Below are 990,289 nucleotides of genomic sequence, written 5' to 3' on the forward strand. Positions count from 1 at the left end.
CTGCTCCTCAATAAATATATATATTCATATATTTATATTTTTATACCTAAGACCACTAGCGTTCCGCGTTCTTGTTCTTTTTGCTTTGTTTGTTTTACATTATAAAAAAAGTTACGTTAATCTTAATATGCTTGTAGCAAACGTAATAATTGTTCAATAATTGATAGTGTGTATTCGTGTGTTCGTTAGTGTCGAATATTGGTTTGTATTTTTTTTTTTTTTTGGAAAGGGCAACTATACGGGAGAGGAATGGTGTGAAGGAGGCGACAAGGAAAGGTGTACAGTGGAAAAAATGTGTTTCTTGCAACTCTCACACACTCACACACACACATTCACACTGTCCACAACATTGTTTGGATAAAAAAGTGGCTTATCCATTGCAATCCGTTTGGTAGACTGCCTATACAACGATGAGCCCGCCGCTGCTGCTGCTGCTGCTGCTGCTGCAACTGATGCACTTCCTCGATTACCAGTTACCTGTCTGCGCCTGCCTGCCTAGTGCAGTGCTTTGAAGGCAAAACAATCCAAGATCGCAGCGCACACAGACAGTTGGCTCATCCAATGAATTCATATCTATATCTATAGCTCGGTCCGCTCGGTCTGCTGCCTTGCGCACGGGCAAAGGGCGTACGTTGGGTGTGAAAAGTAGGACAAAAGGGGACGAGGAGTGGATGGGGGAGGTGTATTGTATGTTTGCATTTAGAAATGGTAATTTTTTGGTTCTTTTGATGAGTTTTGTATGCTTTGTTTTGTTCCATTTGCAGGGCGCAATATTCTTTTGCCTCCTTTTTTTTTTTGTTTGTTTGTTTGTTTTCATTTAGCTAAGTATTTGCTTTTTAAATTGGCTTAAATTCAAAAAGACATTAAGTAAATAGTTAATTATTAATAATAACAAATTGGGCTTCTTTGTTTCTGTGTTTTTATGTATGTGTTTCGTGTGTTTTTTTGTTGTTACTGTTTGAAAACAAATCGTGTTGATGTTTGTTTCGTTTAGCTCATAGTTTAAACAATGAAGTTTAGTGTGTTGTTTTTATCTTAACATAGTTTTTTTTTGTTGTAATGTGTAAAATGTGTTTGTGTATGGGTGTGTTTGTTTTTTCTTTTCTCTCTTTCTCTCTCTCTCTCTCTCTTCTTCAATTTAGTATATCGAGTTGTATATATTGTTTAGCTTTGCACGTTAGCTGCAACATCGTTTTGTTTCCTTTGCTTTTTCTGCTTCTTCCGTGTGAATGTTTTCTTCTTTAATTTAACTTCATTTTCAACTCGTGTTTCATACTCCTTGTGACCATTTGCTTGTTTGGCTTGCTTCGTGAAATGTGCCATTTTGTGTTGTGATAAAGTTGTTGTTTCACTCACAATTTTCGATGAATTTTTAGCTTTACCCTTTGCTCTCTGTCTCTCACGCTAAACTCCTTTCCACCAACCGCAAATGGTAGGCTTATTTGGAAGCTGAATGGTAGCAGAGAGAACAAGTTCTGATTGTCCGAACAGAGCATATAACAAGCATAAAACTACGTGCATGGTCACAAACCCAAACTGCTTCACAACGCAGCTGAACGCTCAACAGCACCAACAGATAGCAGCAACAGCAGTTATCATTTTGGATAATTTGCTTCAAAAGCAGAAAAAGAAAACGGCAACACTGTTTGCGCACACTCAAAGTCAATCTATGGTTTAAAGTTGTCTTTGTTTTACCCCATCGCTGGTCGACAGGAAAGGGGGCAAAGGTGGGCTCGTTAATGTTGCTCCAAGTTTGTGCTTTCGTCTTGCAGTCTATTTTGGGGGCAACAAATGGTGCAGTTTGCTGCCTGTTGTAATTGACCACCGAACACCAAAAGCAACAGCAACCAGGAAAACAATTGATCAAGCAGTTTGTAACAGCCCCTAGTGAAATTATTGCTTAATCGTACGCTGATCAATGAGGAGCAACAGGTAAACACCAAAGATAAAAATGCCCTCCTATAGTAACGTTTCTCGATTGGTAAGGCATTTGAAATGTGTAAATTATTTTCTACGGTAATTTTTAAATCAAAACTTTCCTAGCAAGCCTATCATAACCAAATTTCTCTTAGAAAACAAGTTTATCTTCCAATGCTTAAAAATTATTACTTTTTTTTAAACAATTCACTTTTTTAGGTTCTTTAAAACCGCATCCCATTTTCAAAGTAAGATAAATTACGTAAAAGTGTCATACCGTACGTTTCCTTCGTCCTTTCCTTTTTTCTTCTCTCGTTTGCCTTGCATATCAGACTCCATTTTTCCTTGGCACAAACACGATTACCAGCACTACCGCCCTGTGTGACCGTTGGACCGGTCACCAAATGGCTAACGATGGTGAATAAGGATGAGAAGACTTCTGTTTGGTGTTGCTGCTGCTGTCCGCTCAACTGGCTGCACTGCGAAAAGGGATGTTTGCGGTTTTGTTTGTGCTGTTGGTTGATGTTGTTGCACGTTTTTGTTTGTGTTTTTTTCCCTCAATGTATTTTTTTTATCTGGCAAAATTCACGCACACAAGCCTACGGTGTTAATCAAACTCCAGTCCAAAGTACTAGCGATGGTGATCAAATATTGCTTAGTTTGTTTCAATGGTAGCCATTGGTGAATGCCGCTGGAATTAGTTGACCCTGGAACGGATCACGCATCAAGTATGTGTTAGTGAACGACATTGGGCTTACCATTTTAAACGGCTCAATTAGTTTAAATACAGAAATCGCGTTTGATCAAATGCTACCGAACTTACCGGGCTGTAATTTAGCGGGGCACGGCTGACGGCGATCGCTGGGAATCCGGATGGTTGAGGGCTGGTAGCTTGAACGTAACCGACGCTGTCCGCCGCGCTCGAGCTGTACATGTCGATCGTTGGTCCGGGCGAGTTGGCGTTCGGGAAGCCGGCTGCGGTCCGGGTGGTGGTGGTGTGTGGCGATGCTGGCGGGCCAAAACCTTGCGCGGCGGCTGCTGCAGCGGCCTGGTAGTTGTTCATTACTAGAAAATAACAAAAATTGGGAATGAAAATAAAAGCGTTAACAAGTGTTCTGATTGCAGGTTATTTTGTTTCAAAAGAATTTATAAAATTAAGCCCAGGAAGGCATCGTAGAAGTGATACACATTGTTTCAGACATTTAATTTATTTTTCTCTTCGGAATCAATTTACATCACATGCTTTGGTACTAAACTTTAAATTTACTTAATTTAAATACAATCTTTCGCTTTTGCCTTTGATAACGGCCCTAAGGCTCTTTTGGATATCGTTGCCGGCCGCACGGACAACTTCATTCGGCATTTTGGCGCGCATCTAAAACAAACCGTTGGTTTCAATTTTGTTGAATAAACAAAGTGTATCACTTCAAAGATGCCATCCTGTAAAATTTAATTCTTACTGGCAAAATATAGAAAGAATATTAAATTATGAATGATGATGAATGTTGTTATTTACAAATAAAAAACAAATAATTTTAACTTGGAAAACGGTAAGAGAGTAGAACGGAAAAACACAAGTTAATGTAATAGTTTCCGCTGATGTCTAATAAAAACTCATAAAACGGTTCAGAGTTAAATAGTTAAATAGGTCAATTGTAAGCAAGTAGATGCAGAAGGTTTTAAAACCCAATAATGATTCCCATAAACTCAAAAGAATAATATTGTAGAATCATATTTAATAATAAAATGGAAAAAAAGTAAGTATAAAAGTATGTTCCTGAATAAAAAAAAACATACAAATCTGATTCAAAATATAACTTTTAAATAAAAAAAAGAGGAAAAGCTACTACAAAACAACCGATACACAACAATTCAAAAGCTCTTCAATGGAGCAGAGAAACCTACCCGAAAGAGCCTGCGTCAGTAACGGTGTGTTGTTGTTTGGTGTCAATTGCCCATTGGTGATGTCAACTGTCGATGAGAAATGTGGCGAATGTGGCAAAAAGCAGACAGAGAGAAAGAGGGAGAGAGAGAGAGAGAAAACGGAAACAAACACGTTTTACATTAGTAACTAACACAGGTACAATTGATTTGCAATGGCGCAATGGTGGATCAAGGATCGAAATCAAAAAGCAAGTTGAAACACAATTGCTCCGAAGCTAAACAATGATATATTCAGAAAAACAAACGAGGCAAAACTTCTAAAAAAGAGTGTTTAGATGTGTGCTTGTGTGCAAGAGTGTGTAGAACTGAGTTAAATGATTGTAGTGAACAAGAGTGATACATAAATGAAGTAATTCTTCTTCCGTTTCTGCTTGAATTAAAGCTCGACACATTTTAAGTGCAACCGTAGTTTCCCAAACGTTTGAAAGGATGTGTAGCGTTACCTTGTAGTACTCGTTTTGCCTTCAACGTGCGCCCCGGAAAAGCAAATGCGTTTAACGTATATTCTTGTTTATTTGCTTGAAATACTTTTGCTTTTTGTTGTTGGTATATTAGCTTATATTTATAGTTGTTGCTTTCAAGATGAGATCAATTTTACTTATAATTTATTCCTCACAGATTCGGACAGTTCTTTAGATTAAATGGTTCAAACCGAGGAGCTAAACAAAGCTAACTAAGAACCTAATCAGATTATCGATCGATGAAGATATTAGAAGAGATAAAAAGAGGGAGAGAGAGACCTAGAGCAATAGACAAAGGGCAGTAAACTATAAAACAGAAAACCCAGCAAACAAAACAAGACTCTTTTCGAAGGTGTAATCTATCATAGCCTACGGTACATTGAACATTTTTATTGACGAGTCGTCGAGGTGGCCAACAAAACAGAACATGTATGTACAGTACAGTCTTGGCTTGGGCCAGCGCGTTCCAATCGTTCGTCTCGTTCCAGTTGTGTTGCACTTTAGGGCTCGGAGTTCCAACTTCCACCAAGTTAGGCTGACAGATTTAATGACATCCATTGCACAGTACCGGCACCAAGTTGTGTAATTATGATCATTTACTTCGCAAACAATTAGTTTCGTATATCCGCACACCGCGCCGAGCGCAATCGTTTTCCAATAGCAATCATTCCCCGGAATCCTGGGCGGGACTTGTTTGGAGTTGGGCATAGGTTACAGGGCCATAAAGAGAAAAACTTCCTTCTGTGCTACCGTCCTACGTATGGTATGTTTTCGTCTCGATTCTGCTTGGTGGAGACACACTCTCACACAGGGCAGGACATGGGACTTGGAGAAAAATAAGATCATTCCAGCGAGTGAGCAAGAGGAGTCGTTGTTTATGCTGTAAAAACATCGCACTCTCTGGAGGAGCGGGATAAATGAGGTGGTGAGTGGGACCGACCGTCATTGAACACGGTACGCGAGGGGTAGCAAAAAGTCATACTTTGGACATTGGCAAATAAAAACAGACTTCTGGCGCCGATAAACTTTTTACGCCACCCGGGGAGTCTTCGACATTCTTCTTTCGCACTCTCGCCCACGGTGTCTTTTCGATCTAACGAGTTTCCACTTGAACTTCTGCTTATGTGTGCGTGTGTGTGTGCGTGTTTGTTTGCATAGATGTATCCTCGATTTCTCGCAAGATACGTAACTTTGGTTTGGTAGTTATTTTCCTGCGAGGCAACAGGATCCAAAGCATAGTCGCACAATTGAAATGCCGCTCGTTCGGTACTATTTTGTCCCATTTGTTTGCTGTACGGGACGGGTACACCGACATTACGTACGGGGGATTGTTTTTTTCCCTCTCCGATCACGACGACCAAGCAGAATCCGAAGTGTTTGTTTTGCTAGTGACGGTTAGCCAGCCACCGAAAGTGCCCTGTAGCGGCTGCGAGCGCGACAAAGGGAAATTATTTTAATATACTTAATGCGTAATGCGTTTACTGCTCATTGGCTACGGCTAAGTTTTGGGTAAGCGTCGGACGGCATCGGTCGAGGGAAAATTAGTTCCAACGAATGATTTTTCCGGCAGCGTTGAGCATTTTTTTTCTTCACCCTCTTCCGGCACGAACAGCAGACCAGTGTCACAATGACGCTCGCGCGTATTTGTGTGCCATAAATTAGTAGTGAAAGTTTGAACATGGTGAATGCGGATTTTTCGAATCGAAAACAAATTGAAAGAAACATGGAATCGGAAGAAAGTTTTGCACAGACAGGCGAAGTCTAATTGCTCGAGTACGCTGGTGGCACTTTGTTTTTGCAACTGTTCTGCGTGCTTGTTGAATTTGTTGTTTATTTAAAAAAATAAGTAGATTACTGTCTTTGGCGTTCCGCTTTTTTTTGTCCTTCGATATTAAAGGAAACTTCGAAGGGCGCTACAGTTAAAAATTTATATTCCTGCCCTTTTTTCCAATCTCCAATCTCGTATTGCAAAAACGATGGGCAAACTATTCAGCAGTGAGGTGAAATAAACACCCAGCAAAATGGGGGACGGTCGTGTGGTTAAATTTTCACCATCCGTTACTCCAACGAGGTGTCAAAATGAGTTTCACTGCCGTGGTGTAAAACGGTGCCGCCGGTCACGAATAGTATTACTAGTCTGGGTGCGTTCGGTTTGGCACTTTCACTGACAGTTCGATTATAAAATTCCCAAAACTATACGGCTGGAAGCGTCGGGAGGGCCACCCATCCCTACATGACGCTGGAATTCAGGCATAAGCAGTCAGCCATAAAACAATTTTTTTTTTCAAGGTCTTTGTCGAAGCTGACGCCTATTAATAGTACCGAAGAAAAAACTGAGCAGGTTTCACCTGTCAGGAACTTTTGTGTATTATTTGTACTTAATTTTCTTTGTTGGCGTTGAAGGAAAATCGATTTTTGAGCCCCATTGAACACAACTGGAAGGATACGTCGATTTAGTTTAAATTACCTCTTTTTCTAGGGATTGATGCGCAACGGTTGCTTTCACTTTTCATTACAAACAAACTGTTACACGCTATTTATTAAATTACACTAGCTACTTTGCTGCACCATCGGCAGTGAGGGTTCATTAAGGAAGAAGGTGTATCATGTTTTGCTTACATACACGCCGAAAGTACACTTTTGGGGCGGAAATGTCAACATATGGAACACATTATTATCCTAAGTTAGTATAATCAACTAAATATACTCTTTTAATTTATGTAAGAGAAAACAGTTGTAATTATAAAAAAAACGTAACAAAACTCCCTAAGCTAATGGTGGCGTATATGTGCTTTTTTGATATAATACTGTCGGTATAGATATGGATTTTAGGAGGTTACAAAAAGAAAAACGGTATTATTACTGCTAATGGCAGCTAAATCCTCTAGAGAGACAAAACGCTTTCAGTAAGTAACAGAAATTTTGTTTTGGTTTTATTAGCTGTTTTGTTAAGTATCTACAGATGATAGGAAGAGAGTAACGAATTATTTCAGTTGGTAAAATAATTTTAGTAGCGCATTAAAGGAACTCATTTTTTGCTTTTATCGATGAAAATGAGTTACTTTTTCTTGCAGCTTGAGTTAAGCAAAACTTTAAACCAATTGTTTGTAATTAACTAGTGTTTGTACGGTATAACACATTTGCTTTTGTTTGGAAAACACATACTAAGGCTTCCTTTTCAAAGGTTGGGAAAACTTTCAATTTGGGTGTAGTTTAAGGTTTTAGATAGTGTGTAAATGTTTTTGTGTAGAACATTGATTGATCAGGAGCTTTAAAAGAAAAAAATAAACTGAATCACCACACGCTAATATTTTTGTTTTGTTTGTTTTTTTTTTTGTTAAGAAAACCAGTAAATAACAAACAACTATTCTAGGAGCTTTGCAGAGAAATAGTTTGTTCAACCGAATGAAATTGTCTACTAAAATGGGAGCTATTCTAGAGAAATAAGTATTAAAAGGTTTGATGCGTGGTGTTATTGGTTCTAAACCGCTGTTCAGTTATGACTCGTTGTGAAATGAATGTTTAAATATTTGAGCTAAGTTCATCTATAAAACACACTCTTGTAAACCACAGCTATAAAACACACCGTTTTATGAAGTAGAATGTATCATTTTTAAAATTGGTTACACGTTTGTAGATAAAGCAATAAATTAACTCGCAAGGAAGAAAATCCAAACACACACACACACGCACGCTCACACAAAAATTGAAAATGAAGGCGTGAAAAATGGTAAATCCAATCTTGTCTACTAATACTAAAATTTGTGATTTTTCAGTTGATATTCTATAAATGAAAATTTACGCTTAAACTCTCAAAAGACACACGCACATACTGCAAACACACGCAAACGCACACAAATGGTTTTGAGTAGAAGAATAGTACGCGCGACATGTTTGTATTACTGATGGTAATGGCAGGAAGATTAGATTGATCGCTCCTTTCTATACTAATATACAACACACCACCGTTTAAAGTGTTCGTTTCTGTTAAGATTATCATTTTTACTATAAACTATTACTATTCCCAACACACACACACACACGCACACGCTAGACGCAACGCTTCGCTATCCATAAATACTGAAGCGAGGAGTCGTGGGCTAGACAGAACTTTCTGTCACTGTTTCTATTTATCGCCTAACTATGTTTAGGAAAAAACTTTGAAAGAAAACCAAAGAAACAAATCCAGTCTGGTGAAGGCACTGAACACTTACACGGCTCTAACATTATTCTCCGATCGATGGCAACTAGCGTCCGATCGGCTAACGAACGATTTGCATATGCCCAATACGGTTGTGTATCGTCTTGTTTCCTTTCTCTCTGTTTTGTGTATGATTTTTTTAAAATTATTTTGTTTCTTAATTTTAAATGTGTATCATTTCTCTGCATTAATTCACTTTGTTGTTAATTCGCTGAATGTTTGTTTTGCTTATAAATTACCAGTTATTTTCTTTTTATGATTTTTTTCTCGCATTTCTCTTATGACAAAAATCATTGGACAAGCATTTTGTTTTTCGGCACAACAAAAATTGCACTACGTTTAAATGAAATCGAAAAAATCACATAGTTTTCCAAACGGAATGGAGAAGTTTCCAACAGATTGACAAGCGGAACGAAACAATATTCTGTTTTTTTCTTGTTGTTGTTTGCGCACTTCAACTCATAAATAAATAGCTACCGATGCAATGCTTTTAGCCATGACGAATGTTGCATGCCAATTGAAAGTGTGAGCTGTCACGGTTGTTTATACGCGTCGGTTATATTTGCTCCCTGTCTCCCGGCTCACTCATGCTTGTGTAGTTTTTCTTCCAAAATTTAGATTTTTTAAAGCATTTTTGGCAGCCGGACTCCGGAAGAGCGGCGAGATATTCGATACATTCGCTGGCCGTAGCGTCTAGTTGAGCTGTCATGTGTTGCCCTTTTTGTACGCCGGCTGGACGGTTGTTCAATGCAGTGAGTAAATTCATCTATTCCGACAGGTTCGGTAGTTCAACTGACAATGCACGCTTCGAGATGATGTTACGACCAAACCTAATGGTTTCTTTCTAGCGTTTACGCTTCCTTTAGTGGGCGGAAATGAACGTTATGAAATTCATAACAACAAGCGTTCCCCATCGTTTCCCGATCATTTTTTTCACCAAATAGACTCGAGTTGACGATTCTCAATGAAGTATACCCATAGCAGAAGTGAAACATAACAACGAAACTTAGAACGAAAAAGTGATTTGATGGCATGAATAACAGCGTGAACGTTTGAAAGTATAGTTTTTGCTTTGGGAAAATTAAAGCAAAAGTAACAAAGGCAACGATTGCAATGAAAATAAAGCCGATTTTTGTGCTGTGGCTGGAGGTAGTTGTAGCTGGGTTTGAGTTGGTGTTGAATCGTCTTAATAGCTTCTTTTTGTAAGTTTGTTTTAAACTGTAGGTATTGTGATAAATGTTGTAAAACTCACAATATTTTTGACAAACCCTGTTTTAAAATAAAAACTATTTGAAGTTAAATGTACGAATGTGTTTTGCAATTATTCTTTTATAATGCAATCATAACTAGGATGGAAAAAAAATCCTTATCATCCTCGTTAAAATATCGTTCGAAAACAGGCACACACTCACAGTCTCGCAAACTTTCGTGTTCATGGTGCTGTAATCGAAAGAAAATCTGCGTAATGTATTCATCAAAAATCTTATAAATCGTACAACTTTATTCATCAAGCTAGTTTTCACCGTGTATCGTTTACAACCCCACGCCCCACAGTGATCCGACTTGCGACGGGTGATTCGTGTGTATACTCGTCGACGAGTGCACACAATTTTGCTCATTATATTAATGATCTCCCGCTGTGCTTCGAGCCGTACATCGGTGCAAGTTGATTGGTAGGATAAGCGAGCAAGAAAACTAAACTTTTTCATCCCATTCCACACCTTCCATTCATTGCGATGGAGGCGCATGGTGTTTCACGTGGCGCGCACGTGATGGAGGCGCATGGTGGTGGTTCAGCAAGCGTAATGAAAGAGCGAGAAAAAAGCGAGCTAAAATAGGCTTCCCGCAACCCAACGCTACGGCTAGCGAAAGGCATAACAGCAGCACTAAGGTAATGTTTGCTGGCCGCGAATCGAGTAATCCGATTCCCGCACTCGCGTGCAGTTGGGATGTGGGAAAAGTTTTCCGCGGGCCACAAATATTGAACACAAAATGAGCAGCTCGCTCAAGAAGTTGTGTGTGTGTGTTGTGTAACGGGGAAATTTATCTCATAGATTTTCTGTACCTCGCAAACACACAAGTAAAAGGACTCCGGCTGCTGTTCAGTGCAGTGAGGGAAAAAAACTTCATCCAGGTGTTGGAATGCGCGGAGTCTCGCACGATCGGAAGATTTTAGATGAAGCATTAGGTGCCCCTCCCCGGCCTGCCCAACCAAAGTTCGTCGAAAGCCAAATGACGGATACCTGCCATTCTACTGGCAGCTTGTGGAATGTTTGAAAAAGCACAGCTACCGCTTGCTCATCTTCCACCCAAAAACCGGTGGCTCTTGACTAAAAGTGTTTCGGTACCAGACGTGGCATCAATATTTCATCGAAATTCAACGTAATTACGCAAGGCTGTGCCAGATACTGCCTTCGGTTCCTCGATTACAAATTTTGGGTAGGAACAGGAATGGCAAAAATGGGGAGAAAGAAACAAGGGGTGGGAAAAAGTTGAAAAACGATGAGAACCAAAACTGCTGCTGGTGGCATCATGCCGTCGAATCTTGTAACATTCGATATTTCATCCCTCAACGCTGCTAGAACCACGTGAATCCATCGTCTTCGTCGTCGATCGACGCTCCAGCCAGCACAGTTGGTAAGAGCATTGATAGAAAATAATACCACCAGCAAAGGAGACTTACATGATGCGCCAGTAAAGATGCTGCTGCTGCTCCTTCCCGTAAAAGTAAAAGGAACATTTTCTTCTTTCTATTCTGCCCAACACAGTACGAGCCGCAGCATCACGTCACACAACTTCATTGTCCAAAAAATGCAAATGCTGTATCGTATTCACATTATGTAAGCATCTTCGTGCGCTCGCATAAGAAGCGCCCGAGCAGCAGGGCGGGCTGATGTTATGTAATGAAGCGCACGCATCGCCACACGGCTGCCACACGAACGGTTGCGGTATTAGGTAACCGGTCACAAAACCATCCTGTCAGTTTCACTTTGTCGAAAAAAGGGCCGGGAAGCGCGAATAAAATTAACTGTCTTGCGAGATAAAATCGCAGCTGTCAATATTCCGGATGAAGCAGCAGTAAGTTGTGTAACAACGGTGCGTTGTTGTGATTAAACTTTCCTCTGCAAAAATGGCTGTACCAGTACAGAACGCATTCTTGGCCGAAGTAAAAAAAGGGTTTTAATATTTTATTCTCTCTTTTGCAACCCTTGATTCACGCAAACGAGTTTATCGTTTTACGAAGTTGGCAAATCAATTTAAATGTAAAAACAAACATATTCAACCTACGTTACCGACTTTGTTTTATTTATTGCTTCCTAGCTAGCCCACAGCGAAGGCATCATAATCGAAGGTACATCCCTTGTCATGTTAGATTGAACGTTAGTAGAGGGAGAAAAGAAGCAAAAATTTGAAGCAAAAGAGTCCCTACAATCATGACAAAAAATAAATAAAGTGTCAACAATAATCTTGGCCAACATAAATTTGGGTATGACAGTTTTTGGAGCTTTCGGCTCTGCTTTTGTTTTTATCTTCATTCCTCGGAGAAAAAAAACACACACAATCCCCTAAGCAAGCCACAGGGGACATCGTTGGGAGGCTGTTTTTGCCAATTGTACGTTCGGCTATTAGTGATGACATGGGGATATTTTGTTGAAGGGGTTTTTTTCTGTTCACTGGTAGCGTCTTACGGTTCTTATAACCCTTCTAGCGTGTTATGACAAACGTTTTTCATTCTTTTCCCATTTTTGGGGAAAAGTTGCGATAGCAAAAAAAAAAAACCCGAAAGAGATATTACTTTTGTATTAAATTTAGGTTTTAAATATGTCACATCGAGTGTTAGACTCTGAGGTATTGTCGGAAGCATGATATAGTGATTAAAATGGGGCTTTTGTTCATACGGGTTTCACTTCGCCGAACGATAAACCTCACCGAGTATGTGTAGGTGTCACCGTGAAGGGATGTCGCAAGGTTTTCCTTTACATTTCGAGCAAAGCAGAATAAAAAGGCTTTTTTGTTCTGTAATGGCTTATGTGACAAAGATTTTCTTATCCTTGCTCTACCCTGCCAAAATGATTGTTGGATGTTACAGTTCTAATTCTTTACGCCAGATGCTATTTGGGCTTTTTCGTATGTGTGTGTGTGTGTTTCTGTGCGCGTGAAAATGTGGGCACGTTTAACCGAGGCCAACCCTTAATGATCGAGGGTGATAAAGAGGTGGATAGTAATTAGGACGATTGAGGATGAATGTCAATGTTTGAACAAGGGTACGATGGTATCCACCACCAGCACCGGATTGCCCAACAACCAGCCAGCACTGGTATGGTCAGGTGTCAAAGCGAGCGGGAAAGTCAACGGTTGATGAAGGAAAATGGTGGCTTTTTCTTTCCTCCTTCCAATGCCCAACCACATCTACAAATGGCGAGAGGGCTCCATCGCTCTAATGACATTTTTGCGACACATGTCGTAATCAGTCGAAGGCGTTCCGAATAAGGGACGTTCCGTTCTGCGCTGTCGCACAGAGCTTGCTTGCGTTCAGTGGTGGTTTTTGAACGAGAACAGGCGCCAAAATTTGATTCATAACAGCGTTTAAAGAAGGTTACCATACACATACATCCACCGTACAGATGCCAAACGGCTGACACTTTCCGGAATGTCCGTCCGTCTTTTGCTGAGGACGTGGCGAGGAAATTACTCGCTTGCCTAACATGGTTTAGACAATATCCTTCCCGGGGTACCTCTTTTGCTACCGGTCGTACGGAGGTACGGTTTGATCACGCTGTCTGTGGCTCATCTTAAAGGGCCATTGAAGGACGAGACCCAACCGTGCATCGGGTGGAGTTTGAAAAGTTTAATTTAGTGCTAACATCTGGCTTACGATCGCTGTATAGACGACACTGTACGGTACGGTGGCTTGGGAATGTGAGAAGTCAACGGGCGATTTAATACAAAAAAGCACCAACCGAAATGATGGAACATCCATGAAAACTACTTTTTTAGATTAAAATGTTTACAACAAAAACGAAACTTTCAAACGTATATTTTTCATGCCACAGAATGGAAGAAACAAAAGCAAATTTAAAGGAAAATAATACATCTGCAATAAAGCTGCTTGTTTTGCACAATTGGATATTTGCTCACATTGTTTCTTTTTATGTGTGTGTGGGTGCATTTTTTTACTTATGGTAAAACGGTTGATGTTAAACATTGATAGTTGAATATTCATATCATAAACTTTGGCATTTTTGTGCGTGTTTTGCTGTTTTGCGTTTCGTTAGTTTTGTGTGTTTTATCTTATTCAATTATGTTGCGTATAATTTTTGTTGCATGTTGCAGCAGATAAGCATAAGTTTGCTTGTTACTAGATATCAGTTGCGTAAATTGTAAGCAGAAAATAAGGCCCAATCGACCCATTTTCTAAACAAGTTATAAAATTCGCCATAAAGTCGCTTCTTGCATTGTGATTGAGATTCATTTTGGCTTCTTCCTTTGATTCAAAATTTGATTTTCTTGTTTGTTATATTGGCTTGCAAGTTTGATCTTTTTATACCTTTAGACCACTAACAAAAACATTCTAAACATGCAAGACTAGAATCTTGCCTTCGTTGTTTGAATTTAAGAAAATTAATCACTGAAATCTCCCAAAATGTGTACTTTTCTCTTTCTCGTTTTGCTTGTACATTTTAATTCGTTTGGCTAGCTGTAACATCATTGCTTGTTTAATGACGAATGAGTTTTGTGTCGTTGTAAAGAAACATATTTTTCATTAAAAATGAAAATTTATCTACTTTACATAATTCTGCTGACCGAATCAAATGAAATACGCAACATTACATGCACCATCAAAATGTCGCGTATTGAAAACGGAGTTTCTCGGAAAACTGAATCATGTTAATTTTTGCTTTTGCCCAATTAGTCGCACGAATTGCACTTTGTGCTCGTGTTTGTGGTTGTACTGCCGCCCCCTGAACTGAGCACACTGTCTCACCTTCGTGCAAAACACGAAATCGACACGAAATAAATTAAATATTCATGCGCGCAAAGAGAGCATGATAACAGATGATGTTTTTTTTTCTTCTTCAAATTTCTCCTGCCACCATCCCATTTGCTGGGTGGTTTTCCCGCCATACCAACCCACTCGAATGGTGGATCAATTAATGGCACGGGTTTGTGCGAGGAAAAAAAAAAACAATCGGGTGGGAACAAAGCCGGCCCAGTGGCAGTAATGGGCTATGAAATGGTTAAGGTAAAATCGGTCCGATTCGGTGTAAAGGTTTAGAGGCAAGCAACCACCCCAGCAAACCCGTGCTCGGGCTATCATGCATTAATGATCAAGGGCTAACCACCAGCCTGCTTCCGATGGTGTGTTCAGCAGTGTCCAGTAGGAAGATGATGGCGTTTCTGTGTTTTGCGCTTGATTTCGCTAACCTTTCGCCGGGTTGATTGTTTCTTGTGCGGAATGCGGGTGGTGGGGAAAATTTATTTGCAAAACCAAAAACAAAACACAGCAGCAACAACATTTTCCTTTTGCTTTGCTCTTTGTGTTATAAAGTATTAGAAAAATTTACTCTCCACGTGATCTGAACCATTCGAACAACATCGATAGCAACTACGAATGGATGTGAAAGAATCCTTTCGACGCTGTTCGACACCGACGTGCTGATGTGTTTCTGTATGTGGTTTGAATTTATTAATGTATTCATCATTTTCATTTATTCACACCAACGGATTTGTAAAGAATGGTTTTTGTTGTTTCATTGGTATTTTGCTGGCTTGCTGTTGATTTATGTGAGTTTTTCCTACCTATTGGAACGATTTATGTTTTGTTACGTTTTTCGCTAGCCATTTTTTCTCATTTCTTAGGTAAAATATAAATTATAAATTGCTTTAAAATGATTCAATTTCTGAATCTGAAAAATTTCAATTTCGTATGGTGCAATCGAACGGTTTGTTTATGACTTTGAGTAGAATAAACATTTAATTTTCAATAAAGTTTCACAATAATTTTGCTCCAAAATGTAAATCATAGTCTCTTCATTTTCGAAACATCGGACGCCTATCATGTCGATGCTTTTGTATGGATAAATTATTCAAAATACATGATGAACAGTCATTAACGTAACCTTTTCTTTGTTTTTTATGTTTTGAATTGGTTTACTCAGCGCAACACACGGGAACGAGGTGAAAAACGACAACAATGTGACATACGGCGAAGCTTTTTTTCTTGTGTATGCGGCAGTGTTAGTGAGGTGGATGGGTGTTGGAATTGGAGTATCAAGGGAAGAATAGGAAATGCAATGATTTTGGTTTTTGTTCTAGACTTGGGCACGAATTTAAAAAGTTTTATCGAAAAAAAGCAGAAAATATGGAAATGTTGAAAGATTCTCCACCATCACCAGCAAATCTGCATTAAACAATCAGCAAAATATGTAGCTTGAATCAGCTCTGAAGCACTTATTCATTTGGCAAGTCTTTTGGTAGCATTTATTTTCACTTCCATGTTGCAAAGTGTTCTGACAGAATGCGCCATTTCACAGAAACTCACGTAACCCTGGCTTGTCCACCCCAGTTTGTCCTTTACATAATACCGTACACACACTCACACAAACGATTGTTCGCTTCGAATGGTGATTTATTTCGATCGGCATCATTTATTATTCATGCCGTAAATGTGTAGGATCATTCCCCAGACCACCGATTCGAATTCACTCATCACCAGTCTCCAGCTGAACCCGGTTCCGGGTCGGTTATCTGTCTCCGGTCACTTTCCCTCCTCCTTGCCCCTACCGCCAACCCAGTCAAAATTGCTCACCTGCAACCGCACCCTCCCACAACATGTCCGTTAGGCAAATTTTCACCTTCCGTTAGGCAACACACGTGTGATGACCGGTATTCATCACGATGTTAGAATTTGTAATGAAAATGTTAATTTACCCTCAAACCAAAAACATCATTTAAAATGCATTCGCACTTTGCGTTGCACACGGCCCGCCCCATCCACCCGTCGGATGGGTTTGGAAATTATCTTGCCACTTTACCGGTGTAACCAACTTGACCCATGGTTGCCATGGTGCGTTCGATCACGAATTAGGTGTGATAGTTGTGCCAGCGTGCCATTAAACGTGCATCGTTGCATCGTTGTGTGTGCGTGAGTAGCATGGGGTTGGAAAATAATAAGGATTGGGCGGAATTTAGCTAACCCAATTCGATTGAAGTAAAGTTAGCCAAAAAGAAGTTCAAGAAGTCGCCTTTTCCAGTGTTTTAACAATAATAAATTTCTCTCGAAGATTTCTGGCAACGACAAATTTCCACTTGATTAGAGGAAAGTAGTGCAAATCAAAATACAAACACTTCGCTCCAGCGTTCACTTCCACTCAAGCACACAAGCACACCGACACGAAATGGAAATGCAAATTGGAAATTGCCAGCAAACCGTAATGACTTAATTTGCGTTATCGATTTCGTGAGTGGATTAGCTCCGATTTTGCAAATGTTTGTGGACAATCGGTACGTGAGCAGTTCGGGTACGCAAATACCCATGTTTGCAAAGCACTGGCTACCAGTTGTTGCGCGAAGCTTTGCACAAAAACCATTCCGAAAGCGAGGCGCGATTGTGGTAAAATTTAATGTTGTTCCAAGAGTGCCATTTTTGATGTGCTTGGCATAATACTTTGGCCGTGTTTTCGGGTGCCATTTAGGGTGATGTACAACTGTATTTGTTTTATTGATTGGAAAATATTTGAAGCATGCTTCACTGTGGATGTGGCTTTTTTTTTATTCATAAAGGACGGCCAACTGTGGATGTGGCTTTTCTTTACTAAAGAGCGATGCAAAATATCGCTGAAATGCTTTTCGATTCATTGGAATTTTAGAACAATTCATAAAATGCCAAGAAAAGTATTTTACAATAATTAAAAACAAATCATATTTAAGGTTTAAAATTAATATTTATTCAAGTGACAGGTGTGTCTTAATGAAAGTTTGTTTTTCCAAGCATGTTAACATACATTTATGTTGTGTTTTTGTGACGTCATAGCTTTTAAACTTATGTTTTATTGTTTTGTGTACTTTTCATTGCAGAAAATTAAAAAAAGAATTGTGTATTTCCATTTCCATTTTTGGTAAGAAAAAAATTTACTATTAAAATAACTTTCGATGATTTGACGAGTTTTTTTTCTTTAGAAACAAAATTGTTCAAATTTTCGATTTGTTTGAAAAAAGACAATATTTTCGTGTCTGGTGCCACTATTCTCTTTTACAACGTCATCTCAACCCGCAGCTCCCCCGCGCTCAGGAGGATGATGTCGACGGACCCATACTTAGATAGTCACCCATGATGATACGGTTCTCGGGCATAACACCCATCACACCTGTTGCGTGCCCCACGGTGCAGTAGAAGTGACAGGTTTACGCATGAAAAATGGGATAGTGATGATGCACGAAGCGATAGCGAAAGGTACGTGAAACAGAAGAAAGAAAAGAACGTAGAGAAAAGAAAGGAAAGAAAGAAAGAGAAAGAGAAAAAGAAATTTCAGAAAAATAAGTCCAAAAGAAAAGTGAAAGGAAAACAACTTCGAACAAATAATGGAAAACAAACTAGAACACACACACACACTTGGCATATAAAACATAAATAATAGAAGCAGATTAGAAAAACATAAAAAAAAACTAAAAAACACACACTCACTACAAACGATAAAACACAAAAAAGAAACACAAAAAACGGGTTACACTAATCTGAAGAAAAAGTTCGATACACGCTTTTTATCTAACGCAAGGATAAAATCAAGATGAAAATAAGAATGCTAAACACCAGAACGGTAATGCCCATCTGCTTGTAAGCGGTATAACAACAGCACCACAATTAAAACGAAAACCTCGCACAAATCGGTTTTGATAGTACGGACAGGTCCGACAGCATAACTGTCTTGCGGGACAATAAAAGCCATTTTGGGTGAACGCACATTAACATATAAGATGGGACGTACCCTCACATAGCATATGCGCACCCATTGCTCTAGACTAACAGCCAAGAGCACTTCGTTCCGTATATTACAAGCAATTCTAGCGCTACAAACAACATCGTCCCGCCGTGCACAAGATAAAACGCTAGGGCAATAGATTTCGCGGTCAGGCTCGGTGGTGGAGTGTACTTTGGTGTACGTGGCTCATTCGACGCGAAAATTTTTGGCTAACCATTGTTGCGGGCATCGTGGGAACAAAGCATAGCGTCGTCGTTTGGTTGGGCGATGCATCGGAATGGCTTCATTCGGGGCGGTCCATTTTTCGGTTGCTCCAAACGGCTCGGAATGCTCGTTAGGAAAGGAAAGCGATGGTTGAGTATAAAGTACTCGATGGTTGGCTCGTAAAAGTGGCTTAGTTGTGAAGCAATGATGGGTGTGCATGGCGATAGTTTTCCACGGTGTATTATTGCTGTAGTGCATGTATTGTCTGTGTTTTTTTATTTATTTTGCAGATGAAGTTGAAAATGTGTCACTGCGGAGCGAAAGTTTACTGTCGTTTTGTTTTTAAAGGATTGCGTAGTTTTGTTAATTGGATCATTTTTCCCTACCATACATTGGGTCGGAATTGTTGCGGATAATAATATAAAAATGCTAAAATCAAGTGTGCATTTATAATAACAACAAATAGACGTGAAACATTGCATGTTTTAATAACCGGATAGTGTTTACAAAACCACGGTTTGACTAGAAATATTCACTCACCACCGGTTTTGCGAGCGCGGGACCGCTTAATTGCTCAATTAGCTTATCTGATTGAAATGAAAACTAACATCCCATTACCTCTGGGTTTAAGGGCGTACCCTTTGCGACGTGGTTCACAACAAAACGTTCGGTTTTGTTTATGGTTTTTTGCCTTTTAATTTTTCTAACCCAGAAGCTGGTTGCTCTAGCGATTTTCCACCGCCACCGTCCAGCCTGACCAGTACATGCTGGTCGCCTGCTGGGTGCATTTTAACAACGGTTATAAACGTCGAGCTAAACCGAGAACTATCTCACATGCACTCACATTGGTGTTGGTGCCAAGCAAGCACAACACTTTCCCTAAAAACCCACCCTTCCCCGTACCACCAACGACCGGTGACTGGCCGATGCCGTACGTAAAAGGTTCATAGTCCATTAAAAATACTTAACCTGAACAACCGGCTCCAAATCGTTTCGCTAACAATGCTCATAAAACTTCGCCTACCCACTTCGAGGGACGCTTGTGCTTAACGAATTGCTGCCGGAAGGTATCTTGGTATGCCGTGCCATAGCGAAACCGTGGCCGGAAAACTTCAACACACACACGCGCTCCAGTGGAAGCTCTGGTGCACACGGGTTGAGGTTCCGCTACGGCACGGTGGAAAACCATCAAACCGTTCCAAAACGGGGTGGGCGCAAGCAGCGTTAACTACCTCTAATTAAAATGCAAATCTACACCTTAAGCTAACGCCAGCAGGATGCAATTTTCCGAGGCATGAAGGCAGGATAAAGACGCTAGCCAAATGGGATCGACGGTCCAACGCCGTGGAGGTTATTGGTGGCTTGCTGTTTTTCCTATAAATCATATCATCACCGTTACACATTTGGTGCAGCGGGTATGTCACGCTGGTGAAAGTGTTAGCCTCCGAACTCAATTACCGCACGATAGCGGTGGTCGTCAATCTTTTCTCCAACCTTTCCCAAGTGCACGCGTGCCCAGCGGGAAGCAAACATTGGTGGAAACCGATGCTAACACCAGCGCTGGAAATACATTGATGGTGGTGTGGTAGGTCAACTGCTTTGCATAGGACTTTCTAACTCGGTGCAAGCTGAGAGCTGTGCGATAAGGGAAGCCTTTTTCATAGATTGGGAAATGATTTGAATCGCTTTAGAAAGGTGGTTTTTCGCTGTCCTGTGTTGTTTTGCACAGAGTAAATTCCTAAATACATGCGATTTATACAGATCCTGGATATCATGGATGAAGAAATCCTAGTTGATGTTGGGAATGTTTAAGGATCAGATCATTATTCTGAAACATCTCTTCAGTGAAATGCGAGGCAAGCAAAGATCAAGGACATACAGCAATCAAGGTGTTAGTCAAGTGTACTGAAACTGCAAAAGGTTTTAATGATTTGAGTTGAAAATGGACCCCTTTTCATACTAAGTGTCTTGCAGATGTGGAAACTGGCTTTTAGACCCATCGCCTGGAGTCGGAAAACTGTAGCCTTTAGTCTGAAGGTTCACTTCTTATGATTTTAAACAGTCGACTCAAAATAAGGATCTTGTTCAATAGTGTGATGTGATAGTGGCTTCGAAAACAATGACTGAGATATCTGTTGCCCCGCCGATTGAACTCAAAAATAGCTTACAATGAATTTTATATAAAATTGCTGTAATTACTTCTTCCTCGTGATGCAGCTCCAGACAAACAAACCTTTTCACAGCACCCGTTCCAAGCTGCCCGCCCTAACCATTCCCAACACAACTCAACACACTGTGATTAACCATGGCAGGTGATAATAATTGCGATTAGTGCTTGCGACGCTAGATAAACAAAAGTTACCTCCAACCCGCTGTAAGCAATCGGCGAGAGAAGCATTGCTCCCGTGTGAATGATTGACATGCAAAGGAACACGCAGCATTGTGTCGTTTCGGCTAGCCGAGAGACACAAGCGAAAGAGTTCCGAAGTGAGTTGACACTAGAATTAAGATGAACACTTCATCATCGCAACACCGCACGCCACGGTAACTTTCCCCGCTGGTGGCGACCGTGGTGCAATTCAATTTATTATCGGAACCAACACGGATTTCACCGTGCAGCAGGCCCGGCCCAGCATATCCTATGCCACCGTCAAGTTATTATATGTAAATTTATGGTGATAAACTTTACACACTCCTGGTCTGCTTGGTGCTCTCGCGTGGTGTGTGTGTGTAATGAGGGGTGATTTTGAGGGTGCGATGGTATGCGAAGCTAGGTTGGAGGAATTATTAGTTTTCCCAGCTTTCACCATTCCACAAACCGGTCTGTGGCGACATTTCGCTATCGTTTATCGTTCTGGCCGCTCCATAACCGCTCGTTCGTTCGGGGAAAGTAGTGTAGTTGATGTTTGCTTTATGATATAATATATGACATGCTCATTTACACCTTGCCACCGGGTAATTCGTTGGACGTGTTTCTAGAACGCCTTTCGAAAAGAAATTTCTTAATCCGTTTCATGGACCTCCCCACACAAAAAAAAAAAACGAAAGCTTTCTATCGCGAGGTCACACCTTTCTTGTGCCCTTATAGGTAGGCATAATTTGTCCCCACACACTACTCCATCACTCCATACGTCTACGGCATCGTGCCGCGTGAGCGCTTGCCCATATCGGATTTACCGAAAGTGTCATAGGAAAGCAAACACGGTTTGGCCGGGGCTTTTCACTGCACATTATAATCACTTTATGAATTATGTAAATATTTACATTACGCACCACACCCATACACCTACACACGTCGGACCATGTCCTGTGCGATAGATTTTGTGTGTGACGGCAGTGTTTATTTTGATCTTGGGGGTTAGAATCCTTTTTTTTGTCGTTATTCGTTCGCACCTCTTTTTCGAAATAAAGGGTGAGATATGGGACATAGCTTAATGCGAAATATACCTGTCAACGGGATAGCGTGTGTAGGGATTTTGATTCTTTTTTTTTTCGTACCAGAACGAGTGTTGAAAATTTAGACAATCATTTTGGGACACACGGGGGAAAAAAAGTATTATTATGTCATCGTGGAAATGATGAGGCATTTTGTTCCCGGTTACCATCCCTCATTAGCTATGTGCTACCGGGACGGTAAACCTTCTCATCAGGGGCAGTCCCAAAAATCCAAACTGTCATCGTAATGCGTTTGTTTAAGTGTGAAACAATCGCGTCACGCGATGGTGGTCAGTGGTGTTTTGTTTTCAAGATAGGAGAACGAATGAACGACGCATGGGAAAATAAAACACACTGCGTGTTTAAAAACCTGGTATCTTGGGTGAGTTCCGGCTTGATTCGGGAGGGTTCTTCTACAAATGAGCATTAGGGGTATGAAAAATTGCTCATGAAATAAACATTCCATCTACTTTTCAATCTCAATAACTGTTTTGCAAACTACCTCTAAGGTGTCTTGTTTCAAACTCATCAAAAACTTCAGTTTCTTTGCTATGGATTACAGAGTACATTGAGTGATATCTAAATTGTGCTAACTATGCTGTCTCAGCAAGATTTATAATACGTTTATGAAATCGTTTTCCAGTTAAAGCTACACTTTTACCACACATTATGCATGTAGCAACAAAGCAAGCTATGTTAAGTACTTTTTAAATGCGTATTTGTTTAAATGCTAGTTCAAAGAGAAGTCTAGATAGTGACACTAGTACTGAGTAATCTGTTTCTGTATCTGTCCCTATACCTGTCGTAACAACTGTGCTATAGAGAGTTTATTCAATACGATATACTTTCACTGATTGAGAATTGAAAACGGTATGTCTTAGAGTGGGTATACTTTTTTTTTATTGCTTGAAGTATCTTGTTTAGTTCTAGAAGAAGCGGATTCTGAACAGGGCTTTCAAAACTTTGTCTACTTTTGCTAAATGTTGGAGATACTTTTCTTTAAGCTTAATATAAATATTGGACAGGAATGCATTGTATTATTTAGAAAGCAGCATTAGCAGCCCTTTAAAGTGAGTTTTGTTAAATTTTGTTATCGTTGTTAACTAAATTCTGCATTTCTTTTTCAATATCCCAACAACAAGCTTATTGGAAATCGGTTTCCAAACAGCTTCATTTGCTAAAGAGCCTCAAAATGGACGCAATTGTATAAGATTCTCAACTATAATTTGGCCAACCAAGATTCCCCCCCCCCCCCCCCCCCCAAATTCAGCGATAACAATCGCAACAAAGCTGCTGATCGCAATAAAAACAACCACAGCAACGATCAAACGAGGCGACGTCACAGTAGAACGCATTGTTACTCCTGCCTGTGCCATTCGCCAACATTTCGCGTCATTTCTGTCCGGCGCGATTTTTACCCTCATCATGCTTAACCGAGGGCGTTAGTGCTTTATTAGTAGACTCTTTGTCGCACGGCTGCAAAGTACCGGTGGATGTGTCAGCTTCATCCACCTGCTCCACCGAAGAACCATCGGACGGAGTTACCGTAGCCGTGCTGGTAGTGTTAGAGGATGCGTTAGCAGACACGGCAGAGTGCAAGGGTGCGGTACGGGCAAGCGCCGTCGGTGGACGCGCCCTCGGCTGCATTCACAACTGCAGCGAATGGTGATGGGTGGCGGCAGCGGCGGCTGCTGCAGCTGCCGCGGCCGCCGCACCCGGATGGTGATGGTGCGAAAACAGGTGCCCCAAGTGTTCGAACGGATGGTGATGGTGGTGATGGTGGTGTAGCGGATGGCAGGAGGATACGGCCGCACCGGTACCGCCGGCAAGCAACGGATGATGAATGGTTGCGGCGGCGGCGGCCGCAGCAGCTGCAGCAGCCGCCGCCGCAGCCGTGGACGTGTTGCCCCCGGCGGCACCGCCGGAAGAGGACGAATGATGGGAGGGATTGTTGTGATGGTGGTGGTGCAGGTGATGGTGGTTGCCTGTTAAATGTGCGTGCAAACTCGCCAAGTTAAGGTTACCTGTTGGGTACGGTAGTCCAAAGCTCGGGTAGCCGGAAAAGCCACGACCGGCTGCGTACGCAGCGTATGCGGCAGCGGGGAAACCTGTGAAAATGTATGCGATTTTTTGGTGTTGTTGTTCCAATACGGGTCGTGGGGAAAGAAAGCGAGGAAGAGAAGGGAAAAAGAGAAAGAGAAAAAAAGAGAGAAGAATCAATTAGACGTCATTTAGTATGAGTTTCTTATGCACGCTTCATAGAGTATTAGCATTTCTTCCATGTAGAATTGTCAGTGTGAAGGATGGCTTTGTTTGGCTTGTATTGAGTTGAGATTACCGATGGAGATGGGCATCGGTGGAAGGATTCGTAAGATGGAAACATATCGCGAAAACGGGAAAACAATATTAGCAAAAATTGAGACGTCGAAAATACAACAAGCACAAACGATAACAGGCGAAATCAGCGCGCGAAACGAACGTTGTATGCATCAATTTTCTTCATGACTAAGAAAATTTACTTTGAGTCGTGGTGCAGAAGACAAATACATTTTCACAATATTAAGAAAAAGCTTCTTTATCGTTTGAAAAAACCTGATGGTTGTTAAGAGCATAATTTGTACGTTCTTCTGAACACATTCGAAATCCTCCTGCTCCTGTTTCGAAATCCTCCTGCTACCTGCTGCTGAACGGATGTGAATTTTAAAAACGTTTTTAAGAACTACTACTCAGTGACTTCTAATATAAAAACTACCAAAAATGTTATAAACCAAAAACTGTTGGGTTGGAATGAGAAATAGAATCTAGCAAATAGGTCCCCAGAAGTAGTTGACCATCGCTTTACTAGCTTTTTTAGCCTATTCCGATGTATTCTAAATGCAACTCGTTGCTAAAGTGTTTTAATTAGTAAACTATAAAATGATAAAATGATGGAAAGACATTTGGCTAAGTAGATGAATTATTGCATACTTTCACTAGACAATCGAACGTAACATAACTCGGCTCAGCTAGTGGCTGACGTTCACTCTTGGTTTACTAATGTTTTATTTACGTTTATAGCTACAGTTTTTGGGTCATAGGCTTTTTTTTTTGTTCACCCACTAACATTTTCCCAGTCTAATCAGATTGATGCATACTTACACGCTTGCCAGGGCATGATTTTATTCACATCGTTGGCAAGTTCGTTCGTTGATTTCATCCTGCAAAGTTTGCAAGTGGCACAGAGAAAGTTTAAAGCACGTACGTATATATTTGCAGTGGTGTTTGGTTGGGAGGACAAAATTCTAGTTTAGGATCATGGCCAAAAAGTAGACGCGTTTAGTTTAGTAAATGAAACAATTATGGCTAGGTAAACAAAATAAGTAACCTATAATGTTGTCAAAAAAGGTACAAAAACAGAATAGGAAAACAAGGAAGAAAATTATTAACGAACTAGCGAACATTTAGAACGAGCTACGTTTAATATGCGGGAATTGTGGAATTGTGTATTATTTGCAAGTTGTAATTTTCTGTCCTGTAGAAAGACGTTTTGTATGTTTATTGAAAAGAAACGAAAAGAAAAGGAATGAAACACAACCGGTGTGCAAGCTGATTGCGGTGGAAGGTACATATGAAAAGAACAGATTCGTTTTGCTGCACACTGTTGGGCAGTTAAACATTTCGATTGCATGCCTCCATATTGTATGTGTGTTTTTGATGAACGAAGTACTAGTTTTTAAATACATTGAAGGCAAATTGAACGTATGAAATTTAACCGTTTTGCAAAATGAGAAACAAAGATCCATCTAAAGCACATCGAGAATTTGGTTTGAAATTAAAAACAATACATCGACTCAATGAATTGTATAGCAACAATGCTTCTGCAAGGATTACTAATGTTTAGAATTTTTTTCTTCGATCGTCATTTGCATTGTAGAATAAAAAATGATGTTTTAAGTTTGAGGAATAATTAAGAAAAAAGGACATTGTTCTTTTCATGAGTAAAATTGAACACAGGACTACAGACAATACGGTGTAAAAAGTGTTGCCGTACAACACGTTGGCTGATGCAATGAAACTAAAATTTGTACAAATACATTGAAAAACAAAAACAGGTACTAGAAATACAATGGAAATGTTCGCTGTTATTTTGGTTTTGGTTCTTTTTTTTTTTTTGAAAAGTTTGATAGTAAGAAAAATTAAAACGTTTGCCATTGAATTGATCAACTAGTTTGTATTATTTTGTTGGGTAAAGTTTGCATACGAGCTTGCTGTTTGCAGAGAGACACAGAGTTTAGTGAACAATTTGCTAAGTTTTTGCTAAATATTATGTTTCCAATTGTGTCATTTTCTTCATCTCAATATGATCCATGCGAGTCATGGAATTTAAATGCATATTTTTAATAGTTTAATAGTTGCATAGAAAGGAAGAAAGAACTGTAGGAAGTAGTTTTGTCTTTGGTAGTTGCAGTAGTAGTAGTAGTAGTAGTAGTAATAAGAGAGAAATTTAAATTTTCTTACCATCAGGTAATGTCCCCAGCGACCACATAAAATCTAAAAATGCAGAAAACGAAACAAAAAAATGCTACGTTTAGACACGTTCTAGTGAAAAACGGGGCTGGGATTGCTGTTTGGTTACCAATGTTGAATTACGAGACATGAAAAGTGGGGAAAATAATTAGCGTCACAAGAATGTACGGAGCGTCCCGCGCAAAGCAAGAAAACAATCGCAACACATTGAACAGAAGAAGTTCCGTTGGGTGATCGTTTCGAGCCAGAAACTTTTTTACTACTTGGTCGGTTTTAAAATTTTCTTAAAAAATAGGAAATTCTTTTTCAGGAGTTGAAAGCTTCTGCTGGATGATCGATCAGATATTGGAGGTGGGGAAAACTGGCAACAAAACAACTGTTTTTTTTTTTTTTGTTTAAACAAAACTGTATAAAAATAGCAAAAGCGACACTACATCCAGTAATACGAAAACAATTGAACAACAAACGGAAAACACAAGGAAAACACTGCTTCTAGGAAACACTATGAAAACGAGCGGCTGGATCGATCAGAAACAATGGGATGAGCTTGCTGGATGGAAATAAACGGAAAAAAACGGTTGTAACACTAGTCAAAACGAACACAGCAACGACACTACGGCTTGATTTTGTTGTGTACAGTACACGAGAGTTGTACAGAGGGATACAAAAGAGAGAAAGAGAGAAGGTGAGTGCGAACGGGATCGTCGTCAAAGAACCATGGTGGATTTTTATCCTCCAAAGAGTCAAAATATACATTTTAAACGCCCTCAAAGCAGCACTTTGCACCCACATTTTGTCCGTTGAAGTCTGGGCCACGGGGGTTGGTTAACCAGCAATTAAAATGACGCTCGTTGTCGCTAGCACAACGGGCTACTCTATTGCACACAGAGATGTAACCACACACGCACACAAAAACACACACTCTGAAGTTATGGAATACGTATTATAAGTAAACACTATAAACTACTTATATCAAACAGTGTCAAAAATGATTCGCTATTAGCTACAAATTGGTTTTGATTTTTTATCTATTTTATCTAATGTTTTGCTTCCGTCGTCGTATTTGTTTTCTAACGTTTGCTGTACGCTATCTATAGTTTTGCGAAGACATACCCAACCCCCATCACTACGTTTCAAGAACACGCTAGGACTAATGTCAAACGGATATGTAGGAATCGTATCGTTAACAAATGTTTGGTCAAACGCTCACGCACTCTGCTTAACACACTATTGAGTTCTATTCTAAAATTGTTTCGATGGTTACCAAGAGCAAGAAAAAGCGTATTTGATAGATATTTGAAAACAAATCCTCTAATGCTATATATCACACCACATGTATCACTTGTTCTGAAATCGATAATAAGGAGCGGAGTTATCAATTTCACCGGAAATTGGGGTCGATTTTTTAAATCTGCGTAATATTTTGGTTTTCGCTTGCTTCGTTTGAGCCGTGGCTGCTAAGTGCTTGCTTGCTGGAGTGATTTCCGGAGTGACTTCCCGGAAGGATTCCTTAAACGGTAATGCTATTCGCTCACAGCTACCCCCTTGTTGCTCTGCAAAACAAAGTGAATTTTGATCTATAGTACGTCACTTACCTTGGGAGCTTCTGTTTTCACTTGTTTGCTCTCACCTTGGCACTCCATCCTCCATCCGAATGGATAGTTACGTTCCGGAAATCTTCTCCAAAACTGGGTGCAACCAAGCACTACGTTACCTCGTAAAAATTTAAACTTAAGTACTAGAGCTTGTAAAATAAGAAGTAGAGTATTGTTAGTTGGATGACAGTAGTGACACTACTAGGGTAATTACTAACAGAAACGCTTCTCTGCTCAAATGAAGGAATGTAGAAAAAAAAAACGGATTAACAATCTGCACGAACAACTGTGCACAAAAGGCGAACGCTAACGAGCGTACGGTAGTACACTCGAAGAGGAGATGGAGATTGAGAACAAACATGTAACAAACTGCAAACTATCACGCGCACACTCTCACTCAAACAAAACTCCTACTCACTAGTTGTCACTCGAGTTTAGCTAATAGTTAAGGAACTAAAATCGTTGCCATTGTTGGAGAGACGGTTTCTTCAACTTCATTACTAATATTATTGTCCTACTGTGGAAGATTCTTCTTCTTCTTTTTCTTATTGACTTAACAACCTTCTACAATATGTCAGCCATCAAGCAGTTGCTAACGCAGTTCTCACTACGGAGGATCGCTTCGAATGTCATTTGAATTCTGGTCCTGCCGTGTGAGACCGTGGAGTATCCTTACAGGGATTTTAAGGTTATGATTAATATCCATTTTCGCTGCGCTCAGACAATCTCTCTTCATCTCTCTTCGAAGTTTTTTTTCTGATTTTTCTTCACTTTACTGTTGTTTAAATGAGTTATTGCGATGATGTTTACAGCAGCCAAACATAAAATGTAGAACTAAGAATTAGTTTACTTAATTGTTTGAAATATCTAACTGATAGAAAAATACCTTTAGAATGATAAATAAAGCTTAACACATTTTGGGAGATTTCTTAGTAGGATTATTGTGCTTTTACACAAGTACACTGTACTTTTCGAAAGCTATTGGACATCGATGAAAGCGACTTTTAATACGTTGCTCGTTTACATTCACAATGCTGCTGAATCAAGCAATTGCTCGTTTCCTGAAGCTTAGATACTTTGCAGCAAATATTTTGTTTGATTATATGTGTTACAATTATATGAATATACGCACGTAATATGCCTGGTTTATGGATTATTGTTTCGTTGTTGCTCTTTGATTTTTCATGCTTTTTTAATACTGTTGTTTGATATTTTCTTTTGCTTTCCATTAATCTTATACCCTTTTGCCCTTTTTTAATCTTTGATAGATCGCTCGCTTTTCAGTGTACATTTGTGAAGTAAATTTATAAAACATCCACAATACTGGTTATTGAAGGCAAGGAAATAAAAGGATGACACTGACTTAGCGAACAAATAATTTGCTTCAACACTGTATGATTTATGTAGTTGGTTTTTGTGCCATTCATTTGCATCATTTGATCCTTATCGCTATTATGGATACCGTTCGATAATACTTGTGCAAGAGTGCATAAAATACTTAGTGGTTGTTTTGTTTCTTCTTTGTAATCCATATAACGACAGAGTGCGAGTTTCGTATGGAACCTTTTTTACAAACGGTAGTGGTTCTCATGGTGATTAATCAAGCGGGAAAGGAAAAATGTTTTATATCGGTCAAAAATATTCGACCCAAACGATTAGTTTGACAATTTTGTGTTAAGGTCGATACGTGTTAGTTATGGGGATTGGATGATTTTGGGTTGTTTAAAATTTTAATGTTGTCAAAAGACTCATTTTTCTTCTGGAAATGTTTTTGTATGCCTGTTCCATTCATCACATAGCGTCGAAGCCACGGCCACAGAAAACTTGCTCAACGAGACTTTTGATGAATATGCAAATTATGGAGTAAAAGGGCAATTATACTCATTTTTACTAATCCACGAATAAGATAAATTCCTTTCGAACAAATCTTTGCATAAGCAAAATAATTGTAAACATATGTAAAAAACAAATGTTACTCTGGCCACCTTTCAAATAATAAAAACACAACATATAATCAGATTATAACCTTTTTACGCGGCACCCTTCATACTATCAATTCGGCAGCAAAGCGGGAAAAGTGACCAGCAGTGGCTAGTTAAACTAGAAGAGGAAATGTTTCCACCGATGCCTTTTATCCGAAAGATTTAATGAATGTGGCTGATGAGACTGGTTTGCGTATTGGTTTTCGCCAAACACAGTGAAGAATCCTCCAGCTCGAAGGGGCTGGTGGGTAGTCTTTGGGTTTATTAAAAAACTTTTCCCAAACAGCGTACGAATCCAAATGGCTAGTGAAGATTCCACTGAAGAAATCATGGCCGAAGAGTACAAATGAAACGAAAAGAAACACTCCAAAAGAATGTTGAAGAAATCTCACGAGAGCGTAGCGTTGGAATGATGATGCCATTCATTCGATTCAGTTCCCATTTGGGATCTCGAGTTATTGCTGTTCGGGGAAGGTGTTAGATACCTAAAGTAAAGGTCATACACACCGTAGCAGTAGTGCTTTGCCTTTTAATCAGACGAACTGGTTGGCACAGTATGGGGGAAAAAAGGATGTTTATGATGATTTGATGAACCGAGTAGAAGTAGTGTAACTAGAATAATTTTCTTGAAGGAAAAAGTTCGCGCAATGCGTTAAACCGAATCAGGTCATCTGGCTGGTTGGTTGATAGGTTTTGTTGCAAAAAAATCTTCTCTAGTGCTACTACAAAAAAAAAAACTGGTTTAAGTATGTTAAGAGTCCTAGCTGATAAAAATCGCTCTTTTGTACTGTGGATACCTGCTGGATGCAGAATTCGTGGTCTGTTTCCTCTAATCTTCTCGCCGAATGCGAGGGCTACGGTTGGTAAAAAATATCTCTGCACCCTATAAAAGTGGCACGAGAGACTACTTAAGAACTGATTACTCAATACTCGCACACCGATCGCGACTAACTCGTCGGTTGGGGTGTTGAGCATACACTACACACTCTACTAGTGGTCTCGATTCGAAGGTCAGGTCACAGCATTTTGCATATATTGGTGGCGATGACGTTACCCTACAGTAACTGGAATGAATTGAAGTCTGTTGCACTTGCTCGCTACATAAGCTGTTCGAAAAATCTAACCATTGTCTACGGTTGGCAAGTCTTCGTTCGATTGAAAGCTCGTCACAAAAAGGGAAATCAATACGCTGAATCCGTTCTTCAATTTCAGCCTTCAACAAGCTGCCAGAACAAAGGGGCACCCATCAATTTACTGAGGCCGCTGCACCTGTATGATGGTGGTTGTTGGCTGTCAGAGACCGAGACTGGCAGCTGCCTGTAGCGGATACATGCTAGCCAAATCAAGACCCTGCGCCCCCAGCAAATCTCCGATCGGATAGGTTAGTGTGGCCGTGGCTCGAGGCTGATGATGATGATGGTGGTGGGCTGCATGATGGTGGTGATGGGCGGCAGCCGCAGCGGACGCTGCCGCCGCCACCGGATGGGCAGCGGCAGCGGCGGCCACGGCAGCCGGATGTGGCCGCAGTGCATTGGCGGCCGCCGCCGCATTTGCTGCCAGCAGCCGCTTGAGCGAATGTTCGTACGCCAGGGCGGCCGATTGCTGCGAGCTGTTGGCGTTGGCGGCGGCAGCAGCCGCTGCGTACTGTAGGAGCGAGGGAGTGGCGGCCGAAGCTGCGGCAGCGGCGGCGGACAGGGGCAAGATGTGGGTGGTTGTGGCGGCGGCAGCGGCAGCAGCTGCGGCGGCCGCAGCCGCCTGCTGGCTCGTGATTGTGGCGGGCAATGGGTAAGGGGCATAGCGCAACGTGGAGCCGACTGTCGAGCTTGTGGAGGGGCCAACCGACCCGAGCGAGCTGGAAGAGGGACCTGCACCGCTCAACACTACAAACTCACCGTATGTCCCACGCCCGGCGGTGCGCGTTTTGGCCAGATTCGCTGGAAGCATCACTTCTTTGGGCTGTGCTTTTTTACATTCGACCTGGTGTAAGGGAGAGAAAGAAGGATGATATTTTGTCCGTGATTGGTTAGTGTGCGTAGGGTGAAAAATGGGTTTTAATGCTTACCATTTTGTTATTGATTTCATGAAAGTGAATCTCGCAAACTTTGTCCACTACATCTTCACTCTGAAATGTCACAAATCCGAAGCCTGTGGAGGAGAATAGAAAGAACGCAAACAGGAAAGTGTTAACGGATGGTGTTAAACATATTTTTTATAAAAAAATGTATACATTTTTTATTACACTTAGTCGCTTATTTATAGAGTAATTATTACTTTTCATTCTTTTTTTCTATCCTCATGATAATTATAAAGCCTTTATTTATTGAAACTTTTATTCCATTCTCTTGGAAATTTGCTGCAAATGATATGAAAAGTAATGCTTTCAAGCATTTACTCCCCAATACAATGACTATTTTAATTTCCTTGTAAGCTCTTCAGTATGTCACTTAATCATCAATAAACAACTAACTTGTATATTCTTCGTTCTAACGCTTTCTCCCCTTATTATGCATTGTGCTGTTAAAATAAAAACAAGACAAAAGAAACCCACCGCATCCGGCCTAGAAGGGTGGGTGGCGAGAAACAATCCGATTATTATTTCACCGGAAACGAATCACGAAAAAAGCTTACTCTAATTAAACGTGTTTCGTGGGCCAGCCGTTCTCTGTTACTTTCCCTAGCCAGTGTTTCGCCCCGATTAGCATCGAGTGTGGTTTGTGGAAGCGCATAAATTAAGATAGCAAAGGAATGAAAAAGCCGCGCACTGCTGTGATTTTTCCGCACGATGGGAAAAGCATGCTCCTAGCCGCCACTGAAACAGAATTTTTCCACAGCGTAGAATAGAGAAAAAGAGGCAAGAGGGCTGGGAAATTATAATCAAGCGACAAGAAAACGGCAAGGAAGGGGGTGCCTTCCACTTCATGTCGATAAAATCCTGCCCCTTCCCGCTTCCCCTTTACTTAGATGGTGTGAGGGTGAAGGAGAGAGTGAAAGAAAACTCGAAATAATCAGAATCAGAAGGTGAAATGAAAAGTGGGAAAATTATGTCGCTTGTTTTATTTATGATTCCGTCGCCATCAGCGGGCCCCTTCGTTGCTGTATTATATGCAATCTTGTGCTTTGCTTTTTTCGTCGTGTTTCTCCGGGTGCTTGCTTGCTTCCGGCGTCCTTCCGTTGCCTTCCATTACCGGGGGTTTTCTTTTCAATGGGAAAAAGCTAGAAGTAAATAGTGTATATTTTTCTTTCCACATTTTATACCACAGCACTTGAATTGATTTGTTTCTCATTTGCCTAACTCTACGCGCCGGTAGGAATTGGTTCCGTTTTTTGCGTTTTTTTATTATTTTCGGGAACTCCTTCAATTTCCTCCTTGCCACAAAAACCCATCACTCATTGCGTCTCGTGCGCAACGAACATTCTTGGCTTCGTAAATTAAGCTCCGGTTCTGGAAGCTTTGGAAGCCACAAAAATCGAGAAACAGGTTTGGAAACGAAATAAAAGATTTTATCTTGTTCTTTTCACTGCGTAAATGTTTTGTTTGCAAATCGATACACATTTCGGGTGGGTTCGATGGTAATGATGATGCTTGACCGGAAGACGATCTTAGTGGTGTACTTGTGGTTTGAATAAAGGTGACCTTTTGTTTCGGGTGAAGCACGAACAAACGTTCGATTGATCTTGATTTTTGATCGAGGCGGGAAGTAATTTTTCTGAACAAAGTTTATCAATTAATCGACAAATCATGGTATTGTGCACGAAAAAATAATGTGTACAATGTATCTAAACAAAACAAATGAATAAATATTAGCTTTGCCATCAAATTTCTCCTACCTTTTCTTTTTAACTCTGCTTTGATGAACCTTTAAGGTCACACTGGCCATCAAATGGCTTACTAGACTTGACGATACTACGTACTTGGATAGTCAATCCTCCCTACGGGGGACGGTCCGGATGGGATTTGATTCCCGGTTCTGGCGTTTGAAAACTAACGCTGCTGCCCCTAACACCACCGGACCACCGGATTTATTCAAACTAATCGGGTTTCTCGTCTAATGTTAATGTTAATGTTGAGAGCTTGATTTTTTGATTGAGAAACAAAAATTATCACTTCATCCAAAGTTTGCAATATCACAGTAGAAGTTGGAGCTTACGAAAAGCTTTTGCGCGTGTGCTTTTTAATGTACGAATCCTTCAAAGAGAGGAAAAACAGTGAGTCAAATATGCTTCTACAATATGAGGGAACAACACAGAGGAAAAAATATGTTCAGTCGATGCAACATGAAAGAATAATCTCGAAAAGCTGTTCAGAGAAAGAAGACGAAAAAAACGCACAATCCTCACAGAAAAAGGAAAGGAAAAACAAATCAAGCACAACGGATAACAAAAAAAAAAAAAAGAGGAAACCCTTTTTCGAGTGCTGCTACTATCAAAGCACGGCGAAGTCACTGTTGTAGCTCTCTGTCGTGTAAAGAAAATTGCTTTTATCAACAATAAAAAGTATGTTTAGAGGATTCCTTTTTTTCGCCCGCGCTTTGCACCGCTTTTGCACCAACGAACACGATGCAAGAAGCGAAGGGTTTTGCGAACTGTCGTGTGCTTCAAGCCAGCCATTCCTCAGCTCCACCTTGCAAGCTTCGGCAAAAAGAAGGTAAGCACTGAGTTTTATCCTTACAGCTCGCGCTGATAGCAGCAGCAGCATCGGTAGAGCCAGTCGGAAAATGTAACAAGAAAACAGAAAGGACACCGATGGGCTTCCACGGGTAGCATTACGCAACTGGCTTTCATTTCGACGTGTGTGATGATTTTTTTCTGGCTTTTAAATTCACATTTCCACGGTGTGTCTCACGGTTCTTTTGCTTATTTGTTACTTATTCATGCGAACCATTTTCCCATCCACCTACTCACTCGTATGAATTCTGAGTGGGGGGAAAAAAACTCCCTCTGGCCTGGCTCCAATACACTCAAAACCGTATACTCGGGTGCGTCCGGCGTACGAGGTAAAATGGTTAGTTTTCTCTCTCCTAGACATGCAGACACACACTGGTTCGGTCCATTTTGGTCGCCATTTGCTAACGGTCCCGTTTTCCGAATGCAAACAATTTAAAAAGAATCATTCGCTTCGCTCCTTTTTGCTGCAGCGGCTTTAAACACACATACACACAAACACACACAAAAGCACAAAAACTCTCATTCACTTGCACTCGCAAAAATGCTTTCAATCGAATGAGAATATGAAGCGTAAGATGCAACGGGTTTTTGCAATAAAAAGGTACTAAAAGAAAAAAAAAAACGGAACGAAAAATAACATAACTACTTTTTAGACAATTGTCTAGCCGGGCACCGGGTGCCTTGCCTTCGTTGTACGTATGTGTATGTGTATTTTTTCATCCGTTCTTTTCTCATTCCACCGTTTTGAAAACGTGTTGAGAAAAATCATGAAAATCAACCGTGCAGAACAAAAGCATTTTGCATTTTTATGCACTTAGACAAACGGATCCTAACCGATGGGTTTCAAACGGGGCGAACTAAACCGGGCCAGCCGGGCAGCTCCTTCAAGGCTACTTATACGCGGGGACTGGGAAACAGTTTTCTTTATCTTACGGTGAAAGTGTTGCAAGTGTCATTAAATTTAGTGGTACGAGAATGCCAGTTTTATGTGCTGTTTGTCGAACGAGGATAAAAATTGCATTTCATCTATGCTTCAGTCGGGGGGAAGAAACTAGTATGTGGCATAGGATCTATGCATGAAGGCTATTGGAAAGGCATTTTTTGGAGAGCAAATTATGAAGGGATATTTATGCATTTAATTTTGATTTGACATACTTTAAAGCGAGCGCAAGCATGACGAAATACTGAAGTTTACTGATGAAAAGTTAACTTTGAGAAATATTCTCAAGTCTGGTGGAAAGTACGCGGCAAAGTTTGCGTAAGTAAAACCAATGCAGCGTTGGAGTCGTTCCGTTCGTTGGCGTCGTTTGCGTTTTGTTTAGTTCAAATTCTGTAGCGCCAAGTAATGTGTGTTTATCCAGTGAGCTCCTTCGTTAATTCAAATAATATTTAACTTTAGAGGTAAATCTCACATCAACCTTGATAACCAATGCATTATGTAAGGTGTTGATAGTGATAAACATATAAATTTAATAAAACAAGCAAATCATTGAAAGGAATGCGTGGAATTGTGCTTCTCATAAGAAAGTGTACATGAATTCTAGTAATGGAAAAAGATCAAAAATTGAGTCGAACGGTGGAATCTTTAATTGAAATATCGGAGACTAGACTGAATCTAGCGAAACTTTGCTAATTGGGTGTTAAGTAATGGTTGCAAACGTTTACCACAAGATATACAGAAAAACATTTAAGTTTAAGTTAGAAATTAAGTTAAAAAATTGTTAAGCTTCGACACTTCTTTGGAACAGAAGCTATATACAACCTATTGATAGAATTTATTTAGAAATCTTGGTAAACTGAATAGCAAGTTCTTTAGCACATTACATTTGCTAATAGATTCATCATTATTTATTTTTGTATTTATCCTGGTTAAGTTTGCTAGGTGTCGACACCTAAAGTTCATTTTCGCTGTGAAATAATAATAATGTTTAGTTGAATGTTGAACAAATCGATTACTGAAAACAGCAACACGCCTTCCAATGGAAAAGAATTTGATATGAAAATTAGAATAAAAATAAAGCTCAAATTAAATCAAATAATTTACGGATGTGCTTATTTATCGGTAGGTTTTGGTCATTACCCAAACATAATTGTCATTGTCCCTTCATCCGACTGTGTAAAATACTGATTCACTCGTTTATTGAAACCACTCTGCTGGATCTACCGCACAGCACCCACAGCAGCATGTCACCGAAATCATCGTCAATGTCATCGATAATCAATTTTTAAGTCACCTTTGAAAACGGATTCCAATCCACAAATAAAACCTGATGACAGTGATGACCGACAAAGTAAACGCAATAAGGTTGGGCGTTTGTTGTTTTTTTCTTTCCTACGTCCGCCAGATGGAAACAAATCAATGACAAGTGGAAACTGCTTACACCGAAAGTAAAGTGATACGAATAAAAAAAATTCCTTCACAGACCGTATACGCCACGCGACAAACCACTCATATAAGCAGCCATCTAGCTGTGGATTTGAAGAAGCAGTCCCATCTCAAACCCTCGGAAAAGGGAAAATATCATCTTTCAGCAGCGTGGTTCGTTCGCCGAAACGGTGGTACGGAAAAGCCACAAACAGTGTGCGCTGTTTGCGAAGAGCAGGAGCGAAGATAAAAAAAATAAATTGGATCATTAAAATTAAATGATGCTGAAATTTGCTATCGATTCCGGAGCTAGGTCCCACCGATGGAAGCGTTTGGCTGTCGAAGAAGATTTACTTCCTTGTGTGCTGAGTATGGAGTGGAAGGTAAGGGGGGAGGATTTGTTTTTTTTTCGCCCCTTTCGTTGCTGTTGCTCCATTTCAGCTTCCAAGTAATAATGATTGCTGGTTCGATTCGGCGAGGCGTTATGTTAAATGACGTAAAACGGTTTCACTTTGGCCAAGAGTTTATGTTTCGTATTTTAGATTTCCAGAGTTCCTTTTTTTTGTGCGAAATCGACTAAAATAGCTAGAAGTTAGCAATCTTGTTTATGTTTTTCATTTCTTTAATAGATCCGCAAGCAATTCGTACTGTATAATTTACCTTCAATACGATAATCGGCAATTGTGTCTTCGATTACAGCTGATCATGCAAATGGACTTTGGCTCTACTTTGTCAAGCCAAGTATCATTGTAATGATTTTATGTGCACCCGGCCCGGTGCAGAAGGTGAATCAAAACAATTTTATCGCTACCAGGATTAAAACTGTAAGCCATCCCCCGATCCTTTACATTCTACTCCTTCCATCCTTCGCTGTACGTATGTTTCATTTGCCGTGGATGAGCTTCAAGATGACTGTACACAGGGAGCTAGTGCTTCTGCTCATAGCGCTCGGAGCAATTTATATGGATGGACGGTGTAATAAATTTCTCCCAAGGCTCGCCGGTGCAGGGTTAGTCCAGCGCCAGGCAGTTTAACACCGCCCCTTTCTCCCACTCCAAGAGTTCCCCATCATCTAAAGGTTCCCTACGGTTCGATGGAGCAATTTTCGATTGATTGCTTTCGCTCAATTGTGCTCCGGGAAGGTTTTACGAATAGCCACCGCCCACAAACACACGCACCTCCCTGTCGGAGGGGATCCGTTTCGGATGATTACTGGAGTTGTTTGTTTTGTTCGGGCCCCGTGGGTTGTGGGAAAACTCGGCCAATCCTTTGAAAAGTCCGCTATCTATTGCACTGAACTTGAGCGATGAATGGAGGATGGCGGAGTTGAAAAGTTTTCGCCCCATTTCTTGCACTTGGCAGTGGGTTTTCTGCTTCTGCCATACCCCATTGTTCTCGGGCTATGATGAGTTCTACGTCTTGGGGGAGGGGGTTGGGGAGTTTCGAAAAACAAGAATTCCCATACAAAGAAGCATTAGCTAAAGTGAATTTGATGAAAAAAACATGCGGGCTTTTCTTCTCGCTCGTCCCAATCTGGCACATCTAGCACACACACACGATTGCGTGAATGAAGGACGCATCAGCTCCAACCAACGCTTCGCCAAACGCTTCGTAAAGGATTAAGTTTAAAGATACATCAAAACTTTTCGAATGGTTGAAACTTGATCCATCTACACAGTACAGGTCGAGTCGGGATAGATTTTTGAGCTACATACGCACACACACACACCCCACCCTAGTCCATACTGTTTCTGCTTTTGTACGCCATCAACGTTGGCCCAGTGGCCATTAAAAGGCGATGGATATCTCTCACCCATATTCAGCCAGCCAGCTGATGGGCACTCTGTAAAATTTCTCGATCCGTTCGTTCCACTCAGGCTCGCCTCAGCGCCGTGCACGTCCGAGTCGATTGGTTAAATTGTACAACTTTTGCCGAGCGCATTCCATCCGTATCAAGCTGCCGCCCCCAAATCCCCTACACCCAAAACGACCGTCGGCTCGGTTTGGTGGGGCTTTTGTCGAGCTTCAGTGTAGCGTGCTCAAAATTCATAATAACAAAAATAACTAACGCTATCTCTTCCGTAATGATGCGATGGATGATGCTCATTTAAAATCCGCACATCTCGTGAGGTTTTGGAATCTTGGGGCCCCCCTTCTTCCCTGAATCTGCGCATTGAAACGACGGAAGCAAGACCGAAATAAAATAAAAAAATCGCCCATGAAACAAATGCCAGCGTGCAAGAAAGCGAAACCCAGAGTGATGAGTTTCCCAAGCGATTGATGTGCATCAGTGTTTGGGCCGTAGGAAAGCGGTATGCTTCAATGGTAAACGGGACCGGGGTTTGGAAGTTTTGGATGACGGTGATGTATTATCATTCCCATGTTATCTTGTCTACATGCTTGCTGCACCGACCGGCTCTCTTTTTCCCCCTTTTTGGACGCGCATTTGAAGGCTGTAAATGTTTGGTTGTCTGGTGTTGTGTGCGGGTTTTTTTTCGCGTTTTATTCTCTCTTGCAGGGTAGCAGATTTTTTATTATTTTCATTTACGCGATGCGATGAAGATAAAAATTGCTCTTTTTTCTTGTTTCATTTGAGCTCGCAAGTAGGATCAAATAGGTTGACATTTGTCAAGTGCTGCATCGAAATCAAGGCTCACAATTGATCTAAATGGGTCAGATAATTTGTGAGTGTTTAAATCTTTGATTGAAAAACTTTGCTTTTGCATTTAGTGGAATGTCGCTTCATGAAAAGAAGTATAATGAAAAAAGTGATAAAAATTGCATTGAAAATCATCCACTTATCCACGTATCCAAAAAAGGTTATTGTTGCAAAGTCTTCTGGGAAAAGGCTATTCAGCAATGTACAAACATGCTAATTGATAAATTCTATAAACTTGTTGCATTGCATAAAACATTGGAGGCAAACGGACGCTTTAATAGCAAAAGTTGCATTAGTAAAATTATATTTACAATTGATTATGACGGTCCAGTGCCGTATTGTCATTAGTAAAATTTTATTTTTTGTAAAAATCCCAAAAATTGATCGTATGAAAAGCTTCTATTTGAAGGAAAAAGAAAAGCTTTTCTGTCATTTAAAAAAAACATCTAAGAGTTAAAACTTCAACCATATTATTTAAAACTTCGATTGCATTTAGCATTTAGATAATTACTTTGCAATAGGCAATCCCTTTTCCCTGTCGCTTAAAAACTTTTTTCATGTAAAAAGAAAGCAGCGTCCAACGTTGGAGCTCTATAATTTTTCTCTTTTTCTCTCTCTGGTTTTCCTACAAAACAGTCCCTCACACTTTGAATAGACTAAACGGTGCCAGGCGGCTGCCAAATGTACGACTCCCTCTGTTGGTGTAACAGATTTCGCTGTTGTTCTTAAAGATTATGTTAAAGTTTTCTTGTTTCTTACAGTGGAGTTTGTACCCAACCTCCCTCCCCCCTCCCCACTTGCCTCTCCCATTCTTTCCCCTCCCACACAAGCCAGTGACAGTGGCAGCAGCGCGAACGCGTAAGTGGTCGACAGCAGGATTCGGATGAAGTTGATGTGGTAAATATTTTAGCGCTGCAATTTTGGCAAAACAGCACTGTTGTGGACCGGGGACACTTTCGGCCGGGAGCAGGAAACAGCAAAGCGTGGGAAAAGATTTTACTTTTTCATCCTTCAAAAGGGAGAAAAAATACTACAAGCAAGTGTACAATTAAGATGCGCTGCAATTTTCTCGAAACGTTGGTTTTCCGCGGACGGTACGGAGTTCTCCTTTGCGGTGCGCGGTTATTTTTGGAGATTTATGCTGTTCCACGCTGCCACTGCCGACTGCTTTATACGTGTGGCAAAAAGGTAGTGTAGATGTAGTCATAATTTTTGCTTGCAACGTTTGGGATGTGCGAGGACAGACGCTTGGCCCATTCAGGCACGCTCTTCGAGTAGTAGTCGGGCATCCGTCAAATGACAGTTTGAGTCAAAGTTCACCAGCACACCAGCAGCCGGTGACGCTGGTACACGATCGCGCAGGGAGCACGAGCGCGTGCGGGCACCGGTGCGCTTGGTGAGCGAAAGCGGAATATGAAGAAATTTCCTGAGCCAGCTAAAAGACCAAACCAAGCGGGCGCGTCTAACATTCGGGTCCGGGGAAATATTTGTGCACCCGCTACCAGCATTTCATTCGGTGCTTGCAATGGCAGCAGACGGCGAGTGCTTTGCACAGCACAAACAAGTACCATTCATTTTGGCGAGCGTTAAGAGCACCTACGCCATGGAAGCGACGCGCGAGAAAGTTTGCTGTGCGCACACTTTTGAAAATCCAACGCTCGAGACGATTGGTGGGTGGGCCAAAAAAGAAAGATTGAAAAAAAAACGGATACTTTTCCGCCTGCGAAGCGAAGACACACTTTTGGGGTTGGTGACAGGAGGAGGTGTTGGGCGGGGGAAGTACCAGGAAAAGCTAACGAGAAGTAAGAGCATTAAAATGTCATTGCCGACATCTGTCGCGGTTCCTGGTTGTGCTTCTTGGAGCTTGGTACATGCCATTTTATAAGATCTGCTTTTTTCCCAGGGTAATAGTGCATTCCTAGCCCTTTGCCCGAGGTTGGAGTCTTAACCAGTAATGGTGATGGAGTTTGAGGTTGTGCTTTAAACGGCTCGTTAGTTTAGATGAATTGCCCGGGAAGCGCTGACCGACACTTTAGCAAAAGCCGTATCAATGGGGTGAGGATGTGCCAAATTAACAAATAGTGTTTTGTGATGTTTCGGGCACACCATAAATGGCTTAAAGTGATCCTAATACCATGTGTTGAAGATACAATACAATTTAGCCTTATTCGCATCGAAGAAAGTGACCCATCAAGCATAAACGCTCATCAAATATTTTTATTATATTGAATGAAAGAGACACAAAGAGTCTAGAGTTTAGCAAACAAAAATAAAATAGCACGTGCGCCTATTACCGAGCTTTTTATGCTGTACTTTCCAAGAATTACAGTTAAATGGCCGATGTGGACTCTGATAAAGGCTAAAAATAAATTCTTTTCAAGATAATTTTTTCCTCCATTGAACGAGAGCCATTTTGAAACAACGTAAGACGTTGAAGATAATATCCTCCCAGTTGGAATAAAATCCTCTTTTGTAATTCTCACAACAATACCACACATACCAGTACCCACGACAGCATTCAAAAGAAGTAACATTAAAACACCTTTCGAAAAGTTTGCAAAAATCGTAATTGCCATGCGTTTCTTTCTTATCAAAATTTCCGAAAAACTCTGTCAAATCTATCGGTTCTGAGCCAAAGCTCCTGGTACGGCATGTCACGTGTCCAAAACGGAGCGAAAGAGTTTGACAGTTTAAGTTCGTACTCAAATGGTTTGCTGAGTAATAGTAGTTCAACGAGGTTCCTCCCCTTCCCCTTTTCACGCTTCCCGTTTCACCCGGCACGAAAACCCGGCGAGCAGGAAGATAAGAAACACCTCGTGCTAGAATTACATCATGCTTGTATTCAGCTGTCGAATTCTTTTCCACCATCGATCACCAACTCTCGCCGCAAAAGGGGTGAATGGTGGTGAAGAAAAAAACGGATGGCCTGCTTCCCTCAAATCCAAATATCGTAGTCTCACAGCGCCACCATGTCATAGAGAGCGATAAGTTTCTGGGGTTTTTTTTTTTTTGGGAAAATATGTGGTTGCTCAGTAAACATCAATCAGCCAGCCAGTCAATCAAGCTGTCAATCAGTGTCCGTTGTGGCCTTTGCGGGATTCATTCGCGGCAGGGATTTTCGGGACATAAAATCTGTAAACATCGGGAGGGAGGCGATTGCATGGGAGTTGATTTTCCTGCCGGTAGTGTGTGCGGTAGGATTAAACTATGTGAATCTAACTTACGCTTTTATGTACTACAACAATTGTATCTCTGCGGGGCTTAAAACTGGTACGTAAACAATCAAACTGATTACTGACCGGGCGTCAGTAAGCTTCCTATCGGAAGTGTGCACTTAGCGATACGTTTACGCCAAGCGTGGTTATCATTTATAACCCGATTGATCCCGTTGTCTGCCATCAATCCTCTGTTGTCTTGTCACGATACAAAAAGCTTTTAAGAAGCGATATGCAACCGAAAATCGGTTCTTGCGGTGAGTGGGTAGATCACCAAACAACACCACCTTCCCGTTTGATGTCACCGTTCAAACGTTGACCGTGCGATTCACCACGCTCTGTCTTAACGGTGCAGAACATCGTCTCTAGTCGGCTGGGTAGCCGGTAAGATGTTCAATCCTTCACCCACCGGTGTCAATTTTGCATCTGTCAGCGGGCGAACAGTAAACTCATCTTGTCGCACACCAGCGTCTAAAATGAACACTTTCATCGATGATTTATCGTTCATCAGCGTGACGGGCACCACACACATTCCTTACGATGGGTGCGACACGGTGCGACAGCGCTGTTGACAGATCTGGCTTGAAGGATCGCGAGTACGATTTCGCTACGGCACGTCCATCCGTCGAACGTTTCACAATTGCATTCCGATGTACGGAACCGAAATGCATGCCAGTGCCGGCGAATGATGACGTGCGAGTCCGCAGGAATGTCTTCAAATGTCCACTGTACTACCTTTGCCCGAGGTGCACAGAAAACAACACACGGATTGGAAACAATCGTTGCTACCCCGGGCACCGTGATGAACTGATGAAGGACGCACGTACGTAAACGATTTCCTGACAGCATTACGGAGACGACGACTTACGAGACTTAGGCGTTGATGCTGCTAGCCGGTTGGTGGGTTCAAAACCAATCGAAGCTTCCAACTATCATCATCATCATCATCATCGTCAGCTTCTCCAGTAACGTGAGCGGACTGACTCATCCTCAACGTGACACCGAAAGGGCACAGGGTTTGGCACTTTGGCGAAACACACCACGTAGAAACAACATGATCCTCAAACTCTTCGCTGCTCTCGGCAACCCGGACATCGAAATAGGACTCGGTCAATCGTCACCAGAGACTTGCAGTTTCGAGAAATGCACACATCAGCACACAGGGCACGAAGACCAGCAACAGAACAGTACAGGACGAACCACTGTACCGGTACGAAGTGCACGGTTGACGGATTCGTATGGAATGCAAATCGAGCTTCGAATCCGTCCTCGGTTTACTGTTTCTCCCTTCTCATGGAAGGAAGTGGATCTTGCAAAGCGTTTTTTTTTACTTCCATCAGTATTACGATTACACACACTCACACGCTGCTACGCTGGCGTCAAAGTCAACGTGGACCTCACCGCTCAAAAATAACAACAACAGAAGAAGGCAAAAAAGCTCATCTTCTACGCGTGCCAACTTCAACTCCAACCTTCTACCGGCGAACGAATATTGATGTGTACATCAATCTTTTTCTCCGCGTTCGCGAAGCATCAAGAGGGCGCGACGCGAATCGAAGGCGATTGCAATTTAGCAAACATTTGCAAGCTTCGTCAGCTTTTGTGAAGCGCTAGGAAGGACACACACGCACACCCGCTCTCGAGTGCGAATCGGTATGTAGCTTATTGCAACTCTGCACACTTTTTAGGGTGGAACTGAATTTAAAATTCAATTCAACCAGCTTTTCGGGGTTGATAAATTGATTTCCCGAATATATTTCGCCGACGCCACAGCGCGACGCAGTATCTGTCCTGTGTGTCGGTGGCAGATGAGTGGCTGGGCGGGCCCGTTGGGTGTCAAGAAATTGAAAACAAAAACAAACACAAATGCTGCTGCGTACATTCGTCATTTCATCTGTCTCTGACAACGGACACAAAAGCGCGGGGCGGATTGTTTTTTATTTTTTGGGATACGAACGAAGTTGGAGAAACCGAAGCTAAGAGCTGTGCTCAATCGTCACACGGTCGCTTTCACTGCCAGGTTGACATATGGCTGTCAATTGCTTGTGAGGGTTGTGTTTTGGATTTTTTTTTTTTTTTTTTGGGAAGGAACGGCAAGCATTCGTTAATGGCCAAAAACAGGAAAATGGCTGGTAATGGCAGATTAATCGATGTTTTTGGTTCACAAGGAGAATTTATAAGCTTATAATAAACTGCTGAAAATACGAAGGCTAAGAATGTTTGAATTACTGGCCAGTTCACGAGTGTAAATTTTGCAATGACTCATCTTCTTTTTTTTAAATGTTTTTTCAAACTTTGTTTCGCCTCAACCTTGTGTTGCTTGTAACCACCATCCATGATGTTTATTGGCCCAGATAGAAGCAGATAAACAGGCAAACTGTTCATTAATTTTCCATCATCATATTTTTGGGTTCAAATGTAATTATAAAGGGATACCGATTTTTTCCCACGATAGACACTTCGATGGATTCGCAAAGAATTGATAATGGAGGCGCAAGTACTCTCAAAATGACTAGTGAAAAATATTTGCTGCTTTCCTTGAACGGTTTTTGCGCATTATCTATTTTGCAATGAAAATCGTACATAAGTTGGTTGTTGCCTACTTTTTAATACACTCATCGTATCTGATGAGTCATTTGGAGCATCAGAAGTAAACCTTTTTTTCCGTTATGTTTTTCCCTCTCGTAACGATAATCGTGCCGTTGAGAGTTTTCCTTTTTCCTGTTCCATCGTATCATTCTTCGGGTTGATTCAGTGCCGGAGTGACATCGTGATAGTGACGAGATGGGAACAAAAACAAAACAAGGAAGCACACATTCAAAACTGTAAAACAGAAAAGCGCTCTGTTCGTGCTCGTCATCTTTCCTTTTTGCATCCGCTAATGTTTCCCCGAGAAGACGATTTTCATTGGACTAATGGATTCACCAAACAAAAGAAGGCCGGGTGTGCGCATGTTTTCAGTATGGATATTACTGACAAACGCAACAGTGTGCATTCGCTAGCATGTAAGTGTTAAAAAGTATGTATAATACCTGTAGAAAAGAAAAATCCACCTTCTTCCATGGACTTGAAGAGCAGTTTGAAAAAACCTCGAACAAATGTCCTTTCACTCGGTTGTAAAACAGGATAGAGCGAATCATTCGCGACGAGATCGTCTTGGTGTGCAAAAAAAAAAATCACGTTGCTTACCCCTGCCAACCCGGTCGAATCCGGTTGAAGAAGGATGCCTAAACAATACATAAAAGTACGGAAAAAAACATTTCTTCCACCTCAATCGCTTCGTTGACGAGAAAGGAGGATGGAAGTCGTCACACAGGCCTACATAAACCAGTCTCAACAGTGCGTAAAGAATATGGTTAATTTTTCTAGCAACGCTTAGCACAGCTGCTTACGCCTCTGTTTGTCTAAGGACGCTCGTATATTTGTGTTGCGCGGCAACGGAATTAGATTCAGAAGGAAACAGTCGACGTAATTAGTGTGTGACGATGAGCGTAAGGTTTTGGTAAATCAGATCCACACCCAAAATGTTCAACAGCACCGACGGAGAATGGATATGTTTTATTTGCAAACATCTTTTTCAACTTTCGACTTCTGTTTGCCGAATGACACAAGTACAAGCCGAGCAAGATAATTCCCCGGTCCAAGCGTACAATTTTTTATCTGTCTTTATCTTATCAGCTTAGTTAGGTGAATGAGAGAGAGAGAGAGAGGAAAGTTCAGACAGTAGGGACTGCAAAACACAAACAGATCACGGGCCAAAAGAAGGTGTAAAGTCGAAAGACAAATCTCAAGTTTTGATCCTGCTGCGAAATGTACGTTTCCCTACCCATCGTTCGGCTAGAATTCTACCACATCACCTGCACAAAAGGGAGGGCCATTCTTCTTTTGGGGGATAAATGTTCTCACACGCTCCATTATCTAGGGGTCGACCGTGTACAGCACCAGGACGCATCTGTTTGCACAGTCACGTTGGTCACCGGTCGGTGTTGTACGGTGTGTCTCGTCAATCAAACTTTTCCTCCCATGCCACTTCGCTGGGTTAGTACAACCAGCAGCAGTTTTTCTTCTTGGAGAAATTAATTCTTAAGTGCCGTGGCGTTTCCTTCCCCCAACCCGCCAACTGTATTATTGCGCCCTTTTGTCCTCAGCGCTCAGCTAAGTGATGAAATCTTCTTACAAAAGCTGTTGTGTGCCAGTGCCATACAATGCATGTGTGAATTGTAAGGGGTAGAAAGCTGATTAGAATATGTCTTCATTTCGTTAATTAAGCTAGCAGCTTTCGTATCCTTTTTGTGTTAGCGAAAAAGGTAAATAACAACACCAAAGGAGTCGAGAAAGCACAGGGATGCTTCGTTACGATACTTTTCCCATTTCAATTGACGTTTAAGTGATGGTACTAGAGCTGAAAATTAGTTACCTTTTCGGGACTTACAGATCGAATTGCTTTGAAAACGGTACTTATAATGTTGTATCTTGCAGAGCTTTTAAGCTTTCTATCCGCGTATTGCTTCCAATTTCCAATACTCAATTTTCAGTAAATGTATTTTTATCTAGTATGGTCTCAAATTTAACGAATTTACCTTTTTATGTGTCATGAATTTTTCAATTATCTCAAGCTTACCTGAAATGATAGAAGATTGAATAAACAGGGTTAGTAATGGAAAAAAGTTTCGTTCCTTAAATCAATTGAAGTCTTTCGTACTCGATTTTATAGCAATGAGTATTGGTTCATGGACTTATTCAGGAAAAATAGAATAAATTTTTAATATCCCTAATATTTTGGTTGATTTTAACTGAGTTCCACACACCAAAATATGTTCAATAGTTTCCTTTGTCTCTCTTCAATCATATCTAATCCAGCGACCATGCTCAAAACCACAGGACGGAACAGAAGAATCTACGAGTTCTGCTACATTTTTCACAAATAACAATTTACTTTCGCGTACACATGAATCTTGTATTGGTTTGATGATCCACCAGCAACACGACAAAAACTTATACAAAGAAGTAAAGTAAAACAACAATCACAGTCATACATATCTCTCTTGTACGAGCGAGCAAGGTAAGAATGTTGGGAATTTTTCGTTTGATTCGTTTGAAAAAAAAAAAAGGAAAAACCGCTCAACTCAGCACAAAAACACCATCCGTGACACTGTGGGTGTACAGCAGAAGCGCTTGGCACAAAGGCATAAATTATTATGAAATTTAATCTTATAGAAATGTTTCTAAATAACATTAACGAGCACCAACGCAGCACCGGTACATCGGTTGTGAGCTGTTTGGGCAGCAAAACGTCACCAAAACGATGCGTCATCCACCGAGCAACCCGCGTAGAACTTTTGCGCCCGTAGGTTGGACCGGTACGGATTATTAATCCCGAACAACAATTCGTTCGCGCAGAGCAAAGTTTCGTTTTCGTCCCACGTCCAGTCTCTTCCCACTGACCAGCGTGTTGGATGGTGAGCTACGTGAGCAAAAATGGATAAACATTAATGCCATTCACTTTGGCCGAATGGATGTCCTACTCCCGTCGTGGTTTGCCGCTCGGAAAGCCACCGGGTGACGATCCGTTTTGCTACTTCTAGCGAGGGAGCGAAAAAAGGGCGAAACCTGGCAGAACGAAAAACCTGACCAGGTGACATGTAGGAAACATGCGGCAAACTTTTCCGCTACAGATACCGGCAGTTTACGGGGAAGCACCAAGTAGTAGAATTTTGGAAAATGGAACTGTTTTGCGGGCGTATGACACTGGAATATACATTGCCCAATTAGGATGAATTATGGGTTTGCCGGGTTTCGGAGTGGCCACCTTGAACACGCTTGGTGGTGCCCGGTCTAACGTCCAATACGAAGGAAAAAAGGTGCAAAAGTTTGGTTCTAAATAAAAGTTGCTACACAGTTGCTTTTCGGGAGATTATTTGTAGTTCAGTGTTTGTTACTGTACTGCCGAGTAAACTAGGGTCATAAAGTACCTCAGAAGGTGTTTCGCCTGAGAGGAATAATAAAATACATTGGTGCCATCATGATGTACAAGTTGGTTAAAGCTGATGCTGTATAAATTGATTCTCGCTGCTTGGTGACAGGATGGATTATGCATATTTCGCGTACAATCATGTTCAAAGGCATGCTTCTTGCGTTGCGAGCACTTTACTGCAAAAGCATATTATAATGTCAGGTTTATAAAACACTCGTCAAGCTGTTTTTCTTCGCTTTCCTCGCCTTTTTTCTCTCTTTCTCTCTGTATACAATGCTCGTACAATGCTTTTTTGGTCCATTTTTTGAAGGATTACACATCAGAAAAAAAAAACAACGAGACTACTAAATCGAGTGAAAAAAAAGAAGCAATCGCTATCCACACTTCCAAATGCTCTTGCTACACGCGTAATTTAAGCACAACAAAACGCCCGGCGCTTTTCACCGAAACCAAACTACTAACAGCCGGTCGGAAGTCATTGTCGGCGTTAGGACGGCAGGCTAGAGCGTTGGTTGGCATGCCGGAGGGGGAAAAAAAGAGGCCAAAACTTTGCGCGAAACAACCAACTGGAGGACCAGGCCGCACACCGGAAGCACGAACGTCGTACTACCAGCATAATAATCACGTTGACGACAAATGATTATCATTAGAGTGTGCATGGGCTCTGACTCTGCCAGTGGTCTGTGGCTCGTCCTTGCTTTTGCAGGCAGCATGCGGCAAGAATCCGTTTTGAAAATGGGCGCATTTAGCATTATTGTAAGGGATCGTTTGTGAATGTGTGTGTGTGTGTGTTCATTTCTTTTTCTTTTCTTCTGTTGCTTTTGTCGTTCTTACATCCGGTTGCTTTTACACAATCACACACACACACGTTTCAGCCATGCCGTTATCGTTCGACCCGGGGATAATGTTGGACCCCTTGATGTGTTGCAAGCACATGCGTTGTTCTGCTGAGTGCCAGTACACGTGTGTAGTGTGTACGACGGTCTAGTGTTTATCGGGACTCGGGACGTTGCCAGCAAAAGGGTGTTCCCGTGCTGCTGCTTAAGCGGTGATATAGGAGATGCATCTTGATGCCAGTGCAAACGATGTATCGCATAATCAGTCGCCTCAGCTCGCCTGAGGCTCAACAAAACGGCAATAATTTTAGCTGCAGTCTCCACTACTAACCCGTGCGATTTATCGCTTCACCCGTCGTAAGCCTCGACGACGTTGCCTGTTGGATACCCAGTTTTAAATGGGGTGATGTTAAAGGACGAGAAGGTTAAAAATTTGAATAATGCTTGACTCAGCGTAACTTGCATTTGCAAGAAAACGGGTGCATTTTTATGCTCCCGGTTTGCAGCGTTGGTTGCAAAAGGGTGAAATACAAATCTGAAAGGGTTGTTTTCTGGGCAACGGGAAGGAAAGAGTGTAAGCTTTCTGAGTTCACAACTCAAGCACTGTGTTTTGCAGTGGATGTGGGGAGCTTTGCACCCTGTTGGACAAAATATGCCCATAACAAGTAGTACGCTGCTTTTATGCTTGAGCGTTCGTCTGTTTGGCGGGTACATTTCACTAATGATGGCAAAAATGGTATGGCATATTCGATTGTAAAGAAGGGAAGTTGCGTTTGTGCTTTTAAAGGCTGGATGTGGAATAATCTCTTGCTAAACAGGAGTTAGGTAACACACGATTAAAAGCATTTAAATATTAGTTTAATTTGCTACTCTAAAAAATAAATGTCGAAGAACATTACAAATTAGAAATAATCTTAAATATTACGAGTGCTATTGATTTTTCTAAAGCCCGTTTTACTGAACGAACATTTTCGTCTACCAACAGTACGTGCATATTCAAATTTTTTCTACTGTATGCTTTATAAAAAAAAAAAATAAAAAAAAAATCGCATGTTTTATCGAAAAGGCACATCAAACCGTATTAACCATCCATCTATTAACCCATCGATCCATCTTTCGAGCAAGCCCCAGCCCGTCATATTTTATTTCATCATCATCAATTTGGCACCAGTTCGCTCAAAAACCCCCCCTCCCAAAAAAAGGAAAAACAAAATGGAAAATCTAGCAACATTAAACCAAAATCTTTGACGAACACGGAAAAAGACAAAAGGTCTCCTCCCGTTCCCCTCTTCCCATTATACCCCTGCCCAAAAACAGGTCAACAGCAAGAGACAGATGGTAACCCGGGAATACCGATGCCATGCAGTTTGTGTGAATTTGACTGTTCTGACAGAAGGCACAAAAACGCACGGTGCCAACACGTTGGACAGTTTTCCATAGCTACCACCATTCCGGACCACCCGGACTGGGTCGTACCGATTCACCGTACTTGACTTTAAAACACTCTCGAATTGCTTGTTGGCCCACCGGTTGGGTTCGGTTCGGTCTTCCATCTCTCCACCACAAAATCTGTCGAATAAGATAAATGTTTTCCAAAGTGCAAGCTCCAACACCCAATCGTTTGCCATCATATGCGAATCCTAGCCACACAGTTCATCCAGTGGTGAGGGCATTTTTCACCCGTGGGCTGAGTTGCTCGGTGCGAAAACAAAAACACAAGAACCCAACGCAAGAGAGTGGGAGAAAAAAATGGATCGTAGCACCCAAAGCTGCCATATGTTGTGCTACCGAGTTTTCATTCTTTTTATTTTTTTTGTTGGTGCTCTTGGTTTCTTCACCATCAATAACCGGTCCGAGGAGTTTCACTGGCTTGCGGAATAGCGGGGCGACGGTTTAGGAAAATTCGCCCCAAAAAGTCAGTCCCAACATTTTCCGATGCGAGGAAGAGGTTTGATTTGCCTCCCACCACACTGCAAACAGCGTGGAAGAAACGATAAGTCTGTACGCCCCATCTCACCAACTCACCAGAACATCTCAGCCAGACAGAACACATGCCGGATACAGATTGTGCCCGAATCTCTCACCCGCAGCCGAGGTGAGCCGTTTTTCCGGTTTCGTTCATAATGCAACGAGCGAGCGTTACGAGAGGCAACAGCATCTCTTTCCAATGCTTTGCCGAGCAAGGAAGTAGTGTGCGGCAGGAAATTCTTTCCTACAGGGCTCCACCAACGTTCATCCACTTGCTTGGGACACACAGAGCGGCATGACTTCAATCAATTTTGATTTGATTTTGAAAAATGATCCTCTCGGTTCGATGCCGCTGCTGCAACGTGGGTGAATGTGAAGCTAATGCTTTTTTGTTTGCAGTACGGTGTTCCTGGTGGATTTTTGGCCCATCTGCCAAGTGCTAACAAAAGTGTGCGTACTTCTTGAGAGCTGTAATCGGCCAGAACACATTGTAATGTTTGACCTTCGTGAGATGTTCTGAGTTTCGTATGGTTGCTCGATTCGCTGATATGAGTGGGTGTTTGATGGGCTGCGAATTAGCACGATTAAAATAGGAAAATTTAAAACTATTACCCACAAATTTGTGTTAGACTTGTTCATCAATACAATTATTAGAACATACAACACTATTTTATAGTTGATAACACGGCTGAAAAGTACAAGCAATTCATTTGTAAAAAAAATCATTCACTCACTTAAAATTGATATTACCTCGATCACTCTAGGTATCGCTGCAATCGAAACCCGATTTGACACTATCAGCGCCTGTGATCAGTCTGTCATTTAATTAAAATTTATTACATTCAACCAGCGCCAGCACAAAGCAGGACTGCCAGCAGTAATCACTTTAGTTTTCATAATCTCCAGCCGCATGCAATGAAACGCGAGTGCAAAATGCAGTCATTTATCATCCTAATGTCATCTACATTGAGTAGATCGCTCAATATCGGTCGCCGATAAATTGTAAACGGTTGCAATAAATGGTGACACCTACGTGAAAAAAAACCTCCCGTGAGCACACGGACTTGCTGCACGCAAGCGAAACTGATAAGCTGGTTGGTGCCCAATGTGTTTCCACCATCCGGAAGAAACGGCCGTAAGATGTCGGGCGGGCAATGTGGACGTTTGTACAACAATATATATAAAATGGATAATGTTCTGGTGAATTGAGCGAAGGAGGAGAAAATGAAGAAACAAAAATTCAAACCCACCATCCGTTCGTAATCCACTTGATGTGTGTGTGTGTGCGTGAGTGTGAAAAAAGGGGAAGTCTGTATGGGAGCCGGGAAACGGGAAAAGCCCCGGATGGCACGTCAGTAGCATTTCCATCTGGATGTGACATGTTTGATGATTAATTAAAATATGACACAAACTGCGTGACCTGTTCGGAGGCGCCGATCCACACGCCACATACCACAGCTTAATGGTTGGGTTGTGCTTCTTTTTCCACCCATATCCGCCCAACTAACCGGGACCAGAAATAAAATGTCGGTGAGAACAATAATTCTGTCATCTAAATTCTGTAACGAAACTGGCCCGTTTTTCTGGACACTGAAGAGAGAAGCGGGAGGAGTGAGAAGGTAAAGTATGGGTTTCCTGTGGGGTAGGGAGAAATAATGGTCCTCGGCCCGTCAATCCCGGGACTTTAACGGGGCGGGTGTACACCAGACTATCGCCGCAAACTAATGCTCGTCCGCGAGTGACCATTAAAAATGATTCATTTCTACTTCATCTTAACCGGATTGGTGCGGCGCAAAACGCAATTTCCTGCAGCAACGTCACGAAACATTGGTCTGGAACCGTCTTTAACTCGTTTTCATTTTGATAAAAGGTAAAATACAGAAGTTCTCAGATGATTTCTTCAAGGGAGATAAGAAATCCTGGCAATTTTCATATCCTCAGCGCCAGAGAAGTATATTAGATCATCGTAAAGGACAAAAACTGTACAACTATGAACGAATTTGGTATGATATCATTCTGCAATGAAAAGTTTCATGCAAGGAGATTGCATTACCGATCGATTATAGGATGAATCGTGTGTTGTTATATTGAACTTCCTTGAAGTGGATGTCATAATGACTAAATCAAACTTGTCAAAGTTAGGTGTTTCTATTCATTGTCCATTAAATTTCAAGTTTTCTTTGTATTCAAGACAAATCAAATAAGCATAAAGAACTTAATTTATACGTGTAACTCTTATAACATACACACATTTTCCCCCCAATAATTACTCTCCCAATTTGGCAGCAAGAAATTAGGCACCGACATAAAAGTATCCCACTGTGCGATTTATGACCGCGAAGAAAGCGTTATTCGTAATTCGTAATTCGTAATTCGTAATGGAAAAGCTTTCTGAACGGAGGGAGGAAAAAAAAAAAGATAAACGCAACAAAACACGCAAACAATAAATTTTCTAGCGATTTAAGCCCAACCACAAAACTGCTTCTACGCTGCGAAACGGGGACAGGTGTGGCCGTCGGGAAAGCGTCATCAATTTTCTCACCAAACTGCAATAAGAAAACATGGTGGCGACGCCCAAGAAAAGCGAGATTGGTTCACCTGTTCGTCCGACCGAGGCAAAACTAGCCAAATAACCAGCAAATCGTACCCATGCACGTTTAACTACGATACGGTGGCAGAATACAGGCCTTTCCACGTTTTTGGTGTTTGGAAATCGAATGTGCTTTCCCGCTTTTGTGCGACAACCAGCAACACAGGCACACACACACACGCGCGCAAACGGCCTTCGACCAGCACTGCTCAGCGGGAGGTGATGATATAAATTATCAACATATTAATAACATAAATAATGATAGGTAAAGGTAATTGAAATCAAGCTGTGATTATTTATTGACGACCACCAGCCGTTCTGGCATTGACTTATGGTTGGCTGTGCACGGGGGCAAAGCTCCCGGCCGGATTCTCGGATTCGGATGCGCGTAGTCGTCCAGGGCGGGAATGTGGTTTCGATTTCGCGAAAGGTAAATGACCACCATGGGGAAAATCTGTGCGAGGGGGAGACTTCGGAAAGGGTATAGAATTGTGTCCGTTTTGCTGATGATTAGAGGCAAGGTAAATTATTGGTTAAACGATGCCCCAACGTGCCGCCAACCGTGACGCAAGCTCAGCAGCTCGCCGGTAAGCGATTCAAGATTGTTCCTCCTGTCATCGGTACACGCTGATGCACGCGTTTTGGCGACATTTGCCACCCATTAGTTACGCATACCAACCGGTCGCGGAAAAGCGTACCCTCGCGACCCATTTGCATCAGACCGAGAGATCCTGTGGGCGAGCCGGTAAAGCAAGATGAAATATGGATGTTGTTCTAATTTCTGTTCCTACTGTTGGAGTTGGTATGCGTAACCAACCGAGAGGCTGCTTAGGAGAGAAGGCACGCCGCGTGTAATTACTTCGTACGATTGGTACGAATTTGTACCGTGGCAAAATGGGGGAGGAGGCAAAACACAAAATAGAAATGCTTTTCTTTTTTGGTGGTGCGTGGAGAAACAACCAACACCACTACCAGAGCAAACAAATTAAACCAACCGAATGCCGCCAACCATTCTCATCCGTCTTCTCACGAAACTGACGCTCGATTCACGATCGATGAGAAAATATTGAAACCGTTACTCATTTGGGTAGCTATTTGTTTGGATCTTTTGCCAGCGGTGTCCAATAAGAAATTCCAATTTCCAGCTCGTTCCAATCGTTCCCGGCGAGTGATTGCGTTGGGCGAACGGACTGTGAAGCGGATGGTACTAATAACTTGTTCCAACTGATTTATTTCGTAAATTATTTTCCCTTACATTGAATGTGCGCTCAGGAAAACACACACACAACAAGGACACAACAATGTTCGCTTTGTAGGAGTGGAAAAGCATTTAGTACGAATGTCGCACTACCGGAGCATTTCTCGTGGAGCTTAACGAGAGTTTTTTTCCTTTCCGTTTTTGTGGGTTAGCATGCCGCTTTGGTTTCGCATATTGACACACGAATGGCTTCAAATGAGACAACATATTTCGAATTCCGACGTGTGTTTCAATTACGAGAAGCAAATAATGCGAGACAGAGCACCGCAAAGCAAACCAAAACATTTGTAAGGCATTTGAATAATGAGGCCTGAGAGTAATTGTTATTTGAAGGATGGCGAGGGTTCATTTTCATAAATTCTTCTACTTCTGGAACACTACATCTGAGTTCTTTTGCAACTCGATTTTAATTTCTTATTTCGAAATTAATTTTTGACAACAAGAGTTGTGCTGAAATTACTTCAAAAACCTTAATTAATAGATCATCATTACTAGCATGATCTCACTTTGATGTTCTTCTAACGTTCCATATTCCTTCGTTACACAAAAGCCTCAAAGGGTACCGAGAAGCTCCAGCTTTAGCAGCAAATAATTTGCTCCCAGTTGCATCTTTAGCGAATGCCACAACAGAGATGCTATTGTCACAATTGCTGTGGGACCGGGTGGTTTAGGAAAGTTAAATTTGGTCTCGTGTTCCTTTTTTTTTCTTGCCACCATCAAGCGTCTTACAGCGTGTATGTGTGTAGGAAGTACACCAAGGACTTTTAATAACATTTGTGTTGGATGCTTTTTACTTTAAACCAGCTTAGAAGAACCGGCAGCAAATAGTTGTGGTGGTGATGGTTGAGATGATGGTAGAAACACGAGCTTAAAGCTGCTCCCGTTTTCCTCCCGGGCAATTGATACCGCAGCTTAACGCTGACAAGCTTCAAGCAGCAGCAGCAGCAGCAGAAGTACAGTTTTTGGATCGTCTTCCCATTGCGGTGCGGTAGAGTAAAAACCAACTCCTCACACGAGTAGTGTGTTTGTCATTGTCGTTCACTTTCGTTTCATTTGCAAAAGTTTGTGCCGGGCTGTATCGGGGAGGTAGTATTGTGGGTGAGCAAATTCTCTCATGTGTACAAGACAATTTTCTACACGTCGCACCGGGACCATAAACAAGACTGGAGGAGCTGGATGTATGCTCCAAAGCGCTTCTTTTCTGCAATGGTCCGATCGAAGATCGGTAGTTCAGACGCACACACAGACACACAAGCTGAACTTCCATAGCAAAAGTGTTGGATCCGTGTTTGGAGAAAATGGTAGACGATTCTTGAACGAAGCAGCAGCAAAAAGGCAAGTCCGTGCTTAGTGGTTAGAGGCACGTCCTAGCAGAAGGGAAGAAGCGCATACATACAACTAACAAACACAAACAGCAAGCTCACACACACACACATACGCACACAAAAGACAAGCAAATGTGCTTTTAAATGCTATCATCACACAACCCGGAATGCTCAAACACACACACGCGCTCAGGGACCGGAATATGAGAGCACAAAAAAGCACCACAAAGCCACAAGAATTCTAGCAATGTCGTACAGCTTTGCCAGTTTGAAAGGCAGCCGGTAGAACTAAAAAAGTTCACACAACAAGCTCCACCACCCAGACGCTACCAGTGTGTGTCCTCCCGGTGGGATTGCACATAAAAGGGAGGAACAATTTTTGGTCAGTTTTGCTAAAGGATATGGACGATTGTATCATCACCATCCGACCGCAGAGAACCGTTTAAGCTCTCATTAGCTTTGCTACGTTCTGCTTGTTCTGCGTTTGCTGTGGAATGAAGTAGAATCGCTTTGGCCGGATTTCTATCGAAACAGGAAGCTGGATCACTGGATTAAGATGAAACAGATTCCCTGGTTTGGTTTGGATCTATATGCAAACGGTACGCTAAGTTATATATTAAAGTTGTGTTTTGATTGCTTTACTTTGAATTAATTTTTCAATAAGCTTTACTATGGACAAGCGTCTCTGTACTAGAAGGCTTGCTACCTTTTACGCTACAAAACGTCAACAACGCACCAAACAAGCTTAACAATTCTTCACCGAAGAGTCCACAGAGCCCACAGGATGGAGTACAGTTTTGGGCCTCTCCTGGTAGCTTTATTACAATTCCGCAAAACCATCATCCACGGACAGGACATGCCGTACAACGTGTGGCATTCGAATTGGAATGTGTTTTTTTTTTCGATCTGGTCCGTTCCAGAATCGGACAACGAGGGTTTTTGAGTTTCGCTGATGAGAATGGCCCCTTCTTTTCCGTCCGGTTGTGGCGGTATGTGGCGTGAGGAATTCACAGGACGACAGGCACACCGCTTACGTTCATGTTATGAATTGTTGTTGGTGGTTAAAAAAAAAGCAAAAAAAAAGGCAGCCCAATACACGAAAAATGGTTAGTTCGTTTGGCGCCCAATCTTCAATCAACGTTCGACCATCGTTTTCGGGCACAACCAATATGTGGCTCCAAGGTTTTGTTTGACCCTCTGTTTATGACATCCTTTTGTGGATATTTTTTTTTTTGAAGACTTCTCCATTTCACCGCACACTATGTGCTGTCGGGCTGTGGCAGTTGCTGGTGTGCTGGAGGACGGAATTTACATTGTTTGGAATACATGTGACAGCAAGCATGAGGCCGTACCGTCACAACAGAGAAGCAGCCTGTATCATTTTTATGAAGTGTGTACACATTTGAAGCAATTAAAACAAGAGCATGTTTTTGTGGAGCGGTTTTTTCTCAGTGTTTTTGGTAAATTGTTGTTTTCGGTTGTTTGTGGTCCTTTGCGGAACGAGAAAAATTGCAAAAGACAACGCATACAGTTCGGTTAAATTCCAGTGTCGCTTGCATCAACCGTAATGTGTGAACTGTTAGCGTGTCCGGATGAAATAGTTGTCTAGTTAGATACGTATTCCACACATTTCAATGTGGTCTATACAGACCAAACAATAGGGGAAATGAAAGAATAATTCATCGTGTCCGTTTCAGGCCGGTTTCATGTTTGCACTTTAAATCCATCCCTTTCATATGTTGCTACAACCGAACTGGTCAACATCTGGTGGATTATATTGTCAAAGCTGAAATTATTAATTCAAACCGATAGTTCAGAGAAACCAATGCAGATCATAAATAAGCAAACATAAATATTAAAAAATCCATACTTCAAATGTCATTTTGTGACATCATCAGGTCACTTTTGATGGGCAAGCAGCATTAGAAAATCGTGCGCAATTTGCGTTTGGTTTGTAGCATCGCTTTTTAACTGGATGACATGACAGGTGACATGATTTATAATCATTCAAGCACAGATTATTCGATTCCTGACAGTGTGGCGCTTCAAAGTTGCAGTTAGGTTGCACAGCAAGGTAGAGAATGAATTGCTGGACGAAAAAACAGGGGACCAACAAATCAAGGCAAAATGAGCACCAGCAAACGGGAAAGTAGGATTAATTAAATTCAGGTGTAATTGTTACCGAAAAACATACTACCAAATGCAACTCTCTACTCAGATTACTCCTTCGCAGTAAGTAAGCAAGTAAGATGGGAGAAATAAATCAATAGAATTTTACGAACCTTGACTACACGGTACGGTAGACTCTTCCAACGGTTCAGTTCGCCAAACGGTAAGTAAAAACTTCCGTTTCGAGATCAACACACGGTGCTTCCAACCGGTTCCGCCCGTTCCTTCGCACCAAACGCACAACTAATACTAATGTCCCACCAGGCAGGAGACAAAGTATCCCATTTCTTTTCCAGATTACCCATAAATAATCCCGAAATGAAAAGAAACACTCTTCCCTCGTTCGACGCGCTACATTTCAGGCGCACCGTTTGTACGCGGGATCAGTCCAACCGTATCGAGATTCGGCTGTTCGCACAGACCGAGGACACACATACAGCTATAAGTACAAAAAAAGAAGAAGCTCATTTGTTTTTCCTCCTGTCAGCGGGCACGATTCACGCTTCTTCGCTAATGGCTCGGAGGGAAATCCGAAGACAATACGGCATCCATCCCTTTGCGTGCCAGGAAAGGTAACGATCCGGCTGTGCATGTGGTTACGTTACGTGTATGTAGGCGTGGAGGATGTGGAGGTGGTCCCTTTCCCCCTCCGGATGCGAGAGTTGCTGGCTTTAGCATTTTATTGCAGTAATTTTCCCGAAGCATTCCGCACCAGTTGTCCGTAACAGTTATTAGTGAAGCGAAGGACGAATTTAGTGCCGCGCGAATCGACAGGTTGAAAGCGTTGCCGGATAAGACAGGCAATCTTTATCGCTTGGAATGTACATACATTGTTTGTTGGGCGAAAGAGCAAGAAACAGCAAAACCGGTGGATGGAATCAGCCAGTGAAAATTGGTGCCAAACTTTTTCGCCAACACAAAAAGTTGCCTGTGGCACCTTTTGGTGAGTTTTTATTCAGTACGCCAAGCTACACGAATATATTGTGAAGCAAAGGGGAGATGATTTGTTTAAGAAATTGAGAAAAATGATTTATATTTTTGTATTCAATTCGCATTGTTATAAGTCGCATCTAGGTAAAGGATTTCCATCCAATTTCCACCTTCGGTATTAAAGCATTAGCCATTAAGGTTCAATTAAAAAGTTTTTCTTTGTTGATGTAAATTATGGCATTTTATATGATGATGTAGCCCATCAACGTTTGACATTTTTATGAAACATTTTAACGTTAATAACGTTTGATGATACCCTGAAAACAGTTGCGCAGCAACATCGAACGAGTATCAATTTGTAAAATGGACATAATTTTTACAAGAGCCTTTAACTTGACTATTTTACTATCTCGTTTCTTTTTTCTGATCAATTTTTCATTACTGAGAGTAACACAAAAGTATTTAAAATTTAATTCTTGGCTGAACGATAAGAAATGTCGCCACGCCGACCATCGAATTACTTCGGCTTACTACCATATTTCCATCAGCTTACTAAGACTGCGGCCGATACCACAAAGTTGAATGCTTGACTATTGCCTCATCACTACGAAGAGGACGGTCCGGATGGGAATTGAATCCCAGTCCTGTGGTTTGAAAACTGGCGTCGCTGTCTCCTACACCACATGGCCGCCCTGCTATTAGCTTATAAAATTAACTATTTAAGCTTCAAAATAAGGCTTTAAAACGTGCCCAAACAAAAATTTGGTTCCATGCGATTCCTATGTGTCTGGAAAGTTAAAAGCAAACATGTTGCTCGAAAGGATGATAACAGCGAAAACAAAACAAATCCAAAAAACCTTCATTCATCCTTCCCTCCAAAGAAAAAAAAAGAGGATCCACTTTCGATCACATCCCTTACTAGAGCCAGTGAGCGATGAAGGCAAAAACACAGTGACGTGACGGTGAAAAGTAAAGAATGTTGCACTTATTCACACTCGACTGAGTTCAAATAACTTGTAGTCAAAGGCAGACAAGCGAGAAAGAGAGGGAAAGAAAATAGTAGAAAACGGGCTGCAAATTTAGCTTCTTGTGGCGTTCCGAAATAGCTTCAACTTTTTTGGGAAGAAATAAAAAGAAAAAAAAACACACGCGTAAGAAAAGTGTTGGAATAGTTTCCCCCCCTTCCCTTCCCCCCCCTTTTGCAGACAAGCTTTACCAAACCTCACATAGGTCTCGCTTTCAAGGGAAAACTAACGAACCAGAATATTAAATGACAACTGTGTTCGGACCTTCAACAGGGGGTGACAGTGTGTCTCGTCTCGTCTCAATCTCATTACCAGTACGTTTGCACACTATTAGCCCCAAAAGACGGTAAATGGAATGTTGGAAGCAGTTTTTTTGCGCTTCTTCTGCGCTATGATCGGTACACCGAAACAAACTAAATTGAAATGGTACTTTTGCGTGAGGAAAAAAAAGGATCCTTTTCCCTCTTTTTACCCTTTTGAAAACGTTCCTTCAAGTGTAGCTTTCAGCATGAATCGCTTAAAGCAAGAGAGAGAGAGAGCTGGTGGTTTGCATTAAATCGTCCCCAATATGGGTAAACGAAACTGTGGAATGCGACGACCCGTTGGTTACATCTTGTAGCGATTCGTTTCAATTGTTGTGGATCCCTGCCGTTTTGCCGTTTGCAGTCTGCACCAGAGGGAGAGCGAGAGAGAGAGAAACGATAAACTCTTCCTTATCATGTAAAATGAGGTTTATTATTTACAATTAGTTTTAATTCCCTCCCTTCATACGCGCACACATTCACAGTCAACCTCACAGCAGCTGGTTGTGGTGGTTTGTTGGAATTGTTACGTACGCGGCGGCACCAGGACGGAAGCCGCGAAACATGACGCCCAGTAAATGTTGTAAAATTACCATCCCATCGCAAACTACTAACTTCGCCCGGCTGGCACGAGGACCCTCCGGCACTCAAATGGCATTGCAATTGGCTGAATGGGTCGGGATGGTAGCTAAACTGTGCCCGATCCAGCACTAACCGTTCGCTGCATTCTTCGTGCTTTATTGTCACCCACAGCTATCTTGCTAAACAGCTCTTCTTCCCTGGCGTGGCGTGGAAGCTTAAAGGAATTCCGGAATTGTTATGGAGAGTATCATCTTTTTTTTTCCTGCCCCATTGTACAGTTGTTTGCTGTTGCTGGATGTGGAAGAGTTTGTTGTGAGGTGTTGATGCGACAGGCCTGTCGTCTGCTGTCGTCTACTTTGCCAGTGGTTGAGGAGTAAGTTTTGCCAGCAGAAAAATGTAAAGGATTTTTCTTCCCTTTTTTTTTTGCTGCTGTTGCTGTAGTATTGCACCCTTACCAAAGCTCAGTTGCAGTTTTTTCTTCCACCTTTCCGACCACCACGAGCCGAATGGGCGAAGAAAAGTGGTTCGAGGTTTGTTGATGGTGATTACGCCAAGACCGCCAACGCCACGGTGTGTTTGTCTGGGTTTGCTTTTCAAGGCTACTCTGGCACAAAGTAACGCATAATGAGCCACGATAAGTGGCCTCCAAGATGTCCTGTGATTATGTGTATCTTTTTCCACTTTTCTCTCTCTATCGCTGTCTCGTTTCGTTTGGCGTTTTTGTTTTGCATCGTTGCAATCTCACACCGGCATGCATACCTTCGTTTTCCCAGGCAAACAGAACCATTTTATTACTCCGGCAATGGAGCGACAGTGAAAATCTTAGGCTCCCTTTTTTCGCCATTTCCTGCCATATCATTCGAGCCCGAGACAATCGTCACCAAAACACCAAAATTACCATTTATTTACTGGTGGGCAGTAATCCACCGGTAGTTACGCAGGAAGCGTTTGTGAGGTGCAAAATAGGACTGCACGAGGGACAGTCGAGTGATTCGTTTTCAAAAATTATCCCCAGCCGGCAGTTAGCGGCCAATTTAGATGCCGCTTAAACGAATGGTCATGAATTTTGAGATAAGCGAGCAGCGCTCTAAACGATTGTTAGAATAAATGAGAAAAGCAGACACGTATACGAAGCTCAAAAAATAATAATAAAAAAAATCGTTAAGAAATGTAAAACACTTTACAGAGCAGAACATTTACAGACGTACATGCACCGAGAGGACAACAGTTCATTGTGGGTGATTTCTTTTTAGTTGTAACTGCTGTTGCTTTACGCACCCGAAAGCTCGTTAAGGGAAGGGCACATTACAATTGCGAGATTATGCAAATATCTGGCGAAAGTAATCGAGTGATGCATTAATATTGACTGTACGTGGGGTAACCCCCGTTTGTTTTCCGAGGTGTTCGGTGTTTTAACTGTGAGTGAAATATGGTGTAGCAAATGCAGACTTCACTCAACAGCTGGATGAATGGATTTTGATTTTCTCCGGCAGATAAATTGGACAATGATAGTGAAAGTAAATGAATAATGATTTACTAAAAGAGATCCGAAGAACCAGGCAGAGAGAAAAGACAGGAAGTTAAATATGATAAGCCAGCGGTCGGTAAAGTCCGGCACGCGGATCGCATTTGGAAATGCGCGAGCAATCAATCAGGTCCTCGAAAAGATTTGCCTGATTTTGAAATATGGTAAGAAACTATTTGTTTACAAAACATTAAGCTTTTTTATGAATTTGCAATCTATTTTAATGAAAGGATGTACAAAAACTGAACCTCGTTAGGAAGATATTTGGCCACTCGAGAACCACTGGTTCTCGATCATTTAAAAAATGTGGAGCTTAGAGTCAAAAGTTTGCAGATCCCTGTGTTAAGCAATAATCATTATCAATAATGTCTGAGGATTACAGGAAAACGAATCGTTTCGTTTCCTCATTAAGACAAGCTACAGACAATTACAGCAAGCCAGTTCTAAAAAAGCGCTTAAATTCATTATTTTCCCAAAGGTGTGATCATGATCAAATAAATCTGATCATATCATAATCTCACTGACCCTCAATTGAATGATGTTGTTCCAAAGATGAAAAACTGTTGGTTGATTTAATCGTCCCAAATGTTAAAGATCAAATGTGCTCCTGAAAATGTACTGTTAAATAAATTCTACACAAAAATTACCGAGCAAAAAATGGCTCGCTTCCGCAAGCAGCTTAATCAGTAAATCACACGAATCAGATACCGTGCCGCTACATACATGCACGCACTATTCACCCAACCGACCAAAAGGAATATCGGTTTGTTTTGCTTCTGCTGGGCAGCCGACTGACAGACGCTGGTCTGGCACTGCATCAACATGAATAGCTGCATGTTTTTTTTTTTGTACCATTCAACCAATTAAGGTTCGATTCATGTGAAATTGTGAACCAACCCGTCTGTGCGTGCTGTGCGATTGTAGCACAAAATCAACCCATCCTTTTTTCAGACCACTTGTCGGAAACTGGGACGTGGATGATGATGATTGGGCGAATGGCGCATAATTTTCGGAAATTGATAAAATATAAATAATGTTCGATGTGCACTTTTCGAAGCATCGCTCGATCAGGGTTGGGATGGTGGTTGCTACCAATATTATCGCTCCATTCAATTCGAAGCACAGCACAGGAAGTGAGAGGTTTTTTTTTCTTCTCTCGCCCACCCCAAAAAAGGGTAAGTGAAAATAAATTGACAATAAGCATAAGATATAATGGAGGGCTGATGATTGGAGGCCATGCGAATGGCCGGTAGCAGCAGCGTTTTGATTTTCATGAAACGATTTTCTGGCGTGAAACATTGTGCGCGTTAGCCTGTACGCAACTGAATTTTGCTTCCATTTGTTACGTGGTGATTGAGGGAACTAGAGGGAACAAAATAGGGAACGGTCATAATCCAATCCGCGTAATCGAACATTCGGACAACAGGAAAACCGCACCGATGTTAGAAAATAGTTTCCGGAAATGACAACCGTACCAAGCGAACGAAAGCTGCTAATCATCATCAGCTCAGACCATTATGATAATTTACATCACATCATCCAATTACTTTGCGGATATCATTTGTGGAAGGATTGCCAATAACAAATCTGGTTCGCGCTAACGTGACTTTTGGTTAACATAAAATTAGTACGAATTGCCATACCGATCGGCTTTCATACAGCTGTTGAATCCGCATATTCATCGAAGTTTAATTCAAATACATGTAGATGGAAAGAGTGCCTGTTTTGAAAATTTGACGCAAGTTCCTAAGTCTGACACATTTTTCGGCCATACTGCAGCAAAATATGATTTCGTCGTGCTAAAATTATACTTAAGTACCATCACAAATTGATAGAAACATTTTCTAAAAATAACAAAATTCTGTTCACACTCTCTAACAAATTTATTGAACTTGTTATGCAAGGTTTAACTGAAGCTCGTTCGTCCTTATGCACAACCGGCCGTGCTGTTATTCGGCTTCCCAACTTTTCATCTGAATTTTCTCCACCCGAAAGTGATCTTGTTCATAAGGTTAACCTGTCACCCCACACACTCGTACAAAATCACACAAAATGCGGAGGAATCATCCATATATCCTATCTGTCAATTCGTGGGCACAATGCGCATCCATCCATCGATTGGATCCGTCCATCCTTCCATCAATCAATTTGTGTCTTCATCCGGTGCACACGTGCCAGCTTCGATGGGAATTTCGCTTTACTTTCCGGGAAGACTGCCGCCCTTTGACTCGTGCACCGTGGTTCGTTTTGTCTCTAGAACATTGATTGTCAAAACCAGTTGGATACCTTGACCAAACGTAATCCAGCAATAAGTAATGCAGCCGTTTCGTTCGCTTGGAGGTGTTTAATTTTGAACCGGCGCTTAAGTATAATGATTTTGGTTGTTGATCCGTTTTTCTTGCACGTCTTTAATCTTGCACGTCAAATGTCATCACAGGAAAACACAACGTTTTCTTCGGAGTGAAACTGATTCACGACAGATTACGCCCATCAACCGATTCAACGGCACGAGAAATGATTTTCAATCTCATTTCCATCAGATTTTTTTCCCCTGGGAAAGGGGAACGGAAAATTAATTGAACCATCAACGGGTCGAATGAGCACAATCGTACCAAAGCAAACGAACGAGCACAGCCCGCAAGCAGCATTGTTACACCTGAATGATGTCCGAATCGAAAACGCACAATTTCCCAAATTGTGTGTGTGTGCGCACACGTGTACGGGTGTGAAAAAGACGTTAACAGCAATAGATTGACAACCGTGTGGCAGGCTGGCAGGTTTTTTTTTGTGTTTGCTTCTGGGGACCGGCATATTGCTCGAAAGGAAACGAGTTGTTCGCCAAAAAAAAAAAAAAGAATAAAATCGAGCAGAGGAGAGATAAAGAAACAACAACTGCTCAAGGTGCTTTACCATTCCAATCGTTGGCTTGATTGAATCATCAACTGTCTTTGGTGGCGAGCGAGCACACGCGCACGGTACTGAGCACACAAAGACCAGGGACGCATCTTCAAAGTCTTGTCGCTGTACGGAGGGAGTTGCTTTCAGAGATGAGTGGCATTTTCATCACACCGCGCTTGCAGGGTGATGATACGAAAGAGAAGCACACAAAAAAAGCAGACAACCAAATATAACAGGAAAAGATAAAAATAAAGCTGCAGAGCAATCCATGTTCTGCATGACGCAAAGTGCTCTCTTCCAGCAAGTGCCTTTCGCCCTTGATAGACAACGATTGCGGTGAAGCATTTTCAGTAGAAAAGAAAAGGGAAACTTTCCTTTTTTGTGAAGGAATTGATTCGTATTCGTATTCGAACGTTTGTCTTCTTCTAACGTGTTATTTTGCTTAAAAATTTCTTTACCTCTAGGATAATTTTTAACCTCAGTTAAACTTCAAATTCTCAACTTAAAAGCAACGTGATTCAAACGAAACCATTCCAAGACTCGAAAGATGCCTCAATTACTTCCCGTAGGAGCGTATCTGCCATTTCGTGCAAGCAATATCCTCCATACAACATGCTCTGTGCCGGAGTTAAATTGATTTTTCCCTCCATCAAATGTATCCATTTCGTAGAAAATAATGAGAACAACTACAGCTACGTTCGGGAAAATGCATCCCGTCGCTTCTTAATCCATTTGCCAGGAATCTATCGCAAATGGTGTGGTCTTGGTGGTCTTTTCGTATAAAATTTCTCATTTTTTGTTTCGTTCAAACCTTGAAAAAAAAAGTAACATTTCAGTTAATCCACAAACGCCGGAATGGGGCGAATTTTTTTTTTTTTTACTTCGTACCGAGTTTGCTATCCATTTTTATCGCATTTTTACCGTCTACGTCTGGAAAGCGATAAAAGCATAATAATGCTTTCAAAATCCTTCGCGACGCAGTGGATGGATTTGTTCTTTTGCAATGAATTCTAGCTACCTTCTCGGAGAAAATGTCGCACAGGAAAAATCGAAAACTCCCTTTTTTTTTGTTGTTCTTGTCGGTCCCGACTAAACCCGACAACGGATCTTAACTAAGCACACTTTCGAGCGGGCAGGGTGTGCTGCACCGCACCGAATGCACCGAAAACATCGTCTCGTCTAGTGTTGCACCAAGGGCGAACGAAAGTGCAGGATAAAGTTATAATTGAAATCCAATCTCAAATGAGCCCAACCAAAAAGGATGGGGTAGATAGTAATGAGGTTGGTGCTCGAGGCTTGCGTTTTTCGCAAGGCAAAAGTTCAGCCTTTAGTGGGGAAAGGAGTATCACGAACAGTGGTACGGTTCAACCTTTTGTTCGGGAAAGTATAATTTGAGGTATGAAATCTAATGTGTGGGAACGAGGTAGGAGGGTAAAAAATTGGTCTAGCTGTGTGTGTGTGTGTGGTGAAGTGAGGAATTGGTTCGATTACTTAATCTAAGCCGCGTACCCCTCGATTGCAACTCCCAAGCACACACACACACACACACACACAAAGGTCAGCAGCCATCAGTAGAATTTCCCTCTGAGTTTTTGGCGCTGCAGTGTGAGCACTTTCCTCAATGAGAAGGAAAGGATTTCCTTCTTCTCCTGGAGGTTGGTGCATCGTTGCTTTGTTCGTGTATGTGGGGTTCGAGAAACGGGAGGGAAATAATTGAAAACTCGCAAAAGTTAATACCATTCGATGGCGCTTATTGGCTTGGGAGATTCCGTACCGGTTCGGTGACTACGGTGGCGTCTACACAACAATTGAAGTTGCCAAGACGGAAAAGCGAACGGTAAAATGTGTGATGAGAAATGTATGTAACGGGACGATAGCAAGCAAACTGGCTGTGGGAGAAAAGCTTGGAGAACAATATAATCTGTTCAGTTCAATAAATTGTAATTGAAAATAATATGTTTGATAGTGTGTTCGGTGCAGACGCGGATGAGTATTACGAAATGTCAATCGGAAGCCGTAGACTTTATCCATTTACTACTGCCGAAAAGCGAGACCACTCGAGGTAGAATACGAATTTTTTGAAGCATAGTTTTTTTTTGGAATTATTTGACAACTTCATAGAGAACCTAATAAAACTAACCTCAATGCATAAAAAATACTGCTTAAAAGTAACGTTTTCGATTATCACGCTCTAACAACAAGAGTGTGAAAAATCATTCAAACGACCAGCGACTCTTTCCGTGATGGTAAGATCCGTTCCAACGATTCTCCAATTGCATTCACCCAATCGCACTAGAGTGACAGTGTCTAATGACTGTCTTTTGCGAAAAAGTGATCCACTTCTGGGGTTGAACTGAACAAAAGTAAAACACCCCTCTCTACATACACAAACACTCTTCTCTTCGATCGTTTACGGATCCGTCAGAAATAGCAGGAACAGACAGCACGAAAAAAAGGGGAATTAAATAAATCCTCCTTTATCAGCAGTAATCCTGTCTCGTTCCGAGTTACAGTTTGTCACCACAAACCGTGTACGAGTGAGTGTCCGCGTGTGTCCTTGCCCGTGTGAGCACATCTTTACACGTTAGAACATCCTCCAGCCCTACATTGCAGCAGGAATGGCAGGAAAAATTGGTGAGCCACACCGAAGACGAAGCTTCCCTCACGTCCACCAGAGACAATAGTCAAACGGTTGTTAAACCGCCATTTTACTGCTGCTTTTCTGTGCCATCGCCGCAGCATGCGTCTCCCCCTGTCTTTCAATACCATTTGCCAGGGCTTCACTTCTGATCGATGGTGTTTAGCCACTTGGCAATGCTGCTGTACGGCTTGCCCGATTCTTCAGTCTCACTTTTAGTGCAATCGTGTCTTCGTGCTGGTGCCTCATTTCAGAACGAACGATGGCGGGGCGTAAGTAGTGTATAGCGCAGCGAACGATTTCCTTTTCATTGGTTCGCTAGTTGGTGGGCACATCTGGTTCGTTCCAAGAAGCGACACCTTCTCATTGTATTACATTTAGTGTCAAAAAACCATCGCCAAGAGCTTAGTGATTAGTTCTCGAGTCTGTCAGTCACATACGGTGTCAATAACAGGGTTTTGGGTAGCTAGTTTCGGTTGGTGACTTTCGGTAGTGTGATTATACGTTCTCGGTTTCCCGACAGCGACGTAAGAGGATACGATGCGGAGAGAAAATTCATTTGCTGATAGGTTTTATCAAGAAAATGGCTTCACATGGAGAATTTATTGTTTGAAGCTTGGTATTGATGGTGGTGCTTCAGTACTTTGCGAACTTTACTGGCAAATGCTGATTATTGGCTTCTAAAATGGCATCTACATTTTTCAAAACTATTTAACTATGAAAAGTTTTAATAAAATAAACTGCCTTTCACTAACTGCTACAGACGCTGAGAAGAGTATGATTGGAAATGCATCTGCAGATTGCTACCGAACAGCGGACGCTAGAGTTAGATGACTGAATGCGTGGATTTCTTTTCTCTGTGTGTTTTTGTGCAACTAGCTGTGCAGCTGTGGTGGATTCCATTTATGAAGGATAGAAAAGAAAATTCGTAATATTTTTAATGCATTTTTGCAATCAATGCAATAGCAATGCAATTCCAGTGATGGCTTTCACATGCCATTCCTCGTTGTTGGGAGACTGGTGGTGAGCAATGTATTGCCAATAATGATGTTACGCATGCGTGATGAAGTTACTGCATGTTTGTTGTAATATTTCAATATATTTAAAAAAAAAATTATCTGAACCCCAAGGTCTTCCATCGGATGAAACTGAGTTCAGATGAGAGCTTAAACTTGAACTTCAAAATTGATCGTCTTATTCTGTCGCATTATCGCAAAGGCATTGCAATGCTCTTAACCACACAGTGAAACGTGCACAGCTCTACAGCAGCGAAAAGCATTCGACATTCGTCCATCACTAATCGCTAACGGAGTACCATTTTCCATTTGTTCCATTTGTCGTATTGAAGCCCAATTTCGATCCGTCTACGGAAAGAAGCAGCCACACACAGCCATCCCACATTCCATCGTCCATGACGATTGACAGTTTGCTCTCCAAGTGTACGGTGACGATGGTGATGATGTTAATGCTGGCCTGCATATGCAAAGACGATGACGGCAAGTGGCGGCGGTGGCGGGACGATGATGATAGTTGTTATGACGGTAAACAGAGCTGTTCGATTGTCCGGTGGACAAATTTGCATCGTCACTGAATGGCACTCAGGGCTGGCTCAGACGAACGATGCACCCGATCCGCCTCTGGCGTGGCGTGACTTCGAAAGTGCAATGGGTAAACAGTCATCCGAACACAGTCTGCCTATCTTTTCCAACCTTCTTCTCGTTTTTCTGCTTTGCAGCTTAGCTGTCACAACTGGAGAAGCAACCGATTGTGATTTCGTCTGCTATCGATGAAGCTAAAACGGTGCGTTCCGGTGTATCGAATGCTACCAGCGCAGGGTAGGAGGACTCTGTGCAAAAGCTCGGGCGAAGGATTGGGTAGCTAGAAATGGTGGTGGCACTGTTGACATTTGTTTATGATGTGCTTGGATTTTATTGTTGTTTGTTTACGATTGGTTGAATTCGTGCTGATTTGTTTGCCGGTGCTTCAGTGCAGATCAAACTCAAACCGGTTGGCTGCAATATCTGCACTGTGCCAGTGCATTTCCCAACAAGCTGTTGGATCCGGGTTTTTCGCTGTTCGATTGGTTTTTGAAAGAATTTTCTAAAAACCAGGGGAAAGTTCTTCTTTTCCTCTTCATGAACATAACGGATGAAACGTTTAGTGTAAATAAAAACTAAAAGTACTTTAAAGAAGCACGAAAATTGCTTCAAATGATAGGAGTGGATTTTTTCAATATTTCTTATGTTGCACTAGAAATTGAGTTCAACAGGGTTCTGTTTAAACATGTTTTGAAATTTCACTATCACATGAATCAATTGTTATATAAGAAATTATTAAAAATGAAGATTAACTTACCTCTGTGCCGGTTGGTTTGTTTGTCAAACATAAGCATCGCATCTTCAATCTGCAAAAAATAACAAGATAATAACGAAGGTATTAAGATTGGTCACTCTGTTTGAAAATTTGTAAAGATTTCAAATTTGTTTATTTAAATATTTCTTCCTCAACCTGGAACATGAAAAATATATTTTTCTTCACATTTCTCAGCTTGTGGTCAGTTTAAATCGAGACAAAACCGATGAATGGTGGTGATTCAGGCATAAAATCAATATCTTTTGCTATGAAATTGTATGTATTCCGTTCGGTCAAATTTATCCGTTTCCTTACTTGCCACCAATCATGAGGATGCCCTCCTGACTTTCGTCTTTCTCGGGGGTTTCCTTAAGCTGAAACAAACACTTCTGCCTTTGCAGAACTTATGCTCCCTGGGCAGCATCAGGATGCCGAACGCTTCGGTTTGCTTCTTTCGATAAGTTGGTCAGCCGTAACATAAGGGTCGTCTACGTCTTGCCTTGGAACTCCCGCCTCGGACAAACAGTAAAAGTACCTGTTCCCGAAGAAAATTCAAAAGACACTCTACTATGTTGAAGAAGCTTTTGCCGAAGAGCAGAACGAAAGCACCCTTTCGCCCTCGAAACAACAGGGAGCATAGGAGTTTTTTTTTTGTAACAGTGTATGAGAGTGAGTCGGAAGGAGAACGGCTTACGCTCACCGAACCAGAAAGCCGATCGTTCAAAAGTTTGCTTTCTGCTCGTAAAGCATTTTCCTAAAGTGATTTCATAAATAATAAAAGTTTTCTAATTATGCGAAAAAGACGATCATCAAAAAACATCTTTAAACACATCGTGGGCCGAGCGTTGGTATGAATAGCAGGCAGCGCAAAAAACCCGGGTCCGGCTGGAGCTTTTGTGTCGATCGGCGTCTTTCTTTCTGGGTGGGCTGTGTGCTTCCAAGAAAACCGGGGCAAAAGGCTTCCTCCCCTTTGGTTCCGTTCCGTTGATGGGGTTCGATGGATGGCTGGGAACGGTTACGAATATTATCCTTTCCAGCGAGGTTTTTGCTTTTGACAGGCCACACCACTACTACCGCAACATTCAACGCAAGGTAAACTTTCGCCCTTGACGCGCTGCCTAACAACGATTGGCCAACGATGATGAGCCCGAAGTATCTTTTGCCACCACCGAAACAAATGCCCATCAACAATGCACACACATACACACACACGCACATATACCAAGAACATCCGGTTGTGGTTAAACGGAACAGGAAATCAGCCTGTCAGACCGTGCAAGAATCAGCAGTAGACTTTGTCGCGGGGTACGGAGATCCTTGGAACGGGAAAACCCTGGCCTGGGTTGGGCATAAGTTTTGTGAAAGAAAGCTTCCGCCACCACTACGATTGCTGCTTCATTTACTTAGGTGGCAGCTTTAGGAAAGTTGTAAAATAAAGGCACTAAAGCATTTTTGGAACGAGGATCGTAAGATGTCAAGTTTAGTGCTTTCGATTGCGTTGGTGTTTTGGTGCCGATACACAGTGTAAGCAATTTTGTTAGCAAATAGAGGCATGAAGGTAGGGGAGGAGGTAAAGAGAGGGTAGATACGGCGGAAAGGATTATCTTTTTACATTTAAAAGCCACTTCAATCAAGCCGTAAAGACTCATTTACAGCTAGGGCTAAAATTATTGTTGAAAGTGTTGAAAACTTGTGGCAGTTGGCACGTGTTGAGTGACAAAAGAAGGGTTTTTGTTGTTTGCCCATTCGTTTTAAAATTAATTCCGAACGCTCTATTAAAATAGTCTATCTTCTGTCAGTAGGTCACTCGAATGTTTTTTTTCTAAAGAAATAAAATCCGGGCAACTAAAGTCAGTTCTGGTTCTGGCAACTTCGCCACGAAAAACAGGCCTCAACTTGGGCAAAGGAAAGGACACTACCAAATAAACGCACGACGATCATAATCATCTCGCAAGGCACACACATTCCAACTCCTTTACGACGCTGACCGACATCATCCGCGTCGTCATCGTTCATTCGGTATTAAATTTCGGTTCCATGCCCTTAGAACCCATCGCCGATCACACAGTTTAGGCGTCAAAGCGGTCGGAAGATTTAAGCGAAATCATATCGGCCCCAGCGTTACAGCACGGAACGCGATATGGGCGCGTAAAATCATACCCAGATGATTCTGTTTAATTATCGTCATTTTGGTGCGCGAATGTGGGGAACAGCTGCGATTAAAGCTGCAAATGCTGAGGGTGTCCATGGTTCAGCTTAGGATCGAAGAAGAAGGATTTTTTCTTTATTGTTTTTGCTGCTAATGCGGCGATTAAAGCAACAGCATGTTGCGAATGCTATTTTGGGAAAAAATCAGATGAACAAAGGAAAATTAGAATCAAGCGAACCTTGACAGCGGCTGGAAAAGAATTATTGATTGATGGCGGAGCAAGCAGTTGACGCATAGTTGACCCAACCAACAATTAATTGAGAGTTGAAAAACCGATGTTTGGTAATTCAACACTAAGGAATGAAAATATATTTCCTTGAATCCTTATGAAAAGTGGTCGGAATCTGTCATTCATTTTCTTTCCTTCACAACCGGCATCTTATCAAATTTCTTAGCAAAATGATCAGATGTTGAATCCTAGCGTAAAAGAGAAGCTTGGATACGTTGAGAATTGGAACTTCTCAAGCGCAAAATAGTGCAAACAAAATGTTAAAACAAATCACCAAAGATTTTTACAATCTTAAAACAAAATGTTTCTTAAGCTTATTTTAACCCAGAATTCATGGAAATTATAACATGTTTGATGTTTTTAGAAAACTACAGTCAAGTTAATATGCATCAATCACTCATTACTCTGACAGAAAAAGTCATTCTTGATGCATTCTTGAACTGAGTCTCTTGTGTCCTCTGATTTGTTCTTCAAATTTTAACCTACCCTTTGCAAACCGTAGCGAAACGTACAAACTCAATAGTACAAAATCACGCAGGTCATTACATTGGTTGATTCGGAATTAAAAGGCAAGTAGAACCCATCTTACCACTGTACCACCCATCCATCCATACTTAACAAAATCTCTTGCCTACACCAAATGAACGAACGAGCAGCTCGTTATCCAGTCACTGCACACTTTCCGGCGGGTTTTTGGTTTTCACCCATCGTATCTGCCTTTCCCGCACACACATAAAGCGTGTAATGTTTTTTTTTGCTTCTTTTCTTTTACTCCAATAATATACTAATCACATGCAATGCTCCCTCACACACACACACACGTCGTACAATACATTGGCATCGTAGCGGAACGTTGCGTAAAATCGTTTCCCGAGGAAAAGGAAAATAAGAGGAGGAAAAAAAAGCGTAAGGCAATCCGGAAAATGGGTTAGGTTGCATGGGATACGGTGCAGTAACAAAAAAAAAAAAAGAAGCAAAACGATCCCCCCCCCATTTTGACCATTTGAATGCGAAGTTGGCTGCGTTTTTATCCTGCAGTACTTATCATTTTCCCCGGAAGTATGATCTTTGCTTCACCTCGTTCACCGGGATAGTATGAGTACTATCCTTTAGAGAAGGAAGGAAGGTTGATAGTATTCATTGCATTTCCCGCGACCCCCTCGGAACCGGGACCTGATACCCAGCATTCAAGCTGCGGCCTCCCTCCGCCCAAATGTACCTTTGCGCCCGTTAGTCCATCCGTGCAGGAGTGGGTGAAAATATGATACGAAAATGATGCTTGCTGCAGAAGTTGTGGCCTCCGGTGTTACAGAATGTAATACTCCCGCAAATGAGGGCACGACCAGCGTTTAAGGAAGCAATGGTAGGGTGGGCTGAAGTTCAGGATGCAGCGAAGGACCAACAAAAAAAAAAACTTTCCATCGGCATCCTCCTAACTGCCAGACAGTTAGTAGCGAAAATCTAGCGAGCCTGCCCATATCCCAGCACAAAGCTTGTGTGTCGCTCGTTCGCAAAGCTTCTGACGATATTTTAATCCATTTTACCATCGATTCTACCCGGTGGGAGCCCCTACCGTAGAGCTTTTTCCATTATTTTCCAAACCCCTTCCACCCCAAAACCCGCGAGGCAAATGTTCATTTCCCGGGACTCGCTTCTTCGGTTGGGTGCAGCAAATACTAAGGGCAGATGATAGCTTAGGATCATCGATTTACTGCCCTCGATACGGTGTGCTTGTGTGTGTGCTGTCTTTTCCGGATTGAAGTCACACGGTTCAAGGAGGCAGGAGGAGAGGGCGTGTGTGTGTGTGTTGCTTCCATTAAAATACCCCTAGAGGCATATTTATAAGCCGGTCCATAACACAGGAAAATACGATGCACGTTGCGCGTGTATGCAACGTGCATCCGGCATGCTATCGGTACCACGAACCTACAGCATGGGTGATAGAAAAAGCTTTACCGTCCTATGCGAACTTTAACCGAGTTGTCGATGTATGTGTGTGTGTGTGTTCGTTTTTTTTTCGCCCTTTTCCAGTAATAGTGTACCCTAACAACGATACAACCTCGCAGTTTGTCTTGTTACGGCGTTTTCTCATCGACAACAACAAAAAACCATCCTGCAAACGACCATCCAACCTGGAAAAGGATCGTTAAGGGTTTCGGGGTATCACTCCCGAGGGTGAACTTTACAACCCCGGAAGTGTGGGATGTGTGGTGGTGGTGGTGCAGATAGAAATTCACAAATTTTCCCATTCGATCATAATTTGCCGATAAGCGGAAAATTAACCCGCAACCCATACTTTGCCTTATCCATCCGGGTGCAAGCCGAAAGGTGCTGCACAGGCTTCAGTGCTTTGCAGCACCCGATACGGTTGGATTGGTAGCAGCTAGTTGGCAGCTAGTGCAAAATATAATTTGTTGAAACAGAGCCCTAGCAGGGACGAACGCGAAGGCTCACTAATGCCTGTCAGTGGTATAATCGGTACCGCGAGATGCTGCTAGCACACGTGGTTCGGACTTCATTAACCGGCCTGGTTGGTGCGCTGCGCTCAACGATTCGCTTGCTAGGATTGGCCGCCCAATCACGTACCCTGGGTACCTGATATTTTGCGATTCGAAAGGGTTACACGGCTTAATATTATAATCTTGGTCCCGGATGAGATTCCGCTGGGTTTTGGGTAGTTTTCTGTGACTGCCGGTAAAGCTAACAGGATGTGCAACAACGATGGATGGGCTTCCTGGGCTAGGACCTGGGACCGTTTTGCGACGCGGGCACAGATGAGCAATTTGAGAGTAGTTTTCACGCTCTCAAGCGTGATGATTTCGGTAGTTGAGGACGGAAAAATCGATGAATGGAGAGATGGTGGAGATTAAAATAATAATTGTAAAAGCGGTTTAGGTTTAAGTGTGGTAAGATCATTGGTAAAAGATAGTCGATCGAGGCGATTCGAACTCAGATGATAACTTTAAACAACAAAATTTATAAATACCAGATACGGCTTGTTTTTCTTCAATCGCCTTTAAACAGAATAATAATTAAATTAGCGTTTGATGGATGGCACATCTCTAATTGCATCCATTTTTTGGTCAGTGACATCTTCATTATGGCTGAACTTTAATTAATGACCTCCGCTGCCGATGTTTGTTTTGCTATTTTTCTTTAAATATAATTAATATTCCGCCCCGCTAGAAGAACCATTCCCACTAACAGTATCAGCCGAATAAGCAAAGGATTAGCAAAACGGGCAAAGCATTGAACCTAGCCAGCTCGAAGAGATATTGTTTCCATTCTCTGCTTTGACTGGATGGGTTAATCATTCACTAATCTTTATTCTTTCCCCGGCTTTCGGCTTTTGCCAATCGGTTTTGGAGCCGGTAGGAGTGCTGTGCTAGTTTCGTAATGAATGGGTTGTCGGTAATTCGAGCTCTTAATTACTGGAGGCAGAAAATTATCTTTCCCGGTGCACCTTTCATTGAAGCTTCGGTTCAATGTGGACGCGATGGTCGTGCCTTTTTCTATCGAGCAACGCGCACAAGAAAGCGTGAACGGTAATAATGCGAAGGAAAGGGATGAAGCATAAATCATCTAATTAACCATCCGTTGAAGACCCTGCTCGGTGTGGGAGTTTGCGAGCAGATAAGACGCAACTCTTTAAAAAATTTTCAATAAACAAGAACGCTTAAAGAATCAATTTTACCAGGGCTATTTATCACCGGACGGAAGCTGCTTTAAAATATATGCAGCAACAACCAACAGATTTTCATCATCCACAGCAATAGCGGCATAAAACATTGTTTAAGAAAAAGTTCGATGGCGGTTTGGTCAACCGATGGCATAGCGAAGCTGACGATAACAATCGGGATCGGATGCAACAAGTTTTCCAAGCAATAAATTTTGCCCACCACACCGTTTCCCATTGCAAAGCAAGAGATTTAGGTTTGTCGGCCGAAAACTATTGGCATTCTTTCGAGGTCAACCCAAAAAGCTACTCCTCCCCCCTCCCCTCTTGTTTCTGCTCCCCATAGCTCTCTCCTCGCTCATCGGCGATCATCAGCATATTCTGTTTCCCTTTTCGGGCTCATTTGGAATTCGAAAGTCATTAAACGGGAGAGGCCCTGTAATGAAAAATAAATTTCGCCTTCACGCCAGCCAAAACCGAGACACAACAGCGGTCGGGTTAGATTTATATCTTTACAGGCTGTGTATGTGTGTGTGTGTTGGCAGGCACCGGTTGCTCCTCGGCTGCCGGGTTTTGGGGCGGAATGGAGCGAGAAAACGCGTTCAGCGTAGGAAATCGGAGTGGAAAAGTCGAGCTTCGTTGGGAAATAAAATAAATGGTCGCCAAGAAGTCGCCATGACGAAAAAGGGGTAGGAAATCAGACAGGATTTTATTGGTATCGCTTATTAGAGGAACAATAAAACATGGTCTGTTTCGGGAGTTGAGCAGCGAAGCATGGAATGAAAAGGATGAATCATCTCGCTTGCTTGTAGATTGTTTTAAAGGTTTGATATGTTTTTGTTTTGTATATCTTCTTACATGAATCATTTAAAGGGCTATCTTAAGCAAATAAATTGGGGCGGCCCGGTGGTGTAGGCGACAGCGGCGCCGGTCTTCAAACGGCAGGACCGGGGTTCAAATCTCATCCGGGACCGTCTTCCCGTAGTGAGGTCTGACCAACCAACTACGTGGTATTATCGGCAGTCTAGAAAGCCATTTCAATGGCCTGCATGACCTTAGAGGTCGTTACGCCAAGAAGAAGAAGAAGAAGAAGCAAATAAATATAATCAAGAAAATAGGATAATACTTGTGAACGTCTGTCAGAGTGAAATCAGTCAAAACCGTTACAATGTCTGTTCCTTCAACTCTTAAAGATAACAGTGTCTTATCTATTTCCTTCACATGAAAACCTTTAAAATCATCAAATCATGACAAAACATGTTGTTGTGCAGCGTGGAATGCTTGCCTTGTTCCTTGGCTAGTTAAAATCCGTCATTAAATTTGATTCCATTTTAACGGGTACGAAACGTGTCGTGATTTGAAGCAAATAAACCAAACCTACTCGGTCGCTATTCTGGCTCGTTCTCACTCGCTTAGATTTTCCATCCTCAGCCCAATAAAGCGTCCCTTTTGGGCTAGTGGCGTTGCCGAAACGTACGTACTGTGCTGATACTTTCGCTGTTATTTTATTTCTCAGCGATTTGCCGTTTTACTCAAACCTAACGTCAACAAAACTGGAAAGACATGGAAATTTCGCAAAAGATTTCGATGCTGGCCGATTCGAGTCGAGGTTTGGTCTCCGCTTTTTTTTCCCCGGCCTTCTCTGTGTAAACAGTCAGCCAGCCCGCGCTGGCAGTAGTTGTTATGCGAATGCGAATCTGTTTTAATCAGCGGAATTTAAATAGTCAATTTAAACTTTCCCATTTTACTTTCCCGCTCCGCTCGTTGTGTACGGTGGTGTGCCGTTCGGACGACACTCCAGTTTGTATCGTTTTGTTTGCATCTGTTCTTTTCTTTGGTTTTTCTGTCTCGGCGTTTTGCTTTCTTGTTTTCCCGGTAAACAGCCCGTCTGTCGCGTGTATGTTAAATGTTCGTTCCTTTAATGATAAGCAATTTTTCGTGTGTACGTGTTTGTGTGCGGGGTTGTTGTTTTTTTCTCCAGCTCAATCGAAGCAGTAGCAGTACTTTTCTCATTTTGTAGAATCGAAAAACGATAAACTCGTGCAAGTAACAGAAGGCTAAGGAGGGGTTTGAGGGGTGTTTCAAAATGAAATGACACGAAAGGCACGATTGGCACAACCGAAAGGAAAACAAACTTTCGGTAGAATAGAAGCTCAAGGAAAGCTGGCAAATGGACGCAGCGAAGGTATGCAAAAGCTCCGGTAGAAATGGAAATTAAAAACTTGTACAATTTAGATGAGAAGTTGTTGTTTTATGGAAAACTGATTGTTAGCAGTGACACTCTCAAAGGACACTATTAGAGTGGGAGGTTTTTTGGTTTTGCTCAGGAGCGGCATTACTAGGAACACTAGAGACGATCTTGTTGCTGTTGTATGCTAAGGACGTTTCAATTTGAAAGTATTAAAGCGGTCAAGTAATGACGCAATTGTACTTTTTGTAGGATTCGTCACGTATTCTAGCAAAGCTCAAATGAAACGATAACATATTTCAGTACGATTAGAAAGTATTGTTTACATACCCGAGCTAGTGAGTTTATTTGATATTTCAAAACATTTAATAAGAGACGAAAAACAACGTCATTTTAAAAGCTCGTTTCTTCCCATTTTGTGAGCAACCATCAATTTCTTCCGTAAGACTTATACTTCCAAGAGAAATACTCTTGTTTCGAAGAAAACTACTTTCCCAACGCAACATCGGTCATCGCATCACTGTTGCCAATTAGGTAAGAATGAAACCTATCCATCCAACCATCCAATCGTCTCCATCAATGGCAGGTATATGGCCCGGGAAGTGGGAGATCTGTTTTCCCTCGGGCACGAGCACTTGAGTAGAAAAGTTTCAAGTTTTTGCTACTATCAGTGCCATTTGGTCACTCCGGTAGTAGCAAAAGTAGGACCAGAGAATAGCTTCAATATGCTTTATTGTCCGATGTTCTGCCTTTCTTTTTGAAGTTAACTTTTCCCACTGTTGCAACTGTTGTGTTTAGCTTCTTCCATTTCGCTTTTTGTGTACGATTGCGTACGATTGTTAAGCAGCCATTAATGTTGTTGTAGAAACTGGCACCTAGCTGGGGCTGTTTCGAATGTCTTTTGCAAGGTAGGTGTGCAGTGGAAGTAAATAATGGAACGGAGAAAAATGTTAACCTAACTATCTTATCGGTTGCATCTTTCTTTGAGTGGTTACTGCAGTGCTGTATTGCGTTGCACTGAACTTCGAAATTATTTCTATCGTTTCCTTACTTTGTGGAATTTTCTTCCCTTTGACGCTTTCAAATATAAAGGGAAAAACTTGGTAGAAGAAAAAAACTAAACCAATTAAAATCTTTATATAAAGTAGAAAATACAAAAAAAAATTGATTGCAACCTGTAAATTTGCTATTTCAAGATGAAAACCTAGAAAAGCTACAATTTAGCAAAGGTCCCTCAATGTGTGGTGCTTGATGTCACCGGCAAACGATCCAAGATACAACCGTAAAATATATCGATGTCATATTTTAAGGCTAGTAATTTATTTCATTTTTGTCATTTTCACACCTTTTTACGCGCTGGAGCCACTAAGAACCAGAAAGGTTGGAGAAATATGGCAACAGTTTAAGATAGATAAAACCACCAACCATCGCAACCATCCTTCCCGTGGTTGTCCACACTCTTATCTACCAGGGCATGACAGAAATAGGGGTTTCCAGTTTTTGCTGTACACCTTTTCCCGTACACCAACGAACTTGCTTGCTTCCCTGCAGATGACAGCGGTGAAATAAAAATGAAAAACAGAAGACATTCGTGAGGTGTAAAAGGCGCACGATAGAATGGTACGGGCTTTTCTTTGCTTTCATTTTTCCCGTATTGAGAATAATGGAGCCGCCCGGTTTTCCGCTAGCGCAATGTGAAGATGTTACGTTACTGCTCGTCGTTCTGGTGGACCGATCCGTTCGCATCGCTTCATCACGTTCAGTGGGAGTAAATAAATTTCGCGCCGAATTGCCTGTGCGAAAATGTTCCACTGCACATGGGAGGGTTGCGATGAATTAACGACACTTTTTTCGGCCCAAGCGCAGGCACTTTCAATGCTTGCTGCTTAAACGGAACTCAACTACTCTTTTTCCGACTCTGCTATCAAACCGGAGGTTTCAGTTTGCTCGCACTGGAACAATTCTTTAATGCATCACACCTTCGGAAAGAGTGTGGCAAAAGGGAAGCGGAGCAGGACGGGACCCCGGGACAAAGACAAAATTGTTCCGTTCGGTTGCCCGGTGACGACAGGCAAGTGTCTTACGCGGTGACAGACGTGAGTGAGTCGGCTTCAGTTTATTATGGAGCAAAATTTATAACGCTTCCAACGTGTGCAGCACCGCGAGCGTTCGGTGCTGGCAGGCTGGCACGTGAGAAATGGCGTTCAATTGTAGCAGCATTTCTTACCGAACCGCTTGCCTCGAAGGTAACAGCGCAGTAGAAGGTTTGAGAAATTTTTTGAAGTGAGTTGCTTCCAAGTATGTTCATTTTTCGTTTCATCCTCGCGTCTTTGCCTCACGAAAACCCCTGAATAACCCTTAAAGAAAGCATTTAAATCTTCGCCACTTGCCTTTTTTCTTTTTCTTCAGGTAATGTTGGGTTTGGAAAGATGCACGTAAGTGTGAATAAAACTCGCTTTCCCTCAAATTCCTGCCCGAAAACGCACCATAACTTAGCAAAGCGTTCGCCGCACCGAAAAAGGTTATCACAGGTGCAAATTTGGAGCAAATCATCCTTCGGGTGGGAAGAAAATGGTGCACAATGGTGCTCACGGGCCAGTTTTTTCCAAGTGGAAGAGAAAACGGTACGTCAAGCGCTAGGCATTCGCGCAAGAAAATGGCACCGAGGGGCACGATCTTAATTGTATGCAATTTTTCATCTTTCCGATAGTATTTGGTGAGCCACCATTGTTGGTAAGAGTGTGTAGGCCGGAGTGGATTTCCTGTTGGGCACAGGGCCAGGGAGTTTCAACGCGAGGCAAATCATTTTTTGGCAGTTAAGTTTCCACAGATCTTGTGGAGGAGGTTGGTGTCAAAGGCGAGAATTCGGGGGGGTTTACACTTTGCCCCACAACTGTGCTACCTCGTTTACTTTGAACGGTGCGGTGGATTCTGAAACGGGTAATTTTTCAAAAGGTGTGCTAAGGGCGTTTTTCTTTAGCCGTGCGATGCTGTTCGCAATGCGTGATGATAAAAGTTCCACAGCGTGAAATAAATTTATTTCGTTGGTGCGCCCGTGCTGAACTTCAAGCACTTCAATAAAGGTGTGACAGGTGTGTTTGTGTTGAAAGTGAGACGTTTGTGACGTGAGAGGTTGAGTGAAAATAATTTTAAGCACAAATTTTGTTAACATAATAATGTAAGAGGGGTACAGAAATTATGGAAAACAGTGCAGTTACAATACAAAAAGAGAGTTGCTTCTAAAATAAATCGATCCCATAAAAAAAATTTCAAAAACTACTTAACGCTTAAAAAATGATAGAAAAAGTTCGTGTAACACTGAAGAAAAATGATCACTAAATTTAACTGACGATGGGAGATGGGATGGGAAGATGGGAGGAACGTTGCAGTGTTCGTAAATCTCAATAAAAAAGAACTAATTTACTATTTATCCCTTCCATTTTCCTTCGAAAAAGAAAAATTAAATCTCACTGGACAGGACCTCCATTTTGTACGCTTTTGTCCAAATCTCCATTCCGGCTGCCATCCGAACAATACCAGTTCATTAGACAAGGCCATCGAAGTCAGCTGCAATCCGTCCAAGTGAAACGGTTTGGCTACAGCCAAGCTTAGCGCTCTGATGACAGTAGAAAACCGACGCAAGTCAACAGGCAACGGACAGCGAACGGATGGACGAATGAGCTTGCGGTTACTGCTGAAGGTTGTTGATAAATGGAAAATCTCTCCCTCCATCCGCTTTCCCTTTCGCAACCGGAAGGCCCAACACACACGTAGAAGCAAAAACTAACACTAAGCACTACTGCACGTGTGCAGTCAAAAGAAAAAGCTTAAATTGATTTCATTCCACTCACAAAAAAAAACCGCCAGACAAGGGAATTTCATGACATGAGCATTTCCTCATCCTTAAAATAAAGACCTCAAAAGCTTTCGAACCACCATACACACTCCAACATCATGTCAGTGTACCAGAAAAGGTGGACAGTACAAGACGAACAACTGCACATCACATAACTTTCGCTACCAAACTCAGGTATTAGTGCACGAGAACGTTGTGGTTTAGCTTCGTGCAAATGTAAATGCACATTCGAGATACTTTTAGACACAAACACACTCTCATGTCCTCACCGGGAAGATAAATGGGATTGGAATTTCACAGTACAAGTCGCACGAAGCCAGCAAGCCGAAACAGAAGCTTCATTCTCACATATCATGTGTGCGGCAGTGTTGCGTGACACAGTCATCTGCAGCTCGAGTCATCAGCAGCGACGGGGCGACGGAGAACGCGCGCGCGTGCCCGAACACGTCGTAATAAAATGAAACAAATTTGAATATTTAATTAAATCCCTTTCAGCCATTTGAAGCCGTACCAGCATTGGCGAATGCCAACGGGAGCAAACACTCCATCACTTCATGCCCGGTGACGGTTGCTGGGGGTTGACGGGCTTGATGACAGGTCCAAGTCAAAGTTATGGTTGCATTCCCATTTTCGTCCCCAACACGATCGATGGTTGTGTGCGTTAAAGGAGACAGATCGGGTCGGATCTGCCCGGCGGCTTTTTGCCGGTAAGGACCGACAGCAAAAAAACTAAAGCCTGAACCCCACTCATTTTCCTGGTGCTCCTGGAAACGGCCGGATTTTGTGGTTATTCAAACGAGCTTGCGGGCTTTGAAGGCTATCGAATAACCATCACTCTCTTTCGACTGTTCCGTTCGATGCAACTGGACAGCAGCAGCAGCAGCAGCAGCAGGTCTTTTTCGACACAGTCTCACCGATGACAGGCAATCAATCATTTTCAGTCTCCACGTTTGCAAAACAGCCAATCGCATACCGGAGGCGCGCAAGGAAAGTGCACGTACCGAAGGAGGTTCAGGTATCGGGCCGTTAAACCGTACCTAACCGGGTGCCCCGTTTGCAAACCAATCCATCCGATCCAGCATCTTGTGCCACCGCAAGGTTTGTGGCTCGAGCGACACAGGTGCGTAAGTGCAGTGATAAATGGGCTATGGGCTATGGTGGGTCGTACGAGAAGTCCAGGGAAAAGATGAGATGAAATGTGAAACCGCACTGAAACTAGTAACTACATTTTGATGTGGTTTCAATCAACCTCAACTGACCAAACGGTTGGGAGATTAGACGGAACCGGACCAGACCTTTCCATCGGTAAATCCTGTACACACACACACACAAACTGTAGGGTGTCATCCCCTTCGGGAAATAGGTTCATTTACCCTTTTAAGGTTTGCCAGCCGGGCACGGGGGTGGTTCGGAGCAATGAATTCAATTTCATTCCTCAAATGATCCATTAATAATTCCTTGGATTGCATAAGGTCATGCGAAATCAGCAAGATGTAAGGTAACGAGCAAAGTGTTGATTGAATCAAACCTTCATCTAAATTATGAACTCGTAAACAGCTACGCAGAAGATACGTGTTCAGAGCATTGCGTTTCTAGTAAACAGAGTACGCAAAAGTGAAATAATTTCCATTCCAAAACAGTTACAAGGAGTGTACGCACAAGAAAAGAAGTCAAAAATTGCTGTCACAAAAATCACAACAAATCAAACATAAAATCTCTTTGCGAAAAAAAAAACGAAACAATTCGCTGTACCAGACTGGTGCTTGTCATTCTGTATTAGATTGTTGAAACAGCGGAAGATAAAAAGTGACGACCAGACGTACATACAGAGACGTTAAGCTATAAAAATATCGTTAGGATATCCTTACGTTCACATTATTCCCTTTTTTGGCGCTACAACGGGCGCACACTGGAACCAAAAATTGAGAATGGAAAAACAATTTCCATCTCTTACCATGCACCCCACACACACGCACACGGAAAGAGGAAACATGAAACAACAAAAGTAACATTGGTTTGTTTGTAGGGAAGAAAGGAGGAAGAATGAAGAAAAACGCAAAATCGTTTTACGATCGTAGACGGCAAAAAAAAGCAGGCATTTGAAGTAACAATTGTGCCGTGCGCAATGAATTCCTGGCGACTGTGCTAGTCCATATCAATTGCGTTGGCTTCTCGGATAGAAATGTAAGGCGTTCGCTTTTTCTTCCTGATTGTACACGATTCAATTTCTAGGCAATGCTTTTTTGACGGAAAACCCTCGTGGTGACTTGAAGAGGAGAAATAAATTTTCAACCGAAACACATCCATCCGTTTCGCTGGAAGGAGTAGAACGATGGTGTGCGTGTGTGGTGCTTTTGGTTTGTCGTGTTTTATGTGGTGACAAGCGTTTGTTTGAAGGGCTAGAAGCATCTACAATAAATGAAATCGTTCACGTGCGTTCTACTTTCGCAGGGCTAACAATACCGTTCTGTTATGTTGTGTTTTGGATTTTCGATGTGATTTTCATTCCCATAATCGCTTGCCTGCCTGTTTGATGTTTTCTAGCGAGGTAAGAGGTTCGATAGGAAACATTCATTTCTGTACCAAACACACTTTGATGTATAATTGGATGTTTCAATCCATTAGAAAGACTTTAGCGTTTGGAGAAAGGAAAAAACCTTGAAAGAAAAGCGAAAAAAGGGCGAGACTGATGCCTCCATAGCTATATTCTTTGCAAGAAAATTCTCATCTTGCTTGTGAAGAACACTTACATCGTCAAATAACGTTAAAAAGGGTATTTTTGCAGTAGAAGAGCAAAACAAAATCTCACTAAACAAACACCTTTTTGACAATAAGTGATTTCTTGTCACCCTTACGCGCACAACGACTTACGATCAGACTTCTCATGCCATTCCCCAAACGGAAGGAGCAAGAGCGGAAGGATATTTCATCGATTTTTCCTGAGCAGCATTCGCCACGAACCAATCAAGAACCGATAAATTTGTGACCGGCAGCTTGAACACGAGATGTGTCACTGCTCGACAGAGGGCACAAAAACACACAGACACACACACATACAGAGCGCTTCCCCAATGTCTGTCAGACGTTTAGGTAGAGTCATCGTTCGGATAAGTTTTCGCTCTTTGGCTGACACGCAGCAAACCGCGATGAAGATACGCGCCAAGGCCCCAACATTGGTCATCCGTTTTGCTGGTTGGCCAGTCGTGAAGTGAAAGCCGTGCATGTGTGTGGGTGGGTGTACGCTTTTGGCACGTGGTGTCAACTCTATCATAGCCTGTGTTTCGTCCTTCCCGGTAAGAGCAGTGAAGGTGGCAGATAGGTGGAAACGAAGTTCGAGCTCCGGTGTCAAGTTTGGACGGGAACTGACAGGGACGGATACGATACGGTTGACCTGGCTGCCGAACCAAAAAACCGCCCGAAGCAAAACCGGTGAAACTTAGCCACCCCAGGCAGCGCTTTTCGGGCCGATCCGGTTACAGATCGGATTGCAAATCGGAAGAATTGCTGACGATGCCGAGAGTCAGCCGGCCGGCCTGGCAGAACAACGTCAAGGACGAGGTTATTCGAGAAATGAAGAAACGAACATGGGCAAGCAGCGCACAAACACACACACACACAAAAAAGACAATCGTTCTCTACCGTTTGACATCGGTCTTCCGAGCCCGGTTCTGATTATCGGATTGAAATAGGACCGAAAAATGCTACGGTGGCGTATGGTGGGTTTTGCCCGTCGGTGGAGGGGAGGTTGGGAAGCAAGCAAGCCAGCAAGCGGCCAAACAAATGACAGCGAACGGGAAATGGATTTTCCGGCAAACCCGTCAAGAGGATCCGGTTGTTTCGAGTGACAGTCGCTGTGTCGCGCTGTCTTTGTGTGTATGTGTTTACGTGTCAGTTCTGGGGGCTAGAAAATAGACTAATGTTGTTGTTTTTCTTCTTCTTTCTATTATGCTCGCCCGAGTCGCCTGCAAAAGGATGAGTAAAAGCAACCCCGTCAAGAAACTGTCAATGGTGTGACAGGGCAAGAAAAGCGTTTGTGTTGTTTAATCTTCCATCATAATGTTATTGTATCGGTGATTTGCTGCTTCGACTGCTGGTGTGTGCACGATTTAGTGATAATTTAAGAATTTAATGTTGAATTTAAGCTACCAATACCGCTGCATTGAAATGAACGCTCCAGGTTAACAATCCTTCAGTACATACCTGTAACAAAAAGAGAAAAGAAAACATTGTCAAGCCAACATTGTAACACAATCGCAGCAACGTTGTATAAATGTAGTCAATTTCGAAACGAATCCATGAAAATATTGATGCAAACGGGACAGAGAAATAGAAAAGCGCTGCAAGAAGAGTTAATGCCATGCAAAATCACCCATTATTATACAGCAAATGTCGTGAATCGTCCAACATCATCGAATAACAGCAAACGAAGAAAGCAAATGGGAAAGAATTTCACCTTTGGCAAGGGGTAATCATGCCCACCGAACGCAGAGCGATCGAACCGGATCGGAAACCCTAGCGGACTCCCCAATGGGAACATCCGAAACGAATCCTGATGAATATCCCGCCAGTCAAATCAACCCATCAGGGAGTCAATTACATTTTCTTCGAGTCGAACGTGCCGACGTACCCACGGTAGAGCGTACCCGTGGACACACAGTGCTGTGCTATCTGCTCGGAAAAGCAGTTGTGCAGTGTCGTGGCTTGTGTGTTTCTTGCTGCTACGATTACGCTTTGCTGTACAAACCAACCAATCGGTAGTGTCGGTTATTTGTGCGGGCACAATTTTTCGATCCCACTGGTTTTATTTTGCTTGATTCTTGTTCGTTTTGTTGCCCTGTTCTTTCTTGTTTGTGCTCAGCTTACACTACATGGCGCACGGTAGCGATGGGAGTTGTTGTGCGCCTCCGTTAGACTTGTGAGACTCGTAATAAAATTATCCTAATTCCATTTCCTGCCGCTTTCAAGCTCAAGCTAGCTTTACATACATCACCCACGGGTTAGAGGTGATGGTGCAACGAACACCAAACGCTCAAAATGTTGTACTTCCCTTTTCCCAGGTATTCGATGGGAAGTAACACTAACCAGAATCTGGGTGGTTTGGATAGCACAATTTACTAGCAAAACCTCCTTGCAAAACCTAGAACGGAGGGAGGGATAAGGGATATGGAAAGAATGAAGAGAGAAAAAAAATCCGAAACCATATCCATACTTGCTGAAATCAATCCTTGATGGAATCAATCCGGAGCACAAAAACGTGGTACGAAGCAACAAGATGTTTGCCTTTTTTGTTGTGCCTTGATTCGGCCCAGCCACAACAGTGTGAGTTTAAGTATAGAGAGCAGAGAAAAAATAGTTGAGTTCATTCACTTCAAGGCACGCCGTGTGTCACTTTAGCGAGCGTCAACATATTTTCCCATCCTTGGTTTGAAAACACGAGAATCGAGACATACAAGAAAGATATGTTGGTATCCACATAGCGATAGTAGATAGCGTACCGACAAGGAGGAGCGCTGCAAAGTCGCCAGTAATGACCAGAGTCAGCCAACGGTGATCGGTAATTTATTGGCTTGTTTACTTCACGTTAATCAAGTTGCTCTGGATAATCCGGAAGCTTGTGAGGGCGTGCGGTCGGATTGGGAGGCAAATTTGTTCCACTTCCAGTTTGAAGGGAACTTGATGCTCAGTCGATTTTTCTTGTGCAGTACAGAAAGAAATTGCTCAGAAATAGTGTCGAGTAAGTAGTGATAGGGCAATGTGGAATATGTAGGGCCTGCTGTCTATTTATGTCGACGGGACTGCAAGTTAGTAATTTTGGATAAATGTTCTGTTATTGTGTACATTTAAAACCGTTCGTTACGCGAGAAATCTCGATTTTTTATATTTTTTTCGAAGAAACGCTCACTAAATATAGAAAAAAAAAGAAAAAAATCCCTTAAAAATTGCTCCAAATTGATCAAAAACTGCTCTACGATATGTGATATTCCTCGGAACTTGTGAAATTAGATTCATTTGATGGACATCTTTATAGGACATAGACAAAACAATTGAGCTAATTAGTTTCAACGAATGACCTTGCAATATCACGAATAAAATAAAGAATTGAAAAACATTTAAGAACTTCAAATCCTATTTCGGTTTCATTAGAAGTCTGCTATGTGAAAACTGCCAGACTTTATGATAGTGCTTCTATCAACCAAAATCAATATTTTTTATTTTAAAAACATGAATTTGCAATATGAAAAATCAACATCATTAAAGTAATTGGTAAATATGTGACATCACTTTGGCCTCTGCTCAATGTTGCTTCACTTGATTTAACAACTACATTTCCTATTAGTTTTATCGTAACATTGGAAGCCTCTTGACACAAGAGTACATGACCAACCTTTAGCGATGCAGAAAAGGAGGGTGTGTGTGAGTGTGAAAGAAAGGCATACAAAATAAAAACAAAATGGATAAATAAATTCTGACCAATGAGACGGGGCCGATGTTTAAAAAAATAAAAATATCGAAATCACCCCGTAAAATGGCCCCTTTACACCGGTACAGGATACCGGTACGGTACTTGAGCTAACAAACGGTTAAGCGTTCCGGTCCGGAAGAGTGTTGCTCGTCGTACACAGAACACACAGCACCGGAAAGCGGTGGCCCTAACACTCCTCCCGAGGGACACACCGAAAAAAAAAACGCATCGAAGGGAAACATTAACGCGAATGAAAATCGCGTTCGCGTTCTAAAATTCATCGCTAAAAGTGCGCGGTCAGCGCACCGGTCATGCAGGTGTACCGAAACCGCCGAACACATGTGCCCCTTATCCCCCCACCCAAAGGTTGTCCAGTTGAGCGATGAAAAGCAAAAAAAAAGAGAATGTGTATATGTGTGTGTTCGTAAAACCGGAACACGGAGCGGCTAATATAATATGCAAATTATTATCATTACTGGGAATAAAAATTCATAATTTATTTATTCATTTCGATGGTTGCCGGCCATCGTCGGTGGAACATTTTACCGTTCTACCAGACCAGGTGCCCAGGTGGTGGTGTACTGCGTTAAGAGCAGGCAGTTGGAAAATATGCGTTCAAACACAGGGTTAAAAATTTGAAACAACGCTTGAATAACCAACCAACCAACGAACAGGCCTCTCTAGTGGCCTTATACTCGTACGGAAACAGAACCACCGATGTTCACACACACTCCTCCAGCGCCTGCAGTGGTCCGTATGTTTTCGGTAATGTGTATGAACTGAACATTTACAGCTGATGATGGTGACGGCGATGATGAGTATCATGTTGGGTACAAAAGAGGTAAGATAACTGGTGTATGCAGCGGATGCAGATGATGAACATCTGATGGTGGGCAAAGAAAGTCTCTCGGAAGAAGTTTTTTTTAAACAAACACTTGGTTTTGGTGATTGAATACACGCAAAACAATACTGCCAGAAGCGTCCACAAAAATTGATAATTAATTGCAGTATAATTGGAGAAGTTTCCCAAAAAATATCGTTTTTCAAAATTATAAACCACTTGATGTCCAAAATTTAAAATTACTTTCTATGTTCTGCTAAGTTTTATCAACTTTATTTAATTGCAAATAAACAAACGCAGTTCCGACGCTATCCGGAACCATTTTGAATATTACAATAAAGATTTTTTTGGTTGCGTTCAGCAATCGAACGTGTGTAGCAAACTTCCATGTGTCTTGTTGCATCAACACGGATTGCTTCACAAAAACAACCCCAATCCGACCCCAAACGGTTGTTTGTATTTCGCTTAAACGCTCCCGCACTCCGGATTGGTTTTACTATTTCTTCCAGCAAATGGCAATGTGAAGGAATTATGGAGCGAATATTATTCGTGCATAAACAAAACCGAACCACCAGTGCGGTAGTTCCCGGCAAAAAGGACACAAAAGCAAGATGGAACGCAATATAAAAGCTAAACACAGACAGTAAACGATGGTTACCACTGGATAGCGAACCATTCGAAAACGAGGGTTAGTTGTCACTGGATTCGAGTGCGAAAAGTGGCACGCCAGGTTCGCGTTGGCTAGTGCCGTTTTCTGCACCGGGTTTGACCGTTAAAACCCGCGCATCGCTAGAAAGATGGTGGGCAACGTTTTCTGTTGTTTTTCGCGTGCCATTTAGACACGCGTTGCACGCCCAGTCTCGGTCCTGGAAGCAAGCTATGAGCTAGCTTAGTTTGGCTTAGCGAGCTGACGATGAACTCCCCGGCAGTAGCTCACTTGGTACGTAAATCGCTACGCGATTGTGCAGACTGTACGGTCTGGGGAACTACCATCGCTATTCTATTGCAGTACGCGGTTTCACTATCGCCACAGACACACAAACACACACACACACACATACACACCATTTCTCTGAATGTTATTGTAAGGGAACGGCACACAACTGTTCGACGTTGTGGCAATCTACGTGAATCTTTTGCATTCGCCATAAATCTATGCAGATTTGAACAAAAGGTTATAAATATATTCGAAGTCGTTTGGTTTGGGTATTTTTTCCAAAGCACTGTCCCGTCGGTCTCTTATGGATTTCTCTCAACCAGTTCTGCTGCTGGCTGGTGGATTCAAAGCCACCGTAACCGAAGCTAAAGCACCTTAAAGCTAACTACCAGTTAAAGGAGTTGTTTACTAAAGTGATAGAGAAGTCTTAAACCACTAGAATGTTCATGTACATTTATATGATAGTAGAAGCTTACTTAAATGATTTAATTTTTGTGTTTGTGTTTTTTGAAATAATTAATAAAATAAAATAATTGAACTACACATCACTTATAATTAAATATTTTGTGTTGTTATTTTCAACGAAAAAAAAAAAGATAAAATAATCTATCAAAAAGCCAAAAATAATTTTAAAACAAAAGCATCAAACTATAGGAACACATAAACGCTGGGTCAGCATTTTCAATGAGCTTGTATTCATTTTCTCCAACAAGCTCTCAACTGCCGCTACCATAAAATGCAAGTCTGTCCTTGAATCGGATCCACCAAGCGCACGTGAGATTCGAAGACTTAATTAGAGACAATTGCCGTTCAATTTGTTGCCATTTGATATTTTATTTCTGTATGCATCAGCGTGCATTGCATCCAATCACCCGTCATTGCACAATAGCCTCATTCACAGCCATCGTTCGCCAACCTTCCTCGGAGGTTACCAAGCGACCAAACTGTGGTGTCGAATGCAATCGAAACGCGCATTCGTAACACATTCCTCCCCGTGCACGCTTGTGCCGTCGAACAGCATCACTCCGCCAATCGAGTGCTTAACCCTTTGTGACTGAGCCAAAAATAAGCCTCCTACCACCGGGTTGCATAAAATCTGATTTGCACATCGAAACAACCGGGCCCAGTTCCGGGATGTGCCACCGGCATCAACCAACACGTCATGCAGTGCGGTGGAAAAATAGAGCCAAGGAAAGAAAGTGGCGGAGAGGAATTTACCCTGGCAACTAGCAGCCGTCGGCCGGAAACGGGGTCCGCTATCCGTTTAGAAATCACGGCGATGGACAACATCATAATTGAAAATTGGTATTCTATTATTGACGATAATGGGTGCACCATGAGCATTTGGGTTCACTCCCTGCAAAACCACACAACAAAATGGAGGAAATGTGCCCTGTTGTGGCATTTGGTGTGGAACGGGGGATCATAGTGCGAGATCTCGATCAGCCACTGCTGCTCTGTCTCTGTGCTTGCGCTGCTGTTCGGGACGATGATACTGATAATTCGTAAAGCTGTATACAAATTCTACCCTCCCCTGCCGGTGCAATGCGCCCTACCACGAGCATGGTGTCTGATTATTGACTACGTTTGCCAATTTCAATATCCGGTAGATGAGAGAGAATGGTAAGGCTAGCAAATGATCCCCTGAATCGCCGTAAACATTCTGCACCCTTCTTTGCCATGATTTTCTCAATCACAAAAGCTCATTCATAAGCTCGAAATGGAAGAACTGTTAGGAACGGAAGGGCAAACAGTTTTGTGCGGGCAGCACGGCAACCTTTTGGAAAATTCGGCACACCAAAGTTCGGTGATCCGGTCCTTTCAATTTAAAATGCATGTAGGTTCGTGTGTTTATGTGATGCTCTGTGTGTGTGTGTTATCCACCTGGGACATATAATTTGCTTATTGGAAACCATTCACTGGCCAATAATTATTTCTGCCAATTTATCATCAGATTACACGGCGATTGTCTTGCAAGGGTCGAAGACCTACGGGCTCCCGTGTTCTGGGGAAAGGCAAAATATTAATTGACAGTTTGATGGGTTATTCAATTTATATAATGCTATTTGCTTGCCCCTGGTTCCATCTCATGTATTGGTCGAGTTGAGGGGAATCGTACACCAACTCTCATTTGCGGTTTGAGTATTTGTTTCGATTTGTGGATTCAAACCAATGCTACCAATGGTTTGGATAAGGAAATCAAGGAGAAAGAGAGTGGTTTCAAGACAATAATGAAAAAACCCAGCTGAAAAGATTATGAAATAAAAAAAATTCGAATATTAATGTTTAGTACGATGAACAATTAAGCTTGAAAAATTGCTAATGAAGTACAGCCGTAAAAATACATATAAAAAGTGTATGTTTTTGATGGAGGCGCATGGTGTTTTGTGAATAATGCATGATTTATTATGAATGGAGACGCATGGTTGTTTTTGAAAGAACTTGAGTAACCTGGCAACATGCTTAAGGATTTAAAATTGTGCTAATTTAGCAGTGAATAAATTTCACTATCCAAAAACTTATACAGTTTACCATTCGCTCAACATTATGTGAGGGAACGGTATTGCAAATCTGTAAGTCATTAACGAAACTCAACCGAAGGAAGAAACAGACTTAAACTCTGCATTGCTCTTTGCTATCCTTTGCGAAAACTCATCACTATAACCCACAAACATAAATGAGCTACAAACCATCAAGATCGTTTCCCTGTGCACACTCACCTAGCATCGGATAAACTATCACGATTGCATTTAAAGTGTTCCAATTTCACTGGCTTATACTGTTCCCTTTGGAAAACTGTTTAATGGACAAGAGAAAAAAAGTCTGTACCCTAGCCTTTCTCCCAAGACGATGATATCATGAAGCAAAGAAAGACTCAATCGAGCAGCGTTGGTGCCATGATGTATCTTGGATGGACGTGAACCCCTCCTACTGTTGTAGCTTCTCGTTGAACTGAGTGAACACGCTGAAATGGCGTCCATCCGACCATCAGGTGTACACACTGCTTCCCCGCCGTTTTGTTGCCAGTGTGTTGCAACATAAATAATGATAGAGAGAGAGGGAGAGAGAGAAGAAAATAAAAAAGATTTTCTCCTCCGTGGGTTGAGACGATTTCCGCTGTTTGCTTGATAGCAGTACACCGAACGGGACAAGGGAACTTGTCTCCGTGCGCTTGGCATTTCCAGCACTCGTCCCTTGTGAACGAGCTTACTTTCGATAGGTGATCTTTCTTCTCTTCTTTATCATGGTAGCACAGCAGGCGACGACGACGACGACGTGCCAGGCATGTCTAATTACAATCATAAAGCACCTGAGCTGTCAAATTAATTCACTGAATGAACACGTTCAGTTGCACACTGTGCGCTCGTTTTGCTTCCCATCATCATTAAAAAAGAGTGAGTGGCCCATCTGCTCGCACCGGAACCCGGTTCTGCCCGGTGGCCGGAAAATGCTGTCCCGACGAATGGGAAAAAAAACCCCAAAACTGGGTGTGAGGTAGCACCACCATTGGGTTGGAGGGCTATTTTGTCTTCTTTCTTTCGCAAGCACAACTTTTTCCCTCCCGTACCCGTACACAGTGGATTGCATTCCATTTCTTCGACCACCGCGAAGCAAGCGGGCGAGTGTAGTGGAACTTTTGCACCAAGTTCAGCTGTTGGGGCAAGAGCAATTTTTCAAATACTCTTTTTCCCGATGGAGACGCATGGTGGTTCGTGATGTGTTGTGTAGCTTTTTTAGCTACATTTCTTGCCTTCCACTTTGAAACGTCATTCGCAAAGTATCCGGGTGCTGACCGCGACCAAGCACAGCACATTCCCAGCTGTGGTTCACGTTAAAGTCGGATAGAACAAAACGGAATGCTTACGGCCGGAGAACCTTCCACCAGTCGGCTAGGCGACTAGAGACAGGCGTGTGAGTTTTTTTGTACTTTTAGACGTTTTTTTCTATTCGAATTCGTTTCAATTTAACTCTTCTCTGCATGGTTTTTGAATTCCGAGGAAAAACCACTCACACACACACATACAAATATAAAGCAAAAAAACAAAAAAAAAACTTTATTATACCCTTGCGGGCAATTTTGAGTGCTTTCGGGAGCTATCTTTGTACCCCCGACGTTTTTTCCCGTTCCTATCGATGTTTCTTCCCTTCATATACCTTCATTCTACACATAAAATGGTTTTGCGCGCGCCTGAGAAAATCGGTTATTTATCGAAAATTCAATCGACAACCGGTTGCAGCAGCCGCTTCCCTTGGTACACGGGGAGGGTTCCTCGAGCCACGAAGACCATCAACAGCGCCCCATTTATTTGCAACAGATGACTCTCCGAAGGCACCACACGCAGTGGCTATAACTTTGAAGATTTTGTACTGTGCTTTGTCTGTGTTTTGTTGTTGCTGGGCACTGGCTGGATAAAACGGCGGAGCGGAGCACCATAAGGATTTAAGACGATTTAATCCTTCCGCTCGCTGGAGTGATTGAGTTTGGAGCAACTGTTGCATGAAAAGTTTTTTTTATGTGCTTCCTGCGACTCGTAAAAAGCGATTTTATAGTCATAGCTCGAAGCTAGCGGCAGCTTGTACCGTTTCTGATCGCATTTAATGCGATCTTCTAGCATCCATTTAGTTGTGCGCTTTAATGAATCCACGAAACATGGATAACATTTTATTGCGTGTGGATGTTGCTGGGGTTGTGTATGTGAGCAGGTTTTCTAGCTCGTTTCACTCAGTCAGTCAGCCAATAAAATCAAAAAATGTAGCTAATAGTACTCTCAATTAGTAAAACTTCCAGCAAAGTGTGGTGCGGTTTTACCATTTCTTGGTTTTAAAAGAAACAAATCCATTTGCCAATTCTTGTACGCACACACACACACATATACACAAAGGATAATTCATCAATCGCAACATCACCACAAAACACGGACAAATGTGCACCTTTGAGTGATTGATATGCGCTCACATCTACATGCACTAAGAAGCAAGAAGTAAAACCACCACAGGAAAAAGAAAAGGAAACTATCCCACCAAAAAGGCACCGGGATTTATTCGGGTCCATTTCCTTTCGACCCAAATTGATTTCACACCGGTTGCCGTATCATATAAAAGCCCGATTATGTTCTCGACATTCCTTTGCTTTATCATTCCTGTTCGGCACACGCACACACACAAGAAAAAAAAAGGCGATTTTTGGGCTTCAACCAGAAGGGAAAATCTATTACCCACCCGTTATTTGATTTTCAAGCTACCTGAGCTGAACCGAAAAGCCCACCAGCCCCAGTTTCGGAGTGAAGCAAATAAACAAATTGGATATTGACGTGAGGTCAACTGAAATCGTGCGAGACTGAAACTACTTCAACCCCGAACACCCGAATGCTCGCGTATCGGTGACTTATGTTCGTTTTTACCCCGTGGTCCGTGTTCCGGTTGTTGCTGGGAAAGGGGTTCGGGTAAAGGTATCACAAAATGGTCGTCTTTCTTTCGTGCAACATTAAAATATATTCCAAAGCTGCCACCGTTAGCTTCCAGGTCGTTCGATTCGAGGTGAAGGAAAATGGTCAAGCGACGGCTAAATATTGGAAAACGGCGCTCGTGTTCTATTCGACGGGGGCATCATTTGTAATCGTAAACCTGCTTTTTTCCACCCCTTACCTACCTCCCTCTCACGCTGTTGTTTGGTTCACATTCTAATACACACACACACAAACCCACGGTGCCAATTGTGTGTAGGATCCGACTCGATGGATCCCTATCCCGTCTTACAGGTCAAAAGGATTGGCATTTCTAAATTGTGCGCCGCTTATCCATGATCCTCGTCTCCATTAGCAATCGGTCGGTCGGTCGGTCGGTCGGTCGGTATTGGTTGGCCGATACACAATAAAACGGCACAAGGGGTGGTGACCTTTCACACTTCCCGAAGGTGGACGGCTGCTCACAGGTTTGATTCGAAATTCGATTGACGAAGAGGATGGGTAAGCGGAAGACGCGTAAGTGCGTCGGGCTGGCTTGAGACGAAACCCTCATAAATCACATTTCTTTTACGACCTATTTAGATCGTTGTAAATGTAGCTCAGCTATCCGTTCCTTCTTCACCCGCTTACGTAAGAGTGTTGTGTAGCCTCTCCTCGTGTTTAGTTTACTCTTTCCGATAAGTAAATAAAGGCGAAACCACGGCCCACGTATGGGTGTAAAAGAGAGCAAATCGATACAGGGGAAAGCCATCCGCTTGGCATCGTCGTTCGGAATGCTTATTGACAGAATGGATTGCATTTTTCTACGAAGCTGATTTGCGTATCAGAATCATTAGACGGGTTTTATAATCTTGGGTCCGATTTCTTGCAGGACATTCCTAACGAACCCGATCCATCCGCAGCAGATGTGTTTGGTTAGGGGTGTTAAATCGAACGGTAAATATGGTACGTTTTCCTGTAAATGTGAAACTAATCGCTTCCTATAGGCATCCAATCCGTTCATAAAGAAATAAAAGTAAATATTTCAACAGTCACGACGCAAGGGTGTAGGGCTACACTCGATGCCTAATCATTCCCACTAGCAAATATGTAATCCGCTCTTCAAATCGGTCTAATTGTGTGCCACTAGAAACAAAGCACGGTGCTTTTTCTTCACATTCAAAACCTGCCACCCAAGAATGCTTGTTTCACAAGAGTTATTCATAACATAATTCAAGCGCAGAAAACGCGCATAGTCAACGCTTTGCCCTTACCGGTGCTGTCTGTTCTGAAGAGGCCGGCCGGTGGTCTTTATTTATGCTCGTATGATTTATCGCTGCAAAACTCGCAAGTGTTTTTCCGCGCTCGCGCTTTTATGAAGCATTTTGCCAGCGAGCATCATGCGCTGCATAAACTGAAGTGTCATTTTATGGGACCGATTGAGGTCATGATGATGGCGTACCATCGCTACCCGCTGACATTGCCCTATTGTCTGTAACAGCTAGAGCACCGAAACGCATATGCTTTTATTGACGTTGCATGTGGCTAATGGGTTGCAACGTTAAATCCGGGGGGGGGGGGGGGGGGGGGCCCAGGCAATCGGGTTGGGCCAGGCTGGTGCTTTGGGCGACACAAAATACGATCGTACGCTCGTATAATTTACATCGCTCATTATTATGGTGCTTCAGCTGTTAACAGTCTAAAATCAGCATCACCGCTAGTAGCGGAGTATTGTGCTGTGTGTTATGGCTTAAGTTGATGCACAAAGCTTACATGAAGAGCATTTATGACAGTGGAGAGAAGTAGTGGAATTTGAAAACAAAATCACATTTAATTTATAGTCCCTTTAGCTGAGCGTCAAACGCAAAAACCAAAACGTATTACAAATTGCTTTGAAAAAAGGGCGAAAAATGATTTCCGCGTACATCACCGTCTTGCAGAAACAATTCTCTGAGTAGCTAAATAAATAATATCTTTGTGACAGCTATTTAGGAACCCCCGAATTGGTGCTTCCATTGCTATCTTTACCACGTGCCAAGGCACACAATTCAACCAAAGTGGCTCTAATTTCGATGAAATAATTCTTGCCATTTCGCAACGGTTTCCGCTCAAGCTCAAGGTTTTCTGGACTACGGCAATTGTAGCAATAATAAAGCAATGGTTGGAACCTGTGCACATGGCTACAGTACTGCCGGCAAGTAATAGTTGCCTGCCTGCATGTACGGTGAAAAGATGAAATGTCAAGTCGTTTATCAAATTAAACCACTATGGCTGTGTGTGAGCGAGTATGAAGCGGAAAGACGAAAAAAAATGAGCGCATGAATGTGTACAACGGGAAGATGAAACCCTGCAACCTGGGTTACGATTTCACGCACGATACACTCACATTCTCGTCTTGCGAATCTGCGCTCTCGCAGACCCCGATAACTGTCCTGTACCATATCTCAGACGTACAATGAACCTTACCCTTGCCGCCCTGCTCTGGGCGGTGGTTTTATGCTACGTGGAAGATTTGTTCCATCCGCAGACTGCCGGAATCACAAAAACCTTTGTGAAAGATTGGCACAACACCACGTGTGGAACTGGCGATCCCGTCGACAACTCCGGCAAAACGGTAAAGCAATTCCCACCAGAGACCAGAGAGGACGAAATGGAATCGTACGTTTGCGCGCCATTTACTGCCACACGTCTCGCCAACCACACACAGCACAAAGGTAAGCTTAGTGGGCATGATTTGTGGAAGTGTGCGAATGCTCCGTTCCCGTTCTAGCTCGCTTCCATTCTCCATCACTCTCCAAAAAAAAAAAAAAAAAAGCAGAACCGTCGCGAAGTGTCGCGAAAGCTTCGGAGGTAGGCACAGCCATCCGATAATATGTCGTGCACCCGTGTACGGGATTCGTTCGTACCGTCTAGAGTAGAAGCTTGGTGCGAGGTTAGACTTCATTTTGATAAAGTATCTACAATAACTGGTTCCATAAACCCACGCCGTCGGTATTTCTCAGGCCGGCAGCGATAGTAACGTGCCACCGTACGTTGGTGAGCTAAGTGACTGGTCCAAAAACTAACTGACTGGTTGAGTGACTCGGCTGCGTACAAATGCTCCGGTTTGTCTTCAAAGGTCCTTCCCCACGGGAGGCTCCTAGACATTTCAGTCGAATTGTCCTCTTCACGCAAAATCTAGTCTTGCTGGCGTCATTTGGGGGGTTGCAAGGCGAACGAGAGCAAGCCGCACGCTGTAAGTGTCAAATTCCGAGCAAAATAACGTCCCCGGGCACGCGACTCTACTCCCACGATAGTGTGTGTGTGTGCTGCCGCTCTCCAGAAAATGGGTTGGATGAGAAATGAAATGAAAGGTAAAACCAAGGGACTTTCCCCAACCCACATACACGCACATACGATAACGCACTGACTTGATGGTACACAATGCCCTCACCACTGGAGTACCGAGTCCGCTCGGAAAGACGAGAGTAACGAGATTTCAAAACTATTGTCAGAGTGGGAGTGGGTTCTGGGTGTACAAAAGAAGAAGTGCCTCTGGAGAGGCCTCCGTTGACGCTATGAATGCTTAAACAAGCTGCTTCGGAAGAAAGGCTTGGCGTGTGTGTGTGATTCGTGAGCGTTCTACCAACCTTCTGACGGATGCAGCGTACAGGTGAAAGTTAATTTGTCGGTTACGTTCCCGGTGGCACCACACTACTGGGGGAATGCTGGTGTGGGCGGGTTCGTGAGTACAAAAACCTTTTTTGAAGGTTGACAATTGAGAGAAAGTCTGTCAATTGCAAAACAAGGCAGGTTGGAACATTCATGGCATGGGCTTGGCATTTTTCGGAAGGAAGCACCAAACACGGCAAAAGGTAGACAATGATGAACCCTTAAAGGGGTATTTAAATTAGGTTACTCCATTAAAACATGTAGCTCGTTACGGGTTTATGAATTAAAGAGATGTGCTTATTATTTCAGGCTGAAAACGCAGTAAGATGCAAAAACTAAATGAGAATTTAAGGAGTTTTAAAAGGTAATTCAGATTAATCCTTGTGTGAATTAAAATTTACGCGATAGCTTCATTATTTTTCAACATAAAGCTAGCAGCAGAATTAATAAAAACAAGTTAAATTTTTCTTAACTTGTAAACATCCAAACATATTGTCTCTTCTAGGAACAAGATAAAGCACTACAACACAAAAGCACATTATATTCCGTATGTGGTCTGCCTTGCCTTGATGTGTCTGTAAGCCTTGATTAGCCGCAAGACAACTCTGCTGCTAATAACAGTAAGACATGTTTGTTAGATAAAAATAAACAAGAATTAGACATTCATTAACTATAATGTTTATAGCATCTTGCCCCTCCGGTAAAGCTCAGTGCTGAAGAAAGATATTCATTGAAGAAGCTCATACCTTTCCACACAAATACTGCTCCGTTTCGTACGCTTTTCAGGGAAGAACAGATTATTTAAATTTTTATTTACACACTGTTTTGCACCTTCTCTTCACTACACCGGACCACCCTTCCGGAGGAACTGCCTCCATCATCCACCACAAAAGCGACAGTAAACATGGAAACAACATCAGAATCGCATGTGAAATTAACATATTTTATGTTTAATTTCGTTCGTCGGATTTGCCTCACGGGATGCTGCTACCGGACGGAAAGGGCACTCACTTAGTCGCATCACTTTTATGTACAAACTCTCCTGAACGCTTTCGAAGGCCCACGAGTAGCAGTAGCGCCGCACTTTTAATTACAACTTTTATTTTCTTCTCGCCATGTCTTCCTACCGATCGCCTCGCATGTTTCTTTTTTACTGTCAAACGAAGGTACAGCAAGATCTTGTGGAGGGGTTTTGGTCTCGTTGCACTGCTGTGCTGGCTGGTTTTGTCTGCTTAAATCGCGTAAAGCTCGTTATCTGCTATTAAAGACACGGAGGATAAACAAGGGGCACCGAATGGGAGATTGTATTTGTATTATGATGTCTCTTTGTTGACGGTCATTTGGTGCTTGTGCTGCTGTCTGGAGCTAATGCACACAAGACGAGAGTAGTTAAATAGCAATCGAAACTTTGTTTCCAAATGAAGTTTTCGTATGGTTTGGAAATGAAAAAGTAAACAGAAAGTAGGAAAAGGGTTTGAAATTGTTCAACGATCAAACAATCGTGTCATGAACAATATTTCTAGCTTTTGATTATGAAATAATAAATCAAATTATTTACCAAACTCATCAAAAAGATATTCAAAAGCAAAAATTCCTTAGCTCTGTACAGCTGAAACAAAAATGAGCACAAATGTATAGATTAATAAATTTACAAATACTAAGTTAACCGCAAAGCTGACCTCCTGAGAAATTGTAGTTAACTGTCCGACCCTAGTCAAGATTTTGACGGTTTTCTATCCATTGAAACGTCCCCGGGAGAACACTAACTTTACAACTGTCGACCATTTTCCACAAAGTCGTCAAGTAAGTGTCATCACACCGCTGCTAATTCCACCAGTACACTGACCTACCGGCAAGAGTAGCACCGACCCATCATCAATTAAACCGCATCGCATCAAGCGATGATAGCTCATCAAAATGGTGCAGAGTTACGACAGTTGTCTTGCCAAAACCCGAGGTTCGAGAGATGTTATGTCCTAGAGGAGAAGCTACAACCACTAAACCTTGGCACCAGATTCTGTACTCGTTCGTAACACCGGTACGATGAATATTAAAAATTCAAAAATGAGCTTTCTTGCAATTCTTGCCACCGTATTGTACCGCGAATATCCCGTCACACTGCACCACCTTCCTTCAACTGTTCGGGCCCTACCCCTTTTTTTGTAGCGCGCTCCGCGACGCGATTGAAGTCGACATTGTGTTGAAGCAGATTTATGGAAGCGCTCCAACCGCACCGGTCCCGTTTCTCGCAATGATGAAGTGCACGCCCGGGCAATCAGAAACAGAGCCCATAAAAAGCAAACACGAGCATTGGTGCAGCCAGAGACCAGCAGTAAGAGCTTTCGGACGGTGAAAGTGTTTCACTTTATAGTCAGCAATGCCGTGTGCGTGCGTACCACGCGGCGGTGCGTTGACTTCTGTTTTTGGGTGAAATGATTACTAACCATTAAAAGGCGAATGACTGCGAAGTGCTCTAGTTGGGGTAATTCTGCACTCGGGACGGGGGGGGGTGATGGTTAGTGATTGCAAAAACTTCTGCTTGCTCGCGGGGCCCAATCTTTGCCAGTGCAAAACGAGCATCGTGAAATGTCGAACGATCTTGTGCAGCACCAGCGTACCCAGGTGCGTTCGCGAAAGCAAAATGGGGCCACATTTCGTTCAGTCTTGCTGGTTCGACGCAACAACGTGTGGTGGCACCATTTCGGGTTGTTTCATATTCCCGTTTTTATGATAATTAAAATTAACCTTTTTTACGAGATGCCATTGCTGCGGCGAACGGTTTCGGGAAAGGTCTCTTAGGGGACCATCCCACTTGATTAACGGAAATGGTACACTTTATGCTACACACATACACATTTCAGCAGATGGCCGTCCGGCGAAAGGTATAATGAAATGTCCACTTGAAACAAAAAAAAAGGAAAACCACTTCTAAAGAACACACCGGGGCATGTTATCAATTATGCAGCAACACATATTGCTCGCACTTTAGAACTCACAAATCGTGGTCACCTTGTTTGTTGTTTTTTTGTTTTAGAGTGAGAGTTGTGGTAGTTATTATTCTTTTGCTGGTGGTCAGGAGGAAGCGGTGGCGAAGATAGAGGAGAAGGTGTAACAGGGTAGAGGACCTCGGAAAACATATGCACAGAATGTTTCCATCTTGTCAACGACATATGTGCATGACCGGAACAATCTGTCACTGGGGAAGAATGTTTCTAAATTGACTGCTTTACCGTGTACCGGAGAGATGCCTCGCTTGAGGCTGGTACTCTGGTAGACAACAACAACGAAAAAAGGTTTATGTATGTATGCATGTAAGCAGGTTCGCTTTGTGCACGGATTTTATCCCCCCCCCCCCCATGTTTTACAACATGGCAGTGAAATTAACCACATACTTAACGAAGCAAGACTCAAGAAACGGGGTTTTTTTTTGGTCACTCTTCAGCCCCGTATGGTCAACAGCAGCTACAATGTGCGTGGTTGGAAGCAGATAATCATGTCCGACGCCCGAGCACAACATTTTATCCTTACCCTGCAGTTTAACATCAACATCCATCGCCCTATTAATCGGTCCCCCCTCGTTTTTATCCCTTTAAATCCCTGCCACAATGACAAGGACACACTCCAGAGCCACACCGCTCAAGGCAGACGGCTAGGGTGACCGCAAAACACCGAGATTCTGCGCTTTCTTCTCCATCTTCGTCATCTCCTTCTTGGTGTTTGGTTTTGTTTAAAATATTAAGTCTTCCGCACCGGCCCGTCCCGCTTCGCTTCGTTCCGTCCTAAGTTCGCGGTACGCCGAGGGTATCGGGTGAGCCAATAATGGTGCGGATTGAAGAAAACAGCTTCATCAAAATTGCATACTTTCATTAACAATTTTTAATTACTTTTTCACAATATCGGGCGCTGTTGTAGCGCCGGTGCCCCCGCCTGCTCGCGTTTGGTGTGTCGCCGCGCGAACATCATTACTTGCTGTGCACGCCATCGTTTACACTCTGCTCATCGAAGGTTAAATGGTGCTGGGGATGTTTTGTGTGTGCTAACAAAACTTTAGCCACCATTTTTCATAGTGCAACTTTGCTCTGTATCAATCCAATCAATTGTTATTTTTGGATTGTGGAAAAGATGGCATCAAATAAAAAATAATAATTTTATCTAGATTTATTTAACACATTTTCTAACCTCTCACAAAGGTCGTGTTAATCTGCAAACATGTAATAAGGGATTTATAACACGACTCTCTCACACACTCTGCTCCACATCACCCTAGCGTAGCAGGAGCAAATCAAACACGAACGGAAAAGATGTCAACAAAAATTGAAAGTTGTACGTATCCCTGTCTCACCACGTACTCAGTAGCACTTTTAATTTCCGTGGCTTTCGTCCTTATTAAAATACACACACACGCACACACGCACACGCAACTCCCGTCACATAATGTCGCTCACCCTTTGCCATGTTACGTGGAGTGAAGCAAAAATCTTAACAAGTACGGTGTCATCGTTTCCGTTGCCGCAACCTTTTACACCGAAACATCCACCACATGCCGTGAGGCTTCCTTCATCCCAACGCTGCCCGTAACGAGCGAAGCCGCTCTCGTGCATGTTTCTGCGTATTTGGGTATGTAAACCGGTAACTCGGTAACTCGTATGGCATGATGCAGAAAACATCACCGTGTGCTCACATTTGCCGAACGTTGGAATTACGTCGGTCGGAAGAGTTTTGCGACCCGGGCAGGGCGGGCTTGCCGGAGGTGACAGGCGTAGTATAAGATGGGAATGGGATCGTTATGCGCCAGAGATTTGCTAATTTAATCATTCGTTATTTATGATCGTCTCATACATTTTGAACAACTTTTAATTTAATGATGTTAAGGTAGGATTTTTGAGTGTACTGCTCGGTACGGGGTCGGGGTGTTGGGCGAAACTTGAAAAAACTTCCGTTTTCCAGCCAACTCCACCCTTTATGTGATATGGGTGATACGTGTAAGTTTGCTTTGTGTATTTTTGGGTAAGGGAAAACACATTTCAAAAAATCCGTCTTACAGCAGCACCGGCCAAAGAGAAACACAAAGAAATATGATTTAGTAGGGAATAAGTTTAAGAGAGTAGATTCTTGTTGTGTGTATTCTACGCTGCACTAGGATAACAAGATTTTTGTTCTTTGAAACCACTCTACAGAATGATGTAGATTATACCCTTTGTAGATTTTATAATTGAAGGAATTCTACACTTTTACTGCGTCCAGATAATTTAAAAATACGATCAAACAAATCACATGCGATTGATTGCTTATTGAATATTTCTCAACTTATTTTACAACATCAATTGTGAGGTACCACAAGCAGTAAATTTTGCAATATTTTCCAAAATTATCAATTCTCTGCAGAGAAATGGACATTTTTAGAACCATGCTTAAAGCTAAGATTACGACTGCGACTTTGTAAGGTATGTTCGTATTGCCTGATGATTAAGGGGCTGAAAAAAGTATGAGTACATGGCTGGGCAAATATCTATCAGATTTTGGAACTTCTGCAGATGGTAAAGGCTACAGAGAAAAAGCCTGGATCTGGCTGTCATACCATTTTAAGCGGCCAGAACATTCAACAGAAACTGTGGCTCACCATCAGTGCAAAAGTATGTTTCGTCCCGTCTTTTGTTTCTGCAGAACTGGTGACCTGTGAGATTTATAGTTCACAGCGGCAGGACCTGGGTTCAAATCCTATCCGGACTGTCCCCTTTTAGCAAGGACTGACAACCCAACTACGATGGCTGGTGTGTCCTAGAAAGTCTTTAAGCCAAAACGAAGAGCTTCCCAATAGTTCCCACCTTCATTAAGAAGCACCACAAAGATAATGAAGTGTTGTCGGCATCTACTCAAGAAGAGCTGTAGAAAAAAAAGAGTACGTAGATTCTGTTGGATCCCTAGTATGCTTACTTTAACGTGCTTAAATGCCGTCCGATCGCAAATTTATGGACCAATTTAAAGAAGAGATAATATCCAGTTCATTTCTTGGCAAAAACCATCCATGATTTGAGAAAATCATGCAAAAACTCATAGCTGGAAAAAGTCTAGCAAATTTTGTTTTTAATGCCTGGTCCTAGCCTGGTAGTGTTGGCAACAATGCAGCCGGTTTTCACATTGCAGGACTGGATTTTAAATCCCAGTCGTACCGTGGCTCCATAATGAGGACTGATTTTCCATCTATGTGGTACTAAAAAATCTGGTTAGTCACTGGATGGCTGGCGTAACCTAGATGGTCTCCAAGCCAAGAAGAAGAAGTGCCCAGTCTTTGCTAACTGACTCTTGGTTACTTGGTTTGTACAGCTTTGTGAAACATAAATTTCTTTACTTCTCAACAGTCTCGTCATTTTGGAAGGAAAAAAAAATTCCACAAGAGAAACGAAAAGAGAAGCAAAACTGACAACCATAAAGCTGCCCGTGCCATTCTGCAGCATAACACTACAAAAAAACACCGCTTAATCGAAATAGTTTTAGACAAATACTCATCTCAAGTCAGATAAAGTGGTTAAAGAGACAAATGCTATATTATTATTTTATTGTATAATATTGTCGTATTCTAGAATGTTTTTGTTGGCAAAATCAACCATCAGCATCGAATCAATTCTTAAAATCATCTTTTTTCTAGATTTCTTCAAGAACACAAAGCAGGAACCGATGGTCGTAAAAGCTGTTATGATGAAGTCGCGCAATTTGCGTATGTGCAACGGAGGTTTCATCTGAAGATGGCAACAATAAGAAAATTTCGTCAAAGCACACATACACACGCACAATATCACATGAAATAACAGCGTAATGGATCCATATATGCAAAAATTCAATCACATTCACGCCGAACAAATAGCGCGCACTTGCCCGTTTGGGTTTCGGTTCCGTACGCTGCGCGAAAGCAACAGCATGCAATATAAATTTACTGCTCACCATCCGCCCTTCGCCCGCACCTTGCCACTATCGTCACACGAATTCAAATCACCGCCACCACAACAACAAGTACTGCTGCTTGGCCCAATTTTCCACCCCTCCCATGTTCCCGTTAGGGGAAATAAAGAAAAACCTATGCTAACCTAGGACAGCCAGCGGCAGAAGAATCCAATCTTCGTGGGTTGTATGTTTTCCCCCCTCTTTGTGCCCGCTTGTCCGATCAGGCCGCAATCGACGTTACTTCGCTAGGTGCGTTTGTACTACACCGAAATGAAGGGTATGGTTGAAGAAGCTCAACGTGGGCTATTTTCCATCTGTAATTGACTTTCCTTTCGTACGCCCGACCGTAGCTGGCGTGTGCCAGCCTGGAACGAAGATACACAAGTGTATGTGTCTGAGTGTTTTTCTTTTACTTCTTCTTCCAAACATTTCGAGCATGGTGGTAAGCTATCTAATACTTTTATCCCGAACGCCCTTCCATCTTGTTCCCTCTAGCCCGATTGACTTTTCTTCCCCACTGACCGAAGACAGCGAAGCGTACTCAATAAGCAAAGAAAACTACATAAGAATCTTGGCCCTCTCCGGTAAAAAAAGAAAAACAAATTTGGCTGGATGAATTTGTCGACGAGAAGGAAGTTCACCATCCTGCCCTCGTACCGGCACTTACATTCCTTCCTCTTTTCCCCACCCCTAAACAAAAAGGCCGGAATGAGGACAAGAATGCATGCAGTGAATCTGGGATAAAATCAATATTGCTCGCCGATGGTTGGGAAAATTTTGCTGTAATAACAATAGAACCCGTAATGCCAACAGAAATGGCCTGACTCGTGCGGATGACACAAAAACATATACACACACACACACATGAACGAGTGCGAGTATGAGCGTCTTTTGTGGCAGTTTCTATCGGAACTGATTCGCTACTAGTGCTGTCTGCACTAAAGTCAAAACTTCGGCCACAGATCCACACACAAACGTATGTTGCTTGCTTTTTTTTCGGATAACAATACGGCTTGGCAAAAGGCTTGGTGGCGGGTACAGCACGAAAGGACACACAATTTTATGTACACACCACGAGATGGCCAAGGTAAACGGACGCGCGACAGCATCCACAGAAAGTCGGTGGCATAAATGAATAAATTTCAATTGGATCGCTTCCACAAAGGGCTAACCTGCGCTACGTAATTTCGAACCTCAACTCAAACGAACTCTTACGATTCGGGGAGGGCTTTCAGCTGTTTTCAGTCAGCCCATCGATGCGCCGGTGTGCGCGTATTTGTTGCAATTGAATTAAATTTATTAAAATTTTATCCTATATTGTTGCTGCTTACGCTGGGGCTGATAGAGCATGCGAACGTATTAGCAGCGAAAAAATTGGTTTGGGATTTAGTTTTAGGCAAAATGCTGCAATTTCAGATAAGTGCTAGGACTAGTTGATATAAGTTGTTGAATACTTTAATTTAAGTTCTAAATTCTAGTCGTTTTTCCCTCTTTTTCAAGTGGAAAATCTAACAAAATTCTATCCGGTAGCTTTCGTTCTCAATATTGCAAATTTATATCACAAACACGCAAAACTCGGCCACCGTTAATCCTTTTGATGATACATCAAATAAAATGATGAGCCATTTTCTGCGTTGTTTTTTTTTACTAATATTTACAACAAAAAATCGCACGTTTGCTCCATTACGAGCGGCCAGGAAGCATTTCTTTTATACTTTCGAAACCGAAACATCTCTTTTGCGTTTTTCATTATGTATGTACATTTTTATCTGTACCGGGACAGAATTTCCCGCACGTGCACACACTCACACACACACACACACATAGTCGTGCCTCGCCCCCTTTGCTCACTATGTGAATATTCCTTTTTCGAGGCGGCTAGCAACAAATGTACAAAATGACACGTCAAAGCAGACGATAAGTGTGTGTGTGTGTGTGTGTGTGTGTGTGTGTGTGTGTGTGTGTGTGTGTGGGTGTGTGGGTATTTGTGGCTTTTCCACTAGCTGGTTTGAGATGAAGCCGTTTGCCACTTTTCCCGTTTTTTGCACGCTTCTCTCCCCTTGGCCTTCAAACACCGGGACGCGCATTTTGTGCCGCACACACAAACGCTGGCTGCCAACCGGAACTACGCTAAACGGAGCGCGAACACTCCAATTTTCCTTCCACGTCACATCCTACGCCCCCCCCCCCCCCCCCCCCCCCTTTTAACCATTTGATAACTGTACAAACCTAGGACCGCAATCATTTCATTTTCAAACAGAAATAAAAATACAAAAAAAACTATGTCTCTCTCTCTCTCTCTCTCTCTCTCTCTCTCTCTCTTTCTCCATCGTTTGGTTCATAACACTGGAGTATTCTGGGTCCTGCGAGTAGATGGAAACGAAAAAAAAAAAACTCATGGACACACTCACAACTCCCAAGGCTCCCCACCACCATTCATCCAAGCTGTCCATCAGTCTTCAGGCATCCTCGCGGGATCAGTATTGCTTTTTTTTGTAGATTCGCGTGGCCAGCCGGGTAGGGATTCGCGGATCGTCTGCTAACCGGAAACCGGAATGCGGAAAGCACAGATAAGTGGATGTTGTTATGCGCTCACGTCGCTTTTTACCTGGACACAGTATACCGGCGCACACAGCACAAACACCAGTACAGACGACATCCTCCCACAGGATGCGCTGAGCTCGCGAATTTTCAATGCCTCAAATAAGCCAAAAATGTTCCGTTTCGTGTAGTCCAGTCGAAATAAAACGATACCGAACACCGAAATGGGAACGCTCGTTAGCCTTCCTTCTAAACGAGTTTTACTCGTGTCCCCTCGGTGCGCGGGTTACAAACGTTCACATAATCTGTTTGATATGAATTCTAAAGCGAAGCGGATGATGTGGTAAGGTTGCTAATGCTAGAAAGTAGCTGAAATAGCGCATAATGAACGCGTTTTTTTTTTTTTTTTTTTTTTGGGAGAAGAAATTACTCTCGTAGCTTGCATCGTGGCGTTTCACATGGATGTGATTGTAGATGGGATTGGATAAAAGCATTTTGAAAGAATTTTTGCTCGAATTTCCTAAGTGTAGATGCTTTACGTCAGTACTAGAGTGAGCTGTATAATTTTAAATGAATAAGATGCATGCTCTCTTCCGGTCTGTCCATCAACCAGTCCAGTATCAAGAACTCTAAAGAATTTTTATGATTTACAATATTAAAGATAAAAAATTGATGATTTTTACTTTGCCATACCAAAATTGACATCCATTTTCACATTCATGCAGGCGTAATTCAGATTGGAGTTATGAATAATTATTACAAATTTACTATGTATTAACCTCAGCTTTAAGTACACAAAAAATCTAACCAACCTCTATTAAATGAAAAACCATACCGCTCAAAAGCTGAGGTTTTTAATCAAAATCCCGATTAGAATACAGCATATTTCCACAAAACTCAGGCCAAGCAGGAAGCCCCTTTAATGCTCATAGTCAAACCATGCTGTGCTTCTCAAAATGTTCCTGTGCAATGAAGTGCACCATCGGTTCTAAACCAACATGCATGAGCGCAAATGCTGCAAATGGATGCAATATCCCGCTAACCCACCATGCCCAACCTTCTCCTATATACCATTCATGCGAGGACGAAAAAAAAAAACACCACCCGACAAGAGAATGCACTCTAGCTGCCGCCTTTTGCGCGAAGAATGTGACAGCGTGTCGCACAAAATCGTTGCCACGAGAGCGGTGAAAAATGAAGAATTTCTCTATTAAGCGTGGACGAAGTTCGCGAAATTTACGTACCGCGCCGTAGCAGTGCTGCTAGTGGCAGGTCAATTCAATGAACCTGCTAGTTCGGTGCAGCTTCTACGCTTGCATTCCAGCAGCCTAACAATCGGCACACCACCGAGGAAGGGCGAGATGGTTAGTTAAACATTCGCCATATGTAGAAAAATGCACGCAACATACCCGAGGTACCCGATGGCTCGCGTCGTTGCCATCATGCCATCGTTCTCGGGCGTCCAATCCAAAATGATAATGTCCTCCGAAAGTGCGCAACATGCTGCATTGGATGCGGTAGCAAACGCAGCGAAAAGCTTAGCGAAATAACTGCCACAAACGCACCCGGCAAGCGTTTACAATAGAGCGATAAGGTAGCGTCCTGGTGAGTCCTGGTAGCGTCTGTGATTATAACGCGCAACTGGCACACACACACACACACACGAATGCACCACTACTACTACTATTGCTACTGTTCCACACCCGTAGTTGTTCCCTTTTTTGGGGTAAAAATTGAAATTTTCCTCACTGCACTGCTGAAACATATGTTTAATGTTATTTAAATATTTAATTGGCATGCATATGAACTGAGCAGTCACGCTCATCCTGGTGAACCTGGACCGTGTGCTGAGCTGGTATGAGTAGTTCGGGTTGCAACGGTTGCAAACCGTGCATCGTGCTGAAAAATGTTTCAACTACTTTCGCCAGCTCGAGCTATTTGGGCGGAGTGTATGGGAATTGTCTCCGTGCCGGTAGCATCGGAACGGTGAAGCGGAACGCATTAGAGCACGTGCAGCAAATTGCTGGGGCTGAAATGCAGCATGTGTTTTCGTTAGAGCAGCTTTTAGCAGCTCGTTCTGATCGACATTAAACTTCTACAATAGTAGATTTGCGATAAAATCTCGCACAAGAGAAACATTTATCAATCAACATTGGAATAATTCTATTTGTTGTAAAGCAAGAGGTAGTAAAAAGAGCTTCTCTATTTAGTGACCAATCATTACCACGCTCTTCAGCTTGGAATGTCCACACAAATCCACTCTCCACAAAACCGCAAGCTTTAATTACAGCCACCGTAGTTGAAGTTGATGAAGTTCAGCCCTGATTAAGATGCACCGATACCGCTTAACGTATCGTTTTGCGTCGTAAATGTGTCTTTCCCTCCCGGTCTGCTGGTGAGGTCAATAAATCAGTCGGATCAAATGAATCCCATGACCTGTTTGTGCCCTTCTACTCCTTTTAGTTCGAAACCCGTACCACGAACCATACCTTCCAATCATATCTTACCGAGCGGGAATCAAATGAACCATTCAGTGCTCGTGTGTAAATAAAACTGTCCCATCCCACAACCGCTCGAGACTGCGACGTCCAACGGAGTCGACCCAAAAACAAACTTCAGATATTGCTGTCTCCGAAGAGAGAGAGAGAGAGAGAGAGAGAGAGAGAGAGAGAGAACAAGAGGAGACAAGAGAAAGGCAAGAAATTTGTACCCGAAGTTGTGTACAATTATATCGATCCTTTTTCGAGGAGAACCCTGCCACTGGGACCCGGTTTCTCGGCGGCTCGTTTTGCATTAATCATTTCACGAAAATTTTCCACTAATTGCTCAATTAACTCTATTCATTTTCGATTCATTTCATCGAACAGGTCCGGTGGCAGGTGGAAAATTATTATCAATTCCCGGCTTTCTCTCGTTTTCCCGTATAGCAAGAGCAAAATGTATCCCAAGGGGGACCTGTTTGTACAGGCGCCGTGCCGTACAGTGGGTACACCAGTGTGACAATGGTGGAAAGTAAATAGGTAATGGAGCTATGTTGCGGACCGGGGGAGCATTAACACGCATAAATCTTACGGTGCGTGGTGGTAATACGATGAGCGTGGTTGAGATAAGGGATTGATTTAGCATTCACCATGCGCTGACGTATGGTAAGTGTCCAGTTGGAGGGTTTAAGTGTCAAAAAGTTCGTACATAATATCGCTAAGAAGTCCTTCTAAGGACAATTTGAGATGGCTTGAACTTACTGAAATTTCCATTTTCATAAGTCTCCGTTAATTTCTTACAATTATCACTCTTCAAACAAAATGTTGATGCGTTATCTTGGAATGCAAATTTCAGCCAACTTACCTGCAATGGCAAAAAAGAGAAAAAGATTTTTGTTAGGATCATCGTTTAGTAAATATATTCAAAAGCATGTACAGCAAATATTAATCAAATAAGACAGCCAAGAGGGAACGAATACGAGAAAAAATCCTGCCTGAAACTGAAAGTTATAACCAGTATTTGGTCTGTCATCTTGAAGCGTCAACCATGCCAAAAAACCAAGGCATGTATAAGTTTCCTCAACCCATCAACAGTTTAGCAAAAAAATAAAAGTATCCAATAAACAACGACGAGAACAGAGCAGAGAACAGTATGCCGAGCGCTGCATAAGCAGCGAATGGCAAAACGGAAGAATTCTGCAGCAGTAAATGATGCATGAAATTATATTCCAATTTGTCCATTAATGCACTATTTGACTTACGGGTAAAGTACAACAGGAAGCAAAATTATGCACGGCTTCCGAGCGTCAAAAGTTGCTACAGTTTAGCAACGAAATGCCCGAACAAAAAAAAAAAAAAGAAGCATCACAAAAAGAAAAGCTCCCACCCGTCTCCCCACGAGATGAAACTGGAAAATATCGAAACTCGGTTGGAAAACTTTCTTCTCCCACCACGCTCCATCGCACGCACTCCGGCAGACCCCTCAGGCAGAAACGAATAACATGTTCGTGGTGTTTTCCGGCTGGCTGGCAAAAAGCGAATCAGTCGACGACTGACTGACTGTGAACGTTGGCGTCAACTCGCGTGCCAACCGTACCAGCCAGCGCGCTCACAAATATATACATTTCAACTCACGTTTCACGCAGACATAAACTTTTGACGGATTTATACTTTTGCATCGCATCGTGGGCAATGCATCGTTTTTTCGCCATTTTGCAAGCGCACAACTACCCCCGCCATGCGCATATCACAGCAGCAGCAGCAGCAGCATTATCGGTAGAAGTAGAAGGTATTCAAAGTTGGGCCGACTTAAGACAACTTAAGAGCAGCAGAAACAGCAGGAGTGTGATGGAGAGGTTCAACATTTTCGAAGCAAAGTATCTGTGCTGGAAAATTTTGAGACATAAAGAAAAGCCTTGCTCGGTCGGGTGGGAGGAAAGAGGGCACAGGAAAGGAAGGGACAAAAAAAAAGGCACAGAAAAACTCTCCAAACTCACCGTTTGCCGTGCCGAGCCGGTCTAAGTAGATGGAGCTTGGGAAAACTATTTCAATTCCATCTTGACTTCAGAGAAAGTTTGTGACAGCGGAACAAAAAAAAAAGCCGGTGTTCGCATGTCGGGATGCTCTGGGTGAAGAGGTCCTTGGATGTTCCACTGGTTAAAGGTTGTATGTGAGTGAGCATTTGGGTGTGTATGTAGATCGGGAATAACATTCGGATCAAAGAAATCATCATTCAGCTTTTGGGAAAGCGTTGACAAGGTATGGAACAAAAAGAGAATGTGTTCCCTTAGTTTTGCCATTGTGTTTCTGCTTTTTTAAAGGTTTTTCAATTTTTCGCGCAAAATCGTAGATGCTATGGATCTTTCGTCATTCTTTGAAAATGTAAATATGTGTGTAAAATATTTATACCCTTAGAAATATTTAAATATTCCCAAGTAACCTGAGAGCTATTTTACTACAACACTTTTCTTTCTTTTCTCATGATTTTATATTCTTCTTTTTGGCTTAACGACCTTCTAAGATCACGCCAGCCATCGAATAGCTTACTAGACTTGCTGGTAACACGTTGTTAAATTGTCAGTCCTCGTTACGGGGAAACGGTCTCCAGATGGGATTTGAACCGCGGCTCTGTCGTGCGAAGACTTACCACCGGGCTGCTCTAGATTTGATATTAGTATAATCTAACTATATTTAATCTAAGTAGAATTTACCTCATTTCTTATGATCCTGATGGTGTCAGAAAAAAGCAGAGACAACATTTAAACTCTCTCCTGCATCATAACTTAACCATTTGCCGTTTTTTTCAATTCAAACCTTTACGGATGTGCCATTAGTACCTTTCACAAGTGTCAAAATTGAATCAGCATGTATTGAAGACAACTTGTGATAACGAGTCTAAAATTGAGTGTTACAAAAAGCATGTTTAACCTCTTGTCTAAACAACACGTTATTAGTAGAGTTCATCAGCATGGAGCATTCCTTTGTTCTTCTTCCGAACGCATCCTCTCGAAAAGCAATTGCTTGTGCATGTCAAAAAAAGGCTTTTTAAGTCACCCCTTGCAACCCTTTGTTACTTAGGCATATGTGGTTCACCGAAAATGCAAAACGTATTTCTGGCCCTGTAAATTGTGCTGCTCTATTTTCGAACTTAAGGTACATTTTTCCACGAAAAACCTACCGGCCAAGATTGCATGAAATGACACTCTACCAAACGCTATTAGTACCATACATGCTCCAATCTAGTGGATCGTCCACTCGCATGGGCTTGTCTTGTCCTGCTGTCTCGTATTTTACGATCGAAACCAGTTTAACAGGCGTACAGAAAAAGCCTGTCAAGCTGCTTTTGTGTATAGAGACAACGAGAGGGGTTTGCTCCACTGTCTGAAAAATATGGTTTTGCAGGAGCAAAAAAAAAAACATTGTATTGATCTACGCCGCATAAAACTGCCTGCACCGCCCCCTAGTCACATCACAGCTCGTTCCTCAGGGCACATTTAACGCAACCATTGGGCACTCGTTTACGAAACACACTATTGGTCCGGTTCGATTGTGCATATTTTAAGCATCTGTTGTGGCTATTATTACTTCAAAATGGCAAAGGATGGACCGATGCTGCTGCTGCTGCTGCTGCTTCAGGAATGGGGCTTTAGGTAATGTTGTTTCAAGTGGCTTGCTACCAGGGCTAGCACAGTAATAAGTTGATCCAAGAAATAGCACAAGATACGCACACGCTACTGTTACCGTACGTACCCGCCCTTAAAACTGTCACCAACGATTATGGAAAAGGGATTAGGGATAGCCTTCAATCGATAATTTCAATAAATATTTGCATTCCGTATGTGTTAGAAAGGTTGGTGCCCCGGGTGCTATTTTTCCAAGCGAGGGTAAAGCAGGCTGAGTGCTCGGAAGGGTACCGGGTAATATAATATGATGACTACACAACAATCTTTGTGACCATGCTAGGCAGAGAACCGATCAATGCACTAGGAAAAGTCGAACCGGACATGTCCAAGACAATAACAAGCTTCTATGCTCTAGTACGAAGGCAGTTTGTATCTGTATGCTAAGGGATTCGGTCTCGTTTCGATTTCTTCTCAACCCAACCCAACCATACCGTTTAGACACACGTTGGTATTTCCTTTGCCGGTGCACCGGCTACCCTCTATTACACCCCGGCAAGTCCGGGCTTGACGTCGTTCACCTGACGACATGTACAAACATTCTAACGACCAGTTAAACACAGAATTTTATACCGAGTGAGAGCAGAAAAGTGAAACGGGGACGGCGGTTCAGTTTATGCTAGTCCCCACCCGTAATCGTTTGTGACCGATCGTTCCTCGACCGGTGTCAACCGGTCCGTTTTCTTGAGCAAACGATGGACCTTCTCCTCCCTATAACCCCTTGAGCCGTGGTGCCTTTCTTCGCACCGAAGACTTTTGGAGCTTTCTTTGCTGCAGCGTACTTGCTAGCATTTTTTGCAGCAACCACCTTTTTGTTGTATTTTCAAAACGCAAAACCCAACGCGCTGACAGACTTCGCTGATGTCGCAGCATGACTCCCAGCCATGCTTCAAACGTTTTGTTTGCACAACGAAGACCAAAACCAAGACACACTGGAGCTATCTCGGCCATATCTCGGATCGGTGTGTTGACGGTTCCATCGGACCTGATGTGTGTGTGGGTGTGTGTGAGTGCGTACTTTGTACCAAGGATTTCTTATCCTTGTTCAAACAAACTAGCGACATAAAAATATGTATAATGAAAGGATCTGCACGATGGGGCCTGCCGGTGGAGCGCTGAATGGTGTTGAGCTACTCGAAAAAGGAGCTCCAAGCACCGATGGTGGTGAATCAGCTTGATTGGTGACACAAAAGCAAGAGATCCAAGCGATTCGATGACGTTCGAGGGCCAGAGAATCGGAAAAAGGGGGCCGCATAAGGACCCCAGAGAGGAAAAAAGGCTTTCTCCCATAAGCGCACTATTTCGCTACTTATTGCGGAACGCTTGAGTGAACGCCGGCCAGCGTCGGAACACACTCGCTTGCTGTTAATGATATTTGTTTAGGGTTCGTCCGAGTGCTCGGACCGAAGCGATCTTCGTCACTCTGCACACAGCACACCGAACTCCGGGCTCGGAAGCGGAAACCCAAGCATGGCCCCGTACAATGGGGAGAACCTTTTTATAACCTTCGAGAATGCTCAGCTGCGTTTCAACTTCCATGTATATAGAGCATCCCGAAAAGGTGTTGCGCCACAGCAAGTGAAAGTGGTTCAGATGCGCGTTAGCTTAGCCTTCTCCTTTTGGGCCAGACGAAACGTCTTACACCGGAACAGGCCATTAAAAAGATCTGCCAGTTTGCTGCTCGCCAAACACTCGACGGGTGAGCAAGTGGGGGGCTTTCGGGCTCTGGAGGGGGCTTTGGGCGACCGCAAGCGCAAATTGAAACCCTTTCCCAGGTCCAGGTTTCCTTTGGTTCGGTGCCAAACGCAAACGGAGCTGTGAATATTAATCTTTCGAGCAGGTTCACAGTTGACTGGGTTTTCGCAACTCACCGATGGGAGAGGGTGGCACGGAGTAAAAAGGGATCGCAAGATGACCTATGGACATGGGGTTTCCATATTTTAAGGTCTCTCATCCCCCCTCCAATACACCAAGGCACGTTAGAACTCGACCTCGAATCGAGTGTTTGGTTGAGCTTGTGCAGTGTGGCGAATGGATGGAAAATTTAAGTGGATTTTCTGCTGATGCTGAAGTGATAATTAATTTTAATAATTCATCTATCTTTGTCAGGCAGCATATTTTGTGTGTAGCAGGGCTCGTTGCAGCGCGTTAAATGATTTAAGATAAAAAAAATACCCCCGCTCAGCTCCTCACAAACGCACACACGCAGCTTGGATGATAAATCTGTATTCCATATTACCCGTATATCCCGAAAGAACCACCCTTCAGTGCTGCCACGGGTTCATTGTAACGGGCTTTCGTTTCCGGGCGTGCGTGCGTACCGGACCGGTGTGGCAAACTTGTGCTTTGATGAAGTGGAAACATTTGTGAAAGGTTGCTTGGCCGGGAACAATAACAATGCGTACAACAAACAGAGAGCGCCCGGAATGGTAACACATAAAAATCAATAATTTTGCTGATCCCAACCATAAATATAAATATTTGCCCCCACCGTGTACGGCCGGCGCCGGCTTTTTCGCATTAATAATATTTACGATTTTTCCGACGTTACACAATATGCCCTTCTCATCATCATCATCATCATCAACAGTATCTCCTTCCCCCAAATCACCATCTTCCTTTCATTTGTTTGGACGTTTGGAACTGTGGGAAACTGTGGAAGTTCTGCTTTTGTTAATATTAACGGACACCAATCGTTTCGTTGGCCAGCCCCATTTGTTCCGATTTGGTGCATTAGATAAGAAAAACTTAAGCGAAGATACGTGAGCGTTAGAAATCGATTTCTGTCACCCGATAATGAGCTATCGTCAATTTTGCATTCACTTGAAATTGGTTCTTTTCGTACAGTAGGTACCAGGCTTTCAATCCCTCAACAAGCACATTTGTTAAGGGAACAAATATTAAACTCCGCTTTTCAGAAAGGCCACATCTTGTTCGATCAGGCAAAAGCAAAGATTAATACCTACTTTACATCTGAGAAAGATTCCTTGGATAGGAAGGCCTCCTTGTGTGCTGTTTTCAAACAACCTTTTCCTCTGCTTACGGAGCACATTAGCCTTAAAAGAAAACTTTTACTCCTAAAGCAACCCTTTACGTCCCACGCTTGAGATCTATTACCCATGGGATAGGGGATTGGCCAGTGGGATAGGATAAAATATGCTGATCTATTTCTGTTATCATTGCCTGCGATTTGCAACCTTTTGCTTTATCTTCTTGTGAGTAAGCAAAAGAATCCTGATACGCCATGGTCAGCAGAAACAACTGTGGAGCGACATCGGTGCTGCCAAAAACTTCTTCGTTAAGTTAGGGTGGCATTCAATTTAATAAAGATGAATTCTACAAAGTGGGTGGCAAATATATTCCCTTTAACTATTAATTTTGAAAATATAATCGTTTTAGTTTAACTTTCTTATATGAAAAATTATTTTCTTTTAACAGCTTCTTAGGTCGGCGGCCATCGAATGGCTTACTAACCTGCCAATAACTCGTAGTTGCGTAGTAAAGGCTTCCTTCGGAAAAACGGTCCGGATAGGTTTTGAACCCCTAAATTCTATATCTTCCCATTTAAATTCACATAGGCTAATGAAATTTCAGTCATGTAAAATGAATTAAAATTCAAAAATGCAATTCTGCATCTTAAAGCCTCGAAAAATATGGTTTAGACCCAAAAACCACAAATCAAGCAGTAGAATAGCTTTTTAATTTTTAGTTTGCTTTAAAATTGAAACAACAGTTTCTCGCACGCTCTATTGCACACCTTTATATTCCATCTTATTACAGCAGACATCAATGTGCCGTTGCTTCCAGACACTGTAAAGTAATAAATATAGCAATTTCTGCTCCCTACAGCGCACTGATGACATAAATATGTTGCCGCTAACCACACACGTTTGCGGAACGGAAATTTATGTTTACATCGATCGGTTGTTTGAGTGAGAAGCGCCCATCCATGCAGCAGTTTCACGAGCTCATCGTGCCACCATCATACCTGCTGGTGAATGAGCATCCATTCGCAGACATTCCATGTCTAATGTCTGTCCCATTGGCGCCTTATTTTTCAACGACTCCTCTCGTTCTCTTTAAGTGTGAATTATCGAACTTGGAGCATCGAGCGGAGATGAACTTGAAATTATGACCCCATTCAAACTTGGTATGAGGGTTTAAGTTTAGTATATCCTTCTTTTTGGGCTTTAAAACTCACTCGAACTGTGGTTTGAAGCTAAGGATGGAGGTTTTATCTTGCTTAAGGAAATGCTTATAACATATTTTGTTTAAATTGAAAATAGAACTTACACTACCAATATTTTTCATCGAAAATAGAAACAAATCAGTCAAGTTTTGAAGAAAAAAAAAAAATTAGAAAGCTCTAGTAATCAAATTCGAACCTCACAAACCGTATTTCAGTGATCGAATACGATAAAGCACGTGCTACCAGGTGAAGGTGTTACGGCATTTATGATGAAAAAGGTTAAAAAACGACAAAAATACAGCTCAAAACTGTCAACCAGTCAACCTGAAAATCGTACATAACCAAGTTTACGATAATATGATTATTTATGAGTAATATCATTAGTCGCGCAAAGTGTTGATGGTGGTGCATTTAACGACCCAGTGAACAACCTCATCCGCTTACAGGAGGGAAAAGAAGCGAAACAATCAGAATCGTTGCCCAGCTTATGGTTGCAGTTTATGGCATTTAAAGAATGGTGGTGATAAAACAAAACCAAAAACAGTTAAACTTTTTAACGCTTCAGTTGCATTTGAAAGAGAGAAAAGGAGAGAAAATTTAAGATGTTAATATGATAATATTTTTAAAATTATGAAAAAAAACTTTCTATAGCAATACGACCTTTCTCGCAAAAGCTTTCTATAAGCTTTATTTCTTTCGAAAAACTATGCAAAACATCGCTGCGCTGGCTAAACATCGTTGCCAATCTGAAGTATCTTATTCAAACAAAGTCAACTGCTTGGGATATTAAGTGAAGCGTTTCATTAAAAATTGTCATTCCATCATTTCAGCTTCCAAGTTGACAGCAGCTACTTCACCAGTGTTTCAGGTCCAGCGCACTAATTAACTCGTTCCTCGAAATTGCCACACTTTTGTGCCACTTTCTATGCTGCAGCATGTCCAACAATCAATTGAGGAGAAGAACTAACCAACACGGGAAAGAAAAGTTGTTGCAACAGCAGTAAAAATGTTGTGTGGTTCAAATACCTCAACAGCAAAAATTGCTGAACCACAGCGGAACAGAAAACGAATAAATGAACTCCTTTAGCTAAGTGTGGCTCAATTAGCGCCTTTCATTACATATTTGGACGATCTGGATGGATGAGGTTATTATTTTTTTGTTGTTGCTTTTGAGCTTGTTAGCGGTGTAAAGGACATTTCTGGAAGGTAGAAACAACTGAAAAGTTCTCGTACGATTTGTGGCGTTCCGGGACTGATGGTCTGAGGAAAGTGGAAATGAAATTTAAATTCAACGTTTTCACTTTTATTGTGAGAAATATGCGCAAAGTATTTGCTAGCCAGGTTTGCTGCAGTGAAGACATATCTAGATGGGGCATGCTTTTCATTGGCCAATTAGCGTCATAGGAATTTGTTTTGAAAGCCGAAACGTTATTGATCATGTTTCGGGATGATTCATTGAAAACTTATTTAGAATGTTTATGAAATGATGTTTAAAATGTGAAGATTTACTTTGAAATAATAATAAAGAAACGCATAATTGCAAAACAAAGTATTCCTTTCAGTTTGTGGAACGATTTAAAATAAAGAAAAATAAAATCATACTTTCTCCGCAGCAAACCACAAAGAAAGTATGCTAAAGGAACGCACTGAAGCTCAACTACAGCGATATCAGCAAAGTGGAAAACAGATCGAAGAAACTTTCCTACATAAATAATCCTATTTATTATTATGCCACAGTGCAAACCAGGAGAAAGAGAGGAAATAAGACAAAACCCTCACCAGAATCGCCATTGTTTTTGGCAGGTTTGAATAGACAATCTAACGCACAATTTTGGCGAGGGTGAGCCAAAGAAGACACCCGCCCTGGATGTGTTTCAGATTCACTGGAGGCAAAAAAACCTCCCCCACTTCCGACAGATTGGTAAGGAAGGTTCGCCGGGAAGCATAACCGTTCGGCCAACCAAATCTGGACGAAGCGCAGATGCGAACGCGTCTACCTTCAACGCAGACATTTTTCATTTCGAGTGCTTTGCATAAGTTTTTGCTGCTGGCAGACCGATTGTTGTTCGAGCTGCTTGAGTTTGATGATGCACAGCATTCGTCTTAGTTTCGCCACGCAACTGTATTAGTGGGGTGGTGCCGGGAACTCCCTACGTTTGGGGCTTTCCCGCTGCTCTGTGGAATGTTTGACGAGCAAAACATGCTACCCTGGCCCCGGAGTTTGTGTCTTGGTTGAGTGTAAGGAGGACGGAGCTGAAAAATGCATGATGAATCGAATAATGGAGGAAGAAAGCGCACTCACACACGCTCACGCAAAAAAAAAGACGTTAATACTGATTTCGGAAGTATTTTGTCGTCTTTTTGCGAGCTGTTTCTAATCCGCTTAGCGGTACGGCTGGTTCGGTGCTGGTTACGGCTGGCTCAACTATTTTTGAACTGATCCCTTTATCGTGCCCGCCTTGGTAGTCTTAGGACGAACGTGAGCGCAGACATTTGAAGAAAGGCTCCCCGTGAAGCCAGGTTAGTGGGTAAAGGAAGGATCAGTTGATATCCGATTACAAAAGCAGGAACAATACTCCTGCTAACGTTAGCATACTCACAAGCATGAAAATTGTTTGACGTTTGAGCTCTTTGAATTGTCCTGATACAATTCATAGCACTTGTATCAATTATGAGAATAAAAACGGTTGTGTTTCTAGTTAAAACCAATACAAGAAAGGGTTTTTTAAAAAGCCTTTTAATTAAATGTCTATTTGATAACTATGCTAGCATCCTTTTTGTGATGGTTGTTTTCAGTTCATCCCTAAGTCTGCTTTCTGATGGAATAATTTTCTTTAGTAGCTTCTAGATTATGATTGCACTGAAAAGTACTAGAAACTGAAACGCCATATTTATTTCGCAATAATAAATGATAACGAGACATGAATAATGATTGATCCTTCAATTATCAAGAGTGTAAAATTCTGTTGTGACCTCACTTTAGCACACACAAAAAAAAAAATGCCTTGGAAAACAAGTTTCATCCAACATGAGTAAAAACCCTCATCCTCATCCATCTTGAAAGAAAATTGTTTAAATGACATTTGAAAAAAAAATGGCGACTTCTACGACACAAGTACCACACGAACGTGACATAGAACCGATCCGACGAAGCTTGTCGGCGGCATTTTGTCCCATCGCACCGCGGCAAAAAGCGATTATGCTCGTAATTGAAAATAACGATAAGCGATACCGGGACAAGGAAGCCAACAAAAAAAAAAAGCCAAACCTTAACATCTTAAGTCATTCCTCTCGAGTAATCAGTACGTAATTGATTTCGCACGATCTCATGTCGTTGTCTCTGCCCTGCCTTGTGCAGGCGCCAGGCGGAACACATCACACACGCATCACAAAACCGTGAAAATACCTCTACCGTGACACATTACTCACACAAACGCACACACACAAACAGGATACACGCGGACGTGGGCACGCGTAATCCTCCCAGCCGGCAACACGATAATATCCCTCGAGAGGATATCGCCACAAAGAAAGCGCGCGCGCGTTTCACCGATTTTCGATGGGAAACCCGTCGGTAATTTTTCCTTCTTAGACTTGCTTTACTTTTCCCCTGATGGCAGATCAACAAATTTCATTAGAGGTGGGTTTTGGCTCTCGTTTTGCTGATGGAGAAGCTCTACTTGAGACGGGGAAGCAAAAAAGAAAGTAAAATCATGTGCGATTAGAGAGCACTTTCAAGCGTGGCGAAGTGTGTAACAACACCAGTGTGTGTGTGTGTGTGTGTGTGTGTGTGTGTGTGTGTGTGTGTGTGTGTGTGTGTGTGTGTGTGTGTGTGTGTGTGTGTGTGTGTGTGTGTGTGTGTGAGTATACTTCTGTGCAGACCACATGCAGGACCAGGTAATAAACGTACACCGGGCCATGGTTGAGCTGACTGACGCAAGTGCAATTGAACGTATAATGAAACCTATTTTCCCCGAGCCTCTGGGTCTGCGGGCGTCCTGTTCCAAGTAGGAGGCGTGAAGTGATCCATCATTCCCGAAGTACCGTGTGTGCGTGGTGTGCTGCAAATTTGGTCCCAGAAATTCGTGACAAATTTCGCGCACATTATTAATGCATGACGGTACGGCTACTCGGTATTGCGAGTGGTGTCAGAATTCCTAGTAATAGATTTTTCATGCACGGAAGAATCAAGCTGTATGAACTAGGTTTGGCTGATTTTTAATTTTAAGAAACAAAAGTCGCGTATTCGTGATTCGTGATAAACAACGCAATAAAGGAACTGGTTTGCGAAATTTCACTCTCGCGTTAAAGCGCAACTGATTGCAGAACAGCCAGCCAAGAAGAAATGGTGATAAATCTCTGCAAAAAAAAACAACAAGTAGACCCTTCATGCGACAGAGAAAATACGGAACCACGGTTCACTGTATCGCCACAACCACGCTGAATGAAGATGGCAAGTCGGAGAAAAGAAACAGTTTTTCTTCCTCGTAACGAGCGAACGTGGCAGCGCGAAGAAAAGTGACAATTCAATTTGCATGCTAATGATGGTAATTTCCTACCAGCAACAATGTAAGTATGTGTTGTATTTCAGATCCATGCTTACCCGCCATAGTTTGGTGCTTTGGTTCCGATTGACCTTACACGTCCCGTTCCACGCTTCACTGGACGGAGCCGAAAGAATTCACACGACAAGCGAAAAAGGCAAAACCCTCGCCTTAAGTACATGTTTCACTTTCTTTCTTGTGTCGTGTGTCGTCGTCGACTGTGTGCCTGACACACAGCCACACACACACCATTCGAAACGTGCGTTGCCGGGTGCAATTCGGTAAGCAAATGCGCGGTATCTTTTGCGCGATTTATTTGCCATTCTGCTAAGGTTTTCGGAAGCTTTTTTGTGTACGGTTTAATGGAGATGTTCCATTTCCATCTTCGTGTTTGGGGTTTTTGGAGACGCATTTCCTCCAACGCGAATGTGCGCGTGCTGGAGGGACGCATACGACGGTCCGCTTCGGTGGAAATGCGCGCCTAATGCTTAACGACGAGTACGCGTGCACCAGCCGAAAATCGCAACCGACGATGATAGGAGCTGGGCGATGAAATTTGAGAATTGTGATTTCAATTTTCATGACAATGTTATGCAAATTTTATGCTGAAGCTCGTTCCTAAAGTATCGCCGAACCTGCAGGAAAGCAGGGAGTGGTCCACAGTGTCTGCAAAACCGTGTTCACGTACTTTGAAGGGAACTTTAAGGTTTTGAAGCATCCGCGCTACCTTGGACGAGTGATTGTGAGGTTGCTTTGGAAATGGTTGACGAATGCTGTGCCGTTTTGTATCGGCAAAGAAAAGGCAAACTGATTTGGAGGATGTTCGCCTTGGCCCTCCCGCAGCTGTCATATTAACAGCCGGATGCAGCACTTTAAGGCATTAGTGTCTTCACTGTCTGACAGTGAATGTGAAGAAGTGCGTTGATAGTCGTAAAGATGGTGAATTAAAATTTTGAAAAAGAAGAGCATCTTTCGCAAGAAGATTTGGCGCAATTTCTGATCGAAAAAAGAGAAATTCTGAAGCTCATTTCTTTCGCGAACAAGTTGAATTTAAACTCAAACAGAAACCGAAACCAAATGCTCACTCAATTCCATTTCCCGACGACATAAAATGTGACCCTCGACTGAGCATCCGAAGATAATAATCTCCGTCGATAATGCTGATGATGATGGTAATTTCAATGATCACGAAAACTATCGACACGACCCAACCATTCCGGTACGGTATCGTGATACATGCCCATTACGTACGAGAACAAATGGTTTTTGATGCTCCAGAAAAGGAAGCTTTCAAATCGATGCACTGGACGTTGGGTTGATCCTGCACACCATTGCCTTTGCTGCTGCTGAATCGGTTTGTTGTAGCTCTCTGTTGGTGAGGTTTGGTTCTGAGTGAAAAATGCCAATAAGACAACGACACACACTTGGCCGCTCCCGGTTCGTGAAACCAGGATTTGAAACCCCGAAGCAGCGAGCAAACAAATTGACATTCGATTGGAAAAAGCTGACCAAACACCACCAGAGCCAGATGCAGGGGAAAAAAAAAAGGAATAAATAAATTCGAAAGCCACTGCTGCTCCGACTGAATTGCTGGACCAACCCGAACGGGTACAAACGGCTGTAAAACAACACCACAAAGTACAGGACAAACAAGCGTCGGCCAAGAGTCAAACAGGGAAAGATAAAATTTTCATCCCTTTTTGATGGTTTTCTTCCTTTTTGGGCTGTACGTTCTATCTGCTTCAGTTGTACTGTTGTGCTGCACCAGTCAGCACCAGAAATGTAGCGGTGGAGCCCCCGTTCCGGTGGACGAGTTCTTTGCTTGGTTTTGCGGTTTCGCTTTGAACGGAGCGGGCTTTATTTATCGATAATAAAATAAACTTGCCCATAAACTTAAATGTTTAGCACTTTGTTTTGATCTCTCTCTCTCTCTGTCGTTATCTGTCCCTCTCACTGCATGTACTCACGCGACCAAGTGACCGCAGCATTCGGGATAAAAGGAATATTAAAGTGGGAAAGTGGACATCATCCCCTGACTTTGCGCCTCTGTGTGCAAGTGAAGTCTCTTGGAAGCAAACGGGCTTTGATGGGGCGATTTTTCAAGGCTAAATAATAATCGGACAGCAAAACAGCCACACTCAGGCACACTTGATAGATAGTCAAATGAGGATTGGTGGTGGAAAATGGGACATAAATGCTTACTTGGCATTCGTTTTGTATGAAGAAAACTTGACTAAGGAAGCTAAGTAAACATGAAAACATAAGAAAGTCTTAGTTTTTCCTTCCTTGGCATTCACTGATCTCAAAACTTTCACTTTTAAGGCACCCGTTTTACACCAGACAAAGGCAACGCTGCTCCAACCAAATGCACATTTACTGCCGGAAACTAGTAATATCACTACAAAAACCTACTTCCCGTATTCTTGCTAGTCTGACCCGCCGGATATGGTATTGGCATTCGTGGTCGCCGGAATATGAACCTCAAATAGTTCCGCTTTAAAATTTTATCGACCATTTATGTGCCACGAATCAATGGTGGTGAAACGGGTTGAAAGGCAAAAAAAAGGACAGCACGACTATGTTCCAAACTGAATAGAACAGATTCTTTCAGCTCGTTTCTATCCACTTTATATCAAATGATTTTCTTGTTATCTTTGTGTTTGTCAGTAATTTTGTTTAGCTGCAGAGTGTTGTGGCTGAGAGTTTTTCCCTCCGATTTGAGCATTTAAACAGGAATACGGGCCAGATTTTTGTCTTCAGTATAAGTTTCAGTGTCAGTTTCAATATTTTTTGGGAGCTTGTTTTTGGTATTGTGGGCGCTTTCTAAAGGCTTGATGCTATCATTTTCATAGCAGACAACAAAACCAGTCGATTGCTTAGAGTAGATTAAAGTATGTAATGGCAATGTGCTTCAATTATGAAAGTTTTTGATGATTTGAGGTATTTGCCTTCTAGTTTGTAGATGTTTAACTCATTCCAGGTGAATAAATGATGCTTTTAGAGATGTTATTTAGCACTAACATAGGTGAGATAGGCTCTTTTAAGATGTTAGACATATTTCTTTTCCTTCTCTAATTATTATTCCCCGCAATTCATTAAAAACCATCCTAAAAAGAGATCCTCCTTTATTTTCTCGCACTTTAAAGTTCTGTCGTCAGCACACAAAAACGAAGACTGGTTCCACCATTTTCTAATTACCCCTAATAGCCACTGGTTAAGAAAATGGTCGTTCGTGACACCTCACTGCCTTTTTCCTATTGACCACAGACAGGACAAAAGAAAGTCGTCTACTGTGGGCTGCGGAAAGTCTTTACAGGGTATGCCACCGTGCCGGCAAGAGAGACACCGACACACAGCAAAAAAGGTTCGCAAAGTAATGGGTGTCTTCTTTCGTGTTCCCAATGGATGGAGTTAAAGTCTTCCTTAGTTGCACATTCACGTTGCTCACACGCAGAACGTGTGTACTGATCATTGGGCACTGGAGTGCATCAGAAGTGTGACAGAGGAGCGTACGCCAGCGTTGGTTTCGGTGGACCTACTCGAGGACGTTCAACCGCAACAATGCTCGCTAAGTAGTAATACCAGCAGCTACTTCTCCATCGCTCTGTCTCGCTCTATTACGATCTTCAAAGAAAATGGGATGCTTCTGGAATGCAGTGAATGCGTGTGTAAGAGTGTGTGTTTTCGAAATTGCGCCCCGAATAAAGAGCACAGGCAGTGGTGTGTTCTCCAACCTACCAAAAACACTTGCTTCGTATTTCTGCTCTACTTTCGTTTAGCAGACTGCCTTACCTTTTCAGGGTTGAAGTAAAGTAACAAAACATTACCCCCTCAAACACATACACACACACACACACACACAATGTATCCAATATTCAGCAACTTCCATCTGCACGAACTAAAGGACATAATGAGAACTGCCTCGTTTAGTTGCTTTTTCTCGGTGAAAACCTCACACCATCCACATTCGGTGTGTGAGCAAAAAAAAAAAGACCAGAAAAAAGGGACGAGATTTGAGACCATTTAACGGGCAGTACACATAAAAATACAAACAACCCTGGGAAAGGTAGATGCCGTTACTTTAGGTTAAGTTTCTTTTTTTTTGCCTCAGTTTAACCCTAACCCGTTCCTGGGTTCCTGTAGCGAATGGTCCTACTTCGAAGGAGGTTGCTTCCGCTATTTTCATCTCATAATCGTAAAATCTTTTTCACTTTACCACTATGATCATTATTGGTAGCGGTGGTGCTGATGCTCCACACCGTGGCCAACTAAACATTCTCAGGGACAATGGCGCTTTGGTGCGATTGTAGCACTATTGCCTGTTTAGGTATGAAGTGTCCACAAGGGCTGTATCTTGCTTGCTACCTTTAGCATTTAGCATGAGAAGGTACGAAATTTGGAAACTGTCCAGCAATCCTACCGAGCTGTGGCTTGCGGGGATAGAATATCATAATTGCCAAGCAATCGTGACCGTTTCGTTCGCTGGTTAGGATGTCAAACAAGGGTAAGCTTAGTACGTAGGTAATGGGTTTTACGAGACGTAACCTTAAGACGGGGATGACAATGCTGGCAATGAGATCAGATTTTTGTCGAGAGTAAAAGCTGGATTTTGTACTTGATGGTATAAGCAAGCTGCTGCTACATATTGGTCCACGAGCATCGTGAAAAGTTGTGAAAGGGGAAAAGCTTTACTTACACGTAATTAGCAAATGGAGGAAAATTGTGCTACATACCTGGGGATTAAAAAGGAGAAGATAAAAAATAAATAATTATTAGTTCATCATATTTGGTCTAGATCTTTAAAATGTTTGGATAATACAATATGATTCCTTGTAATAATAAATTAAATAAAAATCTTTATCGGTAAACAGACAGCATTTTTAGACAGGATTTTATACATATTTTTTATGGCCTTGATTAATAATTTTCTGCTTTGTTAAGAATATGAAAATAAAATTATATTATAAGTAACGATTTGAAATGGTTTCTACTCCCCTACAACAGAAACAAAAATGTTTCCCTCTTTGGCCCCGTGGAACTATTTTTCTTCATCGATTTCTCTTTGCCCAGCGTGCCAATGCCCCAAAGAAAATGATAACTCCACTAAAAATGGGATAGCTATGTGAGCGAATACGAACACGTTTGAAAGCATCTGGGAGTCACACAGGCCCAAAAAAAAAAGAGCCAAAAAGGCTCGTCCCAAATCCCATCCCGAGGGTGCTTGCAACTATTTTCCCCGCAGTGGTCCGTGTGTGTGGGCGAGCGGAGAAGTGCAAGACACACGGGACATTGCGTGAAGGAAAGTTATGATATACGATTTTGTTTGCGATCTTTTCCCCGTTTTTACGTAACGTATAAATTTCTCGTCCGCCGTCTCGCACGCATCCCCACAGCCTAACACGCTCGTGCAAAGGCACGGGTACGGGGAGCGTCCTAGATTTTCTTTATTTTTACCAATCCACCCACCCGCCAGCGGTTCTGGCGGGAGTAGTCGAATGTGTGGCTTGTTTGTGATTTCTCAATGGTCCACTTTGGTGAGCGAGCTAAGAAATTCCGGATGAAGCGAGCAGTGTGGGTGGGAGAGAAAAGAACAGGGCAAAGAGAAGCGATATCGGTATAGTTTTCACAAGTTTTTGCCACCCCATACTTATCTTGCCCGAGCAAGTGATAGAGGAAACACAAAGGTGGAGGTTGGTCCTTTCGGCGCATCGCATTTCTGTTGATTCATTCCGGAAACTGTGGCTCGCTTTCGAACCCCTCCCTGGACCACCAAGCGAAAAGGAGAAAGCAAAGCAAAACAAGGCCCGCTACAGTGTGATATCTATGCCTGCCGGTAAATCGCGTAAGAATTGGAGACATACAGCCAGGCGAGGAATACACGTGTAACGGTGCGGTGAGTGGCAAATAGCACACAAAAAAAACATTTCCTGGAAGCTTTACACAGAAGAAGAGGAAAAACCTCAGGCCAACAATGTGTGTGAGTGTGAGAGAGTTTGGCGCCAGGTTGGCTCGAGGCACCAGCGGTTCAGGATACGTAAACCATTCTTCACTGTAGAAGATGACAAAAAAGTTGGCAAGAAAAAAAGAGGCCATTTTCATAAAAGAAGGTAAACTTTTTCTCAGGTGTGTCTGATGGCCACGACCGAGGTTGTTGCGACACGGTGCACGGGAGACATTCCGTGAACCTAGACGGTAAATAGTACCATACCGGGCTGAATTGCAAACGAACGGCAGGCTTTTGGAGCTTTGATGATGTAAGAGTCAAAGTATTAGCTTCAAGAAAAAGTGTTTTTCCCGCTAGCATTTGTTTTTCACTCAAACTCCTGGATCGGTAGTTTGGGTGCCAAAATTGTGTTCAAACATGACAACGAGTTTTTTCTACTTGAGCAGATTTTGACGTACGCAAATGTCTGGTTAGTTGCTTACGTGATTCGAATTAAAGCTTACGTTACTTATCTGACTATTTTTGTCGATTGATTCATTCCTTTAAGAATAAACATTTGGGACCAGGATTAATTGTAAGCAAGGAAGGCAAAGCGTGATGCTATTAAAATGTTTTCTGAAGAGTTCAAAGAAATTATCATCTATTAGTCCTTGGACATCTGTTACCAACCTCATTTCCAGACATACGACATTCTCTATTCACAGAGCTGGTTCTTTTCAAAAATACACCCCACACCGAAAAAAAAAAAACTACCAAGTGAGAAACGTGGCACCCCGGTGGCTTTCGTAAATCTCACTCCCAACAGGTCGTTCCAATCCCCACAATCATCTCGAGAAACCTTCGATTGGGCTGAATCTTCCGATAGCTTCAAAAATATAAATTTATTGTTTTATTGCTACATTAACGATGGACAGCGATCCTATTGCCGGGGGTGGATTCGATATAGATAAGTTTAGCTTTTGAAAGCCGAGCCCCATCCGGCCCATATCGCTAGGTCGATTGTGTTCATGTGGTTCGGGTGCTCAACAGATCTCGGCTTTAGGATACCCCGAAGATGCTACCGAACTGTGACACCGGGATTTAGGATATTCGTTTCAGCACCCAGAGAGTAACTTCCACACTGATGCATTTATGAGTTTTGCGATATGAGTAGATTATTGTATTTTTTTTCTTGCGCTCCGCCTTCATGCTTTTATGTTTTATGGTTGAACGGCCTTATCCAATCAGTAAATACTGCGGTGGGTAGGGTCTGTTCGTGCATTGTTCCTGTTTTATGTTTCGAAACCGGCAGTAGAATCTGGTTCTTTCTATTCAGCAAACGAACAAAAAATGGTCGGAAGTTGGTCGGAACGCATTGGTGAAAGCGTCTGGACAATATCCTTCGATGCCGGGCGGAAAGCAAAGAGGGAGAGAAAGAGGTTGTTTTAAGAAAGCCAGGTCGGTTAGTTATTATCGTAGGTCAAACCAAGCAAAACCAGGAAAAAGGGAGAACGGCAAACCACGCCACGAACCACGACCGGCCGTGAATCGTGAATGAGATATCAATAAATGAAATATCGAATGTTTATGATAAGACATTTATGGCTTTACATCGGTGGTTAGCGCAAGGCAAAGACGGGCTTTATGGGCTTTTGTTTCGATCACACGGAGCATCGCGAAGGTAAAGGTGAACAGGGCGCATGATATGATAAGCAAATGGATACTTAAACTTTCTATAAAAGCCCTACGTTCGATGATTGGCGTCATTGTTAAACAAAAAATTAAGGCTGTATGAGAGCCTTGAAGTGTGTATCGTAAAGAAATACCGCAGCTTTAAGGAAAATAAAATGATGCCTTCAAGAGCATTCAGCGATAAAAGCATAGGTTATCATAAAACTTGTTTTTAAAGAAGTATTTTAAAGAGATAATAACGAAACAAAGCAAATCGTAAAATTAGATGACTCGAAAACATCATCAAACCTCTCTTTCAGGGTCTCATATTCGTTAAAGGTTCAAAATACTGACATCAGTGTAACTTTTGGAGCTAAAACTAAAAATATATATCCGTTAATGCAATTTCAGGTCAAAGGTTGTTGTTTTTATGTCAAACCATGCCGAAGGTCATGATAAATAACCTGCGTATCTGGTTTATCGGGTCAGCTAGCCCTTTAACCGGATGGAACTCACAACACAACTAACTATATCAGAAGAATTCTACTTCAAACTCCACCAACTTCACTCAACCACTGATTCCATTCCACATAGCAACAAAACCCCAAAATATTGATGGATAAGGCTTTTTAGAAAATTGCCGAGTTGCTCACAATCCTCCAGAAGCAATCAAACAATCATGTACGCAAGAGAGAGATAAAAAAAAAACCAGGCCTAAAATCACTTCAACATTTTTACGACAAACGCAATCTCTCTTTCGGTCGATAATGTGGCTTGATTAATGTGTGGGTAAAAAATCCTTGAGTGGTGTTCCTGTTCCTCCACAAACGCAACGGAAGCGCCCCACCACAATCAAACAACAAATCAAGAAACAAACAAACGCACTCTCAAGTCGCCCTCCTTGGCAGCTTAACCTTCCAACGGCAGCAAAAGGAAGCAAACATACCAACTTACAGCCTTGCGGAAGCTTTCCCAAAGTAGTCAGCTACTACTTGATTAACGCAGGATTTTCCCTCGACAGCAATCAAACCCCATTCCACCGGCAGCTCGAGTGTCCGGTCACCGAAAGACTCCGATGGGGACATTCGCGTCGATTCTGGCGGCTTTCCGTCTCAATTCACCCGAGAACGTGTGCTTTCTGCTCCCCCATTTTCACCCCACGTCCCACGCCGATGGGGACAATCGATATTTTGTCGATCGGTAAAACGTGACGTATTTCCCACCGTTTGGCGCCCAGCCCAAAAAAAACCTGGGAGCCCGGAAAAAAAGCGTATAAAATCAGAAACAGAGCCACATTCTTCATGCCGGTCGTGCATTGAAATCTAGTTTTGGGGGTTTCTTTCCCACCCTGCCCGCAAACCGCAATCATTCTAGCCGTTTTACCTTTTTTCCCCCACCCTTGATTCTATTCCAGTTCCACTATTACAGCCTGAATTCCGGACCAACGGTTGTGCAAACGGTAGGTACCAATTGGGTTGGATGATAGAGACTAGGAAAAACAGAGACCGAGAGCGAGGAGGAAAAAAAGCAGCCAACACGTAAAAAATGGATAAACCAGGTAACCTGCCTGGTGTACGCTCAGGTTGACAAATGATTTACGATCCTCCGTGTATCGGTGGTACGAATGGCGTCTTGCTTCTTGGTTGTTTTTTTTTTGTAGAGATTCAGCGACGGATGGGTTCGGCATTCGCTTCTGCAATTCACGCACTAAAAAGGATTTTATCCACAGCAATCGGTTTTCCATCGGATGCCCGATGGACCGGGGATGGAAAAACAAGGAAATGGCATACAAACGCACCACCAGAGGCGTTGGGTCCCACGAGAGATCCGGTTGGTATTAGGGAAGGTGAGGGAAGATTTTTTGGCGTGTGCAATAAATAACCTCGGTGAGTCAATCGATTCGACCGAAGCGGAATTCAGAGGTTATCAACCAAAGCTTCCTCCCATACGTACGATATCTTTGCACTAGTCTCCATGACCCTCCAAGACCACGGCTGTCAGAATAAGTCATTTCCTAGTTGACGTCAGCCCAGGATAGTGTTTGCCCGTTGATTTCGTTTTTCCGAACGAATAAAATACAAACAACAACTGTTCTGGGAGTGAGGGAGCCTGAGACAAACAGTTCATAACCATAACGCCTTCGCTTAACTCTTCCCTGTGCGCTTGTGATCCGTAACGAAAGCTTCCGTTTAGCACAACAACAACGGGCTCGTAACTTTTAGCCAACGCCCTCTGTCAGCGGTTTTTGTGTCTAACCTCGGCCACCACTCGAGCAGGTCCTTCTAAATGCTTGGACAATGGATGCCGACTGCCGACTGCAGAAAGTGGACAAAATCAAAACGAAATCAGATAAATAGAGCGAGTTTATTACTTTATTTCGGTACCGGTAAACATGTCACGCCAGTAGACTCTGCTCGCCATCTGCAAGACTGCGACTTGCTAAAGCCAGCCAGTTGGCTCAAAATCCCCGAAAATACCGCTGATTTGTTTTCTTCAAGCAACACAAATACGAGTATTTTAATGATTAAATTCTCAGTGCATAAAATTGAACCAGCAAAATATGAAACTTCACAATAAAACATTCACTACGGTCCGTACGCAAAAAAAAAAGCAAACCATTCCATCCCATTGATATATTAATTTTAGGCCACTCGTTTCACTTTTTGGACCGTCCACCAGCAGGTATGCTACGTGCACGCGAAGGGTCAGCCACATTCAAAGACATTCGCGGAGACGATTTGTGCAAAGAAAGCGAATTTGCACAGCAAACAGCTTGATCCTTGCCTCGGGCACGGTAGAAACGAACCCAAGTGAAATGTTGGTAACATCCACCATAAACAACGGCTGATGAGAGGTGAAACGAAGCACCAGGGAACTGGGCTTAAATATTTACCCACCCAAAAACTCAAGGCGCTACAAACCGTGCACCCGCCGTGGACGCGTGCTTTCTTTGGAGAAAAATTAATTCATTCCTTTGGCAGGATGAAAGATCGCCCCAGCGGATGTGTTCGTTAGCGGCGGTGGTGTGGCATCTTCGCCCCACTCTCGGCCAGTAGTAAAATGGCATTACTTATGCGCTTTGGACCGTACGAATCAGAGCATAATCCAAAGCAGATTAAACCAGCGCATACAAAACAACGCATTTTTTTTCCCCCGGTGAGGCTGCAGAAAAGCTGGAACAACAATTGTGGGATTAAATTTGGAAAATGAGCTTTGGATGGATGGTGGGTGGGAGTGGTTGTGGGGTCACGATAAACAGCGCAGCATAAATTCCAACCATTCGACGAGGGTCCATCGCGAGATTAAACGTACCCATCCAGACGCGTCTTGAGTAAATAGACGGTTGGAAATTCGTACGCTGCTCTGTATGGATTTTGGCTGTACTGTGCGTAACAATCTTATACGTACTAAGCATGAACGGAAAATATAACAACAGGATTTCACAAAAGGGTCACTTAGCGATGAGATTGGGAAGTGTTTTCTGGCTCATTGGGAAAAATTGTTAAAATCCCTGCATAAAAATAGCTCAAGTTTAAGCTAAGAATGGACAGAAGCCGTTGTTTGGTGAACTCTTAACGTTAATTTTTCTCTAGCGTATACATTTTCTTGCCACACACTGTACAACTTTGGCTGTTATGCAGCCATCTATCACACCCACGAAAACATCTCCGTGCCAGTGTGGCGATAATATTTGACACTCACCCGGTGCATTCCGATGGTGCATTCGACGAACAGCTCCTCGAACACCATGTGAAGTCCGTTGCAAAGCAAGTGGTTTTTTGGAGAAAGTGAAATAAATTTAACCCCTGTTTCATTACACGAAACTTGAAGGAGATTGCTTGACTCGACTTGTGCTTCACACAAAAACCCGCGCCAAACATAAAGTGCATCGCTCACGAAAAAACCCCCCCCAACATCAGTAAAGATGATCTTCTGCTGCTAAGGTTCGTTGGACGGTTGGGAAGCTTGTTTTTTTGTTTTGCTACCGTTCGTCTTGCGTCGACCCATTTGGCTTTCAAAATAATCGCATAACTCTTCGCACAAAGTGCTTGCCGAGGAAGCTGCCACAGTGCCGTGAAACAACCACCCAAGATTTACCATCCTTCTTCCTCTTTCGGACTGTTTGCCGAGGCGCTCTGCAAGAAATGGAGGAATGCTGCTGTCTGCAAGGACGTCAACCAAAACCAACCAGCCTGCCTGCTCGCTCGCTGGATGTGAACGAACGGAGCATAGCATTTCCACCCTCCGCACGCCTAATACCCTTGACAAAGCCTTAGCACCCCGTAAGCGAAAGACCCATCTATCGAGAACGCGATAATACACCTTTCAGCATTCCACCCCGACGGCAGCAATAAAATATACATAAACTTTATCAATAAAACAAATTTTTGAAAAAATTTCGTTGTACCGAGCAGGTACGAAGCAGCAATACTTGAGTGTGTGTGTGTGTGTGTGCATGGTGTGCCCTTTCCCAAAGACCGAAAGAACTCGACAATTTAGTTAGAAAAGCGTAAAACACCGAAGCGACAGGAAGTTTAAGATTGTTGCTAGGGTGCATGACACGGAGCGAATGAAATGCTTCTTGCATATGTTCACACGTCTTCAGCTTCAGCGACGGTGAGTCACGGTGCCTGTTTACGGTTACCAGCAGCCGGAATAAGCCGTTGCCAACGCGTACAAGCGCGCGTTACGGTATTTGCCCACGTTTCTGCTGGTTTTCGCGTCTTCGGCTTTGTCGTATGGATATTTCAAATCGGTTTTCAACTATAAAACGGGTGCACTTGACCTCCTTCCAGCACAAATACACTTACAACGGAAGGAAAAGGACTGGAAGGTGGTGCGTGTGTGTGTGCAGTACAGGACAGGGGAAGACAGTTGTAAAACGCTCTTTTGCACTTCCTGTCACTTTTGTGTGCAGTTGTGCCGACCATGGAGACTGTGAAAGGTGTGCGCATTTCGGTTTGCGCTAACACACGTAACGAGCGTGCGAAAAACTTTTTGGCCTACTGCTGGGACATTTTTCCCGTTTCCTCTTTTTTTTTTGCACTGAGGGAGCTGTGTTTGCTCGGTATGATGTAACACGAGCTATATTTCCGATCGAAAAGACCACCCAAAAGACAAACGATTGTTGAAAGTTGGACGATTAAGGAGCACCTTTTTGTTCTCCTTTTCACCGTCACCAGTCTCGATGTGCTGCTCTACTGCACTCCCGGGTTACCATTTTCCGGGTGGCAATCAGTGATAAGTAAGTTTTTTTTATTTATTTGGTGCCGTGATGTGAAATAAAATAAAAAAGATATACTTGATTTGTAGAGAATGCAACAGCGATTTAGCACAGACATCGATGCATTTATAAGTGCATTTAAATAATATTTGAAAAAATGAACTGCTTTTGTAGTAGAACAGTTGAGGAATCTTAAAGTAGCTCAAGGGGTGGCTCGGAGCTGTAGGTGACAGCGGCGCCGGTCTTCAAACGGTGAGGACTTGACCATCCAACTACGTGGTATCGGCAAGTCTAGTAAGCCATTCGATGGCCGGCGTGACCAAATAAGGTTGTTAAGCCAAGAAGTAAAAGAAAGTAGCTCAAGAATATTGGCTAGCAAGCTCTGGAAGAACATCCAAAACGATTGATTTTGGAAATTTATATTTGGTAGTTTCTTGTTTTAATTTTATTTTGAAGTTTTGAGTGTCCTAATTGATCAAATATCGCACTAACATAATTTATGGAAGTCAATAAAGAAACAGCCTAAAGATCTGGATGAAATTAAAACAAACTAAAATATAATGAAAAGTTTCAAAAATATTCAACACTTCAGCACAACACTAGCTACTAACCCACATATCGAATCGCGAATCAATGATAATTTTGCCCTCCATCATGGTTGCAGCAACCTTACCTATTTGGGTCGCAATAAGAGAAAGCGTAATCTGCAGCTCAGCGGTTGAATTTTGGGTACAAATAGCCTCGCCTCGCCTTGCGGATCCGTGGAAAAACGGATAAATCAATCAATTTTTTACGACATTTCCAATCCGGACACGCAAACACAGGCAGGAAAGGACGACCAAACCTTTATCTATTTTGTGGTTCCTTCGGCGTGCCCGTGCGGGGGTGAAGTTTTGATAGTCTTGTTGAGAGAAGGGCGAATCTGGCGAGAAGAAAGGTTGGTTATGGCCACTAGTAACTTCAAGATTGTGTGTACATTTTTGTTTCATGACCGTGCATGCATCACACTCACACTCTTCCTGTTGCCTTTTTATTGAGGTTAAAAGAGCAAACTTCTTTCCTATTCCAGCTACCACCGTTCCGCTGCATCGAGCTTCCAGTTGTTGTTCCTAGGTTTTCTTGGAGCTTTAACAGGGAAACCTCTTCTGGCACGAAGTGACATTTGGGTAGCGTAGATAGCAGTGAAAGCAAATGCCATGACCGAAAAGTCAATATTCTTCGGAAATGCTAAGACGACTGGCGGGCGGGATGAAGAAAATGGTACAGAACGGACGTTGAGAAATCGTGCGGAAAGCTGATTCTTTTACTGCGCTGAAATAGTGGTGAGGCAAATGCACACAGCCACACATACACACACACACACACACTAGAGTGTGGTAAAAGGTACTGGCCCCAAAAAGTTCCCAACCACAGCAAGGAATCGTGGACGATAGCTCCGTTGTAAGACGATCGATCGGAAACGGCTAAATGAACGAACCGTGAGCACACAGACACCCAAGAGGGCCGAACGCAGAGCCTTGTGCAGAGCGAGCGAGTGAAAGGATATATTGATGTGCTGCAAATTTTATGACTTACAAATTGAGTTGTAACAGGGAAGAAATTGATATGCGAAGCAGGAAACGGTTTGTGTTTCTCCGGTCGGGGTCCGGATTGGGTTCGGTTGACTCGGTTTCAAAGGAATTAGTGTGTGTGAGTGAGAGAACCGAGACCTGGACGAATGTTTACCAGGCGATCCTTCATTCTGCCCCTTTTCCATTGCCTTATTTGTCGTCCAGATTTGCCTCGCACGCCCGATGCGCTGCCGTTGCCTTTGAAAACTTAACGGTCAAAGCGAAAGTCAATATCGTTCAACATTTCTCGCCAGCAAACGCTGGAGCGTGTAGCACGACGATCGACCATCGGGGCTTTGATGATGATGAGTTTTTTTTTTTTTATTCCTGTCAACCACCATAAGCTCCTTCTTGGCAAGCGTTCGAAAACAAGGAATAGGAAAAGCAGCATTTGAGTTTTCTTCTTAAAGGAACCGTTTCGGTGCGTCCTTATAGTTCAATTCGTTTCCTTTGGTCGGAAAGAAAAATGTCTCCTCGCGTTCGATGCGCTCGTCCATCGTAGCGCAACATGGACATCGAATGCAATCGAGGTTAATTTAAGTCATTTCATAGATCATAGACACGAGGCACGATCATGGAACGGTGGCAGAGGATGTTGGCTATGCAAGCGTATCGAATAAGCCATTCAAAGATTAAGAAGGACGACACGGGGAAGTTGTTTTTGGAGCATGGAAACCGGATTTTGCTAACAAATTGCTCCCTTTTGACCATGCTGGACACAAAAGAAGGGGGAGAGGAGGGGGACAGGAGAGGGGGGCTGACCACGGTGATGGTGTGGTTGGGCATCCTTATCATTGATGGGTCGCGATTGTAAAGGTCAGCAGCATAAATCACTAGTGATGAGCGGGATTTCCCGTCAAGTCCGTGACATTATTTAGGATGCCATTTTTAAAGCACCCATTAGTGTGGTTGGCGGAGCTTGGGTTTAGTTGATGGGATTGTGAAGGAAGTTGTCAGAGCATGTAAAGTATGACAAGATTTGGGAGGAGATTTTATGATGAAGATATCTCAATAAAATAATGCTATGCAGCATTTTAAAACGGTTCTCTTTAGGGCAAGTTGAAGCCAACATTTAACGCGTAAACTGAAAATAAAATATTGTGATTGAAGCCTTAGAAGTTTGGAGATCAATTCTGAGTATTCCAAGCTTCTGAAACAAATTGACTCTGAAATCTCAAAATTTAACAATATTCCTATGAATATGAATAACACAATGCTCTATCTGGAAGTCTTGTCAAGGTATCAGGACTTCTGAAAATTCTTCCCTTTATGAAGATTCCTCAGGTCAACAGAATTTCTCTAATGTAAGACTTGAATGTCACAATCAAGTCCACAGAACCACAATCAGGCATTTCTGCCAAGTTTTAACTGAATTTGTCACTCATATTAATGCTTCAAGCTGTCCCGATTATTCGTCAACCACATCACTAAATGCATGGAGTATATTCTAGACGACACACTGCCATCTATAATCAGCTTTTTCCAAAATCTTTTTCCGTGGTACATCCTGAAATACGCCACTACTTGCCTGCTCCGGACTATCTTTTCTCTCTCTCTCTCTCCCTCTATGTCTTTCTCGGTCTGCCATCCTTTTCTTAACCCTCAAATATTGTGAACCACGGTTGGTTCGTGTTCACGGCTTACGAGCAAAGCATCTTTTGAAATAAGAATGAGCTCTTAGCCTAAAGGTTTGATTATATTGTTTTTACGATATTTACTTTCCATCTAGCAGAGCCTCTCACTGTGTGTCCCAAGTGGACTTCACAGTCCGTCCAGGTCTGCCCACCAACCGTCACCACTTGAGGAGAAGTATTTTTGGGAGATTTTTTTTTGTGTGAGTGTTTTTCGTCTTCTTTTTCCCCATTACCCGGAAAAAAAAACTTCACCGCAGAGCACTGTCTTGGTGTGTGTGTGTGTGATGGTGCTCTACTTGGAAGGGATAAATCGAATGGATAAAGAATGAAGCAAACGGAACAAAAATCATCTCGTTATTTGCAGATAGCACGAAGACACGAGGCAGCACAGACGATATCTTCGGCGCTAGCACCGGTAAGCAGTTGGGGACGGGAAAGCACAAGAAAATATCACGTTTCTTCTGGCCCGCCACTTTTTGGGGGCCTTTTGTCGTTAGGTTTCCTTTGCTGCAGCAGCAGCAGCAGAGATGGTGGTGGTCAATCGTTTGCAAATGGAGAAAAAATCCCTCCAATGCAATCTACTTCCCTAGTAGGGCGACTTACTAGCCGGAAAGCCATTCCTGAAAGCAGTCCTAGCAGGCTCTCGTACCGAGAGGATAAACACAAACACACTCTCTTCTCCCCCAGGTCGGTCGGTTGGTTAGTTCGGTGAACATTTCCAAATGTTCGGTGCAGATAAACGTCATGAACTTGCTTGCTTGGTACGGCTGAAGATGGGAACGAAACACACAAGCACGAGAAGCGCCAAAAGAAATGGGTAAAAAATTCAGCCCTCCTCCGAGTCTTGCCTCGCGTAATGCAAAACCCTGGGATAAGACTAACGTTGTTTCTCACGAATTTGGTGAGAAAATGCGAGCAAGAGTGAAGGAAAGCAAATCTAGCCAGCAACACGGCAACAAAGTCCTGATATTCAAAGGCCAGCACAGAACAGCCTCAGGCAGGTTAGCCGGTTTTCGCACCCGACAAGTGCAACTTTGGAGGAAAACCATCCCGGTAGCATCGTTGCAGGGCATACAGACGAAATGCTTATTAAATTTATGCGAAAAACTCCCTCCCCTACCAACGTTAGCCCCACCGTACCCGGCCAACGACATCGTCCTTCACTGCCAATTGCCAATGGCCAGGACAAACAAGCTTCAAACGGTGTACCAAAAAATGCTCATAAAAAGTGAACCAAACGAAACGGAACCTGGAACTAAGCTAACACCAAAACGCCCCACTTTTCGCCCATCGGGTTCGGTACCGTGAGGATGATGGGTGTGGTTTCGAAGCGGATCCCTTCCAAGCTTTTCCGGATGCGCTGGACTGGTGCGGAATTATAATAATAAAAACCTTAAGAGCGTGATAATTACATCTTGGAGCGGTATAAAAACCTTTTCTTGAGAGCGAGTAAGAGAGCAGCAAGCAAAAAAAAAAAAATCATCACCGACTTAGACTTATCAGAGCCACTGCCAGCGGTCAGCTCGGATTTGTGCTTATGGCGCTGCCCTCCACCCAGCGAACGGGGCACAGGAAACGCATTTCAAGGATTTAAGCGATTAGTGGTACGGCTGGATGGTCCAGTTCTGGGTGTCTGTGAGTGGATTTTGCAAGATAACAAAGTCAGTCACATTTACTTTAACGCACAGCATTTATTGCACATTTTAAGGATGTTAAAGAAATGCTCGAACGAAATGGTCGCGTAATTACATGCGGTGCCTGAAGCGGGAGAATCGACGGTAACGAACTTTAATGCTTGAATTCTGTGCGTGTCCACCAGCGAGCAATGGGAACTGCCGAGTTCCCCTGTTTTGTATTACAAAGTCAAACGAGGTGAAAATCTTTTACGCAATCCTCCTACCCAAACTGGCTACACAGCGTGTTCTACTTTACGGTTCAATGCTTGACCGGCTTCTATCGAATTGGGTTCCCGGAGCTTCCGAGAAATCACATTTCCCTAATCCACTTATATGTGATGAGTAAGGGAAAATATTGCTCCAGAGCAATGCCTCTTACATCAATGGGAGCAAAGAATGAGTAAACGTACCGAACAAGTAAGTCATATTTGATCGTTCCACGCCACGTTCTAGCCTGCCGAATGCGGAGCTACTCGGTAAGCATACTGGTGAGTGGATCTGTGTAGGTTGTGTTTTATTCATATAACGAGCCTAGCCATCTGCAGCCAGCATCTCGTGTGCAGGCGAGCAGCGTCTTTCCATTTTGCCAAACCCCAGAACGAACCAAGCCAAGGAGCTAGCGTGTGGAGCATTCTTCAAAGCGGGAAGGATTTTACTTGTTTCGACTACCCAGTTGAAATCCGAATCATCGGGCAAGTTTCATAAAAAAAAACGCAGAGAGGCTTAAAGAACCGGGCGAACGAATGAATGTGACGTTGGAACGTTTTATTAGCGTCTTATCGTTTCCGCTGCTTCTACCGTTTGTTCCGTACCGACGATAGTACCGATTCAAATTCTGCTGAATGTGTTTTATGTTTCCGCCAGTAGTAGTACTTCACCGATTTTCATGTTTTCATATTTTTGTTTTGCTAATGTGTACCCGCATCGGTGTGTTCTGTGCCGGGGTCTAATACCGGCAGACTGGGCACCCGAGATCTCGCGTCCAACGCGAATGTGTTTACGCACGTTACGGTAAAGCTCTTGCGGGCGAAAGCCTTCGACGTCGCTGCAAGGGAAAACCCGACCCTCAAACACCAAAAGAGGGGAAAAGCTGCCCGAAAACGATGAGCAATAATATTGCACGCTTCGTAGGACGCCCCTGTGGACACCGCTGCCGGTAAACCCTACTTTCGGTCGAATATCTCGATATTGGCATGAAATTGATACTTTTTCGCCTTTCACCTTGAGGCCATTTTTTCCGCCACATTCCTTGGGATCGTTCGGAAGAGCGGATCCTGGAAATCCAAACACACCGTAGCACGCATTCCCGCATATCATCCACTCCAAGTTTGGGGGTGGGGGAGGGAAGGTAGTACGGTACACGCACGCCCCAAAGGCTCTCGCATAAGTGTTCCTACATTTCGTACGCACGTACGCAGGAACAAACACATGGTTATGTTGCGAGTGCCGTACGTTTTTTTTTTTGGCGAGTTTCGTACCCATTGCTATCGTCTGTCAGTGGCGCATCAAATTATAATATCTTTTAATACCACTTTGCTTATGACAATATTTTCTTTTCTCCCGAAACCCAACCGTCCCGTGACGCACACACACACGCACGCACAAATCATGGTCAGGGTATGGAGCATTGGACGGACTCGTGAGGGCAAAATGTTTCGTGCAATGGTTCCGTTTGTAGGCTCGCACATCGTGCTCTGTACAAGGGTAGAATTTGTTATCCTTGCGTGCGGTAGATGCTAAATGGTTTTCTTGTACACTTGGGCTTACTTCCTTTGTTGCTTCTTTTTCCCTACCATCTGTATCGAGAATTCAAGGCAAGTGGGGTGGAAGTTTCGTTTCGAAGTTTCGAAGACAGTTGGAGAAATGTAAACACTGCATGATTGGTGGCCATCGTAAGATCGTGTTTTGTAAAGCCACGCGAAGTACTGCGATGATTGTTGTCTTGCAACACAAAATGATGGATCCTGGTCATGGAATGACGAGTAGTGATGTCTTCAATGTCTGTTACTCAGTAAGTTAAGGATATTTAAAATAAGATGAAGATTTACCAATTTTGATAAGCAAAGACTTATTTTAAGCATTTTTGCTTTCTTTCCAGCCGCTGGAATTGCACGTAAAGTTTAAAAAAAAACTAACCAATTCATGAGAGATTTGTTTGAAACTAATTCTACCAAATTTTCCGGTAAACAATTGCTAATCTGAGAACAATTCTAACAATTCATTTATGGAGAAGAACCAATTTACGACATCTTCGAAGTCTCCTGATACTCTTATATGTAAACTTTTCCATGCTCGTAAAGGTCCACCTCAACACGAAGCACACTCACACGGAATAGAACGTCCTAGAATCAATGCTAAATCCTCCACCAAATCCAACACGTTGTTGGTACTATCGTGTAGCGTTTGAGCGGCGTCTCCCAATGCCTTGCAAACTGTTACCTCTCTGATTCGGTTATAGCACAAACGGTCCTCATTTAGCGTACCGTGCAAGATCTCCGTCAGAGAAACCACTAAATCCGAAGTCCCCGAAGGTTGACCATAAAAAGTACATAAAATGGGAAACGACATTGATCGTTGACCGATGGTCAGTTGGTCGATGGTGCTGCCGTGACGCACAAGTCCGTTTCGCATTTCTCTTCTGTTTGGATACGGCCAAACCGTAACGCCGTTCGTAAACGCACGCTTTACTTGATACGCTAACCTTTTTTGCTTGGTGTATTAAAGTAAAATGATTGAAATCAATAAAACACACCAAGCTAAACGCACCCGAGAATGAAAATTGAACGTGAAGGGGGAAAATTAACCGCAGCATAGGTGGTGCATTCGATTCGATTGGAAGCGATTGGATAACACCTTCACGAAGCGTCCAAAGATTTGGCGGTAAGAAGTAGAAAGACTAGTATCCGAATGTTTTGCTTTCCAAGAAAATGCCAACCCAGCTCAAATGGAACGGAAGAAAAGGTACAAAGAAAAAAATACAACCCCGACTGTGTTTCCTAACAATATAAAATCAGATTCCGTGTTTGCGTTTGCTTTTTCTTGCCCAATGAATCAGGCAATTGAAAGACACACAGTGAGTGTCCTGGTGTAAGGATTCCTTCTGTTGATTGCTTTTTTCCCATTCAGCCTCTTCAACCCTGGCTTTGCTTTGCTTTGATGCAATCTTTTTGCTAGCTGCTGCTGCTGCTGCTTGTACATGGGCAACAGCATTCTTCATCCTGCCAGTCGCCCGACTCGACATGTCGAACGTGGCCGGAAAGGACAAAAGTGCCATGTCCTCCAAGTTCTGCACACAATGGCTCACAGCATCGTGAACAAATTGGTTGGGCCACCGAGTGCGCTACCTCATCATGCTCGTTTCACAGATTGCGTCCAAGCTGTTGCGTTTCGGAAGAAGCACTGCGCGTACGTAGTATCCACTAAAAGCAGCATGTTGCAAACACGCTGGCCAAACGCTTCAAGGCACGCAAGGCACGAGTAGCAAATAAACTGTATCCATTCGTATCCCGAGATGGCAAGGGTGTGCTGCAAGACGTTCGGACGGTACACACATCAATGGGGCGATCGGGCCATCGCCGGCAACGATGGAACCACAACGGACACACCGGGAGACAGTAACGAGCAGCGCTGAAGACGCGGTTACTTCACCGTCAACGTGGACGACGGTCCACGTCATCATCATCATCTCATCGTTCGAGCGGCAGCGACAACCCCAAAGACGCCAAGGTCGTGAAATTACTTCAGCCAAAATTGAATTAACAAGACATGAAATGCGCAAACAAGAGCGTGCGCGGACTCGCCATCAAATCGACCGTAAAGCCAAGCACCCGGTGACGGTACGCCGCTGCAAGCTTTGCCCAAAACCCGCCACGTACTAAAACCCTAGCCAAACAGTGTGACAATGTGTGCAAGCAGGATGTGTCCGTGTGTCGATGCTGGAAAAGCGACGATAACAGGACAAGGTTTTGCGGTAACAAAAGCTCGCTTAAGACAACAGCCAACCACAGTCAACCGGGCGCTCACTTTTGCTTCCCCGTTTTGGCTGTCGATTTTCCGAGGTAACACGGTAAAGGAATGATAACACCTAATTTTCTGTAGCCAATTTTGCAGTGCATCGTCCGAGAGCTGTGGTCAAAACTCTCCGTGTCCTGGTGATACGGTCCCGTTTGAAGGGTCTTGGATGTAATTATATATCTTTACACCCGTATACAGTCACAGTGCTGGGATGGGTTTCATTACACGGACACGCTCTGTAGCCGGTGTCAGTTGTGCTGCTTGTGAGTTGTGCTTTAAAATCCCTACTTAGTGCACTTTTGATGACACTGTAACATTCAATTTCCCTGAAATCACCTTCTGCGGAGCTATACACCGGAGGGTACGTTTTCACTTGCTATGGCTTCGGTTGGCTGAGGAGCAAAAGTGACCGGTGTGCTTCACACCACACAAGCTGACACACGGGTTGCATTCGGACGTCACAATGGAGGACTTTTTATTGGAATAGTGTCCTCAAGGAAAGACATTCATTGCTCCTGAACTGCTGGTAAAATAAAATGGGGATCTCATTTTTCCAGACGTCCTCCCAAGTGGAGTGGACAAAGGCAGCGAAAAGCTTTGCGAATTTGATGTCTTAATACTGGCAGTTTAGATTCGTTAAAAATCCATCTTAAAAGTGACGTTTGTTAGATGAGCTTTTGAGATGTTATTCTGATGGAGGAATCCCAAGGAAAAGGTGGAGTCCGCACTGTGTGTTGCCAGGCTTATGAAGGTTTGTGCAGCATACACCTGGCGCTCTCAATTCTTGAATGCAATAAACATCCGCTCGTGTCATTTATCGTGCACGATAGAGTAAGTAAAATCGAATGACTTTTCTTAATTACTCCCATAAATGTCAACAGCTCCAGTCTGCAGACAATGATCCAAGTTCAATTCCCTGTTCGAATATACCGCACACAAAGCATTATATCGCATGGTAGCTGCTGCTTGGGGTTAAGCTTCGCATGATTCCCAACAATGCATTACGCTCGGGGTAATTATCAGCAAATAGTCAAAAGCGCTTAACGCAATCAAGATGCCATTTTGATTCACCTGGCCCGGGGACGGTACACCCTAACACAATGTTACCATTGGCAAAGCCAAGACAAAATGGAACGTCTGCGCTTCTCCTATCCGTCTGGGATAAATTTCTAAATAAATCGTTAAAACGTTTCCCTCCACTCGGACGGTCGTCACCGTGTGCTGGTAACGGATACTGACCACACGAAATCCATTTTAATCGGGTGAATCGCCAGTTTTTGGCTGCCGGCTTGAAGGTGGGTACTTCATTCGTACCTCCGAACAAACCGTTATCAACTGGACGGAGCTGGATTCAATGTTGAAGGTGACGACGATAAGCTCTGGCCGTTCGATGCTTTTGGTAGCATTGGAGCAAAACGTTCGGTTAGCCATTGCTACCTCATCGGAGCAGCTGGAAAGGTACACCAGACAGGGAACGTACGGGGATGAACAATTGCACAGCACAAACACACAAGCGAACAAATTGGACGAACGAGTGTAATTAGATGAAAACGATGCCAAAATTCATTCAACTACTCACCCCGGTACCACGAACAACAAGTGGACGTTAGAATTTCGATCAGTTCCCCGCTCCCTCTCACATTTCCGAGGGATGAGAGGAACACACCGCAGCACATCAAGACATGCCGAAACAAATCTGCTCCCAAAGCATTTGGATTTCGCTACGTGCCATAATAAAACCTGTATACATTGCATTAATGGTACACGGGGCGAAGTTGTTCTTGGTCTTCCATGGCTGGGCAGTGTATTCATCCACCCTGCGCACGTCGGTCACACCGACAGTTGAACGGTGTGTCGATTTGATGCCCGGAAAGGAAGCGAATACTCGGCACTGAGCTCATTCAAGCATTCCTAGCACAGGCTTCGGAATTCGGATGAGGAAAGCTACGAGGAGCAACGCGACACAGGTACAGGAAGCAAGAGGCAAGTTGGTGAGGAGGAGAGAAAAAAGTTGTTTAATTAATTCAGGCGTCCGAAAAGTTCATCCTCTTCAATTTCTTTTCAATGCGAAGGATTGTTTCGGCTGGGTGTACAGTAACCAAAACTGGTGGGGAGAGAAGGAGAAAAAAGACTACAAGAAACATCCCAAAAACTAGCAACCTGTTTCTTATGCCACCCCAGTAGAAAGGTGTTGGCCGGTAATGGGATTGCTGATGGGGTGATGAATATTTTCAAATTGCTCAATCTAATTGCGATGCCAAGGTGTCGGAAAGCAGGACAGACAAGTTTGGAATTGCAGATTGCAGCACTGGACATTGGAGCAGCCATTGGTTAGTGTTGCAAATTGAGTGAAATTGCACACGACAGACAGAAATATAATGCCATTAGATGGGTAAAGCGGTTTTTACTCGTTTTAACAGAGCTTAAAGATGTCGTGTGATCAAGAGAAACTTTTCCAGAGATTATTGCATAAATTTCAATTCATCAATATTCGATTCCTTAAGTATTTTACATCCAAAATCACATCTGACATGACACACGCTCTTTTAAAGCATCATTCGAACAAGATACCCCATGGTTGTATCAACATGGTCAGTTTTTTCGTTCCATTACGATTTCTCTGCTGCTGAAAGACGCTGCAAATTACATCTTCCACAGCACAGCACGCTTCCGGTATTGCCTTTTTGACGTTGCATCATTATCGTACATTCATGTATCAAACTACTCCTCTCTTCAAAACCCTTTTCCTCGCTTACCAATGTCCAGTGTAATGGCCGTAAGCAACGAATGCAACAAGACAACAAATCGGTTGTTCTCATGCGCATACGCACTCCAGTTTTCGTCTGCATCCGAGCGCATCCCACAACGGAATGAAGCAGTTTCCCATTGCCTGCATCACCAGCATCATCTGCTAAATCCGGAAGTACTTCCCAACTAGTGTGGGGACTTCCTTTCGGCTATGGCAATGGTGAATGGCATCTCGTACGGGATAATGATAATGACGAAACATATATCGTGCCCAGTCCCGGTCTGGTTCTGGCTTGGAAGTCCTCTTTTTTGGAGTTGGCTTATTGCATCTGACTGACTTAAGCTATACTTTCGATGTCATTTCGGGGAAGCCAAGCAGCATTCGCACCATCAGTGGTACAGTTGCAAGTTAGCACGATCGTTGCGGAAAGTCTTCATAAAATGTTAAGAGTAACGGGTTGTCTACACGCTCGAGCGTGGGTTTTTGTGGAATCGTCTTTGTATGGGATTAAATAACCAGATTCAGTTTGCAAACAGTATTGACAGAAATGGTGAAAAACAATACTTTGAGATGTAAAGTTTTCGAACATCACTTAGTTAAGCAGAAGCTAAATTGAGAAGCAACCAAATACAACATGCTTCCTTCGAAAGCACACATTGTTCAATTAGTGTATATGACTTCGAGTCAATTTAATTACGTACTATTTGGTAGTATTTACTAAAGCCATTTTCCATAGGAGTTTTTCTTACCTGTAATTAAAATAAATCGTAAAATATTTATTAGTACTTTGTTATTAAGGTGCTAGACTAAATTGAGTCTTTCGATGCAATTTAACCAAATCTATAACAATTTCAAACACCTTATGTTATTCCACTAGTTTCTAGTAGTATTTTCAATCAGTAGACAGCCCTTTATCTCATCCTGACTTGAACACAACCCAAATCCAATCCAAAAACTCTCCCAAATTCATCGAGTGCATCGAAATGCCGTGTTAAGACGCACCGACTAACATGGCTGTTCCCACACACGGTGTTACGAATGCATACACCGTATGCTCCTTTCAAGCTCGCCGCGCCTTTCAACACTCGTTGATTGAGAGCTCATATTCGCACGCAACATCGTAAGGCGTTCCGCGAAAACGTAATTATCTCTGCATAATGCAACCTAAATTAAGATCATCTTATAATCGTATAATTTTCTAATATGGGTTAATGGCGTAATTTGCACACGCGGTTTATACGTTCGCGCTCGCATTCGTTTCGCTGCTGTCGAGAACGTCCAAGGTGCCGACGGCAACGAGCTGTGGGGCGATTGGGAAGACGTTCTTCCACCCGTTGCGAATGGAGTGCCCGGCTTCACAAGTAGGGATGATGAACTACGATTTCGGTATCGGTTATCGATTGCAGTATGATTACCAGTAATTCAAACTCCATGTTTATCCGCGCAAATCTCACTCCACCGACTGAACGCGCTTGTGTCGGAATCACCGGCCGGTTAGGCTAGCTTTGCTAGGCATTGTCTTACAATTGAGTGGAATAATGGGCTGGGCGATGAATTAAAGGTTTGCTGTGTAGCATTCTGATTTGTATAGCTTAGTAGTGTTCATGGGAGAATACATATTGTGGAGCCGTTGTGCGTTTGAGTGGCAATTTAAATGTTTCGTATGGCAAACAACACAAAATCATCCTTTTTCGATTACTTAACAGTTAGGTGGGCCCCAAAATAATCCACAATCTAAAGAGAAAGGTAATGTCAATTATGCCGACAGTGAAATAATGCGTAAATTAAGGATAGTGTCGATACTTCCTATCGATAGCGTTTTTTTTCAAACGATCGCTGGCACATTGGTGAGGCTGGTGTCGGAAATTGTAATCTCAATATTAACGCAGTTTCCCAAGAGATACACGTTTAATTTCGATCCACTTCTTCGCTTGAGCTCCGAGCTTCTGTTTGGGGCAGTTCGGTTGAACTCACCAGACAACAGCCAACGAAGGAAAAAATACATTTCGAAGCTTCCAGCCATGTGCTGCATGTTCACAGACACAATTGCGATTGTTTCCGAAGGTTCAGCAGCACAACAAATAAAAAACCAACAGATTAATACTGCCTTTGCACACCGTTTATCGGGCGCTTGTCGCAAGTGAGTGCCATTAGTTGTGATAAGGGGCAGAGGATTCATTTTCACTCCCTCCAGGCTCAAATAATACCTGCAGAGAAGAGGCTCAACAGCAACGATAGTCAAACAATGCACAAAAAACGGGCACCACATTCAAACAGCAATATTTAAACAGATTCAAAGGTCACAGGAGAAAAGAGATGCAATTTACAGTCGACCGATCAACATATCCTCGAACGGGGAAGATCGTATTGCCCCTCAATCAAACTGAACCGCTACGGGCGGGAGATATTTTATTCGATGTTGATTGTTATTTCACCGAATGCTTCTTTTTTTGTGGCGGAAAGTTTTTTTTTGTGGGAACGCTCGACCTGTTTTTATTGCAACGTACGGAAAGGCTCGGGGTAGCTCTTGCATAAAAGTCAATTGAATCGAATTTCTCAATTTCCTCGCAAACGGTCACTTTCAGTGAATAGTAGAAACGAGATGAGTATCAGTGAAAGATAGCAGCGGTTGAAAAACATGCACACATGTGGATTTCTGGGGCGAAAAATTGTTCATTTTTAAATGTGGAGTGCTTTGGCCCTGGCTTTCCATGATCAGTTTCGTGCCACAAAAAAGCAGGCAATGTAAGAAAACTGAAAATTTAAATTGATTAACATAGAATTGTTCTACTATTGCCAGTATTTATTTAATTGATGAGTTCAAAAAGCTATCACCACTATCTGTTGCCCCTGTTTCCTTTCCCAGAAGCTTCAAAACATGCCAACAAACCGTATGATGTATTATCTCATTTACACCACAAAGCTTTTTGCTGCCGGACCAACCCGTGCAGTAATATTCCAATAATTGGAAAATAAAATCACACACCTCCAGGGCACAATTTCGGCACCAAAACAACTCCCTTAATGTGCACACGCCCAAATAATCCCGCTTGGCCGAAAGTGAGGCGAGTCCCTGACATCATTCACCGGCCATCAAATGGATCAAGGAATGTTCGCTTCCAACTGCCACCGGGCAACCATAAAATAGAGGACCGAAAAACCCCGGTTTCAGAAAATACCACAATCTAATGCTCTTTGATGGTTTAAGAGTTAAAACCTCCGGATCTCGGAGCCGGAAAGTTTTATCCACCCTGCACACAACCATTGGCAATCGGGGTAAAGGGGGACAACCGAACCGCATTCCAGTGTATACTTTCCGGAGTTCGTAGAAAAAAAAATAGAGGGAAGGATCGTTTTGGTGTGTAGTAAACAGGGCATCGAGGTTCGTGCTTCAGGTCCACCGGACGGGCAGTAGAGTAGTTGTAGAGAAATCAAATATTAAGCCACCAAAAATGGGACCAAACAGCAAAACTATGTACTTCGAGCGTCGTAAAGCTCGAACCTCCGCCTAACCCATCCCGATGGATCTCCACCAACTCTAATCCGAACCTGCCAAAAATGGAAGCCATGGCAAAATACTAGTTCACTCGCTGGGCGAACATAGCAGGGCAGGGCGGAAAGGTTTGGAAATTAAGAGACCAAAACATTCACCAACTTTTGAGTGACGGTCAAAAACTAAAAACCTAAAAATCCTCTTAGACCTCCACTAGTTGTCGGTTTGCTGTCCGTTTTCCCGTGCTGAACACTGACCATCCGGGGTGGGACTATTATGTCAGGATGAGCGCGATGGATGTGTGTGTGTGTGTGTGTTGGTTGTTGAACTCGTTGTAGAGAATATTGTGTCATTTTACACCTTTCGGTGCACGTCGTTCCGATTTTGATGGAGCTGTTCCCGGTCGGATATTGAAAGTGGGAATGATTTTATGGAGTTGTTTGAAAGGGATGAATTTTCTGCTCCATCATTATGAAACGATATACTTTTATTGTGAAGTAGGTAAATGGGACTATTGGGAATTGAATTGATCAGAACTCAATGGTCTGATTATAATTATACAATTCTATCTCATCGCCTCTTGAAAGAACTAAAATTATTCAGCAATATTACATGACTTCATCTGAACCATGAATTAGCGAAATGTGTTATTGCTATTTAAACTCTTTTCCTCACGGACTATACAATCCTAAGCTTAAATTAATTTTAAAACTAAAAACTATGGTAAACTGAAGAAGCCAAAGTTAAAACTGATCGGAGTGAAGAAAAGAGCAAAGAAATGGAGTAGAAAAACATGAAGAAATAAGAGAGGAAAAAAACTGGAGCGGAAAAATGCTAAAATCAAAATGGTCAGAAAAAGCATTGAAATGACGGAAACAAACTAGCAAAGGATTGTTTGAGCCAAATACTGGGCGGCGCACAGGAATCGTTAAAGGTGGACGAGGACAAAGGGATCGTGATGGGACATAGAAAGGAATAATAGAAAGAAGGGATTGCGCGTCAGAAAGAAGAAGAATCTAAGAATCAGTCCAGCGATAAATATGGCTTGAGCCACGGAACGTCTCGTTTCCAATGAGGGAAGCTCTAAAATATGACACTGAGTTGAGTAGAGTGGTAATTCAACGAGGGATTCTATATTTTATAATAACGAAATAGTTATGCATATTACCACACATCTCTTCCTTAATACCATTGTTTTAACTATGATATATTTTGAATATAGTATTTAAAACTATAATCCAGTAATTGAAAGTAATCCTTAAATCCGATCCATTCATTACCATGTGTGATAAGTCAAGTCTCTATTAAGTCATCATAAAAGTTAATACATAGCATGTATCAACGAATAAAAAATCCAACTTAATGTAGATGAGATTCCGTAACAAGCCAACCCATCCACCAGGCAGATAAAGCTGATAGCTCCTGCACCGATGGGTTTTTGGCGATAGAAAACAGTCTGCCGCAAAATTAGAACAAAAGAAAACATATTTTTCACACTGAAAAATTCATACCGAATATGAATATTCAACAATCGCACGAGTCGCTGACTTTTCAAGGGATTTCGGATCCTTACCCATCGCTCGTTATACAGTCGGGCAGTGGGTCGCTGTATTTTGTGTCCCTTTTTTTGTTGCAGTCGTTGTGTTGTGCTTCGTGTATGTTGCACAGCTCGCGTATGTAAATCCGCCTAACCAGGCAACCAACACTTCTCAACGCTTCGTTGAATTGCCAGTTTTTCTCACATTTTATGTCCATCTTTCCCCGCTTCTGACTTCACTCGGGTTGAATATGCTGATAGTAAAACAGAAATAATGGGTAAGGGCAAAACATGCGCGATCCCATTTGTGTGTGAAGCTTGTTTTTTTAGTGCTGAGTCTATCATCCACCATCCACCATTATCGCCATCTTCAATAGCCACGATATGCTCGACAACTACTTCTGTTTGTGTGAAGTGTGCGCTGAAAGCTCTCTCTCCGCCCAACAACAATTTGAAATTATGATATTCCACTCTTTATTCTCGGGTCTTGGCCACCTGGCTGACGATTTCAAAAATGCTGCACGAACGCAACACATGAATCAAAAAAAAAAAAAAAAAAAACCGGGGGTTAAACTAAAGCATCCAAGTGTCGTTGCAACAGGCGGCAATAAAAAATTACAAACGACCAAAGGAAGCCCATGATCCTCAGGACGAAGCCTCAGCAACACTAGAATGATGGTTCTAGAAATCTCTCGTGATGTTTCAGTCGATGCAAGTGATTTTGGTTTATGCTATTCCACTAGTGAAGCATTTGTATGGCAAGATTCACTGCTTCCCATCTTGCCTGGATGCGTTTTAGAACGGAAATATAGGAATTAAGAAATACATTTAAAAAATGCTGCTGAGTGGGTTGTCGTTCAGACATGCAGCCGAGCAGATTTATGTTACAAAATCAATTAAATGAATATACAAACTTTAGCTAAACAAAATAGTTAAAGAAGGGTCTGAAGAAAATATTGTATATACAAAGACCGAGTTTCATAGAAAAGAAAAACAGAAAAAATACCAAAAATGGATGTGGATCTTTGCATGTAATAAACAAACAAGAAGGAAAACTATGGAACTGACTGATTATATTTAAAACGTTCAGTAATTTCTTGATTTTCAGCTGAACGAATCGTTACAATTTAAATTTTCAAACTATTTTTTTTCGAAGTTATTCGCAGACAGAAATTTACAAATCCCTTTCCCAGTACAGAATGCAAGGATCAGACCTAATTACATGTAGTACCATTAAATCTTACGGTTCTGTTCAGTAAGAGTGGTAAAACACTCATGTTGCGTGACATTTTACCTAACAGCAGCAGTAATGGTTCCTTTGCTCGAACATCTAGGTGTGTATTGCACAGCGTGTGCAGACGAAGACATCCTAGACGTTTAGTTTTGCTCATATCTTCCCATGTCTCTAGTGGCAGCTAGACGACAACGACGACGAAGAGTGGTGTGTTTGGTTCATGCATAATATATGCGATTCGAAATCTTCCCCATCGGGAAAGTCTGGTGAGCATCCATGATACCGTCGGCCATGTATTGGGGGCATCATATACGTGGCGTGCTTCCGTGTGCTTCCACACGGAATCGCTTGTCAAACGGCGGGAGAACACTTCAGCCACTGTCAGAGCAACGAATGGCAATGGCGGTAATAGTGATGGGGACGATGATGACGGCGGGCATGATCATGACGATGATGATACCCTGCTATATTATTCAATCAATTTTGAGGTTATATCGTGGTCGTCGAATGCCGCTTGATATGATATAGATTGAAATTAAATTTAACTTTATGCATAATACCGATTTTGAGACGCTTTGTGGCGTAAGAATTTCCACCGTGCAGCAGCATGCCAAGCAGCGCGTGTGTTAATTTAGGGTAGTAGTAGGAGCGAGTAAAAAAGTAGCGAGAAAAAAGCAAGACCATGAATCAGTAGTCTTGCTACTTCTCCTTTAGTTTTTAAACTGTTTTAGTGCATCCTCAAACGTAGATTTGACGTCGTTGTTGTTTTTTAAAGATCATTTTATCATTCTTATTTCACTGTATCATTTCAAGTGTCATTTTTCGGTGGTTTGCAATCGTTTTTAAAGTTCATTTTTACGTTTCGTTTTTTTTTTTTTGCTTTAGAAATCTTTGCTTAATTTTCAATTTATCTTAAAAAATTTGATATTTTTTCATGTATTTTAATAATTTTTGAATATCAGTTCCGTTACAACTTTAAATGTTGCAGTTCAGGTCTCATTTCCATCAAGAAATATTTGAGATCCGTAAAGGAGGAAAAAAGCAACGCAAATCACAATATTCTTCCCCTTTTCAAACTAAAAATCAGCATTGTTTTCTCTCAGTTGGTTCCTCCTTCAAAAAAGCTCATGTCTCAAAGCACAGAACCATCTGTTAACATCCTACCTTACTCGAACGGCATCGCTCGACTAGAAAGGATGAGGAAATAAGCAAAATTTCCATTTAACCAAAACACCGACTGATTTTCCTATCTTCACCAAACCATCCGCACAACAATTGTTTGCTTTCGATTATATTTTCCGTTGTGCCAGTAAGCATCTAAGCAATACGCCCAATAAGAACCATGCTTACAGCTCCCCTTGCCTCGGTTGAATGCCGAGCTGTAGCCCGGCACCAGCTTCGCCTTTTTTTCTTCATCAACAATTGTGAATTTGCTTTCAATAAATTTGGTTCTGTGTATCGTTTGGAGCGGTGCTTGCTGGCTCGGAGAATCAGAAACATCGGCTCAATCGTCCGAAAAGACGAATTGGATAAAATCGATATCGGTTGTTCACGGCCTTTCGAACGGAAGATTAAGGGACGACAAGACGTGAGAAAAAAAAACAGAGGAAAAAGCGAGAATTCAACGAGGAATTCGATTTCCTTTAAGGGGCCGGGACCATTCGCCGGATGATGTGAAGCGAAGGAGGAATACGGCGAAAAAAAAAGTAAACGATGTTCCATAAGCACATGTACAAACGAACTCGCCCACACACACACACATACATCCGCAAGTTGCCAAAGACAACGAACACGAGATGTGTTCTTGATTGATATTTGCTTTTAATGAGTGCTTGATGACGACAGTTTTTCATCGTCCGGTAGATAGGGTGAGTTAAAGCATCGCATCATCCGTAGGCTTCGTGCACCAGTGATGAGTGAAGTCCTTCCGCCTAAGTGATGTGTTCCCTAGGGCGCTCGCCCCGGTAGTCGTCTTCCGCATCACTGTTTTCCCATTATTCTAGCCTTTTTCCTGGCGGTTCGGCTGCCTGTCCGAAATGGCGTTTACTCGCTTTTCTTACCGGCATCGTTCCCAGCCCCAATTCAAAATGGACGCTGAGAATGGGGTAAAAGAAAGCCCCCTCCGGAAGGGGAGGTGAGTAAAAGTAAGCAAAGACAACTTCAACAGCAAACGGATCTCCCTTTTTGATCGGGACCGATTTATCTGCGTTTCGCCCACGGGCATGTCGGTTGCTGCTGCTGCTGCTGCTGCTGCTAGTCCTACTGTGTGTCTCACTGGACAAAAGGGAAGGCACAGTAGGCACACAGAGCTACGACTCAATGCACACACTTATTCGATCAGTTGGTGCTCCGTGCCGACTGTGGAATCGTTTCCAGCAGATCCGCTTTTGCTCTCATTCCAGCAATCTGGCAACGATCGTCCATCGGCGAAACACATTAGTACGCAAAAGGTTCCAACTGGTGCCAGGGCTGCGCTGCGAAATAGGCTGAATTGCTTGGTCGCTGGTAATTAAGAAGATAAATATTGAAGCCCACAGCACGGAGAAGCAATTTCACTGCTGACGATTAATCATTTGCGCTGGTGTGTATGTGTGTGTGAATGTGGGAAGAGAGTAGGAGTAGCGTTTTCCGTGAAAAAGTGCACCATTGTTGATGAGGACGATTTCGGCAATCGAATCACTTTGAGTACGTTTTGTACGCCGGGATTGAGATTGTTCCTGGCTGGCGTGAGAACGAATATTCTTGTGAAAAACGAGCTGTCCAAGCTGGGATAGGAATGCTCGCAGCTAAAGATTGTACGTTTCTGGTACAGTAAAGCATGCCTTTACTCTTAGCTTTAGTACAGATCGACTGGACTATTATGTTTTCCCTACACAAGACGCTTTAAAATCACTTCCGCGTGGAAACGCAAACCCTCTATTTATGAACCAAATTACTGACACGCACTAAACTTTAACCAAAGGAGAGGAAAAGCCTTGGCTTGTCTTGACTGCTAGATGCACAGGAGCAGCAGTCAGTAAGTAAGCTATGGGAGGCAACTTTTCGGCAGAATGACTGGTGAAAAGTTGACAGGTTTTGCTGCCTTAGGTTTGGCAGTGATGCTATTTCCTTCCCTCCTCCCTACTTTTTCACCTGCTCCCTTGCCATGGCAGTGCTTGTTTCTCCCTTCCCAATATCCAGCAAGACCTCCAAGAAGGGGCCTAGCAGCATGAATACACACAAACACATTAGCCCTAGCAGCCCAGTCACCGTATTCAACCTGCCAAACGTGGTGCCAAACGGTAAGGAATGTGTCGGAAACTGGAATTTTTCCATTTTTCCTACCACTCCGCACCGCACCCTTCAGTTCCTTCCACGCATCACGCAAATTCAGTTCGCTTGAGCTGAAAACTGATTTCTCATTCTAATTTCCAATTTGACTCCCGCTTTCCCACCAGTCTTTTGTTCCCTGCCCGAAGGCTTTTTTTTATTCTTCTTGCTCATGTGCATTGCTACCTATCGAACACATACTGTGTGCCTGCCAGTTGATTTCGAAAGCCGAAGGCAAGAAAGTGACTGCTTTGGCGAACGGTTGACGTCAGCGACTGAACCAAGGGGCCGGGGTTTCCTTATCTTGGTGGAGCAAAAAGGTGCAGAAAGGGTAACGTGTCTAACTGCCAAGTTTCGAGGTTTCGAAAATAAAAACCCAAGCTAGGTAGGTAGGCACTTTGGCTGGGCCAGGGAGCATAACTAGGCTCAGCAGAATTTTGCAAACCTGGGAACCCTGAAACTGCGTTTTCTGCGAAGTCAGTAAAAATCATTTCCGTCGTTAGCTTGTGCGAGTTGTTGGATGTGTGTGAGTTTGTTTCTTCGTGAGGTTTGTTTGAAAGAAAAGGGTTTAAAACCTTTTTTAAACAATGGCTTGGTTCAATAAAGGAAGCGTAGACGTACGCTAATGATTTGTGTTACTTCAAGATTACTTTATGTTACCAAATTGCGTTTCGTTAGAGAAAGATGGGTTAATATTTTGTTTGCTACTCACGATAAAACTTTGTGAAAAAGTAGCTCCTTGAAGAATGGCAACTTACCTGAAAGAAGAAGAAACATTTGATTAGTAAGATACGATTTTGGGACGGAATTAATCATTTTCTGTTTTATTTTTTGTAATATTACATCACCAAACAACAAGATTTTTAACCACAAAAATAAGAACTTTGAAGTGTAAAAAAAAAATGTTTTAAGTGATCTCCATTATTAGTAATTTAACATTTAAGAGGTTCATTCTTATCCAACAAAATACGAGTAGAAAGAGAAACATGTACATTTCATCAACAAACAGCTATTAGATTAAATAATAGAAGTCTACAAAGAAACAAAAAAACACCACCACATCCGCTGGGAAAATCAAAACACCACACGCTAAGAAGGAGTACTCATCGTCGACATTCTATTTGCCCCAAAAAGTGCGTTACAGCATGCTTTTAACCTGTCACGATTATTAATATAATTATGTTTAATGCCTTTTCCCGCTTCTTTACAGCAGCGAAACGCTCAAACGCCCAAACTCGTGCAGCCTGGATTGTACCTGCTGTCATCGCAACTAAACAGCTCAAAACAAAGGTACTACACACCATAATGACTTTGTGCACTAATTTTTGGGGTTTTGGCACTCCCAACGGTGAGCGCGTGTACATTCACCATGGTACTGCAATAATCCAACATACAAAAAAAAAACCCCCTGCGAGGACGAAATCTTTTGCGCGCACCGCACGGTCATGGTGCGGAGAAAACAGCGTGTACAAACTAAATTTTAATTAGATTGTTGTGTCTCGCGCAGCTAGAGTGCATGGTAAAGGGATATGTAGTAAGGAAAAATAAGAGGAGACGGAGAGAGAGAGAGAAAGAGAGAGAGAGAGAGTGGCGTGCATTCCTATCGCCGCAGAAGAAAAGCCAAAGTTTTCGTAGAAAAACTCATGCCACTGTACGCTCATCGTGTTGCTCTTTGTTGCAACTGGAACGGCTCATATATGGTAAAAGTTGAGTCCTTTCTTGAGCGGGAACCAACAGCGTAACGACAGCGTAACCCGTATGAAAGAAAGTTCCACAGGTTAACGAACGTACGTAGCAAAGGTTGTTGTAAGATTTACACCCATTTGAACATCGTGAAGGCGGAACCAGTTTGCTCAAGTGGTTCTCATTCGTTGTCCCTGAGCGTGCGGGAAACGTTCGCTTGTCAAAACGAACACGAGTTGGTAGGACTCGGCAAAAAGCAAGAACGCAACACGACCCTGATGATAGCATCGGTAGCAAAAATGAATAAGAAAATAATAAAGGAAGGATCACTGGTCCAGGGAAGCAAATGGTAGCTAAATTTTAGAGAAACACCATCAAGCAGCCTTCTCAAAGCGATCCCAGGGTGCGAGAAGCGTGCGATAGTTTTGCGATTGTTAGTTTAGCTGTGAAAATACCACCTGCCAACGATGGCTGAGCTATTTTCGTACCCCGTTTTTCATTCCGATCTTATCCGTCCGTGCGGTGTAGAGGCAAGAGGTTGGAAAATTATCTTTATCCATCGACTATCACCATAACAATCATTTCCAGCTTCAAGATCTGCACCATCGTTACCGTGCTATTATCTCTACCGCTTCGCTCGTTGCCCACTGCGTATCCTCAGTGGGTGGGACACGTTGTGAGTTGATGGCCATCGTCTCGTAGAAAGATGACCCGTCAAGACCAGAGGTCACCGGAAGCGGATAATGCTTGCTACACCGGGCAGCATCCAGTATCTCTCAACCGCATCATCTCATTCATTCAGCAGTTCCCCTTCACAAATTCTTCCATTCTCCAACCATCAGCCATGCTCAAATCATCAAACTAACTGTACAGCCTCACATGCAGCATGCCATCATCTTCTTGCCGCTCACGTTTCACCCGTCGCACAAAACAAAAGGGGTAATTTAGAAACGGTTATGGTGGTTGTTGCCGGCTCATCCGAAAAACCCCATAACACACGCAAGGTAATTCAAGCTTGCTTTTGTGCAAAGCGTACGAAACTTTAGTCTCATTAAAGAAACTCGGCTTAGAATACGCACACATACGCACGAATAACTTCGCTCTCGCGATCGCGATGTTTATGTTTTCACGTGGTTGATTTCCCTCGGTTGATGGAGGCGCCTGGTGTCTTGAGATGGAGGCGCACGGTGTCTCTTGACGGTGGTGGTGGATGGTTGACGCAGTAAAATTACTGTTCGGTTAATTTGACGTTCGTTATTTTCGAGCACAACGCAGAGTTTTGGTAGAGCCACAATGGGGATGTTTACAATGCGACAACAGTGCTCAAATGTGTCGCTTAAGTAGTGCCGTCAGCACACTCACATGGAACAAGGTTTTGTAATTTAAGCTGTTTTAGTGCTTAACAAGCGGTAGTGAGCAGGTGATAAAATGAATCCTAATTTCTAAGGAGAACAACGCACGAAAACATGCATTATGCTGTAAAATAATAGCATCATGATAAAATAAAATATTACTGTATGTAAGGGAATCTTACATGAATAAGTTCCTGTTATAAATATGGTCTCTGACTTCATTATCATGACATTCTAAACAATATGAAGTTAATCAAAAAAAAAAAAACAAGTGAAAATTAAAGCATGTAAACACATGAACAATACTCTATAAAAGAAATTTATAAATTATTGTAAAGGTGTGGACGGTAGGTATCTTTCCTTCCGCTTCATGAATGGTTACAATTATCTGTCTGATTTTAAGAGGAACAGATTAATGAACAAGAAACAGATGTATCCCTGTTAATAACTGACATACGCCAGGTACAAGAGCAAGGAGCCAGCGGACAGCGAAAACTAACAAAACGTCCTCAAAATTATTGTACGACGCAATGCGTGCTAGCATCTTACACGGCAAAATAGAATTTGCGTCCTCCCCAGTCTTTACCATTCTCATTGTTTGTCGCTGTTGGCCTGGCGTAACAACAAGCAAGCAAATCAAGGCAGCAGCCCTTTCGCCCACGCTGGATCAGGTTTTAATTGATCGTTAAGCTTAATGGTCGATGATGCTCTCGTTTTTCGGGATTGATGATGATTTGGTTATTTGCGGAATGGCGCATCCTCGTGTCTTTGGAGGTGGGCAACGCGTGATGCCGTTGACGGAGGTTGTGTTTAGGTTTTCTAACGCACGTAGCAAAAGAAAGCTACCATTGCTGCGGTACCTGAGCAGCAAAACATTGTTCTTCCCTCGTACTACTTTGCTTTTGGCAGGTGGCAACCGTTTTTTCGGTTAGTGCCATTTATCGTAAGGCAGTTGTTGACTAGCAGTTACGTTTAATGATACTGTCCGGAACAACGGACCAACTAATGCGCCTCTTCTCTGAATTGTGAACCGAAAGTGCTGCTACAACACATCGTTGGGGTTGATGGTGAGTGAAGCTAGTGCTTAACAGATGCGATCTCCAACGAATGGTAGAATGGGCAAGAAAATGGCTCGTTAAAGGATGGAAGTGATAAGAATGGCTGCCAGCTAAATCATATTATACACAAGACGTTGTCGTTTGGATAACTAGAGCGTAGTGACGCTTTGTACCGGATCCAAAACTGAAACAAGATCATAAAACACCTGAACACACAGTTCCTCCACAACGCTTATCCCTTTTTTTGGGAGTGCAGAAAACCGTGTACCAACTTCAGCAGATAGTAGTAACTGTATTAAAATTAACAGTGTCAGGTACGGTTTTACTGGTTCTATAACTCTTTACAATAATAGCAGCTCATAATCGTGTTGCTTTTTTCCCATTGCTACACCGAGAGGCTACAAGTTGCCTGGAGCGGTTATGCTCAAGCACTTCTGCAACAAACTGGATGCTCCAGTGCTCGAGATTTAATTTAAAATACCCCTATAGATGAAGACAAACTGTGTCAGAGCCGATGACAGCACGTAGATGTACCCGCATCTAGCAGCCTTAACAATCTTCGTCATCAACCATTCCCAATTAACTCTACTGTAAAATGACACGTACACGTACACACTCATCCCAACCCGTGGAGCACGGCCTTCCCACCGAGGTACACTTTTTGCGGGCGTTACTGTCAGCTCACCTGTATAAGTGCATCACCAGCACATGTGGGTTGCAGTAGTATTGCCTTGCTTCCAGCAAAGCAACAACCCATCATGCTGATGATCGCCATCATAAGGGCGTGGAACAGGGAGGCGGACGAAAACATTCTCCATCATCAGTACCATAGACAGGCACAGGGAAGAAACAATATGCAGACTCTTCGTGTTATAACCCCACGGATCGGTAAGGACCAGGGTACGAATCAACTTGTACCGCTACGTGCCCGTTGTTTGCAAGGCCACAAAAGTACTCCTGGCGATGCACCCACACCGTATGTGTGCGTGTGTGTGTGCCTGCAGCATGGCGCAATGTCTCGTGAAGTTCCACACATCTCCCCGGGAAGTCCACACACATCCACTTCAAACAATCAACCTTTGAAAAAGAGGATTCGTGTAACAAGCTTAGCCTTTATCCCGTTCGTTGTTTGCTCCCTTTCACTCACTGGAGCCTTTTCAGTCTCTTTCTCTCTCTCTCTCTCACACTCACTCTCTCCCTCAATACCACTATTACCCCAAAGCCCTTTTCATCACACTTCCGGCACAGAGGCTATCAAAAAACGGCGAGCCAGTTTGTTTGAAAGCAACATCAGCAATCTTTATCCGCATTGAATGTACGTGGTACAGCCGTACTTTGGGGTGGAATGGCAAAAAAAAAACCACCATCAGTCGGGCAGGAAAAATTTCCTTCCAGAAAAGAGAATGAAAAGATATTCCCGCCCTAGTACTACTTCAATCAGAAGCGCAAAGCAGCTCAGCTGTAAAACCGACCAGCAGGCATGGGTTACATGTACTGTTACTCGGTGCTATTCAGATTCATATTTTTTTTTTAGGTTGATCTCTTACATCGCGTTGAAGTTAAGATGGGTGCCGAGGCATTTCCTACCTACCTTGCGCCGAAGACACTGATGAAGCAAGCGAGCTTCAAGACAGCTTAGGCAGACAGCCCTCACAGAGAAGGAAAGAGCTAAAGTGCGTGGTGTTTCTCTGCAACCGGAAATCTTTCGGAAAAGTGAACATAAAAGCGGACAGCAAAGCAAGGCATCCAATTTCAGCAATGGCCAATCGTGAACAGAAACAAAAAATCGCACACAGGATGCATTCAGATAATGCAGCAGCCGCAGCGTAGTAAAGAGATGTGAAGTAAATAGGAAAAAAAAAATGATACAGGGGTCCGACTGTTTGCACCATAGCCGTAGCGAACGTTACGAGACCTGGGAAAAGATTAAACAGGCAAGTGTATTGGGTGGAATGCAAATATACTGGCATCTTTGCTGAAATTGCTGACATCCTGACGGATGGATGGTTCGGTTGTGGATGTTTTTTTTTTTTTTATTCTTCGGACTACTCTGCTTTGCAACAGTATTATGGATTGAATGGCCTTTGTTTTGTGGGGAAGATATTGTTTCATACATGCGCTGTCATGTTTCTTATGAGATGTAGGCATTAACTTACACTTTGGAAATGGCAGACATGTTGATTGTACGATGCTTTTAAAAAATAGATATGAAGCAATAGCAAGAACATGAAAATGTAAAATCTTTAGTTTTTGAGGTTTCATAAAAAGTAAAAGAATGCCCAAATCATGCCTTTGAGAGGGATTTTTCTGTGAGGAATAAATCTTGGACACAATTTAAAGCCACCAACAATGTCATTCGACGCGTATTATTGATAGTTAACCTCGACAAAGCAAAGGATTCTATAAAACAGACTTTAAAACACACCTAAAGCTACTGAATGACAAAACTGAATGCTCCTGAAGGACTGCAAACTGACGCTAGGTAAAAGCGATCATATCGATGTTGCTGAACGCTTGCTCCCGTTATGCCCACTTCGCGAACATCCCACCTCCACTAAGCTAAAAGCTAGCCCTAGAACGACACCCAAAGCGCTCGAAGGTACATAATAGTACACTTGTAGTGAAGGTTTTTTTCAGATCACACATACCAAGCGACACAATCATTTTCGGAGACAGCGACCGCTACACGGGTCCTGGCTCGCGAAATAGATGCCCGTGAACGAGCGTCAAAATCAAATTGCTCTCGGCGTGCCCGGCTATATGGGACGGGATTCTTGGCACAATGTTTTCCCCTCCTACAAAAAGACGATCCCCCGGGTGGGAAGGTTACAGCACAGTTCCCTTCCCTTTCGCAAAATATCGTCCCACTTCAACCCACGGAGATGGCAGGTGTGGTGGTACCAGGTTTCGATGCAACGCTCGTAACGGTGCCCGCTACGTGCGCTAATGGTTATACATACTTTAAAAGCAATAATTATAATGATCATAAACATTAAAATGATTTAGTTTATTTATGTTCTATTATTATATTGTGCGGGAAAGTTTTTGGCACGGGCACTCACTTAGCGTCGTAACGGTAAACGACGGCTACGACGATGCAGAGAGAGAAAGAAATGATGACAGGGGTCGTCCCTCTGCTTCGAAGGGAGATAATACTTGTGCGCTGCGCTTTTGTGTGATATGGCGGCGTGTTGCTCTTTTCAGCACGCGAACAGAATAACGATGGCCTCATGATGGAGGTGTATGATGGGGTGCGATTTTCATGCACACTTCTATGCGAGTAAGTGCTACACGAGTGGTAACATCGTTGCTAGTGGCTCACCTCATCTCATCTTGGCGGGCCAAACCGGCCAAGGATGCGGTCAAAGCGAGACAAAATCTTGAGTGTTGCTAGTGGAAACTTGGGCCATTAATTTATGGGATGGGAAACTATCTATGCTATCTGGTGTGGATGAGGATGAGTCTTGAAAATGTGTGCGATGGTGGTTTACGTGTAAAGAAGCATTAAAATTTTGAAATTTGAAGCTTACCTTAAAGCGAGTAGAGTGAGAAAGATTGAAAGTTATAACGGAAAACTCTCTTTCTTCTTCTCTGTCAGTGTTTTTTTTTGCTACCAAATTCATTAAATAAACCCATAAACAAGTGCCAGATTACTATGCATCATACTGTCAACCTGTGCTCCACGGCAAATATTCATTCCACAAATGCTTTATGAATTTTAAAAAACATTCACCAGTGTCCATGTTCCACTTGGCTGCTGCATTCAATAGCTAACAAGGCACAAATGTACAAGCAGAAGCTCCAACGTTTTATTTCTATCTTCACTACCCTTTCCGGTCAGCATGCGGTGGTTGCCAGCCGGGGGTTTTTATTTTTTATTTTTTCCTAAAGACTGACCCAACAATTTCCATCCTTCCATTGGTGACCGACGAGTTTGAGCTTTTAATCTTATCTGGTTAACTGTCTACATTTTGCTGTTGCTCCGGTTTGCTGTTGCTCGCATCGTGCCCGTTGTTAGCATACTCAAACGGACGTAAGGACTCATGAGCTGTCCCTCTTAAGTGGTCAGCATTTATTCGTCCTCTTGCTTGTTAGATCGGTGCTTTTTTGTCTTGTGAACGACAGTTTCAATATTTCTATTGCACATTGTTGTATGGGTGGCTCCGGGTTGAGGGTTAGGTTAAGAGTTTAGCATTCGTTTTCTACCTTCATTGCTGTAAGGCTGCCATTGACGTCGATTGTTTTGTTCTTTGTTCGTAAGCTACAATGTTTTTTTCTCGGCCATCAAATTATAATCAATAAAAGACTGTATTTTTGCAAAAGTAATTTTTGCGTTCTCTTAAAGGAAATCAAATTTAAACCTTTTTAAATTAAAGTCTCATAATAATCAGTGATAAACTCTAAATTTCGTATAATTTGAACTGAAGTAGTACATTACGATTCTTCTCATAAAAAACATATCAGGATGATCACTTGTTTCAATACAACACTATGGAAAATGTACCGGATATACATACCCCCAGGCCTCTCCCCTCTCACCCTCTCTTCCGATTAAGTCGTCTTGCTCTTTCTATGAAATTTAATCTTGGCTGGGTGGTTGGAAATATCATCTCCAAACCATAAGTCGCAACGAATCAATTATCCTGCAGTTCAAATATTGATTTTTAATTCGAATCCTTACAGCTATTGGGAATATGGTGCGAGTTTTCACTCCGCCACAGCTTCCGTCTTACTGCCCGCACAGAAATGTCTACAGATTAGCAGAGGTTTCAATTGTTTAATGTAACTTTTTCCCCTGTACTGTCGGCACCGTATCGATACAAAAGAAGTGAACGAATGAAGCAAAAACCATCGCTTAAAACTCGACGACGAACGAAGGCGCGCAAACGCCAGAACCGTATCGTGCATTCGTGCTAGTAATCCTCGGTTCGCGGTAGTGCTCATCGGTTGCGGCATAACGCAACTGACAGGCAGAAACAGCAACAGCAGATGGACGGATGTTTCAATGACGGAAGTAAAACGTACCAAAAAAAAGAGCTAATACCATTTATCGGTTACACCCGGAAGCTACCCCAGTTACACATACACACACTCACACCGGGAAAGCATCGGTGGATGGATTCCACGGTTTTTGAGACGCTTATCAGATGGCTTCGATGTGCGAGAACCCCTGGAACATGTTTCTCCCCCCGCATCTCTCAAATTCCTCTCACTGGCAGGGAAAGGGGGGAAGTTAGAAGATCGGGTTTGGGGAACAAGCAGTGGAAAACCAATATTTGACCAGCTCGTGCAATTTGGTCGAAAATCCAAATGAAATAGTCGTCATGCATCCGCGATCGTACGCTTTTTTTTGTGGAAAAGCGCGCGCTTTGTGCCGCTTTGGGCGGGAAATGGGTTTTGCTTTTTTCCTTTTTAACACTTTTTTTTTCTTTTTTGCTCTTTTTTTTCCTTCCTGAGGAAAGTTTTGAGTTTTCTAAAGTGAAGGAAACTAGAAAACGATCGATCGGTGCAGTTCATGCGCAGGATAAATCCTTCGTTATTACTTTTCATTTGCTCACTTTACACACGCCACGCTGAAGCGGTTCAGACGTATGATTTGAGTGGTGCAATCGGTCGGGCGGTGGCGGTGCAATGCGAAACGAACCGAAAAACGGTGGTAATAAAAATTATACTCCAAGGCAAATTCAATCGGCAAACAATGTAAGCTTATCGCACGAGTTGCTTAAAAAACGTAAAATGGGATCAAAAAATCTATTTTTTATTGCTTGCAACGCGATTTTTTCAATGATTCTAGATACGAATAAAAAGTATGCAACGATTGCAGATGCATTTTGAATGACAATAGGTAAATAAAAGAGATGATAGCGACAAACTACATAACAAACAGAATCAAATCGTCTGAACTTCGCTGTTTTCACAGTGATTTTAAATACTTAGAAAGCTAATAATCGTTACGGCTTTCTCTTCTCCATTACAGCGCGCATTCAAAAAAATTTTTTTTAAACTGAACTGAATTATTTTATCGCATGTTTGCCTATTTTTATCAAAAGCAATAGGTATTTTGTGATGTATATTACTTGGAATAGGGCCACGAGAGCTGAGAAATTGTTGATTAATTTATCAAGTGTTAAAAACAGCTTCTTAACTGCTCTTCCAGTGGCCGCGCATTTAATCTCAAAAATCTACACATGAACAGCTCTCGAGCTCAAACGCCAGTATTTTATCAACAATGTTATCCATTGCTTCTCGTCGATTTTCTATATCTTTTCTCAAAAGCTCCAAACCTCTGTTTTGAGAAGATTACTACGGTTTTTTCGAGTCTAGTGTCCTTAAGCCTGTTGCATTATTTTCGATACTTATGCTATTACGCTACTTCAAATTGTATTCAACAACTAAATTTCAAAAGCAAAAAAAAGTTAGCATAGCGAACACCTCCGCAAGAAGGTTGAAATCACACAATAGATAATCAACGATCAAGAAAATAATTCCCGCCGGTCGTGATGGAAAAATTATGCCATAAAAATTGATTTCAAAACCTCACAACGTGCGCGTTATGAACAAAGCAAAACACCCCCCTAACCAACGAAAAAAAGAAAAAAAAACCGTGTGACACCATACCGTCGAACGAATGTATCAAGTAGCAATAAAACAGTGGTCGATGTGTGTTTCCTCGCTGCGTGATGTGGCCCTGTTGGCAATGGTGCAGTCCCCGAGTCGCTTTGCACACGCTACCAAAGCAACACGATGCGTGGTGGAATTGGTAGGAAACGGTGACTTGTTTTGTGTCCCTCGGAACTGCGAATGGTTTGAACTTTCTCCGACTCCCAATGCTCAATTCGAACGAGCCCCTCATCTTGGCAAGAGTGGGGGAGCCTCACAGGAAGAGCGACAACAAGAAGCCTTATAGAACACTACAGTGAGCAATGGAAATCATTGCAAATAGTTTCGAGCAAGTGGAACGCTAGGAAGGAGAAATGAAAACGATTCCTACAAAACTACCATCCAAGGATGGTGGATTAAGGGAAGGCAACATGTGTAGGAAGGGGTGCAAAAAGCACAATGCAGCCCCTGCGATATCCATGCTCATATCGGGAGCATGACGCAAATGTGCAATAATATATGCAAATAAAATGATTCAATAAAATAAAATAAGAAACTATACCTCCGTTCGACGTCCATTCGACAGCATTAGAGCGAGCAGTGGCGGGTGGCGTGTATGCAAACGAAGATGGTGTGTGTGTGTGCTGAAGGGTGCGGTGTACGGCTACGACTCACAGCACAGCCGTGTGTGAGTCTTCGGGCACGTGTGAGCGCACAGTGTGCCACACTCATGCATATGACTTTGCCTTTCCTCTGTCAAAACTTTACTCACTCCAAACCTACTCGCTGTACGTTTGTTGTTATGTTTTTGCAAGGAAGCATTGTCGTATGGTTCACATAACACTGTTCCCCCCTCTCATAACTCCCGACTTTTCAACGTCTCCATTGCCTTTAACTCCAAAAGGGGGAGAGAACACAGAAAACCGAATAGAATAAAGGATTCCACACGGGTTTTTTCAGCTCTTGGGTAAAGGGGTTGAGTGCAAAAGCAGCCAATACAAAAATAAAAGGGCCCGTACGTGAAGATTCAATCCACGCACTCACAAACACACACTTATGCACACACTATTCGGAGGATTGTAAGATTTGAGCAAATAGCAAAACTTGTTACACTTCCCAAGACTCGACGCTTGTAAGCAAAACCATCATCGAGCAATACGGGAGCTGCAAATGCGGATGTGGAAAACGCAAATCGTTGCAATTATTTCACACATTATCATACAACATTGCGAACGCGATGTGAGGTGGCCACTGGGGATCATAAAATAAGAAGCGCAAACCTCTTTCGCAATCGGTACGATGGGTAAGGAGTTGTAAGCATTGAAGCAAGTGCTCCCATTTTGTGGTATGTATCCAAGTGATTTGACACCAAGTAAGCCTGCACTACACTTGCACACAAACAAACGCACACCATAAATGGGAGTCTCGAGAGTAAAGACAGCACATATTATCCTTCTCGTCGGCAGTGTTGGATTTCGGAAGTCGGTTTGCGAGCGAAATTCATAGAGCGATCTGCATACATTAAGCGTCGTCAACAAGCGCACCAAAATGGAATAGTTGGGCCCCATACCGACCGACGATTTTACGACGATGTGAAACAACATAATGCTTATGTGCACGCTGTGCGGTGCGCATAGCAATCCAATAGCATAATGTTGTCATCGCTTCGTCTATGCTGTTTCGGGTTTTTTTATATTTTTTTTTTACTAGCTTTTTTTTTGGCCGTCTGCATCTGCATGTCTGACAGTTGTTGCTGGCGAGTTGGACCCGGGATGGATTAAATAGTAGATTGGAGCGTTGAGATTTGCTGTTGATGTACGATTTGCAACATTACATTTGCATGCTTATGATGTAAAAGTGATTTCTTGCTCGTCCTTTAACATTATTTAATGTGTGTACATAAAGGCAGAAGGCATTTCGTGTTACGTGGCAGTATGATTTAAATTCTGGAAGGTTATGCATTAGGAATACCTCTCATAAATGATGTTAGTTAGTGGGTCAAATCTTGCTCAACATTTGATAAAATAATCGTTCCTGTTTGATCGTATGCTGATGGAAAACAACTTGTGGTGCGCTGATTAATTTTAATAATATAAAATAATAATATTTCAATAATAGAGCACGAGAGAACATTTTTTGTTCGGTAAGGGTACAAACATTCGAATGGATATCATTAGGCATCTCCAATACTAGCCTAATAATAAGCCCTTTCAATAAGCTTAAAGTATAATCAAAATTAAGTTTAAATAAACGATGGTTTAGTAATTTTTTATATTTTTCTTCCTACGCTTTTCTTCCAACTGATAATGATTTTCTTCCTACGCAACGAGTAAAAACAACTTCGCTTTTTTCTTGACTTAACGGTCGCTCCGGCAGTCGAATGTCTAGTAAAACTTACTGAGTAGTTGGATATTTAAATCCTCAAAAAGGGGGAATGATCCCGATGGGATTTGAATCCCGGATCTGACGAGTAATGGCCTGCATTGCTGTCACTTGTACTTCCGGACTGCCCTTAACAATTAATGCAAAATTTGTGGTTCAATTTCAGTATGCTATTTTCCTGCTATTTCATGCTATTGTTGCTATTTTTCTATGCTATTTTCCTGCTATTTGTAATGCATTAGCATTACAAATTAACAATTGTAAGTTATACGGTTAGTCCAGTCTTCAATACTAAAATAAGTGTAGCAAAAATGATAAAAAGATTTTTTTAAAATTACTATGGCTCTAATGTAACGCTGTATTGCAGTGAAATCTATACCAAAACAATATTAAAAAATATAAAAAAAAAAAATCAGCATCACAGCCATACTTCAGCTCGTTCATCATTTCTTCCTTTACACTAATTGTCTTACAACACCATCAACACAGTCACGTTCTTAAGCTCCACCAAGCAAATTTCTTCCGCCGGGTTGAAAATCGTAACACCACAAACACGAACGCGAGGACATATTCAATCGAGCATAGCAGCGAGTTTAATTAATGAGCGTTTGCACTCTCTTCCCGCTCTCGTGGATTGCTTCGCTTCGAATAATTTAAACGCTAAAATACGCATGATTAAGCATTCGCAAGTAAAGCTGTAGTGATAGCGTTCAGGCTGTGATAATGTTGTTTTTTGAGCAAATAAAATCTCAAGCCCGTTTCACTGCACGTCGCGTTTTAAGCTCATTATGCACACCAGCAGCTTCTGTAAACTGATTTTATTGTGCTGTTTAGTAAATAGTGGGCTCTCAGCCTGACCCCCCCCCCCCCCCCCCCCCCCCCAGTAGGCTGGTTCAAGAAAGGGCCCGAAAGCGATCTTATACCACATGCAAACGCTTTTTCCGGGAAAGCAACCGTCGTGAAAGCAACGAGAATGGAACCTCATCCATTGAGCAGCCCCAGCCGAACGCGAGAGGGCACATGAATGCCTTTATCCCGACCCGATCTAATGGGAAACCGCAATAAATTCGCACGACAATTCCATTCCACCCCCCCGAAACCCCCGGGGAAACGGAGACGGTTGCCCGATTTTCTTTGCTAATGCGCCGCGTGTTTTCTCCGTCTCGCTAGTCGCATTATGGTTGTCCTACGCCGGCTGCTGATGATGATGACGGGCGATGATGGTAATGGTGATCGAGTGGATGCACCCGGGCGAGCGCAATTTCCAATCCCGTGTGCGAGTGAACTGAGCAGCTGCAAGATCCATTCTTCGGCACCAAGCGAAAAGCTATTGCGAGTTTGCTAGCAAAGCGTAAACCCACCACCTATTTGGAGCTAAATCTATCGAACACTTGAAGAACGGCACACTGAAATGCACACATGCACACACACACACCGCCACCCGGAATACGGTTGGAACGCACCAGATATTTGAAAGGATTTTACTTCACCACAAAAGGCGGTTCGCCAGGTTCGAAAGGACGGCACACTGGAAGAACCTCAGCTGGGGCACTTGCATCGAATCTGTTCCGAACATTGCCCATTTGTGTTGGTTTATGTGGCACCCCATCCCCCTCCCCGGTTGCATGCTGTTGCCCACCGAAGCATACACTGATGTTGGGGCGAGAGAAAATCGAGCATAAGGGTGACGCAACTTGGTGCGGAGTCACGGAAGGCAGGGCGATAAATAGAGTGTAAATTGAGAAAATCAATTGCACATGAATTTAATCCCGGGCAAACGAGCACGTTCGACGCGGTGCGCTCCGTTTCGGGGCAACCGGGGATAGTTTTTCGGTTTCGGATGAAGACGACGCCGCCTTTTCAATGCCAGACGATCCCGATCCGTTCTTAAACCTTGCGTGCGTTTTAAGCAAAGAACAGCGTGCAAAAGCACGCCACCAGAGGAAAATGTAGGGGTTATTGTGATGGGAAATTGTTGGAATTCGGGTGCGCACACACATTCTCTCTCCCTTGTTGGAAATGTGTCGCTACAACCACCGCAATCGGAACATGCTCCGATTTTCACAAGGTCCACATGTGTGTGTGTGTGTGTGTGATTTTTTTTTTGTTGGTACCTCTCCAATCTTCGTATTCTTCTACTTCATCAAATTCCTCACCATTATCAATGAAGCACTGATGATGATCCAGCTCTTCGGACTGTGGTGGGGTTCGGAGTGCAAAAACGTGCAACCAAAGGCAATCGGGCGTCCGTGCTCGAGGTACAGAACAAATAAACATGTGCAGACTGTGCAAACAACAGCCAGCATCAGGATCAATAGACGCTCCCGACAGCTCCCAGCTGCTGACTAACAAGTGTTCTGCTGCCAGCGAAGGAACGGTTGCCGCTTTTGTCTACGGGACAACCTGCTGTTTCCTTCGAACGCCGGGCTAAACAACGAAAACCCCGTCGCATCACAATCGACGACTAAAGAGTGTAGTATTTTTCGTTCGATTGCGCTTGACAACTGAGTGCGGGGTAGAGGGGAACCGTTGCAATACGAGGGCGCACCGGTAACGGATTCGTTCGGTCGGTTTAAGATGCCGTGTGCCGTGTTGGAGCTGGCATCAGCTGGCACAATGTGCGTGCGGCTGCATTCCTCAAATGCATGCGAAACGGATTTGTGCAATCGCGCGAACATTTGGTCGGGGAAGCGAAAGACATTGCATTGCTTAAGCTTCGAGAACGACGCTGATGGTGCTGCTCGCTTTTCGGGCAAAGAATCCAATCTAGAAAGGTGAAGTTTCATATTATGCTCGTAGTGAAGCGTTTGATACAGGAATATTGATTCAATTATGAGCTTCTTGCAATGCAGCTGCGTGCATGTTCTGCAGTGTTTTAGTCTAGCTAGCGTTGCTTTTATTCTTTTCAAATGGCATCTTTTGGGGGAAACCTTTGTTGTTTAAAAATCAAAGTCATAATAAAATATATTATTCAAAAGATTAACTCTCGTTTTACTCAACAAAATTTTATTCTAAACTTATCAAGATGATTTTTTTTTAAACTGAAGGTTCTTTGCCGTGAATTGTTTGCATTTACTTGTTCAAATTGTATATTTAATTAACTGCAAGTAATTTCAAAATTTATGTAATCAAATCACAAGTCTCGTTTAATATCTGTTCAATCGCAACTCCAAGTTTGATGTTATAAAACGAGCGCGATTGGCGTTAGGTGATGGGATCAGCGAAGACAAACATTCGGACAGTGTGCAAGGGAACTCAAAAGGAGACTCAGGAAAATGTTAAAAATATTAAACATTCCGTTTTAATAAAATCTCTTGTAAAAACGAACAGCATGAGGCGATAATTCGTCTTCTTCTTAGCTTCAGGAACTTCTAAGGTCAGGTCGGCCATCGAAATGGATGACTAGACTGCCGATACCACGTAGTTGGATAGTCAGTCCTCACTAAGGGGGGACGGTCCGGATGGGGTTTGAACCATTGATTCTGACGTGTGAATACTGGTGTCGCTTGCTCCTATTCCAACGGGCCATCCCCAAAGACAATAATTTTAAAAGCGAAAAAGTATCCGAAGAATTTCCAACTTTTTCAGTATTCTGTAAGAAATTCAAACATTTGCACATCAAATTGGAATGGTGTTGCTCTGGTCTCGATCCCTAGAACTCTGGTCTCTGGAACGCTCTCTGGTTATATTTATGTGAATATTCTGTAGTCTATCTATATGACCTGTATCCTGCCTAACAGACATTTGTAACGAAATCATTAGAACTTAGGGTTTTTTTACCACTACTGGGTTTGAAAGGTTGCTATTACATATAAATACAAATCAGAATTATTTGCCGTTTGAATGAATGTAACATTAGATTTTGCTGTTTATTTATTCAGCTTTTAGTAACATGAAGCCTTTGCTCTGATGTACAAATCATGATTTGTTCTCTAATTATGCCGAATACCATGTAGTTTCTTCTTACCGTATCATACCAGCAATGTGTTTAATTTAATTTCTAATTGAACCTGTCGCATGGTCCTGGTAGATAACACCAAACTGATTTGGGATTTCTGTTTTTTTGCAGTGCAATGTCATGTGTCCCTTAACCATTCTTTTATGCTTCTTCCACAAATAACAAAGCACAGACCCTCGCTCCCTTGCAGCAAAAACAAACTTTCTCTGAACTGATATGAATTTAATTTTAGTTTCCTTAAACGCTATTAGCTGTTTTCCACACTTTACCTTTCGCGAAAAGCCGCCATACCCGGGGGAAGCTTAGCGGTACAACATTCGAGTGGACTTTTGGCGGCTAGCGAAGGATACCTCCCTCCGTCCGGGCTGGAGTTAGGTCTTTGAGACCATGACTTTACGGGTTGTTTAATTTGTTTTTCTCTCTTTTTTCTCACCCACCCCGATTGTTGCCCTGTTGCACCAAGGTGCCAGTGTTCGACTTTGTGTTTGTGTTTTCATTTCCATCCCAAGCAACCGGTTTCATCCTACCCGGCACCACACACACACCTCGTAGACTCTCACGAAGCATAAAGTGTTGTCCTTTTAGTTTTCTCACCTGAAAGAGCTCACCGAGAGTGTGTGTTGGCAGGGAGCAAAAAAAAAAAAAAAAAAAAAAAGAAAACACGACACCATCGGTCGAAGGAAAAACCACCAGTCCGCTGCCAGTCTGGTCTCGGTAAGGTGTGAAGGTGGAAAAACTGCCTTCGGCGGGAAGGTGTGGTACAATGGGGGAAAGCAAGCCTTGCGCACGGTACGGTGGCTATTTGCCCGCGGTGTCACGTGTGCCGAGCGATCGAAATGACACGTAGACAGGAGCAGCAGCATGAATGGGGCGAAAGGTGAAAATGAAATAAAACCACACGGTCAATGCTGATCCCACAGTTAGGATGGGATCCAGCAACAGGACTAACTTTTCCGACTTTTCCCGAGGCATTGGCGCAGCGGGACGACATGGTCAACACATCTCCGCCGTGCTTTCCTTCCACTCGACGATACCCTCCGCAAGGGCGCGCAACGCGGAAGAGAAACTTAAAATGGCTTTAGGGAATTTGTTTGGACAATTGGATAAATGCTAACTTCACCAATCGGCCACCACAGATGCACCAGCAACATCCGGGATGAGCTTCAGGGGCGAAAGAATCGGCGAAGTGAGGGAAAAAAGAAATCCTCCAACCAACTTCCTAGCGGCTGGATTATGTCAACCAACTTGGATCCCTGTGCACCCGATAACTATCCGATGGCTTCAGGTGTAGAGTCGCTTGATGATGAAAATAATGATTACGATCTCGGGAGAACCGTCTTGTTCTAGGCGCAATTTTCTACGCCAGCAAGGCGACCAGTAACTTCCGCAAGGGAATGCAATTATCCTATCTAATGTTTCTATCCCAGCCGGAAGCAGTGAGCGTCCTCTTAGCGAAATTTTGTTTTAAAAATTGCAAAAGATAAAAAAAATAACAAAAAACACGATTGGCGATTTCTTGCGACGGCGATTTGCCAAAAGTTTAAAACCGCACTAAAGCTTAAGTGGAAAAGTTTTTCAGCACCGAAAAAGGATTTACTCCGACTGACAGTGGATGGTTTTTGGGTTGCGAAAAGCGACTTCTGAACGCCTGCCGGGGCAATTGCAAACTGCGACCAGTAATCCAGCGCAGAATAGCGTCCAACGCAAAGGGGCAATTTGCTAAGATCACGAACATCATAAGAAACACGCTTTGCTGCGTGGACCGAGGGAGCAAAAAACAAACGGAAAACCGCGGTACTTACCGGTCCAAACTGTTCGAAGTAGCTTTTAACGTCCTCCAGCGTGGTTGGCGCTGAGAGCCCGCCCACGAATATTTTCTTCGTTCTCGTCACCATCTGTGGAAGGTAAGGGAAAAACAGAAATATTAATTGAAATGGTACAGGAAAATCGATCGATCGATTTCGAGCTGCGATGAAGTGAAAGCGAACAAGCAAAAGAACGCGATAGAAGCGATGTGATACGATTGATGGTCACTAAATGATTGGGACGTTAAATGCAAACGCTTTGACGCTCATGCCACGTCGCCACATGAGTGTGGATAAAAATGGCTTGGCATATTCATCTCCAGCGAGCGCACCATCGACATCTGCTAAGGTTAGGCAACCACAGCGGCTGGCACCAAAGCGTAATTTATGGCTAACGGTTTGTCCCTCATTTTCAGCTTACAAAAAGAACGAAAACGGAACGGCTGGGATGATTATAAATTATCTACAATTGCACAATGCCCATAAAACCAGCGTCGGAGCATATAAATACAAAACATATTTTTATTGAACAATCGTGACAGCTCGATGGCGTTGGGCAGTATGGGACGGAAAGGATCGAATTCCTTAAGCGTGCCTATTGCGAATGGTGTGCAAAGCGGAAGAGCGTCCAAAGAAGCTGGCCCTGTCTTTCGCGACAAGCGATTGGATTTAAGCGAATCTGAAGCAATATGTCTCCGGCGCCTAAAGCGTATCCTTTCACCACCAAATCGAACGTGTCGGACGTAGTGGAGAGCGATACGAAACAGAAAACTCCTGGGTCGAAATCGAATCACACACACACACACACTCACATACTAAGGAGAAAGAAAAATGGGAATTCATCCAAAATGAATGCTTTCCGTTCAGGAAGCTCAAGCAGCAGCAGCACACAGACACACACACATGAGCCTTTTCTTTTGGGGCGCGAAATTTGATCCCGAGAGCCTGGAAACGGAAAGCATTTTCCCAACTTCAGTCTGTCGGTCGGAAATGGATTTGAGAGAAAAAAAAAGGCGTTTTATTTCACACTTGGTTCACGCGAGGACAAAACGGCGGCTGAAGAGGCTGACATGAGGAGTGAGAAATTGCTATAATGCAATATTGCTTTATTGAAGATAAAAGAGTTTAAAGATTAATTGAAACAGGAACTTAAAGATGAGGTGCATTGAATTTGATTGGAAAACTAAATTTTTACAGTTAATTGTGGACGTCAACTTTGAGAAAAGCAAGGAATATAGAAGATAAAAATAGATAAATATAGAAAAAAATATACGAATTACTATACAAATAAGCGGATTTCTCAAAATTAGCAACAAACATTCTATAATCTACGAAAGAGAGCTCTTAATTGATGCTTAATCGATGAACAAATTTCCCTCGTCAAGAAAGAGAATCAAACTGCAACTGATGAACGTACGACGTACGATACGTTTTTTCATGTATTATCCTCTGAACGCATTTAATGAACGCAATGGCAATCGTCGTTGATTGCCCTGAAGTGGATGTATTTGACACCTGCTAATCACAATGAACCTGCTGCGACAAACGATATTAGTAAATCAAGTTATAAGAGCAATTTTCAATCAGCCCGTTAAGGGACCGGACTACCAAAGGGCGAACAGTATTTAACGTAACCCTGGCTGGTAAATATTATCCTCCCATCTCCCCACACTCACCGCCACCGCCTTCACCACCCACCCACAACAGTCTGAATGAATACCCAACGGTGCAGCACCACCCCCGTGTGCACAAACACTCACGACACATTTCGTAGATGATAATTAAATTTGGTTCCTTGAGCTGATCATTTCCACCGTTTGCGTGGCACTGGGCAATGTAAGCAAATTGCTACCAACCGCTCCACTCCTGCCTCCCACTCGATTTCCCTTTTGGTAGCAGGTGAAAACGGAAAGTAGAATCAAATGGCCCAAGGGCCGTTACCGACCGCCCGAAATGGTAACGGGCGCAAATGGCAATTCTCGCGAGTTGGATCAATCGGAAAATTACTACCGGCTATCACCTTGACAATTATCGCTTCCCTGGTGTACGCGAATCGGTGGTAAACTGCCAGACCGGCTGGTCAGGCTGGTGGGCGTGTGCAAAGAAGTGCCGGCCACCCGTGCCAGCAAAGCCGGCAAAGAGCAAGAAATTCAATTCCATGTTTGATTAATTCATTACTTTATTATTGCATTATTTTATTAAACCGACATGTAATCAGCTGTCCGTGCGCTGTCTATCGCGTACGGTCAAATATCAGCCGAAAGTGGCATCGCCCATTTTGCCGTAGTTTGTGGCGGTCGGGGCAACGGGTTCACAGCGACGAAGGAAATTGACTCCAGGGAGGGCAAATTAGCGGAGCCTGATTGACAAAACGGACACCGCCCGTACGCTCAAGGATGCAAAGTGGGTATGCGTGATTACTGAATGAATTTTACATCAGCCCCGGGTCCCCCCGGCTCGGACGCTCGGGTGCATCGCGTGGCTCACGGTGCGCTTGCCCATGTCACATGGACAATCAATAACGGCTTCCTGGCTGGATGGGGAATGGGCACCAAACCGGGGAAAGGCAATTCGGTGAAATGATGAAGCGTGAAGGAATCGTTTCTTGGACGTTCATGGGGGAGTTGGAGAGTGCAATTTTAAGTTAAACTGCAATTGCACGAGGAAATAATCAAACCCACACTTGATGTAATCATGGAGCATGAATAAAAATTTATTTCAATTATCATCACGGCAACTCAAAGGTACATTGCCTGACATGGGCGAGGAATAAAGAGTGATGGAAGGATATTGGCTGAGTAGAAATGATTTTTTTCGAAAGGTTTTGTGTAATCTTGTCCATTTGTTGTAGTGTTTTCAACTGTTTGAAAGTTGACAGATACAGGGAGACCGTTTGTTAGTAATGATTTGCACATTCATTTCACCGGGTATAAGCATTAGGTAAAACAGTCAAAAGGATTAGATTTCCCTGCTACGGAAGGTAGTCCCTGAAACCACTCGTTGCGAGTTGTAGAGTCATATTTCAGTGGTGTTCTTAAATGTAGCAGATAAATTCCAATGTTTGAAACTTTGGACCGATTGGACCCCTTTTCCTCGGTGGGAACATGTTAGTCATCTTAGATGCGAGAATCGGTGGACTTTTCATAATGCACGTCGATGCATCCACCAACTCGAAGCACTTTTGGTTTTACTTTTAAGCTGAAATTCTTTCAGATTGAAAATATCTTCAAGATGACTTTGTCCTTCTAAAATCTGTGTTCGAGGAAGTGGTGGGACTTATTATCATCATGTGTAACTGTAAAACCTTTCAGGCTTAGAAAGAACCATGATTTTAAGAGTGAAAAGATTTATTAATATTGTAAACGGTTTTGATTGAACCAATGATCAAAAAAAAAAAAATAAAGTAGTTTCATTCAAATCAATCAATTCGAAAAGAAACTTTAGTTACAAAGTCTGTTTTTGAGTCATTTTCCGTTTATGTGAAATATTCAACACTCGAAGTAAGCTTCATTATTTTTCCATAATTTCATAAATAAACAACAAAAATATCAATGCAGCTGTTGGGGAAAGAAACAAGTGAAACTATATGCAGAAATTCTGTGATGAAAAGAAGATCACAATTTTAGTCCTTTTTTCACTAGTTTGGTGCAAAAGAGGCCGAGACGCGTCCCTCAGTTCTTTTTTCCCTTTCAAACGTGGTTTAAGAACGAAATCCTACTACAGTCATGAATTCGGTGTGTTCTACGCGTGTAAGCAAACGCTGTTTACAACAGTAACAGAAGGTTTAAACAAGCAAAACTGATTTTAATAACTTTTAATTTAATCAAACATTTTGTTTAGAGTGCAACAGACTGACGCCAATGTCCAGGTAAATCGATCTACCATTGAAAAGATTATCAGTACTGGCGAGAGTCATTCATTGTACTCTTCTTCAGCTCGTCGAAACTATCTTCGTTGCTTTAGACGATGTGTGTTCTGTAAGGTGAGCGTGCAAAGCTCGGCGAAGATTCAAAACCCCAACCGTTCCAGGCGGCGTACCAAACATATTTGCATACTGTAACGAAAGCAGGGTTGTAGACGCATTCCTTCGCCGTGACCGAAAACGTGCACTGAGTGTGTAATGATCTTGGGGGGATTGAAATTTGAAAAGCAAAGCTTAACAAACACACCCGAGAGAAAGTTTGGAAGCAAACAATCCAATCGCAACGAGTGCAGCAATGGAGCCCGTAATGGAGCACACAGACCATTCGCCAGAAACCCCGTCGCAAAAGGATTTAGGCGTAAGTGAAACCAAAACTTGACCTGTTCCAAATTGCACCATTGGTGTGTACCACCGCCTGCCGGCTTTACTTTACCGGTGGGCAGAATTTTTCTCTTTCTCTCCAAGGCGTTAAAGATCAAATTTTATTCCACCAACGGAGAAGGAGCCTCGAGGGCTTACCGGCAACCAAGTGGTGGCATCACCAAAAGTGTCGTAGACGGGAATGAATAAAAAGTAAAAGTACAAAGCACCAAACAGCAGCAGCAACCTGGAATTACGGGCGAGAGACGGCACATGGTGGAGAAAAAAGTGCACTACCAGAATGGCTAAAGCTCTAACCAAAACCCCACTTGAGTACACCATGTTGGGAAAAAAGGGTCTCTCGAGTTAAGGGCAGAAGGAAGCATCCAAGCGTAACTTTCATTTACATATGTATGGTGAAATAGTTATGTGCTGCCGTGTAGGCCGATGTTCGCTGATGCTGGCTGGCTGACTGGTTGTGTTTCAGACGTGTAGTGCATGCCAAATGTGCGGCCCCAAAATGCGGTGGTCGGTCTCACACGTCTCGGTGCGCCTGCGAGCTGTTTTCGGCTTCTAAGCAAATGTGCAACGAGACGAAGGTTCTCATTGCCACTTTTCAACATGCAAACGAAGTTCGCCGTACGCATTGACCAACGCTTCGTATCAACATCGTGCCACTAGGCGAAAGAGCTTTCAACACGCCACGTAAAGCTACGCTTCTAGTACAGCTTTGCGTGTCAAAGGTTGTGTTAAATAATTCTGATCTAAAATTTAATTCTCTTAAATTCAGCCCAAATCCACTTGAGGCAACAACACAACCAAAAAGCAAAATCGTTACTAAAGCTGTGCGCAAAAATTTATTTTATTCCCTCACTCGCGCTAACGATGGCTTCTTGGCTACGTCTAAAATTGGGTTAATTGAATCGAGGTGTCGATCATAAATAATGATATTAGAGCGTTTGCCTTTTTTGCTGCTTGCTCCCAGGTTTTCGCCTTTCCATCTTCACATTCTCGCCTCTCTACTTCGTCTACTCCCTATCGGAACGTTGCTCCTCGTTTAGAACAGTTAGCAAAAGAGAGAAAAAAAGCTTATAACACAAAAACCAATCGATACAACCACCCATCGGACGTTCCTGTCGTATGCATGAAAAAGGTGCAAAACGTGCCCCAACACTGTCTGGCTAGCATATTTTTCGGTACTTCCAAATGAACCGAACGGTGGATTTTCACACCATTCCATCCCCAAACGCAAGCGGCCAACACACAGTAAAAATGGGAAAACCCGATGGATTCGATATTTATAGTTATGTGATTTTTTATAAGGGTAAAATTGAAAAATAATAATTTAGAAAAATATCTTTATGAATACTTAATGGTGGCGGTGACTTGGTTTTCGTGAAAAAACGTCGGACGTCGAACCGGTACGTGACAAAAGGGATGAGCCCACCACACAATGATACCGCGCGCGCGGTACACCAAGCGAGTTTCACAGAAAGGGATGAAAAAGCACACCACCACCACCACCACCGCCCAATAGCAACTAGCATAAGGCGAATGCGAAATTAGACCGTATACAGACGGTGTAAGATGAAAAATCGAAGCGTGAAACGGTTCGGTGGTTTGAAGGATCATCCGGACGAGCTAAGGGGCGGATTTCACCCGAACACAGATGGTAGGGCCGAACACACTTTCTTTTCGTGCGGCTCAGAAAGATACCACCGCCCAAAAAAAAAAGAAGGGAAAATCCGACAAGCTTTAAGTAAAGCGTGTACTCACCCCCAAGTGGAAACAAAACAGCCGTTTCGAACGAACGAGAATGGTAGGAAAAACTCGCGCGCGCGAAAGGATTCTATGTTCGCTCGAAAGGCTTCACGCAAAGTGGTTGTGCCTCTCGGTGTACAAGGCTTTCCATTTCGCTTTTCAGAGTTTTCACGGTGGTTTTTTCAAGACGTTCGTTCGGTTCCTTCTGTTTGCGCGCTGTGTTTGAGATGCGGTACGAGGGAAATTCATTTTGTATTTATAATAATACCATGCTTAGGGATTTGGATGATGAAATAAAATGAAGACCAAGCGTCCTGTGTGTAAAAATGAAGCAGTCGATAGAACGAGACGAATAGAACTGACAGCCGGATTTAGGTACACTCGAGCACAAAATTACCAAAGAGACCCGAGAAAGAATCGGCTTTCCGCGTGTGCTTGAGCCGGAAGCTTCGGGCCAGCAGTCGTCGCTTTTACCGACTTTTATTTTTAGCCCTTGAAATTCGCTTGCGTTCGATAAGAAAGCGAGGCCAACGATCTCAACCATGGTTTTACTCTTTATCTTCCGCGTTGGAAATGGTTCCTTGCAACCAGCCAGAAGAAGAGGAGGAGAAAGAAGTTTCAATTGTGAAGATTTTCACTTTCACAACTCACAAGCTGACGCTGTTGGTGTGTGCCGGTACTAGTACAGACAAGCACTTGAAGTTCATTTCAACCCAAATGGACTGGAGAGCAGAACTATGTTTTCGGTGCAGGGAAGCGTATTTGTTTGAAGTGGTCAATGGACGATAGGTTTGTTGTTCGAAAAGAGGATTAACGATGTCTTGTTCATAAATCGAGACTTCGTTTCAGATGTCTAGCTGTTTGGTATCTTCTTATTTGGCTTGGTTTTATGTATGGGAAACAGATCTCAACTAATTGTACTTGAAAGGATGCGCCTGGTGGTTAGGCCATACGCATACAATGTTCTAGATCGACTTTAGATCGGATAAATTAAATACAATGAACTGTGTCGGATTATACTTTACATTAAAAGTAAGAAATAAATTTCAATCTTCACAAGCTTGATCGAATAAAAAAATTCTTTTTATCTATTTATTACGACACAAATTTCATGGAAATTTTGGAGCTTCTAAAAACATGTTTGAAGAAGCTTAACTTTTCATCTCATTTAACTCTACTTAAAAATATTGTCTGTAGAACAAAAATAAAGCTGTCCCTTATCCAGGCGGTTTTGCCTGCAAAACAATAAAAATACAATATTTCATTAACTTCTTTTGACAAATAAGCATTCGAAAGTTATCTCACACCTTAAACAAATAAAATGCAGCAATGATTACTTAAAAAATATAAATAAATTATATCCTCAAATATAACAGCTTTCTCCTAACGTGCCATTCAAACTATACTTCCTGCTTTCGATGCGATCGTGCGCAACATTTGCAACACGCTCAACAAGCGCTTCACAAACAAGCGACCGTCAACCCGCAGCTGCCTAGAATTGCATTTTTTATGCGTCATTATATTTCTCTGCCACGTTTGTGTGCGTGTGTTTGCACGAATTTGTGTGCTGGCTACCTCAATATGTAGCATACAACATCGTTCGCATAATTTGGTGCCGGTCAAATTGCTCGCCCACGCTTGGTATCAATTTTCCGCTTGTTAATTTGATGAAAACGATTGAGCTCAGTGGGAGGGGAAGGGGAGGGGGGGGGACTTTTTCCGTTGTTGCCACTACTTTTGCTTGCCGTTTTCCAACTTCTTCTTCTTCTTGGTTTGTGTTTTATGTACAATCTCCCCGCCAAAATTGGTTACCCCTTTTGCCGCAGTGCACTGCCCGCAACCATTGCTCAAAGCAATTCGACTTCAATTACACTCCATTTTCCCCGTGCGACCAGTGTGTGACAGCGTCGTAAAAATATTAATAAATAAAACATCCCGATTCGAATGGCTGGCTGGGAGCCGAGAATGGCTGTGGCAATAAGTTCCCGATGTGGTAAAGAGTTTCAATCACGGAACCCCAAAACCACTGTGCTCCTGTTGTGCCGCTGCCGACGTCCTGTCCTCTGTATCTGTGTGTGTGTGTGTGTGTCGGGGCATTAAATCGAGAGCCTCTTTTTTCTCACCCTCTCTTGATGAAGCGATCTGATTTTGCAGTAGCGAACCGCAGGCGTTTGCAGTGAAAAACGGAGTGGGCAAAGTAACGTGAGTGGGTTGGGGGCTCAATCGCCTCCCTTCGACAACATGCAACAAGAATATTTGGTTCATTTCCCACCCGGTGAACCCAGGGCTTCACGTTAAAAACGATATAAAAATCGAAAATTTCATCAATAAATTATCGCAAAATGAATGCGTAATGTGAGCTACTGGTAGGGCGATCGGTTCGTTATAGGTGCGTGTGTCTGTGTGTCTGTGTGTTTATGAGAGAATTTCCCTCTCGTTTTTCTTTTTTTAGTTCCCATTTATTTCGAACTCCCACGGGAGGCTAGGAAGGAAGTTCACTACAGTGACTACCGAACCAATCGCCACAAGGTACTGAGTCCTGTACACAATTCAGTCCAGTGGAAGTTCTGAAACTGATTGCTTACTGTCGCTTATGTGGCCATAACAGGCAGCTTCACAGTACTGCTACGTTCGGCCACGTTCTACGGTCAGTCCCGAAACGAGTTTTTGAAGTTTTCATCGAACAGTGCAAAATAAAATAAAAAATGGCACGAAAAAATCATCTACGATGCAACCGAAAATGGAAAACAAGCCACGACCCACACGAGTTGAAAGGGGAAATAAAATACGCACCAACACACGCCCTCCCACACAAGCACACGCACATTCATAAAATATTTAAATTAACATATTTTCCAATCATAACAAAATTGAAATTGTATGAAAATTCATACGGTGAATGCTAATAATAAATAACAAAATATCTCATTCCGCGTCGAACCGCGACACATTCCGGTCCGAGCGGCACACTAAAATGGCAGAGGCTGGCAGTGGTTGGCGTGGTACTAGTACTTTACGGTCAGCCTTTTTTTGGTTTGGGTTTGCAGGCGACAAACACGAAGCGAGTGTGTGCGTTCCTCGGTGAAACGAATGGGAACGCAATAAACGCAGCATCGCTCAATCACAACGCCACGCGTGCACACACGCACACACTTTCTTCACACGCGCCCGGAAAATGGACTCTACAGCACGTACATTTGGCAAACTAGGGCCGTTGCAGGGCTCGATTTGCTTCATAATAACATTCTCGCACGTGGTGTCGTACGCGCGGTTTTCTAGCTCCGTTTGCAGTGCGAACCCGCCATCATCGTGCATGTATGCATGATGATTTGCAATATAGGATTTTTATTACCCAAACGCTGGTCCATCCAAGGACCTCCAAGATTGCTCGGGTGCCATATTTTTGCTTAGTGCGTGCATCATCATCATTATTATCATGAACATCGGCACCAACGTTATCATTATCGTTACCATCATCATCATCATCATCATCATCGGTGCACTAACTTCGACGCCCGGCGTTGACTGCAAGATGAGTTGGAAATCTGAATTTAAATTTTCCCGCGAATTGTGACGCAAGAAAGGTGCATTTGAGCGATTGTACGTACGCGTCAAAGTGACCGCACCGGCGAATGGACGTTCGCGGTTACCAAAATAACGGCGGTGGCCGAAAATAAATTATGCACCAAGCTCCGGGTTAGGGTGGGTGTGTGTGTGTGTGGAAGTTTCAGCTTGCATTCTGCAATTGCACCGTGACAAATATGCAGCAGCTCTTTTCGTGCTGGACTGCAACCTCGGCTGCCTCACACGATGTGATCGAACGTAGTAAGCCGTGCACAGGCGCCTGTACATTGGCGAGGGCGTTGATGCATGCGTTTTGTGTTGCAACAAACGAGCCAAACACGGCTGCAGTTTGCATTCCCGTACGCGATCCGAACGGTGGGGAACCAGTTTTGGGGACGATGCAGATGATGCGTGAGTAAACGGATGTGTGCATGTGTGTGTGTGTGTGTGTGTGGATGCAGCCACCTGCACATACTTCAGTTAGTTCATATTTCCACTAATCCCGTCACATTGCGGCACTGAGTTTATGCCAGAAAAGTCAGACCACTGAACAGGAGAAGTTGAGAGGCAATAAAAAAAAAAAAAAGGTAAAATCAACTTTCAAATCGACACTGTCGAATGCATGTGAATCACCTTGGTTGAATCGTATGCGAAAAACGTGGCTGCGTTTTGTGCAACAAGAAACTTTCAGGTCGAAAATCAACCTATAGAGTTGACGCGATTCGAGCAGTAACTTGATTCACAGTAACGGAATCACAGACATGTACCGAAAGTGCAACGTGGCGATGATGAACCACTCCAATACACCGTCTGTCGATCATAACGGATTGAGGTAGAGGATTGTATCTAGTAGAGTAAAAATTTGTATGCAAGCGTACTAGGAATATCAGTTTTTATCAAATGTATCCCAACTTAACATTACCGCAGTGATAAACAACATGTTTAACATTATTATTAGAGAGAGATGGTCAAATTTAAAGTGAAGTACAATTTTTGATCGGTGGTCAGTGACAGTGATCGGGACTCAAAGAAGTGGCCTAACTTATGAGCTGGGCCCTGTTCTTTTATTTCAATTCGTCCGGTTATTGGCTACACAACATAACTCCGGGATATATCTTCTTTCCAGAGTGTAAGCTTACCGGAACTTCTTAATACGTAAATGGGCGTGTAGCTACATCGTTGGCCATCATTTAAAAAAAAATCACTTTAGCATTTTTTGATGCAGCGGCCGATTAACCTAAAGGCGGATGCGGTGGCCGCCAGGGTCCTCGATGACCAGGGATGCCTCGTCGACCAGGTTCGATGCCTTGTGATTAGAATCTCGGCATCATCTATCCCATATACAAAAAGGGAGATATGTTGGACTGCAACAACTACAAGGGTACTACGGTGTTGAATACCTCCTACAAAATATTCTCCTTAATCCTTCAGGATAAGCTTGTCCCATTCGTTGAACAGGTAGTTGGAAACTTTCAAAGAGGATTCCGAAATGAAAAATCTACTACTGACCAGATCTTCACCATGCGGCAAATCTTGGAAAAGATGACTGAACAGCAGTTGAACACGTACCAACACTTCATAGATTTCAATGCCGCATATGATAGCATATGCCAGGGTAAAACTCTGCGAGGACATGAGCTTTTTTGGAATCCCGGCCAAACTTATCAGGCTTGTTAGAATAACCATGACCAACGTCACATGCCAGGTGAAGGTGGATGGAAAATTCTTAGGGTCCTTTGCTACCACCAAAGGTCTGCGTCACGGAGATGGGCTCGCCTGTCTCCTATTCAACTTGGCGCTAGAGAGGGCCATCCGTGACTCGGAGGTGGAGACATCGGGAACCATCTTCTATAAGTCATCCCAGATCCTGGCATACCCTGATGGTATAGATATCATTGGTCTGCGACTCCTCGGAGACCTCGGAGACGGAGTTGCGCGCTAGGATGCTGGTCATTCTACAGCATGAGAAAATATCTCACCTCAAAAAACCTGTCGCGACGGTCGAAGCTGGGACTGTATCGTACCTTTATAGTCCCAATACTCACGTACGCCTCTGAGACATGAACCCAGTCCAAAACAGACGAAGCCCTCTTCGCCACGTTCGAGAGGAAGATGCTCAGAAGGATCGTTGGGTCCGTAAGTGTGGAAGGAAAATTGAGGAGCCGCTACAACGACGAGCTGTACGAACTGTGTGACGACCTCACCGTCGGGCAGCAAATCAGGCTCGCCAAGCTCCGATGGGCTGGTCATTTATACGCATGACTCCGGACGACCTAGCTTAGAAAGTTCTTTTAGACCGTCCAAACGGACAGAGGAGGCGTGGTAGGCCCAGATTGAGGTGGTAGGATGGCGTGGAATCATCATCATAGTTCTAAATATGAAATCAGACCAATATGTTTCATTAAATAAAATGCTGCTAAACTTACCCTTTAGTTTGAGAATATTTGCAACCTTCCATCGTTTTAAAATGACAAAAAACACAGTAATATTCGCTACCGTAAATTATTCATTTTTTTACAACACAAAAACCAACGCAACGCTGACACACTTTTTCAGTCTTTGTCGATTTGTTACTTGATTCAAGTTCCAAGTATCAAAGATATTGGTGATCTAGATTTATAAGTTAAATATTTGAGTCTTTAAAAATCGCTCGAAAAAGGATAAAAGTCAATTTGTGAGCACAAAAAATCGCTTTTTATGTTCCACTATTTGTCTAAATAACTATGTTAGTTATTTAATAAAATTCTTGTAAATAATGAAAATTTTAGAAAAAGTTTTTACACCTCAAACTGGTAAAATATAAGTGAATGAATTTCCTCAGTCAAGAAAGAAATGAAAGCTCTCATAAATGGTTTAATTAGTTTTCCTTCAAAAACGCACACCTTCCCTCTTACCCCCAAGCACCTGGAAAAAAAGGAGTTTAAGCTGCACACTAAAAATTTTCACTCCCCCCAAAACGGTTGGGGATTTCAACATCATCACACCCCCCGCCCCTGCGTACGCTGAACGAGAAATTAGGTTCAGCCGGTTTTAATATTCGCCATCGGTGAAGCGTGAAGAGGAAATTTTCACGGCTCGTGTCAAGTGTCGCGCCTGAGTTACATATTTAAATTTCAAATGAATCCACGGTGTCAAATAATTATGTGTCCTGCTTCGGGTTTTCTTTTCCGAACACCGGCCTGAAGCAGTCATCCAACGTGGAGGGTGGAACATTTGCTCGCTCAGGAATCCCGATTTCGCACCGAAGGATCTAACGCGTGCGGGAGGGTCGGCTAGATGACGTGCGTGAGAAGAATTTTCACACAATCCTAGGGTGCGTGGAGGCGTGTTTTCATTTCCTAGAAGCGTTACGGTGTCTTTTCTGGATGGGACCTGGCCGTGGTCACCGGGCCAGGGTGAACGTGCGGGAAGGTTTTACTGTTTCTCAATTTGACACACATCGATGGCAATGGCGATTGGCATGATTAAGGAGAAATCAGTTCATCATTAAGCAGAACTCTCCGAAAGCCGGGATTCACTGTGCGGTGCTGATGTGCGTGGCAGCGACAGGATGCCTACTGCCGGAGATGATGTGCTTATGCCCCGTTCATCAGCAACTTCCAAGACATCCGACATCTTAAGGCTTTCGTTCGCCAACCCCACCACCAACCTGTACACGGGGACGGTGCCAAACATAGTCATTATCTCCAAATACATCATCTTGATCTAGGCTGTGTTGGTGTGTGAATGTGATACACCGTGACGGCACGTCGTGTGCCAAGCGGCAATAGAACGTCATCGCCATATCATACGTGCAAAGGAAAGCTTTCCTTCCCGGAGCAGAAATAACAACACAAAAAACTTGCTTGAAGTCAGTCACGGACGGATGAAACCATGATTAGGCAGTTTGGTAGGATTCTTTCGGAATCTGTTCCAACTTTTGTTTTCTTCCAGCTTACAACGCATATGGGTGTGTGAGTTGTTTTTCCACTTATTTATACATCTTTGTGCACACCAGAAAAAAAAATCTGGATGCTCTTTTTGTGTTGTTTTTAGCTTAAGCTTCTTCTGTGTGTCTACGTTTCCTTTTTTCCCTTGTTTTCTTGCAGGATAGTTTACTTCAAAGAATGCTGCCGTACGGTGAACGATCTACGAAGTAAACTTCCGCTGGTTCAAGTTGACGTATGAGCCCTTCGCACAGCCAACACTAGCGAATGTGATTATATTTTTCTTCGCTTATTTTTGGCACCATATTTCAAGCACCAGCACCACAAATGGCCAACCAGCTCGTTGCCTGCCTTGTACGTTGAGGCCCGGCCACGGTTACTTCCGGCATCGTACTGCACCGGTACAGTCAAAGGGATCATGACGATGACGACGGTCGAGCAACGCGAAGGCGACGATACGTTGGTTACGTTCACCACTCAGCCGACTACGACTACTGCTCGACATTAAATTAATTTAGGCATCTCAAACGGCACGCCACACGAAGGAAGCATACTTCACTTGCACAACTCTTGTGCTCTCCTGCGCTGCTTTGCCTCTCCATTTTCGCCCTCCCTTTGCGGCTCCCACTTTAGTCAGCATATTTTAGAACAAGTCTTAGCACTTTTGTACCTAATACCACTTACCAGGCATTGGCTGGTTCGCGTTCTTAGACCGTGCGGCACTTGTAAGACCTTGTCGGACGCAAACGTTTCGCATGATGCGGGCGGAAGTTGGTAAACTGGTCTTGGCGCACTTTGCTCGAAAACGGCAACACACACACACCACAACTTACCGCCACAAAATTGGATCGCTGGATGGATGGATGGTGAACGGAAATTTCGCAAATGTGTTCATCATGATGAGTAATTTGAGCATAAATTCACTATTATTTATTTCTAATAAAAAAACAACGGACGAAGTCACTAGTTCCGTGCAGTATTGGGACTGCCAGCTAGCGTAACGAGTCCCGCTCCACCCGTCCGACAACCGACCGAGTACGACAAAGAAAGCGCTAAATTACCAGCACGTTTTACCCACGGGCAAGGTACGACACGCGTTTATATGATGCGTTAAGGAGAGTGGGGGCACTGGTTGGTGAGTGTGTTTGGTGCGTACAGCAATTCATTCTGATTTTCCACCACCAACCATCAACCTGCCACCTCCCCACCCGCTCAAAAGCAGGTTGTGCTCGCTTTCATATTTTCCGCCCGTGCGCTCTGGAAAACACAGCCAGGCAGGCTTTTGCATGGGCAAATAAAATTAAACATAAATTCTGTGCAAATATTAGCCAAGCATAATGTGTGTATATACACCACCACCTTGGCTGCTTTTTGCCGAATTGCCGTGCGTATTCGATGTACTGACGGTGTCTCGCGTGTTCATGAATAACGAACGCATGCCCAAAGAAGTAGGTGTGCTTCGGTGTCTTCAGTGGTGTAAAAAAAAGTTTGTCTTCGAGCGTGCTTTGAGGGGAGTGAGTATTTTATAATTTTGGAGGGTCAATCATTAGTCTGTTTGTGTCTGCGTTGCTTAAGGAGTGTTGACTAGAAAAAAAAGATTACGTTTTTATTTTTTTAAAGCTTTAAAATGGAAAGGAATTTTGTTGGAAAAAGATTTTGTTAATAGGCGCCTACGAGTTATGCAATTACTAGACATCTCGGAATAAATTTTAGTTAATCGATTTATGCCAAACATGCCTTCTTTCTTCAATCATTCAAACCATCTTTTCTTACCCACGCTTTTAAGGTACTTAATTACAGCTTGTTAATTATAATGAGCATTTGTTTTTTGTCCCGCTCGTTAAGACAAAGCATTCAACCGTTTGGCCTATCGCTAACGCTAACGCTTTTATGAGATAGTTTGTGGACCACTCATTTAGATCACGTTACACGTTAAGTTTAGCCAGCGGAACTTGCCGCCCCCCAGCGTCATCACTCCCGGTTCCCATTTCAACTATTTTCCTCCGGGTGGGACATTACGTGTGTGAAAGACCAGTTGACAGTTTAACAACGAAATGCTTTCTTCGTCTTCGTACCAGCCCCATAACCGTAAAACGGGGTACGTACGAGTCTTTATCGTGCCAACGGACCGTTCGTGTGTGTGTGTGTGTGTGTGTGTGTGTGTGTGTGTGTGTGTGTGTGTGTGTGTGTGTGTGTGTGTGTGTGTGTGTGTGTGTGTGTGTGTGTGTGTCGACGCCATAAGGGTACGGTCACCGGATACAGCTGGCATGGGATAGAAACGGAAATACCTTCTCCGCGGCCAGCTGGAAAGCTTCCCACACGACCCTTCACACAACCAGTCACACACACAGACCTAGTGCACTGATTAGCGTAGTCATTTTCCTGCTGCTTGAGGTATCTCACCCCCTTTACTGCTTCCCCCGCATCCTTCGGCTTTCACCATCCTCACTAGTACTAATTGTTTCTTCAACATTCTCTGGCAGCTTCCAGTAGCCTGTTCTGTTCCAATATCAGTGGTACAGCTAGGAAACGCTTCGTGTGGCATACGCGAACATACACCATACATTAAGATTAATTTTCTCAGCTTTCACTTCCGTCGTTGCGATACCCTGCACACACACACACACCCACGCAACGCCGTGTGGAGGAAGAGCCCGGTTCATTTTAATTTACTTTGAAAAACCCTCGCACCGCTCTCGCCTGCATTCTTGTCGTCCATTTCCTTATCCTTAGCCGAGGATAGCAGTATAAGCGGTGAAGAAAAATGTCTCATCCGACTTTGTCAACCTCCTTCCAGCATCCCAGTACAGGCAGCCACTTGCTAGTGCTGGCTGAAGTTGCTTCCCATCGGGCATCATTCCGTGCGAGCGAGAACACGGCGACAAACACCATCAAACGCACCGGCACTAGTGTACTTACTAGTGAACTAATTGAATTTTCCCAGAGCAAAAATCATATTTCATTGTTTATTGTCTCTCTTTCGTGTGCTTTGCATTATTTCGGAAGCTCCAAGAACTGGGCTGGCGTTTTCGTCACCATTTTCTTCGCCAGCCATTGTTGCTTTCGTATCGCTGGCGTGATACAACCACGGCACGTTGATGGTGCGTACGGGTTTTTGTGATCTTGATACTCTCTCACACACACACACACACACACACACACACACAAACAGTATATAGGCACGTGCTCGCAGTCGTCCTCTGTAGCGTCGTGTGGGTGTTTCTATTGTTATTTTGCATACAGCACACATAAAACAATGCAAACCACCTCCGTCAGACGATTCGTTCTTCCCTTCACTCCGTTCCAGTTCCTATGCTTTGTCGATTAAATCGTTGCTTTCTGCCCAACTTCTTCGCCCGGTATCCACCATCTCCATTACTCCTACCATGAGGAACCGAGAGTTAACTTGCCGGCTTACTGCCGTCACGGTTCAGGCAGTAAAGCACGCTGAAAGGAAAACTTGTCCCCACGCTTGACTGACACGGAAGGCGAAAGGGGGAAGATGGGGTGTAAGGGAGGAGGGGGGGGGGGGATGCGAGGGTGGTTTGTACCGTTAATTTCCTCCCCATCAAACGCACGACGAGAACCACCCGTGAGGAAGGATCTTGCGCACCGGCCTGACGGTAAGGGACGGAAGATGACTTTTGTTTTGCCGAAGAACAAAAGGCACATTGGAAGGTAATAATGGGCAGAACGATGGGTAGAATGTTTGACGAAAACTGGTCTGGGTGGTAGTGGCAGCATAGACCCATAATTTAGATTAAGAGCAAAAACCGGTGCGAGCGAGATCTCTTAATTTTATGACAAGGGAAACGGTTGTGATGTGATCATAAGAAAATGAAAACAGTACATTAGTTGGCAAACTGATGCTGAGCTGATGGGGTGAAATGAACAGTTTGGAAGGTGGGTTTCAAATAAGTCACAAATCACAAGAGTGGGATTGGAATAATCCACTCATTTTTTTTTTTTTTACTTAACTAATCTTTCGAAGCAAGTTTGACAATGTTTAAAGTGCTTCGCTAATAAAACCAGCATTGGAAAAAAAAAATCCTGTTTTACTCCCATTAGAAATCACTCAAAACCCTTTTTGCCAGAAGCTCAAACTCAATTCACGAGTCACGAGTCGGGTATACGGTGCAATGGAGGTGCCCTGACACGAGCACCGATAAGACAGACAAGATACTCCGGTGTGGCTTATCCCGGCTGCTGCTTGCTGTAATAAAATGAGATTTTATGGCACGCTCCGATTGCTCGATTGCGCTTTCAAAAGGATGCACCCCGTTACCGGCTGCTGCTGCTGCTGCTGCTGCTCAAACTAACCCTGAGACCCCGTAAAGGGTGCTCACCACCCCAGCAACAACTTTAACAAAGTCACCTTACGGTACGGTGTGTGTTTGTGGCGGACGGAAGAGAAACGAATATTTAAACACGGCCTGCCGAACGGTTCCAACCCACATGCTGTGCCATGGATGACCTTCGGGGATGGGGAAGGATTTCCGGCAAATGCCTTCACATCATTATGCCTTATCCTAGCACATCCTTTGGAAAAATGGTACGGAAGGCACACATACCCTTGCAAAGCCATGACGAGCCAGCCAGCCATCATTCTGGTGCGTTTTCTCATTATATTGTTTAAATTTTGATTTTAATATTGTTTGTAATTAGAAAATATAAAAAGCTTACGCAATGTTGGCAATAAAATCTTGCTTTAGCCTCAACATGAGGGGGGAGATGGTTGAAACGGAAGAAACAAACGCACATACACACAACGGTACACCGAAAAGGATCATTTTACACGTACTCAGAGCAATACCTCCGGCCAAAAAACGTCGGTTTTATGATGGTACGTAACTCCACATCCAAGGGACCTGTATCCTTTGGTGGGGTTTTGGTTGAAGCTACCTCTCGCTCTGTTTTATTTTTCCTTACGGGATGTTCGGTTCGGTTACCTTTGCAAAACGGTGCCACCAGAGGATGCTGTTGATCGAGCGGGCGAATACACTAATCTCACCCATGAAACCGATCGGGCGTCATTAAAATAAAGCTACTGGCGGTGCAGGGCGGATTTATTCGGGGCAAGAACACATCATTATGGTGTTTTTCACGAACTGTGTCGGCATCTACATGATTTCGTACGTTTGCTTAAACAAATAATGCTTCTTTTAATGTTAAGAATTTATTTTATATTGCGTTTGGGAATGGGAGGTTTGTTCTAATGCATCAGTAATTAAGCAGCGTGAATGCAGTAAAATTAAAGTCTAGCGGACCTGATGCGAGCTGAGGCGTGTAAATGTGAAAGATAGTTGCTTGAACAGGAAGATATCAATTATCTGAGCGAATACTCACGCAATCCATAACTTGGATCCTGTGATGATTTGGAACTTACCTGAAAGAAAGACAATGAGAAGCAAAGTAAATCATTAGCTATGAGTTTTGTGGATCTTCTGGATCGGTCTAACGCAATCGATTTGGAGGGCTTTAAGAGAGTAACTCTTCGAGAGAAGTCCTCTCATCAAATCGGTGACAGTGTTAGGAAGCTTTAGATAGAAGTTAGTGTAAGGACTAGAAGTTCCTATGTTCGTAACATGATTTTGGCATCTGTGTCAATCTACTGCAACTAGGTATAACCAATCCCTCATAAGTAAAGTAAAGTCATAAGTTAAGTAAGTCCTCAAAAGTAAAGTAAAAGTGATTGCCAAATATCTCTTGCCTCATCGTCCTGCTCAGCGCCCTCATCATAAACTACGGAGGATGGTTCCGTTATTCAATTAGAAGTCCATAAGGATTTTGCTTTAATTTATATAACAATCTCCACCAGGGACCGTTAGCAAGACGCATTCCTTTTTTTAAAAAACCGAACCAAAGGAAAAAAAGCACGACGCAAGCAAACGGGAGAAGGAAAAAAAGCGAAACCTCGCTGACGCTACAAAACCCAGAAGTCGTGGTGGACGATTTTTACTCGCTCACTACTCACCACTACTCTCGACTGCCTCCTTTGCCCGCTGCTTTTTAATAATCTTTTCCCCAGTTTGGCTGCAAATCGGTCATTCTTGGTGCGCGTTAAGGTACGCACGGTTGCAGTAGGAGAAAGTTTTGCAAGACCATCCATCCACCAGGGCGGTTGATGGCCCAAGCGGTCGGAAGAGTAGTGTCCTGCGCTACTGATCTTCAAAATATGATAACGACCCAATGTTGGCAAATCCCCTTTGGAACCTTTCGTGCGCCTGGTTTCCGCCAACGTTTGCTGGACACTATCTTCCACCCGTTGGCTTTTATGCCTTTCCGAGCAGGCTTTTCATATATTTTCTTTCTTTCCAACTTACCCGACGGACACTGAAGGAAAGTTAAGCATATTGTGTTTGTGTGTGTGCATGCATCTTTCGCATTCAAAGAGCTGGGCGTTTTTTTTTTGTCCTACCGCAAATTTTCTCATCATCACCATTAGCTTTTACGTCCCTCCTACTCGCACGAACTGTCCTGAGGTGGTTTTTTTGTGATGTGCTCTCAACATTCTTCTGCTGCTGTCCAGTAGCAGTGCCGTACTGTCCCGCTTGAGAAGTCTGCTTTTTTCCGTCCATCTTTCGCGGTTGGTGCACTTTTTTTTTTAGCAATGACTTGATAAATTAAAAGACATTGTATCAACCACCATCATCGCTCGGGCGGCAACGCGCGCATGCACACGCGTTTTTTTGTCATATTCTTCCAACGTCCAGCACCATTCACAATCGTCCATTACTTGTCCGGGTGCTAGCACCGGTAGGTTTGTCAAGCGACTTTAGAATTTTTTTCCGGTCCCCTGGCCGTCGCCTTGGGAGGCAAGTTTTTCTTTCTTTTGATTCTACTTCTGGGCTTGTTTTAGTGCCGTTCTTATCTTGCAGAATCCACAAGTGCCCAGTCTTGAGTTTCACTGGCTGTTTCCCCCCCATTTGAAGGATGGGACGAAGTTGCTTTATCAGTGGCTTTTATCTAGCAACAAGGTAACTCTTTCAGACAGATTTGTTCCAAGTGGTTGGTGAAAGATGTTTGCTACTGAAGGTTGCAGAATAATTCAAATACTTTCAGAAATTTCGGCAAAATATACCTTTAACATTAAGATAATGATAGCTTTCGAGGCTATGGAAACTAGGGAATAATACTCTTGCAGGACACCTAGCAGTATAAATCTAACAATTTTTATTTCATCCTCGTAGACACGCCCTCTCGAACTGAGCCTTTTATACAGCAAAACCACAAACTGCATGTTTGCACCTAGTCTGAGCAAACTCCGCCATTCCGGCACGATGCTCTCTCTCGCCAAGAAAAGCACAGCACGGTTGGAAAACCGACCGGCTGCCAAAATTATTTCCAAAACAATAAAGAAAACTCAGCCACACGGTACGGCGGCATAGGCTGTCCGTTAACTTTTGATTGCTGACTTTCGAGACTCGTTTTGTTTCCTTCATTCTTGGCAGCAAAAACTTTCCCTCCCGTACCATCCGCCTTGCAGTAGCGTCCAATGAGAAACAAGCGCACCGAACTGGATGCAAATGGAGCGTGTTCCGAATGGTGCATGAATATATTTTACACAGAACAAGATACAAGCAGCAAATAAAACGGTAAGTAGATGAAGGCACCTACTTACTGTGGTGCGTTAATCACGGAGTAAAACCTTCCCCGAAACAGTATGTTTACCTGGGTCTTTATTTTTCCTTCATTTCTATTATTCTGAAAAACCAACAACTTCTTAAGAAAGTATTAACCGCAAAACAAAACGAAACAAAAAAAATCCCAACACTAGTACGGTTCCGCTTGAGAACATTCAAAGCATACCAGCGAACCAAAGCGTTCTTCTCCAAAAAAAAGGACCGCTACATCACCACCACCGAAACCAGAGCCGCAATGTACCAAAAGTCGTCTCATTATGCAAATTTTTACGACCTTCGCCGGATGGTGAAAACCGACCTGCCTACAGTACCGCGCACTCTTGAGCGTCTCGGTATTGGTGGGGCAAATAAGTTTTATTGTGTGAGAGATATTTCGGGCCCGGGTCTTCTTCCGCTCGGTCGCGCTTAAACGGAGTTTTCCGGAATGAATTGCAAGAGGCTCTCAGGTGAAGAAATCTGAAATCGTCTCCGGATGTCGACGGTTAAAATTATGATTTCTGTAATGGGGTTCTCGGGTTGCAGAAGCTGTACGGCATTTGCCGTGCTTCTAGTAAAGGGTTTGTTACGGGTAAAAAGGTGATGAAACACAGTTCGGGAGCGTTATGGGTGCCGTGTGTAATGCTTAATGAATGAGGTCAAATTGATAGGTTTTTAAAGGTTTGTTTTTGTGTTATGTGTTCAACGATTCGTCATGTTATACAACAAAACTGCACGAATCAAGAAAACTATGTCTCTGTTTCTACTTTAAAGAAAATAGCTTCAGTAAATAAATTTCACATGCATCGTAGCCTTTAAATTGGTACTCTAGTGGAGCCCTTGAGGCAGCTACGGTTGACATCACTTAACGAAACAATCACCACGCTCGCTCCCCGTGTCTTGAAGAAAATCATTAATTTAGCGTCTTAATTTCAAAGCCGCTTCGCATGTAAACAAATACGCCTTTGCTCTATCCCAAAAATCGTTGCGTGACTAACGTGACTAACTTTATTATTCAACTTTTCGATGAATCCATCGTACTCGAACTACGAAAGGAGTTCAATTTTACAAGCGAATCATTCTCCCCAATTTCCAGAAACCAAGCTGCTGTCCAATTACTTTCCAGTCCTTCCACTCGATTACCCCGCGATCGATAAAGGACGTCCACTCCTTTGCAGCCCAAAGGACGCTAAGGCAGGCGGATGGAGTGGACCGCACCGATGCAGCCAAACCCCGTCACTGGCCCGTAACAGAACTTTACCAATACCACTGTGAGTGATTCTCAAAACGAAAACAATTTTCCCAACGGACTTGGTGGGGGGGGGGGGGGGGGTGAATCTTCACACTGGTGCTTCAACCCTGACAACGCCCAATTACGGACACGAATCGGTGAAGGACCAGCGGATTTGCAAAGGCTGGTCCCTTCGTTTCCCTGTGCTCCGGGCCACCCTGGATTTGAATATTGGTGTTCGGGTTCGGTGTGGTTGGTAAAGTGTCCCTCCCAGCGTACCTCTCACCACTCCGCACAAAACCACTATCACGCAGCACCAAACATCCGATCCGATCTGTACGATCTATCCATGCAAAAGAACCCGTTTGTCCTACGAATCCTTATCCTTTTGCTTTTGCTGCTAAACAGAGAGCAAGAGATAGGAGAGTTGAACACTTATTTGCAATAACTTCTACCTTTGGCAACATTGTTCCCATTCTTTGTAGTGGAGCTTTTTTTTCTCTCCCAACCACTCCATTTGAATGAAGCATTCAAATATGGTCATTCCACTAGTGAGAAGTCCTTCGTTTTCTTGCTGCCTTTCTTCACCTAAAAAAAGTGAAGAAGGATCACTGCCGCAGGTAGCCAATTTGGTTCGGTAAAATTGTTCGATTCCCATTCCCCTGTTTCGTCTTTGCACTGGGCACGAGCACAGTAGTGGACATACGTAAGGCTCGTTGCTTCTCCAAAAGTTCTGGCCCAAGAACACACTTCTGCACTCCTCTACAGCACAATTGGTTCACTTGGGTGAAGGTGAACTTATGCAGTGTGAAGCGTGGAAGGCGAAGGACACACATATCCCTCCCTTTCGAGCGAAAGAAACATTCTACTTCAAGAGCTGGCACGACGAAGTGTCACTGGTTGGGCGATTCAATATGCTTCTCGCTGCAAAACAATTCCCCGAGTCTCGATGGTTCGATATCTGGAGACCATCTGGAGACCATCGTGCCGGCAACTAGAACTAGTTGAAAAGTAAGAGGACTCCCAAGAGCTCCACACATACCAGCAGTACATGCAGACACTTCTCGTTCGTGAGGATCGCGTTATTGTGGGGGAAAAAAAAGCGAACGAAAAACCTTTGAAACAGAGCCAGCTTGTTTGTTCTAGCTAAGGTAAAGAACGCAAAAGAAAGTGCTATGACATAAAGCCCACGAGGATACAATTTCCTCCCACCGATAAAGAGGCCTTTTGTGTGGCTAACTTATCCACAAACCAACCCTCGAAAAAAACACGAAACTGTGCACGAATGGAATTGGACATGTTGCTAGAGGTATATCTACTTCCAAACCATCCAAATCACACGCCAACCAGCAACCTTTACGCTTGGTACTACCGAGTACCACGAACCGAGCGTTCCGGTGGTTACGAAAACAAGGTCAATCAATTTGTTTGCTTAAGTGCACTTCTATCGAGTTTATCATAAATTTTAGATCGATTGTTGTGAAGAGGCAACGGCTCGCTCGCTCGCTTGTGTTACATAATGGCGGGCCAGAGGGTTTCGTTGTCTTTCGCCAACGTCCGCGTTCGGTCCCGAGGAATTGCGCAACCGAAATCCGTCCTAAGCACAGGCGAAGTATTGTACTTTGTTGCTTGGCATTCGGTTTGGGTACAGTCCAAAGAAAAAAAATGGCTTGCAAGTAATGATGGTGGTCGAAAGTGACACAAGAAGAACCCTGCAAAATCCAACTGCCACCATCCATTTGCTGTACTTTGAACTATCCAGACCAGTCCGCTATTAGTTTGTTTTCTAGCTTGTTTTTTTTTCTGTTTGTCGGAAAGTAAGGTTCTTTTTCTTGTTTTCTTCACCACTTTCTACCATTTCCCCGGAACAAACCACACTCAGCTTTGCTTATCGAATCTAATCGGTACGAACGTGATGAGGCATAATCAGCCACTGTGTGGAACAGGGCAACACTCCAACATACAAAATCCAAAACCAAACACCGGCACAGCTACAATACCAAAAAAAAGAAATCCTCGAAAAATCTTCGGTTTGGTCCTGCCGGCAACGCAAATGTACGAAGGACGAGCCAAACATCACACACTGTAACAGCTGGGCCCGGTCTGCCGTTTTGGTCAGCAACAAACAAGCGAGTTGTTGAAATGTTGTGGTTTCGTTCGACAAGCACACACACACACACACACACACTCGAACACGGAATCGGAAACATACATGCAGGTGGATTTAGGATTAAAGGGGGTGGTTTGATTCTATGGGCGAGAGTGGAGCGGCCATCGTTGTTCGTGTGGCGTCATATGTAATGTGTTTTGCTGTTATTCTGAGTGTGTCTGTGCGTATAACGTTTTTTTTTTTGCAAACGGATATTAATGATGATAAAGGTGGTTTAGGATCGGATTCGGTTGAGCGATGCCACGTAACATGTATTTCAAGCGTGTACAACATGGACGACACCGAATCGGGTTAAATGAGGAACGATTTATTTTGCGAGAAAAGCAATGTTTTAGATTGTAAATAACAAATTGCTAGCAAACATGTGCTTAGAAAGCAAAACACTTGATTCCAGCAATGATACTCAAGTGAAATTTTTGCCAGACGACTTTTTTTATTTACAATTCTCATTCGTAACTCTCACAACTCTGAAGAGATGAATGTAGCCTCAGAGTTTCAAAAAAAGATTTTCAGAACGCTCGACAACCCATTTTCATCAATTATTTTTCGGAATGATTTCGAATTAAATGAATTCGACTAGTTTTTCTTGCTATTTTAGAATATCCCAACATCTCTCACCATTGCTTTCCAAGGAATAAATCCCAGTGCATGAACAATTACTGCTACCCCTAATAGAATCCTCAACAATGTCCCACAATTGGTTCGTTACATTGTAATTGGCGGACGAGCCGCATATAGTTTTCTGGACGATTAAAAATTTACTCAACCTCCATCAGAGCTTGCGAGCGTTCCGTAGCCCCCACAGTCACACCGTTTGTAGGTTTTCTGGGGGTGTTTGTGGTGGTGGTTTTATTGATTTCATGCCCGAAGGCACTTCATAAATTAGTCAAAGCAGAAGGCTCCCCCAGTTTTCTACGAATTGATTCATGTAATCCTTTGTCCGGTTCGAACAATACGCAAACCCATCCTTTTGCAGGAAAAGGATTCCCAGGTTCACTGGGCGAAGAGAGGAAGAAAGAGTTAAGGGGCATGCCATGGGAAACACATGGCATGGAACACACGCACACACATTCCATTTGCTTCTAAGCTTGTGAAAAGTTCTTTTCCAGTTTTGCTGCTAAAATACGATTCTTATGAATCGGTAGCATTAATGGATTTCAATGTGTGTTAGTGTGTGTTATTATAAGTTTCTGCTCTGTGTGTGTGTGCGCTCGTGTGGCTGTGCATGCATAAAAGAATTCAAATCGTTTTCCGGTTGGGGCTTCTCAACAAATGTTACTCCCCTTCGCTTCTGAAATAAAGGACATCCGAGCGCTTGGGACGGAAGTTGTTGGAGCTGGAAGGCCGGCAAAGCTCGATTGTGTCGCCAACGGCAATATTGATTCGGTTGGCTCGCAAACGATTTGATCTATTATGCAAAAGGTCGTCCTGCCCAGTCGTAACAGGCCTACCTGTCATACGCTCCTCCCCCGGCCGTTTCACTGCAACATTAAAGAAAGCAGGCCCGATTCCGGGGAGTTTGGTCGAAGGAAAAAGGTTGAACTAACAAGACAAACTGCCGTAGGTCATCACCTACACAATGGACTCCTATCAGCGCCCATTAGACGGGAGCAGAGTGAGAAGTTAACAGTGTGCGTTGTGTGAGAGTTGATTTTTTTCTTTCCATTTAACTCACCCACCCCCATTTTCCATCAAAAAATCGTCTCTAATTTGTGTTTATGAGTGCTATTTGGTAGGTTTCTGGTAGCTGTTTCCTTACAAAACTCAACACCCTAACCCAACTTTACTTCCCCCTTTTTTGGCGAATGAATTATTTCTCCAGTTGAGTATTGTGTTGCATAGAGGGAAGGTGCATATTATATTACATCAAATGGACCTACTGGTGGAAACTTTTTCGCCCAAAAACTCATCTTAGAAAACACACCGGACCACCAACATTCATCAAACTCACGTTGTGTCTTGCCTTGTGTTTTGGCGAGTTATAAAAATCATGAACAACATAAAGTGGAAACTTTTTTTTGGTGCCATTTTCGGCACATGCAGCTCACTGTCTGCGTATTGGATGTACGGGCCGATGTGTGTCGTTTTGTGAGGACACCGTGTGAACAAGCCCACACAAGGATGGTCGACAATACGTACGCCACCGCACCAGTGCCAGCAAATCGCTGCCAGGCCGCACCTTACGAGAACGCACATGCGCAAGCTGTGTGCCGGCATGTGGAGAATGTTTTCTTTTTCTTCCTTTTTTTCCAAGTCTTGCCTTTGCTTGGTTGGTCATTCGCAGTCGATCCGCCCTGCTTTCGGGGAGGTCCGTCACAGAACCCCCGGGGACGGGAAGGTTGCATTAATATTTGAAGTGACTTCCGTTCGGCACACGGACTGCTTGGGCATATGCATGGGAGAATCTGGACAACCTTTAAGACAACCTTTCCCCGTTGACGCGTGTGTGCAGTGTCGGGTGGTGGAAACTGCTAGCCGAACCAGATACGGTGTTGCGCTACTACAAGCAAGTAAGTTTCATTGGGGAAGGTTTCTTTCTGTGTGTTCTCTTTTCACTTAAAAAGGAAAAGTAAGGTAGAAAGGCACACGGAGCCTCCAAAAGTGGGCATCAGGGAGCCTCAAACATGTGCACATGTACACAGACACAAACAGTAGGCATGAATAATGCAGCACGTTGAAGCTGAACGGTGGAAACGGACCGATTTTGAGCTTTTCCGTTTTACCAGCGGAAAATTCATTTCCCTTTCCTGGGCGGTTCAGGGAGAAACGCATCCATGTGTGGAGAAAACGGAAGTAGATTTGTCGTGTGAAATTGAAATTATTTTTCCGTGTGCATTGAAGCGTTGTAAAACTAATAAGCTTTAGTGTGGAAAGTTAGATGCTTGCTAAAGAAGGATGCCTTATTTAATTATTTTAGTGTAATATTCTAGTTTTTAATTTTTGTACATTTAAAGGAAAGTTATAGAAGGTTGATACAAAATCAACTGAAAAATGTTCATGTACATTAAATTTTTCTTTTGTTTTAATTCTTAACTTGTCACATTGCGGTGCAGTGTGAACAATGTCAACAAATTTCTTACATCAGTGAAAGACATTGTGATCCCATGACATCTACCCTATTGAGACGAATGCAACCTTCTTTACCACACACAAACAAGCAAAAAGATCGCTTCCAAAGGGTCACACATAGGGTGCAAAACTTTACTGATATTACTACCCTGTTTTTCCGTTTTTTCCTCTAAAATCCTGTCATTTCATACCACGTCCCATCTAGTTCCTCTTTTAGAGAGATTTTTTTGCCCCCAATCCCTTCAGGCTCAGGGAACCTGAAAAACGGGATTGCAAACGTTGTTGGAGTATGTTCAGGATATTGCTTTGCAGCGTTCTGACCTATCACATCTACTACTGACACCATTCTTACATGCTAGGTGTGAAAAAGGTAAGACAGGGGAGCAAAAAAAAACGAACTCCTACCCGTACAGTGCCACCCCTTTTCAACCTGTAAATTGATGTATGTTTGAAAATGAAAATTGTACCCATTCTTTAACCTCCAGTTAGCCTTTCAAGATGAAAAATGTACTATCCTAAGAGGTTTGAGCAATCATCGCCATTATTGCACTGCAGTGTCGGTGCAGTCGAAAGTGGAAAAAGGGTAAAGTAGAACACTCGTGCTACTGTAGTATCAGAAAAGATTGCCTGGAAAGTATTAAGCGGGACTGAAGTCAGCCAGAGAGATTTTGTGTGAACTAAAAAGGTTTGTGCCGTAAACCTGACGTAAAGTTTATTGCGCAACTGTGCGAGTAAACATTTCCGAATTTCTTTTGTAAGAATAAATATCGATAAAAGATTATTAGATTTTTCAAAGAAAACTTCCCGATTTTTATTAGAAAATCTTTGTCTTTAATTTTCACAACACTGCTCTGACCAAAGACTGGACAACAATGTTGCTTTAAAGTCGTGTTTAATTAAGCGTTCAATAAGCTTAACTTTTTTCTTTCACAAGACGCATAATACACCGTCCTGCGGCACAATCACTACCACCACTGCCATGGTTGACTATCGACAGCACAAATCATAAAAATTCCAGGAAAAATAGCACACACACACACAATCACACCCCTGCCGTTACACTGCTGGCCGCAATGTTACACAGTCGAGGAGCTCAAGGGAAGCGAAACATTTGTAATATTTTATTTCCCTGAAACCTCTTCCGGTTTCTCAGGTGCGCCCTATTGTTCCAACTGGGCTGCTCCTGCTAAGTTTCCATTCCTTCGACAGTTGCTTTTCCGGCCAAAAAACCAGCACCGTTGACGTTCCGGTCTCATGCATTTTTCCTACATCGAGCGCAGAAAAACCATTTGTGTCACTTGTACCACCGTGCAAGCAAGCCGGAAAATGTGATCGTGACCTCTCGCTCGAGCTTCCGAGTGGTATGGAACGAGTAAGATAACGGCACTGGAATGTTGACTCCATTCGGTTCGCATGAAACTGAACGTAGCACGCGAAAGAGCCAAATGGGATAATGCTTTAAACGAAAGAGCGAGATTCGAGATTGAGCAATTCTTGGGACAGCGGCTGTTCAGGTGACGTGCCAATAGTGAAAGGGTTTTCAACGGCTTGCCTCCGTTTGCATGCACTTTATCGATGAGTTTCAGCATTTAAAGCATGCTGAAAAAGCAACTATAACCCAACCGGTGGTGATTGGTATGTGATAAGCACGACAGTATTGCTGTACTGGTGAATATTTTTTGTGCTGACTAGTTTCTGTCCGGCATGCACATTGGTAAGCTTTATTTCAAGATGGTGAGGTGTACCTGTGCAGCACAGTGAAAAATGCTGAGTGCTCGGTGATATTTACGATAGTTTGAGATTATACATTCTAGCGATTCGCTGTAACAGAAGATAAGCAATGCAAGCGGAGCAGTGCAGTGTCTGGTGAACGCTGCTTGTGTGTGTGTGTGTGTGTGTGCAGGATATGTGTGCCGGATGGACCAAACGTCGTCGTCAAACAGCGGAAGAAAGCTGTGCAGGTAAGGACAGCAGAAAGAGTGGCGACCGACAACAACAACGTGAAAAACTTCGCTTCCTGAATGACGGGAACGCAAGTCATGCAATTTCCAGGATTACAGTCCTCAGTCGGTTTGGTTTTGCTGGATGGAAGTCGATACGATGGCATTGCACCGACTGCATGGAGAACGGAAATCAAAAATGAATGTTACAAACTAAGGAAGCGGTACGTTTGTGTGGGATGATCGTACACGTGTGGCTTAACCTGGTGGAAAAGCCATTCTTAGAAAAAGGACTACATGACTGTGGTAGACATTGAAAGAGAAAATTATTATTTATTTTGCAATAATTTTGCTGCTCAGAAAATGTATTTCTGATGCTTCAAAAAATGTTTCGATTGATTTGAAAAATCAGCACTGCATTGTTTGACAGATGAAACTCGATATTAACATACCTAAAAATACAAATAAGGCTTTTGGCAAAGTAAATGGCTGATTGACCATAATCCATCAAATTTTATCTACCAAGCAGGTGTTTAATTTCCCATTAAGAACTACTTCTAGACTTCAAATAAGCTTTATTAGACCTTCCGATAGTAAAATCTCTCCACAAACAAATTTACGTCCGATATCAAACTCCTCTACATTATTTTTTAGTTTGAATAAGCCACACGTTTCTATCCAAAATTGTATCACATTTCAGACAACACTTTAAAAACGCATATGACCAGTCCCGAACTTGCTCGGTACGTGCGAGATTATGCATGCTGCCTGTCTGTAAAGTTTTTCCCCTAGGTTTCAAGCCACAGCGACACAGCCGTTTGCTTATTTCGCGATTGCTTTCTCCGAGTCAGCAAAGCCACGTCACACGAACGAACGTTCAAAATCAAAGATAATTCAATCAAAAAGTTATTATCATATTGACACGATGCTCTGAAGCAGTCACCTTCTCTGTATACGCGTGTGTGTGTGCGTGTTTGGTGTGATAAGACGAAGAAGACTGTGTAGCAACACCGAACAGCAGCATGATGGAGCCGTACAAAGAATGCAAAGAACATTTTTGCACCAGATAAAGCAAGCAAGACAAAATACATTCTTGTCGGGCAGAATTATCCGAAAGACAGAGTGCACAACTTCTTCCTTCACCGAGCTCCCAAACGTTCGTTCGGGTGTGGAAAAACGTCGAACGATAACAAGGCAGAAAGGCAGATCCGAATGGCATCCAAACTAGCCCAACTTTGACCCCGGGGAAAAAAAACACGACCAACACTCACTCATGCAGTTTGTCCCGACCAGGTTTTTTTTTCTCCTGCCCGGGAAATTCCTTGTCAATCCAATTGGAAAATACAGTCACGGGCTAGTCAAGATCCACGCGAACGCTGGCGGATAAGTGAGAATGAACGGCGCTAAAGCGAGATAAACCAAGCTACGGGGAGGAGGTTTGTTTGTATGGGTGGGGAAGGAAGAACGACCCGTTTCCCATACCGTGTGACAACAGCTAGCACTGTAGCCGTCAGTAGTGTGTGTGGGTGTGTGTGCGGTAGTGTTTCTGGTCCCGACCATCCTCGGATCTGAATTTATAAATTTGTTTTTCTTCATCAAAATCACGTATAAATCATTTCCCGCGCTCAATCTCTTGCAATGCACAAAACCGGGTGCGGGAAAAACACCCCTCTCAGCGATGATAAAAGGATTGCGACCATGCGATGATGATGACGCAGGGAATCTTTTCTGCACCATCGGTCGGTCCGAGACACTGGTTGGGGCCATGGCCAGAAAAAGGGAGATGTGCGAGATGGTGGAGCGCTTGAAGGATGCATTTCCGGCTACACACAACTGCTGGGAAAGATGGATGATTGTGGCAGTTTTTTTTTTTTTTTTTGTCGGATTTTGTTCACCTGTGTACGCTGGGTCCAGTGAAGGAAATGGCACGATAAGCTGGGAAATGTAAGATTGTGCAGCCAAATGCGAGAGTGCTTTTTGCGGAATGAATCAACGATATTATGATGGATTATGGTGGTTGGTATTTGTATTGTGATTTTGTAGAAAGCAGAAATGGCAGAGGAAAAGCGGTGCCGAGTTTTGTACGAAAAATATTCCTTAAATATGTTTAAAGTCATCATTAGCTACAGAATAACAAAAAAATCATTATTTTTTAATTGAACGCTCCAAGCAACGCTCCACGTACGGTGTGAGTGTAGAAAATATTACAATAAATGCTGTACAAATTGAAGCATTCCCTAAAAATCGATTATTTGCAGCTTCTCTGTGAACAAGCTATAGTTTAATCCTTGTGTAAGCGAGCTAGCTTTAATCCTTGTGTAGCTTTATTTTCAAAACTACACATCCCGTGAGCTATTTTTACAGCTTTTTAAGCAAAAGTTTCGTTAAATAGCCAGCCACAAATAACATTTATTCTCTATTTTTTCGTTTAAATTCAGCGCAAAACCAAGAAAGGGTAGCAATTTTAACGCGCCAAACACATGCGAACCCCGTCGTTCTTCGTGGGCTTGCCTGAGTGGTGCATATATGCGATGTAGTTTTCCACTTGAATTGTTTTATGCTGACTGATGCTTGCTATCTTTCCGTTACAATCGTGGCTTAGTTTGGCGATAAGCATCTTCGTGGTGTGGAGAAAGGTCACACAATGGGTGGGCAGCTATTTTAAGGCTTGAATGATTGTGCATTTGATGAAGGTGCGGTGAAATGGTCGGCAGTGTCGAAATGGAAAGGAAATGAAAATGAATGTAATTTAAATTGGGGATGTAGGCGTATGAAGGCATGGAAATTCTTTTCTATTTTGATCCGAACAAATAAAATGGCTTGCGGAAAATGGATGAAAAGAGGAGTTGTTTGCGTCATCAGCTTGAATTACTACAATATTCGTTTATAACAAACGAGTTCTTGTGATCAACTGAAAGGTAAATTTGTGAACAATTTTATGGATCATCATTAGGATAAAAGTTTCCTTGAGCTCGTAAGCTCCAATCGAATGCAAATGCACCACGCAGTATTACAATAAAAGCATTACACTTAACATTCAAGGAAACACGTTCAATGAATTAAGGTTTATATTTAGAACCTCGGCACAACCTCCCCTCAGGTGGCCAACGTGCATGACGTTTGAGCATTAAAAAGCCGATGAAAACATTGCAAATTCGAAACAGCGGCAAGGAAAAAGCTCAACCTTCTAGACTCCTGCAAACGTCCATCCTTCTTTCCCCACTACCCCCTTCATCGTCCTCTAAACCATCCATAAAAGCACCAATTCTACATGCATACTCGCAAAACAAAGTGATGCGTGAAAATGTGTGTCGGTTTTCGGTCCCTGTTTGGATGGATTTCCCCGTAACGCCGTACCGTAACGAGCAACCAGGCGTCTCCATTTGGAGGAACTAAATCAGAAACACACACACACACACTACCCACACACACTCGCACGCGGAGGACAATGGCAAGAAACCCTTTGCAGAGAGACCCGAGACCCCAAAAAGCAATCAAATATTGAAGACAATGCGGATCAAGCGGTGCAACGCCGGTGGTAGGTAAGGGTTGTGAGAAGTGAGTGCCTCCACGTACACACACAATGAAACACACAAACGGACTGCTAAAACGGATACGCCATGGGAAATGGATAAAAGGGATCGATATTTAATGACTGAATGGAACGGCCACGGCTCTTCCACGGTGAGTTGGGGGTGGCGTGGGGAGGGTGGAAAAATCAGAAACGCTCGAACCGTGGGCGTAAATGTAAAGAGCCGGCTTCTCGGGGGCATATGTCTTCGAACTGCCTGTGCGAAGCTTTTTGAGGTTGGTTCTAGCGCGTTGGCTTCGGCTCTGGTACACATGATGAACATGTGGATGGTGAAGTTTTCCCTCATTTTCTGAAATTGTGTGTGTGTGTGTGTCTTCTTTTCAATACCAGCACGTTCTGCCCATCTAGAATGTGTTTGCAGGCGGTGAGAATGAGCCACCCGTTGGGCAGTAATTCTTCGCTGAAGCATTCTTCATGACGCGCGTGCCTTACCACACATATACACACAGTGTGAAAAACCGGAATCCCCCTTCAGCGTGCACATTTCCATTTACGGAATTGATGCTTCACTTTGGATGGTTCGATTTCTGGTACGGATTGGATGCTTTTTTTTGCTTCCGTTTCTCACCCAAACCCGAAAGAAAACCTCCAATAATTTCATGGAAAAAAAAAGAAAAAATTGGGAAAATCCAACCAAACGCACGGGTGGTCCTGGCATCGCTGGTTGATGTTGGGACGATTCGATATTTTCGCGCTTCAGCTGTGACTGTGACTGATATCTTGCTTTGCGAGCAGGCACACAGAGGGTGACCATTAGTGGTGATTGCTGAAGGATTACCTTATACGCACAGAGTGTGAGGAAAGGGGTTTGAGAAATGGGCCTTGGAATTTCCGAACCGTTTCTGACCTGGTTTCGGTTGTGTGGGCCCGGTACGTATGAATGGACCTTTACTGATTTGATGAGAATTTAGGTTTTCAGTAGGAGAGTTTAAAGAGATGGTTCAAGCTTGCTTCAAGAATTTGCTTTAATATGGAATCTGGTGGGTTTTGAGCTCCTTTTCTGTCGTGTGAATACCAGTGCTGCTACAAGCTATGCCACAGAACTTCCTTTTTATCCACTAAAGTATTAAGAAATATCCTAGCAAACTAAAATTATAAAAAGACACAGCAATACGTGGTTAAATATAACATCCCAATGATTCATACACACTCTCGTACTAAAAACGACTATAAATTTCCATTTTGCAAGCGAAGTTGTAAAGTTCCCCATATTCTGTTCAACCACATTTGCAACAAGCATCATCCATCTACGCCCAAACGCACTACTTTCAAGCGTGACAGCTCGTAGAAGGTAGCGCTGTTCATCATCGGCGTCGTCATTATCAATAAGAGCACAGGCTGACAACGACGACAAAGATGTGCTTATATCGTTGATGCTAAGCACGAGAGAACGAACAGTTTTTGAGGCATCTTCCTTGAGCACTTCCATGGGATCGGCGGTGAAACGACGGAAAACTGTTCGCACATCAGTTCGTCTGGATAGAATATACAGATGAAAGGTTCTTCAAAAGAAAAAGGCAAAACATAAGTCTGTCAGCCGTCAGGCGATAGCATTTTCGGGGGGAAGGGGGCAACAGAATTCAAAATGGAGCTGTTTCCCCAGCAGAACGCAACGAAGCGGTGGCTCGAGTTAATGGATGTTTATTTTGATAATATTATTTCAATAAATAGTTTATTTGTTTAAAATTTACCATTCAAAAGGAAGCAGCAGCTGAAAGAAGCAAGCGAACGAATGCGTGGCAGGTTCGGATGCTACTCCTTAGCTAAGAGCACCCCATTTCAGCGTTTCACCATCCAGGCAGAACACATTTCAAAAGAATGCATGGCTCAGTGAGTGCAGAAAACTTCTCTTTTGGTAGTTTTATAGCCACTCGTTTGGGGTGGTCGCTGAGAAGGGTAGACGAGGACGGAGAAGGAGTGCGTGTGTGTGTGGCTGAATTCAGTTCCAGGATAATGCAAACAGAGGTTTATCTGTTAGTTCGTCTTGCGAACTTCTTCCCAAACGGTTAGAATACGCCCTACTAATGTGCAGCCAATGAATGTCTGCTGGGTGGATGGTTGGATGGATTGAAAGATAAGCAGCTTGTGTCAAGTGAAAATTTTAGCTTCCCTTTCTGAAGTGGAATCCTAGCGGGGAGCAATAATTCCTTCGATGACGGGTTTTACATGTTACAAGTATTAGTAGTTTTCATGCAGTTAATGGAACTCCTTTGTTTCAAAAGAAAATATATTCCAGCATATGAGAAATAAAAAATTATTGAAATTAAAAAAAATCTTTAATTAATATTTCTCCTTGATACTATTAAATTGACTTAAGAAAATCCTTAAAAGAGTCAGCAAAAATGAGTTTTTTCCGAAAGTTACTTCAAGCATGCTTTGCTTGCATGAAAAGCACGACCATTTCCCCAAGGAGCCCTACACCTAAGTCTCAATTTCAGAGCTCAATTAAATTTCTAATTAATAATAAACGATCCCTGCATGCATGCGTGCGTGTATACATGCACCACAAGCAGATCATTTTTGATGAAAATTTTCCATCCTAGAATATGTTTCAGCATACAGCCGAGCAAGAGGTAAGACATCAACACGCACACTTCAATACCTGGCACACATACAACCAAAACAAAACCGAAAAAGCTGCCATAATTTACGGAAAAGACTTCTCGTCGGGAAGGGAAAAAGCAGATTCAGTGTGTTGTTTAATTTCATTCTCATTTTGTTGGAGGTACTTGCGAAGAAAAGTGCGTTCATATACGCTATTAAAGGGCGCCATATTGTTGTGCTCGGGTAGCGAAGAAATTTCTGCATTTGATGCAAGAAAACAAAGCAAAACCGGCCCCAAATCAGCCCGATTTAGACCGTTTTCTCATATATTCAAGCGTAAGAATCATATAATTCTCCGTTCCACTTAAAATCGTTACGTTTTAAGCGGGCACCGAACGCATTTCCGTACCTTTCGACCGTACGCCACGCGCCTTAGAACCATCGTTTGGAAAGTTGGAAGATTTTCGAGGTTTCGTGGTTGCGTCGTTCGCTCGGCAAACGCTCACGGAAACGCGCAAAAACCTCACAACACAAGCTCTTCCCGTTTAGCAAACGGTTGGTTGAAAAATTACGTTAAATTCATTAAAAATATCCATGCAAAACGCAAAACCCGCGTGCCCGTGTTACAGGCGACTGAAACAGCAGCTGCGTCAGCACGCCCGCGAAGGGTGGTACGTTGCGTCACGGGAGCAAAATTTTCATTTTCCACGCTCTACCAGTTCCGTGAAACCGGTACACGTTTGTACAATTCCAGTCTTTCATCCCGTGCCCTTTTTGTCGGCCGGGTGCCGGGTGCCGCGAGATACGGGTTAGAAGTTTTTCTTCCATCGCACCATCTGTTTCCGGTCGGCGAGCACATTTTGAATCCTCAACTTTCACTTTCATCCCTGCGTTGCGCTGCGAACGCTTTAATAATTGTTTTGGCGAATTTCGCTTTGCGCGCGCGTAGCCGGTGAAATTCTTTAAATATTCCACCATCATCAGTCGCTTCCTTCAGAACTAATGTGCGAGCGCAAAAGCGGGTTTCGTGCTGTGTGCTACCGGGAAGTGTTGGTTAAAGTGTTGGGATGGAATTTCTAACGCAGCAAAAAGGGACGGGAATGGCCGACACGGAACACGGAACCTGACCATCATCGCGGGGACGCGGGTTTTGATTGCAATTCGCCCTCCTGGTGTGGCTTTTAAGCTGGCAATGCAGCGCAGCGTCCGTTAAGAGGAAAAGTGTTACGTTGCATCGAGTTTGCATCAGATTCGGGGTGATTGAAGAAACAGGCGGTGGAAGTAATTAACACATGTTAATTTCTATTTTAAACATCGTGTTACGCCGTTAAACAATTGAAAGTGAGTTGGATAGTCTGCAGCAAACTAGGCAAACTCGTGTAAGACATTGAAAAGAGCCTCAGCCAAACAAAAAAAAAAAATACTTAAAAAATTTAAATTAAGTTCAAAAATATTGAAGCAAGAATTTATGTTCTGACAAAAATGAAAATAAATAAAAAAACGAAAGACTTTCAAACAAAATACAAAAACGTACAGTATAATTTAAAAAACAGTGAAAAGTAAATTAAAGTCTTTGCAAACAATAAATTAAAAATGAGAAAAAACGAAGATCAGAACGGAATAAAACAAGGCTACACACAAGTGTGCCTCTTCAAGGACAAAGCCATTCGCTTTGAGCCAAAATGGCTCTTCGTGGTGGCTTCCGCCGGTTTCAGTGTTTGGTGTAAATTTGTGGCATTTTGTTTCCCAACCCGGTGTGTACACATACACGTGCATGTAGACAGTATTCCGCAAACCCATTATCATGCCGTCCTATCGCGAGCTCATCACCGCGGAGAAGGTTAGTGTCGTTATCCCGTGGTCGGCGCCGTTAGTGCCCAGGCACGATCCTTCTCGCCCAAGTGGTGCATCCTTCTGGTGTGCGGGCGTAAGGATAAGAGCACTTAAAACCGCATACGCCAATCCACCTCACCGTATGTGTGTGTGTGTGTGTGTGTGTGTGTGTGTGTGTGTGCAGCGATACACAAAGTGGGACACAAAGCATGCACGAGTGAGCGATAATGATGACGTGGTGTTTCGTGTTTCGTCTGGTTCGTGGCCATGCAAAAGCATGGCGGCCTTTTCACACAGGTGACACATGTTGTGCCGGAAAATACGATCTACATACACAGAGAGAGGATCGCTCTTGAGGCACGTTCCAATTCCGCTCGAGTGGGTACTGGGATACCGCACCATCATCAACCGTCGACGGCGTGCTTCATACGACGACGAGGCTTTCAGGTGTCCGGAAACCCAAGGGTGCTCCAGATGTCTTTGTTAGTGTGTGTGTGTGTATGGGCGCGCGCGATTGTCTTCGATTTTTTGCAACGCAAGTAATATCTGCATAAACGCTTTCTTTTTCGCACGGTGAAAAACAACACAACTTGAAATGGAAGTTGGATTTTCGGTTTCGAAAACTTTGCCAAATCGCGACAATTTCTCGTACAAGAGATTGATAACGAATGCTTTCGGGCGCGATGCGTTGCATGACGCACCAAAGCACCCTAAACTCCCACGCTTAAACACTCTCATACCAACCCACACAAAAGGCGGCCTTTACAGGAAAGCACGCAAAACCCGTAACTCAGCGGTCTAGGGCTCGTGGTCGCGGCTTATCTTCCTTGCGGCGTTCAAGAGACGCGTGTTGTTTCGCTCATATGACCCCAAAACATAACTTTGTACTCGTTCCCATGCAGGGAGTGTGAGATTTCCCCACCTTCCCAAAACCTTAAATCCTTGTGGTCATGTATGAATGTATCGACTTCCTGCTGCTGAAGATGCTGTGCCTGTCTAACTGGTGGTGTCTCGCCAGCTTGGTTTCTTGTGCGCATAATTTCGGTTCACCAAGCGTAACGTGCTGTTCGGCTTCCCATGCTTTGAAGAAAAACGATCCCGTAAACGAACCTCCTTAAACCAGCAAAACTACGCGCCGGAATCCTTCCGCGGAGTTACCCCACTAACCTTCGCTGAGGGTAAAGGTACCTGTTTACCCGCCGACTAGAAACAACACGTCGAAAGATGCCTTTCGCCGAAGGAAACGCTTAAATCGCTTTCCACAAAACTATGCCTATGCCAACCACACCGTGCTGCCGTATCGTATTTCAGCATCATTATCGCGTACCCCGACCAACCTCCGGCGAAACCCGGTCGGGGCTAACCGAAATGAGTGTCCCGAGTGGGCGACGCGCGCGCGCCAAAAAAGTGCTCCTAAATTACTCTCCAAATGGCAAACTAAACTACCTTTCGCTGTCTCCGGTGGGACGGGCTGCGCTAGGCGTTGCTCCCGTGGAAGGATGCGGGAAGTCGTAAAAAAGCCGCGTCCTGACAAATGCTTTCCTCGTTTGGCTCGCGGCAGTACCAAGCCGCGACGGTCTTGTGAAGATTGTATGGGACGTGGGAAAAGTAATATTTTTGGGGCGTACGAAAAAGCGATAGAGAGGGTTTGCGGTGTTACTTGATCCTGGTATTTGGAGGACGGATTTTCGGGTGTTTTTTTTTCATGTTTTGGAGGAAGTGTTTGAGTTAAGAGTATTGAAAGCAGGAACGGGTAGGAAACGAATTTTTATTCAAATTCTTATGGATTTTAAGAAATGATTACTTTTAGTGTAATTACTTTTGTCTTAAATAATTAAGACAATGATAGCAACGTTGGTTTGCCAGTCGTACCTGATGTTGAATCCCATCTTGATCGTTCTTTGTAATGTAACAATAATTTAGGTAAGTCTAAAATGGCAGGTACTGACCATCACAGGTACTAACATCTAAGCTACTAATCAAAAGCCTTTGGAGGATCGAATTCGATAGCACTTATGTATTTTAAAATCGCAGCGATCCATCGTTGATCATGATGAAATCTAGATTATTTAAGAAAATTTCGAGAACCAAACATTATCTACAGTTTTAAAGAGATTTAAGTAATAACCTTAATTAAAAAAGGTCATTAGTTGATAGCCTAATCGAAGACATCTGGTGTCTTAATTTCAAAATGCATTGCAAAAATTTGTCATTTTAGTGATGTCTTAACCTCCCTTTCGTTCTATGAAAGTATTGGCGTTTTAGGAAGAATCCTTTCGAGGCTTTGCAATAATCTCCCGCAAGCACATTATGGCCGTATCAAAAACATAATTTAATATGTTAATGCAAACCAGCTATATTGCGCCCATGCGGTATGTAACCGATCGTAGAACCTATCTTAAATCGCATCACTCCCCCCAAAAGTAATCCACAAGATATACGCACTCGACAACAACCTGCAATAATTTCACCAACCCTCTCACCACTGTTACAGTTCTCTTAATAAAGTCAAACATACATTTATCAAATGTAAATACTATCTGCTTTGGCACCTTCCCGGCTGCTGATGGTTGAGTATGGCGATATCTTAGCGATGCCTTACTATTACTACTTACTACCAACACCTTACACTTAGCCAAGCTAAGCGATACAACAATTGCTGCTCAAGAGTCACATCCGACCCAAAGCAGGGTGCAGCGAGAGAGAGAGAGAAAGAGAGAGAGAGAGAGAGAGAGAGTAAAGGGGACAGAGAATAATGTTTTCCTGCGACGCACAATTTATACGACGTCCTTTTTGGGGGGGAAACATTCCCACGGGCACGGCTCGCCACCTCGCCACGGCTTCACGGCCAGCCTGTGATCGACAGGTTCGAGGGTGGCTTGAGCTTATCTCTAAAGTGTCAATAGAATTAACGTCATAGCAAACGCGTGCTGTACAAACGCGCATGAATCTTTTGCGGGTGTGCGTGTGCCGTGTGTTGAACAGAGCCGACAGCACACAAACATCAATAACCTAGCCCGGGACCGGTGGCCGACGATAGTGTTGAATGTGGCGCGAAGAGGAACTTCCGCCGCACGTGTCATGTGAGCGCACCTGGCACGGGAAGCTTGGCACGTTAAATAAACGGGCAGGGAACCGGGGAAAATTTGATGGAAATGGGGTTTGTTGTGTGCGGCTTGGTACTGCAGTGAAGGCGATAAGCGCACTACCTAAAATGTGGCAGACCATGTACCAGGTAACAGTACAGTACAGGGCCCTTTTCGTTGAGGTATGATTTTGGGGAGCATTTTTAAAGATTTGATTTGCTGCTGTTGTTTGAAAAATAAGGCGGAAAGTCGCCATACTCAATTTTCAAAAATTAGCACATAATAATTTCCACCTATTTAAATTCAAAACAAACACACTCGTCCGTTAGTGTTTAATAGGTATCATTTGCAAATTCATCACCAGCACAAAACACAACGCGTAACAAGGATCGAGGTTGTCCCACTAGCCCAACACGGGAAACCAAACACCGACCCCGACAAAAACCGTACGTATTCGTTGTGCTAATGGAACGACCATTTCATAATTAGTATGGTGTTGGGCCACCCAATGTCCCAAGACATTGCGAAACAAGTCGGTGGCAAAATACCTGCAGTGGTTCAGCTGGGCGTGCGGACCCTCTTTCCCTTTATTACTGATCTGATTAGGGTACAATGCGACCGACAACCGTCTGGGACACTTCTTTGCCTCCTTTGCGCGGTGAAAGGAACCCGCCTGGGACACACTTAAGGGACCACTTACCTAGAAGAAATAGAGCAAAGAGAAAGAGAAGAAAAAAACGTACACTAATTAGTTAATAAAGTCTCGAAACGTACTACATGGTGGCGTGAAAAGCAAAGACACAAACGGGTCCGACGGTGGCATTGGTGACGGTTGTTGGTGTGCGCAACAGAGAGTTAAAGCTAATGATATTGGCCAGTTAGAAGTGCCGACTGACTTCAACTGATGTCAAGCAATCGGAGGGACAACATTTTGGGGTGAGTTGGTTTTCTAAATGCCATCCGAACACCTTTCTCCTCGCTAAAAGTGAGCTTCACGCAAGGACACTTCAGTACCGGCCGGGTGTTTGCCTGTTTACCGAGACCAACATTCTGTGGGAGGGCGAGAAAAACAATCTTTTCCTTTCCGGTTGACTGGTCTGGTGTGTGCTAAACTTTCTCGTAGTTGGGCGAAGCAATAAAATCTTTAAATTATAACCTCCACCGCCCCATGGACTGAATCGCCCTATTCGACACAAGAACATGAGGGGAGATCCTGAAAAAAAGGACGAGAAAAAAAAATAAACAAACCGGCAACGATGGCCACGAGTCGTTGGCTAGCAGAGCGCGGACACGTACCACGTACCGGGTAGCTAGACCCGCTTGCAAGATACGGTTTAATTTCTCAAGGTGGAGGGGTGGGCTGCTGGACCGAGCCGTGCGTCCAGAGCCAACCTGTTGCCAAGATTAAAATGGCAGCAACCAAGAACGACCAACGATCATTACCCTCGGCATAATGGGTGGTTGGGTGGCAAAAGTTGGAAAATAAGATGGCTAAGGTACGTCGACGAACGGCGACGATTTCATACCTACTACTACCGTTCCTGGTCTCTACCACCGGCAGTGCACGGAACAGGTCCTAAGAAGTCAAAGTCTAGTGGTTTGCTTTCAGCTTTTTGCGTGAAATATCTTTACACACGATTCCGCTCCGGGGCGCAACCAACGGACGGAAACAACAGTCTTCTTCCTCTTTTTTGTATGGGAGTGGGGTGCGCCCGTCTTTTTGTTGGTACTCTCTCCCATATAATTACTATTTTATAATCCCTGTTGTGACCGAACGATAAATGAAATAATCAAAACTGTCCAACCGTGCACGAGCTTGGGTTCGTGAGCTTCGTGCCCATTTTTTGGATGGCAATGAGAGTGAGCGAGGCACGTTCCTCACTCGTTATCGAGTTCAGCCAGACCAGGTGGGATGATGGGGTGGGTATAGTACACTCATTTGAACATCCGAATCCCTCCCTTACTGAAACACACACATACAACCAGCAGTTGAGAACCTTTCCGTATCGACTCGAAAGCCTCCATGGCAGTGGTGATCCAATCCGTTCATCCGTTTATTTACTTATAATCTAAAACTCAGCTACCCAATCGAGTTTCACCCAGCAGAGAGACGACATCCAATAGGACGCCACTGCAGCTGTGGCGTGCTTTATGCTGCTTGATTGCACGATGCAGGCACACACACGCAAGCTTGATTTGCTTTCAACAAAAGTGCAGCTTTTAGAGTTAGATTTTGGATCCGGTTGATGTTCAGCTGCTGCTGCTGCTGCTGTACACAAAATGCTCCCAGAATCAACTCGTTTGCTTCAGCCAGAATGGTCACTTGTGTGTGTCCAGCTGCAACCCATTGCTGTAGAAAGTACCAGCAGCCTAGCACATTCCGACGCATTGAATGCTGATTTTAATCGAGACTTAAGGTTTCCCGGTTTTCGGCAAGTCTTAAAACCTGTAGACATAGATTTCGGCAACAATAGTGCCTGTTTGCTAAACTTCAAACAAGAGGCACAAGCACAAGAATTCCTTTGGTTGTCTAATCTCACCCCGTCGTCGATGGGCTCAATCCGTTCGGAGCAGTTAAACCTGTTGGGCAGACTGAGCTGTGCTCAGCAAGCAGCCAAGCAGCCAAGCAAGCTACGTAAACACACCAAAGCATAGTTCTGCTTGAGAAGATTATTGTTCTGTTTAAAATTTTAAACATCACCCTTCGTCCTCGGACCGGTGCCCCCCCCCCCCCCCCCTTTGTCTGTCCACTCTGTCCACACAAAAAGCGTATTCAGTTTACGGGTGACTCATTTCGCAACCCCGGGCAGCGTACCCTAAAATGTCAAAGTATGGGGTAGAGAAATTTCACAACCAAATTTTACTTCACCGACCAAAATCCGGCCATTCAGGTTACCTTTAGCTTGGCTGGGTTGGGCTGGTTGGTTTGCAAAACTGCTGACGACGATACAGTGCAAAACTCACACACCTTAGTGCGCACGTTTTGCTACTCATCCCGCTTTTGGAAACTACTTCAACCCAACACTCGCACAGCGGAACCGGCAGTGGGGCATCAAGGTTCCCGGGGTTTATGGTGGCTCGGGAAACTACTGGAAAACCCTACTGCTTAACTCGCTCAACCGAGAAAAACCACAGCAACATGAGCACATACGGTAGCTTTTTCAAGCAAGCATGCCTACATACCGATGCATACACACTCACACACACACGCTGGTTCTCTGGTTTTGCCTTGCTGAAAAACGAGGAAAAACACTACTACCAGCTTCTACAAATCCACCTACAAAGAAAGTTTTTTTCGCAGAAAAAACACACACAAAAACCACCCTCCAAAACTAGAGGAATTTCGTTGCAGTTTATGTTGGTTGTGAAAAAGGGGTTTTTTCCGTGCTCAAACCATCTCAAGCACAGCCAGTTTGTTTGACAATAAATTTGACAAACCATCCGCTTTTTGTTTACTGGGACGCCCGGAGAGAGCAAGAAGGGTATGGTAATTTTACTGCACTACACTGTTGTGTGGAAGTTCCTATTAACACATACTAGCCGTGTAAGCCGTTGTCAGAATAGGGAAAATGTTAAGCCAGTGCAAAGGTGACTTTAATGGAAAAATTGTTGTTTTTTTTTTTTTGCTCGTGGACTTATAGCTCAGAAACGTAAATTTGGTGCATTCAGTACATGTTTGCCGCCGAAGCTTGTTCCTGGAGCACATGAGATTAAAAATTGCTGTTGCTCAATGTTAGTGTCAATAATAATTCGCTCTTTTGTACAATAGTTTAACCACATTTTCTTCACCTCCTACATCCAAAACGCAACCACCCCAATTTGTCATATGATTCCTAACCAACGCCATGTAATCTTTCCGCAATCCTGCACTGGATTAAATGATAAAACTTCTCGTAACATTCTGCATTAAAAAAACAACTTTCTTTGCTTCCTCGTATAAGTCTCAGTTTTCTTGGGCAAACTGCCTTCAAACACCCAAAACCCTGCGTACGCCTTGCGGGAAGTGAACAACTCTCTCGATAATCAGAATTTATCGCTTCACAAACTTTTGTCAAGCGGTACGACGAAACTGGTGGTACATAATTGATAAGCTCGTTCTAGATAATACCTGAAATTACGGACCGAGCCATAGGTTGGTGCGATCCAATGCCTTTACGCCGGTGGGAATTCTGACACACACACACAGCCAATACCACCGTTAAACCGTTCGATGGAGCGATATATGGAAATTGAAGCACATGTGACGCGTGCTACTTTAAAGAGCGAAAGGGTTTTTGGGTTGCTAAAGGATAGGGCTCTAAAACCCCGAAAAAGACCTTGAATCGTACGAAAGATGTAATCACACGGCAACAGTGTACGGTTCACCAGGCCTCAACAGCCAGCACCCACCGAAACCCTTTTTACCACAGAAACTACTTTCGGCTGTAATGCACACATGATGCTTGGACTGGAAAGAAGCGGCAAAAGCCTATACGCTGTAAAATAAAAAAGGATTGAAAAACTGTACAGAAACCAAAGCAAATCGAGCAGAACCGTTGGCACAAATAGTATTTCAAAAAAAGGAAACAAAAACCCACAACTCTTTCATCATGTCGTTTCACCCATAAACTTCTGCCCAGAGTTGAACCGTTTCCACAGCATCGAGTAGCGTGTAACAGATATGCTATCTTTGCCCTATTGCAACCACCGTCCCCGATTTAATGCGGATACCCCATCGCTGCTGTGCGCCTCATCGTTAGATAATCCGTTAGCTTTCACCTATCAGATGCATTCGGTTTTCAGGTTCATGGGAAAACCGTCCCGGTGATGGTTTTGGCAAAGCGAGAATGGTGGCTGGCGGTCGGTCGGGTCTTATCATATTTTATAATCCATCTAAGCGCATAAAACTCAACACATGGCCCCATGCATGCACACGTACTCAAAGAGCTGTGTTCTCGGTCGCATCGTCTTCACGTGTACTGAGCTGGAAAGAACCGAACCCGAAAGCCTGGAAGACGGCGCTACCAAAGCCGATGATGATGGGAGGAAGTCCTTTGCAACTCAGCATGAAGTGAAGCAGAAGCACCAGAAAGCATTTGGAGCTGATTGTCGCTTCAACATCCAGACTCAAACCCACATACACACACACATCTCGAAGATGCCCATCATTTACAACGGGATAAAGAAGGATAAGTCCTCTTAGCTAAATCCCTTCCTGCTGATCATGGCTGATAACTTTAATTCCTTATCAGTATCCTGGACCGATTCTCCCTTGGTGAACCAAACTACACTCGCCCGACATTAATACGTAGTCCGTGCGGGTTTTGGGATCAAGCTTAAAGATTGTGCAGCTATCGATCGATAAAACGAAGAATAAGAAGAAGCGGCAGAAGATGAAGGCTAAACCTTAATGCGAAGTCACGTGAGAAATTTCCCACATCAGCATAATCGCTTAAAACTCTCTTCTAACGTCGCCCTCTCCCAATCCCATCCTCAGCAGCAAAGCCATCCGCAGGTTCTATTTGCCAAAAACGGGGGGTTTTGTGCGGGAATGTATACACTCCATCAAGAATGCACGCTTGAACTGGATTCTAACCTCCCACGGAACGCACCTCCACCCAAAATGCCACAATTGATTAACATGATTTACGCCATCGTTCGATTACCCTCCAGGGGATCCCTTAGCCGGGACGGGAGATCCACACTCAAAACGCACCTGTCAACCGAAGTTAAGCTCGTCGAGGCCTCGATCGTCTGCGCTCCAAATCTTCCCAAGGAATCTCACTCGCCAGCATCAAAGAGCATCACGCCACTGCCCGTGCTGCAAATACTTCGAAGGTCAGGCAAGACATTGTCAGACGATGCCACCTTCCGCTCAAGCGGCTCACATTTCACGCACGGCCAAAATGGCAAACCAGGCAAGCGAGCACCGACAACCGATTCCGGCAGCGACAAATGATTATGTCAAGGCGCTTATTAATCCGGAATAAATTTTAATGCCCTTTTGCCGGTGTGCACGGTTCGGAATCGGCAACATTATCACAAAACGAACCAACTACGGTTAGGACGGTGGTGTGTAGGTGTGGTACATAATCATTACAAATGGCAGCTAGCTTTAAAGCGGATCATCGGCACGAGCCACACGCGGCACGGGGTAAAACCCTTTTTTGGCCAAACAGGTCGATGCGATAACGTCCGCCGGTACGCCGGGAGGCCATCCTTACGCATAAAAGACTTCCTTTTTTATTTTGGCAATCTTTCGCTCCTTGGGGTGTCACAAACGCGGAGGTGGTTGGAGTGAAAGCGTAAAGCGAGCCATTACCCAGCAGCCGAGTGTCAAGACCTGACACACTTCTTTGAAAACGGATTTTGTAGCGGTTTCGTCGGAAAATGGAAAATCCATAGACGACAGCTCAGTAACGGGGATGAAATGACAATCAGGTCAGGAGTATTAAGGTGTGATAGTGAACTTTACCTGGTATCGATTGCTTTTCTTAGAGATTTTCACATAAAAGAGATTGTTTTAGTAAATCTGTTAAATACTTTTCAATAAACAGGATAATTAAAGTAAATCTAAGTTACTTCTACGTATTTTTCGGTCATTTGCTGTATTTAATCCAAAATTATGCAAATATTTAAAGACATATTCCAAGAAAAAAAGCAAACCATAAGTCTTAAGCGCCCAGATTGCAAACCTACACCTGAAGATGTAATAAAACTGAAGAGCATCATAAATCAACTGCTTTTGTAACGTACAATTCTGGTAAACCATCTCCTACTCCTGTCTTTCCAACACGTAAGCATTCTTTTGCTTTTAAGGTATAATCTTTCTCCTCCCCAGAAGTAGCAACAAAAAAAAGGGCAGGTAAGCTTAAGGCTTGCATCCACTTCGATAGAACTGTAAAAGAAATACATCCCCCGTCCTAATGCCAGGGACGCGTTTCCACTTTGAAGATGCCTTTGATGCTGCGAAAGATGCCTAAAGGCTCTCGCCACACCGAACCAGTAACATCAATCGAAACACGTCCAACGAGATGGTCTGACGGTTATGGTGTGATCGGTAGCACGCTTCCAACGCCGCTCCCGGTCGCGTTCGAGGTTTTCGTCGTTCGTCTCCCCGTAAGCGAGGTACGATTCTTTTCAAAACGAGGTTCACTAGTACAGGCGTACCAATCAAAATCGCACACCGGAGAGTATTTCTAGCCGAATGTCACAACATTATTCAACCTTCATACCATCACCGCCTCCCCCATCGAAATACTTTCAACGTCGTCTAACAGCTCGAAATTCGAATTGACATCGTGATTTTCTGATTTTTAGGAACTGATTGTTGACTGATTTAAATGAGAGAGAAAAGCTTCCATCTTGCTGATGGAAGAAGCAGCCGAACGGGGAACCCACTGTAGCTTTAGTACTAAATCGGAAGTGAGGAACTGATTGCAATCGAGCCGAACTTTTGCCTCTACAATCCTTTCCAAAGCCCAATAATGATGAGAAGTCTGGTGTCAAAAGTGTCAGAAATATTCAAAAACTTTTCGCTACTGGGACCGATTACAAATGGAAAAGTTTCCGTTCGATTTTTCGATTGTTTCACGCTTCACAGATAATGTCCTTAAAATGAAGGTAGGCAAAACTTTAAAAGTTCTAACACGGGCGAACGCCGTGGCGAACCTTAACAAATATCGGATAAAATATAAGCAATTACTCAGCAAGAGCAGTGGCTCACTCAAGTGTTACATTTGATTAGTGTTTAAATCTGGCAGATGGGATTTTTTCGCTCTTTGTTCGCTCTTTTCCGGTGCAAATTTTATGCACCCGGCCAGTTCGTCAATCCATTCACTTGATTTGCGGTGGTTAAGCTTCAACAAGTTTTCTTTCGCCATTATTCATCTCGCTTCCTGCTTCAACGTTAGCTTCCGTAACGCTCGAACGTCAGCCTGTCCTGCCAGACGGGCAACGGCTAGAGTGCCAGAGTTCGAAGTGGCCATCAGCATCAAAATCTAGTGCCGGAGAAAAACTAGGGCCATACCCTTTCCTTCATCATAAAGCTACACGTTCATAAATCCATCCGACACACAACAGTCTGACGGTGGCCGGCTAAAGAAACCACAGCCTGGCATCCTGGGTTACGCCAGCGTGCCGCCGTGTCCAGGCAACAGCTAGCGCCCAGAAAACGGCGAGTGTTTTGCCATATACATTTTTTTTTTGTTTTGTTTGTTTCTGCCCCTATTTTGCAAGTCAGCTTTTCATCGTGGTTGCTTGCAGATCTCTCGCGAAGCTTCCGCCAAACGGTCGGTCGGTGTACGGCATGTACATATATATGAGTTTGGCCACTTTGTTTTTACAACCACTTGAAACCATATTTCACCTCTCAACGCGCCAACCGGGCAAAGTCTTTCGTCGATACTCGATGGTTGGCAAGGGCTGGCTGCTGAGCATGGTTTGGAGCAGGAACATATTTTTATCTCATCATAACCACGCGTTTTTTTTCCCAACAACGCGCCCACTAAGAGATCGGGAAAGTGTGCGCCAGTACGATACAAACCAAATGTGTGTATGTGTGTGCTTGTCTGTTCGCAAGTAAGTGTAGATGGTGGATGGTGCGGATGGTAAGAGATGAAGCTCAACATGAAAATCATAAACCGCTTCGAAACGATGCGCCCTCGTAGCCCGTGCTCTCCTTCAAAAGGATAGGTTCGAAGGAGATACTAAAGACAGAATGGATGGATGGATGGACGGATGGATGAACAAAACCCGAACCGGAGACCCAACCGGATGGATGGACGAACCAACGCGGTCCAGCACAAAAGTGAGTTCCCCTCCTTAGCAGTGGAGTGTTTCTAAATTTTGATAAACTCCCCGGGAACCCGGGAAACCGGAAATGAAGGGTGTGCCGACGGGTTGGCTGTATGGTCATCTGTCCGGAAAGATTGAAACGGAGCGAGTGAGAAATGGAGAGGAAAACCCGAGAAACGATAACAACACGTCCCACGTTTGCTTTTGGCTCTCGTCCCTTTTTGGTTCCTGGTCGCAAAAACCCCAGGTCCAATGAATGGAGCTTTGCAACAAACGAAATAAAAAAAAAAAAACAGGTCGCTTTAGTCCTGATGATGATGATGATGATGAACCGTATAGCCGAAAATTCTACTATATTGGATATCAAGTGCAACAAGAAACAACACTGGATGAGTATCTTTAGAAGGTGGATCCTCGGGGACGCCTCTACCGCTCTTTGCCGAGCCATCCCAACGCAAGAAAATAGTTGCAAGTGAGTGAGTTCTCGCCCCGTCGGCTCAATGATTGATAACGCTTCATATCTTACGGAAAACCGGATTTTTGTACCCTCACCATGTGTGTTGGTGCTTTTTTTTTCCTGCTCCTCCTTTTCGGTGGCTGTCGTTTTGACCTCCACTTCATACCGGGATCCGGTTCGGATAAAGATTTGCAGTCCCTTTTTTTTTGTCTGTCCCCGTTTGCCGTATTGCATCCAACAGAGACAGCCGTCCTGTTCCGTTCCCACCGTCCAGACAAACACGGGACGAGATTACGTTTGGCCTCTGCACGGGACGTCCTTTCATAAACTGTACCACAGCATCGCCGTCGTCGCCAGCATCGCCTTCCGAGAATGGTTCTTTAGTGTCCAATTTTGTTGGCCATCACCCTACCCGGTCGGCTTGCCTTTTTTTGTTGTTGTTTGCTAGTGTCTTCCCACTGAATAGGCTTATGCCGCTTGGCCTTCAGCTTCAGCAGTGGCTAAATCTATCCGGCCAGATTTAGTGAATGCATGTTGGCCGGATGGCCGATGGCCGAACGGTTCCCATTCAACCCTGAAGCTTACCACCGGCCCTTTTTTTTTTGCTGTTGTATTGTGGTGCCGGTCCGTGTCGTTAACCGAACAAGATGATGAGCTGAGTGAAAATGTAGCATCGTTTGGAATGTGTTACATGTTCGTTATCTTAAACGGTTCACTGGCACAAGGTGGCACAAGGTGGGGCTCCTGCAGCAGGGGTTTATCTCTTTTTCTCGCTCAACTTTTTCATCCCACAGGGGAAAAAAAGGGGACAACGGGACGGAATATTGTTTTGAAGGAGCACCACACCAACACAACCGAAACGAAATCAAACCACGTGAGCTTTAATGGAGCCGACACAAACACACGTGTTTGGGTGGCAATGATCTTTGAGCTCAAGGACACAGCCACAGCGACCGGTGTGAAAAATAATATTTGCGCTGGGAATGGTGAAACAACATTAATCGTCGACGTCAGTCACAGAAGCGTAGCACGGTCTGGGTCTTGGATCTTTTGGACTCGTCTAATTTACGTCACAAACCGTGCTCGACAGTAAAATGGGGAAAAGGGATTCTTGTTTATCCGTTCCGAGGTGCCTTAACCAAACTGAGCTGTCACCTTTTCTTTCTTGGAGGAATGATAACACCTTTCGGATGAGGTGTCATGTGGAGCAATGTTACTAAAAATAGAATTCGAACGATCCTGAGGATATTATCATCTTAAAGTAAAGTTAAAGTATTCTTTTTGAAGTTAAAATCATGTTACTTTAAATTCTAGAGCCATCGCAAACATTTTACAATCGTATTGTGTAAAGCAGTTCCAGAGCATTGTCGCTTTAAAGGTATCAATTCAATTTATTTTATACTTTTAAAAGCAAGTTGAACTTTAACATCATAAACTCAGCATACATTGTAGCAACCAATGTTCTCGCATCGCATATTAAATTCATCACTAGAGCACAAAGCACAGAGACTCTGGATGTGATGTTCCAGCGCTCGAGAACGCAAGTTGTTATTTCAAACAACACCAAAGTGTGAGAGTGTTACTATGATAAGCACCTCCGAGCGTGAGAATCAGTTATGATAGCATGCATATGTTGGCCAAATATTTTCACAGTACCCGGGATTCTCGTCCGCGTTAGAGCATAGAGCTTGAACTACAGCCAGCCAGCTTGGAACAAGGCGTTAAAAGCTGCCCATTGGGAGGACGCTTACTAGACTACCTACACGCGCAAGTATGTTCATGAAATCCTTGTTTTTATGTCCTCTTCCTCCCGTCGTTAAAAAGGGGTTCAACAAGAAACGCTCGCGCTCGGTACGATATCTTAAGCGTTATGGTGCGTTTAGCTGCGGTTAGTTAATTACTGTACCACACTTAACCCAAACCATACCCACACAGCCACGTATGATATTTTTGGTCGACAATCACCAAACACCACCTTCCAGCGGACGGCTTCCGGTAAAGCTTCCTTTCTCAGTCCTTGCGACTCATTCCGGTGCCTTCCGACTCCTTAAAAACTATTCTTAATCACAGTAAAACATTTCGTGTCGCTTCGGTTCACATGGGCTAGAATGGGGTCTCAACGCAAACAAAAAAAATCCTAAGAAACCATTAAGAAAAGAACACCATCATCCGGTACCTCGACCGGGTGTAATCAGCCGACCGAGCAAAGATTAAAGGCATGACTCATAAGCGTAAAACGATTCGTTACTTCGACGCGCCCGATGTGTGACAGTGGCCGTTTGGTGGGTGGGTTTTCAAATAACCAGGCAAGAAAAAAGGCAAACCCGAGAAACCCGGGGAAAATGAGGGAAAATGTATCCCAGGACCAAAACAACGGAACGTCTTATGGTCATCATCATCATCAGCGTTGCTGGCATTGGCGGCAGACCCCGGCAGAACGACCCAATGCCAAACACAATTGTCTAATGAGGACCGTTGGATCATTTATCACTCTTACACTTTTCCCATTCACACGCATTCACACGCATGTGTGTGTTGGGTTGGGTTGGTGGCTAAATTTATTTGCCACCAGCCTAAGCCAGCAGGATACCTCCATCAGATGGACGATGGTAACGGTGGCCGTCAGGCCGGTCTGTGTAGTGCCTGATGATGACGCATAGGGCGTTGTTTCCTTCTTTTATTTGTCGTTTCTTTTAGCTTCTTCTTCTTATTGCTGTTGTCCTGCATCACAAACACACAAACACACGTGCATATCACATCTTCGAATCCAAAAACCGCACCAGCACCAGTTAAATTAATCTTTTTTCTCCATATCCGTCCTGCAGCCCCTTGCTGTCACCTTATCAGGAAACCCCGCGTACATCATTTCCTTAACCACATCGGAAAGAAAAAGCGTGGTAAAGAAGCAGGAGCAACAAAAAAAACTAACTTACTTTTACCAAAGATTTCTTTCCGCCGAAGCGAAATCCGGTTTGATAGCTACGGATTGATAAAAGACAGCGAAAGGACGAGCACAACAATATTAATCACTTTTGCGCCGTGCCCTGCTCTGCCACCGATTCACCCTTGGGCACCCTGGACGACGAGCCCGGGACTGTGCGTCGTTTAGTAGGTGAGAATAAAAAATGGAATGCTATTAAGAATGTTTCAAAATCGAAAAAAAGCGAAGCACAACAGCACCGGAACGTCGGTGTCCTTCGAACAACAGTGACGAGGTGACCACGAAGGCGACCCACCTATCAGGGGATCGCTTCGATCGGGTAGCAGTCCGGTTCGGTTTTAAGAGAAGAAGTAAAACGAATGCGTCACCTTGAAGGACACTTTTCTTAGCAGTGCGCTGACAAAACCCTTTTCGGATCGAGCACCAGTAGGGGACGTGCTATTTAATCACCCCATCACAAAAGGGACACATTGGGAGCGATGGTTGGGTCATGGTTTTGTTTCCGTTTTTCTACCCAAAATCTGGCTCCTGTTTTATAATTATGATCATTAACCGTGCAGGAATGCAGAAAGAAATTGGAACCGAAAAAAAATCTCGCGCGTGGATGGTTGTGAACCGAGTCGAAGAGCCTTACAGTAGAAGGTATAAACCAATGCGTAGTGCGTGGAGTGTTTGCGGAACCCGTGCGAGCTAAGGTTTTGACGCGTTTTGAATCATTCGGATCGTCAGTTTCCGTGGCAGGTTGATTGATTGATACGCCCTCCAGTGTGATACCGCGTTTTGTGCGGGGGACCGTTTTTCGGAAACAGTTTTCGTGCCGACGTGTGGAAATATACAGTTGCCGTATATGATTTTTGGTAGTATTTACAGGGGTTTTGGGATGCATTCAGGTGGAAGAGATTTGCCAAGCAAAATAGCAAAAATTAGATTCAAACAGATGTCCGACAAACTATTTGTTTTGTGATTGTTTCAAGCTTCTTTGGTTACGTCTGCTAATGCCAACGATGCTCTTGAAGTGTAAGGCAAAGAACTTTTAAACAATATATCTTGGCTTCTTCACTTAACGAACTAATATGTCACACCGGCCATCGAATGACTTTCTAGACTTGCTTGACTATTGATTTGAACCCATGGCACCACTATGGGATATAAAATCCAGTTTTGCCTGCCAGATTGGTGCCATTTTCCTCTTTGATCTACCGGGCCGCACCATCGGTACAATTATGAGTATTTTTAGCTTTTGTTTAACAGTTGACGACTGCTCTACTTCTTGTTTGAGTAGATATTAGACCCCAAATTTTGTTATTCTCTTGTACTGGAATAAGCTTCTTTGCAATGCCCTTAGTTAGCACAAAATAGTGTAAAGCTGCAGGTGATAGATTCGTGACTTAAAGTGAATATCATTCCTTTTCATTTGAATGGTCAGTTCGCCTACGAACAATCTTGTAAAAAAAAAACAATAAATCTATAAAGCGCTTTATTGCAGAAATAATAAAGTTTTTTGTTAACCACTGATCTTCTAGTAAAAAATATTCTAACGAGACCATCAAACATCTGGATTCACTTATAGGAATTTTTAAACTGAAAAGACAGCATCACTTCATCGTAAAAACCCTGTAGAATAGCTCCATCTCGTACAGAGCAGGAACAATTTTAATGTTATTGAACAAGCGAACGAACGAATTGCCGAATCCACTACCCCGCGCAAACTATAATGGGTGTGGTACGGTGGTGATGTATCTCTTTTCCATTTGCTGAAGAATCGGAATTTTCCCAATAACGGACACCTATCGCTCTTGCCCTCGACAGCAAACCCGCCCCAAACGCTCCATACGCGTGATTTTGAAACGTTGCGATTGCACTCGCGTACGATGGCACAAGTGCGCGTACCAGATGGCGAAGTTTCTCGGTTCGCGCTTCGCCGTGCTCGCACCGCTGCCCGTAGGATAAGAGAATTTTATTCAAATTGGAAGATTAATTGAAAAGTAAATTTTCGCAGCTAATAAGCCGCTGTCGCGACGGCTGTCAACACTTGCGTGCCTGATGTGCCACGCCGTTTTCAGTCACTCTCGCTCTCTGTGTGCGTGTGTGCGTGAGTTATTGATTATTCGCAACGACGCTCAGAAAGATGACAAAACGAGCAGAGCAAAGTTTATAAATAGAGACCACACTTTCACCTGTCTCTTGGGCTGCGCTTGGAGTGCACGAAATGTAGTGGGTGGGTAAAATTTTCCTCGAAAAACAGAAGACAAAAAAAACAAAAGAAAGAATCAAACTCACCTTTCTAATGTGCCGAGGCTTGGTGTTCCATGAATTTATAAACAGTCATTTTATCATAATTGGTTTTTAAGTTTGTGCTAAAAGTTTAATTTATGGACCAGGCTTTAGCGACCTCCTGCCTAGCTGGCTCGGTGGATCCATTCTTTCTGGATGTTGTTTTTAAAATTAATTTGCTCCTAGACGAACACAGGGAACACGGTACACGTCTGAGGCCAAAGTCTTATTAAGAGACGGCTTCATTCCGCGAATGATGATGCCGTTGGTGATGGCATCAACGATCGGGCGTTGATGTTATGCAAAAGAAGTGGAAATCTAATTCCATTGCCCTGTGCCCAACTGTCTGCCTGGGTGATGAAATCAACCAGTCAACGGAAATTCGGAACGAACCTGTGTTTGGGGGGAAAGCTCATGGAACACAGGAGAAAAAACGAACGACGAAAGCCCGGCAAATTGAACGAATCAATCTTTCCACGCTGCAATCGTCATGGTGGCGTCAGGGCTGGACACTCGCAGCCCTTAGCATTTCGAATGCCTTATCATTTCGCCCGCATTCGCATCCGGGCCGCAAACAAAACACACATTCACAGAATTGTTCTCCACCGAGTCGATTTATCATTGATTATTATTCGAAACGATAATTTCCCATCCGTGGGTCGGCCGATATCCGAGGCCAGGATGGATGAGCAAAACAAAAACTGATACAACGTTCATTAGCTTCATGTTGTGCTTGTGGTATATCGGTATCGGTGTGTAAAAAGTCCTGTTTCACGCACAGGAAATTCATCTTTCCCTTGTGCGCCTTACCCAGCACACCCACACAGCGCAAAAGCACCACCATTTGGTTCTAAAAAAGACAATTAACGAGCCGTAATCACTAATGATTGGAAATGGGAAGGAAGAAAGTGTCTGCCAACGCGATATCAGCGCTCTAACCCTCACGCGTTCAGCCAAAACACGCCCGCAGAACCGTCTTGCCTACAGGGGGAAATCTAGCTCAACACAGCGTCCTTCACACAAATGGACGTCTTCATTAGGCGCGTTTTTATCGCTTTGCTGTACATTTCTAGGGATGTGCGATTGTTTCGTTCTTTTTTTTTTTTTGTTTCTCGTAGGAATGCCAGCACACCACTCGGTGACATGGTGACTCCATTTCGTGTGGCTTTCTGGTGAATGTGGCAAGCCGGCCAGCCACCGATGGCCACCAATGTTTGACCAGAATCCTGACATTTCGTTTTTTTTTTGCACGCCTGAGCTTCCAATCCCCGAGAATCCGTAGGCTCTCTCTCTCTCTCGCTGTGTGTGTGTGTGTGTGTGAAGCGATAAGGACTTGAAACGTCGAAACGCTGCTGACTGACACGGTGTTGTAGTGTGTCATTTCAAACCGAACCATCGTTCGCTTCGTTCGATGTCATGATGTCCGTTCGGGGATTCGTTCATCTTTTCCCGCCCGCTCGGTTCCATCAACATGGAAATGTTCTAAATCATGGAAAGTGGAGACCGGTCAGTACCCAACCATCCCGTGACAGTGCAGTGACGAAATTCTGGCGAACCGTTGATGGATTCGCCATCCCATCCACATGACAATTACCGATCTTCAAGTTACCGGACGCTCTCGCTAACGCCTCTCCGATGACAATGATGGTGGCAATGATGGACACAAATTGAGAGAAACATGTCGCGTGAAAATGAACGAAGCGATGCGCAAAAAAACACCCACACACACCCAGCCAAATCACATCGTTTTCTCTTTACGGAATGTGGTTTTCGATGGTGAAGCAGCGTGACAATCGGGGGTCGGAGATTCGTAAAACGGAATGATTGATTTTGTGTCTCAAACGGTACCAAGGCATATTAATGAAGCGTCTCACCGAGCTGATTTAAACAGCGTGGAATGCTTTAATGATGTGTTCAGCTTGTTTTGTTAACAACAATACTGAAACACATTCCATACCCTTATATACATACACGAGCATATACGTGCATGAAACAAATTACTCCAAACACTTCTCTGTCCGGCTCCAGCAGGTCCATCAATTATTTGCCCCAATTCCATCCACCGCCGAAAAGGTGTCCGTGTGTCTATTAGCTAATCAGAAAAATAAATACTGCCACCCACCCATCTCCCTCCCCCAACCCTCCTCCCTCCCTTCACGTGCCTGAGAAAGTGCCATAAAGCGTAAAAGAAACTACCGCCACCGTTGGTTCTCCAACTGTAGCGATGTGGAGCATGCCGCGCGACGACGACGGAAATGTATTTGCTCGGGCGAAAATGCGAAACAAAAGTGCGGTGGGCAGGTGCGCTGGGAGGGTAGGGTCAAAGCAGCAGGTGGCAAAAATTAACGACCAGGAAGGATGCAATTTTTCTCACTCGCTCACCGGACCTAAGTCGGGGTGTTCGCTTTTGCCGTGCTATATGAACGGTTTTACTTATTAATGAGCCTGGTGGTGTGGAGCAGTTGCTTAATGGAAGGCTTTGCCCGGTCGGTCGGTCGGGATTTTCGCAATATCGAGCCAGCCGAAAGATTCAGCACTTTTCCACTTGCCTGACGACTGGGTCCACCGGCAAATCCTTACACAATACGCAGCGATACACCGATTATTCTCTCGATCCATTTCCAGCAGGCAAGGGTTTTTGAAGGCAGCGGCAAACTGGCTGGGATGGGCTGTTTTTGCCGCTGAGTTTTTTTTTTTGCAAACAGGTGGATATCCTCTTACCCGTAGCTGATACCAGCGGCCGTAGTATCACGGCATTAGCAAGTAGAAATACTTTTTTGCCACTGATTTGGGTTGATTTTCCACTCCAGCTTCGGGAAAAAAGAAACCGAAACAACGACTGAAACAAAAAAAAAATCCATTCGATACCGTATTCGACCGTAAGCCGACACCCGGCACACTTTGGCTTCCCGGTTGGGGCCGATTATTCTTCTCGCTTCCTTTACTTTTTAATTAATAATAAACAATTACGGTTCAGCGGTAATTAATTTCAATATTTAAGACATTATCGTTCATCCTGCCCACGGTGGCAAGCCTACTCTGCCAGGTCCAGACCCTTTGGAGCTCATCCTTATCGACCTTGGTGGAGTCTGTTTTTTTTTTCGTTGTTGCTCAGCAGTAAGGCTCATGTTTCTTGGTGATTTTTTTTCTACTCCGAGTACCGAGTTCACCATCCGACGGTAATTCAGATGAAAATCGTCCATAATTTCCTGCCCAAGCTGGATGGCCCGTTTATCGCGCTAGGAGGCAAATAATCCGTGCCGGACGGTGGCGGTGGCGAAAGAATGAAAATACCAAGAACCTGGTTCCGTGGTTCCGGTTGCAATTTTTGTGGTAAATTATGCAGCAATGATTAATTATCTAAATCTTTCTCAGCTTTCGCCACGGGTTGCCGACAAAGGTGGGGCGGACCACTAGCTGCGTGAAGGTTATTTATTTGACGAGTAAACTGGGTATAAATATTTTATAAATGCTGTTTAGTGCTTGTTGAGCACTTTAATTTATATTCCTTTTTGAAAGTCTTGCGCTAAACTACTATCTTCGGTAAATTCACAGTCTATTTCTTCTGAGAAGCTTATCTGATTGTGCTATTATTACTCGCCCAATCGATGGATCCCTTTATCCCTTGGCAATTAAAACACAACTCCATTGTGCTGGGCTGCCATTCCACGCGATTGCGTCGGGATGTTGGCACGCTTTCGGTAAGCTTTCGTTTACCGACTTTATGTTAGCCTCAAAGCCACCACCCAGTAAAATACCTTTATCGTGGCCAGACACACGCACACAAAGTCACACACAGAAGAAGAGAGAAAAAAAACCAAAGCCACGTTTTACCTTCACCCAGGGTGGTAGTGTAAAAAATCATCAAGGTGTAATAAAAATGGAAAATAAACCTACACAACCGAGAACACGCGAGAGCAAGAGAGAATGAGAAAAACACCCACAGGGGGAAGAAAAAATAATAATATTATTGTACAATAATACTAACGACACAACCGCACAACAGCAAAGTGCATTATGATAATTAAAACACTCCGAATACCGTTCGGAAAGTCATAAAAATCCGGTACACCGAATTAAGTGTCCCTTTGGTGGCCGTGGTGGTCACGCAGGGACCCGAATGCACAAGCACGGAACAGCGGTGGCCGGATTTCACTCCCTCTTGCTCACGCGGTACGGCACGTGGTCTGAGCACCCACACACACCCGCAATATGATTGCTTCTCGAAATCAATTCGGACCATTTTTGGAGGCGGAAATATTTTCGTAAGTTGCCCAGTTCGTTTCTTCTTTCAATTTTTCCACTACCCGCGAGTGTCGGGCAGTCTTACTATTTACCCTCGAAATATAAAACGTAAACCTCCCGAATACCCGCGGACTTTATTTCTGCCACCACCGCACAGTCATCAGACGTCGCCGCGTTTTTCGATCCTTCAAAGATGGTCTGGTCGAGGCTCTCTTCCCAAAAAAATACAGGCGGATAGGCAATAAAAAATATTACAACCTTTCGCGTTGCTGCCACCCGTGCCTCGACCACGACACTTTACGCTTCCGCTGGACGGACGGGGGCAATAAGCTGGCCCCGGAAACCGGAAGTTCCTTCCCGGGCGGTTGAAGCAGGGTGTAAGCTCAAGGAAAAACCGCTAGAACGAAACGCCACCGGACCATTCGAAGCTCGCGGGCAGCTCGCGCCATTCGCTGTACAGAAGAATTGGTTTTTATTGCTTTCTTATGCATTGGGAATGCGTTCGGGGCGTGTTCGGTGGGCAGCCTCTGGGGTGAACGGTGGGACAACGGCGTATAAAATGTGAAATGTGAGTTCGAATGAGCCATTTTCAATGATGTTGTTCTGTGAGCGGTGCGTTAGGGTGGGGAAGGTATTAGCTGACCTCACCAGGAAGTCCGTCCACGTAATGGTGGTTTGTGGTGTGCTCCGGTGTACGAGTCTTTGGACTTAATTCCAATTTTATTATCATGACGATGTTAGATCATAGTGTATTGACGGTTTAGGTCCATATAAAACATAATCCGGTCAGTTTTGATTGACAGCATTTGGTCGTCCGATCAACGTGTTACCGCTGAAGCGAGCTATTAAATTACAAACTTATTAGTTAAAATATTTAAAATATTTTTAAATGCTTTTATGCTGATGTGAAATTGTTCTTCATAATACGTTTCCTTCAATACTTGAAAGAGCAAGCTTTCCTGAGTAGAAATACTTGGTTTAGAAGCAATCTTTCACCTTTTGGAGGTATTTCCATTCCACGTTGATTAATGGTTCCTTCACCCAAGCTGGTGTTGTTTTAATCAAGGGAAGAAATATAGGCAAATTGCTCCTCGGCAATTTCGTGAGGGGTATTGAATTTCTGTTTCCTTACAGTGACTTTTGTTGCTGAGGAGTGGGGTGCGCAAGCAACAAAAAAAAAAGCAACACATCCACAATTTAATTTCAAATCCACACCAAACCCGCACGCAGGCAAGTCAGTGGCGTTGGCGTGCGTGATTGTGCGGACGAGAAAACATTTACACCAAAGGTACATTCCCCGGTACGCCAGTACGGGCATGATCGTGTCCGTCGATAGCTTTTCCATGTTTTTTTCCCTTCTAACTCACACAAACACACACACCCTTCAACCATTGGCAACCGAGAGCCTCTGCCTGTACGGAGGCCCGCGTGCCGAGAGCTCGGAGCTCGAAGTGCCCGAAGTGAATCTATAAATATTTATGGTATGCTGGGATTTATTTCTTATTACTTTCGGACTTTTCCGACCACCGACCCTGCCCTGCACACGTCCTGGTGCGGTATTCCATCATGTGGTGTGTTTGTTGGGTGCAGCCTGATGTATTCTTCACTTGAAACCGCTCAAAAGAAGATACCCCAAAGGACAATTTTCTTCCCTTTCGTGCTATCGGCCGTGATGCCGTTGTCGACATCAGAGATGGGGGGGCTCAAGTACCGGTATTATGGCAAAAAGGTCGTTCCTCATGAAGTAAGTCTCACCGAATGACTGGGACCCTTCCACCCCGGCGATGGGTGGAAATGAAAACTGTGAACTTTCTGTTTTGTTCTACACAGTGACGCACGGCATCGATAAATAAAATCAATACACGCCGGTCACCAAACACAGCGAAAGCGAGAGGGACAGTGTGTGTGTGTTGTCATTGGGAAAAAGCGTTCGAAAATGTTTTTTTCCGCCGAAAATATTCGAATTTTCCTTCGTGTGGAACTGTGAGGGCACAAAATGGGTGGAAAAAAAAACAAAAATCTCATTTCTCGATCAGTACTTTCTTCCATCGATGACACGACACACCCAGGGATTGTGCGCTGTCCCGGTGGCACGGGAAAGCGAAATTGAACGATTGCCTCCTATCGGGCGCGTACGCGCGTTTCTCGCTCGCTTCGAGATGGTATCGTGAAGTGTTGGCGGAAGATTTAAAGGTGCCGCATTTTTTTACGTGCACAGAATTGTAATGTGGCCCAAGCAATTTCGTGCGAAGGGTACGCTGGGAACTGTGCTCAAGAACTGGACCGGTGAAATAAAATAAACACAGCGCACATATCCACACATCGATCTGGAGGATTCTCGCCGGGCGAATGACCCAGTGGATCTCTCCCGTGGTTTTGCTAGATTGGTCCGAAAGGGAGCAACGACAAAAAAACCACACAACTTCAAGGAAGCAGCGAAAGCCAATCAAAAAGCCCCCCAACGCCCCAGAACGAACGAAGCTCAATGATGATGATGAAGTCTTTGATGCGCTTCGACAACAGTTTCTTCGCTACGAAGAGAGAAAAAAAGCGAAAATTCGACAGTTTTCTTTAAAGAAGCAAGAACCATTGCAACACGATAAGAAAGAACGAATATGAAGCAGGACGATAAAGTGGAAAAAAACGCCAGAAAAGTGTCATCTCCTCCCCCAAAAATTCCAACACCCTGCGAAAAGAATAAATCCTCACTAAATTCTTCCTACCAAAACTTCCGAGGACGAAAGATGGACTGTTGTTTTATCCTCACGCCACATCCAGTTCCGGTGGCCGGGGGCAAAACCTCGCGCACAAGGCCATTCTGTTTCGTGTCACACTTTCGGGGCACTTTTCGCTTCTTTGAAGCGGTTCACAAAGCAATTTCCTTCGAAAATTACTTCATTATCACCCTCAGACCAACCACCCGCCCCTAAGGGCACGTGGTGTGGACTTACACCCGGGGAAGGCGGGTGCGAAAGTAAGCCCCCTTCGGCACCATTTCTCCTACTCAGTCAAAAAATGGCAGTTCCAGCCCTCTCGGGCATATTTTCCACCCCGAACGCAGCCCCAAACCCCGCGGTAGACACAAAAAAAAATGAAAAAAAAAAGGAAAAGCTACAATTTTCTTTGCCACGAAACGGGACAGAAAATAAAAAGAAACCCGCTCTCGGTCGCAAATTCTCTAACCTTTCTTGCCATCCCTTCGAGTGTTGTCCGCCTTCGCGATGCCAGTCCATCATAATTCGCGTGTCGTTCGAATTCGGTGGAAAATTGGCGTGCTTCGGGGAACGGTGTGGCCTGGGGTGGGAGGGAAAAGGAACGGCCGGCTGACGTACGATACAAGGCCGTCAACAGAGGATTTTTCACGCAAACGAACCCACCGAAAAAGAACCTTTAAGAATCGAAGGAAAGCGGAAAAGTACACACTCACGCGCCCGAAAAACAGAAAGAAGGCGCCTCACGTTGATGGAGTCGCTGAATATTCAGCCGGATGGGTGGCAGTTTATTGAACTTTTCCACGGGTACGGTTCGCTGACATTCGGGGGAGCTGTCTTGGGGTTTTTAAGGGTGAAAGCGGAGAGCAGGGAGGGGAGAGTGTTAAAAATGTTGTGCATAAACCAACACTGTCGACAATGAATGAAGTGATATTTCATGGGAAGTGTACATAAAACGAACCAGACGAGAACGAACGGTGCTAGAACACTGGCACCCACCATTTTCTGCGACTGATACCGAATGGCCAAACACGAAACACACAATTTTAATATCTTCCAACATATCTGTAAAGTTTAATAAACGCCCGCACCGAATAGAAATGGCTCCAACACGCAAATGTTAAAGTTAGGCTCGCGGCATTTGTTTCAGTGCGTGCAGGAAAAACAATTTTCATTTCCCGAAAAAATGACATCCTCCACAATAGATCACGCTAAAAAGTGATTGTTTGCTGTGAGTGATTGTTGGACGGTGCAAACTAGGCAGCAGGCGAATTTGCACACCATCATTGTTAGCAGCGAACGTTTAAGATTGCGGCCGGCTAATAGGGTGTTGTAAAGAGATGTTGAGCGTGTTATCTGACGAACGCTATCGCCCAAATTGTTGCTTGATTGTACAGTTTTTGCAGGTCTGATGGTTTTGTTTTTCCTCATCTAAAGCGAGGAAAAATTGATATAAATTTGTCAAATGAAATCTGTTCCTTAAGTCATTGATCTGTAGAAACTTCTATGAAAACAAGCTGAAGCCACAAGCTGATATAAGCTTTTCAGGATCTTTTCCTGCTTCTAAGTTCCTTTTTAGAATCCCTTCTCTCAATGCAATATCTAATACATTTAGATCTATAGGCTCCAAGATCCCTGTGTTCTAGACAACGCCAATCAAACACTTTAAATCAAATTCCCCGAGTTGGAGTCAAATGCTTTAAACTCGAAGCATATCTCCACAACCTGCATAAGCTGCACCGATAGTACTCCAGCCCAAGCCTCAATATATCCTTCGCAATCTTGCTCAAATACAAGCTGGAAAACAACAAGAAAAACCACCACCAAAGGTCAACTGCCTCGTAGGCACTTCAGAGCAACTCGTTCGCCATCCTTCACGCGCCGAAAGCCACCAAACCGCCACGATGATCAAACACGATAATGATAATGGGTCCGTACCTTAATGACCCACCGAAAAAGTTGGACACTCGACTTCAAAAGCAACTCATCTCTCATCTGCACTCCCGACGACGGGTGCAAAACAAATTCACAAATTCAACCAAAACAGCACAAGAGGAGCGAAAAACATAAACCTTCCCACCTCCAGTTCCCCGTTAGTCGTCCCAGAGTGGTGCGGGCGAGGGGGAGGTATAAATTTTCCCATCACAGGGGCTTCCTATCGGTCCCGGTGCAGTAATTGGATGCTGGGGAAAAATGTTTTCCACAAAACAAAAGTAATGAAAAACTGCGATTGTGCTGTAGCCAACATTTCGTGAGGGAAAACAGAGACAGCAACAAAAAGAAAAACACATGGAAATCACTGTACCATTGGGCACTGGGACTGTTTGTGCGTTTGTGGTTAGTCTCGGTGTGTGGCAGATGAGGTGTGGGAGAAAAAAAAAACATTCCTGCTTACGCCAAACTGCAGCTTGGCGACACGGGTAAGTCTGAGGGGTGTGGTTGAAACGGGTAGCCGTTGAGGATGAAAAAAAGGAAAACGGCACCCTCCGGTACGACACGAGACATGAGAATCAAACGGAAAAATTATTTCAATTCCAGCAAACCATGGCAAGTGGTGTGCGTTCCGTGCGCTCTACCAGTGCACAAGTAACGCGAACACCGACGCGCATACATCGGACGCTCGGGGTTGACTCGTCTCGTTACTCGCGTCTGAAAACCGAGGGGATGGCACCGAGACTTTTGGTAAAACGCAACTGCACTGCGATAACGCGTACAACTGTCGCCTCCGGGATCCGGAATGGTCTGGACGACCGTTCGTGTCTGGACGACCCTTCGGGCAGGGGCGAGCGAGCGACACGAGCGACACAACGAGACCCTTACGTTTGCCTGCATAAATGTATATGAAATTGCGAGCCGCATAACATCATTTAATTGGAAGCTCCCACGTCGTCGCCATCGTCGTTGTGCGGGATATGTCGCAGTTTGGTGGAGACATCTCCATAATTTGCAATTATTTACGAACGTTTCCCTCCCCTTTGGCGATGTGGCGCACTCACACACAGCAACATCTCCCGGTCCGATTTTAACGGTATGTACGTGTGTCCGTGTGTCCCAATACATGATTCTCTTCCGGTCTGAAGGATACAAGTCCTCACCAACACAGTGATCGCGTCCACCGCGCGCAAAGTGGTCGCACACTAATCGATTTGTCAGTGTCAATGGCCATGTCCTGCAAAGGCAGCGTCGTTTGGCAAGCGCGCATTGCTGGCTGGATCGCCCTGTCACCGAAAGGGATTCCGCTATACTTTATTAAACGCAACCGGAAGCTGACCAAACCCGGTAGACGTTCCGTAGGGGACTTGTACGGGGAGCGTTTTCTCGAAAGCGGAAATGCAAACAACCGGTGAAAACAAAAGGCTTCTCCCGCTCGCCAGGAATTTCCCCCCTGCATCGTCCGTCACCGGTATGGAAAAATCTCGTCTAGATGCAAAATCCACCTTTTAATATTCTTTTGAAATACGGGTAAAATGTGAACTGTGTTTTTGTTTTTCCTGTCTCTCATTCTCTCTCTCTCTCTCTGTCTCTACATCTCTGTATACTACTGGTTCTACTGCTCGACACCAACCAGACACAGGCGACTCCACACGCTCCCGTTTCCCCGGTAACCGCACACATAATTCGTGTCCACATTCTTTGTGGCTGTGGATTTGGATGTGGCAAACGACCGTTCACCGTCACCATCATCATCATCGTCATCAACAACATCAAGCTAAAGAGAGCTTATTTGCAAACCCGAATGCAAATGCACACGATGCGTGCAACGCGGTTTCCACGGGAAACTCTTTTGGTGTTGCAAAATGTGGTACCGATAGCCTCCCCAGCTAGCAGGGTTGTTGAGTCTTTGATATTCGACGATTGTGTGATCGTGCTCGTTAGCGTTAGTGTTCGAACGGTGTTCAAGGATTAGCGAAGGTTTTAACCCATCCACCTGGCATACGCCTGGTCAGCGTGACACTGATTGGTAATTGTGCTCCCCGGCCAGGCGACCGGTGCGAGAACAGTGTAAACCCCTTTTCGGGGGATGAGTTTTAATTTACAGCAGTTGAACGTGGAGGAAACACGTTCGCAAATTCCCACAAAAACCATCACAATGCTTTCCAGTGGTGAATGGAAGGGAAACTTAGCGGTTGAACTGGTTAATTCAACAGTGATGGATTTGGAAGGATTATCATCAAAATGTAACATGCACAAGTGTGTGATTTAAAGCGATCTGCATGCATGAAGAAAAGCAGGACAGGAACGAGGAAAAGAAATAAATGAAAGTGCAAGATGAGCAAACAAAAAGTTTTATTTACATTTGATTATTACGGTCCAGTGCCGTATTGTCAGCAAACAAAAATTGTTGATAAAATAAACGAAAATGATGTAATGTAATGATCAACTCACCATAACTTTGAACAAATTTCCCAAACTCGTTAAAATTAAACCATAAAATAGAATAACAATGCATGTTTTTATAATGAAAATTCAAGATAAAAGAGAAAAACATTGAATTTATAATAATAAAAACATGACTTTTAAGAGAATATCAGAAAGATGCTTCAAAACAGGATGTTTAAGAAGTAAGCGAATACTAATGAAAAGAAGAACTGCACAAGAATCTGAGAAAAAAGAACAAAAAAGGGAAATTAAGAATAAGTTCCTGAGTTACTTTTATGGGAAAGAAAGAGTAAAACATGAAAAAGAATTAAAAGAACGAATAAAAAACAGAAAAGCTCAGATTATTACCAAAAAAGGCAACATATAAGTGCAACACAAAGAATATTCAATGATAAAGGTGAACAATAAATGGAATTTATGTATTATTTTCCTTGCTTAAAATTATATTTTTTGTCATTGAATCCGAATATTGTGAATTAAAAAAGATGTTTCACACTTTATGAATCCTAACAGTAAACAATTTTAATTGAATAATCAATTTTTTCTATAATATTGCAGTTGCTTAACTCAAGCAACTAACAAAACATTTCTTTCACCTTAACTTAACGAAAGCATCGCAGTGAAACGAAAAACCTCCCACTTCAGTAACGATCTGGTGTGGGCGGGAAATCAATCGCCACCACTCGAGATGTGCCTCGTGAAGACTGAACCGGACACCCAGCTATCACACATCTTTCACTTTCATTCAACACTCATCCATCACTGAAGAGTCTCGCCCCAACTGAAGAAACGCGTCCGTTCTCGAAAAACCTACTCGCGCTTAGTCGCACTTGTGCTCTCTGCGCGCGTGTGTGTGTGTTAGGCGCACCCATTGAAACAAAGCTCTGATAGAGCCATCTCTCGAGCCAGAAGGGCTGGCTAAATCTTGCCGCTAGGATGTTCAATCCAAGCAGGACGAAACCAACAGCAAAGGAAGAAGGAATAAAAAAAAGCATCCCAGTACAGTACTCGTGTAACGGAGAACCGTTTTACCGACCCGGCGGACAGATCATTCACGGGGTGCACGCGTGTACAATCTATTCACCGTAAAAGAGCGGATGTGTGTGTGTGTTGGAGGGTGTCACGAGTGGTTGTATCGTGAACCGATCCATCCCGGGGAACCAACCATCCAACCTACACTTCACCAGCTTGGCTTTGGTTTGCAAGATGGATTACCAGTCATGTGAGAATGGCATTTTGAAAAGTGTACTTCAAACTCTCAACATCGTCGACCAGCGGCCCGTGTGCCGACGAAGCTTGCCATGGTAAAACGGAGGCAGCCGAGTGTACGACAACGCACAACCCGGAGCCTTTCACATATTGACTTTTACACGCGGTTTGTGTGAGTCCCGCGTACAGGCTGAGTTCCGCATACAAAAATGGAGCTTACGTTGCAGCTTTCTCTCTGTCCTTTACCGCACGCCCGCGTGTGCCGCGGCTGATGATGTAAGGCACCGTCTTAACAACAAGGATTACAAACAACCACCAGACCGATTACGGCGGGAAGAAGCTTGGCCCCGGGAACGAACAAAAAAAAACCCCGTAACGATCACCGTCAACCGCTCGACTTTAATGAAGAAATTTGGCCTTTTTCTTACGGCCTTTGCCGCTCGCTTCGCTGCGAAACAACTTTAATAAAAGGCACATTGTTGAGCCACGCCTTTTCGGGGTGAATTTAAGCGAAGCGAAAATCTTGGAGTGATTTTACTGCGATCTTTGTAGGGAGTCACAAGACGAGTGCGTTTTTATATTTGGAGAAAATAAATTAAACTCTTCAATCACATGAAACCACCAGGTTTGGCCTTTTTTTTTTGGTTGACGATTATTTTCGCACACGGAATGGATCCCATTTTGTTTATTTTCGTTACGGGCTGGAACATTCGGCTGTAACGGGTAAAAATAGAAACAGTTCAGCCTCCCGGGAAGCACGATATTGGCGCACGTGCTTGCTGATGATCGCTTATTTCCTGCGCTGTACGCACACAACGCACAGTTGATTCGTTTTTCCGCGTACCAGGCACCAGGCGCCGGTTGCTGCTGTTGATGATGAGCGTGAAACAAACAACTCATTTTAATATCAAACATAAGGGTTCTTTATTTTTGCTGTGTAGGCTGAAGAATTGTGCTGTGTACATTGTGGAAGCTCGCTACGTTCCTAATCAGAAGCAATCGAGTTTTTGGCGTATTTTTACTTCCCCTGCTTCTCAGCCTCCGTTTGGAGGTTGCTAAATCCGTACTGCTGTACATGTGATGCTAAAAAACGCTCGGACAGTTACCAGATTTTTTCCATTCAGCTTCCACATGATGCTAATCAATGCGTTTTACTGTCAGAAAAGCTAAGCTTTTTTATCTCCAAACACGGCAATTTTTTTAGCAAACAAAATAAAACCCCCAGCGTACAGGAAAATTCAATCCCACAACAAACCGTATTTCGGTATTGCAAAAAAAAAACAACCACTTACTTCCAAAAGCCGACCAAAAAACCCTCCACTCCAGATGCAAATCACTTACCCGACACACGGTTTGCAACGAACGAAAATCCATGCCGGACTAGTATCACCCAGTGCAAACAAACATTAAATTGCCAGGTACGGAAAATTTGTTTCAAAAAGCCTACATTTGGGCGTTTGGTGTCGTGGGATGCGCACTATTTGGTTCAAAAATTAAATTTCAAACCAGCAGCAAGCATTTCTTCTCAGCCATTTATTTGGCTTTTGGTTCGATTGTTGTTTTCCCTAACGTTTTCATCTCGCGCTTTAAAGGTGTATGTGTGAAAATGTCCTTGATTCTCTGTACTGTGTGCGCATTTGTCAGGTTCGTCGTTTCACGACAGAAAGCAAACAACGAACCTCAACCTCACAAAAATGCCACGTGGTTACTTTTTCGCTAGGTAGGGGAAAATCGAACCTCGTTTTGCTTCGAACCACTCGCACCTCGTTTCCTCTCACGGCCATCCTTTGCCATGCGTCTCTTAGATACTAACTCCCCGGCCAAGTCACGGTGTCTAATAATTTTCCGTTATCTGTCGGAACGATTTGCCAACACACGGTGTGTGTACGTGTAATCTATGCGCATTCGTGTGTGCGTTTTTTTTTTCGGTGGCTATGTGTCCTTCATTGAGTTTTCCCCCAAATTTAGTTGGAGGAAGGCTGCGAATAAAAAAAAAAGGATAGCGTAATGGATTCCTACTAGCGCTTGTAAGTTTCGACAGAAAATGGAACAAACAAAACAAAACAAAAAAACCGAATGTGGAAAAAACACCAGCTCAGAACGTGTGGCAATTGTTTGGCTTCATCCAAGAATTGCCAGAGCATTTCAGCACCCATTTCCACCCATGCATGTGTGTGTGTGTGTGTCTGTTTCGTATTTCTTTCCTTATCAGTATCCTCACCGAAGGCGAATAAGGAATGGGCGAACTGCGTAAAACTTTGGCGTCCCCACCGAAAACAGTCTTCCCGAATGCCACATTTGCTTCCGCTTTGAGGCCTATTTGCCCTCGTCTCTCGTGTGCCCTTAATGTGTGGTGGGAGGGGGGGGGGGGGGGTACCTCTGCTTAATGCTTGCCCCAGACACACCGGTATCCATCGATGTGTGCGTTAGTGCTCGTACCAAGCACTCGTTAAGCGTTTTCACAGGGATAAAGGTTTGTACTGCTTGCGTGCTCATACATACGCGAGTCGGCACAAGGGCGCACGTACGCAGGCTGCAACGGCGTCCACAACTTTCCACTTCCCCCCACCATCTTCCCTCTTTCCCTGCACCACTCTTCCTTCCTCGCATGGGGGAAAAATCTTTTTGCCAAATGGGAGCAACCCTAACCGATTCCTTAGGTTTGTTGCGTTCGTTCTGAATGCGTTCATCCGTTCCGCCGGTGCCGTTTTTGGTAACCTAGAGGAGAGCGAACAAAAAAAAATCGTGTTTCGTCGGTCCTTTGCACGTGGTTCCACTATTTCCAGACACGATGTTACCGCCAACACCACAACACTCTTCCTCGCTTACACTAATCCTTACTGTGGAAAGTCTCGTCGAGACGCAGGGACGCAGGCAGTAGCTTCAGACATACACCGACGAGTAGTTCTCACCGCGTGTACAAGAAAGTGCTTACACAACTCTCTGGTTTGGGGTTGGGTTAAGAGAAAAGTGACACACATACACACACATACGCACGCAAAGAAAAAGAAAAGCGAAAGGCAAAGCAAAAACCAACAGCATACAAATCGCTTACACAAAACAAAACTCATTCGCCAAGTTTTCTCCACCAAAGGGGGTGGACTGGTACGGAGTGAAAAGATGATACCATGGATGGCGGTGTGATGAAGGCACAATCCGGATATACTTACACATACACGTCCCGCACACACTTTTTGCCTCACTGCTCCTCCCCCTGCACAGTTACGCGCATAAATACATCTCTGCCAAAGTGTCTGGGTCGAGTTTTTCTTCCTCTTTTTGAGCAGCCAGGATGACTCTATAGCGTATGTGCGCTTATCTGTGTGTGTGTGTGCGCGCGTGGGTGTTGAGTTACGTATTCGCGGCAGGAAAAAACTGCTTTAAGTCAGCTAAAATGATTTTCACCCCAAGAACCGGTAAAGGCGACGTATAAACGCCATCTGGTGGTGGGGGTGCTGGGCTTGGTGAAAAGCGAAACTAAGAGCAACTGCGGTTTCCACAGTCGTCACCAATGAAGACGGCGAACCGTTTCGGGGGAAGGAACGAATTGTTGCAATAGAGAGCAAACCGTGAAGAAGCGTTTCTCATTCGATTGCCGAGCCACTTGAGCCGTAAAGCATGCCTCTTTAACCGAAAATCGCTTCCGTAAGCAGGCGGGCGGATTGTTTCCTTTTTTTTTTTTTGTCGGTTTTTGTTTTATTCACTCTCCAAAGGCCGAGGCATTCGGGCAGGGAAGCGGAAACTCGAAACAATAATTTAGCAAATGTAATTGCTTTCGCTATTTTTGCCTATACGCCAAGCGCGAAACGAATAACACCCGAAATAACTCATTTTTTGGGTGCACAGTTTCGTACAACGATTTGTGGTTCGGCGAACGGCGTTCGTATGGTCCGTCGTGGACTTAAAGCTGTGACTCGGTGGAAGGTCCGGTGGATTTGTTAGAAGGTTGCCAAAATTAAACCTCCAGGATGGGCCCCTAATCGTAAGCTTCAGGAGCTAAATATGCTCCTTGGCGCTCGATCCTGGACGAGTTGAAGCCTTCCATAAAGCAGCTTAAAGAATGGCACCCATTTCCATTCGCCGACTAAATGCGGCCTACACAAGCCTGAGGTTGATTTATTTGGAGCGCATGATTTATGTGAAAACTCAGATTGGTTTGGAGTTTTTTCTTGTTATTGTTGTGCTGATGGGTAGGTATTTCCTGAGCTGGAGGGCTACTGTTTGAACAATAAAACAGATGTTTTATTGTTGGAAATAGAATAACCAATACTTTTGCCACAATGTACAATTTATTTTTGGTACAAATACTTCTGCACTCTTGCTTTATTCGTAGTAAGTTTGCTATCAAAATAAAAGTAAAATGTTATGCTTATGTTGGGCCCAATTGAACATTCTTTTTCAACCCGAAACATCTGCAAAATCGAATCATTCCATATGGCAGTAAAAAAGAAAGAAAATAACATACTGCGCTGTCGGGCATTACTCACAACTCACTCACAAAGCTGACCTCAAGCACAAACTGTTGTACTTCATACTCGTGATCGGATTACATAAACAATCCGATACAGTGCGAATTTCGGTACACGGACCAGCTTCTTCGAGCCATCACGATGATGATTGGGTAAGTAAACCACAGCCAAATAACTTTGAGTCGGGATAAAGCCCTCGCAAGGATTTGCGAGTGGGCCATTTTATTTTGAACGTCTTCAAATGGATGATTCGTCGTATTTTTGTGCGGAGCGTGCAAAGCTTTTTAAAATCGATTATCTTCCTAGCGGATTTGTGTTGCTCCAAGAGAATTGCGAGTCGGTAATATTGATTTGATGTGTTGTCCTTCAAACAGAAGGCGAAGGCATTTAAAGCCTTTGAAAGTGAATAAATTTAAATACTTGCGTAGAATTCTTTGCAGTCTGACTGTCCAAAATAGCCCACGAATATGAAGCTTAATATTTTATACTTCAGTCACTCGATTATAATGTCTTATAAGCATTCCAAACGGCTTTTTCCCTAGCGTTCATTCCCTGCTACATTTAGTAATTAGTACAACTCAAAAGATTATTGAAAAAATCAGGTCAAACATTTAACACTCTAAATCTCTATCCCATCATGACAACCAATTGTGCTTCAATTAACGTTTCCGCCAGTATTGAAGATGAACTTCCTCGTCAGGATGAACTTGAAAACTCCTTCCACCGTATTGATTGACATTTTTCATGACACGCTTCCCTAGCCTCGTTTGCATAGCAATTTTACATTTCTATTTGCAAACCACGCAACCCTACTGTACAATCCCCGGCTCCAGTGCTCGTCGAAATGCAAAGTACCGTAATTCTAGCACTCGTTTCTCTCCGTTTCGACGAGGACATTAAAGACCCCGCTACTGGGCATCATCATAATCTATTCGCAGAGCCGTGCAAAATTCCGAAAACCCATGCTCCGGATCGTCTACATTGAAAAGCCCCGGCCGTTCGCAACTCAAAACGTACCTTGGCAATGTCTCGCTGGAAGCTTTACCCCCTTGGAGGGAAGCTGGCACAGGTAAGTTGTGCTAAACAGTTAATTACTTCCCTGCAGGGTCTCGTGCAAGATGTCCGTTGGACGGTGAAACCATCCCGATAGATCGGGATGAAATAAATCCACCCCACAAGCTCTGCGTGCTTCTGCAGCATCGATCGTGGCATCAGGCATTTGCGTCCGTATGTCCTCGTGTAAAACAATCGTTGGATGAAAGTTGGCAGGCAGGCAGATGGAAAGGCTAATGGAGGGGAAAGAAGCCGACCGAAAACCGCCTCTACTAGCTTCGCCGGTCGGTATCCTCTCGAGGGCACGGGAAATCTAAATTTCCCCTGACAGACAGGGTTTTGAATAAATAGAGAGATCCAAGTACCTTCACTGTTGCCATTTCTCGGGCAACGTTTGGCATGCACACACACAACACTACTCTGCAGAAACAAAAGACACATCCATACAGACGCAAACATGCACCAGAGCAACGTGCTGGTCGGTGGAAAATCGCTTTTCACGATGAACCGATGCCTCGAAGCGCAAAAGAAATCAAATGGAAACGCAAAAAAAAGGGGAATACTTCACGTGAAAATGTGTGCAAGGCCCGGGCTTTCCTCCTGATGCCGGGTGGTTCAGGTGAAAAATACACCATGCACTACACGTCCGCATGGGTGTAAGCACACGGCGGGCGGCCAGTCGGTACCTGGCCAACGCGAACCCTTCGCTGTAGCACCACAGACGATGGGATGGATATATCGATTCAAAGCTATCGGTGTGATGGAATGCTTCAGCACAGGGAGCAAGCACGAGCAGCTGGCAGGAGCAAATGGATGAAAAAAGTGCCTTCCAACTGCGCTGGAAGCGCACCAAAGGCCAAGGCAAACAAGGCCCGCTTTCAAATGACCGCCGCATCCGAGCTTCGTTCGTTCGGTACGAAGCGTCCGGACAGAACGTTGTCGCCGGTAGTGAAATGGTTTTAATCTAAACTATCAGCAAAACGCGAACACGAGCAGCCAGGTGCAGCTCTGCTTGCGGCCATTTTCCAACACCCCGGGAGCGGTGTCCCGAATGTTCCGAGCATCGCGCTGGTTCAACCGAGAAGGACCTTTGACGGTTCCTTCCTAGTCGGTTTTGCTGCTGTCCCGTGCTTTACACGCCGCTGGACCTTGTGAAGTGATGCGGCGTCTGTGTGTGCGCGTTTAGTGTGTGTTAGTGTGACGTTTAGCTGGTGTTCGAGATCCTGGATCGAACCGTTACGCTACGCACTAAACGAGACGAACGACAAGCGCCCATTAAACCGTAGTCCTTCGGGCAGGGATTCAGGCGAAACGTGGGTGTGTGTGTTCGGTGAGTTTGTGTGCGTTGTCACTGTGTGTGAAAGCAACTATCCACATAGTACAACCGGAACACGCTGCACGACGATTAGCGTGATAAGGCGCGAACAAATATTGCTTCAGCACCCGGGCCTGGAACGAGTTCACCCTGTTCACGTTTGGCGCCGGGGAAAAAACTGCTTGCACGATCGCTCAAACAAACAACGCACCGCAACCACTCGCTTGGATTGGACATCCCCCAGGGCAACCCGGGCGCTCGAAATAGATCGCGTCAAATGGTAAAGATATTACCTTTAAAGGTACCGCTTTCGCAGGCACGCCGGAGCTGGAGTTGGTTCGTTTCGTTTTTAATTAGCTCATCAAAACTGTGTCACCTCAGCAGAAGCTCAGGGAACGGGGCGGTACAAATGGTGTACCAAATAACATTCATTTAGTGTCTCCAAAGTGAACAGAAAAACGGGGAAAAAAAAACTGCGAGGAAAACCATCGACCGGAAGGTGTAGTAATGGTAGGCAGCGATGTTCGCAGTGCTTATCATTTGATTAGATTTCGAAACGCGAACGAACCACGCGTTTCCGTACATAATCATTAGCAGCAGCAGCAGCATAAGAAGGTCGACAAGCAGAGGAAAAGCTGAAGCTTTCGGTGGCTTCAAAGTGTGCGATTCGGTTTTGTGGCCGTTTGAATTATGCAGCGTAGGATGTTTTTACGGGGAATAGAAACAAAAAATTCCCATCTTTTTTTACCCCCCTTTTGTCCCCTTTTTCAATGAAATAAAAGCGGAAAACGAAAAAGTGAACGAACACGCAGGAATAAAGGTAAAATTATGGCTTAAAAATTAAGTCCATTCTGGGTTTGGGTTTTGTGCTGAAATGTCCACTTGGTCGTGGACGCGTCCCAGCAAAACCCCTTCAACATTGCCATACTCATTTACTTATACACTCACACACACACACACACACAAGGAAAAAGTCCAGTGTAAGATGGAAGTCTCCACAGGGAGCAGGAAGCGAGCAGGGAAATCAGCCTTGTGAAGGCTAAATTTTCCAAGAACCGGAGGTACGCTTTGAAATGGTTCGTTAGTGAGTTTTTCACCGTTTTTTTTTTCCTTTTCCCTTTCTTCGAGGCTTAAGAAACTCTTCCAATCCTTCATTCAAGTCTGAATGGGTGAGCAGCTGAGGAAGGGTTATGGCGAAGCCGTGCTGACCCTTTTCCGGGGCTGGGGCTTTCCATTTCGTTTACCGTCCCGTGTCGGTGGAAAACAAAAGCGCTGAGCAGCGCCGGGAAGGTAAATCGGACGGTGAGTAGAACTTTTCTTTCTAGTTTTCTTCTCAAGCGTTGCGCGGATTTTCTTCCACTTTTTCTTATCCCACAAACACGCGCACACACAGACAAAAGAAGAAGGTAAGACAGAATCGAGGAAGCCGTATTCTTCATTCAACAAATTTAAGAACATTCTCCAACGCGCTGTCCCTTGCATCGACGGGAGAGCGAGAAGAAGGGAATGGTTGAAGGCCACCCAACTACCCTTCCGTTCCGGGATGTTTTACAACTTTGCTGAATGTCTTTCGCACTCGACAGGATGACGGAAGGATATTCGTTTTCCACTTCATGGGCAATCCCCTTTAGCGTCGTGTCCAGCATCCCGCGATCCTCGTTGCTAGTCTACCAATTTTTTTACCTCAAAAGTTTCCTTCTGTTTTCTTCGTTTTGGTCGTCTCTTCCCTTTCGCTACCGGTGAGCAAGTTTTATTAGGAGTGAAAATTAAAATCGTTCTTTAATATAGTCCATGTAAAGTTGTTTGTGTGCCCGTTTGCTTTATGTGACGGCACACAGGTAGAGGGGTGGTGCTTTTTTCGGGTGTGTTCATTTTTTTATGAGGGAAATTAGACTGCCACGCGCTCGGTGAAGCACTGATGGTGCAGTGAAAGTAAAGTGCTCCCACGAGAGTGGACGAAGGCAAGAATAAAAAGGACACAATCCCAATGCCAAATGCTGCTGCGGAAAGGGGTGGTGGAAAGGCCGCTAGAAAGGACGGAACAGAACTGCCCCAAACCGGACAGACGATTGCTCGTCGGTCGTTGGTTTTAATTATCCTTCTCTGCCCAAGAGAGAGAGGCTTTTTTCATGGTAGAACGCAAACAATGTTGTTTGTTTGCTTGCTTTTTTGCTGCTGCTGTTGCTTGTTTTCCCTTGTCTTTTGTGTGTGAGTGTGGGCAAATCACGGAATTTTCACGTGCATTTTCCTTTTGGGAGAGGAGGATGGAGGATACGCAAAAGCACAAAATGAGCGAACTTTTGCCACTGTCGGACTTTGAGCCAAGTTCACGTGCTTTTTTTTTTTAAACCATTCACTTTCAAACGGTGTGGCCGCCTTTCTGCCTAATTTAGGAATTGGAGAGCTCTGCACCGCTTCTCACTTGCAAATCGTACAACTTTGACAGCGAAAATGCTAAACTTTTGCCCCGAATGGTGCTATTTTCTCGCGGTCGCGGTGGTTTTTTGCGAAAGTCCTTCGGCCCTCGCACAACGTGCGAGATACCATTGGCTGTTGGCTGTTGTATTCTGGGTTTTTTAGAATACGTTTGTGTGTGTGTGTGCTTTGTGAGCAAGCAAAAACCACAACAACGACGCTATTATGGTATGGCGATTTATCACTAACAAACAGATGCCAATTTGCCGTCTCATTTTGAGTTCATTAACGGCAAGAAATATGCGGTTAGGATTCTCGGTTCTAGAGTTGTGCAATTTTATTTGCAGGCGGTCAAATCACAAGCTCCTAATCATGATTGGCTTGTTAGAAAGTAAGAAGTTATTTTAATTTTAAGCAAACCTTTTTATTGCGAAACGCCACAGTAAAGGTGATTTTTTAGCCCATCCGATAGGGATTGTTTAGATAAATAATTTTTAAGCTCCATTTTCCATCACCTCAAGCAAACCTGTTTACCAACACATATTGCCTCACGAGCATCTAACATCCAGCGCAGCAAATCCGTCTAATAGAATATTCCAATTGAACCGAATCAGCATTCACTTTTTTGCCTAACGATTCGCTTCAAATTTAATTCAATTTCTTCGCTCCATCAAAATGCCAGATCATCGCCGTGCAATCCGGCAGCATCTCGTAACCCGAAATTGCGGATTAATTATTCACATGCCGTCGAAGAATGCCGTTTTTCCTTCCAATTTCCCACCTGACCCATATACTTGCTTGCCTTTTTTATTTTTTTAACTTTCTTTCCTCTCCAACCGAACGAGTAAGCTTTCAGACTCAATTTAATGCAACATCGCAAAATGGTCGGCATGCTCTCGGGTATCCCGTTTGCGCGTTCGTTCGATTGGGAGCGAACGAAAGTGTGAGTGTGCTGTGAGATATTGAATAAAACACAGATGAAGAAAAAAGGTCCCAAGCAAACGCTATCGATTGGACGCAAATGTTCTGCATGATGATGCTGATTCCACTTACATCCGAATGCATTTGGCTTGGCCGCTTGCTTGCTTGCTCAGTGTATCAACTGTCGCTAGACGACGACGACAACGACGACTAGGACGACGACAACCGATCGATGTTCGTGTCGATATTGAAAAAGTTTTTTCCCCCGTTGCCCATTTTGGAGACAGTTTACGAGTGGAACGAATCGGAACCGAGTACTAACGCCTAGAATGTTGCGGATTTGGGACTGTCTTAAACAGGGTAAAATTGTGTCTTGTTTGCTGCTGAATTAAAAAAAAAAACAGTTCTAAGGACATTCACTGCGGACAAAAATTCCTGCGCATCGAATTAGCGAGAGTTACTTTGAAAAATTGGTCAACAAAAGGTAATGAGCGTTACGCTTCCTGTACTTGCACTCTTAAAAGCCTCCATTGAGAAGAAGTTTAAATCATCAACCATGTTTTCTTTGCTGTTACACAAAAGTAACGAGTTTTCCTTCCTTGAATTTACCCCTGATAAAGAACTCAGACAAAAACTTCACCCCAAAAAAGGGGTTTCGATCGGAACACAAATCCAGTGAGATTAAAAATCCATTTCCTGTTTTGTGTTGTATCTCGTGCGTCCTTTTCCTTCCCGTTCCCATAAAAAAAGAATCAGTGTCCAGTCTCAAGGCAAAAAGTTTTATCTCCAGAGATTTTCCAATCGATGCAGCCTTTAAGGATTTACACAAGTCTCATCCTTTTTTCCAAATCCAAACTGAGAATAACGAATGCGATTCGCCAGCTTTTTAGTGTCTTTCAATTTTGGACTCTTTTTTTGTAGTCTGTTCCTTTCTGGTGTGTGTGTGCGTTTTTCTGCGAATTGTTTGAACTACACCGAAAGTGGATAAAATCACTTACCCAACATTTTTGCACACGCAAAACCGAACACTTTCGTGCAAATCGGAATGTTTGGAAGCGTTTGCCGAAAAAAGGGAGCTCACAATGTGTTTTTGGACAAACAATGTGAACCACGAACACGAAACCTTTATGGCCTTTCAATGCTCCCACGAACCAAGAGCAACGCCAAACGCAGCAGATTAGTTTTGGGGTTGAACGCACAGCATATTGGAAGATGAAACCACCAACAACCATCTTAGAAGCAATAGTGCTTCAACAACAACAACACTTACCAACCAACGAACGACCACCATTCAAGCCTGGACCAACTTTTGGTTGGTCACGTTGGTCTCCGTTGGTGAAACCGAACACCGGTTCGATTCCATTTGAGAAGGGGGCAAAAAAGGGTTGGACAAAAGTTGAGCGGAGCTATCTTTAACCAGGCAACCAGGGCGGAACTAGGACCGATGGAAGGAAAGTTCTTCTTGGAGCTTCTTTCGCAGAAACAAAACAAGAGCAGTTTGACTAAGGAGATGGTGGGAAAAATTGATATCACGCTCAGACGATCGAATCTCTCACTCGGTCGAGTAGTGTTGCCAACTTGAAGCCTTCGCCATTTTGTAGCTTGAACAGTCCCTCCTCAACAAACGGTTAAAGTTCGTGTTGTGATGTAACTTTGGAGCAGTTTTGCTTCATTTTGATTCTATGTTTCGCCAGTGCTGGTGCAAAACTGTCAGCAACGGATGCAAAGAATGGCGCCGTCTTGTTCGATTGAACCGATTGTGCAATGATTGATCATTAACTGACGGCAAAGCACCGGGAACCATTGCCATACAAACAGTGTATCAAGTTCCTGTAAGGTAAGTTCCGCTCCATACAGGTCCATACAGGTTGTTTTGATGTCATTTCCAAAGCTTCAAACTTGGAAAGGAACCAAAACGGGCGGAAAAGAACCATTTTTCTTGGTCCACGTGCGGAAGGACCGATCCATCGCCGTGGGACCCTTTTCCGAGACGGAATTCCTTCACGGTTTTGTTTAGCTGTGGCTGTGGCTGCGTTAAATGTGCTCTCATTTCTAGCCCCAAGGTGTCCAGCACGGCAGATACGCTGTGATGTGATGGTCAAACCGGTTTTGCATGTGTGCCGAGCAAGAAATTCCCATGTTTTCCACGAATCAAGTCTCCAAACGTAAGGGAACTGAGGTTTTTTTCCAACGTGTTTCAGTGTGTTATACGTAGAAAACACTTCAAACAAACAACACGCTAGAACGTTTGCTTCCAAAATCGACCCTTCCGGGTGAGGACAAAAAGGGTACGATGAAGCCGACGACCAAACAAGGGGGTTGAAAGGTCATTTCCGGATTGTTTGTATCGTGTGGGTGCTGCTTTCGGTTTACGTTTGCTGATTTTTTTTTATCGATTCTCGCTCGCTGTTTTGTTTGCCTTTGGTTGAGTTTCGGGCAGTTCAAGTCGGGGTTTTTTTTTGACCTGTTTTGTTTTCTCGGGTACATTCTACTTTGAAATATTGCAATGGGCGTACACATGGTTTGTTTTTCCTGGATTTTTGCCCTCCCCCTCTTCTAAAAGCGATATTAATCGGAGTCCATGATCGGATCGGGTGGCTGCAGCTAGAACACAGGCAAGGAAACCCAAAACCATCCCTCTTTCTCTCGCTGTGTTGTGCGAGACCGTAATTTATTCGTCGATTTTTGTTTTTCCTTTGCTACGGTGCGCTAAATTCCAGTCCAATACCCGGGGTCGGCAACCCGCAACGAACTCACGAGTTGTCCAGCGTGTAAAGTGAAGAAAAATCACTTTAGCCCAACACCGCACACCAAAAACAACACCAAAAAAAAAGTGGAAAAACTTTTCTATCCCAACTTTTCCATCAACCTGGACGCATTCGATGGATTCGATGGGCTTCGATGGTGTGTGTTTTTTTGCGCAGCTTCTCTGTCCAGTTCGGTGGCCTTGAAATCCACCACACTCGCACCAAATCGAGGGAAAATCAATCGACCCGTTCGATCCCGGTGGTACCCAGCTAGCGCATCGTTAAACATTTTAGGTCCCTTCTGGTCAAACGATGCGTCGTCCGATTGTGACGGTAAAGTTATGATCGCCCGTTTGACGTCGTCGCCAACCGCCGCATCGCAGGCAGTGGCTTTGATAGCATTTGTCCGAGATGGGGAGTGTTGGGATCGGAAAAGCGAGTAAAACTCATAATATTTCCTCCAATCTTTTTTTTTTTTTACAACTGACAGAAGTTCAGCCAAGTGCAAGTGCGTTTTCGCCGGTTTTCGTCTTTTGGCAGTGGTCGATAACTACCCGAAACTGTCCACCAAAGTCAACATGCAACAACACCAGGCCACAGAAAAAGGGAGGACAAATGAAAATATTTTTTTACGATCGTTTAGCTCATAAAGTTTGCTCTGATTTCGGTTTCGGTTGCCTAAATGAGTGTACCAAATGAAAGCAACTGCACGACAACTTACCAGACGAACCAAATTCACCCACTGGCACCAAAGGGAACACGAAACTAAACTTGATGGAAACCGTTGGAGCTGCCGGAACCAAATGTTACCTCGAACTTTAATGCAGCTGAGCTTCTTCGCCTTTCGTCTGTATTTGGGGTTGTACAGCCGAACAACACACATCACCGAAAAAAAACGAGTTTTTTTAAAACCTGCTACCCTTCACGCAGAGTGAAGGAGAGAGAGAGAGGCCCCAAAAAAAAAAACGCATTTACTCACAAACACAGCCAAGTGAGTGGCCCCTTAAAATGTGGGAAAAGAAATTTGTAAAATTCGAGAGTAAAGAACCCTCCAGCCTCAACCGCACGCCTTGGTTGCCTTTCCCGTTTTGCGACATTTGCTGACGCGAAAGATTTAGCGACAAGAAACCGTGGGCACGAGCAAAAACTCCTTCAGTATTGTTGCAGTTTTTTTTTTTGTTTTTTGTTCTCGATTTCTTCTGCTTTATTTGGGTTGATACCCGTCAGTGGGTTCTTCGCTGGTTCATCGAGCAGAGCACAACACCACTTCAACAGTCGCCGGGACCTGACGGTGTCCACAGTGCGAACTGCAACCCACCCACACACATACAATCTTGCATTTAGAGTGGCAAGAAGAGGAGAAAAAAAAAGGAAATTTTACAGCAATACAGCCGGTTTTGGAAGGAAACCCTTGAGGCAACATGCGGCAACAAGAGGGAAACGGAAATGTCACCGTCATTCCGGGGCGTTCGTTATTCTTCGCGTTCGTTACAGCTCTTGCCGGGTGCCTTACGGTACCCTGTCGTTATGAATCTCCTGCTGGGGAGCCACCGGGGATGGATGTGGGAAGCACGGCAAAGTATCTTCAAGGCTAAGGAGACCGACGAATATTTTCTGAAGCGACTTCTTCCTTTTTTCGCCCGGTTTGAGATATCCTTGTGGACCGTGTGTGTGTGTGTGTGTGTGTGTGTTACCCAGCTTTAAAAACATTGGGGTCCATTTTTTCGGGTTTCCGTTCTCGCTCAAGTTCGTCGCTTGAAAAATGTCGTGCACATTTCTCAACGAAAGGCCACCAAGGTGTGCATGACGTCTTGTGTCTGTGTGTATGTGTGTTGCAGGGGTAAAACAGTACGTGGGCTAACGTAACGAAGGTGCTTTTCGGTAGGGTCTTCGAAGACTTGAGATTGCTTTACGAGAACTGAAGGTGCATGTTTCGAGCAGAAAGGTGTGTGTGTTTTTTAAGAACACATATTCTACAGCATTTCGTAAATTTTTCAATATTTTTGGAAGGATTTAAAAAAAAAATTGTTTGAAAATTTCAGAGGAAAATTATTTTGTAGATCATTTTAATAAAAAGGTCGAACAATTATATGAATTAAAACCGGAATCACAGTCTCACAAATACACGTACATCAAGAGTTGTGAAGAAAAATACGAATCTGAAGATATATAAAACAAACAAAATACACACAAAAACCGTCACAACAGCGAAAATTTGACATTTCTGAGTAAAATAGAAGGTAGAAATAAAGGAGCAATTCACAAAACTTCGTGCATCTCGCCCGTTTTCACTTACAATGACTTTTTTCGTTAGGAAGTAGTTTACTGGCGCCGTTATTTCCTTAATTGTGGACGGGAAAATCTTGAGGCCGTTTGCGTCGTACCAGGGGTCGTTCCTCGAAAATTTTCCAAAAACCTGATCACCACACTCGCACTTGCCGCGTTCTGCCCGTCCTAGGGTAGAGTGCTGCTGGGGTTTTTTTTTTTTTTTTTTTGTCGGTTTTGTTTCCTCCGGATCACGCCTCAGCTGTGGACTGCTGAGTGTTGGGTTGTTCGCTTGTTGACACGGGTAAGCTGGCAGGCAGGTGGTAGCAGAAGGGATTGCGCTTGGTTCCCCTTTTTTTTCTTCTCTCCTCTATACACTGGCCTAACCCAACACTAGGTGCGAGTATGTGTGTGTGTGTGCGTGTGTGTGACGAGGACACAGCAACAAACACGAGTATTAGAATAGCTTGACGCGGATCGAATGGGTTGCCGGGGAGAGGGTTTAGCGCACACAATCACAACACCGAAAACTAAGTAACACCACTTCGCTTTCTATACTTCCGCCTTTTACAAATAGCGAAATGATATTTCGACTATTTACTTCCCTTGCTTTTTCTTTGCCAAAAGGAAGATTCCGGATATTATTATTTCTTCTTTCCCGAAAACTACGCGCGCGCGTTATTAACTTCACTTGGCGAAACAACACTCAAAACAACCGAAAACCGGCGGACGCGGAATTATACTGGTGGCACAGTGTAGAACTTTAAACAACTTTAAGCAGGGCGCACCGTTTCGTTTCGACGGGCCGTTGCCTTTGATTTTTTTTTACCTAGTGATTGGAGAGCAACGGCTGCACACGGTTGCTTTCGGTTTGCTTCGCTTCCTTAAGCCACGAAAACAAGATGTCAAACTCTACTTGAACTACTCTTTGAACTACTTTTTGCGGCTATTGCTTTAGCACACAATGTCACGGTGATTTACTACTAGAAAGGATAAATGTTAAAACATTATTAAAAATTTTGCAGACATAATATTCCGCTTGAATTGCTGTGGTTTTGATTAAAAAGTGTATACCTCGAGTAATTAAAAGAAAAATCTAATGTCGAGAAAACAGGTCTAACGCTTTTCTCGATAATCTGTGCTATTAATGGAGGCGCCTAGCCTTTTACAAAAGTTTTTTCACGATGCAAAATATTTTTAAATATTTTTTTATTACAACAGGCTCAAACTACATTCGTATGCTCTCGTCCATACGTATTTGCTTCGAAAATTTCTAAACTTTCGTTCACTTCAAATTGCGACGAACTTAATTCCGGCACAGCCCTACCGCACACGACTTTAATGTGTAACGGAGACTTCAATTCCTGGTCTGTCAAGAGCGCACCGACCACGCTGCTGCTGCTGCTGCTGCTGTGCGTATCAACTACAACCAAACACCGAAACTTCAAGATGCTTTCACGTTAAAGCCCTCTTTGCAGTAGGATTTTTGTTCGTTAGTCGCCCAAAAGGTTCGCTCGCGTGTTATGCGGCAGGAACGGAGGGAGCGTGATTTGGAGGAAAATTTCGTTCTAATATCGTTTTTTTTTGTGTTTTTCGTGAAACACGCGTGCACATACACAAACCAACAAGCACAACCACACACAGCACGCACAGCCCACTCACTAACGAACCGGATCGAAGGGAAAAATGGCAATCAGCGGTTAGCTCGCTGCTTCGTACAGTGTGCTCGTGGCAGGACAGTGCGTACACACAGCACAACACCTTGGATCCTTGGTCTGACTGGCTTTCAGTTCAGTTTCTTTTTTTCCTTTTCTCTTCCGGGGTGTGTTTGACGAACGTCCAATTTATTTCGTCAAAAAGAGAATATCGTTTCCGGGAATAAGCGAACGAAAATGATTGCTTCGTGAATGGTCCTTCCCGGTGGAGCTTTCCGTACAGTGGTGTGGGGAAAAGCTGATGATTTTCCTCCAAAATGTTCCTGCGTGATGGTCGTATGCACTTATGTTCTCATTTACACCAGGTGTATCAAGTAACACTTGCATGGACTTTGGTCACCCTTCTCGTAAATCAACCGAAGAAACATTGGAATTCTACCACACTTTACTTCGACCGAAAATGCACAAACAACGATCACACACTCGACACACGCTTGCCACAAACCACTTGCAATCACTGTGCCCTGTGGTTTTTGGGGGTGGGGGATGCTTTTTCCAGCACAATTTTTCTTCGCACCGGCAAAAAAAAACACTAATTTCCCCTGGTTTGCTCTACTTACTGCCTTCTAGTTCTGTGCGAACTATACACAACACACCTACAAAACTCACTCACATTCACCTACACCCGTACACAGCTACGTGCCGTGCCGTGCGTTTTCGTGTCACGACAAACCCGTTCGCGCGGTAGCAAACAAAAATCGGACGAAAATCCGTGACACGTACGCGTGGGGCGACGATTTTTTCTCCCAATTTTTCGCGTGCGTGCGTGCGTGTCGATTCCCTACACGTTTGTTGTTTTTTTTTCTCCTTCCTCCTTTTATCTCGACTTTCTCGTCACCGTGTGTCGCTTTGCTTCGGCAGCACCGTGTGTATGTATGTGGCAATAAAATCAACAAACAACGGGGGACGGTTAATCGACGTAAACTCGACTAGCGCTAAACAGCGAATGAGGAGGATACGATGAGTACTAACTGTTCCGGGCAGGGCCCACCACAATATAAGGGTAGCAACAAAGTGGGGTTAGCTACGAAAACTGTAGCGGCCCAACACGGCACGAGCCAGGACATATACCATACATACACAGACACACGCGCGGGAAACACACACAGCAGGATTTCGCTTTTCCCGTCCCGTCCACTATTCCCTATTACGGTTTCAACCGGGTGGGGGGTGAGGTTGCGGGGGGTCCTGAAGTGCTGTGGGGGAGAGTGAAGAAGAGGTAGGATTCGGGTTCGAGTTTTGCTTGTATCACCCCCCCCCAACCCGGATGTTCATGCACGAAACGCAATGGAAAGCCCGAACACGAACCCGATCCCGACCGGTGGGATTCCGACATTTTTCAACAAGCCCGAAGTCACGAGTTCTTCTTTTTTCTTTTGCTCCAAAACCGAACCGTACACGAAAACGAACGTCACACACAAACACACACACACACGAAGCGTCTCCACTTGAAGCGTTTTGCAAGGATTGGCGGGGACATGCTCGGCTCTTCGGAGAGCGAGAGAACGACCGAGCGAGCGAGTCCTGCTCGGTGGACCGAATGTGCCGAGTGTGCGGGTTTGTTTCGAAGTTCGAATCAAATTCACCATCGACCGTTGGTTTCGAAAACAGGTGGTGAGTTTATCCTTCATATGATGACTCTTTTTTTTCCTTTAAAGCCTTCGTCCGACAGTGCGAGTACAGCCCAAATTCACCACGGCTTTTATACGGCGCCGGCTGACGAAACGAGACGACCCGTTGTGTGTACCTTTGCAGCCTGTGTCGGCCGAAAAGGAAAACTCCAACCCATACGTTGGCCTCGGTGCTCGGTGTGTTCGAGAGACTGCGATAGCTCCGCACCGAACCTGGGCATGGGCATGGGCACTGGTAAAATCGCGTCAGATTTGTTACACTCTCGCACCGTGGGGGTTCTTGCCAGTAATGTTTGTTGCTTCTAATAGGCTGTTTTTGTGTGGTTAGTGAGAACGCATGGCCGAATAATAAAAAAGGAAAGAAAAAAACACGAAACGATAAACAGACAACCTTGTGAGTGAATTTAAAGGCATTCCAATCGAAGTGCATAAAAAGATTATTGGTTGAATCATTTGCTAGAAACTGCTCCCTGCTTCAAGTGACATGCTACAACTAGCAATCGTCTTTACTGCTGATTCAGACAGAATTCAAGTTAAATAAAGCATTTATAAACTAAACTAACAAGCACTAAAATTCACGTGATACTAGCATCCGATGACCGAGACTGCTAACAGCGATAAAAATTGTTTCCAAAAATATTTTGCCTCACACCAACATTGACCATTCCGGCGGTGGAATGCTTCACCAATACGGATGACGGAACGTACGCATGCAATGCACGCAATTTCCCCTGCGGGCGCACACTACGCACTTGACACGGGGAAAGCGCGGAAATTCGAGGAAAACGGCAAGCACGACGAGAACGACGCAGAGTTCAATCACGCACTGTTGAGCAAGTCTGCTGTGGAACGCAATACGAGTGTGTAGCAGTGATTCCCTTGCTTGGCATGCAATGAAAGCGGGTGGCGAGTGAGTGGAAATGCAAGAGAAATCAAACACGTGAAGGAAAACATATTTTTCGACGGCAAGAAAATATGTACCAACACATCCTCGTGCAATTATAAAGGAAGTAAATTATTCGAATTTTAAAACGAAATAATAAAGATAGAAAAGGAAACGTGATTTTGCTGCACAACTTCATGTATTAAATTTAGTATTCGAATGTCATTTTATCTACTGTTGCTAATTTGTCTTAAAAGAACCGAAAATTCCATCCAGTTCATACGATTGGTGACATGCAAAATACGTTCCTTCATCCGCGAGCTTGAGCCAAGGAGTGAAGTAGCAAAATTACACAAATTTCCTTTTGCTACAAACACATCCCTGTGTACGTACCACTCACACACACATACAGTAGTACGCACGCGTACAGTCAATGCCAACGGCACCCGCACACTACTAACGCCTCGGACGCACAAAAACCCGCACCTTTCCTTCCCCCAAAACGATTACAGGAGTGAACAGGACGACCCGACTATCGCCAACCGCCGTCGGCCGTCGGACGGCATCGACCGACGGCAACCTGACGAAACCGAACATCTCTCACTCTCGCACAGATGCCGCGTAGCTCGGCAAACGCGCACATCCGTTATCCTTATCGGTGCGAATGGCCACACTCTTCACGCAGTACCGACAAACGCCACTCTTAAGTAGCTTTTCCACGTGATTTCCTCGAGGCAGCCGAGAAAAAGCCGGCACGCGTAAGGCTCTTTCATTGGCGACCTTTGGATGAGTGCGAACGGCACAACCGATGGGCTTTTACCCGCTAGCACAGTCTGCTAGCTCGCACATCGCCACAAGAATTCAGGTTTAGGTGAGAAAAGTTCAGTCTCGAATGGAAAGCTGCTGGCTGCTGAGCTACGGAATTTGGCAAACACTCTCGCACGTGTGAGGCACACACAAACACACACTGGTACGCACTTTCGTCCCATACTTCCTTCCTTTTAAGCCCTGGAATCCAGGATTTTACCGAAAGGACTCGTATGGAGGGAGTATGTTACATGCTTCCGGTAGGTGTTTTTGTACCGTGTGCGTCTGGGGACGGCTCTGAGGCCGCACCGTGGAAAAACGGTCGGATGCACCCTGGATGGTAGAATGCAACACGGGAATGATGATGATGATGATGATGGTTGATGTTGGGTGTGTGTGTTCCTCTGCTGCTGGTAGGAAATTGCGTCGTATCGTGAACGCTTTTCAATGTCGCAGACCTGAGGATTGGTTACTGAAGTTGTTTTGTATGCATGCGTAGACAAATTTTTAAGGTTTTGCAATGTTTTGTATTGCAATGTTTGCAAAAAACCTGAGTTTTTCACTCAATCCTTAATAGTACTGAACCAATCTAATGGATAAACGATTAATAAGGTATCGATGTTGAGTTACAGACAGGAAAAATAATAAAAGCTTGGCCAAGTGCAAATAAAACATAAAATATACTTTAAAAACAATGCAAATATTTTGAATGAAAGAACTGAACTCAACAAAAGCGTTTGATAATACAAGGATGTTATCAACTCTAATATAGGTAAGAACAACGACATTTAAAGAGAAGTTTGAACTTTTTTGTTATTAAATATGACAGCTTAACGCCATATTGTCAACAATGTCTTTAAATACTTTAATTAAATTTAATTAAATAGAATTTAATTAAAAAACTAAACCCAATAATAAAGAGAGCCGCTGGGGGTGGGGGGTGGGGGAGTTAGCGGCCCGGTGGTATTGGTGACAGCGGCGCCGGTCTTCAAACGGCAGGACCGGGGTTCAAATCTCATCCGGACCGTCCCCCCGTAGTGAGGACTGACTATCCAACTACGTCGGCTGTTTAGTAAGCCATTCTATGGCCGGCGTGACCTTAGAAGGTCTTTACGCCAAGAAGAAGAATAAAGAGAAAAGAGACTCCAACTACTTTTGAAAACATTTTGAAAGACGATGTTTCCACTCCCAGCTTTATATTTAAAAAATGGCTAATAAACTAAAAATTCAATTAAAAATATAAATGAGCGACATACGTAATCGCTGGGATGATAATTCTATATCTTTTCTCACAGATGTGAATGCCATAGTTATGATATAGAGCCTTGTAACCTTCAAAAGGCATGTGCAAGACTTTGACAGTTTCTAGACGATTGGTCTCTGAGTTGCAGTTATTTGTGTTTAACATATTTCGATCAAAAGACTGATAAAAACGGATGTGAACCTTTTGAAGGGAAAAACACAGTGGAAACTAACTGATGATTTGAAAAATGCTATCGAAACTCCAAACCGCATTGTCTTGTGCGAAGGTTGGAGTTGGAGAGTTCGCCAGAGACGCCAAAAATTCGTGAAGGCTCCAGAGAGGCTGAATAAATACGATGTGCGAAGGGTCCGGTACAGCACAAATCAAACGCTTGGAGACAAGTCAGCATGAAAAGACAAGGAGGCCAGACATAGAGCTCCATAATACGATACATCGGATTTGTATATGGAACCTCGCCATGGACCCTATTTCTCTACCGTTGCATGAACACCCAGGATAAGGTGTCTTCCCACGATAAAGACGCCTAGTTTTTAACAGGACTCGACCTTCGGATAGTAGAACAACACCCAACAAAACCAACCAAGTTCCATCGGGATATGGTGTCCTTTTACAGCTTGGAGAAGGCAAAATCTTTCATACAAAAGGAAATGAGTTTTCATCTGTAAATTTGCTTCAAGTCCTGACCGTTTTATATGAATAAAAAGGCAGATGAGAGGCCAAAGATTAAACAACAAGCAAACTAACAAATACAGTGATAAAAATGATTCTTTTTGAGAAGTGATTTAATTTGTAAGGATGAAAGGATACATATTTTGTGAGAATATTTGAGAAAATCGAGAAAAAAATAAGCTTATTTTCAGTTCAATAAAATTTTCCTTATTCGGATAAAAAATATTGCTAGCTGAACGGCATCCTAAGGGTCCCTCTGGGCATCTAGTTGCTTTTCCGACCTTTTAAAAAAACATAATTGGATAGCCAATTCTCACTACGGAGGAACGGTTCAGTTGCGATTTGAAGCCCAGCCCAGCCGTTTGAAGGCTGACGTCACTGTCGCCTCTACAACTGGATCGCCACCAAACAAGAAAAATTACTTGTCTTCTTAATTGGACATCAAATAAAAAAGATTTAATTGTAAACATTATGCCTATCAAATAAAATAATTTAATCATTATTTTTAAAACTGCATCACACAATTCTGTTCCAACTAAATCTATTGGTTGAGCTGGTCTTTAAAGATCAATCGATGCAAATTACAATCTGTCATAATTGTCCATTTCCACAAAGCCAGTCTCCGGCGTCTATCGAACACAGAAAGGAGGTGTTATTTATGAGGTATGGTTATCACCTGAGCCTATTAATTTTATTCAGTAAATTGTTTATTGTTACCAATCGCTACAAATAATAATTACTCACTTTACAACCTTCGCGCATAATGCTGTCAACCGCCTATGCCACAATCGGTTATAACTGAATCGTTTTCATTGTTACACCATCTATTATACTTATAATCGAATCTATAGCAACCCATACCCATGTAAAGCGTTATATCCGCAAAAACAAAGCACAATATGGAGTATTGAATTTGAAAAAAAAAAACTTTTTAAAAACTGCTGTGTGTAAAATATTTTTATTTTATTCATCAGCCAGTCGCTTGCCAATGTGTGTCAGTAAAATGCAACGTGGCAAAACTGTTCGCTTGAAGTTATGGCGGGGGGGTGGGGAAGGCGACATAAATAATTGCCTCAATGTATCAAACCCACGCCCAGCTTTGGTGCTAGAAATGGCATGCACTAGCAAATACACATTCAGAAGACGCAAAGAAAAAAAAAACAACATAAAAAAACAAAAAATTTGTTGGTCACAACAATCACAAACTGTGAAAAGCGCAGCGTGTGATGCACGTTCTCGGGCCCTGTCTCTCTCTCTCTCTCTCCATCCTTCACTGCACTGAACTGTAACAACGGCGTAATGGATGCAAAAATGCTACCGTCAAAGTGCAGCTAAATTGACCACATCGTAGACAATAGGGTTTGCATTACAATCCCATTACAATTACATGTTTATGAAACGTTATTACAATTAAATTGTCCTGAATGAAACGATGTAAACCCCGTCGTCTCCACCCTTCTAACCTGCCGTAAATGGCCCCGCTGTAACTCGACGGACCATTCCATCATCTGCAACTGGCAAAAGGAAAAAGCCTGGGGTTCGAAAAGTCGCCACTGGCGACGTTCTTGCAGGGCATGGGCGACAAGTTCGTCCTTGTCGTGTGCATAAGCATGATACATGGACGCGATGTTTGACATCGTGCTAGGGCTCAAACACACACACACACACACCTTGAGGGAGAAGCTCCAAAAGGGTGTGTAACAATTGTGTATCTCCTGCTCTGCCAGTCACGTACCCGCTTCCTTGCATAAACCCACATTCGTAAATGATTGAGGTCCTTCTCGGGTGCGCACCATTATGACAGCTGGCGTGTGCGAGTGAGAAAGCAACTCACATGTCCTGCACGACAAGCAGCTCCAACGAAATGAATCGCATTTGCAAACACAGCCACATATCAGCCAGAGTTCCCCTTGCAGGATTCATTCGCATCCCGGGTGGCAGGAGCTCGCAAAAAGGGGAGATTTTGCATGCGTGTGCACCAGTGCACAATTTGTGCATTTTCCATGGCACACATAAAATGGACAAACATGACAATCGCAGCATGTTGTGCTGTTTCGCTCTAACTCGCCCCGGCTAGAATTGGCCGCACAAATGGTTTTGAAGTAACTCGACCGGTGCTTGCCGTGACCGTCGTTAGTGTCCTCACCATCATCCTACCGAAATGGTCAAACCACCCATGCGCCCATGCGTGCGTTAGCAGTGCCTTTTGCTTCGGGGAAGGTTGTTACAGTTTTCCTTCAAGCACGCTTATTCTACATCAAGTACCGACCGACTGCTGGAGATGTTTGTATGCAAAGCTTCGTGTGGCGTTTGCTAGGTCAACAGTTTCGAGCGTCCCCACTGATAACGCCAGGCAATGCAGCGAAAACGGAGCATCGGAAAAGTTGGGCGCGGGACGGGGTTGAGTAATTTTCTTCACCCCCAAAAGAACATCTCGAACAGCTGCTTTGGCTGGTGCAAGCAGTCAGAACGAGAAGCAAGCATTGTGTCAGTCGCGGATATTCTGTCCGAAATGTATCGAATTGATACGCCATAAATGTTACAGTGAGCTGCCAGCGTGACATTGCCGGAGGGTTTCAGCTGCCAACGAGCTGCAGAACAACTGAGTTTCGCCTGCCTGGACATGGGCTTGGATGGGAAGTGAGCAACGAAAACAGTAACACCAGCCACCCGTTGGGTAGCGTAGCCATTACGCCATTACACAGATCAACATTTAATTTAAATGTTGCACGTCATGTACCGTCTTTCGTTTTTGGGGTCAGTACATTGGTGTCCGCGAGGTCGCACGGTGTGCCGAGTGCTATAACTTTCAGACAACTGAGGGTCCTGTGGGAATAATGCCGTAGACACGGCGACATCACAATCCTACATAAGCTTTTCAGAACATTAAGAAGCATTGGAGAAAATTGCTGCACCGAACAAAGAACATATAAGGATTAAAAATGGATTCTTAAATACGATGAAGTAAGATAAGAGTGAAACAAAATTGAGCTTGAAAATCTCATCAACCTTCCACACGCAGGAGAAACATAAAAAAACTCCCAAAAATGCTCATCCAACTTCTCAGTGCTGGTAAACGCTGTGAAGCAATTTTGGAAAACCATTTACGAATGGCATTCAAATCGGAATCGGTTGGCAAAATTTCGTCCCATCCGGGATCCGGCTTTTGTTAGACAATTGTTCACCATCGGTTCTACGGAAAGCATGGGCGCGACCCGGCACAACGTCCACCGACGGCCGAGAGGGGTCACATGGTTAAGTGATTTACATTTGTCACTAGAAACGAAATGGCATGTAAGCGTGTGCGTGTGATTGCGTCCCCTTGCTGCCTCCACCTCATAAGAGGAATGTGTGTATGTGTGTATGTGTATTTTCGTGTCGGTGCTGGTACGTGCTCCAAAACTGGGGACACTTCACATGCTTCACACGGCTGGGTCTGGCTGGGCCCGCTTTTCGACGACTTGCCTCTTTAAGGCTCAGCACATTACGATTCGAGGCCACCGTTTTCAACTCCAAGCCACCCACTGCTAGGGAAGGTTGTGGTTAGAGGGCGAGGTGGGAAATCATCTGCTGCACAACAAACTACTCGTTTTCCATTCACACCCGTATTCCTTGAAATATGCCTCCGGTACGGCCTCTCCAGCTGAAAGGGTCACCCAGCAAAAAGGATAGCTAAGCTTGCCTGCCTAAGCCTCAGTCTTCAGTGTGTAAAGTTCGGCAGGCATGGCAGCCACGTCACGGTCACAAAACAACGACGCAGAGGGATACGGAGAAGGATGTCGGCAGCAATGGGCCCCGGGAGCAGATGAGATTTATTGATCTAATTGTACCGGCAAGGGTCTCCCGGAGTCAACCGTTCCGGAATACAAAATGCGAGACACAGTTGGACAGTTGGCGGAGACAGCTAGCTCACAACAATAGCAACAACTACTGCCACCCATATCACCCCGACTCCTCCAGACGACAATGGGAACATGTTAAGGTCAACTTTTCTGTAATTATTTTACCAAATCAAGCAGGCGGTACCCCCGTGCAGGACCATGAGAAAGACGCCGAGCACACAATCGGTATTGCGCCGGAGTTTGGTTGATCCTCGTCGTCGCAGCTAGTTGGTCGCTCTGGTTTGCTTGTGTAAAATAAATATTTAAACTGTACCACTGGGACACTGAGGCGCTCTTGGTTCGACCGGTGGACGATTGTTTTGGTGTGCAGCATGGATAGATAGATGTATGTATGGGAGAGTTTTAACAGGACAAACTCCACCCCGAGACTTTGGGCTTCGGGTGTGTTTAATTGATGTGAAATGGTGTCACAGCCGTTTGCAACGACTACACTTTCGGTTTGATCTGCCCGCCCCTAGACCTGGTACAGAGAGTGATGACTTAATAATTATATCTTGGCACCGTGGATACCATGTTGTTACCAATAAAGGTGGTTATTATTTAACAAAACTTGCTTCCGAGAAGTGGATAACCAGCTGTTTAGCGGTATCGCTCTCTAGCTATCACATTCAATGTAAAGAACAAATTTTAGAAAAAAGCAATATTTTACAGAACTGAAATCAATTCCAAAAATCGTGTCTGTCATCAGCAAGTTATAAAAAAAAATCGTTATTCAAGTTTCGAAAACATGAGGTATAAAATTTTGGCAATCTCAAAATGATGTCTCGCCACATCATTTGAGATTGCCAGAGACCAGGGACGCCTCGCGCGTCCCTGGTTTTAAGGGCTCAATTTTCAACGTATGGGTAGCGCCGACTCCGAACGTTTGTAGCTGTAGCAACGGATACCAAGATATTGACCACATTCTCTGGTCATGTGTGGAGTTCGATGCGGCTAGATCCGGACTCTTAGCAGCCTTTCGGGCATTAGGAAGATCCCCGGTGGAGCCGATGCGCGAAATCCTGGGATAGAAGGACCTCGAATATGTGCGGATTCTGTTTGACTTCGCTAAAATGATGGGAATCGTCCTTTGACCCATTTCCTCTCTCCCTTCCGCCGTTTATTTGTTTTTTTTGTTACACGTTCGCAACGGTGGCAACGACATGCGCCGGTCACTATTTCGGCCCCAGAATCAATAAAAGTTCTAGGAGATCTAAGGTCGTAGCTGGCTACCTTGTCGTTTACAGAAAGTCTGGGTTCGATTTTGCAGTAGCCTTACAAGGTTCAATAAACCAGCAACAACATCCAACACCGAGCTCACCCGGGATACGGTGCACTTTAATTGAGGCAGAAGGAAATGTCTACCCTCAAAATAGGATATACGTTTAATAAATTGTAAAGCTAGATATAAGAATAGATTTTAAGGAATACGGCCTGGCCGTCATAACTAAATAAGAAAAAAAAAGATGTCCTTTCGGAAACCGAACTTTCATTTCGACTTAAGTTCTGCTATGGTCAGAAACACCCTTTGAGTGAACTGTAACTTGAAGGACCAACTATATAACCACGAACTAGAAGAAGACTCAATTCTGCTATGTTAAAGTAAAGATGGCGGAAAACGATCTACTAGGTCATGCTGACCATCGAATGCCTTACTAGACTGATCGCTATCACGAAAGTACGATAGTAGTAGGTTTGGATTCCCATTTCGCTGTCCCCTTTCCTCTGGAACGTGCTACATTGAGCCCGAGCATAGATTAAGTCTAAATTAATCAGGTTTCTTGACATTCCGATCACACGAGGATCGAAGCGACTTTCTTGAAAGATATTGAAATAAGAGGATAAGTGTTGGAGATTGAGTGATCGGAAGCAATCGTATCTTGATCGTCTTTACATAATATCCAAGTTATGATACTACCAAAATCTGTTTAACTGTGTCTCTGGTGAATTTTTCATGTACTAATAGAGGCTCTGAGAGGCTTTCTAAAAACTTCATACGTCTCTAAACGCCTCTTTTCCAAAATAAAACTATTCTAGAGGTTCTGTTATTTGTTCGTTTCTGATGAACCCCATACTTCACATAAATAAGATTCTCTTGGTTGTACAAAATTGCGAAAAAACCTCTTTCAACCACGATACATGCAACGGTTAACAACAACCACCCTTCCATCTCACCCACCGCGACGTGCCATGATGAATTGATATAGTCTTCTAGTTCCGCTTGTTGAAAGCGGGTCAACAGCAGCAGCAGCAGCTGCTGCTGATGGCTGATAGCTGATGGAGATCATTATTGGAGGAGATTAATTAAAGGGCCAGTGTCACCGTGAAGAGGCTATGTTTGCGCTATGTCACTTCAACCCCCGTTTGAAAAACACAAAAAAAAAAACAGTAAGAAAAGTCCTCCACCAAATGACGGAACGACGAGTCGAAAACTAAACAAGCACGTCAGGTAACGTAACTCTAGCTGGCAGTGGAGCAGATTCACTCCGCTCACATCTAGCGTGAGGCGTGAAGTGGCCAACCCTGGCACCCTGTGCTGCTGTACCTTCCGATGGACAGCGTGTTCCGTGATCAAAATGATGATGATAGGGCGAGTGCTTTCGGAACAAACGTCACGCCCAGCCACCATCCGTTCCCAATTCGCAACACCCTCTCATCCTTCGAACGGTTGCACTAAATGATGATAATAACGATGATTTTCGGTGTGCCGAGCGTGTGACGCTTCCGTGATGGAAATCAACATTGAAGGTGCCTCCCGCACCCAACCCTTCCCAGCCCCAGCACTCAAGGGTTCCGTTTCCGCTCTTGACGTTTCGCGGAAATCGTGTAAGAAAGTTGCCCCAGCGCTTCTTCAGAGTATGTGAGCATGCTACCGATTCTGCTGTGTGTGTGTGTGTGTGTGTGTGTGTGTTTTTTTTTTTTTGTGTGCTCTCAATTCCTTTCCCATCTTTTCGAAAACCAAACCGATCCCGACGCTCGATAAATGAAACGGAAAAATGGCAGAGCAGTGAGAGTTTATAATAAATCACTTCAATTAATTGACAGCTCTCGTAGCAGCGACGTGAAGCTTTTGCCTTTGCGCGGTACACTGTGCACGCTGCTGTACTGGCATCACTGGCCCTCCCCAAAACATTGAACGCGCTGGATGGGATAGATGGGGAGCTGGGGAAGACTTTTTTACCATCCTTCTTGTCACTTCCAATCCTGTCTTCCGTTTATTACTGTGCCCACCAACCCGAGCCGAAGCGATGGAATGGTTTGGGGGCAAATTTCCACTGTGTGAGAATTTTTTTTTTTTTTGCTTGCCTTGTGCTGCTTTTGGTTCTTCACACACAGGACCATCACTGTCGTGTTCCAATGTTCTAGGTGCTTTAGTTTTTTTTTGCTTCTCTTTCTTGTTGCTGCTCCCTACAACCGAATGGTTGAAAATTGTTCACCAGAACCAGAAGCGCAGAAACCGGGAACTTGCTTCTGGGTGTGCAAAGTTGGGTCTTGTTTTCTTGTGCAATCATTTCCCACACTAAAAAGCGACATCTCAAGTTGTGCTTCGGTATGAGGAGATTTTGGAGGAATAGAATGGGGGTTTGGTAGGAAGGAAAGCTCCTCCCCTCCAAACCATACTCGGATGCAACACGGATGGTTAGCTGGACTTTGGTCTGCCAGCATCTAATTTTTTTTTTTTTTGCTGTGTGAGTTGTCGGAGGCTTTAAAGAATAAATTGCTATCTTCGTCGCCATCCTACCAACGGTGGCGCAAAGTGTGCTGCCTTTGCCGGTTGTTGTAGGACTTCTCCGATGTCGGAAGTTTTCGCACTTCCACTGTTCGCTCACAGATCAAATCATAGGTGACACTTCCGGACGTCGGACAGCGACGTTTCAAAAGTTGATCATCATCACCATCATCACCAGGAAACGGGTTCGAGACGGAGGAACTTGTGGACTTAGGTAACACTTTCAAGGCTTCCATCGCAAGGTAACAAATACAACGGCAAAAAAAGTACACTAAGAGTAGCATCGTGCCTCAAGAGCATATCTTTTCGAGTGCTTCGTCCCTTCCCAAAAGGCTTGTAAGCGAAAAAACGAATAGCAAAAAAAAACTGCATCACCAAGCACGTACACAAAGCCACGCATTGTCCGAAGCATTTGTACGGCCTTAGAACAAAAAAGCGGTCACACTTCCACACCCCACCCAACCTCCAAAAATCCAGTGGGGCGGGGTTCATTTCGAGCTTGACACTTGAGCATGTTCCTGGGCCGCTCTTGAGAATACGAAGCACACACACAAAGAAAGAAGGTATGAGTAGAAAGAACAGAGATGCAACCACTTCCGGAACTCAAACCCCACTGTCCCACGGGCTTCGTGGTACTGTTGTTGAAGAGCCTGCCCCAAGATCAACCCGCACCGAGTGCAATCCAAGGGGTGGAATATTTTATTACTTGCCATGCGACGTTTGGCGCACAGGTTTGGGTTCGATTTCGAATAATAGAAGCGTGATAAGATGGTGTGTGCCCACCTACCCGGTAAGCAATACAGCTACAGAGCACTTGAACCGTACAACGGCAGACCGCTTTGTCCCGGACTTCGGAGTGTGTTTACCTACCTGCAATGATGCAAATACGGAAAATAGAAAAGAAAAACGAAAATAAACAAATGGTAAATTAGTAATGATGTACAGTAGTTGATAGAGGCCGAAGGGTAGAAAAATTGCACATGCTGCCGGTGGTATAAATTATAATTGATAATTACAACCTATCATGATATTAGACGCGAGAGAGAGATGGAGAGAAGTTTTGCGGAACGATTTTATTTTTCCTTCTCGATTTTAGCATAATGCAGCAATTGCGTTGAATAAATTATGAGCTTAGGATTGATGTTGACCACTTTCATCCGATAAACGAGTTACATAAACACTTCTATAGTATTAGAGGATGGTGCAAATGATGGAAATGTGTTTTGCCAGTTTTCATTTTCACTCTTCGTTTGATGTCATCTGTTTGGTTGTGGGAAAAGGATTGGGAGGCGTTAATCCTCCAAATAGCATAATTACTTGCTTAAAGTTGATGAGGTAAGCTCTACAAACTCTTTATAATAACTTTAATGTTTTTTGTTTAAACAATTGTTTTCTTTTTGACAATACGGCATTGGACCGTCATAATCAACGGTAAATAGATAAATAAATTGTTTTCTTTTTTCCTTTTTTATGAAGAAAATACAAATAATATAAATACTTTGTGTGAATGTGAAATTTAACAAAACATTTCAATTACTTTTGAAACAAAAGTGCTTATTGCAGTGATTCCATAAAAGCACAAGAACTTTAAGTTGATTTTTTAATGTTAATCATTGTACCAAAAATATTTAAAAATTATCGCGATTATCTCTACGGCTGATCTATTCATAGTTCTACATTTATTCATAATTCATTTGTGTAGCAAATTTATAAGTTTTGTAATTTTACAATACGAAAGTGCATTGCGTCTGGTCAATGTTGACTTAAAACAAATTTCACAAGGCACTTCCTAGATATTGTTAAGTAAATTATTATGTTTGTTTTTATTAGCTTAGATAATTCTTCATTTAAAGTTCACATTGTGAACCACCAACATCTGTTGAGTTGAGTTGATGTTGAGTTAAAATAAATATTCTTTAAAAATATCTTTTAGTATTTAGTGTTATTAAAGTTTGATCCAGTTCATGCAATTTTTTTTTTGTTTTTTCAGTTTTTTACAAACACTTTAATCATGTATTTCTCTTTGGTTTTCAAATTGTTTGTCATTATTCCTTCCGGAGCTTCATTACTTTTTCATATTTTTTATAATTATTTTAAATATTCCTTTCATCCCCCACTTCAAGCCATCCCGTCAGGAGCACCATTTGCTTCACAATTTGTCCGAGCGTCAAATTTGCTACCCCTTCGTAGCTTCCCTTAGTGGAAGAAATCTTCAATTTAAAACGCATCAAAATGGCAATCGAACCGGAAAATGTCAATACCATCCCAGATCGTACGCGCACGGGCTGGCTCATATCCATTCGGTCATGCCAGAAAAGATGAAGCTGAACGCTGATGTTATCTAATGCTGTATCGCACCGCTAGCAGTGCACACGCTGTACCGGACAGATGAAAGACACCAAGGCTGGCAATATTAAATGCAATTTTCCATACGAAGAAGACGCGCGCCATCCACGAACTTAGTTTTCTTTTCGTGCATCCTCCAACAGGGGAAAAGAAAGGCTCTCTAAACGCTCAATAATCAATCCTCGGTAACCAGTCAACCATCAATTAATTCATGCTGACTTATGATCTCGTGTCAGTGCCACCACCGATCGGCACTAACGTCAGTTTTTATTAATATGCAGTAAACATGTCCGCATCCGCAAATACTTTCCCACTGTCAAATAAAGAAAAGTGGTGCGCAAAGCGAAGCAAAGCATCCGCCTTATCATGCAACCGAAAATGTCCAACCCATTTCGTTGTGTGGCCAATACACCGAGGCGAGCGGGGGCGAGAAAGAGCGCACAGTGCCACACGGACCGTTTCCTATCCGTCTTGGAGGAAAATGATACATGTATGGACACAAACACACACACACACACACACACACACACACACACACACACACACACACACACACACACACACACACACACACACACACACACACACACACACACACACACACACACACACACACACACACACACACACACACACACACACACACACACACACACACACACACACACACACACACACACACACACACACACACACACACACACACACACACACACACACACACACACACACACACACACACACACACACACACACACACACACACACACACACACACACACACACACACACACACACACACACACACACACACACACACACACACACACACACACACACACACACACACACACACACACACACACACACACACACACACACACACACACACACACACACACACACACACACACACACACACACACACACACACACACACACACACACACACACACATGCATACAAAAGAGAGAAAAAAAAGCAATACATAAACCAAATTTGAATTTTGATTTCTCCAACTTCCTCGCACGTTTCCGGGGTCGTTTTGTGCAAAACGTGCAGCGGAAGAATAATAACAGATTGGGAAAAGAAAAACTAAATAACTCAAAGTGGATGTGTATTTGATATTCTTATTATTATTCCTTTTCGAATGTTTCCAAGGAGGCGGGGGAGGAGCGAGCTTTAGCGTCGAGCACACACATATTCACCCATTTATGTTTGCACCGTCCGTGCATCCGTTGCATGCGAGCGTACGAATCCGTTTGGCTTCTTTCAGTTGACTGGGCGCCGAAAGGACGATGTGTAGCTAGGTTTTCCGTACTACCGTTCCACTCTCTTCGCAAAAATAATCCCTTCCCCACGAGCAGGACCACAGTGGAACGCTAATGTTGACGCACATCAACCGGTAACTCGCTGTCTCTCCCCATCAATCGGAAGGGTTTTCCAATTTTCCAATGTCACATTATGATGCTATACTTTGCTGTGTGAGTGTGAAGGAAGGTGGAGGGGTGGAGAGGAGATGGGATAAAAAAACGACTCCTGATGGAGAGAATCGGTGACTCGAATGGGAACATAGAAAAGGTTGGGTGAGCTGGAAAGTATTTCTGCTCGTGGGCGACGAAGACCCATTCACATATGGTTGAGCAAAATGTTCCACCGTGCGGTGTGCTGTACGACTTTTTTCCTAAAGCTTTGGCAAGTTCGTAGCCTAAAAACACCCATATATGTGTTTGTACACGAGTGTGCGTGTGTGTGCAAAAGTATGTTCGCAAGGCAGCATTGGGAGAGAAAAATGATATATTATTATTGTTGAACTATTTCCCCAAACGTTGGGATGCCGAAATTGGTGAATTACAGTGGGAAGTGCCTTTTTGTTCGTCTTCGTTTTGCGTTGCAAGATAAGTGGTGGCAGTACACGAGCATAGACAAAAATAAAAAAAAATAATCCCATAGAGGAAAATACTTTTTTCCCAGCCCTCAAAGCACAACGCGAAACAAAAAATCAAGTTCTTATTGACTTGCGAGTCTAGCACGGGTTACATGTTTGCTTGGCAAGACGCTAGATGCTGCTGCTGGATGTAGGCAGATGAGGCACTCCGGGTAAAGATTATAGAGCAAAACAACTCTTTTACTGGGCGTGTGGTTCCTTTTCATTGGGAGGTTTATCCAACAAGTATACAGCTAAACACGATCCATGCTGCTGCTGCTGCTGCTGCTGCTGCTGCTGCTGAGTGATGGTGTGCCTAGTTGTTGGGTCAAATGGGTGTCGAACGGATATGGACTCCCCGTCCCCCGTGGACTGGCTAGTGAGACACTCTATCGCCTGTTTTTCTCCCCAGCAGCCATGGGCACTGTCAAAAGTTTAGCATAATTTTGCCGTTTGTCATTATGTCAGCGCTGTCATTTGTCATTAGAGTAGCGATAGCGTGGCAAAGACGAGTAAACATCTTCATTCCCATCTGACCGTTATGCCTCGAATGGGAAAAGTATTACGTAGGCAAGATGGGAGAAAAAATACTTTACGCATGAATTGTGAAAATTTTAAGTATAAAATATTTATATCAAAATTATTTGACTGTCAAAATATTTGTCTTTTGGTCTCCTAGGTTAACTGTTTCGACATTTTGGACTGTATCTGTAGAAAAACGATGATCAGAGTTGTAAATCTTTTGCGTGTTGATACAGCTAAATAATATAATATTAGGTAATGGCGGGAAGAACACTGAGCATGCCGCTTATCGACAGGCTGACCTTTCATACAACTAGGTCCTTGCGATGATCAGTCTTTTTCTATGGGGAGCAACTATGAGTTCTCATTATAAATATGGCTCCTTCAAATATGACAGGAGTCCTTCCATACAACACCGTGATCAATTTTATTACAAGTTATATTGCTAGACCTTTCTACTAAGAGTAATCTAGGGTCGTGATTGCTTTTATCAAGCCCCTTTTAGTAGGTGCAAAACTTTCCAGGTTTCAGACTCTTTTTTTCCTTCGTTTGCTACGTTTTTCAGTTTACAATTTGTGACATTTTACAACCAAGCTAGATCGATTGTCAAATTTGATAGCTCAGTTTTCTATCAGTTGCGGAACATAAACAAAGTTCACCACCTAAGAGCTTCCCGAGGAATCTCGATGTTAGTTGATGTAGATAACTCCATCATTGGATCAGTACGTGTGGAAGGACAATGAAGGAGCCGTTACAACGCCGAGCTGTACGAACTGTATGACGACCTCACCGTCGGGCAGCGAATCAGGATCGCCAATCGATCCGATGGGCTGGCCATGTTATACGCATGGCACCGGACGACCCAGCTCAGAAAGTCCTTTTACGACAGAGAAGGCGATTGAGGTGGGAGGATGGTGTGGAATCATCCGCCTTCAAGGCCGGGATAACGGATTGGCGGACGACGGCCCGGAACCGCGAGCGGTTCCGGACTCTGACCGCAAAGCGGTTGTAGCGCCTAATAATTAAGGAAGATAAGATTAGCCGATGAAGCTTTAAAGATTGAAAGGTTGCTTAGTTCTTAAGGTCATTTCGAACTTTTAGTCAATAAATCACACTTTTAACCTTTTTTCAACGGTTCTATGAAGCTCATTCAACTTAGCAGTCGATAAGTCAATATAATTTGAACAACTAGGTCGCATAGAACTCAAGGTTCGTGGAACAAAGCGATGAGGTCGTTTGAACACAAACAAACACCCAGTATGATTAATTTTTTGGGTAAATAAATTAGAATTTCTAATGGAAGGAGTCTTCTGACAGGCGAGGCTTCTTGGACAGTGCAGTTTAATGAACGGTGAGGTGGTGAGGTGAGGTGAGAGGTCAACAATGAAGCTTCTGAACTAATGAAAATGTATTAAAAATCTTAAATTCTTTTTTTTAAATTTCATTTGAGTTCATGTGAAAGTATTTTTGACTTACAAAATTACTGTGAAAATTTCATTTCAAATTATGCTTTTTTTGCATGTTCTATTTTAACGGCTTATCGCCGTATTGTCAACGTAGCATGTGATGACTATGACTTTTTAATGAGTGTCAAAGGATTTTTTAAACAAATTACCGTACCAATGAAAATTTGAAATCGATTTCAAAAAGTAAAATAAGAGCAAAACGTTCTGGAAATAAATAAATGTAAAAACACAAAAACGCTTAATTGAATGAATAAAAATAAAAGTAAAACCAAAAAAAAAACAATTCCACACAAAGGCGTGCTCTACAACGCAGCAGAGATTGATAGATGTTTGGCAAACACAAAGGAAATGAAACTTTTGTCAGATATCATTTCTGTAGCGCTCGATCGCTTGTACCACGTCCCCACCACTTAACAACCCTCTCATCACACGTCCATTTGGCTCTATTCAATTACTTATCGGTGGAAGGCCTTTTTTTTGTTGTTTTGTTTACAAAGCTCCAGCTTTTCATGCGACCAGGCGGTAAGTGGACGCGCTATTTTTCCAAACTTTTCATCCGTAAACAATACTTCTTCCACCACAGTTTGTTGCCTTTTTGTTTTCCTTCCAAAAGAGGGACACTGACACGGGAGAAAAGTCCATCTTCATTATTATCTTGCCCGTGTGGTCCGTCCATCATCATCACCACCGGGATCGGGTTCGTTGCTGGCAACCGGTGCACAATGGCGATCGGCGGGTGCACAATTGAGTGCATTTCACGTTAAGGGTTGCAGCAGACCAGCAGCCAGTGACCCGTCTACCGGCTGGCACACTGCAGCACACGAATGTTGCAACGACTGGGGCAGGTGGGGGGACAAGAAAAAATAATCCCAAAACATTCCTACGCTGTCCAACCACGTGCCACATGCAGAACAGTGGACTTCAATGAGTACCGAAGGCACGAAGGCGAATCATGGTGAAGGCTGGTGGTGGCGGTGGTGAGTGCCGCAAGTGCGAGCGGTGAATCGAGCGAAAGTGGCACATTATCGGATCACTTGGCTCACTAGCTTTCTCGGTTTCCTTTCGAGCGCGCTTACCTTTTTTCGGTCCGATCCACGACGCCACGGTGATGGTCATCCTTCTGTTCGGTTGTTTCCTTTTTAATTTAATATTTTCTGCGGTTGAATGAACAAATTGTATTTGGAAGCGTTTACTTTTTTCTCTCTTTCTCTCTTTCTTCTCTTCCATTTTTATGTGTGTGTATATCACATCGCTTTTCATGTGAACCTTGTTTCATTCTCTTGTCATTTCTTGTCAGAGATGTTTTCCTTTCTTGTTGCAATGTTTCCTTTTGGTAAGAGCTTTTTTTGTTTCTTTTTTCGAGTTTTTTATACGTTTTTTTTCGATCCATTCGGGTTTTGGGGTTTTACAACGTGTGATATCTCGTCCTCGTCAGTGCCGGTGGCATGTTTTTCGTTTTCGTCGTCGAAAAAGTTCGTTACTGCTGTTTTCGCCCTTTTTTTAGTTTTGCAACATTTTTATCGTTTTCATGTATATTTATTCGTTTTTCTTGTACTTTTCCATTATAGTATTTTTCGCTCTCTCTTTCTCTGCCACTTCGTCCATTTCGTGTACAGCCCATCAAGTCCATTCGCTTGAAACATTGTCAGATATTACTGCTTTTTTGTGCATCCTTTCCCTCACTCTTTCTCTCTATCTCTCTCTCGCATCGCTCATCGCTTGGCTGCACCGGTGTCCGTGTGTCGCTTTAGGTGGAAAAGATTGATAGAAAAAAGCATCCCTCTTGCAACAACCCAAGTCAAACGTACATTATGCGAATGGCGCGGGCCAATGCAATAAAGGTAGCTGGAAGCAGAAAACCCCGGAAGCAAAATGGTTCGACGGTGATGAGCGGGCGACCGTTTCGACCGAAAACTTTTGAAGTTGATGACCAGTTGAAGAGTGGGGAGGCGTGGAAGACGGAGGGAAACGCCTCCTCGGGAAACCTCCCGTACAGCAGGGTGGCTGTTTTTCGCTGACATCTCAGTAAGGCAGTAAGTTTCCGGCGGCTGACAGTTTGCCCACAAGTCCTGCGATGCAGGCCGAAACTCGATCGTTTGGGTAGTCGTACACGTGAAGCCATTTTCTCATCATTTCATGCTGGTTAAGGATAGGAACAGAGGCGGAACCGGGTGGCTTGGTTAGGAAAAAGAAAGAAGTCATTGTGTTCTATGTTGCAGTCCTCACATTCCACAGCTTTCTGAGCACCGAGCCCGGTTAGTGTATCGTATTTTGCTTTATTTTTGTTTTTGAATGTTTCCACTGTCTTGCTGGTCCGTTGTTCTGGACTGTCGGCCTTCTATCACATTTCTGACCATACACTGAGTGTGTGTATTATGTTTTATTTTTCAATCACATTCTACCGTCCACTGAGCAATTGGCTCTGGAAGCGAACACAGCATGACGGACAAGAAAGCTTGTTATGGTGAGTATTGAAGTAATTTCGGTGATTGCCGTCCATCCCATAGAGGATTGTTAGTAAAGTGCATTGCCGTAGTCGAGAAGAAAAGGATTTCGATCGGCCCGTCACCCAACTAGCCGAACTTAAAATCGTTGACAGTTAGTAAAACTTTTACAAAACAACAAAACATCGAAAAGAAACCGTATCCTTGTACCTTTGCCACGATGCTGCTGCTGAGTCCGATCGCGTAAAAGTCACAAACTTCCTCACTTCCTTTGATCAAAAGATTCCTCGCTCCTGTGTGTACGCCTGTTTGTGTGTTTTTGGGAGGTTTGCATTGGAAGTGGGGCGCGAGCAAAATTTGCCGCCAACAAACTTTCCAGCACGGAAAGCCACACAGAGGAAAAACCTTCCTGCTATATTCCAATATCGCTGGAAAAAGTGCATCGTCGCCGTAATACGTGTGGCGCCCGAATGTGCCTTCCCATTTACCGAACCAAGACTGACGGTGGCTCGTTTCGCATGTGAATCAATTGATTCGAAAGCAAAATAAATTGTCACTCGATGCAATTTCCTGGTACGGTTCTAGGAAGATGATGGCGTGGAAATGGGGAGAAAATTGAAGTGATCGAATAGTGAGGCGAAAAGCAGCAAAAAGCTTACGTCCCGAAGTCGAATCGAGACTAGGAAATTCTTTCAGCACCTTTGGCGCCACCAGTAAGAAAAGATGGAAATGATAAGGATGCTTTTCCAAGGGTGGACCGAAAGACTTGAGCAAAAAAAGCAAAAAAAAAGGGAGAAATTCCACGAAATGAAAACTAGAACGAAGCACACATGCACATCCACGCGCGGTAATGCGGGTGCAACAATTGCATTTTTACAAAATATTTTCTCCCCCCTCCGTAACCTTTTATGTGTGTGTATGTTTTGCGAGCGCGTCTTGGAGAAAGAACCATGGCGCCCTTGCGTGGTAAAATAGTTGGTATGAATTCTTGAAATTTATCTTCCCCACACACATTCGCACACACGGACACACGCAATGGAGCATCAATAATAAGAATGAGTAAATGTTTCACACCCAGAGTGCCGGAAGGAAAGATTTCTAGTATGGTGAGCAAAAAAACAAGAACCCCATCACCACGCGACGAGTTACGACTTCAGCGCTGTAGTGCAGCTCGGGGAAGAAAATCTCTCACTTTGTGTCTCACTGCTGCCGCTGCTGCTGCAAGCATCTTTCGTGATTCTTAGATGATTGAGGTGGAACGCTAAGGTGAATAGTTTCTTCATCGTGTTGATGGTTGGCAAGATTGGCAGACAACGTCTTAAAATGTGGTTGGAAGCCCTTCCAACCAACAGTGAAATTGATAAGACTGTTGCACTATGAGTTTGACTGGAACAAATAGCGATATTTTTCCATGTCTTTGTCGTTGAATTGGCTTAGATTTTTTTTATAGTTATTATACAAAAGCATGCAAATGCATTGTTGGACAAAAGTCACAGTTTTTTTGTTTCCTTTTTGTAGTTTTATATTTAATAAAGAGACGGCATGAACGATTGCATATCTTATTTACTGCTAAGGAACTTCAATGCAATTTTTGTTGTAAATTCTTAACAATTATCTACCTCATTTGTTTGAAATTTTTGTTTTTGAATTATTAAAATTGTAGTCAAAAGGATCGTTTGATATAGCTTAGAGTGATTTGGTAGACAATTAAATCTGTGCTAAAAAGATTCCCTGCTGTTTTTATTGATTGTTTTTCGTGGCAACATATAAAAAATGGATTAAAAATCACATTAAAGCCTGAACTTTCTTATATTTCTTAAACTGAATACATTACAATAGCAGGAAAAGTCATATGATCACCATTTACAGAAAAATTCTGGCTTTTACTTAAATTATTGCGATTTGAATTTGAATGAGGTTAACATTACTTATGGAATGAAGTGAGTCTTTCTTTATCAAAAATTTATAAATCATGGTTTATTATGAATTATTAGCTTTTAACTGATCATCAGGCATCTAACATTGCTCAAAAATATTATAAAAGTTTAAAGAAAACCAACACTTTACTTTGATTTTACAACCTTGAGAACATGTTTGGCTTCCGTGGGTTGGCTTTACCAGTGTTTTTCAGACTTCCGTTGCAACATAAATTAATTAAAAAATGCTAGAAATGAAGCTTGTTTGTGAAGCATCATTTGTTAGGTATTTTCTGTTTTACATTTACAGCTTTACAAAAATTTGATCACAGTTGTAGCCTGTTTTGATAAAAATCAGCACGAATAATCATAAATTATTAAGCTAATTGATCGATATCCACCTGTCTTTTTGAAGCAAATACATAAATTTTGACTCGCAGTCCAAAAAATACGTTTACTTAAATTATTGCGATTTGAACTCCTTTGCTGACATGTGAAGACCGGCGCTGTTATCGCCTCGGCTACCAGACCACCTCAGACACAGTTCAACATATCTGATTAAACGTTCTCAACATGTTTATTGTTCATATCTCGTCGAGAGTTCAGTGACAAAAGTTTATTTTGTAATCTAACATGTTAACTATCAGGATTTTACTCTAACTAGTTAATCTTTCAGTAATGTTTTTCATAACTCATCTCTTCTTTTTTGCTGTAATGCACATTGCTTGCATTTTAGCGTATACAATCTCCTTTAATAAACGACAAATTGTATTTTAACTATTCAATAAAACAAATCTGGATCATTATGCGTTAAAATATTCGCTTTCATAACTCTCACAGTACTAGACACAAAATAGTTCTCATTTTACAAATTAACAGTAAAACTTTAAAAAATATATTCATAAGTAAACTATGACCAACGTCGCCCAACAGTGTAGCTTGGTTCTTCATCATCATTAGATTGAGCAAAACACCAATAAGCAGCTGGGCAGAGTGGCACACTGCTTTGTAACATGTTCCTCAAGGATTGAACGATGAACATAACCTCACCTGTGCGGTATGTGGTGTGTGTTCGGCGTGTCCAATGTACCACAAAGGCGTTACGTTTTCTACACCGGCGGCACTATACACACATATATACCCGCAGATCATTCGAGCAGTATTCGAGCAGAAACGAATAACGTACTCTCAGAGCCGCGATATTGAGTAAATATTTCAAATTTATTTACACACCTTCTTCGAACGAAACCTCCGTACCACGGCGGAACAGTTGCGGATTGAGGAAGGATGGAAACTATTCAGCTGCTACTAACCCCTTCTTGCCACTAAAAACGAAGGAACTGCAACTGTCGGTTGAATTGTCGGTTGCTGGAAAAATACGATCCACGCCAAAATCCCCGGAAGCGATACGAAGCTATTATGGTTACATTTTCACGTACATTTTCACTCGCTACCGTTCGATGGGGCGAAGAAAACGTGAGGAAAATGGGGAAACCCGTTAGAAAACTACTTGCAACCCGTAATATTGCGACGCTAGGTTGAAGTGTTGTTTGATTATCCTCGGCAAGCCTCGGTGAGTCACCTGAAGCACCTTTAGCTTTGGACGGAGCGAGTTTGCACTTTTGGAAACAAAGTTTTCCAGTTTATCTTATCACCGATCTTTTCCCCTTTTTGAGTGAAAGCTCCCATCCATCAAAGGGAATCAAATCGATGGCCCAAAGTAGATACGACACTCGGTTTAAGAGCATGTAATAACGAGGATTAAACTGGATAGGAAAATTTCATCGGCAACAAACGCATGCTAGAGGAACTGATTTTCCATCGTATCAAGCAAAGCAGTAACTAATAAGACGACATTTTTGTTGACTTAAGATGGGTGTAAGCTGACTCAACCTAATGTACGGACGTCAGTTAACAGTGTGACTAAAGAAACTGGGAGTGACAGTGGATAAGACGCACCGGTTCAGCTCGTTCTACCTGAATGGACAATTTTCACCATCACCTGCCCGCTGCGTTCACTTCCATCCCTTAATTCCCTACATAAAGCAAGCGCTTAGGTTTGTGAGAGAATGTTTGGGACATTAAAAATTTTCAATTAAATTAAATGATTCGTTTTATGGGCCCCAAGGTGCGTGCGGAACCGGTCATAAAACCGGAAGTTACCATCATCCCCCTACGTCCGTTCGTTCGGAAAAAAGGGGTTCGCAGTGTGTTTTTGTTTTCTCTTTTACGCACTCCCGCATCGGTGTGGCCAGTTAGTCTCAGTGGATAACAAAGCCAACCGCCCGGGAATCAGTAGCTCAGAAAAAATCTCCTTTTCTCTTCGACCCACTCCAGAACGCATTTGATTTCGCGTGTAAACTTGCTTTTTCATTGGACTTTTAAGTGTTCGTTTTAGAGTTAAACCATTGGGCGTGGGGTTTTCTTTTTCTCTCTCTCCCTCTGCTCGCTTCCGGCTCCCTTGCTTTCGAACTGCAAATTCCTTACGATGCGAATGGGTTGTATTCCGCGTTAGGGATCGTTTATATTTATAACTTGCACCGAAGGGATCGCGAGCGCACACACATTTCGAGTACACTTTCACTCGTAAATGATGCCCACGAGATGCTGAGTCGCGCGGCTTGGGGTTACTGTGAGGTGTGACACAAAAAAAAAAAAAAAACAATGCTTTTTCGCACTTTTCGAAGGGAATCCTTCCACTCCCCTTCCCTTAAAAAAACCAATGCAGCGATAAAATCTTTGTCCGTTAATTTTAAGAAAAGTAAAGCAAATGGGCAAATGAATGGAAAGATTTGGGTTGGAGAAAAACGACGACAATTTAATGATGGTTTAGTGAAAATTGGTCAGTAAGAAAGGGATTTTTTTGCTGAATAGTTAGATGAGGAACAAGCCAGAAAGAAGGCTGGAAATTCGAAAAGAAAAATTCATCCAAACCCGCATTCAGTGCACCCAGTGGGAGAATGAATAGGAAAGCGAAATTGTTCCGGTGTGACGAAAAAGCGTTCATTTTGCGTTGAAGAGAAAGTGTTTTGGTGGCGTTTTAACAGAACGATTCCGTTGGGTGATATTGATTGAAGCTGATTAGCGATCGCTTATAACTTTGCTTTTAAAAGTTTTTAAAAGAGTCATTAAAATTATTTCATAAGACACTTTTGCTTGTTGATGAGCAAACTTTACTAGTTGAATGAAGTGGAACTTTCTTTATCGAAAATTTATAAATTTATGCAATACAACGTAGGCTTTAGAAGTAGGGTAGAAGGCACCAAAAATAAATTGGTTGGTTGGTTTTTACCAGCGTTTTTACTCTTTATTTTCAACATAAAATAACAAGAATTGCTAGCAACCACAGCTTATTTTCAGCAAGCAAAGCATCATTTGCTTTGTATTTTATGTTGCTACATTTACAGCTTTAGAGAACCTTGATCAAAAATGTAGCCTGTTTTGATAAAAATCAGCCCAAAAAATCATAAATTATTAAGCTAATTGAGTCATATCCACCTGTCTTCCTGAATCGAATACATAAATTACGACTCACAGTCCACTGTTAAACGCACGTAAAGCTCCACCGTAAAAGCCGCTTGACAGTAACATGTCAGGGTAGTGTGAACTGCCCTTATGACAACGACACCTTTTACAACTCACCGCTTGATTCCCTTCCTGCGTCCCTTTACAATTTCACAAAGGCCAGAAATTATTCACTTCCTTACTCCCTCACTCACACCCAAAGCACGAACAAAAAATCGAATGGAAAGAAATCAAAAAGCATCGCCACGTATACACACACGAAATAAAAAATAACTCGCTAGCCATAAGAAACGGAATCTTCTCATGAAATAACAACAACAAAAATCTTCCCAAAAAACCAAAGCCAATGGAGGATTTGATCGGACGGAATAATAAAACAGCGCAACCGAAAAAAAACCCCCCAAAACGACAGGTAGGACAGTAGCGGCAAACGTGGACGTAAATATTTAAAAGACCGTGCTGAATAAAGTATGACGCTCGGCTTACAAGATTTTCAATTACAGCGAAACACTCTCTTGGTAATTGACGAAATTTAGGTGCAGATCTAGACGGGTGGCGCCAAACCAGCATTCCGATTTTCCGATTGCGCTGTCCTTTCTTTTTGTGGTGGTATGAGAGCCCCCCACATGGATGACATTCGCTCTTTCGCCGTTGGCTAGGGTTGCGTGTTAGTACTGTGTGCGGTTTTTTTTCTCTATATCTTTACATTTTCTCTTAAAAAAGATGCTTTCACAAAACAAAAACGAGAAAAACCAAAACAATTTCCATACCTTTCCAAAGCACAGGTTATTTGCGAATGAAATTTTCAATAGCCACCAAAGGTGGCTACTGTTTTTGTTCTTTATTTTGGGAAAGGATTTCTCACAAATGAATGAACATCGTACACCTTTAGCTCCCCTGCAAAGCTTCCCTGTGTCCGTTTTGGTGCAAAGAAAGAAAGGAGTACACACGGCAACATCGGGGAAGCAAGCCAAACCGATTAAAGTTTAAAATCTTGCAAGCCAAAATCGTTCGGGCCAGATAATTGGCGATTGCTTTTAAGCGTCCAGGACCGGGACAGGTCGTACACCGTAGGGGGATAGTAAGTGTGTTTGAGTGAGCAGTAAGCCCTGTCCCGATCGCAATTGAAATTTAACCGACTCTAAAGATAAAGGCGCCAAGGCAGTGCATAACAAATTTTGCGACTGTTTCCCGCGCAAATGTCTTATTATTTTTTTTACGGCTAAACCCGTTCCAATCCCAGCTCATACCCATTTACGTAAGTAACGAGTTGGTACGGTGTGGTGTTGGTATGTATGAAAAGGCCTGAAAAAAAGACTATTATTAAGCAATGAGTTTGTAGGTCATTAAATTTTCGCACAAACCTCGTCGTTAAAGGCCGCTACTTTTCTTAAGTGGTTAATTATTTGTGAAAGTTTACAGACATTTAAATCTCCTATGGAGCAAACTTTCATGAAACTACCTGAGCTTGATGCTAAAAGTTCGCCATTTTTTCTTCTTTTTCTACTACAAGAGAAGGAGAGACTGCTGCAGCAAGCAAGCAAAAAGCATACTTTTTCCCTAATTTAATCACAAAAACCCTCGCGTATCATAATGGCATTTTTAAGAACTGAAAACGATTCACGCGTCCTGCTCACGATCACGACCTCGTAACAAAGTCGACAAACAAGTGATTTTGCGACACTATCTTGCATAACTTTTACCCCATCTTTGTGTCTTCATGCACACACACACACACACACAAAGAACAACATACCGCAACCATGGCCCGGTTGTTCCGCGGTTGTTTCAAGTGCTCGTTATCACTCTCTCCACTAGCCAGTCGGGAGCTGATACTGGAGCACGTTGAAGCTTTTTTCGTTGGAGATGGAAAAGAAAAACTCGAACCTAGCCTTTCAAAACCAGAATCATGCACGTGGTAGAAGGGAGAAGAAGCGTCGATAGCGAGGGGGGGGGGTAAAGAGAGGGAAGGAGTACTCGGACACGGACATAGAACTTTACCGTCCACTCTGGTATCGCACAGACTAACAGACAGACCAAGATCCTTATCCTTCTTAGCGTGCTTTGCTGCAACTTATGAGACTGAACTGAACCACCCTTCTTTACCCTGGTGGTCCACCGCCCAGCGCATAAACGGGGGAAATTGGGCGACGGTGAAAGGCAAGCTTTGGTTTCACTCCCTTCCTCCAATGGACATCTTCCCGGAAGGACCTCTGCTCGCGCGTATTCGCTGCAATTTTCTGGGGCAGATTGCAATTCAAACTCTAATTTGGTCCTGGTTTGCATTTTATGCAAATTGTCCAATGAGATCTTTTTATCCGCATTCTTTTCTTTTTCGATATGTGACTGCATAGACAAACGTATGAGTACAGCGCTGTGTGTGTGTGTGGCTGCTTGCCTCAATGTCATCACCGTGGATGAAGATGAGGCAACACACAGTTGCATCAAAGTTTTTCGGGGTGCTGGGTTTAACGTTTCGAGTTCAAGTTTATGGAACTTTGGTAGTAGTACCGTTTCCGGTATGAACTCCATCTCCGACGGGAATTCGTTTCCCCGAATGCATTTCGGAAAGAAAACTGCTTAGTTTCGAAAATACCCACCCACAGACAGGGAAGAGCTAAAGCTTCTACATGATTGTACGAAGATATCATTTCGCTAGTTGCATTTGAGTGTTTTCTTTTTCTTCTCCCTTTTTGTGCCATCACGAGTTGATTCGTTGTAGCGCGGGAAAAGGTGAGTTAAGGAGAGAAAAAAAGTTTTCCACCACCAGCAACTTGTCTTGCTGCGTTTCCCGAAAATGCTTTTTCCAACAAATTCCCAAACTCATTGGCTGAAATGGGCACACACACACCAGACGTCGTAGGGAAACCGACGTCGACGACGATGACGATTCCACCACATCGTTTTGGAGGGTCTAAGTTGCATGGCTGTTGGCACATTGCAAAATGGGCGGCCATAAAAACCGAAACCATCTTAAAATCTACCACGAAATGTGGCATAATGCACCGCACGGAAGATGGGGAAATGGGAGAAGAAGATATTTTCATTGACGCGTGGCAATGTCATTTGAATTTCATAATGTCGCTTGACGCAAGATTAAACCACAGTGCACAAATAGTGAAATGAAAATAATATTTCAAGAAAAAACTCTCTGGAACCCAAACACAGCAACGCACAATAGCTCCATCCAAGGCCAAAAATGGCGACTACTAGGAGAAATTTGGATTGTTTTAAGATATGGTAGCGTTTGACAGTATTAAATCCAGTGTTGAATATCTTGAAAAGAATTATCTTGGATGTTAAACGTTAGAAAAAAAATTAAATACTGTTATCTGTTATCTTAACCTCAAAAATCCTACCATCTCGATATTCAAACCAATTTTCCCCATCCGCCAGGACCATCGCGACACCGGTGCATGGTGCATATTTATTTTAACCTCAGCAACTCACTCAGGAAAGTCGCCTACGTGGAAGCCTTCAAATTAGGTCGATTGTTTGGTGCCGACGGTTCCAACCGAAGACCCCCCAATCATCCCCACGAATCATCCAATCGCTCTTTAATTTATGATACGTGAAGATGCAATGAACCCGTACCATGAGTCAGAACCATGCCGAGACCAGCAGCCACAGTCCAAATGGCAGGACAATGCGGCATCCGATTGCTTGCGGGATGGAACCTGGCACGTTTATTTCAATTTTTAGTCGAATTGTATCATTTTCATCAAACCAATAGTTTATCTTGCATCGCAATACAGCCGCAGTACCGGTCGGGCGGATCGATCGTTCTTCCTCCGGTGCTGAATTATTGAATAAAATGTCGCTTCCTGTCAAATATTGAAACGTTTCTCACACGCTGGCAGTGCAATTTTCGCCCCTCACACGGTTTGTGCTGGTACCGATCCCACACATCAGTGTCATGTGTTTGTGTACTCTTGTGCTCTCTTTCGATCTCGATGTGTGGGTGTGTACGTGGATGAGTAGTGATAAATGAAAATGGTGGATAAGTGGTGGAAAAGCCTGCCGGCGTTATTCGCTGTAAAGCTCGGCTAATGCACATTGCTGCTGCTGCTGCTGCTGCTGACTCATCGCGTTCGCGTTTAGCGTTTTGTACGGTACCATTGCACCACCCATTTGCCCATTTTCCAAAAAACAGGGCGAATATTTGCCAGTCGCTTTTCCAATTTAGTACAATCACATCACCGTCACCTCCAGCTCGGAGTTCCGTTCCGTCGCGAGTGTGAGAGACAGAGAGCGAGATGTTTGGGGTCGAAACAGTGGGTTGACAACTGCTAGTTCTGCAGCAGTACCCACCACTTCCATGATCCGATTCGATCGATCTCCCCATCCTGGATAGGGGTACTGCGTGATGGAAGGACAGGCCACCCAGTCCAAATGGTGCACAGTTTAATTTAACGTTTATTATCTTTGTGCCAAAAATGATTCGATTGACACTCGCAACACTGGGCTGGCATCGAGAAACCGGGCAGGCACATTGAGGTGCTCCGAATCTGCTAGGGAAAAACCCAACCCGTAGCTAGGTTTTGGTGTCAGGTTTTTAGTGAGACGGCACACAAAGCTACACACACACGCTGGTACAATGCGGGCAACTCGGGACATATTGTCACCCTCACGATACTGCAACCGGGAAATGGAGGGAACAGAGTAGACGATCGCTTATTGTTTGGTGGTGTGATTGGAGCAAACCGAAAACGGCCACGTAAATCTACCAAATTCCTTACAAATACATACCCCGCGACGCGTTTCATCACTAAAGCGGCCACGCGCGGTTTCCGAACGACCGGCCGCCCGACTAGCGGACTGTGCCAAGGCGCACAATTCAATTTATTCATTAAACACTATGTGTCAATTTGCCCAGCCGAATGTGACGCTATTTTCGGAACCACTTCCTCTGTCCAATTCGCTAGCCGTCGCACGATCGATTGTGCCCATGTGAATTTCCTGCTGGCTTCTTTTTTTTTTGTCACTGTACCTCAATGTGTTCATCTCTATCCTAATAGAACCATCCCTACTTTGGATTGTGGGGAAAGGACACTGGAGCACAAGCATGTCGATTAATAGCCCATAGACTGGGGGATCATATTTTGATGCTGCTTTGGAGTGTACGGTTCGAGTGCATTCGGGTGCAGCGTTCGGACAATGCAGCTTCATCGGTGGTTGTGTATACATAGACGATGAGTATGTTTGTTTGGGTCAATGTTTGAGGAAACATATTTGAGCGTTTATCTCAATGGCGTTTGGTGTTTGATTGAGACGCTTTCGATTATTAGCAGGGGCTCAAATTATGCAGTGCAAATAAGAGAGCAAAAGGGAAACATAAAGAGATAGAGCATTTTTATTTGAAAATAACTCATTTTTGATGTTTAAGTACATTTAAAAAATGCTAGTAATTTTTTGACAGATGTACATGCATGTCATCAACGCGATGCATCTTGGTGACACTGGACTGCAAGGTACTCGATGATATTGGTCATTGAAGAGTCGTAGCGAAGCACCGCGTTGGTCGAGAATACGAAAACCAACTTCTGTAAACTTCAGTCAAATAAAGCCACACAAATTAATACAACAAAATCGACAACAGGATAAGGGACAACTTTTTCGAGGGATAAAAAATTGAAATGTTTAAAATTGATGGTACAAAACAAAGAAAAATTAAGTTTAAGTAAAACAAGGAGGCGAAGAAAGTAAGATAAAACAAAAAATAAGCTAAAAACACTAAGAAAAGTTCAAATTAAATCAGGACTTTCGGTGTAGACCTTCAAATCGATGCGATTTATACGGACATCAAGGCAGCTTTTGACAGTGTTCCGCAATCGTTACTGCTCGCCAAGCGTTCGTATCATGTGAAGATGAAGGACTCAACTTCTCGACGTATCAACGGGTCTTCAGGAGTGCCACGAGGGATAACCTTGGTCCGCTTTTCTTCGTGATATTCTTGAACGACGTCACACGTGTGCTTCCTCCTGACAGCCACCTGCTTTACGTGGATGACGCTAAATTGTACCTTCTGATACGCAACCAGGAAGATCAGCTGCATCTTCAGAATGCTCTCAGTGCGTTCCGGTCCTGGTGCTGTACGAATAGCTTGGAGATATGCGTCGATAAGTGCGTTGTGGTTACGTTTGCCAGAAAGCTTAATCCCATCTTGTCCGTAAAAGCTGCGCCAGAGATCTAGGAGTGCTCCTTCACGATAAGCTCTGAGCTTTCATGACCAGCTGGAGCACATCGTCGCTAAGGGCAATCAACTAGTTGGCACTCTGAAGAGGCTTGCACGCGATGTTACCGACCCGATTGCTGTTAAGATGCTGCAATGCTCCTTAGTTCGGTCTGTGGTGTGGTGGCCCATATCGACGCGCTCGTTGGCTCGCCTGGAATCCATCCAACGTAAATTTACACGGTTTGCGCTGGGTGGCTGAAGTGTCCAGGCGGAATTGCAATGCGCAGAGATGATTCGTCGCAGGTCTACTTGAAAATCGCATCAACTCGCCTGCGCTGCTCTTTTCAATCAACATTTACGCAACAACCCGGCTAGATCGCTCCGTGATGTAAAACGTGAAAAAATCGCTTCAAGGAGGCCACAAATTCAAGCAAATAAAATTACAAAAATAACAAACAGATAAAAAAAACCGAGCATGCCCGGGATAAGGCACCATCTTAATGGAAAATCCTTTTTTAAATTTGTCAAGAAACGTTACATTGGAATTTTTTTTTTTAAATAAATAAAAGGTTCAATAAATGGTTTAAAAACTCATATCTCCAGAGGGCGGTTGGTAACACAATTGATACCGTTCCATTCAAACAACACTGAAAGGATGCAATTGAAGCTGTAACGTTCCATAAAGGAACAGAGCCCAATAGCAAACGACAAAGTCATCCAAAAATCAGAAACCCGCAAGACATCATCAATATTTGTGGTTGTGCTAACACAATATCAAAAACAAAATAGAAACACACGCTCACACAATTAATCATACAAGAGAACAACGACGAGGGCAACCGATGAAAGCGCGTAACAAATATCTCAACCTCGCGACAACGATAGTGACAACATTGTTGTTTGGCTCAAAAAAAAGGGACTTATGATTGTTTTCATTTCGCAGCTACACAGCTTTACTTTTCCTATTGCTTATAGAGTGTGTGGTTGGCGAATGCTTCCCACAATGGCTGTTACTGTACAGCCAAACTGCCACCAAAATGGAGCGTTGCAAAGAATGCCACAACTATTCAAACGATTCCACAAACCGGTGAAATCGGACTGGTGATGAGTTTTCGAGTTTTGACGTTTCGGGAGTCGTTTGTTTTGTCCTTTTGCCGGTACAGTAAAGTAAAAATAATAACTGTACCTAGTGGTGTGCAGAGTGCAGCTACTGCTGACATTTTGCACACACACAAACACGAAAAAATGAAACACACAGCAAAAGCAAGACGGCACCACCGCCAAAAGATGGACTTTTGTGCAATGCAAAAGCGACCCTTATATGCTGTCAAAACAAACAGACTGTTTATTTTCCAACTGATAGATAGACACTTCATTTTCGAAATTTTTCGGCTACGCGCGCGCTCACCACGTGACACCATGTTCGGTGAATGTGCGCCTTATTCTGTCATTGCAGTGTGGAAGGTTTTTATACGAAAGTTTTCAATACAAAAACAAAAAACGGAAAGCATATTTCGTTTTCCATTTGTTTTCTATTGCTTTTTTTATCAAACTTTTTTTTAATGAACGTGAGTAAGGGTTTTTTTTTTGGATAAATTCCCTCTTTATATTTGCTACTGGACAATATTTTTCAGTTATTCGTTTTTTTTGTGTGAATACTCTACCAGAAACGTAAAAAAGGCACCATGCTTTCGGGCGTTCATGTGGCGATATCAATCGTGGTTGATGTGCTGATTTTCCATTTTACCTTTTTTCCTCCCCCATTTCCCCATCACAAAGCCCAATAGATTGCTGTTTTCGCTCTTCGCGCAATCGACTGTTTGTGTCGCGCGTTTGCCGAATGAATGTATCGGTTATGTTCTGATTGTTCTTTAGCTCCCTGGTACTGTTTTGTTGCTTACTGTTTTGCGTACGTTCCACAAACCTTGCTGCTAGGCCCTTTTAGGCAGGGTCGCATTTGCTGCCGGGTAGCGGGAACGTTCAACGGGGGTTGGGTTTATTATCGCAATCATATTTTTTCACTCCCGCGTTTCGCATCTTGCCGCCACTATCCCCAGGCTCATCCAGCCACCAAAAATGCCCTTGTGCCAACATTGTGCTTTGCCAATCGATCCCATTCGGTGGCGATGGGTTGGTTTGATGGTAGTACAATTTGGTTGTATTTTGTTAGCACTGTCAATAACTCAATGCCTAAGCAGTGCAGTGGTGGTAGGGCAGATAGAGAATTGCTATGGCCGTGGCAACAAAAAAAAAAAAAAAAAAAAAAAAAATTGAAACAGATTTCTGTTTATTGAAAGCGTGCTGATTCGCAAAGATATTGATTTTCTATTGCCATGTACTCTAAACACACGTGCACACGTCGGTGACTGATGTATGAACATGTTTTTGTTGTAGTTTTTTCTTCGCCCACACCATGTTTGTGTAAGGTGTGAATACGCAAACAAACCAATCGTATAGACAGGATGTTTTTCGTGTTCTTTTTTTGCAATTACTTACTGATACGGAGATTACACAGCCGTATTGTTCATTAACATTCCTACCTGGGACAGCATTTGTTCAGTGTTTGATAGTAAAATGAGAGAATAGTAGCATTTGAATAAATTCTAACTCGCATGTTCTGGAAGCTCTAAACAAAGAGCCAATCAATTGAAAAGTGATTAGAAAAATTATACCTTTTTTCTGTGGATGTATAGTTTTTAGGATTAAATTATTGTATTAATAAGACAAGCTGAGACTAACGATATTGATTTGAAAATCCTGTATCTTAGTGATTCACTCATCTTTACTATTTTTTTTATATTTTACACATTATTATACAATATTTTCGTTTTTTAAATGAATTTGTAGAAGCTTTAGCCAAGACAGTCTAGGTCTTTCAATAAAAGAAGATCGAAATCCGGGGTAAACGTTTTGTGCATAGTTAAAACCAAAATCAGGTATTCTTCTTCTTGGCTTAACGGCCTATAAGGTCACGCTAGCCATAAAAAATGGCTTATTAGTCTCTTCCCGATATCACGTAGTTGGATAGTCAGTCCTTACTACGGGGGGACGATCCGGATGGGATTTGATCCCCGGTCTAATGTCAAATCAGGTATAATCGCTTGTAATAATCCAACATCAATCGCAACAGAACCTAAAGAGACAAACCATGGCCTTATTACATCAGGACATTGAAGCTGCCATATTGTTCTTTGGGTTTCAGAACAGTTGCCTGCAGATTATCCAGAATAAAATGGTGATTGCCATACAAAATCAGCGTCCGAAGTCAGTGGAGGATCAACCTATCAGCGGAGTTGGCGGCTGCTCTGGGACTTCTCCGTCAGGGGAGCCTCAACACTTCAAAATCTGGCTCAAAACAGCTTGATCCTCTACTTCTCTACTGCTCTTGACGAAGCAAACAAAATAAGCTCAGCCTGATAATCCTTCTGTGGTGAACCTTCCACAGATTCAAGATACATCCTATTGACCTCAGCAGCGATCAAGCAAGTTAATAAACCATCTCTTCTTGTTGACTAAACGATCTTCTAATGTCACGCCGGCCATCGAAATGTCTTACTAGCCTTTCCGATACTACGTAGTTGGACAGTCAGTCCTTACTGCGAGAGGACGCTCCGACTGGGACTTGTATCCCGGTCCTGGCGTTTGATGACCGGCGCCGCAATCGCCTAAACCACCAGGCCGCCATCTTGAGAAGCCGAAGCTGATGGAAGAGGCACATTGCCTGGAATGCATGGATGACAGGGACCTGAACATGTCTTGCTGGTATGCCTGAGGTTTGCAGCCGCCCGTTACCACATGAACAACGAAGTCGGCAATGCAGTGACCGTGGAAAACGTCACTGCATTAATGTGTTCCAGCTGCAAGAATTCGCCAGAGCTCTTCGAGAGTCGAGAGGAGCGGAGTCAATATTGGGATCGGTCCAGCTGCTGAATCAGATGAAACCGTCCATACCTTACATTTCTGAAGTAATACTCTAGCTGATAACCTGGATATGTTTGGTGAAGGCTCATGGAGAGTTTAACCAGTAAAAACCTGGCAGTACCTAAGGGATGGTCTCCGCCTCAGGCCAAATTGGTCGCTGTTTTCAGATTTACACCATGATAAAATAAAAAAACCACCGGACCACCCCAATTTTCAATAAACTTATATTAGATTATATTCAATAATCAAGAGAGAATGTAAAGTTATGTCTCAAAGAGGGAGAGATCGATGGAAAAATGCAAATTTTACTATTAAAATAGCGACGATTTCTTGTCTACTAACTTATGACGAGTTTAGATGAAGAATTGTAGAAAAAAATGATGAGTTTCAATAATTTTAAATGTTTAAATTACATTTTCATCAAAAATATTTGTTAATTCAATATAATTTGTTATTCTCACAAAAAAAAAATGAAAACTGTATTTTTCTTTTCGTACTACCACTACAGCATAATGAAAACGTTACTACAATGTTTACTAAAAATGCTCATCCTCAAACGGTCAAGCACGATCACACACCTTGCCCTAGACAAGCCTGCCAATCATGTCCAACATTTTCAATCAATCGATTTGATTTGTTTGCTTAGGAAAAGCTTTTGCAAACGGATCCAGCACCGGCAAAGAAAGCTGAAGCGCTCGCCAGCTAAAACATTGTACAAGAAACGTTCTACTGATTCAAATTGGATGTGCTAGGTATTTTATCAAATTTGAAAATTTTATCCTCCATCCATCTCATCGCGTTGCGTTGTAAGTGCCATTGCATAACAGGCACCCACTTGCAATCGGAATCGATGGCCCCAATGTCAAATCGAGCTGCTTCAATCCGATACGAACGGTGCGAGAAGACGACACCATGGGCATACTGATGATGATGATGATGATCGGCGACCATTCCAGCAAACCCATTGTACTACTTTCGACCATTTTGCTGCAGCGTGCACAAAATCGCATTCGGAAGTCTACTGGGCAATCTTTCTCGGTCGACAATTTCGGCAGTCCTACGGGACAAACCTCACCGAAAAACCCCTCGAAACGTGTTGTGCCAGAGAGAAGGTCGCAGCCCGGTATTTGTGGTGCTGGAAGGTACACCTTTACAATGCATTTCGACACCGACCCATCGTACCCTTCGCACGGTAAGTGTAAAATCCTAGCATCGATAGTCAATGAATTGTAAATTTTCCAACAAACCAGCAGTGCTTCTTGTTTTCTCGGCACCGGGCACCTTTCTTTCGTTGCCGGGTTGCCGGGCGAACGAAATTGAAACTCGAGGATGAAAGAAAAAAAAAACAGTAAAGGACCGCGATCAGAGCACAAGAGTGGGTTTTGACAGGTTCACCGTGAGGCACACACGGATAAAATGGAAGGAACAGCTTGTAAGTGGTAATGCCGATGCAGTATTTTTGGGCTGGGCGAAAACGATTTGACATCGTACAAAATGCAGGTGACGGTAGTTTAACAGTGCATATTTCACTCAGTGCCTCTGATAGACAGGAACGGTGCAGCAGGAATTATTTATTTACGCAGAACATTTAGTCGAAAGTGGTGGCGAAATTTAGAAAACATTCGTAATACAGTTTGAAGAAATAAATAAGAAATAAGAGGGAAAGATTTTTGGAAGCATTTAAAGTGGTAAGACAATTTAAAAAATAGAGTTTTCAAAAATAACCTGTTGTAGGAAAGATTCTCTAATATTGTTTTTCAAATACATTTTGGCGTAATTTAAATGAAGTTCTTGTTGAATTAATGACGATATATTTTGTTCCCAAAATTAGACGTTTTCCTTAAAGCTATATTCGATTATAAAATTCTTTGTGATGCGAAAATCCCTCTTGATGTCCTATTGCACCACACAGCAACAATGATTTCTATTGCTTTTATGCCATATTACCAGGAGTCAGTATGGAACCACTGAACGAAAAAGACCTTTTGTACGATATTTCCACTCACTTTTACAAAACAAACGCATGCAGTAGCGTTCCTGTAGCAAAAGAGCATTTTATCAGAATTTTCACCAGTACGTTTATTGTGATCGGAATAGGTCGGTCTTGCTGTCCCGCAATCGTTTTGTTTTTACCAAACCTTCAAACGGACACGACCATGTTTCGCCTACATTTGGCATTCGTTCACACGATTCTAAGCTTTTGTGCGAACCAACACAGTCGTGAGAGTCAGTGTCGAGGGAATAGACAAAAAAAAGCATCCCCGCAGACCACCACCAGAGACTCCACGATGTTATTGGGAGGATAACGTTTTTCTGCTGAGAAGACTTGCCACTTCGATTCCAGCTTACAGCCTCGATTGTTTCTAGCGTCCTCAGTCGGTCATATGGTGCCTAGTGCCGCTTTTTTGCACTGCTTTTCCACTGCCCAGCATCCCACAACAACAGCACAGCATCGATTGAACATCGTGTTGTGTGCGGTTGCGAAAATTTATTCGACGATCCCAGACCAGCACCGTAATGGAGAAGCGAAAAACAGATGTAGTTATTATTGTTTACCGAAACCCGCTTGTTCATAAATCAATCACGGCAATCTTTTTGATATATTAACACCGGGAACCGTCGGTCGCGTACAATTGTGTGTGTGAGGGGGTGTTTCGTTCGGGCCAACCGCGACCGATAGTATCGTCACAGTCAACCACGAACTTCGATTGTCTGTGAGCTTATTGAGTGGATGGCAAATTGAATGGCATTTCACAGGAAGAGGTTGCTTTCAAACAATACGTTTGGCGGTTTTTTTTCAGGATCAAATAAGTGAAACTCTTGTACCAGTTACGAGTAATCAAAGCGAAACAAACATAACTCGTTTTCTTAGAAATAAAATGACCTATATTAACAGTCAACTGAAATAAATCAACAATAACACTTAACATAAACAATAATCCGTTGAAAAAAGCTTCAAACGATACGGCCTTTTAGGCATCAGAGAAAATTTGCTCATCTAATTTTCTTATTTGCTTAAGATGAGAAGTTGTTTATCTTCGCTTCCATTATGACTATTCCTTGATCACAAACCATGCCTTTCCACTTAAACCATTAACAAATCTAACCATTGCTTCCAGTTTCCAAATCATCCTACCCTCACCCTGACTGGAGACTTTAAGCCCTTACTTGAGACATACTGCGCCACCAATAATAGAGAATGCTCAGCAAACAAACAGAAGAATTCGCGGAAGAAAAAACAACAACCAGAAACGGAAATCTTCTCCAACTGCAAATGCTGCCACGGAGAGAAGAAAGGTTTCATTTCAATATGATTAATTGCATTTATATTACTATTTCTGTTTCGTCTACCAAGGCGGACGGTTCGATCAGGCCAGTCACGTTGCCGTTGCCAGTCAGCCAGCTAGCCAACCCATCAGCCAGCAGCAGCACTCGGGAGTTTTCTCATCGATGATATCGCTTTCTAGAGCAGCCGGTGGTGGATCTTTACTCGAGACGATAACCTCCCGCTGGAAGCGTATCTTGCTGCAAAAAGCAAAACACTAGAGCAAGGATTGGATGATTCGGGAAAGCAGTGCGGATGGGGGTGGGGGAAAACTTTTCCATTCCTTCAACGCCCACAGTGTATGGCCCGGCAGCAGCCGTGTGCACCAGGAACGGGAAATGGCCATGCAGTAAATGGCCACCAACTCAAGAAAATGGTTGGGAAAGTGTGTTGTCGTCCAGTCCAGTATGGCGCTTTCTCTCTCTGTCTCTCGCTCCTTCTCTAGCTAAGCGCTCCCTTTACGGCGCAGACCGGAATGAAACTAAAGGAAAACGACTCTTTTATGAACAACATTATTCAGATTATTGTTCGTAATGAGATTTTAATAAGTTATGCGATATCGTCCTCTGCAGCTCATAAAACCCGTCCCCCCTCCCACGTTTGGTTGCCCCGGTGGCCCAAGATCCCGAGCTTCCCGCTTGCTGCTTAGTGTAATTGAGCGCCTAGGTGACGTAAGTGGTGGTTGAAGGTCTTCTTCTTTCGGTATGACCCCCATTCCTTCTGCTTTTGTTCTGGAAAAGGATAAGGGTTTTTTTTTTTGCAAAAAGGAGGATGTGTACGCTATTGTGAGGCAATTGGTTTCCGTTCGATTACCGACGCACACGGAGAGAAAGCTCGGTTCTGCCTGGTGCTGGTGTTTTGTACGGAATGCTACTTAAGTGCCTGGTTGTTTATTTATTTGACAAATGAGCAACGGTAATTATCGTTTCGTGATACTGTGCTCCAGCACGGGCTCTTGCACTGTGTTGTAATGGGCGGGATTGTAAGTAAGTTGTCTGCAGTAAGGTTTATAAGCGTGAGAGAAAAAATAGAACGGTGTTTAAGCGTTAAGTTTTGAGGAGGGATAGTTTGCAACAGTGTTGCGATAAAGCGCCCTTGGAAAAGCGATCCAACTGGACGGGTCTAGACCAGGTAGTAAGGATGGTGATACGATACTGAAGAGCACGCTTTGTTAGGGATATTAACTAGGCTAATCCGTGCCATCAAATAAAGCAACCGTGAGTGCCTGAAGGGCTAACAGCAGCTAACATAAAAATATTGAAGAAAATCTTTCAATGTGCATTGACTCGTGGAAAAGTTGTTGGAAAAATGTTTCATAGCAATAACTTATTTCAACCGAGTATGCCCGCGGAACTACGTGGGGATGATGTACGGATAGGTGACCGCAAATTTGAAGTCGTCCAAAACTTCACATATCTTGGGACAAAAGTCAGCACCGAAAATATCATAGAGACGGAGTTGCGCGCTAGGATGCTGGCGGACAGCTGGTCTTTCTACTGTCTAAGGAAACATCTGACCTCAAAAAACCTATCGCGACGGTCGAAGCTGGGACTGTATCGTACCTTTATAGTCCCAGCACTAACATACGCCTCTGAGACATGGACCCAGTCCAAAACAGACGAAGCCCTCTTCGCCACGTTCGAGAGGAAGATGCTCAGAAGGATCGTTGGCCCCGTGTGTGTGGAAGGACAAAGGTGGAGCCGCTACAATGACGAGCTGTACGAACTGTATGACGACCTCACCGTCAGGCAGCAAATCAGGCTCGCCAAGCTCCGATGAGCTGGTCCTTTATACGGATGGAACCGGACGACCTAGCTTAGAAATTCCTTTTAGGCCGTCCAAACGGACAGAGGAGGCGTGGTAGGCCCAGATTGAGGTGGGAGGATGGCGTAGAATCATCCGCCATCAAGGCCGGGATAACGGATTGGCGTACGACGGCGCGGGATCGTGAAATACCTCGTGAATCTAGTTCATAAAAAGTATTTATTTGCGGAGTTGAAAATACGGTGCAAGCCGTCATTTTTAAATAAATAAATAAATTAAATTAAATAAATAACGAATTTGATTTTAATTTAGTTTAAATTTACTTTACAACTTTAAGAAGTGAAGTTTAAATTAGTTGTTTCTTAATCATAGCTAAAGAATGTTAAAATTTCTGACTTAATCTTGATGATGACTTAATTTTTCATGTTCATCCTTAAGTTAGGATACCATTTTCCATTTTATTTTCTTAAGCTTCATGTATTTTTAATATGATTGACCATGGCATAGTTATTCTTTGAGTATTTTTATTGTTGCTTATCATGCTTTTGATATAAAAGTTTTTTTTTCTTAGTTTGTATGAAATTTTCGTCAGTTAAATAAAATATTTTACCTCATTTTAAAATACTTCGAGTATGACTACTAAATAATCGAGTATGAATTTCAGATATCCCATTGAACCTAACTATTAAACGTTTTTCCAAAGATTAGAAAATAGCTTAGCACTGGAAAGTTTAAATATCCACACCGACAATGTAACATGCTTTAAAACTAGCATCCAATACGCAGAACTCCATTATTGCACTGTTCGTTGAACAAAAGTAACACCTTTTGCCAAATGGCCACAGTAAAATAGCTTTATTCAGGCTGCTTCACTAGCCTCTCGTACACAAAACATGACGCACTCATGTTGCACTGTGCAGCTCTGTCGGGCCCGTTCACAAACAAAAGGAAACCTGTACAAGCCTCACTAAGCCATCCCACTTCCCTTGACCCCGCCGTCCCACCACTAGACATCTCTTTTCCCAAAATGTTCCAGTGACATTACGAACGGAATACACACACACTCGCTCTCTCGTCTTGTGCTCGCACCCTCCGCACACTGGAGGAGGTTTTTGGTTTTGTCTTACAACCATGTTTTTAAGCTATCGGCCGTTTCCCTCTAAATCGTTCCACTCCCCCCACCGGGTGAGAGGTGGAAGCGAACCAGGGGAAGTATTTGAAGCCCCGGGAGCCTTTCCGCCGTGAAAAATTGGTAAAGTGACACGTTAAAATGCTGAATCGAACTGTTACTGGTCGTTTCGCACACTCCGTTTTCCATTGTTCCACCAACGTACCGCTGTTGTGCATGAAAGCTGGCAACATGGTTTTGCCCGTCGTTGCACACAGCCGCCCCCACAGCATTCCAATCCATTTTGCTCCCACCGTGCAGACCGTGCATCATTGCACCAAACGGGAAGGTGGTGCAGAGTTCTGTGCGGGAAAATTCCGGCAAACACGCTCACGCCAACATCAGCCAGCCAACTAATTCTACGGTTAGAGAATGTGTAGTGTGATCCGGTTTCCCGGAGATGGCCGTTGGATGGGTGTGCGGCGACACATAATTTGTCCAATAACAGACAGTTTGTACAAGTAACATGTTTAGTCTAGTGACATGATGGAATTAAAATTGATTCTCCAGCATACGGGAGAAGGCAGAACTGGGAAAGCATCCAGTTGCCCGGTATTGTGGTACATGAGAACGTGCTTTTCGGGCTTTTGGAACGGATACCACCACCACTGTCACCATCACCACCAGCACCGAAACCCACATCAATTGTTCAATAAAGAACTGTGAACAGCACCTGAAGAATACACATTCATGCTGTGGGAAATAAGTACGCAAAAGCTGCTTCTCTCTGGTAGCAGCAGTGTGTTATCTTTATTTAATCTGTAGACATCCGTATGCTGCACTCTCTCGGACATTGGTCAGTAATTTATGGTGTTAAGACAAAATACTATAAAAGAGACTGTTCAAAGCACGAAGAACGCAGCAACTACCAAACCTGATGGTGTGTTAAATTGAAAGCCCAAAATTAAATTCTCTGTCGTTCAAACGTAAAGCTGCTAATGGTTGTGGAACTGCATTCGTTTTCATCATCCGAGTACGATTCTTCACGCCTATGGAGCTTATAGAAGGCTCCAGGCTTGGAGGAAGAGGATATTAATTAATTCGAACAAATGGTTGTAGAACCTTCTTCTGAGCATGTTCCAGACAAGCAGCATCTTTTTATAGAGTTCTAGAAAAAAAAAAATTGACATGTGAAGAACAACACCCAGTGCAAAATGCTGTCTTCTACAGATGGAATTAGTTCCTTAAATAACACTTCATCGGAATTTTGTTGTAAATTGAAGTTGAGTTGATAATTTTCCTAGGCAAGAATTATTGGGATCGACCGTTTCGAATGTTTCAGCCTTTCGCTGCGTTAGTTTTAACCTTCAAAAAGTAGGTAATGGAGAATAAATTTTCAATATTGATTAGCAAGAAACTAGAAACTACTCGTGCTTCCAGCTATTGATTCCTAGACCCACACTCACAAACAGACGGAAATCGATGGTACCGAACGTTGTACACCTTTGGAAAATTAAAACCGACCTGTAAGTTAGCAAGCTACAGTCGTAAAGGGCCGTTTACATGTGCACCGTGTACCACTTGAACATCCGGGCGGCAAATCTACTTCAGCTGGAAAGCTTTCTTAGACATTCCAGGGCAATGACGCCAACCCACTCTTAACTAAACAATCGTGCAGATGCTGTGCGTCTGCTCGTGTGTTTCAATTGTGGCTACCTCGACTCGCAAACTGAGTCGAATGTTTACCAGCAACAAACACACTTCCCGTCCGAAATGTCGATGAACGCTGCCATCTCTCTAAGGCGCCCGGTGCCTAAAGTAGCATAATTTGGTCTCACTTCAGACCACCGGTGCTGCCCTGCCGCTTCAGGAGACCTCAGCCATTCAGTCATCTTCTGGTTCCGCCTAGGCAATAGTCCAACCGTTGGAACGTAAACTTCGAAGCCATTTCCCTGCCTCCCTGTGTACGAAGTGGGAGTGGGCTAGTTTTAGTAGCATTCCCTTATGCCTTCTGCCACCAGCACCCCGTAAACGCTGGATGATTATAGGTGTATTGTTAATAAATTATCATATTATTTATTTATAATACAGACCACCCATCCCCACCTTCCCGCACTACCAAACTACACGCCCGAGAAACGAAAACTAATAGCACTTTCATCATTGTCTTCTCGGGGTGAGCCTTGCGAACTACTGAACTGGTATAGTGCAAAGGATTCGGTGTGTTTGTGTGTGTTGCTTAGACATTCACCGGCATATTCGGTCGGTGGAGATGGATAGTGCCCTAGCCACATGAAAACCCTCGCCACATCCGGCTTCCCTCCGCCCTTCCGCCGATCCGTGTCATCTCACATGGCCAGCCAGAATCCGTTCCCGTGGTCGTTTTCTGTGAATCGTGGTAGCTCCCGGTGGTAGCGCGGCCGGATTTGCGCTTTCCCATACACACTGGGGAGTTTCCTGCCGTACTGTGTACTGCTGTGTCCATGTCTCACACCCATGCAAACATGGGAAGATTTTCCCCATCCCAGGGCTGGGGAGCACTACAACGCAAAAAGGGCCGAAAGGCCGAAGGCCCCCGTTCGAAGAAAAACCGTGCCTTCCTCCACAAACTTATACTGGTACGCGCACGAAAGAAAAGCGATCATCAGCATGCTTGCTAAAGGAAAATCCACTTGAGCGAATGGGAGAGAGAATGAGAGAGAGAGAGATTGAGAGACATAGCGGGAAAATGGGGCAAAGACTCACAAAACCAATAAGAGATATGATAAATGGAATTAGCATCCACAGCACAATCCGCAAACCTAGATGGAAGGTGGAAAGAACAATCCAGAAGATCGAGAAATGGGGTGGAAAAGAAGGGGATGAGGGGAAGGGTGGGAAGATGGGGGAAACAAAACATATTTGCATTAATATTTCAACGTGGCCCACTATTACTCATCTCCTTTCCAATACACGAGTAGGATGTTGGAGTTCGGTTGCCTTGGGACTCCAATGTCTGAGGGCGTTGTCGTTCGAAGTTGGTTTTGTAGGAAGATTTTTCTTCATGTTTTCAACAAATAAATATAGAATGTTAATTTTAGGTGTTTACCTATAAACATAAAAGTTGAGCCACGCTATTATGTCTCGAAACCCGTTATCGCATTTCGGCAAGATCCGCAGAATCCGTTTTTGAATCCTCCTTCACTTATTGAGCACCGCCAAACGTCTCGCATAGATCCACTCAATACTAACAAGCATCCTCTTACACCGATTGTGGACTGAGATCATCCACACTCGACGTAACACCAAGCACCAAACTCAAAATGGTGGAAAATTATTAATCAATTGATATTTCTTTTCCAAACCCCAACAAACAAATTCTATCCATTGTAGACCTTTTTCTTTTTATCAGAGAGACTTCTCTGATGGGCTAGGTTTTTCTCTTTTTTTTTTTTTTTGCTTTCCAGCGCTAACATGACAGTTCTGCATGGCCACCAATTTTCTCGACCTCAATATGTACGTGTTTGTTTTTTTTCCACCTTCTTTCGAATCCTTCGATCGGTTGTATGTTTTTTTCACCCCTATTCTTCACACAAGACAAGCTGGTCCAGTTTGAGAATAGGATCAGATGAAAGGACTCCAAAAAAAATACAGCAACCCACTCATGCACACACACATAAACTTAAGCTGTTTCGATGTCTGTTTTTGACAGGGAAGATGCTATCCCAAGCGCGTACGAACAAGCCAAGAACGGTTGCCATTCGGTTTGTGATGGGGGCAAAAATGGTTAATAAATTGTTACCAATAACCGTAACCAGGTCCGTGGGTTTTCCACCCGTCACCTCCCGGATAGCATCGTGCTGCGAAATCATCCACCGATACCCAACCGAAATCGGCGAACGGTGGGAAAGGGCATCATTCGCTTCTCCTAGCAACTTCGAACTCGAGAACTTTTGTGGAAAACAATTGTGGATTTGGTCGATGTTTCGGAATGATATATTATCCTTCGATCGCTTCTGGTTGTGTCGGTTTTGGCAGGAGGCAAACCCACTGGTAGGCTCTGCTGGATGATTTCCTCCAGTGGCGCATCATTGGTTGATGTTTGATTTCGTCGATGTCTTGTAGTTCTGTTGTCGATACGAATCCTTGTGCTAGCGGAAAAGCATAACGGATTCCAGGTGCTTGATCTTCCGAATGCCTGTATGATTCGGTTCCTAATATTCGTTTCTTCGCACTGTGCTACTGGGTGGGAAAAGTTGTCCCATTGTCAATGTTAACATTGGCATTCTTGGAGGCAGTTTTATTTCCTGTTTTTGGTTCACATGAACTTCAAGTGTCATTACGAATTTCAAGTGTTTATTGATAGCAAAGCGAACCAGAAGGACCATCATTGGATCGGCTTATTAGCCCTGTGAAGGCTATCTCCTACATCGGAGGATAGTGTGTCCTCATTTGTTGGGTAGAACCATCATCATTATGGCACTCATTTTCCTATTAAGGGTTTTGCTTGTTAGCGGTTAGCCTTACTCGAAGCTTGGTTATAATAGACAGTTGTCATTTGTGATGCACGATGAGTGATCGACGACCTGGTAGACGTTAATTAGAGAAGGTAAACTCCACGTCAAAGAAGGCCCATAAGCTCGCGGCTCTCCAGGACGATACAAATCTACTGTCCGCATATCGCGCTGATACAGGTTTTTTTTTTTTGCTTTCAAACAACCCTCGGTATGATAAACGATAAGAGGTAACAGTGACACAGAGACGAAAATAAGAAAAATTACTCCAACACCACTCGATGACTTTCATAATGCGAAAAGCGGTATCAGAAATGAAAATATCACCTCCCCGAAAGTGCCGGCAGTGTGCGTGTTGCGATAGATCTCTGACCATAAGGGGTCGGGAAAATATTTCCCACTCTCCTCTTACCATTCTCCTCCACATACTTATGCTTTACGCTCTAATCTAAGAGCCACGGGATAGGGAAAAAAGAAAGTAAAGTTAAAACATTAATTAATTTGTCAATCTTTATTACCGGTGTGCGCGCGGTAGTAATTAAAATTAATGACCAACTTCATGCTGGAAGTTGCACAATGGAGATAGTTTCTTTGTTTTTTTTTTATTCTATACTTTCTCCCGTGGCCTATATACTAGTGTGTGTGTGTGTGTGTGTATTGGTGCATTCTGTTTTGTATTTGATGGCTGAAGTCTTCTTCAGGTGTGGTGAATTGAGATGGATGGGTGACCGAAAGCGAAGCCAAAAAATATATATATGACAAGGATTTTCCTCGAGACGGTGAAGTCGACGAACAGCGACGAACTTTCGAGGATGGTTAAATTAAGGTTTCACAGCAAAGGGGAGCGTACGGTAGGAGATTTCGTTCGATACTGCGTGGCTATAATGATTCAATAATTACTAATGTAAGTCAGAAACTGATCGAAGCTAACTGATTAACCCTTTCACGACCAAGGTAAATATTTTTCCCACCTGTAAAAATCGTTACAGATCAATCAATTATTACTGTAACGAGCATTTTGAAACGAAACGTCAAAATTAAATGTATTTCAAAAGCGTCTAATGTATGTAAATGGCTAAAAGAAGAGACAGAGAGTTTTATATTACAGATGATAAAATTTCGCAGTGGCTTATGGCAGATAATATATAATAATAATCCGAATTCGGCATATGTTTTCTTTAATGGTCCATAGGAAAAAAATATTTCCCTTTAAAATTTAACAACAACCTGCAATACTTTTTTGGTGATATACTCTCATTTTATTCCCCGAACAGCATAAATTTTGTATCGCTTTGGCATTTTTAAAAATCTTGGATAGCTTATGGTCCTGGAAGGGTTAAGAAAGGATTTTTAGCATTTATCATATTAGAGTAGGCGTTATCCAACAGTGGCCCTTTTTGGTTGAGATGGTTATATAATCAATTTCGAGCGTTAGGAACGACTGTGCAACCACAAGGCATCAATAATTTTAGCAAGCCAATAGATGGCGGACGTGATCTAGCTTTGTAGGTCCTAAGCCAACAAGAATATGAACAAGAAAAGGATTACCAGAAGAAAGAAAACAATCATTCTCCAGTTACCGATTATTTTTAAAAAGTTGAATTCAGAGTCAGTTTCGTTTCAATAATTTCATAACTTTGATTTAAATAATGACATCGGACCCAAAATTGTATTCTAATACTAAAACAAAAATATCTAACTAGCATCGTGATCATGTACCGATCGATAATTTCTGCTACCAAGCATTCAAGCATCAGCTTGAACACAAATCGAAACTTCTCCATCACCCAAAGCTGGCAATGCACACAGTCTGCGTTTGCAAATTGCGTCTACTGCTAGCCTGCCGAGAAATATACCAATTATATTGCAATTCAATAACGTGCGCTAAATTAAGCAACGATTCCCCAATTGCTTGCCGTGGTTCCCCATCCCTCAATCCATACCAATGATACCGTTCCGAGCGTATTCGAGCATTCAAAACTTAATTTCACATGCATCCACCTTCACCAAATCCCCGAACACAAAAGGTGGAAAACGATAGTATACTCCATTTGCATCGATTGCTTCCCGTGTGCACCCATTGAAAATGGAAGAGATACTTCTTCATCTAAAGAAGTGAACCGTTTGCACACATACATAATCATTCACACACACACACACACTCCATGGTGAAATCGAAATCTTTGCTCATCTGTAGTAGAAGCGCTTCACAACACCGAGTGGCCCCGAGATACGGTTCGTCTGCGGGCAAAGGGAAACACATCACAACCGACCCGATGGTACCAGCATCGAAACGCAAATTCATTGAATTAGATAAATTTATTCATACTTGAAAACATTCGAAAAGAAAGCAAAAAAAAAAAGAAACCGCCCACCCACTGCTCTTACCCGTTCGAATCGGAAGGATAAAAACCTGGTGCCGATAAACCCCCGTTGCCACGCCATCGCGGCCCACCCTTTGATGGGGGTTGGTGTTACTGTTTGATCACGCCAAACGGAAAAGCGAAAAAGCGGAAAGGAATGTGTTTGAGGTCGCCGGGACGCGCCATGATAGCGGATCAAACGACCACCACCGACCGAATGGGGGTGGTGAGCGAAAGAAGATGCCACGCTCCCAAGGCAAGCCTTGCGGGTATGGTAACTTCCGACACGAGCAGCGGCATTCGGTTTTGAGCAATGATTTATGATGGCAGAGATCAGAAGTTCGGAAGAGTTCCTTCCCCATCGGTGGTCCTCTCGCCTCATCCCCACCGCAAGTCTTCGGAAGGGATTTCTCCGATCGATCAATACGGTCGGAATACTTTGTTCGGGTGAATAGGGTACCGCTCACAGCTCAGCGTCAACGGGTGTTGGCAAACTGTTCTAGGCTCAAGGTTTAACCCGCGTGTGAACTGTTTTGGGCGAAATTTAGGTATGCAGTTCGCGCTGAGAGCTTCTGGGAAATATTTCACAGGTGGGAAGATGAGGTTTACGAGAGCTAAAAGAGCGGATGTTTAAGGCGAACAATTTGCGTGACACACATACTGTCGGAAAGAAGGAAATGACAATTATATAAGGAAGCGTTCCTGTAACTCATCGTTCTAATGATTCGGAAAATTTTTTATGTTGTTCGTCATGAATTACTTGTGCTTCCTGTGCACATTTCAAACTGTTTCATAATTTACAAAAATCTTTTATTGATAAAGGTGTTATTATGTTCCAATTTTTACGACTCAATTTCTAAAGAAAGGAATTTCAAGGGGTCTATTTGTATCTACAAATTCAATCGTCGTGGTTATCGAGCAGGTGCGGGCAATTTTGTTCACTTAAAATTAGAGAAGAACATAAGCCTTGACTAGAGAAAACAATTTCAGTAAATCCTGATTTTCTATTCCTACAATGCTTCAATCTGGATCAAACAAAAATAAAACATTCTGGGCAAACAGTCAGACGAAAAGCTCAAGCTGGTTTCACATAGATTTATGAACCAAATTCCCAAACGACCTTTAAAATTATGCAACAAAACAATTGAAGTGCAAATTTTCCTTTCACACTCGCTTCTTACCACTCCGCCCCACGGGTTGTAACTGAATCAATTTGACCCACCAATTTTACCATCAAAATTCTTCACACCCGAGAGTGCACGAACCATTTTCTCTCATACCAAAATATGTCTTACAAGTTTTGCTTGACCACCTTCCCCTAAACAGGATGTACTACTACAATCCTCCAAGAAGCTCAGGTTCGTGTCACAGCTTAACGCCATAGCCCGAAGCAGTTTCCACGTTGTACAAGCAACGGTGCAAAGAAGACGAGTACGAAAGAAGAAAAACCCATCAAGAGCACCATTACCACACCAGTGTCCCGCCACCATCATCATCGTCATCGGAAAATGCGGGAGAAAAATTGTACAGAGATAACTACACTTTCAATACGCTTCACACAGGCTTCGTAGGTTGAAGGGCATCGTGTTTGGTCCCTGCACGATACAACACGAAACCATCCTCCCCCCCCCCCCCCCCCCCTCCCTCGAGGGTGCATCGACGGGGACGAAGGCTAGATTGTTGATGAGAAGTGATCGTGTCCTTGATGTGCCCCTTCGTCACCAAGGCTGACGTTGTGAACAAGTGCGAGTCGGTCTTGAGTTTTCGCGTGAGCAGATTTTTCCCTCCCGGGTTTGCTTGCCTTTTGCTGGCTGTGTGACATGCGGCGTGCATTTTGTTCTGTTGTTCCCCTTGGGGGAAGAGTGATCCAAAATTGATCCCCTTCTCACTGTGATGGAAAACATTGGAGCAGCGCAAGAAATCGGCCGTGGACGGGACACACTTTCAAAGGCCAGCCCTATGGAATGGTTTGCTTCGGCTGGTCAGTGAGGTTTCCCAGTACGGGGAAACACACAAAGATTGTTAAGCGGGAAAGTGATCTTAAAACCGAGTATGTAAAGTTGAAAGTCTTGTTCAAAGTTAACTTTTTTTTTGTTTGCTTCTCTTCTTTAACCTCTATTTTGGGCCCGTGTGATGGTGCTGTCACACTGGTTTGTTGCAAAAGTTTCTTCCCTTTCGCTTCACGGCAACTTTTTTGTATATGCCGGGGCAGATTTGCGTGTGTGTGTTTCTTTTTTTGCCTCTTCACTCACCCTAAGTTTGCAACAAATTTGTAACCTTCACTTGCTCTGCTTTTCAATTCTTATTCAATCCCGATGATGCAACCCAGATGCCCAGCTCGGCGGATGGCAAACGGGAACACTCTCGGGCGGTAAGAAAAGTTTAAGGTAAAATTGTAAAGCAAGCTAAACTCGCCATACTTTCTGACAGTGACGTCGAATGACCCCGCGGCAAAAGGGTAGCAGGCAAGCAGGCGAATTCGTACGAAACGACATGGTTGGGCCGAGTTTTGAATAAAACACGGGAAACAAATATGGGCGCAGAAGAAGGTTGATTGAGAGCAAATGTTCGACGTGCCAGTGTGTTCGAGTGACACTTTTTCGTCCTTTGGTGTTGCACAGGCTTACAGGCTTACATTTCTTAAGTACAACGCGTACAGGGACATTACTTCAATAAGCAAAAATAATTGTAAAATAGTTAGCAAACCGTGGGCTTCACAATCTTTAATGATGCCCTTCATATGTTGCAAGTTGACAATTACCTGGATTTTTTTATTAAATCTTTAATAAACATTAGGAAAACGCTTTCTCAAGCATGGTTCTACATGAAAAATGTTTTCTTACAAGTTTCCCAAACAGTTCATTTGAGGAAGAAAAGATAAAACCTCATTCCGTTTACTGATTTATGTGCCAAAGAAAGTGGCATAAAGTCTCCGTTGCGAATAACTTATTCTGCAACCTGGAAAACAATTTGTAAATCGAAATAAATAAGCTGGACTTTGCGAAAAAAAACAACATTGTTTTACTACTGCCTCTCTCTCTCTTTCTCTCTTTCCCTCTATTTACCACCGGCTAGAAATAAAACCGTACCCTTTATCCCACAGCTCCACTTACCTTTGGATGTGCCCTCCTTGGAAATGCTACTTTGGGATCGATCTGGAAAGAAAACCAGAAAAGAAGGAAAACCGAAATAGAACGATATTGGTATTCGTAACAATAGGAGTGAGAGATAACACATTAAACAATAGGAAAAGGAAACAAACACAAAACAAAAGCACAAGAAAGAAGAAAACAGCTCGATGGCCGCCGAACCGAGCACGACGATGGTTCGGCCCTCCATAAAGCATCGAATGGGAAGCGAAATCATTTAAATGAGCTGATTTTCATGCAAATGCACGAATATTCTTCGCTCGCCCGCCCCTTCCCGTACGGGCTACATGCTTCCCGACCGCTGTAAGGTGAGCCGAAAGTGTTCTGCTCCTTTGTAAAGGTGGCAAAAAGAATGAAACGGCCACACCACAAGAGTTAGCGAAAGAAAACCACTTCTCGTTCGCTATTCCGTGCGTGTGCATCTGATGGGAAAGTGATGAAATGAATAATATGTAAAAACGATAGTGATGAAAAAACCCCTTACGGAGTTCATTTTTTCTTTTTTTCTTCATTTGGTTTTTCGAGGTTTCGCCTAATGAAACGGTTCAGCCCGGTGCAGTGGTGAATGCTTTGGTTTTTGCAATATCTTTTATTCAGCATTTATGTGGGAAGCATATCAAATGAATATGTTAGCGTAGAGTTTGTACGGTCGAAGGAAATTCAGACGTTATTTAAATAGCTTTATATGAGGCACTTTTGCATTTGGCAAAACCCAGAATCAATGTTGCTTGAAACTGCTTTCGGAAATTGTTTTATCTAACAGGGGTAGCAGCTTTTGGGTAATATGAATTATGCAAATTCTCTTTCTTCGATTGCTTTTATTAATCAATCAACAGATTTTCCTTCGATGCTAATCCATATTAAAGTAGCACCAACACCTTCCACGAATGGGCATGCATTGTGACTTCTTTTATGGGACACCCTTTGCTCTTACGACGACTCAATCAACCCCCTGTGGGGAGGGGTTTGGTTTGAACTTTTCGAACGGTCAGAAAATAAAATATAGACGCTTCAACAGCACAAGCACAAAACGCACATTCGGAAGGTTCTTCAGGTGACTTTTTTTGCTGTACTTTTCAGCTGCTTCTCTACAATCTTCCCGATCTGCCCCCCAACTGAAAACTCACCTCACCTCACCAAAAATTTCGATCGGCTACAAACCCGAACACGGTACGGTCGTGGAGGTAAATCTTATAAATACTTCAAACAAAAAACCTCTCACTCACCACGGTCAGGTTCTGTTCGCTTCGTTTCGATTAAAAATGTATATATCCGGAGAGCCGGTAAACGATTTACATACAAAAAACACGATAAATTTACATATTCAAGGCCTACCGAACTGTGGCCGGAGGGGTGGAGGGGTGGGGGGGGGGGGGGGCAGATGGGTTTGCCGTCTTGCCGTACGTAAAGCAAACACACTACTATTTCAGTATCTGTTCGGAATATACCTTCGGATGCAAATTTTATCGAACCGACCACCGAAGCGGCAATCGAAGATATGCTGCCACGTGCGTTTGCTCTAGGCGTGTGTGTGAGTGTCTTTGGATGGTTTTCACCTTCAACCAAGAGAAGACATCCATCAATCGTTCGAAACATCATTCCCGGTTCGAGGCAGGTGATTGAAAGTACATAAAAAAAGCGATGCTCAAACCAATGTCAGGCAAATCGGCAGTAAACGGGAACTTAACAGTGGGATGGTTCGAGGGTTTGGAAAAGGACGATTTGTCTCAAGTGGAGATGTTTTATTGGAGTGTCACGCTTTCAAAGCGTATCAAGGCGAACATTTAATGTTGCAGTTCAACCATTGATTTTAAGGATGTTATCAGCCAATGCTGCAGGGGTATTGTAGGTATAGCCTGTACCAAGATCTTGGTAGAGGTCTCTTTTGTCGAAGATTTCTCTAAGATTATCAAACCTCTTTATAGAAAATATTTCGAACGATGTTACAATTTGTCTGCGATAGTCTTTGTCAACGATGGTCTCTTGATAGATGACTACGAGGTCTCTCCTTCTGATTAAGAGATCACTCAAAAATGTGATTTTTAGGAAGACCGGACTCGACTGCTGAGGATCCCAGAAAAATACAATTTAGGGCGTCCTTTCTGCTCCGACATTAAGCTTTTCTTTAATATCGTTTGAGGCTCAAGTTTTACGCCTTAAAACCCAAGTAGCTCATGGTTTAGGTCCTACAAGGGAACACCAAAAATTCTAAACACAAATGTGCCTTGAGACTATACTATTTAATTGTTCTTATGTTATTAAAAAAAGAACTTCAACAAATTCAATATTGTATAAATTTAAACACATTTGTGAAAACATATTTGCAGGAAACCCCTGCAATACATTCCTTGCTGACGTCATCTCACACACGGTCACCTTTGGCTGCACTTAACCATTCATACCCACCGGCACGGCACGTGTTACAAGAAGTCAGCATTTTTTGGCTATTTTGCAAATAATAAAACAACTATGTGTGCACACGGCTATACCCCGGGATGGGTACGGGTCCATTTCCGTGCTAGAAGTAGCCGTATCTTCTAAACCCTTCGTACGATCCCAGACCGGATCCAACCCAAGACACCCGGAGAGTGAAATTAAAATGAATAATAAAAAATATTGTCCTCCCAGGAGATGATTTAACAAGAATTATGTTTGCCCGAGGCCCGACCCAACCTCACACGGGTGTGACCATCAAAATGTGTCCGGCTCCAGCACGTCGGGCGCGGGTGGGGTTAGCATGCCAACAGGGATTCCCGGGGCATCGCGCGGATAAGCGAGACGGATGCACGAAATCGTAAGATAAACATGTGGGTGACATAACACGCTTCGCACCATTTACGAAACGTCCCGGTAACAGACGGGGGCAGTGTGGTCGGTGTAGTGGTAGCTACCAAACAAGCCAACCCAATCGGTGAGCGGTTCTTTATGATTGTCGGACTAAGCGGAGCCCACTTTACCATTCAACAACAACAGCAGCGCTTCAGTGAAAATAAAGCAACACAAACAAAAAAAAAAAAAACGAACCCAAAACAAAAGATGCTTGCATAGAGGCAAAACGCGTCTCTAAACTCCTGATACATAATCCGACCAGGACGGTCGAAATATAAAAGGACTTTGTCCGTTTTGTTCTCCGCTCTACACTACTTCCAGCTGGAGCGGAGTGAGGCAACACGAACGAAAAAAAGCACAGGAAGCATATTTATTTTCCATCAGCCTGTTGTTCTCGGGATTTAGCAGCTTTAGAGAACCGCGCACAGGGAGCAATGGCCGTCGGTAGCGTGGACACGTCAGGCACAAAAGTCTCAAGATTAGTGGAAGATGCCTAAAAGCACCCTGTCAACGACCAGACGAAGATGTCTTCGTGAATTTCTGCTGCAAAATGAAAAAAATCGCACGATAAAGAAAAAACTCCATTGATGGATAAAAGGCTGAGGAGCAATAAAACAAAATTCAGACCGGCATGCAGCTCCAGCTCACACACGCACGTGCTCTCTCATAAACTGTAAACTGGGCACCACAAATAAAGCAATCGTTAACGGTAGCATTGGGCCGTTACGCGATTCAAGCGCCTTCCTGTCCTTTCCTGAACAGTATCCACACCGCCCGTGGCACGCAAAAAGCAGTACGGTGGATTATATTATAGAAAGTCGACCCGAATGAAACGGCGGTGCGGAGTAGAATGGTCAAACAACTTCACGTTGCTGCTCCTAAACACCTTCATGATTCCTTCCCATACGTAACGGTCGTCCCTTTTTTCGAATGTGCTCTACATCACCATGTGTGGCTTGGCTGCTTGGTGACGGTGGAGATAATGTTTATGTTTCCCGCCAAATGCCGCTTTTCGCTCGCGACAGCCCCCCTCGATGGACACATAGACACACACACACATATAGACAGGCATACAGCATTCGCAGCATAATTTAAAGAAAATAAAATTTGATTGTTATTTCAGCGCTGCGATGCGGAAATGGGTTTATGGGCTGGAAGGATTCACCATTCACCGCTTATGGTGATTTGAGAGTGATTTGCAAGAGTGGTGGCAGCGTAGAGAGAGAAGGAGAGAAGGTGGGTAAGGGAGGGATATTGTGTAGGAAAAGTGAAAATGGAAAAAAACGGTTGATTTGAAGAAGAAGGGATGATGATTTGTTTGGTTCGTTTTCGTAGCTTTTGTTTCAAAATACTTTTTTCTGCACGCATGTTTTGCATGGTAAATATCATAAAATCAATTGTATGTCATTTGCGGAGTAATTAATTTACTTAAGAAGCACGAAGCCTTACCTTTTTGCCATCTAATTCATGGGTACCGTGTGCTAACACTTTGTCTACGCTGGCTGGATCGCCGAATGTGATGAAGCCGAAACCCCTGTAACGAGATTGAAATATACAACAATGTTAAGATTTTCAAGTATAAACAAAAGCCTTACTAGCTTAAAATTTCCAAGGAGGTGGAATCGATCTAGACCAACTTGAAAGCAATAGATCCCGCAACTGGGCTTTGTATTCATTTTAAAACTGAAAACAGCTGAATGGTTCTATGTCTTTGGTAATGTAATATATTTTCTTCAGAATATTGTTAAAACAGCAATTTCGTTAGTAAGTTGTTTAGTATTTCATTATATTTAAGACTATACCTTTTTTATACTACATTTCTTACGGCTTGAATCTAATTTATTTACAATTTTGTTTAAATTCTAAAATAGTTTTGTATTTAATCATTCTTTTTCACTTCGTCGTGCATCAAAGTTGCTTCATGGCGTTTCTGCTATGTAGTGTTATGATTGATTTTTGCAAGCTTTACTAAAGGTACAATGGACTATCAATTTCCTTTAAGAGAAAGTAAATGTAATTGTCTAGTTACGGAATGGAATCTGTAGCACACCTACCTTGGTCGCGAGTATAGAGGAGCCGAGGAATCAGCCAATCCCATCGCAGACGAGCTGAAAGAGAATGGTGTACTCGTTTCAAACCAGTTGCATGTTGGCAAATGTTAAGATTTTGTTGTTTTATTTATTTTTCATTTTGCAATAGATATTTTTATTTTTATTTTAAGAAGGAACTAATTAATAATTTAAACGATAGAAGAAAAGCACTCTAGTAACAAAACGGCAAGGTTGTCACTCATGAACAAAAAAGCAATAATAAAAGCGTAAAAGTAACATAAATTAATGTGAAATTATTCCTAACCAAGGAAAAAACAAGTTAAAAAATTAAGAAAACTAAATAATCATAAAAATAAAAGTAAAACATTTTCTGTATAAGAAAAAAAAACCATGAAGCAATCGCACGCTGAGCAGTAAAAAAGTGAATAAAGCAAATTAAAATTAAAATAGAAGGAGAAAAACAACCACAGCTCAGACAAAGAAATGTATAGCGTGTACGGGAAATGCGTTTCGGGTGTTTGGTGGTTGATATAAGGAATACAGCTATGATCTAGGCAACATAAAATATCTTAAATTATCGAAATAAATGAAGCAACCATCACGTCCGGTCGAGGAATGAGTTTCTCTCCAGACACTCACACCCCCGTTATTCACTCACACACACACACTTAGACAAATAGATACATCTCTCTTTCTCTCCTTCTCTTGCTCTGGTGCAGGAAAGCATTAAATCAATTTAAAGTATCATGGATTAGATTTAAACTCCTGACAATATATCACACCGCGCGCGATCCCATCTTCGCGACCACCCTTCCTCGGAACTCGCCCGCAATGTTAAGCCACCCCACACATCCCACCGCTTCCTTGGCCCCTTTCCCCTTTCAGCAAAGCAAAACCACGTTTCCTTATCTCGTCATCCTGACAAAGTAGAAGTGTACAAGGATTTTCGACCAATTCGTTGCAGGTTTTCGGGGCAGTCTGGTTTATTCGTTGTTTTTTTTTTTTGTGCTTCTTCTTCACGTTACCCTTCACGTTCGAAGGAATTCCCATTCTTTCCCATCAACCAAACCTGATCGTATCGTTTTCAAGTGTGTTTAAAAAAAAAAGACTCTTCCTTCGAAGATGAAAGCATATCGACGGTTTGTGGAATGGTAAGGAGCGTGAAAATCGCGCTGAAAAAGACGGCAACAAAAGCTTGCAAAAAGAAATGCTACAATGGAACAACAATAACGCGAAAATATGAAGCTTAAACCGATCCACAGACACACATCCACACGAGGACTCCACATCATCTTCACGAATCTCGCGAATGCTCGAATGAGTCGTAAGCGTAAATCATTGTTGTTACCGGCGCGATGGTTCTTTCCTTTTCCTAAACCTTGCGTGGAGCCGCTGATGATGGTTATCTTGCGAAGGGTGGAGAAGCAGAGCAGCGCAAGATGAAGGTGGGCAAAAAAATTGAAAATAAAGAACAATCTTACAGACCAACCGCATCCTCTTACCTACATACAACCTACAAGACAAGCCGAAGGCGATATAAACCTGCAAGCACAGATGGGAAGATAGGAAAGACCTTTCATGTAGCAGCAGCGATGGCTTGAGTGCCACCAAGAGGAAAGCAACAAAAAAAATGTATCCTTCCATTGACAAGCGGAAGACTATCCTCGGAAGATGGGAAGAGCCGACGTGGTACGTAAAAAAAAAAGGGATAAAAGTTGATGCAGCAGTAGCAACAACAACGAGTCGAGAAAAATCTCATCAATCATATGACGATAATGAATTTTTCTCTCAATTTTGGTGTAGTTTTTTTCTCTCCATTTTTCGGTGACGTCTCATTTCATTCCCGGACTGCTGCTGCTGCTGCTGCTGTGGTTGCATGCATGCGATGGAATGGGCTGAAATTGGGATCGTTTCCCCCCGTTTTGCGGTTGTTGTTATTTTCCCACAACAGAAAAGGCTAGCAAATTTTCAAAACAAACCAAAACGGCAGCAAGGGCAAGCAGCAAAAAAAAAAAAGGCATGGCCACGTATCACATGATGATGGGCACACTGTGAACGGGGAAAAACATAAGGAAAATTTGTTACTTTCCACTCTGTCATTGTGAGGGCGATCCGTAAGGCGATCTGTTTTGCAGCGTTAGCACACGAGCGAACGGGCAATGAAAAAGCCACCTGCCCGAAAAGAAAAACCGACCGACGGAAGACATCAGGGCGAAAAGGAACAACCATCATCCGCACATAGCGATTGCTTTGGCATTAGTGGTGGCGCGCTCAGCTTGCTCTAAACAGTTTTGCCAGGCGAAAAAAAAAAGCAAGACTTATGAAAACCATTTTAACTGTAGAATCGGGTGTTTTTTTCAAAATGGAAAACAGGACCACGGCACCATCCAAACACACACACAGCCATGAGCGTTTGAATCCTTTTTCACGTTCGATTCATTTTATGGCAGTTTTTATGCCACGGTACACCACAGCGTTCGGTTCGACCGATCGCAGCTGTACCAGCTGCTGCCGTGTTTAGTAATGAAAACCCATCAAACGTTATTTTCTCCGCATTTGTTCATATTCAGTCATTTGTGATTTTCTTCCTTCTGCTAGTTGATGGCGAAAAGCGAAAAACAAAATCTCGTAAACAATCGTTCGTTTAAGCGAACAGCTCTTTCCTTGCTATTGTCATCGATTTCAGCGTGTACGGCAAGGGAGGCTTCAAGTTAACGGACTGGCTTCAACGGCTTAAACCCTCTCGCTCTGTTGGGCAGCGGGATGGGGAGATGTTTTTCTTGTGGGTTGAAGAAAGACCAACCAACTGTTTTGTTTCTGTACATGACACAAGCATTTAAATAACGTTGAGGTATTTCTGTAAGCTTGCTTTATTACTCTAATGATAAGCCCTTAATTTTTTTATTCAATTTTCCACCAGATTTTAAAGTGTTCGACGGATGTTAAAATCCATATTCTAAGAATTGGCTTTAAACTATCTATCTATCTATTCGTCTACCTGTAATCTAAGGTATGGAACTAATTTCTCTAAGCCTGTTATTGTTGCACTCAGCTCTATACTAAAGGAAGGCATTACCGTGCTGATGCTCTTTGCTCTTACCAATTGGGACGCGTAACCTACGGGTGGAATTCTTTCGGAATTTTCATTGACTTTTGAGAATTGCAACTGCAAACGTGGAGAAGCTGTTAATTGCCTGCCGGTCCATCAAGCGGCAACCTGGTGAGTGGTCGGCCAATCGGTGCACGATCGTACATGGAACAAGGATAAGCATTGTGGAATATGGTTAGTGATTGGATACGGTTACGAATTCTGTGAAGCTTACTTACAGATTGTGACTACTATTTTCTTCTAACCGCTATTGTAAGTGCGGTATAAGTGCCTACAAACTATTATATTATACATTCCAATTTTCATACGAACATTGCTTAAAATTTCCCTCTTGCTTTCTTTGGTATTATGTCTTTCCGTTCGGCTATTCGATTGACTAAATCAGGCGTTTAAAAGTCGATGACAGAACTTTGTGAAACGGAAAGTCAAATATTTGCGTTAGACCACAAGTTTTCTGTCAGTCAAGTGCAACAGAAAGTAGAAAGTAGAAAGTAGTATGCATCCTTTAAAATCAGTTTTGAGTGTAAATCGATAGAAAAATTTAAACATTTTACTCGGATATGTCATTACAAGCATTTCGAAGACGTTTTAATCATTTCATTTGGTGGTTTGCATGACTCATTCTGGAGCAAGAACCACGAGAGCAAACCACGAAAAGGTATATTATTAAACCAAAATGATTCATTCGTTTCTGATTCTAGTCAAAATTAGCATTTAAGGATAGGTTTAATTCGAAAGAAATCATCTGTGAATGTAAGAACTGAGCACTTGCCTTCTGTTTGGTTAGAGTCTTTCCTTCGCAAAGATTCCCGGTTGGCTTTGACAATGAGGCCTTATATAAAAAATGTCATGTCTTAAAGTATCGAAGATCAACACATATTTTCCTTACGAATATATTTTAAATTAGTTTTTGATGGATAAAGAGATGACAATTATTTCAAAACAAAACACATTAGAAAACGAATTAAGACAGCGTTCGAAGCCTATCGAAAGCGAGACCCACACCCTGTAAGTCCACAAGAACAATAGAATCGAGATATACGCTTAAACGGATCTGTAATTTAAGCTTTTTTTAATTTATTACTCATTGCTGAGTCACTGGTACGGAATCGTGTAAGCATATGCGACTAAAATGCAAAGTAAAGTCTTCTTATGTCACTAGATTAGATTGTCGGAAGTCCTCAAAATGTTCAGGATTTTTAACAGATGACTTCCACCTGACTCATGAGTATCGAGCAAGGAGTCAGGATGAGTTGCTTTAAGCTGAATAGATAACAATTTAAATATAAAACTGCAAATCATCCCTAGCACTAACGTTAAGATTTAATTCTGAATATTTAAAAATTATTGTTTAAATTTAATGAAAGCAATCCAGTTATTGTTAACCGATTAGGAAATTTTCTGTGGAATTAGTTTTTTTTAAATTGTAATAAAATATTCCTTTCAAAGTCCGGCACCAAATTGGTCAGCAATAGTTTCTTCCACTCAGAATTTACGCTCCAATTATTTCATCCTGTGCCGCTAATTTTGCGTTCAAGTTGCAATACAACCCGCAAGGCTCGAGCATCACAGCTGATCGTTAATCAATGGATCGTACGCACCATTTTCTCACCCTAATTACACGTTGCTAACCTACCGCATCTTCTACAGCAGCCGACCAGCGTATTCTCGTTTTCATGTCCGCTACCCGAGTGCAGTCATTATGACTCATTGGAATATATTAAAACGACGAAAGCTGCTGCTGGTGCAACCGGGCCGTCTCCTCTATCCGACTCTTTGGGCGTGAAAGTGTGTTTACGCGGCACGTTTACGGGGCCGGGGCCAAAACCAATGAGCATCGTCATCATCATCCTATCGTTCTATTGCAGTTCCCTAATTATGGATCGATAATCATTCGCCAGATGGCGCTTGCTTGCAGTCGTACTTTCGGTACGCATCGACAAACACCTCGAGAGTGTGTTAACCGATTTCGCTTTACACCGAAACTGGTGTGATGTTCCAGTTTTGCGGTGTAGTATCACCAAAGCGCAATCGGGTGTCCCGGTTTAGAGATCATGTCTAGCGAGCGCTCACACTGTCGCTACCTTCACAAACGTCTGCCGTCCCGAACGAACGCACAAGGATCGGCAACCAGCCCGGGAATGAAGTTGGCTTGTAAAAGGGGTTCAATCAATGCTAATGTTGGGTTTCGAGTTTGCTCCTGTTTCAGCAATCTGGCGGACACGAGCCAAAAACCCCTCCACCCCTGGGTTGCTGGCTCAGCAAAACGCACATACGTACCGTTTCCCGTTTTACGCTCCGGCAAGTGCCGGCTGCCGATCCTATGCGCCATTCACCCGGGTTCGGTAACCACCAGACCTGAAGCTGCTTACTCGACTCGAAACTGCGGCTTCCTTTCCCTCACTCACACACACACACACAAACACCCAAGTTCGATCCAGTGGAAAAGCTTGAAAAGGTACTTAGGCGGTGATAAGAGGGTGGTGCTGGTGGTGGTGATGGTGACCGACGATGGGGATGCTTATCCTTCGCAAGCTGTCAGCCTGTTTAAATTAATTAATCGATATCACATTGAAAATCTGCTGCAGTCGACAGTTTTACAGCGGCCAGACTCGAGACGCACAAGACGTACACTACACTACACAGACACACGCTCGCACCAGCTGAGGGCAACGTGTCGGATGCCCTGTAGGGTCTCTTACATTCCAGCCCAATGTTCCACCCGTCCGACAACCACTTTCGGCTCACAACCTTCAACAGTTTCCCTGTAACCGATGCGCTTAGAAGGCTAATATTTGCCTCGGAAGGGACGCACTTCCCTGCCAGCTTTGGGAGGTGTAGGTTGGCAAGTGGTTATGGCGGGAAGGTATCGAAGGTTAAACCGGGCTGGGAAAGGGTTTTTTTACTCATTTTTTTCATCGTTCTTTCACGTTTACTGAACAGAACTCATTTGCTTAATCAGGACCGTACGTCAAAGTGGTACTCTTGAATGCTTATAGTCAAACAGTTTGAGCACATGACTTGAGCACCAATTTCAAAAAAGAACATCATCGTCAATATTATGCTTGAAACAGAGCATCATTCGATGCAGAATAAGGATTTTAATATATTTTTATTATTACTTTGAATTTCTTTAACTATTAGAACCAAGTATTTTCGCCAAGGTGCGAGGCGACAACGGCGCTAGTCGTCACACGAAAACACCGGGATACAAATCCCCTTCCGGACCGTCCTCTCGTAGTGAGGACTGACTATCCGACATTATTTTATGCTTTTTAAACTTTGTTTTTTTTTTTTGGATTTATTGCATTAATTTAAAATCCATTCGGTAAATTAAACAGATTTTAAACAAAAATATGGTTTCAGGTTTCGTTTTACACAGTTTTGAGACATTCCTCCTTATCATGGGAACTAGTACCAGCAGATGCATAAAGAAGCAATACATCACTAACGATAAATCAACAAAACTTTTCGCTTCTGCTGAAGACAACAACAATACCTCCCAAATTTTCAATATGAAAAACAAACATCGAATCTGTATTTCTTATTTTCTAAATAAATATCGACAAAAATTCTTCTTCGATAGCTTAGCTCACAAGAACTGCCGAAAGTCACCCGCTTTCCCTGCCATTGTTTTGAGTTTGTTAAAAAAATAATCTCCTTGTCATAATACTGCCCATGCAACTAGCCAAAAATCGTGAACACACGCTAAGAAATACAAACGTGTTTAGATTGATCACGCCGTCCGATAGCGGAGAGCACAACGTTCACAAAACGGACCCTATTCCCTCCAGCACTATGACTTACCAATATCATAAAACCCGGTTCGCTTATGTGGTTCGATGGCTCGATTTTGAAAACATTTCCATCATTGATTCAAATCTTCCCAATGCAAGATGAAGGGAGAAAAAAATACCCCCCACCACAAAACGCCAACATCGTCCCGACACTCGTAGGACTTAATCAAAATAAATGAGCAAAACATTAACTTTTATCTTCACGACAGCATTTGTCTTTGCCCGCTTTCCGTGCGACATTTCCATCGGTGTTTCGACGCACGAGCACGGGGCTGCGAATGCGATTTGCACCCGTGTTGGATGCATTGTGCTTTTCATCATCTTTTTGCCCAGTTCCCGGATTCGATTCGGGGTTCGCTTTTTTGTGTGTATGAGTGCGTTCCCTCCTATCAGCTACGCTTTGTATTCGCTTGCTAAAACTATCCCCAAAAATGCTTCCTCCATTTGTTCCATGAGTTTGAAGCGATTTTCTTCGGTCCTCCTAACGACAGCAACAGCGGCTAGGGTGGAGATAAAGTTTGAAAAATCTTTTCGACTCATTCATCCAGCTCTATTCCCTCTACTACCAATGTGCCTGTGCCTTCCTGATATCGTTTAGGCACTATCATTTCCCATTTCTAACCCACCAGGGAAGTGGAACGAAACAAAACAAACCTTTAAAAAAAAGATGCGAAAACTACTTCCGGTTCCGAATTGAACTGGCTGCTGCTTTCGCTCTGTCACTCTGTTAGTCTGATCAAGTTTTTTTTTTGTGCTACACTCTTCACCACAACTCTTGGCCGTATTTCTTGTACGTTTTTTTGTTGCGTTTGCATTGCCTCTTCCTAAACGGAGTTTTTCTACTTTGCGCACTATTCCCTGAGTAAGAACATGGGTAATTTTTCATACTACTTCGAGAAGACTTTTCGCCATTTCGGGAAATGCACATATACGCACCTAACCTCCTTGCCGGGACCGCGCCCTTACACACACAGATTCACCGTGAGATGATTGAGCAATGGGATGAAATTTGCACTCTCATCATATTCCCGCTGAGTGAAGATTTTCTTGACTTCCTCTGCGTTTTTTTTTTCTTTGAGAGGAAATGCTTTCCCTAACTGGAAAATGACTGCACAATCTTCTAGTCCTTGTTCAACGAACCTTGCACTGGCACTGCTTGGCTGTGCTTCGGTAAGAATGGCACAAAAATATGTTCTTCATCATATCACTTCTTTAATGCTTTTTATCAGTTGCCCGTTGCTAGCAGAAGATTTTGGGAGTTTTTCTGTGTGTGTGTGTGTGTCTGTGTGTGCCTAGCTCTGGAGTCTTTGTGATGAATGATGTGTCCCTTAGCAGGAAGCAAGCAAGAAGAGAAGTGTGCTAAAATTGACTAAGAAATGGCTAACGCAGTGGCGAAATAGTTTGATTTGATGTGCTGTTAAAGCAACGATCCTGACATTTATGAGCAAATAGGTGATGTTGATGTGCTTTTGGCATTTGAATGACTTGATATCTCTTACCATTTTGCTTGGTGAATTTTAGAAAAAATCAATTTAATTCCTTCTTTTTTGGTTTTTCGTATTTGTTTTCTCCTTTAAGCTATGTCATCCCCAAAACATACGTTAAAACAAAGAAAAATACTTTACATGTAAATCAAACTCACACAATCATCGTCCCGCACGCCTGGTCCATTCTAGCTTGCCATTGCCGCCAAAAGAAAATGAATCTTGCACGTGGTGCACATTAAAAAAGGTGAATGGGCGGTACCCCGGGATTGGAACGATAGAAATCATTCTAAAGCAGCTCGATCATAATGCGCTCAAAAACGACTGTGAGCTGGCACATTTAAATTTTATTGCATAAATTATTCAACCCACCGACCGGTGCTTTGGACTGTCTTAAAAAGGGGGAAAGCGAGAGAAACATACAGACTGAGAGTTTGGGAAAAATTCCCAGCCCCCTTCCTCGTACATTTCGTACGGTGATTTCGGTTCCGGCTTGTGAGGTGAGATTTTGTATTGATCGCGGAGCGAAGAAAGTTTACAATATTCATGGAGCGCTTGAGATGACTGTAACGGTGAAGGAAATTTAAGCGAAAAAATTCAATCGTTGCAACGGATATAACAAAACCAGCAGTTGTCTGGTGCATTGGTTTGCGCCTTTTTTGACTGCGATGCAAACAATGAATCACAAGAAATGCATGCCAAATGTATTCATAAGATGGCTGAGTGAAGCAGCAAGTTTAGTAGAAACAAATTGGGAAGAAAGGAGTTAAAAGGAAAATTTAATGAGACATTGAAAATGCCCAACATTTTTAGAAAATTAGAGTTTTTTTTTTACTATGAGTCTAAATACATTAAGCATCCTCTTCCTTCTTTTGTTTTTGCCAATAAAAGGGTCCTCCCATGTATCAATTTTGGCTGAATTACAATCATATTTAAAACAAAAAAGTCAAAGTCAATAGATCTAGCCATAATCGGAAAATTAAATAAACTTTAATTTAATAAAACAATATTAAAAAATATTTATAAAAATAAAAAACAGATAATTCCATTGAATTTCTACGCGAAAAGGCCCATCCAACCTATTTCTAACATTTCTTAAAATATTGCATTTGACCGGAGAAGTCTGGCGCTCATTTGGAGACAAAAAACATTAGATAGAAATAAAATTATTTCAGATTTTACTCGAAAATTTTAGGCATTTCAATTTTTTAAACAACCGTAAAACATTGTTGTATTAAATCATGCCCACACCTCCCTTTCACGAGCTAACATTCCCTACAGCTTCAACGAACAACTTAATTATATTAAAGGATTACCGATGTGAGCATGAATTTTGTTGGAAATAAGATTGCCCACCCATTTTTGACTGGAAAAGCTTGTCCTAGATGGAAAGCAAATCCCTTTTCCGTTTCCACGTTTAGCCATTTCAGCATGCAAAAGGAAATATAGTACCTTGGAAAGCAAAATTAAAAGAACAAGGAGAAAAGCCTTGAGAATTTATGGTTTGTAAGCAAGACTTTTGAAGAAAAATTTCTGGCTTGTGTAAAATGACGGAAAAGTGCGAAACTCAATGACAAATAAGATTTGTTGTTTAGTGTAAACGAGCAAACGAAGAAAAAATCATACTGTTGCTGAATTTATTGTGATCAAAAATCTTTGTTTTCCGTCCAGGAGATATCGTTTGATGCCGTTGACTCAAAAGAAATGAATTATTAGGTGCAAGTTGATGAATTTACGACACACGTATTAAAGGTGTCGCAATTCGGAACACAATAAAGACCGTTAAACAGTATTGCCCTGAACAAAGTTTCTGCTATTTTATGCGTGATTTAATGATCGATTAAGTTGTCCAGAGATTACTTCAAATTGCAAGAAAATTGAATTTGATTTGAATTTTTTAGCTTCATTTCCAACAAAGAACAAATGGACTCGTTCAAAACTGTGTGGAAGCGACTAAAGCTTCTAATACGAATTCAAAACAATTGCTGTGCATACTCCTTGGAAATTGAAGCTTATCCTCCAAATTAAAGTAATTCCTCAGAAAACGCTTATCAATCATAATGACAACGTGAACATCTGTCACAGTACAGTTTACAGTGCTTCGCTTCATCTGCTGCAAACCTCACTTGCTCTTTCTCTCTTTATATTTCTGTCTTAGTGGTCCAAAGATGCCATTTTCTTACCATAATCCGGCACAACCGATAAATGGAAATAAATCGTTTCGCCTCTTACGCTGGGAACATCAGCAACAACGCACTGCAATAGGTTTGAAATTCGTTTTGTCGCACCAAAAGCATCAACCGTCTTGTGTCGATGTTTCGTTCTCTTTGCTTCAGTGTTCTTTCGTACAGTAGTGAAGAACAAGTGAAACAAAGAAAAGCACCGAACGGCCAGTAAGCCTGCTCTAGTGGTCTTTTTTGTTTTCCTCCCCCTTTTTGGCACCCTCCTTGTGCAGCGTTCCAACAATGTCCAGCAGCACAGCCAGCCCAAACATCGAAACGGGGAAGCAAGTGTCGTTTCAGAACGAATAAAATATTTCCACACTTTATTAAAATGTCATCGGGAGAGATTATCTCCTCAATTTCCATCTTGGTTTTATCGTTTTGATGATTTGCTTCGACCCTCTTTAAATCCCTGCCTATATTCTGGGCAGGCCAGCCATCAACTTCGCCACGATTTCTTTTGCTAGATCCTCCCCGATATTGGGAACGAGCCGTCATTCGGTCGGTTTCACATCGTTTGCTGCGCCTGTCGTCTTGATCCTTACCTACACACACACACACACACCCATCTGCTGATGGGTATGAGTGTCTTCACGTTATCTTCATCCCTGGTGAAGCGATATCCGGCAGTCCAAAAGAAAAGGACATCTTTCATCACCGGGCACCCCCTCGTGTATTAAATGTCGCCCCGTTTGGATGATGGTGGGCATTTTGTGCCGATTGTACCAAGAGGTGGCACGATGATAAGAGAGCTGGAAGCTTGGAAAAATGGGTGGAAAATGTTTCTGAGACAATTTCTTCCCCCACGTTAATGGGGTTGAAAAAGTCCTGGTCCAGGCGGGGGCTGCTGGATGGATGATGATTTTTTAAATACTTCTGGGAGAAATTTGACACGTGTCCGGAATCGAGTGCGGTCGATTTTTGCTCTCGTCTTGTCTCGTTTTTCTGTGCTTTTTTTTTCTCTCTTGCTTTTCCAAAACAGAAACAAGCCAACTGTCAGCTACTGGAATAAAACTTTCATCACGAGCGCAGCAAAACCCCTTTTGTTTGGGTGGGAGTGTAACTGATCGCCGGTTTTTTTTTTCCTTTTTGTGCCGGGGGTGAATTGCATAATGAGGTTAACAGAATGGCAGAGACAAGATCAGGGATACGGGATAAATGGCTGTTGACATTTTGCTCGGACGCTCATTAGGGGTTGATGAAGACGTCGCGGGAGGTTGAACGTGGGCACCGATAGGAAACACCTTAATGATGGCCAGTGTTCTTCACTGGAAAGATGTCAGCTCAAACAATTCATTAAGCATTGATAAAAGTTGGCCAATTTAATCCGGTTCAAACTATATTTAAAAATAAACCGTAGTGGTTCACCTGGGGATAGCTCATTTCGATCTTTCACCTTCTCGAGAACCTTCAATTTTGTTACGTACTGTGTGCTTGTTTTGTCATAGAAAAAAAAATTAAAATAATCAAGTAAATAAGCCGCCAAAATTTTAAACAATTAAAATATCAATAGAAAATATGCTCATAATTTATTAATAAAAAATACACTCCCCCGGAACTGAAACTCATTTACAATTTTCCACTGCAAACGAAGTCATCTACAGCTTCCTATTGGCGCACTTTGCAAATGACACTTGTTCTTGAGCGTTGCGGCATTAAAAAAAGTGGACAATTTGGCTTCGTTTGGCCGCATGTTTTCACTCATTCTCTTAATGGGCTTTGTCTCCGCGCAAGGGTAACTTCAAACGCCCTGCCAACGTGCTACTTACACCCTTGTTGGGAAAGGCTCCGTTCGGTGGACCACCGTACACGTTAGCGTGTGGTGCTAACGTGTTGAGGTGTACGTGTCGCATCCCCAAAAGCATTTTCCGGTGTTGTCCTTTTTCACACAATTTCCCCAACAACCAAACGGACCCATAATGCTGGTGGAATATTTTAAGCCGTATGAGGGGGAGGATAGGGGAGGTTAAAACTGTGAAAGAAAAGGCCCAAAAAAAAAAATAGGTTTTTTGTTTTGTTTTTACAATTTTTTCCAAAAAAAGAGACATGGAGAGCGATGCAGGTTCACCGTGCAATTTTTATGGAAGAAAAACAGGGACCCGATCATCATCATGGTCACAAGTTGAACATTTATTCGTATGTGTCACAGTCACAGATTGTGTTTATGGCATTTAAAAATTCCGTTATTACCCTTTTTTTTTTGAAGGTAGAAAAGGAAAAAAAAAGCGCACGTTTGCTCATCGTCGCTGGTGTGTCTCTTTTTTGGTGTGCTTCCAGTTTTCGTATCTGCTTTTTTCTTTTCTGTTTTGGTTTTGTTTTTAACCAATCTGCTGTTTATGTTTTTTCTGGTTGCACCTTCTGCTTAAGTTTGCTTGTTTGGCATTTGTTTTTATCGCTCACCTTCGTAAAGAAGCTCCATTTCCACCGTTAACTGGCAGGAAGCTAGCCTATTTATGGTAACGGAAGCACTATCGAATGATGACATAAACTACGTCAGGGGTTTTTTTCTTCTTTTAACTCCACTCTCCACTCTTTACCATCGTAACGAATCCTTTTTAGCAATTTTATTCCACTGTGTTGAAGAAAAACAATTGAATATACATTACAAGATGCTGATTACCATTCATACATCAGCATTCGTTTATTGCATAAAGGCAAGGATTTGTTTATTGTTATCTGTGCTTTCATCACGGATTTCCCAACACCAAAGCAAGGCAAGGCTACAACCCGCCAACAAACACTCTCTCACTCTCCCTTCCACTGCCTCTGCCTCTGATCATCCTTTAACACTTGCGGCACGTGATGAAAAGTGCTGCCACCAACGTTCACTTTTTGCTGCCTGTGGCCGATACAAAAACTCAAGCCCAACCACTTGCCCTGCTCGTGGCGCACTCGTTAAAAGCAGCTCTTTGAAAATGCTCAACCCAATTCCAACCAAACGAATGTACGAGCAAGAGAAGAGCAAGAGGGGGATGCGTAAGTGAGAAAAGGAAAACAAAAAATAAACACAGGAAAAGTGAATCCTTGAGCTTGGAAAAATAGCAAATCGGTGGCTTGGTAAAACCGAAACGCACCAACACTCGCGCTCGGAAAAAAAAACAGCAGACGCAGCTCAGAAATAATAAATTTAAATAATTTTATCATTATCATGCGGGAGCTGTTATTGCTTTTTTATTAATCGTTAATTTATGGGCAGCTTTCGCTCATGTAAAATGGATCCAAAGGCTTGGATGCCCGCCGGTGGAACATTCGGCGAGCCGCGAGGAAAGAGAGAGATAGTGAGGAAGAGAGAAAAAACGAAAACAGAATACGAACGTAGGCAAATGAGGCACTGATGAGGAAGAACAGGGGCCTGCTGGTAAACCTGCTGGCGAACCTGCCGTGGGGGTTTCTTCGGGAAGCGTTTGTTTATGTTGCGCTTGAACGCCATCAGCAGCAGTTCGTGGACGCCTGGCCGCTCGATCGACTCGGCTTGCGGCCTGCTGAAGGGAGAGGCAACCATGAGCATGGCAATAATACGCACCCATAAAATGCACGGCCTCAAATCGAGCGGCGCTCTAAAGCAAACCTTCGAAGGAAAGCAACGGAACAAAAAACAAGACTCACCAAAAACGATTCGTATGCTGAAATGAATGATGTCCTGCTAGCGCAATGCACAAATACAGCGCAAAGTGCGTTCAGTATGTGTGTTTGTATGTTGCGTAACTGGGACCCCGAAGCAGTAATAGGCAAAACGGGCAAATTGTAATTTCCTTTTCAAAAGGAATAAAAAAAAATCCCCCACCTTAAAGAACAACCTCCCTCCCAAAAAGACGCACGGGTGCAAATGATGGGTTTTTCACACAAACGTTACAGCTCTTTTACATGAGTGTGCATATGCGTTTGGCTGTATTGCGCTGCTGCTGGTGAACGATTTTGTTGTTGTCGATGCGCAATTTTATTGTGCAGATTTGTTTGATTAATAATGGCCCATAAATGTAGGGGGGTGGGGGGAGTGCGCTGACTTCCATCGGCCCAGGGTTTTGGTTTTCGGAAGCTGGTGAGACAGTTTTAGACGTTGTATCAAAGCAATAAATTGAAAGAGGAAAAATATGCAGCGAATTTTTGTAGCTTGTGTTGAAAAATACAGATTTGTAACCGAGTAATTGTATTAAATTATTCGGAAAATGACACAAAATTTAATGATTCAACCATTTGAATCAGTAACGAAAAATAAAAAGAAAAAATATGACTAACTTAAACCCCGTTTTGAAAATTATTGTTTTTCATATATAAATAAAAAAAAATTAATGCATTAATAAAAGTATCACTTATCGGCCATTATTGAATCAATGCGATCTATTAAATTAATAAGCAGTTTTATAAACATCACGATCAAGCAAAAAGCTCAGATCTTAAAGCTGACTTAATCAACATTTTCATTTTGATGATTTTTTTATTTATTTCCAACATGAAGGCTCTTTGCCGTGTAGTCAACACCGCTTGAGTTAACCAAATAACAAATTTCACAAGGCGTTTTTGCACAATGATGACCTTTTTTTAACATTATCGTTACAATGACACAGCCAGAATCAAGTTCTTCATTTCTTATCGGATTCTGATACATGGTTGTCCTAGTTTGTTCAAGAATTTCAACTTAGTTCTTGATAAACAGCTAAATTGGTCGATTCTTTCGAAATATGGTAGAGTTATGGTGGTAGATGCGACAGCGGTGCCGGCCAAAACACGTCACGACTACAGCTCAAATCCCATTCGGACCGTTTCCGCGTAGTAAGGACTGACAATCTAGTACCACACCACAAGTCTAGTTCGCCGATTCGATGACCAACGACCAAGACCGACTTTCATAATGTTTATTTAATAAGTTCGTATTCTCTCCGGCAATGAAAATACAGACTCCTTGGCCAAACGAGGTGCCTCCGATGGCAGCATTTCTTGGGAGGTCGATTACCCCTCACGAGTTCTTCGCACCCCACAACAGCTGTGCATGGCCCGCTGGCAGAGCACGTGGACAAACTCGGGAGATTCCTACACTCCATCTCACCACAGATTTCCCTGCTGCCCTGGTTTCACGGGATCGCGATAGATCGTGCGTTTATTCGCATGACGTCGAGTCTTATGTCGAACCATTATGTGATGATTCCACATCTTTAACGTATAGGCAGCAACGACTCCGAAGGTTTGGAGCTGTAGCAACGGATACCAAGACATTTACTTCGTCCTCTGGTCATGTGTGGGGTTCGGTGCGACTAGACCCGAACTCTTAGCAGCCTTTCGGGCATCAGAAAGAACCCCGGCGGTGCCGATGCGCGATATCCTTGGACAGAAGGACTACGAATATGCACGGATTCTGTTTGATTTCGGCAAAGAAATCTTCCCTTTTCCCTTCCCGTAGATTTCGTTGACACGGTTTCGTTGACATGCACCGATCACTATTTCGGCCCCAGAATCGATAAAAATTGGTTGATGAGATCTAAAGTTATAACTTGCGACCTTGTTGTTCGCGGACTCCTCTCTGTCTGGGTTCGACTCTGCAGTAACCTTACAGGGTTATTGTGACGGTGGGCTCCTTGCATTTTGCAGGCGTCAGGGTCGCCTGCGAAAACATTAGATCACTGAACCAATTGAATAAGGTTTGGACGACGTGTAGTTGCGACTGGCGGCTTTACTGTTGACGGAATGCTTGAGTTAGACGCTACTGTAACTTCACAAAGTGGTAGTGGCTTTAGGACTCGTGCGTTCTGCCGATGGTGGGGTCGTCAACCACAATATCCAAATGATGACAACGATATGGAGTGGCGAACAAAGTATCCTCAACAAAGAGGGGTTTTCTTGAGACTCCAAAGAGTCGCTAACCCCTTAGCGGACATATCGAGGACAACAGAACAGAACCATACCTAGCAGTAACAACATCCACAACCGAGCCCACCCAGGATTAGCTGCACTTGAATTGAGGGAGAAGGAAATGTCTACCCTCAAAATAGGATATAAGTTTAATGAATTGTAAAGCTAGATAAAACATTAGATTTTAAGGAATACGGTCTGGCTGTCCTCATTAAATAAAATTAAAGAAAGTTCGTATTTTAAACCTATTTTAATTACACTGTATACGTAAAGGGGCGGTCTGATCTTATAAGCAACAGTGACGCCGGTCTTTAAACGGCTCGACTGGGGTTCAAATCCCATCAGGATTTTCTTTAAGAAGTGAGATTAGAGGTCGTTAAGCTAGGAAGAAGACAATTTAAAATCATAATAATTGATGAAAAATAGTATAATGATTACAATGCTTATTGTTATGAATTTTATAAAAGATCAAGCGAAAAAGGAAAAGCGAAACCCAACATATCGTTGGATTTGAAGGGTACACAAACAAAAACATCAGAGCTTCCAAAAGTATTAAAATAAAGAAGAGAAAAACAAAATAGAAAAAGGATTAGTGATTGAATATGAGAGTAAAATATGAAAAGACAAAATAGAAGAATTCATAGAAATCAATGAAATATACTTTCGCTAAACTCTTTCACTAAATGAAATAAAATTCGATAAAAAAGGAGGAAACTATTGCCAGTCACCATCGCAACTTGTACGGTGCAATAGTCAACCAAGTTATGTTAGGCTGATGAAAAACTAACACTGCACCCGGGCAACGACGATCCTATCAACGCCACCACGCTTCACACCCGTCAGCCAGCGTGCACTCTGCACTTCAATATTTTAGCCTTCCTATAAACTCGTTAAATTTTATCGCATCACCAACACTCAATTAATTCTGCTCAATTGGCTTACTAACTTTTCTCCTTCCCAGTGCGCCCGTCTTACGCGGCTTGGCAGTCTTCAGCTGGTAGTAGTATCGTCTTGTTGCTGTTTCGCCATCCTTTTGCCACCCACTGGACGTCCCTTTCGTCCGGTGGGCGATACATTTTGATTGTGTTTTGCGATGTGTCCTGATTGTGGTGCCTGCCTGGACTGGGCGCTTTCGGTGCGCGCTATTCGCGCGTTCACTTTTGACTTCCGTCCGTTCTTTAGCATTCCTTCAGCATGGTTTGTAAGGACGGTTTCTTTTTTTTTTTTGCTTGCCTTTTACTCCACAACGTTCGAGATGAATCGTTTCTGGTTGGTCAAATCGCATCCGTGCGGTGATTTCTTTGCCTTCACAGCACTATCAAACCGCCTTCACCGAAAGTGTGTAATGGGGTAAAGCAGCCGCTTGGTTTTCAATTTCCTGTGGCACACACCTTTTTTTTGTAAACTAACGTCCTGTCCGTTCGTTGTTTCGATGCGATAAAGCTTTTCACTCACTCACCACAGTCACATTGGGGAGTGTTGTCAATCGGTTGGGAAGACCCGACACTGGGACGTCTAGAGATAACGTCATTGTTTTTCGAACAAGACGCGTTAAAATGTTGACTGCTGTGTGGCAGGCGAAATAAGCGAGGTTATCAAGGAAACACATCCAAAATGATATGTTTTTTTTTTTTTTGCAGGATATGCACCTTAAATTTAATTGAAATATTTCCAAATATGTTCAGCTTCAATTCTATATTATATTTGTGATTATGTGAACAGGAAGTATTTCATTTTTCAACACTTTCTTTATAGCTTACTAATTTATTTTTTGTTTTAAAACTCCCAATCATCTACTTTCTATCAATTTGTCTTCATTCCCTTACCCGTCAGCGGTGTCCATTGGAACACCGGTAGCATTTAACAATGCAAGTTTTTGGCCTTCGTCGCAAAAAAAAAAAAAACAAAAACTAGCGTAAACTTATTGGCCAACTTCTGATTAAAGACTAACTATCGATAAATTGTTGGAAATTAAGTTGCCCAACTGCCCTTCGCGAATTCATATATCTCTCTCTCTATCTCGGTAGCAGCAGAATCCATTCCGGTGCCGCAACAGGAAGATGATATTGACCATCATGGTACATTCTTCTACTTCCGCCGTCTAACTATTGGAATTGAACCTGAACCTAGCGATAAGTAATGAACCAATTGAGATTGCCGTCCCGTTTTTTTTTTTTTTGCTCTGCTTTTCCCAGGCTAAAATCCCACAACGAGGCAATCCCCTACTCCATTCGCTCACCCGCAATTCCTTATTACTCCCGCCTGGGACCATAGCCGGAAATCATGATGGCCACCGGGGATATCGAAGTTGAGTGCATTCCGCGCGATACCGCCCTTTCAGTGGCTCCCTTTCACCCGCTGCTCGGACGCTAAAGTTCAATTCCCATTTCCGTTGCAGCCGGGTACGTGACAGTGTGAGAACGCTTAGGCGAGCTTCCCAGGAAGTCATACTGGTCGCTCGTCCAATCGCGCCTTCAAGCGATTGAATGCTTTAGCACTGCCCAGTGTCACATTAAAAAATGGAACCCGAAAAGATCGCTAAGTAGGAAATTGAACTATTTTGCAAGGTGGACGGATGGGGGGAAGGCATCACGGGAAGCAGGAGAATACTGTTCGCTTTGGCCTTGCGGTCAAACTGATAAGAAAAATTGCGCCCCGGTAAAGAGTTGAGAAAATTAAGAGTGATAAATTTCAAACTTCTCGTCTCAAATGCAACCTCCTTCGGAAAGGTTTATTACTATGTCTTTTCTCTCTCTCTCTCTCTCTCTCTCTCTCTCTCTCTCTCTCGTTTTCTCTCTGTTCAGTACTTCGCAGCACATTCTCCATCATAAGTGTGGTTCGCGTCTTAAGTTAGTTCTTTTCCTTGCATCAAGTTAGGGGCTTGTGACAAAAGAGTTCTCGTGATTTTGTGTGCCTCGCGTGCTCGTGCGCATCTTTCGGCATCCGAAACGCCTTTCGTAGCAGTAGTTCAATTTCACCATTTTCAAGTCGATAAATTAACTGCTGGCGAAGCACTGCTCCTTACAGAGTCCCCGGTTGGTGTAATCAAATTGTGCCTCTGGTTGAGAAAATCCCTCAAAAAGGGAAGGCCCATTTACAATAGATCATCATTATCGACAAGACAAATTGTTATTGTTTTTCGAAGCAGTTGCAAACGGTGTACCGTATTCAAACGTGAGAAACATTACTCCATTGCCTTTCAATAATGTGTTTTGTGTTTTTTTTTCTGTTATTTTTTCCAGTTTGTATGTGTGTGTGTTTGTTTAAAGCATACAGTTAAGAGAAAAATTTATGTACTGTGTATTTTTATTGTACCTTCGTGACCAGATACATTTTAATAAGAAGTCGTCTGTACGCAGATGCTTTTTTTTTGTAGGTGTTTTGGGAATAAAGAAAATTAAGTGACTGTCCACACCGTCACACTACAGTATAAACAAAATGAAAACTTATGATTTTTCTACAGGCGACTTGCAATTGTAAATGCTACACAATAGACTCACTTTTTAGTAGATTTGTGCTTTAACCGTTCCAGAAGACTTTTACACAGAACCACCACTCATGACGCCGGAAACGTTTCCTCAGAGTCGCATAAAACCACCAACACACATACGTACATGTCATAAAATATGAGCCCGGGTGATAGTGAACGGTTGCGAAAAACCGGATGAGAGCATCCGGCCATTTGTGGCGCTTGACCACCAGCTTCAGCCGCTCGGTAGTGTGAGAATTTGTCTACGTTTGTGTGTGTGTAAGCGAGCACGGTACCTTCCGTGCCGAATTTTTACTCACGAAACATAATTCACGCCAACTCGTGGGATAGCTACTAACCCATTAGCGCACCAAAAGGTATCGAGAAACAGTTAATTACTAGCCGAGATTTGCTCGAAACGCACTCCGGTAGCGCCCGGTAACTATCACGGAAGCTTGATTTGGCCCACCCATCCGGAGGGTGAAACGGAAAGCATCCGTGAAACCCATTAGCCACCCAAAAAAAAAAAAAACGAGACTTATAGACGAAAAGGTAAAGAAGGGAGGATAATGAAAGAAATTTCGCGGATGGACGGAAAAGCGTCACGGCGACAAGCATTGAAGGGAAGTGAGCGTGTCGGTGTGTGTGTGTGTGTGATTAGTTTGGGGGGAAAATTTATGACCATAGTGAAAGTTCTTTATTTTCTAATTATTTCACCTGCCGCAAGGAGAGGTGTATCCTTATGGAAAACCTATGGAAAACCAGGAGAGGTGTATCCTTATGGATGGAGGATCCAAAGTTTAAGGGTTGAAGGAAAAGCAAGATAAATTCCCTAAAACAATGAGCTTTCGTTTGCAAAGAATTGAATCCTTCTTGGATGGACAAAATGTTCAATAAATTTGCTCAAAACTAAATTAAAAAATTAAATTAACAAGCAGTTTCAAACACTAAGTCTTCACCTTACACAAAGCTTATGTGTTTAATTACTAAACTTACCTCGATCGTCTCGTGGTGGGATCTTTCATAACCATAACTTCTGTGATTTCTCCAAATTTGCTAAAGTAATCTCTCAAACTTTCTGTAAATGGAGGAAAAAACAAAACGAAAAACACGTTAGCAAAAGAATCCAATGACAGGTGCGCTGTAGAAAAGAAAAAATCTGTCAAATATATTTGTCCGTTACACAATAAAAGGATATTTATCTTTGCACCTTCGAGTCACTCCTCCTTTCCCAACCCTTAATAGCCCTAATAAACCACTTCGATTCTATCCGCTTTTCAACTGCCTTACCACGCACTGCTTGTGGCCTCCTTTGGGTTGGGTTTGTCACGTGTGAAACCACGCGTATCACATAATTCGCAAAAACGGACGCGAAGCGTATGCGCGTGCGGCGTATGGATTGAAATGTTCTCGTTAGCATAAATATTTTCTCACCATTCTTCCGCTTGGCTCAATTAAGGTGAGAGACGGGATGGGTAAAATGAAACACAGACGAAAAAACGAGAAACAAAACACAACACAACCCCATCACGAAACATAATATCGTCACGCCAAAATACAGGAGGGAACCTTCTTTTCTATCGTGGAAAAAAGCAAGATTAACAAAACGCAACGACGCATCATTCTTCACCGTGGCAGGAAAACTCAAGGAAAGGGGTGGGTGGACGCGGTGCAAAGATAAAACTTTTTTAATGGCCTGACATTTATGAATTCTAACACCTTCTTTCATAGGCACTCGAAAATATGTAGCGACCATAATCCATTTTCATTTCCCCACCCCGGCCACTCCCAGCCAATGTGACGGTCCGTGTGACAATGGTAATCTGCTGCTCAGGTTGTTGGGGTACAGTTCGTGCTCTTATTTATTTCGTTCGCGAATTGAACAGCGAAAAACAGGGAAAAACGTGACAAACGTGTAAGCGCCAATGTAACTGCCGAATGCAACCGGAAATGGGCAAATCGTGCGAATTTCTTGCCCAAAAACTTCCCGGGAAGGACAAAACCAGAAAAAAGAAAGCCCATTTTAACTACCTGCTGACCTCTGCACGGGCCTTCTTTTCGAGGAAGCGGCTACCAAAGCGGGGGTTTGTGGTGTGAAGGGGGATTGTTTTTGTTTCACGATTGGCCCTTATTTCATCCCTCGCAGCGGAGGCGGGTTGACTTATTGAGAGATATTAAGCAACCGTGATCCGTGGAAAGCGAATAATGGCACAAAGTCCAAACCCCCCCCCCCTCCCCACCCCCCATCCTTCTGCGAGGGCTCGTGATTCAAATTAGAAATAAATTTACTTAATTCATTTAAACTTTCCCAGATTAATCTTTTCGAAACATTTAACACTTACTTTTATAGGAATTAAATTACCACCTCGCCGATCCATGCTCTCTCCGAAAGGGCAAATGGTGTTTTTCGGTAAGAGCTCTGGACTCCAATTTCTTCACCAGCTTTAGCTTGTGTGGTATCTTCTGGCAGAGTATGTGTGTGTGTGTGTGTTTGTGGATAAGAAAGCAGCAGTAGATATGTGCGTATGCGGCCAAAAGGAGGTAATTGCGGTAAAGTTTGTGCTCAGTGCTGTGGTGCCTTCCGCTTCCTTTCGTTCGAAGCTCGATGAACGCTTGTTGGGTAAATGAAATTATTCTCCACTCGCAACGTGCATGCGGAGGATGTAAGACACATAGCCTAACTTGTAAGTACCCTTGCATCCAATTTACCTCAGCAAACCGCTCTCGCAATGTATTCGAAAAGCAACGAGTGCTCGGCGCACCGCCAGGACCAGGCCACGGTAAAAGGGGGTTATGGTAAAAGATATTAATTTGAATATTTTCCCAACTTCAAACGAAGGACAGGCCCACCGAGAACGTGTATACCCGTGAGGTAACGAGGTATTCCACCAAGGTTGTTGGAAGGGCCACGGGGGTAGGGCCTGGCGGGATCGAGACGGGAGTTTGCGTGCACTTAAGACACAAAAAGGGGTAAAACTTTACTACCTCTAGCTGGGTTCGTTTGTGGTGTTGCTAACACCATGAAACCCCGGAAAAGGAACTCTGGTCATTCGAACTCCCTCGCTCTCTTTCTCTCTCTCTCTCTCTCTCTCTCTCTCTCGTTCTCGTACTAAGCGAAAACCACCGACCGAACGGCTTGGTTGCCTCTGCACATGGGGAGGGCAGATTTATTAAAATTAGAATACTTTGCAAAAGTGCGTTTATTATGGGTGAAGAAAATTGCAACACATTGGGCTGGGCTAGGCCTAGGGGTGTGGCGAACCGTACGAGCCTGGGTGTTAAATTTAGCAATGAAGATTAGAACAACACAAAGCTTTCACACAAGTGACCACAGGCGTTTACTCTGAGGGAGGCTCGCTTTCGGGAAATTCTGAGGCAAGCAGACAAAGATGGCCAGCGACAATTAAAAAGCAGACTTCTCCAGTTTCAGAAGTAGCTGGGAGGCATCGTTCAGCGGATGAAGTGTATGGTCGAGGAGGATTTGTATTTCTTTGGGAAAAGGTACATGTACCAGAGAAGCATTTCGCATCGATTTACAAAGATGCGTGTCCAGTGTCATTTGCTGGGCCAGAAAGATGGTAATCTCTTTCAGAATAGTTCGAATAGTTTCGTGGCTTTGCTAAATAATTAGTTTTTAGCCGTAGCGATTTGGTTTAGAATTTTTTTTTTAAATAAGGAGCGCATTCATCTTCTATTTCTACAATACAAATTACATTAATAATATAAAAAAATCATTAGAAAAAATCAGAAATGAAACTTACAAAATGTGAAAAACAGAAAAATAAATGAATAGTTTCGAATCATTCAAAAACAGGATTAAAATGACAAAATATTAAAAGTATTTTAAGTAAAACACGCTAAGAAAAAGGATTATACTTTTAAAAATGGGTTCTTAACCTTGATTTATAACTATCTAACCTCTTTCTTTCATTGTGCGTGTTTGTGTATCTCTTTTTCTTTCATCTCTGTTATTTCTTTATTACCACAAATGACATCCTATCGTAGAATGCTCTTCTTTCCTGGTGCAAAGCGTATTTCTTGTAACGAGCCTATTCAAATGTCGATTAAAAGCGGACACCAAAGTTTCCAACGTGCTGGAAGCATTCATATGAGAAAAAAAAACACTATCAACAACACATATCTCTTGCATGTACGACAGTCTTTTAATCTACTTTCACACACTCTCAGCCCAGTTGGTTCCCAGGAAACTGGTATGTAAAATATTTTGCCTCGTTCACCCTTTTTTCCCATAGCCGTCGCAGCACGTGAATAGGTTAAAAGGCTGTGGTTCGAATGAGCATTAGATGTGTGCGTTGTCTGCGGTCTGAGCATTAGCTCGTTGTGGCCAAAGGAAAATCCCTTTGTAGTCGTGTAGGATGCCCGTCCTTAAAAGGCCCAATCTAGCTGGGTTGGTGCTTAACGCCAGCACCGTTAAGATGACCCGAAACTCCAAAAAATCCTAAACCCCAGAACGAAAAAAAAAAAAACACATGACACTCCTACAAAACTAACACCCACCGTACACACACACATTTAGATTTTCGAGTAGTCCAAAAAGGTTGTCGAGAAAATCGAGTCTTTTTTTTCTTAAACGAGCCTGGTTTTTATCAAATTCTTCTACTGGGGATCGGGTGAACATAGAAATTGTTTTAAAACCAAAACTAGGTACTTTCCCTGTGTTTCATTAAAGTTTTCCTATCTCAGGTTAGTGGCATGATGATCATCGACCTCCCCATCACCATCATCATCATCATTCGGCCAGATTGCTAATCCCAGAATTCTTTGTGGAATTCGTTAACGGTGCAGGAATCGGCAGGACGGGGTCAGCCAATTACCGAGGCAGAGTGGAGGGGCTGGATTGTACTGTGGCACTATGTAACGTATCATAAAACGGGCGTAAAGCGGCAAACAGAGCAAATACACACACACGAGCACAGAAAAAAAAGACCACCCACACACACAGACAAAACTATCAACGGAAAGCACCGAATGTAAAAAGGGCCAGCTAACAATAGGCCATTGTGTTTGCGGGGGAAGATGGCAATGAGTATACTTTCAGGCGCTGATATGCTGGGTTTTTGTTTGTGCGGTAATACTTTGTAGGTGGTATTAATCCTTTTGCTTTTGGGGGTGAGAATGGGTGGCTTTTCGCTTGGGTTTTTTTTTATTCTTCCTCCCCGGTTAACGAGTCGAGCTCTTTTGCTTGTTCCTCATTACACACCTCGACACAAAAGAACTCATTTTCTATTAGTGAAAATTCGTCCATTTGTTTCATGTGTGTGTGTGTGTTTTTGTTAAGCTCATCCGAACACAGATAAGGTCTCCAGCATGACTAGCTGACCTCGAACGAACCGATCACTAAATTAAGTTAAGGCACTCGTCGTTAACATTTTAAGTTCATCGTGCAGCTCGGCATGCTTGTGTGTAACTTATCTCGGAGGAAAGGTAGTCATTTTTAATAAGGATTTTCCCACACCATCATACGGAGCTCACAAATCTTTCGTCACAATTAGTCTATAGCTTTCCCCCATTTTGCTAATAGCATGCACCGATCACTTTGCATCTCATATCGTGAAAGAATGCTACACTCTTGTACCACTATATCAACAGACAATAAGGGCCGCCTGTGTGCGTGTGTATAAATGTATCTCCAGTGCCCCGTACATTGAGCTGATCGAGCTCATATTTCATACAAACCCCATTTTCATAGAATGGCTGTCCACTTGGCTCGGACAGGAAGTTAAACAGTGCCTAAACGACAGCCGACTGTATACAGAACCGAGAGCCGAACTGCCCGTAACAGCTGGTGTGCACTAAAACGAAAGAGTGTGTGTGTTCCGCTTGTCACCCGGATGCTCTTTGGCACGCATAAACGTGTAGCGTTTGGGTACAGCCCAATCGTTCCCTTTTGGATGTGGCATGCTGCCCACCAAACCAAGGAAAACGGCAAGCGAAAACGGTACCACACATTTAAGTGACAGATATGAAATAATATACTTGAGAAGTTTAGCATCATAATTGGACGTTATGAGATCCAAAAGTGGAGCTAGTTTACTTATGCTACGCGGCTACGAGAACCGACTACAAATAACAGGAAAATCAAGTACTCAAATGCTTTGGCTGTCTACCGAAATGAAGAGCACAGACCCAGATCAGGAAAGAAAGAATCTGAACTGTCCTTCAAGGTTCCTCCCAAGTGCCAGAAGTTTTAATAAGAGCAAACTTCCATGCACCGTACGTCCTTGTTTGACCAGCTGAAGTAAAACGGCGGTCAAAGGTTGAAGGCATATGTGTGACAGAAAGGAAGAATGGGTGATGAAGTCTCCCCAGTCCGCTTTCCATAGCATCAACAACAAAAACCAAAAAAAAAAAACGGTACCAGTTTGTCTCCCATTGTCTTCGGAGATAAATCACTCTCGGATTCTTATCGAGATGGGCCTCGTTAGGAATCGTTTCCATCTGTCCGTCCAGTAGCAGCAGCAGCAGCAGCAGTAGCAGCTGTGCTGTCGGTAGGAATTCTAACCACAGCTACAGACCGGACTGAGCGATGTATTTGTGATGGATGAGTTGGGGAGCGGGTTGGGGGAGGGTGGAATGTCCGGACGAAGAAGGAGGAGGAAATGGTATGAAGAATCTCTTCAACCAGTGAGATTACTTTTTCCGATCTACGTCAGCAGAAGTGGTCATTCGTCGCTCGGTAATCGTTGCGTATCCCATCGGTCTCCAGTGGCCACTGATAGCCCGGTTTTCTATTCCACTTTTCCTTATACCTTCTAACCCACCTCCCACCACACCAGTGTCAAATCCCAACCAGTAGTTCTTAAACAAAAGACATAAGTACTCTTCGGCGGACGTGTAAAAACCGGGGACCGAGCGCTTCAACTGGCTTTCCCGGGCCCGTTTGGTCCCTGTTTCCGTCTGTTTTCTCATAATTTCTATCACCCTATTTTCAGCTAGCAAAAGTACGTGCTGCTCTGCTAGGTTAAGGCGAGATGGGAGAGTGAGAGAGCGAACCTTAGAAGGAAATGGAGTTAGAAGGCGATCATTTTGTACGATTTTATTGTTATGCCTTTGATGATAAACGTCGTCATCATTGCCCGGGCCGAGCCGTCCAGTTTGGGTGTAAAAGTCATTCCGTGAGGAAAAATGGGAACAAGCAGCGGAAAAAAAACTGAAGCAAAAACATATTCAACTCCCTTCGTGTTGCGTTATTTCTACCCTGGACCCTCTTCAAAGTGAAAGTTTCCCAGGAGCATCCCCAAATCGTTCACTATCAGTTCACGTTCACACGTTCGACAGAGAGAGAGAGCGAGAGGGACAGAGAGAAAAACGATAGAACATCCATCGCAGGGGACCATTAGCTTGTCGTCCGGTATCATCCGATGTGGAGCATAGGCATGGTGCGCTGGAATGCTGGAATGGATGAAAGAGCAACCAATAACACATCCATTCACACAATAAAAGAAACAAAAAAATAAGGTGTTTGAATGCGTGCCTTCATCGTTTTGAATTGTCTGCTGCTGGTACCGGCTAGCTAAGCTGGGATGAGAAAGAAGAGAGATCCTTCTTGACGGTGGTGCGAATTGTGTTAAGGATAATGATGTTTTGTTTGAACTAGACGAGTGTTGCGGCCTATACGGCAAGTACTGCTGGTAGTCCACTTGCACCCTGCTGATGATGGAACGGTGACGGCGATTGCGGCTTAGGGGAAGCACTTCTTGGGAACACTTGGGATGAGGTAGAGTCATTTTCTGTACCAAACATTTCTCGGAAGTGTCCAGGCTTCGACTAAACTACTTACATCGAAGAAGTGGTTAGTAGAATGTGTAGCATAATTCTTGGCAAATGGTTAATCGGAAGTCATTGCGAGCCTACCTTTTAAAGCACAACTAGCTTCGCTTTAAAACAGAGAAGAAAAACTATTCCTCATTGAAGTCTCATTTCAATAGAATTCTTTACGCTACACAAAAACTGACTGTTGCCACTCTGCTTTATATTATGCACGCGTGTGAGTATGTATCTGTGCTTCTCATTCATCCAAGACACATCTTAACCGTTCGGGATTGTTAACTTTAACGATTCAAAGTATCCCAAAAGTAATGTACTGCTGATACGATTGCCATCATTACCTAAAATGTGCTCGCGTTTCGCACTACTGCTGCTCTGTCATATGGTTAAAAACGTTCCACTTGGAACATTCGGTCGACAGACACGCTCTAATCGTGCCAACCTTTCACATGTAAGATTAAATGCCCTGATGATGGTTTCGGTTTTCATCAGTACTGTTGGGGAAAGAGAAGACTGGTGTGTACCGATTGTGTGTGTGTGTGTCGGTGTGGTGAAATTGCTGAAGTAGGTGTAAATATCAATTGTACTACACTGCTTATCGTTAAGACCGTTGCCAATCTTTCTTGGTGGCGCAATGGTGGAGAATAATGAGATCAGGATGAGTGAAGGTAATTGAAGTTGATCGAAGCACTTCCATTCAAATCGTTTCAAACGAAGCTGCTGATTCATGAAATAAACGTGGTTGCGAGGTGGAAAGTAAGTGGGATAAGTTAAACAGGATACAAATGGTCATGACGCACGGTACATTGAAAAGATTTGAGAGCTTAGCATTTTATTGCGATGGGATGGTGTGAATGAAATCTATAAAAAGAAAGAAAATCTTGGTTTCTACCGGTATGAAAAGAGAGAACTTTGTTGCTGACATCAATTGGTGTGCTTTGTGAGGTTTGAAGAAAGCGTCTTTCAATATAGTTGTTACATTCTTCTATAAAATCTATACCCATTACAATTACATTTTTCTTTCATTCAGGTCCTTCTTCTAAAAAATCAACTATTTTAATGGTAGAAGGGGATACCATTATTATTACCTTTATCATATTACAATTGGTGCACTACAGAGATCTTCCTTACCGATCGAACGTTGCATTTTGCTTACTCCATCACTTTCTACCGGCGGAACCATCTCCGACTGCGTAAGTAAGCACAACAAAACGCTAATCACTCCCGGTTTTGATAGATTGTCAATATTGCAGTGCATAATTACCGTCACTATTTGCTGCCGGCCACATATAATTACGGCTCACGTTGTCTCCCATTAGCAGTCCGATTCCGACAGCTGCTGCATATAAACACATGCTACCATCGCACTACCAACAGCTTGTTCCAGACCCAGCATGAAGCCCAGCAGCACGCGGTCCTGCGTCGGGTCGGGGTGATATTGCAGCGCGCTTCCTGACACGGTACTCAGTGACGCAATGCGAGACACGAGAGAAGTTGGAAGCATTGCATGAATATATCATGCAACTAATACCGATTCCCATCGAATGGCGAGCCTGCTGTGAAACTGTGACATTGATAAGCGAAATCCTACCGTCCCGTGCAAATGCAGCCGAACCATCAGCCGAACGCAACTCATCATGCGGGAAGGAATAACCAAACGTAACAGTTTCATCGATCGATTTGAAACTCGCAAAACTACTGACTAATCAATAAGGGAAGCTCCTGCTGTGTCGTGGCAATGTGAGCCCGTGTTAACGTTCGCTCCGTTCGCTGGTGGCGCCTTGCTATGGCTATAGTTTATCGGTAAGCTATCCGCGCACGGTGCGTCGGACGGTCAAATGTAAATGTGGAAGAAAATGAGGCAATCATAGGCACCTTGAGGGAAAAAAGCATGCTAAGGGAAAGGGATGGAATGGTCAACAGTAACGACAATGAGATCGTGAATGGGTAAAGTGGTCTCAAATTGTTCGGAGAGCATTATGCTTATTAATGTGCTGCAATTAGTGAGAAAAAGTCATACCCACTGCTGATTGATTTATGGGCAATGATTGAGATTGTGCGATAAAGAAACGACTTCTTTTCGTACGTCGGCGTACACATTTGTGGTGAGATTTGTTCAACAGCTAATGTGTTGTGTTATTTTGTTTAATATAAAAGACCGTTGCTAGTAGAACTGCCGACTTTCCGCTCAATACGTCGATTATTTGACCGAAAATAGTGCTTTTGCTGTTACAAATCTTTACACAAAGTTGCAATAGCTTTCTCAGAAAATAAATGAAAACAAAATTAGTTCTCCACCATACCCGCTCGTTGTAACAATATAACTCATTTGAGCTGTCACAATTTCGCTATCGAAATCAATTAACTGACCCATCGCTAATTAGCTTCCTGACTCCTGCGGGAGCTCCGGACAAACCCATCACACACTACCACCCGACACCGTTGGGAAAACGACGGCATGCACGAGCTTCGCGACACTTCAGGATCTCCCCAAAGTGTCTGCCAGCCAGCTCGAATGTATCGAACCTAAGCTAAACCTGCACCAAGCAAAGCCATTTAAAATTTCAATTGGCACTCAATCGACGAACACACCGGACCCGATTTGGCTTGCTTCCAGAGGGAGAAAATCGATCCGTATGCAAGCTGCACCCGACCTGGGACGCACTGGGAAAGCGGAGATATCAGATGAGCAATGGAAGCACGATGAACTTGCAGGCGACGCGTAAACGCGACGGCATCATGACTTATGCATGTCACCCGATTCAGCACATTTCATGTGATTAATTAGGATGTGAGAAAATTAATTCCACTCTCGCATTGAATATGGGCCCTGCCACATCAACGCACCTCACACACACACACAAACACACGAGTCTTTTGACGGTGGACCCTTTTCGGTATCGTAGTTGAGCGTTTGAGGCCAAACATCCCAATGGTTTCAACGTAGCATCCCACGTTCTCTGGCCAAATGGCCACAAATGAGCTCACAAAGTGACAATTGATGTAGTTGTAGACTTGCTAATACACACCACCACCTTGGGTGGTTTTCTCTCCCTCTTTCCCATACACCAACCGCTTCCCCTTCTCTGCCATGCTTCATAATTTGGAGCTTTCTGCTCGCGGAACAGTAGAAAGCACCGTAAGCTCCGAAAGGATGCGTTTGAGCGGCGACAATCGACGGGCTAATGGCATTTTAGTTGCCATTCAAGTCTTCAACGTGTAGCAGCACTTAGCACAGATAATGATGTCCCCGAAGTAGAGCGGGTTCCCGCTAAACGAGAAGATCCTCAATGCAACCACCTGCCCGCACAATCCTTCTCACTCGTTTGGGGATGCATTTAAATGGAATTCGATTTTCGTCTGGAGTGCGGCTAAATGTAGTCACGATGTACATTTAATAATATTATACTTTTAGCAGCGAAAGAAAACCTGAACACAAGCGGGTGAGGGCCTATTTTTGCTGGCACAAGACGCACCCGGCCGAGGTTTCGGGATTTTCGAATCCCGAACCCAGAAACACCGAGGGTTGATACTCTGCCCTGTCAGCTATCGTTTCGTTGCTCAGTGCGCATTTGTTCACCATCATCCTTTCGGTTCCAAAAACTGTACAAAGTACAATTAATTACCATGGCCGGAAGACAGGAACAGCATTGTCGGCACTTTTCTTCCCACCCGATCGAGATGATGTTGTAGCTGCAGCGGAAATGCTGCACAAACGGCAACAACCAATCCGGGGCTTGCTCATACAAGCTTGCAAACATGGAATCTCAGATTGTCTCGATTTCAACAAACGAGAGCACTCACCCTCATTCGCTGGTTGCCTCGCTGAACGTCCAAAGTATTTAGAATTTAATATTTAGACGATAATAAATCTTGAGGTGAATCCTGCACAATCTTGCGAACTGAGGCAAGCCGACGAGTGTAAATTGCTCTCTGAAACCCATACCAAGTACTAGCTCGGGCACTAATTCTATCCAATGTCGACCCGTACGAAGCTGAAAGATGAAAAGGAAAAGGCAAGGGGCCTCACTCACACTGCCATCCGAGGGTGGGATGAGTCTGCCATCCTTGGGTGTACGGATGAGAACGTTGGGACGAATGGGCTGGATTGACCAGAAAATTGTGGAGTTGTTCAGAGTTGTGGTGAAAATTTATTCGTTTAACTACGCTCTGTGGTCAACTGTTACGGGTAACGACCCACAGCAGACAAAGGCAGGCAGGGAGGTTTCGTGTAGAAAATGCATTTAATGCAAAAATTAACAACGACAACAGGCATCACAAGCAGCGTTGAGATTTAAAGAGTCGGCGATTGAAATGCAAAACGGGGTCCCTCGGCAGAGTTTAGCTTTAAAATCATAAAGGCGATCTCGATGGTTAAATAATCGCACAAAGCTTTGAATCGTCAATATGAGACGAACTTTCCATCCGTCCCATGTTTGCTGGAAACAAATGAAACGTGCGTGTGGAAGAAGTAAGCCATGAAGGTGCTTCAAGACACTGCTCAAGGACTCATCTCTGGCGCTTAGCTCTTGGTAAGCCTTCTGCACGTTATCGTTGTGCCCTTCCCCGCACCCATTAGCCCCCATCACAGTTCGTGTCTATTTGTCTTCTTTTGAAACGAAATTATGTTTAACAAACAGCGCGCGTCTCCTTACTCCGCACAACAACTCTCGACAGAACTTTTGGCTGTTTTCTAATTTCGTTCTCCTTTCTGTTTGTTGTTTATAGTTTATCGCACATCGTCCAGACCGAACACAGCCAGGCTCGGCTGAGGTTTCTGCCGAAAAACGAAGGATCGGTGCTTGCACAAACGAAAAATGCAAACCGAAGCGATTCGTGGATTCAAGGATTCATAAGAGCTTGGAAAGCTCATTTCACTCGATTGCAATCACCAGCCCAACGAGCCCTACAAGCAAAGCAAAGAAAAAAGCGGACAAACCGTGAGTCATTTCAACGAGACACGGACACGGAAGTTATGTTTGGTTAGTGTTGTGGTTTTGTGATGCAGCAGTCTGGTCGGGGACGGTGTCCTACTTTCTTTGCCGATTTTGCAAATGCATTTCTCGCTTTTGATAAATGTATGGCATCCGCTGTATGATGATCCCTTGTGCTCTCTTTCCAACACTAACCCACACGCGGGACAAATCAACATCAACTTTTGACTTAATTTATTTTCCCAGAAACCAACGTCTTCGTGCATCATTTGAGGTGGTTAAAAATTCATCACTTGACATTTGTGATTTGCCTCCACCTCCAACTAACACTTTGTGTGTTCTGCGCTTTGCCCTCCCGGGGGAGGGGAAATGTTTCTTCGGGAAAAGTTTGTGAAACATTTGGCCTGCTGCATCAGCTTTCCCATCATGAAATGGTCCTTTCGAAGGGGGTTTTTGAAATTGTTTCCAGACGGAAGCTGCCACATTTCCGAAACAAGCTACCGGATGCACTGATGAGCACATTCACGCTGACATACAATGATCATTACTGAGTGCTCATATCACACTCCTACATGATTCGTACATGATTCAACACGATACAACTATGAAAACGAGACGGGTGTTGCATCACGTAAAAGCATCATAAAGCATAGGCACACACACACACACACAAAACACTTATTTGCAACCGGCAGCAGAAAAGTCAGAAATTGTTGTTAGATTCATTTGTCTGTCAAAAATAACACTTTTCTGTTTTCGGTGATATTTCTCCTCATGTTACATATTGGAAAGAGTTTTTTGTTCTATGCTTTTCCAGAAGCTCAATTTTAACACAACAACTGTGGTCACTGTGCTGTGAGTTGAGGTCAAAAACAAAAGCAACGAGTTTAGAAAGGTTAAATGCGTACAAAAGATTTACAAAATACCGAAAAATTTTACTAATATCAACAGATGGAGGCGCCCAGTACTTGATCAAAATGTAAAATAAGTTTCAATCGTATTTATCTCCTGGGACAAAACGAATATTTCTTTCAAAACACCTTAACAAAATTTGAAAAATTCCAAAGCAATTTAATAAACAATTGATGAAATAAAACATTAAACTACTAATCAAACATAATGATCCCTACAGATGGAGGCGCCCGGTACTTGATCTAAATATAAAATAATTTTCATAAGTATTTATCTTCACAGAGAAACAACGTTTTTTTTATAGTGCTAAATGATGATGAACTCAAAGATATAACTGCTAATTCGCAAACAGAATTTCTCATTTATGTTTACCAAGGTTTTGTTCTAATCCAACGCATAGTTCAATTTGTGTAACTAAATCGTAAGCAAAGACGAGAGGGTTTTCCCCATCAAAATCTGCATCCCATCTACCGACGAGAACTGACTGACGAACCGTGGTCCCGTAAGGTGTTCGGCAAAGTTAAGCAGCAACAGCCACTGCCGGGCACTTTTGCACCCAATTGTACTCATGTTTCTCAGGAGTTTGCCCGAAGGAAATTAAATGAATTCAATTACCACATTTACATTACGCCCCGTGCTGGTTATTGCCACATACTTTGTGGTGCGATGTGTGTCTGCGGGTCGAGGTCTTCCCCAAGCGAGCAAGAAGTATATTTTAAATGCAGCTGCATGAAACGTCATATGTTTTGCAATATATGTACGTGGCTGTGTGTGTGTGCACACAAAAGAGTTTCATTGCTCATTCGTGAAGCCCCACAAACTAACCATATTGCATACATACCGGTAGATGGGTTTACATACACGATCGATTTCTATATGATAGTGATACTAATTAGTTTTGCATTGTTTTCCATTCCCAAAGCAGTACGATAAAAAACTACAATACTTAAACAATTATTTGAATCTCTCACTGTTGGTTTCAAGAGTTTAAGTAAAATTTCATAGTTTACATCACATTTCTAGTTAAAAATGTAAACAAACATCCACACAACTCTATCCAAGAATTAATGGATTACGAATTATACAACATTTCAATTCACGGCGCAAGACAGCAACAACCTGTCACGACGTCACATTGCAGCTGAGCATTCACACGACCGAAATCCCATATCCTGCCGGAACTCCCGCTACGAATGACACTTTGATGTACGAAGCAAAGTAGTTGGGCCGTCTTCCATCGTTGTAGCGGCAGTGAAGCGGCTTTCTCGCCATTTGGAATCCATTCCGCGTGTTGTGATTATCGTTCAAGGTTTACCAATAGAGCTGAGCCTAGCTCCGCCAAAAGGGTCGATGTATAAATATCTGTCACTCCCGTTTTACTTCCCTTAGTGATAAATCTTTAACCCAGTCGGAACACTTGCACGCGTGGTCTGGAGAAGCACCATTTCCGGATGACGGTAAGGTTCACAAAGACCGCACCTAAGCTACATATCAACGGAATAATATCAGTTATTTTGTTGTCTGTAGCAGTGCGATTGAACGTTTGCTGTAATAAATTAACTACTGCCAAAGGTAAATGATAGTACTACATGAACTAAGCGAAAATAAACAAATGATTATATGAATTTTCAGTTATCCTAACAAAAAAAAAAATCCCAATTTTCCTATGCAACTTCCAGAGGACCCAAATTACGGAAAACTATCCAGCGCAGTCTGCACATGACTCCTGTCACCGGACGTAACGGTTTGTTACGCTAGCCAATAAACATGGCCACCGCAATGCTCATAGACTGCGACTAGCCAGCATCTTCTCATCTGCAAAAATGGGCAACGATCACGAGCAGAAGTCAAGTGATTAGATTTACCCCGGGCTGACCAAATCGTATGCAAACCGTGTTTTTGAGTCATTTCCCATGCAGTGGTTTGCACCGTATAAAGATATGCCAGCAGACACACAACCATACCCACCAATACTAACCGAAAGTTGACCGAACAACTGACGAAGAAATAAAATCATCATCAGGCGTATAAAATTAGACTAGACGCTCGGAAGCGCCCGTACACAAAACTTCTTCCAATAGCTGATTGTGTGTGATTGAGGATGTTTTATCCCTTCTAATGCAAGCACACGATGAATAAGGAAGGGAAGTAGGGTTAGTGTACTGGACGCACGAACATACCGGGGGGGAAATCATTTTGCGCATGAGGCCAGTGTTGTTTTGTGAGTTTGAAATCATACCATTTCGAACTTTGCCCCACATCACCACCATAATTGCCTTTGAAGAGTATGGCCGAAGAAAATGCACGGCCACCACCGTCTGCTGCTTTGTCTTGCCTTGGTTAAGACCTGCACAGCTCGTAGGACCAGCGGGTTGAACCGGTTGATTTGGGTAGAGATCAGCAGTATAATTTATGGCACCCCAAAAAACTTTCCATCCATAACGACCCGGTACCCGGGACCGGACTGGAGATTTCCTCTAGCTTGGTTGGGGAAACCAAGCAGTTCGACATGTAAATTTCCACAAACATTACCACCAACCCTCCGAAGGGGACTTTAAAATCAATTGGAAAAGTAGCCTTAATACTTCTTCTGCGTTGCCAGTGGAGCAGAAATTTTCTTCCAAGAAACTTGCTCCCAAGTCGTTGGGTTGTAGGACATTTCAAGTACCCTTTTGTATAATTTCTTGTATTACATGCTTTCGGCTTTACTGCAAAAGATCGTAATCATGTTCTTTTCGCCCAAGTAAGGAGCGCCATCATATTTCCTCACCAACTGAAATCGATGCCAGTGCATTCGCAAACATCAAAGCTCATGTTGGAAACAAACCAAGAGAAGAACAAAAAAAACGTCCCACTCTGCGCCGTTGTTGATGTGATGCGCTTGAGATAATTTGCTTCCTAAAACAGTCCTGCTGCTCAACGAGAAACTGATTGTCACTCGAGAAGAAACGATTTTACTACTCCACTCTCCACACACTACCCCAGGCAGCCGACGGTGAAGCGACATAAAACACACCAACTCGCCTTCCCATTTGCCGCAAACGAACGAATGGCGCTGAAATTCTGAGACAAAGTTCTCAGATTTGCATTCCCAGCGCTAAAGGAAACCCCGGCAACCCAGCAACAGAACAAGCCACACCACAACAATAAAACTATTTAAGAAGTAATAACACATAATGGGACTGGGAAATTAAATATGTTTCCATTTCCATTTTAATGGCACACATTGTGAGTTTCCAGCTCAACCAAGTTGGGCGAGAGAGTCTGGCAAAGGACTGGTAAAAGGTAAGGTTGGTGAGTGTGCGAAAGGATCGATGGAGCGACGCTATCAAGCACACAAACACACACACACACACTCGTCGCTGCCCAGCTATCCTTGCGGTCGGTTGATTCGTTTCGGTACAGATTAAACGTTAAGAGCTAGGATTCAATTTTAATTACATTTGGTCTCCCGTTGGTGACTCTCGGAAAACCGAGGATGTTGCCGACCGAAACTCTACCGCCACTGGCAAGTAGCTAACGAACCCGAAAGCAACTCGATCAAAAACCGTCCGGTTTAAGGTGCAGGCAGGCAGGCGTTGTGCTCCGTTTGATGGTTTTCGTCGCCCGTTTAGCTGCGCTGAGCTCTGGTTTGTATGTCCGCTCGCCGCCAAGAAACGGCACGAGCGAGAAAACTTCTTCAAGCTTACTTCCGGAAATTTAACCATGTCCACTCGGTTGACGTGACGAGATGTGGATTGCACAGGTGTAGAGGTGCAGCAGAATGCTAAGGCCAATCACACGCACTCACTGTCTGGATTTGGGTGCGGGAAAGTAAAGAGCCATTTTCTTCACTTTAATACAAAGCCCTTCATCACTCGGCTGCCCAACACCGGAGCTCGGAAACTGCACTTGCTGCTGCTGCTGCTGCTGCTGCTGCTGGACAGGATGTGTAATTACTGCAATCATCTTGGATCGGGCCATTATGCACCTTGGATGCGAAATCGTTAGAAATGAAATGGTCAATTATTTCACATCCGGGTTTCTGTTTCTGGTGCACCGATTTGTATTTGTATCAACATCAAAGAAAAATTCAAGTGGCAATATCTTGCGGTACAATGTTCCTGACACAAGCCTACCAAAGCGTGACAGAACGATCAATTCAAACCAATGATTAGCAGAATACGTTATTATTTTCATAGGGCACGGCTGTGCTGCATTTAGCAGGATTTGAATGAAATGCTTGCAAGAACTTTATTCATTTGAATCTAGTCTCAGGAAAATCCTTACTATCAAGAAGAAAATACGCTACGTTGTGTTATGGACGCTGATATAGTTAATTTCAAACTCAGATTCAAGATTTGTTTTTGTTATTTTCAGACATTCTTAGCGAAAACTTGTTCGCGTTGTTCTTCAATATTCAAAACAATGACTTCAATTTAATTCTAGTGGCGTTTCGATTTAAAAAGCGACGCTTTTGCTGGTCTTCACTCGGCAAAACTAAGGTTTTAATCCCATCCTAAGCGTGTATCCGTACTATTTTACTATATTGTATCAATAAGTCCTGTGAGACATTAACCAGACATTCGACAACAGTTAAAAAGGCCGAATCGAATCCTGAGAATCCATAACATTTCAAATCATATTAAAATTTCCACCCCATCTGTTCGCATTTGATCTAGTATCGGTGGTTAACTGCAGATCTTGGGATTCTTACACCACACGTGTTAAAAATCACCTGCAGTTGAACTTTTGAACCATTGTTCACCTGTCCATAAGCACCAGATCCATAAGCTTTGGATGCACATATTTACATTACGTCCTATAACAGCGCAGCCAGCCGGCCTTATTGCTATTACAACACATAATGAGTGCTGCTGCAAACGGTTTCGGTTGCTCATTAAAGCCATCCACAACACCGGGCGCGTCAATGTTGCAACTTGCCGTACGCCAGCGCACGCCAGGTGCGAACAACCCCGAAGGTACGCGGTAGAATGAAAAATGTGTAACGGCCCCAGTCATGCATTCCAGCTGCTCGGGCTTGCAGTGTTTGTTGTACGGTTGTCTTGCGGTACAGGACGGTCTACAGTCATCAGTCAACGTGGCACAACTTGCAGTGCAAGAATTCCCGTGTGCGTGTGTGCACATCCGCGGGATCCATTGTGCGTCTACGAGCGGGCGAAAGGAGACATACGTTATACGTGAGCAGGATTTTATTACTGCGGTGCAGCAGTAGCAACAGCAACAACAAACCGACGCACTGTATACTGCCGGCAATCGTTCTGATTTTAACCTTTCATCCATGCGTACCGGCCAACGGAAGCGTGTAAACCAGAAGAGTAGGTGGACGAGCCTGAAGCTTGGCTAGCAATCGCAAGCTAAGCCCACCCCGATCACACCCAACACTTAACCCACGGGCTCGGAAGTAGCTCGTACGCGGAGTGCTTTGTGGTTTCGCATATTCATAAGCGTTGCCGGATACGGCAACGGTAGCAAAGGGCAAGTCAAAAGCCAACGCTGCGAACCACACTGGTCAGGAAAAATGGGAACTCAACCCGTTGATGGTTGGTTGCACCTCAGCTGCTCAGCGTGCCTGACCAGGTCCCGGTGCTCGGGGGTTTCAGACAAATTCTACAACAACGCGATGTCACATCGTCGTTGGGTTGGAGGCGCTATAGGCGAACTGGCGAACCAAACCCGCACCCGCTGGGATTGACACTTGACTTGACACCCTTGATGTTGTTGGGCGAGCACGAACGATATTCTGGGGCAGTTTTGTGCTTGAACTGTACATGATGTTTACGATATTTTTGCACTTTACGTGCGGTAAATACGTGCAGGAGATTTGATTTTAATTAACAAGCCGTTCGTTACGGACGGGCTTTGAACGAAGGAGTGAAGCTGGTGAGAGCGAACCGATAAAACTTTGATTGATGTGTAGCGTGGTAATAAAGATCTTAGAAAATATATCCTAGTAGATCATGAGAATCAATTTTATTTCACTTCAAACTAATGATAGTATGTTGTTTTTCTTTACCAAATAGATTACTGAATGATGTAGGATGGATGCTGTATGATTGATTTATGGAGCAGTTTTACTCCAATCATCTGTTTGAGAGGCTCCAACTCAAAGCATTTGTTTTTGAGGAGCTAGCAAGTACGTTTGCAAAGTAAAACTCACATACCAGTAACTTCATTTCGCCTCACACTGGTCATGGTTCTTTTCCCTGACTTGACTGCCATATTGCTGGACCACTGCCAACGAAAGTGGATCTAATAAAGAGCAAATTGTTGCTCTTCGGCTACGAATACGCCTATGCAACACATCAACTACAAGGACCAAGCGGCAAAAAAGCGACGACGATTTTTCCCGACGTCTGCAGTTTTGTGCACAAATTGCGACACTGCGCCTGGGTAGCGTTTGGCGTGTCTTCCGCGCTTTTGTTCCCCGTAAAACAATTTGTTACCCGCAATAAAATAATTCACCGCGAATTGTCATTCCCGTCCGTCCCGTCGGAACTACGGTAGGATGGTGTATTTCGTACCGTCACAGGAGGCCCCTATTCGTAGACTGCGGCTAAATGGCTACTTTTCCTTTGAAGATCTCACCACGCGCAAAACCATCCAACCAACGGATCAGATGCCTCCAATCGCGTGATTCACGCATTGCGGCTTATCGCAACATTTTCGCTTGGAGTCGTTCCTTTAGTAGTAAAGTGAGGGATTAGTTTAGAACGCGATAGATAGGATGGCAAATCAAAGTACCGCCAGATGCGCCAGTAGCATGGCCCGCTAGCTGATGCTGACACGGGAAATAAGATAGAACCGTTAATTTGGAACAGTTTATTAACGATCGTAAAGGAAATTGGGCCAATGTTTTGGGTAATTTAAGAACACCCGATAGACGTGGGGCGTGACTGCAAATGTGATATTTATGTAAGGTGTCACCATTACTTGGGTCTGCGATTGGAAAGCAACAATCGCAAGCGATAAACGACAAATCAGCGTAAAGCTTTTGCTTGTGCGGGCGCACACATAAATTAAGCTGCGATTAAGTGGCGTTTTATTTTACGCAGCGTCAGTTGATGACTGAAATTGAAGATAATCGTTTTTCAAACAATGTTTTGATAAAGCATGTAATGGATGGTAAAAGCTATAAAAATTGCGCTTCGTAGAAAGACTTACTCAATCTCTTGTTAAGGTGCTCATATTTGGTTAGAGAAAATCAAGCATTCGTTTTAAACACATAAAACTGTTCCTTCATCATTTTAACTAGTTTTTTAATGTTAGGCTATGTTGTGTAGTTTAATTGATATTGTGAAAAAGTAAACAGCAGAAATTAAATGTTTAACAGCTTGAATTTAAGTTAAAAAATGTCATGTTTAATTTTTTATTATTTTACATGTATGACGGCTCTAAGTCGTACTGTAAATGTCATGTTAGACTGGTTTATCTTCTTTTTTTTTCAAACTTACTTGTTTTGTGGATTTTCTTTTATGACTGTGTTTTCATTTTCCTTTTTTACCACATTTGATACCAATTTTTGATTCAACATTGATTTTTGTTGTTGTTTTTGTTAACTTTTTAAATTCAAAAGTTTGGAATTTTGGAGTTTGGAGTTTGGAATAGTTTAATTGATATTGTGAAAATGTAAACAGCAGAAATAAAATGTTAAACAGCTTGAATTTTAGTAAAATAAATGTCATGTTTAATTTTTTTAATTTTACATTTATGACGGCTCTATGTCGTATTGTAAATGTCATGTTAAACTGGTTTATCTTTTATTTTTTTTCAAACTTACTTGTTTTGTGGATTTTCTTTTATGACTATGTTTTCATTTCCCTTTTTTACCACATTTGATACCAATTTTTGATTCAACATTGATTTGTGTTGTTGTTTTTGTTAACTTTTAAATTCAAAAGTTTGGAATTTTCAATACTCTCGTTATTCCTCAGCAACTGTGATCAATTTTTTGTTTCATTAATATATTCAGGGTTTAACATAGTTTTTTTATATTTTTACTACTTTTTTACTTTTCTTTAAACATGTAATGCAATCGAACTGAAAATTTTAACATTTTTAGCAACAAATTTTCAGCCTATGTTAGTTATTATAACTTTTAACAATTTTACATAAATATTAAAATATGAAGAGACGAATTGAAACGACTGAATAAAAAAGCTACATAAAATACATACGAAACATTTCAATTAAAGTACAAAAACTCCAACTGCTCACAATGCTAATCACTGTCGACCATTCCACATGGGAACCCTATCCAAAAGTAAACAACGCCAGTCATTCACTTGCGTCACTTTATCACTATACCGTATCGTTTATCTGTTAAGTAAAGCAAACAGCATCAGCAAATGCTGTCACCAAGAAAATATACTCCACACAAACACACACACGCACACTGACGCTCTAGTGAGAAAGCAAGCAATGGCTGTAAGATAGCTTTAGAAAGCTAAACCCACCAACCGCCTGTGAGCTGACAAACAAAAACCAACGAAAAACAGAATATTTCATTTAATGCGTTTTAGATGAGAATCTAGCACAACGCATTTTCAGCACATTTGCTGATGCTTTAGATCGTTTTAATATCTCTTTTTTTTCTTCCTAGGGTAGGATCGGTTCACGCTTCACACGAAGGCTACGACAGTCTTACTTTTCTCCTGTCTCTCTTTTCGGGCCATCGAATTGGTTCCACGACTTGTACTTGTACAGCTTTCGTCAGCCTGCTTGAACCACACCCTCGTTGCACGATGACGCTGGGAGTTTTACAATTGAACGAACCTAAGCACATTTCCTATCATCTTTCGCACGGCTCGGGCAAAAGCGCAAAGCAGGTGTTTTGTCTAGCGTTTTTTTTTTGGGAAAAACCAGCCGTCGAAAAATTATGATGAAATGCTTTCCAACTGGACCCTCCCAAACCCACCCTCCGCCCGCAATTTGATCCGCATTGCATCACACCAAGCAGGACAAGCGTGCCAGGAAGTGTCATGCGGTGGAGGCAGGAGGATTAAGTCTTTTCCCACCCGAACCACATCCATCCAGCAGCTTCCGATACGATGGTTGTGCGTTGTGCTAGTGCAGGAATATACAATCCAGCATATCTTCCTCTTCCCCCCTCCGACCACTGCCCTCCTCGCTCATCAACTCCACCTTCTGGGCGAGCTTCCGTAGCACCACAATTAAACACTCGCACACAATTCCTTCACTGCCTGGAAAGCAAAAATACGGAAAGTGTCAGCTTGCCGGAGGGCTCAACCTTTCTCAAAATATTGTACCTTCCGGGCAGGCTTCCTATCCTGCCCGTGTCGCTCCCTTTCATTTCTCGCCACTCGCTCCAGCAAGGGTCCGAGGGAGCAGCTTAAATCATGGGAAACCACCGAAGGATGAAGAATACACTTTCTATACACAACCGAAAAATGTGCTTTTGAGCAAATAAATATTTTCAATTAAAAGAGGATCAAACTCGGATGCAGGGCTTCCGCTGCCAACGCTGGCCCCCAAACTGGCTAAATACGCCCAGACTGTGGCAGAGAAAAACGGTGAATGAATCCATCGAAAGGTACTTGGACGGTTTTGGGGGACGGAAAGATATATTTGGGGATGAAATGAGGAATAGCGATCCGGGTGGTTGGAGTAGGAGGAAAATCTTTTTCGGATTTGTTTTGCAGCTCTGCTAACAAGGTTTTGCTTGGTTTCTTGTGCTCTGATGTTTAAATACTTTTTAATATATGGGAAAAGCATGAAATGAGAAAAGCATCGTTTACCGCTCACAACCATTGTTGTGGTCACAGAGGAAACAAATCGTTCTTTTTTAACTAAACTGGCAAATGAAGCACAAGCAAAGGGCACAATCATTTCCAAACAAATTATTCAAAAGTGTGAGGAGCATTGAATTTATAGAAAATTGGCCAAAGCACTACCATTTTCCATTCAAACAATAATACAGTTTTGAGCATAAATTTCATTCGCATTCGCAGTTGCAGAGAGAACAAAACCTCTATGGTTATTATCACCCCATATCTAGCAACAGTTCTTATACTTCAGTGCGTTTTTTTTACTCCACCCATCCCACCAACCCTGTGTACATAAAACACGAATTCTACACGACACTTGCAGGCAGCCACCTTTATTCTTCGAAAGCTTTTGTCGCCGCAATGAAGGATATCCTTTGCTGCTCGTCGTCATCGTCGTTCTGTGCCGCTTTTTCCTGCTTCATCGCTGAACGGTGGACTTTTTTTTCACTTCTTCACCCGGGATTACTACAACCAAACACACAAACGCACACGATTTCGTTTATGTGGTATGATTTATTGTAACATTTTTGTTCTATTTGTGCCGGGACTGTTTGTTATCCCTTGAGCCCCGATCCCGCTAGTCCCGGGATTCGCCGGGGTTGCAAAAGGAAGCAAATGTAACTGTAGCAAGAAAGAATTCTTTCCCAGCCCCAGGTTGGTGAGGTGAGCACGCGTTCTGCACGCGGTTTAAAAGATTTCGAGTGGTTTCAGGCAGCAACGAGAAGATATATATATACGTATGAGGAGAAGAAAAAACCAATTCACACACAAACACACCTCGGTCTTTCATGTGTGAAACGGTAGAAGCAAAAAAAAAGCAACCGGGAACCCTCACAACCCACAACGGTGAACGGATGGGTAGAAATCAACAAACAAAAAATTTCACACACACACACGCCCGCCCGGGTGCTAGTGTTTTAGTCGCTCGTTTCTGGTTTCGGAAGTAAAAGAACAACATAATCTATCTTTTTGCTGAAGATAAAAGCTTGTCCTTTTTCGCTGCGGTAGTAATAAAATTTACCGTTCATGTGGCTGTGTATGTTGGTTGCCTATTCCCGCGGTCAAACGGAAAACAGGGCTTTACCGTGGACCTCATCGGAACGAAACGTGGTTCACAAAACCCAAACTCGGTCGCGCACACTTATGAATGAATGACTGTAGATGAAGGGGGCGAAAAAAACCCTCGCAATAGGAATCGTGGCAAACAAACGGAATCAGAATCGGTAAACATTGAAATATAACCACCAGCTCGTTCTGAACTATCTGAACTTCGTAGCCACAAGCAGGAACAAAACCTCCACGGTGTTCTTTCCTTTTGTGGTGTGTTTTTTTGACTTCAACCCTCAACAAAACTCATCTTCTGGCCAACCGAAGGAATGCTTGGGCTGTATTATCCTGTCCGTTCCCGAACCGAATTCCTGTCGTGAGTGTGTGGATGGAGTGTTTTGTCTCTCTGGTGGATGATCATAACGATATTATTTTATGACTGTTCTGAAAATTAGGATCAAAGCGTAATGTTGCTTTTGAGGCATGTTTTAACACAGCTAAATGCATACTTCCTTTCCTTGTTTGAAGCTATGTTTTTTAAATGATCTGAATTTTATTTTGCAGGGAAAATTTAAGCTTACATACATTTTCTTTTAGCCTTAACGGCGGTTAAAGGAGTCCTGTCGGCCATCGAAAGGCTTACTAGAGAATGCTTATACAATGTAGTTAGATAGGATATCCTCACTACGAAGGAACGCTCCAGGTTGGCTTTGAGCCCCGGTCCTGTCGTGAGAAGGCCTGCATCGTTGTAGTCTCACCATCGGGCCGCCGCACGAACTTAAATTTTTTTGCTAATATTAAAATATTTCCGGAGATTTGAGAATCTGGTAATCATTGGGATAAGGTTAGAAAAGAGTTTAAAACATTTTTGAAACAGAGAAAATTATTTCCACGAAATCAAAATATTTGTTAAATTGTGATAACGTCTTTTTCTGAAAGGAAAAAAGCATTAGAAACTAAACGTCAAATATAAAACCCTGTATTATATTGATAAAAATGTCTCTTTCTTATCAACAATACTTATAAACACTATTTTATTTACGGAAATTATTGGTCAGACTTAGAAATAAACGTTTACCACCACATTGAACCATTATGCACTTCAAAACTGCACCAATTAATCAAGAAGGCTTCTGTTGAATTTTTGCCAGAAATTGCTAGCATCTTCTCTTCTCTTCACCCATTCGATCGTTAACCATATTTAAAAGATCCTCTTCAAGATACTTTCAACTCCAGCATCAGGGCTCCAAAAACAATTGAGCGCAATTAGGTAGAAACGCTAGTTTTTACTGCCAATCAATAAGAAATCAAATCAGCAATCTGCAGCCGAACAATAGAATATCAAATTCTGGCATATCCGGAGAACGCCACACCATAACGACGTACCAGAGCACCACCAATGCTCCAACCACTGTAGAAACCAACCGTGTCACATGTGAGCAGGGGATAAAAAGTTGCTCTCTCAGCTGTCATAGATTAGTCGTCATACCGGCCAGACCTAAGCATTTTGACGGCATCCGTTGCGCGCGCTCACAGTGCAAAAGCCATAGGCGAACGAAATGAAACGACCCTGAAGAAGGAAAAACTTACCATTACGACCGATCCAAAATCAAAAGTCCTGGCCACGTCGAGATAAATGCAGTTTCGGGTTCTAATTACTCTCCGAAGAGTCCGCTTCCTCTACATGGCCCGTACTATTGTTGCTCTGCCTCGCACAAAAAAAAACCTCTACCCTTCCCTGGAAAGGTCGGTGGAAGAAGGCAACTCCTTAAAATATAGCTGCAGCTTCTCCCTGCCAGGCTGGGGAAGTTTTGTCCGAACCGTTCGGTGGCAGTGGCCTTCCGAAAAACCGAGGATCAGCCACCCGTAACCACTTAATCCAATCCGTAATTTATTCCTGCCTCTCGATGCCTTAGCTTATAACTTCATGATCGTGCATTAGAATTTCGCATATTTGTCCGTAACCCCCGGCCTCCCCCGTCCCGCGCTTTTGGGTCTTGGGGTGCTTTTTCCTGCGTCACATCTGCACCCAGCACGTCGTCCTTTCCATTCGGTGCCATCTCGCATCGTGTTGCCATGCGAAGCGTCAGCGTGCTGTGCTTCTGCTGCTGCTGGTCAACTCTCGAGTGTGCGGTCCTGCTTACGCTCCAAAACTAACCAACCACTCATGTGACTCATTTGCATAATGTCGGTTTTATGAAGTGCCCGCTGCCCGACCTCTCGGGCTCCTCCAGTTGCAGAAAGCGTCCCTACCCTGCCGCCAAGCTCTGGTATCACTTTTACCGAGGGGATTTTCACGGACTATGCAAAAATCCTTCACGACGACGCTCTAGGCGTGTAAGAAGCGAGTGCGAGGCTCGATGAAGCTCGCACAGGACAACCGCACGGAACGATAAAAACCCCACGGATGGCAGTCAAGCATCCCGGAGTACAATCCACCCTGCCCACGGCGACCAACGAAGCGAGGTAGGCAGGCGTGCTCAGGTGCTAAGGTGCAGGCCCCTAAGGAAGGAAGGCCTGGTGACCTATGCTCGGTGCTTCGGGTGGGTTGAAAGGGTTTTTAGTTTTGCGGTAATCTCTGCTCTGACCTCGCTCGTTCTCACTTGCTGTGCATGTATGAGGTTGTGAAGAGGTTTCCCGTTCCCTTTTAAAAGGGAACCGTTAGACCGCACACACACACACACACACCCATCCTTCCCTATGAGGCGTCAGTTAAACCTCAAACCGACCGAAAACTACTTGCGAGCGTAATCTGTCCAAAGTGAAGAGACTGATACACACACACACATACTTGCTTATGAACCCTTCAGTTGAAACGGGACTGAAAACAAAACAAAAAACCAGGAACAAAACGAAAAATCATCCACGTGGGACAAAGTTTTGCAGCCACCCAGGTTTGGGCCAGGTTTCGGGTATTATGTTTGCCCGTTTGTTTACTTGTTTGTTTGAAAGTCACCACACGAGGTAACAACACTGCTTTTCGAGCGGCTACAATTTGCTCATTCCGATACGTACGGTTCCGCCACGGCAGTATGGAGAGTGCTTTTCTAACCACAAACATGTATCGATCGTTATGTTTTCTAGGTGTGCAATTAATTTTGACAGAGAAGGTATTATATCTTAATAATTAGTTCCACTAGGCATGGAACAAAAGTTGCTCCGTCGTTTTTTTTTACGACGAACGTAAACCGATGGAAACGCCATATTACTGACCGTGGGAAAATAAAGCTCCTGCTTCATGGATCATTTGTTATGGTTTATGTGTTGGCTGTGTTGAATTTGTGTCATTATTTACGTCTATTTATTTTCAAATTATTGTTCTAGTGTAAATATTCTAGAAAAAAAAAATACTTTCAACATATTTCGCATCGCTCGACTATTTCTCAAATTCCTTCCAGCAAAAGCATCCTTTAAACTCGTCTTATTTACTTGATGAATACTGATCTGCATAAATTAAGTATGCATTGACCAAAAGTCTTGCCTCGGGAAAACCTTCTCTCTGTTTTCCATTGTGTGTATGTGTGTGCTTGTATTAGTGAGATTGTGTTGAAAATCTAATTCTTCACACATTCACCTCAAAAGCCTCAAAGAATTACAATGATACCCTCCCCCCACGACCATTCCAGCCAGAGTGCGCTCCTTCACGATCGTTACCCGGACGCTGAGTTTATCCCAGGAACAATGCTGTCAATGGGTGAATCAACTGCTCCAACGAAGGTAATCAATGCCATTTTCGCAACGTACTCAACCGAAAACAACTCCCAATGCATAAAATGTACTCAATCATACCCACACTCCCGGCTGCACTTCAACCGAACCGAACCACAGAGTTCTACAGCAGGAAGTTTCGGGTTCTGGTTGGTATCAGTATCTTCCTAGTTTCTGGCTCCTTGTGGTGCTTGAATTGTAAGGGCAGGATAAAAAAGCAGGATACGATAGGAAGAATGAACTTTCCCACATTCGCGCTCTCTCTTTCTACCTCATAGCTGTGTGTGTTCTTATTCAAAGAATATCAAATGACACCAACAGTCAACTTTTGCTCGTTTCCATCCATCCATCCATCCATCCATCCATTTGGGTTGGCATTCGACCGAGAGAAGACCTGGGTGCAGAAGACATATCTTCTTCATAGATTGAGCTGTATCTTGACCAAATGTTGCAATTAATCATTTCCCGCCTCTGCACACACACACACTGCCAGCTCGCTGCGCAGAGTCCATCTCCACGAACGGGTGCTGTCTATCCAGTTCGGTGGTGGTTGTCCAGTATCGGTAGCAGGGACTTGCCCGAACTTTTGCCTTCTCGCTTCTCCCGTAGGTGCTGTAACAACGGATGTGTCAGTAACGGATGAGTTTTTTAAGGCACACAAGCGAACGGCCATATCTCACACTACGGCACTGTTGTGAGTGAGGCATTCTTGATCAAGTGTTGTACCAGGATACCGTACCGATTTCGGAGCGTACACATACACACACACACAAATGATTGCACACAATGTGTGCAATATGCACACCCTACAAAGACTCCCTGCTAAAAAGAGCTGAAAGAGTTGGTGTGAAAGTTGCTTCGCTTCTGCTTATCGCCCTGGCTAGCTTCTACGATGGTCAAGTTCCAGAAAGCGGCGGTGCATATGTAGCCTGCCATTCGCCTTCAAACCAAAGGACGGAGGAGGTTTTTCTGATGAAGAAAACTTACTTTACCCTTCAATAATTGAGCAACACTCATGTTGTTCTTTCGTTGATCTTTGGTCTTTTCCATACACCGGTCCCTTTCAAAGCTCCCGGGTCCCGGGACGAGAAGCGCCGACATTAAGACTGTTGGCAGCAGGTTTGTGCGCGCCATTGCTTCATCAGTAACAGTCCGCAACCTCTCTCTCTCTCACTCACTTCATTCCCGTTCTACTTCATTGCTTTGCTGACGAGCTTTCTCTCCCGTGTTCCTTACTGTGACCATGTGGATGACTAACTACCACGGTGTTGTTGACGTACTGGACGTACTTCACCAGTACTCTTCTTTCTTCTGAGTGAAACCTTATTGTGCCCAGTACTCTCCCCCCAAAAAAAAACCTCCTTCCCCGTGATCGGGTTGGTCAAAAGTTAAGGAATATCAATGGGAAATTCATTCTTTTCCGACCACCAGCGTGCAGGCTAGCGTAGTTTACAGGGTATGATTTACTTTGAGGGATGTATGGAAGAACAGCGGACACATGGGTGATTTTAAAGAAAATGGGAAAAGTTGTCCATTTCAAAACCCGCCGCTAAAGTTTCTGTTATGCACATACGAGTGCACAGTGAGGGTTAGGTTCTGTGTATGAGTGTGCATGGGAGGGTATTAAGGAAAATGTCATTAACTTATTGGTACATGAATTTCTCATTGCGCGGCGGGTAGCTTGCTAGCCCATCGGTCACTGGACAGAAGCGGGAAAATAAGGGATCAAAGATCAAATAAGACGTAAGAAGTGAAGGTTTACAGACTTCTTGTGTGTAAGCAATTATTCAAATGAAGAAGGTTTCAAAAAAAAGCTATTTTAATTTCAAATAAACCACAGCAAGTCAGTAAATCAAGACTAATATCTCTTGCTTTTTTACTTTTGTACGAAAATAAGTTAAGAAACTCTAGTAATTAATGAATACTTCAACTCAACTAACCAGCTTTTAATTGTTTGTACACTTTATTTGAAGTGTTTAGACCCGCCTATGAATTTAGAGAGAGTTTTCCGACACAGCTCAAGTATTTGCTACAAAATTTACATTCCCAGCTGCAGCGGCTTAAAGCTCTAATCTACCACAAATAGGGACAGAAGTAAAAATTTACTGTAATCCTATTTAAACGGCTGATCGAATCCGTGGATCGTGGAACCGCCACCACACACTCGCAAAACGGAAATTGTGTGCTTCCGATTGTCAAACTAAGTGAATGATGGACGAATCGTTTGCGTCTTTTTCGACGCATTTGCCTTATTTTCATTGCTTACATCATTCACGCCAGCCAGCCTTCTATTGCAATCATCATGCGCACGATGCGATTTCAATGACAAATATCGGCTCGTTTGGGCTCGTGTTTTTATTTTCGCATCTCTTGCACACGCGCTCCCACCCATTCAACGGGTGCTCGTTTAAACAACCCTATAAGCTACCAATGAAGTGAAGGTTTAAAAAATCGATAAAAATGGCTCAATGGAAAAGTGATAATCAACCAAACAAACAAACTCCAAATTGACGGGCGCGAGCGCTCTTTTTTTCCTTCTTCTTCTGCTGAAGAGTGTTCTGAAAAGGAATGCTGATTTTTTTATATTGTGGACAGCGATCAATAGAGGACGACACGAGGAAAAGGAGTGTGGTGGATCGATGGTAAGGGGTATAAAATAAACCATCAACATGACTGGTTTTTTTCTTCCACTCGTAAGCGGCGTGTGCGAATGATGTGCGGGCGTTATTTATTTATTTTTAACGCACCACTTTCACTACCGACTTTTGGTAACCGGAATGCTGAACGACCAAACCGAATCAATGGTGCCTGATTTTCGGAATCCGAATAGGTGCTTGCAGTGGCAAAGAATATTTTTCGGATGTCTTGCCGAAACACATATAATTTTTGAAAGCTTCTGCAGATTTTTAGGAGTATTTTGTTTGTTTTTTTGGACCTCTGAGTTGTTGAGGAGTTGCAAAAACCGAACGTCAAATCGGAAGGAAAGCGTCTTATGCCAGTTTTTAAATGCAATACTATTCTTACTGAAAAATTGAAAAAATACATGACGAGTCCAATCCAATCCGAGATCGATGCAAAAGCCTCACCCATGGCCTGGTTCTGTCGGACAAAAAAGGGTTTCCTACCAAAAGGGCCTCGATTTGACTACGGAAAGGCCTCGGGACCTCGGGTGTTTTGTACATTGCATCTACTATATATGTGTGTGAGTATGTTTTGAATGTGTATATTTAGTTGCAATTTCATTTCACCTTTCAACCATTCAACGGACAGACTGATGGCATCAAATAACCGTTGATGATCATGCTGATGTTGATAATGTTGCTTTCCGTTTGCTTCTGCTACTGTTTGTTGGTTTGCTGGGTAGCGTGGAATCGCTATCGCTCGCAACCATGAAACACCCGTGTGCAACCCGTATCGCAAACCAAATTGCATTGCATATCATGCCTATGCAGCACCACCATACCTTCGCCTCTATCAACCAACGGCCCCCGGGGGCGTTTCCATTTCGCTGCCGCCCCCCTCGGTACGGTGGAATCGGGTCGGGCCGTGAAAGCCTACATATACATATCTATTTCCCGCAGACCGAAAACCGAAAAGGAAAGCTCCCTGCAGGGTGCAGCGAATAATCGATAAACAACTGATAGTTAACAAGCGTACCGACCGGCACAACGGGAACAATGGCAACAACAAATGACCCCGCTGTGTCGGCATCGGGTCGATTGTGAAGCGTGGCAACGGGAGAAGGAGCCTTCGATCGGGTACCGGTGAGACGGAGTGAGAGATGAAGAAAATGCATTTTCCTCCCACCTTTCCGCGAGCTAACGATGGGAATGGGTTTTCCGGCCCAGGCCACCCAGCCCCGCCCCAGAGCACGGCAGGTTCGTCCTCCTGGTGGTGCGGACGAATTCGATTGCAGTTGAAGGTAAAAATATATCATTGCTTCGGTTCGAATTGTTTTGGCGGTGTAGGAGAAGAGGCGTGAGAGGGTTGCTTACGGGGAAAGGAAAGTGAAAAGCATGCGAAGCATGAGACCACCTCACCTCCCTACAGAGCTGAATCCAACGTAAAAAGATGGGGAAGGGGGACCAGGAAAAATTGGGGCACTGTGGCGCAAAGGGAAATAAATTAAAACGAAACTGCAACATTCGGTGCTGGACAGAGTTTGGGTGGCGAGGTGGAAAGATGAAAAAGAGGGTAAGGAGGCACACCCGCATACCCATACCTGCACCCCTAACCCACCAGTAGACACAAGCAACGACGGGACGGACAATCGATCGGGAAGAAAGAAACACTAAACTAACGATATGACTTAGAACACCGCACAATGGTTGCTAGTCATCGAAATGCAGCTTTAGCGTTCGAAGCGAACATTTTAGCATTTCGGGGAGTGGGGATAGGACTAATAGTAAGCGCAATCGCTAGCGCCACCGTTCCCTCACTCGCCCGATTACGATATTGTCCGAGGAATGGTATACAAAATTAAGCAACGAACGAACAAATTCGTCGACCGATATAGCCGTCTTTGAAACCAAGCGGCGGAGTGGTAGTAAAAATTGATCGAATTGAGAAAGCGCCAGTCTGTTCACTTCACCCGGTGATGCATTGCTAATGATCACCTTTCGGGGTGGGTAAAATGGGATGTAGAGGGCTTTATTCTCATAACTATGGACCTTTCTTTTTTTTTAATTTTGTATTGCTTTCTTTGGGGAAGGGTGAAGTTTGAAAAGGTAGAAGCAAGTTTTTTTTCTATTATTCAGAAGAGTCATCCCAGTGCTGCAACATTGTTGCAAATTGATTTCATTGCGTATGATGTATTGTTGTGAAAAATTCGGAGAAATTCGATTTTTCAATTATTAAACCAGTAACTAGCATTTGTAATGTTTTTGTGGATATTTTTAGCTTAAAAAAGACCTTAGAAAAAGATAATCTAGAATCCCGTTGGGTGCAGCTTTGCGGGGTAGTTATTCTTTCGCAATCTAAATTGCCTTAAACTCTAAATCTAAATCTAGATCTAAATTGCCTGGAGTTTAAGGCAATTCCTCTCTGTAGGCTTTACCCTTTGCTACTCCAGTAGAAATAAAATGTGACCTAAGACGAAATACTGTATTCGAACATACAGTCTGCTGTTGCATACGTTCATTCAAACAAATTAGTAGCCAAATTTTGATCAATCATTTGCCGTAAAATATGGACAGGGCTTGCGATAGCGGTTCGATCTATATTGCTGCGGGAACAAATCCGGAATACTAGGTTCGGCGAATCTTGAAAGTACTCGCGTTAGCGTTAGAAAACTATCCGCTCAGACAAATAGCCTTTTCCTCTGAGAAATCAGGGCAAGTTTCTAAGTTAACGTTAACATTTTGTATGTATCCGAATGGTAAGATATTCTTTGTTCTACGTATTGGTTCAAAATAGCGGACGTTTCGGTTCCCTAGCTGGTTTCGTGAGTGGTTTCATTTTATTACACACCAAATGCGAGCATCCTGCATATTATCTAAACGGTCAAGTTGTAATGCACTATCTGCGCCCTAATTTCCTGTAAGGACGATCGCGCATCTCGTACGTTAAGCGTGTTTAGCCTGAGCCTTACTTGTTTACATCCTTTTTTATTGCACTGTCGACAGTCCGAACGTACCTCGACTCGTGTATTTGCATAGGCTTGTGTTGGTACTTTTCTATTTCCCTTGAGACCTCTCTGTGCCCGTATGCCGAATTTGGTGATATTAAAGTCATGCTTTATGTGGATAATGTGAACGTTTCTATGTTTCAATTTACGTTTGTTGGCTTGTTCCCTCTTACATTTCCTTTTTTATATAAAATATGCATTCTCTTGTTTAGATATACTCTCTTCCATTCCCTTTTCCATATAATTATGTGGTTCACAATACAAGTTCACAATAAAAAATTATTTTTTATTGATTACAAATGGCACCACGCGGCCCCACATCCTATCTATGACGAAACTAGAAACGAAAATGAGGCACTGAGCTCTATGTTCCCTGTTCTTTTATACCTATCACGAGCTGAACGATCGCCAACCTGCAGAGGGGAGCTGGCTTCCGTTGAACTGTTGAAGGAGAATCGAACTCTCAGAAATGCATCTGTTTCCGTAGGGGAGAAGATTGTCCGTTGGTCGATGACGAGTACGAACGTTCTCCATCGGGCCTGGATTCTGATGAACGGATAATACTTGTTGAGACTTCCAACTTCCGTAGTAAAGAATTTGTTTCCGTTGATCGACGTGAACGAACGAATGAGAGTCAACGTTGACTATGCGTGTAACATAATTATATATTTCATGCTATCTTTAATCGCGTTCCCACCAATCTATATGAAACAAATCTATGTCAAGCCTTGGAAACCTCTGAGGAGAAAATATTGTCTTAGAAACCGGAAGAAACTTTTGTCCTAAAATAGGGAATTATGAAATAATGATGGTAGATCTTTGCTTTTTTAAGATAAAACAATTTTTTAAACAACATCGGAGATCCGTGCATCCACGAGATCCTGTTCTGTTCAATTTTCTCAAAACCGTAAGTTACAAAAAGTTATGAATTTAATTAGGAGAAATTGAACAGTAAGTGACGCCAAATCTTGGCTCCTTTTGATTGCTTTTGTGCTTCGAAGATAATTTGTTAATGTCTATCTCTTACACAACAGATTTTATTTCTCTACAACTTATCTTAAATCGTTTTACCCCCTGGTGGACCCGTAATTTCCTTTCCCCATGTCCAGATGAATCTAACTCCTCTACTGACTAGATTTTCATTTATCAAGGACCTTGGTGTGTGTGCCTTGACTTACCTGTAAACTTCAAACGACGTCTTTATTATTTTTTTCTTCTTATTATTCAGTCAGATATCCGCCACTTAGGCTTAACAAACTCACATATTAATGACGAATAGAGAGAAAGAACACAAAGGATTGCAGGGTGTTATTGATGAGTCGGTTACGGAAAGTGCATGTCGAGGTGTTAAAGTCGAATAGATCGGAAAAATTGTTAAAAGACTTCAACGCACGAAGAAACCGATCATCTTGGCCGTAGGTAGTGACGCGAGATGGAATGTGCAAAGGGGAATATTTATACACGTTCCCCTAGGTATTCGCCCTGTATTAAGAGTCCCGTCAATGCGTATTGCAGTCGACCAAAAATGCCCAATATTGAGTGCCATGCGCTTGTTTAATTGATCGTGTCTTCTGTTCTGCTGAAACATAGAGAATCAGTTCAATCTCTCACAAACGAGAGACCATTCATGATGAACAAAATAAAATATTTTAAGCAATACGGCCTGGCCGTCCTTCGTGAATAAAAAAAAATAATTTAAAAAAAATAAAATGTTTCTATTCTAGTACAGTTAGTCTAGTTCTAGTTAGTCTGGTAAAATAGCCAAGTATTTGCAAACCGAGCAGTGCTTAAAATAAAGCTAAGAGACAAAAGCTGAGTTATTTAATATTTTACAGGAAGAATATTCTGATCGATGGGAAGTTCACTCCAACTAAGCTCCATTGTTTCTTATCGGAAACGTTTATTTACACTATTAAGCATTGTAAATAGTTTAATAACATTTTTCATTGTCACCCCAGTGTACGAACTAGACAAAACTAAACCAAATTGCGCACAATTAAACCTATTAACTTTAGTGGAATATGAAAAAAAAAAATCATTTTTAATACCCTGTGCCAACCGATGCGGTGATCACCAATCAACCAACAATCAACCGATGACTTTTCTGTAACGCACACGCACACACACAAACACAAACACTATTCATAATTCAACGCAACGCATAATCACATTTTCCACGCGGAACTACCGTCGGTACAAAATTGATAAATAGTCATCGCCAATCGCCAAAGAAGATTTGTTTCCCTCCACTGCCCACCTCACCGGATTCAAGCCTTTTCTGCTTTCGGCTAAAATGGCATTAAAAGGCATTAAATACTCCTGCTTCAAACTGGCCTAGCCGGAAATCGGATCGATAGATACCGACTGACCGAGGTCAAAGGTCCAGACAGATCATTCAATGCCCCAAGGGGTATTTTACACTAAAAAATTCGAAAGCGGACAGCGAACTGAGGACCTTATTTTCGCTCGCTTTCTCTTTCTCTCTCTCTCTCTCTCTCTCTCTCTCTCTCCCTCTCTCTCTGGGGACATGATTTTTTTTTATTTCCGTTCAGCAGGATGGCACACAATCCTCCGGGCACACAAACACTCTGGCAATGCATTTTGCCGTCATCAATAATTTCAGCACATTCGATGCATCTGCAATAGGAACCAATGGCCCAGGGCTGGTGGTGCGGTAGGGGTGGATCTTTTTGACGGTCACCAGCTACCCAACGTGTGTATGTGTGTCTCGATGAGCAGCAGCTTTTCGCGTTCGTTATTTATTTCTCATTTCTCGCCGACCATATCAATTAGTTTAATTTAAAAATCCGTCCAATTTAATTAGCTCCGAATGGTTCATGATTTATGCATTATGATGGTTATTTTTAATCGTATTCGTTTTCCGTATTCACCCTTTTCTCTTTCGTTTATTTTTTTTAGTTTTTGAAACGAGACAGAGATAAAGACACATTGAGAAAAAAAAGAAGACGCATAATGCAGCCGAAACAGCTGCAGCTTCTGCCGGACGGTTTTGAAGCGGATCGTGTCATTTCGCACGTGTGCAGATGGTCTGTTTTTGTTTTCCACTGGCTTCACAGTCACAGTCGATCCACACGCTCCCGACTCCCAGTGTGGAGCTCGAATCTGTGCATTCGATTTTATGTTATGTCCGCAACTCCGTTGTCCGCCGACTGTATGTGTGTGCATATGTGGCGTGTGGCAGTGCGTTAAGGTGAATTTTATTGGAATGTCATTCGAGTGCCATGCTGCCGGTGTGCCATATCCAGACCCAAGAGTCCAGCAGCTCTGACACAACCTGGCAGGGTTCATTTTTCGCGTCGGACCAACGGACCAAAATCCTCCGTGCACGGCGCACAACTAGACAGTGGCCAGCACGACGAAACGATGCTCGATGGCGACAGGTTTTTTGTTCCTTAACCCTATAATAGACACCACCCACCACTAGCAGGCTAGCCGCCCTCCGATCCTCTGCATGCTGGGATTCAAATTCGAAAATCTGAAACAAAAACGAGTCCCACTTGGGATCGGTTTCCGCGCGCGCTCTGATCAACCCGAAGCGGACGCTCTCAAGACTCGTTTCGAGGGGTTATTTATGACCGCAAGGAAGCCGAATTTTCGGATAATTTTGCACCATTTTCCAGCTCACGAAGCCTAGCTGTCACGATACACCCAACCGGTGCGAGTTGAGTAAAGACAACCACAAAAGCAAAAAAAAAAAACGTTGGTGGACACAAACAGAAACAAAGCCAAACAAAAAAGGCAAGAACCGAAACGTAATAAAACACATCACACGAAATATTGCTCACTTGCACTTGGTGTCCATCGAGCATGGTGAACAGGAGCCTCCAAACCTCAAAAAGCAGATGGCAAAAATGGCTTTAGGACTGGAGAAAGGTGGGCAGTTAAAAAACGGCGCTGGCTGGATCGCGATGTCCCTCACATAGTGCACACGTGTGCACCGATCGCACCAGCGCCCTGCCGGGACGGCTTCGTGCCGTAGTTTTCCGTTACGGTCAAAAATCAACCCACGTTCTTCTGTTAAACCGGTCCCAAAAATGCAAAGCTGCATGTGTGGTGATGCAAGCAACAACAAAAAAAGTAAGCCCAACCAACCATACCAACAGCTGCTGTCCGGTGCATCGTGCACTGAACCGCACAGTGGCCGCCTTGTTTTGTCATCCGGGTGAGGGCGCCACTTTTCAATTAATCAATCTGACGGGGGTAGTTATTTTTAAGCGATTTTCAAGCTGCCCCAAAATCACTGACCTCCCAGCGAACGAGAATGGTCGCACCGTATGCAACTGATGCGAATGCGAATGTCGCATGACTGCAACCAGCGTTGAGCGTGGGTCGACGAAGAACCAAAAAAAAATCTCTACATCCAGAGCACCTGAAAAGAAGCTTAATGACTCTGGTGCTGCGTACGGCAATAGCACTGAGTCACCAGGATCGAAATTAAATTACTACCAAGTGAGTGTATGTCCCATAAATGTCATCTTCGCTTTAGCAAGCCTGCCTCGCCTTTCGCAACTGCTCGAGATGCCTGCAATTGCCTGTAAGAAATAAGTCTTCGTCTTTTTAATGCATGTACTGGTAATGTTTCCCCATCTTTCAAGGACCTAATGAACGAGGAAATACACATATCTATAACTACTTTATCCATTATGTATAGCTTCACTAACTTCGTACTGCTAATGGTGGTGCATAAACATTCGTCCAGCTTGGTTTGCGTCGGTGGTGAAATAAGTAATGTATCAAATCGCTCCCAGAAGAACCGGCGAACCAAAATCCGGCGCACCACAAAATTCCAAACGGTACCACCCTCTCACCTCACTCACCCGATCTGTGCGCGTGTTCGTTTGTGTGGTTATCAACTAATTTTCGTCGACTAACCAGGCCTGTTCGGTGTACCTTCTGCCATCCATTGCATCTTATCAAGCAGCAAGAAGAAACAGCTACCAGAAGGCAACTTCTACTGCTACCGGTGGGCCACCTCGTTACCCCGAGGCAAGTGACGCGAGCCTAATGGTTGGAAATAAAACCCCATAATCATGATCGTTATAACCAGGTATTTCTTTATTGCCCTTTCGACGCGCGTGAAGGTTTTATCCCGGTTCTAGCCTAGCGCTGGCTCGCTGGCTAGCTTGGATGGCTTGGTCGATATAAACGAACCGCTCGAATTCGATATCATGATAGGAAGCTTCTGCGTACTTCTACGCCATTCGGCAGACCTGACTGAAATCTCTTCACTGTGTCGCTTGTGTGCATGTGTTGGGCAAAGGGCTATAATACGACAACAACAAAAAATAGTCGACCACGAAAGTCATTCTGGTCCTGGTCCTTACAGTTAAACAGAGTGCTGCAGAAACCTCTATGTGTGTGTGTGTGTGCTTACTGGGATAAAATGGGCCGGAAATAAAACAGTGGTAATTAAAGTGTTTAGCTCGTTAAATGGATAAATGATAGCATTCGCGAGCATCGAATGGCATCCGCTCGTTGATAGTCTCGCTGAAGGTGGGCTTCCTTACAGATACACCATATTGTGCCTTGGTACTGCTGCTTCCACTGGACACCGAAGTCTAAAAACTCTGGAGAGTGGATAATTATCGCAATAAAATCTTCGATTTAGACACAGAGAACAGTGCAAAAGAGAAAGAGAGAGCGAGACTTTGAGCTAGAATATAGCAACAATTCTTCGTAAAAGTTTGAAACCTCTACCCATATTTAACCTCACAACTGGATTACCGGTTTGCAGCATCTTCGTTGATCCTCGCCAGCAAGATGAGATTGAAATTGAGATGGAAAATATACAAACAAACAAACCAAGCAAAACTCTATCTCTGCTTGCGGGATTACATCAGAGCAGAGTTGTCAAATTTTCGCCCCAATAAAGATGAGCCAACCGGTCGAGCCCGACCGTTCGAGCCCTTACTTCTTCTAGCTAATTTTTAATTAACTCTCCACCCTCCCACTGCTCCTGCTGCTTGTGGTGACGTCAGCAAAGCCGGCCGGATTTGAATTCCGAACGCTAATCCCTGCGTACTTGGCATCAACACCAGCCACAACGCTAATAGATTTGAAGTTTCCATTTTCGATTCTTGAGCTTCATCGCGATAGCGCGATTCACAAAACGAGTCGCAAACATGTAATGAATTTGATGATAATTGGCTGTTAAGGTGAAGGTGGAGCAAGAAAGAACGAACTGGGAACATATTATGCAACGAGTGAGCAAAATTTTAGAAAGCGTTAATCCTGCTAGACGATTTTGGGAAGCTTAAGCTCAGCACATTTCCAAGATAAGAGCGGTGGATGCTGCAGAAAAGAAAAAGGTCAGCGGTCAGCAACACAAAAGGACAAACAGCAGACACAAACAGAGGCAGTTGTTAAGTTTTTCATTAATTTGTTTCCATCATTAGACATCCAAGACAAGGAAAAAACGCTGGTAACAAAAGGAAATAGGACGTGCAATGGGACAGCAATCAGTACACAGGATTCCTAAACACCCCAAAAAAAATGTCGCCTCCCTTTGGAATTGGAACAGGGATTTGTTAAATCCACTCCCGGACACACGGGATTGTTGTCGAAGGCACCACAGCTTTATTCAAATCAGATTGTGCGCAAGAAAATTGAAACTTTTACGAACCAATAAGTTGTTCGTTGGTGTTTCACGTTTTATTTCACTTCTATTTTTGTTCATTTTCTTTCAAAGGAAACTCCCGCGTTAAGGATTTGTTTTTTGTCCCGGCCCAGGATCCTAACTCTCCAACGGTTGGGCCTATTGGAAAATTGTGCCTGTATTTGTTTGACGTGGACTTGTGGCTCACTGTATCGTAAAGTCCTAGCCAATTAAATGGCACAATCAACGACAAACAAGCTAGCAGTTTGTTAGGCGCGTTCCAGCACCTTCAATGTGGCCACATCAGCAAGCAGGAAGTAGCTTATCGGGTGGGTGCCTTCTTTTAGAAAGAAAAGTTTAGAATATTTAATTTCCACCTATTTCGCGCTGTGCTTAAGTGTGTCGAAGTGAAGTGCCAAATTTGCCATTCCCAGCGGCTTGGTGTCTCGCAAGGAAATTAGACCTACAAGTGATGCCTTCAACCTCACTCTTTTGACTCTTTGTCGCGCTCCCTATCTCTCTCCATTTTCCTTGGAGACTACCAAATCTGGCTCGGTCAACAGTGCTGTGTTTCTGTTGCTTCTTCTGCTAACTAAAACTTTTGAACTTACTCACAGCGACAGTGCCCGGGTGCGGGCGTGCGTCACTTTGCGTCACTAAACGCAATTCAATATGCAAATTTAACTGTCCGCTGTCGTTCGCGGGGGAATCACATCCACCCAATCCGCCGCCATTATCTCATTATGCGGTTTTCCTTACCGGCCAATTTTCAATTCACCAGTTCACCTCCCGATTTGTGTGATTAGGGGTGTGCGTTTGTGTCCCAAAGCGTGCGCTCGACAACCAAAACAACACGGATGAGATAGAAAGTTTTTCCGCACGCATACACACGCCGCTGGGGGGGTACCTTTCTAGGTCTCCTTTCCCACCGAAAACAACAAATGTCTAGCAGGGAGAGTTACTTCCAGTGATGGCAACGGAACTGGTACGCGAAACTGTCCTGCTGTTGTGTGACCATCAGTTGCTTACCGTTTGAAACTGGGGCAAGTAAATCGTATTTGATTAATGATCGTTCTACGAAGTGACAGTTGCTTGATGCGACAACCTTGGGGTGGGTTACTGTAAATGAAGTTTAAGAACTTCACTCCCCGCGTACAGATACACCAAAAAGAAAGACTAATGAAGAGATAGGAAACAAGCGTTCCAACACTACTACCACCATCATTGCTTGCAAACTTTGGCGTTCTTTGATATGAAACTTCAAGCGATAAATACACACGCACACGGAGCCTTCAAAAGATGGGGGAATATTTTGACGAATTTCTTAAGGGAACGGAAAAGTTTTACACGCCAACCTCTCCCGCCCGACTCGAGTGAACCATCTGGACGTACGTAATGGCAGCACTAGCAAATGACCACCATTAAATACGCATCCAGACTTATTTTTTCAAAACCATCCCTAATTGCCTTGCAGGTCTGAGGGAGATTTTTCTTTTGAAGGGTGCTTGTACCTTCACTCTAGGTTTGCTTCGTTCCCCAATTTCTTCTTCTTATCCTAACCATTAAACAACACAAATGTCATTTAGTCAACAACCGCTCCGAAAGCTGGCTCCAGCCATTTCCAATGTCAAAATAGCACACAGTAATCGTGTAATGTGCCCATCGCACGCAATCGTGTGCTTCGAATGTGTTTCTGATTTTGGGAGGTGCAGGTTTACAGCAGTAATGTTTGGAAGTTTAATTGGAAACCTCTATTTTACCTACTCTGAAGCAATACTGTTGAGACTGAAGCGTTGGTTAAATACTTAGAGTGAGATAGTACCTGTAACGAAAGAGAGAAAAATAATATTTCGTTAGAAATCTGTGCGAGATTATAACGAGCAATTTAATCATAAAATTTGTATATAAATTATGAGAGAACAAGAAGACGATTGTGATGAAAAGGAGTAGATTTTTTTTTGAATGATTCTTTACTACTCCAAAAAGATTTATCTATATTGCATCGGTCAAATTGTGTAAAATAAAATTGCAATCATTATTTAAAGCCTTTGTCTTGTTTTTATTCGCCTTTTTAAGAGCTTTTTGGAGTATATTTATCACAGAAAAATATCTGAAATACTTTCAATTGCAAATGCCAATCCATTCCAGACTAAAAATCTTGAAAGCTCCTTGATTCTTGTAAGTTCCTTCCATTAATTTCACCTGAAGTTTCACCGAGAAAATGTAACACATTACAATACACGAACAATTTCGTTTTGTACAGCTACTCTAGAAGGATTTTTTGTACCTAGACTCTTACAAATGGTCTAAATAATATAAAGGAAGCTTCATAATCAACCGACAAAAAAGTCACTCTTTATTCCTTAAAAGTTTATTGGGAAAACCAAGAGTGTATCAGAATGAAGCAGTATGAAAGAGACGAAACTAACTGGCATAATAACTTCATTTCAACAAACCGGGAGAAAAAAATCTTAAACAATAGTGTCTTTCATGAGTTTATAGCATTTTTGTTAGCAGGTGAATTGAAATTCATTAGACCATGCAAAAATTGTTCTCATGCTACTTTAAAATGCCTTTTCAACTATTGTACGTCAACCGTAGTCTTTGATTCAACTCTTACCCCTTCAATTTTCCTTTCTTTTCCTATAAAACATATAACATTATTCATACTACTCTCGCTACCAACAACTTTACTTCTAAACGAAGCAATAACTGTACTTTGACTTTCCAACAGCCCAACTATTCTATGTTTTAGGATAAGGTGCACACACATACGCACAAGCCAACCAACACCCACTATCCGCGAGATTGATTGATGTGTTCGGCTTGGTGGAAGTTTAACCGACCGTCGGCATTCCTTTGGCTGACTTGTGTTAACCTTTACCCCCTTTGCGTGGAACAAAATTTATGCACAAACGAAGACGACGACGACGATGACCGGGTGGCGGACATGATTTAATTGCGTTTGGCACCCACCATCCCTCAGCACCACCGATTGACCTTCCCCTCAACGCAACACGGCTAGTTTATGATGTCCAGTGTCGAGCAGCAACAACAACAACACAGAGCTCCATTTTCAGTTCACTTTTCCTTTACGAGAGAACGAAGGTTTATAAACCCAGTATCTTAGTCTCGGAGTACTGGGCGCCTCCATCGACCCTTTACCTTACACTGGGCGTCTCCATCCGATAGCCGCAAGGAATGTGGCTGTACCGATGCGCACGATAGCGAATGTCCATTCACACTCCAACGCACAACGCCCCTCTGGCATGGAGTGGAGTGGAGCGAAAATGATCGAAACCAGAAGGAAAAAAACAATACTACACCCCCAGGACGGGAGAAAAAGGTTGCACACTCGAAGGTGTGCGAGCCACCGCACACTGCATTTACTTCATTAAGGAAAAACGGTTGCGTGCATAAGAATCGTAGCTCGTGTATTTGCTCTTCCATTCTTGTAACGAAACATTCCGCACCTGCTCCCGTGCTTTGAGCGATGGCCACCTGAAAGGTACCTTCCGGTCAGTTCCCTTCTCAAGAAGGTGCACGCGGATGAGAGGGATGGGTGGGGAGGATTGGTAAGGAGGGATATTTTATTTTCCATTTCCTAACGTCCATTTTCCAATCCCCCTTTTTCTCCACTCTTTATCACCATGCGGGTGAGATGATGATGGAAAGCGAACGAACGAACGAACGGGAACCCATTATTCGCCGGGTGTACACCGTGGGCACCCTTTGGAAGCAATTGAATTTCCTGCTTCACTTCAATTACCACCTGTCCATCCGATTTTGCCTGGCTGTGCTGGTGTGATGTAACGATCGTCAGGCAGGTTTGTTACAAATAGCATGCAAAAACCTAGCAGAGAATAATTACTAAACAACTTAACGTTCTCAGAAGCTAGCGTACTTGCTAGCGGTGGTTCGTTTTTTTGTTTTTTTGTTTTGTTTCAAACGAAAACAACCGGTTATGAGGGTGAAGCATTCTTTTTAACATCATTATCATCATCGTCACCGCTACCAACACCATCTGGCAGTACAATTTTCGCGTAAATTTTCACTGGTAGATGAATTCAGGGAGACTTTCTGCTCGGTGAATATATCGTTTTCTAAGAGTAAGCTAACGACCCGCCACCAGCTGAATGGCGGGACATATATTAAAATGAATTTTTGGCACTGTATGAGTAGAAAGATGAGGAGTTGAAGTGCGAGCTCAGCTAAGGAGGGAAATTACGTCAAGGAAGCTGGAAATTTGTAGGCCAAGACCTATGAAGCTTGTAGTGCCATAGAAAAGGAATATGAGTGGATATTTGTTACAAGCTAGATATCGTCTTGGATGACTTGAAAGTCTCATATTATTGTTCAGCCATTATAATACGTAATAGAAAAGGCTGCGTTAGTAATTGGCAAACAGGTAAATAACGATTGTTGAGGTATTTATTAGTGAACAATTGCGTTTTGATAATATTACGTCGCAAAAGTGTAAAAGTAAAACAGTTTCGATTAATTATAAAACATTTCTGCTTAGTTAAAAATTATATCTACAAGAAATGTTCTTTCAAAAAGATAAGTATTTTGCAATTTTAAGTTTCATTTTGTTTTAAACAAATTACAATTAAAAGAGTTACAGTTTTTTTTATAGAAAACACAGTGGTAATATTAATAAATATGCTTGCACTGATTGTTTTTTTAAATTATATAGTTTACGTGTTACTCTCTACATTTTAATGTTGCACAACTGTTTGTAACACATTTCATATTTCTACAAAGCCTTGCCGCTTGGTTGATACCGCGTAGTTGGGTTGCCACTCCTCACTGCGAAGGGACGGTTCGGATGGAATTTGAACCACGGTTCTGTCATGTGAAGATCGGCGCTGCTGACACCATTACCACCAGGCAACGGTCAAGCCCTTTTTTTAACTGAATTTTCTTTAAAAAAATGTATTTTTAAATGACTTTTTGATCAACATGCTACGCTATACCTGAATTAAAACAAATTAATCTAACTACATACCAGCATACCCTAACGGCACCCATTGTAACACCTTTATTAAATGCAACAATCTAATTATCACCACTAAAACACAACAAAACACATCAAAGGACTGACAGCACCAACTACACCAATCCCATGCAATTCTTAACTAATTCTTCACACCATTAAACGATAGCATTTCATCCAGTAATGGAAAAAAACTAGAACAAAAACGCCACTCTACAACGACACGGCAAGTCACACACGCAAACACGGGCGCTTCAAAACATGCATGCAATTTGTAAAACTTTTGCAACAAATAAAACAACATGAGGATAACATTGAGTAGCAAAAAAACTACATACACACACATCAAAGATGAGTGATCGCGTGACACGGAGTACGGTACGGTGGGACAGAAAAGTAAGGGCCCAATTACGGTAGGAAATAATTTTCAATTAGCCCTCTGGGCTTGTGTGGCGTGTATGTGTGTGTGTGTGTGTGTGTGTGTCCTTTGCGTTGTGTGTATCTGGAAACAAGAAACGAATGACAATTTTCCAAACAACCTGTCTATAGCGATGAAGAAAAAAAAAAGGCAAGCCAACTGCATCACACTCATTTGTCGTCCATTCGTCGATGCTTATAAAGGCCGTTTATACGAACTGATATCAATCTGCACCGCACGTGGCGTGAGGGTTTGCCCGCGATGAGCGGAGGGAATCCATTAAATGGCATGCAGTTAATATATGCCTACCTTATCTCCTCGCAAACTAATGGGGTAAATATGCATATCAAAAACCCAAAAAGGGACACATAGATTCAGCCGGCAAAACAAAATGACACTCACCAACAGCAACAAACACCAGTTTTGCTTAAACGCTTGATGGATATCTTAATTTGAACGCATGTTTTTCGCTGATTAAAACGTATTGCGTGCTGTGGTACGGTTTGGAGCCGATTTCAAGCAGTGGCCAGCAGTGGTGTCGTGCAGCACGCTGCAATTAGAGCGATCGCTTTGCAAGGTGGTTTGGGTCAGCTCAAAATCCCAAGGCCCAGACGGTTTGAATACATCTGACAGTGGTTTTTTTTTGCGTTTAGTAAAAAATCTGAGTGTTGGTTGGTTGGAAACAGGAACACTTACGTTGAAACGTTTTACCTTTTTGGGGCACAAATTTTCAATAAAGTTTTCAATTTGTGACTTTTCCTATCAAACTATTAGATGTTGTTCGTAGTATTTTTGGGGCTAGAATTATACAATTTTATGATTCAAGCCAGACCTGCCAGAACCTATAACCACCTCAAAAGAAACCCCCCTAACCTGGGTGAGGCTTTCCTTACGACATCAACTTAAAACACAGGAGGGCAAGGTTTATTGCTATCTTAAGAAAACTGAATGGATACGATCACACTTTCACGTTCATATGAAAGCCTATCCTAGCTGTCGGTAGTAAAACTAATCGGAACGAAAATCTGACTCCAATTTCTACGGTAGCCCTTTGTCGAAAACACGTTAAGCTTTTGTGGGTTCGTAATGGGGTCATAAAAATCGGGTTTTTTTCCCTCGATTCCCGCGCCCCCAACCAATGGAATGGGTGTGGAAAATTAATTTTGATTTATTAACGACTCACTACTAGGGAAACTGTAGGGACTTTGAAGGGTGTCAAGCGAAAGCATCGAGACGGACGGATAATTTAGATCATTTCAAGGATGGATGGATTGCCCTTCAAGCAGCGCTGGCTGGATACGTCCAGGGGTAAGGTTTCTTTATTAAAATCGACAGTAATTGGCTTGCAGCACCTGGCCTGGTTCCTACACCTGAGAGCCAATTCGCCACGTTAATTTAGAGCCTTTTGTTTGTTTTTATGCGAGTGAAAAACCCAAACCCTACCTCACCTCTGCTGCAATGTGAGGATGTTTTAAAAATATAATTTCTCATAAAAACAAATCACACCGCGACTGGAGACGCTAATGATGATCAGTTTTCCATTTCTTGAACAAAAAAAAACACGTTTGTAAACACGGCACAACATGGACATTGACAGTAAAAATGTTTCTCAATATCATAAAGCAAACACCGATTCGTCGTTTGTCGTTTTGTTTCCCACGGCTATGCGGTACGGTGGCAGCCTCCGCCTGCCAACCAAGAGCTCCACTTGAGGCCGGATAACGAGCAGCTCAATTTCAAAGTGGAATTGAAATCGAAGTGATAAAAATTTTATACCGACACATAATGTTTATGATTGCCGCCGAAAGAGAGAGAGCAGCAGAAAGAGATGTTTTTGAACTCCTGTCTTCGTCCCTGTTGGCGAAAAGTTTCCTTCTTCGCACGAGCACAGAGCTTTACCCCTTTCTTAAGCACGTTTTCGTTCGTAGCGAGCGTGAAAATGACAGGCACAGAAAAAAAAAATGGTTGTCTTCTCTACAACAAAACACCCCGAAACACGGTAGAAGCGGAATTTATAAAACAAAACCACTTACATTCTAGCCGTTCCCACCTAAATGCATGCTGTATTCTAGCCAACGGAAGGTACGCTTTGCCAGAAAAAAGGACCCGTTCCACCGACCGATGTCATAAGCAAAGTATGTGTGGAACGTTAAGTGAAAATTGATTTTCTATTTTCACTTGTTTGCTATCGTCCGTTTTATTGCATCACTATAGTCGCAAGGGTACGTGTACCTGGGGAAAACCGTGTGGTACGATGTGTATGTGTGTGTGTCGAAAAGAAAAGAATATAAAAAAATCATTCACTTGAAAGTATGTGGCTGTGTGGCCCGCTTTCAAGTCTTACACTACTTCCTCAAATCGTGGACAAAAAGGCGGATTTTACGTGAAAGCAAGATAAACGCTTACGTGACTGACGGTACGACCTCATAACCGACCACTGTGTGTTTGTTGCTGGGCCACACTTTTCTATCGGGAGTAAAAGAAAAACCTTACCGGGTGGAGTTCTTTTGATCAGCCTTTTTTTTTTTTGTTTTTGGTGCTGAAGTATTTTCTTTAGACGCCCGGCGCCTTTAGTTTGTTTGCACACCGTAACTGAATTAAGCGTAAAATGTTCGATCGTAAATATTTCCTCCTTTCCACGTGTGTCAGAGAGTGAACGAAAGAGCCTTGTCAGGTGAATCGGATGCATAGAAAGCGAAGCTATTAACAAGAAGGGATATTTTCAAATTTTGGTAAACAACAAGCATTTTTCTAAGCACTTTAATTGTGCACCATGAAACATGAATATATTTTCAAACTAAGAGTTTGAAGCTTCTGTCAATTCAGCTGCAAAACAAGAAAACGTTTTGGATTCATTGTAAAAGAAATAGCCATTCGTTCACAAAATTGCTTGCAGTCCTGAAAACTATTTAAAAGGTATAATGATCTTGTTTATCTGATAGTTTGGCAGTGTTCCAAATTGTACTGAAAATTATAAGTATGCCAGTTCTAATTGCTAACTGTCTGAGCTCGCGGTTACTAGTATTCATTCCTATTCAAAGATTTTTATATCTCTGAAGCTTTTAGAACTACCGGAAAGCGTTTAAAAACTGAAACAATTTAATTGAAAGTTGAAAAACGGTAAAATTGTCTATGAACAAAGAGACAGGAAGCAAGAAAAGTGTAAAATGCCTCATGAAAAATATAAGATTGATATAAAAGTGTAAGAAAAATATAACAGACACAGTAAAATAAGATAAATTGTAAGCAATAAAAAATAAGAAAAAACTTATTTACAAAATGCAAGCTAAAGCATTAATGAAATACATTTAAAAAATGAAGAAAAAACTAAATTTAATGTGTTAGACAGTATGAGAACGTAAAACATTAACATTCTAATAGAATTCTCACTCATAACACTAACAAACGTCTGAAAAATGTGAGGACAAAATTTTATTTATTTACGATTAATTATGACGGTTCATGTGGCAATATTTTATTTTGAAATACTTTAATATTAATAAGTTATATCAACAAGAGCACAGACTGAACCGATAAAGGAGTCAACATACACTGCGGTCTTCATACCGAAGGACCTGGTTTCAAATAGCTTTCGGACCGTTCCCCCGTAGTAAGGGCTGACTCTCCAACTAACAACATTGTATCAACAATTCTAGTAATTCATTAGACGATGGCCCCATTAGATCGATGGAATGTTCAAAAAACGAAACATTTTGACATCGACGTGCTTGTTGATAAAGAACATAAAATAAAACTAAGCAGTCATATCAGCGTGCCCAACAAATCAGCTCACCATCTCCATCATTAGTTGACCTGGCATTGCTTTTCTTTTCTCTTGAGACAACATAACAATTTAACATCATCAAAACTGACCACAACAGTCGGCCGCAATCGTCATCCGTCCTGCATATTAAAGAACCACTCGGATATCCTTTACAAAACAATCTTTCCCATCAGATCTCTTTTTCTCATCTTTCGAATTCACTGTGCCAATTGGAGCTTAAATGATGGCGAAATCGGAAAGTCACCGGACCGGAAAGTGGCTCTTCAATTTCCCGCCAAAAATCAAACCCTACATTCATACATCCTGTTTTATCCTTTTTTTTGCATTGTTTGGCAATCACATAAACCGCAACCGAGGGGTGCCTTTAAAAATCGAACAAAATGATATGCACAATGCAGAAAAAACAATACATAACAACATCAACACAGGAAAGAAAAACCAACCCATCTAAACTCTTTGAACAGGATGCTGCGGATTGTGTTTGGTTTACTCATTGTTTTTTTTTTTTTTGTTTTGTTTTGTTTTATTCCCCCGGTATGTCTAGTACTGGTTTCATTTTTATTCTTTCTTCGGCACTTTGCAACTGTAAAATCTGGCTCACTCTTAAACCTCGAACGAACTTAAAATGCTGGGCTGTAACAGAGGACACGCCGGCAGCAGTGGGATCGATAGCACCAGCAGGGGTTTGGCAAAGCGTGCGGCAAATGCAAACAAAAACACAGTCGCAAACTTTTGATTGCGTGGATTTGAAAGTTTGATTGATCTTTCGCTTCCGATTAGGCAGTGGCCCGCACTAAGCGCCACCTTTTGAGCGTACTGGGTTTTTTTTCGTTTTTGGTTTTCTGTTGTTTTGGGCCAGCACTAGAAGCAAGTCGAGGTGATGAACATTTTCAGACCAAACCGGTAACGGAAGCGGAAATTGAACAGGAACTAATAGCGCAAACCGACAAGTAGGCATCAGCTTTGGGCCATTCGAAGTATCGAAGTTAAAGTACCCTTGCCCAACCGGGATACTGGCAGAACATCTTTCAGGTATCGATATTCCCGATTTGCTCGGCGTAATCCGTGTGACAGACAGGTTTGGCCCTGTGTGACATTTTGGGTATGATAATTTCACCATAATCCACCACATCCAAGCTTTACGACCACAGATCGCAGTGCAATTTAGCAAACAGCACAATTCTATAAAGTTTCTTGACAAGGGAAAACAAGGGGAGTTGAAGCTTATTTGTCAAAATAGTAGAGTTGGCTGACAATTTTCATTTATTTTATTTATTTGCTTATTTTAATGTAACGTCAGCTTTTCTTGAGCATGTTCCTTGCATCCTTTTTTGTTGGATGACATTTTTTCGGTGTTTTAATTTAAGGTTTGAACATAGGAAACTTTTTGTTCAAAATATGTATGCTTATGTATGTATTATTCAAATCTTGGCCTTGAATTGTAAGCCACATTCTCTTAAAATAACTAACTTTACTTAAACAATTTGTCTAGTGGAAAGAAAAATATGTATCAAATGAAAGCTATAACTTTTGACATATTTAACTCATTTGTTGTTAAGTTTTTTTCATTCTTAACACAAAAACTAAATTTAATCATACAGTTACCGAAAATAATCCACCAAAAATTCTAACGTTAGAACCAGCAGCGACACCTATTGGGAAATACAGGAAACCTCACTGGCATTGCTTCCAAAATTATCCGCTACGAGCGCTACATTCGCCAGGAATCAGACGATTAGCCAGGACAAGCTCCAATATTTGAAATTTCAATCGTACCGTTGCTCCTGTGATACGGAAATTTGTCAAATGTTGCGGTTTGAAGAATATTTTTCCGAAAGTATTATTAATAGTTCTATTAATAGTTCCTCTATTATTAATAGTGGAATCTAATACAGTATGATTTACGACTAATTGAACATGGAAGATGAAGGAATCTTGTTTGATACATACAAGTACACCGATCCACAAGACACTTCTCTTTAAAGTGTCTTCAATTTACAGTCAATAAACTTCTCGATATTCGGCAGACACTATGCACCACTACCGAGAGTATTGCGTTTAATAGTTTTTCACCCACCGTCTGTCTGTCTCTCTCTCTCTTTCTCTCTCTCTCTTTCTCTCTCTCTCTCTCTCTTTCACTATTTCCCACACCGAACCGCATTCTCCCAGACAACCCAAAGCCTGGGTGGATTCGCGGCTCTAATCTTATTTCCGTACCACTTGCCAGTACGGCGCTTGCAGTCAAGTGTCCACACACGCTTGTGTAGAAAATCGTTTCTTGTGCAGCTTCTTGTGATGGTGGGCTTCTCGGCTCATTACGACCTAACCGGTCGATGGTGCTGATGTTTTACCCAAACTCCCCACTTTGTTGGAGCGCCATTTTTACGGCTTAGGGTGTGGTGTAACGCGAGGGTAGCCGGCAGACAAATGTCGACAGTTCGAGAGTGCACGGGACAGGTGGTGTAATTCAAGCTGTCAAATTTATATCCAACGCCTACATTTCTCCCTAAAACTCCCAACAACGTTGCATGATGGTTAAAGGCGGCTACTGCTGGTTGGGCGTGAATACTCCGCACAACCCGACCCAACCATTCTCCGGTTTTATCGATGGCGTGTAATGGTTTAAAACTGGCGGTCTTATCGATACGGTATACGGTTCCGGTTGTGTGTCGTGAGCCGATGCATGTAGCTAGTAAATCACTAATTCAATTACAACCCACTTCATTTATATCGTTTCCAGCTAGTTTCGTCGATAATTTCAATTAATTTATAATTTTCATGAGCTTTGCCGGCGCTCAGGTGAGAGGTGACCGTGGTACAACAACCTGGCGTGATTTGCTTGGCGTGTCGCGTCCAAACCTTCCAAATGGCAGGTTCATTTGGTGCGATCGGGTCTCGTTGTTCGGGTGTCTGGTGTGGTTGGCTTGTCAGCAGAATGGTATTTATTGCCGCGTAGAAAATGTACAACGCTAGAGAACCACCAGTCCGAGAAAATGGGAATGCACATCATCTGCGCGCACCACAAAACATACGCACTATGGTCGCGGGGCGTGTTAAACGGTGCTCGGTTTTGCATTAATTGATGCAGTTGTACACTTTGATTCTAGTAGTAGCAAAAGCTCGTTTATTTTTTCTGAGCATTTTCTACCCACAGGGACTCACACGGCTCAGGAACTCGGGGGGGAATTGTGGTTATCATTTTCGGTTAGAATTGCATACATTTTTCAATCACCATCGTATCCGTTTAAAGTGTTGCATAAAACATCACAATTTAAAGCGGACTAGTTTAAAGGTAATCAATTGTGTTGCCACAAACATATGATAGCGTTCAATAGTAATTCTAGTCAGGGATGGCAGGCAAGCCACCGATCAATCAGTCTATCAATCAATCACTAGCACCGCAAACTGTTTTATTTGGGTGATAAATTAACTTCCATCTTTATCCTTGCCATTTAATAAATAATGATTTGCCTGATTGGAAAAGCCGATATGTTACTGTTTAAAAAGCTTCAGTGGTCATCAATTTAGTAATAATGTTTTCAAATTTTCGATGCTCTCCACTATTTCAAGGAAGCACTTTGTCTGCTTAATCAACCGACCATTTTACAGTAAATGCATCACAATAAAATCTCAACTGGTTGATTACGGGAAAAACACAACCTCATAACAAGCAACACATCATTCTAACACGTGCTTGAAGCCAAATTAATGTACATCAGACTCAACCGACCGTTCCAGCATTCGTCCAATGTTGCTGCTACTTTTGCGTGTGAATAATCTCCGATCGTGCCTGGTACATGGGCATAATTCAATAAACTGATTAAAGTATGGAAAATGCGACAAAAAAAATATAACACTAAACAGCAAACCCACTAATCGCTTTGACTCTTTTCAAGCGTAAAACCTCGGCACGCAAAACTTACACTAATTGATGCACTAGCCCTCTATCTGTCAGCCTGTCCCTCTAAAGTGAATAGGACGTGCTGCATGGTTGGATGTAGAATAAACAAAAAATACTAGACACGAAATTATCTGATTGTTGTGTGTATCTATCTGCGTGTGTGTGTACATGCTGTGTGCTTCATTGATAGTAGCGTAAGCTCCACCTCCACGATGCATGATTGTGTACGCTTAATTGACAAATTTATCGATGCTAATGCATTAATTCATCCATACCCTCATTTCCTACTCTTTCTCTCTCTCTCTCTCTCTCTCTCTCTCTCTCTCTCTCTCTCTATCTCTCTCTCCTTCTCTCTCTTCTCAACCGATTATAATTTTCCATACGATGATTTTGAAGTAAAATTCTCACCACGTCCGATTCAATGTGTGTTTGTTGGAATATGTCGGCGGAAAGTGCTACTTAGAGCACCGCGGGTCCTGTCCACGATGGGCAGGAAACGAACAGGAAATTATGGTAATGTAATTTTCAACATCGATGTCATTAACGACAACCAGCGGGGACGTGTGCCATCATGAGGAGTAGTAGACGGATCCTTCCGGCAAACATTCCATCGAAAACACCGTCCAGTTTAGCTATAGTTACCCGGCGTACGCAGTACACAGCCCGGTAAAGCTTTCCCAACCCAGACAGATGGCGGTGTTTCACTTCCAGGACCCCGTTGTCAAGTTCCGGGCGCGACGAACTGATAGTCACCTCATCATCTCATCAAACCCCGGACATCCCTTTTCCTTACGGACGGCGCCGTGTTTACAAGTCTCTTATCAATATTGACTCAACCCGCGTTTGCCTTGCCGCTAAGAACGTTAAATTGACTTGGCGCGAGACTTGACCCTCGGCGACACATGACCTACGGTCTTACCAAATTCGCGCAAGGGTAATATAGCAATAATAATAATAATAATTGGAATACCCGTAACACTAACCTAGGAAGCAGGTGCTGGAATTTGACCCCCAGAAAGTGGCAAGCTTTGTGGCAGGATATGAAGACAAGCATACGGTTTTGATGTGATGGCAACGGAAAGCGCTCCCTTGCACATACACACAATGCACGAACAACGCATTGGGTTTGGAGAAATGCAAATTAATATGCAAATTTCACTATCCCTGTGCGAGTTTGTTGGACAAAAGCTTGGCGGCTTAGGATGAAGTTTGTTGGAGCACGCTCTGGCGCGTTTATTTCCCCTGCCGAGCGAGAGCCTCGTCAGGGCAGCCTCTTGTACGTTTTGCTTCGAATGTAATAAAACTGATCTTAATAAACGCTGCCATTAACCCGCCAAGCCGTTTAGTGCGACCTTTCTGTTACGGTCTAAAAATACGACGATTGACATTTTTTTCCCCCATCCAACACGACTGCTAATGGCAATTGGTGAGGTTTGGAGCGTCGATGCACTTTCGCAACTCAACGCTGTTGAGTCTCACTGTCAGTCTTTCCAATTTTTGGAACCCACTTTGGTTGATGATAATACAGTACGAGTACTCTCTGGTGTGACGAGCTCTTTAGTCTCTGGTTGAAGCTTCCATCTCGGTGCTGGAGCAGTTCAAGACATGCTGTCCTGTTAGCACGAAAGACGACCGTACCAACGCAAGAGGTAACGTCGAACATTCCATCAGAATTTGTTCGATTGAATTATTGCCACCGGAAGTTTTGTGCACAAGCCAACGGGTGACACCAGGGCACCATTTGACAGGTTCGCCTTGTACTTTGTGTACGGACCTGCAATAGGAGGCGACTTTTGACTCCCCAAAGCCAATTCCGTCAGCCTCAGCAGCAGCAGCTTACTACCAAAGCCGAGTGCATCGTTGCACTTGCGAGAGGCATGTCTTACAAAGTGAAGAAACGAAATAATTTACTACCGTCAGGAGAAATGCTTCAGAAAACCTTCAACCCTCCCTCCGTTACCCATTAAAAAGGGGGCGGATGTGAAGCTAAACAACACGGTAGGGCATACGCCCGGGAGAGAATTGCTAATCGCTCGATCGTTTCCGATTGCGATGGCAAAACTGTATTGCCGTATTGCTTGATTTCCTCGCCCAGGCCCATTTCCTAGTTAATAGCAGCACCACCAGCGGCTACAGAATCCGGGAGGCGCCTCACTTTCCCAGAAACCCATTCGACTCAAAATGATTTATCGAATGTGCCAAACGGAACACGCCAGTCAATAGCCTGCCTATGCGCCATCCACCGTTCACCACTTCAGGATCCACTCGAGCTTTGGGACACGGTAAACAAATCAACTAGAATTTTGCATCCACCCTTGACGTCCTGCCTGCCTGCCTGGAAGCGTGCGATTCGATCAAATGGAATGGATGGATGCTTGAGTTTTGTCGAGCAGTTTTCCCTCCGCTTTCGGCCCTGAGTGCTGCGACATCGAATCGACAGGAAATTAAAGTTCGAAATTAAATTTTTGTCACCGATTTTACCGGTACTCCTGGCGGCAAACCTCACAAGCGGAAGAAGAGACTTTCTAGGCCTGTCGACGCATCCAAGCTGAGCTGTAGAGTGAAGCAAATTTTTGCTTTCAAAATCGGTTTGCAAATAGGTTTTGAAGGAAGGAATAAAATAATACTTATTGTGTCTTTATAGTTGGCTTTTAGTTTTTCTTTATGAATTCCTTAAACACGTTTTAAATTGAATACTGATGGACGTTTATGCGTTATCATCCATTGGTTGATCGATTTACTCGCATGCTTTCACTACAAACGATTAATTCGTGACGCTAATACTTTTCCTATTAAATACCTTTCTGTAATGTCTCGTTTTCTACAGAACTTCTGCTATCCTTTTCTACTGAAAATCGAAAAATCAAAATAGATTGACAGAAAAATCCCGTACATGCAAAAACGCTTTCCCCGAGGCTCAATACATTTGAATAGAGAAAACCAAAGCAAAAGCACATCAACAAATCCATCCTTTCGATCTCGTTTTTACACACATACACAGAACCCCATGAAGGTCCTATCTCAGGAATTCGAATGTGTAAGGCTCATTTGCGTTTCAATTAAAATTTTGTCGTTTTCAATTTACCCCAATCGCTCAGCCAACGGGTCCGGGGCAGGTTGTGCCGGTTTTCAATGTATCTTTCCTATAAATTGTCACACTACGTGCGCCGCTTCACGCGGCTGGCACGGCGAGGGAAATGCAGAAAATGGGCAGCAAAAATATGTTTTTCCTCATTCGTGTCAGGAAAGTGCCGAGCGGACATCTATTTCCTGAAGTAATAGCAATGACAAAACGAACCATGTACGGGCTTTCCGCTGGTGAGGAAAATCTTTTCCAAATAGATCGGATATCATTCCGCTAGTCGGCGAGATTGGTTGGTTAAGGAAAATTGGTTGCACGTAGGAGTAGCAGCCAACGACAATATCAGCAGTTTGACAGGAAATGTACATTTGACTTTTCATCTCCGTTTTCATTTAGCGCATCAAATTGACTGTGACGCGTGCCATAGTTTGAAGGTTCATTTTACTGATGGAAGGATTGTATTTTATATTGATGTTTACAAACAGTAACTACAGACATTTAAATATGATTTTACTCACGAATCTCAACTTAATCTTTTCTAAATGAGATAAAAATATGTCTTGAAGAAATAAATGTATATTGTTACGGTCCAAATGGAGTTGGTCGGTTTTTTACAGTTGTTTCGTTTTTATTTTAACTATTTTAGCAAAGAAATTCACGAAAAAGCTTAAAAATGGGTCCGAACTCGTCCACGGCGCTAGCTCGACTGACCCGGCTTCTTTCCCTCTCTTTCGTCTCTCTCTCTCTCTCTCTCTCTTTCGCTCCCAAACTATGCGCCTACCCAACTAACATATTCAGTCCGGGTGACATCTGTCATCCGAACATCCCCCCGACCGTAACCCAGTATACCCTTACTGGCGTTACTTTCTACTGTACTTCTAGTACAGCAAGATGATGTACTGCTCGCTTGAACCTTCCGTTCTGTGTACGCACCCATGCTTGACGTACCCGTCCGTCTCCTGCCTTTATAACCTGTTCAACAATTCCACGCACCCATTGTTTCCTACATTTTCCATCTACCACATAAACTAAGTCGCCTACTTCCAATGATCGACTATCCCAGAACCACTTTTTTCTTTGATTCAGTGTGGGCGCATACTCCTTTACCCATTTTTCCCACATCAAATCTGCAAGTTGCTGGGATCTCGCGTATGTATCGCGCATTGCTATTTTAGGGTTAGTAGGGGGACTAACTCGCTCATCTCTACCATACATTACGCGCAAAAAATTATTAGGTGTTAGTGTTTCTTCGTCACTACCGTGTTGTGACACCGTTACTAGTGGTCTGGAATTGATGATATCTTCTGCTTCAAGAATACTGGTGTGCAGAATCTCGTCCGTAAGACGCCGCCCATCGTCGACGGCCTTGAGAATGTCCTTCACTGATCGTACGAGACGTTCCCACACCCCTCCCATATGGGGTGCTGCAGGAGGATTAAACGTCCATTTGGTCCTCGCGCTCGTCATCTGATCCGCACAATCCTCGTCAATCGCGCTGGCTATCTGCTTGCTGGCACCTTGAAAATTGGTGCCATTATCCGACAGAAATTCCATTGGCCAGCCTCTACGACAGACGAAACGCCGAATCGCCATCATGCAGGACTGCGTAGTCAGCTCACTGGCCACTTCGAGATGAACTGCTCGCACTACCAGGCAGGTAAAAAGCACGACCCAGCGTTTCTCCACACGTCTTCCAACGGTCACGGTAAAGGGTCCAAGATAATCCACTCCAGTAAAACTGAAAGGTCTTAAAAAAGGAGTTAGACGTTGAACAGGTAAAGGCGCCATCCTAGGCACCATCGGTCGGTTCCGGTGCACCTTGCACCACACACAGGCTGACGACACTCTTCGAACTGTACTGTCCAGATGTATTATGTAGTACGTACGACGGAGCTCGTTCTTTACTGCATCGCGGTACCCGTGTCCGTTTCTCTCGTGGTAATGACGTACGATGGACTCAGTAATCGGATGCTTGTCTGGTAGGATTACTGGGAAACGTAGACTAAATGGAAGGAACTCGGCTCGTTCAGTTCGCCCTTCCATGCGGATAAGTCCGTCCTCATCTATTAATGGAGATAGCTTGTAGAGTGGACTACCTTTGTCGATAGTCATCCATTTACTTGTGGGGCGACCTATATTTTTAGTCAACACCTTTATCTCATCCAAAAAGCAATCACGCTGTGCCATCTTCAACAATAACTTCTCAGACTTTTCGTACTCGTGCTGTAGAAAAGGAGTCCATTTTGTATCCACTTTCGTCTTTAGGTGCAGTCGCCAATGATTCTCCTTTGCTCGCAGCGTTTCAAGAGGTTCTCCTTTCGCTTTTCTGCGACAGTTGGAGATAAATCGTAGTACGCATGCCAATGTTCGAACCAGTACTGTCCACTTGGATATTCGACTGGCATCTATAAGTGTTTCATGTACAACCACATCGTGTATCAGCAAATGTACTCGCATCTCCTCTGCGGTATTAAGCTCCGGTTTCTGTTGAGGTGGCCATTCGCTTTCCTTCTCTCTCATAAAAGAAGGTCCATAGATCCAAACACTTTCATTTATAGGGCTGCTTGACTTTCCCCATTTAGTGATCACGTCTGCTACGTTTTCACTCGAAGGCACCCAACGCCAGTCCTCTACGCTGCTATGGCTGAGAATCTCTCCCACTCTGAGTCCTACGAATTGTTTGTATCGTCGAACGTCGGATCTGATCCAGGACAGCACTACTTTGGAGTCTGTCCAGAAAAATTTACTCGTTATTACCAGATTATGGGACTCAACAATGGTTCTAGCCAGTCGTATTCCCAGTACTGCCGCCTGAAGCTCTAAACGCGGCACCGACATCGGTTTAAGTGGTGCAACTTTCGACCGACTCATCACCAACGAACAGCATATTTCGCCATGCACAATTGCTCTTAGGTAAGCCACACATCCAAAGGCTGTTTCGCTAGCATCTGTGAAGATATGAAGCTGGATGTCTGATACGTCTGTAGATCTTGAATCTCCGAAATAACATCGAGGTATCTGTAACGATTTTAGACTCATTAATAACTTCAACCACAACATCCACTTCCTATATGATTCGGCGTCTATGATTGTATCCCAATCACATCCCGATCGCCACAAATCTTGTATGAGCATTTTTCCTCGTATTGTTACTGGTGTAATGAAGCCCATAGGATCGAATTGAGCCATAACTACACTCAATACGACACGTTTTGAAGGATGGATGATTCCGGTGATGTATTTGCTCATTTGTGGCTCAGATGTGGTTTCAAAGCAGAAGACATCCTCTTCAGATCTCCAGCATATTCCCAGTACACGATCGATTGTTGATTCTTTATTATCCGTAAACCGGAGGGTCGACGTCGACTTCTGTTCTTTCATAGCTTCCAGGAATTTCACACTATTGGAAACCCAATTTCGTATGTGAAATCCTCCACGCGAGTGTACGTACCTGACATCTCTTGCCAAATCGATTGCTTCACCAACGCTGTTTGTACTGTCGTAATAATCATCGACGTAGTGATTCTCGATGATCGCTGACACTGCCTTGGGAAATTGTTCGGCGAACTCCCCTGCGTTCAAGTTCTTCACGTACTGTGCCGAGCATGGAGAGCAGGTAGCCCCAAAGGTGGCAACGTCCATGATGTACACGCGAGGTTCTCCGCTGAACTTTCTTCCGAACAAAAATCTCTGGGCATTTTTATCTTTCTCGCATATCCGCAGCTGATGAAACATCTCCTTGATGTCTCCTCCAAACGCTATAGGTTTCTCACGGAACTTACAGATGACCTTAGGTAGCGGAACCAACAGGTCCGGTCCTTTAAGCAGTTGAGAGTTTAAAGATACCCCGTCTACAGATGCTGCTGCATCCCACACAAGCCGTATCTTGTCTGGCTTCTTCGCATGCTGTACCACATTCAATGGTAAATACCACACTGGATCACTGGAACTCTCGGTTAGCTCCGCATCCCCTAGCTCATGAGCGTATTCTTTGTCCTGATACTCTTGTATCATCCGACATACCGCATTGTTCAGGTCTGGTTTCTTACCGAGCTTTCTTGACAACTGCATCATTCTTTTCTCCGCCATAGGGTAGCTATCGGGAAGTTTTCGAACATCGTCACGCCACAGCAAGCCAGTTTCGAAACGATTTCCTACTCGACATGTGGTTTTCTCAAGTATCTCTCTGGCTCGTTTTTCATCGTTTGCTATAGGCGGTTTATAGTTATCGCTTCGAAGCTCTTCCAGCTGGTACTGTTGTTTCATCATATCATGCAGCTGTCTGTTGTCCCAAGACTGGATTTGGTGTATATTTACGGGAACATTATACTTTTTACGATTTCCATCGATACCGTACACGGTCCATCCAAGCTTGGACCTTACAGCTATCGGTTCACCACGGTTGCCGATTCGAGTCTCTAAAGCTGCAAACAATTCTATGTTATCTAGTCCGATAATCATAGATGGCGCTTCGTTTGGTTGATCTACTATTGGAACGTCAGATAGATGTTTGTATCTCTTAATCACCTCAGCTACTGACATTTTCGGCTTTGGCAGCATAAGCTCAGATACTGTTCTAACGTTTAATAGATTCCACTTCTCTGACGAACCTTGGGCTGAAGCCTTCAACGAAAGCCTCATGGATTTATCTTCTTCGCGCCTGATGTTCTTCGTCCACGAAATAATCAGCGGCTCAGTTGGTCCAGTAACCTTCAACCTCTTAGAAATTTCGGCATCCAACAATGTTCCCGAAGAACCTTCGTCTATGAAAGCGATGACATCAACACTGTTTTGTTCGGCATACAAAGTGATCGGCATCGTTCGGTAAATGATAGTACCAGTGCCTTCTGTTTCTGAGTGGACCTGTAGACTCTCTTCTGCACAGTGGAGTAATGTATGATGTCTACCATAACACCCTTCTACCCGACATTTGTAAATAGTTTTACACTTACCGCGACAGAAACGGGTCAGACACAACTTACATAGTTTAAGCTTCTCCAGCGTTGCTAGACGATCGGTGAGAGTCATTGCTTTAAACTGTCCACATTCCTTGAAGGTATGACCCGGTGCGCTACATATCCAACAGGTCATTTTGGTCAAGCTGGCTCCTTTGTCCCGCAAGTCATGCATATGGTTACGAATTTGGGCTGCATTCGATTTCATCGGCTTCGGGCGTTGTCTTGGAGTATCCCATCTTCCTGGTTTTTGGTTGCTCACTGGTGTGTAATCAGCTACTTCAGAAACATCGTCCATTACGGTTTGAATATAGTTTCCAAACCTTGTCAGAATGCTGTCGGTCTTATCTCGTTTGAAGCGAACCCACTCAACCTGGAATCTCGGGGGAAGCTTTTCAACAAGCTCTTCTACTAGCAATGGATTGTTCAGGTGGTCTTTCATATCGCTAGCTACCAGGTGGTCACACATTTGCTTCACTCTAATACCGAAAGTGATGAAACTCTCCAATCGATTTTCTGTTGGTGACGGTGTTTCATGGATTTTCTGCAGTAAAGATTTCAATAACTTTCTTGGTCTTCCAAAAAGATTTTCCAGCTCTTTTATTACACTCGGTACTGAATCAGGGTAGATTAGCCTGCCTTTCACTGCCTCCAGTGCATCTCCTCCCAGACTGTCCATCAAACGCTTCATATTCTCAATATTGGAAAGCCCACAAGCCTCAGTTGTTGCTCTAAAGCTGCTTATGAACAATGGCCACATATCAGGTTCTCCGCAAAACTTCGGAAGAGTCATACAAATGGTGTTCCGAGTCGACATTTGTTCCTTTGTTATGCACTCTGAAGCCTGTTTTATCGCCTTTGGTTTTGCTTCCACTTCAGCGTTCAAAGATTCCACCAACTCCCGAAGTTCCTTTTGATGTTGCCTTTTCAACTCGATCAGCTCCTTCCGCAATGCCATTTCAGTAGCGTGTTTCGCTTTCTCATCTTCAATCAGTTGCTCGAAAACTGTCACATCTCGTTCGCTATTTCCGTTATCGAGGGATTCTAAAGAAACATTAGCTGCTGAAGAATCGGTCTCTTGCGCATCTGCTACTTCTGCAGCTGCAATTTGAGCATTCATTTTTTGCGCCTTCCCTGTTGATTTTCGTGTTTTCGGCATTGTTCAAACTCAACGATCAGTAAAGTATTTCTGGAAATTCACTACGCTTCGCAGTCTATGCACACAATCGTAACGTTTACCCGAATTTCGGCAGAGTTATCGAACACACACAATCACACAACAATACTTCGGCGTGTTGGCAAAACGCTACAAACTTTCAAGCTGCACAGCACACACCACCGTGGTTCCTGTTCCGACGCGACTCTTCCGAGAACAGCACGAACTCACACACGTACGCACAGTACTATCTTTGGCGTGTTAGTAAAAGCTATACACTTTCAAGTTGCACAGCAACGCGAAACCACGTGACCACCATGTACGATTCCTTTTCTAACGTTTCTCTTCCGAGGATCACACGAAATCACACACGGACACACTATACTTTTCGACGTGCTGGTAACAACGCTGTACACTCCTACGAGACGCACAACGTACACGACGACACTTTGTACAGTTCCCGCTCAAACGTGTCTTTTCCAAGGATCACACGATCTCACACACGGACACACTATACTTTTCGACGTGCTGGTAAAACACGTTGTACCCTACTACAAGACGCACAACGCACACGACGACACTTTGTACAGTTCCCGCTCAAACGTGTCTTTTCCAAGGATCACACGATCTCACACACGGACACACTATACTTTTCGACGTGCTGGTAAAACACGTTGTACCCTACTACAAGACGCACAACGCACACGACGACACTTTGTACAGTTCCCGCTCAAACGTGTCTTTTCCAAGGATCACACGATCTCACACACCGACACACTATACTTTTCGACGTGCTGGTAAAACACGTTGTACCCTACTACAAGACGCACAACGCACACGACCACTTTGTACAGTTCCCGCTCAAACGTGTCTTTTCCAAGGATCACACGATCTCACACACGGACACACTATACTTTTCGACGTGCTGGTAAAACACGTTGTACCCTACTACAAGACGCACAACGCACACGACCACTTTGTACAGTTCCCGCTCAAACGTGTCTTTTCCAAGGATCACACGATCTCACACACGGACGCACTATACTTATCGACGTGCTGGTAAAACACGTTGTGCGCTACTACAAGACGCACACGACGACACTTTGTACAGTTCCCGCTCAAACGTGTCTTTTCCAAGGATCACACGATCTCACACACGGACGCACTATACTTATCGACGTGCTGGTAAAACACGTTGTACCCTACTACCAGACGCACAACGCACACGACGACACTTTGTATAGTCTCTTGGTCCTATATTCTGAGTCCTTAGCGCATTAAAATTTGGCCATTTTTAAGAATTGTTACGGTCCAAATGGAGTTGGTCGGTTTTTTACAGTTGTTTCGTTTTTATTTTAACTATTTTAGCAAAGAAATTCACGAAAAAGCTTAAAAATGGGTCCGAACTCGTCCACGGCGCTAGCTCGACTGACCCGGCTTCTTTCCCTCTCTTTCGTCTCTCTCTCTCTCTCTCTCTCTCTTTCGCTCCCAAACTATGCGCCTACCCAACTAACATATTCAGTCCGGGTGACATCTGTCATCCGAACATATATATTTTGTTACATTGTAGGGGTGTATATAAAATAACACCCCTACAATGTAACAAATTAATGTTTCATCTATGCTCATCAACTAACCGTGACTAAAGCATCAATTACAAAACCACGAGTTAAACGAGTGCTGCAAGATTGCAAAACTAAAAAACGAAAACACTTATCACCACATTCTCATAATTAGGCACAACATGCGAGAAAATCGTATCGACCGGAAAGGGAAACAGGGCCTACCCTTTTGTCATCCAGCATGACCATCATGTGTGTGTGTGTGTATGTGTTTCTTTTTCCAAACCATATATCACACACACACACAACAGTTTCGTATATTGAAGAACGTACATTTACTCCACTCAATATTGGCGCAGGAACGAGACGAACGGTTCAATCGCTAAAAAACCCCGAATGCAGGTGACATTCGACGTTAATTAATTGCATACACTTCAACAATGGCAAGTTCCTTTGGTGACCCATCCTTCAGCCCGCGAATGTCGACAGACCGGAAAAAGCCATTCAATGCTTACGCAAAAGGCACTATCAACCCACTACCGGCCGTTCTTTCCTATCATCACGACACACGGGAAATGTTCACCGTACAGCGATAGTGGCTATTAGAGTTACGGGGTTACCCGGATTGGGTCACATATGCAAATGGCACCACGCAGCGCTGGTTCGAATGCAACATTATGTTCCCGCCTTTGCATGTTTGCACCATTTCTTCTGCTGTGGGGGTGCGTGAAAATGACCGATTGCGCTGAAAAATTCGGTCAGCACACGGACCGGGAGCAGGCGAGTGTGCAAGTAGCGGCACAATAATGATGATGGTAATTAATTTATTATTTTGCAACCACAATTGTAAATTAAGCGCTCAATGATGAGCCTGTGGTGATGCGTTTGGATGCTTCCGGGGAGGGCAAACAACAACAAAAAAAGAAACGAACACAAACGTGTACAAATTAGCATCGGTGTATTATTCTAAGAAGAAAGTGACCCTACGCTAAATGGCACCCTTGTGCGAAACAGTAGCTTACATATTCAATGGGTAAGTGTTGTTGATTTTTTTTAAAACGTGCAGGCAAGGTTTGTTGCACTTTACCTGCTAATGATTATGCAGAAAAGCAATGGAAAGCAAAACGGTAGGAGAGTGTTAAATATGCACCCGTAGGTGTCAATTAGTTGTTCATTCATCACAGCTAAGCGTTAGTTTTCTCGTCTTTTCTTTACAGTGGCAATGGATTCTGTTTTGTCTTTATCTTTCTTTTTCTTTTCAAAGAGTTTTTGATTTTTTGCATTTTGCTATGACTACAGAGTGAAAAAGTCCTTCGAGAAACACATCCTTTGAATATTTATACAGGTTTTATAATTTTTAATTGTATATTTTACTCATTTATAAATGAAATATTTTAAACGAATTGGTTTTCTTCTTAAAATGTGGAAATTGTTAACCCAAAGCAATGGCTTCATTTTGTTTCGATGATTTTTATAATGATGATAACATTTGTCTTATCTGTAAATTTCTTTTTATCCTGCGATGGATATTTTACTTCCATCTAAATTAATGTTTTAAAATAATGTTTTTGTCAACCGATACCTTTACAGGTCTTCCGAATAAATGCAATTGTTTATACGTTCAAATTCGTCCCAAGATACACAAAATAAATTACAAAATAAAATTTTAAAATCATCTATTCTATAAACTATTCTAATACAACACGGAAAGGCAAGAAAAGGCCTTTCAACGAGGCCTAAAAAATAAATGAATTTGCTACATGCATTTTGAAAATGTTGCCTAAATTTGCCTATGAAGATTACTGTTCATTTAAGAATATTTTTCTTCTTCTTCATTGACTCTACAACATTAGAATGTGTTTTTATAAGAATTTAAATAAATAACATACATTTTGTTTCGATGGCTCAGTACTTTCAGATCGCTCTTCCACTTATTGCCAGTTTGGGGTTTACCTTAAGACTAATTACATTTTTTATTCTACACCTATTCTGCACAATCTTACACTAAAACTAATATCTGTCCTAAACCTGACCTAAACTTACATATTTACAAAAATTACTTTAATCCTGCTAGCATACTCACAGGCGTACACACTTGTAATATTTTTTTATGTAAAAGAGTCTTTAAAATCCTTTCTAAAATAACAAGAAATGTCAAAAGATTTTTCAAGACTTAATTAAGTCCTATTCAGAGTCAAGCAATCGCCCTAGCCAAGTAAAATATTGCTACTTTTAAGGGGAATTTTGAGACATTAGAAAGGTATTGAAAGACAACCGTCATTTTTACATTATTTTCAACATATTTATCTTAAGATTCCTTAAGATCACTTAAGAACACTGGGAAATCATGCCATTGATCGACAAATCGAATGTGTGTTCATTACTTACACAAAAACGAAAATCATTCTCCCTTACAAACATGTCTTCAATTAACATGTTTCCATTAGTCACGCAAGCACCACTACCAGTGCCAGGATCAGCGAAGCAGACAAAAATCCACTCCTTTTTCTCTCTAACACCCATCTCTGCCAACATGACAGCGGCCCGCGGCCACAATGACTAAGCATCAACAGCAAACCGACACCGATGTCATACATACCCGGGGCTGAGACGTGTGTAAATCGGTGAACAGTTTGCGCACACAGTGTCCAAATTGTCACCCAACGACAACGGATCGCGAACAATGAACCAAAGTGATTGGAATCTAACCATTCCTGATTTTTTCTACCATCTCACACACGTCTTTATTGCTTCGACGCTTTTGCTACTCGACAGTGGCATCGGATCGGCAACGCGCGTCCCTTGCCGAGTGGCATCCTGCGGCAGAAACTAACAGCGGAACAAACGAGCAATAAAATAGACTGTCGGACAAAAAGGAGCACACACACGGCGGAGGAATCTGTATCATCATCGTCGTAATTCATTTCCATTATTTACTAGCAATCTTTTGCTATCGTGCTGTTCTTCTTTCTTAGCAGGACTATCAGATGTTGGCGTACGATTTGCATTTCCGTTGCTCCTTTTTTTTGCTTCTACAAGCAGCAATCGGCTAACAAACGGTTGCATTTGGTGCAGTAAGAGAAGCATAATTTACCTTCAATTGGGAACCATTTAGAAGTAAATTGTCACTTAGTATCATGCGAATAGAAAAGATAAGGAAGATTCTAGAGTGGTAAGAGGGATGAGCAAATGATTTTTGAAAAAGTTAAGCAGCAATGTTTTGCTCCACAGCGATTGTTTTACAGAATCAAGCATCAAATTACCGAGCACCTAATGTTAAAATTTCTTGTAAAATTAAAGACACATAAAATAGCATTCATTGCTCAACTATAAACACATTTCTACAGGGAATAACACACAAATTTGGAACATGCTCTTGTTCTTTGCTGAAAAAGCATCACCGATTGTGTGACGCGATAGATTTACGCTCATACATATTAAAGCAATGCTAAGCAGTCTGTCTTTGCACCGACGCCTGACCAACACCGGGTCCGTCAGATAAAAACACCCAAAATGCAAAACATGTAACTAGACAACCGGAAGCATCGGGACAGGAGTTTCAGTGTCTTCCGGGGGGAAAAAAAACTCCCGATACAGCAACACGGCTAGCTGACATTGGAAAGATACATCACAGGGCGAAAAAAGGGCTAGGACAAAACATTCGTGACAAAAAAAAGCCTTCATCTCCAGCTCCCTTTTTCTTCGGATGAGTTCAAAAGGGCGAACTAATCGATGGACATACGTATGTGTAGAGAACGAGCCAAAAAAAACCTCCCTGTGTTGTTTGCTTCATTTCACACAATCTCTACTTACACAAGGAACTGGTCAAAGGTGTTTTATTTTTCTTCTTACAGATTGGAAAATTTTGCAAACAAGCTTAGTCAGTTAAAGTTCGGCCGAGTAAATGATAAAGCTAGCTGTTTCCGTTTCCGCCTGCAATGTTCTTCAGTAAAAAAAAACAGCTGATTCGTGGAATTTAGCACTCGACAAGCTGATAGCTTGAAGATTTATTCATTTGCTGAAGCAGTAGTTCTGCCTATGCAAGCTGGGTAACTGATGTGAATGCATCGATGGTAACAAAAATTGTTTAAAGCATTTATTTTAGTTTTTATTCAATCAATTTATGGAATTGACAATCACTTGTACGCATATAGTTGATTTAAAATTATTTTTAAATAGAGAAATAGAAAAGAGCAGTGAATAAAACATTAAAAACTTTAAAAAATCAACCATTTAATTATTTTTAAATTATTGAAAAATAATCCTCAAAAAGCTGCACAAAAAACGCATTTTCTAAGTACTTTTTTATCAATCTCTTCAACCAAATTTTAAATAATTTTCAATTAATTGTTTCTGAACAAGAGATTAAAGCGCAAACAACACGCACATAAATACAAATCTGTTTGCTGTGCCCTCCCATGGTCAAAATTATTCCCAGCTACTAAGCCCTTGGCCATCTAAAGCCATCGTCGTCATCATCGTCGTCGTCGCCGTTCGCCGACCAACGATTCGAGTTAATTCAAACGTGAAACCGCAAACAAGATAATTATAGGTCATTTACCTGTTTCCTTGCCATCGCACAGCGTGAGGTTCTTGCCAACCACGGCCACATAACGTTCTAATAAGGACCTAGAGCCTGGCATAGACTTGACCGAATCGTGATCAAGACAGCTTGGTCACCAACAAACTTAGCCAGCGTTCAAGAGTAAGCAGCACAAGTCCTACCAAAAAAAAAAAAAGCGAGTGCTCCGGATGAGACGACACAACGACCCACCCGGATGTAGCCTATTCGTATCATGGTTGGTACCGTGTCACCATCCCCGGTATTTTTCATTTTTCAGGTTTATATGCACTTGGCTAGCTGCTACAGTCGGCGATGCTTAACAATGGGACAGGGCACACCGGGGGGAAAATGGCGAATGGGGAGCTGGCTGGCACACTGCTTATCGTAGCGTGAAATATTCAGTTTGCAATGTTGTTTACCGTAACATGGGGAAAAATATTTGTTTTCATTTTCTATCTTAACCCGCGACAAATGGCATAGAAAGCAGAAACTCCACAGCAAATCGAAACCAAGACCGTCCATACCTTCCATTTTGCATCCATGCGGTCTAGCGTCTAACCTAAACCCAAAATTCATCTGTTGCTGTGTGGAAGCTTAATCAGATCAGCTGACAGCATCACGCAATTTCAATTTTTGCTTCCAAGCAGTGTATGTTCCAGCAACAGCGTCGTTCGAATTCAATTTCTGCAACTGTCGGTTTGGTTCTCCTTATCTCACCCTTGTTTTCCCCACTTTTTCCTACAACCATCCGTACCATCTGTCAACGCCGAGTTTTCCACAAAAGCAAAAATAAAATCCTCGCGAAAGAAAACATGCCCGAGAAACATACCCTGATCTGATGGCACACAAGCATAATCGCGAAATATATATCACATTTTCACGCGCAATAAAACAAAATTTCTTTTCTTTATTGCACTCGCATACGGAAGCGGCAGACGCATCCCCGACGAGGAGACTCCACCGCCAGAGACAGAGTTTTGTGGTCTCTTAAACCAAATGGACTTGTGTTTAAGCAACAGCGCGGGAAGTAAAAAACATGGACAGCCGAAATCACCCGAGGAAAAAGATGATTTTTCACCCTACACCACAAGCAACCCGGAGCGAGCGTGTGTCAGCCAGCCAGCCAGCCACAACTGAATCCTTGTCCATTTACGAATCTGTCACTCGTCTGGCAGGAGACACACCCGTTATGACCCTGTTCCGAATGGAACGTCTTAAATCCAAATTGGACTTGGAAAACATACAGTCCACAGTCCTAACCATTACACCGCAGTTGTGTGTTCTCTTTCTCGCTTTCGGTCCCACCCACTTCCCGTTGAGGGTAAGAACTGTCACCAACTCTTGCAAGAAGACGACAGCAGCAGCTAGAGCCTGGTGTATCTGACGGTCGACGGTCACCCTAAGAAACCCCACCATGTCGGCCCGGAGGAAACGAACGGCAGCATGATGTTTATGATGCGATTTCACTTCAAGATTTCAACGAGATTGTGACACTTCAGAAGATAAGACCGTTGCCGAGACGACGTATGGGACCGATGATGACACTGTGTGGACCTTGATGTCCATGAGACTGTGGTTACACTCTGGTGCTAGACTGGACGGACATCACATGGAGCAGGAAATCCACAAAAAGCGAATCAAGGCAAGTTCATAGATGGAAATAATGAGACTGACTGCTCATAAAACTACAATCAGATAGAACTAGCCGTAAATGGTTCAACCAATCATACGAATGAGCTTTTGCATATACAATGGAATCGGATCGGTGGCGCTGGTGGTTGGTCTAGAGCGACCCAACACTCAATGGGTCGCTCAATTGAAAACGTTCGACAGTGATTTTAGGAAAACTGTATAAATGCACCCATTTTATTTCGCTCTCAAGTATCCATCTTTTGGTTCCTCGATACCATTCGTATCGATATTCTGCTCGTTTTGTCCATTCCACATGAAGAAAAAAAAAGAAGCAATTTTAATAACATCAGCATCAGCTTTCAACCCAGCCAAAAACAGGCAGGACACTCTATAAACGCTTCACCACCAAACGCAGCTGTCCTTTCCATTCCTTTTCTCTCCTTCTCTCCCTCTCAAACACCCACAAACTTCGTCCCTTCAAGTGACTTTAATTTAGTCCAATGGCTATCCACGCTTTCTACGACGGGTACGGTGAGTGAAAAACTTAAACGACTATACCTAACAGAAGAACACACCGAAGCGTACAGGTCATAGGAACAATCTTGCACCCTGTCTCCACCAGTTTAGTTCAGCAGGAAGCGCGAAGAAAACGAAGCAAAAGCATGAAGACAAAAATAAAAACCCTTGGCAAGAAAAGGAACCTGAACTTGCAGAAAACCAGAACTCCGACCCGGAATGGTTTGGTTTTGCTCATTTGCATAAATCATAAAAATAATAATATTTCATTTCATTGCCGCTGACACCTTGGTACTGTTTTGCGCTCTCTCTTTCTCTTGACTGTGTGGTGGTTTTATAAGTTTGAAAGCAGTTTTCTTTCACCACGCTTATTATGCTGGTTGCAGTTCAATAAAAAGAAAGTTTCAAAAAGCTCTGACCCTAGTTACAAATCTTGTGAATGCAAGAGGTGGATTCCTACATTGTGGTTACCTTTTTAACTTTCGAGAAGGAAAATGAAGAGAAAGTTCATGTAAAACGTTTAAAAATCAATAATCAAAATGAAATTGAGTAAAAGTCACCTTTTACGTTGATTTTACGAAGGTACCGTATTTCTTAGAAATCAAATACTAAAACAAAAGTGAAAAGGAAAATCACAAACTAAGCAACGATGCCTTTCCACCCAGCTACACTTCACCCAATCAAATGCGGACATTTAGTATCTGTCAGCACTTTCTTTGATCGATCCACACTAAAACGTCACCATCACGTCACCGAACGTGATTGAGTGAATTCATTTTACTATCAACTCAAGTGTCCACGGGTACGTAGGTATGCGAGTGTGTGTGTGTGTGTGTATTAGTGGTCCTGCTTAATCATTCTTTCGTGCTTTCATTCATACTTAGCTCGGCTGCATTAAGTGGCGCTACTCTTTGGTCTACTTTTTTCCCCTCGCTTTCGAAAGGACGGGACGTATTGTCATTCAAGGACACTTCCTCTGTCATTAATGCTTCCTGTAATTCATAAGGAGCGCTGTAGGATAGAAAGAATCTAACAAAGAAAAAAAAAACACAGAAATCCTTTGATAAATCCCTTTCAGCGGATGGGGTGTAAACGTAGTTATATTTTTCAACCATAAGCAAGCGAGAAGCGAGGGAAGTAAGTGATTGAGAAGTGACTCTTACTTCCTTGGTAATCAGGCTATTGGTTGAGATTGCTTCAAAAAGGAAGAAGCTTTCCATTCATCTGTCTACCGTCCATTCTCGCTCACCGAAAAGTGGAACATTAAAGGCAAGCACTAAGCTTGACAATTACTGCAAAAACATCGCTCTTTACACTTCATTTACTTTGTTGGTTCGATACAATCTGGTGTCGTTGTTTCGTTTTTGTTTTCTCCTTCATATTTTTTACAGGCTTCATGCACATGTACAACACATTTGCATGTGGGAAACAAACGAGTTTTTAAACGCATTTCCATGCAATGCAAATCTCTTTCTGCAAACGGTTTTTGCACCAACGCCAGTGCATTGGTGGTAAGTAGCAGAATAAACACGTGCTTTTTTGTTGCAATCCACTTAAATGGCTTGGTGAAGCGTACATCGATGAGGTGTGAGGGTACAAAAACGGTATCATACCAAGGCAGGCTTGATAAAAACTACAGCAAGGTGTAAGGTTGGTAAAAAAGTGCCCACTATCGTGTCGGACAAGTGTACAAGATTTGTGACCAGCGCACAGGCGCATCGCACACAGGCAAATGAGTGCTGTAGGCTTTAACTTCCGTGCACAAATAGCGTTTTACACTTATGCAAATGATCACTTTTAAAGAAATTTTCTTTTAAGCTCCATATGTTTGAGGTTATCATTTTTGTTATATATTTTAAGTAAATGCTTTGAAATTGGAATTCTTTTCTCTTTTTGCATCAAGAATTAATTAAACGTTTTGCAATTTTGTTTCAACAATAACGAACCTTTATTCTTCACCTTTCAAGACAATTAAATTTTTACTCAGTGATAGTTTCCCAAAAAATAACCTATAAGCCAATTGCTTGACCGTTCCTGCTACAAATGGATCAAAAATGTTCAAACCAAATTCATGCCGAAACCCGTATACCCGCAGAGGTTACAAAATCAATCAAAACGAGGCAGGAAAGGCTAATAAAACCATCAGCCTAAAGTAAACAAGCAACGCAAAAAAAGGAATTGATGGTCATGCCATTGAATTAATGAGTAGAATTTGCTGTGAATCGATGCAAATTTAAACAAAAAATATGAAAAAACTTATTTTACATCGTGAATGGTGGATTTTTCATTAAAATATTTTTTATAAAAATTTTCATTACCAAGAGTTTTCATTTTTTTTTTTTTGAAAAAGTCATGATTTATTGCTAAATTTTTTTCATAAAAATTTACTTTTATCTGTTCTAGTCGATATTGCGATAAAAAGGGAAAATGAGATGAAACATAACACTTTTCAACATGAAGAAAAATATAACGAAAATTATATTTTATGGTCAGCTGTGTTTTAAATATTTACTTTCGTTTTTATTGTCATTTGTATTCATACAACATATTTTTATGGCAATTTGCGTAAACATAGTTATCTCAAACGGAGGTGACAATACGGTATCGAACTGTTATAATTAGTTATATAAAAAAATGTTATAAATCGTAAATATAAAAAATATATTTTTTATGTTCATCGATTGTACTTCCACTGGTAATCTACCCAAAAAAATTAATGAAGCACCTATCATATACTCATTTCAACAGCCAGAAAACTTTCCCAGAAACACTCTTCACCGCTTCGTTCGATGTGTGAAAAATGGAGCACTTGCGTGATAAGCTTTCGCTCTTCAATATACTCCGGACATATTGAATTTGAATACGATCAATTTATATAAAAAGCCAAACATTCTCAATCATTATTACACCTCACCAACACTCCAACCGGCACGCGTACCAATACCGTCCAAAAGCAGGCCTATGTCCCTATGTCATCCACGTACTCACAGCAAACGATTTGAGTGCACTGTAAGTAAATTGTGCCTACAGTGAACTTCACTGTCCCCCGGTACGTGCACAAACGTATCATCGAAATAATTGGTACACGCAAACCATCAACACCATCGATTGGGACACTGGCAGAGGGGTTTTTTTTCGGTTGAAAAGTGCATTTTCAATGAGCAGTTTCAAATAGCAATTTTCATGAATGAACACCATTTAACACTTCACCGATGATAGGCCACACTGCGCCGTACCTGGCCAACCGGAATGCGTTTGCGTTTACCATCGATAATGGTCGAGAGACACGGAATGGGCTAGAGCTGGAGGGTAGGAAGAAAGAACTTATTTTAATCCCACAATACAGAGTGTTTTATACACGTAGTAACGTTACCTTTGCTGATTTCGCACCGCTGAATAGCGATGTGATTGGTAAGGATAATAATTATCTAAAAATAGATATCAAATATATCCAAAGAGTCATGCTTAATATCCACTGAGAACGCTAAAATAGGATTTTTATCAGTAAAATTCAATCACCTTATCCTAACTGTCATAATGGTAGTAATGTATCAAAACAAAAAATACTCAAAGAGGGAGAGAGAATAAAGTAAGTAAGAGACAGTAGAAGTAGCTCAACATAAACGGCTTTGTAGAAAAAAAAAGATTACATCGACGGTACCAGTTTAGAGAAAATCGTTTCCCAAACCCTCTAGGGATAAGCCCCATTCAAACTCCATGCGGTTTAAACTGGACCGTAATTTAATAGCCCAAAGTTGTGTACCGAATTTCACCGACTTTCTCGATTTAATTTTCAGCTCCACCCAACCCAGGCGGTAGCTTGTTAGCCACCGTACCGTCCACCGAAATCATCCACTCGATAGATGAAAAGCCTAGTGGTCTGGTGGCTCGGTCCGGCGTTATCTGATTGTCATTTATTTTAAACACAATCAATTGTTTTTTTCTCCCCTTTCTCTCTCTCTCTCTCTCTCACACACACACTCACACACACACACACACGCATGCTGTACTGGCTGACTTTTTACTAGCATTCGAGTGTACCAGAATCTGGGAGCAACCGATCGTATGAGAAATTCGATATGCTGACAGTGTCCAAAAACTTGCTCCACTCAAAGAGTGGACCCTGGAATTGATTGTTCGAAACAATCCATGGGATTTGTGTGGTGGTATAATGTAAACACAAGCACACTCACACACACACACGTGTTTTGTGCAGGGTTGGGCAGAAACTATTGACCGCTACGATAGAGAAACACTTTATCCGAAGCGTATAACACTACCGCAATACAATTCCCTTGGTTCACACCGCACATGTGCGAGCGTTTTGTGACGTTCCCCCTTTGCAGCAAGTAAACGCTTTTATGCTACATCAGAATTCCCATTATCATCGCTTAATTATGATGAATTATGATAGGCTATATCGGTTTTAAGCTGACAAGCCCCATCCGTCTGGTAGCCGATTCCGGTAATAGGACTCTACGGTCCCATATCCGGCAAATATTGGAAAATAGTCGATGGAAAGCTGCGCTCCATAGTGACGCTACCGGTAGGAAGTAATTTTACCCGCCTTTTGCCACCCCTATCCGCCCACCCAATCAAAAACTCCGGCCAAGGGAAAGCCAAGGTTTCCTTGATTGGATTTGCTTCGACAGAACGAACGAATTTTCCACCACCGAAACGGGCGTGTTACCTCCGCCAGGTGTGTATGGTGCTATCTTCTTTAGCTGATGCGAAATTTGTAGACAGTTTACACAGGCTTCTGAGTGAGCGAGAGATTTTTTTTTTCTCTTGTGCTTTTACTTCAAGCCTCCAAGCGATGGCAAGGAATCAAGGTGTGTTCATTGTGCCGGTCAAATGAGATTTTTACCTCGTCAACCGCATAATTAACCGGTATCACCATCATCATCATCACCATCGCTAACAGTGCAACCCAGTGCAACCGCCTCCCAGCCCAGCAGCCATGGATTGTATTGCATTACATTGCATTTGCGAATGGTGACGATATAATAATCCGCTCGCAAATCCACACAGAGAAGGCTGCGCCGTGCTGCGGTTGGAGTTGAGGTTTCCCCCCCCCCTCCCCCTTAACCGGAGGCACATTTGCACATAGCCAAATGCATTTGGCACAAAATGGTGGACTGGAGGAGGCAAAAAAATCGCACCACATCGTAAAAATGCACTTTTTCTCATGCTAATGATATGCAACTACTTTACCAGCGAGTGTGCAGAAAGAGGGTTTTTTTTGCCTGCTGGTGTGTTTATTTGTTATTGTACGATTATTTTACATCCTCCCTATCTTCACTCATTCAGGCTTTGTCGATCAGCAAGGCACTCGGCGAGACGCAGCATCGTTGTTGTGCTGCTATCATTTTCCCTTTCTTTTACATCATAATACCAGCTTCTCATGATCGCGATTTTGCTATGTATTATCCCTGTTTTGCAGTTGCAGCTTATGTTTTTCCCGCTTTTTTATTGTCTTGCTTCGATTGCTCGCCTTACACTAGAGCCTGCCTGAGTCGCTTGCATCATTTTTATTCCAGAATTTCGAAGCTCAGCTTTCCTCTTGTTTTTTTTTTGTCGTCCATTTTCTTAAGCACCTATCGCTAACGTTCATTCGCTGTAATCTTATTCCACGCGATAGCCAGGGTCTTCGCCAACAACCAGCGTCCATGCGCACGGCGCCAACCGACCACGAGCGCAAGGTTAGTGATATTAATTATTCCGACGACCGTGTCGGTGAATAAAATTTTCATTAAAATCTTATCGGAGTACTTTCGCAGGCAAGCTGCGTAGATTTTTGCAAGCGGTGGAGCAATCACAAAAAAGAACAAACACGCCAGCGTACGATACATTCAAAGCCACCGCTTGGTAGATTGCTATTTTCCCGTCTTTATTTTGTTATTCTTGGCGAGATTGTTTTCTCCTTGCGTTTTGGGATGATGGTTTTTGGGGTATGTTTGGGTTGTTTTTTTTTTTCCTTTCCTTCTACTTCAGGTTGTCCATTCAAACAACCTACTCACTACGGACGGTAGTTGAGTGGTAGTTTGGAAAAAAGAAAACTTGAAAAAATGTGTGCTGAAACTAAACATACTGCTGCTGGTAAGGGATAATATAGGTAATTACGGTACCAGGAATGTGCTCACAAGATTCTGACACAGATTTCCGAGGTGAATGTTGCGTTGCGAATGGAATTTCCACTAGTTTGGTTGCGGTTCAAACAGCTTTGGGGGTACGTAGTAGTGGTCCGACAGCAGACCGTCCTATCCTCCAAGTGTAACAGATTTTATGGAGTGTTTTACTACAATCGTTTATCGGAGAATGATGTGATAACAGGCAGATAATTCGTTCTTTTCGAACAATACTCGAGCATGATCTACGCTGGATGTGTTCTTACTTTGGTGGCAGACAAGTTGATAACGGACTTAAAGTATGTGTTTCGTATGCTCAGAATATCGTTACTATAGATAATGCAAAGGCTCAATAATACACTCAATTATACACCAGTTCAAATACTGCCTGAACTTGTAAGAATCCTTGTTCAAATTTTGTAAAATTATGTAATAATTGCAGTTTAAGTACCGAAGAAATTGTTGATACCACTTAGTTAGACAGTCCATCATCACTATCGGGGAACTTTTCGGATGGTATTTGAACTGCGGAACAGCAGTGTGAAGACCGTTCGGTTTTTAACTCAACATCTACATATATTTTGTACTTATATTGGTTAAGTCCGTCGAGACAACCGATCGGCTTTCAAACGTAAGACTTAGGTCTCTTCTTCCATAAGACGTAGGTTTCCATAAGACACAGGTTTATTTATATCCTCCAGAGATCTTGGTCTGCATTTCTGTTTGTTTGATTTGAATTCATTATCGATTTCAATTCATTATTTCAATTTGAAAATTGGTGCCGCTTCCGCCTCGTCATTCTCACAAACAGGTTAACTGTGTCTTTTATATGTCAGTCATTCAGGTTAAGTCTCTTACAAAGTCTCTCGGTCTCGCAAATTCAGCACCAGATATCCAAGCACATGCTCCCACAACAGCTCTAAACGACTCGTTATGTGTAGCACTAAAGCTTCCTTAAGCGCCTTTAATGCGCATCGCAGCTAATATATAACTCGCCGTAACATATCGCCTAAATCTTTACACTTTACCGTTTCCTAATTGAATGCCTAACAAATGAGGATCGTCTTCGTTTAAGAAGAATTACATGCAGAACCGGTAATTCTGTGCGGCTGTGTTTAAAATGGTCCGAGAAAAACTGCAAACACCCCACAGCGTGGGAGAGGCTCATACCGAGCCAAGGTAGCAGAAACCTTTCTACTGCTAGAAGAAGTGACATAAAAATAAATTAGAACCAACCCATTACACACTCAGCTCCGTCGAGTGGAAGCTCCGTCGGCGGTTCCGCAACTGGTAGCAAAGTGCCGCACCATTACTCTTCCGATCATAATATCGGCGGAGAGGGATATCGTTAAACTTTTTATCAAAATCATTAATCACAGCACACCGCCAACTGTACCGCCGTTTTCCTTCCCTTCTAGGCAACCAGAACGGAAGTCCCATCACAAGCAGGTGCAAGAAGCCAACTCAGCAGTTCGGTAAGCATGATTCCACTTCCATCCACAGTTTTGCACTGTATTAATCGTGCAGAGTGTGGCGGAGGAGTAGCAGAAGGCAGGAGGAACTGGGTGGATAGGCAGCTACCAAAACCCCGCGTCGACTTTATCTTATGGCCACCATCTTTATGGAGACGACAGGGTGCAAAGTGGTGGCATTGTAACTTGTTGTTACGCCGCTATGTGCGGTGTTACCCTTGAACCTTGCAGCGCAACCCGGTAATAGTCTACCGCTCTCTCTCTCTCTCTCTCTTGGCGCCCTGGGGGTACGGTGAGGGGTACGTGGAACGGGAAAATGTGGATCGGTGTTGAAAAACACAAGACAACATCGTTACGCGATGAGCAAAACCCTCCGGTGAGCACTAGAGAGAAACACTAATCACCTATTATCACTAATTGAGCGTCCTCTCGTGGACACTAATAAGGTGTGTTGGTTTTAGTGAGCACCGCAGAAAGGTGTAAGCCGGATGTATCGTTCCCAGGATCCAGTGAGTTCAATAATTGTTTCGTTTCTGCCAAGATAGCGAGAGCTGAAGCCGGTTGGAGTGATGCAACGTTAAAGGACATCGTATTGACACCTTCAGATGAAACGAAAGGTGAAGAGAAAATCCTTACAAATGGCATCGACACATACACATAACAACACGTCTCATGAAGTGGGATCATCAGCAGGGGTAGCTCGTTTGAAAGGATTCGTCTGAGATGTGAAGCTGGCGAACGAAATACTGCACAGTGGTAACAACTCTCAAGCAAGCTAAAGGGCGCGAGCGCACATTTACAACATAATCAAAGGAAACTTCTACATTAATAAGAGTTTTCAAACGACAAAAAAAAAGAATGAATCGCCTTGTTCGATCACATCCATGTTCAAGGTGGAAAGGTACACAACCTATCCAGGAGTTACCAGTAATATTAGTAGTAGCAGAACGATCCTTACTTTGTGTGTTGCTTCTCACTTACACCTAACGTCCAGGATTCCACCTCTGCGTTATTTCCACAAAAAGCTGGATTTTCCTGCCCAATTTCTCCGTCAACATTTCCCGAAGAATACCCAACTTTACACCAAAGCCAGCCACACATACACACAACGACACAAAAGCAAAAGAGGAGCTTGTTAACTTAGCCTTCCTTTGTATTATGTGCACATGAGAGATTTTTATTATTATTTCCGTTCTTTCCCTCGTTCCGAACTCCTTACATTGGTTACTCCTTCTCCGGTTCGCATTTGTTGTGAGCAGGGATTGTTAGGACCGACAGTCGAAGTGAAAACGCGCCAAAGGACACATCCAACCGAGAACTTTGAGCGCGAACCAGACAGGATGGATGGAAAACTGTTTCGATTTCGTACGGGACGAAATTCGAGAGTGTGTGTGCCCTGAGAAAGGGCATATCTTACGAGTGGATTGTGGCTTTGCAGCTGATATCTTCTCCATTCCACTCGGATGAACTTCGCCATCGTCGAACGAAAAAAAGCGGTTTTGGGCAACATTGGTTAGGGACTGGAGTTTTTCTTTCCATTTGTCTTGCAAATCGAACACTGGCTGACTGACTGGTTGGGCTTGTGCTGGTTGCATGAGACGACGAATGAATGTCTCGAAAATACGGTTGCACCCGGTAGCCGGAAAAGCAAACGAGATGCAGTCTAAGATGCCTTTTCGTCGAGTGTCGTCCCTCATCCAGGCTAACGTTTTCTTGATCTTGTGAAAAGGCGAGTTGCGCCTTCTAAATGGTTTGCAGCCGAGCAGTGGCTGCTATTACAATGAGGTAGAGATTTCTTCCATACTTCGCAGGGACTAGTAGCATTTATGAGGTATTCGCAAGACAGACGTAGGAGCAAAAAAACACACACCAGCAGTGATATGCTTTAGAAGCGTTTGAAGCGCACAGAAGAGACAAAAAAACACTATCACTATTCAAAGCAAAATGATGATCTCTATCGAGATAGAAGTAATCGGTTATTCGTTTGTTCGCGTTTACGAACAGCTCGTTTCGTTTTTTTCTACTTGCTGTAAGGAAAAATCATACCGTCCTGTGGCTCGGTGTGTGTGTTTTTTCTTTCGAACTTCTAAGGAAACGATTCAATTGCACTAAGGTGGTGCCAGAAAAGAAAGAACTTTACTTTGCATAAGATGCATCAAATAGAAGTAACTTAAAAGATACGTTCCAACCAGGTATAGTGTTTTATTTGCTTGAATACGAATAAATGATCTTTGGTTTTTTATCATTCATCTAACAAGTTTCTTCTTTTCTTGGTTATACTAAAGGACCTGTTATTCCTGGCTTTCCTTGACTTCGTTCTAACCGTTGCAGAATAGCCAGCGAGCAAACCAATCATTTTACATTCAATGCTAACCCATTCGTATAGGAGCGATCCGGTGGTGTATGCAACAGCGGCGCCGGTCTTCAAACGGCAGGACCGAGTTTCAAATCCCATCCGGAACCGTCTCCTCGTAGTGAAGCCAGAGGGAACTGACTATCAGCCAACTAAAAAGGTATTGGCAAGTCTGATAAGCCATTCGATGTTAACCCAGAAAAATACACCTATACGAATGGTATAATCGTGTACCGGAGGCATTCCAGTAAAGATTGATTGTAATAAATGGATATCATAAGTTTTTAAAGAGATTATTAAACACTCCAAAACTTAGTACTACCACAACGCTTTCTTCAACATACAATTGTTAAATAAAACCTTGAACAAAACCACGTTTCCATGTTTAATGAAGGAAGCGTTGCAGAAGAAGTGTAAAAATTTCCTGCCAGAATTTACGAGAAAGTTTATAGTTTAAATGAGGTTCAAACACCTTGCTAAAACACCAACTACACATCACAGAGCTTAGACAGAGCAAGATATTATAATTTAAAATTCAAAACCAATCCAAATCTAAACAGAGCAGCACATATAGAGGGAGCAGCCAAAACAAATACAAACGCCACAGTTCAGCAGTTTCGAATTGCTAAACAGTTAGGAAAATGCATGAAAACTTTCACCTAGCCAAGGTGAACTATATTGTCTACCTTAAATTATGAAGCTGCAAGCACACACTGCACCGCACCAAGCAGTTCCAGCAGCCGGAGCAGCATCAGCTTCAGCAGTAGAATGAACATCATTTATGGAGAGTAGTTAAGAGCGCACGGCCCTGCCGAAAGCAATTGGACAGCGGTAACGAACGGTAGATTCAGCCGCGTGACAAGTGCCCGAAAACCTGCAAACTTACCTACCTACCATCCCACCCCCTGGTCATCCGCTTTCCTCCCACCCGCTTCAAAACCCAGAAGAAGTGAAGTAGAAGGCACCATTTTCTATTCGACGCAAACTCAAGCACGACCGGTGGTAAATCTTTACCTTCGCCACACTGCAGCACAATTTACCCATGCACATGAAATTATGCTTTGCTGGCCCACTACATCCCTCCCCCCTCTCCCCCTCCTGCCACCCACGCCGGCTGCTGCCGCTAGCAATTGCAGTTGAGACGTTGTTTGGAAAATTAAATTCCTTACTCATTGTGTTGATGAGATTTATGGACCCTAACTAACGACCTTTTGCCGAACCAGCGCACGAAGGAAGCGCAGGATGTCTCGGCAAAACGATCGGTAGGATGCTTTTCCCAGTGTGTCGTTCGCTTAACGAACCTGGTGACAATTGGAGGGGGTAATGGGAGGGTCGTTCGGAGCAAGGGAAACATTTTCTAAAACTATTTTTATAAGCCGAAAAACGGATACTGGCGTTGGCGGGGTTGGTTCGCGGATGAAATCATTTGAAAGTAATATATGTTACCCCGAAACTATCCCCGCTGTTGGGGCCTGGAAATTTTACTGGAATGTTTGCATTACTGGGTAAAAAGTTGGGCAAAATGTGCATTGTGCACGCGTATCTTTCGGGTAGGCCTTAATTTATGGATTATGTGTGGGTATGGGAGGGGCAAAAGAAAACGCAGAGCTGAAAGTCACATTTTTGGGTGATTAAATTATAACCTCAGCGTAATCAGCGCACACGCTCAGCCACCACATTGTTAAGCTATCGGGGCTAAATTTGCTTAATTTTACGTTTGAAGAGGAATGATTTTGTTCGCGAATCCTCCCCAGCTAATAGAAATGCTTCAATCATTCAAGAATGGATACAGCGAGACAACGTGTAGCAGCATTATCTTTATCAGAAATTGTCTTGAAACGTGTCTCGAACAGAAGCTTTTGAATTAGCTCGAAAACGCTGGGGATGCTAATAATCACGAGCTTCACCATCTTCACACCTGCCAAGAAAGGAGAACGCGTTCTTAAGCACACCAGATAGGCACAGACGCAACCACACCGCATGCAATGCATCCATTTTGTTGCATTCGCTTCAATCAACACCGTACGCAATGTTCACTCAACACAATACTTCGCACCCACTATTGTCTCTAGAGGTGAGGTTTTTGCGTGATGATGACGATGATGATGAGAATACACTCTTTCGCCCATCAACCCGGAACTCCAAGGTGCCGTTTGCTCATTTTGACTTACGTAAACTAAACCTCAGCCCAAGAGCGTTTGTTTCTAAGCCGCACCAGAAAGCCTGCACTGCACACATCAGCAAACTCAAAGTGCATATTTATGTAAGAGCTCAAATCCTTTTTACTGATTGTTTACAAAGTTGGCTTCTTTTTCGAATTCTTCGCATGGCACGATCGTCCCGATTCCGCACCAAAACTGCAGGTGCCGTACAACCGTTTCAGAAAGCTATGAGACAAAATCAATGCGAGCCCGAAGAGTTTGTTAGCAAACGATAGCTCTTCATTTTCGATGACACTGCACCGAAGGTTCCGTTAGAATTCATGCCACACACATTTGCCAAAACTCGCCACAGCTGGAGGTCGATGAGCAGCCAGGGTTCGTACCACTAAACCACAAACCCGACATGCAATCAGACGTCTCCAGCTGCAGATAAAATCCAATTCCCATCCTGCCAACAGCCAACACCAGCAACACACCAGCACATTGCTGTTTGTAACATCAACACCACACTCGATTCGGTGCAATGTCAGCAGATCAAACCTCTGGCCACAAAAACCAACCAGTCAAACCAGTAAGCGGGAGTATCGAGAACTCTACCTACCGCGGGATGGAGTGAGGCCGGGAAGTTGGCATGTGATGGAGATGATACGCCTTATCAATCCGTTTGCGTTGGTACAAACAGCAGAAAGCTTTTATCAAGGCAGGAAAAGACGTCTTAGGTCTACGAAACTTTCTCATCTTTGTTCGCATTTTTCTTGTACTTCTTTTGCGGATGTAATGCGAAAAGCTTAGATGCTGGGTAAGGTCTACCGAACAAATTGCATCCGATTGCGGATAAACGATCTTCTTTCTTTGGTTAGCAAGAAAACGTTACATGATTATACGATTTGATCCCAGTCTAGGTAAATATAAAAAAACAAAGAGTTTTGAAAAGTACTTCTAATCTTGTAAAGTGGTCTCTAAGCTTCAGGCAATTTAATCATTTTGGAACTTCTCCTTAAACTGTTTTTATCTATAATTTAGCTTACAAAATGAAACTTCGTAGTCTTGCTTGCTTAATTTTATCACATTCCCTAACTCTAACCCCCTAATCCAATCCCACCCTCGTGTTAAATCACACTCATAATGACATCCAATTTACGGTCGCAAAAAACCGTGTCCCGCCCCGGACGAGTGTGTTTATAGCATCATAATCAATCACTTGCAGGAAATCAAGCTCGAAAAAGTCCTGCCCAGGCGTCTGGGTTCACCACAAGCGCAGTAAGCCACAACATCAGCCACCATCGACGGCCGACCGAGAGAAGTCCGAAGTCCAGTCGCCCAACCAGTCACTTGCAGTAGGAAACCGGGACCATCCCTAGCTTCCCGGAAGCAATCCAGCCACCGCACCAGCCAGCCTCGCAATTACAGGTAGAGAGGCACAAATTCCTGCACGGTTGAGCTGGAATGAAAATCTGTCGTGAAATTCAATTTAAGCTCTCGCTCCGCCACGAAGAACCTTTTCGTGCCAGGGGTGTAAGATACCGTGGAGCGAAATGGGAGAGCGGGCAGGAAAAATTGTAAAGTGAGGATGTAATTTTCGGTTCGGCCCCCGGCTGGCAGCCTTCGCTTTCCACGCTTTCCATTTCCTGTGCCGCTGGCAGCGAAAATGAAATCGAAAGCAATAGGAAGCTTTAAATTGGATTTCTGTTTCGTCGTCTCGGAGATGATTCGATTATGACAGATGAGATGAGGGCAGCGTACAGGGCAGGTGTCTGCGACACTGTCTGCTAGGAATGTTCGAGGCTCCATCCTTTTTTTTCCAGTGTGTGTGTGCTGGGTTATATGCCCTCCGGTAGAAAGTAGAAGGCAAGCCGGGAAAAATTCACACCTTTTTAAATCACATCTCGCAGCCGAACTGCTGTGGCTGATGAAAACTGTTGCGTGTAACGCTCGTATTCGCTCACCCTTGATGATGTTTCTAACGTTTTGTGGTTGATTTTTATCGCCGATCTGATTATGAAGTTGGAATTCGATTTTCAACTGTTTACTTCAAACCCGTACCCCGTTCTTGGCTAAGGAATAAAACATCCACAACCAATGGAAAGCTGTAATCCTACCGTGGCAGTACAAGTGGGAAAACAAATCACCAAACCAATTCCTAAATGATTTAAGGTTTCCAACAAAAAAAGAAGTAAAAGCTATTTCAATCGAGATGCTCCGTCATCCATCGCACCTTACAGCTATATTAGTGACTCAAATAATCTTCTCCCTCGTGGGTCACATTTTCCACCCCTAGTTTTCACCAGCAGCGTACAGATAGGAAACTCAAAGTTCCTCCGCCGGTTGGTACAAGTGGCTGTATTTCTCCCTACTACAGCTGCTATCTGATGCGATGGTTTTTGCTTCCCTAAGCCAAAGTCAAGTGCCTCAGACACATCACCATTCGAGGGCCATCTCTCGCATATTTCTACTCCTCGGATAACATTTCTCAAACACGCACCCTGCGTATGATTTATGTTCGATCTCTCACCAGCCCGGTACGTTGTTTGGTCGTGTATTTTCCGTTTGTCCTCGTGCATGGTCCTTCCCAGTTGGGAAGGGGGAGTACAAATACAAAAAAACCATCTCCAGTCAATAGATAGGTTGATTTCACACTGGCACGTCAGCAACGTTCGTCGTTCGTACCGGTGTTTTGAAGTGGATTTGATTCCCCCAGCAGAGCACAGTAGGTGGTGCCATGGGGTGCCAAACACGGAAATACTTCAGTGGCATTCTCGGAATGCTTACTGCAGCCTAATCGTTCATCCACCACTCCTACATGCACTCCTTCTCTCTCTCTCCCCGCACGCCAATCGAAACAATAGTCCTCAGTAACGTGCAGCAGTAAAAAAAGGGGCAAATCTGCCATGGGTTTGCATTTTACAACCACCCTCAAACCAATTGGGACACAGGTCGGTAAAGCAGGTGATGAAAAATAACAGTCCCACATCATGCGCATCATACTTGGGCACCCGTAAACCGCTAAGTGGTCGCTATTTTTCACAGTAAACACACACATTGCGGGGTTGAGGTTACAGAGTGTAATTTTTTTTTCTTTGTTTTGTTTTGTGTGCCCCGTATTTGTTCATCATACACTTCGTGTGTCAGACGATCAGGGTGACTAAATGTTGCTGAGCTGGCATAATGTTTGGTTTCGAGCGTTTCACTGTGAGGAGGACACCTTTTTTGAAGGTACAGTAATAAAAAGCTAATTTGTTTCTGTTTCTGTTCTGTTACCAGTTATGAAGCGATATAAGCTCCGACGGGATGCTGTCTGTGTACGTACCTGAAATTGAAAAAAAAATAGAAAAAAAGCTTCATTAACATTTAGTTCTTTGTATAAAAAACTAAAAATTTGATCATAAAACAGATAGTAGAAGAATAAATATATTTAATACTGCAACATAAAATGACAATAAACAATCAACTCACAATGTTGAATTCGCACATTTTCTTTGCAACAATTTTTAAAACACAATCTCGTTGAATACATATTAAATTGACCTCACGGACGGGAATAAAATCTTCTCATCCACTATTCACAGGCTTAGATGAAGCGTGATGAAGGTGCGAAACAAAACGAATGAATTGCAAATGCACAACGAATTTATTTGCGTGCATCTTCGCATTTCCTATCGCTCTATTCTGTTGTTCCGTGTTTTTTTTTCCTCCTTCTTTCAAATAATATTATTCGTTAGCCTTAGTACAGTCGGATAATGAATGCATGCAAAGCTGTGCGCGAGTTAAGACACAAAAAAAATAAATAAAACCCAGATAGAACCCACCATCCCGTACGAGAAATTCAGCACGAGTGAGACATAAAACAGATTCTAAATGAAAATGTTCCAACGATATTGCATTCGGGGTTAGAAAATGAATGCAAAAATGGGAACTAGCAGGAAAAAAGGGAAAAAGGACAGTCACGCACAAACACCACAAAAGCACCGTGCGCTCGAGGTTTTGGTGAGGCAAAAATTTTGACCACCAAAATGCTAAAGCAAACCGTGCAACTACCACCACAAAAAAGCACACATACCGAGCCACTTGCACACATACAAACGAGATTATTTTATGGTTCCCGGATTCGTAAAAATATGTTGTAAAAGTGAAAAGCATCAGGGTCAACCGTTTGTTTCAAAATGTTCAAAACGTTTTGTGATTGGGATTTTTTTTTTTTTGGTTCGTTTTTCATGCTTTTTGGAAGTTTTGTTTTTCAAGCTTCTTTTTCTGTCCAGTTTACAACCGAACGGGTATGTCCTGCCAGACTGTGTTTAGAACTCGCGACATTTAGAGTGGCGAATGTGAATAGGATTTGCCAGTCAAAAAATGTCCCCATCCTAGGTCGCCAGGAGCGGATGTGTATGCTGCAAAGGGTGGTTAGTTATCTGGCGATGATTTCGGTGTAGAGTTGATGCTTTTTTTGTGCTAGGATTACATGTTGTACGTTCGGTTTTTGTGTGAGAAATGGTGGTTCCTTTGTAATGAAATGATTTAGTAGATAATAGCTTTCCAAATGGTTTTGAATGCGTTTTTCTATTTTATAACTAACTCTCAGATATTTTGGATCATTCAATATGTTTTAATAAATTACAAAATGTTGCCAAAACAAATGTAAATATATTCTAAATTCTTGTACAAATAAAGGTCAATTTTGCATTGCTAAAACTATGTTGATAATGTATTAAAAACTAAAAAAAAAATCGCTTCAATATTTATGGAGTGTTATCAAAATAATGAAAACAAATGTAATCTAAGAAAGAACATCTTCTTTCTTTTTATTAACTTTTTTTAATCAATCTATTTTAATTTATTTAACAGAGTTTAAACGAAAATCTGTGTTTATTTAACTTTGGACACACAGAAATATTTGAGAAATCGTGATAAAATCGCGAAATAAACGCTCAAAAATTCGAGCAACCAATTAAACCATCATTAAACTCGGTAAAAAAAAGATAAAACATCCGAAAACTTTAGAAAAGCGAACGAAATTAAAAACAAAACTCGAGACTTCTATGAATAAACCAAAAAACTAATTTTAAAACTTAAACCAAAGCATACAGGAAAGCGTTCAACATAATTGGGATACACTGCAAAATCATAATTATTAAAAGTGTAAAAACAAAATAACAAAATATGTGCTAGAAATACAAATGATATAAAACTTTCAATCAGCAAATGAAACATGCCTTTTTTCTACTTTAAAATCACACTAAATCACTGGACCGAAAAAAATTTCCCGCAAAAGGGTGCAAATGAGCGCCCTAAGCTGTTTTTTATCATCTCCCATTTCTATTCGATAGCACTTTTTCCACCATTTTGCACACAATTTTCCGGCACAAAAAAAAATTTTGTTATCGCCTATACTCCACTCCCAACTCCGCTTTCCCGTCATGAAGCACCCTCTAACGAAAATACCCATCCATCTATCGGAAACCCCGTCTGGTCTCTGGCGGCGCTGCACACTGGCAATGCTCCCACCATTCAAACAATGGCACTGATGAACTCATGGCCAATTTAAAATTAGTCAATTTAATCGAATCACTCTGATTGTTTTTGCATAAAATTGCTGCTCCATCACGTTTCACCTGTCGGTACGGATAGGCGCCGGGAAAGTATCCGGTTTCCGGCATTCGATTCTACAGCATTTACATTTACAGGAAGCGAGATAAAAACGGAAACAATAGTCTCCGAGCGTTGGGCTGATACAGAACCTGCGCGAAACCTGATCACGGTGGTTCGGTTGATTGGTTCTCATCAACGAAGGGGCGATTATTGTAGGCACCCTTTTTTTTTTTTTTGGCAATGGTTGAAATATCACGAGACAATGCCACAAACCCCAAGAACAGCTACTACAATATCAATTTAAAACTTTTAAAACAAAGTAAAAGAATGCTCTTGGGACGCTACAGACAAGTAAAAAACGCGATAAATATGGAAAACTCTCCCTCGATGATTCCCGGTGGTTAAAGGATGAACAATTTCTATCCTTTAGCAACCACCCTTAGCGCATGATACTCCAGAATTCAATTAAAATTTTCTTCTTTAAAATATTCACAATTTAAGGAAAATGATAGCGAGCGAAAGTTTGCGGACAACCTGCAATCGAGAAGCAATAATGATTGGATTTGTCTTATCGTATGGAAATTCACACTCAGCAGCACAAACCGCACACACACACACACCGACGACGGGCCGATTGTGATTGTGCGACCTCTTGAAAGCAGTGCCAATATCCTGCTCGATTCACTTGCTCGCTCATCGCTTTGATTGTTGAAAAGTTCTCCAAACGGTTGTGGCTAATCGTGAACGATAAATTCAAAGAAAATGGAAAACATTTTTCCATCAGAGGCACTCGAGATGCGGTGAATCGCCTGTGCTGCAACACCGTAATGCTACCGGACCTTTTGATTGTCTCCCATTCATTGATTATTCATGGCGGAAATCGCATTCGTATTGCGGTGAAAAAAATAACAAAACCAACTCACACACATATATACACGCTCGGGAAGGCGTACCAAAATCAGAACGAGGACATTTGCAAATCGATTTTTCCGCGCTTGAAAAATGTGATGGGCAATCAGGTGACAAAATGAGGCATTGGAGGCAATTTTAAGCATCGCTTTCAAGCTATACTTTCGCAAAAGAAAGAAAGAAAACAGCCCGAAAGCTTCTACATCAGAAAAATGTTATATATCTTTTAAATATTTATATACATACCAGTATAGTAACACTTTATTCAAAACAAGCCCTTTCCAGACAACGCGCGCAGTTTAACGCAAAACAACAATCCAATCAATTTTGCCACTCAGTTAACCATTCCCGAAAGTGCATCAAACTGCAGTTGAAACACGTACGTGCGACCAAGCTGCCATCAGCGACCTGTTCGGTCATAACTCACCGAGATTAATAGCACCCTTACAGACGCTCCCTAAAGCCCACCGAACGCTCAACCGAGCCAGGTTAATGTTTGCCAATAAATCATCAACTTCATAAGCAAGTGAAGACGGATGAAGGACCTCAAATCGCTTCGCGAAATGTCAACGAGGTTTGCGAATCTTGTGACACTTTCTTCGCCAACTATGGCCACAACCTGTGTACCTTTGTGGGATGGGAAGCAGTTTCTGAGCGAAGCGCTAATTAAATTGTTCCATAAATCAAACATTTTCGCAAAACTCTGGCGCGATGGAGAGCTGGTGGATAAGGCGGAAACAAATAGTATGACGAATGGGAGTTTTGTCAACTGTGCTTTGATGGTCATGTAAAGCTGCTAGCAGTGCCGAAAAGCAACTTTTGGATGAGCAAATGAAGAAAGCCCTGCTGTGAAATTGTATAACTTACAGGGGTCTCAACATCAGCACACAATGTTCGAGGTAATTCTGGACTCTGTTGAAGATGAATTGGAAAGTTTTCGAGTAGAAACTGACATCTGTTACCTCGCAGAAACCTTCAATAATATCCGAACTTAACAATTTCTGTCTTGTACACGCCAGGACCGGAGTTCAAATCTCGGTTGAACGGTCTCGGGTGATTGGTTAATCTTCATTTTTCCCGGAGTCGGATTAATCCTACTGCGAGGCTTTACCCCGCAGTGATGCGGTTTTTACTCTGGAGTAGTCCAGGGTCAAATCCGGATCAATCCGAAGTCGTCTTCAATATTTATTGCGTATTCAACTCCAGCGTGCATTGCTAAAACTCCGATTTTTTTCCATTCCAAAATAAAACTGATGTCTGTAGTCTGATAATCCTGCAGTCAGTTTGCCGAATCTCAAGCTTGAAGTCAATTGAAAAACCTTTATTAACTAGCACTACTCCCAACATGTCTGCTAACACATCTTCTTCATGATTTATTTATCGATTTGTACTAAACACAACCGCCGTACCGAACTTCCTTTTCGCTATTGCCACACCGTCAATCGAAGTAAAATAGAACACACCACAACTGACCATAAAAATAGACACCAGTTAAGGCACTACGATGTCTCCTGATTCAATCGATTTCCCCTTTCCAGCCTCGGCAGGCAAACCTCCTTACCATTCCCAATTTGCTTAATACTGATTCTCGCTTCACGGCAATTGAATAAATGGTTTCCGCCACGGACCAGCCGACGACTACCATTGGCCGTTGTCATCGATCAGAATCGCAAACGGACGCACTGCCGTATTTTCTTGTAGGAAAAATGCAGCCAATTGTTTACAGGCAACGGCTTCGTTTTCGGCCGTAACATGTAAGCGTGCCGTACGCGTGCCACTCGAATGGCAAGTGTAAGAGAGCCTGCGACAGATTCCACAACAACAACGCCGTGTGTTGCGTCTCCACCGTGTAACCGGGAGACACTCAATCACTGTCAACGGGTAGCGAGTTTGGGTTTTGGGTCGTTTTATTTTTGCCCAAGAGCATCACGGTTAATGGGGTTTACCTTTTGTTGGTGATCGTGTCTTGCGTTGGTTGATTCGGTTAAGTTGATTCTATTTGTACGCATCCTTCGCACGACAAGCTAAATACTGCCAAGACGAATAACTGACAAAGTGGGCTTTTGCTTTGCCCATTCGCTCCTACTGCCGACCCGGAGCAGGAAGGAGACTTTTTCGTCTATAATTGCAAAAACTGCGCACTATGCTCGCCAAGAATGGTAGCTAAAATTACGATCACTAAACGATTTAAATGCGATGGCATGATAGACCCGGTCGACCTTTTTTCACAATCGTACAGGAAGCAAGAGTTTCTCTTCACCCTAATTGTGGTGTCTCTATCAAAACGCACACCGAAATCGCTCAGCATCCAATTAAACGGAAGATAAACACATGCCCGAAAGAAAAGCGTTGCGTTCCTCGGGAGGAAGGATTGTGCGTCAGGCGAAAACCTTTACACGCTCGACTGACGCCGGATGTCCTGCAATCGGGTTTAGGCTCTGATCCCAGAAATGGTCGTAAACGAAACGGAAATAATCTGCAGCATAGGCGCTGCAGGATAAACAGAACAAGCTATGGCTATTCCTAATCCACCAGCCCAGCCCTTTCGTACGCTGTGTACAGCCTTTGAGCTTTGAGGGGTGTGGGTCAAGACGGTAAAAGGGAAAGGTTTGTCCTTTTAGGGCTTAGTTTTTTTTTTTTGCAAAGTCAAATTTGTCTCTCTCAATCGTTCAATTATCCAAAGCACTCACTGCTTGAATTTTGATTCATTCAATCGGGAACGCAGCAAGTATAAAGAATTAACAATTGTACAAATGTTTCTAAAAATGTTAAATTTTCTTTTTTACCTTGCAAGCTTCAATTCGCACCAATTTTCATTCCAGTGCGATTGCACCAATTCACTGCTCACGAGTGAACTTTGCCGAAGGCGAAAAACTCACCGGAAAATTTGTGTTGCCCCCTCGACGTAAAACGACTCTCGATCTCGATTGAATTCTCTCCTGCTCTCGAACAGCATACCCAACCACTCATTAACAAGGTGAGAAATTGACATCGTTTTTCACACACCTTCACCGCCTTCGCACATCCGGTGAGTGCTGCAAATATTAGTAGTAGTTGTAGTAGTGGTACAAATGGTAGTTAGAAACTCTCTCGATACAAGCCTGGTTCCTTTTTTCACACAACCAAAACCAAAACTCTCGTTTCGCAGAACCGTCAGCATACATCGTCCTGTGCCGGCATGTTTCGGTCCGGTTGGTGTTTGTAAACATGTCTACCAAGATGTGCTACACTCCCCCTTCAGCCCAACAGTCAATCCCATGCGTCCATGCGTTGAGTGATCCGCAAGGATGCGTTCTTCCTTTCGCAATGAGTACCCGAGTGCGGGGTTTTCTGTTTCAAAACAAAACAGCACTCACGCACACATAGCCCGAGATTCATCCGCCCCGAACGGCACTCACTGCACTGCGGTGGATGGCGCAAAAGCAAACACTCGCTAAGTACTGAGTGGAACAGAGTAACAGAACTCTTCAGCAACTTTTTTTGTGGCGCACTCACTCACACAAAGTTGGTGTGATTGATCCTACGACACGCCATGCGAAAATTTGGTGGCGTGTTTCCTCGCCATTCCTGGAAAATTATGTAAACAGAGAGTAGTCAACCGTTTTTGGACAGGTGTTGTGTAGTCCAGGTGATTTGGAGAATGTTAAGGATTCTCTCCAAACACACATCACACCATGCTCATCCAAATAATCAAGAAGAGCTCGATTCTCTCTCACCTTGTTTATATTTCTTTAAATTTGACAGGAACTAAAGTTTCCTCGAATTTCTCTTTCTCTTTTGCTAAGCCTACAGTGAACTGTCCGAATGATGAACCTTCCGGCACAAATAGCTAAACTTTTTAACTCCCCATATTTAAAGAGTCCCGAAACAAACACCCAACCAAGTAAGGGCAGCCGAAAACAACGAAGTGACATTCGGTGTGAACTTCACGCACCTTCCCTTATTAAGCTCCCCCCATGTGTCTCACTCTCGCTCGCTTCCAAAGTTGTAAATAAAGCTAAAGTTTCTTTCCCCCAGACAAGGTGTTCTCAACAACACAAAACCATCCCAAAAGATGCCGTTACTGCTGTAGCCTTCCCTCCGCTGGACGCGAGTGTGGTAGAGTTTGTATTATAAACGAATTTAAAGCGATTAAGAGACACCAGCCAAAAGCTTCTCAGCTACCATCAGACTGGCGAAACTAACGGCTGCTGTTGCCCATTGTGTTGTGCTACATCCGCCACCCAACGGAAACCGGAAGCCAGTCATTGTTTAGTCAAGAAGCGGTTTGGCCACCGAACCAACCTCCGCCTAGCACCCATTTCCATATCAAGGAGCTCGCGAACCACCCAGCAGGTACGGTGTCGCGCGGCGAGTGTTTGGTGAATGTAAAACAAAAACCACCAACCAACCCTGGCAACAGCGTTTCGCTTACCCTGTACGAGGGCGGCTGAGGTCTGGCTGAGATTCGGGATTTTGCAGCTCAAGGATTCGCCGCACGCTTTCCCGCAGATGGAAGGAAGACGACACAAAGCTTGGGAACCAACGCGGGACTCGGGTAAAAGTTATACCACCAAGGGTATTTAGTTAAGCAAACCGCACCCCGGGAAAGCCCGTAAGTGATGGTGAAACGTGTAGCGTCGTAGTTTACGCCCGAAATTACCCGCTGACCACTCGCTCTCCTCGTGCCATCACGCCGGGTCATCGTTTCATCACTTGTTTCACGGTTTTCCCGTTCTGATGCTTTGGAGTGTTCCTTGGTTTTTTGGAGTATGCTTGTGGGATAAGAAATTTAGCATGTGCAGGGCGAGTTGTCTTGTATCGTGTATCTCGAAAAGTAGAATGAGCTAAAGAAAAATTACACCATCACTCAGTCCGGTTGGGCTTTCCAAGGAACTCATGAATCTCCTTCCATATAAAATAACATCTTCCAAAAATCCTGGAACATAATACATAAACAAAAAATTTATTTTACTAAATTTAATCAAAGTCACAGCAAATATAAAAAATTTGATTCAAATGCAAAACTTTTCCATAGTGTTTAAATAAACTGCAAAAACTCATGCTCTATCTCGTTGCATCTGAACTCAAATCAAATAGTTTCAAATCACCTCAAGCTTGCACCACTTTGCTTCACACTCACTAGCGTCTCCTATGACCTACCGAGGTAACCGCAATTAAATGGATAGCAATCATAGGAAAGAAAAGCAAACCATAATCTTTTCCGTTCTCATAACGTCTGGATGGATAACTCTCAGCTCAAGCTTATTGTTGTGGTTTTTGAGGTTGTACACAGAGCGTTTAATTAAACTTCAACGTTCATCTAAACGAAGCTTTTTTTCTATAGGAGGTTTTTTTATTTTCCAAAGCAAAAAAACGATTTTTCAATTCATTTTTGACCGCTTTCATTCAATCTTACATTAGATGCTTTGAATTATATTAAAATTTTGAAAATCAGATCACGTTCTTATACCTCCCAGATTCGTACACACAATCGATCTTCAGTGTGGTGATCAAGTGCTTCGAAAAAAGTACATCCTAATGCACCTTCAATTATCGTTACTTACAAATGAAAAACCCCTAGTCTTTATGTAAATGATGTGTCATGCAACAGCTAAACCAGTTTTCCTCACAGCAAAGGGACAAATCGATCGGGGCATCATCCCATGGCAAATGATATTTATAGTAACCGACTGCCGGCACTGTCTGCTTGTTGCTGTACGCTGCTACAAACAAATTTGTCGCTCACGGCATCATACATGCAGCAGGATACCAGGGGAAGGCGTTATCTTACACTGCAACCCATCCACACACTGAGACGCTTCTGGCTGAGGCCGGAAGTTATCAAGACATATTGAGCTGCGAGCAAAACGAAGCCCACGAAGAGCCACAGGAGAGGAAGAAGAATCGAGCAGGATCGGGAGCGAGGGCACAACTTTTGAATGTAAATTTCAAATTGGAAATCTAGCATATTATTTTGCCACCTTCCTTCCCGGCCGTCTTGACTCCTCTGGGGAATCTGGTGAAACAGGGCGCACTTCGGCGATGTGACAAAAAGGAAACAAGAAAACGTCTCGAGAGCATGAAAGCAAGGGTCCAACAACACGAGTCGATGTGGTGCAAAACGTCTCACCCTGCGCAAGATAGCCAGCCGGGTGGGTTACTTCTATTCAAATGTGGCATCGCCCGATCCCGATGCCATTCCCCGCTCGACGTCGACGGGCTGTTGTTCGCATATGTAAATTTAATCTCGGAACGAAGCCGGAAGCTGGCAGTGCTCAGCGTTGGAAGCGACCGGGAAAAAGGCAATATATGCCGGAGTCGAGTGTGAAGTCGAAAGCCCTCGTCATTCGTTCGTTCGTCGGGCAAACGGTGAAGAACAGAAATGAAAAACCATTCGTACACGGTACAGCACGGCGAAGAAAAGTGCCCTTCAGTACCTCCAGCGCATGGAAGCCAATCTAAAACACCTACCGAAGCTGATTCGCAAAACAAGGCTCTGGGTTGTTAAGGAGGCTTTTTCGCTTCAAGCGTTCGCACTGTCCTTTAGGGTATCATCTAGCAGATCCCTGCCAGGCGCGTGTTACGCGGTAAAAGTGCATACACAGAAGCGCGCGCTCGCCCGGCGAACGATGGGACGGTTTCCCGAGTGTCACAGCCTGAGTACGCACCACTCGACCAATCTCAAGCCGACCAGCAATAGCACGTTCTCGTGTCTCTCGTATCATAATACATTTCAATATTAGCAAAAATTAGCATATAAATTTCACCACATACTCTACCCATGGAAAGCACACACAGGCACGGACACACACACACACATGTACTTGTGAAGTATAGTCGAATGATAAGAAGGAGAAGTAAAACAGCCCACAACACATATCGCCGTAACGATAAGGGTAAGGGCGCAATTGTGGGTAATGCACATGAAAGCGTAAAGAACAAGGGTTTGTTTGCTCGAAAACGCGACATCGAAAACTGATGTTCGAATTTGAATGTTTTACAAAGCACAATAAAGTTTGATTTTCAATAATTTGCTTCGTCATAATTTTTATGCATCATTTGTTAATCCATTATAGATTTAATAATAATAATGGCGAACCGAGACATGCCTTGAGATTGTAAAGTTAAAGAAGAAGAAGCAGAAGAAGAAGATGAGGAAAAAAGAGTAAAAGAGGAATGAAAAGCAAAAAAACCTAATGCAAATAACAAGACATGAAAAAAGAGAGACACACATTAAATATATTTTTTGTTTGTCCTTACGAATGACATACGCAATTTGTGATTAAAGTGTACTATTGGACTCTAGGCTAACTTTTAAAGAACATCACGAATTAATTATTTCTAATGCGTGTCAGCTATTAATTTTCATTTCGCTTGAAGGTAAAGATTTCATGGACCCTCATAGCCTTAAATCTCTGTAATGTCCTATTGTTAGGCCAATTTTGGAATATTGACACGTGCCCTTTTTTACCTGCTGCCTTGGTCTCGTGGCAAAAGGCTACCCACATACAGTATTAGGAGTTTATAATTCGTACTGGAATCCCTTCAACCTAGGCGAATGACGGCACAGTGCGTTTTTTACATTTTGAAAACTTTTTACATTATTCAAAGTCTAAACTTCCATGCTCCTAGTAGAATTATTAAACCAAAACCATTACTTAGCTCCGTATTTGGATCGACCGAATCTGGTTCAAACGATCCTCTATCAAAAATTCATAATAACATCATACCTTACTCTATCTAACGCAGTCGATCACTATCATTAATGATCTTCAACTAATCTTGCGTAGCACCTATTGAGACAATTGCATCCTTCTTTTTCTCTCTTTCATTTATGGTTTTTATTGTACTCCGTAAAGGTATGTTTAAAATTGTTTTTTGTTTCGATTTTGTTCTTCTTGTCCAACACTTATTTTTTTCTTTTTGGCTTAACGACCTCTAAGGTCGTTTAGATCGGATTACTAGACTGCCCATACCACATTATTCGATAGTCAAATCCTCACTACGGAGGGACGGACGGAATCCCATCCGGACCGGATGAGATTTGAACTCCGGTCCTGCCGTATATGAACCGGAAAATAGAATAGTTTTGTAGGTCAAAATGGGCTAGATGACTCAATGTAATAATAAATAAAGAGATAACTAAGGAGCCGGGCCGGTGGAGTAGGCGACAGCGCGCGCCGGTCTTCAAACGGCAGGACCGGAGTTCAAATCCCATCCGAACCGTCCCTCTCGTAGTGAGGACTGACTAACCAACTACGTGGTATCGGCAGTCTCGAAAGTCATTTCGAGACACATAAAAACTTCTATTGAACAAAATGATGATGAGAATAAAACGTTGAATAGATATCATGTGTTTGTTCTATAATATTTTCAATCTATTCGTCTTTCAATGGACACCTGTGAATAGTTTGTTAAAGCATTAATTTCCATTCCAAATGAGATTTCATAAAACAAAATTAATCTCGACTTTTTTACGAATAACACTACACATCAATACATATTTATGTTCTCATTTCATTGTTTATCCACCTGTGTATCAGCAAATGCAAATCGTGGATATCACTAATCCCTATTGTATCACCCATGGATACACATTTGCCAAAACACACTACCGAGCGTTAAAATAACCATTTATGTTTACACTCTCGTTGTGTGTCCTCAACGGCCATTGCGTGGCTCGCGAATAGCTCTATGCGAAACATTCGATACTGTAACAATGCATTTTGCGCCCACCAAGCACAAATCATACCTGTACCCAGCTCATCAAACACTTTCCCTGGCGGAATTAATGATGCTTGTTTGATTCCTTTAAAGCTTCAGTGTACTACAATCCACTTCCCTTCAGGATAAACAGCAAAACAACAGGATAACAAAACACTCTCTCAACATCCAGAAAGGAACACTCTCAACATCTCGCACTATCTCTTCTCGATGGCATCTCATCACCAACCTGGCGCAGGCAGATGCATTCCAATACCGTCTGCCAACCTCGTACGGTTTATGAATGATGATTATTAAGTTAATCGATTGCTCAAACATGACTGAAATCGTTTACATCGCACAGATTAGCTCGGAACAAGCGCACCGTACGGTACAACGAAATCCGACTGCCCTCCCCGGAGGCTGGTCTTCCGTTTTGCTTGGGCCACATGCTTGGAATAACTAATTTCGATAATGTGCTGAGCAAATGTTAATTGATGCATGCTGCCAGCAAATGCGAGACGAGGACGGACAAGGGAAATTATTTCAAAACAAGCAGTTGTGTTTGCGTGCAAAATCAACCAACTTTGCGTGCATTTAAATCAGGAGCTTGGAAAATTAAGGCAATTATTTCTGGTAGAATAACTCAATCCGACTGTTTTTAATTCGACAAAAGCTCTTTGGAATTTTGTTTTCCGGTAAGAACTGACTGTCTATAGAAGTTAGAGATCGATTAGCAACTTATTCGTCACAAATAAGATCAACAACACACCAAACCCTTCCTTTACAGCCATCACCTGTTAAAATGGGGCGTCAGTAAAGCGCTTAGTGGGGCAAAATTTTAATTGAAAATATCAAAAGGCACCTAAAGACGATAAAAACCATAATTCAGTGGTCATTATGCTGCCGGGGCAGATGGAAGGTTCCGGCCGATGCTATCTAAAGCACCATCTCAACCGGGCCCTACAATCAGGTTTTGCTCACTTACGAGCACAAGGTGCCCATAAAAATTCTTAACACAAAGGTACAAAGGAAGTTCAGTACGGTAAGGTTATGTTTTTTTTTTCAGCTACTTTTTCTTTATATTTTACTCTTCTTGTTTACAAACACCTTCCCTTTGGTTCACCTTTATTCGGTAGCACAGATAAAGAAGGTTCATTTTCAGAAGGACCATAAAACATAATTTGCCATCTACGGGATGTAATGAGGGTGATGAGGAAAAAGCTTAAAATAAAAGTAAACGAAATAATCGTTATTCAAACAGATTTTTGTTTGGGTTGTGATCAACAACGAAGAGATAAATGAACAACAGCATTGTTGGAAGAATAAAAAAACATTGAAACAATCAAAGCGGAAGATTTAATAAAAAATTTCATTACAAATTTTCAGATTTGCTGAAAGTTTTATTGACTATGAAAGCTTCTTAGCAAGTATTAATTTTTAAAGCAACAAAAAATAGTAAAAATCTCTCCCTGTCCAATCGGGTCAACTTGCCTCAAAAGCCACCCCATTTATTAGTCCGTCCACACTACTGTAATTTTGTCACCTGTGGTTTCCCGACCTTTGCTGGTGCTGCTGGTTCCTTTCGAGATGCCGCGGTCGGTTGGAAAACTCGACACCATCCCCGGGACCAGACCGGATTAAGAACTCTATTATTTAGCACCTGAGCATCTCAATCCCTACCGTTGGCATGTGCACGTACAACGTCCAGGGTTTCGAGTTAAGGCACAGGCACTCCCCCTTCGGCCTCAAAGTGCAAACTCCGGCCAAAATCATCAAAAGCCCCCTTTTGCTGGAGAATGTGAGATGGGCAGTGAGGGCCGGGCTAAACTAGCACCTTCAAGCTGGCTGGCTGGTAATGGTTGCGGTATTTTGCTGCCAGATTTGGCTGCAAAGGTAACCCCAAGTAAGTGCACAACGGGAAAGTGGAGCGACAAAAAAAGAGAGAAATACGGAAAAAAAGAGAACAGAAACCTTCCCAACCACAGGCAACACGGGTGTGCAGCCCGGCAACACGAATTGCTTCAAAGTTCCATCACATTTTTAACCTTCATCTCTTTCTCGCTCTCTCTCTCTCTCTCTCTCTCTCTCTCTCTCTCTCTCTCTCTCTCTCTGGGGCAAGCAACCAGAAACCGAGGAACCTGGCGTCCGCATTAAAAGTAACCCTCAACTTCTGATTGATGTGGGAACGAAATTTATGATGACGATGCCGGGTTTGCTTGGATTTTCATAAATTTTCCACCGAAATTGCAATGAAATAAAATTACACCCCAGCGCTGGGTTGTCTTTCACCGTCGCCAGCCGGAACAGGTGGAACAGAAGCGGAAGCGTCCGGGCAATCAGGAGTGCATTTTGAAGTGCGATGGGTTTAAGCTCGTTTAGTATCTACCTTCGTCCCGGCGCACGACCACAGCAGCTGTGTGCATATCCGTGGTGTATGCAACACAAATTGCAACACCGTGTGAAACGGTCATATTGCAGTGCTTTGTGGGGTGGCCGTGGACCGGTGAAGGATAGCTTTTTAATGGTCCTAAGGAAAAATATTTGTCATCCATCTGTTCAGGGAAATGGTGGATTTCAGTGTGCAAATAGAGAGGTAGATAAATTGAAATGAAAGCAAAATTCAATTACACAATTGGAAGAATTTTTATAAAACTTTAAGTACTTAAATGTTTTTCTATTACTACTTTTCTACTTACTTCTTTTTATTAATATTCTCTTTTGCTTCTTTCTTCCTTTCAAGTTAATCTAATACGTAAAATAATCAACATCAACAAAATAAAACTCATCTCAACACGTTTGACTCCCTCTGCTCGGTATTACAAAGCGAACAGTGTAAGCAATGCGCTTAGCTCTTCCCATTCACAAACCACCAGGCGCCTCCATCACACGTCCGAACCCATCGACACAGCATCATCGTCAAGAGCGAGTGACGATGAACATAAACGGAGCGTTCGTACCTTTTCAGCTTCCACAGCCACAAGGCAAAGCCGTTTCCTGTCCCCAGCACACGAACATGAACATGAATGTCCAATCCTCTCGATCCTATCCGCACGCCATGCACGACGCTACCAAACTACCGTCCTACCCTCGCCGTTCATATTGTTGTTTGGGGATAGCTATTGAATTTTCCTTTCGAGGATGAGCTTTATAAATAGCGGCTCGTATCACTAGATTCTGGATGAGGTTGTGATTTTTCCTCCCATCCTTTTTTTTTTTTTAAAGCTTAAGATCACCGCTCGTACCGGCAATAGGCGATGGAGTCAATCGGGACCCCGGGACCGAAAGCGCATTAGGAAAACTCACGAGAACTTTCGAACGGGATGTGCTATTGCTGCTGCTGCTGCTGCTACTGCTTCTTCTTTGCTTTACTCAAAGAGCATCACGTACGACCACGCTGCCTCCAATACGACCGGATCGGTTCAAAGTGAATCACAGTGAATGAATGGTTAGCGCATGAGAAGGCTATCATCTCACACCCGCACACCCGAACGGTTGTTCGCTTCAGCTGCGCTGATGGTGATGATAGTGAATGTCCGTATCTATTTCAGCTACATCATGCTACCTTCTTGCAAGGCGCTGCTTAGGATGTGTTTCTTCCCTCCCGGTACGACCGATCGCCCCGATCTGATCGTCCGATTCGCTAAGCTTTTTTTTTTCTTGCGAACAAGCACATACGACGCTCCTCCATTTGGACTTGATGCTGGGATGCGATATGTAGGTGTAACAAGAAAAAATCAATCGATCTGGCAAATCATCTCACTATCAACGAAGAAAACTCTGCTGTAATCAGGACCGGTTACGTGGGATTCGTTATTAAACTCGACCCATCTGACACCGTTTCACCTACTTTGCCCCCATGCACACCGCGTGGTTCGCCGAACCGATCGTTTAGAGAGTTGTGCTGTTGTGTATCCAATCTACGCTCGATTAAAACGCTCCATACAACTTTCGTACCGCATGAACCTCACGGAAACCTTAGCAAAGGATGTCTAGTGTACCGGGTCAGCTGCATGAAATTTGCCGGTCGGTGAAAGATGATTGTTAATTTCTGCTTAATCGATTGATAAGCTATCCCACAACATAATCTAATGATAGAAATTACAACCAACAAATGATTCATTACGCTCCACAACGTTGTTGCATCAACGGCTTTGTCCGACCAAACAAATGAAGATTGAAAACGTAGTACATCTTCCAACGGAAAGATAATCTGCTTTGCAAGCAGCTCGCCGATTGCATCGTAATAGCTTTGTTATATGATTTTAAGTATGATCTAACATCATAAAATTTCAAAGCAGCTCCATTTGTACGTACCAGCTTCTACCATTTGCTGTTTTCGTACGGATGATATATTTTCTTCGAGATGCATTTTTACGACTTTTAAGCCACCCTTTGCCTTCGCTGCAATAAAAATGCAGTTTGAAGTGCTATCGTTGCTTCTTCTATGAAATTGAACATAGGAAATGCAATGACAAGAGTCAATCAAGCGAGAAATGTGTAACTATGACATGGACCGTTAGTTGCATAAAATTTCCGAGTTTTTTCATGTAAGCTTACGGGTAAGCATCCTATCCACTTAATACATGAGTTTAAGTAAATATACACACAATTTAATGGGCTAGAAAAAGTAATATACAGGAGAAAAAATGAATTAAACAACAAAAAAACAATAAAACTTTCAAATAAATAACTAACCCTAAAAATCTACTACATTTTTGTTATAAAATTTTAATTAACATGGGTAAAATATTATTGAATGCTTGCCAAGCGTATTTTGAAGATAATAAGTAGAGTATTTATAAGATATATTTATGACGATTTGAAATACAATGAGACGAAAGACTTCTAGAGTTTCGAAAACACAAACATTTATCTACGCTTTGAGCTTTCTTATTGTAATTTTGGCTAATTTTGTGACTGGTCTTAGGGAAGGCCCTTTCTAAATTGTTATATTTATCTTATCCTTTCCGTTTCCTATGTTGTTCCTATTCGTCTCCTAGGTTGGACTTCATGCAAAAATTGCCAACACTTCATAGAACTGGTTTAAAATTCTTCAAAAATTGTCCCGCTGTTTCCTAAACTAAACTGGTTTCCCAAGAGACCAGTTACACCAGAGAAATACAAAATGATTTTTGTACATCTTTGACAAAAAAAAATCAAGTTTTTTTGCGTAAAAGGTTTAAGATAAATTTGGAAAGCTTTCTTCCCATTTCCTACTTCTGAGCAAGCTAAATTGCAACAGATGGTTCTGAGGAGCGTACCGAACTAAGAGTAGAATTGATGCTGGACATTCAATAATGCTTCCAACTATTGAAATTTTTGCATCAAAAGCAAACTTTATGCTGACATTGCTTCAAACACGCAATCGGTTATTAGATCATATCAACTGGTGCGAGCGTTATATTAAAACAGCCACCAAGACTCCAAAATCACTCACATGCTGTTTGACACATTTACTTGCTACAATCGTTCTAACCTTTGACAGAGATCAATTTTCATCGGTCAACCTCCAACGAAAAAACATAAAACGTAACGTCTAATGCATAAAACTACTTTGACACATTTTACACGTCATTGTAATTTTGCAGATGCAACTTGTCCGAACCCAATTTTGCCCTTGCATTTATGTTTCCAATTCTGCAAAGGAGGTAACATGTTGCGAACAAGCAGTGCTAAAAACGTCATCGCCTGACACCGACCGAACGGAGAAGCCAACGCAAAAGTTGTTTTCATTTCCGAATGATATTCATACCATCGACAAGGAAAACAACTTTCCACTTTGTTTGTCCCACGAGCTGTAAACTTTTGTCTAGCTGTCTAGCGGGGAACAGGACTGCCAGTGCCGGTGGTGGTCGCACGTTCGTTCACGGTGGAAACTTTTTGGACCACTTCAAACCGCGACTACAAAGAGAATCAAATGAAGGGCACGGGGAAGAAAACAAAAGCCAAACAGCGCCCACAGAATAGAACAAATCGAAAAGCATATTCACCGCGCTTCTCTCGTTCTACCCACCGACTGCGATACAGCAAGCAACGACCAAAGCAGATGATAAACTGGGGAGGACCTCGCACGTCGAATCCGTCGTCGTAACATTTTTGGGCTTTGGCCCGCTGAGAGATGAAGAATAATCGTTACCGGTTGTTTTGTTGGAAACGGGCAAAAAAAACCCTCCTCCACGGATCCTTGGGATGCCCTGAACCACTTGAAGTTTTCGCTAAAACTTATCATGGAACCACGCAGAAGAAGCGGAAGAAGATGGCACACAATTTGTTACAAAAAAAAACGTGCGGAAAACTGGAACGAAGCTAAGCAATTTCTCTAGTGTCTCTCGTGTCTTGGGAGTCCGGTTTTTTTCGGTGAAGGTGAAATCGTGACAATCGACTCACTTTATGCTGCTAAATGCTGCGCACCCGTGAAGTGAGATTGTTTAGTACCGAGAGCACTACAGCCTTTACAAGGAAGTGCCGGGGAACGTACGAAACGATCAACTTTTGGCGTCATTTTTCCCACCGGAAGTAGGGTGTGCTTCTACGAATCGGAGGTTGTGAAAGTGAAAAGTTGCAAACACACACACACACACACGTCGGCGTGGAAAGAGGACACAAGAGTTGTAAGTGTGACTGCATCAGTGTGAACAGGTACCTGTCAGTACTTTGTGTATGCTCGTGGTGTGGAAATTGAAGTTTACAAGAAAACAATATTTAATCCATTGTCTTGTTCGTGTCGTTGGTTGAGAGTTTTTGTTGCACAACAATGTATGAATTACACGATTTCAAGCCTTTTACTTTAAAAATGATTTACGATCCTCATTTTTCAAACCCACCTTTATCAAATTACCCATCACAACTCCGATAGAAACACCAACCATCTTCGGATAAATTATTGTAACTGCCTGCAACTAATAGACCACAATTGGCAACAGCCTCGGTTTTTTTTCTCTCTCTCGCACAAGCAGCACTTCTTAAGCTTCGGCACTACAAATTTACTACCGAAGTCTATAAACTTGGCCAGCGTTCCCATTGGGATGCCGTGAAAACCAGATTACTGCAAATGAAACTCCGGACCTGTTGCTGGCACCGAACCTGGCATCGAGCCTACTGCACACTCGACGCAAACCCTACTCATGAGGCCGAGCAGCCACACCAGCTCTGGCCGGAACCGGGTTGGGGGTAGTAGTTTTTGGACCACAGTCAATAAATATAATTCTCACCAGTAAAGGATGGAAAAAGCAGAGTGCATAAAAAGCAGTCCATATAGTCTTACAGGCCTGCCCAAGTAAATGGTGCCGGAACGCCACGGTGCGACAATTTATGGTGATCGTTGCCATACTGCTCACCGGTTTCTGGTCGAACCTGGTTTTGTGTAAAATGAATGGATGGAAATATATCTGTTTTAACTAGCAGATGGGCATTCTGTTTCTGATGGCCATCCGTACCTTGCTTTGAAATAAGGCTGGATATAGTTAATGAGGAAGAGAAATCAATGGCTTTTAGGGTTTGTGATTTCATGCACAACTGCTCGCCTGAAAGGTGAACTATAACACTCTTTATTTTGCGCATATACTTGAGTCGCTTTGAGCTACTTATTCTCCTTCATATTTCCTTGAGAATCACAAACAAATTGCTGCTTCAAAAAAACACACCAGCACCAACTGGATACTTTTTTAACTACTTTTGAAGCGAAAAAAACAGGCACAACATACAAGACACGACAAATTTCAATGACAAACCTACCAACACTTCAAACTTCCAACCTCTAGCACCTAAGAAAGAAAACTTACCCATCAACAAACGTAAAGCTATCGTTCTTTACCGTTGCTCCGAAAATCACATTCACCAAGCCGTAGGACGAAACTGGTGAAATGTCTTCCCATTTTCCCATTTCGGTTGCCGGTACCTCCCCCACATCGAAGAATCATATAATTGAGTTCTAATTAAATTACTCCTGCATCTCCATTCGCTTCGAGCGGGGGACGCTGGACGCTTTTGCGGCAACAATCCGGCAAAACCTCACAACCACCTCCAACGCAGTGTAGTGTGGCGATCTGTCGCCCCAAGGAAAGCAACGCCACCAACCAATCTGTGCCATGGACAGGCACGGAGCGGGATGCAGCGTACAGGAGGAAAACTTTTTCGTTTTCATCATAATGGGCGCATATTTGAATTCTTTTGGAAGTGTATTTAAAAGTGCGCTGGGAAAAAAAAGTTCTACACCTCCACGGCGCCCGCCTTCTTCTCCTCGGCAGCTGTGAGCAGGATGCTCCCCCCCTCAAACAACACTTCGCCAAACAAAAGCAAAGGTATCTTTAATGGTGAAGCGATGCGAATCAAATCTTTAAAATCCATCGCCATTTTTTTCCCCCGTTTGAGCCGATTTAAGAATCTTCAACGAGGCAGTTGTCGATTGCTTCAGGCACAAGTCTCACAAGTGTGCGCTAAGCAGAGTGAAAATTCGTGGAATTCGAACAGGCTGGCAGCCTTCACGCACCCAATCCGATTTGCTAGTCTATTGATTGCTGATGGCTTTTACTTAGAGCATCATCCGAACAAAACCATCCATCGATCCACTTATGCGTCGCAAGCATCGGCCCACCTTCCAGCCTCCCATCAATATCGCGAGACATCGAGAGGCAACGGCACTGATTGATTTACGTTTCGTTTTGGGCTCGTCCATGCAAAAGCTTACCCATCTCGGTACGGTGGGACGCAGGAGGAATATTTTGTTTAACGCATTCGGGTGGAGGTTTTGAAGCCGGCTGACATCGATAACATCTTGAACGACTTTCATTTTTTGAGCAATTTTGTTTTTTGCTTCCCCGTTTCATTTCCCTTCAAACAACCACTTGTGACGAAATAATCTGTCAGTCAGCTTTCCTTCCTGACTTACAATTATGCCTCATCTTGTGCGCGGGACTCGTCGGTAGCGTGCTTCCACATTTTTGAAGATATTTATTTAAAGCGTTTTCATGCGATCTAACTAGCCTTTCGAGGAGATGGAAGCAAACAAAATGGAGAAAAATGCTGGTAACCTAAATTTTGAACTGTTTAGTTTACAGTTTTTTGGATGTTAATGGCATGTAGCAAAACGTTCGTTTGTTATCATGGTTCCAGAATTAATTTTTTTACTGTTAAAGAAAAGAACGCAGCTCCAACTTTCGGTCATCTGTACTATTTGACCTCCTAAGGTGAGGTTCATACCATTTTTCAAGATCGTTAACAGCTCGTTAGTTTTACTTTCGCTCTGCTTCTTCCACACGCTATTAGGCAACTGCTTCAAACTACGTTGCAGGACTAGGTTATCCTAAAATCGGACCTTTAAATCTGGCTCTTGGTTCTGTGACATTCAAATAACTTCAACCTTCTTGTTCCCTTCTCCCTTACCATCCTCCTTAACTTATCGACAGCGTGCTTCAACTTCCATTCCATCTTACGGCACGGTTTTGGAATTGAAAATTATGATTACGACCATCAGGATGAGGATGATGTTGATGTCCACCGTGTGTCCTGTTTTCTTCCCTCATCATCATCATCATGCAACGTGAAATGCGGTTCGCGCTTCGACCAATCTACGCACAGACAAAATGTCAGTTTGTCGTTGGCCATCATCCTTTCGTTGGGCTGCGCTCCAAGCTCCCCATTAACGTCCACTTGATCCGGGTGGTAAACTGGCCCAACGAATGGCCACACTCACTTTTCCCGTGCAGTCCGTCCCGGGTTGCACGGTGGAAATGAGATTACGATTACGGCGCGCGTTAGTGAAGTAATAAAATGCAGACAAAACGTGCCAGCGGGAAAGCAGTTTTTTCGGACTCGTCTCCTTTTTTTTTCTCTTCGCCCCTATTTTACTGCCGCTGGTGCTACTCGTCAGTCAGAAATGCGTACCTACGACCGTACTTGACGTTCGAAAGAGATAATGATGCAAGAAGGGACAAAAGCGACAGATTGTTTGCGGTGCCAAGCTGCTGATTATGTTTCCGTTGGAGAGAGAGAGAGAAAGTTTGTCTTTTACAAAATCTAAATACTTCAAAGACTTCAAAAGAAGCGTTGTAAGCACTTGTTTTATAATATCAAAATATAATTTTGAACCATTTCGTTGTAAACTGGATTCAAGTTTAAAGAAAATTGATAGAAATCATTGATTATAGCCTTAAAGAAATTATCGATTTTATAACATCTGCAAATTTTGGAAAACAATTCTTAAAGCTTGAACCTCTTTCCAGTAAAGTGTGCCAGGGAGGAAACAAATTTTGTAATTTCCTTTGATACCACCCTAAACTTTCTTCCACAAAAAATGTTTTTTTTTTGTGCGTACTCCCGCTAGTCAACAAACACCATTAAACCCGTTTCTTGTTAAGCCAACGGGCAACGGCAACCGAATCCCAACCGCCGTTTCTGTTTTCATCCGACCATCGTCACAAACAAGGCCGTCGGTTAGCGTCTTGCGGGCTGCCCTTTTTACCTATTATTTACCATTCAAAAGGTCTTTGCTCATTTACCCTGCCCTCGCCCAAAATGTGTCACAATCCACAATGGTTCTATGCGGAAAGACGAATCTGTCCTGCCATTGACAGCTTCACTCTCGCTCTCGCGCTCTCAACCTTTTCCACCATAATGATGATCATCTTTGCATTTCCCGATTCTCGGAAGGTAAATAAATAGAATAAAATCCACCATCCAGACACGGAAAACAGGGCACAACACGGAAAGGGCTTTAGAATGCTGTGCTTCCGTGCAAGTTAAATAAATACAAAAGAAAAGTCAAACCTCGCCAAACGAATCCATTCTCACTCGTCGCAAATGGTAAAGCACGGGATAAGAAGCAAGTACTATGCAGATATGGCCAAGTTCTCGCAAAAAAACTCATCTTGAGCTTTCACCTTTCGCCGGTAGAACGGGTAAAGAAAATTTTGCTTTCCCGATCTCGAAACCACCATGTCACCGTTCTTGCAAGTGACATTTTGTTTTTTGTTTTCCAAAACCGATTATTTGTACACGGGCAGGCAGAGAACAGAAAACTTGTCCCGATTGCACTGGGGTTTTGTTCCTGGTGTCTTGTCTGGGGCTACCAGCTGTCACTCTTGTATGTGTGTAAACATACTGCTGTGAAAATAAAAATGTTTGATAGCGGTTTCCCTACAATGGCTCAGCATAAAACGCATCTTTCTGTTGGGCTTTCCTTCAAACTATTTGTGGAATATTAAATAATTATATTTACAGTACAAACACACCCGTCACAGCTGTCACAGGGTTGCATCTGTCTCTGCGCCATGCCCTCCGTCTGGTTCTGATTTGTCATCCGTTTTTCCGGAAGCCATCAACCATCGGCTTCGAGAATTAGTCGCACCAGCACCAACAATTACGCTCCGGACACGCCAGCATCGCTCACTGGCGCTTCCTCATTACTTCTGCATCGAATAGTGTGACGCAGTCTACCTTTTTTTAGGCATTGCTTGTTTTCTTTTCTTTGCTACTTTTACATCTTGCTTCGGAGTTGAATGCGGTTTTGCAAAACGATTTCAAATTGGTTTCAAAGAGGCAGCAAAAGTACGGAAGAAAACATTTTTTTTCTCTTATTCCACAGATACTTTCGTGTGCTGTTTTGATTCATTGTGTATTTATTCTTTTCCCTTCCTTTTCGCAACGGTTACTCTCGAACTTCTTGATCGGAGACAAATTTCCATTAAATGTTAATCCAAAGATGCTGCAGCAGACTAACGGGGCTACTAAGTATTGGGCAGACGGGAAGAAAAAAAAAAAGAAATCCTACAAGAGGCGAAGAATTATTTGCTAAAAACGGTTCACTTGCTGTCCATTATCATGTTTTATTTTTCTTATCTCTTTTTCTTCTCTTCTTCAATGTTTCCCCCCCCCCACCCCCTCCCCCTCATCCGTCACGAAAAGCAACGAACACGAAAGCTGCAAACCGGTCGAAGTTCGACCGGCAGACAGTCAGTCAGAAAACACATGTCATCTTGCAAAACATAGACCAACCCTCCCTGGCCACAAATGCCATCATCCGTCGTCATGCAAGATGGTGTTGTTCGGTGTGGCTCGGGTTTACCAAACTTTTTACTTATAAATTCGGGTGAAATTTATCGGAAAACTTTCCACCCATAACATAAATCTGTCCCGCTCCGGTTCCGTGCGCTACACAAATCCTCACACTGTGCGAACGGCCTCGGAACTGCGCGTAGTATATGCACTTCAAATGCCACTAGAATCGGTACCGCGGCTGCAGGAAATCCGTCCGGCGTCGTTCCGAATCGGCAAAATGGTGCAATTATGCAAAACTAATCTCCTTTTTCGTTCGTCGTGTACAAATGTAGTAGAAAGTTTGATTTTTTTTCCCCTGTTTTCTCATACACACATCAGGAAGTTATTTTGTCGTGTGTTTGTCTATTTTTGGAGCTTAGAGATAAGAACCATCTTCCATTTCCAGGATGCATGCTTACAGTCGTTCTTGATCGTAACCACTGCTCTGCTATGAGTAATGTTATTTTGGAAAATGGAAATGCAAACTCAACAGTCTAGCCGACTGCTGCGGGGTTTGTACATTTTGTATGTACAAATAATCCATTCTTCTGCTGAACTGCAACCATTTCAGCATGAATCTTATGAACACGTTTCTCAACAGAACTATGAAGTTTATTAAGATACTTTAAAAGACCTTTTTCGGACCTTAAACAATCTTAGAATGGCGTCTTTATCCATCAGAATTTGTGTTCATTCGCTTCCGAATGACTCTACCATACTCTTTTGGAAGCGGATCCGGAAGGTAGGTGCAATACTTTAAGTTCGTCGGAGCCATCCGTAACCGTTTGGAGCTGTTTGGAGCCGTCCGGATCCATTGGAGCCGTCGGAGCTGTTGGAGCCGTCCGGAACGTTTTCATTTCATTGAATTTGATGATAGATCACCAACGTAGAATATAACACTGTATCATGGACGATTGGAAGCGCTGCAGAATTTCAATTCCTTTCAACCCCAACGATTCTGACGGTTTCGGAACTGCCGAATAGCGGCTCCAAACGGCTCCAAACGGCTCCAAACGATTCCAAACGGCTCAGAACAGCACCTATGGCTTCAACTTCGGATGCCAACTAGCTGCTCTGGGCGGCTTCAGATGGCTCCAACGAAAACCACGGTTTCAGAATCGTGGTTTTGATTTAGTCGGAATCGGAGTCGGAGTTACGAGGCTCGGAAGCGGTTCAGAGCCGTGGGTGCTGTTCCAAAAACGCATCACTATTCGAGATCTACACAGAGACTATACACTACATGTGAATTGGAATTAGTCGAAGGTTGTTGCTTTCTGTAGTTAACCACCAAGACAAAGGACCTTCTTTTCCAACTTTAATAAAATATTCTCATGATTTCTTCTTTTTTTGCAAGATTTTCACATTTATCTTCATAAAACATGTTGATACGAAAGCTAAGTAATGGCATAAAATCCTTTAAGCAATATTTTCCTCTATCATATGGATCGTTACTTTTCCCAGCTCGCTTTCTTCGCCTGCAGAAACCCTCCTTATTGATTGCAATTTATTTTCTTCTTTCAATCATCTGCACACCAAACAATCGCACACTGCCACCTGCACCCCCGTCCGGCTCGTCAGCACCCTCTCTCTTGGAGCGACTTAAGCTAAACAGCAATCACAGTTTGGACGCTTTTCAATCTAAAACCATTGCCAATATAACTTTTTCTGACAGCTTTTCCACGGTGCACCCGCCGACAGTTTCAACAAGAAAACAAACAAAAAACGCATCGACTGTTATGCATGTTTCACATATGTACCAAATCCCGTGCCGAGTCTTTCGCGTGAACTTTGAGGTGTGAGGTGGAGTGTGCTTCCCGGGAGAGATATTTCATTTCTCTTGCGCGCGCCTTTCTTATCCGCGTGCCAAAACCCTCGGTAAATGCAGAATGAAATGCACCACGGTGCAGAGATGCACACCCTCTAGAGCACGGGCGGTGCGCCTTACTGTGTTTGTACGGTTGTACCGCTGTCGAAAAGTTGGAATGAAGCTGTCTCTAGAAGGTCTTCGATGGTGGTGGATTTATTTTTCTTCAAGCACAGCAAAAACCAACTACAGCAAACCAAGTCAAGATACTTTCCTTTTGCCAATGCCACATTTTTCACGAAAATGTTGTTTTTCCTTCGCTGCGAAAAAATTATTCCACCACCGATAGACGCACGGAATGCATTACGAAATGTGTGGCGATATCGCTGCGATAGTTCGGTGCTGCAAAGTTTACGCTCTACGGTGGTCATTCGGGTGGAAGTTAGAGCAACAACAAAAACTACCCACCGGAGGGATGGCAAAGAAATGGCAAGCAAATACTACACCAGCAGACAGGCGAGCCAATTTTCCAATATCTTGGACAGCTTCAAACGCTCGCACATGCAGAACGAAGTACTTGCCGAAATTTGTATTTGAGATATTGTTAGGAAAAAAAACTAAATCGAAATATATCTTACTTCCCACAAATAAGACAAATTGAAGCAGTTCCTTAGAATGCTGAAAAAATAGGGCAGCTTTTGCCGTGTGCAAAGGTGGTCGAATCTCATGAATCAGTAAGAAATACGGAACCAGACTTCGATTCCGATGCGTTGCCTAGGAAGAAACGAACGCGACAGCTATGATGTATAATATTTCCAAGAACGCCATCCATGTGCATTGGCCAACAATCAACAACACTCGCGAAAACCACATGAAATGTCCGATTCGATTGGAATTATATCACCACCGCGAGTGGCTGCTCCGCACAACAGAAACGACACGGAGTTGTACCAAATTGCTTCCAACATTGCACATGAGCACCACTACCAACACACTTCGTTGTCTTCGAACGAAGTGTGATAAACGCATCTCAGGGATTTGCCACTTAATGCAGTTGCAGTTGGGGAATGTCGTATAGATTTTCCTTCAATATTTATTTTGCAAAAAAAAAGCAGGCGAATGAGAGGAGAACGCTTTTCTGTTTGCAGTGTAAAGTAAGGCTCCGATTTAGTAATGGTATTTACATTGAGTTTTCTTGTTAAACATAAAACCGTATAGTAAACGAGGTTGAAAAATTACTAGCAGTTACATCAGTCAGTCAACATGAACAACAAACATTCGACCATGAATTTTAATACTGAAACAAACTACGAGAGATTTTGCTGAGATATTTTGCTTTTTATCTTTCATTTCAGGGGGCAGGTCACGCAGACCATCAAATGTCTTACTGGACTTGCCCATAAAACGTAGTTGGTAGGTCAGTCACGACTACGGGGACACGATCCGGATGTGATCCGAACCCAGGTCCTATCGTGTCAAGAGCGGCAACTCTGCCGTCTATATACCGGAACACTCCCAAATTATTTATACAAATCTCTATTTTTTTTACCACAGTTTCATAGAAACAAAAGCAAGCGCTGAATGTGTCTAAATTTTAAAAGAATTGCACTCAACTGAATCCCTAATTATAACCCTAATAAATCAAATTAACCAATTTCGTTTCATTCATTTGTGTCTTTCAATAAAATGAATTCCTCCGTAAAAGCTAACAACAAAAGGAAGAAATAGCTCCATAACCTCCTAATTGAAAAACTCACCCAGCTTTTCACCGAAAGCCTCAAAATCTTATCGATACCTTTCTCAAGAAAATATACGTACTCCACATACACACAATCTCCATTTTCTTGAGCACAGGCTAGCGAAAAAGGGAGAACTCTCCAGGAGCCAAAAAAAAAAGCGGGAACTTATTTGCTACATCCCAAAATTTATGGCAGGTGCGAAAGAATGTTGGCGACATCCGGATCCGTCCCTCGTTGCGACCGGTTTCGAACGGTAGCCGGAGAAAAGTATTGAACGATAGCATCGAGCACACCCACAAAGTGTGTCCTCTCTTCTGAGGGATTCTCCCCAACTTCGGCGACTGCAACTATCATACCTACATGACACACACTAGCTGAAGATACATTCAAGAGCATCTTCGATACGATTGCTGTTGTTTTGAGTTTTCGCTGTTTGTTACGTTTTTATTCTCTAATGTAGAAAAAAAAAGCAGAATCACAATAAAAGTCAGAACACCCTTTGCAACCGTCGAATCTTCCCCAATATTGATTCTTCTAGCCGATTTTCGATAGGTCGGTGGGCTTCCAACGGTAATGGTAGCAAATATCCATAATATTCACATTCGCAAACCGAAGCATAGCGCTTGGCGGGACTCAAGCGTGAGACAAGTGTGATTTTTATTGAAGCCGTTTGGCAATATGACAGAATATGCTTATGTAAACGACTCGCACGCACACACATACAGCGTGGAGTGCGGTTTTTTCCGAAAGCATTTTAGGTTCGTCCAAAAGCTTTCAAATGAAAACTTTTTTAATACATCCATCCATTGTACGGACCCATAATCAAATCATGTGCAGCAAGGCGTAAGAGATAAGTTTTTTTCAATGTAGGGTAAAGGAACGCACTTCAAAAGCCGTACATGAATTTGACTTTTTCTTTGAGCAAAGCAAACTATTACCTCCAATTTGGTGCGCCGTCAAAGTGTGCAAACCGCCAGCTAGAGCAATATAGGCTTGGGGCAACCATCAATTCGTTGCTTTTTTACCCTTTGATATATAATCAAGACGTGATAGCTTCCGGTATACGTTTTATCACCTTTTTTTTGCTTGATCCAATCTCATATTTTATTGCGTTTCTTGTTGGGATAGTTTCCAACCGCAACCAAAACGATGCCACAAAACACAACATATGGGAAAACTTGGCTCCTTTAAGGATACAGCTCTAATATGTGTCCGTGTGTGTGCTGAAATGCGGATATTACCTTCTTATGGGCTTAGAACATGCAAAACTTTGAACTTACGTTTCAGATTTTTACACCACACCGATTTCCTGAAGCTCAATCCTTTTTATGGGATGTTTTTTTTTCGCACGGAAGTGATTTAAATTGTTATTCATTCTCTTACCTTCAACTTACAGATAAAGGAAAAGGTAGTGTGGCTCACGGCTGTCGTTGGTAGATGCTACCGTGGAATACAAATTGTCTCTGTAGTCTCGGTCTTACCTGAAACGGGAAATGTAAAAAACGAAAGCAATATAAGACACCTGTCACTAGAAAAATGACCATTACAACGGTAGTGATTAGTTTGCCTCAGTGCAGCAACGGTTTTGGGAAAAGATTCATTCGTTCGTTATCCGGATACCTGGGTGAAGGCTTCACCAGAGCAGTTCCCGTTTCCGAATAACAACAATTCAACCAAGGTAGCAGTAGTAGTATTAGTACCCTTTTTCACCACGATCGCCATTCTGACCCGGAACAGGACACGGAAGCTCGTTCGAAAAGACAAAACGATGGTGTCAACTGTTACGGTTGGTTGTGTCAGTTTCCGGCCAAATGCAAATGACAAGCGGCAATGTCAGATGGAAGGTTTTTACTGGCTGACCATGTGCTATTCCCAGGTTGCTGAACCATCATTTGGTCTCCTGCGTTGTAATGTATTAACACATCCGATACAGTGCGAGGAAATAATTTAGAATGAATTTCTAATTACAATCAAGGGTTATTTTCCTTTAGTTTTTGCGTAAAACAATTTCGTATTTGAATGTTTCAGTTACTTTGCACTTAAAACAACAAAACACTTTATTTATATTTAAAAAAAAACTTGGTACAAAAACATATCACTCTCGCCCCACTGTACAACTCCACCAAGTTAAATGAAACATCGCTCGAGGGCCAAATAAATTTGCCTTCCCAGCCACGGCGAAAAACAATTCGAAACGTTGTCCTTTTACCAAAGACTACCGATTTGACCAACTCAACAAAAGCAACCACACAACAGGAATCGACCAACATACCCAAATCAACCGTGCCCCGTCAGCCAGCTTTGCAAAATGAACCATGAAAACGACCAGCTACCAAAATCGTTCCTATAAGAACCGATAACATTCCCAGCTAGAAAAGAACCCCCGGGGGGGGGGGGGGGGGGGGGGGGGGGGGGGGGGAGGATATGTACGCGGTTTTAGGAGTAGTCCTCACAACACTTACCTTTACTGGAACGTCTTAGTGGGAGGAACAGAAAGAAGAGGGGAAACGTTTTCCCCAAAGTGGTAACTAGCTCTGACGGTGTCCACAGATATCCTTCGCATGGACAACTCGCAACATACGCTCGTTCTCTTCCGCAAGTACAGCAATGAAGAGTAATTGCTAGCCCCGGTATACTTTATAGCAGTTAATTTAAGCTTCAACTGACGGATATCCGTTTTTGGTTCGCTTGGAGAGGAGCACCGAAAAAAAACGACACAAAAAAAGGGTAAGGAAAACCCATCGTCCCCCGATTTAGACAAGCAGTCGGACAATCCACTGCCCTAAAAATTTGAAAATTGCGAATTAGTGACACACACGCGCTCGCTCGTTACTGTGGGAAAATAAGCAACCTGTGTGTGTGTGTGTGTGTGCTTAATGTGTATTGAATACGGGTTTTTTTATCGGCCCTTCTCCATCGTCAGCAACATCCATCGCTCATTTAGCTATGATTTTATAAAGCATTTTATTTTCTTTCCGGGTTCCTTCCGGGAGCGTTTGCTTCAACTACTTTATCATTTTGCTGTTGTTGTGTTACTATTTTGCTTTTTCCTCTTCCTCCTTCGGCCCTAAACTAAACATTTGCAAAGTCATTTTAGCGTCATTTTTTATCAACTAAACTTCATCCACGCTCGGTACTTGCGGCACGAATGGCGAGTAACCAGTCAGCGTCCTGTGTGTTTTTTTTCCACCCATTGCTTGGGCCTGACTGACGCCAAAAGCAAAACACAACAACAATGACAACCCGCTCTCACCCATTAGCCCGTGTCTCGTTCGTATGCTATCTCCTCCCCCCCCCCCTCCCCCACCACCACACAGCAGGATACAGGAAGCAGCGCTAATGATGACACGACGTTTATAAATTACCCAATTTATGATTTTTCCCATTCATTCATTTCTTCTTCTTTTTTTGTGTGTTATTCTTGCATCCATCTTGAGTTCCCGCTTGCCATTTGCGATGGTTGTAACTATACACTAGCGCGCACACACACACACACACTAACTACGGGAATTGGATGCGAAATAGAGTAAGTTTTTCTTCAGCCCGTTGTGCCGGTTGTGGTACGAAAGGTTTGTCATCATCGGCACCGAATGTCGCATCATCGGCCGCCGGAAATTGTCGTAAAGATGAAGTGAAAAGTTTTCTCCCTTTCCTTCCTTCTCCTTCTCACCCAACCCTCCTACCCACTCTCTCTCTCTCTCTCGCTCTCTTGACACCTCCCCCACACCCACAACGATTTCCCGCACAAGTAATTCGAATGCTGCCGTTTCGTTGCCTTTTTACTGGCAATGCAGTTTTTGCATGGTTGTGTTTTTCCTTCTTTTTTGTAACGTACTCTCCCCTTTCATTTTCTGTTTATGCTTTTGCTTGCTGTAGTCATCGGGTACCATTTCCACTGGTGGAAAAGAAGCAATGGAATCCGCGAAGACAATAGAGCGAAAGGTTTGTTTTTTTTTGTCCTTACTGCGTGCCTCCATCTTTACTCTCGCGCGTTTTCCTTTTGTAGCATAAGCTTTTTGTTTTGTCCGGGCACAAGCACACAAAACGGAACAACAATGGTACGGTGCACGGTACAAAAACGGAATCACAAATCCAATGGATCAGAACTCACCGGTGAACGACGACAATCCGGCGTGTGGCTTTCGATTGCGTTTTTTTTTTTTGCGCGTTCTTTGAATCAACCCACAACACAGCGGATGATGACGAAAAACCGCGGAAAAGCAGTGGATTTCCAGCCCCAGAGCCACCGAAAAGGAATGTCCACCCGGCCGGCCACCCACCCACCGCCCACCGCCGTGGAGTGTTTACGTGTGAACGTATGGTGCAGTCGCACGGGATTTTCGCCCACCATTGTTCGTTCCCATTCATTTTCCATCAGCAAAATTACAAGCTGAGGAAAAAGCTAACCGCCGCACTACCGGGCGACATTTTTGCGGTGGGTTGGGACAGTTTTTTTTTTACAATTTTTTCTCTCGCTATTTTTGTTTTGTCATCGGTACGATCTTTGCGGGTTGCATTTTCTTCGCGCGGTAGGGGCGATGCGATGCGGAGCGAATGTACAGCTTCGTCGGCTCACATACAAACGCACACATCAGCCGACCGAGTCAGCAGCTAGGCAGGATAACAATCGGATGTTTGCTGTGCTGTGAAAAGCCAATCCATGAGCTTTTTTGTTTTGTTTTGTTTGCCGGGCATGAAAAATAGCTTCATTGGCATTGTCATGTCTTACGGTATTTGCCAAAGGAAACTAGAATTCAAGCTGCTGCAGGAGGTCGGTTAAGGAGCCGAGAAAAAGCAGGATGATTTCCAAATTTATTATTTCCACACAAAATGATTGCAGCAAAGTTTTCAATACCATGAATAGGCGTTGTAAGCTGAAGAGACAAGAGCTCCTTGACAAAGGCATCGTCTTAAAATAAAAATATTTTTCCATTGGTGTGCTGATCGGAGAGTAGTTTGCTTGGGGAAAGACCCATTACTTCTGTTTGTTTCTTGTTTTATTGTTGTATTTCATAAAACACGGCAAACAAAACATAAATGATTTTATCAATTTTTGTTTGAATTTGTTACATTTTATAAGCTTTTTTTTATTCGTCTTTATGTTTTGTATAAAAATCGTTAACAACCATTATTCAAGAAAGCTTTTGTTAAATAAAACAACAGTTTCATACGTTCTATTCTGCTTTTAGCACCCATACACACACACAAAATCCAATGAAAATAGAGGAAAAAATCACTCCACTAAATGAGACTACGCGGTGACAAATACAACCGGAACTGATAAAAATGACAACAGACATACAGCCTGCTTACAAAACCCGGCAAGGACACCCTGTCTCCCGAAGTCCTCGTGAGCAGAAAGACGATTGAACGGGAATACCATTGCTTCTTCGCCCATCCTGTACCGTGTATCGGTGAGCTGGCGGGTTGGATAGCAACCATCGTGTGACACCAGCACCGTGGTGCTACCGATTGCAACTCGCTGAAAATGCTCCTGCACACATACACACATACACACAACACATTACATCATCAATCTTGGTTAGTTCTGGAGCGGTGAAGGTACAACTGTGGCCGCATGTCTCGTGATTCCAAGTCGAACAACCGAACCGACTAGTTCTGTGCCGTGCCGATGGGCTGACGATAGTGTCAACCGGTAACCGGTTCGGGGAGGGGAAAAAAAACGGACTAGATAAAAATATGCCATCACATGCCAGGGGTTGGCGATTGCTGTCATCCAAACCGTTCCGTTTACTCCACTTCTAATCGTAGCATAAACGGAACGGAACCACAAACGAAGAATCGTTCCATGGCAAGAACAAACCCGTGGTTGACGCGGTCTGATGAAAAATGGAGCAACGAAAAGTGTGGACATCAGCACGTCAGTAGCCCTGAGGGGACTGAGAACCACACAGCGACAGTAATTTGATTGGGTCCGGGCTGGATTAGCGTTCCGGAACCGGCTGGAACACTTCACTGATAACGGTTGCGTAATTGATTGTGACGTTAGTTTGGAGGAGTTCTCGACGACAGTGGAGTTAAGTTTGGTAACAAAAAAAAAATTGGTTTGGAGTTTACACACCAGAAATAAATTACGTTTTACAAGCGTTGATTTATGAAACTCACAAGTCCAACTATATTTATTACGTTAAATAATGACTAAAACAAAAGTTTAAAAAATTCGTCAACTACTACTACCACTTCTATCACCCAAATCAATTAAAACATTCGATATATTATTTCGTCTTAGCGAAGCTTGATGCCTATCCCCACGCAAGAACACCTCTTTTTACTTCCAGCTAATAGGAAGGAAGCGTACCGTCCAGTGGTTTTAAACTTTTAACCCCGGAAAAGACACAAACAAACACGGACGACGATCGGAAGGACCCTAGCCAAAACAAAAACTAAAAAAAAAAATGCCTCACACAACCAGTGTGACAAACAACAACTAAACCTTCAACAGCCAACCACTGTCACCAGCAGCAGCAGCAGCAGCAAAACCCCACGGCACGGAGTCAACTTTTGCAAAACTCATTTTTATTGCACACCATTGAAACCGCCATTTTTCGCGCGACGTCGGATGGAAAAATTTATTTAACTTTGTTTTCCCGACCCGATTTCATACCCTCCTGACGCGTGGGGCTTGCTTTGCAAGCTGGCCCTTGAACACCGCGCGTTGCGTTGTCCGTGCATAGTACACAACAACGAACAAACACACGCAACAACACAAAAAAACTATTTTTACTATGCTTTATGCTTGGATTAAGCGTTTTTTGTTTTGCTCCTGTTCCTTGGCTGTCCTACGGCTTTCACAAAACTCTGCACAAAACATGATCTCTGGCACTACGACTTATCCACTGTCGCGTCTTTGGCCCGGGCCAGCGGGCCAAAAACACCAACGCAAACACGGCGCAGTTGGTACTTTTTTAGCACATACTTTTGCACCCCCAAACCAGGAAGACTCTTGGAGCCTTAAGGCTCGCTGCAGAAAGAGTGTGTGTGTGTGTGTGTGTGTGTGTGTGTATGTGTGCTTGCAAGCATGCCACCTTTCTCTACCTTCACTACAACGCCGCATGAAGAATACTTTACGGTGAAATTGTCGGCACAGGAATCACGAACCAGGGGGAAGGATGACCGTTGGAGGTTAAAGGTTGGCAGAAGCAAGGCTAGAGTAGCTGGCGCAGGGAAATCATGACGACAAGTTGGTACTAGCCTCGAATCACAACACGAATCGAGGTGAGTGGACCCACCGGGATGACCGTAATTCCTTTGCTAACGACAAACTTTTCCAACCGATACTAGGAGCGCTACGCTTCGATGAAAATTTGCCAGTTGAAGGCTAGACCAGTTGTGTTTGTAGGGATGGTGCTTGTATGCGTCATTGTGTGGTTGCGTTTGGTAAACATGGTTTTGCCACTTTCACCTCTTTATGAGCATTGTTTACCTCAACGCAAATAGGATTTTTAGAACATGATTTTCACATGAATGAATCTTCAACGTGGATCTACACTAAAATTAAATCGTAAGTTACTTAAGATTTGTTGTGTGTACGATAGATTTCTAATTTAGTAGTTTTACGTTTATTTTAATGGTAATAAGGTTTTTAACAGAATAAAACCAATGCGAAAGGCATTTTTTATTCCAATGAAACAGTCTGGCCGTATTAGAAAGAGAAAAGCATCAGAATCCTAGAAAAAACTTTGAACCAAGACTCACTATCCAGCTACGAAACGAAGCCAAGTAAAGCAAGTAAAGGCCGGTAAATACCTCTCGCGGTTGTGTAGCCAAAGCGTAAGACATGCTTTTCGGTGTATTACTATTGTAAGGCTGATTAATCAGCATTTTCTTTTTAATTTAAATAAGATGTCGTATTCATCAGTTGCTGTATGATTATTTTTATGGTCAGATAAACAACTCTTTCTGACAAGAGAACTGTAACCAATCAAACTATATTAATTTACTTTTCATTTCATGTATTTCATATGTTTGCCCTTGGCTATACAAGAAAACAAATATCCAATCTTAAACAAATCTAAACCTAAACAGTACGCAGAATAAGTAGCAGCATTAGACAAACAAAAAGGAAAACAAAACATAAAATAAGGAAGTGAAGGAAAAATTAGGAAGTGTCTACAACCGAGAACGGAAAGAAGGCAGGTATATGTTGAAAACAAAGTGATGGGACGAGAAATTAAACATTTTGATGGCAATAAGGAGGGGTAAGACCAAGCAACCGGCATCTGTCCTCGTAACAGGGCAGAGCAGAGGATCGATCGCCAAGAATTTTGCTGGAGAACAAATCGATCAATGTGGATCAGATAACCGAGCCACACTCCAGCATCGATCTGACCAGTAAAAAGAACAAAGTCTTCAAACAACAAGCAACGGAGAAGTCACGGGCCACACGTTTAAATACACCAAGAGTCCTCTTCGATTTGCTGACTTTGGAGTCAACCTGGTGAGGGAAAGTGAGTCTCGTGTAGAGCAAGATGCCCAAGTCCTTAATGACCGAAACACGCTCAACCAGAACCAGGTCAAGGGAATAAGGATGAACAAAAGGGGTGCCGGGTTAACGTAATAACACTACATTTTGTCGGACAGAGGGAAAGACGGTTGTGTTTACACCAAGCACAAAAACGGTCAAGGATATATTGAAAAACAACACAGTCAGAAGGAGAGGATAAAGGATAGAAAATGTTTAAGTCGTCAACAAAACAGAGGAAATAATCGCGTGTAAGGACAGTACTGACATCAGCAATATACAAAACAAATAACAGTGGACTTAAGACACTTCCTTGAGGTACGCCTGCACCTGAGAAACGGGAGAAGAAACGGAACCTTTCAAGGCGACTCGATAACTACGATTACGCAGGAAATAACGGAGCCAAGCAAGTAAGGAGGTATGGATGCCAAGACAGGATAATTTGGAAATGAGGAGCCTTTATTATCCATTTGCAAACTTCAAACTTCGATCTCCACTGAAATCAAACTGCGAATATTCTGATACATGTTGATCTGAATCAACAAAATCCTGCCAACTGACAATGCTGCACAATGCGTACAGAAAATTCCAGAAATTTTTCTACAAAATCAAAAAGTAGAAGTAGAATCTTTAGAGGAATTTGGAACACATTTTTTAATCTAGAGACGAATTAAGCTCTCGTAAACTTTTTCTCAAATAAATCCAATACTTGATCCATTACTATAAACAGGAGTAGTTTATAGCATAAGTAAATTTACCATATCCATGAACCCCGACAGAAGCGGATTTTCTTGTAGGTGGCCGATTAGGCATAATAGCTTGGCGTATTGAGAGATGATTTCGACCTTAGACAATTTATTTTCCAGACAATTTTGATTGATGATTAAGACGTAGTCCTTTGCTTGGCTAGTGAGAAGTTTGAGAATTCATTTTACTTGAGGTCTCCAAAGGTTTTGATCTGATCTTGACTGACTGTAACATGATAAAAAATTCATGTTATACCAGAGCCTTTAGCATCCACCTTTATTTCATTTATTTAAAACGGGCTTTTTATACGGGCTTGAAATTTTAAAACTGCATTCGCCTCTTTAAACATTCACCAACTCTGAACGATAGTCATTAGAAAATTCACCAGTCTGAAAATCGAGCAAAGACTAAAAATCACTGGAAAAGCTTACGTCAAGCATCCACACCAAACGTGACTTAAACCCGAGCCAGAAACCCTCAAATCGTCGCTCATCGCTTAATATCTCCCTACCGTAAAAGCTTATCCCATGCCAGCCGACATTCCCACCGGGTGTGTGAGTGTGTGTGTGTTTATTGGTTGTCTCGCTGCTACTTAAGAAAATGCATTCCGACCGGATTTATAATCCGGTTGATCCGCAATAAATGATTTTCCCAGAAGAAAAGAACATACACACCAACATATACCACTGACTGGCGAGACGAATCGGTATTCGATTTTCGTCCATGTTATCTCATCGAAAAAAGTGCCTCCGGAGCACACTCACACACACACGCGCGACATAAGGTTCCAGTTATGGTCCCGACGCAAAAAGTTCTTCATTTCGGTTTCACACAAGAACCTTCATCTCAATAGAGCGTTTTGTTCATCGCGGTTCACTTCAGTATTAAAAGAAATTGCTTGGTGTGCACTTTATTGGCCGGCAGGTTTGCTTCCTCGCAGCACCTCTAAACAACTTCTACATCCCTCTCGCTTCAAGTGGGCCACTAAAATACGCACTTCAGCTTCATGTTCCGCCTGGGCTTTTTTTCTATTCTTTTTTGCCAGTCAATACCAATCACTTGCCACTAATCCCCTTTTAGGCCTGAGTGTAAGGGGGTCTGAGTGGGGGAAAACATTCTCGTTTTATGATTCCGTCAGGCATCTTACCGTACCAGCTGAGAATGAGCCTGTGAACAGGTGCTACTATGAAGGGGGAGAATATGCGTGTGTGTGTGTGTGGTTGACGGGCACTGCAAAGCAGAATTTATCAACCGACCACCATCTCACCACCATTCGAAGAGAGATGAACGGAAGCGAATTCTTTGCCTGATCCCAAGAATCCTCTTAACTGACGTGTAGAGCCAGTCCGCAACACGAACCGGCTGCTGACACAAAGAGGCCACCGTTACTAGACGGAGGACATCGAGGATACATGGAGGGTTGTTTTGCAATCCAGAAGAGTTAAGATAATGCTGTGTTATTGTTTTTTTTGTTTTGCACAGCTGTATTTGTGCATGCACAAAAACATATTCGAACAAATACTTTCTGCGATTACTGCGGTACGCACTGCTGTCCAAGGGAACGGAGGATCCCAGGCGAACCATTTACACAACGTTCGCTTCTGCTTAGGCATTATGGTTGTATTGGAACCACTCGTCATTTGAAGAGATATTTTCGCCCACTCCATGCTGATATTGAACGCTTCTGCACACAGGTTCAGGAAGAATATAATAAATGTAATAGAGAAAATATTAAAAATTTATTAGGAAAATTAAACAATTGAGTACATACTGGCTGAATTGCAGGGTTTACGATCTAAGTTTGGACTGTCTGCCCAGATTTTTTGACATGCCGCATTCGGTTTTTGACTGACTGTGTATATTTTTGAATGCAAGCATCGGATTTTAGATTGGGAGCATTGATTATCATCCGCCGAATTTATGACAACTAGTAAGGCCGCATGTTTATAACCCCCTATATGAAAGATTGTTTTGGACTGTACATTGTAGTTTATGTGCAAAAATATTTGTTTTTTCAGTTACCGGAAGCGTTATTTTTTGATAACTATAATTTAAACATTTAATGTTAATTTATGGAACATGTAATGGGTGTTTAATGTTCCGTGTGCTACGAAAATCGTGTGAATTAAAAGATTTCTTGAAATGTGCAGTAACTTGGAGTTAAACAATTCTCTAAGGGATTGATACTCGGATAAACATACGGCCTGGCAAGCTGCCGTAAATTTGGCGGATGAAAAACAATCCTCCCGATAAAAAAAAAAAAATGCTTGCATTCAAAAATGTACAAAGACTGCCAAAAGCCGAATGTGGTAAGTCAAAAAATGTGGGCAGCCAATCCAAACTAAGACGTTAAACCCTGTAAAGCTGGTATCCCAAAAGTTTAATAATATTAATAAGAATTCTTCTTGGCGTAAAGACCTTCTAAGGTCACGCCGGCCAAAGAATGGCTTACTAAACAGCCGACGTAGTTGGATAGTCAGTCCTCACTACGAGGGGACGGTCCGAATGGGTTTTGAAGCCTGGTCCTGCTGTTTGAAGACCGGCTCCATTGTAGCCTACATCATCGAGCCGCCCCAACCAAAATAAATAAGAACATTCTTTGCAAAAACTTCACAATTTCAAATTTGATTTAACCCACAGTTGAGTAAAAAAAGACAATACAACGTATGATAATACTTTCTTTTATTTTTTGATTAAAACTCCAATAATCGACAGCAATTCGACATCTTTCCAAAACATGTAAGTGTCTCAAAGGACAAGCAAAAACTCGTTTTTTTTATCTAAATCATACAAAAGCATTCAATCTACCAACGAGATCAAAGAGCTGTACACGTCACGTTCCTTTACTTCCATTCATTTTCGCTATCAATGTATGTTGTGAAAGCTGAAGTGTTGAAATGAGTGTACCAGTGACACACACTTTCACACCCTAATGTCCCTTCGGCTATCAAAACAGGTTCAAAGTGATAAGCAAACATCATACTTAAGCACTCATGAAAAAGACCAAAAAACCGCTCAGAATCCACACACAGTTTTAAATATCCTACCACAGACACACACACACACACACCCAGTGACCCAGTGAGGACAATTTTAACATCTCACCCTGGGGCGGCATCCGCGACTGAAAAGCCATGCGCTTGTGAATAAATGAAAATCTCACCCCTCACAGACACCGACACACTAACTGGGTCAGGCAGTACGTGTACGTTTAGCGAAGCAAAGGGTAGCAATCCTTAAAAATCCACCCACTCCGAACTGCTTTGTTCTGGGAACGATGATGCTGATATGATTTTGCTACGAAGAAAAAAATCCCCCGTCTCACTAACATTACACATAGCAAAAATCTCATCTCTCTTTTGTTTTCCAAAACTGGCTTAGAAGAGAATGGTCGTAAAAATGAATCCAATCATGAGACGCTTAACCACACAAACCAACCCTTACGCAAAAACAGTGGGAGTGTATTTAATGGAAACAAAAAGATGCTAAAATAAATGGCATTAACATGACCCACCGCAGAAGGTCAAACGTCGGCTAGGGATGAAGGAAATGAGGATTTGTGCAAGAGTCCATCATCGTCCTCATCATCAGGAACCGAGCGGACGTTGACTGTTCCACTGGAATCCGGCCGCACGAACGACACCAGGGCTGTGACCTTATTTTCCCACATCCGCACTCACACACTGTTAACCCGATTCGGGTTTAAAAATGAATATCCCGCTGGGCATCCGTCGTTGGGCATCCGTCACCAGTCATCTTGCGCCGGTTCCGGCACCAACCAATGCACTTCCCAATTCCGGTCCGGAGACGGCTGCCGGAATGCATGGTCGTTTTTGCCATTCATTCGCCATTCCAATAGGATCACGCGGAAGATCGCTCACTAAGTGAGCTTTTCATTTGCAGTACGATTTTAATTCCAGCCCGTTGTCTCGAACAGTGTGGCAGCTGAAAGAATTCAATGGCAGTTGGAAAGGACAGAAAAGAGAGGGAAAAAGCTCAAAACAAAACAACAACAAAAAAACTCTAAAGACCCTTTAAAAAGAACCCACTCTCACAGTGCAAACGGTGAAAACAACCGAGGATTAAACGATATGCTCAGCGATAGCGATACAGATATCCGAAAGGTGTCACACCGTAGTACAGTACGCCATCGTGTGTACGAAGCGGAAATGGCAGGCTCTATCTTAAACTAAACACAACAAAAAACGCACACAAACACATGCTTGCATTGAGCCGTACAGAAGGGTTTTCGAAACTGTGTTCGACTTCTCGGATGTGGACAACGATGATAAATTCCCAAAACGAGCAAACGAGACACTTTCATGAGCAGCACCATTGGCTTTCCGTCGTAGGCGTTCGGGTGAGAAGGTGTTTCGCTTTTCCGTCGGGATCGCACCGTGATGCTGCCTTCCGGATGAAACCACGCCACCTCCCGATGCACACGATGGACCAGGTCCCTAATGGTTAGGATAATGCAACACCGGGCCCCGCTCGGTCGGTAAACCGGGTGCGCTTTTCATTAAATAATCTCTTTATAAGTGCGATTGCTGATGCTGTGCTGTGTGTCCTATATGGGATGCAAGGATCCGTTAGTAGGTTTCCACGGCAGTTCTTTAGATAGTTAGGTTTGCTGGGTCGATGAAGTTGCGAATCGTGTGTGCAAGGAATAAAGATTGAATTCAATTGCAAGTTTAGATGATGCTTTGGCTTGGTTAAATTACGTTGATGATTACTTTAAATTACTTTAAAACATCAATAATCTTGCTAAGTTTCATATCGATATTTTTAAACGTCTTGTTTTCATTCAAAATTCATACAATTTTGCAAAATTTCCCCAAAAACTAAACTTGATTAAACGCATTAAACTCAAGGCACAACTTTCCTACCTACCCAACCAAGGAACATCCGAACCAGTCCCGAAACGGGGATTAGTGCACCTAGACAAAAGCACCCCCGGGAGGGGGATTTGTTATTTCTATTGATTTTCAAAAGTTTTACCCGATGTAAATTTATCGAACTACTCGTGTTCATGTTTCATTTACCCTGCGTAATACCACTCAAGCTGCACCGTACATAATTCCATCGAAATGTCTGTGAAAACGGAAGCGGACAACATTCTAAGGCACCGAACTCGAATCCGTAAAACCGATCCATTGCGAAGGGATAACTTTCCCGCTTCTGCTGCTGCTGGAATTCAACGCTGGAAGCTGGACGGGAACTCACCGTTGGGTTTGGTAGCTTTTGGTTTGGTTTTTTTAGACCGAACAAAATTACGATCAAACTTCCCAAAGGGGTTGGCGTCCAACGGTGAGTTTTAAATTTAGGGCAGTTTTAAACACACTTCACTCAGTGTAAGTACCGATTGTACTGGTTCATCCGAACGAGAGGTTCTTTTATCCATAACTCTAGGAAGGTAAAGCTGTGCTTTATAATTTGAATAAGGGATTAAGGTTGGCCTTTACTTTTAACTACAAAAGGAATCATTCTGATGCTAGATAGTTTCTTGAAATTTGAAGCAATTTATTTGTCCTTTCTTCTACGCAAAAAGATTCTGCAATATCAATGAATTCCATCGACTAAGATGCATTTATAACATTTAAAAGAGTTTTTAAAAAATCCGTACTCTAACTCTCTCTTTTCTTAAGCAAAACATGACACATCAGCATCCTCCTCAATTCATCGCTTAGCTCCCATCGGCATCGTCAAGTCCCATCCGGTGACAATCTATTTTCACACGAGCCATTTTATCATGTTTATGTGCCATAAAATTTAACAGCACTAACAACCACAAAGGAGCACCCCCAGGTTGCCAGGTGAGGGTTGCTCTTCAAAGCATGCCAAACGGGTCCTTTTAACGTCGAACGCTTTGTTGTTGTTTATTTGCCTTCGTTAGTGGCGCGCCTATCGCTGGCTGCTGCTCCTGCTTCTGTCACTTTTCGAGCATATTCGCCATCTTCCTGTTCTGTCTCCGTCGTATCCGTGAGCATGGGGAATAATCGCGAAGGTGTGTTTTCGTACTGAGGGAGTTTAAAAACATACACCTGGTCCTTCTTTTTTTCTAAAGCTTCCTCACCTTCACAAAAAATGAGTCTGTCTGAGATTGTGCCGAGCAGTAAGATCGCCAACGGACCGGTGAACTCGGACATCCGGGTTGGGCAATAAAAAGCTTTCAACCGTAATCATAATTCTTTCACCATTGACACACGGAATGGAAGGGAGGAAAATTGTGCTGCAGGTAGGTTGACCGTGGCACGAATTTATATTTATATTTGCGTATGTTTTGCGGGTTCGGTGTACGATCGCCGGTCGAGCCGGTGCGTTTTTTTGGGTGCAGAAATTATGGGGTCACGAAAACCAAACGTAGATATCTTGCAGCGTGGAACTATCTGTTTCTGAATGCAATCCGTACGCACTAAGGTGAGAATATTTATTGGGGCAATAGTTCTTGTGTTTGATGAAAATTTTAACTCTTTTCAGGGTTTGCTGCTGTACATGAAATGGATCAAATATGCTGTATAAAATGTGTAAACAAACTAGAGAGCAAATAATTCGGGAAAACAAAAATCTTAAACGAATAGATTCTAGCGATTGACGACAAGACTCCAAAATTTATATCAATCCTGTCGAACGATTTGTTTGGGAGATTTTTAGTCTTCTCCAACATCAATCGTTGATGCCTCAAGGGACGGTTCAATTGCCCGATTAACGCTCAATCGGTTTTTTTAGCATGCCGATAAAGAAAGAGTTCATCTGATTTCGAAAAACGCTTCGTGCCGTGTCGTTCTACTGAGCAATTCAATGCACCATTAGAGAAACTATTCGCTTGAGGCGTGTTTTGCATTAGAAATGAATATTTCCTCTTCAAATCACAACGAAATAATAAATTCTTAAACCCATTTGTATCATCTTTTTGTGCTTCTTGTACACAAAGATTGCATTTTTGTTTTTACTTCGCAAAGTTCTATCCACAAACTGAGAGTACACTCTATTTCATCGACGAAATTTAACTTTTCATCATTCTACTAGCATCCACCAAAAAGTTCGCGAACCTGCTTCCGTCCAATCCGTCTCGTTAGACCACCGGTCGGCTTACCATCTCTCAAGGGAGACACGTAGCAGTCTACCCAACGAGCCGCTGTTCTCCAGGATCCACATCGTCATCTGTGCCTCCGTTTAGAAACAGACTCACAAAAACGTCCCACCTCTACCAAACAATCTTTGCCAAGTGTGTGTGTGTGTGTGAGTCCAGTCGGGAACCTCCAGTTTGCTCTCTTCACTGCCACAAACCGGAAACACTCACGCGCGTTGATGGGTTGATTTCAAGCGAAACGGAAACAATCATCCCACCGGCCCACCCTCAAACCCTGGAGACAGCTTCAATCCGATGCCACTTCCACCGGCACTTCAGATTACTTCATGCGTAACTGCGTGGACTCGGCTAAATTGGTTGGACGTTTCGGCAAAGATTGTCAGGACGACGGTCCGTCGAGCCCGCCACGCGAAGCAATTTGTACGGGTGACGCATGCTACGCAACTGGTCGTTATCGTCCGGTGCGTGTTTGGTTTGAATGTGACGGAAATTTTTTGTTTTGTTGTTGGGTGCGGAATTCTCAAACAACGAAAATAAAAAAAACATGAAGAAAAATAAATCAACCCACAGCACTGCTTCTTCGAGGCGCAACATTCGGTCAGCTTGAAATTGGGCCAACACCAGTTGATAAAAGTATTAAAAAATGGGAAAACCCAAAAGTCATTTCCACATAAGGGACACATTCGATATCCGGGGATCTGTCGAAAAAAAGGATGCTTGGTTGAGACGATGACTTCTTTCTGTCGGATGCTTTGATTGATTGTAGAGAAAAAGGTGTGTGAAGCCGGGAATTGAAGTGATAAAAATTTTACTTTCTACTAAGTACACAAACTCCACCAACTTTTTTCTAATTAATCTTCCAACTGGAATCCTCTGTAAGCGATAAATCTGATTCCAACAAACGCGCTACGCTCCTCCAAACTCGGTTTAAGGAAATGAACCGAATCGATATCGCATAATAGCATCTGACAGAAAACAAACAACCTACAACGCCCTGCAGTTCCACGAAGCACCATACTAAGACCAAGTTGAAATCTATCAAATAACAACCAGTGGCAGCATGTTTCGAATTTCTAATTGATTTAACACTCAGGTGCTAATTAGATTTCATATCAACCAAGAGCCAGACATGAACCTCGCACTAGAACCATCCCTGGTCTCAAGCATCACTTGATACAGAAGATTTTTTGTTGCCTTTTCTCCTTTAACGCCGAATAGTGAATAGAGGCTCCGAACACTGAGAGTTATAGTCCAACGATGAAGCCCGAAGGGCTCGTGGAACTAATCTCATTCTCATTACAACCCCAACACTTGGTACCTAAGTTGGCACCTTAGTGGAAAGCGCACTCGCACACACACACACTCTTGAAATTCTCGGTCACTTCCCGGAGGGAATATGTACGCCCACCGAGAAGGCTGACGTCCAATTCCGGCTTCTCTCGCAATCCGTTGGTTTTGTGTGTTTATGCGAGCGCGCGCGCGTGTGTGTGTTTTGGTTTAATTCTTTCGCCTTTCTTACGCCCCTCTTTATGTCTGGTAGGATGAAATTTGTTTTCCGAGACACTATTCCACCGTTTGGCTCAATTCTTTTCATTTTTTTTACTCCCTTTCACTCAAACCCCAGCTCTGCTTTATTATGACTTGGGCAAGTTACAGCAAGAGCACAAACTAACCACCGGTGTGAAGTGGTCCTGGTACTTTTTCTTCCATTCTGTACTCTGCATATTCAGGACACCAGCGGTGCGGTAAATAGGAAGAGTTCTGAACTATGCCGAGGTGGAAATTGAAGGTGCTTTTTTCCCGCGGGGTCTTGCAATTGTTTCACCGCGCGTTCGCTTGAGTGGCACACTTTAACCCAAGGTTGTGTGTTTTGTTTCGTTAGCAGCAGCAGTATTTCCATTCCATTTGCTGGTAGTGGTGGCTTTTTTTCTTTCGGAACGGTAATGCTAAAATTGTATTTACTTTGCTTGCCTCTGCTGACTAGCATTAGGTCGGAACTTGACGAGGGTTGGACTAACTGGTTTAAAGTGAAGCTTGTCCGTATTATTTAGTAAAGCATGTGAAAGTTTTCATTTTGATTTCCACACTTCGAGTTGGATTACAGCCTACGTATAATCCCGCATACGCAAACCACTTACGACGCGTAGAAATTGATTTTGCTCATTTATAAAATACTTACACCGTTCAATTTCCCACTGGCTGACACACACACACACATATTCCAGCCCAGCCTCCATTTCCTGCCCTAATTGTATCAGCAGTGGTATCATTCGGAAGCGAGCTTTCAGGGCGCTGGTTTCGAGCGGCACGGAAATCCTTCCTTCCGCCGAAAGAAGCAAACTCGCGAGCGCACACACACACACAGAGGAGATGTAAGATTCATGTCGTCGGACCGTTCGCCGGTTCGAAACGGGTGCTGAAAGAAGCTTTGTCATTTCGTTCATAACAAGACGACGTTGGCGCGCGGCGACTCTTTGCTGGCATGGTTGGTTGAATTTCACCACATCCTGCCTTTTGCCGGCATGCTGGCCCGGTAATGAACGTGTGTATTTTCGGAGTAAATATTTAATGAAATTATACACACAATCGTACCAGCACTCTGAAGGCGGTAGTAACCCGTCGCCCAAGTTTGCCGGCTGGTTGGCACTGCTCGGTAGGGAGGGAAAAGGAATTCCATTCAGAAGAATGCTGAAATATTTTCACAGCAAGCAAGTGTTGCTGTGCCATCTGTGAGTGAAGATGTTTGTGTGTCTGTTTCTTCCGCCTTTTTTTTGTGCTTGCTTGAAGAATCCTCAAGTGCGTAACCGTATCGTTTGGCGCGAAATACGGAACAACACGGCACTGTGAGTGTGTGGTCCCCCATTTCCGGCCTAAGCCGGAGATTGCAGCATCCGCAGGGCTGCTCGAGAAAGGCGTCATAATCCGACTTGTTTCGTCAACAGTTCGTGTGAAGCACAACGAATGAACAACAACAAAAAAAGGACCCACGATCGAGAATACGAGAACGTGAATGAAGCCCAGCTGATAATAGGCTTTGCTTTGCGACGGTTCTGTGTTTTTGTTCACACTATTGGAGGCTTTTCGAAACGAGCAGCTTTTGAGATGCGTTAAAGAAGCATTTCAGCAGTAGGAAATCACAAAGTTTGACACCTTGAAAAGGTACTCTTTATAGGTTTTAATTACAGTTTAGGAAAAGCTGTGAAGAATGGTGTGTTTTTAACAACCATGCAGCTACCAATGATATTCTTTTAATTGTCCTTTAGATTGAATCTAATTTTCGTTTAGGGAAGAATTTTTTAGCTTAATTATTATTTTCAAAGTTTCAAAAAATTTTGGTATCATTTGAATACTTAAAATTTACACTAGAAACATGAAAATGTGAACTAAAACCATTCAAATGTATGTACAGGGCGTTCGGGACAATTTTGACAGTTACATTTTTGTTTATAACTCGTGATGGAGTTGGCATAGGAAAACAAGCAATACGATAGCTAAAAGTGTACGAAACATGCAGCAAAAACATCCCGTGATAAAAAAAATGCCAAAAAAGAGTACATTGTGGAAGCGGCTCACATGCATCATGATGATCCGCGCCGGACGCGACGTGTTCCAGCAGGATTCCGCTCCTTGCCATACAGCCTCCAAAACGATAAAGTGGTTGGCGGCCAATTTCAACGACATCACCGCGCCGAATGCGTGGCCTCCCAGCTCCCCGGATCTTAATCCAATGGATTATTTCGTGTGGGGCACGGTGGAACGGGACACCAACAGAACCTCCAGCACCTCCGCGAAACTGTCGCCAGGGCTTGTACCCGGTTCCGGAGACGGGTGGAAGCCGTAATAGAAGCCGAGGACGGATATTTTGAATAAAATGAATAAAATACATGGCTACTACTCCTAAGCTACTATTTCTAAAACAAAAAAAAATTCCCCGATGGTTAATTTTGCCATAAAATCATTTTTTCTTTCTCCGTAGGTGACTGTCAAAATTATCCCGAACGTATGTCCCCAAGGTATGCGCCTAATGTTAGGCAACGCGGAAATCACACATTTCGATATTTTTGAAATAGTAATAGTGTTAGTGGTATGATTACTCAAACGGTAAGCTTTAAAATTCAAAGGCAGAATTGTCTGTAGTAAAAGAGAGCGACAACGGCAGCGGAGAGTCGTAAACTTAAAACAAATTAGGGCATCCACAAAGAAAATCTTTACAAGTTTTATGCAGATGTTATATGCGATATGACTTTGAATGAGTCAAATCTTGGATACATTTTTCCACTAAAGCCTCCAAAAACGTTTGGTGCAGTTGATGAGAAAAACCTGAAGGAATCAAAGCAGGGTTGAATTGTGGGAATACTTTTTTTTGTACGTTAGCAAAGGAAAACATTAATTTTCATACAATTTCTGATCAGTCGAACAAAGCAATGCATATCAAACGTGTATTTAGTACAAGCTGATTAAGCGCGACAACTATCAAGGCTAATCAGTACACCGAATCCGTTCACATGAACGACACTAATCCATTTTCAATCCCAGTCCCTGAGAGTAGAAAAATGCATCAGTAATCAGTTTATCTGTTTATACGGGATTAATGGTAGCAGCAGGTAACACGTTCCATGGACAAACATTATTAACTGATAATATAATTTCTCACCGTCACGTTCACATGCATCGTGAACCGAAAAGCTGTGGCTCTAAAACCATACCGAGCATAATGACGCATAAACTGTCACGTCGAAACAGAGCGCTGCTCTGATTGGTCCTGATCGAAGTTTCATCCCTTCCGTCACCGGCACTGTGCAACAGCCCAGCAGCACCAAACCAGCCACCCTTCATACTAATTCTACTTGTGCTTGACAAAAAAAAAACTCCTCAGAAACTCCCCGTACCGTACCGCGTATTAGGAAAACGGTTCACGCATCGCATCAGGCCAATCCATTCCAGCTGACCTGGCTGCTGTCGACGTGGCGACACATACACATGACAAAAACAGTGGACTGGAAAATGATTCCAGTCAGTCCCATTAAATGCAGCGCACTCTTCACCAGGACATCCATTACAGACTCACAACATCTAACACGCAGGTCGTGTGTCAGTGCGTCGTCTCGGTTTTCGCACAGTTGGTCCACAGCATGTCCATCCACACGTACAGACACACACTCGTACGCACAATATTATTATCTCGAGACAATGGTTGGATAAAGGGCACTCCACAACCACCACGCCAACCGGAAAACCCTAGCGTACCGGAACAAATGATTAATATATCATTTCAAGCTGGTTGATAATCTGACCGTTTTTTGATTGCACCAACTTTAGCTGTTGCTTAGTTGCGGTGCGACTTTAAGATTCGACAGCGGACAATCGGGTACATTCGTCAAAATGCAACCCACCCCCGGGTAATCCGCGCCAGCAAACGGAAAAGGGAAGGAAAAGCGAAACAAAAGATTCCTATTCATTTTGAATGCGAATCTCTATCGCGACCAGATGATTGGATGCGGTTTAATATCCACAGCAGGCTTTAACAGCAGCATCAGCAGTACGCCTGACCGACCTAACATGAATGGTTTCCTCTGCTTTCGAGTAGCATAGCGTCCAAATCTTTCAAAGTGCTTTTTTATGGTTTACCCCATAAATTATATCGTTTTCCCCCTGACGGCATTCCAAGCGGTTCAACGAAGGGAATCATTCTGTGCTGCGTGCCGTAATTGCTCATAATTCCGTGCCGTGACCATAAGAGCGTGCGGCCATACCGTGCACTACCAGCACTAAACGCCGGACAAACAAACTTAACCCTGCCGAGTGACGTTCACGGTAGCTTCCCGCTTGCGGATCTTCCTTCGGAAAAAGGATTCTCTTTTAATTCTCCTTCCATATGTGTGTCATACGGCGGAATTAAGTCCTATCCAGCTGTGTGTGTGTGTGCGTGTGTTTCATACTGGACAGTGAAGTGGTCAAAAAGTTATTCATGGCACCTCACCATGACTTCTCCATGCTGGTTGCCATAAACGCTGATTCACACCGTCCGACAACATCATCGATAACTTATTAACGATCATTTTCGCGATGAAAGCACCCGGCGGTTGAGATTTATCTGCTACGTCAGCATGGCCGCAGCAGAACGACGGTGCGGTTCCCCAATGGTAAACTTTAACTTCATCGTTTCGTACTAAAAATATGTTCCTGATTTCCGCCGTACCCTTGGTATCGGTTTACTACACTAATATTTTTCCTAGACCCTTAGAGTTGTAAGCTAAACGGACGATTGGTTGGGCAAAATCCATTATCAAAACGTGCCTCAATGCTAAGGGAAAATTCTTCATCTCATCCCCTCATCACGTGTGTCCCGTCGCGACCGTGTTGCTCATTTTGAAGCGTGGCTACAATGCACAGCATAGGTTTTTTTTTTTTGTTCGATGGTGTCCGTGTGTTGGTTAAGAAGTCAATTTCAGGGGATGCTGCGGATCATAGCAGCATCGACCAAGAACTCCCTGGCTCCTAGTTTCCCTTCAAATACGTGGAAAAGGTAAGGTGCTACCGAAAAACGGACGAATCACGCAATCAACGCTTCCGTTACGTTGGAATGGGTGTTGAAAACGGTTTTGCTTTTCGGCGCTAGTATCGGGCAAGAGAGTGTGAGAGAAAGTGAGAACTAAACATCATCCTTCGATTTGTAGCCCAACCATCGGAATCAAACTCCGATCCCGGGGAAAAAAAGGGACCCCCGTAAGGAAGATGTTTGCATCCCTTGATTGAAATTGAGTGATTCCCGGCAACTTACAGGATGATGATTTTCACACCATCGTCCAAACTGCTTCCGCTCGGGCCGAAGTTTTCGACCACACCCTGGAACTCCGGCCCGAATCGATTCCATTTTTTTCCCAACAATGGTCGGTATCGTTCAACGGGGTTGAAATAAATCTTCCCACCAGGAACAGCCACGTGTCCTTTGTGTGCGTGTGTGTGTGTATGATACACCGGCAGCAACATAAACCGCACGACACTGGGCGCACATCTAGGGAAATAATCGATGTAAATGTACTGTGTCGAATTTAGTTATCGTACGCACCCGGCCACCAAACGTCCCGGATGCGGGCGAGCGATGGTTAAAGCTGGAAAGTAAACACACAAACACTTAAAATGTTAGTAAGTGAGTGTAAATGATTTTTGTTCCACGCGGCTAAAGCAGCCTCTTTTTTGCTCTTGGAGGCTGTAGAGCGATATCAGCGTGATCTTTTCGTGGTTTGACGACGTAGATAAGCGCTTGGAACCTCAAAAAAGGGAAACTGTTTGTTCTAGGATAATGGACTTATCCAAGGAAGTACAAATGTTTGCCAACGTATCTTCCAATCGCTTCAAAAGTCGTTTTAGGAATTGTTGGGACATTGTTTGAGAGCTACTAGGGGCATGAGTTTTACTCTACCTTTGTAAGTGCTCAATTGCTTGTCTTCATTCCAAACAAATCTGTGTATTTAAGTATTATGCTAGTTCTATACTTTCTTATCCTATTAAAGATAATGCTTAAAATGTTTGCTTACATCCTGTTCTGTCAAACAAATGATCTCATTTTTCTTCTGTCTTTTATATTGCCCTCTTGCTTTCAGAGCAGTTTGTACCGTTCTCTACTTCTTGCACTCAACGCAATCCAATCGCAGATCTAATTCAATTATGTTCCCAACCACTTGGCAATTGGTGTATGATTAATTTATCAATTTACATCCAAGACATCTACATCGTCCGCTTGCCATTGCCGGGCGGATGGAATGTTTCAACCGCAAGCTTAAAATGATGAGAGTGATTTCTTTGAATGGCTGTCTCCTTTTTTTTAACGCCACCTTTTTTCCCCCAATAACGTGCCTGAAGAGGAGAATGTTAAGCAGAAAAATGAAATCACCACCTACCGGGCAGTGTCAGTAAATACACTTCCACGAAACTGCTCGTCCACGAAGAGTCCACGGTCGAATTTACTCTTCAAATTTGTCTGTGACCTACCTCTAAGAATGTTTTCGCCCCTCTAAAAAAAACTCCACCTCGAAAAGCATATCGAATGACCGTAAAAATGCTTCGAATTGCTTCGCACCACAAACCCATTAAACCCCGCGCACACGCGGACACGTGCAACCATTCACCGATGTCTCGGATTGTCATTCAACGAGTGGAGATCCTTCACGAAAAAACCGCCCAAGCCACGCCGTGGTGAATGTTGGGACGAAAAATTTACGATACGATCGGAAAGGAAGAAATGCTATCGAGTCGAGTAAAAAGATACTGACAGCTAAGAGAGTCAGCGAGCCAAACCGCCTGGCGATAAGATTCTCATTTTTGCACCATACTTAAAACAAAAACTCGATTCGAAGCGAGTATACAAATGCAAGGAGTGGCCAACGAAACTCCTCAAAAGCACCACCCCATTACAGGCTATTATCCTTCAAATCAGCTTCAGCTAAACAGTAGCGCCCGTATCGCCGGCCCGATGCATGGGATTTCAATTCCATTTGTATTATCTAACGAAAAGCGACACCGTAAAACTGATAGCCCCGCGCTTTCGTCGTTTCATCGGCGCACTTTCTTAAGACCAAAAACAAAACAAAAAAAAAGCTGAAGCCTTAAACCGTAAAACGCAAACGCACGAATACGGTTGATTACATTCAAAATGGGCGCAAAAGTAATTACCTTCGAAGGAGGAAATGAACTTCGAACTTTGGGCGCCAAGCGTACGGTGGATGTGGGAAAAAGACATTCGCTCTTCGCAGCCATCGCAGCCAGCGAGGGATGAATGTGAGAGCGAAGCATTTCTTTTAATTGATAGTACCGAATGTTCGATGGCATGCAGCACGTCAACAGTGTGAATTAGTGTCAACAGATAAGTGGCTGCTGATGGAATATTTCATTATGCTGATTTGCCAGCCTAAATCTCATTTCTGGTTCGCACATCGAATGGCAATCGTTGTGACAATGTGTGTTGCAAAGTGAAAAGAGGAGAAGAGAGAAAACATTTTTAGCTATTTTTTATATTCCTCAAATTGCAATTGCTTAAAAGCATTTACATAAATGGTGCTATCCGTAATGGGAAACCGAATGCAGATGAAGTAAGGATTATGAAAATAAGATCAATTATTGAGTCATAAAAATCAAAACAGACTAAATTGAGACAAACTGAACGGCGGGAATAACCTAACTGCTACACATGTCATAGAAATTGTTTTTGTTATCGATTTAAAGTGTGGCTTTGGAGATCCCAAGAAAAATTTAACTTCGAGCCCATCGAAAGAACTGACTCCCGGGAAGCGTCTCAATGATCCGACGAAGAAAGTTCAATGGAAAAGGGGGAGAGGGAGTGGTCCCTGCATGGATCGCAGAGGCGATAGATAGTAAGTCGTGACCGAGGACTCTTTCCAATTCTTCTTCTTCTTCATAGCTTAACGACCTCTAAGGTCATGCTGGGCTTACTAGACTGCTGATACCACGTAGTTGGATAGTCAATCCTCACCGCAAGAGGACGGTCCGGATCGGATTTGAACACCGGTCGGCAAAAGAGTAATAAAGGCATTCAAGTTGCACGCATCGCACTCACATGCAAACTCCACAGTCGTTTGTGAACATGGCTAAGTATTTAAATTAAAAAATATGACTCACTATAGAATTATTTCAATTACAGTATGATCTGTCTCGTTTAAATGATGAAATAAGTCAGTGAAAGGTTTTTATAAATTAGTCTTATACATATGCCAGCTTTTGCGACACTTAAAAATAATTTAAAATAACTTTCCTCATTTTAATAATGATTTATTTAAATAAAATTTTTATGTCCTACGCATAATGGTCACAATCTAACGTGATTTTCCACACAAGCTTCCATGAGATGAATCCCGTACAACTTGAGGGCCTTTATAACTCTTTAGCCGGGAGGTCATAATGTTTCTAATTTCTAGGAATTGAGACTCTTTAATTATTTGTTCAAATCCCTCAAAGCCTAAGGTCCAAGGCCCAAGCATCTTCCTAATTTGCTTAAACTATGATCAACCTCTGATTTAACTTTAACTTTCCAAGAAACCATTGTAAGTGAAACCAAAATGCTCCATTGCTCATGGAACAGAACTTCAATGTGGCTTCAGTGAAAAACATGAATCATTATAACTTCAGGAATTCTCAAGGAAGGTGCAGAAGATTACAAGGAAAGAATGGCAAATAATATTCAGTGACATATTCACGGAAACCATTCTCCTCCATAGATCCATTATAACCATAAAAATCATGATTAAATTTCTCAATATTTGTCATAAGCTTCTTCATCTTCTAGTTGGCTTAACAACCCACTAGGTCACGCAGGTCATCGAATAGCTATCTAGACTGGTTGATACCATGCAGTCCATGATAGTCACTCAGTCCTCACTACGGTTTAATGTTCCGTACGGGATTAATGCCCTGTTTCTACCGAGTGAAGACCGACACCACCGCCACGTCAATTGCCATATGCTCAGCTAGTTTTAAATTGTGAAGAAAAGAGCATTTTTTGTGTACTCTCAGAAACAGAAACAAATTAAACATCACATTATTCCATAAAACCATCAGAATAACACCACGTGCAACACGTAACACCCTCAGCAAAACATTTGCATTCTAATGTACACAAATTGAGCTAATTTAAACAAATTTTTCCACCTAATTTACACTGCTTTTCGCACAACGAATTACCATTCCACTGCGAGTGTCTCTCGTTCGTGCGAGAGGCTCAACTCTTCAACCGGTAAAGTGTGCACACCTTGCATTGTATCCTTTTCGGGCTTGTTCCAAAATCAAATTTGCACGCGCGTAAACACTCTCGCCCCGTAGTGACAACCGCTCCCACTAGCATGCATAAACCTCACCCAGGAAACGAAGACGAACGACCAGAAACGGTGCTATCTTACTAGCGAAGATGAGAGTGTGTAAGTGCCCTTTGCCGCCCTGGTCCGGCCCGGGGTGCCTGTTTCACTTACGGGACATGAAATATCTATTTTTCCCTCATTATCTCACTACATAATAATCCACGTTTACGTTCGAGAAAGTCAAAGGCCATCCAACACCAGGGCTTGGCAGGCGGGAGAAGGGGTTGAGAGGTTGAGACATAGGTTCCCTTATTCACCACCACCACCACCACCACCAACTCCTCTCCTATCACTTTCCTGTACACGGTGTGCAGATTATGGTGACAGTTTGTCGCACACCGCGAGGGTCCTTATCCGCTGCTGGCTGCGGCATACGTGAGCAGCTTGACGCGCATGAATGTGACTTTAGGATACAGCAGCATGGTTATGCAGGGATGTGTTTTGTGTGCTGCTTGGCAAAACCAACGGTTCCCTGGCATGCTGACAGTGTGGAGGGTAATAATGCAACCACGCGCTTCCTATTGGCGGATAGCGAAAGGACACCCTTAACGGAGCATATTAGACGTAAATGTGAAATGATAAATTTTATTTCTTTCTCTGTTACACTCGTCGCACGATGTAGTCTAACCGTTCTATTAAATCTTGCGAGATTGAGACCATTTGGATGATGACTGCAAGTGCAGTTGTAAAAACTGCAAAATTTTCTATTCATCTACAAGCACGTACCGAAGAGAATTGTCTCATTTTTCTCGAGACTGAAGCTCTGTTCTAATGGAGAAAATGATAATTTTTAATATCTTAGCTTTTTTTGAAGATCAAAAAGCTGAAAACATTTTTGCTTTACTTACACAGCTTTAAAATATCTCACAACCAGTAAACATTCTTTTCACGCAAAAGAACTCGTATCGTTCCTTCAAACCATTGCAAGCCAACAGATTTCTTTGCAACTGCATTCAACGCGACCGATGCTATCGGGACGATGCTTTCTTTTCATACTTTTCACATCCCTCTTTTCGAAGAAAATTAAAATCTTTTCCAAACGGAAAACCTTCCCATACATTCCTGCAAACATGTGTGCAACCATCAAACGAGCCCGCTCTGAACCTTCCTTCTTCCGATAACCCTACCCGTTCCCATTGCTTATCAACAGCGATGCCACCCGATCGGCATTCGCCCGTAGAAAAGGATTCACCAGGGCGGCAAAAGGTTGATCCCGTGCAGTTGCCACCAACAAATCATCTCGGCAAACGAGGGCTTTTCTTGTGCTGCCAGTGCCTCTGCCAAAGCCAGACCCGGTCTGGAACTCATCCGCTGCCCTCCTTACTGCATGCAAACACATTTGCCCGGCTGTCATTAGACATTCATTTATGCTTTCCTGGCACGGACCGTACGTACGAGGTGATCCCGGGTTCCCTCCAACCATCCCGCGTACCACGGGTGTCTGTTTGCTGAGCCCCGTTCGTTCCGTAACGGTCATAATTTACCACCTCATTCCGATGATGACTTTTCTTTAGCTTTTTTCCATTGACATTTTAACGCCATCGCCGATGTGCGCCGTGTGCACGTGGTGCATATGCACCATACACTTGCTTTTGCTCGCAGACACCATTACGTCATTACCTTCACCGTCCTGTACCCGCGCTCCTCGTCGTCGTGGGCTTAATACAACGAAAGATTCGAACGTTGTCGGGGAAAGGAAGGATACGCTACTCCCTGCTGATGCTCTGGAGCGAACGGGTCCGGAACAATGTTGTCACTCAGCTAGATTCAAACGCAACAGACGAGCCGAAGCGCGAGGACTGACGTGTCCGGGCATAATGGTGCTTTTATGGTGCATCCCACATGGCAAGTTCCCTTCCAAGGTGTGCGTTATTCTGGGCACCGACCTTAAAAAGACCGGTCTTCAAAGCTCTAGCCAAGATTTCTTCGTCTACACTACCCGTACCAACAACGGCACAAAAACTGCGCCACACGAGCGCCCCACACAAGCGTTGATGAAAAGTACACGTCGCTTTTCATGTTTGCCAACGAGGATAACGTTTTAAGATAAAGCACTCGTACCGCTACACTTTACAATTCCCCGCGAGCCCGTAACCATCCGTGGCGTGCCGTCGACGGGGCATGCCGCTTTTTCATAATTGAAAGAAAAAGTCCCGAAAAAGAAGGGGTTTGTGTGTGAGGGAGGATAAATTCGACGCATTAGCCCGGCCAGGCCACGAGCCTTGGTTTGCCGACGCACCGCTGACAGGTGCGGACAGGGCAACTGCGACTGCATGCATTGGCACTGCTGTGCTAATTACATTTTGTCACGTACCCATCATTTGCCAAAGTGTGACATACGCCACCCAAATCATTCCGGATGGCTGCAATTGTCTGGCCTGGCTCATTCGTTCAGTTCGGTTGGTTAGTTGGTTGGTTGTTGAACGGCAACCAACTCGTAAATATATTTCCAAGATGGCACAAGTCACTTGTGATGGAATTTTCATCTGGCATGCCTGTTTTTGTGTGTGTGTGTGTGTGTGTCTTTGGGCGCTTAATCCAGTGTCGTTGCGTTTCATCGTTTGTATTTAACCGGGTTTGCATAACTTTGCTTTAACAATCTCTGGTAAGAGTACCATCGTTACCGTCACATCCATTTACATTCCTTTTTCACAGACTTTGACTTGTTTCTTTTGTCCTCCCTTCGCCAGACGGTAGTTTGCCAAGATATGAGGTGGAATCTTGTGATAAAAATGCACAATGCCATTTTCCATTCTCTAACCCTTCCCGTTCGACATAATTTCAACCAAAGCGTGAAAGCGAGGAGGGTTTGTTTTTATTTTTATATGCAATTCGGTGACCGTACATACCGACGATATTGCTAGGAGGAAAATTACAGATGCTAAGGAATGTGCACCTTCACAGTGCACGCCATCTTGGTGGCAATAAAATGAGAATAAATTAACGGACTGGAGAAGAAAGTGTCAATAAATGTTTCTGTAAAGTTAATGTTCTCCGAGTAAGGCGCAAGAGATAATTAGGAGAAAGGAATTTTTCTATAATAACTGCTTGTTTTTAATTACGTAAAGCGTCAGAATTCTTAAGGCTGTACAAAGGGGTAGCCTCACTGGTGAATAGACGAGCTCGGCAGTAGAAATCGAAGGCTTAAAGACCTCACAAATCGGGAGAATAATATTGCGGAAGTCAGAAGAGGTCCATGGTTCGGTGACAATCAGCACGTACCAATAATTAGAGGACAATTGATGATATCGTTTATGAGCCCTATGATAAAAGACAACCGTGCCTCCTGAAGGTGGTCAGCAAGAAAACAACAAACGCATAATTGAAGACTGCTGGAGCTTGTGATTAGCTGGAAGTGATCACTATACATTTGTCAACATAAATATATAATGCATTCAATGCTTGCATCAGCTATTAAACTCGCTCAATCAGGCTAGTAATCGGGCTCAGGTTCACGTATTTGACGGAATATTTTAGCACGATTAGCAATTGCCGATTGCTGTTACCTTGAAGAACGTCAGAGACTCACAGAGTAGGATCGACCGATCAGGCAGAAGCTTATCTAGAGTTCAACCAAAGGTCCTGTTAGTCCAAGGGTGTCAAATTTGACGAGCAAGATGATGTGGAATACTCCGTCGAAGGCCGCTTAGATATACATGTGTATGTGTAGAGAGCGTCCATTCAAGTCTTTTACAGACTTTTACCTTAACTAAATTACTACAGATGGCCCCCAATGCCCTTGCTGTCATCAGTCGATGACATTTCGTCTGCATTACGTTAATCATGTTTCAAATAATATTAATTCTATCGATTTACCATTCTACCATTGCGTCCGCCTTTTCACTAAACCACCAAAACCATGGTCCATTAGGTTGAATTTATCCTTGCACGCTACATCGGCTCATCAGCGGTCGATCCAGGGGCCAAACCGGGCAGCAGCAAATAGATTTAGAAACAGTTCCGGATGACAAACCCACCGCAACACCCGCTGCCAGCATCGAGTGGCGAGGAAAATTAATGACACAAACAAGCACGAAACAAAGCAGTCCGACTCTCCATCCGTCGACATAATTAATTTAGGTTAATTAACCTCCCGAAACGTAATTACCGCTCAATCTCACCGATTCGGTGCTCCATCATGCTAGCAGTAGTTCGGAGTTTGCTATTTGGCCGCTAGTCCAAAACCATTATTACCCGATCGCGGAAGGTTGATCCGGCAAAGCAGCTTACGAAGGGGGTGCATGGATTTGACAGGACTCCATCTTAAGGCGAATCCTCCCTTGCTTGTGATGCGAAACTGCTTTGGTGATGAGTTTTTAAAAACTCAACTTGCTCGAATGGCCCCAAAAAACGGTTTGCGTTATAAACTGTGTCCCTATCCTGGCGGCTGAAACCGTGCTCTTCCTTTTAACGCAATTCATTAATTACACGACTTAACCGCAAAGCAGCATTCGGGATTAAATGGCGGTACGTAAAGGTAGGATCGCTGGAAAAGGAGACAGATTTTCCATCAAAAGCGTGAAAGTAGACTTCCATACCGAAGCGGCTTCCGAGTTCGGTTGGATGGGGATTAACACTGGGCACCCCACCTCCCATCCCCGTTCTTCGGCATGCATCGGTGCGAAATGATAAACGATACGTTTTGCACGATCGCCAGTGAATAAAAGGGACTCGATGGTCCGGGTAAGAAGCTTGTCACCGGTGGATTAGCTGATGGAGACAAATCTTCTTCACCCGCGCGTTGTACGTTAACAGTTGTTTCGAGGGGAGGAGATTAAATTTGTAACCGTTCGCATCGTCTCTTAAACGGGGGTTAATGCTCGTAAAGCTATTGATGAGCAGATGAAAATAGAGACCGGTACAGACAGGCACAATAAACACGTTTAGCGGTTTGATGTTCTCTGATGCTTATGCTTGAGTAGTTGTGAATAAAAGCGGGCATTAATATTTTTCTATACATTCTTTTCTTCATTCCAGTTAGCTCTTCTTCTGATTGCTCAAAAAAAAGAAAATAAATTTAATCATTTTTACGAATATTTAAACTTGCGAACAAAGCCTTGAAGAATGAGCCAAATGCGATAATCAATTGGAAGGGTTTTCGCAAGACCTAAACCATTTTAAGGCAGGACCTGTCAAACCTACGAAATTAAAATTAATTTTCCGCTTCCCGCTGTACAATCTGCTAATTTATATCCCCAAAAAGAACACGGCACTCCCTTACCGGCACTGTCTGGCGTCCAGGGAGCGTCAGAAAATTGCATTACTTCTAAAGCCCACCGCCGGACCGCCGAACGATAACACCAACCACCGCATTGAAACAGTGGCAACAGAGAAACGAAACATAAAACAACCGCTTCAGGTTCGGCGTCCAACAACGGATGCACCAGGTTTCGCGCATATCAGCACATTTTCCGCCCGAGGACACTCGTGCACAAATTACGCAACGTTTGCCAAACACTTATGCGTACCGATTCCGCACTGCCAACATTCGATCAAACTAGCCAACATTCGGCGTAGCGTACCTTACCTTCGCCTCGGAATAACTCTTCTTCCCGAGTCGTGTTGTTCGAGTCAGCAGACCTTCTTTTCGGAAATCGCTTCCTCTCCAAAACGGTCATTAGTGGTGGCGAGCGATTGATTAAGTAATCAATATATCGCTTCACGATTCTGAATCCGAAGCCTAGTCAGTGTCCCGGCCTGGGCAAACTACCAACTGCGTCCGCTAACGCGCACGCGATAAGCGAAAATATTTGCATCACTAACGTTCGATTCGGCGATCGCTAAATCCCCGAAACCTCTGCAAGAACCCATTAGTGCGGTACGGTACCGGGAACACAATCTCAGCTCGCATTTGTTGTACGTTTTAGAACTCTCGTACGAATTTCGTGAACAGGGCATTAAAATGTGAGCATCCTTTTACCCAAACAGTGTTCTGTTGGATGGCCCTCATACCCCATCCAGGCGTCCAGTACTAATTGATCCTGGAATGGTCGGCACGATTCAAGAATATTAATGACAAAACACAACGTATCGGTAGCGGACCGTACCGGTGCGGTGGCCACTTGACGGATATCCGGCAGCAAGCTTGACATAGCGTAACCAAAGTGTACGCAAGCCTGACATAATCCAGTCTGGCTGGGTCTGGTGGGATATCCGAGCACATGGTGTGAAAATGGTGAACCTTGACGAGATAGAAACCTGGCTCGATGGTCAAGGTGCCGGTGGGCTTGTGTACTGGTATCAGTTTGCAACATATTTGCACAATGGTTCAGGGGATGGTGTTAATCGAGGAATTATTGCACATTTTGGAATAATAGTGGTAAACACTCTATGCATCCTGATTATAACATATTGAAGACTTTATCAAGTGCAGTCTGTCTACCTATCAATAACAAACTAGCCGTTCTAAACCGTGGTCAAATTGAAATTGAAAATCTCCTTTTTTTAACATGAAATGGTCCTGAGGATCCTGCATCAGTGGGTCTTCATATGAAACGATCTGAAACCTACTAAAATTGAAAACCACATTTTCATAAAGCTCTTGCCAATGAGAATCCACGCTCCTGCAGCAACCGGAACTAATAACGAACTGCGTTTTTTTTCTTTTGTTTTTTGACTTCATTCCAAACATCCAAACAAACAAACATGCATTGATTCTAGCACCATAGCGGAACTACAACTTCCAAATGATACTCCAACTTGCTTACCCACACACACACACACACACACACACACACACACACACAACACACGTTGCGCTTGCTCGGCTTCGAAAATCACATTCCACATTTTCCCAAAAAGAAAACTCCCATACAAGCCATTCGGCAACAACACACGCAAAAGAAGCATCACAAAAAAGTGGTCCAAACCAAACCAGGAACAAACAACAAAAAAATCCCATAAGAGAAGCCGCTTTCCAATATTCGAAATATGCCAAATGGGACTGCTTTTCGCCAATAGTGCGGAAAACATGCCACTCGCTACCAAAAATGGCCCTTTGCGATTTTTCTCTCTCTCTCTCTCACTCTTTCTTCCTCTATGCTCTTTTACTCTTCTATTTCGGTGGACGCACAGTGCAATGGCGCGAAGTTTTATTATCCCCCCGTATGCTTACCGTCCTTCCAGTCCGCGGGCTGTCAGGATACGTTTTGGAGACTCACCGAACCACCGAAGGCACGGGTCCGTATGTGAGTATACCTTTTGCTTGGCTGCTGAAACTGAAACGGCCGTGTGCCAGGGAAAAACCAGGGAATACTTCCCCAAAGACACAACCATACCGACACACACACACACACTCAGAGAGACCCAGACCAGACGAGTGCTTCGAGGAGCGATGCTTAAAATACCGCACCCGGAGGCGGGAGCGGCACACAGTGGCGTGCCAATCGGAAAATCGGACCACTTTTCAGGAGCAGCCGTAACATGGCGAACGGGTGTGCGCCGTGTGCGGTATTGTTTATGGTACGGAAATCGATGAGGATATAATGTACGGAACCGAATTGCAACCGTGTGCAATAAATTAGCGATTTCGCCGTGCTACTCGTCGCGGTCGGTTGGGCACCGTGTTTGGTTCGCCGGGCAGACCAGCTGTGAGCCTTGTGAGTTATCCTGTCCTGCAGCGTGGGTGGGAGGTTCAATGAACCACCCGGATTCGGAACGCCAAACCGGAGTGCGCGAGTTTCACACGTTAGGCATGTAGAGCGCGTGCAAAGGCCTCCTTTGAAGCTATAAAGCTTCTAAAAACCGGAATAAATCCACCTCCACCGGAAGGATCCGACTACCGCGGGTGAATATCATCAGCAAAACGCCTCCCGGAAGATACGCTTCAAGTCGATCAATTTTTATACCTTGTCGATTGTCGACCACCAATTCGGTACGGTGATACGTTATCGAATTCCCTCCAGTAAACCGGCACCAGCACATATAATTTACCCAAAGTACCCGGGAAAATGTAAGATCATTTCCATCTAAACTCCTTTGCGGGCAAAATAAAATAATATTTGCATTCGATGCGTGCGTGTTTGGAACAAAAATCGGAAAATCGTCCACCCGGGGATCAGCGATTGCTGCGTCGAGCAAAGGGAGGGAACAATTTCCACTTACCCAACGGGGAATAGCCGGATGGCCGGGAGCTTAAATCCCAATCAGCAACATCGATAAGCCGCAGGTGATCAGTTTCGATGAAAATAAATCTTTATCCACCACAAAGCACATACACCGACAGGGGAGAACGCGTGCGAGCGTTTGCAAACTTCATTGGATTCGCCAATCATCCATCAATTTTCACCGTAAACCAAGCCCGAAGAACGTAAAAAACACCCCCCCGCAGGACATAGCGTGTAAGGAGGCCAAGTGTAGATTGATATTTTCTCGCTGTGGCTCGAGAACTCAAATAGAAAATCAAACATTTAAAAAAAGAGAGCAAAAATTCTGAAGGTACGCCTGACTCCCCCCATCTTGACGCGTAGTCCCACTGAGCCATTTCGGGTGTTTACATAAATCGACAGAATCGTTTAAGGGATAAAATATTCAAAAATCATACAGCACCTTCCTCCCACAACTCCGGGGAGGACGAAAAATTTGCAACCGATGAGCCACCGTGAGCCTGAGAATTGAATTGTTTTTGGGAGGATATTCTTTAAAGCATTGCTCCATCGCTTGTTCGCAGTGCAGGTAGACGGACCAAAAATTTACCAAGTGCCTTCCAAAACAAAAACTAGGTCGAACCTGGGGGGGGGGGGGGGGGGCTAAATTTACCTGGCGGAACAGTGGCAAACATCGTCTTCTAACGTGCCTCAAAGCGCTCGATTTCGCCGGGCGTCTTTGAAGAGCTTTCATCGATAAAACACACCATCACCAACAGCACCCAGCGAACGGTAAAGCTAAAAAAAAACACCCGTTCAAGACAATCACACCTCCTTCCGCTGCTGCTGGCAGGGAGGACGGGTCCACCGGGTATCTAACCTCGAGGCAGAGCTTACGCTAAGACGATTGATACTTTCGACCCCACAGCGCAATGTGGAGCGCTCACGCTTGGCAAAACCTACCCTACACTGGCTGTGTTTTCCTTCCTGTGTGCGCTTGTAGAATCGATTTTCCCTTCCGCCTCCCCCTACACACACTCGCTTCCGATGTGTACCGTGGTGGGTGTGTGTACCAACGTAATCACATGCGTTGGTGCAAGCTTTACCGTGGTGGGGCTGCAGAAGATTGGGGTCTTAATATTTTTTTTTTTTAGATCTGGCCAACCTTCCCCGCAAGGCAAGATTTACCTTTTCGGAAAGGTTCATTTGTGCATGGTGGGCCTATGTTAATGTGGCTTGATTTTCAATTTTCGCACCGGATGAAACATAATTCCGGTGCAATTTGTCGAATCCTTTTTGGCGAGCAGTGGATGATTCAGTGCGCGGAGTACACGAGAACGGGAAGTGTTTTTAAGTAAGGCGGCAATGAACGATTTTAGTATTACGTACAAGTAGTTTTGGAGCACAACATTCAAGCGTGGTGCCTTGCTGGACAGAATTATTTGGGGTTTAATTTTTCTTGATGGCGTTTGACGCGAACATGGCGATCCTAAATCTCTGGAATACGCAGCTGGGGTCTGGTCTCCTCCAGGCTCAACCGCGGTGGCCAGACTGGAGAGTGTTCGGCGCTTCCTTACCGGTTATCATCTAGCTCTCCCTCCCTATCCTGTTCGTTGTCGCCTTCTTGGGCTTGAGCCCTTGGAAGAAAAACATTCCCATATCCGTGCTAGCTTCATTGCAGGGCTCCTGTTAAATGAACTAGATGTCCCTTCTCTCCTGTCCGCTATCTCCCTTTACGCCTCTTCTCGTCGCTTTCGTGATAGACCTCCTCTATACATCCCATCCCCTCCAAGCTCTCTACGGCTCGAACGGCTTCACCAACACTCACCATCTGTTTGACTGCAATGTATCTCTGTCTCTGCGTGACTCTTCCTTAGTTTCTTCCCAATCCTTCCTAGCTCCCTTTTCCTGCTTTTCCCATTAGCTACTTAAGATTAATTTTTTGTTAAGCCATTGTTGGTGAACAATTGAATATAATAAATATAAATATAAATATTATAAGGCGGTCTTTTGCTAAAAGCGACGGCAGCTCCGGTCTTCCTGCCGCTGGACTCAAATATCATATTTATATCCAACTACTATTTTCATCTCAACTAGTCAAATTACGGTGTATTTTATGGAATTCTTAAGCAACAATTCATTCCCACATATTTTAAACAAAATTATTCTAAATTTCTGTTTAAAAAATCTCCTTTGTAATTCATATTTTATTGACGCCATTTTTTTAACAAACTCTAGACAAAAAGTTCATACTCTAAATCCATTTATGAACTCCATTTTGCAAACGAACCTAGGTCAAAGAGTTTGTCTTCTGGACGCAAATAGCCCGTTAAAAAAAGTCCACTACCACCCATCAACAGCAATACACACAGGTGCGATTAAAGCCACCTTCAACTTCACCTGCCCTTTGCGTACCGGAAGTTTCTTCAACGTAATTTCGCCCCCCTCCCCCCCCCCCTCCCCCCACTCCCCTCTCTTTGCCTCGCTTACCCACCACATCACAAGCATAAACCCACCCACGGGGACGCAATTTGAATGCGTCCACTTTCGTGCCATGGGACGCGTTCTAGCAGCATTGGTACAGTCACCACCGGCGCTTCTAATCTTGCAATTACCATCCTAGCCATTTTACGTTGCCCCTTCTTCTCCCACGCTTCTCCTTCTCCCCAAAAAACCCCTTTCAAAACCGGGCTTAGCACAGCTGCCCAAGGATTCGGGTTCAATTGCTGCAATGCCATGCCAACTTACCTGGACTTGTTTGCCAACTGAGACCGCCGATGAACATTTTTCTGTAAATAAAAGATGAAAATGGAAGTTAAAGAAAGGAGGCGAAGCATCAACGGGGGGAGAAAAAAAAAAACACATTTGTAATTTTACACTGAAATGAGTACGGATTATGTGTGTGTGTATGTGTGTGTGTGGGAGGCAAAGAAAAAAGTGAGGGAGCAGAAGAAGAAAAAAAAGCAGCTTGTCTTTGATTAACATGCTGCATTTACATCGCCACAGTCACTGCCACTGGCTACCTACAGCAGGACACAAAGTCAAACAGAGTCGTGCCGAGTGAATGGCAAGTCTGACGGGATTTTTTTCATGTTGGATCACTTCGTTTATATGCTCTGCAGAAAGTGACTAAGAAACAACAGCAACACTCTTCAAGCGGTTGGGATAAAGTGTGCATGAATAAAAGTTTAAACCCTGACGGCTTCAAGGACTACTTGGCATGGTGTTGGTTGGTCCCGGCAAGTCCCATGAATAAATATTACCACCAGGACACACTGCTGCTTGTACAGCTTCACCGTTTTCAATAAAAATTCATTAAAAGCGTAAAAGAGTATAGACGGTGAGCTAGCTTCTATACAGCCTAGCCTGGCTCGAGACGGCACGGGAGGGACACTCTCTATTCAACCCAGGCGTAAAACAGACTTCTATTTATCTTCGACTTTTCATCTCGCTTTCTCTCTCTCTCTCTTCAGAACCACAACCGACCATCTTCTATTCATCGGGCAGCGCCAGCAGTACTGCGGAATCGCCATCGGTTCGGTTCAAATCCAACACGTCGCGTCCGACGGTGCCTGTGGTGTCTCGGTTTGGTATGGCCGTGTATGGCCGGCATCGACGCGACGTTAATGTATTCCGTGTACACCCGAGGTAAACACAGCTGTCTCCTAAATTCTGGTGCGACAAACTGCCATGCAAAACACGCACCGATCCGATGCCCAGAGTGACCAGCGGTGGCGTGTGACACATGGAGCAATATTTGCCGATCCGTGTCGGCGAAGTTTCTGCCAGTACCGAGCACCGAGACACTGGCACACACACGCCAAGTGTCGAACGGTTTGGCCGCTTTACGTGACTTCTTCCGCCTTAACGCTTGCAGGCAAGGCGTCCACACCACCAACCGGACACGCCAGCCGGGTCGTGAAAAGCGTCGCGAAAAAAGCAGTAAGATACTGCTGTGGTCAGGATGTTCTTGTGCTATGCACATACAAACACACACCAGCCGTCCCACCATCGGTGTATGATGAACGGTAGCGACAACTGTATACAATTTCATTTATGAATTATAAACGAAAACCGGTGCATGAGAACAAGCTGTGCATGTTTTCCACTCATTCGCTGACGGATCAGTGTGCCTTGTACGATGATGATCATGTTGGGCGGGATGAGACCACCATGCACAGTCACAAGCAGGAAAAAACAGTACAACAAAACACACCAAACCTAATGACAAACATGATGCATCCCTTGTTCCCCTCTTCTAAGGGCAAGAAGATATGCCCACACACACAAAAACTCCAGACAAACCATCCCGTTCCACTCGAAGCGTAAAGGATACGCAAAAACCATAGTCCAAACATCAGCTCCCTCTAGTACATGTCCACCCAACTTCACTAGAATGCTCCGGATTCCTGTACTCCAGCAGCAAAGTAATGGTAGAAAAATACTAATGATAACATTCTCTATCGCGCATTCACACGCATCTCGCCACCGCTTACACATGCCTTCGCCTTCGCAACCACGTGTGAAGGAATACGCGAGCACTCATCACGTGTATGGTGACGCGCGCTGGCGCGCTGGTTATCCTTTTTTTCTCTCTTTTATTATCATTATTATTATTACCCACTACCCAGGAACGGTGGGTCCTTTCATCAACCCTGAGTATGCCACCAGTAAGCCCGTTAATAATACAAACTAAGCCATCGCTTCTCAGACAAAACGGCGAAGGACAAACGGACGACGGTTGCGGTGCGGTACGGCCCATATGGAGCGCGTCGGAAACCGTATCAGCGGAATGTCACGTATTCTATTTCGCGACGGTGGCATTTGACGTTCCAGGGTTTCAGGGGTGCGCTCGGGTGTGAGTGAAGTAGTTATTAAAAACTAGTGGGCATGATTGTTACAAGCGAACGAGCTGACGGTACTAAAACCGCACCGATGTGGTTTGGAAGAATTGCACAATATGTTGTGTGTGTGTGCGTGTTTCACACATTTTGCAGGATATTTCATAAAAAAGCTTTACGATTTTGTTTTATGTTTTTTTTTTCTGGAGCAACTACAAACTTCAATAAAAAAGACTATTAATTGTGGTTTTTAGTCGCCCAACGTATCGTAAACAGCCGTCATCCAACACCGTTCAATAGATGTATCAATTTTTCTACGCATCAATATTCTCTTCAATTTTATTATGGGTTAAACGCGCTTCCGGATTTGGCTGGACCGTATTTGACCGCATCAAATTGTTCAACACCTTTACCCCTCCGTATTTGTCTGCCTTCTGAGCTGCCATTTGTTGCGTCATTTTACGTTTTTGCACCGTTGTTACACACAAACGAACTATAGAGGTGAAGCTTTGCCTGTTTCCTCGTCTAGGTGAGAATATTCGGTATGGGTTTGTTGGTTGATGGTTCACCGCAATGACCAAAAAACCACAAGACCACTCAAATGCTTATGGTCCTTTACCTTTTCCCAACGTGACCACTGTAGAGCCATCAGTTAAGTACACGCATGTTTTCCGTTTATTGATGTAACAATTGGTGGATAGGAATTTGTGAAATGAACATTCTATATCCATTGCATTTACTTGAGTTGCAAACGAGAAAATTTAGGTCTTAAGCTCTTGAAAATTCAATATTCAATTATGAAATTTAAAATGCTATCCGTCCTGCCAGTCTGCACGATAGGACCTGGATTCAAATCCCATCCGGATCGTTGATCCGTGGTGTGGACTAACTATACAACTACGTGGTATCACTCAGGTTGGCCTGCTTTTTTAAAGAGCACGTGACATGGCATAGTCAACAATAGATCTCTAGGAAACTCGATCCCTGGCTGCAGTTTCCCATCCATGCAGGCACCCGCCTCGTGCCGAACTGGGGGTCGCTGACGAATACCTTCTTGGCGGGACATGAGTCCGGCATCCTCATAACATGCCCCAGCCATCGTATCCTGCCGGTCTGCGCCACCGTCAGGATGTCCGCTCATGGTTCTTCGCCTCCATACTCCATGCTCGAGCACACCACCAAAGATGGTCCGGAGGATGCGACGCTCAAAAGACGCCAAGAACGTTTGCATCCATCGCTCAGATGGTCCAAGACCACCGGGCGAATCAGTGTGCGAAAAATCTCACATTTCGTGCGGTCTCGAAGTCTTCTGGACCTCAGCAGACGGAGAAGGCCGTAGTAGGCACGATTCCCCTGAACAATGCGTCTTCGGATTTCGCTGCTGACATCGTTATCCGAACCTACGACAGTCCCACAATAGCAGAACTCCTCTACCACCTCGAGCTTGTTGCCATCGACTAACACGCTGTTTTCCACTCGGGCTCTATCACGATCAGAGGTTACGGCAAGCAGGTATTTCGTCTTCGTCGCACTGATCATCAATCCAATTCTTGCTCCTTCATGTGTCAGTCGGGTGTACGCCTCACACACCTTCACTGTCGTCTTGCCAACGATGTCAATGTCATCGGGGAAACCAAGAAATTGATGAGACCGGTAGAGAATCGTGCCCCGGCTATCGTTGTCTAGCCCCGCGCTTACTTTAAAAAATACTTTAAATACTAGCTTTGTACACTATCGAAAAGTCACACTCAATAAATTCAAAAACTCTTACCGCAAACTTGTCATCAAAACCAAGCCAACAACAATCAATTTATCTTCAAAAAAAAAAGAACCACATTTATTGTGGCCTTCTCTCCGTACACGACCCCGAATAAATTATGCGCTCCAAACACCAAGCAAATCCAGCGGACCAAATTAAATGTACATCCATTAGAACTTTTGTGCGAAAATTGATTCATGCTGAATTGGTAAAAATGCTTCGCACAACTTTTACACCACCCACCCAAACCCAAAAACACGTAACCCAAACGCACCTGCAACGCTCGGCAGAATAGTTTACGATGAGTAATAAATATTTAAATTTCACCTTCACAAAACTTCTCCCATCATTTCTGCTGCGCTGCATGACCGAGGTGCCGGGGAGTTTTGCATCGTGCAGGACGAGAACCATCTCGTGCTCAATTGTCACCGCGTCGGACGGTTTGGTTTTTGTCTAGAACTGCACATTATTGCTTTCAATTGCAGTAGCTGAACGGGGGAAGAAGGAGGTAGAAAAAGAGTATAGCAAAAGTTGCCTGCAGGGCACACTGGGAACGTTTGGTCCTACAACTTGCAACCATACTCCGGGTCCCGGTGTCAGCATCCAATCTGTATTATGATAATTTATGGCGACTTGTCACAAGGCACTGCACGGAGGTAGGAATTATTACGAAGAGCGTCTTGAATGTTGAATGATGATACGATGATCACTTTTCGTTGTCCACCAAAGGACCACAAAAATCTCCAAGTAATGGTCAAATGAACTACGCTATATGTGCTATTTCCCACAGTAAAATTTATTCCTTCAGCATGTAGGTTAACTTTACAGCTTTTTGTTCGCTTTTACCGACTAGCCGGTAAGCTATTACCCTTGGGAAGGGTCAACCATACCACTTTCGGACAACCCACAAGGTAGCATAAGCAGCAAACTTCCAGCACATCCTTTAGGGAAACACAAGTGTAGTTAGAAGAATGTAAAAAAAAATCCTCCTCATACGAGGCTACTACAATATTACCTTACCAAGAATTCCAACATACAAGAAACCACCGTTCTCATTTCACTCGTTTTCCCCATCCAATACCACACAAGCGGACGGGAAACAATGCAAAATAAAACCATGCCTGCGATGGCTTAGCCAAACAATCCTTGGTACCGGCAGCTCCACCGCCGAACCGCCGTAGGGACATCGTACACACGAAGGATAATCGATAAACATCGGTTTTATTTACTGAACCGATCAGCCCACCGATACGAACCCTCCGTTACCCTAAAGCGGAAAAAACCTAATATATAGCAATGATAAGACTGTAATATCTCTCAACCATCGCCGGCTACAAACGTCAGCGTACCGGCGACAACCCCGGGACACACTTAGCACGGTGTAGGTGTGACGGCCGATACATAACTAGACGACCGTTTGTTGCCTGTTCCACGCTTCCGGTACCAGCACACTGAGTGCACGTGTGTCGTTTTCGATCTGAAGTATTTTTTTCTCATTTCCCTCAGCTCTTGTGCCCACCGTACCGTCCACCGTCTTTTGTGGCGCGCACTATTTTTTCCCGAACAGTGTTCCACTTCACTTCCACGCGCTCATGCAAACATGTTTTTAATTTATGTTTACCAATCCTTGACCAATGTTTGCTCGGTGCTTGGAACATTCTGATCACACTCTCGCGGCTTATCACACTGCCATGAGCCATGGGAAGCGTCCGGAAATGGGATGACTACATTCGCCATAGTGACCAGCATGTGCCACCGTTCCAACCGCACTTGGATGGAATGAATTTGCGATCGTACAGGGAAATATCTAGTAACACGAAGCTGTTGTTTTTTTTTTTTGGTACAGTGTACCATTTGCAAAATAAATGTGCGGTTACTGAACTGGTTACTGGTCCGTTCGTGTGTGTACCGGAGTGACCGATTCCGTATTTTCTATTCTATTAAATTAGCTTCATATCTGGAATGGTGCATTAAAAAGTATAAACAAGTTGACTCATACTTGGATTGCTTTCCTTCACTTTTTCCATCACATCTCATCCATCAAGGAAAATCTATCAAACTTCAAGCCTCAAGCAGACAAAAGAGAGGAAAAATAACAGCAACAGTATCTTCGCACCAACGTGGCACACAACAGTTCAGCAAAATATTCCATCATGTTTTGCTATTCCACAACCGTAAAACGCTGTTTACTCAGCCGATTGCCTTATCCTACGGACAGTTCCCGAAAAGGAAGGAACAGGTGAACCGAACATCACCGTCATACCGTACACTGAGAAGAAAGTTGCAAATGAGATGCTTCACGAAAGTGCAACACGGCTGGCCACGGACGTAACTTGACAAGCGTAAGACACCTTCAGATTCACACACACACGCAAACACAAACACCTAACCTTATGTGACAGGAGGCTCTTGTGGTCTTACGCGAAAGGAATTTAGTACATGTCTGCGCCGTGAAAGGGAGTAAAGTCAAGGTCTAAGAAGAAAAAAGCGCGTCGTAAAACTGGAAATTTTATTACCCTATACCAGTACGGGAAAGGTGTCACTGTTAGTTTTACGTTTACGGGGGTCTACGATGATGGGAGGGTGGGATACATGGTGGTACATTTGCCAGACGATGACTTCGAAATACCGGCAGATGGAAATTGAAAAGACCGAAGGAATCAAATTCGCTGGCGAGCAAAAACTAATTAGCGTTTGTGATGGGAAAGTTGAGATGACTTTTATTTCTGTTCTAGTTCACTATTTAGGGAGTTGTTTGAAGATCGCGAAGCTGTTTTTATATTTATTAGCCAGATAGTCTTTAAAAGGTAACAAAACACACGAATCTTATAAAGGTACTGAACCGAAACAATAGAAACACGCTTTTCATAATGAAATAAATCAAAAAATTCAGAAAAGATGGGTTTAAAATATGACAAAGTAACCTAAAGCATATAAAATTATCTATATGTAGTGTTTAGGGGCGCGTCGCAGCAGCGTCGATCTTCATACGGCAGGACCCTTGGTTCAAATCCCACCCAGACCATCCCTCCGCAGTGAGGACTGACTTTCCAAATACGAGGTGTAAACAAGTCTAATCAGCCATTCCGATGGCCGTGCGTGACTTTAGAGGTCGTTAAGCCAAGAAGAAGAGTGTTGGAATTGTTTTTTGGTTTCATAATTTAAGAAACCATTTGTTAATCGCGAATTGTTACATGTAACATAACTGTTGCAGAAGGAAACAAATCGAACTAAAGCATCCGCCGTTGGGTGAACTGATCACGGGAATGACTAACCGGATCCGTAACCCTCACGCAGTTTTTTTTTTTTTTTTTTTGGCATTACCAGATCTACTTTGATCAGATGGATAGGCTTATTTCCTGGGTCTAACAGGACCAGTTTCTAATTGTGGACTTGCGAGAAGAAGAATTTAACCGCGTAAGTTCTGCTACCGACGGTTTCCCTTAATGCTTCCGATGGAGTGGGGAAGCACTACTGGACTGCGGGAACAACATCCAGCGGGAAGGCAAGGGAGAAACTTCTCCCGGATCTCTGCCTTGCCTTGTGGCACCAGCTTTGCCAAGTTAGGCGACTTAACCTTTGAACCTTTGAGCACAGCCGGTGATATTTCCCCTCAATCTTCCGACGGAGTGGGAAGGTTCCAACATCCGTAGAGAAGGCAGAATTTACCCGAACCTGATAGTACCTTCAAAAGACCTACAAGTTCTGTGGATTGAGTTTCAGAAGTAAGTCGTTCTTATATACTAATTTCGATCCATCGATCCATCCACCCGAAGTGCGAAGGCAAGATTTATTTTCCTTCTTTCTTTCGCAGCGCTTAATCGATCGCGTATCACTTTCTTTAGATTCTAGTGTTCTGATTTGACGGGAATTCTTACGATTAGTAACGTATAAGCAACCGAATATCGCTTTACTAAAGATAACATTGTTTCTATTTGCCAATATTGATGCGATCGCGCATCGTCTTACGCTGCGTTGACGTTACGCTTAAATGTAAACATTAGCTGCTGAAGCGATCGCGCATAGCTTATGCTGGATCGTAGGTTCGTCTGATCGTTTCTGTTCTTGTTTATGTTCGCCCTGGGTTTTTTGCCCATGCCTATGCTAAACGCCGAATCAAGCATCGGAAAATTTACAATATTTTTATGCCGTCAGTCTTATCCGAGTGCCGATTTTATTCGACAAGGCGTTGTAACGATGAACTTTACTATCACCATGCAACAATTTAAAAATGAGTACTTTATTCTTGCGCACGTTTTTTTCTTTCAGGATTGATATTTCTTGTCTTGTTCGCAGCAATGTACTATGTACGATTTAATTCTTAATTGGTTCAAGCATTCAATCAATTAATCGGATGATTGACCATCCTACTTCGTGGTATCAACAAGTCTAGTAAGCCATAAGATGGTCGGCGTGATCTAGAAGAACGTAAAGTTAAGAAGCAAAAGAAGACTTTCAGGACGGTAATCCTGATTTTTTTTTATTCATAAATGACAGCCAGGCTTAATCCTGAAATTAAATTATTTTCCAAAAATAATATTTGAAAAATTGGATTATCAAATAATAATTGAATGAATTGTCAGTTTTCTGCTTTAAGCGCATATAAAAGTTGAAGTTATGTAGGAGAATTTAGAATTTCATTCGAATAACTTAAAAAAAACTTTTCATTTTATATATTTAATATAACATCATGCATCACAATTTCCTACATATTTCATTGACCTTTGTAGCAACAAGCGTATAAATCCATCATGCTACAGCGTGTCAGCAAGACTTTACATACCCCAAAAAGACAGCTGTTAATCAACACAAGCACAAACTCACCTACACTCACACCACTTACGCCCGATGCACTTCCTCGATGTAACAGCACACATATGCAGACATTTTCCCTCCCCACATAGGATCGTTATTTATGCAGAAAAAAATAAGCATCCATCCACAAACGGACGCGACGGAGCAGACCCAATTATTCGCATTTTCCCCCACGAACCTGAACGGGTACGATTAAAGGGACACGCGACGAGTTTGTGGCCCATTGCGACCATGACCTACGCGTCAACACGTTGCAAACAGCTCTGCTAGCGGAGGTCTGTACGTCTCGAAACATCCACCCGCTTTGCCGAACCGCGGCGCAGCGTTCCAGCTCGTTAGCGCTGCGGTACGGCATCATCGTCAACGTCGGGGCTATACCCGTTGGATGTTGCCTGTACCTTCATTTTCAAGAATGAAGTTGTACGCCTCCCCGTTACACTTTCCCCGACGTTCTTTACCGGCCAACGGAGTCAACGTTTTGTTCAACAGCAAATAACCTAAGACCTCGCGCGTTCTCCCTCGCTCTGTGGGCGCCCGGTGAGCGTGTGAGTGTGCCGGTGGAGTTTGTATTTATATCCGCTTGTTTGCATGCTCCATGGGATAGGGACCGAGTGACCAACCTTCTCCATTCGGGTGGCTGCTGCTGCTGCTCGGGTTTGTTCTCGTCACCCGACAAAGAAAAGCGGACGGCGAGATTGGATCCACTTTTTCAAACGTCTTTTTGCGAGATCGGGCGCTGATTAATGTGCCGCACTGTGTTCCTTACGCCGCTGCACCACTATCTGCTGCAGACGATCGTAGTAAGCACTCCCTTCCTCGCCCGTCCCGGTTTGCGTAACAGCGATGCACTTTGTCTTCCGCGACCAGTGGCCAATCTTGGCAAAGTAACAATGGTGCAACTAACGAATATCTCGTTGCAGCGTTTTCTCGTCTTCATTCAATTCATTCATCGCTTTTTTTTTACTGGCAAACGCTCGAGCTAAGGAAGACACAGATGTACGACACGCGCTTGAAGATTTGCGGCGTGGTGTGGGTGGGACTAAACTCCGCGCCACCATCCCGTTAAGGGACGTTATTATTTAAATGAGACTCGTGGCTTCTCTAAACGATCCGATTACGTATGGGCAATTTCAGATGTAATGTTGGTTGGCGGACCGTGCAGTTGGCAGTGTGTCAGTTTGATTGTTGGGCCGTTACACATGTTGCATACTTTGTATGGCAGGTAGAGAACAATGAGGTCGTGCAGATGAGAGAGCCTTTGAGCTTTTTGCTATAATAATAGCCAAGTATATCAGTTTCTTTTTACATGTTCGATTGTTCCTCTTCATATGATAGTAGCTGATCCATCACTTTCAGCATAATTGAAGTGTTACTTGCGTTAAATTGAACAAAGCTTTTATAAGTCAATGTTGTACAAAAATACAGACAGTTGCGCCGCTCTTTAAACGGCAGGACTGGGGTTCAAATCCCATCCTGACCGTCTCCCCCCTAGTGAGGACTGTCCGTGCAACCACGTGCTATCCGGAAGTCTAGTCAGCCATTTCAATGGCCGGCGTGAACTTAGAGGTCGTTAAGCCATGAAACAGAATGTCCTAACTCAATCACTACTCCTAAGAGTTGAAGGAATAAGGTAAACTAAGAGTTTTGTGCAATTCTCGGTGATGATACTGACGGCAGGACCATGGGATCCCATCCGTACCGCCTCGCTTTAAGCTGGACAAACTATCCAGCTAAGGGTAAATCAAGTCAATTAATTTACTTGATCAATTACTCGAGTTTTAAGCACTTGTAGAGGCGACTCCTGCACCAGTTTAAACACAGCATGACCCGAAATGGTATCCCATTCGGAGCGTTCCTTCATAGTGACGACTTACAATCCAACTACGTCATACGAATATGTCTAGTTAGCCAATAGATGAACGGCATGACCCAGTAGGTCGAAGCCAAAAATAGGTTAGTCGAGTTAGTAACTGTAGGCCAAATTAGAAGAAGATTAAACTGAACAAGGACTCAATATAACTGTTTTCTTTAGTGAGTATCCTTGCCAGTCACATCAGGAATATGGGATTAACTGTAAGACTGTAAGTAAGAGAATTAAAAACAAACTTTATGTTCAGAGATCCATAATAACTCTATGGAAATCCCTGTGGCCCGTAGTGAAAGAATATATTTTCTGAAGCCAGAAAGCTAAACCAAACTTGTGTAAAAACATTTCTTTTCCAAACCGTGCCTTAGTGTAGCAAGATAATGACAATAAATCGTTACACAAAATCAACAGCTAAACCACGTATCCCGTTGCGTTTCCCGTGTCCGTTACTAACTTATTTCAATATTTTGAATAAATGAAGTTCCAGTCCAGTAGTGTAAACTCATCGCCCTCAACAACAATAGCAGCTACACCGTCCTGTCGTTTCCCTGATGGCGTGAACATCTCATAAATGTCAAAATAAATTCATCGCTAATTGTAGACATCCTCCATCGTCCCGCACACGTGCCAGTGCTATTTTTCCCGAAAACCCCAAACTGCTCACCCACCGGTTAGTTCATTTGGAACGTTTTGGATTCTCACTTAAAAGTGCATAAATTTTTGCTTGAACCTCTATCACACCACCGGCCGACGCTCTCCATCCGCAAAACCGTGAAGAGGATGTAATGCATTCCGCCGCAGGAAATATTTCACACCCAACCGAGCGTGAATTCGGAACGATGAGAATGGGGGGGGACCTCGTTCTGTCGACGGTTTGTGCGGGGTTCCTAAACGAAAGGAGCGCAATTTGGCGTGATATGGGAAGAGGAGATGGTGACGAAACAACAAAACAACTCCGGAACGAACCGGAGTGTTGTCCGGTACGTTGCATATGTTTTACGGGGATATGTTTACCTAATGACTTCATATACCTCAACCCGAGACCTCTTTCTAGCTTCATTGATTGGATAAAACAACAACCACGGCTCGTCCAAAACAAAAAACCTAAGCCCGCCGTCGAACATCGTGTTGAAAGAGAAACCATTTAAATAACCGGGAGAGAAGGCAGTTCCAGTCACCTATATGCACCAAGCCTTAGCCGAGCAAAACTATTTTTGCATAAATCCAGCATAGTTAAAGTAAGGTCAAACGGTTTTTCGGGCGACCAGTTTGGTGCGGGGGAAAAAAAAGGATTTGCTTCGCCTACCGAAAATACTCAATATTTCCTGCATACTGGCACTTGACGTCCTGTACTCGGCTTCTCTTCACACACACACACGTGTGCAATGTGCAATGCGGTACATGCGATTTAACACGGCGTAAAATATGCAAACCCGAAAGTGGTACCACGAATCCGGTGTACGGTGGAACTGAACGCTGCGACTGCGCTTCGGCCGAATGAAATAATTCATCGTACAGTGAAAAGCCTTTCATGTATGCATGCACTTCTCACCGGTTTGCCCACGATAAGGCGGCAGGAGCACGAAGCAAGAAGGCGTGGAAGAAGGTAAATTTTCCATTTTCAACCTCCGCGACAACGCCAACCAACTCGCGACATCAGTTTCAAGGGTCTGTAGCAATTTAATATGCCCGTTTGCAACTGTCTGGAGGTTATGGTCTCAAGTAGGCAACCGCGGCTCCTTACCGTCCTGCTCTCTGCTAGCTACGGGTGCGCAACGTAGCTTCCGAGCGAACGAAAAATGTTCATCTAATGCTGTGTTTCCGGCGTGTTGTTTCACAGGCAACGTATCGTACCGCCCCATCAACGATGGTGGTCGGCAAAACCAAAACCTTAAACCACACATTACGCCGATTTGTTTCGTTCGAATGGAGTAATGTACGAGAAATGCATAAGAAATCGGTACGACGACATCCTGCTGCATGGACGAGCCCCGCGTTGGACTGAGTTTTTGGGATTGAAAGGAGTGCACTTGAGGTCGAACTCAAATTTCATCACTACAAAACATGCATGTTGTTTCGCGCTTTAACTCAACCGAAGCTTTAATTATGGTCGTGTTTATATCGCACTTTGAAGAGTTAAAAGTTCACAAAAATACCTTCAATTTCAGCCAAGTCCCCTTGAAGAAGTTGGGACTTAGTAATAACCTATGAGAAGAAAATTGATCTTTTTTTTATTTAAAGGTCGCCCATTTCATTGATTCATCCGTGATTTTTACCAAGTAATCATTTTGAAAACATCAAAATGAATCTTTTCGAATTGGTCCAGAAATTCGACATCGGGACAAACTGAAGCACGTCAATTTTCTCATACTTGGGATACATCAGAATCTCCGAAGGCCTGATCTTTCCCAGTGCTGGTTACGAGTTGATGTCAACTCATTCACTAAGAATAACTTTTTAATGCAGGTGACAACTTTACCATGCGGCAAAGCTTGGAGAAGATGGCTGAACAGCAGTAGAACACATACCATCTCATCATAGATTTCAAGGCCGCACATGATAGCATAGCCAGGGTAAAACTCTGCGTGGCCATGAGCTCTTATGGAATCTCGGCCAAACTGATCAGGCTTGTTAGAATGACCATGACCAACGTCACACGCCAGGTGAAGGTGAATGGAAAATTCTTAGGGTCCTTTGCTACCACCAAAGACCTGCGTCAAGAAGATGGGCTCGCCTGTCTCCTATTCAACTTGGCGCTAGAGAGAGCCATCCATGACTCGGAGGTGGAGACTTCGGGAACCATCTTCTATAAGTCAACCCAGATCCTGGCATACGCTGATGGTATAGAAATCATTGGTCTGCAGCTCTCCCAGGTAGCAGAGGCCTACCAAAGAATCGAGCAGACGGCAAAAAACCTCGGGTTGCAGATTAACGAAGCAAAGATCAAATTGATGGTGGTACCATCAGCAATTCTTCTAAGAAATCTGGAACTACGTGGGGGTGATGTACGGATAGGTGACCGCATATTTGAAGTCGTCCTTCACCTATCTTGGGTCAAAAATCAGCACCGAAACCAGCATATAGAAGGAGTTACGTGCTAGGATGCTGGCGGTCATTCTTCAGCCTGAGGAGACATCTCACCTAAAAAAAACCTGTCGTGTTTGGACCCTGTCCAACACAGTTCGCTGTACGAACTGTATGACGACCTCACCATTGTTCACCGCATTAGGCTCGCCAAGCTCCGATGGGCTGGCCATGTTATACGCATGGCACCGGACGACCCAGCTCAGAAAGTCCTCTTAGGCCGTCCACACGGACAGAGGAGCAGTTCCGGATTCTGCTGCAGCAGGCCCTGACCGCAAAGCGGTTGTAGCGCCTGATAAGTAAGTAAGTATGTAAGGCAACGTTTGGAGAGTCACTAGTAATATAAATCTTGCTGGTCACAGCCAGTCCTGGAGACGGGACGTGAAATACTTTTCACCGTTTGTGAACCACAGTGAATTGTGGTCGCTTAAGAAGGTTAAATGGCTCTATCCAGCCTATAGATTTTCCCTTTCTCTGCAAGTGCCAAAATGTGATGGATATTTGCTCGATCATATCACATGTCATATGACACAATGGCTGAAGTTTACTAGTCCCCGGTAGGTGCACTAACATTCTCAAAAAGGTTGACTTGTTTAGTCATGATGAGAAAATAGATGAGACAGAAATTCAGAATAAATCAAATAGAATTCATGCAGCACAAGTCATCGAAACGTACCTCATGAACTTTAATAAGGGAGCTTTCTGCACCTCCAACACTCTGGAGACTATGTGCTCAGTAATTCCAGTATGCCTCGCGAAAAAATGGCAGGAAAATGGCAATATAGTTTCAAACTAACTTCAATTGTTTCCTTATACAGATTTTATTCATCTCTTACGTTTTCTTGAAATAAATTTCAATTTCAACGACCAAACCTAGCCCCAATACTCGTCATACACCATCTCACATACGATCCACAACTTGGTTTTCTTTATTCTGCTCCAAAATATAATTTTGGAAAACTTTGCACTCGCACACGACGCACCATTTGCATAGCACACTCACCCATTTACCCAAAGATGGCAACAAACAGGGCATCGGTGACTGATGGTCGCCAATGGAAAGGGGAGTGTGCCAAGATAAACTAACCCCCCCACTAGCCAAAATTGGGTCAGAAAACTTCAGACAGGCAACAACAACTCAACCCTCGATCTCGACAGACACAACCGTACGGCACTTCATCGACGTGCTCGTCATCGCTCTTGGAAGGTGGGGCGATGGAGAAATGAGAAGCTATGCAAGCAGCAATGAATTCCACAGAATTGGAAACTTTCCAGCCAGAATCCGTCACACAACTCACCCATCACCCGAAAAGGCCACTACAACACCACATGGACACAGAGAAACACGCATGGCCAGCTCGGCACACCCAGCGCCCGCCGTAGTGTGCGGCGTTCGAGTGAATAATTAAATAAATTATCTTCCACCTTCTGGCGCGTTCGAGGGTCACGTCAAAGCGCGGCACCAGATGAAAATTTAATTTACGTCGTCAAGTGTTGTTTTCCGCGGAAAGTTTTTTTTACCGATGCACTGCTATCTGCTTTTTTCGCTGTTGCCTGGTTCTATTCCTTTTACCAAAACTTTTTAAACAATACAAAAACCGGGTTAAAAGTTGTGTTCGGAAATGTTTTCTCCACTCACATACCGTCTTAGGGTACGACGCTTGTGTTGTGGAAATAAATTAGGAAAAAAAAGTGATGATTCGCAGTTTGATTTACTAAATCTTGCACATATGCAAATCGCAGCAAAACACTCAATCATTGTAATACACTGATACTTTACTGCCTTTTGCAAATCTCTCCCAAACAACATTAGAGCGTAAGGGTATAGGAAATTCACAACCTCATCATCAACATTTCTCTTCCCATTACTTGGCTTCATCGGCCAAAACTGGCACCGAAAATATGGAACGATTATTTTCCGCTTACGTGGCCGGTTTTTGTCGGATAATACCCGTAAGCAGTGCCTTCTTCCCTCACGCTAAACCTTTCTGCGTAATGATTATGTCCTTTTTGTGCGGGGTACATTATTCAGGATTTTTTTCATTTTTTTTTTTCGTGTCCCTGTGTCACTCCTATCCTGCCAGCTATCACCGTGTAATTCATCGCGCATGTAATCTTGCCTTTGACATCTTTGGAAGCCACAGTGTTGCCGCTAGGCTCTTTTTCATTCCTGCACAATCAGGGTTTCGTTATTTATTTCGCTCCTTTGCATGTCATCATAAAAATAAATCGTTCCACACCTTCGATCGGATGGGAAGAGGGAGACGGAAAACTGGTAGGAAATATATTGAATCCATTTCGTACGTAACATGCTGAAATGGAGCATTTTTTTAACTGTACGACGCTTCAAGAGTCTTGTTTGATGGTGAAATTTACTCAAAAAAAGGTAATGTAGAACATCAGTTTGTGTTAATTAATTTTCTCAATCGTACGATCGATTTAAACACGTTCGATACCAAGTCATTCAAATTTGGGTAATACTCTCACCTTTAGAGAGTCTCTCTCATATGTATCTCTTTTATATGCCATTAGAAACCCCCATTGTGTGAAAGAGCTGCCTACTTCTGCATTTTAAGCAACTTCTTTTTGGCTTAATGACCTCTAAGATCAGGCCGGCTATCGAAATGGCTTAATAGACTTCCCGATACCACGAAGTTGGAAAGTCAAAACCTCACTACGGGGGGACGGTCCGGATGGGATTTGAACCCCTGTCCTGCCGTTTGAAGACCGGCGCCGCTGTCGCATACACCACCGAGCCGCCCCCACCAATCGTGCTTAGGATCTCTATTCGGTACCAATTTCCCCTACGGAAAATCTTGATTATAGACACTCTCCTGATTTTGCAGACTTACCCTAAACGTGGATACTGAAAGCCTTCTCAATATTTTTTTAAAAGTTTGTATAAAATTCAACTTGGATTTCTTCTTCTTCATTTTCTTCGTCACCATCTACTTCTTCTTCTTCTTCTTAGCTTTACAATCCTATTGGTCGACCCAGTCATCGAATGGTTTACGAGACTTATTAGTATCACGGCGTTGGATAGTCAATCCGCAATACTCGGGACAGCTCGGATTTATAATACTGTATTTTTAAAGGTAGTAAATCAATGTCTGTTTCATAATCGGTTTCGATTTTAAAGAATATCCAGTAGAATACTCAACGCCACACTCCTCCATCGAATTAATCAATCCGTGTGTAACTCATCTGACCGCTTAAGCTCACTTCAAAACGTTCAATTATTAGCAAACTCGAGCAAATTAAGCCTAATGAAGTTGTTCTTCGTCGCATAAACAAATCGAAATATTGATTTCTTGCTATGCCCTCACCTCTGTTGTCTCTCGCGTTAAACCGTGCCAAACGTAAGCAGTGCACCACCGTTCAGTAAGAATGCAATGACGCATTTTCACCATTAAAATGCAACACATGTGAACCGTTCAGGCACGGTAATGGCTGGAAGAGCACGTTCCAGCCATTAACGATGCTTAAAGATAGTTCCGAACCCTTCGCACAAACAAGCACAGGCGAGATACCGTGCGCCGCCGCAAGACAACAATCAGAAAATCCAACGCACCTAGCGTGTTAGAAAACAGATCATTACACCATCTCCCATAGAGCTAAACCTTCGACGGAGCTCTTAAACGGCACATCAACAAGAAACATATGAAAAAAAAAACCCACTAGCGATTAATAGATTTCGCCATCGCCCGGAACCGTGAGGAACAACTTGTTAAACTGTTTACACGTACGGACGGAGGATAGCAGCTACGCACATGGAATACACGATGTTAAGACATGCAGTTTGGAACATGCATCGAAACAACACCGAACAATACGCACAACCTATCATAAAATGGCTTAAAACAGGATAAAAAAAACCCTTCCCGAACCGATCGGAGATTACGAGTGGTCGGAGAAAAGGCAAAAGAAAATAAACGATATGCATCTTTGCAAACGTATGCAGGAGACAGCGGGAATGCTTTGTCGTACAAATTGCCACAAACATGCCACAATCCTTCGGTGTCTACTGTATGGTTCAATAAAGAGCAAAACAACGGTACGGAGGAAAATTGGAAATGAAACCAAGCAAAGAAAAGCAACAACAAAAAAACTAACGCAGGCCCGACTCTCCATTGAAATGGTCGAGAGTGTGTGGCATGCAAGAGTGGATTACATATGATAAACACACACACAAATGCAGCAGAGGGCAAAATAAAAAAATCCCAACCCAAAGAGCACGTGTTTATTTGCAAAAGACAAGCCAAAAGAACATTACGTTTCGGATTCGGGGTGAAAAAAGCAGTGTGCAGAGCAGTAGCAAAACACGACGTGGAGGCATAAAATTTTCCCACATTAATTTAGCCTCATGTTGTTGTGAGGATGGTTTTCATGTTTTTTTTTTCTTCTCCTCATTCTTTCGTTTCATTTCCCGCTTTGCCACACATCTGTATGTTGGGACTCAGACAGATAGCACCACAATAATAATAAAAAAAATCCACCCCAAAAGAAACATACAGCTGGTCAAAGACCTCCACGTTTCTCTGATCATCCCCAATCCTGACGCAAGAAAAAGGGGTTTCAAGTGGCAGAGATCTCGCTACTGCTTCAAGTTATAAACGGTGCTTGGGTAGCAGCAGCTTAGGTTAACTGTGACAATTTTAGACGCCTCTCTGTGGCCTCTTTTGTCAACGCTTCATCGGATGCGTTAGCGATGAACAGCAAATTATCATCTGATTTCGCAATCCTCTCTTGGTGCTGGAGGAATCAACAGGGAATCGTCTTATTATCATTCCGGTCGATCTGTTGCTGGTTATCGCACTTATTATTGGCATCGCGTAGCGAATCTTTGAAGCAATAAAGATTAGCATACAAGCAAATGTAGGCAGACCGTGATATGGTTTTGATATCATACTCAAACTCAGGACTCAAACCAGGACGATAAGCGTATGTCCTGCAGCCATGTTTTAATTGCTGAGGTTTAAACCGATGGTTTGAAATTATGTCCAGGATTGTTATTGCATGCTTGATTCTGAGCATTTGGTCTTCCTATGCAACTTTTAGAGAACCAAGACTGCGACACCTGGTAGAAGCTGCTTAAGGTGAAGGATTTGAAGATGATACCATCCGATCGATATTCGGATGGAGGTTAAAATTCTTACAATTTATATTATTATTCAAACAAACAAACAAAGCAGGGCCAAACGGAGCTTACATGTAGCCGGGGACTTTTAACAGCTACGTGGACCTATTGTCCGCTCATTTCCCTATGTATTTGGGATACCAGTGGTGGACTTGAACTGTTAAAGACGAACAGTCAACAGTTTTGAAAATACACCGTTACGGACCCGAAAAATAATTATATTATTAAAAAAATTGAGCATGGTGATACGTCGAGGGCTTTTTCGATCATCTTTGAATGAATCCTGATCTCTGCCGTGATGAAGGACGGCCGTAGCGATAATTTTGCAATTACTTCGTGATTGTTTAACACTTCCGTTGAATACAAGCAATTCCATGCACAGGTAGTACAGGTATAGCAACATCTGCATTCTAATTTCTGGCTAAACAAGACTGATTTAATAATTCTTCAATGGTTTCCAGACTGTCTTTTATTGGTTTCATGTACAATTTCGATAATTAGATAGATAATTTAACAATTTTAACAAAATAAAATAATTTTCATGATTCACAATCGAGTTGATCCTAGCCTCGACACTAAACGCAATGGAATGCCATTTGCATTTGACAGCAACTGCTACGGCTACCACAGAAAGAGTGCTAAACGAAACGGTGGTTGTCAAAAGTCCCCAGCTAAAAGTATGCTCCGTGTGGCCCTGCTTTAAGGTCACGCCGGCCATCGAAATGCCTTGTCTTACTAGACTTGTCAATACTACGTAGTTGGATAGTCAGTCCTCCGGTCAAACAAAGAAGATACTTTAAAAAGATGTTTATGAATACAACAAGACAGGAAGATTTAAAGATTATGATTTCACCATCGAATTTGTCGTCAATGTCATGCAATACCGACGAACCCAAAAAAAAATTACAAGCTTAGAATCTTCCGCACACGACAACAAACAAGATATTTTATTACATCAGTCCAACTCTGTTTCTTCACATTGCACTATCCAGCATAACTATTGATCATTGTCATACAAAAAACGACAGCCACCTATTGTCTCCTAAGCCAGCTCACACAAACGACATGGCCTATGATGCTTGGTGCTTTTTGTTTTCCCTTTACGTCGACCACAATTGTGCTGAACCTTGCATAACGTCAGCACCATCTAGGTTCGAAGATCGAACCTAGACACGCAGACAGACAGTTCACGTTTGGCATCCTTTTCCGCCGCTAGTCTACAACTTGCTGTCGCTTATATTCTCCATCGATAGCAATCAATTCTGACAGGACGACACGGGCAAAATGCACTTGAAAGCGGTACCAGAAGTTAGAAGAACAAAAAATCGACCCCCAATTCGAACGATGTCAAATCACCATCGCAAGTCGTCCCGACCCAAGCGCGTACCGTTCCAAACACTGCGTACACACAACTTTTGGTCTTGTCGACCCACCGAAAAAAAAAAAAAACACTTCTCAATACGGAACTACGTAATGTAAGGCACACGAGCACCGAGCGACCGATCGACGAGCATAAATATCATTCTGTCACGCTTGATTCCGCGGCATTTCCAAAGCCACCGTACGCGATGATTCGGTCGGTTGTCGTCCTTTGTCTTTTCGTCCCTGTTGGTGCGTTTGTCGTGCCGCAACCACCACGCCTCCGATCACGGCCATCCGACTGTGCTGTCAGGTTGATGGGCACCCTCAATGGTGATTCGCAAATTTACCGCGCCAAAATGTCACCGCATCAAATGTACGCGGTCGCCGCTTAGCAGCTAGGTAAAATGCATGGACGAAGGCAAAAGACCTAATGGAAGTCGGGTTTATATCTGCGACGGCCTTTTTTGTTTTTTTTTTTGTGTGACTAGTTTTAACGCTCCGCTTCTAAATATATTTTTGCTCCGGTAACGATCGCGTAAAAATAATATACTATCCAAACAAATCATTCCGATGCTCGGGAAAAACGGCTCTACAGCGGCTGCCTTTAGGGGTTTTCTATTCTGGCTCACTGCCCAGCTGAAGATCGTCGATCATGCAACCTTTAGGACGCAGTTTGGATTTAAATGGCCAACTTATGACGACAAGCGAAATTGCCTCATAATCGTTGGTGTCATGTGTGGTTGATCGTTTGCAACAATTCTTGCTCGCTTTCAGTGGCATTACGAGTGTTTACGAGCATATTAGTGTTCCCCGTCAGTAGTGTGGCTTGAGCTCTCTTGAAATAAGGGTTAGTCTTTGCATGTGTTTGCAATATCTTGAGAGACAAAAGCAAGCACAACTTTCATGCTTATTACGACCACGTTAATACTTTCAACGCGTCTAACTATCGCGGCATCACATCACTTTGCGCCAATGCAAATTTTTTCGAGTTGCTCATGTACGAGCTACTTCTTGCTGCTGCCTCGAACTACCTCAGCACCGCTCAACACGGGTTTGTCGCCAAATAGACTTCCACCTATCTGGTTGAGTTTGTCAGTACCTGCAACAGGATCATCGATGCAGGCTTTCAAATCGATGCGATTTATACGGACATCAAGGCAGCTTTAGACAGTGTTTCGCTTTCGTTGTTGCTCGCCAAGCGTTCGTATCATATGAAGATGAAGGACCAAACTTCTCGACGTATCAACGTCGCGGGGGGGGGGGGGGGGTCTTCACGAGTGCCACGAGGGAGCAACCTTGGTCCGCTTTTCTTCGTGATATTCTTGAACGACGTCACACGTGTGCTTCCTCCTGACAGCCACCTGCTTTGCGCGGATGACGCTGAATTTTACCTTCTGATACGCAACCAGGAAGATCAGCTGCATCTCCAGAATGCTCTCAGTACATTCCAGTCCTGGTGCTGTATGAATGACTTGAAGACATGCGTCGATAGGTGCGTTGTGGTTACGTTTGCCAGAAAGCGTAATTCCATCTTGTCCGTAAAATCTGCGTCAGAGATCTAGGAGTGCTCCATCACGATAAGCTGAGCTTCCATGACCAGCTGGATCACATCGTCGCTAAGAGCAATCAGCGAGCAATCAGATGGCATTCTGTAGAAGCTTGCTCGCGATCTTACAGACCCGATTGCCGTTAAGATGCTGTACTGCTCCTTAGTTCGGTTTGCGCTGGGTGGCTGGAGTGTCCAGGTGGACTACAATCGACGTTGCCTGGAGTCGCTGTAACAGCGGAATTGTAACGCGCAGAGACTTTCTGTCGCAGGTCTACTTGAAAATCGCATCGACTCGCTGGCGCTGATCTCTTCAATCAACATTTACCCAACAACCCGGCTAGATCGCTCCGTGCTAGATCACTTCTTGACGTAGGGGAATGTGATCGTTTTGAACCAAACATGTAGCGCTTTGGGTTCCTTAATTGTACACGTTATACAATTAAGGAACCCATATATGGACCGTTGTTTAACATAGAGACCCTACTTTATTTTGTTGAATTCAACAAAATAAAGTAAAAAATAACAAAATAACAACAATTCATTTCAATATGCAGTTTAATATTCCAAGAATAAATAACTGATTACTTGAAGATATTTCGATTTCAAATGTTATCTTTAAAAAAGGAGTAATCATATCAGTTTAACAAACTATTAAAATTGAATTATCTAAAATTGCAGTTTAAATTAAATCATATTTGTTTGCCATCAGGAACGCAGGCTCTTGCATGCGACACACGTCAACACCCTGCTCGAAACCCTTTCGCAATATTATAATTTCATCAGCAAACTTACTGATTGAAATTCAGACACGTCCGAACGCTTGCGGTCATCAAACAAATTATCAACATTAAAATAAATTTAGCCCCACACGCACCGGCTCCAGCGTGCCGTGCATCTCAGCACAGCCCTCAGCAATGTCCACCTGACCTGATCTCGCAATAATTCATCGCTAGTTCACACATGATTATCACGATGCACCAACACACATCCCTATGTACGGCGTCGGACCGATCATCATCGATACGGCGATACGGGAGACACTTCTAAACGCATGTCATTATGTGGTATACCCAGGGCTGCTGTTCACATAAATTTGTTGTCATCAATTTTCCCTTCCTACACCCGCACACCCTTCGGACACACCATGTGCACCGAAATGTGCACCGTTTGCGCATACAAATAATCACTGCCAATATCCATTCCAGCCCGCTGCACGCACGAAACATTCGCGATCAACCGGTAGCCAATTTTGTAAACTACATTTCTGCACCCAAAGTTTTGGCATTTTCGACAGCTAGCTCCAACCAGTACGCTCTCATTGACTTATGATCCTAACCTTTTTGTCCAGGGGGGCCAGGAGGAGGTCACCGTCGGCAAGTTTTGGATCCCATGCATCAACACAACCACCCGAATACCAGTGTGACAGGGTGCGTTTCCATGTGTCGTGAGCCAGCCTGATTTATGAGTCGCACTGTACGCCAGCCTTCTAACCCTGCCAACGAGATCAACGAGGATAACGGGGTTTGCGTTCCGATCGATAGGGAACGATTTGATGGAAACGTATTTAGCATAAATTTACACCCTTTTGATTCAATTTCCTCCTGCACAACAAGCCGTCAGGGAATGACATTGTTCAACCCCCGGGCGGATAGAGTAAAACAGTGACATATCTCTTATTCATTATGCGAGGAAAAGTTTGTTCTTTTCAACTTTTAGTGCCGTGCAATCAGCAGCAGCAGCAGCAAAAGCAGCGTAACCAATAAATGGAGAACGGGCGTGTGCGCGTCAATTGGAAATTAATTGTGCAAAGTTTGCCGACATCAGAAACGCTTCCATCATCATCGTCGACGGGCACGGTTGATTGATGAGTGTGGCACACGGTTGCGTTGAACAAGGCTCCAGGCTGCACCAATGCCAGCCGTTTTGGTTGTTGATGTTTTCTCTTCTTGCTAGTTCAAATCAGACTGCAAACAAAAGCACGATGGGGAAGGAGCAAAAAAAACCAACCGGACACAACCACCAACTGCATCCACTGTTCACTGCAAGGTGCAAGGTGCAAATGAAAACAGTATTTAATAACTCCCCGGAGCAACTGCTGCCGTACCGTGCCTTCCGGATGGACGTTAACCGAAGGTGAATGCATAATCTGCAAAATTTGCTTGTCTATTTGCCGGCGCCTGATCCGAGAAGCATCGGTTTGGGTCGGTGTGTGTGTGTGTGTTTGGGGGGGGGGGGGGGGGGGGGCGAACAAAATTTCACCCTGGGACACTAGGTGTCGTTTGACAAACAATCCACCTAAACGGATACCGTCCGTCCGTGCTGCTCGCTGCAGACGAATGGATGATGCCTTTTCTCGTGCACAGGGCCCGGCAAAGGTGGGAGAAGAAAGCATAATATTTATGCAACCAACATCGAATGCTGATGGATGGATGTTTTTGAAATGGTCCATCCCAGGTACGCAACAGACCCAGAAGCAGACATGAAAGCATTCCTTTGACAGTGCTGGCAAACGGTCAGCACTTTTCGCACACCCGCGTGATGCTGTCCGGATGCGGTAGCCAGGTTACGAAGCGAAAGCTGTAGCAGCTCTTTTGCAAAACCTTCCAGCAATGTGCACCAAGTATTCCCCGTGCTATGTTAAACCGTTTGTGCCTGGGACATTCATCCTTACACCTTGCACGGAACGCGCAATAGAAGCGTTACCCGAACGGTGCTGAAGATTGGCATTTTCACACTTTATGCCGGGACAACACTTGTATCCTCCGCAGGCATCATCGTAACATCGGTACAGGAGAGTTAGAGAGAGAGATAGAGAGAGACAGGTAGAGAGAGAAATCAACTGTACTACACTAAGGTAGGAATTTCCTTCCGGCTGATGGACAAGTGGTGAGAGAAAATTTCTACCAAGGTACAAGCTCAAAACGGACATGAGAATGATGGCGTACGGATACCGGCAAAGGGCTATCCTTCATACAAACGGGGGAACGGGACTCCCGTAACGTGACTGGGATATTGTGCCCTGATTTGTGGAAGGAAAATTGACACCATTCACACAAGGATCATAAAACAAGGTAAATAGATATCGGAATGGTAACATCACCACCACAGTAGGCCAGTAGGCAAGAACAAGGCTGAAGTTGACCATCATTACGTACGTATGACCCCGGGCCTCGAGTGGTTTTTCATGGCGAAAGGAAAGCAAGAGCTATTCAAGGCATTAGGTTGATTGGACTAGAGCGAACAATGGCAAATCAAGCTCAAACGGTAGATCATAATTATGATCCTGGTGAATTGATATCGTAGCAAACAAGTGCTGGGAAATTGGTCGCTACCATGTGTTGCTTTAATTGTTGTCTATTCAAGATACTTGGAAAAGCCTAAAAGTGGAAAAATTTGACTCTTAAAAATCGGAATTACTTGTCTTGGGAGTTTAAAATCTGAAAAGATTATTTTTTTAAAGAACTAAACCCATAAAAATTCTACTGTCAGCAGCTAAGAAAGCTTGAGGAACTGTCAAACTGTCTGAGACGTTTAATTCCCAATTTTCTCAATCATTTTCTCAATAAGCGAGAAAGATTTACTGCCACAAACACCGGACGCAAAACGGCAAACAAACCTAAACAACTTGTTCCTAATAAAAATAACTTATCCAACAACTTAGTACTATTCCCGTAACCCAACCGATCTGAGGCCATAGTAAGCTAAAGTGCTGACTTCATTTAATGCCACACGCTTCACACATTTGCTAGGCAGCCAAATCATGACCCATTCCTTCCCATCCTTCGCTCTGGCCCCACCGAAACATTCTGCAGTGGTACTCATTTGCCAAAATGGCCACGAAAAGCCACGCAAATTATCAGCAGCCCAACACGGATTCAGCACATACAAGAGCAAGGAAAATAAATCTGTCCGTTTTCGAAAACACTCACCGCCACGTCACCGAATAATCGATTTGGGCATGGATTTTGCCCCTGGACGCTATGCTAGCACAACCGTTGCCCCTCCATCCCTCACCCAATTCAATAGTAGTCCTCTTTTTTCGTTCGGATTCTACCCAAAAAGGCTAACGCCATAATACTGTCCATAATCTCTCGGTTGGGGATTAGGGGCGAAAGCAATAAAATTGAGCTGCACCAGAAAAAGAGACAGTTCTGTACGGTTATGTCCAGCCAAACTACAACCCCACACGCCCTTGTCTCCGTGTGAGTGTGTGTGTGTGGGAAGGAAATGATTCACCGGCCTTCATCAAACCTTTTCGCTGAATACCGAAAGGACACATATACATCCTTTTTCGGTGGCTTCCTCGGCGCTTCTTCTTAGCGGTCTATTTTTGTAACACTATTTCTCTCTCTCTCTCTCTCTCGCTCCTTCACTCCTTCTCTATTTACAATCATCCTACCAACCCCTGCCGAGTAAATTGTATCGAAGTCTGGGGAAATGCGTCCCGAAACCAAAAATAACTTCCTGATTTCCGATCCGAAACGGCTTACGGATTTTGGGGTTTTCGGCCCATACCCCACGCACCCCGCAAAAGCCCCGGGAAGGCAAAAGCCTTACCCGGGGCGGAAATGTTTACCCACGGTGGTAGGTTATGAAGGAGATTGATTAATAAATATTGAAGTTTTGATGTAAGCGAAAGGTTGCTGGAAAGAATGTTGGCCGACACCGTGCAGTCGGCCGGGACGGCGCGAAGACAGCAGCCCGTGCGAACTTACCATCAAATTTGCTTCCCCCGGAAATGGATGATAAATGATGATGGTGAAATATTTGCCCTCTTCTCTTGATTTACCCCCTCCCGCTCCCGCTCCCACCCACCGCTCATCCATAGGCTCATCTACGAGGCGTAGAGGTCACTTGTCGCTTTGGCGGGAAAAGGTTTGCTCAAGCACGTGTTTACTTTTTATTATCATACACGGAATTGGTTGGTGTTTGCGGAAGAGTTTGCCAGCATGATGGAGGCATAACAGTTTCGTCAAATCCGAATCAGGTAAGGATTTGCTACTAGGATTTTGAAGCCCAATTTTTTGAACACTTTTGTGTTTAAATATATTATACTAAATCTTTTAAAATGTTTTATTTATTTCTTTATCTAGATTGTATTATTATGGCACGTTTAAAATATTTTTATAAAAACTTTTTTATGAAAATTACTACACTCGCTTGTACAAATTCATTGTACAAACCATTCCTCTTCACACACACACACACTCTATTTCGAACCGCTTTTCAGATGAAAAAGGGCATCTACTCTCTGCCGGAAAACCCATATGCATTTTCTCGCTCCACCTGCTAACCTCACGAGCTAATGTGCCGCGAGTTTAATGGGCACTATCGTATCAAATTGACAGAACCGATGGCTAATAGAAATGATGGATGAAAAATGGTATACGCCAACGCGTACCGGTTCAAGCACGAACCAAAAGATGAAAGCGCAGAGTCTTCCTCATCTCCTCTTCAACTATTCACTCTTGATTTTTCCCAACCTCCACACAAAAAATGGTACATCCATCCTGGATGCGAGCTGCAATGATCACCATCGGTCTAATTTATTCAAAGCTGCCCGACCTGCTGCTGCTGCTTAAAAGTGCAACTGCAATCACAAACGTTAGCATCAGTGTCACGGTCGGACATCCTTCTTCAGCCACACGCGCCACCTATTTCCAGCTGCCACACATCCGCACAAGCCCGACCCAACCAAATGGACAGAGTGACACGCTGCGACCGTGCGGATAAAAATGGAAAAAAGTCCATTTTCAAATTTGATGGACGAAATTTAATTTGCAATTGTGTACAGGTTATGCAGGTAGCAGTGAAGAATAACCATCGCAAAGCGAACGGGCTGCGAGGGCGAGCCTGGATTACCCGACAGCAGCCCACAAATGGATGAGAATGATTCAATGCAAAGCTTTTCAAGCGTATAATCGAAAAATGGGAACCAGAAACCGGGAAATGGAAAGTGGCGGGTAGGTGTGTGACACGTAGTAAAATGATTCAAAGCTTCCATGTAGAGAAGATTTGTGTGCTCGTTTTGTGCTTTTTTTTTTTTTTTGTTTTGCTTCCTTCTGCGATTCCATTCAACTAAAAGTTATCTTCAATCCCGGAATGGGATGCACACCATTGTATCGGGAAAAGCGTCCCGGATGGACGGAATAGAATAATTTTCCTTCCAGCTGGACCCGGTGGATATTCCTTTTCCGGTAGCAAGTGGGTAAGCGATTGTGTGGTCTTGGCTAGCTGTGTGTGTGTGTATGCGAGTGTGTGGACCAGCCAGGCCAAGAGGTGAGAAAATAGATGAACAAATAAAGTTGCATATGGTGCCGAGTGTTCATGGTTTAGAAGCAACACACTCGGGAAAAGGTGCATCCAGGAAGAGGAACAGATTGGTTGGGTAAATCTGCGCCAAATTGAGCCAGATATGACCAGTCACCGGTGCTGCTCGAGCCGTGGCTCGACTTCAGGAACAGCTGAGACTGAGAACTTAAAAAAAAGCATTCCCATCCGATGGACTTATTTTTATACACTTCAAGCGTGAGCTCAATTGCATTATGTATTTCGCCATCAAGCTGACTTGTCTCATACCAGACCTTAGGACAAATTCTGTAGAATTTAGTTTATTTTAGATTTTATTCTAAAAAACACCGAGCTACAAACTCTGAGCTACGATAATCAACGGAGTGTTATTCTAAAGAGATTTTGTTGATTGAATTTTGCAAACTCTAATCTCTCGAACTCGATTTATTGCTGTAGCAACTTCCCGAAACAATTTATATGAAATTTAAATACTATAAAATCCCCAGCACATCTCAAACCGGTAGGAATCCTTACATAATTCTCTGGAAGGCTACCAAATCATTCAACCAACCCGTAATTACCCTCCGAACCGGTATTCTACGATCACTTCCTTTGCTCGTACTCGAAACAAATTATTTTACCACTTTTGCCCGGCAGCACTAGAGCCCGGCTGCCACTCACTCAATTCCCGATAACGCCCGTCTGTGTGATGGTGGCCAGAATTTCCCAAAAAACGGAGCGATACTGGCGCGACTCGCTTGTCTTGAAATTTTAAAGACATCAAACCAGCCCAGTGTGCCGCCCAACAAATAGAAATAAAAAAAACGCTCGCCTCACGCCTTTCGTCTTACGAATTTCGGTAAGCTTTGCGTAACTACGACCGATAGACGAAGTGTGGAGAGGGTGGGGCTGGGTGCAGCCGGTGGAGTAAACTATCTTCTGACATGCAAATTCAATTATGTGCACATTCCTAAGAGGTCTTCACCATTTGCCACCACTCTTGAAGATGGTTCCTGCTCGACATCCTGGGTAAAGTGAGGATACTTTTCATTGCTTAAGATCTTCATCAACGACAGTTGAAGACTTTTTTTTGTTTCTATATGTGTGTGTGTGTGTGTGTGTCGCTTACCAGCTCAAAGCTGTCTGCACTTAATATGTAAATCATTCATCTTACCTCACGAAATGCTTTCACATTACACATCGACGAGTGACCGAGTTAGAGCGGACGACTAATAGCTTTGCTTCAGGGTCTTGCTCCATGACATTTCAAGATTTACAATAAAAAGTGTTTTATTACCATGCTAAGTACGACTAAACTATCAGAACAACAACAGCACTAAAATATTTGAATATCTTAAATTTTGCTTGATGAGAGCTCTTCACAATTCCAAAATCTTATTCCAAATACTGCCCAAAGCGCCTTTTTTTTGTCCCTTCCGACCGCATTATCACCATCGCTCGGTTCAGATTGTTTTGCCCAATCTTCGTTATCATGCTGTACCGTATTGAATCAGAACCGCTCTTTTCCGTCCATTCAATTCCATTAGAACTTTGGCTACCCACCAAATGAGTCTAGAATGCCTGCATGTGTTGCAATTCGAATTGCACACACTGGAAGGACAATTAGCAGACGAAGTGAAGGGACAAAACTCAAAATCGAACACTCCACTTCCGTTGCGAATGCTTCGGTGCACACTTCCCAACCGGTCACAGCTTTCCCGAAAGACAATGCTAAAACTTGCACTGGCAACCATTCTTAAGCGGACTGGCTGTCTCTTTTCCTGTTGCCTTTGTCTGTCTTGGTCGTTCAAATCCTTTGCAAAAACTATAAACTAAGCGATTAAATTGCTTCATTTCTGACCTAAACTGGAAGTCGGATAGAACAAAACAACTGCACACGAATCAATCGAGCCGAGAGAAAACTGGAAGCCCCTTTTGGAAGGACCAAAACTTCCTCCAAACTACTCACCACCACAGGAGTTGGAGTTTTCGATCCGAGTTAGCTGATTTTTCTTAACCTTTCATGAAGTTTTCCACTTCAAATCGTCCGCTCGCCGAAGAAACACAAACGAGTCGGACGCGTTCCACAGCCGGCACAACTTCAGACACTTTCGCGTAAAACCGGCTAAAACTGCATGTAGACACAATGCAGAAGCACTTGCAACTAGAAGGAAAAATAACTTTACCCACTGCTGTGTGTGTGTGTCTGTGTCTCTCCCTTATCCCTGTCTACTAAACGGATTACAGAGCTAAGTGTCCTGATTACCGGATCGGTCCGTACCGGTACGCCCACCGCCTACTTCACCTACTACACATCATCTTGAACTACCAACGATCGTCGTCCTTCGCTGTCACAAAAAATAGCTTCACGTATGTTTGCTCAATCGTCGAAGAAACTACTGGCAGGGAAAAAGGGAACAGCGAGAAGAAAAAAAAAACACACACACACACTCACAAAAGCCTTCGTTCTCCGGACAAACGATGTTCGAATTCAATTGCCCACTGCAGCGCCGAACGCACCCAAGTGGAAAAGAAGATAAAATGACCGATATTACTTTGGGCAAAGGCCGAACACGAACAGCACTCACCATCGGCGAGAACGGTTGTGGAGTGAGGAAATAAATCGATTGAAATGTAATATCTTCCCGTGGTCGTTTTCTTCAACCATTTCGCCAACAGTGGAGATGGGCCTTCCGCTTTTATTACACTAAGGGCGATTTCGCCTGCTAGCTAATTCCATCATCTATCTAGCAGCGTAGTGTTTTGTGCCAGTGCTGCCAGCGCATCGATTTATCGAGCTCTGATTTCATTCCTTCGGCCTTTTTTCTGGCGTTGTGTTTGCTACCCAGAACATGGTAAAGACATACATGATGGTCGCGCGCGCACACCTTTTCATTGCACATTGGGGGAAGGAAGGAAAATGCGCCTTCGTGCTTCGAACAAGTTGAGGAAGAAAGAACGAAAAGCACTACCCAGACCGACCCCATGTTCGATGGGGGGTTGGAAGTGGAACATGGACACAAAATTCATCGCATACAGGCCTTTTGGACCGATGGGAAGACGATTCCGCACCGGGGAACCTTCCAAATCGCGCCACTCCATGCGCTCACCATTTGCCAACTATAAATAGACATCGGTTTTTTTTTTGTTTTGCGTTGAATTGATTTTGTCCGATTAATGTATAACGACCTTCAAGCAGTTCGAAGAATAGGCATTAGGCATCTACGAAAAATGCATTTAGATTGTTTACCTTTCTTTTATGCCTTTCAATTTTCTTGCTTACTATGCAAACGAACGATTGTGCGTCAGAAAAGAAGGCAAACAGAAATTAAGGAATGCAATTGTTTTATACAGTCTCTTTCTGTGTTCCCTATGATGTCTGAATCTTTAAAATATAACAGAAATTTGGAGAATAGATGGAGAGTACAATGAAGAAAATACATTGAAATTTTTGCCAAGGTTTTCTTTTAAACTTTAATCTTTTTCAATTCAAATAATAAGTTGTAATAAGCTATGAAGTTCAATGAAACATACTTAAGTCCTTTAACAAAATATGTGAAACCAAGCTAACAATAAAACAATTTGTGGTATCTGGGAGGTGAGGAATATCCTCTTCGAGATTATGCCCCCTTAATATGTGTGTTAGAGATCTATAAAAAAATTAAAAATTGAAAATAATGTATAAATTAACAAAAAAAACTCGTTTATTTGAAATTTAAACGGCTTTAGAGTAATAAAGGCCTACAAGTTTTACAGGATTCAATTCAAGCAAGCTTGGATGAAAAATCACGGTAGGTTGTGATCGTTATGCGTAGGACATAAAAAATATGATTTAAATAAATCTTTATTAAAATGAGGAAAGGTTATTTGAAATTATTGTTTGATATCGCAGAAGCGAACTTTTGGGTAAGATTTATTAAATAAAAAAGTTTCACCAACTTATTAAATCATTTAAACGAGCCTGTTCATACTGTAATTTAAATAATTATATACTGAGCCATATTTTCATTTTAAATAACTAATTGTAGGAAGAAAAAAATTATTAACGAAACATGATTTAAGTGGAAAATTTATTTTCTCACTAAAATTATGATAAAACTTGTTAAAATAAGATGTTTTGAATTTTTTAAACCAATAGTTTTGATATTTTCAATATATCCTACTCAACCATGTTCACAAACGACTGTGGAGCTCGCATGTGAGTGCGTTGCGTGCAACTAATGGGCCTATATCACTCTTTAGCCAAAGTTTCTTCTCGACAATTTGAGTGAATTTGATTGAGTGATCCATGCAGTTGAGGTGGACTCAATCTCCACATTCCACATTCACAACAGCGTTGCTGGTGATTCGATACGTTGCTGAGCAGGGATGCCTAAAAATTGGGACTCAGTGTTGGGAGCTGTCAGTGTAGGGACTCAGTGTTGTTGCTGAGCAGGGATGCCTAAAAATTGTGAGTGTTGGATCTGGAAAAAGGTCACCAGCTACAGACTTTCATCAGACCACCGCTCGATGATGTACTTAGTGGTGCATAACAAGGTTGCCACACAGACTGTTGCTCGACAGGATAAATCGGGATCCTCCAGCCTGCTTAGTCTGCTCCCGGCCAGAGACTCTGGAGCACAAGTTTGCCCCGTGAGCGAGGGGTATCTAGTGGTTGGAGCATACTGATACAGGCTATGGAAGCCATCGTCCCAAACCACAACCTCAACTTCCCTTCCCTCCTATTACCTGTAGGTAATTTAAGTCACGTTAGCATTAGTAAGAGGATTTCCATCCTACATTTGTTTGCAAACTATATCATCCACATTACTGGAAAAGAAAATCGGCTACACCATGGAAAGAGATTCTAGTTTAGCATTGAGAATCCCAATGAAAAAAGGTATGCCATGCTCGATAAAAGCTTATGCTAATACTCCAATTCTGATTCTGGAAATACTGACACCCTAAACTAACAGCGCGTTTCCCCTATAATTTAACAATCCTTTTCATTTCCTTTCAAAATTAACACCATTACCGTGCTGGGCGTGATGGTACAGAAACCCTTACAGAACGCTCAATGTTCGCTTCCACCTCCGTCCCGCTTTCTCGCTGCTGTGACTCCGATCTCAATAAACATAACACAACAATCACGGAGGCGCATCATAGGCACGCATTGGCGCAACTTCAATTATTGACATATTTTATTCGACTGGCTCCAACCGATCGGTTCCAGCCCGGTACACGTTACCCGCGTGTCGATTCAACAAATCAACAATAAATTAATCAAAACACAACAGGCAGGCGTCGCACCCAGATTGCGGCCGTGCTCGCTTCCTGCGCGTTACTGATTGTACACACGTTCGCGTGGTTCGGTGTGCTTTGCCGTGGAGGGCGCTAGCAGCGCGCTAGTGCCACCCCGATTCGATGAGAGTGGGCAACAGCGTAGTAGTAGCAGGCAACAGCGATAATGCAGCCACTGATACGACCGAAAGCGAGCACGGGAACATCATCAGATTGGGGGCATCTGCTTGTATGCGCCCGCCCGTTCTCGCAACGCCGAACGCACGAAAGCAAACATGATGGATCTTAATGGACGCTCGAGGAAGAAATCAATCTGTCCCCCGAACCCTCGGTTAAACGTTGCACGCAATGCCGTGGACACAAACGAACACAGATACAAAACAGACAGCAGCAGGCAGCAGGCGGAGAAGCGACAAAAAAACGACAACTTCCAATAAGCGTTTGGCGTTACTTTTATGAAGAATAGTTTCCATTAAGATTCATTCGCCCCAATTTCCTTCGGCGCATCATCGTCAAGCGGCTGCTTAATTTGCCTTCCCATTCCCCGCTGCTCGCTGCTGGCTCGCTGATGAAACTGAAACCATCGCACAGCGAACGGCCGTGTTTGCCATGGCATTCGCCAAGCGTCCGTGGGATGGGTTTCTATCAATAAATTTATTAGCATTTTGCTGGAAAATGATAGTAGCGACCCACGTTTCCTTCCTGGTCGTTGGTACACCATTAGACACAGTTCACGATTGGTAGCAAGATCGGTGGACGCGTTTGATGGATCGGGAGACAGCAACAGTAGAAATCGAAGCTCGCAATGCTCTTGAGATGTTGGTGCCGGCGTTGTTTGGTTCGAATGTATATTGCCTTTTTAAAGCATGAAAGCATTGGGTGACGTTGTTACGATTATTTGGAATGAGCGTAGACAGTAAATTGAAAGAAATACTCTGCGTAATAGAATTATTATTACTCTAGTATAATGTTCTCGTAAGATATAAAAGCAACTATAAATAGGTATTTGAGTTTATGAGTAAAAATCAGTGTAAGATACTTGAACAACATCTTAAAAAATGAATTTATTTAATAAAAGTAATTAAATTTGATTGCAAACAGGGCAAACAAAATGCAAAGAAAAACATACAAAATAAAAAATTGGGAAAAATTTATAAAAAAAGCATAAAACCAAAAAGTGTTCAAAAGACTCAACAATAAAATAACATAAATTTACAAAAACTTCATTAAACACTAAACGAATCTAGAAAAATAAGTAAAATAAGTAAATAGTAGTTAAAAGGTATCAAACATAATAACAAAAGACAGAAAAAGAACACCAACAAAATGATACAAATATACAAAAATCTCGCTCCTACAAAAAGCGTCTGTCGGTTGCTTCATGCCCTCGATATTGATGCTTTTCCTCTCCAGAAACCAATTCGTAACCGGGCCAAGAAAATACACTTGAAACGAATGAACTCTCATCCGTCCGGCGCCAGCGTACAAAATATCGGGAGCGAGTGCGCTACGGCAAGGAAAACGCACGAGTACGTACGGAGCCAATAGAAGAATCCTCCAGTGCCATTTTCTTCTAACCTCTGCGCTGCGCTGAGGCGGAAAATCGCCGTTCACTCGCCCGCCGAAGACGCCCGGCGGTATGCGGTTGCCGAAAAGAAAAATGGGTGGAATATTAAGGAGTAATTTAACTTTTATTAACTTATCTGCGGTGCTCGTAAAACCGAGACCGAGGAAGTAACCGGGAGTGCAAGTTGGAGGAGCATAGCAAATGTGAAAGAAACACCCGGAAAACACGCACATGGGCCGCCGTATCGGCCGCATGTACGAGGAAAAAACACTACGAGCGTGTAATATTTACAAACAATGTTGAAACGAATGCCGGTGTGTGTTAAGGTATAAATCCCCAATCCCCGGGCGCTCTCCATTTTTTTTTTCACACACACCCCACTTGCTCTGCCGAGTTTCTCAAGCGTACGGGCAAAAGTTGGACCCCCCCAAACGGGGTTTTCCCATATGCAGGCGGTAAAGTGTTCCAGGCATCTTTACTCCTTCTTGCTTTCTTGCACCTCAGTTCCTTCCAGTGCGGTTACGAAAAGTATCACGTTTCGTGTGGCAAACGAAGCACGAAAATAGCTTCGGAAAGGATTTTCCTGAAACCACCCCGTGTTGGTATTGTTGATGTGGTAGTAGTAATTGCGGCGGCAACGCCGGCTAAAGTAAGCACTTTAAGCGTTTCGGTTTACAATTTACACCTTAGCCGAAAGCCGTCTTATGCGAATCCTCGGCAAAACAGCTGACGAGACATCGATGAACTACCAACGTTAAAGAGTTCAATTCGGACTGACTCCACAGCAGTTGCCGACAGCATCCCTACCTCCCTCAACTACCCACCCTTTCTCCAGGCGCTTGCTTGTTGTCAAATAGATCCCACACCACTTGACCTGATGTTTATTTCTACGCCACTAGCCGTACTCGCGCACTTTAAGCACCGATAGAATCACCCATTAGCTGGGGTTATATGTTTATAACCTTCAATATACCGCTCGGCTGGGGGCGAACTACTCGCGGAGTGAATTAAATCGAAAAGAAAACGATTCAGAACCTCATCCGCCTCACACACATCCAGCGAAAGTAAAACGCTCCCAGCGCACTTGAGCGAATGGTTCAAAATGGTAGCAAAAATAAACAGCCAAACTGTTGAACTTTCTTCTTCTCGTAGTATCGCGCGATGGTTGGGTGCGAGCTGAAAACCGGGCCGGTCTGGCAAGGCTGGATTCTTGCTGTGCTCTAAAATGAGTACAAAACCAGCTGAGGTTGGTGTGGGGACTGTCTCAAAAACCCAACCAGCTGTCCAAGTCACTCCGGCGAGAGTATTGAACAGATTTCGGGATCTTGACTGTTTCTTGCAACAGAGCAGCAATCTGGTCAGTGTACATTCAGTTTCAACCGGCGGCAAGCACGGTCTTCGATGCCCAAACTTACAATTCCCAGCTGAAGTTCAAATTGCCATTCAGAGTTGGGAGGGCTGGTAGGGCAGCCTGGATACCAAATTGCATGGGAATAGTGAACAATAAACACACTCAGACAAACACACACACACACACAAACCCAAACAACCTAGCGATCCGGGGATTGGCCAAGCGGTGTACTGTCATGAATTGTTCTCTCATTTGCATGGCGAATGCATCAGTAGCGAATGGCGAATTGTGCTGTCGGGATAGCGTTCCAAACCGCTCGTCGACAAGAAATCTCGAGCAAAACTCTCCCCTCGCCCGAAGGAGCGTTCAAACAGGGCATACGCTGGTAGTAGTAGTAGTATGCCGTTTCCTGTACAATTGCACATCGCGTTCCTTCGCAATTTTACCCACAATCGCATCAGTTCCTCCCATAACAAGTGGCTCGTTCGTCTTCGCCAGACGTTTTCTCCATTTACCCTGGCTTTCCCTTTAATCCGTTCCGTCTTTCGTACGGGCAAACTCACACACACACACAAACGTTCGTCTCTGGTTGTCTCCGTTCTTCTGTGGCGTGGCGATGTAATCTGCTGCAATCAATCTGCGCTCGGATGTCAGACTGCCATTCATTTGCACTTTCCGCGCCCCAGGAGTGTTTATCAAGCGTACGGTGTGTGTTCGTTCTGTTGCGTTTCCCTTCAAAGCACACGTACTTTTCCTGATGGTGAGCACTTGAAGGTTAAACCAATTTCAAGATACGAACCATTTTATGAAAGAAAATTGGTACAAAATCTTGAGACAGTTTTCTAACATCTCGTCTAATATCACCATCACAACTCGTTTCTACGATTAGAAAATCCTCAACGGGCTCATCAGACACACACATAAATGGCACACAATATAGACCCTGGAGGCTCATTTTTACCCACATCGTGATACGTTTAAGTACCGACTGGTTGGCAGCAAAAAAAAACGGTTTGTGGCCAACGTTCGGATGGTTTGACCAGCAAGAAATACCCGCTTGGCCCCATAACCCGGCACTCGAAACAGAAATGAATAATGAGTGCAGATAAATTGAGGCACAAATGCTTTGCACTCTTTGCTGTTTGTTTCCATACCAATCCATCCCTGGAACAGAACCATCACGTGTGCATGTGTGGTCATGCATTGGTCCTGTACCGGTACAGACGCACGCTCCGAATGTCTATGTCTTGCCCGTACGGTTTGGGTTCTACACCAAACCCTGGTGGAACAATTTGCACTCACCGCCAACATTGGACGCACGGCGGAGAAGTGTAAAATTAATGGATGTTCTCTGATGGGCCTCAGCCAGGCCCATCTAACCCACACACACAGAGGGAAACAGACAGCAAAGAAGAAGAAGAAAACGACAACGATTGGGTAAAACCGAACATTTTCCAAATGTGTCACACGAATGGTCGTTATCGGGGAAGAACCGATTAGGACAAAGATTTTCTTCACCCTTTTATTGGTCTTTCGTGTAGCTTTTTTTCGTTAAGTTCGCACGGCACCCGGGAAAGGTGGCAGAAAGAAAAATGGATTCTAGATAAAAACACCCAAAAAAAAAAAGAAGGAAATTCCCAATCGAAGAAAAAAGCCATCGATCTAATGATTTAAACCCGACGTACACAAACACACACGCTCACGGAAACCACTAATGAAAGATAGGAAAAACCTCAATTCAAATAGGCGAAAAGAAAAGGCGAAGTTGCCTGACCGAAACCCAATCAATGAATTAACTCACCTTTTTTCGAGCTGAGCTTGGCGCATTGTTTTGGGAGAGGGAGAGGGGGGGAGGGGGCGCATTGTTTTGGGAGAGGGAAACAATTGTGCTTGCCGCTTTTTCCTTTCCAATTCACACCTTTCAAACTCTTCGTTTTAAAAAAAGAAATTAGAGCGAAAAAATAGTAGGAAACGAAAGCTTTATAAAAGACGGGAAGCAAAACAGGTACAGGAGCCTGTCACCTTCACACACTTGGTTGGTTGGTCCAAAAAACCACCAACCAGCATCACCGAATATAGCATGAATTCTTAATAATCAGGTTTTAATGTATCGTGACACGGCGGATAATTAAACGACAATCAACGGGCCACCACAGAATGACACAGCCCGCATGGACCGGACAGTCCGCGCTCACGCCGCTTCCCGATCGACACGTGACGCAACTGATGCCTGGATGCCTGGATGCTGAAAAACCATTGAAAACGGAGGTTTAGGATGCATCCATCTACCTCTTCCACGGTGCTTATACATCCTTGTCTCTGCGCCCATGTATGTGTATGTGGTATTGGGGTGATGGAGGTGATATTTGACAGTGTGACAGATTTAAATTTAATTACCTCAACCTGTACCGAGCACGGAACGGTAACTGTGGCGATTGAAAACTCCCACCCAATAGAGCAGTTCTCAAGCGGCAAGGGAAAAAAATATCAACGAACCCCAAACACCTACCATTCCTACGTGAAAATCCTCTAACGAGTCCAAATTAAGCTAATGTCCCATGCCAGAACCTAATCGGGCTCGGAGCGTGTATGTGAGGCTGGTTCAAAATGGGAATCGGCATGGTACACACTACATTTCCCCAATTAAAATTGATTAAGAAGAATGTTTCCAATGGAACCTGCTGCCGCAGAGCTGATGCTGTTCCAATAAGCGTTTTGAAGTGATTTTGATTTAAAGGTGAGAGTGCAACGTTTGACCACACCGACGCCGGGAGCTAATTAACCAACGTATCGAACGCTACTTTAAAGCTGGTGAATTTCAAATTATTATCCCGCACTAAGCGAATTATATCACTTCGGCACAGTGCTAACTAAGGACTGGCTTTCCTTCCTGATAACTCTCTAATGCGTTACCAGTCCTGGACAAATGTTCCATTCTGGGAAGGTTACCCTCCTTTTGTTTAAGAAAGGTTTAATTATTTACACAAACATACGATTACACCGTCATCCTTCGGTGCGTTTCATCATTTAAAATCCCTGGAACCCCAAATTTACACCTTCCGTAAAGGTTGTCCTACAATTTCTAGGTCTTAAACACAAAAGAGACAGACGTTAGAAGATCTTCTGTTTGCAAAATAACCCTGATAGCATTTCCTGGTATACAATTCTGGAAAATGCTTGCTTCCGTCCCGTCAGTCTTGCACATTTCCGTAAAATCCCTTTTTCTTCAGGCTCAGTTACTGGGTGAAGTGTTTCAATCCACACCAGTCTCAAGATAACGGCACAAAATGTGTGGCGCGAAGTAATTTTACATCAATTAACCAGCGTGCACCAGCTACCCACGGCCAGACGACATGTACTGCTCTGAAGGGTGGACTAACGAGCGTAAAAACCGAGGGACCCTGAAGTCTTGCCGATGGTCGACGGATGGAGCGGTCGGTGATTATAGCAGGGCGCAGGATTAACAAGACCTCAGGCATTTCAAGCTGTTGGCAAATGACTGACTGCTAAAACGCTGCTAAAGGTGAACTGGAGTATGATGAGAGTATTGGGTGTACATACTTCTCGCCAACATCCGATTGCTGTTGAATAGGATGAAAGCAAAAGAAATTGATCCAACGCTCGCGAACCGTGTAAGCTCCAGCTCGAACTGTACTGCTACTAGAATTAAATTACCTCCCTTTGCGGAGGACAAGACTTTGAGGAGCATAATACAACAGATGAATGTAAAATGTATCACAAAACGAATCAAGCCAATGTGCTGATTGGGTCGAAAAGAACAGTTTACTCTCTTGACAACACCCAAAATCTCGCGTTTAACTTTGAGGGATCCATCACGGGAAAGGTAGCACACATTTAATTAAAGTAATTAGAAGTCTCCAATCTGATGAGGATGGGTGTACGGGTTCAAAATTAGAACTCTCACACACACACGCACACAAGCAGCCAGCCTGTATAAGCCACTTTTCTCGCTTCCATTTCCAGTGCTACCCAACGCGGTCGTTTTGATCGTGCAAAATTTGTCCACCGCACGGTGCCGAGGGTTCGCACGATGGTGCGCGGTTAGTTGAGGTTTTACACCAGAAAACGGCAGATTAGTTAGATTTGGAAGATGTTTTTTGCCGAATGCTGTTTGCCGCTCCGAAAGATCGCAAGAGGTCGTTGCGAGTTGACAGATGTCACTAATAGAGATTTTCTTAATGTGCGCCCAAGTTGGGCGATGGTATTTGTGGAAAAGGAAACGCCTGTTCGTAAAGGTCATTGGTTAGTAGGACGCAAAAATGTCATAGCGTTTTGCATGGTTTGTTCGTATACTTCTACACAGTTGCGCTACAAACTAGCTCGAACTAGTCATCGACAATGTACGAGATCGCTTCAAAGTTTGAAAACTCGCGCGTCTGATGAACGAACTCTACTGAATAAATATCTTGTGAACCCTCGTAACAAATTTTAATAACTCATAAAACATACTTTGCTACACAATCCACTCCCCTACGATGGCTAATATCATTTACAAAATGGTTCATTGGCAAACAATTGGTTCAAAACTTACATCCACCACAAACGGTCATCACTCGCAAAAGGGGGCGGTTAACCACCTTCTCCGAAAAACACCAGTAAACCGCAAACGGTTTGAGGTAGTAACAACTCATCTGCAAAACCGTACAATGATTGCCGGCACAACTGCAGCGCCCATAAACGGCGACAGCGTACCGTCAAGCGCGGCACACCGGCCGTCCTGGTGCACCAGAGCTAATGGATGTACTTTGCTGATTTGCTTCCGCTGTCCTACTGCAGTTGCAGTGCCGGCAAACGGTTGCAGCTGCTACACGTCGTCTGGACATTCGATTCGAAACACATGTTCCATCATAAGTTGCCGCTTCTTCTCAGTGTACACACACACACACGCAAAAGTACACGTTCGATGTAGCCCATAAAGCATAAAGTATGCCTATGGTAGCCATTTGCAGCACTAGCAGAACCGAACCGGCTGTCCATTGGTGAGAGGCTTCGTGTCTTCCTCAGAATTTTACCGTCCTGAACAACGATCGAAGACAACTCAACGACCTCGTCGACGACGCCGTGTGCATGTGCTTTCAATCAATTCTGACTCCCTTCTTGAACAGCACTGGCACGGTCAGCCTTCAACTGCCAACAAGCGTTACCCTTACCCCTTACCGGAACCTCCCCCACACACACACACGCTCAGAGCCTGCACAGCAATTTCGCTCTTGCTACTTTAATGAACACCGAACCGCCCATCCTGCGCTGCTGTGTACGTCGCACTAACCATCAACCAGCAAGCATCGAAAACATCGATAGCCTGCCCCCTTTATTGTATCGATTGCTCTGGCAGCATGATTTTCAGTGGGCCAACTTTGGACTCGTCACACACAAACACACACCCATACAGGCAGGAACCACACCACGTGTTCTACTTCTCCGACCAATTCTTCAACGGCGCGGCAAGTGCTGCTGCGTTCGGCGCACACACTGATTATGATTGATTTATTTAATTATCATCGATTCAATCGATGCTTTATTGCTTTCTGCATTATAAAAGAGAAACAGTCTTTTCATTCCTCCCCCCCCCCCCCCCTCTCAACTCAGTTTTGGCTTCGGCTGGCGGTTTTCCGTTCGTTCAGCTTGCCGCCTTAAACAAGCGTACGTTTGATGGTTTGTTATTTTCGGTTTTCTTTTTAATGAAAGCTTAAATTATTTTGCTTTTTGGCTTACTTTAATATCTTGAACAGGAATTTAAATTGTTTGTCTTTAAAAATATTAGATAGATTGCTGATGCTCCACTGTATAACAACTATGAAATGAGATATTATGCTATGCATGAATGATATATGAGTCAATAGCTCTCAATCAATCAATAATGCATTTTCTCATTGAAAATCTAGCACAGAGATCAAATTAAATCAGTACGTTGGTTGTCTATAGTTTCAGAAACTGTGATAGAAACCCGCGGAAAATAGTTTATTTGATTAGTAAATATTTAAAGCAATACTCTAGCTAAATCGCCAAAAACTCGCTCGTGGAATTAATCAGACTGACGACTTTTCAATCTAAATGTTTTTACCTTGTCGTGCTTAGCAAACGCTTATAGATTTGTCTCAAATAAAGAAAGATAGACATCACTTTTGTGATGCCATGATGTGCGACAGGATGAACTGTGCTAACTTCCGGGCCATCACAGTCCTGAATGCTGCCTAAAAGATCCTGTCCAGAATACTCTTCTGCAGACTGGAGCCCCTTGCTACAGACTTCGTCGAAAGCTACCAAGCTGGATTCGTTGGAGGCAAATCAACAACCGACCAAATCTTTACTCTACGGCAGATCCTTCAAAAATGCCGGCAGCAGCAGATCCCTACTCACCACCTGTTCGTTGACTTCAAGGCGACCTACGACTTTCTCGGATGCTTGCCGGAAGCTCTGACCGTGATAGAGTTCGACTCGAAAGCAGAGTATCAGTTGACAGCGACGATCTCGAGGTGGTAGAGAAGTTCTGCTATCTTGGGACTGTCGTAACTTCGGACAACAACGTAAGCTGCGAAATCCAAATGCGCATTGTTCAGGGGAATCGTCCCTACTACGGACTCCACAAACTCCAGCGGTCCAGAAGACTCACAACAACACACGAAATGCACGATTTACCGCACTTTGATACATCCGGTAGTCCTCTAAAGGGTACGAGTCTTGGACTATGCTGACGGAGGACGTCAATGCACTCGTCATTTTCGAACTGTGGTGCTAAGGACGTGTGGCGAAGTAGAATGAACCACGAGCTAGCTGAGCTGTTTGGCGGTGCTGATATCCTGACGGTAGTCAAAGCCGGAAGAATACACTGGCTGGGGCACGTGATAAGGAAGCCGGACTCATGCCCCACCAGGAAGGTGCTGTGTGGAGGCGTAGAGGAGCACAGCGAGCTCGTTGGCTGGATCAAGTGGAGTCTAACCTTTCGGAGATCAGATGCAGCCGTGGACGGAGGACCCTTGATCGAGTTTCCTGGAAACTGATTGGAGACCTGGCCATATCGACACAGCGTGCTCAATCCTGCGCAGGTCTAGAAGAAGAAGGCATCACTTTTGCGTGTGGTTTGGAAAACTTAAGAAATTTGCCTAAGAAAGAACTGAATTTTTACTTCGATGGTCCATTTTTTAATTTTGAAAATTAGTTTAATTAATTCAAGTTTGAAAAAAATACTAAATTTTTTATATATTCAAAGAAAATATTTCTCAACATTTTGTTGTAATTTTTGATGACCATTCGTCTCGTCTGAAATCAATCAACACCACGGCCATAATCCGTAACGGGAATTCCTAAAATTGTTCTTTAAACCATTCAAGAATAACCTAACCTTTCAGAACTTCCCCACCGTCGTACGCAGTACTTCCCTTCGCCAAAATGTAACGCTCCGCTGCATCAACAAACGAGCAGCAAAACATCAAATCGTTGTGGTCATTCTTTGTAATCCCCTCCCGAACAGACCTGAACAAAGTTCTACCGTAGGGAGAGAAGAAAAACACACAAAACAAGACACACAAGCGATGAATGAAAACGAACTTTCCCCCGCCAACCCATTAGATGCGCCCACCGTGAGAGGGTAATACCCGGGGCGCGATGGCAAACCATCATCATTATTCGACTCGATTCAAAAAAGTCTAGCCCGCTGACTGCAGCAGACAGGCAGGTGGTTGTGGTTCCCCCCCCCTCCGCCCCCCTTTCATGCCTCAGCAAACATAAACATTCAATGAACTGAGCTGTTCGAGCGTTACCGCGAGATTTCGACCGAAAAATGAGTGATTCGTGTACGTTGTAGCTGATGAAAAATTGCCAATAAACAAACAACCAAACGCACAGACACAATCGCATTCACACCCAACGAGCGATTGGTAAAGCTGCAAAAAACGACAATCTCAAGCAGATAGCTAGTACCGGCTGTTTGGTAAACTGGTACACCGGACCTCGTTACAGAACAGGGCCAGTTTGGGTGGATTGGCACAGGTAATGAACGCCCCTTGAGAGTTATCGACAAAATAAAAGGTTCACAATCGCAAATACCGCAGAGGAAAACAAGCATCCAATCCGTTTTCTCAATCCGCGGCAAATATGGTGCAAAATGACGCGTAAAACGAGCCGATATTAAACTCAGCGCACAACGGTGCATTTCTACGACTACCGGTTCGGTCAAGCGTGTTGACCGGAGCAAAAAGGAAGCAGCAGCAGAAGCAGCACTTGCTCGATGCGTTTTGTTTTTCTGTGCATTTCATACAATGAATGCACACAAGAGCACACGCAAACGGCAAACATGTAATTACATAATTGCTGTATCATTTTCCAATTGTTCACAAACATTCCAACCATTCCATCCTTCCCACAGGAGACGGAAGACGCATGTGACAGAGCGCTTGTCGAAATGTGTATACGCACCGACTTCCTCTTGGTGACCATGACCGTAAACTGGCCCATGTGGCTGATTACTGACCAGGCAGAAAGTCACGCATAAAGAACCAACTCGCAAACATGAAATACCATGCTTGTGCGTGTGGTCTGTGTTCCATGGGTTTTTTTTCGCTTCCATTTATTCTTTTGCCAGCAGTCACGATAAATTCACGATTGATTGTATGTTAAAACTGTTCATTTTCATCAGAAATTGTGCATAAAAAAAAGCCTCGGTCCGGAAGATGATAGGAGAACACGATAACAGTTTCTTGTTGTGGCAGTTTCGAATGACAACTGTTGACATACTTACAAACAAGTTGCTTTTTTCTGTTTCAGCTGTATTGTGATGTCACAAGAGTACTTCCCACGCAAGTACACAAACACACAGGCACCTGGTTGGGCCCATTGGCAGCACCCGGAGTGGTCAATGAGATACAAGTGTGCGGTGTGCTTAGCCCACCGATGCCGGGTTGGATAGGCAAAGGTCAGTTGTTTGTTGTATTCAATGAATTACGGGCTTGATGCATTAAACCCTCCGCCCTGTTCTTCGGTGTGTCATTGGTTTGAAACTGTACAACCAGTGACAATATTACTGTCGGAAGCCACATGTTACGAATACTGTTTAAGCTTACATGTACGATGCAAAGCATGTGGCGCACAATGCAATGGAACTAAATTGCAGCAACCAGAGCTGAAACCGTGTTCAGTGTTTTATTAAACGTATAAAAATAAGTAAAAATGGCAATACGGCGCAAGCCGTCATATTAAAAATAAATAGATAAATTGGAAAAGAAAATATTTATTTATAATTAATGAATTTAAGGCTTGATACGGCATCATCTTCGCTTGTGATGACTGAAACAATTAACAATTATTAAAAAGGAAAAAATGAAGTTTACAATATTTTAAAACACAATAATTTTATCATAAAAAGATAGGTTGAATATATAAAATATAAGAGTAAAAACCATTATCGAATAATCTCGCAAAATAAAACTTTCAATATTCAAAAGCACTACAGAAACCTTACAACCAATATGATCAACTATCATTCGACAAATACATTACACTTCATCAACGAAAGCGAAAATATAATCAAAAAATAAATTCAACGAAGTAAAACTTCAGTACAAAATCATTTTCCGCCTAATGGTTACTCTGGAGCCTTCAGGAACCATCTTCTATAAGTCAACCCAGATCCTGGCTTACGGTAACAGAGGCCTACCAAAGCATCGAGCAGGAGGGCAGAAAACCTCGAGTTGCAGGTTAAAGAGGTAAAGACTAAATTGATGGTGGCACCATCAGCGGCCCTTCTAAGAAATCTGGAACTACGTGGGGGTGATGTACGGATGGGTGACCGCAAATTTGAAGTCGTCTAAAACTTCACCTATCTTGGGTCAAAAGTCAGCACCGAAAATAGCATAGAGACGGAGTTGTGCACTAGTATGCTGGCGGCTAGCCGGTCATTCTACAGCCTGAGGAAACATCTCACCTCAAAAAACCTGTCGCGACGGTCGAAGCTGGGATTGTTTCGTGCTTTTATAGTCCCAGTACTCACATACGCCTCTGAGACATGGACCCTTGTCCAAAACAGACGAAGCCCTCTTAGCCGCGTTCGAGAGGAAGATACTCAAAACGATGCTTAGTCCCGTATGTGTGGAAGGACAATGGAGGAGTCACTACAACGACGAGCTGTTAGACTCGGCAGCGGCTGGTCATGTTATACGCATAGCACCGGACGACTCTGCTCAGAAAGTCCTTTTAGGCCAGCCACACGGACAGAGGAGGCGTGGTAGGATTCCCAGATTGAGGTGGGAGGATGGCGTGAAATCATCCGCCATCAAGGCCGGGTAACGGATAAGCGAACGACGGTGCGAGACCAAGGGCGGTTCCGGATTCTGCTGCGGCAGGCTAAGACCGCAAAGCGGTTGTAGCGCCTGATAATGGCAAAAAATGGGTACTCTCTGCATGAAATTGCTGCATATTATGAGTCAACCCCAAAAATTCCCGAACCCGAAACACCCAAACGTGTGAAGAATTCCACCCACTTGAATCAATTTAGCCAACGAGTGTCGAGATTACGGTTAAACTCTTGATTTTGAACCGAAATCCTCAACAACAGCAACCAAAAAAAAATGGTATACCAACCTGCCCGAAAGGCAACCCTGCCTAATGAGGGTAAGTCATCCGAACGGCATAGACTAATCTTGTTTCTTTTTTTTATAAACCTCTAACCAGAAAAAAGTAGCAACAGAACAAACAAAAAACTCATCTCTTCCAACAAGCTTTACCTTGCCGGTAACCAGCATTGCATAGATCATTAAAATTCATACACAAAACCATGCCCTGCTACAACAACAAACACCGTCGGAGGCAGTTGGGGTTGTCGAAGCATTAAGCAGATTTTCTTTTTTTAGGTGGTTGGTTAGCTTTGTTGCTTTTGCTTTACTCCATTAATATTAAAACAACGATTAAAAAGGTGTTCAAAAAGGGCTGTATTTGTCTTTTTGTGACATGATAAAATAGTTTTATATTTTCCTTATTTGTTTCGTCAAAAAACCGTAATATTTTAAACAGGAATTTTCCATCTTTAAAACTGTGTAGGATTATTAATCATATAATACACCGAATAGTAAAGCGACTATTCCCACGTGAACCACGTGAAACACCATGCGTCTCCATGTCTTCTCGCGAGCAGTGTTACATCCAAAGGGGAACGATTGACATGTGAACAAGATAAAAGAGAAAATGAAAAGCTGCAAACAGTTCACGATAGAACGTACGAAACAACAGTACATACATGTAAACAACACGACCAAACACGATACGAGTGCTATAAATACAACTAAACGATCCCATCACGCACTTACAAACGGATCAGTCTTCTTAACTTTCCAAAGAAACACCGCTGTCAATGATGCTGATGTTGTGTAGATGATTGATTTACGCTGGTTCATTAAAGGATGATGGAGGCCACAAGTCTCGTACCGGCTCATACCGTCAAAGAATGAATGATCGTAAAATGATTCATTGCCATTAAAATTATAAACCAAAGGGTTGTTTAATGAACTTCCGGCGATGGGTGGGATGTTAATTGCTTGTACACAATCGTGCACAATTTGTTTTGAAACAAGAAAGATTGAAAGAATTTTTACATTAAAAATAAATCTAAAATCCCGCAAAATCATCCAATCCCAGCAATTTTCCAGCATTCATTGAACCATTTTCCCAGAATCCATCTACATGCTCCACGCAAAGTCATCTACATCTACATGCTCATCCACAACAAATCACAGTGCTAACAAATCAATATCCATTCGCCAAATCTATCTCCTTCCCGGCAACAGGGCAACGACTACGATTAAATGCATGCATCAAAAAGCCGTAGCAAAAGCTTCCAACCCAATGAAGTCCATACCGGCAGCAGGAAAACGAACGCCAAGTGCGTTCCCGGAAGTGACAAATTTCTAGATGAAAACAGTATTAATAATTCACTGCTCAGGTGCGTTTCGCGGGTCAGTCATTGCAGCAGCTTTCTACCAAAACTAACCAACCGATCCGTCTACCAGCTGAGGCTCGAACTGGTAGAATCCAAGCAAGTTCCACGGCTAACTGAGTGCTAAAGAACACACAGAAAAAAACAATAATCCATACACACTGCTTCTACCACCCGTACAGAAGAATGCGACTTCATCTCCATATTCAAATCGCTTCTACTCGACACACTAAGCTTCGCTTACCATTTACCAGCCAGCCAAACCAATCAGCTTGCCGCTCTTGATTGCATTATGGCCAGCCAACCACCGACCCGATTCTCCCACCTGCCCCCGAGCATAACAAAAGCAATCGCTCCGGTGCAAGGTGTCGGCGGCACACCTTTGCGCTGAAACACTTCCGGAGGCGTTGGTTTATCAGTGCGTGTGCATACACACCTAGATAAGGCATGTGTGCCTGCGCGCGTATGTCTGTTCCACAAGCGAACAACCTCCTGCCGAATGCGTCATATTCATAAGGCGTAAAGTGTGAATTACTTGCACGTTTTGCGGTGTGTATTATATAATTATGCTAATGCAGTTGTGCTTTATATTTCACAATATGCTCCTTCGGTGTGAATTGATTGTTTCTCGTTCCTGGCGCGTTTGGGAAAAGGTTGCCGGGTGGTTACTGCTTTTGTTGCGGTTTGTTTGCACACACGTTCACGTGCTGTGTTCCTTTACGATCGCTATTGTGATTTTACTTTGCAAATCAATTCGATAAATAGATAGGAAGCGAAGCATGAGAATAGCAAATCATAAAAATCGATGAAAACCTTTTTAAAACTCGTCTGGTGCTGGTGCCATTAAAGTGAAGTAAATTTGCGTTCCGATGTCACAAACAACCAAGCCCGACACTATCAAGGCTTAAGAGCGGCATCGTAATGGTTAGGTTTTTTTTTGTGCCTTTCGACTTGTTCTCCCCCGCATTCAGAAAATCTTCACCATAACCTCAACAAAACCCTGCATGTACTTGCTTGCCCCGTAGTAGTAATAGTAGTAGTAGGAGCGAAAAACCCATCGGTCGATGAATGGATTCTCAAGCGCCTCCATCACACCGTAGGCATTTAAACTCTAGGACCTTCTGCACTCTCATCGCACTTGGAAAGGCAAGCTATCGCTCCATAACCATCAATGGGAATGTTGGCAACATCAAAGTGAATCTGGTGACCGGCAAAGTGAGAGAAACGAAACCACGCATACAGCAGAGAAGAAAAAACACATACACAGCGCACCGTTGCTGTCGGTGTCGGGTCTATCTACACACATGCAGAAGCAGCAGCATCACCAGCAGCCGGTGGCGCTTATCAAAGATCAAACACGCACACACGTGAAGAGCATTTTTCCAGCATGATGCTTGTGTTTTATCCACACACACACACACTTTGAAAGAAGATTTTTTCTTGTTTTCTTTCTTATGCAAACGGCGGAACAGAAAGGAAAAGCGGCAAAAATCATGTCATTGGTTTTTCAATCTTTGCTTCGGTTCTGGCTCTAATCCGTAAGCTTATTTCTTACCAGTTTCAGGGTGAAAATATTCTCCTTTATGAACTATTTAGGAAGATGTTTTAAAGTATCTTTAAGAAAATTACAGAAATGGGTTCCATAAAAAGATAAGTTCCATGCGACATAAACCAAGGGTGGCAACAGATTTGGATTAATGTGTGACTCTCGTTCACTTTGCATATTCTTCTTTTTCTTGACTTAAAGACCGACTAAGTCACACCGACCATCAAATTTTTGAACAAGAAAACTTTGAATTAAAAGAACATCGAAAAAATGAAGAATACTAAATGTAAATTCTAAAATTCAAAACTCTTTTAATTCTTTTAGTAAACCCAAGACATCCACTTCAAAAGCTTCATGTTGTCGAACTAGTGGAAATCAAAAATATTGTTTCCTACCAATCTTCCGTGGCCGATGCTGATGATCAAAACTGCTACGATCATGATCGTCCTAGATCGCTAACAGAGCTCTCCCTCTGTGTTTCAGGATCTATTCTTGTTTGATGGCATAATTTGAATATTTTAATTAATATTCGCCCAGCATTGTGGGAACCATGCTTGGTCTAAACTTTGGTTTTAGGATCGCTTCCACTCCGAACATAGCTCTAAACACAAAAGACCGCAAAAATACTACGATGCCGTGATTCGTGTGATTGCTGTGCCTTACCGAAGCAGCCTGTTGGTAGAGGTTTTCTGATCCTTCACCCTTTCCGCAGAGAGCATAAGCACAACGCTCTGGTCAACGATAAAATTCCCCAAGACTGATGAAATGGTTGTACGTGAAATGGATCAAACCAAAATGTGCTGGAGCGGAGCAGCAGCAGCAAACGTTTGAAGAAAAAACCCCGAACGGCTGGTGTGAATTTTAATTTATCACTCAACCAACCGTCAGTTGGTTTTGACAAACGTCCCCTACGACGTCCCGTGCTCTCGGGCATGCACTGCTTCATTCAGCCACTAGACAACTACTACACGACTAACCAGCGAAAGGGCTCGGTCGGTTGCCTCTCCAGCCTCTGCTGCGGTTGAGAGTTTTATGTGCAGGGAAGAATAATGATACTTTTCCGAAACCTGGTCGCCGCTGTTGGTTGCCACACTCAAACGGATCATGACACCATCCGGGCGCGTGCTGTGTTGCGCTTACCCGCTGTCTGTAGGAAAACTGCACAACAACAAGTGAGCACCCGTTTAACCCAAACTTTGTTGCACATGCTGCTGATGGAGAGTTCCAGTTGCCGGTTTCGACGGGGGGACGCTTTTTTTCATCTCACTAGACGGGATTGGGATGCAAAAAAAAGACGTAGATATATAAAGAAATAAACATACTCATGCTGGCAGATAGTTAGATCTGCCCTCGGCAGTCTGACGTGCGCTGGTCGAAAGTTGCTTGCTATCTTCTTCCATTTTGGACATCCTATTTTAATCCTTCATTCAACCATGCTCGATTTCAAGTCATCGAAAGCAAACAGCTACATGCTAGAAAAAAGGGCAAGATTAAATATACCAACGACAGTTGATAACGGTTCATACTGAACCAAACTACCTTCCCTTTTTTGGTGCATTTGTTTGCTGCACGCTTCCGAATGGCAACGGATGTTCATTAAGAGTTAAATAGAACGGCAAAGCCTTGCCCCGAACGGACAGGCGGAGTGATGCGGATGCCATTGGTTGCAGCGCACGGTGACGCGTTTGCAAAGTAGAACTTCCATCAGCGGCTGCCACTAGCTATGCAAAACTTTAAACTAGCACCAAAACGGCCGGCACTGCCGACACACAGTCTAATGTGCATTTAATGTGCCGTTCTTTAAGTTGCAGTTCAGGGTTTTCGGGGGCGAAAGGTTTTTCGGCATCTTAAGCCGAAGAGTTTTGACAACGTCATTAATTATTTTTGGAGTTATTATTAATAGCGATGGAATTGTCGGTTCGCCCATGGCAGCACGGTCTCGAGTATCGGGATTGAATGCGCCGTCTTCCTGATGCTCATGACTGCCTAATGGATGTTGGGCTGACGGGCATCTAACGAGTTATCCAATTTTTGTTATCCTTCATTGCGCTGGATAAGTATATTTGAAATAATACCCAAAAAAATGTCTAATTTACAAAATGAAATAATTGTTTCCACACAACAATTGCTCGCTTTTAAGTGGTTCTTAACAATTTTTTCGCCGCCGTCGTTCTTAAACAATCAAAAAGAGTTCGTTTTTATTTGAATCACTTAAAAAACTACGTACAACTCGAACGAAAAACTGCTTTCATGCTGCTTTATGATGATGATATCGCATTAAAGGGAACTTTTGCTTTGCTTTTTTTTCATTTCAACTCTCGCTATGAAACATGCCCCCTGCATGTGCGCTCCGTAGAAACAGCAAATGCAACAGGAACAACACTTTACGACGACGACGACGACTACGCGCGTTTGCCTTACGAGTGACTCGCCATCCGGTTTAGACGGCCACAGAACCACACACCCATAAGCCAACTACTACTCTACCAGATGACAGCACAGATGATGATGATGATGATCATGAGGGTCATGATTTTGGCCTGGCGAACTTTGTCGCTATATATGCTGAGACATTATCTTCCCCTTTAACGAGATAATAGTTTCCTTCTGCTGGTGCTGGTGACCGCCGTCGTCGTTGATGGGCTGGTCGGTTTGACTCCCTTTCCATTCCACGAGCCGGCGAATGAGGACTCGATTTGCGGATTCTTTTTCCTCCTATTGCAGGTTTGTCCTTTTCCTCGCCAAAAAAAAAACCCCATAGCGAAATGGTTGATCCTGCCACAACCGCTACGCATCCCACAGACCACCACAGTGAGTGAGAAAGTAACGAAGCTTCGTTAGACGTGTGGAATGCCGAGAGGAAGTATTAAAAAAAAGCACACGAACTGAGACACAATCTTTTCTTCTTTTTCTGTTGTTTGGTGTCACTTGGCAGGCAAGCACGATTGCCCCCAGTTTGCCATTTTCGCAGTCCATTTCCCTAAAAACCGGAAACGGAACGAGTTGGGTAGAATCATTTTCTTTTCTTTTTTGTAGCGCTTTAGATTTCCGCTTGCAAAGTTTTGAATGTCGTGTTCGTGCGATCTGTCCCCTACCTCCTTCTTGCCTGATGTTTAGTTATAGTTTGTTACTTTTTTATCATTTTGTGCGTGCGAGTGACTTTTCTGTGGTTCCGCTTTTCACACAACAATGATAATCCTTTCCCGTTTAACCGTCCTTTTATGCTTTACGGTTTACCCACCGCGTTACCTATCTACATTGCCGTCAACTTGCCGTGTAAGCACGTGTGACAAAATCACACCGCTTAGAACGGTGGTTGGAGGTTTTTTGTTCTTTAAAGGACGCCTCCGTCAAGTTCCGTACACCCGGTTACGCTGAGCCTTCGAAACGATAAAAAGTAATCCACCGGAAAGTGGACCGCTGCAATAAATGGATATAACAGCCGAACGAAGCTACCGCACAGTATTTCGACTGTCTACCATCGGGTATCGGGCGTGAAAAGTGTCGAGCTGCCTCGAATGTCACGGCCCGGTTTCAAGACACGCCACTGGGTGGTGGTGTCTTGAAAATAATATTATCCCATTTAAAACTATTTTGCAGTGTCAGTATATAATCGTAGCAGCGGACTCCGTCCACGATCGTTTCGAAGGGATCATGTTAGAGAGTCTGGGGAAAACATTGCTGCAAAGTGACAAACTCTCACACACGCAGACACACAAAAACGAGGGCTTGATATGGCTTATCCAGTTGAATACTGGCCCTTATTTTTTGCCCATCTCAAAATCAAACTTCACCCAACAAAAAAAAAAAAGGTCCAAGTCCAACGACATCACAAGAACTCAAGGCCCAGGACACACCGTGTCCGCAACCTCGGAGAGCGGTAACTAACTAAAGCGAAAGAAAACAACATTCCCGACATCCGGAAATGCGATTTCGGAGTAGCATGAAAAGGCTTCACTCACATTGACCTTAAACTGACTCCTTCATTCGCCCGGGGAAAAGTTTCGAACCATTTTTGCTCTTCTTCTGTCCCAGCATGAGTACATCGAAATGGAATCAAGAGACGAAGACAGACGAAAAAAAAAAAAGTTTCCCATTTACGTACAACACGGTGGGCCTACTGCTAGGTACGCCAAACCCCTTGCTGGATGGGCTTAAATAAGCGAAACAAAACTTTTGCCATGCTATATCTCTCTACCCACTGCCACCCTGTGTCACGAAACGCTTGAGAAACGCTTGCTGTCAACTTTATCAACTTCCACACCCGAATAGTGGAGATCAACTACCAGTGTTGGTGTGTGTGTGTGTGTATATCGAGAAGTATCTTTCGAACTTTTCCTCTTCATTTTCGCCTTATCCACTCGTACGATTTTCTAACCCACACACACACACACACACACACACACACACACACACACACACACACACACACACACACACACACACACACACACACACACACACACACACACACACACACACACACACACACACACACACACACACACACACACACACACACACACACACACACACACACACACACACACACACACACACACACACACACACACACACACACACACACACACACACACACACACACACACACACACACACACACACACACACACACACACACACACACACACACACACACACACACACACACACACACACACACACACACACACACACACACACACACACACACACACACACACACACACACACACACACACACACACACACACACATGCTGCTTGCTTTTTTTTTTTGTATGCCTGATTCTGAGCAAGAACACAACATTTCTCATCTTCCGACAGTTTCGCGTGCGGGCGATACAAATAACGATGTTATCATCATCGGAAGTCCTTCCCAGTTTGGTGGGGTCAGTATCGGAACGGACTTTTATTCCGCTTGCCGCTCTTCCCCCCAAAGCAGCACCCCCCTAGTACCGTTTGACCTTAGCTAATGCTTGTCGGACGTCGAAGTTCTAGGCACTGTTGCAGCAAAACTGCCTTTCATGGCCGCTCATAAAAGTTCACCAAACCACCCTTCCCCAAAAAAGGGCGAAATAAATCATACCAATCACCGTTCAATCTGTTCCTGTCTGTCTGTCTGGACTAACTATCGTGGTGGTCGTTGGAGGAAGTCGAGCGAAAGAACGATGGTAGTGAAATCCACCATCTAATGCTCCACGTCTCGGCGTTGCCATTTAGGGTTTTCGGGGTCATGTAGTGGAAAAGTTCGTAGTAGCACTTTTCGAACTGTTTCTGCTACAAAACGGTGTGCCAAACGGCCAAAAGTGAAACAGGAACACCAAAAAAAAACCGATCCCAACGAATCGGATCCGGATCCGTAGACAGTGGTAGAGTAGCCAAGGAAACTAGTAAACAGGAATTTATACTGTACCGCTGTTTTGCCAGAAGGAGACGCACGCCTTCACCACTTCTCGAGGCGAACCGGAACCAACCTCATCGCGTACAGCAAAGAAAACCGAAGCACAGCTACAGCAAAACAGCACTTTGGCAGCAAACGATACCTACAACGACGGGGGCCACAAATCAAAAGGAAAACGTTCGCCAACGCACTGCACTACTGCACTTGGCTAGTGCCATTTTCCACGCCGGCAAATGGCCGATTGCACTTCCAACCGGTTTCCTTTGCGACCTGCCGCAAATAAACAAGATCTTTAAAATCCAATAAAACTTTTATATATTATCTGCATTTGAAATTTGCTCACTCATGCCCTCGCCCCCTGGAGATGTGTATGCTACGGTGCGAAAAAATCTCCATTCCTCCGACTTCCCACTCACACTGATTTGGCAGATGAGTAAGGGAGCGTCACGCTACCGGGGGTGGTGTGTCGTTGTGCGCATAAATAGCTCCTGAACTGGAGGAGCACCAGTCTGCCAAAATCGGAACGTTCTTTCTATCGCAACTGCTCTCGGCCGTGCTCGCACAAGAATCGGAAGAAAACCTCCGGGCATAGCCAGGGTGATAGCTGAAACTGGGGCTACGGCTAGGCAATAAATAATGGATGGCATTAGAAGTGAAATACGCGCACCATCTCATGTAGAACTTCGTCCAGGCACCAGCCGAAGCCGTTCAAATGGCAGTTAAAAACAATCCTCCTGCACAACCGACACCTAAGCCTACACATCTTCGGAGGACAAAATCCGGTGTGCGTCTCTCACACTGGAAGTTTGCTACCGAGCTGTGAGGGGGAAGGATGCCTATTTGTTTCTGTCGATTACCACCGTCAGTCGGCAGGGATGTGGAATCGAAAGAAACCGGGCGATAGACACCACTGCATGTGCGGTCACACGTTTCCAATGCGTTGCACGTTGCAGTAAGTGGTGACATCACTTTCCGGAAAAAAGGGGGCTAGAACTTTGAATGCAGAGATTTGTACGCTGCTGCAGTGTAGATGCATCTGCCGGGCGGTTTGTACAAGCTGCACTCTTCATTTGCAACACACCGTGAAACCGTTCTGGGTCGCTGGCTGGATAGTTTTGAAGGTTTACAATTCGATGGGAATCTAGTTGGTGCAGTGACATTTTTCCTCGTTTTTGGGGACGAGATTTTGATTACGTTGCACGATGTAATTGTAGTTTATCATGTGGGCAACTGAGCCTGGCTTTAATGCGCCAACGGCGAAAGAAGAGAAAGTGTAGCGTTGCATTGCGATTCGTAACGGTCTTACTTTAAATGTTGGTATCCAAATGTGTTGAAATTGTTGGAACATACCTGTAGAAGAAATGTAAAAGAAAGCGTTACATTAGTAAATTTGATTTTACAATCAATTTTAAGATATATTTAAGTAATTTATGAATAGATGAGTAGATAAAATGCTTAGTAACTTAGTAACTTTTAGTTTATAAAGCTAGAAATTCTCGCCTACCATTGTACAAAAGAATTTCCCAAAGTCCCGCAGATCATCACCACGCGCTATTTTATAATCCCTTGTACCACACAAAAAATCCCAACACAAACGACAATTCCACAGCTTTAGGAATGTAAAACTATCCCCAATAGATCTGTCTTTTTTTCTCAGTAGTATCCACCACCATCGCCCCAAACATTTCGAGCGCCAAATCCATCTCGATTGGGAAAAAAGAGATGCAGTTCGTTAACATTTGCATTCGTGTGCACTTGCAGCTATGCAGCACAAACCACTTGTCGGCACTCTGCTCGCTTTACAGCCACGTGCCAGAACTTCGAGCAATTTGTGACTGGTAACTGCCCTTCCAATGCGCCCTTGACACTAAACTCCACGCTATTCACTAGCCCGATTCGGGCGGGTAAACGGTCACCATATTTGTTTAGCTATAACAATCCATTACAAATCTTTCGCTGCCCGGGGGCTGATTGTGGCAAACATCATGCTCCACTTTGTGTTGTGTTTTCGGCTTAGAACACGATGACCATGTCCGCCGTAATGGAACGGAAATAGATGGGTGCGAGTGCAATCAAACGATTAAGTCGACAATCGCGATATGATCTTCTAGGTCAATAGAGTGTAATAACAAGTGGGTAACAGTTCTGATCAGAATGTGTATGGATGGGTGAACCAAGTGGGAAGTTGTTTTTAATTATAAGACGGTTCATATCATAAAATATATGCCAGATTGGACACGAATTAGCTTTCTATTTATTACAGATAAAACAAGAATTATAGATCCAAATCAATTCTCATGGTTTTATTCATTCTAATTTGTCACAAAACAAGATATCTTAGGCATCCTTGGTCTCAAGAATTCGATTAACATCTTCAATTTTGATAAGCAAAGCTTTCAATTTTTGTTGACATATTACGAAATGTCATCGACTTTTAAACTCATTTCCACGGGCGGATCCCACCGCTTCTACTACATACGGTCTCACAACAATCAATTGCTTTGTTCCCTAACCAAATCTGTCACACAACCGAATCTCTTTGCGTCTACCCATATCAGTGTATACACACAGCTCTCTTAACGTACCCCGTGGTGCAGTTATTTGGATGTGTAAACATTCAATAAATCAAATCAAACAAGAGCCTTGAGCACTACAAACAACTTGATCTTGCCCAGCAAGACGAGATCGCCCCCTAACCGGCATCTGACGCACCGCTTACCACCACGATCATTTCCAGTGCCACAGCAGTTACCGTAACGTTCCCATGCCTGAATGCTACAATGTTTGAAAGCAAACGAGGGAACACACAAACACAGATTAGAAAGAAGAAAGTAAAGGAAAGACATCTCCCGGGGCATTTCACGATCCCGAAAATATTTGTCGGCCCAAACAAGAAGGAAATTTGATACGGAAAAACTACACAGGCTACAACAGACCGGATAAGTTCATCTCGTCGCGGTTTGCGGCACTGCTTAGCGGTAGCGTACAGGTCCTCGCTCTGTGACCATCATCCATCCGCGAACAAATGAGTGATGTGTCTGGTGAGTGAATGCGTCGACCGTCACACCAAATGTCCCCGTCCCGAGCAGACATTTTACCACACCCATTATCACCGTGCAGACAAGAACGACGACGCTGGTGACGAAACCATCGTGAAGCAGTACCCATCCCGTGTACCACTTTGAAGATGTGTGTCATCGAAACGGCATTACATTAGCATCCTCCCGCAAGCACACAGCTTCTGTATGTCCTTTGCCGATCGCTGCGGGGAAAGTCTATGCTTTTGCTTTGTTTTTGTCCAACAAAAAACCCGGTACGTAACTAAATAATGACCGACCAGGGATGATAGAGGGATGCTAAACCGCGTGAGAAAAGTACAGCAAAGTATGCCAAACACACACACACACACACAAAAACTGGTCTTACTCCAAAAGGGAAAGGCAAGTGACCGAACCATCACAAAACGTCACGCGAGGGACCGAGTACACTGTGCGTGTGTTTGAAAGTGTGATTGAAAGACTTTTGATTGATGGGTTCTTGATGACATGCTGCGTCGCTCTTCGCTGGCAAAAGTTCTTACGAACGTGTGGTTCGGACCACGGAAGCAGTATAAGCTGGTAGAGACACCTAATACGGGTGCGCTTACGGGGTCGTCTACAAGCAAGTCCTTCTCAACGGGGGACATAATACACAGGGCAAAAAGCAAAACAAAAACCTTTCCGAAGAAAAGCGAAGACCAAGAGTTTCTTGTTCAAGGAGGTTTTGATGGTGGTGTACAGAGAAAAAAAACTCACCAAACGATTTGCTCGTCTTAGCCGGGTCACAGGGAAAAATGGAACAAGATCAACAAATTTGCCGTGGCAGTCGTCTTACACGTCTTAACGGATCATCTGACGACTCTGTGGATGGAACGACGAACATATGACGGAATGTCACCAGCAACAACAGACACTCCTTGACAGTGGCGGAATCCGCGTACGAGGAATCTACTACCATCGCTAGTCTCCCATCAAGTGCAGTTCTCATTACTGCTTTAGTACGTTTACTGATGACTTAAAATTTACTCTTACAGCTCCATAGTGAAGAATCCACTGAAGGAAAACGTTTCCTGCTTCCAAATTCTCTTCCGACTTCTTATTTTGCTTCCCAACCACAGAGGCAGAGTGTATGGCAGGTTGAATGGAATTTCCGATACCTTCGAGTCTGTTATCTCTTGTTTGAAGAAACATCCGAAACAACGCGCACCGAATCGCCTCGGAGGAGAAAGTAAAAGAAACAGAAAAACCCGTCTACCCACCCAAAACCATCTCCCTCCGAGCTGCTGCTGGAAGTTTTGCTGGCCGAGTCCAACTCGCCTCGTACGCTAGCCGTGTGAACAAACAGAAAACCCCAACAAGATAAACACTGGAACACGGTGACAGCCGCAGCGACACTGGGCACCGGCAGCAGTGACAACGTTGTTCAACACCGTCGACATCACCGCCACCGGGGCCAGACAGCCGACGGAGTACAGTCCAGCACCGAGGCAAAAGTCAACGATATTTGAGGTTATTCGGCACATGGTTCTTGGTGCGCGCGATCGTGTTGCGAAGATGCGCTAAAGGGCGTTACGTTATCACATCACGTGGTTTGGTGGGGCACTGATTTTAATCTTTTAAGGGAGGCATGGACCCCGGTGTGGGAAGGTTTTTTTACGTAGAACTGAATGACACGGCTGGTGTTAAAATTACATGAGAGCAAGTCAGCGTTAGGCCTCGGAGGTGGCGTTGGAAAAGGAAGCATGATTTATTTATATTGTCGTTTTCGAGATTAGTTTGATTGTAAAATTTGTTTGCTGAAATTAAAAACTCTAATATTAACATTTTTCTCCAATAGTTTTTGTGTTCACAACTATCCTAAAGGCTCGGAGATATTAACACTATTTTTACTTTAGCGCAGTATTGGGGGACAGTCTATTGGTTGGAGGAAAGAGGCGCCAGTCTCCACAAGGCAGTACCGGAGTTCAAATCCGGCAAGGTATCAGTAAGTCTAGTATTGGATAGCAGGCCATCTGGACAGAACTGCCCAGATGAAACTATGGCCACGATCTTCAAAATAGTAGCAAGTTGAATTACATTTCTCAAATCAAGCGTTGGAATATAACCATTATTATCGCACTTGACTGTTCCCTAAAACTAGGATTAAAGTTTCTCATATTTTCTTAAACATTTTTGAATGCATAACAACCATTTTCTCGTTGCCTAATCATTTCTCGTCTTTTACAGAGTTTTTTTTATTCCTAGAATGCAACAACCCCACTTGATTACACCTCTGCCATGGATTTCTGAGCTGAACACCAGCACTAAAAAGCAGGTATATTCCTCCAGGCAGGGAGACATCCTCCACCTATCCTAACCACCACAAGACAAGCCGTTTAAATATTTACTTTCCGGCTCCGGTACAACAAGGTAAGGCAGCGAAGGCCTCGTGGCCAGTACCACAAGCGCCTGTAACACATGTTAAACCCATGCACAATCGTTCCACACACTCGTTAAGCTTGAAGACGCACAGACTGTGTAGAATAAAAGGTGTGCGACGAGGAATGCCATTTTTATCACCACTATCATTTTCATCAGCATTCGGCCCGAACGTACCGATGTTACTTGTAGCGTACGCTACCCAACCACAACACGGTAACAATCGTCTAGCCCAGTTTTCAGGTTCCGGTCAATTTTGTCAACCGCAAACGATTTTTTTTTTTTTGAGCGTATCTTTGTGCGTATCATCTGCAAACGGTGTTACACACTTTTCTTATCAGTGATGGAATGGGGGGAGAGGAGAGGTTACCCTCCCTAGAGTGTGACGGGTGTTCAACAGCTGCACGCAACTAGGCGCAGTGTTGCGTGTTTCTAGTAGCAGACTTTTGGAGACAAAGGTGCAGATTCACTTCGTAGCGGTTGGTTTCAGCTGTTTCGGCAATTATCACAACGCAAACAGAAGTGATCAATTTGTTGGATAGTATTTACTTAGGATTCGAAAAAAAAAGCATACAAAATCATGCGATGCTATATTTCTTGTGATTTTATCTATATTTTCAAGCAGTACAGTACGGTCCGTAACCTCACATGGCTCCACACCATAATTGAATTCCATACATCAGCTCGCAGAATACCGACAGCCCGGCATACCCGAAATCCAATTTGCAAACTCTGGCTAGCAAGCGCGACCGTGGCCAATTTATGACCGACTCGGACGCACACGAGACAATAAATTTCGCGAGCAACTTCATTATCAGCCGGTTATCGAAATTGCTATTAAAAACCAGACGCTCTAAGCCACGCTGGACAGCGTGTTCCCGAGCATACCGGGAACACCTCCGCACAACCATCAAAAAACGCTCCCGTTGTTGCGTTCATCCTACAAGCTTCCTGGCCACAACCGGAGTGCAACCGTTCAATAATAGTCATCACGCGGTCCGACGGGGCACTGGGAGCAGTAAAAATAGCATCCAACCGGGGCAATACAATGATGTTCAATATAATAATAATGAAGCCTTTGCTGCTTCATTGCAGCTGTGTGCTAACGTTCATAATCGTGGTGGGGTCGTGGGTTGTGCTATCCGAAATTTCGTAGCACCGTGGCATCACAGCCATCGGCTCGGCAACTAATCGACACAGTACCGAAAATGTTCGCAATAATTGCAACTACTAAAACTAACTGCTACTGCACCGAGTAAAGCCATCGTAGGTCGCATAAAGTGCTACGCCACAGCAGGTCTGCTGATGCAACTGCTGCAGAACTGCTGTGCTCTCCCTATTGCTCTCACATACTATCACGGCTTTTGGTACGTCGTTTGAGTAGAGAGCTTCTAGCTGGCGAGCGTGACAGGCTTTTCATTTGCGAGCGAACGAACAAAGCCTGTTCATCGCATAGAGAGAACTGGTCGAATGAACCATTCCGGAGGGAAAAGAAACAGAAAAGCCGAGATAACCTCCAATCTGATTAAAGTACATAATACTGTGCTATAAAATAGAAATTAATCCGATTCAATTCCGTGTGCCGGTTACGATTCGAATCGAAAAATCGGCAACCTAGTCGGGTAATACTGCGGCGTTGTTGGTTCTGTGCTGATGAACTTAAGAAAAAAAAATGTTTTGAATGTATCACCTCGAAAATCTGACCATTCCATATAGCTTTTAAGACATTGCAAGGGTTTGCAGATTGAATGCTTTGATTACATTGTATTGTGTTACTATTGAACTAGTTCCTGGAAGGCTTAAAGCAGATCCCTGGATGTACTTTGATTCAACAGTTCCACAGACTTTGAGTTCCATTTGAAGTCTCTCACTTTCACTCATGTTGCTCTTTTAAAGAGCACTTCGTCGTGACATGGCCCGGTCAACAATAGATCTCTAGGAAACTCGATCCCTGCCTGCAGCTTCCTATCCATGTAGGCACCCGATCTCTGACAGGTCTCGAATTGGAATGAAAATGAGTCCGGCATCCTCATAACATGCCCCAGCCATCGTATCCTGCCGGTCTGTGCCATCGTCAGGATGTCCGCTCAAGGTTCTTTGCATCCATACTCCATGCTCGAACACACCACCAAAGATGGTTCAGAGAATGCGACGCAAGAGCGTTTGTATCCTCCGCTTGGATGGACTAAAACGCGAATCAGTGTGCGTTGTATCTCAGATTTCATGCGGTCTCGAAGTCTTCTGCATCTCAGCAGACGGTGAAGGCCGTAGTAGGCACGATTCCCCTGAACAATGCATCTTTGGATTTCGCTGCGAACATCGTTATCCGAAGTTACGACAGTCCTAAAATATCAGAACTCCTCTACCACCTCGAGGTCGTCGACGTCGACTAACACGCTGCTTCTCATTCTATCGCTCATTCTATCGAAATCTATCGCGATCAGAGCCTCCGGCAAGCAGGTATTTCGTCTTCGTCGCATTGATCATCAATCCAATTCTTACTGCTTCACGTTTCAGTCGGGTGTATGCCTCACACACCTTCACTGTCGTCTTGCCAACGATGTCAATGTCATCGGGGAAGCCAAGAAATTGAAGAGATCGGTAGAGAATCGTGCCACGGCTATCGTTGTCTAACCCCGCGCTTCGTATGACAACTTCCAAGGCTATATTGAACAGTAGACAGGAGAGTCCGTTCCCTTGCCTTGGACCCCTGTGAGATTCGATCGATTCCGACAACATGTTCGATACTCTCACTCTGCACTGCAACCCGTTCATGGTGACACCCCATTAACAGAATGTGATGAATTCCTAAAAAATCTCCACAAAATTTGAACTAAAATTTACGTTAAAACTGCATGTACTGATAAGAGCATCAAAATGATATCGATTCCCAAAAAGATTCCAATATTCACTCCAGTTTGTACGATTATTCAAATTCTATTACTCACCACACACATTCCTGCTACTGTGGTCGTTTTGATTGTAATGTAAAAAGTCCCTAATAAATGTATTAATAACCTCAGAAACAATATCCTCATTCCGTTTTCGCCCCCTTTCAACCCAGCTTCAATTTTCTCACGGACACTGGCAACGATACAACGTATCAAATGGTGATATTTTCTAAATGATGTTAATAAGTCTCCCGGGAATCTGGAAAATTGACTTCGTGTAGCTTCCAAAAACCCGCCCCTAACCACTCAGCCGCCGCTCATCGCGCACAGTGTCGCACCCGGGAAAATCCTGAAGGGATTTGCTGAATGGGATTTGGCGTTTGGGTTTTCGGGAATGGTATAAAACCAGCCCTGCCCTGCCCCAAATGCCCCGATGCTCGGGTAGGTGGTGTATGGGTGCGGTAGCTCACGTCCAACATTCACGTAGTGCGGACGTTGAGGCCGATACGGCAAAAACCCCGGTCCGTACGTGCTCGGCAGCAATTACGTGCACCATGGACGGGAGGAGATACGCAACAACGCTGGGCGTGCACCGGAATCGTTTAACCCTTGAGTGTGATGAAGATGAATGGAGGTGGAATATTACTGAAGGGGAAAAAGTTTTAACCTTTTTTTTTTTTCTTTGTAAAGAAATTAGCATATTGACGGGAGACAACATTAAATGGGAAAATAATTTTAAAGCACCGAATCAAACCACTTTACACAACAATTGACACATTAAAGGATAGCAACGCTTGGCACACATTTTGATACATTGTTAACCACCCCACTAAATACCCGATAGATAAACGACAAGGATGAATGTGTCGCCGTGTCACCACGCCCGCCTTTTCTAGCTCCACGGAGCAAAACAATCACCGGCTGACTGTCGTTAAAAGCGCACAGGATCAGCACCGAGCACGGGGAACGATTATTACGTACGCAAAATCGCACACTTCAAACCCCCGGAAGTGGAAGTACAACTTTCGATTAGATTTTCAACTGGCGGCCGCATTACAAAAGGGAAGGATATAAACACTTAGCATCCGTAGCGCTTTACCGCCTGCAGTTGCACACCCCGGTACTACACCGCTAGTACTACAAATAGCCCAATAAACGTTAACGATCCGATAATGTTTTCCATACTTCCGTTTGGTTTCCCTCTGCGAGCAAGGGTATGTTTCCATTCCGTTCCCGTGTTCTCACAGCTTGCATCAATCGTCTGGTAGAGCTCCATCCAACCCATCTATCCAACCATCAGCCGAATTCTCCAACCCACAAGCCCGTTAATACACAATGCTTCCAAACCACGTGCCTTGATGCCTGGTTAGGAGAGAATGTGTGTGTTTTTTTCTACATTTTTTTACCACCCGCAGCTCTCTGGGAAGAACGATCTGCCAGGGCGTTGATAGCAATCCTTAAGGTGGTGTCTTATTCATACTTTTCGTCGGCTTTCGCATTTTGCTCTGAATTTTTGCGATACTCCTTAGCTCTTGAGTAACCACGCCGAGGCGGCAAGGCACCTAGGAGGATTATTAAAATTTTCTCCCATTCCTGAAATCGACTTTTATGGAAGTTTTATTAATTTTCCACCCACCGCCAGTAGCGCGCATGTTTCACGTTTTCCTCGAACCATCTCGATACGCGATCGCGAGCGGGCGATTTTTTTTTTCATATTGAATGTACTTCAGGTGGATGGGATCTTATCGCAGCGAATCGCAGTTCATTGCCCCCACAGGAACGCGTCTAAACGCCCGCACGGCACGTGACTTACCCGACGTCGTACTGTATGTGTGTGTGTGAGTGTGTGTGTGAGAGTGTGTCTTAAAAGGCACGCCGAATGTTTAGGAAACAAAACAAATCATTTGCGCCCAGCATCAATGCCACCGCACGTACTCCCCATTTCGCGAGTTCGTTAACCGCATTCCGCGGAAGACTCTGTCTGAGGGTTGTTGGGGTGAGTGCAAGATACATGGCAGACGGTGATATACTACGTGCAAAAAAAACAATACACCCACCAGTTCCTGTCTATTGCAAGCTACGGGGCGGTACCAACACACCAGCGTACAGACAGGACGTGTACGGATTTTGTACCCTTTTTGCTGTTCTGTTTCAATTATTATCATGCAGGCACTCAGTAGTGCTGATAAGGGATGACTTTACCCCCTTGTGCGTTTGCTTACAACAGCACGAGCTGGCCGAAAAGCACCGGGGGGCACCCCCAGTACATCACGCATCCAACCAATCTCAGCCTTATCGATATGCAAAACTGGTGAACATAAAATTGTTAATTAATTACACTGTCACAGCCGAAAATGTTCGAACCACGGCAGAAATACTCTTTTTTTTCGGGGAGGGATGGAGCACAAAATATACATAAATCAAACGTGGACGAGCTTCCCGTTGGACGTCTTCAAAAATGCATCAAACCAACATCTGTAAGTGAAGCAATGGGGGAAACGACAAGGCATGGAAGATCACCCGGGACGGCGTTCCGCATCGCATTGTTGCATAAGCACGCGGTGTCTACCGAACCTGGCCCGTTTTTTATCACATACGCATTAAAACGCTAGGTGTCCGGCGTGGCGCAGCACATGGCGCAGTGACAATCGCAAACGAACGCTTCATAAATCATTCCTTCACTTTCCGCACATGTCAGGTGCCGTCTGGAAGGGGAGTTAAAGAGTGTGTGTGTTCCTTCATGTGCGTCGCAAATGGTCAGCTTTTGTCACAATTTAAGGCGTTTTGTGTTTATAATAAATAGCAACAAAATGGGTAAGTTTTGAAACATTTCATGCGCCAGCCCAAGCACATTCGTCTGTGTGGTGTGTTTATCTATTTTGTTCATCTTTTTTTCGTTGTTTTGCTTTTTTGTTTAGCGATAAGTTTGCTGGTGCATGTTGCGACATTCCGCTGTGATAAGAATAGCGTTTTATCTACCTTGCATGAACTAGATTTACTGTTTTTTATTCCCACCGTAGCATCTAGCTGAGGTGTTTTGCTGGGTGTCTAATTTTTATGAGTCAGAGAGCGGTTCAAGGATTGCTTGATTTTATTTCTACAGTTTTCTCCTAAGCACATGTCGTACTTAATACAAAAAAAACAACAAAATCTATTAAATCTTATTAATAAGCAAAGATAGTGCACATCAATAAAAACGAGGACCGAACATTATAATTGATACGTACATATTAATAACCAGCCTTCTGACCTGCTTGCATTAAGCTGATAAGACCGACACGACTAATCTTTATTAGCTTCATTTTCACCAACGTCGGTGGCAGCAGCGTCCGTAGGTGGTAACTATAACTGCGGGAATGATGGAGAGGGCGAACGGAAAGAAAAAGAAATCACAACCACCCGTCACAGCCCCGGCAGCCACCCTCTAAAACGGTATGTTTATTTGCATTGTCAGTTAGTGCGATGTTAGTACAAGTTAACTACCGTCCGTGAACGAGGCCGGCAACGGCAAAATGGAAGCGGTTTGTTTGCTCCCCGTAATGCGTCAGTCAATAAGTGTACGTCGATGGGGAGGAGTGTGATCACGCCCTAGTTTGACCATGCATGTGGAGCATCATCTTTCGAGCATATTGCTGCTCCCATGCGACGGGGCAAGGAAATCGTTGGGCAATATTTGAAGACTAAATTTCATTTTCGAGACATGCATATTGGGATGTTTAACGATGTTTTTAGGAGAAGAAGAATAATGTTGAGGTTTGGTAGGATTTCCTTTCAAGATTTTTGCGTTGGCTAAACGTAAATATTACGTGATTACGTGTTATGTCACAATAAAAAAAGATGATTATGATTATGAACTCTGTTCCAATTTGACGAAACCCTCTTAGCCATATTTTAGTTGCTAAGATGTGATCTGACAATTCTCTAGCCTAAGTATTTTTAAGTCGTCCACATAGACAGAAGAGGCTAGTTAGACCCATATGGAGTTGGAGACATGGCGATGATATGGCCGAAACCAAGCCTGAACATTAGATCAGCAGAAGACGCTCTGGACTTTAGGAGCACATTAGAACGGAGAGACGGTTGTAGCAGTTTCTGATGCAGGCTGGGACTTTATCGTACCTTTATAGTCCCAGTACTCACATACGCCTCTGAGACATGGACCCTTGTCCAAAACAGACGAAGCCCTCTTAGCCGCGTTCGAGAGGAAGATACTCAGAAGGATGCTTAGTCCCGTATGTGTGGAAGGACAATGGAGGAGCCGCTACAACGACGAGCTGTACGAACTGTATGACGACTCTGATGGGCTGGTCATGTTATACGCATGGCACCGTACGAACCTGCTCAGAAAGTCCTTTTAGGCCTTCCACACGGACAAAAGAGGCGTAGTAGGATTCCCAGATTGAGGTGGTAGGATGGCGTGGAATCCAAGACCGCAAAACGGTTGTAGCGCCTGATAAGTAAGTAAGTAAGGTTCAATACCGTAATGCCACCACAGCTTGTGATGCCTAACTAAATATCAATCATCATAAGGCCTCCTTATTCTTTGAATACACGGATGTAGATGTGTGGAAAATTCGTAGTTGTTGTCCAGGGAATGCTACAACTAGAAAGTGGAATATTACAAGCTCTATTCTTGAGGAACTTTGCGGAAGTTCCTCGAGCTCCCCGAAATTCGCCAATCGACTGTGATTTAAAAACTCATTTGTGGAGTTTCTATCCAGCTTTTGGAGCTTCGGTGTTAAACTGACAAAATGATAAATATCATCTAATAATTTGCTTCCATCAGCACGCGTTTAATGCGTTAAATAAGATAGAAACGTTGTTTTAATTCCTTTTTTTATTTACCAAAGCTGATTGCCAAGGTTTCCCTATTACAATTGTAAGTTGCCGCCGTATGATTGCAACTGGATTTGCAAACATTCCACTGACTGACTGCAAAGGTCTATTTTTACACAAATTGAAACCCTTTCTGGCTTAACGAACGTAAAGTCACGCTGGCCATCATATGGATTACTAGACTTGCCGATATCAGGACAGTCAGTCCTCATGAGATTTGAACTCCGTTTCTGCCGTTTGTGGCGACTGGTGCCAATGTCGCCTACACCACAGAGCCACCCTATGTAAACCCATATAATTGTTTTAAAAAAACTCTCCAAATTTCAAACAAAATATAATTTTATAAAAATTATATTGAATTATATAATATTGTATAGTAATAATCAAACTCAAGATTATCTGTGTAACGCATTGGTTACTATTTTAACTACTCATTTTAACAAATACAACAATTTACAATAAATTTAATTTAACCCTTAGATGCGTCCATCCAGCAGCCTTCACACAATCAGAGCTCACTTGTTCGTTGCACCGTTTAAATTATCCTTCTCTTTATCGATTATGTTGAGGAATGGAGCATTAACTGCAACTCGAAATCCACCAAACCGTGCCAAACGTATTTGTACCTTTGCCTGTGTGAAACAACAACACACAGGTTCTTTATTTTTCGTTTCATAACCAGAGCAGATCATGAAGCAGATCGTGCTTAAAAATATGGTTCGCTTGAAGAGGAGGGCTGTCGATAAAAAAAAACCGGCAACCGGAAGCTTTTCCTGTACGATGGTCGCTCGAGCTAGATTGCAATCGATTGAAGGTGGTGAAAATTTCCCTCCCCGGTGTGAACCATTAAATTTATCGCGTTCGCTTTAATCGAAATTTGGGTCTTTTTTCCTTCCCCATCTCAACTTGTTCCTGCTTCCACCTTCCAATACCTGTCTCTCTCGCTCTCTCTCTCTCTCGCTCTCTCTTTCTATTAGATTTTTTTACGACATCACATCAAAACAAATTAATCCATTTTAAATCGTCCGAACACCAAGCCACACGGATGCCAGCAGGGATCCTTGTTTGATTTTTCTTCCTTCCATTTTATTCGCAACCCGTCGCACCCTTTCCTCTCAGCTCCAAAACCATACCGCATACATTTTTCATCCGTTTTGCCCAACCAGCGGAAGCGGACTCCCTGGCTCCACTCGATGCTGAACGAACAGAACAGCGCGCTGGACGGATGGATGGATTCGTCAAAAAGGCTGATTTAATTTTGCTTGTTTTGGTTTCCCGTTCAGCGCGCATTTGGGTTCGCCGTGTTGAAACACGAAGGCTTTTACTGAGTATGTAGAATTGCTCCTGTGTGTGTGTGTCGCCGGTTTTTCCTTCATTATTGTACGGGTCCCACGTACAGGTTTCTGATTATTTATTTTTTTTTCGTCTTTATTTTAGGTCCCCATGTTGCCCTCCTTTGCAAAAAGTCGGCCCCGATTCCCCCGGCTCCCCTATATCGTCGATCCGCAAAATAAAATTGTTTCCTTTCGACTGAGTTATCGATTATCACGGAAGCGGAGCACACTGATGAATGAAAGTGGTCGATACAGATGAGTGAAGCTGCTTTCATCCATCCCTCGTCAACTGTGCCGCTACACGCTTGTCCTGTGGTTCGGGTTCAGGTGAAGAATTTTTGCTAACCGTAGCTTTAAGCACTGCTCAAAGGGGAAAAAAGTTGCAAGCATGCTTTTCGAAAATATTGGAAACCCAACTTTAAACATGTCGCTCTAAATTCGGGTCAATGAAGCGAGAGACTCTCCAAAAGGTAAGCGATACTAAGCGAGAGGTTTCGCCTCATTTTACCAATACGTTGGCTCAATTTGTGAACCAATTTGTGTAATTTGTGACATAAATTGGACTTCCTAACAAACAGGAGCAAATCAATCCCAAATTATGATAGCGGAAATCCTTGTGGGAGTTTTCGAAAGACAGAAGCTTTCCCTTGCGATCAATCACACTCTTTAACATTCCTTTCCCCCGTGGTACTATTGTCTCCTTCTCTTTGGTTATGTTTCAAAAAAGAAATCTCAATACCGCCTAAACGCCTTCCGAATTCGTTTTGTCCTCCGTCCCCAAAAAGCTTGTAATGAAGCCCAAAAGTGGCTCCAATGCTGTGAATTAAATATTCGCTCGCGTGTGAAACTCTGTTTAAAATTCGATACAACAGCTTAAAATAACGATGCTTCTACGAGCCTCAAACCCCACAAGACACAGTCGCCGACACACACTCACCAAAGAAATTGCAAGGTTCTGCTTACAGTTCGAGCGCATCGAACCGTGCATGGAAAGAAAAGCGACGGTTCTTGCTGATGCTTTGAGTGGGGAAGAAACGGAAAAGCAAGCACACTGTTTTGATAACACCGAACGCTGGTATGAAGCATGAATCTGGCTTGGCTTGCTTGGGGCCGAGGAGATTTTGCCATTAGATTATACATTCGGATCAGATTCAATGAAGTGGATTGCACAGATAGAGAGCGTTAGGATGATTAAGATTATTTACTTTAAGTTTTAAATGTTATATACGTTGGCTTGATTTTGGTTTCAATTATTAGAGTTTAAATGTGCAGAATCTTTAAGCTTTGAGGGTTTGTTGCTGTTCGGGAAAGCACGTTTAAGATGAAATTAAATATCATCAGCCGTTCAGCAGATCCATTTATTTGATTAAATCCACTGGAACGCGTAAGGACCTCTAGAAGCGAGACAGCAACAAATAAATGCACAATACATGAATATAACCCCGACGTAATAAGTTAACATAGGGTAGGCCACACACCACGAATACCGTTTTGAAACGCGGCGCACGACATGTCCGGTTGGTGAGGATCACAGCGTTCAATGCACGGCACAGAATCGGAGAAGAAAGGATCAGAAGTGCCAAAACGGGTTCGGAGATCCTCTGCGTCAAACATCGATCTTGCTCGGAGCGATCTCGGTGGAACGTTTAGGCTAAGGACAGCTAATAGCGCCGGCCAGTCGATCCGATTGTCCAGGAGCCCCGCAGGAAACAGCCTCTGGGCGTTGCAATTTCGCTGACTCAGCGACTCTCGAGCTTCCAACACTCTGCAGAAGCGCAGAGCAAGCCGGTGGAGCGAGTTTGCGCTGAATCGATTCCGAAACCGGAATGAGCAGCAAACGGCCTACTGAGACATATTCCGAAACTCGTAATCGTACACGAAAGAGCACCGCTTTCTCGCAAACGGATGATCGACCTTCGCCAGTAAGCAGTGAATCCAGCCCAGGAGATGGAGGAACAAGGAACAATCTTTAAGGTCCATTGTATCTTTAATGACTCTTGAAATTCAACCAGGTTGGTGGAGATTTAGCGTTTACGGACGAATCCGTGTTGCCCAGCGCTCATGTAGTTCGTGGCAGCTGCGAGAATAGATTTGTACACTTCTTGTTCTTCTTCTTGGCCTGCTCAGGATTGAGCACGTCGCGTCGACATGGCCAGGTCTTTAAATAGTTTCCAGGAAACTCGGTCTAGGGCTGCAGTCCTCCATCCACGGCTGCATCCGATCTCCAAAAGGTGAGACTCCATTTGATCCAGCCAAAGAGCTCGCTGTGCTCCTATACGCCTCCACACAGCACCTTCTTGGTGGGGCATGAGTCCGGCATCCTTATCACGTGCCCCAGCCAATGTATTCTTCCGGCTTTGACTACCGTCAGGATATCAGCACCGCAAAACATCTCAGCTAGCTCGTGATTTATTCTCCTTCGCCACAAGCCTTGCTCGCACACATCACCAAAGATTTGAAAATGGCGAGTTCCTTTTCGTCCTCCTTCAGCATAGTCCAAGGCTCGTACTCGTAGAGGACAACCGGACGTATTAAGGTGCGGTAAATCGTACATTTCGTGTGTTGTTGTGAGTCTTCTGGATCGCTGGAGTTTGTGAAGTCCGTAGTAGGCACGAATCCCCTGAACAATGCGCCTTTGGATTTCGCTGCTTACTTTGTTGTCCGAAGTTACGACAGTCCCAAGATAGCAGAACTTCTCTACCACCTCGAGATCGACGCCGTCAACTGATACTTTGGTTCCGAGTCGAACCCTATCACGGTCAGAGCCTCCGGCAAGCAGGTATTTGGTCTTCGTCGCATTGATGCTCAATCAAATTCTTGCTGCTTCACGTTTCAGTCGGGTGTACGTCTCGTACACCGCCGCCGTTGTCCGTCCGACGATGTCAATGTCATCGGCAAAGCCAAGGAATTGGAGAGATCAGGTGAAAATCGTTCCCCGGATGTTGCAACCCACGCTTCGTATGACACCCTCCAGAGCGATGTTGAACAACAAACAGAAGAGTCTGTCGCCTTGCCTCAGAGAGATTCCCGTTTCGGTTCCGACAGCATGTTCGATACTCTCACCTTGCACTGCACTCCGTCCGTAGCCTTTTTGTACACTAGAAACACGAAGGCCTTAGCGCTGGCACAAAGCGAAGGGGTACAAGTACAAAGTTTTGACACATATAAATACCCAAGCACAACGAGTCTCGAAACATCGAATAGCTAGAATAGTCGCAATGGTGGTAGCAAAATACTTCAGGATCGCAGGCGTAATCCCGTCCGGCTCCGGAGCAAAGACGGCCGATCTCTTTCAACACTCGTCTACAAATTAGGAGTCATATGGCATCCACTAGGACGATCGTCAGTACGTCAAGCATCTGCCTCTCATCAGTGTTATGTCCTTATCTCCTTACATTAACTCCCATTTCTGATATCCTTTGCCCATTTTATTTTTCTCTTCTTCTCACGAAGAATACTTTTGTTATTCCTATTTCTTTAAGTTACAATTGAGCGCTTTTCCTGGAAAGCGTTATAAAACGGCATCGGTTTCATTCCTTGTATTCCTTGATGGACATCATGTCAAAACGAAAAATCTCTCATCTATCCATTCAGTACAAAACACGTTTACACCAACTGTTTCAGCGATTTGTTATGAGCTGCAAATTTGATTTTATCGCTCCAACAAACACCCATTCCTGTGCCTTGTGTGCGATTAATGATACGATCGTAAATAAAATTTTGATCTGATCATCAATGCGTGCACGGCGCATAGCGCCACAGCTCCAAAACGTACCAATCCATTAAAGGCAATCAAAACCCATCACAAACTCGTAACCGTAATCGTTTCATTACGCAACAAAAACAAAAACCAACGCATCCCCCCCCCCCCCACTCACTCACCATCCGGGCGGTCCTTCCGCGCATTGATGTGACGTGATAATATTCATTGAAATTCATGATCCCAACGGAATGCCGACTTACAATTCCATCACGCCCGTATGCAACTGTTGCCCCGGATCCGTGGCAACACAGGATGTACCCTTACCAGCCGTCGTTCATTTGGATGATGTATCGAGTTTCCACCGACCGACCAACCGAGCGAGCGAGTCTCTTTCCCTTCATCCCGGGAGCACTTTTTTGCACTCCCCGGTTTTTTGTTTCCTCACTCCATGAACTGATAGCACACGATTGCCCGCCGAATCAGCACGGTTCGACAATAAATATTGACCGATTTTATTTGGACACGGTGCGAAAGAGTGAGGCGAGAATGGAATGTACAGACAGAAAAAAGAGCCACGTGGACTACGAGATTGGAATTCGGGATGGCTCATTCAAACCGAACCTGCAAAGGGGTTTGCGTTAGAGGCGAAACAAATTGTTTTATAAATTGTACTCTTTTTGTGTGTGCATCTGTCCCACTCCTATCATTTCTTTTGTTTCAGATTGAAAATATTTTCTCCCATTTTTTTTTTTTGTTTTTTCGGTAATTTATACTCCTCTATAGCTACAGCCATTCGTTCAATAAATTACGGGCACAACTGTGCGCTTGTCTCTGCCGACACGTGAATCCTTTTCCTTAACGTCCAATCATCGCGCATCAAACCGTACGAAACTGTGCCACTTAATATGATCCCCTCATCTACCGGCCAACCAAACCCAGATGCAAAACGGTACCAGTGCCTTACTGCTGGGTGCAAATTGAAATGTGAAAGCGAAAATTAATTACCGACGTGATATGCATCAGCCACCATCAAGCAGCGCCCAGCATCACCAACATTACCTTCATTATCACCGTAACCATTATCATCATCTTTCGCACCAGGGTTGGAGAATACCCCTGCGATTCCCGGCTCCTGAACACTTGAACCATGTCAGTCCTATTCGCTTACCGCACTGTACTGGCGCACTCGGATATGACGAAGGATATTATGAGGCTGTAATTACATTGTTTTTGACGCTGAGTGCAGAGAAATTGAAATTTGGTACGATTGCAGCGTCAAAACGCTGTCTCGAGTGGGAACCACTGGTGGCGTTCCGTTACTAGTTCTTGATGGTTCGGGGCAGTGTGGTGCAGGAATGCCAACCAAAAGTTGGGGGAATCCTGAGAAGATTAGCAGTGCGTATTCGTCACTGACGCAAATGTGTAGCATTTCAAGCAAGTGTCCGGGTGTGTGTATGGAGTCTTTAAAAAAACGACTTTTTAGTTGTTATAATTTGGCTTACACTGTAGTTGTGGTTTTTGACTCTTCGATTTTCAAGATTTTCCGTTCTTTTGACTCTGTATTCTAGCGGTTTATGTAGCTACAGACAAATCTGATTTGTTGAAGCTATGGTCAAAAGAATTGAAGAACTGCTATTGCAGATGTATTCAAACTCACATTATTCGATGTATTCATTTACATTAGGCCTCATTGTCAAAGCCAAACGGAAAACTTTCCGTCGGATAGACTCTAACCAAACGGTAAAAAAGTGTATTATTGTCACAACGTTAGAGTCGACGAATGTTTCGTCGACTTTTGGCATACATTTACGGATTGCTTTGTTCATACATTCACGGATGCTTTCATGCGAATTAAACCTATCCATAAATGCTAATGTTGGCTAGAACCAGTAACTGAATCAGTGAATAAATCAGTTTGATTTAATGATATACTTTTTGTGGTGGAAATTTTTTCATGGTGGACTCTCGTGATTCTTTCTTCAGAATGATTGCTGCAAACCACCAAATTAAATCATTAAAACGTCTTTGAAATGCTTAATGCCATGACATATCCACGTAAGTTATTTACATTTTTCTATCGATTTACACCTAAAATTGATGGAAAACTTTTGGTCTAATGCGCGTTTCCGTTTGGCTCAGGCAATGCAAGTTTTTGACTTTCCGTTTTGACAAAGATCTGTCATCGACTTTTAAATATCTGAGTTAGCCAAACGGATAGCGAAACGGAAAGTCATAATACCAAAGTGACAATTATGTTACGTTTGAGAAGACGTTTGAGTTCCATAATCAGGCCTATTACCAAGTGGGCCTTGTGGTCCTCCAATTAATAAACCAAATTATAAAATTATGAAGAGCTTAATCCTTGATCGTGAATGTTGGATATAGTGATGTCTAGCCCATCATTACGACTTGTTATAAATAGTTGAGGTTTACAGCATGTTCTCCCGTCTGGAGGGAGAAGTTTTAGCTAAAAGAATACAGCTTCTAGTCAGCAAAATTTAAAAGAAACTCAGAATCTTTATCGTTGGGGAACTGTGACATGTTGACGACAGAACACTCGTCTAAACGATGAAAAATATTCTGGACCCCTTGGGGCAAATTGCTCTGCACTTCCCTGCTACGAAGGCAGTTGTAGATTGCACGGCTCAATCCTCCTGCACTGCATCCTTCCTTCTCCACCGTTTTTATGCCCCATTTCTTTTCATATAGCTGGTCGTTCCCTTCGTACTCGTGCTCATCTATTCGCATAGGACGCACAAGATCCTTTGTTACATGCAAACGTACGCACGTTTATCTTCCCATCACTTTCGTCTTTACCCTCTCTTTATCATCCTTTCGTCCCCTTTTTGCTATTCTCTCCCTATGCTCCTGTGCGCCTTATTAGCTTAGATGAAGGTTAGGGTTATTAGTGTTAAGTCCTTTGTAAAACAAACAAATCGGAATTGAAAATAAGCATATTTCTAGGCAAAGCTGCGTGTAACAGACTAAGCCACATCACATCGAAGGTACTGCTTACAACGCCTGCAAGTGAAGTAACGAGGGATGATCTGCGATCATTTCCTTCGGCGCTAAATCGTCAAATCTGCCGGCTGATCTTGGAAATCATTATGTTTATATTAACTGAGGTTTGGAGTCAAGTACATCATTTCTTTCATTAAGACGACCGTCTAGGTGATCATGAAAATTCCACTGGAAGTTTTACCTTATTTTAGGGGGATAAGTTGGAAATTTGAGGCCCTTTTTGTCTTTTTCTTGGCTGAACGACCTCTAAGGCCATGCCGGCCATCGAAAATGGCTTACTAGACTGTCGCCGGTACCACGTAGTTGAGTTAGTCAGTCCTTACTACGGGGGGACGGTCCGGATGGGATTTGAACCCCCGTCCCTTCGTTTGAAGACCGGCGCCGCTGTCGCGTACACCACAGGACCGCCCCTTGAGGCCCTCTAAAGCCTTGTAAAAAACATCGAATGTTAGAATTAGACTTTTGCGAACCGGATTCTATCTTCCAACTCTTTTTTACTCTCATCTCTACACTGTGACTCACTATCAACTAAACAGTATGTTGTATATCGACAACAAAATAATTCTTTTTTCATATTTTGTGTAACGGTCATACTATGTAACAAGACTCGAACAGAACACAACGCATGGTTAATATTGAGCAACAAGGAAAAGCTTAATTACTTAAACTAACAAGCGCCCTGTGCTACACAAAAAAGAATCGCTAAACCCAAGTTCAGCTTTAATATTCCCATTAATCACACAACCCACACAGTCCCAGAAACAATTGCCCGGAGCCACACGTTGACAAGGCAATTCGTCCGGTTTTGGAAAAGTTTCATTTAATTCGATAAATAAATATTCCGGACAAAATTCACCCCCGCACTTTTTCCCATCGCCCCTGCCAAAACACACACACACACACAAACACAGAACACCACCCACCACCGGTGAGTGAAAGTGACGAAAAGGCTCGCGGGCATGGTTTGAATGAGGCGTGTGACAACATCCATCAAGGACGTACACACATTCATTCAGAAAGGCCTAATTTTTCATTCAAATATACACAATCGAACACCTTTCCTTTCGTTCGCCCTTTGCTCCCTCCCACTCGGGCAACCGTTTTCCCCCACCCATTTATGTCTACGCAAACGCACCAGTTTCCCGGCGGGCGTTTTCCAACAATTTATCATACAAATTGGGTCGACCGGTTTTAACACGAATTTCGGAAGCGAAATCATTCCCGCCCTTGTGCTTCTTGCACACTGTCTGCCATTCTCACTCCCCCCCCCCCCCCCCCCCCCCCAAATCCCATTTCCTCGCATGTCGAACGCAAATGAAGTAGAAAAATTCCAGATTTTGCTAACCGGATTAAACACACACACCGCGTTCGCGCTGTACCTTCCTTCTGGGACATGGTCTTTATTTTGGGCTTTCATTCCGATTTACACTGGCCGAGCGGAAAGAACGAGATCTTAGCGAGGGTGGGGTGAAAATTTTCATAATTTTACTTTTATTTGCGTTTTGTGGGTTGGTGGGTAGGAAGAAATTCAACGACTTCCCCTGTCTAACGAAGCATTAGTCAACCGAAAGTCTGCCACACTGGGCTTCTTTTTAGTGCCGCAGCAAAACTGCCACAGCAACCCCAAAAACAAAAATTCCAACAACCGGCCCTGTCGGCTCGAAAACCTCGTCGTTCCTTCCACGGACCGGACGGTTGTGGCGGCAGCGGCCGCACCGTAGCGTCCTAATCCAGCCCCTCCAAAGCTAATGAAATTGTTTCATTAACCGGGCAACTGGGCAAAAGATTTGAATTTATTGCTAATAATATTAAACTGGCAGCTCGAAAGCGCCCTGAAATTAATGGCACTTTCGAGTAGAGTGAAACTTAATGAAGTAATCGACTGGGCGCCCAGCCCAGCGTCCACCAGTCCACCAGTGGTGAAATCGTCTCGTTCTTAGGGAACCATTTACTTGTACCCTCTTACACGAAAACCACAACACAAGCGAAAGACAAAACACGCTGAAACTGCGACGGAAGGACACGGGACCAGCAGCGGTCCCGGCCTGCTGATGATCCTTCCGCAGCGAGCGCAACTTTCCACCGCACACGGCGATGGCTAAATTACGTTGCAACGGTTAATTAAGCTCGCCATTTTTCTTACGCCGAAGCGAACGGGGCTGAGAAGACGCAACGACTTACGAAGGTGCAAGGCCAGCTGGCTTGGGTGGTGCCGTGTTGTTGCGGTCGTGCATTGCATTTGTTTCTGCGTTGCTTTTGTTCCTCCTTTTTTTTTTTGGTCACCTAAATGGTCAGCAAAGCAGGTTTTGGATCGGAAGCATAAAACACATGCGAACAGCAAAGCGAACTCGATACGCATGGCAATCATATTCGATAATCGGTCGCTGATTCGCTCGTTCGCTATTGGCTGTTTGCCATGGGTGTTATTGGGTGGAGGAGGGGAGCGGGGGGCGGGGGGGGAGGTACGTTTGCGAGCTTTTTTTTGGCAGCTTGTCTCGCAGCCGCAGTTGGCCAATTCTGGTTTTGGCAGGTCGTAATTTTTACCATTTTATTCTTCCACTTCGAACCGAATTTCGCTTTTCGAATGGTTCAAAACCGGTAGTTGCTTCTTATCCGATGCGTTTTACATCAATTAGTTTTATTCACATTAATGGTCTGCTTCCTTACAATGGATGCATTTTTAATGGTAGAAAACAGTTGTAAAAATGTAGATAAATTAACTACATATTTCATATTTTTTCCTTTTTTTTTATTCTACTCTTTTTATATTTTGTAAAGAACGAGCTGATCGTATTGCTATAATTTTTACTTTAAATATCCTGGAAATCATTCTGATTATTCAAACAAAATTTATTTTATTTTATACGGACTTTTGAAATTTATATACACAACTTTTTGTTAGCAAAAAAGCAGCAAAGTCATGTTAAAATATTTAATAATATAACAATTACTATTAAGAAAGGTTCAAGTTCCCGAATTCATCAAAAGCATCAGGAGAGAAGGATTTTAGGAAGATTCGATCAAAGGTAGAAGAGCGGATATAAGCTTTTTTAACACGCGTAAGACCATGAGATTATCGCAGAAACAAACATCTAAAATGTAATAGGTCTAATTATCTCTTGCAAACGGAAAACTCTCAAGACAAGCTTGTCAATACAAACGGAAAATCAATTTGCATTATGAAAGCATTCTTATGACAGGCAAGTTTTGTCAAGCATTTTGAATAAAAACGGATGAAAAAACGGAACACCTGACTGAACAACGTCGGCTGCTTCATTATATGTTCCATCCTTTGGAACTTTTGTATAAAACCTTTTTGATATGTTCTCGAGGTTGTTCTTTTCAGATTTAAGAAAAATTTTCGTGTATTTCGTGTAAAATTTTTGTTCGAAGGACATTTTCCTCAATAGTCTTGATGAGATTGAGCTAAAGTTTCCGCCTGTAAAGGCAAAAAGACTCACACCAAAAGGAATGGTTGACTGTTGCGCTGCGATTTCTTAAGGAGGGAAGTTACCAAAATGATTTTAATACAGCGGGAAATATTTAAATATTAGCAATTGTTCAACCAACTTTCTTCATGGTATTTACCAAGTGTTTAAATATTTTGGAAGAAACGTTGGCGTCCAAATACATTTCATTAGAAATGGAACCAGCAAGATGCCCGACGATACTTTTTTCCCGTCCTTTTCTTGGGGATCCTTTCTGAAATAAAATTCCCCACATTTTGGTTGGAACTGCTTAAGAAAACGGACACACGGACACACAGGACCGAGTGAGTTTGGCGCCTTTCCGTTTCGAATAGGTGACGGAAAACAGTGTGACAAATACGAGCTTCCGTTTGTGTTAGAGAATACAAATTCTTGGCAGTGTGCTTGTAAATTGGCCTTTTATTTATTTATAATTAATTATGACGGTCCAGTGCCGTTTTGTTAAATTGGCCTTTCGTTAAGTTTTTTTTCCGACAGACAACACAAACGTCTGTCAGAATTTGAATCTTCCGTTTTTGACAACTTGTCTTTTACAATTTGTATGTGATAATTAGACCTAATAACTTATTTGTACAAATGTGATAAAATATAGATTGTGTGGTTCGTTAAAAGAAGCTGTTCTTACAAGAGATCGAAAGAAATACAGCTGCAGGACGAAAACATTATTGCAACGAATACCATTACAATGTTTGGGAAAAAAGGTATCCAAAAAGTGTATCATATGAACAGGAATACCGTTGCATCCTCACAAACCTTTTACAGTCACACAAAAATTAAATGCTCAATTACATAAACTCATTTCTCAAGACCTAAAATGGTGAAATGATGGCACCATCCAGTGGTGTGATGGCGACAGATACTACTGTGTCCGAAAAGCAAGGTGACATTGGATGTCAAATTTCGCACGCCAAAAGAAGCACCTTGTTTTTATTTTTCGTTTGTCAATATGTATTTGTTTGACAGTTTTGCCACGTTTCAAGTAACAGCATCAACCCGGCTAGGAGCGACAATTTGTTTTCGGAGCTGCACCAAGTGTTTTTGTCCATATTGACTATGTACAAGCTCGTGGAGCCGCGCGCATGTATCAAATTTTGTTTGCGCAATGAAATAAACGCTGAGGAAACATTGCGGATCTTACAAAAAAGCCGTTGGGGAAGAATCTATGAGAAGGTTGAAGACGAGGACCGTCCGGGGAGACCATCCACCTCGACCGACGACGCCCACTTCGTCCAAAGAAAGGATTTGGTGGTCTACAATCGTCGGTCAGACGATACGAGACCTTTCGGAAAGTGTTGGGATTTCGAAAGCCTCGGTCAAAACGATCCTGAAAGATGTTTTGGGGTTGAAGCGAGTGAAGCTCTCACCTGCTGCCGACATTTTGAGGGAGTTTTTCATAACAACTTGCACCCCTATTTTTCCGCAACCGCTGAATTCGGCAGATTTGGCACCAGCCGACTTCTGGCTGTTCAACAAGCTAAAACGGCCGCTTCGGGGACACCATTTTGACACTACGGAGGAGATAGAAGCCGCAACGACGGTGGAACTAAAGGGAATCCCAGCATCCGCGTTTTCCATCTGCTTGGAGGAGTGGGAGAAGAGGTGAAAGAGGTGCATTGCATCGGAAGTGGATTACTTCGAAGGTGCTTCATTAGGCTTAATAAAAAAACCATTTATGAAAAAAACGCAGTCACTTTTTTTCGGGCACAGTAGTAGGTCACGTCACCTTTGAAGTCACCTAAAACTTTTATCTGAGGTCATAAGTTGGCATCACAAAACAGGCTAGATATTGATTTAATCCCATCGTCTATCCACATATATCCAGTCCTTCAGAGCGTTTATCTTTGGAAAGCAACTAAGAAGGTTTCCTAAATTTTGTATAGGGTCAGAGAGCATATATTAAAGGCTTATTATAGAGGATCCCTCTTCGAACGATGATCTTCATGTCGTGAGAATGGCACCGGACGACGTAGTCCGTACGATCCTTTTAGGCCGTCCACATGGCCAAGAAAGGCATGATAAACCCAAACTGAAATGGAGTGATGACGCTGGAGCTTACGCCACTAACGTCAGGATAATGTACTGGCAGACGACGGCGCTAGACTGTGACGGTTTCAAGGATTTCTCCAGTAGTACAAGTAAAAGTGAAGAAGAATTTAAGTTTTACGTGCATAAGATAATAAAATTATTTACCAGTAAAGCTTAGACCATTATTAAATCTCTGCTCACGATTCAAAAACATTCAAAACAAACAATGTCGACAAAACAAGCTCAAGCTGAAACAAAACATTTTTCCCCCAAACGTTCATGTCATTAAGACCAGCATTGCTAACGAAAAACATATTTTCCAACGCTTCACTGCACCCGAAATGGTCGAAAACGAACATAATGTCCATTCGACACAATACAAAACATTCAATATCTAATTGTTCCTGCTGTTCCGCGAACTTCCTACGACCGGCCATTACTGCATTACTTCAGCTATTCGAATCATTGGTTGAATAACGACACCTCCCGCTTTAAAGTGCGTTCAAGGCGGAAGTAAAAAAAAAGGCAACTCCAAGAAAAGCCAGCAGGAAAACGCAAAATCTGTCCCCCCGAAAAACCGTACCCGGTGTTTTATAGCTCTCGCCTCTGCGCCGGGAACACAAGGATTTCGATGGCGTGAGCTGCAAAGAAACAGGAAACGTGCAAGAAAGCTCGCTGTGATAGTAATTGGAACAAACGGGAGGAATCTTCTTTACCATTCGACGAATCGAAGCAGAGGTTTAGGATGAGTATCGCGCAGGCAAACAAGTGGGAATCGTTCAGCAGCAGGAACCATTCTTCCTGCTGGTGACATACGGTGTTAAACGGGCATGGGCCAAGGCCAGACCTAAACCTCCCATTGCCAGTGAACCGTGTACAAATCCGACCGGCTTCCGCCGGGCGTGCTTTTTCCGGTAAAGGCAACAAGAAAACAACCCCCGCCAAGTTAGCATCACCCAGGAAGGACTTCACTACACTTCTGGCTTGATGGAGGGATTGGCTCTCGTTTCAGCGTGAGACTTTCGGTAACTGGAAGCTCTGGAAGCAGGCCGACCATTCTTATCCGCGCCCACTGTCATGGGCATTCGCTCGCTTTCTAGCGATGCCCAAGTTCCGAAGCAAAGCTTTAACGATCCTGCTGCTGCTGCTGCTGCTCGATAGCTCGAAGCTTCTGCTTATAATGTTATTGTTATGTAACAACACAAAGCTCCGAGTGCCCTGCCGACCCGTTTTCGCCCATTAGGACCGAATAACAATAACTACCAACTGGTTCACTACTACCACAGCACCGGGTACAAGCGCACTTTCGCGAACTTGCCCATCCGGTAAGGGCTGGCTAGCAGGAAATGGCCGGTTGTTTCTAGCCTTTTTCTTTTCCCCCTTTTTTTTTTGCTATCTCCGTGGCACTCTTCACGTCCTACGGCGAGGTCTTGCCCATCGGCGGGCACGAGCCCATCGTCATAACAGCTACTGTTACAGCACTATTTTGACCACCCGACGCCCCGCAGCGTGCAGCTCGTTTTCGCAGATCGATCCCTCGCTCGGGTCTGTTCAGAGCTCTTCCAGGAAGAATCACTGCAACGCCACCAGCCGGAGCAGGCAAGAGCGAAGAATAAATAAAACATACACCAAGTGCAAGCAACCGCAGGGCTGCCCACCGAAATTGGGTAGCAAAGTAAAGGAAAAGGACTCGAACCCATCCTGCGCTCGACCGGTCAGCTCTAGCGGGCGCATGGGATTTTATCGGCGTTGGTCGGTGTGGTGTTGTGCCTTTGGGATGAAATACGATTCCCACCACGGTTAGAATTTCCACGACCGACCGTACGTATATGAACCTTACTGTCCAGAGAGCCTCCTAGGAGGTGCCGTGATGATGCCCTTTAACGATTTGAGCTCGAGAGCTCGAATCGCCTTGCACTGGGCTCGAAATGTCTTCACCGTGACCCAAATAAAATCGTCCTTACACGACGTTAAAAAAAAGGCGACTGATTGAGGATACGAAGAGCAAAACTTCAACGCACACAACAATCCCCAGGTCAATCCCCTTCGGCACAGGCCCAACAAGAAGAGATCCCCGAAGGCTAGAAGAGCCTCAGGAAGAAATCCCACAACAATCCCTTTCCACTTTTTTTTTTGTTTGGCTTTATTCTAGCGAGTGAATGTCGTCTCACTCTCAAGAGGGTTTCAGGTTTGGTCAGGCAGTAAAGGTATCCAGATGCTTGGGGTTTGAAGAAAATTTGCTACCGGTGTCAGTGTACCTAGCATCCGGATACCGGGTATCTTCGAGGTCATCTTGTTGGTGACATCTGAACCGCACCTTTTCCATGCAGAGTTTTTTACCCGAAAAAGCTTGTTTTTCTTCTTTTGATTTCCCAACGAAAGAAGGTTGAGTTGGTCCTCGTTGGCTGACTGCTCGTATTGAGGATGGTGAACTTCTCACTTCCTCGCTTACCGACACACCAAAGGGATTTATCCTCTTTTCCACTTGACTCGGCACGCGCACGCACATCGGCGACGCAATACGAACGCACTGTTACGTCTGTTTCCGATATCCGATACATCGCTAGACAATAAAAAGCGAACGAAACGACTAGCGGTCCAAACATTCAGCCGCGGCTGCTGGAATTCTCCAAACGTGATCTTCCCATGCTTCCAAAACACACTGACGGTAACAATCACCCACCCAAAACCCATTCCACGTGTCGATTTATTTTGCGAGAAGAAATAAAACTTTATCGCTCCGGGTCCCGGATTTGTTTTGGTGTATATTTACGTGTGTGTGTTTGTATAGTGTTGTGAATGTTTGTGTGCCTTCGGTGGGAAGCAAAACACACCAGTTACTGTTCGATATTTAAATTTAGGTCCATGCGAAAATCAAAATGAAGGTAATTTGGCAACCATTAATGGGTGCGAAAATGGAAGCTGCGCCAGCTCCGTGAATTTTACTATGCAATACACAAGAACATGGTTTGCACAAGATGCTAAAAACGTTTTCCATTTTAACTCTTGCATCTCAGGCGAGGTATTTTGAAACGGAAAACTTAAAAATTCTAAATTAGGTTATTGTTAAACCGAGTGATTTTTAAGGGCCGCAAGTTTTCATACTAATAATGATTATATTTTTAAGAAGCTATTGAAAATAACAGACAGAAATTCAAATTGATCAACAAAGTAAAGGACAGAAAGGATAAAATTGCTACATGATTCAAAATGGCTGGCGTCCTACAAATTCTAAGATTCCTTGGAAAACACAAAAACCACTTCAGTTATAATGCTTCTTGAACTCGTTGACTTTGTATAGAGTTAAAGTTATCCAAATATCCAAGGAATATTTTATCCGTAATCGTAGAGAGCATTAGTCCAAGATCTTCGCAATAGGCATCTCGTTTAAGGACCTTGTCTACAAAGACACTTCTTTATCCAAAAATGCCTCAAGAAAATCCCCTCAAAATGTTCCAAGCCTCAAGCCTCAAAAATGTTCCAAGAGATTCCTAAATGGATCAAAGTCTGGCCCAATCCAGTCCAATGTCCACAGTATAAGAATCTTAAAACTTGAAAAAGAATATGCATTCGAATGGATGCAACTCTGTAAGCCATTAATATGTCACTTACAGGTTCTGGTGTTGGGAGGATGGTTCAAATAAATTATTACACATTCCCGCACCGCTTCTGATGTGTTGGAACTTCAATATTACCACCAGCATAACCGATTCTTGCTTCCCCACTTACATACAGCGACCGCGAGTGCGCTGATCAACGCTGGTTGCTCGCCCGCATCCATTATGCCACATTCAACGTATCAATTTCATCGCCATCATGGCATGATGTACACTGCACGCCTTACAACGAGCGCATCCCCGTATCGCACGGATCATGTCACGATACCCACCACACGATGTTTTTTTTTTAAAGCATAAGCTCTCCGCCATCACTTAACAAATGCATGACAAAGCAATTAGCACGTGGCTTGTTGTAGTTGCCGATGCGTTGCCAACGTTCGCTTCTTAGCAGGGACGAGATCGAGTGCTAGCTGTTAAATTTCTTTCACCCCATCTCATCGATCGTCTTCCGCTTGGCGACTGAGAACAGCGTGAGTAAGAACTATTGCCATTCATTGGTTGAGTTGTTTAAATCAACAACAGCAAAGAAAAAAAGTAATCTAAAACAAACGTCGCCCGGCGATCCAAGCCAAGCGATCGTAGTAGGGTCAAACATTTGACATAATTTAGTCATCCACACGAGCGAATATAAGGGAGACTCCACCCAAAAATTGGTGTTTAGTTTTAGTATGATGAATTAGTAAAACATGAGTAATAGTCATGTTGGCGCCATGTAACTCCACGTGTATGTTTTCAAAAAACTTCCTCCTCCATTTGTCTCAGACAAGGGCAGGAAACGCATTCAAAACTCACAGATCCCATAGATGGTAGATCAAATTTCATCCACAACCATAAACTTCCATCGACAACGTTTCGTTTCCCGACGGTTTCCTTGCGCGGCTGCCTCTCGTTGCGATCGTTCAGTCCCCCGTTAAAATGTATTTCCGATCATTCAACGCTGCGTCTGGTCGAAAATAACGCACCGCCGTGCCAAAACTCAAGATGGGGAAGGGTGCCGGCCCGAAATCAAACGCCGCGGACGGACCGCGAGCAGTCAGACCGATCGCGCGAGTCACTTTTCAATCACTCAATTCGTGGACGAAACACGACAGACAGTTGAAACTCCGGGGCTGCTGTTGCTGCCACAGCCCGAGAACAAAATGATCCTAAAATAGCTATCACCGGGCAAGTGTGCGCCTCCAACCGATCGACTAATGTGGCAACCCTCCAATGTTACGATGCGTTACAGTATGAGCAGCAGAAGTTGACATTGTTTCGGCACATTGTAATTGATTTAAAAAAAAACTAAAGTTTCACTTGTATACAACAGCGATGTTTGAAAACACAACATCCTTTCACTCAACACTTTGCTGACAAGTCTACTTAGAATTTTTTCTCAGAATTAGCATTAAAATCCTTTACTATGAAAAAACAATTAACTTCAAACCTTCTTCATAGAGCAAACACCAAAATAATCTACAAAGTCCACAATCACCCGACCACCCTACACTGCAGCAAATCGACTGTTTGATGGATAAACACAATCAACTTCGGCACCGGGCACCACCACCCCCTCCAACCCTAGGGACGCAATACGCCAGAAGTCGAAACGTTGATTAGGCGCAAATCCGTCAATCCTTGCCCTGCGCATCGTACGCGTCGCCCTTCGCCGAAAGGAAAGTAATTATTGCGATTGTAATCAACCGCAGCATCAACATCCCGCCATCCGTTCCTGACCCATTTCCGGCACAAACCGCTCCTGCTCGTACCCAACCCAAGCTAGCTAGCAACAACGGAGGACGCTCTTCCTTCTGCCGATAATAATTGAAAATCCACCGGGCAAACAAGCTTGGCGGACGGTTACTTACCGCACGTGGCGGACGCAAGCGGATGGGGTAAACCTGGGAGGGAAACGACAACATCGACGGTTGTAACACGCAACCAAAAGCACGACACCGCGGTGCGGAGCGATGGAATTGCCCCGAAGGGGGCCTGAATACTTCTGCACCGGCGTTCCTGGGTTCTCTAAAATCGGTCCCAACGGGTATTTTGGCACGGTGGGGACGGCTGGGACACTAGGGGGAAGGCGAAAGTGTGCACCGATTTGTCACTCCGTTTTGATTGATAAGTCGTGCCGTTCCTTTCCCGACCGCTGCTTATCCCGCGACAAAGCTGCTATTTGTTCTACTTAGCGATCGGTGAGCGTGCGAGCAGGCTCCAACCAAACAGCTAGTCAACGGTGGGAGATGAATTAAAAAAATTTTACAGAAGGGGGGGAGGGGGGGATGATGTAGTAGGGAAATATCTCGAGATTTAGCACGATCAACACCTTTTTTTACTGCTAATTAGGCTCAATCGAGAATGTTTGACATCGGGGAAAGAACAACAAAACCAAGATGTTTGGGTTTGTTTCAACAAAGGTTTGGTTGCAATAAAATTATTAAAAAGATGCTAAGTAAATCATTCAAAACAAAATTCTAGCAATAGGTTTTGTCGAGTCATGACACAGAATCATCGCCAGAAGAATCAGAAATACTGGAAGAACATTTAGCAAGTTCAAATGAAATTTCGAGACATGATTCACCCTCAAGATCAAAAGACGAAGCTAAATGATCTTCATCAGCCGCTACTGAAGAAGATGGTCGATCGGCATAAAGCTTGCAGCAATTATGAAGCTCCAATTGGCTATCAAAGCTATGAAAATGGTCCCATCTTCAAGATGGGACCGGAGAGGCTTACCGTCGAAGTGCACATCACGAGAATCTGGGAACAGGAAGAATTACCGGAGGAGTGTAAACTGGGCGTCATTCACCCAGTCTACAAAAAGGGCGACAGACTGGAATGCTCGAACTATCGTGCCATTTCAGTCCTTAATGCCGCCTATAAGACCCTGTTCCAGAACTTGTTCTGCAGACTTGCCCCCCTTGCTACAGATTTCGTCAGCAGCTTACAAGCGGGGTTTGTTGGAGGCTACGGCCTCCAACGTCTGCTGAGATCCAGAAGACTTCGAGACCGCACAAAATGTGAGCCTTGGATCATCCGGGCGGAGGTTACAAACGCTCTTGGCGTGTTTTGAGCGACGCATCCTCCGGACATCCTGACGGTAGCAAAGACTGACAGGATACGATGGCTGGGGCATGTTATGAGGATGCCGGACTGAGGATGTTATGAGGATGCCGGCATCGCCAAGGAGGTATTCGTCAGCGACCCCCAGTTCGGCACGAGGCTTCGGGGAGCACAACGAGTCTGTCGGAGGTTGGGTGCCTACATGGATGGGAAACTGCAGCCTGGGATCGAGTTTCCGAGAAACCTATTGTTAACTGGGCCATGTCACGACGACGAGCTCTTTAAAAGAGCAGGCCAACATGAGTGAGTGAGTGCTATGGAAATGACACCGAACAATCTCATTTGAATTATATTATCTTGTCTGCGTTGCCTTGTAGACGCCGCGTATAAAACCCTGGCATAAATTAGAGGAAGATGAAAACAACGCTTCGGAAAACTCTTGAGCCAGATATAGAGAATGTCGAGTGGTTTAATGTTGGCGTCTCCATTTGGAGGCTTGAACTTAAACTACAATTCTTATTAAACGATATGAAGGAATTCGTAATGAAACAAAGGCCTTCTAAAGACAACTTTCGAACAGGTGATCAGCTTCTTCTTGCCTTAGATACTTGCTAGACTTGGAGCGTTCTGGATTGAATTTGAATACCGTTCCTGGCGTGTGAAGACCGGTGTCGTTGTGGCCTCTACCATCGGGTGACACAAAGATCTTTAAACATATTTTCTAAATGCCTTCCGTTACTTTAAAACTTCTATGAGGGAAAGCTAGTCATGTGACACATCTAACCATCCCCCATTTCAAATTTCGAGAGCCATGCTTAACTGACACCGTCAATTGACCATACGTGAGCGTCATTTAAGGTATCGAACACACGGGCACCCACCAGAACAGGTGCAGCAGCTGTGCAACCATGCTAACCGATATGGTTAATTTATGAAAGATACTAATTTGATCAGTTGAAGCCGTTGAACCTGCAACTCAACCCCAAACCATTCCCATTCTCTCGTGCTCGATATTGCGCTGTCGATCCAGCGTTAGCAATAATTCATCCCCGTACCAGTGATGTAGTCGTATGTTGCGGTGTAAGCACACCTAGCACGCGTACATCAATCGCGGCTTTACAAAGATCTTTCCCCCTGTATTGCACTTATCGATGCTGTTTGCCGAGCACACACTACACCGTGCACGAGCAGGATACAAGGCTGGCTCGTCGTAATGTTGGCTCGAAACGCGCCGACCAAACGGAGCAATCGTACGTTTTGCTGCACCATTAATGTAGTATTAATAATGGCCATATTAAGGCCGCCATCGTAATTGCACCGTGCACATGCTGCACAACGATGCATCCGAACCTATTGCAGGTGTGTGAGTGAGTGCACGCGTATGCAGCAGTTGCCCGTTGTCACTGCCATTGCCAGTGTATCGGTCGTAAGCCGTAGGGGTACGATTGATTAAATCGTGCGAATTTCACGAGCAAGGTGTTGAAATAAATGCGTTACTACGGTGTCAGGCGCCAGGTTTGAACGCATGGCTGTGACCGCTTGGTTCTGTTAGCGCGGAAAGTGCAGCACGAAAAATGGGGCAAAAAAAACGACACCACAAAACACAACAAGATGTGCAAGCGTGTGAACGCTTGCGGTTCGGGCACCAAATGACAATGCAAATTGAACGACACGTTACGTTATGGGAATATTTGCATGCGACACTTCCTTCTGCCGGATTTGTCACCCCCTCCCGCACCGCAACCGTACGAGACGGCGACCGTAAGAGGTTAAGAGAAGCACTCTACGATTTTCCACAGATTTTTGGCAACCCTCTTGCGGGTTGGGTCGGAAAACCTCGTGGTTTTAGCTGTAAGACGCCACACGGATGCATCACGCTCGTTGCCGGTCCCGTTATGCATCGGTTCTCTCTCGTCAAAGTAATAACGATAATCGTCGGATAATGATTATGGCGAGCTGGTTGGTTGGGGAAACAATTTCCCATACGATGTAACGCGGACGGAGATGCGCTGGAGATTGTCGGTGGTGAATGGGACAGCGGTTGTTGTGCGGCGGCCCGATGCACAGTGACAGTGAAGGTTAAGTGTGTTAATGTTATTTGCATGCGGAAAGCGACACACCAATCAGTTGGTGGTCAAAATCGTAGGGTATAGTAGATGTTTGGTGGAGGGACGAAGACTGCTCGAAGATGAGTCATTAGCGGTTTGTTTTGGTTGCCAGAGAGATTAGGAAAGGTGTCTTTGTACAATTTCTATTGCCAGCAGTACAAGGCAAAGAACTGAATGTTTCTATTAAAATTAACCGTAGCTAACTAAGCATTTGGCCCAGTATGTGTTGTAGGACAACGAAGGAGTCATTAAAGTATGCTGAGCTCTATGATCTGTCCCATTTACCAGCGAATAAGATTCGCTAGACTTCAATGGGCTAGTCATGTCATGAGAATTACACCGGACAGCCCAATCCGCAAAGTTTTTCTGTGTTTCACATTGAGATTGGGTAGATGGCGTTGATGCGTCCGTCAAATTTTGAATTGACAGATGCCTTAGACTTGACAGGTGAGTACTTAGCCAAAGTTTTTTTTTATGTAATAATTTGAATCCTTTAGGATTAGGATCTTCCTGTTTCTTTGTGATTTGACGTTAGTCATGGGGTTAAGCTTTGTTCTTGAGGGTGTTAAGGGTTTCTCACAAAACAAAAAATGAAATCTAATGAGTACAATTTTCAAGACCTATCGAGTATAGAGCATGGGACGTATTGAACCTATTTTTAAACAAGCGGAGTAAGTTATGCTCCTTCATTTCATCTCAAACTCTTGTAACATGACCTTATGTATCTCTCAATATAAGCTATTATCATGGCGCCATCACCGTCTCCAAAGAAGTATGGACGGTTGACACTTTCTGCATAAGCAACGGAACCAAACGGTGGTTTTGAAGGTATCTAATGACTTTTAGAATCTCTCTTTTGTGCTGCAAAAAATGCTAGGTATAACACTTCGTACAACACCCCGTGATTAAGCTCATCCATCATCGTTTAAACCTTGGAAAGCACCATTTAACCTACATCACACGATGTTGTCTCGAAATATTGAATGCGTCCACGTGAAAACTTAAACACCGATTAATTATATTATTCTAGCATCCACCCGCTCCTCACACACGGGTACCGGCACACGTATCATCACATCAGGTCTAATGAGCATAATTTAGCCTATGTCCACCCGATAAACCCAATTAAGCTGTCATCTGTACACCAAATCCCACCGAACAAGCCTTGGAGCGGTTGTCCGTAATGCTATAATATATTTTAGGAAATTTGATTGCAAACTTCGATTGAGGCACAATATTCGTGTGCTGTGTCGTGCAATTTGCAACACAAAAAGGTCATCCGCGGCACCAACTACCCCGCACAGGCACAGTGTTTATTCCCGTTGAAGGTCTCCCGTCGTTACATGGCAGCAGGCAATGATCTACGATCATTTGTGCTGCTGGACCGCACCGAAGGTCTGTCTAGGTCGGTTGCATGAGGCAAAGCAAATCGTAGAATGCATCTAATAGGAGGGAAAAAAACAGAGACACACACACACAAAACAAAACGATTTCGGGGAGGAAATGCTGGCTGGAAGAAGGGTGGGAAGCATCGGTGCGTTGCACGGAAATTACTGTCCCCATGTCCGATTGTCGTTTGCAATTTTAGCCCTGTGAGCCAATTTGCGATGCAGTTGCAACTGTATGCAAAAGCTGTTTTTTCTCCTCTTCCTCTCTCTGTGTGTGTATTTGTGTGGTTCACCCTCCCAAAGCAGCATCGTTCATACGCAGATCACCACGCGCGACTACTGTTGCCTGGTAACCGATCCATCACTCACGGCACTCATTTCCACCGCATCAATTCAGGCGTCTAGGCAAGCGTACGGCTCAAAAGCAGTGAACAAAACGAGATGGAAAATGGTGAACGTTTCACGAGTTACTCCACTGACGCAAGCGCGCGTCCGTTTTTCCACTGACGTACGCGATCGGTCTCTTTCGTCGTCGAGACCGAAATGCCAAACGGGCGCACGATCGCGAAGCAATGTTCTTGCCGGCTTTAAACGGATCATCTTCTTCTGCGTTCGCTGCCTCGATCACGTCGACAGCAACGACGGTCGATCGCACGGAGCACGTTTTTGTTGCTGGTGTTAGCGTGTTACGTAAAGCATGAAAACATGACGCGGAAAAACGCGGCTAAGAAAGGTCACGCGCTGCTTCGATCGGTGTGCTAGTGGATGGAGTTTTACGGGCGCAACTGTGTGCGGTGAGGAAGCTTTGAAGAGAGAGAGAGAGAGAAAAAAAAAAGACAGTAACATCCCCCGAAAAAAAAACGGACACTTCAAACCCCGCAACCAGTCGATGCGTCAAACTGGAACTGGCTGTGCGCGATCGCCGATGCTCCGAAGGTTTGCGATACGATCATTTTCCACATCGAGCCGTAAAACGTGCCAAATTTTCTTGCTTGCAAAAATCTTCTAGTTGAAGCGGTCCGTGCCGTGCCCTAAAAATAGCGACTACTTTCTAATGAGCTAGTTACCGGTTGGAGTCAGCGTCAGTCAGCCGTCTGTACGCTTCGTGCGTTCCAATACTCGAACGGGTCCTACCTTACCCTTCTCACCTGTGTTCCTTCTTTTCCCGGTCCCACCCGGGTAATGGTAGTTGTGGTCCAACTTGTCGTAAAAATATCTAATTAGAGCACATACATTGGACCTTACGGTGGTTGGTGGGATTTTCGTTCATTGGGCAGGATGAAGGATACACACACCAGGATACCTCCAGGGCCAAACGGGGAGGAAGCGAGAAAAAATGGCGTCACTTCCGTCGGCTGACGTTCGTACACGCGCTGCATTGGAAGTTCGCTTTGCGGCGTGACGTACCATGGTCATGGGACATACGTGTGGGCACCACAGCAACCACATCGTAGCGTGGCGATGGAGAGAATCTCAATCAAGCTGATACACCGATACATCGCCGTCTTGGTCATCGGCACACAGACACACGGGCGGAACAGATCCCCATCCCGCCCCCGAGCAAAGATTTAACTCAACGGCTAGATACAGCAAGTTGGCCGAAACAGCCGACCCGATTTCAAGTGGCAATCGGTTCAGTTGCTTTCTTGTCGGTGGTTTTCCGCTCATCCGGCACCGTGCAAACAAAAAAAAAATAGAACCGTCTCATCGATCGAGGTCTGTTGATCGAACAAATTAACATCCTCGTGGCAAGATGCCCCTCCGGGGGAAGAAAGACAACAAAAACTTTAACTTCGGAGTTTATCTTAGGACTTCGGAAGCACTTCAGAAGAACTGCTAAGATGCCTCGAACTGAAAATGCATGTTAGATATGAAATTGGGAGCAATTTTTACTGTTCCATTCGAGCTGAAGAAAAGGATGATGAAAAGAAGATGAGCTGTGAATTAGCTTCAACCGTACGCGCTGTGTGTGGTTAAGTTAACGATCATAAGATCGAAATGCTTCGCAGACTGATGCAAGAGAGATAGGTTACACTGCACCAAACTCCACCAGAAACTGCTACCAAATAAACAAAAATGGTACAGATTTCTTCAACTTTCTGGACTTGATGTTGGGCATGATTAATGCCAACATCTTACGAGTTGTAGCCGTCGTAATGTAAAGTCTTTACATAGCAGGACCGGGATTTAATCCCCATCCAGACCGTTCCTCCGTAGTGAGAACTTGAATGTCCAACTTGGTGACTTGGTGTCAGCAAGTCTAGTAAGTCATTCAAAGATCATAAAACAAAGAAGAGAGAGCTTAGTTACATAGTCCGTCATCAGCTACAAGCAACTACAGACTACTTACTTCGTGCTGGGACTATTTAATCCCGATTCTCGATTTACCAAGAACAACAGTCCCCTTGTCCCTTACCTCACAAAGACTGTTACATTCCTTTCCCAGTCAAACACAGTACAGACTTATTCCCCAGATTGATGGATTCAATTTCCATTTCGATTTACGGGGAAACCCCCAGTAACACTTACCCTGGATCGTTCGGCACCTCCGCCTGATTGTTGCCCGGGTGCACACCGAGGTCCTGGTTCTGGTGCTCCATAATGCGTTGTTCGACGGTTCGGTTTTGGTGCGGTAATCTACGAATGTGGTTACACTGTGGCGCGAAAGCTGGCCTGCTCGAAGTTACCGGGAGCGCGTATTAATTCCAAATTGGCAGCCGAACGAACAGACTGAGCAAACTGAGGCTTGAGCTATTTTACTTTCTTATATCTTGTTAAAGATATATTTCACACCTTTCGCTTCTTTTAGACGAGCAAAAACGGGTAGTACACGATATTTATATTTTTCTTCGAGACACACACACACACACACAATAAACTTCCTCGATGGCGTGCTTCTTAACTTGCTGCTTTGAATTATTTCTTTTTTTTTAGTGGATATTTTTCATCAACTTTCCGGACTCTACTTCTACACGCGTTACACACCACCGAACACCATACACACGCACTAAAACCACGCTTCTTCACCAATCGCACACGCAGCCACGTGGACACACAAGAATTGGACAGATTAAGATCGTTGAAAGTGGAAAACACACCGAGGGTAAAACACCTTTTTTCTATACTTTTTTCAGGGGGTAAAACACACACACACACACACACACCGTTGAATAATTCCACAAATGGGAAATAAGCTACCGCTACTGCTGCTAAAACCACGACAAACGAACAGACTACTATTATTACTGGAGAAAGAGTGTCCTGACGATCTGAAAGATTCACGCAAAGCACACGTTTGATTTTTGAAACTTAAAGGGCACGTTTAACGATCGTCGAGACTACAATCTTCAGTAAATTCACATCGGGGATTGATTCTGTTTCTAACTTATAATTTTGATCCTTTTTTTTAATTTCATGCGAAGACCTGATCTGCTTTGTCTGCACTTGCCTAAACTTTTAGCCGACATACTCTCTTTAAACTTCATTACTTACAACATTAAAACATTATCAACCTCAGATCACAACAACCAATAATTTGATTATTAATTTGAGTATTATATTGAGGAATTATTTAAGACTTCTATTATACTAAAGAAATTCTCCAAGAAATACACCGATGAAAAGGAGCTTTAAATAGTTTGTAAAACTCCTGCTCCTCTACTACTCAAACAATGTTAGAATTGGAGGCTTAAACTGTCATTCAGCCTAACCTAACGTTTCCATTCCCAAACAAAACGCCAACTCCCTACCAGCGATGAATGAAAACATATATTTCGGTATGCCGGTTAATCGATTAAAGCTCCCACCGAAGGCCACGTGCTTCACGTGAAAGACTACGTTACGGTTCCTTCGCCATCCGCTTTCCTGCCGGTACCGGTGGTAGCCATTTTCGGTAACAATCGTTCCACTATTGGCCACTCAAAATCACTCGAATCCTTGCCGAAATTTCTCGTTCCATGTGTTTTAAAGCTCCAGGCAGTGGCAGTGGTGTGTCTGGTGGCTTTATGCCGGCTTTAGGCCGCCCCCGTTCGTTGCACACAACACTGGAATCCGCACAAGATGCAAGGTTGCAGAAGGTTTGCACACACACACACACCTCTCGCACTACAGCTCGAACCGTACGCCCTACGCTTGTACAGCTCACACACTTTAAGAGCTTCCACCATCGCAGCCAACGACAGCACATCCTTGACGTGGCTCGCTGCTGAGGGGCTAGCAGCAGCGATGCGGCATTTTTATTTAACTTTAAACTCAATCACCCGCACAATCAGCACCACGCCGTATAGTAGTGCGCTCCGCACAACGTGTGCTGGCGTTCGTTGTCCTTAGTGCTCGGACAATGGGGATGCTCGAAACCGGTACGGCAAACGATCACACATGACACACATAGCGGTACATTTGAAGGGGGGGGTGGTCTGATATAAAAACCGGTTACGCAGTATGTTTGACCGAATATCGAGTTGAAATTTGTGCGCTTCTTTTACTGGTGGCTACTAATTTATTACTATTTCACCCAACACACAACACTTGGCATATATTCACCGAGCAAACAAACTAACCACACTAGCGAATGAAACAACAAAAAAAAAAAGCTCAGGATAAAAAGCGAACCCGACGTACCGACTAATACAGGTGCAGCTGGCTAAGAAGGCGTTTTAGGTACGCAAAACTACGGCTGACGAATGGCCCGGGGCTTTCCTTTCTTCCTTCCTTTCGTTGCTCAAAGTGGCAAAACACTTGGCGACGGGCGAAATTTGCTTCTCGCTGCTAAGCTTTCACGCTCAAGACTGCGGAAAAACACGGTGTTTGACTTTTGACAGGCGGAAAACGGATTTTTCGTCGTGACGGTAAAGCGGACCCGACCTAAGTACACACTCGACAACTACCAAAGCGATGAATGAACTGAAATCGTTTGCTGCGTGAGTCCACCCATCCGCTTCGCTAGCGCACGCGGCAAAACTGAGCTACTCGAAGCAGGGGCGCTCACGGCGAGCGCGCGTGTGTGTACAGTGGTGGTTGTAGTGATAAGATTAAACGAGTGAGCTATGTTATGTACAGTGAGAGAGAGAGAGAGAGAGCGAGTTAATTTTCTCGTATTTGGTTTTTAAAAATAATGCTTAAATAGTAGTTTTGTATTCCAGTGTTTTGTCTTCACTTTTAAGCTGATATCTCAGAAATTATATTTTCTTATTCTTACATATTTTTGTAATATGTACGGGTAATTTATACAACGGGTTCTCGGATAGCTTTATTGCATCTCGAGTTTTTTTTTGCCTCTTCCCAAATTAATTTGAATTTTTAATATTGTTTTTTCTTTGAAAAATATTTTTTAATTTACAATAAAACAAGAAACTTGTGAAGATGGACGAAAAAGATGCTGCAGTAAGTAAACAAGAATACGATTACCCAAACGTTTGAACATTTTTCATATGTTCCACAAATTTTTTTTCGACAGATAACCAACTTAATTTCAAACCCGTTTGCCTCATTGTTTGTTTCAACATAAATAGTTATTTAAAATTATTTAAGGGGTGGCCCGGTGGTACGGTCCACAGCGACGCCTGTCTTCACACGACCGGACCGGAATTCAAATTCCATCCAGACCGTTCCCTCGTAGTGATGACTGATTATCCAACTAAGTGATTTCGGGAAGTCTAGAAAGCCATCGGATGGCCGGCGTGACCTTAGAAGAATCGTTAAGCCAAGTAGAACTTATTTAAAATTATGTTTCAAAAGGAAATAATCACTTAAGAACCATGGAAGAATATAATATAATCAGGAAAACAGTAAAAAAAGTGTCATGAAAGCAAAAATCGCAAGAAAGCGGCAAAACATTTCGGCATTATGGCAAAAATATATGAAAAAGGGGGGATATCGGCGCCGGTCTTCAAACGGCAGGACCGGGATTCAAATCCCATCCGGACCGTCCCATCGTAGTGAGGGCTGAATAGCCAACTACGTGGTATCGGCCAGCCTAGCAAGCCATTTGATGACCGGCGTGACCTCACGGTAGTTAAGCCAAGAAGAAAAATATATGAAAAAGCATACAACAACATGTGGGACGCTAGCAACAAATTTCATTGTATATTCTTATATAATTAAATATCAAATAAAGCAGCATGTCCCAACCAAACACACACAACACACAATCGTTTCCCACCACTGTACGCAATCAAGACCAATGCCGCGATAAGTGCGCATCTGCCCGTTGGTACTGTTGGTTTCGGTTCGGTCTGCCGTCTCGCTTATCCGTTCTGCGGCAAGCACAGCCAGCACCACCCTGGGCGAGCACTCACGTGTGCATCGCATGAACCGAACGCCGCATGCCGGTTCTGGTGCGTCGCGGCACTCGGTGGCATACCGATGCACACAAACAACAAACCCACCAGCACTACCACCACCCAGCAGCCACTCAGCCAGTACGCATTTGCGCAACGACCAGCTCTCGCAGCCGATCACGTGTGTGTTGGGCGCCCCTCCGTCACCCCCGAACCGTGCCACACACCACCAGGCGGTCACCATAAAAGTGGCCGGGATTTTCACTCTCCAGTACCAAGCGTCGGGTTGGCCAGATTTGCCGGTGTGCTACCGAGGCATCCTTTTTGTTTCTCGGGCTCGTGCCCGAGAGCCGAACCGTATCCTGTGTAGGAGTGCCATCAACAGTCACCCACACAGATGGAGACGCAAGCGTTTGTGTTTTGTTTTGATTTTGGCCCTACAGAGAAAGAGCCCTTCAGAACCGGGACGCTCTCATTCAGCACTGCTGACTACTGTTGACCGTGAGTGAATTTGTTTGGCCGGTTAGTTTGCAGCGGTTCGGCCGTTTTGCATGGCTGTGGGAATGTGGGTCGTTGTTTTTGTTTCATCTTATCACCAGCATTGCATGCAAATAGGCGATGCAATTGCAGCAAATGACACTGAACCGTGAAAAGGGGGAAAATGGGTTCAATTACACAAGGAAATCCTAATCCTCCTTGAGGGATTGTCTCGATTCAATAGAGTGACTTTACTACAGGTTTCATAATATAGAAAAGGGACTAGTGGTCTTCAAATGACAGCGATCCGTATTAAATCTCGTTCGCAAAAAACTCCCTTTCTATCTACTAAGTTTTAATCTTGTCCCTTGAAATAGTCAGGCTCCTGTATGTTATCATAGTCTCCATGAATATTTTTAGATTAGGAATTTCTTTGTATAGACAGAATGGCAAGCAATTGTATGAATAAATGATAATAACAATAGAACGAAAGCAAGCAAGGCCAGAAATTGCTGGCCAAGATCTCTCGAGCTTGTAGAGCCCAATAATATAGCAGAGGATGAAAGTAAAAATAAATACAACTTGGAATTGTATAGAATGGAAGTCATGAAACGCATTAAACACAATGAAAAAAATGTGAAAAAACTGTAACTAAACTTGTGTGACTTTTAAACCTACAAGAAAGACGAAAAAATATTAAAAATATTAGTTTATACCAGAAAAAGGAAGAAAAGGAAAAAATAACAAATAAGTTATACGAAACTTATTAAACTGGAGCCGGTTGTAACGGAATCTATTGTTTTTTTTTCTTTTTTTAATTAAACCATTTTAGCAACAATTGTAAAAACTAAAATCATGCTAGAAAGAGATACAATTATGGTGCCTTTTCCGTTACAACCGGCTGGCACTCATTTCCACCGATTGCATTTGCTTGCACACCACTTACTGGTACTGGTCGCTCATCAAAAGTGCATCATTTTCCACCTTCCCCACCAACAACCCGTCGCAAACTATCGCCATCTCATTTTTCATCACCCAAACACGGTGCACCGTTTCCTGTTGCAATTGAGTTACCTGCTAATGTTCGTTCTCTTTCTCTCTCGTTCGTTCTCGACATGGTGAGTTTTCCCCAGATCTTCCGGTTCGTTTTTCCCCTTTTATTTTGTTTCCTCCATAACCTGTGTGGAGTACGGAGGGGGCAGCTGGGGTTGAAGGCGAAGAAACGTCTAAAAACAAGAAATCATTTCCGCATGCTGGGAAGCTTTTGGTTTTTGTGTGTGGCCCGAACGCGAAGCTACGCTAGTACAGCTAAAGTAACTTGATTCTGTTCGAGCATCCTTATAAGAATTTGAATGTTTAGTTAACCTCTATTTCAATGACCACCTGCCTGGGTATGTTTTGCACATTCATTTTTCAATAGCATTTTTAGATAATGGTACTATCGGCTTGAAACTTTAGGAATGTCTAGAAATATACATTTTCTATCATACAGCAAAAAACCGGGGTTTTGTATTAAAAAAAAAAACTTTTCTTTTAATGTTCAATCTATACCACTAGCTTCTATAACCACCTAACCTGATTAGGTCATAGCATTTTTATAGTTGTTTGTATTTTGCCGTATTATAAAGCCAGAATCTTTTGATCTACACTTCATATTTGCATGAAGTTTTCAAGAAAGTTATTTGCTGCTCGAGTTGAAAACATTTAGTTGAGAATTTTAATATTCCTTTTTCATGTTATTTTTCACTTCCAAAGCTGTAATCTCCTTGCATCTACGATGAACAATTGCTCGCTAACGTAAGTTTTATTTGAAAATTGGCAATCTTTGTGTTATAAAACTTGTTCATATTACTTAAATCAGTCATAAAAGAGTTACTTATGTAAGGCTTATGCATCACAATGATCATACTATATTAAATTTTTGCATAATCTCACAAACAAAATGTATGAACTACGCGGATAGGTGGTAAGAGAGGTAAGGGTATATTTTGATCATTTAAACGAAGGTTAATATAATGTTCCTTTTTTATTACTAATAATTATTATTGGTATATTCTTAAGTATTTCTTTATCTTCCTATAGTAGGTAAATAAATATTAAAAATCACTTAAACCTACCTCATCTCTCCGTGGCGCAAATTTGAATGAAATTAGTCGACTATGTGCCTACAAGTATGCAATCTGCAGCTTAGTACAACAGTAAAACAGAAAAAAATTCGATCGAATTCGTTTGAAATTTAAATAAATTAGTGGACAAATCAAATACAAAGCCTTTTTTCTTCTAGCCGTTTGTCATCAACGCTTAAAATAAAACCTTAATCCTTTATCAACACCATTTGTACATATATTTATTAGTGAAAAACTCACCAAAATACACCGAAAGCGTACACAAACACACAGTTTCGATCACGATAGACGATAAAGAAACCTACGTGGCCACGGTTGCGCCATACACAGTACAGTACAATGTACACTTCGATACTTCTTCGATTGTTGATATGTACACGAGGAACTAGAATCAGACTTAGCTACGCTTCAGCTCGCCAACCTCCAGACTGGCCACCGTAGTGGAGCTGCTAACCGACTCCTGGCTGCCTGGCTGTGAGTGTGGCGTCGACAGCAGTGCCGTCAGCGTCGCATGCGAGGAACTGAGTGATGAGATGCGAGGCCTGCCAGCTGCCATGCCGGTGGTCTGCGGTACCTTGGGTGATTCGAAACAATCTGTCGTTGCGCGTTGCCGTTCAGTAAGCTCCTTGAGCAGCTTCTGTATTTTGCCATAAATCATTTCCGTCACCTTAAAGCCCTGCAGATCACCCGACCGACTGCCGGCACCGGTATGGTCGAACGCGTTTCGTTCGATAAGCTTTTTAACATCGTCCAGCGCTAGTAGAAAGAACCGACCGTTTTTGTTCAGTGGAGTTACCTGCTTCTGTTGCAGCAGCCAATCCCGATCCTGTGTGTCGGGACAGTAGCGTAGCACCTCGGGATGTTTGTTGGCCAGCCGGTCACGAAAGTCGGAAATGCCTAGTACGCGAGCTGCCTTAAAGTCCAGTATGAACAAACTCTCCGGTGTGATGACGGTGGTTGGAAAGGAAAGGTTCGTGGTTCGGGTTGTAACACCGGCCGCTAGGCTGGAACCGGTTCCGCTATTTGCTTGGGACGTTGCTAAACTTTGGTACTGAGCGTGCGGGAATATGGGACCATGCAGAAAGTACTGTCGCTTAAACAAATCCGGCTGGTTCGGTTCGGGAAGTTTCCGTTTCAATGCTTGGTGTAGTAGACTTGTGGCCGCTCCAGCTGCCGGTGCATTGTCGGTGCTGGAATCCGAATCACTCAGCTCCATGCCGGGCGTGTTGGCACGGGACAGCGAATTGCCAGCCGGTGAAGAAAGCTGACTTGCGTACTGTGTCTTTGTATTTTCCAGCAGCGAACAGAACACGCTCTTCAGAGCCTCGTCGGATATCGCACCGTCGCCCAGATTTTCCTTAATGTTTCGAATCGCTGGCACAAAGTACGTTTGATGGAATTTCTTCACAATCGTGTCTACCTCCTTGTCGAAGTAGCACTGAATGTTGGCACGCAGGAGCTCTAACGATTTAATGGCCGCATCGTTGGCCGTTTGGCTTACGAACGACCGGCCCGTACCGTAGCGTTGCTTTAACGCTTCCAGTGTTGCCTCACCGGACAGGGTGTTTTTCAGCTTCTGAAGCACAGAAAATCGCAAATGAATATCGTATGATCATTAGGTGACTGGGATTGCTTTTTTTCTGCTCACATACCTGTCTCATGCCCGTATGCAATCCAGCGCTAGCCTCCGATTCGGAAGCATTGGCCACCGCACCACCGTTGCTGTTTGTTGACGAAGTTTCGCAGGCACTTGTTGCAACTGTCGTCGCCACTGATGTGGCCGCCGCCGAGGAAATGGCGGAAGTGACCACCGTACCAGCAGCTGACGCTGGCACACTGAGCGACGACGAGGCAGCCGAACTACGCCAAACACGCTGTATTACCATGCTAATGGCACTGGAGGAGGAATGTTTCGTTGTACTACGGGACACTGGCTACCGTTGCAGGCAGGAACTGGCGTGTGTGCTACTAAACGGGGATTAAAGTGGGAAACACAAACGAAAAAGCGAATGGAAATGTTTTTGTGAAAAATTTTCGGGAAGGAGGAGATGTGCTACTTGGCTAGCCTAACTAAGGGCGTACAAAACTCCTAAAGCTATGCAATGCGTATGACATGAACTTGAAACCAATGGTTCACAAGCTTGGGTTGATAGATCGGATACGGCACAATGGGTAAATCAACAAGTTTTACGATAAAATGAGTTCATTTTAGCTAATGAACCTTAAAAATACTTTTTTATTACTTAAAAAAAAAATACCACGGAAAAATCATTTGTGCAAGTTGCTTCTATTTTTCAGAGCATAAATAAGGTTAAAAATGCATAAAGATAAAATTTTGACTACCACAAAGAGGGATTGATTGAACGACCCTCTGTGCAGCGCACAATTCAAAACAAAAACATAAACAAACCACCCAAAACCCTCCCAAAAGAAACAAAACCGTGTAAATTGTGTTGCTCCTACTTTGTGTTCCCTGTAGTGATTGTTGCACTCCAGCTAACCGCCCAATCGCACCATGTCCGATACCGACGAACCAGCCTCGAAATTTATCGACCAATACAAAAACTACGGACGTACCGATGCCACCCTACAGGAGGAACGCCGACAGCGATTGCTTGAGAAACAGAAACGATGCCGCGAGATCGAACTGGATGCCGGACGGCCGGGTTTGCTGGAAGAGCTCGCAACCGAAGCACATCCGGACGAATCGATGGAATGTCAACAGAACCCAGCGACGAAACAGCGGCCAAAGAAGCGCATCATCACCTCGAAGCTGTTCACGAACAAAGTGCAACTGTCTGAATGGATGCACGAGCGGCCCGATGATCTAGAAAACTGGCTCGTCCGGCCGTGTCCCGTTGGTCAACGGTGTTTGTTAGTGTTTCGCCAACGGCTAGCCATAGCATTTAACAAACGGGGCCGTTCAATTGCAGCGGTCCGCACGAAGCAGAAGCTACACGACGCGATCGTACTCGACTGCATCCTGGGGAAGGATCGTACCTTTTACATACTTGACGCACTCGTTCTCGCCCAGGTAGATCTGGTCAACTGTGACTGCCAGTTCCGGTTTGCCTGGATCGAATCAAAGTTCTACGAAAACAATCTCACCACACTGCTCGAACCGAAAACGGTCAAAGGGAACGATGGTTTTCGGCTAAGTTTGCTACCGTCGTACGATTTAGCACACCACGAATCGGTGGCCAACTGTTGGTCTCACTATCCGGCCTTTCCCGAGGGCACACCGAAGCTGGATGGATATTTGTTCTATCACAAGGAATCACACTATGTGTACGGGAAAACGCCACTCGTTGTGTGGCTGTTTGCGTTCATGCTTAACGACGTACTGAAGCTTCCGCCGGGGCTGGTTAATGAGCAGCATTTGACCGACAAACCGGCACGGTACACCGGTAACTACGCGGAATACATCGCCGAGTTTGATCGTATGCAAGCGAAACGAAGAAGCAAGCCACGCGCAAAGTCACGATCGACAGCCAAGATGGATACCGCCACGGATGAACCGAGCGGCCAACATCCGGATGCGTCGTTGTGGGAAGCGATGGAAGCGGCTCCACTCGATTCGGACGATGAGGATTTACGTGCGCAGGAGCAGGACGCGATGAGACAGCTTGAAATGGAATAATATTTAGCTTAAGTTTGACAAAGGAAAACCAAAGCGTGAAAATTTGGTTGGAAACGAAACACTTGAATTGTATTTATTTCTATTTCATAGCAGGGACCGAAACCCTGTGTTGGATTTAGGAAAGAAAAAATAGATAATATTACAATATTTACTTGCAAACGTCCCATCCCATCCGGACCGTCCCCCCGCATTGAGGACTGACTAACCAAATACGTGGTATCGGCAGTCTAGCAAGCTATTTCGATAACCGGCATGACCTTAGAGAGGTCGTTAAGCCAAGAAGAAGAAGAAGACTTGCAATCGTTTGAAAATCTTTCTAAAAATAAATGGTTCGACGTCCATTTAATTTGTCAGGATTAGAGACAAGCTCTCGGTATGGCAAAAATAAATTCCAAATTCTTCGAACCTTTTTTATCTCTTCATAGGATAGTCCCTAAGAACAAGCACCCTTCGAGACAGGTGTCTTAGGAAAGGTTTCTGATGCGAACCACAAGATCCCCTGTGGTAATCTTTTAACGGCAACGGCAACAGGTAACGGCAACGTTACCTGATAACGAATTTTTTCACCCTCAGCAAATTGTCAGGATTACACAATTCACACTGCAGGTCGAACACAGGCAACGGATAGCAAAGGACCATTGATTAAAAGACCATGAAAATACAGGTGTTTGATCCATACTACTAAAATTCCAATTGTAAAAGAAGAAAATGTAAAAGAAACTAGCCAAAACAAGTACATAAAACCTCCCTGAAGAAAACGCACCACTAGCGCGGATCTTAAACTAACTAAAGTAAAGCAAACTTCAAACGTATACATTAACTTTCACGAACGGTTGTGACCGTGACTGCCCCGAATGAACTCGCACCCCCTCTGATGTCTTGCTTCTCACCGTCGCCACTTAACGCAACCACCTCGGCTGCATCCTTTTGTGCTTCGTCCACTGCCTTCTCCACCGCATCCGATGGCCCCTCTCGGCCCGCTGACTTGCATGCTTTCTCCTTCGTCTTGTCCAGCATCACCATAAAGTACCCTCGGAGACATTTGCGTATGTGCACCAGAAAGCACGTATCGATAAACAGCCGGAACGATCCATTCTTGGGCTGATCGATCGGTACGCGCAGCTCGATCGCTCCGTCCACCGCCACCATGTCCGCCCGCGTACTAAACTGTAGCGCATGATTGCGTTCCCATTTCGACTTAGAGATTTCGATTTCACGCTTTAGATCGTTTTCGTTAGAAATGCTGATGCGCTTGCGGGCGATAAAAACTTGCCGCTCGCAAGTAAGCTTGTACGACCGGATGGCGTTCGGTGGCTCGATGCGGGTGCCGGTACTGCTACTACTAGTCGGTGGCAGTTCGATCGGTTCCACCTTTACCATATACAGCTTGCGCAGTATGTCCACAATAAAGTCGGGCATACATTCGAGCCACAGCTGCCGGATCCGTTCTTCGGTAATGATCATTTTACGGTCCTGATCGCGTGCCTGCAGTATTTGCTTCACCAGGAACAGCTCGTTCTCGAACGGTGGCAACCGGCACTTGTACCAGCATCCGTTCTTTGGTGCGCTCGTCGGCTCGGTACCGGATGGGCCGGGTTTCTGTGCTTCCGCGGTATCGTTGACCGTTTTCCCAGCTGTACTATCACCACTAGCTGATGTAGACGGAGTGGGACCATTCCGTTCCTTCTTTTCCTTTGACTTTGTACAGCGCTGCACATCGGTAAAGAGTGCTATGAGCAGTTTGGAAAATTCCTTACCCTGAAACCGGAGACACAGGTCGTACGCGTGGCGCAAGCTAAGCTTCATCTGTTCCAACAGCAAGTTCGTCCGCAACACCTTGCCCACGTTTACGTTCAGCTCGAACGGATCCTGAATCGATATGCAAGGACCGCTCACAAACTCCGGATAGTCTTCACGCTCGACCGCCCGATAGTATGGGGCCAACTCGCGGATTGCTTTCTTTTCTAGCTCCTCCAGCGAGCACAGCCTCCCAACGAACGGGGAGATGAGATTTTTCGCAAAATCAAACTCCGAATAATACTTGAAGAAACCCACCAGCAACTCCCGTACCGTGTTCACGTTCCACGTCTTGTACCGTATGTCCTGCGGGTAGCCCAAATTCCACGGGCCAAAGTTAATCCTCCCGATCCCCTGCTGCATATCCTCGACCGACGGGATGACGGGCAGTTTGCGCGTTTGCAGATAGAATATCACCATCATGATCAAGCAGTACGAGTTCATCTGCTTTTGGGGCGTCAGGATGTGGGCACACTGTGCCCAAAACTTTACCACCACCGTCAGCTGATGGATGCGCACGTCGAACTTCATGATGGCGTAGATAAACTTGCTGTTATAGCATCCGCGTGCATTACTAAAGTTAATGTCACAGTGAAGATTCGTACGGACGTGCACGGCTCGCAACAGTGGTACCTTCGCACCCAATATCTTTACCAACCCGGTAAAGTTGGGATCCCTGTCCATGCGCGAGCAGATCACGTGGATCAGCTTCGTTTGCTCTTCACGTTCCGTTTTTTCCCGTGCATAATGTATGTAAAAGTCAAGATCACTGTCCTTCAGCAGGAGGCCCGATTTTATCGATCCAAACTCGTATATGGTCGCTTGATCGTTGGCCATGTACAGCATACGGCGCAGATCATCCTTGACCATGTTCAGAGCCGTCTCTACCTGTGCTGGAGATGGTTGAAGTGCATCGATGAGCGCTTTCATCTCTCCATTCGGTAGACACGCACTCAAACTTTCGATAACGGGTTGCAGCAGCGGTCTAGGCGGTTCCATATTGCTTTCCTCCTGTTTTGGGACACCTTTCTTGTTGCCCCGTTTGCGGTTCATCGACAGTCTACGTTTGCGACCTTTGCGACTTTCTTGTGCTTGTTGCTGCTGCTGCTGCTGCTGAGAGGTGCTTGGTCGCTGGTCTGCCATTCTGATCACTAAAAAGTTGCATCAATTGATGATAAGAGCTTTTCAATTATGAAAAAAAATTGATGAAGCAACTTCCACGCTAGATGACATACCCAGTGGTAGCCCTTTACCATGTATAAGCTACCTGTAGCGAAGTTACCACAAATCTAGGAACAACTTGAATGGTTCTTCGACAGCAATTGCTATCCAAATGGAAATGGACACAATCACAGACCGTATTGCACACTTGCAGTGCGAGCCTGCTACGATTTTTTTGCGCGTTATATTGTTTTGGTAGGATTTCGGAATCGTGAAAGCAATGCATTTGCTAAACAAAACTCTTTTTTTTCTTTTTGATTGCCAATCGGTTTGACAATTCGCTATATGCACTATGGGTGGTTTGGTGGACATGTCACACGGACATTTCAAATATTTGACATTTTGTAATAAGGTAAAAATAAAAAAATAGTTGAATATTTAATTAATTATTTTAAATAGGAAAATAAGCTACGTTACACACAATTACACTTACTTACTCATTTATCAGGCGGTACAACCGCTTCGCTATTCCGGCCTTTCTGGCGGAGGCACCAACGCCAGCAAACCATCTCAGTTTAGGCCTAACACTCCTCCATGTGGACGACCTAAAAAGACTTTCAGGCTGGGTCGTCCGGTGTCATTCTAATGACATGACCAACCCACCAAAGCCTGGTGAGTCTAATAGGCTGAACAGATATTAATTTCATCGTATAGTATCCATGTCCACACATATGGGGCCAAACATCCTTGAGCATCTTCCTCTCGGACTCTCGACTAGAGAGTTTCGTCATTTTGAACTAAAGTCCACATGTGATTACCGGGACTATAAAAGTTCTACATAGTCCAAGCTTCGATCGTCGCGGCAGGTGTTTTGAGTAAAACAATTTCCTCGGACAGTAGAAAGATAGGTTGGCAGCAGGCAGCACCCTAGCGCCTATCTAAACACCAATGCTGTTATCGGTGCTGACTGCTGACGAGATAGGTGAAGTTTTGGATGGTAACTGACCAGATCTCTATCGTTATTTCAGCAGCAGCTCAACTCAAGTCTGAAGTTATTTCGGTGACTTGCTATGGTAAATGTATATTAATCAAGCCATCTAGGGCAGAATCTACGACTTTTCAACGGTCTTTTTGAAGGGCTTCGATCATACTGCGGACTAATCCATCCTTCATGAAAATTAAAATGCGAACAATATCAGTTTATATGTCCGCAATGCTACATATGATTCGGATCTTCTTCTAAAGCAGCTATTAACAATTAACCAGCCACACACATTCATTAAATTCTTATAAATCTCCCAAAAAATGGTTTATTTATTTCTTATACCAGCGAAGAAAAAATCATCTCTCTCCATTGCTTAAACACGAATACAAATTAATAAGACAGGATGAATGAATGCACCAAAAAACGCTGCGTTTTGTGTGTATATGTGTTTTATGTGGTAAATGCTGTTGCAGCACTGCCCCTAACCTCCACAGATTGCACCAAAAACCGATCCTTACAGCCGACTCTGCGTGAGGGCCACCTGCAGATTCTCGCCCAGCTTGTTCATAAACTCGAACGTTTCCATGTAATCTGCGCGCTTCACATTCGCCATGCCCTTGATGCAGATGGCCAAATCTTTGGTCATGAAGCCCGACTCGATCGTGTCGATGCACACCTTCTCGAGCGTTTCGGCGAACTTCTTCAGCTCGGCATTATCGTCCAGCTTAGCCCGATGCAGCAGCCCGCGCGTCCAGGCAAAGATCGACGCAATCGGATTGGTGGACGTTTCCTTGCCCTGCTGATGCTGACGGTAGTGCCGCGTAACGGTACCGTGGGCGGCTTCCGATTCGACCGTACGCCCGTCCGGGCACACCAGCACCGACGTCATCAGTCCAAGAGATCCAAAACCTTGGGCAACTGTATCCGACTGCACATCGCCGTCGTAGTTCTTGCAAGCCCACACAAAGCCACCCTCGGCCTTCATGCAGTACGCAACCATATCGTCAATCAGCCGATGCTCGTACCAGATGCCCTGCGCCTCGAACTGCTTCTTGTAGTCTTTGTCGTAGATTTCCTGGAAAATGTCCTTGAACCGTCCGTCGTACCGCTTCAGGATCGTGTTCTTGGTGCTCAGGTACAGCGGGTAGTTGCGATCCAGCGCCACCTTGAACGACGAGTGAGCAAAATCACGAATCGAATCATCCAGATTGTACATGCCCATCGCAACACCCGGACTCTTGTACTCGTTCACCACGTACGTCTGCGGTTCGCTACCGTCGGCCGGGGTAAACTTCATCTCCAGCTTACCCGGTCCGGGCACCACAAAGTCCGTCGCCTTGTACTGATCACCGTGAGCATGACGACCGATAATGATGGGCTTCTCCCATCCGGGGACAAGCCGCGGAATGTTCTTGCAGATGATCGCCTCCCGGAACACTGTACCACCGAGAATGTTACGGATCGTGCCGTTCGGCGAACGCCACATCTGCTTCAGCTTAAACTCTTCTACGCGTGCCTCGTCCGGCGTGATGGTGGCGCACTTGATGCCCACATTGTAGCGCTTGACCGCTTCCGCACAGTCCACCGTTACCTGGTCGTTCGTTGCGTCGCGATTTTCCATCCCCAGATCGTACGTGTGCAGCTCGATGTCGAGGAATGGGAGGATCAACTTCTCCTTGATCGAGTCCCAGATTATGCGGGTCATCTCATCGCCCAGAATGTCCACCACCGGTCCGGCCTTAATTTTCGACGCCATTTCGATGCTACCGGGAAGGAAAGTGAAATGCGAAAGAGAAAGCAAAAAAAAAAATCAGTCATTTTGTCATACAGTTAAAGCCACGGTTTTTTTTCAATACAAATGATTAAGCCGCACGATCGAATTGAATTTAAATAAAAAAAGAAACCACTATTGCATAGCGAGTTGTTTTTTTTTCTATAATAATTTAATTTTTCTACACTTTTTTATCGTTTTTTTTCAAACGAACTCTGTAAGCTAATGCGCAAATATTCATCAAGTGGTTGCAAATATCTTCGGGTTTTTTATTTCGTACATTGCACGCTGAGTATTTACTTTTCAATTTCCAGTCCAAGGCAATACCCTTCGTTCTGTTGAATTGAAGGTCAAACAAGATTTTCATTACCATCAGAGTGACGGTTCCATGCACTACAGGGCATAAGTTTAAAGACATAACACCCTTTTTTGTTTAAAATTAACTGGTCGTACAAAAACTTCGTGCGATCTACCAAATGATCGTCCGTCTTCTTTGGTGTACGGCACAGAGGCATAGATGTATAGAGAAGCGAGAACATGAAACCTTAAGAATTTAAGACCCTAAAATTCCATCACATCCAATAGTTCTATAAGGTCTTACGGCCAAAATATTAGTTCCTTTAAAGCTTTATTGTGTAGCTTTAAGGCATATTTTGGCTCTATTCCCATGAGTAGTAATCCGACGTCCTGAAGCATTATTTGCTTACAAAACAAAACAAAACTGCTGGAGAAAAGCAAGAGCATTGAATAAGGATCATATCCGGACAACCCTCTTTTTCTTCTTGGCCTATAGACCTTCTAGATCTCACCGGCAATTACTATACCTTCTGATACCACGTAGTTGGATAGTCGGTTCTCTCTGCGGGGGAACGGTACGGATTGGATTTGAAGCCTATTCGCCCTAATTTGGACAACTTTATAGACTTTTTTCGCCACAAAATGGTGGATTAAGCGAACCAAAAAAATGTCCTTCCAAACTTTGAATTAGAACCTGGACAAAACGGACACGATTTTTACGTACAACGTACTGCTGCTGTCACTCGGATATTTCTATAAACTTATTTCCACTAGTGCCTAGTGCCTCTTCAAACTTATCTCGCTTCACAGACACGCACAACTTGTTGTGGATCTTGGGCAGTAATTATCTCTACTCATAACAAGATCCTACCGAGCAGCAAGTCAGTCATGGTCAAAGAGTCGTAAAACAGTATACAAGGCGTGCAGCAATGACCCTCAATCGCAACGATTTTCTAATGATTAGCGTGCGTCAAGAGAGACAAGCGATGCAAATGAATCGCGGCGCAATATGACTTGCCCAAACTGATCATCCAGAGAATTTCGTCTAGATGATTTGCAGTTACTACGTGTCAGGGATCGAGCTCAAAGCGACTAGTTTATCACGCCACACGCCGAAAAAAAAGCCAGACATTGTCTCGATGGTCAACTAAGCACTGATAAGACCGATTAGGCCAGCTGGTGTGACTCTTCCTCCCCATAAAGGTTAATAAGACCGATCGTCTGATTGTTTCTTGGTTGCGGGTTTCTTCTCCCTTGGCCATAATGATAACGTTTTTAAATTATTAATATTAACATCTGGGAGATAGAAACGGGCAAACCAAATTCCTTCAATTTGGTACAATCGAACGGTTAATGATTCGAGTCAGTGGGAAATGCCTCACGACGATCAACAGCCAAAGATCATACGCTAACATTGGACACCACGTAATCATTTTTTATTTTCGTCGGGAACGGAAGGGAGCAACTTTGGATCGCAGGTGGTGGTGAGATGAAAACCAGTTTGACCGTCTCGGCCCACAGGGAAGAGGGATGGGCGATTATCTCTCGACGATCGGCTTGAGTACACACCCCTCCGGAAAGTGAACGAACGCGAGAGGGCTCGAACTGGGGGATTATTTAACAGTCCCATACCGGAACACTCTACTAGTGGAGCGATGTTGCTAGCTCGCTTATAAACAGTGGAATCGGAACACTTGACTGGGGACATTTTTGGCAAAAGCAACTAACGCTTACTTGGCTCCTGTTTCCTAGCTCTAACGGTTAACACTTTCTAGTATTGATTCTCTTACGGGTTGCCCCTTAACGGAGCGAAACAAGCTTCCAAGTGATTCCATGGCTTGATCTTAGACCTTGACACGTCACAAATGGAAGGCGAATTCCTAGCCCGGATACTCAATCGTTTGTCTACGGCACATTACTTCCACTTACCCTAATTTATGCTTCTGCTAGTGGTAACACACAACTGGCGCAGAAGCAAACGGTATGGAAATCAAACCGAAACACGAACGAACGCCACGGAGAGAGCTACCGACACGGTGCGACCACTGCTGACCGGAACCGAACGAAGAATGAATGCGTTACTCCACGAAGCAGCAGGTTTAGAGCTTGTGACGCGTTGTAATAACCACATTCCACTCCTTGGTTCCAAACTGAGCCACCCTCCCTTCAATTCCGTCATACACCTCCTATCAACCCTACCTATTCCCATAACCTAATAGCCAACAAGTATAGACTCCACCAGGGTTAAAGAAAACGCAAAACGGAGCATAAAACATAGCAAGCATTGAAATCCAGTGACAACAAATCAAAGCGTGCGTGCATGTGTGTTTTCCTTTTTCTACAATGTCGTTTGATTTATGTAGGTTATATATAAATAACCGGAATGCATCCGCCATTCGTGAATTGTGCAAGGGCAGTTTCCGAGCATCAGGCCATTGACGCTTTCGCTCCATTTTTTCCATGTCCGGTTGAATGATTTTTAGCATAGCAAATGAATCCTTGTATTGGCAATTTTCTTGCAGAAAAAGGAATCCTATAACCCTTTTACGCTGGTTTTTGGCTACCATATTTCAGCCAGCAAAGCGCACTTTGACGCCATTATATAATGTGTGATGATGTTTTATCGATAGCGACGCGCTTCAGGCAGCTGGAGCATTGGTTAGGTTATCATTTGAGCTTTTACTAGATGTATTCATCATGATGATAAACAATATTTTTCCTCTGTTCAACACCCATCGTAAGATAAGGTACTTGTTCGGTATCGACCTATGCCGGAGTCGGTTAAAATTTGTACAAATTTACCTGATTTACTTTGATTCAGTTGAAGAGACAGTAGCACAAACAATAAATAGATGGATACTGCAGCTTTTTATTACACTTAAAATGGTTAAAATCACAGACTGGGAGTCGCTGGAGAAAAAATAGCACAATCACGGAGAGCTGCCGGCTCAGTTTGTTCAGAAATTACACGATCCCCTATTGTGTGCGCTGCGTTGCAGTTGCGAGTGTGTGTGCGTGTCGGCGATTTGAGTGACACATTTGCACAGTGGGAGAATTTTGCTTATGTTTAAATTCTACAAATTTACATTTTTCTCTTAGAAAAACTGAGAAAAGATCATGAAAAACCTTACATTTTTTCTTTTGACTATTTTTATAAGATTTTTATGGATTAATTCAAAAATAAATGATCAAAACAGTGTATGATGTTTCAAAACATACGTTATGTTTTTGGTATATTTTTCTCTGGGGTTTGTTTATTGGTCCATCTGTCAACTTTTCGTGACAGTTGTAAATTCAAACAGGCTTTAAACCTAAACGAAAACATTGCAAAGACGCTGCATCGCCTGCATTTCTGATAACTGCAACATTATCACGGTTTTTTCCAACTCTCCTCAACCAAACCGACCATGTCTTCTACCAAACGCATAACGATGCCGCGCCGCACACAAGAGTTTGAAATATCGGGCCCCCAATCGTCGGTGAAAAAGCCACAAACGTAAATAAAACGAAACAGTTCCCTATACAGAGCGTGCAAAAGGAATCATTTTTTTCTTCCCTTTCCCTTTTTAGCCGTGTCAGCCGCATTGCACAACCGGTCCGCAAATCAAGTAAACTATCCGGCTTGGGACAGTTTGGTGAAAATGGTCGATCTCGTTCGGTAGAACGCGGACTAAACGGACCTCCGCTGGCGGGACCGTCAACTGCGACGAAAAAATCGCTAAACCCACGCAGTAGCAGTGCAACACCTCAGGTACGCACCCCCTTACGGCACATGGCTCACGGGGGACTGAACGCGGACAACATCCCATCATTCACCATTCCTTCGACGGTGGAACGCGAACGATGCCCGGTAGAGGCACGCCAAATATTCGACTATCTAGCGCAGGCAAACGTGCCCGACCTGCCGAAAGAGTTTATCGATCGCGGTAACATAAAAGCGATGTCGATGAAACAATTTCTCATCATCATGGCACATCTGTTGCGACAGATCGGTGGCAGCCGGTACAAAATCGGAACCAACTTCATCGATGACATCATGAAAGCCATCACCGAGCTGCAGTGTCCGTTTACGGTGAACAAATCGATGCTAAAAACACCGAGCGCACCACACTCGATTCATCAGGTGGTAACGATGCTCTGCTGGCTGATACAGCTCGCCGCACCGCCCGTTTTACCATCGGAATGGGCACCAAACTATCATCAGGCGCCCGATTTTCCTTCCCCGGACTATACGCAGTTTTTCTTCCAATCGGCAATCGAAAGCTTTCATCTGTGGAATTTGAAGCGTGAGGAAGAGTTTGGCGCCCAGGTCGAAGCCATGGCGGACCGGTTGGTGGCGGACAAAACGGGTGGATTGACACAGGAGCAGGTTCGTGCCCGGACGGAACAAATTCAGAAACAGCTGGCAGCTATCGACGCCGACCGATCGAAGGGTCAAACACGTGAACAAAGCTTTGACGGCATTCAGCGAGAAGTTCAAGAAAAGCAACGCACCGAAAAGCAGCTAGCGGAGGAAACGAAACAGCTTGCGAAAAAGTACGAACACCATGAACGGGAGTACTATCAGCGGCAGGATCAATACTACGACTACGAGAACGCTATCCACAAACTGAAAGAACAGCTGGCCCGGCAACAGATGACGACAAAGGAACGGGACGAACTGCAAATGTTAATCGCACACAGCCGGAACCTTATTGCTGCGAAGCGCAATGCAATCGCCTTTCTGGATGATGAGTCTTCCGACTACCAAATCACCCTGTCCCGTTTGATCAAGCAAAAGATTAACTTCATTTCTGAGCTAAACACCAAAGTGTACAACTTTTCCAACACTATCAAACCGGACATTCATTTTACACCGATCGAAATAAGCCTTACCAGTGGCAACTATCCCGAACTACAGCAAACACTGCTAGCACTCGAGCAACAGCTAACGGACGTCTTTGCACAGTATCGCGAGCTGTACGTGCGTTTCAGCAAACAGAAACTGCACCTCGAGCAACAGGTGTCCGATGTGCGGGTGACGATCGCACCGCTTGAATCGAAAATAGCCAAATTAACCGATCGGTTGCAGCATCTTCAGCAGCAGCGTGAAACGATCGTACAGGAGCTTGGTGCTTTAGCGGAACGGGTAAACGATCGCGATACAGAGCGTCAGCGAACGAACGAGCTCGATGCGTGTGTGGAGAAGGTTCGCACTCAGCTGGAAAACAATCGGAAAGCAATCGAAAAGCTAATGCACGAAAAGCATCAGCTCATGGAGGAGGGCCTAGAACAGTGCCGGCAAGCGCTTGAGGAAAGACACCGGAAGATGGCCAATTACCGGGAGTACGTTGAAAGCTGCGAAAACATCATGAAACAGCTGGTGGACGTTTGTTCCAAGAAGGTGGAGCAGGAATACGAATCGAATTAGCAAAACTTTATTTAAATTGTCTCATTTTTTGTTTACACAATTTTACACAAGTTTTTAATTTACACATTCAAAAAAATATAAAATAAAAAATCAGTCACTATTGTATGCTTTTACAATTTTTGTATAAAATTCGTTTGCACATAATGCTGGAATTAACTTTCGAATTATTGATACTGAAACTCATACCTATAAAATATTCCTTTTTAAAAAAGTACGGTTAAAATTTGCCTTTCACCTCCTCGTACGCTACACAGTTAGCGTCCGCATATCGAACGAACCGTTTCCCGTGCACAACGGCACAGTTCATCAGCGCCAACGTATCGTCTTCCGCACGGTGTGCGTTGATCAGTTCTTTTCCCACGGTGCGCTTATACAGCTCGGACAATTTATAAAGCTTCTTGGCCGGAGCCGGAGAACTTGGCAATGGTTTTACATCCTCCGTATCATCCGGCGAAGTGGAAGGGAATAACCGTTTACGGGATTTACCACTGATTTCCTGCCGTGAAGAGGAACTACCATCACTACTACCCTCCTCATCCGATGGTTCCTGTGTTGAGGGCGATTTTTCACCCGGACCAATCGTAAGATACTCCCGGAGTGCTTGCTTATACTTTTGCTCCATACGTCCGCTGTGTGGTGTGGTTTCATTAAGCTTTTGCCGTTCCTTCATCCAATCGTTTGCCTGCTCGAGTTCCTCCATTACGAGCAGCGCCTTGTACTCCAGCTCGGGAATCTCACTGTCCAGCCCTTCGTTGTGCTCGAGGTACGAGCGCTCTACGTCGGTTTCGATCTTGCGGAATGCTGGCAGCGAGTCGACACAGTACAGTTCGGCCGGCAGTGGTACACCGATCCGGAGCAGGTGTTGCTTGAGCAGTATAAAATCAAACTGATTGCCATTGTGCGCTACCAGGCAGATGGGTTTTTGTAGTCGATCAAGGAACAGCTTTACCATCTCGCCTGCATTTGCATCGAACTTTGCTTCCTTCTCGAGCAGATCATTGTAAAGACCTAGAGGAAAGTGTGGATTGGTAAGGGAAAGAGATGATGAATCATATTGATAACGAACAGGAAAAACCCCCCGCCTAATCCCTTACCTGTTGCCTGCGAAGAGCCGAGCGTTATCATACGGAACGGGTTGAAGCAGAGGGACAATTTGTGCATTACACGTGGCAGTTCGGTGTTCGATTCTACCAAATGGTCCCGCCCGCACGCTACCATCGAAAGTTCGGTAATTTTCGTCCGGAAATGTTCATACTGTGGAATGCCCGTTGTCTCCAGGTCGAAGAAGACGAATGATTTTATTTCGACCATTGTGTGCTTCGTTCGGTACATACGGATTTTCCCGCATGCTGAGATGGTAGCGCGGGATACGCTTCCAGTTGGCCGTACCTATTAGGGGGGCCAAGCAGAACCGTGACGGCAGGACACAACTATTAAAATGTTGGCTTTTTATTGTGAACAGTCTCCCACCACTTCTGCTACTTCATTCGGGCGTTGTTTATTGTTTACTGTGCTTGTGACTGTGTGTGAGTGCATTTGACGTTTAAATCGTTCAAACATCGTCCTGCGCAAGCAGGCGGTTTGAAATTCAAATTTCACTCTTTTTGCTAAATAATAATGTGCTCTTTAGTCATACAAAATTTTATAAACAAATATTTTATTTTCGTTTCAAAAACAAAAAGCGGAAGCGTGTTGTTTTTTATTAGACTTAAGTATAAAATGTTGAAAACAAATTGTTTTCCCTCATATGTACTTTTTACCCCATTGTTGAAACCTTTCATTTACTTTTTTGGCACACGCAATCTCAAGCATCGTGATGGGAAGGCAAAATCGGGTTCACTCACTGCCCCGAACTCCGTCCGTCTGCGATTGTAGCGCCAAAAAAGTAGAAAAATAAATCTTTTACGATTACACGCATTCAACGATGGGGTAATTCGAAAGGTGACACCTTTTTCCCGGCATCAATCGCCATGCTTAAATCTACAGTCACTCTCCGGTAGCGGACAACTCTCAGGATGGTTGGCGAAAAACCAGCAGGCACGTTGCTTAAAATTGATCGGTTTATAACCCGGCTTTCGTTTCATTTTTTGCGCCAACTTTGCATCCACCTCGTCCTTAATTTTCGTCGGTATGCGTAGCATCACCGATCCCTTTTCCACTTGGAAAATGTGTGAATTGTTGCGCAGCAGCGTTTGCAATCCACCGCACTCACTCTTCAGTATAGTTAGATACGCTTGCGGTATCGATTTGGCCAGCGTTTCCAGCTCGATCGTACCACCGGCATTCCAGTTAAGTTCGGTAAATTCTTCCGGTATGCGTCGCTTGGCCAGCAGCTGCTCGAACACAATCGTCACAATCTTGTCCACTACGGACCGATCAATTTGCGTACAGTTGCGTACCTTTTGCACACTTTCTCGTGCTTTGAAATTTCCCAGCCAAGGATCGCAGTAATTCGGACGGCAGATGTCTTCGCTTTGCTCCTCCGCTTTCGTCGTCTTCGTACGCTCCTCGATGAACGCTTTTATTTGTGCATCCTGCTGTTTATGCTCCTGCTCGGGGTACGTTCGATTACTGCCAATCAGACAAATTCGCTTCGTGCTCGGTATCCGCAAACGATCCACCTCCACGTGATACCCACAGACACGGGCAATTTGTTTTGTGTAGTTTAAGAAATCTCCATACTGGCTGAGCGAACAGTTCTGTCGCTGGTATCTACATCCATCGAAATCGAACGTGCAGCAGGGCAGTAGGAAAAATCGACCACCGTACGAACTTCGTGCGGCAAAAACCGGAACCCAGGCCGATAGTTCGTCCGTATGATTGCCAATAATCCAATCACTGGTGGGAAACAGACAAGCATCCGACGGTACGATCGTCTCGACACGCAAATCTACCTTCGTTTCCGGTGGGAAAAGGTTCCACAGCTTGCGCATCCGCATGTCCACCCCATACCCACGGTGACCCTCCGATGTGAGAATGTACACTAGCAACCCATTCCCGCAGCCAACATCGACAAACGTTTGCAGCTGCTCGGTACCGTTCTTTGCTCGTTCCTGTTTCCACAGTATCAGCAGATACGTTGCGATTGCGATGTCTTCGTACACGAACTTTTGTGGATCGGTACATTCGGTCCAGATTGATACAATCGCCTGGCCATACTTTTGTTTCAGCTTATTGAGCAGACAATTGTACTCCTCCAAATCATCGACCAGATCAAGGGATTGCAGTGAAGCGGTACTGGTGCCCGTTGGGTCGGTGGGAATGCTTGATTCCATCCAGCGGTGTAACTTGCCAATCAATGATTTTTGCATCCAAGAAATGGTTTCGGCGTCGTGTGTGTCATTCGATCTGCCACGAATTGAAAGCTTTTCCGCTGACATCTGCACCGAGAATGGAAACGTTGGAAAGAATCCGCTCGCTTTTTCCTTTTGCAGACATTCGAGCTGCACACTGTGCGACCTAAAGTCTGCCATTGAAATGGTAGAAGATGGGTAAATTGGTAAGTATGTGTTACTTTGCAAAAACTTACCGCACGCTTACCGATTAAGCACACAACATCGATCGGTTGAAAGGTATCAATGTTTTTCGGCAGTAAACGATTCAAAAGGATCACACCGTCATGATCCTGCTGCGACAGAAGATCCACAGAACAGCTGCCAGTAGCAGCGGGTTTGTGCTCCTGAAATGTGTACCCTTGATCCGTAAGCTTCCGCCGACATTCTGCCTCGAAACATTCCACCTTCATCGTGATTAATTGATCCAAGTTGCGCTCACTATCCAGTGTGGTACCATTTTTGAACGGTAAGATGGTTACATTTTTCACCCCGAATAGCTTCTTATTGAGCACGTGCGTTTTAAACAGATAAATATCAATCGCTTTCCAGAAGTTTTGCAAAAAATCCGGTTTAATTTGCGCTTCCGCGCACGTGTGGTCGAACATTTTTTACTAGTTTGCTGCACGCCACTGCAACAAATATATAAACAAACGCTCGGAACGATCGAAACGTCCCAAAAGGCATGCGATTGTCAAAGGAAACAGCGTTAACGAATAAAAACTCGCAGAGCTGCTTTTTTAACATTTGGCTCCATCCAGACGCGGTTCGTTTTATGATGGGTCATAAAACGAAAGGAATTTTTTGGCAAACGGCGCCAAACCAAGAATCAATGCTGAAGCAAGGAACAAGAATATTGTCACCCAAGCGATCAGCCATTATACACCACAAAAGGGCTACCTACACTCTCTGCTGTCATCCGCTGCGCGTGAAGATAGCCCCCACAGTGTAGAAATATTATAAATGTCGCGACAGCAAAAAGAAGCTTAGTTTTTGTTTGGATCGCAAAGAAAACGCAATTTTGGACGCGTTCTCCGCTCGAAAGTGTTTGTAATTTACGGTAGAGAAAAAAGACGCACTCGGCATTAATAGTATGTGCGCGGTCTTCTTCGACAAACAATCAAAAATGTAAAGCGGGAAGTGTTTTTTGGAGTAGCAGGTTTAGTTTGTGTTATAAGTTCTGTTTCTACCGAGAAGTGCAGAAGCGAGCTACAGCAATAGGCTACTGGTGGTGCCAGTGTCGTGGTCGAAGGGAAAAACGGGGAAGCATATTATTCCTGCACGCACGCTGCGTGGTGCAATGTGTGTGGATGGATATGACGCAATAAAAAATTGTTTTTCGGTGAATCATACGTTTTCAAATGAATTTTAAGCGCGTCTTTCAATAATCGATATTCTTCGGTACAGTTTGCAAGCAGCAACTCCGCTTCTTCTTCTACGGTTCTTGTGCATCAACATCGTTGGTGTGTGTGTGCGCGTGTGTATCTTTAGTTGCGAAAAAGTTTCCACCGCTTGGTGTTACAAGAAACCCTCTCCCCCACTGCGAAGAAAAATAAGAAAATCAGCGTGAAACGAATAATAAGTACCGCAACGAAAAAAAAAAGGGCGAAAGATCACGCTGCCCTCACCTACGGTGGTACGAGAACGCTGACGGTTAGAGAAAGGCAAGGCGCAGCAAAAAGGAAAAAGGATTAGGAGCCGCGTATACCAGCATAACCCTCCGGGTGTCTTGTGAGTTCGGTTCGGCGTTGTTTTAAAGCCCATAAAAATGGAGAACGGATCCGACGATCGTGTGTATGCAGCGGAGAAGATAATGAAAAAGCGCGTCCGAGGGGTAAGTAATAAAGTTCGATCTTTTGTGGCAAAATTCGCCTTTCCAGCGAAGAGGAGACCCATAAAATGTTTACAATCGCGTCCTCATTACGTCACCAAGAAAGAGCGTCTTCGTGTATGTGCGCCGATGTGTCGGCGTCAACCGGATGCTTTATGGCGGGCGACAGGCCAGTTATTTGTACCACTGTTTGCCAGCGTCGGAGATGAATGCAAGGTGCAGTCACAGCACCTTGAAGGAGTGCACGCCAATGCACAAGCGTATTGCCATTTTGATTGATCTTTCGATTTTTGTATGTTTCGATGTCTTTCAACGCAAACAAACGAAGTAGGCAGATGGTCTCTTCTTTACAAAGCAATTTAGGCGTAAATACGCGAAAACCAACACACACACACACCGGTACGATCTCTCGTATCGATGATCATCATACATGCTTTACGCGTAGCATAAATTGCATGTGGCAACACACGAGCACGGTTGCTACGATGTATGATATAGGTAAACAGAGAGAAATACATGCTATCGCCGGTAGAAATAGCAAACGCGCGCGTTTGTTTGTGTGTGCGAGAGAAAAAGCATCGTTAGGCCGCTTTTCTGCGAATGCAGCTGACCTTGACTGGTTTTCCCTAGCATTCGGGGCTTGTATGTGCGGCGAATTTATCTTTTTGCGACTCCGTTTTATGCTGTTCCATCTCTATCTCGTTTTTTTCCTTCTTTTCGCTATCTCTCTCCCACTCTCTCCCTCTCCCGGCAAACGAAAAGCCGGTACACGCCGGATGCGCATTTTAAAAAGCCTCTGGTGCTTTGTTCCCTTTTACCATTCTACCCAACAACCACCACCCCTCCCTACCCTTCTAACCTGACCACCCCCTTGCCAGTGCATTTGCAGCAAGGAGCATAGCAAAGGGACCATGGGAAACTCTTACCTTTTCCTGTCGTTTTGTTTTGTTTCTTTTAATAGGTTCGTTTTATGTTTTTAGCTGGAAAACGAACGACCGAAACGGACGTTCTTGGACGTTTTTTGTTCTGCTGGAAGGAGAACAGAAAAGGCGTATTTAACGTTTTCTTTGCTGCCGGCATGCTGCATGCATGTGTTCGCAAGGTGACGGGATGAAATGTTTGCATCTTGGGTAAATCTTCCACTGAAGTGAAGCTACAAATGATGATTTTTGTAATCTTCAGCAAGGGAACGAGGTTCAATAAATAGTCATTAACTGCATGGATTGACAATTTCACCCACAATAAGGAAAGGGAAAGGGAGCTATTATGGTGTTTGTAAAATATATTGCAGCATGTTTAATCTTTTAATATGAATATTTACCAATGCACCGTTTTATGGGTGTAGCAATATAAAGCAATGACATGCATTGTTCATGATGCGGTTTCCATGGTAATAAGCTTCACTGATTACTTTTTCGAACTGTCCTTCCTGTCAATTAGTGACAATTGACTCTTGATCACTTCAACAGTGATTGTAAACTTGTGTAATTTAGCTATTTTACAGGGTTTTCAAAGTTCAAATCTGACTGACTATCCAACTACGTAGTGCCATAAAGTCTCGTAACCCATTAGTTGGCCTAGCAGGTCGTTAAGCTACGATGAAGACAGCGTTTTCGCGGATATAATGAACAAGATAACCGAATTATTGATTTGTTCAGGTATATTATTGTTTCAATCTGCGAGATGTTGAATCGCTTGGATGATGTCATTAGTTCGTTTGATATTTTTGTAGCCTCACGCTTTTTAGGTCCAATCAACCGGTGCTTTAACATCTCTAGACGATCTGAACAAATCAATATCTCAACAAACTTTATTACTAATTACCTAATTACCTAATGTACTATAATTACCTTTTTTTATTCATTTTACACTCCCGTATGTAACTGCAAGCTAATCTGTGCATCCCTCTATTCTTCTCCATTCAAAAGGGCAAAGCTGAGTATCACGTGAAATGGAAAGGTTGGAGCCAGCGCCACAATACCTGGGAACCGGAGGAAAACATCCTCGACCAGCGTCTGATCGAGATGTACGAAAAGTCGATCCGCGGTTCCTCGACACCGAAGCGCAAACGGAAAGCCGTCATCGAGGATTCGGACGACGATGAGGAGCCGTCCAGTACGATGGGTGGTGGTGCTGGTCCATGTGACCCACCTCCACCGAAGAAAGAAGATCGCAAAGATGCCTCGAACGCTGGTCGAAAAGAGCATCAAGGTGGATCGAAGAAGGAAAAAGATGGCGGATCGAGTGCCGTTTCCAGTTCGACCAGTTCCAACGCTAAGGAAGGCTCGAAGCGCAACAGTTCGACCAGCCCGTCGACGAAAGAAAAATCGTCTACACCGACACCGGCGGTAGTTGTCGGTGCGGAGCGGAATGGGAACGCTTCACCTACCGTAACCGGTACGGTTCCGACCGGTAGCGTATCACAGTCGCTGTCCAGTTTGAAGATCTCGATAGCGAGCGATCGTGACGAGCCCGAAATGATGGACACCAACTCCAACTCGAGCGATGATCAACCGCTCAGCCACAAGGATGTGATCGGCACGAACCGTAAGGTAGAAGTGCTGTCCAAGGGTGGGAAGGTTGGTGTGACGATTAAAACATCCTCCGGGCCGGGTGACGAATCGCCCGGCAGTCTGCTGAAGGTGCAACGGCACGAGGTAAGCTCACTGGCCGGCGCGGGCCCGGCAGTGGCCGGATCTACCGTTACACCGATCAGCAGCACCACGTACAGCGATCTGAAAGCGGTCGCACCGCTCTCACCCGATACACCCGCATCCCGGCCCGAATCCAACATTCCACCGCCGGCCGAAGCTAATGTGCTCCCCGGAGGAGGAGCGGCAGCAGTTGTCGCGGCGGGTGGAGGATTGCCGGCCGGACGCGAGGAAGCGAACCCCCCGCTGGAAGGACAGGTCGCCGGGCTGCAGGCACAGCAGCAGCAGCAGCATCAGGATGCAGGGAACGCGCGGCTGCACAACGACGCATTTCCGCTGACCACCAACGGTAACGGCAACACTAACAACAACAACAACACCATTAACCACAATAACAATAATAGTATCAACAAACATGTCAGCACTCTAACTCTTTCGCCGCGGGCGGCCCCACCCCGTCTCTGGCTTCCGAAGGCGCAAGCGACCAACCAGGTGTTTATCACGGACGTGACGGTTAACCTGGAGACGGTTACCATACGGGAGTGCAAGACGGAGGAGGGCTTCTTCAAGATGCGCGACATGCAGCAACAACAGGAACAACAACAGCAACACCAATTCCAGCAGCAGCAACAACATCAACCACGAGTCGGTGATCTTCTAAGCAATTAAGAGGCAGGATAGTATTTTAAAAAAAATATATTTCGATCGTGGCATCGATCGAGTATTACGTATTTTCCTTGTACCTGTGAAAATGAGCGTGGTGCATTTCTGGCTATGTGTTTGGGTTGAAAGGGGTTGGGGGAACTCTTTTTTCCTTACCCAAACCGCTCTCTTTACCAATTGATGGGAAAAGAGGAATTTGTGTGTGAGTGTCTGTGGCCAAACTATTTGCTTTTTTTCCCCCCCGATCGTGACTGCTTTTAGACACATCAGACGCTTTTGGATTTATTGCCAGCCAATGGATGTGTGGAAAAGCCCAGAAGCCCAGATAATGGGACACGTTGCGCCAAATATGATAAGCAAAACAAATCAGAAAATAGGGGAAAAATGGGAAAATATTGTAAATAATACTACGCTATGTAAGGTAGAGTTTAGCCGACGCAGTGGATTTAAGGAAGAGTTGGATGTTGGCGTGCCGCAGTTGTTGCCCCATGTGAGCATGTATATAAGCGTTTTGAGTAGGGGAAGTTTTTCGATGTCATGTAACGAGAGGGCCAGAGGCTAGAGAACGGAGTGCGATAACATTTAACTATCGTGGAAGAATTTTTATATTTTCTTTAGAGGATGGGGCTTTTTTTAAATATCGCCGCCTAGGATCGCGTGAAGCGTATTGTGTGAGAAATCACGTAAATCGTTCGCGAAAAAATAGGAATTAGTTTTTACACTTGATTGTTTCCTGTTTCTGATGTAGGCACAACAGGCAAAAGCATCTCTCTTAAGGTATTTTACTGTACGACGATTTAATTATTTACTTTCATGAAAGTATTCTCTCTTTTTTGGTCGATGGGTTAGTAAGATCACATTTCAATGTTTAGATTTTAGATTGATCTGGATCGTTACGCTTCCGCCGTAATATTTGTAGTTAAGAACAATCTCTATATATCCAGTGCTGCACATGCGTTCTGCGCATATCTATCGAGCTTTTCTCATTTTTTGGTTAAGTAACGTCTTATAGGGCATTTAAGTGGAATTACTGTACGTCTCTTTCCCTCTTTTTGTAGCCTTAAGTTCCCAGCGCGGAGAAGCAAAATTTATTTTTTGGTTTACTAAGTAATCGGTTTTATTTCGGAAATTTATTTATTAATCACATATTTTGTAACACACAAGAAAGTATCTTCAAAGACACCAGGGAAAAGCTTATCAATCGGTAGAAGCTGTCAAATGTTTAGAAGAATGTTCCAAATCGTAAAAATTTAATTATTCGTAATCGTCTAACGAGTTACAAAGCTTTTATATTGTTCAGAAGCTAGCACTTCACTGTTAGAGTAGCATTTAGTTTGGGAAACGTTTGTTTGATTTGAAAATGTATCGAGCTATCCTCGCGCACATCCCAACAGTGCAGGACACTCTCAAAGGCAAAGCATTGAAGTAGAAAAGAAAAATGCGATCGAAAAATGATATGATCTTTTTAATTTATTTCCAAAAAAATAACATCTCTCCCCAGCATTTTCGGTATTTTTTGCTGCACTATACTACTATCATGTCTCCCTTCCTTTATTTGGGACGTATTTATCTCGTTGTATGTTTGATTAGTGGTAGGTGTCTTACAGCCTTTTAAAAGAGCAGCAGCAATACAACAACTTTACTTACAGCTAGACTCTTTCAGACAACACCGAACAACCGGAAGGGACCGCAGCAAAAAGTGAGCAATACATCTTTCCAAACAATGTATGTGTGCGATTTATACTAAAAGCACCAATGGAACTAACGAAACAACAAACTGCAACCATAATAAACATACAAAACAACCTTTTACAGTAAGCAAAAGCAAACTATTCTGCTATCTACAGACTATCCTATAGTGCATTAGTAATACCTTACGTAGTTGCTAGTGAAAAAATATTGACACAAAAAAAAAACATCTACTGTTATCATAGTCTAAGAAGGAAGTAATTAAAACAGGAGTATAAAAATCCGGAAAAAGTACTATGCGTTAGTTTGTTTTTATTTTTCGAGTTCGTGTTTTATTTTCTAGGTGTTGTTTTTCCGCTATAGAGCAACGATCATGATTTACCGAAGGATCTGTCCCAAGAGAGATGAACTCATAAGAGAGAAGACACTTCGGAAGACCATCATTAGATTCACCCAACAACGCACATAGAGTGACTGCCGATAGAATAAGCCCACCAGCCATTGCACAACAGGTAAATATGAGATTGTGAAGCTTTTTATCAACGTATCTACCTTTTTTTCATTTAGGTGAACATACTGCGACCACTTTCCTGTCATTGGAAGAATAATGAAATAGATTAATAATCGCTTTTTCGATTCAGATGAAAATATGAATTAAACACCTAAGATCAGAAAATAAGACCACTATCCATTAGTTTACAGTGGTCTGTATAAGGCGAAAAGGCTCTTAGGATAATGATGCATTCATGGGAAAGGTCCCTTTCGTAGATGAGTCTCTGTAAACGACGATTACGATTACGAGATCTCTTAGCAAGAAGGGAAATGATTGACGAGGCCATGCTGTTTACGATCTCTCTTTTGGTAGATCAGAGGACACCTATAGAGACTAGTTTCTTCAAAGACTTATCCTTTCGTCTAGACTGCTCTTAGACTTATGAAAGATAAAGCTTCACTGATTATTCAGAAGACGAACCGCTTCAGATATCTAAGTCTTTTGGTAGGGAATCTATTGAATAACAGCAGTCAAGCAAGCATTAGGTCCCTACGACTAAGATATATTGGGACAGGTCTGACCTGGACCTCCGTTAAAAACTAACGAAATCAGCTAAGCTCCGTTCGGAATGGAGGAATAGGCGACATGGCCTGAAAGGGTTTTAAATCTCGATGCGGGGACCGTTAGTGAGGGCTCACTAACTAACTAACTCACTCAACCAGAGAGTGTGGATTGAATATTCAACTACGTGGTTATCAGCAAGTCTAATAAGCCATTAGATGATCGGTGTGATCTAGTGGAAGATCGTTAAGCAAGGAAGAATAAAGACATTTTTTCTCGATGAAGCATGGTCGGTTCAAATCGAGATAGGTTTAATCCGTCCGTCTGAAAGGTTGGGATAATGGATCAGCAAAAGACGTCCTTCGATTGTGCTGGATTTGACGTGTTTCTTCAGCAAACCAGGACGAAATTAGGAGTTGAGCCTTTTCCTGCCCCGTTAGCAGTGCATGTAGAAGATTTGCAGGGATCGATCGTGGTAGTGTTTGGACGGTTCTGTTTGAGCCCGAATTAATTTTATTCCTTATCTTCGGATATTTTTAAAACGATAAACATATCGAGTAAAATGGACCAAATATTTGCGTATAATCACTTACTTTACTCTCAGTAAAATAGCTTCCTATAAGAGAATGTGTGTGTATATAGTCGCATCCAAGCGGAACCGTCATTGCCGCACAGAAAATAACGAATCGAAAACAACAAAAAAAAAAAAGCAGCTTGTAAAGTGTTACTCCGTACCCTCATTCCACAGTAGTGTCCTTCGTGTGAAAAATTTGCTAATCAATCAGAGTTTCCAATTTCCTTCAACAATATTTGCCATCTTTGTTATGCAAAAGAGCATTTTATATACTCAAGAAAATGGTACTTTATGTTGGAGCAGCATGAGGAAATACACGAATGGCCTAAACACTGTACAATATGTCTGTTTTTCCCTGTTTTACGCTGCACTTGGCGGGGAATGCAGTGAAATTACAAAATTTATAAGCAAAAGGGACACGGCACATGCTTTGTTTTTACAAAATTTCCCGAGCGTGGATGTGGGGATGCTGCATTACTCTATAACAATTTTAGCTTAAGCAAAGGGATCAACAATCTTAGCACCTGACCGCTTAATCCTGGCCCAGTGGGACAACAATTCGCGCAATAACAGTAACACTTTTTGCTAACGAACGTTTCTATATAGTTGGAAAATAGGAAGCTTTTGAAGGCAGCGTTGAACTCAAGGAATCTATTCTGATTTCGCAGGTATAGAGAGAGAGAGAGAGAGAGAGAGAGAGAGAGAGATGAAGAGAGAGACACGCACGCCGAGGTTGGCTTGGAGGGAATGGGAAAAGTAGCAAAGATACAAGCAGCACCATCTAGCTTTTGCACTTTCGCCGATTTTTCTGCAACGTTTCGACGCGCGATTTGATCGAGAAGGGTAGCGAAAACTGTTCCTCAATAATGCCGACCGACATGGCGGTCGCCACGAACTGGTTGAGTGAAATCTCCCAGACCGCTTCCGGTGGAGCAGCATTGGCCGAACTGTGTCTCGGTGTACGGTCCGAGCTCGAGGATGATGGGTTACCGTTTGGATCGAACTGAAAACCAATCGTATATGTATATGTGTAAGTATGTTTATTCCGATGCGGATTATTACAGGGTATCCCGAGATTTTTACGAACCCGAACCCGAATCATAAGGAAAATTGCCAAAAATTGCTGGGATATCCTGCATAAAGCTCTGTTAGCGTACTACTTACCACTTCGGCACCTTCCATCGCAAGCTGCGTGAAGCTATCGTTACTGTCATCCCGTCGGCTCACAATAGCATCCTCTCCGAGCGATATTAGTGTTTTATCTGGAAAGAAAGTTTGATTATTATTATGTATCCTTAACTAATTCCCCATACAATCGTAACCGAATCCTTACAGGACGTTTGCACCTCCTGATCAGCTACTTTGCGCTCCTTGTTCAAAATCTCCAGCAGTGTCGTCCACAGCGAGATAAAGTTTTTCTGTGGCATATTGGGAATGGTTTTGTACGTAAAGTTGGAATCCGGCTCGTCTAGGAAGATGCGCAACCCGCTGATACTACGTGCCTCATTCCGACGGCTCGCGCTCTCATCCAGACTGCTGTACCGCTGAAAGCCCAAATCGCTTATGTCCGACCGTGAGCCGAATGATTCCGCTTCGCCCAGATTTGCACCGGACGCGTTGCTTGTCGTTCCACCGATCGCACCACCGCTCGTACTAGCTACCGGTAGCTCAACGTAAAAGATTGACGACGTTTCAGCATTGTGCGAATGGGAATCGTCCATCGAAAGGTTGGGCGTTGTGGCATTAAACTGTGATAGGGACAAATTTTCCACATCCGATGACGCTTCCAGACTGATGTCGATCGGCGAGGGAAGTGATTTTAGTGTTTCGAGCGGATTATCGCTAAAGAAACTTTCCGCCTCGGTTGCCACTTCCGTGTCCGAGTCGCGAGATTCACCACCGGCGCTGCTAGATTCTAGCTCCTGTGCCGTTAGTAGCGGTGGAAGATGGAGAATGTACAGCAGCTTGAGCTTTTCCGTCGCTCGCTTCGAGCAGATGATGCCGATTGCAAAGATGAGCTGCTTGAATTCAAGATAACCGCACGATTGCTTATCCATCAGCTGGAAGTGGAATTTATATGTTAATGTATTTTTTTTTAATAATTCCTAGTGAAAATACCTACCCGAAATAGTTTTTCCGAGATATCTATGTTTTGACAATGACCCCACGGTGTAAGATCGACAAACAGTTTGCGAAATGTTTCGTAATCCACCCGGAAGCAATCGTACCGACTGTCGCGAAACCGTTTCTTCGCATCGTTTAGCACCGTAACGTCGTACACGGGTTCGCCTCCGTTGATCGATGTTGGCCGTGATCGATTTTTTAAACTAATCTTCTCATCCTTCGTGTAGCACAGCAGCATTCGCAGCTCATCGGCATCAAAATACCTACAGCGATCAAGAATGATTCGTAAATTGGTTTGCAGCTTGTCCGGAAGGGCATTCGCATTACGCACCCATTGTCTTTATAGTTTTTTATCACACTATTTTCCAGATCTTTCTCCAGCTGATGCACGGTCAGTCGGCGATGTTTGTTGCGCAGTTCTTCGATTTTTTGTGATGTAATTGCCTTCCCGAACTTAAGATATGCTTCGTAGATGAGCGTCTGTACCGATTGACTCTGAAATGGAACAATGAAAGCTATCATAGATACATCTTCATTTCGCTTGAATGCGTTTTTGGTGTACCTTAATTTGCTGCTTTTCCTTATCCTCGATCTTGATCCGTTGCACCTCATCGTTGAAGATGCCCATCAGAAAGTTGGACAGCAGCTGCATTGCTTCCCCATCGTCGTTACAGTTCAGCAGCTTCTCCTGATTCCATTCGAGAATTTTTAAAGCTATCTGTGAGGATAAAACAATAACGTTTAGTGTTTAGTTTAAAACAGTTTAAAACGTTGGTTGAAAAACAGCAGAACTCCTTTAATTCGAGTCAACAACTTACGATAAAGATCACCTTTGCCCCATCACACAGAAAGCAGTCGATAATGTGCAGCGCACTTTCGTATGGCATCACACTGAGAAAGATGGTCAAAAACCAGGACAGCGAAATCATCCGTATCATACCGAGCTCGGTCAGCTTCACGTGCAGGTTCGGCAGATGGCCCGCAATCAGCTCATCCAGTAAACCCTGATCGATCTGCGCCCCAACCACCCGATCGTTGTAATAGTCCGGCAGCAACGATTCGCACAGACAGCACAGAATCCAAAAGGCGTCCTCCTCATCGCAGTAGATAAGAAACACGGACGAAACGATATTCATCGCCTGGCAGTAGCCAATTTCGGGATTCCGTAGCGCGTACGCTTGCAACACCCGCCGCAGGGCCGTAATTCCGATGCTCGTCTGAAACGCAGGATGTTCCGGCAACGATCGGTGCAGATCACGCTCAATCTCTTCGAACGAAACGGGGGCCTGATCTTTCGCTTTCGTCACCAGCTGCTGGTACAGGTTCGGTTGCATCATTTTCATGTGTACGGCGCCGGAAAAGTTGAGCCACACTTCGCGCCGCAACTGGTCCGGAATGCCTTCGATCACGAGATTTATGGTGTCGGTGGTACGGTACATGGAGATGCCACGTCCGTACAGCGAAAAGTGCTCATCCCAGCGTTTCATCTACAAGGACAAGGTGGCCGTATTCATAAGCGAATAGAAATGTGAAGCACTTTCTTGAGAAATATTACTTTTTCTGCTTGTAAATCATCGAACGCACTGTTGTTGGGATCCTTGTAGAGATACATCAGCGGTTCTTGCTTTATCCAGTCGATATCGTCATGGGTGCGTGACGCGGGTCTAGAGGAATGGAAGGGAAGAACTGTTTAAAAATTTAAATGGCAGGGCTGGCCAGCACAACTTACATGACAGTTTTGGAGAGCAATTCCGAGATTTTATTAATCAAAAACTCTCGATCCAAAATGTGCTTCAGCACAAAGATGTTCCCATCCGATGTCGTTATAATAATACGATTGCTAAGCCGATTGTGTGGATCGTCGTTCTTCTCAACGCTCTATAGAAAAGAAAGGAAAATAAACTCAATCAACCAGTGTAATCATCCCTTGCTGCCACTCCAAAACGCCACCACTTACAACAATCTTGCTTAACGGTATGACTAACGACACCATCCCGGACACATCGCCCTTGAAGCACAGATAGTTCTGCGACAGATAGAGCACCCCATTAATGTGCTTCTTCGTGTACGGTGCCCACAGCGACGCCTTTATCATCCCGTCCAGTATCTCCGTTTTGGGCACCCGGAAGTGTATCCGATACTCGTCCGACTGCTGGCGTGCCGTCAGATCCCGCAGCAGTAACGTTTTCTGCGCTACGTTCTTTTCCATCTTTTTCAAAATGACCGGATCATGATCGACGATCGGACGGTCCGGATCTTGGATCATTTTTTGCATCGTTAGCTTGCTAAGCTGTTCGATCAGCTGGTACGCTTCGCTCGGCGAGTAGAGAAACACAAACGTGTACTCCTTGCTACCCTGCTGCCCCGCCCGTACCGTTATTGTATTGCCCGACTTTTTTATATCGGTCAGCTCGTTGTACCGGAAGCATAGCTTACTTTCCGAACCGAGTATGTACGAGTAGAAACAGATGTGATTGAGCGACAGGTACAGTTGACCTTGGCGTGGAATTTTGCGGAAATAGCTGCAGTAGTAATAGTTGACCAGCTTCTCATCTTCCGGCATGCGGAATTTTTCGCGAAACTTGCATACCGCCACCTGAAAGCTGGTCGGATCGTTCTGCTCCTCGGTGGGCCGGGAGGTGTGGGCGAGTAGCGATTGAATCTTGCAGATGGTAAAGTTGGTGATTTCTTCCTCCGTTTCCATCTCGTTGATTACGCGGAACAGGTTCTTTGCCAGCCAATCCCAGTCCAGCATGATCGCTTCCAGTGTGATGTCGGCAGCAATTTCTGGCAGCCGAAGAGAAAGAGAGGAAGTGTGAACAAACAAAAAAAAAGACATTAAGACGCAATGTTCCCCTTTTCATGCATGTCATCGGAAGGATGCTTCCGTGGTGGCACATCGCTTCCATTCATTCAAACGCGGCGACGGTTGCCGCTTATCGCTTAGCTCGGGCTAGGGTGTTTGGACGCTGGTTTGCTCGCATTTGATAAGCTCATCTCGAACTAAACCAAGCATACAAACACAAGCATACGATGCTTTTCACTTACCATAGCATAAGCCTGTCGAGGGCTGGTAATGCAAAATTCTGTAAGGTGATGGTTTCGTGTCCAGGACATTGTCCAACGTTCCCACCAGCATGGACGAGAATCCTCGCAGTCCGCCATGGCCTTTGCGGTGCTGCAGCAGGAAATAGCGTGATGTTACTTTCGTTGTTTCGTTCACCCTGCAGATACACCGATAAAAAAAAAGTGAACGAACGTGCCCAAAGCAATGGGATGAAATAAAAAAAATATCTTTGCAAATGTTTTTGTTTCTTTCGCCTATCTTGCACGTCCACTACCACCACCATTAGTCACATCGTGTGCGATAATCTTTCTGAATCATCCACCCCCCGTTCATAGAATGCTGAATGGAACCGCTGGATGATGCTGGACAATGCAACTGCGCCACAAACTGGCAGGGGGATGTCACCTCCACTATCCCTTTTCCAACAAATCCTCTGACCGACCGTCTCTCATACGTACCACAGCGCGAACGGCATCGAACATTCTCTCGGTGGAATCCACATCCTGTTCCGATCGAGCCCGGTCCGCTGCTCGGTTGAAGGCCTTTGCTGAACGGTATTGCCGAAGAATTAGCCAATATTTACGTATGCACTCGCGGAGTTACATGAATTGAGCAGTTAGTAAACAGAGTGAGCGATTCGACATTTTTGTTGTTCTTCTCCGTGTTTGAAGACCGTCTGTCAATGGGGCGCGCGTGTATGGGTGATGTTATGACATTTTGCGAACAGGCAGCGTACAGTACTCGAGCGGTGCTTATAAACCAAATAAGGGTGTTGTTTTGATACGGGATTTCCCCGTTTTGGGGGATGCCGTTGCGTTTGAATTTGGAAAATCAGCTGATTCTGAGGTGCGTGTGCGTGTGTATGTGACGAAATGCATTTTTAGTGTGAAAAACGGTGATTGAAGCGATATTGATGATCAGCCTAAATGTTTGGAAAGGTTAGTTCAAAAACGTTTATTGCTGCTTGTTCTTAAACAAGAAAACATTTCACAGTACAATACCTCGAAACCTACCATTTCTGGTAGTGGAACAGGGATCAAACGAGATTCGGATTTCCAGTCCTGCCGTAGGAAGACCGTGGAAGCTGACACCTTTGTCGTGCCTATGGGATTTTAGATGGGATTTAATGCAGATCGTTTTGTGTTAAAAATAAACTTCGCTTTACCGCAGTTTCCAATCAGCTAGTAAATAAATTCAGATAAAACATTGATAAAATAATCTGATCTGATCTATCTGATGTGATCATTCATAACCTTTAACATCCGGGCTCTTAACCAATTAAACTTCGGATGTCTAAGCCTACAAATTCTAGATTTCTTGAATCTGTAGCTGAATTTCGAATTCTGTGTACGGGGGTATCGCAGAGGGTGAGATTTGAGCCCTGACTCGTAGGACACTCAGTGGTGAGTTTTACTGTAAGCAAACTAAGCAGCTGTGGGGGTTCCTAACTAAAGCGACCCCGAGCTAAAGCGACCCCGAGCTAAAACGAGTCCGAGCTAAAACGAGTCCGAGCCGAGGTAGGTGTAGTGGAAGGTCCTGCGGTATGCGAAACCAGCGGTCGTGGGGGCTATCCCGATTGAAGTCTATTCACTTCTCCGCCCCATCCCCTCCCCACTCAACACTTTACACTTTTATGGTTCAACAAACAGTATGCCTAGGGCCTCAAAAGGACTATTTGTTCAGTCACTCAGATCTTCAACTTTCAGTTGAGGACCTCCGAAGGAGTAAAATACGCCACTGAGGGCACTTGCCTAAGAATTCCAGTTGAGCAGTAAAATTAGCTTAGTTTTTGTCTATAGTGGAAGAAATGTTTAAAAAAATAGGTTGAATAGGATTTATTGTCTTGCACGTATTGCAAGAAATCTCCGAGAAACAAATGGCATCCACGGTTGTTTGTATTTCAAACCATCGATAAAACTTACCTGATGGCAGTGAAATAATAATTACAAAATCATTACCACAACCAATCTACCGAGCAACAATTTCACTCGTTTCCCAACACCAAAACTACCCCAAACCCAGGGAACCCGTTTCGGAAATTGCGAAAGCTTTCGGATGCCCCCCTAGAGAGTGGCGTTGAAAAATGTTGTTGGTAGCTGGTAAAATTTCAATTTCAAACCACAAAGACCACGGTTCACGGTTTCTTCCTCCTGCAATCGTTTCGTACGGTCCACGTACTGTGGCCTGGTGGTCTTCTGAAGTGGCGTACAATTAGGAACAGTACGCCGTAGCTATTGCCGCCCGTAATGATCTATCTGCACTGCTACGCTTAAAAATCACTACGGGGTATGATACAGCATGCATCAGAACACCCAACAAACCCTAGATTGCGGAGTTTCATTTCCGGTAAGCAGCATGTGCGAGCTGGGAAGAACCCGTCCTCCAAATTCACGTGTTCGCACGTAGCTTCGTCGTCTGTGCGCGTCGTATGCCGGTTGCCTTAGTTCGAAACCAGGTAACCAAACAATCCATTTATTATTCATAATATTTACACGGAATATTATTCCCCCTGCAGCTGTCTCGTAACCCTTTATGCTGATCGCTACGCTCGGGGCACTTTTAGATGGGTTTTCCCCGCCCACACGTGTAAACTTCTTCGAGTGTGGAAAGTGCTAGCCGATTGACAACGATTTTTTAACCTTTAGAAGGACTTGTAGTGTCTTCCTTCTTTTTTTTTGGTGACGAAACACTTTCAAAAGAACATGGCGTGAATGAAAGAAAAAACAAATTTTTCCCAAGTCTCGTGGTAGGGATTTTACACTACAGGAAAAATTGTATTTAAAGTTTCGCTCGTGTTCGAATTTTCCTTTAAAAATAGCAGCTGAAGAATTGATAGCTCTATCGCGCCATTCCTATCCAACCGGTGATCCTTTTTAATTCCCAAGCTTCGTGTTTCGATTTTCCATTCGGTGTAACACCAAGATAAAGCGATTGCTTTTGCCGGTGTGGAAGGAAAATAACAATCGAAACACTCCCGCCATCAGGATTGCCCATCACGGCTGCTTAACCGTCCATCCATCTCTCACGCGGCCACATTTTCCAAAGCGTCAGTTGAGAATGAGTGTGATAAATGGCAATTAGTACGTGCTGAAACAATTGCTTTTTAAAAATACACATATACGTAACAAAAAAAGAAATAGTTATACACATACAGAAACACGTGAGTGCCGCCTCAGCATTCGCAAAAAAATGGTGATGGCGACCGAGTGCAAAAGCAAAATGGCTGAACAAAAGTTGCATGCTTCTCCACCATGGTTTGGCGGATACAAATCCCGGCTCAGTCACATCCGGTGCACACACAGGGGGAATGGAAAAAGAAGCCAAAGAAGGAAAATGGGAAACTCCAATCCCCAAGTAGCTCTCGTGGGATAACGAAGGAACAGCACAATGCATGATCGAAATCTGGCATCCACAACTACCGACTGAACACGGGTACCGATGCTGTTTGGTTGTTTTTCACTCCTTTTCCCATTGTTTCCACCGTTCTACTGCTGATGATGATGTTGTTGTGGGGAGCAGCACGCTTTATGGTTCTCCTAGGTCTTGTTTCATCCTTTTTTTTTTGTGCCGGTGCTATTGTGGCACATGCATCTCTATGCGTCCAGAGGTTTCGATTGCACTTTAGTGGTTTGTTTTCTCCTTTCGTGTTGGGTATTGTTCCGCGCTGCACTTGGCTGGTTCTTACCACCAACGAGAGCATTTCATTTTATGTTTCTAGCGGAACTGAGCACTGTTGATGTTGTTCTTTGCCGATTGAATAGATAGTTCCGCGTTGCTACCCTTCACAAGTGGCTTGATAATTGGCCACCAAACCTGTAGCACTTTCGTGCGAGAATACTTACGACCATTTGCCACTTTTCGCTGAAGAAAGTCTTTAACCGTGCGGAGGCAAAAATTGCCATTACACGATGGTGGAATTCTTATTCTGATGAGATTTTTACTTCCCTTACTAGACAAACCTATAGGGGAAATGTAATGCGCCATACTTTCACGCCTTTAACATTCGGAATTATGCCACGTTTATCCATTCATGTTTGTGTCGACTTCCCCTCTTTTTTGCTGTCCTCTTGTCTTCCTGTGCTCACGTAATAACACTTTCAGTTAATAATTTATCACTTCACAGCGAGTGAAGTGATGCTTGGCGTGAAGTTGGGAATCTGCTGCATCATCCAATCGGGGGAGGTTTTTCCATGGGTTGTGTTTTATTTCTGGAAACGTACGGACACGCTACGTTCGAAGCACGTGCTACCAAACGTTCGATTCTCAATGATTCATGGAGCAGTTTAATACGGAGAGAGTGAGACCGAGAGGGGCTACATTTTGTAAAAGATCACTTGCATAGTAGTGGATACATTCGGTGAAAGAGTGCACTTGTCGGATCGATTTATTGAACATTTAAATAAAAAAGAAGTCTGTTAAGGAAATGCAGTTTCTACTAGGATTGGCCGTTCCAGTTCGAACCAAGGAAAATAGTTTCGTTCTTTGCAAATATCCTTCCCGTTTTCAACAAGGAAAATAAAGTTCAGTTCAGAGGCGATCCAGTAGAAAAGCAATAGCGGCACCAAACTTTACACGACAGAATCTGGTATTAAATCCCATCCGGACCGTTCCCCTCGTAGGACTGGCTTCCTATTCAACTACGCGCTGTAAAATAAGCCCACTAAAAGCCTTTCGATGACCGGCGTGACCTTAGTAACAGGTTGGCTGATAAGTCCCCGGTCTGACACATAGAATGCGCCGCTAGTATTAAATGCATATTATTTTTATAGAGCATAAACCTTCAAATGATTCGTGTCAAAATTTGACGTCTGTATGTCAATTAGTTTGTGAGACAGAGCGTCTTTTGTCAAGCAACTTTTGGTTGCTTGACGAACGAAAAAAGAACGAAGAAGAAAAAAGTGTTGTTCCACCAAGACAACGCACCGTGCCACAAGTCATTGAGAACGATGGCAAAAATTCATGAATTGGGCTTCGAATTGCTTCTCACCCACCGTATTCTCCAGATCTGACCCCCAGCGACTTTTTCTTGTTCTCAGACCTCAAAAGAATGCTCGCAGCGAAAAAATTAGGCTGCAATGAAGAGGTGGTCGCCGAAACTGAGGCCTATTTTGAGGCAAAACCGAAGGAGTACTACCAAAATGGTATCAAAAAATTGGAAGGTCGTTATAATCGTTGTATCGCTCTTGAAGGGAACTATGTTGAATAAATGTTGAAAAACGAATTTTGACAAAAAAAAAATGTGTTTTTCTTTGTTAGACCGGGGACTTATCAGCCAACCTGTTATTTCGTTTAAGTCAAGAAGTGCAAGAAGAAGCTTCAGCTCGTTTAGTGTATTACGTACTTTTCAAAATCCCAGTTTGGTCCGGCTGTCGCATACACCACCAACCCTCTCCCTCCCGCACCATTCGATCGGGAGGGCTCCCCGCTCCCTACGTCGAGGTTTTAAATCTTAAAATTAGTTGCTTTGCCCCACAGCTTCGCGTTACATTACTTTTGCTATTTGGAAGAATTCTGTTCGATTTGTTGTTTTTTTTTAATTATCACTTTATACGCGTGTTTCTGTTTGTTCTTTAAGTAATTCATTTTTGTTCCAATTATTTAGTTTGTAACGTAATTTAAATGAAGAATCTCTTTTCATAACTCTTTTCATTATTTTTATAACAAAAACCTTACGTTTTATTTTGAAAATTTTTTTTACAAAATACACTGTCTAACCACAAACCATTTGCAACAAAATACATAGTAATAGCTCTTGATAAAAAGGCTTTACAAACACTTCCACTCATTTCAGTACCCATTTATAATTGGGCAAATGAAATAAATGGTGAGAAAAGAGTTTTTTTTTCTCAATGCATACAGACTTTCCCCTAAAAAACAGGGAAGTGCTAAAAATACTTCAAGCAAAATAAATTACTCGCGAACGCGGCGATACGAGGATTTTCCATTAAATCCTTTAACATGAGAAGAAGGAGGAAAAAAACGAACAACAGAAGAAAAGTGGGCCACCTAGGCGCTATCTATTTCCCGGCCCAGTATCTAACTCTGAAGGGATTTGTAGCGAAATTTTTCGACATGGGGTAGAAGTTGTGTTAAAGTGTGTGTGTGTGAGCGTTTGTTCTCGTCCTTTTTCCATGGAATTTCGAAGCTTTCGCGTAGTTAGTTTCTATTTTAAGGTGGGCTTTCCAATTTGGACCAGTCAACCTTTCTTTTCTCTCTATTTTTCCCCTGTGAAATGAACAAATGTCCGTGCGCTTGAAATAAAACAAAAAAAAAAGTTGAATCATGAACCGTGAGGATGTGGCAAAGTGATGAAAGTGAGCAGTAGTAATGGAAGCAAATATCAAGATTAAAATCAGTTCATTTAGGGCTACGTGCGAGCATGAGGTGATGGGGGGACAAAATGTGGAAAAAGGGAAAAGGAAATAGATCGACCATCATCGGTTGCTGCAGCACAGCTTGATGGCCGCCACAGTAACGAAGGAATCGTCAAGAACTGAACGGGTAAAAAAGGACGAAAAAAGAGTTTTTCTTTTTTGAATGAGAAGTGGACGGAAAAAAACTTTACCAAAAAAAAAGTATCATTATCTAAACTTCTGGTTCTGAGACACTTTTTTCACAAAAAAAAACGAGAAAAAACCATCAAACCATCAAGCATCGGATACGAATATCGATGGCCGTTTTGCGTTTGTTGGGAAGCGACCGGCATTCTGGTGGACGAATGCGAAACGTAAAGATTTAGTTCCTCGTCAGGTTTTAACATTCATTCCGAGGGCATGAGAAATGCAGTGGAGACTGTAAAATTCCCAGTGGACTCTCCGGGCGCATAGCAAAGAGTATGAAAATGCAAAAAAGGGGACATTTAGAGCACAAATAGGAAAAAAAAGGAAAGGAAAGAAACCAGTCAGCTCGTGAACAAACGTTCGATATCCGTTGATCGAGGAAAATCGATTCTGTCGCTTTCGGTTAGAGCATAATTTACCGTATCAGATTAGTCAGTGTGCCCGTGTGTGTGTGTGTGAGAGAGTAGAAAAAGTGGGGGAAAAAGGAAGGCAAAGCAAATGCCATCCAATTCTCCAGTATTTCGTTTATCCGTACAGATTCTTTCTTTGGAAGAAATGGACGGGACTCGTGTCCCAACCAGCATCCAACGGCAACGGCATCCGACTGTAACACTCGTTGTTGTCGAGCTTTTGGAAGGATAATTCCTCTTCAACTGTTCAACGTCCAGAGCGGCCCGAGGTTAAAGCCCTTTGCTGTCAGATAATTCCGTTCGTGCTCGTTTCTTTCGGCACCCGAAAAATGAGATTTTCCAGAATACGCTTCTACCGGTGTAATGATGATGGTACGGGTTGGTCCCTCGATTTTTGTGTGTGTGTGTGCCCTTCATTCGCACCGATAATCTAGCCTGCATTGGCTTTCCGGTATGCAGGAATGAGCTGGCCGTTAGCCATCGGATCGTGAAGAACGACTACAAACTCCAATACGAATGAGTAATAACACACCCAAACAGGAGCTATTGGAGAATAGCCACACACAAAAAAAACCTCCACTACCCTGCTACAGGAAATGGAAAACCTATCAGGCCTAACTGCCTTTCGGACCCATACGAGTCAGCGAGATGCGGTGAGGGAAGGGTGTTGGGGATTGAATTGAGGTGAGGATATTTGCTGCTTGTTAACAAACGGTCGGACATATGTAAAGTAAAATACCAGTTGATTTAAAGTTATCCCTTTGGGTTGTACGGGGTGACCTCAAGGACTTTACGGCTAGAACTCCGGTCCGCTGGCTGGCAGAAGCGGTTGAAAACGTGCGAGAAAGGATCAAATCCGGCATGAGATACGAGTGGATTGGTAGTGTAATTAGAACTTGGGAATTAACTGTAGCTGTGAGTGACATATCTATGGCTATTGCAGATGTTATGAGAAGTCCTGATGCTTGAGTGGAGAGGATCAACTTTAGAAATCATCCCATTTTAGATTTTTTTTTTATTACATAATCATCAGTAATAACTATGAATTATTAAAATTAAATTTGAAGTTTAAAAGCTCCTTCTTTGACACAACAAATTCGAGAGGTCTGTCATAGTTGAATTTACTTGACTTCGTTTTAGCAGTATCTATATCGATATGTTTCTTTAAATATTTTTGTTCAATTTCCTCGTCTAGTAACAACAATACAATAACTTTTTGGTTTAACGACTTTCTGAGTCACGCCGGCCACTTGCTGCTATACCACGTAGTTGGATACTCAGCCTTCTTTAGTTATAATTTTTAGATAATAATTTACAATTCTACTGATATCTTAAGATCTGAAGCAAGTTTCTACATCTTCTTCGTCTAATTTGATTATCTAAAGCTTATTTCAGCCCGTTCTCAATGATTAAAATCTTTCGTCCGGCACAAACTGACAGTGGCATTAATTTGCACCCAGTGCTACTGATTGGACCGTCCGGAATGATAAATTATTCCTAAGCTCATCCATCTCGATTGCTTCAGTAGAGTGGCCGAAGTCCGTACGCACATACACACCTGCTCGAATGCTTTCATCAAAGAGCTGGCAAGCTTTTGCTATGCCGTACAGATTGTTTCAATGTTTGTGTAATGAAACGCATTACTAATGAATCTAGCTTCAACTATCGTTTGATGCCGGCTACACTCAGTACTGCTACAAACAAAAATAGAAATAGATGGCCCAACGTTTGTGCCCGACGGTGTTTGGGTGACTTCATTCTCGGTCGGCTTCGGCGTGTAGGACGAGTGATCCGTAGAAATCAGTGCTGCCAACACTTTAGCGTAACGTTTGCTAAATTGTTTCATCACCTCCAAGAAGCGAGCAGGCACCAGCGACAGGATCCATCCTTTAAGCCCTTCGATGTCTAGCTTGATAAATACTCAACAACCGAAACTGAGCAAGGGCACTAGTTCTTCCGGTCTGTCTAGAATACACTGACAGCAAAACGAACAGATAATTGTGTTTCTTGCTTGATAAAGCACCCACTAAGGTGAGTAAGCTAACTTGGCACTCGTGAAGAAAAAAATAAGAAAAGCTGCTTGACCCATCATGAAAAATGGAACGCCATTATGGTCCGCAGCAGCACTGCGGGTCGAGGTCAGAGCGCAGAGTATCGTCTGCCTTTCGCGCACCCGCCTAGTAAAGGTCGGACCGTAAAGGCCTGTGATAATGCTATAACCCTTGGAACTTGCTGTCAGCTGCGTGAAATGTTTTCAACAAACGGGAAAAAATCAGTTGATAATAAACAAGGGGAAATATCTGTCTTATCAGGATCCCTTCCCGCTGGGTTCCTGATATGGTGGAAATTTGTCCTCAAAATCAACTCACAACAACTGCTCCGAAAAAAAAAACTTCCGCCATAAAACTTCCCATCATTCCTTGACCGGGCGGATCTACAGCAATGGGAGGAAAAACAGGGATTCATCCCACCGGACTGAAAGCAAAAGTGAAAAGTTATGAGCCGCAACCCGGTCGCCAACGAATTGAGCTGACTGACAACCTTTTAGGGCGCCACGAGCACTTGGCACGGTGTGATAAATGCTGCAGTATGATACGGGAACTTTACCACCTCCTCGTGGTCGTTTGTCAGGTTGTGTACCTTTCAACAAAGCAAAACAAAAAAATGGCCATCCTTCCATCTCAAAGAAATTCCCTTATACGCTGAGAAGAAAACTCACCTCGGTACATGCTTAGGATTTTGTATCCACCCCTTTTGTGGGCCTGTGATAAGCGAGCCAGACACAGCTACGCTAGATCTACCGAAGGTAAAAATGGCCAACAAAGTGTCACACGCAACCGACATGAGCTGAGATTTCAGTTTGATATTTGTGGGAAAAACGTTCGAGAGAATGGTTTTGTTTTCTTTTTCGGAGACTTTTGAGTGAAATATTTACAAACCAACGAACGGAAGTGGTTTGTAGCTACGAGCTTAGAGGATGTTTCGCTTGAGAGCGTTCTCCATCGTCCGGTTGATTCGTTCAGCGTTCACCATCACTTTTCCACCATCCAACACCAGCCATACGTCAAGTGCAGGTAGGCTAGGGAACGGATTTGCTTTCTGGACAAATCGAGTGCCTGGTTGTCTTTAAGATTACGCAAAAAAACCTCTCCCAAAGCGAATCAAGCACAGCACAATCCTTCAAGGTTCCTTCATCGTACGCCTTTTTTCGCATTTCCATGCTTCAGGTGATTCACAGTGCTCTGTTTTGTGGCCAGTCTCCGGATCGGGAACCGATTTCCTCGCTTCGCCACCAATCTCCCGTGGGGAGTTTCATCGTCGCTCGTTCACGAGCTATGGAAGTGATTTCTCGCCGTTCTTTCTTGAGTCAGGGAAATGGACCGTAAATTGGATTGGATTTTGTACGGATTCCGATTTTGTTTCGCTTTTATTTTTGTCCAGCCAGCCCGCTGGCTGGATGGATTTGATCCTCACCGAAAACGATCGGACGCAGAAGATAGCGAAGGAATCGTCCTCGGACAAAAAGGACGTGAACGTCCGGTGGCAAACGTAGCGAACGATTGTGCGAATGAAATCGATCGAAAATAATGAACCAATGACGAGAAGAAAAAAACACGAAAGATGAATAACAAAAGGCGGATGGAATGTGTTTTGTTATCGTTGCCACTGGTGGACTAGGACTTATCCCTTATCCGTTGCTTTCCGTTGTGCGAGATGAAAAGGTAATCGAAAGGCGGAAGAAGAAGGCAAGTTGAAAACGGATCCGCTGTTCATTATCACCAAAGATGGGATGAATAAATCTTCCATATTTGAGATAGCGAAAATGGGAAAATATGACTGAAAAGAATGCAAAATTTATTAACGAAGATCTTGTAAGGTATTATGAAACCAACACGGTGTTTGTTGAATGATTTGAAGCTTTCGTAAGACACTGAATCTTTTCAATTTCTTTTTGAGCTTTTCTGGTAGCAGGATTAATTTGAATGTTCAATTTTAATATTCGTTCGGGATAATTTTGACAGTCACCTACGGAGAAAGAAAAAAAAAATTATGGCAAAATTAATCATCGGGGAAATTTTTTGTTTTGTTTTAGAAACAGTAGCTTACCATGTATTTTATTCATTTTATTCAAAATATCCGTCGGCTTCTATTACGGCCTCCACCCGTCTCCGGAACCGGGAACAAGCCCTGGCGACAGTATCGCGGGGTAGGGCCGCGAAAACGGACCTGATTTTCGCCATCAGCTCCGCCTTGGTGTTGCTGGAGGTTCTGTTGGTGTCCCGTTCCACCGCGCCCCACACAAAATAATCCATTGGATTAAGATCCGGGATGCTGGGAGGCCACACATTCGGCGCGGTGAAGTCGTTAAAATTGGTCGCCAACCACTTTATCGTTTTGAAGGCTGTATGGCACGTCGTGGGGACGGACACTACTACACAGAGATATTCATCGCACAACCGTTCAGAGGACACACCGCACAGGAGTACTCCGAGTAGCCAGCGCCTTCCAGACGGTGTCCTACGATGCAGCTTGCGTGGTCGCAAGTACTATCCCGCTAGTCCTCCTCCTAGAGGAGGATATTCGCTGCCATGACGACAAGGTAGCGAGGGGATATACTGGACCAGACATACAAAAGCGACGCAGAGAGGAGACCATGGAACGCTGGCAACAACAGTGGACAGCCGGAGCAGAGCAGCAGGGATCGCCGGGGATGAAGACGAGGAGACTTATCCCGGACATTATGTCCTGGGTAAATCGTAAGCACGGAGAAATTGATTTCTTTCTTTCCCAACTCTTTACAGGGCATGGGTTTCTCCGGAGCTACTTCGTCGAGAAAGGCATCCTCGACGGTTCGCCAAACTGCCCGGTGTGTGAACATGACGTGGAAGATGTCGACCACGTAATGTTCCACTGTCCACGGTTTGCTCGGATCCGACATGAGATGCAGCAGCAGAGCCACACCCGCCTGAAGATGGACAATCTGGCGGCGGAAATGTGTGCCAACCGTGACACATGGGAAGCAGTCCGGACTGCCGCTCGGACCATCTTCAGAAACCTCCAAGTGAGGTGGAATGAGAAAAGTCCACCAACGGCAAGACGGAGGCGACATCAACGACGGCGGAACACGGAACAACCAAGGTAGCAATAGCTGCCGCCGTAACCGCACACATAGGACTATACTACAACGGAAGCAGCAGCAGCAGCGACGAGTAACCAGAGCAGCAGCAGGAGCTTAGACCCAACCGGGAGTAACGGCTACGGACGGACGGGTCTGAGCAGCAGCAGCGGAAAGGAAGGCACGAAGCAGCAGCAGCAGCTGAGACAACAAGGACGAATGACGTAGCAACCGCGCGTCAACGGGATGAGTGCATTGCACAAACGAACCTGCATGGAGTACTACGCACATCAGCGCATCGGCAGGTTTCGGATCAGGTCGAGGAGTGGTTTAGTTGGGTCGCATCGGCTGCCGGGTCCGCTTCACGGGCCCAGCGTCACGATGAATCCCACATACCCCATCTTGAGGGTTGGTCTGTAGCCGCAGACCACCTTCCGAGATGGGGACCTTTTGAAGGTTCCCTCTCCGTTAACAAAAAAAAAAAAAAAAAAAAAGACTGTATGGCACGGAGCGGAATCCTGCTAGAACACGTCGCGTCCGGCGCGGATCGTCATGATGCATGTGATCCGCTTCCACAATGTACTCTTTTTTGGCATTTTTTTTATCACGGGATGTTTTCGCTGCTTGTTCTGTACACTTTTAGCTGTCGAATGACGTATTGCTTGTTTTCCTATGCCAACTCCATCACGAGTTATAAAAAAAATGTAACTGTCAAAATTATCCCGAACGACCTGAAATTAAAGGATATTTTGCGTCCTATTGCAGTGTGGCGCGTGGTATCGAATAGCGGAGGTCGAGTGTGAAGGAAACGGGAAGGTAAATAGAAGCTCGTCATATTCTACTGCCTGGAAATCTTCTAGGACAATACCCGATCATTAAAAAAAGGGCTGAGACAGATTATATCGAATAACCATGGTGTAGCTTCCCCATGTACGATTGCAATAGTACTCGAAACAAAGTATTTAAGGATACAGGCACTGTTCTTGACTCCTCTCACTCTCGTTTAATTTTAATGACCCTATCTGTTGAAAACAACTGTTGGTCGCCATACGCCACGCTTCAATACAATTCAATGTTGTAAAATGGTATTCAAAAAACGGTTCAACAGAATAGCAATTAGAACCTTACGGTGGATTTTTTTTAATCATCCTCCAGCCTATGCAGCTTGACAGTTTTGAATGTGTCTGCTCTCCCTGTTCGTGGGTAATCTTATAAAAGGTGAAATTGATGTATCTGAGCTATTAATGAGGTTAAGTTTATATGCATTTACCATGTGCTACGACCTAGTAATTCTCTACTTAATATTGGCCGGGCAAAAATCTGCTAAGGATTTCCATGTAAAAATGCTTATACTTATGTTCTAACTTATCAAACGACAAAACGGTGGTAAGAAGTAATATTATGATATAAATAAAATATTTCCTCCGCGCGCCATGCAATTGATTCGAATAAAAAATAGAAAGGACTAGAAAGCAGTGATGAAGATTGGACCGTACAACTGACACCTGTCTACGTAACAGAGAACTGTGACCTTGTGCCTTGTGACCAAAGCTTGTGAAGGATCTCTACACTCGCTTGGTAAAGTCGATAAGGATCCTAGCCATTGGCGACCAAATCATCAAGCAGTACTTCAAGACAGCGTGCAGACCAGGATATATGGCATTAGAAGACCTGAAAAATTGCAGACAACACACTTCAATTCCTCAAAAACGTACCTCAACGATTAACTAGGTTCCACCGGTCATCGAATTACTAGAGTTAGTGGTACCGCGTAATTAGATAGTCAATCCTCACTATGGTGGAATGGTAGTCCAGATGAACAGCGCTTCACTAGATCTGGGATTGAATCTTAAATCTTGCCTCCGTTTGGCATACATATGTGAATCTAAAGATATGAGTAGTAAAGGTAACATATAATCCATCATTTAGGACAGAAAGGCGTTTAAGTGTTTTAAGTGTTTAAGTGTATCAAAACAAATTCAATTTCAAGCTAGCACAATCTTAAACATCTCTAATTTAGATCTAATTACTACTACTACCTGTTCTCTGACACAAATCCCATTGCCAGCAGCTTAACGTGGACAACGGCCAGCTGGTGAAAAATGCCGGAAACTGTTAATCTCATCAGTAATCTAACATAATTCAGTGCACAATTTCGCTCGTCTCACACCTTTTGCGTCATTAAACATGGCCCAATGGCAACGGACACACATAGCCACCCACAGCATCCTGGCGTTAAATGATTTACGACGTGCCACACGACGTGAGACGCTTCAAAGCGTTAGCAGTCTAGGCCTGGAAGTCTGTTTTCTTTTTTTTCGTTTTGATTAATTCAATAAAAACCTAAGCTACAGCCGAGGTAGTACACGGGCGAGAAAATTAAAATTTATTCCCACCTTTACCCGACGACCTCGAACAACCACTTTACTGCGCTGCACTCAATATTTCCTCCGAAAGGAACGTGTGCCGCTTACTTACTTTCGCACACAGGGAAAGTTGCCACACTCTGCCCCCCTCCTGCCCGGCCCTACCCGTTCGTTTCGCTTCTATGTTGCGCTTTTTCCCCCCCGAGTGGGAAAACACACGAAATCCTTTGTGTTTTTGTTTCCTGCTAGCGTAAGCAGGCAAGTGCTCAGCGAGCGGATCTCTCCCTTGACGGTGGCTGCTGGCGTTAAGCCAGGGGCAAATTAAAACAAAATTAAAGAAACCGTAAACTTGCGCACAGTCGCTTCTTTCACGCAGCTCTCCACGGGAAGGGCTGACTGCCGAAATGTTCGGCAGTCAGCTACTTCTCGGAAGAAGGCACAAAAGGCCATTGCCGCCAGCTTGCACAACTTTACTAATATTTCAACCCAGCAAGGGGGGGGGGGGGGATGGGCGAGGTTTTCCTGCTGAGCTTGCTTCTTGGGGCTCATTCGGCTTCTGCGTACCTTGAGAGCTTTAGATAGGGTGGTTCTACCCCGGGACGCCGCTTTACCGATGGATCGCTCCGGTTTTACTTGGATTACGGATGATTATCTCCGGACGCGATACGCGATGGCTCATCTGTATGATAATTTAATCATCGTAAGAAAAGATTTTTATCCAAACTCACCCGAAGAAGGATGTAGGATGCAGGAGAATGGAATGTGACCATGGAAAGACATACTGCTTCGTACGGGGCAAGTGAGTTCAGCATAAATGCAAAGTTTTGATTTAATGATTTTTTGTAACGTGTATCGGAGAAAGTTGTCCGGTTTTATTTAGATAGAAGAAATGTGTATCAAATACTGTGTCAGGGTGGTAAGGAGAAAGGCAAAAGAAATATCACATAACTCGATATACAGACAACAAAATGTCACACAACACCAACATCCGTTCTGGTTCATTTACGATCTCAATCCATTCGATCTAGAATCAACCACGCCTCGTTCGTCAGTATAGTATAGTCATGCTGTGACAAACCTTCTCCCTACGGTCGATTCGGGTGCTTTTATTGGAAAAATGGCGATGGATCATGGTACTAGCGCCTTGAGCGTCTTACAAGCGTACAAATCTTGTGCAGCGAACGATCCAAGTCTCTCACCGCTGTCATGCCGCAAATAATGCAACGTAACGCTTCGTACACCGACACCAGGTTCTTTCACCCCTTCAACCGCGATAGTTTCTCCCCCCCCCCCCCCCCCCAAAGCAACTCGTTTCCTTCCAGCACAAACACGCGGTGATATCGTTACACCAAATAACGACGAAAAGCTGTTTATCCTTTCTTTGCCTCGTTTTTTTCCCAACTTCCCAACGTGCCGCGAAACGAAGGAGCTACAAGCCTGCGAGCAAATAGTGATATTGCTTTACCGCGCATGAGTTTTTCCCCGAAACACTGTTCAGCTTTTGGATAACACACATGGATCGGTGTATCGTTTTGCTGTTTGCCGGAAAGTGGGGCCCAATTTGTAATGGCACGTTAAGGTATGATTCAATTATGTTGTGCAGTGCGTTGCTGATTGTAATGGATGTGTTTGGAGGGCCTGTTGTTGCAACATGTGATTGAGTTTTACACGTGACTGGCATGAGCTTTGAATAATGAAGGTGAGAGTTTTGGAGCTAATCAATTACTGTTTGTTGTAGGTTGATGCTTTGGATAAAAGTAATGCTTTAATCGTGTGATCAAGAGCTTTTGATTCATACAATGGAATAGCAGAATCAGTTTGCTACATTATCTCTATTCGCAGAATGAAATCCGCAATCAACATGTCCCTAGAACAGATGTCGCTCAAACTTCGCCTTCTAGTCTGTTGTACAGTTGCAAACTCCTTGATAATTGAAAATTTAAAGCACTTCTAGAGACAGGATCTAAGAACAAAATGACAAAGATTTATGAAGAATTCGTTGTCCTACAATTGCATCCTAGCGCTCCACATGGATTAGACCATGCTGCCCTTCTTGATAACTATAGTTCCCTTCCAACAACAGATTCCTCTTTGAGCGAAGAATTTAAGAGCCATACCGAATGATACTCACTCTAAGGTAGTTTGTGTATTTTTGGGAGCTGATGGATCATCCGCTGATGGCTGATGGCACCAAAGGATCGAGCAGACGGCAGAAAATCTCGTGTTGCAGATTAACGAGGCAAAGACCAAATTGATGGTGGCACCATCAGCGGCGCTACTAAGAAATACGAAACTACGTGGATAGGTGATCGCAAATTTGAAGTCGTCCAAAACTTTACCTATCTCGCGTCAAAAGTCAACACCGAAAACAGCATAGAGACGGAGTTGCGGTCTTGGATGTTGGCTGCCACTCGGCCATTCTACAGCCTGAGGAAACATCTGACCTCAAAAAACCTGTCGGGACGGTCGAAGCTGGGACTGTTTCGTGCCTTTATAGTCCCAGCTCTAACATACGACATGAACCCTGTCCAAAACAGACGAAGTCTTCTTAGCCGCGTTCGTGGGGAAGATGCTCAGAAGGATCGTTGGCCCCGTATGTGTGCAAGGATAATGGAGGAGCCGCTACAACTACGAGCTGTACGAACTGTATGACGACCTCACCGTTCCGATGGGCGTATAACATGGGCTGGCCTTGTTATACGCATGGAACCGGACGAACCAGCTCAGAAAGTCCTTTTAGGCCGTCCTAACGGACAGAGGAGGCGTGGTAGGATTCCCAGATTGAAGTGGGAGGATGGCGTGGAATCATCCGGATCCGTGAGCGGTTCCGGTTTCTGCTGCGGCAGGCCAAGACCGCAAAGCGTTTGTAGCGTCTGATAAGTAAGTAAGTAAGTAAGTAAGTAAGTAAGATGGATCATCCTTTGATGAGGGAAAACGTTTCGTTGGCTCAATGTTCGATAAGGCGTTTAGGATCTCGCTAATTTGGGTCCCCTCTCGTTGTGAAGTTCCTAGCAATGAGAAGGCAGAATCACTGGCCAAACAGATGTTAAAGTAGGCGCCAGACGTAAAACAGACGTGTCTCGATGGCAGATCTAACTTTTTGGAACAGAAGAGCGCACTTAAAGCCCTCAGTTTATTGAGAAGAGGCCTACAGGTAGCTATCAAGCCCACCAACCAACACCGATCAAAAGAAACATCAATGCAGATTGTAAAATTCCACAGTCGAGTTGCAAAGCTTCCCCCAACTGAATGCAAAGTTGCACAAGAAGCTTACAATATTCCACTATCCATCCAGCCCAAAAAAGCGGGGTTAAGGAATACTTTAAGCTCCATAAAAACAGATAACAGTATCACACGAAAAACAACTACCCCTTCTTTAGTTCACTTTTTTTAGATGGGTAAAAAAAGCCATAATTATCTTACAATGCGAAGCAATCGCCTTTTCCGCACACACTCTGATACATGTACTCTACTCCCAGCAAAACGGTTATTTGTTTTTATTGAAAGCAATTTCATTAACACAACAGTGACGCTGCTCGGTACGAATTAATAGCGATGTGAAAATAAGATTCTCCGAACGCACCGCGCCACGGGAAGGAATCGAGCCATCGTTGGCATAAAACCTTATTACCCGTTACGTTTTGCAATACTTTATCCCTCTTTATGTGCAAAGAGAGGCACCAACACGGAGAAGAAGATCAGACCGAGCCTCTCCCCGTCGTTGGACGGCACTGGCAAGAACTGAAAAGAAGTTGTAATGACGATAATACACGTGTTTATTTGAGTGCGTAAGGAGGTGGCGCGTTCGCCGTACGCCAACGGACGCTACGGCTGGTAAGAGCGATGAAGTTCTGCGGAGTTGTTGCGTTTGTGTTGTGTTGCGAATCGCGGAACGGCATAACCAGTAAGTCTGATAAAACAATCACGTACGGATTTACGAAGCTTCTCTGCTCGAAACTCAATCTACCTCACTGGAGGGAGAGCAAATGAAGAAGAAGGAGGCGTACCGTGTAACGAATATACAGTACTTCCAATTTACCTTTCCAATTCTGAAAGTCTTCAACCTGTGTAGACGAAGAAGGAAAAAAACCTGCGTCTTGCGATGGGAAAAGTGTGAGTGAATGTTGATAAGATGTTCGTGGAAAACTTCCAAAACATACCCGTGGGATGATGTCTTGTATGGCATGAAAAACACGTACCGCTACATAAGTGAAACCGTTTTCATTGTCACCCTTGGAAGGAAGGTCGTGCGTTGGCCATCAATTATGAGATAATTAGGAATTTGCTAGGCGCTAAATGGACCAAACTGGTTCTCCCTTAAGGTGGTTTAGTTGGTTCGTTGAATGCTAAAAAACAAGCTCTCAACAGCCATTTTTCGTTCTTTGTGTTGCACTTTTTACCGTTCACAATCACTGCGATTTTTAATACTAAAGTAATCCCATGAAGCAAATATAAATGATGAAGATTGCTAGTGAAGAATTTACTTCTTAAAGATTATCGTTTGCAAACGATAGTTAAGATTGAAACTTGTCAACTACATTTTATCCGTTTATTGATCCTTCAATCAATGCAATAATCACTGTTAATAACTGAAACTGTAAAACAAATTGAGTCCAAATTCAACTGCAATCGAAACTGATTAACATAAACCGGTACGCACTCACGAAAAAAAAGTGTTCTAAATTAATTTAAATAACATTTCATTATATTGCAATGCCCATACAAACCACCGTAATGACCTCCATATCCTGTTAATGATCCTGCCAACGGAAGGGGAAAACACTGCATCCAAGGAAAGAAAAATCAATTAATACATTAAATTATTTATCACATTTTGCTTCCGCGTCCGGTACCGATCGACCCGGTCGACCTTTTCCCTAACTCAATTAGGCGTAACGAATGTCGCAATGAATAGCGACACTCGCACGTACGTACGCGTCCAACGCTTTTGTTTTACAACGATGACGTTGACTTTTATATGGATATGGGGACAGTTTTTGGTCCTTTAATAATTCGCAGCGAAATAGAGCAATGTGTTGATCGTTGCGCTAAAGTTTCCTAAAAGCGACCGTATATGATGTGGATTAAATTCTCGCAAAAATCCTCCATTTCTCCAATGCGTGGACGGAAGAATTCGTGAAGGGGAAGTTGTGGTAAGCTTTCGCGGAAGCTTTTAAAAGCTTCTGGAAACAGTCGAACCCATCCACTGCCGAACGTACGGACGCTATCATGAGCGGATTATGTTTTAAATGCACTTTCAATAAATAATTCAACCGATAATTCAGCGAACCGTGAAATGAGTGCATTTCCGTGTCGGTGTAGTATTTATTGTATGCGGGCAAGAAGGTACGGTGAGAGCAACGACGGTTGCTGATTCTTCTAACCGTACCTAACATTCGGCAAAGGTTGTCGAAAATACATTTTAAATGCATTGGAAAAATGGCAGCAGAAGCACGGAACAGTGTGTCCTGTGTCAGGTGGTGGAATATTTCACTTCCAGGATGTCTATTTTCGTTCTATTTCTGAACGCAAACGATTGAATGCTCGATTGACTCAATTTCATGCCCGGTGGCTCGTGCTTTTTAGTTTAATGTTTTAATTATAGAAAGCATGAGTACAATTTGTACATTGTTTCAAGAATTTTAATGGATTATGTACATTATCTACATTTATTCGATAAGCATTTTGTGTCAGCCGACATTTTTAAAAGCCGACATTTTTGAATATAACTGTTTTTGGTTACTCTCATGCAAATGTTGAAAAGCAACAGAATATTTATTTTCCATTCCTTAGATTGATTTTAAGCAGCAATAACAAACCCGGATTGTTGTATTGATCTATTGATCTATTGGCAGCTCATATTGCTGATCGACAAACATAGAGCCCTACTCGAACGTTGTTGGTTGCTAAAGTTGCTCGGTAGAAGACGAAAAAAAAAACGATTTGCAAAAGAAAACGCACAGCATTTCCTCGTTTTCTCCGCACAAAACCATCAATGAAATGAAAGTAGAAACCGAAAGCCACAAAACTCACACCGCTACTAGTCATGTTTGTGGCCGTTGGCGTAAACGAACGTACTGAAGTAGATTGGGAAATTTCAATCATTTTTCGCTGGGTAGAAACGAAAAAGAAAAAAACAACACAAAACCTCACTCAAAGTGCAAGATGAATGCATCACTCGATTAGAGTCGGCAGTATTCGTTTGATGCTAATCGTGCGAGATGAAAGATCGTGGTGGTGGAACCGAAACGATGCAAATGAAAACTGAGCAAGTAAACCTAGACTAAAGGAGTGCGGTTGAACGGGAAATGATGAGCATTTATGATAAGTTGATGATGAAATAGTTTAAAGAATTGTTTAGTTATTTAGATATTTGACATTATGGTTATTAATATTCGATTATAAAACGAAATTAACTTCAAATGTATTTATTCAAAATATTTTTGGAATATTTGCCATTTTTATGCACTTTTTCAAGCCTTTTTTTCATTTCCCATTCCAATCCAATCGCATCCCAGGATCAAAGTTGTTGGTCCAATGCGCCCATGGCTGTAGGTCATGGTATCGCTCATATTTGCTGTTCGAACGTACCGTGTTTCCTACTTTCGAGATAGTTTTCAATGCAACATAACAGAGCAAAAAAACGTCTACCGATACTCAACGGAATTCACCCGCATGGTGTGGTTTGAAGAAGCCAGCACGTAACTACACATATGATTGGAAAGGTGGGAAAGATACAATGCAGTAGTACGAGAACGAGCTTCAACTGGCAAAATACCATCGCATATTCAATTCGAACTGCACAGCCGTACGATGGTGTTCAACGAGCTGTTAGTAAACGGTACGTCGTGCAAAGCGGCAACAGAACAACCTAATAAGCGCTATTGCAACTGTGTGAATGGCGTTGAATAGAAGGTGGAAAATTAAAAGCTTTTTTTTTTACTGCCATTAGCTTCTCAAGCTCTGCTGCTTTATAGCTAAAAATATTTTTTTTCAGGCTGGATTGTTCAAGACCCTCTGCCTGCTAATAGCTTTAACTAGTACACGTACGCTTTGAAGCACAATTTTGAATAAATAATTCCACTAAAATAGTAGTGCTGCTGTGAAGATTAATCATCCTTTAGAGCATGACTTAAATTTACTCGAAAGCTTTATATTCCACCTGACACACCATGCCACGATCAATTTACTCTCGCTCTGTTTACAAGTTCGCTCCTCCTATTTCAGGTTGCTATTTGTTGAACTTGACATCGTTACATTAGATCCTCTCCCATTCGAGCCGCTACATTCAGGTGTCCCTCTCCCACCACCATCACCCGGCTACGCTTTTATGAAGATTAAAGTTTCATCAAATTTTAATGCTCTCGTAAAAGTACATCGTCACCGAGGCGCAAATACAGAACCGTCTGCTCACTACACATCTCCACATCACGTCCACAGGGAAGGCTGTTTTCACGGCAAGCGGAGCTGGCTTGTGTGATACTTCCTTCTGGGATAACCTGGCCAAACTGCACTCACCGCGAATGGGCAAATGAACGAACTCACAAGTGCCACACGAACCTGTCAATCTCGGATCGGTTGCCGCAGGAGAAATGTGTGGCATAAGTTAATTATATTCTCGATTTTAATGTTTAATTTGGAAGTTTAATTAAAATTGTTCCCGCAACCCATGGATGGGTGATTCGCCGTTCGCGTATAATCTTCACATCGGCGGCTGTCCTTTTTTTCTTTTGCATTCACAGGAAATGGTGGATGCAGTTTTTTTGTTGTTGTTGGTACCTGTCCAACTTTTAACCCATCCACCTTTTCGAATCGTTCACCAAATCGAACACTTGCTGGAAAGGTTTAGCACAGCGTGGAGATTTAGTTTTCCAATCACTTCGATGGAGACGCCTGGTGGTTCCTGTGACGGCCGGTTTGCTGCTTGTCGCATTTGTCGGATTTGATATTGATTTTGCCAACCCAGTACCAGTGGTTCGAACGCTCCACCAACTACCCCAACTACTCCATCAAATTGTCAGCCTGTTTTTTTTTTTTTGTTGGCTTTTGGATGGCGCACATTTGCGTATGAATGCGTATGACGACGACGCTAAAGCAAATCGAGTTTGTCAACAGCGTAAAGTTGCAGCACCGGGTCCTGCATCAATTTGCCAATGCAAACTACCACCATCTAAGCTACAGCCACCAGCTAACGAACGTTAATGGAATGAACGTCATTTGAATATGAAACAATTTGAAAATTGCCTCACCGCATCGGAAAGCCACCACCCGTTGTGAGGTTGGCCGAGGTCGAATGTAGACTCATTAGCAGCGCATCGGGTGCAGTAGCGAGTTTTGTGTTGATATTTCCCTACCGCAAATTCCCTTCTTGTGTGCTTGTGTGTGTGTGTGTGGAATGGGGGGACCTTTGATTGAGATTGACTGCCAAACAATTTAGGTCGTGCTGGAAAATTAAACCACCGTGAGGATGTGTGACATTTAACCTACAATAAGATGAACCACAATATCGAATATTAAACAAGTTTTGATATTGAAATACATATGATTTCAAATTGTTCGTCTTGTTCACTTCTTCGTATATTTATTTATGTATCTTGTTCTATGAGCCAGTACCCTGAAAAAATAGATTTTTGGGACATAAATATAATGATTCAAACTAATATCTGGACAACTTAAAATCAAACGATTACTGGTATAATTTTCCCCCTAATAAAGGAACTTTTCTTGAACCATTTTCCTTGGTTTCCTGGCTCAAGGGTTATTGTATGGTGCAATAAATTCATTTAGGTTTCAAAATAAATATCTATCAAGTTCTATGGCTCAAGAAGAAGGTGAACGGTTCTCGTTCACGTCAAAATTTCTAAATCATGTGTCATGTAAAATTAAGTTCTCTATCTAACACTATAATGCTAAAATATGGTATTGTGTTTTGACATTTGCTTTTCAGCTTATTGGGCATAGTTAATATCGTAGTGAAAAAATAATTATGTTTGTCCAACCCTAAGCTAAGCAAATAGTCCTCAACGTCGAGTAATTATTTGATTGTAAGGTGTCCATAAAAAAGCCACTTGATTCTCCTGTTGTCATACCAAAAACCCCAATTACAGTGAAATGGCATTTAGCACCGACACTCGTCCACAGAAGGTGGATCCATTTTTCGATAGTTCACGTACCAGATTGAATGGTCCACCATATGGTCAAATCACAGCGTCACTATCGTTTCCGGAAGTCAACGATACGAGAAATACCAGCCAGAAATCAGGACCAATCCTTGCCATTCTAGCACCTTCCCAGAGCAAAAGCACTTCGCTGTCGGCAACCAAAATCACCGCTATAACCCGGAAAATCTCATTCTTGTTTCAAGTACCAGCCCCGATGGCATTGTAGTAGAAGAAAGGGGGTAGGAAACCGAACGGAAAAAGGTGACAACACATAACTAGAACCACCCGGTCGATGGTGGGCAATAGAAGCGACTCATACCGTACTAAAGTGAAATCCTTCGCTAAACCATAATGCCTTGCTGGCACTATGATCGAAAGCGTACTGTATCGGAGAACGGTTACGAGTTGGTACTGTTTTTACTTCTACCTTTACGATTTCGGATGCCACTTCAAACGAACACTCATTTAGTGAGTAAGAAGCATGCCAATGCCGATTGTCGCGTGGTAGTGCTTTCATGTGGGCGAAACATCCTCGCTGGTGTTCGTTTGCTGTGTGAATCGTGTCTTTTTTTCCGACTGCCAGCTGTGCAATGTGTTTGCTTTGCAGGTGGAAAATGCAGTAATCATCTGCGAACGAACGTTGTGTCCCGCCGGAGCGGATGTTCTTTGCTGTGGAAGCATTTGATAGCCATATGGGCCACACGCTCGCGAATGATCTTTCGCTGGCCGGAAATGAATATTGTTCTACAATATGGTGCTCGATTCGCGGTACGGTTAGATGGCGCCAGAGTGCATCTGTAATTGAGTGAGTGCTTCAGACTTTTTTTTAGGTGGAATCGTTGTTAAATTTAGGATTAAAACATTCGTTCGTTATAGCATTCAAATAAAATTTTAAGACAAAACAGGAAAAGACATTCATTTATGATAATCTTTTTATATCCATTTCCACTCTCTTTCTCCATAAAAAGTCTTTAAAATATTTTTTTATAAAGTTTCTACTCAAATGTAACTTCTTTTATATCTCAATCTAAGTACTTACGTTCACGCATTTATCGATGGGAGTCTCAAAACTTTTTAACCTTTCTGATTCCATCACACCCCAAAAAGTGAACTCAAATTAGACCGACACTTTGCAAAGTTCACCTCAAAGTCAATGCACAGGGGAATAAAGAGGCTGGAACAGGGAATCCAATCACTGACTTTGACAGACCAGCCACACAAAGAAAGACGCACTCCCTCTTTCTCTTTGTCACAAAAAAAATAAGAAAAGCAAACCATCCCACAACCAAAGATTCCACGCTCCACAGACGTGCCATTAGCATAATGATCTGAGAAAATTAAAATAATTAGGCACGAAATTTCCGACAAATCGGTAGCGGGGCACGGCGCCAGGAACGATTCAGGATTCAAACACCCAGGGCATAAGAATAAAAAAAGGGAAGAATTGAAAAAGACATTCCTTTACTCTCTTACGAAGCCAAAAGCTCCATCGGTAACCGGTAACCGAGCACGGATGTGAACGCGTGGAAAAGTGAACCCATCGTACCGTGTCCTTCTTGCGTGCGTAAGATTGCCACGCTGTTGTCTGGCCCGTGGGTGCCTTTGTGTGTCGCTCTCGCGTCGGAGCGCTGTAATGAGAATGCTCCACTTTCTATTGCCATTATCGTCCGCCGGGGGTGGAGCGATCCTTTTTAATACCCACAGGATGGGTTCGGTAGATTCGCCTTTCGGTGGAGTGTGTTTGCTGGTAGGGGGGGGGGGGGGGGGATCTTTGATATGTTTATGTTTGTCTTTGATTTCATTTAACCCTGGCGTAATGTAAGTGATGGAATAATTTTGCCTTTTGAAGGGTGTGAAAAGCTAAAAAGCTCAAAAAGTCGCTGGTTTTGTAAATAAAAATGGAAGATTGAAGAAAGTTTTGTAGAATTTCGTTTTTAGGTGTCAGAAGGTTGAATCCATTCAACGGCAAGGCATCATAATAATTAAACATAAAAAAAAAACAATTCTACAATTTCGGTGCTTATAAAGGAATTGTAGAATCATTTATACGAATGTTTGAAAGCGATAAGGGAATATAGCAAGCCCGTTGTGGAGCTTTGCAATCGTATAATTGAATTTTGTATTCAATGACGGGAAATAAGCATTGTGACAGTGGGTATTGCAATAAGCTCTGGTAGGGGCGACAGCGGCGCCGGTTTTCACACGACAGGATCGGGGTTCAAATCCTATTCTGACCGTTCCGCTGTGGTGAGGACTAACTATTCAATTATGTACTATCAGCAAGCCTAGTAAGCCATTGGATTAGAATGTCGTCAAGCTAAGAAAAGGACTGATTCAAAGCAATAATTCTTCTTAACGCATTTTTCTTTTTGCTCGTTTGTTTTATCGAGAGAACCAAACGGTTGGCAAATACTTCAATTAAGATTACAAATTTCCATAGTGGAATGGCAAAAGGTCCCCTAACTAAATGCAAGATTCCACTACATAATTCCAAAGATCCACAAGGAGCTTCAAATATTCAACAATTACTTTTAAAAAATGCAAGCAGTGATTTAAAAGCTTCAGGATCGAAGCTTTACCTGTATTAAATGATGTGCGTTGCTTCAATTCTATATTTTTTTAAACTAAAAGATTTATATAAATTCGCTTATACAAATAACTGGGCTTTACTCAACATTTCACTGTCAAATGTCAAATGTCAAATGTCAAAATAATCCAATCGTACAATAAGTTGTCTAGGAGGCAGCTTGGTGGCATAATAATTTGCTGACAAGACAGAATCGTGTTCAAATCTCATTCATACTTCATTCATAGAAGCAAGAAGCTTCTGATTTAATGGCCTTATATACATAACCACGTCTAACGATCTCCTTAATTATATTTTGATCTAATGTGATACAATTCCTCTTTGGTTATTAACTTTGCTCCTCATAGCATCAAACATCCAACGAAATCGTCTAACAATGTTTTTATCTGTGTGGCGATAGCCGCTAACATTCGTCCAACTACTGCTAATGGCGAAAAGTTTCGGCACCAAGTAAAAGCAAACAACGCTACATCGCCCTTCCGTTTTCCCCAAACAGGAATCAAGCATCGAAAAAGCCAACACAAACATACTATGGAGAGCAAACTTTTATTAATGATAACTCCCCATTCGTCATTAATGGACTCGAATTGAATAAATATCATTCCGAGAAACTATCAGCGGCACGTAAAAGTTTTGCCCGTTTCCCACTTACCCAAAACACTCCAAACATGTCGGCAGAACTTCAACACACCACCGCGTATCGGAAACCGATCACCGACCACATTTTCTAACGCTCACACCCGGGTGGGAGGGAACGTTTGGCTTTTGCCCGTCCTTTATCGGAACGGTAGAAAAGCTCTTTTCCACCCCGTTCGGAATAATCGGAGAAAAATGTGGTCAAAAAATAGACCCTTGTCTGGGTTTTCCATTTTTTTTTCTTACTCTCCAGCTTCCTTGCTGTTGATGCGGGGCTGCATCCTTTCGCGCTTACGCCTCAACATCCTGAGCAGGGATGTGGTGGCTTACGCGAAAACTTTCATACTTCATTTACATCATTAGAGTGAATTTTTGGGGCCACCGTCAGACTCTCTCGATTCAGTCAGCAGCATCCACCCATTTTCATTCGCTAGCGCTTTGAGCAGGATCGTAACATAGTCAGGATGTAAAGCATTTTGCCGACGCTAGGCGGATGGTGCGGACAACAGGCGACAGGGGATGAAAAATCGACTCTGTCCGCTTCACCAATCAATCATCTCAAGAGATGCGTACGGCTAGAGGGTTGCTAGCCGATATGAAGCTACTTAAAGCATCTACCGTTTCGTTGGCGTTTCGGTCTCCGGCCACGAGAGTTTACTGTTTGTCTCCCCATGTTAAAGGCGAGAGCTTTCGTTTCTACCCGGTATTTGGCACGCACTGACAGAGAACGAACATATCAACATGGTGCGAGAGTGCAACATTGAACCGGTTCGGCAAACCCGAACGGAGCCGAATATGTTGCTCGAGCGGGGAGAGAACGAATCGTGTGGATTTCGGTATACAGTGGGTGAAGTTTTATGTTGAAATTTTAGTAAAAAATTATGAAAGATAACCAATTAAAAAGCGATGGATTATTTTAATGAAATTGTAACAACAATTTGGGAATTTTAAAAATTGATTTTTAAAATTATCATTAGAATTTTTACATTTAATTCGCCAATTGATTTATTACATGAACTTCTAGTGTCAAAATTATTACATTAAGAAGAATCGTTCAAAATTAATACTAATATTTCAAAATGAATCGCACTTCAATGTACGACACGCTCACGTTGTGTATATGCTGCCAATTCCCCAACCGAACACGAACGCACCAAACGAACGTATCGCCATGCAGCGTCACTAACCGGTTCTACGCTTAGTACATCTCTGCGCGTTGTACCGTACGGGAGTGCTTTGTGCAGTGTGCGTGCGTACGTCCGGTTTGTTACGTTCAACCGTTTCGCCTGTGCGGTGTGCGAACATTTGTGTACGTGTAAGCCGTATGGCGTTTACTACCGATTAGCGCGAACAAAAAAAGGTGCGTTTGTTTTTTGGGGTCACGCTAATTAGCGCCGCTTTGTCAACAAATACAACCACGCTGTAAACATAACCACATTTCCGTGGCCTACTGCCGTGAAGTGGAAGGAAGTGAGAAATCCAAGGCTTGCTTTGCGATGCGTGTTGAAAAAAAATATTCGTTTCCATTTTTGTGACCACACTTTCGTTGCCTTCTATGGAAGGACCTCGAGAGCCAGATGTGTCACAAATGTCTCGCGCCACACACACACACACACACACACACGCACGCACTCGAGCCGTCCTTGATTGTTTCTCGAGTTGGTGCCGGGTTGAAAGGAGGAAGCTCGCGTGCACCGGAAAGAAGCCTCACCGCTTCCGGTAACTGTGAAGGAAAATAATAATTGAGGGGTGGGAGGGGATTGAATTCCGCGACAGTTTGCGTGTGTGTGTATGTGTGTGCGTGGTTCGTTAGGGTGAAACTTTCGCAATTGCAACTTCACCGGTCACGGCTGTTTGATTTATTAAACGCGCTCTCGATTGGCTAACCATTGTATGTGTTGGTGGAATGTACGTGCCCTAAAGGGCAATGAAGTGTGTGCGTGCGTGCATGATCGTGAGAAAAAGGTCTTTATTTGCAATGTGCATTGTGCTCGAACACAATGCGAGCTGCTGGTGGTTAGTGTGTATGTGTGCATTCGCGACACTAGTGTAAATAAATAACCAACAGAAAAGGTCGTAAAGAAGCGAAAGTTCACCACCAACAGCAGAAGGATGCAGTTTGTTTTATGCCGGTGGCTTTGCGTAAAGAAAGAAATTACAAAACGACCCGACGGAATAAGACGCGTATGCAAGGAAACACTGGAAATACAATCGAAAAGGCGCACACACAAACAGTTGTGACAATTACGAGGAGTAACAGGAGTCACAATTGCTTTGATTTTCATTCTTTGTGCCATTCCATTTCTGTTTTGCAGTGTTGTGTCGAAGCGAAGCTGCATCACTTGTAGTGCAGAAACTATAGAAAAATATCGATAAAAATAAAAATAAAGGTAAGCATAATATTCTATACTTTGTTGACTAAAGATTTTTTGTTTAAGAATAAACAAATTTATTATTTAATAATTTGTTCTTCAAACCCTTCACCAATAAATGGATCTTCTGCTATGCCTTGTATTTTTTCGTTACCGACTGTGGAAAAATCCGCATCTTGTACGTGAAAATTGTCTGTTTTTTAGTGTTCTCACCTTGCCATTTGCCCAAGCACCGTTTCGTGTCTGTTTTGCTCGTCGCGTTTGCCCTTAATGTGAGTTTGATTTGCATCCTTTTTCGCGACGGGGCAAGTGCACAAACACACATCCTATCTACCTTGCGCTCTAGATCGTCTATGCTTATCTAGAACACACGAACGCACACCTGCTTCCCATCCCTTCCGAGTGCTTTCTTTCATTTAGTGTTGGGAAAAAGAGAGGAAGAACAGCAACAAAAAAAAACAGGACATATAGTAATAAATCGCATTCCATTCCATATCACTTTGTTGGTAAATCGAGAACGTCGTAGAGAACGTCGTAGTACCCATAATTGTCTTGCGCTGTTGCCCGCGGTATGGAACGAAAAGTGCCCGAGGTTATCAACAAGCTCAATGTGTTTGCACACAAACACAGCGACCGTACCAGTGCGCCGCATCGGAGGGGCATCGGGTGGCCGGCTACGCACATTATTGAATGTCGATCGGTCGTTTGATCGTGCATGCGGGGCGTAATCATTACAGACGGGATGTGTTGATGGTCCGTTGCGAGGTTAACCCTTGGATGGAATATGCTCTTAACATGATGTACTAATTACTTAAAAATGTTTGATGAAAAAATGATAATTTAGCTCATTTTGTGAAATCCATTTTAATTTTAATCACAACTTAAGTTTATTTTCCTCTATCTTTGGCCATGCAATGTCAAGAGGTCTTAGTCCTTCATTTCCTGCTTCCTTGACTTCATGTAAAATCAGTCAGCCCTGCAATATGTGAGAAAGGTTTATATGGGATTCGATAGTCGATCTCGCCGTATGACTAGCGTTGCCGCTGTTCTCCCATCAATTTAGATCCAAAAGTTTGAAATTAATTTTTTATCCTACGATCGATATGAATCTTCGCTTGTTCTTGGTTTTACAGCCTAGTAGTCACACCAGCCATCGTTTGACTTACTAGCCTAATTCTTCTTCTTCTTGGCCTGCTCAGGATTGAGCACGTTGATGACGGTCATGATCACCATGATCATCACAGTTTTTTAGTTCAGTTTCCCATTTAAATTCAACGTTATTCAGATTATTTGTTATCATGTTGGCAAACTTCATGGCAAATAAACTGGCGTATGTGTGTTTTGGCAATTTTGAACCACAATAAAGTTACATTTAACTAAATTTCAAGGTATTTCACCAGTTATTTGCTTAATACAGTTATGTATGCAGTTATATACAAATTATGTCGGTGCAATAAAAGGCTTTTCTTCGGTGTTTAGCAACAGCTTTATATAAAAATTTTATAGAAATTTCCTTTTACCTAAACTAGCTAAGAAAATATAAAAAACGTATTTATGCAAGCAATTTCCTCTTTCAATATTTCTTTCAATTCTAACCTTTTGTTAAAGTTTTAATTTATTTTAAGTTAAAAATCTTTTACTTCTCATTTATTTAAATTTTTTTTATGTAGCTACAATTTTTAATAAGAAAAATTCTTCAGCTCTTAATAACAAATCACTCCAACTTCGCGAAGTTCAAACCAAAACATTGAAGGGTTCATTGGCGCTACAGTGAGACCTGTGCATTACTGCTGCTGCTTTTAGCCGCGAGCTGCCATCCGAATCACCAACGCTCGCTACTCCACCACTGCGGTGTGTTTGTGTGCTGCGAGTGTTCGGTGATGGAGATGGCGGTTTTATGTTGTGTGCTTTTTTTTTTTTTGCTGCCTGACTTTGTCTCTCGCCTTCTTCATTCCATCTAGTTCCATTTACGGCCTGATGCGTTCGTTGCTCGTATAACCTTCCTTTACCCTCGAGCACGAACTACCCTCCGTAAGGCGCTCGCGTACGCCATTAAATCCAAATCGGCGATCGACGTAAAAGCCTTCCCGTCTATCTCTTGCGCCAAACTTCCTCCGTTCCCTCTACCCAACCCACACGAGGTTCGATTCGAACCGCACAGCAAGACGGTGTGGGATGGTGGGACCGATTTTGGGAGTGCGCAAAAATGGCTGGCGGTGTTTGTTTGGGTGTGTTGTTTGTATCCATCATCGGTCGGAGTCATCGAAGCCGTTGTCTGGGGCACACAACGGCGGATGCCGGCCTCCATGGTCATCGGTTCGGCATTTCGCGGCATCTGTCGCTGTATGCGTTTTATCCGGCTTTACGCGGAATTGTAACCGCGGTGGTGGAACAAAACTGTCAAAAAGTGATTATCCAAGAAAACTTTAAAATAAAACAAAAAACAAAGCAATAGAGTTTGGGAAAGTTATTGCAAAACAAAATTTGCAGACAGCGCTTCGGTGGTGATGAATCATTCCGAAAATGGTGCATTGCAATAATGGGACGTCAGATGTCTCGATCGAATACTGCGAGCGGCTTAAGGGGTGTCGTAGATTTAATAATAATTTTTATAGAAAGCAATATACACAGAAAAATGCGCATTGTTTGTCCGTAAAATAATCTATTTAACCCACCAAATAACACCTTCCAAACTAACTTTTTAATTATTTTGTTTAGCATTCCAATTAACGGATTACAGGCTTAAACGAGCAATCATCGAACGCTCCACTGGCTATGCTATGCGGTGTAGATAACCTCGAAATTAACACCCCAAACTGTTCATACTGTACGGGTTATGTTTTACGGTCCCATCCGCACGTAAAACCCTCTTTACTTCAGCTACCATGTCGACATCATAATTTCATTGCGATCGTATGAAAAAGTGGTTCTTTTTTCCCCTTTTAGCCCTCATCACTTGCTGGTGCTTGCATACACATACAAACCGGATTATAAACGGGGCACGTGTTTCTAATTCGATTAGTTGTTGTGGGATGCAGTGCACAGTGTAAACAGTCGCGGGAGAGGCGTGAAAAGGGAAAGGAAAAGGAAAGGAAAAGCTGATCACTCATAAACGGGAGCAGATGAGAATGATGATGCAGCGAGGGTAAAATTAGATTCGCTTCTGTGGCAAAAGTCGCGGAGGGAGGGCAATAGCGTAAGAAGATTGTTTATGTGAATGCGACAGTACATGAATTTGTGGTGTGGTGTGGTGTGGAGCGCAGTTTAAAATTAATTGGGAAATGCAATAGGGATTAAATTTATGCTGTTATTATACATGCGATAATACGAATTTTCTCTACATTTATTGAATTCTTTGGCAGTTTTAATACAACCAAGCTAAGAAATATACTCCAAAATTTGCTTTTTGTACATTTTAATTCTCTACTTCATCCAAAATTATGCACACAGTACAATCATGCAGGTCCTTTGCATCTAAACAAAATGCTCCACTTTATCTAAAGCCTTTATTTGCACATGCATTATTTTGCTCACACTCCTTCACTCGGTTGACCAAAACTAAATGGTCCCTCACAAAAAGCTCGACGGAAACCTCTTTCATGGTACACCAGAAAACACCTGCTTCCGAGTGGTGCAAGAAACCGGCAAGCAAGATTCCTTCACTATAAAAAGCTTTTTACCCCGCCTAAGCACCCCGCCAAATGGCAGCATCCTGCGCTGCTCCGTGCGCTACTGTGGCATGCATATTTGATGCACCTTTTTATGGAGCCAGCAGAACGAAACCACGCTCCAGTGGTAGTGGTGGTAGTAGTTTTGGGCTCGTCTTGTGTGACGTTTTAGTGCAAAAGCACACCCGCTGGGAAAAGGGAACGATTTTGGAGCATCCTTTCCAGTAAGGGGGTAGAAGTGTCTTGTGTTGTGTTCATTCACTGAGCTCTGTTTGCCGGTGGTGGTTGCTTAAGTGCATTATGCAGGTGTTTAAATGTTTATATTTGTCGAGTGGTATGATCAAAGTGAGGTGCTGCTACCGGTGTCGCGAAACGGTGGATTGTTTGCCGTGCAATGCTTTATAGCATTTATCCTAGCCCATCCTTGTCGGGCGTGCCGTGGCGGGACTGTGTTTGAGCATCCTAATGTTTACAGTCAATTAAATAATCTTGTGCGAATCAGACCCGGTAGGCGCTTACAGCGAGAGGTACCTTTAATGTACACAAGAAATAATCACTTGCTGCAGAGTGGTTTTGTGAAGAATTCTTACAGAATGTCAAAATTATTGATTTATTTGCTTTAAACTTTACTCACAAACGTATGCAACAGATTCATCGGCTTGTTTTCAACACACTTATTGTTTTCCTAGCAAATTCAATTGCATCATTCCTGAGGTGTTCGATCACCGTCGTGATGAATTAAACACTCGCTCATTATAGCCCCCGCTGGGCGAACGACTCGAAGGCGTAATGGCGATGCAGATTACAACGACGGGAATTAATTGCACTTCCAGTCAGCACGTTACCGTCTCACGTGGCCTCGTGTGTAGGTCATTTGTGTGATGACGCGTTGGTAATAATTCAGCTTCGTTGCCAAGGCTGATGGAGTCATTCAACCGACTCGGCTCGTGCTAATTGTGTGCTAAACGTTTGCTGAATGTTAAGAGCTGTGCAGCAATGTCATTTCGAGACTAGGAATGAGCTTTGTAGATAAACAAACAGCAGTCATAAAGGGATTACTAATGCTTTAAGCTGTAACAAAATTATTTTGAGTAGAAGTTTGAACTGGTTTCAAACATCCGAAACTAAAAAACTCGCCACTTGTTCGTTATTTGCTAAACGCCCTGTCACTTCGCTGGCTCAAGACTGGTGTGTAACGCGAAATGTGGTGTATTTGGTTGGCAAAAACAGTGACACAGTGAAGACAGCTAAAAATAAAAGCAAACGATACCACAGCTGTGTCTTCATTTTATTTTCCTTCCCTTCAAACATTCGGTTGAACCGTAGTCAAAGTTACCCATTCGCCAAACCTTCCTTCCTGCCGACAGAGGACAGAGCTGCGTGCAAATAATTAATACACATACTGCGTCAAATGTTGTTCCTTTTTGCTCTGCCTTTTTTTCTTCTGCTTAAATCGTTCCCGTTCAAATTTTGAAACGAACAGATGTTTGAACTTGAAATTTCATTCCCCGTGTCTTGTGTGCTTGTACGTTATGCTTCTATTTTTGCGATAAGCAAACATTGAATGCCAGCTGCACAGTCGCCCTAGCAAGACAGCGTGCTTTTGTACGGCTCGGGGAGACATATTGATTTTTCTTTACGATATGTGTAATTTGCTTTCTTTTTTTTTGCATCCGGGAATTCTACTCCAATCATTTTGCTTTCGCTTCAGGGTCGTCCACAGCGGTTCGGTCGTTGTCCGAACGGTTTGAGGTTGGTTTTCCGAATTCTTTTTTTTTTTTTTGCATTCCGATCCGGTATAGTTTTTGGCAACACGTACACCCAAACAAGATAGTTTACACGTTTGTCTCACATGGGTGTAAATAAAAACATTTACAAACTGAAGTTTTCCCGCCAAAGCAGCTTAACGCAATGGAAAGCAGGCGATTCTGTTTTCCATCAACAACGTTTTCCTGTAATTATGTTGGACTTTCAAGCTATTTTGGAGCTGCTGTGCGGTTTTCCTATTGCCAGTATGTGTGAGAGAAAGTCAACAATCATTGTTGACAGCTGTCGTTAGCGTCATGCGTCTTTCATGGAGACGGTCTTCATTTGTCTTAATCCCTGGCTAATCACATCAGTTCACCCTCTTTGTTGCGTAGATTTACTCAAGGTCATAATGTGGCTCCCAGTGGAGTGGTTATTTATTCTAGGCGATTAGCTTCTCTCTCTCTGTCTGTTGGCTTTTGATAGCTAAGGTTTACTTTACTCTCAGCGATATGTTTTCCGCTGGGAATTGCTCGAACAGCATCAGCTTATCAATTGTTTACATTACTGATGATCTTTCAATGATTGAGCAGCCTTACATTGCTGCTTGATTGGGATTTTATTGAGTTCATCGTGAGATTATGTTCCTGGAATGGGTTTAGCCGCAACACAGTTCTCTGACGTTCTACATCTCAGTTTTAAAAACCATTTGCACATGTTCGCGTTTCCTGACACGTTCTCAAAATTCTTGTATATCATCCCGTTAGGCAACAGTAACATTCCAACCAGCTCAAAATGTTACGTTCTAATGCGTATGTTTGGCACCAAGTTCCTTAAGTGTCGTTAAGTTGCTTTCCTTTCAACCGGACGCAGCTAAACCGGTGACACATGAATCATATTTATTACACCGAAATGTGTACCGAAATAACTCGCACTTTTGTGTCCTCGTCCAATGTCTTGCGTACGCAAATGTGATGAAATCTGTCAAATAGAGTTAGGAGTTATGATACGTACTATAAACACGGGGTGAAATATGGTGCAGATTGTTTTTCTTCGCCATATATATCGTTCTATGTGTTTACAGTTCCATTCCATATTCAACTTCCATAGAAATGATGAATTTTCCTGCCATAATTCTGTTTTTTTCTAGTGGTAAATTTTCTGTTGCATATCTCGGCCGTTGGTATTTTATTAAATTGAAAATATCCCCACGATGTGTCATTCATCATCCGTTTAATTTATGACACATATCATGGCCTTACAATCTATAACGGTTGTACCGCTCACCTGCCAAATGTATGGGGCGAATCATCATTATTTTCCCATGCCTCTGTTCTCTTAATATCTTCGGTCGAAGCGGGAAATGACACACAATAGAATGTTGAGCAGGAGGAAGTTAGCTCAATTACACGACCAATCATTCAATGCCACCAACCATATCGTGAGTGTCAGACGAACGTTTTCAACTCATTGTTTCATTATGTTTCGCTGCCCTTCAGCTGACATTCCATCGACGGTTAAATTATTTTACTTTGTGTAACATTTAATGTTCCCATTTTTAATTAGACAATTCATTGAGTTTCAAATGAGCTACTTTTCCTGATTTCCAAACTACTTCTCAACGGGATTTAATCACAACTTCGTTTATTGTAATGAAAACAACTTTAATTATAATAGAAATCTGTTAGGAAACTATTTTGTATATTTTTATAATATAATCGTCAAGTCTTCTACTTACTCTTCTTCTGTTTCTTCTTCTTGGCTGAACGACCTCTAAGGTCATGCCGGACATCGAAATGGCTTATCAGACTTGCCGAAACCCACGTTGTTGGATAGTCAGTCCTCACTACGGGGGGACGATCCGGATCGGATTTGAACCAAGGTCCTGCCGTTTGAAGACCGGCACCGCTGTCGCCTACACCACAGGGCCGCCCCCGTCAATCGTTAAGTCATCCGCATATAAAAGCTTTACACAATCTGTGGTGACTAACACAATACCGCTAGTAAATCTTACCAAAATTAAAGGACCTAAAATAATGCTGTACGGGACTGCAGCAGAATTCGCGAACGGTATAGGTCATTGGAACGGCCGGTGCTGTAGACGAGATCGACGCCGGTCTTCAAGCAGCAGGAAGGGGGTTTCAAATCCTATCTAGACTGTCCGCCCCTAGTGAGGACTGATTATTCAACTGCGGGGTATCGGAGAGTCTAGGAAGCCATCTGATGGCCGGCGTGATCTTAGAGGTCGTTAAGCCAAGAAGAAGACAGATCATCAGCTATGTTCACTGTAATGTGTTGATGGCCTAAATAACTGGACATCCATTTTATTTTATTTATTTATTTATAATTAATTATAACGGTCCAGTACCGTATTGTCAACACGGCTTGTGTTGAATAAATTTTATAATCATATTGATAAGGCATTTCCTCCTTATTCTTTGAAGGACATCCATTTTAGCAATGCTTCAATTACACCATATTGAGCCAGTTTTGTATTTAGTGATGCATAGAGCCGATCCATAACCGTATAGATGCTATCAACCTGCTTTCCGTTGTTCAGCAGGGCATAACAAGAACTCAGCATCGAAACGAGGTTGGAATCAATAGACCGATTGGGTAGAAAACCGTGTTGATCATTTGATAAAATATTTCTAAACCCAATCGACAGATGACTTAAGAATTTCAAGTATTTTACCAGCGACACAGAGCTTTGAGACGCCACGGTAGTTGGACATAATGTGCCATATTTAAGGGAAGCATTTTTGCTACATAGAAAAGCCGTTGTCTCAATGAATGCCATAGCATTGAGGTTAAGACCGGAGCATTAACTCTTAGATGAATACCAGAGTGACACAATCGCTTAATAATAACCTCAAACAACAAACTAGCAAACATATCGCTTACCTCATCCAGCATCATACACCACATCAGGAGTTGACACACTCTCCACACCCACAATTTGTTTGATGTCTTTCTGTCAGTCCTCCAAAACGGCACGGAATAAGCAATAAACTCCAAAAGCAAAACTCGAGCAAAAAGTTGTCCTGCGTTACAAATAATTCATGTCATGCTCCTTCACAAAGGTGACCAAAGCCACACCAGACAATGCGAGGGAGAAAAACTTTTCCCACAACTTTCCACATAGCTACCGCCCGATCCTCGTGCGTTTCTTGGTAGATTCAACAGCAAAAAAAAAAATCACCCAAAGTCAAACAAACGCATGCCCTTGTTCATTTTGAGGTTTGGCTAAGGTTAAGCTAACAAATAGTTCTGCTCGGTTTTCGCCCTTGCCACCCATTCTCCCTTTCTCTCTCTCTCTCTCATTCTCTCTCGTGTTTACACCGGAAAAATCTCCGGGGCCACCGCGCATCATAGTGTGGAGCAAAAACATGAATCATGCAGAAAATGCTTCTCACTCGTGCAAGCAACATCAACCCAAGGAGGCGGCACTCCCCGAATTGTGCGGTGTGAAAGTGTACATAATTCTCCCAACCAGACAAACACGTACATCCGGGCCGAACTCTTCGATTTGGGGAGCAAAGACAACGTTGCTCAAGAAGGCGGAGAAAGCAAAAAACCTACTACTTGAACTAGGAACGAAACGCTAGATCCCAAACTGTCTGGCCCGTATGCAGCTGTGTGTGCGCCACCACAAACAATCAAACAGACCTAATGATGTAAACATTCCATCATTTGGAGCGAAACGAGCCGTTCCCCGGAACCGCATCTTGGTACGGGTTTCACTGGGCAAACAGCACCACCGGGGCTGATGCTTCCGAATGTCAGCAAGTAGCTATTCAAAAACCGAACCATTGCACACTCGACAAAAAGCGAAACAAACGGGCTCAGTCCACCAACGACGGCCCAGGCTGATGGGGCAAGCCAAATGAAGAGAAGATCAACGTTAATTAATGGCAATTGTTGGTTGACATGCGTCACGCGCACACGTCAGTGGGCGTGCGGTTTTTTCGGCTTTATTCCTCTACCAACATGGTCACTTGTCCAGAGCAACCAAATGGACTGGGTGGGAGTGCTTTCCGCCGGCACGGCTTGACCGATGGTTTGGAAGGCAACAGTTTGTCACATGATAAGCACTGTGGGAGTGTTGCTTTTAGCTCGGTATTTTTTTTTTCTGGTGAAATGTTTTTATTTCTTCTATAGAATACATACAAAAAATAACCGTGTAACAGGATCGTGATGCTATGTTTTTTTACGAATTGGGCTGTAAAAGCACACGACCGTAGCTCGACGGGACTGGACGTTGGTCCGATGCGCGAGATACTCCACCAGAGCCAGTTCATGTTTTATTCAGTGTGACCGTTGATGTGGTTGGCGTTGGCTGGATTTGTTCACTCCGTTTTTCGCTGCTGTTCCTCAACACGATGTTTCGGTTTTTATTTACGGCACCGATGGCGTCCTGCGCTAAACACATCGCACGGTATAATGTGGATGTTAGTTGTTAAATTTAGCCTTGATTTACTCTCGCTCCGTGTGAAGGGTTTGCCGGTTTGTTTTGCTTATTCCTTTCCCCGGGTGAAAGTTTTGCCCAGCGAAATGTATATCCTGACGCAACGCATTCATCGAAAGTTGCGAACCCTCCAACTGCCCCAAGTTGCGGAAGATGGTACGATGATTTGATACCTTGCGCCAATGGTAACTTCCCAGTCTGCCATCACGGAGCGTGTGCCGGAACGTGTATGCATTATTTAGTGATATGCGGGATATGGTTATATGGGAAGCACGGGAATAAAAGCCACCACCGTTAGTGGTGGTCATAATTTCCCTGCAACAGCAAACATTCCCCTGCTCAGAGCTTTCGGACCCTTCGGAAGTTAAAACGGATTGGCTATCACAGCTTCAACCTGTGGACCGGTTAAAGCCGGCTGGAAAAGGGAAAGGGATGGGTGATGCAAAAAGGAAGCAAACCTGTAAAAGATATCCGGAAGTTTATGAAATCATTTCCCCTCGGGGTCGATGCTATCGGTGATGCCGTAAAGTGATTCATTAATCTTTTCACACCATTATCAAGAGCGCGCCTCTCATAATCATGCGCTTCATTATTGGCACCTACCCGGCGTGCCCGGTTTGGGTTTCCGGGTTTTTGTTTTGTTGATCATTCAATTCTACCCTACTTCTGGTGGTGGATGGATGCCGGCATGTAAGATACTTTTGATTTTTTACCGCAGTCTGGAGGAGAAAAAAATTTATTCGAACCAATGAATTGGGTGGCTGAAATGAGTCATAACGAAATTCTCTTAATTGTAACCTTGAACGCTTTACCAGCGTTTTCCATCCAGACGGGAGACAGGAAGTGGTTGATGAATGATGAGCAATTTATTAGAAATCTTTACTCGAGGTGACGACATGTTGGAAGAACCAGGGCAACTGTAAAGCATTCCAACGCACAAAGTTAGCTGGCATATTTTGAAGTAAAAAATCAGAATCAGTTTCATTACCTTAAAGAGGGAAATATTTTTGTTTTGTATAGTGTTTCATGGATCATCGACAGCCTAAGCTCATCGTCTTCTTCCGGTGTTACAACAACGAGAAGTCCTGCCTGCCTGAGTGGTCCTGGACTGTATCACTTGAATAATATGTTGCTATATGAGCAGTTTTACAATATTCTATTTCCATGGCGTGGCCGTTCTGCTTGTCTTGCAAACTTAAATTATAAAAAAATGTTTAATGATGTTTAAAACAATTGTTTACAAAGGGATCTAGGAAAACCTAATCCAGTTTTTGATGAGTATTTTGGTATTTCCCGCATAAAATTCTGGTTACTCTCCATTCGAACTGACAAACAATCAGCTAGAGAGTGCCAAATACAAAATACTAAAAAAGCAAAGTACCAACTAGTTAAGCAAACTACCAAAAATTAGATTCGAGCAGGTGTCCGATCGATTGTTTAGGTTATATTCGAACATCTTTCCAACTTGAAGCCCATAATTTTTTGTAAAAATGTTTCAAATTTATGATGCGTATAGCCTTCAATGCCAAATTGTTATATAAAGATGGGCTTTGGGTTGGTTTTGATTCCAATCCGAATATCCCATCCCCAACCAAAAGCCGTACGCATATGGTTTGTAAATGTGTGTATTTGTTTTGTGTTTTGATAATCAAGCACAACACGTTCGCTTAGCTGATTGGCAGGAAATAGTTTCCCACTTACCCAAGTTTTTTTTCTCTTCTCCCAAAACCCATCCTCAATTTAATCCCATTTTCAACCCAAAATCAACACACCGCCGATTCTGACCAAACCAAACAAAATGGCAAATGTGCGTCAAAACATCGAACCCAACCTGCTGCGCTTGTGTGTTTGTGTACCGAACTCATCCCCCATGCAGAGAGAAGAGTTCTTCAGACCTTCTTCAGTAAACGCGGGCGGTTGCCGGGTTTTATAGTGCCACATTTACATTACCACGCTGCGGAACGATGTGTGAGATACATTTTTCATGGTGCCCACTAATAAAAGATCATCTCCAACCGTGTCCGGTGTGCGAGGGTCGCATACGGTTCGCGTGGTAGGCGAAAAGCGAAACAAAAACACACTCCCGCACCCGCACACATTCGGAAACAAGCTGAAAAACGGCATGATGATGACGATCGTAATGTTTGCGTTTTGCGTACCAAAGACGTCACCGTTTGCTGGGGGAAAATGAAGAGAAAGGTTAACGCAAAAGGCAGGAATGGATTTTCTTTCGGTGTAACCGTCATCCTCCCGGGAGGGTCTGATGGTTTATCTTTTACATTTCACAGTGTATGTAAAGAAAACAACAAATATTTCCAACACAAAATCAGCATCGTAATAATGCATATTTGGTTTTGTTATTACGCATTCCACGCGTTGCTGTTTTTCACGCAACAAACTGTTTTCCATACGGTCACAATGTGAATGTGGCAGGGAGCATTGAGACGAGATGGATGCTCAGTGCAAAACAGTTCCGTATGGTTATAATTTTTTCCATCTCAAACCATGCTCGCTCGCATCCTTCTAAGGAAGAAGCGATATCAGCAAAAACGGATCGGTATCTGGTGGAGGAAATTATGTGCGCCGCGCCTAAATTTACAGCGCAAACATGCAAATAAAGATGGATCGCAGTCGGCAATCGGCCTGCGACGTGCACGGGAACATATAAACGTACCCGAATGTGAAGCGAATGCGAAAGTCAAATGCGTCCGACTTCGACTTGGTTACGCTCTGACGACAACGCCAGCAACGATGAATGCGTAGGAAATTATTCCACGGATCGTGCTAGTGGACGGTTCGGTGGAAGCGAACGGGAAACGCGGGCACGAAGGGACAGATCCGTACCACTTTATTGCGGTGAAGTGCCGAGGTTATGGGGCCGGCTTTGATGTGTGTGTATGTTTCTTTGTTTGTAGGCGTGTGAGTGTGAGTGGTGGTATAATAATCGTAAATACTGTGAAATTGGTTGAATGTTTCAAAATCCTTCTGCACGCTCCGCGCGCGTAATTGTCAATTTTATGCTGTGATGGCGCACAAACCATGTTTGCCACGGTTTCCGTGCCGGTTAACGAGGCCGTCGGTTAGCTACAGCTGAGTAGGAAGATTGATTTAAGACCACATTACACCATTCGCTTTGAAGTGGATGTCACACATGGGCGAAATAAATGTTGTAAAAGTGGGTTTTTCCTTATTTGAATTTTATTTACACCTTAGTAAAGTATAACTAATTGTACAATAATAAGTTTTTTTTAAAGATTTTTATATTGATAATGTGATGAAGAATTAAATAACATTATTTAAAAACATAAAGATAATTCAATTTTTTTAAAATACATTTTATACATCAAATTGAAATGAGTGTACAAAGAGATTTAAATCATTGTGTTGTACAACTAAAGATTTACTAATGATTGTTTTATCTGTTTTTTGCTTCTCTCCCTCTTCTCATTAGGTAAGTCATCGCGTCCATCCCCAGCTGTGGCAATAAGAATTATTTGTGCTCCGGCCACAGCCGCTGTCACTTCCAGCACCCATCACAGAGAATAAATTGTCCCATCTTCCTTCAAACTGTCACTCAACATTAAGGAGTGGCATGATTGTGATTGGAATTTCGGGACTTCATCACCACAGTGCGCGCCGTTCCATCGCGACCATAATAAGTTTTCCACGGCCACTGAATGTGTGTATGTGTGTGCGCTACCAGGCGCCCCCATCCCATCGCAGGATACAATCGCCCAACACCAGGCGTCTCCATCAGAATCCACTGCGCAGATTTACCCCACACACGGTTTGTGCATTTCATTCGTCGATCGGAATGTGTGCATCGCATTTCAGTGCTCAAATTTCAACTCAATTTTTGCTCCCAAAAGCGTAACGAACACGTTACGAAACGCTTCACACTATAGCGAACGATCGGCAGCTTGCTGTGACCGTGCGAGCGAAGGCAAACGTTGTCGTTATTTTCTCATAATTTCATTTATTCAAATTGCCGTCTAAATCTTTTCCCTTCACCGTGCACGACATTTCCGGCATTGCTCAACAGATTTAATGCTTCATGCTTCATAGTGTGTCGGGAGGTTTTTGTGCTGTTTTGTTATTGCGCTTCCGAAAATGGTGGTTCCCCGCTTCGGTTGAGGCGTAGATTGCCTTGCGTTGTGGGCGGTTACGTTGTCGCTTGACTTAAAATTTAAACGAATCGCCCGTAATCTTCGGCCCAGTTTTGCGCCCATGTTCACGAGCAAGCAAATCACGCTCAATGTTGCAGCCCTTCCGAGACTCGTGCGCATAAATTGATAAATATGAAAATGAGCTTAAAAACCTTCTTCCACAGCACGGCCACTATGTGGCCGTGCTTATTGGAAGGTGAGGGAGTGTTTAAGCCGTAGGATAAACCGATCTCGTACGTAATGTTCTTACTGGTGATAGTTTGCTCTGGTTACGTAGCGGTTGCCAGATCGTCCACCATCATCAGTATAATCTTCTCAATTGAGATTGGACGATGGGGCGATACGTTGCAAGGATTTGCAAGAGTCTCCCGTTTATGATGTAAATATGGAGGACGATTATCTACTTCAATTTTGCAGCGTTCTTTGAAATATCTTAAAACTACGAATGATATTTTGATATTTAAAATTATACACATTTTTTTTTACATTTTTCAACCAAAGACTAACTACCACCATTCCGAAAAGGTGCATTTACTAATGTACGAACGAAAGCATGATGCTTTTATCGGCCAAATGAAGAAAAAGTTTCTTCACAACGATCGCACCGCACGCGTGTTAGCTCTGAGCAAGAACCTTCTGTCCATACTCGAACGATACAGCTCATTCATTAGTAAAATGGACGAACGACCATAAAATTAGCCAAAAAGCAACCTCACACACACACACACACGATGGCAAATCCATTTCATATTTGTCTCCTACGGTTATGGTTGTTTAGTGTTGTTAAGGTTTTGCCTTCTGCCTTCTGCTTGCATTTGACTTGGTTGGATCTCGTTAGTTTGTTTTAAAATGAGCCATAAAATTTCGACCGTCTATTGTTGGGTACTGCAACAGAATCAAACTGTGTCGAACGACGCTTGTAGGGTCGTAAAAGGGTTGTGTGATTTTTTTGTTTTTATTATCGTAATATATTTACATCATGTTTCACACACTGAAGATTCGAGTACAACTGCTCGTATTCTTTTAAATGGTGCTTTTCGCACTTATGAAGAAATAAAATACATTTATATTGTGATCATAAAGTACACTCTTTACCCAAACGTGAACGTGATTCCAACGTAATTAATTTTGTATTCACCCCTCGAATCAATAACGGCGCAGTGAAAAGTTTAAAGATTTCATCACCAAAAACTCATCAATCTATTTTTATTAAAAAGTACTTCATCAGTTCAGCCTGTTAATTACATAAATCAGCAAGCGGAAATCATTCATCATACCACGGACGCCTTAACATAGCTTTCACTTGCCTCTTGGCCTCATTTTTCAATGGTCTATTAATTGATGTAATTATGAGACGTGGTCCGTCTTGCTGAAACTACCTTTAAGTACACCGTTGAAACTTTTTCTCACCTCTCACCTTGCGCCATCCAAACGTTGGCTATAAATAGATGAAACTTTTTAAACAGCAAGCAAAAGGAGAACCCTGGCAGTGTCCTCACTTTACAATATTCTTACCTTTACTTCTTACCCGATGCCATTGCTGTGAAGGTGATGGTTCGCAGCCTCAGTGTAACAACTGAGTGCCTAACTCGCGGCCGATGAGTTAATTTTGCACGAACAAAACTTTTCAACCGTAAGGTAACCGGAGGCGTCGAAAAGGAATAAGTTTTGTGCCAACACACCCGTCTCCGCCCGCAAGGATTAACTTCACCGATGACAGCATGAAGGTGGTGAATTTGGATAGGTTAGAGCATCCCTTTTCACAGGATCGTTACAATCCTCCCTCTTCTTCGCTCGGTTGAATGCCACACCTTGGCGTTGCCATGGCTTACGGATCAATTTATGACAAACCGGCTGGTGGTAACAAGCCGCGATTTTCCGTTTGTGGTCACCTCGAGCTAGGTTGAACTTTTCGCGGTAAGCAGAAACTGTCGAACGGGATAGAAAAGTTTTGGGGCAGAAATTTTGTAAAAGGTTTGATGGAAGGCATAAGACACACGCTGTCTTCGTCGAACCGGGCCAGTGTAAGGTAAGGTATTGGTAAGGGGAGAGAACAGTGAAGGGTGCAACAAGAAAAGTAATTAACTGGTGAGCTCTTCTAAGAATTTGAAGGCAGAAATTGTTTAGAATGTTCAATAAGAATCTGTGGAGCTTTTATTATTGTTCCTTGAACTTTTATTTGATTTTCATCAGTATGATTGAAAATTGTAACCTTATTTTGTCTATGATGCTTAATAATATGTTTAAGCCTTTACATTTTTAGTTTAAAACGAGGCAAATTTTTAATTCACTCAATTGTATGTGACGCTAACAGCATGCTAAAGTGTCACGTCTTTATTTGATTGATAAATAGTACAACATGTTACTCTCATCCTGTCACATACATATACATACCGTAAATCTTTTAAATTGCACACCACGCCTTATCATTTCTAATGATCGAAACATTCACTAGCACTTGTCATAACATAACTTAAGCACACATCGCGAGTTTCATAAAGTTTTCCACTCTATCATCACTTGCTTTATTGGCACTTTCGATAAACAACATCCCTTCTTTACGATCGTAATTCACGATTCAAGGCAGGACAATGAAATTTATGATCCATATGGGGTCGAAGTTGCGCTCGACTTTCCCACCCCGGTACCAAGGCGTTCACATACATAAATAATCGATCGAAACTGGTGATGCTTTAAAGCATTTATGCAATTTTGCTTTTCTTTCATTATTGGTAAGCTTTTACTGTGAACTCGTAGGTGTAAAGTGCTTTAAAATGCATTAACTCGACCTTCGAATTGTTAACGTAACCATGAAAAAATGTTGTCAAATTAAAAATGCGACCTTTTCGTCTTATCTACACCCTAGTCCTTGTGATCAATTCGAACACGAATCAAATGACACTCAACGGACTTAATTCCTTCCGCTTATCTGATGACGCGGAAAACTTCAAATACAACCGTCCTCGACAATAGGATCGCTCGCACGCACATCCTTCAGAGACAGGGCGCGCGAATAACGATCGGTACTTGGGTGGTTTTAATTCGCTGCCATAAAAGAGTGCTCTGTTGTTATTACATTTTCGCCCCGTGTGCACCAAACGCTCGAATGTGTATCCTTCGTTTGACCTTAATTTTTGAAAAGAATGGCTTGGTCAAGGAGGGAGAGAGGGCAGTGGAAGGGAAAGAATACAAAAAAACTTCTAGCAACTACACTACATCCCAAAGGAGAACACAAGGTGCTTCCTTACCGCCATCAAGCAGAACCGTTAGAATCAAATTAAACTTGACTCGCCTCACCATTACGACGCGTTTTGTACAGTTTCGCATCAAACATCTTCTTCTGGTGGCCTTCCAAGCGCCTGCCGGATCATATTCGACCCATACGGTGTACCATTATTATTGTACCAACCATGAAACGATGGCTCCCTCTAGCGTGATTGCAACCAACGCGTTATTCCCATCCACTCTTCTCCTCTCTCTCTCTCTCTCTCTCTCTCTCTCTCTCTCTCTCTCCCTCTCTCTCTCTCTCACTCCGGCTCCTCTATGAGGCCAATCCTCATAATGGGCAGAGTTTTCGAAGCCAACTTGGACGATACCGGTGGAAAGTTTGCAAAGCTTCGCTTCAGCAACGTGCCTTCGGACTTGGAAACTCATAATCGTCTTATCTGCTTTATGGTACCTATACGAACATGAGGTTCCCGGGCCATCACCGGCTTGGCTGGCAGTACCGACGATGAAGAGCGCTCGACACGTGTGTTATTATTTTCCAGAGCTGAAATAACACCAATAATTAATGCAACATTCTTGTCCGCAATGGCACGCCACCATCAAGCAAAACGGGCAGCCCAGGTAAGCAGAACATCGAGACAGCGAGACATCGTCCGACATGCAGACACAAACAAAGAAATACCATCAGCGGGAACAGATTTTGCAAGAAACAATAACAAAGTTGCACTAACAATCAGCCATTTTTCGCTGGGCAGAGTAGTAAATCATTTCCCATTTCCTTTCGCCGGTCGGTAGCAACAATGCGCTGGAGTTGCAAAGTTTTTGAAACAAATATTGGTTCACAAGATACACCAAACGGGAACGGGACCACTTTTGGACCTTTTGCGTTTTGCGAAGCCTTTTTATGTGTTTTGGTTTAAAGCTGCATCCCGTACGGTAGCGAGTGGCCGCGTTGGCTATACCATAATTTTATTAGGCCAATCGCAAGGAACGCACAACAGTGAGGTCGTTCTGTTCTTCTAGTAACAGTTGCTCCTTCTTGGGGTTTTCGCATTCTTTGGCAAGTTTCTGTTTTTTTTTGCCCTCTTAGGATGTAGTTTTCTGACCCCGAACTGAATACCCGAACCCTAATCGAAAGGCGCCCAATAAAAGTTGACATTTATGGGTTCATCTTTGTATCGATCTTTACGCTTCTTGTGGAACTGGACAGAGGATTCGTTGGCTGTCAGTTTGGGTTTCCGGCAGGCCGTACACATAGAAAAAGATCGGCAAACGCTCTTTGCGAAAGCTAGAAAGTAAATTATCCTAAGTTAACACAACACATGCGAATGTTACAAAAATGTTTTTATTGATTCAGTTTTATCAGCACGACACATATTTCGTCCTTTACTTTACAACATTTCTTTGCAAAATTTATTATGTTTGTGTTGCAGATTAAATAGAAAACAGGAATTAAATTATAATGTATTTAAATACATTTTAAACGAAAACATCAGCACTCTCAAGCTCCTGTCTGGTTTCTCCCGATCCAACAGACTACCTCTTGCACATTCACGCATTGCCAGCGACACGGTACGACCATTTTGGCATAAAATTTTATCGCTTTCGGGAATGTTTCTTGAAAGATATGTGTTTTATGACGGTCGGAATCTTTTACGAAAACTCGAAAAACATCATTCCATTCGCCTAGCTCGTCCCAAAGGTTTCTTCACAAACTTGTGAGACACATTCCTTGCTCTCTTTCTCTCTCTCTCTCTTTCTGTGTGTGTGTGTCAGGCTGAGTCCCGAATGGGATTTAAAAGACAGCCCCGCCGGTCCACACGTGAGAGGAAGTTGGTTAGTTGTTTATTATTTTTGTTCGTTCATGTGTTTAAAATGCGGAATAAGAACCTCAACACAAAAAAAACGACTGCTGGGAGGGTTAATGTGAAAACCCTCGCCCCCGAAACGATTCGTTAAGCAGCTCGGGAGGGAAAAAATGAGGCGCACCCACGTGGCGTAGCCTGTCAGAGACAGAACACGTGATCCGTTTCCAGCAGCAAAACCCAGACTCAAGTCGAACCGGAACGGCCATGCCTTTCGGTGATACTAATTTCGATAAGGAACACAGTCGTCTTGTAGTGTCTTCAGATCGTTGTAAAGTTGGACGTACAGTTGTCGGAAAACTTTGACAACTGTGCGGGGGCCGTGTGGTTGACTTTGAACGGTTGTTTTGCGAGGGTTGCAAATTTTACGTGACCGTCTTGCTGTACCTTCGGGGACCACTGGTCTAGTCAGGTGATGACAGTTAGCGACAGAACATGGACTAGATTGCACACGGTGTTTTTCATTCTAGGAAGCGCGCCAGTATACCTGTATCTTACCGTAAATCAACTTTTTTTCTTACGTTCGTTACCGTTCTGTTTCTGCCCAACTTTGCATTCCTTATGGGAGTTTTTTATTATTATTTTTTCTTCGCTCTGCTCTTCGCCCATCTAATCAACCTGTCCCATCGGGTTCCGAGTTCATGGGACCACGACAGGTCGCATGCGGCAGAAAATTTATTACATTCCTTCGCCGTACGGGTCAGAGTTTTGTGAAGCGGGGCCCGGCCTGGCTCGCTGTACGGGCCCGAAACTGTAAAACAAGTTTCGATAAACTTCTGTTTATGCGTGTAAACACCGACTGGCTGATGCTGAGACTACCGGTACTAGGCAGCTTTTTAAAAATCGAGATGGAATGGCATTCTTGTTATTATATTTATCATTATTATGAGACGGAATGCAAGGATTTTCTATATACGAGACAAAAACGAACTCGCCTTTTTTCATTTGCTTTAAATTTTAAATTTTTGAAAGGGTACTGTGCACGTAAATTTATTATAAATTCTACACACTTACTACTCATAGCGATCTTTCATTAAACAGTATTTATTGTTAAAAAATCGTGTTTTCGCTGACCGCTTCTGGCACTGCGTCTTATAATGTCTTATAATGTGTAGGAGATGTCGAAAATCATGTTAGAAAATAAGTTAGTACGGCCAAATTTATAAAAGAAAATGTGTTCACAAAATCAAGAAAGTTTTTTGCTTTGTAAAGCGAATTTTTTGTTTCATCACTGGGCTTAGAATTCATATCTATTTGCGTGTTTCTACAGTATCATTGAGGGGGCCGCCCTGTATAGATGGTATAGCGGACAGCTTCGACAGTCTTCAAACGGCAGGACCGGGGTACAAATTCCATCCGAACCGTCCGGTCGTAGTGGAGACTGACTATCCAATTATCCAAACATGGTATCAGTAAGTCTAGTAAACCATTCGATGGCCGGCGTGACTATTTAGGGGTCGTTAAGCCAATAAGAAGAAGTACAGTATTAATATAAATACATCAAATCTGTAATAAAGTAAATTAAAAAAAAAGACTTCTTCCTTTGAATAGATCATTCGCGACAGACAAACATTTGCCAAAAGATTTTCCTTTATTACACTCCGAATGTACATTTGTGATTATTTCTGCCATACCAAGCGATGCTTCCGTGAAATGAATGCGTTCCGGAAGAACGGTGTGACAGGTCACGAAAAAAATGACACAGCCAGCGACAGCTGCCTTCCGATCTTCCGTGAGCACTTTGGTGTTGATTGCAATTAGCGCTAAAAGCAATCGATTATTTGACCTTTTCGCTATCAGCAAACCTATCCTTTTCAAGTCTATTTTTTCGTTCCAATTTTATCATCGGTTCTTTTGCAGTTTTGTGGGGTTAAATTTCACCATTTTTTTCAGTTCGCTTAAGTCAACTTAAAAACGTTATATTTGAAGTCCTTTTTTTCCTTCCCTGTTGACGTCAACATCATTGTTCGGATCATTTTGTGTGAGTTCAAAAAATTTCTTTATCAAAGTATTGTCCTTTTCTGCAAAAAATCAAATGCTTCATTGTGTGTTCCAAGGCCAAAAGATGTTCACCCCATTTCGTTCTTAATCGTACGATCGACCGTTCTTACGAGCTTTTCCTCGGTCACCATCAAATTGGAAATATTTCAACTTTTTCGAGCAATCTTTTCGTAAGGTTCACAAATGTGAATGTATTATAAAGCGGACGACACATACACATCCGTACGCAGCACAAACAGACACACATACAATACTGTTTTTTTCCCCCATTTGCTTCCGTTTTTATATCCTTTGCCGTTCCATGCTGGCGGAAGCGAAACACGTAGCATTCGTTATCCAAATTTGTAGCGACTGGTTGATGGATTTTTTCCACGTCTTCAAACGAACCGGTTGACAAACACATCAGCCGAATGGGTTCATTTGTTATCGTCCATAGTGCTCGCACAAACACACACGATGTTCTGATATATGTTTTTTTGTTAGGCGGTCTTCATTCTTCTTCTTGAGCCGATCGATGCCATGATGTTACTTTGCCCATCATTGTCGCTCCGGGAACTTTTTGAAGAGTTTGGCCCTTTCTTCGAACAAGTTCGCGCACTAGTGTCATCATTCTTTTCCGGTGCCGTACATCCGATTTTGGTTTTCGTACGCTTGTCCACATTCTATCCCCGCCAGCACGTACTGAAACATTTTATGACATCGAAAACGACCAACCCAGGAATCCTTTGCGTTTGCTGGAGGTTTCTTGCTTTCTTCATTGCCTTACCAGCTGAGTTGATTCCATTCCATGACTTTGCTTTTGTGAAAAACCGGCTGCAAAATTCAGGAATGGAAAACGCGTGCTTCATATCGATACACTATCAGCGATTCCTTTCGCATCCATTCACCATCCAGGGAGGTGCGGCCAGCCCGCTGATGATGGTACGGTGGTTTGTGGTTTTGAGATTTTCAACCCAATACGCAGCTGGTGCGTTGTTCATGACAGTCATGACAATGATGGAGACGCCTGGTGCGTCCTGCTGTTCGGCAAGCGAACGCCACAAACCGTCCACAAAGTACATTTTTATTGCCCCCGGTATGTTGCTGCTGCTGCTGCTGCTGTGATTTCCCGCTGCGTTAAGTTCTCGGTTTTTCGTTTCCTTCGTTGGAAAACAATGTATCATCATCTGGGTTGGATTGGCACGGTGCAGAAACGGTCATATGGCAACAATATGCTGTACGGTGCCTAATTATGATACACTTGATTCGAGCCGCGTACAAACAGCCATCCGCACTAGGCTTGTAGTTGTGGATATCAACGGGAGGGAGAAAAAAAAAGTTGACCAGCTCTTTCGCTCCTTTGCTCCCGTCTCGCTTCCATTGTCTTCCATACGTTTAATATCTTCCGATTCGCACGCCACCGCAATTCATTGACCCAGTTGTAGACCTACATCTGGTGGAACACACTCACACCGCCGCCGACACACCCGGCGACCTTGCCCGTGACAGTTCTTTCACGCTGCGATCATCACAACCAGCATAAAGTTTCCGTTTTTGAAACCTACCCCTTCAGGAAGGATGTTTTGGGAAGGGTGCGGAAGATATGGTGATACAGGAAACATTTCCCCGTGGCGTGGCTTAATGTTTTGTGCTATATTTAGTGAATCACTAGACACACACACACAGCACACCGCACAGTACGATTGCTTTGCCCGACAGCTTTCCGACGATTGGCTGGGCCCATCGTACGATAGGCATGCACCAAGGGCGGCCGAGTTGATCCGTCTCGGTTTGGGGATGGTCTGGGTATTGCTACACACGCCTCCTCCCTCACTTTCGCTCCCCGTTGGATATGCGACAGACGGGTGAGGTTTCGGAAATCGAAAATCCATCATCCACCAAGCATATGACCCTCACCTAACCTTCCCGCGTGCACGGATTGGGGGCCATCTCTCCGGGCAGGCTTTATAGGCTTTAGGACATCACCCTCTGCCATCACCTTCCGCTAATGCTCCAAACGGTACGTAAAATGAAACCACAACTAATAGCGCACATCATTATTTTATCGCAAGCGATTCTATTTGCCGAGTGCTTCCTGCATGACGATGACACAACAACGACGAGCAAGTGTTCGCTCGTGGCCCGTACTCTCCTGCTGCGATATTCTGATGAGCCGTTTCAATGATGTCATTCTCGAGCAGACTTCAGCAGCCATCCCATGTTTTGCCGGAAGAGATGAAAACTAGTTTTTCATCAGCATCACCCGTGGAGCGATAGGGCTGACGACAAGTCACAAGACAATATGTAACCGTGCAGTGGTGTACGTGATACGGATTGTATGGTGGTCGGAAGCTTAAGTACCACCCAGCTTGCAAAGAGTTATTTAATCCGGTACAATTCTTCCTGATTGTTTCTGTAATGTTTGCGGTGTACACAAGTTGACACTGGATGTATCCTTACCCTGGGAGCCAGTTTTTGATTTCACTCGTCACTCGCTATTACCATCGAGAGATGCAAAGACAATCTCCTACCTTTTACCGTACAAAACCAATCATCCGAACACTCGTACCATATTGTACCGCATAAACCGATCGATATCGGAGGACATTCGCCCTGCCTAAAGTTGTACTACACATATTGGCGGTTCTTTATGATCGATCGAACGTTCCGTTCTGCTTCCTTTTTGTTTCCGTATCGTGCACGAGGACAGTGCAAATTAGGATATCCATACACAGAGTATAGTGGCTAATCAGCTCTGCCGAAGCCACTGTGTACTATTAGATGGAAATTTTGGGGGAGATCCATTGTGCAAGATAACGAGCCTGTAGACTGGTTACCGCCAACCCAGTGTTTTAGTACGAGTGTGTTGTTTAGAGCACACACACACACACACACGGGATTGGATGCGAGACGACAAATTCCTGATAAGAACGGACGCCTGAATGTATGCTCTACCTCGCAATCTCGTCAATAAACATACATATGTTATCATCATCGCTTAGTGCAGTGAGCATCCCAGAATTGGCCCAGAACCGATTCACCGAGATAAGCGCAGTTTGGTTGGACGTGTTTCGTATGTGGACGTGGAAATTGAATATCTACCCAGCACCCAGAATTTGTCTCGATGATGATCGGCTTGTGAAATTGATTAAACCATGCACAGAACCCAAACGAAGGGAAGGTGAACCCGAGCCAACAGAGAGCCAGACTGAGAGGCAGTAGCAAAACAGCCTGTCAGTCCGATAATGAGGGCGCAACGGGCAGTGGGCATCGCTATGCCACCGGTTCCGGTTGTAATTGGAGTTGACCACAGACGCAGCTGATTGCGTTCCGTTCGGTTGTGTCCGAATTTATGCGCTACGCTTCACATTTGTGTCATCATTAAGCGGGAGCTTTAGCACACCGGAAGAAAGTGTCATCGTGATCAACTCTATTTTATTTATCTTCGCCTTAGATTATGCTCCCTATGTATGTGTGTGTGTGTGTGTATATATTGTTCCACGGACGAGATCTTGCGAAGGGGGTTTTAATTAAAATTTGCCATCTCTGCATCACCTTCATTAGATAACGGGGTCTTGAGCATGATTTGAGTGGGCAGCTCCCTTGCGGGAGTTGTCTAGCGCAGCGAGAAAACTCTCCTGAGGATGACTCACACAGAGGCGAGAGAAATCGGGTCACCAGAAACCAACAACCCCGTTTACCGAGTCTGTCAAAATTCAATTTACTTAGCGCGCACCAGTAAAACTTTATGCACCACCGTTCGGTTCGTGTTGGATTGGATTAGTTCCGTTTCGTGTGCACTCGGTACCGTGTGTTTGTGTTTTTTCTTTTCGCCTGTGTACAGTTTCCATTAAGCTAAATGTATTCATCGTGTCACTGTTAAGGCTGCATCTCTAGACATGAAACATGGGCCGAATGCATTTGCACACGGTACAGTGCTCTGTTGTAGATTGCCACGAAACGCTCCGAACGATTCATCGCAGACAAAACACCTAAGAACGCAAATATCATGATTATGAAGAGAAAAAAAGCTAGACTTGTACCATATATTCCAAACCGTTTGGCAGACCCGGGTTTTCCCAATTCATTCGATTGCATGTTTACACTGGTGGTAGAATTAATTCAACTCGGATTGGTTTTGTGTTGTTTTTTTGCTCACCTTCACCCAGTTTTACGCTCTTTCTTTCAATGAACTTTTTTTTTGCGCTCACCGATCATTCTAATTTGCAAGAACAACTGCTGGTGCTGCTCGTGCTCGATAATTTGATTGTTCCGGAAGCAGGACGAAACCCCTCAATCGATACACTCTCACCGAGCGTGTCGTCAGCCGCAGCAGCATGCTAAATACTTCCACGGGGGTAAGGTAGCAGAAACAGCCGATCGGAACGAACGGCAAACACCATTAGGTCAGAAAAGTTCATTCACAATTTCCTTCCTGCGTTTCCAACGGTGGGAGCAAAAGCACAGAAAAAATTCGTTCGTTGAAAGGAATGGAATGAAATTTCGTTCGGTTTGTTCACCTTCTAAACGTGTGATTCATGCATATTGTTCCCATTTCCGGGGCAAACATGCAATGTTGAAATTTTTGACTCTCCGCTAATAATTATGTTTTTAGTGCAGAAGGTAAAACTGTTGAAAAATATATCAATAAGGAGGAATGTTGACCCTTCGCTGCCTCTTAAAAACTATTTTTCTTCGATGAGTTTCTTATAAGAATCCTCTTTATCAACGATTATTTTTTCGGAAATATTCAAAAATTCTGCAAGCTTCAAAACTAAAACAAAGTTAAACAGACATCTATTGTCACCATAGATCTGAGCCATTTAATTCATTTAATTCTAACCTTTGAAACGAGTCACTTTATGCATTCATCATGAGACACTTTATCAAACGGCGTGCAAAATCCTACAGCTAAATGCTCCGCCTTCAACCGCATCCACACGCAAACCGTTCCCCACGGTTATTGCAACGGCAATCTTTTTCTCGTTAGACGACATCGCTGACATTCTCATGTCAAGTGGGCATATTTTCTTCCCCCAAGCTACGAGGTGCCATTTAAATCCTTGGCACTTTTCGTACACCCGTGCACTTTCAATGCAACACAATTTCCAACCTAAGCGGATTGTACCGTTTCTTTTTCCCTTATCGCGTCCATATATATGGCACCGATTAACGTCAAGAAAAACGTGTGTTCACCGCTACTTCATAAGCAGCAACGTCAACCGCGAAAAGACATGGCGCGCTGGAGAAAGAATGGGAAGCTTCGCTGTTGCATGAATGCTCTTGGATCTTGCCCGATTCCCGAGTGTGGTTTGCTAAATGCTAAGAATCCTTCAGCGTTGCTATGATACTGCCAACACCAAGAAGCTAAAACGGTTGTGCCGTTCGTGCCGCGCATCTCTCGAGAAGGCCCACGATAAGCTCCAATGAAACAGGAGCCACGGAATGCATAAAGAGCAACTGGATGAAGAAAGTGCATGGATCTCGCACCCGCAGCTGGGGATGGTAGTAGAAATGAAAGAGTGAAAAACATTTCAATACCGGCGAGCGTGAGCTTGAATACCACCCAAGTGGTGCTGGCGATGGCCACTTCAGCCAATGCACTCTTTTGCGACACACCGCTACAATACGTTGCGGCGAATGTCGGCGAAGTTGGAGCGGGAAAGTCTAGAAGCGTGAGCAGAAAAAAAAGTGCAACAGACCGTAGCAAGTTACAAAAAAACCGCCCCCTCACCACGGAGCGTGCTTTGCCCCCCTGAAAGCCACTTCATTCGAGATAAGGTTACAGAAAGTAAAAGAGCAACAACAACCGCAACAAAAAATCTCGATGAAATATGCACTGCAGTGTAGATAAAAGATCGGATACTCCTTCACCACATGCACAGCCCTGTACTGCGGCGATTGAAGGACGAAAAAAGGACACCAGGTCGATTGTGCCAGTTTTGCAAGATTAGATTCACGAAGACGTGTGGTACAAAACCCTCTCACACACACGCACGCACACAACACACTCCTGTACTTAGATTTATCGCAAAAAAGGGGGATAGATTCACTTTTCGACCTAATTGTGGATAGAGCGAATAATTTATTCTTCACGTGCATCTGCGGTTGAAAAGCTTTCACTAACACCGAAAGGCGAAAGAAAATGTGCCCTTTTGAAGAAAAGAAGAAGTTCTACTCCCACTAAGGGAAGAAGTTTTCCATCCGTGCATTAATCGTGCGGCTACTATTGACCCTGACCTTACCGTACTCGCTGATTATGATGCAGCTGGCGAGTAGTAGCGAAGCGACAAGTGCAATAAAAAAAAACTAGGAATAAACAAATCATGACCAACACAACATGCCACCGAAATACATGCATTTTAGCGTACGTGTTGGTGGAGCATTGGGGGGGAGGGGGTTATTTGCAAAAATAAAAAGAGGCAGAAACAGAACGAACAACACCAAACGACCACTCGAATATGCAAAAACATGTTACCGGTCAGGGCAGCAAATGGAAGGATGGATATAAATCCCTCATCAAGGCAGAACCATCCGGTCGTTAGCATATTGAGATTGGGGTCATTTCAGCACCTGCCACCGTCTTGTCCGTGAGGGTCACTTGAAAACTGTGAAGCGAAGGAAGCGAACAAAGGGTCAAACTTGTTAAAGTCAACCGTTTCCTGCTGTTTTAGCTTATCGGGGTTCGAGCCCCATAACAATTGAGGATTTAAATAACCTTTTTAAATAAGGGGTGGTAGTTTTTAGGAAAACTATAAATTTTAAAACGTTTTTTTTGTAGTAAAAAAATCTACTAAAAATTCTGTTGAGCAATCTCTGTGTCCTGCTCATAACTTCCTTTGGTACATTTGGCATTCACAAATTATATTTTGCACAAGCAATTTCCAGCAACCCACAACAAATTTTTTTCCATTTCACTGGGCACCGGGTTTTGCATGCGGACAAACCAGCATTAACTGCACCGGTGGATCGCTGAAGTGGAAGTCAGAATCGGTCCGGTAACTATAAATAAGATTCCGTACGTTCCTCTAGCACCCAGCCCATTGGTACCCGTCGGTCAATCCGCTGCGGAATGTAATGTCCGTTGCACAAATACGCCACCTACCCAAACATGCACACATGCACAGAGGCAAACAATACACATGCTGCAAGGTGGCCCCAAAAAACCCGGTCACCGAGGATTGCAAGTGGTAAAATTTATGCTACCGCTACTTATCTTTCGACATGCAGAGCGCAACCATTTTGCATGTGTGCATGGGGTTGGGGGGGGGAGGGGGAGGTGGTCAGTTTTTCGTTTCGTAACGGCTATCCACGGCTTGGTAGTAGTCCCGGTCGGTTACAGAAGCCTTCATTCCTCGAGGACATCGGATCGCACAAAAAAAAAAACCCCCCGTCGAAACACACCACGGCCGGGCGGAATGGAAGCGGAAGTAATAAAGAAAAACGCCACGGTTTCACCGACTGGACACTGTTACCTGAGGGCGAAGCGTTGTATTTTTCATTCTACCTTCATTCAGCTGCAATCCGTAGCATGATGGCGCGCTCGTTTGTCATGGTGAAGGTCACATCCGGGCCTGGAAATGGAAAAGCGAAACAGGGTTGCGAAGATGAACCGTTAGATTTGCAATCCTAAGACATGTACCAGGTTGCAAGAAGACGAAGAAAAAATTGAACGATTTTCACTACGGCAAGATAATGCTGACTGCTGGTCACCTTACAACCATTCTTTTCTATACATTCGAGAAGAAAACGTGTTGGTTTTGTGGCTTTTTTTGCCTGAAGTTTGTTTCCTTTTCTTATCTATTTGCAGTAAAAGCAAATTCTGGTTGTACCTTCTACCTCAACGAACAGTCTCTTCTCCAGAAAAACGAAATTCCATAAGAAAAGCAAGAATTTAGATCCGAAAAGAAGTTAAAAGGAAGAGTTTTCCACAATCCAAACCGTAGCATAAATCGATGAGTTTTATATTTGAAAAAATATTAGCTTTATTGCCTTCGTATCCATTATAGCTTCGCTATCCTCTAATGTATTTCAACAGAAATATGGAAAACAATGGGACAGTCTTTCTTGAGAATTTCCACTATCATGCATCATATCATGCTTTCCGCAATTTGCATTTCATTTTCTCTGCAACCGTCCACAACAAAATGGAACGAACGAAACAAATGCAGATCAGCAGCACTCGACGTCATTGAGGATTTAATTGAAATCAGACACTTTCAGACACAGAACTTGAGCGAGTTCTCAAACCCCATTTCGGACAATAGCCAGTTTGGCTCGGCCCGGGCGCACAATGCACGCCATGTGCTTAAGACACATTATGCAGATTTTCCCACGATCGTTTCACAATCTCGTGGGAAGCAGTAAAGTGTCGTGAATAAAATATTCATTTGACATTTAATCCGACGCTTGTTTTCAAGCTTCTGGCGTTTTTGAATAGGGAAGGTTCTTTCGATGGTCGTTTTAAACGGTTATTCGATCATTTTAGTTAGTTTCAAATAGGATTATTATACGATGTTGCACTCTGTAATATTGTTAATTAAATTCAAATCAGGAGGGAATATAAGAGTCTTCAAATCAAATAAAATATCAACATTAATTCTTATGCTACAGGCCCCAAAAATACAATCTATTTGAATATGTTTCAATCTCTTACATCGAACATCGAAATGAAATGCTTCCCCAGTGGACTTTCTCAAAATCGCCTTAAACCAACAACTTCAAGCTAAACTACACACAAAACCAACAACGACCAAGAAAACGCCCGCCAAACAAAGAGCAGTGTGTAGAGTATTGATTTTATTCTGACCCAATTATCCAATATTTTTTGCAACGCTTCTTCAACATTTCACTTCGCGGACCATTTGGAACGCCTTTGCGTGTTAGCTTGGATAGAAAGGACAGCAGCGACGGAATGAAAACTACCCCTGGCTTACGCCAAACACTATCCTTCTTATCCCCAAAGCACCGCTCTCGGTATCGATGCTTATGGCCCACCGTCCGTCCGTCGAAAGATGAGATGCATGGTGATGATTGATTTTCCCGAACCCGAATCCGGTAAATCCCCATCCCGTTCTAAGCCGGTCTAGCACACAGGCAGCACCATTTCTTGAGTTTTGCGGCCGCCGCCGCTTTGACAGCTAATGACAGCATGTTCAAGCGGTTTGTTGCGATATTGCTATATCCATCCCATTAGGTTCGCCCTTCAGATGGATCCTTTTTTTTTCATTACTCATGCGATACAGGCTTTTGCAACCCCGTTTCTCACATCTGGATGGATAATATTGATGTAGCTTTGAAGCTAAAAAGCAGCACAGAAGGAAAAGCTATCGGGATCACAAAAGCAGCCGGATTGAATGTCATTCAACCGGCACGAGTACGGTGAAGCTCCTGCTGTTCCATCCCTGAAGCGGGCGCCTCAGTAAAGGATTTTCCTTTTGATACACGGGCATCGGCGTGCATCGTTCGGTGGCATCGAAGATAAGCGTCAGCAAAAGTCTTGTTTCGTTTACCTTTAGGCAAGCGCTACCGATTGTGCTTTTCTGCCTTTGTGCACTTGATCTCTGCCGCATTGTCGTTACCTTGCGGCATTACCGACTGTTTTGACCGCGTGACCAAAGGTGGATCTTATGATGAAATGGGCTGAGGGCTTGATTCCTTGCACAATAAGCCATACAGCCACTGGACTGTGTTTATTTTTTCTTACCCGTACACAACGAATCGGCGGAACAAACGCACACGGAAAAAAGGCGGGATGATTGCTTTAACCTCAAAAAACAACCGGAAAAGCTCATACGGTTGGCAGATATGAATTTATCGCACAAGAAATCTTCAAACTACGCTGGGTAAGAGGACGAGAGGGACCAACTTCTCGAACGCTACTTCTCACCGTCCGTACCACCATTTCTTCGAAGCAGAAGCGAAACTTTCACTCCACATTCCGTTGGCGCTTCTCGTCGAAACAATACTGCGCATGATTGTGGTGGTAATGCGTGTGTGTGCATGTATGTGTGTGTAGCCGTGACAAAGAAAGACAACAGCAAAAAAATACACTTACTCACACACAAGCAACGATAGCGGCCGGCTCTTAAGAATGACACACACGGCTGCACGCTAACCGAAAAGGAAGCGAAACTGTCCCGACAAAGGACAAAGAAAACTTCCACCAACCGGTAGAACCGGCCCTGTTGGGCTGCGTGTGTATGAAGAAAAATTGGTCCACTTCCCGGCGGGCAGGATTTGCCGTGGGTCGATGAAGTTCCAGCTAAAGTTGCCCTTCAGTTCCGCTTCCGGGGTTTGTCTTTAGATAGATCTTTTGGCAACACCAATCAACCGTGGCGGGAATCGGTTTGGGAAAAAGCTTTCGAGAAGTGCTTACCGTCCTGCAAGAGGTGCGGTACTTTCCATCATGGGACACTATTTGTTTAGGATTTTACGCTCCGTTAACGTTTCATTGTCGGGAGCGTAAAAGTTAGTGTGTATGGGACACCGTCGCCAGAGGGCGCTACTGTCCTGTATAGACTTTTACACACGCTGTGGGTCTCCTGTGCGCGTTATCGTACGGTCAGTGGAAGCGTTTGCAACTGGGTGACGTTGAGAGGCAGGGTGGTGGGTCGTTTTCCTGTGACGATAAGCCGGGCTAAGCTCGTTAGCTTCTTGGGTACTGTTTCCAAGTTTAAACTTCATCCATACCGTGCGCTTACTTCAAGGGCCACAAAGATGAGAATGTTTACACGAACTTCACGCCGTTCATCCGTTATGCTCACATTTAGCGAAGTTTTACAACAGTGGAAGGTGGAATGTGTGCGTGTTCTGGTGACGAAAATACCTGTGAGAATTATTTTTCTTTTCACTACGGTGCTAGGGATACTGTTTATACATGTAGTTAATCTTAATATTGTTGAACTGAGGGGTGATTTAATTTATAAACTTCGTCTTATGATTTTATTTATTTATTTTAAGTATGACGGCTTGTGGCGTATTGTCATTTTATCTTAACAAAACTAGGGAAAATGTATGATTCTTCGTTACAAACCAGCTACGTGATGTAAAAAAATGAATAAGAAGGGCTGCTTTCTTCTTACGTTGAGATGTCTACTGATACTGACAAATATTAGAATTTTTTATAATATAGAACAAGCATTTTTGATTTCAAGACATCCACAACTACTCTTAACTAAGCTACAAGAGTAGCAAACCACTCATCGATGTGTTGTTTGAATGATACTTACCTCACAGAAGCTCAATGAAATTTTTCCAAAAATTATTAGCCCCTAAAGATGCCTTCATCATCGACAGAACCATCAGACAGGAAAAAAACAATTAGTCTCTGTCTGAAATGAGAACCATAAAACACAATCCTTTATTTGCTAGTAAATTTCTCACCATTCTTAAGTTTTTGCTCGTAAGCACAGCCCAACTCTATTGAAAGGCAGCTCTCCTTCAAAGCACTATCCACTTCACACACTTTTGTTACGACCACGTTCGCCATTGTTCTCTTGCTTAGAGGCTACCGGGTTTACCAGCGCCTTCAGGAAGAAAATAATGACATTAATATTTGAAAAATGGAGCGTGATTCTATCGAAATGAGACAAAACAAAAAGGCACCGGAAATCTACTTTTGTTCCTTTAGTGTGAAGCTTAATTTATACATTTTTTAGTGTTACCAGCGTTTTCGGTTGCTTTTTTTTTTCACCAACACACAGGACGATTTTGCACCCGTCGATTGTCGCACGATGTCACCACGACTTGTGACCGGTTTTTTGGGGTTTCGCTTGTCGCAGCTCGTTTTTGAAGTTTTCGATTTTTCGAACCAATTGTTGTCCCTTCCCATTTTGGGTGTTCTGCTTTGAAGCGAAGGGGCAAAAAAACCAACCAAACCGTGCGGCGGAATGGGGCGTCCCCATTCCGCCCCGGCTGGATTAAGGATAAGAGCGTACAATGCACCGCGAGCGATTTGTGTCAAATAATCAAAAGGGAAAACAATTCAACCCCATTGATGTGGGGCGTGAAAAACGGACCTACTACCACAACATCCCAGCGAAAAACTATGATGGAAATGGCAAACAATGAACAATGATTCTAGCGTGCCCACATGGCCCACCGCGCTGACAACGGTCGGGGATGGGAAACCACTGCAAAAAGGGATCGCCAGACCGGAAGAAGTGTCACTTGACGTTTGACAGCAGGGAAATAAATAAACTCGGTGCAATAGTAGTCGTCTGCCACTTTTTTGTTTTTGTTCGTTCGTATCGCACCGGCAGCTCTGTAGCGCTGAACGCTTGTGAACCATTTTCTCTCGTGCTAGTGCTTCCCCAGCTTTTGTTTTTCCAAACACGGCGAGATAGTTTCATTTTGTTAGTTTTTGTCACCAGTATTGGGTCGCATTATAGCAGAGCGGTTGATTAATTAATCAGCTTCGGCGAGCGGAACAATCCGCAGTGCTGGTAAAAAATGAATGGATTGAATAAAAACCGTTACGAGGGCTTCAGTGTGAATAAAAAAGTGATCAGAATTACAAAAAAAACTATGAGACTTTTTGTAAATGTATAAAATGCTTTGTAATACGTAAGTAATTATTAAAAGGTATCATGAAAACCATCCAATGGTTTATTATTGTTTTTTCAACTTTATGTACTTTCTTCCGTTCATGGTTTGGTTTCCGATGTTAAATATCAAACTTGATAAAACTTTACGCGACGCAACGCTATTCGTCGCAAGTCAGGTACAGCCCAATAATCTGAGCCCATCCCGATGGGAATCTGTAGTGACGAAAGAAGAATGCCGAATGCAGAATGGAAAGATAATTTTCCAATTTATCAACTTCATTTTCCACCGTCCGATCTAACCGATGCTGACGAACAGCAGGCACCTTCAGCCTCATTTGTCAACGTTGTGCGCCACCAGGCGTCTCCATTTTTCGCATACAAATAGCTTTCAGCCGTGGGCTGTATTGGAGTTTTATTATTCGTTTCTTTTTCTCAAAACACTTACACCAACAGAAGCACGCAAACACACACACACACATTCTCTCATAAAATATCAGATCGTTCAATGGATCATCCCGGTTTTTTTTTTTAACTGCAATTGTTGCTCAATTTACAATTTTACAGTTCAATTGAATCGGATAACAACCGGTTGTGACTTTTGCCTCGATTGCCGGCCATGAATTTGTTCGATTTGTCTTTCCACTATGTTTTGGGAGGAGATAATTCAACAATCAGGAAAACAAATGGAGGGACAAAAATAACAGATTTACACTAATGGGATTCCAGAAACAATTTGTGAGTGAAAAACGGCTAGTTGGACGATTTTTTGGGCAGGTGGAAAAAGGATTCAAAAAATTTGCTCCAAACGTGTCGAACGGAATCTTAATCGGGTACCTTTTGTAAGCTAACTATGGCGTAGACTCATTCAGTTAAAAACGGTATCAATGAATTGATGCAAATTAAACCAATCAATCAATTAAAAATTATCGTAATCCTGACTGCTTCAGGCACGTTCAGGACGTGATCATTTCTATCTTATGACACCGTTTACCAAACCGATTTGAAGATATTTTTTTCAACACTCTGCTCCGCATACAATTTACATAGGCATAAATGAACAAGCTACAACAATTCTTCACGATCCTTGCATAAAGAGTGGAGCTTGAGTGGGAGAACGCTTAACAAAACCATACTTCCCGGTAAGCGTACGCGTTCGAGCAGCATTAACTTGAGCACTCTTTATCCTCTCCGTTAATTTAACATCAAACGAGTGCTTTACCGTATTGCTTTTCATCACACCACATCTTTCATCAACCTTTCCCCCCGTTTCTTTTGTTTTTTTTCACAAAATGAGCAAACCAATGCAACCCGAACTAAAGCGTAAAAACAAAAGCCAAAGTATTTCGTTGCTATATCCTTCCTGCAAAGGACGTAAAATTTTACAAAGATATCAAGATGTTGGCTTTGTTTCTTGAGTTTTCCACGGGTTTTTTTTTTCGTCCCCACTATCTCTACCAGCATTGTGGTTCAGGCTTTTTCGGTTTCTTTATCCTGCCCAAATTCGCCCGCTTGCAACAGTCTAACAAAGAGCCCAACACACCGAACACTGTTGCACTTGGGAGCTGGTACGCTAGAGTGCACTTCCGGTGGGCAAAGTGTTTCCTTTGCAGCTTTTCCTTTCAAATTATGGAAACTTATTTCATGTTTTTGCATCAGCACTAATGTATTTTTTCGTTTTTGTTCCGTCTTGCTTTACCGTGCTCTTGTACCGTGAAAGCATATTACCACATTCTTATACGATGAAAAAATCCCTATTTTCTTTTAATGGTAAAAAACGGGCTGCCGAAATAAAACAGAACTAGTAGTAAATATTTTATACTGCACAGGACAGGAAAGAAAAGGCAAAAAACCGGTCGAGATTTATCGTCAAACAGCGTGTTCGACTGTTAAATTTATTATTACGGAAGAGATTAAAGTTGCCCACGACATATCTTAAACATCAGTCATCCCTTTTTTATACCAGACAAATTTCATTACCGCTTATTGATTGTGTAAAGATTAATAACTCACTACAAACATAAAAGAAAAATCCCTCACCCGTTAAAACCTGTCAATGGTTCGCCACAGCAACGATAGTGCCGCTAGTTGCTATTACACACCAACAAATAGACATACAAGCGACTGCCGGTGTGCTTAATAAAATTGCTTATCAATTTATTGACCCCATAAAACAGCTTATCAATAGACGCTACAGCTGACGGCACGCAAAGTTCGTGCGAAGAATAGGCGTCGGCTTGTACATTTCCTACGCGTACCGTTTCGTGCGTTTTCCTTTTGCCCTTTGCGTTTCATTCATCATCGTAACAAGCTCCAAAACATGGCTCATTGTACGGCTAGTCCCCTTTCCACTTTACGTGTCCGTCTTGTTCTAGGCCCGGTACACCACGCCTTTGATACGTCCCAAAAATATTACCACCAATTTCCGGTCGCCATAGCACACAAATCACGACCAATCGGTAACACAAACAGCGATCGGCCACTCGCGAACGGAACTTGCAATTCCGGTCATTAGGCTACGTACGCCGAACGCCCTAAAATGGTGGTCGCTCACGGAAGGGAATGGAAAATCAATTCCACGCATACTCCCTCCACCACCCGGCGGGGGAACGGTCGCATGTAACGGCCCTTTTCCCTTTTATGTTTGAGGTTCGGAACAAGTTGAAGGAAATCTTATTTCATGTTGCTTGGGGTAGCACAACCAACAACAAAAAACCTGCTCGTACCATAAGCACACCACATGGGAACGCTGGCACGAGCTAGGCACTAGCGAAGGAATGCCTCGCTTTATATGCCTTCACGTACGCAGCCACATGCCTTTGGAGACAAAGACCATGCGTCTCCATGAGCATGAACGAACCGGGCACCGATGGGGTAAATGATGAGCCGTGCCATTTATTAGTGGAAAGGGAAAGAATCTAGATACTTTGTTGTTGTCTTCCTCCTTCCACCAGCATGATATCTTTCATCGATCGTTGCGTTTGTAGGAAGAATATTGCACCCCTTAAGCGCTGAAAAGATACGAACACAGTGATACCTCTTTTATAGCTATATTTCTTGTTTCCTTTTCTTTGGAAAAGAAATTCCCCGAGATATGTGCAGTTTGTATTGTCCACGAAGTTCATACACCAAAAATATGTTACAAAATCTAACCTACAAATGAAACCGTTTACATAAAATTCTGAAAATAGTATCACGTAACCTATTAAATAACCGCAAATTCCGTTTATGCAGCACGCTCCCAAACGGCAGCAATCTTTTACGCATTTTCGCAACCGAAACATGCGATGCGATACAAATTATTTCTTATCAAATATCAATTATGTACGCCGCCTCCAAACCGATCGATCCCGGCCACCACGCGCAACCACTCATCAATCTCGGCTTACTGGCGCAACGGAACGTGACAAGCAAATGATAGGGCGCCTCCATTTAGCCATAATTTTATCGATTTTGGGGATGTTTCTTTTTTTCTTTCTCCTATCGGCCACAAACACCATTTTGTTGGGCCGACGATGATTGTATCGTGCACATAATCTACCCAGTGCGAACTACATGCTTATGGAACGATTTTCATTATTAGTTTAGTGGTGAAAAAGAAGTCGATAGAGGGCACGTCTCGTTCAGCATGACTTGTCGCGTTGGAGGAAAAATTATGCATAAAGACACAAACACACACACACCAAAATAAAACGTTTACACATTTTATGGTATTTATTTATTCAGGGTATCTTTTTCTCTTTCTTCCAAATATTACTAATCTGTCAATCGTTCAATTAGTACGCAATAAAAACAAAAAGAAACGTGCAACAATAATTTTATGCCGTTACAATTTCCCTTCCAAATGTAAAGCAACACAATCGCTCACCACTTTTATTGTCCATCAAAATCGCAGCAGGAAACAAAAAACTTGCTTCGGATCGTAATTGGTGACACTTCTTTGTTTAGGAGCGTTTATCCTTCCCGGCCTGGTCGGTTGCTTTCATTGTGCACATAAAAGCAACATTTCAATCGTAAACATTGCAGTTATTATACCTCAACACAATCTTACCTTCTTCAGCCACTTACCTCATAACCGGTGAAAGATAAATATTGAACGTAAAAGAAAAGAAATTCGCCACTTTAACGATTTGGATGATGTCCACCGGCATAAAGAAAGTCGCTTTCGACAGTAATCATTAGTCTGTCGTTTCAGGCAGTAGTATGGAAATGTTTTGTTACGTCCCGTTGGCCATTTCCTTCGCAATAATCCTCACAATTACCTTCAATTACCTTTTGTTTTGGATTTACGTCTGTTTCGTGGCAGCTGTGCTTGCTGAATGATTTAAAAGACATTCGAATGTAGAGTTGATTTGATTGCATAAATTAAATAATTTACTTCGAAATATTTTGCCGTTTTTTTAAAAGTATATTTTTGGTCACTAAAATTTACAATAATACAGCAACACCGTTATCATATCCAATGAACCGAATAATAGCTCCAACTTTCAATAAAAGAGCTAAATTTTTCACCATACATCATCTGTCTCTTTTGTTAAATGGTTTCGTAAATCATCTTGCATTGCTTTCCCGAAACTTTGTCCCCAAAACAGCCATTAAAAAATCCTTCTGAGATTTAGAAAAGAAAAAAAAACGACCAAAACACCATATAAACGCAGTTGTTCTATCAACTTGTTGAAAATGCGCGTCTCCGCGACCAATCTCAGCCACTTTACCACGATTTTATAAGTCACAAGTCAACGCTTTGACGCATCGTTTCGCGTACGAAGAAAAGAGCGCTGGCACACGATTTATGCCTCACGATGTTCGGATATCATTTGCTCTGCCCCGTTGCCATAAAAACGTAGCCCGGATTTCCGACGTAATTTAATTAATTATATTTTATTACTATCTCTGCGATGCGTCTCGTGCTTTGAGCTTACATTTTTTCACTCCTTTTCTTATGTATTCTTTTCGCGTTTTTTTTTACTTTGCAGAAACTACCATCCGGTGCGTTGCTGATACTGAACCGAGCGGAAGCAAAGAGTTTCCGTCACGGATCGTAGCATCTAGGAGGCTCGACGCGTGTTCCGGTCCGGCTGGCTCGATCGTTATTACACTCCGCGGGCCCGACAGCAAGGGAGAGTAGATAACAGTCAAAGAAAAAAGCTACCCATAAGGCTTTAGCAAGGACTGGTGTACAACGCACAGCACGTCAATCAAATCGACCCATCCACTTCCGGTTGGAGGTGTGGATGTTTTGTTGCTGCTAAGTTCGTAGACAGACGGAAACACGAACAGCTTCGGAACAGGTGGCCGGCCGCAGTTTTGCTGTGTTGAGCAGGGTTTACACCACGATGGAGCTCTCCCGGATAAAAACCCTTTACTGTGGGTTAATATTTCAGCTACTTTTCACACTTGCCCTACCACTACCATTCACCAGTAAGTATTTATTGTACTATTTACACTCCCTCTCTCTCTCTCTCCAAAAAAAAAAAACAACGACACAAACAGTAGCTGCTTAGCATCCAAAAAAAAACAAGTCCCCGTGCAGTGATTGATTCTATTTAAATGTTACATGTTCAGGAAGAAAGTACAACTACCCTCAAAAACAAACCGGTACCAACCCGTACCCGCACACCTACGCCACCTTCCACTTTTTCCTTTTCGAGCGGGTGGGAAAAATGCTATCATCCCCCTAATCTAGTGAAACATGACAACGCTTGCCAGCCCATCGGAAAACCGAAAACACTGAAACGGAACGATGAATATTTGGGGCGCCGGAAACTTACTTTGTAACACGGTTTACTTCGCGTGGCCAGAAAGGTTGACAGAAATTTGCCACTTTTATTTATTGCCTTCTAATGATCCATGAAATGAGGTTGTCCATGAGGGGTGGAATAGAAGGGGGAAGGGTGAAGGAAAAAGCAAGCGAAAATAAGAAACCAACATTCCATACCCAGTTGTTACTCAGTTACACAGGACGCACACCAGGTGGATAATATCCAGGTGGAAAGCCAATCAACCTCACAGTTTGATCCATTTTCCGGACAGTGGGTGGCAACCATACTTTTTTCACCCAAAGCTTAAAATCATTTACCATGCTCCCTGCCACTCTTCTTTCCCTTTCGGTCCGGTTTTAATGGATGAGGAAAGTTTGTGGAGAAGTTTAACTTTTTTTATTGATTGCAATGTAATAACGCTCGTACTGGGCCTCCGTTCACTGGTTATTATTCTCCCACGCTGGGAAGGGGAAATGATTATGGCAATTTATAATTGCATGTTGATTATGTTGAGTAAAACGGAATAGTAGAATGCTTATTTTTTCCTGTAGGATTGGGAGCCGAACTATCTTTTTATTCTAGTTTATTTCGTGAATTATATTTATATCAATCACAGCATCGTTGTTTCCAGCGATAAGGATGATAGAATTTACAAAAATCTTTGAAACTATTGTTCTATGTTTGTTTATGTTCTATCTAAACTATCGTTCAAGCTAAGTATCACATTGTGACTGCGGTTTTTATTACTTGCTGCATCACCATCCATGCAGGAGCGACCCTAGGATATGAGATGAACTTTTGCTCCAAAGTTTCATCCGAGGGATAGCGTGTCGAATAGATGAGTTTCATGTGTCATTTTTTATTTATTTATTTTTTTTTGTTGTTAATGAGCAGGAACAGGCTTTGATCTTTGTCTGGAAGAAAGCCTGTTGCAACTGGTGTTGTTCCAAACAAAGTTGGAAACAAAGTTCCAAATTAAGTTGGAAGAGTGGGACCATGATTTTTAAACATGAGTAGTTTGAGGGTAAGGAAAATTGGCTTGGATCCATGATGAATTTCGATACAAAACACAAGCTTTCCCAATGTGTCACGTAGCGATTGCTTAGAAGGGCAGGTGCTTTAATAAACGAAATTTGAAGGTTCAACTCACCACGGTATGTTGTTGTAAGGGTACTCTTATCCCTCCACTTGCATCCCAAAGGAAGCTGCTGATGAGTGATGTGATCGTAGCGATAATCATCGAGCGAGCACCACAGATCGACGCAGTGTACCATACTTTAGGTAACAGGAACGTGTTTAGTGTGTTTATTTTTTGACAAACGTTAAGGTTCCTTACCTTGTGGCAGCGTACCAGCTGCCGGAACATTTGGATAACAATATCCCAGGTGCTGTTCATAGCTTTGCGTATATTATTAGAAAACAAAATTTCCAGCAGTCGAAGTCCAGCAGTTTTTCGGTACGAATCCAAAGAACTTGCTCCTGGTTGACTGCCGTTATGTGTCCTACTATTGTTTGTTAAGGTTAAGCAGAGCCCCCTACCAGATACCGAATGATTCATTCGCTTCTCTCGCGCGCTCTATCTTGGATGAGGAAGTGATCACTACTGAAATACCGTCGGCATAAGCATTGATCAGGTCATCCTGATCGTTGCAAATACCTTGGAGCTTGGAGCTCAGTGATGAGTTGAAGTAGATATAGGATAAAGAGATGCATTGACAAGAGATCGCCTTGTCTTACTGAACGTTGGATGGGAAAGGGTTTGGATAGATGTCCATTCAATAGTAGACGAGATTGCCAAATAATCCAAGTTGTTCAACTAATCCTGGATTGAATCACAAAAAAGTATTACTTATTTGGCTTAAATATAAAACAACATTCTACTAGAAAATGTCTCTAAAAAAACAAACCAAATTATTTTTCTCTAAATATCGCAAATGCAGCACTTTTATAGCAACAATTATCAAATCCGAACCCCTCAAAACAGCAAACCAAACACAACAACCATGCTTAATACAGTTATCTCAGTAATTATCCCACTGTCAATTAGTTACAGTGCCTTGTGGTAACGTTTTCGAAATATTTGACAGCATTCCCAAACCCCTTTTGCTGTATTGCAAAACATTCTAACCTCTGGCCTTACTGACAGGTCATCAATTTTCACAGCCAACCGTTTCAACCGTTCCATTTCGGTACAGTAATTTCTATACCCGCTCGTAACCCATTTTCCACGGGTCAAGCATATTTGCGACCGGAGGAAGAGAAAGCATTCATCCATTGCTCGGTAGGCTGGATGTAACGCCAAAGTCGACCAACTACTACTGACAAACAATCATACCAGCAGGGTAGTGATTCTCTGGCCAGAATAGCAAGCACATGCCTTAGGCGCTTGGGACCTTTTTTAACTGACGAACGGTTTGTCTGTTTGCCTGAAGCCTGCAAATTCCATATCCTGGCTTGACAATGTAACTTGCATTTTCGTTCTCCCGTTCGTACAACGTTCATCTAGCGACCGTACATGATATTGATACGGAAGCGTTCAGAATGAGCAAAAGAATAAGGGGGAAGAGAGAAAAACGGGCGAAAAAACACGACTCGTACAATCGAAAAACGGAACCGCTTACAGTCGTTTTGACAAGGCGAAAAAAAAAGAAAAGTACATTGCCCTGCCATTGTATGTCTGGACCAAAAATTTTGTATGCACATCCATACATGCAACAGGACGACATTGTGCAGCAATTCGAAGTGAATCCGTCGCTCGCCGGTCGATTGGCTGAACAGAAATCTGAAAGCGAATCCGTACGGAGCTTTGACGCCCTCTCAGATACACAATACACACACATACACACATGCACATTCACCACCCGACGCCCATAACCGGATCGTTACGAATCGTTTAAGATTCAATGGGAATGGTTTCCCATTTTGTTGGGCGTCTTTTGCTGGGAAATGCTGCCGCCGTACAAATGTATGCAGTGTTGTGTTGAGCGTAATTTTTGTTCAATTTTCCTCACCACCACCGATGAGGATGAATTTGGAAATGGTGGCTTTTTTATCTGCTCTACAGCCGCCTCTCTGAGCTTAGCTTTCGCTAGATCACCACCGAACGGCACAAAAAAAAACAAATGCCCTCAAATAGCTTCCAAATAGGCACAGAATGATGAGAAAAGCGGACACTGTGCTCCCGGCTCAAGCTTCGTATAATTAAGTATGGAGATATAATGGCATACATTTTCTTTTTTTTCCCGACACTAAGCTCCACCCTGGGTTGTCTGGCTTGTCTTATGACGTCGACGTCCGGCGTCCAAGCCCAAGCCGCTAGAGGATGTGTGTACTGTGCGGTGTGGACAAGTGATAATTTATGGTTATGGCTTTTGACATGACATCTGTTTGTGCCACGGTGGCAAACATCCGTACGTACTGTGACGATAGTGGGACGAGTTGTCTCGGTTTTGCTGAAATGCTTCAAAGCACGAATCGAGTGGATTTGGAGGGGCTGCCGCAAAACAAGCGAAAATCTACTCCGAAAAAAAAAGAATTCTTGATGGTTGCAAGTGCTTTGCGGAAGGTTTGGGTTTCTGCAAGTGGCAAGTGGTATGGTTAATGTATGCGAATGGCATATGGAAGTGCCGTTCTGGCCACGAATGTCACAGTGAGTGGGATTATTTACCCAATGTGGTTGTACTTAAGGTTGAATGTTTTAAATATGATAATTTAAGTAAAGCCAGTGATCACAAATTTTGAATATTTATTTACTTTTCCAACCACACGTAACTTACTGGTTCAACTAAATTTAGATTTGATTCCATAATTGATTACTTAAAGTTATGTTTTGCATATAATAACAAACCGAGCGTTTTATCTAATTTTACAACAATCCATGTGTCAACACATTAAAGCTGCTTTCAAATCCACTACCAGCACCCAGTAGACAGAATAGGATCAGTGAAAAGATTACAAAACATTTTTTCCCCAAACCCCTTGTGCCCTTGTGTACGCTTCCTTTTGCTCCCATTACCCCATTGCAGAGTTGATAAAGTGCGAAATCAGCATCGGAACCAATTGTACATTCTCGGCTCGTCGTAGCACAGCTTACAAAGCAGCAGCCACTCACACTGCACAAATGCTGTTCATTCTGGCAACAGCACACCAACAAACTCAGCCAAACCAACTAGCAACGATCGTTGACAACGAACAAAACTCTCGACCTAAGCCACCGGGTTCGGGGTACAAAGTCCATCTCATTTCCCCCCATCTGAAGCTTCCACAAACGTTTGCAATGGAAAGTGCTGCCGTAAGCAGTGGTCGTTCCAGCAGTGGCCCACTTTTGCGAATTGAGGCTTGTGGACCTAATGGAAGACTGTATCAGTTTAAATTTCCTTCGATGTGTCGATTCGGGTTTTGTAATCTCTCCGGTTCGTGCAGCAGCAGCACACGAAAACCGACTTAGGTTTACACGGACGTACAGCTTCAAGGGAAGGAAAAATTATCTATTCCATTAACACTGCTGCAGCAATACCGGCACGCTCTAAAGGGAAGTGGTTGAATGGGAAGATTTGTCGTAAAAAGCCGGTGTGTCTGCATCGGTCTGCGTGTGTGCTGATATCCTTTTTCTGCTCAGCTAGATTGCTCTCCTGCTGAGGGTAATTGGTGCAAGATGTTAAATTATAAACCAGCGCATCCGATGATCGGTATAATCCTTGTTGATGATATGCAAACACTTGCAAACATGACCAGCGTAGGGTTCGGTTCGTTTCGATCGTCGTTACTTCTAATTATATGGAATTTATATCCTATTTGAAAGTTAAATCCTCAATCTTCTATCCATGCTGAATATGCCTGATCGTATTAAAGCTCTCCATAGCATAGCCTAATGATTTTATGCACAAATTTTTGAGAATAAACGATAATTCTCTTACCTACCTCTCCATTATGTCCAATGTTAAAATGCCACCATTTTCATTACGTACATTTAAATATTTAAACAAGTCACAATCTCAACATTCTCCACGACCCGTACTTCCGCCAGCACCAAGTAGTGTATAAAAAATTTAAATTAAAAGCTGCACACACATGTGTGGTTCGTTATGGAACGAAAAAGAGAGAGAGAGAGAGAGAGAGATCGAATGAAAAAACACCAATCAAACCTCAAAGGACGTTAGTGCCTGAAAAAAAAATCCCCAGAAATGGCGATTGTGAAAACAAACGGACGTACCTGCATATAATTAATTTCGGTGTATCACGCTTACCTGGTCATTGAAAGACGGAAGTGAGGGTTTGTTTTTGCATTCTCTGTTACCATTTTTTCCCCCAAATTTTTGCCATTCCGTGTCCACTTAACGGATGCCCACTCAGGCCCACCTGAGTTGAGTGCAATTAATATAGAATGAGTGGAACATGTTATTTCGTCCGTCCGTCCGTGGACAAATCTCGCGGGAGTGTATCCACACAGACTTTGAGGCATGAAATTGGGAATGGAAATTTTATAAAATATATATAATCGCAACACGCATTGTTATTGCATCCTTTTTTCTGGTTTAAACCGCCGTGTATTTTCAATTTTATAATTTACATGTTAAATGTTTGGAAAAAAAGTCAAGATAAATGCACGAACGGATTAATTTTCTTTCTCCAAATGCTGCGAATGCTGTAAAACGTGCCCGGCAAGCGTGTCGCATGTACGTACCGTCGGAAAGTTAATGCCTTTAAAATAATCCTCCAAACGAAGCGCCAACCATGGAGAAGGGTCTCTGGAAAAAGGTAACACTGTGTCCTTCCCAATGCCACGGATCATAACGTGACTGAATGGACAGTGTACCGCATCTTTGCCGATCTTCACAAAACCTCATGCATGCCTCCCCTAAAGACGACACACACAATGGTTGCCATTTTTACACGACAAAACAATGGCCGATTGCAACAAGAAATTGGAGCACGTTTTACTTTCTCGTCTCGTTCGTACGAGCCGGCGCAGCATTCAGTCCTGCAGAACGTTCGCACTCTGCATCCAAATATGGCCCTCCGCAAAATGGGACCAACATAGCGTGCAACACTATCCCGTCTCAAGATCGGACCGGGCAATCTTAAATCGATTTGACGAACCAGTGCCAGCCCACAGTGTTTCGGCAGCAAAACTCTGAGTTTTGCTGGTTTTGTAGCTTATAGGGGAGGAAAATGTTCCGCTCGTTTGTGGTTGCAATTTGTATTCGAAACCAGTGGGTTATAGGGGCAGAAAGATGAGGATTTTTTCCGATTTTTTCTGTTCTCTATTCTTGCTTAACCTGTAGGAGTCTCAAGTATATTGAAAAAGTATAAAATTTCCAGTAAAACAATTTTATTTGATAGATGCTTTCATTCTATTAAATCTCTTTATGAGAAGAATTTGCTTGCGTAATTCGTGTGAATAATTAAGTCAACTTAAATAACAATGATGCTCGGGTTAAGGCAAAATCCAAGGTGGTAATGGCCTTATGAAATTTGTAATTAGTCAACAAGTAATTAGTCAGCAGTGTTAAGAAAAATAAATAAAAAACTAAAAAAACTATAAAAACTTAAAATTTTAACAAAAACGTTTAAGAAATTTGCAAACTCAACAGTCCCTCAAGGGTTTTCGAACAGTTTTGTTCTCTTCCCGTGGATGAAATGAAACCCAAATGTGGGACAAGATTGAAGAAAACCATTCACACAACTCATACACACGCACACATCCCCACCCAACGCCAGTCTGCAAGAAGCTAACAGATGGTTCAGCCCAACTAACGTCTAGGCTTCCATGTCTGCCACCACCGTAAGCGTTCCGGTTCGGCTGGCTCACTCACAGTCGGATGGAAAATATGTTTAATGTTCGTAAATTTAAATTTCTCGCTTATCTTGCTGTTGCTACAGCATTTCGCTGTGTTATCTCTCTCACGTGCTTTACCGTTTTCCACCCCGGATTTTTATCCATACCGAACACTGTGCCAGGGAATCTGTGCACATACACACACACACACACGATGTGACACGTGCTTTAGGTGGTGAGATAGTTTTCCGAGTGGGAAAGTTTGTTAAAAAACGACATTCTTTTTTATTTCCTCGTGAATTTCCCAGTCTGACGCGATGGAAGCTCGGTGTGTGTGTGTTAAAGAAAGTTTTTCACGCACACCCTCAGTCAGTGAAAATGAACGGAAACCATTTTCCACTTCGTTGCTGTGCTGGGCAAAGCTTGAAGGCCGATGCAACGTACACGTGTGATACGCTTGTTTCGGGTACGCCTTATTGGCACACTTTTCTGGTCAGCACGGATTGCCCGGGCCTTACGTGATGCAGCTCCGGCGGACACATTACATGCTGATTCCCCTGCTAGAGCCTGCACGAACGACCTAACGCAAAGTGACAAAACGAATTCAAATTCTAGTTAGTGTACATCTAGAGTGTGCCAATAAGGCGTTAGTGTGCTAGAGTTCTGTCAAACTTGTACGGCACATTTTCCCTGACGGATGTTGCTGGAGTGCAACGGTTTTGGGGTTTTGGGCAGAAAAGTAACTAAACCTATTTTGTTCGTTCTAGGAAGAATAACTTCCATTCCGTTGCATCGCTTTTCTAACGGGCGCTGTCGTAGTTGATTCCATTTTCAAAAGTTGGTCCTTAGAGTCCTGTGTGTCCTGAGTGAAACATTTGTGTTCATTACGGGTTTCGCTCAACATCACCGTCATCTCATAGTGCGAATTACATTACAACTATGTAGCCTTTTCTCCTGGATGTTCCTGACGGTTCTATGATATAGTCGTCGGTTTTTACCTAGATGCTCGTAGCAAGGACTGACTGATCGATTATTAAGTAACGTGTTTTAAACAAGTTTTGTTCGCCGTTGTATGACGTGCATGATCACGCATGGACTTTTTAAGCCAGGAAGAATAACTTAATTTCCAGAATAATTCGTCAAAGAACGACGAAAAAGCCTCCTATTATATTTACTTTAAATGACTATTAAAAGGAGCGGTCTGGTGGAATAGGCGACAGCAGCACCGTTCTGCAAGAAGCAGAACTTGGATTCAAATCGATTCCGAATCGGTCCCGCGCAGTGAGCACTGACTGAGCACTAGTAAGAAACAATTCGATGGCCGGTATGGCCTAGTATATCGTTTATTCAAGAAGAAGATGAATAGATAAAGATACTAAAGCCTACCTTAATATTCTTATAAAATATTTTAAATTTTATTTATTATTTATTTATTCTTAAGTACGACGCCGCACCGCGTTATTTTCAACTCCTGGAACAATGAACACTACTAATAAGGAATTTCCTTCTTATTCTTTACCTTATCTCCGGCATGATATTTTAAGGTTGGGTAGTATAAAAGTTAAAAATATAGTTTATACTTAAAAAATCGACACGTTTTACAATATTTCTTGCTCTGCCCAATTGAAGACTCTTCTACTACGTCCGGGTGTTTGATGCAACACAACGTGCGATTTATCGTTAGCTTATCTGATCGTTAAACATTGCTCGTTGCTGTTACCATCGATGTGCTCCGGTACTATGGTGGGTTAGGGAAACCCTCAAAACTCCATCTCCCATTACTGAACCTCATCATCCAAAAACGAGGATGACGAGTAGGGGGTCGAACCATCCAAGGTTCGTTATCCAACACGGTGTATTCGGACACCCTCTGGGTAGATTGATGCGGTAGCAGCAGTAGAAGCTTTGCCGTCTAGATTACGGTTATGTTTGGAAGCCTTCTTGTACTACCAAATCCATCGTTTTGTACCGTACTACCTCCACCACCACACACCCGCAACTACATCCTTCTTACAGTTTTGTAACGAACGTGAAGAGCAACCCTCGCTATATGCTCCTTCAGCACCGACCGATCATTATTACTTCGTTCGTGCATGTTTTGCATGATGTGCTGCATCACTCTCCAGTCAAGCTGTGTGTGAGTGTAGTTGCAGTTGAAAGCCAGTGCTAAAATTAAGGTCCACAACACTTTACCGTCTCGAAAGCCTCCACAGTACGTCCAACGGAAACAAACCACCACGTACGTACCATGGATAAAAAGCTAAACCATCTATCTAGGATCTTTTACATAACCTCTAAACTATCGAATTATCCCGTGCGCTTCATCTTCATCCTATCAAGCACCGTAAGCCGTTCGTCGTGTGCCGTTCACTGCAGTGTTCAAAGCCCCAAAAAAGCCGGCACAACCATTAGTCTAGCTTTTCCTTGAGGCTTTTTTTCTTTTGGAGCTTTTCCGTGTTTGTGGAATTTAGTTTTTCTTCCCCTCTGCCTACTCGTTCTCTTCTTCTTATATTATATTTATGTAGATCTCCCCTTTCACCAACACCATCACCATATGCCACCATCAAAAAGCCACCGTTGAGAGATTTCAATTTAGATAAGACCACGTACCAAACTGGGCGTGTAGTGTGTTGGTACAATTATAAAATATTGCCTGCCTCGTCGCATGCAGCCTAATCTAGCGTGCACCTTACCATGGCTCTCTATCAACCGATCTCGAAACGTCATCCGGCACGAAAACTGACCGCCGTTGAGTGTAGCGTGCGGTGCCTCGGAAAGTTAAGCCCGGGTCATCATTATGGCGGCCAGCGAGTACCGCATTAAGTCCTAGGCGAGGCATAGGCAAGAGAAGTACGGCGCAGAATTGTTGCGAGTGTTTTTTGGGCTTTCTCGAGAGTGTGTGTGTTATTTCTAGATTAAATTTGTTTTTCCAGTTTTAGTCTTCCGGAAAAAAACACACTCAGAAACACTCTCATTTTGCCTTACATTCGGTCAGTGTGGGCTACATTAAGAAGGGGGCTGGTTTTGCAAAGGGTGCTTAAGTACGCTTATGGGCGGAACCGGGAAGTGGGCCGGTTTTTCGCCCCCATTAGCCGTCCCTAATGTCGCGTGTAGTCACCGGCTAGACACGGTAAAAGACACGAAATGGAACTCGCAAAAAAAAAGAATATCCGACTGGACTTTCTTTCAGCTGGCAGGTTTATCTGATGTAGTTTCAGCTTTTAAAATGACCGCCACTGCTTAAATGTCCTAACATGGCAGTTACCTGGCTGGTTTGATGCTTGACGGGTTTGGTGGGCGTAAATGAAGATTGGGCAGAAATAAAAACACACGCCACTAATGAAGGTGCTCATATCAAAAAAGGCAAAGGGAAGGTTTTTCTTAAAAAGGCTAAAGTAAACGACGATAATAGAATGAAAAGGGATGTTTATCCTGGTAGATGAACTCACAGGAAGCAAAATAAACTCCATTCTTCATTATCATTCTTTTCGAAATGATAAAAACACATGCAGAAATTAAGTTTTTAACGATGTTTAAACATGACAAGCATATAATACACCAACAGTCGCTGAGTCCTTCTTCCTTTAAACATTAAACACCTCAAGAAAGTATCTGAAACACTTAGGAAAAAGTTAAACTGTGTTCCAATGCCGAAGGGAGTGGGTCACGTCTTGTCACAGCTGTTTCAGCAAAACAAAGCAAAACAAACAACTGCAGCTGCCTATTGGCAAACGTACCCGTCGAAGTTGCTACCCAACAACTCTCGTACAGAGCAAATAGAACCGAAATGATCCTGTGAACTAGAAGCATACCAACCGCCATGTATCGTCTCACTACTCAGATACTAAAGCGAGCCCCTAAATGTAGGCTATCGGTGGAACAACTTTCTTATGGCGGCCATTCAGCCAACTTAGGGAGACTTTTGTTTGTCTCAATCTGCCGTCGGCATGCAAGCAGCACGCTGCGAAACACAAGTTCAAGTTTGATTTCCCTACCCGTGCATAACGGCGAATACACAGCTGCAGTCTCCACCGGCTCGACGATGCGTGGCAGCTGTAGCGATTAGCGTCATGTATATTTTTTCTTTTCCTTTGCAGCTTGCACACAACTTTTTAGCTTAAGTTGGTGTTGTTTTCTGCTAGCAAGAAAATGTATTTAACAGCAATGCCAACACGGGCCAGCAGAATAAAATTTGCCGTGGAAGAAATTTATACAACACCGCTAAAGAATTAACATATGCAACGTGTAGCGAATGTTTCAGATCGTTTTGCTGCACCGAACGGAAATTTCCGACCAACGAGCATAATCATTAGGGGTTAATTTGTTTCAAATTTTCTACCCCACTAAATGTGTGCAAAGAATACATTTGCTACAAGGAAAAAAAAGCACTCCTGCATGCATCCTGCAAAAGCACAGGACCAAAGTTCGGTCTCGCGTTGCCATTAATGGCGTGTGTGTGATGAAACTTTTCACACTAAATTCTAATTGCTTGCGAGTTAAAATTTATCGTTAAACTAGTTTCATCACGTTTCCCCGGGCTGTGCTTTAGTTGCTAGGAGAGCTACCGACCCACTGAGAAGACCATTTTAAGTGAATGAATTGTTATTGCTATAACTATACAAATCAAACTGTTCACTAGAAACACTTTTAACACTTTCCCAAAGCATTTTGCAGGGGTAGAAATGGAAAATCACTTCTCTAGCAGAAAACTGACCACAATCCACTACGCACTAGCACACTAAATTATGCAGCTGGTTGGTATTCGTTGACCTCCGGTCTCTTGCTGCTCTTGCTGTGCATCGTAAACCTTCCACAGGCTTATAAATTCTGCTCCCCAGCTGAAGGATAACTCTCAGACGAAAGGAGAAATGCTATCCATCTCTCTGCTACCGCTACTAAACGTTTTTCCACTAAATAACCGCACCGAAGTGTGATTTTGATTGATACAGCCAATTAACGACAAAACGAAAACACGATTGCCCTGCTACCACACGATACAGAACGTTAACGTTCTGTCTGTGGCAGTGCGCTTACGTACGTTGTTACTCAACATGGGAGGGAAACAACTCCATTGGCTTTCTCCGTTAGATGGGCTTAACTTACGTCGTGATTTACTTCCGGCTGCTCAAATGATTTAGTGCTTGTAGTGGCTTTTTACAGGCCGTTTGTTTCTAGCTTTTCTTCCTATGCTTTAACATCACGAGTTGATTGATTGGCTTATGATGTTGTTAGCTTGAATCCTAAATGAAGAAACTTAATTCAATCTCTTAAATTCCAGAATTAGCCTTCTTCTCTTTTCACTCATTAAAATTCACCAATCAAAAGTTCCACCTAAACTTTCTAATGAAATTAATTGCATAGTCCGGTTCTTTCTTGCCATCGCCATCACCTCAACGTTAAATTAGATAAACCCTTAAACCAAAACACCTGCAGGATATTAAAATTTATTCATCCACAACGAGAGCCACTTTAAGACGGAGTTCTCCTTAAGGCTTAAGCCTGTGCCAAGAAATCTGGACAGTTCTTCAGCGCGTTCTTCCACAGCCAAGAAGCTTACCTTTTAAAGTTTTCCCATCTCTTTTCCCTCTATCACTGCCCCACATTCGTTGTAGGCAAGCGTTCCTAGCCGTCTGTCGAACCGTTTTGTTTGACGCGTGTGTCTGTCGAACAAATCCGGTGGCATGCTTTTGTGTGCGTGTTCCCACCGCTGGGTAAACACCAAGGATGCTCGAGCGGTTTTTAGTCAAACATTCCATGGATTCCATTGCTTAATCGGATATTCTTCACCCATGCACATCATCTACCTGGTGTGAATCCACCAACCTGAGGCCTACCATTTTTATTTTTACACAAGTGGCTTTCAAACACTCGAGAGAAATATTTGGAAAAATTCCATTTCTGTTGTCTCGCTTGCCTGGGTCTCGGATCGCAAGCAAGCCGTGTTGGTTGGCCCACTTTTACCGACGCCTGCACACCACACCATACCCGATTCGGAGCTATGTTTTAATGGTGAAGAATGCAATCCTGCAGGTGCTGCGGTAAGGAACGATGGCATAAGTCGATGAACGGTACACACAACAGCGTATGAGAATGAACGACCCACAAATTGATATGCTAATGCAGAGCTAATAATAATAAGGCAATCATAATCTCGCACACTTCCAGCGCTGGAGTGTGTTTCCTGTGAAAAGGAAACGACTCGCGACCTAACGGCCAGCCGTGCTGTTTGCTTTTTTTTCTGTTTTGGATAAAAAGGAAGGTACGGAAAGCCTTCTTTAGCCTGCCGTCTAGCTCTACTAAGCACTCTGCTAGAGTCTGTATACTCTAGCGTCTAAGTACCGTTTGGCAAATGGACAAGCAAGAACGTACTGAACGCACCATTCTTCGATCGATGTTCAACAGAAGAGCCTTCCTACCTTAAGCAAAAGGGGTCGCCACAATCACACCCTCCCAAAGGGCCTCACCTCGATGCGTATGACAATCGGGGAATGAAGTTATCGTGCATAGTTGTAGGTGTACGGTGTACCCACTACCGAAAGCACTTACGGCTTAACGAATGAAGCAATAACCGTTTTCGATAAAATGTGTTTTTTTTTCTTTCCTCGATTTCCACTTAACTCACGTGTCCGTTTCGATAAAAGCGGGGGAAAATTATTACCCATCGATTTGGTAGGGTGCGTCACTCATCCTTTCCCCTCTCGGCTCCCATACTTTATTGCAGGTTAAAGACATTTTCACGTTTAAATTACTTTCCAATTTTAACCACCAATCAGGCACACATTTGAAGCACCTGTGGGGAAAAAACGTAAAAACTTCTCAATCTTGGCGAACATAATTGAATAAAAGCATCGCTCAATTTATTTCCCTATCCCATTCTCGCTCTCGTCTTCCTTAAGGTCTATATAATTGATCGATTACAGGTGAACGTTCTTCCCGACTGGTGACTGGTGCTTCAAATAAATTGCTCCTAAACATATAGCCTAACGAAACTTATAACTTCATGGCATAATCAAAATGGGAAGAATGCTCTCGGATCAACTTTTGCGGATGATGATGGTAAACTCCCATCCCACCTTCGATGAGAAGGCAAAAAAAAATAGAAAATAAATATTCATCACATTCATCTTATAAAGTTCGTATCGCTTCACCTTGCTGCTGCTCACCGGGGCACGAACATAATAATTTCAGTGTCGAAGGGAGAGCGAACACGTAGCATGAAAAATAGCCGCCTCAATGTTTGCGATACATCGGTTGCAGAAAGTTTCGGAACAGTTGCGCTATTTGCGCTATTTGATTGTGGTCGCTATTTCGCTGACCTTTGAATGGTTGACCCTTAAGGGTAAAAGGGAGGAAATAAATTTTCCCAAACCTTCGTGACTAGTTCAGGTTCGGACAGTTTTTGCAATTCGGACAAGACAAGTGAGGTTAGCGAAGGAGGCTAGTTTGTTTAAATTTTTTAAGCGCGAAAAATGTTTATTTAAATGTGGTGCAATGTTTGAAAATGGTATTGGAGGTTTATTTTATTGATGGGAAAACAAAGATTTTTCCCTAATTTTTTCAAAGGAAAATTAGAAAAAATTTCCAAAACCATGTTTGAAACTAAGCAATTTAAATTATATCTTTCCATGTTATTTTTTTTTTTTTAATTATGAAAACTCCATCGTCATCGATGACTCTAGGGAGATACTCGATTCAGTACAAACTACCGTAATACCGGTGAATACCGTGTAGAAAATATGCTTCCACGGTGTACTTGTCGTACGTGACGGCACGTTTGCACTCGAACAACCGACCGGCCGGGTACATGTGTTCGGGCAATCCGCCCGCTTTGCTACCGCGTTCCACCAAAAAAAAAACACGCTGACCTTCCCTTCCCTTTGGTGCACCCACCACCAAACAGAAAGTCCATCGTAGTATGGCGCCGTCACTCGGCCACTTTTCCGCAGTTGGGTTTAGTAACGCAGGTCACGTACTATGACGGGCCGCTCTGGGTACGGGTTATAATTTGAAATCGAAAGAAGCGCATCGTGAGAAAGGATTGTTCATCGCCGCTCCATAATCACGTCATCGTTTCGGTTTCTCTTCATTCTACCCCTTATTGCCCGCCGAGACCTAGCTGTACGATTTGGATAGTTTCTAAATTTTCCGAATGCAAAACTGCTGACTCAGGCGGCATACCTTTGCCGGTTTGGTTGAGGTGATGCGGAAGAACCAATAAGCCATGCTGCCTCAATTTAGGGACATGTTTTCACGTTTCGTTGTGTGAGTGTGTGTGTCTGTGTTGACCCTATTTTGATTTTTGCAGGTGCCGGGGTGATCCGGTGCATACGCAAAATTGTGTATCAATGCATATTTAAGCAGCCACGCAAACGTAAAGCATCGATAACCACAGCATAAATAATGATTCTAATAAATCGAATAAACAAATCAGATCAATTTTGTATTTTTAAAATATTTTATGCAAAAACGTTCTCGCTACGCGCTTGCAAATGAGTGAAAATGGGTTAACTAATAGATTAGTCTACAATATCTCGCTAGATGTCTCCAGCGTTTTGCTTGTGAGCTGTCAAAATATAGTAACCCAAATGTCAAAACAATACGAGCTCGTGTCCTACTAAGACCAAACGTGTGTTAGAAACAAATGTCACTGACAAGCTGCTCATTATTCATCCCACATTGCGATGCGATGAGGGATCTCCGACGAGTCTCAGGATCCTCAATCCCCAAAAAACCTTTTCTGACCCTTCTGACCCATTTAAAAAGCTCTCGCTCAGACCAATCCATATTTGGGTGCATTTTCAATCTATTTGTGTGTGTGTGTGTGTGTGTGTGTGTGTGTGTGTGTGTGTGATCTTTTGTCCCATTTTTGAAAGCATTTGCGGTGTTTTATTTTCCAACAGTAGCACACAAATTCGGGACTCATCAGTTTTGAGGTTTTTTTTTTGTTGATTGATTACCAAAAGATGGATATTTCATCTCGATGTGTTGTTGCTTTAGGAAATAAATAAAAAAAGCTGTACCCTTCATCCCTCTAAAAAAACCAGGACAACAAACAAATTACGTAAAGCAAAAAGAAACCAACTCCCGGATTGCAATTTTGCAGTTTCCTCGAATCCGAACTTATCCGCCTGCCAGATACACATACACACACACACCGCATAGGCAGCAGTACGAGATATGTATGCATTGGCAACGGGAAGCAAACAGCATGTGTCCCCGAAACTTTCCGGGGGATGAACCTGTCACCGTAGCAGCCGGTTATGAATTCTCCAGCTGCTCCAGTTTGCCACCATTTTGGCACGGTGGCTCTCTCGCACACCGAATCCTCTCACCCTCGCAGCTCGCACTCGAACTCGTGACAGGCCGTCCACCGTTGTGTCATCGGATCGCGTCCGTAGGATTGTGATTAAAAACGGGGAACCACTTCAAAATGGCCGACCAAAAAGGGCAGTATGATGTTCGGTTTCGAGCCAGTACGTCGGGTTTCATTTTGAGGTCGCTCGGCACAATTTTTGTGTGTTGTTTTATTCCGTATTTCATGTGGCGTTACGCTGTTATACGTGGCTTTACTACTGACGGACACACACGCAAGCTTCCCAACGCCACCACACTGGTCACCTCAAACGACAGTGCCTCCTCTAGCAGACGAATAATTGAATTAAAATTCATCGACATCGGTGGTGGTTTGACAGGGTTCAAGCATACCCTTCCCTTCTCGCTACAACCTGAATTCCATTCATACTAATTAGCTATAATCGATTGCAATCGAAGCGAGCTGATCGAGAGCGTTGGACGAGCATCTCTTCCTGTGGGAAAATAACAACGGCATCTCATGACACAACAGAAATGATCCGAGTTTGTGTCTACCTGCCCCAATGTCCATAATCGAACATCAGACTCATGTTGCCACATTTGGACACAGTTTTTTACTTGTTACCAAAAAGAAAGCTGTATCGCTACGGTCTGTGCAGCAATTAGGCCTCATCATCGATCGCTACTTTATTGCAATCTGAGTAGCATTTGCAAGTGGCTCATTGCATGTGGGTAATTATGCCAGTAATAATATATAAAAGGCGTGAGTTTGTGAAAATCCTCCGTCGGGGTCAGAGTTTATCAGTGTATAATTAATGCACGCGATCGAAGCACGCGGACACGGACTAGGCAGGTATGCAAACATGGATCATTATGGTGATTGACAATTAATTATTAATGCATTAGCATACATTTACTCTGTACACGTTTGGAGTATTGGTTGTGCTGTTGCGAATGTTACCACATAATGATTATTCTCACTAAAATTTGTTTTGCATATTGAGCACTTTTAAAGGTGGGAAAAAAGCAAAACAAAAATTTAAATAATGACTTCATTCGTTCATGCTAATGATAGGACAAAAACATCACTTGATTCCAATATTGTATCGCGTTGAGGACCATGTTATCTGATGAAAATGAGCAGAATTGTAGCATATCTGCTAAACATCTCACTAGAGTGTACATTATCTCGCATACAACTTGCGTTACGTAGCATTAAACGAAGAGAAGAAATTCACCAATTTAACAAAGAACTTGCATTAGCCAAGAACGCAAGCAATGTACATCCAGCTATTTTGACCAAGCGCACGCCTTAACATGAACATTAAAACACTGAACAGCGCACCCGGCTAGCGAATGACGCAATCCAATATGATGTCAGGTCAAACAATCAGCGAGTCCAGACAGTGGTCAGCAGCACAAAACAAGTAACTTCATGCATATCGAACCATAGCAAGCAGATAGATCAAACGACGAATGATATCCGGCACATTTTAGGTAGACTCACCAATCGATCGCACCGTTCAATAATAGCGACACATTTCTTGCAAGTGTAGCAATCGATCGTACCGCGACATAGTTTGTGCGTACGTGGTGGAATCTGTCATCCGCTATGCGGCTTCCATATAGCGAGACGGACTTGAGCGCCAGGAGTGCCGAAGGTTACTGCCAAATGTGCAACCTTGACTCTCGAGAAGCTTCCATCACCCGGTACGAGACAACGACGCTGCTGGCCGTTCTGGTGCTGGCCGCTGGGAACGCCACCGAGGGAAGCCCACTATGCTCCCCGGAAACCGATCATTATCCGCTGCATCCGTGGTGGTGGTAGTAGTAGAAGCAGCAGTAGCAGCAGCAGAAGCAGCAGCAGCTGCAACAAAACAGTATCAATGATATCTATCGTTCTTCCTGCGTTTTACCAGTGATCAAGATGATCAGTTTATCGAATTTTTTGTTCTAAAATCTGCAATCTGACCGTTGCCAGTCTGCAAGCAAAAAGGAAAACTTCAACTTTGTTGGATAAGACGACTAAAATCCAGCAACCAGGATGGACAAACCTGGACGTGGGATGAGAAAAATGTGCCAACAAAGGGTTGTCAATAGCACTGCCGATCAAATCAATACAATCATCCGAAGACGTCAATAGCGCGCCGAATGAGTCAATAATATGCTCGAACGATTCTACAACGCGCTGAATGTGTCAATAAAACCGGTGAAAACCCTGTAATGTTTATGACTGCAAAAAGAAAAAAAAACACCAAAGTATGAAGTAAATCACCGAAAGCAAGGATAGGATCATACTTAGCTCAATAGCTGTGGATGAGCAAGATCCGAAGTTTGAATTATTTCTCATTACTCATGAAGCGATCATAACAACTTTCAGTACTTGTGTCGCAGTTAGAGTGTCAGTCCTAACTACTGGAGAACTGGTTCAGATAGAAATACGCACTGGATTAGTACAAGCGATAGCTCACTGGAAATACAGACAATAGACTATTTCTACATTTCTATTTGGGGGTGGCCCGGTGCTGTAGGCAACAGTGGCGCCATTCTTCAAACGGCAGGACCAGGGGTCGAATCTCATCTGGACCGTCCCCTCGTCAGCAGTCTAGTAAGCCATTTCGATGGCCGGCATGACTTCATACAGACCTGACAATAAATTGATTCTAATAAACAATTCACAAACTCTAAGGTACCAAGCAGCAAATAAATAACTCCATATTTTAAACCTCAAGAACTCAATGGTGGAACTTAATCCATTTATTTGGCTTTCGCTTCCTTTTAACAATGCATTACCCTATCACATTTCTAGGGTCCAACAACGATAAACAATCGATTGAAAATCTTAATATTCGCCCGGAGTCAACCTCCGGCCAAATGTATAGTACCCCCTAACTCCTGGATCCCCTAATTCGACCTCAAATCTCTCAAGCGTCCCGTTCGGTATGCAAACCAGTGGATTTTTATACATTATCAATTTTTGTAACTGACGCGGATACAGGCTCTCATTTAACGGAATCGATACAATTTTGTTGTACGACAGATCAATCTCTTCCAAGTTTGGTAAATTTTCAAAATCTTTCACATCAAAACGATCGATGCGATTAAATAGTATCGACAATAGCCGAACTCTTTGAGCAATAATTTTGTACAGACAACGAGGAACGCGAGTAAAATTGTTGAATGATATATCCACATTTCCAAGTTTGCCACCTTCCCATGTACAAAAATCTAGCGCTTTTAAACGGTTTTCTGCTAGTATTAAATGTCCTAACCTGGTATTAAACAGCGTACCTGTAAGCCGCTCAATCTTATTACCACGCAAATCGATTACGTACAGATTCACATAAGACTTAAACATATTCAAATTGATCTCCTGCAGTGCGTTGTGATCTAAATGTATCACACCTAGGACAGGGTTGCACACAACATTCGATTGCGGGACAAGGCGCGTAATTTGGTTCCGACCGAATTCTAAAATATCCAACAACCGTAACGGACAGAACAAATTCATGTTTAGCATTTTAATTTTCGTTAATCGGATGATGATCTTTCGCACATCGAGTAAGTTGCTCAACGTGGGAGGAACAATACGCAGCGGGCTGTTTTCGATTATTATGCATTCAATTAAGCTGTTTTTTTCGAAGCTAATCTGTGAAATCGATACCTTGTGAATGTCAACTTTAGTTACATTACAACTTGCTAAAACCGAAACCACCCTTAGCATTGGAGATTCATAAATGTTTAGTGAATCGTATTCTTTTCCCAATTCGTTGCAAAATCGCCCTTCAAGTGTTTGTGCTTGCAGGTTGTTCAAGTGAATGACAGCACGGTTTGACGGTACATATCTTAGCATAAAATATCCTTCCCGGGATGGATTCCAGTCACTGAGATTACACATTCTATAATCAGTGCAATTCATCGTGAAGCTCGAAGCATCGTCTAGCAGAACAGCAATGAAAACGATACTGAAATGTTACACACCATAAATTAATACAAAAATTCACTACCAATCACACCGCTACACTTTTAATACCAGGTCACACGCAAATACACGCAACAATGCATCTTTCGGCCCGAATGCACAACGACAACTTATTTATACCTGCAAAAAATAAATGGCAGATGTCATTATCGACACGTGGTTGCAAAAAGAAACAAAATAACGAACATTTCGACATTTTAAAGTGGCGTAAAGTATCTGGCGAATGTGCAAAGAAGATTAAAAAAAAAAGTGGTCCTCATTAAGTGTCGTTAGATGACGTTCAATTCTAACAGGATGGACAACATTTTGGTTTGCTTTACATTTTATTTCACCAAACTTTGCTTTCGGTGCTTCAGAATCAATCTTCTAATCCGTATGGTAAATGCGATGAATCTTCAAAAGATAGCTTAATTCTCTTAAATGTTCCGTTTGGTACACTCAGTGAATTATTGTACAAGATCAATGTTTGTAAGTTTTGCGGATATAAGCTTTCGTTCATAGGAATCGATGTAATTTTGTTGTGCGACATACTTATTTCTTCTAAGTTCGGTAAGTTTATTACATCCTCTATTTCAAAGCGACTAATTTGATTTGAAGAAAGCGATATCCTACGAACATAAGGGGATATAATCTTATACAAACAACGAGGAACCCGAAACAAATTATTGTAGGATACGTGTAAACCCGAAACTTTGGTACCGGTCCATTTACAGAAATCTAACACCTTTAAACGATTACGATTGAGGATGATATCAAAATGCTCCTCATTGATTAGTTGCCCCGTAACCGCTTCAATCTTATTTGCGCGTAAATCGATTTGTGTTAGATTTGTAAAACTATTAAAAATATCTAAATTTATCTCCTTTAGCTCGTTGTAATCCAAACGAAATATATGCAAGCTAGAACTACAGCTGGCGTTAGCTGCCGGTACAATGTGCGTTATCTTGTTCCTACCCAAATCTAAATGATCCAAACTACTCATTGAGCAAAATAAATTTAAATTCACACTGGTTATCATCAATAAGCGTAAAACAATGCCTCCCACATTCAGTAAGTTTTTCACGGTCGGTGGAATGGTTCGCATTGGACTGTTTCTGACCTTCAAATAACGGACGTGAATGTTTCGTTCAAATCTTAGCAGATGTATCGGTGTGTTTACAATTTTTACAAAAGTGAGACGGCATGCTGCCGTTAATGAAGCCATCCTTAGCATTGGAGATTCGTCAATCTGCAAAAAACTGAATACACTTCCAATCTCGCTAAAAAATCGCCCTCCAACTGTTGACGCTTGCAAGTTTCTCACGTAAAGGTCAGAACGATTCATCGGTGCATACGGTAAAGCGAAGTATCCTTCCTCTGATGGGTTCCAGTTGCTTAGCACACAGTCGTAATTATGTCTACAATCGAATCTGAAGCTCCAACCGTGTGCAAGTAGAAACGCGACGATCAAAACACTGCAATGTTCCACATTTTAAATTATCACAAGTGTTACACTCAACATCTTTTTGCTCGAAAAATACCATGATCTAAACGATTGGAGAAACATGTTTCCGTCGAGAATGCACAACGTTCACTAAAATGGTAGCGTAATAGGTTTTGAGCAGAGTCGATTATTTTTATACATGAATTTTGAATCATTGGCACTATTATCTTTAATAGATTTCTTCCATTATTTTGTTCTTGTTAAAAAGTCATTTGGAAGGTTATTTTTAACGCTTAATAACAATAAACCTTTTTTTAAATGTTATTGCATTTTCGACTCAATTTCCTCCTTATAATTCCTCCTAATTGCTCCTTCCTCCTATTCCTCGAAGTCTGCCACTTCCAGTATAATGTATGGTCTTCTGTCAAATGAATTAAAGTGTAAAATATCTGCTAAACATCTCACTAGAGTGTATATTATCAATAATAGCGTTACATTTCTTGCAAGTGCAGCAATCGATCGCACAGTGACACATTTTGTGCGTACGTAAATATTTTTGTACAAAATGCAATAACAAAAAGAAAAACCAATAAGGAATATTTTTGGGTACAAAAAACGAGCAAAACCTATTGTAAGAAATGGGTATAAATAAAGCGATCTAGGAAGCGGTCTAGAGAGCAGACTAGAGAGAAGGTACAACAAGCTAAACCATGCGTTCAATTCTTTCTAGAAGTTTGAGTGTCTCTCTACACAAGGTAAGGCATCAAACCTCCAACATCCCTGTAAGGGATGTTCCTTCTGAACATTTGACCCAATATTCCATCTGAGCGACCCGATGAGCATCGAGAGTCTCCCTACAAAAGGTATGGCCTCGATGTCTCCATCGTTCCAGTAAGGAAGATTCTCATCTAGATTCTTCAGACTGCCTGGACGGTCAAGCAAAAAGAAAGATATTGGTCCACACTCGTCGCGATTATAAGTCCGAGTTTCTTGTTCTACCATGTCCATGACCAATCTACCATGTCCGGCTTGACTTGACCGCAGCTGGATCATCAGTCCTCACCTCAGGGAGAACGGTCCGGATGGGCTTTGGTTCCCCAGCCCTGTCAGATAAAGAATGGAAACTCTACTACCGGACCATCTCGAATTATCATTGCTGTTTATTTAATGTATAAAGAGCACCAAAGCCTAATTATGATGCATTGATTGATACACAAGAAATCACTAAAGTATAGTCAAAACACATAGGGTCGGACCGAGCAGCATTTGAACAGAGCTTAACAATAGGGAGTGCTGAGTGAGAGATGATGCATTAATGTTGAAGCAAAACAAAAGGGAGACGATATTTCAATTGAATTGATATTTGCATTCGACAGGAGAGCAATTAAACTTTACTATACAATGTTTATATCACTTTGATATGCATTGTCGAGAGCTTACTTCAACTTGAGCATCGTTGACTGCCTTCTATGACCTGAGCGAAAAAAAAGTTCGAAAACAGCCAAAACAAACGATATCTGCTCGTTTTTGTTCGATATAAATTTATTCATTTTAATTTATTATTTGACAATAAAACCTTTGTTGAGACGAAAGTAAAGGTCGAAAGGACTTTCACAATGTAATCGCGTTATGAAATTAACTGATGCTTATGTCTTAGCAAGCAATGTAGCTACCAATAATGCTATCATTCTTGTGAAATTTCCTGTGAAAAGAAAAATAAAAAGGGTTGTGTCCTGAGTTTATTTATTTGCCTAAGTTATTGTAACTTTTTAATCGTTCTTTCCTATTCCCTACATCTACCTCTACATTGTAATATTATGCAACAAAAAGCAGTTATTTTACGTAAACCAACAGAGTATAGTGGCGTTTTGAATCAATAATTTAAACCTCAATAAATGATCTTCTTACGGAGGGAAGGGGTGACGTATCGATAGGTGACCGCACTTACGAGGTCGTCCAAAACTTCACCTACCTACCACCTGTTTGAGAAGAAGGTGATCAGAAGGCTTTTAGACTTTTTTGTGTGGAAGGACAATCGAGGAGCTACTACAATGACGAACTCCACGACCTGTATTAGGCGAATTAGGCTCGCCAGGATCTAGTGGGCTGGTCATGTTATTAGAATGACACCGAACGACCCAGCCCCAGGTTACTTTTTCCCCGAAGCTATAGTGAAGCTTTTCTAGTTGTTTTCATATTTATGTTGTATTTTTACATTCAATTTTATTGAAAAATTGATACAACATACCAACGTAATGAGGACCTCGCTAACAGTCTCGAACCATGCTTATATTTATTAGGAAAAACTTCTCAAAATTCCAACAATATCATGAATTGCTTCGTGAAGCTTTTTTGCCCACCCAGTTCCAGTGTTCCACCAACAATAGATAACATTATAATTTATTGCTTCCCACTGTTCCCTTTTCCATCATCGCGGCGGTACGCTAGTAATAGGACGTGATAAATTTCGTACCGTTTTGCAAATACACATGTCAAACAGTGAGGCCCTCCTGTCTAGTGTTGAGTGCGAGTGCGGAAAAATGCCTTGCACGCGGTGTGTGTACAATCGAACCATACGCCATTTGCATAATAAACCCATTTTCCCTTTTTGCTTCCCTGGGCACTAGGCAAAACACAAATGCAAATCATCCGAATATTTATGCCGCTACGCAACATTTGCAACCGTACCTACAGTGGTTTTAAAACGCGTTTAAAAGTAACACTCGCTGCAAGTGAACTACGCTTAGTTCGAGAGGCCACAAGCGGGCCTAACTTTACTGCAAACGACGTGGATACATAACTCTTAACAGTGCGCGTGGTTCTGTGTTCTTTTCTAAGGTGCTTATTGTTTTTTTTTTCCTTTAAATTATTATTTAAATCTCCTTTTGTCCTATACCTTTACCTCTTTCCACACCCACACACTCACACACACACACACGCGCACAACACCACTGCTGCTCTTACCCCGTTTTAGTTGCCTTCATTCGTTACGCATCTCTTATGGTTTCTCCTTTACCGGATCCGTTTCCGGTTCGGTATCTGTTTTTCTTTTCTTTATTCCAGAGTATGGCCGCAACTGCAACGATATCGGTTGCCTGCCCAGCCAGGTGTGCGTGATGGCTTACGAGTCGTGCTCCCTTGGGCAACGCGAGGGTAACGAATGTGGCCGTTACCCGACCTGCAAAAAGAACACGGACCCGAGTATCAGTGCCGGCCCGAGCGGTAAATGCAATATTTCCATTTCTTCTACTAACTTTAGTATCTAGAAACATTTCTCTTTCTTCACGTGCGGCTTCTCTTCGGAGATGCTGCCCATTGCCATTGTCTTACAGGGCACAAGTTGCAAGTTGCAAAAGTGACTTGAAATTTAGCAAACAGAAACATTTTTTTTTTTCGACAAGCAAGTGAAAGGAACAGGAAAACATGGTTAATTTGTACATGATGCATGATGCGTGTTTTGGGAAACATTGGAAAGTATAAAATGTCTCGTCTGAAGATTTCATCTTCCAAGCGAAAGGCATGATGGATGCATTGGGGAAAGAACATATAACACTCCTCATCGCTGGGGCTCCACTCTGTACGTCTGTGGTGTCCTGAATATGGTCCAAATTCTCAACCCTTAATCCTACACTATCCTCCTGGCCGTGGAAACACCCCTTGCTCTGAACCCTTCATCCTTTGCTCTGCTACACTGCAACAGAAGCCAACTTTTCGCACCCATTACAATCTCGCGAACTTCCACCCCATTCACAGGCGTGCTCAGTCTCAATCCGGCCCCGGAAAACACCAAAGTGGTCGGCGGTGGTAAGGATCCGATCTATCCCAACATGCCGATAGACCCGAACTACATCTTCGGCAGCGTCCAGACGACCCGGTCGCCCTTCTTCAGCAGCTACCCGCAGCCCGGTGCCGGCAGTCCGGCCGTGTTCCAGCCGCTCTATCCACCGCTCAACCAGCCGCCCGTCATTCCGCAGGCGCCCTTCAACTTTGGCTCGTCACCGCACAATCCTTTCTATCCGTCGCATCCAAATCCAAGCCCCACCTCTACCGAGCCGAGCCTCTGGAATCAGTTTCTCTACAACAAACAGCCCGAAAAGCGGCCACGCAACGGTGGCACGCGGGCGGGTGGCAGTGCACCAAGCGCTCCACTGCTCTTGCTGACCCTGTTCACAGTTCTGTCCTCCGTGCCGATTCACGGGTTCCTTTCCAGTATCCGCTGGCGGTTGGCGGGCAGCAGTTTCTTATAATTCCTTCCCTTAGGTCTACGAATTGTTGTTGCCTTTTTTGTTGTTGTGTTTTCTTTCCCTCCATTCTGTGTCCTCCATTTTGTTGGGTTTCAACAGGTTTTGCGTTTTGCACCCATTATTAACATCATCTTGTGAATAACCGACGGGGCTTACAGTGGGATATGAAAGTACGCAAAGAGGTAGGACCTTGGGTGTACTTTGGGTTTTATTTTTTGTATTAATGCAATTGCATAACTTTTTGTACATTTTCTAATAAATTAGTAAACTGATTCTGATAATATTAAAAAGCAATGAAAAACAAAAACCACGCAAAACAAGAGCTAACAAAAACCTATTGCAATTAGGGTTGAGAGAAAAAGATAAAAATTGAACACAAAAAAGGAACAAAAAAAACCTGCAAAAAATATATAAAAATCAAACGAAGTAACACAGCGATAAAACGAAAGGAGAGTGAAATGGCCAAAATTATGTGTTAGCAATCAACGAACGAGCTGTTTTTTTTTTTAAGCTGGACGCTTTATTTTAATCGATAAGAGCGTGATCCAGTAGAGATAAAGTTGTAAAAAAGAAGCGGACAGAAACGCGCACACAAACACCTTGACATTTACCTTCACATCCGCAAGGCATCTGAACGAAACCAGTTAAGCAAAAACTGCACACCGAATCAATCTGCAAATCTACTCGTGTAGAGTGAGAAAAGGGATAGAAAGGTTTAATGCAATCGTTATTTTGCGCTAAGCAAACCCAAAACTGAACTAAACCACGTAGTGAAGCTGCACATTTTGGAATAGTAAAGCTAAGTCTAACACCAAACCCGTTACATAGAACACCAAACACACACACTCACACATGTTGCAATAAATCGTACCACAAAACCCAAGCAAAAAAAGCAGGAAACGAAAGGAAAAACAAAAACCCAACCTAACACACCAATGCAGAAAGAGTAACAATGGAAAGGTATAAGTATAGATTTATTAACTAACGAAAACTAACACAACCGGTTGAGGGTAATCGAATGGGATAAAATTATATAGCAGTAAGAAACTCAATTTTACACTGACACCAAACCTGACAAAACACAATAGAGAACAAAGCAAACAAAAAATGGGTTAGAAGAGGATAGTGTGAAGCAGCAGAATGATGTAAATTTACGCTAGCAAAAACTGTTGAACGAAGAAAGCGCTAACAAATCTTCCAATTAAATGATGAAGCAAAAGTTCAAATTGCCGAACATATTCAACTTCACTAAATGAAAACCAACCAAGCACAGAGATGGCCATCAGCAAAAAAAAAAAAACAAGACAAAACGTGCAAACGTGACTAACATTAAAGGAATACAGGAAAATCTTTAAATGCAATTTACAAGGTAATGTTTAAACTAACAAAAACTAAACAAACACACAAACACACCACAACAAAACTATCTACTAGCAAATTGGACTGGCAAAAGAGTAGTAAATAGAAGAGGCAGTAAGGTGTGTGCAGAACTACCAAGGAAAACCAAGGTGAAAGAAAACGTTAGCGAATAAAGTTGCAGCCTTATGACATGATCCCGGAGGCAATACGGAAGCAATCGTGTGCAAGGCATACAGCGAGTCAGCTGCCTCAGTGTGTAGAGCAGCTAATAGTCGTTGACTGATGTGGGGCAGCATGTGTTTTACTGCAAGGCAAAATCGAGGTGAAGCAATTCTGGTCCAACGAAGCACAGCAGCATAGCACCGACAGGCAATAGGCGATATTGAGGAAAAGGAGAAGTAGAAATCTTTAAGAAAATGTGCTCACAGCACGAGATGGAGGGTCATCTTGGTGAGAAGAAGGTATTAAAGCTAGACGGGGCAAAGCCCACACCAGAATACTAAGCTAAGGGATGTATTGAGAGATAGAGAGAGAGGGTAAAAGGTCATAAAAGTATCCAGTTGAGGAAAAAGATCGAGAAAACAGAGAGAGAGAGAATGTAAGAATGAAACAGAATATAAAACAAACTGATTTCAAATCCAAACTGATAGCAGTGGTTTGGAATGTATTGCAGCCTCATAGTTAGAAGGTCTCGCAACCCTTCCGGTATCAGCAGCGAAAGACCACACGCGTTACATTGCATTCGGACTAGGTCGAGTGCTCTTGCCGAATGGCCCTTTTGTTCCTTTTGCGAGGACACAAAACCAAGGATGGCAGGACGGGTTTCTAATCCCATGCAGCTGTTGGTGAATCAAAATCCAACCTCGGTCCGTCTTCTGACATGATGCCGTAATGCTGTAAGCTCACCGTGTAAACACGCTGAATTAAATTGCTAGCGTTCGAGGAAGTAGGGATGAGCTTTAAGCTAGCGAAGCTACAGCTGACGTTATGAGTGTTGTTTTGCTGGGTTGATTTGATAGATTCAATTGCAATGAAACTGGGCATAACAAAAAGATTTTTTTTAAATATTTTTATTCATAACACAGAGAGCAGAATATTAAAATTCAGGCTTTGCTGTTTAAAAATTTTCACAAATATTTCCTTCAAACTCACCATATCTTTCGCTTCTGATACCGGGCCGGCAAGCGTGAGAAGCACACGAAAAAAAGCTGTGGCCCAGGCTCTTTACCAGGCAACGATCATGTAAATAAATCCTGCACGCAAAATGTGCGAAATGTGAAAAACATTAGAGAATCGAAACTAATGTGTATTTTATTTAATATTATATATCTCTTAGCATTGCTAGTTCCTGCTGAGTCTTCTGTGGCGATTTTTCATCATTATATTTATAATTATCATTTATTTCATTTATTATCTGCATGTTTAATTTTCATTTGGGAATTTAGTTTACATTTTTCGAAACTATTTTTATATGTTGCTTTCCACGTTTCCGTAGATCGCTTTCTGTTCCTTGTTTCCTTGCTTTAGTTTCTGTTTTGCGTATGTGTCCCTAACGTAAACCCTTGCCAGTACAAGACACCACAGGCCCATCCCCATTAATTTCCCTGTACCACTTACCTGCTTTTTTATTATGATTTTTGTTTTTACTTTGTTCTAACCACACTCTTAACGATTGGCTCAACATTCTCGCGTGTCCAACCCGTTGACAGAGGGTGTTAGCAACGTGTACAACAATGGTCCGAAGCCTTCGGCACCGAGCGGTGGACGTCCTAGTAACGGCGGTGATGACGATGTTCTTGGAACGCTCGGTCTGAACCCTAACAACCCCTATGGTCAGCGACCAGCGGCACCACCAGCCCGTCCACCCCCGTCCGGTCCTTCGCTCTACCCATCTCTCCCCTCAGACAACAACCCCGGTAATCGTTACGGAGGAAGCAGCGGTGGTGGTGGTGGTGGTTCGTACAATGGAGGAGGCGGTGCTGGAGGTAGCTCTTCCTACGGAGGAGGCAGCGGGCAGTTTGATGGTGCCGGTGGAAACATCATCGTACCCACGCGCAAACCAACACCCGCTCCTTCTGGTGGATTTTTCGGCGGCATCCTGAACGGCGTACAGAATGCCGTCTCGAACGCGGTCAAGCAGCAGATCGGTACGTACATTAATCAACGCTTGGGCATTGGACCGGCCGCAGGTGGTGCAGCGGGTGGAGCGGGTGGTGCCGGCGGTGGTCTTGGTGGGCTGTTTGATGCACGCAACCTGATCGACAACAAGCGCTTCGGTGGATTGTTTGCCGAGAATAAACCGGCAGGCAGTGGAACCGGGCCGTCCGGTACTTCCATCGGTCCGGGAGGATATCCGGTAACCGTTGATCAGCGCACGTCGGCCAGCAACTACCAGCAGCAGTATGCAGCCCCACCGGGTGGGCAGCCGATGTATGCACAAAATTATGGCAACTACAACGCGGCTAATACGGCACGCGCTCGTTCAACGGAACGGCCCGCTTATGGGTGGAACTTGAACTAGACTGGTGGGTCGCTAAATACTTCACATCATCAAATACTCTCCCACAGCGCACAAGAGTGTGTGTGTAGCTTCTTTTTGTCTTTAACTAATCATCACCAGAATACCTAAGACAAGTAAACAATGCACCATGTCTCGCTACCGATCAAAGCGCCCTCTTTAGGGAAACGTATGGTAGCTGATAGAATTAGGCGGAAAAGCAGACAATTTTTATCTTTCCTTCTTTTCTTTTGTGGATCAGTGTTTAAGTCAGAAAATAACATTTTTGTGAAGTTTTATGTGTAATGGAAATACACAGACACTTGAATGATATATTCTTCTCTCACATACTATAACTCAGTGACTAATAAAGCCAATACTCAAAGAATACTCCCGAAGATTCGAATTATTGCTGCTGATCAAATGCCTACAGCATACTTGAGAATTTTGATAGTAATTTTATAATGTTACTTAACTGGTTCAAGGTAAGTATTCTTTTTCTGCTTCTTCTCGACAGTTCAATGTTAGCCAGCGAGACTTGGTAATACCTCGTAGTTGCACCGTTAGTCCTCACTAAGGCCCAGATGAGATTTGAGGTCTGAACCTGCCGTGCCGTGCCGACTGATTCGTTGATTAGTTCGTTTTTAAATTCGATAGTGTCCTTTCCTTTATATGATAAAGAAAAGCTCCAGAAAATAAACAGATACATCTGCTTTTTTCTATGTAAAATATATCCCCTTGTTACGGCTTCTCAATAACCATATGATCCTCATGATGGAGGTGCCTAGTATTTTGTATAAATTACCTAAGTTATCCTCTATTTCCCTTTAAAATATTAAATAAGTAATTTAAATTGATAAAAAGAACTGTAATTTCCTAGAATAATAGTGCATACAAAATTAAAGGTAAGTGCCATAAAGTTTTATAAACATTTTTATGATTTTTATGTATTATGGAGACGCATGGTACTTTATGAAAACTTCTTTCTTTACTAGAAAAAAAAATAGTATGCAAAATCATAAGTAGTTACCATACATTTTTATCAATATTTTGATGTTTTTTATTCAATAAGGAGGCACACGGTACTTTATAAAAATATTGTCCAAAATTTACGAAAAACCATTATTACTTTTATCAATCGCTCAATTACTGACTCGAAAGAAATCAAGAATTTTCCTCCAGAGCAGGACAATAAATGCGTGATCGTTCACGTAACTTGGTGCAGTACCAGTACCGTCGTGGTACGTTCAAGTAACTAGAAAACTTTTACTTTGCAGTACCAAATAGCAGTACCAAAACTTTCCCCCACTTATAGGACATTTACAGAACCGTGAATGGGTTTTTTTCTTGCTTATTCTTTCCATTGTAAAATGTGGAACAGAATGGATGAAGAAACACAAAATGGTTCGACAAATGGTGGTGAAGATACGGATGCAACCCTGCAGAACAAAAAAAAAACCAACAACTTTGACCTCTCTCTCTCACACACACGCTCACCAGTGCCTCAGTTCCCTTATTTATCCACAGTTTTCCACCGTCACTGCACACGTCTGCACGGCACAAATAAATACTTTTTTTCCATTCAATGTCCGCAAAACGAAGCATAGGAAGCTCCCAACCTCGTTCGGCAAAGGGGGAAAACATCGACGACGAGCAAATTTATTCTATTTTGTTTCGTGAGAAGTATTTGTCTACCGGGTTTTCCATCATAGTTTTGCCACCGTAGTTTGCATTGGCAGGGAGAATACACTTTCGCCTCACCTACGCGCGCGCACGTACTGTCCCAATGCTGCGCTCAGCTTAATCGAAAATTGTCTGCTAGAATTAATTAAAAGTTTTTTGATTGCAAATGCATTGGAGCCCTCTACTCCTACTACCACCACTGACTTGTGAGCGTTTCGGTCATTTCGAAAAGGGGAACCGTGCGGACGGAAAGGTAAAAGGTATGCCGGGAAAACTATTTTGACCGGAAACGGGTATGGACATTGTTTTACGCGAGCATTTTCCACCACCAGGACACACAGAAGCATTCGCTGAAGTGCTTTATGATGTTGACGCTCTACTCGTACCACCGTTGACCACACGGAGCGCTACGGAGCGAAACAAAATTATGCCTTTCATTAAACTTACCCAACTTACTTGGTGGGAATTCTTTTCCATGGAATGCAACAACAACAACAAAAAAACAGGGAAATTTTGCAACGTTTTCTTTACTTTATTGCTACCCACGTAGCCAGGTTCCCACTAGGTCAGGTAAGTGGTAGCAGCAGAATTACTTCTCTTCTTCCCCGCTTCTGATCCGGTGACTACACGCAAGAGGAAAAACAAAATGTAACATCATGCAGAAATTGATGAAGATGGAAAGTTACATCGTGCCGCAGCGTTGTACACTCGGAGGAAAAATGGTTTCCCGTTTTCCCCCGGTAGTGAAAATGTGGTACAACAAGCCACGTGCGACTCTAGTGCCTGGCAAAGGTTGTACGGTTCGGCTGCAGGCTGCTATAGATGCTACATAAAAATGAAATAACGACAAGTAACTCCAGACCGGATGTAGCTAGTAGCCCTTGTTTAATGTGTGAAAGGTCGAGACTAACGTGAACTAAATTTAATGAGCCACTGAAGTATGTGAAGTTTAGTGTTATTTTACTCTAGCTTAATCCTATATTACATTTTAAAAATTAATATTCTGTTTTTTGTAAGTTTATTTATAGTTATTTATGACGGTAGAATGCCTTATTAATATCACCGATGCCATTCAATAGATCATTTCCAATCTTTTGTTTTATTTTATTTTCCTTTTATTCACTATCACTACAACTTTAATTTATCTTTGAAGCTTTACTGTTACTGTCCCTCAAATCTGTTCTTTAATTGTTTTTTTTTCTAATTTTGATTAACTGCTTTTAATTTTTATTTTCCGTGTCATTTACATTATTCATTTTATTTTTAACAGTTTGTGTATTCACAATACCACGGAAAAAATCTGCGAATTTAACATTATTTTTTCTGTCATTTTTTCTTCATTTTAATGAATTTGTTTAGTTGATTGAAATGAAATTATTTATTTATTTTTTATTTATTTATAATTAATAATGACGGTCCAGTGCCGTATTGTCAACATCGCTTGTGTTGAATAAACTTTATAATCATACTGATAAGGCATTTCCTCCTTAATCTTTGCCTTATCCCGGGCATACTCGGTGAAGATTGAAATGAAATTCTTATTTTTATTTATTTTTAATTAATTATGACGGTCCAGTGCCGTATTGTCTTAAATGAAATTCTGTTTGGGTATTATTTTGTTTAAGCAGCTTTTATTAGTACTCAGATAATTTACTCATTTTTCGATCTCATTTATTTTTGTTTAAATTTTCAGAGGGCTGTCGTCTATTTTAGTAATTCAATTTTTTTATTCTCCTATTTTAAGAATTATTTCGTAACGTTTTACATTTTTTAGTTCATTTTTTTAATTGTTGGCAAAACTCTTTTTTTTTTGTTACTATCAGTTTTTCCCAAAAAAAATTTGTCGTTAAAAATTTATTTGAATATAAGCATGTGTTTGTCGCTCATCAAACAGTCAGATTCATACATATCTCACCTGAAAAGCTAATTTAACCCAGTAAAACATTCTCCCACTCCATTTTACAAGCTAATTTAGCATGTTTTCTTCTTGTTGCTCCTTTTTTTCAATTCTCTTCGCATTCGTTGCCATCATGCAGCTAGTCTGCTTTGCGCAACAAAAACATTAACGCCCGGGACAAACAATGCATGGCCAATACCTGGCCGAAAAAGAAAAAGATACGACGGCAACGGCCATAAATAATCCACCACTTTCTATCAAAACCACACCAACCAGGTAGGCAATGCTATGTTGGTTTTAAATTTCTCAGCCTACTACTACCACTACGTTGTGTTAACCGACAAAAAAAACCCTTTCGTACCGTTTGTATCCAAACGGGTTGCTGTGTGTTTTGTTTTCCTCATTTCTCCAAAGAATATGACATGATATACGCGCACACACACATACACACACATGTATCCGTCAGGCAGGCAAAGGCTTAGAGAATAATTAGAAGACATTTTTCACTTCCACAAAAACCCTCCACCTCCCCCTCCCCCCCCCCCCCCCCACCAAACCCCAAAAAAGCACAATGCATCCGTTGTTACCATCTCGGAACGGGTCAAGAATCCATCCCTAAAAAAACTATAATGGAGGGACGCTCGGTTTTTTCACTCCATAATGGCCCGAAAACGACCTCCCCCGTTAACTACACGTGCTGGGGCCTCAAGCCTCGACCAGGCCGCTTTCCATCAGCACTTAATCATGTCGGGGTGGAAGCGAAAAAGCAACCAATTTCCCATCCCATGTTACAATGTGGTGACCTGGTGGAGCCAAACAAAGGGACAAGAAATGGCACTTAGCGCTTTGTTGGTGGCCGCTTGGCTGTAACCTGTAAGGAAGGCTTTAATTTGTGTCTTGTAGTTGTTCTTGAACATTCCTTCGCATCATCTTGATGCGTAACGTCCTGTAACAAGATGTCATCGATGGTTCAAAAAATGTGTGTGTGTGTGTGTGTGTGTGTATGTGTGTGTGTGTGTGTGTGTGTGTTGAAGCTCGTCGAATGGATATGGTTCCTTCACGCTACGCAACAAAACACACATACGCCCGTGCTTGTGCTGCCTCGACCGCATGGAGGCACAGCAAACAAACACCAAACATTTAATTTGCCTTGGACAGTTTGTTTGCCTTTTTTGTTCTCGGCACACGTCCTCATGCCGACCGTCACAAAAGCGGGGAACCGCCATCGAAGGGGGAGGGAGTGGGTGGGTATGATGTTGTTGTTGGCAAAATTTAACCGCAATGCTGACATGCTTTTCAAATGCAAATTACCATGTTTAGAAGTGGGGACGGAAATAATAAAAAAAAAAAACGTCCGAACAATTCACCAACACCATCCGCTTCCTCCGTGTGGTGTAGTAAGGGAACACATAGACCAAGTTTCTTCCGGCTTCCGTTTTTTTTTTTGGTTCGATACTTCTCACGGCTTCTAACTTCCCTTTTTTAGGTCTTACTGAGGACATGCGGAGCTATGGTTGGATTCCAACATTAGAAATTTGTGTCTTATTTGTGTAAATTTATGATTAATTTAAAAAAATGTCTGTTACATCATGACAGTTTGCTGAGAAACAGAACTACTAATTCAGTTTCAACGCGTAACAGCGACATCTAGTGGAATTGAACAATACTACTAGCCTTATATTAAGGTTCTTTTAACTTGAAGAATGAATATATAATTTTAAAAGAATATCCACATTACTCTTACGTGTTGTAATAACTTATAAGAAAAATACTACTTTGTACAAAATATTTTAATATTCTATTATCAAGCTATGTTTTTTGTGCTTGAACCATCTACATTGGTACAACGTACGCAGTTCAATACAAAGATGGTTAGATGAATATATTGCCAGGCGTACTCTGTATAGCTGTAGGTATTTTCAACACTTCAAGCAGGCCGGTTGAAGGGAAATAGGGCTAGCGAAGGGAAATAGCTACGATGTTGAAGGGAGATAGCTACTATGTCTATCTATCCCACCAGAGAGTCGCTGTTCTGGATTGGATTTTTTAACATGAAGTAAAGCTATGCTTGGATAATGTTGCTATGAAGTGGACTTCTGCTCTAGATTGGATCTGCTTCGAGAGCACTGACCAAAAGCAGAAAGACTATGGCTTATTGACATTGGTGCATGTGTAGTGGATATCGGGACATCCCGATCCCAGTATCCCGACCGTCCTGGCAGACGACATCATCGACGTCATTACTATTTCACAATTTTAACCAACGACGCCATCTCCATCCATGTGGATGACTTAAAAGGACTTTAAGAGCTATAAGCAAGTCTATCTGGGATTATCGAGGTTCTATCACCGATTTTCCACGCGAATGCTCCTTTTCCGACGAATAACTCAGCAGGGGGTAGAGGGATCGGGATGCGGGAAAAGATGCGCGGTACAAATACGCATCCAACGATATTGGAAGGGCGGTGGAGGGATCGGGGCGAGGCAAAAAGATGCACGGTACAAATACGCATCCAACGGTATACGGAACGTCCTGATCGGATCAAAACTGAACGAGCTATCGTCCATTTTCCACGAGAATGCTCAGTTTTCGATGAATAACTCGACAGCGAGTGGAGGGATCGGGGTGAGGTGTTCGACAAAAAGATGCGCGGCTCAAAGACGCATCCAACGATATGCAGAACGTTCCGAAAGAACCAGGAATGGCCGAGTTATCGCCGATTTTCCACGGAAATGCTCCTTTTACAGGGCAGGGGGTGGTAGGATCGGAGTGAGGTGTTCGGCAAAAAGATGCGCGACTCAAAGACGCATCCAATGGTATGCGGAACGTTCTGATCGGACCAGGCATGGCTGAGATATCGCCGATTTTCCACAGGAATGCTGCTGGTAGAATTTCCCGGCACTTTTTGGAAAATACCCCTTAGTTTCCTTTAAAATTAAAAAATACGTTGTAGAGGTCTTTTTGAAAGTTCCTCCTGTTACTCCTGATCGAATTTTGCCGCATGAAAATCCGACATTTTTTGGCCGGAAAAAGGTCGAAGTTTTAATTTTCGAAATCCAAGTTAAAGTTGGGTTGGAAATTTTAAGTTTGGAATTCAACTTTAAATTTTGCCTCGGGATTCTTAAACTGATTTTGGAATTTTTGGACCGGCCTGAGCTACCTCTTCGAAGTCATGTTCTCCTGTTACTATCAGTCGGTTCTGGCCGGATTTTTGTGCCAAAAAAGGTCGGATTTTCATGCGGCAAAATTCGACCAGGAGTAACAGGAGAGCATAACAGGCGAAGAGGTAGCAAATGTAAATTTTAAAAGTGGCCCGAAAATTATTTTCTTTCCTTCGAGACAAATATTTTTCCGTGCCATTTTAAGTTTGCTTTTCAGTTTTATGTTTTGTTCTTTCGTTTTTGTTACATTCTTCAAAAAAACTTTCAAAAAGACCTCTACAACGTATTTATTAATTTTAAAGGAAACTAAGGGGTATTTTCCAAAAAGTGCCGGGAAATTCCACCAGCAGCATTCCTGTGGAAAATCGGCGATATCTCAGCCATGCCTGGTCCGATCGGAACGTTCTTCATACCATTGGATGCGTCTTTGAGTCGCGCATCTTTTTGCCGAACACCTCACTCCGATCCTACCACCCCCTGCCATGTAAAAGGAGCATTTCCGTGGAAAATCGGTGATAACTGTTTCAGTTTTGGTCGGTTCGGAGCGGTCCACATATCGTTGGATGCGTCTTTGAGTCGCGCAACTTTTTGCCCAACACCTCACTCCGATCCTTCGACCCCCTGCTCTGTAAAAGAAGCGTTTCCGTGGAAAATCGGCGATATCTCAACCATGCCTAGTCCGATCGGAACGTTCCGCATACCATTGGATGCGTATTTGTACCGTGCAACTTTTTGCCGAACACTACATCCCGATTCCTCCACCCCCCGCCCAGAAAAAGGAGCATTTCCCTGGAAAATCGGCGATAACTCGTTCAGTTTTGGTCCGTTCGGAGCGATCCGCATATCGTTAGATGCGTCTTTGAGTCACGCATCTTTTTGTCGAACACCTCACTCCGATGCTTCCACCCCCTGCCCTGTAAAAGGAGCATTCCTGGGGAAAATCGGCAATAACTCTTTCAGTTTTGGTCCGATCCGAGCGGTCTACATACTTTTGGATGCGTTTTTGAGTCACCCCACTAGCTAACCCCACGCCGAACGATCATTAATATAACAAGTGTAGGGAAAGTTAGTTATAAATCCGATTACATGGCCTCACATGGGTAGCAAAAATCCAACATTGAGCGCCCCGATTTCCACTCCGCAGAAAGGCTAAATCCTCCACTGCAGATAGCTTAAGATGTCCTTTGTTAAAGTGAATACATTTTTGAATCATTTTATCTAACTGGTTTCTCGCGATGCAGTTTTAAAATTCAAGGTACAATTTTCGTTACATAAAAAAAAGTTTAATATTGTTTACGTCTTATGCATTAATTCCACTTTGTTAAATATATTAATGGCTTTTTAAACCAAACTTTTAAAATACGTATTTATATTGAAGGTGTGACACTCAGAAGATGATCGATAAACGAATAAGTCCAGAGAAAATATAGTAAAAATCAGATTATATTGCTTCACACGGGTTAGCGAAATTCGGACACTTACCTTTGGGGGTCCCAAATTCCACTCCACGCAGGACCTCCGAAAGACTGAATCCACCACTGCACACAAGCACTTGCACAAAATATGTTTACCTTCTATTCATTTTTGTGGAAAGCTCCACACCGTTGTCGATCTGCCGCATTCCACTTTGCAAGGACTGAATACATTAGCATACGGAAATGGTTAACAAGCCGTTCGGTTTGCCTTTACGCTTTTGAGGTGTGTGTTTTTTTCTTTCTATTGCTTGTTGTCTTATGCTTTCACCGTACTTTTGTACCGGTTTTCGTCGAAGAAGCTTCAATGAGCCACACCGAGAGAGTGCGGGTTGTGGAACGTCTACTGGTCTGACCGGCCTCCTGACCGATTTGCAAGTCGGAGCCGAAAAATTTGCATAGATCATCATCGTTCTCATCGTTAGGATAAATTCGTTAAGCTTCTCCTGCACGTGCTCCGGGGACTAGAGCTGCGGAGCTATTTTTTTAAGAGAAGCTGAAATGCTAACAACAAATTTAGGCAGACCAGGTTAAACCCAAGACAAGATTGTACAACTGCAAAGCAGGACAAATTTGTCAACGGTTCACCCGGATTTTTTCCATTTTTGTATACCGGCGTACACGGGCCCCTCGGAGGCAGACACGGTTCGTTACTTGCCCTCGTTAGGTTATCCTACCAACCTTCATGTTTCAAATTCAAAGGAAAACAGCATCCCAAAAATGAAGGAAAATGGGGAAGTGGTTGGGATAGATGCGATCAAAAACATATCAAATAAAAATTATCTTTTACCCTTTTATTTGTTCATATGGGACCAGGAATCGATAAGGAAGAAATACATTTTTAATAAGAAAAGTGTCTCATTAAAAGTGCGGCATGATAAATGTATAAAAGAATTTGTTACTTCAAAACTTTCTCAAACAAAGAAGTAAAAAAACGCTCAAATCGCTCGTTAACTGTATGCGACAACATTTATCTAGTTTATTTTGTAACGGATTCGGCCCACCTTTGCCTAACAGACATCAGCTTCGAACACCGTTTGACACCGATTATTGTGGAATCACTTTTAGCTCATTGGAAGACAAATGTTCTCTCTTGCACGCTATGTTGAGCGTGTTGGTGTGCGCTTTTGCTATATATGGTGTGTTTGTTTGTCTGCACTAATGCCAGAATTTCCCTAATAAATAGCTCTTACGGCAATCACCCTTAGCAACTACAAGCACTAATGTATATACGTACCATAAGGGGGAGCCCCATTCAAACAGGTTCGTCAAGATCTCTGGTGCCCCAGAGATCTGGCCACCTCCACCCTTGGGTAAATCCTGTTTAACGTTATCTTCATTTTGTGCGCAAAATTGCTGCTGTGCTTTGAAATATTTAAACTAACCGGTACAATTTCAATCGCGCCCAATCAATTTCCTTTGACGGACACTTCCTTCACCTCCTAAAGCCCGCCATTTTACTTTTTTCTGCAGTAAGTTAGCTGGCACGAATGGCTGCCGCCCCCCTGTTTACTTCACCTCCTTCAGCACCTGCCGGAATTTGTCCAAAAAGATGTCCACATGCTTCTCGCCAAAGATGAGGGCGGGACGGAAGCGAATGCTCAGCTCACCACATCCGCCAGACAGAACGCCTGAAATGGTAACGAACGAAATTATTAATCCACCACCAACAACCAGCTCGCCATTTTCCCTTCCATTATTACGCTACCTTTCTGCTTCAGCGCGCCGACAATATCATCCCGCAGCTTCGGTGTCGCACAATTAATCGCCAGGAACGTTCCCCGTCCACGTGCCGCACTCAGCAGCTGTGGGAACTCTTTCTGTGCCTGCATCAGCCCATCCTTCAGCTTGTCGCCCGTTCGACGCACATTCTCCAGCAACGATTCCTGCTTAATCACCCGCAAAATTGACTCCAACAGCAACATCTTGCCCGGATCACCCATCCACGTGTTAAACACGCGGTACGGCTGCGACGGTTTCATGTGCGCACCATGATAGTAGCCACCGAGCTGCATCTTCTTGCTGAACGTCACCACATCCGGTGGGCTCGGTAGATTAAAGTGCTCGTGGCACCAGATCTTTCCCGTCGGTCCACCACCCGTCTGCACCTCATCGATCAGCAGCGCACTACCACGGGCTTTGGCGATTTTTTGCAACTGTTGGAAAAACTCCGGAGACGCCTCATTATCGCCGCCCTCGCTCTGAATCGGCTCAACAATTATGCCCGCTACCGGGATGCCTCGCTTGCCGTACTGCTCAATCAATCGCTCTACCTCCGCCAAACAACGGGCATCTTCCTGAGCATTTTCACGAACATTTTCCTCCAGCGGATAGCGGTACTGGGGGAACGGAGCGATGGGCCAATCGAACGATGGTACATCGATCTTGTGGATGTACTTCGAATGCGTAGTCGACAGACACCCAAGCGTACGACCGTGGAACGCACCGTGGAAGCTCAGGATGCTTAGCTTCGGCGCGCCCGGCGCTTGATTGATCATGCACGATTGTATCTCCGCCTCGGTGAAGGGTATCGCCTCGCCCCGCTGCTTCTTCTGGTACCAGATGAAGATGTTTTTGAAAGCATTCTCGTTAGAGCAAGAACCACACATCATGGTCGTGACATGATCGAGCCCGACCGGTGCTACCGACATCAGCACGTTCTGCAAGCGGTTGGGCCAATCCTCGCCCGGAAACACACCCAATGCGGGACGGTTGATGAGAGCTGAAAGGATAAAGCAGATAGGCGTAAATATGCCGGATGCATTGGGGTAGTTTGCTTTAATTTTGCTATAATGTACAGTGGCTCGGCTGGACACAGCTTCAACTTGTTTGAAAACACGATGCAGATTTTAATGATAATTCCTTGATAAAATTGCTTATTAAAAAGACAAAAAAAAATTATAAAGTTTTCTTAAGAGTTCCTCTGTCATAATCAATCAATATAAAAAGTGATCGCTGCTGAGAAGGGTCTCATAGGACTCTCAAGTCTCTGCTATCGCCGACCAATAACGCCGTCTGCTTCTCATTCTGAGTTTTAAATGAATTCAAAGCTTCTCTTTGAATTGCTAAATGTAGAGCCTGGCTCCAGGCTCTACATAAACAAATATTACAAGACAAATATTACATAAACAAATATACAAGAAAACAGATATTAGCAATACTGAAGTAGACTGGTTGATCAAGCTCCTCGATCAAGCACCAGGCGAAATGCAGAAGTTCCTTATGCGAGGCCCTTTAAATTTTTTTGGAGCATAAGCCCTCTCCATGCTCATTACATAAAGTGATCGTCAATAATAAAGGACCACTTTCATATCCACTATAAAAGCACAAGCCATGTCCACCATGCAACAACAATGATCATTCTACCAAAATTTGGTAAAGTTATGTCTAGTAGAAGTACCGAAATAACATTTTTGAAAAGAATTTGCTCTTATATAAATGGCGGTCATTGTATGTGCTCCAAATCAAACGATTATAAGGTTAATGTTTGTAGTGGTACTGTGGTCGATGAAAGTGCAACTATTTTAATAATATTATCCACTCAACGTCCCAACCCAATTTAAATTAAATAATCCAGCACCATATACATCCACTTGCAGCGCTGTGCAATCTGTGCGCCGCCCTGAGACAAAACACCGGTCCGCAAATACCTAACCTTGAGCAACAATTTCCAGGTTGTCTCTAACTGGTGCATTTAGCGCACCGCTTCAATCAAGCCGGTCGCCTGTTCCCCTATCTATTCCAGAAACAATGGTTCGTCGACCACACGCCACGCGCGACACGCGTCAAGGCTGATAAAGTGAATTTGTTTGATAAACCGCAAACTTGCATACCTATCCGAGTGCATAAACACATATCGCACCATATGCGATATGTTACGGGCATGGGGGGGGTTTAATATTGTTATCGGGCACAGGGCAACTCTTTTAGGGAGCAATCCCTAAACTGCAGAGAGTCCTCTTATCATACAGATTAGACCGTCAAATAATTGTTTGGCGTCGCACAATGCATGTGTTGATTCTTATTTGGTGCAATCTAAACCCTGTTACCTATTTTGTACAGCTTTTCTAGCTAAAAATACTAAACTACTACTTAAGTACTTAAACAAGTTCCTTTAAAAGCTTTTAATTAAGTATTTTTATATTAATTTTTAATTTATGAAGTCCAGATAGTCCTAGGAACAATATGCAAAAGTAACCGTTTTATGATAGTTTAAAAAATGGTTAAACACCACCAAGTACGCTAAAGCTTTGGAGTTTTGAAGCTCACCAGCAAAGACAAAGACAGCGCGTGTTGATGCTGTTTGTCCACAAAAAGGGACAACATCTACGTCATCCTTGGACACTGGCAGCAAGAAGAAGACACGATCCAAAGGCAATGTCTACACCACACCAACAAGAGGCAGAATGGCAACACCCGAACCTACCCGGGATTCCATCAGTACTTTCATGAATTGTTAGATATAAGCTTCATCTTTAAGTTATACGGTCTGGTCGTTCTAAAAAAATCTTCGAAAAATGTGTAATCATGAAATATCTGACCAGGTGTTTCATTACAGTATTCTAGGAGTCAATTTGGTTCACCGATTCCCCCTCTTTTGAGGCTTAAAAAATAGTTTCATAACGATCAGAACATAGCTTCTTACTTGCGACAGGATTTGGTTCCTTGGGCTTGAACCATTTCACGTGTGTTATCGGTGAAGCTTCGTGTTCTGTAAACACCATCCTGCTTCTCTCTGCACAACTAATGAAAAGAAGTACTAATCTGATATCTGGGGTTCAATTCCAAGCCGGATCGAATCTGGATGTTAATTCCAATCCGGAATAGATGTCTCGTGTTAGTGGAAAAGTTTGCAGCACACTTGCCTCAACAGTTATTTTGTTTTTACATTTGATTTTTTGTTTGTGAATTGTTCTTTGAGCTGCCTTCATGATTCGAAGTGTCATTGTCTCAACATTGTCATGTAACCAGTAGTTTTTTTAATATTTTGTTTCTTAATGTTTTGAGAGCTTACTGAAAGTGGTTGGATTGACAAGCAGAAAAAATCTGATAAAAGTGAGAAAAACGTACTATTCATCATGAAGTTTGATACACTCTATCTAGTTAGAGGTACAAACTATTCTGTATACTAACTTGGTCGCCTTACTGAATATTGACTGAAAAAAAATTACCTTTCAACTCCAAACGCCATACTCACTTGAAAGATTATGTTCATCCCGGAACACATTCAGCAGCTCCTTATGATTGTAGCCCAGCGGTACGGAAGAAATTTGTGTATAGATATCCAACAGCACATTGCCATCCACGTCCTGCAGATAGTTTCCGTACGATTTGTCATAGTCCACAAACATCTGAACCGAGTTAGCGTTCTGCGTTAGGCCACGTGGTGTCATACAGGGAAAGAGAAAAACAAACGATGTTAAGCATACTTGTAGCGCGATCCGTGTAGAAGAGCAATAGATGGACAAGAGATTGGTCCAAAAATAAAGCAACGCGTGGTTTAACACGTAGCGCAGTACACCCGCGATTGATGCGTACTGCCTAGAGATTCAAGTTCAAGACCAACCACCGGGACCCGGAAGGTTGTATGGGGAGGGACCGGGTACGGTTTACCAGACAGAGTCGTACCAAGTCGGCTCCGTAATAAATTCACCTCATCTTCTGCTAGAGGTCAGGGAACCGACGGCGACATTCCGTCCACAATCACATATACCCCTCCGAAAAGACGGCGGCGGCATACCGAGCGTGTAATGGCCAGTGTTGTGTGTGTTATTTATATAATTTTTAATTGTCTCCAATCGTGACCGGTGAACACACCCATTGAAGCAAGACATTGTAAGACGAAGTATTCTCTTCTGTTTTGCGTATCATTTCAGGGACATTTCATTGACGACACACCCCAGAGTGTGTGAGAGAAACAAGACCCGAGATGTGTCGAATGCTTTGATTCCATTCGGCAACATAACACCAACAAGGAACACCCGGGCTCCCGTCCAGCATAAACAATTGATTGAAAGCAATTCCCTTCAATTCATTCCAATTGACGGTGTAGGGCACATCAACGGAAGAAACCGATCCGGATTGGTGGTCGCAATGCAATCAACGCCCTTGCTGTACCCCCTTGCAATCTGTGACAAATCCTGTCAGCATCATACCTGCAGTTGATTTAGCTGTTGCAGCAATGCTCTTGACTTTGGTCCAGGTACTTCGGTTTTTAGCGATGGTGCGGCCGGTTCAGCCAATGGAACTGCGGAAAAGTGGCGGCTTACTGTAGAAGAGAAGCAGGAGAAATGTTATTCGATGCTATCTATTCCTAGAGAGTAGCCACGGTAAACCACTTACACTGCACCAAAGAGCGGTGGCGTCGCTGGCATTCGGCTCGTGCCAGAACGGTACCGATCTGTTTGAGCAACATTTTCCCAACAGAAGCGTGTATTTATCACTCTGCTGTATGCTGAAAAACAGAGGTTTCCGGTTCCGATGGACACACAAACGCGCACACAACAACTGCACCGTTCCAGCGACGTTCTAGAAATGCCTGTCGTTTCCCAGTTGCAGTGGTTCTTTGCCGAAACGTTCCAATCGACCATGCGCGAAACTTCGACCTCACGACACAACGCACACTTGCACTGAATTTAGCGTATATCAAACACGCTGCTCACTACTGGCCGGCACAACACACTGAATCCGGTGCAAAAACCCCCTTCCACGCACGACAACGGACGGATGCTGTTTGTACCCTGATGATGTACGGAGGGTTCAATTTATCCACCCCGGGCGACGGTATACCTGCCCTCGAATGTTTGCTGCGTGTACTGAAATTAACGTATTTTCAAACCGTAACTATGGTTTCAGTGGTTCTCAAGTGGTGTCGCAGATTTTTCGACAGGGATACTAAACTCTTGAAACCCAAGAAACAAAATTTACAAGCAGCATGTCATGAAAGTTGACTGCATTTGTTTTACACCTGATATAATACTATTTTGAATGGCCAATCGAACCGGATTATACAGGCCCCAGGAAATTTCATAATGTTGAAATCGGTGTTGAACTATCAAAGTTCCGATTCCAACTTTTTTCCCATTGCCTCGTATAGATAGCTTGTGTATGCGCCAGGTCCTCAAACAACGATTTCAAAGCGAGAAAATCTGAAATTTAAATTATGAAATCTTCCGTGGTTTGTGCCCGTTTTATAGGCAAGCGTTTGGGGATAAAACAATGCTCTAGGATTCCAGATGGGATTAGATTGAGATCGTCTGTGATCGACATTGTTGTTGTTATCCAATTGTGGAAACAAATTTTAACTTAAATGCCACAAGCCACGAGAGGTTTTAAAATTTTAGGTTCTCATGAGTGTTTGTGAAATTTTCTAACTTTGTAATCGATTTTTGAGAACCTGGCGCATACACAACCTACCTACACCGGGACAACATAAAGGAAGCCAAAATAGTAAAACTGAGATTTTTGTTTTGCAGTTCGACTTCAATTTCGATTCAGTGATATTCTTTCAAATTTATTTATCAATTGGCTAAAGGACACCTGCGTGTACAAAAGGAAATGCTATATTATTTGCACTATCGAGCGGTATATTTGATAGCGTGCCAATCGGCTACGGAGTATAAAATACTTTTATTTAACGCGAAATAGCTTCTTTAGTACAACAGTTACGGAACATTGCAATGTCTAGGCTTTCAGTTCAACTGAGTGGAAGTTTTCCTCGAGGAAGCATCTCTGAGCCACGAAGCTGCAAATTATCATACAAGAGACGTTTAGAATGCCATAATAGAGAAATCTAATTACATGCCCAATGTTTTCCTCTTTACCTTTGATTAACACCCCAACCGCTATCAACATCATCATTGTCGACCGGCATCACCTTTTCCAAATCATCAAATATATGATACACATCCGACTGTCCGGTGAACGTGATTTGCTGCAATCGTTCCGATGGTGGACAGTACACACTGCATTGGAAGCAAAAAAATCGAATAAATTAATGAAAAGAACATTTGGAAAACAAGAACCGAAAGGACGCTTACGAATCGTAAAGATTTCTCAACTGCACAAAATGTTGCCCGTACGCCTTACGCGATGCACCATTGTCGTTGATCGTTGCGGACCAATTAACGCACAGCGCCATGTGACTGTCCCGTTGATTAACGATCTGATTAAATTCTTCGTTACTGCCCGGCTCATACACCCGTATGTATTTGGTTTCGTTCTTCAGCAGAAAGCTACCGACAGCATCGAGTGCTGGCAGGGTAGCTTTCGCTGCTGGTTCCGGTTCCCGCACACATATGGTGGATAGCTTTTGCGATACGTAGCGCTGGAAGCTTCCGTCGTATGCCACCTCCGATGGGCGACGTAGCAGATTACAGCGTAGACTAAGGGTTTCGTTTGTTTTTAGGCCCGCACCAGCCTGCAGTTTGGTGTAACCAGGTGTTTTAATATCTAAAAAATTTATATACCATTATAAATGCATTGCTAAGCTATTTGCTCGTTCATCTTATGTGACCACTTACAAACGACCCTGTTCTGTTGCAGCTCGTACGCAGAACAGTAAAGAAACAGCTCGTTCATCACGATTTCCGTCATCAGCGGATGATGCACTTGGTTGAGATTTTTCACGTTCACATCGATGCCCAGCTCGCGCTTGGTTGGATTGCTCATGTTACAATTCGCATCCACCAGCAACGAATCGTTTACGTTAAAATTCCACGTGTGCCGTACAAGACGATGCCTGTAATTAAACAAAATGCTAAAATTACAACATCAGCCCTTTTTGTGGCTAAACAAAGAAAAGCCAACATTACTTCATCTTCGGATAGTCCTGCGGCATTGCGTAGTATATCATCAGTTTGATGTCTTTTTGGCCCTTGGAATATGGCGCCTGCAGCCACAGCGTGGCCGTTTTCGTCTCGTTCGGTGCAATATAATTTCCATCCGATTCCCGAAACACTCGGCAAACGTACTGCTTGCGAGCTTCCCTGTCACGGCCAACATTTTCATTGGCCAAGTTCTGTAAGTCACGCCGTATCGAGAGCGGTATATCGGCTTCATTCGGATTGAGCAGCACGTACCGCGGATTATCGATACAAACGTAGATATCATTCACCATACTAACACCCGCATTGGTTATGTTCATTTTGATAGGAATCACCTCACCCGCCAACACTTCCGTCGGTGCGCGGCTGAAGCTTACGTGCAGTGCTGGTGCTGGTGGTAGTATTTCAAGTTCAAGCTTCCGATCAAACGATGGCACAGAGGATGCTGCAGCCGTCGGTCCGGTCACTTTACCTCCATCCTTACCACCGGCACTACCAATCCGGATCGATTGCGCTTCAAACAGTTGCTTACCCCATAGCGATGGAGCTTCACCCGGCCCGGCCGGTTGTGCGGCAGATATTTTTCCAACAATCCCCAATATCCGCAGTTGCCCGGTGCTGCGTGGCGTTAGCTTCAGTACAAGCGTTTTTGTTTCGTGCTCGGCGAACGTGACCACCGCCACAAAGCTCGAGGCGACCACATTTTCAATCTCGGACCGTTCCTCCAAACTGACATCCCCAAGAAAGAGCGACCGGTTAGAGAAGATTTCACCCGACTCTTTGCGGAATTCCCACAAAAGATTTATGTTTTCGAACAGAACGGCCGGTTTAATGGTGTTTTCCAGGTTAAACGCCACCTCAATCGGTTCACCGTGCACGGAACGGGGATTTTCCGTGGCGGGCGATTCGGAAGAAAAGAGTGACTTGGATGGGCGGAAAATCATCACCGGACGCTCGGCAGCGCTCTGCACTAGCATTTCCTCCATTTTGTTCCACACGTGTTCATCCGTCGGAGTAGACTGTTATTAAAGATAAAATGTAAGAAAATAATTCATTTTTAACACTATTTTTAACGACCAAGATAACAAAAGTGCTGCTACGACCCGATCAGGAACAGGATCTTACCGTAATATTAATATTGGTGGCCGCGATATGCAACGGATTCGAAACCGGTGGTGGCGACGTTACCAGCACCTTCGTCATGCTCTGCACAATTTTTGGCAGCGCAATCGAGGGAATGTCATTTGCCCCTTCGCCACTTCCCTTCGACTGGAGTGCCTTCTTTGTGCTGAGGTACTCGCGCAGAAACAACGTTTGCTGGGTCGCCGTTTGCATGCTGGAAGGGCGCAACAGGTGGGCCAGACAGTTACTCGCTTCCTCCAACTTTTTCAAGTTGGACGCTTGCCGCCCGATCGTGAACTGTATGTGATCTTCGGCCAAACTCCAGCCCCGGTTCTCAAACACTTGGTACGCTTGTTTGTACGTACGGAATGAATGTTTACGCTGGCCGACCTTCGAAAACCGATGTCCTGCCAGTACGCAGTGCAGTGCGTACTTTCGGTACTGAGGAGGATTGGCCAGTAGAAAACAATACGACGCTTGCTCCAGCAACAGGGCCGATCGAAGGTCTGAATCTTCGCTCGTCATTCGTATCAGCTGTTTCGCTGCTTCGTTATACTGTTTGGCCGCTCGCAAACACTCCATCGACAGAAGGGTAGCGCGGGTAGCGAACTGTGGCAACTTGCAGCTGTTAAGGTACGTCAGTATCGCTTCCTCCATGTAGTCGTACGTTTTACGGCTAGCCGTGCCCTGCATGTGGGCGGCCAGTGCTGCCATCTCGAGTGCTCCCGCATAATACTGCCACGCCGAGTCCGCGTTAAAGTCTCGTTTGGCCTGATGGTACGCCTGGAATGCGAGCGAATAATGACTAAACATAAAGTACAGATCGCCCAGCTTGCGCGTCTGCAGTTCGGCCGATTCGTTCGTGTAGACGACGGCATTTTGGTTTGTGTTTACGCCCGGTTTGTTCGTAACGAACCACCGTTTGGTGGCGCTTAGCAGCGATCGGCTTACGCCCTTTTTGTTCGATATCTGCAGAAAAGAAAGGAGAAAAGTATAAATATCCTGGCCTCCTGTGAAAGGCTATTTCGGTTTGCTCCTTCACTTACGGAATCATTCAGCACGCCCACCAACCGTTCAACGTACGGAATTAACGCACGCACGGTAAAATCCTGCACGAAATGTTTCAAATTGTCCAAATCACTCGCCGTCAGGAACGAACCGTGAGCAACCTCAATATCACTCTCGATTGGCCATACGTTAGGGTTTATCGTCTGCAACGATAAGCTATCGATGCTCGATGTAAGGCTCGACGTTTCCTGTATCTCGATACCCGTTTCCTGTACCGGGCTGAGCGGATGCGCTATCACTTCCCCTACCATGATCCCGGATGGTGGTGTTTCGGAGGAAGCGCTACTTCCACTGCTACCGATACCACCGCCGTGCACTAGCAAATTGGACGATTGAACCACCGTTGTGGGCATTCCCGTAATCGAACCCATATCCTGAGGAGTTTTAGGTGCGCTGTCGATATCACTCGCCGTGGCCGGTTCGGATCGTTGATGTTTCTTCAAATAGCGCAACCAAGGATCGGGACAGTCGGCCGGTGGACCGCCGTGGGAGTTAATTTGTAGCAAGAAACACTTGTGCTCTCCATAAGTCGATTTCAAACCTTCGAAGGCTTGTTGCGCTCTGTAAGAGAAATCAACAGTAGAGAAGTTAATCCCCTTTGACCATGCCCTTTGTTGACTTTACAACACACTTTCCAATATCACCAGAACACCCATCGTGCAGCATAACGTAACAGTTGAGCGCATCGTTAGCGAACCATTTGGGCAGCTGGGGCATCGTAACGTTTTGCATCTTTTGAATCTTCTTCGTCAGCTGACTGGCTGTTTCAATTGGATTCTGGTCGATGCTGGACACCACGATCAGCGAACACAGCAAGTGGCGCGTAAATTCATGATCCGCCGGAAACTGGACGGTCAAAAACGTTTCCCGCCACTGCTCGAACCACGGCTCGGACGCAGGAATGTCAACGAAGCTACCATCATCCAGCCGGATCGCTTGCATCTTCTCACACCCGGCGGCCGTAGTGACTGCTTCGTTAAGCATTTTCTTTGCCAGTATCGTTTGCGGCGGGCGCCAATTGACGTCCACCACATTGATCCGCAGTCCCTTGATCGAAACGCTCGTTCCGGCAATGTCGCGAAAGTGGGCTGTGTGGGAAAAGGAACAAAACAAATCATTCGCATAGTGCCGAAAGCTCGATCGAAGGCGGTGAAGATTTGCATACCATCGGATGAAAGCTTTAGAAATGGTTGCAGCATTTCTACGAACGACAGATTGTTCTTTTGGCACAGCTCTTCCGCCTGTTGCGATACGATGGCACCCACCAAGGGGGAAAATATGTTCTGTATGATCTCCTTGGAGGAATAATTTTGTCCGGTAAGATGAATCATTTTCGCTGATTTTGTCACAAATTGCACAGAATTACATTTAACTACAGTTGATCACTTCAAAAATGAAAAAATTTTTCCGTTTTAAGCTGATGCGACTATCGATTTCTTTCGCCCTCTGTAAACAAACACTAGCACACTCTTTGACAGATGACGACAGCTGATTCGATTCAGTGAGTAAAAGACAAACTTGCACCATTACAGTTTACTGATATTTTTTGTAAAATTAAATCATAAATTGTTTCTAAATGTATACCATCTATTTATTTCCTATATTAACTTCCTCATAATCAAGGCGTTTGAGGAACTACATACCTCATATTGTTAAAAGTATTGTTAAAAGTTTTATTTGGAAGTTGTGACGTTGCGTTCTCTATTGCTGTATGCATAGGACGTGAAATATGCCACAAGTAATCATACCCTTAAATTAGTCAAAAATCGTTGCAAAGTTTTATAACATCACGTCCTGGTGCCCGAAAATAGTTCCACAGATGAAATTCAATGGTAAATTGTAAGCAATAAGTTGAAATAATCAGTACATTTATCAGTTCTTGACTCTACCGGTTCATTCAATAACCAATTTGATTCGCGCATCAACACCGAAAGACAAGCGTGACAGATGCAACAGTAAATATTTACATTTTCGCTGTCTCTAAGAAGATGCGAAGGCGCATCCGCTCCAAGCCCTTTTCAGTTCAGTATTGTTTTACCCGTTAGTATCATGCCACAGAAGATTATTGTTGTGACGGGATTTGGTCCATTTGTCGGTCACGAGGAGCGTAACGCTAGCTGGGAAGCGGTTAACCTTTTACCAGATGTGTTCCCGTTTCGGAAAGAAACGTACGAGCTGCGGAAGCATAAAGTACCCGTGACGTACGCGGAGGTGGATCGTATCGTCCCACTCATCTGGAACCAACAGCCAGATGTAAGCTTTTCACTATAGCTAATGGATGTTTTGTAAAGAACTTTGAATTTAAACAATCAAAAATAATGTGATTTCTTCCTGTCTCATCTATCTCCAGCTGGTAGTGCACGTAGGCGTACACGGCCAAATTCATACAATCAATCTGGAACATTGTTCCTACACATCCGGATATTGTAAGCCAGATTTCGCGAAATGTTATTTGCCTTGCGATAAGATAACGCTTAGTGGAAAGCATGCTGCAGCAGAGGGATGTACGATGCTGAAAACGAATCTTAACATTGACCGAATCGCGAAAGAATTAAATCTGGAAACGAATGTACAATGCTGTTGCTCAACAGAAGTTGGAAAGTAATTTAAGAATGCTTTTCCCACTCAAAAAACGATCGAACGACTAACTATAATATCTGTTTATTTTTTTACCAGTTACTTATGTGGATACATATATCTCAAATCGCTAGATGTAAATCCCGACCGAGCGCTATTTATACATGTGCCGAAGGTAAACGAACCGTACAGTTCGGAGCAAACGATGGCGACAATCTACAATGTGATTGGGAAATGCTTGGAACAGCTTTCAGCTGAACAAAAACTGTCCTGAACGTAGCTCATGTGTAGCTGATTTGCCGCTAACTACCACGATGGACCTCAAACAAAGATATTCAATGGTTTGTTTTGAATTAAAAAAAAAATTCTAACTTATCCAGTTAACTTTACCTATCAAGTAGAAACGCTGAATGGTACATGAATTGTTCAAGCCATCGTAAGTGTGCTATTATGTTTTAAATGTGTGTTGCTAAAGCAACACAAAGTCATTACTTGCTTGCTAACAAAGTGTTAGTTAACGATGAAGGAATAAAGTGATAATCTTTACGACCTACCGAACGGAAATTTACAATTTCAACAAACAGCTCATCAATACTTGTATTTTTTAAGCAACATTAAAAGCCTTTAGCAATGCGGCCTGGCCGTCCTTTATGAATAAAAAAAAATTAAAAGCCTTTACTATTTAAAAAAGGTTATTAACAGGCATGATATGGTATGCAAAGGCTTTAACGTACCATGCACTTGGTAAACTTAAGCCTTAGCGACAAACAATCCACAATAAATTAAAACCCAACATGCTTCCACAGCTCCAGTCCGCCTCACTCTAAACAACATTTAAGTGATCTTTTCCGCACCTTTATGTCTTTGTTAGGGTGCTTAATATAATTGTTGCTGATCGAAACGTTCACAACGGCTATTTCAAAACAAATAATACTTCAAACTATCTGTCAAATCATGCTCCCGCACACTGCGATCATACAAAATGTTTTTTTCCGCTTAAAATGCAGGATATGCGAATTCAAAAACTTAATAAAAAAATTGAAAATTATTAAATTAATAATACCGCGATACAAACGTTTCAAATGAATCCGATTTTCAAATATCATCCCGATTTGCTCCACAAAATAGATGGCGGACGACCTGTGTGCGTCGAATCCGTCTAAGCAATACCCTCGATGCATCGTAACTAGGTTGTTTTCTTTTGGTTGTAGCTTTTGGTGAAGAAATAGTGAATAAGGTGTCAATAGTGTTGATTACGATTAGGGCAAGTTAGAGTACGTAAAAATGCTGTACATGTCAACTTCTCCAGAGCAGGTGGTTAAGAAGCAGAAGGAGGAGGAGAAAGAAATTGATTCCACATTAAAATTCGGCTTTCGGCTGATTTGCTCGACGGCCCTGTATCCGCTCGATTATGCCAAAACTCTCATCCAGGTATGGTTGGCTCTGCCGCCGTGTACGGCTAATCCCCGGAGAAAAAGGTTATCTCATGTTTGGTGCCGCTTATCGCATTCTCACAGCTCGGATATGAACCGATCGCACCCCGCCCGGGACGGACGCTCTTTGGTACGAGGGCGATGATGCTACCAAATATATTCCAGTACGGTACGAACACGGCTAAAAAGCCGGCGAATCGGCAATCAAAATGGTTTCTGTTAGGCTGAACAAACCACGAATTTACTCACCTTTGCCTTTCTCCGTTTTTTTTGTTAGCTGCGTATATAAAAAGTGTCGACGGATTCATCGGATGTTTCCGAGGCCTGGGCCCCAGGCTGGTGGGCAATATGTTGAGCTCGTACTACAGTGAAAAGCTGGCCCTGGTAGTACTGGCGAATCCGGTCACCACCCGGTTCGATGATCCCATGTACTGGGTCAATGAATTAGACAACGATGCATTGAACGAGTACATGGAAATGAAGGACGGTGAGGTGAAGCGTGTGCCGGGCGGATTGCTACGTAAAGTCGTGGCGCACGTATGCGGCGTTGTCATTTCCCACCCATTTCACGTGATTTCCATCCGCATGATGGCACAGTTCATCGGCCGGGAGCGTATTTACACTGGGCTGTTCCGCTCGATCAAGGAAATCTGGGTGAACGAAGGCATCAAAGGCTTTTTTTCGGGGATCGTTCCCCGTCTGTGGATGGATTTATGTTGCATGACAATAACGGCCGGAATTACCTACCTGTTTGTCAAGCACGTCGGGGTTAACAAAACGATGTGCGGCCACATCGATGCGATCGCAAGCTTTACGGTAACGAGCATTTTTTATCCGTACCATGTCGTGTCCACGTGCATGGCCGTCCAAGGGTCAAGGTAATACTAACGCCATCATCCAAGTTTATATTATTTAGTAATATGTGTATCGTTTGCTTCTCGATTTGATCTGTGTCCTTTTTAGATTGAAAGCCGGCAACCCACCGATGATGGACCATTATATTAACTGGCGCGACTGCTACGCACGTCTCGTTTTGCAAAAACAGCACAAGCGAGGTGCATCATTATTTTTCCGGTAAGAATTATTAGCAAAAAAGCTTGTTTTTTTCCAATCAATCTTGCCACAACAACAAAATACACTAATCGGCATTCGTTTTTTTTATTCATCATTTCTAAAGCAGAACTGCTGCTCCTGGCAAACTGAGTGAATCATTCGCACCGTATCCGGAGTTGAAGTAAACCTCGCATAAAGGCGGTTAAAAGGGAAGGGAATGCAGATGGATGAATGAATGTTTGGCCATCACGATTCGTTACACGTTCTACCAAGAAATTTCTATCCGTATGGCCCCAAAATGTTAATTGTAGTAGTTTATCTTTGCTTTTTTAACAATTGAATGTTTTATTTCATTAACAGTCCAGCGTAACGTTGCATTTACTGGGGGGAATGCGTATGTAAATCGGGAAAAAGGGTTAGGAAGAACATGTACTCGAATTATAGCGCACGTGTGCATTTAAGAGACCAAACAGGGCGCTTACCATTTCGTAAAGAGGGAAACTAAGGCGTTCTACATCGTGCAAATGGAGCCTCTTTCACTCCTTTACACTTAACCATATGAAACAGCCAGTAGTAGCTGGTGGGTAGATAAGCTGTACTCCTTATGTATAGACGAGGCACAAAAAGTAAATTGAAACTTTAGACAATTTTGGTCACTCTTGGAAGCACAGATTTATGAATTTAATAGCTGCCAGTTGATTAGATGATGAGTTATAGAGTTGTTTTCAGTGAATCAACTTTGGATATAGTGTTCAAAACATGGATAAAAACGGATTTGGTGGGGGGCTGATCTATAATTGATTTTTGATGGGTTTAAAAGCTCTGTTCAAACCAAACAATGGCTTGATGAGTCTTACCCGGAGTCTGCAGAATCACCTACAAACGTTAAGGATTTTTTTATGAGTTCCGCGGTTGCTCGAAAGAGGTTGTTTCGCCAGAAAATATTTAAAAAAGTCCATAAAATGATATTGGATAACCATAAAACTACATCGATGGAGATAGCAAAAGCTCCGGGGCGATTGCGAAGGAAAATGTGTATCATATGATTCGTAAACATTTGAACATGCGGAAGCTTTGCTCAAAATGAGTGCCGGATCAGCTCACAATCGATCAGAAACAACAATGGGTAGTTTGAAGCTTTCAAACTACAACAAAACCAATTTTTTGTCGATATGTGACTATATACGAAACAACAGGATACAAACTATTCCCTACTCGCAGACCAGAAAAGACTGCTGGTTGGAGAGAAAATGAAGTTCAATGATGAATGTACCGCTGAAACAGAGGCCTATTTGGAGAGTTATGATACACTTTTTTTTAATGTCTTGAATGAATGAATGAAAGGCAATTAAGTTGAGTTAACAAATTTAATTTGGCAAAAAATCCTTTTTTCCTGGTTAGGACTTATCTACCCATCTGTTAGTCAGTCAATCAGACAGAAATATAACTAAGAACGTCAGGAACAAAAAAAAACGAAGCTAGTTGTGTGATTTAAAGGAAAAGTCATACATTTTATTCTTTGTATGTTTTCTAAAAAAAATCATACCAACACATCGATGACACATTTGTTGGTGGACAACGGAATTCCTCGTAGACCATGCGCCCTCGGTATACAGCGATATCATTTCTTTACATTTTTCAACTCTAGCATACTTAGTAGAAGTATCGGAATCAGCTCTTTGAAAAGTGGACATATAAGTTGTCTTATATTATTTGGCGGTCACTGTAATACTAATGCAAGGTAAGATGCCGTACTGACGCGAAGAGAAGTGCCACCAAACCAACCGTCATTGTACCAGCGACTGTTGCATCTGCGCCACTACCCTGGCAGTACACCCGGTCGCAGTTCGCTTCGGCAAACCTTTGGTACTGTCGCTTCACATCCGACCAGTTGCACAGTCCCACATTGCACCAGTCAAACATGAGCGGTTTCTCGTTAAGGAAAAACAACACCTTTTCCGGTTCCCTTTGTTCGGCGCATCTATTGGAAAGATTCAAACAAACAATACAAGCATTAAAGGCCAATGGAAGCGAGCAGCAAAGCTGTGTGCACACAAAACAAAAACCTACTGATACTTGACTGCGGCTACATTTGCCGTAAACGGGATATCACTCGTCGTGTACTGGCGGTTGCGCATAAACGGAAAATTGTCCGCCCGTATCGGGGTGGAATCACGCTTTGCTCCAAGCGCAGCCAGCAGCAGTTGAATTTCGGAATCGTGCGTAAAGTACGCCACCACCGATGGATCGTCGCGCGATGCTAGCTGCTGCAGCATATCGGACATTGCGTGGCACGCGAGATCCTGGCTGTGACCGTACCCGTAGCTGGTACGGTAAAAGTACGCCAGATCCTCCTTGTACTCGAGCACACGCACCTGATCCTCGGTAAAGGCGGTACAGAACGGGCTGGGCCGTGAGATGTGCCACGCTTGCTCGTACCGGCATGCGTCCCACATCGCTTCCACCTGCGCCACGCTCAGATTGTGCCGGAAGCCGAGCCGCTGCGAAATGTCCCACACCGTGCCGGTGAACAGGGCGGAGCGTAGGAATTTGTTCACCTCCGAGTACGGGTCCTGCTCGTCCCGCTTCTTGTTCGCTTCATAGTCCGGACAGTAGTCGTACGGTTTGAGCAGCAGATCCGGATCGGTTGCTGGCGATGGGGTCACGCGCTGCGACTCGGCCCGACCGAACAGCCCTTCCGCGAATGCTTTAAAACTTGCCTCCGTCCGTTGAGTTTTCGTGTGACGGAACTGTGCCGGCGAAGAGATAGAGGAATTAGATAGTGGATAGAGGAGTTTTGGGAGGGTGGTACAACTTACCATAAACTTGGAAGGTTGGTATCCGGTACCGAACACCTGCCAATACTTCTCCTTAGCACGCAGCGCAAGATACTTTAGATCTTCCCAGCCCTGTTCGGTTAGGTGTGAATCGTACTGTTCGGTTATGTTCGGATCCCAGTGCCAGTTGCGCAACATCTCCAAATCCTCGTCACACATCCTTCCGTTGTCTGGGGGTGTACGGCGCGTAAAGTAATTGTCCATGATGGCATCTTGTAGCTGGGAGAGGAGTCACACATACTTTTTCCGTTACACATTGCTAGGCACGGGCATACGGCATCTTACACCAAACTTCTTACCAACTTGAGCTGCTTCGGTAGCTCGATGATGTCGCTCTTTCCAGGCAGTCTCGTACCATGGCGGCTTAGGAGCCAAAATTTCACCGGTAAACAGTCTGGACAAGAAGCGTGAATAGAGGATAATGGTTAAAGTAACTCATGGAAAGATTCATGCTGCGTGGATCTTTTTAGCAGACCGCAACCTACTCGGCACTATATGCTGTCGATCGGTATCCGGTGCGCGTACCAGTTCGTACACGGTTTTGGTGGCAAAATGTTTCACCTGTTTGCGCTCGGTGTCATCGTTGTAGCAGTACGATTCGCAGCACGTGTTGCCCTGCGCTGTGATAAGCTGTGCCAGGCAGTGAAGTAGCAGGATCACTTGCAATACTCGTGGTATCATGTCTTACTTTTGTTTTTTTTTTTTTTCTCGGGTACTAATGAAGAGGGAAAGGTTTTAAAGTAAAGTCATCAGTTCCGCGTTCTTATCGTACGTGCAAAAAACACGTGTTTAACATATGCTATGGCAAACAATAGCCAGATTGGCCGGTATCTCATCGCACAAGACAGATTGTTCGATGCGCAATCTAACGTTTGGTGGGCTTTTTATAGCTATCCTAAAATTCTTCTCCTGATAGCTCTTGCATTAGACAGAAGCTATGATTCAATGCGGAGAAATGATCATGACGGTATCTGCTGCTCGCTTGTATGATGCTTTAGTAAGCTTTTGCTACGTTTCTTTTTCAAGTCAAGGGTTCCCGGTTAAACGGAGCCACATGTATTGCCCAATCAAGGGATTAATGCCACACCTTTTGTGTCGAACGTTACTAGTTTAAGTGAATCCATCCCTTAAACATTAGCGCACTATGGGGAAATTTAAAAGAATAGAGTAATCAAACGTAATTATACTTTGTCTCTGCTCCCTGTTTGATTAGTAACATCATCGGGCTATTGCTGTTGCATATTCATTCAGGCTTTAGCAAGAGATGCCTTGAAATCTTCTCTGATCTCATTTGAGTTTTGTTTGGTGCGACGATCTGCTTTAGGGACGTATCGTTTTATTAACATTATTTATACAACGTAGCCGGGTTGGATGGGATTTACATCATGATCTTAATTAATTGATCAAACATGTTTCTTTCCAACATTGTAGGAACATATCCCTTAACACATTTAAAGGAGCGTTATAGTTAGTGTCCTGGACGGAAAGACCTATCTTTTAGTCATCCCTCAATATTTTTTAAAGCCGAATCTCAATGTACACTTTCCGGGTGCCTCCGATCATTAGCATCATCAGAGCAATGAAATGTTCTCCAATAATGGACACCCCCGCCTTTCAAAACTGCTCAACCGTGGTACCGCATTTGGTCGGTCAGAAGTTTTTGAACCGGCAAAATTAATCCACACAATTATCGAGAGACCCATTGACCTAACATAATTGGAATTTCAACCTCGATTCCCGTACGAGATACATATAAGTCCTCCCAGTTCCTCGGGGGGTTTCTCTGATGCCCATTGTTATCACAAACCGATCAATATTTAGTTCTACCCCGTGCTTGCAAGTGAATAATAACGCCAACAAAACTGTGTCCCATTAAACCAGCCATACGAAGGAGGCAAACGTTTACTGTGGGTTGTAAAAATATTGTACATGATCGTACTGTGCCGTGTCCAACTACTTTATGTGTTTGTTTTGCGGTTTTTTTTTAGTTTACCTTTTAAAAAATAGAACATCGTATCCCATCATCATTACATCATGAATGATAATTTGTTTTTTCCCCGATCTCCCATTACCATACACAGTAGCATTGGGAACGTACTTCCCGCGTTTTGTTCAAAGTTATCATGTTTGTTAGGTCCAAATACTGTGCGTGTTTTAATACTCCGATCATCATGTGTTCTTTTTGTGACCTTGAACGTCTACCACCTACCGATACCGGCCAACTAAACGGGCTGACAGGCCTGGTTAGGTCTCATCTGCTGCAAAGCTAATGATCGGAACGAAGGGCAGTTTGTTAGATAGTGTCGATGACATAATACCGGTGGGTAAAGCCATATATACATGTATGACGATGATCATGTTGACGATCGAAGCCGCGCAGCTAATGTAAGCTGCACGATCATCACCGGCCATCGAAGGGAGTGGCTGGACATAGGGCAGCATAAGCAGTGTGCAGTGTTCCTAGACTCACCACGACGACACCACGCGAGAGACATTCCGCTACATGGCTCTTCTTTAGCATTCCTTTTAACGTTTTTCTCCGTACCTTTTTAACCGGTTTATTCTATGTTGTCTCTATACACTCTTCTACCTGCCGCCCTTTTTGCGGTACGGTCGTGAAAGAACTATGCTTTAATAATAGCTGGTGCTGCAGTTATGCTCAATTCTATTGTCTTCAGGTGCATTGCTTTTGAGTATTTTACCCGTGACAGGTCCAACACTTACAAACCCATAAAAAGCTTACGTTTTCTAAATACCTGTCGCGGTGTCTGAATTAGGTCGCATCGTTACAAAAAAAAACGCACATGACACACCAGCGAACAATTTCTAATATCTCCTCACACAAAGCGTCCGCACTACACTTACATCTCGTTGCAATTATTCTGCACCCATAGACGAATTCAAGGCACGCGTACTAACACTAGCTGCTCGTTTTCACTTGCTGGTTAAGGTGATAATATAATATTCCACTGTATAAACAACGAACCGACGACGTCTCCGTCACGATGAGGTTGCATTCGGTGATCGGTGATGATCGACAACCACCGCAGAGCACGATTTCGACACACAAGCGAAACTGGCACAACTGCCAGCTTTAACGGACAGGAGCAAACTGAATCGCATAGTACTATGCACCACAGACAGACCGACGGACAGGCTTTACACATATTGGTATCGCGGGTAAACTGCGATCTTCGATCCGTGCTATGTAGTAGGGTGTTGTCCTAAGGTGTGCGCGCGCGTTTTCTCATGTCCCACACCATGTTCATTCAACGCCCTGTGTTGCTGTGGATGAACCATCCATCTCATTTCTCTCGCTTTGGTACATTCAGGTGGGCGGTCAAAAATACCACCACCAATAGCAAATGGCATGAACGCATTACACGCGTTGTGTTCATGCCGTTGTCACATTATTTAAACGACGAACCGTTTTGTTTAAATTATGCTCCGGTGCTTCAAAGATTTGAACTTAAAAATGACTCACGGGAAAATTACAAAACCCATTATAATCCCGTTTTTATCAGTGCATCATCGCTCTGATAATCTCCGGTTGCAAGTTACAAGACTATGAAAACATCACAGATAATACGGGACAGATTCCGCGGCCACCTCTATCACCTCATCGCTGGAGACTAGGCGGCGCAAACAATATGGCTCCAACAATCCATATCTCGCCTCTCTTTGGTCCTTCAACAATTTTTTCGATCTATTCAACTTCCACTTCTGGTTAAACTATTTCCATGCCCTTACCTCAACCTTTATCCCTTTTTTCCTTCTTAGAACCGTACACGCTCTTGAGTAAGTTAGGCTTAAAAATTTCGTTAAACCACTAAGTCGGATGAAGAATAACAGGAGGTGCAGGCGACAGCGGCGTCGATCTTCACACGACAGGACCGGAGTTCAAATCCCATCCGGAACGCCCCACTCCTCCCCGTATGGAGGACTGACTGACTATCCAACTCGTCCTCTAGTCCTAGGAATTTAAAATTTCATGCAAGTAGCATTACTCCAGCAATACTTCAACTATAAAACAGCAGTAAGAAATGAGCAAAGCAATGAATGTTTCTTTTCATATCAATCTTATTTATTGTTTGGTTCTTTGTGTCTTATCATCGCTGATTCAATAGTAGAGATTATGAACTAAATTCGAAAATTACAAGTATCCCCACCTTCTAACGAGATCTTAGATCGTTATAATTAAAACCTCTCGTTGCGTCGTCTTTCTAGTTGCTCTAATTTGACTCTTAAACCATTGTCGATGGCTCTAGCAGCTATCGTGCAGCCTCTATCTGTGACGTGTTGAGTTATCCCATCTATAGCTTACAATCGAACTAAATGCTCAAAAGACGTACGCTCTGCGAGTTGCTTAACTGTACTGGATAGAAAACGCATTCACCATTACGCACTCTCTCTCTGCCCGCAGTTTTGTATCCTAATTTGTTCATCTTACAGCTAAGAGAGTTTGTGCTTTGTACGCGGCGCTCGATTTAATCGACCTCCTCCATGTGCGACAAATCCTCCGAATCGTCCACCAGCGGTGGAGCATCGCCGGATGCCGTTGCCGCACCACCAGCACTGCTACTGCTCTCCTCCGTCGTCATTGGCTCGTCCTCGTCAATACCCAAACCCAGCTTGATCATACGGTAGATACGGGAGGCGTGGGTTCCGGGTTCATCCAGCGAAAAGCCCGACGACAGTAGCGCCGTCTCGAACAGCAGAACAACCAGATCCTTGACGGCCTTATCGTTCTTGTCGGCTTCGGCGCGCTGACGCAACGTCTCGATAATGGCATGATCCGGGTTGATCTCCATGTGTTTCTTGCCCGCCATATAGCCCATGGCAGATGAGTCACGCAGAGCCTGTGCCTTCATGATACGTTCCATGTTGGCCGACCAACCGTACTGCGAAGTCACGATACAGCAGGGCGAGTCCACCAATCGGTTCGAGACGACCACCTTCTCCACCTTGCTCTCCAACACCGTCTTCATCACTTTGCACAGGTTCTCGAACTTGGCCTTATCCTCCTCACGCTTCTTCTTCTCATCCTCATCCTCCGGCAGCTCCAATCCCTCCTTCGTCACGCACACTAGCTGCTTTCCCTTGTATTCCTTCAGCTGCTGAATGACGTATTCATCGATGGCTTCAGTCATGTAGATCACCTCGAAGCCACGCTTCTTCACACGCTCCACGAATGCCGAGTTCTTCACCTGCTCAATGTTCTCGCCCGTGATGAAGTAGATCTGCGACTGATTCTCCTTCATACGGCCAACGTAGTCGGCCAGGGAGCAGTACTCGTCCCCGGATGCCGACGTGTTGAAGCGCAACAGATCGGCCAGCCTCTGGCGGCTCTGACTATCCTCGTGCACGCCCAGCTTCAGATTCTTGCTGAACTGGTCGTAGAACTTCTTGTACGCCTCCTTGTCCTCGGCCAGCTCCTCAAACAGTTCCAGACACTTCTTCACCAGGTTTTTCCTGATCACCTTCAGGATCTTGTTCTGTTGCAGCATCTCACGCGAAATGTTCAGCGGCAGATCCTCCGAATCGACCACACCCTTGATGAAGTTCAGATATTCCGGAATCAGCTCATCGCAATTGTCCATGATGAACACACGGCGCACGTACAGCTTGATGTTGTTCTTCTTCTTCTTGTTCTCGAACAGATCGAACGGCATGCGGCGGGGCACGAACAGCAACGCGCGGAAGTCCAGCTGGCCCTCGACCGAGAAGTGCTTCACCGCCAGATGGTCCTCCCAGTCGTTGGTCAGCGATTTGTAGAACTCGCCGTACTCTTCCTGCGAGATGTCGTCCGCATTGCGCGTCCAGATTGGCTTCGTCTTGTTCAGCTCCTCGTCCTCGGTGTACTTCACCTTCACCGTCTTCTTCTTCTTGTCCTTCTTGTCATCGTCCTCGGCGTCTTCCAGCTTCGGCTCTTCGTCCTTCTTCTCTTCCGTCTCTTCCTTCTTCTTCTCCTCATCGGCCTCGTCGTCGCTCACCTCCTTCTCGCGCTCCTTCTCCACCAGCAGCTTGATCGGGTAGCCGATGAACTGGGAATGTTTGTTGACGATCGATTTGATCTTGCTCTCCTCCAGGTACTCCAGCTGATCCTCCTTGATGTGCAGCACAATCTTCGTACCACGACCCAGCGGTTCGCTGTTGTCCGAACGCACCGTGAACGATCCGCCGGCCGACGATTCCCACACGTACTGTTCGTCGTCGTTGTTCTTTGACGTTACCACAACCTTATCGGCCACCAGATACGCCGAGTAGAAACCGACACCGAACTGACCAATCATGCTAATGTCTGCACCGGCCTGCAGTGCCTCCATGAACGCCTTCGTGCCCGACTTGGCAATCGTACCAAGGTTGTTCACAAGGTCGGCCTTTGTCATGCCGATACCCGTATCGATCAGCGTCAGTGTGCCGGCTTCCTTGTTCGGGATGATCTTGATGTACAGCTCCTTGCCCGACTCCAGCTTCGACGGATCCGTCAACGACTCGTAGCGGATCTTGTCCAGCGCATCGGACGAGTTCGAGATCAACTCACGCAGGAAGATTTCCTTGTTCGAGTAGAACGTGTTGATGATCAGCGACATCAGCTGAGCGATCTCAGCCTGGAACGCAAAGGTCTCGGCTTCTGGTGCTTCCGGCATCTGTGAAAAGTGAAGCAATCGAAGGGATAGGGGGGTTTGGATTAGATAAGACTGCGGATGGTGGCCACTTGGACAGCGAAGAGCGTGGGGGTTCTTTTAACGGATTTATTATTCTGATTCTTATTCCCGACAATAAACGCATCAAATGGACGACGACATGATGAAGCATTTTCGTGACATCATCGCTTGGGACCATCCCTGAGACATGTTTCACATTTCCGGTTGGGAATGGTTCTTTACACAAAGGAGTCAGCACAGTTTCCCAACTTCCGCCTCATCTCTCACACACACTCTTCGCTCATGGCACACTCTTTCTTCGCTAATTCTTACCTTGAGTGAGTTTTTTTTTTTGGTTTTTCCTACAGAACACACGGGAGCAATCTAGTTTACTTTTACACTTGCTTTGGCTCCTTCTTGAATGCGCGCGATACGTTCTGCACCGTCTTTTTCACTATACTTTTCACCACGTGCTTGCTGCGAACCGATTTTATAGATTACCAAACCGCTTCTGGAATCTTCAACCTCATCCAATTCTATTCCTTCATTCATCCGACCGGCAAGAGTTCGTGTCGAGCAGCCGCGATGAATCGGAGTGGGGATAGACCGAATGTGGCTGCTGCTCGACAAACTGCTCGAGATACTCGTGCATCTGAAGGGTGGTTTGAATTCGCCGTTATGTGCATAATTGATACATTTCAACGGAAAGCCATTAATCACAGTTATTTTTCGTTCATGTATCATTGAGCCATTTCAGTCTGCGTGTGGCCATCAAAGAAAAGTGCGTGTGGCCAGAACGGAAAAGTTTTTCCGTGCAATGATGCAATGATGAACCCGTGCAATAATGACCCGTGAACAATCGTGCCTTGATGGTTGTCTTCAACATGAGAGCTTACAGCAATCTAGATTCATTAAATCATAGTGGCGCCTGATCAAATACCTATTCTACAGATTTATCGTCCCACATAAACTTCTATCGACATGTGAAATTGTACTTTCAATGTTCTCGAAGTATTTAATCATGCAGACTTTTCTGGAAATCTCAGGATCATCGATAATCCCATTGGGTTACCGGCGCCAAAATGCAGATGCCGGCTTCGTACTTGACAGGTCAGTTTGCGTCAAACAGGGGAACTGCACGAGTGATTCGTACCGCTGCTGGATGAACACAGCTCTTGTGAAGGGGAAGTTGGTGGTGTAGATCCGCTCGGCTATTTCCTGTTCATCGTTCGGCTTTCCCATACCTTTCGCAGGCAAAACGCTCTAGAACCGTCTGGAACATTCTAGAAGGATCTGGACGGTTCGAAGGTACTGTTTCCGTTGTCGGTTTCGTTCACTCGTAGTGACAGTTGCGTACACGAAAGAAACGCCCAGCGTCGTTCGCAGCAAGCTGTTCCTTTTCGAGAAGGCTCTGGTTGATGCTAGAGAATTAAATGCATGTGTATTAAAGCAGGGGTGTGTGTCGCGCGAGAGTTCATTCGATAGAAAAACGTTGTCGCGAACAGATCAAAGTGAGCAGAGTGCGATACATCAGTGCAGTGCTTAAGAGTGCGTGAGATTCATAGTGAGCCACATATAGAAAGAATATCTACATTCTATAAAAGAAGAGTTTCAGTTTGAAGCTGAATTATACACTTTGCTGTTGAGAAGAGTCGATAAAAAATACATACAAGGTATGTAGTTGAAAGTAGAGTTTTTACGGGGATAAGTATTTGTTTCGGTGTTGAATAGCCGGTTTGTAGTGGAATAAGTGTGGAACAGGTTGTGTATAACACACTGTTTAAATCTAGTTTCAGAGACCCAAAGCCTCTCTCTACAAATGAGTAAAAGGGAAGATTTTTAAGTTACGTTGAAATCGGTCAATTTGATGGGCACTTTCATTGGTAATTTTTGCAGGAATGTCTCCAAGGAGATGCATCTATGCTTGCTGTGGTGGTCATGTTTCATAATTATTGATGGTACTTTTAAAATAATGTTATAGTGAAAATTGGGGATGGACTAGGTTGTTATCTAGCATTTTTTTTCCAGTAAATATTCAATTAGGCGACCAATTGATTATGCGACTAGGTATAATGTATCACATTTCATGATTAATAGTAAGTTTTTATAACTCTTACCAGCTTTTTTCTGTTGATCAACAGGCTGCAGTGTAATCTTATGTTTAAACCAGTTTAAATAAGCTCTGCAAACACTAGGAAACAAAATATTATAAACTTAATTACATGACAAAGTAGACAAAAATAAGCGTCGAAAAATGAAGGCTCTTCCTCAACAATTATTTTTTACTAAAAAATCCTAGATTATGAATCAAATATCTTTTGCGTCAAAAAAACCACCACTATTTTTGGTGCTAGTGTGTTGTGTCGCACTCTTTCTGGTGATTTTAATAAAAGTAGGAGCTTTAAAAACGAGAAAGTTGTGATGAGATGAGATGAGATCTCAATTTTGGAATGGAAATCACATCCTGATCGATCCTACTTCTGTTTGAATTTCATGATCAGATTTGTTTTTTTTTAATCATTAGTAGTTCAGAGGGAAGCTTGCCTCATACGGATGACACCATTTGTTCCAATAATATGAAAAACACATTTACCATTTTTTAAATTTTCATAAAACGGTTATTTTTGCATTATTTTTTCTGGGGCTGATGAATAGAGCTAATCAATAGATTTTATTAATTAATGATTGATAGAATTCAATGTGTTAAGTAAGTTACAATGTAAATTGCTTAGCATTTGCCCCAGTTGTTGCGATAGAACGTTGAAAGAATGCAGTTAAAATGAATAAAATGGTAGTAACCGTAAATTGTATATTGGTCACGGAACACCTTTCGATAATCAATTCATGTAGAAAATTCTGAAGTCTGCATACGCAGGACTCAAGCTGCTGGAAAGTAAACGAGAAACCATAATGAAATCATTCTAACACGTTGTGTTTTTAAGGATATTCATGTTAGTCAACGCTAGCATTAAAACCCGGATTTAAGGGTCCTTTTTATGAGTCCTTCGTTCGTTCCACTCCTCTTCTCACGTTGTTTTCCACCCTTTACTTCTATTCTCTCGCTTCAGTTAGTGGTCCCTCATTTAGTATATAAATTCTTCCTCACCCCTCTAAGTTTAGCTTTAAATAACTTTAAAAGTGTGTATGTGTAGCAAATTGGTAGACTACACTATAATAAAGGAATAAGAAATTATCTCTCCTTTATTTGTTCTCATTTTTAGATGCCGGAAGCACCAGAAGCCGAGACCTTTGCGTTCCAGGCTGAGATCGCTCAGCTGATGTCGCTGATCATCAACACGTTCTACTCGAACAAGGAAATCTTCCTGCGTGAGTTGATCTCGAACTCGTCCGATGCGCTAGACAAGATCCGCTACGAGTCGTTGACGGATCCGTCGAAGCTGGAGTCGGGCAAGGAGCTGTACATCAAGATCATCCCGAACAAGGAAGCCGGCACACTGACGCTGATCGATACGGGTATCGGCATGACAAAGGCCGACCTTGTGAACAACCTTGGTACGATTGCCAAGTCGGGCACGAAGGCGTTCATGGAGGCACTGCAGGCCGGTGCAGACATTAGCATGATTGGTCAGTTCGGTGTCGGTTTCTACTCGGCGTATCTGGTGGCCGATAAGGTTGTGGTAACGTCAAAGAACAACGACGACGAACAGTACGTGTGGGAATCGTCGGCCGGCGGATCGTTCACGGTGCGTTCGGACAACAGCGAGCCGCTGGGTCGTGGTACGAAGATTGTGCTGCACATCAAGGAGGATCAGCTGGAGTACCTGGAGGAGAGCAAGATCAAATCGATCGTCAACAAACATTCCCAGTTCATCGGCTACCCAATCAAGCTGCTGGTGGAGAAGGAGCGCGAGAAGGAGGTGAGCGACGACGAGGCCGATGAGGAGAAGAAGAAGGAAGAGACGGAAGAGAAGAAGGACGAAGAGCCGAAGCTGGAAGACGCCGAGGACGATGACAAGAAGGACAAGAAGAAGAAGACGGTGAAGGTGAAGTACACCGAGGACGAGGAGCTGAACAAGACGAAGCCAATCTGGACGCGCAATGCGGACGACATCTCGCAGGAAGAGTACGGCGAGTTCTACAAATCGCTGACCAACGACTGGGAGGACCATCTGGCGGTGAAGCACTTCTCGGTCGAGGGCCAGCTGGACTTCCGCGCGTTGCTGTTCGTGCCCCGCCGCATGCCGTTCGATCTGTTCGAGAACAAGAAGAAGAAGAACAACATCAAGCTGTACGTGCGCCGTGTGTTTATCATGGACAATTGTGATGAGCTGATTCCGGAATATCTGAACTTCATCAAGGGTGTGGTCGATTCGGAGGATCTGCCGCTGAACATTTCGCGTGAGATGCTGCAACAGAACAAGATCCTGAAGGTGATCAGGAAGAACCTGGTGAAGAAGTGTCTGGAGCTGTTTGAGGAGCTGGCCGAGGACAAGGAGGCGTACAAGAAGTTCTACGACCAGTTCAGCAAGAATCTGAAGCTGGGCGTGCACGAGGATAGTCAGAGCCGCCAGAGGCTGGCCGATCTGTTGCGCTTCAACACGTCGGCATCCGGGGACGAGTACTGCTCCCTGGCCGACTACGTTGGCCGTATGAAGGAGAATCAGTCGCAGATCTACTTCATCACGGGCGAGAACATTGAGCAGGTGAAGAACTCGGCATTCGTGGAGCGTGTGAAGAAGCGTGGCTTCGAGGTGATCTACATGACTGAAGCCATCGATGAGTACGTCATCCAGCAGCTGAAGGAATACAAGGGAAAGCAGCTAGTGTGCGTGACGAAGGAGGGATTGGAGCTGCCGGAGGATGAGGATGAGAAGAAGAAGCGCGAGGAGGATAAGGCCAAGTTCGAGAACCTGTGCAAAGTGATGAAGACGGTGTTGGAGAGCAAGGTGGAGAAGGTGGTCGTCTCAAACCGATTGGTGGACTCGCCCTGCTGTATCGTGACTTCGCAGTACGGTTGGTCGGCCAACATGGAACGTATCATGAAGGCACAGGCTCTGCGTGACTCATCTGCCATGGGCTATATGGCGGGCAAGAAACACATGGAGATCAACCCGGATCATGCCATTATCGAGACGTTGCGTCAGCGCGCCGAAGCCGACAAGAACGATAAGGCCGTCAAGGATCTGGTTGTTCTGCTGTTCGAGACGGCGCTACTGTCGTCGGGCTTTTCGCTGGACGAACCCGGAACCCACGCCTCCCGTATCTACCGTATGATCAAGCTGGGTTTGGGTATTGACGAGGACGAGCCAATGACGACAGAGGAGAACAGCAGTGCAGCACCGGCCTCTGGAGATGCTCCACCGTTGGTTGATGATTCGGAAGATTTGTCACACATGGAGGAGGTCGACTAAATTAGCAGCAGTGGGGGGTCTGAAGTCCATTACTAAAACCATAACCAATTCACAAATGCCAGTACGTAGGTTATTTATTGAAAATGATTCCAAAGGCTGAATTTACAAAATTGCAGTTATCCAAGCTAGGGTTTGATAAGAATAGGGCTAACGGGGTTGACGGGTGATGAAATAGTAGGAATTAAGCAGTATATCTATTGAATGCAGTACGAGAGAGATTTGGTTTTAGCTTAGTTTCTGCTCGTAATAGTATTCTGGAGGAGAGCGGTAAGATAATTTAAAAACTCATTGTCTCTCATTGTCAGTGCACCTTCAGTTGCATACGCTGCCTGATTTTTCTGAACTGTGGATCCCTTAACTTTGACAGTTAGAACAATTTTAAGTTCGACCGCGTTTTAGCGGACCAATGAGTAGTGAATAAATAATTATATTAAATCGTTGGATATCTTAACAGCTTGCATATATATTCTGGGATATGAAAGAAAAGAAATCGAAGAAAAGTTGACGACGTTGAACTGTAGCTGAGTTTCTCTGACTTTTTTTTTTAACAACTATTCATGAGATGCTAATAGTTGAGCAATTTTTAATCAGATCTCCAACCATAGCTAAGATCGCATGAGGATGCCTTTCTATTCAGTTGATTTTGAATGCATTAAAATGTTCACTATTACGTTGTATTACAATAAAAAAAAATTGTTGACAAATGCTTTACTCCCGCATAACTTCTGAAATACAAAGCCTCTACTGACAAAATCTGCCTAATAAGGCAAATTTGTACGGACGAAATCCTTAATAGTGGTTATTAAGGTAATTTTGTCCATTGGGGTGTGTGATCTTTAGCGATCTCGGTCTCACCCTTTCCCTCACACACACACACGCAAACATTGTTGACGCATTGCGTCTTATGTTGATCGCGGCCTTTTGTTTTCCACGACGTTCTTTCTCTCGCCTCACGGTGGAAGAATGTTTGCCGTGGATGTGTGGAGGAGCAGCATTAGTGAAGCAGGCGGAGGATAGCAACGGTTGCTATAGTCATACGGTCAAACGAACGATACACGCCCGTCTCAGGTGTGCATGTGTATCTATCGTACGCACCTCGCCCGATCTTCTATACGTGATCTCGATGCCGTTGCCAGACCATACACAAAGTGCATCTCGCAGCATTACCGTGCTGTTGTGACTCTGTTCTTTCTAAGGTGTGATCAGGTGTAATTAAAGTGCTCGGAAAACATTACAGAAAGCTGCTTCGAGGTTGGCAATTGGAAATAGTAGGTAGCAGCTCCGGCTGCCTGTGTCTGTGTTTATTCGGTCTAGTTGAATGCGGAATGGCAACATAAAAGTGTGTCAACATTGGACAGTTAAAAGATGCCATCGACACGATTAGCGGTCAGCCCGTGGGTCTTTTGTCAACGCAGGACGGTTCCCGTTCTGCTGGTCGGTGTAACCGTACTCGCTGTCTTCGGTAGATTGGCAGCAGCAGCAGAAAAGCGTGCCTACTTTGGCTGTTACGAGCGCGATCGCTTTGCCCCGCTGATGCTGACGACGGAAAATCTGCATGAGTGTGTCGACAGCTGTGAGAACAATTTCCAGAGGTAACTTAGGAATTACTATTGCTGTTATTTATGAATGAACTCATTTGGTTGTTTCCTGTAATTTCACACAATGTAGATACGCGATACTGTCCGGTTCGAGGTGCAGCTGCACCAACACACTGCAAACGCGCATCGTCGAAGACCGCGAATGTGACCTCAAGTGTGACAAGCAACCGGAGGAAAATTGTGGTGGAGTAAATGCGCAAGCCGTCTACGAAACGGGCATCGATGTGGCCGGTCCGGTACGGAATTTACGCATCGAGGGAGAGCAGCGGGAAGACACGATAGCAATCCGTTGGGATCTACCGGCGGACGATGGTGTGATGGTACATGAGTTTGAAATCGTTGCCGAGGTGACGCGCACGTACGCTAGCTTCCGGATATACCCGGTACGATGGTCGGTACACAACGTGTCAACCGGATTCGAGCTGTCCAATTTACAGCCCGGCACCGAGTACAACATAACGGTAATATCGGTTTCAGCGAAAGGTGCCGGAGGGAGGGTAAGTATTGCGGGCAGCACCGAGATCGGACGACCGGATCCGGAACCGGAAGAGCCCATCATTTTGCGCCGGTTTGAATCGACCATACTGATACGAATTCCGCGAGCAACGAACGATAACGGCCCGGTCAATTACTATCGGGTGGTGGTGCACTATGTCAACAGTGAGCTGATCCAACAGATTGACGAAAGCCAGCTGAATACGTTCCAGCAGTCGAAGGAAAATAAGGTACCGTACTATATTGCGGCCGAGCTGGAGATGAAGGATGACGAATCGTTGCAGTTCACCGTGGGTGATGGGCGTGAGTATCGAAGTTACTTTAATCCGCCAATCACTGCCCGCACGCACGTGCACATATCGATCGGTGTTGTGAGCATCCTAAATCATGTAGTAAAGGTCCGGTACGCCACAACAACGCACGAGCAGCATCAGTATCCGGACCACCATCATGTGAATTTAAAAACGGTAGAAATCGGTAATTATCACCTACTTCACTTTGCGCCTACTTTGTTCTACACGCATTACAGGGTTTTCGAGGATATAACAAACAAGTTCGCCGAATTGCACGGATGTTGTCCTTGGATTATTCTGCAGGATTGTAGAATCACGCATTTACCATCCTAGTATCTATAAATCAGGCAACTTTTCCGGTCGCCTAGATATTTTACAGCACCGGTTGCTTGGACCACACACAAACTAATGACAGTATTCGAGCTTCGCATAGAGATTTTACGCTTCGTTTACCGTGGTTTTCGCAGATTGAATCAATAATGTACCTGTAAAAATCAATATCTCGGTGGACTTGTTTACTATATCCTCGAAATCCTGTATATGGATCATACCTCTAATTGGCTACTGTAATTTCAGAACGCAACGAAACACTCATAACGATCCTGACCACTGCCTGCATCCTTTTCGGAATCGTGCTCACAGGGGCTATTATTCTGTACGTTTACTTGCACTTTAAAACACCCGCTGCCAACACTCGTCCATTCGGTCCGGACCATCACGAGCTAACGCTGCAAGGTCCCATACTGGAAGTGGAGAATAATGGCTTTATGCCGGACATTTACGAGCAGCGTGGATTTGAAGCGGAATTGCGCGATATCATCGATGGGCTGGATGGGGCAAAAAATCACCCCCGGAAGTACCTTAGCCTGGACCTTAATCGTGTCCTGGGCAGCGGGAAGTATGGGGATGTGCTGCTTGGTTCGTTGCAGCGACTAGAGCAAGATATGCCGGCCCAGGTACACGTAGTAACGGACGATATGGAAAGCGTTGATCAGATAGCGTTTTTGAATGAATTCCGAAGGCTAACGGCATTGGAAGAGCACGCAAATGTGATCCTGTTTTACGGTGTTTGCGTTACGCCCGACTGGTGCTATCTGCTGTTCGAGCAGATGCAAACAACGTTGAAGCAAACGCTGCTAAACGCACGTGTGCCGGTCAGTGCAAACAGCGTCAAATTTTCGACCGTATCGGAAGAGATTGTGGTTAACATTCTCTGTCTGGTGTGCGATGGAATGCAGTTTTTGGCGGACAATAATGTGGGTAGAAGAATCATCCAATCATTCGGACTGCTATAATTATGATTAATTGAACATTTGTAATTTTTTCTTTTATTGCATCATGTAGGTTGTGAGTAAAAAGTTATGTGCCCGCACAGTGTACGTAAATACCAAATTTGAGGTGAAGGTGAGTGCTTTCGGACCACCACTGTACACCGAAGATACGGGCAGCCCGATAGCGATCGTACGCTGGCACGCGCCGGAAGTAATCAAATTTCAAAACCACTCGACCAAAAGTGACGTCTGGTCGTTTGGGTTGCTGATTTGGGAGTGTTGCTGTCTCGGTGCCACCCCGTACGGCACCATCACGACGGATAATTTGTTTGCAGCGATACGTGCCGGCCAGAAACCGGAGCGTCCGAGCTTTATGTATGAGGATCTGTACCAGCTGTGTTTAAACTGTTGGGATTTGGATGCGAGCGACAGACCTAGTTTTGACGATTTACGGCGCTACCTACGCCAAACGTTACCCATGCTGCGGTATTTGCTATCGTTCGAGCGTAAACATAATGTTCAGCTTCCACCGTACTTACCACACCTGGAGGCGGCAACTGAATAGTGGGAGGAATTCTTTTTGGCAACAGTATTTTTGAGAATGAAACTTTATTCCGTCCAAGTCGGAACATGCACAGGGAGGCACATTCCGCACTTTAAGCTCTTCTAGAATCTTTTTTTAGTAACAAGTTTGTACGTTTTACGGATATTTTTTTTTATTATACTAAATAAAAAACGTTTTGTATTAAATTTTTCCACTAAAGATTTAAGAAAATCGTCAATTTTTAAATCTTAAATCTTAAAATTTTAATTTCTCAAATGGTCTCACGCATCTACGATATCTTTTGCATTGTTTCAAAAACATGATCATCTCAATCTAGTCCTTTGAATCGTACGCACCAAAATAACGAGTTTTTCTTCTTCAGTTGTTTTGAATTCTCGATTTGGCATGTTTGTAAACAAACAGCTGTCAAAAAATGGATATCAGCGAAGATCATCTGAAAATCTGAAAAATTGTGGTTTTACTTCAATCCCAGAAATAGTTCTGTTTTTAGTGGAACTTCAACCAAGCTAAAACTCTTTCGTTTCATAGCTTAAACGAACATTCGGTAAAAAACATATAAAATAATTTGCTTTTACACATCAAATTGCTGCTTTCAGTAAGAGTAAACGAGCCCGACAACGGAAACAATATCTTCGAACCATCCAGATCCTTCTAGAATGTTCCAGACGGTTCTAGAGCGTTTTGCCTGCGAAAGGTACGGGAAAGCCGAATGATGAACAGGAAATAGCCGAGCGGATCTACACCACCAACTTCCCCTTCACAAGAGCTGTGTTCATCCAGCAGCGGTACGAATCACTCGTGCAGTTCCCCTGTTTGACGCAAACTGTCCTGTCAAGTACGAAGCCGGCATCTGCATTTTGGCGCCAGTAACCCTAACCTAGTTTTTCTGATGAGCACGAAAGCACATCCTTTTCTACATTTGTTTTTGTATAAAAACGTATGTTGAATATGGCATTTTTCGTGTAAAATGTGGCGGTTTTGATTGGCTCATGTTCAATGCTGAACCTATTCATCGACGTAGTGCAAAGGGCTGAATTACACAATGGTATTATCGATGATCCTGAGATTTCCAGAAAAGTCTGCATGATAAAATACTTCGAGAACATTGAAAGTACAATTTCACATGTCGATAGAAGTTTATGTGGGACGATAAATCTGAAGAATAGGTATTTGATCAGGCGCCACTATGATTTAATGACTCTAGATTGCTGTAAGCTCTCATGTTGAAGACAACCATCAAGGAACGATTGTTCACAGGTTCATTGCATCATTGCACGGAAAAGTTTGTCTTTGCTGGCCACACGCAGACTGAAATGGCTCAATGATACATGAACGATAAATAACTGTGATTAATGGCTTTCCTTTGAAATGTATCAATTATGCACATAACGGTGAATTCAAACCACCCTTCAGATGCACGAATATCTCGAGCAGTTTGTCGAGCAGCAGCCACATTCGGTCTATCCCCACTCCGATTCATCGTGGGTGCTCGACACGAACTCTTGCCGGTCGGATGAATGAAGGAATAGAATTGGATGAGGTTGAAGATTCCAGAAGCGGTTTGGTAATCTATAAAATCGGTTCGCAGCAAGCACGTGGTGAAAAGTATAGTCTAAAAGACGGTGCAGAACGTATCGCGCGCATTCAAGAAGGAGCCAAAGCAAGTGTAAAAGTAAACTAGATTGTTCCCGTGTGTTCTGTAGGAAAAGCCAAAAAAAACTCACTCAAGGTAAGAATTAGCGAAGAAAGAGTGTGCCATGAGCGAAGAGTGTGTGTGTGTGAGATGAGGCGGTAGTTGGGAAACTGTGCTGACTCCTTTGTGTAATGAACCATTCCCGACCGGAAACGTGAAACATGTCTCAGGGATGGTCCCAAGCGATGATGTCACAAAAATGCTTCATCATGTCCCCACGCTCTTCAAAAGAACCCCCACGCTCTTCGCTGTCCAAGTGGCCACCATCCGCAGTCTTATCTAATCCAAACCCCCCTATCCCTTCGATTGCTTCACTTTTCACAGATGCCGGAAGCACCAGAAGCCGAGACCTTTGCGTTCCAGGCTGAGATCGCTCAGCTGATGTCGCTGATCATCAACACGTTCTACTCGAACAAGGAAATCTTCTTGCGTGAGTTGATCTCGAACTCGTCCGATGCGCTAGACAAGATCCGCTACGAGTCGTTGACGGATCCGTCGAAGCTGGAGTCGGGCAAGGAGCTGTACATCAAGATCATCCCGAACAAGGAAGCCGGCACACTGACGCTGATCGATACGGGTATCGGCATGACAAAGGCCGACCTTGTGAACAACCTTGGTACGATTGCCAAGTCGGGCACGAAGGCGTTCATGGAGGCACTGCAGGCCGGTGCAGACATCAGCATGATTGGGCAGTTCGGTGTCGGTTTCTACTCGGCGTATCTGGTGGCCGATAAGGTTGTGGTAACGTCAAAGAACAACGACGACGAACAGTACGTGTGGGAATCGTCGGCCGGCGGATCGTTCACGGTGCGTTCGGACAACAGCGAGCCGCTGGGTCGTGGTACGAAGATTGTGCTGCACATCAAGGAGGATCAGCTGGAGTACCTGGAGGAGAGCAAGATCAAATCGATCGTCAACAAACATTCCCAGTTCATCGGCTACCCGATCAAGCTGCTGGTGGAGAAGGAGCGCGAGAAGGAGGTGAGCGACGACGAGGCCGATGAGGAGAAGAAGAAGGAAGAGACGGAAGAGAAGAAGGACGAAGAGCCGAAGCTGGAAGACGCCGAGGACGATGACAAGAAGGACAAGAAGAAGAAGACGGTGAAGGTGAAGTACACCGAGGACGAGGAGCTGAACAAGACGAAGCCAATCTGGACGCGCAATGCGGACGACATCTCGCAGGAAGAGTACGGCGAGTTCTACAAATCGCTGACCAACGACTGGGAGGACCATCTGGCGGTGAAGCACTTCTCGGTCGAGGGCCAGCTGGACTTCCGCGCGTTGCTGTTCGTGCCCCGCCGCATGCCGTTCGATCTGTTCGAGAACAAGAAGAAGAAGAACAACATCAAGCTGTACGTGCGCCGTGTGTTTATCATGGACAATTGTGATGAGCTGATTCCGGAATATCTGAACTTCATCAAGGGTGTGGTCGATTCGGAGGATCTGCCGCTGAACATTTCGCGTGAGATGCTGCAACAGAACAAGATCCTGAAGGTGATCAGGAAGAACCTGGTGAAGAAGTGTCTGGAGCTGTTTGAGGAGCTGGCCGAGGACAAGGAGGCGTACAAGAAGTTCTACGACCAGTTCAGCAAGAATCTGAAGCTGGGCGTGCATGAGGATAGTCAGAGCCGCCAGAGGCTGGCCGATCTGTTGCGCTTCAACACGTCGGCATCCGGGGACGAGTACTGCTCCCTGGCCGACTACGTTGGCCGTATGAAGGAGAACCAGTCGCAGATCTACTTCATCACGGGCGAGAACATTGAGCAGGTGAAGAACTCGGCATTCGTGGAGCGTGTGAAGAAGCGTGGCTTCGAGGTGATCTACATGACTGAAGCCATCGATGAGTACGTCATCCAGCAGCTGAAGGAATACAAGGGAAAGCAGCTAGTGTGCGTGACGAAGGAGGGATTGGAGCTGCCGGAGGATGAGGATGAGAAGAAGAAGCGTGAGGAGGATAAGGCCAAGTTCGAGAACCTGTGCAAAGTGATGAAGACGGTGTTGGAGAGCAAGGTGGAGAAGGTGGTCGTCTCGAACCGATTGGTGGACTCGCCCTGCTGTATCGTGACTTCGCAGTACGGTTGGTCGGCCAACATGGAACGTATCATGAAGGCACAGGCTCTGCGTGACTCATCTGCCATGGGCTATATGGCGGGTAAGAAACACATGGAGATCAACCCGGATCATGCCATTATCGAGACGTTGCGTCAGCGCGCCGAAGCCGACAAGAACGATAAGGCCGTCAAGGATCTGGTTGTTCTGCTGTTCGAGACGGCGCTACTGTCGTCGGGCTTTTCGCTGGATGAACCCGGAACCCACGCCTCCCGTATCTACCGTATGATCAAGCTGGGTTTGGGTATTGACGAGGACGAGCCAATGACGACGGAGGAGAGCAGTGCCGGTGGTGCGGCAACGGCATCCGGCGATGCTCCACCGCTGGTGGACGATTCGGAGGATTTGTCGCACATGGAGGAGGTCGATTAAATCAATCATGTGCGCGCACCCACAGGTGTAACGGAATAGACTGTATATTATTTGTTCAAAGCTATCGTAAGCTAGGTGTTTCAAGAGATAATAATTTACTTTTCGATTTAAACATTAACACAGAAGCGCAGATAAGTCTACAGAGGCCGAGGAAATTGAAAAATATGAGTGTTTTTTAAGGAGCGAAAGATCTTGTTTGCTGTAAGAAGAAGAAACCCTCATTTTAACCGCGTTCTAGCGGGTTCTTAATGAATAAAAATACACTGAAGAGTCCAAACGAAAGTGGAGTCTTTTTATGATTATTTAGGTGAAATTATCGTCACATTTTAACTCCAGGCTTCCTACATTTAACGTGATAGGAGCGGATACTACTAACTTCTATAATCACATACCCTGGGCGGGTCATATATTTAGTATGCTTGTGTCTTTTGCTCACCTTGTCGTATTTGCATGAAATACTCAAGCAAGAGAAGACTATTTGCTGTCGGTCTATTAACATTTAGTTGAGAATTTTAAAAATTCTATTTATTTTTCACTTGCAAAGCTGTTCTCTTCTTGCTTCTACGACAAGCTATTGTTCGGTGACCAGAGTTTTTACTTGAAACTGCAATGTTTGTACTGTAAAAGTTATTTATTTGGTGTAAATCAGTTGTAAAAAAATCTCATGCAAGGCTTTTGTTCTGTTTTGGAATGCAGTTGAATTAAAATTATAAAATAATTTATCTGCGCTGCAAATAACAGCAGAAGTAGGCGATAGTGAGTGTTTGACAAACCTGTCCTATCCGAGCGTGTCAGACGCTCTTCTATGTAGTGGTGCTATCGCGTATTGTTTACAAAGCGACCAAACGTCATTTCGCTCACCACCAAACAACACAAACAAGCGGTTTGCTTTGTTCTGGAAAAGGTTAACTACACCTGTTTTATTCTAAAAATTGTGATATTTCAGCAAAACATAATGCCATTAAAATGTTTTTCCTTTTTCTTTCAAGATGGAAACCGAATATACCGACCATCACTTGCCTAACAGTCCGATGCTAGTGGTGCAAATCGTGAACGAGTATCGTGCGATGCTACAGCAACAGATTGCACTGCACCTGAAGCGCTCGCGAGATCATATAGCTCGCATGCGGCAACGGTTCCTCTTGAAATTGGCTCACCGTTTGCATCGGAACTACGAGCTGTACGATCGTACCAGGCGTCGGATGCTGATGGAAGTTACGCTGCTTAATACACGTGGACGTGACAAACGACGGCGGAAGAGTGTTCGCGGCTGTGCGAAATCACCGGTCCTATTGTCCGTTTCCGACCATCAGTTTGACGAGATCGAATACGAACAGTTTCGCATGGATCAGGGCACGTTTGAGTTTCTGTTTGATATGCTAGAACCACAGCTTACACCAGCAGCAATACTGTCCACCCGAACGATACTGGCTGTTGCGATCTATGTGCTTGGGTCGGGAAAAGGTTACCAATCAGCCGCTGCCAAATACGGGATTGACGCCAGCCTCGTGCAGGATTGTGTGCGCTTGTTTTGCCGTGCAGTGATGAACGTTTTTCGAACGCAAGTCACTACAATGCCTCTGGATGACGACAGTATCCAGCTGGCAGTGAAAGAGTTTGAGGAGTTTGTCGGCATACCACAGATGTTCGGTGCTGTTGGCTGTTTGCATGTTCCCATTAAACCGACCAGTAAGGAGCTGGCAAAGTACGTCAACAGTAAAGGTTGGAGCTCCATCATACTGCAAGCCGTAGTGGATAGGAATGGAAGGTAGGAGGGAGGGGGCGGGGGGGGGGGGGGTGCTCTTGGCGTTACCTTTGAGTTCGTATTCATTTTTCCAATCCCTGCCAGGACGCACTGCCGGTGGCCGAAATGATCCTCTACTTCATGCCCTTTTCCTGTTTTAACTTGTCCTACTACGCCTTCGAATTTAACCAAACCCTTTCATCCTTTCGTACACGTCCTATTCGTCCCTCCTAACATTCATTTCTTTTTTCCCTATTTCAATTGTTCCACAGCAATTAAAATTGACCTATTTTTTCCGATCTAATTTTCTTCTTCTTCTTCTTGGCGTAACGACATTTCTAGACTGCCGATACCACGTAGTTGGTTAGTCAGTCCTCGGGGGGACGGGGTCTAATTTTAATCTAATTTTAAATTGCTTTTTTGTCTTCTCTCTCGATGTGAAACAAAGCATGTCGCTTTCATTAAGTTAATATTTAAGTTATTCTTTATTGTAATTTTAACATACATACATATTATGTAGCTTTAAGTCAGACAAATAATAAAAATAATGATAACTGTAACGGTAATGATCTTCCACAGGTTTGTTGATGTATCGTGCGACCATCCTGGTGGTCTAACGAATCCCGCCGATATGCTCATCAACTCGACCTTATATCAACGGATGGAACAACTGGTGGATGCGGTAAGTCAGTCAGCATCCATTGCTTCATTGATCGTCAAAAATTTAAACAAACTGTTTCCGTTTACTCCTTTCTAGCCTACTGAAACCGTTGGCAATGGTAACGTGGCACCGTTTCTGTTGGGTGACAATAAATATCCTTTGCTACCCTGGCTGATAACACCGTATCCAGTGGGCGAATGTATGACCACCACCGAACGGTCCTTTAACGTTTACGCTGCGAAAGGCCGTAGCTGCATTGGCAAAGCGTTCGATCGTTTGGTCGGACGCTGGAAGGTGTTAAATCGATGCATTGAGCAGAATGAAGCTTCCGAGCAGATCGTTACCTGCTGCATACTGCACAATATCGTCGAACAGCGCGAATCGCCGTACCTGGATGCGTGGAACGAATGCCACAACGAGGAGGACATTGCGCCGGAGCAGCCGCAATGGGAGTGTCAGATTGTGTCGATCGATGGGGAAGAGGTGAGAAACAAGCTGAGCAAATACATGCACGATCATTTTCCGGTGATTTTAGACGATGAGGATTGAAAAGAATGCGGGTGCGATCAAAGATGTTGTACTCTGTTTCATTGTTTTATTTTTCCTTTTAGTTAGCTTTGGGAGACCCGTATGTCTGTCATCTTGTCTCACTACAGCACGTAACAGAACAATAGTTAGTTTCTTAGAAGAACTGGAATTTTGTTTTTGATTTTTATTTTTTTAACGCGTCTCTTTTGGTCCCATTTTTTTTAAATATAAGAGTACAAAACTTTACCTGTAAATATCCGAAAACCAAGAGGAATATCCACAATGTTTTTTTCTCTTACACTATATTACATTTTCCGGTAGCCTCTTTTACTACCTGTATTTTATTAATGGTTTTTGAACTGATTTCGTTTTTGAGAGGAATCGGAGTGAGGTGTTCGGCAAAAAGTTGTGCGACTCAAGGACTCATCCAACGGTATGTGGACCGCTCCGAACGGACCAAAACTGAAAGAGTTATCGCCGATTTTCAACAGGAATGCTCCTTTTTCTGGGCGGGGGGTGGAGGAACCGGGATGTAGTGTTGTGCAAAAAGTTGCGCGGTACAAAAACGCATCCGATGGTATGCGGAACGTTCCGATTGGACCAGGCATGGCTGAGATATCGCCTATTTTCCACGGAAACGCTTCTTTTACAGGGCAGGGGGTGGAAGAATCGCAGTGAGGTGTTCGGCAAAAAGTTGCGCGACTCAAGGACTCATCCAACGGTATTCGGAACATGCCAATCGGACCAAAACTGAACGAGTTATCGCCGATTTTTCACGGAAATGCTCCTTTTCTGGGCAAGGGGTGGAAGGATCGGAGTGAGGTGTTCGGCAAAAATATGCGCGACTCAAAGACGCATCCAATGGTATGCGGAACGTTCCGATCGGACCAGGCATGGCTGAGATATCGCCGAATTTCCACTGGAATGCTGCTGGTGGAATTTCCCGGCACTTTTTGGAAAATCCCCCTTAGTTTCCTTTAAAATTAAAAAATACGTTGTAGAGGTATTTTTGAAACTTATTTGAAGAAAGTAATAAAAACGAGAGGAAAAAACATAAAACTGAAAAGCAAACATAAAATGGCACGGAAAAATATTTGTCTCGACGGAAAGAAAATAATTTTCGGGCCACTTTTAAAATTTCCAATTGCTACCTCCTCGCTTAGTATGGTCTCCTGTTACTCCTGGTCGAATTTTGCCGCATGAAAATCCGACATTTTTTGGCACAAAATTCCGGCCAGAACCGACTGGTAGTAACAGGAGAGCATGACTTCGAAGAGGTAGCTCGGGCCGGCCAAAAAATCCAAAATCAGTTTTAATTTTCGAAATCCAAGTTAAAGTTGGGTTGGAAATTTTATGTTCGGAATTCACCTTTAATTTTTCCATCGGGATTTTAAAACTGACTTTGGATTTTAAAACTGATTTTGGAATTTTTCGGCCGACCCGAGCTATCTCCTCAAATTCATGCTCTCCTGTTACTATCAGTCGGTTCTGGCCTGATTTTTCTGCCAAAAAAGATCGGATTTTCATGCGGCAAAATTCGACCAGGAGTGACAGGAGAGCATAACAGGCGAAGAGGTAGCAAATGGAAATTTTAAAAGTGGCCCGAAAATTATTTTCTTTCCGTCATGACAAATATTTATTCGCCCATTTTAAGAGTGTTCTCCCAATTTTATAAAATTCATCCTCATTTTTCTTTCTTTCTTTAAATACCTTTTAAAAAGTTCTCTACAACGTGTTTTTAAATATTTAACCGAACTGAGGGCTCCCCCTTCCACCGATTCCCCTCCTTCGGGGAAATTCCGCCAGCAGCATTCCCATGGAAAATCGACGATAACTCGGTCACTCCTGGTTCGATCCGAGCGTCAGGCATACCGTTAGATGCGTCTTGGAGCCGCACATGTTTTAGCGGAACACCCCAACCCGATCCCTCCATCCCCTGCCCAGAAAAAAGAGCTTTTTAGTGGAAAATTGACGATAACTCGTACAGTTTTGGTCCGATCGAGACAAACCGCATAACGTTGGATGCGTCTTTGAGTCGCGCAACTTTTTGCCGAACACCACATCCCGATGCCTCCACTCCCCGCCCAGAAAAAGGACCATTCTCGTGGAAAATTGGCGATAACTCGTTCAGTTTTGTCCGTTCGTAGCGGTCCGCATATCGTTGGACGCGTCTTTGAGTCGCGCCACTTTTTGCCCAACACCTCACTCCGATCCTTCCACCCCCTGCCCTGTAAAAGGAGCATTTCCGTGGAAAATCGGCGATAACTCGGTCATTTCTGGTCCGATCAGAGCGGTCTGCATATCGTGGGATGCGTCTTTATACCGCGCATCTTTTTGGGAAACACCTCACCCCGATCCCTCCACCACCTGCCGATTCCTTCACCTCCCGCCAAGTTGTTCCACGAAAGCTGAGCATTCCCGTGGAAAATCAACGATATCTCGGTCATTCCTGGTCCGATCGGACCAGCGTTCCGTATACCGTTGGATGCGTCTTTGGTGGCTAACAGGGATCCAGAAACTCTCAGACAATTCTGCCAGCAGCATTTCTGAGGAAAATTGACGCTAGCTTTATAAAAAAAAGAAAAAAATTCCGATCTAGTTTGTAATCGGGAAGCGCAAGCAATTTTTGTTACTAAATTTTATTTTTAGTAACAGGGGCCCATACCAGTCAGGAGGTAGCCTTTTGACGAAAAAACATCGTTTTTCGCCAAGCTAGTAGAAAATGCGCCGTCCAGTTGCATTGCGCATTGCATACTCTGTGGCGCAAAAAAAAATGCTTAAGCTTTTATATCTGTAAAGCAAATTGCATACTGTTAGGCGTGAAAAGGCCTTTACAAAAGCTCTTTCGCAAAAACATTCGAAATATTTCAAGAAAGATTTAAATTGAAATTTCAATTTGAAAATTTCAACCACGATACCTGCTACCTCCTCGAATGCATGCTCTCCTGTTACTACCAGTCGCTTCTGGTAAAGAATTAATGCAAAACGGAGCAGATTTCGATGCTGCAAAATTTGACTAGGAGTAACAGGAAAACATACCACTCGAGGAGGTAGCAAATGGAAGTTTATAAAAAAGTCAGAAAATGATTTCTTTCCGTCATGACAAATATTTTTCCGCTCCATTTTAAGTGTGTTTTTCAATGTTATGTAATTTAGTCTCATTTTTGTTTCTTTCTTTGAATATCTTTTAAAAAGTCCTCAACAACGCGTTTTAAGGGGATTTCCAAAAACTGCCGTGAAATTCCCGTGGAAAATCAGCGTGAACTCGTTCAGTTTTGGTCCGATCGAGACGACCCGCATACCGTTGGATGCGTCTTTGAACCGCGCATCTTTTTGTCGAACATTCCACTACGATCCGTAAACCCGTCGCCAAGTTATTCATCGTAAAAGGAGCATTCCTGTAGAAAATCGGCGATAACTCGCCTAGTAAACTGGCTTAGTTTAGATCCGATTGGTCAGTTTGGTCCGCATATCGTTGGATGCGTCTTTGGCCTGCACATGCTTTTTGTTGAACACCATATCCCGATCCCTCAACCCCCTGCCAAGTTATTCATCGAAAAAGAGCATTCTCGTGAAAAATCGGCGATAACTCGTTCAGTTTTGGTTCAAATTTTGGTGCAAAATTTACTTGCGCTTTCCGCGATACTAACAAGATCGGAAAATTTTTCTCATCGGAGGGAGAAAATATTTTACTGTCAAATGAAATGAAAATCATAATGAATTTTTTCCTCATCATTTTTTAAAGTAACAGTTCTAGCTTGGAAATCGAGTATGCCCGGTATAAGGCAAAGAATAAGGAGGAAATGCCTTATCATTATGATTATAAAATTTATTCAACACAAGCGGTGTTGACAATACGGCACTGGACCGTCATAATTAATTATAAATAAATAAAAAAAATCTAGCTTGGAATGTTTTTTCTTCTTCTTTTTTATAGATAGTAATCGTACAAATGACGATAATACTAGAATTGACGATTAAACAAATCGTCAAATTGGATCAAGTGTTACGACTCTGCGCCGTCCTCTTTCTGTGCTGATTATGTACAATTTTACAAATCCCTGGCGACAGTCAGCTCCACCCATAGGTTAATCCGCACTTGATTGTCACCACCGCTTGTGATGACTGTATCAATGAACATTATTAATAAAGCATTCACTCCCTATTTTTTTCCTTTATCCCAGGCACACACGGTTCAAAATGTGAAATAGTTTGTGTTAAAAATAGGAAGATATGTGAGTAAATGTATTTTGTTTGTTCTCTACAACTTTGCAGAACCTTACTTTTGCCTATTTGGTGAATATTTCCAGTAATTCTCAAAAAAAAAAACAAATCGCCCTATTGCTCCGTTACGCACACTGTATGTAATCTGTAGCAGCATCGATTACTCGTACGTTTCAATCACCTCCTCATGCTGTACCATCTGATGACCGCCCAACACGTCCTTTAAGCGTGTAAAAAAATTGTCCATGCCTTCCTCGAGCATCGCTCTCGTTGATTGCTGCATTCGGTCGATAAATTCTTCCTCCTTACGCACGTACAAACTAAACTCGTAATCGATCAACCGTTTTTGGCTGCGGTAGAATTCGTCACTAAGCTCCTGTTTGCTCATCGCAAGCGTCGCATTGAGTTTGCCATTTCGATCGGATTTACAAGGCACGTGTGCCGGACCACCGCTACTATTCAACTCAGCTTTTATGCTGCTGGGTGATAGCCCTGTTGTCGTCGGTGTTCCTATGCTAGCTTCTCGTTTTCTTTTCCCCGGGCTAGGTGCTGTACCCGTTTGGCTGGGGCTTTTATCTTTCGCATCGCACAGCATCTCTGGTGAATAGTCGTCCGCCTCTGCCTTGCACATGGTATCGGACTCATCCAGTTCCTCCGATACGTAGCCCACGCCGGACGCTTGCTTCGGCACCGCACTCATCAGACTGTCCATCTCGTCGTAGAACGGGAATAGTTGCTGCTCGTTCTTGCTATTGCTGCGTCTAGCCTTCATGTAAAGATTCTTCAAATTTTTCCACCGAACACCGATCTGCCTGTAGTTTTTGTAGTGATAGCCGCTCTCGGTCATCTTGTTCTCAATCTTGCGGAAAATTTGCATATTCTGTTTGTGCTTGCTGCCGAACGCGCTGGCGTAATTGTTGTCCTGCATGATCTGTAGCATTTCCTTCGTTTCGTCGTATTTCCAAATGTTTCTTTTATTCATTATTTTAACGAAAAAATACTTTAATACCAGACCACAAGCGTTTTGTTCACGAAAAGTGGCGTCACGCAAAAGCCAGAACACTGCATATCACAATGTTGTGACAGTTCTTGATGCAGTGCTGCCAGCATTGGTTATAAAATGGCAAGCAGCAGTGTTTTCAAAATTATACAGGCACAAACGAATTTTAATGCCACCGCTTGATTAAAAAGATCCTTTTTACATTCATGCGCTGATGAGGAGCAACATGTTGAATGAGAATATGTTGCTGATGAGAACAATGTTGCAGGGTGAATTCAATTTAAAAAAAGATAATTCAGCTCAATTCAATTGAGCTTATGTTGATATTTTAAATGCGGCCAGGATACGATAGTTCTAGCAGCGCCAGAAGGGATCGGTATCAAATCTCATCCGGACCGTTCTATCCAGTTGCGGGTAAAAGAAATCATCAAGCCAGTAATGGCTAAGAAGAAAAAGATTCTTCAAATATGGGACGCACAATTGGAAAATAATTTTTACTAGATGCACTGATAGATAACACATTGCCGTCGATTCAACAGTGTCGGATTTCGAATCTGTGGAGCTTTTCGGAGTGGAAAGCCCTCTATCACATTGAATCTAAGTTCGGTCCGTGTGAAACCATGAAAACGGGTATTTAGCTATATTTCTCTGTACTTATGAGTTTATTGATCGTTGCCAATTGATCTGAATTAGACAAGAATCGTATCTTGACTATAAAAACTGCTTAGCGAGAAGCCAAAGATGATACATAAAATGATAAAATGATTTTCCGTTAGTGGTTCGTCTCGTTATGTTACTTGGAGGAAATTTGCATAAATCAAAAACATTGTTATATGTGCAAACTTATACAAAAATGTACAAAATATGTGTTTTATTATTGTCTACCACTTACTTTAACATAATCTTCAGTTATCTCTGACTTTAGTGTTAAAAAAACACGGCGTGGAGAGCTTTTTAAAACCTATTGGAATGAAAAATTATATCATCATCATCAATTTAATTAGTCATCGAAATCATGCAATGGCCTAGCGATTCGAGAGCGCCATGATGCATCTCTACAGTGCCATTTACTTTATCTCAATCAACAACAGTTGACAAGTTGTTAATGAATTTCACTCTCCTGAGCTATCATTTGTTACAGTAATTGCGACACGGAAGTTGTACGCCGTCGAAATAACGATAGAGGTCAACAGTCGACTACAACTAAACGATGTTCTTTTAGTTGCTTTATTTGTACATATATATATTTCTGTCAACTTACACTGCCGTCGGATTTGGATTGTAGTAAAATAAAAATTTAGCTAAAATAAACACAGGAAAAACAACCTTCTCCATTGCCTACGTTTACAAAATGAAAAAAAAATCGTATGCCGTACGCACTCGCTAGCCTCGCCATTTTGTCGTACGCACGCACACACCGCAACACATTCGCTATGTACACAGGGAGTGATTTATTACACACGAAAAAGACGTCCTCCATTCGGCGCATCCGGCATCCGGCCGACGCTTACTACGTTGGCGAGGCAAAGTGTGTCGTGTGCAGGTGAACGAATGATTGTAACAGGAAAAGGGTGATGGTTGCCACCAGCAAGCTGCCCACCAGACTGCCACCGCTCAGTGATGCGCCCCGTCCGCCACCATTGTACGTGGCGTTACAGCACTGGGCGGCAAAGTTGATGACGCTCGGGTAGTAATGGTTCCAGAACTTGACCGCATCGAAGCTCATCGTCGTGTGATCGCTCATGTTGAACGATCGGTCGATGATCAGCACGCCCGGCTCGGTGACGGTAAACTTTTCCCACCGGATGTACACCCCAACCTGCGTCGGGTTGGTGAACTTGGCAAAGTTCGCCCACAACGTCATCACGATATCGGCCACCCGCTTGTCCGCGCTGTCCCACTGCATTTGTTCGGCGAGCGCCAACCAGTACGGCAGGCCCCACAGAAAGATTAGCTCGAAATTGTGCGGGACGCCTACCCACTCGGGCACATCCTTGAGCGTGGCCGCCGTCCGTGGTTTGATGTCGAACCGATACACAAACGTGTCCGCCTGTTGGCTCATGTGCATCGCTAGCTCGATCGTTGGTGCGACGTACTTGCGCTCGGTCGCGAACTCGATGTACTTCCGGCGCAGAGCGACGGGATCGGTGGTCGGAGGGTACGGTTTGTACTGATACTGGACCGCCTCCATCACGATGTCCATGTTGCCCCCGCACAGCGTTTCGTTGAAGTCCATCTCGGCCAGATCACCCATCACGACGTCACCTAGCAGCGTTTCGAACATTTCCGCGCCGAGCCCATGCTCGAGCATGTCGCCCATCGTCAGCTCCAGCACCTCCTCCATGTCGGTGTGGCCAATCAACAGTGGCACCCGGCGCAGCTTGCCCTGGTGCACCAGCATGTTCGGGTGGTCCGAGATGAAGGGTGTGGTCGTGTTGCTTAGCCCACGATCGATGACCGGGCCCCAGTCGATCGGGGGCGAGTTTTCCGCCAGAATCTGTGCGTCGACCCGCCGTAAGCAATCCATCAGCTTTGTGGTCGGCCGACGGAAGCACCCGAAGGCGGTCGCCAGCTCGTCCAAAGAAGATGCATATTGCTTGGCGGTGCGGACGCTCGAATCGAGCAGCAGACTGCCAGACATTAGGATCGCCTTGTGGAACATGTCGTCCGTCCAGTCGCCGGACGTGAGATGCAGCCCGACGCACACCGCACCCGTCCCGTGGCCCATGATCGTGACCGAACCCTCGTTCCCGTTGAACAGCCGAATGTTGCGCTTGATCCAGAGCAGCGCGGCCGACTGGTCCATCAAGCCAAAGTTGCCCGGTGCCTCCCCGTCCATGCTGGTGAAGAACCCGAAGATGCCCAACCGGTAGGCCACCGTCACGACGATGATCTTCTGCTTGAACACCATCTGGAAGGGATTTAACGTGAACGGCGTGTCGCCATCAAAGTCACCAGTGGGAAACGTAACTAGCACCGAGTAGCCGTCCGTTGGCATGGTTGCTGGAAGTGTGGGAAAAAGAATAATACAAAAGAAAGATAAATCACTGTAACTGTTTAAACCAGGTTGTCCGGTGGTTTGAAGTATGTTTAGTACAGTATCCTAAAACTAAAAGTAAATACACTACTTTATGTGTTAAAATCTAATAGAACTAAGTGGCTAATCAATGGTAACTACGCGACGGAACCTATAGTAAGACCGGCTTAACTACCGCTTGCGCGAGCAATTTTCTCTATTGGATCCCTCTCTCATGTCGTTAAAGTTTTCACGAGCTCTCCAAAAATTACTTGTTGATTATTGCAAGTCGCAATGATCCTTAAAATTACTTTACAGGATCACGCAGAACTTTCCATTTTTTACTGTTTAAAGCTTTAAGTAGCTTCGCCCCTTCTGCCAACCAACACCAGAAAATACATCACATCATCCTGGACCACCACTTTAATGCTTCGACGTTCAACATCGTATAAATTTTCGAGGCTCCCATGTCCTAACAGCTACTTAAAGGAAGATCTATCTCAGTCGATCTATCGGCGCCAAGCATCTACTTAGTTTGCTTATACTATGATCCACTTCAGTCCTACTGTGTAACGACTGGCGCCGCTGTCATCTCTACCAATGTACCGCCCATTTCAATATCGATACCTTACGATTATAACAACTATTTCAGCATTAAACTAATAACAGATACACGAACAACATGTTCGTGTACAACAAACCTAGCAAGGGAACCAAATCTCTTTGTGAACTCAAACATTGGATAGTATCCAACATTTTCTTCTTTTCTGTAGTAAAACCACTCTTGCAAGTCTGCTTGGCCTGCCATAACTTATTTTCTAGACATCCTGTTTTCATTTCTTATTTTCTTGACCCTGTTAAGATATCCTTAACAGGGTAGTGAATTTGAAGTACAAAAGAAAAATCCTCATGGGATTAGAACTGTTTTTTTTTTTCGTGTTAGAATTCAAAGCTGGTATTACAACTCCAGGAAGCCCAATCAAATTTTTCAGCACCTTTACGCTACTTTACTAGTACTCTGTTACCCTAATTTATTAATTTCTTTAAAGTAATTTGATATGAAAAAGTAAACTAATCTAACCATACCCTAATCAACCATAATCTAACAAGAATAACTCCTAATTGAACCAAACAAACAAACAATTCGATCCATTCACTTATCAATTATCCACTTTGTCATCGAACGGTCGTTTTGAGCGGTTGATTAATCGAAAGCCCTGATCATTGCTGATCGGGTCTCACGGGACTCTCTCAAAAAAAAAAAAACCAAACAATCCACTACCACCACCCCGATGAATGGCCTTAATTTGTTCCACTTTTCTTCGCTACTACTGCCACGTGATATAAATTATGTATCCTCGGTGTGGCGTTTTACCGCAAAAAAGGCCAAACAAAAAGCAGCGAAACACTCCGCGGCCGTTCGTGAGTTTGCAAAATCATGCTAACCGTGGAGGGGGACCCACACGACCACGGTACCAGAGTACCAGAGGCAAGTACTAACCTAGTGCCCGACTGGTGCCCGACGTCAGTTCGTTGAACTTCGTGCTGGCGGAAATCGAGGCTCCTGGCACCGGTAATTTTATAAAAAGAAGCGGACAGCCAAAACCTCGACAAGTGGCTTCCCGCGTAAAGGCTCTTGCAAGTCTCTGTGTCTTAGTGGTGGTAGCGGTGATGGTTGTGGTTGTGCTGTAACTGATGCCTCGTCACGCTTACCTGGTGGGACTGGAAGGACTTGCTAGATTCCGTAGGCATAAGTTCCTTATCTGCACGAGCCGATCTTGAAATATTGATGTAGGGCTTACATTTGACACCTACGTCTGAGTGGCCGTATTCAAGACACCGTACCGTACGGAGGGCAAGTATTATTGCTTTCCTAACTATTTAACTTGGCAAACATTCCTTCAAATACATACAAAACATTCTTGAGCTTGCTGACTGTTGAAACTTGATCTAATTCTCCAAGTCCCCAGGAGAGAGTGTCCGGTCGCCGAATGTTGTAAATTAAAAACTCATCAACTACTGCGGACAAACTGCGAAAAACTGGGAACAACCGGTAACTGTCATGGTAGAGAATGATTCCAGAGCGTCCTTCGCACCCCTTTTGGCTGGTGTAGGAATTTGTCGTTCAAGTAAATATTTGACCGGGGCGCTTGCCGTGGGTGTCCACAATTTTCGGACAATTTCCGTAACAGGCAGTAATTATATGCCACCGTGTGCTGAGGGGTCTAGCAGCGAGTGTTACGCTAATGGCGGTGAATTTAAAATGCTAACAAACCTGAGCGTTCTAATGTTTCCCGGGGCAGAAATTTAGGAATTTGATGTTTGCGTGAGGACTCGCTCGGTAACTTGTGGCAGTGAGTGTTTTACTGCTGCTCCTTGAAATACTGTGATATATGTTAAGTATGTGCCAAGGCGGCTCTAGCTCGGTGACAGTTAGAGCTGAAGGTAATATAATATTTTATGGGCCCGATTGATGGGGATGTATGCGATGCGTCAGGATGTGTGGTTGACGTGTCGACGAAAGGTCAGATAATTTTATTGGATACGAATAATTTGAAATGAATAGTGAATTGAGCTCTTAAAATATTTACAGTCTAAGGATATTACTATCTAAGTGATCTTATCATAACTGTTGCATGATTAAAGGATTCTCTGATAGTGAAATCTATTATCAAACTTGATTCTTTCTTGCTAAAACTCTTCATCTACTCTTTACTTACTTTATCGGCTCCCTAAAAGATAAAAGAACCTCATCAAACATGCTCATAAGAAGATAAAACACAAGACATTGTGCTACGCGAGGTCATCGAGTAACCGTCATGCCGAACCAAATCATCATCTCAAGTAGAATTCCCTCGACCAATGTAGCGCTCGTATCAAAGCAGGTAGTTGTACAACGGCATTACAACGGCGGGTCATTCATGGGGTCATCGAGGTGAAGAGAGGAAAAAAAAGGCGACCTCTCCTACTCCTTTGATGGCCACCATCAAAAACGTTCGCCCCCGTGTGTACATGCTACTTGGAACGACTTGAAAGAACAATTAACTTAGTCACGCAACTAAACAACGGAACGGTCCCAGGACGGTAAACGAACAGGACAGAGAAATAGTCTCGATGAAATTCACCTCACCCATATTCCTACATATGGTGCAGATACAATGGCGTTACGGCAATTACGGCAGGCTCACTGTCACTGGGACAGTCTCCACCTCCCGTCTGAGACAAAATAGCAAATCGCCTCTTATCGGAGATTACAATTAACTGTCATTTCATAGTCAATTAGTAGCTTCATCGATGATTGGTGCAAATGTGACCCACGGAAAAGCATTAGTAGATCGCGCCCGAGTAAATGAATGATGTTGGGAATGGCGCTAGGAGAATTAATGGCATTCTTGTCATTGCGGAACGTATTGCTAGTTTCGCACATTCCGGTGGGCATGCAGAAGAACATTTCTTGTTGATAAATTGGTTATGATAAAGACTATTAAATTGGATTAATTAGATATGTTTGAGCTGTGCAACGATTGATGGACTGGTTGTTCTTCTGTCATGATAGTAGTCCTGATCGTTAATTTACAAAAAGGTTCAAGGAGTGCACTAGAGGAGCATACATGTATATGACTCCGATACATTAACTCAGAGAGTCCTCGGTGAAATTCGATAAAATTTACGGTCGGTCGATAGGTGCGTATCCTTGAAGAACTCTTGAGATTAATTACAAATTGAAATTTAATGGATTAGCTCTACTTGTTTTTGATTGAGACAAAAAATTGATTAGGAATGGATGCTATTAGGTAATGAGAGTTCCTAAGGGCTCTCTCTACTACAACAACCCTAGACTGCTAATCAGTTATAACATCTGATAAGCTGATAAAAAAACATAAATTTCGTTGTACAATGCAAGCCTTTTCTCTTACATGGAGCACTGACTATAAAGCTTATGCGAAATAGAATCTCATAGGATCAATAAATCAGTTTCATTCAATTGCAAGCTAGGCTTAGCCTTACAAAATGATATAACATCAGTATAGCTAGTTAGTAATTGAATTAATGTAAATTCAATCTATTCAAATACTACAAAATGAGTGTTTATTCCATTATTCGCATTCATCTCCACCCGGCATCACCAAAGTGGCCGCTATATATGTGTATGCCTTTGTTTTTCGTGTACCGACATTAAACGTTGTAATCCTGCCGATTTGCATATCGATTTCGGGGAAAATTGTGCTGCTTCCGTTCTGAACTCGGTGACGACCGCCGATAAACGACCAGCGGTGGCTAAGTTTCTTTGAGGTAATCTTATTTTTATAGGTGCAACCGACACCAAGGGTTTTCACTGCCCTAAAAGTGAAACAGGGATATGATTCATCAGCGCAGCCCAGGGATTGGTAGAATAGTAGACAGGAGTATACTACTACCGTACACTTCGATTACTCTAAGCAGTGTATATAAATTTGAAGGTCTAATAGAGACTCACATAAATGTCAGTATGAGCCATCGTGACGCTTACTCGTTCGTCGAAGGTTAGCGGTGGTGAAATATACGTAACCGAGCACCAAGCATGCGGACTTTGCGGGCAAACGCCCATCGAAAGACACATTGTTTTCGAAGTAATTGTTTTGCTCTATTTGTTTGAGTGTATGCATATGGGAATTGTTCTCTTTTCCCGGCGCACGTGGCACGTCATATTTAAATTCTTTTCCGAACAGCCTTGAAAGTGTTGCGACATGCCTAGATGCACGAATGTTGGGAGAAAGTCAAGGATGTTGTGGCTGTCAAAAAACATTTTGTTTATTTATGGTAGTGGCGGCAGTAGCAGACGGTAAGCGTCCTAGCCTAGGACAGAACCTTGTGTCATGGTGCGAAGTGCGGTACGGTGAGCAGAACCTGATTGATCTAATTGATTCCTTGCGAAAGTGCTCATTTTACAAACCCGGCACCAAGTTTAGTTTAAAGTTGGTCTTTCACGCACAAACAATTAGCTTCGCTAAACATCCGCTTTCTGACGTTTGCGTTCGGAGTTGCGAAGAAATTAAAACTTTCCCCAAACCGCAACCGATTACAATCAATTACAAGAGGCGTTCGGTAGCACAAACTCACGCACGATGCAATAGCAGTTTTCAGCAGTGCTCACTTGGCAGCTCAATTATTGGGAACTCAAGCAACCAACCCTTACACGGGTTTGCTGAAATCGAAGTGGCGCATTAGAAGAGGGTCCTCGATAAAGATTCAATTACGGCGTGCAATGGTGCGTGTTTCCAGCGTGGATTCAAACTGAGCATGGAATCGAAAGAAGCGCCTAGCACCCGCCTTCGGGATACAGCTGGAGGTTAACCCAGCTGGGAAGTCAAAGTTTACAGCCCTCAGTAGCAAAGGTTTTGACCTTCAAATCCGAAAATTCGATCCAACTAAATCGGATCCAACCGACGCTGCGAGCGATGTTGGAACGGAGCAGTTAAGGTACACAGGGGTGGGGATGCACACCGGATGTGTTATTTACTTTCGGTATTAACACATCGGTTTGGTACCATTTTTAACATCCCAATAATGCTTCTCCATCGGGTAATTGCAGCCCTGTTCGTGTCGTAAATCTGTCCGATCTTATTACCATTTTTACGATCGTTACGATTCCCGCACCTAGAAAATGACTGCTGTAGAGTAAAGGAAAAACCCGCTCTAAGGACTCTCTAGCTTGACCTCTAAATATTTCGTCGTTCTTTTACACAAATCACCGCAGAAAAGAAATGGTGAAAAGGTGTGTTTTTCCTCCACATTTTTGTGCTTTTCTGTTGGCGGGGAGGAGGCATGAATCAGCTTCAGGCATCTGCAGCGTCTCCTTTGCTTGCGGTACCATTAGACGACCACCCAGACGTGTAAGCTTTGACCGAACGGTAAGTTCAGGGTCAGCCCATTAATTATACAAATCCTGCACACAAAAAATTACATAATTGAAGAATACACCAAGCAAAAAAAAAAATCCTTCTGATTGATGTAAGGATCGACTGATGCGATTACTCATGCCGCTGCGCGTGATCTACCGCCTCTTGACCGAAAGTAAAAGGTTCAATGTCAAAGACTGTTTTTCTCCCTTTTTCGGGGTTTTTCTGCTCCTAGCTTTATATCACAAATTAATCAACAGTATTGCATAATATGGCTAATCCGATCGAATTTTATTAGCCTTATGCATAATGGAATCCATTTTGGGTTCAGTTTATGTTAGAACAGTTTGAATAAGAGGGCAGATTTAACAGACGGACATAAATAAATGACGATATGGTGGTAGAGTTCTCCACACGGTAGGAACGGGTTTGAAATGTAGTGAGGACTGCCCATACAACTATGTGGTATCAATGAGTTCCGCAAGACACTAGAGTGCCGGCGTAAGCTATAAGAATATCGTTAAGCCAAGAAGAACATAAATAAAAAATATTGCTGCTAGTTTTAAAAAGCGTAAAGCACCATTCCATTCCAATAAGTTTGATTACACGTTAAAACTAATCAAAATTAATCATGATACTCTTGTTTTTACATTAAACATGTCGAAATTGTGCTGCATTGTCCGGTGGAAGAGGCGACAGCGATACGGGTTTTCGAAGGGCAGGACCGAGATTCAAATCCTATCCCAATTCCATAATCGTCATGACCTCGGAGGACGTTATGCCAAGAAGAGAGAGAGTGTCCGACACACATAACATAATAAGTTATCTGCATTGCAATCTTGCGATCATCACAAAATTATCACCAGAAAAAGCATCAAATAGAATGAGGTAATAATTATTAATAATCATTAACGTATCAAACTCTAAAAGAAAAAATGCATTCAAACTGTAGCTAAAAAATTTTTTTTTTGTGTAAAAATTAAAAACATCTCCCCTTGGTGGAATATTATATGAAATGAATTCCAAACCAATCCCTTATACCCATGTTTCTGTATTTCGTTCCAACGCACACACACACACGTAAGCAGAATTTTAATATGCAAACAGTGGAATACCCGTCCGGAAAAACCCCCGCGCACAAAGAAAACACATCGCACAGCACCACACAATGCAGTAAGGAAAAACAATGCCTGGCCACAACCTGGAAATCGATTACCTGTTCCGCCATTTTCCCTAGCAACGTGGTGCCGAAGAAACCGACACTCCCTCTAGCCCTGGTTCTGTGTGCTGCACACGTGTGCAAATGGATGTGGTGTTGGAGCAACATTCCACCATCGACGCTATAGATTTCGGCCCCAAAAGTGTTCGTGAAATATGTACTGCACTGCATGACCCCGGTGCCCGGTGGGGGGAAAAGGAAAGACAGTTTTGACAGTTGAATAGAATAGTGCGAACTGAAGTTTTTTGCAATATTTGCTTCTGCTCGTCGATCGTCGATTCGGCAAAATGTAGGTTAAAAGTGTGCCTGTTTTGTTTGTGGAAGGTGGACGGTTTGCAACAGTGTTTGTTTCATTCGTGTATGTTTACTGTTCGTTTTCGAGTTGTCTTTTCAATTGTATGATTTTATTTTGTAATTTCAATCATGGGTTAGTGCTTAATATTGTGCTTAAAATAAAGCTGAACATTACCTCATACGCACAAGGTTTCGAAACATATACTGAAACTTGTGAATCAATTAGAGGAATGTTTCGAATATGTAGAATACGAATAGATAGTGGAGTATTGCAAGCCTGTTGTGGAACTTTGTAACCATATAATGGAATTGTCCATTTACTGAGGAGAAATTTTCAACGCAGCTGTGGAATATTGCAATCAGCTGTGGTTTAAAGAAATTGCAATAAGCCAGGGGACTTCCAAATGCTTGGAGGAAATTCCACAGCAGCAAAATTCCAGAGTCGAGTTGCAAATCTTCCCTAACTTAAAGTGAGATTCCGCAAAAAAAAACTGCAAAGTTCTGCAATATTTTTCTTTACATTCGAAAAATTCCACTGTGTGATTTAAATGTTCCATTATATGGATCATAACTCTGTGTAATTTAGGGTCACACTACGGGAAAAATGGTGTCCAATCTACCAGTTCGCTAAGACCCACCACAAAGGCCATTTCCAAGCACTGGCACGTAAGGTACAAATTAGTAGGACCTCTAATTTTCCATTTATACCTAACCTGTTTGAGTTTTACACGTGTGACCTAATTGTATGAAATGCTTTAAGTATTTCGTGCTGCTTTAAAAGAAATGCTTTTGGAAAAGGGTGGAATGAATAATTCAGCAATAATTGGCCCGACTGACTATTAAGCTTGCTATTTTTAAATGCGTAGCAGTTTTCTTTCTCCCATTCAATAACTATATTCTCCAAACAGACTTTCTTGTGTAGGGATAACATGTTTTGTAGCATGGAAAAAAAATCTCTTCCATCCACAGAAACCTAGCGCGAAGGGCAGACAAGCTTATTATTAAATTATTGCTTATCTTGGCAGATTGCTGCTTAACCATCGACTTGATGAGCTATAATTACACTTATAATACCAGATAAGGTACACATTTTTAATATTCAACAAATGTAGGCGGTAACTCAGGCCTTAAGATTCTTATCACCAGTAAAAGAGAGCAAGAAAATTCGTGTACAAACATACGCTCGCTGAAAGAATGTGCTTCATAGCTGATAGAAGGTAGGTTTAGTTTTATTCGATGATTAGCATTATGGTGATATATTTCGACGATAATATGGGCGAGATAGCAGACCATCGCTAGATTTTTACCCATGAGTTGTGTTCTTTTCAACACCCCATCACTCACATAATAATGAGAACGATGAGGATTATATAAAGCAATACAATAACTAATTCCAATAAAATGTAGCTAATTTTTTGATAAACTTATAGTCTACTTAAAAAATAGTAATTTTCTACATAGCCTCTAAAATAAATTCTGTGTTATGCGATGGAGGCGCCTAGTGAGTTTCAAATAAAAATTAACTAAGTAAAGCTAAGTGATGGAGGCGCCTGGTGTATTTCAAATAAAAATAAAATAAAGTTTTCTTTTGCGTTGTATTTATGCATCCGACGTTTTCATACTTGCATCTAAGAAAATTTGTAATGCGTCCTTTTTAACGTTGAGCAAATAAGAAACCATATTTTTGTGACATTTTTAAAATTTATGTTTCTACGCTTACCATTAGTCAACCACTGCTGCCTCGAAAACCAATAAACAAGCAAGAACCCAAACACGTTTTCGTACCTTGTCGGCTGCACAGGACCGTGGCTGTACAGGAAATGTCACCAGCGATCAAAATATGCTTTCACTAAAAAGTGCACTCAAGAGCAAACTGGCAAAACAGGCAAGCAGAATGCAAATCAATGTTACCAAACAAAATCCTCAAGCAAAGTCACAAACATTCACCGTGAACCGTCGACTCCAGCGCACCGTCAGCGGTAAAACATTTGATTTTGTTTTATATTTCTTTCGATGTGTCCCATTCTCATCATACTACTAACGGCCACACGAGCCACAAACTACTTCGGCTGCTACGAACTGGCAGCAGGAAGTCAATGGCCATAAAATGAAAATTTGACTCCGTTCAAGGAAAAACGGCCAGCGTGGCTGGTGCCTTGGCTACTTGGGAATGTCTTTGTGGTTTCGTTTTTCTTTTCGCCCACGGTCCACCATGCTGTCAAACGGTTTTGCTTGAGTGTTGCGCGTCGCGAAGGCGGTAGGATTTATGCTTTCCCTGCGGTCCCGTGGCATGCGAGCTCGTTTTCCCGCTCGAATCTGTTCCTCGCACGAACCAGTACGTAGAAGGTGTGCTTTGATGGCAATGTTTGGCTCTTAGCAAGGCACGAGTTCAATGTTCAACGTAAAAGTGTGTCACTCGATCCACCGTGAGCTTATGGTTTGGTAGCAAAAACTCTAATAAACACTTGAAAAAGTAAAAATTTTCTAGAGCTATTAGCGAAAGGAATGTGATGTGATCTTCGTAGCAGATTACAGAGAGATAGTACTACCTTCAAGCACGCGAATCTTGCCAAGAACTACAACTCAAACTTGGAAAATTCTTCAAAATGGTTGATCCTGATTCGATGGATGTGTTCGATGGAGTTCAACGAACTTCATTTGACCAAAACGCATTGCTTTTTTTAACTTTTCGAGCCCCAAACGTTAATTTCCCACCAACCAACCATACTTACAATCCGGTATGTAGATGTTCAGAAACAAACAATCTTCGTCGTACTGCCGCTCGCCACCACCATCACCTCCACCATCGTCCCCCGAACGAATCAGCTCCATAAACAGTTGGTTGTGCCGCCGATGGGTGTCACGCGGCATATGCCAACAGTGTGGTGCCATGCTGGTAGCATTCTTAATGCCCTCCCAGCTGGGCAGATTGTCCACCACTGGTGGCGTGAAGCGCTTCTCGTTGACCGGTGCCTGTGCGTACGGTATGCCCAGGTACGCAATGACCCGCTGCGTCCGGAACATCTTCATGTACATGCCCATCACCGTGCCCTGGTCCGGGATGGTCACGGTAGGTGGATCGCGGCCCATTCCCCCGCGACACAGCAAACTCAGCAGCAGTGCCAGCCGGGTGAAGGTTCGGATCGGACCTGTCGACACCGTAACCATGGCGTAATTTCACTTTCTCCTTGCGTTTTTCAGCCAGCGCCAAACACCAGCCTGCCTCAACGAAACTTCCGGCCGCACACGGTTTGGTCACCACCACCGGGACAACGGCAAAACGAACAAAACGAAAAGCAAAACAAACACCAAAACTGGAACTGGGACGTTGCCGAGAGGTTTCGGGAGCTTTAGAATCTAGACCACGAGGAACACCAGCAGGCAGGCCCCAAGGACCGCACACAACACACCACTACCAAACAAACAAAAAAAAAAACCCCGAACGGAACAGATTCAACAACCAAACACAAACCAATCGGTCTCACTAAAAACAGGCACAGACGGTCGCAGCACTAAAACAAAGCCGAAACACGAATTCGGCAGCCGTTGACTGCTGGTAGCGTGTGGGAGGTTCAATCAGCGCATCGGATGTATCGGATTTTGCCTCCAAAATTAGGTGTAATATAGTATCGACGTTTGTTGCCAACTTTTACGAAAGACACCGCCACAAACTCGTAAACACTATCTTTCTGGGAGGTCCTTGTACAACACCGATTCCTTACGGCGACATGGCGATACCGGTTACGGCACCAACTCCGAGGATGTGTTGATTCGTTCGTGGCTACCGCTTGAATGAACGTTCGCACCGTACCGCCGGATGAGTTTTGGGGTACACTTGCTTGGTCGGGTTCTAAAATTCCATCGTTTCGTTGTTTTAGAAGGAAGGATGGAATAGTTGCGCGTTCCCTGCCCCAGCTTCGTCCGTTTCGTCAAAGGGTCTCACGCGATAGAAGTTGTGACGGGGTGAAAGTAAATGGGGACAAACCGAGCGTGTAGAGGGGGTCGGCTTGTTACAACTACAATCTCAGCGATGTTTGTGGTGTGGTGTGGGTATGCATACAAGGAACTGGGAGCGCTATGCGTGAGTAGATTTTGAGTCCCTATCGAACGTCTTCGCAGGGGGAGGAGTGATATTGTTGGGTTGTACAAAAAGCCAACAGTTTCTTGGGGAGTGTCAAGGGAGTGCAATTACGCGAAATTAATTAATTAACATAGAAAATTCAGACTACCGTGATGATCGTTAAGTAAAAAAGCAGCACGAAACGAAATTTTTGCACAAAAAAATCGGTAGATTTAAATATTAAAATGGATTGACCCAGGGAAGGAAAAGACTGATTTGTTGAATGGAATCTTTTGAAATTTTGGTCTTTTTGAGTGTCATTTGTAGCAGTCGGTTTAAATAACTACAAATATAAATAAAAAATAAATTTAAAATTCAATTTAAAATCGTTTTGGTCAATGGAAGACCCAATGCTTTCAAAGAGTTCAAGCTTTAAAAATTTCAGGCACACCTTTTGTGTGTAAACCTTGGTTACAGAAGCTGTTTTATCAGGACTTCATTCAAAATCTTAGTATCCCTCAAACATCACTCAGTAGTCACTCGGATTTCAAGTTGTATTGGTGTAAGCAATGCTTCACTTGATGTCAAACACGCCGCCAAGGGTCCTACCGCCGAAGAAGGATTATTTGCGTGTTTGGAAGGACAAGAAGTTGGCGAGACACACACACACACACGAGCTTATTTGTATTGGTGAGTAATATGCAAATCGCACAATTTCCCATTTTCCCTTTTTATACACCCCAACACGCTTAAAACAAAGAAACCCGAACGGTCACATTTTGAAAGGCACCAACCCGTACCTCTTCGCTTACCTGAGTACTTAAGGTATGACCGCGCAACACCACCCTTCCTCCTACCGGAACGGTCGGAAAACTAAAGGTGCCGTATTTCCTTGAATGAGGCCAACCCGAAGCGATCACGAACCACACTTCGGATTTGCAACTTCAGCCGTAAAGAAATAGTTTGCTTTACACTGCGCGTAGGTGTGCTAACCAATCGAAATCATATCAGAAGCCCGGACGGCGGGAAAATTCACCGGCTTTTTTCCGGCAGGAAACCGAGCTCTCCGGTCCGGTGGAAGGATAATTGCTGCAAATGAAAGCATTGTTTGACCCGTTGCAATAGGCAAGCTTGGTGATGGAAATGGTACAACAGGGCACAAAAATTAGCACGAGCGTGCACATTTACTTTGGCACACCTTAAACAGCAACGACATGTGTGCGTAAGTGTAGAATGGAAAATGTTTTTGTTTGAATTTTTCCTAATGCATCAACGGTTTGTTCCGCAAAGAACGCAACTAATGTTGGGGTGTATGTTAGCGAGAGTTTCTTTACGTTTTAAGGCACATATCGGCAGACCCCGTTCGGACATACGGTGGACCTTTGGTTTTCTACCACACCCTTACATACGCCATACTTGAAGGAAAAGGGGAAAAACCTTATGAGCAACCCTTGGGCTGTATGAGGTCATTGTTCTAATTGCAACCGTTGGACGTTTGTCCGGGCTAGGGTACAACACCCGGCTGACCGAGACGAACTGAGCGACGGAAAGTGGGGTATGAAAATGGGGAAAGCAGTAATGTGATTCCCAGCGGAGAACTACGAAGGAAAAGCACCAGGCAACAACATAATCACGATGCGTGATGAGGTGTGTTTTTTGATGGTTTAATTAATTCACCTTTCTCCACGATTCTGTGTGATACTGTTGATGGTAGTTTTAATGTTTCTGGTAGATTTGTTTTGTTAGTTATGATTTAAAATGTTCCAATCCACAACAGTAATACTTTTATCCTTTTTTTTGAAGGATTTTCTTGTACAGATAAGCTTTTTAGATTAAATGGAAAACATGTTCGTGATGTAATTATTGTAATGTAACATTCAGAGCTTTTTAACTTTTCTTCTATTCTTTGGAACAAAACACTAAGTTTTTTTTAGAACAAATCAACTCATGCGTGCTTTCGTAAAATTAACCATACGCTAGGTGCGTCACACTTGTTCACACCTGTTTCGGTTAGTGGACACTCCCACAGCGTTGCCGTAAATAATTTGAAATTAAAAAAAAATAGCACTTTCATTAACTTTATATATGAGCTACGCCTGGTAGCTCATCTGGCGTGAAATGAGGTTAGTTTTTTGTGTGTAATTTTTATTCTTATCATTTGATTAATATTTTAGGATAATTAAACCATTTGTTAGGAGTAGATATTACCCCAAATTCAAGCACTTTTTTATATTGCACTTTCGTACTAAAATTTGTAGAAATGGAAACTTTGTTAGCCAGGGTGGTGCGATATAATCCAGTCAAGAATGTTGTCCGCCTTAAGGCTAAACAAAAATGTCTGCCTTAAGGTTATAACATTAAAAAAAGTATGAACTAACTAAGAGATATAAGCTACATACTAGTAACGCACAACAATGAACTAGAGTAAATTTGATCATGAAATATGGAACACCATAAAAAGGAAACAAGTGGAAAGAATAAATAAATAACTAAAACACAAAAAAATAAGGATTATAAAGAAGATGATGGACTAAGGGTCATAGAAGAAGAGAGTAGATAGCAGAGGAAGCTTAAGGTTAGGAGGAAATCACTAGATGAGTGATGATAGTGGAAGTTTCGCATACTAATGAGTAACGGGTCCTCAGAGGCGAACCTAGTTCGACGCAACGGGATAATCAGTGGATCACGCGAGCGAAAGATTCGGGATGGAACGTACAAGGAAATACGGGACAGTAGGTGTGGTGCGTCAGTCTCTCCAATTAAGAGAGAACCAACGAATAACACCTGGAATCTTACCCGTCTGGTTACAAGAGTGTCGAAGCCCAGCATTTGACATCGAACGTGGCAAGGGGGGAGCGACTGATTAGAATAACCTCATAATTGTCTAAACACTATTCTAGGAAAGAAGCGCTGCACTTTTTCAACTCTTGCACTCCAGAGAAGACTAGAAGGAACCCTGACTACAATAGTGTATTCGAGAGTTAAGTGCGCAAGGCTACAATAAAGGGGTTTGAGGCATAACGGATCGGTAAAATGTATTGTACATCTAAGATTATCAAAGCATATCTATCACATTATTAAATGACCGAAAAAACTCATTCATGTTATCAATTATACAGTAATCTGCTGTGTGGATCTCGTCTCGTGTAACATCTGGTATATGTGTTGCCATTCCAAACGATATAATATTATATGAAAAAAAAGTACTTTACTGTCGTTCGTTACTTCATTGGTGCAAGAAGACTTGGCTTGCAGATTCAGGCTTCCCTGACTTGAACGTAGCCGTAAGCTAAGTAGCTGGAAAGACGTTCGGAAAGAGATTTAATGCCAAACTCGTCATATTGACAGCCGTTATCGCTGCTACCATGTACGTTGGGCCGCTATCGTCTGTAGTGCACTCCTACATATATTCTGAACAGTCAGAATTATACAAATAATAATAACAAGCTCTTTTGACTACCCAAAAAAACCTACCATTTGACTAGGTAAAATATTTCATTCTTAAATATTTGCTAATTTTCACCAGTGTAGTTTCTATTAACTGATTAAATGCTTACTTATCATTTAACAATAGCATACGATTCCGTCTCGCAGCTTGGTCAGCCAATGTTCAAGCACATCAGGGTCTTAATATTATGTATTTAACTTTCTCTGACTAGCACCAAATCCAACAGCCATTTTAAACGACCCGTTTCATGCGCATGCTCGCATATCCTTGCTCTGTCCCGATGACAGGCAACCCACAGGAATGAACATACTCGTGAGGCCTGGGTGTTCATGATTCCGTCAACATCCGCTTTTCCTTTCCCGTAATATTTTCCCTCTGTCCTGTAATTTCATACGCATCTCAAATATAAATCTCACCGCAGCTTGCATTCTGCGGGATACACGCACAGAATTCTCGATTCGGTGGTTAGGTTAGTCTAGTTCACACAGGTGACAAACCAACAAAAAGTGCCAAACAGTTCTAGCCGCTAGCAGTAAGACCTGACAAAGGGAACCAGTAAAGGGGAACAAACAGCCCTTACAATAATGATGGCAGTGGAATGATGGGTGACGGTCGGTTGTGTTGATTAACTCACTGTCGTTTTGCTAAGTGTTGTGTCCCTGTACCGTGTGACTCAGTGCATTCTGAAGGAATTTAGCATTGCAGGAGGAATTGTATGCAGCGCAGTCTGCTTTCCTACAACACAATTTCGTAGTGCTGTGCCTAGTGTGCGGCAAGGTACGGTACAAGATTTCCTATCTTGATGAGGCGCGTGTAACAAAGCGCACCGAAAGCTGTCACCTCTAGCGTCCTTCCTGCTCGGGAAAATCCGCTTGCACGGTGTGGCGGGCTATTTGGCAGGTGGTGGCAAGCAACAAGCATACATTCGGGCGCTTTTTTGCTGGTGCTGCCGCTGTAGCTCACCACCAGCAGCAGCAGCAGCAAAAGCAACAGCATCAGTAGCAGCGAATGTGGGCAGTACTACGCGACACGGCAGTCGGTTTGCTTGCCGAAATACACTCACTGCAGAATGAGGCCAAAATGTCAATTATAATAGCAATCGTCTTCATGGGCTTGCTCGAGTTAGGTAAGTTGTGTGACAGGGAAATTTGAACTTAATAGTGTGGCAATGCAACAATAAACTTCCATGGTTCTATTTTGCATTTAATGCATGCCAAAAACTACTATTTTCCTGTAACTGTGTGTTTTCTGTCTCGCTCACACCATCACAGGACGATCGCAGTACCTAACGACCACTGTACATAAGACATCAGCTGCAACGGAGAAGATTAATGATCTCTGGTGCTACTCGTGCAATGCCACCGACGATGGGGAGGCTTGTATCGAGCTGTCGTCCGGAAACAATGCATCCTACGTTAAAAAGTGTAACCCGGAGGAATTTATCTGCATGGTAAGTGACGGTGTATGCGTGAGACGCTAAAAAAAGGGAAATACACGGAGGAGTTGTGTCCGTTGTTTCCCGATACTAATGTGACAGCTGTAGTGATAAGTGCCGCGTAGACGAATGCAAGACGAAGATAGCAAGATCTTGCGCTCCTGGCACGTACTCTGCACACTTGCAGGGGAGGAAAAACGGACATTGTGAGGGTAAAAGGTCTCGAGGATGCTCAAATGTAGGACAATGAGCAGCCGCGTGCAGTATGACACAGTTATTGGTAAGGCGCGGAGCAAAACAAAGGACGAAAGAAGCGAGGAGTTTAGCGATTTTTGACAAACGCGTATCATATAACACAGTGAAGGTAAACATGAGGGGCATCATTATATCTACAACTTCTAACTAAATTGTGATGATCGTTACTTTTATGTCCCCACACAACTAATTTGCTGTGCCATTTAATTATTATCAGATGAAACTTTTAAGTGCAGCATTTTTTAACTCCTTGACCCTGTTCCAAGAAGAAATTGAAGGGAACATGAGTGTGTGTGTGTGTAAGTGCAGTTCGTAAGAGAATAACAGGGGACAGATGTAATGAAGAAAGGTCATGTTGACGATATGAAGTAAACGTTATTTACTGTCGTCCATCCAGTACATATACGAGACATGCATGAAGCTAACCGATGAAGGGATATAAGCTCACCGTGGAGCAGTAAAGCAAACTGAACTTAGACGCGAACTTTATGATGATAAATCGATAAGAGGAAACGAGATGGAACCAAGAGCCAACGGAACCGTAGGGCTAGTGGCACGGGGTTCGCTTAGGCCTGGAAGTATCATATTTCAGGGGCATTTAATTGACAAATGTTTTGAGCATCAGACAGCAACGGCAAACCTCATTTGGCAACTGACGTCAGTAAGGGAAGGTCCCGAATTAGTCGGCATGGTGACGCTAATTAAATCACGATTAGATTTAGCTTCACGGTATCGCGATCCCACTGAAGCATCCTGTGCTGCGGGTTGATAGAAATTAATGAAATGAATTTATATATTAAGCTGATATCTAGTTTGGTGTCCGAAACGGGCATTTTGGAGGCATTGTAGCTAGGCAGAAAATTAGTTTATAGTCTCTGAATGTTAATTCAGATTTGTTCTAAATTTTGTTCTAAAATAATGTGTTCTAACATATCTTTGTTCTTATCTGCAAATTTGTTCTAAAATATCTTTTTTTTTTATTCGCTGCAGGTTAAACAATTTTCCTACACGACCAGCACAGAAAACTCGACCTCCACGCCAAAGCTGTGGTCGCTCGAGCGGCGTTGCATCAGCAGCTGCGAAGCGGGTTGCATAATTATAGGCGAGCGGACGAAACTGTACGCCTGCACCAGCTGCTGTGAAAAGTCGCTCTGCAACACCGGCAAAGCGCACTCGACCAACCCGATGGCACACTTTCGGCGCACCTCAACGGCACTGGCACTAGGCATGCTGATGTTCCTTAGCGTAGCGAAACCCACGCTACCAGTGATGCTCTAGTTTTGCGTGCTTTGTAGAACGATGTACTTAAGGTATTTTAGAATCTTATCCGCAGTCCAGAGCACAACTATCCTCTCCTCAAGCACCACGCCCGTAACACGTGTGCGCCATCGGATCCGAATCTTCCACACGGCCAAACAGAACACAGAAAACCTAGACCAATTGCTTCCAGGGACCCCAAAAATTCGAAACCGTTAGGGAGTTGATGGACTTCCGCAGGAGTGTTGTGCCATTAGTAGAAAACAGTTCGTTGCAACGACGACAACAACAAAAAAGATGCCAAAATAGTAACTTTACCGTTAGCAACACCGATCTGCTTCAACCCAACCCCACCCCTCTTCCTCATCGTCCCATGCGGCACGATTCCATTCAATTCTATGTCGTTCGTTCCATTTAGATAGAATTTGAAAAACAAAGCAAAAGAAACAAACATTTACTCTTGTATAAGTTTCAAATTATTATCTCAGTGCACGGAACACTTTAGACTTTAAGGAACTCAACACTCAACGTTCATTCAAATTCAAACAAAATTTCTTCGACAAATATCGCATACTTACAAAAAAAAAGCCCCCACGCGCAATAAACCGAGTTTCGATACCAGCGTACACTTACTAGCAAGAAGCAGTACAATTGAAGTAAACATTTAATATAGACGTAACGATATTGTGAATCATCGAAAACGAGTGCAACTTCTATAGCGTAACTAAGAGGTGGTACGCAATGGTGCGGTGTTTCTAATCTGCAGTTGAAGTTTTTAGAATAATTAAGCCTACGGAGACACTTGAGACACAGTACCATAACACGTTTGCGGTTTAAAACATGCGAAATGAGTGTGCAATTTCGAACGATTTTAAATGTGAATTTGTATTCAGTTATGTATCGTTTATCATACATTACATATATTGCAAAAAGCAAGGCTCTGGTGCCCATCACACGTAAGTTTGTCGTACAGCATTTTATCCAATCGCGTATAATTGTAGGTTTTTTGAACATTTGCAATAGCTAATAGTAAGAAACCTGTTTATCTATCAACACAAACACTAGCAGAGACACACGCCGAGACAGATAAAAGCACCTACATAATACACCTCAACAGATGCCAATGAGATTGGTGGTCCCAGGGTTGGACAGCCAAATAAATTTACTAGTATAAAGCGTAAGTAATACAGCACAGACCAGTGGAGAGCAGCAGTGAGCAGCAGCAGACTGCGTTGGATGCATGCCGCTGTGGTGGCAAGGAATTTTTATTTGTACTTTTTGTCTTGTGTCCGGCCTCTACCGTAAGGGACGGAGGTTTTTTTTTTTTCAATAAACACATACACATTTGATGCAATAAAAATTTTAATGACGCTAGAATAATAATTTGTTTGTCATTGATAACTTAAATCTTTTTCCAAGATGGATGCTAAAACACTTAAAATTATATTTTGTAGAATGGCTATAGGCAATTCTATTTGATTTCAAAAGAATAGAAAAAATGTGTAACGGGTTTTGATCAAATAAAAACATCTTTACCTTTAATTTTAATCGTAGTAAAGTTTTCAAAAAATCGTGTTATATCCGTAGTTTATAGTTTTGTTCTGTTCGAAGCATTTTGTTGTCACATTTTGTTAAAACACTTAAAGCAATCATATTTTGATTAATTGTTATTTTGTCCGAAAAAAACACATAAATTTTGAAGTTTCATAACTTTGATAAATACTTGAAATTGAGAGAGCATATTCAATTTAATAGAAAGTATAAGAGTTTACTTTAAAATTGCATTAATATTAGATTACATAGAAAAATATTACAAGCCTCTAAGGTTGTTGTAGCCCGTTTGCCTGGAATATGAAGTTTTTCTGGTTACACGCGACAGGGTTAAAGTAGGTAAATGCAATCCGATTATTCATAACAAACAACGACCTTGACGATACCAGCACCGCAAACAAAACAATCACCCAGAAGGCCTACTCCAGTTATCCATACGCTCCCATCAATTTCATGACGTCAAAATTTGGTCCATTTTCGTTACCGGTCGCATGCGTAAAATATTAATCATGTTTATTATCACCCACCACCATGAACAGTAAACAAACCGTGCCTGCTGCCGGCACAAACGCTATTACATCAACGCGACGAATTCGAATCTCGAAGGCCATGACAGAAAAAAAGCGCACACAATGGATGCGCGTTGCGGTGATGATGAGTTATTCACTAACGTGACCATCGACCGCAGAAACGTGTCTGCCTTACACCTCCCCCTCTGCAATTGATAATCCTTTCCTTGCTGCGGTAGAAGACAGTGGAGCGAAGGTTCAATTGAGGCCATCGATTGCCGGCATCAGTCTCCCAAACCGACTGCAGCATCGAAGGTAATCGTCGGGAATTCCAGCGTCACAGAATTTCTTAAAACCAAATCCACAGAACGACCGGCAAACCTTGGGGGAATGGCCCCAATGAACATTGCCACCCATCGCCATCCGTGAGGAGGGCGCACATTCGCGACTTCGTGGAACTCTCGAAATAACAACTTAAAAGTGGAATTTTGCTGCCAATGAATTTCGAAGAAAGGGAAACTCATCGAAACAGCAAGCACACGAGCCCATCAAGAGCGAGACAGAGGCAGCTCCGGTTGTGAGGTTGAGTTTATGAATGAACCACGACCACAGATCCGTGTTATGCAATCCCTGCCGATGCCGGGCTGTGTGCGAAAGTTTTTTTTAGCCGGGAAAACCCAAACCCGACCCAGAAAGCTTCTTACAAATCAAAACAATTCAACACGCGAGTGCCGGCCGGGGTCATACATGATACATGCCACTGTGGCTGCTGTAATCGAACAAAACAGCAGTGGAAAACCCCATCTATTGCTTTAGTGCTGGTAAAGGAGTGTGGGCAGCATAACACCCCAACGCTGCACTATGTGCAAGCTGCCGAACGAGCGATTATTTGTGCATTGCACCGAATCGTCCAGCTCAAATGCTTTCGATCGAGTGGCCTCGATTTCGTTTGTATCCGGCTCTTAGGATCCGTGTATGAAAAATGTAATAGATGTAACATAAACCTATTAGGAGATTTATTTGTTGTAAGTAATTGATTAATTTGCATTTAAAGCATTTTGAATATATTGGTAATAGACCATGGCGTTTCACTTGCCTTGGTAATGAAACACTCATCTAAAACAGACATTTTACTTTCTTCAAGAGACGAAAACAGTAAAAAACCAGCTCCATGACGTAGAAGATAAAAATAATCAACCGCCAAGCAAGCATGACGTAGTCATTGACAGAAGAAGCAAAAAGCAGTCAAGATTCCGGCCACATATTGTCGACCACAACCAGACAGCCATCCATCTCCATCTCCAGACACGCCAATAAACCTTCTCAGGGCCGGTGGGCAACGGTTTGGCCTTATTACTGTGTCGTAAATTGCATAACCGTCGATGTTTCCCTGTGGCTTGAATCCTGCTCTTTACTGCACATTGCGATCAAGCAAGCACTCGCACGAAAGCCAGCCCCATTGCTCATTGCTGCAGCAAGCTTACGGGACGCCAATGGAAAGACAACGGTGCAAAAAATTAAAATCACATACTCCCCCTCATGCCGAGGGCCTGGTTCAATTATGCTTTAAACTGCATCATTGGTAAAGGAACATCCGGGAGTCACAAGGTAATGACGACTCACAGCGAAAGAATAAGTTTAAACAACGTGTTCGATTAAGATTTGAAAGAACGCGCTTAAACTAAATAATTGCCCCTAAAAGCAAAATTTTAAATTGCTTTTTATATTTACTGAGAGATGGCCTGGCCGTATTACTTATTTTAAATTAGTTTATCAACAAAACAATAGTTTTTAAAGTAATATTGCATCTAAATTGTTTTGCAGTGATTCAAAAACTTTCACGCCACGGTCTAAGGCAATGACTTTTGCTTAAGCCCTTTAAAAATACCTATTTTACTAAAAGCTTTATAATTCTGTCAACCACACAATACACCCTAAACAATGCATTAAATCCCACTTTAAAATGTAACAAAAGCTAACGGAACGCTGCTCTCTGTAGGTCAGTTTCACCGTCCGGTTCCGTGTCGATCGAAATGAAAGACTTCAACGCCCGGTAAAGCGCGAAACCCCAATTTGTTGAAGTCACCCGTTTCGAAGCAATCGATCCACGACCCGAAAGGTTCGGAAATGGCTCACTTTTCACCATCCCGATGATGATGACTCATGACCGCACCTCCCTCCCCCGGAACCTTACTGGATCGATCATGTAATCCACAAACTCTCATAAACGTTCACGCGGTCAACTTTTGTCGATTCGAAGCACACAACTGTGTAAGAGTAGAAGGAAAAAAACTGTGGAAACACAAAATGTAGCGTAATATACCGCACCCCCCATGCTTCCACCCCCCTGTCTCTTCCCTTACTTTCGGTCGCATCATAACCGGTGCCGTGCCGTGTGTTGGTGGTACAGGAGTGCATGATGTCAATAAACCCTCTCTCTACACACACTCGAAGGATCGTTCCCTTCGCACCACCCGGGAAAAGAAGCGATCGGAAGCTGATCAATAGCATCTGGCACGATGGAAGTGAAAGAGAAAGTACTCGATCTGGCCGTGCGGTTCGATCTGACATTCAAAAAGCCACAAGATCCCGGCGCTGGTTCCGTGCTAACGATGGGTAAGATTTTTATAAGTACATCCAACGGGTCAAAGAAACAAACACACCGTCTGAATATGTGTTTGTGAATGCATTTTTGTGGTCATGTGTAGAAGTTTTCCTTGCTTTCTTCGGTTACGGTAATTTTTGGATTTTTTCATGGCTTTTTCGGTTTTGGTTGCGGATCTTGTAAACGGGTCGTGTTCGTGTGCGGACTTGGTTTGGACCTGAGCGAGACAACTATTACAGTGTGAGCGAGCACATCGTAGGAGTAGAGGAGGAAGGTAAACAAACCTTACCTTGTGTGCTAGGGGGGGAGGGATCGATCTCGCGGGAGGCCAGCAACACCAAACGTTGTGGCGGTGGGGTTCTATAAAACAATCCGGTTTGCGTTGGCCAAAGTCAGTTCGAGTTGTGAAGTTTGGCCGGAATGGTAGAGCGCATTCGGCAGTGAAAGCATAGTAAACGGGGTGTGTGTGTGTGTCTGGCATCAGTTTGGTGCATCAATTGCCAGCCTGTGATCTTCAAGTGAACGACGGTGGATCAACGGATTAATACGAACGAAAAAACGAGAGTGAGAGTTTGGAAGTGCCTTCCTGGGAAGAGTGAAGCCGTGCAAGGAGTGATTAAGGCAGCGAATCGTGTGGTAATAATTTGCTGCTTAATACTGCTGCACCGTAACGAAAACCGTCGAGCCGAGGAAAAGTTTAGTGGAAACCAGTGGAAAAGACGTATCGAAAAAGGTTAGTGACAAGCAAAGGAAGCGATCCAGTCAGTAAGTTCGATTCGTTCAGGTGGTTTTGAGGACCAACAAACAGTGATTTCATCCAATGAGTCAAACAATCTGAGAAGGGCTTTTTAGGGGTGAGGAAAGGTATTAAATGTAACGGTAACGGTTATGATAAGAGCCATAAAACGATCCGATGAAATTAATGATCGATAGACTGAAGAAAAGCCCTACAGAACGGAGCAAAAGAAAGCGAAAATGATCATTCTTTCGAGATGATCCAGCCGAGAGTGTGTGATAAAACGAGAGGGAAAGTTTTATTGCCTTCTCTCCATGGTTCTTCTTGTGTGCGAAGGTTCAATGAACTTTGAAGAATTTTCATTCCAAAACCATTCGAAGCCATTAGTTGAATTACCTAGCATAACAAGGGGAAGCATTTTTGATGAATAAAAATATAAACATTTTGCTTGGTTTCATGTAACAAACAATTCCATAAGAAGTAGCTTCTTGAGCAGATATGATGATTATTAGTTGTTGTTAAAAAGTAAGTAAAGATTGTAGAACTACCACGATTTTGCGAAACCATCAAACAGAAAAGGTCAAATTGTTTACAGCAAAATGGTCAAAGCATCAGTCTGTTACTTATAAAAGTGTTAAACTATATTTTATATCTTGTATATTACAAACTATCTTATGGTTATATTGCTAGGAATACGTGCTTTTTGTGAGTATTGTGCATTGAAATACGCTGTTCATCATTCCACAAACTACCAGTCAAAATAACTGGTTAAGGTAGTTCTAGTGTTAAGAGGATCTTTATGAACAAAAAGTTCATTAAAAGGATTGCTCAATCAAGCCTTTTTTTTATTCTCCTTCTTTTCAAACATTATTTGCGCCGTTATTATTATTTCGCATGTCAAATAAGTTAGGCGAAAATAATTTCAACAGCCATGCAAAATTGCGCCACTTCTCGCCAAATATTCAAAGAATCGCTAATTAATTTCCAAACCTTTTTTTCATTGGCACTTTATTTTGCATTACATAACACCGATCGTAAGTGATGATCTAATCAAATAAAACACCCAAAATTTATCCCACAATTTTCTTTTTGGCTATATTAATCAGCAACTTCGGAGCACTTTCATATTTCGCTCGTCGAGAAAGTTTTATGAACACCGTCTCTCTTTATGGTTTGAGCAAGATTGCCGGTGAGCTCATTGTATGCAAATCCGTTGTTCCGAACCGTACCATCAAAAACACTTTCATCATGCGCGCCGGGTTCTTTTTCCCTTACGGCTTGCTTGGAGGGGCGAAATGTACAAAGAAAAGAAACAAACACACAAAACACCCGTCCACCGTATTGTCACAAACAAAACGGGAGTGATTTTCATCCTCCACGTAACGCCGTTAAAGTCGTCAGCAAAAGAAAAAAATAATTTTAACATGGCGAGTAGCTTACGGAAATACAAAAAATTGTTTTTCTCTCCTTGAAGTTAAGGGGCGCGTTATGAACAGTTTGTAAAATCTTTCGTAAATTTTGCGACTCTGCAAGAAAGTTGCGTTTCGTAATTGTTTTGGCACACCGTCTAGACGATGGACAAATTCGCCCACACGCTTGTATGAGGCAAAAGTTGTACAATATATGGCCAGAGCACACACAACCAGCACCAAACTACCTCCAGCCGGATAAACAAACCGCTGCAATTTCACTTTCCATATTCAACGCCATAAGACGGAGAGCAAAATCTCACGCAAACTAAAGTCGCGACAAACCGCTTGGCACCAATAACCTCCCGTAAATTGAAAGGCAAGGGTTGAGAAAAGTGCGTTGGCGGGTTCGCAGATAGAGCAGCAAAAAAAAAAGGAACCGTACACAAACAAATGATGCGTGAGTAGTGTGTCGAGATAGTCAAATTCGCGCTTGTGCGATCATCTGATCGCGGGACTGTGTGCGTTGGTTGAAGATTATGCAATGCGTTGCACACACCCGAAAGTGACACATGGGGTGGACGCCATGACGCCACACGGGAGGACGCGACCTCATTTCTAGTTACGACGAAAGAGAGAGAGAGAGTGAGAGAATGGAGAACTACCTTCCTTAACGGGGATCATACCTTAACTCGGAAGATAATGAACCGCGGTCGTTAATCTTTGTAGACATTTTCGACAACGGTACGATCGCGATCGTTTGGACGCTTCCGGATCTGTGTGTAAACAGCCAATGAAAACAAGAATGCTGTATGTAATTTTCCGCAAAGCGACAACGTAAAAGTTCATTCATAGTTCAAACAGGCATGGCGTTTTCTGCTCTTTCCATTTCATCGCATAGAGTCGTCCCCTCTGGCATTGAGGCGAAATGTGGCCGATTTGCGAAAGTAAAAGTTTTTCGTTGACTCTTTGCTTGTGTATATTTTTTTATGTGCACAATTTAACAATTCTTCCTGTTTGTACATGGACGTCATCGGTGCTTGCTTTTGCACCACCATTTTTTCGCACAGCGAGCTGTTGCCCAAATTAATGAATCACACTACACGTTTCGTCTTCATCTACTGTAATGGGATAAACGGGTGTGCATTATATGGACCACATCTTCACACTCCAAACAGTTGCCGTTTGTTAAGGAAAGCGAACCAAGAGTAAACGATTTTCGAGGCCACCTTTCACGGGTAGGTAGCGTGAGATGAATTTCGTAAGCGAAGCGCATCGAAGTGGAGAGTTTTCAGGGGAAGAAAGAAAAGGTTATTGTTTCGTTGCTGTCCCGGGTGTTTAGTGTAGCCACCGGCAGAAAGCAACAAGATCAACCAAGTCTTTGTGCTCTTTTGTGTGCAAAATGTAGACTATTTTCTTTGTAGCGCTGTTGAAACTGGTGAAAGGAAGTTACATCGTTTGGGTTTGTATCAGGGTCAAACAATTCCACATCAACCCCAAGCATGAAGATGTACTTCCGGGGTTAAACATTTGCATGGAAGGGGGGTTTGCGAATGAATGTTTTGAAAGTGTTTTGATGCATTTAAAACTGAATCTGTTTAGAGAGATTTAAAGCAATGAGCAGAGATGAGAATGCAGTGCACACATATCTTGCTCAAAAGACCACCTGTACGATCGACAATGTCAAGTTCAGCAAAGGATGCCAAACGAAGAAATCTCCCGGTAGTAGACTCTAGGTGGATTGATCGTACATACCTGTCCGAGACGCTCGATTCAACCTATTTCTTCGTTGGGTCTTTCACACCGAAGACATGCTACTTCCGAGCTTTGCGGTCACTTTCGATTTTACGCTTATCGTGCCATAGCCACAGAGCGGCTCTCGAGGCGCCGACCACTAGGATAAACAAAGAAACACAGGAAAAGAAGAATGAGTTATGTGAGATGTGAATATTACCTCACTAGTGCAGCCCAATCGTGCTACCATGGTGATGAGTGTGTAAGATGGGAAGATGGTTGTTAGGTAATCTTATGCAGTTGAAAACCACAATAACAAAGTCACCGCTTGAAGTCGTGGCTAGCCGGGCGAGCGATTTCAATGGTCAGGCGCGGGTAATAATATCTTAGCGCGGAAGTTAATGGTTGGACACTGTAAAAAAAACCCCGATCCGGAAGTTGGCCGTTGTGAGTAATTGTTTTTTCTGTTTTCTTTCTCTTTCGCTGTAGACTGTGAGAGGACCTAACACCGAACCACCACAATGAGATTGCTTAGATCCACAGCACTATTGCTAGTGCTGTCAGCCGTTGCTGTCATTGGTGCTGATGAATGGGGCTGGCTGCCGCTGGAGGAAGGACTGCAGGGCGAGGATAAAGTGCGTGAGAAGCGACAAGACATCGGTGTACTACCGGCAGCCCAGCAGAACGTCACCGAGGTCGGTGATGAGGACATCCTGAACTTTATCCTGGACAGCGGTCGCCAAGGGCGCAGCCTCGAAGGATTCGACGAGGTGTACAGTGATCCGTCGGTGCAGGACGCACTGCAAAATGCTGATGACGCTCAGGCACGTAACATCATCAAGGACAAGCTGTGCTCGCTCGGTTTGATGCAATGCGAGGGTGGCGAATCGATTGAAGGCAAACGACCGTACTATCCGATTTACGCCCAGCAGCAACCACCCCGTCCCAGGCCACCGGTGCGAGGTCCTCCACTTCCTCCGCAACAGTACGCCCAACGTCCACCGCTACCACCACAGCAAGCCCTTCCACCGAAACCCCAGCACCAGGGTCCTTACGGACCACCGAAACCAATGCCGGTGCCAAACCAAGCACAACACAAGATCGGCTACGCTGGATATCAACAGCGTCCACCCTTCAATGGACCTCCGAACTCGTTCGGTGGCCCAAGCTACGCCTCTGCCTATCCTTCCAAGCCGCTCGGACCGATCTACGAAGGAGATGCACCGCCGTTTGATTTTGAACCGATCGGTGCCGGAGATAAGGTTTACGAGGGTTCACTATCGAAGCCGGGAATTGTACTCAACGATGGACCGCTGGTAAAGCCAGTGGAGCAGCACATCCACCATCACTACCATCATATCGATGGAGCAGCTGATACGAAAACGGTCGTCGTGAACAATCCCGTACCGGTGTCTGCCTCGATTTTGAGTGGTTCTGCTGTTGTTGGTGGATCCAGCTCGTCCGGGTTCAATGCCGCCAGCAGCAATGGAGTGTACTCTGCTGGAGGTGTTTACGGCTCGCAAGGACTGTCTGGCAACAGTTTCTCACCTCTGGCCGGGTCCGATTTTGATTACAAAGAACTGAAGGGCGTTAACAATAACAATGGTTTTGGACAGTCGGGAGTGTACGCCTCACAATCGAAACCTGTTTTCGAGGGATCTTCGTCCTCGTTCGGTTCGGGAAGCAGTCAGAGCGGTTTGTACAACCAGGGTCCAGCTCAGTTTGGTAGTAATTCGCTGTACAGTGGGGAGACTTCCGGTACCTATCAGGGTGGTAATGCTGGAGGTTTCCATTCCACCAATCCAACTCTTTACAAGAAAGAATTGACCGTAAAAGGGCCAGCCGCTTCCAACGGTCTGGGAACGTATGCCGGCAATAGCCAGTACAGCAAGTATAGCCAGTACAACAACGGCCAGTTTGGATCTAATGGAGGACAGTTTGGGTCGAATGGAGGACAATTCGCATCAAATGGAGGACAGTTTGGATCAAATGGAGGACAGTTTGCATCGAACGGTGGACAATTCGGTTCGACCACTGGACAGTACAGCCAATTCGCCAACGGAAACGGTATTGAGGATTGTGTGTGCGTGCCGTACGATCAGTGCCCGGCTCAGGATGTGATTGGTCGCAAGGACGATCTGATTCTTCCACTGGATCCTCGGAATCTGAAGACCGACATTGAAGCAGCAGCTGATGAGGTTGTCATTACGGACGGTAACGGTACGATGACAGTGGTGCGCGTACCAAAGAATGCAACCACCGAACAGGACACCAAGGCCAAGAAGATAAGCAAGCGTGAGGCAGCGGAAAAAAAATCGGACAAGGCTACGGATAAGGTCAACATTGAACCGGTAAGTGAGATCACATGATCGATCAGTCTGACTGACAGATCTCTGGTACTGTTAACCGCAACTACTTCAACTACTACTACTGAAAGCTCAAAATTCCATTATAACCCCGTTCCGTTCGGCACGCATAAAACAAACAAGCAAACAAAACCATAGACACACCAAACGACCCTAACCCTTAATCCTTAACTTCCTAACATGTCCCTCGCTGGACTGTACACATTGACCAAAACCAAAATCGTCTAAGGTCCCCTGAGAATTCATGGAGAATCTTTTTTCCTGTACTACAACCGTGGACGAACGCCGGATACACGTCCGGAGGACAAATGAAGCAACTCAATTCTTGATATTGACCACCATGCTCGAACCCTACCGAACTAGAGAAATGAACGAAAACTGACCCATTGTGATTGCATCTAAGAAAGACTGCTGGAAAACCGAAGGATTGGAGCTTGCGAATTGGACGGTTGAGTAAGCTCGAAGTTGCGATACTCACCACTGGAAATTGGAAGGAATTTACAAACCCAACACACACACACACTCAAACGATCATACACATCCTCTGTACGCCTTTTCTGCACTCATAGACGCCGTGCGGCACGGGATTTTAATGGGAAACGCTTGCGCTTGCCTATTAACCGGTCGACGGAACAGCCTATGTGTGGGCGTGCGTAAGTGTGTTCGCTTTCGTATGTGCGCGTGTGCCTTTGTATGGATGGGCAGCTTCCTTTCGTTTCAAATGTTCCTCAATTTCCATTTATATTATTTTAGCGGTTGGGCGGCGGTGGTAGTGGTGGAGACAAGAAGGTAGTGCCTACCTTCGGTGTATCGTTCGGTTTGCCGTACCCATCCGGTTATCCGCTGAACCCGTACGGTCCCCATCCGGCACCGAATCCCTACTTTGGATCGCTCAGTGCGAACGGGTTGAACTTGGGGCTGGTAAACGTCAACCCGCTGGTGTCGCTCCAGGTGACGAAGGACGAGTATGGTGATAAGGTGCTGAAACCGCTGGTCAACTTGCACGTCACACCGACGGAAAACATTGTCCACAAGATAGGTGGTCTGCTGGCGGCTAAAAAGCAAAACATCTACCACGTGTTTAATCAACACGAGCATTATCATTCGCATCACGGTGGATATCCTAGACCGCCGCCAATCTATCATCCCCATCACGTACATGGCCATGGACCTCCACCGTTCATTGATGGGCCAATCGTTTCCAGACCTCCACACTTCGGTCCCGGTGGTCAACCGGAGCTTATCTACACCAAGCCACCCGGTCCGATTTATACCGGTCCGGGGCATTTTAATAGGCCACCTCCGTTTGTCGGGGGACATGCACCGTTTGTTGGTGGACCACCGATTGGTCCACACATTGGGGGTCCAGTTGGGCCTGGATTTGGGCCGCCGCCATTTGGACCGAGACCTCCCTACTTCCGGGATGCGTCCTCCGGGGTCAAACCTGGCGGCGAAGATACCGAATACTATGACAATGTTGAGTTGGGACGTAGCACAAACGTGACGTTTGCTGGTGACAGCACCAATGCTTACCGTCCGGCTGGTAACTACAAGTACCAGTCCGTGTATCCACAAAATGCACCGAAAGACATTAATGCGAACAGAGCACAGTACGGTCGGCAGTACCAGAACTATCAAACTGCGAACGGACAATATGCAGACCAATCTAACGCTGTACGACTTCCATCCTCCTCCGTACCGACTCAGAGCGTGCCTACGCCGGCACCAGGATATTCTGAGGGTAGTGACACGATCAGCTTTCCAAGCAGTCGACGCCGTCGACGGGCAACGGATGTCGAGGTACCGGACACGCTGGAAACCGACCAAGAAAAGGTGGCAACCGTCTTGAAGCAGGTCGAAGCGACAGGTGATTCTGCCTCAGTGCAGGAAAAATCTTTCTCCACAGAAAAGGTACGTAACGGTAGGTAGACGGACAACTGATGGCGCGAATGGATGAGATAGTCCTTGAGACTGACGCAGAGAGCTACTTTCGGCACGGACCTTAAGACTTTTGGTACACGATTAGGTCACAAAACCAGAGCACAGAGAAAAGAAAACACAACGACAATATCTAACGAATGCACAAATTTGAAGCTTGAAGTTGTGAAGCAAATGATTAATGTTTCTCCATTTTCCACAGCGACAAGCATACTATGGTCCACGTCCTGGTCAGCAGCAGCAACAGCAGTGTAGCGGACGACAGGTTTGCTGTCGCCGACCGGTATACCGTAACCCAGCGAATCAGAATCTGGGCAAGTGTGGTGTTAGAAACGCTCAGGGAATTAATGGGCGTATCAAGAACCCTGTGTACGTCGATGGAGACAGCGAGTTCGGTGAATATCCCTGGCAGGTGGCTATCCTGAAGAAGGATCCGAAAGAGTCCGTGTACGTCTGCGGCGGAACACTGATTGACAATCTGCACATCCTCACGGCAGCTCACTGTGTGAAAACGTAAGTGTGCACCAGAGAAACCTGTTTATTTTTGAGCAACAATCATTAACCGGCATCTTTTTCCATCCCAACAAAACAGGTACAATGGATTCGATCTTCGCGTACGACTTGGCGAATGGGACGTTAATCATGATGTTGAGTTCTATCCGTACATCGAGCGGGACGTAATTTCGGTACAGGTTCATCCGGAGTATTACGCCGGTACGCTGGACAATGATTTGGCCATTCTGAAGATGGATCGCCCAGTGGATCTTACCGGTGCGCCACACATCGCACCGGCCTGTCTGCCCGATAAGCTTACCGATTTCTCAGGACAGCGTTGCTGGACTACCGGTTGGGGTAAGGATGCGTTTGGTGATTATGGCAAGTACCAGAACATCCTCAAGGAGGTGGACGTACCAATTGTGAACCACTATCAGTGCCAGAACCAGCTACGCCAGACTCGGCTTGGCTACTCGTACAACCTGAACCCAGGATTCCTTTGTGCCGGTGGAGAGGAGGGCAAGGATGCGTGCAAGGGTGATGGCGGCGGTCCGTTGGTATGTGAACGGAACGGTGTCTGGCAGGTGGTTGGTGTGGTGTCTTGGGGCATTGGTTGTGGACAAGCGAATGTGCCCGGTGTGTACGTGAAGGTTGCCCATTACCTTGACTGGATCAATCAGGTCCGCGGTCGATTCTAGGCGACGCAAGATCCAGGTTCCAGCCTTTCATTATTTATTGACCCTTACCGTGTAATTATGTTATGAGACTAGTGTGTATGAACAATATGTAGAGATGATTTGCTAGCGATAGAACATATAACGATCAACTTCTTCAGCTGAAACCATTGCGTTTAGCGTACCGTTTTCAGCCGGAGTTAAAGTGTACGATGCTATGTGCAGGCATTCGAAGAGTACGAACGGAGGTTTTTTTGCGAGATTCAATATGTATCCATAGATGTAACGAAAATCAAGGTTCTCATACATGAAATGAATAAATTATTTTATTTATTCCGTTTTTTGTAACTGCTGCTGCGATTGGATTTATATTCAGATGATGGCCACATTACCTCTCTGGTATACCGAAAAAAAATCTATTCACAGAGAAACAGGATATAGGTTAGTCCTCTGCGGATACGAGGTGAGTACGTATGCAGACAAACTGAACTACCCTGCATGAAACAAAATGTTTTGTTTAGCTTATTTTGATGAGCAGAGACGGATTTAACCTTTGTAAGGCTCTAAGCGGAAATGGCGTTTCGGCCCTTGCATGAAGGACCCTGTAATTTAACATCCTGTGACCGGGTGGAAAAGGCGAACAAAAAGCCTGTGGATCTCCATCCATTGGATCCGATTCGTTTTGGATTTCAGTTCGGGGCCATTTTCGAGCCGGGCGACTCATAGTCCGCTTATAGGAAAATCTGCCTCTGTTGATGAGCTTGGCCCTCGTAAACAGTAGTAAGTAAAGTGTGACTTCAACATTTAAGCCTGTACTTACACCAGGAATGGATTATAGCTCATCATGCGTATATTCAACCACAAGTCAAGAAGCAGGCCAAAGCAGGGAACAGCTCACTTGTTGGCTTTACGATTCCTACTACGTCAAGCCGACCATCTAATGGCTTACTAGACTTGCTGATACATCGCACCGGTTCTGCCGTGGGAAAACCGGGGTCGCTGCCAAATAAGCAGAACAAAAGATGTTACAAATGTGTTATGCTACATGGCTCAATCGGATATAGAGTAACAGCGTGAATTCATCCTGAAGAAAGGCCGTGTTAAATCTTGTCCTGGCTAGCCTTATACGCGCCCTGGTAGTGAGACAAATCAAGTAAGAGATCAGTGACGGGTCAAGGTGTTTGTAGGCCCTTCGACGAGATGGATACTGGGATCCCATTCACTAGCGAAACTCTCGCCCACGTACCCAAGTCGTTCGGAGTGGGGGTCAACTGCAAGCATGGTTGCAATTGAAACTGAATTGACCGGTGAAGCTCCTCTCTTCAGCGAGTCCCCCTTTAACAGACGAAACCCCTGGCGACCGCCAACTCCGCCCAAAAGTTAATCCGCCACTGTATGAGATTGATCTTAGGATAAGACGTAGGCCAAAACAACAAGTAGTAAAATGGTGCTAGAATGCGTGCTTTTCTAAGTGTTTAGTAACAGGAAGTAAAATGGAAAAGCATTCGGTACTTACGCAAAGGACTTTAGTTACTCCTCCTCTGGACACAGGGCACATCAAGGATTCCGTTTCGGTTTAGTATTTACACAAATGCTTCTAAAACTATACTTTTGAACATTATTGAACGAACACCACATGACACTATCACATTCTTTCTATTTTCCGCTACGAAACGCACGCCAGTTTTGTTTTGTACAGTACTGTCAAAGACGAGTACTTGTCAGTGTAGTGGTGATAATGGACCTACCTACCTGTCACTCGCACGCTTGGAACATGAAGTAGAAGAAACGTAAACACGGCGTTTGCATAACGCAAAAGCAACCACCACCCAGGATACGATGGCAACGATAAAGTACATCGGCCGTACCACGGATTTCCGTGGCAAAACACTGTGGGAAATAGTGGGAAACTTGAAAAACTTTGGTGTAGGACGTGTCGTTGTCCGGAGCATGTTCGAACGCTATCCCGAGCCAAGCTTTATGAAAATTGTGAAAGTTGAAGCACTGCCGAATGAGGTACGCGCACAGTCCCGTGCTTTTGGTGTTTACCTACCGGTATTTTACTACCGAGTTTCCACCATTTCCCTTATCCCAACAGGAACCTGCCCGCAAGGTACGGGTAACGGTGGAGAAAACGTTCCGCGGTCAAACGAGTCCCAACCTAGTGCAGATCGAAAGTGTATCCTACAAGGCGGACTACCGATTGCTGTCCAAACACGAGGAAGCTTCCTACTGCAGGCTGGTCGACCGACAGGAGAAGATATTCCCGCGTGAAATCGATCTGCCACCGTTGCTGAAGGAATTTATCGCACGCGAAACGGGAAAACCAGCGCCAAAAGTTCCGATCAAGCTAAAGGTGGGTCGTGAAAGCCGATACCGCGTGGCGAAGGAAGGCGAACGACCAACGGTTGATGTTACGATGAACATCGGCACACCGGCAAGCCCTAGCTTATACGCCAACTGTGAACTATAATTCGCATTAAAATATACCAGTCAATGAAACTTCAAATAATGCATTTATTTGAAATGATATCATCAATCATCGCGCCACGTTACTTCCACCTCATCCGTACGGAACCGTTGCGTGATGGTCGAATCGTTCCATCCCATTCGGGTGCCACTGCGGAACATTTCCCACCCAGCGTGCGCTATCATCACACCATTGTCAATGCAGAACCGTTCATCGGTCGCAAACAGCTTGGCACCACGCTCCTCACACATAATCCCCATCATTTCCTGCAGCCGCAAGTTACACCCAACACCGCCAACGATGAGCACCTCCGACGAGCCCGTATGTGCCATGGCACGTTCCGTAGTTTCGACCAGCATCGCAAACAGGGTTTCCTGCAGCGAAAAGCACAGATCTTCATCGGACCATTTTTCCTGGCCGTCGATTTTGTCCTGGGCCTTTCTTTGTTTGTTTTTCGGGCGTGCCTTCTGCTCGAGGAAGGACAGTATGCCCGAGAAGCTCATGTCCATGCCTTTTACCGAGTAGGGCAGTGGGACGTAGTTTTTGCCACCTTTTGCCATCTGCTCGATGTTATAGCCCGGGCTGGGATCATTCGATAGGTGAATGATGCGCGCAAACCGATCGAGACAGTTGCCGATCGCGATATCGATCGTTTCACCGAAAATGCGGTACCGCTTGCAGGCGTACGAAATGATCTGCGTGTTGCCACCGCTCACGTATAGTACGGTAGGATTTACAGCCTGCGTTATGAGCCGTCCCATTTCGATGTGGCCAATGCAGTGATTCACGCCCAATATGGGTTTGTTCCATATTTGCGCTATAGTCCTGGCAACGATGGCCACTGCTAAGAGGGGCGGTGCCATACCGGGCCCTTTGGTGTAGCAAACGACATCGATCTCTGCCGGTGATATGCCGGATATACCTAGCGCACGCTTCAGAATGTCCAGCACCCGTGAACGATGGTGTTGAGCCGTTTCTTTTGGCAAAAATCCTGTCGAAAAGAAGATGCATGTTTATGTGTACACCTTCTCGCACTTCAAGACCTTACCTTGACCGGGTGGTGTTATGTACGTTTCACGCTCGTTAGCCAACACGTCCCCATCGCGGACGATTCCGACGCCAATTTTATTGGCACTTCCTTCGAACCCAATTGCGATGACCATCGCCGGAATAGAGCGATTTATTGTTTAGTTTTATATTCCGGTGCAAAAAGACCAAAATAAACGCTTTCAACTGTCATTCGAATGTAAACAAAAGGCGGCTCAGAATGACAGGAAGCAAAGCAGTCGTCGTTCGGGTACTAGCGGAAGTTAGGGCAAGTGAGCGACCTAGTATTTTTTCAATAAAAATGCAGTTGGGTGACCGAGTGAGTATTGCCGAGTTTTTCGTACCTGGGACTAGATGTAGTATATCAAATTTGATAAATAATAGTCAATTTTTTTTCATTACCATTTCATATAGACACAGGGTGGTGTGTACTTGCAAGTGGAATAGGTCCCAAACAAGGATGGCCAAGAGCTAGAAATGGCCAGTGATATCCATACCCACAGGAACACTTCGGTAACACAGACCGCTTTAGAAGTTTCACCGATAAAACCGTGAAATCCTTGAAGCCCAAGGAGGCAATTCCTGAGGCAAGTAATGATCTGGTTGTTATGAAACTATTTTTAAACCCAAAAGGAGGAGAAATTCGTGAAACCTGATCTGATATTTCATTTTTACATAATTTTCGATGATTTTATCTAGATGGCCTTCTTGCCCCGTATGGACGGTACACTTGGCACCCATTTTCGCCAGTTTTATTTTTAAAATAATTAATGCAGCAATATATATTTAAACCATGTCTAGCAAATACAGCCGAATTATATGTTATACTGATCAAGGATCCAGTACTTTTGGGTCGTACAATTTTGCCTCTGTACCGAGATTTATGCATTTTTACTTTGCATCGTCGCATTAACTACCACGCTGGTGACGGCTTTGTGCGGTGGTATTTCCACCGGAGCATCTACATCCGGTGCGTGGAAAAAGAAAAGCATGAAACCTGCTGCCAGCGCAAAGTGTGCCAGCTCAACAGCGAGCACGACAAGGATCGAGTATCTGGACTTTTTTATCGCCGGCATCAGAATCGTTAGCAGGGCAAAACCGGAAAGAAATGTGCCCGTAATGACCAGTAACCACTGGAACACTGATACCTGTGCGAAGGATGATGTTTGGAATTTAATCTATAGTTGGTGAACTTGTCTTGCGATTTATCGTACCTGTATGGTCCAGAGAACGGACACTGGAATGTAGATTGCTAGCGAGTAACCATAAACGCAAACCAGCGAAAGCAGGCTTGGTGTGCCGACCGATTGTTGCTGCTGCTGCTCCTCCTCCTCCTCGTCATCGATTATTGCCATCTCGGTCGTACGTGTGCTCCACTTAAGGAATGCCCAAAGTGCAGAGGGTACCAGAAGGGCGTATGTTATGATGGCAGTGGCTGAGTACGACACGAGATGGAAATTGTACCGCCAGTGATGGTTACCGGTATTTTGTAAATAACTTGCCATATTGCCCGAAATCGCAATTGTGAAAATCTACAACAAAAAATGACCTCGTGAGTGTACGATTCGTACATCACATATTGCAACACATTCTTACCAAGGTTAGCACGATCCAGACCGGTCCATACAAATCCGGATTCGTGGCAATGTTGAGCTTCAGGTAGTTGACGGGTGCGCGCTTGGGAATCATCGATGTGGCAATGCGATCCACCACAATCATCGTATCGACGTCGAAAAAACGTTGGTAGTACTCGAAGCTAAAAATCGAACCTCCCTTCGCTGCGCTGGTTGTTCCTGCTGTTGGTGACAATGGGGTGCCTCGATTCATTAGCTGGATGGAGAGTGAAGTGATCGTTCATTACTTACCTTTCGGTGTTCCATCCCCATCATCCAGGTCGTCAAGGTTGGGGTGCGATCGCTGCGGTGAGTTAATGTTTATTTGTGCACTTTGGCTTCCGCTGGCTTCGTTCATTAGCGGAAATTCTTTGAACGACAACAAATCATCCACGGATGCATCCATTTTTGACTAGGTAAATAAACCGCAGCTGCTCCGTACTGGATGTGTTTGTGAAACCTTTCTGCGCAACCTCGCAAATGACGTTTGTTTAAACTGTCACTTTTTTGTTGACATCGTTTTCCACTTCGCTTTAGTGGCGTTTACACCGAAGCATAAGCCAGCGCGAACTACGCGCGAATTTTGCGCGAAAAGGGCACAAATGGTGTCAGTTATCGTGGTTCGGTACGATATCGATAGTTTTCGGTCCAGCATTGCGAGAGAAGAGTATCGCGGTCAGCGAACATTTTGATGAAACACACAAAAGTTTTCAGATAAAATATACTCAAAAAAGGCGGCGCTTAGCTCTGACACCGTGAATCACATTTCCGCAAAACAGCAGACAGGTAACAAAGTCTTGTTCGATGCTTCACAGAGCACAGCCAAAGGTAGAGCAGACAGCAGAAAAAACAGCAGACAGGTAACAAAGTCTTGTTCGATGCTTCACAGAGCACAGCCAAAGGTACCTCCGTTTTTATGTTATCAATCGGGCCATACGCGTTCGCGCAACAGTCTTGACCATACTGTGTTGTAACGAACAAACAAACTTGAAATGTAGGCACAATTGGGGTATTTTTTGAATTTATAAGCTATTTAACTCCAGTTCAATAATACTAATTTAACTAGCTCTTGTTACTATTTTTCATCTCGTAAATATTCAAATTAATCCATCATGAATTTATAAACACCGCTCGACTCGCACTGCTTTACAATGTAAGTATCGTCTGTGTGATAAAAAATGCAGTATTTTTAAATTGTTTCTGTTAAAATTAGTGTTTCTTTACTGCTTTACGACTGTTGTAATATGTATTTCACATTTTACATTTTCCTTCTTTTGTGTTCGAGCGAGTTTATTTATGCCACATAATGCCTGTTTCAACTGAAAGAACATTTTTTATTATGTCGTTTGTTATTTTTTGCTTTCGTTTCTATATTTCACGATAACAACATATCAGAGTGGTTAAATTATAGATAAAAGTTAATCTATTGATAACAGCAGTATAAAGCTACATCAGCAATGTAATGGCAGGCTTCTTAGCGACTGTTCAGTATGTGGTACGCTTCCTGTTACCCAAAGATAATTCAAATTAGAGTGGTTCAATTACAAAACATTAAACCATCTAGCACAAAAGCGTTTGTCAGAAAGCCGATAAAGGTGCTATATACTTAATCAGCTACGTTATAGTGATTTTTTTGTGTGACACATAATTTAAGAATGTTCCAATTGATAAGTACGTGAATTTCTATCGGAATCATTCCACAAAACAGTTGTACAAAAAAATTTTTGCAAATAGTCGTTCACCATTATCCCAATTACTAGTCTACAATTTGGAAAGGATTGTAACAGCAACCCGCGGCTTTAAAGTGTTAACAGTCCATATTATTCAGTGTTGTTAATTTAACTATTTTTTTCTTTATGTTTATGTTTATTGCAAAGCACAGCGTCGAGGAATGAATGAGTAATTTGGATCGTAACACATTTCATACACCAAAAGGGCAGCTTTACTCGACGCTTGTTCGAGATAGTGATATTGATGCATCGGCCAACGGTATCATATCTTTTGCTTTTATTTACATTACGAATACACTGTTATGGATCTGCTACAAGCTCAACCAATGTAAGCACTAATAGAACCAATTGCTATCCTTATCAGCGACTTCAACTACAATTGTAATTTTGCAATCACAGGATTTGAATGCAGAGTACAATCCGCCCTTGCAACATACGCTGGATAATCGCAAACCAAGCTTCATCGAATGCGACAACTATAAGCCAACGCTAGCGGAAGAACTACCCATAGGTACACCGGTACTGCACGTATCTGCCATCGATCCAGACTCACAGCAAACGATCGAGTACAGCTTCCTGACAACCCCTGGAGAACGTTCTCGTTTTCGCATTGACAAGAGTACGGGCGAGATTACTACGGGTCACATCTTCGATCGAGATGAACCAATTCGTGAGAAGGAGATCTACATCACAGTTCGTGCGACTGATAACGGAAGACCTCGGCTAGATGATGTATGTACCTTCAAGGTGACGATCCTCGACATCAACGACAATCCACCGATGTTCGATAAGGTACGCTATGAGGAATCGGTGACGAAAGATATGAAAGTGAATCTGCGTGTAGCAACAATTTCGGCGACGGATATGGACGATGCCGATAACAGTATCATCAAGTACGAAATTGTGCAACAGAATTCGGACAGCAGTTACTTCAACATCAACGAGAACAATGGGTTGCTCACGTTAGCTAAACCGGTCGATCGTAGTCCTCGTGAATACTACTTAATAAATGTGAGGGCTTATAATTTAAAAGCAGATGGTAAGTCTACACATAATACGGACGTTGAGGTAAAAATACGTGTAGTGGATACCAATGAGTTGCCTCCTTACTTCACCAAGGTGCCGGAGGGACCAATTGCATTGAACGAAACATTCAAAGAGTATGCTTTGGCTTTGGCACACTTTGAAGCTGAGTCAAGCATTCCTGACAAACCAGAAGTCATTTTCGCACTGATTCAAGGACGTTCTGAGCAAACGAATTCGAAGAATACATTTCTGCTGGAACAGATCAACAACACTGCCTTCATCAAGCTTGGTATGGCGATGGACTATGAAACCGTACAGGAGTATACTCTCACGGTGACTCTCACTAATTCATACGATTTGGTGTCCGAGATCGTAGTGAAAATCAATGTAATGGACGAAAACGACAATATTCCGGTGTTTTCGGAATTGCCGTCCAGTGCGATACTTGAAAATGAACCACCTGGCACTCCTATCGTACAGGTACATGCGTACGATCTGGACGGAACTACAGCCAACAATATTGTATCGTATCGACTGATCGACGAAGAGAACCAGTTTCACATTGATCCTAAGACAGGCCTAATTACAACACTAGCTAAACTTGACCGAGAAAAAACTGATTCTTACCAGCTAAAGCTAATCGCAGAAGACAATTCACCGTCAGCGTTGTATCACAACGGGAAACCCAATAGTATCTCGCAGCAATTATTAATTAGGGTGTTAGACAAGAACGACAACAAACCTAAGTTCAAGAAGCGTTACTACATTGCGGAGAATGTGCCAGAGGATGAAAACATTAACACGGCAGTGATTGAGGTTAAGGCAGACGATCCAGATTCAACTTCGCACATTTCTTACAGTATTGTACCTTGGACCGAAAGCGATGCGTTCAAAATCGATACGAACACGGGACGTATCTCGGTCAACAGTCGACTAGACTATGAGACAATCCGAGAGTACATGCTGACAGTTCAGGCGTTTGATGGTATCTATCAAGACCTTGCAACCGTTACGATTAAACTCAAAAACGTCAACGATAATCCACCACAGTTCATGGGTCTTCGCAATGTGACGATTCAAGAGGAAACTATTCCTCCCGCTTGCATCATGACCATTCAGGCGTTTGATCCTGACGTTGAAAATCGGGACGACCTACAACACATTCGATTCTCCTTCGTAAAGGAACAAGAAGACCTGCTGGAAATTGATGACACTGGTTGTCTTCGGTTGAGAAAGGTTCTGGATCGCGATCCACCGCAAGGATTTAAGATATGGCAGTTTATCATCACCGCAACAGACGAAGATGGTGCAGGAATGAAAACGACGGCTACTGTGAACATTTTCCTGGAAGATATCAACGACAACGCACCACATCTATCGAACGCCATGCCAGTAGTGTGGGGAGAGAACCGTCCGCCAGGGTTGATCGTGAGGCTGACAGCAGAAGATGTAGATGAAGCCCAGAACGGCCCACCATTCTACTACAGCATTGATCCAAACGCACCGTACGAGATCAAGGAACGTTTCCAAGTGCAAGGCGACGAACTGTATGCTTTGGTGGAGTTCGATCGAGAGGAGCAAAAGGAGTATCGGGTACCGATCCGAATCAGCGACTCTGGCGAAGAACCAATGAGCGACGTCAGCATATTGCATCTTGTAATTGGTGACGATAATGACAACGAGATGAGACCTGGTGAAAGTCGAATCTTCGTATACAACTACAAGGGAGAATCACCCAACACAGAAGTTGGCCGTGTGTACGTGGATGATCCGGATGACTGGGATCTTCCGGATAAAACGTTCCAGTGGGACGACGCTACCCGTAATCAGTCGGTGGATTTCTTCGATCTAAATCGCGACACTGGCATGATCACAATGTTACAAGGCACTCGAGGTGGTGAATACGAGTTAAACTTCCATGTGATTGAACAGTCGAGTCACTTTCAACGTCATAATGTCACAGCTAAAGTAGCAGTCACGGTAAAGGAGATTTCCGGGGAAGCGGTTGATAAGAGTGGATCGATCCGATTCCATAACGTAACAGCCGAGGAGTTCGTATCGCGTACACCTGGTCAACTCTCCACGCCCAAAGATCGTTTGCAGATGAGCATTGCGAATACCCTCAACGTTAGTCGCGAGAATGTGGACGTATTTACCGTTTTGAAGCGTGATAATGTCAACGGGACCTTCCTGGATGTACGATTTTCCGCCCATGGCAGTCCTTATTACGCACCGGAACGATTGAATGGCATGCTTGGCTACCGACTTCGCCAGCTGGAAGAGGATGTCGGTCTGTCAGTGTTGATGGTGGGGATCGACGAGTGCATCGAAGAGGGTCGTAACTGTGAACTTTCCTGCAAAAATACGCTCTATAAGTCGAATGTGCCAATCGCGGTCTATACCAACACGAGCTCGTTTGTGGGTGTAAATGCGTTCGTACAAGCGGAGTGTGTATGCGAGGCTCCTCCACCTTCACTGACCTGTTTGAACGGAGGATTCCTTGTGAACGATCGGTGCTCCTGTCCGGATGGTTTCGAAGGACCCCACTGCGAAATGTTGGGCATCGAATTCTATGGTAGTGGATACGCTCTTTATCCCCCGATCAGTCCTTGCAATATGACTCGGATCAGCGTAGAGCTGTCACCGCACCAGGAGGATGGCTTGGTGATGTACATTGGACCGCTTAATTACAATCCTCGTCTACCGGTGCATGATTTCCTTGCACTAGAACTCGTCAACGGTTTTCCGGTGTTACTGGTTGACTATGGGAGCGGTACTACACAGATTGAACATCGCCATCGTATTCCACAGGGTAAACCTTTCACCGTCGAGATCTTACTACAGCCTCAGACGATAGAGATGATCGTAGACAATTGCAAGTTGTCCTCTTGTATGAGTCTGGATGCACCAAAGGGACCAAAGCTATTTTTAAACGTTAACGCCCCACTTCAGCTTGGAGGTGCGATTGTCAATTTGGAATATCTCGGTGCATTGTTCAATTGGACGCACGTTCCTCGGGACAAGGGTTTCAGTGGCAGTATAAAAAACCTCACGATCAACGAACGTACGTATGATCTAGGTTTTCCTAGTCTTATATTAAATGCCGAATCGCATGGTCAACGGTCTGCTATGGCATTTGCTTTTTCATTTGGCATCGATTCTTACTTTCTAATTGCGATCATCGCCTGTATCATGTCGCTGTTGGTATTACTGTATCTCATTATCGTCCACAAGACACATATAGACGAGTGGTATGATAACGATATGGATGCTCCACACGGGACGGTTGTCGAATACGAAGAGGAAGGTGGTGGAGAGTGTAAAAGTATCTACAGCCCCAAACAGCTTCTTGCCAATCTAGGGTACAACTATGAAACACAATACATTAAAATGGATCCTCAAGATATAAACGCTATCCTTCTGAGCAGCAAACACGCTTGTGACAATGATTCCCTGCAGTATTCGATCGATGATTTGCGTAATTATGCATACGAAGGTGATGGAATTAGTTACCAATCACTATCGAGTCTTACAACCTATTCCGGTGGGAGTGATCTGAAGTTTACACATCTACCGCCCTATTTTCGAACGTTACTTGACATCTATAACGAGGATTCATTCGAACCAGACGAATAGTTATATGGCGTTTCATTTCAAAATATTAAAGTAATAGGTAATACAATTGTACAGTACTAGCTGGCTTACTTACTTGTTAAGTTATTCATGTTGAAATATAAAAGCCGTACTTCCAGCGACGATAGCAATAGCTCATCAATATGCTAACACTTGTAACTGTACTGGCGAGTTTAACGGTAAGTAAATTAAGCAACTGCCCCGAGCCCGTGTTAGCAGAGGCGTATTTAGCCCTTCTGATGCCCTTAGCGAAAATGGTGATGGGGCCTTTTCATGAAGGGCCCTGTAATTCTACATCATGTGACCAGGCTAGCAGAGGCTAGCTGAAAGCCTTTGGCACAATGGATTTCTGGGCCCATCACTATCAAAATCTAAATTGTTAATCGGAAGGGAGGAGATGCCTTTGATGTCCTAAGAATGCATGGGGCCAACAAGAAGCATTGTGCTGACGGACAGAGTGCATCGACTCGACGGTCGCTCAGTGCGCTTTTAGGAAGAACCGGCTCTGCGTGTTTGTACTAACTTACCCCCTCCCCCCGTGCACTCCGGTCACACGGTCATGGGATCCAATGCCTGTAGCCCCCTTCTGCACTTCACATTTCTATGTGGTCCAACATACATACAGCTTAGGACCTCAAAAGAACTTGCTCGGACACTTGCCCCGCTCACCCAACTTTCACTTGGCTTAGGGCCTCCGAGGAGCAAAATACACCACTAATTCCACGATACGGTACAACAATCCAACATCCTGAGCCTTCCCGCACGAATTGTACTGCGCTCGTAGATGTGTGAACCAACTGCGGCCTCATGTTCCGTACAAAACATTAAATTCAAATCAAAATAACAGCTGACGGCTGTCAAGCATTGGTTTTTGTTGTTGTTGTTCTCGCAAAACTGTCAAACCCACCACAACGACGACTCCGCTGCTGCTGTTGCTGACGTTGAACGAGTTTGAACTTCTTCGTTCTGTTTTGGTGGCCAAATTGCCACTGCTTGCTGTGCTGTGTACGCATTTCTGTTCCACCAGTAAAACGCCGTAACAAATATAAGTGAGCTCAACACACAGGCCATATTGACGCTGCAAGGGCATAATTTTACCATCCGAAGAAACAATGTCTGTCAACTTGCGTTCGGTGTTTGCTTTTGCGAAGGAGTACCATCAGAAGAAAGAATCGCAGAAGGATATCCAGTATGGAACGGCCGGATTTCGATCGCAGTAAGTAGGCTAGTAAAAAAAAGTGAAAGGCATTGCTACGCCTCCATCCAGGGTCAACCGACGGGCCATTCATTTCCGTATTGGGTTTCAATCCTAATACTGCAAACCACCGGCTCGCGGTTAAGCGGCCTCATAAAATGCTTATCGTTAATGCATTATTATCTCTCTCTCTATATCCCCTCTCTAATCTCTGGCTCCTTTGCCTTTTTTCTCTTTCTAGTGCTGATAATCTGGACTACGTCATGTATCGGATGGGGGTGCTGGCCGCGCTCCGTTCCCGTGCGAAAGCAAGCCAAGCGATCGGTGTCATGATAACGGCTTCCCACAATCCGGAGCACGATAATGGGGTGAAACTGATCGATCCGCTCGGTGAAATGTTGGAGCAACGGTGGGAAAAGCTGGCCACCGATCTGGTGAACGTACCGGACAGTGACCTGGAAGCGCAGGTGGCGAAAATTTGTGCCGATGAGCAAATCGACAATAACGACCAGGCGAAGGTGTTCGTCGGTATGGACACACGCTACCACAGCCCGCAACTGTCGCGTGCCGTTGTGAACGGTGTACTGGCACTGAAAGGAACCGTAACCGAGTTCGGTATCGTGACGACGCCGATGCTGCATTATTTTGTTACCTGTACCAACACGCAGCATGCGTACGGACTGCCAACGGAGGAAGGCTACATGAGCAAGCTGATTAACTCGTTTAAAGCGCTGCGCGGTGAATCCACAACGCATCAGGGAAACTATCAGAACCAGCTGTACTACGACGGAGCAAATGGGGTGGGTTCGCTGAAGATGCTCGGCTTCATCAAGAAGCTTAACGGAGCGCTAAACGTGCAGGTATTCAATAGTAATGGAAAAATCAACTTTAAATGTGGGGCGGATTTCGTCAAAACGAACCACCGCGTGCCGGAAGGTCTACCGGCGGAAGCATTGGCAAACGGTGGACGGTGCTGTTCGGTAGACGGTGATGCTGACCGTGTGGTGTACTATTTCACCGATAAGGAAGGTGTGTTCCAGCTGCTGGACGGTGATCGGATAGCGACACTGTTGGCTGGCTATTTGAAGGAACTTATCGAACGGTGCGGTGTGCAGCTGGAAATGGGCCTAGTACAGACGGCATACGCTAACGGTGCCTCCACCGATTACATTGTCAATCAAATGCAAATACCGGTCGCTTGCACACGAACCGGTGTCAAACATTTGCACCATAAAGCGCTCGAGTACGATATCGGTGTGTACTTTGAGGCAAACGGTCACGGTACGATCATCTACAGCGATAAGGCCAAGCAGGCAATAAGGGCAGCAAGTAGCGATGAAGAAACTCGCTCCGAAGAGCAACGTAAAACGGCTGCCCTACTGTTACAATTTATTGACCTAACGAACGAAACGGTCGGTGATGCGATCTCCGACATGTTGCTGGTAGAAACGGTACTGCATGCGAAGGGCTGGAATCTTACCGATTGGCTCGCCAGCTACACCGATTTGCCTAATGTGCTGGAAAAGGTTTATCTTGCCGATCGGAACGTTATCACCGTCACGGATGCGGATCGTGTGGTGGTTGAACCAGCCGGATTGCAGGAATCGATTAATGAAATTGTTTCAAAATTCGCCAAGGGACGTTCGTTTGTTCGCCCGTCAGGTACGGAGGATATTGTGCGGGTGTATGCTGAGGCCGATACGCGTGAAAATGCTGTTCAGCTAGCGTTTGAGGTTGCCAATTTGGTGTTTGATCGGGCTGGTGGTATTGGTTCGCGACCAGTTAAGATGGCATGTTAAAATGGAGTGCTTTTGTGCTAAAGTGGGTTGTAGTGGAGTGCTATATGCTACTGATACTGCCGAACAACATTTTTTAATCAATTTTTATCATTTTTTTGCGCTCTTTTTAAGTGCTTTTCTATTAGCGATGGTCACTCGGAGTTGGATGTCTTGGTTCTGAACCTATTAACCGAAATCGATTCCTGAAACTTTTGAGCGCTCCGGATTCGTTTACGTTCAAAACAACAGGTTGCCCAGCACCATTTTCTATAGTATATAGTTCTATGTATAAACGCTACTGAAAGCAAACGAGATTACGGACTTTTAAGGCATCACATGCGTAGGGAAGAAGAAATATTAAATTTGAGCAAAGCAGAATCTTGTATTAGTTTTAATTGTTTTTTTTTATAGATGAATGCAATAAAAAAAATTACATATGTTCTGTATTTAATTTTAATATTTTTTTCCACACCGAAAAAAAACAAACGAACCGTGAAAGTCATCGCTAGACGGGACAGTAACTATGGAAACTTGGTTTCCAAGGGTAACTGTAAGTGGTGTTTGCCGAACATTTTCATTACTACATCACATCAAGTTCACAGCAAAGTTTTTCTGCACGCATCAGCCTCACATCACGTACATTTTACAATGTTTTGGGGTTTTTGTGAAGCGCTTAATTTCCTACAAGAGTACAAGAAAATTTCACCCGCTGATGGCCCGTTACCGGACCGTCTGGACATTCTGCTCTTTGGTAGTGGAGACCCGCGCCACATTCTAGCAACCGCCGCTCAGCTTTTCCTTCATCCTGGTGTAAAGGTGAACCTATACCTTGCGGAAGGATGCATCGAACTGCTTGCACGCCATATGGTGCTGGTAGCGATCGCCCTCGAAGACCCTCAACTGCTATCACTCAAAGGTAAAACGCATCTGTTCATGGACATCTATGGTAACAGTCTCGTACGTCCGTTTAGCAGCGCGTATCTCTCCAGCAAGGCGAAGGAACTGATAAAAATTATTACCGACCCCGAGTATGCACATCGGCAGACACCGATCTTCAACTATACCGCCCTGCGCTACAAGGAACGTGATCAGCTGGCGGATGTATTTCGCTTCTGGACCAATGCTCCCGAGCACGTGTTTAACGTTGCCCGCTACTGGGACGATCGGTTACGTGCTCAGCTAGGTGTGAGGTACGATCATCGCGACGGTGCATTTGATTGGGATTTGCAGATGAAACTGCGGCCAAATGGAGCGACACAGATATGTCCGCAGGAGTACAAACACTGGCGGGAAACGGGAGTTGGATTTACCTTTCCGGAGTACGAACAGAGTGATCCGAACAAAACGTTCGCGGTAGGATTGGTGCGCAACGGGAAAGGTTTCCTGCACCGTGGTTCAGTCGGTGACAATATGACTGGTCCGTATATAGGCTTCGGTCAGCGCTGTGCCGAGGAGCGGCTTACTCGATCGAAGCACGGTGTAAACGATTTCCGTTCAACTGATGTTACGGAGCGGAATGTGCTACAAGTAATGTACGAAATCCAGGAACGTGTCCCCTACTGTTTCGACTTAAAGGACATCCATCAATTCGGTTCGCACCAGCTGGATACAGGGAAGAATCTCAACAAACACGAAGCTCGTTCGGAACCGGTAGAAGCCGTACAGTACAATAAACCGCTTTTACCATGCGAAAATTTGACCGTTCATCTGCTCTCCGTTGAGGACGTTTTGCGGATGCAGGACCTGGATCGATTTGGAGCGAAATTCGACGCAGTATTTGTGGCCAGCAACTATTTCAGTTTGCTGAAGGACGGGTTCAACCGGATGTGGAAGGATATCTGTCTGGTGTGCTTCGAAACGCGCCAACTAACCGTTTTCAGCAATGAAGAGATAGAAGAACACATCGCACAGATAAAAGCGTACGCGCAGAAGCAATCCCTCACACCGGTTACGAACGTTTCTATCAACAAAACACATTCTGTACTGTTTTACAAACACCAAGGCGTATAGGTGAACGAACGAATGTATTAGACGCTAATAAATATGGTACAACAAAATCTTTTTTCCATCAACATTCAACGTTCAACTATGAGGTGGCAATCTCTTTCAGCGGACCCTCCAGATACGTTGCAAGAGCTTGGGCTTTTTCCTTCAATATACCGAGCCCTACATGGTCCCGGGCGTACAGACAGAGCAGAAGGTTAGCCACCTGCGTGATGACGACGTTACCGTTCTCACACTGCAGAAACACGTACTGGAGCCGATCTTCCCGGAATGCATTACGGCCATTTTTTTCATACACGGACCAGATGTTGCTTGCTATTGCTGCCGTTACCGTTGCGTCACGGTCACCGAAGCCGGAAAATGCTAGCAATGCACCTTCGTGTGTGAGTAATCTGCGAGTGGGGGAGGTGATATGAAATCGAAAATCAGAACCGTGGTATACCGGTGGTATGGATGGTTTTCCTTTGGGAAAATATTACATCGTATTCTCAACTCCTCCTGTATTTGCTTGACTTAGTACCGATGTTAACACTTTTGGTTGAAGCATTTTGTCGTCAGCGATGATAAGACTTGCCGCGTTTCTAGATGGTATGGTAATCACAAGAAACTTGATCTGTTATCAGAAGCCTCGGTGTGCAGTTAGGGAACGTATGGCAAGGAAAAGAGATGAAAACAATGTTTTTGTTTTGACGCGAGAGAAATCAAAACACCATTGAGATGTGGGCTATTTTTCTGTGGCACTTAAAAGTGGGTAATTTGTCTGTAAATATGTTAATAGCAAATAGAGCATCAATTTATTTTAAAACATTCAATAACAGTAATTATTGGTAAGTTAATAACACATATTTATATTTTTTTAAATAATTTTTGACAGCATGTGCAAAACGTCTAATTAAACAGTTAAGGGTTCACGTCAAAAAAGCTGTCACAACATTGAAGCCAGCTTATTATTCGCATCATTTGTACTTGATGGCTTGAAAAGCAAAAGTGTGCTAAAATTGTGTTTAGATAAATTTCTCCTCCTTATATATTAAACAGCCTCCAACATGAATGAATTGGAACAGTTGGAGCACCTGTCGCTGGTGTCCAAAATTTGCACCGAGCTCGAGAACCATCTCGGTTTGAACGACAAAGATTTGGGTAAGCATTTGCTTGTGGTTGTGGTGTTGTAGCAGCGATTCCCACCGAATTTTAGTAAATCTCTATTTGTTTTCTTTTTTACAGCCGAGTTTATTATCGATCTTGCACACAAAAACCCCACCATCGAAGCGTTCAAGCGTGTGCTGGTAGAAAATGGTGCCGAATTTTCAGACTCCTTCACCACAAATCTGCTGCGTATTATACAGCTGATGAAACCAGCCGGAAAGTCGGGTGGAATATCCGTGTTCGAGGACGATGTCAACAACGATGGTAAGAATCTTGCATACAAATTTCCCGGTTTAGCGATACCGAACTACAAGAAGGCGTACTCATCCGATGAGGAAGTGGATGATGATACGAAAGATGATCGGAAAGCGGAAAAGTATAAAGATAGGAAGGAGGACAAGAAACCGTTCGGTAGCGGCGTGGTTGACGATATGTTTTCGGAGTTGGAGCAAATGGCTCCTTCGAAATCGAGCATGGAAGAGGGAAAATCACGCGAACAGGTCGAGGTGGATAATATGTTTGCTGAGCTGGAAAATCTTGCTCCATCTAAAGCGACCGACGAGGAACGGGAAGTGAAGCGCCGAGACCGGCGTAGTCAGTCACGCGAGCGAAGGAAAGATCGCAGCAGGTCGAGGGAAAATCGGCGTGATCGCAGTAGATCGCGCGATCGCCGAAGACGGAGCAGATCGAAGGATAGAAAGCGCCGAAGCCGTTCGAGAAGTCGCGATCGGCATGATCGGGACCGCAATCGTGACCGAGAGCGGGGAGGACGTGAACGGGATCGCCGAACAAGGCGTAGCCGTTCGGGAAGCCATTCCCGGGACAGAAACCATCGCCATCGCAATCGGAGCAATTCACGCGAACAACCACCAACGGTGGACCGAAGAAAACGAACCCCTCCGATGCCGGAAGAACCAGAGCCGGGCAAAATTTACGACGGACGGGTAGTAAACATAGTCGCTTTCGGATGTTTCGTACAGTTGAATGGATTCCGCCGCAAGAAGGAAGGTTTGGTACACATTTCCCAACTCTCCACCGAGGGCCGGGTGAACCTCGTGACGGATGTCGTCAATCGGGGAGATGAAGTGAAGGTTAAGGTGATGTCGCTGGCGGGGAACAAAATTTCGCTCAGCATGAAGGAGGTAGATCAATCGAACGGGCGGGATCTGAATCCACTATCGCACGCCCACCTGAAGGAGGCAGCCGAGGCGGAACTTGCCGGTCGTAATCCGGATCGCCCCATGACCGTCCCCTCGATGCTAAATCTTCAGGAAGGTACACTCGAACCGGTAGAGGAAACGTCACGCAAAAAAGTGACCCGCATTTCATCACCCGAACGCTGGGAAATCAAACAGATGATCTCGTCCGGTGTGATCGATCGATCCGAGATGCCAGACTTTGACGAGGAAACGGGTCTGTTGCCGAAGGACGAGGATAGTGAGGCGGACATTGAGATAGAAATTGTGGAAGATGAACCACCGTTCCTGCAGGGACATGGGCGCGCACTGCACGATCTTTCCCCGGTAAGGATAGTGAAAAATCCGGATGGTTCGCTGGCACAGGCGGCCATGATGCAGACGGCACTAGCGAAAGAACGGCGCGAGCAGAAGATGCTTCAGCGCGAGCAGGAAATGGATGCCGTACCGACAAACATGAACAAAAACTGGATTGATCCACTGCCGGACGAGGATGACGAGCGTACTATGGCGTCCAATACGCGCGGTGTCGGTATGTCCACCCAGGATGTACCGGAGTGGAAGAAAGCCATCATAGGCGGGAAGAAGAGTTCCTTCGGAAGGAAAACCGACATGAGTTTGGTGGAGCAGCGTCAATCGTTGCCGATCTACAAGCTGCGCGATGATCTCATCAAAGCCGTTACGGATAATCAAATTTTGATCGTAATCGGTGAGACTGGTTCCGGCAAAACGACTCAAATCACGCAATATCTTGCCGAGAGTGGATTTATCGCACGGGGCAAGATTGGCTGTACCCAGCCGCGTCGTGTTGCGGCCATGTCAGTGGCAAAGCGTGTCGCGGAAGAGTACGGTTGTCGACTAGGTCAGGAAGTAGGATACACGATCCGTTTCGAGGACTGCACCAGCCAGGAAACGGTCATTAAGTATATGACAGACGGTATGTTGTTGCGCGAATGTTTGGTTGACTTTGACCTGAAATCGTACTCCGTCATCATGTTGGATGAAGCGCACGAGCGCACGATCCACACGGATGTACTGTTTGGACTGCTAAAGCAAGCCGTCCAGAAGCGTCCGGAGCTGAAACTGATCGTAACGTCCGCAACGCTTGATGCAGTAAAATTTTCGCAATACTTCTTCGAAGCACCAATCTTTACCATCCCCGGACGTACGTTTCCGGTCGAGATTCTCTACACGAAGGAACCGGAAACGGATTATCTCGACGCATCACTTATCACCGTAATGCAGATTCACCTACGCGAACCACCCGGCGATGTATTGCTGTTCCTAACGGGTCAGGAAGAAATCGATACGGCGTGTGAAATTTTGTACGAACGCATGAAATCGCTCGGTCCTGATGTGCCGGAACTGATCATTCTGCCCGTCTATTCCGCACTACCTTCGGAAATGCAAACACGCATCTTTGATCCAGCACCACCGGGCAGCCGTAAGGTGGTAATTGCCACCAACATTGCCGAAACGTCGCTCACAATCGATGGCATCTACTACGTGGTGGATCCCGGCTTTGTCAAGCAAAAAGTGTACAACTCCAAGACGGGTATGGATTCGCTCGTGGTCACACCGATTTCGCAAGCTGCCGCTAAACAGCGAGCAGGTCGTGCCGGTCGTACTGGACCGGGCAAAGCGTACCGACTGTACACGGAACGTGCCTATCGGGATGAAATGTTACCGACACCCGTACCCGAAATTCAACGCACAAATCTTGCAACCACAGTACTTCAGCTAAAAACTATGGGAATAAACGATCTGCTACATTTCGACTTCATGGATGCGCCACCGGTTGAATCGCTCGTAATGGCACTGGAACAGCTACACTCACTATCGGCGCTCGATAACGAAGGTCTACTAACGCGACTCGGTCGAAGAATGGCCGAATTCCCGCTCGAACCCAATCTTTCGAAGTTGCTCATCATGTCCGTCGCGCTGCAATGTTCCGACGAGGTGCTTACGATCGTATCGATGCTTTCCGTACAGAACGTGTTCTATAGACCGAAGGACAAGCAAGCACTCGCCGATCAGAAAAAGGCCAAATTCAACCAGATCGAAGGCGACCACTTAACGCTGTTAGCCGTCTATAACAGCTGGAAGAATAATAAGTTTTCCAACGCTTGGTGCTATGAAAACTTTGTACAAATTCGTACCCTAAAGCGTGCGCAAGACGTACGGAAGCAATTGCTCGGCATTATGGATCGCCACAAGCTGGACGTGGTATCGGCCGGTAAGAATACGGTACGTGTACAGAAAGCCATCTGTTCCGGATTTTTCCGTAACGCGGCCAAGAAGGACCCGCAGGAAGGCTATCGGACGCTCGTTGACTCGCAGGTCGTCTACATACATCCGTCCAGTGCGCTGTTTAACCGGCAACCGGAATGGTAAGTTATTAACCAATTTTTAACCTTCGTTTCAATGACCAAAAATACACCCTTACTTCTATAACCACCTACCATACATAAGGTATGTAGGTACATTTAAACTGTTTTCTGGGCTTTTTAAAAGTAGCATGTTGATAGCTCAAGTATATTAAATTTTTTTTTTTTTATTAAATTCAAAACATACCCGGGGGTAGGTGGGTCATTGAAATAAAGATTAATGCTTTGTTTTTGTTCTCTTCATTTTTAGGGTGGTTTATCACGAGCTCGTCCAAACTACAAAGGAGTATATGCGCGAGGTTACCACCATCGATCCCAAATGGTTGGTCGAGTTTGCACCGGCCTTCTTCCGCTTCTCCGATCCGACAAAGCTAAGCAAATTCAAGAAGAACCAACGGCTAGAACCATTGTACAACAAGTACGAGGAACCGAACGCGTGGCGTATCAGCAGAACGAGACGGCGCAGAAATTAAGCAACAAACAACAGTACTCTGAACTGGACTGTGGACTACCCTTGTGACTTGCGAGGGTTAGGACTAACTTTTAATCTTACTCAACGATATAAATGTGTCACGAAGAGTTCGTTTTTATCGTGGTTTTTTACTGTTCCGCTTAAAGTTAAACTTGAACTTGGCAGCATGGCGCATTTCCTGTTCTTTGATTGCTGCCTCATCCAACGTTGTTATCTTTCGCCGTGGTACGTGCTGGAACGCTTTTCCGAAATCGTTACTCGTCTTTAGCTCCAGCATGATCGCGACCATCTGATCGATCGTAAGTGATTTGCCACTTTTAAATTGAAAATAGTCATCGAGCGGCAGGCGTGCCATCCGTAGGCCTTGCTTCTTCGCTTTCCCGAGCGAAACGGGTTCCTGGGACGATTTGTCTACCATCGCACCGATAATGTACACATCGTCCGGATTAAATTCGGTAAGATCGGTCTTGCAGTGGGGCGTCAGATAGACGAGTCGTTCCTTGGGGAAAAGCTCCTCGTAGCTACGTTCGGTAACGTTGAACGGGAATTCGGGCTGGTGTAATTGTACCAGATGTTTTTCGAGCTGTTTCATCGTTGTTTTGTTAAAGTTTGCATTGCAATGGTGTATGTTGAATGGTTCCTGGTGGGATCGGTTCAAGGCAAAGCACAGCATCAGCTGTTTGGCCGTATTACGCATTTCCTTATCGTTCATGTAATCATCGTACGAGCAGTCGATCACGAGATTGACACCGAACCGTATCGCCTGAACGAGTCTGCAAAGGTCAGGGTAGTAGATCGGGGTTATTTTATCTGGGGTGGAGCGATTGTCTCACATTACGAAAATCTGACGGCGTCAAACTGGAACCGTACCGGTTATTGTGAAAGTGATCCATCGTCGAATCGTATATCCGCAGGAACATGGTGTTGTGAAAGAGACCGTAAACGATATGATCGTTTTCCGCGTTCGCCTTCAACAGTTCCTCGCGCCGTTTGGCCACCTCTTCCTGCTTGCGTTCTTTCTTTAGCTGCTTCCCCAAACGAACCATCTCAATGTTCCAAAGGTAGAGATAGTAATGGCGCCGCTGGTTTCTGTAATTCGTTGTTTGATATCATTCCTTTTAGTTTAAAACCAAAAACACCCGGACGCCTCCGAGGTTCATTCCTTACCGGGACGTTAAACCCAAGAGATGTTCCCATTGGTCTGGTTTGATGGTCGAAACCGACGGTACCTTTCTACCCTCTTGGCGCATCACCTCTATTTCAAGCTCAAGCACTTTTCTACGCTTTTCCACATCGACCGTCCCTGGTGTGGCGGTGATGGGGATGCTACGTTTGTTCACTTCATTTCGATTACTTTTTTGTTCCGGTAGCTCCTGACTGTGTGGTAAATTTGCGTACCGTTTCCATAATGCACTCGAGGGGCAAAGATGTCTAACAAAAATTGGCGAAGAAGTAGCGGGAAAGCTTGATTTTCCAACTATTCTTGTTGTTAGCAGTAAAGTACGTAACATTTTGTGTAATATATTTTTGTAAACAGTCTGCTGAAAGAGACCGCACACGCGATAAATGACAGTTGTGCAGTGTGTTTGTTTGTTTACCTTTTTTCGTATACGTCAAAATGGATGGTCACGCAGCGATGTGCATGGAAAAAAAGGAAAATTCTTTGAATATGCTATTTTTTCCACCCCATAACAAGTTACTAAAAAATAATATCCTGCATTTAAAAATGAAAAAACGCAATGCAGCTACATACCACACACAAAAAACGAAAATTTCCCCTTCTGCGGTTTCATATTTACGCATCCCGTACATAACCGTCACCCATAGTGCAAAGCGCAAACCAAAAGCGCTAACCGTTCACTTTCCGCGACACAGTTGTTCCAAGAAGTCGGTTCGTTTTCCACACGCGCGGCTCTAGCTATTGTGTGGTTGGTCTGGTTTCGACCGCAGGCGTTTATGTCTCGTGAAATCACGCTATAGGTTGTGTAATTTTTTTTTGTGCTCTGCTGTTAGTTTTTGTCGTGCTAGTAATAGAAACAACGAGCGCAATATCATGATCTGAAGGAAGAGCTTCAAACATGCGTTTGAGATTCGAACCACGATACAGCCGACTACAACCCAGTGCAGCAGCATCCCATCCCTGTAAACCTCTGGCGCAGCGCGTGGAGTGATTTGAATGTGTTTTTCAGCGAATCATAGCAAGCCATAAAATGCGTCTTTCCGCTCGCATCAAGTGTTTCAAGTATTTAGTGTACGCGTATGTGATTTTAATATCGGTGAGTGTTTAGGCTGTGCGCCAAACAAAAAAGATCAGCAATAGATCTAGCGCGAAGATGATGGTGGTAAACATCGTGTGTTCGTTTTGAAAAGTTTTGAGTAATTCTACACTTTAAGTGTTTAGGGGCTTTCCGGTCTCTTTGTTGCAAGAAGAAATAGGCGAATTTGTGACCGGATCAATGCGCAACAAAAAAAATCCCAACTTGATCGTATGCAAAGCCGTGGCTACCTGAGATGAAAACGTTCCAAAGGGCAGCTTTAGATGTGTTTGTGGTGTGTGGTGTGTGAAGGGCATACCTTTCCTTCGCAATTTGTGATTGATTGTGCTGTACTAGCTGGTTAATGTATGTGTCCCCGATGGATGTTCGGGTTGTGCAAACGTCAGCACACATTTCTTGCAGGAAAGAAAAATCTCGATAAATGCATCGTTTTACGCGATCGCGACATTCAGGCTGAAAGCGGCTGGGCTTCCCACCCTTAATGGGAACGGCGGACACAGGGGTCTCAAACCTGTATTGACACATACACATTCGTACGCTCAAATATGCACCCTCAAAACCGGAATGGGTCTCGTTGGTGGTGGTGGCGATGAGGTTAGCAATTTACACAGAGGGGTAACTAACATAAAACAGACCAAATATGCTCTGGTAAAGAGCAGGTAAGAAAACGTGTGTTGCGATCGGGTGCACGCTGCAGAGGGTGAAAGAGAGCGAGAACGTTCAAGAGAAAAACGCCCGTGTTTTTGAATGATCGGAAAGCCCTGTCATTAAAATTATCTGGAAACAAAATTAGCTAATGCAGAGAAAAACAATTAGTAGTACACCCATTAAAAAAACGCACTCAACGCTTGCTACGAGTAGAGTTTGTGGTATTTGAAAATGTGATGCGTCGTACGTAGCAACCACCACCAATGCGCCCTTCTTGTTGGGTTGCGCTGCTTTGTTGTGGTTGTACACGCGCGTGCATCTGTGTGGTTGTATGAGTGCGATAGTTTTTCTTACCTGGCATACCTGTGTGGCAAAGCGAACGCACCAGAGATTAAGCTAACCACGCATCCATCAAGAAGATATCGAAAGCATAACTGTAATGTCAACTTCCCCCCCCCCCCCCAAAGATAAACGGTGGGTACCCGCGGACTTTCTCTCGCACCGGGCTCCAGATCTTCCCTCACTCTTGTATTTGGAGGAGGATTTTCAACAAAGACCTCTATTGAACTTTTGTTAGCTCTAGCAATACTAATAAGCTGAAAAGCCGCCTCTGGTCACACCATTATGCTGAGCGCGCACACACATACACAAAAGCAACAAAATTCCAACCGTTATGCTTCGGCGAGCAAGCGCTGCCACGGTAATGTGACACACGAACCACGGTCTTTCAGCGTTGCTGACCGGAAAACTCATCGAAACTCCCGCTAGAATTGTGAAGCGTTAAAACACAGATCATCCTTTTTTGCCGAGCGAAAAATAAGAGTTTCATTATTGTGTAAAATGTGATTATTCATCATCGTCGGGCGGTGGTACACGGAGACACGGGTCTCGGGGGGACAAAAAAGGATGATTAAGCACCCCGACAGGATCTATTTTAAACCTATCCATCTTTTCCTTCCCCATGAGGGGACTGGAGGAGATTCCGGAACCACTGGTAAGGTATCCGGTGACAGGGTTGTGTGGGAATGGGGGACAGGGATTTATAAACAAAACACCATCAAAACAAATCAAAAGGTTCAACTACAACTACGGCTCCTAGGCAGACGTCACCCGCGATGTTGTGGTGGCCCTCCTCCCTTCATTCAATAATTCCAAATTTCAATTTCAAGCTTCACCCATCATCGGCGCGCCGTATGTAAATAAAACCTCGGGCGGTTGATTACGGGACATAAATACTGATTTGGGATGCGAATTCTGGTTCCCCTGTTTTTCTCGGAACTCCGGAACCGGCCTGTCAGAAGTCACCCACCGCGGTGACCGTGTGGAAGGTACAAATTCAAAAAAGCATCGTTTGGTGTGTGCGTCCATACGATGCTTTTTTGATGGTTGGTTCAATTCGGACACCCTAACCGCGCGAAACGTACCGAAGAATCATATTATAAACGCAAGGCAACGTACAGGCTTTTTAAGAGGGAGAATTGCTGCAGCAAAACAACGAAACCTACCCCAAAAAGCAGAAACTCTGCCGAATCTAAAGGCAAACACAAAACACCACGTAAGGCTACCTCAAACACCACGTGTTGGGTGTGTGTTGGAAACACTCCCTCGTCTCTCTGGATATGATGGTCCATTTTACAATTGCTGACAAGAGAAGTAAAGAAAACATAGTAATACAAACGCTGGTACCCTACCCTTGAATTGTAGTATGTATATCTGTTGACACGATACCAACGAAGAATGAGGATGGGGCGGCCACTTCATTATCGTCGCTATCGGTGTCTCTCCCGCTGGTGCGCCAAGTGGAGGATCCCCGTCAGAGAAGACATCATTATCTTTTTTTTTTTCTTCTGTGGCCTCGGCGCGCTTTGGCGAGACAAACTCTCGAGGGTATTGCGAGCTAGCTACTTCTAATTATGGCCGTCCGTTTTTTCCTCCGCGACGGTCGAAAAACCGAGCGAACGGGAGGATGCTCATTCACTAGCATGACCATGAAAAACAATAGTATCACAGTAGTTGGTTCCTTTTGTGTGTATCCACATTAGGACGAGTAGAATTGTGGTCCCCAGTATCTCGGCGACTTCACGCGTGATAAGTTTGTGTCCATCGCACACACACACACACGCACACATATCTCACGCTTTGATGCTTTGTACACGAAGCCGTACACAGTCGACAGCACAAGGATTATCATGACCCCGGAGCTAATCCTTTCTAGTTGTGTACGCCACACGGTGTGGTGCTTGGTGTTTAAATGTGCCTTTTTTCCGGGGATTTTTCCGCCCAAATTGATTCTCCCAAAAGTTGGCGTCGTCCGCCTCCCATTGGACACAGCGTTGAAATGTGAGCCCGTTTAATTCAGTTGAGCTGTGCTTTCAATGAAGAAGCCGAATCGTTGTAATAATTCTTAACATGTTTTAACAATAAGAAGAAAACGTATTCCATTATCCCAAAACCGAAAGATATGGAGTGCGCTCTTTTGTATGTTTATATGTTTTGATGGAGCGTGGATTATGAGCACCAGGATGTGTGTGTGTGTGTGTGGTCTGTCCGGAATTCGTTCCGTTTGGATTTGGTCCAAATTGTGATCACACTCGGCATTATCTATGCTCATTTCGGTTGTGTCCACTGTCTCGATGGCCAAGAAGACGACCAGTGGTTTACAAGCGACCACCCGAAGGCAATTACTTTAATCCTGCAGAAGAAAGCATTTAGTTGGATTACTCCGTACTACATGGGAACATGCTTGGGGTGGGTTAGCTTTCGCTCCTAAGCAAGTGAAGGAGGAACCGTGGGTATGTAAAGTCATCTTGTGCGGGGTTAGAAATTTATGAATTGTTCCTCAGGGTTTCTTCAAGATGGTTCATTCGCAACGTATGGTAACGTGGATTGGGACAGGGGAAGAACAAACGCGGTGCGCTGTGGTTTATGTTCTTGGAATAATAAACCGAAAGACACCGAGAGGAATTTTCCATTTCAAAACGATAACGACAGCTTCTATGCAAGCAGAAAAATGTTTTAAATTTCTTTGCATTTGAATTTTAGAAACATATTCGCAAGATACACACACGTGTCAACCACATGGCGTACGGAAATTCGATGATGGACGAACACGCAATAACACGCTAAGGAAACGGCCGTATTTTTGCGCAGTTTGGTGAATGAATCCCTCCCCTTGCCCGAGAACGGGAGATGTAATGTGCCGGAAACGGTGGTCCCTTCGAACAATCCCTTTCTAATGCGAATAGGAAAACAAGAAAAGAAGGACGGTAACTATCATCCCCCTTTTTTTGGTCGGATGAAATAATAATAGACACGGCGACTGGTGGGGAGACTGCTGCGTAGTAGAATAGAATTAAAAGACCGAAATTGCGTTTCATTGCATACATTTAGGGGTGTTCGATGATATGTGCAGGAGGACAGCTGCATTGAATTGCAGTGGCGATAAAATTGCTACATAAGGAATCTTTTGCTTTTAGAGTATGGAACAAAGTCTTCTTGGCTTAACGACTACGGATCACGGCGACCGTCGCATAGGTTACAAGACCTGCTAATACTATGTAGTTGGATAGTCAAATTCTCATTGGGGCGAACCGCTCTTGATGAGATTTACACATCGGTCCTCCCGTCTGAAGACTAGCACTGCTGTTTCCTCTATCATTGGACCGTTCCCATAACAAGGATATAGTGTTTGCATTCAAAAAATGAGTTAATCTCACAAGAGATTTAAGAACAGACTGAAAAACAATCTATTGGTCGCTGCTAGGGTCAGTTGGGAGTCTTTTTCATTGACGAATGTGGACACCTATGCACGCAGCCCTCTGGCATGATTTCCTCATAAATTTCGGGGTCATTGCCAAAGGTCGCTGGGGCCCGAGTCTGGCATCCTCAGAGCATCCTTCGCCACTGTCAGGATGTCCGATTTGTCGTTCAAGGTTAGGGTTAGGTTAAGATTAAGGTTTTGTCGTTCTCCACACGTCTGGCTTGAACACACACCGCCTAAGGTGGTCCGGAGGATGCGCCGCTCGAACAGTTGGATGGTCCAAGACTCGTGGTCATAGAGACCCACCGGGCGAATCAGTGTACGATACATCAAATATTTCTCGAAGTCTCGAAGTCTTCTGGATCTGAGCAGACGACGCAGGCCGTAATATGCACAATTCCGCTGCATCAAGCATTTCCAGACTTCGCTACTGGCGTCCTTATCCGAAGTAAAGATTGTCCCAAGCTAGCTGCACTCCTCCACCACTTCGAGGTTTTCGCCATCAATCAATACGGTGCTACGGATTAGTCCATTTTTTGTAGATCGTCAAGGACATATTTTTAAATTAGTCTATATTTAAACAGTATACATTATTGGAAACAAAATTAATTCCACAGCACCTTAAAAGCCCTAATGGCTTGTAATTTAATGTGCACCTATTGTAAGTTAAACATTCCTTTTTAAACCTCCTAAATAAAGCCATTAGTTTTATAGTTCTAAACACCATTATAGCAGCTCAATATCAAACGATTCCGATCTCTGGAGCACAACACAATTCAAGTATTGTTTAGAAATGTAGTTATCGTGTGGACGATAATGAAACGTTAAACAACTTGCTCGCTTCTTACTGGATCAAACCGTGTTTGTGTGGATTTGCGCGTTTTACTGCTTGGTTGGCACAGTACGTCGGTGTCTCAGCGGGTAATGAAATTGGTCGTTAGATCACCGCGTTTGATCGCCCCTAACTTCAAAGCAGATTCATTCCTTTTACTTCCGCCTAGTTATGGTTCATTCGGAACGTTTTTCAAATTTTTTTATTCACACCACAGTGCGCACCAACAGCAGTTTATGGAGCTTGCGTATGTGTGTGTGTATCATTAAGAATAGTGCAAATTAGCTATGTTGACGATGTGTGTTGTTTTTTCTTGCTTGGAACCATCCCTCACAAGGCGTGCCTCGAAGACATTGGATCGAGAGTTTCCCGCCACAGCGGCCCGCCGCTTGTTGTGCGTGTTTGGTTTTGTTCCGTACGATCAGTGTGTTGCCGCGTCAAACACACTGTCGAACAAGCAAATTAAACTCGCCCAATAACGTTGCAGTTTTCACAAAATCCGGAAAAGCACAAACAAACCAACGTTCCCTAGGGTTTCGCCCTGGCGTCTTCTCGCGGATTCGCGCTAGATCAGTAGATTGTATTCGTTGTTTTCTTGGGTTGGGAAACACGCATGATCCAGCTCCTGCATCACTCCTGTAGCATCTCGTCTGGAGATTGGAGATCGGTTTGAAGAATTCGAATGACTACGGGGAGGAGAATACACTCCAACTTCTGTTCTTTCGGGGGCAAAGTATAAATAAACAAAACCTACGGCCGTGGGGGCGCAGGTTTTGCCTTGGCACCACTACAACGGCAGAAGGGAGCAGAAAGAAGGCCCTCGGAGTAACTGAAGATCATTCAACCGCTGCAGTTCTCCTACACGGTACCTCATCTGCTCGCTTGATTTTATTGGTCGTAGTCGCCCTTTCTGCTAAACCTCCAAAAAAGGAAAACTACCTCAAGGGGTCGTGGTACTCTCGTTCGCTTGTCGGTAATGTCCATACATACATATATCCAGTCGAAGATCTGTCTCGAGTCAAGGGTTTTTCCCTCCGGCGCGAAACTCGTTGGCCAGCTGATGGAAGAGGGGTTGTCTATGTTTAGAACGGTGACCGAACCGATAGATAGGAGCTGCAGTAAAAAGATAGAAAACCCTCTATACTGTGACTCTGGCTACGTCTCTCAACACCTTCATTTGGAGGCTAAATGCAGCTTCGTTTGCAAAAAAAATCGAAGGTACCAGTAGCAAGGCGAGCGCTAATGGGTGTGGCAATCAGTGCAGACTTTAAACACACTGCATTCACAGACTCTGCAGCGGAGGGTTTGTGCTCGGTGTGTCTCAGATTTTACCGAAGGGTCGTTAATTAACCGTATGGCATCCCACGTTCCGAAGCTGGGCGTTTTACAAGAATCATCGGAGGGATGGGGCGTTAATGACACGGGGTTAGGAAATATCTTCCCCAGCGAGAGACGACAGTGCTAAAACCGCACGCTCCAATTCTACCCAGCTTTGATCGGCATACTAATGTGTGCGTTTTACATTAATGCTTTTATGATCGTGCATCTGTAACTGATCAACTTCAGTCCACTGGATTCTGCCATTTCGATTTCGGCGCTTTTATGTGCTTGAAATGTTCTTTTTTTGGGGGAATATGGTTTTTGTGCTATAAAATCGCTCACGGATTAAAAAGATAATTGATCACAATGTTTGTGCGGTTAGAAACTTCCTGGATGCATGCTTTTTGACCCTAAAGAGCTGCTAGGTAGATCAGGGTGTTTGGTTACTAAATGAATTACCAGACTGATTTGTACATAATTGGTTGTTGCTATTGGAGAAGAGTCCGGATTGGATTCGATATCTGTTCCTACCGTGGAAGGTATCTGTGCCACAGCGGACCGACCACCCCCTATTCCTGTATGTAACGTTTGAGTTAAAATAAGTGACCAAATGGACCGATTTTTCATGCGATAACGCTGTGCTCTGGTGGTCCGGTGATCGGTGATCGCTGTATACTTGTTGACTACGTTCTGTCATACAATTTGAGAACCCCATCAGTTTATTCCCACCTGCTCAATCCGGACATTAATAAACCTTAGTTATTGTGTCACATTTTCGTGTTGGCCAGATATGATCAGACAAATACATGTCAGATTCTGTCACTTCTGGAGAAGGGAAAGTCAAATTCTGAATCTAGACGCTCCACCATTTTAAGCGACCGGAGCATAGAATAGAAACTGTACTTCACTGTACTGTTGTCAGTGAAAAAGATATCACGTTCTGATTTATTTTCTTCAAGACTGGCAAGGCCCGGGTGATTTAAAGTGCAAGGAGTTGCATTAAAAACGTATCAGAAAGTGGACCAAGTGTTGAAGCATTCAGGAATTCTAGTGGATCCCAAGCATGCCTACCTGACAGTACCCGAGTTCCGCTCGAATGCGAATTTGGGGACCAATTTGAAAAGGAGAATAAATCTAGAAAATGTTTTGGCAAAAACCACAAATATAGACAGATTTTGTATTGAAAAATGTCCAACATATTTCGTTATGTCATCCATTGTTAAAGTTTCAAGCTAAGGCATGGCGGGGAGTAAGGATATTTTCATTCAATTATAAAGTGCTTAAACTAAAATTTCTGTGAGAATTTGATATTCTTAAAATATTTCCTTACTCTTCTCCTTTTCCTTTAAATTAAAATGCAGCTGAATATGATCAAGCAGAATTCTACACACTCTAAAAGATGAATACACACAGGAAACATTCGGGACGGTCATTTCATCTCTGTTAATATGAGTTGGCGTACACCATTAGGAGAAGACTGCTCTGTGCGCTGTGTGTGCTGTGTGTGTCATTTAAAAAAAAAAATCTGATGATTTGTAGTCACACTTCATTTACTTAAAATCATCTCACTAGCATCACTTTTTGGCCGTGCCTCCAACGTTTGGATCTATGTCACGAAGTGGTTTTGCGAGTAGAAAGAGGACTTGGCCTCTTGATGCGATGCTTGGTCGGGTCGGATGATATTTTTGTGTTTTTCAACTCAATCGAACGCACGTGCAAATAGATGAGACCCACTGCTTCTACTAATGGGGGAGAGACCCCTTGAAGCCGTCGTCATCGCCGTCTCCCTATTGAGCACGTCGCTCGTGGGTTTAATAAATTTTCCAACATAATTATGTCATATCTCTCTTTCTTGCTCTTGAAGCTGCGCAAGGAAGTGTTAATAATGGTTTGGTGTGGTGAAAAATAAAAAAAACACATCACATTAAAAAAGAACAAAACAACCAACCGCGCCGATTGCCACTTTTAAACGGTTAACGAACTGAAGGAACAAAAGCAGCAAAGCCGTATTATCAAATCGTCAAAACCATGACCAATCTTAAACGACGCTCCTCCCGCTCACCGTTATCGATCTTGAAAAGCAAAACTTCATTTTATTATGCGGAATTTGAAATTACCCCCATGCTGCTAATAAGTGTCGGTTCGTGCCTCAACCACACACAGGTTCTCTTCCGATACGGGGGAATGGCAAATGGGGAACGCTTTAATGCTGGCATTATTATTGCAATGTTTGTAAATTCTATCACACAGCAGACGATTTGGAAATGCTTCAAAGAGATTGCTGCTTTAAGATCATTTCGCTTATTATTGTTATGGAAGGCATAACATACATGGGGCGATGAAAAATCTCGTGAGTGAGTACGAGCTCTTGTGGCCATATAAAAATGGGTGTAAACATTCGGGGACTGTCTTGTCAGTCATCTCCGAAATGGAGTGACACTGATATTTCACATTATCCCACAATGAATATGTGCATGCATAATGCATGGTGGCCTGGGTTGACGAAGAACAAACTTCAATAATCGACCGCTAGTTTCGAATAAACGTTCCGTTAGTTTTGTACCCATTGTACATGCTCCTCTGAATGGGGGTTTTAGAGTATGAGGATACTATCTGCCACACAACTATATGCACCCGAAAGCGCCCGGAAAGTGTGCAGACTAAACAGTAAACTTTTTACCATTATTCCTAAACCCGCCACTATGAATCGTGTGATTACCCCGTGTTTGAACGTGATGTGACTAGAAAATGATGTTCGCTCGCTTCGTTTCGAGCTGCCGAGCAACGGTGATGATGTTGATGATCGTGTGACATCCATTTTGGCAGTTTTTATTTCATGGACAAACGGCGTTTGTATGGCTTTTGCTCGGTGTGAAACTAGCATGAGAAGAATTCCAAAGTTATAGTCATTCATACGGAAATTGGGCTTTGCTTACTTGCCGGGTATGCGGGGGCAAATCGAGGACGTGTCGTCAAGATTTGTAAACTAAATCTCTAAAGATGGATTTGTTCTAGATCTTGTTCGGAAGTTTTTGAGAGGGGATTATAGCTGTATGTTTGAGTGTCTAATAATCTTACGAACGACACCGGACCGGGGACAATGTTTGAACGAAGCTGGTGTAAATATTTATTGTTCGAAGGTGCCAACTCTTGTGCTCGAAGACAACACGATAATTCAGGAAAGCGAATGATGTAGAAAATTCCATAGTTTGTTTTGGTTTCTTAATTATTAGTCAATCGTGTATTGTGACTCAGCGGACAATATTTTACATCTTATAATGGGAAGATTTTGTTCACGTTTAGCACTTTTACCAACGCCATCTTTTTCTCCGGACGGCCCGGACGAGATTTGAACCCCGGTTCTCTGCCGTGTAAAGACTGGCGCCTTTGTCGCCTTACTAACTACTTCAGTGGACTAGCTAGAGGAGAATTAATGGACTAGCGCGCGAATAGCATGATCCGAAGGATGGAAACGATCATTTGAGCACGCACCAAAGTGATAAAATTAATTTATATTAGAGAAAACAGTAAAACTACTCACTTTAGCAACCGAGTCCATGAACAGCCTGAGTAGCAACGCTAAAAGAAGGAAACCAATAGCGTAAGAATTAGAAAATGTAAAAAAAATCTGACATTGGGAGTTTTGTGATGTGTGTCAAGCGAAGAGGTATGAACACTTGTAGCTGCAAAAGGAATCTTAGAATCTCTTTGATCCAATTATAGATATTGGATTGTATTAGATGATCGTAAAGACCAAAAGGACTTAAGGACCCGCTGAACCCCCTTTGGCAAATCAAGCTCGTAAAGCTGTACACTAAGAATGTGTTCCGGCAACAGAGCAAACACGGCAAAGGGATAAGTAGCAGTAACTCAATTCTAGCTTGCAATCGTCAACCTGTCAACGATCCATCATTCAGCGTTTTCGTCTTCCAAGCCGTCGTTCAGTGTGTCAATCAACGGTACAGGTCTGCTTTGTATGTAATATTGTGCACAGAGCACAGAGCAAAACCTCTGCTAAACTAACCTTGTACGCTACACTAAGCCTATTGCTCATCTCAGACGAACAGGGCCGTTGATAGCTATATCTCATCTTCTCGCTGCTGTGGAAAAGAAGCAAAAATTCTAACTAACACCCCAGAGGACTGTTACATTAGGAAACCGTGTGTGTTTTCTAAGACAGTGATTGTTTATCTTCATTCTACTCCACTCTTTCCACTGGTCTTCAACGTTTGAGCGCGTGTGTGTGTCTGCATAGTCTTGACGAAGTGTATAAACTGTTCACGCATTTGTTTATGCTAACACAACCGATCCATCTCTCACACTGCCCGGTACAAATTTATGAACTTCGGCACATTTGTATTCTAGTCCTACTGCTGCTGCTGCTGTGTATGAAAATGCATTAGTCCGAGATTTAATTTTCCGCAGTGCAGCTGCACTTGCAGTAGTTGATCGTCGCCATCAAAACGAACCCCACGATGCAAGGTGTGCCCCATCTAGCTGGAGTTGGCAGAACAGATTAAGTTCGCCGGTGATCTTACTAGAGCTCCTTACGCTTTGTATAAACCTGTCTCGTTTACCTATTTCACCTTAGATATGTGGCGGCGCACAACTATTAATCGGAGCATTCCTACTATGGACCCACAAGCAGTACGCACCGATCGTAAAGAATCAGTTCTGGGAACCGTTCGCCGTACTGATCGGGCTCGGCGTAATATCACAGGCACTTTGCTACCTTGGCTGGACATCAGCGAGCCGGAAGCATCGATGTTATCTAGGATTGGTAAGGCATCCCTCCCCTTATCTTCTGCATTCGAGTCCCATTTTAAGATAATAATCGTATCCCCAATCTCGCATCTCCTTACAGTTCTGTGCACTGTTAGTGCTGTTTATTGTGATTTTATTCTTAGTTAGTGGGTGGGCAGTGGCCACCAAGGCGCATCTCATCGTTCCGGCCGAGCTGGCCATCGAGACGACGTTTACCGAGTTTCTAGCACGAGACGACACCAACGATCAAACGCACATCTGGAACCGATTGCAGCGAGATGTAAGTGCTTTACCAGGCGTCAAGCCACGGCGTAAAATTGCTAACATTTATCTCTCTTTATCACACAACAGTTCCGTTGCTGCGGCTACAATGGCATCCATGACTACAAAAAGAACAAGCAAGGTTTCCCGTGGTCCTGCTACGATCCGATCGACACGAACGTCTTCAGCACCGGCTGCATGCACGTGTTCGTGAAGAGCATCGAGATGAACATGATTCGTGTCGCGGTGGTTGCGGTTGCCTCCGCCCTTATACAGGTATGTGTGGGGGCGTCTCCTGCATCATGACGCCCTGGTTCGGGGGTGATGAAAGAATGCTGTCCTCTTAAATCTTAACATAAATTCTTTTCCGCGCACCGGCTGTGCCGCGGGTGGACCACCGATAAATCTTGTAGCATAAATGGAGTAACTAATTAAGAAAATTAGTCATTCTTGCACACGGGATCGTTCTCTTTCGTCCACGGCGACGTTTGGGGCACACGCAAAAAGGGAAGATGTAGAAGATTTCAAAATAATGAATAGATTATTTATATTCAACAAAACCGTACAAAGCGTTGCAGCATCGTTCTGCCTTGGGTCGCGTTCTTGTGGTCAAAAATAAAATGCTTCCACGCTCTCGCTCTCGCCGGCTGTGGCTCGCGGGAGACATCGTTGACGACGTCATTCGTTCCGTTGTCTATCAACGAGGCGACGCAGAAACCTTAAGCTGAATGAACGGTGACTGGGCGGCATAACACACGCAACGGGATCGGAAATCGGGAGGCCACACTACCCCACAGTTGAATGTCTCGGGGAAAATGTATTGCAAATGCCACTCATTCCTTCACCATCGTTCTCTCTGTGGTGGCTGAGATAGCAGCTGCCAGTTTGACTGGTCGATCTGATTTAATGGTCACACGACCGAGGTACACACGTTTGCGCGTACGTGTTGCCGGGATAGCAGCAACAGACAAGCCACAATATGACCATTGTTGTGTTGCACCCGACCGATATATTGTTGTCTTATTTTTCCTTTTAATTGTTAGCAGCAGCAGGCATCATCATCACCGACCTGTCGGGGAGCGATATGATATAACGCATGTTGTTTTGTACCTGTTGCTAGAATTCGGACGCTGTTTATTTTTCCTAGCGTCGTCCCGCACACGACGTCAGACGTGTATGTAGGTCATGGTCTCTTGAGGCCAGTTTTTTTGTCTAGCCGCCCGTTACTAGGTTCGTATAATGGAACCTTGCCAACCGACGTTTAATGCAGCTTCAATGAATTTCTCAACCGTTTGGTTGCCACACACTATGCGTGTGTCACATGATTAATACTAGAAAGAATACCTTTGTGTCCGAAGTGATGGATGCTACATAATCGGCTCCAGTCCGGAAGGCCTTCTTAACGCATTCCAATGTGTGCGGTAGCTTTGCGCTCGTATTACGGAAGTCTCAACGAAACGAAACGCAGCAGATGTGTGTTACTTTTCTTCTGCTTTCCCCTATTTGAAAATATATTCTTGTACCGCCCATCGTCATGATGTGCTCAACGTTTCTTTGTTGCGTGTGGTCGGAAAACGTAAAAATATATATCTCATGAAAACACACAGACACACAGGCAGCAAGCTTCCTGCTGCAATGTTTCATACCCAGTTAATAAACACACTGAAAAAGACAAACAATTTCCGCCTTTGTGGTGTTGGAGCGTGTATTGTGCAAACAATAATAAACAAAACCTTGTGGTGAATGCCGATTTTGCTCTTCCATTATTATCACCCGGTCCTTGCATATCTTTGGTATCTAAATATATATTTCTTTACAATGTGTGTTCGATTTGGAAATGTACATAAATATATTGATGAAGAGGAAGACACGTGCCCGGTACTAAACAAAAACGAACTTCTCTCGAAATTCAAATCTCGGTTTAACAGTTTCTGCATCATTTACTTGAAATACTTCGCATCATGTTGAAATGTTTCAGCTGATGAAATATATCGCCTCCCTCGAAATGTTACTCACTCTCACTCAACTCACTTCTCATTCTTTTTGTCTCACTTCTACAGAGTTTAGGCATTTTCTGTGTCATCCAGCTTACGATGCTACTCAAACGACCGACCCTAATGCTGCCAAACGGTGATAACCATTCGGTGCGGGTAAAGCGAACCCGCGAGTTGGCTCCACTCTCACCGGCCACAATCGGCAATCCCACGCCACACAGCAGTACAAAACCACCAATTCCGCTGAAACCCGTCGTGCCACGAGTGGATCAACCCGTGATGAAGTCTTCTCATTGATTCTACCATCCCAATCCCTCCTACAGCCAGCATAACCGGCAACCGTGCCCATAATCGTTATTTTATCACACTACCCGATTTGTGTGGTAGTTTTCTCTCACTTTTAACGACATCCAGCAGTAAGGAAGTACGCAAAGTTATCGCATTTCGTCGTATGTTTTTTTTTAAATCATTCGTCCGTTAGACGTTAGGGTAAAATGTACTTAAATTCCGCGCTTTTAGAACTCGTTCTTCGTATGAATGCGTTTCATCGTTGGGAACCATCCATGGGGCTAACGGTTTAAGCACAAGCAACGATCGAATATATAATTATGAATTACGGTAGAGATTGTAAAAATAGAGCTAAATATGAATCAATCTGCGCAGATATGTGTTTGTTTTTTCAAACCTCAACCGTTACAATCATCCGAAGCTGGTGACGAAGTATTATTACTCCAACGCCCGCACAGTATCGTTTTTAGAGTGTAGAACACGTTATAACAATTGCGTCAATTGCTCATTGATAAGTACACTCCGAAGCAAAATTAGACGTTTGTTGTGTGTTTGCTTGACTCACAGTTTGGAGTATTGTTTGGATGGTGTTATCGCTTATACAACGACACGGGCATACCGATGAATCACCTGCTCATCATCTTGTTCATAGGAGCAGATAAGACCTGTTTTACATATGACGACGTCCGTTGCCGTGAATTACCGTGAAGGTAATTTAGCTATACTCTGAGGTAAGGCAAGCAGCAGCATAGCCGTTTTTGAAATATTTACAATATATTGCAATCTAGATGTGGATAATAAAACATGCAATAATAAATGGATTGTATGGGACCTGGATTTGATGATTTTTTATTCGATGGCTCTGAGCCGTTAGGATCCTCTATGATTTCCGTCTAATGCACGACGGTCTTTTGTATTATGCTTTTTATCCATATCGGCATTTTCCGGATTACTTGCTCGAACCGAACTTACCTTTGTAACATCCCTTGTCTCACTGAACTCGAACAAAAAAGTTCATAGCCATCCAAATTAGTAGAAACGTTCAGGTTAAGATTCGGAAAGCTGATACTATGTAAAATAAATGAAACAGGTTAAAAGTTCTTCCAAAAACATCTGTAAAATAAACTAAAAATCACCTAAACCAGCTCAAAATGCAAAGCCACTGCATGAGGCTGCGTACGTGACAAACGCAAAACAAGTCGAATTTAAATCCACCCTCCCTAGGTACGCTGTCATCTGACATGACGTTTTCGAGCAGCAGCTGTTCCGCTTTGGCGAGGAAGCAGCAAATTCGGATTGCAGTTCACGCTCATTCTTGCTCTCGACACTGGTGCGAAAAGACGTGACTTTCGTAACGTACGTGTGCCCTCAAACAAGCGGCATTAATAATCTCTTCGCAGGACGTGTGAACTGTGTGTGTGTGTGTGGTGAGTGATTGACTTCAGTAGCGTTATCATTTATGATAACTGTGCTGCAACGAAGGAATAAAGTGTGTACGGATAATCAAACGCCGTCAATAACCGTTTAAACCAGCGCGCAGCAGAGTCCTGCTCCGTCCGTTACAAACTTCACCAGACCGACGACCTAGGTGCGTGTGTGCCCTTACACCTTCTTCTTCTGTGAGTGTTGTTCATGTGATCGGTTTTTGTGTGTGCTGTAATTTGAGCACCGTTGAAGCCTCCTCCTACCCCTTAGCGTACCGCATGTTCGTTACGCACCTTCTACACCTACCATTCCTTCGAGTTATCCTTCAAGTTGATTTAGTCGTAGTGACCAGAGATTTTGTGGTTTCTAGCTCTTTAGGAGGAAACAAATAAACCAACAGCAAGCCGAACACAACAACAACATTCCGGTGCAAAATGGCTCTCAACTGTGGACATTCGACGATAAAGTATCTACTTTTCATCTTTAACCTGCTGTGCTCGGTAAGTCTAGCGCAGACGTATTTCCTTTTCTTTTCAAGCGGGCAGAAGGCGGGTGCACCAATCTGAGATCATCGAAACGCTACGACAGTTGGTCGTCGATAAAAGGGAAAGTGTCTCTGAAAACTTGTTTTTCTCCCTTCTTTATCGAATCATGCAACCGAGTTGCAGTGTTTGTCTCGGATGCATAATGTACGTGATCGTGGTGCGGACACACACTCTAGGCAGAAAGTAGAGGGTACGGTTAAAACTTCATCACCGGCTGCTAAAACAACCGGCTTCTGCGTCTGTATACTACGTGTTTGGTTAGTGGCGCTCCCGGGCACCCCATTTTACGGTGCTGTTTTTGTGTGTCTCCCCCTCTTAACTAACGTAGCGCGCAGCACAAAACCTAAACAGACGGGATAGAAATGTGTGAGAGAGGTTATATTTAGCCAACCAACCAACAGGTCATGTTTCACTTTGAATCGCGCGCGCGTTTCCTTTTTGTCGGCTGTTCGAAGCAATCAAAGCAACATATGAATCACTATGCTACCAAACACACACACACACACACAACCGCACTGACAATAAACATATTGAGAGATTCTTAAAAAGCAAAAGGAAACGCGTCTTTGTTTGTAACAAATCGGCGAAGGTTTTTTGCAGATCCCAGCATTCACCCATCATCAAATAAACCGATGCGTAAATACAATTCCCCATCATGCTCTACTGCAGGCGACGTATATGTGCTTGTGTTTGTGTCTGATGTGGACCTTTTGGCTTCCCCTTTTTATGTGTTTAATGTTTGTCGGACAAAAAGGGAGAAAATAAGGGAAGAAAGGAAATCGCGTTTACTTTGTTTTTTTTTTTAGGAAGAAAACATTCCAGTGCGGTTTTGCTGGAAGAAGTTTACCTTGATGTAAAGGCCAACTCTGCTGTGTTTGATTTGCTTGGAGAGTGCGCGCGCGACTGCTGGAATTTAAAATAATTTTACTGAATCGAAAATCTGTTGCGCTCTTGTTTCTTTTAGCACGAACCATCGAATTCCATCGAAAATGAACGTGAAAAGAAACCGAAAACAATCCATTTCCTGGGCTGGGAAAGAGTAAAACAAAAAGTTCTATCGAACTTCGTTTTACGCCGTCGGACGTTTGTTTTGAAATATTTACGAGAGGAAGCTTGATGTTGTGAGATCGATTCGATTGGAAAATAACGAATAACAATTATTGGATTAAATGCGACGAACTCTCCCCTTAGGGGTCACGCTATAAAATGAATCGTCTTCATGTGGAAGAATTTGGGCACATAATTGAACGATGCCGGATGGTGTCGCACTATTGAAATATGATTCAAGATCAAGATATTTTCCAACGTATGATAAAAGCATGTAAAATGCTGTCCAAAGAACCCCCTCAGAAAGAGCTTTTTCCCAAGAGAAACTAACAAAAATGGTATGAAAAAGACTCCTTTACAGATTTATAAATAATCAAATGCACTTATCACAACTAGCATTTGATATGAGGAATGAGTTATTCATAAAACAAGCACAAGAGCGTCCCTTATGATGATTTGAAACATTTGAAGAAGGTTCGACATTGCCGTACGGGACACTGGACTTGTATGTTCCTGTACCATATGAACATTTTCCATTTTGGAGTGTTTCATTGTCTCCTCGGAATTCAATTGATATGCGCATCTGCCTCACGTCTATGGGACACATATCCTTTGTTTTGCCAAATGTGGTTTATATGTAGGTGAGTATTATTATCACCTTCAAAATTCCAACATGCAAGTGCACGCACGGCTACCACCATAAAGGATTCGCGAAGGACAACAAACGTCACAGTCGAACAAATAGCGCAAGCACATGACACCGCGTACGCGGTCATGCTAACGGCTACAGATGGTGGCCGAAGAAGCATATGCGGTGAGTTATTTTTTTGTATATTTGGCATATATTGTGACTAAGTATTGTTTACTTGTGCGATAAGGGAAGCAAAAAACCTATAGAGGGTGTAATAATTTTCATACCGGCGCCCATAACACACACTAGCCAAAAGAGCTTGTGGCGTTTTTTCCTCTCTATTTTTTAAATCTTTCGATTAACATGTTTCTTTGTGTCATTGTAGATTGTAGAAGAAGCGTTTAATATACGGCAAAAGTAGCAACACCCCCACGTACACAGGATGTGAGAAGCATATGGATTTTGGGTGAAACAACTGCACAGGCACTCGCAGAACCCATTTGGGAATCGGGCGTTGTCACTAGTTTTGTTCTCCCCGAACCTTCGAACACAAACCCCCATATGTCAGAAAAATGCGGTGAGAGCGTAGCCCCAAACGCACAGTCCGCGAGCTGAGTGGAAAAATAAAGCGAAACGCGCGGCGCACAAACATATCGTGCCTGTAAAGGTGTGTAGGTTCCACCGCGCGAAGATCATGCTGGAAGAATGGGACGAGTTTTGATGTGTTTGTGGGGCTGACAAACACGCTTACGTAAATAGACGATTGCGCGCACGCACACACAACCGCAGGAGGGTTGGTTCTACCGAACAACTCTCTTTTCGCTGGTTTGTCTGATACTACACCCCCTTAGTGGGAAGGAAGGCTTACTTCTCTGAAGCCAACCGAAAAAAAAATGTTGACGACAGAGGAAAGTGGCAACGTGTTTCTTCTTGTGCTTGTTTCTTGAGTTGGATATGGACATTTTAACATCCCCTTTCTTTTCAATCGTGATATGCTCATATATGGGAACACGACGCCACGCATATATCTTGCAATATATGGATGCGTTGAGCGTGTGTGTTGGATTAATATTCCCTTTTTAAAAATTTTGATACAAGTAGTCTGTGTCTTCAGTATGCTGGACTTACTATATCCCAGCTTAAGTAATTCAAGAAAGTCACAAAGTGCAGAATCAAATAGCCGTTCTAGATTTATTCGAATCCATCAAAGTAAGCTACAGATTTTTAGCAACTATATCAACATGCCAAGGCTTACTAAGTTAGTCAGACCCGTCTTCGAACGCTATTCCACACGCTCACGCACGCCGATGATGACCTCATCCACGCGGTGAGTTTTGGTTGTTTATTTTACATTGGCGCCCCCTGCAATAGCTTTATGCCAAGCAATACTTCTATATGCTTCTCCAACTTGGCAGTTTCGTTTGGCTTTTGCGGTGTGCTAAAAAAGAAGCAACAGGTCTCCTCTATTCGAGCTCTCCTTCTGCACCAATTGTGTGCACACTGCGCGGGTTTCGAGTGGAATTGCACTTGCTTCCATTCTCTCGGCCGAGTATTAGTCACATTTTCAATTGCTGGCAAAACACCATCTTGTGTAGATGAATTAAAAATATGCCAGCATTGTCTTATCAAAAGATAAACTTGGCAACGATAGCGTGCCGTTCCTGCGCTACTGGAGCTGGACGGAATGTAGCGCACTTGAAGGTGCGGCGGCACATGTCCGGCCATATCTGATAAGTTCCGTAAATACACACACGGTACCATCACCCTCCCTATCGTAAAACCACGACCTTACTATGATGAGCTTACCGTGTGTTGCCTTACACACTTCGCTTATCAAGATGGTGGTTGTAAAATTGTAATTTGCCAGTTTTTCAAGCGCATCTTAATAACTTTTACATACACCTCCCCACTGATTGACGATAGTTGATGTCCGTTTAAGCTTCCTCAGCAGTCAGATTAAGTATTAAGCCCTTCCAAGAAGAGATAGTTTCGTGGATTGAAGCACGTGATAATTTTTAATTATTCAACTCCACGATCCGTGTCCCCGAGAGTTTGCTAATGCAACACGCGCGCGCGTCTTCTCAAGTTTGTTTATGCTTTTTTTTTTTTGGAAAACTACAGTACTACAGCAACTACATTGTCTTTTGTTGCGGCCAGTGCAAAGCAAGAAATCATAAAACCAAGTTACGAGTTATACGAGTTTCTTTACTCCAATTTCATTTCCCGCTTCAATCGGACGCACGAATGTAAACAAATGATCGCTCTCTTCGACATTTCAATTCATTTTTTTTAGAGAACTTTGTGGGTGGGAAATCAGTCAAAAGCCTAAGCAGATCTTATGACGGACATTTGATTTATACACAATAGCGTTTGCTTCAACTGACCGATATGTAAACAAATAAACAAATTTAGGCCCTTTCTGTGATTGGGTGTGAGACTGGGATTTAATGTTTGTGACTGGATCGAAAAAAAGTCATTTCCAACCCGAAGAAAAGTACAAGGGTTTACACTGCTTGTGTGTTTATTGAATTGAATTCACTGTTCTTCGCTGGTAGGCAAGAGTTATAAAAAGAGGTGTTTTCTATAAAGCACTTAGGAATAAAAGCAACATTAGACGACGTAGTAATGTCTCGTCATCCACTCAAATAATTATAAATCTATGACTCAGTGTAACTTACTGAATAACATGACAAAACGCTCATGTTCCTCATTAACTCAATATCGTTTAGTACCCCTAAACATGAAATATGGACAATTTTACGGGATGCACACGGGTTTTCCTAAAACACTTCAACCATACGGCGGATATCTTATCACTAACGGGAGACCAACACACACAACACACCCCACCGCACCTTGGAGGTGATCGATAAGAGATGAGTAAACCTTTGCGTAACCGCATATCTATAGGTTGAATTGATTGGCACCGGAACCCCCCCACGGTAAACATACTTGTATATATGTGCGCGTGGTGCTTCAAATGATGCAGAAAAAGGAGAGCATTGAGTAAAATGGAAAATAAGTGGAACTTTGATTACAATTCAATTTCCACTGCTGTAATTTGCGCCACAAGAAGCGTGAAGTATAAATATTTAGAAATTGTTTGTTTTGTGTGTATATAAAATGTAGGAAAAAAATGGCGATTTATTTCCACACAAACCTCACGTTATTCTCACAATTCTCACGATCGAGGATAAATAAACAGAGGAAAAGAACAACATCCAGAAACCCTCACTCAAAGAGAGGTTGTACGCCATTCGCCTAGTTCCGCGGCAGTCGGTGGGGTAGAGTACATGGCTGAGATAGAGGTTGTAACCCAGGATGTGCATCAATTGTGTTAGCAGATAAGATTGCTAGCACCATATAAACCAGTCGTGCAGAAGATCGATTATATTTTGCGCAAAAAAAGAAGGTCATCTAAATAGAGGAGGCATTATCAGTAGCCGCGCACACGTACAGTGGGTAGCACACCACTCTGTCGTCACGGGAAAAGAATGTTTCCAATTTATTAACTCTTTTCCGTCTTGCGTTTGCTGTGTCTGGCATTGATTATTAATTGGATTCCGTTTTTCTTCAAAGTCTTTGGAAGGAACCTAACTCGAAAACACAACCTCCACAAGAGAGGACCATGAGGATGACATTATTGGGCACCTACTAACTCCGGTTGCGTTTTTGCAAAGCGTTGTTCTCCATATATACATGGCGTGGTTTCCGTTTAGAAACTCGCTGTTCTCGCGCGGTTACTTCAATGTCATTTGCCGGGGGCCCCAGCAGTATTTAAGGCATAGCAAATGAATCACCTGTTTGCTTGTGTGTTGTGTGTTACTGTTGCGATCGTGTCTGTACGCGATCACTTACAACCAATGTCGGAGTAGAAGCGCATGCGAAAACCGTGGTGGTGAACCACAGGCACCATTTCGTGTTTGCGTTCAGGGTGATGAGTGTATAGAGGGGTTGGATGGATGACTGTACCTATTTGTTCTTGACGATTCACCCGCCAGCATCATCCCTGTATTATGTGCATTGGATGACACATCACGGAAGAGCGTGTGCGAACCTCTATTGCTTGGTTCACTTCCTCCATCACATGACAGGCGAGAGAGGTCGCCAGACACACAAACACACTGGAACCTATAGACGCGCGCTAGCTAGATCACACCGGAGGCAGAACGTTAAATTGGCGCTCCACTATCGATACAGAATTTGCAAATGGCGGGCAGGCGAGCTGCGGCTTACTCACGCGCACACCTACATGTATTAGCGAACGCAAACAAAACGCGCCATGTTGTTGTTGTGACCTGACCGATCATCGAGCGATCGGTTACGGGTGGTTGCATTTGGCGTATCAAAACTAAAGTCTCTCTCTTTACCAGGGTGAACAAATCTCCCTCCACAACAGATCCTCATGATAACTTCGCATAGCTTCGCCCTCGGGTTGTTGTATGGAAGCACCAGCGACGGCATCATCATCGTACCCTTGTGTGTAAAAAGTTTATGGAACTAGAACGCCTTCATGTTCTTCAAGCGGAGGGTTGCACGCAGTTCTCAACCATTCGTGATCGTCGGTTGTTTGAGCACGGTGCTGTTTGATCATTCGTGCGCGCCAAATGGGGGAAAACAAACTTGATCGAGCTATCTAGAACACAAAGCAAACACGTTCCACGTTCCAATAAGCGTATTTTGGTTGAAGACTTCAAAAAAGAAAACATCTGGAACTACTAGCACACTATGTCCTCGCACTTAGGAATTAGTCATCAACCGACAATAGTATTTGATGTTAGAAAATGAATTTTAGGTTAGGTTAAACCACTCTCGTGTTTAATACTCTTCTAATTTACGCTTACTTTGCACAAGAACCAAACCTGTCATTTTTGTTGTTGGGTAGATCCATCATTAGTTTCATTATTCTTTCATTGTTCTCTCGCCCCACCCTCATTGCGTCGTTTACGCTTGATGGCGTTTGAAATAAAAAAGCCCCAAAGCCCAAGCAGCAAATTCCTTGGGGTTTTCGCTTTTCCCTGTCTTCGAAGGTTGGGAGGAGCGTCAAGCGTGTATATAATCCGCTTTTTTCGGTTACGATTTAGCGAGCATAAACCACTCATTTGATTTGAGCTGTTTTTCCACTAGAAATAGTCGATAAAAGATACAAAGGGAGCTTCCTTCCCTCACCAAGAGGGACCCATTTGGGACGGTATTGGTACAATATTTATTAATTTTGTCCAATAATTTCCATCGGACAGAGAGCAGCGAACACGCGCGTGTACTGATCACCTACAACAACACCGTGTGCTGTGTGGAATAAATGGCCGATCGTGACGGGGCAAGAATGCGCTCACCACGCACACGACCTAGATATATTAGGTTAGTGAGAGTGGGCCACGGAGTAGAAGAATAGAACTTAGCGTGGGAATGAAATCTGTTGATTGGTGGAAGGCTAGAGCGAACCTCGTCGTACCTAATAAATGATGATGATGCGTAAGGTATATCCCGTGGCCCCCGTGGCCCCCGTGGCCTTTTCGCACTTCAGTTTTTTTTCACCTTCAATAACCTCATTTTTTGTGTGACTTTGAGCGGTCTATTTGATTGGTCACGTGGCACGTGGGGTTTAGGTTGGTGGAGGTTCCGCTGGATTTCCATTTCCACCACCGAAACCGAGCAGGGAAATATAGGGGAAAGGGAGTAAATAAGGGAAAGTGAGATAAAAGGAGGTCAGTTTATTTAGTCCTGGCAAATCACCAGCACACCCCAATCACACCCCCATGTCATGCTTCCTTCAAAATTCTGTAGACACTTGCGCGCGCGTCCCCGATCGTTAGCCATTATTTCCCGTGCTGGTAACGTGACGAACAAGGTGTTCGATATCGATTAATAGAGGGACAACTTATTGTTGTCTCCACACATTTTTTGTTGTTGTCGTTGAAATGAGTGACAGCATTACGAGACGCGGCCGGCCACCCTTTATCAAATCCCCCCTTTTTCTTGTACGGATAAATGAGGCAATTCCTGTCCTGCATACTTAATAATGGCGCTCTACTGTGCGAACGGTTGTAATTGGTTCCTGCTGACAATGGAAGACCACCACATACCGTCATCGCGTGTCTCGGTGTGATCCAGTACTGTGGACAATTATTAACACTATTCCATGGCCAAGGTCAGTAGTGTAGTGCAAGCTGTGACTCTTTCCTACAAAACGAAACACAAACCATTCCTCCTCTGGTGTTTTATCTCTCGTCACCAACAATCACAACCAGTCAGGAGGTGGATAAAAGAAATCTGGAGAAAAGAAGGGACAAGGGGAATCACATCCACACATACACCACAGGAAATATGAAATACTGACTCGCGAGAGAACCTTGCGGATTTATAGGCGATTTTGTTGTTGGCGGCGACAGCGAAAATGACATCATGCTGCACACACACGGCGGCTTCGCTTTCGCTTGTGTTGTGGTGTGGCTCTGTCCGGTTCCAATCGTTCAGGGGTATGCAAATGTGGATGATGATGACGACCACACCAACCTCCGTTATGGTCGTTTCAAGCAAAGCCATAGCAGCAGCAGCAGCTCCATCAATTTGTCATGTGATCAAACACTTGTCGAGGCCGCTTCCTGACCGATATGCGTGATATAAAGCGACAAATTGTCGTGGACACACACACGCATTTGTTTTAATGATTTTGGGGGAAAAATAACTCCCAAAATTTTGGGATCTTGGAATTCTTGGTATGGAATTAGTCACTGAGAATGTATGACGTCTATTAAGCAAAAGATGCTGCTGCCGCGTGGGATAAAAAAAAACCCCAACGGAAGTCATAAACACTACACGAAACAGCAAATTTGAACACCTATTTGTGGAGGTTGGGAGTGAGTTCTCGGTTTTAGATTTTTTTTAAAATGATAAGACTCTTCTCCAGAAAAAAAACATCCACATGCCGGCGTTTTATGTCTCGTGACATGAAATCCGAAACATAAAATCCCCGAACTCTTGTGCGCGCAGACTCTCTCGCTTACCACGCCAAAAACTATCCTCCCATACACATCAAACTTTCGATAGTAAATGCCTTGGTCCTGGGTGTTGTGACAAAAGTCTGTCTCAGAAAGACGAGTATTACTACTTCGCCTAGGTAGCTCCTCTCTGTGATGTGGTGGCTGTGTGGCGTTTGTTTGGCGGGATAACGAAAACGGCTCAATTACTATTGTGCCCCTACCCCAAACTCTCCTGCTCCTCGTGGTACGATGCGCGACGCCATGTCGGAGTTTTCCGTTTCCGCTTCTACTCAACCCACAGAATCGTGGCACCAGTTTGGTTGTTTTTTGGAGTGGCGGATTGAATGCGAGTAGCGCGCCTGCACTAAATGGAGTGGCGGCGAATGGCGACGGAATTCTGCTTCTTGCCTTTTTTGTGTGTTATTGCTCTGGATGTTGAAGGAGGCAGGAGCAGTTGGTGTTTGAGAAAAGGGTTTGCTGATGAAGCTCTACTATTACTACTCGCTTCTTCCTGACGAATTCCGTAACATATCCGGCAAAGGATGAAGAAAATGTAATGGGTTTAATAAAACACGAGACGAGCAGGAAGCAACAACTCCACAGGGCATGAAAAATGTGCGCCCAGTTTTTGACCTAGCTGATGGTGTGAAGTTGGTAGACAGAGAACTAGAAGTGGAGTAGAATGATCTAATCAGGAAATCATTTCAAAATGCAAAAATGAAGGGGTGCAAAAGGAGTGATCGATCGATTTTGAAATCGAACAGTAGAGAACACCTCTCATATATTGAGAGGTGCGAGCGGCGCGCGTTATCTTCGTTTATGTGTCGTTATGTGTAATTCAGAAGTAGTTTAGAATTTTCACACTTTTTCAACAGGTTGCAAACCGGAAAAGGTCGTGATGTGTTCTGCACGAGCACATGTGTACCGGGCGTGTATTAAGTGCACCGACCAGGCAGATTTTCGATAATGAATCCATGCTTACCTTGTGTTGCACATATGGCGTGTTGTGTGGTGTGAATCACGCTCGCATTCATACAGGTGGGGGGGGGGGGGGGGGACGAGGACATTTGTTGGAAACAAAAGATAACGCTCTTATTTTTGGAACTGATTAGTAGTAAACGCACCGGACCCGTTATCGCAGTACATGTATCAATGATTGATATATCCCTATCAAATCAGTAAAATATGCTTCATGCTCAACATACTGATAAAGGCCAAGATTAAAGCTCTACTTCTTCTTGCGCGTAGAAGTACTCAAGCTTACTTGAACACAGACAGACAGAAGAATTATCGCACTGACGTAGTCGATGCAACAGATTTGTTGATTAAGGCTCATACATTTAAAGGAGCAGGTCTTTTGTACGACCTCTAGTGGTTCGGGAGGTTCTCAAATACCAGAACATCCAACCGGATGTTCTGAATGTTAAAAGAGCAATCCTTTCTTTCACCTTTTCATTTCCTTCTTACACGCTCATCCTTTGACCAGAGGATGTCCTTCGAGTTTTTAAGTTACAGTTTGAGACTACAAAATTCTTTAGCCTTTACAAATAGAATCTCATAAAGATAAAGATCTTGTCCACCAAGAGCCCTAACCATCCAATACACCTTTCAAGAGGACGATCCCTCCAAAAGGCTAGACATTGTAGGCCAAAACTTTGTTCTGATATATCCTTCAATTAGAAGGATTCCTCCTTGGAACATCCTTTTTTCCTTGGATCATATTGCTGTGATCTATTGTCATTGCTCTGTGCTTGATAATTTCATGATGAAGGTGATAATTAGTCTTTTTTTCAATACACCTATCCCCTTGCAGTGGAAACCGTCAAAGGACAACTTGTTGTGGATGACAAATTTGACACTAACCTCATCATTAGTCAGCTCTAGCAATAGTGTTTGTCATTCATCGTTCATGTAGTGTCCCTCATCGTCTCTATGATGTTCAGGATTAATAATTCACTAGAAAGCCTTCAGCAAGGTTGCTTTTGAATAATTGCTTTGTTATGAAGAGATCCACAACGGATGAATATTCTCTTCCCAGTTTTTGAACAGTTAGCTTCCTCTCAGAACAGAACAGCCTGACCTTTAGGCTCAAGAATTAAAGCGATGAAGAGATGTCAGGGTACTTGGCAGGATTTACTCGCTAGCGCTATTACAATCCAGTGCCATGTAGTAGCAGCTCTTTCTTTCTGAACAATTACTTGCTGTTAAGAGGTAGTTGACGGCCGTAACTCAATGCACATCTTTTCCTGTATGATGCGTGCATTGATCAAGCTTTAGCTTCTCCAACACGGTTACCAAATAAGATTAATGCAACTATTTTCTCTAATCCTGATGTGTCTTTCTTTTTTCCTTCTCTCCCTTTTCCTTACCCACAGCTCTGCGGCATTGCACTGATCGTGATCGGTGCCGTTTCGCTGGTAAAACTCGAGGAACTGCGTGAAATTAGCGATGAGTACAACATTGTCGCCCCATCCATCCTGCTGATCGTGTTCGGTTCGATCGTGTTTGTCATCTCGTTCTTCGGCTGCTGTGGTGCGATCCGCGAATCGTATTGCATGACCTCGACCGTAAGTAGTAGTTCTTTCGGGTCAGCGGAACCTAATATCTAATTCCTTCCATTTTCTCTTTCTACACACTCGTTCAAACATCCACAAACAGTATAGCTTCTTCCTGATTCTGCTCGTGATTGCCCAGATCGTGATCGCTGTGCTGGTGTTTGTGTTCGTCGGCGATGTGACCACCGCCATCAAGAAGGGCTTCGAGCGCGTGTTTGAAAACCGCGACAATCCGGTGAATGCCGATCTGGTTAACTCGATTCAGCAGAACGTAAGTTGTTCTTCTTCATATAAAAATCCTTTCCACTAATGTGTGTGTGTGTGTGCTTCGTATTTTGCAGCTGGAATGCTGTGGCAAGCGTAGCTTCCTGGACTATGGTGTCAACTTCCCGCAGTCGTGCTGCAGCACCGGTGGAACTGCACCGCTCTGCGTTCCGTTCGCTAGTGGCTGCTTGAGCCGACTGTCCGAGTTCCTGGACAGTGCCGGAAACATTGTTGCCTGGGTGTCGCTCGGTGTTGCCGCCGTCGAGCTGGTCGGCCTCATCTCGGCCTGCTGTCTGGCTAACGCCATCCGCAACCAGCAGAGAAGGTCTGGATATTAGATCATCTCTGATCTTTCCCAACCACACCACCTCCATCACCTCCTTCTACACGCTTTTATGTGTCCACTCAACTACTACTACACCTCTTCATCTGTATTCTTTCCATCTTCCAAGAGAAAAAAAAAATACCAAAGTTTCCTGTGAGAAGAACCGCATTAACGCGCCCTCCTCTTCCCAAGAAGTAGTACTAACAGTGTGTACCCTTGAACATTATCATTCTAACAAAGTGAAACGCAAACTAAAACCTCCTTCTTCTTAACTAAAACCTGCCTTTTCTTCCTGATCTGTTGGTCCTGGGTTGGGAAAAGGGAACCAAGGAAAGGGGAGGGAGAGAGAGAGGAAAATGGTGGTGCATCTTGCTCCCCATCGATTCCTCCTAAGTATGTTCTATTATACATTATAATTTATGTCTTTTTGTTTTTCGTTTCGTTGTTCTTCTTCCATGTTCCCGTCCTTTTTTTCTTTCTCTCTACCCCCGATACAGATACAGCTAAAAAGTGTTCGCTACTGCTACTACTACCACCACTACTACTACGCTTGTTTTAGTAGCTTTTTGGTGGGTTTTGTGCGCGCGTATATGTCGTCCGTTTTTACGATTTATATACATAATACATACAATATACATTAGGCCGAGAAGCTGCATTCGAGAGCGGAGATAGGTTCGAGATGGTAATATTGTGCGATAATGATGCTGCTTTTTCAAACATACACAAATTTTGTATAAGAGATAAGAAGAAAAAGATTTTCTGTTGGGCGTTTGTGTATCGTCGTGTTTGTTTGGGGCTTGGCTCGTGCGCTTGATTGAATGTGTTTTGAAGGAAGGAAGGAAGGAAGGATATCCAGGATCACCGATTTTACAAACATACAAACAACAAGGAAAAGCACAATTCATTCTTGAGATATAAGGCGAGGAAACAGCGACATCACCACGAAGCAGAGGAAGAAGGAGCAACAAATGGATTGAGCGCGTGAATCACCTCATTCGACCGAGGATCATGATCGTCGCCGTCTATTGATCATCACCAACACGCGGGACAGCTAAACATAGTGTGTGTTGTACGTCTTTACTATTTTTTTTTTTGCTAGTACGCTCTGTATGTTTGCGCAGTGAGTGAAGCAAATGCTGGCTTTTTCGCTATAATTATGCTTAAAAATAATGCTTACATATTTAACTATTTTTGGGCCTACCCACACAAAACACGGTAGAGAAAGAGTTCCAAGTTGTTGTAGATCACGTTAAACCGTTTTTGTTTTTGTTTCTTTTCTATTTTCCATTCAAATTATATTCCCGATCTTCGAATATACTTCCGCGCGTGTGTGTATTGGTATTGCTTACGAAACGTACATAATAAGTGTGAGGATCAGTTATCGAAAAAGGAAAACACCGAACCGCCGTTGTAGCATATAAAAAGGGTGATGGGGCCTTATGACATCTTTCATCATTAAAAACATTGTTTTTGTTCCCCCCTTTCTCAGAACGACATAAACAAAAAATACGAAGCTCGAAATGGAAAACAAAAACTTAGGTTAGTTTGTTTGAATTTTGTAATATCTCTCATTCACGTCATTAATAAGATTGTTGTGCTTTAAAAGGAAACTAAGAAAAACACACAGTTTTTTTTATTAAGAGGAAACATTTATAAACTAAAACAGGACTTACACGCATATACACTTAGTATTTTGCAAATGAATTTTCTTTTCTTTGTATCATCACATCTTCAGCTAAATCATCAGAAGAACAGGACAAACAGTACACAAGTCTCAACAAAGATGTACTTTTTTTGTGTGTGTGAAGTATTGGTTTTTTGTGTGTGTGAAGTATTGGTGCGGTGTCGACGCGCACACTGTTGAATTTGACCAACAAAATGCAGTTAAAAATATATATATACAATGAAGTATCTTATGTCGTTAAATGGGCGTTTGTTTTGTTGTAATTGGTGTGTTTGGAAGGCTTGTTTTGTTGTCTATGCTTTGGGTGATTTAAGTGTTTTTATGTGCATATTCTCCAGTTGTTTAATGGTTTCTTGTTTAGCATTGCTTGTGGATTACGAAAGAAACTTTTCTTCTATTAATATCACATAAGTCTCATCTGGAAGTTGGTATTTTTTGTGCTTTATTTAAATATTTTATTTACTTTTTAAAGTTCGAAATCGCTATACCTACACCTTTAAAATCTATAAAGAAATCTTCCGAAATTTAATCTATCCTCACGTAGGGTCCTCCGTCTTTGTCGGCTGTATGTTTTGCAGTTCCATTTTTAAAAACATTTTCAAGCTAGGATCGGAAATCTTTTCCAGCACAATTTCGCGTGCCTTTTCGCCTCCATCGTCGAGCATTTTGGTCAGATCGGCAGCGTACTGTATCCACACACAATTCTGGCACCCGGACATGCAGCATGTGGTGGGTTCGGGAGGGAGCTAAACTAGGAAAGAAACAACGGGTTTAAATGTTGAACTCGCGAAGCATCCTGAATCCTGGTGCTTGCTGTTTGATCATTACCTCTGGTATACTGGTGTCCTTGTTCACCGTTGCATCGGATCCATTAGTGCTAGAGCAAAAGCGGTAAGCCATGTTTCTTCTTGCCTGAACGTTACGGATTGCATTTAATATCACGCAATTCATGATGCTTGCACCTTGCACCCTGAAAGGGCAAGGTGATTCTCACTACGGTGTATAATACACTATCACTTTCACAAGTGCACTTTATAAACGATGTATTTAAATGAAGCACACTTGGGTAGCTATTGCAATAATCGTCCCGAATTCTTCGACCGTTGCAAAAGACGCATAATTTTGATAAATAACAAACACAACTTTCCTAATCAGCTGGTTTTTATTTACTGTTTATTTTCCAACTTTTCGACAAGTTGACATAATCAAGCGAGAGGCGGGAAAATGCGAAACCACCCACCGTGTGTTTGTATTGGGATTTTTTATTATTGTATTGTAAATAATAAGATGTTCTTCTTCTTTTGTTCTTGAAAAAATTACACGAACAATAAAATAAATCTAAAATTTTCATTAGAATAACGAAAAACGATTTCAATTGGCTGCGTACGTGAACCACAGAGTTTTACCGTCACTAGGTACCCTGCTTGACAGATCCGTTTGAGGTTACACTCTGCTTTGCTCTGTCCCGAATGAACGACGTTTTGGGTTGAAGTTACGTAAAAATTCGCCTTTAGCTCAAGAAAATCCGTAAGTTTTCATTAAAATACGAGGCAAATTCATAGTTTCTTGGCTACAAATGTGCAGCGAAAGGATTTCCAAGCAGTTGCGAATTGGTATACGTGCAAAAAGAATCGATTTCTTGTTATAACTCGGTGCAATTCACTCGGAAACGCACTGATCGTGTGTTTTGTTTTGATTTTGCTGCTCCGGTTTTTTAAGCAAAATAAATTTGATTTATGGTTGATAAAACTTGTTTGAAACCAATTAAGCTACAAATTTGCCTTTCAAAAACAATTCTCTGTACTTTTCCAATAATTGCGTACCGTTTCCGTTTCAGCCAACCATGAGCTTAAAGGCCAATTACTACGACAAGCCGGAGGGGGATGACCTCTTCGGCAAGATGATTGCCACCAACAAGTACGCCCTAGCCGGTGGTCTCGGATGGTCCACCGTCGAGGTGATGATGGTATCGAAACCGAAGGGCTACCTGCCCACCATCGCCCGGTACGTGTACTTTACCGGTCCGTTCGTCGGCATGGCGTCGGCCTTTACCGTCGGTGCGTATGCTGCCAACAAGCTGCGCGGTCGGGATGATGGTTGGAACTATGTTGCCGGTGCGTTTGCAGCTGGCGGTGTTTACGGTGCCTGGAAGCGTAACGTTGTCGGTGGACTGGTTGCCGGGTTGATCTTTAGCGTGGCGGGCGCACTCAAGAAGCAGTCCGTGGATGAGGGTTGGGAATTTTTCCCCGAGGTAAAGCAGCACGCCATCAGTGCGGTCAATCCGAACCGCTACGACTTCACGCTAACGCAGGAACGTGAACGAGGATGGACGACCGGCAAGTGAGCGATGCGAAGCGTTTTAAAATCCGATTCCGGTTCCGGTTGTAAATCAAGTTAGGCAATAAATACTGTGGATACTATGGCGTACCGTGTACGGGAATAATTCGTTCGGAGTAGGTGAATGAAGTGTGAAAAATCTCACAATTATTCTCGTTTCAGTTGCATACATTATTAAGGAAGGAAAAAGCTGTACCATGTGAGCGGGACGGGTTGGATTAGAAAGGATTTTAGACACCATATGTATGAAGGGGATCCACCTATTCCTTTCGTAGAAAAGATGCGTCGAAAACATCCGAGGAGATCAGGTCTTCAACATGGAGAAAATCCTGGACAAGATGAATCATAGCCCGTATCAAACTATACGATCTGATAAGCTTGTCAGATAGATAATTATCAGCACAATATTCCAGGTGAAGAGAGATGCGAAGACTCACTGAGTCCTTTGTTATGAACACGGGCTAGTTTGCTGGTTGGGGAGATAGCGTATCTTAGTTAACACTGCAGAAGTCCACCAGACAAACTCGGAGGTGAAAACTTCGCGAACCATTTTCTATAAGTCTATGAAGATCCTAGCATAGACATACATTTATAGGCTTATGATCCGGACCGTTTCCGCGTAAAAACAGGTCCTATTCAAAAGTACTGATTTACTCGGAGGACATGATAGGTGTTGAAACATTTGAAGACACATTTGATTGTATGGAAGACTTATAGTTTTTGTACTCCCGTACAGTTCTGATGCATTTAGGGTATGTAGACTACATGTTGAATAGCCCTGTAAAACCTTGAACACCTGATATGTATGTGTATACAACCCCCAGGTTAACACGAGAAAGAACGGTCATAAGCCACCTCTAAGAACAGCATTCATTAAGTTTTTACTTTAATTATTCAATCAATTACAAACAATGCAAGGCAGTTCCGTTTTCAAAAGCGGAGAAAAGCATCTGCATACGAGCAAGCGTCCAAACAAGGCGACTGAGGGTCATCGTAATTTACATGAGTAACATTAAAATTAGCACCCAATTGCAGTAACTCACCTCCGCTCACTGCAACGTGACCTTAAGGCCGGTCAACTGTACTTTGTCGAATTGGGAGGGGAAAAACGTTTCACTTTTCATCTTCTACACAGGTGTAAATTTTCAAACTCCTCAACTCAAAACACCAGGAACATGACGAGTGACCCTTTTCCGTTTCTTTTAAATAATCGAACCTGAACGGTTGCTGCACCCTTTCGCAGCGATACAAACGGAAGTGCACCGAACCAGAACCTTCGTCGATGGGGATCCTTCCGTGCATCCCTTATAAAAAGGGCGTGTTTTATGTTAAACTTCCTATGTTTCCTTTTTTTTTCTTTAATGTTTAGTGTTTATGTATTGACGTTCCCCATACATTCGGCAGATAGCGATCGACAAATTCATCACGAAGGTGCGCTGTGTCGATTAATTATTTCTAAACAAAAGCGAAACCGCCCTTAATGTTATGCCGAAGAGTTTGTGGTTCGTTCGCGGGTGTAATTGATGTAACACCAGTAACCATTAGAGACCTAATTGGTGCTGCAAAGTGTCACTCGAAATGGATTTGTAAGTCAAGAAGTAAAACCAGGCATTCTCACCGCGCACACACATTACCGGGAGTTGGTGTCGTCTTCTTTCCGTTAATGATCCAAAACGTCTTCCACGGCGGTGGTCAATGTACTGTTCTTGCTGTGGGGTACGGAATCTTGCCGCGAGCGTTTATCTTTCCACACTGATCACCCGTGTACCGGAAGTTGGGAACATTTTTTTTGTCTTCATTTTTGCGTCGCATTCGCGAAAATGGAAGGAAGAGCGTGGAAACGAATTTACCTTCGGTAGCGAGTTGTTCGAATTGTTCCAGCATGCGTCAGACTCAGCGCGGGCGTTGTTGCTCGAATGTTACATTTAATTAAACTTTCGGTGGATCGTTGAGCCTGGGGGACTAACCCCTTCTAAAGCGCTCAAGCGAACGAGTCAGCGTGAAATGCAGGTCGTTATTTGTTCACCTGGACGATTGCGCTGGATCGTGTCCGCCGTATCTTCCCGATGTTACCCCATGGTGATGTGTCAATAAAATCGCTTTCCGGTGCGTCAAAAAGAGGGTCAATGTGCAGGTATAGCAGAAGACAAGTTTTAACTAGAACTGACAACGCCAGCATATGATGGGTAAATGGGAAAAGAGATGGATGGGTCTTATCAGTCGGAGTGGAATGGTACTTGCAATCGAACCCCTCTGCTAAAATGATGATGTTGATATCTCTTATCGTGTATAACTGCAGTGACGGTTTGAGCGTCTATTCCAGGAGTAAAAAAAAATCACTGAAGGACTATCTATCCGCGAGAAATACCGGAAAGTGGTATGATGCTTAAGCTCAAGTTTTTCTGCAAATGGATTCATCTTTGATTGATCATTTGAGGAGGTCTTTTGATGGGAGGAATTGCTAAACACTACACTAATATGCTAATAATATTAATAACTAATAATATGAAATGTTCCGTCCTAATGTCGGCGAGAAAGAGCTCTAGATGCTGAAAAATGTTCTCCATCGAGAAGAGCAAATCAAATTCTGAGATGATCATAGGATGAGAATGAGATCCAGGCTTAACCATACGCGGAGAGAGACATAGTACTATCGTCTAAGATCACTTGCATTTCTAGTGTTCTCTGCTTTTATCGGTAGCCGTTTGTAATAATTATCAAAGTAATTTTATCGTCCAAAAATACTTGTCTACTAAGGGAACTTTTTGTAGTCCAACACCCAACTCTTCATCCACGGGTACATCCTGGAAGGTGTCCGATAGGGAGACTCCAGGATAACTGACCAAAACCCGTTCAATTAAGACAATTTTAAAGGACGTCTAGCCTTAGCCGGATTGGCCCGAAATAATTTACTTTACTAACTAGGGTTTATCAAACATAGAAATGAATTGGTCAATCATTATAGTTCATATAGTCAAGTAGTATACATGGATTCCCTCTTGGGGAGGCCAGACGGTTTGAGGCGACAAAGGAGCCTGCACACGACAGGACTGAGGTTGAAATCCCCGATCTGGACCGTTTCGCCATAATGAGGACTGGCTATCCAACTACATGGTGTGGTATTTGAAAGCCTAGTAAGTCATTAAATGGCGGGCATAACCTTAGAAGTCCGTAAAGCCTAGAAGAAGAAGAAGAATACTTCCTCTTCTGGATATGCGATGAGATCTTAGCCATTCATTGAACTTTTACGTCATATTTAGGGGTAATACAGTACTTCACAGGATTCGATACAAATGATCCCACAATAGTGACTCTTTTTTATGCAGAATAAACTAAACATGTGAGCAGGAATGATACATGCAAATCTCTAAAGCTGGACTACTTGGACTAATTTGGACCACAAATAAGGACACACAGACCTAGCAGAGAAAGAAACAGCTTCATCGAATCATGAAACACAAACAGTTATCCGCCATTAAATGTAGATTCCTTCTAAACGAGATCATACCGATCGTGTTCAGTGTCACCCCAAACAAAAGCTTCAAATGCATAACACACCGCCAACAAAGAGTGCATCAAACATCTATGTTATCGTGACAGTAGCGGTCGCGGGTAGATTATGAAGATCATGCGATCGGACAACATCCAACCACACACATGAACACCCATTTTGAAGGTTACTAGTCTCCATTGTGTGCTGCACCCTAGATGGACGCTTTCGAATGTCGTGCCTTGGAAAAAGTCTCACTCGATCGAACAAAGGGAGCTTCCAAAGCTAGGGTGCATCATTACGATCGCCATTAGGGGGAGGGAGGGACCGAAACGATCGAACCAAACCCATAAATCACCAACGGAGGAGTGGGGGGCTCAACTACTACCGGTTTCTTTCATTTCAATAGCTACATTCCCTTTTTAGTGGTGGATTCCGGTCTGTGTTTGGGGAACTGGATCATGATCATAGATCACCTCCAAAGCGCTTTATTATGTTGCCGAGACGAGAGGGAAGAAATGTGATGATTTTCCAGCTTTCATGTTCATTTCACGCGTTATGGACCCACAAATTCGGCAAGTACTAGCAGCACGGTAGTGGAGAGAGCAATCAGGTAAAGCAGAACGGACGGGTTTTGTTTAGACAGCTACTGTTGACGTAAAAATGGCTCCAATAAACGGTAGCCGCGAAGGGTGGATCGTGACAGATTGCCAGCATTTCCGGCAGGACCGGCCAGAGCCGAGAACTGGTGTGGCCCTTGTGTGTTGCTTTTTTTGTGTGTGTTCGGGGTGCTTGTTTGTTGTCTGATTAGCGTGTTCGGGAAGGCGAACAACAATAGAGAGAGAAAGAGAGAGAGAGAGAGAGAGAGAGAGAGAGAGAGAGACACAGAGGCAGAGAGTGAATGAAAATGTGGAAAATATCATCGCACCCACACCTGCGGATATAGATTCCGGACAGGGGATCCGGAGGACAAACAAAAACATGCGACACATAAAATGGATGACCGACTCCTGGTCTCCATTCTCGATGGGAACTTTTTCGGTGTGTTTGCATTCAACCGTGATGCAACGGCATCTAGTAAACCCTCCCCCCGCTACAGTTCGGACAATCCAATACGTAAATCTATATTTTTTACACATTTAGAAAACCCGATTAAAATGCAACCCGTCCGCTGCGCTACAACTGGGGCCACGTTGCGGATCGTTGCATACCTTGCGAAACGCCTAACAACGCTGCCCAATGTTCGACGGCGGTGGCAGTGGAACGACCGGCTACAGATTCGGGAGTTTTCATGCCACGGATGGCTGGATGGGAAAGAAGCGTTCGTAGGAAGTAGTTACGCTTTTTTTGGTTCATACAATCGGGAAGGTTTTTAGGTATGAAATCAAATATAAGTGGATCAGTTTGAAGATTAAGTTCGCGAAATGAGGGTTTTTTTGTGTGTTGGCTGTGATACTGCTGTGCAGTAGTAAGTTTATCTCAATTATTCGGCCACAGTTACGCCATGTTAGCAGGCACGTAAGCGTCGTGGGAATTCAGTGGATTTGTGGTAGAAGCTGAATACATATTTCATGATATTGGCGAAGAACTTGCTGGTCTGGATGGAAAGGTGTTTTATCGTGTTTTATTCGCTAGTATCCGTGGGTAACTTTTGATCACAAATAAAGTAATAGAGAAGAAAGTTGAGCGGACGCTCCGGTGGTGCAGGCGACAGCGGCGTCGGTCTTCAAACGGCCAGACCGGGAATAAAATCCCATCCGAAAGGACTCCTCCTAATATCCTAATACGTATAACTCCTAATACGGGAATCGTATCAAAAGTTGGTCAAATATGTTGTCCCAGGAGAATGATATCAGAGTATTTGATGCTAATACTTGATAGCTTACATACTGACTCAGTAATTAATACTAATAATACATTTTAAGCTTGACCCCATTCCATTGAACATCCCTAATTTTGTTCGATTATCGAAGAAAGCCAAGCAAAATTAAGATCTCAGAAAGAGCACAAATCCAACGGACAGAACAGCACAAAGTCTTGAACAAAACCGGAACTTTCATCTTATGTAAAGAAAAAAACCGTTTAAAAATCGTTCACAAACAAGCCGTTTAGTTCCTTTTCTTAAGGACCCGCTAGAAATGAACCAATCCGTGCTGGTTATTCACCGCCGTTTCAGGAGCCTCATTAAGAAGAAACGTGATTAGGGGACGAAGTTTTGTTCCCAGGAGAAATACAAACGACAGACTTGGGATCGCATGGGATGCTGGATGCTTGCGCTGCTCAGCGAGATGTTTCGATGTATCCTTTCCTTCTCACGTGGCCCTCTAATTGGCCTTCACTGGGTTGAGTTGATGGTGTGGGAATTGAGAAGATTTAAAATTGGATGGAAAATCTCTACTTGTTGGGTAGGAAAAGCAGGGAAACAGGCTAAACCGGATACATTTAGGATAGGAAAGATGCCATGCAAGGTGAGTAAAGGAACAAAGTATCTTAAGTTAAAGAATAATTTCATTAAAGAAGACATTTTTCAATGCTTCCCGGGTCCCATCTTCACTCTGTCACAATGCAACATGCAAATAGATTTCCCAGCAGAATATGCAAACCGGAAGCAACGTGCTCGCGACACCGACGCTCGCGTAAATGTTCCGCTACAAAACCCGTCCGACTCGGACTTCGGTACCATTCGCCATTCAGGAAGTGGACCCGTCTGTGTTCGCTGGCAGTAGGATTATGTGGCAGATTGCGAACGCGGGCGTGCTGAAGAAACGAACAAAAAGAACCATTCTCACCTACCTATGGGTCGCAGCCTTAAGGGGCACGCAGCTGCAAACGGCCATCGTACCTTCCCTTCCTTCTAACCTTCATCAGTATTCGAATGCACGTATAGAAGCGTAGCTGTTGGCATTTACAAAAGAGGAAATAAAAAGAGATCCTACCTGGAAACTGGGATGCGTGATCAACGTGAAACGATCTTTTGAGGATGGGAACAAAAATCTCTCACACACACGCACGCACTACTTCTGTCGGTCGGAACGGCTCACCTGGAATCATGGGATTCTCAACAGTGTGAGTTGAAAAGCACAGAAATTCGAACAACTGGCGTTGGTAGGGACGCTGCTTAAAGAACACGAAAAACATTAACTGCTGACGAGCTGATGAAGTAGAGCAAAAGGAATCATCCAACTACAACCTGCTGCTGTAACGATCGCAAGATCATATGTAGGAGGTTTCTTGTAAACAACCAACAAGTCTAACAGAATCGCTCGGCCATGTGGCATAGCTTCAGGAGTCGTCTGCCGCCTCAACTTTCAAGTGTTTTTACTTCCTTTCTTGCTAGACATGACAAGACAGGCGCGGCGGTACAGTACAAGTGTCCGGGGACTGGGTTTTTAGGTCTCGCTCTCTAGTGAATTGAAAGAAAAGATAGCAGAAAAAAAAACTCGTTGTCCCTCTGAATTGGCCACGCGAGCAACATACGAAAGGAAGCGATGTTCTTCGTTTGCATGCTTTCCTTTACCTTCGGAGCTCCAATTACAGCCCGTAGCCTTCCCTTCCAAGCGCACACTACTTGACTTTTCTTTGGCTACGAGTAGAATCAGCACCACCCTCGTGGAAATTCGATCACCTCGTCACTTGGCATGTAAAACTGTAATTCGGCGTGTCCTGCTTTAGCGATATTCGGGCCCCCCGGGGGAATAGCCTCGTTCCTCGATATGAAACCCTTATTACACAATACTTTCGAACTAGGGTGGTCGAATTGGAGTTCTTCGAACCAAACACTTTCTATCCCTGTATCGATAATACAGTAAATCGTGCAATGTGTTGACTTGTGGGAAGTCGATATCTACATATGGCGCAACATAGCACATGTTTCCTTTTAATTGTAGCGGTTCATTTTTTTTTTTTTCATTACACGAGGTATTACGTGGGTCTAGGTCCAGATATCCAGTCCAGAATTGTTTAAGTGTTTTGAAAAAGTTGCACCTCTAACTCTAACTCTAACAGATCCTTCTCGTGTGTGAGAAATTACTCGTTTGAACTATGGCTGACAGTAGCAATAACTTTAGAACTTGACTAACCTTCCCATCTTAACAGATATGGTTGATTGATCATTTTTCAAACTTCAGTAAAGTATCCTAAGACTCTTGTTAAAACATCTAGCTATACACATTAGTGATAGGAACTCCGGAGTGGTTTAATGAAACCACTCCAGTTTCGACCTGTAAAAACCAGAGTTATTACGGAAAAATTACTCCGGAATAACTTCAGAGTAATTACTCCGGAGTAATATAAGATTTTGAATCCGAAGTAAAAATAATTTGAATCCGAAGTAAAAACAATTGATTCCGCAGTGTACTCCGAAGCAAATTCCGGATTACTACCGAGCAAATTCCGGATTACTCCCGAGCCGATTTCGGATTACTCCGGAGTTACCCCGGAATGCCTCGCGGTCGGACTAATCCGTCTCCGGGAAAAATGAGGATTTACCCATCACTAATACACTTCAGGGCGTTCTAGTAAAAGCTCTAGTAATGCCTACTGGAGAATGTATTCTGATGTTTTATCTATCTTATACTATCAATTTACACAAGGAAAGTAGATGTTTTTCCTATATGATCTACCCTTTAGATATCTTTTCATCCCTAGCTTACTTTCGCGCTGCAATAAACTTCCCATATATGGTTTAAAGCGTACCGAGTAAACACGACCTACAGATGTGATCAGGTGTTTCGTTGCAAGGGGATAGTTGCACAACTCTTACCACACATTCGCACTGCGTGTACATGGTGTGCATAGTTTGTAAGGGCCACTCCCAAGTCGCGTTCCGATCGAATCGATAAAGAATTTGGAACATTTCGGCTGTGTTGGACATCGTTCGAGGAATCCACGGCACTGTGACTATTATCAGCAAATCAAACGAAACCCGAAAGTCAGTGCCATTGGACACACCTCAGCGATAAGAATTAGTTCGATATAGGGCGATGAAATGCTACTAAACACTACCAACGAAAGAACCTCTTAATAGACATCATTAACATCTGTTTCTATTGCAAATCAAGCTCGACGACAAATGATGAGTTCAATCTCACGCTGTGCTCATGCCAGTCGTGCAACCCCAAGTGTCTGAACCAGTGTGACAAATTTATTGGACTTTTAATTGCACTTTAATGGGTTTGCAAACATGGTTAAAGGGGCGACTAGGGTTGCCACTCAGTCCCAACCAAGCCGATCCGGTCCGGAACCGAACCGAGCCAGTGAACAGCTGGAATAGCATTCGTCATCGTACAGAAAGCTGACCATTGTGCTAGGGGGAGTGTGGAAGTGGTCGACAGCCGAAAAACGCACAATCAACGGGTCCTCTTCAGAGCAAATGTACAAGCAGTAACGAGACGAGTAAGTGATGGTCCTCCCCTCGCTCCTATATACTCCTCCCGTCCCAGTTCCGGTGGAAAAAAAAGGTTGTTAATCGGTTGATAGGTTTATTGCAGATGGAAGATTTTCACACAGGGCGCCTCGGTTCAATTTATGAACCGAAAAACCTCAGCTTGTGCCCTCAGCTGAAGGAAACTCGACACCAACGGTCGGGCATTGCGGCATCAGTCTTTTGAGAGATTCCCTCCGTCGAGGTTGTTTTTGTTTGATGCGGCGCGGCGCATCTCGTGGTGGGTTATAGGATTTTTTGGAAGTCTTTTCCAATTTCCGCTCGAAAGTGGTGGTGGGTGATTTATTGCTTCCGTTTCGAACGGATCTATTGACATCAAGATAATATGCCTCTCGCCTGCTCGTATGGGGGAAAAAGATCTCCCAATCGAAATCGGGTAAAATTTGGATAAATATTATTCTTTCTTCTTCACAATTCAAGTAGGGTTTGGCGTTATGAAAATCTTGATTTGTTTGTTCGAGAATCGTTGGTACAGACTCACCCCTTGTTACGAAAAAGAAGGGGCACAAACGGAATCAAGAATTTGTATGCAATTTCCATCTTATTGACTTGTCCTTTGTTAACCTAACAGAGATTGAGCATAGTTGTCTATTGGGGTTGTTCAATTCTAGCATTAAAAATGAATATTCTAAGCAATAAAAAAAGTAGTTATAAGATGCCTCGCTCGGTAAGATTAATGTGCGACACAGGGATTAGCATTGTTCAAACATTGAAACACTTGCAACAGACAATCATCCGGACCCCGGGTTCTTGGGGTTGGGAAATTTATCGCCGGCACTACACACACACACGCGCGCATAATATATCGACCCTAGGAAACGCGTCCAAACAGTGCAGCAGAATCAGCTTTAATCTTCCGTTGCGAGCAGCATTTAAAAAGCAATGATATCTAATGTGTTTCTCATTACTCAGCTGCCACAGTGCTTATATGGGGGTCTTGACTTGCGATTTAAAAAGGGACTTGAAAACAGCCCTCGGCAAGTACCGCGTTTTGCCGGCTGCTCAATCATTCAAGGAGCACAGCAAAGAAAATTAAATCCACCGAAAAAAAGGGGTACCATGACCCCCGTTGTAGTGTAACATAACAACGAGAAATTAATTAAATCTTTGAGACGAACACATCGTTCACTGTACACATCGCTTGCAACCCGCAGAAGGTTTGCGTCGTTCCACTGCACCACACTTCACGATATCGGTCCTCTTTCCGACTGGGGTTTAGTACATCCAGTCCGACTCGACCAAGGAAGGGTGAGAAGAAACGCATCCGTAAATCAAAGCCGCAGTTAAAACTGTGGTACCGAAAATTGGTGTTTGGGTGGTACCCGGCGCGGGCGGGTGCAGGGCATACAAATGGGTTGTTTGTGGAGTTCTCATCAATCCTTTCCTTTCGCTGTTACTGCTTGCTGTTTCTTTTCGGGTTTCCATTTCACTTTCCAGTGCGTGCGGAGATCGCTGAAAGCGATGATCTATCATATCAGGGGAGCGAAGTAACAGTAGTTCCTCTTGAGATGGTGGTGTTGCAACAGCATTTTCTTCTCTTCAGGGAAAACTATAATCACATAAACGCTCGTCGCTCGAGAAAAGAACAAATGATTGCATTTGAAAAGATCGATTTCGTTCAATCAATCCTAAGCTTTCCTCTGTCTTAGAATAATCTAATAGGCTTGGTTCGTTTAGTGTTTCGAATCTCAAAAATTCGTAAATTCGAATCTCCATACAACGGTGACAGCACTTGCATGAGTTTCCTAGCGAGGTGTGCAATGTCGAGATAAACACTTAGAAATGGGTTGATAGTGGCGTCCTTCCGTTGACAAAAACTTTTAACTGCGTTTTGTTGAAAACAGTAAACATTTCACTTGGTCAATTTTGGACGCAATTTCGTTATTCCTGATTCAAGATATTCGACGTGCAAGAGAAGAAGCGAAAGCACAACTAGCTGCATAATTCGTCAGTGTCATTTCGGGAGCTGGCAAAAACGGTTAAATTTGCCTAAGTCGAGTGCGTTGCACGAGTGATTAAAAAGTACAAGGAGACACAGACGACAGTCCTTAAGGTGCAAACTAAGCGACTACTCTGATTCAGAGTCCTTCGGAATATTAAGGCAAACTCAAGCATCTCGTACTAAGATTTGGCCTAAAATCTTAACGCCAATCGTTCTACTGTACGACGAATCAGATTCCTTGAGTGTTTTTGTGCTTGCAAACATCCCAATCAAAACATCAAACAATAAAAAATGGCTAACAACAGGGCTAGAAAGCTGTACGTTTAGGTGGTGATCACATACCGCATAGTTGCATTTTATTTATTTATAATTAATAATGACGGTCCAGTGCCGTATTCTCAACACCGCTTGTGTTGAGTAAATTTTATAATCATCTTGATAAGGCATTTCCTCCTTATTCTTTGCCTTATCCCGGGCATACTCGGTTAACATGGTTGCATTTTGATGGACGATGAAACCTACGTGAAAGTCGATTTTAAATAAATCCCGGGAGTTAGCTTGTATTAGGATTATAGTCGCGGAAACGTTCCCAAGATGTGTACTGCTGCTTTACTACTGCATGAACAAATCGGCTACCGAAAGTCATCAAAAGTGGCAGGCACCGGATATTCCTTGAAATATAACGATGGAAAGCTTCAAGGCCTCGCTCGTTGAAGATCCTTCGCAGACGCAAGACGAACTTGCAAAGGCATTTGAGGTAACTCAGCCAGCCATTTTCCAACGTTTAAAGACTATGGCAATGATCCGCAAGATAGGACATTGGGTGCCGTACGATCATCGGATACCGGATCATCGGATAGCCAACGGATCATCGACACCCAGGCCGAATATTCCAGAAAAACTCGACCACATGCGGCAGTACCGGTTAAAAAATAACTAAAAACGCTGAAATGGAATGTCAGCTGTCAGCCTTACGCGCTGTACAGCATAGACACCTTCTGATTATCATCTCATCTGATCGATGCAACATGCCCTAGCAGAAGCAGCACTTCTCAAATTTTGGATAAGTGGAAAAAAGTAGAACGATAAATACATAGCATCCAAAGAGCTCTCTTGTTTCTCGATTAGGAATCCGTATTTTGCCAAAAAGATGAAAAAGTAATAATCAACGATACTAAATACGTTCGAAATAAAAAGAGTTATCAATTCTTCATAAAAAAAGCTTTCAATTTCGAAAAAAATCCGCACGAACTTATTTATAGTCCTGATAGTTTAACAATTCTACTGAAGTTGATATATGATTTTTGCACATTCAATAGGATGTTCGCTTCTGTGAATTAAAATATAAAAATCTAATCTAATACTGATATTGAGTTACGTTATGTGCAATTATACCTTAATCTATCATATTGACTGGTAGTTTGTGGAACAATGGGGAATGAGTAACTAAGTAACTAAGGACATAATACAAATGAAGAATTGGTGGAATTTACTGGAACAGTGACTGACGCAGCTGTATGCCGGTCGGTGTGGCGGTATCAAGAGAAGAGTCCGAGAATTTCATCGTAAAAGCGAAGAGTATTTATTATATAAATATATTTTTTTAATATATTACATCAAACTCTATGATTCATTCAACCAAAGTTTTTCAATTGGATTAATGGTATAAAAGATACACGCAGAGCAAAGTGAACCAAGCCGCCTTACCTTCAATATATCGTCTGTTCTGGTAGGCTTTAACTGTAAGGGCGTCTTCCCGCATTTTCAAATTAAAACACACTCCGTCCGATACAAATTGTTGCCGTGATTCCAAACCAGCAGATTTTGATTCCTCCAATCAAAAACCTTGCGTTCTGCACTTTAAACCGTCACCATCATGATCAGTCGTTGTCAGCTGGGCGTGATCTTACTCCAGTGCTTTGATTGAAGCTGCTGATTAATCAACAATTACCTAATGACGCTTTCTGGTGGTATTTCTGCAAACTGCAGTATGTGCAGCAGCTATGTGTGGGGGGGGGGGGGGGGGTACGATACGACAAACGGAGCACAACGCGTACAAAGAATCCGTTTCATCGGCGCACGCAAATTGTTTGCCTGACCAGCCAGCAGCAGCAGCAGCATTCGGGACACATGATGGAGACCGTTAATTGCAACTGCAAGCGATCTCAAGCGTTTGCTTGCTTGTCCATACTAAAACGTGCCTCGCGCCACCCCAGAAGACTGGTGTTTGATTTACGTTAATGATCTATGCGTAAATCAACTTGTGGGTGACATGTCTTGTACTTCTTCACTTGCAGACCGACGATTCGATTCAACCACGTTTCTTCTTCTTCGAGTGGTGTTGTAGCACACCCTTCCCGAAAACAATCTTGCCATAAATTAAAATTTACGATCAGCAGCGGCGCGGCCAATCCAGACCCAAAACAGTACAGCATAATGACATCATTGTTCGGAACACGGGACAAGCGGGGATCGTTTAAGACCATGCTTCACCCGTTTTTTGTACAAGTTCTGCTCGACAGTCTCGAGCCACGGAAATCTGAAATAATTTCATTTTAAACTTTACCATTCTGTGCGATACTCGAAAGTGCACGCTTTGGAGAAAGCAAACGCTACATATGAGAAGGGAAGCGTTGGAAGCTGTAAATGATTTCATTTTCCCTTCCCTTTTTTTTCTCCTCTCCTTTCAGGGATTGATTTTGGACGTGCTGTTTGACGCGATCGTTTGGAAACCGAATTCGTTGCGGTGGTGGCATGAATAATTTCTTAATTATTTACTCACATACATCTTTTGGAGGCAAGAATTAATCTTTCCTTCTCCGTTTGCTTCTGCTTGTCCGATCATCCAACCGGGGTGATCATGTTCTTAAGCAACACACATACTTGTAGTACGCATATTTGTTCCGCAGCAACCGGATCTGACGCTTCTGATGGTGCTGGTTTGTTAGGGGCTGACATTTTCTGCAACCAAGTTCGCTGGTTAACGGTAACCTCATGCGCCGGCTGATGGTGACAGATTTGCCTCTTTTTTTTTAAAACGCGCATTGCAACACAAACCCGGGTGCATCGCGATCATCATCGTTGGCTTCGCCTTCGTTTTCGCACATTCTCAGCCACCTTCTGGTGGTTTTCTTATTTTGCTCAGCGAAAGCATAATGTGCCCACCACCGTACGGGTTGTGGCGGTTTCTCTGTGCCATGTGGTTCCACCAAAACGATGTTTGTTTTCTTAGCTTGTGGTCGTCTCGCTTTTGCACGCTTACTTACACCATCCCCGAGGACATATTATGGTCTGTTCTTGCTTTTCTCGCTTGCCATGTGCATCCTCAGCATATGATGAACAACGGAGGTTGGATGGTTCGTTAGTTATGAAAATGATGATGCACGCAATTGCAAATCATGCACGGCTTGTTAGCCTTCGCCAAACCGAATCCTTGAGCTAATGAACGCAAGAAGAAAGTGACTACTTGTGTGTGCATTACGTTGACCTCCAGCTGATCCAGTAGGTACAGGGAGAGGGGGTAGAGAATTTCCTGGGTGCTACATGCTGTGTACGGTGTTGTGTCTATGAATGAAATTAATTAACCGGATGAATAGACTAATAAAGCTTCACTCATTTCTCCTACTTATTGAACTATCTGAGCTTATGTACACACATATACCCTTCCAAACTTGAAGTTCCAACCGATCAGATATTCTTCTCGTTAGCAAGAGATACATCTTTATGATCTTACCAGAGCGAGAAAATTGCAGAAGAATCTGACGACCCTCATAAACTCACCAAAGGGTATCCAGACCGCCAAAGGTTCGGGAATGCACCGTGTGTTTTATACCCCCGAAACCATCATAAAGGAAGGAAGATTTACAACACACATCAACCATTCTCTCAACCTTTCCCTTTTTTTCTCACGGGTTTTGGATTTTGGGATTGTGCAGTTTTTTTTCGCAACCTTTCCGAAAAAGATCACCGACAAAACTTTCTTCTCGTGGCCGTTTTTTTTTTTTCAATTTCTGAAGCAACTCTAATCGTACCTGCAGTGTCACTACCATAGGTCTTCCACATTAAAAAACTACCCCTTAAAAAAGCGTCTTTATGGTGCAACGGTTAGAACTCGGTGCTCTGCATACTCTAGTTCACGTCGCGCGGAATAATATTTGTGCATTTGGAAAACCCGGACCACGTTGCGTACACAAACATCACATACTTCATGTTTGTTTGCATGTTTGTTTGCTTTACCGATTCGACTCGTACGGTTTGGAAAACATGGAAATGGCGTTCATGTAGCGGAGCTTTGTCTGCCGAAATCTTGCGCTAAAATGGGTTTTGCTCTGCTGGGATATGGGCAAGTCAGGCACGCTCACGAGATTTCAAATCTGGAACGATCATTTCCTGAAGAGGACGCTCTGGGTTTGCTACGGTTTACACCATTCCCTATAAAGCGTGTTCTCTGCAGCATTTCTACTGAGCTGAGCAATTGTGGTTGCAAAGAAAATAGAGAAATGCGATAAACACATACAACTGGCAAAGGAGAGAACCAATTCCAAACGGCGGAATTGAGTTTAAATATTTACTATTTTGGCTTGCTATCTATTTGCTCCCTTTTTTTTCTCGTCTCGTTACTTAGGGTTCGCTTATTGTTTGTACAATCCCAACTAACGGCGAAGCCTGGTTTCGTTCTTCTTCTTTGCTAAGCATTTTTGCTGCCTCGAGCTTGCCGTATGTTTGTTGTAGATAAGGGAAAAAGAAAAATGTGCCCTTCTGCGGACAGCTGGCCTCAAACAGGATACCTATTTGGGTAAGCGACAGCAAAGTTAATGCGTGCTGTGAGCTTATTTTGTTCCAAAAAGCAACCGATAATAATAATTTCGGTTTCTTGCAGCTCTAAACGATTCTACCGATTTGTATTCGCCTTATCGACGCACTCAAACAACAACAAAAAAAAAAAACTCAAATATTGGAAAACCCTCTATAACTGTATCGATCCATCAATCAACTTGAAAATGAAATCGAAACTCTAATAAAAAAAGCAAGATTATAATCTACTTTTCTCACTTTCCTTTGTGGCCAAGTTTGGGTGTTTGGGCAGCGCACAAGTGAATCTGATTCACGCACGCGAGAGCAGCAGTGGTCATCATCAGCGTGGCATACGCGAGTCGCGTTTGCCTATTCCTACACTACAGATCTGACCCTAATAACCTCCCAATTACAATTGAATCTCATGCACGCGCGTACACCGGGGCTCTCGGTTGCCAAGCTGAGAGAATCTGTAATCTGTCTAGGAAGCTAAAGAAAGGGGGTTGAGATCTTTAAGAGTCTGAGAAAGCAGGAGGATCCAGATGGAAGATCCTACAGACAGTTCGTGATTCAATTCTCCAAACTTTTGGCCATCATTTTGCTTCTATTATAAGCAATTGGAACATTGGAACGATACTGAAGTTACTTCAAATATCTTCTCCATTTTCAATATTCCAACATCCAAACCCTGCACACAAAGGCCCTCAAAATACACGCGGCGGACCCACAGGTACACGACCGTAAACCCGTTTCGTATCTCGGCCCTCGTGTGGTAGGGGAATCCAGTCTCCGTCGCCATATCTGTGTGCCCTTGAGTGTTGTCAGCTCCACAACCGAGACACAACCGTAAGGGAATGCGCTGTCTCAGTGGAATGTTGCACTTTTTGCCGCAACCGTCGTCGTCGTCGTCGTCGTCGTATTCCCCTCCCCCTCCTCCGGAGCACTGCAGCTGGAATCTTGGTGGGGTAATCTTCCTTCCCTTACTACGAAACATTCATTAAGCGGCCAACTGGAGGTCGGCATTTGACTTGATCGCGAGGAGGCTTACAAAACATGGTCGAATCAATCGCTGTTGCCATTTAAATCAGTGACCGCGACACTGTGGCACCAACACACACTGCCGGAACTCGAGTAAATGATCACCAACCATTGCGATGTTGATCCATCGCGCGTGTTGGTGATGCATACAATGGATCGGCTTATTACTCATCTGCTTCTATACTGCTGGCGCGAAAAGGGTGTTTCCCGCTAGATGGGAGGTCACTCTTACCTACAAAAGGGGAAACGGACAAAAAAAGCTTCCTAAGTCGCTCATGAATGACGCGATGACTCACCGACTCACCGAAGGAAGAGGGCGGTTTTCTTCTTCTTGTCGAAGAAATCGATCATCAAAACGAATTCTTTGGAACTTGGAACTCAGTTTAGCACCAAGTTTTCTTTGATGATTGCCGGATTTCATTGAGCAATCGACACGCGTCGCGGCCAATATTCGATTCGACACGAGGGTTGCTGTGAGACGAGCGATCGGGGGCTAATGAAGATACCGAAATAATTCACTGTTCCACCGAATGTTTTCCGCCGAATCCGAATCCGCAGCACCCCGAATGGTTTGGACATTAAAATGTCTAATGGTTTCACTTTTTAAACAATTTCAATCCAATTTGTGGATTGATTGTGGGGAGCCCACAGTAGCAGTGTGGAAAGGCGTCGGAAAACGAAGGAGAAAGGTGTGAAAAAAAGGCAAACAAAAACTCCAAACGGAAGTGGATCGATTGATGCAGGAAAGTAAACAAAAAGTGAGTGATCAATCAAGCAATTCGAATCAGTTACTGGGCGTGTGTAGTTAACTCGACCGGGTCTCGTTCGTTCGACCGGCCACCATCAGCAAAACATTGCAACCGAATCTCATGCATACGGCGTGCTCCACTTTTACCAACGTCCCAGGAGAATGTACGGCAGCAACACACGCAACATTTCAATTACACTACGTCCCACGGTGCCTAACTTGCGTGTGTCTTACTGCTTCTTCCTCGATCGTAACATGGTGCGCAATTGGCAGCATGCGAGCGAAAGTGTATCGGATTGAGCCACATGAGATCTTTAGAGCATGAGCTTCTCTCGATATTCAAATTCAAAATTAACATCTAAAATTCAATTTTTTCGCCTCACTAGCTTGCTTTTCTAGCTTGCATGACATCAAGTTGAGCGTAAATAAACATGATCCCATAATCGTACAACTCCGCGTATGAAATCGATACCGATTTTCTCTAGCGACAGGGTCTAGAGCAAGGGTCCACAGCGCACCAGTGGGGAAACGCTGGCGACTTCAATCGGAGCAACAAAAATACACAAACAAACAAATTACGGACCAATAGTTCCGTTCAGAGGTTGTGGTTTGCAGTAAGGCAGCGACATCATCATCATCGATGGGAAGCATAAAGCCGATACCATGCCCTGAGACTGGGTCTGCCGCTTGCTAGAGAGCTTTCGTACAATGTGTATGATGATCGGGTTTTTGTTCTTCCCGGAACGTGCAACAAAACAGTTACCGATGGAGCGTGATGGTTTTGTGTTAAGTTCACTTACTTCTGGTCATATGAGATCGCCGTCCGTCGTGTACGGTTGACATTCAGCATCCCGCGTAAGGGCGTGCCGGTTGTTCCTCTTATTTTACCTTCACATTTTCGAATGGTACCCCCGCTTTCTGTGCTCCTGATGTTTGATGTGTTTGAGCAATCCAATATCCAATTTCTTGTTGTTAGTAGTTAGCTTAAGAGAAGAATTATATGCATAATATAAGAGCAAGGCTACAGGAGACAAACAAACAACAATGAGATAATCACAAAATGCTAGAGACAACGTAATTGTGATCGTATTTTTATTTTTGGGATATCATTCTCATGACGTAACCCACGCACCGGAAGTAGGGAATAGTGGGACTAAAGATATTCTATGAATTTCAAACTTAGACATTGAAGTTAATCCCATACTCTACACACAGCCACGTGGACGTCTCGGAGACATGGAGAAGTGGACTTTCATGGCACAAGCCAAGCCAGATTGCCAGCGGTATCCTGGTGTGCCCGAGGAAGCAGAGCATGCACTTTAAGAGTGCCCACTCCGGACAACCTCCTGCGGCTTATCTTCTTTCGTTCCAGGCAGCGTGAAGTAGGATCGCTGAGGTCACACGCGTTCGATTATGGCGGGTCACTCCGTGTCCATCGAGCAGGAGCGACTCACGGCTGCTGAAGACGTCTCGATGACAGAAGCAGAGATGTCAGGTCGGTCGAAGGAGAAGGTGTCGCGAGAAGCCCTGATAAGAATCAGGCCTTTGGCCATTGAAGCCCCATCGTACAAACCCTTGCGGGGAATGCTCGATCGGCAGGGTGTCGGAAAGATGTATGAATTCAGATAGTAAATTTCAGAATAAAACATCTTTTATATTGATAAAAAATAGTGCTAGAAGGTTAGGTCATGGAAGTGTAGATCTTCTTCTTGGCTTAGCGACCTGCTAGGTCATACCGGAATACTAATGACTTACGAGGCTTATTAAAACTACGTAGTTGGAGAGTCAATCAGCATTACGAAGGAAGTATACGGATGGGATTTGAGCCCTGGTCCAGGTACGACAAGATCGGCGCCACTATCGCCTCTATCACCAGATTAAATTTTGTAGATGCATGCTTCAAATAAATCGGGAAAATTATAGATATGTAGATGATTCGAAGAAAAATTGTTGATGAACAAGAATGTTAAAGATACTATTAGTTATATGAGAGAAAAGACTGATCCACAATTTTTTAGAAAGATTTCCCTCTAGATCGTCTAGATCGGAAGATCGTCCGAGTCTTCGAGTTTCAGTTTACTGACTGATATTCAGCGATTCGAGGATATTTTCGAGATGGTAAGGCAGAAAACATCTGGTCAATGTCTCTACCACGTCAGCAGGGCAAAACCCAAATATAGGAACCAAATATATTTAATAAATGAAATCGTTTTAAACAAACGGCCAGTTAAATGTACAACACAGAGAACCAGAACAGCAGAAATGTGAGTGTGTGTGTGGAAACCTTTTTGAAGTGCGATCTTGTTCTCAAGATATGCCTTATTGCTTCATGAGTCAAGCGCGTTTCGCTGAACAAGGCAAAAATAAAAACCCAAGCTCCCGAGTGGATGTAAGCTATAAAGTGGTAAACAGCAAGAACTTTCGCCCCGAGATGTTTATGCCCTTGCTGCTTTGCAGTGTTTTGAGCTCCCTCTGTCTTTCCTTCTTAGCTTCACAGGAGGCAGCAGAGTACTTAGTGCCGTACATACTTTACTGACTCACAGTCAACACAATGGCAAAATGTTACGTGTTTACTTGCGGGGTAAACTGTTTTCAACTCCACAAAATACCACACCATGCTAGAAACAGTTTCTGCTAAGAATGGGAAGCTTGTAAGCGGAAGAAGAGCTTCTCAAGTTTTTCTGCAAAATTTTTATTACACATACATGGTACTCGTTCGCCTTTTTTTACTTTCCTGTGACAATCCACAGTCATTTCATTGACTTTGATTAGTAATTCTATTTCCTAAAGCATTCGAGTGTTATCTCCAGTGAGTAATAGATAGTAGCAATCAAAGTTTATATCTGTATTCCGTCGAAAGAAATAATTGAAGACGGTGAACTGAATCTTGGTTTTTCTTAGTGTCACAGCTGTTCGATCCTTTCCCGCGGAGATCCCTTCCGCTTAACCAAGACCATAATCTCCCAACACTGGAACTCCACCTGGCACAGCCTGGACCTCAGCAACAAACTCCGCCCCATCAAGCACAATACCGTTTCATGGGAAGATTTCGAATCCAGCCAACATCAACAAGTCCTATCCCGCTTTCGAATAGGACATACACGCCTGACCCATTCTTACATCCTGAACAAATCAAGTCCTCCACTTTGCAGCTTCTTTATCGTTGACATCACCGTCCTCATCCTCCACATCCTCACCGATTGCCATGAATACACGACACACCGAGCAATGTGCCAACTAGACATCGACTACGCGACAATCCTATCCTCCGACAAAATGCATCAGAACCGCCTTATTAGATTTTTACGCATCATCAATTTATGTAGAGAAATTTAAGCAATAGTTTTCCCTTTTTACTGGCCATAATTGCAATAGTTTTAAATAATAGATGAGCCGCATCCTCAATAGTTTTGTATAAACATTAACCACTTTTTGTACATAGGAGCATGCACTTAAAGCAACGCTCATTCTTGGTCAAAAGTCTTGTAACAACTATATTCAATCATAATATCACTTCCAGAAACGATCAATTCGATGGATGGTCTTAGCGTAGCGATATTTTGGCTGTATCTATTTATTATACGATTAACAAAATCAATTTGCTTGATACACAAGAGTCGAAGTCAAACGACTTCTGAATAGCTGTTTCAACTTCTTGAAAATAATGTGTATCATTGTAAGCACAACTATTTACTCAAACGTGATGTGGTTAACATGTGTACACTTAAACCCCTTCATGAGTTCAACAAAAGTCGAGAAAAAATCATATCTGCTTGCTTGTTACGACCATAGTTCAAATTTAAAACACAATTTAGTGGAACACTTAGTTATCCAATCTTACAAATGTTCGTGTCAAACAAAATAACAAATAAAGAAGCCAATAAAACCTTGCAAACGACAGTTTCAATACAATATTCGCCCACTACAGTCGGAGATCGCTGGGTGGGGTGGTGTAAAACGACTAGCTCCACCACGGCGGCTGTCGTTCTTGCCAGCTATGTGGACTCCAACACTGTTTTTTCCAACTCATGAACCACGCGCGTACGTGTGTGCTTTAAGAAGAATGAGGTCATAGACATTGGTGGTTGTGTTGCAGTGACCTGGAAAGCTTTCGAGCATAATAGCCGGACATAGAAGTACAGTAGCGGCGAACGGACGGACGGAGAGAGTCATAAGAAGCGGCACTAGGAGGCAGCATTCATTCAGCCCACCATCGCGTGTTGGTCGTGGCGAAATGCTTTGTGAACTATGCGCAAATACGCTTTATGCGAATTGTTGTGCTGTAGTGTTGGTTATGCCTAACGAATATCGAGTCTATGGGCAACAGTTTTGCTAGTTTGGCCAGATCGTTTCGTTGCGAATATTCCCCGTTTGCTTAAAGCAAGCACAGAGTGCAACGTGTCTTGTGACCCATGTCTATACATTTTCAAAGAAAAAGTTAACGATCGTTAAGTTAACAGTCAGATACATTTATGTCCCGAGATGTAACGATCACTTGATGCCTTGTTTTAACGATCGCCCTGGATTGGAACGAATTGATACAAACATGCCTTCCATTAATAGCTGTTAGCTTAACCTAGAGCAGAACAAACTGCGCATAGTATAACCTTCATGTGATCTCATCTAAAAACGGAATTAGTCGTCGAAATTTGAACAACACATCCGGGCTCGGAACATCTCGAAAGACCCTCTGATGTTTCCAATTTTCGTAGATGTATGAGGTGCCTAATACCATTCAGGAAATTAATCTTAAGATCACTCAGACATGTAAGCTCAAACAAATATTTGACAAATAAGCGTTACAAATGCATACTTGGTGAGGATTATTCGTTCTTGGGACCGAATTATCGAAACGAAACAAGCAAAAGATCTGTAAATTGTGTGTTGCATAAGGAACTTACCTTTTCTTTAAGCATCCGCGGAGTCTTTCATCCCGTTTCCGAACGTGTGAATGCGACGATGATGACTCCGTGATGACAAATGATTCACGATCGTAACAGGTCGTGGTGGCGCCCATCCTTGTAATAATCGTAAACTACACACGCACACACACACACTCTTAAAACACAAGTTTTCACAGAGTTTCGGTTAAATCCTATACACATTAGGTCATCAAGTAACGAACATCAAGTTGCTTTCATTCTTAACCGCAACCGCAAACTCGATCTTCTCGAGCATCACAACACACACACACACACACACACCCGACACTGCCAGCATAATGTGAATCATTGTTTTTAAATGCATCCAATATCACCACTAGTCACGAATTAACGGTGTTGTCTTGCCTTCTAGCGTTCTGCATTCTTCCTCACATGGTCTTCGTTAGAAACTGTTGCTTTAGGGCTTTATCTTTAGGGCTGGGTTTATGCTGGTTCGCTACCAAACACCGATGCTTTGAAGGTCTTGAAGAAGCAACTTGAAAATAATAAATAAAGAAATAAAAAACGATTACACATTTCAAGCTGAAGCTCCGCCACGTTTTACCCGTTAGAGGTTGATGTTGCTGATCGTACAACAGCCGGCAAATAAGGCACCACCACAAAGATCTCGAAAGTTGGAAAACGCTTGAAAAATCCGAAAAACGTTGGCCGTGTGTCGTTGAGGGTTTCGGTTGGGTTCTATACCGGTATCCAGATATTTATCTTCTTTGGTATCAGCTTCAGTTAAGCAGTGTTGAAAGACAGGTTCCAATGGGCGTTTCGTTTTAATAGGGTTGGGTAAGATTTAGAGTCTGGAACATAACAGGGGACTCGATCCACATAGAATCTCTAGGTGGATTTTTTGTGTAAGCATAGCTATCATATTGTGCCGTTTTGCATTCAATTAGAGGAAAGTTACCACGCAACTGTGGAATTTTTGCTGTGCGTTTTATGATACTAATTTCACCACAAAAATGTGTATGCAAAATTCCATAATATGATTGCAAAGCTCCACAACGGGTTTACAATATTCCACTGCCTATTTAAAACATTCCCCTAAGCGATCCTACAATTCCATTACATCGAATCCGTGCGAGGAACAGAACCCACATTCTGGCAACCAACCCCGGCTACAGAACCGTTGTCATCTTCGATCGTTTGCTTGGTCTTGCCGCTTCTCGAGCACACACTTGAAAACGTCAACACAGGCTCTGCATCTCGTCTAGTTTCAATTTCAACGTTACGGGAACGCACAGATTCAGATATGACCGTTCGGAAGAAGTGGATCAATTTCAGTTTCTTTCAACCATCCATCAAAGCCTTTTCGGTTTTTTTTATTCCCCCTTTAGCCCTTAAAAAGTATAGAACAGTTGGATGAGGCCAATCAGTGTTGCATTGTATGGAGGGAAAATGTTTTAGGAAAGGATCTCGACATGTATACAAAATCAGAAGATCTGTAAAACCCCTAGAAAAAGGCACGTAATATGAGAATTTGAACAAAAGATTGGGACAAGAATATTTTTGATACAGAAAAATGCAAATGATTGCGTGACGTGGGCCAACCTTAGAGGAAAGCGCAAGCGCTTATGAAATCCTCCACCACTTCTATAGAAACGCCCCAAAAACATTAACGAATCAGCAAAAATAGATACATAATCATGCAAAATAGTTACGAAGGCCGGTGCGATTGATATGGAAAATGTATACTGCCCGGTTGGAGAGTTAAAAGTCTTCTTCTTTTTGTCGTTTGACGGTAAAACCGAAATACTTTATAATTTAACACTGTGAGAAATAAATTTTCATTTGGTTTTCGCGCGCAGAAACTATGTAATTTCATAAAATATTCATGTCAAAAAATGTTTGTTTACATTTTCAACTCTTCAACCGGGCAGTATACATTTTCCATATCAATTGCACCGGCTTCTGTAACTGTTTTGAATGATTTTATATCTATTTTTGCTGATTCGCTAATGTATTTGGGGGTTTCTATATCAGCGGTCGAGGATTTCATAAGCACTGGCGCTGTACTGTAAAGTTGGCCCACCACACGCTATGATTTGCATTTCCCTCTAACACCAGCGTTAATACTTCCCGCAGAAAAATAAAACAAACCCTTCATTCAACGACTCTTCTAAGAGTCTAGGAGCTTTGAAGAGAACACTCGTAGCATAGATTTCTCAATTGTAATAAACAAAAATTGCACCAGTTTTACTTCGATTTTTGAAATAAAATATTCCACTTTATGCAATGTTGTCGACCCAACACGCATATTCGTTTTATTGGAGACACAATCGTACACGGTTCCCTGAAGCTGGAGGAAGCTATAGTAAGACTGCGTCATGCCGGTGGTGAGAGGTTTGGTTACACGTCCGCTTTTACAACTTCTTTCTACCTTCAAATGCTCGTTACAATACTATCTAACAACGGGCAAGAAGCAAAAGAGAGGCACACACGCCAGCTTTCACTGTTTTGTGGACGTTCTTCGTGTGATTGTGGTGACATTTTATAAAGAAATGGAGTTTTTTAAACTAAATTCGGCAGTAGTAGATGATGTGATTGTTTAGAGATGCAGAAAGAGATTCAACATGTCGGGGGGAGGCCCTTTACTGTACAGGGCGCTTGTAAAATACTGAAACGGAGCAATTTTGTTTGCAGGAAATGCGTTGGAATGTTAGGAATAATGCGATTTGTGGCAATCTATATTATGGGAAGGGAAATAGTCGCACATCTGATACCTGTTACTTCCTCCTTTAACTATGTCTTTTGAATGCGTTTAAAATGCGCGGTGCCGTACAACGGTCCTGCACACACAGAGCGGTTAGATGCTTTGTTCGTTGGTTACCACTCGAATGTATCTAATGCATTTCGTTCTGTCTCATATGTTTCCTTCTCCCCGCTGGAACTAGTACGATTCTCGTAGAGACAATTTAAAATCTTTAACTATACACATAAAAAATATGACATAAAGCACACACGCACGGTGCTCCTATCCGGCATATTCCTCCATCTATGTGCTCTTTCGTTCCTATTTATACAACCTACAAGAGTTCCACATACATAATTTGTTCGCACCTCTCAATACAATATGCTATCACTTCCTTAAGAGCTGCCGGCCGTTTATACCGATTCATCTAGCTAATAAATACACAGAAAAATATATGTGACTTCGGTCTTTTGCAGGACAGTATTCCTGCTGCAAACCGTGCCGCCCCGCGGACCGGTGGGACATTTTTTTTCTTCAAAAAGCATATCGCCACACCGCGCCCGAACGCGTGTCGGATGGTGAATATAAAGGCATCTTGTTTTCTTTTACCTAATGTTACACTTCTAAGGCGCAAACGTGTACAACAGTCGTTCGATGTCTTTTTCTTACGGTAAAAATATGCTGCATTATAAGCTGCTCGTTTTCCCTCTCTCCAGAAGTGACACTAACGCTGATACCAAGGACTGCATCGTGAGTTTTGTGTGTTTATTATCGATTGTTTTCTAGTTCGATTAGCGCTCTCTTCCGTTCTATCTAATCTTAGCAACTAGTTTCTTCCTAATGGAACTAAAAACCGGCCTTTCTCCCTAAATGCTGTTTTATTACCGTATTATTACTCTACATTATTTAGACGAAGAACCAAAAAAAGTTCAACTGCAGCCGACTGCAGCACGCTGCTTTAAATGGGCTATCATAGTTTCCGTTTCAATTCCATCCATCAATTACAAATCCCTCTCAATAGCACACATTAGGAGAAACGTTTTGATTTTTCTTTTCTATAAAAGTCTTTTTCTTTCCCGCACTCGAGAGTTAATTCTAAACTTCCGTAGCTTTCCGCTAGAGCTAATAATCCTGCCTCCCGCACACCACAATCTTTTTCCCGGCTATGCTAAAAATTGATAACGAAATAGAAATAAAGCCTTAAAAACAAAGTGATTTGGATAACGAAAACTATGGAATGAACGATAGCGAAAAAGGAAAACCATTTTTCCTTTATCGTTTAGCAATTCCTTTTCTTTTGTTTTTTGTCTGCTTTTTGGAGTCCTAAACGAGCACAATTTTAGCTGTTGAGAATTTAATTCTTTGTGGATTGTTCTACACCAGTCCCTAATGCGTCTAATTCTACAAAAGTAAAAAATATATATATAACATAGTCTCGCTTCTTCATACGTTTTCGGGCAAACCACAACCCTACGAGCCTCGAGTATCGACCAGAAGGGCAGATCGCACATGAGTCATCAGGAGCCCTACCTTCCCGCGCAAACCGTGATGTGAAGTGTTCGAGAGAAGCCTTCCAAAAAAAAATTGGGGGGGGGGGGGGGGAAACGTGGACGGGTAAAGGCTCTCCCTTTTTCGAAGTACAGAAATTCATATCCTGAAACCGTGTGCTGCTTTGTTCGCGTTGGTTTGTGGATGGGTTTGCACTATTAATCACCCACGCATATGGATGTGGATAGTTTCGTTAGTGGTAAGAAGTAACGCTGACTCATGGAGCATGACATTCGACTCGATTGGAGAAATATTAAGCTTTGTGCATTATGAACAGTTATGAGACTAACGAGATGGAGGGACATACAAACGTAAATGGCAGTAAAGATGAGCGCAACACTATTCGCATATTTGTATCTAAATCGATTCAAGAAATTACTTTTAAACATTTCAAGCCTAAATAAATAATTGTAGCTAGTCCTATAGGGTTGTTTCGTTCTATTTTCTTAACTACCCACGGAAGCGGGGAAGGATGACTCGTGCAATTCATAGTAAAACAACGTTTGAGACTCGTAGGAGCACGATTGATGATTTCAGTTTTAAAATTGTGCGTATATCCTCCCTAAACGGATATACCACCTTCGCTTCTAGAAACAGAACAAAACAGCGTGTGCTGGGTGAAGTATTTTCTAGCTTCTGTACCTTAGAATACTTATATTCTCTGTCCTAAAGAGGAGTGTCCTCTTCCGTTTTGCAAATCGTTGAGATACGGTGGTTCAGTACTACTGAACGGAAGATCATCACAAAAGAGAGAAAACAACATCGTCCCTTTATCCGCCTAGTTTGATTAGGAAAAGTAACATACGCTCATACATGCATACACACACACACACGCTGCTCATTCACGCGATGTCTTACACTACGAAGAAGACTTGCACAGTATTTTGTTTTATCACACACAAGCGCAAACCCGTGCGTTCGTCTCTATATCCTCCAGCCCTCGTCGTCATCCACGTTCGAGTCGGTGTCGGACGGTTCCTCTCCGTACATGTCGGCCAGCTTGCGGAACCGTGGTCCAAAGTTTGACAGGTAGTTGAACTTCAGGTCACCTTCGTCGGTGCACGAGGCCAGGCTGGACAGTGAGCCCGTACTGTTACCATCGCCCTCGTACGCATAGTGCCGCACGTCATCGATCGGGTAAGCGTCCGCATCTTTGTCACATGCGTCCTTCTTGTCGGTAAGGAAAGCCCCTATATCGGGCACCTCGGCCGCTGACTCCTTCTGTCTGAGATCACTGCCGTACGGTTTGTCGAGATAGATCGGTGGCCCCTGAAGCACGGTAAGATCGTATTCTGCGTCCCGCTCACCACCGCCTTCTTCCTCGTAGTTGATGATCGTTTCGCGGATATCATCCATATCCTTCTCGTGCCAGCCGTCCTGATGCTTCTTGTGCACGACGACCGCTAGCAACAGTATCAGCAGCAGCACGATACAGGCGATGATCGCAATCAGGAAGTAAGAATCGATGCCGAACGATACGGCAACTGCCACGGACCGCTGACAGCCTGGATCGGCGTTCTTCGAGAGACTCGGCAGGCCCAGATCGTACGTACGCTCGTTGATGGTAAGGTTTCTTAGACACCCGCTGAAACCCTTGTCCTGCGGTACATACGTCCAGTTGAATAACGAACCGAGATAGTCCAAATTGACGGCCGCACCGCCGAGCTGAAGAGGAGCGTTTACGTTGAGGAAACGATTTGGTCCTTTTGGTGCATCCAGGCTCATACAAGTGGACAACTTGCAATTGTCTACGATCATCTCGATCGTCTGGGGCTGCAGTACGATCTCGACGGTGAATGGTTTACCCTGTGGAAACCGATGGCGATGTTCGATGCGTGTAGTGCCACTACCATAGTCAAGCAGCAGCACCGGAAGACCCTTGACGAGTTCTAGCGCAAGGAAATCTTGCACCGGTAGACGAGGATTGTAATTAAGCGGTCCAATGTACATCACCAAGCCATCCTCCTGGTGTGGGGACAATTCTACACTGATCCGCGTCATGTTGCAAGGGCTGATCGGTGGATAAAGAGCGTATCCACTACCATAGAACCCGATGCCCAACATTTCGCAGTGGGGTCCTTCGAAACCATCCGGACAGGAGCACCGATCGTTCACAAGGAATCCTCCGTTCAAACAGGTCAGTGAAGGTGGAGGAGCCTCGCATACACACTCCGCCTGTACGAACGCATTTACACCCACAAACGAGCTCGTGTTGGTATAGACCGCGATTGGCACATTCGACTTGTAGAGCGTATTTTTGCAGGAAAGTTCACAGTTACGACCCTCTTCGATGCACTCGTCGATCCCCACCATCAACACTGACAGACCGACATCCTCTTCCAGCTGGCGAAGTCGGTAGCCAAGCATGCCATTCAATCGTTCCGGTGCGTAATAAGGACTGCCATGGGCGGAAAATCGTACATCCAGGAAGGTCCCGTTGACATTATCACGCTTCAAAACGGTAAACACGTCCACATTCTCGCGACTAACGTTGAGGGTATTCGCAATGCTCATCTGCAAACGATCTTTGGGCGTGGAGAGTTGACCAGGTGTACGCGATACAAACTCCTCTGCTGTTACATTATGGAATCGGATCGATCCACTCTTATCAACCGCTTCCTCGGGAATTTCCTTCACCGTCACTGTTACTTTAGCTGTGACGTTATGGCGTGGGAAGTGACTCGACTGTTCAATCACATGGAAGTTTAACTCGTATTCACCACCTCGAGTGCCTTGTAACATTGTGATCATGCCAGTGTCGCGATTTAGATCGAAGAAATCCACCGACTGATGACGGGTAGCGTCGTCCCACTGGAACGTTTTATCCGGAAGATCCCAATCGTCCGGATCATCCACGTACACGCGGCCAACTTCTGTGTTGGGTGACTCTCCCTTGTAGTTGTATACGAAGATTCGACTTTCACCAGGTCTCATCTCGTTGTCATTATCGTCACCAATTACAAGATGCAATATGCTGACGTCGCTCATTGGTTCTTCGCCAGAGTCGCTGATTCGGATTGGTACCCGATACTCCTTTTGCTCCTCTCGATCGAACTCCACCAAAGCATACAGTTCGTCGCCTTGCACTTGGAAACGTTCCTTGATCTCGTATGGTGCGTTTGGATCAATGCTGTAGTAGAATGGTGGGCCGTTCTGGGCTTCATCTACATCTTCTGCTGTCAGCCTCACGATCAACCCTGGCGGACGGTTCTCTCCCCACACTACTGGCATCGCGTTCGATAGATGTGGTGCGTTGTCGTTGATATCTTCCAGGAAAATGTTCACAGTGGCTGGCGTTTTCTTTCCCGCACCATCCTCATCCGTTGCGGTGATGATAAACTGCCAGCTCTTAAACCCTTGCGGTGGATCGCGATCCAGCGCCTTTCTCAACCGAAGACAACCGGTGTCATCAATTTCCAGCAGGTCTTCCTGTTCCTTTACGAAGGAGAAACGAATGTGTTGCGGTTCGTCTCGGCTCTCAATGTCAGGATCGAACGCCTGAATCGTCATGATACAACCGGGAGGAATACTTTCCTCTTGAATCGTCACATTGCGCAGATCTATAAAGCGCGGAGGATTATCGTTAACGTTTTCGATCTTAATCGAAACAGTCGCGTTGTCCTGGAAAATGCCATCGTCCGCTTGCACTATCAGCATGTACTCTCGGATTGTCTCGTAGTCCAGCCGGCTGTTCACCGAGATACGACCAGTGTTCTCGTCGATCTTGAACGCGTCGCCCACATTACCATCAATGATGCTGTAGGTGATGAGTGAGGCCGTGTCTTGATCAATAGCAGTCACCTCAATCACAACCGTGTTGATGTTCGCATCTTCCGGTACATTTTCTGCCACAAAGTGATCCTTTACGAACTTCGGTTGATGATCGTTCTTATCGGAGATCTTGATGATGAACAGCTGTGAGATACTGTTCGGTTTACCATTTCTGTACAAAGCTGACGGGGAGTTGTCCTCGGCGATGATCTTCAAATGATACGAATCGGTCGCTTCTCGATCGAACTCCGCCAACGATGTAATATTCCCCGTTCGGCTATCGATGTGGAACAGCTGCTGATTTTCATCATCGAATCGATACGATACAATGTTGTTAGCTGAAGTTCCATCCAGATCGTAGGCTCGTACCTGCATCACAGGAGTGCCGGGAGGTTCATCTTCTGGAATTGTGCCCGACGTCACCTCCGTAAAGACTGGTATGATGTCATTCTCATCCAGCACCTTGATCTTCAGCACAGTTTCTGCCACCAGATCGTGTGAATTTTTCACACTCACCGTGAGCGTATACTCCGTCACGGTTTCATAGTCTAGCGTCTTTCCCAGCTTGATCGAGGCAGTGTTGTTGATCTGTTCCAGCAGGAATGTATTCTTCGAATTCGTTTGCTCAGCACGACCTTGAATCAATTCAAAGATCACTTCCGGTTTCTCGGGAATGTTTGATTCGGCTTCGAAATCTGCCAACGATTCGGTGTAATTCTTAAACGTTTCATTCAACACAATCGCCACAGCTTGCACTTTGGTAAAGTAAGGCGGTAGTTTATTGGACTCCACGACACGCACTTTCACATCCACCTCAGCATCCTGTACAGGCTCGCCCTGCGAATCCACATTGTACGCTCTCACCCGTATCGAATAGTACTGACCGGGACTTCGATCGACTGGCTTCGTCAGTGTAAGCAACCCATTATTTTCGTTGATCTTGAAGTAACTGCTGTCCGGATTCTGTTGCACAATTGCGTACTTGATGATACTGTTATCACCATCGTCCATATCCGTCGCCGAGATTGTGGCTACACGCAGATTCGCTTTCATATCTTTCGTCACCGACTCCTCGTAGCGTACCTTATCGAACACCGGCGGATTGTCGTTGATGTCGAGAATCGTCACCTTGAAGGTGCACACATCATCTAGCCGTGGTCGTCCATTGTCAGTGGCGCGCACCGTGATGTAGATCTCCTTCTCACGAATCGGTTCATCTCGATCGAAGATGTGCGCCGTCGTAATCTCGCCCGTACTCTTATCTATCCGGAAACGGGCCCGCTCGCCAGGTGTTGTCACGAAGCTGTACTCGATCGTCTGCCGAGGGTCGGGATCTGTCGCAGTAACACGCATCACCGGCGTTCCCACCGACTGTTCCTCCTTCAGCATAGGCTTGTAACTGTCGCACTCCACAAAGCTGGGCTTTCGATTGTCACGCAAGAGCTCAACATTTGACTCTCTGGAAGAACCTCCATTTCCGATGCTGCCACTAACGGTGCCACTCATACCGTCGGCATAATCGTTCACACTGAGCGTGTTACTGTCGTATTGGGCGCTAAATGCACCGCGTTTGTGTCGCTGTCCTCCGGTAAATAGTTCCCGCTGGTAGTCATACAACTGACTCACACCATCCACTAATCGATGGTTCTGAACAAAACTACTGCTTGCCATAGCCGCTACTATCGTGGGCATGTAACTGTACCAGCAGGTTGCCAATGCGAATAGTGTAAATAGCGCCACCGGTCGACGCATCTTTCTGCCCCGTCTTAACATGACATGTGCGTATAAACTCGTACCTCGTCGACGGCTCCCTCTTACCGGAGCACGTCCAAAACTGTCGTACCTCGTTGACGCGAATAGTGGCGTGTGATCGTTCACGCGTCGAGTCAGAACCGGAACCAAACGTTGAACCAATATTTCACAGCTACAAAACGAGCTCCAACGTTGGACTATCCTATTTACGTATGTTACTTTTAGCTGTGTGTGCTACTTGAAACATGTAAGCAATACTGTAGCGTTCATTTAAGATTCACAACCTGCTCCCTTTGTCGTTTCTAGCGCTGAGAAGCTTTTTCTTTTGCAGCTGAAGTTGATCCACATGTCATTGGAGGTTACGCCAGCAATCAGACGAAGGCAGACAATCTGAGAATGTGCATCTGTAAAAGAAAAAAGGACAGTGATAAGAATGAGATTTCCTTATTTTTCTTGCGGTATAGAATTAAAAAAAAACACGCGTTGATAAGCGGTCAGCGCAGACGTATATTATGATACATTTTTAATGAGCGCGCTAACATACAGTATTGGACAAAACAAGTGCAACCAATCAATCCCAATCATAAAACACTACTTTGAAAGTGCATAACAAGTAAATTGAAAGAAAAATGTTTTTAAGATGATGCTGTTTCACAGCACTTTTCTTCTTTATTATAATAAAAACTTCATTATATATACATAACAATTCATAAAAAAATAAATAAATATAAAAAATCCGCGTTTTCCTTCTGAACAAAACAAGTGCAACTTCGCGTGTTGTTTGCCAAATTTGAAGTGGCCTTAAATATTTCATTGAAAATCCTCTGTTTCCAATTATAATAAATTTTGTGCCCACGCCTTTTTCTATTTGTGCAAACAACTGATCCTTGCGTCGAACACCTTCAAGATCAATTTGCTGATTCACGATCCTCCTACAGGTTCTCTATCGGGTTGAAATCCGGAGATTGAGGCGGCCAGTTCATCACCATGATTTCATTATCCTTAAACCACTATTTGACCACTTCGGTGGTGTGCTTGGGATCGTTATCTTGTTAGAATATCCATTTTTATGGCATATTCCATTCATCATTAGGCAACATAACATTTTTCAGGATGGCATTGTACATGAAACGGATCATTATTCCATCGATGTGATGAATTGGGCCAAGACCGATCTCAGAAAAACATCCCCATACCATTGTATTGCCTCTGCCCATGCTTCACCGTCTTCGGACAGTAACGTGAATCTAAGCGTTGTTCAGTTGGTCGTGTCTAGTTGGTCAAATCCCGTCACTTCCAAAGATGTTGAACTTCGACTCATCACTGAACGGAACTGTCCGTCATTTCTGCACATCCAATTGAGTCAATATGAGATTGAGCAAACAAAAGTATTTTATTCCGGTTTCAGAGTTAAATCAGAAGTTTCTTCGCAGGACGTCGAGAGAACAATCTGGCTTCAACGGCACGCCGTCTGATTGTCCGGTCCGAAACAGATAACTGCAGATCCATTCGCACCTTGAACGAACATTTAAAGGATCCTTTTTCGTGCTTCGTACGATCATATTGTCCTCGTTTGGCGTGGTGGACCGTGGTCTTCCACCTCTATTGCCCACATAAATCCTTCCGGTTGCATGAAATTTCGAGCACAGTCTAGATTACAGTCCATTTTGTCACCTCATACTTGTCACAAATTGTTTTTTGTGACATTCCACTCTTGAAATCATCAATTATTTTCTTTCAGGCGTCAGTACTAACTTTCCTCAATAGTTCAAAAAAATGTTACAATAGTTCAAAAGAAACACTTTTTTAGTTGTTCAGTTGTCAGATTTTACAGTTGTTTTGACCAGCATAAAATGGTTCTTGTCCACAAAACCCTCACTGTGATCTATCAATTTGACAGCTGATTGCTGCAATGAACATGTAGCAAACATCTAGAACTGCAGTAAGTGTCCCGTTTTCTATTTCCAAAAAATTAAATTTGCTGATCCTTTGCTCTTTTTTTGTCCAATACTGTAGAATGGTTCAGATCACATTCACGACAAAGCGTTAAGGTTTAATGACCATCTTATCGGTTTGTTTGAAGCGGAAGATTATATTATTATACGTTCGTTATTATTATGGTCCTGGGAGATGCTCATACCGACTGAAGTGCGTTGTGTGTTAAAAACAAAATATGTTTTTTCAAGCTGCATTTGCTTGTAAAATGCAGTAAAATAGCTAACACGGGGAAAAATGACGACAAAGGAAAGATTGGCAAGAGGAATTTATAATTTCAGAATAATAGCACTTTTGTACAATCATAAGACATTCAATATTGGCTATATTTCTTTCTCACACTACAACGTCCAATAATGAGATGTGACTCATTAAAATACCTTCGCCTTTCGTGCGACAACATCTGCATATTAATGCCACACGGATAAATTTATAAGGCTTATTATTTTCTTCAATTATTTTTATGCAATAAAATACACCAATGCAGCCCGGAATAACATCCCTCAACCTTTAGACTCTGTACGAGCACTTAGGCGAGGGAAACGAGATTTAACGATCACCCACCAACACCGGACGGGCTAATGAGGAATACTGAACACCATGCGTAACTTTCCTTTGATTTGTGTGTGTGTGTGTTTTTATTATCTTAGAAACCGAAGAAATAAACAACAAACATCTGTACAACGCCGCGCCTCACATATCCGATCTACACAACACACCGCGCACGATCATCGCTCGGTGCAACATCGTTAAATCGATTTAATCGAACCTTTGGGCCGTAAACATAACCAATATTTTCCTCAGCAGTTTCGGTACTTTTCATCTGACTGCAGCCAATTAACAGAAATTGCATTGATCTGCCGACCGCTGCCATTGAGGTCTAGGTATGCACCGGGAAAAATAAAATGACAATCGCAAGGGGAAGAATACCGTTTTTAATTCGTGTTTTATGTTGTACAGCGATAGGCGATAGAGCTGGAATTTATGGCAAACGATATAAACTGATCAGTTTATAGTGCAAGGATTAAAATCTGTATAATACAGTTACCTTAGGCGTTGCTATTTTAAATGCTGTTTGAGCTCTAAGAAAAGGATAATTCTTGTCGTAATCTGTCAGGCTAGTAGGGATGTGAAAAAGCAGGCCTTTCACACAGGGCTTTTTGAAGACGTCGACAATCAGAGGACGAGATCACAGGAGGAAATATTTTCCAGTCGTCGATAAGTTCTGTCCAGAAGATAAGACCTTAACCAAGACAGAACAGGTCTTCCCGGGCCGAATCTATCCAGTTTGGTTAGTAAAAGATAAATTGGAATACGAACCGAGGCTGCCTTAATGTCAGTATGGACTCTATTCGCTCGACGACTAACGTAAATGTGACTACCAAGAGGAAAGAAATTAACTTAGTTTCCATGATTTTAACTGGTCATAAGTAGCAATACGGCCTGGCCGTCCCTTATGAATAAAAAAAAAAAAAACTGGTCATAAGCAATCTCGGGGTTAATCATTGCAACGAAGACGTAATAGAGCCCGAGTGGGAAGCAGCGTATAAGTCGATGGCGACATCCTCGAGGTAGTAGAGGAGTTCTGCTATCTTGGGACTGTCGTAACATCGGATAACCATGTCAGCAGCGAAATCCGGAGAGTTCAGGGGAATCGTGCCTACTACGGCCTTCACCGTCTGCTGAGATCCAGAAGACTTCGAGACCGCACGAAATGCGAGATACATCGCACACTGATTCGCTCGGTGGTCCTATATGGCACCGAGTCTTGGACCATCCGAGCGGAGGATGCAAACGCTCTTGGCATGTTTGAGCGTCGCATCCTCCGGACCATCTTTGGCGGTGTGTTCGAGCATGCAGTGTGGAGGAGAAGCAATATTATGAGGATGCCGGTCTCATGCCCCTCCAAGAAGGTTCTCGTCAGCGACCCCCAGTTCAGATCGAGGCGTCGGGGAGCACAGCGAGCCTGTCGGAGATCGGATGCCTACATGGATGGGAAGCTGCAGCCAGGGATCGAGTTTCCTGGAGATCTATTGTTGATCGGACCATGTCACGACGACGCAGGCAACCTGGGGGACGGGTCCGGCGATCAGGCGACTGCGGCGCCGGTCTTCCGGGGTTCAAATCTAATCTAGACCTTCCCCCTTAGTGAGGACTAAGACTATCCCACTACATAGTAACCATATCAGTAAGTCTAATAAGTCATTTCGAAGGCCAATGTGACTTAAAGTAGAAGAAGCAATATAAAAGGCTGCCTTTTGGAACCTGCCTTTCAACATTCGCATAAGGAAAACATTAAAAGACAAACCTTATAAGAAAAAAGTTTTATTTCCTCAAATATGACTATAATTTGACAACAAGCCATTATCAAGTGAGCACAACCAAGTACCCGAAGACTTCAACCATGGTAGACGACGAACCGCTAATTGCAGCCCAAGCAGGTCTATTTAAAGCAAAGCAGTTGAGTTTGTTGAGAAACAAGTAAGGAAGTAATTTTGTTATGGGAAATAAAAATTGGCATGAAAATGAAAATCTTTTTCATTTACTTTTTTGGCTCTACAACCTTGAGAGGTTTTCCCCGGTGTTGGATAATCAGTTCTGTTTACGGAGAGGCTTCTTCTAGTAGATCTTCTTTAAAAGTTCTTAAAAAAGACTTCTGCTTCTTGGCTTAACGAGTTCTGAGATCATCGTCGGCCATCGAGACTTGCTGATCCTCGGAACGGTCAAGATGGGATTGGATTCTGGTTCTGCCGTGTGAAGACTTGCTCAGCTATTCCCATTGCCATCAGGTCATCAACTAGACCCACAGAAACGAAATCTGTCACCAATTCAAATTCAAAGACCGATGATCGTTTGTCACAGGAACTTAAGCTCAAAATGAGACATAGCGCGTGAAATATCAATCACCAGCAAAATGCGAACGACCTCAAAAACCTAAAAACTGTCTTCAATTCTACTTTTAGCCCTACTTCCGGCCTTAAACAGCAAACAGAGATACACGCGGTGTACACCATGGAAATTGGAGCAGAACGACAGTACGATCGTTGGGGAAGAAAAACATCTTCCGGTGTGAGAAGATCACTTTTGAACCGTTGGGAAGAAAAGGTTGCATGAAAGTTTGCTTTAGCTCGTATGGCGTCAGACTTGGAAGAGCGTAGCCGGTTGTGGTTTCTTTGTGTCAATATTGAAGAAAAGGGAAGTTTATCTTACCTTCGCCTTAGCACACACACACACACACACACACGGTCACAATCTCCTTGAAGCTTGTCGGTCTAGTGCGCCGGATGTTTTAACGGTGTCCGTCCGCTTGGTGTTTGCGTTTTGTCACCGGATTCGTTTTCGATCTCGAACCACACATACACACACACGAGCACACTTCATCTGATAAGGGAAACGAAGAACACCACGATCGATCGTGCAGCAAGTTTCTCACTTCCGGTCGGTCTGGATCACCTTTTTGCTGTGTTGTTTCACTGTGTATTGTGATGATGAACGTGATTCTTGGGTTTCTGGGTGCTTCTTCGCGATTACAATTCCACATTCACTGCACACTCCGGGCTCGTCACGTACGCGACAGGAAGCGGCGACAACCGTCCGCCTGGTAGTAGTTTTGCACTAAACAGGTCACATAAATGGCCACCATGCCGGAAACTTTACTCGTTCGCTCGGATCACTTTCTGATGTAAATCAGACCACCACTCCGGGCAAAACTGGCACACTACGGTGAATCACGCAAGGTTTCTCGTGTTCGCTAGAACCAAACAACCACTTCAAAGCTGATCTACTTTCGATGGTTTCGAATACTTCACTTGCAGCTGCACATCCTAGAAATTGAGGGAGGGAAATTAAAAAACATCACTTTTTGCTGCTTGTTACCACACGGAGAACGAAGAATGAATCATGCTTTCGTTTGTTGAAATCACACAACCAAGAGCATAAACAAAACACTACTACTGATCCACACACTCACACATACACATCACTTTAAAATAAGCACCAAGTTGAGACAAATTCGAGGGAATTGACCTCGAATTTAGCTTCTTTTTTTCTCTCGTCTTACAACGTGCATTGAAGATTGAATTTAATCTTCTCGGACACAAGCGGTTGGCCCCGTTGTCGCGGCGTGCCATTCGAGGTAAGCTTCTCCAACGGCATGGCATGCTGCGATAGGAGATTAGACGAACGCAACGCACAGTTCGTTGCGTTGAGTGCTGGCGGAGATGAATAATCACGCATTTGAGGATCGAACGAGAACAAAGCTGTCGATGGATTGTCGATGAGTCATCGGTGGTTGTAGGTAAAGCTTTACGTATTTATGCATGCACCACCTATAGACTACACCACCGTACGGACACTTTCGATCTTTTGGAGCAACTACTTCCAGACATAAGTTGTATTATGTTACGCATTTACACGCGCAGCATTGCATAATTGCTTCCATTTCCGAGCGAGCGATTGCCACCTTTTTGCTGATAGTGAAGCACTCCAAATACCCAACCACACTTACACTCACACACAAAAGCCGTATGTAGCGCGCTATCTGGAACGACAAATATTGGCCCCCTTCGGACCCTTTATAGCATCGATCTTCAATGCGCTATGCTCGTATATTCAACAGCATAACAACACCTTTTTTATGCCACCAGGTATAAGAAAGCTTGGCTCGACAAGCATTCCGTCACAAACAACACACGCACACACACGCACGCAAGCACCGCTCCAAGAAGCACATTTATTCACGTTCTTTCTTCACGTCACACAGCACACAAAGAAAGCTAATGCAGCGGGGGCTTTTTTTACCACCATCTTCAAGAAATACCGGATCCGCGTCGATTTTGCCTCACACAGCTCGTTCACTTGCCCTTTGACAAAACCAAGCAGCAACCCATGCCCGTTGCTTTCGAATATAGCACAAACACTACCACACACCACAAACACCGCAACGAACGAGTGGGGAAAGAGGAACGACGAAAAAGCTTTAAACACCGCCGCGCACCTTCGCCGTGCACCCCATGGGGGAGGGAGGCACCACACACAACATACAACCGCGCTTTTACCTTTAGAACGCACGCATACACTCGCACACACCGACGCACCACCGGTTGCTTTGTATTGTGCCCTCTTCGCTTCTTCCTTTCGCAATTATCTTTTCACCTTGCCCGCACTCCTCTTACCCTATCAAGCGCGTAGCCCTATATTTCGTTGGGCTCGGGATCGATGATCACACACAGCCACGACGAATAGCAATAGAACGCGTGTTTGCGAGGTTTTGAAAAGCACCAAATATAACACCAACCCGCATTCCCGCAACTAATCGATCGTTTTGCACGACGATGCTCACTATTCTTACAGGGCGCGCGACATACCACATAATCGACGTTTCACCTTCTTCTACCTGTAGTGATCGTTGATTGAAATCACAGTAAACTGGTAGCTGTTCGAAACACGCACACAACAGCTATGGTCACAGTGGTACGGCACGGAAAAAACCTACACAGGACGCAATCACACTTGGATTCAAATGTAATTAATTACCTTTGCAGAAAACAGAAAATTCAAACTTTCAGTTCAATCAACAAACAATAGAAACCGTCACGTTAAAAAGAAAAGAAAAAAAGCCTGACGGAGCGCTGCGTGGACACGTCCGTTCAGCACAACTACTGGGAGAGGAAAATGGCCACTCTGTGCACTCTTCGGTTTTGACGTTGGGCTTTTCGAACGCAATCGAAACTATGGGCGATCGTCAATCGCTCAACGGTCATTTTCCGAGCAAACTATCGATAGTTTTCGAAATCATAGTTTTGAAACTATTCGAAGGTGATTTTGTCCGTTATTTGTGTACAGGTGTTTTAAAAAATTAAGCAATTCAGGGCGATGGAATAAAGCGAAAAGGCTGCGGGCCATGGGTAATTTCGAATTTTCGAAGTCGATGCTGGATTGAAAAAAAAAATCCCAAATTTACGATTTTAGCTTACTCTCCGTTGCTTCATGTAGGTAGCTTTTGAATGCACCAGGTTCTCAAAACCTGGTGAACCTGAAATTTTTATTTCAATATCTTTTGTGGCGCATGGCCTACACATTTGCGAGACAAATTCAATCAGCCTTCGTGTCGTCGAGCAATGGTTTATTAGAAGGATTTCAGGTCATAGATAAACACTGGAAGAGCTTTCCTATTACTATCTCTTGACATTAGTCTGGCATCGTATGCGGGATGCTTTGCCGATCAACTCTGAAATGTGTAGCTAGCATTACTTGCTAATTGAAATCCATTTCCAAAACGTTTTCCTTCCCCATCTGGTTGTCACAAGGCGAAAAATCATGCGATTAAAACAAAAAGAAAATAATGGATCTGGTAAATTTAATTTTATTCAAGCCGTAATAAAGTGATGCGAAAATTTTATCCATCGATGCACGTGTAGGCAGCACATCGTGCAGGATGACCGGCTGCGCAGTGTAAACGCTATTGCATATTGTAGCTGCATATTGACGTTTCGTGCTTTTTTTGTTTATTTAATATTGTCATGTTTGTTTTGGTGCTGGGAGTTGCGCTTTTGTTAGGTTATGTGCTCGATAGTGGTTATGTGATTTTGTGCCGACTGCAAGTAACTACGTTTCGCCTTAATTAATTCGTTTGCTCGTAAGCTAAGCTTGAAAATGTTTCGCAAAAGTCTATTTACAGTTAATGCATTTACCAAAGCGCGTAAGTTTTGCGGAGTATCGTTTGTAAAGCGCTGCTTTAGGTTACAATAACGTTTCGCTGCATTTTCTTCCAGGCGGTTCGGCACATTATAGAAGCCTGTACTCCGCATCGGCCCTAGGCATCGAAGGGTACGAGGCATACCGGGAGAAAATTCGCACCCAGCATCTACACAATGTAGATAACTTTAAGCGCAAAATGCGTGACTTTGTGTCCGGTTCGTCCACGAACATGATCTTTACCGAGGATTTGAAAAACATAATTCATCTGATCGATAACACGCCGGAAGATAAGCAGCTGCTAAAGGACACGATCGTGCGTTACAACCAGCAGGGCAAGGAGTTACGATTCGGTAATTACGTGTTTGGACCGGTAATAATGCGTGCCTGCCATCATCTGGGTGATGCAGATTTAGCGCTGGATCTGTTCAAAACTGCTGGCACGGATGGATTTTTCGACCAGCTAACCAGCTACCAGATACTGGGGGACATGCTGTACGAGCAGGGCCGGTATCAGGAGGTGCGCGAGCTGTTTGATTCGATCAAAAGCCATCAGATTCAGGGCGGACGGTTCCCGAAGCATTGCATTACGCTTACGTTTGCCGCTTGCTACAAGGAAAACACGGCCGACTCGTTCCAGTACGCGATGGAACTGTGGAAGGAGCTGAACTCGGTCGGGCATGTTCCGATGCGAAAGGCGACGGCATTTGCGGCGGCCCTTGCACTTGCCAACGGCCGTCCGGAGATTGCGATCGAGATTTTGGGCACCATTGCGAAGGGTAACTACGTGACAGTGCGACAGCTGAAAACGTTGGCACTGTGTGCGCTGAACCGGCTGGACGATGTTGTACCGATCTTCCGCTCGGTGCTGGAAGTGAAGGGACCGTTCGAAAAGCAGCAAACATTCTGCGCAGAAGTTATACAGAAGGTGCGGGAAACGGTTAAGTCGGCGAAAGCAGAAAACACTTCCACCGCACTTCAAGACCTGGAGCGAATGTTGGAGTTCCTGGACACAAACGGTCAGATCGTGAACGATACGTTGGACAGTATGCTTTGCTCGGAGATAGTGTCGACGTCACAGCGAACCAATGGGAACAGCAATTTGGCCGATAGTTACAATACACGTGGCGGACGTATCCAGCAGCAGCGTAACTTCCGACCGACGAAAAAGTATCAACAGCCTAGGCCCGGTCTTTCGGAGATGAACTAGAGATGGCTAGTGTGAACTGTTGAGACGGAGGCGGAGGCCAAATAAAACGAGCGCTGCTTGTGTAGTGTATGAAAGTAAAAAAATCTATTAACTTTAATTTAATCCGTTACAACAGTTCCTCAAACATATTTAAGTAGCAAGTCCTCTTTCTTCTCAAACGCTCCATCTCATCTAATTTTATATGTATTCTTTCCTTCTACATTCCTTTCCACCAGTCGACACCATTTACATCGACTCCGCTCTGCGGTCTATTATTGGTTTAATATTCTAGGAATATTCCTTTGCCCTACTCGATTAATTGTCCGGCTTTTGTTCTTACATACCTGGCCAAAACACCACAAAAAAGGGGTTTTGGTCCAGCGTACAATAAAATACATAGAATTTACCCTGAAAAGACATGTAGATTCCGAACCAACCAAGGCCACTCCTACAGTTTCGGTTGCATTTCTTCAACGTACCGCGTGTACCATTCCGGAAGAAACGCCTCCCGGTGGTCATTCTCCTCCAGTACACGATACCGAACCCGTCTACTTTCTCTCGAATCATACTCAAACTGATAAACTCTCTTACAGTTATCCGTCTCACCCATCACCCGTACCACTTCTGATAGAAAATCTGAACAAAAGTTCATACAGATCGCTGGAGACCAAAAGGGACGAGATTCCCGTCGAATGTCATCCAGCTTCATGTCCGTTATTTCACGCACAATCCCTTCATCGTCCCGCAAACCCACCACAAGCCGTTGTACGTTCACCAGAAAGCTTTGGCACCACCAATTCTTCGTCTTGTACCGATAGAAATTGTCCACCTGTCGTTGGGTCAACTCCTTGCGCTTTACTTTCACCTCAACAAACTCACAGTGGCGCAGTTCCTCCACCTGGAGCCGTTCCCATGCGATTGGTTTGTTCGAAACGATTCCATCCATTTCCGCACCGTAAAGCAATCGCTGGCCAACGAGCGTTGTAGCGAACATGGAGCAAAACTCCTCACCAAGCATTACCGGCGCCGATGTGTCGGGTGGAACGTTTGGTTGTGCCGTAAGTATGTACTGTTCAAACTTAAACCCATAGTAACAGAACCGTTTTTGTTGTTCCGTTTCATTCCGTTCCGATGCCAGCTTGTCCGGGGTTGGCTTTTCACACAGGTAAATAGTGCCCCGGTATCGTATCGCCTGCACAATCCAGGGTGTTTTCCAATCGTACGGCGTGCAGCAAATTAACCGGAGCAATCCTCGAAAGCATACAAAATCGTGCTTCAATCTACGGTGCCCATTTTCCGTTGAGGTCCACAGCTCTTTGGGGTCCGTTTTTCGTATGTAGGTAAGCAGCATGTCGATCTTTTCCTCCTTTGTACTGCTCGGTTTCGGGTGATGAGTTTCAAAACCTTCATTCAGATCGAGATGCAGTTCGGTCCGCGGTTCTGGTGGTAGGGTCAGGTACTTAAGCTGGCCGGCCGATGGATCATACGTTCGATCGTGGTTAAGACTGAAGAATCCAACCAAGCAAGGTTTCGTTATTGTGGGGAAGGGTTTCGATTGACGTGCAGGATGTCTCGGATCGGGATCGATGGTCGTTATGGTGTACATAATGGAAATTTCTCACACAAAACACAGTGAATAATGTAGCATTTTTTGGTTTGATTATTGCTTGCCAAATAATTTGTTTGTGTTGTAATTGTGCTCGTTTTTTTATGTTGACATTTCCACTTCACAACGCCTGGAACGTCATCCTGGGACTTTTGGTAGTTTAAAATTTAAATTTTTGGTTAAAATGTCGTTGTTTAATCATGTGAGGATGCTTATAATTATAAGAATTATTGCTTAGCAAATTCTGTTACTCATGTACAACACAGCCATCCGCTATGCCACTGGTGCATTTTTCACCAGCCCGATTAACTCCCTCCTCGCATTACCTATAGTATCTTTACTCACTTAAAACACAGCAAATATAAAAATATCCACCATATCAAACGAGTCCTATCCCGCCTTCGAATAGGACATACCTACTCCTAAATCATCAACAAATCAAGTCCTCCACTGAAAAATTTGATCACCATCCAATACGCATTAACACCATCACTTCAACTCATTGGCGGACTTCCTCTTCGTTTTCTCTGCCCTTAATGTGGACGACTAAAACAAGGACTTAGCAGGAGTGGAGTGCCATTTTCAAGACTTGTTATAGCCCACCCGAGTCATTCGTCTCAATACTTCCACGCATATGGAGCAATGGATCTCTACATCAAGGACCTGCTGAGCTTGTTCCTTTGGTCAGTTTCAAACCAATGACATCGTGATAATCCAGGCTCTGGATGAACTCTCAGAAAAGGGATTCCTTGATTTCCCTTTTTAGAGTCACGAGAATAATCCTCGCTATCATCAGGATGACGAGTAGATAGGCAGAGGTCCTTGAACGTTTTCCATCGAAACCGACGAGATTACAAAGCAGCTCATTGGCATCGTCCCAGCGGGTAAAAACACGTGAACAGAGGTGCACTTCACAGGATTATCTTTATTTCTGTTGCTTTTCCTTTTTATTTCATGAAGATATATTACACATTTTAGCTAAATTCTTAACTGGCTTCCAATCGTACCATACAAGCTTACATATCTCTCCCCCTCCTTTCCCCGAAAGTTATTCTCAACAATTGTTTCGTTTCGTTTAGATCGTTCAGTCCAATCGGTGCGTCGTCGTCGTGCAATAGATGAGCCGCCGCCCCAGTAAAGTTGTCTACGGATTTCTTTTTTAATATTATATAAAGTAAAGTGGGGAAATAGACGGGGAGTCGGAACTAGAAACGCACGCACGAAACAACTGAACGAACGATAATAGGGTTTAAAACGAAACTAAAACTGCAACTATTAGTAATTTAAAAAGAATGGGAAAAATGAAAGCGCAATTCGATTAAAATGAAGAAAGCAAAAAAACAACTAATTAGTCCGCTGGTACTATACCAGACGGCTTCAACTCTATCACAAAGATCGGATAAATAAAAGGAAGGAAGTTCTTCCTAGGAACAAAATCTCACTTCTCACTACAGTGAGTAGGTGCTTCTCACTATAGTGAGAAGTGCAATTTTGTTCCTAGAAAGCTGTGTTTCTATTAACAAGTTGTATCCCACGTCCATCGAGGATGAAAGAATTGGAGAATTTAAATTGCGTTATTTTGCGCGCGTGTGTGTGTGTGTATTTGTGTAAGTTTAGAATTTAAGAAACTTAATTAAAACACGGCAGCTTAAGAGGCGGCATTCGAAACGCGGAATAATTGAAGAGGGAACATTACTAATGCGAAAACGAGCTTCTATGACGGCGATGACGTTTGGGGCTCTAATTCGAAAGCTTTTTTAAAAAATATCATAACATGTCCACACACACACACACATACAGTGTATGGATGAATCCGGGTGTCCCGCTTTACTGTAGCGCTTCCATTGCAACACGTATGCGATCGCTGCTGCTGCTGCTGCTGCTGGGATCATCGGTAACCGTTGACGTTGTTGCTGTTGTCATCGACCCATCATGGTTGGTTTGTTCAGCCGATGAGGTTGCCGCCGCATCATCCCGAGGTCGATCCGCCGTCGCCGCACCAGACGACGGTTCTTCCTCACCCGCTACAACCGATGGGCGTCGCTTTTTGCGCTGATGGTCATAGTTCACTAGCCGCTGTCCGACAAGATACTTGTCATTTTTGATCGCCACGTACAGCTTCTTAAACTGACGCACCTGCAGCACCAGGATGCCGATCACGAACGCGATCAGCAGGAAGAAGGGATAGATCTGGCGCGCTAAGAAGGTTCGCGTGAGCGGATTGGCAAAGAACAGCGGCAGGATCGAGTGTGCGATCACGTAAGGGACGGCCAACGCTAGCCCGAAACACGTGATGACCGGTATGCCGAGTTCACGTACGATAAAGTTAAGATTCATGTCACGCAACCCGTCCCGGTACGCTTGTTCGATCGCACGCTTAAGCGCCCAGTCCGGACCCATCAGCGTGAGGGCACAGGCAATCTTGGTGTAAAGGACACCCAGTGCCCAATCCTGCCAAAGGAACAGGACGGGTGTTTGATCCGGCGGCACACGCAACGGTATTACCACGACCAGCTCGAGCAACAGTCCGAACATGAGCGGTATAACACCGAGCATTAGCACAAACACGATCATGGCCATCGCGTACGAAGTTGCGATCGACATCCAGTGCTTGATGCGTGCAATAACGGCAGCCCTTCCCTGGGGCAATAGGTTTACCGCCAGGGCAATGCCACGTGAGATTAGCCAGCAAAGATACATTCCAATAGCTGCGGTGTAGAGTTCGTGCGGACGGGCAGGTGTTTCCGTGCTGCTAACCGCGCTCGGCGGTGGTGCAATGTTTGATGACCCAATCGAACCGAGTGCCATTCCGTACCGCCCAATCCATACTGGAACCGTTAGCACGGCAAGCGATCCAATCGCTAGACTGATGCACATTAGCACCAACAGTCCTATTAGCCGTATCGCAAAGAACTGAGGTCTTTCGTAAGGTTGAAAACCGACCGGTACGTCTCGCTGCATGATCGCTTGATGGGCGGCAGCTAGTCCGGCGCCTGCATCGGGCTGCTGTCTTGGTGGTACCGCATCGTCCTCGTTCGGCTGCGGGTCCGCCCCGAGCAGATAGCTCTTGATGCCGAGCATACGGGCCACTACGTTGCACCAGATGCGCACCAAACCCTTCAGCCAGATACGGGTGTGCGATTGTTCGAAGAAGCTGGGCAGCACAAACTGGAACAGAAGAACAGGAGGATTAATAGAAGTTGATATAATTACGCTACATAGCGTGCTAAATAATATCGAGTTGATGATTCATAAGAGGCAAAGCTATGAACGTTCGCTATCAGACGTTGCTCGTCAACGAATTCGTCACAGTTTGATGTACATCCGGAACATAGAAACGAGGGGAATATTCCGTGCACCAGACACTTTGCATCCGGAACATCCGGAAAGATAGGAATATTCCGTTCATAGGACTACTTACACCTTAGAGCGTTCCGCTCACCGTCAAATTAGGAACAAGCAAGGGAAGAATGAGTAAGGTCTCTACTTATGACTCAAATGTGGAGCATTTTTGTAGTCCCGGAGTCAGATAAATAATCATTTTTGACAATGAGTTTCAGCCTATTACTTCCGGCCAGGTTAAAAGCATGAGGATCATGTAAAATATAGTTGGTTGAAGGAAACAGGCATATCTAGATACTGTAGACTGATCGTCTGATCATCCTCCGTCCCAAAACCACTGCGAATATGGCTCAATAGTTTTCATGACGTTACCGCAGTTAATAGAGCCGTATTTTACAGCATCTTGAACGCTATTATTGATTTCACAATATTCTTCCGATTCTGTTTCCGCTTCTGCTGATTCACCCAATAAAAAAAAAGTCTAGGGTCATCTTGATGCACCGTGATAAACAAAAACGGTCTGCTTTCCATCCAATTTTTCAGGTGGTTGAAATTCAGCAAGTCATTATGACATTGCCAGGTTTTGCATGGAACTTCTTCATGGCTTAACGACCTCTAATCGGGCACGCCGGCCATCTGATGGCTTACAAAGACTTGCTGATTACTGAACACATTGTCCATTTGAATGTGTTAAAAAGGGCACACTCACGTAGCAAAGCAGTATTAAGACATGTTCTATTTGGGTTTTGTAAAATCAGTTGATTCCCAACTGATCCGGCCTCGTATTTAGGACTGACTATACAACTACATGGTATCAGGTAGTCAGCGTGGGCTAGAAGGTTGTTAAGGCAAGAGAAGTAGTCAGGTGAAAAAATATTTTGTAGAACATGCGACTAAGGAAGGTAGGTTCATGATGCACAGGCAGACAGTGTGACGCTATTCATTTTTGTTAAATTAGATTCAAAGCATCTACCAGGTCCGTTATGTTTCTTTATGAAAATAAATAAGATCCGTTCAGTCCCAAAAAAACTAGAACTTTTCCATCACAACCTCTTATACGAGACCCTTAAAAAATCTCTGTAAAAATACGCTTCCTTACCTGTAACAACAGCAACTGCAAACTAAGCTCATTTACTTCCGAATCACCCGACAGCGTGTAAGGTAGGAATGTTGGCCAGAAAGTTTTGAGGATTTGTATCGGTGCCCAAAGCATTAGCAGCACGGCCGAACCGAAAATCGTTGCGGACGATATCAGACGTCGCATGTGGCGCAAAATCGAAAGATGAATCATTTCCTACCAAAAAGAAAAAAAAAGAGAAGCAAAAGAGTTCGAATTAGAGAGGTTAGATTGTTGGTTTGCAATAAAAGCTTCTTCCCACTACACTAACCTGGATGGGGCTAAAATCGGGATCGTTGAGATTGCGCAAAAACCACAGCACACCCGGCCGTAGGACTTCACGCAGCAGCACAATAAACGAGGCAAAGTAGTACACGTACACCATGCCAAACATCCAGTGAATGAATAGGGACGTTCCGGGCGCCACCTTAAAGCTCGCTTTACGATCCTTCAGCGTAGCGTCAAACATTGGCAGCGAGCAGATATCAAGCCACCAGCCACAAACGAGCGGCAGGACACCGATTTCCACCACGGACAGTAGCGAAACCTTTACCACGATGTAGCACAGGCCGAGAATGCGCCGTTGCCTGCGCCAGCGTAGAAACCGTGCGATGGCATGCAATTTTACTAGCGTTATACCAATCACACAGTACCCGAGCATGGTCGTTAGCAATCCATGGAAGTACGTTAGCTGCTTGCCGGGTGCACTAAGGCCAAGGAACGAAATGAGCGAATTACCGATCGAGTAAGGACAGAATGCAAACAGCACGATGAAGGCGGTATTTAGCGATACGACCCAGAAAACATGCTCCAGAAATACCATCGAACCGTCCAGCCCGAGCAATCGTTCCCACGTTAGCTCTTCCGCTGCCCGCTCCCATTCCATCGGGTTCCAGTTCGCTTCATCGGCGGCAGCTTCCGCTTCCGGTTCGTTTATGACGGCTTCAGGCGGTTCGTCCGCCACCGGCGGCGGTGGTGGTGGTTCTGCCGGATCTATTGGCACATTGTCTGCGGGCGGTTCGCCAAAGTTTATCCGCTGATGGGCCGGACGGCGCAACGGTTCCGCCTCCGGTACGGGGGGTGCGGGCTGTCCGTGCAGGAGCGGCTCATCCGCTGCGTTACGATTGTTGAGCAGATTGTTATCGAGAAAATTATTATTATTGTTGTTGTTATGCTCTTCCTCGTTGTTGTTATCATCATTGTTGTTGTTGTTATTATTATTGGCCGCATCATCATCATTAACTTCGGCTTCGGGTTGACGCACATTCGCTGGCCCATTTCCATTGGCGGCTGCTTCGGGCACCTGCGGATCATCACGCTCGAGCCAATCAGGACCACCACCGTGAATGATTTGTTCCCGCAACCACACCAACCCGATAAAGGTAAACAGTGTGCAGGTAACGACAAAACATCCCCTAAACACATCGATGGTAATGTTCTCCGTCGAAAACATATCGATCGGTAGCGTCAGGACCATTTCGATCGAGCCGGAAAACAGAAACCGATACGTACGGTACGCCGTCAGTGGCACGATACCAAGCCAGGCAAGTGCGACGAGCGTGTAGTGTATCCAATACTTGACGGCCGTCCCGACCGAACTGAGCAGTCCCTTGGCGACGTACTTCAGTGGCAGGACGCGTGGCATGTCGGGCGAATAGATGGGCGTGAAGGAAAAACGGTGCCCGCACAGCTCGCAGTACTCTTTGCGTGAGTAGCGCATCCACTGCATCAGGCAGTCCTGATGGATCCACTTGATGCTGCCGGTACAGATGCACGGATGGAACAGGGGCCGGTCGGATTGTGCCTCGCAGCGGCACACCCGACAAATGTCACCTTCCATTGCGAAACTTGGCTTACTTGTCCACTATAGAACCACTAGTTCCGACGAGGGAATGATGGCTTCCGTCCAGTGTTCCAGCTTCCAATTGGAACTGGAGCTACTCCCGGGGGACGTAAGTTAGCGTCGTACGGTTGATGCTCGGTTGCTAAAGCACAAACCTGCTACAACTTCTCGCAGCGGTGCCAGCATCGTTCTGACACGAAATTACGAACCGTTTTGCCCCGTTCGGTGTGACACCACCTATTCGCGGTCAGCACGTCGTCGGTCGTTTCGGAACGGCGCGTACTTGGGGTGCTGCAACCGAACGGCCTTTCTACGGCCCCGACGGGTGTGTTTACTCCACCAGCACCTTCTAGCACAAAACACTTGTTCTACACTGCACAGGTTGCAAGCAGTGGTCGCGGGTTCAGCAATCTCCGACCTAAGGAAGCACTAAACCTTTTGTCTACGCAGTTTTTTTTCACTTGCTAGCCTTGCCCCCTTCGCGCTGCTGCTGCTGCTGCACAACAACAAGTCTAGCACGACCTTGTGTAATTCGCGTTCGGTAGAAAGCTAAACCGATGCGTGCTTCGTTCGTTTTGCAACCGATGCGCGTTGTGTGATTGAATGGAAGGAAAACACACCAGGAAATTTGTGGAAATGCAGCACCGAAGGACAAACACGAAAATTGTGTGTGTTTCGAAATGTTGCTGCAAAAAGTTACGTTTTCTGTGCTGTCTGTCACCTGGGTGCAAGATGGAGTTTGACACACGACCAGTGACGTATGTCGTTCGGGCCCGTCAAACTGTGCGCTCTTCAACTTTTCAAAACAAATCTTGTGCGGTGTGTTTTGTCTTGCGACCGCGTGCGTGTGCTTTTATTAGTTCGGAAAAATGGGTAAAAAAAGTAAAAATGCAGTGGAACATGCTAAAACTGTGATTCCTGCAGAGCAATTGGGTAGAGTAAAACGATTGATTATGATCCAATGAAAGTTCTACAAGTATTAACATGATACTTATACTGCAGAACCTCAAGATGCGCCATCGACCAAGAAGAAAAGCAAAAAGCATTCGTCTGCCCCAATTGATGCACCGGTAGTAACGAATGGCACCGATTTGAACGGTACTAAAAAGGACAAGAAAAAGAAAAACAAAGAATTACCGGCATCCGATGAGAACAATTATGCTGTGGGAGAAACTGTAGAAACAGTTGGCGAAAATTCTGCGCAAGAGAAGAAATTCAAAAACAAAAAGAAAAGAGACCACCAGGATCCCGCTGAAGAAGGCGCGCAAAACCATGCTACGGTTGAGAATGGAAATGGTGTGGAAATGAAGTCAAGAAAGAAAAAGAAAAATGACCAGCCCACAGATGCCACGGAAGAGGATGAACAACTCATCTCGTTTAAAAAACCCAGTAAAAAACGTTCCGCTGAGTCGGAAAATTTAGAAGAAAAAGACGATGTACCACCGGTGAAGCTTTCCAAAGCGGATAATGACACCATAACGGCTGGCACAACGATTGATCAGATCACCGGTATCAAGCTGAAGAACAAAAAAGGTAAACGGGCAAAGAGGCGTGAAAAGCAGGCCTTGCAGGTTGAGGAGAACAGGCAAAAATCGAAGAAAAAGGATCGGGACGAAATGGAGAAGTATCTGCAGTGTTGGAGCACCGATCGGGCCAAATGGAAGTTTCACAAACAGACACAGATACACATTCAGACGCACGTGTTTGACGAGGTGGAGATTAATGCCGATTTGTGGCCAATTGCGCTAGAGTATTTGAGTGGAGCGAAGGGTAGCAGTAAGGAATTGCTGGTGAAAAGTGCCAAAAGCATTATCAAGGATGCAGATGCGAAGGCAGCTGCTGCCGATGGTGACGAAACCTGGCAGGCCAGTAGCAAGTACGAGCGTGCGAGGGAACTGTTGCAGTTTATGGGATAGAAATATGAGATAACGTGAAATATACCGTAGAAAGAACTATTCAAGAAACATATTCTTGCGACCACTTTATTCCAGGCTATGGAAAGATAAGGTTTCTAGCTAACACACTTTACACGCTTGTTCGTAACAGAACAAAACATACATGAAGCCCCATTTTCGTTGTTTGGGGGACAGTGGAACACACTTGATCCATCTAATGGATGATGAAAATGAGTACAAATTATCAACAGCCTCCTCTTCAACAGTTATTCCGGATCATTATTTTGTCGCCCCCACTACATTCTGTACCCACGTTCGCAGCTTGTCCGTGTCCTGCAAACCAACCAAACGTTGCTCCACTTTGCCATTGCGAATTGCCAACAGCACCGGGACGGACGCTACCTCATAATCTAGAGCTAGGTCCGTGTGTTCGTCGATATCAACCTGAAGTGAGATGTCGCATCGTTAAAGTGGGCCTGTTACATAATATGGCAACAACCCAACCATGCCGAAGGGAGACTTACCTTTGCCAGCTTTATTTTACCCTCATTTTCTCCAATTATTGTTTCGATGCGAGGTGTTAACATGCGGCACGGTGTACACCACCTGCGGGATAGAGAGAGAGAGAGAGAACAAGGGTGCTGTGTTAGGAAAGGGGACACCCAAAACCGAAACCTTACTTTCACATTACGTTGCAAAGAAGTCCACAATCACCGGGTCCTTGCTGTTGCGAACTTTTTCGTTAAACTCTTCCGGGCTCTGTACTTTGAAGATTTCGAACCGTGGAACGCTGGTGGCGATACCTCGCACGAAGGTACCGAGTGGGGCGCGAAGGTTGAAGAATTTCTGTACCGCTGCCATTACGCACGTAGGATTGTTCGGGTGGCGATGAAAATAAGGAGGCTGCAATATATAAACACGACGGGCTGGAGTTTGTCTAAGAAGGGCAAACGTCAGACGTTTGACAGCTGATGTAAACACAGCTGGTTAACAACAGACGTTTGGATGCAGACGTTTTGTGGTGATCGCGTGAGATGGTTAGGCAGTGGTCTAGTGTATGATAAATATGAGGCGAACATGTGGTAGTAGGAGTAAATTATTGGCCTAGGGAATATGATTTTTCGTGTGAAAATAAGGATATAAAAACGGTGCAGCGAGCAGCATTTTTAAAATTAACTGGTGAAACACTTGCGAAGATTACCGGATTCGGTGAAATTTGTTCGTCACCCTGCGGAAAGCGCCTAAATGTATGCAAAGCGCAGCACATGTCACCAATGATGCACCGTGTGTTTTAAGTGTAATTGTTAGGAAGGAAAATGACAGTTGGGGAACTGACGTACGAGGGACAGCTGTCAGAACAATGGTTGGGACAGGTAGCTGTCAAAGATGGGTCAACCCGGCAGTAGCGAGATAAACGGGGAATAGGTGGCACCGTTTTAAAGTTTTGGACAAAATAAATAACTAAAACCATCACCAAGTATTCTCCGTGCTATTCATTTGGAAGTTGTGACAACATAAAAGCCTTTAAAACGGTAAAAAAAAGGTGAAATGGAAGTGGATCGGAAGGATTGCTGCCAGGCTTGCAGTGATCAAGTGGACGATGCAACTTTTGTGGCGTGTGATAGTTGCGACTCATGGTGGCATTTTTCGTGCGTCGGTATAACGGAATCGCCGGAAGCCGTGGAAAAGCGGAAGTGGTTGTGCGTCGCGTGCACGGGCAGAGAGCGTTCTGGAGCGGTAAAAAGGACGCCGATCAAGCACGTGGCGGCACCAACAGGTCCAGCAACACATAACCTCAAACGGGTTGAGGTTATGATGCCCACGGTAGAAAGCGTCAATCTTTCTCCGCGTGAAACAAGCGACGGCGTGTTGGAAAATCCTAACCTCAAGTTGGTTGAGGTTACGAAACGCTTGGCGGAAGGCTTCAACCTGCACTCACGGAATACAACCGACAGCGTGGCGGCAAATTCTAACCTCACTCTTGCTAAGGGATCCGACAGTATGGCAAACAGGCTAGCCATAATGAAGCGACGGCAAGAAGCGGAGAAGAAACGGGTGGAACTGGAGTTGCAGCTGCGGTTCGTGAAGGAAGAGGAGCAGATTTTGGCTGAGGAACTGGGCGTGCAAGTGACCGCTGAGACATCGACAGTGATACCATCCTGTGCGGAGGGTGGTTCGATGGAACGTGTGAGACGTGAGGAGCGCGGTTATGCCCAGCAGGAGGTGAATGTGCATCGCAACATACCAACCGAATTACCCGTGTTTGCCGGGGACCCGGCGGACTGGCCAATATTCATCGCGCATTATGAGTATACTACGGACAAATTCGGCTTTTCCAACTGGGAAAATATGTTGCGTTTGCAAAAGGCGCTGAAGGGTCCCGCTCTAGAGGCAGTGCGTAGCCGTTTACTTTTGCCGGAAGTGGTACCGCAAGTGATAGCAACGCTGCGCTCACGTTATGGTCGGCCAACGCATCTCATCTCGGCGTTAATCGAGAAAGTGCGTAGGATGGCTGCACCCTGCATGGAGAAGCCCGACACCATCGTGGCATTCGGTGAAGCGGTGCAAAGCATGGTGGACCATATGAAGGCCGCTGGACGAGAGGCGCATCTGACTAACCCGTTGCTGCTACAGGAGATCGTGGACAAGCTACCGATGACCGAGAAATATAATTGGGTGCGATTTGTACGGCACATCGACGAACCAGACCTCCGGATGTTTGCAGAGTACATGGCCGAGTTGCAGAGCGCTGCGGAGACGTTAACCAATCGGGAGTTACCATCGTGGAAGGCGGCGGAAAGGAAGAAGCCCAGCACCAAGGCTTATGTGCACGCACATGTCGATCATCAGGAATCAACAACATCTGGGAATAACTCAACGCAGGTAGGGAAATCATTGCGTTGTTTTATTTGCGATAAAAGGGGACACGATGTGGGAAAATGTTTTGAGTTTGTAGCAATGTCGGTTAAGGAACGGTGGAATAAGGCTCGTGCACATTCTTTGTGCTTCGGCTGCCTGGGCAAGCACAACTGGCGGACGTGCCGCAACAGGCCAGTGTGTGGCAAAGAAGGGTGTACGTACCGACATCATGCGTTGCTGCACGGAGTGGAGGAGTCTCGGCGTGTCTGCAATGAGATCGGCGCTTCGGAACCCGGGGTTGGAAGGAACAATGGTGGTGCTATTGCGGAAAGCAACCATCATCAGTACGCATCGTCTTCGTCGAAGGCACTCTTCCGGATTGTGCCTGTCACCGTGTATGGTCCGGCTGGAGCGGTGGCAACGTTTGCCTTTTTGGATGAAGGTTCATCCATGACGTTGGTTGACGAGGATTTGGCAGAGAAATTAGGTGTCAAGGGTGTGGTGGAGCCTCTTTGCATTCGTTGGACCGGCAATACAACAAGGGTCGAGGCTGGGTCCAGACGCGTAAATCTCGAGGTGGGTCCGATTGGTTCTACAAGGCGTTTTGCGGTCAATTCGGTACGTACGGTTCCAGCCATGAACCTACCGCGGCAATCCTTCGTACAGGACGAAGGGAGGTGGGAACATCTGAAGCAGCTGCCGATACAGGAATATAAGGATGCGGAACCCAAGATGCTTATTGGGTTAGACAACCTGAGGCTGACGGTTCCCCTCAGGACGGTAGAGGGCGGAGATGGTGATCCAATCGCAGTCAAAACGCGTTTAGGATGGTGTATCTACGGGAAGCCGACGAACCAGGGGGGTGATAGACTACTGCACATCTGCGAGTGCAATAGCCCAAACAATCTTCACGACGCGATTGGCAAATTCTACGAACTGGAGCAAATGGGGGTGGCGTACACACACGGTCAGGATGACCCGGATACCCAACGTGCTCAACATCTATTGGAGGTTACCACGGTTCGTGTTGGAAGACGCTTCGAGTCGGGTTTATTGTGGAAGGTGGATCATTCAGAGCTTCCTTCAAGCCTCGCTATGGCGAAACGTAGGTTCGATTGTTTGGAGAAAAGGATGGAACGAGATGGTCAGCTCAAGCTGCAGGTACACCGTCAGATTCGCGAGCTGCTGGACAAACAGTATGTGCACAAGGCAACGAAACAGGAACTGTCGGAGGCTAACCCGAAACGAATTTGGTATTTACCAATAGGAGTGGTTACTAACCCAAACAAACCTGGAAAGGTGCGTTTGATTTGGGACGCTGCAGCTAAGGCACATGGCACATCACTTAACGACATGCTGCTTAAGGGTCCTGACGACGTTATGTCTTTACTTGGAGTACTATTCCGTTTTCGTCTGTATGCAGTGGCGGTGTGTGCAGACGTAAAGGAGATGTTTCTACAGATAAGAGTGCGGAGAGAGGACAAGCATGCACAGCGCTTCTTATGGCGGTACAATCCTTCGGACGAGCTGGATACCTACATCGTGGACGTTGTGACATTTGGCTCTACATGTTCACCCGCGACAGCGCAGTATGTCAAGAACCGGAACGCGAAAGAGCATGCCGAGAAATTCCCACGTGCGGTTGAGGGAATCCTTGAGAGCACATATGTGGACGATTTCTTAGACAGCTTTGGGACGACGGAGGAGGCGTGTCGAGTGTCTAACGAGGTCCGGAAAGTATTCAGCAATGGCGGATTCGAGCTAAGGAATTCGAGCTCGAATAGTGCAGAGGTAATTAAACACCTCGGTGAGCAGAACAGCGGAAACATCAAATATTTATCAACCATGGGGGATGATATCGAACGCGTATTAGGAATGCGTTGGCATCCTGCATCCGATACATTGGGATTCTGCACACGGGCGTGTACGGTGATAGCTGACTTCCTAAAGGCAGAGCGGATTCCAACGAAGAGAGAGGTATTACGATGTGTGATGTCATTGTATGATCCTCTTGGGTTGTTGGCGATATTCGTGATTCACGGCAAAATCCTGATACAAGATCTATGGCGAACCGGCACGCAGTGGGATGAAGAAATAAATGGCATCCAATACAGCGAATGGCGCAGATGGATAGAACTTCTCCCAACGATTGGCGACATACGCATTCCGCGTTGTTACTTTACCGAAGCATCGAAGAAAACGTACGAGAATGCCGAATGGCATGTGTTCGTCGATGCCAGCCAGCACGCATATGCATGCGCTCTTTATCTTCGCACGATCGATGAGTCCGGTGAACCGCAGTGCACCCTGGTTGGAGGAAAGGCTAAGGTGGCGCCATTAAAGCCCCTTACGATACCGAAGCTAGAACTCCAAGGTTGCGTGTTAGGCGCACGGTTCTTGCGCTACACGCAGGAACACCATCCAATTCGTGTGACACGACGAGTGCTCTGGACTGATAGCACGGTCGCTCTGTCATGGATAAGAGCGGATCCCCGAAACTACAAACCCTTCGTTGCCCATAGAGTAGTCGAGATTCTGGAGAGCACGGCAGTGGATGAGTGGCGATGGGTGCCGACAGACCACAACCCAGCGGATGAGGCAACGAAGTGGAAGGGTAGGCCGAACTTCGACTACGACGGAATCTGGTTTAAAGGGCCGGAATTCTTGCTGAACGGAGAGGACGACTGGCCGCAACAAAGATCGACCGACACAGGCACGGGAGAAGAAATACGGCGGGTAAATCTTCACACCGAGGGCCCTGATACCAGACTGTTACTCATACCTTATGAACGGTTTAGCAGGCTGGAGAGACTGTAACGGACAATTGGGTGGCTTGTGCGTTATGTAGGCAACCTGGACAAGAAGAGGAGAAGCGAGTCAGTTCTGGGAGGAGTTCTCAGCCACGAGGAACTCTATAAGGCTAACATCATCTTGTGGAAACAGACCCAGTGGACATTCTACTCGGAGGAAATTCGTGTCCTGAGCACCCAAAATGGCGATGAAGTACCCCGCGGGACGGTAGCTAAACAAAGCCGTATATACAAGCTATTGCCATTTCTGGATGAAGAAGGCGTTTTACGGATGCGAGGAAGAATAGGAGAAGCGGCGGAAGTACCCTATTCCGCAAAGTATCCAGTAATTCTACCGGGGAACTCTAAATTGGCTGAGCTAATAGTGGAGCGTTATCATCGAGTCTATCGCCACGCCAATAACGAAACAGTAGTGAACGAGGTACGACAACAGTTCCAGATCCCGAGGCTGCGAGCGTTGGTTGCGAAAACGGTGAGGAATTGTGTGTTCTGTGCAATCCGGCGGGCACTACCACAAGTACCACCAATGGCACCGCTACCAAAGGAGAGACTGGCACCGTTCGTCCGGGCGTTTACCTTCGTTGGACTCGACTACTTTGGCCCGGTATTGGTAAAGAGAGGAAGGTCGAATGAAAAGAGATGGGTTGCCGTATTCACCTGTTTGACCATACGAGCGATCCATTTGGAGGTAGTGCATAGCCTAGCGACAGAATCATGCATAATGGCGGTCAGGCGATTCGTGGCGAGGCGAGGTGCACCGATAGAAATCTTCAGTGACAACGGGACCAACTTCGTGGGCGCTAGCAGACAACTTCGGAAAGAAATCGAGCAGCGTAATGAAATCCTGGCAACGACTTTCACCAATGAACACACCCGTTGGAACTTCAACCCGCCTGGTGCTCCCCATATGGGAGGCGCATGGGAGCGTATGGTACGCTCAGTGAAGGCTGCGATCAGCACGGTAATGGAGGTGAGGAATTTACCGAATGACGAGACATTCGAGACCATATTGTACGATGCTGAGGCCATGATCAACTCTAGACCGTTGACGTACGTACCGTTAGATCCGGAGAACCGAGAGGCGATTACACCAAATCACTTCCTGTTGGGAAGTTCTTCGGGAGTTAAACAACGGCCGGTACTACCCACTAACTATAGAGACAGCCTAAGGGGGAATTGGAAGTTAGCGCAACATATCCTAGATAGGATGTGGAGAAGGTGGATTAAGGAGTACCTTCCAGTAATCACGCGTCGATGTAAGTGGTTTGAAAATGTCCGAGAGGTAAGGACAGGGGATTTGGTACTGATAGTAGAAGGGACAATTAGGAACAACTGGAAGAGGGGTATGGTAGAAGGAGTTATTACAGGAGTTGATGGGCATGTGCGACAAGCGTGGGTTCGCACCACCACAGGAACGCTAAGAAGACCGGTAGCGAAACTAGCATTACTCGACATAAATACAGGGTGACCATACATAGTTGGTCACGGGCTGGGGGAATGTTAGGAAGGAAAATGACAGTTGGGGAACTGACGTACGAGGGACAGCTGTCAGAACAATGGTTGGGACAGGTAGCTGTCAAAGATGGGTCAACCCGGCAGTAGCGAGATAAACGGGGAATAGGTGGCACCGTTTTAAAGTTTTGGACAAAATAAATAACTAAAACCATCACCAAGTATTCTCCGTGCTATTCATTTGGAAGTTGTGACAACAGTAATAACGAATGGTTAGATTAATTAGTAGAAAATATAAGCTGAATTTGGATATGCGAGCTTTGGATCTAGTTGATGATCGGTTGATTATCACGGCCGATGTGTAGCCCTTAGCCCTTGAAACATATTTATTGGATGCTTTGTTCCGGGTATTGATGAACGGGTACAGTTTATAGAAAGCCAAACATTTTGGAGGATAACCCTACAGGTAGGGATTGATAGTAACACGTTCCAGAGATGGAATGATCAGTTCGAAGCGGCAATTGAATTCGCCAGAAGTTACCGGCGTAACGATGAAAACTAATGCTTTTAAAATGAAAGCTGGCAGCATGCTATTCGGCATGTTGCAGATGACTTCTCCAATTTTAGCCAATAGTGCACAATGTATATTTCGAACGATTTTTAATCTCACCGAATATACGCTGTCCTAAAACAAAGTTACATCTCACAGTGCTGCCCACAAATTATTCTAGGGGGCTATTTTTCTCGAGTCTTTTACCAGTTTTACTTAGCAAATAATTGAACAGGAAAGATTCAAAGGCAATTCAGAGAACTGCCTTTGTCTACTACATATTAGCAAAAAGATAGGGAGGAAAACATGAAAAATAAGCTTCAAGCCGATTTCTTGAACCTGAGCCAACAGATGCAACTGATCCCGTATGGATCATGGTTTCAAATGCAAACGGACACAATTAATGGCCACGCGTTGGCGTAGTTAAATCCGTGCGGTCGTTTGTTTTGTTTATCCACCATCGCAAAAAAAAAAAAAACCCGGCACAATTCGCCTATGTTTGTGGACCGACTTTTGCGTCATTAGGTTTGAATGATTCTGCGCACAACCTGATGTCCAACTCCACAGTCCCGGTAGATGATCAATGGACGTTCTGTGCCGGTGAGATATGGCACAATTGCTGGTCTTGCCTTGTTGGCTGACCGCAGCAGAATCACATGATGATACCGATGGGGGATGCATTTTATTGTAAGTCCATTAAAAACGGAATGATTGGGCCGATCCTGTGGAGCAGGTTCTTCATGTCAAGAGGGTGACCTCGCGTGCCGATACTTTCCGCGCCGAGTAGCCGAGAGCTAGCAGCAGCAGCATCAGGCCGGCTTAGCTAGTTGTCGGTGGATTTTAAAAATATATCTTTCGACATCGATGATGTTCCTATTCAGCCTGTTCTTTACTCACTCCACCATTTCTACCGAATAAAACGACCGGTAAAACGCTGGTTTCAAGTGGGACTGCAGTACGAGTTTTCCCTGTACCACCATTAAGGGGAAGGGATTTGTTTGGGAGTGATCTTTATTTGTGTATTAACCTTGCCAGTGTAAATAATCGTTACCCATACGAGATACGGAAACTAGTATCAAGGGAAACCAATTCTTACATTTGGATTGAAAACAACGCTATTCTACTAATGGATAGTCGGCTCTCCGTTCCCTGAGGTTCTTCTCTGCACTCTCTGTGATATCCGAATTTTTCTTTGCAAGAGATCGAGAGCGAGAGAATTTGAGCAAGGAAAAACCAGATCCCCATCACGGAATCGGGAATCAGGGTAGCAGTAGAAAACAAGGTGCGAGGGTTGGGAAAAACACCAACACCAACGATCGTACACGATCATGCGTTTTTCACTCCGGGGCCAGATGACGGATCTCGGGGCAGAGACGGAGTGGAGTGGTGTTAAAAATGTGCCGGGTTTGTTCTAGTTTCTCGAAAGTAAAATTTCATTTCGGGTATCTACGCGGCTGGTGGCGTATCGTGTCGCGAGTTTGTCGCGGTCTCGCCGTGCTGTCACAAGACGAAATCGACGAGCGTATCTTGGATCGCTCTGGTCCGGGATAAGGTTTTCGTGGACGTGTGTAGTTGTGTGTGCGTGTAAGTGTACGAAAAGGGGCTTTCCCGAATAATTTTTGCGCGGTCAATGTGCCCGGACCAACGTGGTACGGAATCTCTAACGATCGAGTGCGGACAGGCGTGTGTGAGTGTCAAATGCAAATTTGGATTTTAATTGCATCTTTGGAGTGTGAAAAGTATAGAAATGTCTGTAGGAATAGGTTTTCCGCTACCCGTTCCGTCCATCGATCTTTCAAGCCGCAGCCGAACATATAGTACGTTAGGATCGTGTCCTTGTCAAAATATCCTACTACCTGTCAAACACCGTGCTCAGAAGATATTGTCCTTTTTTTTCTTGGTTGCTCTTCAACCTGCCCCCTACGACTCGTAGTGGCAATGTACGGTACGCAATTTTCAACATCATGGCGTCAACCACACACACACACACAAATTTTTCTCCCCACCCCCCCCCCCCCCCCCAAGTTTCCCACCGATGCGTTCCATGCGTTCCCTAACCACATGATATTGTTCACCGCCACCAGTGGTAATTCTAATTTTAAACCGCACAAGATCTCGTTACCGCTCAGAATGCGAGTCTTGTCCTGTGTTGGTGCTTTGTTGTCATAAGGTTGGTGCGTTTTTCCGATCCTCGGATTCTCGGATGGATGTGATAATTTCATGCATTTAAAGAGATTTCTCTCTGCCGAAAATTGGCAGAAGCTCTCCACTCGCCAGATAACAATTGAAGTCATCTGTTGCCATTTTCTTTTCTTTGCACTGCATTTATAAAGGTCCGACGAGAACAGGTAGTATACAGGTCATACAGGTACACCGGCTGAACACACTGTCCGATCACACGATTGTGGTAGTAGGCTGTGATATCGCGCTGCGTACGATCGTAGTAAACAACGCGTCGTCTCGTGTCTAGGTTCTAGTTTCTTGGAAAAAGAAAGAAAATGTGACCAAGAATGCATTTCAGTGGCATCAATGTGAAGTGATGAGCATTGTGAGGTGATGATAGCAAAAAAGGTATCGCCATTCGAATGAGAAAAGCATCTGCGTAAAGTGCATTAAAGTGTCAGTTATGAATGTGTGCGTCGTATAGAGGTCGCGAAACGAAGTTGTGTAGTGCCCGGTCCCGAATGGCTGGAATGTTTCGATGAAAATAGGCAAAAAGAAGCGAAATTTGTGTGACGTGTGATGGTGATCTATCTCGCAGTGCATAGTGCGTGCCGTGGTGAGTTGCGTATTTGAGTTGCAGTGAGAATGTTTTTTTCCCCATCTGTCCTCTATTCCCCGAAAAGTGTGTGCGTTTGGAGGGTGTGCTGAGTAAGTGGTCAATGGGGGTTTGGGGTTTGTATGAAATTGTTTTTCCTCCGCGTTTTTCTCTGTGTATTGCGTTCTATGTATTGGGAGTGAATTGTGCATAAGTGAGTGTGGGTGTGTGTGTGGAGCACGCGTGTCACCGTGCACTTGATGCACTTGCGTGAGCTCGAGAAGTATTAAACTGACATGTAAGTAGTACAACCTGTCCCAATAAAAACTGTTTTTAGATGTCTTGATTTCATAGTCCATTGCGCTAAGCGAGATGTTAGCAAAGAATATTTTTACTAGTTTCATGATTTCTGCCAAGAAAAGGATCAGAAAAAGTTATTTAAATGTACAGGTATCTACGATATTGATTATTTGAATATTTTTCTTCTATTTCCCCTTTTTTATTCATGTAGGACGGCCATGCCGTATTGCTTACACTTAACTTATAAGTAAGATAGAACTTTCATCTTAGCTGGTAAATATCCTTTGTGGTATCCGAGGTCCTATTCCCATGTTCTATACGCTGGAGATGGGCGCCCAAAGCGAAATGATTACACCTAAGCCTAGACATCATTCGGACGAACGCACGATCACCTGAGATGCCGTGGAACCAAATAGGATAAGCCCATCAAAAAAGGAGCCTTTCGGAAGCACCCTTTTTGGCCAATTGCTCTTCCTTTTTATGACCGGCAATACTTCACTGGGCAGGCAGCCAAACAAGAGATATATGAAATGATTTTCGTCAATCGGATGTAGTCCGTCAAGCGGCATCACTCCACATATCACTTCGAGCGACATCGTATGGGTTGATTTCATATCAATCTTTTTCTTCTTCCTCCTCTTCTTCTTGACGCTAAACGACCCACTAGGTAATACCGTCCATCTAATGGCTTACGAGACTTATTGGTACCACCTATTGGAATAGTTAATCCTCACCCCGAATGAACGATCCGGATGAGATTTGTACCCAGGTCCTGCCGTGTGAAAACCGTACAGTTCTAAAAAGTATTTATCTTTATTAGGAACCAAACTTTTCTAAGTACCAAAACACGAAAAGTAACGTGATAAAATATGTTTATTCCCAGAATTACCTTAAGCACAATTTCTGACACTGATATGCATCGTCGCTACTCGTTGGCACCCAAGATGAGTATCTAGTCTGCCAAAGGTGCCAATGAAGACGGGTAAAGCATTCGTCGCACCGTGTAATATCTTTATCCATCAAGGCGGATACTGTCCGTCAAACATCTTGCCCCCGATTACCCTAGCGGTTGTGGTCTCTTTTTGACGGCCCAATCCGACGTACTAATTGTCATAAATAAACGGCTAAACCGACAAGACGATGTTGCTGCGTACGGACGGGTTGACGATAGACGGAACCGCTGTTGACCATGGTGATCGTTTTATCGGGAGGGAACAACGATCCCTGCAAGGGCTCCGTCAATCGTCAGGTAGGCGGCTGAACATTACGCATTCTACTGATGCGACACATACAAGGGGACGATGAAAAATCTTTAAGATCTCACGTGTTACGCATAGGTAACGTTGAATCAACCCCAGAGTCTCGGTAACGGACACTTCTCTCTCCCCCTCGGGACTTTTCTTAATGTTTGAAGAAAGCGTAAACGTGTTGAGCCCGTTTGCTGACCCTTTTTTGAAGGCCCATCCAACACGTGTACGATCGAGAAGGCTGCACAGCAACTGATAACACTAGAGAGTTCCGCGTAGGTTTTCGGTCTTTTCGGACGCGAAGAAAATCGTCCGAAAAGTAACTACAAACCGAATTAGCATTCTGTCCAGCGCAAACGACGTTAGCACACGTTTCGCCGTTTGCGAAGGAATTTCTTTCCGCCCGTTACGCCGTACGAAGATGTGACCATTGTTAGAAAATAGGCACAGAAACCGCCGTTGGGCTGATGGGTAAACAATACGCTCATTGACACTGTTGGGCTAGGGCGGTTGCGTATTTATTTTGACTTAAAAAATAAAAAATACCGAGAAGTGCGTTGCAGAAGACGCACAACGCTTGGTGGTTAATAAATTTGCCATCTTTCTAACGGCTAGAAAAGCGGCATATGTTTATGATCGTTAGAACAGGAGGGCATTGTTCGTAATGGCCAGTCGAAAGCCAACCTGCCGGCACGTGACAAACATGAGCTAGAAATAATATTTCCTTTAAACAATAGTTTCGTGGAAAAATGCTAGTCGAAGATTTTTGACCACCTGAAAGGTGGTCAGTCATTGATTAACTTATTGTGTAGAATTTCCTCTTGGTACTAGGTCCTCATGAGAATGTTTGCAACATCTAAGTCAATTCCGTCGATCATAGTTTGTTGGTTGCTCCCATCTGGACCGTTCCCACGTAGAGTGGGCAGACTATCATCCAACTACATGTTATCTGCGAGTATAGGAAGCCATTCGGAAGTAAAACTAGCTCTCCGAACGGCTTCGGAAGGTTCCGGGTGGCTCTAGACCGGTCCGGGCGGCCCGGTACTGTTACCGGACCATTCCGGGAGGCTTCGCCGCGATTCCTTTTCTTCAGCATCGGATGCATACCGGAGTCATGAGTGTGTGCCAGAAAACCCATCACTATTCTTCTGGATCGAGCATTACTTTCTAAGGATTGCCACACTGAACTCAAGAAGTGCTGCAATTAACACTTTCTCACCCTTCAGTTGGAGACACTACTGGAGAAAATGATGTACGTTGTACGATCGAGTTCAAAGTTAAATAACGGACATAGTAATTTAATGACTTTAACAACCAACAAGACAAGAGTCTTCAGAATTTCGCAAAAATATAATACATGTACACTAAATCAAGGTCCTGTTTATGTTGTCCTCTGATATCTAAGACTTCAAATATACTACCTCACCTCAGCGCCATCTATGGGCCTCTAGCAGCTAGGGTATTTCAAACCCTGCTTCACGTTCAGGTACAAGCTCCTGGAAGTTTATTTTCACACCACACGTGGTTAATTAATGCCTCCATCAACAGGCATATGCTCCCCGCCGACGGTACAGGAATGATGCCGTTCCGTTCACCCGAGGCACAAGCAATTGCACTCCCGAAGGCTAAAAGGGTTCGATTATTGATACACGAACCTTTCCTGCCGACTTAATCGATGCGTCGATCAAAAAAGCCCCAAACACCTTAACTGTGCGGGTGGTGCGCGTTTAGAAAGTGGTGTGCCCGGATCGGAAGAAATTACTCTAATGACGCCCGCACAACCGCGCTAAACGTTCCGCGCGCGCGTTCAAGGAAGTTATGTAAAACAACGCCTACTGGGACGTGTGTGCATGGAGGTGTTTTTTTATAATACTCGCGCGTGTGTGTTGTTATGGTGTCACAAGAAAATTCCCTATCTCCGGGATTGAGGTAACACAACAACAAAAAATTTGGTGGCTGTTTTATTATTATCATGCTACACGATCATCTAATAAGGAAGTGATTTACGGTGGTTAATGGCCGGCAGGAGGAATGGAGGCCTTTTTTTTCGGGGGTTCATCTGAGAGACGTTTGCACGTGAAGAACGAGCCTTTTCGGTGGCAAAATCCGTTGCCTTGTTGGATAACGATTTCTGGATTAATTAGTGTGGAAAGCCAGAACCGAAGAAGAATGGTCGAAGCGATGTCGGTGAAAGGCATAAATCACGCCTGGCCTGGCTCGGTTCGGCATTGGACGCAGTGTGCTAAAGCGGCACCGGTTTTTGTTATCCTCCAAGATTCAGGTTTCCTTTTGTATACAGCGCATCGAATTAAGATCCACGCTAACGAGGTGTTAGATTTACGCATTAAAAGTTCATCGAACATTCGATAAGATATCGACACGGCTTTGTGTCGTTTATCTTTGGGGTGTTTGATGCCCTTCCAAAAAACACCAGAATGTGAGAATCCGTTAGTTTTTAGCGGTGCCCTATGGTCAAAGAGAGTCAGTTGAGGAGAACAATATGGGATACACATTTAAATGAGAAATGAAGATGTTTCCGAGATGAATGTTGCCCGCTATCAGGTTGGAAAATTCTTCTGAGGTGTAAGATTACTGATTCGATACTAAACGACCAACCGAACAGAACAGTTTTTGTTTTGGATGACATCTTTAACTGGGTTGGATTCGTAAAATCCCTAACCTCTAAAACCTGTCCAATAACTTTTTCCTCCATCGAAACTTCCTCAGCATAGCTAGCTAAGCTTTTCTATCACCAAAACCATGCTTAACCATGGCCAGCAATTTTCTCACTTCAGTTGCGTTAACCCTCATAATGAGATAAAAGAGTAAGCCGAGAATGATTAAATTTTGACTTAGAATTCGAATGGCATCAGACGCCCTGATGCTGTCTGTGGCCCGGTTTATTGGAAGACCAAAGATCGACCAGCACACATACCATGCCCAGAACTCTAATCCATCCACAACCGGGCTCTAAGCCGCTTTACTTTGTTGCTCTAAATTATAGGGCTCGGAACATCGCAAACGAACCTGTGGCGAGTTCGGAAGCGTAATCGGTTGCTCCATTTTTTCCACTGTACAATTTGTACCTCTATCGCTCTCGTTTTTCAAGGGCTGGCTGACAGGTCCTGGTGTATAGAAAGTAAAACGAAAAACACAATCAACACGCACATAAAAAATTAAGAACCTCCTATATGTGTAACAGATCGAGATCGAGTGGATTGGAATGAAATCGAAATTGGAAAACAGGTAACACCGTGGTATTCCGTGTTCGCTACGGCCGCATTCGTTGCCGCAGGTATCATTCGACTTCTCGGCGAAGATGCCTTCCCAAATAGAGGATCTGCTTAGGGCGCAATAATAATTTTAATTGCTCGCCGGGATTCCAACGGCCATTCGTTGGCCATGTGTGCTCTGCCGTGCTCCGTAGGTAATCCGCCGATAATTGGGTTGTTTGTTCTGTTCGTTCTAGAGGCCCTGCATGGCGGAACAGGTTTCGTTATTGCGGAGGGGGGGATGCTGTGCGTGCGCTGGAGCTGCCGTTGTTGTTTCTTTTTCGTTTGTGCTTTGGCACGAGCGCTGCACTTTCTGCGGAATCATCTTTTGGAAGATGTTTTTTTTCTTCTCCAGCAATGATGCTATTCATGTTGCTTAGAAGTCTAATTCTTCAGTCCAGAGCCACTGGTCGTAATGGTCAATAATTTATTTATTGGCTGAATATTTCAAATTAGGTGTGTGTGCTTTTTGTCTAGCCGTTGTTTGATCAGCAGCAGCTAGGGTCTACAATCCTTATAATCGATATTTGGAAGTTTTGGGAGTTCCTTGATCTATGGATTTAGCCTCAAGATTTTAGCGATCAGGTATGATCGAGTTCAAGAACTTCTATGACGTCTAGTGCCAGGTAATGTGTCTGAAATCTAAGAAGATTCAAGTGTGCCATTTTAACAAGGGTTATCTTAAACCAGATTTTACTGACTTAATCATTTTCCATTAGTCTTCACTGCATTGGTCTTCACTGCAAGTATGATACACCTCATAGATCCCTCTGAATATATCAGAAATTTGAATTTTTCTTGGCCTATCGAACTGTAGGTCACGCTGGCCATTTTAATAGCTTACTGGAATTACTGATACCACTTAGTTGGATACTGAGTCCTCACTACGAGGGTCTATGACTTGATTATCAGTCACCGTCATACCGTGTAAAGATTGGAGACGTAATAGCCTTGACTACCGGACTGTCTCGGAAAATTTGTCTAATGTTTCGATAAGCTATAACAAGAACCAAGTTCTAAGCTTCTCCGCTTTACCATGCCATCCATAGTGTCTTATCTTTGGCAAAGATGTCCTTTAGAACATCAAAAGACCACACCAAATCCTATTAAAAAATATCTCGATCTCTAGAATTTGCAACTTTAAGCAGCAACACAGCGAAACCGCTACACGAAAAAATGGCAAAAATTGTAAACATGTTGTTGGCCAGCTTCAAATCACTCAACGAAAACCATACAGAGATCACTGCTGATACTGCTCTCCCATAAAACCCGTTGCCCTGGCTCTAATCACTTTACCATCGGTGGTGGCTTTTAAACTTCTCCCAGCAGCATGTTGTTGCTGTGCATTAATTTACGATGTGAGCAATTAATAAATTTATCGTACTAATGAACGACGCACACACACATACACGACCCAGTCTGGCACAGGCAGTACCGATGCTTGGTAGAAACCGGATCGATTTGGGCGGTCCATCGAGGATTCTCCAAGTGGACGAACAGCGTGATCACGATCGCGATTCTTGATGGGAAGAAATTTCCCTTTGTATCGATGCGCCTCGTGTGAGATGTTTCCGGAACTATAAATATAATTTGGCCTTGCGGTGTCTGGACATGCTGGATATCGAAACGCTGGAGATGGGCGCAGAAGATGACCGTTAATCGTTGCTGCTAAAATAACTGTTCCGATAGCGCGCGTACGGAAATTAGCGAGATCTTAACAGGTCTTCGGCAACGGTACCACCAACGAGGCATATGCATGAGAACCGCCCAAGAACTTTTGGAGCAAACTACTGCTGCCTCTGCTGCTGCTGGGCATATAGCCTAATATGAGTGGAATTAATGTTTCCTGCCCTGGTATGTCTCCTTTAATCGATCGCTGCGCTGTGCACGCTGCGCTTCGCAATCAGTGTGATCTTGCTAACGATCGTTTATGGCCGAATAGTGATTTGCCGATGGCCACACTGATCGATTCTAGTATTGTTTTGTACTATCACCGCCTTGGGGTGAAGCGATACTGTTGGGATGAAAAAAAAAATGCACCTAATCATTTGCTGCAAGTGAAAAGTGAAAGACGGAAAAATGAATCGAAAGTGTGTAAACCTGCTCCACCCGGCACATAGGGCGAACCACGAAGCTCGACACGATCGTTTGTTTGTTTGTTTCCACCATGCGTTACAGGGCTTGCCTTATTAAACGGCCTGGGACATACACACAAAACGGAAAAGGCCCTGCCCAAAGGGACACCAAAGGGGACGGTAAAAATGAAGCACCACGCAGAGCCGGTGCGGATGGAAATGCAATGAAAATCGAAGGGAACGCAATAGGCAGGAAAGTATACCGAGATCTAATAAGTTAGTTTCACCTTCGCCAGGGCAGGGCTTCGCGTGCCGAGGAAGTGTTTTGATTGATGGGGAATCGGTATAGGGAATCGCGTTGGGACTGTTGAGAAGGGCGAGCGTGGTGACTCGTAACCCGGAAATGGTTCGTCGCACATGCATGGACTATTTTTAGTGAAATTATCAATACGCACGAGAGACGAAATGGAGCGTAGTTTGAACAGAGAAGAAAAAAAAAAACAAGTCACGTGTGTGCGTGCTGAGGTGCAAATGGCGGACGGGCTGGGTCGTTGAAAGAAAGCAGTTTATTTAAGGAATGTTTAATTTTAAAGATGACTTGATCGGGGTGATCTTTTTTTGTGGAGTGTGTCGTTGTGAGGATTTATGAGCTTGTAGGCTATTAAAAATGAACTTTGTTGGAAAGAACAAAACAAATGCATAACTTTTCAAAAGTTCTAAAACAAAAATTTTTTTTGGTTGGAAATTTAAGTCATTTAGTCATTTTTTGTTAAGATGACACTTGTAAACATTACTAAAAGATCGAAATTGTGACAGCTTCAGCTATAAATTTTTCGTTTATTATTGTTTACTTTCTATAATCTTAGTATGTGCTCAGTCATTTCTTTAATATTTACACGTTCACCAAGACTTCTCGCAACAATGCTGGGAATGTCAAGGCAGCCATCAAAACATTCCGACTATTTATATTCCTCATCCGGATTGAGACATTCAATACGAAAGTATCTGACAATGATCGCATCGAACAAGAATGCAACTCTGCGATGTCGTCGAACGAATTTTAGAGCAGATCATTCAGGATAGAATTTACGTCTAATGCTAACCAGATGGGCGATCCCGATTTTCCCAGTATGTGCACAACCACATTCAACATGGGTTGGTGATATTTTAAGCCAGCAGACGACCATATTTTCGCCAATTTATGGTTAATGCATCGCTCGACTCGGGGGAAAATAAATTTTCAAATTAAATTGCACATTGCTTGATCGTCCTGTGCCTGTGTGGTTGGGCACTGCACAGCAAATTTGCATCAGAAAAATGGTTCATCGCGCACAAGTGCGCTCTATTCTTGTTGCCCGATTGCTCAACAAACCTCACAACAGTGCACAACATATTGCACAACGATGCTCGCGCGGATGAATCGATGCACGCGAGAGGCTTTTGCTTCCTCGAATGAAAGTTGCCTGTGGCCCTATGGTGCGCGGTGTTGACCATTAGCAAATGTACCGCTTGTGTAAGGGTCTAGAGAAGGTAAATTTTCGGTAAATTTGATGCTTGTTTTCACACCTTCACCCAGCACGCGAAACGCGAGCGGCCGGTCGGTCAACGACATCAGTTAGACCGCTGCAGTGCGGCGGTACTTGAAGAGGATGTTATCCACCGCACCCTGACCACACCTTGGTTTGTTTCGGAGTGGTACGTTTCTTACCCCCCGCTACTCGGTCTCGGTCCTGAGCTTTGACGGTGCAGGGCGAATGTGCGACAATAGGACGACACATCCGATCCGACTTTCCCTTGAAAGGAGGGTTGAAATTACCGGAAAGTGCACTAATTGAATGCGTTTGGCCCTGACAGTTCGCAGTAAACAATGAACAATTATCGGTAATTGAACAACGGGGTGTAGTGTCAATAGTGGTCTGGCTGTTCGACGATCGACAATCGTAGGAGGATGAATATAGATGATTTAGAAAGTGATATTGTTGAATTTTGATGTTTTACATTGGAGCAGGGATTGATATTGCGCCCCCCCCCCCCCTCCTCCCCATCCTTTGATGTCATCGGTCATTAAATTTGATTGATAGAAAAATTGGAAATGTATTAAATGCATCGTGTAGAGAACCTTAACATGAGGACTCTAATACAAATTCCCTTTGACTCTTAATAAAAAATACAGTTTTAGTCTGCGATCGTCGCAATTCCAGTGAGGGAAGCTCCATGACATCGAGTTGATTAGGGTGGTAGTAATATATGGGAGCGAACAACACTAGCATAGTCAAATATCAGGCAAACAAGGCCATAATACCGCGGGTGAGAAAACTCTGAGGATAGTCTTCTGATAGTACCAAGGATTCGATAAGTCGTATTGATTAAGATCGCGATGTGATCGTCAGAAAGAAGTTTTGTGTCAAGTGTCACTATGTGGTCGAGAACCTGCAAAACACGACCGATTGGGCACCCATTGATTGTGTAGTTGTACCTCTCGGGAAACGGGGAATGGATGTAATACAAAATTTGTCAATAGAAAGCTGAAGAGGAAGTTGTTAAGCTGATGACTGTCAAATAGAATGATAGAAGGGACGTCCGTAGCACATATGAGGGGTGAACTTAGGACGCCTTCTTAGGGAACTCCAGTTGAACACTGACAGTTTGAACGATAGGATTATTGGGAGTTACTGCATTAGAACGCTGACTCCTAAGTAATTTCGTACTGAGGTTGTCAGGATCGCCCTGAGCTCTACATAATGTAGGTTCTCAAGATATACTGTACTAGGATGTGTATACAATAAGAGACATAGCAATACTTGAGGTGAAGATGATGATAAGTCCCACCTCTTACCCCAACACAGGTTTGAAAAAAAAAAATAAACCGTAAGTGGGGGCGTCGAAGAGCATTTCGAGGAACCTTACAAGCCATCAACATATCTGATAAGACCAACACAATTCCACCGAGGAAGAAATAATCCTTCCTTCATGACAATGGTATTTCATGGTATCCTATACGTAGCGTACCAGCGACCGAACCAGGTTCATTTTTATAAACAGTTTGTGGACATCTTTAGACGACACTCAGTGAGGTTTGTTGTAATGTGTCGGAATTAATCTGCTATAAGCCACACGGAACTTATCTACAACTACACTAAACAAATTTTGATTTATTAGAATTTCTCTTAACGCTCTAACCTGCTAGTAGAATTTGCCCATTACTGTCATTTGCTCATTTCAGCAACGTGATATCTCCCCTATTTCCGCACAAGCTGAATGTAAAAGCCACTTAAGTGCAGCGTTTGCATTCCAGTCTAATCGTGTATCTCTGTTTACACGTCAGAAATAAAATTCATAATGAACTGAAATTAAGCTGTATCATTATCCACCATATAGTTACAAGACTTTCACCTCCCGTAAGATACACTACGCTTTCAAGCATAAGCACCAACCTTTCGATACACTAGCGCACGCTGCTGCGTACGTTGCTTCCAGATTCCATCGGTAGCGTCTGCAATATCTCATACCTTTCTTCACCTCACTCGATCGAGGTCTGCGGACTCGATCGATCCGGGTGGGTGGGTGGGGAGTGACACTACACCTTGCGATGCACCGAATGCACCTGCCGCTGGATACCACAACCGGCTGTATCTATGTACATCGGACAGACTTTATCGACAAGTTTAGATTGCATGTAATTTACACCTCGCACAACACACGCACACACAGCCATCTGGGTGTCCATGTTGGTGGTGCGTTCATGTACGGGGTGATTATTTTACACACCTCCCTGGGTCCCTGCGGTAATGAAAGTAACCGGGAGCAGACGTATGATGGTAAAAGGCTTAGCCGTACTCACTAGAAATGGTTCCCCATGAATGGAATGCTTCGGAAGCGAAGGCTAAGGGAGCATGGGGCGGGAAAGCGAGAGAGAATCTGAGGAGCTGAGAGTCAATTATGACGGCGTTTAATTAATGGGCATTACGCAAGGGTTTTTGGAGAGCCATTTTTGCTATCCGATCCAGGAGTTTGGGCCCGGTTGTGTACGTGCGAATGTCACCACGAATGAGGGGTGAACTCTTGACGACAGGTTTCGGATACATGCCGGTTTGCGGGGAGAGCGGTTGCGTAATTTAATTATTTAGATGATGCTCTTTTTAAATGGCGGACGAAGAAGGACATAATTAGCGGTGGCCATTTCTCGTTTACTAATTTTATGTGACGTGTATGGGAGCTGGTGAAGAGTGTTCCTGGACTGGAAGCAATGTCGCGATGAAGCAGGTTAATGAACGTATAACTGGTGCTAGGAAATAGGAAATTGTCTCTCAATACTTTTGATGATCTTTTGGAGGTAATTGTGAGTTCTGTGAAGAAGACTTTAATTGCTTTACTCAGAAAGCAAACCCCTCTCTTAGCCGAATTATGCAACAGTGCCTTGAAACTCTTGAAGTTATCCTCGATCAATCTTACACCCAACACTCACTTTCCACTGTGATGGTAATTGCACAGCCTTCTAAACATTCCACCGCGCGCTAAACACGCAACCGATCGCACCTCCGACGGCACGACATGATCGCACCGCTTCTCATGCTCACGCGTCATTAATCTTGCACATTTGCTCCAGACGGCTGTTTGGCTTCTGTACGATTCGGCGATTCGGTGTACGTATGCAGACGACACCCAACCGAACGTACGAGCATCTTCCCACAGCGCTACAGCCTGTGCCGAGGAGCTCCACAGGAAGATGGGGCCCCCTCGAAGAACACGACCGAAACATGGCGTCGCCTCCAAGCGTCGCTCCGCTGCGGTGCACCGTGGGGCCGCTCCCGAACCGTTTAATCGATGCACTTCGATGATTTCTGCAGTGTGGTTGTGCGTGTGGGGGCTTTTCGGTTGAATGGTGCAGTTAATTGGATTTGATGTCAAAAGCAATTTACAATCCATCATAAATTGAGCGTAATCGAAAGGGTGCTCAATAAATTAGATTTTCTTTTTTTGATCCCTCCTGCCGCCTCACCGATGACTGCCCTTCGTTCGGGGTGGCCTGGTGCATCGATAATTTCTTTCATCTGCAAATGAAATTTGGTTAGTTTTCGTGTTGTTTTCGGCAGGGAGAAACATAATTTAACAAGCAGCGTGCTGTTTGGGTTTAAGCAACTGGTACGGACGAGTAATTAAGAAGCTTCGGTCGCTTTAACTGGGCTGTCAGATCTTGCGATCGTTATCGTGCTGGATGATGAAGCATCTCCTAAGTTGCTCCTATTGTACAATGTTGTGTTTTTTTTGTGTGTGTTGAGTCCAGTGTTTGGTTTGCCTTCAAAATGTTTCTGTTGTTGCTCTGCATATAAAACAGGATGACAGGATGCAAACTTAAACCATTATCTTCTGCACAGATTTAAACCCGCAACCAGATCAAGTTTCAGTGTTAGGGTTTTTAGGGTTTGCTTTTTTGGGGGGAGATTTGTTGGGCGACTGTTGACGTGTTTTTAATGAGTTCACCTTCATTGTATGACAAGATTCTTGATTGGTTGGGTGATAAATAACATCAGACGAGAGACCATCTGTTTTAGAATTTCTATATCACTTATAAAATCATAGTTTCTTATTTGTTTCTTAAAGTTGTTCTGCAAATATAAGAGAGTTAAGGAACTGGTTAGCGTGTAAGCTATTTGCTACAACTCCAAGAAACGATTGTTGGAGAATGAATCTGTCGCAGTTCTGACGAGAAGCGTATCATCGCCAGTCTCAACTCCATAATATGATACATTTCATAGAATGCTTGCAAATATTACCGTTCATCTACAGTCCTCATCATCTCCCGAACTTAGGATCACTTTCACATTTTTGTTGCTGTGTCCCATACCAAAACCATTGTGGTCAAACGGATTTGATCCGAACCCTAGCGTAGTCCAGTGTCGATAAAAAATAAAGTAAAAAGCTACTAGCACAACTGTAAGTTACCTCGACCCTGGCCACTCCAATCGTTAAAATTGAAGCCACCCAACCGCTCCACGATCAAGGGGATAGAGCGATGGCAGCAATAGTTGCCCTTTTTCCCAGTGCACTTGCCCCTGAACTTCAGCTGCACAAGCGCGTTACGTTTGTAATCTGATTTTCATTCCTTTACGCCTCCAGGTAAGTGCAGCAGTAGCCGTTGGGTCAACTCCATTACTGGTCAGCTTCCTCTTACCACAGCAGAAAATAAGAAAAGATTACATAGCGGAAGAAGGTATTAGACGAGAGAGCGCACGAGAGATAACAATTATTATTGCACTTGCATCGCTGGGTTGCGCTTTTTCTTCCCTTCTTGCAACGTTAGAAAGCAAGCAAAAAGGCAGGAACTGCACATGTTTTACCGAATTCCAACTTGATCAGTTCCTGGTGGGTTCGGCCGTGTGCATCGATCACTATCGGTTCATATCGGTAGGGTCAGGTTCGGCCGAACCTTCAGGAACGCACTCCGTACAAGAGGTGCGGGCAGACGACCTTAAGCGATTGCACCGCGACGGGAACTGCTAATGGAACTGGTAATTGGATATTTTATGGAATTTACCAGTTTTACTTGGTGGCGTATGTCATAAAAAGTGCATTACTTGCCTACAATCCTGTTTTTCGAAAACCGGAAGCGATATCCGTACCCCGGAGAACCGGATATATCTTTTGTTTCGTTCCTTTTTTTTTTTTGGCGACAGTGATCCTCAATTCCTCAGTCCTCATTGTATTGCTTATGGATATAATGGGCAAGGAAATGGAAAGATGAGAGATGTTTTTGCACCCAAACATTGCTGACGGTACGCTACGAGAGTTTCAATGCAATGGTTCGACGATGGTTTGCAATTGTATATTTTGATTGCTGTTTTGCTCAATGACTTCGACTGGCGTCATTGGGGAATTTGCTACTGAGATGGGTTGAGGGAAGCGAAGAGATAGGGATGCGGATGGTCATAGGTTTTTAGCGGTAGTTATTTTTATTGGCAGTTTATGGTAATGTGTGCTGCGAGGTGGTGATTTGTCGTGGTGCCCTTAGCCATGCACAAGACAACCATCGGAGGACCAAAACCCAGGAGGTGGGTTCTCTCGCGAGTGTGTTTATTGTTACATGCTTTTAGCAAAGAGACCGACTATAGAAGAACGACATCACAGCTTAGGGATCTCCGTCCGGGGAAGTCATCGTTGTGTGAAGATCAAACAATGTCAATAAATACAAGTTTTCTAATTTACAAACAAGCGAAAACCGAAGTCTCGGGCGAGATCGGGCGTACATAAGTATAGGAATTGTTCAGCAAAATTGGGATAGGATTTGTGAAGAGAAAAATTGAACGAAAAGCGTTTGACACCCCATTTTGGCCAACGCCAATACCTTCCCTTGCGAACCTAGGGGACCTTGTCCGGAGTTGTCCGGAGGAAAGTTTTGTCATAACGACTTTCTGTTTTTGGCCGTTTGCCAAAAGGGATAGACACACCAGACCCGCACGGCACACCCGTTTTCTGTCGCTTGTCCCGTATCAAATCCACACACCACGCACACGGGCGGAAGGGTGTTTTTTATGATTTCGCTAGTCACACCAGAAGCCACCCCAAAATGGTCCCCTTGTAACGGACCGGGCGGCTACCTTTCACTATCGGAGTGTCCCGAACGAAGCAATCCACTTGAAGATTATGAAATCGCAAAGAATTCGTAATCAGATTCCCGCAGGAATCCTTCGACGAGCCGTTGAACGCCGGTACACATGACGGACGTGTCGTTCCGCTTTCAGCGTACAGACGACTTCCACGGTGTACTGAGCTGGATGCTGGAAGTTTGGGCGTACGCCGAAAGTGACAGAAAAGGATAGCGTACGGTCGGTTCCGCGACGGGCGTTCCAAAAACGGTCGCGCCCGGTTGAATCCCGTCCCATGGCACACACGTGCATATGCCAGCCGATTTCCGATAATGCCGATTATTGGACAACGCGCCAGCCGGGCTATTGATTTATGGGCCTTAAGGTTTCATTTCCTTCTTTCGCGTTCCCGCGCGGCGTTCGGGTTCAACTTTCGATTTCACTCACCGCAGCTGTCAAACGCGGCGTTCGAACGCGTATTTGGACAAGAGAGCGCGTTTCGGAGGTTCGGTTGGGACTGGGCGGTTTCTGTTCGTTGCCATATTATGATGGGTTGGCGTTTTTTCTTCTTTACGTTGTTTGCTATCGGGAACTAAAACTGTTTTGAGTTGACGGGCTCTGGTAGAGGCTAGAAATTGTAAACATGTTATTTGATGGAACGGACAGCTGCCGTTTGTGTCATTTGTCGATCATAAGTGTGTAAGCTAGGGAGTTAGGTTGGAGGTTAGGTGTGCGATGGAGGCCTGTCACTTGATAACGTAATCGATCACGCTCGATGATCAACTTTACCGGAGTTACTCTCACCAGAAGGTGTGTCATGTCGTGCAACGTATTGGTAACGTTGTAAGACGCGCTGATTACATTTCAATTAGTTTGTTTGAGACGTGTTTGAGAGAGGATGTAAGAGCCATGTTATAGAGGTGAGATTTTCTCACAGATGGCACTAGCGTATATGTACTTTTTTCATTTTATAGCCGATAGGGATTCTTTAAATGAGATCTTATATTCTATTACATTTATTGTTGGGAATCGGACATAAAGGATCTAGAATCCGAATTCTCTATTTTCTCGTAGATTTCCTCGAGTTACGTGATTTTGCTCTCCAGGGCATGATTTTGACATTTACAGCTATTATCATCTTTTTGCAATAACCATTTTCGTTTACAGCACTAATTATACGTTCCACTCGGAATTGGAAATGGCCATTACGTTCCACCAGATGAAGCTCCCTGTAGCACAATTTCGCAATAATCCGAAAACAACTCAAAATGATCATTTTTGCGCGGAGATCCTTCCAAACTCTTGCAGCGACCGGTGGTCTCCTGTTCAACCCCGTGCAACCTTAGGGTTAAAGGGCTCTACGTACATACGTACAGAGTGGACGAGTACAAAAAAAAAAGATACACGGTCGCAGAATAAACATAATAACCGCTGGCAACTCTCTCTTTCGATGAATCACGCCATCAACGCGATAACGCGACCATACTCGGTCCCATATGACGCCTGAGCGATCGTGAAACAAAAACCCGCCAGATATCGAATTTCTTGCGTCCCGAGCAAACAGCCAACCTCCGCCGGTTTCCCGAACTCTCCCGGTTAGGTTGGGTCATGCGTTTCGGTGTGTCGCCGCAACGTGCCTTGTGCACACCGTGCCTAAGCGAACGCCCGACTATATCGTCGTTATGTATGATACAGCCCCCGGGGCGGTGAAATGCCGCATAAAAAGTTACAAAATACTCCGACATCTCCGTACATCTCTTCTGCGAGTCTGTGCGAGTTCCTCCGGGTGACTTCATGATCAACCCGCATCACGGTGCGGAAGGAGGGGAGGTGGGGGGGGGGGGCGGAAATTAATCGGAGTACAATAAATAAACCCGCAAACACGGACGACGATTTTGACGAGGACACGAGGACGAGAGCACACACGTGAACGCTGAAGGTTAGCTGCATCAGGGCGCGGATGGAATGGATGAATCGCTTGGCGCTGGATCGGTTGGATCACTTTTCGATTTCTTTTCGGTGCTGTGGTTCTTTTGTGGTGTCTTCGCTGTAGGATGAACGAGCGAAAGAAATGGAAATTATCTGCCAATGTGCAACAATTTTGGTGCGTGTGCGTTGGCTTTCGCGGTTTGTGTTTTTATTTCCCGGGAAATCGGGCACCTAGATTTGGGGTGATTTTGTTTTGTTTCGTGAGTCCTCGTTGCTCTGTGTCGGTTGATGGCAGTCTGGAGGGTCAGAAGGGTTGCGAGGCCAGATCTGGTTCGTTGTGCTTGCAATGCGTGACGGTTTTTTGGAGGTGGGAGAGAACATTTATCATCGCCACGGCGTGAGCAAATTAAAATATTACAATTTTTATGAAGGCAAACTGTATGGCCTGTGACCGGCGCCATAGCTTGGTTACGCAATGTTTAGTGTTAAGTGTTGTTGGTGAGTTTTCATTGGCTTTGTTTTGGGTTTAAGTTCTTCCATTTCTAAATGGTCTAGACTAGTTGCTAGTCGGTTGTTAGGTGACTCGATGGTAGAAGCGAAAACGGCGCCGTTTTTCACAAGGCAGAACCGGAGTTCAAATCCCATCCAGACCGTTCCTTCGAAGTGTGTTTGATGTCCTGACCATAAGCCATTCTCGATGGCAGGCGTGACCTAGTTGGGTCGTTAAGTCAACAAGAAGAGGAAGTTATTTGCTAAAAAAATATAGTGACTTCAGCGAAATTCAGCACACTTTTAGTAAACGAGAGCGACGAAGCTCTACAGACCCTGAATCTGTTCAAATACACTCGGACACATTTTTAAGGCGTGTGTTTACACTAACCCTAAAACTTGTGGAAAACATGAAAGATGCTAGAAATGTCTTTGCGCGCTATCTGCCGTGTAAGTAAAGGCTCAAGTTGAATGCCTTTTTCGTGAACAATGTTCACCTAATGATTGTGTTTATTATCCATAAGTGTGCACATGTTAAGTCGCTTGAAAAAGAAAACTTTTCGTGCAAATTTTCGCAAACCAATTGTACAAATTCAGCTGCGCATTGCAGCAGCTGTGCTATTAATCATCCACCGCTCGCTGGAAGCAATATAAAACCCCCATTTTGGCCTTCGGAATAGGCCTTTGTTGGTTATTTTCTCAAAATCCAAAGATGAACCTATCGCTCCCATTCTGGCTGCTGTTGGCTCTGATCGGACTGTTTGCCACGGTGACCGTTGGGCAGACTCCGTGCCCATCCTCGACGCGTGTTCGCTGTAACATCCTCTGTCGCAGCTACAGCAAGTTCTCTTCGTGCAGCAATAGTGAGTGTGTGTGCGTCGATAAACCTACTACTAAAAGTCCTGCCTAAAAGAGTGGCTCAGAGCTAATGTAATACGATGCGAATAAACTAAGAGCGTTCTAAAGTCAAATCCTGATTGTGAAAGTTTACTCTGGCTTGGCGTATGAAAGAAATGGCTAAGTGACAGATGGGACCATCGATATTTCTAACTCATCATCCCAGAAGAGGTCAACAACACGTTAGCACTGTAGCTGGTGCTGGTGGAGTCTATTTCGCACTCGTCACTTTGGCTACCGTGTTTCGGCAAAAATCCTCGAACCAAGGCATGAATCTTCTTCGCCCACATCGTCACAGTTAATGACTGACTACCCAAACGCTCTTTCTCTCTCGATGCTTGTTTGTTATGGGGGCAATTTTGTCATTTATTCAATTTCACAACAAGTTTGGGCGTTGGGTCCGCGTGTAGAGTTGAACATAATTTTGAACCTAGCCTCTAACACACATTTTTACCGTTAAGGCAATCCGTTCGCGGGGTCCCTCCAAACGGGAGTAAGTTACGGTGGCGTACGTTAATCGACTTGCGAATGGATGATTTCGCAGTTCTCGTCGAATGATTGTTAAATGTGTCTTTTATTTTTGAGGATGGAAATCACAATGTCCTAGAGGAGGCGAAAACACACAGGTCGGCTGCCTCTTTCCGGAATGGGCAACAGGCTGACATAGGGGCGTTGGGCTGGTAACTTATGGCAATGTGTGTCAATGGTAAATGGCGGACATTGGAAATGACGATCGGGCGTTTTGACGGACAGCTCTGGACGCTGAGGTTTTGCATGCGAAAGACCATCAAGTTGTAGTGTGGGAAGTTTTGGAATGTTTTTCCCCGGAAAGTGATCTAGAGATAAATCTAACAAATGTTTTGGGACACTTTTTTTCTATATGTTATCTGTATGTGTACTTTCCGTCTCTACTTGTTGAACACTTGTCCAAACACATGGTCGTACACGGGTGATGATCTGGTAGAAGCTCTGCTGCTTCTAGGAGATTCGGGTTTCGTGTAAGTGTATCTCGTTTTCTTAAAAGAACGCTTTGTCAAGTGGAGTTACAACGCTTGTTTCGAAAACTCGAATGAATCACTACAACCATATCATCTTGCACATAACCATCCCAATGGTATGGTTACAATGGTGCCGTTCAAGGTTTCTAAATTTTACGAAGAAAAAGTAGTACACCGTATGTGCAAACACACGACACACAGCACCGTCTGGTGGCAGTATTAATACGAAGTATTTGTCAGAGTTTCAGTTGCCATTTCGATACCTTCTGCATCAGCAACCCGGACAGTACGTGCCCGAAAGCGACCGTGTGTGTGGTACAAGACGCAAACGAAACAGTGCACAAAAGCAACGATGAGATTCGTGGTAGTATCCTTCCTGTTGGTGGCTCTGCTGGGCATTTTCTCCGTCAGTGAGGCACAGTTCGCGAAAAATATGGCCTGCACCACCAAGGATGGACCCAAGTGGGCCAACAGCTTCTGCTCCGCCGTGTGCCACATGACTGGCCGTGGAGCTGGATCCTGCAACGACAAGGACGAGTGTATTTGCGCTAATTAAGTAGTTGGTCGTGCGTTGTTGGGCGCATTCAATGCGATAAGCAACGCTGTGTTCTGGTGGGATAGTGGTTAGATGAAATAAAGTTTTGTTAAAGTATGTACACTGATATTTATTTCGCATTTAGGATGACGTTGAGGAAGAGTTAAGTAAGCGTGGTTGGAAAGAAATATTGCACATAGACACATAATTTGATATGCTTTAAACTAGGTTGAAAATTGTAACTTCTAACACTCTCTTCTAAGCACAAGTCTACTTTACCTGAATTGCTGCAATCATAATACATTGATATATTACTCCAATTGAACTGATTGAACTGCAAATGCAAGGGAATGAAAGAGGAATACACACATTTGGTACAAGTGCACAATATAATTTATTATTAGGCTCAGTTTTTAAAACATTTTACAAATTTTAGTCCAAAAATTAATCGGTTGCAACTTTTTGACTATATTCTAAACTATGTAAACAGGACGGCCGTTTAAGATGCCCCTCAAAATTGACCTCCAGAAACGGCCGCTCATCTCCGGTTGAGGTTCTGTCTTGCCGTCCGGAGACACCACCACCTCGCTTGCCGTCTGTACGTTTCCATCGTCACTGGCGGCAGCCTGAGAGAAGCTAATCACGGCCAACAGACCGAGCAGGACGAATACGAATGCGAATTTCATGTTGAGCACCTTGTTTGGAGCTATAATTCAACTAACGTCGTAGTTTGGGGAAGTGTTTTATAGAAGCATTTCCTGTGCGGACGGTAAAAGATGAATTCTGTTATTTGTTTGAACAAAAAACCCATGACATAGCCTTGAAAACACATTGAGGATGTTTGTTCTCCTAGTATGTATGTGTATCAAGTGATATCCAAACAAACAGGTTTCTTTCCTTAGAGAGTACGACGGATGACGTGAAATTTTTTGTACGGAAAAGGATAAGCAGAATTTCCATAAAAAAATGTGGAACGCTTCACGATTTTGCGTGTCATCCTTGCGCAGGGGCCATGCTAATCTTCTCTGTATCGTTCCAATTTTAGTATATGTCTTGCCGAAGCAAAGACAAGGACGAGGGTGAATTGGTTGGTATATATACAGACTGCCATTCGTTTTAGTTCTAGCGATAGATAAAGGATATTCAGAAAATCGCTTCTTCCTGCTGGAAGACTGTTGTAAGGTTTCATTTCGGCTTCAGTTCCCAGCAAACTATACAGGTACAATCAAGAGAGAATGGTAGCTGATGTTTTACCTTGTAGTGTACCTGTTCTTGGCTTAAAAATGTTTATGTAGAGAATCAATTATTAAAATAATGCCGATAAATCACTCAAATATTTTGTTACAAAAGGACAGTCAAAATGGATAACTGTTTCCGTAAAAGAAGTAAGGCAATCTATCGTTTAAAAGACGAGTCGCTTGTCACTTTTTCTAAAAGAAAGAGCCGTGACTCACTGGTTCAAAACATGCTTTTCAGGGTGGATGCTATATTGATGGATGTTTCATTTTATATACAAATAAACAACTTACTTATATACCTAAATTACGACTTACACTACATGGTAGCGATGGAAAATTGTCGACCACCAATTAACAGATTTGCTCTACAAAAAATGTGGAACGCTTCACGATTTTGCGTGTCATCCTTGCGCAGGGGCCATGCTAATCTTCTCTGTATCGTTCCAATTTTAGTATATGTCTTGCCGAAGCAAAGACAAGTACGAGGGTGAATTGATTGGTATATATACAGACTGCCATTCGTTTTAGTTCTAGCGATGGATAAAGGACATTTCAGGATGTTCAACATTCCATCTATTGTGAGACTGTTGTAAGGTTTTATTTCGTTTTCTGCTCAACCACAAGCCATCTTTCTGGTACAATCAAAAGAGAACAGCGGTTGATTTATATTCTATACTGTTTTTTATCTTGCAAACTTCTTTAAACTTTATTTCAATGAGCACCTACCCGGGTATGTTTTGCATTTTTATACTCAGTAACATTTAATATGATAGATCTACCAACTTTAAGCTTTTGGAATGCCTAAGAATGTTTTCTATCATAAAGCAAAAACAATTTTTTTGTAATTATTTCAAGTATGTGTCTATGTATAAAATATGAAGATGTTGCAAGCTATGAAGACAAAAAACTAATAGATGAAGATTTTTTTAAATTCCCTACTAACTTTTTTTTGTTAGACAACAAATAGCTTCATATTTTGAGAAACTTTCAAAATGCAACCTCGCATGCAAAATGTATGACCTACCCGTGTAGGTGGTTATAGAAGAAAGAGTACATTTTTGATCATTTAAACGAAGGTTGAAGATCATTTTTAAAAACCATCAAAGCAAAGCATATGAATTATTTTAATGCTTAGAGAAGAAAAAAAAAAAGTTTTCGTGGAGTAAAGCAAAAACATGAGTGTATACACGACCAAGCGGCACTCACGACCGCACATGCTGGAACTCATAAACAACCCAGCAGCGCGCGCTCTCAGTTAAGGTTCATTCGTTAGAAGAGATAAGCTAGAGACAAGAGAAAGAGCAAGCAAAGCTAAGGGCTCGCTGCAAGCAAATCCATAAGAGCGTTAAATTTTCAAGCAAATGAACACGTGAACCAAATTTTAAAATAATAGTAAAAATTATGCTTTTTAACAATTTTTAGACACAATTTTACCACAAATACTGTGCCGTAAGTTACAGAGAAGACATGAAAAATGTAGACACAAAGCGTTTTCGATCCGAAAATTCATATCTCTACAATAACTTCGGTGTCCCTTCACCGGCTTCACTCACCTGCGCTTGCTAGCTGGCGCGATCAACCGAACCGATCGTTTCATTCGTGTTTCAACCGTCGATGCACGCGGTCGTTCAGCAGCGTGTGGTGCGAAGTTTAAAAAAAAACACAACAAACCGTGCGCGTAAAACAGACCTACAACACTTGGGTGTAAACAAAACAACCGTCGTACGGGTGGCGTGTTAAGGTCACCACAAAGCATAGTTTGCCGAGCCGCAGTTAGTGAAGTGTTGTAAACATAGGCGAGGAAGAATAACATCAGCACGAGGTGTGGGGTGAATTTAAATGCCCCAAAATTCGTTTGTTTTGGCAAGAAACGATAGGGAAAGTGGTTCTGCGGTTGCTGGAGGGTTGAGTGCTTTATAATTTACCCTCCCCCCCAGTGTGTATCCCAGTGACAGAGCATATTAAAGATCGGTCGCAAAATTTGCCGATGAAATCTGTGCACGCGTTGTTGGTGGCGAACGCCGGTGAAAACTTTCACAAATCGGTCAACCGTTTTCGGTTTTGATATGAATAATTAATTTCCCGCCCGAGCGGCACGCGGATCATCGCGGCGAGGCTTTTTCTTTATCAATTTAGTGTGTGCGTGATTCTTGATCGGCAACCAACCGATGGGTGAGTGTTTTTGTTGTGGCGCGGAAAAAAACACGCAACAAGTGATGTTCTGCCAGCTAACAGCAACTGCAACGCAGTGAGAGAGCATTGGTTCACAGGTTCCGAGCGTTTGAGTTTCGGTATGCCAAGCACAAAATGGCAATGTGAGAGAGCAGTTTTTACTTTCGTTCGGAAAGTGCTTCAGCCCGACTTTTAGTTTCGTTCCGATGCTAATGGTGTCCGGTTTGTGTGACTGCTCCCTAACGAACGAGCAAAGCGTTGGTGTCTTAACGTGCAGGTGTGCTGGCGGTGCGTTCTTTACGACCGGTGTCCCGGTTTTTTTTGTGTGTGTCCATGCGTGCAAACCATTAGATTTGCCCGCAAAAGAAACACAAAAATAGCAGAACGCAACCTCAAAAAGCTGGACAGCAGAAAACAACAGTAAAAACCAAGAAACGTCAGCTTGTTTTGGTGGAGTGAATCGATATTATCTTGCCCGGAAGGGAACCGGTTTGCAGGTGCGTACGGGTGACCGTGTCTCATAAACACTTGGTCTTGGGACTGGCCAGGTGATCTGTGGAGTTGCGTTTTCGGTAAGGATGACGCTACAGTGACCGCACCCGTGGAAAATACAAGTTACTGTCGCTGCATATCGATTTTGCACACCCAAACACACACACTTAGTAGGGCCACAAACGTGACCCCCGGGGACTGGCGCGTGCAGCGTGGAAGTTATCGATTTTCTTGCCGACAACCGTTCAACACCCCGGCGTCCGTCCGCTCATTGGCGCCTCTTCAAAGACGGGTCACGTAATCTTTGAAATCCACGGACTGTACGGTGTGAGGATTTGCCACGACACTAGCTAACGGGTGACATCAAACACAGGAGAATGTATTTGGTACAGGTAAGCAAGAAAGGATTCTACAATATAGGATGTACGTGTGCAAGTGGAATTACCCGTCCTGGCTTGGGAATGCAAATCTTTGAGAACCTGACTACAGGTAGTGTGCGGAATCGGAGGTCTCCCAATTGCTTCAATTAAAATCTCCCGGTGGGAAAACCCTCGTGCAGTTCACTTACCCGCCCAAAACAGAGCCCAACTGCCAAATTGGTGCTATTCCTTCAGGTGGTAGTAAAGTAATTTAAATCTCTGCAAGCGTGAGAACAACCGTCTCGAATTCATCTCCTTTTGGGAGTGTGAATGAAACTTTTACAGCACTTAAAAAGCTCCTCTACCCTCAACGAAGAGGAACGTTCTTCCAGTGGCATTGCTTCATGCTTTGGGAAGTCCTTTTTTTGTCGCAGCTTCACTTCCGCCTGGTATTGATAACTCCATTTACAGAGCTAGTGAGTTTATCTTAGCTTAGCGTCGATGTCATAATTCAAGGGCAAACGCTGTGTAATCTCATTTCATATCTGCCATTCCGCAACGTAAAGGTCACTGTGACATTGTTGTGCATTGCGTGGAGAGAAGCATTCTGTGCAGTGTTATATCGATAAATGGAATTTACGGTGGTTGTAGAATGAATGGCGGTGAAGGAGAAAAGTAAAATGATGGAAGATTTTAATCATACTTTCGATGTCGCAAGTTTATTAACGTTTGAAGGTTTTCAATTTGAAGTTTCACGGACAAGACATGCTGCTGGAGCAGCGGAGTGGCCCGATCGTCACACGGTAGGACGGTGGAGTTCGATTCCCATCCCAGACTGTTCCCCTGTAGTGAGAATTAAGTATCCAACTACGTGGTATCGATAAGTTTAGTAAGTCTTTCCATGGCGGGCGTGACCTAGTAGAAGGTCGTTTAGCAAGTAAGGAGTAAAGATGATACTGAAGATATTGTTAGTAAATAGTCCATACACGTCCACGTATTTTAAAATATATAAGAGTTTTAAGTAACCAAATTTAAAGTCTTCACAGATAACTCACCCGCCATTTCTAGAGGGTGTTGTCTGAATGCAGTTTATCTCACAACACTTGACGAAGGCAAACACCACTGCACGCCTTTGCTTGGCAACAAAACGTGCCGCTAATGTGCATTTGTAGTATTTGTTTATGTGCTTTTTTACTCATTTTCATCGTGACAAGGAACGTGACACAACCCCCATCTCGGACGATGTAATAATATTGTTGAGTGTGTTTGGCATGCTTGCTGTAAACTCGTCAGCAGATAATAGCAACGACACCACCAGCACAAGTCAAAATGATATCGTAAAAATGTTTTATTCTTCTCGCTAGCAGAAAAAAGCGCTTTTTTAAATTAATTTTTCGTTTCTTTTATTAAAAATCCGTCTAAAGTATGCGATGCATCGTGTTAGGAAGAAACTAAATAAATTTAAAAAAATCCCTGATGCTTCTTATCCCTCGAAGCGTGTCCTTCGAATACCAGCCGAATTAGCGGGTGGTAAACAATTTAAATCTTTGCCCTCCGGTCCGTTGTACGGTGAAGATTCTCGTCTTATTTCCTTTGATTTCGAGGAATATATCATCCCTTTTGAAGGATCTGAATCCCTCGCTTCCACTCGCGCAATCCAACGCCGTGTTGGAAATTGGAATCCCTGTTTTCTTCATCTTTACCTTGTAGGGGTGTGTTTAATTTTGTTATGCCTGTTTATTGTCGTTTGTTTTCTTCCTCTTCCTTTGCTGCGTACACCTTTCCCGCTCAATGCTGTTTTAATCCAAAAGCATTGGCAACGCTCAACTTCCTCACAGATTTGCCACAAGTCCTTGCGTGCGTCGCTCTGAAGGTTAACCGGTGCTATTCACGCCACAGTCGATAAATTGCTCACGTCAAACGATCGTCGCTACAGGATGGATCGATGGGTTTACCGTGGTCATAATTTCTGGCGGGCTGATTATTCGTCGGGGTTCGTCGCTTGCATCCGCGCGCGGATGCGCGTCAGTCTTTCGTTCCCGCTCCAAAGGAACCCAGCAGCGCTTTATCCTTTCGGATCGTATAAGGGAAAAAAGGGATCGAATCAGCACGGGATCGAGAAGATCGTTTGATTGTAGTGGTTTTTGTGTTACATTGAAAAACAACCATCAAAAAGGAAAGGGCAAAAATATTCTAACAAAGTGAAAATTATGCATTCGGGCTGTGCGAGTTTTAATGCGATGATGGCCTTCAGCTCGACGTGCAAGCTTCCTGGGAGGATAATTTTGACACACAATCAAAATGGCTGATGATTTGCTCCAGTTTGGTGTGTTGCGAGTTCTTCTTAGAACTGTTGAGGGGAGCAAAATATCTTCAGGAAGCATTTTGATTAGAGTTTTAGTTTTGATTTTTTCATACTTCCATTGTTTCTTCCTTAAAGATTTAAAAAGCTTCCGAGAACCTGTGTAGAATCTACACAAATAAATTGAAATTGTGCTGCCTGTTGATTGAAAAAGACAACAAAAAACAGTCAATCAACTTCGATGTAATTTTTTCCCTCTAGCTTTTCCTGTGTAGCAATACAGTAAAGCTCTATGGATGCTTCCAGTGAAGCCTCGCCAAAGATGGCAAAGGGTTTCTTTTTATGGATTCGATAAGTAAAACTAATTAACGCTAATTATTGTGGAAAGCCTACATTGCTTTTTTGTTCTACTACTACAACCACCACAGCTTAGCTGACCTGTGAGTGAGCTTTTTTTTATCTCGCAAGCCCAAATCGATACAAATGTACCGTTTATTTTCCATTCCCATCTATCGACAGCCGAACGTTACCTTATCTACCTAACCAATCCCCTCGAGATAAAAAAGGCAATTCACCTCGAATGATAAATGAATGGTGTAAAAGTGAAATTCATCACCAGAATGCACAGGTACCCGGCTAAAGTTCTGTGCTGCAAAATGAAGCTTTGAACCGGCTTGTGGGCGCTTTTTCCCTTACCCTAACCGAAAACGATCAGTTGCAAACCATTGATTAGATCGTACCGTAACTGTTTTGAGATGTTTTGAGACGCCCCAACAATTTGGACCCACTCTGCTCACGTGAAGATAGAGGGACATGGCTTTCTCACACACCGGCTGGCGTCTCGTTCTATTGTGGAAAGAATATGAACGCCCCAAAAATGGTCAAATTGTGGTCGCAAGCAATCGCCACATGCCACCAACAGAAAGCCAAACACAAGGAAACAAAACCCGTGATCCATTGTGTCTAAAGCATCCAAGATTTGCTCCAAAGCTGTGTGGACTAAACCGCTGTGCTCTCGTTGGTGTGCGGTGCGTACTTGCTGCTGCTGCTCTATGGTGAAACGGTTTCGGTAGACGCTTGTTAAAATTCAATTACAAAGGTGTTGAAAAATAAATTTACACCTTACCGTTAGAGCCGCATTGGGAAAGCTGCGGTGGTGAAAGGAGGAGCCAAAAAAAAATGAGATTATGAAATGAACAGTACTTCGTTTAATTTAATGTTGAACTTTTTGTTTTTGTGCCCAAAAAAAGAAGGATTGGCTGTTGTTTTTCCTACCGCGACTAGTATGGGCATTTTTAATGATTTTGCATCAGCAGATTAATGATCGTTTAAAGCATATCACTTGCTGTTTTCTTTTTGTACCGTTCAGTTGTGTCTTTTATAGCGAGCGGTAACAACGAACATTATGTGCATTATGTATAAGGCTTGTTCAAGCAGCTGCTGTGTGATCATCATGCTGATGACGACTTTTATTGTTCATCTACAGTCACTTCCCGTTTAGGGCATTTCTCACTTTTTTTTGGGTTTTTTAAATTTACATTTGCAGTTTAACTTTCCCATCTGCAAGCTAACGCTTCGACTGCTGCTTCTGCTGCATACACAAGCTGACTGATAGACTGAACCTGTCGCGACTCGCTACTGTTTGACGGTCGACAATGGTGACGATTTTTCGGACGACTCGCTTTCAACAGTCAAACAGTGAAACAGTCAAATAGCAAAACAACCTGCCACTCCGAAGCTGAAAACCCCCGAGGCGAAAGTGTAGCAAAACGCTGTCGATCCCGCACGGTTCGGGGATCGAAATTCATAACCCACGCCTACGTGAACTAGGCTCCGCTAGTTGGCGAGCTTACCACGAAAGTGATTAAAACTAAATTTAAAACGAATCATTTTCTCTCCTACCTAATCAGCTCGTTTGATTTTGTATGAGCTTTTTTTTTTGTATGTCGTTATTTCGATTCACCAACTCCACCCGGGTGTCGGTCACGGTCGAGCGTATGGTGGCCGGGGATGTCTTTCCTTCGGGCTCAGCTTTCTTGTGTGTTGCGCACCGTTGATGAAAAGTGCTTCCGAATAGAGGGAACGAAAAAAAAAACTTTCACTTCCAGAAAAGAAAACGATACGAAACGATTGTCACGATGGAACGAAAACCGATTCGTTGCCGTTTCGGTTCGGTTTGGTCAAACGCAAGGGGTCAAAGTGTGTTGTGTTTTGGGTTGATGTTGCGACCCGTTTTTTTTTTCTTTTTTTATGCTCCTACTGTTTGATAATGGGAATGCTGGTGGAAATGTTGTCACCAGCGATGAAAAGGGTATAGAGAAAGGGAGGGAGGGAAGCTTAAGAAATGGGAGAAGAAAGCCCCGGAGGGAGTTAATTGTACGCACTTAAGCGGATCCTGAGCGGTGTCCGCACCCGCATGACATCTTCATCGAGGTTAGTTAATACGGTGTGGAATTTCTCTCCGGCACGTTGAGATGCTGAGAAACTGGCCCCATAATCGATGGCTTTTGTGTTTGAGAAGGCTTTTCAGTAAAGGATTCTTTGTCCGGAATAAATAGTGCTCGATCAATCAAGGTGGCCACTCGTGCAAGCAAGCAGTTCTTGAGATTCCAATAGAAAGATTGAATGCAATTGAAGATTGAGTGTACGCAGGAATATAGGGGTGTCTACATTATCCGTCCTGATCGCACACCGTACCTCACTAAAAATGTGGGTTTTCATTCATAGAAAACACCTGCTTCTAAGGACTGGTTAAGTATTGCATCATCATCGGACTCTCGCAGTGTTGTATATCCAGTTTTTTTTTCCAACTTGCTATTCCCACAGCAACATCGCTCGGTCGCTTCCCTTTCTGGGGTAAAGAAGTGATCTACACGTACGACCCGTTCATACCTTACGATTGCATCCCTTGCTGCATCACATGCACCACACAGACCACAATTTTCGCACTATGCAATCTACACGTACCTTTCCATTTTTTTAAATGTTTTTTTTTTCCCCCGGTGTGTCGATCGCATTCCCCTGCACGATGTTTTCCGACTTCGACAGAGCGAAAGTCGTGTCATGTCATGTGTGCTGAAACGAAAGTGAAGAAACCATATCGTGGCAGGCGTACCTGCTGCCAGAGTCCTTGCTGCGGTGAAAGATAGTCCAGTCGTTCGGCAGCACCGGTTAGGGGATTAGCAGACAGTGGTGAAGCAATTGGAACAAGTGGTCGTTTGCTGTCATGTTTTCTGGTGGAATTGAATCATCGAAATGCGTTGTCCAAAGCGTTGTCCGCAGCGACATATGGTTGAGGTTTTCGATGTTTATTATCCTTCTGAACCGGGGTGGGAAAGGTGGCTTGAGATGGATGATAAATGTGCGTAAGGATGAGATGTAATTTAAGATCCTTTTTAGAATATTTTTTTTCAAAGCGAATGTTTTACTGCTTGTTGAGAAGTATGGGGGAGGAATAGAAGAGATACACATTACATTTATTGGTGCTTAAAGTTATTGGCGAAGCAATACGAGTAGGTCATTTGTTATAAATAAAAATGAGATCAATTTCGAAGCATTACGTGGTGTCCCGGAATCAGTATAATTCAAGTTGTATTTTATTGTATCCACCTGTGCACATCTGTGGCTATCACAGGAGGGTAAACGACGGTCCAGTGCGTCTCTTTGAGAAGGCGTAGGTTTAAATTAAAATCGGATCTCAGATTTTGATCGGGTTCTATGAGAAAACTGAGGGCATAAGCAGAAATCGGACAAAATGTTAGAACGAATAAGAGGACTCTTTCAATTAGCTATCTTTTTTAATTCAAGTCCCTCGAAATAGTATTTTAGATTTTAATTTTTGTCTGAAAAATGACTTCGACTTTAGTTGAGGAATAACTTGTTGGCTTCACGACTCGTAAGTGATGCTGGCCACCTAATGGCTTACGAGACTTATTCATACCACGTAGTGGGATAGTTTGGGCTATCCGGTGGTAGAGGCGACAGCAGTAGAGGTAACTTCTATTATCCAACTAAGTGACATCAGCAGGTCAGGGCCGGTGTAATCTCAGAGGCCATTAAGCCAAGAACAAGAAGAAACTTGATAATCTAACCTGATTACGGAGGAACGATCTGGATAGGATTTGAACTCCGTAGCTTTCGTAGCAATACATGAAAAATGTATAATATTTGATTCAAACATTAGTTTGGTTTGTCCAAGCGCTCCAAGCGTCAAAACGCTTCCAAAAAAAGTTATTCTAGACCTAACCGGTCCAGTGTTACAGCGGTACCGTTCTTCACACTGGATCGAATCCCATCTTAAGCGTTCTCTCGTAGTGAGGACTGACTACCCAACTACGTATCTATCAACTAGGCTTGGAAGCTATTAGATGACTGGCATGACCTCGGAAGACGGTAAGCCATGACGAAAAGAAAAGAAGATTTGAAGATGAATGTCAGATAATTGTCCATGGAGTTATCTTGGGACAAAAACATGTCTGCAAAAATGTTGACTTTGACATAAATTGAATAATTGTGATACGTCGCCATCGAGTCCATAAGAGGTGGCTATATATTACTATTATGTGTCACTTCTTTTTCTTTACGCATAAACCACAATGTCATCTTACTGCAGAACCATCCAGTTGCGAACTACACCCGTACAATACCCATACCTAAAATGCATGCTCCATTTGCTTTAGAAAAGTGTGTAATTGTTGTCGTACGGGACAATAAGATGATGCCCCATTGGAACAGCTTTCACATTAACAACCGATGAGCCACCATAAAGAAGCATAAAAGGCACTTGCGATCAAGAGAAAGAGCAGTTTATAAGGTACAGATAGAAAAAAAACCACCTGAAGACCAGTGCCGAATGGATTCCATGGACGGGCCCAACCCAACTCTAGCCCAGCGATCGACCGAAGTGCGAGTGATGCAAGAAAACGAATTGTTTTAAATTGCGAAGCTAATACAACATAGCGACAGACAGCACTTGTATTGGTTCGCCATTTTTACACGGTTTTTCGGCACGGTGTCCCATTATTGCTGTAAATTCTGGCACCGAGATGGGGTCGCTACTATGCGCCTGCCAGGCAAAACGTGAGTCGATCATCGCGCCTCGGTAACGATCGGCCAAATTAGGGACGCTTTTGTGGAGTAGAAATTCTTTCGAGATGGCTTTTTTTTTACTTGCCGAAAGACTCGGACCGCTGTAGGCGCCACCGTGTTGAACCGGGTGGCAGCAGCATAAATGGGCTAATGGTTTTATCTGGTAGTTCATTTCCGCACCCTCTAATTGACGCAATCCACATCGTATCGGCGACGCACAAGAATGATCCACCAAATTGCGTCCATCATCGTGGCATGCCAGATGATCGAGTGTACAGACTATGGCTTCGGCGCAGCATCGTTCGCTCGAACGCTTTCCAAGATGCATCTGCAGCACACGGGTTTCAGACAGTGTCTTAAAGCACGTGAAACGGTGGAACAGTTCGCGCGAGCTAATTTAAATCCCACCTAGCGCGCCGCGTCTAGAATGAAGTGCTGGTCTGGAGTGGCCTGTTCGGAAGAATGGTGGAAAGCACTCAGCAGGGCAGAGGGAATATGCATGTGAAAGGGAAGGAGGAGAGGGGAGGGGGGGGGGGGTGGTAGAGTTAGGCGAAAGAGAGTGAGGAAATGTTCAACCATAAAAGGGTAGAGCTAATTGCTGTTTACATTATTTATCGCCGCCTGTCTTTTGATGGCGATATGCTGCAGCTTACCTCCCGCTGTTGGGGAAATGATGTGGGGGGGCGAGAGGAGCAGAGGTGTTGTTTGGGGGCTGAAGTGCATACACGTGCGATCCTCCACCCTCGAGTCAATCAGAATGGATCAATTTCGTCCGATCCTCGTAGTAGCCCGATTATACTGATCTGTTGCCTACGGGGAACATTCGCGGTACATCTAAGTTCTACCCGTGGGACGTGGGATGTCTTCGTAACTACACATGCACACATACACAAACACTCCTCTGACCTTTTTTGAGGTGTTGGTTTTAGGTTGGTTCAAGCAGTTGGAAGATATCACTGCCAAAGTTTCCTACATTTCCTTCATCCGGTAAAGGGCTAGAATTCCAAGTCACCATCGCTTCTAAATCTCGGGCGGATCAGTGGGCCATTGGCCGGATAATGGAATCGGGAATCGATCGGTTCATTCTAATAGTACCCTAAAGGGAGACGCGCAAGACGAGATCCTGGGTTCCACACTACCGAGGTACCGTTAGGGCAATCAAAATCAAGTCAAAACATCGCACCATCCAAAAGCCCGCTGGGAGCGACCGACTAAGGGGTCGCATATCCACAGCAAGCGTGGTTGTTGCATCAGTGCAATCCACGTTCGGAGTTTTTTGTTTGAGATGGCGGGAAGATTTGAGACCGAAAAAGCCCTATACCGGTGTCAGATCATTTCAGAGCCGTTTCAATCAACCAGGGGATGGCTCACTGATTTGGATCAATTTATGACACGATGATTAAGGGACATTACCGTAGGGCTCAAGGTATTGTGAGGCGGTGGCTTTATGGAACGTCGGACACCCGCCTCCGTCGCGTCACAGCCAGAGCCAACCACGCTTTGTGACAATGTTCCGACCAAATTAGGTCGTTTATATGCTGCTTTCGATGGTGTTGCAGACAATGGGGCTGTTTGAAGCTCGTTGTATGGTCGATTCTTTTCTGGATCTCTTTCTGGTCGGTTGCTGGGGTTGTTGTTTGAGAGGTTGCGGTGACAATTCTGCTTTGCAGCATTTGAAGATGAAGTACGAGATCCGGAGTGGGTCCCGTACCCTACACGAAGCTGTGTCGGGAATCCTCTTGAAAAATATCTTTGAGGACCACTTGTGCGGTAAACCGAGATCTTCCAGTGATTACCAGTGGGCGCAACTCCCTCCAAATGGGAGCTGATGGGGTAAAACCAGCACCCAAAAATTCAATCCATGCCGGTCAAGCGAAGCCATTGCAGTGCCATGCTTTATGCTGCACGATTGCAAGAACCTCAAACTGACGTAATCGAGCCGGTGATTATGTTTGTGCGTCTACCAGTTTCCACACGTTCCAGGGTTTGGAACCATATCGCGTCATCGTGACCACACACACACTCTCATCCGTTTGGTTTTTCGTTCGGTTTTGTGCGTGTTGTTGTTCTTCTTCTTGTTTGGTTATAAAGTTTTACTCATTGGCACCATAAAACTGACTGGAGCAACACTTCCCTACCAGCATACTGCTGCTGTTGCGAACCTGTAGCTCCCCCTCCCGGCGAGTCGTTGTGTTTGGGACGAGACGCACGATCTGTCCATCCATCAGCCTTCCATCGCTTGAGGATCCCCAATCCTCGAAACGCTCGAATTGGCGTTGACAGATTGCATCCTGGTGTGTTGGGCGTGAGGAAGTGATGTAGAGAGATTCAAAACCAGCTCGAGAAAGGCCTCTGGACGTCGTGCGAGCAGTGAGGCACGTCACGAAGAGTGTACGCAGTACCAAGTCTCGCGTTCGGGGGAAAGTGATCGTGTTGAAGGTTATGTACACGCACCATGCCCATACTTGATGCAATGCGTGTGTGCGAAGAAGATGACCGGAAGAAAATTGCATTTGCGCGATCGTGCAAGGAAATCCCGGGAGCTGCGTCATCTGGATGGACGCGAGTGACAGATGCGAAGCAGGGCCTTGGCTCTATCACTTTAATTATCTTGTAGAGTGATGGTGCTGAGGCTGTCGCTGGTATTACCGCTGGATCTTTGTTTCTATGGCGGGTTGCTTTGATTTTTTTTCGCCTTCTTAATTACTCGCGGCATGCTACTATTACGCACAGGAGGGGATTGCTTTACTTGGCTCTACAAATTATCCACTAAACGTTGATCTTTTGCTGTACAAGTACAGATAACTTCAGAAAAGAAGATTACGCTAGGGAAGCCAGTGGCAGTGCAATTTCTGAACCCTTTTAATAACGAAATTCGTGTTCTTTTTTTTCTCTCTTCCCTGTCCTTTCCAGGTAAGCATTCATAACTGACGGAGATGACCAAAGCGCACAGATGCCTCGGGATCACTTCTGACGCATCCTGCACGTATAAGCGATATTTGACGACAGCCGTGTCCTAGGAATATCTGTAGAACGTCTGCACTTGAAGTTCTGAAAGCAAAGGAAAAAAAAACTGCTCTAGAAGCGGCTGTCTTAATCCTTCCCATCTGCGTCTCATCTCCGTACGATATGCTGGCTTTGTCTCACTGATTGAGGATATTCATCAGCACAGTAAAGGTTGCAGTTGAATAGCATGTAGAACCTCGGGGGAACGAGTTGATCTGCCAGATGTGAAACAGGATTTTCAATTAGAGGTAGAATTGTTCCTGCTGGTGCGTATTATATCTCCAAACCGTCCTGCTTGGTTGCATGTTTGGGTTTGCACCACAATGAAGTGGAAGTGAGAACAAAACCTCGCTCCTTTCGGAATATGGGCTGCTGCTATATGCTGTGCTGGAACAGGTTTTTGTGATTTTTTTATTCTTCTTGGCTTTTTTCTTCTTTTCTTATTGTTGATCCTCTCGGTCAAGGCTCCACAAAACGCTCAGGAAAACGATTATATATTAGAACGATCTTGCAACGGCTGTTGTTTGGCCGATTATGTGCTCGGTTCCTTGGAATTGCCCATAAATCGTGGGATTTGTCAACCACCTCGCGACAATCGAACACCAGTGACGATCATCTTCCAAAGACTCAAAAAAAGGAAGATCAGTATTGTTTGAGGAGTGTCGCCCCACGATTCCGGTACGGCAGTATGCTTTTCCGAGCCCCATCTAATGCATAATACTTACCAGAGCGTTGGTTGGATTATGTTGCCTTGTTTTGCTTCACGTTTCGACAAAAAGGGCATCTTCTTTCGTTTGGTCCAACCCTTCTCAGCTTCTTCAACGGAAGGAACGTGGTAGAAACATTGGAAAGAGAATATCGAGGAGAAAAAAAAGCAGCACTAAAGTTCACGAAGAGTAGTGGTATTAATTTCTCATAAACATAATCTTGTCACCATTCAAGGCTTTTTTTTTCGCTGCTCCAAAGTTAGTCTGCATCTCTGCCGAGCATCACTACACTGCATCGTACAACCCCACCGGGTATGCCTGCTGTGCTACCGGATCGATACGATCGGCGATCCTGCCCGATACGATCGATGTCGGGTGAGAACATGAGCAAGCTTTGGAAGGAATGTTCTTAAAATCCGGTACGACTCGTACGTATCGAATTTCGGTTGTCCGGCCCTTTTAAATCCCGGTGCTTCCAGGCAACTACTACCTACCCTGCACTGCTACTGTTTCCGGCTATATAATCGATAATGGACGCTCTATAGACACGTTGGGACGTCGCTTTTTTTCGGTGTCCAGAACATATTAGGCTCATCGAACTGTGTGTATCGAGCATCCGCGGTTAAAGCATCAGATTTAATCCTTTCATCTGTGTTTTTGGAAAAAGTATGAAGCAACAGTAGCAGACTGAGAAAGAAGAGGAACTCCATAACCCAGACACTTATGAGATGGAGTTTTGTGTTTATTTATCTCCGAAAAGAAACCTTAGAAGTCACTATTATTTACGCCTTTTTAGCCTGAAGTCATTATTCGCAAAACGCTCACGATCGGACAGAGTACGTTCTACCCATTAAGACCGAATAGTGCGCTCTCTCTACACTCCAAGCACGAAGCCAATCCTAAGTCGGACTCCTTCAGGGTTCTTTCCCAAAAAACGAGAGCAAAAGTGAACGGTAAAGGGCATTAAGCGCAAAATGCGTGCCGGCAGAGCGCCACACACACACACACGAATTGCGAATGTTTCTTTTTTTCTACACACAAAACCGGGAAAACAAGTCTCCGGGGCCGTGGTGCCTAGAGGTTTTCAGAGGTGTATGGGCTGTCTGGCACATGAAGGCCACAGGATAGCGCAGGAAGTAAAAGTGGTAGTTTCCGCTAGAATGTGAAACAGAACGCAAAGACAATTAACTACTGGAAGTGTTGGGGCTTGGAATGGGTGGGGTGGCATTCTAGTTTCAATTGAATGTAATTGTTAGGGTAAAGTGGAACTTCGTTCCCTAGCAAACTAGGCTAGTTCCAGCGCGGTAGATAACGCTTTAACAGCTTAAGAGCGCCTAAAAGTAAGTTTTTGATATCACATATCACTTTGGAAATTGGAGCCTCACTAAACTTATGTAATTCATCAAACCGAGTGAGGTAATCACACTCACGCTCGATTGCAGGCATTGTGAGCACATTAATCCACCCATCGGTTGTATCAAATGTCGCGTTGTTTCTCCGATTGTATCAATTCCCCGCCCAAGTGTGGCGAGTGTTGCTGACAGTCCCAGAGGTTCGGTCTATTGAACCACGAAAGTCAACCTCTAAGCCTACTAACGGTTAAATCCTGAAGCTCCCTCCCCCTCCCCACTGGCGAGGGTAAAACTAAGGCGCTTATATATGGTGACGACACCATGGGGAACTCATTGAAGGGCATCCGTTGTGTACTTAATACGTCGCAAATCAAGGTTAGAGCCAGGTCACGGTGGATCACTCAAGGTTCGCCTTTTTGGATTTCTTGCCCCCTTCCCAGACTCGATACCATGCCTCGCCGCGCCCTCCTTCCCAGCTTAGAATGTCCCACAAAGCGGGAGGAAAAGAAAATGTCTGTCAGTAGTACGTCAGTACTCACAGGGGGCCTTTAGACGAAAGTGTAATTACGGTTGTTTGGTTAGCGCTTGGAACGATTTGTCGGATGCTTGCTTTCCCGATTCGATCCCTGTACGAAATGGAGTACGGGATAGACATATACTCGAGATTCGATACGTGTAGAATTACAACCCCGATGCCACTAATGCATTCGATGCCTCGAAGAGGTGTTGAGGACGGCCCAGTCCATGCCTATGGGGCGGATAGGTTTTTAATAAATTACCGGTGGATAGAGAGACAGATCTAGAGAGAAAGAGAGGGAAAAGCACACACACACACACAGATCCCTAGAATGGAGAAAGAACACAAGGGAAAAGAAGAAAAAACCAACACCATTTGAATACAAATTGCTGCAAAGAATGCGGGATCGTTCTGCGTTTTAGGCTTTTCGTGGGTCCACCAGGGTGTTTAATAGCTCAAGCATTTTAACCCTCCATCCAAACCAACTGGATCCAACCTGGAGCTGGGATGCTGGGGCTGTTTTTTGTTGTTGTTTCTGTTTGAAGATGCGCAACCTGATGTCCCGTAGATGAAGAATGACAAGACGATTGTCATAAAGTTTACCGGTGAGCCTAAAACGGAGACCTCGGAGTTGATTGTTGTTCCGTGTTCCGCATTTTTGTTGTTGTTGTATCCTCGCAGTATATTCTTCTTCCTTCTCTCCACATTTTTCCTTCACACACTGCTTGATCGCATGCTGTTAAAGCATAGTTCCTATGTTCCTATTTTGTGATAAATTGCGCTAGCTCCACCGGCTGGTCCGCTATCGGAGTGAAAGAAAAGGGTCCCCAGCGGGTGGTTCTAGGAATAAAAAAAACACACCCGCAAACCACACTGTCGTCTTAAGCCTTCTTGAGATGCCCCGGTAACAGGTAGAATATACCAGAAAGGGCGTAGAAGCATATGTAGGTCAGAAAAACATTACGAAATGAGTCGAACAAAACCTGTAGCAGGTGTGGTTGGTTGCTTGCCCGTGCTGGCGTGTAAACCCCAAGGTGTTGGGTTTTAATTTAACCATGTTTCTGTCCAAACCACCGCTACTTTGACTTCTTCTGCACCTCAAGCTGCTGACGCTGCTGTCAACGGATTGATCATGGGATCGTGTCGTACAGCGTGGTCAACGCAATGCTGAAGATGTATTGTAAACATGGATAATAGATTCACAGTTAAACGATAGAATCCCAAAAAAGGCATTCTACAGAGATGGTAAGGGGAAAAAACACATCCAATCCTTCTCATTGTTTGGTCCTCAGCAATTGAGTATTTGCGAAAAAAAGGAAGGCTCAACGCGATGTACAAAAAGCATGTATTTACGCAAAATGCGTTATTGTTCATCGCATTCAAACGGATTGATAAATGATACAAAAAGCGTGTTCGATCCTTTTGCTATGCGTGTTTAAGAATATTTGGCAAAATATAGTATGTAGAGCCTTTAAAAAAACACACACACACACAAGGCTTTAACCTCGTACTCACTCGATAAGGTCATCCATATTGTAACCATCAATCAATGTAGCTTCCCTCCGATTGGTCTCTTCCCAAATATTATGATTATGGTTTATTACCGCTTACCTTCGCGAATGATTTCTCATTAGCAGAGCACGGCGGATGATTGAAGGCTTAAAGCATATTAATTTTAAACACTTCTTCATCTTCCTCCAAAAGACATCACTCCGAAATGGACCATAAGCAGATTATAAGTTTTTTGTTGTGCAAACACAAGGTAATCCTGTGGCCTGTGGCACGATTTCAAAAAATTTGGGTCATCTGCTTTGCACCAGTTGGCCACCCAAAAATCGCCCATACTCCAGTGAGTATGTAAAAACGCGATTAACCTTCTCCGGTGTGACGTGCATGTAGCACCGAAGCAAGAGCGTAACGATCGAAATTTTTGTTTCCATATCCTAATACTTGCTAATAAAAACACTTTGCTCTTTTTTTTTGTCGCATAAAGAATGGAGTGTTTTGTTATCACGAAAAATGAGGAGAAAATGACCCCGTATGTGTTGAAACACCACGTTCCAACCAAAAAAAAAAAAAAAGAGGCGCATAAATTATCGGCTCTGACAAAATGCAAAAACCTACAATCCGGTGGCCAACGACCTGTCGCACACTGTTTCTACCATCCATGTTGCGCAGACAACCCTTGAAGCGTTGTTTTTGCCTTAACCTTATTTCGTTTCGAGCGTCGAAGCAGTTTGCGTACCCAATGTGTTATGCTAACGGTGGTATGTGAGAAGCGTTTTACACTTGTATCGATTGGACCGATGCATGGGGGAGGCGTTTGAGGCAACGGGCCAAGAACAAGTGGTACACCTTGACGGGGGGAAAGGGACAAACACACACTGTTGTGGCACCAACATAACAATCGAATCCAGAGTTTGGAGTGTGCCGTTCGAACACCTAGATCACGCCGAATCGGCGGTGGTGGTTTTGATTTTGCTGTTGAATTTATTTTACACGATCGCTCTACACCGTTGGACGGTAGGCGATGGTGGCGCACGGTGATCATGAACCGGCCGGACACGTCAAGGACGATCGGGCGCACGGTTCCAATCGGGTTGTTATGCAGGTGTAGTACGGGGTTTTTTGTTGTTATTGCATACCGATACGGTCATCAGAGGGGAGTGAGGGATGAGGAAGGGGAGCAATGGTAGTTGGAGTTGGTAAGACCCACAGGCTTAAAGGACTATACGCTTAAATACCAGAAATAATGATTGATTTATTGATTTGTTGCAGGTTTTGTAGTGCCGAGGAATGTGAGCATAAAACTATATTGCCTCCAGCGCGCCATGTAAAGGAAGTCAATTCCTCAAGTTCATTAAGCCATTTCGAACAAGGCGTTCGTATTTGTTCCCCAAAATATAGGCATTAAATAACGTTCCAATTTTGAGTTTACACTTAAATCCTTCAAACTTATAGGCTTAATTGGCTTCCTTTTATGGGCGATCGGGGGCGAATTTATGCCACACATTATGCGATCATGCCTACATGCTCATAACCTAACCTTGGTGTGAAAGCCCCCCACAACCTGTTCGGTAATGGCATCGTTTAGCTATCTTCTATTCCCTTGTACGTACTGCTGTACGTTAGGATTTGTTTCCTAATTCTTCTGCCCGCTTGGCAATCGGGGTGGGAGGAGATCATCAATTTCACCCACTCGGTGGCTTGTGTATGTGTGGTCTACATCGTGCTCGATGAAGAGATCAACGATTTTTCATTCTGGTAATTTTATTACCAAATCTGCTTCGCTGTTACCATTTGCGAGATTTTGACCGGGTTCGTCGCTTGATGCCAAAATAATAGTAATTCCCAACATTGACCTATTCCTGTTTTGTAAGGGATTTTTTTCTTTTCTCTTCGCTCCCCCAGCTGCATTGCTGTGGCCTTGGTACGAGGTTCGAATTGAACACACACACGCACGGTACTTACGATGCTACTCAAAACTCCGACATCATCGGACCAGACCGGTGAACCGCGATCGAATTCGGCGTAATAATTAATTGCATTAACGGCATATCTCTCTGGCAGCGGAGCTACAGCAACCACAAACAACCGATGCGTTCGTTTTGATCAGGCCCGGTGCTCAGATGCGATGTTCCGTTTTTATTTTTTCCGGCGCGCAAAAATCCTCTCCAGCTGGTTCGAATCCGTAATTCTCTCACGCCGCACACGGCATAGCCGGCGACGTGTTGGGTTTATTTTCGGAAATTTATAATTAATAAATTTTCACTGCAATTAACCTCACCTTGCAGAGGTTTGAGATTCGCATCCACCCCGCCAACTGTAACCCTTCCTGCTTCCTATCATCTTCTTCCATTGTCGGGTGCCGTTTTGCTTAGGAGACGCTTGGAATAGTAGAAGATACTGAGTGTGGTACACGTTTTTGGGAAGATTTTTGTTGTTGTTCGGTGCCAATAAGAAGAGTAAGAGGGATGAATGTTTTGGCAACTTTCTGGCAACTTTACAACCAACGCCTCCCAACCCACTTCCACCCCACTCAGTGGGAGGGTGAACTACGATCACAGTCCTACTACAACATATGCACATAAACCGTGGCAAAGCATAAATTAGCCAAGCGATCCCGGGGCAGCCAGCTTCCTTCACCAGGCCTAGTGGCCGTTACTTCAGTAGTGGGAGCTTTTTTCGGGCTAACTGTTTCGTATGGCTAATCTCCCGGACAGGGCAGCGTTCGGTGGTTTACAGCTCTCCGGTTGGCATAAGATTTGCGGGCGCGCGCGCGCGCCCCTGACTTAGTTATGGTACGGTACGTTGGGGCGTTGGTTGGATGCCATAAATTAATGGCGTATCCGGGGACTCCACCCCCCCCCCCCCACGGTGGCGGTGTGGCGGAAAGTTGAGAAGGAAATTTACGCTTTTTGTGTGTGAACACGATTAGCAGCAGCGGGAAATGAAATGTGCACGATTTTTCATCGGCATTTAATGGGCGAAGGGTTTTGCTGTTTTATTTCTCACTCTGGGGTTTTTTTTTTGGGAAACGATTATTGACGATTGGCGATTATATGGGGTGATTTTCCGGATCACAGACGCAATTTTCCCACTGTGTGGCGCTCGATTTAGATTATGCGTTCGATTATACGATTATTCGGGTTTCAAAAGCTTTCGAATAAAATCATTTTTGGGGAGTGGGTAGCTGATTATGTCGGTAGCGCCTGATGTTATGCAATCATAAGCACATTTCGTATCAATGAAAGTTTCTTTGCAAAGCAAAACGATAACTACCATAAAAGGGATCATTTATTACAATTCAGACTTCGATTAACCTTGGCTTGACTTATCTGCATACAAAAAAAGGTTTCCTTGAGATTCTTGCCTGCTTTTGTGATCACCAAAATAAAAAAAAGCTCGTTAAAACACCTGCCTGACACCTGCGCCGGCGCGTCACGAATTGAGATCTCAATCAGTGGCAAAACAACACATTTGCCTTTGGGGCTTCCCGTCCCGTACTAGCAGGCCGTACACATACACGACCGTACCTCCAGCAGCACCAGCATCGACCTACTAATTTGCCAAATCTATCAATGTACGCGAAAAACGTGCCTTGCGAAACACCAACCACCAGAACACCAGCAAACAACACAGCAAAATCCAGCCTGTCCCCCCTCGCCGAAGGGGTTTTGCCAAAAACATGCCAAGAAAAGGAAAAATTAACTTACCTGCTCTTTCGGGGGGCTTTCGGTCGATAAATATCTCAACCGTACGCGAAACAATAAAAGAGCTGTTTAAAAATGCCTGTGGTCGCTTTAGGTGCTATCTTATGCAACCAAGCACCATTCGACCACCCTGCAACGGGCGCGCACGAGTGTGTGTGTGTGTGTGTGCGTGTTGCAATCGATATAGGTCCTCAAATCGGTGTGTGAGCACGCGGCTCTCGATCGCTATCATGCCCACCGGCTATTAGCGTCAGCATTTAATCAGATCCTAGACTCCCTTCACGGGAGTGTGGTGGAATCGGTGGTTACGCGATCCCTTCCACGAACTTTCCGTGCGGTGGGGATGACCACGTTTCACCGCTCGGAAGAAAACAAAAATCAACCTGTGCAGATGAGCACCACACAAAGAGGGTCAACGAATTGACATCCACCCCACCCACCCACGTTGGCAGGCTGGCAAAACAGCAAGTGAAAATGCCAAGGACTGTCGGCGGTGGTTTTGGTGAGAAACAGCGTACATATATCTAATGCATCATCCTCCTCCCCCAAGCCGTTGCAGCAACAATAATCGATTGAAGATCGCGTGAGAATTCAATACCATATTCCGTCACATGATCGTGCACGGTCGCTGAAGGGGTTGAACGGCGAGGCGACTAAAAATCGACATGTTCGAATGGTATCTTTTTTTATTATTCGCTACGGGGTCCCATCTAATAACTATTCAATTTTGGAATCCCTCGAAGCCCTCTCCTGACGCGCTCGGTAACGTTCGTCGCTTGATCGTGCATTGAATAAATCTCATTAATTACCGGACGGCGGGTAGTTCGCTGTTTCGAGAGGCCTCAAATCGAGCTGCTGGCAAGGCTGATCACTGAAGGGATCGAAATACCTTCAACCTGCAACCTGTACGGAATAGCCTGGCTGTCCTTGAACATGTCCAAGCTGTCCGAAGGGGGGATTTTTTTTTTCTTCTTGAAAGATGCCTAACTACCTGTTTCCGCTTTGCTGTACGAGGATAGTTTCTCAAGAGTGGAACGGAGCTACGCTAATGCTAATGCAAACCGGCACGAAAACCGTTTAGTACCATGATTAGATAGCGCATATCGCGATCACCAAGCCGTCTTTATAAGGGATGAAATAAAAATAAACCTCCTAAAACCTGTTCCAAGTAAGCTTGAACCATTGAACAGCGTAGCTCGGCTCAAGCTGAAGGGTTAAGGTGTAGAGGGCACCGAATGAAAATGAAAATAAAAGGGCGCACGGTGTTCACGATGGTCGTTTGGTATGTGTCGTTTTATTGAAGCACAGTTATTACTCCTTGAGAGGGTGCGAAGGTGTACTTAGAGCGGTTTTTTTTTAATGTGCGCGTATAGAAGTACCTCCCGAGTGGAATGTGTGTTTGCACTGTGGTAGTCAACATTGAGTGTCCCAATGACTAGCTCTAACGCTAGAGAGTTTGTCAAGATACCAATGACGACGACGCTACCAATCAATCGAATCAAAGCAATCACTTGATTTGATGGAATGCACACACTAGGCGAAAGCCGCTTAATGCATACTATTTGATCGTGCGATCGTGTCTCGACCAATCTAAATCTCCACCGTCCATCGGACTAGGACCACCGGACAAAACCACGACAGCTAAACCGTCACTTGCTTACTCGCTTGTTGCAAAACCATCTCAAATATGCACACATTCATGCGGCGTGTGTGTTGCAATGGCTGACGTCACACACTGCTCGCGCGTTGGAATGCCATCTTGCAGCGATCGCAGAACGAATGGTGGCTTTCCCAACCTAAACCACAGCGCCATCCTGAGAAGGTGGTTAACCGGTTTTGCACGCTTAGCGAAGGGAACACCGCAATTCTTCCACTTCAACCTTCTCCACAGCATGGCAGGTGAATGAAAGTGAATCTCAATCTCTTCATGCGATTATTTGTCGCAATGTATCGCGCGGTACGCTTCGGGCCGTGCGTGGCAATCAATCTTCAGCAAAATAAGGCGCAAGTGTGGTTATGGGTTACGATAGCCGATAAATTACCTTCTTTCAATGCGGGGAAAAAAGTGAAGCCCTTAATAAGCCTCTCTTTGGCAAGGGATGGCGATGGAAGTGCAATGAGAACTTAAGACTCGGCGTTGGTTTTTAGTGCCACACTTAAATGACACAGCAGTGTAATTGTGCCTAAAGCCATTCTTCTGATCTTCTTCACGTTTTGCCATCCCTTGAAAACGAAATGGGCGATCTCTGGGGGTTGTGGTTATACAAAAATGATAAATCACTTTCCAAACCGGGCGCAATTATACACCAAATAGTAAACACAAATTGCAAAACTGTTGTTGCACGTGTTAGAAGAGTGATTGAAGGTACTTGAAGAGGTCCCTATCGGGCCGGCTTGTAAATGGCATACGGGTCTGTATTTAGAAGGAAATGAAATGGGCCCCGTTCGAGGTGGTCCGATAAATGAAGGTAATGTGGTGTTGCGATTTGGCGCGAGCTTCCATTAATCGTACTGCCGGTGAAGGTCAGAATGGGCTAGTGGAGCCATGTAGAGCGAGCCAGGTTTATCTGCCTCGGGCGGTTACATGGATGAAAAAGGTGTTGTGCGTTGCAAATTGGTAAACATTTGTATCAAGTAGAAACAAAGAAGGAAAGCTTTGGAACAAAATTGTTTTATACTTATTTGGCAAACGATGCTTTAGAATCGTGATCATGTCCAATAATGGTAGCGGTTTGGTGTAAATCAAGATGGATCTCTCGATAAGCAGAAGTTATATTGATTACATCGTATCAATACTGGAATATTCATTTTGATATAGGGGCAGCCCGGTGGTATAGGCAGCAGTGGCGCCGGTCTACAAATCGCAGAACACGGGCTCAAATCCTATTCGGATCGTTCCTCTATAGCGAGGATTGACTATCGTATGGGCAAGTTTAGTAGGCCATTCGATGACCGGGTGTGACCTTAGAAGGTCGTTAGTCTAGAAGAAGAAGAAGAAGAAGAAGAAGAAGAAGAAGAAGAAGAAGAAGAAGAGTTTTGGTACCAAGCAATGAGTTTATGGAAAGCACCAGTCTTTATCTTTCAAAAGAATAAACTTCAAAAAAGTCCGTTATATAACAGTTTGACATAGACTGTTATACACGTCTGATGCTGATACGTTTTCATTAGTAAACGTGTCCCAAACGACATTGCTTGCTGTTTCTACCACTGGAACACGGTTCAAAGGTAACAACAGATCTCCCCAGTGGAACAAACTCTTATGCAAACTAGTTGTAATAAAACAATTATCAAAATAGTCCGATCAGCGGGGCAAAAACAAAACACACACCAAAAAACGTCCGTTTACCCCGTACACAAAGCAAAGGCAAACATGCGGAGGGGAAAAAAGTGGATGGATTTATGAAATAATGAACACATTACAAAACCCTCTCACTCTGCTGTCTGGTCCGCGGGTCTCCAGCCGTACAAGTTATGCCACTTTCACTACCCGCCTGTAGTAGCCGCTGCAGATAGACCTGCCGATAATTGTAGCCGCAAACAACATCTATGGGCCACTTACTGCGTACCGGGCTGCATGGATGCGTGTACACGTGTGAACACAAGGGCCAAAAGGGTGCTGACAGGGCATCGTGTGACGAAACGCCTCCAGAAGTCCATCAGGATCGCCATTTCCGGCCATTCACGTGTTGCGCGTTCGGTGGCCAGTGGACGGTTATATGGAGGCGTTAGTCACGGAGCGGAAAGAGACAGAAGAAGCGACTAAGAGGGTGAGAGAGATACATGCAATCAATCTCAAATCTATAAAGCTATAAATCAGCGACGCAGCCTTATGGCACCTTTATGATGATGGGAATGCCTTAATGTCTTGTGGATTTGTTGGGAACATTTAACCTGAAGTCCGCATGCGTTTGCCTCTTGGAGGGAATCTCATTAGTCGTGGACACACGGTGCCGGTGCGTCCCCCTGTGGTGGGTTTTCCGACTCGTTGTGTCATCGATACAAATTGTGTCCATAAAATGTAGAAAATCCCGGCCCGGTCAGTTTTACTGGGTACAGAATGAACCGGGGCGGGCCATCCATTTAGAGTTCTACGGCGGTGCAGGTTGTCTACCTGTGACAAATTTAGTACTAAGCGCTTTTTTCCGTCAAATTTGTCTACGCGTCCCAAGACATGTCCTATGACTTATCTTGTGTGTGTTTTTCATTCCCATTTCTCGATTCCCTGTTTCGTTCCAGGTACGTATCATTGCCCTCTGCAAGCACTTGATCATCCAGACATCATCAGCGTTAGGGCGCACGTCACCATCTTTCATCCTCCGGGGCGTCGGACAAACGGTTGACAATTTGTTGGTGGAAAAGAGCACACCCATCTGCGGGATGCGGGATGAAGTATTATCAATAATTCAAATAAGATTGCTTTCTTTTTTGTTTCTTCTCCCGCGTCTTGGGGCCCTCTCCCCTAACCGTCGCTTTAAATTTGTCCGTTAGCGAAGAAAACCGTCAACAACATTGCGGACCCAATCTGAATGGATCATAAATTATGCATTCATGCAAGAGTGTCCGCAGCGACAAGACGACCGTTGCTGGTGAGGTGGAAAACATATCGAAACAAAAACACATCGCCCCTATCGTTTGGGCTGGCATGGGGTGCATGTTAATGACCGGGGCCAGTGCAACGCGCCTGTTGCCGGATGTTGCACGGGGCGCGAAGGTCGCTGCACTTGCACACCCGTCTTGCCCGCGTTGGTGCAACAGAGACAGAAGGTTCGCGCGATCACTACCCAAGGAGGTGTACTTTCTTTCTTTTCGTAGTGCAGTGTCAGCTCCCTGCCGAAGCATGTGTTGTGTACAATTTTCCCCATTGTGATGAGGGTTCCTCCATTTTCCCGTCACGTAGGCTTTCCCGATCGTCTCCCGCGCACACGAGTTCAATGACAGTTCTTTCGATGCCGGGAGAAAGATAATTCAATTACGTGACAATGTCGGGAGCTCATACGTCGAGGTTGTAAAAGTTTCTTTTGTTTTTTTTTAAGGTGACGGCGATCGTCCGGTCCGGAGTGATCGATAGGACCCACGACATTACTGTCTGATTGCGTTTTACGAGTTTTGTTTTTTGGACATTTAAATAGATTTCTTGGGAATCCGTACCGAAAACAGCCCACTTAGTGTTGTACATAGTTGGTTCAAGATCACACAACCGGTCCTTGCGGTTCCAGAAACCGGAACTGAGGTACCGGAGGGAGGTTTTACGAGACTCATTATCGATTTTACGATTTGTTGTTTAGTTTGTTCCGAGTATTTTTGTGTGTGTGTGCCTTTGTTGTCTGGGCACAAACGCTCATCGAACGACTCGCCAGTCAGTCGGATGTGACATTCGGGCTTTTAAAGTTCGGAAATTCATCAGCATTAGACGACACACCGTGTGCGTCGCCACAATAGACATCATCTTACATAATGCTTCCACCCAATCCCGACTCAAGTCATAAAAATCGAACCGTTCAGCTGTCGTTTCCTATGGGTTTCGTTTAATTTCAAAGTGAAAATGATAGAGCAAATTCGGAGGAAGCGAAAAAATCCCAACTGGGCACCTTGTTGCCAGCAAGTAAAGGGTTCCACGCTTCTGAACCGTAAGCAGAAGTTTCACCGTGCACAATTATGTTGCGGCTTAGGGTAGTAATTAATAATAAACCAGCCGCATCCCCGGGTTCGGTGATCAGTTATCGTTTTGGGGGGGGGGGGGGGAATTAGTAATTTTAGGTTTTATGGCAAATTTTACTTCCGCCGGTAAGGCTGGATAGAGCTTTGGATGCTCTTAATTGGGTTGAGATGTATTTTGGGTGATCTGATGAGGCAAGGAGGGACGCTGGGAGGAGAGAGGAAGTGGAGGTTTTATTTTCCAATAGCCAAAAGTGAAATTGCACGTTGAGAGAAAAATTGACAGTTTAATAGGAGCTTGATTTGATTCCCTAATCGCGTCTTGTCTGATGGGTGACGACATGAGCTTCGTACGTAATAGGTGGTGTGGTGGAAAGTTGTAGCCACTGTACCTCCTTAGAGGCTTGGATCGATCAGATACTATATTCGCGCCACACGCCCTGATCGCACACACCGCCAAAGATAGTCCTTAGCACTCGCCGTTCGAAAATGGCGAGTCCATTGTCGGCGTCCTCTGGCAGTATAGTCCAGGGCTCGTACTCGTAGAGAACTACCGGACGTCCGGAGTCTGCTGGATCGCAGGAGTTTGTGGTGCTCGTAGTAGGCACGATTTCCCTGAACAATGTGCCATCGGATTTCGTTTCGCTTACTTTGTTGTCCGAAGCTACGATCGTGCCAATGTAACAGAAGCGTATGAAGCTCTTCACTACTGATTGATTGATGAGATCGGAGAACAGATAATCAGACACACCGTAAAATATGTTAAACAAACATCAACTGAAGTTGCTTGTTGTCAGGTAAATACTGTTTCCTCTAACTTCCTTTTTAAATTCCTCTACAGGGAAGACTCATCTGGGAACACCCAACCAGGAATTACACTCTTCCTCGGGGAAAATTCCATCATTTCAAACGATGTGAACGAGCGATAAAAAATAAGCTGCCCCCGTCATCCTGTCACCTTGCAAAGGACAGCAACGTAATGTAAATATTTAACCAATATCGGTTGCCATTTCCTGCCGAGGAAAGAAAATGGTGTAGCACGGACGTTACCTGAAACGTCCTGTCCCTAACGGATCTACGTTCGGGGTATGTTCAGTCTGCGTAACGTGTTCCGCTCAAAATGTTTGTCGCCCGTGAAATGCTTTAGCCCATTCTATCCCGGGCTCGTAGGGTTCGTTCGCTTACAGGAAGGTACTTGACTCGAACGGTATTGCGTGAGAAGGACTGTGTACAGGCTTACGATCCCAGCGGCACCCACCGGAGGGCTTTTCGAACCTTTCATTAAAACACACACATTTCTCCGGCAGAGAATGTTAATGCCCAGGAATGTTAATCCTTGACAGTGGCGCCGAGAAAAAAAAAGTGCATTAGACGATGCTTCCATGGATCATCTCAGGAGATCCTGCCACAAGCTTAAGTTCCCTCTAGGGGGTATATTGCTTTTTTCCCATTCTGTCCCGAGCAACAAATTAATGCAAAAATAACGCTGCACCCCGGAGCACGCCATTGTTTGAATGCAAATTAATAGTGCAAGACGATACGTTGGCAAAAGAGGGTCACCGAGGCTAGCTTTGCAACCAACACGCACCACAAAAAAAGCCCTTGTCGCAGAGGCGTTGGTGTTGTCGTTTTGTTGTTTGTCAGTGTTTTAAACTGTTGTTTTATTACAGTTCCTCCCCAGCAAACCTTGAAGACGCATGAAATTGACGCATTCAGGCATAAATAATTCATTCCCCCTTTTACCATGTTGGATCGATCGAGCGATCTATCACTCAACACCGATCACCTTCGTCGCAACAGGGGGAGGTTCGAGGTTGGGGCCCTCAAAATATTTTGGGGTGTATCGATCGGGTTTGGGTGCGTTCGTACAATTCGAGAATTAATTATCGAACGGTGCAAATTCGTCGCCTGACTCGTCGACAAAACGGTAAAAAGCAACCTGAAGGACGCCTTCAACTTGAAGGTTGCTACCCTTAGGCTCTGTTGCAGCACAAGCAATTCTTCCATTCTCCATGGCTAATCAACCCACCGACAAAAGTGTGTCCAAGGGCTCGAAAGTGCGTTCGATTCGATGTGTGTAAAAGGGTGCGTAAAGTGACCTACTTAAGCTGCTGACGTCTTTGGACGTAAAAATAGTAAAGAAGGCACGGGGAAAATGGCGGTAAACCAATCAGAACAGTTTGAATTGGAGTTTGAGTGAGAATGACGTTCATTCTCGGAAGTAGTGGCGGTTAGTGACACACACACACGTCACATGCCCCACAGCTGGAGGAGCATAATTGGATGAACAATCAGAAAATCGTAAAGGGATGACTCACGCGCCCGAAGAGATCGAATGTCTACGCGCGAGTCGCACCAGTCGGAAAGCCGGCAAGTGTATGCAATTACAAGCGATCGTTTTCCATCCGAGTTGTAGAGTGCAAACACCCACGGGAAAAGGGGTGTCGATGACGAACGGTGTGCGTCACATGTGTAAAGTGAAACGTTTTCCATCGAGCTCGGGAGCGAGTGGCAGCAGAGCAACAGGAAGGTAACATTAAATCAGTCACCTACCTATATATTTACTCCGTCAACTTTCCAAACTCGGCCCGGTTCCCGACAGTTCTGTTAATCGATTTATGATGCTCACTTCCTAATGCGCCTGCATCGTCCACGCGTTGGGACATTTATCCAATTTAAAATGCCATCTCTCCGGGCACGTGACCATATTGTCGGTACGAACCATCATTGGAATTGTGGTAGCTGTTCCTGTGTTAATAAAATTATAGCTAACAAGTGTCAGATGTGTTAAAAAGGCATCTCGCACAACAAAGTTGAGCAATCTCTTTGATATCTTGGAACATTAGCATCCATAGAAAACGACAATCAATAGCGCAACAGATTCGTCAAGCAAATGCATTTTATAGCTGCCAGTCATTAGTTTATAGCAACTCAAAACACACACTCGAAAGATCCCTCCGACCCATTCGGCACGGCTTTGGTTACGGCACCGTCCGTTAGTCAAACCGGGGCACGATCAAAAGGAAGCAACATTTCATCAGCAGAACATTAAGTAAGTGCCTCCATGTTGTCCCGACCGGTCGGACGCCGATGGTGAAGGCAAAAGAACACAACCGAAGGTCAACCATAATTTGCACGATTGTTAGCAATTTCCGCAAAGTGGTCCGTTGCATCGCTGGGAGCTAGTTGATATACACATCGGACGTTTACGGTACGGCGATTTCCTTTCCCCCGTGCCACGCTCAGTGTAGAATCGTGTCAGTGAGCATGTTTCCCTTTTTGTCCGTGAACCTCCCATGCTCCGTGTAATGTCCGCTAGGTTTTTGAGGTTAGATTGCTGCGTTTTCGTTCAACATCTACGAACGAACGAGAGCAGGGTGTGTGTGTGTGTGTATGGCGTGCCACTAGGCCACACTGGCTACTCTGTCGGTCTACCGGGGCATACACGTACCCTACTGACCGAAGATTCGCACATCTCGGCTGACTTTGTACCGTGACATAATCGGCAATGGCGGGAACATGCACGAGCCAAGGAAGGTAGAGGCATTGCGCATCTTCAGCTAAACTGTCTTGGCCCACCATCAAACACATTCAACAAGAAATATGGCGCAGGGGAACATGAGCGAGAGAGAGGGACAAGAATGAAAAAATCGACATGACAATGTTGCTGTTATGGTCCGCAATAGCATCGGTTGGCATAGATTTTTTTTATTGCCCTTCCTTCTTTTGTGGTCATAGCGGAACGAATTATTAGTGACATCGAATAAAAGTCGGTTTGTTGCTAGTCATCTTACGGTACTACTGCGAGAGCACGCAGGAGTGTCCGTTGTAAGCGTTGATTGAATTTGACGGATTAGTGTTGATAAACGATCGTGTCAGCAGGCTACAAGTGTCAAATGAGATTTGTGCTGGGCAATGATTATAACACTTTACGCCTGAAAAGATGACCCGATCTGGTAGCGTAGGTATGGATATGGTGAACAATTGGATGGAACGACAGTGTATCAGTTTTCGTAGCGTTTGAGTTCCCACGTCCTTCCGGCAAGCATTTTAAAAATGACTTCGAGCGCAATACTCTTTCCACATTCTATAACAACAGCTGCCTCGGAATCTCGGAGGCTGGAAGCGTGCCTTTTGAAAGTATGCAGAGCACTGAGAGGATGACAAATTGTTCTGCGTTGTCAGTGTTCCAGTGTGTCTCTAGTCGATTAGATGCCAGCCCTCAAATATGCACACCACATTCCGCTGGGCGGTATGTAAATCGCATGCTTGGAATGGACCCCGCATGCCAGGAGACATGCCAACTTATTGTCTTTCGCGTGTGTTCAGTTTTGTTTCGTAGCCTTTGGAATGTACACCTGAGCGGCCTTCCATCAAAAGGATCTGGTCGATTAAGTTGTTCCAAATCGTTTGTACTGCAGCAGTAAACCTTCGTGCGCAATTGACAAGTGGCAAACCGTAGCGTTCCCATGCCTGGACCATGCGTCTATTTTTATCTACCTTTCGGAGCACTCAAATTTCGCAACTTGTGGACGCAAGCACCGGAGATACCGGTGACTTTTAGCCCCCGCTCCGGATGCTTGGTCCAAAGATCGGGTTTTGCATGTGCTGACATTCTACCACCATCGACACCGCGTGTGCCTGAGTGACCCGAGGAGAGTGATAAACCCTCGACTCGAGCCGGTGACTAAATCTGTGGCGAGGAAGTAATAGTCGTCGTTGTTGTGTCTGGCGGACGTAGTCGTCAACCACGAGCCAGTAACCGTACACCCCGGATGATTACTGTGTGTGGAGCTAAGGGGTGGTATGAGAGGGGGTGTTCTAATTGTTTGCGGGTCCCATAAACGAGATCGTTTGTCTCCGCGATCGCCACGATTGTCAACGACGGTGGTTTGCGGTGTCGAGGAAGGAAAGCACTGTCAAGTGCTGTTGTCGGACCTACCGTCCGACGTGCCACTCCGTAACCCCAATCTACCGTGAACGCAGTGCACAAAACAGACGCCTGCTCCGTGCTGCGCTCTAGCTTAGTTCTAAGTCAACCGTGAGTGAAGTCAGTGCCGTATATAGCAACGATAGAATCGCGACCCGTACAACGGCGAGATGTAGGTCGTTGTCGACAAGTGGAGGTTGTTGTTATATTTTCTTCTCTGTCTGATTAGTGTCTATGTGGACGTGCGTTCGGTTAGTTTGTGGAGTGTTTATCACTGCCGTGTGACGTTTACTGCACAGCGTCGAACAGTGTACTTAGCTGTGTTTATAGTAACGTGTTGTACACTCAATTGCTCGGTGGAGTGTGAACACAAAGGTGTATATGTAAAGGAAGATCCAAGCAGTGCAAAATAATTCTTTGAGAAGCTCGAAACTCACACCGAATCTCGAACCTGATCATCATTGTATAGTTAAAGAAAAGCAAGAGGGAAAGAAAAAACACATAATGCTTCCAAGACGCGTAAACGGCAAGGGCGCAAAAAATGGCCCATTCGAAACGACGAGCGTTAAATTCAATTATTGCTCAATTTTGTCCGGAACGACCTTGTTCAGGGTGTTAATATTGTTTTTCTGGTTATTTTTAACAACAGCATGCCACACGAAGCAGAAAAAAATGGCGGCAGTAAAAAAAAAAACGAACCATTAGGTTCATATGCTTACGAACTTCTCGGGGGTAAACTCATCATTATCGTGTGCACTATCGACAACCACCGATCGTCGAACGCGCTGTGGATGATGGTGCGATGAGGTTAAGGTGGCCAAGGGGTGGCGTAAAAAGTAAACATTCGATCCGCGATAATGCGAAAACACACCAGCACCGGAGCGGATGAATATTTTTCATCTGCCCGTCGCCATCACAGTGTATACTGTATGTGGTCCTCGAACTCGAGCGTGAACTTCGCTAATAATGCCGATCACAATATGGCTACAATAGGTGACGTACCACTGCTAGACAGCTAGCCACAATCTAGTGTTCTGCTGGAAGTTTGCGTTAATTGTCGCCACAACGGATGATGAACCTGCTCCGAATGAAGTCCGGTTGTGAACCTTGAGTGACGTTTGATTTAATTTAGGATGTCTCGGTGGGAAAGACGGACTCTTCTGACAGGTTGCGAGTGTGCAAACGTGACTGACCGGTTTATCTTCGTAAGGGTTTCCGTCTTTATGGCGCACGTTTTGGAGCACAATTTTTCATACGGTACCAAGTTCATAAACGATCACATATGTGTGTGCGTGGCTTCAGTGTGGTAGTTTTATGTTGTTACCTTGCCTTGATCGAGTTGCTTCGTTAAGAACTGCCGGAAGCGCGGCATTCATCTGTAGCGTCAGAAAACCATAGTCGTCAGCACGGGCGTGTGATATGGTCGGGCAGCCCCCCTATCTGTGCTTAGCATCTATCGCATCTAATGCCAGCCGAGATTTGAACAGTTTTGTTCGCGTTTTCCGTTTATTCATTCCCTTTTTTTCTCTTGGCAATTGATGGGGCAGGAACTTTGCCTTTTAAGTGTTAAGTTTCTGGAGGAGTGTCCCGAGAGATACGGCCATGTTGCCAGAGTTGGATAAATATTTAGAACAATCTGTGTCTCATTGTTGTGCATGACAAAGAACTCCGGGAGGTAGAATATGTTAATTCCAGCTGTGTCGATTCTTCGCGTTCCCTCTCCCCATAATGTCTCCAAAGCTGATCAACGTCAGTCACGGTTTTTGGTCGTCAGGAACTTCGCGCCAATAATTACCGAAACCGCAACACGGGTAGCTGATGGGCTGTATTCTATAACGCGTATTAATCCCATTGTCCGGATCGGTTGGCAACCAGTTTCCTCCCATTACGATCGATGAGTATTCAGAATTTCAACCCAAAAAAAAACCACACAATCAATAAAAATACATCACAACAACGATCAATTATGGCGTAACTGTCAAACACGGCGGTGATCGTGAGCGTTAGAAAACACGAAGAGTTATGATGTGGTTTTTACCGTATTCGAAACCGTGTAACACAGGTAGTGTCTGGATCTGTGAAGCGATCTTCCCTGCTGCAGTTCATCATAAGTCGGTGGATGGGCGTATTGTTGTGCACATTCTTCTCCATCAGCCATCTTGATTTTGGGATGGAGTTTGCAAGCATGCAGCAACAATAATATCGCCCTTATCCTTCCCCAAACCCGCACACGGTTTGCTTAATTTAGCAGGGCAAAAATTTCGTTATGTAAAGCTGCAGCAGCAGATACGGATCTACTGTTTGCGCGAGAGCAGTAGCAGACTGATGTTTCGACACTCGTAATAAAAATCAAGTTAAACCACCTACGATCAAAACACACAAGGTACACAGGGCATAGTAGTTTTTTTCCTCTCTCCACAACAATGGTGGCATGAAACTGAACGCAAATCTTAATGGAAAATCGGCAATAAAAACCGTGCTCTTACACAATTTGGCTTACAACAAAACATAAACTCTCTCGCTTGCTAAGCGAACTTCAGCAACTTTCTTCAGGACCAACCGACCAGTCAGTGTAAATACGCATCATACGGCTTCATCTCAGTTTTCCAATCAGCTTATTAAGCAAGAGGATGTATGCACGCACGCAAAAGAGGGGCCATGTGCAACAACGGCAAAGAAAATCGAATAGAAAAATACGAACCACTTGTCGATGCGAGTTTTCGACTCGAGTGAGTGGCATCGTTTCCACCCACTAATCTAATCAACCGTTTGAGCTAGTTTTCTATCACCTCCGTTACACCGGTACGAGCAAAACTATCAATTTCCATTACACGAGACGCACCGTTGATGCGCCTTACCCCGTCACAGGAACCAGGGTGCGGTTACCGTGCCCAAAATTCCTAAAAGAAGACGCTACACGGTGCGTGCAGTAGAATAACCTCCAACAATCTCTGTAAACATCGGTACGAACAGAGCCAATTACAACGCTGCTGGCGTGTTTTGATCGGCGTCCGTTCCTCTCTTTTTTCGGGATTGCGGTTCACTTCACAAGACGAACTAACTCCCGCCATAAAAGCCCATCCCCGTCGGTGTACGCATGGTGGGTGTTCAAACCCTTGCCCAACCTAACGCTGCTGGAAGCGGGTCTCGGGGTTTGTAACACACCATTCCACTCGATCTTCGTTAACACCACGGTTAGGAGTGCTCCATATTAGTTGCGTGTTCACGCATAGACAGAGGACCATCGCCACACCAGGGACCGTTCATGGGCACCGAACATGGTGTGGCACGTGTTTGTACATTGATCAAACAATCTGCTATTTGCTCGTCACGCGCCTGTAGCACATAAATCTGGATGACAGGCAAGGGGAGGTCGTTCTTGTCTGGTTACAGCTACCCAGTACCTGTTGCGTAAAGTTGTGTAGATAACACAGGTCACAAGTTAAGTACAAAGAAGCGCATGGAAAAGGTCGGTTTTTGGTAGGTAGTCTCTGACAGCTGAGGATGAGGACGCTACTTAACACGTCATCTGACGACGTTGCACTGCGAGAGATTAAAGTTCAAATGTCACACGAGTTTGTAGATCTCCAATTAGCGATCCTCTTGATATTAACCGCTGAGAAGTGTGAGAATAGTATATCTGAAAGAGTGAGAGTCCACATACGAGTACTTACCTCACTTCACACACTATCCACCTCTCCACTAATGAAACCTAAATCATGAGCGTCGTTAGATAAGCGCTGCCTCCTTCACGTGGTAGCTGATCACACTGATGTGGGATTTTCTTGAAGCTCTTTAAAATAAAATAATTTTTTTCGTCAGTTAAAACCACCGTTTCCAACGCGTACCTCTGTGTATGTGTGTTGTGTGAAAACACACACACTTTTTTTTTTGTTGCTATTGTCTCACCACACAACATAATGATGGCGCTGACATTTATTCGTTTTTCATTTCTTCCTCACCCACCTTATCACGGTTTGGGGGGCAGCGAATGGGTACGAAAAAACTTAAAATTAAATTCACTTACCGATTTCTAAGCTGCGAGCGCCACCATGCTTTATGGCGATTGCTTACAGCTCGTGGGATCGCTGAGGTCCATTTATTTATTTTATATCAAGCCTGCCTTACTGCTAGAGCGTTCGAAGGAATGTAATGCATCGTGGTTCAGCGTTGGGGTAGAGTTATGGGGATGCCCTGCCCTATCGGCAACATTGTTTACAGCAGTGTGCTGTTCCTAATCGCAAACTCCCTGGCAGGCAGGCAAATCTGGCAATCGCTCGGTGTTGGTGCGGTCAAAGGTTAGGGTTCCATTTCGATTCCACGCCACGAGGTAAGCATGCGCAGATCCCTGGAGCACGATCGTTCGCATCGGAAACCATATGTGATCATTATTGGATTGCAATGCTTAAGCATGGTAGAGCACAAGGTAGGGTGCAGCGGAGAGGTTTGATCGGTGCAGAGTTTGCAAGACTATAGGGTTTGCTGCACACACGATCATCCATTCGCTCGGACCATAATTATCGTTTTGATAGACGATGGGTATGGTAGACATGGCATTAGAATTGGTACAGATTTTTCCGACACGAAAGCACGTACACGGGATCGGTAGCAACAGACGAATACTTTGTACGATCGTTCGAATTCTCGGCATGGACGGGGAATAGGATAAGTTCTTAAATCCCGACCCGACATAGCTATCCATCTTCCAATGTTTACACACTAACTACTTGCTTGAAATTGTTTATAAACGAACGATTTACGCGCACTATTAGCTCTGGCTGGGCATGCTTTATCCGCACGTACGCTATCATCCTTCTGAGAATAGCCATATTTCATTTCCAAATCATATAGGACGCTCGCAAACCAATTCTTCTCCCCCACCAGTTACCATCTGCTCAGCACAATCAGGAAGAATCGTGTGAGCCGGCTATTTTATTGAGACTAATCGATCAAGATTGATCATTGGCCGGCTGGACCTCCTTCGTGGTGCCCTCGAGAACGTTAATTTACCGCAGGAACGTTCTCGGTACACTGCACGCCTATCGGCAAGAGGGCGTATCGGGTGGTCTCGATCGACGAGCAAATGAAGCCACAGCCGTCCACCAGGGGCAATTGGTGTTCCACTCGCAACCTGCTGATGGACGTGCTGTGTCATGCGAATTTTATTCCGACAGCAAAAAGCAGCAAGCAGGGCAAACAAGAAACAAATGCTTGATTCGAGTCGATGCCCGGATGTTCCTTCACACTTCACTTTCAGCGGTGCAGGTGTGATGGGATTAAGCATCTTTAGCTTAGGTATATCCGGCTCATCATCATCAGCAGCAGCATCATGGTCGATTGCCTGATTGCGGTCATGTTCGCGCGAGAGAGAAAGCCTTCTGTCCATTAGAAGTCGGAAGTATCGATTATTTGGCACAGATTCCGCACACCGGGAAAGCTCGCGTGGTTCCACACCCACACCCAAGGGAGTGTGGAGTGGCCGAAGCCGTCTTCCCGGGCGTCGGACGCCATAAAACCATCATCAGCACCCTGACACACTTGTCGTTAGCCGCG

The 990,289-nt window shown here is 43.6% G+C and overlaps 43 protein-coding genes and 2 non-coding genes across 52 annotated transcripts; 23 read left to right on the forward strand and 22 right to left on the reverse strand.

Moving 5' to 3' along the window:
- Window positions 1–2,491: 2,491 nt before the first annotated feature.
- LOC126562505 (RNA-binding protein Musashi homolog Rbp6) lies at window positions 2,492–587,339 on the reverse strand. Of its 7 annotated transcripts, XM_050219026.1 has the most exons (15): window positions 587,271–587,339; window positions 492,779–492,819; window positions 341,900–341,981; window positions 320,982–321,035; window positions 320,377–320,461; window positions 316,063–316,104; window positions 178,278–178,370; window positions 71,505–71,553; window positions 32,288–32,370; window positions 32,118–32,202; window positions 26,640–26,672; window positions 24,167–24,250; window positions 3,823–3,888; window positions 2,741–2,982; window positions 2,492–2,624 (listed from the first exon to the last, which is right to left on the reverse strand). In XM_050219026.1, exons 2-15 carry the CDS (start codon window positions 492,813–492,815, stop codon window positions 2,583–2,585), a joined length of 1,077 nt encoding a protein of 358 aa, XP_050074983.1. In that variant the 5' UTR covers window positions 492,816–492,819; window positions 587,271–587,339; the 3' UTR covers window positions 2,492–2,582. The 7 variants fall into 7 exon arrangements, with proteins under 7 accessions (XP_050074983.1, XP_050074985.1, XP_050074984.1 ...); XM_050219028.1 differs by lacking the exon at window positions 320,982–321,035; XM_050219027.1 differs by lacking the exon at window positions 26,640–26,672.
- Window positions 587,340–594,019: 6,680 nt separating this feature from the next.
- Window positions 594,020–595,508, reverse strand: LOC126562191 (uncharacterized). Its single transcript, XM_050218633.1, has 2 exons — window positions 595,275–595,508; window positions 594,020–595,198 (listed from the first exon to the last, which is right to left on the reverse strand). The coding sequence occupies exons 1-2, from the start codon at window positions 595,506–595,508 to the stop codon at window positions 594,020–594,022; spliced, it is 1,413 nt and encodes a 470-aa protein (XP_050074590.1).
- Window positions 595,509–596,137: 629 nt separating this feature from the next.
- Window positions 596,138–597,262, forward strand: LOC126562480 (snurportin-1). Its single transcript, XM_050218997.1, has one exon. It carries the CDS (start codon window positions 596,138–596,140, stop codon window positions 597,260–597,262), a length of 1,125 nt encoding a protein of 374 aa, XP_050074954.1.
- Window positions 597,263–601,704: 4,442 nt separating this feature from the next.
- On the reverse strand, window positions 601,705–602,965 carry LOC126562363 (isocitrate dehydrogenase [NADP] cytoplasmic). The gene has a single exon (XM_050218840.1). It carries the CDS (start codon window positions 602,959–602,961, stop codon window positions 601,720–601,722), a length of 1,242 nt encoding a protein of 413 aa, XP_050074797.1. The 5' UTR covers window positions 602,962–602,965; the 3' UTR covers window positions 601,705–601,719.
- A 3,668-nt stretch (window positions 602,966–606,633) lies between these two features.
- LOC126561834 (uncharacterized) lies at window positions 606,634–608,683 on the forward strand. Its single transcript, XM_050218167.1, has 2 exons — window positions 606,634–606,769; window positions 606,844–608,683. The coding sequence occupies exons 1-2, from the start codon at window positions 606,681–606,683 to the stop codon at window positions 608,681–608,683; spliced, it is 1,929 nt and encodes a 642-aa protein (XP_050074124.1). The 5' UTR covers window positions 606,634–606,680.
- Window positions 608,684–608,900: 217 nt separating this feature from the next.
- Window positions 608,901–609,996, reverse strand: LOC126562562 (uncharacterized). Its single transcript, XM_050219108.1, has 2 exons — window positions 609,778–609,996; window positions 608,901–609,691 (listed from the first exon to the last, which is right to left on the reverse strand). Exons 1-2 carry the CDS (start codon window positions 609,992–609,994, stop codon window positions 608,901–608,903), a joined length of 1,008 nt encoding a protein of 335 aa, XP_050075065.1. The 5' UTR covers window positions 609,995–609,996.
- Window positions 609,997–610,644: 648 nt separating this feature from the next.
- LOC126560902 (probable tRNA (uracil-O(2)-)-methyltransferase) lies at window positions 610,645–612,623 on the reverse strand. Its single transcript, XM_050216852.1, has 2 exons — window positions 612,224–612,623; window positions 610,645–612,149 (listed from the first exon to the last, which is right to left on the reverse strand). Exons 1-2 carry the CDS (start codon window positions 612,621–612,623, stop codon window positions 610,645–610,647), a joined length of 1,905 nt encoding a protein of 634 aa, XP_050072809.1.
- Window positions 612,624–613,776: 1,153 nt separating this feature from the next.
- LOC126562149 (polycomb group protein Pc) lies at window positions 613,777–617,166 on the forward strand. Its single transcript, XM_050218577.1, has 2 exons — window positions 613,777–613,849; window positions 615,775–617,166. Exons 1-2 carry the CDS (start codon window positions 613,784–613,786, stop codon window positions 617,164–617,166), a joined length of 1,458 nt encoding a protein of 485 aa, XP_050074534.1. The 5' UTR covers window positions 613,777–613,783.
- A 4,089-nt stretch (window positions 617,167–621,255) lies between these two features.
- LOC126563529 (TBC1 domain family member 9) lies at window positions 621,256–626,231 on the reverse strand. The gene is made up of 12 exons (XM_050220175.1): window positions 626,127–626,231; window positions 625,650–625,825; window positions 624,559–625,388; window positions 624,331–624,479; window positions 624,157–624,265; window positions 623,420–624,088; window positions 623,164–623,319; window positions 622,933–623,096; window positions 622,600–622,864; window positions 621,811–622,537; window positions 621,642–621,739; window positions 621,256–621,480 (listed from the first exon to the last, which is right to left on the reverse strand). The coding sequence occupies exons 1-12, from the start codon at window positions 626,168–626,170 to the stop codon at window positions 621,259–621,261; spliced, it is 3,609 nt and encodes a 1,202-aa protein (XP_050076132.1). The 5' UTR covers window positions 626,171–626,231; the 3' UTR covers window positions 621,256–621,258.
- Window positions 626,232–693,872: 67,641 nt separating this feature from the next.
- Window positions 693,873–723,923, forward strand: LOC126562529 (keratin, type I cytoskeletal 9-like). Its single transcript, XM_050219074.1, has 3 exons — window positions 693,873–693,963; window positions 718,863–719,021; window positions 723,112–723,923. The coding sequence occupies exons 1-3, from the start codon at window positions 693,879–693,881 to the stop codon at window positions 723,921–723,923; spliced, it is 1,056 nt and encodes a 351-aa protein (XP_050075031.1). The 5' UTR covers window positions 693,873–693,878.
- Window positions 723,924–733,620: 9,697 nt separating this feature from the next.
- On the reverse strand, window positions 733,621–738,535 carry LOC126562113 (4-aminobutyrate aminotransferase, mitochondrial). Its single transcript, XM_050218535.1, has 5 exons — window positions 738,456–738,535; window positions 738,269–738,381; window positions 737,311–737,482; window positions 733,822–734,835; window positions 733,621–733,744 (listed from the first exon to the last, which is right to left on the reverse strand). Exons 1-5 carry the CDS (start codon window positions 738,526–738,528, stop codon window positions 733,623–733,625), a joined length of 1,494 nt encoding a protein of 497 aa, XP_050074492.1. The 5' UTR covers window positions 738,529–738,535; the 3' UTR covers window positions 733,621–733,622.
- A 1,248-nt stretch (window positions 738,536–739,783) lies between these two features.
- Window positions 739,784–744,493, reverse strand: LOC126561386 (trafficking protein particle complex subunit 8). The gene is made up of 9 exons (XM_050217496.1): window positions 744,294–744,493; window positions 743,758–744,216; window positions 743,107–743,687; window positions 742,064–743,029; window positions 740,927–741,957; window positions 740,636–740,853; window positions 740,153–740,564; window positions 739,937–740,077; window positions 739,784–739,857 (listed from the first exon to the last, which is right to left on the reverse strand). Exons 1-9 carry the CDS (start codon window positions 744,457–744,459, stop codon window positions 739,797–739,799), a joined length of 4,035 nt encoding a protein of 1,344 aa, XP_050073453.1. The 5' UTR covers window positions 744,460–744,493; the 3' UTR covers window positions 739,784–739,796.
- Window positions 744,494–745,147: 654 nt separating this feature from the next.
- LOC126563005 (pyroglutamyl-peptidase 1) lies at window positions 745,148–745,979 on the forward strand. Its single transcript, XM_050219612.1, has 3 exons — window positions 745,148–745,381; window positions 745,479–745,729; window positions 745,805–745,979. Exons 1-3 carry the CDS (start codon window positions 745,178–745,180, stop codon window positions 745,977–745,979), a joined length of 630 nt encoding a protein of 209 aa, XP_050075569.1. The 5' UTR covers window positions 745,148–745,177.
- A 1,010-nt stretch (window positions 745,980–746,989) lies between these two features.
- LOC126560903 (mitochondrial carrier homolog 2) lies at window positions 746,990–748,216 on the forward strand. Its single transcript, XM_050216853.1, has 4 exons — window positions 746,990–747,136; window positions 747,223–747,307; window positions 747,416–748,016; window positions 748,102–748,216. The coding sequence occupies exons 1-4, from the start codon at window positions 746,990–746,992 to the stop codon at window positions 748,214–748,216; spliced, it is 948 nt and encodes a 315-aa protein (XP_050072810.1).
- Window positions 748,217–749,922: 1,706 nt separating this feature from the next.
- LOC126562150 (multiple inositol polyphosphate phosphatase 1) lies at window positions 749,923–972,868 on the reverse strand. The gene is made up of 6 exons (XM_050218578.1): window positions 972,858–972,868; window positions 751,514–751,715; window positions 751,328–751,422; window positions 751,011–751,247; window positions 750,262–750,941; window positions 749,923–750,172 (listed from the first exon to the last, which is right to left on the reverse strand). The coding sequence occupies exons 2-6, from the start codon at window positions 751,707–751,709 to the stop codon at window positions 749,923–749,925; spliced, it is 1,458 nt and encodes a 485-aa protein (XP_050074535.1). The 5' UTR covers window positions 751,710–751,715; window positions 972,858–972,868.
- Window positions 755,513–757,678, reverse strand: LOC126561727 (heat shock protein 83-like). Its single transcript, XM_050218035.1, has one exon. The coding sequence runs from the start codon at window positions 757,676–757,678 to the stop codon at window positions 755,516–755,518; it is 2,163 nt and encodes a 720-aa protein (XP_050073992.1). The 3' UTR covers window positions 755,513–755,515.
- LOC126561739 (heat shock protein 83) lies at window positions 760,894–763,053 on the forward strand. Its single transcript, XM_050218048.1, has one exon. The coding sequence runs from the start codon at window positions 760,897–760,899 to the stop codon at window positions 763,045–763,047; it is 2,151 nt and encodes a 716-aa protein (XP_050074005.1). The 5' UTR covers window positions 760,894–760,896; the 3' UTR covers window positions 763,048–763,053.
- LOC126561689 (putative inactive tyrosine-protein kinase Wsck) lies at window positions 764,333–767,269 on the forward strand. Its single transcript, XM_050217983.1, has 4 exons — window positions 764,333–764,639; window positions 764,716–765,617; window positions 766,010–766,689; window positions 766,778–767,269. The coding sequence occupies exons 1-4, from the start codon at window positions 764,413–764,415 to the stop codon at window positions 767,267–767,269; spliced, it is 2,301 nt and encodes a 766-aa protein (XP_050073940.1). The 5' UTR covers window positions 764,333–764,412.
- On the forward strand, window positions 769,280–771,453 carry LOC126561732 (heat shock protein 83-like). Its single transcript, XM_050218040.1, has one exon. The coding sequence runs from the start codon at window positions 769,287–769,289 to the stop codon at window positions 771,441–771,443; it is 2,157 nt and encodes a 718-aa protein (XP_050073997.1). The 5' UTR covers window positions 769,280–769,286; the 3' UTR covers window positions 771,444–771,453.
- Window positions 772,433–774,397, forward strand: LOC126560904 (putative nuclease HARBI1). Its single transcript, XM_050216854.1, has 3 exons — window positions 772,433–773,211; window positions 773,767–773,869; window positions 773,945–774,397. The coding sequence occupies exons 1-3, from the start codon at window positions 772,433–772,435 to the stop codon at window positions 774,395–774,397; spliced, it is 1,335 nt and encodes a 444-aa protein (XP_050072811.1).
- LOC126561835 (carboxylesterase 5A) lies at window positions 781,111–793,194 on the reverse strand. Its single transcript, XM_050218168.1, has 2 exons — window positions 792,741–793,194; window positions 781,111–782,603 (listed from the first exon to the last, which is right to left on the reverse strand). Exons 1-2 carry the CDS (start codon window positions 793,174–793,176, stop codon window positions 781,111–781,113), a joined length of 1,929 nt encoding a protein of 642 aa, XP_050074125.1. The 5' UTR covers window positions 793,177–793,194.
- Window positions 798,524–800,528, forward strand: LOC126563063 (uncharacterized). Its single transcript, XM_050219673.1, has 3 exons — window positions 798,524–798,642; window positions 798,788–798,966; window positions 800,197–800,528. The coding sequence occupies exons 1-3, from the start codon at window positions 798,525–798,527 to the stop codon at window positions 800,482–800,484; spliced, it is 585 nt and encodes a 194-aa protein (XP_050075630.1). The 5' UTR covers window position 798,524; the 3' UTR covers window positions 800,485–800,528.
- Window positions 805,819–814,504, forward strand: LOC126561398 (uncharacterized). The gene is made up of 5 exons (XM_050217512.1): window positions 805,819–805,849; window positions 809,497–811,358; window positions 812,127–813,284; window positions 813,514–813,824; window positions 813,904–814,504. The coding sequence occupies exons 2-5, from the start codon at window positions 809,529–809,531 to the stop codon at window positions 814,502–814,504; spliced, it is 3,900 nt and encodes a 1,299-aa protein (XP_050073469.1). The 5' UTR covers window positions 805,819–805,849; window positions 809,497–809,528.
- On the forward strand, window positions 816,250–816,953 carry LOC126563104 (uncharacterized). Its single transcript, XM_050219720.1, has 2 exons — window positions 816,250–816,496; window positions 816,579–816,953. Exons 1-2 carry the CDS (start codon window positions 816,320–816,322, stop codon window positions 816,951–816,953), a joined length of 552 nt encoding a protein of 183 aa, XP_050075677.1. The 5' UTR covers window positions 816,250–816,319.
- On the reverse strand, window positions 817,016–818,113 carry LOC126562544 (tRNA N6-adenosine threonylcarbamoyltransferase). Its single transcript, XM_050219088.1, has 2 exons — window positions 817,999–818,113; window positions 817,016–817,941 (listed from the first exon to the last, which is right to left on the reverse strand). The coding sequence occupies exons 1-2, from the start codon at window positions 818,111–818,113 to the stop codon at window positions 817,016–817,018; spliced, it is 1,041 nt and encodes a 346-aa protein (XP_050075045.1).
- On the reverse strand, window positions 818,879–820,051 carry LOC126563662 (protein YIPF1). The gene is made up of 4 exons (XM_050220307.1): window positions 819,863–820,051; window positions 819,594–819,793; window positions 819,212–819,529; window positions 818,879–819,145 (listed from the first exon to the last, which is right to left on the reverse strand). Exons 1-4 carry the CDS (start codon window positions 820,014–820,016, stop codon window positions 818,879–818,881), a joined length of 939 nt encoding a protein of 312 aa, XP_050076264.1. The 5' UTR covers window positions 820,017–820,051.
- Window positions 821,585–826,791, forward strand: LOC126560905 (DE-cadherin-like). Its single transcript, XM_050216855.1, has 3 exons — window positions 821,585–821,668; window positions 821,740–825,998; window positions 826,680–826,791. Exons 1-3 carry the CDS (start codon window positions 821,585–821,587, stop codon window positions 826,789–826,791), a joined length of 4,455 nt encoding a protein of 1,484 aa, XP_050072812.1.
- On the forward strand, window positions 827,096–829,000 carry LOC126561972 (phosphoacetylglucosamine mutase). The gene is made up of 2 exons (XM_050218369.1): window positions 827,096–827,215; window positions 827,436–829,000. Exons 1-2 carry the CDS (start codon window positions 827,112–827,114, stop codon window positions 828,991–828,993), a joined length of 1,662 nt encoding a protein of 553 aa, XP_050074326.1. The 5' UTR covers window positions 827,096–827,111; the 3' UTR covers window positions 828,994–829,000.
- On the forward strand, window positions 829,621–830,982 carry LOC126560906 (dynein axonemal assembly factor 3 homolog). Its single transcript, XM_050216856.1, has one exon. The coding sequence runs from the start codon at window positions 829,621–829,623 to the stop codon at window positions 830,980–830,982; it is 1,362 nt and encodes a 453-aa protein (XP_050072813.1).
- Window positions 831,059–831,557, reverse strand: LOC126563316 (ragulator complex protein LAMTOR2 homolog). Its single transcript, XM_050219948.1, has 2 exons — window positions 831,456–831,557; window positions 831,059–831,368 (listed from the first exon to the last, which is right to left on the reverse strand). Exons 1-2 carry the CDS (start codon window positions 831,521–831,523, stop codon window positions 831,059–831,061), a joined length of 378 nt encoding a protein of 125 aa, XP_050075905.1. The 5' UTR covers window positions 831,524–831,557.
- LOC126561408 (ATP-dependent RNA helicase DHX8) lies at window positions 832,010–836,184 on the forward strand. Its single transcript, XM_050217532.1, has 3 exons — window positions 832,010–832,116; window positions 832,201–835,708; window positions 835,956–836,184. The coding sequence occupies exons 1-3, from the start codon at window positions 832,023–832,025 to the stop codon at window positions 836,176–836,178; spliced, it is 3,825 nt and encodes a 1,274-aa protein (XP_050073489.1). The 5' UTR covers window positions 832,010–832,022; the 3' UTR covers window positions 836,179–836,184.
- Window positions 836,293–837,688, reverse strand: LOC126562385 (mitochondrial ribonuclease P protein 1 homolog). Its single transcript, XM_050218888.1, has 3 exons — window positions 837,345–837,688; window positions 837,048–837,266; window positions 836,293–836,950 (listed from the first exon to the last, which is right to left on the reverse strand). The coding sequence occupies exons 1-3, from the start codon at window positions 837,686–837,688 to the stop codon at window positions 836,293–836,295; spliced, it is 1,221 nt and encodes a 406-aa protein (XP_050074845.1).
- On the forward strand, window positions 838,318–852,336 carry LOC126562765 (CD9 antigen). Its single transcript, XM_050219346.1, has 5 exons — window positions 838,318–838,453; window positions 849,605–849,793; window positions 849,878–850,057; window positions 850,129–850,314; window positions 852,099–852,336. Exons 1-5 carry the CDS (start codon window positions 838,388–838,390, stop codon window positions 852,327–852,329), a joined length of 852 nt encoding a protein of 283 aa, XP_050075303.1. The 5' UTR covers window positions 838,318–838,387; the 3' UTR covers window positions 852,330–852,336.
- LOC126562945 (23 kDa integral membrane protein-like) lies at window positions 854,121–866,641 on the forward strand. Of its 2 annotated transcripts, XM_050219550.1 has the most exons (5): window positions 854,122–854,245; window positions 865,327–865,518; window positions 865,610–865,777; window positions 865,848–866,095; window positions 866,593–866,641. In XM_050219550.1, exons 1-5 carry the CDS (start codon window positions 854,180–854,182, stop codon window positions 866,600–866,602), a joined length of 684 nt encoding a protein of 227 aa, XP_050075507.1. In that variant the 5' UTR covers window positions 854,122–854,179; the 3' UTR covers window positions 866,603–866,641. The 2 variants fall into 2 exon arrangements, with proteins under 2 accessions (XP_050075506.1, XP_050075507.1); XM_050219549.1 differs by lacking the exon at window positions 866,593–866,641 and having other exon boundaries at window positions 854,121–854,245; window positions 865,848–866,113.
- On the reverse strand, window positions 868,316–868,751 carry LOC126563353 (oxidoreductase-like domain-containing protein 1). Its single transcript, XM_050219989.1, has 2 exons — window positions 868,608–868,751; window positions 868,316–868,525 (listed from the first exon to the last, which is right to left on the reverse strand). The coding sequence occupies exons 1-2, from the start codon at window positions 868,728–868,730 to the stop codon at window positions 868,316–868,318; spliced, it is 333 nt and encodes a 110-aa protein (XP_050075946.1). The 5' UTR covers window positions 868,731–868,751.
- On the forward strand, window positions 869,244–870,129 carry LOC126563168 (uncharacterized). Its single transcript, XM_050219790.1, has 2 exons — window positions 869,244–869,306; window positions 869,617–870,129. The coding sequence occupies exon 2, from the start codon at window positions 869,623–869,625 to the stop codon at window positions 870,121–870,123; it is 501 nt and encodes a 166-aa protein (XP_050075747.1). The 5' UTR covers window positions 869,244–869,306; window positions 869,617–869,622; the 3' UTR covers window positions 870,124–870,129.
- Window positions 878,691–902,321, reverse strand: LOC126561348 (DE-cadherin). Its single transcript, XM_050217449.1, has 2 exons — window positions 897,624–902,321; window positions 878,691–878,702 (listed from the first exon to the last, which is right to left on the reverse strand). The coding sequence occupies exon 1, from the start codon at window positions 902,287–902,289 to the stop codon at window positions 897,670–897,672; it is 4,620 nt and encodes a 1,539-aa protein (XP_050073406.1). The 5' UTR covers window positions 902,290–902,321; the 3' UTR covers window positions 878,691–878,702; window positions 897,624–897,669.
- Window positions 910,918–912,169, forward strand: LOC126560907 (pentatricopeptide repeat-containing protein 2, mitochondrial-like). Its single transcript, XM_050216857.1, has 2 exons — window positions 910,918–910,963; window positions 911,037–912,169. The coding sequence occupies exons 1-2, from the start codon at window positions 910,918–910,920 to the stop codon at window positions 912,167–912,169; spliced, it is 1,179 nt and encodes a 392-aa protein (XP_050072814.1).
- LOC126560909 (decapping nuclease DXO homolog) lies at window positions 912,597–913,754 on the reverse strand. The gene has a single exon (XM_050216858.1). The coding sequence runs from the start codon at window positions 913,752–913,754 to the stop codon at window positions 912,597–912,599; it is 1,158 nt and encodes a 385-aa protein (XP_050072815.1).
- On the reverse strand, window positions 915,582–920,056 carry LOC126561511 (E3 ubiquitin-protein ligase MARCHF6). The gene is made up of 3 exons (XM_050217707.1): window positions 918,485–920,056; window positions 918,196–918,390; window positions 915,582–916,922 (listed from the first exon to the last, which is right to left on the reverse strand). Exons 1-3 carry the CDS (start codon window positions 920,051–920,053, stop codon window positions 915,582–915,584), a joined length of 3,105 nt encoding a protein of 1,034 aa, XP_050073664.1. The 5' UTR covers window positions 920,054–920,056.
- LOC126562627 (uncharacterized protein C7orf50 homolog) lies at window positions 920,926–921,992 on the forward strand. The gene is made up of 2 exons (XM_050219181.1): window positions 920,926–920,989; window positions 921,059–921,992. The coding sequence occupies exons 1-2, from the start codon at window positions 920,926–920,928 to the stop codon at window positions 921,970–921,972; spliced, it is 978 nt and encodes a 325-aa protein (XP_050075138.1). The 3' UTR covers window positions 921,973–921,992.
- On the reverse strand, window positions 922,211–922,892 carry LOC126563260 (thioredoxin, mitochondrial). The gene is made up of 3 exons (XM_050219890.1): window positions 922,643–922,892; window positions 922,476–922,557; window positions 922,211–922,395 (listed from the first exon to the last, which is right to left on the reverse strand). The coding sequence occupies exons 1-3, from the start codon at window positions 922,810–922,812 to the stop codon at window positions 922,231–922,233; spliced, it is 417 nt and encodes a 138-aa protein (XP_050075847.1). The 5' UTR covers window positions 922,813–922,892; the 3' UTR covers window positions 922,211–922,230.
- LOC126563451 (uncharacterized) lies at window positions 949,988–950,185 on the forward strand. The gene has a single exon (XM_050220096.1). It carries the CDS (start codon window positions 949,988–949,990, stop codon window positions 950,183–950,185), a length of 198 nt encoding a protein of 65 aa, XP_050076053.1.
- Window positions 952,668–952,774, reverse strand: LOC126566290 (U6 spliceosomal RNA). The gene has a single exon (XR_007607349.1). It is a non-coding gene; the product is annotated as a U6 spliceosomal RNA (small nuclear RNA).
- LOC126566291 (U6 spliceosomal RNA) lies at window positions 953,314–953,420 on the reverse strand. Its single transcript, XR_007607350.1, has one exon. It is a non-coding gene; the product is annotated as a U6 spliceosomal RNA (small nuclear RNA).
- Window positions 972,869–990,289: the final 17,421 nt, after the last annotated feature.

Source organism: Anopheles maculipalpis, chromosome 3RL, assembly GCF_943734695.1.
Source record: "Anopheles maculipalpis chromosome 3RL, idAnoMacuDA_375_x, whole genome shotgun sequence".
Taxonomy (NCBI): Eukaryota; Metazoa; Arthropoda; class Insecta; order Diptera; family Culicidae; genus Anopheles; species Anopheles maculipalpis.

Bases quoted from the DNA above. Each gene is read 5' to 3' on its own strand.
- LOC126563260 (XM_050219890.1), bottom strand. From the start codon at position 922,812: ATGGCAGCGGTACAGAAATTCTTCAACCTTCGCGCCCCACTCGGTACC. The intron at 922,558-922,642 runs GTAATGTGAAAG...TCTATCCCGCAG, and splicing joins ATTGTGGACTTCTTTGCAAC to GTGGTGTACACCGTGCCGCA. The intron at 922,396-922,475 runs GTAAGTCTCCCT...ATCTCACTTCAG, and splicing joins GTAAAATAAAGCTGGCAAAG to GTTGATATCGACGAACACAC.
- LOC126562544 (XM_050219088.1), bottom strand. From the start codon at position 818,113: ATGGTCATCGCAATTGGGTTCGAAGGAAGTGCCAATAAAATTGGCGTC. The intron at 817,942-817,998 runs GTAAGGTCTTGA...TCTTTTCGACAG, and splicing joins CATAACACCACCCGGTCAAG to GATTTTTGCCAAAAGAAACG.
- LOC126561834 (XM_050218167.1), top strand. From the start codon at position 606,681: ATGTCTTCTACCAAACGCATAACGATGCCGCGCCGCACACAAGAGTTT. The intron at 606,770-606,843 runs GTAAATAAAACG...TTCCCTTTTTAG, and splicing joins TCGGTGAAAAAGCCACAAAC to CCGTGTCAGCCGCATTGCAC.
- LOC126562505 (XM_050219026.1), bottom strand. From the start codon at position 492,815: ATGTTCATCGGCGGTCTCAGTTGGCAAACAAGTCCAG. The intron at 32,203-32,287 runs GTAAGCATTAAA...CCCTTACACCAG, and splicing joins ATGAAATCAATAACAAAATG to GTCGAATGTAAAAAAGCACA. The intron at 24,251-26,639 runs GTAAGAAAATTT...ACATTTTCACAG, and splicing joins GCTGGGGACATTACCTGATG to GTTTCCCCGCTGCCGCATAC.
- LOC126562149 (XM_050218577.1), top strand. From the start codon at position 613,784: ATGGAGAACGGATCCGACGATCGTGTGTATGCAGCGGAGAAGATAATG. The intron at 613,850-615,774 runs GTAAGTAATAAA...TCCATTCAAAAG, and splicing joins TGAAAAAGCGCGTCCGAGGG to GGCAAAGCTGAGTATCACGT.
- LOC126560905 (XM_050216855.1), top strand. From the start codon at position 821,585: ATGCATCGGCCAACGGTATCATATCTTTTGCTTTTATTTACATTACGA. The intron at 821,669-821,739 runs GTAAGCACTAAT...TTGCAATCACAG, and splicing joins CTGCTACAAGCTCAACCAAT to GATTTGAATGCAGAGTACAA. The intron at 825,999-826,679 runs ATAGTTATATGG...CCCAACTTTCAC, and splicing joins GATTCATTCGAACCAGACGA to TTGGCTTAGGGCCTCCGAGG.
- LOC126563529 (XM_050220175.1), bottom strand. From the start codon at position 626,170: ATGTGGATTCCACCGAGAGAATGTTCGATGCCGTTCGCGCTGTG. The intron at 625,826-626,126 runs GTACGTATGAGA...GTGTATCTGCAG, and splicing joins TCGATGCCGTTCGCGCTGTG to GGTGAACGAAACAACGAAAG. The intron at 625,389-625,649 runs GTAAGTGAAAAG...TTCGGCTGCCAG, and splicing joins CTCGACAGGCTTATGCTATG to AAATTGCTGCCGACATCACA.
- LOC126562191 (XM_050218633.1), bottom strand. From the start codon at position 595,508: ATGGTAATACAGCGTGTTTGGCGTAGTTCGGCTGCCTCGTCGTCGCTC. The intron at 595,199-595,274 runs GTATGTGAGCAG...TCTGTGCTTCAG, and splicing joins TGCATACGGGCATGAGACAG to AAGCTGAAAAACACCCTGTC.
- LOC126562113 (XM_050218535.1), bottom strand. From the start codon at position 738,528: ATGTTGCTCAAACAGATCGGTACCGTTCTGGCACGAGCCGAATGCCAG. The intron at 734,836-737,310 runs GTGAGTATGGCG...TTATCCTTTCAG, and splicing joins GGATGAACATAATCTTTCAA to CTCTCATCAACCGTCCCGCA. The intron at 733,745-733,821 runs GTAGCGTAATAA...TTACCATTTCAG, and splicing joins CGGCGCGCTGAAGCAGAAAG to GCGTTCTGTCTGGCGGATGT.
- LOC126563168 (XM_050219790.1), top strand. From the start codon at position 869,623: ATGAGCTTAAAGGCCAATTACTACGACAAGCCGGAGGGGGATGACCTC.
- LOC126561348 (XM_050217449.1), bottom strand. From the start codon at position 902,289: ATGTTAAGACGGGGCAGAAAGATGCGTCGACCGGTGGCGCTATTTACA.
- LOC126561732 (XM_050218040.1), top strand. From the start codon at position 769,287: ATGCCGGAAGCACCAGAAGCCGAGACCTTTGCGTTCCAGGCTGAGATC.
- LOC126562945 (XM_050219549.1), top strand. From the start codon at position 854,180: ATGGCTCTCAACTGTGGACATTCGACGATAAAGTATCTACTTTTCATC. The intron at 854,246-865,326 runs GTAAGTCTAGCG...CCTTACCCACAG, and splicing joins TCTTTAACCTGCTGTGCTCG to CTCTGCGGCATTGCACTGAT. The intron at 865,519-865,609 runs GTAAGTAGTAGT...ATCCACAAACAG, and splicing joins CGTATTGCATGACCTCGACC to TATAGCTTCTTCCTGATTCT.
- LOC126561511 (XM_050217707.1), bottom strand. From the start codon at position 920,053: ATGGAAGGTGACATTTGTCGGGTGTGCCGCTGCGAGGCACAATCCGAC. The intron at 918,391-918,484 runs GTTAGTGTAGTG...TCTTTTTGGTAG, and splicing joins CCGATTTTAGCCCCATCCAG to GAAATGATTCATCTTTCGAT. The intron at 916,923-918,195 runs GTAAGGAAGCGT...CTTCTGTTCCAG, and splicing joins TGCAGTTGCTGTTGTTACAG to TTTGTGCTGCCCAGCTTCTT.
- LOC126562529 (XM_050219074.1), top strand. From the start codon at position 693,879: ATGGAGCTCTCCCGGATAAAAACCCTTTACTGTGGGTTAATATTTCAG. The intron at 693,964-718,862 runs GTAAGTATTTAT...TCTTTATTCCAG, and splicing joins CCTACCACTACCATTCACCA to AGTATGGCCGCAACTGCAAC. The intron at 719,022-723,111 runs GTAAATGCAATA...ACCCGTTGACAG, and splicing joins TATCAGTGCCGGCCCGAGCG to AGGGTGTTAGCAACGTGTAC.
- LOC126562150 (XM_050218578.1), bottom strand. From the start codon at position 751,709: ATGATACCACGAGTATTGCAAGTGATCCTGCTACTTCACTGCCTGGCA. The intron at 750,942-751,010 runs GTAAGTTGTACC...TCGCCGGCACAG, and splicing joins ACCAACCTTCCAAGTTTATG to TTCCGTCACACGAAAACTCA. The intron at 750,173-750,261 runs GTAGGTTTTTGT...TCTTTCCAATAG, and splicing joins GTAGCCGCAGTCAAGTATCA to ATGCGCCGAACAAAGGGAAC.
- LOC126560907 (XM_050216857.1), top strand. From the start codon at position 910,918: ATGTTTCGCAAAAGTCTATTTACAGTTAATGCATTTACCAAAGCGC. The intron at 910,964-911,036 runs GTAAGTTTTGCG...ATTTTCTTCCAG, and splicing joins TAATGCATTTACCAAAGCGC to GCGGTTCGGCACATTATAGA.
- LOC126562480 (XM_050218997.1), top strand. From the start codon at position 596,138: ATGTCCGATACCGACGAACCAGCCTCGAAATTTATCGACCAATACAAA.
- LOC126560906 (XM_050216856.1), top strand. From the start codon at position 829,621: ATGTTTTGGGGTTTTTGTGAAGCGCTTAATTTCCTACAAGAGTACAAG.
- LOC126562363 (XM_050218840.1), bottom strand. From the start codon at position 602,961: ATGGCGTCGAAAATTAAGGCCGGACCGGTGGTGGACATTCTGGGCGAT.
- LOC126563451 (XM_050220096.1), top strand. From the start codon at position 949,988: ATGAACCTATCGCTCCCATTCTGGCTGCTGTTGGCTCTGATCGGACTG.
- LOC126561398 (XM_050217512.1), top strand. From the start codon at position 809,529: ATGAGATTGCTTAGATCCACAGCACTATTGCTAGTGCTGTCAGCCGTT. The intron at 811,359-812,126 runs GTAAGTGAGATC...ATATTATTTTAG, and splicing joins ATAAGGTCAACATTGAACCG to CGGTTGGGCGGCGGTGGTAG. The intron at 813,825-813,903 runs GTAAGTGTGCAC...CCAACAAAACAG, and splicing joins GCAGCTCACTGTGTGAAAAC to GTACAATGGATTCGATCTTC.
- LOC126562385 (XM_050218888.1), bottom strand. From the start codon at position 837,688: ATGTTACGTACTTTACTGCTAACAACAAGAATAGTTGGAAAATCAAGC. The intron at 837,267-837,344 runs GTAAGGAATGAA...AACGAATTACAG, and splicing joins CTCTTGGGTTTAACGTCCCG to AAACCAGCGGCGCCATTACT. The intron at 836,951-837,047 runs GTACGGTTCCAG...TGACCTTTGCAG, and splicing joins GATCACTTTCACAATAACCG to ACTCGTTCAGGCGATACGGT.
- LOC126563104 (XM_050219720.1), top strand. From the start codon at position 816,320: ATGGCAACGATAAAGTACATCGGCCGTACCACGGATTTCCGTGGCAAA. The intron at 816,497-816,578 runs GTACGCGCACAG...TTATCCCAACAG, and splicing joins TTGAAGCACTGCCGAATGAG to GAACCTGCCCGCAAGGTACG.
- LOC126561739 (XM_050218048.1), top strand. From the start codon at position 760,897: ATGCCGGAAGCACCAGAAGCCGAGACCTTTGCGTTCCAGGCTGAGATC.
- LOC126561835 (XM_050218168.1), bottom strand. From the start codon at position 793,176: ATGGTTACGGTGTCGACAGGTCCGATCCGAACCTTCACCCGGCTGGCA. The intron at 782,604-792,740 runs GTAAGTATGGTT...CCACACTTCCAG, and splicing joins GAACATCTACATACCGGATT to CAACCATGCCAACGGACGGC.
- LOC126563316 (XM_050219948.1), bottom strand. From the start codon at position 831,523: ATGCTTCAACCAAAAGTGTTAACATCGGTACTAAGTCAAGCAAATACA. The intron at 831,369-831,455 runs GTAATATTTTCC...CCCCACTCGCAG, and splicing joins GGAGGAGTTGAGAATACGAT to ATTACTCACACACGAAGGTG.
- LOC126560903 (XM_050216853.1), top strand. From the start codon at position 746,990: ATGCTGTACATGTCAACTTCTCCAGAGCAGGTGGTTAAGAAGCAGAAG. The intron at 747,137-747,222 runs GTATGGTTGGCT...GCATTCTCACAG, and splicing joins ATGCCAAAACTCTCATCCAG to CTCGGATATGAACCGATCGC. The intron at 747,308-747,415 runs GTACGAACACGG...TTTTTTTGTTAG, and splicing joins ACCAAATATATTCCAGTACG to CTGCGTATATAAAAAGTGTC.
- LOC126563063 (XM_050219673.1), top strand. From the start codon at position 798,525: ATGTGGGCAGTACTACGCGACACGGCAGTCGGTTTGCTTGCCGAAATA. The intron at 798,643-798,787 runs GTAAGTTGTGTG...ACACCATCACAG, and splicing joins CATGGGCTTGCTCGAGTTAG to GACGATCGCAGTACCTAACG. The intron at 798,967-800,196 runs GTAAGTGACGGT...TATTCGCTGCAG, and splicing joins CGGAGGAATTTATCTGCATG to GTTAAACAATTTTCCTACAC.
- LOC126561727 (XM_050218035.1), bottom strand. From the start codon at position 757,678: ATGCCGGAAGCACCAGAAGCCGAGACCTTTGCGTTCCAGGCTGAGATC.
- LOC126561972 (XM_050218369.1), top strand. From the start codon at position 827,112: ATGTCTGTCAACTTGCGTTCGGTGTTTGCTTTTGCGAAGGAGTACCAT. The intron at 827,216-827,435 runs GTAAGTAGGCTA...TTCTCTTTCTAG, and splicing joins ACGGCCGGATTTCGATCGCA to TGCTGATAATCTGGACTACG.
- LOC126561689 (XM_050217983.1), top strand. From the start codon at position 764,413: ATGCCATCGACACGATTAGCGGTCAGCCCGTGGGTCTTTTGTCAACGC. The intron at 765,618-766,009 runs GTAATTATCACC...CTGTAATTTCAG, and splicing joins TTTAAAAACGGTAGAAATCG to AACGCAACGAAACACTCATA. The intron at 766,690-766,777 runs GTGGGTAGAAGA...TGCATCATGTAG, and splicing joins AGTTTTTGGCGGACAATAAT to GTTGTGAGTAAAAAGTTATG.
- LOC126560902 (XM_050216852.1), bottom strand. From the start codon at position 612,623: ATGTTCGACCACACGTGCGCGGAAGCGCAAATTAAACCGGATTTTTTG. The intron at 612,150-612,223 runs GTAAGCGTGCGG...TTTCAATGGCAG, and splicing joins CGATGTTGTGTGCTTAATCG to ACTTTAGGTCGCACAGTGTG.
- LOC126561408 (XM_050217532.1), top strand. From the start codon at position 832,023: ATGAATGAATTGGAACAGTTGGAGCACCTGTCGCTGGTGTCCAAAATT. The intron at 832,117-832,200 runs GTAAGCATTTGC...TCTTTTTTACAG, and splicing joins TTTGAACGACAAAGATTTGG to CCGAGTTTATTATCGATCTT. The intron at 835,709-835,955 runs GTAAGTTATTAA...CTTCATTTTTAG, and splicing joins TTTAACCGGCAACCGGAATG to GGTGGTTTATCACGAGCTCG.
- LOC126563662 (XM_050220307.1), bottom strand. From the start codon at position 820,016: ATGGATGCATCCGTGGATGATTTGTTGTCGTTCAAAGAATTTCCGCTA. The intron at 819,794-819,862 runs GTAAGTAATGAA...TGTCACCAACAG, and splicing joins TGGGGATGGAACACCGAAAG to CAGGAACAACCAGCGCAGCG. The intron at 819,530-819,593 runs GTAAGAATGTGT...TTTTTGTTGTAG, and splicing joins TCTGGATCGTGCTAACCTTG to ATTTTCACAATTGCGATTTC.
- LOC126562765 (XM_050219346.1), top strand. From the start codon at position 838,388: ATGCGTCTTTCCGCTCGCATCAAGTGTTTCAAGTATTTAGTGTACGCG. The intron at 849,794-849,877 runs GTAAGGCATCCC...ATCTCCTTACAG, and splicing joins ATCGATGTTATCTAGGATTG to TTCTGTGCACTGTTAGTGCT. The intron at 850,058-850,128 runs GTAAGTGCTTTA...ATCACACAACAG, and splicing joins GGAACCGATTGCAGCGAGAT to TTCCGTTGCTGCGGCTACAA.
- LOC126560909 (XM_050216858.1), bottom strand. From the start codon at position 913,754: ATGTACACCATAACGACCATCGATCCCGATCCGAGACATCCTGCACGT.
- LOC126562562 (XM_050219108.1), bottom strand. From the start codon at position 609,994: ATGGTCGAAATAAAATCATTCGTCTTCTTCGACCTGGAGACAACGGGC. The intron at 609,692-609,777 runs GTAAGGGATTAG...ACTTTCCTCTAG, and splicing joins CGGCTCTTCGCAGGCAACAG to GTCTTTACAATGATCTGCTC.
- LOC126562627 (XM_050219181.1), top strand. From the start codon at position 920,926: ATGGGTAAAAAAAGTAAAAATGCAGTGGAACATGCTAAAACTGTGATT. The intron at 920,990-921,058 runs GTAGAGTAAAAC...CTTATACTGCAG, and splicing joins GATTCCTGCAGAGCAATTGG to AACCTCAAGATGCGCCATCG.
- LOC126563005 (XM_050219612.1), top strand. From the start codon at position 745,178: ATGCCACAGAAGATTATTGTTGTGACGGGATTTGGTCCATTTGTCGGT. The intron at 745,382-745,478 runs GTAAGCTTTTCA...ATCTATCTCCAG, and splicing joins TCTGGAACCAACAGCCAGAT to CTGGTAGTGCACGTAGGCGT. The intron at 745,730-745,804 runs GTAATTTAAGAA...TTTTTTTACCAG, and splicing joins TGCTCAACAGAAGTTGGAAA to TTACTTATGTGGATACATAT.
- LOC126560904 (XM_050216854.1), top strand. From the start codon at position 772,433: ATGGAAACCGAATATACCGACCATCACTTGCCTAACAGTCCGATGCTA. The intron at 773,212-773,766 runs GTAGGAGGGAGG...GATCTTCCACAG, and splicing joins GTAGTGGATAGGAATGGAAG to GTTTGTTGATGTATCGTGCG. The intron at 773,870-773,944 runs GTAAGTCAGTCA...ACTCCTTTCTAG, and splicing joins TGGAACAACTGGTGGATGCG to CCTACTGAAACCGTTGGCAA.
- LOC126561386 (XM_050217496.1), bottom strand. From the start codon at position 744,459: ATGATTCATCTTACCGGACAAAATTATTCCTCCAAGGAGATCATACAG. The intron at 744,217-744,293 runs GTATGCAAATCT...TTTCCCACACAG, and splicing joins TCTAAAGCTTTCATCCGATG to CCCACTTTCGCGACATTGCC. The intron at 740,565-740,635 runs GTAAGTGGTCAC...TAAATTTTTTAG, and splicing joins GCAACAGAACAGGGTCGTTT to ATATTAAAACACCTGGTTAC.
- LOC126563353 (XM_050219989.1), bottom strand. From the start codon at position 868,730: ATGAATTGCGTGATATTAAATGCAATCCGTAACGTTCAGGCAAGAAGA. The intron at 868,526-868,607 runs GTAATGATCAAA...TTCCTAGTTTAG, and splicing joins AGGACACCAGTATACCAGAG to CTCCCTCCCGAACCCACCAC.